The sequence below is a fragment of the Giraffa tippelskirchi genome, chromosome 2 (genome assembly GCF_054371585.1).
Source record: "Giraffa tippelskirchi isolate mGirTip1 chromosome 2, T2T-mGirTip1v1.2.pri, whole genome shotgun sequence".
Classification (NCBI taxonomy): Eukaryota; Metazoa; Chordata; class Mammalia; order Artiodactyla; family Giraffidae; genus Giraffa; species Giraffa tippelskirchi.
The window spans coordinates 102,555,844-103,421,521 of record NC_137276.1 but is presented as its reverse complement, the minus strand read 5'-3'; the positions used below and the strand labels follow the sequence as shown (position 1 = coordinate 103,421,521).

At 40.6% G+C, this 865,678-nt stretch overlaps 2 protein-coding genes, 4 long non-coding RNA genes and 3 pseudogenes across 11 annotated transcripts; 3 read left to right on the top strand and 6 right to left on the bottom strand.

The window, feature by feature from the left end:
* Window positions 1–88,823: 88,823 nt before the first annotated feature.
* On the bottom strand, window positions 88,824–141,301 carry MRPL3 (mitochondrial ribosomal protein L3). The gene is made up of 10 exons (XM_081569848.1): window positions 141,081–141,301; window positions 139,884–140,068; window positions 138,760–138,851; window positions 136,765–136,863; window positions 121,795–121,894; window positions 119,856–119,916; window positions 105,401–105,509; window positions 103,305–103,382; window positions 101,021–101,098; window positions 88,824–89,264 (listed from the first exon to the last, which is right to left on the bottom strand). Exons 1-10 carry the CDS (start codon window positions 141,170–141,172, stop codon window positions 89,112–89,114), a joined length of 1,047 nt encoding a protein of 348 aa, XP_081425974.1. The 5' UTR covers window positions 141,173–141,301; the 3' UTR covers window positions 88,824–89,111.
* LOC145538207 (uncharacterized) lies at window positions 93,085–98,789 on the bottom strand. Its single transcript, XR_014076726.1, has 2 exons — window positions 96,340–98,789; window positions 93,085–93,191 (listed from the first exon to the last, which is right to left on the bottom strand). It is a non-coding gene; the product is annotated as an uncharacterized LOC145538207 (long non-coding RNA).
* Window positions 111,834–114,303, top strand: LOC145538206 (ATP synthase peripheral stalk subunit d, mitochondrial pseudogene; annotated as a pseudogene). The gene has a single exon (XR_014076725.1). The product of XR_014076725.1 is annotated as an ATP synthase peripheral stalk subunit d, mitochondrial pseudogene (transcript).
* Window positions 141,302–167,279: 25,978 nt separating the features above from the next.
* Window positions 167,280–802,576, bottom strand: CPNE4 (copine 4). Of its 5 annotated transcripts, none has more exons than XM_081569846.1 (16): window positions 802,490–802,576; window positions 645,875–646,055; window positions 380,054–380,233; window positions 335,145–335,216; window positions 332,412–332,486; window positions 311,561–311,644; window positions 308,571–308,660; window positions 221,011–221,109; window positions 209,187–209,273; window positions 205,009–205,068; window positions 194,520–194,653; window positions 187,613–187,667; window positions 184,579–184,630; window positions 181,765–181,898; window positions 172,407–172,643; window positions 167,280–167,887 (listed from the first exon to the last, which is right to left on the bottom strand). In XM_081569846.1, exons 2-16 carry the CDS (start codon window positions 646,052–646,054, stop codon window positions 167,753–167,755), a joined length of 1,674 nt encoding a protein of 557 aa, XP_081425972.1. In that variant the 5' UTR covers window position 646,055; window positions 802,490–802,576; the 3' UTR covers window positions 167,280–167,752. The 5 variants fall into 5 exon arrangements, with proteins under 5 accessions (XP_081425972.1, XP_081425968.1, XP_081425969.1 ...); XM_081569842.1 differs by lacking the exon at window positions 802,490–802,576 and adding an exon at window positions 799,652–800,088; XM_081569843.1 differs by lacking the exon at window positions 802,490–802,576 and adding an exon at window positions 795,680–795,774.
* Window positions 394,119–394,598, top strand: LOC145538201 (large ribosomal subunit protein uL23 pseudogene; annotated as a pseudogene).
* On the bottom strand, window positions 461,188–585,917 carry LOC145538202 (uncharacterized). Its single transcript, XR_014076722.1, has 4 exons — window positions 585,772–585,917; window positions 585,165–585,255; window positions 465,803–466,120; window positions 461,188–463,903 (listed from the first exon to the last, which is right to left on the bottom strand). It is a non-coding gene; the product is annotated as an uncharacterized LOC145538202 (long non-coding RNA).
* Window positions 609,091–614,138, bottom strand: LOC145538198 (activity-dependent neuroprotector homeobox protein-like; annotated as a pseudogene).
* LOC145538203 (uncharacterized) lies at window positions 657,645–664,562 on the top strand. The gene is made up of 3 exons (XR_014076723.1): window positions 657,645–657,814; window positions 657,989–658,028; window positions 661,241–664,562. It is a non-coding gene; the product is annotated as an uncharacterized LOC145538203 (long non-coding RNA).
* LOC145538204 (uncharacterized) lies at window positions 662,270–679,143 on the bottom strand. The gene is made up of 2 exons (XR_014076724.1): window positions 677,303–679,143; window positions 662,270–662,307 (listed from the first exon to the last, which is right to left on the bottom strand). It is a non-coding gene; the product is annotated as an uncharacterized LOC145538204 (long non-coding RNA).
* Window positions 802,577–865,678: the final 63,102 nt, after the last annotated feature.

The window sequence follows — 865,678 nt, the reverse complement described above, 5'->3', positions numbered from 1 at the left end:
TTTTAGCTTTCTAAAGTTATAATTGGTTGTGCTTTTACATCCTATATCAATATCCCCTTTGGTTTCCTTTTTATAATTTTGGTTTCTTTTTTTACCTAAAGAACATTCCCCAAGTTGCATAAGATTCAGATCCCAAGAGGCCTGGTCCTGCCTTGTGTTGCTGTCTGGACACTATTGCTATTTTAGTGGTGGAAGCCAGGCAGGACCTGTCACCACCTCATACCCCCTGAAGCCCCCAATCCCAGGATGGTGGAGCCCAAAGGGAAGGCCAGGGTTTAATTACATAAGGAATAAGCTGTCATCCATTTGACCTTTTTAAGCTTCTAGAGCTAGTTCAAATTATTCCCTTTTTATGCAATAGATGACAAGTAATCTAAATTTTCCATCCTGGGACTTAGGAGTGATGAAGAGAAGAAGGGATGGAGAGGGTCACTGAAGCTCTGTGAGCAGGAAGCGGCTGAAAATAGTGCTCACTGAGCTCCAAGTGTTTCCCTGGTGTCACTGTTCTTGGTGGTAATCAGTTCAGTTCAGCTCAGTTCGGTCGCTCAGTCGTGTCCGACTCTTTGCGACCCCGTGGACTTCAGCACACCAGGCTTCCCCATCCCTCACCAACTCCTGGAGCTTACTCAAACTCATGTCCATTGAGTCAATGATGCCATCCAACCACCTCATCCTCTGTCGTCCCCTTCTCCCACCTTCGATCTTTCCCAGCATCAGGGTCTTTTCCAAGGAGTCATTTCTTTGCATCAGGTGGCCAAAGTATTGGAGCTTCAGCTTCAGCATCAGTCCTTCCAATGAATATTCAGGACTGACTTCCTTTAGGATGGACTGGTTGGATCTCCTTGCAGTCCACGGGACTCTCAAGAGTCTTCTCCAACACCACAGTTCAAAAGCATCAACTCTTCGGCACTCAGCTTTCTTTATAGTCCAACTCTCACATCCAAACATGACTACTGGAAGAACCATAGCTTTGACTAGATGGACCTTTGTTGGCAACTATGGTGGTCATGTGGAGGCTTTAATGGCTCTAGGCCAGTCAATCCCCTGTGGCAATGACACTCCATCCCCAAAGGGTAGTTCCATTTGCTACAGTCATGTAACAAATCATCCTCAAATGCAGTAGCTTAGAGGAACAGCAGTTGCTTTGTCTTTCATGGCTGGAGTCAATTCCAGTCTGAATATGAGCAGCTGGGGGCCAGCCAGGCCTCTCTCCCCCCACATAGTCTTAGGCTCTTTTATGGCAACTGTCTTGGGCTCCTCTGTGGTCACCTCAGGGTGGTCGGATTGCTTACCTGGCCATCAGGGCTCTAGCAAGCCAAATGGAAGTCACTTAGCCTTGTCTGAATTAGCCTCAAAAGTCAACTTCATTTCTGCCATGTTCTACTTGTCACAAACAAGACAAAACTCACATATATTTGAGTTGTGGGGAGACTGACTCCATCTCTGGATAAGAGAGTGATCAATCTCTAGAAGATCATGTGGGGCAGATAGTGTTGCAGCCATCTTTGGTGTCTAGAAGTGTTGATTATAAAAAGAGGATATTGGGTGTGAGAACTCTCCTTGTAGGCCTACCCAGCTCAGCAGGCAGCTCCAGGAACTCTTCAGAGGGATCCAGGTGTGAATTTGACAGGATTGAAATCAGAGTTCTTGATCCCAGAACTCTGGGAATTCTGACACCAACTGCTGTGGTGCCAGTTCTGAAGCTCATTTTTCTCCCTCTTGGGTGGGCATGATAGGAATGAGGCTGCCAGGAAAAGCCAGTCACAGCTTAGACCAGGGGACCCCAACCCCCAGGCCATGGACCACAATACCCTTTTGTGGCCTGTTAGGAGCTGGACTGCACAGCAGGAAGTGAGCGGGGGGTCAGCGAGTTAAGATTCATCTGTTTTTACAGTCCCTCCTCACCATTCTCCCATCACCCCCAGATGTGATGGTCTAGTTGCTGGAAAATAAGCTCATGACTCCCCGATTCTGCATTATGGTTGAGTTGTATTAATATGTTTATTTCATTATTATAATATTAGAAATAAAGTACACAATAAATGTAATGCTCTTGAATCATCCTAAAACTATCTCCTCACCCTCACCCCTGACCGTGGAAAAATTGTCTTCCATGAAACCAGTCCCTGGTGCCAAAAGATTGGGGGCCACTGGCTTTGACATCTCCAGAGAGGCACACAGGGTGGCACCATGTCAAAAGGCTGAGGAGACAAGTTCAGTTCCTGGACTGTTCCCTGGTGAGTTTTGCAGCAGTGATTGTCTGTAGAGGACAGAAGTCTGACTTACCCTTGCTTCCATTATTCTAAGACTTACATTAAACTCTCTGAAGTCAGGATGGGTCTCACAACTGATGTCAGGCAGTGGCCTTGATGTGGTTGTCACCTGCTACATGTGGCCTGAAAAGTTGTGGGATAAATGTCAGCAGCCTGGGAGGAAATCCCAGAGACTCAGGTGGAGAACTCTTCAGAAACATTGCTCTCGAAGCACAGAGATTGATGTTTTGTAGAAAAACATGAACACCCATGACCTCAAGATGAAAAATTATTCAAAAGAGTTGGACACTCTGCAGAAGTTTTAGGAATATTTAAATCACTTTGTGTGTGTGTGTTAGTCGCTCAGTCGTGTCCAATTCTTTGTGACCCCATGGAGTGTAGCCCACCAGGATCTGTTGGAATTCTCCAGGCAAGACTACTGGAATGGGTTGCCATTCCCTTCTCCAGGAGGCTTCCTGACCCAGGGATTGAACCCGGGTCTCCTGCATTGCCGGGAGATTTTTTACTGCCTGAACTACCAGGGAAGCCTCATAAAACCATATCTTAGTTCTTAATCTATGTGATACAGTTTAACAAAGTCAGCTTAGATGGCTGCTGGGAGTATCCTAGCAACTTATTACCATGGCAATATCACACTTGCTAGTCTTCAAATATAGGTACTCTCCGAGATGAGCTAACCTAGTATTTACACTGAGGTTTGGAACTCAAGACCAGCCTTACTGATTGTTATGTGATAAGGTTTTAGTGGTCCCTAGGGATATGCCTCAGAGTCTCTTCCCCCCGTCAACTGATATGAAGAGCTTTATGCTCTTCAAAAGGCATAGAATTTTTTTTTTTAAAAACAGTGTCCAGTATCAGAACAAACATCTTTGTATACTGGCTGCATGGAACTTTTAAAGATAGCACTGGTGAGTTGAGAGGTCATATTGCTTCAGTTTCATGATGTTATTTTCAGGGAATTAAACTCACAAATCATTGTTTCAGGTCTGCAGTATGACAGCTGGTGGCAATTTTTCAGACTGCAGGATAGGTCTCTAAGTGCATTCATTATAGATAATTGTAATTACACTAAGATCTAAGTTATTTATAGAAAGTATTACTTCCATACATTTTAACAGATAAAGGAAGCTGAATGATGGATTTTTAGGTATGATTTGATATGGCTGAAAACCTCCTAGCTCAGCTTGTGGTCTACCGTCTTATCCTTTCCAGCTAGAATACTCTGGGCTTTGTAAGAACAGACCTTTAAAATTTACTAGAATTATCCACATGTTCCTGCCTTCATATTTATTTTCATTCATATCTGGGCACCTGAGTGATTCTGACTGAGTTTCTTATGAGAAAAAGCAAACCTGCTTCATAGCTTTAATTCAGGGAGATTGTAATCAAATGCTGCTTACTAATCATGTGAAACCAAACAAGATGGACAGGTAGAAAAGGGCAGGTAAATCTGCTGCTAAACTTCATCCAAACTTCATCCAACAGCAAAGATGAGAAGCCTTTTGAGGCTGGCCCACAGAGGCTGTGGATACCTCCTGAGTTTCTGCTGACCCACTCATTGGCTAATGGATGTTAAGGTACTTTGCCTTAACATTGCCTCATTGATGCTGAACCAACCAAGCAGTTTCCAGATCTAATTCAGGTTTTGCGTGACTTTCTGAGCTTTTACTAATCAGAGGCAGTCAGAATGTGCAGTGCTCACTTACAAACAAGCTGCAAAATTAGGGTACATAGTCTACTTCAGATGTGAAGAAAAATCGTTTGGCATAAGTAAAATTGCCTACCTTGATTATGCACTCCACTTGGAGGAATTTGGGGCTGAGATGAAATGCAGGAAGTCAAATATAGTTTTGGAAATGCATATACATTTTCATCTGCTGATGGGCATATATTATTTATGAAGTTTGGGGTCATAACACAAGCTCCAATTTAAACCATATTAGCTCATATATCTGGAAATCTGAGAAGTATATAGATTTCAGGAATAGTTGATCCAAAGTCTCAGTGACTTAGTTTTATTCCCTTTCTCTCTCTACACTGTACTACTCTAGTGAGGGCTGCATCTCAAGGTTGGTTCCCCTTATTTGTATCCAAAGCAAGAGTTCTTAGCCTTGCCATGATTGATCAGCCCTGCCCAACCCCTGTGTTCAAAGGATTAAAAAGGTAACAGGCAGGAAAGCCAGGGGTCTCCAAAAGGAGGAAATAGGCTGCAAGTGTCAGACATTTTTTCTCTCTCCCTTAAGCGGCAGGAGGAAACAAACTACAAGTGTCAGATTTTTTTTCCCTTCTCCGTACAGAATTAAAAGGAGGTTTCTCTATGGAAATGTTTTTCTTGAGCCATGTTAATGAAACTATGTATTTGCTTTGGAATTTGCCTTTCTTCAAAATGGTTCCACTTAAGACTAACATTTTTTCTTTTCTCAAACCTTGGGCTGATAATAGCTCAACAAACCAGCACTCATATCGATTGTTTTATGGCTGGGGGATGACACACCTCATGCCATCCTGTCTCAAAAATGCATATTGTGGGAGAGGGGCCTGGTGAAACTCCATCAGCCTTGAGGTGTCTCTCTTATCTGATTAATAACTTTCTAACAGAGATAAAACAACTTGCTAAACCTAGCATGGGGGCACTCTCTGTCCCCCTTCTGATGTCTATGTCAGAAGCTTTCTCTGTCCCTTTTTATACTTTAATAAAACTCTGTTCTAGGAAAGCTCTTGAGTATCAAGCCTATCCCCCCATCCCGAAGCTAAATCTTCTTCAGATCAAGAATCCGACACTGTTCACCGTAAGCTATCAGGATAACCATGAACTTTGGCCTGGGAGGCCTCAGTGACTGTGCCCAGGTGAATAGGCTTAAGTGAGGGTCAGTTCTATTCACATCTCTTGACTGCTATTCAATGAGGGAGGAAAGAAAATCACAAATGTCCAAACAACCAGCAATGCTACTATGGGAGACAGAACATTATCCCTGAATAAGTATATAATTATTTCTGTCAAAGTGGAAAGGGATTACAAAGGAAACTTGTATTGTTCTGCCTAATTTCAAACAATTCCTTGTAATTGAAGAATTTATGTAAAACCATTGGCTGTCTGGCAGCTTTCCAAATTCTGTCCCATATTCAATTAGAGACTGGAGTCAGAAATGGATTTTGTAGCTTATTTACTATGAAAACTAGAGGCTGCAGCTAATCTTGTGTCCTAGCTTTCCTTGTTTAGAATGCTTGAGTGGAAAGAGTGAAATGACCTGTCCTTCGTCTGGAATAAGCATTCTGCTCTAAGTCAGAGCAGAATAGTCAAGCCTCAGTGGCAACATCTCAAATGGCCAATTAAAAAAAATTACTCATGAATTAGGCTGTTCTCCAAAGTGTGTCTCGAAACATTTATTTTCTTAAGTGACTATAAAATCAGTAATGTGGTTAGGGCTCAAATTAATGAGCTGGCATAGCCTTCTGAGTTTATTTCACAGGCTCTACTTGGCCAGAACATTTTGCACTGATTCTCACCATCCTTAATTCCAATATGTTGCAATGAACAAAGCACCACCCTCCTTCCTCTGGAAATACAGAATTAAAAGTCACCCTCGAATCTCTGGAGATGGTGTGAGTGTGTACGTGTGTGTGTGTGTATGTGTACCCAATATGTTCACTTATGAACAGGGAATTGTGTCTACTATGTACAAGCACTTAATTGAAATCATTTTACTTCTTCTGCAGAGTTGCTGTATTAAATATGAATTCCATTTCAAAGGCAAGGAAACAGCTCAGTATTGGACCCACTGAGCTCTACTGTCTCAATCTTTCTCTAGGACTTGAATTAAGTTACAGATTTTTTATTTTCTTTTTAGCTTTGCCACCTTCCCTGCCCTGTCAAACTCTGTATTCATTGACTAGATACTGACTGAGCACTTCCCTTAAGCCAGACGCTATTTCAGGACACATAACAGTGAACACTGCAGACAGAAGTCCTCCCTATAGGAGCTTGCATTTTATCAAAAATAAGCTCAATTGTCTGGGTCCTGCTCTCCCAGATTTTCACTCTAAAAATCCTTTTTCCTTTCAATAAGGAATTCAATAAACTCAGGGCCTCTTTCCCAAAAGCCACTTGCCCTGAAATATGATCAGCATTTCAGATTCATAAGGGCAGTGGGAATTTGTTTAGTCTTCTGATCCAGGTTACTCAGCTGCCCCATTGTTTTGGCTTCAGAGGAGACATTGGCCCTGAATTGGCTGCTTGCCCAGTGGCACATGGGTATAGGGGCACTGGAGGGACTGGTGCTTCAAGAGATGGGTGTTTGGACTTAATGTCGTGGGTCCAGTTTCCAGGGGAGCAGGTCCTGAGCCAGAGATTTTCAGGTAAGAAGTTGGTTGAGATGGGTTTACAGGCACAAACTGGTCAGAGGGAAATGTTGGACTGCTATGCACCTACTTGACTTCGAACTGGCAACCTCATTTTGGTGATACCAGAGACATTTATTTGACTGACTTCTATTTGTGTAGTTCCTTTTTCTCTTAAGGACTATGATATTATTTTGCTTAATTGTAGTTAACATTTCGGAGAAGGCAATGGCACCCCACTCCAGTACTCTTGTCTGGAAAACCCCATGGACGGAGGAGCCTGGTGGGCTACAGTCCATGGGGTCGCTAAGAGTCGGACACGACTGAGCGACTTCACTTTCACTTTTCCCTTTCATGCACTGGAGAAGGCAATGGCAACCCACTCCAGTGTTCTTGCCTGGAGAATCCCAGGACGGCGGAGCCTGGTGGGCTGCCGTCTATGGGGTCGCACAGAGTCGGACACGACTGAAGCAACTTAGCAGCAGCAGCAGCAGTTAACATTTGGACCTCAAGTTATGCAGATGATCTCCTTTACTCCTCTAAACCACCCAATGAGATAGATGTCACCATCCCCATTTAACAGAGGAAGAGACTGAGGCACAGAGATGTTTTGGAACATCCACATGGTTACACTACAGGGTGGCAGAACTGATATCTGAACCCAAGTCCACCTAACACTGGGTCCCAAGCTCTTACCATGGAGCTACCCTGCCTCTCCCCCTTTCTCCAGGTTGGCCTGAGTCGCCTCCAAGTTTATTGTTTATTTATTTTGGCTATGCTATGTCTTCACTGCAGCACACAGGCTTCTCTAGTTGTGGCGCTTGGGCTTAGTTGCCACGCAACATGTGGGATCTTAGTTCCCTGACCAGTGATTGAACCTGTGTTCCATATATTGGAAGGTAGATTCTTAACCACTCAACTACCAGGGAAGTCCCTCCTCTAAGTTTAGTAGTTAAGATATACTCTTGGACTGTCTATGACCTGCTGATTTATTTATCGAATTATTCAATAAGCACATGATATTCTGGACAATGTTCAGGGCACCAGAGCTATGACATATAAGACAGATCTTTAGAATACCTCACAGGATGGTGAGGGGCTTCAGAGAGGTAAAAAGGCTCTTAGAAGATGGAGTATAGGTGCTGAGCTGTGGGAAGTTCTGTGTACAACATGGTACATAGGAGGGGAGCCTCACAGTCACGGGGGTAAGGAGATGCTGGGTAGGAGTACATAGGAGGCACATAGGATGGAACGTCTGGGCAGGAGCTTAAAGCAGGTATCAGGTAAATATGTGTGCGTGTGCAGGACTGGGTGCAAGCAGGATGTTCCAAGAAGCAGAGTATTGCACGTGATTGGAGTGGAGCTAGGAATTGGGAGAAATTGAGGATATTTGGGGCCCCATGAGAAGTTGGACATGGTAAGAGTTGCATTGAGATCAGCAGGGCCAGATCAGGAAAGCCTTCCAAATCCCATTATAGACTGGGTTTTGCCAAGAGAGAACTGGGAAACCACTGCAGGGTGTTAAATAGGGTGATGCTATCCAATTTGCTTTTTGTTTTGTCAATATGTTTTTATTTCCTTTTCTTTTTAACAGTTTTATTGTGATACAATTGACACATAACAAACTATAGATATTTAAGTATCCATTTGGGTGAGTTTCTACATACATATATTCTGCTGAAACCATAAACACCATCAGGAGAGGGAACATATCCATCACCCCAAGCATTTTCTCCTACACCTTTTTAAATGCTCTGTCCCTTTTTAAATGCTTCTAGTCCCAAACAACTGCTGATCTGCATTCTGTCAGTGGAGATTAGTTTTTATTTTCTAGAGCTTTACATAAATAGAATCAAAATGTATATGACTATATTCCAAAGAGTACACTTTTTTTTTTTAGCAAGATCGTGGAGACTGCCAAATCAAGAATGGAAGAGAAGAAAAGAGGCTTTTGCCAGTGAATTATTAGCTAAAGTAATGCCTTCAGAAAGGGCCTCTTTGTGAAATCGCTCTGTTCATTGCATCACAAAGTGTCAGAACTAAAGGCAAGGTAAGATTAGTGATGTCTAATCTTACCGCCTGTCCCATCCCCTCTTAGGTCCTTGTCTGTAAGCTGTCTATCATGTGAGTGCACATGCGCGCGCGCACACACACACACACATATACAGGATTTTATTGGCTTGTGCCATTGGGAAGTTCATCAGTGGTTGGCTTTAGCTGTTGATGCTCAGACGACCTGATTAGGACTTGGTTTTTCCTGATCACTTAGCTCACTTCTCCACCTCCCACATCCACCGTTTCTGTTGCTGTTGTTGTGAGAACATTTATGATCTCATAACAACTTTCAAGTACACAACCCAGTGTTGTTAACTATAGTCATCAGACGATACACTAGCTCCTTGGACCTTTTTCTTCTTGTAACTGGAAGTTTGTCCCTTTGGCCAACACTCTCACCTCTTTCCCAACCTCCAGCCCTGCAGAGAGTATTTATCGTGCTTATTTAAGTTTTGCCTCATGAGTTCCAATCAACGTCTGTTGTTCCCTTTGTCATCTTTAGATGCATGGTTATTTTGCCCAGGGAATTCATGTTACTGTTTTAAGCTACTCTATTTAGTTTTGAAGAAGAGTCAGATTTCTCCAGGGGAGTGTAATGACAGAGGAAGGGATGAGCCCTCTGGCAGACTGCTCTGGACCCCACAGAACTCTGTAAACTATGACTTTGGTGCCACACTGCAGGTACTTCCTGTGATCAGGGGTCTCCTAGGCTAGAATCCCTCATCCTGGGAAGCTTGAAGGGGGAGAGGTGAGTGAGTGAATGCTAAATATTAGCTATCAGTCCTGTTTTTTATCAGCCCCTCACCCCAGCAGGGCTTCTGTGGTACTTTCATATTCCCTGACAACACTGGCTACCTGCGCTGATGCTGCAGGTTTCTGTAGCCAAAGGCCACTCTGATCCACTCAAGGTCAGGCCGTGGAGAAGGAAGAGAATTGAGCCTTTCCTCTACCCTTGCCATCCATCTGCTCTGCCATCCCGCTGTCTCCCTGCAACACGCCTGCCTTCTCCCCAGGGGCATCTCATATTTTGGAGGTGTTTTTAATAGTTTTTTCAGATCCACGATTGCATCTGCTTCTACGGCTTTTCTAGGGTACATCTGGGTGGTCAGTACACTCCTTTGACAGAAATAGGCAAAGGCCTGGACATACATCTCATTTCACAGAGCAGTCGATCTGCCTCTGAGCACCCCCTCTCTCAGAAGGAGTGAGGGGGAGAGCAGGCCAGGAAACAGGGCCAAGGACCAGTACTTTTTAAGGCAGAAGAAAAATATTAAATTTTAACCCTTTATTTTCTCCTCAAATTAAACCCAAGGGAAATCTTCTTTTAGGTAATGACTCAGACACTCTGAAAAAGGATTAATAATAGCTCTTGGTGATTCATATGAATATTTTACTCTGAAGTTGCTTGTATTTGAGAAATGTTTGGTGTGAAACTTTTGCTCCCAGGAAGTAGAGGTGAAGGTCTAAGTACTCACTGCTTTGTGAAGTGGTTATAATAATAGCAATTAATAATTGTATTTCTCCATGCTCTGCCAAAGCATTTAGGCATTGCAGAAGCACTTATAATAAAGCAATAAATAGATAAGTAGCTAAAAACTTTAATTAAACTGCCTAAAATAAAGTACTATTTCATTCCCTTTTTTTACCCCCAGAGTCTACAAACTTTAAAAAATAGTGTTTTTTGCTTCAGTAGATAACAAAGATTATCATTTGCAAAAGTACAAAATAAAACTCTGAGATTCTAAAATGCGTTTGATAACAATGCTTCAATTTGAGGCAAAACATTTTCCTAATGATAGAATCAAGAGGGTTTTCAGTCCGACAGCTTTAGGCCTCCCCTGCCACCAGTTGGCTGGGTGACCCAGTGCAAGTCACTTACCTCTGAGCCTCAGTTTCCTCATGTTAAATGAGGTAACTGGAATAAATCTCTTAGACTCTTTACTGCTTTAGAATTTGTTAGCATCTATAAATGCACTGGTGTCCCTACCCTCAGTTCAGCTCAGCTGCTCAGTCGTGTCCGACTCTTTGCGACCCCAGGGACTGCAGCATGCCAGGCCTCCCTGTCCATCACCAATTCCCGGAGTTTACTAAAACTCATGTCCATCGAGTCAGTGATGCCATCCAACCATCTCATCCTCTGTCATCACCTTCTCCTCCTGCCCCCAATCCTTCCCAGCATCAGGATCTTTTCCAATGAGTCAGTTCTTTGCATCAGGTAGTCAAAGTATTAGAGTTTCAGCTTTAGCATCAGTCCTTCCAATGAATATTCAGGACTGATTTCCTTTAAGATGGACTGGTTTGATCTCCTTGCAGTCCAAGGGATGCTCAAGAGTCTTCTCCAACACCACAGTTCAAAAGCATCAATTCTTTGGTGCTCAGCTTTCTTTATAGTCCAACTCTCACGTCCATATATGACTACCCTACCCTGAGTACAGTCAACTATTTATATAAATTGCCCACATGTTTTCTCTAACATTTTGTTATAAAAAGTTTCAAACATAAATAAAGCTTTAAAGAATTGTACAGAAGGTAGCCAAATACCCACTATCTAGATTTTACTACTAAGATTTTCCTTTACTTGTTCTATTACATTTGTAGTCATCTATCCTTCCCTTTATCCAACTATCATTTCATCATATTTTGTGACATAATTAGAAGTAATGTGCAGATGCCAGCATACTCTACCCTAAATGGTTCAGAACACATAGTAGTAGTAGGTAGAGGTTCAATATTCCTTTTTTTTTTTAAGTGAAGTTTATGTACTGTGAAATGTGTCACTTTTTTTTAACTCTTTAAAAAAAAAAAACTGAAGTAAACTTACAATGTTGTGTTGGTTTCAGGTACACCATTTAAGAGTGCTGTCTCTATTCAACCCAGGCCTTTGGGGCTGCTGAAGTTAAACCTGGGAGATGGTGAAGGACAGGGAGGCCTTGTGTGCTGCAGTCCATGGAGTTGCAAAGAGTTGGACATGACTGAGTGAATGGACAACATTTGGGGGCTGGTCTTCCCACTGCAGAACCCCTGAGCTGGGGAGAGCTCAGAACTCTCCTTCCTGTGGAATAACATACACACTATATTTATTCTCGTTTGTGGATCCCACACCTGGGTGTACAGGACGTGACGGTATCTTGAGTGTATCCCTCCTCCCTATCTTGTTGTGGTTCCTTCCTTGTGTTTTACTATAGAAAATCTTCTCTGGTAAGTCTGATCTTTTTCACTGATGTCCTGTAGATAATTGTGATTTTGGTGTACTCATGAGAGGAGGTAAGCTCAGTTCTTTCTACTACGCCAACTTGGCTGATCCCTCCTGAATTGTGTTTTGAATAATTTGTGAGCTGGCTGAGAATCCATTCTGGTTCCCAGAGTTGAGGTTAGAGGTTGCTCTGGGCTGCCTCATTTCTCCCTTCTCTTTGGGTCAGAGAAGTAGTAGAAACTGGTGGCATGTCTATTCCCAGGGACTGGGACCTGTTCCCTCAACTCGCACATGAAGGTCCCACAGCCCTTTCATCTTCAAATTTCCTTCAGGGCCTGGATAGGTGTCTGGAACCATGGTGAAGGAAAGGGTCAGGTAGCATGTTAACCTGCAGTCCCCCATTCACACGTGACAGTGAGGGCTTCTAAGGCGCTGCCGATGCCTGTGGCAACAAGACCCTGACTGAGGAGTGGAGGGAGGGAGAAACAGTGTTTGCACCTAATGAACGGTAGGTGATGTGGTGCTGTTCCCTGGAAGGAAGTAATCTCGAACATTTCCAGCTGGATGGTAACTCCTCTTGGAGAAGGGAAGGAAGGAAGACAGGAAGTGGGCTTCACTGGGGAAGGGGTAGCGTGCCCTCCAGAGCTCTACTCCATCAAGAAGCCTCAGACACCTGCTGCTGCCGTGAGGGGAGCCCGCTCTGTCTCCCAGCTTCGATGTGCCACAGCCCCATCCAGGAGGAGATGGAAATGCCTACAAAGTAGGTTTTATCACCCCCATTTTAGAAGTGAAGTGGCAGAGACAATAATGGTGAAGAGACTGGCACAACTTTCACTGTTGTGAAAAGTAGGAGAGCTAAGGCTCCAGTCAGGTTTCATGCCCCATCTCCAGGGCTCTCATATCTGTAATTCAGCTTGGTGGCTTGGAAAGCTCTTCCACTTTAGTATTTGTAGGGCCTCGGACAAGGCACTTGAGATTATAGTACAGATGATGTGGAAGGGTCTACCACAGTGCTAGCAATAACAGGAGCTCAGTAAATGTGCTAGATGTGGTGGGTGGGAGCGGGGGAGGTTAAAACAAGAATAACACTGGGTCTTGGCCCTGAAGAAGTTTATAGTTATCAGCAGTTAGGTTCATGACCTGATTTTGAAGAATGACTTACTATGACGCTATTTCACTTTGGGAAAGTTGCTTATTCTCTCTGTGCCTTGGTTTCCTCATCTGTAAACTGGGCATAATTGTAGTGTCTTCTTCCATAGGTTATTGTGGAGATTAAATGAATGAATGCATGTTTGTTCTGCTTTGGTCAGTGCCTGATACACAGAAGGTTTGTGATACAGGGTAGTTGTCAGTACTATTATATACATATGTAAAAATTTAAACAAAAGAATTAGGTAACAAGTCAACAAAAACAATAGAAGGAATGGCACAAGAGAAAAACGGGAACTTTTCAAGTATGTTCTATGGAGAGAATTTGCTACTAAGTTTGGAAACATCTGCAGGTGCAATTCATGACCAGATGGCAAATGATCTTGTTCTTAGTTGATCACAAAGCAGAGTCCAGAGGATGATGCCAGATCTTTCTTTAAAAAGAACAAAATAAAAAAAAAAAACCAACCAAACAAAATGCGCCATTGTTCTTAGTTCATTCTGAGCATCTTCTGCAAGGTCAAGTCATCTGAACTTCCATGGATCATCTGGAGAAAGTCTTTGGTATAGAGAGCATTGTATTCTTTTATGGTTCATACTATAACAAATTAGTGTAAAGTTAGTGACTTTAAGCAACACAAATTTACCATCTTATAGTTCCAGAGATCAGAAGTCTAAAATCAAGGCTGCTTTCCTTCTGGAGGCTTAAAGGAGACCCTGTTTTTTTTTGCACATACCAGCTTCTACGGACTGCCTCCATTCTTTGACTCACAGTCCCTCCTTTCATCTTCAAAGACAGCACTTCCCTCCTCTCTGTCCTCCCTCCTGCCTTTTATAAAGATTCTGATGATTATACTGGCCCACCAGGATAATCCAGGATAATCTTCCCATCTCAAGGTCCTTAAATTGATCATACCTACCTTATTTTATATATATATATAAGGTAACATATTCACCAAGTTCTGGTGAATCCCCAGGCTCTGGGAATTAACATGGGACATCTTTCGAAGGCCATTCTTCAGGCCTATATACAAGTGTCTCTAAGCCAAACACATCTTTCTCTTGCTAACATGGGTGACCTTGCTTAGAATAACCAGCAGGATCTATTATGTAAATTCTTCAACCCACCATGTGTAAAGAGAGGAAAAAATGCCAATGGTAAAGGGGACGTAAGAATCTTGTCCTAGTACTTACCAATATAAAACTTGCTCTGTGAATTCTGGTGAGAGCAGTAAGTAAGGGCAGTCTTTTTATTGGGAGCAAAATTTTTTAAATATCTTGAGAAAAGAGCCAGTCCAATGAAATTTTTATTTACCTGTCAAAGATCATGAACTTCTTACTGCCAAATTCAGACTAAAATTGAAGAAAGTGGAGAAAACCACTAGATCATTCAGGTATGACCTAAATCAAATCCCTTATGACTGACTATACAGTGGAAGTGAGAAATAGATTTAAAGGACTATATCTGATAGACAGAATACCTGATGAACTATGGATGGAGGTTCATGACATTGTACAGGAGACAGGAATCAAGACCATTCCCAAGAAAAAGAAATTCAAAAAAGCAAAATGGCTGTCTGAGGAGGCCTTACAAATAGCTGTGAAAAGACAGGAAGCGAAAAGCAAAGGAGAAAAGGGAAGATATACCCATTTGAATGCAGAGTTCCAAAGAATAGCGAGGAGAGATAACAAAGCCTTCCTCAATGATCAATGCAAAGAAATAGAGGAAAACAACAGAATGGGAAAGACTAGAGATCTCTTCAAGAAAATTAGAGATACCAACGGAATATTTCATGCAAAGATGGGCTCAATAAAGGACAGAAATGGTATGGACCTAACAGAAGCAGAAGATATTAAGAACAGGTGGCAAGAATACACAGAAGAACTGTACAAAAAAGATCTTCACGACCCAGATAATCATGATGATGTGATCACTCACCTAGAGCCAGACATCCTGGAATGTGAAGTCAAGTGGGCCTGAGAAAGCATCACTATGAACAAAGCTAGTGGAGGTGATGGAATTACAGTTGAGCTATTTCAAATCCTGAAAGATGATGCTGTGAAAGTGCTGCACTCAATTTGCCAGCAAATATGGAAAACTCAGCAGTGGCCACAGGACTGGAAAAGGTCAGTTTTCATTGCAATCCCAAAGAAAGGCAATGCCAAAGAATGCTTGAACTACCACACAATTGCACTCATCTCACACTCTAGTAAAGTAATGCTCAAAATTCTCCAAGCCAGGCTTCAGCAATACGTGAACCGTGAACTTCCAGATGTTCAAGCTGGTTTCAGAAAAGGCAGAGGAACCAGACATCAAATTTCCAACATCCTCTGGATCATCGAAAAAGCAAGAGAGTTCCAGAAAAACATCTATTTCTGCTTTATTGACTATGCCAAAGCCTTTGACTATGTGGATCACAATAAACTGTGGAAAATTCTTAAAGAGATGGGACTACCAGACCATCTGACCTGCCTCTTGAGAAACCTGTATGCAGGTCAGGAAGCAACAGTTAGAACTTGACATGGAACAACAGACTGGTTCCAAATAGGAAAAGGAGTACATCAAGGCTGTTTATTGTCACTCTGCTTATTTAACTTCTATGCAGGGTACATCATGAGAAACGCTGGGCTGGAAGAAGCACAAACTGGAATCAAGATTGCCAGGGGAAATATCAATAACCTCAGATATGCAATGGCACCCCACTCCAGTACTCTTGCCTGGAAAATCCCATGGACGGAGGAGCCTGGTAGGCTACAGTCCATGGGGTCGCTAAGAGTTGGACACGACTGAGTGACTTCACTTTCACTTTTCACTTTCATGCATTGGAGAAGGAAATGGCAACCCACTCCAGTATTCTTGCCTGGAGAATCCCAGGGACGGCGGAGCCTGGTGGGCTGCCGTCTATGGGGTCGCACAGAGTCAGACACGACTGAAGCGACTTAGCAGCAGCAGCAGATATGCAGATGACACCACCCTTATGGCAGAAAGCGAAGAAGAACTAAAGAGCCTCTTGATGAAAGTGAAGGAGGAGAGTGAAAAAGTTGGCTTAAAGCTCAACATTCAGAAAACAAAGATTACAGCATTTGGTCCCATCACTTCATGGGAAACAGATGGGGAAACAGTGGAAACAGTGTCAGACGTTATTTTTTTGGGCTCAAAAATCACTGCAGGTGGTGATTGCAGCCATGAAATTAAAGGACGCTTACTCCTTGGAAGGAAAGTTATGACCAACCTAGATAGCATATTTAAAAGCAGAGACATTGCTTTGCCAACAAAGTTCCATCTAGTCAAGGCTATGGTTTTTCCAGTAGTCATGTATGGATGTGAGAGTTGGACTGTGAAGAAAGCTGAGCACTGAAGAATTGATGCTTTTGAACTGTGGTGTTGGAGAAGACTCTTGAGAGTCCCTTGGACTGCAAGAAGATCCAACCAGTCCATCCTAAAGGAGATCAGTCCTGAATATTCATTGAAAGGACTGATGTTGAAGCTGAAACTCCAATACTTTGGCCACCTCATGCGAAGAGTTGACTCAGTGGAAAAGACCTTGATGCTGGGAAGAATTGGGGGCAGTATGAGAAGGGGATGACAGAGGATGAGATGGCTGGATAGCATCACCGACTCGATGGACATGGGTTTGGGTAGACTCTGGGAGTTGGTAATGGACAGGGTGGCCTGGCGTGCTGCGATTCATGGGGTCGCAGAGTCAGACACACCTGAGCGACTGACCTGAACTAACTGAACTGACTGTTGGGGGCGGAGGAGGATGGTCAGCCTTTGGACAGGAACTGTTCCCCCCCGCCCCACATTGCCAGCATCAAATAAAGCAAACTTTCCTTTCCACCAACATTGCTCTTTCAGGGCTCTTTAACAGTGAGCAGGTGGACCCTACTTTTGGTTACAAAGGAAAGCAATGGCCTCTGACAACTTAGGTTGGTATCAGAATAGCAGTGAGGGATCAGTTCCTGGGCTTGACACCTGGTCCTCCAGACATCTCAACATTTTTGCAAGCCAACAAGTATCCAATTAGTACATCCTTTAGCCAGAGTCTCCTACCACTTGCAACTAAATCCTTGGTAATACTGATATGAAGAACTGACTCATTGGAAAAGACCCTGATACTGGGAAAGATTGAAGACAGGAGGAGAAGGGGATGACAGAGGATGAGATGGTTGGATGGCATCACTGACTTGATGCAAATGAGTTTGAACAAGCTCTGGGAGTTGGTGATGGACAGGAAGCCTGGCGTGCTGTAGTCCATGGGGTCACAAAGAGTTGGACACGACTGAGCGACTGAACTGAACTGAATACTTACATTTGCAAATACTTAACAAACATTATGTACTAAGAGTTGGTCTTAAGACCTCCTCACATACAGACTCCCTTCATCCTCACAGTAATCCCATGAGGTAGGTACTATGATTTTGCCCCTTTTACTGGTGAGGAGACTGAGGCATAGTAGAGAAAGTAATTTTAGGCTAAGTCATTTTCCCCAAATGATAAGCAATGAAGTCGCAAGGCTAGAATTTGAACCAGGCTGTGTGGATCTAAATCTGAACTCTTAATCACCACACATACTGCTTCTCTACAGGTTTTTAGTTTTATTTATTTATTTATTTTATTGATTACATAATAGTTTCATCATAGAACCATTCAAACACTATAGAAGAGTAGAAAAAAGAAAATAGGACTTCCCTGGTTGTCCAATGGTTAAGAATCTGCCTGCCAATTTAGGGGACACAGATTTGATCTCTTGTCTAGGAAGATTCTGCATGATATGGGGCAATGAACCTAAATGCCACAACTACTGAAGCCCTTGTGCCCCAGAGCCCGTGTTCCACAAGAGAAGCCACCACAATGAGAATCCTCCACACTGCAACTATTGAAAGCCCTCATACAGTGACAAAGACCCAGCACAACTGAAAATAACTAAGTTTCTTAAAAAAGCAACTGTACTGTTGATGGTAAACCATTGTCTATATGTATTAGCTTCTTACATTTAATTAAAATTAAATAAATTAAAGATTTGGTTTCTTGGTCACACTTACCACATTTCACAGGCTCAGTAGCCACGTGCATCTCCTGGCTACTGGTTTGGATGACAAAGCACAGATAGAAAATGTTTTCATCATCACAGAAAGTTCTGATTGGTAACCCTGAGTAACTTGGCCTTTTTTTCACAGTTCTCTGGGACAGTGAGCAAATACATGTAATTTTATATAAAAGGAATGTTTTACATGCTGTTTTTGTTATTCTCTTGTCTATGGCTCATTTTTTCAGCTTTGACCTCTCCCCTCTCTCACTGGGATAAACCAGGTATGTAGGAGCCTTTCTGGGCCTTCCCCTGTGCTCTTACCCTCATGGGAAGTTTCATATCACGTGTAGAAAGGTTTGTGGTTGGTAAACACTTGCTTTTTTATGTTAATAAAACATTGTGGAAATAGTTCTGAGTCAGCCAATCCAGACCTAACCTATTCATGTCCGTGGCCTTGTGGAATTTCACTGTTCAAATATAGGACAATATTTTGAGGTGCCTTCAGCCTCTTTCCCAGGGTAGGATGATTGGATTGAAAAGCATTTTTATGTTTAATTTTCATAGATATTACCAGATTCCAGCCCAAAGGTGAGACTGACCCCCATTTTCTCCAGCAATGAGTGAGTATATTCTGCCTTCCCCCACTGTCCCCAGACTCTCCACATTCTGGCCCAGCATTAGGTGCTATTAATAGCTTATGGTGAACAATGTCAGATTCATGATCTCTGAAGAAGATTTAGCTTCAGGACCAGGGGCCATGCCTGATCACTCAAGAGCTTTTGTGTAGCAGAATTTTATTAAAGTATAAAAAGGGACAGAGAAAGCTTCTGACATAGACACTGTTTTATGTCTGTTAGAAAGCTATTAATCAGATAAGAGAGACACCTCAAGGCTGACGGAGTTTCACCAGGCCCCTCTCCCACAATATGCATTTTTGAGATAGGATGGCACAAGGTGTTTCATCCTCCAGCCATAAAACAATTGATATGAATACTGGTTTGTTGAGTTATTATTAACCCAAGGTTTGATAAAAGAAAAAAAGTTAGTCTTAGGTGGAACCATTCTGAGGAAAGGCAAATTCCAAAGCAAATACATAATTTCATTAACATAGCTTAAGAAAAACATTTCCATAGAGAAACCTCCTTTTAATTTTGTATGGAGAAGGAAAAAAAATCTGACACTTGTAGTTTGTTTCCTCCTGTCACTTAAGGGAGAGAGAAAAAATGTCTGACACTTGCAGCCTATTTCTTCCTTTTGGAGACCCCTGGCCTTCCTTCCTGTTACCCTTTCACTATCACCCCTCTGGATTTTTTTCAGAATTATGATTAAAAGTGGTGTCTCTCAACAGTGGCAAACTGACTCCTGTGAGAGTAGTTGCCAAGGTACAAGCAATGAAAGATTGAAAACAAGGTCAGTTTGCTTTTAGCAATCACCACATGTAGGCCATTATAACAATGTTAGTGCTAATGTACTCCTCTCTCAAAAATCTTTTGTTGCTGTTGGCGGGAACATAAACTGGTGCAGCCACTATGCAAAACAGTGTGGAGGTTCCTCAAAAAAGTAAAAGTAGAGTTGCAATACGCTCCAGCAATCCCACTCCTGGGGATATATCCAGAAAAAATTATAATTCAAAAAGATAAACGTACCCCTTTGTTCATGGCAGCACTATTCATAATAACCAAGATATGGAAACAACCTAAGTGTCCATGGACAGATGAATGGATGAAGAAGATGTGGTACTGGGGCTTTCTTGGTGGTCCAGTGACTGAGAATCTGCCTTCCAATGCAGGGGACCCGGGTTCCATTCCTGGTCAGGTAACTAAGAGCCCACATGCCACAGGGCAACTAAGCCCATGTGACAAAACTACTGAGCCCACATGCTCTACAGCCTGTGTGCCACAACTGAAGAAAACCACGCACTGCAACAAAGACCCAGCACAGCCAAACAAAAAAAGATGTGGTACATACATACAATAGAATACTACTCAGCCATAAAAAAGATGGAAATAATGCCATTTACAGCAAGATGAATGGACCTAGAGATGATCATGCTAAGTGAAGTAAGTCAGAAAGAGGAGGACAAACACCATATGATATTACTTATTTGTGAAATGTAAAATATGACACAAATGAACTTATGTACAAAACAGAAACAGACTCTCAGACATAGAGAACAGACTGTGGTTGTCAAGGGGGAGTTGGTTAGGGAAATGAGGGATTGGGAGTTTGGGATTAGCAGATCCAAACTATTATATATAGAATGAATAAACAACTGAGTTCTACTGTATGGCACAGGGAACTATATTCAATATCCTGTGATAAATCATAATGGAAAAGAAAATGAAAGAATTTATATGTGTAACTGAACCACTTTGCTGTATAGTGGAAATTAACACAGCATTGTAAATCAACACTTCAATAATATAAATGTCAAAAATCTTTTGTTGGCCTACATTCTAAACTAATGCTGTGGGTACTGTTGAGTTTTAATAATATATGCAAACATCACATCCCAGCTACACAACTGGCCTCAAATGCACATGAATTCAGCCACACACATTTGTTTCAAAAATGAATTATGATGGTTCTCAATAATCTTAGTGCAATTCAGGTATGGCTTGTGCCTTCAGCCCCTGTGGTACCACACATTGAAGAGTTCAGTTCAGTTCAGTTGCTCAGTTGTGTCCAACTCTTTGTGACCCCATGAACTGCAGCATGCCAGGCCTCTCTGTCCATCACCAACTCCCAGAATTTACCCAAACTCATGTCCATTGAGTCAGTGATGCCATTCAACCATCTCATCCTCTGTCGTCCCCTTCTCCTCCCACTTTCAATCTTTCCCAGCATCAGGGTCTTTTACAATGAGTCAGTTCTTCACATCAGGTGGCCAAAGTATTGGAGTCCCAGCTTCAGCATTAGTCCCTTCAATGAATATTCAGGACTGATTTCCTTTAGGATGGACTGGTTGGATCTCCTTGCAGTCCAAGAGACTCTCAAGAGTCTTCTCCAACACCACAGTTCAAAAGTATCAATTCTTCAGTGCTCAGCTTTCTTTATAGTCCAACTCTCACATCCATACAAGACTACTGGAAAAACCATAGCTTTGACTAGATGGACCTTTGTTGGCAAAGTAATATGTCTGCTTTTTAATACACTGTCTAGGTTGGTCATAGCTTTTCTTCCAAGGAGCAAGTGTCTTTTAATTTCATGGCTGCAATCACCATCTGCAGTGATTTTGGAGCCCCCCAAAATAAAGTCATCCATTGTTTCCACTGTTTCCCCATCTATTTGCTATGAAGTGATGGCATGGGATGCCATGATCTTTGTTTTCTGGATGTTGATTTTTTAAGCCAACTTTTTCACTCTCCTCTTTCACTTTCATCAAGAGGCTCTTAATTCCTCTTCGCTTTCTGCCATAAGGGTGGTGTCATCTGCATATCTGAGGTTATTCATATTTCTCCCAGCAATCTTGATTCTAGCTTGTGCTTCATCCAGCCTGACATTTCACATGATGTGCAGGGTGACAATATATAGCCTTGACATACTCCTTTCCCGATTTGGAACAAGTGTGTTGTTCCATGTCCACTTCTAACTGTTGCTTCTTGACCTGCATGCAGATTTCTCAGGAGGCAGGTAAGGTGGTCTGGTATTCCCATTTCTTTAAGAATTTTCCACAGTTTGTTGTGATCCACACAGTCAGAGGCTTTGGTGTAGTCAATAAAGCAGAAGTAGATCTTTTTCTGGAACTCTCTTGCTTTTTCAATGATTCAACGGAAGTTGAAGAGTACACAACAATTTTTTCAAATAGAATGAGGCTTGAATCACATATTCTGAAGCACCAAGCTTTAACATTGTTCTTCAAGGGTCAGGCCACAGAAACTGTGCAGAAGGCTAGGAACAATGCAACAACAATTCAAGTAAGGAAATAGACAATCCATGGAAAATAGAGTCAAATTTTGAAGAAGAATGTCAGGAAACACGATGAAAGTGCTGGTCTTCTGTTGCCAAAAGAAATCAGGAGGACGGTTTTTGAACACCTGGATCATATTCACCAGCAAAAAGACACTCATTCTAAAGAAATGGATCATATAATGTTAGTGTTCGCTCTTTAATCATTTTCTCTAAATTCAGTATAAGAGAAAAATCTGTAATAGAAACGTGGGCTTCCCAGGTGGTGCTCGCGGTAAAGAACATGCCTGACAATGCAGGAGACCTAAGAGATGCAGTTTCTATCCTGGAGTCGGGAAGATCCCTTGGAGGAGGGCATGGCAACTCACTCCAATATTCTTATCTGGGAAATCTGACGGACAGAGGAGCCTGGCTGGCTACAGTCCATGGGGCCGCAAAGAGTTGGACCCGACTGAAGCGATTTAGCACACATGCACACACACAATAGAAACTTATTGATAGCTTATGGTGAACAGTGTTGGGTTCATGATCTTCAAAGGAGAGAATTTTGCTTTGGGACCAAAGACACAGCTTCAGGCACTCAGAGCTTTGTGAGGCAGAAGTTTTATTACAGTGAAAAGGGGATGGAAAAAGCTTCTGACACAGACATCAGAAGGGGGCAGAGAGTGTCCCCCTCACGAGTTTGGGTGGGGCTTTATATACTTTTCCAATTGTGTGAGAGTCGATCAGTCACATAGGATTCTTTGCGATCCCATGATCTATACAGTCCATGGAATTAATTCTCCAGGCCAGAACACTGGAGTAGATAGCTGTTCTCTTCTCCAGGGGATCTTCCCAACCCAAGGATTGAACTCAGGTCTCCCACATTGCAGGCAGATTCTTTACCAACTCAGCTGCCAAGGAAGTCCACTTTTTCAATTGGCTACAAACAATAGATCAAATGAATATCTCAAGTTTGTAAAGGTCTTACCAGACCCACTCCCAGAACATACATCTTAAGATAACAGGATTAGTCAGAAGGTTTTTGTTAAGAAGGAGAAACATATCCTTGAGCAAGATACACTGTTGTAAAATTATTAGTACAGAGCTTAAGGAAAAACATACTCTTGAGCAAGATGTGTTGTTTTGTTGTGTTATCACTGGCTCCAGGCTTAAAGAAAGTTAGTCTTAGGCAAAATAGATTGTTGCCATAACTCAGAGCTTAAGAAAAAAGTCTTGGGTGATTAAGATGAAGGAATGTAGAAAAAAAATGTTTCTCCCTTCTTCCTCTGCAAGGGCTCTGGTCTTCTTAGCAGTCTACCTAAGAATAAGCTCTCTCACTTATGATGAATCTTCTGGTGAAACTGTTTCAAGGGAAATGTTTCAGCTACAGAGACGTATGAAAACCACTGAGAACAATCCTGAAGAAACAAAGATGTGGAGAATGCCGCAGTTTCTGAAATTCATTGTAAATTGAGGTTTTTTATGAATCAGTGAAATTTATCTTTAAGACTTTTCGTAATGATTTAAATAACTTACTTCAGGTGAAAGAAAACTTTTAGAATTAAAATTAATAAACCTGGGATTTCCCTGGCTGCTACTTCTAAGTCACTTCAGTCGTGTCCGACTCTGTGCGACCTCACAGACGGCAGCCCACCAGGCTCTGCTGTCCCTAGGATTCTCCAGGCAAGAATACTGGAGTGGGTTGCCATTTCCTTCTCCAGTGCATGAAAGGGAAAAGTGAAAGTGAAGTCGCTCAGTCGTGTCTGACTCCTAGCGACCCCATGGACTGTAGCCTACCAGGCTCCTCTGTCCATGGGATTTTCCAGGCAAGAGTACTGGAGTGGGGTGCCATTGCCTTCTCCGATTTCCCTGGCAGTCCAGTGGTTAAGACTTCACCTTCTAGTGAAGTAAGTGTGGGCTTGAGCCTTGGTCAGGCGCTAAGACCCCACATGTGTAGGAGCCAAAATACCAAAACATAAATAAACCAGAGCAATGTTGTAACAAATTCAATAAAGGCTTTGGTAACAAAGGTTCACATCAAAAAATCTTTTAAAAAATTAATAAAAATTGTCTTCTGTGAACTGTAAGTGAAGAGATTGGTAGACAAATCTGGATATTCTGTTTAACATGAAGATGCATATTTTGACCAACTCATTGACATTTTCAAAAGTTAAGGTTTAAGCACAAGAACTGTAACGTTATTCCATCATTGAGATGGAGTAGGTAATTTTTTCTTTTTCAAAAATTGCACCAATATATTTTAAAATATTATCTTTTATCTTTTGTAATATAATCCTTCTTTAGTTTAAAATTTATTTACTGACATAATTATGCACATGCAATTCAATAACAGAAACATTTACTATTTAGAATAGAAACATTCTGCATTTGTCTTCTGATCATTATCATCATCAATTTCATTTCATAGTTATCACTGAAAATCCTTTTGCTATAGAGAGGAGGTAGGATGTTACAAAATGAATCAAAAGATAGAAAATATTTTCAAACAGCTGGAATTGGCTTGAGTTATATCCTGATACACGAGCTTTATAATTGTTCCTTGAAGGCTGGTGCACAGAAAACATGCATCCAGTGGGCACTTGTTGGTGGGATTAGTGCTAGGGTGACCACAGATGCCAAGCAGGAGAGGCGCAGCCATCAAAGTATCCATAACTGATTGAATGACCCATTTTCAGCTTTGCTGCACCACCTCAAGTCCTTGGATCCACGTGGCTTATCTTTGAAATAAACCCCTTTGACATGCATTTCCTCGACTGCAGTTAAATTGAGCAGTTTTTCATGTTTATTGGACATCTAACAACCTTCTGTAAATTCCTCATCCTTATCCTCCCTGGGATGGTGATGTGCAAGCTGTTTGGGTCAGGGACCCCTTTGAGAATATGATGAAGCTTTTGCATCCTTTTCTGAGAAAAATACACACACATTAACTTGTTCAGACCTTCACATTCAACTTCAGGGGGCTCAGAAACCTCCTCTTCCTCATCTTACAGATATAGAAACTCAGGCTCAAGATCTCAGACTAATTGGGAGCAAATTCCATGCCCTGGGAGGCTTGGTTTTCTCCTCTGCAGAATGGGAAAACTCTTACTTACCCTAATAGGACTAATGTTAAGAATGGATTAATGTCTAAACATACTAGTCTAGAAATTTCAAGATTACTGCAAGGGTTGACCTCATTTTTTTCTTTTCTTCTCCCGCACCCACTGCCTTAGAGGTTTTTTGTTTGTTTGTTTATTATGAATTAGTCCCAATGTTTAAAAATGAGTGTTCTCACATTTAAAAATAAATCCATCTTAGAAAACTGTAGGCTCTAGCAGTACTGTCATGTGTGAGGGAGGGGCTGGGCTGGAGAAGCAGCATGCCCTTGTTAACAAAGCAGTAGCACAGGTTGCAGTTTATCCTCTGCAAGAGGAGTGGCATCACTCATTCACTTTTCCTGCCAGGCCGGGTGGTCCCTTGCACTGGGAACTCTTGCCCTGGGCATGTTCCCCTCAGCATACCTTTGGTCAGGTTTCAGTCAAATTAGTCACACAAAGGTGATAAGGCTTGATACAAATTGAGGTGATGCTATCTTTCTCTGGGAAATTTGCATTCTAATGGGATTTAGCAGAAGGACTGTCCTAATCCTATCACTCCTTGGCCATGAAAAATCCCAGTAATGATGTGAGGACTTTTTTGCACTCTTGGCCAGGAACTAAAACCCTTTCAGTTTCTTCCTCTCCATCACCATTTTCTGAGATGCTGAAAGCTGGATCAAGAGTTCCGTTTTGGAGAAACAAATTGGAGTTGAAGGGCTTCCCTCATAGCTCAGTCAGTAAAGAACCTGCCTGCAATGCAGGAGACCCGGTTTCTATTTCTGGGTCAGGAAGATCCCCTGGAGAAGGAAATGGCAAACCACTCCAGTATTCTTGCCTGGAGAATCCCACGGACAGGGAGCCTGGTGGGCTATAGTACATGGGGTCGCAAGAGTTGGACACGACTTAGCAACTAAAGAGAGAGAGAGAGAGAGAGAGAGAGAGAGATTGGAGTTGAAGGTGTAAATTTGAGAGTCACTAGCTAGTAGATGGGGCTTAAAATTGAAACAGGAGGGAAGGGAGCAGGACACAACCTTTACAAAAAAATGACATAGCCCAAAGACATGACATAAACTGATTAGAACTCAACATTCAAAAAATGAAGATCATGGCATCTGATCCCATCACTTCAAGGCAAATAGATGGGGAAACAATGGAAACAATGACAGACTTTATTTTCTTGGGCTCCCAAATCACTGTGTATGATGACTGCAGCCATGAAATTAAAAGATGCTTGCTCCTTGGAAGAAAAGATACGGCAAACCTAGACAGTGTATTAAAAAGCAGAGACATTACTTTGCCAACAAAGGTCCGTCTTGTCAAGGCTATGGTTTTTCTAGTAGTCATGCATGGATGTGAGTTGGACCATAAAGAAGGTGGAGCATCAAAGAATTGATAGTTTTGAACTGTGGTGTTGGAGAAGACTCTTGAGAGTTCCTGAAGATTAAACCAGTCAATCCTAAAGGAAACCAGTCCTGAATATTCATTGGAGGGACTGATGCTGAAGCTGAAGTTTCAACACTTTGGCCACCTGATGTAAAGAGCCAGCTCATCGGAAAAGACCTTGATGCTGGGAAAGATTGAAGGCAGGAGGAGAAGGGGACAACAGAGGATGAGATGGTTGGATGGCATCACCAACTCAATGGACATGAGTCTGAACAAGTTCTGGGAGATGCTGAAGGACAGGGATGCCTGGCGTGCTGCAGTCTATGGGGTTGCAAAGAGTCGGACATGACTGAGTGACTGAAGAACAAATGGGTTCAAGATGGCAAAAGATTTGACTTCCCATAGACCTTGAGCTTCATCATATGCTCATTGTAATACACTGTTGCTATTGTTCAGTTGCTCAGTTGTGTCCAACTCTACACGACCTATAACCCACCAGGCTCCTCTCCCCATGGAATTGTCTTGGCAAGAATACTGGAGTGGGCTACCATCTCCTCCTTCAGGGGATCTTCGTGACCCAGGGATCAAACCTGCGTCTCTGTGTCTCCTTCAGTGGCAGGCAGATTCTTTACCACTGAGGCACCTGGGAAGCTCTAGTTCTGTAAAACAACCTCTGTAACTTCTCTGAATGTCCCTGTTGTCTTCACAAACTCCTGCCCTTCTCTTTTCCTTTTGGAGCACATTTGAGTCATTACTGAAATTGGTTTTTGTTTTTGTTGTTCAGTTGCTAAATTTTGTCTGACTTTTTACAACCCCACAAACGGCAGCACTCCAGGCTTCCCTATCCTTCACTATCTCCTGGAGTTCACCCAAGTTCATGTCCACTGAGTCAGTGATGCCATACAACCATCTCATCCTCTGTTGTCCCCTTCTCCTCTTGCCCTCAGTCTTTCCCAGTATCAGAATCTTTTCCAATGAGTTGTCTCTTTCCATCAGGTGGCCAAATTATTGGAGCTTCAGCATCAGTCCTTCCAATGAATATTCAATGATTTTCTTTAGGATTGACTGGTTTGATCTCCTTGCAGTCCAAGGGATTCTCAAGAGTTTTCTCCAGCACCATGGTTTGCAGGCATCAGTTCTTCAGGACTTAGACTTCTTTATTGTCCAGCTCTCAGATCTGTACATGATTACTGGAAAAACCATAGCTTTGACTATGTGAACTTTTTGTCAAAGTGATGTCTCTGCTTTTTAATATACTGCCTAGGTTTGTCATAGCTTTTCTTCCAAGGAGCAAGCGTCTTTTAATTTTGTGGCTGCAGTCACCATACACAGTGATTTTGGTGCCCAAGAAATAAAGTCTGTCACTGTTTCCATGCTTTCCCCATCTATTTGCCATGAAGTAATGGAACCGGATTCCATAATCTTTGTTTTTTGAATGTTGAGTTTTAAGCCAGCTTTTTCACTCTCCTCTTTCACCCTCATCAAGAGGTTCTTCAGCTCCTCTTCACTTTAAGTCATTAGAGTGGTATCATCTGCATATCTGAGAATGTTGATATTTCTCCTGGCAATCTTGATTCCAGCTTGTGATTGGTGCATCTCCCAAACTGCAATTAAGACCCCTAAAGAAAAAACAAAATAAAACAAACTCTTGTTTGCAACCTTCTGTGGGTTGTTTGGTTGACAAGGACTAACATAGTACCTGGTCCATAGTTCAGCTCTTGGTAAACATTGGCTGTGTTATTAATACAGGTGAGAATACTAGTTCAGAGAAATCAGTAGCTTGTTCTAAATCATTCAGTGAATAAAAGGGAAATTGTCAACACAGAGGATGAGCTTATCCTTTCTCATAGTAGCCCTATCTCTCTGGATCCCAGCTTACTGTCCATAGCTCAGTTTGTCTGGGCACTGTGATTCCAGGACCTGTCCCCAAGTCCTTGTCAACAGCAGCTTAATGGTGAGCTCCCAGTCTGTGCTGTGATGCTGGATGAAAGAGCTCTAGTCCTCATATCTAGTTGCAAGAATGCACTTGTAGCTGCTAATTTTCATACCAAAAAGTGAGCCAGGATTGGGAAGCAGTTCTCCAGTTCTCATAGGTGCTACTTTGGATTGTGGCCCACAGGCTACCCTTGAAGTCACCCAACACTGAGGGACCAGAATGAAACCTGCATTCATCCAGGAGATGGGTGACCCAAATTCCATTACCTTCAGTAGGTTTGTGTGTTTGTGATCTGGTCCCTTTTCCCATCTGTAGAACAGTTGTATTCACACTGAAAAGATATTTGGTCTTTTAGGAATGAAGGGATTTTAAGAACAATCTACACAAAAGCTTTGTGGAAAAGCAAGAATGTAGATGATTGTGGGTGGAATCATTGTTGAGGACTTTCCGATGCAAATACTAAAATTTAGAAGCCTAAAATTGGGATGATCTGTTTCAACCTAAAGCTGAGCTGGGATGTATTCCTGGGCATTTTAGAGGATGTGATGGTTTCAATCATTCTGTAAAGACTAGGCACACTTCTGGTGGGGCTGAAGACCCATGTCCTACTATTTCTAGAGCAGTGGTTCTCGAAGTACAGTCTTTGGACCAGCAGTATCAATATCATCTGGAAACTTCCTGTGATGTAAATTTACCCCAGAACTATTGAATCAGCAACTCTGGAGTTCAGACTCAGCAATCTGTGTTTTAATAAAACTTCTAGGTGATTTTGACGCAGCTCAAGTTTGAGAACTATTGTTCTTGAGTATCACTGCAAATCTGAAGAAGCCTCTAAGAACACTAGAACCCAGGGAGGTAAGAAGCATGCTTGAAAGGGGGTCAGAGGCAGAGGAAAACGGTGAAGGATGAGAAGCTTGGTGTGTAAATCTGTAAGCAGATAGGATAGGGGATCCAGAGGAAGGAGAACCAGGCATTACTTTCTTGATGTAACAGAAGCCATTTTGGTATCCAAGCCATTTTAGGATCTAAGCCTGACTTCAATGCTTGCCCCTGAACAGATTTCAGTAATTAGTAATCTTAAGGGAACAAAAGAACAAAGACTGTTATCAGGCAAGAGGAGTAACAATAGCAAAGAAAATAAATTAGGTGTAAAGTTTCCCAGTTCTGTTTCAAAGATAAAAATTTGTCTAAGCTTAACCACCCAGATCAACTGGACCTAAGGGATGATAATGTTGACCTTTCCTGACCCTCCTGACTGTAATCAATTATCACTTAGACTCTGTTGACCTTTGCCCCAATTCTGTGCTGATTCTCTTCTGCCCAAGCCTCTTCATGAATATGCAAATACCTTTAGTTTAAAACTTGCCCAAGTTTGTGTTTAGGGTGACACTACTTTGGGAAAGATTTTAGGTGATCTCTTTACTTGCTACAAGTAATAAATCCTTCTTTCTTCTGCTCTTTGGCTTGGCTGTGTCTTTTGGCTCAACACTCGCCAAGAGGTGAATTCAGTTTGGGGGTAATAAATCCACAGATTACAGCACTTCTCCAAGTATAACCCCCCAACTGAACTGGGAGTTAGCCTCTTCCAAACACAAGTCCATGTGCCTAATGCTCAGTGGGGCCAAACAAACCAAAACATCAGAGGTTTGAACAGAACAAGGTTTATTGCAGGGCCACACAAGGATGTGTAGCTCACATCCCCCAAAACCCCAAACTCCCTGAAGGGTTTCAGCAAAGCCTTTTCAGGGCTGAGTGAGAGAGGGGGGGTTTTAGGGTATGTGATCAGCTCCTGCATGATTCTTTGATTGGTTGAGTTTGAGATAACAGAGCAGTTAACATTATCAATCCATAGGTGCCAGTAGGTCTGGGGGCTCCATTAATATTTATTTTTATTTATTTTATTTATTTGGCTGTACTAGGTCTTAGTTGTGACATGTGGGATCTTTTAGTTGCAGCATGTGGAATCTGGTTCTCTGACCAGGGATCAAAGCCAGATCCCCTGCATTGGAAGCACAGAGTCTTGGCCCCTGGACCATCAGGGAAGTCCCCACTGAATTTTTCTTTTTGTTAGGGGAAGCATATTGACTGAAGCCTCCCACCCTGAACAGGTATCATAGTAATCATTTGTGTGAGTTATTTTATGGCAAGAGGTCCTGGTAAGGAACATGGAAATAATAAGCTACCACCAATCAGAAGAGTTTGGGAACGGTCAACAAGAGATGCCATGTGCCCTTCCACCTCCCAGAATCCCTCTCATTGACATCGATCTTGGCTGAGCAATGTGTGCACCACCAGGAAGGACCTTGAGTCATAAAGATTGGCCAAAGACAACTCAGAAACTGATCCCATCAGCATAAAACCCAAGACTGCAAGCCACGAGGCAGAGCAGCTCTCCTAGGTTCCCTTAACTTACTGCTTTCTGCCCAGAAGCCACTTCCCAAGAAAGGGGTACTTTGTCAGCATGTATGTCTCCTTGGACAATTCATTTCTGAGTGTTAGCTAAGAGCCTACTCTTGGGCCCAGGAAGGAGATCCCCCTTCCTGCAACACTTTTGGTGGTGATTTTTAGGATCTGAAAAACTCAGGATATATGCATGAGATACTGTTATCTGGGTACTTTGGAAAAGAGCTATGGCACAGGATGTGGCAAAGGGGTCTGTTCAGGGAAGGCCCTGAAGGGTCCTGCTTGGTTACAAGCCTTGTTCCACCTGTACTGGAGACAATTGTAGTTAAATTTTATCACCACCTGAAATTTCTTGTGACTCAATGTGTTCCCAAAGCCACGTTTGATCTGGTCCTCTTCCATCCCAGAGATCAACAGTGATCTGTTTGTGATTGGTTTTCAAGTATCTCCTGCAGAGAGATGTGAGCCTCCCCACTTTCTTTCCTCATTTACATGCAGAGTATCTTTTAATGAAGATGATTCAGGTTTCCAGCATTAGGCCTCCTCCCTCCCCTCCCCTCTGCTTCCCCACACTGTAACCTGCAATGCTAAATAACACCCAAAGGGAGCACATTAAATGCACACAGAAGTAATGACATGAAGGCAAGCAGGAGTCCCAACCAATCTCATTTTGCTTATAATTGACACATTATACAATCTTAATAATGATAATAAAAAAACCCCTGCAGATATCCTCCTTTATCGCCAAACACTGATGAGTCCAGACTCCTGAGACCCTTCAATATATTCCAAAGCCATATCACCTAAATCTAGGACTGCAATAGAACTCAATAGTGCTAGAATATAATCAGAAAAAATTTTGGCTTCTGAAAGAGCAATGTTAAGAGAGAGGAGCCTGTCTTAATCTGTAGGAAATACATTGAATCACTTGGCTCAGAATTTCTGCAGGATTGCAGCCTGGGCTTTTGGTGCCCTAAAGGCTGCTTACTGGAAAGGCTTGTGACTTTGCCTGAGCATTTCTGGAGGAGGGAGCCATATGCAGAGCGGCTGCAAGTGTCAGGAGACAATGTCCACAGAAGCAACACTCAACCAGTAACAGAAGGGGAATCAGCAGATAAATACCCACCATGTCCTCACCTCTTGGATGGGGCAGCTCTGAAGGCAGTCTTCTTCTATTCCTCAGGACATCCAGTAGAAGTGATCTCCAGTTGTTATGGAATGTGGTCCCACAGATTCTCTTGCTCCTTGCTCTTTACAAAATCAATACTCACAGATGATGGTAGAGAAGAAAGTTACCTTGAATCAGAAACCTGGCTGTCTGGGGAGATGGTGGACACAGGGTTCCCCAAAACCATCTCTGAAGATTTTGCTCAGCCATGAAAACTTCTAAAGGGAAACTAGGAAGTAATCTCAGTTACTCATTGAGATGGAGGGGGCGACATTGCCATTCCCCACTGTGTGCAGGCTTGTTGACTTCTCCTGATCTTTCTTTAGATGTTATTTCACTCAGTTTCTTTGTGAGAATACTGACAGGGAAGCTGAGGAAGAGATCTAGTCATCTGTTAATTCCTTATTCTTTCTACTTTTTTTGATTTACAGAAAGAGCCAATAAGTTAGGCAAAGTATTGTGTGATCAAAATATTTGAAAAGTATGCTAGAGCCAGAGATGAGTAGAGCTTGGGGATGTCTGATTTAAGATTAGTGAAGAGAAAAGGGGCCTCCTTCAGAGAACTCTTTCCTACAGTTTTTTTTCTGCCAAAAGTTGCTTACAAATCTCCACTTCTCAGAACATCATTTTGTTTCTATGGGATAATGGGTGGAAGTCTGTTTTCTGTAACTTCATGCTGACACAGATTGCCATATTCTTAGACTGGGAAAATGTCAGCGTGAAAGTGAAAGCCAATTCTTTGCGACCCCATGGGCTGTACAGTCCATGAAATTCTCCAGGCAAGAATACTGGAGTGGGTAGCCTTTCCCTTCTTCAGGGGATCTTCCCAATCCAGGGATCGAACACAGGTCTCCCACATTGTGGGCGATTCTTTACCAGCTGAGCCACCAGTGAAGCTCAAGAATACTGGAGTGTGTAGTCTATCCCTTCTCCAGTGGATCTTCCTAACCCAGGAATCAAACCAGGGTTTCCTGCACTGCAGCTGGATTCTTGACCAGCTGAGCTACCATCTGCAGCATCTCTTTGCTGACAGTTGCCCACTTACATATACAGGCAGAAGAGGCTACATTATTTTGGTGCCCAGGAAGATATAGATTATTCTGAGTAACAGTGTTAACCCCACTCTTGTAAGGCTAGTTCTTGGAATTGTACTAGCTGTGGATTCTGTACTTCTCAAGATGGAACAGCTTAAGTCATAGCTACAGTCTGGTCATCATGCAGTTAGCTTTTCCCCTATGGTCGCAGTTACAGTATCTGCAAGACAACACAGAAATATTCATTAGGCCCGAGTCTGTGACTCTATCGTCCTAATTATTAGCTGGTTGAACCTGCTCTTTTGTGACTTAAAGAGGCATGGGAGACTTCAGCTTTTCTATAAACATGGAGAGGCCTTCGTACTTTGGGGCATGGGGTGTGGGGTTCTGTTTGGATCCACAGTTATTACCATGGGAACTGGCTTCATCACATACCCTCTGTCACACTGCTCTCTTACTGCTTTGCTGGAGTTTTCTCAGATCATTTTTCTCAAACTACTGATCCCTGAATCCCTGTCTTGGGCTCTACTCCTGGGGAAAGCCAAATGAGAAATACTTTAGGTGGGATACCCAATAAGGGAAAGGTACAACAGCTTTTACTCTTAACAGCAGAAAGTAAGCCATTACATTCAGGTAAAAGATATTAACGAGTTTAATCATCCATTTGTTATCAAACATTAATTAGGTACCTACTGTCTACCTGAAGTCAAGGATAGATCTAGAGAGGTTGGGGCATGATTGTAAGAGGCCTGGGATACCAACCTAATGCATTTGAACCTTCTTGCATCAAGAGGAGACAACTATTGAAGAGTTTTAAACATGGGGGTCATATAGCCTGAGCTGGACAATGGAAAGCTTAATCTGGCTCCATGGTGTGGACTGGAGTTTAAGACTGGGCAAAGGAGACATGTTAAAAAACTGCTGGAATGTTTTTAGTGCATGTGTGATGCAGAAACCTGGCCTCTGTGCAACCAGCACCAAGTTGAATCTCAAAGACACAGTTTTGGATGACATAGAAACGAATAGTTTTATTGCTTTGCCAGGCAAAGGGGGCTGCAGCAGGCTAATGCTCTCAAAACTGTGTGTCCCAACCAGGGGTGGAATAACTGGATTGTGAGGAGTCTTGTAGTCAAGAGGCAGAGGTGCTGATATGGATCAGGGTGCACACAAGGGCCTTCACTCCTTCAATCTAGAGATCATCTGGCATTAGGTGGTCTTGTGAGGGGTTCAATGGTTCTCAAGGTTATTGAATGGTGACCTTGTCTCTGGAATAAAGAATATTTCGCCAAGTAGTTAGCATCTTCCATTTTGGTGGGGGTTTTAGTTCTGCTCAAAGATATTGTTATGTATACCCTTTGAGGAGGAACCAGGACCCTGCCCCAAGGTCGCACTATTTTTAAACTTTTCTTACTATTCCTCCTTTACTTCTGCATCTGCTCTCTTCCCTGTTTGAAACTCAGGGAAGGTCAAGGAGGCTGAATGAAACCTATTTCCTACAAACAAGAAACAGGGGACACAGAAAGGATTTGTATCCAGGAGAACCACAGGATCCTGCTTCATTTCAACATGAGCTACTATGCTCATTTTAATTGTTTAAAAAGCTCTATTCTCTCTGCCTATGATTGTGAGTAGATGTGTTTATATGAAAATTAAATCATAAGTCATATTTTGAGTAGAGAGAATAGAGCTTCCATGTAGAGCTGTGCAGCAGCCCCCAGAACCTGCACGTGTAGGATCTTACATGTCTTTGCTACTCACACAGACCAAGGAAGGAACAAGAACTCCAGCAAGTTTTGGGGCTTGTCCCACATGCTGAATATGCCTCCAGGTGGCAGCTTAAATAGCAGTGAGCAGGGAGTGTTGAAAGGAGAGACTTGGGAACTGGTCATTTGAAGAGACAGGCCAAAGATCCTCAGCATTTTCCAGCAATTTCACAACCTCTACTGAAGGAAGTCAGTGTATATTTACAACCTGGTCTGTGCTCAGGAAAAAGAAGCGAGTAATACACCATCAAAGGAATTGTGGTTTGAATTCTCTCTGGATATACATTTATTTCTTTTATCTGGGATGCATCTGTACACACCTTGCTATGAAACAGCATAATTAACCACTGGGTTTCAGAGAGAGGTGATCATTTGCAGCTTATTCTCAGCTCATTTTCAGCCCAAATTTTAGCTTGAAAATGCTTTTTCTTCTCCCTTTGGCAGCAGCTCTTGGAAGTGGATTTTGCTGGAAGCTTTCTATTTTCATCACTCTGATTGCTTTATTTATGTTGCAAATCATTGATTTGGTGTTTGAGAAATTGCCATGTTTGGGGCAGCAAAGCTTTTAGTTAATGGATTGATGAGTTTTACATTTGTTTATAAACTTTTTTTTAAAATATAGGCTCATAAAGTTCCACTCATCATGCCTTACATTTAGGATAGTAATAAACAGTAACCTCTTGCCGTTTACTTCAACTCTTGGTATCGGAACTGTATAACTCAGGTGGGACTTGAACCTAGCCAAAGCCCAGCTTGAAACCTGAACTCATGCTCTTTTAATTTGAATCACTTGCCTGGTGTCTGGATTTACTGAGGCTCAGGTGCTTTGTGAAAAGAAATAGAGGAAAACAATAGAATAGGAAAGACTAGAGATCTCTTCAAAAAAATTAGAGATACCAAGGGAACATTTCATGCAAAAATAGGCTTAATAAAGGACAAAAATGGTATGGACCTAACAGAAGCAGAAGATATTAAGAACAGGTGGCAAGAATACACAGAAGAACTAAACAAAAAAGATCTTCACAACCCAGATAATCACGGTGGTGTGATCACTCACCTAGAGCCAGACATCCTGGAATGCAAAGTCAAGTGGGCCTTAGAAAGCGTCACTATGAACAAAGCTAGTGGAGGTGATGGAATTCCAGTTGAGCTATTTCAAATCCTAAAAGATGATGCTGTGAAAGTGCTGCACTCAATATGTCAGCAAATTTGGAAAACTCAGCAGTGCCCACAGGACTGGAAAAGGTCAGTTTTCATTGCAGTCCTAAAGAAAGGCAATGCCAAAGAATGCTCAAACTGCTGCACAATTGCACTCATCTCACATGCTAGCAAAGTAAGGCTCAAAGTTCTCCAAGTCAGGCTTAAACAATATATGAACTGTGAACTTCCAGATGTTCAAGCTGGTTTTAGAAAAGGCAGAGGAACCAGACATCAAATTGCCAACATCTGCTGGATGATCCAGCAAGAGAATTCCAGAAATACATCTATTTCTGCTTTATTGACTATGCCAAAGCCTTTGACTGTGTGGATCACAGCAAACTGTGGAAACTTCTTCAAGAGATGGGAATACCAGACCACCTGAGCTGCCTCTTGAGAAATCTGTATGCAGGTCAGGAAGAAACAGTTAGAACTGGACATGGAACAACGGACTGGTTCCAAATAGGAAAAGCAGTAGGTCAAGGCTGTATTTTGTCACCCTGATTATTTAACTTATATGCATAGTACATCATGAGAAATGCTGGGCTGGACGAAGCACAAGCTAGAATCAAGATTTCTGGGAGAAATATCGATAACCTCAGATATGCAGATGACACCACCCTTTATGGCAGAAAGTGAAGAACTAAAGAGCCTCTTGATGAAAGTGAAAGAGGAGAGTGAAAAAGTTGGCTTAAAGCTCAACATTCAGAAAACAAAGATCATGGCATCTGGTCCCATCACTTCATGGCAAATAGATGGGGATACAGTGGAAACAGTGGCAGACTTTATTTTTTGGACTCCAAAAATCACTGCAGATGGTGACTGCAGCCATGAAATTAAAAGAGGCTTACTTCTTGGAAGAAAATTATGACCAACCTAGACAGTATATTAAAAAGCAGAGACATTACTTTGCCAACAAAAGTCCGTCTAGTCAAGGCTATGGTTTTTCCAGTAGTCATGTATGGATGTGAGAGCTTTACCATAAAGAAAGCTGAGCGCCAAAGAATTGATGGTTTTGAACTGTGGTGTTGGAGAAGACTCTTGAGAGTCCCTTGGACTGCAAGGAGATCCAACCAGTCCATCCTAAAGGAAATCAGTCCTGAATGTTCATTGGAAGGACTGATGCTGAAGCTGAAAATCCACCTGATGGGAAGGGCTGACTCATTTGCAAAGACCCTGATGCTGGGAAAGATTGAAGGTGGGAGGAGAAGGTGATGACAGAGGATGAGATTGTTGGATGGCATCACCGACTCAATGGCCGTGGGTTTGAGTAAATTCTGGGAGTTGGTGATGGACAGGTATGACTGGCATGCTGCAGCCCATGGGGTCACAAAGAGTAGGACAAAACTGAGTGACTGAACCGAACTGAACTGAGGTACTTTCTCTTCGCAGAAAGAATTCAGTGAGAGATAAAGTGTCAGGTAAAAAGTCGATTTATGCTTCCCTCCTAGCTCAGTTGGTAAAGAATCTGCTTGCAATGTAGGAGACCCAGGTTTGATTTCTGGATTTGAAAGATCCCCCGGAAAAGGAAGTGGCAACGCACTCCAGTATGCTTGCCTGGAGAATCCCATGGACAGAGGAGCCTGGTAGGCTACAGTCCATGTGGTTGCAAGAGTTGGACATGTCTTAGTGACTAAAGAGAGAGACACTTCACAGACAGATTGTAATCGTACTTAATGGCTTGCCTGGAAGACCCTGCCCCTCTGCTTGACTGTAAACTAAAGTGCTTTTAATTTGTCCCTGCCCACCTGTGAATAGAAGAAATTAGCACACTCCTTTGGAGAAGGAAATGGCGTTCCACTCCGGTATTCTTGCCTGGAGAATCCCATGGACAGAGGAGCCTGGCAGGCTACAGTCCATGGGGTCGCAAAGAGTTGGACACGACTGAGTGACTAAGCACACACACCAAACACACCCCTTCCAAAGGCTTGCCATTCCCTTGCAGATGTTTTGCAAGACTGAAGACCCTTTCACTTTACTTCCCCACTGCTTCTCCCTCTCTATTCTGCCTTTTGACTTTAGTTCCTCATTGCTTCTTTATGATCTATAAAAGAACTTGGCATCCAGACCTGAATAAGATGGTTATTTTGAGGTGCTAGCCTGCCATCTTCTCGGTCACCTGACTTTCTGAATAAAGGCACTTCCTTTGCCTCAACACACCATCTCTGGGATTCATTGGTCTGTCATGCAGCAAGCAGAGTGAGCTTGGACTCAGTAAAAAGTGGGATGAGATGGTTGGATGCCATCACTGACTCAATGGACATGAGTTGGAGCAAACTCTGAGAGATGGTGAAGGACAGGAAAACCTGGCATGCTGTAGTCCATGGGGTTCCAAAGAGTGAGACATGACTGAGCGACTGAACAACAACAACAACAAAAAATGGGAGGATTATTTCAATAATTTCGGGGTGGAGATTTCCAGGAATTCGGTAATCACCCATTTCTGACCTTTGTGCTTGACCTCAGAACTGTCATGGCATCTGATGGCGTGTCACTTAGTTTGCTGATGTGTTATGATGAGCGTATATTGAGGTTCAAGGTCTAGTGGAAATTGACTTTGTCTGTCTTGGACCCATTTGTTTCTAATTAGTCTATGTGTGTCCTTGAGGTTTGTCATTCTTTTAAAGTTTGTGCCCTGCCCTCTTCCCTCCTGTTTTAAACTGAAGACCAGACTTATCAAATCTTCTCTCATGAACATCTTGGTACCTGTCTTCACAACCAGGTTGGATAAATCAGTCTTCTCCCTCAACCAAACTCTGAGTACCTTGTTCCCCAATATCTGATCTTGTTGAATGGGATGGAATAAAGTAACCATGGAAATTCTATTCTGGTTTGTCTGTGCCTTGACTTGATTATGTGAAATGAAATATTTCCTGCCATATCAGTGGGCAAGAAATGTCACAGTCATCAGTGATTTATGGCCTCCAAATGTGAAAGAGGGCTCCCAAAAGGGAACACAATACTTGTGATCCAGCAGCTGCTGCTGAAGAAGGAATTCCTGGGGCCTGGACTCCATCTTAGGCCTGTTGGTGCTGATTATGCTCGGCCGCCTCTCTAATGGACTCTGAACTCCGTGCCTAGTGCCTGTGAAAACGACAATAGAAGGATAAGACCCCCTCCGGACAGGGGAACCTTGAAGATCGGATCCAGGTTACTCTTCGCCTAAGAGAAAACATACACTAATCACCCCTATCTCTGGACAGGCCGTAAATTTTTCTGTACCTATCGGAGTGTAACCTCGGGCTTATTGATTATTGGCCAATTGTTTAACTGTTTGAATACATAACACCTAAATGATGAGATTATTGTGACTGTATTTACCCTTCCTTTGTTTATGTAAGTCTCAAGGAATTTGGGGTGGTGAGTTCGGACACGTACACATGGGGTATAAAAGATTTTCACAAATGCTGGTCGGGGGCCTTGGCTAAGAGGAGACTCTGCCTTGGGCCCGCCGGTGTAATAAACTGCCCTCCATTACCTACATTGTCCTTCTGAGTGAGTTTGTTTCCCAAAACGCGTGGCTATAACACTGCCACTCCCACGGTGATTGCTGAGGAGCACAGGGGGATGCAAGAAGCAGCCATCTGCCACAGCTGCCACCCCTTACAGTAAACAATGACTTTTTAGTTGCTCAGTCATGTCCCACTCTTTGCAACTCCACGGACTTTAGTAAGCCAGGCTCCTATGTCCATGGAATTCTCCAGGCAAGAATAGCCATTCCTTTCTCCAGGGGATCTTCCCAACCCAGGGATGAAACCCAGATCTCCTGCATTGCAGGGAGGTTCTTTATCATCTGAGCGACCAGGGAAGCCCATAAACAATCAAGAAACAGGATTTGGCCCCAGATTACTGAGATGCATATGAAAGGAATGAATTTAGTAAGCCCAGAGGCTTGCATCTTCCCATACATCTTTGTCATTCAATGACTCAGTCTTGCCCTACTATTTGTGATCCCATGGACTGTAGCAAGCCAGGCTTCCTTGTTCTTCACCATCTCCCAGAGCTTGCTTAAACTTATGTCTATTGAGTCAGTGATGCCATCCAACCCTCTTGTCCTGTCGTCCCCTTCTCCTCCTGCCTTCAATCTTTCCCAGCATCAATGAGTTTTCTAATGAGTCAGCTCTTTGCATCAGGTGGCCAAAGTCTCGGAGCTTCCACTTCAGCATTAGTCCTTCCGATGAATATTCAGGATTGATTTCTTTTATGATTGACTGGTTTGATCTCCTTGCAGTTCAAGGGACTCTCTAGAGTCTTCTCCAACACCACAGTTCAAAAGCATCGGCGCTCAGCTTTCTTTATGGTGAAGCTCTCACATCCATACATGACTACTGGAAAAACCATAGCCTTGACCTTTGTTGGCAAAGTAATGTCTCTGCTTTTTAATATGCTATCTAGGTTGGTCATAACTTATCTATTTTATCCTGTCTTTTGGAATTCAGGGAAGGTCAAGCAGGCTGAATGAACCAGGGTCTTTCCCAATGAGTTGACTGTTCACATCAGGTGACTAAAGTATTGGAGTTTCAGCATCAGTCCTTACAATGAATATTCAGGGTTGAAACCTAGGACCCTGTGCACACCCTAACTTGTCAGCAACCCCGCCCTTTTGCAACTGTAGAAGAAAGAATAGAGGACTATTCCTGCCTTGATTCTTATCACATACTCATGCCTAACTGTATAACCTTCCCCTACTCACCGGGGATGGAGGGGCACAGTTCTCAAGGTGCTAGCCTACTGTGTTCCCCCTTTGCCTGGCAAAGTAATAAAAACAGTCTTTCTTTCTCCTCCAGAGCTCTGTCTTGATATTTCTGTTTGTCACTGATGCACAGAGAGCCAAGATTTTGGCAGTGGAACTGGGTAAACAGAAAGGATTTGTACCAGAGAGGGCCCCACGGGGTCCTGGTTGGTTTTAACTCCCATGGGTGAAGAATTTGGGACCAAATTGGCTGAATGGTTTAGTGCGGTATTTCTTATGAGGTCAAAATCAGTTGTTAACCAAAGTCTTGACTGGGGCAGCATTTTTAAGGTGTATTACTCATATAGCTGGCAAGGACATGCTGGCTCTTGAGGCCACAGAAGTTGCGGGGCGGGTGGGGGCGGATGTTGGTGGTGGTGAAAGTGCATGTGAAAATTGCTCAGTCGTGTCTGACTCTTTGTGACTCCACTGACTATTCAGTCCATGGAATTCTCCAGGCCAGAATACTGGAGTGGGTAGCCTTTTCCTTCTCCAGGGGATCTTCCCAACCCAGGGATCAAACCCAGGTCTCCCACATTGCAGGAAGATTCTTTACCAGCTATCAGGGAAGCCCATTGGTGGTGGTGTCAACTTAAAAAAAACGCACAATATGAGAGTTGTGAGTTAGGTTTTATTTGGGGCGAAATGAGGACTGTAGCCTAGGAGATAGCACCTAACATAGCTCTGAGAAATTTAACAAGAGGGAAAGGGGCAGGGCACAACTTTTGAAAGAATGACAAAGCCGAAGGAGACAACATAAACTGATTAGAATCAAATGGAACCAAGATGGCAGACAAGACTAGACCTTGATCCTCAATCAGCAAGTGAAATGACACACCCAGAGGTGCCATGACAGTTCCAAGGCACCATCAAAAGACCAAGGAGTGGGCAGTGGCCCAAATTCTGGAACTCTCCACCCCTTCTCCAAAATAGTTGGCATAATCCTCCCACTCACCAGCATATGAAATTACCCAGCCTATAAAAACTAACCACGCCACATTTCGCGTCTGCACTCACCCTCTGCAATGGGCCACAGTCTGTGGAGTGTGCTTCTCTCTGAATCTAAATAAATCCACTTCTTACCTATCACTTTGTCTCTCACTGAGTTCTTTCTGTGATGAGACAGCAAGAACTTGAGCTTCCTTAGATCCTGAAACCAGGTACCATGGATTTTGGCTGAGTTTGAGACCCAGCCACGTGGGTTTGAGTCCCAAGCAGGGTTTCAGCTGGGTTTGAGTTCCAGCCACAAGGGTTCAAGTCCCAAACAGGGTTTTGGCTGGGTCAGAGTCCCAGACATGTGGGTTCAAGTCTCAAGCAGGGTTTTGGCTGGGTTTGAGTACCAGCACATGGGTTCAATTCCCAATCTGTGGTAAACGGTTTCAAAATTGTACCAAAATGGTAGAGAGGGAAGGTCAATAGATGTGATTGTGGTGAAGGGGAAGTTCTTGTGATCAAGCACTTATCTAACAAAAGTAAGTAAATGAAAGTTGCTCAGTCATGTCTGACTCTTTGCAACCCCATGGTTATAGAGTCCATGGAATTCTCCAGGCCAGAATACTGGAGTGGGTAGCCTTTCCCTTCTCCAGGGGATCTTCCTAACCCGGGGATCGAACTCAGGTGTCCTGCATTGCAGGTGGATTCTTTACCAGCTGAGCCACATAAGGAGCTGATGTACCCAAAAAGAGATTTAGTGCTCTCCTAGATATGAGGAGATACAAGGCCTGGACTCATATAATCAGTTCCTGAAAATATCTAACTATCTAAGACTTTTCTGTTAGGGGAAACACACTGACTGAAATCACTACCCTGGCCAGGCACCATAGTAACTATTTGCATGAGTTTTGGATGCATATGAGTTACTAGGATGACAGGAGGTCTTAGTAAGGAATAAGGAACTAATAAGCTACCACTAATCGGAAGAGTTTGGAAAAAGTCAAAGAGAGACACCATGTGTATGACTACCTTCCAGAATCCTTTTTGATGGCATCCATCTAGGCTGAGAAATACATGCACCACAAGAAAGGACTCTGAGTCAGAATAATTGGCCAAAGACAACCTGGAAACTAATCCCATCACCATAAAACCCAAGACTGCAAGTCACTTGGCAGAGCAGTCCTCCTAGGTTCCCTTACCCTACTGCTCTCTGCCTGGGTGCCCTTTCCAATAAAATCTCTTGCTTTGTCAGCTCATGTGTCTCCTCAGACAATTCATTTCTGAGTGTTAGACAAGAGTCCACTCTTGGGCCCTGGAAGGGGTCCCCTTCCCTGCAACATTTCCACCAGTTTTCCTGGAGCACAAAGTGCTTCATTCTTGTTCTCCACCATGAACTCCCTTCAGGGTGTGTTGTAGGTCAACAGTTGCAGCAGCACAAGATTCGGTCTCTGCAGAGGCAGATGGCAAATGCCCTTGGCAAGTGCCAGTTTGCAGTTGACAGGGGGGTAGAGTAGGGAGAGGGCTCAGCTTTTCTTCACAAGAGCTTCTCCACAGGGCTGGTTGAGTGTTTTCACAGTGCAGCATCTCTCTTCCCCCAAGACAGGTTTCTGCCCTTTAAGCTGCAGTAGAATTTTTCTTCCATCCTTCCTCCATATATATGGGTCTTTGTGCCCTGGAGGCAGTAAGATCTGCTGCCCCTCAACCAGGGGATCGAAGGTTTTTGTTTTGTAGGAAACTCTGGTTCAAGGAAGAGACTGGAGCCTTTTGCCTGCTCCCATTCCCAGTTATGGTAAGACAATGAGACCAGCTCAGTGAGACCAGAGGTTTGCACCCCATTTCATTCTCTCTTGATTTCCCTCCAGAAGGTCAAGAGACTGGGAGCAGAGATGGTCTCTGCTCTAGGCTTTGTACATCATCCTGAGCAAACCCTTTGTCGTTTTCAGCTTTTGTCTCTGGGAAAATCAAGGGCCACAGGTTGGGGGTGGGAGTGAGACATGAAGGGGACAGGGCACAACCTCTAAAAGAATAACATAGCCCAAGGACAGGACATGAACTCAATTCAGTTTAGTCACTCAGTCATGTCCAACTCTATGAGACCCCATGGACTGCAGCATGCCAGGCTTCCCTGTCCATCACCAACTCCCGGAGCTTACTCAAACTCATGTCCATTGAGTTGGCGGTGCCATCCAACCTTGCTATCCTCTGTCCTCCCCTTCTCCCATCTTCAATCTTTCCCAGCATCAGGGTCTTTTCCAGTGAGTCAGTTCTTCTCATCAAGTGGCCAAAGTATTGGAGTTTCAGCTTCAACATCAGTCCTTCCAATGCATTTTCAGGACTAATTTCCCCTAGGATTGACTAGTTAAATCTCCTCGCAATCCAAGGAACTCTCAAGAGTCTTCTCCAACACTACAGTTCAAAAGCATCCATTCTGCGACGCTCGGCTTTCTTTATAGTCCAACTCTCACATCCATACATGATTACTGAAAAAAACAATAGATTTGACTAGATGGACCTTTGTTGGCAAAGTAATGTCTCTGCTTTTTAATATGCTGTCTAGATTGGTCATAACTTTCCTTCCAAGGAGTAAGCGTCTTTTAATTTCATGGCTGCAGTCACCATCTGCAGTGATTTTGGGGCCCCCAAAATAAAGTCTCTCACTGTTTCCATTGTTTCCCCATTTATTTGCCTTGAAGTGATGGGACCAGATGCCATGATCTTCCTTTCTTGAATGTTGAGTTTTAAGCCAGCTTTTTCACTCTCCTCTTTCACTTTCATCAAGAAGCTCTTTAGTTCTTCTTCACTTTCTGCCATACGGGTGGTGTCATCTGTATATCTGGGGTTATTGATATTTCTCCTGGCTATCTTGATTCCAGCTTGTGTTTCATCCAGCCTGGCATTTCACATGATGTCCTCTGCATATAAGTTAAATAAGCAGGGTGACAAAACACAGCCTTGACATACTCCTTTCCTGATTTGGAACTAGTCTGTTGTTCCATGTCCAGTTCTAACTGTTGTTTCTTGACTTGCATACAGATTTTTCAGGAGGCAGGACAGGTGGTCTGTTATTCCCATTTCTTTAAGAATTTTCCACAGTTGATTGTGATCCACACAGTCAAAGACTTTGGTGTAGTCAATAAAGCAGAAATATATGTTTTTCTGAAACTCTCTTGCTTTTCCAATGATCCAACAGATGTTGGTAATTTGATGTCTGGTTCCTCTGCCTTTTCTAAATGCAGCTTGAATATCTGGAAGTTCACGGTTTACATACTGTTGAAGCCTGGCTTGGAGAATTTTGAGCATTACTTTGCTAGCGTGTGAGATGAATGCAGTTGTGCAGTAGTTTGAGCATTCTATGGCATTGCCTTTCTTTGGGATTGGAATGAAAACTGACCTTTTCCAGTCCTGTGGGCACTGCTGAGTTTTCCAAATTTGCTGGCATATTGAGTGCAGCACTTTAACAGCATCATCTTTTAGGACTTGGAATTCCATCACCTCCACTAAATTTGTGGATGTTAAGCTCCACTAGCATGTCGTGATGCTTCCTAAAGCCCACTTGACTTTGCATTCCAGGATGTCTGGGTCTAGGTGAGTGATCACATCATTGTGGTTATCTGAGTCGTGAAGATCTTTTTTGTATAGTTTTTCTGTGTATTCTTGCCACCTCTTCTTAATATCTTCTGCTTCTGTTAGGTCCATACACTTTTTGTCTTTCATTGTGCCCATCTTTGCATGAAATGTTCCCTTGGTAGCTCTAATTTTCTTGAAGAGATCTCTAGTCTTTCCCATTCTATTATTTTCCTCTATTTCTTTGCATTGATCACTGAGGAAGGCTTTCTTATCTCTCCTTGCTATTCTTTGGAACTCTGCATTCAAATGGGTACATCTTTCCTTTTCTTCTTTGCCTTTAGCTTCTCTTCTTTTCTCAGCTATTTGTAAGGCCTCCTGAGACAACCATTTTTGCCTTTTTGCATTTCTTTTTCTTGGGGATGGTCTTGATCACTGCCTCTTGTACAATGGCATGAAACTCCATACATAGTTCATCAGGCACTCTGTCTATCAGATCTAATCCCTTGAATCTATTTCTCACTTCCATGGTATATTCATAAAAGATTTTATTTAGGTCATACCTGAATGCTCTGGTGGCTTTGCCTACTTTCTTCAATTTAAGTCTGAATTTGGCAATAAGGGGTTTATGACCTGAGCCACAGTTAGCTCTCAGTCTTGTTTTTGCTGACTGTATAGAGCTTCTCCATCTTTGGCTGCAAAGAATATAATCAATCTGATTTTGGTATTTACCATCTGGTGGTGTCCATGTGTAGAGTCTTCTCTTGTGTTGTTGGAAGAGGGTTTAAACCTCTGGTTGAAGAGGGACATAAACTGATTATAATCAAGTAAGTCTAAGAGGGTGGATGAGTCAACTTCCCCTTGACCCTGAGCCTCAGCACATACTTGTTGTAACACATCAGTACTGTAAATGACACTCCTATAGATGCCATGACTATAAAGGTAGAACTGTGGGTGGTGGCCCAATTCCTGGAAATCCCCACCCACTCCTCACAATAGCTGGAATAACCCTCCCACTCTTTAATCTATAAATTACCCACCCCTATAAAAACTGACAACCCCATACCTTAGTGCCTCTTACCTCCTAAGATGGCCCACACTTTATGAAGTGTGTATCTCCCTGAATAAATCTTTCACTTTACTATGGCTCACTCTTGAATTCTTTCCTGCAAAAAGCCAAAAACCTACACTTGGTGGCCTGTCCCAGGGACTTGGATGCATTTTCTTCCCTGCAACAAGAGAATGGGCTTCTTGATCCCATCCCACACACACCTGTTTTGTTAGGAAACTGTTTTGTTAGTAAGGCCCATAGCCTGTACTTAAAACTCAACATTCAGAAACTAAGATCATGGCATCCAGTCCCATTACTTCATGGCAAATAGATGGTAAAAAAAATGGAAACAGTGACAGATTTTATTGTCTTGGGCTCCAAAATCTCTGCAGGTGGTGACTGCAGCCATGAAATTAAAAGATGCTTACTCCTTGGAAGAAAAGCTATGACAAACCTAGACAGTGTATTAACAAGCAGAGATATTACTTTACCAACAAAGATCCGTCTAGCCAAAGCTATGGTTTTTCCATTAGTCATATAGGCATGTGAGACTTGGACCATAAAGAAGGCTGAGGGCCAAAGCATAGATGCTTTTGAATTGTGGTGTTAGAGAAGACTCTTGAGAGTCCCTTGGACTGTAAGGAGATCAAACCAGTCAATAAAAGAAATCAATTCTGAATATTCATTGGGAGGACTAATGCTGAATTGGAAGCTCCAAGACTTTGGCCACCTGATGAGAAGAGCCGACTCATTAGAAAAGCCCTTGATGGTGGGAAAGATTGAAGGCAGGAGGAGAAGGGAACGACAGGATGAGATGGTTGGATGGCATCACCGACTCAATGGACGTGAGTTTGAGCAAACTCTGGGAAATAGTGAAGGACAGGGAAGCCTGGCATGCTGCAGTCCATGGGGTTGTAAAGAATCGGACATGACTGAGCGACTTAACAACAGCCTGTGCGTGATTCATGGTGTATGCTTGCAAATACGGACTTTCCTTCATGTCACATGATGACCCTCTATTGCCTTTTCAAATTGACTTCAGGGAAAGAGTAAGTGGTGGGGAGGACTTTGGGTTTTCCAGAGAAAATATAAACTGCTATCTGTTGAGCACCAGCTCTGCTCCAGGCGTTTCATGTTCAAAATCTATCCTTAGAGCCCCACTGTGAGCACAGGATTGACTGGGAGGGAAACTTCTATTCTTCCTTTCTAGATCATTTGGCTGGTCTAACAATTAAATTGACATAAGACAGACTGAGAGAGGGGGAAAAGAAATTTAATTTCCTATGTGTAGGAGTCCCGTAAAAATATGAGGCTCAAAGAAGTGACCAAAGCAGGAGGCTTTTGTACATTTTAGACAAAGAAATAATATATTTGTGAAGAATTGACAAGACAAGGGGTTTGGGCTTGGGGTAGTGAACTGGTGAAGAAGTGACAGGTTTGTTCATACAGACTACTGGGCCCTATATTCCCGACTTATGGTGATAAGGGTGCCTCTGCCTTTCCAGCACTGGAAGGGTTCACTGCACGTGGAAGATTCACCTCCTGCTTTCAGAAGATTCAGAGTGTCTTTTACTGGCTTCCTCTCAAATATCTTTAATTCAGAATTATCAATATACCCAAATGGCATGTTTTAAGGTGTGGTTTGAACTCCCACAACTACTGGGGTTGCTGCTTTCACAATGCCTCCCATCTCACAGGTGCTGGGCCAGGTGTGCATCCTAGGCTATCTAGTCTTCCTGCTCCAGGCTGCTGCCTTCTACCCTGCGAAGGCAGCATCCGGGTGGGATCAGCTTTGTGTGTGCTGTGGAAGTGGAATGGGCCTTGTCACAGCTGCTTTTCCTTCCTGCCTCTCCGTGTCACTGCATGTGTTGGGGGAGGAGGCAGGTGGAACAGGAGTGTCTGGTTTGATGAGGGGGGTGGCCAGGAGAGGGTCAGGTCTCTGTCCCCTTACCCGCCTGCTTTCTGCCGCACAGAAGAACTTAGCAGGTTCTCTTCTGGGTGGTGTTTGAGGGCTTCCCACAGGGCCTTTGAGGGAAGTGGTCTGGCAGGTGGATAGCTGGTAAGTCCCTGTGTATTTCTCCCTCCAGGTGGCTCCTCTGCAGAGGTGTTCATTGGCAGGCAAGGCGTAGTCTTATTATTGGCAGGAGCATTTATTTTTACTGTGGCTGGAGAAGAGAAAACGTTAGGTTCTGGCAGGGCCCACTCATAGGTATGATTCCCTCCAGCCCTCAGCAGCCTTCTCTCTGCAGTTTAGCCCACGGGGAGGGGAAGACAGGGTCAACTCCAGTCCCAGAGAATCCTCCTTGCCCCTACACACATGCACACACACAACACACACACAACACATGCACACACAGACACACACATGTATATACACACATGCACCCTCTCTCTCAGGTAACTTGGGATGGAGCACCATTTCTCTTTCCAATTAGGATTCTTGAAGGGACCTGTTCAGAGGACATCTAGGCTCTGCCATTGCAGAAGCAGCAGTCTCTGAGCTGGAGGCACCCAGCCAGTTTCCAAGCAGTCTGACCTAGTACCACCTGGATGTGTCAAGTCCAAAATCTTGGCCTCCTTAGTATCTGGGGGAGATTCTTAAAGGCACGTGTTTCTCCTACTTATAACTTACTCTGATTTCCTGTTTTTGCTCATTTCTGGATCCCATTCTGTCTCTTGTGGCCATTTCCTACTTTTGGATATGCTCAACCCCCCAAACACCAGCCCCCACCTCCTTTCCCTGCTGCCTCCCAGACCATCCACACTACCATGAAGTCTCTGCCACCAACAATTTGCAGATCACTGTGGGGCTGGGTGCCTGGGTCAGATCAGCAGGTCAGTAAACACCAGATACCTGGAAACCCTGTTCTTAGAAGTCCCCCAGCACAGCGGCTGCCTGCGCTTTGCCCCTCACTATCCCTTCTGGCTCCCACTGTCCTGTCCAGTTTGACCTGCACTCTGTTCGTCCTCCCCCTTCTCTGTATTTCCAGCCCCTTCACTCCCTCCCTCTGGGGTACCCAGAGGAGCTTCACTTGAGAGCAGTTGCACTCTTCAGTCGTGCCCTAGTTTGATTCAGGGCATGTGTTGAGGATTATCTTTTCCAAGCCAAAATCAATACATATAATAGTAGAAGCAGATACTGATCTGTATCTTCATCCTCCCTGAGGCTTTCCCTGCCTAATATTAAACTGGCGATCATCATTTCAGTCCCTGCTACTTTGTGAAGAGTTTGATATGGGGACAGAGCCAGGGGCATGGGGGCTGTGCAGCAAAGTGGTCAGCCTCTGAGGCTTGTCCAGGACAGGCACACGCTGAGCTTCTTGCTCTTCACACAGAACACTTTGCTTCTGACACTTCTGGTCCCCAAGTGTCTGGGCATTTTTCCTTCACCATTTTTCCTTCACCAAGTAATTCTTTGCAACTGGCTGAGTGTTCCACAATTCAGTTCAAGTCTGACACTAACTGGAGTTAGCACAGACCCTGCAAGTTAGGGGCTAAGTTACACATGACTGTCCCCTGAATGTTAGATGCCAGTCACAAGCAGTAGGTCCCCAGGTGACACACAACTTCTGTCCAACTTGCTTACAAATTGGATGTTTGCACAGTCCCTTCCCTGGGTTCCATCATTTGCTAAAACAGCTCACAGAACCAATTAAGCACCCAAACCTAAGTTTGTCTTGTCAATTCCTTTCAAATTTACTGTTTCTTTGTCTAAGAAGTATAAAAGCTGTCTGCTTTGGCCACTTTGTAGGTACCATTTCTATGAGACCTCCGTGCTCACCATTTAAACTCTTTCTTTTCCTCCTGTTAATCTGTCCTGTATTAATTTCATTATTAGTCCAGCTGTAAGAACCCATGAGAGGTAGGGGGGAAAGTTCTTCCTCCCTGACAGGTGTGCAAATAGCCCAGTACCTGGATATGTTTGCTAACCCAGAAGCTCCCCATACGTACTAATGAGATTTTTATGAAACCTCATCACATAGTACTCTTGCCTGGAAAATCCCATGGACGGAGGAGCCTGGTAGGCTGCAGTCCATGGGGTCACGAAGAGTCGGACACGACTGAGCCACTTCACTTTCACTTTTCACTTTCATGCATTGGAGAAGGGCCTGGAGAATCCCAGGGATGGAGGAGCCTAGTGGGCTGCCGTCTATGGGGTCGCACAGAGTCAGACAAGACTGAAGCGACTTAGCAGCAGCCGCAGCAGCAGCATCACATAGTAAAGTAACGCTCAAAACTCTCCAAGCCAGACTTCAATAATACGTGAACCATGAACTTCCAGATGTTCAAGCTGGTTTTAGAAAAGTCAGAGGAACCAGACATCAAATTGCCAACATCTGCTGGATCATAGGAAAAGCAAGGGAGTTCCAGAAAAACATCTATTTCTGCTTTATTGACTATGCCAAAGCCTTTGACTGTGTGGATCACAACAAACTGTGGAAAATTCTTAAAGAGATGGGAATACCAAACCACCTGATCTGCCTCTTGAGAAATCTGTATGCAGGTCAGGAAGCAACAGTTAGAACTGGACATGCAACAATAGACTTGTTCCAAATAGGAAAAGGAGTATGTCAAGGCTGTATTTTGTCACCCTGCTTATTTAACTTATATGCAGAGTACATCATGAGAAATGCTGGGCTGGAAGAAGCACAAGCTGGAATCAAGATTTCTAGGAGAAATATCGATAACCTCAGATATGCAGATGACACCACCCTTATGGCAGAAAGCGAAGAGGAACTAGAGCCTCTTGATGAAAGTGAAAGAGGAGAGTGAAAAAGTTGGCTTAAAGCTCAACATTCAGAAAACTAAGATCATGGCATCTGGCCCCATCACTTCATGGCAAATAGATGGGGAAACAGTGGCTGACTTTATTTTTTAGGCTCCAAAATCACTGCAGATGATGACTGAAGCCATGAAATTAAGACACTTGCTCCTTGGAAGAAAAAATTATGACCAATTTAGACAGCATATTAAAAAGCAAAGACATTACTTTGCCAACAAAGGTCCATCTAGTCAAGGCTATGGTTTTTCCAGTAGTCATGTATGGATGTGAGAGTTGGACTATAAACAAAGCTGAGCGCTGAAGAATTGATGGTTTTGAACTGTGGTGTTGAAGAAGACTCCTGAGAGCCCCTTGGACTGCAAGGAGATCCAACCAGTCCATCCTAAAGGAAATCAGTCCTGAATATTCATTGGAAGGACTGATGTTGAAGCTGAAACTCTAATCCTTTGGCCACCTGATGCGAAGAGCTGACTCATTTGAAAAACCATGATGCTGGGAAAGATTGAAGGTGGGAGGAGAAGGGCATGACAGAGGATGAGATGGTTGGATGGCATCACCGACTCAATGGACATGAGTTTGCGTAAGCTCCGGGAGTTGGTGATGGACAGGTATGCCTGGCGTGCTGCAGTCCGTGGGGTTGCAAAGAGTCGGACACGACTGAGCAACTGAACTGAACTGAACTGAACATAGCCATGCTCCATTAGGAACTCTGATTCCAGCTCCTCTCCCTTCTGTGGAAAATCAGGAGAGGGACTAAAAGTTCCAAGCTTCTAATCATGACTTGGTCTTTCCTATGATCAGCCCTCATCCAAGAGCCCACACAGAGTTGCCTTATTTAAACAAAAGATGTTCTTACCTCCCAGGAAATTCCAGGGGATTTAAAACTCAGTATCAGGAACAAGGGTCAAAAAGACTAAATATTAGAACTAAAGATTCTCCCAGCCACCCTATCTACAAAGATTTTAGGAACTCTGTGTTAGAATCTTGAAGCAGAGACCAATACATGTATTTCTTACTATTTCACACTCTGGACACAGAGAGACCCAGATTTGAATCTTGGCTTCATGACTTATGGGCTTTGTGACCTCGGGCAAGTTACTCAGTCTCTCTGAACCTCAAGTTCTGCATCTGTAAAATGGAGATATTAATGGTAACCACCTTGTAAGTTTCCCAGGAAGATTAAATGGGAAAATACACATAAATCTTAGTGTTTGTTGTTTCATGTGCCCTCGTTAAGGAGCTCTTTTATGTGAATCACTGTGTGAAGTTGAATTGACAGGAGGCTTTTGCCAAAGGAAAAGTTATAATAATGTTATTAGCCTACGCCCTTCCTTTTGCCAGGCCCTCCACATGCATTTGCTTAGTTAATCCACACAATAACTGTATAAAAACCACAAAATGCAAGTGGTGTGTTGCAGGGCCATGCAAGGAGAAGGTAGCTCATGCCCCCCAAACCCAGAACTCCCTGTAGGGTTTCAACAAAGTATTTCTTAAGGCAAAGAAAGGGAGGGACCTGATTAGTTGTTACTAACTTCTTGGTGTTGGAATCCTTTGTTCTTATACCAGGTAGGTCAAGTCATGATGTTCCTATAAACCCCCAATGAATGTTATTCTTTTTTCTGCAACTTTTACTTCTGACTCTTAAAGGTCAGAGCCCTGAGAATAGGCTTTCTTCTATATTTCAGGCTATAGACAACATTCTTCTACAAAAGGTGCAGAGCAGTGTGACTAAGCACAGGCAACACAGCATAAAGTTTAAAGTAATAGGAATGCATCTAAATCTCACTCCTGGGCATATACTCAAACAAAACCATAACTCAAAAGATACATGCATCCTTATGTTCATAGCAGCACAATTTACAATAGCCAAGACCTGGAAACAAGCTAAATGTCCATCAACAGATGAATGGATAAAGAAGATGTGAGATTATATATATATAATGGAATACTATGCAGCCATAAAAAGAATGAAATAATGCCATTTGTAGCAACATGGATGGACCTAGAGATTATCCTGCTAAGTGAAGTAAGTCAGAAAGACAAAGGCAAATATCATAATATCGTTTATTTGTGGAACATAACAGAATCACAAATGTCCACTGATTTGTGGATGCCAAGGGGGAGGGATGGGAGGGGGAAGGATTAGGAGTTCAGGGTTAGCAGATGCAAACCAATGTTTCTGATCCAACCAATGTTACCCCAGGATGGAGGTCAGTACTAAGGGAGGTGTGTCAGTTAGGACCTGTATTGGCTAAGTATCAGAGATCACTCTAACCTCACAAGACAAATGAGGGACTGGATTTTTCTCTCACATGAAGGATACCTGGCCATCACTATCTCTATAGCACACTTCATGATGTGACCAGGGAAACTTTCCTCTTTGTTTTTTACTGCCTTGTCCCCATTCTCAAAGTGCCTTCAATTCTCAGACAGTTGCTGAAGCTCCAGTCATTATATCCACATTCAGAGAGAAAGTAAAGGAAGCAAGGAGAGGTAAAAAATTCACCCCCTGATAGAGGTGACTTTGAAGGGCTATCTTAAAAGCATCACTAGCATGTTTGTCAAAAAAAAGTAAACATAGAATTGCCAAATGATCAAGTAATTCCACTTCTAGGTATAGACCCAGAATACTGGAAAGAGAGATCTGAGCACATATTTGTACACTAATATTCATATAGAATTATTCACAATAACTAAAAGGTAGAAACAACCCAAATATATATCGATAGATAAATCAATGAAAAAAAGTGGTATATACACATGCTATGTGTAACCCTCCTTCATGGATCTCAGCTTTGTCAAGGAGAAGGGGCTTGTGTAACTCAATGAAGCTGTGCAGCGTCACTTAAGACGGACGGGTCATAGTGAAGAGTTCTGACAAATCTTGGTCCCTTGGAAATGGAAATGGCAACCCCCTCCAGTATTCTTGTTGCAAGAACTCCATGAACAGTATGAAAAGGCAAAAAAACATGACACCAGAAGATGAGCACCCCCAGCTTTGCAGGCAAGATGGAGAAGCTTTATACCATCAACAAAAATAAGACCTGGAGTTGACTGTGGCTCAGATCATGAGCTCCTTATTACAAAATTGGAGCTTAAATTGAAGAAAGTAGGGAAAACCACTAGGCCATTCAGGTATGACCTAAATCAAATCCCTTATGATGTTACAGTGGAGGTGATGAATAGATTCAAGGGATTAGATCTGGTAGACAGAGTGCCTAAGAACTATGGACAGAAGTTTGTAACATGGTACAAGAGGCAATGACCAAAACCATCACAAAGAAAAGAAGGCAAAGTGGTTGTCTGAGAAAACTTTACAAATAACTGAGGAAAGGAGAGAAGTGAAAGGCAAGGGAGAAAGGGAAAGATATATTCAACCAAATGCAGATCTCCAGAGAACAGCAAGGAGAGATAAGCAAGTGTTTTCAGGTGAACAATGCAAAGAAATAGAGGAAAACAACAGAATGGGAAAGACTAGTGATCTCTTCAAGAAAATTGGAGATATCAAGGTAATATTTCATGCAAGGATGGGCATGATAAAAGACAGAAATAGTAAGGACCTAACAGAAGCAGAAGAGATTAAGAAGAGGTGATAAGAATACACAGAAGAACTATACGAGAAAGATATTAATGACCCAGATAATCATGATGGTGTGGTCACTGACCTAGAGCCAGTCATGCTGGAGTGTGAAGTCAAGTGGACCTTAGGAAGAATTACAATGAACAAAGCTAGTGGAGGTGATGGAATTCCAGCTGAACTATTTCAAATCTTAAAAGATGATGCTGTGAAAGTGCTGCACACAATATGTCAGCAAATTTGGAAAACTCAGCAGTGATCACAGGACTGGGAAATGTCAGTTTTCATTTCAATCCCAAAGAGAAGCAATGACAACAAAAGTTCCAACTATGACACAATTGTGTTCATTTCATATGCTAAAAATGTTTTGCTCAGAATCCTTCAAGCTAGGCCTCAGCAGTATGTGAACTGAGAAGTTCCAAATGTACAAGCTGGATTTTGAAGAGGCAGAGAAACCAGAGGTCAAAGGCCAACATTCGTTGGATCATAGAGAAAGCAAGGGAATTCCAGAAAAACATCTACTTCTGCTTCATTGACTACACTGAAGCCTTTGACTGTGTGGATCACAAAAAAACTGTGGAAAATTCTTAAAGAGATGGAGATACCAGATCACCTTACCTGCCTCCTGAGAAACCTGTATGCAATACAAGAAGCGACAGTTAGAACTGGACATGAAACAACAGACTGGTTCAAAATCGGAAAGGGAGTACATCAAGTCTGTATATTGCCACCTTCTTTATTGAACATATTCAGAGTACATCTTATCACTTTATGGCAAATAGATGGGTAAACAATGGGAACAGTGACAGACTTTATTTTTGGGGGGCTCCAAAATCACTGCAGATTGTGACCGCAGCCATGAAATTAAAAGATGCTTGCTCCTTGGAAGAAAAGCTATGACAAACCTAGACAGCATATTAAAAAGCAGAGACATTACTTTACTGACAAAGTTCCATCTAGTCAAAACTATGGTTTTCCAGCAGTCATGTATAGATGTGAGAGTTGGACCATAAAGAAAGCTGAGTGCCAAAGAATTGATGCTTTTGAACTGTGGTGTTGGAGAAGACTCTTGAGAGTCCCTTGGACTGCAAGGAGATCAAACCAATCAATCTGAAAGGAAATCAGTCCTGAATATTCATTGGAAGGACTGATGTTGAAGCTGAAGCTCTGATACTTTGGCCACCTGATGTGAAAAACTGAGAAATTGGAAAAGACCCTGATGCTGGGAAAGATTGAAGGCAGGAGGAGAAGGGCATGACAGAGGATGAGATGGTTGGATGACATCACCAACTCGATGGACATAAGTATGAGCAAGCTCTGGGAGTTGGTGATGGACAGGGAAGACTGGCATGCTGCAGTCCATGAGGCTGCAAAGAGTTGGACACGACTGAGCGACTGAACTGAACTGAGAGTACATCATGTGAAATGCTTGGCTGGATGAACAAGCTGGATTCAAGATTGCCAGGAGAAATATCAACAACCTCAGATATGCAGATGATACCACCCTAATGGCAGAAAGTGAAGAGGAACTAAAGAGTCTCTTGATGAAGGTGAAAGAGGAGAGTTACAAAGCTGGCTTAAAATTCAATGTTCAAGAAACTAAGATCATGGCATTCAGTCCCATCATTTCATGGCAAATAGGAGGGGAAAACGTGGAAACAGTAACAGACTTTATTTTCTTGGGCTCCACAATCATTGCTGCCATGAAATTAAAAGATGCTTGCTCTTTGCAAGGAAAGCTGTTGCAAACCTAGACAGCATATTCAAAAGCAGAGACGTCACTTTGCCAAAAAAGATCTGTATAGTCAAAGCTATGGTTTTTCCAGTGGTCATGTATGTATGTGAGAGTTGGACTGAAGAAAGCTGAGCACCGAAGAATTGATGCTTTTAAACTGTGGTGTTGGAAAAGACTCTTGAGAGTCCCTTGGACTGCAAGGAGATCCAACCAGTTCATCCTAAAGGAGATCAGTCCTGGGTGTTCATTGGAAGGACTGATGTTGAAGCTGAAACTCCAATACTTTGGCCACCTCATGCGAAGAGTTGACTCATTGGAAAAGACCCTAATGCTGGGAAGGATTGGGGGCAGGAGGAGAAGGGGACGACAGAGGATGAGATGGTTGGATGGCATCACCGACTCGATGGACATGGGTTTGGGTAAACTCCAGGAGTTGGTGATGGACAGGGTGGCCTGGCGTGCTGCGATTCATGGGGTCACAAAGAGTCGGACACGACTGAGTGACTGAACTGAACTGAACTGATGGTTTTTCCAGTTGTCATGTACGGATGTGAGAGCTGGACCGTAAAGAAGGCTGAGCCCATAGAATTGATGCTTTTGAACTGTGGTGCTGGAGAAGACTTGAGAGTCCTTTGGATTGCAAGGAGATCAAACCAGTCAATGCTAAGGGAAATCAACCCTGAATATTCATTGGAAGGACTGATGCTGAAGCTGATTTTGAGAGCAATCTCACTGGAAAGACCACGATGCTGAGAAAGATTGAAGGCAGGAGGAGAAGGGAGAATGAGGATGGCATCACCAACTCAATGGACATGGGTTTGAGCAAACTTCGGGAGATGGTGAAGGATAGGGAAGTCTGGTGTGCTATAGTCATGAGGTCTCAAAGTGTCAGATATGACTTAGAGACTGAACAACAACATTGCATATAGTTCCCTGTATGTACAACTTTCCTGGTGGCTCAGATGGTAAAGAGTCCGTCTGCAATGCAGGAGACCTGAGTTTGATCCCTGGGTCAGGAAGATTCCCTGGAGAAGGAAATGGCAATCCACTCTAGTATTCTTGCCTGGGAAATCCCATGGACAAAGGAGCTACAGCCCATGGGGTCACAGAGTCTGACATGATTGAGTGACTAACACATTCATTCACATGTACAACAGGACCTTGCTGTTTATCCATCCCATATATAGTAGTTTGCATCTGCTACCTCCAAACTTTCAAGGTTTCCAGCCCCCACCCTGGTCCATTTTCCCTGTGACTCCATTTCATAAAGAAATTCATTTGTGTCATATTTTAGATTCTATATATGAGTGATATCATATGGTAATTTGTCTTTGTCTGACCTACTTCACTTAGTATGATAATCCCTAGGTCCATCCATGCTGCTGCAAATAGCATTATTTCATTTTTTATGGCTGAATAATACTCCATTGTATATACGTACCACATCTTCTTTGTCCATTCATCTGTCAATGGACATTTAGGCAGTTTCTGTGTCCTGGCTACTGTAAATAGTGCAGTTATGAACATAGGGGTACATGTATCTTTCCAAATTAGAATTTTCGCCAGATATATGCCCAGGAGTGGGACTGCAGGATCATATCTTTATTTTTAGTTTTTTTTTTTTTTTTTTTAAGGAAAGCATTTTTAAAAAGGTGGCTAATTGAATCTTGTTATTCGTGGTCATGATGGTCTATAAAGCTGCCATGGACACTGGATTCATGAACCTGGAACTACCCTCCACCCCGCACCCACCACTGGTGGAAATACAGGATTAGAGTTCTGGTCTTCTTGTCATAGTGTATTTGTCAACCAATTGATACATACTTTGTTTACTCTGTGTTTCTGTTTAAAGACACCTTTTAATATATTTGGTTGATTCATAAGGGTTGAACTCATGCCCAACAGCACTAGAACTTACGCTGAAATGAAGCTCACCTAACACATGCATTTTCTCTGTAAGCTTCATTACAGCCTTCTGCATTTGGGATCCTAGACAGCACTTTAGCACTAGGCTCAGAAAATAGCAAAATCACCAACACACAGTGCAAAAATGTACAAATATAGCACTAAATATAACTCAAAAAGACTCTTGTTTACAGGAGGAACTGAAGCAAAGAGGTAGTGTCACTGTGTGACCTCAGCTGGGAACGTGTGGCAGAGTCTCAAGGTTTTCACTCCTTCCTGTGTGTCTGTAAATGACCGTAGGGCCATGAGTGTTGATTATCAGGTTACAGAGGAAGTTTGGCATGTAGGCGAATTTACAAATCCATGAACAATGAGAATCAACTGTATAAAGTCAGTGTTCTCACTTTTGCCACTTGGATTTAACATCACTAATGAACACCATTTATCCAAATTGAGCTTAATTTTGCTTTGGTAGTCTATACCAACTTTCAACCCCTTCTCCTTGTCCCTTCTCCCTACAATGTCTGTGACTGGACTGCAGGTGAGTGTTGTAAAAGATGATGTGGGCTACAAGGAACATAAAAACAGGGAGAGGAGACAGGTAACTGTCTCAGAATGGGTGGTCAGGTGCAAGCTCTCAGAATTTGAGACTCTAGTCCTCTCTAATTTTAGTTTTCTAAAATCAAAGAACAATGCTGTGGAAGAGGGAAATACTCTGAAATTCCATCAGTGGATAGGTGCATTAGAGAGATGGGTGTGTGATTTTTTCCCCCTTCTAGTCCCTATTTTACAAATTTTCTGTAAGATGCTTATATATTTTAATTTTGAAAAGTAACTATTAAGAGAAAGAAGCATCAGTTTAAGAGATTCCAGATTCCTTTTGGGCACAGTATAGCTCACAGTCCCCCAAAGGGATTATTTTTTGCTGTTCACACTAGCCTGAGAAGGGGTAGGTCTGAAAAGCTAGAGACATTTTTATTCATTGAAAGTTTTTGGTTCCCCAGCTCCTGCTGGACGACACTGAGTTTAGGTGAACTAAGGAAAGGAAGCAGTTTTCTGCAAACAGTTTTAGCCTCTGGTGCTTCCAGCCCCTTTTAAACCAACAGCCCTCATTAGCATCAGCTTATCCTGTGCCTTCCTCTCCTGCCATGGAGTTCTTCATTTTCCAAACTGAACACTGGGAATTTGCACAGGCCATAACATTTCAAGAAAGGCCACCTCCATGAAGGCATTCCCTTAAACTTTTTCTATTCCAAAAATGTTTTTTTTTCCCCCCCAAAGAAGCTGATTTGTAGCTGAGGGTTCTGGTTCATCTGAAGTAACGGACTTTCTGCCTCTTGTTGGGTAGAAACCTTCACTGCCTAGGGACAGGTCAAGAACAGAAACAAACACTTCAGCTGGAATCCCTTTGCTGCTCTGCACACATTTCTTTGTGTTTTTGTGTCTGATGCTCATTCTCTGCTCCAGGCAGGCTGCTTCTCAGCTTGCTGACAGAGTTGGGGCTGCCTCTAGAGGAAGCCACAGCTGAGGCAGGAGATGGGGAGGTGGGACCTCCCTGTACTGGTTTCCTAGGGTGACTGTGACAAACTGTCACAATCTCAGTGGCTCAGAGAGAAATTATATTCTCTCCAGTTTAAGGGGCAGAGGTTTACAGTAAGGTGTCAGCCTGTTGGGCTTCCTCTGGGGTCTCCAGGTGTGAATCCATTCCTGCCTCTTCCAACCTCTGGGGGCTGTGGGTTCCTTGTTGTGTGGCTGCTCTCCTGAAACCCCTCCCTCCATCCTCACTCTGCTTCTTTTCTGCCTGTCTTCTCTCTGCCTCCTTCCTGGGAGGATACATGTGATTGCATTTAGGGTTCACTCCCATTATCCAGAACAATCTCCCCATCTCGAAATCCTGAACTTCATCACTTCTCAAAGTTCTGCTTTGCCAGATAAGGTAACTTTCACAGCTTTCAGGGATTAGAACAGGATATCTTTGGGAGCCCGTTTTCAGTCTACCACACTCTGTAAGAAAGAACGCCTGCCTACTGCCATATGTGGGCATTGCCACTAGATGCTCTGAGACTGTGGCTTGAGCAGAAATGTTTTTTTTTAATTAACACTGGGGTGTGTTTGGCAAAGAGGCAGGTGACTGGGGAGTTTGAAAGGAGAAGCCTCTAGAGTGGCCCAAATTAAGAGAAGAGATATTCTAAGTCCCAGGTGAGCTGGGAGTAGAGGATGGCACATGGGATGAGGCAGAGGGCCTGTGGACTGAGGGGGGCGATTCCAGGCTGGCTAGTGCTATGGGGGTAGCAACAATAGTGGGCTCTCCAGAGACCAGGTGCTATGAGACTCTACCCCTGTGAACAACGACACTATGCTTTTTCTTATTTTTAATTAAATGAACTTCTTTCTAAAATATAAAGGGCTTATGTAAAAGGGCTTATGAATGGGATGGTTAGGATTTTGGAGGATGAGGGGTAAAAGATCATACTTCCAAAAGGAATTTTTTTGTTTCTAAGAAAGTGTCACTTTCTTCCACTGGAAGCCAGTGTTTCCGAAGATGACCCCTCACTCCTTATCCCCTTTCCTCCCTGTATCCTCCCCTGGAAACTTTCTCTTCTATCTCAAACCCCTCTTCCCTTCCCTCGAAGTTGAACAACACAAATCACTCTGGGGAAATCGCCTGCCTGGTATGTCTCACAGCCTGAAGGCACGTGGGAGTGTCAGCAGTCATCCTGCCAGTGAGCCTAAGGTGAGGCAACTCAACTGATGCTGTGAGCTTCTCCAGTCTCCCAGTGGCAGAGGCCAGGCCTGGGGAAGGTGAAAAACCTGGCTTGCATCTGTAAGATCCATGCATCTGAGGTCAGGCCAGAAGAATGGGAAATGGTGGTCCGAGAAGAGGATATATGGAATCAGATATTAGGCGATCCATTCCACAATTAGATCCTGAGTGGCTGGGAGATCTATGTGCTAGGAGAATTCTGTGATTGTATACCCAAGTAATCTCACCTAGAGGTGGGGAGGAAAAGACCAAGGCTAATGCTTGGAAAACCAGGATAGGGAACATAGGTCACTTTATGATTTGCACGATGATCACAATTTGTGTTCAGACATGATCGTAGGGTGGTCTTGTTTTTGTCTCTATCCATCACCATCACAGAATGGCCTCGTCTGATGTTGATGGTCTGTGTAAGTATTAAGCTCTACCAGAGGACCACAGCCCAGCAGCGAGCACCAAGCCAGCTCCCAGATGTCAAAGACAACTTTTCTCTTTTTCACCTTACACAACTGACCAGGCATGAAGGGCAAGAAAACCCCATCTTTCATTAAATTGGCTCTGTTGGTGCAACATCCAGGAGAAACAAAAAAGGCAGGGTTATCAAATTCCCCATCTCCCAGGAGCAGACATACAATGCTTTTTGAAGACTAATTAAAATTTCATGTCAAAATCATTTAAATGCAAGAGCACTAAACATAGTTGAATTTCAGTTAGGTACAGTCTAGAGACACATAGCCCAGGGTCTGACCTACTTTAAAAGTGTGATAATCTTTGAGGGGATTCTTTCATGGATGCTAAATAATTTACATTGAAATTCCATTACATTTGCTGTGATGTTTTAAAAATGACAACAGTTTCTATTTTCATGACCTTGAATATATTGTGTTTTCTTTCCCCCATGATATAGTTGTCTTAGTGAAAAAAAAAAGGAAGTCTCTGGAATAAATAAATGCTTCCCAAATTCATACTATTCAGGAGAAAATCAAATAATAAAATATTGATGCTACAAGGAAGCTACCAAGGCCTGATCATCACAAGGGTGCAAGCTAGAGGGGAAGATCAGTGGCTGACCCTGAGTCAGGCAGATGACAAGACCTTGCTCCTCAGTCCTGAGAAAGTCAGCTCGGGGGTGGGGTGGGGCAGAAATATCCTCTATCTGGTTTCCTGCTGGATTCCCCAGAGCCAAGCATGATGTTGATGAGTCATAGGTGCTCAATAAGTAAACAAAGATACTTATTTGAATAAATAGAGACACAAAACACATTTCTGGAAAGTCAGTGCTTTGGAGGTGCTTGGTTCAGTTGTTCAGTCATGTCTGACCTTTTGCGACCCCATGGACTGCAGCACGCCACGCCTCTCTGTCCATCACCAACTTCTGAAGCTTACTCAAACTCATGTCCATTGAGTCAGTGATGCCATCCAACCATCTCATCCTCTATTGTCCTCTTTCCTCCCACCTTCAATCTTTCCCAGAATCAGGGTCTTTTGAAATGAGTCAGTTCTTCGCATCAGGTGGCCAAAGTATTGGAGTTTCAGCTTCAACATCAGTCCTTTCAATGAATATTCAGGACTGATTTCCTTTAGGATGGACTGGTTGGATCTCCTTGCTGTCCAAGGGACTCTCAAGAGTCTTCCCCAACACCAGAGTTCGAAAGCATCAATTTTTCTGTGCTCAGCTTTCTTTATAGTCCAACTCTCACATCCACAGATGACTACTGGAAAAACCATAGATTTGACTAGATGGACCTTTGTTGGCAAAGTAATGTCTCTGCTTTTTAATAAGCTATCTAGGTTGGTCATAGCTTTTCTTCCAAGGAGCAAGCCTCTTTTAATTTCATGGCATCTACAGTGATTTTGGAGCCCAAAAAATTACTGTCACTGATTTCACTGTTTCCCCATCTATTTGCCATGAAGTGGTGGAACTCTGGGAGTTGGTGATGGACAGGGAGGCCTGGCGTGCTGAGATTCATGGAGTCGCAAAGAGTCAAACACGGCTGAGTGATTGAACTGGACTGAACTCATGGGACCAGATGCCATGATCTTAGTTTTCTGAATGTTGTTTTTTAAGCCAACTTTTTCACTCTTCTCTTTCACTTTCATCAAGAGGCTCTTTAGTTCCTCTTCACTTTCTGCCTTAAGGGTGATGTCATCTGCATATCAGAGGTTATTGATATTTCTCCAGGCAAACTTGATTCCAGCTTGTGCTTCATCCAGTCCAGCATTTCTCATGATGTACTCTGTATATAAGTTAAATAAGCAGGGTGACAAAAACACAGCCTTGACCTAATCCTTTTCCTATTTGGAACCAGTCTGTTGTTCTATGTCCAGTTCTAACTATTACATCTAGACCTGCAATCAGATTTCTCAGGAGGCAGGTAAGGTGGTCTGGTATTCCCATCTCTTTTATAATTTTCCACAGTTTGTTGTGATCCAGACAGTCAAAGGCTTTGGCATAGTCAATAAAGCAGAAGCAGATGTTTTTCTGGAACTCTCTTGCTTTTTCGATGATCCAATGGATGTTGGCAATTTGATGTCTGGTTCCTTTACCTTTTCTAAATCCAGCTTGAACATCTGGAAGTCCACCGTTCACATACTATTGAAGCCTGGCTTGGAGAATTTTGAGCATTACTTTGCTAGCATGTGAGATGAGTGCAACTGTGCAGTAGTTTGAGCATTCTTTGGCATTGCCTTTCTTTGGGATTGCAATGAAAACTGACCTTTTCCAGTCCTGTGGCCACTGCTGAGTTTTCCAAATTTACTGGCATATTGAGTACAGCACTTTAACAGCATCACATTTTAGGATTTGAAATAGCTCAGCTGGAATTCCATCACCTCCTCTAGCCTTGTTTGTATTGATGCTTCCTAAGGCCTGCTTGACTTTGCATTCCAGGATGTCTGGCTCTAGGTGAGTGATCACACCATTGTGATTATCTGGGTCATGAAGATCTTTTTTCTATAGTTCTTCTGTGTATTCTTGCAACCTGTTCTTAATATCTTCTGCTTCTGTTAGGTCTATACAGGTTTTGTCATTTATTGTGCCCATCTTTGAATGAAATGTTCCCTTGGTATCTCTAATTTTCTCGAAGAGATCTCTAGTCTTTCCCATTCTGTTGTTTTCCTTTATTTCTTTGCACTGATCACTGAAGAAGGCTTTCTAATCTCTCCGTGCTATTCTTTGGAACCTTGCATTCAAACGGGTATATCTTTTTCTTTCTCCTTTGCCTTTTGCTTCTCTTCTTTTCATAGCTGTTTGTAAGGCCTCCTCAGACAACCATTTTGCCTTTATACATTTCTTTTTCTTGGGGATGGTCTTGATAACTGCCTCCTGTACAATGTCATGAACCTCTGTCCATAGTTCTTCAGGCACTCTGTCTATCAGATCTAATCCCTTGAATCTATTTCTCACTTCCACTGTATAATCATAAGGGATTTGATTTAGGTCATACCTGAATGGTCTAGTGGTTTTCCCTACTTTCTTCAATTTAAGTCTGAATTTGGCAGCAAGGGGTTCATGATCTGAGCCACAGTCAGCTCCCAGTCTTGTTTTTGCTGACTGTATAGAGTTTCTCCATCTTTGGCTGCAAAGAATATAATCAATGTGATTTGGGTATTGACCGTCTGGTGATGTCCATGTGTAGAGTCTTCTCTTGTGTTGTTGGAAGAGGGTGTTTGCTATGACCAGAGCATTAACTTGGCAAAACTCTATTAGCCTTTGCCCTGCTTCATTGTGTACTCCAAGGCCAAATTTGCCCATTGGAGGTGTAGGGGACATCAGGTTCTGTTATTCAAAATATGATGTGTGGACCAGCAGCATCAGTTTCACCTGGGATTGTGTTAGAAATGCAGAATCTCAGGCTCCATCCACCCTGACCCACTGAATCAGAATCTACATTTTAACAAGATCCCGAGGCAACTGACAGACATGTTGAAGTTTGAGATGTACTGCCCTAGAAATCACCTGCCTGAGTTTCTCAACTTTGGCTAGCTGGTTGTCACTGGGGGAAGTTTTTAATACATAAGGATATTTGGGTCCCATCTCCAGAGAATCTGATGTGCAGTCAGGGTTGAAGATCACTGATGGTAGCCTGGTATCGGGTGTGACCAAAAGTCAGTTACTTAGCTTTTCTGGGCCTCAATTTTCTTATCTGCTTTTCTACTCAATGCCCTCTGGCCAAACACCATTAGGAATACACTGACTGAACAAAGTAGATTTAATGACCTGTGACAATGGAGGAAATAGCCTCTGCAAGGAGCTTCAAGGCTTTTCAGAAAGAGGGGTCAGGAGGCGGCTGTTGCAGGACTTAAACTTATGTTAGGTGATTTGACAGTTGAGTCACACAGTCATGTCTGACTCTTTGTGACCTCATGGACTGTAGCATGCCAGGCTTCCCTGCCCATCACCAACTCCCAGAGCTTGCTCAAACTCATATCCATCAAGTTGGTGATGCCATTCAATCAACTCATCCTGTCGTCCCCTTCTCCTCCTGCTTTTAATCTTTCCCAGCATCAGGGTCTTTCCCAATGAGTCAGCTCTTCGCATCAGGTGGCCAAAGGATTGGAGTTTCAACTTCAACATCAGTCCTTCCAGTGAATATTCAGGGTTGATTTCCTTTAGGATCGACTGGTTTGATCTCCTTGCAGTCCAAGGGACTCAAGAGTGTTCTCCAACATCACAGTTCAAAAACATCAATTCTTTGGCCCTCAGCTTTCTTTATGGTCCAACTCTCACACTCATGCATGACTACTGGAAAAACCATAGCTTTGACTAGACAGACCTTTGTCAGTAAAGTAATGTCTCTACTTTTTAATATGGTGTCAAGGTTGGTCATAGCTTCTCTTCCAAGGAATAAGCATCTATTAATTTCATGGCTGCACAGTCACCATCTGCAGTGATTTTGGAGCCCAAGAAAATAAAATCTGTCACTGTTTCCATTGTTTCCCCATCTATTTGCCATGAAGTGATGGGACCAGATGCCATGATCTTCATTTTCTGAATGTTGAGTCTTAAGCCAGCTTTTTCACTCTTCTCTTTCACTTTCATCAAGAGGCTCTAGTTCTTCTTCGCTTTCTGCCATAAGGGTGGTGTCATCAGCATATCTGAGGTTATTGGTATTTCTCTTGGCAATTTTGATTCCAACTTGTGCTTCATCCAGTCCGGCATTTCATATAATGTATTCTGCATATAAATTAAATAAGCAGGGTGACAATACACAGCCTTGGCGTACTCCTTTCCCGATTTGCATTCAGTCCGCTGTTCCATGTCCGGTTCTAAGTGTTGCTTCTTGGACTGCATACAGATTTCTCAGGAGGCAGGTCAGGTGGTCTGGTATGGTCATCTTTTTCAGAATTTTCCACAGTTTGTTGTGATCCAGACAGTCAAAAGCTTTAGTGTAGTCAATGAAGCAGATATTTTTCTGGAATTCTCTTACATTTTATGATCCAATGGGTGCCAGAAATTTGATGTCTGGTTCCTCTGCCTTCTCTAAACCCAGCTTGAACATCTGGAAGTCCACAGTTCACATACTGTTGAAGCCTGGCTTGGAGAATTTTGAGCATTACTTTGCTAGCATGTGAGATGAGTGCAATTGTGCAGTTTGAGCATTCCTTGGCATTGCCTTTTTTGGGATTGCAATGAAAACTGACCTTTTCCAATCCTGTGGCCACTGCTGAGTTTTCCAAATTTGCTGGCATATTAAGTGCAGCACTTTAACAGCATCATCATTTAGGATTTGAAATAGCTCAGCTGGAATTCCACCACCTCCTCTAGCGTTGTTAGTAGTGCTACTTCCTAAGGCCCACTTGACTTCGCACTCTAGGATATGTGGCTCTAGGTGAGTGATCACACCATTGTGGTTTTCTGGGTCATGAAGATCTTTTTCGTATAGTTCTTCTGTGTATTCTTGCAAGCTGTTCTTAATAACTTCTGCTTCTGTTAGGTCCATACAGTTTCTGTCATTTATTGTGCCCATCTTTGCATGAAATGTTCCCTTGGTATCTCTAATTTTCTTGAAGAGATCTCTAGTTTTTCCCATTCTGTTGTTTTCCTCTATTTGTTTTCATTGATCACTTAGGAAGGCTTTCTTATCTCTCCTTGGTATTCTTTGGAAATCTGCATTCAAATGGATATCTTTCCTTTTCTTCTTTGCCTTTCTCTTCTCTTCTTTTCTCAGCTAATTGTAAGTTCTCCTCAGACAACCATGTTGCCATTTTGCATTTCTTTTTCTTGGAGATGGTTTTGATCACCACCTCCTGTACAGTTTAACAAACCTCTGTAGTTCTTCAGGCACTCTGTCTATTAGATCTAATCCCTTGAATCTATTTGTCACTTCCACTGTATAATCATAGGTGATTTGGGAGAGAGCTTAAAGGTTTCCCAGTTGTAAAGAATACACCTGTGAATGCAACAGATGCAAGAGACTCAGGTTGGATTCTTGAGTCGGGAAGATCCCCTGGAGAAGAGAATGGCTGCCCACTCCAGGATTCTTGCCTGAAGAATTCCATGGACAGAGGATCCTGGTGGGCTATAGTCCACGTAGTCACAAAGAGTGGTACATGATTTAGCAGCTAAACAGCAGCAGCAGCATAGGGGGAAAGAATCTAGAAAAGAATATACATATACATAAACACATACAATAGATATGTATAATTGTATCATTTGCTGTACACCTGAAACTGACATTGTAAATCAACCATACTAAAATTAAAAAAAAAAAATAAGGCCCAATGTACCAATTACCCCAGTAATGTTCTCTCTTGAACCCTTTCCACCTCTTCCCCTCCGTATACAGGATCTAGTTTAGGATCAGGTGTTACATTTGGTTGTCACGTCTTTAATCTCTTTTACCCTGGTATCTATACACAGTCTTTTTTTTTTTTTTTTTTAATGTACTTGACATTTTTTGAAAGCTTTCAGTCCCTTTTTCCTTTCGGGGGAACTGCCTGACATTCCTAAATGATTAAATTCAAATTATACATTCCAGCTGGGATATGGCAGAAGTGACATTTTGTCTCAATGTATTATATCTGGTTTCACAATATTCATTTGGCCCTCAGTGGTGCTATTAATTTTGATCACCTGGTAATTATTGTATAGTTAGCATTTTCCCCTTTTAACTAATAAGCAACCCATGGGGGGACACTTTGTTTTTCTCAATAAAATGTAAAAGAAAAAAACAAAACAAAGTTGGATATACAGTGGGACCTTGTTGTTTATCCATTCTAAACATAACAGTTTGCATCTGTTAACTCCTAATTCCCAATTCATCTCCCCACCACCCTAACAACCACAAGTCTGTACTGTATGTCTGTGAGTCTGTTTTTGTTTTGAAGATAAGTTCACCTGTGTGAAATTTTAGATTCCACAAATAAGTGATATCCTATGGTATTTGTCTTCCTCTGTTTGAGTTGAAAAGCTAAAGTCGCTCAATCGTGTCCGACTCTTTGTGACCCCACTGACTGTACATACAATCCATGGAATTCTCCAGGCCAGAATACTGGAGTGGGTAGTCTTTCCCTTCTCCAGGGGATCTTCTCAACCCAGGGATTGAACCCAGGTCTCCCACATTGCATGCAGATTCTTTACTAGCTGAGCCACAAGGGAAGCCCAAGAATACTGGAGGGGGTAGCCTATCCCTTCTTCAGCGGATCTTTCCGACCCAGGAATTGAACCGAGATCTCCTACATTGCAGGCAGATTCTTTACCAACTGAGCTATCAGGGAAGCTTATTTCACTTAATATGACAATCTCCAGGCCCATCCATGTTGTTGCCTGGGGGACCAGTTACTCTTGTCTTCAATAGAGGAGATTTTGAGCATGTGTAACTTGGTACAGTCTTCCTGAGGGGCAATTTGATATTCCACATCTTTGATTCAGTCATTTCCCTTTTAGTAATTTACTTAAGAACAATTAATGATGTCCACAAAAGTTTAGCTAAAAGGATGCCCATCATAGGCCTGTTTCCAACTGAAAAAACAAAAGCCCTCAAACTTTAAGACACTGAAAGGTGAATTATCTACTGATAAAATACTATGAAACAGCATTCACAGTATAATCTTATATATTACACACATAGGCACAGAAGTTCTAGAAGATGTTAACAGTCTTAGTAACGCTACAAGGTGGGATCATGAAGTGTTTTTTCTCTTTTTTAAAAAATTTTTGTAGTAAAATATTTTATACTATAGTCTATTTTTAAGTTTTAAATATAGTTACTCCTTTCCTTTTGTGTCCTCTTACGTGGTCAAACAGGAGATGGCAAGAGTGAACATCAACATCTTAGGAATCAGTGAACTAAAATGGATGGGAATGGGTGAATTTAATTCAGATGACCATTATATCTACTACTGTGGGCAAGAATCCCTTGAAGAAATGGAGTAGCCCTCATAGTCAACAAAAGAGTCCAAAATGCAGTAGTTGGATGCAACCTCAAAAATGACAGAATGATTTCGGTTTCTTTCCAAGGCAAATCATTCAATATCACAGTAATCCAAGTTTATGCCCCAACGACTGATGCTGAAAAAACTGAAGTTGACTGGATCTATGAAGACCAACAACACCTTCTAGAACTAACACCAAAAAAAAGATGTTCTTTTCATCATAGTGGATTGGAATGCAAAAGTACAAAGTCAAGAGATAACAGGCAAGTTTGGCCTTGGAGTACAAAATGAAGCGGGGCAAAGTCTAATATAGAGTTTTGTCAAATGAACACGCTGGTCATAACAAACATCCTTTTCCAACAACCCAAGAGATGACTCTACACATGGACATCACAAGATGGTCAATACCAAAATCAGATTGATTATGTTCTTTGCATCCAAAGGTGGAGAAGCTCTATATTGTCTCTATATGATCAGTTTGAAACTGATCATGAGCACTTTGTTGCAAAATTCAGGCTTAAATTGAAGACAGTAGGGAAAACCACTAGGCTTTTCACTTATGACTAAATCAAATCCCTTATGATTATACAGTGGAGGTGATGAATAGATTCAAGGTATTGGATTTGGTAGACAGAGTGCCTGAAAAACTATGAACAGAGGTTCATAACATTGTACATGAATCAGCGACCAAAATCATCTCAAGGAAAAATAATTGCAAAATGGGAAAGTGATTGTCTGAGGAGTCTTTCCAAATAGCTGAGGAAAGAAGAGAAGCAAAAGGCAAGGGAGAAAAGGAAACATATATCTATCTGAATGCAGAGTTCCAGAGAATAGCAAGGAGAGATAAGCAAATCTTCTTAAGTGAACAATGCAAGGAAATAGAGGAAAACAACAGAATGGGAAAGACTAGTGGTCTCTTCAAGAAAATTGGAGATATCAAGGGAGTATTTCATGCAAGGATGGGCACAATAAAGGACAGAAATGGTAAGGATTTAACAGAAGCATAAGAGATTAAGAAGAGGTGGCAAGAATACACAGAAGAACTATATAAAAAGATCTTCATGACCCAGATAACCACAATGGTGTGATCACTCACCTAGAGCCAGACATCCTGGAATGTGAAGTCAAATGGACCTTAGTAAGCATTACTGTGAACAAAGCTAATGGAGGCAATAGAATCCTAGCTGAGCTATTTAAAATTCTAAAAGGTGATGCTGTTAAAGTGCTGCACTCAATATGTCAGCAAATTTGGAAAACTCAACGGTGGCCACAGGACTGGAAAAGGCTAATTTTCACTCCAATCCCAAAGAAGGGCAATGTCAATGAATGTTCCAACTACTGTACAATTGTGTTCTTTTCACATGCTAGCAAGGTTATGTTCAGAATCCTTCAAGCTAGGCTTCAGTAGTATGTGAACCAAGAACTTCTTATGTACAAGCTGGATTTAGAAAAGGCAGAGGAACCAGAGATCAAATTGCCAACATTCTTTGGATCATAGAGAAAGCAAGGGAATTCCAGCAAAACATCTACTTCTGCTTCATGGACTATCTAAACACTTTGACTGTGTGGATCTCAACAAACTGTGGAAAATTTTTTCTTAAAGAGATGGAAATACCAGATCACCTTACCCACCTCCTAAGAAACCTATATGCAGATCAAGAAGCAACAGTTGGAACTGGACATGGAACAATTGACTGGTTCAAAGTTGGGAAAGGAGTATGACAAGACTGGTTAATTTCACTTCTACACAGAGTACATCATGTGAAGTCCTGAGCTGAATGAATCACAAGCTGGAATCAAGATTGCCAGGAAAAATATCAATAACCTCAGATAAGTAGATGATACCACTCTAATGGCAGAAAGTGAAGAGGAACTAAAGAGCCTCTTGATGAAGATGAAAGAGGAAAGTGAAAAAGCTCGCTGAAAACTCAAAATTAAAAAAAAAAACAAACACACTAAGATTATGGCATCCAGTCCCATTACTTCATGGCAAATAGAAGGAGAAAAAGTGGATTTTATTTTCTTGGGCCCCCAAATCACTGTGTACTGTGACTACAACCATGAAATTAAAAGACACTTGTTCTTTGGAAGGAAAGCTATGACAGACCTAGGCAATGTATTAAAAAAGCAGCAGCATTACTTTGCTGACAAAGGTCTATATAGTCAAAGCTATGGTTTTTCCAGTAGTCATGTATGGATGTGAGAGTTGGACCATAAAGAAGGCTGAGCACTGAAAAATTGATGCTTTTGAATTGTGGTGCTGGAGGAGACTCTTGAGAGTCCCTTGGATTGTAAGGAGATCCAATCAATCAATCTTAGAGGAAATCATCCTTAAATATTCATTGGAAGAACTGATGTTGAAACTAAAGTGCCAATACTTTGGCCACCCAAAGGGAATTGCCGACTCATTAGAAAATATCCTGATGCTGGGAAAAATTGAGGGCAAGAGGAGAAGGAAACAACAGAAGATGCGATGGTTGGATGACATCACTGACTCAAAGGACATGAGTTTGAGCCAACTCCTGGAGATAGTTAAGGACAGGGAAGCCTGACATGCTGCAGTCCATGAGGTCACAAAGAGTCAGATGGGACCGAGCGACTGAATAACAACAACAAAATCCAACTGGATGATTGACCTGCATTGATTTTTTCCTAATTTTTATTTATTTAATCAGTGGGTTCTCTGAACTTCTCTATAATTTCAATGAGAATAAGAAATACCCATATCTCAAGGTAGAATCAACACACCAAGAGCTTAGGAGGTAACAAAGAAGAACCACTCCCCTCACCACTGTCAGACAAATACTTATACACAGACACAAGCAAATAAGAAATGATGGAGCTTCCCTGGTGGTCCAGTGGTTAAGAGTCTGCCTGCCAATGCAGAGGACATAGATTCTATCATTGTTCTGGGAGGATCCCATATGCTGAGGGGCAACTGAGCCCATGCACCACAACTACTGAAATCCACACTCTCTAGAACCTGTGCTCTGCAATGAGAGAAGCCACCACAACGAGAAATCCTCGTACCCCAACTAGAGAGTAACTGCCATTCGCTGCAACTAGGGAAAGCCCGCTTGCAACAATGAAGCCTCAGGGCAGCCATAAATAAAGTATTTTGTAAAAAAGGAAATGGTGGGGGGACTTCCCTGGTGGCCCAGTGGTTAACAATAAACCTTCAATATAAGGGACATGGGCTGCATTCTTTGTTGGGGAACTATGATCCCACATGTCTCAGGACAACTAAGCATGAGCACTGCAACTAAGATCTGAAGCAGTCAAAAATAAAGAAAGGAATGTTAAAAAAAAAAATGGTAGGATCCATGCCTGGTAGCGTCAAGGTCCTTTTAGGACACTTTTCTGACCGACAGTGAAATAGAAGGGTCACTAGATGATTCCTCAAATTTGGCCTGATTGTTGACCTTCTGTGCCTCATACTTAGGTCAACCTAACTTATTTCATAAATAGGGTTGACTAATCCATACATTCTTCATAGGCCAACCAGCCATGAAGAGGCACAGAGGCCAAGAGCACCTACCTATCCTGTCCAGTGTCCTACCCACCTCATTAGATGGACAGAAAATTGGGACAACACCCTTAAAAAGCTGCAAGTGTTCTCTATTCAATGACATTTTGAATCAGTGCTCATTTTTAAAGAACTTGGTTCAGCAGTTTTAGCTGGTATGACCACTGGTATTCTGGAACTTCAGGGTTTCATAAAGTTTTACTACCTGAAGCTATTTTGCAGGTCTAGTCAATATCTGTTAGTCAGGCTTAAGACCTTTGCTCAGGTGAAAACAGTAATTTTGGAGTTGATCAAGAGGGTACTGTAACTATTTTGACTTGTGACATGGAGTGTTAGTTACATCACCAAGTATTCACCACCATCTGCATCTGACCCCTCAGATGTATATTCAGGCCTCTCGCTCTTTGAAGATGGGAAGTTCAGGTAGCCCTGCCATGAAAGCTCCGTTGTAAATATGAGTGGTGTCAACCAGAGCTCCAGTCTAGCAGTAGGTGATCCCAAACCCAAGGCCTTCTTACATTCACTCCCACACAGTTCTCATTAGGCCTGGCTCTTGCGAACCAGTCTTCTTTCCACTCTCTTCCCATCTCAAGTGATGGGAGAAGAGGTGAGAAGTGGCGAATTTAAGAGACATGACACCCACCTTTTCTTCTGCAGACTTGGGAGAAACTGCCTTCCAGAAAAGTTGTCTAAACTATGTCAACAGGTGTGGCCAGGGGAAAGGTACTCCCTCTCTCCACAGCTGAAGAGAAAGCTTTTCCACCAGAATGATTACAAAGCTGGGGCCCTGCCCAGAATGTAGGGCCAGGAGTCCCCAGGGCAGTGGCCTTCAGCTCTCAGCCCAGCTTGACCATTCACTGGATGTTTGATTTGGAGATGGCACATAGTCTCTGAGTCACAAATCCTCATCTATAAGTAGAGATGGTAACAACGGACTTGCAGGGTGGTTGAGGCTTAAATGAGAGACTGTGTGAAAAACATCTGACATTGGTGAGTTCAGTAACTGCCATGCAGTTATTACCTTCGAGTCCTGAGGGAGAGAAGCCCTGAGGAGGCCTGCGAGAGGGACTCAGTGATCAGTCAGTCAGCTTCCTCCCCACCCAAAACCTTCCACTTTCACATCTATTCCAATTTGCATCCAAAGAAACTAAGTTCATAAAGTTCTCTCTGTTTCCATTTTTCCTCTCAGTAGTTTTTCCTAAACCTCTGATACTTGCTGCAAGTGCAGGACAAGTGAAACAAATACAATTGCAAATATTACAAAAACAGTGACAAAACTTTGAAAACTTCAGATGAGCTAAAATTGAGCTTGTTTCACTTATGACCTTACCATGGAGATACTGAAGCAACATATTTCTCAGGAAACTTAGAGCAATTTTTAATACATGTTTGCATATGAGGCTAAGCCACAGCTCATAATACAGGAAACCAAATGTGTCAGTCTTTTAGGGAGATCTCCTGACTAAAAGAGTCAGGAGTCAACAGATAATCCTGACTCCTAGGTTGTCACAGGAAAGTCAGGGGCCTGATTCTGGACAAGGTCTGCCACCACTTCTTTGCTGAGACCCTGACCTTGTCCCAGGCCCATCATTCCTCAGTGATCAAACAGGCTGATTACATCTTATTATTTATGTATTTTTTGGCTGCAAGGCATGTGAGAGCTTAGTTCCCTGACCAGTGACTGACCCCTTGTCTCCTGCAGAGGAAGCACAGAATCTTAACGACTGGACCCCTGGGGAAGTCCCAGACTGACTACATCTAACATGTGTATAGTTTTAAGCGTTTTCCTAGGGGGCACTCTCACAGGACGTAAAAACACTTTATAATATAAAGTAGTACTGTGTACATATACACGTTACTATTACTACATTTATTTATCAAAAACTATTTATTTGGCTGCACTGGGTCTTCTTTGTGGCACACTGGATCTTTAGTTGCAGTATGTGGGCTCTAATTCTCTGACCAGGGATCAAACCCAGTTCCCCTGCATTGGGAGAATGGAATCTTAGCCACTGGACTACCAGGAAAGTCCCTATTGTTACATTTTAATTAAATTTTCTCCAATGTGACTTGCTCTAGGGAGGTTCCTCAATAACTGGCCGAGGTGTCCTACATGACTTGCCTGTCTGTGCATCGTGCTAGGGATTCTGAATCTACACTGTGCATTGTATTACCCGAGACTTAAGAAACACTGGCATCTGGCGACCAGCCCCAGAGATTCTGAGGACACTGGGCTAGGGTTTTAGAAGCTCCCTGTGTGGTTCTAAGGTGCAGCCAACATTGACAAGTACTGTGTCAGGTGAAGGTAAAACTTGCCTTTGTAAACCATAGTGAGCGTTTCTTGTGTTTGACATAGTTTGGATGAGCCTTATCATAAAAATACATCTTCATGGCTCCTGGGGACCAGATCCTTGAACCTCTCTTTTTATGAGAAATGGCATTTAAAAACTATGTATCTATTTATTTGACTGCATAGGGTTTCATTGCATCACGCAGTGTCTCTAGTTGTGGCACAGGGGCTTAGCTGCCCCATAACATGTAGGATCTTAGTTCCCCGATCAGGGATCAAACCTGTGTCCTTGGCATTGGAAGGTGGATTTGTAACCACTGAATGACCAGGGAAGTCCTAGGAAGTGGCATTTAACAAAGAACTTTGGTTCATTAAATCACAATATTATTCCCATGATAAGGGCATCCTCATGGTTACTGACTAGAGAAAAGGAACCATGTACACAGGGAGGAGATGCTGCTTGTTCTAATTTTACAGGTAGACAGTCTACAGTTTTTAGAGAATAGATCTTTTCCTTATTTACTTCCTTTTCATCAGTTCTTTGTCCTTTGCCTACTTCCTCTGCTTTGACTCATGTTTTCCTAAATATCCACGTCCTCTGTGCATACTATAACTCAGTTCTCTTCCTTCAGTTCAGTTCAGTTTAGTTCAGTCACTCAGTCGTGTCCCACTCTTTGTGACCCCATGAACCGCAGCACACCGGGCCTTCCTGTCCATTACCAACTCCCTGAGTCCACCCAAACCCATGTCCATCGAGTCGATGATGCCATCCAGCCATCTCATCCTCTGTCGTCCCCTTCTCCTCCTGCCCTCAAAGACCCCTCAGCATCAGGGTCTTTTCCAGTGAGTCAGGTCTTCACATCAGGTGGCCAAAGTATTGGAGTTTCACCTTCAACATCAGTCCTTCCAATGAACACCCAGGACTGATCTCCTTTAGGATGGACTGGTTGGATCTCCTTGCTGTCCAAGGGACTCTCAAGAGTCTTCTCCAACAGCACAGTTCAAAAGCATCAATTCTTTGGCACTCAGCTTTCTTTATAGTCCAACTCTCACATCCATACATGACCACTGGAACAACCATAGCCTTGACTAAACAGACCTTTGTTGTCAAAGTAATGTCTCTGCTTTTTAATATGCTATCTAGGTTGGTCATAATTTTCCTTCCAAGGAGTAAGTCTCTTTTAATTTCGTGGCTGCAGTGATTTTGGACCCCATAAAAATAAAGTCAGCCACTGTTTCCCCATCTATCTGCCATGAGATGATGGGACAGGATGCCATGATCTTAGTTTTCTGAATGTTGAGCTTTAAGCCAACTTTTTCACTCTCCTCTTTCACTTTCATCAAGAGGCTCTTTAGTTCTTCTTCACTTTCTGCCATAAGGGTGGTGTCATCTGCATATCTGAGGTTATTGATATTTCTCCCAGCAATCTTGATTCCAGCTTGTGCTTCCTCCAGCCCAGTGTTTCTCATGATGTACTCTGCATATAAGTTAAATAAGCAGGGTGACAATATACAGCCTTGACATACTCCTTTTCCTATTTGGAACCAGTCTGTTGTTCCATGTCCAGTTCTAACTGTTGCTTCCTGACCTGCATACAGGTTTCTCAAGAGGCAGGTCAGGTGGTCTGGTATTCCCATCTCTTTCAGGATTTTCCACCAGTTTATTGTGATCCACACAGTCAAAGGCTTTGGCACAGTCAATAAAGCAGAAATAGATGTTTTTTCTGGAACTCTCTTGCTTTTTCGATGATCCATCGGATGTTGGCAATTTGATCTCTTCCTTAAGATGACATTTTAGCATCAGGCTGGCGGTTATTGGCAGCTGATAAAACTCTCTGTTGGAGGAGGGGAGGGGTCCCCTCCTTACAATTCCCAGTACTCCTTAATGAGGTAAAACATCACGTTCAATGTTTTTGCTGTGAACAGATAAAAATGCACAGTCAACCAACAGTTCTGATGCCATCTTTGCTTCATCATCTCAACACACAATTTTAGATAAGGACATTTATGTTGGATACCCAATAAAGTCATTTATTATTATTCATTCTGATGAGTGGATTAATACAGTCATCCATGCATTTTTGTCAGGACTTTTGTGATGCAGTGTTTAGTTCCTTCTCAAATAAAGCAAACTCAATGCAGTGGCAGAACTTGATGGACATCTTATCCTTTTTCTTTAAAAATAACAACAAACTTTCTAAATGTCTTGACACATACTTGATGTTCATAAAAAATCTGTTTTAGGAGAAGCAAGATCACAACTGTCACTTTCACTCTTTCTGTCAAATGTCAAGAAAGAACAATTAGGCGACTCCCGAGCCAGGCAAATGGAATTAAAGCCATTTATTTACTTTTATGGTGTTATGAGTTGCATTCATTGACAGTAATTTGGTTCATCTAACTTGAGCAGGCTACCTCATTAATCTAAAAAGAATGAAAAACCATGCATGACAGGAACTGCTGTAAGTTCTTTGAAAGCAAAATTTAAAAGCAGAAAAGCAAATGATGGGGTGGAGGCTGGCAATCATGCACAACTAGGACTTTGGCTGTCTTCCAAAAGGGATGATGACACTTCTGTTGGGTCCTCTCACTTCAGAGGAGTCTGGGCAGTTGCTAGAGGGAGGATGTGTACAGTGGCTGTCTTGTACCACATGCTTTGAGGGATCATTGTTTTGAGGGACTAGTTCCCATTAGTCCTCAGGAGTTATGATTGGAAACTGGCAGATGTGGCTCTATAGCAGATATAGCAGTAGCACTGGAAGCTGAAGGGGAAAGGTCTCACATTACAGAGGAGTCAACTTAATAGAAAATATCTGAAGGTAGGGGAAACTTCTTTCATCATTAGTCAAGAAACTCTTCTGTGAAGAACTAGTTCCTGTGCAGAAGACAGGTAGCCACCAAGTGACATGTGATTACAAAGCTCCCAACTAAAGATGTCTGCCTAAGGGGGCTTCAAAACACAAGACCTACTTCTATCTGACTGTGTTTACCTGCTTTAGGGACAGCACTTCAGCAACACCAGTATCAGTAATGTTCCCCACCTCATCACAAAAGTGCTTCATTATGAAATAAATTATAGAAACCAGATCACCACAAGCCCATTCTCCTGCCATACTTCCTGCAAGAGTGTGAGAAGGGGACTTCCAAAGTAGTGACTTTCAGCCAAAACTCACACTTATGGGCATTTAAAAATTTTTTTTATTGAAATATAGCTGATTTACAATGTTCTGTTAATTTCTTCAGTACAGAAACATAATTCAGGTATATATACTCTTATCCAGTATGGTTTATCACAGGATATTGTTCCTTGTGCTATATAGGACCTTGTTGTCTATGCATTCTATATACAGTAGTTTGCATCTGCTAATCCCAAACTCCCAATCCATCCCTCCCCCACCTCTCCTCCCCCTTGGCAAGCACAAGTCTGTTTTCTATGTCTCTTCCTGTTTTGTAAATAAGTTTGCGTCATATTTTAGATTTCACACATAAGTGATATTGTATGGTATTTGTCTTTCTCTTTCTGACTTATTTTGCTTAGTATTATAATCTCTAGCTGTATCCAGTTCAGTTCAGTCACTCAGTCGTGTCCGACTCTTTGCAACCTCATGGACTGCAGCATGCCAGGCTACCCTGTCGTTCACTATCTCTCAGAGCTTGCTCAAACTCATGTCCATCGAGTTGGTATGCCATCCAACCAGCTCACCCTCTGTCATCCCCTTCTCGTCCCACTTTCAATCTTTCCCAGCATCAGAGTCTTTTCCATTGAGTCAGTTCTTCGAATCAGGTGGGGAGCTTAAGTTTCAGCATCAGTCCTTTCAATTATATTCAGGATCGATTCCCTTTAGGATTGACTGGTTTGATCTCCTTGCAGTTCAGGGGACTCAAGGAGAGTCTTCTCCAACACCACAGTTCAAAGGCATTAGTTCTTCGGTGCTCAGCTTTCTTTATGGTCTAACTCTCACATCCATACACGACTACTGGAAAAACCATAGCTTTTACTAGACAGACCTTTGTTGGTAAAGCAATGTCTCTGCTTTTTAATATGCTATCTAGGTTTGTCATAGCTTTTCTTCCAAGGAAGGAGGGTCTTTAAGTTTCATGGCTGCAGTTGTATCCATGTTGCTGCAAATGGCATTATTTCATTCTTTTTTTATGGCTGAATAGTATTCTCTCTCTCTCTCTCTCTCTCCCTCTCTCTCTGTGTGAGTGTGTTTGTGTGTGTATCTTCTTTATCCATTCCTCTGTCAATGGAAATTTAGGTTTTCTTATCTTGGCTATTGTGAATAATGCTAAAGCAGGTATGTTTTGACCAACTGGCCTTCCTGAGCCTTTCAGAATTTATAGAAGGTCCAGTATTTACCTACTTCATAACTAATAGCTAGTACCAACTAAGGAAGAAATGTCTAATCTGAAAGAAGTTTGGTTACAGAAAGTTCCCTCATTTCAAGACAAAACCTAAAACACTAGATCAAGTTAAAGCCCACTTGAACTCCGTGTCTTCCCACCTAGCCAGCAGCCAACACAGCTCAGGAGTTGGCCACTGTTACTACATGGGCTCCTAACAGAAAGGCAAGTGAGTGGCCTGCGTCCAGACCATGCACTGCTTATCTATCGCAGGCAAAGGTCTGTTTTCCTCAAGTTGAATGCTGGATGAAAAAGCTGGAGCTGGAAATTGCGACCCAAGCTTCTTAGCAGATTACATGTGTTTTGCTTAGTGTCTGTTGCACCAGGCAGACTTGGGCTTTTGTATCCCATAAGGGTAGAGAAGGCATCCTCCTCTACCACCTGGCTCAGTAGAACTCATGTCACTTCTAGGCAACTGAAATATTCTGCAGGAATGGAGCCCGATCTTCTTCAAAAATAGGTACCTGTACAAGGTGCTGGTGGTGGGGAGTGGGGTGGATTCTCTGCTCCCTGTTTGGCTATAAGTGGCAGGGCTCACATTTGTGATCCTAAGAGGTAATCAGAAAATTTCTCCTTCAAACTCAAATGCAAACACACAGTCCATCTGCAGTTGTAGTGGGGAAGAACCTTTGTATCTGACTATGAGTTAATCACCAAAGGCATGTTGCCCATAAGTTTATATTTTACATAACAGCCCATCTTTGGGAACCCTGTCTCCCAGGAAATGAGCATTAAGGTAAAATACCTTTGTTTGTAGTACACTTTTGGAGGGAGGAAAGAGTTATTAGACTTCTACTTGATTTTTAACTGGTTCATTTGCTTCTTTGAATGCTAGTATTTGTATGTGCCATATGTGTTTTGTTTGTCTTGAATTTCTGTCTTAAAAAAGAAGAATATTTCAACTATTCCTTAGAGAAAGTCCTCTCAGGTGGATTTTGGATAAGTGATCTTAATGTCTGATTACATAAACTAACCCATGAGTGAGAAGATGATTTTTATTGTAAAAATATGTGGCCAGAGCACCTGTTAGGATCTCCATAAAGGGTTAGGTAGGGTTATCTTGGAATCTTGTGTACCATGCTCTGCTAACCTTGCTATGTTCATTACATCATTTATGATCTCCAATGTCATTGTATATGTAAAACCCCAAGACCAAACTTGAGGGTTGTCTGTCCTCTGGGTTCTGTTTCATTTTGTTTGCTAATTTACAGCTGAATCAATTTTGTGACGTTTAAAAGTTTTAATGATGTCAAATGGAAGAAAGAAACAGAAGATTCCACTTTGTTCCTATAATCACCAAAAGGCTCAACCCAGAATCAGTCCTGTTGGTGGAGGGCAAGGCAAAAAGGCATCCTGTTAAAGGTTAGAGGTGATCAATAGATATTTATGGTTTTATGGTGGCTATTCTGTGAAGAAGTAGGTAAGAATGATGATCATATCCTGGGCCATAAATCTAGCCTAAGTAAATTTTAAAAAACTGAAATCATTTCAAGCATCTTTTCTGATCACAATGCAGTAAGATTAGATGTCAACTACAGGAAAAAAAAAAAACTATTAAAAACACAAACATATGGAGACTGAACAACATGCTTCTGAATAATCAACAGATCATGGAAGAAATCAAAAGGAAATGGAAATATGCATAGAAACAAATGAAAATGGGAACACAACAATCTGAAACCTATGGAATTCAGTAAAAGCAATACTGAGAGCAATACAAAGTTCATAGCAATAGAAGCCTACCTCAAGAAACAAGAGAAACATCAAATAAACAACCTAACTTTACACCTAATGCAATTAGAAAAAGAAGAAAAGAAAAAAACCCCAAAGTTAGTTCTACTAGAATGAAATCATAAAGATGAGAGTAGAAATAAATGAAAAGAAACAAAAGAGACGATAGTAAAAAGCAACAAAACTAAAAGCTGGTTCTTTGAGAAGATAAATAAAATAGACAAATCATTAGCCAGACTCATCAAAAAAAAGCAGGGTGGGGGGGAAGAATCAAATCAATAAAATTAGAAATGAAAATGGAGAAATCACAACAGACAACACAGAAATACAGAAGATCATAAAAGACCACTATGAGCAATTATATGCTAAAAAAGTGGACAATTTGGAAGAAATAGACAAAGTTCACTTCCAGAACTGAACCAGGAAAAGTAGAAAATCTTAACAGACTCAACTCAAGGATGGAAATCGAAACTGAATGAAAAATCTTCCAACAAACAAAAGCCCAGGACTAGATGGCTTCACAGGGGAATTCTACCAAAAATTTAGATAAGAGCTAACACATATCCTACCCAAACTATTCCAGGAAATTGCAGAGGAAGGTAAACTCCCAAACTCATTCTATGAGGCCACCATCACCCTGATACCAAAGCCAGACAAAGATGCCACAAAAAAAGAAAACTACAGGCCAATATCACTGATGAACATACATGCAAAAATCCTCAACAAAATTCTAGCAAACAGAATCCAACAACACATTAAAAAGATCATACATACATCATGACCAAGTGGGCTTTATTCCAGGGATGCAAGGATTCTTCAATATTCACATTCAATCAATGTGATACACCATATTAACAAATTGAAAGATAAAACCCATATGATTGATTATTTCAATAGATGCAGAGAAAGCCTTTGACAAAATTCAACACTGATTTATGATAAAAACTCTCCAGAAAGCAGGCAAAGAAGGAACATACCACAACATAATAGAAGCCATATAAGGCAAACCCACAGCAAACATTATCCTCAATAGTGAAAAATTGAAAGCATTTCCTCTAAAATCAGGAATAAGACAAGGGTGCCCACTCTCACCATACTATCCAACATAGTTTTGGCAGTTCTAGCCACAGCAATCAGAGAAGAGAAAGAAATAAAAGGAATCCAGATTGGAAAAGAAGTAAAACTCTCACTGTTTGCAGATGACCTGATCCTCTACATAGAAAACCCTAAAGACACCACCAGAAAATTACTAGAGCTAATCAATGAATATAGTAAAGTTGCAGGGTATAAAATTAATACACAGAAACCTCTTGCATTTTATACACTAACAATGAAAAAACAGAAATTAAGGAAACAATGCCATTCACCATTGCAATGAAAAGAATAAAATACTTAAGAATAAATTTACCTAAAGAAATGAAAAGACCTACATGTAGAAAACTATAAAACACTGATGAAAGAAATCAAAGATGACACAAATAGATGGAGAAATATACCATGTTTGTGGATTGGAAGAATCAATATAGTGAAAATGAGTTTACTATTCAAAGCAATCTATAGAGTCAATGCAATCTCTACCAAGCTACCAATGGCATTTTTCACAGAACTTGAACAAATAATTTCACAATTTGTATGGAAACACAAAAAACTTTCAATAGCAAAATCAACCTTGAGAAAGAAGAATGGAACTGGAGGAATTAACCTTCCTGACTTCAGACTATACCACAAAGCTAGTCATCAAGATGGTACGGTATAGGCACAAAAAAAGAAATATAGATCAATGGAACAACATAGAAAGCCCAGAGATAAATCCATGCACCTACGGATGCCTTATCTTTGACAAAGGAGGCAAAAATATACAATGGAGAAAAGGCAATCTCTTTAACAAGTGGTGCTGGGAAAACTGGTCAACCACCTGTAAAACAATGAAACTAGAACACTTTCTAACATCACACACAAAAATAAACTCAAAATGGGTTAAAGATCTACATGTAAGACCAGAAACTATAAAACTCTTAGAGGAAAACATAGGCAGAAAACTCTCTGACATATATCACAGCAAGATCCTCTATGACCCACTTTCCAGAGTAATGGAAATAAAAACAAAAATTAACAAGTGGGACCTAATTAAATTTTTTTGCACAACAAAGTTAACTGTAAGCAAGGTGAAAGGCAGCCTTCAGAATGGGAGAAAATAATAGCAAATGAAACAACTGACAAAGGACTAATCTCCAAAATATACAAACAGCTCATAATACCAGAAAAATAAACTACTCAATCAAAAAGTGGGCCAAAATACTAAACAGACATTTCTCCAAAGAGATATACAGATGGCTAACAAACACACGAGAAGATGCTCAACATCACTCATTATCAGAGAAATACAAATCAAAACCACAATGAGGTACCATCTCATGCCCGTCAGAATGGCTGCCATCAAAAAGTCAACAAACAATAAATGCTGGAGAGGGTATGGAGAAAAGGAATCCCTCTTACACTGTTGGTGGGAATGAAAACTAGTACAGACACTATGGAGAAGAGTGTGGAGATTCCTTGAAAAACTGGAAATAGAACTGCCATAAGACCCAGCAATTCCACTGCTGGGCATACACACCAAGGAAACCAGAATTGAAAGAGACACATGTACCTCAATGTTCATTGCAGCACTGTTTACAATAGCTAGGACATGGAAGCAACCTAGATGCCCATTGGCACATGAATGGATAAGGAAGTAGTGGTACATATACACAATGGAATATTACTCAGCTATAAAAAAGAACATATTTGGGTCAGTTCTAATGAGGGGGATGAAACTGGAGCCTATTATACAGAGTGAAGTAAATCAAAAACAGAAACACCAATACTGTATATTAACACATATATATGGAATTTAGAAAGATGGTGATGATCCTGTATGCGAGACAGCAAAAGACACAGATGTAAAGAACAGACTTTTGGACTCTGTGGAAGACGAGGGTGGGATGATTTGAGAATAGCATTGAGACATGTATATTACCGTATATAAAACAGATGACCAGTGCAAACTGTTGCATGAATAGGGCACTCAAAGCTGGTGCTCAGGGACAACCCAGAGGAATGGGGTGGGGAGGGAGGGGGGCTGAGGAATGGGGGGACACATGTACACCCATGGCTGATTCATGTTGATGAATGGCAAAAAACATCACAATATTGTAAAGCAATTAGCCTCCAATTAAAATAAACAAACAAAAAAACTAAGATCATAGCATCTGTTCCCATCACTTCCTGGCAAATAGAAGGGAAAAAGTGGAAGTAGTGATAGATTTTACTTTTTTGGGCTCCAAGATCACTGCAGATGTTGATTGCAGCCATGATATTCAGACACTTATTCCTTGGAAGGATTGCTATAGAAACCTAGATTAAATATTAAAAAGCAGAGACATCACTTTGCTGACAAAGTTCTGTATAGTCAATGCTATGGTTTTCCATAGCATGTACAGATGTGAGAATTGGTCAATAAAGAAGGCTGAGTGCTGAAGAATTGATGCTTTCAAATTGTGGTGCTGGAGAAAACTCTTGAGAGTTCCTTGGACTGCAAGGAGATCTAACCAGTCAATCCTAAAGGATATCAATGCTGAATATTCATTGGAAGGACTGTTGCTATAGGTGAAGTTCCAAAACTTTGGCCACCTGATGTGAAGAGCTAACTCATTAGAAAAGACCTTGATGCTGTGAAAGATTAAGGGCAGGAGAAGATGGGGGCGACAGAGGATAAGATGTTTAGATAGCATCACTGACTCAATGGATATGAATTTGAGCAGACTCTGGGAGATAGTGGAGGACAGATGAATCTGGCATGCTGCAGTCCATGGGGTTGCAAAGAGTCAGACATGACTTAGCGACTGAACAATGATAACAACAAGGCTTGCTCTGGATCAGTTGCTCTCAGAAACAGGATTAAATTAAGTCCCTTTGAAATACTGTATGGTTGGTTTTTCTAGGTGTCTACCTGGATGGGACAAATCTATAAATGCTCTGAAAGACCTAGAAGTTGACAATTATATTAAAACTTTGCACATTATACTAACATTCCTCATGAATTTGCCTCCAAAGGTTTGCCTACACAACTGAAGTAAATGGTAATTTCATTATGGCTGGAGAGGACTCAACGTATTTGTTTTTATAGCATAGGCATTTAGTATATATGTATTGAGAACTGGAACCCAAGTACATCCCTATGCCCAACCCTATATTCAATTACAAATTAGAAACAAAGAGCTAAGAGTTTCCATCAGGTCTAAATAGCTGTAGATAATAAAGGAAAGACGATTTTCCTACTAAAGATTCTAAAGAATATTCATTGCCTCTGTTCAGCAGGAAGTAGCCATAACTGGCTTTGTCCCTTTTCTCATGGGAATGGACACTGACTGTAGGGAATTTTAATGGGTAAGAAACTTGGTATTCTGTTACAAGTTAATCACCAAAGGGATGCTGCCTATAAAGTTAAATTATACAGAATGGCCCATCTCTGGGAACCCTGCCTCGCAGGTAATGAGCATTAAGCTAAAATACCTGTTTAGCTCAGAGGAAACACTCTAACCAGGCCCACCTGTGAATGACTGCAGAAGGAAGAAATTAAAACATCCTCTCATGAGTCTGACCAGAAACAGGGGGTGTTTGACTTTACCCCCTCCCCTTTTAGTATAAAACAAACTTGAATTCTAATTCAGGCAACATTGGTTTTTTGGGACATGAGCCCACCATCTTCTTGGTCTGCTGGCTTTCCTTGTCCCCAACAACTCATCTTCTGATTTTCTGGCCTGTTGTGGGGTGAGCAGTACAAGGTTAGACTGAGTAACACAGACTCTGGTGAAAGATGATGATGGGTCTGGGGCAGGTTCTCTGGTGTAGAGGACTTCCTGCCTTCTTCAAAAGGCCACATATCCTGCCCTTCTTCTGTCATCTGGCCACTTTCAGATGATATGATTTGTTTCCTGCACTGTGTAAAGCATCCTTCCTGAGTAATGATTTCCCCCATCAATGGCTTCTGGGAAATTAAAGTTTTTCATTCAGAAGAGGTTGGGGACTCCTGATACAAACCTCAGCAAATACCTTATTCAGAAACAAGATTTTATGTTCTCCAGCAATAACTGTTCATCTGCCTTGTAGGTTAACAACTACTTCCCATCATTTCATCAGCAACCTTGACACATCTTTAAGTTTACTAAAATCTTTTGGTCAAATGCAGGAGTGAACTGATGTACACAATATTCTGAATTTCAAAATTAAATAGGTATAAATAATCCCTAAACAAACAATGGGGCAAACCTAATGAATGGGTACTATTTTAAGTTTTGGTTATTCTTGAATTTATGCATTCATTACAATCTTACAATCAGTTTGAACAGTTCTATGGTAAGTCATATTGAGATTTTAAAAATAGGATTAGGCTAAATTCTTTACAATATTACACCTTCCCATTCATAACTTAAATAATAGAGAGGACCATCATGGTTTTTTTTCATGTTCTTCAATTACATTTTTAGTTCTCCAGTAAGACCTTAGAATATGTTAGGCTTCTTTCCTCAGTAACTTTTAAAAAAATTGCTGCTGTGGATGGTATTCACTTCCATACCACAGAATTTCCTAATATTGCTATTACATGTTTGTATAAAGTGTGTTAGTCACTCAGTCATGTCTGACTCTTTGCGACCCATGGACTGTAGTAGCCCACTAGGCTCCTCTGTCCATGTTTGTATATTGATGCTGTATTTATTCACCAGAACTGTCTTCATTGGTTCTGATGGCTTATCAGTTGACTGTCTTAAATCTTCTAGGTAGATCATATTTCTTACAAATGAGATTTATGCTCATTTCCCTGTATCTGTATCACTACTCTTTTCTTGTTTTACTGCATTGGCTAAGATCTCCAAAACCACTGTTGTCTACAAGTAGTAAAGGATAGCTTTATTTGATCTCTGACAAGAATGTGTCTAATATTTTACCCTTGAATATGTTTATTTTTAACAAGTTCAGAAATTTCTAGTTTGATAAATTATTTTTAATAAAAAATAATGTGCTAAACAAGATTTACCACAGTTTAAAATGACTCCTCTTGCTGCTACTGCTAAGTCGCTTCAGTTGTGTCCGACTCTGCGTGACCCCATAGACGGCAGCCCAACAGGCTCCCCCGTCCCTGGGATTCTCCAGGCAAGAACACTGGAGTGGGTTGCCATTTCCTTCTCCAATGCATGAAAGTGAAAAGTGAAAGTGAAGTCGCTCAGTCGTCTCCGACTCCTAGCGACCCCATGGACTGCAGCCTACCAGGCTCCTCCATCCATGGGATTTTCCAGGCAAGAGTACTGGAGTGGGGTGCCATTGTGACTCCTCTTGAGGAGCTCATAATTAAAGAGAAACATGAAACAAATCAATGTTATTTGTTTTACTTTGCTATCTAGGAAGCTCAGAGCCAAACCAAATATAACACCTCTGCTCAACTCAGACCACAGCCTGCTCAACTGTATTATATTTGCACCGTTCCTTCTCAACCTTCCACCTATACTAATTTATATCATCCTACATGTTTTCCCCTTACTTTACTATTTTAACGTGTGGATCTGTCAACTACCTCAAATCTTTAATAAAAAGAGATGAAGTATAAATGAAAACTTTAAGAGAGATGTGGCTTCAGCTGGATTTAAAATTAAGAATGAGAAATGCAATGTGGGCCCGAAAATACTGGTAGGTCTTTGTGTGATTTCCTGATAACTAATGAATTTGTTATTAAAAGGTGTAATACTGTGGTTAGTAAGTCTCTTGGGTGGCTATGTGAATCAAGTCTTAGAAGACATCTGAAGTTTAAAAAGTTAAAATTCTGTGTATCCTCAGGAATCTAGTCCAGAGGAAATCCAGTAGTTAAGGCCTGTTTATACTTACATTGGCCTAGAGCATGGCTCAGAGGTAAATCTGCTTGCCAGTGCAGGAGATGCAAGAGACTCGGGTTTGATCTCTGGGTTGGGACTATCCCCTGGAACAGGAAATGGTAACCCATTCCAGCATCCTTGCCTAGAAAATTCCATAGACAGAGGAGCCTGGCAGGCTACAGTCCATGAAGTTGCAAAGAGTCGGACATGACTGAACTGAACATGAGCATGATACTAACATTGTTGGGCTTAATTATCTGTCACAAGTAGCCATTAGTAAATATTTTCATTTCATACAATGAAGAGAAACCCAGGAGCTATTAGCATTTTGAGTAATAGGTGGTTAATAAGTTTGTTGAATGCACACCCAGGTTGTTTCAAATTCCTTTTGGAAGGCATCAAGGAAAAAGTGATTACAAGACTTCCCTGGTGATCTAGTGCAGGGCTTTAACCACTGTATGCTGTGAGACAGAGCCAAAAAAAAAAGAGTTATAGTTGAGTGATCAAGCTAAAAAATACCTATACCTCCCAACACAAGTGTAATATATAAGACCCATAATTTGTGATTTTATTATGTGTCAAGCCTTTAACTATGACATAAACATTTCTATAATTTAGATAAAGATCTGAATTCCTCTGTTTTTGAGGCTCAAGAAATGGTTTTCTTTTTTCTTTATTCTAGGTAAGTTATCTAGTCTCCATATGACTTGACACCATTCCACAACCACCCTTTCACACAGACAGACATATCTTTAGTAGAAGTTAAATTTATAAACATTTAGGGTAATTTGAGAAATACACAGTTTAAAAGATAACCAGTGTGGTATGTTTTAACTAAGAAAAAAACCCCCATAATTCCTGGTTATATTACTGTTCTGGCTCATCAGAATTCACAGCATATATGGGGTTCTCTCATGTCCAATGAGGTCAAGCAAACGTAATAGAAGGTGCTCCAGGCTGACACACTTCTTCATCATACAAATCTTCTGGTAGCTCCTTTTCTTCCTCATCAGGGAAATATGTTGGAAATGGTAGATTTTTACAGAAATCCTTATGTGCAGGCAGTATAGAATCTTTGATCTGGGGGTTGGGGGAAGCAAAGATTTTATTAATAAGTTATTTAAAGATGATCTGGTTTACTTATTCATAATCCTAGAATATCTGTTCTCCCATTTTGTTTATTTTTTCTTTGTTTTTAGTTTCTATATTTTCTAATGTGAATAATATAGCTGTTATACACTGAGTTCTTCTTACTTTATATATATGTATATATGTATTTATTCCAATAAACTTAAATAATCCAATGACAGAAACATAGATTTCCTCAAGTTAATCAACTACCTTGTGAGAATCCCATGGATAGAGGAGCCTGGTGGGCTACAGTTCATAGGATTGCAGAGTCAGACACAACTGAAGTGACTGAGCACAAACGCACACAAGTGCTATTAGAACCATCTTATGGAAAAAAAAAACCGAACTGAACCAACTTTTTTGCCAACCCAATGTTATTATTATTCTATATTCTACCACAGAATTTTTTGAGCTCAGATTAAAGAAAATAAAATTTATTTAGTACTTTTGTTAGTCTTAATTCTAACAAATAACCCCAAATTCTAACACATAACCCCAAATAACAAGTTTTATTAAGGAAATTAGCATATATTTAACAAATAGTGTTCTCTCTGAGTAGCTAAGGATACAGTAGTATTTAACAAAAAACAATAAACCCAGAGTCTCTAAATTAGCTCTATTAACTAATCTTTATATTCTAAAAATATTCTAACTACATTTGTGAATTCATAAACTGAGGAATAGCATAGATATTGATATGATCTAAAATGTTGTTATATTTTTGGAAAATATTACTGGATTCTTTAAAGCTTCTGACTCATTCCACAACCTCCATTCAGAGATTAAAAAAAAAAATTACATGTTAATTATACACACAGATTAAAATAAGACATTTTGGCAATAAGAAATGAATAATGTGGTTGACGTTAGTACACAGCTGCTAGGAATAGCAAAGTACAGAAAAACATCTCTAGTCATTTCTCTCATTAAAACTGATAGAAATTATCAGTCAGTTGCCCAAAAGGAAACACTTGTTTTAATTTTTCTTTCCAATTCACTAATCCTGGGTTCAATTTTAACTTGGAAAAAAAAAAGCTATTCTTACCAATTGAACTGTCTCAGAATTTATAAAAGAAAACCCAAGCAAATACACAATAAATTGAACAACAAAACTTTCTGTGGTAATTTACTGCAAGATATTGAGTATACTTCCCTTTGCCATATAGTAGGTCCTTGTTGGTTATCTATTTTGATATTTAGTAGTCTGCATCTGCTAATTCTAAACTACTAATTTATCCCTCTCCTACTCTTTTCCTCTTTGGTAACTACAAGTTTGTGTTCTATGTTTGTGAGTCTATTTCTGTTTTTGTAAATCAAGTTCATTTATATAATTTTTTTTAGATGCCACATATAAGTGACATATGATATTTCTCTTTGTTTGACTCAGTATAGTAATCTCTAGGTTCATCCATGTTGCTGCAAATGGCATTTTCTTTTTTTATAGCTGAGTAATATTCCACTGTGGGCTTCCCAGGTGGTGCAGTGGTAAAGAATCCTCCTGTCAATGCAGGAGACACAGACTCGATCTCAGGATTGGGAAGATCTCCTAGAGTAGGAAATGGCAACCCACTCCAGTATTCTTGCCTGGAAAATTCCAAGGACAGAGGAGCATGGTGGGTTATAGTTCATGGGGTTGCAAAGAGTTGGACATGACTGAGTAACTGAGCACATGCGTGCGCGCGCGCACACACACACACACACACACACAACTTTCCACTGTATAAATGTACCATGGATTCTTTATATCTCTTTTGATATACATTTAGGTTGTTTGTATGTCTTGGATACTGTAAATAGGGTTGTGATGAATAATGGCAAGCATGTACCTCTTTGAATTATCATTTTCTCTGGTTATACATCCAGGAGTCAGACTGCTGGGCTATATGGCAACTCAGATTTTTAGTTTAAGGGATTTCCATACTGTTTCCTATAGTAGCTGCACCAATTTACATTCCCACCAACAGTGTAGGAGGGTTCCCTTATCTCCATACCAACTCCAACATTTATTACTGACATTTTAACGATGGTCATTCTGACTGGTATGAGGTGACTTCCTCACTGTAGTTTTGATTTGCATTTCCCTACTAATTAGCGAGGTTGAGCATTTTTTTTTTTTCCATATGCCTTTTAGCTATCTGTATGTCTTCTTTGGAGAAATGCCTACTTAGATCTTTTGCCTGTTATTTGATTGGGCTGTTTGTTTTTTTTGAAGTTGAGCTGTATGAGCTGTTTATACATTTTGGAAATTACTCTCTGTTGGTAGCATCATTTGCAAATATTTTCTCCCATTCTCCAGGTTGTTTTTTCACTTTGTTTATGGTTTCCTTTGTTGTGAAAAGCTTTTAAGTTTCATTAGGTTCCATTTGTTTATTTTTGTATTTCCATTACTCTATGAGATGGATCAAAAAAGATATTGCTGTGATTTATGTCAAAGTGTTCTGCTTGTTTTCCTCTAGAAGTTTATGACATCCCATATTATTTTTAGATCTTTAATCCAATTCATTTCTGTAAATGGTGTTAGAGAATGTTCTAATCTTGTACATGCAGTTGTCCAGTTTTACCAGCACTACTTATTGAAAAGACTATCTTTCTCCATTGTATATTATTGCCTCTTTTATGTAGGTTAGCTGACCATAGGTGTGTGGCTTTATTTTGGGGCTTCCTATTCTATTCTGTTGATCTGTATGTCTGTCTTTGTGCCAGTACCAAACTGTTTGGATTACTGTAACTTTGTAGTATAAAGTCAGGGAACCTGATTCCTTCAGCTCTGTACTTCTTTCTCAAGATTGAATTTGCCTATCCTGGATTTTGTGTTTCCATACAAAATTTAAAATTTCTTTTCTAGTTCTGTGAAAAATGTCATTGTAAATTTCATAGGGAATACACTGAGTCTATAGATTGCCTTGGATAGTATGATCATTTTAATAGTGTTGATACCTCCAATCCAAGAACACAGTATATCTTTTCATCTGTTTGTGTATTCTTCAATTTTCTTCATCAGCACCTCAGTTTTCTGAGTATAGGTATTTTGCCTCCTTAAGTAGGTTTGTTCCTAAGTATTTTATTCTTTTTGATGTGATGGTAAATGGGATTATTTCCATAATTTTATCATCTGATTTTTGTTGTTAGTGTAAAGAAGTACAACAGATTTCTGTATATTAATTTTGTATCCTGCAATTTTACTAAATTCACTGATGAGATCTAGTAGTTTTCTGATAGCATCTTCAGGACTTTCTATGTACAGTCTCATTTCATCTGCAAACAGTGACAATTTTATTACTTCTTTTGCAATCTGGATTCTTTTTTTCTGACTGCTATGGCCAGAAGTTCCAAAACTACATTGAATAGAAATGGCAAGAGTGGGTACTTGTCTTCTGCCTGATGTTAGAGGAGATGCTTTCAGCTTTTTGCTGTTGATTATGATGCTAGCTGTGGGTTTGTCATATATGGCCTTTATTATGTTGAGGCAGGTTCCATTAATAGCTGCTTTCTGGAGAGTTTTTACCATAAATGGATATTGAATTTTATCAAAAGCTTTTTCTGAATATATTGAGATGACCATATTGTTTTTTTTTTCTTCAACTTGTTAATGTGCTGTATGATACTAATTGATTTGCAGATACTGAAAAATCATTACATTCTTGGGATAAATCCCACTTGATTATGGTGTATGAGCCTTTTAATGTATTTTTTGGATTCGGTTGGCTAATTTTTTTAAATTTTATTGGGGAGTTTTGTATCTTTGATCATCAGTGATATTGGCCTGTAATTTTCTTTTTTTGTAATTATCTTTGATTTTGGTATCAGGGTGATGGTGCATGTGTGCTAAGTTGCTTCACTCGTGTCTGACTCTGTGTGACCCTATGGACTTGTAGCCTGCCATGCTCCTCTGTCTATGGAATTCTCCAGTCAAGAATACTGGAGTGGGTTGCCACGCCCTTCTCCAGGGGATCTTCCCAACCCAGGGACTGAACCTGCATCTGATGTCTCCTGCACTGGCAGGTTGGTTCTTTACTGCCAGCACCACCTGGGAAGCCCAGGGTGATGGTAGCTTCATAGAATGAGTTCAGAAATGCTCCTTCCTCTGTAATTTTCTGAAACTCCTTCAGAAGGATAGGTGTTAACTCTTCTTTAAATGTTTGATAGAATTTTTCTGTGAAGTTATCTGGTTCTGGGCTTTTGTCTGTTCAGTTTTAAAATTACTGCTTCAATTTCAATACTGGTAATTGGTCTGTTCATATTTTCTGTTTCTTCCTTGCTTAGTCTTGGGAGACTGCACTTTCTTAAGAATTTGTCCATTTCTTCCAGGTTCTCCATTTTATGGCTATATACTTGCTTGTGGTGGTGGTGGTGGTTTAGTCGCTAAGTCGTGTCTGACTCCTGCGACCCCATGGACGCACAGCAGGCTCCTTGTCCATGGGATTCTCCAGGCCAGAATATTTGAGTGGGTTGCCATTTCCTTCTGTAATACTTGCTTGTAGCAGCCTCTTATGATCTTTTGTATTTCTGTGGTATAGGCTTTAACTTCTGCTTTTTCATTTCTGATTTGGGTCCTCTCCTTTTTTTTTTTTTCCATAATGAATCTAGCTATAAGTTTATCAATTTTGTTTATCTTTTTAAAGAATCAGTTTTTAGTTTCATTGATCTTTTCTACTATTTTTTTGTTTTTAGTGTCTATTTCATTTATTTCTGCTCTGATGTTCATGAGTTCTTACCTTCTACTAACTTTGGATTTCAATTGTTTTTCTTTCTCTAGTTGCTTTAGGTGTAAGGCTATGATGATATTTTTCTTACTTCCTAAGGCAAGTTTGTACTGCTATAGACTTCCTTCTTTTGTTCAACAGGTTTTCAATCATCATGATTTCATTTTCATTTTTCTCTAGGTATTTTTTTATTTCTTCAGTGATCCATTGGTTGTTTAGTAGCATATTGTTTAGCTTTCACGTGTTTTTGTTATGTTTTTCTTGTGGTTGTTTTCTTTTTCATTGTCTGCACCAAACAGCTTGTGGGATATTAGTTCCATGGCCAAGGAATGAATCCACATCCTCATCCTCAGCAGAGAAAGTGCTGAGTCCTAACCACTGGATCACTAGGGAATTCCCTGGTTGCTTTCTAATCTCATAGCATTGTGAGCAGAAAAGATGCTTGATGCAATTTCAGTTTTCTTAAATTTACCAAGGCTTGCTTTGTGACCCAACACATGACCAAACCTGAAGAATGTTACATGTGCCCTTGAAACGTATATTTCCATCTGGTCTAATGTGTTATTTAAGGCCTGTGTTTCCTTAGTGATTTTTCTGTCTGGATGATCTGTCCATTGATGTAAGTGGGGCATTAAAGTTCCCCAATAGTATTACTGTCAATTTCCACTTTTATGTCTATTAATATCTGTCTTACTTGTTGCAGTGCTCCTATGTTGGGTGTGTATATACTCATGACTGTTACATCTTCCTTGCTTGATCATTATGTAATGTTCTTCTTTGTCTCTTTCAACATTTCTTTATTTTTAAAAGTGGTCTGATGTGAATATTGCTACTCCAGCTTTAATTTCCATTTGCATGGAATGTCTTTTTCAATCCGAAGGCAATGGCAGCCCACTCCAGTACTCTTGCCTGGAAAGTCCCATGGATGGAGGAGCCCAGTAGCCTGCAGTCTATGGGGTTGCTAAGAGTTGGACATGACTGAGCGACTTCACTTTCACTTTTCACTTTCATGCATTGGAGAAGGAAATGGCAACCCACTCCAGTGTTCTTGCCTGGAGAATCCCAGGGACTGGGGAGCCTGGTGGGCTGCCGTCTCTGGGGTCGCACAGAGTCGGGCACGACTGAAGCGACTTAGCAGCAGCATCTTTCAGTTTATATGTCTCTAGAACTGAAGTGGGTCTCCTCTAGACAACACATATACAGGTCTAGTTTCTGTATCCATTTAGCCAGTCTGTGCCTTCTGATTGGAGCAGTTAATCAATCCCCTTCAGTTCAGTTCAGTCACTCAGTTGTGTCCGACTCTTTGCAACGCCATGGACTGCAGCACACCAGGCATCCCTGTCCATTACCAACTCCTGGAGCTTGCTCAAACTCATGTCCATTGAGCCGGTGATGTCATCCAACCATCTTGTCCTCTGTTATCCCCTTCTCCTCCCGCCTTCAATCTGTCCCAGCATCAGGGTCTCTTTGCATCAGGTAGCCAAAGTATTGGAGTTTCAGCTTCAGCATCAGTCCTTCCAATGAATATTGAGGACTGATCTCCTTTAGGATGGACTGGTTGTATCTCCTTGCAGTCTAAGGGACTCTCAAGGGTCTTCTCCAACACCACAGTTCAAAAGCATCAATTCTTCGGCACTCAGCTTTCTTTATGGTCCAACTCCCACATCCATACATGACTACTGGAAAAACCATAGCTTTGACTACAGAGACCTTTATTGGCAAAGTAATGTCTCTGCTTTTTAATATGCTGTCTAGGTTGGTCATAGTTTTTCTTCCAAGGAGCAAGCATCTTTTAATTTCACAGCTGCAGTCACCATATGCAGTGACTTTGGAGCCCCCCCAAATAAAGTCTGTCACTATTTCCCTTGGTTCCCCATCTATTTGCCATGAAGTGATGGGACCAGATGCCATATCTTAGTTTTCCAAATGTTGAGTTTTAAGCCAACTTTTTTACTCTCCTCTTTCACTTTCATCAAGAGGCTCTTTATTTATTCTTCACTTTCTGCTCTAAGTGTGGTGTCATCTGCATATCTGAGGTTATTGATATTTCTCCCAGCAATCCTGATTCCAGCTTGTGCTTCATCCAGTCCAGCATTTCTCATGATGTACTCTTGCATTTAAGGTAATTATCAATATATGTTCTTACTGTCATTTTGTTAACTGTTGTGGACTTCTGTAGGTCTTCCCCCACCCCTTTCTTTTGTTCTCTGATCTTGTGATTTGATGATTACCTTTAGTGTTACGTTTAGGTTCCTTTTTCTTTTGTGTATGTGTTAGTCACTTAGTCCTGTCCAACTCTTTTGCAACTCCATGGACTGTACCCTGCCGGGCTCCTCTGCCCATGGAATTGTCCAGGCAAGAATACTGGAGTGGGTTGCCATTTCCTCCTCCAGGGGATTTTCCTGACCCAGGGATTAAACCCAGGTCTCCTGCACTGCAGGCAGATTCTTACCATCTGAGCTATGGGGAAGTCCTATAGCTCAGATGTTAAAGCTATTTGTGTGTATATATATTATATATTTTTGGTTTGTGATTGCCATGAAGTTTTGGTACATCAGCTATATACATATGATTAAGTTGCTGATTTTGTAATTTCAACTGCATTTTAAATACCCCACATTAGTACTCTTCTCCTCTCATGATTACTGTTTTTTGATATCATATTTTACATCTAATTGTTTTATGTATCCCTTAACTGTGTATTGTGGATACAGATGATTTTACTACTTTTGTCTTTTAACCTCCCTACTAGTTTGCGTGGATGATTTCTTACCTTTATTGTATGTCTGAGTTTATCAGTGAGCTTTTCCATTTCATAATTTTCTTGTTTCTAGCTGCGGCCTTTTCTTTTCCGCTTAGAGAACTTCCTTTAGGATTTGCCATAAAGCTGCTTTGGTGATACTGAAATCTTTATCTTTTGCTTGTCGGTAAAGCTTCTGAGTTCTCCATCAAATCTGAATGAGAGTCTTGCTGGGTATTCTTGGTTGTAGATTTTTTCATCACTTTAAATATATCATGCCATTCTTTTCTGGCCTGCAGAATTTCTGTTCAAAAATCAGCAGACAGTCTTATGGGAGTTCCCTTGTATGTGATAGTTTTCCCCTTGTAGCTGTTAATGTTTTCTCTATCTTTAATTATTGTCAATTTGATTCTTATATGTCCTGGTGTGTCCCTCTTTGGGTTAACCCTATATGAGACTTTCTTCATTTCCTGGACTTGGGTGATTGTTTCCTTTCCCAGGTTATGGAAATTTTCAACTATTATCTCTTCAAATATTTTCTCATGCCCTTTTTCTCTTCTATGATCCCTATAATAAGAATGTTAGTGTGCCTGATGTTGGCCCAAAGGTCTCTTCAACTGTCCTCATTATTCATCTCTGTTTGCTTGTTTTCTATTTTCTGACTCTGTTAAAAACTTCTAACTTCTTGCTCTGCGTATCCATTCTTTTTCTAAGTTCTTGGACCATCTTTTAATCATTACTTTGAACTCCTTGAATACAATGCCTAAACTTCACTTCACTTAGTTTTTCTTCAGGGGTTTTTATCTTGTTCCTCCATCTGAAACATACTCCTCTATTGCCTCATTTTGTCTAAATTTCTGCTTGTATTTTTATGTGTGTGGTAGGTTAGTTAAGTTTCTCAGTCTTGAAGAAGTGGCCCTCTGTATGGGATGTCCTGTGTATCCTAGCAGTACACTCCTAGCTCATCATCAAAGGCTGAGGGACCAGCTGGTACCATAAGACTCAGTTCCATAGGCTATGTGATTTAGTTTTCTTGTTTCTGGTATCTGTCCCCTGCTGGATGGGGCTGCTCTATAAGCTTGTGCAGGCTTCTTGGAGGGAGAGGGGTTGGTGACTGCTCACTGATGGGTAGAGCTGGTTCTTGGCCCTCTGGTGGGTAGGCCTGTGTCAAGAGGTGTGTCCAAAGGTGGCTATGGGCTCAGGAGTCTTTAGGCAGCCTGTCTGTTGATGGATGCTGCTGTCTTTGCCCACTTGGTTGCTTGGCCTCCAGGTGTCCTAGCATAGGAGTCTACAGGCTGTTGGGTGGGGCCAGGTCTTTGTACTAACGACCCAAGCAAGACATCAGCCTCCAGCGAGAGTTCATGATGAATACTCCCTAATATATTTGCCACTGGTTTTTACATCCCAAGGTTGAACCACAGCTGCCTGACAACTTCCAGGAAATCCTGCAAGACCACCAGGTAGGTCTGACCCAGGCTCCTATGAAATCACCGCTTTTGCCATGGTTCCAGATGCACATGAGATTTTGCATGTTCCCTTTAAGAGTAAGGTCTCTGCTTCCCCCAGTCCTATGGAGCTCCTGCTATCAAGCTCTGCTGGCCTTCAAAGTCAAATGTTCTGGGAGCTCCTCTTTCTGATGTCAGGCCTCCCCAGGCCTGACATTAGGTTCAGTACTCACTCCAGTGGGAGAACTTCTGTGATATACCCATTCTCCAGTTTGTGGGTAGCCAGGTGGTAAAGGATTTGACTATATCACAAGTGCACTCTCTACCATCTCATTGTGGTTTCTTGTTTATATCATTGGATGTAGAGTATCTTTTTTGGGAGGTTCCAGTCTTTTTTTTAAAACTGATGGTTGGTCAGCAGTTACTTGTGATTTTGGTATGCACATAAAGAGATGAACTAAAGGTCCCTCTACTCCACTATCTTTTGCCAAAGTTGCTGGTACATGTTTTTGTGTACTGAATCTTATCACTAGCTTTATTATTTCCCTGCCTTCAGGACTCTCTCTTTCATTCTTTAATATTTATGTATATTGGCAAACCAGTTCAAATTCTTTTTAGGAAAGCTAGAGGCAGAACACACACACGAAACAGGCAAAACTGAAAGTAAACTCATATTATAAATCAGGATATAGGGACAAGCACACATGCATAGTAAGTACATTATGTTGTTAAAAACAGTTCTTTAGGCTCTCTTAAGACACTTAGTGAATTCCAACAACAAAAAGCTCACATTAATTAAACAGGATTGGAGAAGGAAATGGCAACCCACTCCAGTGTTCTTGCCTGGAGAATCCCAGGGACGGGGGAGCCTGGTGGGCTGCCGTCTATGGGGTCACACAGAGTCGGACACGACTGAAGCGATTTAGCAGCAGCAGCAGCAGCATTATCCCTAAGATATTTACTAACTTTAGAATGAAAAAAAAAGTTATTGGCAGCCTAGTACTCTGTATTCTGATGGAGCCAAAAGCTCCCGTGGAATGAGTGGATTAATGAGGCTGCCTGTCCATCAAGAAGAGCCTCGACCCCCAAGGACAAGGGGCTTATTCACCTGCTATGGAATCATTGGGAAGAATGGACAAAGTAGGGTGAATATTTTCAGAAGATTTACCAAACTTTTGACATTTAAAGCACAAGCCTACAAAACACTCCCCTAAACCCACATTTTAATATTTGGGATGGACATTTAAGGTTGTAAAAGACAGTTAAAGGATACTATATTTCAAAGACTTTTTTCAAGATAAGTTCTTTTATCAAAATCTGTTTGTTGGAAATATATCACTAGTGTCTTAACACTTCAAAGTGGCCAGACATTTCTCTGATGGTACAGTTTCTCAAAATGTATTTGGATTCCTCTTTTGGAATTGCCTTCAGTGTACTTTCTGAACATCTTCAGTGATAGCAAGCCACCAGTCATTAAGTGGATTGAGTTTTTGGAGGCAATCTTTGATCATTTTTCTTTTTTCTCTTTTATGGGGTTGTGATATTTAAAATGGTGTAACAAAATCTGGAGATAGAAATGCATTGAATTCTAAGGCCAAAATGTTAGGAGAAGCACAATGACAATCTGCTGGCTTCCAGTACCAGTACAACTTGAGTGACCTGGAGCTTGGAAACACCTAAACCTAAAAACCTGAAAATGAAAAAAAAAAAAAACCCACCCAAATCTTGCAATAATTTATCAAATGCATTTTCTTCCTTAAAAAAATGAGAATTCAATCAAAGAAGTGAAGAGTTCCAGAAAAGTGAAAGTGTTAGCCACTTAGTTGTGCCCAACTCTTTGTGACCTTATGGACTGCAGCCTGCCAGGCTCCTCCATCCATGGGATTCTCTAGGCAAGAATACTGGAGTGGGTTGCCATGCCCTCCTCCAGGGATCTTTCCAACCTAGGGATTGAACCCAGGGCGCCTGCATTGCAGATGGATTCTTTACCATCTGAGCCACCAGGGAAGCCAGAAAGTGAATTTTAATTACTGTAAGACTGAAACAAATTTGGTACCTTATGCTAGTAATGCAACCTAGTTGATCTGACTGGAAAAATCTAGGATTTAAGTTTCAGCCTATTTTGTTGTTCTTTAGAATGAAGAGCCTATTTCTGGGAACTGCTGATACACTTCTACCACAAGTTGACTTTTCAGAATGGACGATTCAAAATTCAAAGTGATCTCTCATTTTGTATTATGTTGACTTAAATCCCAGGTTGAATATTTGTTTTTTTTGATGGAAAAAAATGTCTCTAAGAGCTTAAGAACTTTTTTCAAGTCTATCTTGTACGACATGTTTTCTTCTCTTCATGTTTGAACACAAAAATGCATTTTCAAGGAAGACAGAGCAATGCTAAGTAATAATAATAAATCTCTCAAAATGTCCACTTCAAACCACCTTTCTTGCTGACTCTCATTTAACTTTCACCTCACATAATTCCAGTTCCCATGTCAAAGTACTCTTAAAAAATGAAAAAGTTTTTGGAAGGACATAGATATATTGGTATTTTTTATAAGTAGTTTTGCTAATCTTTTTGTATTTCTAAAGAGCCTCTTACTAGACCTACCCTTTGTGTGGGTTTATGGTTTTAGAGACATAACCTATAGGTTATTTTATGCAATTTTCTCACTCAGGTGCTACTATATAAGTAGAAAAATTAGCAAAGAATACGTGGGGAAACAGCCACTTATTTTCAAGTCACATACAGGTGAGAAGAGAACTTATGGCACACACCCACATCTCTGAATAAGAGAAAATAAAGACAGTTATACATACCTTTACTAAGCAATTTTTGTGTCCAGGTACAGAACCATTGACATAGATTATATTGTGCTTTGTGTTTATTCGCCACACCTAAAGTAGAAATAAAATAAAATTTTAAGAGTTGAAAGTATGAGAATATACTTAAATTAATACAAACAAAAGCTGAGGCTATAAGTAGCCTGGAGTCATAATCATGTTAGCAACTCAAAATATTGAATGAGAATAAAAATTTCAAATTCTATGGATGACTTGTGTTGTAACACCACAACACATGTCTCATATAAGTGGTAGAAAACTCTCATTTTAAGTATAAATGTGACTGAACAATCAAGACTACTAGGATATCTCAGTATTCTGCTGGCACCATTAAGAGTAACAAGTGGAAATTCAAGTTTATTTTTAGTTAATATGAGCTTGCTGCACTAGAAACTGGGAAGCCATCATCTCTCTGGGTCTAAGTTTTTAAAAAAGTGTGCTGAGCAGATGGCCTTCAACAGATCTTTACATGGGGAAAACATTTACACAAGTGAGAAGAGTTAAGAAATAGTACTGAGAAAAGGTTTGACAGAAAATCCAGTTTGACCCACACCTCATGGGTAAATGTTAAATGCTAGGGAAACCGAAATCTCTCCTGTCACACCTATGCATACATGAAAAGAAAATACACACAGTAGATACAAATAGATGTCTGTGTAAAGAGGACAGTGAAAAAGTTGACTTAAAACTCAACAATCAGAAAACGAAGATCATGGCATCCGGTCCCATCACTTCATGGCAAATAAATGGGGAAACAATGGAAATAGTGAGAGAGTATTTTTTTGGGCTCCAAAATCACTGCAGATGCTGACTGCAGCCATGAAATTAAAAGATGCTTGCTCCTTGGAAGAAAAGCTATGACCAACCTAGACAACATATTAAAAAGCAGAGACATTATTTTGCTGACAAAGGTCCATCTAGTCAAAGCTACGGTTTTTCCAGTAGTCATGTATGGATGTGAGAGCTGGACTATAAAGAAAGCTGAGTGCCGAAGAATTGATGCTTTTGAACTGTGGTTTTGGAGAAGACTCTTGAGAGTCCCTTGGACTGCAAGGAGATCAAACCAGTCAATCTTACAGGAAATCAGTCCTGAATATTCATTGGAAGGATTGATGCTGAAGCTGAAACTCCAATATTTTGGCCACCTGATGTGAAGAACTGACTCATTGGAAAAGACCCTGATGCTGAGGAAGATTGAAGGTGGGAAGAGAAAGGGGCGACAGAGGATGAGATGGTTGGATGGCATCACCAATTCGACAGACATAAGTTTGAGTAAGCTCTGGGAGTTGGTGGTGGACAGGGAAGACTGGCATGCTGCAGTCTATGGGGTCACAAAGAGTTAGACACAACTGAGCGACTGAACTGAACTGGCACATATAGAAGTAATAGAAGAGGAAAACTAATCTTAGATTTAATTATATAAAATTTAAAAAACTTCTGCTGGTTAAAATTTATAAATAACATGTATCTAGAATAAGAAGGAAAGAATGTGCACCAAAATGTTACCAATTATTATCTTCGGAGGTGGTTCTTTTGAATGGCTTATTTTCTTCTTTGTACTTTCTATGTGTTTCATACATATATACAGATTAGTTGTTTTCATAAAAATATAACTATATGGTACCTATTATCTACAACTCATTTTCACTTAGATATTACATATCCTCAAGTTCAAAGAGTGAATTTAACTCTCCCCTTTTAAATATATAATTATTTTACAACAATGGATGTATAGCACAATGCTTTTTTAGTACTTTATTTTCCTATTTTGATTGTCTCTATTTTGTTTCCCTCTCTTCTTTTCCTCACCCACATCCACCCACACATTTGACATTTAATCAAAAATAATCTGGTTTATAACCATCTACTCTGTGTTTACATGGCGTGGCAACATATATGTAGGGAGCTTATGCTTATTATAAGAGTATTACACATAATGTTCTGAATATTTATTTTTTCATATAACACCTTGTGGAAATCTTCCAGGTCAAATAATAGATAATTAACTTTTTCTTTTTAATGAGTGCATTTTCCATGGCTTGGATGTTAAATGAATATATATGAAAGCAACTCCAACACAGGCACACACACGCACACACACACACATACATACATACACACACACACACACACACCCCTCATGTAGCCCCACCCCTCAATAATTGTAAAACCATACATGGACACATGTTAAATACATATACTGTTGCATTTGCATTTAGGCATTAATTTATTCCTAAAAAGACTCGCTCCAGAAACTTACTTTTAGTCCAAATGCTGTTCTATCCACATTCCCCAACTGTCCAGGCATTTTAGTTCCAGGCCAGACTCTGGCAACATCCTAAAGAGAACTCAAATTAGCATTTTTCAAGTAGTGCCTCTCAATTTCAAACAGTACCAATCAAACCAAAATGCAAATAAGAAATAAGTCATAAAAATATTCCATGCCCTCCCTCCATTTTGCTAGGCCCCAGTAAAAAACTAAACATGGATTTAGTTACATTTACCCCTAGCAAATTCCCTTTCTAAATAGATTAGAACAATAAAAACACAGACTGAGAACATCTTTAGGAGAAATCTTCAGTAACAAGAGAGAGCACCAAACGAGGTGTCAAGAAGGACATACAAACACATCTCACTATCATTCAAAGAAAAAATGTGGACTGCCTGGCCTGTTTTCACGAATCTTCTATAATAATTAACTTGAATTCCATCCATCCACTGCAGCTGGAATGGTCCTGCTCTCCCACTCTTTCTTTTGATGTTACTATCTTTCTGCAGAGTGACTCCAACAGTGAGAAACTTGGCTCTCATTATCAATATATTCATTCATCTGGTCAATCCTACAGTTCACAGAAAATTATCTCAGAATGGCTAATTAACACTACTTCAAAAAACATAATTAGAACTCTATACTTGCACACAGAACATTTTAAATTTAGATTCTGGGTATACAGCCAACAACTGTGTTCACACTTGAGTTAGTCCACTCCAGTCCTCCACTTTAGTGAGGGTCTGTTACTCATCTGAAATAGGTTCATTTTCTAATTATATTCCATTATGGATCCCTCCACCCCTGTTTTATTTTACTTTGAATATGTAAAACATTAACATGGTTCCAAAGTAAAAAGTGTAATAAAAAAGTATATCTTAAGTGCCACTCCTGGTACTCTTGAGCTCTTCAACGCTATTCCAACTCATCCTTAGTAGGCAATCAATCTCATTAGTTTCTGGTTTATCTTTTTCATCCCTCTTTTTGCAAAAATAAGCAGGTAACGTGCATTTGTTATATCCCGGAGATCATGCCACTGTTTCATAACGACCTTGCCGTTTGTTTTTCAGCTGCACAGTATTCCACTATACCTGGGAGTTCGGATGAATGAACTATGATACACCATAGTTCATTCATCCGAACTCCCAGGTATGGACATTTATGCTTATAAATTACAAATAACATTAAAATGACTAATTTTGTACAAATGCATCTTTATATTTTTGGAAGAATATCTTTAGGGTAAATTCTGAGAAGTAGGATTGCTGTGTCAAAAGCAAATACACGGGTAGTTTTGTTAGGTATCACCACATTTCCCCCCATAAAGAATACACTCTTTTATATTTCCATCAGCGATGGATGAGAGAACATACTTGCCAAGAGAGCAGAAAAAATTAAACAGCTTGACAGCACAATCTGCTAGGTGAGAAATTAACTCAAGAGTGGTTTTAGACTGTATCTCTATAAGAAGTAGAATATTATATATACTATTATAAGAAGTAGAATACATTATCAAGCTTTAGAATTGATCTTGCATCCTCTGATGCTCCAAAGAGTAACACTCCCCCAGGTTCTTCAGGCTATACCTTTGGGAGAGGTATTCACTAGGGCTGAATTAGTAGTAGAAAACTCCTTCTTTCCTTCCTATGCCCCTATTGTCTACTTCTCATTTCTTTCTCTACTACTTTCCCCTTTATCATTATATTGTCCTTGACAACTTTTACCAATGGTCTCTTTTAAGGCAGAAACAATTCTGTTAAGGAACCAGTGAGGCCAGATGGAAGGGCACTATGACCCTTGATCACTTTAGCGGACTTCCGAGTATAGCATGAGAGGCAGAGATGGGAAAGAAAGTAGGCAGATAGTACTGAGAACACTGGCTGTAAGTACATAGGATATAACCAGATAATTAAAGTCTGGCTCTGCAGAGTAAAAAAGGCCAGAACCCATAGAAGTGTGACTTTTACTAGGACCCACCTGAAATGAGATTCAAATTATGTGACTTGATCCCAAAGACAGACCAAAGCACCATATGCACAAAAGCTGAATCTTCACCACTAAAAAGAGGATCACTAAGTTATACTTACACCAGTTGAAATAGCTCCAGGCCTCCTGTGGGTTTTTGTTTGACCATGAGTAGCCGGCTGGCCTTTAAATCCCCATCTTTTCATGACACCTTGAAAACCTTTACCGATACTGAGCAAAATAAATAGGTTACAATTTACATAATGAACAGAGGTAAAATATCCCCAACTGCACACTTTGATAGTATTTTAGAATTTCAGCAAAGTTCCTTATCTAAATAACTAGAAAAGGCCATATAAGCAAAACTGCAAAGGAACATGCCTTTATCTTTCTCCTGACTGCACCACTTCCTGAAGTCATTCTATAGAAAGATCGTAAGACAACAGCAAGTTAAGCAGGAGTTCTATCATCCTAATCCTATGTAACAACACAGTAAAAGTGGGACATCTTAGAAGTTCAAGATACTTGCAAGAGATGCAGCAGGCAACCATTAAGATCCCCACCTCCTATAAAGCAACTGTACTCCAATAGAAATTAAAAAAGCAAAACAAACAAAAAAGTCCCCAGCCTCCCAGTATGCATGCCCCTGTATGATCAATCACCTCCCCTTGAGTCTGTGTAGACCAGTAACTCACCTCTAAGCAATAAACTATGGCAGAAGTGATAAACATCACCTCTGACTCTACATTACAAAGAGACTGGCTTCACATCTGTGCTCTTGGCTCTGAAAGAAGCCAGGTGCCATAATATAAGCTATCCTATTGAGAGTCATGCACCAAAGACCTCTCTAGCCAACAACTGTGGGCCTGATGCTCACCAGTGGCCACATTAATGAGCTTGTAGGCAATTCTCCTCAAGTTGAACTTGGAGATGACTGCAGTCTTGAGTGATGCATCAGCTGCAGCTTTGTGAGAGGCCCTGAGCCAGAGGGACCCAGCTAAGCTGTACTGGGAGTCATGATCACAGAAACTGTGAGGTAATAAATGCTTATTGTTTCACGCTATTGTGTTTTAAAACTCTAGGCAGGAATATAAAATAGAACATGAAATAAAATATTAATAATGCCCTAAATGCTCAGCAAGATGAGAAACTGGATCTTGGTTTCAAGGTCTGAATCAGAAGCCAATGGAGAAATAAAATCAGACACTAACAATTTCTTAAAAGTCTAATACTTCAATTTTTAAACAAAACCATTCTATTTTCAAATTCTGCTAACTAGAGAAACATTATGCAATGTAGACAGAAACAATACTAAAGTTCAAACAGTATTAAAGTTTGTCTCTGATTGTCAAATATATCAGGACGAATGATACAAAGAAATGCCTATAATGAATTGTAAGACTCTATCAAGCATATTTTATAGACCCTTAAGATAAAAACAATTTCTCTACCTTTCATTAGATATTAATAATATATCAACATTTTTTAATGTTATGTTCCCTTAATTTAACAAAGCTATCACTAAATAAATAATCATCAGAGAGTAATGGTTTGAAGCAAAATAGCCTACCTGACTAAGATGACTTGTTTTAGACAAATCAAGATGATATCAACATAAAAACAATACCAATACGTATAGGATATAACAGCTGAATATTATCAAATCACAGGTCAAAGCTATTTGTATATGAATAATTTAAATGTAGCTTTTAATCAACTAACTAACATTAATCAACTAACACATCACTTATGGTATACATTGACCAGCATACCTTGTTTTATTGTGCTCCAAAGATATTGTGGATTTTACAATTTGAAAGGTTTGTGGCAACCTTGTGTGATCAGATGACAGTTTCTTTTTAAGCCATGAAGTATTTTTAAATTAAGGTACATACGTTGTTTTTTTTAGACATAATGCTATTGCACACTTAACAGACTATAATACAGTGTAAACATAACTTCTACATACACTAGGAAAAGAAAAAATTTGTTTGACTTGCTTTACCATAGTGATCTGGAACTGAACTGGAATATATCAAAGGTGTGCCTGTATATAAGTCTTTTTGGTCTCAAGAATTCAAAATAATGCTTATCCTTGATCAAAGAGGTAAAGTAGAAATTTAATAAATTTCAATATTCACTGAAACGTCACCATAAACTTTGCAAGATTAACATCTAGGAAGTAAATAATAAAATATTTTAGTGCAGTTTTGTTTCAGAAACTTAACACTGAATTTTAGAATGTATTTGAAAAATAAATGCTTTGCAATTTAAAAATAGAAAGTATCTAAAAAATCATTTGAACTTATACTACTGTTCAGCAAATAATGCTTTAAAGAAAAAAAGCAAAGGGAGTGGCAATGCCAAATCTAAAGTGAGCATGGTTTCAAAATACCAAAAGTGGTCATTCTTGGCAGAAAGTTTGTTGGTACCTTCTGAGTTCTCAAACTGATTCAGCTCCTGCTTACAGAGAGAGCATGCAAGTTTGTGCACTGGTAAAAAAAACATTCTGGGTAAATTTCAGAAGATAATTTAGCTCATTTTACCAGCAGATGATTACAAAATCAAAGTGGTATCCTGAAAGTGTTAATTACTGTCAGCTAATTACAGACTGTTTTTCAATCTAGTTCTAGAACACATCATGTTGTTATACTGCGTACAATGCGAGCCTCTTCAATAACCTTTAAACAAAAGGATAAGACACACATGATGTGACAAATCACTGGCTGAATTGAGACCATAGAGAACAAAAGGCACCTGTTGCTCTGGGGTGGGGGTTGGGGGTTGTTTCTCTCAGTTGTCACCCAACTGGAGAACAAGAACAAAACAAAAGCAGAAAATGAAGGAATATACACTTAGTATACCCATGCACAGTTCCAACATAGGATTTTCACAGGTCGCCTAAAATAAAACCTTCATCTCACTAAAAGGGATACAAAATACATAATATGCTTTAATCTCACCCACCCCTTTTTTGCTGCCATTTTTAGTTAATGACAGCAGAATAAATGAAATAAAGGAAAATTCAAATCAGCTAAGAACACAATGTTAACGTCCAAATCTAGTGAAACATATATGAAAATTAGGAAAACATAAAAAGTGTACTTTATTTACAGCATTCATACTTGCTAAAACAAAATTTCAAAAAATCTCAGAGATACGATTTAAATTTAGACTTTATTGTCCTTGTTTCTTGGTGTTTTTCCTCACTATACTTTAAGTTCATGAAGCACAGGGATTGTCCAGCATCTAAAAGTAGCGACCTACCTTGAGAACTCAGAGTAACTCTGTTACTGGCTTTAACTGTGTTTGGAAGAAATAATTATTTCCTTGATTTGGTCCTATAGTTTCCAAATGCTGTATATAATGGGCTTTTTAATAAAAGTTTAAGAAGGCTGTATTAGGGAGGTGGGAGGGGGTTCTGGAAGGGGAAAACATGTACACCCATGGTGGATTCATGTCAATGTATGGCAAAACAAATACAATATTGTAAAGTTAAAAAATAGAAAATAAACTTAATTAATAAAAAATAAAAAGAACCTTGCAGAAGAGAATGCATAATTTAGTGTTTCTAACTGTATTCCATAAATCTCCAGAGATTACTACTATGAATTTCATTTCCCTGTCATACTCTGACAAGCACCTAAATGCCTCCTAGCAGATATAAAGATTTAATACACACCCATCAAATATTTCCCTACTTAGTGGGTAACTGCCTTTGATTGCATGGTTCTGGATACACTTGTATATGAGGATAATAAAAGGAAAATAAAAGGTCTATAGGTGAGGAGTACTCTCGAGTCCATCCATTCTGAATCCTCTAAGGAATTTTGAAGGAATTTCACCAAGTCTTGCCCCGGCCACTGAAGACCCCTGTAAATGTCTGAAGTCAGTTTCTACCCAATGCAGTGTTCTTATCTAACCTTATTCAATCAGAAATGTAAAACAGCTCCTGAAAAACACAGGTAAGTCATTGTGGAATGTTTCAGGTGCTCTGTATTGCATCACACACAAAGTAAAAGCTAGCATGGAAGATCTGTTTGGCTGTTACTCTCCAGGATGAATTTGTGACAGTGTAACCTGAACAGGAGGTATTCTGTTTCTGTCGAAAAATTATAAAGCTCCCATCAATGTCTGCGAATATTTTTATCAACAACTGACTGCTAAGTGTGCACTGCTTACAGCTTTCTGACATTAAATCTAGATCATTCAACAGTTGTTGTTTAAGTTGCTAAGTTGTGTCCAACTCTTTTGCAACCCTATGGACTATATCCTGCCAGGCTCCTCTGTCCATGGGATTCTTCAGGCAAGAATACTAGAGTGGGTTGCCATTCCTTCTCCAGGGGATCTTCCCAATACAGGGATCGAGCCTGCATCTCCTGCATTGCAGGCAGATTCTTTACCATCTGAGCCACCAGGGAAGCCCCTCACTCAGTAGGACAAAGAGCCAAATGTGTAGTGATTCTTCTGGCCCTTTTATAGAAAGGAGCATTTTCTGGCTGTCCTAATTAAACCCAGACACCAGCATTTCCTTTGTTGTCCTAAGTTCAGTCTGCTCTCCTCAAAACAGAAAACACAAATAATTCTGTAACATCACGAAAAGACAAAACAGTTTTCTGAGTATTACTTCTTCATTAATATAGAAAACAGTGAATTATGCCACTTGGGAAACTGAGGGATTACTTTTTGGAAACAGATTTATATAACTGAAAGGAACTTAGAAATATGTAGAATCTAAAAAAAAAAGAGATACAAATGAACTTATTTAAAAAACAGAAATAGACTCACAGATACAGAACACAAACTTATGGTTACCAAAGGGGAAAAGGGTAGGAGAGCGAAAAATTAGGAGCTCAGGATTAGCAGATACAAACTACTATATATACAACAGATAATCAACAAAGTCCCACCATATAGTACAGGGAACTATATTCGTATCTTGTGATAAACCATAATGAAAAAGAATATGAAAAAGGATGTATATATATATATAACTCAATCACTTTGCTGTACACCTGAAACTAACATAATATTGTCAATCAACTGTACTTTAAAAAATAACCAAATAAAAAATTTAAAAAAAACCCCAAACCCCACATTTAAAAAAAAAAGAAGAAACTTAGAAACCATTTAATCCTAAAACTTTACGTTAAAGATAATGAAGTGTATCCAGAGAAGTTACGCAACTTGCCCAAGGTTAAATCCCTGGTAAATGAAAGCATCTGGTTATGCTTTCAACCCAGGTCACACTGCCTCCTGATAAACAGAGTAAAGCAAAAATAAAGTAGCATATCAGAGAAGCATGGAGCTATTTCAAGGGCATCCTCATTACACTGTAAATTCTAGATGTGGCAGGTTTTATGTATTCTTAAAATTACCTAGAGTGCTTTGTAAGGTTACTGCTTGGCTATACAAAACAGTTTAAGAGGCAATAACTTGATGTATTAGAAAACACCACAATTGAATTCTAAATAACTTAATGTAGTTAATTCATTTTAAAAGATATTTCCTATTGAGGAAAACAGATTTTTCCTTTAAAATTTTGAAAACAAAACAAAAAATTTGAAACAAATGAAAAAACAGTAATAGTGACAGCAGCCAATACTTTCAAGCATTTACTACATCCCAGATCTTAAGCTGGAGAAGGCAATGGCACCCCACTCCAGTACTCTTGCCTGGAAAATCCCATGGACGGAGGAGCCTGGTAGGCTACAGTCCATGGGGCCGCTAAGAGTCGGACACGACTGAAGCGACTTAGCAGCAGCAGCAGCAGATCTTAAGCTAAGAGCCTATGTTCATTATTTCATTCAATCTTAACACTAGGAGGCTATGATGCAGGTCGTGTGATTAGTCTCATGTTAAAGATGAGGCTCTTGATGAAAGAGGAAAGTGAAAAAACTGGCTTAAAACTCAACATTCAAAAAACAAACATCGCGGCATCCAGTCCCATCACTTCATGGCAAACACGATGAGGAAAAAATGGAAACAGTGAGAGACTTTATTTTCTTGGGCTCCAAAATCACTGCAAATGGTGACTGCAGTTATGAAATTAAAAGACGCTTGCTGCTTGGAAGGAAAGCTATGACCAATCTAGACAGCATATGAAAACAGGAGAGCTATCACTTTGCCAATAAAGGTCCATATAGTCAAAGCTATGGTTTTTCCAGTAGTCATGTATGGATGTGCGAGTTGGACCATAAAGAAGGCTGAGCGCTGAAGAATTGATGCTTTTTAATTGTGATGCTAGAGAAGACTCTTGAGAGTCCTGTGGACAGCAAGGAGATCAAACCAGTCACTCCTAAAGGAAATCAACCCTGAATATTCATTGGAAGGACTGATGCTGAAAGTTCCAACACTTTGGCCACCTGATGTGAAGAGCTGACTCAAGAGCCGACTCTTGGAAAGGACCCTGATGCTGGGAAAGATTGAAGGCAGAAGGGGGAGACAGAGGATGAGATGGTTGGATGGCATCACTGATTCAATGGACATGAGTTTGAGCAAACTCCAGTAGACAATGAAGGACAGGGAAGCCTGGTGTGCTGCAGTCTGTGGGGTGGAAAAGAGTCGGACATAACTAAGTAACTGAACAACAACAACAAAGATGAGGTGACAGGTTAAGGAAGCTGTCTAGGTCACAGAGCTGCTGAGAAGCAGAGCCATGCTTTGACCATGCTCCCTAGACCACCTCACTCTGACTGACTGAAAACATTGTTTTTTCACAGAGACTATTTCCCTCTATAGTTTACTCATTTAGAAAATTTTTTCACTAGTATGCTTAAAATTTTACTGCTTTGAATAACTAGTAAGTAAAGTAACATTAAAATGTGCAGGGCTGGAGAACAATTGTTCCCTGAAGGCAGCATGTATCTTGTTTTCTCTTGAGCTTCTGACCATGTGGAAACTTCCTTCTCTGAACAGTATGCAGGACTGAGCACACAGCTCAAGAGTCTCTGCTTTGTTAAGAACCTACCTAGCTTTTTAATCACCTGAAGGCTCTGATGGACAATATTTCTGTACACATTTTTATGTTTTAATGAAAGAACCCAAATTAACTCTTCCTTACTCCTTTCATTTTTACTACCAGGGACAACATTATCAAAGTAAGCACCCTGTCTGTCCCTCCTGGCAGCTGCTTCTCTTTTGGGCTTCCCAGGTGGCTCAGTGGTAAAGAATCTGCCTGCCAATGCAGGAGACACAAGAGATGTGGGTTTGATTCCTGGGTTAGGAAGATCCCCTGGAGAAGGAAATGGCAACCCATTTCAGTATTCTTGCCTGGGAAATCCCATGGACAGAGGAGCCTGGTGGGCTACAGTCTACTGGGTCACAAAGAGTCGAACATGACTGAGCATACATACATACTTTTCTATTTTGAGCCAAAGGGTAATGTGAATTTAAAGGACACTGATAACTTCAAAAATAGTAAGATTATGTCAGAAATTGCTATTTAAGCAATAAGATTAGGCCTGAAAATATATGGGTTGTTTTCATTAGCCCAGACTCATAGACAGATTTTTAGATGATCTTACATATAGAAGGAAAAAAATCTTTTAAGTAAATGAACTAACTGTTTTCTGATTTCAATCTGAGATTTGAGAAATTACTTCAGGCATGCCACTGTCATGAATTCAAAGTTCAGTAAGACACCTGGCAGGAAAGTGTCCCATGCCCATCAGTATGGGCTCATCACCATCACCAGTGTATTCCAAGTTCTTTAAGAGAAACCTAACATTTTTCTCCTAAACAATGCATAATGTGTATTTACAGTTTTCTTTTTGTTTAACTTACTTTCATTCTTTCCTGAGTTTTCTCCTTTAAAAAAAAAAGAAGAAAAACTCAAAAGTTAAAATAAGTACTGCTAGAATTCAACAGAAAACAATGGACTAAACATCGTATGTTAAGGGTAGAATCAACAGTCATACTTTATCTTAGTGACTCTTTCTACATTATCTAGAGATGTTTTCTCCTCAAAATTGAGAAAGAAAGGGAAAAACATTGAACCTCCAAACCCATCATCTGTTAGAAATTACAGTGGAATATAATCGCCATTACAGAACAAGAATATAGTCTTTAAAAGGGTCCTAGTACACTAGGTAGGATCACTACCTAGTGGTAGTCGTGGTAGTGTGGGTAATGTATCATTATATATGCTACACTTTAATTAGAATAAATTACATAAAACTGATACATTGCAAAGACTGAGACTTATTGTCTATTTATAGAATAATGAAAACTGAAAAATTATTCTGATAGAATAGTTTTATATATTAGATGTTAAGGATCTTTCCCACATAATCTAAATAGAATTTGTATTCTCAGACTCTTCAGATAAAAAACTATTTCTGATTTAAAAATTCAGCACAGGTAAACACAATGTTTTTTTTTCAATGTAAGCAGATTTTCCAATGTAATCATTAAAAAAGGAACATTTTAAAAATGCAAGGAAGCCTGCTATGGGCCCCGGGTCAGTAAAGGTCCTCAAGATGGTTGGATGGAAACTTGCTCTAAAAGCCACTGACTGGGTAGCTTTCAGGGAGATTACCTCCCGAAGGCCACTGCTAATTCCTTGAAATTCTGGAATGAGACCCTCACCTCCAGGTTGGCTAACCTGCCTGAGAAACCACCTGCCATTGACTGGGCTTACAACAATACCAATGTGGCAAAGGCTGGCTTGAAAGATGACTTTGAGAAGAAGTTAATGCCCCGAAGGTTCCTATGCCAGAGGATAAATACACTGCCTAGGTAGACACTGAAGAAAAAGAAGATGTGAAAAGTTGTGCTGAGTTTCTGTCTCTCTCAAAGACCAGAATTGAGGAATATGAGAAAGAGCTGGCGAAGATAAGAAACACAATAACACTTGATCAGATGACCACTGAGGACTTGAATGAAGTTTCCCCAGAAACCATATTAGACAAGAAAAAGTACTACTAGCCTCACAAGCCAATTGAGAATTTATAAATTTCAGTCTGGGAGAAAGCTCTGGTCTCTGAATTATAAACTCTGGACATTAAAGATAATTACATAGTGAAAAGACAATTTAAGGAAGTCTTTAAGAAGAGGCTCCTAGCCATAAAAAGGAACACATTTGAGTCAGTTCTAATGAGGCAGATGAACCTAGAGCCTATTACGCAGAATGAAGTAAGTCAGAAAGAGAAAAAGAAATATCATATATTAATGCATATATATGGAATGTAGAAAGATGGTACTGATGAACCTATTTGCAGAGCAGCAATGGAGATGCAGACATAGAGAACAGACTTGTGGACACAGTGGGGGAAGGAGAGGGTGGGACAAATGGAGAGAGTAGCATGAAAACATATACATTTATCATATGTAAAACAGAGAGCCGGTGGGAATTTGCTGTATGATGCAGGGAACTCGAGCTGGGGCTTTGTGACAACCAAAAGGGAAGGGACGTATGTATACCTATGGCTGATTCATGCTGATGTATGGAAGAAACCAATGCAATACTTCCTGTAAAGCAATTATCCTCCAATTAAAAACAAATAAATTTTTTTAAATGTAAAAAGAAAGGGGGCTATTATTGTTGGTTACTGGTCACTTAAAAGAAAATGTCTGTGGACAATTTCATTCTTCAAGTAGATAGATTCTATTAACACTATATTTTCTTAAATTAGTATTTTTTTCATTTTAAATTTTTCTTAAGTTATTTTTAATGTATATTTAATCCAGTAATTAAAACTGAAAGTATATGGTAAAAAATTTGAAATACTCAAAATATAAGCATAGACTTAACAATTAAATATAATTATCACAACATGAGAAAAATAAATTTCAATTAGAAACAAATCTCAAATCTCTAATGGAAAGGAGATGATGAAGCCAGTTACTAAGGAGACCAGTTTTCAGTTTCATGCTAACTAAAATGTGCGTAATACACAGGCTTACTTTTACTGCAATGTTATTTGAAATCAGATTGATTAGACTTGCATGCTTTAAAACAGATGTCCATATGTTATCATTTGAGTTCAGCTCAGTTCAGCTGCTCAGTCATGTCCGACCCCATGGACTGCAGCACATCAGGCTTCCCTGCCCATCCCCAATTCCTGGAGCTTGCTCAAACTCATGTCCATAGAGTCGGTGATGCCATCCAACCATCTCATCCTCTGTCATCCCCTTCTCCTGCCTTCAATCTTTCCCAGCATCAGGGTCTTTCCCAGTGGGTCAGCTCTTCACATCAGGTGGCCAAAGTATTGGCAGCATCAGTCCTTCCAATGAATATTCAGGACTGATTTCCTTTAGGACGGATTGGTTGGATCTCCTTGCAATCCAAGGGACTCTCAAGAATCTTCTCCAACACCACAGTTCAAAAGCATCAATTCTTCAGTGCTCAGCTTTCTTTATGGTCCAACTCTCACATCCATACATAACTATTGGAAAAACCAGAGCTTTGACTAGATGGACCTTTGTTGGCAAAGTAATGTTCCTGCTTTTTAATATGTTGTCTAGGTTGGTCATAACTTTCCTTCCAAGGAGCAAGCGTCTTTTAATTTCATGGCTGCAGTCACCACCTGCAGTGATTTTGGAGCCCAAGAAAATAAAGTCTGTCACTGTTTCCATTGTTTCCCTATCTAATTGCCATGGAGTGATGAGATTGGATGCCATGATCTTCATTTTTTGAATGCTGAGTTTTAAGCCAACTTTTTCACTCTCCTCTTTCACTTTCATCAAGAGACTCTTTAGTTCTTCTTTGCTTTCTGTCATAAGGGTGGTGTCATCTGCATATCTGAGGTTATCGATATTTCTCCTGGCAATCTTGATTCCAGCTTGTGCTTCATCCAGACCAGCATTTCACAAGATTTACTCTGCATATAAGTTAAATAAGCAGGGTGACGATATACAGCCTTGACGTACTCCTTTCCCAATTTGGAACCAGTCTGTTGTTCCATGTCTGGTTTGAACTGTTGCTTCTTGACCTGTATACAGATTTCTCAGGACTAATTTGAGTAGAGCTTAGAAAAGGCAGGCACTGGGACTCTGTGCTGGGTAGAGAAGCACAGGAAAAGCAAGTTCATTGATGAGCTCCTGACTGTTCTTCAGTCCAGTGGTTCTGTGTGGTCCCTGGACTAGCAGCATCCACACAACCTGGGAACTTGTTGTAAATGCAAATTCTCAGGTACTTCCCCAGATCTAATGAATCGGATGACTGGCAGGAGGTGGAAGATTGTTTAACAAGCTTTCTTGGAGATGCTGAAGCCCATTCAAGTGTGGGAAGTGAAGCACCAGGCTATGAACCCTTGTCCCTCATCTGACCTAACTATGTCAGTGCAACACTTTTTCTCCAGTGTGTACATCTATAACATCATTAATAATCAAGATGATGGAACCTAGAAGTTTAAAAATTTTAAAACAAGGGCTGCAAAAGGAGGACAAAGTAGAAAATCTCTGACTGCTACAACTTGGAGCCTATGTCCAAAAGATAATGGTTCCGTTTATAATCAACAAGGAAAAAACATTCTCACTGGCTGTGAAGGACTAAAACTCCAAGCTGGGGGAACTGTTCAAAAAGTGAGAAGCATCATGGAAAGGAGATAGAAGAATTTAAAGAGGAGAAAGAAAAGCAAGCAAATTCATGTGTGCGTGTATGTACACAGGCACACACACATATGGGGAAAGTCAATGGCAGTGACAGCTGCCACCAGGACTGTGTGTAGCTTAGATGCAAGCCTGCTCAGGAGAAATCCAAAACATCTCCAGGTGAGGAGGACAGAGTTCTGTAAATTTGAAAGCACTTACAAGCACCCATTTACATTATCTTCGTATTAACTTTGCTCAGAGAATGGTCTCTTATGTCAGGTTTTTATTTGTTAATAGTAGTAGTGTTAAGTTTCACGTATTTCCTCTTGCCTAATTCTTTGATAGGAAAAGGGATGTAGTAAAGACACTTGCGGAGAAGGCAATGGCACCCCACTCCAGTACTCTGGCCTGGAGAATCCCATGGATGGAGGAGCCTGGTAGGCTGCAGTCCATGGAGTCGCTAACAGTTGGACACGACTGAGCGACTTCACTTTCACTTTTCCCTTTCATGCACTGGAGAAGGAAACGGCAACCCACTCCAGTATTCTTGCCTGGAGAATCCCAGGGACGGTGGAGCCTGGTGGGCTGCCGTCTATGGGGTCGCACAGAGTCGGACACGACTGAAGTGACTTAGCAGCAGCAGCAGCACAAGCACCCTGAGGCCATAATAACATGCCAGCTATGAAAACTGTAGTTATCAGCAACATTTAGTGAAAGATCAGTCTGTTTCATTTTGATCTCAGGTAATACCCCCAAAAGGTACACACACTAGAGTACTGTGCGCACATTATATAGTCAAACAGAAGGTGGTACAGCACCCCACACAACAAATGTAGGTCCCCCTTCTCCACAGTTGCGTGTCAACTACTCTAAAGCCTAGGGCTAGTTCCTCTCTCTCTTCTCATCAGCTGTTTAGTCCTGAGGCTGAAATGCACATGGCTGTACACACTCTTGTCTTCTAGATATATGCTCTTAAAACACAAACCAACACACTCTCACAAGAAGCCTGAAGTTTTAAAAACAGCTTCTAAGAAGTGAAGGAATTGGGGGAGGGGAAGGAGGCTCAAGAGGGAAGTAATATATGTATAACTTTGGCTGATTTGCATTGCTGTATGGCAGAAACCAACACAACATTGTAAAGCAATTTTCCTTCAAAAATTAAAAAAAAAAAAAAGAAGTCAAAGAAACCCAACAACAGCATATGAAATAAAAGCATCTACTGAACACAGACACTAAAAAGGCTAGGCTCCAGTCCAAGCTCATCACAAACACTGCCACAAGGCATCTGCTAACAAAGGAAACTGATTTTGTGGGACTTCTTGAATATATCATTTATCCTACAAAATATGTAGTGGAAAGCACACATTATTAACTGTGTGTAAGTTCACAAATTACGGTGAAGTATTTTATTATATGTAATAATTCAGGAATTTAAAAAGTAAAACCATCTGATTCATAACACATGTCTCCCTATCTACGCAAACCAAAGCTTTATAGTTCCAATATTTTGACTTCTTCACAAGGGCAGGCAGGACAAACGTTACCATGAGACCAGTAATTTCAGAGGCCCCAGCAAGTAGGAATGAGTTCACAATAATCAGGAAGAAGGGAGAAAAAGAGGATGGTTCACAGTCTCTTTAAAGCCTTACTCTCCTTTCCAGGCCGAACCCCCTGCATTTCTAAATAGCTAATCAAAACGTAAGGTCCCTAGGACCTGTGTGCCATGGCCCATATTCAAAAGCAAGCAGTAATAATAAGGAAGCGAGGAAGTATCTGGCTGCATTTAGGAAACTGACACTAGATTTATCTGGTTTCCGTGGTTACAAGAAGCAGCTCTGGCTCAGTCACTGTGATCTAAGGTTATCCCAGAGCACCTCTAGGCTATTTTCATTTTCAAAAGGTTCTCAGTCAGAATATTTCTGGAACACAGGCTGCGTACCTTGTCAAATGACAAAAGGAAAACTGAGACACATAAAGCAGTGAAACTGTCATCAGTGTTAACAGAACAAGAAATAAGAGTGAATGAGAACTTGGGAATTCCCTGGCAGTCCAGTGGTTAGGACTAGGTGCTTTCACTACTATGGATTGGGGGTTCAATCCCTGTAGGGGAACTTAAGATCTCACAAGCCTTACAGCGTGGCCAAACAAAAGAATGGACGAGAGCTGATATCTGGAGTTAAGCTTATGGATTATAAGAGATGATACTGAAAAGGCTTGGTGACTTTATTCCATAGAGAGATAACATCAACTGATTTTTAAAAATGTTTAACTGGAGGAAAACTGCTTTACAATGTTGTGTTGGTTTCTGTCACACAATCTGAATCAGCTGAAGTATATATACACCCCCTTCCACTTGAGCCTCCCCTGCCCTTCCCATTCCACTCCTCTAGGTTGTCACAAATGATTTTTAAAAAACTACTTCTACAAGTTCGAAAGTTTCCTGGAGATTATCTAGCCAGTGCTGAACTTAAAGTGTGATTCAAAGTCAACATTTCTGTTAGAGTGACAATTAAGTGTTCATTTCTACCAAATCTGAGCTCTTCTTTACATATCACAAAATATTTTGTTCCTTCTAGTGCCAAGAGATGATGCCATGCTACTGAAGAGGCCTAAGGTGTGATTCTGTTTTCTTCTTCCAGTTTCTGAGAGGATTTTAACACAGTTCCAAAAATGCTCTACAGTACAAGATGTTTGTAATTTAACTGCTTCCTGTATCTTTTACCAACATAATATATGCAGCCTTTTGTCTTCAAATAGATGTGGGCCCAGCCCACAAGGAACTCGAGTAATGTAACCTTTCTCTTAGTTCCATCTCAAGAAGCACACATCTCAATTTAAAATGTAAACTCTTTATGCACAACTAATTCAGTGCAATTTAAAAACTGGTACCATCAGCTACATTAAAGATTAGAATTATGAATGAGAATGATGATTACTTATCTTTTACTCACTGACTTTGAAAGACTGAACCTCTTTCAGTCACTCTGCTGTTTTTTAATACACAAGGAAAACAAAAGGAAAAAACCTGTTATGTGGACCTACGTTTTGGCTGTGACATCGACATACTGTCCTGGGCGAAAGTGAGCAGCATAAAGAGGAGTGCCTTTATGAAAAGAAAACAAAAAATCAATATGAAACTTGTCAGCTCAGAAACAACTTCATTAAACAAACTAGATAGGAAGCTTTCTAGCTACCAGATTCCAAAATGTCAAGATAGTCTCTTCTGCAATTTTAATGATTAGAAACATCGACAATAAAATAATAAAATTGCTCAACAAATGCATTTTAATGGACAGTGCGGAGGCTGAAGTACGGGGCACATGGTGCTGGAGTGGTCAGCAGCCCACAGCCACTGACGTGCTTGTGCCTAGAGGCCCCCCATGACACCGGGTGAAACAGGCAACTCCTGTGACAATATTGTTCCTGCTGGTAAATACATGAGATTCTTTGTTTATTTCTTGTGAATAACAGTATATTAAGATATATTTCCCATTTCTAATAAGAAAAATAAAAATAAGAGAATGACTCAAAAAACGTAGGATATCAAGGCTTTTCTCTTTTTCCTACTGGAGGTAAGTTATCCAAATATAGGAATCAACATTAATATCACCCAGTAAGACTTCAAAAAAAAAACCTGGAACCAATGTAGTAGACAACATAATCAAAAGCTAATTTGTGTTTGTTTTAAAACAGGGAGTAAAGTGCTGCAGGGTTTCAGAGGATAGGGTCCTTTAAGCAGGCCCCAACGTGGATTTATATGGGCAGAGAAAAACCTTGAATTCAGAAAAAATAGAGAGATTGAAAATGATCAAATTTCTACAACGCTGAATCACCTGAACTGATATGTGGCCATTTTTCATCCACAAAAAAACCCAGTATCATACAGTTTGAGCTATAGCAAAAGTTAATGCAGACTTCATGTTTATACTAGTTAACTCCATTTACTTTACCTCAAAGATGAAAAATCTGCACTTAAAAAAAATACCTTCAATTCTAGCTTTTATCAAGGTTGACTCTATCACCCCAATTAACAAGGCCTACTGCAATTGTATTCTACCTCAAGAAATTCAGTTCAGGTATTAAAATATCAAATCTTAAAACATCCTTCTATAGTCCACTTCTCAAGAACTCAAGTTCAAGACATTAGGAAGCATTTCTAAATTTCAAAGACATCAAAATGCCATTAACTATGTGAACCAATATAATCATATTGCCAAATCTGACTTTTTGATATTTCATGGAGTAGGCAAAACACTTTGGAATTTTTAAGTAAGAATCTTTACATCAAGGTGCCATGGTCAGTCACTTTTCTGTTTCTGCCTATATTTTCTTATTCTATTGCTGCTGCTGCTGCTAAGTCACTTCAGTCGTGTCCGACTCTGTGCGACCCTATAGACGGCAGCCCACCAGGCTCCGCCGTCCCTGGGATTCTCCAGGCAAGAATACTGGAGTGGGTTGCCATTGCCTTCTCCAGTGCATGAAAGGGAAAAGTGAAAGTGAAGTCGCTCAGTTGTGTCTGACTCTTAGCGACCCCATGGACTGCAGCCTACCAGGCTCCTCCGTCCATGGGATTTTCCAGGCAAGAGTACTGGAGTGGGGTGCCATTGCCTTCTCCGTATTCTATTGCAGTGAGAATCTATTCCTCACTTAATAAAATACCAGCCTACAAACAGCGAACTGCACATTTTAAAAGTTCACTTACTTATTTGGAGAGGCTTTTCCAAATGTGAAACACCCTGTACATTAAAAACAAAAGCGTTCCTCCTTCTTTCATGGAAAACAAAGAGTTCTCTACAGTTCCTCCACTTAAAAAAGAAAAAGACCTGTTTGTCCCTAGTGATTAAATCAGAAACGGTTTTATATTTAAAAATAAATGTTTGGGACTTTGTATTGTGAACTCAGCTTTATTGAAACGGCTGACATTAAACAAATCACATATTTGGGTATTTTTACCTCCCTCCTCTCCCCAATTTCAGATTACCTGGCTTAATAACAGCATTATCTGATACGTTAAACATTTTAACTTTCTGCTTTGGTGGCAATCCAAGTTCTTGGTAAAATTCCAATATAGATGTAGATTTCTAGAGGAAAAGCATATAAACAACACATTAAATATGTGGAATCTAATACAAAGAAAATTTAATAAAAACGTGGAATTTAATGCATAGAAATCTAAATTAAGTTACTAACAGCCCAGAAAACAAATCAGAGTGCACTCTGCTTCCCTATTGAACAAAGGGTACCCCATTCCCCTTATTTAAGGGAGGTAAGAGTTTCATCCATCACACTCTTCCCTTCTCCTCCCTACTTTGAGCTGATAATGTTGCTTCTCACTTCACTGAAAAAATGAAACTGAGAGACCTTCCCCAGGCTTTTTTCACCAAGCTGATCAAACGGCCTGCACCAGCCTTTTACAATGTCATCCTCCCACCCTTCTCTAGGTGCCAAGAGGCACACAGGGAGCTCTCAGAGAACACCAGTGCCAGGGCCTCAGCTTGGAGCCTGTAACTTCACTGGTCCAGGGGGGCAGCTAGGCAGCAGTGTGTTTTCAGCATTCCATATATTTCTGATGTGAATCTGGGGCTGGGAACCACGATGACAGATGAACTGTCGATGCTCTCATTAAAGCCAAATCCTCCACTGTGTACTAATTCTTAAGCCCTCTCACCATCAGTGGCTTTACTCCTGAAATCGTCCCCACCACCTTCTGAATCAATAATTTCCCCCTTTCCACTGGAACTTTCCTATCAGCATATAAAGAATCACAATAACTCATATTAAAACAAAAACTTTTCTTCAGCCACAAACACTCCTCCCTTTCTCAAACCCACTTTCACAAAGGGCTCCTAGCCCCTGTGAAACGTGCTGGTTAAAATCACCAAACACACTGGTAAACGTGAGCAAAAATGGGCACAGGCAGTCACTCGCTCCTTGGAAGGCCTCCACTTGACTTCCAGCTACTACCATCTGGTTTTTGCACAAGTTAATGACCCACTTCTCCAATATCCATCCCAAATTCTACTCTGAACTACAGATTCTTCTGCCCTACTGCCAAGAAAACATTTCACTTTGATATCATAGAACAACTCAAGTTCAACACGTCTTAAACTTCAACTCAACATGCCTCCTACCCTATGAGATCTGCTCGCCTCTTCTTCTGCGTCTCAACAGCAGCTCTGTACTTCTGTTTAGACCAAAAATTCTGTGGTCACCTACAACTCCTCTCTTTTGCACATCTCATGTCCATCCAACAGCCATTCCTGTAGCCTCTATTTAAACACACAGGCCACATCAGCGACTTCTCACCCCCATCCCAGCCGGTTGTATATTGTCTGGATTATTTCAGTAGCCTCCCATTAGTTCTCCAACTTCCATAATTCTGACTGACTCCCTGGTCTATTTTCCATTCACAGGTTGGCATGATCCTTCTAAACTCAAGCTATGTCAATCTCTACAATGGTGTGCATCTTATGCAGAATCAAGTCCTAAGTCCTCACCATGGTTTACAAGGTTCTAACACCACCTACTCTCCCAACTTGCCCTGCCTCAGGGACAATGTGCTCCTTACCAGTCTAAGAACTCACTAAACAACAACCTCAGGTCCTCCACATATACTGGCCCTCTGCCTAGAAGGCCATTCTGCCAGATTTGTTTTCCCTTTTCCTTTTCCTCTTCAAAGTCTTAAACTGCCTATTCTATTTACAGCTGTGGAAAATGTCTGCCTCACTATTTTTTAAAAAAGGGCAAGAAGGAAACATTTTCTGTGCTTTTCCAGGATTTCAATCTTCTCCCTCAGTAGGTTATGGATTCTATATGAATTCTCTATGTTATGCAAATTTAACGTCTGTTCTTTTTAAGTTTGTACCACTTCTATCCACTGTAGACGGGAGATTTACTTTTTTTAAATTTGGGAGTGTGCTTCTGTTAAGGAAAATTTCAAACATGTACATGAATGCTGACATTCAGAGTCAAAAATTATCAAAATTTGGCCCATTTGTTTCTATTTTTTCTTCTGGTTTTATTGAGACATAACCGACATACCATACTGTGTAAGTTTAAGGTGTACAGAATAACGATTTGATTTACATACATGACAGAATGATTATCACAATAAGTTTAGTGAGCATCCATCATCTCATGCAGATAAAAAATTAAAGGAAAACAAATTTTTTCTTTCTGATGAAAACTCTTAGAAGATTAGCTTTCACATGTAATGCACAGTAGTGTTAATTATATTTATCATATTGCACATCTTAACCCTGGTATTTATTTACCTTATAACTGAAAGCTTGTACCTTTTGACTGACTTCATCCAATTCCGCTTCCCCCATCACCTGCCTCTGGTAACCACAAATCTGAAAACTTTTTCTATGAATTTGTTTGTTAAAGTATAATTGACCTAACACTGTTAGTTCCTGGTATAAAACAAAGTGATGCAATATTCCTATACATTACATAAGGATCACTATGATAAGCCTAGTTACCATCTGTCACTTACAAAGATATTACATAATTATTGACTGTCTTCCCCGCACTGTACATTTCATACCCATGACTCATTTATTTTGCAACTGGAAGTCTGTACCTCTTAACCTCCCTCACTTATGTCTCTCCTCACGCCTCTGCCAGATTTTGGTATGATATGCTCCCCCATTTTATTCAGGTCTCCACCCAAATATCAACCTACCTTTCCTAATTATTCTACCTAAAATAGATAGCACCATTTTCTGTCTCTTGCAATGCTCTGAGCTCACTTTATTAATCTTCAAAGCACTTCCCTCCATCTGTCATAATATATATTTTTTGAGTTGTTTATTTTCTGTACAACAGCTTCTGACTCACACCCAACTGCACCAAAATGTAAGCTTCCAGAGAGCAGACACTTTAATGGCTGTTCCATCCCCAGCTCCTGGTAGGTCCTGGTGTCTGCTCTTCCCTCCACTCTCACTGTTTTTGTGTGCTATTGTGAATATTCTTGAATAGAAGATTTTATGGACAACTTATTTCCTTAACATAATATCCTAGTACCTTTTTAAATTAACACTCTTGACATAGATTGCTATAAGACTTACCCAAAAAGTTGTACCACTTTACACTTCCTGATGTGAAGAGCCTCTTTCATGAGAATATAATCAATAGTATTTATCTTCCTGTTGTTCCCTCTCCCTCAGCTTCCCCTCTGATCCTACACAAACCAGTTGCAGGGCCCTGATGAGCCACAGTACTCTAGATATGCTTACCTGTGTCTGCCCATCCCAGTCTCTTGGTCCATAATCTCCTCCCACTATGTACCACTTTCTGTTAAATACATGCCCAGAAAAGCTTACTGAAAGTCTGTTAAATACATGTCCAGTGCCAGCTCCAGTGATAAGCCATTCTTATCTGAAGAACATATATTTCAATATGCAGCAAACTTGAGGTACTTGCTAATCTCAGTTTGAAATATGAACTGTGCCCCTTTATAACTTACTGAGTAGGCTGCCCTTAGGTGACATGAAACTGGGTGGCAAGACTGAACTTCTACATTCTAGGAATCAGCGAACTAAGATGGACTGGAATGGGTGAATTTAACTCAGATGACCATTATATCTACTACTGTGGGCAGGAATCCCTTAGAAGAAACGGAGTAGCCATCATAGTCAACAAGAATCTGAAATGCAGTACTTGGATGCAATCTCAAAAATGACAGAATGATTTCTGTTTGTTTCCAAGGCAAACCATTCAATATCACAGTAATCCAAGTCTATACCCAATCAGTAATGCTGAAGAAGCTGAAGTTGAATGGTTCTAAGAAGACCTACAAGAACTTTTAGAACTAACACCCTAAAAAGATGTCCTTTTCATTATAGGGGACTGGAATGCAGAAGTAGGAAGTCAAGAAACACCTGGAGTAACAGGCAAATTTGGCCTTGGAATACAGAATGAAGCAGGGCAAAAGCTAATAGAGTTCTGCCAAGAGAACGCACTGGTCATAGCAAACACCCTCTACCAACAAGACAAGAGAAGATGCTACACATGGACATCACCAGATGGTCAACACTGAAATTAGATTCATTATATTCTTTGCAGTCAAAGATGGAGAGGCTCTATACAGTCAGCAAAAACAAGACTGGGAGCTGACTGTGGTTCAGACCATGAACTACTTATTGCCAAATTCAGACTTAAATTGAAGAAAGTGGGGAAAACCACTAGACCATTCAGGTATGACCTAAATCAAATCCCTAATGATTATACAGTGGAAATGAGAAATATATTTAGGGGACTAGATCTGATAGACAGAGTGCCTGATGAATTATGGATGGAGGTTTGTGACACTGTACAGGAGACAGGAAGCAAGACCATCCCCAAGAAAAAGAAATGCAAAAAAGCAAAATGGCTGTCTGAGGAGGCCTTACAAATAGCTGTGAGAAGAACAGAAGTGAAAAGCAAAGGAGAAAAGGGAAGATATACCCATTTGAATGCAGAGTTCCAAAGAATAGCAAGGAGAGATAAGAAAGCCTTCTTCAGTGATCAGTGTGAAAAAATAGAGGAAACAATAGAATGGGAAAGACTAGAGATCTCTTCAAGAAAATTAGAGATACCAAGGGAACATTTCATGCAAAGATGGGCTCAATAAAGGACAGAAATGGTATGGACCTAACAGAAGCAGAAGATATTAAGAAGAGGTGGCAAGAATACACAGAGGAACCGTACAAAAAAGATCCTCATGACCCAGATAATCACGATGGGGTGATCACTCACCTAGAGCCAGACATCCTGGAATGTGAAGTCAAGTGGGCCTTAGAAAGCATCCCTATGAACAAAGCTAGTGGAGGTGATGGAATTCCAGTTGAGCTATTTCAAATCCTAAAAGATGATGCTGTTAACGTGCTGCACTCGATATGTCAGCAAATTTGGAAAACACAGTAGTGGCCACAGGACTGGAAAAAGTCAGTTTTCACTGCAATCCCAAAGAAAGGCAATGCCAAAGAATGCTCAAACTACTGCACAATTGCACTCATCTCACACGCTAGCAAAATGTTGCTCAAAATTATCCAAGCCAGGCTTCAGCAATACATGAACCGTGAACTTCCAGATGTTCAAGCTGGTTTTAGAAAAGGCAGAGGAACCAGAGATCAAATTGCCAACATCTGCTGGATCATCCAAAAAGCAAGAGAGTTCCAGAAAAACAACTATTTCTGCTTTACTGACGATGCCAAAGTATTTGACTGTATGGATCACAATCAACTGTGGAAAATCCTGAAAGAGATGGGAATACCAGACCACCTGACCTGCCTCCTGAGAAATCTGTATGCAGGTCAGGAAGCAACAGTTAGAACTGGACATGGAAAAACAGACTGGTTCCAAATAGGAAAAGGAGTACGTCAAGGCTGTGTATTGTCACTCTGCTTATTTAACTTATATGCAGAGTATATCATGAGAAACACTGGGGTGGATGAAGGACAAGCTGGAATCAAGATTGCCTGGAGAACATCAATAACCTCAGATATGCAGATGACACCACCCTTATGGCAGAAAGTGAAGAACTTAAGAGCTTCTTGATGAAAGCGAAAGAGGAGAGTGAAAAAGTTGGCTTAAAGCTCAACATTCACAAAACTAAGATCATGCCATGCGGTCCCATCACTTCATGGCAAATAGATGGGGAAACAGTGGCTGACTTTATTTTTTGGGGCTCCAAAATCACTGCAAATGGTGATTGCAGTCATGAAATTAAAAGATGCTTATTCCTTGGAAGAAAAGTTATGACCAACCTAGATAGCATATTAAAAAGCAGAGACATTACTTTGCCAACGATGGTCCATCTAGTCAAGGCTATGGTTTTTCCAGTGGTCATGTATGGATGCGAGAGTTGGACTATAAAGAAAGCTGAGCACCAAAGAATTGATGCTTTTGAACTGTGGTGTTGGAGAAGACTCTTGAGAGTCCCTTGGACTGCAAGGCGATCCACCAGTCCATCCTAAAGGAGATCAGTCCTGGGTGTTCACCCGAAGGACTGATGTTGAAGATGAAACTCCAATCCTTTGGCCACCTGATGTGAAGAGCTAACTCATTTGAACAGCCCCTGATGCTGGGAAAGATTGAGGGCAGGAGAAGGGGACGACAGAGGATGAGAAGGTTGGATGGCATCACCGACTCAATGCACATGAAAGGGAAAGTAAAAGTCGCTTAGTCATGTCTGACTCTTTGCGACCACATGGACTATACAATCCATGGAATTCTCTAAGCCAGGATACTGGAGTGGGTAGCTGTTCCCTTCTCCAGGGGATCTTCCCAACCCAGGGATCGAACCCAGGTCTCCCACATTGCAGGCCGATTCTTTACCAGCTGAGCCACAAGGGAAGCCCCAGTGGACATGAGTTTGAGTACACTCCAAGAGTTGGTGATGGACAGGGAGGCCTGGTGTGCTGCAGTCCATGGGGTTGCAAAGATTCCGACATGACTGAGCAACTGAACTGAACTGAACTGAACCCCAGGCAATGTAAAGATTCAATGTAATTTCTATCAAAATACCAATGGCTTTGTTCACAGACCCAAAACAAAAATCCTAAAATTTCTATGGAAATACAAAAGACCCTGAATAGACAAAACAATTTTTAGAAAGTACAACAAAGCTGGAGGTATCACACTCCCTGATTTTAAACTATATACAAAACTATGGTAATCAAAACAGTGTAGTACTGGCACAAAAACAGACACATAGATCAACAGAACAGGATAAAGAGCCCAGAAATAAACCCATACTTAAATGGTCAACTAATCTATGACAAAAAAGGCAAGAAAATACAAAGGGGAAATGACAGCCTCTTCAACAAATGGTGTTGGGGAAAATGGACAGCTATATGCAAAAGAATCAAACTGGATCATTTCCTCATATCATATCCAAAAATAAACTCAAAATGAATTAAAGACTTAAATGTAAGAGCTGAAACCAGAAACCTGCAGAGAAAGCATAGGTAGCATGATCTTTAACACAGATCTTAGCAAAGCTATTTTGGATTTGTCTCCTCAGGCAATGGAAACAAAAGCAAAAATAATAAATGGGTCTACATCAAACTAAAAAATTTTTGTACAGTGAAGAAAACTATTAACAAGACAAAAAGACCACCCTCTGAATGGGAGAAGATATTTGTAAAAGATAAATCTGATAAGGGGTCAACATGCAAAATATCAAATATTTTATACAACTCAACAGCAAAAGAAACCCAACAACCTGATTAACAAATTAACAGTAGACATGAATAGTCATTTTTCCAAAGACATACCGATGACCAAGAGACACATGAAAAAAATGTACACATTACTCATCAGGGAAATGCAAATAAAACTACAAGAAGATATTGTCTCCCCCTGTCAGAATGGCTAGTATCAAAGGACAAAAAATAACAAGTTCTGTAGAGGATGTGGAGAAAAGGGAACCCTCATGCACTGCTGATGGGAACATAAATTGATGCAGCTGCTATGGAAAACAACACGGAGGTTCCCCCAAAATTAAAAACAGAAATACCATATAATTCAAGTTACTCTATTTCTGAGTATTCCTCCAAAGAAAACAAAAACACTAATAGGAAAAGATATATGCACGTCTATTTTCACCACAGCATTATTACAATAGCTAAGATATCAAAGCAACCTAAGTGTCTGTCAACAGATGAATGGATAAAGAAGATGTGTATTTGTGTACACATGCACACGTGTACACACACACACACACAAACACATACAAAATGGAATATTACTCAGCCATGAAAAAAATAAAATAAAATCTTGCCATTTGCAACAACATGGATGGGTCTAGAGGATATTATGCAAAGTGAAGTAAGTCAGATGGAGAAAGACAAATACCATATGATTTCACTTATATGCAGAATGTAAAAAACAAATGAAGGTAACAAAACAGAAACAGACTCATAGATACAGAGAACAAACAGGTGGTTGCCAGATGGGAGGGGTCGGGGGGATGAATGAAATAGTGAGGGCAGTTAAGAGGTAAACTTCCAGTTACAAAATAAATGAGTCTTGAGGATGAAATGTATAGCACGAAGAACATAGTCAACAATATTGTAGTAACTATACTGATCATGGGAATCATTTTGTAATGTACAGAAATACTGAATCACTATGTTGTACATCCGTTAACTAACAGTGTTTTAGATCAATTTAACTTCAATAAAACATCTAAAAATGTGGATACTTAAAATTAATTCCCTGATGTATCAGATTCAGATTTATTAAATTTTAGAACAGAATTTCAATTTTATATTTAACCTTCACATATTCTACTTGGCAATCTAAAAAACATATTTTATTAATATCAGTTTTTAAGTATTCCAGGAGGCTTATGAGAAAAATCTTGCACTCTTTTTAGTAACACAAAATGGACAAGATACACATCTTGACTAAGTACTCTAGACTGAGACATAAGGAGGACAAAGGTAATACATACTTCTTTATTATTTTCCAATTTCACTAAAGTTGAATAACTTCTTCTTTTAAATTAAAATATCATAAAACTAATCAGGCATCTGTCCTGAGAAAAACCAAATGTTCAAGCTGAGCTGAAGTCAACAGTAGTGTTACAGAGGGTTTTTTCTAATTTCCAAATAAATGATTTCAAAAGGCAATTTAAAAGACTGACAGCGGTGTCACACTTGGATAATCCCATCTGCAAGGTTGCATTTTTTTCTCTCTCTTCAAAGTTCTCTTCAATTATCCTTCTCACAATGAAAATGCTTCTCTGCTCCAAATATGAATTGATTTAATCAACTTGTAAGGCCACTTAAACTTCCTTATTCAAAAACATTATGTACCACATCAGTTTTTATTTATAATACGGTACACAAATAGCAAAAGCCAAGTAGTCTAATTTCTTGGAGGCATAAATTCTTTACAGATTAAGAAAAATAACATTCTAGCCTTAGTATAAATAAAACTGATTCAATCAACTCATTTTAAAATGCTAAACTATTTAATATTCATAGATCTCTCTCTCTCTCTCAGACCCTCTAAAATCAATCTACTTGCAGTTTCACTGAGGGTTACAATGTGCAAATGAAAGTTTGAAGTTGTATACGTTGAATTTCAAAAATCTTTCTTTCTGAACCAAAATGTTTTACTTCTAAAGAATTCTAGAGCTTCATTTTCACATCCTATTCTGACAAAAGGTCATTCAAAGACAAACTTGTTCCTTAATATTGCAATACATGACCTCTGGACCTAGAAAATTAATATCTTGAAGAATAAATGGGCCTCTGAAGCACTTCCTATACCACAGTAGTGAATAGTTTTAAAAATTCATGTAAGTTAAGTGGTTAAAATTCACCACAGTATAAGAATCAGCATCCAAATCAGCATCCTGCTATATATTCACTGATGAGATAAAATTTAAGGTATGAAGACCAGTCTCAAGTACAAAAGTAGAAACAAAAGTACTAACATTTCTCTAATAGTTTAGTTATTAAGATTTTATCAACAAGACTGTCTTCATCATTAAGGAAAATAAATAAATTGAGCTGGCAAGTAGGAGGGGAACTTTTGTTTTTTGTTAAAAACTAAAGTATTTGAGAATCAGTGTGAAACTTCTAGAACTGGGAGGGAATTCAGAGACCATCAAGTCCAACTGCTTGTTTTGGTGGGTAAGAAAATGGATGTTCTGAAAGGTGGAGTGAAGGAGCTAATGGCAGCCACAGAAACAGAACTTAGCTCTTCTGATGTCATGCCCACTCATTTTCCACTATCTCACAGTCCTGAGGAGGTAATGTTCACAAATCTGCTATAGCAGAATGGATTACCCCAACATGACACCTGATTTACAAATATGGAGGCTATAGAGCCAGAAATTTACAAAATTGGTAATGAAATAAAGATGACAGTGCCAGTCCTAACAAAAACACAGAAATATAATCAATTAGAAAACATTGGTATCTAGCAAACTAAAGAATTGTTCATATGATTCACAGGAGGTCTGGCAAATGCTAAGTCACTTCAGTCGTGTCCGACCCTGTGCGACCCCATAGACGGCAGCCCACCAGGCTCCGCTGTCCCTGGGATTCTCCAGGCAAGCACACTGGAGTGGGTTGCCATTTCCTTCTCCAGTGCATGAAAGGGAAAAGTGAAAGTGAAGTCGCTCAGTCATGTCTGACTCTTAGTGACCCCATGGACTGTAGCCTACCAGGCTTCTCCATCCATAATATTTACACTTAAAAATTCAAACATTTGACATTTTTTTAAAAAGTTTCCAAAAATATCACATTGTACTTTTAACTACATTATCTGAACCCCATAATTATTAGTCAATAAACTGTCAAGAGTAGCAGATATTACTATGAAGTCTTAATGAAAAATAAGCTAACCATACTACTATAATATGCAAAAATAGCTAAGTCTTCTAATACTTATGACATAGGCCTATTAAACCATAGGACTTCAACCATTGCCAATTTACTGATCAGTATATCCCAAGTGGTGCTAGTGGTAAAGAATCTGCCTGCCAATGCAGGAGACATAAGAGATTCTATCCCTGGGTCCGGGAGATCCCCTGGAGGAGTCATGACAACCAGTATTCTTGCCTGAGAATCCCCATGGACAGAGGACCCTGACAGGCTATAGTCCATGGGGTCAGAAAGAGTCGAACATGACTGAAGTGACTTAGCACACATACCCAACTACCTATAGGACAGTTCCATCTGCCTTTTCTGTAAACTCTTTCCATTTCCCCCCCAAAGCAATCCGTTCCTTATCTCTGTCCCAGGTCATAGCATCAGCACTGACCTGCTGGGTCCTGTCCCACCAGCTCATCCTCACCTGGTCTTTTATAATGCTTGCCTCTCCCAAGCCCAAAGCAACTGCTTCAGGGCAAAAGACTTTTATCAACTCTCCCCGAGGGCTCACTCCTTAAATGTCCTCCCAGCATGGGGGATTTTCTAATTTAGTTAACCATGATAACAATATGACTACAGTTCAGTTCAGTCGCTCAGTCATGTCCAACTCTTTGCGACCCCATGGACTGCAGCACATCAGGCCTCCTTGTCCATCACCAACTCCCGGAGTTTACTCAAACTCATGTCCATTGAGTCGGTGATGTTATCCAACCATCTCATCCTCTATCATCCCCTTCTCCTCCCGCCTTCAATCTTTCCCAGCATCAGGGTCTTTTCAAATGAATCAGTTCTTCACATCAGGTGGCCAAAGTATTGGAGTTTCAGCTTCAACATCCTTCACCCAATATTCCTTCCAATGAATATTCAGGACTGATTTCCTCTAGGATGGACTGGTTGGATCTCCTTGCAGTCCAAGGGACTCTCAAGAGTCTTCTCCAAAACCACAGTTCAAAAGCATCAATTCTTCAGCACTCAGCTGTCTTTATAGTCCAACTCTCACATCCATACATGACTACTGGAAAAACCATAGCTTTGACTAATCTGACTACTGCCCTGGCTAAAGTAGCCAGTAGTAATAGCTCAGACAGTAAAGAATCTGCCTGCAATACAGGAAACTCAGGTTCTGTCCCTGAGTTAGGAAGATCCCCTAGAGAAAGGAATGGCAAACCATGCCAGTTTTCTTGCCTGGAGAATTACATGGATAGAGGAGCCTGGCACGCTACAGTCCATGAAGTTACCAAGAGTCAACAAGCTTGAGCAACTAACACTTTCTTTCACCTTTTGGTTAAAGAATTCAGAAAGTCTAAACTCCATCCTGACAGCCCCACCTTTCACACCTTTATCACACTCTCCCACGGGCCCCACCACACATTAAGATCCAGACACACTGCCCTTCTTTTCCCAGGCAGCAATCCTCCTCCACAGGTCTGCTTCTGTAAAGCCCACTCCCCCTGGCATACCCTTAACACCCACCCTTCTTTCTGTTCTCCTCCCTGTGAAACCTCATAAGATTTCTACAAGCACAACTGGCCAGTGTGCTTGCTGTATTTATAGTACTGTATTGAGATGGCTGATTTATTAGTCCACCTTCCCTGTATGTTTCCAAAGGGTGGGTATCAATAGACAATTAAGAAAGTAAGGCAATTAAGAAAGAGCCTGACTACCTCTTATCAGTGGGTGTCCCTGAGGAAGTTACTTATCCTTATTAGAGTCTGAAAAAGTTCATTGGTTAATAAACATAAAAGGCTTATGCCTATATACTCAGCACGTAACATGTTAACTGAAAAGTTAACTATGGGGCTTCCCTGGTGGCTCAGTGGTAAAGAATCCTCCTGCCAATGCAGGAGACAAGGGTTTGATCCCTGATCCAGGAAGATCCCACATGCCAAGCAGCAACTAAGCCCATGGGCCACAACTATTGAGCCTGCACTCCAGAGCCGGGGAGCTGCAACTACTAAAGACCGCGCGCCCCAGGGCCCATGCTCTGCAACAAGAGAAACCACTGCAGTGAGAAGCCTGCACACTACAACTAGAGAAAAGCCTGCACAGCCACGAAGACCCAGCACAGCCAGAAATAAATAAATAAAATACTTCAAAAAAGGGAAAATTAAAACTTTTAAATAAAAAGTTAACTATGACAAGGAAATAAATAAAAGGCAAATGATAAACATTTGCTTGTTTTGACAGCTGCATAGCACAGGCTATCTCATTTCCATTCAATCACTTCATAAACAATTTATAATAAAAAAATATTAATCTAGAGACAAGCAATGTTTTAGTAAACATAAAGACATTTCAGCAGCCATTAGTGAAAATCATCACCATTTCTTAAAAGGTATTCTTTGCTTTTAGTCCTCCAAAAAAACTCCAAAATACTAATTGTGCAGATGTTTTCACATTTAAACTGCAAACTCAGCCTTCTACTTGGGAATTATTGTTGTTGTTCAGTTGCTCAGTCGTGTCTGACTCTTTGTGATCCCGTGGATTGCAGCACACCAAGTTTCCCTTCCTTCACCATCTCGCAAAGGTTGCTCAAACTCACGTCCATTGAATTGGTGATGCCATCCAACCACCTTATCCTCTGTTGTCCCCTTCCCCTCCTGTCTTCAATCTTTCCCAGCATTAGAGTCTTTTCCAATGAGTCAGCTCTTTGCATCAGGTGGCCAAATACTGTTGCTTCAGCTTTAGCATCTGTCCTTCCAAGGAGTATTCAGGGTTGATTTCCCTTAAGACTGACTGGTTTGATCTCCTTGCTATCCAAGGGACTCTCAGGAGTCTTCTCCAGACCACAGTTTGGAGGGATCAATTCTTTGGTGCTCTATCTTCTTTACGGTCCAGCTCTACAACCACACATGACCACTGGAAAGACCATAGCCTTGATATACTAATCTTTGTCAGCACAGTAATGTTTCGGCTTTTCAGCACACTGCCTAGATTTGTCATAACTTTCCTGCCAAGAAACAAATGTCTTTTGATTTCATGGCTGCAGTCACCATCCACAGTGATTTTAGAGCCCAAGAGGAGGAAATCTGTCACTACTTCCACTTTTTCCCCTTCTATTTACCATGAAGTAATGGGGCTGATGCCAAGATCTTAGTGTGTTTTTTTCCTAATATTTAGTTTAAGCCGGCTCTTTCACTCTCCTCCTTTCACCCTCAAGAGGCTCTTTAGTTCCTCTTCGCTTTCTGCCATTAGAGTGGTATCATCTGCATATCTGAGGTTGTTGATGTTTCTCCTGCCTATCTTGATTCCAGCTTGTAATTCATCCAGCCTGGCATTTCTCATGGTGTGCTCAGTGTATAAGTTAAATAAACAGGGTGACAGCAGACAGCCCTGTCGTACTCCTTTCTCAATCCTGAGCCAATCCTTTCTCAATCCTGAGCCAATCAGTTGTTTCATACAGGATCCTAACTGTTGTTCCTGACTGGCATACAGGTTTCTCAGGAGACAGGTAAGATGGTCTAGTATTCCCATCTCTGTAAGAGCTTTCCACAGTTTGTTATGATCCACACAGTCAAAGGCTTTAGCGAAGTTAATGAAACAGAGTAGATGTTTTTCTGGAATTCCCTTGCTTTCTCTACGATCCAGCAAACGTTGGCAATTTGATCTCTGGTTCCCCTGCCTTTTCTAAACCCAGCCTGGACATCTGGAAGTTCTTGGTTCGCATAATGCTAAAGCCTAGCATGCAAGATTTTAAGCATGACCTTACTAGCATGGGAGATGGGTGAAATTGTCGGATGGTTAGAACATTCTTTAGTACTTTCGTATTAAAGTACTAAACATGTTTAGTACTAAACATGCTTTAGTCCCATCCCTTCTTGGGAATTGGGGTGAGGACTGACCTTTTCCAGTCCTGTGGCCACTGCTAGGTTTTCCAGATTTGCTGACATATTCAGTGCGACACTTTAATGGCATCATCCTTTAGGGTTTTGAATAGCTCTACTGGAATTCCATTGCATCCACAAGCTTTATTCACAGCAGTGCTTCCTAAGGCCCACTTGATTTCACACTCCAGAATGCCTAGCTCTGGGTAACATGAACTAGCTATTCAGTTCATTAAGAACTTTTTTGTACAGTCCTTCCATGTGTTCTTTCCATCTCTTCTTGATCTCTTCAGCATCTACTAGATCTCTACCATGTCTGTCCTTTATTGTGCCCATCTTTGGGTGAAATGTATTTCCAATTTTCCAAAAGTGATCTCTAGTCTTTCTCCTTCTGTTGTTTTCCTCTATTTTTATGCACTGTTCATTGAAGAAGGCCTTCTTGTCTCTCCTTGGCTTCTCTGTCTATGGAGTTCTCCAGGCAAGAATACTGGAGTGGGTTGCCATTCCCTTCTCCAGGGGATCTTCCCAACCCAGGGACTGAATCCAGGTCTCCTGCATTGCAGGCAGATTCTTTACTGTCTGGGCCATCAGGGAAGCCACTCTATCAGACCGTCTTCCCCCAATCCACAGTTTACCTCCAGGACAAGTTTATCACTATGGGATAGCCTCAAAACTTAACTCAGAATTTCAGAGAATTCAGATCTAAAACTAATGTAATGCAGTATTCTAGGAATGAAAATGCATCCTTACATGGAAACGTGACACAGTTTTTCCTCCTACAGTCAGGGCTGCCATTTTTCCATTATGATTTTCCTTTGGAGTATATTTTAGGACATGACAGTCTTGTACCTAAAAAACAAAAAACATACACAAAAAAACAATGTGCTGGAATATATGTTACTATTACATACCAGCCACATTGAGTCTCTAGGACAGTTAGGAATTCTCTAAAGTTTTTGATCTCATCATCCCTCTAAAACCAATCACAATCTAAAATAACCATTAACTACAGTACATAACGTGCATAAAACACAAATATACAACAAAATGGAATATTTACAATGAAAATATGCATATAACCACTACTCATATCAAAAATCCACAAACCTCTGTCTCTCTTCCCAATCCCCACCTCACACCCATCCCTCCCTGTCCTTTTTACCCCTGGAGCAGTGGTTCTCAAAGTGTGGTCCCTAGACAAGCAGCATCAGCATCACCTGGGAACTGTGTGAAAATGCAGGGTCTCAGGCCCCTGCCAGAACCTACTAAAAGAGAACCTATGTTTTCTGAGCCCCCTAGGTGATTCTAAGGTACAGAAAAGTTTGAGAAGCACTGCCCTTCAAATAAATAACCATCCCTCTTGACACTGTGGTAATCATTTAACTTTTCATTATAATTACTACCTTTGAAAGCACTGCTTAATCCTGTAGTTTAGTGCTATCTGTTGAAACTTCATGTAAGTGGAGTCAGACCACATAGACTCCTCCAGATTTTCCTGCTTTTGCTCAAGATTCTATTAGTAAGGTTCACCCACACTGTTTTTTGCAGCTCCATTCTGTGCATTTTCACTTCCACCCAGCACTTTATCATGTAAATATACCATGATTTCTTTATCCATTCTACCACGATGGAAACATGAGTTATTTCTATTTTTGGAGTATTAAGAGTAATGTTGCTGTAACTCATCTGCTTGAGTCTTCTAGTAACACTCAGGAGTGAAATTGGAAGACCACAGGTTCACCTACCTCAACTTTCCCTAATGTTAAGCTATTTCCTGAAGTAGTTGTTCCAATTTACAATCCCACCTGTCATTCCTAAAAGTTCCCAAAGTTCTGTAGAGTTCTAGAAACTACTGATAATAATTCTTGCCTTGATCATTCAGAGTCAGTAAAAACTTACTATAGGCTTGCAGGCCACCTGTGCCTGATAGTACTGGAAGCACTTCTATGTATGGGCTCTCACTTTAATCTCCACCACTTGCCTAATTGCTTGTCCAAGGCTTAACTCCAAAGATGAAGTGAGCTATTCAAAGTGATCTGGAGAATGATGGTCTCAACTTACCAGTTATTTTTATAATAATGATAAAGACAATAACAGCTAATGCTGGACATTGAACATTGTTTTAAATTTAAGTGCCTGACATTTATCATCTTGTGCAAGCCTCACAGTAACCCTCTGAGGGAGGTCATAGTGATTTCTCCTGAAGAATAAAATCCTATCTTTTACAGATGAGGCAGTGCTTCAAAGAAACACAGCTACGAAATGGCATAACCAAGATATGAGATATTCAGGTTAAAGGGCCTACATTCTTAACCATTAACCTTATTTCAGACAACAAAATGCTGCTTCTCCAGGTAAGTGTTACACTCTGAGTTAGTAAAGAGATCAAAATTACAACTTGGAGTTGAAAGAACGGCATAAATGAAAATAAGACGGGACTGAGACTTTTTTCTGACTGTGAGTTAAACTAGTAGATCTGTAAGAAGTTAGGTTACAAATTTTTTTTTTTCTAAATTTATTGCCCCAGTTATTCCAACACCAATATCAAGAAAGTCACCACTCAGGCATGAGTAAGAACATTCACTGACATCCTCAGAAGTAAACCTCTTTCACAGAATTTATGCTCCATTCTACCTCTTCTTTACATGTTTCAGAATACAAATATTGTCTATTGTGCAACAGGTTTGCATAAATGGATCTCGGTACACACAGCAGATCTGCTATTATCTTCTATTTCTTTCTCACCTGAAGTAATGTGACCACATGCTTCTTACCATCTTTGGTCCATAAAGGCATCATGCCTAGCTTCAGTGCAATAAGGCCCACTCTAGAGGAACCTGGCAATTAAAGACAAATCAGTATTCACACAGTTTTTTCAACATCTGTCAACTTGATACTACAGGATTTCCTAAATTTTGGTTTCATATAACCAGTAGGCAGATAACAAACATGTTGATATATCCATGGAGTAAAATACAACTGTTCCTTTCAGATATAAGTGCCTTCAACCATGACTGACATAGTATTACTCAATAAATCTCTGTAAAATAAAAAAAATATGAGAACCATACAAAATAAAGAAAACGGTTAAACTGATATATTCTAGTATTTAGAATAGTGGTAGTTAATAGAGGGCATGATGAATCCACCTTTATGCCTTGCTTTCCTAGTATCAATTCATATCCAACCTCATTAATCAGGAAATAGCTACTACTCAAACTCTAAGAAGTTAGCCGGAGTTACAGAGATGACATAAGTGGTTATGTGGCTAAAAAATGTTAGCATCTACCATGACACTCAGATTTGTTGTATAAATTGATGAAGTTGCTCCACTAACATGTCTAGTCATTAAACAATTTGACAGCCACAATAAACCCCAATCAAAAACAAACAAACAAACAAAAAAAAACCCCAATCAAAGACAGCATCAACAGGAAAGGTCTTATGCTTTTTGGTCTGGCCACAGATGGATCTAGCACTCTGTCTTGCACTAAGAGCTGATTCTGGGGTTAAGCTTGGCAGGCATTGAGTGCTAGAACACCTCAAATGCAAACCTCTGAGTGATACATTTTCGTTCACCACACTTTTCCAGCTTTTCTTCTCTATTTTATTTTTTATCTGAAGAAAATAAGATGATTCTCTTTTCACTTACTATGCAGTTTCTTGAGGAAGTTTTGATGATCATCAGACATTAACTACAGTAGACTAGGATGCTGGGAATTTACTTGCAAATCAAACCACAGTGAAACAGACACAGTTATGTCATGAAAAACAGAGATGACAAATTTATCCAGAAGTCACTATGACTTTAAATGTGCCAGTCAGACAGTAATCAGGCAATGAGAACACAACATACACAAAATAACCACCTGGTTCCCAAGGATGTATAGGCCACGGCTCATCTTTCAGAGGACAGAGTTTACTTGCTAATTGGGCTTTATTTTCATCAGAGACCAATTGCTTAACAAAGGAAACATTCTCTTCAGAAAGATGCTCATCCCACCAAGTACCACTCTTGCCATGGAGACTTCTAACCAAAACCCAGATTTCTGTTCTGTAAAAACAAAGTTAGAGAACAAAGCACAATTCAAAAGGTTCTCCCATTTAATGTACAGGAGGTTACATGATCTGGAGAGTATAGTCAGGGCCTTAGGAAAAGGTCTGCATCCTGTTCCAGTTTTTTCACTGACATTCCTCATGAAAAGAACGGGGCTCATATTTTAACTGTTAATAAATATCCTGGAGGAAAAGCTCCCCCCTCCTTCTCTAGGATAAACAGATTTTCAACAGGGTAGTTCTATGTAGACAAGAGAAGTCACAGGCCCATTTGAACATGTACCTTAACAGTTTACATCCAGTAGAGGTGACAGAATGTGGGCTTACTGATATTTTTCTGATAAACTCACCTCTTATCTGTAATGACATGGCCTAGGCTCAGAATGGTGAAAAAATGGAGTGTGCAAATTCTAAAAATCCATAAAAGACCTGACCTCTACTAGTTGATCACACAAGAAAGACTCTAGGGGACGGAGGTCGGGAAAGAGGTGTGTAATTCTTGAGAGGAGGGTCAGAAAAGAAGTAAAGCTTTCTGAGGTCTATCTCTCGTAAACAGGAAGATATATCCAGGCTAGAGTCTCAATTCCGCACTTACTAATTAAGTGACCTTGGGCAAATCGCTTGTCTCTAAGACTCTTTTATCTATAAAACTGAATAATGATAGGATGGAATAATGGTGGTATCTGTAAAAAGGATGATAACAGCTCTCATGAGGCTACATGAGCCAAGGCGCCTAATGTTTCTAACAGAGAATTTATTATAGAGTAAACGCTCCCTAATTGGAAGATAATATTATTGCTGTTGGTACTGCTTGCTGCCAGTCGCTGGCTCATCATCATTAAAAATAAAAAACCTACCCCTTCAACCCTTCAAAGGGCACGTCCTTTGAGCAGAGATTCTTAACTCTTCAGGCCTGGACGGGGCTCCCTCCTACCCTGGGCCGGGCCAGGCCACAGCCTGTGGCCCCGAGTGCAAGGATCACCCCTCACGCTCGTCTCCCCAGCACCCACCTGTTTCCCGAGCCCAGGGCAGTGCCCAGGCCACCCGTGCCGCGGTCCAGCACCCGGGCGCCGGCCCAAGCCAGCAGCCTCCAACTGGGCATGGTGAGGCCGGGAGAGCTCAGCCCCTTCACCCTCGGGCGCCCTGACGCACGGCTTGGCTTTCAGGGCGCCCCAGCGACCGTGTCTCAGTCCTGTGAACCGTCCGGAGCTGTGCCGCAACCTTCCGCACTGCCTTCCCGGACGAAAAAGAACTGCCGGAGCCATTTCCGGTCCGCTCTCAGAGCGCGCCGGTGCTAGGATTGGCTCCAAGAACTAAAGTTCCGCCTCTGGAATAGTCCTAACTTTGGCTCTGAATGGGGTGCGGAGGGTGGGATCTGGCTCTCCATCGGGTGGAAAAAAAACTGACGCTTGGAATTTAAACTTTAGGAGAATGAGGCAAAGTAGGGACAGGCTTCTTAAGGAAACGAAGTCACTTCTAAGTAGTGCCCGTTGTGGGGCAGCTCATTGTACTAAGCAGCTCTTGATATTCTTATATGGGGTTATGTTCAAAGCATCCCTGAAAGAAGGTCGTTACTTTTATATTGCAAATGAAGGAATACTGACAGTGCTGGTCCAAAACAGGTGGAAGAATTGGTACTGAAACAGGATTGACATGTGCTAGTAGAATATGGCCAAGCTGATGTGGTGTGACTTCCAGGGGTAGATCATAAAAGGTATTGCTAGTGAGTCTTGGGCTCTTGGATGGCTCTCTATGAGGGAAGCCAGCAGTCTTGTCCTGCAGGCACTCAAACATCCCTGTGGAGGGGCCCATGTGAAGAGGAACCATCTTTCCAACTAGGAATTAACCACTTAGGAAGGGATTCCTCTGGTTCCAGGCAACATTTACAATGACTGCAGTCATGAAAGACTGAGCCTGAACCACCCAGCCAAGAAACTCATGGGTTCCTGACCAGGAGAAACTCCTGGAGAGAGTAAATGATTACTAAATTCTTTTGCACAATCATTTATTCCTAATATACTTTAGGTACAAATAAACCCTTGTCCTGGGTTCCAGAGTCAGCCTAATCACCATGTATGATCTTGGGTATTCATTCTATTACTTTGTTTCTTCTTTATCAGATGAGTGCTTGTAGAAATTCAGAAATAAAAAGACTTAAGCTATTTCAAAACCCTCTTTTATCTGAGATATGGCTATGCTGGCTTAAAAAGTCCAGGTCATGGTCAATTCCTGATAACTACTTGGACTGTTCTGTAAAGATAAAAATTAGAAAACAAAGGATGGTCTCAAAATCTTTGTTTGCTCATGCTAACCTGGCTTTCCAGTTACTTGAGAATAGCCCTTTACTGAACAAGCATGTCTTGAGGTATGCTGTATGCAAGCAGCTGGGAATAAAGAGACTTGCCTACAACTGCCAATGGCTAGCATTTCTTGAACATATAATATCGGATGAGTATTGTGGAAGCCCTGGAAATCTCAATCAGAGACTACCAGGAGCACACTTGAATTCATAAGTTTTAGTTTCATTAGCTTCCTGCAGCAAGAGAGAGCATACACCTACAAATGAATTATAATATTTGGATTTACATTGGGTGGCATGAAGGAAACAGACTTCTTTTGAAATGGATACTATTCAGCAAAAGTTCAGCATTTGGGCATCACAGTAATTTTGTTGGAGGTAAAAAGGACAACGTGAAACTTGGGATAATGATGGTGAGGGAGCAGATCTGTTTTGAGGATAAGATGTTTTGAGGAAAGAACTGTTTTGTAACTGGAGTGTGGCCTTGGGTGTGGTCTGTTAGAAGTATGTGGTCTGTTAGAAGTATTGTGTTGACATTCCATTATAAATTAAACACTGAAGTCTGATTCCTAACAGAATTCATGTTCACTCTTTGTTGTATTTCCTCATTTGATCTTTATAATAGCCCCATATGATAATACTATAGTTATCTCCATTTTACAGTTTAGAAAATAAACACAGAAAGACTGCATGACTTAAGTTCATTTGACTAGTTAGGGCCAAGATTTAAATCTCAGCAGTGTGATCACTGAGCCTGTGCTCCCAGTCATTCTGTTTCTTTGACTCTCTAAGACAAGTATGTTATTACCCTTGCATTGGAATTCCTATATCACTGAGAGGAATATTGGTAAGTGATTATATCACACATGGCAGTCTGTGAGGCCTGAGGAGGCAGACAGTCAGTCAAACCTTTGCCTCTAGTGCCAAAACTCTCCTAGTCCATGATAACCTTGAATGAAGAAATCCTTAGCAGATACCATTGCTAAACCGAACCAAAGCAAAACATGCTCTGCCTGCTGTCACGTATTTCCTGATTGACAGCTGGGTCTGGGAAGTACTGTCTTAATTTCTTCACTACAGTGTACTGCTAATTGACAAGAACCAATCCAGTTCTTGAGGGACCTAGCCAGGGCTTCTCTAGGGCACTGATCTCCAGCTTCCCAGCATTTCTGACATTATCCTTCAGAGAGTACCATGGGCCCTGGGACCCTGATACCATTTTGCCTCTCTGGGACTTCAGTTTCTCACTGGAAAAAAGATAACCCTGTTATCTTCTTTTAGTGCTGTGTTGTTGTTGTTCAGTCGCTAAGTCATGTCTGACTCCTAGTGACCTAATGCCAGCCTCCTCTGTCCTCCACTATCTCCCAGAGTTTGCTTCAATTCATGTCTATTGAGTCGGTGATGGTATCCAACCATCTTATCCTCTGCCACCCCTTCTTCTTTTGCCTTCAATCTTTCCAAGCATCAAGGTCTTTTCCAATGAGTTGGCTCTACCATTAGGTGGCTAAAGTATTGGAGCTTCACCTTCAGCATCAGTCTTTCCAGTCAATATACAGGGTTGATTTCCTTTAAGATTGACTGATTTGATACCCTTGCATTCCAAGGGACTCTCAAGAATCTTCTCCAGCACCACAATTCAGAAGCATTAGTTCTTCAGTGCTTACTCTTCCTTATGGTCCAACTCTCACATCTGTACATGACTACTGGAAAAACCATAGATTTGACTATCCCAACCTTTGTTGGCAAAGTGATGTCTCTGCTTTTTAATATATTGTTTAGTTTTGCCAAGCTTTCTTTCTGAGGAACAAGCATCTTTTAATTTCATGGCTACAGTCACTGTCTACAGTTATTTTGGAGCCCAAGAAAAGAAAATCTGCCACTGCTTCCACTTTTTACTCTTCTATTTGCTGTGAAGTGATGGGAGCAAGTGCCATAAACTTAGTTTTTTTAATTTTGAGTTTTAAACCAGCTTTTTCACTCTCCTCTTTCACCCTCATCAAGAGGCTCTTTAGTTCCTCTTCCCTTTCTGCATTAGAGTGGGATCATCTGTGTATCTGAGGTTGCTGATGTTTCTCCTGGCAATTTTAGTTCCAGCTTGTGATTCATCCAGCCCAGCATTTCACATAGAACTGAAATAATCAGGGTGACAGTATTCAGCCTTGTCATATATCTTTCCCAATTTTGAACCAATCTGTTGTTCCACATCTGGTTCTAACCATTGTTTCTTGACCTGCATACAGTTTTCTCAGGAGACAAGTAAGGGATCTGGTTCTCTCATCTCTTTAAGAATTTTCCACACTTTGTTGTGATCCACACAGTCAAAGGCTTTAGCATAGTCAGTGAAGTAGGTGTTTTTTGAAATTCCCTTGCTTTCTCTGTGATCCAATGGATGTTGGCAATTTGACCTCTGGTTCCTCTACTGCTTCAAGAACCAGCTTATATATCTGGAAATTCTCAGTTCATGTAATGCTGAAGGCTAGCTTGAAGGATTTTGAGCATAACCTTTCTAGCATGTGAATTCAGTGCGATTGTGTGATAGTTTGAACATTCTTTGGCATTACCCTTCTTTGGAGTTGGAATGAAAACTTTTTCCAGTCCTGTGGTCACTGCTGAGTTTTCCAAATTTGCTGACATATTGCGTGCAGTACTTCCACAGCATGGTCTTTCAGAAGTTTAAATAGCTCAGCTGGAATTCTGTTACTTCCACTGGCTTTGAGTATAATAATGATTCCTAAGGTCCACTTGACTTAACACCCCAGGATGTCTGGCTCTAGGTAAATGAGCACACCATCATGGTTATCCAGATCATAAAGACTTTTTTGGTATACTTCTGTGTATTCTTACCACCTCTTCTTAATCTCTTCTTCTGGTTTAGATCTTTACCGTTTCTGTCCTTTGTCATGCCCATCTTTCCATGAAATGTTCCCTTATATCTCCAATTTTCTTGAAGAGATCTCTAGTCCTTCCCATTCTATTGTTTTCCTCTATTTCTTGGCATTGTTCATGGAAAAAGGCCTTCCTATCTCTCCTTACTATGACTCTGCATTCAGTTCAGTTATGTCTTTCCCTTTCTCAAATCATCACAAACTTTTTGGCATAGAACAATTACTATTATTTTTTGCGTGCTTTCTGTTGGTCAGGAATTCAGAAAGGACATAGTGAGGACAACTTGTTTCTGCTTCGTTGTGTTTGGGAGCTCTGCTGAGATGATGGCGGACTGGGAGTGATGTCAGCTATGGGGCTGAAGTATTTTGACGGTTTCTTCACTTCACGTCTGGTGTTTGATGCTACCTGTCTGTCAGGACCTCTACTAGGCTGTTCTCTGGAACATCTGTAAGTGGTCCTATCGTGTGGCTGCTTGGGGTTCCTCATAACATGAGGCTTGGATCCCAACAGCAAGCATCCCAAGAGAACCAGATGTAAGCTGTGTTACCTTTTTTGACCTAACCTTAGAAATCACGTCACTACTTCACTTCAGACACATATTGGCCCAGATTTGAAGACTATAGATCCATGCCTCAATGTGAGCATTGAGTCACATTGTTGAAGAGCACAAGAGATGGAAGACGTGGTTACTGCCATCTTTAGAGAGCACTGTTGCTCACAAACACTATGTGCATCCACGTGAAAGGATAGAATGGCATCTAGGCAATTGCAGGGATTGATCAATTGCTGGTCAATTGTTGATTGACCAATACCATGACAGGTGTCCTCTGTGAAAATGTTTCAGATTATGTCTGGCTACACATAATCTGGCTGGAAAGAGAATAAGATTCATTCAAGATTTTCACTTGCTTCCTAGTGCAACTTCTTGGTAAATATCTAGTGTTCCTCTATTTGGAGAGACAAACATCAGGCTTGAGGGACTATGAGCATTCAGGAAGACTTGAATATGACTCAGCATGAACAGCACATTCTGGGATGCAAGAGGAGACTGACCATCGAACAGATTGAGCTACTGACCCTTAAATGCCCACAGCCATGCTTGTGCCTCCTAGTGGCAAGGACTGTGCAGCAGAGGTGGGTCCAGGAGGAGTGACTGGCTGCAGGGGTAGGGAGGACACTGCCAAGCTGCTCAGGGGTCAGGCAGTGACAGCATTTCCTCCCTCTGTGGTATTTAGACTCCAACCAGCCTAGCAGGATTGTCATGGCAACTCGCTTGTCTGCACCGCTGAGCTGAGACAGGATTCTCTTAGTAACTGAGGAGCCCAGGAGATGATGCTTAAAATAGTCTTTTATGCCCAGGCAGAAATGCCTTTGCAGTTTTGTTAACCATGAAGCATCATGGGGCATGACTTTCACTCCCACTTTACTTCAAAATGGAACAAAATGGCTTTTTAAAGCAGGAATTTCCACTAAGAGCCAAATGCTGTCTTTTCTGCAAAACATACATCCTGCTGAAACCAATGAGCATCACACCCTAGTTTCTGAGAGGAGCTGCTGGTCACTATTATATAAATTACCTTCAAATAGGCCAGGCCATCTCTGGCTGATATCACTGGTATTCATCTCATCTCTTTTCTATTTCCTATTGCAGTCTCAGCTAGTCTCTCAGTAGGGAAAATAGTTATCTTGGCAAGAGTTTAACACTTGGGCTCTTTAGCCTGACAGTTTCTTGCATCTGATGCCCTCCTGCTCACACCACTTCTCCAATTTTTCCTCATCTCCAAGGCCTGCCTCCCCACTGAAGACTCCCTTATCATCACTAGCCCTGCCTGTTAATTCTTCTCTGTTAGCATTTTATGTATTACCTTCTTATACAATATTGTTTTCTTTTATTGTAAGTAGTGAGGAGCCTTAAGTTTACAAGCCATTGCAAACTCTTTCAAGGCAGGGTAATATACTTCCTCAGTTCTCCCAGAAAACTTACGTTTATAATAAGAGCTCCAGGGGAGTTCCCTGGCAGTTCAGTCATTAAGACTCCATACTTTCACTGCCAAAGGTGCAGGTTCCATTACTGGTTGGTGAACTAAGATCCTGAAAGCCACGTGGTACTCCACCATCCCATTAAAAAAGGAAAAAATATATATAATAAGAGCTCCAGAAACACTTGGAAATTTTAGTGGTGATGGTGGCACAACTTTGTGAATATTCTAAAAACCACTGAGCTGTACACTTTGAAAGGGAGGATTTGAGGTATGTGAGTTATGCCTCAGTAACAAATACTTGAATCTGATGTGAAAAATCAAAAGTAGTCAGAATCATCACCCCAACAGAAGTAGACACAACTCCAGAACAGTAGCTTGGGTGAAAGGGCCTGAACTTGGGTGACCAAATGACCAACAAAAGGAAAAGAGTCTGTCTTGCTCACCAACATGCTCCTTTTGTCTCCTCCACCAACATCAGGGGCAAAGGATTTGGTCTACTCATATAATACCTAGAAACAGATTTCTTTTTACAAGTGGGAAAGTCTGGGTTCAGATCCTGTGTCTGTTACTATTTCCATGCACCTGGGGGAGTCACTTAGTTTCTTTGAGTTTCCTCATCTATAAAATCAGGAAAAAAGAAAAACCCTCTCAAGGCATCAGTACAGGAGAAATGATGCATGCAAAATCCTTAACACAGTAGTTGGCATATAGTAATAACCAAAATAAAATAGTCAACTACTATTACTATTAATAATATTTACATTTACTTTCTGTTAGATACTGCAATAATAATGAAAAATCTTGGCTTATCTTTTTCAAACTTTCTCATTAATATTTTCTGCATGAACAAATTCATCTTGATGCAATCATACAAGATTCCTAACAGGTGCTAGATCTCTTTGTCCTTGATTTGCCTATAGTGTTCTTTATTGCCGTGTTTGCTGATCTCCTTCCAATACTACAGAAATACAACATATGAAAGGATAGTGTTTTCATTGTTTGAAAACATCACCATTATCATAGTCATCATCATTTTATTATCAGCAGCAGCAGCACCACCACCATCATTATCAGCCTTATCACCATCACCACCACCTTCTTTATCATCTTTATTATAATCACCACTATCTTCATCATCATCTTTATCATCATCATCATCACACTACCATCAAGGAGCCTTGGCTCCTTTTTGGACAAGGTGTAGTATGTTAAGCCTATTCCTCTCTCTTCCTTCCATTTCTTTATTTACTCTTGGAATCCACAATCTCTAGTCTGGGAGCAGTCCAGAGAATGCCAGGTGTGGGTCGGCAAACTTTGCCTCAAAGTTTCCTTCAAATGAATCCGTCATTATGGAAACAGTAATTTGTATGAGAGAACATGAGTTTTCTGGAAAACAAACCACTTATATGGTAGCAATACTAATAGTAGTAATGAAAAGGCTCATAGTATAGTGATTTTTTGAATCACTTATATAGTGTTGGGTATAATTATAAATGTTTTGCAAATATTATTTCATTTAATCCCTACAATAGTCTATGGAGAAAGTATTGTGGCTAGAGAGGTTAGATAAATTGTCCAAGATGGACAACAGGACAAACATGGACAAATGTCCACAAGAAAGCCATGTACCTAGCCCAGTCTGCTTTAAAACCAGTTGTCCTAATTCCTGTTCTATTTCACCACTTTATATGTTGCTGAGCCCTTGGGTTTGCTGTTTTAGGTGACTGAAAACAGAAGTTATGCCAGTAGAAAAGTGGGGAGGGATGATCTTTAAAGTGAAATATCAGCTAGATTGGAACTAATGTAAAATGTCATTCTGAGCAGGCAAGTTTTCTGCAAAAAGGAGTTTGGATTTGGTCACAAATAAAATAAAATATATCAGAAATTGATTCTTGGGGAAATTGACTTTGCCACCAAAACTTAGCTCTTCCTCCCATGAACAGAGGGGAGCATCCTGTCACTGGAAAGTTGGAGGTCTCAGGCAGCAGAAAGATGCCAGTCCTGATGGATGCTTTCTTGGACTTCAAAACAGAGTGGCTTTTCTTGAGAAGGAAAAAGAGGCTAGCACATGGACAAGGAGCCATTCTCCCTGAAACTTCTCCCAGTTTTCCCCCTTGAACTTCTAGCAAATTTAGAATGTCCTTCCTGCTTTCAAGGATGTGAGAAAGATTTTAATCTCTTCATCGTTTCTGAATTATCTTATTCCAAATCCTGAAATGAGAGGTGTAACAGGCCATCATATAATAAACACAAAGGGAAATAGTAAGAGGTGGTAGATATAGAATGTTAAGAAGGAACATGGTGGGCTCCTGTAGGCAGAGAACAGGAAGACTTTCCTTTTGTTCTTTCCCTGCAGTGACAACTTGCGTGATTTGATCCATTCTAGAAACAAGTTGTATCTCCTCTGTTTCTTTTCTATCTCACACAAGGAAGAGTTCCTGATGAATAGACAACATGTCTGTTTCATTCAATGAACATGGAAGGACTTCTTTTGTTTCACATCCCATCTGCTATCTGTATGCGGAATCCTGCAGGGACAGAGCCTGTTCTCCAAAGTCCTAATGCAGAAGACCTATAACAAAATATTAATAGATGAGTAATTCTTATTAATTTAGATACTTCTCATCCTTGCAAGGGTTCAGCAACCAGAAAGAAGTGAGAGGAATGGGTTCCCTTCATGGCTAGTGAGAGAAGGAATAGCCATGTAGCACCACCTCCCTCCACTGCTTCCCTGCTGTCTTTCCTTTCTGCTCAAAGCTGAATTCCATTTCTGGTTGCGAGCGATAGAAGTCCAACTTCAACTAGACTGGGTGAAAGGATAACTAAGGGCTTTGGTCGTTGAGAATGCCAAGGGCAAGTCTGGATCCAGAGCCTGGCTGAGGTAATTCCTTTTCCATTTTCACCTCTTCCTTCTGCACTGGACTCATTCCCACGAGGCAGTGAGGATGCTTCCACACCTGCAGGTTCATGTCCTTACAGAGCAGCAACATCAAGGCACAGTACCTCTCTCCTGGGAGCTCCAGCCAAAGTCCTGGGTTTGGAGTTTTTGGCCTGGCTCAGGTCACACGTTTATCCTTGAGTCAGCCACTGTGAGAAGGACCATCACATGCTATAGTTTTGCGCTTACTTGAATAAGTTTTTAGCCATCTTTTTGTCTTTCAGGCTATACATCTGGCCCATTATGCTACAAATACTTACTTAGAGACAGCTTATTAGATGCCATGCATTGAGATCAATATTTTAAAGATATTATTTCCTAGAGTCTTCACAACGACTCTAAGAGACAGTATCATTTCCGCTTTGCAGATGAGAAATCTGAGGATCAGAGAAGATAAATAAATTTATATTCTCTACAAAACATATTTGGGCATGACACCAAAACTCTTGCTCATAACCATCAGAAGTCAGCCTTCTTCAAGAGGTCGGACAAGCTTCTTAACTCCTCTCTCTAGAATGGATGCATATTCTAGAATAAATTGAGACCTGAAGGATGAAAGCTCAGCTAAATTCATTCTGATCCTGAAGTTATTAAATAAAGTGTTGGGGGTGTGTGTAATTTCCTTGGTTCTGTCTTGCCACAGCAAAAATTTGAAATGGCAGACCAGTGTTACAGCTTGGTTACAGCTCAGTTTTATTTGGCAAGCAAAGGAAAATAAATCTTCGAGGTGTGAGGGCAGGCTGACTCAAAAGAGCAGAGGGGCTCAATTTTGGTTCCTGTTTTTATATGTTTTTTCTCCTCCCCTTGAGCCTGCCCTATGTAGATTGGGCTAGCCAGGAGGGCTGTTTGTTTCACCTGAGGTTCTCACTCCAGTCCTCGGACCTTCCTTTGTTCCATTTTTGTGGGCTTCTCCTTTCTTTGTCTTTTATCCACCACCATTTTGGACTCATTTTCTCTATTCTAACTATCTAACATTGCCCCCTCAAGAAACGGGAGGCCCAATTCTTTCGAAGTAGGGGCATTGAGGTTTCTCTGGCTACTTCCTGCTAAGCTGGGATGGTGAGGGACATTTGGCCTCCCCCTCTTGCTAGTCTCAAGCCTCAGAGTCCTTATAGTGGTGTCCATCTAAGGGTGAGTGATATTTTCTGTGGTTGGATGTAGTTTCATATATCCTTGTTGAACAGCACTGCATGTTGTAGCTTGTTGACCTGGGCAGAGACAAAATGGGTTAGACGATTGATAACGTATGGAGCAATCATAAGCAGCATCAATATGGTGATAACAGGGATTAGTAGGGGCATTAGCCAACCCCAAATTTCCCCTCGCTAGAAGAAGGAGCCCCCAAAGACAGATTGAAGCCATCCTGAGAACACTCCAGCTCATTTTTTGAGATCTTGTAGGATCTGAATGCTTTACTTGAGGACTGTGAGGCTTTCTTTAACTTAGCTGGAGGTTATTTACTCAGAAACAACATGTCTCATTCGAGATGCCCAAAGTCCCTCCTTATTTAGGGGTCAGGAGATCTATCTCCTGTCTGGTTTGGAGTACAACCCTTACCAAGCTATGTTGGCTTCTTAGAGCTATTCTGAGAAATCTTATCCCCAGAAACTTAATTTTGGGGGTGTTCATTAGAATGGTGCTCATTTGTAGTCCTGAATAGGTATCTGAGATCTCCCAGGGGCTCACAGGTGTATTGAGTGTCCTCTTCTGTTTTCTCCCATGGCTTGACTCATGAGTAGTGAATCCAGGAGTCATGTCCTGGAACCTTGGCTGCTGTGGAGGTAGAAAGTATTACAGGGAAGGGGCCCTTCCATATGGGCTGGGATTGAGCCTTTGGGGACCCATCTTTCCAGACTTTAATTAGGACATGAGTCCCTGGAGCATATAGCGGTAGCTCTTTAGAATCTTTTGGGTTCTTGTTGACACCCCACAAGTGTGTATCCTGTTGGAATTGCCCAACAGCCATGGTATAAGACTGGGGGGTCTGAGCTTCTGGATCTAGGAAGAGGCCATTGACATAAACAAAAGGTCTCCCATATAGCATCTCGTAAGGACTAAAACCAACCTGTTTCTTAGGGGCAATATGGGTGCAGAGGAGAGCTATTGGTAAAGCCTCATTTCATCCCAGGGAGGTCTCCTGGGTTATCTTTGGTTTTATCTACTTTTCCTGAAGACTGAGGCCTCCTGGCACAATGGAGGTAATAAGTAATGCCCAATGCTTTAGAGACCCCTTGGGTGACCTTAGCAGTAAATGATGTCCCATTGTCACTTTGTAATGACCTAGGTAGCCCAAATCTCAGAATGAATTCATGGAGCAGTTTCTTTACCACTTCCTCAGCCTTCTCAGTCTGGGTGGGAAAGCCTTCAACCCATCCTGTGAATGTATCTATCATAACTAGTAGGTATTTATACCCTTGAGAAACTGGCATCTGGGTGAAGTCCTCTCCTGAGTAGGTCCCACACTGTTGGACATGCTGGACCAGCTGAGGTCTTTGAGCTTCTTAGGGGTTATTTAATTGGCAAGTGGGACAGAAGGATATCACTTGCCTTATATTCTTTTGGAGTCCTGTTCCTCTGAAGGTCCTTTCTAGTAATCTTTAGAGAGCCTTCTCCCCTAAATGAGTGGTGGCATGTAAAGAGTTAACCAACTTCCACTGGATGTTCCCAGGCAGAAAAAGGAGTCCCTCCTTTTGGAACCACCCCATATGATCCTCTTGAAAGCGTTCATTCTTAGCTCTAAGAGTCTCACCTTCAGTATATGAAGGAGTTTCTGGCAAATTAGTCTGTGGAACTAAGGTGGCAAACCCTATTAGGTCATTGTTCTGTACTGCTGCTTTCTTAGTGCTTGACCAGCTGCTTTGTTCCCTTGTGCCACTTCCGTGCTCCCATTTTGGTGTCCTTTACAATGGGAGACTGAAACCTCAGCAGGCAGATGGGCTGCCTCCATGAGCCTAAGGATTTGATCACCATTTTTGATTTTGGACCCTCGGGTGATCAAGTATCCTCTTTCTTTCCAAACAGCAGCATGTGCAAGTAGCATCAGAAAGGCATACTTGGAGTCAGTGTAAATGACTACTCCTTTTCCTTTTCCCAGCTCTAAAGCTTGGGTCAAGGTTATGAGCTCAGCCAATTGGGCTGAACTACCTGGTGGCAAAAGTTTAGCCTCTGTGGTCTCCAAATTGGAGACTACTGCATATCCAGCTCTTCTTTTTCCATCTAAGACAAAGCTGCTTCCATCAGTGTACCAAATTTCCTCAGAATTGGTCACTGGATCTTCTGACAGTCCTTCTTGGGGTTTTGTCCAATGGTCCAAAGTTTCTTGACAAGAGTGGAAGAGGGGAGAGCCCTCAGGGGTAGGTAGGAGGGTAGCTGGGTTAAGAACCTCACAAGGGGATATAGTCAGGCCTGGATTTTTCGTCAGCACTACTTGATATTTAGGATCCTTTGAGCAGACATCCATAAATGGCCTCTCCCATTCAAGAGTCGTTTCACTTGGTGGCTGGTAAAAATAGTTAGTTTGTCCCCAAAAGAGAGTTTTAAAGCATCTTCTATTAGGACTGCCATAGCTGCAAGACTTCAAAGGCAGGGAAAAATCCTTTCCCAATAAGGGAGTGGGACACTCAGGGACCACCAGAAACTGGTGAGAAAATATTTGTCCATCCCAGTAACAAAGTGCTCAGGTGAATCTTTTTCTAATTGTTTTTCCTGTAGCAACCAAAATGGTACAGGTTTGGGAGGAGAGGCTCTGGAGCAGGAGGTCAGAACAGAGTAGGTAGCTCCTGTGTCAAACAAGAAATTCTCAGACCTACCTGCCACATCCAGTTGCACCCTTGGCTCCAGTCCCATGATGACTATCCAGGTGGGCTGGCTGGAGTGGGCCACTTCAGTCCTGTTGAACCATCATGAGGGAAGGCTTGGCACTTGACCCTGAAGCTCTTGGGTCCTGAGGGAAGAGTGCCACACAATGTCCCAATTAATGGCATTTGTAGCAAGCCATTTTAGTAGACTTCCATGGTTTGGACACTCCTTGGCCCAATGCCCCGCTTGTCTAGATTAGGCATTTGCCTCGTGCCTTGTCCTTCAAGGAAGCCATAGGGCTTCTCTGGAGGGTGGCTAGCATCCAGGCATGCCTTGTCTCTTTCCTTTTCTCCTTTTCCTGGGCATTGGCCTCCATCTCCTATTCTGTTATAAAACGTATTGGTGGCTGTCTGGACCATATCATCTTAAGAGGCAGCAGAGTCCTGCTGCTGTAGCTGTTGTAACTTTATTCTGAAGTCTGATGTACATTGGGACAGGAATTTGTCCTTTAAAATCACCTGTCCCTCGTAAGAGTCTAAGTCCAGATTAGTAAACTTTTGGAGGGCCTCTTTTAGACTTTCCAGAAAGGCAACGGGGTTCTCATTGGACTCTTGAGTTATTGCTGAGAACACTCACAGTTCCACAACTAATAGGCTTCTTTCTATTTCCATGGGTGGACTTCCTTAGGGGTGAGTCTTTCTGAAGCTTATTCTTCCCAGTACTGTTGTAACCTGAGAGCCAGGTGTCCCCAGGTAAGGGTGCAGATCCCCAGGCACGCTGAGGTGTGACAGCCTCCTGGAGATTGAATCCCCCGGCAGGTCGAGGCATGTCGGCCTCCCAAGAATTGGGTCCCTGGATAGGTCGAGGCATGTCAACCTCCTGGGACCCCTGTACTGGTGGATCCCCAAGCAGGCTGAGGCATGACAACCTGCCGAGGACCCGCTCCTAGGCAGGTTGAAGCAGGTTGAGTTCCTGGGACCCCGGGCTGGTGAATCCCTGAGTAGGGTGAGGTGTGACAACCTTCCAGGAACCAGATCCTTAGGCAGGTTGAGGCAGATCGACCTCCTGGGACCCCAGGCTGGAGTTGGGGATCCCCAAGCTCTCCAGCGTGACTAGTGCTGAGTAGGATTAAGGCATCGTAATTTTACCTCATTGCTGGCTTGTCCACCACGGATGGGAATAGATACCATGATGTAAAGCAATGCAAGCCTGTGCCCTGAGACTGGGAATCTGGCTAAACAGCCATAAGCCTAATCTTCTTACTGCTCTGAGGGAATGTAAGTCACTGATTTCTTCCCCTAGTCCTCCATAAGAGCAGTTTAGGGTGTTTCCAATGGTAAACGTTTCATTGTCATAGACTCCCTCTAGGTAATAACAGAAGTAATGACAAAGGAGTGGGTAATCTGGTCCTGTTGGGGCATTAAGAGTATTTTAATAATAAGTGGGGTGGAGTGATGTTGCCTACAAGGGGGCAGGGTCCTAGTTGTAGGAGTTAGTAAGTGGCTTAAGGACAAATTGATAAGAAGCAACAGACCAGATATTTCATGAAAGTGGAGTGGAGATTTGATCCAAGGGTATGTTTGTGACTTTAGGAGAAGGGTGGTAAGGGTTTGGACCCAAATGGCCTGCAGGGCTAACTCCCAAGTTGGCAAACACTGTCCCCATGTTAGGTAGTTAGAATAGGAAATAGGAGTCCAAAATGGCGGTGGCTAAAAGACAAAGAAGGGAAAAGCCCGCGAAAATAGAACAAAGGAAGGTCAAAGGAAGGTCCGAGGACCTGAGTGAGGACCTCAGGTAGAACAAACAGCACTCCTGGCTAGCCCAGTTTACATAGGGAAGGCCCAAGGGGAGGAAAAAAACATATAAAAAGAGCCAAAGGGCTCTCTCTCTCTTTCTCTCTTTCTCCCGCGCACTGGTTCGCTTCTTTGGGTCGGCATGCCCTCACACCTGGAGGATGGATTCTCCTGCTATTTTCTAAATAAAATAAAGCTGTAACACGGAGCTGTAACACTGATTTGTCTAAGATCTAGAACACGGTCTGTATGAGACCTGAGAGCTATAACATGGTCTGTCCAAGACCCGAGAGCTGTGACACACCAAGGGCTTTAATGTGCGTCACTTCAAATCTTTGTTGTGATGAGACAGAACCAAGGAATATACACTCGCCTGACACCCAGAAGCCCAATTGCCCTTGAAGGGGTGCCACCAACAGATGGACTTCTAGCAGGCATTGTGTGCCTGTCATCTGCTGTAGCAGGTTCACTGAGAGATGCTGTTGTTGCACATGTTGTAGGAAACATGGAAGATGAAGGCCTGAATATCTAGAGGGATTGGATATTATACAGTATTTCCCTCCCAAGGGCCAGCTATTTCCTGGTTGTCCCTCCAAAAGATTGTAGAGGCAACACTGTGGGCCCCGATGAGGCTTAGGAAACAGGAACAAAAGGGGCAGGGCACAACTTTTGAAAGAATGAGATAGCCCAAGGGCATAACATAAACTGATTAAAATCAAATGGGTCCAAAATGACAGACAAGTCAAATTCAACCTTGCTTCTCAATCTGCAAGCCAAATGACACACCCAGAAGCACCATGATAGTTCCAAGGCACTATCAAAAGACCAAGGAGTGTGTGGTTCCCCAATTGTTGGAATGATTCTCCCACTCATTAGCATAAAATCACCCAACTCAGGAAAACTAACCACACCACATTTCATGGCCGCCATATACACCTTCTGTGATGGCATACACTCTGTGGACTGTGCTTCTCTCTGAATCCGAACAAATCTACCTCTTACCTATCACTGTGTCTCTCACTGAATTTTTTGCAATGAGACATCAAAAACCTGAACTTCATTAGGTCCTGAAACCAGGCACTGTGGGTTTAGGCCGGGCTCAATTCCCAGTTGAATAGGACTAAGTGACTAAGAATAGCAGAGTCCCTGCCACATGGGTTTGAGTTCCAATCTTAGGTAAACAATTTCAAACACAACTTTCAGAAATGGGAAGATGATGACTTGTCCAATACTTTGTAAGCAGTGGCATAGATGGAGAGAGGAGCTGAAGGACTAGAGGAAAGAGCAGTGGGAAAAACGTGTTGAGGAATCCCCTTCAAAAGCTGTTGGAAAATCTGCTTAATGCCTGGCCTGTGCCCACAATTTTCATTGGCCTGATCCTTGGCACAAAGGAGGTTAAGGACAGAAGAACCCTTACCCACTTGGGCAACAGCTACTAGATCATAGCAGATAGTGGAGCCTTCAGGACACACTGGGGAGCAGCCCCTGCCAGAGTCCTTCAATTGCACCCGTTGCTGCTCACCTGTTCACAGAGGGTTCAAGGAAACAAGAAACAAGAGATTGTAAAGGAATTAAGATTTTGTTAGCCATATGTCCTTCTAGCCATAGGAACAAGGACCTTCTACCTTAACTAGAGGTCTGAAATCTGAGACTGAGCTGCGTGAGCTCTCTGCTGAGTTTGTTTTTGCTGTCCCTGTCTCCAGCATGTTGGGCTTCTTGTCACTTCCACTGCACTGCGTTTTCTTTGTGTTCAGCTTCCACCACATCAGCTTTCACCGAGTTGAGCTTCTGCTGTGCTTGGCCTCTGCCTCATGGGGGCCAAGCTGAGGTTGTTTCAGCCAGGTGAAATCTGAGAAACGGCACCAGATATGTCGGGGGAGTGTGTAATTTTCTCGGTTCTGTCTCACCGCAGTAAAAATTTGAAACGGTGGAACAGTGTTACAGCTTTTTTACAGCTCAATTTTATTTGGCAAGCAAAAGATAATACATCCTTGAGGCATGAGGGTGGGCCAATCCAAAAGAAGAAAGGGGCTCAATTTTGACTTCTCTTTTTATATGTTTTTTTCTCCTCTCCCTGAACCTGCCCTATGTAAATTGGGCCAGCCGGGAGGGCTGTTTGTTTCACCTGAGGTTCTCACTCTGGTCCTCAGACCTTCCTTCGTTCCATTTTTTGTGTGCTTCTCCCTTCTTTGTCTTTTATCCACCGCCATGTTAGACTCCTTTTTCTTATTCTAACTACCTAACAAAAGAAACTTAAACTGAACATGATGTTAATTTTTGGACTGTGGCTATATTTGATGATATTTTTAATCACTCCCAATTCATTTGATTTGTATTCAACTCTAAATGAATTAGTGTTAGCACCCCAGTCCACCTGAGTTTGACCTTGGTGGCTTTCTGTAATGCAGGGATTGCAGTCTCAGTGGGTCCCAGCTGGTTGCCAGAGACTTACCTGTGGACTGTTAATGTATGCAGAAGGACCTCTTTAGCATTTTATGTCACTTAGAAAAATCATTCAATATGCAAGAGGGAAGAAAATATCTTTCTTTTGAAGTATGCCATGCCTTTTAATCGTCTATGAAAGAAAGTCCTTTTTTAGAAATCTCACATGGCCATCAGGATGGGGTGATAATGGGGGAAGTCCTGTTTGTTCATATTAGAGGGAACTCAGCCAACCTTCAGCTCTGCTTTCAATTTTACAAATTGAAAGCACATGAATACATGTGCATATGTGTACATAGATGTATAAAAGAAAAAGCACTCCATATACTGTAAGAAAACAATGTATGCTTGAATCTGTTTTATTTTTCTTTTAGAAATTTTTGGGCAAGACTAGAGGAATTATTCATGCCGTTTGAACTTGAAGCTGTGTTTACATTCTGGGGAAAAGTTTTTCATTCCATCAACACGACTGGAACTTTCGGACCCTTTTGTGTTCTCAGGAGTCACAGAAACAGGCAGGAATGAAATGGCAGACTGGTATTCCTTTGTGAATCCACTCTGGGCTTTTAAAATTAGAAATCACTATAAGTTTCACCAAATTGGAACCATGTTCGAAACCTCAGTGTTCTTGGGTAAACTTCAGAATTATATTGTCTGCCCTAAAGACCCCAAAAGGTCAAGGTCTCAAGCAGTTACAATCCCAATATTTATTCCTGAAGTTCTGCTTACATGTAGGGCTTCCCAGGTGGCACTAATGGTAAAGAATCTGCCTGCCAATGCAGGAGACTCAAGAAATGTGGGTTGGATCCCTGTGTTGGGAGGAGACCCAGGAGTAGGAAATGGCAACCCACTTCAGTATTCTTGCCTGGAAAATTTCAGGCACAGAAGAGACTGGCGAACTACAGTCCATGGGGCCAAAGAGAATCGGACAAGACTACGCGACTAAGCAGTAGCTTACTTGTAATTAGCAGAAGCACGTCACGATGTGAAGAAGGCTTAGATGTATTTTGACTATGAAGAAGAAAGAAGAATGGGATTGTGGGGATGAATGTGTGCTATTATTGGTAAGCGTGAAATTCTTGTAAATATTTTATGGTGTTTCTTTTTCTCCTCAGAGTTATTAAATGAATGGTATATCTTGTAATCCATGAGTTATTAGAGCAAACAGTGCATTCCCTTTTAAAATGTATCTCCATCATATTAAAAATGTTCTTTGTTCAGTTCAAACATTTAGGAAAGCTTTGCTGAGTGCTGTTGTCTCTTCTCGGCTGTATTTTGGAAAATTAAGCATGTCCATGGTGGTGATGGTGGTGGTTATTGCACCAGAATCTGATTTGTGCTTGGCAGCTGCATTTCTCAAAAGACTGTGGGGAGGTCTGTCACTGACCAGAAGGGCACCTTCTCTTACTGGTTTAGCCCTGCACACTCTGATATTGTATCTGTGCTGACATTAGGACCCGAGGGCTCTGCTGTCTGGGAGAAACTCAGGTCCTAGATGGAGAGAGTTTTGGCAGAGGTATGCCCAGATGAAAAGGGAACTGGTAGGAAGAATACTTGGCCACGACTTGGTTTGGGAGGGATTCTGAGAGGAGTTGTCACCTGAGCTGAGAACTCAAAAATAAGCAGGAGCCAACTGAGTGAAGAGAGGGTGGGGGAAGCTTCAACAAATGGAGTGTGAAGAGGTGGTTAGGTAGCAGTGGGGTGGCTGAGGTAGGTGATGAAAGTGGGCAAAGATCAGAGGGAAATGTTAGGTACATATTATGTTCAAGGTCACTTTAAAGTGAGCTTTCTTATTGTGAAGTTGGTGGGGAGCCACTGGAGGTTTTATGCAGAGTGGTGAGAGGCTTAGATTATAATCACCACTCTGGGAGGGTATGGAGGACAGATCTGAGGGAGACAATGTAAATGAGGAAAAGCAGTTAGGAGGATCTTTTATATTCTAGACAAGAGATGATGAAGACTTAAACTAAGTTGGGGCAGTGACTATGAAAAGAAGGACAAAAATGATGCTGACAATTAAAATAGCAAATGTTACAATGTGTTTTGTACTTGCCATAGGCCAGGTGTCATGCGTGTTGTGCTGTGCAACCCAGATCTCCCCTTCAGGGTTGAAGGACTTGACTCCAAACTACCCCTCATCTTGAGGCAGCTCATGTCACTGGCTGGTCTATAAGGGAGTATAAAGACCTGGCTGTCTTGCCCCAACTCAAGGTAACTTGGAAAGACTATCCCAGCTTCAAATCCACCTGTTGCAACCCAACATTTACTCTGCCCAGGATTACTTCCTTCTCTCTCTTTCCACAGGTCTTACTTCCAAGAATTTTCTCTTAAGAGCTCTTAATAACTTACCTACACAATAATCTCAGTCTTTGAGTTCACTTCTTGGGAAACATGCAATAGTTTACACACATTATCTCACACCGAACAGAAACCTGTCAAGGTAGAAATTATTCTCCCCATTCCACAGATGGGAAAGTTGAGACTCAGAGATATCAACCAACTCTCCAGTAGCATGGAACAAAGGACTGTATCTAAAGTGGGAAAGGAGTACAACAAGGCTGTATATTGTCACCCTACTATTTAACTTATATGCAGAGTACATCATGAGAAATACTGGGCTGAATGACTCACAAGCTGGAATCAAGATTGTCAGGAGAAATATCAATAACTTCAGATATGCAGATGACACCACCCTTACAGCAGAAAGGGAAGAGGAACTAAAGAGACTCTTGATGAGGGTGAAAGTGAAAGTAAAGTCACTCAGTCGTGTCCGACTCTTTGCAACCCCATAGACTGTAGCCTACCAGGCTCATCCGTCCATGGGATTTTCCAGGCAAGAGTACTGGAGTGGGTTGCCATTTCCTTCTCCAGAGGGTGAAAGAGGAGAATGAAAAAGATGGCTTAAAACTCAACATTCAGAAAACGAAGATCATGGCATCTTCAAAGGATTTATTGTAGTCAATGAGGCAGAAGTAGATGTTTTTCTGGAATTCCCTTGTTTTCTCTATGATCCAATGAACATTAACAATTGGATCTCTGATTCCTGTCCCTCTTCAACACCCAGCTTGTACATCTGGAAGTTTCCTGGTTCACATACTGCTGAAGCCTAGCTTGAAGGATTTTGAGCATAACCTTGCTAGCATGTTGTATGGTAGTTTGAACATTCTTTAGTATTATCCTTTTTTGGGACTGGGATGAAAACTGACCTTTTCCAGTCCTGTGGCCACTGCTGAGTTTTCCAAATTTTCTGGCATATTGAGTGCAGCACTTTAACAGCATGATCTTTTTGGTCTTTAAATAGCTCAGCTGGAATCCCATCATCTCCACTAGCTTTGTTCCTAGTAGTGCTTCCTAAGGCTCATTTGACATCACATTCCAGGATGTCTGGCTCTAGGTAAGTGACCATACCATTGTGGTTATCTAAGTCATTAAGACCTGTTTTATATACTACTTCTGTGTATTCTTGCCATCTCTTCTTAACCTCTTCTGCTTCTGTTAGGTCTTTACTATTTCTGTCCTTTATTGTACCCATCTTTGTATGAAAAGTAGAATTTTTCTTCAGAACTGATTTGAAGGTCTGTCTCACGCTGGGGGCAGGGAGGAGGAGGATCATGAGAATGGTTGGTCAGCCTCATGTTTCCTCTCACACGTGTCCCCACCTATCTCCTTCCAGTACTCTTTTCCTTTTAATATTTAAGAGGATCTTGATGAGAACATCCTTAAATCTTGTGTGTCTTAATGTTAAGTCATGTACGGTATGTCTAGCAGGATCCAAAGCCCTAGAATCAGCAGTTCTGGATTGAGAGCTCCTCTGGACAAACAGACCATGTATTTCCTCTGCTTCCTTTACTCCTAACTGCTCCCCTCTACATGCCCATCCCCACCCCCACACTTAGTACAGGTTGGTATTTAACAAGTGATGGAAAGCCTGAAGCAAGATGTTCAAACAGACTCAGAGGAAGCTTTCCTGGGCAGCAGTGTTGAATCAATGTATATTTTTACCATCACTCCTTGTCCTTGTCTGGATTCTCTTTCTTTTTCCTGGGAGCCTTTTTGTGTGTTCCTCTGCCTTTTCTAAAACCAGCTAGTGTGCATATGTACCACATCTTTATTCATTCCTCTAGAGAAAGCACTTCTTAAAGTGTGATTCCTGAAGGTCCCTTAGACTCTCTCAGAAAGTCTGTGAAGGGAAGATGATTTTCACAGTAACACTAAGATGGTATTTGCCTTTTTCACGTTGTTGACATTTGCACCAATAGTGCAAAAGCATCAGTGGGGAAAACCACTGGTGTCTTGGCTCATGTCAAGGTAGCATCACTTTACCAGTGGTCATTCTAGTTTCGCCACCACAACCTTGAAGAAAAGAACATGCAGTTTCACTTGAGGATGCTCTTAAGAAGCAGAAAATTTCTTAGTGTTATTAAACGGACATAAGTTTGAGCAAACTCCGAGAGATAGTGAAGGATAGGGAAGCCTGGCGTGCTGCAGTCCATGGGGTTGCAGAGTCGGACATGACTGAGCTACTGAACAAAACAAAACAAATTAAATCTTGACCCTTAAGTCCATGTCTTCTCCATATGCTGGGTGATAAAAGCACCAGAAAGCCTCCCTGCCTCGAAGAAAGGCACGTGTGCCTTTTCTCTCATGGAACATCATTTTTATTTAACAAAAGACTGATACAGAAATGAGAGTTACTCAAACATGGATATTCAGGAGATATTTTCTTGAAAATGAATGAAGTGAGCCTGCCACTTCAAGAAAAACCGACAGTATTTGTTTTCAACGACAGTATTTGAGCTTTCAAGCAAAGAATAGAATTTTAGAAAACCTGAGTCTGCCGCTGGAATTTGACTGATCCTCAATACTCAGACAGTCTGATGAGATCAACTGTGATATTACACAGCAGAAGAATGTGATTTTTTTTTTAGACTGTAAAATAAAGTGTGGAAGTATTTGCAGCATGTGAATAACAGTAGGTCATTATTTTCCAAATGACCAATGTTACAGAATCATGCATGGGGAAAGGAACCATGGAAAATGCCAGAAGTGTTTATTGATATGCTTCCATATTCCAAATTGTAACTAACCTTTAGAAACTTGTTGAGTTTTGTTGTGGTAAAAAGAAGAATTAGCATAATTATCTTAAAAATATTCCTCCCCTTACCAATTACAAAGCCACATGAGGCTAGGTTTGCTTCATTGTACTTTAGCCAAGACCTCATTTCACAACAGGTTGAATGCAGAGGCATAAGTAAGAATCCAGCGGTCTTTTGTTAAGCAAGAGACACAATGCATCTTGTCCCACTGACTGTTTTTTTGGTTTTGAAAATATAGATTTTTCTAAAAATATTTTGTGTTAATATATAATGAATTCATTATTGATATAAATGAATTAATAAATTAATTATAATTTCTGTTTCAACTTCAAATAGTGCAAATATTAATAGACATAAACCACAGAAATAAAATCGTTTTGGAGTCCTCAGAAATTTTAGAGTGGATGGTATCTACTGAGGCTTGTCGGAGGGCAGGCCACACATGGATGTAACTCAATAGTTCCAAATTTGCACTCCAGAGCCAATGTAAAACCAGAGTACTTTTCATTTGACTTTAGCCCTTTTACTATGTAAGACAATTGTTGAATTTTGAATGAGTTTTCTCTGCTTACAAACTGGCAGTTTTTAGGTGAAATATCACATTTTTCAGTTGTCTTGAAAAACCGAATGATCTGGCTTTACTGGGTCCACATCCTGCCTGGCCCTTGCAGTTGGGTGGAGTAGCCTTCCTCTGCATGCATGCCTTCCAGTGTCCCTCCATCTTTGCCACATCCCATTCTTTACATTCCTCCCTTTAAATCTGCTCCCCTTCCGTTGTCCACATGGTTTCTCAGCTCCTGGAAACATCTGTGTTTTAAATATCTCATTTTCCTGGTCTCTTCAGCAGCAAGAAGCTGGGAAGACCTGGGTGTGTCTCGAGACTCTTCCACTGCTCCCTGGGGAATGTTACATATCACAAGATGCCAAGAGCCCGTGAAAAGAAGATAAGATCACCAGATGAGACAGGGATTTTTGAAATGGAGGCAAAAGTCATATTTTAAAACTCATTTTCTCAAATATCTTAATAATCTGCTGCTGAATGTGGCAAGTGGATGGGTAAGGTGTCAGGAGAGTAGCTGAAATGGGGGTTAAAAAATGAGTTTGTGCTCAAGAGCCAGAGCGTTTGTGTTCAAATCCTGGTTATAAACCTTTTGATAGTTGTGTGACCTTGGATGAGTTATCCAAACTCAGTGTGCTTTAGTTTTAATAAATACATAAATGAAATAAATGAAAAATGAGACTCACATTATCTACCTCATTGGGTTGTTGGAAGAATTAAATGAGGTAATATGTGACAAGCACTTAGAACAGTGGCTGGCACAAAAGAGGCCTTCAATGATTGTTAGCTGTTATTTTTATTATTCTTTTGAGCTGGGCTCGAGCCTGGCTATGAAAAGGGAAGTCGGCTGCCTTAGGTTCTGCCAGAAAACCTGGACTCTGTCCTTACCACCCTATCTCCCAGATCCCAGGCATCCTGACATGAATGCAGTGGATCCCAACCAATATTTGAGAATGACATGGTGCCTCATTTTGATTGACAGGCACAGTTACTCAATTCATACCTGTTAAATCTACAGTGGATTTGGCAGAAGTACCTAAATAGACATTTCTCCAAAGAAGACATGCAGATGGCCAACAGGTACATGAAAAAACATTCAGCATCACTAATTATTAGAGAAATGCATATCAAAATTAAATGAGCTGTCACTTCAACCAGTCAGAATGGACATCAGCAAAATAATCCACAAACAGTAAGTGCTGGAGAGGGTAAGGAGAAAAGGGAGTCCTCCTGCACTGTTGGTGGGAATGTAAATTGGCGCAGCCACTATGGAGAACAGTATGGAGCTTCCTCAAAAACCTAAAAATAGAGCTACCATTTATCATTTGCATTGTGCTTAGTTGCTCAGTCATGTCTGACTCTTTGCGACCCATTGGACTGTAGCCCTTCAGGGTCCTCTGTTCATGAAATTCTCCAGGCAAGAATACTGGAGTTGTTGTCATTTCCTTCTCCAGGGGATCTTCCCGCCCCAGAGACTGAACCCGCATCTCCTGTGTCTCCTGCATTGCAGGCAGATTCTTTACCTGCTGAATATGATTCAGCAATCCAACTCATGGGCATGTATCCAGAGAAACCATAAATCAAAAAGATACTTACACCACAATTTCATTGCAGGACTATTTACAATAGCCAAGTCATGGAAACAACCTAACTGTCCATCGACAGTTGAATGGATAAAGAAGATGTGGCACATATATATGCAATGAAATATTGTCATTTGCAGCAACATGGATGAACGTAGAGATTATCATACTAAATGAAGTAAGCCAGACAAAAGAACTATCATATGATATTGCTTATATGTGGAATCTAAAAAATGATACAAATAAACTTATTTACAAGACAGAAACAGACTCACAGACATGGAAAGCAAATTTATGATTACCAAAGGAGAAAGAGAGGAATGAAGAGATAAATTAGGAGTGCGAGACTAGAACATGCACACTCCTATATAAAAAACAGATAATGAGCAAGAACCTACTCTATAGCACAGAGAAACTATACTCAATATCTTGTAATAATCTATAATGGGAAAGAATCTAAAAAGGAATATATATATATATATATATATATATATATATATAAAGCTAAATCACTTTGCTGTACACCTGAAACTAACACAATATTGCAAATGAACTATACTTCAATAAAATTTAAAAAAAATTTTAAAAAATCTATAGTGGACTTGATGTTGCTCATGAGGCATATTAATAAGTCCATTCATTTGTTCTTTCATGCATTTACCCAGTTGATTAGTATTCTATTTATTCTTTAAGCATCAATCTATTGAATGGTTTTTTATTCATTAAACATATTGCTTACTATGTTCCTGGTACATAGACATGGAAGCTCATGTCCTTGTTTTGGGTTAGAAACAAGCACCAGCTATTTCTGGTGAACAGGGTCTAAGTATTTTAATTCCTTGTCTGTTACAAAAAAAGATCTACATGTTTCTATGGGACTGTTGAAAGATTTATTCCTAACCTGAGACCAAGTAACATACATGAAATAAATCACTGTTCAGAAATGGCCTTAAAAAGACAAACAAGACTATAACTCTTAGAAAAAACTCTGTAAGTACCCAATTTATTCATAAAATAATACACTTTCAATATTTATGATTTTTTTCAGTCATATATTTACCATCATTCCCAAATATGCTTTTGGCCGACATATATTTGTAAGGTTAAGATCTATATTTATAACACTGGAAATCATAGAAGGCATTTGATTTGCACGTTAAATACTTCCCCCCTTACCAAACAACAAACAGATCTATTGTGCCTTGTCATTTACCTCCTGTATCTCTGAATAAATGTAGGCTCCACCTAGGGCATTTTATACTTGCAAAAAGCTTGCCCATTTCTCTGTAAGAAGATTATACAAGTGAAACATTCATTCTTTAGGTTCAAGAGTGGCCAGTTTATATCAAAACAAAACACCTCTACCCAAAACTCTCCCAAGCATTTGTGTTGATGATTGAATTTGCTCTCACGAGTGATAAGAAGCACAAAGAAGCCCAAGGATAAGTTTAAAGATGAGTCTGGTGGGCCACCTCTCTGAGGAGCCACACCACATGGCCATTTTCTGTGGACAAGTCTCCACTCTCATGGGTCTATTGAAGACTCTTTGAGGTCACACCTAAGGATTGACATAAACATGGGGCCTGAATTGGCATCACCTGGGATTCTGTTATAGCTGCTTGGATCTTGGGCTCACACAGACCTATTGCATTACAGTCTAAACTTTAACAAGATCCTCTGGTGAACTGCATACACAAGGAAGTCTAAGAAGTGTTGGACTGGGTGCCCCAGCCCCACTTTAAGAAGATCACCTCTAGCTGGATAAACCTCTTCTTCAGGGGAGACACCATTCCCAGCAAGGAGGAATTATTGATGACAACAGCAAAAACAGTATGGGTTTGTTTTTTTTTTAATTTTAAACATGCAAAATACAGTCCATGCATCTGCCATTTTAAAAAGTCTCTCATCCTGTAGCAGATAAAACCAAATATGTTTTGGCTATCAACATTCAAGAAATGTTTCAAAATGCTTTACAGTGTAAAGATAATAAGAAATTTAGCAAAATTTCAACAAACCTGTATAAAAAACAGATACAGATAACTTTTTATTTCAAGGCAACATGCTGTAATGTAAAGAGTAAGTTATAATTATCTGTGTTTCTTTGTAAAAAGTCTTTAACAATACAAGGGATTAACAGATCCAGGCCTCAGGGCTACACATGCAAAAAAAATTGTCAGTTAGTTAAAAATCACCAAAACGTGCTATTTTTAAATGTATATTTGTGTGTCTTTTTAAGTACAGGAGTAATAGAAGTATTAAATATTAGCAGGAATAGTATCTGAGAACTCAGTAAAAGTGTGTACAGTTCATGGAGCCAGTGTCAGGGAAGATTCATACATTTCTGATGAACATTTTGGCTTAATCCCTTTGCCATTGTAATAGTCCACGACTTGGTTTGGGACTTCAGCCAACACGCTCTTTGCCAGGGCAGCTGGAGATGCCTGCAGGGAAGAAGAAATCAGTGTGACTCTGGCACCTGGTCGAACTAATCTGACCCAAATCAGCCTAAAACACTTGAATCCTGCTCTGAACAGCAGATTTCATTCACTCATTCATTTATTCATCATTCATTCTGTACTTGTCAGCATCTACTCCAAGCAAGAGTTGTCAGATTGTTGGAAAGTGAGCCTTTAATTTCATAACTATGGTTTTTTCATGTCTCAAAATATAGAACTATTCACATCTGAGAATGGGTGAACATTGGATGGTAGGGAGAACTGCCTTGCAGTTTTGCGTTTGAATTACATTCGAATCCAGACACCTATTTATGTTCCAGGCACTCTGGGAATGTCCGTAGTGTCTGTGGTTCTTGCCATTATGGAAGTTACAGTCGTGTGAAGGGCTTCCTTGGTGGCTTAGACGTTCAAGAATCTGATAGCAATGTAGGAGATGCAGGTTTGATCCCTGGGTTCGGGAAGATCCTCTGGAGGAGGAAATAACAACCCACTCCAGTATTCTTGCTTGGAGAATTCCATGGACAGAGGAGTCTGGTAGGTTACAGTCCATGGGGTAACAAAGAGTCAGACACAACTGAGTGACTAACACACACACACACACACACACACACACACACACACACACACACACACACACACACAGTCACATGAGAGGAGCCTGGTGGGGCCAAAATGAACCCTCCCATGAGGCAGAACATGATCCATGCCACAGAGCAGCAGATCCATCACACGTGAACTTATTAGAAACTAAGATCCTTAAACCCATCCCAGAGCTAATAAATCAGAATTTGCGTTTTAACTCAATGCCTAGGTGACTCCTACGCATATTGAAATTCGAGAAGCACTGCCCTAGGGAGTCACAAACACTGTGTGACCAGAGCACAGAAAATCAAGAGAGTAAGTCATCTAAGAGGAGATCACAGCAGGTTCCAAGAAGAGATAGCGTTTAAGTTGGGTATGTTTTGAAACAAGGAGAAGGAGAGGACTGGCGTTTGATCATTCTAGGGACAGTGAGTCATCTGATGGGGCTCTGAAGGAAGTGCGTATTAGGGATGCAGGATTGGCTGTGCATTCAGCTGGAAAATGAGCTTGTGGCTGAGTGATGGAATGTCTTGAATACTGCGCTAGTTTATGTAGCCTTTCTTCTATCAGCATTATAGACTCTAAGCTTTGGGGCAGAGGAAGGTGGAGGCTGACATTCTGCATGGACTCTGGACTCATGGTGCTGGGCCTGACCTCTGACCCTGGCACTCACTATTAACTGCCCAGCCCCTGGGCAAGCAAGATTGCCTGAATCTCATTGTTAGCAATTACTGCAGAGGTTGAGAACTTGAGGCAGAGTGAAATGTTTGAGGTCCCTCAGGAAAAATCCTGAAGGAAAAAGGGCTGGCCTAAATGCCAGGTGACAAGGTTTCTAGCTCTTGCCTTCCTTGTCACTCAGCCATTCAACTTTGCTAAGCCCTGATGTTTTGAGACAGGAAGGAAAGAACTGGAATTCATTCTACCTCAAATATTCTAGGTGGCTCAAAATGCAAGAGATCTTAAAAATTTCAAAAACAGTCTGAAAATACTGCTTCTAAAGTGACTGCTCACATTTTGAAGATGTCAATATGTTGGCCATTGGCATCCATTAATACTCTTTTATTTTATAAATAGCTGCTCAGGTGTGTTAGATCATGGCCAGCTTGTACACTGGGGAAAACACAAGGGTCATTTCCTTCCTTTTCTCTCTGGTTGTTGCTCACACAAAGGTTAGAAAGATAAAGACTTGATTTCCCAGTCTTCTTGGCATGTAGGGATGCCATGTGACCCAATTTCATTATTTGAGACCCAAGTGAAGTTTCCTGGGGGTTGTTTCTTGGAAAGCTCTTCAACAGATATCATCAGTTCTACATCTCTTTTCCCTTCCTTTTTACCTTGAACTAGAATGTGATTTCTAGAGCTTTGGCAACCATTTTATCATTATGAGGGAGTAGCAAAAAGAATCTCTAAGTGGTACTGACACTATTGAATCATTGAAAAAACTAGCCAGTAGCCACTAGCCCCTAACATTTAGTTACATGAGAAAAGAAAAGTATATTTGTACTTACATAATCAATTTTGGCACTCTTTCTATTTTGCTATACTAGATATGTTTGATTATTCTTCATGTGGGGACTATTCCTCTGCATCATAGGATGCTTACAAGCCTCTCTGGCCTCCACCTACCGGATGCAAGTAGGCGTCAAAAACGTCTCTAGCCATTGCCAAATTTTTCTGGTGAGAAAAATCATCCTTGGTTAAGAACAACTCATGTGATCCACTGTGATACGGGTTTGCTGTTATTTTAAGGCAAAAACATTCCTGACCAGTGTGTCAAATAGAACTTGCTTGGGTGATAAAAGTATTCTGTATCTATGCTGTCCAATGTGGTAGTCACTAGACACATGGTGTCTCTGAGCCCCCGTGATATGGCTAGTGTGACTGAAAAACCAATTTTTTAATTTTAATGAATTTAAATTTAAATAACCACATGTGGCCCTTTGCTACTGTGTTGGATGGCACAGCTCCCAATGATTCTCCTGCTCTTTGCACATCTGTACTGGTGGTTCTGGTGAGAAAAGACTGCTTGGAGGTCCTTAGGTTGGGAAAAGGAAAAAAATATGAAAGTAGCTGGCAACAACAGTAATAACAGCTGCGTTTATTAACCACCTACATGTGTCAGGCACTAGGCTGAGCTTTATATAGGCCTTTCCTCTAATCTTCCAAAGTGTGTGTCATTTACCCCATTTTACAAATGAAAGTCTGCGACACAGAGAGGTTAAGTGCCTTGAGTCACACAGCCCACAGCCTCTGCCTGTCTGAAGGTCTGAGTTACTTTGCAGAGCAGAAAAAGAGAGGCAATTCACGGGTTCCTGGCTGTATGAAATGATATCAGCACCTCATCTTGTGCTTTATTTATGGTTTATTGAATTCAGAGTAGATTAGTTTGGATAATGAAATGGTTCTCAGAATCTAATTTGAAATTCAGGAAGATAAGGTGGGTGTTGAGCTCCTGGTGCTCTGCTCTGTGGTCCACAGGAAGCTAGGACCCTGGGGCAGAGGGACAGCCAGCATACCCCCTTCCTGGCCCCATTAGGCAGTTCCTTATTGCAGGTGTCCCTCGTCCCCTCCTGCCACCCCACCAAGGTCTGCCTTCTTCATGCCCCAACTCTGGCCACGTCTCTGAAGTTTTGTAGTGACAGGGTAGCTCTCCTCAACCACCCACAGATCACATAGGGGGACACTTGTGTTCCAACTGGGCAATTCTCCAGTAAATTCCTGGAGGAGGTTGGGCCCATGGCTCCTCATCTCACTGTGGTCACAGTGCAAGCACGCAGCAGGCAGTCCATAAGTGTATGAGGGAGAGCAGGGGCCGGAGCGAAGGCTGCAGCCCTACATGGCAATGAGGCACATGTGTGTGTGTGTGTGTGTGTGTGTGTGTGTGTGTCTGCAGTGGGTAGGGAGAGGGTGGTTTGGGGAAACTCTTGAACCCCTCATCACTCAGGCGATATTGTGGGTAGTGGTCACTCCTGTGGTACTTGTGTCAGCTGACAAGATGGGGCAAGACATTACAGTCTGGAAGAACACCCTCTAGCAACTAGCTTCATTGATGGACACAACTGTAGGGGCTTCAGCTCCAGCACACCCCGACTTGACAAAGATGCCCCTCCTTGCTGTCCTGTGCAGACATCTTAGGGGCTTGAAACCTCCCCTTGGGAAAGTTGAACATAGGCTACAGTAGCAGAGGTACCCTTCCCCAAGGCTTACTGCTCACACTTGTGGCAGCTTTCACAAGGGGCGTGGAACGAAAGAACACAGGGGACTCTATAACACAGCAGGGCTCTTCAGGGCCACCACCGACCCAGAGGGAAACTTCGTGTGAGTCAGAAAAAAAATTTCTTTTTAAACCTATTGGTCATGAACCAGTTTTGAGTCTACCTTGGCAAACTGATTCCAGCTTTTTCCCCTACTGATCACAATCAACTGTTTAATATTATCCTTTAAACTAACTTTGTCATCTTGCTGGTTCTTTCATTACTGAATTAAATAAATCTTTGATGCTGCTTATTATATATTTATAGAGGATTTAGGATTTTATCATCTTGAAAACATACTTTGCCAAGGAAAACACAGGCTTCTGCCAGGGCACATGGCTTGACAAGGAGAACTGAGGCTGCATTTCAGCTTCTCTTTACTACTTCAGCCGGTCACCCTTGAACAGGAAACAACCTGTCCAACTGTATATGCCAGCCTTGGGTACACTGAAGACCCTATATTATGTAGATGAGGCCAAGTTCAATGAAAGGTTGGCTACATAGTTAGCATGACTCCTCATCCATAACTCGATGAGTCAAGCTTTACATGTCCTAGCTGGGAGGTGGCCTGGCCCAGGCAGGTACAGCTGGCATTGCTTCCCTACCAACACTGGTGGAAAAATGGGGGGTTTCTGCTCTCCCAAGGGAAGCCCCCAAAATGTGCGTACGTGTTTGAAGTTCCTGAAGGGCACGAACTGGACGATGTCACGGAGGACAGGCTCTCCCTTGGGTGATCTCAGAATCCCATCATCACCGTCCAGCATCTGCATGTCGCTGAAGTCTGCGTTGCCTACTCCCACGATGATGACTGACATGGGGAGGTGGGAGGCATGGACGATGGCCTCCCGTGTGTCGGCCATATCTGTGATGACCCCATCAGTCAGAATCAGCAGGATGAAGTATTGCTGCCATAGGTCGAACACCAGGAGACAATGGGGACAGAGAAGTGGGGGAGACAAGGACAAAGCCAGTTACACACTCAGGTGGCTCCAGTGCACACTGACCACAGCAAAAGTGATGACTAACTTTTCCTGAATGCCTGAGTTTACAGCCCTAAACACCAAAGACTTAGGATGAATGGAAGTTAAAGGCCAGCTCAGTAATTGCAAGTAAATCCAAATAATCACCTTGCTGCTAAGTCACTTCAGTCGTGTCCGACTCTGTGTGACCCCATAGACGGTAGCCCACCAGGCTGCCCCGTCCCTGGGATTCTCCAGGCAAGAATACTGGAGTGGGTTGCCATTTCCTTCTCCAATGCATGAAAGTGAAAAGTGAAAGTGCAGTCGCTCAGTCATGTCCGACTCTTAGCGACCCCATGGACTGCAGCCTACCAGGCTCCTCCGTCCATGGGATTTTCCAGGCAAGAGTACTGGAGTGGGGTGCCATTGCCTTCTCCAAATAATCACCTTAGTGATGTTTATAAAGCACAGGGTATAGACAGAATAGTAGAGGAGTAAGGGGGCTGGTTTCAAAGCTTCGTTTTCTGAGATGGTGGGAATTTTCCCCTGAATTCTCTGGGTCTCACCCTTTTCATCTCTCAAGTGAGTGGTGGAGCTGGATCATTTATAGGGTCCACTTCAGATTGGAGATTTGCAAGTCTAAAGTGTAGCTGCCTAATTTATCCACCAGCTCCATGTGACTACTGAGGCCTTGAAATGCCGTGAAAGCAATGGAGAAACAGAATTTTAAATTTTATCTCATTCAAATAAATTTAAATTTAACTTTAAAAATAGATACCTGATTGATTTACTGGAAATCTTTTAAGTATATTTGCACAACTATAAATATATGAATCTAGGGGACATATGTGTACCTATGGCTGATTCTTGTTGATGTTTGACAGAAAACAACAAAATTCTGTAAAGCAATTATCCTTCAATTAAAAAATAAATTTAAAAATATGTGAATCTACTTTCTCAATTATCAATTTATTGAATCTGTATAAGGATCAAGTATTCTTGATGATAATTTAGCATCCAAATTGAAATGATTTAAGGATAAAATACACACTAGATTTTGAAGACTTAGTACAAAAAATAACTTAAAATACTTTATTAATAATTTTTATATGGAGTACCTCTTAAGATGATGGTTTTAGTTATGCTAGGTTAAATAAAATATGTTATTAAAATTAATTTCCCTGTTTCTGTTAGGCTTTAAAATGAGACTACTGGAGAATTTAAAATTTCTGCACACCTCCCATTGTATTTCTAGAGGACGGCACTGCACTAAAGCCCTAGGAGAGGTGACGATTGTGGGCTCTCCTTCTTTAGATCGTGTGCCCTGGACTGGTGAGTGGCCTGCAGGTGGCTGCCCTTCTCCAAGGATGGGGGTAGAAGGCTCTTACTGCTCTAAGTCATGGCTGAATAGGCTGTGGGAATTTCACCTGAGACGGAGACTGGACAGGAGGCTCCATATTCACCAACACAGGGAGGGCTAGGGAAGTGCTATGGGGTCTGAAGAGGGAAAGTTCAAGGAGGACCCCAATGTCCTTAGTTGTTAGAGGCATCAAGACAGCCTCTAGGATGAGAGGGGATTCAGGAATGAGGTTACTGAGATGCTGCTCACACCAAACTCTAAAGAACTTTTAATGTAACCTTTGCAATATGCTCATCTACAGGGAATAAATGTGGGATGGTGAAATCACTCCCAGTTGCCACATTTCAAAGGAGAAAGGCTAGATAGAAAATCACATGTTGAACACATCTGGTTTTGAGAATCACACTTAAAAGGTTGCATACAGGGCTGGCAGTGCTAAAGAGTTCCCATTTTTCTCTGTGAATATTTTTAAACAAAACAACTCAGTCAAAAATACAATTGGAGAGAAGAGAAATTCATACTATGATGAAGACAGACACGTGTCCTTAACACTTTTCATACAGTTTAATATATAGAGACAAATTCTGTTCCATGTCTGCCAATTACCCACCCCTAGTTCTACTGAACTATGCCAAAGCCTTTGACTGTGTGGATCACAATAAACTGTGGAAAATTCTGAAAGAGATGGGAATACCAGACCATCTGACCTGTCTCTTGAGAAACCTGTATGCAGGTCAGGAAGCAACAGTTAGAACTGGACATGGAACAACAGACTGGTTCCAAATAGGAAAAGGAGTACGTCAAGGCTGTATATTGTCACCCTGCTTATTTAACTTATATGCAGAGTACATCATGAGAAATGCTGGGCTGGAAGAAACACAAGCTGGAATCAAGATTGCTGGGAGAAATATCAATAACCTCAGATATGCAGATGACACCACCCTTATGGCAGAAAGTGAAGAAGAACTAAAGAGCCTCTTGATGAAGGTGAAAGAGGAGAGTGAAAAAGTTGGCTTAAAGCTCAACATTCAGAAAACTAAGATCATGGCATCTGGTCCCATCACTTCATGGCAAATAGATGGGGAAACAGTGGAAACAGTGTCAGACTTTATTTTTTGGGCTCCAAAATCACTGCTGATGGTGATTGCAGCCATGAAATTAAAAGACGCTTACTCCTTGGAAGGAAGGTTATGGCCAACCTAGATAGCATATTTAAAAGCAGAGACATTACTTTGCCAACAAAAGTCCGTCTAGTCAAGGCTATGGTTTTTCCAGTGGTCATGTATGGATGTGAGAGTTGGACGGTGAAGAAAGCTGAGCACCGAAGAATTGATGCTTTTGAACTGTGGTGTTGGAGAAGACTCTTGAGAGTCCCTTGGACTGCAAGGAGATCCAATCAATCCATCCTAAAAGAGATCAATCCTGGGTGCTCATTGGAAGGTCTGATGTTGAAGCTGAAACTCCAATACTTTGGCCACCTCATGCGAAGGGTTGACTCATTGGAAAAGACCCTAATGCTGGGTAGGATTGGGGGCGGGAGGAGAAGGGGACGACAGAGGATGAGATGGTTGGATGGCATCACCGACTCGATGAACATGGGTTTGGGTAGACTCCGGGAGTTGGTGATGGACAGAGAGGCCTGGCGTGCTGCAATTCATGGGGTCGCAAAGAGTTGGACATGACTGAGCGACTGAACTGAACTGAACTGAGTTCTACTGAGGAGAAGGCAATGGCACCCCACTCTAGTACTCTTGCCTGGAAAATCCTATGGACGGAGGAGGCTGGTAGGCTGCAGTCCATGGGGTCACGAAGAGTCAGACACGACTGAGCGACTTCACTTTCACTTTTCACTTTCATGCATTGGAGAAGGAAATGGCAACCCACTCCAGTGTTCTTGCCTGAAGAATCCCAGGGATGGCAGAGCCTGGTGGGCTGCCGTCTATGGGGTCGCAAAGAGTCAGACATGACTGAAGCGACTTAGCAGCAGCAGCAGCAGTTCTACTGAACAATTTTTAAATTCATTTGCGTTATCACTTTTCATCCATACCTATGCTTTTGGAGTCTTATACATTCACAGAGAAAGTGGCCTGGGAGTTTGGAGGAAGGTTTTAATCAGGGAAAGTGATTGAGGAGCTAGGGAGGTACAGGGAGAAGGGGCCAAAGGAGGCAACTTGGTGGCTTAGGGATGGATGAATGTGATGTAGGCCATACCAGGGCCATAAATGACTCTTTGCAGGATGCGCCTTGCAGGCTACAGGTACCAAATCTGGAAATTTCTCCTGATTCCTGAGCAGGTGGCCTTGTGAGTGAATCACACTTGTGCACCCCCACCATTCACTCCTCACCCTCCCCTAACTCCTGTCTGATCTGATCTTCATGGTTCAGGGCATGGATCTCCCCTACCTGTCCCCTACAATACCTCCAGGAGTGAACAACCTGACAATCACACCACCACATCGAGGAATTTAGAGTTGTCATTGTCTAGATCGAGCGTTGGGAAAATATTTTCTGTAAAGTGGCTATGATAAATACTTTAGGCTCTGTGGGCCATAATGGTGTCTGTGGCAATGACCTAACTCTGCCTGTTAGAATGAAAATAGCCATGGATATTACTTAATAGGAATGTGCATGGCAATAGAAATGTGCATGGCTGTGTTCCAATAAAAGTTTATTGAGGGACACAAGTTTGAATGTCATATAACTTTTGTGTGCCATGAAATATGATTCTCCTTTTGATTTTTTTCAACCATTTAAAACTGTAGAAGCCATTCTTAGCTAACTGAAAAACAGGTTGCAGAATGTTGCTGGCTTTTCATTTAGAGCAGGGATTCTTTTTTTTTTTTTCAGTGTTTTTTAATTAATTCTTTACTTCTTTCTCATTTGCCTTGATTTCTTCTTTTGAATTTCTTTTTTTTAATTGAAGGATAATTGCTTCACAGAACTTTTTTGGTTTCTGCCAAACATCAGGATGAAGCAGCCATAGGTATACATATGTAACAACCTAGAGAGGTGGGATGGTGAGGGAGGTGAGAGGGAGGTTCCAGAGGTAGAGCAGGGATTCTTCACCTGGGCTTGCAGACTGTTGAATTGAAAGAATTCAGGCCATCTGTGCAGTTGGGGTAAATTAAAGTTCTGTTTTCACTTACCTTTAACTAAAAATGTATCATTTTTCAATTCTGAGTATAATCAACAAATAAAATTGGTTTTAACTGTACTTGTGACAGTCACCAATAGAAATCACAGAATATGTTCCTGTTATAATAGAGTGTATCATTTAATATCATTCAATATTACTTGGAAATAACAGAATTATTAGACCAGCCACTAATTCTCATAATTTTAATTTATTGCTATATTTATGATGCTTCTATGTCACATTTAAAAATATTTAGTATTTAAAAATATTTAATATTTAGCTGCATTTCAACATAATTGGTTTATTTTATAATACACATTTTATTCTGTGCATTTAAAGGCCATTCTGAGGAGGGGGTCCATGGGCTTCACCAGCTGCTAATGGTGTCTATGGATCAGAAAGGGTTAAGAAGCTCTGGTCTGAAGAGACTGTCAAGATTCTAGACCTGATCCTTCCAGGTTTAATCTAGCTAAAGGTAATAGGCTGCAGACTGCTGGATCGAAACTCGGATGGAAATTTCCAATAAAGCTTGCAGTAACAGTTGCTTCCAAAGTCAGGCTAGGAAAATGCTCATGGGTGAAACATTATGGTCTGAATGTACTTGAGGTCCTGTTTAAATAAGGAGGCGACTTTTTCTTTCCAGAAGAGTTTTATAAAACTGGGGAGAAAATCCTATAGCCACAGATTTCCTGACACCACTTGCCTACAAGGTTCAAGGTTAGGACACTTAGCAATCAGTGATAACAAGGGGACCTGGACCACACTCTGTTTAAGACAACAGAAACTGTGGGGGAAAGCATCAGTGTTCCTGGCATACAGGAATGAGTTATTTGAGAAGATGTGGATTAGATTCTTCCAGTACTGTTTTCTGATCTGTTCTTTCAGAGCAGACCTACCTGACCCTGGAGCAGTAAGTGATGCCCAAAACCTCATTCTGGTTTCTATTAATCCAGAATGCACACCTATGTCAGATTCTCTTTACTTTTGTGAGTGTTGGTACCCTAGAGAGGCTGAGATAACTCAGTTCTCAAACTGGGCTCCATGGAGCCCTAGGGATGCCTTGGATCCTCTTAAGGATAAAGCAGCTAAGGAGAATAGACAAGTGTGGACTGCACCCCTTAGCCCAGATTCAGTCAGAACAGTCTGTTTTCTTAAAATCTATGTTTGGTTTCTAAGCAAGATATTATTTGAAGAATTTGAGGTTCTGGTGATTTAAAAGGGGTTAAAATAAATGAAATACTGATCCTGTCCAACCCTATCCCTAAACCTTGCATCTGTGAGGATTCAGAATTCCTCCAAGGCCTCTTGGGTTTGGTAAGATGGAGCTTCTATTGACTTTGACAAGTGTGGTCTTCAGAGTGGTGTCAGGAGCAAAGTTTGGGTGGTATGGGTAGAGGCACCAGTGGAAAGAGAGATGGAGATGGTGAGTATGGGCAGTTCTTTCAATGAATTTTGCTCAAAGAGAGTAAAATAAGGGACAGTAGCTAAAGGGTAGAGTGGTGTCAAGGGAGAGCTTTGAACTTAAGCAAGAGATATTACAACATGTTTTATTTGCTAATAGGAATGAGTCTTCAGTAGAAAGAGAAATAGATGATAAGGAGAGAAAGGGAATGCAAGTACGAGGTCAGTGTTCCTGGATAGTTGGGAGGTGTGTGCTGCAGTGCACAGAGCAGACACCACTGTAAGATGGGACTATGTCCAGCCCATCCTGACATGAGGGATGCTGAGAACACAGGCAGAGGGCGTGGGGGAAAGATGGCTCACATAAGAAGGTGAGGCAGCAGTATATCATGTTCTTTATGCAAATCCAGTGTTGTAGAACCCAGGATAAAATCATAAAGAAAATTTCAGACATCATTAATATTCTGCTAAATCTGAAAAAATTTCATAAAACCATAAAAAGGGACATAATGATGGTATTGAAAAAAGATACATAGAAAAATTATTATATTATGGTAATACATGTAACTCTAATGTAATTAGACTTCCCTGGTGGCTCAGATGGTAAAGCATCTGCCTATAATGTGGGAGACCTGGGTTCAATCCCTAGGTTGGGAAGATCTCCTGGAGAAGGAAATGGCAACCCACTCCAGTATTCTTGCCTGGAGAATCCCAGGGACAGACAGAGTCTGGCAGGCTATAGTCCATGAGGTCACAAAGAGTCAGACACAACTGAAGTGACTTAGCATGCACACCACGTATTAGGAAAAAAACCAAACTCTGGCCTTTCAGCTTTGGTTTGCATTTTTCTTAAGAAAACCACCAATAGGACCTCAAACAAATCTTCCCCATGATGTTGTGTGTTACTTTACTTGACTACTAGGTAGAAGAATAACCCATCATTTTATTTCACTTCCATCTGTAGCCTGGATACAAGCTTAGTTTTGGACAGTTTTTTTTTTTTTTCCTTCCCAGGAACTGAAGGTGAGTTGAGCATTGTGACGTAGACCGACACTCCAGAGAGTATAGAAGCTTCCCTTGTTCAATGCCTCCTGTGTTCAGGTAATGTTGAAGACATTTGAGTTGTGTCATCCCTAAACCTCATGTTAATCCAGAAGAGACAGCCATGATTATCCCCATTTTTCAGATGAGACTGAGGACTAGGGAGGGAAGGTTAAATCATTTATTCAAACTTATGCAGGTAAATTTGAATGCAGAGTTCCAAAGAATAGCAAGGAGAGATAAGAAAGCCTTTCTCAGTGATCAATGCAAAGAAATAGAGGAAAACAACAGAATGGAAAAGACTAGAGATCTCTTCAAGAAAATTAGAGCTACCAAGGGAACATTTTATGCAAAGATGGGCTCGATAAAGGATAGAAATGGTATGGACCTAACAGAAGCAGAAGATATTTAGAAGGAGGTGGCAAGAATACACAGAATAACTGTGCAAAAAAGATCTTCATGACCCAGATAATCACGATGGTGTGATCACTCATCTAGAGCCAGACATCCTGGAATGTGAAGTCAAGTGGGCCTTAGAAAGCATCCCTATGAACAAAGCTAGTGGAGGTGATGGAATTCCAGTTGAGCTATTTCAAATTCTGAAAGATGATGCTGTGAAAGTGCTGCACTCAACATACCAGCAAATTTGGAAAACTCAGCAGTGGCCACAGGACTTGAAAAGGTCAGCTTTCATTCCAATCCCAAAGAAATGCAATGCCAAAGAATACTCAAACTACTGCACAATTGCACTCATCTCACACACTAGTAAAGTAATGCTCAAAATTTTCCAAGCCAGGCTTCAGCAATACGTGAACTGTGAACTTCCAGATGTTCAAGCTGGTTTTAGAAAAGGCAGAGGAACCAGAGATCAAATTGCCAACATTGGCTGGATCATTGAAAAAGCAAGAGAGTTCCAGAAAAACATCTATTTCTGCTTTATTGACTATGCCAAAGCCTTTGACTGTGTGGATCACTATAAACTGTGGAAAATTCTTAAGGAGATGGGAATACCAGACCACCTGACCTATCTCTTGAGAAACCTGTATGCAGGTCAGGAAGCAACAGTTAGAACTGGACATGGAAAAACAGACTGGTTCCAAATAGGAAAAGGAGTACGTCAAGGCTGTATATTGTCACCCTGCTTATTTAACTTATATGCAGAGTACATCATGAGAAACGCTGGGCTGGAAGAAGCACAAGCTAGAATCAAGATTGCCAGGAGAAATATCAATAACCTCAGATATGCAGATGACACCACCCTTATGGCAGAAAGTGAAGAGGAACTAAAAAGCCTCTTGATGAAAGTGAAAGAGGAGAGTGAAAAAGTTGGCTTAAAGCTCAACGTTCAGAAACTAAGATCATGGCATCTGGTCCCATCACTTCATGGGAAATAGATGGGGAAACAGTGGAAACAGTGTCAGACACTATTTTGGGGGGCTGCAAAATCAAGGCAGATTGTGATTGCAGCCCTGAAATTAAAAGATGCTTACTCCTTGGAAGGAAAGTTATGACCAACCTAGATAGCATATTTAAAAGCAGAGACATTACTTTGCCAACAAAGGTCCGTCTAGTCAAGGCTATGGTTTTTCCAGTAGTCATGTATGGATGTGAGAGTTGGACTGTGAAGAAAGCTGAGCGCCGAAGAATTGATGCTTTTGAACTGTGGTGTTGGAGAAGACTCTTGAGAGTCCCTTGGATCACAAGAAGATATAACCAGTCCATCCTAAAGGAGATCAGTCCTGGGTGTTCATTGGAAGGACTGATGTTGAAGCTGAAACTCCAATACTTTGGTCACCTCACGCGAAGAGTTGACTCATTGGAAAAGACCATGATGCTGGGAAGGATTGGGGGCAGGAGGAGAAGGGGACGACAGAGGATGAGATGGCTGGATGGCATTACCAACTCGATGGACATGAGTTTAGGTAAACTCCGGGAGTTGGTGATGGACAGGGAGGCCTGGCATGCTGCGATTCATGGGGTCGCAAAGAGTTGGACACGACTGAGCGACTGAACTGAACTGATGCAGGTAAAAATGCAAATTTATTGTCAGAGTGGAGTGGGTGTTATGGCCAGTATCCAGGGGCGGAAAGGTATGTACCCACTAGCAGGCAGACCACCCCTCCCCTTACCGACGCCTCCTTGGTGTTGGTCTCCTCTGATGCTGACTTGGCCACCTTCTGGATGATGGGAGCGATGTTGGTGGGGCCATAGAGCTGGAGTTTTGGAAGGCAGCTCTGATAGGCTTCCACAACTCCTTGAATCCCTGAGGTAAAATCGGTAAAGATCAATAGCTAAATAGTCTTTAAAATATATTTAAATTCAAACACACACACACACACACGAAGCATTAACTTCCCTCAAAGAGTCCTTATCAACAACACATTTATGTTCTTAAGATAAAAAAGAAAACATCACATCTGGGCTGATGTTTCTGCCTCCATTTCACTAAAATCCTTCACTTTATGCATTTTAGTTATTTTTTGAAATTGGCTTGGGAAGAATTTATTAATGAATGATTGTGTTTCCTACAGAATAAAAACAAGTTTTTTTTATGAGAAAGAGAATATTCTAGACTCAGTTGAAAAAATGTCAGTTACAAACCTCTGTATTCCCCAAACTTTTCTACACTTTCAAAAATAAGGGATTCATGTTGGGGATATTTTGCAACCCTACAGCTTAAAATTCAGAGAGAAATCTTTTGGTCAGAACTCATTCTCTTAAAAGGTGAAGTCAAAAGCGATCATTTTTACAGGTGAAGAAACTGAGGCTCAGAGAGGTTTGTTGCAGACTCAGGGTTCACACCAGGTATGTCTGGCTCTAAGGGCCATGCTCGGAGCAGGCAATGGCATCCCACTCCAGTATTCTTGCCTGGAAAATCCCATGGATGGAGGAGCCCGGTAGGCTGCAGTCCATGGGGTTGCTAAGAGTCAGACATGACTGAGCGACTTCACTTTCACTTTTCACTTTCATGCATTGGAGAAGGAAATGGCAACCCACTCCTGTGTTCCTGCCTGGAGAATCCCAGGGAGAGCGGAGCCTGCTGGGCTGCCGTCTATGGGGTCGCACAGAGTTGGACACGACTGAGGTGACTTAGCAGCAAGGGCCATGCTCAAGGCTCTAACATTTCTCTAGTTTTTGCACCACCATTTTTACTCTAGTACACCCACCCCAGGCCACCTATGTGAGTAATGTGTATATACAGCTGTCTCTCCAGAGGCTGAAGTCTTTGTGGGCAGGAATTGCACCTTCCTCTCTCATAAGCTCGAGGCATGTCAGGCACATAGTAGCTGCTCCCCAAATGTGTGATGGATGAGGAAAGTGACTGTTACTGTTACCTGTTGGGGACCGTAATACAGACAAGTGACGCTCATCACCATGGGCACCCCTCACTGAAGGGGGCTTCCGTCCAAACATCCTGACAGGTGGGCTTTGTTTGTGGAGCTTCTCCAAGCCTGAGTCTTGACTGCACAATGAAGGTTCTAATCATGATCCCCCAGTGACACAGTCCCATTACCAGTGGTTTTTGTTCAAAGGGTCCTTTCCATGCCTGTTCTTGTGTTCCCCCTCCCTTCCCCTGTTTCATCTCATCCTCCTAAAGCCCTCTCTACCCTAAAACAGCACACTGATCCTGTTTCAGGCCAGAGAGACTCACAAAGTCCCTCCTGTGATTGTTTTCTGTCCATAACTTTCTAACCAGCTTTTGGGCATCTTGGATGTAGCTGTATTCTGTTTTACCTTTATACACACGCATGTAACAAAATGTGTATGAAAATGACTGTGTTCCATTCTCTTTAGTCTGCCATTCTAAAGACAGATACCAAATCAATATACGCAGCCTGGTTTTGAAGTTAAGTGATACTGAATAGAAGTTCTTTATCTTTTTTGGCCCTTGAGTTTTTGCTTAAGATAAGCAAGTTTGAATTCTCTTTCAAAGGTCCCAGGCAGATAAATTCTAAGATGTGAAACAGGTTAACATGGGATGTGCCCTTCACTCTGCTTTGATGAAAAATCAACCTTACAGTTGAAAAGCAGGGATGGTTCCAGATGAGGGAAGCCTAAATTCTAATAAATTTGGCATGAAGGATGGTGAAAGGGAATAAGGGCAGAATGGAGATCTGGTCTCAGAGGTTGTTCTGTGCAGACCTAGGGATACTGATGTCATGTTCTTGGAAAGTTAGTGCCAGATTTGTGAAAGAAACTGCAGAAAGCTTGACATCCCCCACAGGATGTGAATTAACTCTGTTTGGGGTTCCTCCTTGACAGGAAGGAGGAGAGACATGAATATTTCCACCAGCCCACTGTAAAAATGTCTTACCATTTTCATAGCAACAGATGTGCTTGGCTCTATTTATCATTTAGAAACCAGGAAAAATGATTCTAGGATACAATTGATCATCATAGTCATCATCATTACTTTGTGGAATGTGTTGGAGAATCTCTAGCTGGAAATAACAGAATAGGGATCAAAGTCTTTGCGGAGCTCTTTCTGGCACAAAACCTTTGAAACGACTCCGTTACCAATATGGTAAGATTGTCATGTGATGTCCATACTTCCCCCTCTTCTTCTTGCTACACAGGCAGTTGTGAAAAATAAATACTTGATGACAACTTGGAAAGCAGAAAGGGGGTTTCCTCATCACTGCCCATCAGGTGACCCTTCCCTCAAGATTTTTTTTTTTAGTTTTTTGTAGCTTTTCTTTTTTTTTGGCCAGAGGAATCCAGAATTGGGATTGATATTCTTGCTCTAAGCTCAAGACCTCTTCTGCATTCTGTCTTTTCCAGCTCTTATACCTCTGCTCTGTTGTTATTTGGGTCCAGGGAGCCTAATTCTCTGCTGTAGACAACCATCACTGATATATTGCATCAGGAGAGAGAAACTAAGATGGAAAAAGGGGGAAGGGAAGGGCTGTGGGACCCTGGCTTCCTTTCACATCATGATTTACCTGCACATTCCGGGTTGTCTTCATTAAAGTTGATGGCGAAGTCATGAGAGACCTGGACACCAATTAAAATTTACAAAAGGAAGACAGGAGAATGACAACATTAATCCAGTCAGGAGGCACTGGGGTTAGAGTCTGCAAACAGTCGCTCATTACATTCATTTTGTGTCAAGCAGCAGGAACCATTTTAAGCCTTTACAGAATCTCTCTGAGATGGAGGGTGGATTCTAAGCTCCCTGTGGAGTTGAGGTGACAGGGAGATTTTCTAGAATCAGATAAATGCTGGCAGGGAGGGAGAATAAGGTATATGAAAAAAAAATACAAGGAAAGATTTCAGAAAATTGTTAACTCCAAATAGCTTCAAGAGAGAAGTGGCCTGCGAACAGAGGCTAGATTTGGCTGAGTTCTATTTGGACCAAGTGATTAAAAAATGATAACTCAATAACCCAAGCTGTCTGCTCAAGATGGCTGTGGTTACAAAGGCTCCAGCTAAGCTGTTGACATTTACGACTCATTCTAACATAATATATAGAACTGCTGGGCAGGAGGATTTTCACATACATACAGGTAAAAATAGATTCCAGCTTTTGGAAAAGTAATAAAGTAACATAATTTGGAAACTTCCAACACAGATTCCTCAACCTGGTGGGACCTATGTACAATACAAGGTCAAATAATACGTGGCTTATTTTTTTCTTTCTAAAACGTGATAAAATAAGATGTGTGTCCTGGCATCTAGACATTTTTATTGGGTCACTTGGAATTTTACTGATGTTTCCATTTCAAAGGCTATTTCCCAAAGCACTGACTCTCTGGGGCCTAGAAAATAGATCATTGTGGTAAAAATCCCTTTTTTCCCAGTGGGGGTCAGAGCTGATGCTGTTGGTGCCTTACCCACATTCCCTTGCCCTTGGCTCTTCCAGGCAACTCAATCAACTGTCAGTCATCTTACCTGGTTTATTTACCTTAAGTTTTTCTTGGGCTTCCAGAGCTTGCGTGGCTTACCCAAGTGACAGGTTAAAAGTGTTGGGGAATTAATGTCCCCTGAGAGTAATGTCCCTGGAGAGTAGCTCTTCATCATGGGCTGACAGGAGGCTGTGAATCAGCATCCCAGCCCTCTAATCCCTTGGGGTCTGTGTGTACTCTGCACTGTCTCCCAGGATTTGGCTTTGGCTGTCCATGCTGCTAATGACTTGTTAGTAAACCCTATGTTGACTTCTTCACATTTTCCCTCTCTCTACTGAAGCTTTCTCCACCTCTCAAATAAACTGCTTGGATCCTAATCCTTGCTGTAAGGTCCTGGAGAGTGCAAACTAAGACAGAGGTGATTGTGACTCAGTTTCAATGCACACTGAGATTTTATCCTGAAGAAGTAAGTCATGGTAACCTTATAAATTCTCTGGGGGCACCTGAGCTGCTGAGACCATCAGGGCCTGTCTGAGGCAGAGGGGAGATGAGGCATGGAGATGAAGCAAGGAAAAGGGTGGGGGAATGGCTTTGGGGGAATAGAGTGAGGATGCATGAGGGATGCCTGGTAGGGGAGCAGGAAGAAGTTAGCTGTCAGGCAGAGTGGATCAGGAGGGGGATCAGGACTTTAGCTAACAGCTAGAAGAAGTTGCTTTAGAAGGGGGACCAGGCAGATGTCAGAGATGAGGACAGGAAGGCCTGGAGCCAGGTATGCCGCACACCTCTATCCTCAGCCCCACTGGGCCAAGGCTACCTAGGGGGATTGGGGAGTATGCTTACGCAGCTCAGGGCAGCTGGACTGGTAGATGTCCAGGTCCAATTCCAGGCTAGAGGCTTAGCAGTTCTGTGAGGAAGGTGGGCACCCACCTGCCCACATCTTGGAACTGATACCCCATCTGAAGGGGACTGCATCTCCTGAGCTCTGGGTAATTCTTTTATGTATGATCTTTTAATTTTAGTATTGCCAGGCCTTTCAGTTTTTCCAGAGAAGCCAGAAATCTGACATTTTCATGAAATTGTCTAATTCTTTAAAAAAAAAAAACAACTATGTGTCAGAATATATTTGTGGCCTGATTAACATCTATAAGTCAACAGTTGACAACACTTGATCTATATTCTTCCCCCACCATGTGCTCCATTTCCAACAAATGCTTCCAGAATTCTGTAGCATGGCCAGCAGGGAGAACAATGTGGGCAATAGGCAAACAAGAAGGAGGACAGGTCATGGAGACAGGCTACTCCATCACGGCTCACTCCAGCAGGAAAAGGAAGGTGGACTGCTTTTTTCATAAAAGATCTTCGGTCTGACTGCTGTAGGGTGGGAGCAAAAGTGGGCATCTGCCTCCTGATGTGCAGCTCAGATTAGGTCAGTAAAAGAGAAATTGATGACTGGGCAGTATTGCTTGCATTTAGCTGGGACCTCAGAGGCCTCCTAAAGAACAGATGGCCCTGCTCCTCCCCAAGATTCTTCCACTCGGGCCATCTGGTATGGGAGAGTGCCTCAGCCCCACTGCAGCACAAATCTCTCCATATTCAGTCTTTGCCTTCTTTGTGTCATGAGAAATCGGCATCAAGGTCAAATAGGATTCCAGTGTTTTTACAGTAGCGTTTCAGCTCCAAATTCTCTGAACCCAAGTAGCTCTTTCCTCAGGATTTCTCTGTATCTGCCACACAAGACTGGCATTTATGAACTTTGGATGAAGGAGTCTGTAGACCTCACTGTCATGGACTTTCACTGTCAGAATGGTCAGTAGTCTTTCTCCAGGGGAGATCTGAATAGATGGGCTCTGAGCCACTGAAGATCAACTTACAATAGTTTCTACACTCTCTGACTTGTCTATATGAAGCTAAACAATAGAAGTTTTCATTTGGAATTGACTCTGAGACAGCCCATCGAGAATCCCAGGAGAATGGGTGACATCTATACACCAGCTCGAAGAGCTAACCTCACTGGTTGTGAAGATCACTTCTGACTATGGGCCTTTACATAACTGTATTAAATGTCGAAGGTGTGAGACTCCTGTGAGGGAAATCCATGTCATCCTTTGTTTATAGTAAAACACCCACTCACCGTGTACTCTGGGGGTATCCTGGCACCGAACCCAAAGGCTGGGAACATTTTGTCACTGAAATTAAAAAAGAAGTTGCTGTATTTTTTCATCTAATGAGAAAGAAAAACATAAACCTGCATTGCCTCCCTAGAATAGGTCCCTATGCCAAATGCTAACTCATGCTTTTTGATTACCTGTGGTAACAGGGGACAGCAATGGAGTGGAAACCTGAAATAAAGAAATAATCCCCAAAGCTCATCACTTTACTGCTTTCCTATACTATAGGTGAGAAGTGAGTAGGAGAAGAATGAACATTGATTGGCACTACAGTATGCCAGATATGATGCTAGGCTATGTCTATACTTAGTTAATTTTCATACATTTGAAGGTCCACCTACTTTTTATTCCTATTTTACTGATGAATAAACTGAGTCTCAGAAAGTCTAAGAAAGTGAACTAAGGTGTTTACCAGCAAGCACTGTGTAATTCCAAAGCCTATGAATTTTCTATTATACCATCAAAACTTAATGATTATGTACAGTATTAAACGTGGTTTCCTCTTGTGCTTTCTGTAACTGGGCCCCTGATCAGATCACAAACAAGACACTTCTTAAGTGAATTTTGTGCTGTCAGGGGATTGTTGCAGTGGAGCTCAGGAATATTGCTCTTTGAAGAGGGCATGTCCTCAGGACACCTACTTTTTATTTTCTCTCCCATTAAAGACCCAATTGAGATTTGTTCTTGGAACAATTTCTCCATTTCTCAATTCTTGCAGAGTCAGTCAAGGAGAAGAGGAAATTCAGATAAGGGCTCACTGTCCCTGGAATGTCTCTGGAAGCAAAAGGGGAGCCCCAGGCTGAGAAGTCAAAGGATCAAAGCCAGAATGTCACCCATCACCATCTACTGATTTAGATAGAGGTCACTGGTAGCCAAAGAAGGCTTTGATAGAACTTCACCAAAATACATCCAATTTGACCAAATTTGGGGCAGGGGTTGGGAGATACAGGGAAATCAAAATTCTTTGAAATCAGAGGCTAAGTTTGTCAGAAAATTACTGGTTCCCCCTTTCCCTCTCTGTTATGTAGATATGGACTTTGCATACATCTAGCAGGTATTAGGGTATTAATGATGATAAACAGAAAATCATAAAAGCTTATGAAGGATTAGACACAGGTCTGAAATACTTCTGGGCCTTGGAAATATTGAAATGCTTTGTCTCAGAGATTCCTTCTTAGCTAAGATAAGGGTGAGGAATGTGAAGGAGTTTTTAGAGGTACTTTCTAGTTAAGTCTGGAAGAAAGCTGTTCTGGGTGGAGGATGGGCCCAGCTTCTTCCAACTCAGATGGCTCAGAAGTCAAAGCAGAGAAAATTAGGAAGCTCCACACCTTTTTATTTTCTTTGATGAGTTTAAGAGAGGTGAGATCTAGTATTCTATTTCTAATCAGCAAACCAGTGTTTCAGATTTTATACCTTCAAGCCACCCTTGGGGATTTGAAGTTTACTGAGCATGAGGCACTGTTACACAATTGAGTTTCAACAGCAGGAAGGTAGGGAAAATGCCTCACCTACAAGGGGAATAATTAATGAGTCATGAGGTCTCAATTCTCTGAAGTTAACCACCACAGAGACTCTAATAAGCATACTAAAGAAAAAAAAAATCAAGCCTAAGAACAATAGATTTAAGCATTCATTTTCCCTGATTAAAAATAAAACTAGACAGAGAAAGGGAAGGCAAGTTGAGCCACACAAGCAAGTGAAGGCTTGCCAGCACATCAGAAAACTTAAAATGAGACCTACCAGCACTTATAAAGGGGCCATTTAGAAACTACTGAGATGACTGGTGGAACCTCCCAACCTGGAAAATTCAAGGCAGATTGAATTTTCTGAAGGCAGTATTTCTTACTATTGGAATAAAATAGTATCAAATATGATCAAAGAGTCCAGGGTTTTCAGCGGCAATGAGGTTGCTGTCTTGAACTTAGGGAAAGATCTTGGTCAGATGATCTGCCAATGGGAGATGCATTTTTACCTTCCCAGGTAAGGAAGAGGGGGCTAAAGCAAGAGATGAATTAAAGGAGAGACTGTGCCCATAAGGAAATGGAGATGAACTCAGTAAAATTGCATTTTAGAACAGCTAGACATTAAATCAAAGCTGTTCTCTAAAGCGGTGGTCTTAAAGTTGGGGTATGTGGAGGTGCAAAGCCCTTCTATAGACATTAGAGCATGGCTTCTTTGCTTTTAAAGGAAATCAATATTCAGCTCCTTTACCTCCCCATGTATTCTTTGCTGAAATTGATCTTCTGGGAATGTCTGTGATTGAAGTACCTGCTCCTCATTTGCACCTCCCCTCTCCCAGTTACCCTCTGCTCACCCATGCAGACTCTCAGTCTCCGTGTGCACTGCTCCCCTTTGCAGAAGTTCCACAGCAGAATACAAAGGGACATTTCCTGATGAGAATGACTTGCTAGCAAACAAATCCTTTCGTGAGTCAGGTAGTTGCCAGTCTTTGCTTAAAAGAACTGTTGGAAGTGCTGATGTCAGATGGTAGACCATTAAAAATATCTTTTGATGATAGATATGTAATATTTTTATATAAAACTTGGAATTGAAAGAACTGCATAACACTGCTAGGCAAACTCTTTCCATTACCATGGACTTATAAAAATAAGCTTTCTTAGTATTTACATTGATAAAACAAAAAATTGAATTAGAATTGATGCTGGACTTTTCCATTCTGGTCAGAGGGGGCAGTTACCCACAGATAAGTAAACTAACTGGGGAAAAAACCTAATATCTGTTTCATTAAGATTTAAAAAAAAAATTTTATAGGCAATAGTCTGTTATTGAAATTTCTCAAATATTTATGATCAATTAGGCAACAATAATGATTATAATAAAGACTAAACCAGAAGATATTTTTAAATGCTTCAAATCTTTTCATTACAGTAAATTTTAGAAATTGGAAATTTAAAAATTTATATTCATATTTTAATTAAAGACATAATATAGTGATCAATTAAGGAATTTCAAAGCAAATTTTAAAGATACATTGGGATGAAATTCTATGGGAGAAGGGAATGAAAATATGAGTTCATGAAAAAGAAGAAACAGAATTTTCACCTCAAACTGATGAACTTGTTCACGCAGCTTTTAAATGGATGATGGTGGGTATCAAGTAGCGTTTAGTTCTGCTGGATGCATTCAATAGAGTTATGTAAGAGTTTTATTTTTAGATGTCCATATTTACATTACACTAGAATTTTCATTCTATGTCACTATTTAAACTCATGATGGAAAAATGTTAGATTTCAATGTAATAGGGTATGAAGGTTATATGTTTAAACATTCTTTTTAGGGGTGTGTGAGCCAAAAATTTTAAAGGTCATTGGTCTAAAATGACTTTTAGGTCTGACACTATAGTCCTTTTCCCTTTTGTGTCAGTTGATGTTTTAAAAATAAGAGTATAAGCCTCTATCACTTAATAAGCTTCTACTATTTATTAAGAATGTACAAAAGGCAGAACTTTTATATCTAAGTCTTACAACTACTCTGCAGGGGAAGTTAGCTGAATCTTTCATTTGCTGTCAAGGAAACAAGGCCCAAGGAGTTTAACCTCAGAATGTGAACCAGACTAAATCTGGGGATAGAGCCCAGGCACCAGCATGTTTTAAGGCTTCCCTAGTGGTTCCAAAGTGAAGCCAAGAGAACAATGGACTGGTGTCTGCAGAGTGAAAAAGACAGCACGGTAATGTGACTTCTGACTTCTAACCCAATCCTCTACATTCCAGCCTGTTTCAGTTCTAACTGTACCTCGCAGCACCCTACCCAGCACTCTTTGAAAGAGACACTTGTCAGAGACTCACATCTCTGCCGAGCCCTAAGAATGGATGCTACCCTGGCCTTGAGCAGCCTAAAGAGACCACGTTGTTTGTAGGAGCTGGGGGACGGCTACAACTGACTGGGAACGGATGAGCTCGTTTGTGAGGCACACACTTGGGGAGCTGGTGGAAACAGAAGGCAGGGGTCTCTCTCTCAGAACCGCTGAGAAAATGGGCTAGCAGAGGTGCCTTCCAGGCTTAGGACCTGAGCCTCCCCTCAAGGCTGCCCTGAGAACTCCGACCTTCACGCATCTCTCAAGCTGTTCAGCTTCATGGATCAGCTCGTCATGACCCGTGAGCAGTGAATGTACAAGGCAGGAAGAAAACTCTTGGCTGTCAGAGGCTGAGAGGAATTTCAAGGTTCCTGGGGATTAAAAGACTCTGCGTCGCTACAGGTGGGCAAATGGAGCCTTCTGTCAATTTTTATTCAACTGTTTCTTTTTGAGCAGCAACCCTACTGACTTTGATGCAAGAATAAATTAATTCCAAAGCCCCTACTTGCAATGTCCTGACTATCTTTCCACCCACACAGAGAAGCGAGGGAAACTTGTCAGTTTTCATGAAGTGATTAGTGTGCCGATTTCAATGCTTTCTTTACATGAAAAATAAAAATGCTCCACTGAGTTGAAGAAATCTGATTTTCTTGGCCAGTTGGGACCAACAACTTTGGTATTTTCCTTTAAAATTAAAAAAATAATAATTTATTTGAATTGGAGGATAATTACAATATTTTGATGGTTTTTGTCACATATAACATGAATCAGTTTTTTAAAAGAATCATCTGAGATGATTCTTTATGTAACCCGAAGGTATCCTCTCTTACTTTTATCTGTACTTTTGAGGAAATACAAAACTCCTCCCCGGGCTTTGTCTGGCTCATATTATGAAGGGATAATAGCTCCAAAAGATGTGTGGGTCCCTCTGACTGTCTTATCGGCATTTTGAGTTTGAGGTAATCAGGAAACAGAAATTCTGTAGCCTCTCCAATAAATCTGCTGCAGAAACACAGCAAGGGCTCTGGGTGTCGGCATCTTAATTTCTGGCCAAGCCACCAATTTGCTCTTTGGAATTCATTACTAGGCTGTCTTGTGCCTGCAGAGTCAGTCAAGGTCAACTTTACTGATTCAACTAAGTGTCTATTGTGTTGTATTAAGTGCTTTTACTTACTTTATTTTATGAGTATTTCAATATTTAAAAGTTATTAAGAATCCTGAAGAAGTTCTCACTCTTCTTCTCTTAAATGGACACATTATGATGCTAGGTAACACTGTGTGTGTTTGGGGTGGAGGGTAGAGAGAGAGAGAGAGAAAGAAAGGAGGGAATTACTGTGGTGGTTTCTTGGGGGATATTTGGAGGAGTTTCTAACAATGGAAATTGCAATCTGTCTGTTTTTTCCCTCTTGGTAAAAATCTCCATATGACTTGAGCCTTTCTAAGAATCCTTCCTGAATTGGGGCCTGAAGAAATCAGAGCTGAGATTCAAGTTGCCTTCACAGATAATATTTCAAGGTTAAGTACAAGTATCATTTCAACAAGGTAATTTAAAATGCTATCACTGCTCTCTGTTCCAAACGTGGAGGGGAAGTGTTGGCAAGGGCCTCATGTTTAGCACTATCTGATTTCACTGCATCTGTTCATTCATCCCCAACTAGCTTCATACACATCCGAGTTATTGGTGATGACCAATCCAAATCCAGAGACTTGCCGGTGGGAAGGACACTCACGCACCTTCTGGTCACTAGGTTGTGTCACTCCCTAAGTGCCTGGGTATCAGGTTTTTAATATGGTTATCACCAATTATGAGACTAGAAAGAATAGAAATCAGGCTATTTCATGAAATGTCTCTGAAAGTGGAGGACAGAGTCACTTTCTTTATTTTCCTGGTCAATTAGTTACTGCTTGGGCTTCCCTGGTGGCTTAGCTGGTAAAGAATCTGCCTGTAATGCAGGAGACCTGGGTTCAATCCCTGGGTTGGGAAGATCCCCTGGAGAAGGGAAAGGCTACCCACTCCAGTATTCTGGCCTGTAGAATTCCATGGACTGTATAGTTCATGGGGTCACAAATAGTTGGACATGACTGAGCAACTTTCACGTCACTTAGTTACTGTTTATTACTAACTAGTCTTGTTTTACAATCACACCACGCTGTTAACTGAGATTTACCCATAATATATTTACACTGGTTCTATTTCAAAGAGCCTTCTTAATCAAACATGTGAACAATTTCACCTCAATCTAGAAATACTGGAAAGGCAAAATAAATTCAGTTCAACGTAGTTTATGTAAATCACTTCTTACAAGGAATTCTCTTGGTGGGCAAGGTCAATGTCTGCCGTCAAGTAAAAATAAATATAATATCGATCTGATCTAAAAATTGTTTTCTATGCAGACATACAAACACATATAACCACTGTCGTGGGCACAAACACACCCTCTGATAAAGTTACCAGTAGCTCTTGAGGTCAGTGAAATCCCATGATTGCAAGCTTATGCTGTGGAAGGAGGTGCGTCTGGGTTTAAATTCTACAGCCCTTGGCTGTAGGTCAGGGTACACACCACTTCACCTCCCTGCAAAGTTTTCCTCTTCTGTTAAACAGAAGGGTTAGTATGAGGATCAGAGAGAATAGTGCCCAATAAACCGGTGCTTCTCAAATCTCAAATTGCACACAAATCATCTAGGAATCATGTTACAATGTAGATGCTGATTTAGATGTTCAAGTGGAGCTTGATGTTCTGCGACATTATGCTGCTAGTCAATGCACCCAACTTTGCAAGTTTCTGTATGTAGTAAGGCACATGATGAAACTTCACAAAAGAGAAAGCAAAATTTCTTTCCAGTGGTCCTGCCAGCCAAGTAAGAGAAGAAAGGATTTTTTGGTGGCTAATGTGAGCTTAGCATGAACTCAGTTCCTCTAGAGGTGAAGAGGATAACACATTTAGAGCCAGGCTTTATTTTGTCCCCTTGTGAGCCTCAGTATAACTTCATTTCCATTATTCTGCCCAGGATCAGCTAGGGGCTACAAGAACCCCCAGAGATGGGAAGTCTCATACCTGTCATAGTCTTGGCAAATCTCTCCCACTGCCACCAAGGCCTTCAGGTACTCATTGGGCTGGTAGGGGTGGATGTAGTGCAGGGAACAGCTGTTCCTGGGGTCCCCATTTGAGGCCGTGAAATCTATAGCTACCTGGAAGAGAAGATAGGAGAGTGGGTGGATTTAAAGTGCACATATGTCATTTAACCTTGACAGTGATGCAGCCTGAGGGAGGGGGAAAGTGGTATGTTACAAATCCTGCTGACAAGCAGAGTTAGAGAAGAAATTTCATTAGCTTTAAAAGCTAGTTGTTCAAATGCTGGAGAGGATGTGGCGAGAAGGGCACCCTCCTATGCTCTTGGTGGGAATGTAAATTGGTGCGGCCACTATGGAAAACAGTATGGAGGTTCTTATGGAGGTTCCTCAGAACACTAAAAGTAGAGTTAGCATATGATCTAGCAATCCCACTCCTGAGCATATATCCAGACAAAACTCTCTTTCAAAAAGATACATGCACCCTCTATGTTCATAGCAGCAGTATTCACAATAGCCAAGACAGGGAAACAACCTAAATGTCCATCCATAGATAAAAGGATAAAGAAGATGTGGTACATATATACAGTGGAATACTAATTGGCCATAAAAAGAATGAAATAATGCATTTGCAGCAATATGGATGCAACTAGAAATTACCATACTAAGCAAAAAGTAAGTCAGAAAGAGAAAGACAAATATGATATCACTTATATGTGGAATATAAAATATGACACAGATGAGCTTATGTACAAATAGAAACATACTCATAGACTTGGAGAACAGACTTGTGGTTGCCAAGGGGGAGAGGGTGTGGGGGAAGGATGGAGTGGGAGTTTGGGGTTAGCAGCTGTAAACTAAAGGAAGTCAACCCTAAATATTCACTGGAAGGACTGATGCTGAAGCTGAAGCTCCAATACTTTGGCCACCTGATATGAAGAGCCAACTCTTTGAAAAAGACACTGATGATGGTAAAGATTGAGGGCAGGAGAAGGGGGCAACAGAAGATGAGACAGTTGGATGCTATTACTGACTCAATGGACATGAGTTTGAGCAAACTCCGGGAGATAGTGAAGGACAGGGAAGCCTGGTGTGCTAGAGTCCATGCGGTCATAAAGAGTCGGACACAACTTGATGACTCAACAACAAGCTGGATAAACATTAAGGTCCTACTGTATATTGCAGATGACTGTATTCAGTATCCTATGATAAACTGTAATGGAAAATAATATTTTAAAAAAAGAATGTATATATATGTAAAACTGAATTACTTTACTATAAAAGCAGAAATTAAAACAACATTGTAAATCAACTATACTTCAATAAAAACATTAAAATAAAATAATTTTTAAAAAGAAAAAAAATTAAAGGGATAATGAGTGACTGAGGATGATTAGGGGTGACCTAAAAGGACCAGTGAAATCCAATATCTTCTGAGATAGATTTCATCCTGAAGGTGAAAGCCAAGCTGGTGAAAAAAGAAAGGAAGACAACATGAACTGTGTTGAAAAGTTAGTTGAGGGTGGGGAGTCTACATGCATTTTGCAGTCAAAAAAGCATTCTAAGTCACACCTATGAGGCACCAACTAGACAAAGGTCCAGATACATTCAGACAATCGCTGGAAAACTTCTCCAAGGAAGACACTCAAAAGGTACCCAACAGACAGGTTTCCAAGAAATCAAGCATCTCAGGCCTCCTGGATTTGCTAAGCTTCAACACACACCCACCACTCTTGACTTCTGTCCTGACAAGACACACTAAAGAGATCATAGCACCTCACAGGTGTACATAGTGTTTAAAAAGTAAAAATAGTGCTGGGAAGGCTAGAAGTAAAGCATCTTTTTCTCTCCTATTGTGGAAAGCACTTTAGAACTGTAGAAAATTCTAGAGACTGCAAGGATGTTGCAGAGATAAACTTGATTCTCAGGTAGCACTAGTGGTAAAGAACCCGCCTACCAATGCAGGAGACATAAGAGATGTGGGTTCAATCCCTGGGTCAGGAAGATCACCTGGAGAAGGAAATGGCAACTCACTCCAGTATTCTTGCCTGGAACATCCCATGGACAGGGGAGCCTGGTGGGCTATAGTCCATAGGGTCACAGAGCCAGACATGACTGAAGTGACTTAACATACACATAAACTTGATTCTGCTCTGATTTATCAGTGTCATTGCAAATATTGCAAATCACTGATGTTCCAATCTACCTGTGTTTTTTAATACTGGAGTTGTCCCATGTGTGTTGATTACCTGATTGTCAAGGGTGTCTTGTGATGACAAAAACATGCTGGTATCTTGATGTAAAACCAGAGAATGAAATCAGATAAATCAGATAATATAAAGAATAGAGGGGAAAACCTCCATAAAGAAAAATGACAACTCAAGAAATAGAATTGAACATCTAATCCTCCTAAGCATGGGCGAGATCCTCCAAGCATGTAGGCACCAAGAGGCAGCATCTGAGCCCAGGTGTATCACCTGGATGAGTCCCTGTGGTGTGGGAAGAAATGTATGTAACATCTGGATGAGCATTAAAAATTTTGGCAACAACTATATTAAATTTTGAAAAAAATCATAGGGCTGGGATTAGGGTAAGACAAGAGAGGTGACTAGGGCATAAACTCAGGAAGGCACTCATCTGATCCTACACTTGCCCAATGCGAGTGATGCCTCCTTAAATTTTGCACCCTAGGTGACTTCCTCTCTTTCTTCACTCTGGTCCCAGTGCTCTACATCTTTTCATTTCTATCAACTCTTCATCCTTAGGCTTGGAATCATTCCCTTATGCTTAACAAACTAGGGAGAGGCAGAGATGGTGGTGAGAAGAGGATTGTGATGGAATATATTAAGCATGGAATAGAAATAGGATATTTGTTGACTGATTGTGAAGTTGGATGCCAGTTAGGGAAGGGAGTGGCCAGATCTCCTTGGGGATGGAGGAGATTATGAAGTGGGGTAACTTGAAGTTCAAGGTTAGTAGGTAGTATTGAGTTGCCTGTCCCTGGTGGTGCTGTAGAGAAAAACATGCCCAGTGGAAATTGCTTTTTATTTTTCTGCAGGCCTCTGGGGTTTGCACTCTTTCTGTGGGGATGGCCCCCTTATTTATGACAACCACAGAGGCTATTCAAGCTCAGAAAATGCTGATGAAACTTTGGGGAAGCGTATTAACCTAAAAATTATCTGACGAAAAAAGGAAATAAAATAATGATCCCTATCACATGCTGCTTTCTATGGTTCCCTCTGCTCATAAAAATATTTCATCATTTGTTGTTGTTGTTCAGTCACTCAGTTGTGTCCAATTCTTTGCGACCCCATGGGCTCCAGTATGGCAGGCTTCCCTGTCCTTTACCAACTCTAGGAGCTTGCTCAAACTCATGTCCATTGAGTCAGTGATGCCATCCAACCATCTTATCCTCTGTCGTCCCCTTCTCTTCCTGCCTTCAATCTTTCCCAGGATCAGGGTCTTTTCTAATGAGTACGCGCTTCACATCAGGTGGCCAAAATATTGGAGTTTCAGCTTCAGCATCAGTCCTTCTGATGAATATTCAGGGTTGATTTCCTTTAGGATTGACTGGTTTGATCCCCTTGCAGTCCAAGGGACTCTCAAGAGTTTTCTCCAGCACCACAGTACAAAAGCATCAATCCTTCAGTGCTCAGCTTTCTTTATAGTCCAACTCTCACATCCATACATGACCACTGAAAAAACCATAGGTTTGACTAGAAGGACCTTTGTCGGCAAAGTAATGTCTCTGCTTTTTAACATGATGTCTAGGTTGGTCATAGCTTTTCTTTCAAGGAGCAAGCATCTTTTAATTTCATAGCTGTAGTCAACACCTGCAGTGATTTTGGAGCCCAAGTAAATAAAGTCTGCCGCTGTTTCCATTTTTTCCCCCATCTATTTGCCATGAAATGATGGGGCCAGATGCCATGATTTTAGTTTTCTGAATGTTGAGTTTTAAGCCAGCTTTTCCACTCTCCTCTTTCACCTTCATCAAGAGGCTCTTTAGTTCCTCTTCGCTTTCTGCCATAAGGGTGGTGTCATCTGCATATCTGAGGTTATTCATATTTCTCCTGGGAATCTTGATTCCAGCATGTGTTTCATCCAGCCCATCATTTTGCATGATGTACTTTGCATGTAAATTAAATAAGCTAGGTGACAATATACAGCCCTGATGTACTCTTTTGCCAATTTGGAACCAGTCTGTTGTTCCATGTCCAGTTCTAACAATTGCTTCTTGACCTGCATACAGGTTTCTCAGGAGGCAGGTAGGGTGGCCTGGTATTCCCATCTCCCGAAGAATTTTCCACAGTTCGTTGTGAACCACACAGTCAGGGGTTTTAGTGTAGTCAGTGAAGCAGAAGTAGATATTTTTCTGAAATTCTCTTGCTTTTTCAATGATCCAACGGATGTTGGCAATTTGATCTCTGGTTCCTCTGCCTTTTCTAAGTCCAGCTTGAACATCTGGAAGTTCTCGGTTCACGTACTCTTGAAGCCTAGCTTGGAGAATTTTGAGCATTACTTTGTTACCATGTGAGATGAGTGCAATTGTGCAATAGTTTTAACTTTCTTTGGCATTACCCTTCTTTGGGATTGGAATGAAAACTACTGTTTTCCAGTCCTGCGGCCACTGCTGAGTTTTCCAAATTTGCTGGCAGAATGAGTGCAGCACTTTCACAGCATCATCTTTTAGGATTTGAAATAGCTCAACTGGAATTCCATCACCTCCACTAGCTTTGTTTGTAGTGATGCTTCCTAAGGCCCACTTGACTTCACACTTCCTCCAAGATGTCTGGCTCTAGATGAGTGATCACACCATCCTGGTTATCTGGGTCGTTAAGATCTTTTTGTATAGCTCTCGGCTACCTTGTCTCACTTTATCATTTGAGTTGACAGTAAACAGACAGTCTCAGGTACAAGGCAGCTCAAAGATTTTTTTTTTCCTGGCAAGCGATGGTTCCTAAAATCTCCCTGATGAGGCTGGAGATAAGAATTTTGTCTTTAGGAGGTGGTCTTCTACCACGAATTCTCTGTGCTCTTTAAGTTAGCATGAGTGCAAAGAGAACAGAGAGAAAGGTTAGGTTTATTTTAAAAAGCAACAGGGAGGCTGTAAAAGATGGGACTAAGTTGAGAAATAAAAGCAAGAAAATGCCTGAAAAATGCCAGTTTGTGGAGGAGGCTCTTGATTCCTGGCCTCCTGAATGTGGCAGGCCTGCAGAGCTACTGTTTTCATCTTCTGCTATGAAGCATTTAGGAAAGCCTGTGGTTCTGGTGTGCACTCGCATCTTCCCAGTGGGCAGCCCCAGAGCAGGCCTCCTTTGTCTCCCCTTCTGCCCAGGAGGCCTTGCTGTTCATTAAGCAGAGCCATGGAGCAGTTTTGCAAAATCTTGTAAAGTATGAGAGCAAAGTGCTTACTTTCTCTATGCTGCCAAGTCCCCAGTGTGAGGAACTGCTTCCGAAAAAGGCTGGATGCTAACGATGTTATCCTTCCTTGGATATTTTTAGCTTCTTACCTGAAACGAGCCCATGCCTCAGATCCCTTCCCTTCCTCTGACAACTGGGCCATTTGAGACCCACCTGGGTGTTTTTTGGGGAAAGCTGCTGTGAACCCATCTCTGGTTAGTTGTCTGATCTCTCTGAAACCTTTGTGATATCATCTGTTATAGGGCAGCTGTTCGTTTTTCTTTTTTAAGTCTGTATACAGTTTGGGCCTATACAACGAGCCTTATAGGTGGTGATACTATTCAGTCTGGACCATTTCTTAAATAACATGTATAATTCTTGTGCTTTTCTGCTTCCTCAAAACTCCATAGCAGGAAAGAAATAGGAACCAAGACAAGATGAGAAAGAACCTGGATGTTGTCTGGTTTACTTCCTGGAATGTGCAAAACATTTTCCTCTTCAACCCAGGACTCAGTCTCATGTCTTAGAGGTCTATACAAGAGTCCATCACTATTTAGTCTGGCATTTAAAATCAGGATTTAAAACTAAACTGAGATATAGTGTGGGCATAGGATGTCCTAAGTGTATTAAGGTCAGAAAAGATGACATGAGAGGACCTTTAACAGGTGATCTTTTCTTAGGCTTGAAGGCTAATCTTCAAGCTTAGCCACATTCAGCTTGTTATATCATATTATTAAAAAATAGGTAACAAAATCAGAGATAATGAAAAGCGATACTCGCCCTTTTTAAGATTTTTTTGATGTGGGCCATTTTTAAAGTCTTTATTGAATTTGTAACAATATTGTTTCTGTTTTATGCTTTGGTTCCCTGGCCACAAGTCATGTGGCATCTAAGCTCCCTGACCAGGGATTGAACCCTCACCCCCTGCATTGGAAGGCAAAGTCCCAACAACTGGGCCACCAGGGAAGTCCCAGAAATACCACTTTTAATTTTAAAAAATTACAAATAATAAAAAGGGTTGTCTGAATATAATATGAGAAAAATGACCACTCAAGATTCTACTAGTTCAGTAAGTTATATTTTTCCTTTTTAGTTTTACATATATATTAAATACAAAATATTTTAAAAATTTATATGTAAAAAATATATACAATACATAAAGACATTTAACATAGTTGTAATTATAGGGTAGCTTTGCTTCATATTCTTTTTTTCTTCACTTAATATTATGACATTAACATATTTTCATGTGATTACAAGTATTATAATTATCACTTAAAATGGCTTTATCATAGTCCATCTAAATGAGCCACTACAATTTATATAGCCATTACCTTATTGTTAGACATTTGTGTTGCTTAAAACCTGATTCCATGAAAATCCATTTTACAATGAACATATTTTGCATCTGGAAAGGCAGTAACTTTCAAAAGAAACTTTTAATTCTTCTACCATTGTCTTTCCAGGTATCTTATGGAGTCTGCTCTCATCTATGCTGTCTATGGCTGTTGATTTTGTAGGTAAAATTCTAGTATCTGGTTTTCTTTTGGCTGCTGTGTCATGCGCCAAATGCATGGAACCCAATCTCTCTCCCTCAATCTCTGCTTAACCTCTGCCCAGCTCTTCCAAGACCACGACATGACTGTTGCTCCAGTCCTTATGACTCAAGAATTCACACGAGGAACAAAGGTTGTCCTCACGGGTGTCCTTGACAGCCTGCAATTGTGTGTGGGATGGAGTGTGTGCACTTTCCAGTGAGAGGATATAAATCTTGTATCAGATTTCAAGTGGTCCATGGGACCGAAAAAGAGGAAGAATCATTGATAGGGGCTCTTTTTAGCATCCTTTATCTCCTTCCCTCCCTGGGATCTTTTCTGCTTATTTTATTACTTAAAATTCCCCTCTTCTCATCCTCAGGTTGGCATCTACTTTCCGCCTCTTGTCTTTCCTTCACTGTCGGCTGTGTCGAAGAGTAGCTACACCCGCTGCGTTCATGTCCTCACTCTCGGTTATACCCCAACACCTGGGCCTATTGTCTCTGAAGCTGCTCTTCTGCTGAAGTTGCTCTTCTGAAGATGACTTGTGCTTACTCATCACATGGCCCAATCATTGATTTTCATTCTTCACCTTATCGTTTCTTTAGCATATGATATTATTGTCCTTGATCCTGTAAGAATTTCTCCTGATCATCTGAGTTACTGCCTCTCCTGAGACTTTTTCCTCTGGTGTAACTTCTGTTACTGTTGGCTCCTCTTTCCCCAGTTGCTGAATGCAGATTTTCTATAACATTCTGTTACGAGGCCTGCTATCTTTCTGTCTTCTTCTCTTTAGCTGTCTCCTCCTGACCTATACATGTGCAGCTTCCACCTCTCTCCTGAAACCAAGGTCCATATTTATAAATGCCATCTCACTGGGATACCTGAAAACACCCCACCACATCTGCAGGGAAGTTCATTCTGCTGTCTGGCAGCTAATCTTGATTTCCATATTTCTGTGAATGGGGCCAACATGCTTTGTCTTCAGGCACAAAACATTTGAATCATCCTAGACTCATTTCCTCTGTTCTGCCCATTTCCACACCAGGAAGCCCTCTTCTCATTTCTCATCCCTCTGCAAAGTTCCCTTCATTTTGCCAGATGGCTTCAATGAAATGATGGGGCAGATAATAAATACTTAGAGGCCAAATTAAGTAAGGCATGCTAATTGTTATTAATAGTTTGCATTACAGCTTATCATTTACATTAGCTGGCAATGCTTGAGTAATAAGAAATTATTGACTTAATTTTAAGAGGAAATGACTTAATTTTAGAGGAAAATGACAATGAGGTGGTTGTTATGCTTTCTTTAACAGAAACCTCAAAATAGAACACCTAGCACCTTCTCCTGCATCCCTGGCCTGGAGCCCTCCAGGAGGAAGGACTTTGTTTTAGGCACTGCTTATGGTCTGGCCCCTTCTGCTCGGCATTTATCTGCACCTGCTCTCCCTCTTCAGAGGTCTTGCTCCTCACTCACTGCAGACTTCCTGCAGGTCCCTCTGTGGACCCTGGAGGGCTGAGAAGTGGGGGCTGGGGAAGTGGTGATTACCACTGAGGTGGTCCCTCCAAGTTGGGGAGGGTCAGCAAAAGTGAGAAGGATGGGACATCTGGTGATCCAGTGGTTAAGTATCTGCCTGCCAATGCAGGGGACGCAGGTTTGATCCCTGCTCCAGAAAGATTCCACATGCAAATAAGTCCGTGCTCTAGAGCCTGCTAACCCCAACTACTGAAGCCACCACAATGAGAAACCCGTGCACTGTAATGAAGAGTAGCCTCCACTTGCCACAACTAGAGAAAGCCCACACGTAGCAACAAAGACCCAGTGCAGCCAAAATAAATAAAGTTAAAAAATGAAAAGTTAATTGGCAAGTAACTAGTTTTAAAAAACAGGTTTCTTGTTACTCAAGCACTTTTTAAAAAAGTGAGAAGGAGGGGAGAGCAACGCCAGAAGGATAATCTCCTTGGGTCAGGGGACCACACGACCTTCCCTCTCCTCTGTGAGCCAGGGTGTAGAGCTGGAAACTCTCTGGGCTCAAACTTCCAGTTTTCACTGGGGCTAATTCTTTGCAGCCCAACTCCAAGGGCAAAGCAAGCCCCTGAAGGTTGACTAAAGAGTTGCTCAAAAGCATGGGATCTATAGAACCTAAAACAGACCCAAATCGATAGAGCTTTCACTTGAAAATCTATGAATAGTTTCCTGAAACCAGCCCTTTGCCTAAGATCATGGGACACTGTCTCCTCTGTGACATTGCTGGCTCCTCCAACTCCAAGTGCCCAGGACAGACATGGGTTGGGGTGTTTTGCCCACAATGCACATGGTTGCTACCTTCTAAACATGCCAGTGTGTATATGGGGGTGGGGTGCTCTATGGGTGTGCCTTTAGAGAACCTTAGACTTTAAAGAAATGACCATAATCTATAATTAACTCCCATAAGTATTCAGTGGCAAATGAACAATGGCCTGAGTTTAGGCAGGACATAGGTAGACTCCTCTGAAGTTAGAGCAAAAGCCCAGCCTCTATCTAGGGAGAGGCCTTATCTCATCCCCCTGGGGAATCCCCTTCTAATCCTTTGGGTTCCACTACCTTTAGTCTCAGGAACACATTGGTCCAGTCAACTCTCTTGGGCTCAAACCATTTTCTTTGCCTTCCTCACATGATTGAGCCCTTCTAGGGAGCTAAATAGGGCTGAGTTTCACAAGTACAGTTCTGTAAGATGGGGCACAGATGCTGCACAACTTGTTTACATCCACGTGACTTTCCCACAGGTTTTAATAGATCTATTTCTTGTCATCTGGGTATTCTCTTTTTGCGGGTCATGTCTGCTGGAAACTAGGAGGATTTTGAATATGAAGCCACTAAGAGCAAATTGTTCCAGGGCAGGTAGACTTACAATCTTGGCCCACCCAGACACTTACAAAAGACCCAGCCCACTACCAAATACATTATTAGGAGTGTACAAATCCCAAGGGCTCACAGATTCCATGTAGAAGATCCTTAGTGCACTCATTAATTGTATTTCTCAACATTGACAGACTGGTTCCCCAGTCTTTTGGAATTCACTTTTTCATTGCCTGATGAATCATCTGGATGGCTTACTCTTGGCATTGACCGTTGGGCTTAACATGTAAGCTTGTGTTCTGTCCACATGAACACAACCAAGATGTCGGCCATGGTTCAGTGGGACGTTTTAGCATGGTTCACTCCTCCCCCCAACCCTTTTCACCCAGTGATGGAATCTGGCAACCCACCCACTGCCTCCTGCCTCCTGCAGTTACTGAAAGAATGGAAAGCATAATGGACTGGTTCCCCAAACCCCCTGAGGTTGAATGGCATGCATTTCCTGATTGGATGCTGAAAAAATAGTTGTGGGGAGAACAGAAGTGTGACCTCATTGTAAAGACATGTTACTGTATGATGTTTCAGCGGTGAGACCTGAGCAAAGCCAACCCAGAGTCTTAACAGACTGTGGGTCCTTGTGCCCCACACCCAGCACTGCCCCCCAACCTCACTCCCTGAGTAAGAACAAACAAACAACTCACTGTAAACTGGATTTGGCAGCCACCCATGATGTAGTCCAAGAAAGAATGCATCTTGTGGATCTGCATGGGAGGAGAGGAAGCTGTATTAGAACAGTGTGATCCGAGTACTTACACACTAGAGGCCTAAACATGGGGCTTGCTGACCTAGAGGGGAGAGCAGAGAAAGGCCTGTGGGAAAACGATGAGTCAGCTGATTATCTTTCATGAGAGGAGAGAAAGAAAACAGAGGGGCCTGTGAGGGCTGCAACCATCCATCCTCTTTCTCACTCTTCTTGGGTTTACATATGATTTTAATCAGCCTCTGCCTCTGGGGTGAGACTGGTACTGTGTTTTCATGGGTCACCACTGGTTTGAAATTCATGAAGTCTCACACTTGGCTTCAGTCTTGCTGCCCGTGTCTAAGTCCCAGTTCTGGTAATGTTCCTAACACCACAGGGAAAACGACGAGCAGCTTCAAGGTCACAATTATCCAAGAAGCTCTCCACTGTAAGCTGCCAGCTAGTGAGATTCCTCCCTTGCCATGAAGAACAAGGATTAATATTTACTGAGCGCTAACTGTATGCCAAGCTCTTAACATACATGATCTCATTTAATTCTTAGAACGAGCCTGTGAAGGTGATGTTATGATTATTATTGTGTCCATTTTATCCACGAGGAAACTGAAGCTAAGATCACCTACCTAGATGGTGGAGGGGGTACTCAAATGCATCCTTTTGACCTCTAGGTTGGAAGTCAACAGGCTTCCTGCTGCCTGCCCCACCCCTAGCTTCTGTGTTCTCACACTCTTTACTGATTTCTAGTCTTCATTTCTGCTTCATTATGATTCTGCTGCTTGAGTCTTGGTGACATTCATCTACACAGTTATTTGACAAGGATTTATTGAGCCTCCACCATGCCCTGGATGCTAAGAATACAGGGAGAAGAGAAACAGGCATGGTACCTGCAGTTATAGAGCTCACAATCTGTATCGTTTTACTGGTACAACCATCAGCTGATTTTTGACCCTCACTTCTCATATTCCATCTGAGGCTCAGGGCAGCTTCTCAAAGTCACCCAGTTGCTCAGTCGTGTCCAACGCTTTGCAACTCCATGGACTGTAGCCTACCAGGCTCCTCCATCCATGGGATTTTCTAGGCAAGAGCATTGGAGTGGGTTGCCATTTCCTTCTCCGGGGATCTTCCCGACCCAGGGATCGAACCCAGGTCTCCCACATTGCAGACAGATTCTTTACTGTCTGAGCCACCAAGAAGCTTCTCAAAGACTGATCCACAAAACTCCATGGTGGCATTTCCAGGCACCACCTCCAGGTGGCACACATCTATCGGTAGACTTGTCTCAGGGCTGATGCTTACTGGGCCCTCAGAATAGTGCCTGCTCCCGGCTTCCTTATGCGAATGCTTTGCCTGATAGTTGAGATGCTGTGTTATATTTAGTCACTCAGTCGTGTTTGACTCTTTGTGACCCCATGGACTGTAGCCCGCCAGGCTCCTCTGTCCATGGAATTCTCCAGGCAAGAATACTGGAATGGGTTGCCATGCCCTCCTCCAGGAGATCTTCCCAACCAAGGGATCAAACCCAGGTCTCCCACATTGCAGGCAGATTCTTTACTGTCTGAGCCACCATGGAAGCCCAAGAATACTGGAGTGGGTGGCCCTACTACTATACCCCTACCAATACCATGTCCTCTGAGTGCCAGACTCTTAGATCGAAACAGTTATATGCACAGTCACCTTACAGAGATGATCGGTTGAACTGACTCATCTGGATCTTATTTTCTCCTGCTTCTGTGGGCACAGGACTGTTCTGAATGCACCAGGATTTGGTCTGTATAGGTAGGTAGGTAAGATGACCAGACACAACTGCCTTTGAAAGAAGAGTTTATTATTCACAGTTCCCCAAAGGACTGAAGGCATGTCCTGCCACACAAGAGGGCCACATGAGGTAGCACTGGGTTAGTCAGGAGGCAGGAGGTGTGCAGGGAAAGCATAGGCAAAAGTCATTATGGTGGTTTTTGTGGGGAGGAATGAGTGAGGCAAGGTAAGCAGTTAAGCAGGCTTAGGACTGAATAATGAGTTGATGCTGAAGACTCTGGAAAATAGAGATGGTCTCTAATTGTCTGAAGCTGGCTCTGGGGTTATACAGGGCAGGGGGAATATTGGCTTGGTGTGTGAGAGCGCAGGAAAGGGGGTGGCTAGGGATACAGGCTCTGGATTGCTCTGTCTGCATGTCAAAGATGGGCTCATAGGCACGCTGATTGCTATCTTGAGGAATTAGCTAAACCTAAGAGGGGCAGTTCCTCCCAGTATGCAAGGCCCCAAGATATCAAAGGATCATAAAATACAGCAAACATTATCAGGACAATGATGGCCAATCATAAGCACTGTTACCGTCTAGTTCCAGTAATTAGTTCATGAGATAGGCCTGTGATCTAAGCTAGACCCATCAGTCTTTTCCCCGACTCTTCCGTTATGTGAGAATGGGCTCCTACAGCTCCTAGCAGCCAGGAATGCCAACTCTGAGTAAAGGAACCTGATATATTTAGAAAGAAACTGGATAGCATGAAAGTCTCACATCATGGAGTCAGACAGACAGAGATGGAAATCTCAGCTCTTACCATGTATGTGACAATGCGTTAATTACAATCACATTTGAAAGTAGAAATCTCAGAGCTGTGGTAAGAGTAACAGAATGTATTATAATTATTTTTACCATAGTAAGTACTCAAGCAGTGGCAAAATTATTCCAAGGATATTTTCTGCGAAGTTAGAGCCCCTCTGGAGAAATTTTAGGTGCTTTACTCGTCCCCCATGTCTTGTTTTCATGGTATCTAGTCAGCGTGGAGGAGGTGCCACATACAAAGCACTCAGTGGTAAGTGCTAGTGACTATCACTTTGTGTGATAAGCACAGAGTAGGTGCTTTAGAGAGTGTCTAAAAGTGACACTTTAGAAAGTGTCAGCAGGAAGGAAAGTGTCTTCCAGAAACAGAGGTGGCACGCAGAATATACGTAAGGAAGATAAATCTTGAAGTCTGAGTATGCCTGTGGTTACGGAAGGGGAAGAGGAGAATGAAAGTTTTAGTGAAACAGAGTTCACTGCACCCAAGAAGAGAAGAAAACACAGAATAAAAAAAGCCTGGTGCAGAGTACTTAACACTGAGCTCTCTGACAAGAAACGATTTATATTGGTGTGTATTGAACAGGAAGACTGCCAGTATTAAAACTAGTTCTTCTGGGAAGCTGTAGATGTTTCTTTGAAATGGTAATACTTTAATGTAGTTATAGAATAAAAGTACAAAAAAATAAGAGTAAAAATTTACTCTAAAACTTAATTTTAGTGTTTTCTTTTGTGACATGTGCATAAATGAAGATAAAATTTGAATTTAGAATTTAATAGAAATAATCCTGTTATTGGCAGATTATTGCTATTTTCCATAACTTTTTGTGGTATTACATTGTCTTGGTACAGTTCTTGTAATATTAACTATTCTATTTAAAATCTTTTTTATTAAAAAGTTATTGCTTATTACATGTAAATGGGGGCTTCCCTGGTAACTAAGCTGGTAAAGAATCTGCTTGCAATGCAGGAGACCCTGGTTTGATTCCTGGGTCAGGAAGATCCCCCGAAGAAGGGATAGGCTACCCACTCCAGTATTCTTGGGCTTTCCTGGTGGCTCAGCTGGTGAAGAATTCGCATGCAATGCAGGAGACCTGGGTTTGATCCCTGGGTTGGGAAGATCCCCTGAAGAAGGGAATGGCTACCCACTCCAGTATTATGGCCTGGAGAATTCCATGGACTGTATAGTCCATGGGGTCGCAAAGAGTTGGACTCGACTGAATGACCTTCACTCACTCACTCAGGTACTTTAGAAATGTTGGTTGTCCCCGTCTGGGGACCTCCCTCTGGTGCTGTCCTGGCAGAGAAGAACCTGACTTGTGGCCAGGACTCTCTTATCTTTGGGCAGGACTGTTTTTGTTGAGGTGATGGAGGCATTGGCCTACCACAACTCCAAAACCACCCAAACTTATAATGTATGTCCACTAATACCTTGACTTTCTGATTTTTTCATTTTAAAAAGATCATATCTTCTTGACACTCTCTCTTTTTGTTCATACCACCTGGGCCTTCCTCCGAGACAGCCTTAGTTTCATACTCCTAGAAGACAGGGGCTATGTTTATACCTTGCACTGATTCAAAATCACAATGCCCGAGTTCTTATAATTCTTCTTCTTGGCTTTGTACTTGGGGTTGATACACTCCCACTGCACCTGCAATAAGAAAGGTTATACTATGATTGCCAGCTCAGGAAGAAGCGGAGTCATTCATGAGGAGGCCCCTGGGCTCCTGTTGGTCATCTGCTGTAGGCGGTCCTGAGGGCTGACACCTGGTCTCTAGCTGATCCCCTTGCATCTGGAGGGGAAGGAAGGAGAAGTGGTGAGAAGAAGACTCTGACATCATCTGCCTGGTTTGAATCCCAGCTCCTCACTTTCCAGCTGTGTGTCCTTTGACAAATGACTTGATTCCCTCACGCCTTGCATATTGCCTCTGTAAAATGGAGCCCGTAATTATAGCTATCTCATAGGGTTACTGTGAGGATTGAATGAGTAACCACTGTAATACATTTAGAACAGTGCCTGACACTTACAAATGCTTGCTATGAATGGGGTCAAATCAAAAAGCAGAGAGAAGGAGAGATCTTGGGACACATAGCTGAATAACCCAAATGCTGAGTCTTAGTGTCTGGGAATTGACTTAAGAGGCAGGAAAACTGAGGAACGTTGAATACTGGTTATAGGAAGCTGATGGGGATAATGAGCTTGCTTAGCTTCGTAGAGGACTAAAATGATGGATTGGTACACGTCACAATGGTGGCACTTTCTCCAGAGAGGCTTCTGTGAGGGATACAATCAGAACTGAGGAGGCAGATGGGAGCTAATGGGTGAACAGAGCTCAACCTTTCTACACAAGACTTCGTGGGACAAAGCTAACTGCATTTTGACCACTGACAAAGTCAAACATCGAAGAGTCACCAAATTGCTCCTGCTCACTGTCCTACAGGAGTCATCCTTGGATTTTCACTCAGAAGACAAATTTTCACCCCCTGACAATTGGAAGTGTCTGAAAACAAAGACATTTCTGAGGCAGATGTTAGTGGATAGGCTGATACAGCATTGTCCGCAATGACCCATTCTTCCCAGTGCATGATGACTCTGAACTTCGTCAGGTGACTTGCTTTGACCGATGGGACATTAACAAAAGTGATATGAGCAGAGGTTTCACAAGTCCCTGTGCACTGGGGCTTGCTCTGCTCTTGCTGATTGGATGTTTTCACGTGAAATTAGCCTAGGCTGGTGTCCTAGAGGATGAAAGAGCACGTTGAGAAACATCTCAGCTACCCCAGCTGCAGAGGCACAAATGCAGGAGTGAGTCCCCTTGGCATTGTTTGGAGCAGAGAGGAGTTTCCCAGAGGAACTCAGCCCAGATTGCTGACCTCTTGTCCTGCCTATAGCTGTGGCTTCCTGAAAAATCTCCCTGCCTCACTCTCTTGTCTCTCTATAACTGATTCTCTGTACAGTAGCCAGAGTAATCTTGAAAAAAATTGATGTCATTCTCCAATCTTATCATTGTCCAGCCTAGACTCCTTCATAGCATTGCCCAATAAAACTTTCTACAATAATGAGAAGATCCCACATCTGTACCAACCAATGTGAAAGACACTAGCCACATGAGCACTTGATATGTGTGTGTGTGTGTATGTGTAAGTGAGAGACAGAGAAGAATTGAAATTTAACTGAATTTAATTTAAAACTTATTAAAACTGAAATAGGTGTATATAGGTAGTGGCTACTAAATTGGAGAGTCTTCAGTGTGCTCTCAACACATTTATAGGAAGACATAAACTCTTTTCTCCAAGCTATCAGAACCTTCTTTTCCTGGCCTCTGCCTCTGTCCTTGATCACATCTCATGCATGGCTCCTTTACCCTCTCTGCTACAGATAAACTGGTCTCTTTACAGATCCTTAAACACACCAAACTCTTTTCTGACTCAGCAATTTGCAATGTTCCCTCTACCTGAAATGCTGTTTCTTTGCTTTTTACATGGTTGACATTTCATTTTTAAGGGCGCTCATGTTACATTTCTTTTTTTTCCAGGTGATCTCTTTTACGTTACACCTTTATAACTAAAATGGCTCAGTTTTTTAATAGCATTTGTCACAATGTATAATTACAGTTTTTGTTTTGTTGTTGTTCAGTCATAAAATCATGTTTGACACTTTACAACTCCATGGACTGTAGCACACTGGGCTCCTCTGTCCTCCACTATGTCCTGGAGTTTGCATAGACTCATGTGCATTGAATTGGTGATGCTATCTAACCACCTCATCCTCTGTCACCCTTTCTCTTTTGCCTTCAATGTTTCCCAGCATCAGGGTATTTTCCAATGAATCTGCTCTTCACATCAGGTGGCCCAAATATTGGAGATTCAGCTTCAGCATCAGTCCTTCCAATGAATATTAGGACTGATTTCCTTCAGGATAGACTGGTTTGATCTCCTTGCAGAGCAAGAAACTCTCAAGGGTCTCCTCAGTACTAAAATTCCAAACTATCAATTCTTCCAGACTCAGACACTTCTTTACTGTCCAAGTCTCACATCCACACATAAAACCACTGGAAACTACTGGAAAAACCAAAGCATTACCTATATTGACCTTTGTCAGCAAAGTGATACCTCTGCCTTTTAATATGCTCTCTAGGTTTGTCACAGTGTTCCTTACAAGGAGCAAGGGTCTTTTAATTCCATGGCTACAATCACCTCCACAGTGATTTTGGAGCCCAAGGAAAGAAAATCTGTCACTGTTTCCACTCTCCCCCCTTCTATCTGCCATGAAGTGATGGGACTGCATGCCATGATATTAGTTTTTGAAATGTTGAGTTTCAAGCCAGGTTTTTCACTTTCCTCTTTCACCTTCATCAAGAGGCTCTTTAATTTCTCTTCACTTTCTGCCACTAGAATGGTATCATCTGCATACTGAGGTTGTTGATATTTCTCTCAGCAATCTTGATTATAGCTTGTGATTCATCTGGTCCAGCATTTCACATAATGTACTCTGCATATATTAATAAGTGAAAGAAGCAGGGTAACAATATACAGCCTTGAAGTACTCCATTCCCATTTTTGAACCAGTCAATTGTTCCATGTCTAGTTCAAAATGTTGCTTCTTGACCCACACACAGTTTTCTCAGGAGACAGGTAAGGTGGTCCAGTACTCCCATCTCTTTAGGAATTTACCACATTTTGTTGTGACTCACACAGTCAAAGGATTTAGCGTAGTCAAGGAAGCAGAAGTAGGTGTTTTTCCGGAACACCCTTGCCTTCCCTATGATCTAATGAATGTTCTCAATTTGATCTCTGGTACCCCTGCCTCTTGGAAACCCAAATCGTACATCTGGAAGATCTTGGTTTACATACTGCTGAAGCCTAGCTTGAAGGATTTTGAGCATAACCTTGTTAGCATGTGAAATGAATGCAACTGTGCAGTAGTTTGAGCATCCTTTGGCACTGCCCTGTGGGATTGGAATGAAAACTGGCCTTTTCAAGCCCTGTGGCCACTGCTGTGCTGTGTTGCTGTGCTTAGTCTCTGAGCTGTGTCTACTCTTTACCACCCCATGCTCAGTAGCCCACCAGGCTCCTTTGTCCACAGGGATTCTCCAGGCAAGAATACTGGAGTGGGTTGCCATGCCCTCCTCCAGGGGATCTTCCAACTCAGGGATCAAACCCAGGTCTCCTGCATTGCAGGTGGATTTTTTACCAGCTGAACCACAAGGGAAGCCTGAGAATACTGGAGTGGGTAGCCAATCCCTTCTCCAGGGGAATTTTCTGACACAGGGATCAAACTGGGGTCTCCTGCACTGCAGGCAGATTCTTTACCAGCTGAGGGCCACTGCTGAGTTTTCCAAATTTGCTGACATATTGAGTGCAGCACTTTAACAGCATCATCTTTTAGGATTTTAAATAGCTCAGATGGAATTTCATCACCTCCACTAGCTTTGTTTGTAGTAATGTCTTCTTGACTTCATACTCTAAGATGTCCAGCTCAGGACGAGGGAGCACACCATCATGGTTTTCTGGGTCATTAAGACCTTAACTGCACAGTTCTGTTTATTCTTGCCACCTCTTCTTAATCTCTCCTGTTTCTTTAAGTCCTTGCTGTTTCTGTCCTTTATTATACCCATCCCTGCATGAAAATTTCCCTTGATATCTCCAATTTTCTTAAAGAGATTTTTAGTCTTTCCTTTTCTATTGTTTCCCCCTATTTCTTTTCTTGTTCATTTAAGAAGGCCTTCTTATCTTTCATTGCTATTCTCTGCAACTCTGCATTCAGTTTGGTATATCTATCCCTCTCTTCCTTGCTTTTTGCTTTTATTCTTTCCTCAGGTATTTGTAAAGCCTCCTCAGACAACCACTTTGCCCTTGTGCATTTCTTTTTCTTGAGGATGGTTTTGGTCACTGACTCCTGTACAGTGTTACAAACTTCTGTCCATAGTTCTTCAGGCACTCTGTCTACCAGATATAATCCCTTGAATCTATTTGTCACTTAATTGTAAAATCATAAGGGATTTGATTTAGGTCATATCTGAATGGCCTAGTGGTTTTCCCTACTTTCTTCAATTTAAGCCAGAATTTTGCAATAAGCAGTTTATGATCTGAGCCACAGTTAGCTCCAAGATCTTGTTTTCACCGACTGTTTAGAGATTCTCCACTTTTGGCTGCAAAGAACTTAGTCAATCTGATTTTGATATTGACCATATGATGATGTCCATGTGTAGAGTCATCTCTAGTGTTGTTGGCAAAAGGTATATCCTATGATCAGCCTGTTCTCTTGACAAAACTCTGTTAGCCTTTGCCCTGCTTTATTTTGTACCCCAAGGCCAAACTTGCATGTTAATCTGGATATCTCTTGACTTCCTACTTTTGCATTCCAATCCCTTATGATGAAAAGGACACTTTTTTTGAGTGTTAGTTCTAGAAGGTCAGAGAAGGCAATGGCACCCTACTCCAGTACTCTTGCCTGGAAAATCCCATGGATGGAGGAGCCTGGTACGCTGCAGTCCATGGGGTCGCTAAGAGTCGGACACGACTGAGCGACCTCACTTTCACTTTTCACTTTCATGCATTGGAGAAGGAAATGGCAACCCACTCCAGTATTCTTGCCTTGAGAATCCCAGGGACAGCGGAACCTGATGGGCTGCTGTCTATGGGGTTGCACAGAGTCGGACACGACTGAAGCGACTTAGCAGCAGCAGCAGTTCTAGAAGGTATTGTAGGTCTTCATAGAACTGGTCAACTTCAGCTCGGCATCAGTTTTTGGGGTATAGATTTGGATTACTGTGATGTTGAATGGTTTGCTTGAAAACAAACTGATACCATTCTGTTGTTTTTGAGATTGCACCCAAGTACTGCATTTTAGACTCTCTTATTGGGCTTCCATGGTAGCTCAGTTGGTAAAGAATCTGCCTGCGGTGCAGGAGACTCTAATTCGATTCCTGGGTTGGGAAGATCACCTGGAGAAAGGATAGGCTACCCACTCCAGTATTCTTGGGCTTCCCTTGTGGCTCAGACAGTAAGGAATCCTCCTGCAATGCAGGAGATCTGAGTTCGATCCCTGGGTTGGGAAGATACCCTGGAGGAGGTCATGACAACCCACTCCCGTATTCTTGCCTGAAGAATCCCCATTGACAGAGAAGCCTGGCAGGCTGCAGTCCATGGGGTCATAAAAAGTCAGACATGACTGAGCAACTAAGCACACAATACATTGACTGTGAGGGCTACTCCATTTCTTCTAAAGGGTTGTTGCCCAGAGTAGGAGATATAATGGTCATGTGAATTAAACTCACCCATTCCCATCCATTTTAGTTCCTTTAGTTCTAAGATGTCAGTGTTCAATCCTGCTGTCTCCTGCTTGACCACATCCAATTCATGAACCTAACATTACAGGTGCCTATGCAGCATTATGCTTTACTGAATTGGATTTTACTTTGACCTAGTAGTGACACATCCACAATTAAGTGTTGTTTCTGCTTTGGCCCAGCCTCTTCATTCTTTCTGGAGCTATTTCTCCACTCTTCCCCACAGCATACCTACTGATCTGGGTAGGGGGGAGTACTCATCTTCAGGTGTCATATATTTTTGCCTTTTCATACTATTCATGGGTTTCTCGAGGCAAGAACATTAACGTGATGTGCCATTCCCTTCTCCAGTGAACCACACTTTGTCAGAATTCTCCACTATGACCTGTCCATCTTGGGTGGCCCTGGATGGCCTGGCTGATAGCTTCATTGAGTTACACAAGGCTGTGATCCATGTGATCATTTTGGTTAGATTTCTGTGATTTTTGTTTTCATTCCAAAGGCAGTGGTATTGCAGTTCTTGCTTATTCTGTCTGCCTTCTGATGGATGAGGATAAGAGGTAAGCTTCCTGATGGGAGAGATCGACTGTGGGGAAAACTTGGTCTTACTCTGGTAGAGGAGACAAATAGATTCAGGGATTAGATATGGGAGACAGAGTGCCTGAAGAACTATGGACAATGTTTCATAATATTGTATAGGAGGTGGTGACCAAAACCATCTCAAAGAAAAAGAAATGCCAAGAAGGCAAAAAGGTTGTCTGAGGAGGCCTTATAAATAGCTGAGAAAAGAAGAGAAACAAAAGGCAAAGGAGGAAGGGAAAGTTATACTCAACTGAATGCATAGTTCTAGAGAATAGCAAGGAGAGATTAGAAACCTTCTTAAGTGAATAATGCAAAGAAACAGAGGAAAATAATAGAATGAGAAAGACTAGCGATCTCTTCAAACAAATTGGAGATACCACGGGAACATTTCTTGCAAGGATGGGGCACATAAAGGACAGAAATGACAAGGAACTAACAGAAGCATAAGAGATTAAAAGAGGTGGCAAGAATACACAGAAGAACTATACAAAAAAAAGGTCTTAATGACCTGGATAACCACAGTGGTGTGGAAACTCACCTGGACCAGGCATCCTGGAGTGTGAAGTCAAGTAGGCTTTAGGAAGCATTACTACAAACAATGCTAGTGGAGGTGATGGAATTCCAGTTGAGTTATTTAAAATCCTAAGAATGATGCTGTTAAAGTGCTGCACTCATTATGAAAGCAAATTTAGAAAACTCAGCAATGGCCACAGGGCTGGAAAAATTCAGTTTTCATTCCAATCCTAAAGAAAGCAATGCCAAAGAATGTTCAAACTACTGTATAATTGCTCTCATCTCACATCCTCAAGGTAATGCTCAAAATCCTCCAAGCTAGGCTTCAACACTACGTGAACTGAGAACTTCCAGATATACAAGCTGGATTTAGAAAAGGCAGAGGACAGAGACCAAATTGCCAAAATCCATCGGATCACAGAAAAAGCAAGAGAATTACAGAAAAAATCTACTTCTGCTTCATTGACTAGGTAAAAGCTTTTGTATAGATCACAACAAACTGTGGGAAATTCTTCAAGAAATGGAAATACTACACCACCTTTACCTGCTTCCTGAGAAACAGGAGATCAAGAAGGTCAAGAAGTAACAGTTCAAACTGGACATGGAACAATATACTGGGGTCCAGATTTGGAAAGGAGTATGTCAAGGCTGTATATTGTCACCCTGCTTATTTCACTTATATACAGAGCACATCATGCAAAAATGCTGGGCTAGATGAAGCACAAGCTGGAATCAAGATTTCCAGGAAAAATATCAGCAACCTCAGATATGCAGATGATACCATTCTAATGGCAGAAAGCAAAGAGGAATTAAAGGGCCTCTTGATGAGGGTGAAAGAGTAGAGTGAAAAGCTGGCTTAAAACCCAACATTGAAAAGACTAATTCACGGCATCCAGTCATCACTTCATGGCTAATAGAAGGGGAAAAGTGTAGAACCATTGGAAGATTTCCTTTTCCTAGGCTCCAAAATCAGTGCATACCATGACTGCAGCCATGAAATTAAATGATGCTTGCCCCTTGGAAGAAAAGATATGACAAAACTAGTTCAGTTCAGTTCAATCGCTCAGTCATGTCCAACTCTTTGTGACCCCATGGACTGCAGCATGCTAGGCTTCCCTGTCCATCACCGACTCCTGGAGCCTACTCAAACTCATGTCTATTGAGTTGGTGATGCCATCCAACCGTCTCATCCTGTCATCCCCTTCTCCTTCCGTCTTCAATCTTTCCCAGCATCAGGGTCTTTTCCATTGAGTCAGTTCTTCACATCAGATGGCCAAAGTATTGGAGTTTCAGCTTCAGCATCAGTCCTTCCAATGAATATTCAGAACTGATTTCATTTAGGATTTCAATACTTTGGATCTCCTTGCAGTCCAAGGGACTCTCAAGAGTCTTCTCCAAGATCACAGTTCAAACCTAGACAATGTATTAAAAAAGGAGAGACATCACTTTGCCAACAAGGGTTCACATAGTCAAAGCTATGGTTTTTCCAGTAATCACGTACAGATGTGAGAGTTGGACCATAGAGAAGGAGCCGAGTGCTGAAGAATTGATGCTTTCAAATTGTGGTGTTGGAAAAGACTTCTGAGAGTCCCTTGGGCAGCAAGGAGATCAAACCAGTCAATCCTGAGGGAAATCAACCCTGAATATTCATTTGAAGGACTGATACTGAAGCTGAATCTCCAATACTTTAGCCACCTGATGCAAAGAGTCAACTCATTGGGAAACACCCTGATACTGGGAAAGATTGAGGTCAGGAGGAAAAGGGAATGACAGAAGATGAGATGGTTTGATGACATCACTGACTAAATGGACATGAGTTTGAGCAAACTCAGAAAGATAGTGAAAGACTGGGAAGCTTGGCACGCTGCAGTTTATGGGGCTGCAGAGATTTGGGCACACCTTAATGCCTGAACAAGAATATATGATCCATTTCCTCAGAGGCACTTAAAGACTCTTTCTTGTTTGTTTTAAAGCATCAGACTTCAGTATGCTTCAATTGTGATGTATGCTATAATCTTACTTTTAATATGTTCCCAGCATTCTAAAAATGTAATGTTTCCCATGTTTATTGGTTTGTTTATTTCTCTTTGGAAAGGAGAACAAGGCAAAACTTGGTAAAACTCTTTAAAACTCCAGAGGGTGATGTGTATAACTGTCATTAATTTATTAACTCAAAGGGGCCTTGTCTTGTACATTCAAAGAACAAACAACATCTCTGGATAAACTCCTAGTTATTTGGGGAGTCACTTTATTTATAGTTTACTGTTGGTTGTAATTATAGTCCTGAAACTCAGAAAGCCTGCGCACGGGTGAAGGCCTCTGTGTATCTGACAAATTTCTTTCAATGCTGGGTGTACAACAGTATATACAGTGAGTTGTGGAAGCTATGTGGAGAACTGCCCTTGACTTCTCAGGCCAAAGAGAGGTATTCAACAAATGGTCTGATTCTGATTAAGCCTCTGATCCTAAAGGATATTAATTTATGTCCATCCAGTGTGGTTATATCTTGAGTTATATCTGAAAGGAGAGACTTGAACAATGAGTTGGGGCATTTTCCCTGAGCAGTAATTCTGAGCAGATCAGGCACAGAGTCTTATCTCTTACAGAAAAGGTCTTTCTTTGCTACCACTCTTTTCTGGTCTATGGGTCTAGTGGTCCCAGAGTAAAGATAACAGGTATCTTGGTTTGAGTTCTTCCAGAAGCTAATGCTGAAGCAAAGATTTAAGTTCAAGTAGCTGAGCTATTTAAAATCCTAAAAGATGATGCTTTTAAAGTGTTGTACTTAATATGCCAGCAAATTTGGAAAAACTCAGCAGTGGCTATAGGACTGGAAAAGATCAGCTTTCATTCCAATACCAAAGAAGGGCAATGCCAAAGAATGTTCAAACTACCATAAAATTGTGCTGATTTCACATGCTAACAAAGTTATGCTCAAAATTCTTCAAGCTAGGCTTCAGCAGTATGTGCATTGATGATTTCCAGATATACGATCTGGGTTTTGAAGAAACAGAGGAACCAGAGATCAAATTGCCAACATTCATTGGATCATGGAGAAAGCAAGGGAGTTCCAGAAAAACAACTACTTCTGTTTCATTGACTGTGCTAAAGCCTTTGACTGTGTGAATCACAACAAACTATGGAAGTTCTTAAAGAGATGGGAGTACCAGACCACCTTACCTAGCTTCTGAGAAACCTGTGTGTGGTTCAAGAAGCACAGTTTGAACTGGACATGGAACAATGGACAGGTTCAAAACTGGGAAGGGAGTATGACAAGGCTCTATATTGTCACCCTGCTTATTTCACTTAGATGCAGAGCAGAGATGGTGACCGTACCCATGAAATTAAAAGACGCTTGCTCCTTGTAAGGGAAGTTATGACAAACATAGACTATGTATTAAAAAGCAGAAACATCACTTTGCCAACAAAGGTCACTATAGTCAAAACTATCATTTATCCAGTAGTCATAAAAGGATGTGAGAGCTGTACCATAAAGAAGGGGTTGAGCCCCGAAGAATAGATGCTTTTGATCTGTGGTACTAGAGAAGACTCTTGAGAGTTCCTTGCACCACAAGGAGGTCAAACCAGTCAATCCTGAAGGAAATCAACCCTGAATATTCATTGGAAAGACTGGTGCTGAAGCTGAAGCTTCAGTACTTTGGTCACCTGATATGAAGAATTGACTCACTGGAAAAGACCTTGATGCTTGGAAAGATTGAAGACAAAAGGAGAAAGTGGTGGCAGAAGATGAGATGGTTAGATAGCATCACCGACTCAATAGACATGAATTTGAGCAAACTCCAAGAGATAGTAGAAGACAGAGGAGCCTGGTGTGCTGCAGTCCATGAGGTTGCAAAGAGTCACACATAGCAACTGCACAACAACAACAAGAACAACAATTCATCTAGTAGGTAGTTCCAGGAAACAACAGTAGAAGAGTGGGGACCTGGGAGAGGGAAGCAGCCAAAAAGGCGTGTGTGATGAAGTCAGGGACTCCATTGTCAGCCAGGGCCATTCCCTGCTGGCGAGCTGTGGGTAGCTGCTCAGAGCACACCTCAGAGTTCTGCCGCCTGAAAGGCAATAGAGATAGGGTGTTATAGCCTGCTTACCACTAGTTAATTTTTGAGGGAAGCTGTCTGAAATATGTACATCTTCCCTGACACATTCAGCCTGCTGTTAGCAGGTGCAGAGCAGGATTCAGCAGCCAGAAAAAGCTCTCAACAAAGAAATTCAGGTTCTGCAGCTGAAGTTGGGCAGGTGAACCCTGAACAGGTCAGAACATGGTCAGGGTCCAGACGACAGCAACTGAATAACAGATGCATGTATATATCTATCAAAGATACACAGAGAAGGGGCAGGCTTCTGCATGATGCAATGAAATCCCTATGTGTTCCTGTGGTATGTGGTAGTGTTCAGATTTATGTCTTGGTATCAAGTGTGTAAGAATGAAATGGTGAGACTAGATGAAAATCTGGTGCCCAAAATTCAAACTTGAAGGAATCAATTTGTCCAAAGCATTAAATGTGTAATTAATGCTATCAGGTTATGGAAATGTAGAGCTGGAAAGAGTACTGCTACTAGATAATTACAATAGTACATATTTTATAAGTGCCAGACACCCTGCCAAGTGCGAATCATGAATTATCTCATTTAGTCTTCACAGGTAGGTACCATTATCACCTTAATTTTTTTTAAGTGAGAAAGTTGAGGCACAGAGAGACTAAGTCACTTGTCCAGGCCTACACAGCTAAAGAAAATTTGAATCATCCTTATTTGACTTCTCCTCTTTGCCAGTGGAGGAAGGGTATCACCCTGGGCAGGGTCCTGTCCAAAGTCACATTAATTGCTGTAGGCTGGGTTGGAACTAGAACCTGGGTTTTGGATCCCTCCATGCTGCCTCCTGGCCTCATTTAATTATACACTAATATTTCACCTCTAGCTGCTCTGGATGCTAACAGGGCATCGTGACAGGTAAGTCTTGGAGAAATACCACAGGGGGCTCACCTGTTTGCCTTCCATTGCTCCTCTCATCTCCTTGAAGGTTGAAGTGAATTCTCCAATGAAGTCATGTTTGCCATTGGAGTCCCAGTCCCATACTATGCACTGCAACAGAAAAGAAGTAATTTTCTTTTTTTTAAACTTAAGAATGTGTCCACAGCAGCTGAAGGCAATGAAAACTTTCTGGGTCAGAAGTCTAGGATTGCAGCCTGTGGGATGAGGTATGCCTTCGGTTTCCACTGGCTTTACTTAGCATTTTTGCCATGATCTCCAAGAAGCACTGTTCTGCAACAGTGACTAATAATTTGCCCATTTTTCAGATAAGGCCAGTAAGACCAAAAGGAGATAAGTAACTTGCCAAAGGTACCATGCAGTGAATGAAAAGTCTAGGATTTGAAGGTGGGTATCCTGACTCCAATTCTAATGCTTTCCCCACAGCAGAGCCTCTGTGGTTTGCAGATGGAACCAGGTGCCTGAGTTCATGCCTGTGGCTTCCACAGTGGCAGCAATAATTTGATCATATGAATCACATTTTCTTTTCCTTTTTTTTTTTCTGAAGGCAAAAGAGCGATGCTAACAAAAACGAGTAAGAGAGCCAAAAAGTGAGATCATTAATTATACCCAAGCAAAAAATGGGCGAAAAACAGAGAGGTGAGTTACATTGGTTAAAAAGCAGGCATACATCACAGTTAAGACACGACCATACAACAAGAGGGCTCCATCTAACAGTGCTAATGCTACCTTCTGGGCTCCCAAGTAACACTTTGCAGAGTAATGCAGGTTAAATCAGTAGCCACCCCTCTGCTTGGTCACATGTTCTTAGATAAAGAGGGAGTTCCCATATTTTCTAGTGTGGAGGTTGGACTAAGGTCTCAAGGACTTCAAATGTCACTTCTACATCTTAAACCAGGGATTTGCAATCAGGAACCCCAGACCTCAGATAAGATCAAGTGAGTAAATGAGACATTTACCTCAGAGGTTTTCCCTGGAATATTGGGGTACATGGGGCTTCCTGGATTTTTCTTGGAATGAAGAACCTGCTGGTCAGTCCTTCCTGGCAAACTTGGAGTGTAAATCTATTTTCTGACCCTGTGGGATACTGCCCAGACCTAAAATGAAATACTGCCCCAAACAAAACTTAATCTCCCCTTAAACCTATTCCTGGGCTTCCCTTGTGGCTCAGCTGGTAAAGAATCCACGTGCAATGCAGGAGACCTGGATTCAACCCCTGGGTTGGAAGATCTCCTGGAGAAGGGAAAGGCTACCCACTCCAGTATTCTGGCCTGGAGAATTCCATGGACTGTATAGTCCTTGAGGTCGCAAAGAGTTGGGCATGACTGAGAGATTTTCACTTTCTTTCTTTTCTTTCAAACTTATTCCTACTCATTTATTTTCTGTCACAGTGGATTTATCAACATCCATCTGGTGGGTAACATCACTCAGGAAGCACACTGTGAACAGCGCACTGTCAAACACTTGTCCACTGATCTCAGCTACTCACCACAGGGGTTTTTCTCTCTCTTTGTCAGTTCCTGCCCACTGACCCTGGCACTCACACAGTCATTACCTGGAGCAAGAAGCAAAGGAAAGCTTGTCCAGCTTGGACACAGAAAGAGAAGGAAGTGTGCTCCTGGGGCTCTTTCTTTTAGGCTCTTAACTTTGCCCAGTAGTGAACTCAGCCCTGGGATAACTGAGTCTAATGGTCAGATATCCAGTCTTCTGTCTTGGGGAGAAGCAGATAAAAATGCAAAGGGGTCAAAACCAATAAGAGAAGAGAGGAGAAAGCAGACTTTTCTACACTCCCTTGTGTCTTACTGTGTTTCTTTTTAACTCTTCCTTAGAATATAGGAAAAGCAGGAGAGTAGGATTGGCATATGTATACACTACCATGTGTAAAATACATAGCTAGTGGGAAGCTGCTGTATATATAGCACAGGGACCTCAGCTTTGTGTTCTGTGATGACCTACACGGGTGGGATAGGGAGGGCAGAGGTCCAAGAGGGTGGAGATATATGTATACTTATGGCTGATTTCATTTTGTTGTACAGCAGAAACTAACACATCATTGTAAAGCAATTACACTCCAATAAAAAAACAATATAGGCAAAGCAAGCTGCTGCTGCTGCTAAGTCTCTTCAGTCATGTCTGACTCTGTGCGACCTCATAGACGGCAGCCCACCAGGCTCTGCCGTCCCTGGGATTCTCCATGCAAGAACACTGGAGTGGGTTGCCATTTCCTTCTCCAATGCATGAAAGGGAAAAGTGAAAGTGAAGTCGCTCAGTCGTGTCCGACTCTTCACGACCCCATGGACTGCAGCCTACCAGGCTCCTCCGTCCATGGGATTTTCCAGGCAAGAGTACTGGAGAGGGTTGCAATTGCCTTCTCCGGCAAAGCAAGAGGGAATGTATATAGTACTTTGGTTTGTCACCGAATCTGAGGCAAAACTATCACTTCTTCTCTGCTCTCTCTTAGGTTTCCCATCATGCTTCCGTTAGTTACTGCCCTTCTTCCACCTGCTGCCATAACATTCAAGACGTTTGCTCTTTTCTGTGATTTGTTGGTTATTCAGAAGCGTGTTGTTTAGCCTCCATATGACCCAGCAATCTCACTGCTGGGCATATACACCGAGGAAACCAGAATTGAAAGAGACGCGTGTACCCCAATGTTCATCGCAGCACTGTTTACAATAGCCAGGACATGGAAGCAACCTAGATGTCCATCAGCAGATGAATGGATAAGGAAGCTGTGGTACATATACACAATGGAATATTACTCAGCCATTAAAAAAAATACATTTGAATCGGTTCTACTGAGATGGATGAAACTGGAGCCCATTATACAGAGTGAAGTAAGCCAGAAAGAAAAACACCAATACAGTATACTAATGCATATATATGGAATTTGAAAGATGGTAATGATAACCCTATATGCGAGACAGAATAAGAGACACAGATGCATAGAACAATTTTATGGACTCTGAGGGAGAAGGTGAGGGTGGGACGTTCTGGGAGAATAGCACTGAAACATGTATATTATCATATGTGAAACAGAACACCATTCCATGTTCGATGCATGAGACAAGGGCTCAGGGCCGGGGCAATGGGATGACCCAGAGGGATGGGATGGGGAGGGAGGTGGGTGGGGGGTCCAGGAAGGGGAACACATGTAAACCCATGGCTGATTCATGTCAATGTATGGCAAAAACTATTACAATATTGTAAAGTAATTAGCCCCCAACTAAAATAAATAAATTTATAAAAAAAATAATTAAAAAAAAAAAAAAAGACGTTTGCTCTTTTCAAGGGCAGAACTCCCCTGGGGTGGAGGATGAGTCAGGCCCAGCAGGGCTCCAGGCCCCGCCTCCTTGGGCAGACACGACTGCTTACATACGCTCTGCTTCTTCAATCAGTGTCATTTCTCATCATGGCAGTTGCAGAATTCTGTTTTGACCTTTTTCAGAAGGGATTCCCAGAGGAAGGAAGATACAGTGAGGCATAAACATAAAAACACTATTTTCCTCTCACTCCCTGCCATGAAGCTGGCTTATATGACAGCTCTGATGCAACTGACAGAGGAATGCATTTTGGTGAAGAGTAAACAGATCAACTGCTCTGCAGAAAAGTTGAGACAAGGGCAGAGTACTTGGTGTAAATCAATAAGGAAGCCTTGACAGATTGGTGAGACAGCAGCAGCTCAAAACCATCTACAAGCCAGGAGGCCTTCTTAAGGAGTTCTTAAGCTCACAGTGGAGTTTATCATCTTAAAATGTCTAAGCTTGATAGACGGTCTTATCAACGCCCTTGTTTACAGAGAAGGAAATTAATGAAAGAGAAGGGAAGTGACTCCTACAAGTTCATCCAGTACAGGATGGAGATGAAGTCCAGGCTTCCTACCTACCTAATTTCCACCCGACCACAAAACATCAAATTACAATAATTACAACACATATAGAGCTTACTATGTGCCAGAAACTGTTCTGAATATTTTACCTGGATTCATGTATTATCCAGAACAATTTATCATTATGCACATTTTACAGATGAGGAAACCAAGGCACAGATAGGTCAAGTAAGTTTTCTAAGACCACACAGCTAACCATAGGTAATCTTTGAACAAAAAGAAGTTAAATTTCAGAGTTTGCTCTAACTGATCATTTCATATGAACCCAAGCCATTTGTTTTTATGGTCTCTAATACTGTACAATAATTTTGAAATTATAATATTATTGTTATCATTTACAGATATCAGTCACAGGGGTCAATTCAGTTCAGTTCAATCACTCAGTTGTGTCTGACTCTTTGTGACCCCATCAACTGCAGCATGCCAGGCTTCCCTGTCCATCACTAACTCCCGGAGCTTGCTCAAACTCACGTGCATCAAGTTGGTGATGTCATCCAACAATCTCATCATCTTTTGTCCCTTTCTCCTCCTGCCTTCAATCTTTCCCAGCATCAGGGTCTTTTTCAAGGAGTCGGTTCTTCACATCAGTGGCAAGAGTATTGGAGTTTCAGCTTCAGCATCAGTCCTTCCAAAGAATATTCAGGACTGATTTCCTTTAGGATGGACTGGTTGGATCTCTTTGCCGTCCAAGGGACTCTCAAGAGTCTTCTCCAACACCACAGTTCAAAAGCATCATTCTTCAGTGCTCAGCTTTCTTTATAGACCAACTCTCACATCCATACATGGCGACTGGAAAAACCATAGCTTTAACTAGATGGACCTTTGTCAGCAAAGTAATGTTTCCACTTTTTAGCATGCTGACGAGGTTGGTCGTAGCTTTTCTTTCAAGGAGCAAGTGCCTTTTAATTTCATGGCTGCAGTCACCATCTGCAGTCATTTTAGAGTCTCCAAAAATAAAATCTCTCACATTTTCCATTGTTTCCCTATCTATTTGCCATGAAGTGATGGGACCAGCTGCCATGATCTTAGTGTTTTGAATGCTGAGTTCTAAGCCAGCTTCTCCACTCTTTTCTTTCACTTTCATCAAGAGGCTCTTTAGGTCCTCTTCGCTTTCTGCCATAGGGGTGGTGTCATCTGCGTGTCTGAGGTTATTGATATTTCTCCCGGCAATCTGGATTCCAGCTTGTGCTTCACCCAGTCCGGCATTTCACATGATGTACTCTGCATATAAATTAAATAAGCAGGGTGACAATATACAGCCTTGACATACTCCTTTCCCAATTTGGAACCAGTCTGTTCCATGTCTGGTTCTAACTGTTGCTTCTTGACCTGCACACAGATTTCTCGGAGGTAGGTAAGGTGGTCTGGTATTTCCATCTCTTGAAGAATTTTCCACAGTTTGTTGTGATCTACACAGTCAAAGGCTTTGGCACAACCAATAAAACAAAAGTATTTGTTTCTTGGTATCCTCTTGCTTTTTCAATGATCCAACGGATGTTGGCAATTTAACCTCTGATTCCTCTGCCTTTTCTAAATCCAGCTTGAACATCTGGAAGTTCACTGTTCACGTACTGTTGAAGACTGGCTTGGAGAATTTTGAGCATTACTTTGCTAGCCTGTGAGATAAGTGAAATTGTGCAGTAGTTTGAACATTCTTCGGCATTGCTTTTCTTTGGGATTGGAATGAAAACTGAGCTTTTCCAGTCCTGTGGCCACTGCTGAGGTTTCCAGATTTGCTGACATATTAAGTGCAGCACTTTACCAACATCATCTTCTAGGATTTGAAATAGCTCAACTGGAATTCCATCACCTCCACTAGCTTTTTTTGTAATGATACTTCCTAAGGTCCACTTGACTTTGCATTCCAGGATGTCTGGCTCTAGGTGAGTGATCACACCATCGTGGTTATCTGGGTCATGATCTTTTTTGTATAGTTCTTCTGTGTATTCTTGCCACCTCTTCTTAATATCTTCTGCTTCTGTTAGGTCCATACAATTTCTGTTCTTTATTGTGCCTATCTTTGCATGAAATATTCCCTTTGTATCTCTAATTTTCCTGAAGAGATCTCTAGTCTTTCCCGTTCTATTGTTTTCCTCTATTTCTTTGCATTGATCACTTATGAAGGCTTTTTTATCTATCCTTACTATTCTTTGGAACTCTCCATTCAGATGGGTATATCTTTCCTTTTCTCCTTTGCCTTTAGCTTCTCTTCTTTTCTCAGCTATTTATAAGGACTCTTCAGACAACCATTTTGCCTTTTTGCATTTCTTTTTCTTGGGGATGGTCTTGATTACTGTCTCCTGTACAATGTCACGAACCTCTGCCCATAGTTCTTTAGGCACTCTGTCTATCGGATATAATTCCTTGAATATATTTGTCACTTCCACTGTATAATCGTAAGGGATTTGATTTACATCATATTCTTCGATGCTTTTGAACTGTGGTGTTGGAGAAGACTCTTGAGAGTCCCTTGGACTGCAAGGAGATCCAACCAGTCCATCCTAAAGGAGATCAGTCCCAGGTGTTCAATGGAAGGACTGATGTTGAAGCTGAAACTCCAATACTTTGGCCACCTCATGCGCAGAGTTGACTCATTGGAAAAGATCCTGATGTTGGGAAGGATTGGGGGCAGGAAGAGAAGGGGACAACAGAGGATGAGATGGCTTAATGGCATCATCAACTCGATGGACATGAGTTTGGATAAACTCCAGGAGTTGGTGATGGACAGGGGGGCCTGGCGTGTTGTGATTCATGGGGTCACAAAGAGTCGGACACAACTGAGCGACTGAACTGAACTGAATGATCTAGTGGTTTTCCCTACTTTCTTCAAGTTAAGTCTGAATTTTACAATAAGGAGTTCATGATCTGAGCCACAGTCAGCTCCTGGTCTTGTTTTAGCTGAGTGTATAGAGCTTCTTCAGGTTTGGCTGCAAAGAATATAATCAAACTGATTTCAGTATTGACCATCTGGTGAGGTCCTTGTGTAGAGTCTTCTCTTGTGTTGCTGGAAGAGGGTGTTTGCTATGGCCACTGTGTTCTCTTGGCAAAACTCTGTTAGGTTTTGCCCTGCTTCATTTTTTATTTTAAGGCCAAATTTGCCTGTTACTCCAGGTATCTCTTGACTTCATACTTTTGCATTCCAGTCCTTCATTATGAAAGAGACATCTTTTGGGGATGTTAATTCTAGAAGATCTTGTAGGTCTTCATAGAACTGTCAGCATTACTGGTTGGGGCATAGACTTGGATTACTGTGATATTGAATGACTTGCCTTGGAAATGAACAGAGATCATTCTGTTCCTGTTGGGAGAGCTTCCTTTTGGGAGAGACTGACTGTAGGGGAAAGAGTCTTTTTCTGATGGGCAGGGACATGCTCAGTATATCTTTAATCCAGTTTTCTGTTGATGGGTGGGGCTGTGTTCCCTCCCTATTGTTTGACCTGAGACCAAACTGTGGTGGAAGTAATGAAGATAATGGCGACCTCCTTCAAAAGGTCCTGTGCATGCACTGCCATACTCTGCCCCGACCCTGCAGCAGACCACCACCGACCCACGCCAGAGACTCCTGGACACTCACAGGCAAGTCTGGCTCAATCTCTTGTAGGGCCACTTCTCCTTCCTCCTGGGTCCTGGTGTGCACAAAGTTTTCTTTGTGCCCTCCAAGGGTCTGTTTCCCCAGTCCTGTGTAAGTTCTCTAATCAAATCCCACTGACCTCCAAAGTCAAATTCCCTAGGGGTTCTCAATCCCTTTGCCAGGTCTCCAGGTTGGGAAATCTGTTGTGGGTCTTAGAACTTTCTTAACAGTGAGAGAATTTCTTTGGTATAATTGTTCTGCAGTTTGTGGGCCATCTGCTTGGTGGCTCTGTGGTGGAGTTAATGGCGACTTCCTCCAAGAGGGCTTATGCCACAGGGTGTGTGACCAGGTCTCCTGCACCTAGAGCCTTTGCCACTGCTTCAAGCCACTGCTGACCTGTACTTCCATAGGAGACACTCAAACACAGTTCTGGCTCAGTCTCTGTGGGGTCTCTGGGTCCTGGTGTGCACAAGGTTTTGTTTGAGCCCCCCAAGCATCTCTGGCACATATGGGGTTTGATTTTCAATGCAACTTCACCCCTCCTTCCATCTTGCTGGGTCTTCTCCTTTGCCCTTGGACATGGGGTATCTTTATTTGGTGGGATCCAACATTCTCCTGTCAATGGTTGTTCAGCAGCGAGTTTTAATTTTGGAGTTCTCACAGGAGAAGATGAGCGCATGTCCTTCTACTCCACCATCTTAGGCTCCACATTGGTCATAGGCTGCTGCCGCTAAGTCACCTCAGTCGTGTCCGACTCTGTGCGACCCCATAGATGGCAGCCCACCAGGCTCTGCCATCCCTGGGATTCTCCAGGCAAGAACACTGGAGTGGGTTGCCATTTCCTTCTCCAGATCATAGGCTAGAGAGATTAAAGACTTGACTAGACATATAGAAAGTGACAAAGATGGATTTTATTTCTTTTTCTTGTCTAATTGCTCTGACATGGGCTTTCAGCATTATGTTGAAAAGAAGCGGCAAGAGCAGGCATTCTTGTCTCATTTTTAATCTTGGAGAAAAAGCTTTAACATTTTCACAGTTGAGTAAGATATTAGCTGTGGGCTTGTTATATGCAGCCTTTATTATGTTGAAGTAATCCCTAATTTGTTGAGCATTTTTACCATGAAAAGTTGTTGACTTTTGTCAACACAGAATTGCTAAAGCAATGTTGAGAGAAAGAATGAGGCTGAAGATGTCACTTCCTGATTTCAAAATATATTACAAAGCCATAGGAATTAAAACATCATGGTACTCTCATAAAGACAGATCTGTAGGCCAATGGAACAGAATAGATAGCCCAGAAATAGCCATGCATGTATGGTCAGCTGATATTTGACAGGGTGTCATGAATACACAGTGGGGAAAATGTAGTCCCTTCAACAGGTGATTTTTTTTGAAAATTGAATATCCCCATGCCAAAAAAATGAAATTGAATCTCTACCTTACATCATACATAAAAATCAACTCAAAATGGATTGAAGGCTTAAACGTGAAACTTGAAACTGTAAGACTCCTAGAAAAAAACACAGGGGAAAATATTCTTGACGTTTGCCTTGGCAATGATTTCTTGGCTATGATATCAAAAGCACAAGCAACAAAAGCAAAAATAGGCAAGTGGGACTACATCAAACTCCTACAGGAACTATAAAAATCTTCTGCATAGCAAAGGAAACCATCAATAAAGTGAAAAGTCATCCTACAGAATGGGAGAAGATATTTCCAAACTGTATATTTAATAAGGGATTAATTTCCAAAATATATAAGGAAATCCTACAACTCATTACCAAAAAATTCCCCAATAACCTGATTTAAAAATGGTCAAAGAACTTGAACAGATGTTTCTCCAAAGAAGATATACAAATAGCCAACAGGTAGATGAAACTATGCTCATAGTCATTAACTATTAGGAAATGCAATTCAAAATGACAATGAGATACAACCTCATATCTATTAGGATGACAGTTTTTAAAAAAATGCAAAAGATAACAATTGTTGACAAATACATGGAAAAATTCAAGCCCTTGTAATGGTTGGTGGGAATATAAAACAATGCAGCATCCACGGAAAAGAGTACAGTGGTGGTTCCTTAAAAAATTAAGAATAGAACCACTATGTGATCCAACAGTCTCATTTTTGTGTATACAATCAAAGAACTGAAGTCAAGATCTCAAAGAGATACCTTCATTCCCATGCTAACTTCAGCAGCATTATTCATGATAGCTAAGATGAAAACAACCGAAGTGTATGACTAAGTAAAATGTGGCATACCTGTACAATAGAATATTATTCAGCCTTAGAGATTGACTCAAGACGGCAGAATAGAAGGATGTGCACTCATCTTCTCCTATGGATGCACCAAAATTGCAACTTTTGAACAACTATTGACAGAAGGATGCTGGAACCCACCAAAAAAGATAAAGGAGAAACTGCAGTGAGATGGTAGGAGGGGGTGCAATCATGATAAAATCAAATACCATGCATGCTGAGTAGGTGACCTACAAACTGCAGAACAATAACACCAAAAAATTCTTCCACTGTTGTGAGGGTTCTGAGCCCCACCTCAGTCTTCCCAGCCTAGAGATCTGGCAAAGGCACTAGGAACCCTGAGAGAATCTGACTTTGAAGGCCAGTGGGATTTGATTACAGACCTTTCAAAGGACCGAGGGAAACAGAGATTCCACTTTTGGGGGGCACAAACAAAATCTTGTATGCATCAGGTCCCAGGGGAAAGGAGCAGTGACCCCACAGGAGACTGAACTAGATCTATCTTCTAGTGTTGTAGAGTCTCCTGTGGAGGCATGCACCAGTAGTGACTCACTGTTGAGATGAGGGCACTGGCAGCAGCAGCTCTAGGAGGTGCCCCTTGGCATGAGCCCTCTCAGAGGTCACCATTAACCCTACCATAGAGCCTGTAGACTTCAGGGTTGGGTCACTTCAGGCAAAACAACTAACAGGGAAGGAGTACAGCCCCACCCATCAGCAGACAATCAGATTGAAGTTTTACTGAACATGGCCCTACCCACCAGAGCAAGACCCAATTTTTCCCACCACCAGCTCCTCCCATCAGGAAGCTTACACAAGGCCCTTAGCCTCATCCACCAAAGGACAGACAGAAGAAGCAAGAACTACAATTTTTCTTTTACCAGAAGGAAAACCACATCACAGAAAGTTAATCATAATGAAAAGGTAGCAGATTATGCCCCAGATGAAGGGACAAGATAAAGCATCAGAAAAACAACTAAACGAAGTGAAGAGAGGCAAACTTCCAGAAAAGAAAATCAGAATAATGATAGTGAAGATGATCCAGGATCTTGGAAAAAGAATAGAGAAGATGCAAGGAGTGTTTATCAAAGACCTAGAAGAACCAAAGAACAAACAAACAGATGAACGATACACTGGAAGGAATCAGTAGCAGAATAACTGAGGCAGAAGAATGGATTTGTGACCTGGAAGACAGAATGGTAGAAATCACTGCCACAAAACAGAATATGGAAAAAGGAGTGAAAGAAAAAAGACTGTGGACAGTCTAAGAGGTCTCTGGGACAACATTAAATACATCAATATCTGCATTATAGGGGTCCTAGGAGGAGAAGAGAGGGAGAAAAGACCTGAGAAAACATTTGAAGAGATAATAGTTGAAAACTTTCCTAACATGAGAAAGGAAATAGTCAACCAATCCCAGGAAATGCAGAGTGTCCCAGGCAGGATAAACCCAAGGAAGAATACACCAAGACACATAGTAATCAAATTGCCAAAATTAAAGACAGAGAAAAAATATTAAAAACAACAAGGGAAAAATGATAAAATAACATACAAAGGAACTCCCACAAGGTTAGCAGCTGATTTCTCGATAGAAACTCTATAAGCCAGAAGGGAATAGCATGATATACTTAAAGTGATGAAAAGGAAGAACCTACAACCAAGAATACTTGACCCAGAAAGACTCTCATTTTGATTTGACAGAGAAATCAAAGGCTTTACAGACAAACAAAAGTTAAGAGAATTTGGCACCACCAAACCAGCTTTACCTCCAATGCTAAAGGAACTTCTCTAGGAAGGAAACACAAGAGAAGGAAATGACCTACAAAAAGTAAACACCGAACAATTAAGAAAATAGTAATGGGATCATACATATTGATAATTACCTTAAATGTAAATAGATTAAATGTACCAACCAAAATACATAGACTGGCTAAGTGGATGAAAACATGTATATATATGCATTTCTGCTTATCATATGACTCTACTTAACCCCCTAAATTGTATGTAATTATTTTGTATTGTTGGAGAAGGAAATGGCAACCCATTCCAGTATCCTTGCCTGGGAAATCCCATGGACAGAATAGCCTGGCAGATAGCAGTCCAGGGAGTCACAGGAGTTGGACACGACTCAGCAACTAAATACTGCCACCATTTTATATTGTTAGGTTAATCATGCTTCCATTATGGCTTGGAATTGTAATTATCTTTTATTTTTTGTCATATTATTGATTGCAAAAACTGATAAGCATCTTTTAATATTGTGATTATGTAACTATCATCATTGGTCAACAGAAAGTAATAGACTTCTATATCAATAAAACTAGCATTTAATAGAAAAACCTGCAATCACTTTTTAAAATCCAGATGCACATTAGAATTATCTTGGAATTTTTTGAAAAATGCAAGTGCCCAAGTATTTTTTTTTTCTCCAAAGCTCCAGATGTGATTCTAATGAGCATGGTGTTTTTAAAGTGTCTTTGATATTAATTTCTAATGTTGATATTAGCTCCTCATTTATATGCTTTCTTCTCTGCAATCACCCTCTGTGTTTTTTTAGTCTTTTAAATTTATCGAGGCTTTCAATGGCTAAGTCAAAGATCTTTCTTGGTAAATGTCACATTGCACTTGAAAATATGTGGGTTATTCTCAAATATCTTATGATATTGATTTCTAACATAATTCCACAGTAATAGAACAGATTCTGTATAATTTCAATACCTTTAAACCATGAAATTTTTGCACCTTGTTTTATGTCCCTGGATGTGTCCCAGTGTCTCCTGGTTTATAGTCTATAAGAATTTGAGTAGAATTTGTATCCTGCTGTTGTGTGAAAATTGTATAAATCTTATTTTGAATTGGTTCATAGTGCTTTTCAGATCTACTATATCCTTCTACTTTTCTGTCTATTGATTCTATTAATTTTTGAGAGTTTGATATTGAAACTCCAGCTAAAAATCTTCATTTATCTACTTAAAAATAATTATATAGTGGAGCTATATGTAACTTTCTTCTGTATTTTCCAAGTCTCTTGTAAATGTATTACCACAGTTTTGTAATTTAAAAATTTTTTAAAAAGAGTATTATTCATCCTTAAAGAAGAAAATCTTGCCATTTGTAACATGGATGGATATTAACTGAAATAAATCAGTTACTGATGGACAATAGTGCCTGATTCCTCTTTTATGATGCATCTATAACAGTCAAACTCATAGAAGCAGATAATACAATACAGGCTGCTGAGGGGTGGGGGAAACTGGGTGCTGTTGTAGTGTGTACAAAGTTTTAGTCACTCAAGTTAATTAGCTCTAGAGACCTGCTGTACAACACTGTGCCTATAATATAGTGCTGCGCACTTTAATACTTGTTAAGAGTGTAGATCTCACATCACATGTTTATATCACAAGTCAAAAAGACAGAAGGAAACATTGGGACATGTAGGATCTGTCTGTTACCTTGATTCTGGTGATGGTTTTACAGGTCCAAATCCATAAAATTATATGCATTAAATATGTATAATTCTTTATATGTCAATTAAATAAAGCTGTCAAAGAATCTCAAAGTAAAGATTTTCCTCGACAATCTGGATGGGTCTGATATAATCGGTTGAAAGCCTTAAGAGGAGAATGAGGCTTCCTTGAGGGAGGAGAAATTTTGCCTTGGGATCATAACTTAACTTTAGTTTCACTGGAGGGTTCCAGTCTGACCTTCCTGAGGGGCTACTCTAGGGATTTCAGAGTTGTGCAGCTAGCCCCCCACAACAGCATAAGCCAGTTCCTTGCAATAAATCTATTAATGTCTATCTTCCACTGGTTCTGTTTCTCTGGTTAACCTGGCCTACGCACCTTCCCTCACCTTCTGCCTTGACATTCATACCTTCATGTGTGTTTTCAGTGACAATTGGTCTTCTTGCATGAATATGCCAATGTCTACTGAACCCTTAACTTTGTCCTGGGCATTGTTCAAAGCTCTGATACTTAATCTTCACAGTAATGCCTTTAGTGGGACACTATTATTGTCATCTCCACTTTACAGATAAGGAAGCTTAGACACAGAGAGAGGAATGATCTACTGTTATGGAATATTTTGGTGTTTAAACTACAACTGGCTTTGAGAGCAATGTTCTTGGGATCTGAATGTGATTCATTTCCTGGAAGGCCAGGACAAGCTAGCTACCCAAACTGTGTTTATGAAACTACATAACTGCCACTCATCACTGCGGGGTCCTTACAGTAAAATGGAATCTATTCTTCTTCCCTTGCTTTTTAAATTTTTACATATGTTTAACATTGCAACCTATCATTTGTCCAGGTGAAGCAGGGTTCACTGTTGACTTTCTCTAGGCGCCTTGGTTATACCATCCCCAAAGCTTCCAGTGCAATCTGTTTATATCTGCTTTGACGTGTCTCTGTCTACATGGTCACCACTGGTCTATATCCATGACTTGAAGGAAACTTCTGAGTACTGAGCTTTCTATCAGAGTTTAGCTCAGTTCTTGGTCACAAGCAAGAACTCAGATAAATCTGTGATGAGTTCATGAAAAAGGTCTTTCTCCTTAAGTTAAGTGAATGGCAGTTCTCAAATTGGTCCAGTTGCCACACTGCAAAGGGAAGGTATCATAATCAACTGGTTAATATTTATTAAAAGAGATGATTAAACTAGGTAATATGTTTTGGAATAGTTATTTATTTTGGCTATGCTGAGTCTTTGCTGTTATGTGGAGTGTTTCTTTAGTTGTGGTGAGTGGGGGCTACTCTCCAGTTGTGGTGGGGAGACATTGTGGTGGCTTTGGTAGTTGTGGCATGTGGGCTGTAGAGTGTGGGTTCAGTAGTTGTGGCACAGGCTTAGTTGCCCTAAAGCAAGTGAGATCTTCCCAGACCAGAGATCAAACTTGAGACCCCTGCATTGCCAGGAGGATTCTTAACCACTGGACCAGCAGGGAAGTCCTTTATTCCTTTTGCAACTTTCTGTTCCAAAGTCTAAGATAATCATATTAAAGTTATAAAATTCTTAATTATCTGATTAATGTAAGAGTACTGCCTTTATTGTTTTTTGCAAGGTATCTTTACACCCCTTGAACAATTGAAATTCAATTATTAATTTTCTCATGGTGATCCTCATGAGATGGCAGGTCCATTTTCACAGGTGATGTTGCTAAAATTCAATAAAGCAACTAAAAGTGGCTTATTCCCAAGAATTGAATTAGCCTGTGGACCTGGGTTTATTTCTCCATACCCAGAGCCCTTTTCATGACACTACATAGCTTCATAATATACTCATGCCAGGTGCCTTTTCAATGGCAGGCTTTTCTTCTTCCTTTTCCCTTTTTTTTTCTTTTAATAACCAAATAAATCATGGACATCTGACCTCTCCCAGGGAAGAATATATTTATATACATTCTTAATATTCTCTTTGATAATAAGCACTCTAAAATTGCCCAGAATAATTAATCCAGGCAGAGCGTTACTGAGCTCATTTAAAGGTAGAATTTTAAATTGAGACCATCAAAATTAAATGCTAACAGAACCAGTAATGTAGGAATCAGATGGTGTTCTCATTTTACTTAGTCCAGACCAATCTCCTAACTGCAACTTTTTGGAAATCAGTCAATGCTCTGTTATTTTAAGGAGTTTTAGGCAAATATACACAACTGTATTTCAGGATAGTATGATTAAGGATTTGGGAGAATTTCATTCATAGTTTAGTACTTGAAATGGCTTTTTTTAAAAAAAATTCAATGACAACCCTTAACACAAAATTGGTTTAATGGTTTACACAGGACTGTAAACATCTATAAAAAAGAGTATTAAATGTCTACTTGTTTATTTGGTGGTTGTGACTTGGGCACAGGCAGACCTTGGAGAGGTGTGTCCATGAGAAGAGGGTCCACACTCCTTTGATTATTTTATCATTACTTGATTGTTTTCACTCACTGCAGACTTGGCAGTAACCTCCTAACATCAACTCAGCTACTAGGATGGGAGTTAAATGTAGTTCCTCCATTTGTAATGTGAACACTCTGATTTGGATCTATGAATTTGGAAGGACAGGCTGAATAGGGAGGTGAGACAGAAATCTTCCCAGTAGAGCAGGGATGAAGCCTAACCCTGGGAGATGGGAACATGCATCTGGATGGAGGGAAGAGTCTCTCAAGTGAACATAATGTAGGGATAGCCATAGAAATGCAGGCAGGGCTGGGGCCTCAGCCACCTGCATCTCTGGGAGTCACCTTTGCTGGGCTGGTGGGCAGGACTAGTGGATGTCTGCCTGTCTGAGAGCGTGAGTATCTTCTGGGGACTCGACCTAAGGGGGAGAGAGAGCAGGACAACAAGATGGGCCCAGGAACAAAGAACTGCATTTTCAAGGAGTGGGCAAGGCTGCACAGAATCTGGTGACCATCGCTTAGAATTTTCCACAAGTTTAACCCCCATAGATTCGTGTCTGAGTTCTAGGGAGGGAGTTGCAAGTAGAAAGGTAGCCTGACAGAGCAGTTTTCACAAAATAGAAGGGTCACAGGTAGGTCAAGAGAAGAGAGGGAGTTAGATGCACTAAGAGGCCCAGATTTGAGCATGCTGAGGGCTCAGTACATCTCCATTCAGGGGATGTGCTGCAGGGCAGCCACAGCAGGGTGGTCTGGCAGCCTAGAGAGCACAGTCTGGGCCTCCACACACTCAGGCACCTAGGTACCAAGGCAGGAGCAGCAGTAGTAGAGAGAAAATATTGCTGAAATATTAGGTATCCATGGAAGATGACACTCTTTGGTCTGGGGGCTAATATTTCCCATGAGCTTCTGATACAGTGAGAGTGGGGAAGGGCCCTCAGTGGGTTTCAGGGGGGTCAGAAGCAGGAGGTGATGCACAGGAAGAGGGTGGGGGCATGGCCCAAGCCAGAGGTAGCAGAAATGACATGTGGTGAACCTGTGCAAGAACCAGGTTGAAAAATTCAAGAAATAGTTGAAGGGTGACCTTTAGAAGGAAGGGGAGGTCAGAGGTCCTGCTTTAGTTGATGGAGCAAGACAAAGAAAAATGTAGTCTCTACCACCAGTCTTTATTTTCAAATCCATACTAAATATTGGATACATCAACTTGTCTTATCTCAGGTGCAGACCCTTACATGAGTCTGTGCACAGTCATCCACCAGCTGTTTTCCCTGCCCAGCCTGCCCTCACTTGCTGACTCCTCCTCAAGAGGAAACAGAGTGTATGGGACATGCAGTCCAGTGGCAGTGGGGAGGTACACTGTCCATCCTGGGGGTACACCACCTTCCTTGTCAATGCCCTGTGTCCAGACTGATGGGGATCCCTCTAATCCTGAAACTGAGCTCAGGTACTCAGTGGGAGAAGCAACCCAAAGCACAAGTTTCCCTGCAGACTTGGGTCAGAACCATGTACCTCAATCTGTTCCTTATGTCTTGATCTTCAGGTTCCAGACTCCACTGCTGTCGACTTCATTGCTTTTTCTTCTAAATATGTTCTTGATTTATATTTTGCATTTGCCTCACTACCTTTTCACAAATGGGGCACAGCTCCCTTTTCTAAAATTACAGAGTTGTTGGTTAAAAACGTAGGTCCCTCCAAAGGAGGAAATACCTTTACCTTGGGAGGAATTTGCTAGTGGAGTCATTCAGAATTTGATTCAAATCTCTTCTCTTTCTCTGGACAACTGTGTAATCATCCCCAGCTCACGCTGTCTCCCTTCCCCTGCCATTAGTTTATTCATCTCTAAGGTAGGGATGATAACTCCTCTCCACTCACTAGGTTGTTGTGAGGACTTATTAGACATTTACATGTTATTTATTTATCACCTACCATGGACTAGTAATCACGCTGGCAATGGGGAAAAGAAATGAGGGACTTAGCTCTTGTTCTCAAGATGCTGATGGTGTTGTGCAGGAGATGGATGTGCAAATAGAGCAGAAATATAAAAACTGGAGGGTTGCACCAAGGGTTGTCTGGGAGTCTTCACTGAGGACAGTAAAGTCAGACAGCAAATCAGAAGAGTCCCCAGAGAACAGTATATGGAAGCATGACAGGTCTTGATCTCATCCACACAGAAAGACAAATAACTAAAATCAGACCTTTCCATGAGGCAGGAACAGATACAGCAGGGGAGCACCTGTCTGAAGGGACCACTGGAGGATATAGAGGTACTTTCTTCTTCCTCTTGTTCACACTCAAGCCTGCATGCAACAGTAATGTAATCTAATTGAGTCTCTCCTCTCCCCTCAAATTACATGTCCCAGCGAAAGGACAAGCCTATCAGAGCACTTCTCTGCAGGACCTTGTACTATGCTATGATGAATGACCCCAAGATGTGGGTCCTGTTGTGACCTGTGATGCTAATATCTGTGAGATATTGGGCAGGTCATTCCATCTCTCTGGGTTTCAGTGTTCATTGTCAGAATGACTATCCTGCACTGGAGGAAGAGTTATATAATTTTTATGCCTATGGTTTTAATATGTCTCAGTTCAGTTCAGTTGCTCAGTCATGTCCGACTCTTTGTGATCCCATGGACTGCAGTATGCCAGGCTTCCCTGTCCATCACTAACTCCTGGAGTTTACTCAAACTCATGTCCATGAAGCCGGTGATGCCATCCAACTATCTCATCCTCTTCTCCTCCTGCCTTCAATCTTTCCCAGCATCAGGGTCTTTTCCATTGAGTCAGTTCTTCACATCAGATGGCCAAAGTATTGGAGTTTCAGCTTCAGCATCAGTCCTTCCAATGAATATTCAGGACTGATTTCCTTTAGGATTGACTAGTTGGATCTCCTTGCAGTCCAAGAGACTCTCAAGAGTCTTCTCTAACACCACAGTTCAAAAGCATCAATTCTTCGGTGCTCAGCTTTCTATATAGTCCAACTCTCACATCCATACATGACTACTGGAAAAACCAGAGCTTTGACTAGATGGACCTTTGTTGGCAAAGTGACGTCTCTGCTTTTTAATATGCTGTCTAGGTTGGTCATAATTTTCCTTCCAAGGAGCAAGCGTCTTTTAATTTCATGGCTGCAGTCATCATCTGCAGTGATTTTGGAGCCCAAGAAAATTAAGTCTCTCACTGTTTCCATTGTTTCCCCATTTGCCATGAAGTGATAGGACCGGATGCCATGATCTTAGTTTTCTGAATGTTGAGCTTTAAGCCAACTTTTTCACTCTCCTCTTTCACTTTCATCAAGAGGCTCTAGTTCTTCTTCCCTTTCTGTCATAAGGGTGGTGTCATTTGCATATCTGAGGTTATTGATAATTCTCCCGGCAATCTTGATTCCAGCTTGTGCTCCACCCAGCCCGGCATTTTGCATGATGTACTCCCGCATATAAGTTAAATAAGCAGGGTGACAATACACAGCCTTGACGGACTCCTTTCCTGATTTGAAACCGGTCTGTTGTTCCATGTACAGTTCTAACTTGCTTCCTGAGCTGCAACAATCAAGAGTCAACTCTTTAATATGTCTAAGGAGAGCTTATTAATGTTCAGATTCCTGGGACTTACCTTCAGAGATTCTGATTCAGTTTTCTGGAGGAGGGTCCCAAGAGCCTGATTTAGAAGCAAGCAACCTGTCAGTTTGGATGTGTGTAGTCTCTGGACACATTGAAAAACACTGGACAGAAAATTCAGGAGTCCGTGGCTAGTGACAATGGTGGCAATAATTACAATTACATCCTTACAAAAGTCTCTGATGCCAGGAAGGATTTAAGTCAGGAGGATAAGAGGATGACAGAGGATAAGATGGTTGGATGGCATCACGGATTCAATGGACATGAACTTGGGCAAACTCCAGGAGATGGTGAGGGACAGGGAAGCCTGGCATGCTGCAGTCCATGGGGTCGCAAAAAGTCAGACACAACTTGATGACTGAACAACTTTCTGGCTTACACTCTGCATTCTTCAATTCAATAAGAAACCTGATCACAGATGGAAAACAATATTCAAGGGCCATTCTCATTCCTTAATGGTTATTCAATGTAGCACCACTCTAAACAGGCAGCGAAAAATCCTGAAATGTTATGCTCACAAGAGCTGGACTGAGAGATGCCCAGAAGGAAGGGTGATGCACCTGTCTTCTTTATCTTGTCAGTGTATACACCTCTTCTCTTCTGGACTGCAGCCAAGCCTGGAGACATTCCACAGTGAGGTGTGTCACCCTTGGAAGCTTTCATTGGAAATGTATGACTTTGGGAGGCTTGATTAGCTCAGATAAGCTTCAGGGGCCTCCAAATACTTGTCCAAACCATTTTAACTTCACACTTCACCAGTCTTTAGGAATACTGAAAGCCCTAGAGTTGTGTAGGTGGAGTGAAGAGGCCAGCTTTGATAGCAACTTATGTCCCAAGCTTTTGTCAGGAGCTCCAAATCCATGATTGGTTACTTTGTGTTGGCTCAACCTGTTCTATGCTTCTACCAAATTTACAGGTGTTAGATCTATCTGAGAAGCTGATATTCAATCAGAGGACTGATGAGTAGTTGAACTCAGGAAACTTCCTTGGGTGAACTGCAAATGTGAATATAATCCCTACTCAAAGCACAGATATTTGATAATACCAGACAGTCCAGTGAGCTGTTGCAGTATGATGCATACTCTTCTGAACATCTGATGAAGCACTTCTGTCCTCAAGGAATTCTGAAATTGCAAGTGTCTCTCCTTTCTCTCTTTGGTCCCTCTGCCTCTTATATCTGTATCTCCATCCTCTATGTATTTCCTGAGACCTATGTTGGATGAATTTATGTATTCTATAATAGGAGGCAGAAAAAGTGAAAAAATAGGTTTTATTTTCCTGTCTGATGGTTTCCTTTCATTCATTGTCAAAACTTTATTGACTACTTCTAATGTGTCAGGAAATGAACTAGATGTAGTCGATGGAGCAACACATGGGACAGATAGATGAGCTGATCTCTACCTATATAAAGCTCACAGTCTAGCATGGAAGGGACCATGCTAAAAATCCATCAAGAGATGTATGGATAAAAAAAAGTGTGGTACATTTTTCAATGGAATATTACTCAGCCATAAAAAAAATTGGGTCATTTGTAGTGATGCGGATGAATCTAGAGTCTGTTGTACAGAGTGAAGTAAGACAGAAAGAGAAAAATAAATATCATATATATGAAGAAAAATGGTACAGATGAATCTATTTGCAGGACACGAATAGAGACACATAAAGAGAACAGATGCATGAACACGGGGCTGGATGGAGAGGGTGGGACAAATTTAGAGATTAACATTGACATATATACACTATCATGTGTAAAATAGAGAGCTAGTGGGAAGCTGCTGTATAGGAGCTCAGCTCAGTGTTCTGTAGAGATCTAGAGGAGTGGGATGAAGGGAGTGGGAGGAAGGGTGAAGAGGGAGGGGATATATGTATACATATAGCTGATTCACTTCATTGTACAGTAGCAACCAACACTATATTGTAAAAAAAAAATTATACTCCAATTAAAAAAAATCTCAGTCCAGTGGTAAAAGGAGACATTAATCACATATAGAAAAAAATGTAAAATTAAAGTGGGTACATCACTGGGTCTCAGTAAGAGTTGGTTAGATAAATGAATGAGTAATGACACCAACATGCAATGAGATCTTTTGTTTAAGGACCTTGGAGAACTTCACAAATGCTAATTCATAATTCCCTCCAAATATTTTGGAGGGTCAGGGGGATCCAGTACAAAACCGCTTTCATTTAGAATTCAGATTAGGTACATAACCTATAGCCTCAACCTGAACTTCAGAGTTTCAAGACAGAAAAGCCATCCTAGGACTCCAGGGTCAGATATAGTATCCACAATATGTGCCATGTTAGATTCTTTAGCCCTGTTCAAAAAGCCCAAATAGTAGTTGCATGATGAGCCTTGAGTAAATGCCCTCTGTGCAATGTAGGTTTTAAGTCCTGCAGGTCAGAGGTCACAACTCCCCCATTTCCTTCTAAAGTATCCTCTATAGGTGATGCCTAATGGATACATGCTTATTGCCCTGCTAGTTTATCTGTTCTTTTTAATACAATTGGTGTTTGAGTTATTTCTAAGCACCAGGCACTCACTGGCTAAGTCCTCTAAGTATATCTCATTCAATCCTCATAACAAACCTGTTAGGCAAGAGTTGATAGCAACATTTTGAAGAAAACTGAAGTCCAGTGACATAAGGTAATTTTCCAGAGGTCACTCAGCTAGAAAGTGATAAAGTTGAGATTTGAACCTTGGTCTCTTGGGAAAGAGCCCATGCTTTTCCATATACCACACTGCATTTTTTCTCATCATTAAATGGATATTTATTATCTGTTGTGTTTCCTGTAACTTTCTGGGGACATTACAATTGAGACAGGATGCCACTTCACTATTTTTATGAAGTCTATCCACCCCAGAATTTATCAAGTCCCAGAGAATCCTATAAAATTCCTTAGCTGCAGGCAAATCTGAGATAAACTATTCTAAACAGGGGAATGACATAATCAGACTAGCAGTGCAGAGAGATTACTGTGACTGCCAAGTGGAGTAAGAATAAAAGGGGTGGGGGATAGAAGTCCAGAGATGGCCTGTAGTAAATGTATGGCATGGGAACAGAGGTATTACGGAAGTGGCAGCTATTGGTCTCAATCTCTAAGTAGAGGTTGGGGTTGAGCGAGAAGAAAAAGAAGAAACTGATACTACATGCAAGCTGCTGCTCTGAGTGATTCAATGTACCATTCACTTGGGTGCCAATCACCGGCAGGCTCAAGGGGTGGTTTAGTATTTGGCTATATCGAATGTTGACTCCCACATTCCTGACCTCTAATAAACACCATGAATCTCTGTACTCAAGACAGGTAATCATTGTTTCTTCTAGAAAAATGCCTGCTCTCTATTTCTAAATGAGCCATGCTGCTCATGGTTTATTGATTGCTCCAATTTAATGCCTGGAGGCAACCTCCTATTGGCCTCTGAGGAGGAAAAGGCACTTGAAGACCAGAAAAGAACAGATGACTCCATTCATATGGCTTAATCAGTCTGGAAACCACAAGCTGGCAGCATGGGGCTCACTGACAGCCAGGAGGGAGTCTTGGCTCAGCCAGGCAACTTCATTACTGTGTGTTTCCCACATAAGCTCATTTACTCACTTCTCTTGTTTAATTATTGCCTTTGGAACCATCACAGTGAAGTGAAAGTCATTCAATCATGTCTGACTCTTTGCAACCTCATGGACTATACAGTCCATGGGATTTTCCAGGCCAGAATACTGGAGTGGGTAGCCCTTCCCTTCTCCAGGGGATCTTCCCAGCCCAGGAATCGAACTCAGGGCTCCTATATTGCAAACGAATTCTTTACCAGCTGAGCCATGAGGGAAGACTTTGGGACCATCATAGGTGTTCAAGATTTGGAGGTTTTAAAACAGGGGACAAAATTTAGACCCTAACATCACGGAGAAGTGAGCCATTCCTAACCAATCCCAAGAAATGATTTATGGAAAACAGTTTTGTGGCTGCCACACCCAAGCCAATTCTGGGAGTTTGAATTCAACTAAAAATGGAAACAGTGGCAGATTTTATTTTTGGGGGCTCCAAAATCACTGTGGACAGTGACTGCAGTCATGAAATAAAAAGTTGCTTTCTCCTTGGAAGGAAAGTTATGACAAACATAGATAGTGTAATAAAAAAGCAGAGACATTACTTTGCCAACAAAGGTCCATATAGTCAAAGCCATGGTTTCTCCAGTAGTCACACATGGATGTGAGAATTGGACCATACAGAAGGCTGAGTGCTGAAGAATTGATGCTTTTGAACTGTGGTGCTGGAGAAGACTCTTGAGAGTCCCTTGGACTGCAAGGAGATCCAAGCAGTCAATTCTAAAGGAAATCAGTCCTGAATATTCATTGGAAGGACTGATGCTGAAGCCGAAGTTCCAATACTTTGGCCACCTGATGTGAAAAGCCAACTCATTGGAAAAGACCCTGATGCTGGGAAAGATTGAGGGTAGGAGGAGAAGGGGGCGACAAAGGATGAGATGGTTGGATGGCACCATTGACTCAGTGGACATGAGTTTAAGCAAACTTTGGGAAATGGTGAAGGACAGGGAAGACTGGTGTGCTGCAGACCAGGGGGTTGCAAAGAGTTAGACATGATTTAGCTGCTGAACAACACCAATCTATCCACAGACAGTATAAAATAGCTCAGGCATCCCAGTCAGATTCACAAATATTGCTCTGGATTCTCTTGCCTCATCACCACCACAGACTGGCCCATGCTATGTCCCTGTGTTTATAATGTTTCTTTGGCTTCTCTGAGCATCCTAAGTTATCCTTTGGGCCCCCATACATGCTCATCTCTTCAGGTTCTGGCTACACCTTGGCACACTCTCACCCAGGTCTCTTGTGGGCAGACATCACATCTGACCTTGGTCTGGCTCCTGAATCCTCATTCAGGAATTGACTTCTGACCAAAGTCTTGTATAGATTTACTCCAACACCTTTGAAACCAAGCTTAGGGAAATCCAGAACTTTTGCTTTTAGTTTCATTTAGTTCCTCGTGATGAGGTTCCTCTGTCAGTCGGCCTTTCTACATAGCATCACTTGTTCCTGGTCAATCTGTGCCTCTCTGAGCAATGCTGCCTAGTAAGTGAGTGTAAGGAGAACAGTCTGGAGTTTCAGGATGAAACAAGAAAACCAAACAATGTTACTAAGTAGTTAGCATACAATGGCTACTGGTGAAACTCTCCTGGTCAGAGAGAATCATTTTTCCTCTTCTAAGCAGTAATTATTATAGACAGACTTTTGAGTTGAACACTTTCCTGAGAGATAATAGGGCTTGGTTCTGAGTTATCCAGGAAGAAACCCTATTTTTTCATCTGGATGGAGTCAGAAACACATTTGCAAGATGGACAAGCAGAAGGCTGAGATTTTGACAGTGTTAAGCAGGGCCACTGACCTATCTTATCAAGCTTATTTCCCAAGTAATTGAACCTTTTTTTTTTTTTTCTCATTCCATTTCTATCACCAGACAAACCAATAGCTTTATTTGTCTCTGGGGAGATGACACAGAATTTCTTCACCTGGAAGTGTAAATTTGTCCATTCACTCATGGGAAAGCCCTCCTAGTAACAGGGTCATCAATAACTACTTTAATGTTAGAGAGCATTTAACACGAGGCTTCCTGTGTGCTGTTTTCTGTCTTGCATAAATCCTCTGTTCCTTATTAGCTCCTGAATGCAGGTGCGAGAGGAGCCGGCAAGCCGCTCCCTGGACTGAGAAATGCAGGCATTTCCTTCGTTAGCTTTTCCATATGGTGAAAAGTACCTATTTACGACCCTCTTCCTTTCTGATATGGAAGGTGATTATTTACAACCCTCTCTGTCTGACATGAATCCTGGCCTTATGTTTCCTTGATAATTTGTAAGATTTTTGATCCTTATCTTTGCTACCTTGTAAGACAGTATATATACCAACACTATGTCAGAGAAGGTAATGGCACCCCACTCCAGTCCTCTTGCCTGGGAAACTCCATGGACGGAGGAGCCTGGTAGGCTGCAGCCCATGAGGTCAGTCGGACACGACTGAGTGACTTCACTTTCACTTTTCACTTTCATGCACTGGAGGAGGAAATGGCAACCCACTCCAGTATTCTTGCCTGGAGAATCTCAAGGACGGAGGAGCCTGGTGGGCTGCCGTCTATGGGGTTGCACAGAGTCAGACACGACTGACGCGACTTAGAAGCAGCAGCAGCATGTTGAATAAAACACCCTTGTTCCATCAGAGCATGAGTCCCCATGTCTTTCTTCATCTCTCTCTCTCTCCTTCAGGCTAATTCTCTGGAGTGTAGGGGCCCGCTGTGCCTACTTACTTGCCTGGGCTTTCAAGACCTCTTTGAGAGGGCACCCTAAGCCTATGTAGGTGGTGCAAACTCTTTGTCTTAGAGTTATATTGGTGTTCTGCATAAACCAGAGAATATCAGCCTCTTTCCTTCTTTCTTTCTTTTACTTTCTTATCGTCGACTCCGTACTACCAGGTTCCGGTCCATTAAAGGACCCCAACACTTTAAAAACCAGGAAAAGCAGTGGAAACTAGTTAGATTTTTTTTTTCTGGCTTTCATAATAGCACATTTTCAATGGTGGTATTTGATAAATGGACCCAAGTTTCCATGTAAATTCCATTCTCCACCTCAAGGTTATTATTTTAAAGAGCAGAAATCAAAATCTATATGGTAGCAAAGCATTTTAAAATTTCATTTCATAGAGGACCTATTTTATGGGAGGTTAATATGGTATTAACGAAAAAGGGCTGAATCCTCAAATAATCTTGGGTTATCAAAGTTAAACAGTTGTCTCTGTTTTGCAGACTTTGAAATGTGAGCATGAAGCCAACCAGGCAACAAGGGCACAAAATTTAAGGAACCACTTGTTCTTAGGGCACCACAAGCACAGGGTTGTTACTTTCATAAAGCTGAGAGTGAGTTCTTCCTTAAATTTTGCATCAATACTCCTTTTGCCTTCTCTTACTCCACACCCTGCTAATTTGTATTGTGAATAACTTCCAAGATTAGGGCATATCAGCTCAGTTCAGTTCAGTCGCTCAGTCATGTCCGACTCTTTGCAACCCCATGAATTGCAGCACGCCAGGCTTCCCTGTCCAAAACCAACTCCCGGAGTTTACCCAAACCCATGTCCATCTAGTCAGTGATGCCATTCAACCATCTCATCCTCTGTCGTCCCCTTCTCCTTCTGCCCCCAATCCTTCCCAGCATTAGGGTCTTTTCCAATGAGTCAACTCTTCGCATGAGGTGGCCAAAGTATTGGAGTTTCAGCTTCAACATCAGTCCTTCCAATGAACATCCAGGACTGATCTCCTTTAGGATGGATTGATTGGATCTCCTTGCAGTCCAAGGGACTCTCAAGAGTCTTCTCCAACACCACAGTGCAAAAGCATCAATTCTGCGGCGCTCAGCTTTCTTCACTGTCCAACTCTCACATCCATACATGACCACTATTAGGGCATATACGCAGTATATAATAACACAACTTACTTGGTCAAGGAACTTGGATATGTATTTGTAGAATAGGTAGAAAAGAAGGATGTCCTTGGCAGGTGGACAGCACATTCTGCAGAAGCTGTGCTTGGGTGCAAATTCTTTCTCCTGAATCCATCTTATTTTTCTGTTTTGACAATTTTTATGGTGAGCTCACATTTTCTGTAACCTCTATGTCAGCAATGCAAAAATCCCTGCTTCCTCACAAGCAGCATTTATCAGGGTTGTTTTTTTTTTTTAATGTGTTTGTTTCTTCTTTGTTGATGGATTCATTGCCTGTATCAGTGTGAATGATGCCTTGGCAAAAATGGTAGCAGGACAGCCCATTAGACATAGGGATATAAATTATCCTTGATAGAGAAAATCCCTATTCATCAATACTGATGCTGTGTCATCAATTTAATAGCTGAATGCAAAAGACCATTAAACCTAGCTGTGTTTACCATATCATTATTTATAATAGTGCCCAAGAGTAACATGTAATTAACTCCATGACTGATTGACATAACAAATTGCATTGTGATCAACTATATTTTATAAACACTTGTTACCAGGCTGCCTGTGGAATGTGAAGGTTGACTTGTGTTATTTCAGTGCTTCCCTGTCTAGACTGTTGCTCTGGGCTGGTGTGAGGCCACCACTGATGGGAACTTTATTCTCAGATCCAGAGCCAAAGCTGGTAGTTCTACTTTGATATTCAGTATCATCTTGCCATCTAGCTTAATCTTTGGGAGGGGGCTGGTATGGAGAATTTGCCAGTTCCTCCTTATCTAGAATGCTTCCTCTTTTTAGGTCCCCACCAACTCATGACTTTTTCCTTTGCCCATGAATCTCTGCTTTTACTGTTTTCCTTTTGCCATTCACCTTTAAAGCAATCAATTTCCACTCTTCTCCAAGTTTCCCCTCACTGCAGCTATTTTGTGTTTCCCTTCACTAGAGCTATTTTTTAACTTGTCCTCCCTTTGAGCTGATCAGGAACAACTTCACCATGAGCAAGGGTAGAGGAGACTGTGTCAGAGTTTCCCTCCCATGCAGGGACTGTTTTGTAAAGTTTAGTCATCCCGCGGGGTTAGCCCTCTGCCTATGATAGTCACTTGTAACTTAGAAACTCCACATCCCGTGGGGCAAAAGAAAGGCTGAGATAGTTATTGAGAGTCATTCCAGAGAGAAAAGTGTCTGATGGAAAGATATGACTCTCCCATCAGAATGAGGTTTTTTCTGTGTGAATACTGAGGCTAATATGCAAGAATCTGACAAGGTTGCCTATAGAAACTGGACCCTGTGCTTAGGTGGAGTCTTCCCTGAAATGTGGAGGCATTATTTCAAATATCAATAATAGAAGAAGAGACAGGTCTTTACAGTGGGGAGAGAGAGGATTCTATACCTCTGTTTTGGCATTTCTTTCTTAGATCTTGACCAATACCTGGCACGGACATAGCATTCCCCTACTACTCCCTGTCCATCCTCTTATCCTCAGCCATTGCAGACATCACCAATCAATCGTTATACTTTCCTCACTCAGACTCTTCCTCAATTCAGAATCCCAGGCAGTCCTTGTCTATTGGTCATAGTTGGAATATAAGATTAAAACCTGTTTCCTATTGTCAGTTTCAAGTCTGATGAGTCAGGATGCATGTTTGTAGGGTGGTTTCTAGGAGGAAAGGAATTACCTGAATGTCATTGTCTTACCCATTGGGGCAGGGATAGAAGCCCTGAAGAGTGAGCCATATCTTGTAAACCACATCATTTTCACTTAATTGTACTCACTGGGTTTATTTTCTTTGTTCCCACCTGCCTTTTAGCAACATGTGGTTTGAGTAATTTGACTTTGTCATAGCTGGACCACATAACACCCAGAGGAGAACCGTATGGCCATGCTTGGGTCAGAGTTAGGTGGGAAGCTGGTTGCCTTGAGACTACTAACTAATAAACGCTCCTAGGAAATGTAGGTCCTATAGTTCAGCTGCTTTTTCTTGCTCTGTGATTCTTCCTCCTACTGACAACTTTAGTGATCCAGAATGTTCTATTTTATTAAAGAAAGTAGCTTTCATTTTTGCCACCTTGACAAGACTCAAAAGTCATAATGAGGCAGCAAAATATATTTCATTCACAGAAATTACCATCCCATCCATCTTCTTTCAACCTCTCATTTTCACAAAGTCATGTGTTTTCCATGACATATCTTTCCAATTTTAGGTCAGGTACCAAATCTCAAGAGCTCCCTGATGACTCAAGCCCCAACATCCAATGGATACAGTATTGATGGTCTTGATTTCCCTGGCATGAGTTTCTAAGAGAACCACAGGAAACTTGTCTTCTTCTCCTGTTCTACTAAAAAGGTTAGCTTTTAAGATGCTCTCTGGAGCTTTGATCTATGATGAGGTGAATAAATTGGCAAACGTGGACTTTTTAATATCTTATTATTCATATTCACAAACAATTACCTTGGCAAGCAAGTATGTGCTCTATAAACCTAAGTACTGATTTGACATGTGAAAGAGAATTTGTAAGCTACCTGCAGGCAGGTACTCTTGGAAAATTCAGCTTGGCATGTAATCTAGGTCAGTTAAAAGATTCGGACACACAATAACTGCCAAAAAGACCATCATTCTTCTCTGTGTCTCTCTGGTCTTATACAAATCATTCATTTGGCAGGTTCTTTGTAATTCCACTAATTAAGGGCAAACTATTGGTCTTTTTGGCCGTGAGTCAGGATTCTACAAAATTTTTCTTCACAGCCCAAACATCATTACAACCAAATGCACAGGGTGGAATTAAGATACAGATTTAAGATACATTTTAAAACTTTTAATTGGCATTTGACTTGATGACTCGCCTGGCACTTCTTGGGATTCCCCTCCCCTCTGCAGCCCAGAACTGAGAAACATGAATCCACTTTTATTCAGGTGAGTTGTCTTTGGGATTTTATTAGTTTCATACCCCAGCAAAGTGGGTAAGAGTCAATCAAAGGGCCGATGAAGAAAAGACAGAGAGATTCACTATGAAGGTATTAAGTCCATTCTGTGCACATCTCTACTATTGTTTCAGCCATTACCTCATTCATTCAACTCAACAACATCCCCTAACACATTCTCCACAGTCTGCCAAGAAACACAAAATGTACAAAATGAGTTTAAAACCGTGTCACTGCCCTCAAGGAGCTTGCTATCTAGTAGGGAAGCTAAAACCCATATTGGAAGTAGCCTAAAACCAGAGTGAAGCTGTCTGGCAATTTATTAGGAACTGTGGAGAAAGGTCTGAGTGAAAGCAACAGAAGCATGTTGTGTTGTGGATTCTCCCTGCACATGAGAACAGGGACAAAGTCTTTTCTTTGAAATGTGTGCCAGAAAAAAAAGTAAGTGTATTTAACAAATACTTGATGAAACCAACTGAGAGGAAACATGGAAGATTCTTGAAGGAGATCTTTTTTGAAGCAGAACTTGAAGGAAATATGGAGATTGGGTTAACAAAGAGGAAGGAGGAGGAAATTCTATGTAGGAAACTGAAGGAGCTTAGAAATAGTGAGGGGATAACCTGCTGGAGCAGAAGGGAAGGACAGAGAATACAGAAAGAGAAACAGCGTACATTGGTGACATTGATCTTTGGTTTGGACTTCTTCCCAAATCTGACCCCAGTCAGAAGTACTTAGAGAAACACTACATGCTCTTGTTCCTAACCACACGATGAGGATGTTGCGTTGTTCTCATATCTTTCTGGGGGTCTTCTGAAGCTCACAAAAGTCTTAGCTCAGCATTCTCAAACTTTAGTATATCCAAGAATCTTTTGGAAGGATTGTTAAAACAGATTTCTGAGTCCCATCAACAAACTTTCTGATTCAGCATATTTAGGTAAGGCATGAGGATTTGTACTTCTAACAAGTCCTCTGGTGATGCTGATCTGCTAGTTGTGGGACCACAGTTTGAAAACCACTGTTTTAGACAAGTACACAGTTATCTTTCCCTCATGTTTACACCATTTCCCAAGACATAGAATCAAATGCTATAAGATGTCTGTGCTGATCAGACCTTTTAAAAATGTTTGCTGAAGGCAGTTGTTTCAAAGTTGTTCAGATGGTATAAGATTTATGGAATAAAACTGCATTGATTTTCAATGTATAAATGGTTATAACTCGGAAGTTCCTGCTGTTAATTGGATGCTGAGAACTCAGAACAGCAAAGTTAAATAGTATTTAGGTCTCCAGGTCACCAAAAAAGCCCAGGTCACCTGAAATATAGCTAATGCACTCAGTTCTTCATAGACAACCACAAAAAATAATACCATGGCCAAACCACCAGTTAAACCAAACACAACCTTGAACATGTGTGCTTCACTGTGTCCAACAGGTTGATACTAAGAAGTTACACACCACTAAATTTTGATAAATTTATTTCAGTACATTGGGAACTTCACTAATTGAATGATCTTTAACCAAAGAATAATAGAGTAGCATGGCATAAAAATAATGAAATTGTGCATAAAGGAGTTCTTAAAATCTTTGTGCATTTTGAGTTGGATTTATACTGGAGGCTGGGCTTCGAACATCTGCTTCTTGTATATTCCTCTTCTGAGGGTTTCTGTCCACACAAGCTGCCACAATGGTAGAGCATGAGAATAGGTATTTGTGAACCCCTGTTGCTTAGGAGCTTGACCAGATGACCCAGTCACTTTTGCTGCTCTAAATTCTGAATGGTTTATTGAGTCTTGAACTATTTAGTAAGTTCTGTAAGACCTGGTGGTTTAGCAGTTCCTGAGACTGTAGCAAAACCCCTAATATCTTCTTCCTTTGATTCAGGTGAATTCTTACCTAACTTCTAACTCACTCAAACTAAAGGCCATCAAAATTCCTTTCAATAAAAGTAGCCTAACCGACATAAACTCCAATGGAAATCCTTTAGTGATAGATTTGGCACATAGTTGCAGAACTGGGATAGCATTTCTCTCTTCTCCCTGCTGATCACTGCAACTGATGGATGAGGACATTAAAATCCTCAGAGCTTTGAATTCATCAGAACCGAAGGCACATCAAAATGCAAGGAATTAAGGCACAGACAGTACATAAAAGAGAAAGGAAGAATGGGAGTCAGGAGATCAGCCCTCAACACAAAAGAAGGTACAAAGCGTTGATGAGTTGCATCTAGAAATAATTAGCTCTGCCAGCCTCTGTGAGGCTTTGGCCAATTGGTCTAGGCCCACTAGGGATAATGAGGGTTAGGACTGCTGCCAGCAAGCTCAGCTATAACATGAGCCAGAGGACAGTGTGTTCCAGATACTCACTCTACACTCATGTAATGTAGATTTATAGGGTCTGTGCACTGTTTTGAGGAGTTCTGGTATTCTTAGATTCATTGAATGGGAACTTACTCACCATGCCTGTTTCAAGTGTCACCAGAATTTTAGTAATTCAATAGTAATTTGGGGATCATTGCATTAGGCTCTCTAATTTTAAGGATAAGAAAACTGAGGGCAAACATCACTAAATTTATTCATGATAGTATTGTTTTAAAGTCTTGTTCTACTTATTCTTAGCTCAGAGGAAGTAAAAACTTCATCTTAACAATCTATTCAGTCACTTAATTTGCGGGGCCATTTATAATATCTCCTCACACTCACTCTTCCACACCTGCAGCTACACTTATAAGTTTTTAAACAGCTGTCACATATCTTATCTCATTTGCTCCTTTCAACCACCCTTTGAGATGGGCAGAGGTATCATTTCCATTTTACAGTTGAAGAGGATAAAGCTGAGAAAGGCTAGGCCACTTTTCGGAAACCCAGATTTTCTGATGTGTAGTCCAGATGCATTTCCAACAGAGAACTTATTTGAAAACAATTTGTAAACTAAAATTTGAAATAGAAATGCTAGTATTTATTATAACCCTCATCTTAAGCCCCATGTCATATTCTCTGGACTACTGCAAAGGTCCATCCTTAAAGACAGTGTCTTCTTTGTATCTTCAGTTCTCTGCACACTTTGCAATTACAGGAATTTCCTACAAATTAACTCAGAGTCTCCACTGGATTATAAATAGGATATTGGAATGCTGGTGACTTGAAAAATTTCTCCCAAAACCATTCTGAGCCTTGGCTAAATCACTGTGACCATTTTCTTCAGAGGCTTCTTTTTGACACCAGCATTAACCTACCACCACCAAAACCATTTGTTTATTCATTCATTCATCATTTTGTAGGCAACTACTATGTGCCAGACACTGTGTTAAATGCTGAAGATACAAAGATGACAAGGCAGAATACCTCTTTGACAGAATTGACTCAAACCCAAGTCTAAACCCAAGGCTGGTGCTATCTGTCTATAATGCCTGATATGCCCCTAGTGGAGACAGAGGATGGTTACTTTGATGCCCAACAACCCACATGCCCAAAATGGACTCTGCAAAAATTCTGGTCTTATGTCTTGGGCCCAACAGGCTTACAACTTTCCAGTAATCCTCAAATGGGTTTCCCAGTTTTTGCATCCGCTGGATAAAATCTGAATGAATCAGACAAAAAGGGACATACAAATTTTCCTCCACAATTACAGTTTCAGCCTTGGGAATAGCTAACTACACTTTTTCCTTTATTTTTCTTCTCTCATGATCTGAATATCCCAGTTCTCATCCTCTCCTCAACTGAAGTGAGATCACATAAATATTATGAACTAAAATCTTTCTGGGTCTTCCCAGGTGGCTCAGTGGTAAAGAATCTGCCTGCAGTGCAGGAGCTGTGGGTTTGATCCCTAGGTCAAGAAGATACCCTGGAGAAGAAAATGGCAACCCACTCCAGTATTCTTGCCTGGGAAATCTCATGGGCAGAGGAGACTTTCAGACTACAGTCCATGGGGCTGCAAAGAGTCAGACATGACTTAGTGACAAAAAAAAACAGAAAAATCTTTCTATTAATGAGTACATGTGTTCAAGCAGAAATGATGGTCATTTGCAGAGTTACATAGTCACCCTCATACCCCAAGTATCTTAGAGAGTCTTCAGTTACATACAGAAACCAACCTGTCTAGCCACATCCCCATGGGGTATGGTCATGTTTCTTCCTTTCTTGTTCAGCCTCCTCTTTAGTCACTTTGGGTTGCCTTGTGACTACAGCTGTCATTGACATCCAGAATGATGCCTCCATGAAGGAAAAGTGAAAGTGTTAGTCATTCAGTCGTGTCTGACTCTTTGCGACCCCATGGACTGTAGACCACCAGGTTCCTCTTCCATGGAATTCTCCAGGCAAGAATACTGGAGTGGATTGCTATGCCCTTCTCCAGAGGGTCTTCCTGGCCCAGAGACTGAACCTGGGTCTCCCGCACTGCAGGCAGATTCTTTACCATCTAAGCCACCAGGGAAATGCCCATCAAGGAAAGTGGCCCTCAAAGTTCTCTAAGCTCCAAGACATGGGAGGGAAGCACCTAGAGGGATGGATTTTGAATAAGTAAAGAGGAACCCCTGCTTGCACCTTGCACTTATGAGCCCCAAATTTGTGCTTCTTACACACAGAAGCTCATAAAGATGCTCATGAAACAGTGTCTTTAGCTTCCAGTCTCCCCCTGTGCAAACAGGGCTCCAGCTCAGTTCAAGAAGCCAGGCCAGGGTAATGGTGTCTCATCTCCCTATCATGTACCAACTCTTTCCTGCCTGGACTCTGACTGATACACTAAGTATTAAGTTTTCTCTTTCCTGTACCCTATAAGAAAGAAAGAAAAGAAAGTGAAGTCGCTCAGTTGTGTCTGACCCTTTGTGACCCCATGGACTGTAGCCTACCAGGCTCCTCAGTCCGTGGAATTCTCCAGGCAAGAGTACTGGAGTGGGCTTCCATTTCCTTCTCCAGGGGATCTTCCTGACCCAGGGATTGAACCTGCGTCTCCTGCATTGCAGGCAGACACTTTACCATCTGAGCCACCAGGGAAGCCCTGTGCCCTATAAGGATTATATAGACATACCCTCTCTCCAATTTCTCTCTTCTTTTATTCAAACAGAAGTTAACAGTGCATTTAACACCTCCCTTCTTTAAAATAACTAGGTGGTCACAAAACCATCACTTTTAGAAACAAATTCTATGGACAAATATGGTCTTCCCTTGCTCCTCTCTCTTTCTCTCTTTCTCACACACACACACACACACATCCCATGACTTATTTATTTTAGAACTGGAAATTCACACTTCTGGATTCTCTTCATCCATTTTGCTTACCTCCAATCCCACCGCTGGCAAACACCAATTTGTTCTCTGTATCTTTAAGCTTTTTTGTGTGTGTTTTTGTCTTGTTTCTATGTTCCACATATAAGTGAGATCATATGGTATTTTCTTTCTCTGTCCAACTTATTTTATTTAGCATAATGCTGAGAGAGTTAACTTAGGCAGGTTGATAGGGAGTCCCAGGTCCCTTTAAGGAGGAGGTGAACATTCTTTCTTTTTCACATTCTGTTTTTTTTTAAATAAATTTATGTATTTTAGTTGGGGGCTAATTACTTTACAGTATTGTAGTGGTTTTTGCCATACATTGACATGAATCAGCCATTCTTTTGCCTTAGTCACATAGGCCTTGTAAGCAATATCTCTTGCTCAAGGACATGTTTTTTTTTAAGCTCAAGATGTGTGTTATGGGAAAAGACATTTGATGAAACTTTCACAATTTTGAGATATTTTTTAAATCTATTCTCAGCAGCCAGTTGAAAAGCATATAATGTTCTGCTTAAACTAGTGAGGTGGGTACTCTTTCTACCCTCTTCTAATGTCTATGTCAGAAATTTTTTCTATCACTTTCACTTTAATAAAATCTACACAAAGCTCTGAGTGACTGATTGTGTCTTTGGCCCCAGAGTGAAATTTTCTCCTTCGGAGACCACAAATCTGGCACCATTCACCAAACACTGTATCACTATCAATGCCCTCAAGGTCCATCCATGCTGTCACAAATGACAAGATTTCTTTCTTTATTATGGCTGAATAGTATTCCACGTGTATCTATCTCACATCTTCTTTATCCATTCATCCACCAGTGGACATGTAGGTTTTTTTCCATAGCTTGGCTATTGTAAATGATGCTTCAGTGAAGATGGGGGTGCATTCATGTTTTTGAAGTAATGTTTTCATTTTCTTTGGATATGTACCCATAAGTGGGATTGCTAGATCATATGGTAGTTCTTTTCTCAATTTTTTGAGGAACTTCCAGACTGTTTTCCATAATGGCCACACCAATTTACATTCCCACCAAAGGTGCACAAGCATTCCCTTTTCTCTGCATCCTCAACAAGATTTGTTATTTCTTGTCTTTTTGATAATAGCCATTCTAACAGGTGTGAAGTGACATCTCATCATTGTTTTGATTTCCATTTCCTTGATGATTAGTAATGCTGAACATCTTTTAATGTGCCTATTGGCCATATGTGTGTCTTTGGAAAAATGTCTGTTCAGATTCTCTGACCATTTAAAAATGAGATTGTTTGATTTTTTGATATTGAGTTGTGTAAGTTCTTTATACATTTCAGATATTAACCCCTGCTCAGGTATATGATTTGCAAATATTTTCTCTTACTTAATAGGTTGCTTTTTATTTTGTTGATGATTTCCTTTGCTGTGTGCCTTTTCTCTTTCAATATCCATTAAGCTTCCATTATCTATCAGAAATTATATTACTATGTTTCATTTGTTCTTAGTTATTACTGGTTGAAAGAAGCATCATTGTTTTTGGTTTCAATATGAAACTAAAAAACATCCATGATATTTTTTAATAGTAAATTATTTCTGCATGTTGGAACTCAAGGGCCACTCTCTGAGGGTAAGAGCAGATGAATAAAAAAAATAAGCCCACCATGCAGGAAGGGATGGCAGGAAAATTTACATATGTCAATACTGGCACTGGTTAAATGGAGGAAAAGAAAAATTCCCTCTGAGAATTTGAGCCAAACTTGGTATTTACTCAGGGCCATGATCTGAAATTGTACCACCAGAGTAGTGCAAAAAAGCCTCAAGCAACGAATTTAATTTAAAAGACTCTCAAGTTCATCATTCCTCCAGTGTGTGGAAGAAACAAATGTAAACACTACTTAGAAGAATTCAACTTGACTTGTGTTGCCCGATATGGTGGCCACTAGCCCCATGTGGCTATTTAAATTCAAAACAATGAAAATTAAACAAAATTAAAAATTCATTTATTCAATTGCACCAGCTACATTTCAAGTGTTCAAAAGCCATGAGTGACTAATGGTGTCCATATTAGATAGAACAGACCAGCAGCATTTGAATAATTCCGACATAGAAAGTGTTCTTTTGGACAGGACAGATCAACAGTAAAAAGCCATTGATTGTATGACATAGTCTGATTTCTGAGACAGAATTTGAAAAAAGTGTGCTCCTTGAGACTCAGTGGAATACAGTAGATACAGAAGTAGAGAGATAATTGAGAGCTTTGCTTTGAGGAATTGGCAGATATGAGAATCGGGTTGTCTGAGAATCACTTGGAACTGAGTCCGGGTATCTAGAACTGCCAAGTCATGGATAATTATTCTTCAGTTTTCTGAGTTTCTAGAGCAGTCGGGAGCTACTTGAGCTGAGAGCTATTGTTTGTGTTGGGCTGGGAGTTAGCACAAAGTCTCATTACTTGGATGACCTTCCAGGGACCTTAGCTCTGTGAAAATTAGAATTGAATACAAAATGACATCTTTTTGGATAGTTTTTTCCACAATATAGCTACCTTTGACCTCTTGAAATTCAATTCATTTTTGTAAAGTTATTATGCAGTCATTATAGTGATGTAATTATTTTCTGAGTCCCAAGAGAAAAAAATATCAGTGGGAGTTTCTAAAGTAAAAGGTTTTAAAGAGTGAATATCCACCTCTCTATATTTTCCCCAATCTCCATCCTTTGACATCTCTCTGAGGGTTTTTTATTTTGACTGTGAGTTTGAAATATAAGAGTTTTATGTGAGGAAAATGTGTGAAGCTATAAGTAGACTTAGAAAATGGGGTTACTGTTTCAGGCTTGCACAGTCCCAAAACCTGAGACTTCATACATAATGCAATTTAACAAGAGAATGCTTAAATTCATGAGAAATTACTTTGTGATTCGCTGTATTTTCAAATTGTTACCTGGTTCTCTCAGTACACTTTATCACCTTATACAGAAAACCTCAAGTTATTAACACATTTCTTTTTCTTTGATTCATGATAGATGAGTGAAATATAGTTCCTATCATAAAGTGTGTTTCAATGCAAGAACTGCCTCTTATAATACTATAGTGTGTGATAAAACACTGAAGCAGTGGGTTTGTATGTGAGTGTAGGGGTGCAGGAAGATAGAAGTTGGAAATGATGCAAAAATTGTGGAAGAAGATCTTACATTTCTTGAGTACCTACCTGGTGCCAGTTCTGAGCTGGTGCTTTACATACCTTATTTACATTATCTCATGCAACTCTGTGATATAGGTAATTATCCTCATCTTATGAGTGAGGAAACTAAAACTTAGAGAGGCTAAGTAGGTTGCCCAAGGTCACTCAATGAACTTTTGCTAACACCACTCTGGTAAAACTACTCTTGTCAACGTGGGGGTCTTTTCAATGATGCTATGATGAAAAATTCAATGGCTGATTTTCAATCCTCATCTTTCTTGACCTATCATAAGCATTTGACATAGCTGATCACTTTCTACTCTGTAATAGACTTTCTAGATGTGGTTTCTAGTGTATGGATATAAACCCTCCCATTCCTTTGACTGCTTCTCATCTTCTTGAATGCCTAGGAAGGAGTGCCTCAGAGCTGAGTCTCTAAGTAGCTCCTCTTCTCCAGCTATGCTCATGTTCTCATTTCCCGGGGTCGTGTTTTATCAACCTTGGGAGTATTGACATCTGGGCCAGATAATTCCTTTTTTAAAAAATTAATAACTCAATTTTATTTGTTTTTTAAAATCAAAAAACTATTTTAATTGAAAGATAATTGCTTTATAATATTGTATTAGTTTCTGCCATGCATCAACATGAATCAGCCATAGGTATACATATGTCTCCTCCCTCTTGAACCTCCCTCACACCCGGTCCCACTCCTCTAGGTTGTCACAGAGCAACAGTTTGAGCTCCATAAATCATACAGTAAATTCCCACTGTCTATTTTACATATGATAACGTATATGTTTCCATGCTACTTTCTCCATTTGTCCCATCCTCTCATTCCCCACTCTGTGTCCAGAGTCTGTTCTCTGTGTCTGCACCTACATTGCTGCCCGGCAAATAGATTCATCAGTACCATCTTTCTAGACTTCATATACATGCATTAATATACAATATTTGTTTTTCTCTTTCCAACTTACTTCACTTTGTATGATAGGCTCTAGGTTCATCTACCTCATTAGAACTGACTCAAATGCATTCCTTTTTATAGCTGAGTAATCCTATGGACAGAGGAGCCTAGCGGGCTACAGTCCATGGGGTCACAAACAGTTGGACACGACTGAAGCGATTGAGCATGAGCATGAATATTTCATTGTGTATATGTACCACAACTTCTTTATCCATTCATCTGTCAAGGGACATCTAGGTTGTTTCCATGTCCTAGCTATTGTAAATAATGCTGCAATGAACATTGGGGTACATGTGTCTTTTTCAATTCTGGTTTCCTGAGGGTATATGACCAGTAGTAGTATTTCTGGGTCATATGGTAGTTTTGGTCCTAGTTTTTTTTTTAAGGAATCTCCATACTTTTCTCCATATTGGCTGTATCAATTTACATTCCCACCAACAGTGCAAGAGGGTTGCTTTTTCTACACACCTTCTCCAGCATTTGTTACTTGTAGACTTTTTGGTGATCACCATTCTGACTGGTGTGAGATGGTATCTACTTGTAGTTTTGACTTCTCTAATAATAAGCAATGTTGAGCATATTTTCATGTTTATTAGCCATATGTATGTCTTTTTTGAAGAAATGTCTATTTAGGTCTTCTGGGCCAGATAATTCCTTGTTAAGATGGGACAATCCAGTGCTTTTACAGGATGCTTAGCAGCATGCATGCTTGCAAGCTAAGTCGCTTCAGTTGCATCCAACTTTTTGAGACCCTATGGACTGTAGCCTGCCAGGCTCCTCTGTTCATGGGATTCTTCAGGCAAGAATTCTGGAGTGTGTTGCCATGCCCTCCTCCAGGGGATCTGCCTGACCCAAGGATCGAACCTGCATCTCTATGATTTCTGCATTGGCAAGTGGATTCTTTACCACTAGCCCCGTTTGGGAAGCCCTGTTTAGCAGCATCCCATCCCTTGTAGTGGAATCATTACATTTCAGTAGCAACCATCTCAGTCACTCCCAGTTGAAAACCATTGTCCTAGGTATTCTCAGCTAATTTTACAGCTTTAAAAACCACCAGCAAGTGCAAAATACCCAAGTTTATATTCCAAGTTTGTGTCTTCAGTTCAGACCTCTCCTCTGCCTCCTCGATCTCTCCATCTGGGTGTGTAATATAAATTCTCCATGAGCCTTTGACCCTAAATCTGTTCCACCTATGGTCCAACCCATTTCAGTTGCTCAGGCAAGAATTCTCTCTCCCACATTCAGTCCTTTAGGAAATTCTGCTTGATTTTACTTTGAAACTACATCCATAGTCCAACTGCATTTCATAACTTCCACTACTCACTTCCTGGTCCAAGCCACCATTTTAAAATCATAATAGCCTCCTAACTTGTCTCCTTCCTTCCATGCTTGCCCCTTTCTAATTCTATCACTTCCCCACAATCATTCCCACTCTACCATGGGAATACCTTCCACATTGAGGAATCATACCCTTCTCAAGTGCATATGAAATATTTACGAAAATTGACCTCTGGCTCAAAAAGTCAAAGAATCAGTATAAGAAAGATTTTGTTCTGTCTTATTACTTATCTGTATTATACTTATGTCTTTTTGTGTGGCTTTAAAATATTTACTTTTGTTTTTTGCTTTTTTTAAACTTTTTCATTATATATATATATATATTTTATTGAAGTATAGTTGACTTAATGTTTCAGGTACACATTCAGTTATACATATACACATACATTATTTTTCAGATTATTTTCCATTATAGGTTATTATAAGATATCATCTATAGTTCCCTGTGTTATACAGTAAATCTTTTTTGCTTGTTGTATATCTATTTTTTAAGTTAAAAATCTACATTCAATTCATACTAAGTCAAACAAGTGGAGTCAAAATGTCAGAAATTGTTTAGTTAGGCAAAAATTCAGAAGTTTTCTAAGATAAGTCTCACACACACACACACACACACACACACAAGCTTTTCTACTATGCTTGATAAAAGTTTGAGAAAGAACATCAAAAAGTAATAAGAAGAGATGGAGAAATTGGAAAACATAAACTAAATGAAATGAAAGCAATGAATATGTAATAGAAGAAGTGAAACAAACTAGATAAAAGTAAAAGATAATCATATAATCCAGCTGTTTTTAAATATGACTGCTCATTAGAAACATATCTGGAGCTTTGGAGGAAAAAAACAATATCTGGGCATTTGTATTTTTAAAAAAATTCCAAGATACTTCTGATATGTACCTGGATTTTAAAAAGTGATTACAGGTTTTTCTATTAAATGGTAGTTTTGGTGACATAGGATTTTATTATTTTTCTGTTGACCAATCATGATACAATGGTATTAAGTGAGTAATAGTTATATAATCACAACAGTAAAAGATGTTTATCAGTTTTCACAATCAATAGCCAGACAAAAAATAAAATATAATTACAGTCGCAAGCCATAATGGGAACATGATTAATCTAACAATAGAAAATAATTACATACAGCTTGGGGGGGGGGTGTCAAGCAGAGTGATGAGGTAAGTGGAAGTGTATACATGCACATGTTTTCATCTACCTAGCCAGTCTATGTCTTTTGGTTGGTGCATTTAATCCATTTACATTTAAGGTAATTATCAATATGTATGATCCTATTCCCATTTTCTTAATTGTTTGGGGTTTATTTTCTGTAGGGCTTTTCCTTCTTTTGTGTTTCCTGCCTAGAGAAATTCCTTTAGCATTTGTTGTAAGGCTGGTTTGGTGGTGCTGAATTCTCTTAACTTTTGCTTGTCTGGAAAGCTTTTGATCTCTCCATCAGATATGAAGGAGAGTCTTACTGGGTATAATATTCTTGGTTGTAGGTTCTTGCCTTTCATCACTTTAAACGTATCATGCCATTCCTTTCTGGTTGTAGAGTTTCTGTTGAGAAATTAGCTGATAGCCTGATAGGAGTTCCCTTGTATGTTATTTGTCATTTTCTTCTTGTTGCTTTTAATATTTCATCTCTGTCTTTAATTTTTGTCAGTTTGCTTACGATGTGTCTTGGTGTGTTCCTCCTTGGGTTTATCCTGCCTGAGACTCTCTGTGCTTCCCAGGCTTATTTGACTATTTCCTTTCCCATACTCAGGAAGTTTTCAGCTACTATGTCTTCAAATATTTTCTCAGATCCTTTCTCTCTTCCTTCTCTTTCCGGGACTCCTATAACATGAATGTTGTTGTGTTTCATGTTGTCCCAGAGGTCTCTTAGGTTGCCTGCATGTCTTTTCATTCTTTTTTCTATTTTCTGTTCTGTGGCAGTGATTTCCACTATTCTGTTTTCCACGTCATTCATCCATTCTTCTGCCTCAGTTATTCTGCTATTGATTTCTTCTAGTATATTATTCATCTGTGTTTGTTCTCTACCTCTTGTCAGCCTTTAGGAAATATTTATTGCATCTTCTCTATTGTTTTCCTGAGATCCAAAATCATCTTCACTATCATTATTCTCAATTTTTTTCTGAAAGGTTGCCTAGCTCCACTTCATTTAGTTGTTTCTCTGGGGGGATTTTAAAGAAAAAGGAAAAGCCACAGCAAGATGGTAGGAGGGGCACAATCATGATGAAGTCAAATCCCATACCCGCTGGGTGGGTGACCCACAAACTGCAGAACAATAATACTAAAAAAGTTCTCCCACTTTTGTAAAGGGGAGAAATGGTCCCTTCATCTGGGATATAACGTTCTGCTTTTTCATCCTGATTAATGTTCTGTAATGTGGCTTTGTTCTAGCTGTGGGATTGTGGTTCTTCCTGCTTCTTCTGTCTGACTTCTGATGGAGGAGGCTAAGAAGCTTGTGTAAGCTTCTTGATGGGATGGACTGGCAGTGGGAAAAAACTGGGTCTTGCTCTTGTGGGCAAGGTCTTAGTCAGTGAAGTTTTAATTCAATTATCTGTTGATGGGTGGAGTTGTGCTTCCTCTCTGTTAGTTGTTTGGCCTGAGGTGACCCAGCCCTGGGATCTACAGGCTCTATGACAGGGTTAATGGTGACCTCCAAAAGGGGTTATGCCAAGTGAGACCTTCCAGAACTGCTGCTGCCAGTGCCCCCATCCCTGTGGTGAGACCCAGCTGACCCACACCTCCACAGGAGACCCTCCAACACTAGCAGATAGTTTTGGGTTAGTTTCCTGTGTACTCACTGCTCCTTCCCTCTGGGTCTTGTCAAGATTTTGTTTGTGCCCTCCAAGGCTGGAGTCTTTGTTTCCCCTGGTCCTATAATCAAATCCTGCTGGTCTTCAAGGTCAGATACCCCGTACTGGCATTCCCAGTCCCTTTGTCAAATCCACAGGCTGGGAAGCCTGACATGAAGTTCAGAACCTTTACAACAGTGGGAGAATTTTTTAGTATTATTGCTCTGCAGTTTGTGGATCACCCACCCTGTGGGTATGGAATTTGATTTTATCATGATTGTGCCACTCCTACCATCTTGCTATGGCTTCTTTATTTTCCTTGAATGTAGGGTAAATTTTTCTGGTGGGTTACAGCATTCTCCTATTGACAGCTGTTCAACAGCTAACTGCAACTTTGGTGCTCTCACAGGAGGAGATCAGCGCACATCTTTCTACATTGCCATCTGAACCAGAAGCCTCTGCCTGATACTTATGCCTTACTTATTACTACTACCCCATGAACCACAGCATGCCAGGCCTCCCTGTCCATCACCAACTCCCAGAGTCCACCCAAACCCATGTCCATTGAGTCAGTGATGCCATCCAACCATCTCATGCTCTGTTGTACCCTTCTTCTCCTGCCCTCAATCTTTCCCAGCATCAGGGTCTTTTGCAATGAGTCAGCTCTTCGTATGAGGTGGCTAAAGTATTGGGGTTTCAATTTCAACATCGGTCCTTCCGATGAACACGCAGGACTGATCTCCTTTAGGATGGACTGGTTGGATCTCCGTGCAGTCCAAGGGACTCTCAAGAGTCTTCTCCAACACCACATTTCAAAAGCAGATTTTACAGTGGAAGCGAGAAATAGATTTAAGAGACTAGATCTGATAGACAGAGTGCCTGATGAACTATGGATGGAGGTTCATGACATTGTACAAGAGACAGGGATCAAGATCATCCCCAAGAAAAAGAAATGCAAAAAAGCAAAATGGCTGTCTGAGGAGGCCTTACAAATAGCTGTGAAAAGAAGAGAAGTGAAAAGCAAAGGAGAAAAGGATAGATATACCAATTTGAATGCAGAGTTTCAAAGAATAGCAAGAAGAGATAATAAAGCCTTCCTCAGTGATCAATGCAAAGAAATAGAGGAAAACAATAGAATGGAAAAGACTAGAGATCTCCTCAGGAAAATTAGAAATACCAAGGGAACATTTTATGCAAAGATGGGTACAATAAAGGATGGAAATGGTATGGATCTAACAGAAGCAGAAGATATTAAGAAGAGGTGGCAAGAATACACAGAAGAACTGTACAAAAAAGATCTTCACAACACAGATAATCATGATGGTGTGATCACTCACCTAGAGCCAGACATCCTGGGATGTGGCGTCAAGTGGGTCTTAGGAGGCATCGCTACGAACAAAGCTAGTGGACGTGATGGAATTCCAGTTGAGCTATTTCAGCTCCTAAAAGATGATGCTGTGAAAGTGCTGTACTCATTATGCCAGCAAATTTGGAAAACTCAGCAGTGGCCACAGGACTGGAAAAGGTCAGTTTTCATTGCAATCCCAAAGAAAGGCAATGCCAAAGAATGCTCAAACTACTGCACAATTGCACTTATCCCACACGCTAGTAAAGTAATGCTCAAAATTCTCAAAGCCAGGCTTCAGCAGTACATGACTCAAGAACTTCCATATGTTCAAGCTGGATTTAGAAAAGGCAGAGGAACAAGAGATCAAATTGTCAACATCTGTTGGATCATTGAAAAAGCAACAGAGTTCCAGAACAACATCTATTTCTGCTTTTTTGACTATGCCAAAGCCTTTGACTGTGTATATCACAATAAACTGTGGAAAATTCTTCAAGAGATGGGAATACCAGACCACCTGACCTGCCTCTTGAGAAATCTGTATGCAGGTCAGGAAGCAACAGTTAGAACTGGACATGGAACAACAGACTGGTTCCAAATAGGAAAAGGAGTATATCAAGGCTGTATATTGTCACCCTGCTTATTTAACTTATATGCAGAGTACATCATGAGAAACATTGGGCTGGGTGAAGCACAAGCTGGAATCAAGATTGCTGGAAGAAATATCAATAACCTCAGATATGCAGATGACACCACCCTTAGGGCAGAAAGTGAATAAGAACTAAAGAGCCTCTTGATGAAAGTGAAAGAGGAGAGTGAAAAAGTTGGCTTAAAGCTCAACATTCAGAAAGCTAAGATCATGGCATCTGGTCCCATCACCTCATGGCAAATAGATGGGGAAATAGTAGAAACAGTGGCTGACTTTATTTTTTTTTTGCTCCAAAATCACTGCAGATGGTGACTGCAGCCATGAAATTAAAAGATGCTTACTCCTTGGACGGAAAGTCATGATCAACCCAGACAGCATATTAAAAAGCAGATACATTACTTTGCCAACAAAGGTCTGTCTCGTCAAGGCTATGGTTTTTCCAGTAGTCATGTATGGATGTGAGAGTTGGACTATAAAGGAAGCTGAGAACCGAAGAAGATGCTTTTGAACTGTGGTGTTGGAGAAGACTCTTGGGAGTCCCTTGGACTGCAAAGAGACACAACCAGCCCATCCTAAAGGAGATCAATCCTGAGTGTTCTTTGGAAGGATTGATGTTGATGCTGAAACTCCAATACTTTGGCCACCTGATGCGAAGAGCTGGCTCACTTGAAAAGACTCTGATGCTGGGAAAGACTGAAGGCAGGAGAAGAAGGGGACGAAAGAGGATGAGATGGTTGGATGGCATCATCGACTCAATGGACATGAGTTTGGATAAACTCCGGGAGTTGGTGATGGACAGGGAGGCCTGGCGTGCTGTGGTCCTTGGGGTTGAAAAGTGTCAGACATGACTGAGCAACTGAACTGACTGACTGATCCACCCACTGTCCATCTGTAGTGTTCAAATTAACACTACATATACCTTGAGATGAGATGCGGCCTTCACCACTAAGAGCTGGAGTTATCTACACAGATGCCTTCTTGGTTATCAGTTACAGATAGTATCACCACATCTTTCAGGTTTAGTCATATTTTTTCTTGGAAATTCTGACACTGTGGCAGTGGTTTGTACCTCAGAGAACATATTTACATTTGATTTCATTTGGCCCCTGGCCAATAAAACATCTTAATGAATGATCTATCATAACATATAATAAAGGTAATACAGCCTATGCTTCCTGAGCACTTATTATATGCTGCGTGAGTTGTCTGCATTTCTTCCTTTAATCTGACATCTCTATAAAGCAGGTACTACTTTATGGCAATGATGAAAGTTGAGAGAAGTATCTTGCCTGGTTATAAATTAAATAAGTCCAAAGTTCAAGTATAGAGTTTGGATAAAGTGAGCTATGAGCTGGGTTTTCATTATTTGAAGTCTCAGCATTTGAATCTTTGTGGCATCTGTCTGACTGTCCTGGCTGCTAATAAAGCATTTCTAAAATAGGTCCCATAGAGCAATCCAAGTGCTTCCAGACTTTCTCATTTACTGAAAAAAATGGGATGGGGGGCAGACATTATCATCTTTCTTTTGTAGATGATGCAATTTAAGTACAAGAAGGTATTAATACAAAGTCAGTAAGGAGAGTTTCAGAATTGTGAGTGGAAATCAGACCTTGACCTTGGAGAGGACTCAGGAAGCTGCCCATAAAAGACCTCTTTTCAACAGCTGCAGAATATCCAATTTCTAATATAGGAAATTACTGTGCACAGAAAGAAGTCAAAATTTTACTCTTTGTGACTGACTAAGAACACAAACTCTACTTCAAAAGGGTGACAAACTACATACAAATAGAAGGAAAATAAAAACCTTTTGGTGCATATCAGGCTAAAATGCTGAAGAGTTCTGGTTACATTTCTCTTAAAACATACAGTGCCCCAAGAATTAAGAGTTACGCCAAAGTATTTTCCCTCCATCCACAGCAATATATTTCGTATTATAAAATGGAATGAAATTATCTAAATGTTTTAGATAAGTGTATTGAGAACTTTCATTGAAATCACCTATTCTGTGAAACAAGGAAAATTCCTCTCCTACTTATTATGACAGCAGAAGAGTTTACAAGTTAGAATTCTGTCCTCAGGAAATCTCCTCAAAAAAACCTCTCCCAGGTCTCCAAAGGTTCAACAATTGCCACAGGCTAAATTCAGAGAGTGAGTCCTGCTGAGGACACCTACAGTGTGTCCAGTATTAGAAACCCATCTCAAATCTGGGGTACTAGCATTATTTGGTATTTTCAGCAGTTTGGAGCAGTAGTAAATAGACAAGTTGAAGAAGAGAAATGAGATACATCAGGATGAGGAAAAGGGCCGAGCAGCCAGTGGGCTCTGTTACTGCTAGGTAACATATTTGCTACCTTGGAAATCATTGATGATATAGAACTTTAGTCCACAGATGACACCATCCTGTCATCTGAACCACTAGCCCCCAGTCTTTGGGAGCAGAGCATCAAGGAAAAGATGGGGAAAGAAAGCCTTTCCACTCTGCCCCCAGAAGTTTTTAAAACTGCTGTGCAGATCCAGAGGAAACTCTGAAGGCTAAAATAGCTCTCACCCACTTGTCAAGATACTGCTTTGGCCAGAAAGAAAATTCTGCCTTGCACACGACAACTGGAGTAAGGATGGAGCCTCAGAATGCTGGTAAGCAAGCAGCAAACTAGAGTTTCTTGATTCTCATTTCTTAAACCATTCCCTTTGGATCACATTAGATATCCTCAAACCTGGTGATGCTGTGAGAAACCCCATCAAATCGACTGTCAGGGGACACTGCAGAGGCTGACTGTGTTGATTCCTATAGAGAGGACCAGGTTATCAGGAGGGCCCTGAGCCCCAAGAATCATGCACCTGCTGGTAGAGAAGAGAGGTGGGGAAGGGATACAGATGATGGAAGGGAGATAAGACTGGTTAGCAGCCCCACACTTTTCCTTCCCCCTGTCATCTCCAATCCTGCCATACCCTTTCTTTTCCCTGTCACATTTAATGGTCCAGGGAACAGACTTTTGAATCTAACAAGAGGGTTTCATAGAAAGACTGATATGAAGATCCTGGAGGGGGATGGGTTTGCAGTACAAAAGCATAGCATTTGGAATCAGGCTGTGGGTATGAATCTTGGCCCTGACCTTACTAGCTACTTGATCTTGAGGCTCTGAGTAAAATGCTAATAAGAATACCTACCCTGTAGGGCTGATGAGGGGAATTAATAAGATTACTCAAGCAAGAAATCAGAGAGGAATACTAATCCCCCTTTCCTTTCTCTTCTTCCCCATGTGATATCAAGGCCCTCATAGTTTACTGTAAAACGTACTATCTAGTCTCCAAAAGACTACTTTGCTCTCTTACACTCAACATCACTGCACTGCAGGACGTCTATCTCTTGCCTGGACCACAGAAACACAATTGCTTTTTTTCTTGTTCAAGTTCAGGGAGTCAGATTAACTATCAGAAATGCAATAGTTTCCATGTCTCATAGCCCAGGATGGGTGTCCTATAGATTTTTCTTTCCTGGTATTTCTGTACTTTAAAGATATATCTGTCTGGTTATACACTGAGATTAAGTTTTCTCATCACACTTTGAATTCCCTTATGGTGGAGACATTGAACTCTGTACCTCCAGAAACTGGCATGGTGCTTCACAGAGAGTAGGTCTTTTTTTTTTTTTGATTTGCAATTTTGTGTTAGTTTCAGGTTTACAGCAAAGTGACTTGTGTGTGTATGTGGGTGTGTGTATTAGTTGTTCAGTCCTGTCCAACTCTTTGTGACCTCATGGACTGTAGCCTACTAGGCTCCTCTGTCCATGTGATTCTCCAGGCAGGAATACTGGAGTGGGTAAGGAAATGGCAACCCATGAGCTGAACCCATGTCTCTTGCATCTTCTGCACTGCAGGCCAATTCTTTATAGCTGAGCCACCAGGGAAGCTCTATATATACATATATATGTATGTGTGTGTGTGTGTGTGTGTGTATATATATATATATATATATATACCTTTTCAGATTATTTTCCCTTATAGGTTGTTACAAAATATTGAGTATATTTCCTTATGCTATACAGGTGCTGGCTGGTTATCTATTTTATATATAGTAGTGTGTTTATGTTATGCCAAACTCCTAATTTATCCCTGCACCCCCCATTTCCCCTTTGATAACCTTAAGTTTCTTTTCTATGTCTGTGGGTCTATTTCTGTTTTGTATATAAGTTCATTTGTATTATTTTTTTTAGATTCTACTTATAAGTAATATCTGCCTTTCTCTATCTGATTTACTTCACTTATTATGATAATCTCTAGGTCTATCCATGTTGCTGCAAATGGTATTAGTTCATTCTTTCTTATGAGTATATGAGTAATATTCCACTGTGTGTGTATATATATGTATATATCAAATCTTCTTTATAGGTCTTGAATGGAGACATGTATAATTAAATAAATGATCACATATTTAAGGTATTAAGAAGCTGGCACTTAAAGCTATTCAGCAAATGATTATCACTTTCAAGGACTAAATGGTTTGAATATTTAAAATTGAGACGGTTCTGAAAATTCTGGTTTTGCTCCTTTTTTCAAACTAATTTATTTATTTATTTGTTTATTTTTGGCAACTCTGGATCTTTGCAATTATGCAGGCATTTCTCTAGTTGCAGCGAGCAGGGGCTACTCTCTACTGCAGTGCCTGGGCTTCTCATTGTGGTGCCTTCTCTTGTTGCAGAGCATGGGCTCTAGTAGTTTCTAGTAGTGCAGGCTTCAGTAGTTTCCGCATGTGGGCTCATTCAGTAGTTGCAGCTCCCAGGCTTCAGAGCACAGGCTCAATAGTTGTGGTACATGGGCCTAGTTGTTCCATGGCATATGGGATCTTCCTGGACCAGGGATCAAATATGTACTTCCTGCATTGGCAGGCAGATTCTTTGACACTGAGCCACCAGGGAAGCCCTGGTTTTGCTCCTTGATGACATTTTTTTTTTTTTGATGTGAATTGTTAAGACTGTCTAGGGGATCCAAGATTTGCTGAATGAATAAATGAATGAATGAATCCCCTGGAATAAGGGAAAGGACTATTGTCTCCATTTGACTGAGGAAGAGAGTAAGTCTTAGCTTAGATAAGTTGCTGCTAAGCTTTGGGATATGCCCAAGGAGGTCCATCACCTGGAAGTAGGTGGCAGGGCCCAAACTAAGTGCTGGTAGTTTGCCTGCCACTATGTTCTTCCTCACCAGAACACAATGTAACCAGCTGGGCAAGTGTGGAAACGAAGAATTTTCCTCAGTTCATTTCAGTTGCTCAGTCATGTCTGACTCTTTGCAACCCCATGGACTGCAGCGTGCCAGGCTTCCCTGTCCATCACCAACTCCCAGAACTTGCTCCAACTCATGTCCATTGAGTCAGTGATGCCATCCAACCATATCATTCTCTGTCATCCCTTTCTCCTCCTGCCTTCAATCTTTCCCAGCATCAGGGTCTTTTCCAAGGAGTCAGTTCTTCACAACAGGTGGCCAAAGTATTGGAGTTTCAGCTTCAGCATCAGTCTTTCAAAAGAATATTCAGGACTGATTTCCTTTAGGGTGGACTGGTTGGATCTCCTTGCAGTCCAAGGGACTCTCAAGAGTCTTCTCCAACACCACAGTTCAAGAGTATCAATTCTTTGGTGCTCAGCGTTCTTCGCAGTCCAACTCTCACATCCATACATGACTACTGAAAAAATTGTAGCTTTGACTAGATGGGCCTTTGTTGGCAAAGTAATGTCTCTGCTTTTTAATATGCTGTCGAGGTTGGTTATAGCTTTTCTTTCAAGAAGCAAGTGTCTTTTAAAGTCATGGCTGTAGTCATCATCTGCAGTGATTTTGGAGCCCAAGAAAGTAAAGTCTGTCACTGTTTTCATTGTTTCCCCATCTAGTTGCCATGAAGGGATGGGACAGGATGCCATGATCTTTGTTTTTTGAATGTTGAGTTTTAAGCCAGCTTTAAGATGGAATACCAGACTACCTTACTTGTCTCCTGAGAAATCTGTATGCAGGTCAAGAAGCAAGAGTTTGAACTAGACATGGAACAATAGACTGCTTCCAAATTGGGAAAGCACTGCCGTATGACCCAGCAATCCCACTGCTGGGCATACACACCAAGGAAACCAGAATTGAAAGAGACACGTGTACCCCAATGTTCATCGCAGCACTGTTTACAATAGCCAGGGCATGGAAGCAACCTAGATGTCCATCTGCAGATGAATGGATAAGAAAGCTGTGGTACATGTACACAATGGAATATTACTCAGCCATTAAAAAGAATGTATTTGAATCAGTTCTAATGAGGTGGATGGAAGTGGAGCCTATTATACAGAGTGAAGTAAGTCAGAAAGAAAAACACCAAAACAGTATACTTACTAATGCATATATATGGAGTTTAGAAAGATGGTAACGATGACCCTATATGCAAGACAGCAAAAGAGACACAGATGTAAAGAACAGACTATTGGACTCTGTGGGAGAAGGTGAGGGTGGGATGATTTGAGAGAATAGCATTGAAACATGTATATTATCATATGTGCAATAGATCACCAGTCCAGGTTTGACTAGCACACCCTGCATGAGACAGGGTGCTCAGGGCTGGTGCACTGGGATGACCCTGGAGGATGGGATGGGGAGGAAGGTGGGAGGGGGGTTCAGGATGGGGAACACATGTACACCCATGGCTGATTCATGTCAGTGTATGGCAAAAACCACTATAATATTGTAAAGTAATTAGCCTCCAATTAAAATAAATAAATAAATTAAAAAAAAAACAAATTGGGAAAGGAGTACGTCAAGGCTGTATATTGTCACCCTACTTATTTAACTTATATACAGAGTACATCATGCGAAATGCTGGGCTGGATGAAGCACAAGCTGGAATCAAGATTGCTGGGAGAAATATCAATAATCTTAAATATGCAGATGGCACTACCCTTATGGCAAAAAGTGAAGAGGACCTAAACAGCCTCTTGATGAAAGTGAAAGAATTTTCCTACTTTGCTCTATTTTCTTGGTGTTGATTAGCGATGGATTTGCAAGGTTTAGAACATGGAAATGCAGGAACAGCAGCTTTTAGTATAGCTGTTGACAGGTGAAAAGCTGGTTTGCAGTAAGCAGCAGTTTTGGGCACACTGTTCTACTTCATCAGCACATCACAATAGAATGAAAGGGAGGTCATATCAAATTGCTTCCAAGAGCTCCAAGCTCCACTGATACTCAATCATTCAACTGTTTGAACTCCCCACCTCAATATATTTTTTGGCCCTGACAGATGGCTCTCACTACTACATAGAGAACCCACTGCTGCAAGTTAAGAGTTTTGGACATACAATGCATCAATGCTACAATAAATGTATACAGGACAGTGTGAATAACATGAATGGAAATCCAGTAGAAAGGCTAGTGAAAGGCTGACTTCCTTCCTATAATAGGAAGCACCATCAGGAGAGGGGAGTATCAGGGCATCTACTTCTGCTCCCTCCCTGCCATGCTGAGGTTGTGTTCTTTTGTTGCTACAGCTCCTGGGTGTGGGGAAAGGAGATGGGTTCTACAGCTTTACTCTCTCGTAACATAATCCCCTGCCCTTGTTCATTTAGACCTGGGATGGTAAAACCTTCCTGCTATTGTTATTCCTGGACACTTAACCATCTCTCATTTTACATCTGTAGAGTAGTGCTTCACTAAATACCCTGTCAGCATCCTGAAAGGCACAGAGGAGAAAATAATTTTCAGCTCTCTCCTTAAGAGAACAAGATGTTAGCTTTGCCCTAGAAAATTGTGGAAAGAAAACACACTGCCAGAGACTTAGTATTAAAAGATGTTTGTGAGACTCACAGACTTAGAGAATGAACTTATGGTTGCCAGGGAGAAGGACAGGTGGAAAGGATAGCTGGGAGTGTGGGATCAACACATACACACTGCTATATTTAAAATGGATAACCAACAAGGACCTACTGTATAGCACAGAGAACTCTGCTCAGTGTAATGTGGCAGCCTGGATGGGATAAGAGTTTGGGAGAGAATGGATACATGTATATGTACAGCTGAGTTACTTTGTTGTTCACCTGAAACTCACATTGTTAATCAGCTATACTGCAATATAAAAGAGAAACTTTAAAAGTGAAAAAAAAAAAAAGATGTTGTGGACTAGATCCCTTAAGCGAAAAGCATTTTGTTGTTATTCTCTTAGCCAAATTGTGGGCAAGAATCGGGCAGTCTGATACGTGTAAATTTTCATATTTAGAGTAGTTGCACATAATCAGCATTTCACGAGTAGACAAAGCCATGGGAAATAAGTTTACCATTGTTGTCCTCTGTAATGTCATCTGGATGCAGCAGAAGGGAAGAGAGTTAACTGGTTTTATTCTCAGCTCCAAGCTGAGGGTCAAGACCCTTGACTTTCATTTCTGACTGTGGAGCCTGGGGAAGATTGCTTAATCCTACTGATCTCAGATTTATCACTCCCAAATAGGTACAAAAATACTAACTCCATACGGTAGGGAGGATTAAATGACATCGTACAGCTAAAGTGCTGAGCAGAATGCCTAGTGCTTGGTGCTCAAATTTTTTACTAGAAAATAAATTCTACAAAAACAAGGGGGTACAGAGACCACCCTCTGGTGTATTCATTTTATGTCACTGTGTAACAAATTACTACAACACAGTGACTTAGAACACACGCTTGCTATCGCACAATATCCGTGGATCAGGAGTCCAGACACATCTTAGCTGCATCCTTGCTCAGGCTCTCACAGGCTGAGGTCTAGGTGTGGGCTGGGCTGCATTATCATCTGGATGCTTGACTAGGGAGAATTTGTGGCTGTAGAATTCATAGCAGTTTGTTTCTTGAAAGCCAGAAACAGAGATATGGGGTGTCTGCTACTTGAAGTCTCTGATTTCAGGGAAGGCACAGGCCCTCTTTTAAAGGGCTTATAATTAGATCAAGTTCACCAGGATAGCCTCCCTTCTGAGCAATTAATGTCAACTGATTAGGGATCTTAATGACATTTTCACCTTTGCCATATAATGTAACACAACCACAAGAATAATGTCCCACCACCTTTGATATATTTACTGGCTAAAAGATCACAGGTCCTTCCCACACTCGAGGCGAGGGAAATACACAAAGATATGGATACTGTAGGGTGGCAATCACCATATCCTGGTTGTGCACAACTGGAGTCAATGGGGAAAATATTAGCACTTGCATTTGAATTCATTTTTATCATAGCCATGAAAATTCTACCATTGTATACAATTTAAAGTACACATACTGTATTAGTATAAGAGTAAAGGTGTATAATTAATAAAATATGTATATATTAAAAGTGCTTTTATTGATAGAAATGCATCATAAAAAATTATAAATGATTTCAAGCAACAGATCTTTTCCCTACTTTCTCTTCTCACTTTTGCTAATCATCTGTGATATCCTATGCAAATTACTTAATCTATGACTCATCTTATTCATGTGCAGAAATAGGAATAATAATTCCGGCCCTGTCTACCTCCCTGATGAGGTCCTGAAGAGAAAATGTTGGGAAACATTTGGAAATATACACAATACATACAAAGTAGGCAGAAAAACAGAAAACCTAAAAGTAGGTTATCATCTCTGATTTTACACTAAGAAAAGCAAGAAAGAACTGTTCAAGGTGCTTCTGCTTTCTGCCTATATTTGATTTCTCCAACATATATACAGGGTACCCCCCAGGAGACTGAAAATATTTTAGGGCTCTCTGGGATTTTACAATAAGCTTACAAAATCCCTTTAGGTTCCTGTTTCCTGGCTGTTCACTGCAAGGGCACTTCACCTGAAATGTGATGGGTAATATTAAGTTGCAGGAAAGTCTTTGGCATTTCTCCTCTCCCCTCGTCCTTCAAACATTGACAATGATGTGTAAATAAATCTCCTATTTTGTTTTTTCTCCTTCCTTGAAGACAGCAGTTGAACCCGTTCTTCCATTTCTCCCAGGCATCAGAATCAGTTCAGTTCATTTCAGTTCAGTTGCTCAGTAGTGTCCGACTCTTGGCGACCCCATGGACTGCAGCATGCCAGGCTTCTTTGTCCATCACCAACTCCCGGAGCTTACTCAAACTCATGTCCATTGAGTCGGTGATGCCATCCAACCATGTCATCCTCTATTGTCCCCTTCTCTTCCTGCCTTCAATCTTCAGAATAGGAAATATAAAAGAAGGACCTCTGGAAACCTTCAGGAAGTATCAGATAGACTTTGGAATCAACCAGATCTGGGCTCAGGTTTTAAGAGATCTGTGAATTTTGAGGGGCTTGTTCAACTCTCTGAGCTTTAGCTTTCCTCTTTGTTAGCCTTGAAATTTTGTTGTGTTGATTAGAGGGAGTGGAAAATGGGAAGTACCTGGCATGGTTCCTGGCATACAGTTGGCACACAATAGTGGCTTAATGCTCTTTTCGCTTCTGTAAGTCCAGGTTCAAGTCATGATTTGGCTTCTAATGAGGCAAACTGAAACTCCAATACTTTGGCCACCTTATGCAAAGAGTTGACTCATTGGAAAGACCCTGATTCTGGGAAGGATTGGGGACAGGAGGAGAAGGGGATGACAGAGGATGAGATGGCTCGATGGCATCACCGACTCGATGGACATGAGTTTGGGTAAACTCCAGGAGCTGGTGATGGACAGGGAGGCCTGGTGTGCTGCGATTCATGGGATCGTAAAGAGTCAGACACGACTGAGCAACTGAACTGAAGTAGACAATGGAATTTAAGAGAAGATAAGCTACACTGATTTATAGTCTATTTCCTAATTTTGTATAAGGTATGCAAAATTATACAAAGGTAACATATGAATACAAAAATAAATTTTGTATACAAAAATCAGGCATGTTTGCCTATCACCAGGAAAACCCTCAGGGACTTTTAAAAATAACTACTTCAAATTTTGCTTTTGTAATAGGAAGTAAAAAGGACTAAGCAAATAGACAGTGTTGGCATGCATACTAAAAATTGTGTGTGTATTTTAAATTGGTCTTTTCTTTTTCCTTGTTGCAATTCTTAAGGTAGAATATTTTTTTAATTCTTAAAAATTGCTTTATTATTCAGTCACTGAGTAATATGGACTGTTAACATCATTTTGGTGTGTTTCCTTCTAATCATATGCACATGTGTATTTCACACATACACACACACACACACACACCCCATCTATTCATTGACAACTCATATTCACCCAGCTTTCTCTTCTGAGAGTCAAACTCACCTAGATATCTTCCAGGTCCAAGTGTCTTGGTTTGCCTAAGACCAGGGATGGAACCAGACAGGGATGATGAGACTTGGTACCAGATTGGCTGTTTGATGGCGAAACAGGAAGAAGAAGGCTTCAAGCATCAGTTTCTAACTCTTGGCTTAGTCACATGGATGGTAAATGGTACCAGTGCATAGAAACTCCAATGCCTCCCATTGCCCTCAGGATAACAATACAAAAGTAGTTTCCTGGGATGCAGGACTTTCTGTGCTAAAACTGAGACAACCTTGGGCCAACTGCCACTGGATGACCCATACATACCTCAAACTTATCAGGTACAAAACAGAACTCATCATTCCCACCTCAAAACTCCTGCTCCTTTGATGGTCAGATCTCAAGGAATGATACCATTTTCCATCCATTTGACCATGCCAGGAGTTAGGGACTGATGCTTGAGGCCTTCTTATTCCTATCTCTCCATCCAACAGCCAGTCTGGTACCAAGTCTCATCGTCCCTCTCTGGTAAGTAACTCTTACCTCGATGACTGCTGTGACTTCCAAACAGATATTCTGCTTCAAGCCTTCCTCCTTCAATCCAAATTCCACAAATAGGTAGAGTAGTGATCCCAAGAATTCAAATATGATCATGCTACTCTCCTGCACAGACACTCCAGTGCCTCTCAGTGCTCTCAAGATAAAAATCCAAATTCCTTAACATGACCCATAGGGTTCTGTTTACCCACCTCTAATCCTCCCCTGGGTCCTCTTCCTCAACACATTAAAATATTGCAGCATTGGGACTATTAATAATGAGCTTCTGTGCTTTTTTATATATCTTCAAGGTCCTGACTTAGATGCTCACTCTCACAGGAAGCCTGCTTTGAAGCCTGTAAATATTTTATGCTCTTTATAATAAATTTAAGTTACATGGCGGCAGAAGTTTGAAGACTAGTTGACTAAAAAAGACTTACAGCTTTTGCACAACAAAGGAAACTATAAGCAAGGTGAAAAGACAGCCTTCAGAATGGGAGAAAATAATAGCAAACGAAGCAACAGACAAACAATTAATCTCAAAAATATACAAGCAACTTCTGCAGCTGAATTCCAGAAAAATAAACGACCCAATCAAAAAATGGGCCAAAGAACTAAACAGACATTTGTCCAAAGAAGACATACAGATGGCTAACAAACACATGAAAAGATGCTCAACATCACTCATTATTAGAGAAATGCAAATCAAAACCACAATGAGGTATCATTTCACACCAGTCAGAATGGCTGCTATCCAAAAGTCTACAAGCAATAAATGCTGGAGAGGGTGTGGAGAAAAGGGAACCCTCTTACACTGTTGGTGGGAATGCAAACTAGTACAGCCACTATGGAGAACAGTGTGGAGATTCCTTAAAAAACTGGGAATAGAACTGCCATATGACCCAGCAATCCCACTGCTGGGCATATACACCGAGGAAACCAGAATTGAATGCGAGACAGAATAAGAGCACAGATGCATAGAACAATTTTATGGACTCTGAGGGAGAAGGTGAGGGTGGGACGTTCTGGGAGAATAGCATTGAAACATGTATATTATCGTATGTGAAACAGAACACCATTCCATGTTCAATGCATGAGACAAGGGCTCAGGGCCGGGGCAATGGGATGACCCAGAGGGATGGGATGGGGAGGGAGGTGGGTGGGGGGTCCAGGAAGGGGAACACATGTAAACCCATGGCTGATTCATGTCAATGTATGGCAAAAACTATTACAATATTGTAAAGTAATTAGCCCCCAACTAAAATAAATAAATTTATTAAAAAAAAACAAGAAAAAAAAAAAAAGAAAGAGACGCATGCAACCCAATGTTCATCGCAGCACTGTTTACAATAGCCAGGACATGGAAGCAACCTAGATGTCCATCAGCAGATGAATGGATAAGGAAGCTGTGGTACATATACACAATGGAATATTACTCAGCCATTAAAAAAAATACATTTGAATCGGTTCTACTGAGATGGATGAAACTGGAGCCCATTATACAGAGTGAAGTAAGCCAGAAAGAAAAACAACAATACAGTATACTAATGCATATATATGGAATTTGAAAGATGGTAATGATAACCCTATATGCGAGACAGAATAAGAGACACAGATGCATAGAACAATTTTATGGACTCTGAGGGAGAAGGTGAGGGTGGGACGTTCTGGGAGAATAGCATTGAAACATGTATATTATCATATGTGAAACAGAACACCATTCCATGTTCGATGCATGAGACAAGGGCTCAGGGCCGGGGCAATGGGAAGACCCAGAAGGATGGGATGGGGAGGGAGGTGGGTGGGGGGTCCAGGAAGGGGAACACATGTAAACCCATGGCTGATTCATGTCAATGTATGGCAAAAACTATTACAATATTGTAAAGTAATTAGCCCCCAACTAAAATAAATAAATTTATAAAAAAAAAAAAAGACTTAAAAAACTTCCTGGGAGATCTTGTATCAGACTGTTCTCTCCTCACTACCTTTAAGAAATAACCGAGGGTGGCTGAAGATGGCGGAGGAATAGGACGGGGAGACCACTCTCTCCTCCACAAATTTATCGAAAGAACATCTGAACGCTGAGCAAACTTCACAAAACTACTTCTGAAGGCTGGCAGAGGACGTCAGGCTTACACAAAGACAGCGCATTATCTTCAAAAGAGGTAGGAGAAATTATAAAAGATAAAAAGAGAGACAAAAGAGTTAGGGACGGAGACTCGTCCCGGGGAGGGAGTCATAAAAGAGGAGAAATTTCCAAGCACCAGGAAACCCTCTCACCGGCGGGTGTGGGGGAAGAATTCTTATCTCGGAGGGCAACGTAACTGGGAGGAAAAAATAAATAAAACCCACAGATTATGTGCCTAAAGCAACTCCCAGCAAAGAACCCCAGAGGCTCGCACCATCCGCCACCAGCAAGTGGGGGCTGAACGGAGAGGAGCGGGCGGCACTGCCTAGGGTAAGGACCGGGCCCGAGTGCCCTGAGGACAATCTGAGGGAGCTAACGTGAGATAGTAACCTAAACTGTGGGACAGCCAGAGAGAGAGAACTATCCCGCGAAAAGCCCAACTCTAAGGCACTGCCGGCCCGCTCACAGAACAAAGGACTGAGCGATACCAGAGGAGAGCTAGCCAGCTGCGGACCGCCCCATCCCCGCGCCGGACACAGCGGGCAGGTGGGGCCACCCAGAGCTGGGAAGGGGCAAACTCGGCTCCAGAGAGGGCACCCCCTACCAAACTGCAAACAGGCTCCCAGTTTCTAAGCAAAGACTGCCTGAGATCCCGGAGGGTCGACAGCCGCCGGGAGGGCCGCAGCCAGAGACCAGCTCCCCAGAACCGACACAAAGCACACCGGAGCCGGGCGCGCCCGTAAACCGAGGAGGGGACCAGGGAGGTGATAAGCCGCACCGCCCCAACAGGGGAGAGCGCGCTCGCCAAACTCCTGGACGCCTGAGCAGCTCAGACCGGGAACGGCACAAGCCGAGGGCGAAACCGAGTCTGCACCTTTGTGGAGTAACCGGGAGCCTGAACCTGAGCGGCTTAGACCTGGGAAGTGCACGCATCTCAGGGCCCACTCCCCGGCCCACTCCCCTGATGAGTAACCTGAAGCCTGAGCAGGGTAGACGGGGAAAGCACACACGCTGTGAGCGGGGGCGAACCCAGTGCGGCCGAGACACTGCGAGCTCACCACACACACGCCAGGTTTGCAGTGTTCCTTCCTCCCCACAGCACGATTGAACAAGCGAACCTAAAGAGACCACCTCCACCCCTTTGTTGCAGGGCGGAAATTAGATACTTAAGAGACCTCCAAACAGAAGCCAAATAAACAGAGGGAAGCGCTTTGGAAGTGACAGGCCAACAGATTAAAATCCCTGTAGTTAATACCGACTGCATTGAAAAGGACCTATAGATGTTGAAAAGTATAAGCAGGAACAAGGATCTATCTGAAACTGAGCAGACCCCACACTGCTCACAACAGCTCCAGAGAAAGTCTGGGATATATATTTTTTTACTATTATTATTTTTTTTTAATTAAAAAAAATTTTTTTCTCTTCTTTCCTTTTTCTTCAAGTCCTCTATTACACCTTTAAATTTCATTTTCATAACCCACTATCAACTTGCAAAAAAAAAACAAACCCTATTTTTGAAGCAAACTGCATACATATATCTTATACCTTTTGTGTTTTCTTTTTTTGCTGTTTTTTTCCTGTTTTACTTTTTTTACTGTTTATTTTTTTTACTGTTCTACTGTTTTACTTTTTTTTCTTTTTACACTGTTTTCTTTTTTTTTTCCTTATTTCTTTTATATTGTAAGTTTTACAAGAGTCTAACCTCTACTGTAGATTTTTAATCTTTGTTTTACATATTTGATATCAATTTTGTACATTTAGGAACCCAATCTTTAGGACCCATTGTTACTCAGGAGTGTGATCACTGGCCTGATTACTCTCTCCCCCTATTGATGCTCTTTCTTCTCCCCCAGGGAACCTCTATCTCCCACCCTCCTCCTTCTCTTCTCAACCCAATTCTGTGAATCTCTGAGGGTGTTCTGGGTACCGGAGAACACTTCAGGAACAGGATACTGCCCAGATCTCTCTCTCCCCTCTTGATTCCTCCCTTTCTGCTCATGCTCACCTCTATTACCTTCCTCCCCCCTCTCTATGTATCTCTGTGAACCACTCTGAGGGTTCCAAACTGTGGAAAGCACAGAGGGAAGTGCTTACTGGCTAGATTGCTCTCTCCACATTTGAATTCCCCTCTTCCCCTCCTGGTCACCTCAACCCCCCCCCCACCTCATCTCTCCATGTAACTCAGTGAACCTTTCTGGGTATCCCTCACTGTGGAGAATCTTTTCACCATTTACCTAAAAGTTTTATTATTGATGCTGTATGGAAGGAGAAGTCTTGAGGCTACTGCAAGAATAAGACTGAAAGCCAGGGGAAACATTAATTAATAAGGGACCATCCAATAGCCTCCACATATACACTGAAACCAAGCTCCACCCAAGAGCCAATAAGTTCCAGAGCAAGACATACCATGCAAATTCTCCAGCAATGCAGGAACATAGCCCTGAGCATCAATGTACAGGCTGCCCAGAGGCACACCAAATCCATAGACATCTCAAAAATTAATACTGGTCACTCCACTGCACTCTAGAGAGCAGAAATCCAGCTCCACCCACCAGAACACCGACACAAGCTCCCCCAACCAGGAAGCCTTGACAAGCCACCTGTCCAACCCCAACCACAGTGAGGAACCTCCACAATAAAGAGGAACTTCATACTACCAGAATACAGAAGGGCCACGCCTAACACAGCAATCTAAACAAGATGAAAAGGCAGAGAAATACTCAGCAAGTAAAGGAAAATGAGAAATGCCCACAAAACCAAACAAAAGAGGAGGAGATAGGGAACCTATCTGAAAAAGAATTTAGAATAATGATAATAAAAATGATCCAAAATCTTGAAAGCAAAATGTAGTTACAGATAAATAGCCTGGAGACAAGGATTGAGAAGATGCAAGAAATGTTTATCAAGGACTTAGAAGAAATAAAAAGGAGTCAATATAGAATGAATAATGAAATAAAGGAGATAAAAGACACTCTGGAGGGAACCAACAGTAGAATAAGGCAGAAGATAGGATAAGTGAGGTAGAAGATAGAATGATGGAAATAAACGAAGCAGAGAGGAAAAAAGAAAAAAGAATCAAAAGAAATGAGGAAAACCTCCGGGACCTCTGGGACAATATGAAACGCCCCAACATTCGAATCATAGGAGTCCCAGAAGAAGAAGATAAAAGGAAAGGCCATGAAAAAATACTCGAGGAGATAATAGTTGAAAATTTCCCTAAAATGAGGAAAGAAATAGTCACAGAAGTCCAAGAAACCCAGAGAGTTCCAAACAGGATAAACCCAAGGCAAAACACCCCAAGACACATATTAATCAAATTAACAAAGATCAAACACAAAGAACAAATATTAAAAGCAGCAAGGGAAAAACAACAAATAACACACAAGGGGATCCCCATAAGGATAACAGCTGATCTTTCAATAGAAACCCTTCAGGCTAGAAGGGAATGGCAGGACATACTTAAAGTAATAAAGGAGAATAATCTACAACCCAGATTACTGTACCCAGCAAGGATCTCATTCAGATATGAAGGAGAATTCAAAAGCTTTACAGACAAGCAAGAGCTGAGGGAATTCAGCACCACCAAACTAGCTCTCCAACAAATGCTAAAGGATCTTCTCTAAACAGGAAACACAGAAAGGATGTTTCAACACGAACTCAAAACAACAAAGTAAATGGCAACGGGATCATACTTATCAATAATTACCTTAAATGTAAATGGGTTGAATGCCCCAACCAAAAGACAAAGGCTTGCTGAGTGGATACAAAAACAAGACCCCTATATATGCTGTCTACAAGAGACCCACCTCAAAACTAGGGACACACACAGGCTGAAAGTGAAGGGATGGAAAAACATATTTCATGCAAACGGAGACCAAAAGAAGCAGGAGTTGCAATACTCATTTCAGATAAAATAGACTTTAAAATAAAGGATGTGAAAAGGGACAAAGAAGGACACTACATAAAGATCAAAGGATCAATCCAAGAAGAAGACGTAACAATCATAAATATATATGCACCCAACATAGGAGCACCACAATATATAAGGCAAATACTAACAAGTATGAAAGGGGAAATTAACAATAACACAATAATAGTGGGAGACTTTAATACTCCACTCACGCATATGGATAGATCAACTAAACAGAAAATTAACAAGGAAACACAAACTTTAAAGGATACAATAGACAAATTAGATTTAATTGATATTTACAGGACTTTCCACCCCAAAACAATCAATTTTACCTTTTTCTCAAGTGCACATGGAACTTTCTCCAGGATAGATCACATCCTGGGCCATAAATCTAGCCTTGGTAAATTCAAAAAAATTGAAATCATCCCAGCCATCTTCTCTGACCACAATGCAGTAAGATTAGACCTCAATTACAGGAAAAAAACTATTAAAAATTCCAACATATGGAGGCTAAACAACACGCTTCTGAATAACCAACAAATCACAGAAGAAATAAAAAAAGAAATCAAATTATGCATAGAAACGAATGAAAATGAAAACACAACAACCCAAAACCTATGGGACACTGTAAAAGCAATACTAAGGGGAAGGTTCATAGCAATACAGGCGTACCTCAAGAAACAAGAAAAAAATCAAATAAATCAACTAACTCTACACCTAAAGCAACTAGAGAAGGAAGAAATGAAGAACCCCAGGGTCAGTAGAAGGAAAGAAATCTTAAAAATTAGGGCAGAAATAAATGCAAAAGAAACAAAAGAGACCATAGCAAAAATCAACAAAACTAAAAGCTGGTTTTTCGAGAAGATAAACAAAATTGACAAGCCATTAGCCAGACTCATCAAGAAACAAAGGGAGAAGAATCACATCAACAAAATTAGAAATGAAAATGGAGAGATCACAACAGGCTCCACAGAAATACAAAGGATCATAAGAGACTACTACCAACAGCTATATGCCAATAAAATGGACAACTTGGAAGAAATGGACAAATTCTTAGAAAAGTATAACTTTCCAAAACTGAACCAGGAAGAAATAGAAGATCTTAACAGACCCATCACAAGCACGGAAATCGAAACTGTAATCAGAAATCTTCCAGCAAACAAAAGCCCAGGACCAGACGGCTTCACAGCGGAATTCTACCAAAAATTTAGAGAAGAGCTAACACCTATCCTACTCAAACTCTTCCAGAAAATTGCAGAAGATGGTAAACTTCCAAACTCATTCTATGAGGCCACCATCACCCTAATTCCAAAACCAGACAAAGATGTCACAAAAAAGGAAAACTACAGGCCAATATCACTGATGAACATAGATGCAAAAATCCTTAATAAAATTCTAGCAAACAGAATCCAACATCATATTAAAAAGATCATACATCATGACCAAGTGGGCTTTATCCCAGGAATGCAAGGTTTTTTTAACATCCGCAAATCAATCAATGTAATACACCACATTAACAAATTGAAAGAAAAAAACCATATGGTTATCTCAATAGATGCAGAAAAAGCCTTTGACAAAATTCAGCATCCATTTATGATTAAAACCCTCCAGAAAGCAGGAATAGAAGGAACATATCTCAACATAATAAAAGCTATATATGACAAACCCACAGCAAATATTATCCTCAATGGTGAAAAATTGAAAGCATTTCCCCTAAAGTCAGGAACAAGGCAAGGATGCCCACTTTCACCACTACTATTCAACATAGTTTTGGAAGTTTTGGCCACAGCAATCAGAGCTGAAAAAGAAATAAAAGGAATACAGATAGGAAAAGAAGAAGTAAAACTCTCACTGTTTGCAGATGACATGATCCTCTACATAGAAAACCCTAAAGACTCTACTAGAAAATTACTAAAGTTAATCAATGAATATAGTAAAGTTGCAGGATATAAAATTAACACACAGAAATCCCTTGCATTCCTATACTCCAATAATGAGAAAACAGAAAGAGAAATTAAGGAAACAATACCATTCACCATTGCAACAAAAAGAATAAAATACTTAGGAATATACCTACCTAAAGAAACAAAAGACTTATATATAGAAAACTATAAAACACTGATGAAAGAAATCAAAGAGGACACAAACAGATGGAGAAATATACCGTGTTCATGGATTGGAAGAATTAATATAGTGAAAATGAGTATACTACCCAAAGCAATCTATAGATTCAATGCAATCCCTATCAAGCTACCAATGGTATTTTTCACAGAACTAGAACAAATCATCTCACAATTTGTATGGAAATATAAGAAACCTAGAATAGCCAAAGCAATCTTGAGGAAGAATGGAACTGGAGGAATCAACCTGCCTGACTTCAGGCTCTACTACAAAGCCACAGTCATCAAGACAGTATGGTACTGGCACAAAGATAGAAACATAGATCAATGGAACAAAATAGAAAGCCCAGAGATAAACCCACGCACATATGGACACCTTATCTTCGACAAAGGAGGCAAGAATATACAATGGAGAAAAGACAATCTCTTTAACAAGTGGTGCTGGGAAAACTGGTCAACCACTTGTAAAAGAATGAAACTAGAACACTTCTTAACACCATACACAAAAATAAACTCAAAATGGATTAAAGATCTAAACGTAAGACCAGAAACTATAAAACTCCTAGAGGAAAACATAGGCAAAACACTCTCCGACATAAATCACAGTAGGATCCTCCATGACCCACCTCCCAGAATATTGGAAATAAAAGCAAAAATAAACAAATGGGACCTAATTAAAATGAAAAGCTTTTGCACAACAAAGGAAACTATAAGCAAGGTGAAAAGACAGCCTTCAGAATGGGAGAAAATAATAGCAAATGAAGCAACAGACAAACAATTAATCTCAAAAATATACAAGCAACTTCTGCAGCTGAATTCCAGAAAAATAAACGACCCGATCAAAAAATGGGCCAAAGAACTAAACAGACATTTGTCCAAAGAAGACATACAGATGGCTAACAAACACATGAAAAGATGCTCAACATCACTCATTATTAGAGAAATGCAAATCAAAACCACAATGAGGTATCATTTCACACCAGTCAGAATGGCTGCTATCCAAAAGTCTACAAGCAATAAATGCTGGAGAGGGTGTGGAGAAAAGGGAACCCTCTTACACTGTTGGTGGGAATGCAAACTAGTACAGCCACTATGGAGAACAGTGTGGAGATTCCTTAAAAAACTGGGAATAGAACTGCCATATGACCCAGCAATCCCACTGCTGGGCATATACACCGAGGAAACCAGAATTGAAAGAGACACGTGTACCCCAATGTTCATCGCAGCACTGTTTACAATAGCCAGGACATGGAAGCAACCTAGATGTCCATCAGCAGATGAATGGATAAGGAAGCTGTGGTACATATACACAATGGAATATTACTCAGCCATTAAAAAAAATACATTTGAATCGGTTCTACTAAGATGGATGAAACTGGAGCCCATTATACAGAGTGAAGTAAGCCAGAAAAAAAAACACCAATACAGTATACTAATGCATATATATGGAATTTGAAAGATGTTAACGATAACCCTATATGCGAGACAGAATAAGAGACACAGATGCATAGAACAATTTTATGGACTCTGAGGGAGAAGGTGAGAGTGGGACGTTCTGGGAGAATAGCATTGAAACATGTATATTATCATATGTGAAACAGAACACCATTCCATGTTCGATGCATGAGACAAGGGCTCAGGGCCGGGGCAATGGGATGACCCAGAAGGATGGGATGGGGAGGTAGGTGGGTGGGGGGTCCAGGAAGGGGAACACATGTAAACCCATGGCTGATTCATGTCAATGTATGGCAAAAACTATTACAATATTGTAAAGTAGTTAGCCCCCAACTAAAATACATAAATTTATAAAAAAAATAAATAAATAAAAAGCAAAAAAAAAAAAAAAGAAATAACCAACCAGGGACTCTGGTTAAAGCAGTGGTCCTCCACCTTGGGTGGACATTAGAATCATTTCGGCAGCTTTTCAAAATTTCTGATGCCTTGGGCTCACACCCAGAAATTACTTAATTAGTCTGAAGTGGGATCAATACTTTTTAAAGGTCCCCAGGTGATTTCAGTATGCATCCATAAAAAAAGAATGAAATAATGCCATTTGCAGCAACATGGATGAAACTAGAGATTATCATACTAAGTGAAGTAAGTCAGAAAGAGAAAGACAAATACTACATGAACTTTTCTACTAAACAGAAACAGACTCAGAGACACAGAGAATAAACTTAGTTTGTGGTTGCCAAGGGGGAGGGGACTAGTGGAGGGATGGATTGTGAGTTTGGGATTAGTAGATGCAAATTGTTATATGTAGAATGGATAAACAGCAAGGTCCTACTGATAGCACAGAGAACTATATTCGATATCCTGTGATAAACCATAATGGTAAAGAATATGAAAAAGAGTATATGTATATGTGTAAGTGAATCACTTTGCTCTACAGCAGAAATTAACACAACATTGTAAATCAGCTTTACTTTAAATAAATTTAAAAAATACTTGTATCGATGACTAGCCATGAAAGAGTCTTTGAGTATTATGAGGAACTAGAGTGAATGAATGAATAAGCTAGTTTTGGCAAGAAGGGAACAATGGATGCAGATATTGAGAAATTTTAAGGTGGAGATGGATGAATTGAAGGAAACATTGTTGAGGTTGTCTCTGGACTGCTGCTTCAATGTCAGTGATTCTCTGAATGTGAGCTCTGGACCAGCAGCATCACCATCCCATGGTAAATGTGAGAAATGCAAATTCTCTGGCTCTATCCTGGATGGACTGAGTCAGAAACTCTGGGGTTAGAACCCAGATATGTGTGTTTTTACAAGCCCTCCAGGAGATTCTGCTGCATGCCCAAGTCTTACAACACTGTTCTAGATCATATCAGTTCAGTTCAGTCGCTCAGTTGTGTCTGACTCTTTGCCACCCCATGGACTGCAGATCATATGTTGACCTGTAGAAAGGTCTGTTGCGGTTTGGCCTCCAAGAATTGGTTTCATTATAGGGAGCAGCAGGGGTTAGTGAATTGTAAGAGAGCGTATGAAGAGGACCAGCTGGTCTGCAGGGGAGATGAGCCGGAGGTAATGCTTCCTGACAAGTCTATTTAGCGATTTTACTCCTTCGTGGGATAGCTGTCATGGCATATTTTAAATGACAGTGCAACCAGGCATGCTGGGTGGTCAACAGCAATAAAATTTGGATAGATGTTTAATTGCCAAGGGAAATAAAAGTAAAAAAAAGAAAATTAAATTATAGAAAAAGTTCTGAGGATCAGAATATAGAAGATGGCTCTTTCTTTTCTCACCTGCTCTGGGGCTTAATTGAATCCTGCTTGTTTCATTCACCTTACCTCTGTCTCCTGACTTTTCCATTGAAAATTTTACAGCTTACAGATTAACTAGAATTGTTCATTCCCAGCCCTAGATTTGGCCCTTGCTATTTGAGAGATTGTCTGAGACTTGGCGTTTGGAAAATTCACAAGGCTACTTTCCGTCTCTTTCTTTTCTGAGAGGAATTTTGGCCCCACTGGCCTTCAAGAGGTATGCTGTGAGAGCCAGCTGAGGCCGTTTCTCCTCTTTGTGGCTTTCATTCTAGCTCTTCATCCTGAAGGAGTGTCTTTTCCTGTTGGTTTCTCCCTCATCCAGAGTGCCTTCTTCCTTTCTTTCTTTCTTGCAATCCTACATGCCTGGTAGAAGGAAAGATGTGCTTAAATTTAAGGGAGAAACTATCAGGAGAGGGACATGATGGTAAATGGGCTGTAGTGGGGTGTTCTCCAAGACACTGACAATGAGGAGGGAATATCTCTGTAATGCATTTAGACTTGGCTTACATAAAAGGAAGTGTTCCAGGGCCACTGGGATGGGATGGCAATAAGAAGTTAATAGTGACTTCACTTTCACTTTCATGCATTGGAGAAGGAAATGGCAACCCACTCCAGTGTTCTTGCCTGGAGAATCCAAGGGATGCGGAGCCTGATGGGCTGCCATCTATGGGGTCGCACAGAGTCGGACACAACTGAAGCAACTTAGCAGCAGCAGCAGTGTCAATATATGTGAGGGTAAGAATAAGTAAGTGGATGAGAGGAATGTTTTTCTTGGAACCCTTAAAAGAGTAGATCAAAGAGCAGAAACTTTCAGAATGCTTCCAAAAGATCTTGCTAGTGTATCTGTGGGTATGCATATACACCACCTATCCATGCATTAATTCATGTATGTCTGCATCCATCCATTAGGCAAATATTTATCAAGCATCAACTATAATGCCCAGCACTGTTTTAGGAGCTAAGAATATAAAGGCAAATTATATAGGCCAATTCCTTTCTCTTGGACTTTGGTACATGCATTTCAGGATAGGAGACAGATAACAAACATGTAAACAAGTAAATACGAGGATGACAGATGATGATAAGTGCCATCAGACAGATTAATAGGGTGGTGAGAGAGACAGTACTTGAACAAATGTATGCATGAACCCCTCAGACATTTCTGAGTGGCTGGGATTTTAGCTGACATCTGAAAGTTAAGAATGTTACAGCCATTCAGAGATGGAGAGGGAGCGAAGGAGGACAGACAGAAATTTCAAGCATATATCAAGTACACCCATGGTGGATTCATGTCAAAGTATGGCAAAACAAATACAATATTGTAAAGTTAAAAAATAGATAAATAAGCTAATTAAAAAAATTTTCCAGAAATGTGAACTAGGGGGCCAATGAATTTTTTAAAAATTATCCATAACCTGGAAACACATCAAGAGTGACACTATAAGTCCTTTCAAAAGTATACTGAAGTTTTGTTTAACAGGCCCAAGGATGATTGATTTTCCTACAAGAATGTACCATTGCAAGATTTTGCTATTTATTACTTATTAATCGAGAGCTCAGACTCTGCAAAGTTATATATGTTAAACTTACATATGATGCAGTGATTTCTATATAATAGCAAAGATAATCTTGAAATTTATGATTTGTTGCTGTGAGGAACACTGACCAATTTTGTGTTTAGAAATCTTAGTCTAGTCATGTTTAAATAAAAAGACTGTGTAAACACTACTCCTCTTAGAAAATAATGTATCATCATATTGGTTTCCTCAATAATGAATGAGTTGATTAAAATTTCTGATATGTGATCACTGATAGTCAAATGAGGCAAGCTTTTAACTTTTGGAAAATTATATTTTGATAAGACTCTCCATAGCTCAGCCCAGGGCTCTGGGCCAGATATCAGCCTTAATGAGTATGTGTAGCCCTGAAATTATCTGCATTTTAAAAGGCAAATATTGTATTACTCAGACTCTCCAAGGGGGTTTTTGTGTCCACTGCTAACCACAGTAGTATCTCTCAAGACTCCTCATATGCTCTGGCCTTGATTTTTCAAGCAATGTTCTGATGGCTAACTCTGCTTCTTAAAAGTTTAAATGTCAGGAAATGAGCACCTTGTGTGGAGCATGGAGATTATAGTTTTGTTAAATTATTAAACTTTTTATAAATTCATATATTGGTCTCCTGATGTATGCATCTAATTCTAACAGGGGTCACTTCTTCCAGGACCCATCAAGTCTGAGTGGCTGTCTAATAAAAGAAGCTAGAGACAGACCACAGCAAGTGGACAGGGGCCCAGCTGGAGCTGTTTAGCTGAGCGGCCACTCTAGGCAACATGAAAAGCATCTCACTTGTTTCTAACTTGTTGGGTAGAGGTGGGGTGATGATCATTCTATCTTTATTTTCCTCATTGGGATGGACACCTGCAACCTCTCTCATGAGTTTAAGGTCACAGGAAGGAAGGAACTCATATGCTCCCAGGGGACAAATACTTTATTTCTTATGATGTCAGTCAGTCTGCTCTCCCCTGACAATTGTTTCATGTACTCCCCACAGACAAAATCTTAGCCTTCTCTAACCCTTTTTTAGAAGCCTGAGCACCTTATAGCAGCTGGGATTTCATGAGCACAGTGGTCATGAAGAGATGTTGACACCTCCTCCAGCTCCTGAGAAGGAAGGCCTGTGGGCCCTCAGCACCTGTAAAAAGGTCATTTCTCTTGGCCTCAAAAACTCTCTATAAAAGTTATCCTTTCTCATAAAAGAGAGCTCTGTTAATGTTTTATTTGAAATTCTATTGAAAAGACTTTTCACAAGAAATGCCCAGGATGGCTGCAGATTGCAATACTTATTTATTTAAACCTACATTCCTCTTTAATGTTTAAAATGTTGGAGAGTAGCTGAATGCCCTACAGAAACAGACTCAATATAGCGGCCTCTTGGGATGTCAACCCAGTTTATGAAAACTGAGATCTTGAGGCAACTTAACTTTTTCAGCTTCAACGCTAACAAAGTGGTACAATGAGCAATGAACAGTGACCTAAAAAACAAACACACAAGCAAACAAGAGCAACCAGCATAAGGGAAATGCCCATGTCGCCTGCACGCAGCATCATTCATCAGAGCAGGGAGCCCCGCTGGGTTGAATTGTGCCTGGAGGCTGTACAGAGCATCCTCATACTTAGCACATTCCTTCCTTGCCTTCATTCAGCAACTTGGTTCAGCTGCCTAGTTCTCCCTAAGCATCTTCCCAGGAGTTAGTTAGCTATCTTAATTTTCAGTCAAGATGCAGGAACAGATGGGTTAAATAATGTGAAGAAATTGCTTCTCATCAGAGCAATAAATTACAATTTATTGAAATAGATGTTCTCTCTAGTGGGAAATGTCCACCTTGGATGACAAGAAGGCTCCCTCTTTACTTTATGTGAGAGATCTCACCAGGGCACTGATTAGTGTTTATTTGGTTTTCTTAGTTCAGAACTTCAAACTATTTTCCAAAGGTAATTTCCTCAAAAATCTTTTTTGAGTTAATTGGAGCATAACCATGGACAAGTATCCCCACAAAATAGTTGGGCTAGATTGTGCCAACTCTTCTACACTTTTCACTCATAATGTTGCAAGGAAGGACCTCCCCTACACACCACAAGGGTTTCTGAGAAGGAAAGGGAGGAGTCTGGGGGTCTGAGAAGTTGCCACACCCTCATTCCAGGTTACTGTGCTAGCAAGAGCCATCCTAGGTGCAGTTTTCCAGGTGTGGGCAGCACTCAAACACTCTAGTACGGTAATGCCAAGCAGGTGTTTCACAAGCAGCAAGTTCAAAGTCACATCAGCAGGAAGAAGATTCTTTTTTTTTTTTTTTAAAGAAGATTCTTTTTTTTGCACACAATTTTTTTTTCCATTGTAGAAAAAGCTAAATAACAGAAAATCTACTTTTAACCATTTTAAGTGCACAGCTCTGTGGCATTAGGTACATTCACATTGCTGTGTACCCAGCACCACCATCCATCTCCAGACTTTTTCATCTTCCCCACTGAAAATGTATACCCATTAAGTATTAAGCACTAAGTTGCAAGGTTCCTTTTTTATGGAAGACCAGATGGTATAGCTTCCTAGGGGAGAAACACAGCACTTTGACAAGGTGTTCTCTCTTCTTAGATATTGAGGAAATCAGACTTGATTCCCCATGATGAAAAAATTATCTTTGTATTGAAGTAGCTACTTGTGACCTGATTTTCAGGACACCCATTCCTCTCCATTTGGAATCATTGAAGATTGGGCAGAGAATGTCTCCCATGAACAGTGAGCCCTCGACACATGAAGAGGGGGAAATTTTCTTCTGGAATGGTGTTTTTTGGAGAAGAAGGAATGGGTTCCCAGGATGGGATGAGTGGATATAGGAAGGCTTCTTGAAGAGAAACAGAGTAGAGGGTGGGAGAGGATTGCTATGGCCACATATGGGCAGTGGATACTTTCTTGATCATCACAGATGCAGAATATTCCATCACAGAGAGTTTTATTGAACAGTCAGACAAACATGATTCTGGTTATGTCTCTTGCAAGTTCTGTGAATTGAGTCAAATGATTTCCCTTTTCCAAGCCTCAGTTTTCTCATCTGCAAAACGGGGATATTAAGAGTGTCACCCTGTGGAAAAGCCAGCTCACTAGCCATCAAAAAAACACACAAAATCCAACTAGACCACATTTCTCAGCCTCTACTGCAGTTCAGTGTGGCCATTTGACTAAGCTCTAGTCATTGAGAAGGAAATGGCAACCCACTCCAGTACTCTTGCCTGGAGAATTCCATGGATGGAGGAGCCTGGTGGGCTACAGTCCATGGGGTTGCAAAGAGTCAGACACAGCTGAGCGACTTCACTTTCACTTTCAGTCATTGGAATATAGGCAACAACGCCAAGTGCTGTTTTCACCTAAAACTTCTAGAGAGTGCACTCTCCCCATTGTTTACCTTTCTTCCTGTCAATGCAGGTAACAGTGAGGCCCTAGAGTATGGAGGAGCCACAAGATAGAAGCAACTTGGGTTCTGAATCACTGCACGGAGGAGAGGCAGACACTGATTAGAAAGTTTTAGTTCTAATTGTTATGTGAGCAAGACATAAGCTTATATTGCATGGAGGCTGTTTGTTACTGCAGCATTATTTAACCTAAGATAATTATAGGGTTAAATGAGATAATTTAAGCAGTGTCCAACATAGCACTTGGGAGCTGGTGGGTGAATGCTCAGTGAATGTTAACTGTCCTTTAACAGTGAAGAACCAGAATGATACAGCATGTGAGACCTGGTTTTAAACTAAGGTTGTACTTAGTTTGCTAAGTAATCTTAAGCAATTTCCTCAAACAGAGTTTTTAATTATTGATCTGTAAAAAGGGAAATAATATTAATGAAAAGGAAAAATATTGTTAAAATTAAGAGAATATATAGTTTTTCTCTCATTCAGAAACCTCTATTCCTGCATGATTGAACATTCTTTAAGCTAGCTGTTGCTTTTTCTTGCTGCAGTACTGTATTGATTACAGATCTCAGTCGGGGCAGCCTGCTGGGCTCGGGTGCCATTTACTTAAAGTAGCATTGAGAATTCTTGAGCCAGGGCTGATCCAATACAGAGACACCTTGGTGAGTCTGCAGTCCTCTGGTAATTGCAGGGCATCTAGGTTGAGCAGGCTATTGACAGGCATAAAACCAGCAGCCCTAGAGTCCATAGGCCATCAAGAAAGCACTTACATTTTAACAGATATCGAGAAAGCTTCACAGGACCCTGAGCCACCCCCCAATTTTTCCCTTTCCATTATAAGGTAGGCAGAGAAGGAACTGAACTTGTTTCCCAAATGCCTGGGAATGTCAGGTTCTTTACTAGAGGGGTTTGCAGCAACACTGAACATAGTGATGAACCTCTCAATTCCAACTTGCTCTGTTTTTTACAAAGAATCAGGAAATGCTGGTGTAAGCCATGGGTTTTCTAATGATTAAAGCCTCTTCTACGAGTTTGGGGCAACTGTGGGGCTGAAATGAGGCCACTACCAAGGATTGACATCCTGGGGTTGGAGAAGGGGTGGGTTTCTTCCTTTCCAAACAGTAAGAACTGGGTTGTTGTTTTTTTTTTTCCGGAGAGACATTTCTTTATTATTATTATTTTTTACTGAAGTTTTTGTTCAGTCACTATGTCATGTCTGATTCTTTTTTTTTTTAATAAATTTATTTATTTTAGTTGGAGGCTAATTACTTTACAATATTGTAGTAGTTTTTGCCATACATTGACATGAATCAGCCATGGGTTTACATGGGGTTTGTTAAGGATGAAAAAAATATGGCAACTAAATCCAAAGGTTCAGCAACACTTAGGGTCCAGGAGTAAGGAGTCATGTGGGGGTTGGGAATAAAGGGGGAATGTTCTGGGCAAACTCCAGGAGCATACTCCAGGAGTCCAATCCATTGAGCAGTTGTGTGACAGTATGGATCAGAGAGTCCAAAGCAAAGACATGGATTTTATGGAGAAGATGGCCTAGTCACACATGAGAAGAGAGGACAGGAACAGCTGGATAGAAGCCAAGGACAAATGCTAGGATTGCCTACAGAGGAGGAGCAAATGTTAGCTTTGCAGTGAGGTGGCAGGAAAAACACAGAGCTACCTAAGAGAAGTGCCAGGAAGCCAGCTAGGTTTGGAGATGCAGTAATAAGACAGTGCTTATCCATGTATGCTTGGCAAATGGCCTGGACCAGCACTACTTTGGAAAACCTTTACACTGAAACTTCTGGGATCACTGGGATTCTGATTCCACAGAGCACTTTGCTGACTGACAAGGAATCCGACTTTGAGGTGTTAGGAGGGAGCTTGTGAACATGCTGTTTTAAATCACCCAGGCATGGCTGCAGAAGAGGGAGGGCATGAAGAAAGAGCAAGATGAGCACTGGGTGAAGATGCCATTGTATGCTTGTTTTAGATGTGTGTACTGGCCTCCTCTCAACTCTCATGGTTTCCTGAGATTCTCACCTCTGCTTTGACTTTGGGGACCTGCTTCTCTTTCTTTTCTGCTACTTATTTCTCCTGCTTCTGTCTTGCTTGTGCCCACCCCACCATGACCTAAGTTAATAACCTGGGCCTCTGCTGAATAAAGCTGGGCAACAAGTTTATACAGAAACAACTGGTCCTCATCATCCTAGACTCCTCTTCAAGGCAACTAGCTTCTATCAATTATCCTCAGAGATGCCTGATAAACTCTCTAGGGGAAAATCTACAAGTTACCTGTACAGTTTGAGCACCAGAGAACAGGACAGGAAATGGCCTCAGGGTGCTTACATGGTATTTGGGTTGTTCTGCATGGTCTTTCCCCCAGTGTTAGGCACAATTAGGGTATTGATAATACTTGCTGGTGGTCCCCTTTCCCTCTCTTCCTCTTTAAGATTCTCTTCTGGAAGAATCTATTCTAAATACCAGCAGTACCGCCTAACAAATATATACTAGGTATTAATAATGTGTTGATAAAATCAAAGGAAATGATTCATATCATATTTCACAGGATCAAAGAGACACATATTTATTTTCTTAACAACCACAAATTGGTAGGAAAGCACTGTGTTATAGCTTCACTGAGAGTGTTTTTTCTCCCTTTCGTGGTATAGTGAATAGTTGATAGCTTCTGAGACTTTATGATATATGTTACATAGAGACAAGCCTTTCTATTAAATATTTGAATGATGATAAACATTTTGGTTGGGTGAGAATAATGGGACCTGGATATAATGTTATTACAAAATAAGGATGACCTATTTTTATAAGAAATAGAACAAAATAGAGGAATTCAACAAAAAGCATGAAATTTGGCATTTAAATGCATGGGGTTTTGAGCCTCAGTTTTTTCATCTGTAAAATGAACACAATGGAATCTACTTCACAGTTTGGTTAGAAGTAAATGAAGTTGTGATTTTGGTTTTTCCAGTAGTCATGTATGGATGTGAGAGTTGGACTATAAAGAAAGCTGAGCACCGAAGAATTGATGCTTTTGTACTGTGGTGTTGGAGAAGACTCTTGAGAGTCCCTTGGACTGCAAGGGGGTCCAACCAGTCCATCCTAGAGGAAATCAGTCCTGAATATTCATTGGAAGGACTGATGTTGAAGCTGAAACTCCAATACTTCGGCCACCTGATGCGAAGAACTGACTCATTTGAAAAGACCCTGATGCTGGGAAAGATTGAAGGCAGGAAGAGAAGGGGATGACAGAGGATGAGATGGTTGGATGGCATCACCAACTCGATGGACATGAATTTGAGTAACCTCTGGGAGTTGGTGATGGACAGGGAGGCCTGGCATGTTACAGTCCATGTGGTCGCAAAAAGTTGGACATGACTGAGTGACTGAACTGAACAGAACTAATATGCCGTAGAAATCATGGATAATTTCATTCAGTTTCTAATGTTAAATATATTTCACTGAATATCTAATATAAAATATGAATTTCATTAAATAATATCAATTATTAAACATATTTCATTAAATAGGTAGTTTGAGATATTAAATACATCAATTCAGTTTTAGGGCTTCACTCCAGGCTTCCCTGTCCATCACTGACTCCCAGACCTTGCTCAAACTCATGTCCATCAAGTTGGTGAGCCCATCCAACAATCTCATCCTCTGTTGTCCCTTTCTTCTCCTGCTTTCGATCTTTCCCAGCATCAGGGTGTTTTCCAAGCAGTCAGTTCTTTGTATCAGGGGGCCAAAGTATTGGAGCTTCAGCTTCAGCATCAGTCTTTCCAGTGAATTATCAGGACTGATTTCTTTTAGAATGGACTGGTTGGATCTCCTTGCTGTCCAAGGGACTCTCAAGAGTCTTTTCCAACACCACAGTTCAAAAGCATCAATTCTTTGGTGCTCAGCTTTCTTTGTGGTCCAACTCTCACATCTATACATGACTACTAGAATATTTTGTTAAACAGATAATATTAAGTGTAATCCTAAATCTACTCAGGAAGTGGTGCCAAGTATTTTACTTACTTCAGAAGACATTTTAGCTGGTTGCAGCATTGTCTCTTGAGTTACCAAGAAAGAATCCTTTATGAATCCTACTACAGATGTTTAAGGCTCAGTAGACATGGTTGAGAAAATTCTAAGTCTCTGACACCTTCACAATTACTTTAGAAAATTAACCTCTCAGAATTAATAGGGAAACACCAGAGGCTTTTCCACTATAGTGATGGATAAGGCTAATGAGGATGCCCTCCATTCTCTACTACTATTTAACACTGTGTTGGGAGCACTGGTCCACACAAATAAAGAAGTAAGGAGAATCACTAGGTAAGTAAGTAGGGGCAAAACTATCACTATTTCCAGATGAAATATATTTTTAAAACTCCAGAAAATTACTATAAACAACAATAAAACAGTAAAATAGTAATTTGAGAAAATAATTCAATAGCTTTTATGTTTACTAACAATAGTCTGAAGGAATAATGGGAGAGAAAGAAAGACACACACAAACAAACTAGACATAAACTTAAATATTCTAAACGTCTAAGAGGAACACTAAGTGCTCTTGCAAACACAAAAGGAGACTTGAATGAACTGGAAGAAAAGTCATGTTCTGGGCTGGGAACACAGCATTAGAAGAGATTTCCTTTGCAATTTCAATAAAAATATTATCAGTTTTTGCCTTCTGGTACTAGTTGCTTATATCAGCAAATTTGGAAAATCCAGCAGTGCCCACAGGACTGGAAAAGGTCTACCCTCATTCCAATTCTCAAGAAGGGCAATACTGTACTAAAGAATGTTCAAACCACTGGATGATTGCACTCATCTCCCATGCTAGTGAGCTTATGCTCAATATCCTGCAGGCTAGGCTTCAGCATTACATGAACCAAAACTTCCAGATGTCCAAGATGGGTTTCAAAAAGACAGAGGAACCAGAGATCACATTGCCAACATTTGCTGGATCATAGAGAAAGCAAGGGAAATCCAGAAAAACATCTACCTTTCTTTCATTGCCTATGCTAAAAAGTTTGACTGTGTGGATAATAACAGACTGTGGAAAACTCTTAAAGAGATGGGAATACCAGACCATCTTACCTGTCTCCTGAGAAACCTGTATGCAGGTCAAGAAGCAACTGTTAGAACCCTGTATGGAACAACTGACTGGTTCAGGATTGAGAAAGGAGTATGACAAAGCTGCTTATTGTCACCATGTTTATTTAACTTATACACAGAGCACATGGTGAGAAATGCTGGGCTGGATGAGTTATAAGCTGGAATCAACATTGCCAGGAGAAATATCAACAACCTCAGTGATATGCAGATGATACCACTCTAATGACAGAAAGTGAAGAAGAACTAAAGAACTTCTTGATGAGGGTAAAGGAGAACAGTGAAAAAGCCGGCTTAAAATTAAATATTAAAAAAATAAGATCATGGCATCTGGTCCCATCACTTCATGGCAAATAGAAGGGGAAAGGTGGAAGCGGTGACAGATTTCTTCTTCTCGGGCTCTAAAATCACTGTGGATGGTGACTGCAGTTATTAAATTAAGATACGGTTGCTTCTTGGTAGGAATACTATGCAAAGTTAGACAGTGTGTCACTTTTCTGAAAAAGGTTCATATAGCTAAGGCTATGATCTTTCCAGTAGTCATGTATGCATGTGAGACCTGGACCACAAAGAAGGCAGAGCACCAAAAAATTGATGCTTTCTAACTGTGGTGCTGGATAAGACTCTTGAGAGTCCATTGGACAGCAAGAAGATCAAACCAGTCAACCTTAAAGGAAATCAACACTGAATACTCATTGAAAGGACTGATGCTGAAGCTGAAGCTCCAATACTTTAGCCACCTGATGTGAAGAGCTGACTCACTGGAAAAGACCCTGTTGCTGGGAAAAATTGAGGGCAGAAGGAGAAGAGGGTGACAGTGGATGAGATGGTTGGATGGCATCACCAATTCAATGGGACGTGAACTTGGGCAAACTCTGGGAGATGGTGAGGGACAGAGAGGCCTGGCATGCTGCAGTCACTGGGGTCATGAAGATTCAGACATGAATAGGTGACTGAAAAACTAGTTGCTTACACATGCAATTAAAGAACTGCCTGGAAAGAGTAACAAGAGAATATTCAAGAAAATCCTCAAAAGACAAAGAATACAGAAGTGAGAAAAGCTGGTTATATCAGGTGTTAAAATGTGCTACACAACAATTACTTATAAGGGAAGAGAGTAAAAACTAGAAGAAACAGAATAGAAGCTAAGATTTTCTGAATATATTTTGTTTTGTAGTTTTGACTTTAGAATCATGTAAGCATTTTATATTATTATAAAACTAATTTTGTTGAAAATTAAATTGTAAAAGCTGAAAGCAAAATGAAACAAAGGAACCCAACAGTTCCATGGGTTAGAGCTTCAATCATGAAGAGGAATTATCTCTAGACTTTAAAGTATGATTGAGCATCCATAAGGAGATACATATCTTACAGAAAAAAATTCAAACTCTTGAACTTAAAAAATTGATACCAGAAAGCAAGGAAACTATTTTTTTAAATATATTTAATTGGAGGATAATCGCTTACAATGTTGTGTTGGTTTCTGTCATACATCAACATGAATCAGCCATATGTATACATATGTCCCTCCCTCTTGAATCTCCCTCCCACCCCCAACCCCATCCAAACTACTAAGCTTATGTCAAAAGAACTCAAGAGACAATTTGAAGGGGTTTAAACTGATGAAACATGGAAGGATACAAGATTTCAAAGGGATAATATTAACTGAAATAGTTTGAAACACTAGAATACATTAAAAAATCATGACTTCTTGATAATATGAGGGATCCCATTAGTCACCAATGAAGGATGCTAGAGTAGAAACGTGTTATTCTGAAAATTGTTTTTTAAAAAGAAAGAATAAAGCACTTTCCTGTCTTTCTTATACAAATCACACCTCAGGGAACCAAATAGGTGTTGAACTGTTAACCAAACAGTTTTTCTGTAAAGAACTCTAAATAATAAAGAAGGAATAACAGAATTAGAAAACTGCCATTTTGGAAATTCTAATGAAATAATCTATCTAGGCAATATGCCTCAGTGACTGTTAAAATAATAAAAGAGTACCATCCCTTGTAAAACATTCTTGCTATAAAACAACCCCTGAATCTGATCAAACCCAGCTAGCTATTTACAGGGTACACAGAGAAAAAAAACAGGCTGGTTTCTTCAGTAAGTAAGCTGCAAGGATAAAATAGAGGGATAGAGAGTGAAAGAGACTGGAGACATTTCAGTCAAATGCAATGCTTGGACCTTGTTCAGATTTCAATTAAAAAAAAAAAAACCTCCACAAAACCCAACTTCAGCATTCTTGCCTTGAGAACCCCATGGACAGTATGAAGAGGCAAAAATATATGACACAGTAAGATGAGCCCCTCAGGTTGGTAGGTGTCCACTATGCTACTGGGGAAGAGCAGAAAAATAACTCCAGAAAGAATGAAGAAGCTGAGCCAAAGCGGAAACGATACTCAGTTGAGGATGTGTCTAGTGGTGAAAGTAAATTCCGAAACTGTAAAGAACAATATTGCATAGGAACCTAGAATGTTAGGTCCATGAATCGAGGTAAATTGAACTTGGTCAAACAGGAGATGACAAGAGTGAACATCAACATTTTAGGAATCAGTGAATTAAAATGGACAGGAATGGGTGAATTTAATTCAGATGACCATAATGTCTACTACTGTGGGTAAGAATCCTTTGGAAGAAATGGAGTAACCCTCATAGTCAACAAAAGAGTCCAAAATGCAATAATTTGGTGCAATCTCAAAAGCAACAGAATGATCTTGGTTTATTTCCAAGCAAAACATTTGACATCACAGTAATCCAAGTCTATGCCCCAACCACGAGTGCCAAAGAAGCTGAAGCTGAATGGTTCTATGATGACCTGAAAGACTTTCTAGAACTAACACCAATAGAAGATGTCCTTTTCATCATTGGGGACTGGATTGTAAAAGTAGGAAGTCAAGAAACACCTGGAGTAATGGGCAAGTTTGGCCTTGGAGTACAAAATGAAGCAGGTCAAAGACTAACAGAGTTTTGCATTGGTCATAGCAAAGACCCTCTTCCAACAACACAAGAGACAACTCTACACAGGGACATCACTAGATGATTAATACCAAAATCATGTTGATTACATTCTTTGCAGCTGAAGATGGAGAAGCTCTATAGAGTCTGCAAAGACAAGACCTGGTGTTGACTATGGCTCAGATCATGAGCTCCTTAGACATAACTCGAAGAAAGTAGGGAACACCACTAAGCCATTCTGGTGTGACCTAAGCCAAATGCCTTATGATTATACAGTAAAAGTGACAAATAGATTCAAGGGATTAAATCTGATAGATAGAGTGCCTGAAGAACTATAGACAGAGGTTTGTACAGGAGGCAGTGACCAAAACCATCCCCAAGAAAAAGAAATGCAAAAAGGCAAAATGGTTGTCTGAGGAGGTCTTACAAATAGCTGAGAAAAGAAGAGAAGTGAAAGGCAAAGGAAAAAAGGAAAGATATACCCAACTGAATGCAGAGTTCCAGAGAATGGCAAGGAGAGATAGGAAGGCCTTCTTAAGTGAACAATGCAAAGAAATAGAGAAAACAATAGGATGGGAAAGACTACAGATCTCTTCAAGAAAGTTGGAGATACCAACGGAACATTTCATGCAAAGTTGGGCACAATAAAGGACAGAAATGCTAAGGACCTAACAGAAGCAGAAGAGATTAAGAAAAGGTGGCAAGAATACACAGACGGACTGTATAAGAAAGGTCTTAATGACCCAGATAACCATGATGGTTTGGCCACTCACCTAGAGCCAGACATCCTGTAGTGTGAAGTCAAGTGGCCTTAGGAAGCACTACTATGAACAAAGCTAGTGGAGGTGATGGAATCCCAACTGAGCTATTTCAAATACCAAAAAATGATGCTGTTAAAGTGTTTCACCCAATGGAAAACTCAGCAGTGGCCATAGGACTAGTAAAGGTCAGTTTTCATTCCAGTCCCAAAGGGCAATGCCAAAGGATGTTCAAACTACTGCACAATTGCACTCATTTCACATGCTAGCAAGGTAATGCTCAAAATCCTTCAAGCTAGGCTTCAACAGTACATGAACTGAGAACTTCCAGTTGTACAAGCTGGATTTAGAAAAGGCAGAGGAACCAGAGATCAAATTGCCAACATTTGTTCAATCATACATAAAGGAAGAGAACTCCAGAAAAAGTGTACTTCTGCTTCGTTGACTATGCTAATGTCTTTGATTATGTGGATTACAACAAACTGGAAAATTCTTAAAGAGATGGGAATGCCTGACCACCTTACCTGTCTCCTGAGAAACCCCTATGCAGGACAAGAAGTAACAGTTAGAATTGGACATGGAACAACAGACTGGTTCCAAATCGGGAAAGGAGTACGTCAAGGCTGTATATTGTCACCCTGCTTATTTAACTTCTATGTAGAGTACATCATGTGAAATGCTGGGCTGAATGAGTCACAAGCTGGAATCAACATTGCCAGGAGAAATATCAATAACCTCAGATACACAGATGAGACAACCCTTATGAGAGAAAGCGAGGAGGAAATAAAGAGCCTCTTGATGAAAGTGAAAGAGGAGAGTGAAAAAAAGTGTCTTAAAACTCAATCAGAAAACTAAGATCATGGTATCCAGCCCCATCACTTCATGGCAAATAGAGAAACAATGGAAACAGTGACAGACTTTATTATCTTGGGCTCCAAAATCACTGCAGATGGTGACTGCAGCCATGAAATTAAAGATATTTGCACCTTGGGAGAAAAGCTATGACAAACATCCACAGCATATTAAAAAGCAGAGACATTACTTTGCTGCCAAAGTTCTGTATAGTCAGAGTTATGGCTTTTCCAGCAGTCATGTATGGATGTGAGAGTTAGCCCATAAAGAAGGCTGAGTACCAAAGAATTGATGCCTTTAAACTGTGGTGCTGGGGAAGTCTCTTGAGAGTCCCTTGGACTGCAAGGAGATCAAACCAGCCAATCCTAAAGGAAATCAACACTGAATATTCATTGGAAAGATTGATGCTGAAGCTCCAATACTTTGGCCACCTGATGTGAAGAGCCAACTCATTGGAAAGACCCTGATGCTGGGAAAGATTGAGGGTGAGAGGAATATAGTTGAGTAACAATGTTGTACTAGTTTCAGGTGGACAGCAAAGGGACTTAGCTAGAAGTATACATGTATCCAATCTCTCTCAAACTTCCCTCCTATCCAGCCTGCCACATAACATTGATCAGAATTCCTTGTGCTATACAGTAGGTCATTATTGGTTATCCATTTTAAATATAATAATGTGTACATATCCATGTACATTTCCATTCCAAACTCCCTAACTATCTCTACCCACTATTCTTTCTACCTGGCAACCATAAATTCATTCTCTAAGTCTATGCGTCTTTCTGTTTTGTAAATAAGTTCATTTGTATCATTTCTTTTTAGATTCTGAATAAAAGAGGTGTCATACAATATTTCTCCTTCTCTGTCTCACTTACTTCACTCAGCACGATAATCTCCAGGCATTTCTATGTTGCTACAAATGGCATTATTTCATGTTTTTTAGGTTGAGCAGTATTCGATTGTATATATGTACCACATCTTTTTTATCCATTCCTCTGTTGATGAATATTAAGTTTGCATCCATGTCTTGGCTATTGTAAACTGATAACTCACTACTTTTATGGATGTTTAAAATTTTTCATAAATAATAAATAAATAAAAACATCAATTTCTGAAAAATACTTATTTGCTTAAAAAATTTTTTTTCCCACAAAGGAGGAATAGGAAAAAAAAAACAAAAGAAAACCCTGGTTTTACTTCAACTTGGTGTTACTGTGACCCTGAATAAATGGGAGCTAAAGATATCAATTCTCATTTGGGACCAAGATCTCATTGTTAGAATTTTGCTAAGACTGAGAATATAAATGGACAGAGGGCTTAAAACTTTTTAAATTTAAAAGTTCACTTTCTATTTTTTTTTTTTTTTTTTTTGGTCGCAAGGAGGTTCTGCCTTCCAATATGGCATATGGTGCCATTTTTTATTAGGGAAAGCTAAAGGGGAATAACACTATGAGAATTTCTCAGTGGTATTTGTGACAAAATAATGAATACAAATAAAGAACAATATAGGAAGTCTCTCCTGCCTCTCAAAAAAGCTGCTGGTGAGTGATGATATTGGGTTTGTCACCTAGGGAGCTCAGCACACCTGGGTATCCCCTCTCGCCTAGTGAGGTGCTGTCAACCTTTTAGCACCTCCCTGTTCTCCATCCATTCCTTCTAGAAACAGCTACTGTGTGTACCCTGTGCCAAGCACTGGGCTGGATGCATGGATACGCACAGAAAGAAACATGGTTCTCACCCTGCAGGAGCAAACCAGGAGGAACGAGTCACCTGCTCAGAAAACAGAGATGGAAACAGAAATGTTCTAAACAAGTGGAGAGGTGTCTCCCTGAGGTGAGTGCAGAGAACTGGAGGGCACCCACAGAAGCTAAAGACATCAGGGAAGGTTTCTGGAAGTGGAGGGATATTGAAGAGACCTGAAGGAAAGTAGAAGATGATGATAATCCAAGAAAAGTAGAAGAATGAGGAAAGCATCCCAGGCACAGAGAGGCATGTGCCAAGTCCTGAAGGCTTGGGGAGGGCAGGGTGGGCATGAATGCTGGGCAGAGAAAAGATTGTGGAGGGGAGACTGGATGGTGGAGAGTGGTGAGTTGAGGAAGGGCTATAACGAAGGAGCAAATGTCTGTACCAGGGTTCTCGGTGTGGTCTGGGACCAGCAACATTAGCATCACCCAGGAAGTTGTAGAATGCAAATTCTCAGGCTCAATCCAGACATGCTTCATCAGAAACCCTGTGGGTAATGCCCAATAATGTGTTTTAACCAGCTTTCTAGGTGATTCTCTAAATGATTTTACCCTCTACGGGACATTTAGTAATGTCTGAATACACTTTGGGCTGTATGACTGATGGGGGTAAAATGCTACTACTAGTGTTTAGTAGCCTGGGATGCTGCTAAAGGTCTTACAATGCACAGGACAACCCCACCCCCGCCCCACCCCCTGCCAAAAAAATCCAAATGTCAATGGTGCAGCTGTTGAGAAATCCTGATCCTCCCTTTCTCTGTCTGTGTCTTCCTTCCTTCTTCTCTTTCTCTTATTCCCACTTGTCCTCTACAGACAGACAGCGAGCACTCAAAAAACCACAAAATGCTCCTTTTCTGCATTTTTGTTATTTACTCAGTTACAGATAACCATCTCCTTTTATTGAATTAGCAGTTCCCCATGACTAAGTTGACCTGTGGTTAATATAGGCATTATCTTATTTTTGCCCCCAAAGGATCCATTTCTCTTCCTGGGAGTGGGGTGGGGTGACTTAGAGTATAGGTGACAGTCCCCACCTCAGACCTGAAGCTGTAGGTCTTGGTCACTCTGCACATGAGCTTATATCCAAGGCCCAAACCACAAGGAGTCTTGATTTTGGGATGAAAGACAGTTGCAGTGAAAGTGGAAACTTCCACAAGAGATATCAGGGATAACTCTGAACTCTTCCTCCAGACCACAGAAGTAAGCATGTCCACGTATAGTACAAAGTTCAAACAGAATGCTTTTTAAGCAAAGATGTAAAGTCACATGAAGAGTCTGGAAGTAACCAAAAGATAGGATTCTGATCTGAAGGATAACATTGACAAATCCAGTAATTATATCCACTAGAAGAAGGTTTACAGGGCAAAAAGAGTAAGGAAAGTGAGTGTAAAGTTACAAATATAGGCATTGGCAGTGCCCATCCAAGATTTTCCAGGGGAGCTGGTGCCCCCAGTATGAATGTTTAGTCTGCCTATTATTCCACCACGGTGGTAGGTGTCCCAGGCTTTTAAAGTTTAAAGTCACTAACCATTTCCATTATCCAGCTTCCTTGGCTCTGTTTTCAGGCTCTCACACAACCCACTAATAACCGTCTTCCCCATAGTTAATTAACCCACATGGAGAAAATGACCTGGTAAAGCTGATACGAATGTTGAGTCTGCTTGAGGGCCAAGTTTTTCACTAAACATGAACCAACTGGTCTTTTGGTTTATAGCTCTGGCCTCTATTGAATCTACTTAGTCATCCTGATTGATAGAATAACCTCTGGGACACTGACAACATGGAGCTTCTGGACTTCCAAGATAGAGTGAGAGCCAGACCAAGGACCATAAGGAATGCCTCTGGGCATCTGCTTCTGGCACTTGGCCTACTGTCCTCTTTGGTCATCCTGATTGTCATAATGCAACTTTTCTTCCAACTTCTACATTCCCACGATACTCAAAAAACATGTGTGATAGATTGAAAAAAGTGGCCACCATACTCTGCAGCTCCTTCCACCAAGAAGTGGAGTCCATGTCCTATTTCCTCATCCCTGAATCTGAGATGGCCATGTGAGTGGCCAGTAGAACACAGAGGAAGTGACCTCATGTGAGTCTGAGACTGGGCCTCAAGACATGTGCATCTTCTGTCCTGGATCCTTTGGACCCTAGAGTTGTTGAGTGTATCAGTCCAAGCTGACCTGCTAAATGATGAGAAACGAATGTCCCCACCATTCCATTCCAGAGGATAGCCAGACAAACCCCAGGAAGCGAGGCATTCTGCTTGGCACAGCTGACTGCATATACATAAGGAAGTCCACCCAAGACCAAGAGAAGACCCTCTTGTGGCATGGTGTGTGTGTGTGGTCAGTCATGTCCAACTCTTTGTGATCCCATAGACTCTAGCCCACCAGACTCCTCTGTCCATGGGATTTTCTAAGCAAGAGATATTGGAGTGGGTCACCATTGCCTTTCTCCAGAAGAGCTTCTTAGATAAACTCAGCTTGCCAATGCACAGAATCATAAACCAAATAAATGGCTATAGTTTTTAATATTAAATATTGGAGTAGTATTTTATGCAGCAGTAGATAACTGACAACAGTATTTGTGTTTATTAAAACTCCTAATTAGTCCTTGAACTTACTACCACATTTCTCTCTGAGAAGCCATGGGATTTGCCTCTGAACCTAACACAACTGAGATTTATCTCTTATTATCTCAGGAGCCGCAAAAGCCCTAGCAGAAGGAAACCGCTTGTTTTTTTCATCAAGATGCTAAGAGATCTAGGTAAAAGCTACAGAAAATTTTGAGTTTGCCAACATTCACTTGAGGAGAAACAGGAGGATTAAACACGTAAAATTGCATTTCTTAGACACAGATTTCTGACCTTCAGCCGGCGGTCGGGATCTCCACTGCATAGAGAGTTTACAGATACTTTGAATGATTTCCAGGCTGGGCTTAAGTTATTCATCACAACCTGAGGAAAAAAGAAAGGAGTGGTGGGTGGGAGAGCAAATGCTTGACATTTTCACTTTCAACATAAAAACTACTCGAGAAGCACTGAAAGCTTGAGAAGCTTATGAAACAGACAATTGTCTGCAACAGGTGCCTTAATGAAAACTTGAAGTAGTAAACCTTTGAAAGGTGCTCACTAAGTGAACATTACGGGCAGAACTCCTGTTATTACTAGCCTGGCTGTTGTTTTATGAATAATAACAATAATATTGTGCAGTATGTGGGTGTTGGAGATGACCCCTTCTATATCAAGAGAGGGTAGGATTAAGGAGATGTGCTGCCTGTCTCTGATAAAGGATCCCCCATTCTGTAGGTCAGTGCTATGACATAAATTCCCTTCTACTGAGGTCAGCATACATAAAGCCTATAGGTGGGAAATTCCATTGCTGAAGTTGAGTGGTCTTTGGTGACCTGTGACCTTGGTTAGATCAGATTGCAAGTCAGAAGAAAAATCCTAGGAGTATGCTTGGAAGGCATGAAGGCAGATCTTCAGAATTTCAGGATCACAAACTAAGACTATAATGGAGTGTAATCCTTTTAAAGGCAGTTTACTAATCATGAACTTGGTTAAATCCTGCCTGAGGGTCCATTTGAGTCAAGTCTTATTCTGTCATCAAATGATTAAAATAATTCAATTTGGTTTAGAATGTGTGAGTATTTGCTCTGTATCTAGGATTGTACTGTATGCTCTGGGGCAGGTCCCAAAATGTGATTCTTGGATCTGCAGGAACTTGTTAAATACAAATTCCTAGATTCCAACCAGATATACCAGAAACTCCCTAGGTGGGTCCTTAGGTGATCCTGATGCATGATATTTGAGAATCACTGTTCCAGGGGACATACAAATGAAGTTAAATGGAATTCTGTCATATTGATTTCTCTTCATAAGAAGTCTTTAGTTGGCATAAATTTTAGTATTGTAAAAAAAATTAATTCTGTATTCAACATAATCATTTTATAAGTGATTCCCTCTTCTTCTGAATTCCTTAATATAATGAAGAATTACTGAGTATACTGTAGGCTCATTATTAAATTTCCTGTAGTGCATTAAAGAGTAGAAAAATAATGTTCCTGTGTGACTTTGCTTTTTGTTCTCATTCCTTGAATAATCAAAGTGATAGTGAGAAGAAAAGTTAGATAAAATTATTTTGGTTAAATCTCTCACCTTTATAGAAATATTAAGAGTGAAGGTGTTTCATTGCAACAGTTATGTAAAACTCAATAGCAAATCAAAATTTCAACTAGAAATTTCCTCTGAAATTAAAATCTGTATGTGTGTGTGCACACCTGTGCTTACCCAGAGAGAATAGTATTGCCTGGTTATTTTGTATCTATTGAGTAAGAAAGAGGAAAAAAAGCAATGTTATGTTGATTGATTCATTGGAAAACTTTACAATCACATTTCTTGTGAGACTCCAGGAGCCCCTCACAATGGGGTATGGGGAAGTGTTAGGGACTCTGGGAACAGGGGGATTTACCAGCGTTAAAACTGAGAGGAGGGACGCCGTCAGGAGATAAGAAGTCTAATATGATGCCACCCCTCTTCCTTCTCCCTGTACATTCAAGTCCCCATGCACAGGCTGGGCAAAGACATGAATGGGTACCACTTCTGATTCTCTCCAACATTTAGTTACTTCTTCTGAAAGAACTTTGTTCCATCAAAGGAATCTTTATGTGGGGAAAAAGTTCTAAATGGTGGTGGTAACGAGGTGTCACTCAGGGTAACCATCCAAGTTGCATTTGAAACTATTCCCTAGGGAATAGTTTGTGACTGTCCAAAGAGTCACATTGTACTATTACAGAGAGTGGACATACTATCTGTATTCAACTCCATTCATGTATTCATTCTTTTACTAAATGCTAACCATGTACCAAATGACATTCACAGACTAGCCTGTCCAAGACTATTCAGTTTTTGCTTACCTTAAATATGACACGAAATGTTTCCCTAATGCTACTTGCAACTCTGCCACTTCAGGGAAAAGGAACTGGATTTCCAGTGTGAGGTGTGGGAACACAGCACCCTACTATAATTCTGTAGCAGACATGACAGTTCCTTCTTCCTTTACCCTACACTGCAAGCACAACAGTTCTCTCACCTCCAAGCCATTCCTCCTTATCAATGCACTTCTCACCCCAACAAGTCTCTCTCTTGAACTAACTTATACATAAAATAAAATACAAAGCGGAGTCTAGGGTTGGTTGGTAAGTGGGTTTGTGGTCGCGGGCGGTGGTGGGTGGGATACCGAAGGATGAGGTTCACAGACATGTGGAGAGAAGGTGGGAGTATGAGAGGGAGATGCAGCCAGATCAAGTGCCTGCTGATACACGGCAGCTGTTCATATGCAGACCTGACATCAGTACTGTGTGTGGACTTCCCTGGGGAGGCTGATTGGCTTCTCAAATTACAGCAAAGCTCAGGGTCAAACACACACAATTCAAACCTTAGCTCTACCTCTTGCTCACTATGAGAACTGGAAGGTGAATTAACCTCCTCAAAGTTCAGCTTCTTCATCTGTAATATGGGGTAATATTAACCATGTCAAGGCATAGTTGTGAGAAGTAAATAAAATGATATATGTAAAATCACTCAATAGATTGCTTGGCACCAAGTTACACTCATTAAATGTTAGCTAGGATTCATATTTTTATTATTAATAAGTTTCTGGCTTTCTGTATTAAAGGTCAATAGTGGAGAATATGGGTGAGAAAGGGTCTCCTCTTATAACACCCACATTCAGAATAAAGAGAGGACTGGGAAGACCCCAGATCTTGGCGGAGAGCTACAGACATTAAGAAAAGTAAGGTCAGTGTATCATCTTAAGGAAACGAGATGGCAAAACTGAAGATGGCACTGCTCACCTCAGTTCGGTGCACAAGCTGCTGAGTTGCATCATCATTCATTCGAAAAATTTCCAGAAATGGGTCAGATTTACTGAAGAAATCCTAAAATAGATAAGCAAAAATGAGTTTTGTTTCCCTCCCCCTCCCCCTTGCACAAAAACATTTGATACAGCCTGGGATAAAATACCCCTGAATTTGACACTTCCTTGCTTTAGCCTTCATCACCTTTGGCTAGAAGAAGCTGTATCTGAACCCCTAAGTTCTTTGAGAAGAAAGCATTTGGTTGATTGAAGTCCCAAGCAGTCTTTAAAGATCAGTTCAAATGCCAGTTCTCTAAGAAGCAGTGTATCTGCTGTCTTAAACAGGTTCATCCTAGTTATTGTAAAGCCTGTGTCTGATGTGTGAAATGGAATATCTCCTGCCATATCAGTAAACAAGGATGTCACAGTCATCAGCTATTCTGAGCCTCCAAATTTAATTTCTGGGCCCATAGGGCACCCAGGAAGAGCAATGCCTCCTATCTGGCAGTCATTAAGTTGCTGCCACAAGCTTCCCCCACTCCCTAAGGTGAATGAGGAACTAAGGATGTGAAAAATCAAGTTGTGGGATGCTGGCCCCAATAGCTGAGATGCATATTAAAGGAATGATTTCAGTAAGTCCAGACTCTTGCATCTTCCTATACATAGACAAGCACTAAATTCCTTAACTCAAAATATCTAAAGAAATATTTCCTTAATAAATTATAAGGAAATAACTTTCCTGAATTAACAATAATCTTTTCTTGTTCAGACTACCTGCCCCTTGTTGCAAACTTCTTTATAACCTGACTCCTCATCCCGCCTGCCTCTTTGAAACAGATGGAGAGACCCTCCGTCTCTCAGGGTCATGTGAGATGCTGTCTCTCAGGCTTGAACTACTAAAAATTCCCACAAAATAAAACACAACTCTCAACTTTTAGGTTTTGACTATTTTTTAAGTTGACAGTGACTACAGACACTGTGAGTCTGTTATTATCTGTTTCTCTGTTCTGCCCCTTGCTATGCTTGTTAATTTTTATTAAATACTAGACAGTTCAGTTCAGCCACTCAGTTGTGTCTGACTCTTTGTGATCCCGTGGACTGCAGCACACCAGGCTTCCCTTTCCATTGCCAACTCCCAGAGATTACTCAAACTCATGTCCATTGAGTCGGTGATGCCACCCAACCATCTCATCCTCTGTTGTCCCCTTCTCCTCCTGCCTTCAATCTTTCCCAGCATCAGGGTCTTTTCCAAGGAGTCAGTTCTTCGCATCAGGTGGCCAAAGGATTGGAGATTCAGTTTCAAGATAAGTCCTCCCAATGAATATTCAGGGCTGAGTTCCTTTAGGATGGGCTGGTTGGATCTCCTTGCAGTCCAAGGGACTCTCAAGAGTCTTCTCCAAGACCACAGTTCAAAAGCATCCATTCTTTGGTGCTCAACTTTCTTTATAGTCCAACTCTCACACCCATACATGACTACCCTATCCTTCCCCACAATGTGTCCACAAGTCTGTTCTCTATGTGTTTCTATTCCTTCCCTGCAAATAGGTTCATCTCTACCAATTTTCTAGATTTCATGTATATGTGTTAGTTGTTTTTCTATTTTTTAAAAAAACATGATATTTGTTTTTCTCTTTCTGACGTACTTCACTCTGTATAACAGGCTCTAGGCCATAATATCTTGGCTCTACAGTTCTTGGTACAGTTTTTCTCTAAGTTGCTATTTGCTAATTAGTGAATGCCCTGAGAGAGTAAGTCACTCTAATGATTGGGCTGACTCCCTCCTCTGAAGCCTCTACAAATAACCCAAGCTGTCCCTGTAACCCTGAGTTCCAGTTTTGCTTCCCCAATCCCATGAGACTATCAAAACCATCGCTCAGTTTCTTTATTTCTTAGTAGCTGTTTTCTGCTAGGCTTCCCAAGTCCCCATCCCTAGGTTTTATGAATCAGCCTTATGGAATTGTCTTGAGTGGAAAATCTGCATAGACTATCTGAATCATCTCAATGGATTTCTCTTCTTCCCAGCTTCACTTCTAAGTCTTTACTGCCTTTAAAGACTCCCAAAGATGCTCAGGGCTGGGGCAATGGGATGACCCAGAGGGATGGGATGGGGAGGGAGGTGGGAGGGGGATTCAGGATGGGGAACACATGTAAACCCATGGCTGATTCATGTCAATGTATGGCAAAAACTACTACAATATTGTAAAGTAATTAGCCCCCAACTAAAATAAATAAATTTATTAAAAAAAAAAAATAAAGACTCCCAAAGAGACGTCCCTTGTATCTTGTTCAGTGTTTACAGTTGTTTTCAGTGGCAGATGCTAAGTTGCTTCAGTCGTGTCCGACTCTGCGCGACCCCATAGACGGCAGCCCACCAGGCTCCCCCGTCCCTGGGATTCTCCAGGCAAGAATACTGGAGTGGGTTGCCATTTCCTTTTCCAATGCATGAAAGTGAAAAGTAAAAGTGAAGTTGCTCAGTCGTGTCTGACTCCTAGCGACCCCATGGACTGCAGCCTACCAGGCTCCTCCGTCCATGAAATTCTCCAGGCAAGAGTACTGGAGTGGGTTGCCATTGTCTTCTCTTCAGTGGCAGAATAACGTAAAACAAACAAGAACTTTAATACTGGAAGCAGCATATCTTTCTTTTATGTTTGCTTTTTACCCTAATAGATTATTAACTCTTCAGAGAGGAGGAATTATGTCTTATTTTCCTTTATATTTCTACATTTTCCTTAGCATCTTCTATAGCACCTAGTTTTTAGTGGCACACGTATATATTGGATATATGAATGAATACCTAGGTGAATGAATGAATGACATGAACACTGTGTATATAACAGGAGGTTATCTGAGAAGCAGCTTAGTCATCACACTCTTACTATGTATTCCACCAGGTTATTACCTGCCCCAGAAATCCAGGTGGCAGCAAAGTAGAATAAAGCCTACAGCCATCTTAGTCTTTAAGTCAACAAAATACTCTCAGGGAATATACTGATCTTGGAAACTTGTGCTTGATATTAAGGTACAAGGAAGGATAAAAACTTTTCTCAGCCCTCCAAAGTGCTATCTAGTTTGGTGCTAAGTATACACGTAAACATAACCAAGGGTTAACTACGAATGAATGAATGAACAACAGAGAAGAGGGAAAGTCGACGGATTTTGACTGTAAAATATGGTTTTGAGAAAAGGAAAACAAAGGATGTCACAGTCATCAGCAATTGCAGCCACCAGGGATGGTGAGCTGGTGAACCCTGAGGGAACTCAGGAAGGTAAGAATACTTGCCATCTAGTAGCCATCAGACTGCAGCCACTCTCTACAGTGAACCCTGAGGAAACTCAGGATGAGAAAACACAGGATACTGGTCAGATAGATGAGGTGCATATCAAAGAAATGATTTCAGTGAGCCCAGATTCCTACATCTTCCCATACATAGAAAAGGGTTTAGTTTCTTAACTTGGGGTATCTGGTTTTCTTTAATTAACAATAATCTTTTGATGTTAAGACTACCTAGCTTTTGTGGCAAAACTTCTATATACCTGGCTCCTCTCCTCGCCTCCTCCTTCTCTCAAGGTCACTCGAGATACTGTCTCCAAGGCTTGAAGTCCTAAAAATGTCCACCAAATAAAACATAACTCTCAACTTTTAGGTTATGAATATTAAGTCCACAGTTGTGAGGAGGATGTTTCTAGGGAGGGAATAGACTGACTGAAGGTGTAAAAGAGAAAAGACACACCAAGTAGCTGAATTACGCTGCAGTCTAAGGTTCTGCGGGAGAAGAGTTGGAGGCAATACTGGTGGAGCAGCTCCATGAAGTGGAGGACCTTACAGGTGTATCCCAAGTGTTCGCATTCACCTGAGAGGCAGTGGTGAGCCACTGGAGGATTTTGAGCAGGAAAATAATGTGATTGGCTCCATAGAGAAAACTTTGTACGGTACTTTAGAAAGAGGAGGGAGGTGGGGATATCTGCTTTCCCTTTGGCTGTCCTCCCCACCCAACTGGGACCAAAAGCACAGAGTCTGGAAAGTACCCATCCTCTATATTTTTGAAGGTGTCTGATTGACACTTGCGTTCATCAGTAAGTCTGCCCTGCAAACCATGTCTCTCCACAGAAACAGCTCCTGCCTCCTCCCAGACACACTGCTATCGATGGCTACCTCTTTGTGTAGCTGAGCAGGATCCTATGGGGCCTTTCTGAGACAAAGCCTTTCACCACATCCTCTGCTTTAGCTCCTCTCTGAAATACCCAGATAGATGCACATGCCTTGAGTTGTTCCACAGATGTGAAAACCTCCCACCCAACAGAAGATGTGAACTAAATATTGACCTTCAGCACATAGCACCCAGGCCTCTTGGAACCCAAGGATTGATCATGTTAACGCCTGTGATACTTTCCTGTTATCTCACCACCATCAGTCAATCAGAGAATTGTGCATGAGCTGATCACATACCCTGGGACCCTCTTCCTTCACCTGGCATTTTAAAAATGCTGTGTTGAGGAAATTCCCTGGTAGCGCAGTGTGTGCAGTGGTTAGGGCTCTGTGCTTTCACTGTCAATTGTACGGGTTAAATTCCTGGTCAGGGGACTAAGAATCTACAATCTAAGCAGTGTGGCACACACACGAAAAAAAAAGACAAAAAAAGTTTTGTCAAACTTTAGAGCATAAGCCACCCATCTCTCCTTGTTTGGTCCTGAAAGAAATCTTTCTCTGCTTCAAACTCCGATGTTTCTGTTTGTTTGGCCTCACTGTGTGGGGACACACAAACACGTATCTGCTCAAGACATTCACCCCTCAAGTCTATTTGTGTCTCATCCCTTATGTTAAAGAACTGGAGCCCCCTCCCCACTTCCTAGTGTGGACACACTAGCATGCTCTGCATGCCCTTGGGGCCCTCCTCCAGGGGGGATAGACTCTTGGCCCCTAATACACTGGAGGAACTCTATCAGTTATTTTTCTTTTTCCTTTTATTGATCATTTTAAATTTTTTGCTATCATTATTTTAAAAAATAGAAAATAGGGTTATCTATTTTCTATTTTTTAAAATAATGATATCAAAAAATTTAAAATATGCGAGACAGAATAAGAGACACAGATGCATGGAACAATTTTATGGACTCTGAGGGAGAAGGTGAGGGTGGGACGTTCTGGGAGAATAGCACTGAAACATGTATATTATCATATGTGAAACAGAACACCATTCCATGTTCGATGCATGAGACAAGGGCTCAGGGCCGGGGCAATGGGATGACCCAGAGGGATGGGATGGGGAGGGAGGTGGGTGGGGGGTCCAGGAAGGGGAACACATGTAAACCCATGGCTGATTCATGTCAATGTATGGCAAAAACTATTACAATATTGTAAAGTAATTAGCCCCCAACTAAAATAAATAAATTTATAAAATTAAAAAAGAAAATATATAAAAAAATAGAAATATGAAAAAAAAGAAGAAAAAAAAAGGTCCATAATCTCACCCATAATACCACAACTATAACATTTTGATAATTTTTTCCAGAATCTAGATATAATTTTCTTTTTTTCTTATAAAAAATACTTGTAATTGTACTCTATATATACTTTAGTATCTTATTTTTCCTAATGGAGGTATATTGTAATTTTTTTAACTTCATTTCACATTCTTTTAAGATACTATTTAGGATTGGCATGGAATTGTCAGGAGGAGGTACTATAAATCAAGAAAAGAAAGATCAGACCCAATCTTCACCTTCAAGCAACTAAAAATCTAATATGTAGTGCACTGGGTTTCAAATCCTGATTCCACCATATACAATAGGGATGACCTGGGACAGGATATTTAATTTTTCCACATCTCAGTTTTCTTATCCATTAATTGGAAAGGGTATCAGCCTTTCCGTGTAGCAATGCAGAAGGATTAGAGGAAGTGATGCACATAAAGTTTTGAGTCTAGTGCCTGGTACATGATCAGCACTCATAAAGCATTACTGCTGTTTATTATTACCAATAAAAGAGAGAATACATGAGGATACTTAGAAAAGCACTATACAAATATCAGGGATAATTACTATTAAGAATTTAGCAGTACTTCCATCTGATTTCTGGACATAAAACTACTCATAAGCAGCTCAAAAGCATCTCAAATGTACACTCAGAGATTCATAGTTAAAAACAACAAATCTGCATCTAATTGTATAGTTACTTGACCACAATCTGGAATTTTCAGCTTTCTTTGCTTTGACCATCAGTATTAAGAAGGCCTTTAGGACAGTTCAGTACAATGAAAATTAATGAGAGAGGCATTTTACTAAAGTTTTGCTATAGTGAAATGTTTAATAACTTGGAGGCTATATGCCCTTGCTCTTTTAGTCCAATATGAAGGAAATTTAGTTAAGGGAGATGTCAGTTGAGGTTTGAAAGAGAAAAGGAAGCAATGCACACCCATGACAGTGATCATGAAAATAGAATATTGGAACTGGAAAAGACTGAATGATTTGGGGTCATATTCAGACACTGTGACTTCTTCACCTTGTGACTTTGGGAAAATTGTTTGGCCTCACCGTGCTTCATCTGTAGACTGGAAATAATAAGATCCATTGTTAAGAATATGGTTATGTTTTGGGAGTAATGCAGAGTGACACCTGACACCTGGTACATTGTAGATGATCATGAATGATAATTTATATCACTAATGTAGGGTGTATTAGTGTTCAGGCAGGCATACTTGAACATAGTAAAATCACAGCACAGCCTGACAGAGTTACCATTGCTATAGAACAGGGGTCGGCAAACTATGGCATATGGTCCAAATTCAGCCCACTGCTTGTTTTGTAAATAAAGTTTTATTGGAACATTGTCATGCTCATTCACTTAAGTGCTGTCATGACTGAGCAACTAAGCACAGCACAGCACATGGCTGTTTTCATGCTGCAAAAGCAAAGACTCGTTGTTGGGACAGAGACCATACAATCTGCAAAGTCTAAACTATTCACCATCTGGTCCTTTATAGGAAAAGTTTGCCAACCTCTACTTTAGAGACATTTAGCTGCTTATATAGCACCCCATCAAACTAGCTTCACAGCAACATTAAAAAATACAGCATATAATGATCATGATTACAGATGTTAAGTACACCAGTGCAAGAATCAGTTCTATCATACCAACAAGAATACTTTCTCAGGAAAGAGAGGAGAAAGAACACTTTGTCAGCTTGAATGTTCCAAAGTAATTCAATTCATATCTTTACTTGTTAGATTAATCACCAACTAGCTGCTAAGAGTCGGACACGACTGAGCGACTTCACTTTCACTTTTCACTTTCCTGGACATTGGAGAAAGAAATGGCAACCCACTCCAGTGTTCTTGCCTGGAGAATCCCAGGGACGGAGGAGCATGGTGGGCTGCCATCTATGGAGTCGCATAGAGTCGGACACGACTGAAGCGACTTAGCAGTAGCAGCAGCAGCTGCTAATGTAATGAGGAGTTTTAGGAGTTAAAAAGTCCATCCCTCCACTAAGCGAATTACATTAACATTACACTAAAACCGTTATTTCCTGCAAACCTCACCTATTTTATGTGTGAATCTCATGAAGCCTACTGGATTTCTGTCTTGAGTAGATAGCTGCTCGTCTGGACAGCCTTGGAAAGGACTTATCAGGCACCTGGTGAGGGATCTCTGGCAGACAGCCTGCGGGGAGGAGCCCCAGGGGTGACCAGGTACTGGGTAGCCGGGAGTGAGGGAAGGTCCAGGCCAGAGGACCAGAGACAGAGGGGCTGATGGGGGAGGGGGAGCAGTTGGGGCTCGGGGAACATTTGGGTGCCAGGAGCTGCTTAGGTGCCTTTGGGTGCCTGGAGCAGTGTGCCTGCTTGGCTGGGAGAGGGAGGGCCGCGCTTCTCTTTCACTCCCACATAGGACAGAGGCGCTGCTGGGGGAGGGGAAACAGTTTGGTTGCAGGAGCCATTGGGCATACTGGGAGCCGTTTGTGAGTCCTTGGGTGCCAGGAGCAGCATGCCTGCTCAGCCGGTAGTGGGAGGGATCCTCAAGGGTTGGAGGAAGCCCGTGGGGTTTCCCTTTCACTCCAACTGAAGGAGTGCAGGGCTGCTGGGGGAGAAGAGGTTTGGGCGCCAAGCTGGGAATGGTTTGGGTGCCTTTGGGCGTCCAGAGCAGCGTGCCTGCTCTACTGGGAGAGGGAGAGACCCCTGAAAGGGCTGGAGGATCCAGTGGGGTACCCGTTGCACTTGGCCCCAGGGTGTCTTCTGGGGCCAGGGGTAGGGGTATCTGCCTTCTGGGGGCTCCTCTGCCCTCCGTGGCCCTCTCTAGTCTCTCACTGAGCCATCTTCCCTTTGTTCTCTGGGACGCCCTGCTCTTGAGGGATTCCCCACCCCTACTCCTTACCCCCAACACCCGTGGGTCATCTGCACCTGAGAAGTGGGGAGGCTCCTGTGGGGTTCCAGAAATAGGGAACTGCCTGGCGGTCCCCTGCCCAAGGGCCCTGGGAAGCTTCCTAAGGCCCCCAGGCTGACCTCTCTTTGCCCTTTGGGACCACTTCTGCCCTCCAGGGCCCAGGTCACCTTCCAAGGACTTCTCCAGGTCTCCCTCTGCTCTCCACCTTCCAGTTTCCTCCCTCCAGTTCCCCTCTACCCTTCAAGGCCCTCCCCCACCTCTCAGGCACCCCTCCCTCCAGGCTGAGCCCTCAGCCATACAGGACACCCCCTGCCTCCACCCTCCAGAGTCCGTCTCTGTTCTCCATGTTCTTCCTCCCTCCAGGGTTCCTGTCCTCTGTGGGTCCCTCACCCCTCCAAGGGCCCTGACTGCTCTCTGAACCTGGCCCACCACCATCTGGGACCCCCTTAAACACTCTGGTTCCCTCCTCCTTCTGGAGGGGCACCCCCTCCATCCGCTAGGGCCCGCTTACCTTTGGCCTCCCCTCTGCTTTCCAGGCTGAGCCCTCTGCCCTCTGAGGATCCATCTCCACCCTCTGGGGCCCCCTCTGTCCTTCAGGGCCACCATCAAGGGCACACACTGCCCACATAGGGCCTGCAGGTGCTGGAGGGAGGGAAGACAGAGTAGGGCGAGCAGGGAAGGGGTCCCTTCAGGTGTGGAAGAAAGGGGAATCCATCTGGTGTTCTGTCACCCACTCAGCCCCGGGAGCCTCCTGGGACCTGGACCTTATCTTCTACACCCCAAAGCCAAAGGCACTGCAGAGGCCACCTTGGTTGCGTGGAGCCTGGGTCCCCCTCCACCCCCATTCAGGGCCTTTTCTGGAGGCTTGGGTCCTGAGTCAGGACCTCACCCTCATGTGACTCCCACCTCCACCTAAAAACTGCCACCCCTTAAGCCATTCCCCACCTAACCCCTGCCCTTTACAGCCAAGGTTTGTTCTGCCTTTTGGTTTTTATTATTACTTTTACTATTTACCAGTGGAGTTTGGTTTTACTCTCCAGTAATTGTTTCATACATATACTTATTTTTTTCTACTATTTCTGTTAGCTTTCTAAACTTAGTTTAGTACTTTTTAGTCTTTGTTATTATTCTTCCCCCTCTTATTTATATATATATTTCCCCTTTTTTCCTTCTCTCTCTTTACTATTGGAGTACATATTTCCCCTTCAGCAGTTGTTATTTTTTGTTATTGTTCTGCCTTTTCCCCCCTTTTTTATTTTTTTCTCCACACCTCATGGCTTGTGGGATCCCAGTTCATTGGCCAGAGATCAGGCTTGAACCCCTGAGGTGGGAGCATTGAGTCTGAACTGCTGAAACAATAGAGGATGTCAGGTCCCAGAAAATATTAATCAGAGTGAGTGATCCCCGAGGTCCACATCTCAACACCAAGACCCAGATCTAACCAACTGCTTGCAAACTTCACTGCTGGAAACCTCAGGTCAAATAACTAGTGAGACAGAACACAGTTCCACTCATCAAAAAGGAAAATGAAAGGACAAAAATATATGTTACAGATGAAGGAGTAAGGGAAAAAACTACAAGACCAAATAAATGAAGAGGAAATAGGCAACCTATCTGAAAAAGAATTTAGAGTAATGATAGTAAAGAATTCTCAAAATATTGAAAATAGAATGGAGAAAATGCAAGCGACATTTAAAACGTTTAACAAAGACCTAGAAGACATAAAGAATAAACAGTGATGAAGAACACAATCACTGAAATTAGAAATGCTCTATTGATAGCAGAATAACTGAGGAAGAAAGGATAAGTGAGCTGGAAGATAGAATGATAGAAATAGCTGCCAAGGAACAGGGTAAAGAAAAAAGAATGAAAAGAATTGAGGACAGTCTTAGAGACCTCTGGGACAATATTAAATGTACCAACATTCAAATTATAAGGGTCCCAGAAGAGAAAAAGAAAGGGTATGAGAAAATATTTGAGGAGATTATAGTTGAAAACTTCCTTAACATGGAAAAGGAAATAGCCACCCAGGTCCAGGAAGCCCAGAGAGTCCCATAAAGGATAAACCCAAAGAGAAGTACACCAAGACAATACTAATAAAACTAATAAAAATTAAACATAAGAAGCTACAAGTGAAAAGCAAAAAATAACATAAAGGAATCCTTGTAAGGCTAATAGTGAATTTTTTAACAGAAAATCTGCAGGCCAGAAATGAGTGGCAGGATATATTTAAAGTGAAAGACAAAAACCTACAACCAAGATTACTCTAAACAGCAAGAATTTAATTCAGATTAGATGGTGAAATCAAAAGCTTTACCAACAAACAAAAGCTAAGAGAATTCAGCATCACCAAACCAGATTTACAACAAACGTTAAAGGAACATCTCTAGCAGGAAACACAAGAGAAGAAAAAAACAAACCCTAAATGATTGAGAAAATGACAATAGGAACACACATGTCAATAACTACTTTAATGTAAATGGATTATATGCCCCAACCAAAAGGCACAGACTAGCTGAATGGATACAGAAGCAAAGTCTGTGTTTATGCTGCCTACAAGAGATCCACTTCAGGCCTAAGGACACATACAGACTGAAAGTCAGGGAATGAAAAACATATTCCATGCAAATTGGAATCAGAAGAAAGCAGGAGTAGCAATTCTCATATCAGACTAAATTGATATTTTAAAAAACTGTTACAAGACATGAGGAAAGGCATATATAATGATCAAGGGATCAATCCAAAAGAAGATGTAACAATCATAAATTATGCACCCAACATAGGAGCAACTTAATACATAAGGCAAATGCTAACAACCATAAAAGAGGAAATCAATGATAACATAATTATAGTGAGGGACTTTAACACCCCACTTACACTAATGGACAGATCATCTGTACAGAAAATTAATAAGGCAACACAAGCATTAAATCACACATTAGACCAGGTGGACTTAACTGATATCTTCAGGACATTCCACCCCAAAGCAACAGAATAAACATTTTTCTCAAGTGCACATGGAACACTCCAGGATGCACTGCATCTTGGGTCACAAATCAAGCTTCAGTAAATTTAAGAAAATTGAAATTGTATCAAGCACCTTATCTGACCACAATGATTTGAGACTAGATATCAACTACAGGAAAAAAAAAAAACCTGTAAAAAACAAAAACACATGGAGGCTAAACAACATGCTTCTGAATAACCAATAGATCACTGAAGAGACCAAAAATGAAATTTAAAAAAATACCTAGAAATAAATGACAATGAAAATACAACCACACAAAACCTTATGGGACGCAGCAAAAGCAGTTCTAACAGGGAAGTTTATAGTAATACAAGCCTACCTCAAGAAACAAGAGAGACAAAAAACAAACACCTAGAAAAGAAGAACTAGAAAAGAAGAACAGAAAACTCCAAAGAAAGGAAACAAATTGTAAAGTTCAGAGCAGAAATAAATGAAAATGAAATGAAAGAGACAATAGCAAAGATGATTAAAACTAAAAGCTGGTTCTTCAAGAAGATAAACAAAATTGACAAACCACTAGCCAGATTCATCAAGAAAAAAAGGGAGGAGACTCAAATCAATAAAATTGGAAACAAAAAAAGACAATGCAGAAATACAAAGGATCATAAGAGACTACTATCAACAACTATATGCCAATAAAATGGACAACCTGGAAGAAATGGATAAGTTCTTAGAAAAGTACAACCTTCCAAAACTGAACCAGGAAGAAATAGAAAACATGAACAAATTATAAGCACTGAAATTGAAACTGTAATAAAAACTCTTTTAATAAACGAAAGTCAAGGGCCAGATGGCCTCATAGGCAAAGTATACCAAAAATTTAGAGAAGAGCTAACACATATCCTTCTCAAACTCTTCCAGAAAATCGCAGAAGGAAAACTCGCAAACTCATTCTACAAGGCCAATATCACCATGATACTAAAACCAGACAAGTATGTCACAAGTGTGTGTGTGTGTGTGTGTATGTGTGTGTGTGTGTATATATATATATATATGTATATATATATATATATGTATATATATATATATATATGTATATATATATATATGCCAAAATCACTGATGAACATAGATGCAAAAATCCTAAACAAAATTCTAGCAAACAGAATCCAACAATGTATTAAAAGGATTGTACACCATGGTTAAGTGGGATTTACCCAGAGATCCAAGAATTCTTCAATATACATAAATCAGTGTGATATATCAACAAACTGAAAGATAAAAGTCATATGATCATCTCAATACATACAGAGAAAGATTTTGATAAAATACAATGCCTATGTATGATAAAAGCGCTCCAGAAAGTGGGCATAGAAGGAACCTACCTTAACATAATCAAGGCCATATACAACAAGCCCAGAGCAAACACTATTCTCAATAATGAAAACTGAGAGCATTTCCTCTAAGATCAGAAATAAGAAAAGGGTGCCCACTCTCACCACTATCATTCAACATAGTTTTGGAAGTCCTAGCCACAGAAATCAGAGAAGAAATAAAAGGAATCAGAATTGGAAAAGAAGAAGTAAAACACACACAGTTTGCTGATGACATGATTCCCTACATAGAAAACCCTAAAGGTTTCACCAGAAAATTATTCGAGTTAATCAATGAATATAGTCAAGTTTCAGGATATAAAATTAATACACAGAAATCCCTTGCATTCCTTTACATTAACAATGAAAATTCATAAATACACGTTAAGGAAACATTATCATTGACCATTGCAACAAAGAGAATAAAATACTTAGGAATAAACCCACCTAAAGAGAAAAAAGCCCTGTATGCAGAAAACTAAAAGACACTGATAAAAGAAATCAGAGATGATACAAACAGATGGAGAGATATACCATATTCTTGGACTGGAAGAATTAATACTGTGATAATGACTATACTACCCAAAGCAGATTCAATGCAATCACTATCAAACTACCAGTGATATTTTTTTTTACAGAACTAGAACAAAAATTTTCACAATTTGCATGGAAACACAAAAGACCCCAAATAGCCAAAGCAATCTTGAGAAAGAAGAATACAACTGGAGGACTCAACCTTCCTGACTTCAGACTATGTTACAGTCATCAAGACGGTATGATACTGGCACAGAAACAGAAATATAGATCAATGGAATAAAATGGAAAGCTCAAAGATAAACCCACACACCTATGGGCAGCTTATCTTTGACAAAGGAGGCAAGAATATACAATGGAGAAAAGACAGCCTCTTCAATAAGTGGTTCTGGGAAAACTGGACAGCTACATGCAAAAGAATGAAACTAGAACACTTCCTAACACCCTATACAAAATAAACTCAAAATAGGTTAAAGACTTAAATTTAAATGTAAGGCCAGAAACGTAAAGCTCTTAGTGTAAAACGTAGGCAGTACACTCTTCAACATACATCAATCACAGCAATGACCCACCTCACTGGGTCATTGTAATGGAAATAAAAACAAAAATAAACAAATGGGACCTAATTAAACTTCAAAGCTCTTGCACAATGAAGGCAACTATAAGCAAGGTGAAAAGACAACCCTCAGAATGGGAGAAAATAATTGCAAGTGAAACAACTGACAAATGATTAATCTCCAGAATATACAAGCAGATCATGCAGCTGAATACCAGAAAAACAAACAACCCAATCAAAAAAAAAAAAAATAGGTGGAAAATCTAAACAGACATTTCACTAAAGAAGAGATACAGATGGCCAACAAACACATGAAAAGATGCTCTTCATCACTCATTATTAGAGAAATGCAAATCAAAACAACAATGAAGTATCACCTCACACCTGTCAAAATGGCCATTATTAAAAAATCTACAAAGAATAAATGCTGGAGAGGGTGTGGAGAAAAGGGAATCCTCTTGCACTGTTGGTGAGAATGTAAAATGATACAGCCACTTTGGAGAACAGTATGGCGATTCCTTAAAAAAATAGGAATAGAATTACCATATGACCCAAAAATCCCGCTACTGTTCATATGCCCTGCTAAGTCGCTTCAGTCGTGTCCGACTCTGTGTGACCCCCATAGACGGCAGCCCACCAGGCTCCTCCGTCCCTGGGATTCTCCAGGCAAGAACACTGGAGTGGGTTGCCATTTCCTTCTCTTCCTGAGGAAACCATAATTGAAAAAGACACATGTACTCCAATGTTCACTGCAGTACTATTTACAATAGATAGGACATGGAAGCAAGTAGATATCCATCAACAGATAAATGGATAAAGAAATTGTGGTACATATATACAATGGACTATTTCTCAGCCATAACAAGAAAAGCATTTGATTTGGTTCTAATAAGGTGGATAAACCTAGAGCCTATTATACAGAGTGAAGTAAGTCAGAAAGAGAAAGAGAAATATTGTATATTAACGCACATATAGCTACACTCCATGGGGTTGCAAAGAGTTGGACACGACTAAGCACACACACACACATAGAATCTAGAAAGATGCTACTGATGAAACTATTTGCAGGGCAAAAATAGAGACACACACATAGAGAACAGATACATGGACATGGAGAGTAGGATTAATTGAGAGAGTAGCGTTGAAACATATACATTACCATGTGTAAAATTAGATAGCCAGTGGAAATTTGTTGTATGACCCACGGAGCTCAAATCTGGTGCTCTGTGACAACCTAGTGGGATGGGATGGGGTGGGAGGTGGAAGGGAGGTTCAGGAAGGAGGGGACATGTGTGTACCTATGGCTGATGCATGTTGATGTATGGAAGAAACCAATACAATATTGTAAAGCAATTACAAGCTCTGAAAAAATGAATTATTCTCATCTGCAATTTAAAAAAAAAACCAACTACTTCTTTCAAAGAAAAGATACATTTACCTGTCTTCATGGTTTGCAAAAGAAATATACTCCACAACAGCAGTTCTCAAACTTTTTGGTCTTAGGACCATTTTATACACTTAAATTATTGAGGACACGAAGGAGCTTTTGTTTATGTGGATTATATCTAATAATACTTTACCATATTATAAGCTAAAGCTGAGAAATTTTAAAAACATTCATTTGTTATATCATTTTTAAAATAATAAAGATAAACCCATTATATCATAATAAAAATGCATTTTAATGGAATATAATTATATTTTCCAAATGTATAAAATTGTCAGAAGAATGTCACTATGTTACATCTTCGTAGATCAATTTAATGACTGGATCAATAGAAGGCAGTGGGATTCTCATACCTGCTGCTGCATTCAATCTCTTGTGATATTGGGCATCAAGTAGTTTCTGGAAAATCACTGTACACATGTGACAGAATGAGAATGAAGATAGAAAATAATGTCCTAGCATTGCTATGAAAATGGTTTTGACCTCATACATTCTTCTGAAACGGTCTTGGGACCTGGGACCACACCTTGAGGACTGCTGCCTAATAGCATACATACTCTCATCTTCCTCTTGCCTAGATCCCCTCTTCCCTGAAATACATGGGAATATAACCAAGTTCTCCACAGCCCAAGACCAATCTAACCTGTGTTCATTAAGTCTCTGCCCCCCAAAAAGATTTAGATTGTAGTTGGGCAAATTGATTGGGTTCCTCTTTGTCTATGATTGTGAGTGTGGGTGTGAGTGTCTGTGGCCTTGGGTAAGTCATTTCACATCCTTAAACTCTGACATTTTCATATGTAAAAGAAGGCTATTTGTATTAGGCCAGAGTTTTCTACCAGAGGTATGTGGATAACTGGAGAATTACTTCAAGGAGACTGGGGGCCCAGCTGTCCATAACTATTCTGAATTGGATATAGCACATTCATACTGAAATTTTTTCAAATGTAGATCAAAATTAGTTGCTCTCATGATACTAATTAGCAAAATGTTTTAAATTAAGAGATCTGTTTACCTCAGTGGTTGGATGGCATCACCGACTCGATGAACATGGGTTTGGGTAGACTCCGGGAGTTGGTGATGGACAGAGAGGCCTGGCGTGCTGCAATTCATGGGGTCGCAGAGAGTCGGACACGACTGAGCGACTGAACTGAACTGAACTTACCTCAGTGGCATTTAATCATGGTCTGTTTTCTCAATTAATAGATATAAGTTTAACTGTTAACATGCAGGGAGCAACAACCTCATTTGGTGCTAAGGCTAGAAGGAGGTCTTCCTTGAGAACCTCTGGGAACTATTTTACTAGCTGTGACATGAAATAATTGTCCTCTCTTATTCTGATTCTGTCACAAAAATACTGTGGCAGGTTGCATTTTCCACCACAATGTCCACATGCTTTTTTATGTATTATGATTTTGCCACTCTCCTACCAAGACAAGGAGTCATTTTCCTCTCCTCAACTCTGGGCAGCCTTATGACTCACTTGTAACCAACAGCAGCAGCAGAAGTGATAATGCATGACTTTCAAGGCTAGGTCAGAAAAGGCCACACACATGGCAATGTTTTTATGTCAGTGCTACTTTGTCAATTCGTCCTACCATCTCCATTCCCTGCTGTGTACAGCAGAAACTACCACAACATTGTAAAGCAATTATCCTCCAATTAAAAAATTTAAAAAAAGGAAGACCACACAGCTTTCAGTGGCTTCTCTTGGAATGATATCTCAAGCTAGCCACCATATAGAAAATGTGATAAACCTAAGACCACCATGAAGGTACTCTGACTGACCGACCTGGTGAAGCCCAGCCTTCCAGCAATCCTATGTGCCAAGCATGTGAGTGAAAGCTCTTCCACCAGCTGAGTATAACTGACTGACCTCTTTTTAATTTTATTAGTTATTTATTTTTGACTGTGCTAGGTCTTCGTTGCTGGGCACATGCTTTCTCTAGTTGCAGCGAGCAGGAGTTACTCTCTAGTTGTGGTGGGCAGACTTCTCATGGCAGTAGCTTATCATGTTGTGGAGCATGGGCTCTAGGGCGCATGGGTTTCAGTAGTTGTGGTTCACAGGCTCTAGAGTGCAGGCTCCGTAATTGTGGTGCATGGGCTTAGTTGCCCCACAGAATGTGGAATCTTCTTAGACCAGGGATTGAACCCACATCCCCTGTGTTGGCAGGTGAATTCCTAACCACTGGACCACAAGGAAAGTCCCTAGCTGACTGACTCCTGTCAATGTTATAAGGAACAGAAGAATTGCCCAGTTGAACCCTGCCTGAATTTCTGACCCTCAAAATGATAACACATAAAAAAGTAGTTGTTAATTTAAGTCACCAGGTTTTGAGGTAGTTTGTGATGCAGTAATAAATAACCAGGCAGCAGTGTCTTGGTGCAGGTCATTAGGCCTTGCTGAGCCACTGTTTCCTAAAGAGGTTGTGTGAGCGGATCTTCATGGTATCGTCTTTCTCCTCATCTCTACAATCTCTTTCTATCTGAGACCATTCATCTCCTAGTCCACAGTGGAGCAACGGCTTCTGCTTTGTTATGAACAGGGCCCACTCCTCTCTGGGTGACTGAGTCTGGGAAAGATCCCACCTCATTAAAGAGGACCTGCTGTCTGTGGCTCCAGGGGACTGAGGTCTCAGTAATGAGCAATCTACACAGTTCAGGGAGGGCACAGCCATCGAGAACCATGGTAGGTGTGGATGGGGATCTTTCAGTTCTGTGAGCAAGTGCTCATTTGCATGAAGGGAAACTGCTTATATACCTTAGAGCTGATGGACCCACTGACAAACCCCCACATCCCCTTGCTCTGTAACATAAATCAGTTGGAGTGCGTGACTAAATGGGAAGAAGTCATGAGAAGCCATGAAGTGAGTAGTTTAAAACTGCTACACACTGACCCAATGGCTTATAGTGTCCCCAGGTAAGATATGACAAAGGAGTCTGGTGAATTATTCTGAAACTTGAAGATGATAGAAAGAGCCTGATAATCACAGGAAGTGAGTGATAAGATCTTACACTCCATTGACACCATTGCACACTATAGTTCCCAGTACCTCGTTCAGCTAATGTCAAAAGGTGACAGTTTGTGAAAGTGTCACACAATCCACTCAAGATAACAAAAAAATCCAACTATGATTTCTTCTTAAGAACAAAGTCTTCCCTACTATTCCAAGGCAGAATGGATTACCCTTTTCAGGACACTCTGATTATGTATCATCCTCTTATAGCTTTAGTATCATTATGTCATTTGTTGTTTAAATTGATGTGTCATTTGGATGGTGAATTACAGGTTTTGGATATAAGAATGATTCCAAGGATGCCCATTTCCCACCAACAGATGCATGACAAGCACACGACAAAGGTTTGGTAAATGAATGATGAAGGAGTAAATAAATGAACAGATAGGAGAGTGAATTAATGAACACATAATCAGGCTGAGTACTCTTTGTGTGTGAAAATGAACTATGCCAGGATATGAGCTACTGCTTAATACTATGGGGAGCTGTGAAAAAAACTTTTCCTTTTTCTGTCTAATGCCTACAAGCAATTGTTTGAAAAAGTAGTGCCACATCCCCAAATCGCCTCTTTAGTTGTATGCTAGGAAAATGGATTCCTCTGTGAATACACTGGTGGATATGATGTTATGGTTGGAGAGGAAACATTTTTTTAAAGGAGTGGAGTCTCTAGGATTTTTCTGTATATACAAGACTAACATGGCCTGTGACTGCATGGAAGTTGCGGGATATAACTGAAAGAGTACAGATGGAAGTCAGGCTGACCTGGGACTGAGTCCTCAGAGTTACCACCAACTAGCAGAGTTACCAACTAGCAGGGTGTTCTTTGGCACGTGCTTTGCAGATCTCCCACTCAGGAAATGTAACTGAGTGCTTTTGTACTCTGAAATCCAGTCCTGCCCTCATTCCGAGGCCAGGCTGCACGTGCGCTGCTCCTAGCCATTGCTGCGTGTGTAAGAGCTATAAGGCACTCATGGGAGACACACAGGACTCCTTTCTGGCTTGGTAGAACCTTCCTTAGACTATGTGGTGTTGCAGAAACTGAAACCTCTTTCCCTCTCTTTTTTTACTTATATTCAGACTTGCACTGTGGTCTGTCAGCTCTCCTGATTTCCTTCTTGTGTTCCCTACACAGGCATTTCTCCTAATAAAACCCTTCTTGCATCATTAACTCTCTCTTGGTGTCTGTTTATTGGATTATTTGGACTAACACATGGAGTGACTTTAGACAATTACTTTATCTTTGAATCTGTTACTTCACCTGTAAAAGAGTTAATAATACCTGTTACATGGGTGCTATAAGAATGATTAACTGTGATCATGCTTGAAAGGCTCTTAACTCCATGTCTGCAAATATGACGCTTAAAAAATGCAACTTTTCTTCCCTTTCCCATCTTCTTTTTTCCTTTGAGGTGGATGAAACTGGAGCCTATTATACAGAGTGAAGTAAGTCAGAAAGAAAAAACACCAATACTGTATGCTGCTGCTGCTAAGTCGCTTCAGACGTGTCCGACTCTGTGCGACCCCATAGACGGCAGCCCACCAGGCTCCGCCGTCCCTGCGATTCTCCAGGCAAGAATACTGGAGTGGGTTGCCATTTCCTTCTCCAGTGCATTAAAGGGAAAAGTGAAAGTGAAGTCGCTCAGTCGTGTCCGACTCTTGGCGACCCCATGGACTGTAGCCTACCAGGCTCCTCCATCCCTGGGATTTTCCAGGCAAGAGTACTGGAGTGGGATGCCATTGCCAATACAGTAATACTAACACACATATACGGTATTTAGTCAATCGGTAAAGATAACCCTGTATGCGAGACATCAAAAGAGAGACAGATAAATAGAACAGTATTATGGACTCTATGGGAGAGGGCGAGGGCGGGATGATATGGGAGAATGGCATGGAAGCATGTAAATTATCATATGTGAAACGAATCGCCAGTCCAGGTTCAATGCATGATACAGGGTGCTTGGGGCTGGTGCACCGGGATGACCCGGAGGAATGGGATGGGGAGGGAGGTGCAAGGGGGGTTCTGGAAGGGGAAAACATGTACACCCATGATGGATTCAGGTCAATGTATGGCAAAACAAATAAAAAGTAAATAAATAAATAAATAAATAATAAAATAAAACTTCATCTGAACACCGAGGTAATTGGAGGGAGATAAGAAAGTGAACATATCGTACATGTAATACATATGTATATATTTTATGCACATAAAATATGAACCAGGGTTTAAAAAAAAAAGTTCCTAGCAATGGGTTTAAATCACATTCACCTATGCCATGTGACCTGTAGCATTTGGGAACAAATGAAATCTTAGTGTAATAAAATTGTCTTAATTATAAATTAAATTAATTATAATTATTAATTATAAATTTAATTATAAAATTGTTTTAATTATAGTCCTTCCTTCTTCTCATTAACTGCTTCTCTATGGGGGGAAGTCTTACTCTCCATCCTCTCTGAAATCGTTGATCTGTTTAATGATGTGAGTTGAAAGGGAAAAAATAGCTGTGAGGGGAAATCTTATTAAGCTTTGTGTGCTAGCTTTATTACTTTCTTCAACGAGGCTGATGCCAAACACTTTACCTTGTCATCCAGTTTCCGTGCACTGAAGGCAAGTTCAACATAGTCATCATTACCAGATAATTCCTCAGCAATCACCTAAAGGAAAAAAGCATTCATCAGGTGCAGTGGCAGTTGGACCACTCAACCCCGGAATTCATGAACAATTTAGCTCGTGTTTGATCCAAAAATCAACAAAGACTGACACCTGGCATGGAGTTTCCCACAATCCAGTGAATGTGGCACATCATCTCCAGGTGTACCAGAGAACCCCCTAGAATAGACCACAGATGATAAGTAGACCTCACTGGTGCTGAGCATGAGAACATGAAATATGGGGTGTAAGCTGGAGGAAGAAGTTTTAGAGGAGCAATTAGGAAGAGCTTCTCCTTCAAAGGCCACACAGCACTGAACAGCACATCCATAAATAATTATGTATATTTTCTTCCTTGGGAAGTGACCAAAAAATGAGGAGCAGGCAGCAATATTTCTCCACTGTTTTCAACCAGATGCACAAAGGATTGTGAAATAAACTGGTCTGTATGGCCCTTCCAGACCAAAGGTTATAAGGTCATCAAAGAAAGTTCTAATTGCAATGCTTCAAAAAAGACTGTCCCTGGGCTTTTTGAGATGGAGAGAGAAAGAGGAGGGGGGAGAGGGAAGAAAGAGAACAAGGATCTAAACCCTTAACTCCAAAGAACAGAGAGTTCTTAACAACAACTTTGTCATAAGTGAAGAGATACTAGTATCTAAAAGCCTGTTCCATAAAAAAAATCACTTCCTAATACTGAACAATGACTCTTAAACCCTTGAAGCAGAAATTGATGGGAAAAGGAGAAAAACAATGACAACAACAAAATATGGGACCAGGGTAGTTGCATATAGGTTAAACTACTTCTAAGTCATGTTAAGACTTCGCTATGCATTCAGAGGCCATAATGCTTCTGACCTTGTGGACACCCTCATCAAAGTTATTATGTGAAGATATTGAGTTTTAATTCAATTTTATCTCCATTCTATCTGAGCTCAACTTTTTCATTGTGAATTGCATTCATCTGTTCTGAGTACACATTGGTAGCCTCTGGAAATTTTAATTTTATTCATAAAATTAAAGCTAAAAGAGCTATCTAAAGAGGGAAGGATCCCTCAAAGGTGTAAGCACCTGAGGAGTAGAGAACATGGGCCCAGACAAAACTCAAGTCATTTTTGAGTTTTTGCTGTATAACTCAAGAATGACTTGATAAACCAGGAATCACCATATTTAGGTTGTTCATTAGATTCTCTTTTGTCCTTTAATGCCTCTTACACTCCTCTTGAGCTATGGTCTTCAACTATCCTGTGTTACAGACACCTTTGTAAAGATGATGAAAGCTATGACTTTCATCTGCAAAGCCTAGAAAAATTTGCACATATTTTCAAGTGTTTTCCAGAAGCTATGGAAGTTGTTCTGACCCAAGGATCCAAGGTCAAGAGGAGTTTTTAAATATCTAAAATTAGAAAGGAGATTGAGTTTTTATGGGCTGTGTAGAGAAAGGAAATTTCCAATACTTCTTAGAGAAAACGTGAGAAAATGAGCTTTTGTTTTCCTGGGAAGGAACCGTGGCAGATCTCGTAACTGGGTTCACCATCCCAAGTGTTTTCTAGGACTGTGGGCTTTGGGTGTGAGCTTTTTAGAGCACTAGTGGCATTGTCAAAGACCATTTGAGCCATTTGTTCATGATTGAAAATGGTAGTCAACAAACAGATCTGATACAACTTCATCATTTAAAATATCCAAACCAACAAACTCAGCTAAGTTCTTGTGAGAACAGTCCTAACTTTCACCAGTAGAAATGAAATATTTTAAAATTCTTCATTAAAAAATGACTTAATTTTTTTTAATGAATCAGTCACTTTTGAGTTAAAAAGGAATGTTCAAAGAACTTAGGTTTTCCTCCTAAGGCAATTTGCCTTGCAAGCGACTCAAATTCTTCCGGCACTTTTTAAACCTATTATTATTTTTTGCCCATACAACTAAATGGTTAGACTAGTTTATCTTTCTCAAGGACTTCGATACAAGATGCCAAAGTTTAAATCCTGGAGTTCTTCTTGAACATTGCTTGTTTTATTTAGAAATACTTCCAGTTTTGCCCAAGAGAACTTTCTGTAATGACAGAAATGCTCTGTAATCTGTGCTGTCCAGTATATGGATCTACTGAGCACTTGATATGTGGCTAGCATAAGGAATGACTATTTGCTTTTATTTAATTTTAAATAATTTTAAGTTGAAAAATCACATGGCTACCAAATAGAAAGGCACAGCTCCAAAGTATCATATTAAAAAGAAGAGTTAAATGCTGGGCTCTCTGATCCTTAGGCAACAGACCAAACCTTGGACTAAATGCTATTAGATGTTTTTTCTCAAGAAACTGAGAAGCTGGGATAGGTAGCTTTGATAATTTGAAAATGCCAGACAATTCCATATTCTTACTATAATCAATAACTCCTTTCTTTGTTCCCTGCTAAAACCTATATTTAATTACAGAAGTGCTAGTTGAAGTGAATGGCCTCACTTTCAAATCCTTTTTCCTACAATGAAAAGGTCAAAATTGTATTATTAGGAAGGAGAAAGATTGAAAAAACAAGAGGTGACTGATATAGCTGAGCAGTTATGGGATCAACCCCTAATATCCAGAGGGTCAGCTTCCCATGAGGCTGGGTTGGACCAGCAGGCTCCATCTGGGCACCTGAGCAGGTGGCTGCTGAGGGAGGGCTCACCGTGATGGAAGATTTCCCTGCCGTGTTCCCATGCTTCAACAAGGATTTGGACAGCTTTCTCTGGGAAACAATCTGTACGAAGGAAACACAAGGTGGAGATACTAGTCATATACTTGCAGGTATGCACTTCAGTATTTTTCTTACAGAATTCTACATTTACAGTTCTCCTTTAAATTATGACATCAATGTCCACTTATTTTCCAAGGTTCTTCCACAAACCTCTGCTAAATACAGGTCATTCTTTCCTTTCCTCTTACAGTCTCAGCTGTGTGAGTGAGTGAAGGATTACAGATAATTTAGTCACTTAGGAGGTGGCTTAATCATTGCTGAGAAATTTATATTAAAATTAGACAAAACACGTTGGGTATGTAAATTAAGATAAAGGAGATGAAGTTTCAGAATGATCTCAAATTAGCACTAAAACTCTGTGCAGAGTGGGGGATGGGGTGAAGGGAGGAAAGAAACTCAAGGTCTAAATATATACCTCCTGTATCTATAACCTCCAGAGTTCTGTTTTTAATATATTCATTAGGAAGCTATAAAGTAAGTCATCAGGAGACTGATGTTCAGACAAGCCAAAAGGAGTAGTTGGGGTCCTCTCCACAATTCTGTGTCAACTAAAATCATCAGTTCCCTGGCAGTTATTTTCATTAGAACCCACCCCATCCCCCTCTTGTTTTCTTTTCTGGAAGGGAAAGATGGCAAGGCACTGAGGCCCAGATGTACCCGATGATTCCTAAAGCAAACAAGGCTTAAAAGACTTGAGCGAAAGCCATGCTCTCAGGAGGGAGAACAAAGTCCCCAGTTGCTGGTGGTGCTTTCTATCTGCAATGGCCCCAGTGATCCTTGCTTCCTGCTGTTCTTGCCTTTGTGTAATTCCCTCTCCTGAGTGTTGGGTGGATCCAGTAATTTGCTTCTAATGAACAGAATACCACAAAAGTGAAGGGATATCACTTCGAAGATTAGGTTCTGAAATCACCGTGACTTCTTTCTTCCTCACCGTCTCTCTTTCTCTGTCTTAGAGTCTTTGCTCTGGGGAATGAAGGCTGCTAGGTTGTGAACAGCCCTGTAAGAGCAGCCCACATGACCAGGAATTGATGTCCCCACTCAATAGCCAGTGAGAACCAGAAGCTGATCTGCAGCCACATAAGTAAGCACAGAGTAGGCCCTCCCCACAGGTGAGCTTTGAGATAACTGTACCTTGACAATAGCCTGTGAGAGACACTGGTCCAGAGGACCATTGCTGCAACTCCTGACACACAAAAACTGTGAGATAATAAATGTTTGTTTTTAAGCTTTCAAGTTTTGGGGTAATCTTTGATGTAGGAATCGGTAAAAGTACACATAAGATAGAGAAGAAGATCACTGTGAAAAGTGGGGGCATAACCTTAGTCTCTGAAACCCTTATTTTGTCTGTATGTTAGAGCAATATCAGGAGTGTGCTAATATCCAATGCAAAAAAGTTCAGAGAACTTCCCTAGGCCAAGCAGATTGAAATATACTAATGTTATCCTAATGTTAGGAAGGAGTGTTTCTGTAAAAAATCACCAGTGATGATGATGATGATGATATCAAGGAAAACAATGGGAGCTCCCGTGTAAGAACACAGATTATGTGGCAGATGCCTTATTCGTTCCAAAAATAATAATTTAGCCCATATTGTATGACAAACTTGGTGCTAGGCCCTAAGAATAGAGTGGTAAGCAAAGTCAGATACAATCTCTGACCTCATGGAGCTTACGTTTTTAGTAGAGGAGATAGCAATAAACCAGGGCTTCCCAGGTGGCACTAGTGGTAAGTAACCTGCCAATGCAGAAGGCGTAAGAGATGAGGGTTTGATCCCTGGGTTGGGAAGATCCCCTGAAAGAGGAAACAGCAACCCTCTCTAGTATTCTTGCCTAGAGAATCCCATGGACAGAGGAACCTGGCGGACTACTGTCCATGGGGTCACAAAGAGTCGGACATGATTGAAGCAACTTAGCACAAGTAACACAACAAATGTTCAAACAAATATAACTTGTCACAAAGGAGAGATGTACTGGCCATAGTGGGGATGATGAGTGGGGTAACTGAGGGTGAACCATTTATAAATCTCTGGCAACAGGCCAGGTGAGAGGTAACAGTTACTGTGGAGATGGAGAGAAAAGACTGGATTTACGAGATAAATGTTAAATAGTCAAAATTTGGAAATGGATTGAATATGGAGAGAGTGGGAGGCATCCTAAAGGCATCATTGAATCAGACAGAAATGCCCTTCATTGAGCTGAGTCAACAAAGAGGATATTAAATTGGAAGGCAAAGAACAAAGTTTGAAGCAGAAAACACACTGGAGTAGGTTGATGAAGAGAAAAAGAGGAAGGAAATGGATAAGAAGATAATTCTTCCAATAAATTTCACTATAAAGTGGGGAAGAGAGAATAGACCCTGAGAGGAAGGAGAAATTCAGTAAGGTTTTTGTCTTAGTGGTCACTTTGTTGCTAACTTTACAGCCCTACAAATTTGGTATTATTAGTTTCTTTTGATAGAGGAGCAAAGTTGGAGACAGAGAGTTTAAGTAACTCTCCTAAGGTTATAGAGATAAGAGGGAATGTAGCTGGGATTTGAACCTGGGTCTGACTCTAGAAACTGATCTCCAGTTACATTATGACTGGTAAGGAAACTCCTAAAAGAGATTTAGAAAGTGTCCACAGTGGGGTTTGTACAACATGTGTTTGCTTTTAAGCCCTAGATCTCATGTTAGTGCTTAAGTCTCAATGTGTAAGCATGGAGAAGATGGTAAAGAAATAACTAAGTTAAACCTTAAGAATGAAGTAATCTAAAGACACTGGCTTTGGTTAAGCTCACTGTGGCATAATGACTAAGAACATAGGTCTTCCATTGTAAATATGTAACATATTTTCCTTATCCACTCATCTGTTGATGGATATGTGTGTGTGTGTGTGTGTGTGTGTGTGTGTGTGTGTATTACATATATATTTAATATATATAAAGGAATATTATTCAGCCATAAAAAGGAATGAAATTGGGTCATTTGTAGTGATATAGATGGACCTAGAATCTGTCATATGGAGTGAAGTAAGTCAGAAAGAGAAAAAACAAATATTAACACATATATATAGAACCTAGAAAAATGATTCAGATGAAACTATTTGCAGCTTAGGAGTAGAGACACAGATGTAGAGAATGGACATGTGGACACAAGGTGGGAAGGAGAGATTGGGATGAACTGAGAGACTAGCACTGACATATATACACTATCGTGTGCAAAATAGATAGCTAGTGGGAAGCTGCTATATAATACAGAGAGCTCAGCTTGGTGTTTTGTGATGACCAAGAGGGGTGGGATGTGGGGATAGGATGGGAGGGAGGCTCAAGAAGGAGGGGATGTATGTGTACATATAGCCTATTCACTTCGTTATAAAGCACAAAATAATACAACATTGTAAAACAATTATATTCCAATAAAAGAACATATGTTTTTTTTTTTTTTTTTTTTTTACGTATAGCTAGCAATAAAATGACATGAAAAATTCAGATGATAAAGGAATTGGCTTTCCTTCCCATAGTCAATTTTGAACCCAAACTCCTCACCTTTCCCACCCTATCATTAAGAATGTTTCAGTGTTTTTAGTCTTATTGGCAAAATCATTATCCCCCTTACCCCATTCCCAGATTATCACTTGTTATAGAAAAGCTACCATTTCCTAGAATAATGTATACATTATTGTTTTAACTTGAGATAAACCAAAGCACAGAATACAAAGTGTAAAAGGACATTAGGAACACTTTCTTTCTAGGGGTTTTTAAGTAGCGGGGGAGAGGGGAAGACACATGAATAGATGACAAAACAAGAGTCATTGATAAGAAGTAGCCAGATCAATATCTGTCTAAAGAAAGGCAATATTATGCCCCGTTCCCAAATAAATCTGGTCTCAGGAATACTTTGGTCAGGACTTCCCTGTCGTCCAGTGGTTAAAAATCCACCTTGCAAAGCAGGGGATGCAGGTTCAATTCCTGGTTGGGGAACTAAGATCTCACATATCATGGAGCAACTAAGTTCAGATGCTGCAACTACTAAGCCCGTGCACTCTAGAGTCCATGGACCACAACTAGAGAATCTGTGTGCCCCAATGAAAGAACCCGCTTGAAGCAACAAAGAACCCATGTGATGCAACTAAGATCTGACATGATAAAATAAATTTCAAAAAATACTTTGGTCCAGTGTCATTGTGTTCCATCGCAATTGTTACCCATTCCAATAGCTCCAAATGACCTCAACAATCCTCTCAGCACAGAGATGATCCATGCATTGGGTTACCAGGTGTTGGTAGATTGCCTTTACAGATTGTTTCTTCCAAGATCCACAATCTCTTTCTTCAAGGAAGACCAATTATGGTCTCACGTCTCTCTTCTCACTCTTACTTAGCCAATAAGTCAGTTCAGTCACTCAGTTGTGTCCGACTGTTTGTGAACGCATGGACTGCAGTACGCCAGGCTTCCCTGTCCATCACCAACTCCCACAGTTTACTCAAAAACATGTACATCAAGTCGGTGATGCCATCCAACCATCTTATTCTCTGTCATCCCCTTCTCCTTCCGCCTTCAATCTTTCCCAGCATCAGGGTCAGTTCCAATGAGTCACTTCTTCACATCAGGTGGACAAAGTATTGGAGTTTCACCTTCAACATCAGTCCTTCCAACGAATATTGAGGGCTGATTTCCTTTACGATTGATTCGTTGGATTTGTTTGCAGAAGACTCTCAAGAGTCTTCTCCAACACCACAGTTCAAAAACATCAGTTCTTCGGCGCTCAGCTTTCTTCACCATCCAACTCTCACATCCATACATGACTACTGGAAAAACCATAGCCTGGACTAGACGGACCTTTGTTGGCAAAGTAATGTCTCTGTTTTTTAGTATGTTGTCTAGGTTGGTCATAGCTGGTCTTTGAAGGAGCAAGCTTCTTTTAATTTCATGGCTGCAGTCACCATCTGCAGTGATTTTGGAGCCCAAGAAAATAAAGTCTGTCACTGTTTCCATTGTTTCCCCATCTATTTGCCATGAAGTGATGGGACTGGATGCCATGATCTTAGTTTCCTGAATGCTGAGCCTTAAGTCAACATTTTCATTCTCCTCTTTCACTTTCATCAAGAGGCTCTTTAGTTCTTCTTCACTTTCTGCCATAAGGGTGGTGTCATCTGCATATCTGAGGTTATTGATATTTCTCCCAGCAATCTTGATTCCAGCTTGTGTTTCATCCAGCCCAGCATTTCCCATGATGTACTCTACATATAGATTAAATAAGCAGGGTGACATTATACAGCCTTGACGTACTCCTTTCTCTATTTGGAACCAGACTGTTGTTCCATGTCCAGTTCTAACTGTTGCTTCCTGACCTGGATACAGATTTCTCAGGAGGCAGGTCAGGTAGTCTGGTATTCCCATTTCTTGGAGAATTTTACACAGTTTGTTGTGATCCACACAGTCAAAAGCTTTGGCGTATTTAATAAAGCAGAAGTAGATGTTTTTCTCGAACTCTCTCGCTTTTTCGATGATCCAACAGATGTTGGCAATTTGATCTCTGGCTCCTCAACCTTTTCTAAATCTAGCTTGAACATTTGAAAGTTCACAGTTCACGTACTGTTGAAGCCTGGCTTGGAGAATTTTGAGCATTACTTTTCTAGGCTTGAGATAAGTGCAATTGTGCGGTAGCTTCAACATTCTTTGGCATTGCCTTTCTTTGGGATTGGAATGAAAACTGAGCTTTTCCAGTCCTGTGGCTACTGCTGAGTTTTCCAAACTTGCTGGCTTATTCAGTGCAGAACTTTACAGCATCATCTTTCAGGATTTGAAATAGCTCAACTGGAATTCCATCACCTCCACTAATTTCATTCATAGTGATGCTTCCTAAGGTCCACTTGACTTTGCATTCCAGGATGTCTGGCTCTAGGTGAGTGATCACACCATTGTGGTTATCTGGGTCATGAAGATCTTTTTTGTATAGTTATTCTGTGCATTCTTGCCACCTCTTCTTAATATCTTCTGCTTCTGTTAGGTCCATACCATTTCTGTCCTTTATTGAGCCCATCTTTGCATGAAATACTCCCTTGGTGTCTCTAATTTTCTTGAAGAGATCTCTAGTCTTTCCCACTCTATTATTTCCCTTATTTCTTTGCATCGATCACTGAGGAAGGCTTTCTTATCTCTCCTTGCTATTCTTTGGAACTCTGCATTCAAATGGGTATATCTTTCCTTTTCTTCTTTGCTTTTCACTTCCCTTCTTTTCACAGCTATTTTTAAGGCCTCTTCAGACAGCCATTTTGCTTTTATTGCATTTCTTTTTCTTGGGGATGGTCTTGATCACTGTTTCCTGTACAATGTCACGAACCTCCCTCCGTAGTTCATCAGGCACTCTGTCTATCAGATCTAGTCCCTTAAATCTATTTTTCACTTTCATTGTATAATCATAAGGGATTTGATTTATGTCATACATGAAAAGTCTAATGGTTTTCCCTACTTCCTTCAATTTAAGTGTGAATTTTGCAATAAGGAGTGCATGATGTGAGCCACAGTCAGCTCTCAGTCTTGTTTTTGCTGACTGTATAGAGCTTCTCCAAATTTGGCTGCAAGGAATAAAATCAGTCTGATTTCGGTGTTGACCATCTGGTGATGTCCATGTGTAGAGTCTTCTCTTGTGTTGTTGGAAGAGGGTGTTTGCTATGACCAGTGTGTTCTCTTGGCGGAACTCTATTAGCCGTTGCCCTCCTTCACTTTGTACTCCAAGGCCAAATTTGCCTTTTACTCCAGGTATCTCTTGACTTCCTACTTTTTCATTCCAGTCCCCTATAACGAAATGTACATCTTTTTTTTTGGTGTTACTTCTAGAAGGTCTTGTAGGTCTTCATCGAATCATTCAACTTCAGCGTCTTCAGCATTACTGGTTGGGGAACAGACTTGGATTATTGCGCTATTGAATTATTTGCCTTGGAAATGAACAGAGATCATTCTGTTGTATTTGAGATTGCATCCAAGTACTGCATTTTGGACTCTTTCATTGACTCTGACTATAAAGGCTACTCCATTTCTTCGAAGTGATTCTTGCCCATAGTAGTAGATGTAATGGTCATCTGAGTTTAACTCGCCAATTCCAGTCCATTTAGTTCACTGATTCCTAAAATGTCGATGTTTACCCTTGCCATCTCCTGTTTGACCACTTCCAATTTGCCTTGATTCATGGACCTAACAATCCAGGTTCCTATGGGTATTGCTCTTTACAGCATCAGACTTTACTTCCATTACCAGTGACATTCACAACTGGGTGTTGTTTTTGTTTTGGCTCTGTCTCTTCATTCTTTCTGAAGTTATTTCTCCACTGATCTTCCATAGCATAGGGAACCTACTGACCTGGGGAGTTCACCTTTCAGCATCCTAACTTTTACCTTTTCATGCTGTTCATGGGGTTCTCAAGGCAAGAATACTGACGTGGTTTGCCATTCCCTTCTCAAGTGGACCACGTTTTGTCAAAACTTTCCATCATGACCCGTCCATTTTGGATGGCCCTATACAGCATGGCTCATACTTTCATTGAGTTAGACAAGCCTGTGGTCCATGTGATCAGTTTGGTTAGTTTTCTGTGATTGTGGTTTTCATTCTGTCTGCTCTCTGATGTATAAGAATAAGAGGCTTATGGAAGCTTCCTGATGGGACAGACTGACTGTGGGGGAAACTGGGTCTTGTTCTGATAGGTGGGGCCATGCTCAGTAAATCTTTAATCCAATTTTCTGTTGATGGGCTGTGTTCCCTCTCTGTTGTTTGACCTGAGGCCAAACTATGGTGGAGGTACCTCCTTCAAAAGGTCCCATGCCTGCACTGCCGAACTCAGCGCCCCTGACCCTGCAGCTGGACACCGCCGACCCATGCCTCTGCCGGAAATTCCTGGACACTCACGGGCAAGTCTGGGTCTGTCTTTTGTGGGGTCACTGTTGCTTTCTCCTGCGCCCTGAATCACACAAGGTTCTGTTTGTGCCCTTTAAGCGTCTGTTTCCTCAGTCTTGTGTAAGTTCTGCGGCTCAATGGTGGGATTATTGGCGACCTTCTCCAAGAGAGCTTATGCCATACCCAGGTCTGCTGCACCCAGAGCTCCTCCCCCTACAGCAGGCCACTGCTGACCCGTACCTTCGCAGGAGACACTAAAACACAGTTCTGGCTCAGTCTCTGTGGGGCCTCTGGTTCCTGGTGCACACAAGGTTAGTTTGAGCCCTCTGAGCATCTCTGGTGGGTAAGGGGTTTGATTCTAAATACGATTTCGCCCTTCCTACCATCATGCTGGGGCTTCTTCTTTGCCCTTGGACATGGGGTATCTTTTTTTTGGTGGGATCCAACATTCTCCAGTAGATGGTTGTTCAGCAGCAAGTTGTAGTTTTGGAGTTCTTGCAGGAGAAAAAGAAGAACTTATTTAGAAATGCTAACATTTCCATTGGTAGGGCCTGAAAAGAATGCTACTGTGTACCACCTCTTGTCTTTTATGAATGCTAGGAAGACAAGCAATATTCCAGAAAATATTCCTTCTTAAGAAGTGGGCCTTTGAGTACATAAGTGGCTAATCAAGCAGGTATTCAAACAAACTTATTTTTCAGTTCCAGGCCTCCATCTTAGCTCCAAAAAATGAGTAACAATTAAAGTCTCAAATCTCTCATTGTAATAATGATTGACAATGAGTTCCCACTGGCATTGCCATTTTTAGGCATTTGGGCAAGAACAGTAGGATACCCAGCTGGAGAAGTGATCTTTGAAGAAAAGCCTATTCGTGCCAATCCCCATCTCATGCAGGCTTGTTGCAACTGAAGCAACTGCATCAGACTCAAGAAAAACCTTTGGTCTTGTCAGAGGATGAGGGGGTTTGAATGACAAGGACTCACCCTCGTACCAGCTGACACTGATGCCAATAAATAGGCAGTATTTAGCACTGGTCTGAAGGGGATGCACTTGTCAGAAGTCCTCTCATTTGATTCTTCTCACCCTAGAGTGGCTCGCAGCTGCAATCCTGAGAAAGGTGAAGTATAGGGGGAGCAAACACTCTTATTAGCAAAGTCAGATCAGAGGGACGTTACCACCGTTAATTCTCTGATCTGCATTCACTCATGAATCTATGGAGGAAATGCTTCTCTCCTTCTGAAGGGAACAGTATTCTAACAGCAGGTATCCTCATCTTTTAGGAAAGTCCACTGTTTCACTTAGATAAATGGAAAAAGAATCCAGGTGAATAAAAAACATTTTGGTCAATATTTCAACGTGTATATTCGTTGGATTTGCATACAAAGGCTTTCAAAGCAGTCATTTTGGGGACTAGACAGTTGTTTTTCATGAGCTCCTTTTACTGAAAATATCTCCAGATCATTTCTGGAAATTTCTTTAGGAATTTATTGCAAAACAAACATTTATTGAACATCTTTTCTGTGCTAGGTGCTGTTCTGAGACAACAGTGGTGGACAGATGAGAACATATTTACAATACAGGACAATCACACCTCTGTTAGCCAGAACTGAGAACGCCCAAAGCATATGTTGGCTTCCCCAGTGGCCTTACTACTCCCAGGTAATAAAGAATCTTCCTGCCAATGCTGGATACATGGGTTCAATCCCTGGATCAGGAAGATCCCCCGGAGAAGGAAATGGCAACCCACTCTAGTATTCTGAACTGGAAAATCCCATGGACAGAGGAGCCTGGCAGGTTACAGTCCATGGGGTTGCAAAAGAATCAGACACAACTTAGTGGCTAAACAATAACAACAGCAAAGCATGTGTCAGAGAACATGTAGATAAGTCTGGAAATCATAGGATTAGAAAAAAGCTTGACACCTTAACTGCAGGACATCAGCAGAGCTCTAGTTTTGAATCACCCTGAGTACAGCCATGGTAGGAGTATTCTTTATACTTTTTTGGCCCCAGAACCTTTTGTCAAGGAGCATCCCTGGTGCTCCGTAAAGTAGCAGTTACAACTCCCATCACTACAGCGTATAACCAAGCATTCCTGATGGCTCCTATAGCAACAGAAGGGGACAGGCCCAGGTCCCCTCAGGCTGGGCCCCTGCAGGGCTGGCTGGGCTCCCAACAACTGACATTGGCATCTCTTTGCCCGCAGCTTCCTCTGGAGTCTCTGTCCACTGTCCACCAGCTCAGAAAGCTGCAAGTGGAAAGGATTAACACCCTTGGGAGCAGACAGAAATGCCCCAGCTCCTTTCGCCCAGGTATGGGGGTAACTCTGTGGTGTTTGCTTTGCACAGAAGCTGAGTTTCCCCAGTGGATGGAGCTCCAGTTACTCCCAGTGGTGATTCCTTAGACGTCACAGCCTTTGCTTTATTGACTCCGCCTCCTTTCCTGCCACTTCTCCACTCCCTTTTTAGTGTTTCTTTTACTTTCCAAATAATCTTTTTTCAATGCCTGTCTGCTTCTGGGAGACACTATTGACATTCTACTCTGTGTCAGATAATGTGTTGTGTGTTTCACATAAATGATCTCATTTACTGTCATTTAATGAGCAAAACATTAAATCCACCTGCAATGCAGGAAACCCCAGTTCGATTCCTGGGTTGGGAAGATCCCCTGGAGAAGGACATGGCAACCCACTCTGGTCTTCTTGCCTGGAGAATCCCCATGGACAAAGGAGCCTGGAAGGTTACAGTCTATGGAGTTGCAAAGAGTTGGACATGACTGAGCAACTCAGCACAACGAGCAAAACTTGCTCTTGCCCAGAGAAACAGGTATGAGAGAAGCCAAGACTTTGAGAAATTAGGGCATTTATCTAAGTTCACAGAGCATTATGGACTGAATCACTTCCCCCAATTCAAATCTTAAAGCCTTGACCCACAATGTATTTGGAGACAGGGCCTATAATGGAGATAACTGAGGTTAAATGAGGTCATAAGTTTGGGGCCCTAATCCGATAGGACTAGTGTCCTTATAAAAGAGAAAGATATATTAGAAGTCTCTCTTTCTCTGTCTCTCTCTGTGTATATGCACAGAGGAAAAGGTTTATGGGGAGACCATGAGAAGGCAGGAGAGGCCTCACCACAAATTAACCCTGCTGTCACCTTAATCTTTGAATTCCAGCCTCCAGAAATATGATAAATAAATTGCAGTTGTTGAAGTCACTAGTGTGTGATATTTTGTTATGGCAGTTCTAACAGACTAATACACAAAGCTTATAAGATTTGAGGCCAAGATTTACTCCTTCACTGAGTATCCTATTTATTGAGTATCTATCATGTGCTGGATATTGAGAATAACATGATGGCACAAGGCAGGCATACAATGCCCTCTAGAGATAGCAACACAAAACACGTGTCAAATTCCAACTCTGCAAGGAGAAGCAATGCCGTGCCATGAGAGGAGGCTCACCTGATCCAGAAGGTTGGGTGAGGCACTTCTGAAGAAACTTCTCCTGACCTGAAGGCTCATGGATGAAAACTGAGGAGTCAAAGAGGAGAGGGAATGGTAGCTACCAGGGCCATGTATGAGTATGAGGAGCAGGGTGAATATATGAGGCAGAAAAGACTTTTCCTTTATTTCTACAGACCAGGTTCCTGGCAGTGTTGTCCTCTGACTGACACTAGGTACTTTAGCAATGTTGGCTGGGGTAGGTTAAAAATGAACCCCTAGAGATATCAATGGGCTTCCCAAGTGGCTCAGAGGTAAAGAATCTGCCTGCCAATGCAGGAGATGTGGATTCGATCCCTGGGTCTGGAATATCTTCTGGAAGAGGAAATGGCAACCTACTCTAGTATTCTTGCCTGGAAAATCCCATGGACAGAGGAGCCTGGTGTGCTACAGTCCAGGGTGTCATAAAGAGTCAGACACGACTGAGCACAAAGATATCCATACCCTAAATCACTGAAACCTGTGTGGATTACCTTATATGGCAAAAAAGTCATTATAGATGTAATTAAGTTAAGGATCTTAAAATGTGGAGATAATCCTGGATTATCTGGGTGGACTTTAAATGTAATCTAAGGAATCAGAAGGAGATATGATAACATACACTTAGAAAGAACGGAAATATGAAGACAGAGCAGAGAAATATTTGAAGATGATGAACGAGGCAAGGAATGGATTCTCCCCTAAAGCCTTCAGAAGGAGCATGGCCCTGCTCACACCCTGATTTCGGACTTATTCTTCCAGAATTGTGAGAGAATAAATTTGTTGTTTCAAGCCACCAAGCTTGTGATCATTTGTAACAGTTAACATAGGGAACTAATACTGACCTACCCAATGACCAGGTTCAAAGTCCCAGGAAAAGATGTGATAATGGCTTTGATGATGACTGATTTTAGGGAAATCCCTACCTTCTCATTTCCCTCTGAAGACTGCTGGGCAATATCACTTCACCTGGTAGACATCAGACTTGCTAAGATAAATACACCCGAAGACCCTGGCCTTGACACTCTCCCTCCCTTTTCTGGTCACCTGGCTTCCACCACTGATCCAGAGGAACCACAATTCTATCGGAGCACAGAATAATGCCTGAGAAGCTTGGCATCTTGTATGCACTACCAGTAAAGGAAACTTAACCTTGTTTTTTGTTTTTTTTCTTTTTTTAATTGATTTATTTATGTTAGTTGGAGGCTAATTACTTTACAATATTGTAGTGGTTTTTGCCATAGCATTGTTTTAAAGATCATTTTAAAATAGCCTTTAAAGAGCTATGCTTTTTCTTATGCTGTTCTCTCTCCCCTCAGTTGGCAAATTTTATTCATTTTTATGATCTTCATTAGGACCTTGGAGTGGTTGCTGTGGTAGGAGGGATGTGGAGTCACCCCGTGGGAGAGAGAATTATTTCTTCTCCCCTCACTTGTGTCCTCCCCTCCTCATCCTAGATGGGTACTATCCAGCTGCAGCAACACAGCCTGCATGGCTAGAAAGGCAGACTCTCAGGGCCCACTGCAGACCTGCTGAGCCAGAATCTGCATTTTGATGAGGTCCCCAGGTGACCTGCCTGTACATTAAAAGTGATAAGCACTGAGCTAGAAGTGAGAATTACATGTCGACATTTCATGTCGAATTTCAGTACAGTATGATCAGATTTAAAGGATTTTTAGAAAAGGGTTTTAAAATGAATCCATTCTGCTGATTTAGACTTTGATCAAAAGTAAAGTTGTAGCAGCTTAGAAGCTTTCTCAGATATTCAGGAGAGAGAATGGCAACACATGTGTGTATGCACGTTTTACATAAACTCAGTCTGGTCCCCAGCTCCCCAGTGGAGACCCACTGAAGGACCAGCCCAGCAAGAATGATTTCAAGTGACAGGCGTGATGGGTAATCTGCTCGTTTGGGCTTCCTGTCTCCGGCTTTCTATTAAGCAGTGTTCTAATTACTTCCAGTGTAATTACAGGCTTTTACCCTTTCTCTGACTTCATTAGTAAGGGATGGAGAGATGTTCAGAGAAGGATTTAAGGACTGCCTGTATATTCTGCACCTTTGCCTCCTCATCACCAATGACCTGGCCCAGAGGCCATCTCCCCACCCCGAGCTGAGGGATACCACATGGCGATCAGGAGAAAGAGGGAGAGCTGCATCTCCAAGGAGCAGCTGCCCAGGGGAGGGCCCTGTGTCAGGTCAAGGACACAAGGCAGCTTTTCAACCATCCTCGCCTTTGGCAGGGGGTGACTCATTGTCAGTGAGGCTGGCAACTAGGTACTAGTAGTCTACAGGAAGAGGAGGATGGGAGAAATCCCTGGACTACTTTTAAATGAAGGATGCATTTCCAACTTTCAGGTTATTGGACCAAGTATTTTTATTACCGGTTAACAAGTGAAGAGACCAGAAGCTCAGAGATAATTAAGTCACACAACTGTCAAAGAGTAACAATACTACTACAGGAAGAGCACTTACTTTAAGTGTGCCAGCCACTGCTCTGAAGTGACTTAAGTGTACTGATTAATTTAATTCTCGTAACAGCCCTATAAAGTAAGTATTATGCCCATTTGCAGATAAGAAAATGAAGTATAAAGAGTGTATTGGTTTGCTAGGGCTGCTATAACAAATTATCACAAATTGACATAAAAAAACAGAACCATCTTCTCTCATGGTTTCAAGGGCAGAGTTTGAAATCAAGGTGTCTGTGGGGGCCATGCTCCCTCCAGGGGCTCTGAAGGCGATTTCTATATCTTGTCTCTGTTCCAGACTCCGGTGCCTGCCGCTGTCCCCTGGCCTGTGGCTGCATCACTCCACCTCCTTCTTGTGACCCTCTCCTGTCTGCGTTCCTCCTCTGTGGTTCCTTTGTATGGACACCTGTCATTGGACTTTTCCCATGTGGATAACCCAGGATGACCTCTGCATCTTGCTAACCCTTACTTAACTAGATCTGCAGAAACTCTTTGTCCAAATAAGGTCACATTCACAGACTGCGGGGTTGAGGATGCAGTCATATTTTGGGGGTGGCCACCATTCAGTCCACTATAGAGAGGCTAGGTGACTTGCCCAAGGTTCCACAGCCAGGAAGTAGAGGAGCTGAGATTTGAATCTTGTCAGTCTAGCCAGAGTCCATCCCTTCTCTGCTGCCTCCTATAAATGACAGAGGCTGGACTTGATCCTGCACTAAATCCTGCCGGATGTATGCAGTAATTCATACTCACTCCTCACCCTGGAGAAGCTAACCTCAGAGGGGTATTCCCTCTCCCTCAGACCACTGCAGAAGCCACTTAACTTGTGCCCTAGCTTCATGTTTCACTCTTGCTATATAATGTTGAGTAAGAAACATGGAGGGACCTAGAGATTGTCTTACTAAGTGAAGTCAGATAGAGAAAGACAAATTATATATGATGCCACTTATATGTGGAATCTAAAAAATGATACAAATAAACTTATTTATAAAACAGGAACAGACTTACAGACATAAAAACAAACTTATGGTTACCAAAGAGGAAAGGGGAGAGGGACAAATTAGGAGTTTGAGATTAACATATACACACTGCTGCTGCTGCTGCTGCTAAGTCGCTTCAGTCGTGTCCGACTCTGTGCGACCCCATAGACGGCAGCCCACCAGGCTCCGCCATCCCTGGGATTCTCCAGGCTAGAATACGGGAGTGGGTTGCCATTTCCTTCTCCAGTGCATGAAAGGGAAAAGTGAAAGTGAAGTCGCTCAGTCGTGTCCGACTCTTAGCGACCCCATGGACTGTAGCCTACCAGGCTCCTCTGTCCATGGGATTTTCCAGGCAAGAGTACTGGAGTGGGGTGCCATTGCCTTCTCCGATATACACACTACTACATATAAAATAGATAACCAACAAGGTCCTATTGGATAGCACAGGGAACTATATTCAATATCTTATAATAATCTATAAGGAAAAAAAATCTGAAAAAAGGATATATAATGAATCACTTTGCTGTACACTTGAAGTTAACACAATATTCTAAATCAACTATATTTCAATTAAAAATGAAGATAAATTAAGTTTTGAAAGAATCACACATGAGGCTCCAAATGCTGAGGCTGGTATAGGACAAGTAGGGTAACCTCTTCAAGCCTCAGTTTCCTCTTCTGTGAAATGGTGATAATACTATCCACTCTAGTGGTTTATTATCATGTGCATAATGAGTACCAATAAAATTCCAGTATCAGGTACATGGAGATGCTTAGGAAATGCTCCTTCCTCTTCTTTTCTCTCCCATCTAATCAATTCCCACAAAGAGATGACTATAGTCATTGACTGGCTTGGACTGGGGTCCTGGAAATAGATTGGAAAAAGAGGTAGAGAGTAAAGATACTTAAGACACTGAGTTGATCTCAGTGTGGATAACAATGGGCATTGGGAAAGCGTAATGGGTGGGCTGTGGGGCAGAGGGAGTGAGTGGCACTCCATCTGTTCCAGGCATGGCCCCAGATCAAAGATTCCTGCTTGCCTGTGGCTTGATTGGTGAACCTGGGACACGGAGAGTTAAACTTCCCATCCTTATGGGCCCATGAGGGTCCTTAACTTATTCATTATTAATGCTCCAAGCCCTCCAGGGTCTCTTCTATAATCAAAACTAATGCAACAAAAGGTCAGAACCAGATGCAGAATAAGATGGATGATGCAGGCTTTACAGAGCTTGCTTCCTGGTCATCCTCTAAATCGCATGTTGAAAGCCTGGTGGGTGTCACCCACAGGCAAAGGCACAGAAGTGCCCAGGAGCTGCAGTGGAGACATCATCTGGGTGTCAGGAGGCCTGGGTTTAACTTCGCCCACTTGAAAATGGCTTGTATTTAAGCAAGTCACTTCAAGGTTCAAGTGTTTAGCAGAAAAGGTGGAAATAATGGCGCTTTTCCCTCAGGGGTTCTGTTAGAATGAAATGAGATGGTTGGTTGGCACAGTTTTCAGCCTAGGGCAGAATGTATGGGTGGTCACTTTGCTCTCTGCCTGGACTGCCTTCCTACAATTCTCTGTATGGATTATGCCCATACTTTATTCTGGTCTCAGCTCAGAAAGGGCCTCCCAGAACCCTTATTTAAATTAGCACCCATCCCTTCCCATCACTCTATTCCTTACCCTGTCAAGACTTTTTCCTTCATAGAACTATCACTGTTATTATTTTATGTAGGAACAGGTAAACTCGATGATAACAGGGCTTTTCCCCTTTTATTCACAGCTGATGCTCCAGGGTCTAGAGGAGTGTCTGGCATATAGTAAGGGCTCAATAAATGAATGAATACATACATATCTATTTGAATGAGTGAATAAATATATATTAGCTTTTTATTATTATTGTTTGCATTGAATGTGTTATTCACTGAATGGATGAATAAACGAATTTTTATCTGATTGTTATCCATATCTGGTGCATGAACAAAAGGTCTGTGCCCAGGGAAGGGTGAGGCCTGAATACTGTAAGTTGCTCAGATTCTGTGGTCCAGGAGTATTGAAGATAAACACTCACAGATGGATGTCATAGGTTTTCCTGAGCTGGGAAAAAGATACAGAAGTCAATTTATCAACATATGGAAAGGGTCGCTTTCTTCCTGACCTCACTGAGCAGTTACTGCAGTTTACATTTAGGGAGAATTATTCTCCAATTTTTTCAGTCTGCAAAGGGTGTAGAAACTGAATGCAATGGGGATGGGAATGTGGTATACTGCGAAGGCAAGTACCAATATCAGGTTTACCTGGGTTTGAATTTTAGTTCCACAACTTGCTGTTAACATGAGTGCAGATAAATTAGTTGAGCTCTCAGAGCCCAGTTCTTGATTTATCAGGTAACATAGCACCTGAGATATACGAGGCCCTCAGATATCAGTCACTCTCCTCCCTCAACTGAGCACTTAAGAGAAAGTCAGTGGTGGGGACATCTGGAGAGGGATATGGATATTTTTCTTATTAGGTATACAAAACAGAAGTCCAGAAGTAGTGAAGTTTAGGGATAAGAGAGGAAGAGCTTAGGGCTCTGACTCTGAATCCAGATGCCTGTTATTACATCTTGACTCTGACTCAGGAGGTGTGGATCTTGGTCTGGTGATGATGATGATGAACTGTGATGATGGTGTTGACAGCACCAAGCTCATGAATGCCTGGTATATGATCAGTTCAGTTCAGTTCAGTCACTCAGTCGTGTCTGACTCTTTGCGACCCCATGAATCGCAGCACGCCAGGCCTCCCTGTCCATCACCAATTCCCGGAGTTTACACAAACCCATGTCCATCGAGTTAGTGATGCCATCAAACCATCTCATCCTCTGTCGTCCCCTTCTCCTCCTACCCCCAATCCTTCCCAGCATTAGGGTCTTTTCCAATGAGTCAACTCTTCCTATGAGGTGGCCAAAGTATTGAAGTTTCAGCTTCAAAATCAGTCCTTCCAATGAACACCCAGGACTGATCTCCTTTAGGATGGACTGTTTGCATCTCCTTGCAGTCCAAGGGACTCTCAAGAGTCTTCTCCAACACCACAGTTCAAAAGCATCAATTCTTTGGTTCATATGATCAGCACTTGATAAATGTCAGCTATGAAAATGATTTATTATCACGAAGGGACTGTAAAATATATTGTCCTAATTTGGACACTTGAAAATGAAAGAGAACAGTATTAATTAAGTGACAATAGGTGTGAGCCAAGATGGCCTAGGGCAAATGGAGTCTAGATTACCATATCCTTATGAGGATACCTTACAGTAAGGATGAATTCCCCTCCTTGGAAGTACTTAAGCTGAAGCCAGGAGCATGAGGGCTGACACCTGCATAGTGCTGGCTGAACCCAGCTGGCTTTTGGTCTTCTTCCCCATGTCAAGCTTTTCCGATTCCACTGGAACTATGTCTGCAAGTTCACCGTGGTATTAGTTTTCCTGGTTCAAGTCTCATTGTGGGGAGAGAGGTCTGAATGATTTCCATTCATTTGTTGCTGAAAACTGGCTTGGGAGTATGTGATGTCCTCAGTCTCCTGGTGGGCAGATGCCAGGAAAGAGTGGGTGAGCACTATAATCAGCTCACTTGAAGCCTCCCTGACCTGCTCAGGAGGACAGAAGAATCCCAAGGGCTCACATTCCATCCAAAACAAAGCTAATGAATTCATACTTGGCCTCATTTTGTCCTTGAATCTGAACCCAAGACTCTTGGGAATGATTTTGTAACCCAAGCAGTTATTGTTTTTCCTCCCTTTAAACTTTATTAGTTTAATTCAAAATAAAATATTCTCTTTTACAAATTAGGCTTGAACTGGAGATTCTGGAGTTTGGGGGAATGTCGGAACCTCTTTGTGATTCTAATGAAGCTTGTTTAACTTGTTCATTATTAGTGCTCCAAGTCCTCTTGGGTCTCTTCTGTAATCAAAAGCAGTACTGTGAAAGATCAGAATCAGATTACCCAAGGAAAACCTCCTCCCTGTGTGCAGTGGCATGGGAATCAAGGCTTTACCTGCAGCACTTGCAAAATTCTTTCTCAAAAACCTAACAAAAAGGACAGCCTCATCATCAAAAGTACACAAATAATAAATGCTGAAGTGGGTGTGCAGAAAAAGGAACCCTCATACACTGTTGGTGGGGATGTATTTTGGTGCAGCCACTATGGAGAACAGTATGCTGCTGCTGCTAAGTCGCTTCAGTCGTGTCCGACTGTGCGACCCCATAGACGGAGTGGGGTGCCATTGCCTTCTCCTGGAGGACAGTATAGAGGTTCCTTAAAAAACTAAAAATAGAGTAACCATACATTCCTGCAATCACACTCTTGGGTGTATATCTGGACAAAACTCTAATTTGAAAAGATTCGTGAATCCCAATGTTCAATCACAGAAAACTAACCAATCTAATCACATGGACCACAGCCTTGTCTAACTCAATGAAACTATGAGCCATGATGTATAGGGCCACCAAAGATGGACCAAGGGTCATGGTGGAGAGTTCTGACAAAATGTGGTCCACTGGACAAGGGAATGGCAAACCACTTCAGTATTCTTGCCTTGAGAACCCCATGAACAGCATGAAAAGGCAAAAAGTTAGGACACTGAAAGATGAACTCCCCAGGTTGGGAGGTGCCCAATATGCTACTGGAGATCAGCGGAGAAATAACTCCAGAAAGAATGAAGAGGCAGAGCAAAAGCAAAAACAACACCCAATTGTAGATATGACTGGTGATGGAAGCAAGGACTGATGCTGTAAAGAGCAATATTGCATAGGAACCTAGAATGTTAGGTCCAGGAATCAAGGCACATTGGAAGTGGTCAAATAGGAGATGGTAAGAGTGAACGTTGACATTTTAGGAATCAGCGAACTAAAATTGACTGGAATGGGTGAATTTAACTCATATGACCATTATATCTACTACTGTGGGCAAGAATCCCTTAGAAGAAATGGAGTTGCTCTCATAGTCAACAAAAGAGTCAGAAATGCAGTACTTGGATACAATCTCAAAAACGACAGAATGATCTCTGTTCATTTCCGAGGCAAACCATTCAATATCACAGTAATCCACGTCTATGCCCTGACCAGTAATGCTGAAGAAGCTGAAGTTGAACTGTTCTATGAAGACCTACAAGACCTTCTAGAACTAACACCCAAAAAAGATGTCCTTTTCATTAGAGGGGACTGGAATGCAAAAGTAGGAAGTCAAGAGATACCTGGAATAACAGGCAAATTTGTCCTTGGAATACAGAATGAAGCAGGGCAAAAGCTAACAGAGTTTTGCCAAGAGAACGCAATGGTCATAGCAAACACCCTCTTCCAACAACACAAAAGAAGACTCTACACATGGACATCACCAGGTGGTCAACACTGAAATCAGATTGATTATATTCTTTGCAGCCAAAGTTGGAGAAGCTCTATACAGTCAGAAAAAACAATACTAGGAGCTGACCGTGGCTCAGATCATGAACTCCCTACTGCCAAACTCAGACTTAAATTGAAGAAAGTAGGGAAAAACACTAGACCATTCATATATGACCTAAATAAAATCCCTTACGATTATACAGTGGAAGTGAGAAATAAATTTAATGGGCTAGATCTGATACACAGAGTGCCTGATGAACTATGGAGGGAGGTTCATGACATTGTACAGGAGACAGTGATCAAGACCATCCCCAAGAAAAAGAAATGCAATAAAAGCAAAATGTCTGTCTGAGGAGGCCTTAAAAATAACTGTGAAAAGAAGGGAAGTGAAAAGCGAAGAAGAAAAGGAAAGATATACCTATTTGAATGCAGAGTTCCAAAGAACAGCAAGGAGAGACAAGAAAGCCTTCCTCAGGGATCAGTGCAAAGAAATAGAGGAAAACAATAGAATGGGAAAGACTAGAGATCTCTTCAAGAAAATTAGAGACACCAAGGGAACATTTCATGCAAAGTTGGGCTCAATAAAGGACAGAAATGGTATGGACCTAACAGAAGCAGAAGATATTAAGGAATGGTGGCAAGAATACACAGAAGAACAGTACAAAAATGTATCTTCATGACTCAGATAATCATGATGGTGTGATCACTCACCTAGAGCCAGACATCGTGGAATGTGATGTCAAGTGGGCCTTGGGAAGCATCACTATGAACAAAGTTAGTGGAGGTGATGGAATTCCAGTTGAGCTATTTCAAATTCTAAAAGATGATGCTGTGAAAGTGCTGCACTCACTATGCCAGCAAATTTGGAAAGCTCAGCAGTGGCCACAGGACTGGAAAGTTTTCATTCCAATGTCAAAGAAAGGCAATGCCAAAGAATGTTCAAACTACCACACAATTGCACTCATCTCACATGCTAGTAAAGTAATTCTCAAAATTCTCCAAGCTAGGCTTCATCAATATGTGAACTGTGAACTTCCAGATATTCAAGCTGGTTTTAGAAAAGGCAGAGGAACTAGAGATCAAATTGCCAACATCCTCTGGATCATCGAAAAAGGAAGAGAGTTCCAGAAAAACATCTATTTCTGCTTTATTGACTATGCCAAAGCCTTTGACTGTGTGGATCACATCAAACTCTGGAAAATTCTTAAAGAGATGGGAATACCAGACCACCTGACCTGCCTCTTGAGAAATCTGTATGCATGTCAGGAAGCAACTGTTAGAGCTGGACATGCAACAACAGACTGGTTCCAAATAGGGAAAGGAGTACGTCAATGCTTTATATTTTCATCCTGCTTATTTAACTTATATGCAGAGTACATCATGAGAAATGCTGGGCTGGATCAAGCACAAGCTGGAATCAAGATTGCTGGGAGAAATATCAATAACCTCAGATGTGCAGATGACACCACCTTTATGGGAGAAAGTGAAGAAGAACTAAAGAGCTTCTTGATGAAAGTGAAAGAGGAAAGTGAAAAAGTTGGCTTAAAGCTCAACATTCAGAAAACTAAGATCATGGCAACTGGTTCCATCACTTCATGGCAAATAGTTAGGGAAACAGTGGCAGACTTTATTTTGGGGGGCTCCAAAATCACTGCAGATGGTGACTGCAGCCATGAAATTAAAAGATGCTTACTCCTTGGTGTTGTGGTCCTTTAATGGACCAGAACTTGGGGGTACAGAGTCGACCGATAAGAAAAGAAGGAAGAAAAGAGTCTGATATTCCCTGGTTTACACAGTATGCGAATATAACTCTAGGACAAAGAGTTAGCACCATCTACGTAGGCTCAGGGCGCCCTCTCGAAGAGGTCTTGAAAGCCTGGGCAAATAAGTAGACACGATGGACACCTGTGCTCCGTGGAAACAGCCTGAAACGGAGAGAGTGAGAGAGGGAGAGAGCGAGAGAGCAAGAGAGAGAGAGAAAATGAGGAAAGACATGGTGACCAGTGCTCTGGTGGAACAAAGGCATTTATTCAACATATTGTGGGCATATATATACTCTCTTACCAGATAGCCTTTTTTAGCAGAGATAGGGATCACAAGTCTAACAAGTCATCTAGAAAGCTGGATGCTAGAATCATTCTCAATAGAGGGGGTTGTAAAAGTTACTTTACATATCAGTAAGGAGGAGACTTGTAAATGGCTGCTGTTCACCATATGGAATTTCCATATGAATGAGATACATGAATTTCTATTATCCCCGAAAGCTGGCTTGCCAGCTCTCTGGCACCTGTATTCAGGTGCTGTTAAGGAACATAGAATTTATGCAAGACTGAAAACAGCACACAGGAAGCCTCCTGTTAAATGTATCCTGACACTTGGAAGGATAAGTTATGACCTACCTAGACAGCATATTAAAAAGCAGAGATTACTTCACCAACAAAGTTCCGTCTAGTCAAGGCTATGGTTTTTCCAGTAGTCATGTATGGATGTGAGAGTTGGAGTATAAAGTAAGTTGAACGCCAAAGAATTGATGCTTTTGAACTGTGTTCTTGGAGCAGACTCTTGAGAGTCCCTTGGACTGCAAGGAGATCTAACCAGTCCATCCTAAAGGAAATCAGTCCTGAATATTCATTGGAAGGACTGATGTTGAAGCTGAAACTCCAATACTTTGGCTACCTGATGTGAAGAGCTGACTCATTTGAAAAGACCCTGATGCTGGGAAACATTGAAGGTGGGTGGAGAAGGGAATGACAGAGGGTGAGATGATTGGATTGCATCACCGACCCAATGGACATGAATTTGAGTAAACTCCAGGAGTTAGTGATGGACAGGGAGGCCTGGTGTGCTGCAGTCCATGGAGTCTCAAAGAATGGGACACGACTGAGCAACTGAACTGAACTGAATGTTCACACCAAGCACTGTTTACAATATCTAAGACATGGAAGCAACCTAAATGTCCATCAGCAGAGGAATGGATAAAGAAGATGTGGTATATATATATATCTCATACAAATGGAACATGGATGGACTGAGAGATTACCATACTTAGTAAAGTAAGCCAGAAAGAGAAAGACAAACACCATATTATATCACTTACATGTAGAATCAAAAGAAAATGATACAAGTAAACTTCTTTACAAAACAGAAACAGACTCACAGACTTTGAAAACAAATTTATGGTAGGGGAAATAAATTAGGAGGGTGAGATTAACATATATATACTACTATATATAAAATAGGGTTTCCTTGGTGGCTTGGTAGTAAAGAATTCCCCTCCAATGCAGGAGATGAAGGTTTGATCTGTGGGTTGGGAAGATCCCCTGGAATCCCTCAGAGAAGGAAATGGTAACCCACTCTAGTATTCTTGCCTGCGAAACCCTATGGACAGAAGAGCCTGGCAAGCTACAGCCTGTGTGTTGCAAGAGTTCGACATGACTTAGCAACCAAACAACAACATATACAAAATAGATAACCAAAAAGGATTTACAAATAGCATGGGGAACTATACTTGATATTTTGTAATAACTTATAAGGGAAAAGAATCTGAAAAAGAATATCTATCTATCTATCTATATCTATCTATCTATCTCTCTATCTATCTATCTATATACCTAAAGTTAACATTGTAAACCAACCATACTTCAACCAAAATATACATAAACATAAAGCACAGGCTCAGCAGACACTTCACTCAAAAGTATTTCTGATCAATTCCCCAAATTAAGCATCTTTACACATTTTAAATTCTTTAAAAGTTTGAAATTTACACAATACTAGGTGTCATATTTTTTCTGTGTGAATATGAATTCTTCCAAGGCATCATGCAGGCCTGGCTTTTTAAAAAATTACTATGTTTTTACTAATATTCATTGTGATTTTTTCCTGATTATAGAGGTGATACATATTCTTTTTAGAAAATATAAAAAAATATGGAGGTGACAGTAAAAATCACTCATAACCCTACACTCCACATCTTCATTCTTGTCATTTAAAAATGACAAGTCCTAGTCCTTTGGCCTATGAAGAAATTAGGACTTTAAGAGCTGGTAACATCCCCCATACACGCATTTGAGAGAGAAGACCAAGAAGAGTTAGTCTTCTGATGGCTACATTTGATGTTCAGAGGAGTTTATGGTAACTGCTAACTAAATTTCATAAGCAGCCAAACTTTAAAAAAATGCAGTAATCTTCTCAAGTTTTAAAATAATGTCAATAAAACACAAATATATTTCAAAAAATTATTTTTGCTAAATAAAAATATTTGGTAGAGAATTAATTTGGGAGCTACTATATTATCTGGTGGATTGACTTTCTGGCTATTTGACTTCAGCAAATTGGCCATTTGGCATATTGAGGATTTGGTTCATAGTATTATAGTGTCTCATGCTTCAGAGCTGAGACAAGTCTAGGACACTTTTGTTTAAGGTGCTCAGAAAGCTGATAATTGAGAAGGTGCAACCAGACAATGCTGAGAATATAGGCCAGAACCACATAGTGAAGAGAGCCTGTGTGAATATTGAAAAGATGGGGTCAGGATGGGTTTTTACAGTCAGTAGTTCTGTGTTGGGTGGAAGAGTGGAACGAAGGCTAGCTGGCAATAAGCAGAAGTGGTAGGTCTGGTCCCTGTAGCTGCCTTCAAACCCAGCTGGTACTTGTGGCTCCCCGTATGGGTAAACAGGCCCAGGGCACCCTGACCAGGTAGGCTGAAGGTTGAGTGCCTGCACCGGCCTATTTTAATGTGTTGAGACCAGGTCAAACACCTAGAGCTGCTTTTCAGCAGTAATATGTCAGTTCTTTCAATTCTCACTCAGTTTCAGGTCACTTGCCCTCCTCTCTTGTACTTTTATGGAGATAGGAGAGGTACCATATTCCTGTGAATGTATGTGGGAGAGGGCTTGAATATACAGACTCATTTTAATTGTCACTAAATATATCTTTTGAAAGCTATCTTTGAAATTAAGTAGATAGGAGGAGCTGTTTTCCTGGGGGGCACCCAGGCGGGAGAGACAATCTGTGGCTGAATGACGTCTGTGATTGGCAGGGTCAATCCTGGATGAGAAGAGAAGCAGTGGGGTGGGGAGTTGAGGGAAGGTGAGCAAAGAGCACTCTGCAAGGGGATGAGGATGCAGGGAGGGATGCTTTACTTTCAGAAACAAGGGGAAGGTAAGAGATGAGTGAGAATCATTGACTAGTAGAACTGGAAGGAACTTGGAGATTAATCAATACAAAAACTTCCCTCTACAGATAAGGTCTAGTTAAAGCTATGGCTTTTCCAGTAGTCATGTATGGATGTGAGAGTTGGACCATAAAGAACACTGACCACTGAGAAACTGATGCTTTGAAACTGTGGTGCTGGAGAAGACTCTTGAAAGTCCCCTGGACAGTAAAGAGATCAAACCAGTGAATCCTAAAGGAAATCAGTCCTGAATATTCAATGGAAAGACTGATGCTAAAGCTGAAACTCCAATATTTTGGCTACCTAATGGGAAGAACTGACTCCTTGGAATTGACCCTGATGCTGGGAAAGACTGAAGGCAGGAAGAGAATGGAATGACAGAGAATGAGATGGTTGGATGGCATTGTCAGTTCAATGGATATGAGCTTGAGCAAACTCTGGGAGATAGTGAAGTTCAGGGAAGCCTGGCATGCTGCAGTCCATAGGATGGCAAAGAGTTGGACATGACTGAGCCGCTGAACAACAACAGCAGATGAGGTCACTACATCACCAAGACCCCACAGGGGCTTGGTGGCAGATCCAGGCCTGGGCTTATGATGCCAGTCTAGGAGACCATAGAGGAGATTTAAAGGTACAAAAGGAGACTCTAGAGGAAGCAGAGGGTTTCCCTAGTAGCCAAATGTAAGAACACTACTTGCTGGACAAAGATAGCAAAGAAAAAGGCAAGAATTAGTTTTCTTCTTCTTGGAGAGCTGAGGTGTGCTCACTCACAATTGCCCTATGTGAAGACCACAGTCAGCATGGAAGCAGCACTGCTTCCCAGGATTTCTCAGCTGGTCCGTGGAAGCCAAGATAGTGACATTTATTGATGACATCATCACTCATGTGGCTTCTGATTGCAGTAATCCTGCAAAATTAGAGAAAGCTTTCCATGTGAGCAGCAGAAGGAAAATGAGTTACCTACCTTAAAGTGTAAATTTGACTTCCCTGGGCCATCAGTTTTATGTAGAGGATACTGCATGTTATGCAGCAAAAAATTAACCTTGGGAATCTCACTTTGGACTTTACATCAAGTTTGCATAGCACCCTCTGCACCATCAGATCTCCACAGTACCCACTGATTGAGCCCATCCCAGCCTGAAACCAAATGCATGTAGATCATCGACAGCTTCTGGCCTGCAATCCTTTCAGGAGTCACTGTGGCTTATCTAATCCTAACATTCACTTGTGTCAGGAGATGAACTGATAGTCTAGATAACAGGCCCATTCAACTACATTGAGTGGTTAGGAGAAACAAACTTTGGAAATCAAGATCCTCACTGAGAATATAAACCCAAAGCCAAATGCATGCTTCTTTGGGTGACTGTACACTTTATGAAGTAATTTTTTTCCTGCTCTCTAGATGTTTTCATCATTCTCCTTAATTTCTCTAGATAATTGCCCCCAAACATTACTTCTTTTGTTATTAAAAGGTGGACTATCCAAGAATAGCATTCCTTCAAGTTAGCATTCCCCTCCCAAGACTCTGGGGGCAGTGATTCTAAAAGTGTGACCAGCAGCATCTCTGTCATCTGGGAACTCAGAAATGCAAATCACTTGTGTTCTCACTAAAGCTTCTGAGTCAGAAACTCTGCGAGTGGGTCACATACTCCATGTTTTCATAAGCCTCCAGGTGACTCTGGTAAGTTCAACTTTGAGAACCCCTGCTCTGTGGGAAGATGGCACATGATTCTTCTCTCATGAATAAGAGTCACAGTCCCCAGAGAGTCTCAGACTCCTTTGAGGGGTTAAATATTTCTTGCTCATTTATGATGACAGGAAGTTCTTGGTGTTAACATATATTCACTGACATTTAGAGGAGAAATACACAAAAGAACAGTCACAAGACAATGAGGAGAGGACTCCACACAGTGTAACTGTCCTCCTAGCTGTGGAGGAGAGAAAATGCCTGCAAAAAAAGCGATGATGAAATTCAGGGCAAGTACTGAACTTGGATAATGGGCTTATACAACATTGTTGAGGGTGAAAAGACCAGGGAGGACCACCTCTGGGTGCTGAATTTGTAAGGTTATTATTTTGTGAGGTTAACACACTATTTAAGAAGTCAGTCAGTTCAGTCATGTCCGACTCTTTGCAACCCCCTGGACTGCAGCACACCAGGCTTCCCTGTACATCACCAAACTCCTGGAGCTTGCTCAAACTCATGTCCATTGAGTCGGTGATGCCATCCAACCATCTCATTCTCTGTCATCCCTTTCTCTTCCTGCCTTCAATCTTTCCCAGCATCAGGGTGTTTCCCAAGAAGTCAGTTCTTCACATCAGGTGGCCAAAGTATTGGAGTTTCAGTATCAGTCCTTATAATGAATATTCAGGACTGATTTCCTTTAGGATTGACTGGTTGGATCTGCTTGCAGTCCAAGGGACTCACAAGAGTCTTCTCCAAGACCACAGTTCAAAAGCATCAATTCTTCGGTGCTTTATAGTCCACTCTCACATCCATAAATGACTACTAGAAAAACCATAGCTTTGACTAGATGGACCTATGTCAGCAAAGTAATGTCTCTGCTTTTTAATATGCTGTCTAGGTTTGCCATAGCTTTTCTTCCAAGGAGCAAGTGTCTTTTAATTTCATGGGTGCAGCCATCATCTGCAGTGATTTTGGAGCCCAAGAAAATAAAGTTTGTCACTGTTTCCATTGTTCCCCATCTATTTGCCATAATAAAGTCTGTCACTATTTCCATTCTTCTCCAACTATTTGCCATGAAGTGATGGGACCAGATGCCACGATCCTAGTTTTCTGAATGTTGAGTTTTAAGCCAGCTTTTTCACTCTCTTCTCTCACTTTCATCAAGAGGCTATTCAGTTCCTCTTTACTTTCTGTCATAAGGGTGGTGTCATCTGCATATTTGAGGTTATTGATATTTCTCTCAGCAATCTTGATTCCAGCTTGTGCTTCAACTGTTAAAGCGCTACACTGAATATGTCAGCAAATTTGGAAAACTCAGCAGTGGCCACAGGACTGGAAAAGGTCAGTTTTCATTCCAATCCCAAAGAAAGGCAATGCCAAAGAATGTTCAAACTACCACACAATTGCACTCATCTCACATGCTAAGAAAGTAATGCTCAAAATTCTCCAAGCCAGGCCTCAACAGTATGTGACTCGAGAACTTCCAGATGTTCATGCTGGATTTAGAAAAGGCAGAGGAACCAGAGATCAAATTGCCAACATCCGTTGGATCATCAAAAAAGCAAGAGAGTTCCAGAAAAACATCTACTTCTGCTTTATTGACTATGCCAAAGCCTTTGACTCTGTGGATCACATCAAACTGTGGAAAATTCTTCAAGAGATGGGAATACCAGACCACCTTACCTGCCTCCTGAGAAATCTGGATGCAGGTCAAGAAGCAACTGATAGAACTGGATATGGAATGACGGACTAGTTCCGTATTGGGAAAGGAGCACGTCAAGGCTATATACTGTCACCCTGCTTATTTAACTTACATGCAGAGTACACTATGCAAAATTTAAGAAGTCATGTTATATTTAAAGTGAATTCAGTGTGCAAATCTTGAGGAGAGATAAACAAAGCTATTTTTCACCCCAAGAGGATTCCTATATTGCCTCTATCAATTTTGTACAAGACAAACAAACTTAAAAAAAAAAACCCAGCAAGGTAAACTCCAATATGGATTTGCATTAATAGCCACTACATCATAATTTGTAGTAGTTAGTGATAAGCTATTAGGGTAAATGGAAAAGATCCTGAGGGCCTTAGGAGCTCACCGAGATCTGTATTCAGATTCCAGCTAGACCCCTCAGCACCTACATGACTTTGAAAAACCTACCAAGCTTTACTGTATCAGTTTCCTCAAACGGAATTAGAGATAGTGGTAGTGTCTACCTTGCAGGGATGCTGTGCTGATCAATGAGTTGAAGTCTAGTGAGTACCCAGGCCAGTGGCTGGTAAATAAAAATGCTTCCCAGGTGGCGCTTGTGGTAAATAACCTACCCGCCAATGCAGGAAGCATAAGAGACGCCTGCTCGATCCCTGGGTCCTGGGTCAGGAAGGTCAGGAATACCTGACCACTGGAAAAGAATATATAGACTGATGCAAAAAGTCGGTAGGATAAAGGAAGGAAGGGAAAAAAGAAGAGGAGGGCGAGCAGGACAGGACCTCCACCTGAGGCGGGCGTGGGGTGGGGGAATTGAAGTAGGATCAGTCCCCATATCAGGGCAATTGTTTGGGACAGAGGAGAAGCATTTGAGTCTGTTGGAGAGTGAAGCAGCTGATCTATGACAGTTTGAATGGAATGAGAATCACACAGACAATCCTTGCCATAGCCCTACATACCCTGGACAGGGACACAAGTCCCTTAAAAAGTGCAGTTCCTGGGACCTGGAGTGTAGGGATTGAAGAGCAATACCAGGGCAAGGTCTGCTGTTGACTGCCAGGAGATGGCATGAGGGTATGTGAGGGAGGAGCCTGTGGTGGAAAATGCTGTGGAGGAAAATCAGGCAGCCATGGAGGCAAAGTGATACTACTGAGTCATGTGCAGGGGGTGGAGCCATCACTGTAGCCACACCAGCACTGGCAGCTGAACAATAAAGAAGACCCCACAGAGTGTGGTCCTTTAAGTGCCTAACTCGTGGAGCAATGGTGGAGGACCACAGGAGACCTGGGTTCAATCCCTGGGTTGGGAAGATCCCCTGGAGAAGGGAATGGCTACCCACTCCAGTATTCTTGCCTGAAGAATGGCATGGACAGAGCAGCCTGACGGGCTACAGTCCTTGGGGTTGCAAATGTTGGACACAACTTAGCGACTAAACTACCACCAGTCAGGTGGCCATTTAAGTCCTGAAGCGCCATGCAGTAGAGAAGGACCCCAGTCAGGGCAGCCATTTAAATGCTTGATGTGCCAAACAACAGAGAAGGACCAGCCAAAGAGGCTCTTTGATTGCCAGCTACCAGAGGCTAGAAAAAGATTCTATAAGGCCATAGTTCCTATGGCCGAGGCAGTCAGTGTCTCTGGACACTTGGCACCACCAGGGTCCCCATGAACCAAGCAGCTGTGCCACCTCCACACTCAATCCTCACTAGGGCAGAGCTGTCAGAGGCCAGAAAAAAACCCTAATAGCACCATATCTTCTGTGATACTAGAGGCCCTCACCCCTGTGTACCAGGCATTGCCAGGGTCCCTGTGATCCAAGCAATCACATCACCTTCACACTGGATGCCCACTGGGACAGAGCTGCCAGAGACTAGAAAAAAACATAAGAGCACCATATTTTCTGTTGTCCTAGCTGCCAGCTGCCCGCAAACCTAGTGCTGTCAGGGTCCCTGTGATCCAAGCATCTGTGCCACTTCCACATCTGGTCCTCACTGGGGCAGGCCCAAGTCTTCCAGGGCAACCTCAGGAGCAAATCCCCGTGGATGACTCATATACAAAGGTAGAGATAAAAACACAATTGAAACCCAGGGGCAGTGTGGCTAACGAAGAGGACCCAAAACCTTCCCACCAGCTATATAAGCTGCAGATTAAATCCACATGATCAACTAGGCAGAGTGTCTATGGAATATGTAAAAGGACAATGAGAGGTTGCACAAAAGAAAACTCACTAGCTCTGGCAGCTGTGGACACTGGAAGCAAGAACATACAGAAATAAGACCAGATTAGAGTTTGAGCTGCCCCCACAGCAGGTCTGAGACCAGTACAGTATTGGATGGCATTCTAGGGAGGAGAGGTAGAATATGACTCACAGCAAGGGAAAGGACTCTGACAGCTGCGATCCAAGAAAAACATTTTATTATTATTCTTATGTTTTGACTTGTTCTGTAGTTGCTTCTGGATTTTTTTCTTTCTTTTTTTCCCCCTCTGTTGCTGTAGTTGTTGATTTTATTAGTACTATTAAATCTATTTAAGCTTTTGAGAAATTTTTTAAATTACACTTTTTATTTACTTTATTTGCTTCTGCCTCTACATTGGCTTTTTGTGGTTCTGTGGGGTTTTCTTCTTTAAAAAATTTTTTTTTAATTTTATTATTTTTTATACTTATTCTTTTATTTGTTTTTCTTATCGTTCTTTACTGCTGCAGTTATTCTTTAATATATGTAAACCTTTTTTTTAATCTACCTCTATTTAATCTTGATTTTCTATTCTTTATTTTCTTCCTTTTTCTCACCATGTTTGTTAGTTTGTTTTGTTTTTGCTGCTTTATCCTCCAGTTGGTACCTTGCTTTGGTTTTGCTTTCCTGTATGTTTTAGTTAGTTTTGTTTTTAACTGGTTGATATCATTTTTAGTTTCCTTTGCTTGCTGGGTCAATCTCTTATACTTTCTTCTTTTGGGCTGTTTTGGTTTTGTTTATGTGTGTATATGTGTGCATGTGTATATTCCATTATTTTTGTTATTATTTGCTTGATTTTGTATTTACCATTTGTATAGGGTTCATTTTTTGTTTCTTGTTTTGTTTTTTTTTTGTTTTTCTGTGTGTGTGTTTTTTTTTTTTAATAAATTTATTTATTTTAGTTGGGGGCTAATTACTTTACAATATTGTAATAGTTTTTGCCATACATTGACATGAATCAGCCATGGGTTTACATGTGTTCCCCTTCCTGGACCCCCCACCCACTTCCCTCCCCATCCCATCCCTCTGGGTCATCCCATTGCCCCGGCCCTGAGCCCTTGTCTCATGCATCGAACATGGAATGGTGTTCTGTTTCACATATGATAATATACATGTTTCAATGCTATTCTCCCAGAACGTCCCACCCTCACCTTCTCCCTCAGAGTCCATAAAATTGTTCTATGCATCTGTGTCTCTTATTCTGTCTCGCATATAGGGTTATCGTTACCATCTTTCAAATGCCATATATATGCATTAGTATACTGTATTGTTGTTTTTCTTTCTGGCTTACTTCACTCTGTATAATGGGCTCCAGTTTCATCCATCTCAGTAGAACCGATTCAAATGTATTTTTTTTAATGGCTGAGTAATATTCCATTGTGTATATGTACCACAGCTTCCTTATCCATTCGTCTGCTGATGGACATCTAGGTTGCTTCCATGTCCTGGCTATTGTAAACAGTGCTGCGATGAACACTGGGGTACACGCGTCTCTTTCAATTCTGGTTTCCTCGGTATATATGCCCAGCAGGGGGATTGCTGGGTCATATGGCAGTTCTATTCCCAGTTTTTTAAGGAATCTCCACACTGTTCTCCATATTGGCTGTACTAGTTTGCATTCCCTCTGTGTGTGTTTAACAAATCACTTGTGGAATCTCAGTTCCCCAGTCAGAGATTAGGCCCTGAGCCTTTGGAGTCGTGGTTCTGATGCAAAATCCTAGGCTGACAGAGAACTTCTAAACACAGGGAGTTTTAATAAGAGAGAACTTCCCAAAAGGCCTCCACCTGTATGCAAGACTGGGACCACCCAACTGCCCAATGCAGGATGCCTCACCTAAACAACAAACAAGAAAAAAACACAAACCAATCATCAGCAGGCAGGGTTACCACCTCACACAGCCCTGCTCATCAGAGGGGGAGAAAATACCCACCACCTCCTCCCACCAGAACGCAAGCACAAGTCACACCCAACACACAGCCTACACAAACCATTGAGCCAGACTTACCCACCGAGAGAGCAGAAACAAAAAGAAAGAAGGAATTCGACCTTGAAAGCTGGAAAAAGGAGACCTCAAACACAATAAGATAAAAAAAGGAAACAAAAGGAAGATAAATATTGCGCAAATGAAGGGACAAGCTAGAAACACACAAGACCAAATAAACAAAGAGGAAATAGGCAAACTACCTGAAAAAGAACTCAGAATAATGATAGTGAAGATGATCCAAAAACCTTAAAAATAGAATGGAGAAAATGGAAGAATCAATTAACACATTTAACAAGGACTCAGAAGAAATAAAGTATAAACAGAGACGAACAACACAATTACTGAAATTAAAAATACTCTAGAAGGAATCAACAGCAGAATATATGAGGCAGAAGAATCCATAAGTGGGCTAGAAGACAGAATGGTGGAAATAACTGCTGAAGAGCAGAATAAAGGAAAAGAATGAAAAGAACTGAGTATAGCCTCAGAGACCTCTAAGGCAATATTAAATGCACCAACATTCAAATTACATGGGTCCCAGGAGAAGAGAAAAAGAAAGGGTCTGAGAAAATTTTTGAAGAGAGTATACTTGAAAATTTTCCCAACATGGGAAAGGAAACATTTAATCAAGTCCAAGAAGTGCAGAGAGTCCCACACAGGACAAATCCAAGTAGAAACATGCCAAGATACATACTAATCAAACTAATAAAGATTAAACACAAAGAAAGAATATAAAAAGCAGTAAGGGAAAAGCAACAAGTAACATACAAAAGAAACCCCATATGATTAACAGAGGATCTCATAGCAGAAACTCTGCAAGCCAAAAGGGAATAACAAGATATACTTAAAGTACTGAAAGGGAAAAATCTACAACCAAGATTACTCTACCCAGCAAGGATCTCATTCAAAATTGATGGAGAAATCAAAAACTTTATAGGCAAGCAAAAGCGAATTTAGTACCACCAAACCGCTTTACAACAGATGTTAAAGAGACTTATATGGACAGGAAACACAAGAGAAGGGAAATATCTGCAAAAACAAACCCTAAACAACTAAGAAAATGGCAATAGGAATATAAATAGCAATAATTACTTTAAATGTAAATGGTTTAAATGCTCCAGCCAAAAGACACAGACTGCGTGAATGGACACAAAAATAAGACCCATATATATGCTATCTATAAGAGACCCACTTCAGACCTAGAGACACATACAGACTGAAAGTGAGAGGATGGAAGAAGACATTTCATGCAAATGGAAATCAAAAGAAAGTCAGAGTAACCATCCTCATATCAGACAAAATAGACCTTAAAATAAAGACTATTACAAGAGATAAGGAAGGACACTACATAATGATCAAGGGATCAATCCAAGAGGAAGACATAACAGTTGTAATTACCTATGCACCCAACATAGGAGCACCTCAATGCATAAGATAAACACTAATAGACATAAAAAGAGAAATTGACAGTAACACAATAATGGTAGTGGACTTTAACATCCCACTTACACCAATGGACAAATCACCAAAACAGAAAATTAATAAGGAAAAACTAGTCTTAAATGACACATTAGATCAAAAGGATCTAATTGATATCTTTAGGACATTCCATCCAAATGCAGAAGAACATGCTTTCTCCTCAAGTGCACATGGAACATTCTCCAAGATAGACCATATCACAAATTAAACCTCAGTAAATCTAAGAAAATCAAAATCATATGAAGCATCTTTTCTGACCACAATTCTATGACACTAGATATAAATTACAGGGCAAAAAAAAACTGTAAGAAACAGAAACACACGGAGATTAAACAATATATTTCTAAATAACAAACAGGTTACTAAAGAAGTCAAAAGGGAAATAAAAAAATTCCTAGCAACAGATGAGAATAAAAACATGACAACTCAAAATCTATGGGATGTAGCAAAAGCAGTTCTAAGAGGGAAATTTATAGCGATACAACCCTACTGCAAGAAACAAGAAAAACATCAAACATACAAACTAACTTTACACCTAAAACAAGTGGAAGAAGAAGAACAAGAACCCCTAAAGTTAGTAAAAGAAAAAAAATCATAAAGATCAGAGCAGAAATAAATGAAAAAGAAATGAAGAAAACAACAGTAAAGATTAATAAAACTAAAAGCTGGTTCTTTGAGAAGATAAAAAAAATTGATAAACCATTAGCCAGACTCATCAAGAAAAAAGGGAGAAGAATCAAATCAACAAAATTATAAACAAAAAGGGGGAGGTTACAACAGACAATGCAGAAATACAAAGGATCATAGAGACTATTACAAACAACTACATGCCGATAAAATGGACAACCTGGAAGAAATAGATAGATTCTTAGAAAAGTTCAAGCTTCCAAGACTGACCCAGGAAGAAAGAGAAGTTACGAACAAGCCAACTACAAGCACTGAAATTGAAACTGTGATTAAAAAAAAAAATCCCAATAAACAAAAGCCCAGGGCCAGATGGCTTCAAAGGTGAATTCTGCCATACATTTAGAGAAAAGCTGATTTCTATTCTTCTAAAACTCTTGCAAAAAATTTTAGCGGAAGAAACACTTCTAAACTCATTCCGTGAGGCCACCATCACCCTGATACCAAAACCAGAGAGAGACAACACACAAAAAAGAAAATTACAGGCCAATATCACTGATGAATATAGATGCAAAAATCCTCAACAAAATTCTAGCAAACAGAATTCAACAACTTCAATATACACAAATCAATCAATATGATACAGCATATTAATGAGTTGGAAGATAAAAACCAGATGATCATTTCAATAGATGCAGAAAAAGCATTTGACAAAATTCAGTACGCATTTATGATAAAAACTCTTTAAAAAATGGGCATAGCAGGAACCTATCTTAACTAATACAGGGCATATATGATAAAATCACATCAAACATTATTCTCAATGTTGAAAAACTTAAGGCATTCCTTGTAACATCAGGAACAAGAAAAGTGCGTCCACTCTCACCACTATTACTCAACATAGTTTTGGAAGTCCTAGCCACTGTAATTAGAGAAGAAAAAGAAATAAAAGAAAATCAGATTAGAAACAAAGAAGTAAAACTCTCACTGTTTGCAGATACATGATAATATACATAGAAAATCCTAAAGATAGTATCAGAAAATTACTAGAGCTAATCAGTAAATTCAGGACAGTTGAGGGTACAAAATCAATACACCGAAATCACTTGCATTCCTATGCACTAACAATGAAAAATCAGAAAGAGAAACTAAGGAATCAATCCCATTTACCATTGCAGCAAAAATAATAAAATACCTAGGAATAAACCTACCTAAGGAGACAAAAGAGCTATATACAGAAAATCATAAAACATTGATGAAAAAAATTGAAGACAATATAACCAAATGGAGAGATATTCCATTCCTGGGTTGGAAGAATCAATGCTGTGAAAGTGACTATACTACCTAATGCAATCTACAGATTGAGTGTGATCCCTATCAAATTACCAATGGCATTTTCTACAGAACTAGAGCAAAAAATCTCACATTTCATAAGGAAGCATATAAGACCCCAAAGAGCCAAAGCAATCTTGAGAAAGAAGAATGGAGCTGGAGGAATCAACCTTCCTGACTTCAGACTACACTACAAATATACAGTCATCAAAACAGTAAGTTAATGGCACAAAAACAGAAACATAGACCAGTGGAATAAGATAGAAAGCCCAGAGATAAACCCACACACCTATGGGTACCTTAATTTTGACAAAGGAGGCAAGAATATACAGTGGGGCAAAGATATCTAGTCTCCTGAATAAGTGCTGCTGGGAAAACCGGAAAGCTACATGTAAAAGGATGAAATTAGAACACTTCCCAACACTATATACAAAGATAAACTCAAAATGGATTAAAGCCCTAAATGTAAGACCAGAAACTATAAAACTAGGAAAACATTGTTAGTGCATAGGAATGCAAGTGATTTCTGTGTAGGAAAACATAGGCAGAACACTCTATGACATAAATCACAGCAAGACCCTCTATGAACCACCTCCTAGAGCAAAGGAAATAAAAACAAAAATAAACAAATGGGACCTAATTAAACTTAAAAGTTTTTGCACAGCAAAGGAAACTATTAATAAGGTAAAAAGACACCCCTTAGAATGTGAGAAAATGATAGCAAATGAAAGAACTGACAAAGAATTAATTTCCAAAATATTCAAGCAGCTCATACAACTCAATACCAGAGAAACAAACAATCAAAAAGCAGGCAAAAGACCTAAGCAGACATTTCTCCAAGGAAGACATACAGATGGCTAACCAACACATGAAAAGATGCTTAACTTTGCTCATTATTAGAGAAAGGCAAATCAAAACTACACTGAGATATCACCTCACACCAGTTAGAATGGCCATCATCAAAAGTCTACAAACATTAAATGCTGGAGAGGGTGTGGAGAAAAGGGAACCCTCTTCTACTGTTGGTGGGAATGTAAACTGATACAGCCACTATGAAAGACAGATGGACATTCCTTAAAAAAATTAGGAATAAAACCAGCATATGACCCAGTAATCTCACTACTAGACTTATACCCTTAGGAAACCAAAATTATAAAAAGCACATGTACCCCAATGTTCATTGCAGCACAATTTATAATGGTAGAACATGGAGGCAACCTACATGTCCTTCAGCAGATGAATGGATAAAGAAGCTGTGGTATATATATAATACACACACACACACACACACACACATATGTATGTATATATATATATATATACATATAAAACGGAATATTTCTCAGCCATAAAATGGAACACATTTGAATCAGTTCTAATGAGGTGGATGAACCTAGAGCCTCTTATACAGACTGAAGTAAGTCAGAAAGAAAAAACAAATATTGTATGTTAACGTGTATGTATGAAATCTAGAAAGATGGTATTAATGAACCTATTTGTATGGCAGAAATGGAGGCACAGACAATGAGAACAGACATATGGACAAAGGTTGGGAGGGAAGGAAAGAGTGGGTGGGATAATGGCGTGAGTAACATGGAAACATATACATTACCATATGTAAACTAGATAGCCAATGGGAATTTGCTGTATGACTCAGGGAATTCAAACTGGGGCTCTGTAACAACCTAGAGGGGTGGGATGGGGAGTTAAGTGGAAGGGAGGTTCAGAAGGAGGGAACATAGGTACACATATGGCTGGTTCATCTTGATGTTTGGCAGAAACTAACACAATGTTGAAAGCAATTATCTTTCAATTGAGAATAAATTAATTATGTAAAATAATAAAGAAATAAAGTTAAATAAAAAAGGTTGGCTTGCTGTTCAAGATGGTGAGGGGTTGAGTTTCTCCCTAGCATGCCCTCTGATGGGTACAGCAGGAGCAGGGTTTAGTTTCTGATCTTCTTTCAGCCAACAGCAACCCAAGGATGGTCTCCACACTGACACAGAAGGCATACACAGCTTTCTGAGCACCCTGCATCTATGATTCGCCCTCTTCATCCATCTGCTGAGAACACACAGTTCTGCCTTGAGTGCTTTTAGAGGACATGAACCTTCATCTGGCACCACCGCTCAGTGCTAAGTCACTTGCGCTGCTGGTACCCAATGTTATGGCCAATGCCAGTTCTAACATGCTGAGGGCTGCTATTTTCCCTCCCCAAATACCATGATTCTGCTGATTCACATGGCAAAATGGAAATGTGACAAATTCAGACAGAGTAGGTACTTGAGAGGCTCTGAATGTGTGACTTTCTGGATGGGTTTTGGGAAGTCATTTTATCTATTGTCTTGGGCTTCAGTTGTGGAAGATAGGATCAGGAACATATGTTCCAAATTATTTCAGAGAAACCATTTTTTTACTAAAAGTAGCCTCATAAGAGTAAATATTACACACAATGAATCTTTAACTACATAAATTATGCAACAAACTTAAAGCAAAATTATAAGTTCAGTTTTACTAATTGCCCAGGACATGGGTTCTATCATGTTTTCACTTTTTTTTTCCTTCCACATTTACTCCTGAAACAATGTTGGTCCTTAAAAGTGTCCATAGTGGTATCTCCTTAATAACAGGTTTCAGACCTTGAATGCCAGGGATGCTGCTTAGCACCTTATATGTATTTTTTCACTTGATCCTCACACTATTTCTTGAGGTCAGAACTATTATAATCTCCACTGTGCAAATGAAGAGACTGAGGTTTAAATGGCTGCAGGAGTTTGCCTCTGGACATACAACTGAGCATGGCTGAGCTGGGATCCACTCAACTCCGTGGTGCAGCATCATGAAACAGTGCCTTGGGCCCCCACCACACTGTTCCTACCATTCCCTTTTCCACCATTCCCTGCCCAACTAAGCAGTGCAAGGAAAAGGAATCTTCTCTCACTGTTGAAGTTACAAAGAAGGAAAATGTTGATTTGTTTTTCTTTTTTGCTTGATCACATTAGAGAGAAGAACAATTTGAAAAAAGCAAGAAAATTCCCATTCTCATCAAAGGGTAACAAACTGTCAAACTGTGAAGAGTAAAGGAGGTCTGCCTACCCTTCGCAGAGGTCTCATGACAAATGCATTTGTCTGTTGTGTTACTCTATACATGGTGCTGGTTTAGTCGCTAAGTCGTGTCTGACTCTTGTGACCCCATGGACTGTAGCCTTCCAGGCTCCTCTGTCCATGGGATTCTCCAGGAAAGAATACTGGATTGGGTTGCCATTTCTTTCTGCAGGGGATCTTCCTGACCCAGGAATCTAACCCAGGTCTCCCGCATTGCAGGCAAATTCTTTACTTACTGAGCTATGAAGGAAGCCCCCTTTATGTAGGGTGGCAATATCAAATCTTGTTTTAATCACATTCTATTTTACTTATCCCATTCTAAATAACCATGCAAAGAACTCTACATGTAGGAAAAGATTTTGATTTTCTGCTACCAACTACCATCTGTAGGGAGTCAGCTCCTAAATCTGTGTCATCATCAGATCCATGTGGTAAAACCACCAAGTGGCAACCTCCTCTGGACTTTTCACAGACATCCTGAGCTTAAGGTGTTGGCACCACATTCTACTCCCCATCTCATTCCTCAATCTGATTCCCCTCAATGATAGCAAGTCGCTCCTCCAGTAATCTTTGTCAGATGCCAGAAGACCCTGCATCCCTCACTCAGGTTCGAAAATTTGTTGGTTGTGCTCTCAGACACATTCCCCTCTGCATCTCCTCTTCTCAATTTTCATCGCCACTTTCCTCCCCAACTCTTCTTTATTGTTTTAACAGCCTCCTAACTTGTTTCTCTTCCTCCACATCAGTCCTCTCCCATCCACCATTTATAGGAATGCCAAAGTGATCTTTCCAGTACACACATTCAGTCCTAGCCCTTCCCTTGTTAAAGCCCCTCAGGGCCTTTTTTGCATCCAGTCCAAGCTCTCCAAACTTTAATGAAAGGCTCATAAAGGCATGTGGTCAGCTCAGCTCACTCTTTCCTGTCTGGCCTCCTTTATCCCTTTCCCAACTCACTTGCCCATCCCACCAAGCTGAGTCACTCAGAGTTCTCTGACATTCTCATGCTGCTGGGCATTGGTGTGTACCAGTCATTTTGCCCAGAGACACCTTATTTCTTTTCTCTGCTGGTGAATCCCTACTCACTCTTTGAGACTCAGGTCCAGAGTGAGACAATTTTCTTATGAGACCTCTTCGATTGCCTTTAGGCAGAGGTAAGTCTTTCTCTCGGAGCCCTTGAAACACAACTCATCATATAGTACTTAGTAATATGCATTTTGATGATTTCTTTACTAGTCTATATCTCCTAACTAATTATAAGCTCTTCTGGAGCAGGGCCCCTGTCTTTTTCATCTTTGTGCCTGTGGCACCTAGTACAGTATTTTTTATGCCTGGGGTCCTTCCTAAATATTTGCTGAAAAAAAAGAATACATAAAAGAATTAAATTTATCATGTCAAAGTATAAGTTCATACTGATCTGAAATTTTCAAAATTAACTGATCAATAAATTTGACTTGAGCACATGATATATAAAGCAAGATGTTGCTTTAGATCCAAAGAAGTGCCGAATGTGGCCTGTGGCCTCCAGCTTTAAAAACTTGTAATCTGGGGACGGACCAGGTAACTATAACAATAAGTGCTAATTAAGAGAGAAATTATTTTAATGAACTGATAAAAAGGAACTTCTCAGTGCAATGTAGAATGATTTACATGAATGAAATAAAGTTGGGTTATAGGAGTTTGGAGCTTAAAGAGATCACTATGGTCTGGGAAAGGGGTTCTGTGGAATATAATTCAATATGCTAGACACTTTGCAAGCGGCAAAATGAATTAGCCTATAGTGGTTCAAACAGCAAAGAGAAGATAATGGTTGAAATTTTGAGGACAGGCTGGCTTCAGACAAGACTATCTAGGGTGCAAACAACACCACTCAGTTTCTCTCTTTTTCTCCAATAGCACCCAGGTTTTTCTCTTGCAGGGTCCATTTCCACGTCACAACCCTACCTTTTCTTTCCTATAAGGCTCCAGCCAATATATATTTACATCTTATTATGCCTGATGAGTTACATCGCTTCCCTGAATCAATCACTGTTGCCACAAAATTGAGACATTCTGATTGATTTAAGTCAGTGGCATCCCAAAGTGTGGGTCAGGTCAATAGCACCAATCACATGGCTGATATTATGAGAGGGTGGTTGTTTAAAAATATACAGGATACCCAGTCAGGCCAGCAAATCACCGGGGAGGGGGAGGAGTGCAGTAGTATGGCTCAGGAAGCATGGCTGACTTGCTGCTCGTGTCTTTTTTTCCTCCTAAGCCACAATGTCAAAAAAATTTCTCACAAAATGCAGCCTCCTTGCATTATCCTTTCCTAAATCATGGCAGAAGAAAGAGCTCTAAATTAAAGATCAAGAGCTCTTGACTTCTGGTCTTGGCTCTGTCAAGGCACGGGATCTTTCTGATTCTCAGTTTTCTCAACACAGATGAAAACTAGCATATATAAGATGGATAAAGAAAAAGGTCCTACTGTATATCACAGGGAACTATATTCAACATCTTATGATAAACCATAATGGAAAAGAATATGAAAAAGAATGTATATACATGTACAACTGAGTCACTTTGCTGTACAGCAGAAATTAACACAACATTGTAACTCAACTATACTTCAAAAAAAATAAATTTTTAAAAAGCCAAGAGAAATGATCAGTTTGAAAGCCCTTTCAAAAGCATCAAAGTATACTTAGGAAGGACTATTGGTAATTCACCTTAAGTGCTCAGGTCTACATTATTTCTCATCTTGACAGATTAAGAAGGTTACGTGAATGAACACCTCAGTTTCTCTGCTCCTCCCACTCTAGGCCATCTGGCCATTTCTCCATACCAACCCTGGTGCTTTTCACTTGAGTAATGGGAAAACTCACCCCAAAGGGCTTTGACAGCAGCACACCTTATTCCCTCCTGAGGAGGAATCCACAAGAAGGTGCATTCTGGGGATATTCTCCATCATATATTATATAATGATCATTGTATATCTCTCTCATGACTTTTGGAAAGAGTCAGAGCATGTAGTTCTTAATAGGTACCGTGCACTATAAGTAGGCAATGAATGAATGAATGAATAGTGGATTTGAGGCGAAATTCTGTAATGTATAAATAAACTTAAGTAAACTTAAATAAATAATAAATAAACTTAAAAGGTGATTAAAATGGCATTTTTCAGATATAAAGGAATCATTTTAAGATTCTCACTTAGCAATGAGCATCCCGCCTATGCATAAAAGTTATATGCTGTCCCAAGAAGTAAATGTAGATCCGCTAAGTCATGTGAATAAAAAATCTTGTTTATCCAAAGTTTTCACAATTTTGTCTGTGTGAATGATCCTCAAAATTACCTCTTTTGTAAGGCTTATCTTCCTATGTCCAACCAGTCCTTGACCCTCTACCTCATACCAGGCAGTGTGCCAGGGGCCAGTGACATTATCTTTGCCTTCAAACAGCTCACAACTAGTTGGGGATAAAGATGTAAAACAAATAATTACACAAATAAATCACAGCCATTCTTAGGGAGAAGCACAGAAGAGGAAGCGAACATTGAAAGGATGGTATCAAGCAGACAAGAGCTCAGAGAAGGCTTCCAGAAAGAAGTGACATTTCCACTGAAATTGGGAAGGGAGCATGAATGTGAGCAGGGAAAGGAAGCACATTCTGAGCAGATGGGAACACTGCATACAGTCTCTGGATTCAGGAAGTAGTTTGGCATATGCTGCAGAGTATCTTCATTTGGATTTCCCAAAAAACTGACTCTGAGACTGAAAGTCAAAGGAGGCGAAGGAAGTACCACAGTGGAGTAGAGAAGTGAGGCAGGAAGAAGAGTGCAGCTTTATAGTCCAACTCTCACATCCATACATGACTACTGGAAAAACCACAGCTTGGACTAGATGGACCTTTGTTGGCAAAGTAATGTCTCTGCTTTTTAATATGCTATCTAGGGTGGTCATAACTTTTCTTCCAAGGAGCAAGTGTCTTTTAATTTCATGGCTGCAGTCACCATCTGCAGTGATATTGGAGCCCCCCCAAATAAAGCCTGTCACTGTTTCCATTGTTTCCCTATCTATTTGCCATGAAGTGATGGGACTGGATGCCATGATCTTAGTTTTCTGAATGTTGAGTTTTAAGCCAACTTAAACTCTTTCTTACTAATCCCTAAACAAGATCCTTACCTCTACATGGGATTAATGCAGGTTTTGTGAGGCTTGAGACTTATATAATTTGGAATCTTTCTTTGTGGAAAAGTACAACACTACAAATAAAAACGTGATACAGAACTTTGGAAAGGTCCACATAAGTGAAGGTCTCTGAATTTTAAGCTGCACTAGTTTCCCAGTAAATCAGCCTCTGACCTTGATTAAGGGTGGCTGGTCCTCTCACCCCTTAGCTCTGCATGGTTGCTCTGACCTCTATGCCTTGTTTACATTGTCTTTTTACCTGCAGACATCCCTCCTCCTTCTTCAACCCCTGGACCATATTTTTTCAAAGTTTGGTTCCACAATGCCTTCTGTCATTCTCCCCAGCAGAAAGCTCTCCCTTCCCTGCAGGCCCACAGCCATACGTAGAGCCCAGGATGAGTTGTCTCACGAGAGCTTAGAGAACATCGGGAGTGGCTGTGTTTGAGGGCACACACCGAGCCTTCCCCAATTAGTCTTGAGCACAGCGGACTATTTCCGCTTAGACCCCACCTCAGCACTTATTCAAGTTCTGGGTACAGCAGGAAGGAAGGGAAAAAGGAAAGGTGTTACAAAGGCAAGAGCATGGGGTTTGGAGTAAGGCCCATTTGGGTGTAACTCTGCCCTTGTTAGTGTGGGGTCTCTGGCAAGCTGATTACTTCTGAGCCTTAGTTTCTCTCTGACAAATGAATGTTTATTTCCCAACATTGTTGTGAGGATTAAGTAAAGCATTTATTCATTCACCATGTATCTATTTAGCCCTCTCTTGGGCTGTTTTTGGCCCCAGAGGCTTGGGATATCTGTGACTGAGTGATTCTCCCTGTGTAATGGTTCCCATAGTTGAGTTGGGAGATGGAAGATTATGATATATCAGGATAAGGCAATAGCAGACACACAACTGGAGCAGAGCAGGTGCTCCATAAATAGTTGTTAAATAAATGATTGACAGAATGAAGGAATTCAGAAACAAAAATTGTTAACTTTGCAAAATAAGTAACACCTGACATATCTGCACCGTCATCCACATGAAAGTGTAACACTGAATATAATGGACATGGCAGTGCATGTCACACAACACTACATGTTAAAGGAAATAAAATCAACAGGAGAAAGAAAGCAAGGACTGAATGAGGGGAGAGGGGAAAAAAGGAGGGAGAAAGGCCCTCAGAAGGCTAAAGGGGAGGGAGGGCGTCACGGACCCACCTGGCCAAGCGTGCACTCCATGCCGCCCAGAAAGTCAGCCTCCTTTAGCCCATTGTGGGTGCTGCTGATGTCATGGACCTCAAACCGCAGGCGCTGCACCTCCTCGAAGTAAAAGTCCACTGTGAACAGTTTTGAATAGACTGGGTTGATGCAGGTGCGAATCACCTCTGTTCTGTCAACCTGCAGGACAGAGGAAGAGAAAACCCAACAGGGATCAGGGCCTTGTATCGTTATCCTTGAGGAAGCTTCATTTTATGGTGCTCTGTCTCCTTCCAAACTGTCAGTGCCCTCTATCAAGTCACCAGGGCAAGCAGTCTGGACATCTTCAAGGGTATACCTTCTGAGAATGAGCCATGGTTCAAGGAGGAAAATCACAGAATAATCTGAGCTTTATGTCTAAGGGTTTAAGAGCACCTTGTATTGTTAAGCAATAGGGAAAGAAGATGGATTGATTATTAGGGGCCACCTGGAGCCTCAGGAAAATGTCTGAGGGCATGTTTTAGCTCAGAAGGAAAAAATCTGCACTCAATTCCTGAGGTCTGAGGGGCACAGTTGGGCAAATGACCTTGTAGATGTCCCTTTTAGCCAACCCTATTGTAGTGTGAGTGTCATATCAATCCCTGTGATCTCAAGCGTGTATCTTATTGGGTTTACACATGTTGACTCAGTAGTTTCAGTCCCTCTGTGTCAGTCTCCTCATCAACCAATGAGGGCTAGAGGATTAGGGCAGTGGTCCCCATTCTGTCACCAGGGACTGGTTTCTTGGAAGACAATTTTTCCACAGACCAGGGTAAGGGGGAAGGTTTGGGGATGATTCAAATACATTACATTTATTGTACATTCTAGTTCTATTATTAGATTGTGATACATAATGAAATAAACATACAGCTCACTACAATGCAGAATCAGTGGGAGCCCTGAGCTTCTTTTCCTGCAACTAGACAGTCTCATCTAGGGGGATGTGAGCAATGGAGAGTGGCGGTAAATATAGATGAAGCTTTGCTCACTTGCCTGCCGTTCACCTCCTGCTGTGTGGCCCAGTTCTTTACATGCCATAGACTGGCACCAGTTCATGGCCTGGGGATTGGGAACCTCTATTTTAGAGGTTGAAAAACCCCTAGTCTCTAATGTTCCAGGAGTGAAGATTTCCCCAGCCTTCTGAGATAATAACTCTCATTTCTCCCTCACTCTCTGCCCCACTCTGTGCCCTTGGATACTGGCTGGTCTCTATGGATTCCTGGGCTCCCTGGACCTCTGGGTGTCAGAGAGGGGAGGGAGCCTGAGGAGGGACTTGGCAGGAGATCAGAAGGACATGGGCAGTGTCTCTGCACCTCTCCACACAGTCTGCTAGCAACTCCGTTCCACAGAGGGAGCTGCTACCAGGATCTGGTGACACGGACCTGACCTTCAGACCAAGGGATGGTGATGACTTTCTGCAGCTGCCACAGCGTCCTTGGTTGACTCCCTTACCCCAACCCATGCAAAGAGCTTCTGTGTGAAGAGTTCAGCCTTTTGAGGGAAACTCTGGGAATGCCAATAGGGTACTCTGCTCTCTGCTAGTACCTCAACCACTAAAGTTTATCTCTTCCACATCTATCCCAGACCAGAATACCCAACACCACTTATATTCTCTGAAGCCTTAGAGGACCAACTTACAGATACTACCCAAGATCCTACGGTAGTTCTCAACTGGAGATATCCATCACTCACATTTTATAGGTCAATTGGAGCTTACATGTACTCTCAGATTTCAAACAGAAACATCATTTTGTGAATGAAAAATATTGCAGGCCATACCAGCAAAGGATGTTGCAGCCACCAAGCCATCACAATACAGTCACCCTGATGGTGACCCCTGAGGGAACTCAGGATGGAGAAAAATGGGCTGCCAGCTGCCAAGTCTTCAGCCACTGCAGCAGCCCCATGGGGTACCCTGAGGGGACTCAGGATGGAGAGAAGCAGGATTCTGGCCCCAGGTAGCAGAAGTGCATATCAAAGGAGTGATTTCAGTGAGCCCTGACTGTTGCATCTTCCCATACATAGGAAATGCTAAATTTCATTACCTTGAGATAGCTGGTTTTCTTTAATTAATAGTTATCTTTTGATGTTCCCACTACCTGGTCTTTGTTGCAAAAACTCCTGTATATACTGGCTCCTCACCTTGCTTCTTGGGAGCAGTCTCTCAGAGTTATTTGAGATGCTGTCTGTTAGGCTTGAAGTGCTCAGAATGTCCTCTGAATAAAACATAATTCTAAACTTTTATGTTGTGAAACTTTTTTCAGTCAACAGTTTATTGGATTCCTCGCAAGAGTCATTCATTAGCACCAACTGTGAAAAACACCTCCCCACTTTCATTACAGTACAAGGAGAGTTTCTCAATAAAATGAGGGAAGCCATTTTTGACTATATCATGCAGGTACATCTTATCCAGCAAAGAAAAAATCCTGATACACTCTTGATCTCCGTGTTTGATCCCTGGCCCCATCTCTTCCTATGCAGGACCCTGTGTGAGAGAGGGCTACACTGTAAGGAGTACTTTTTGCTATTTCTGGTGGGATGGATGATCCTGGTTGTGAGAAGAAGGAGAATATGGTTCTTTTATGTCCTGCTGCAAGAGACAGAAAACCAAACCTCAATCCACTGCTGATTAGGATTTGACAACAAGCTATTGTTCAGACTAATAGCTATTTGACTCTTTCCATGAAGAGTCAAGCTATTTGAGCTTAATTTATATTCTTTAAAATGTTCATTCTGGGAGGCAGGATTGTATATGTTATTGACTGATTATGTGAATTCAAGGTTTATTATATTGGTATACTTTTTTTGTTTGTTATTAAGAAATTATGCTTTTGAATAATAGTAAAATTCTGAAAGAGATGGGAATACCAGACCATCTGACCTGCCTCTTGAGAAACCTGTATGCAGGTCAGGAAGCAACAATTAGAACTGGACATGGAACAACAGACTGGTTCCAAATAGGAAAAGGAGTACGTCAAGGCTGTATATTGTCACCCTGCTTATTTAATTTACATGCAGAGTACATCATGAGAAACACTGGGCTGGAGAAATCACAAGCTGGAATCAAGATTGCCGGGAGAAATATCAATAACCTCAGATATGCAGATGACATCACCCTTATGGCAGAAAGTGAAGAAGAACTAAAGAGTCTCTTGATGAAAGTCAGGAGAGTGAAAAAGTTGGCTTAAAGCTCAACATTCGGAAAAGTAAGATCATGGCATCTGGTCCCATCACTTCATGGCAGACATATGGGGAAACTGTGGCTGACTTTATTTTGGGAGGCTCCGAAATCACTGCAGATGGTGACTGAAGCCATGAAATTAAAAGACGCTTACTCCTTGGAAGGAAAGTTATGACCAACCTAGACAGCATATTAAAAAGCAGAGACATTACTTTGCCAACAAAGGTCCATCTCGTCAAGGCTATGGTTTTTCCAGTAGTCATGTATGGATGTGAGAGTTGGACTATAAAAAAAGCTGAGTGCCGAAGAATTGATGCTTTTCAACTGTGGTGTTGAAGAAGACTATTGAGAGTCCCTTAGACTGCAAGGAGATCCAACCAGTCCATCCTAAAGGAGATTGGTCCTGGGTGTTCCTTGGAAGGACTGATGTTGAAGCTGAAACTCCAATACTTTGGCCACCTCATGCGAAGAGCTGACTCATTGGAAAAGACCCTGATGCTGGGAAAGATTGAGGGCAGGAGCAGAAGGGGACGACAGAGGATGAGATGGCTGGATGGCATCATAGACTCAATGGACATGGGTTTGGGTGGACTCCAGGAGTTGGTGATGGACAGGGAGGCCTGGTGTGTTGCGGTTCATGGGGTTGCAAAGAGTCAGACGTGACTGAGTGACTGAACTGAACTGAACTGAAAAATCAGAGGCCTATAAGTTCACAGTGACCTGGAGGTGTTTCATTCATTCCACTTAAAAGTAGTTTTCAGCCTCTCCTTTGGGGTCAGTCTGCTCTTGTGCCTTGAGGGTGTACTATCTTTTGTTTTTCCTAATAAAACTGAGCTGTAATACGGTCTGCCATTTCAAATCTTTGCTATGGCGAGACAGAATCAAGAAAATTACACACTCCTCCAACATATATGGTGCCATTTCTCAGATTTAACCTGGCTGAAACAACCTTGGCTCAGAGCCTGTGAAGCAGAGGCCAAGCACAGCAGAAGCCCAACTTGGTGAAAGCTCATGCAATGGAAGCTGAACCGAAGAAAACCCAGCACAGTGGAAGTAACAAGAAGCCTGGCAGACTGGAAATTGGGACAGCAAAAACAAACTGGGCAGAAAGCTCACACGGCTCAGTCTCAGATCCCAGAAGACCTCCAGTTAAGAAACCTTGGACCACTGGAGAAAACCCCGAGAAGGACTGTCAGAAGATCCTCTGACCAATCCTGAGGAAATCTGGTACACTGATGGAAGCAGCTTTGTCTTAGATGGGAAAAGAAGAGCTGGATATGCAGTAGTCTCGAATTTTGAGACCATAGAGGCTAAACCTTTGCCACCAGGTACTTCAGCCCAATTGGCTGAGCTCATAGCCCTGACTCGAGCTTTAGAGCTGGGAAAAAGAAAAAGAGTAGCCATTTACACTGACTCCAAGTATGCCTTTCTGGTGCTACATGCACATGCTGTTATTTGGAAAGAAAGAGGCCACTTGAACCCCAAGGGTCCCCAATCAAATATGGTGATCAAATTCTTGGACTCTTGGAGGCAGTCCATCTGCCCTGAGGTTTCAGTCTCCCTGTAAAGGACACCACAACAGGAGCACAGAAGTGGCACAAGTGAACCAAGCAGCTGATCAGGCACCTAAGGGAGTAGCAGTACAGAACAATGACCTAACAGGGGTTGCCACCTTCGTTCCACAGACTAATTTTGCCAGAAATTCCTTCATATACTGAAGGTGATACTCTTAAAGCTAAGAGTGAGGGCTTTCAAGTAGATCATATGGGGTGGATCCAAAAGGAGGGACTCCTTTTTCTGCGTGGGAACCTCTAGTGGAAGCTGGTTAACTCCTTACATGCCACTACTCATTTAGGGGAGAAGGCCCTCCAAAGATTACTAGAAAGGTCCTTTAGAGGAACAGGCCTACAAATGACTATAAGGCAAGTGGTCTCCTCTTGTCCCACTTGCCAATTAAACAACCCCCAAGGAGCTTGAAGACCCCAGCTGGTCCAGTCTGTCCAATGGCACAGGAACTACCCAGGAGAGGACTGGCAGATGGACTTCACCCATATGTCAGTTTCTCAAGGGTATAAATACCTACTAGTTATGACAGGATGGATTGAAGGCTTTCCCACCCAGACTGAGAAGGCTGAGGAGGTGGTTAAAAAAAAAAAAAAAAAAACTGTTCCATGAAATTATTCTGAGATTTGGTCTGCACATGTCATTACAAAGTGACAGTAGGACATCATTTACTTTTAAGGTCACCCAAGGGGTCTCTAAAGCATTGGGCATTACTTACTACCTCCATTGTGCCAGGAGGCCTCAGTCTTTAGGAAAAGTAGAAAGAGGCAACCAATTCTTAAAATCAGTGATTAAAAAAGATAACCTAGGAGACCTCCCTGGGATGTAAGGAAGCTTTACCAATAGCTCTCCTCTGCACCCATATTGTCCCTAAGGAACAGGTTGGTCTTAGTCCTTATGAGATGGTATATGGGGGTCCTTTTGTTTATGTCAATGACCTCTTCCTAGAACCAGAGGCTCAGACCCTCCAGTCTTATACTATGGACATTGGGAAACTCCAAGATATACGCTTGTGGGGTGTCAACCAGGACCTAAAAGATTCTAAAGAGCTACCACTATATGCTCCAGGGACTCAAGTCCTAATTAAAGTCTGGAAAGATGGGTCCCCAAAGGCTCAAATCCAGCCCACATGGAAGGGCCCCTACCTGTAATACTTTCTACCCCCACAGCAGTCAAGGTACCAGGACACAACTCCTGGATTCACTACTCATGAGTCAGGCCATGGAAGAAGACAAAAAAGGACACTCAATACACCTGTGAGCCCCTGGGGGATCTCAGATACCTATTCAGGACTACAAATGAGCACCATTCTAATGAAAACTCCCGAAATTAAGTTTATGGAGATAAGATCTCTCAGAATAGCTCTAAAGAGACAACACAGCTTGGCAGGGGTGGTACTCCAAAATAGACAGGAGATAGATCGCTTGATCCCTGAAAACGGAGGGGCTTGAACCACGTTGAATGAGACGTGTTGTTTCTGGGTAAATACTTCCAGCTAAGTTGAAGAAAGTCTCACAGACCTCAAGAAAAACATTCAGATCCTACAGGATCTCAAAGAATGAGCTGGAGAGTTTTCGGGGTGGCTACCACCTCTCTTTGGGGGACCTTTCTCCTGGCAAAGGGGAATTTGGAGTTGGCTAATGCCCCTACTAATCCCTGTTATCACCATATTGATGCTGCTTATGATTGCTCCATGTATTATCAATTGTCTAACCCATTTTGTCTCTGCCCAGGTCAACAAGCTACAATATGCAGTGCCAGTTCAACAAGGATATATAAAACTACACCTGACCACAGAAAATATCACTCATCCTTTTTTTTTTCATTTTTTTTTTCCACTCACCCTTAAATGGACATCACTATAAGGACTCTGAGGCTTGAGACTAGCAAGAGGAGGAGGCCCAATGCCCCTCACTGTCCCAGCTCAGCAGGAAGTAGCCAGAGAGACTGCCATGCCCCATTACCAAAGAATTGGGCCTCCCATCTCTTGAGGAAGGAAAGTTAGGTAGTTAGAATAGGGAAAAGGAGTCCAAAATGGCAGTAGCTAAGAGACAAAGAAAGGAAAAAGTCCGCGAAAGTGGAAAAAAAGGAAACTTTTGTTGGGAGTGAGTACTTCAGGTGAAACAAATACTCCCCCTTCTTGGCTAGCCCAATTTGCATACAGCAGGCTCAGGGGGGAGGAGACAAATGTATAAAAGGAGGAAGCTTAGAAGGATTGAGGCCTCTCATTTGGGGTCAGCCTGCCCTCGCTCCTTGAGGGTGTACTATCCTTTGGTTTTCCTAATAAAACTGAGCTGTAACCGGAAAAAAAAAAAAAAGTAGTTTTCCCTTAATTTGCCAACAGAACAGAAGTACTATTTCTATTGCCCTACCTTTGGGGGAAAAAAAAAATCAGAGATTATCTGGCAACCTGGGGCTGGATTTGTACATGAAAACCAATTGGGGGCTGCCCCATTCAGATGGGCATTCTTTCTCCATTTTCCAAGCTCTTAATCTTCAATGAATTCTCCCATCTGATTCCTAGAGGCACTGTTGCAACATTCGGTCAAAATTCCTAGAACCATGAGCCATATGATAAGAGACTTAACTGCATTCATGTAGTGCCTTTTGATAGAGGGTTTTGAAGCAACAATCCCCAAGAAGTAACTTATAGGTGGATTCTCGAGATACAGAAAAGATTCTTTTCTTGTGGCTGAAGAAATAGAGTCCTGGACAGGTTTAGATGATAAGAGATAGGAGATGGAAACTCAGGTCTTTATTTCTCTGCTTTAACCACCCCTAAGGGCACAAATTACTGATGCGCATCAGCCCTGCTGGCTTTCTTCTCACTTCTTGATTTTCAAATGCTGATCCCACATAAACATCATGCCACACCTCAGATGGACCATCCAAGGCAATACTGAATGACTTCATTTTGTGAGGGAAAGGACTGATTTGGAAAGAAGTTAAGTAACACACACTTGCATTACCAAGATAGATAATTACAAGGATAATCTCAGGACCAGTGAGACTCCTGAGTATGGATGCTCAGGACTAGAAGGAGCATGGTGATAGGGAAACGTTTGTAACACTTGCTGATGCTTCAAAACATTCGGCATTCCTAGTCATTATGGGAGTTACATTATCTTTTCTGGAGACTGAAGTCAGGTTTACCTTGAGCAACAGAGCCTAGGATGGCTGTTGTTTCTCACTGAGAGGCCTCAAGGTCAAGGCAGCTGTTTCCAAAGGACCACCCATTGCCTGGTACTGCCAGTTGCATCAGAATCACTGGGGCTGGTTTCCTTACACTCGATTCATGATCCCTACACTTGGGGTTCTGATTCAATAAGAGTAGAGGATCCTAGAAATGTGTATTTTAAAGGTGTCCTAGGCAATCTGAATGTGCGAATATCAGAGTAAAAGAATTCAAGAGATGGAAGGTCTAGCTCTTGCTCTTATGTGGGGTTTTGTTTGTTGTTTTTTGGGCAAGGGTTTAAAATTTTCACTTTCTTTCTGTTACCGAGTCTGCAAAACTGTCAACACTTCTCTCTGCTTCTCCCCTCTGCAGTTGTAATGACTGATATCCTAGTGTTGCTTATGGTTTGCAGAACATATTCACACCCATTTTTGTTTGATTCTTAGAACAATCGCATGCTGTAGATTTATATTATTTTATATAAGAGTAAAATCAAGGTCAGACATCAGGACAAAGTACTGGATGACAGAATGGGTAATGAGCTCAGGCCTTTTGACCTCAAAGTCCGGACTATTTTCTTAATTCATCTTTATTCATAAGCATCCCTAGAAGGAAAGAAAAAATGTAGCTGTGTTACGATATCATGATGATAGAATCAATCACTGAATATTGCTTTTGATGAGAGATACTCTTTTAAAGACTTTCATCTAAAACATTTTTCAGTATGCCAGTAAAATTTATGATAGTTAATGCTTATGGAAGGCCTGGTGTGTCACAGGCACTCACTTTTTAAAAATGCATTATTGAGGCATAATTTACATAAAATAAACCACATCTATTTAAAGTACGCAATTCAGTAAGGTTTGATATGTGAAACCATCCCCACAAGAAAGTGAAGGCACCCATGACCCCCTACAGTGTCTTCATTTCCCCTTAAAACCTTCCTCTCACCCCTCCCTGCCTTTGTTCCCAAGCAACTACCAATCTGTTCTCTGTTACCATAATCAGTTTGTATTCTCTATAATGGTATATAAATTAATTGCACACTGTGTAGTCTTTTTGTCTTTATTCTCTCATTCAGTGTAATTATTTTGAAATTTATTCATTGTGCATCAGTGGTTCATCTTTTTTATTTCTGAGTAATATTTCATTGATGAACTGTTTCCAGTTTGGCTGTTACACATAAAACTGCCATGAATATTCATGTACAAACATTTGTATGAACTTTATATTTCTTCTCTCTAGGAGTGAAATAGGTATATGTTAAACTCCTAAAATTCTAACTGGTGTGTAGTGGTATCACACTGTGGTTTTAACTTGTGTTTTCCTAATAACTCATGAGGGCTTTAATAGAGCATCTTTTCAAGTGCTTATTTGCCATCTGTCTCTTTTGGTGAAGTATATGTTCAAATCTTCTGACTCTCTTTTCATCCTTATGGCAACATTGTGATGTAGGTACTATTATTATCCCCTTTCCTAAGAGGTAGAGAGACCTCCATACCTTTCCCAATTTCATACAGCTTGTGAGAGGCAGGATTTTTCATCTTCATGCTAAATAGTCATGAAGCTTTTTAACCTAAATCCTCTGTATAAAATAAACAACAGACATGGATATGGAACTAATGGGGAAAGTAAGTGAATGAGGCTGCAGTTGTATCTTTAGTTTGTCCGCTGGACATATTGGAGATACAATGGGGACCCCACACACTGCCCAGGGATTTGTGTATGGGACAAGCTCAGTCTGTCATCAAAAATAATTCAACACAGATAATGGCCATCTGCTCCCTGAGGCCCCCAAGGGCTGGGACTGACAGAGGCAAAGGAGGTGAGGGGACTGAGAGGTAAAGCACTAAACAATGTGAAGCTATTAATGGGGAAAAACTAAAGCCAGGAGCCAAAACTGATGTCTCACTGAACAGTCGAAGGTTTCCTAGAGAAGTACAAGTCTTTATCCCAAGGATAGCAGGGCTGGAGAAGAGTGATATCATGCACCAGAGAGAGACATAACCTAACCCTTAGGGCAGGCTTATAATTAGATATTATTTAAAACTTATATTCCTTAATATTTCCTCAATATTTATTTAGTGAGTGAGGAGAAACTAACTTTCTCTGAAAAAAGAAAGGATAATGTTAGGATCAAAAATAAAGGATTGATTACAGAGAATTTTTCAAACCATGGAACTTCCAAAGGGACATATTAAACCACATAGAATTTAGATATTAAGATAAGTCACTGAGTCACAGGAATTAGCACTACTCAGCTTCAGATGCTTTCAAGTGCTGGCTGTGGGGTTGGTGGGCTTGCCCTACAGCTGAAAGAAATAAGTCACTGGTCTTGAAAATCACTCAACAGGGGGAGATAGGTTGTTGGTGGTGAGATACGGCTTTTATTTTCATTGTAGTGGGTTTTCTACTTGAACAGGACTAACACTCTTTAACATTTTGCTGGTTATGTAAGAAGTCATATGTGGGAACCTGAGTTTCCTGACACCATTTTCGTGCTATGTCTTTGTGCTTGCATCATTCTGGTGGTGTGCCACATGGATGATTCCTGCTCACTAGGAATGAAAATATGCCTGAGTATTTGTCAACATTCGCTTCTCCTTCACTTATAATATCCTGGGCTAAAGCTGACCTTGCACCTGGACATATGTGGTCCTCAGTGGGGGCAATACTCACTTTCCTAGGGAGCACGTGGAAATGCATAGAGGTGTCTGGGGTCATCACATCACTGGTGTGACATCACTGGATGCTACAATGTGGAGGTTAGTTCTAGTCAACAGAGAACTAAACACTCTCCAAAGCTAGTGGTGTCTTCTATTTGTCCAACCCATTTTCAACCCCAACTAAACAAATAAAGAAATTTATCCAAGGGTCTTTGGGCCTCAGCACCATGCATATGAGTGGACTTACTAGCCAAGAGAGGAATAAAGATGGGTATCCTTCAGAAAGAAACTTCAGAAGACAACTGTATTTGAAGCAATCATAAAAGTATTGTTATGGAAATAACATGCTTCACAAAAGTCACCTCCTTAGGAATTTTGACCCTGCCTACTAAATTATTTTAATTCCACCTGGAAATGAACAGCAGCTTGGGTGGTGACCAATGGTGATGGTAACTTTTCTGCACAGGCAAAGGAAGGGGTGAGAGGAAAAAGTGATGTACATTTATTGTTCACCTTCTTACCTTTCTGTAGAAGGTACTTTACCAGTTATTTTCAATCCTTATCTTCCTTAACTTTTAAAAAACCTTTTCTTTCACAATGTAATATATTTAAAATTTGGATGCATGTTATAATTGATGATATGCCATTGTTTAATTGAAAGCATTTTCTTGTTAACTAGTGATACATAAAATAGTGCTTCATTTCACCAAAAACTTTATATTTTTATTTTTTATTTATACATATTTATTATTTTTATTAACTATATATGTATTATATATATTATTAATATAATATATATTATATATTAATATATATGAAGTGAAGTGAAAATTGATCAGTCGTGTCTGACTCTTTGTGCCCCCATGGACTATATATGGAATTCTCCAGGCCAGAACACTGGAATGGATAGCCTTTCCCTTCTCCAGGGGATCTTCCCAACCCAGGGATCGAACCCAAATCTCCTGCATTGCAGGCAGATTCTTTACCAGCTGAGCCACAAAGGAAGCCCAAGAATACTGGAGTGGGTAGCCTATCCCTTCTCCAGCAGATCTTCCCAACCCAGGAATCGAACAGGGGTCTAAATAAATAAATATAATATTAAAAATAAACAATAAATATATAATTATTATAATATTATTATTATTTATTATTTAATCAATAAGTCTATTAAAGACATTATCCTTATTTTGCAGGTGACAAAATAAAACTGAATCAGAAAAGCAGTGGTAAAGAGAAGGATCAAACACAGTCTGTCCAATTAAAAACATATATGCTTTTTCTACTTTTTTATTATGGGTTGAATTATGTCCCTCAAAGTTCATATGTTGAGTACATCAGAATGTGATCTTATTTGAAGATACAGTTGTTACTGAAGTTAGAAGTTAGGATGAAGTCATACTAGAATAGGGAGGAGCCCTGATCTTATATGACTGGTGTCCTATAAATAGGGATATTCAGATACAGATATGAATACAAGGAGATGCCATTTGGACGTGAAGGAAGAGATTGGCGTTACACTTACAACCCATGAAACAGCAATGATGGCCAGCAAACCACTGGAAGCCAGAAGAGACATGTAGAACAGATTCTCCCTAATGCCCTCAGAAGGATCAAAACTTGGTTATACCTTGATCTTGGACTCCTAGCCTCCAGAACTGTGAGACAACAAGTTTCTATCTTTTAAGCCACCCAGTCTATGGTAGTTTCTTACAGCAGTCATATTAAAATAGACATCATTCTACCTATATCAAGAAATGTAAATTGATACAACAACTGTGGAGAACAGTATGGAGAACCTTTAAAAAGTTAACATAGAACAACCATATGATCCAGAAAACCATAATTCAAAAGGATACTTGTATTCTAATGTTCACTGCAGTACCATTTACAATAGCCATTTACAATAGAAGGGCATGGTAACCCACTCCAGTATTCTTGCCTGGAGAATCCCATGGACAGAGGAGCCTGGTGGGCTACAGTCCATGGGGTCGCAAAGAGTCAGACATGACTGAAGGGACTTAGCATGCACACACTCACAGGGCATGTATATTTACAATATTCTAATACCAGAATACGGCTGTGCATCTCTTGCCTTGAGAACCCCACGAACAGTATGAAAAGGCAAAAAGATAATGACACCAGAAGATGTCATATTGTAATGCCCCCTAGGTCAGTAGGTATCCAGTATGCTACTGGGAAGAGGGGAGAGAGAGCTCCAGAAAGAATGAAGAGGCTAGACCAAAGCAGAAACAATGCTCAGTGGTAGATATGTCTGGTGGTGAAAGTATAATCTGATGTTATAAAGAATAATACTGCATAGGTACCTTGAATGCTTGGTCCATGAATCAAGGTAAATTGGATGTGATCAGGAGGAGATGGTAAGACTGAACATCAACATCTTAGGAATCAATGAACTAAAATGGATGGGAATGGTGAGTTTAACTCACATGATCATTATATCTAATACTGTGGGCAAAAAGCCCTAGAAGAAATGAAGCAGCCTTCATAGTCAATAAGAAAGTTTACAATGCAGTACTTGGGTGCAGTCTCAAAAATGACAGTGATCTCAGTTCATTTCCAAGGCAAACCATTCAACATCACATAATCCAAGTCTATGTCCCAACCATTAATGCCAAAGAAGCTGAGGTTGAATGGTTCTATGAAGACCTACAAGATCTTCTAGAATAACACCAAAAAAAAGATGTTTTTCATCATAGAGGATTGGAATGCAAAAGTAGGAAGTCAATAGATACCTAGAGTAACAGGCAGGTATGGCTTTGGAGTACAAAATAAAGCAGGGCAAAGGCTAACAGAGGTTTGTCAAGAGAAGGCACTGGTCATAGCAAACACCCTCTTCCATGTGATGTCTACACATGGACATCACCAGATGGTCAATACTGAAATCAGATTGATTATATTCTTTGCAGGCAAAGATGGAGAAGCTCTACAGAGTTAGCAAAAATAAGACCTGGAATAGCTGTGGCTCAGATCATGAGTTCCTTATTGCAAAATCCAGGATTAAATTGAAGAAAGTAGGGAAAATCACTAGGCCATTCAGGTATGACTTAAATCAAATCCCTCATGATTATGCAGTGGAGGTGAGGAATAGATTCAAGGGATTAGATTTGGTAGATAGAGTCACTAAAGAACTACAGATGGAATATTGTACAGGAGGTGGGGACCAAAACTAACCCAAAGAAAAAGAAATGCAAGAAGGGAAAGTATCTTAGGAGGCCTTATAAATAGATGAGAAAAGGAAAGAAGTGAAAGGCACAGGAGAAAAGGGACGATATACCCATCTGAATGCAGAGTTCCAAAGAAGCATGAGATAATAAAGCCTTCTTAGGTGAACAATGCAAAGAAATAGAGGAAAACAATAGAGTGGTAAAGACTAGAGATCTCTCCAAGGGAATTGAAGATACCACGGGAACATTTCATGCAAGAATGAGCATGATACTTTTCATGAAGATGGCGCTGAAGGCGAAGAAGGAAGCCCCTGCCCCTCCTAAAGCTGAAGCCAAAGCAAAAGCTTTGAAGGCCAAGAAAGCAGTGTTGAAAGGTGTCCACAGCCACAAGAAAAAGAAGATCCGGACGTCACCTACCTTCCGGCGGCCCAAAGCACTGCGGTTCAGGAGGCAGCCCAAATATCCTTGGAAGAGCACCCCTAGGAGAAACAAACTTGACCACTATGCCATCATCAAATTCTGCCTCACCACCGAGTCAGCCATGAAGAAAATAGTAGAAGACAACAACACACTGGTATTCATTGTGGACGTCAAGGCCAACAAGCACCAAATTAAACTGTCTGTGAAGAAGCTCTACGACATTGATGTGCCTAAGGTCAATATTCTGATCAGGCCTGATGGAGAGAAGAAGGCATGTGTTCGACTGGCTCCTGACTATGATGCTTTGGATGTTGCCAACAAAATTGGGATCATCTAAACTGAGTCCTGCTGGCTAATTCCAAATATAAAAGTTTTCACTATGAAAAAAAAAAAAAGAATGAGCATGATAAAGAACAGAAATGGCAAGGATCTAACAGAAACAGAAGATATTATGAAGAGGTGGCAAGAATACACAGAAAAACTGTACAAAAAAGATCTTAATGACCCAGATAACCATGATAGTGTGGTCACTCACCTAGAGCCAGATATCCTGGAGTGTGAAGTGATGTAGGCTTCAGGAAGCATTACTGTGAACAAAGCTAGTGGAAGTGATGAAATTCCATCTGAGCTATTTAAAATCCTAAAAGATGATACTATTAAAGTGTTGCACTCAATATGCCAGCGAATTTGGAAAACTTGGCAGTGGCCACAGGACTGGAAAAGTCAGGTTTCATTTCAATCCCAAAGAAGGGAAATGTCAAAGAATGTTCAAACTACCATAAAATTGTGCTCATTTCACATGCTAGCAAAGTAATGCTAAAAAAAAATACTTCAAGCTAGATTTCACCAGTATGTGAAACGAGAAATTCCAGATTACAAGCTGGATTTAGAAAAGGCCTACGAACCAGAGATCAAATTGTCAATATCCTTTGGATCATAGAGAAAGTATGGGAATTCCAGAAATATATCTACTTCTGCCTCACTGACTATGCTAAAGCCTTTAACTGTGTGGATCACAACCAACTGTGGAAAATTCTTAAAGAGATGGGAATCGCACACTACCTTACCTGTCTTCTGAGAAACCTGCATGCAGGTCAAGAAGTAACAACTAGAACTGGACATGGAACAATGGGTTGGTTCAAAATTGGGAAAGGAGTACTTCAAGTCTGTATATTGTCACCGAGCTTATTATTTAACTTATATGCAGAGTACATTGTGTGAAGGCCAAGCTGGATGAATCACAAGCTGGAATCAAGATTGCCAGGAGAAATATCAACAACCTCAGATATGCAGATGATGTCACTAACGGAAGAAAGCTAACAGGAACTAAAGAGCCTTTTGATGATGGTGAAAGAGGAGAGTGAAAAAATTGGCTTAAAATTCAACATTCAAAAAATGAAAATTATGGCAACTGGACCCATCACTTCATCACAAATAGAAGGAGAAAAAGTGGGAACAGTGGCAGACTTTATTGTCTTGGGCTCCACACTCACTGTAGATGGTGACTGTAGCCATGAAATTAAAAGACGCTTGCTCCTTGGAAGGAGAGCAATGACAAATCTAGAAAGCATATTAAAAAAGCAGTGACATCACTTGGCTGAAAAAGTTCTTTATAGTCAAAGCTATGGTTTTTCCAGTAATCATGAACAGATATGAGAGCTGGATGATAAAGAAGCTGAATGCCAAAGAATTGATGCTTTTGAGCTGTGGTGTTGGAGAAGACTCTTGTGAGTCCCTTGGACAGTAAGGAGATCAAACCAGTCAACCCTAAAGGAAATCAACCCTGAATTATCATTATAAGGACTGATGCTGAAGCTGAGCACCAATACTTTGGCCACCTGATGTGAAGAGCCAACTCACTGGAAAAGATCCTGGTGCTAGGAAATACTGAGGGCAAGAAAAGAAGGGGATGACAGAGGATAAGATGCTTGGATGGCATTAATGACTCAATGTACTTGAGTTAGCAAAAACTACAGGAGATAGTGAAGAACAGAAAAGCCTGGCATGGTGCAGTCCCTAGGGTCACAAAGAGTTGGACACAACTTAGGGACTGAACAACATCAAGAGAGTGGAAACAATCTTAATGTCCAATAAAAGATGGATGGATAAAGAAGATGTGGTACATATATACAGGCTTCCAAGATGGTGCTAATGGGAAAGAACCCACCTGCCAAAGCAGGAGATATAAGAGATGTGGGTTCAGTCCCTGGGTTGGGAAGATTCCCCAGAGGAGAGCATGGCAACCCACTCCAGTATTGTTGCCTGGAGATTCCCATAGATAGAGAAGCCTCACCAGCCACTGTCCACAGGGTCACAGAGTCAGACACGATTGAAGCGACTTAGCATGCGTGTATGCGGTACATATATACAATGGAATATTAGTCACTAAAAGGAATGCCATTGAATCATTTGGAGTGATGTGAAAGAACATAGAGTCTGTTGTACAGACTGAAGTAAGTCAGAAAGAGAAAAACAAACATATATCAACACATATATGGACTCTCTATAACTGGTATAGATAAACCTATTTGCAGAGCAGGAATAGAGATACAGACATAGAGAACTGACTTGTAGACATGGGAGGGGGGAAAGCAGGTGGGACAGTTGGGAGTGTAGCACTGACATATATACACTACCATGTGTAAAACAGATAGTGGGAAGCTGCTGTACAGCACAAGGAGCTCAGCTCGGTGCTCTGTGGTGACCTAGATGGGGGATGGGGGTGAGGTGGGAGGGAGGCTCAAGAGGAAGGGGATATCTGTATACACATAACTGATTCACAATGCTACACAGTTGAAACTAACACAACATTGTAAAGCAATTATAGTCCAATTAAAAAAAGATTCAGCTCTGAAAAGGCATTACTCACCCACCCCACAGAAAGATCTTCAAATGTCCTAGATTAAATTGAATGAATTTAATCTAGAATTACAGAAGTCAATCCATTGCCAACCCCCACCTCATCCCACCCCCAACACATACATATCACTTATCTTTCTGCTCTGCACTTCATCTTCCTCTCAAGGAACAGAGTCACTTGTGTGAACTGGGTTCTTTTTATGCAGCCCGTGGGATTAGCCTGCTAGAGGACCTAGTGTGAGGCAATCCTTTAACCACTAGTCTCAGCTGGGTTTGTACTGCTCAGAGTAAACAGCAGAGTCACATCGCCTCATTGAAGAGTGTAGCTCAGAAATGAATGAAATGAGCAGCACTTAAAGGCACCTTCAGAGAGGTCTCAAGGGCCACAGGCAGGGTTTCTGGGTCTTCCTCTTCTTTTGCTGGCCTCCTTAGCCCCTATTGGTAGGGGTCTCAAGTATACATCTCTGCATCCTCCTCAGGTGTTCCTCTCCCCAATATGAGTGCCCAGTGTGTGTGGCTTAGTTCCCATGGTCAAAAATTCCTATTTGAAACATAAGCCCCAGTGTGATGTTATTAGGAAATGGGGCTTTGTGGAGGTAATTAAGTCATGAGGGTGGAATGCTCACAGATGAGATTAGTGCACTTAAAAAAAGAGCCCCCAAAGAGCTCCCTTGCCCCTTCTGCAACATAAAGACATGGCAAGAAGACACTTCAGTGCTTAGTGACCAGGAAACAGGCTCTCACCAGACACCAAATCTGCTGACCCCTTGATTTGGACTTCCAGCCTCCAGAACTGTAAGAAATAAATTTCTTTTGCTTACAAATTGTCCAGTCTATGGTATTTTGTTATAGCAGCCCTAATAGACCAAGACACAGGTGATCTTTAAACTTTTTATGTAATTTAAATATATATAATTTAGAAATCTTAACCAATGCACAGTTAAGTTTGAGAACTAGTAATATTATATTACCAGGTGCTATGGCTCAGCTCCAAGATCATGGTGACCAGAAGGTATCACGTGATCTACTCTGAGCACCCCCACCTCCTGGTCATATTGTGTGTTGGCACATTTCTGCTTTCTTGGGAGCTGCTATCTTGACTGCTGCATTGTGCTACAGGATATGAAGACTGAAGGAAATAACTGTGAGCTGATTTAGTTGAAGGTTTATCCATCTGAGCACTCCACTAACTGGAACACTCTCAATTCGTGAGATGAGTTAGTGAATGTGGTGATTAGCCTCCTTTGCATCCACAGATTTTCTGCTCTACTCTGTGCCCCCAGGAGATTGGCTGCATGAATTGCTTTGTTAGGATTTCTTTGCCAGCTTGCCTCCTTCAGCCAATGGGAGGCAACAGTAGGAGATGAGAAAGGAGGAGGAAAGAGAGGTCAGTATGTTTTTCTTGTCCCTCTCCCTGCCCCACACTGCAACTGTACAGTGACTATGTCTTCCCATCCCATAGTCCTCTGCTAGTAGCCTGCCTGCAAGGTTCTAGCCCTCACTGGGTTCTAGTAACACTGCCATCTCCACCTGCCCATCAAGCCTAGTGGTGCCTTCCCTGTATTGCTACTCCCAGAGCATCTCAGCATCCCTTGCTGACCCCTTTAACTCTGCACACACATTCAAAATCCCTATGTGTGACATTAACATGTCTTCTGGAAGCGCCTTAAGAATCCCAAGGGCAGGCAAAATTGTGTCCAGTCTGGTGGCTCACGATGAATGCATTATATGCTCTTTTAAGAGTCTGAAAACTGGTGATCAATATATGATTCATGTGGTAACTTCCTCTTAGCCTCAACGTCTATTCCTCAACTGGGTTCTGTAATAGATCACAAGGAACATTGCTGAATATTTAATATGCCACAGGCATTTTTCAACCAATTCACAAGTATTATCGCATTAGTTCTCCCAATAACCATATAGTACCACTATCACTATTTTACACGTAAGAAGACATAGGGTCAAGGGGTTAACCTGCCACAGTCACTCAGGTGTAAGTGATCGAGCCATGTGGACTTTCTTTAAAAGCTCTTCCCTGGAACATGACCATCTTTCCTGAAGAGGACACATCTCTTCAGGTACCTTCTGAACATAATGGTTTCAAGCAGAGTCCTTCCTAATACTCAAGACTCTAAATGTTCTTTGAAAGGAAAACAATCTCTACTGTCTTAAGCTGGGTGACAGACCCAGAAAAGATTTCTCAGTGTGACTGTGGGGTGTCCAGCATGCCTCTCCCTGTCTTCAAACCTTCTCTTCCCCCTCCTTTATATTTTGCTCTTTCACTTAACTCATTTCCCTTGGGGATGGCTCAGGAGAAATCTGGATGCTTTAAGTGGATAGGACTTAAGAAGAGTCAATAACATAAATGATGTTTTCAATCCTAAACTAACTGCCTTCTATCGGACTTCACCTATAAGCTGGCACATGAATATCAAACTATCAGAAACTCCCTTACAAAACTCATATCTGTCTTCTAAAGGGAGTTAGACCCTGCTGAGACAGGAATGGGAAGGGGCTGGATTGCAGGTCACTTTGAGTTGCAGCTCCTGTCAGATCCTCCTCATAAGGGAGTTTGAAGGTTAAGCCAACAAAAGTGGAAAGAAATTTGCACTTCACTCAGATGCTGGTTATTAACAGAATGGTCCCATCATCTCATCTCTCTATCACAATTCTAGAGACCTCGGGAAAGGTCATCTAAGACTGGAGAGCATTAGCTTTTTTATTGACTGACGTGAAATAGTGAAAAGAAACTCATCTGCAGGATGCTGCATATGCGTGCCAAGTCCCACATGTGCACCAACCAGCCGACTATGCAGGTGGGCTCTAGAGGCTGCCTCCCTGTCCTTACAACAGGTGCCCACATGCAGGAATGAAGCAGTGGGGGTGGTCCCATGGCTTGGGGTCAACCTTCCAGGTTCCAGTTCCTCCTCCCCTGACTCCTTTAGAATAATCAACATCCATTCTGCTTATAAGTCAACTCGTAACTGCCCAGATTGTGAAATGATCCAAATGGACTTTCTCTGAATGCCATTGACGAGAGGGGAGCAGATCATCCTATGCCTGAGGCTCTCCCCCAACAGTGCTTCCCCATTCACTGGGGGCACTCACCTCTCCTTGGCTTTTCTCAGAAAGTAGATATTGTTGATAGTGATAATCTCAGATCTTAGCATTCATCCAGTCAGAGAATGGCAGCAGCTAATGAGAGATAGGTGACTCAGACAGTAAAGCGTCTGCCTACAACGCGGGAGACCCAGGTTCGATCCCTGGGTCAGGAAGATACTCTGGAGAAGGAAATGGCAACCTACTACAGTACTCTTGCCTGGAAAATCCTGGAAATCTTGCCTGGAAAATTGTCAGAGGAGCATGGTAGGCTACAGTCCATGGGGTCGCAAAGAGTTGGTCACAACTGAGCGACTTCACGTTCACTTTCCATCCTTCTTCTCGGTTCTGAGTGGTTGGTGGGAATAGTGTACTGGAAAAGTGCCCGAGGCCATCTCTGTGTTTACAAAGAAGATGGTTGCTTAGCAATGTCTGCCCTAGGTGTGGGAGGGGCAGGATGGCTCAGGTGTCAAATGTGTGTCATTCTTCTACGCTGGTGATTCAACTTGTAACAGAGGAAACTGAGGCGCACAGATATTAAAACAACATTCTCAAACTCCTGAAGCTATAGACTGATAGTAGGCATGTGGATAAACTAGGTTCTCTGCCTGCTGGTTCAGCACTTGGTTTCCCCACACCAAACTGCTTATTCCACAACTGCCTACACAGCTACACAGATGCTTATGGGACCCAGGGCCCAGCATTTCAACTTCAAAGTTCAAAACAAACATCCACATATTCAACCTTTTTTTTGTGTGGTGTTGGTTAATGAGGGTTAATCCCACAATATCTGAAACAACATTCTAAAAGCCAGGTTCCCTAAAGGGGACAACACTATGGAACCAGGCCATGCCATGGAATGCGATCTTAGGAAATGAGCTAAATCACTCCAGATGCCTCTCAACCCAAGCATCATTCAGAGGTGACCATGCAGCCAGATAGATCAGGATGCTTGGTTAACAGAGAAGTGCACAGTCAGGCATCCTGCCTACCCCAAATGGGATGATCAGTACTTTATTATTATTTTTTAACTTATTTTTTTACTGCACTGCACAGCATCAGTTCAGTTCAGTTCACTGCACAGCATCAGTTCAGTTGAGTTGCTCATTGTGTCTGACTCTTTGCAACTCCATGGACTGCAGCATGTCAGGCTACCCTACAATCAACAACTCTCGAAGCTTGCTCAAACTCATGTACATTGAGTTGGTGATGCCATCCAACCATCTCCTCTTCTTTTATCCTCTTCTCCTCCTGCCTTCAGTCTTTCCCAGCATCAGGGTCTTATCCAAAGAGTCAGTTCATTGCATCAGTTAGCCTAAGTATTGTAGTTTCAGCTTCAGGATCAGTCCTTCCAATGAATATTCAGGACTGATTTCCTTTAGGATTGACTGGTTTGATTTCCTTGCAGTCCAATGGACTCTCAAGAGTCTCCTCCAAAATCACAGTTGAAAAGCATCAATAAATACTTTGGCACTCAGCTTTCTTTATAGTACAAGAAATGGACATCCATTCATGACTACTGGAAAAAACATAGCTTTAACTAGATGGACCTCTGTTAGCAAAGTAATGTCTCTGTTTTTTAATATGCTGTCTAGGTTGGTCATAGCTTTTCTTCCAAGGAGCAAGCGTCTTTTAATTCCATGGCTGCAATCACCATCTGCAGTGATTTTTGAGCATAAGAAAATAAAGTCTGTCACTGTTTCCCCATCTATTTGCCATGAAATGATGGGACTGTATGTCATGATCTTTGTTTGTTTAATGTTGAGTTTTAAATCAGGTTTTTCACTATCCTCTTTCACTTTCATCAAAAGGCTCTTTAGTTCTTCGCTTTTTGCCATAAGGGTGGTGTCATCGCATATCTGAGGTTATTGATATTTCTCCCAGCAATTTTGACTTCAGCCTGTTCTTCGTCCAGCCCAGAATTTCACATGATATAATCTGCATATAAGATAAATAAGCAGGGTGACAATATACAGCCTTGACGTACTCCTTTCCCTATTTGGAACTACTCTGCTGTTCCGTGTCCAGTTCTAACTGTTGCTTCTTGACCTGCATACATATTTCTCAGGAGGCAGGTAAGGTGGTCAGGTATTCCCATCTCTTGACAAATTTTCCACAGTTTGCTGTGATCCACACAGTCAAAGGCATTGGCATATCAATAAAGCAGAAGTATGTGTTTTTCTGGAACTCTCTTGCCTTTTTGATGATCCAGTGGATGTTGACAATTTGATGTCTGGTTCCTCTGCTTTTTCTAAATCCAGATGGGACATCTGGAAGTTCATAGTTCATGTACTGTTGAAGCCCGACTTGGAGAATTTTGAGCATTACTTTGCTGCTAGCATGTGAGATGAGTGCAATCGTGCAGTAGTTTGAACATTCTTTGACATGGACTTTCTTTGGGATTAGAATGAAAATGGATCTTTTCCAGTTCTGTGGCCACTGCTGAGTTTTCCAAATTTGCTGGCATATTGAAGGCAGCACTCTCACAGCATTGTCTTTTAAGATTTGAAATAGCTCAACTGGAATTCCATCACCTCCACTAGCTTTGCTCATAGAGATGTTTCCTAAGGCCCACTTGACTTCACATTCCAGGATGTCTGGCTCTAGGTGAGTAAGCACACCATCGTGATTATCTGGGTCATTAAGATATTTTTTGTATAGTTCTTCTGTGTATTCTTGCCACCTCTTCTTAATATCTTCTGCTTCTGTTAGGTTCACACTGTTTCTGTCCTTTATTGTGCCCATTTTGCATGAAATGTTCCCGTGATATCTCTAATTTTCTTGAAGAGATCTCTAGTCTTTCCCATTTAGCTTCTCTTCTTTTCTCATCTATTCGTAAGGCCTCCTCAGTCAACCATTTTGCCTGTTTGCATTTCTTTTTCTTGGCGATGATCTTGATCATTGCCTCCTGTACAATGTCACAAACCTCTGTCTATAGTTTTTCAGGCACTGTGTCGATCAGATCTAATTCCTTGAATCTGTTTGTCACTTTCACTGTATAATCGTAAGGAATTTGACTTAGGTCCTAACTGAATGGTTTCGTGGTTTTCCCTACTTTCTTCAATCTAAGTCTGAATTTTGCAATAAGGAGTTCATGATCTGAGCCACAGTCATCTCCCGGTCTTGTTTTTCCTGACTGTATCTTTGGCTGCAAAGAATATAATCAATCTGATTTCTGTATTGACCATCTAGTGATGTCCATGTGTAGAGTCTTCTCTTGTGTTGTTGGAAGAGGGTGTTTGCTATGACCAGTGTGTTCTCTTGGCAAAACTTGTTAGCCTTTGTCTTACTTCATTTTGTACTCTTAGGCCAAATTTTCCTGTTACTCCAGGTATCTCTTGACTTCCTACATTTGCACTCCAATCCCCTATAATGAAAATGACATCTTTTTTTGTTGTTGTTAGTTATAGAATGTCTTGTAGGTCTTCATAGAACCATTCAACTTCAGCTTCTTCAGCATTACTGGTTGGGGCATAGATTTGGATTACTGTGATACTGAATGGTTTGCCTTGGAAACGAACAGAGATCATTCTGTCATTTTTGAGATTGCACCCAAGTACTGCATTTTGGACTCTTGCTGACTAGGAGGGCTGTTCCATTTCTTCAAAGGGATTCTTGCCCACAGTAGTAGATATCATGGTCTTCTGAATTAAATTCACTGATTCCAGTCCATTTTACTTCACTGATTCCTAATATGTTCATATCCACTCTTGCCATCTCCTGTTTGACTACTTTCAATTTACCTTGATTAATGGACCTACAAGACCTTGTAAAACTAACACCCAAAAAAGATGTCCTTTTCATTATAGGGGACTGGAATGCAAAAGTAGGAAGTCAAGAAACACCTGGCATAACAGGCAAGTTTGGCCTTGGAATACAGAATGAAGCAGGGCAAAGGCTAATAGAGTTTTGCCACGAGAACGCACTGGTAATAGCAAACACCCTATTCCAACAACACAAGAGAAGACTCTACACGTGGGCATCACCAGATGGTCAACACCGAAATCAGATTGATTATATTCTTTGCAGCCAAAGATGGAGAAGGTCTATACAGTCAGCAAAAACAAGACTGGGAGCAGACTGCGGCTCGGATCATGAACTGCTTATTGCCAAATTCAGACTTAAATTGAAGAAAGAAGGGAAAACCACTAGACCATTCAGGTATGACCTAGATCAAATCCCCTTTGAGTATACAGTGGAAGTGACAAATAGATTTAAGGGACTAGACCTGATAGACAGAGTGCCTGATGAACTATGGACAGAGGTTCGTGACATTGTACAGGAGACAGGGATCAAGAAAATCCCCATGGAAAAGAAATGCAAAAAAGCAAAATGGCTGTCTGAGGAGGCCTTACAGATAGCTGGGAAGAGAAGAGAAGCGAAAAGCAAAGGAGAAAAGGAAAGATATTCCCATCTGAAAGCAGAGTTCCAAAAAATACCAAGGAGAGATAAGAAAGCCTTCCTCAGTGATCAGTGCAAAGAAATAGAGGAAAACAACAAAATGGGAAAGACTAGAGATCTCTTCAAGAAAATTAGAGATACCAAAGGAATATTTCATGCAAAGATAGGCTCGATAAAGGACAGAAATGGTATGGACCTAACAGAAGCAGAAGATATTAAGAAGAGGTGGCAAGAATACACAGAAGAACTGTACAAAAAAGATCTTCACGACCCAGATAATCACGATGGTGTGATCACTCACCTAGAGCCAGATATCCTGGAATGTGAAGTCAAGTGGGCCTTAGAAAGCATCACTACGAACAAAGCTAGTGGAGGTGATGGAATTCCAGTTGAGCTATTTCAAATCCTGAAAGATGATGCTGTGAAAGTGCTGCACTCAATATGCCAGCAAATTTTGAAAACTCAGCAGTGGCCACAAGACTGGAAGAGGTCAGTCTTCGTTCTAATCCCAAAGAAAGGCAATGCCACAGAATGCTCAAACTACCGCACAATTGCACTCATCTCACACGCTAGTAAAGTAATGCTCAAAATTCTCCAAGCCAGCTTCAGCAAAACGTGAACCGTGAACTTCCAGATGTTCAAGCTGGATTTAGAAAAGGCAGAGGAACCAGAGATCAAATTGCCAATATCCGCTGGATCATCGAAAAAGGAAGAGAGTTCCAGAAAAACATCTATTTCTGCTTTATTGACTATGCCAAAGCCTTTGACTGTGTGGATCACAATAAACTGTGGAAAATTCTGAAAGAGATGGGAATACCAGACCATCTGACCTGTCTCTTGAGAAACCTGTATGCAGGTCAGGAAGCAACAGTTAGAACTGGACATGGAACAACAGACTGGTTCCAAATAGGAAAAGGAGTACGTCAAGGCCGTATATTGTCACCCTGCTTATTTCACTTATATGCAGAGTACATCATGAGAAACGCTGGGCTGGAAGAAACACAAGCTGGAATCAAGATTGCCGGGAGAAATATCAATAACCTCAGATATGCAGATGACACCACCCTTATGGCAGAGAGTGAAGAAGAACTAAAGAGCCTCTTGATGAAGGTGAAAGAGGAGAGTGAAAAAGTTGGCTTAAAGCTCAACGTTCAGAAAACTAAGATCATGGCATCTGGTCCTATAAATTCATGGGAAATAGATCGGGAAACAGTGGAAATAATGTCAGACTTTATTTTTGGGGGCTCCAAAATCACTGCTGATGGTGATTGCAGCCATGAAATTAAAAGACGCTTACTCCTTGGAAGGAAGGTTATGGCCAACCTAGATAGCATATTTAAAAGCAGAGACATTACTTTGCCAACAAAAGTCCATCTAGTCAAGGCTATGGTTTTTCCAGTGGTCATGTATGGATGTGAGAGTTGGACGGTGAAGAAAGCTGAGCGCTGAAGAATTGATGCTTTTGAACTATGGTGTTGGAGAAGACTCTTGAGAGTCCCTTGTACTGCAAGGAGATCCAATCAATGCATCCTAAAAGAGATCAATCCTGGTTGTTCATTGGAAGGTCTGACGTGGAAGCTGAAACTCCAATACTTTGGCCACCTCATGCGAAGAGTTGACTCATTGGAAAAGACCCTAATGCTGGGTAGGATTGGGGGCGGAAGGAGAAGGGGACGACAGAGGATGAGATGGTTGGATGGCATAACCAACTCGATGGACTTGAGTTTGGGTGGACTCCGGGAGTTGGTGATGGACAGAGAGGCCTGGCGTGCCGCAATTCATGGGGTCGCAGAGAGTCGGACACGACTGAGCGACTGAACTGAACTGAATGGACCTGACATTCCAGGTTCCTATGCCATATTGTTTTTTTACAGCGTTGGACTTTACTTCCATCCCCAGTCACATCCACAACTTGGTGTTGTTTTCCCTTTGGCTCTATCTCTTCATTCCTTCTGGTGTTATTTCTCTACTCTTCTCCCATAGCATATCGCGCACCTACCAACCTGGGGAGTTCATCTTTCAGTGTCATATCTTTCTGCCTTTTCATACTGTTCTTGGGGTTCTCCATGCAAGCATACTGAAGTGGTTTGCCATTTCCTTCTCCAGTGGACCACATTTTGTCAGAACTCTCCACCATGACCCGTTTGTCATGTGTGGCCCTACACGGTATGGTTTATAGTTTCATGAGTTAGGGAAGGCTGTGGTCCATGTGATCAGTTTGATTAGTTTTCTGTGATTGTAGTTTTCATTCTGTCTTCCCTCTGAGGTATAAGGATAATAGCATCCTATCCCTGCACAGCATATGAATCTTAATTCCCCAACCAGGGAAACAACCCATGCCCCCTCAGTGGAAGCACAGAGTCTTAACCACTAGATAACTAGGGAAGTCCCTAATCAGGGCTTTACAGCAGTATCCACACAGAAGCATGCTATACAACATTGAGTTCAACAAGCAGCTCCTAGACATAAGGCATCTGCAGTCAAAAGAATTTTGGAAGTCTTGTCCACTGTTTTAGTTGCTCAGTCATGTCTGTCTCTTTGTGACTGCCTGGACTGTAGTCCACCAGACTCCTCTGCCCATGGAATTCTCCGGGCAAGAATACTGGTGGCTCAGATGGTAAAGAATCTGCCTGCAATGCAGGAGACATACGTTCAATCCCTGCATTAGGAAGATTCCCTGGAGAAGGGAATGGCAACCTACTCCAGTATTCCTGCCTGAAGAATTCCATGGACAGAGGATCCTGTCAATCTACAGTCCACGCGGTCACAAAGAGTAGGACATGACTGAGCGACTAACACTTTCACTTTTCACTTCACTGTCCACTGTACCCTTTTCTTAGAAAGTTGTCATGCATAGTGTAGTATTTTACAGGCTCCTGAGGGATTCTGCAACAATTAATGTGTTAACTTATCTAAAAATTTCCAAGTGTACTTAACCCTCCTTTCCCCTTCTCCCAAAATACATATATTAATATCCAGCAAAACACACTTGAAGGAGTTGGCACTAAAGTGTTAAGAAAATAGATACCTTTTACTTTCTCTAAGGGCAAAGAAGTTACAACACAAGTAGGATGTGTTGACTTACATGCTCCACACAGGCACAGTGCCAAAAACACAAACTGTTTGCTCAGTATTTATTAAATTAATGATACATAATAAACCACTGAGTGTGTTCAATGTTTTGCAGTTTCTGTGGTCCTTACTTCTCATCTTGCCTGATGTTTCTCTTGATCAGCTTCTCTCTCCGAGCTCCTCTTTAAAGTGCTGAGCTTCTATCTGAAGCCAAACCCAAGTTACCATAAGTTGTTATCATCATGAAACTCTAGCTCAGAAACTAGAAGACAGTGGGAGAGCTGAGTTTCTTCTCAGCCTAGGGTGGATCCTGACACGTGTCACAGCCCACTGCCTTCTCACCACACTCAGTTCAGATCAAACAGCTTTTTTTAGCCACAGGCCACACCTGGTGACAAGTCTGGGGGATGTCCGTCAGTCTAGCCATTCACCCGGGTTCTCCTTCCACTGAGACTCAGCAACCAGCCCCCCTTCTTTTTGTCCCATTTCCACATATTTCACTTTTCATTTTACCAGTCCCTGAAAGACTTCTTTTAGAATCCAAGAAATTGGATTCATTATATTATGGGAAAGCTGAAGCTCCAACACTTTGGCCACCTCATTGGAAAAGACGCTGATGCTGGGAAAGATTGAAGGCAAAAGGAGAAGGGAGTGGCAGAGGATGAGATTGTTAGATAGCATCACCAACTCAATGGACATGAATTTGAGCAAACTCTGAGACATAGTGGAGGACAGAGGAGACTGGTGTGCTGCAGTCCATGGGAACACAAAGAGTCAGACACAACTTAGTGACTGAATATATTTACTGTATTAGTTAATTTAAAAGTTGAAGCTGCCTACACAGGGCTGAGAGAGAACATGGTGGGACGGACACCCAGAGCATAGGAGGCACATTCTCCTTGTCAAGTCCTGGTTGTCTGTTCTGAGTCTACCCTGCGATAAGCTGAATTCCGGAATGATCAAGGCTATTGTGGATGATGACTGCTCTGGCATCACCCCAGAAGATTCAAGCTGCTCCACATACCACAAAGCTCTCTAATTTTTCCCCCATTCCTATTAATTTCTTTGTAAACAACAGAGAGAGCTTCTGATAAATGAAAATGGATGGTAATCCTAAAATTAATCTCAATGGATTTTTCAATTTACCACCAACCACTTGGGCAGACTGATTCTTTTTTTTTTTTAATAATGATATTTTTCAATGAGGACCCTTTTAAAATATTATTTATTTGTTTATTTTTGGGTATGCTGGGTCTTTGCTGCTGCACAGGCTTTTCTCTAGTTGTGGTGAGTGAGGACTACTCTTTGTTACAGCACTCAGGCTTCTCACTGTGGTGGCTTCTCTTGTGGCAGAGCATGGGCTCTAGGGCATGTGGGGTTTAGTAGTTGCAGTGCATGGGCTCAATAATTGTGGTTCCCAGGCTCTAGAGAATAGGCTCAACAGTTGAGGCACACAGGCTTAGTTGCTCATGTGGGATCTTCCTGGACCAGGGATTGAACCCACGTTTCTTGCATTGGCAGGCAGATTCTTTACCACAGAGACACCAGGGAAGCCCCCAGACTGATTCTTTATGATCACTTTATGACCACAGTTATTCTAAGACTGTCACAAGATAACATTAGAAGAGGTAAAAATAATCAATCTCTTTCTTTTTAGCTTTCACATTCTCAAACATCTACTTCCTCTAACTTTAAATAAACACACACACACACACACACACACATATACAACATACAAGGCTTCTTTACAAAGCACAAGTCTCTTTTATAGGCATCTCCTAGAGATGCTGTGACACCTCTCTTATTTGTCATTAATTCTGTTGACACTGAAAAGCTTACATTGCTGGGTCCTTCACTAGGTACAAGCACTTTCAGGAGTGGAGCCACACTCTCATCACCATCAGCATCATTCAAATGATCAGTGACGAATATTTATTGCATGCCTACATTTTATAAGCATGGGGTTAGATACTCTTATGTTTACAGCTGGCCCTTGAACAATATGGGTTTGAACTGCATGGATCCACTTATATGTGGATTTTTTTTTCAATAAATACATTGGAAAATATTTTGAAGATCTGTGACAATTTGAAAAACTCACATACCGCACGATCTAGAAATATTGGCAAAAATAAGGAAAAGTTAGATATGTCATTAATGCATAAAATATATGTAGATACTAGTCTATTTCATCATTTACCACCATAAAACATATACAAATCTAGTCTAAAAAGTTAAAATTTATCAAAACTTACATACACAAACACTTACAGACAATCATGGTGCCATTCTCAGTTGAGAGAAATGTAAACAAATGTAAAGATGCAGTATTCAATCATATCTGCAGAAAGTGAACTGTAGTACATACTGTGCTACTGTAATAATTTGTAGTCATCTGTTGCTATTGTGATGAGCTCAAGTGTTTTCGAGCATCTGCTTAAGATGCCATGTTATGCTAGTCATCCCCATGTGAACAGTTTGCCTCTAGTAAATTGCACATGGCAGTAGAAAGTGATCCCTTGCAGTTGTTATTTTTCATCATGTTTATTAGTTCAATGCCATGAACCTTAGCACCTATGGGACCCACACAAAGTGCCACTGGTGATGCTGGCAATGCTCCCAAAATAGCAGAGAAAATCATGGCATTACAAGGAAAAGATCAGTTGCTTGATATGTACCCTAGATTGAGGCCTGCAACTGTGATTACCACCTCTCAAGATGAATGAATCCAGTGTAAAGTACAAGTTGCTCAGTTGTGTCCGACTCTTTGCAATCCCATGGATAAGTCCATGGAATTCTTCAGGCCAGAATACTGGAATGGGTAGCTGTTTCCTTCTCCAGGGGATCTTCCCAACCCAGGGATCGAACCCAGGTCTCCCACATTACAGGCGGATTCTTTACCAGCTGAGCCACAAGGGAAGCCCAAATTCAGTGTAAGGACCATTGTAAAAATAGGGAAGGAAATTTGTGAAGTGATCGCTTCTGCTACACCAGCAGCTGTGAAAATCTTGCACTTTTTGTGAAACAGCATTTAGTTTTTTGACAAAAGGCAGCATTCATGTGGGTGCATATATAGGGAATCTGGAAAAACAGTACTGATGAACCTATTTGCAGGGCAGGAATAGAGACGCAGATGTAGAGAATGGACTTGTGGACACGGAGGGGGAAGGAGAGAGTGGGTTGAACTGGGAGAGTAGCATTGACATATATACACTACCATGTATAAAATAGATAGCTAGTGGGAAGCTACTGTTTAGCACAGGGAGCTCAGCTCAGTGCTCTGTGATGATCTAGATGCATGGGATGGGGGAGGTGGGAGGGAGGTCCAAAAGGGAGGGATGTACGTATACATGTAGCTTATTAACTTCATTGTACAGCAGACGTTAACACAGCATTGTAAAGCAACTGTTCTCCAATCAAAATATAACAATAAAAGAGAAGCCACTGTAATGAGAAGGCTGCACATCACAACTAGAGAGTAGCCTCCATGTGCCACAGAGAAAGCCCATGTGCAGCAATGAAGACCCAGCACAGCCAAAAATAAATAAGTAAACAGGTAAACATTTAAAAAAGAAAGGTACACCTAAGACTGTAATATGATTTGAGAAAAACAAAATCGATATATGACAACTTAAAATAAATGGAAGATGAATTTAAAACAGGAGAATTTAATGCCAGCAAAGGACGGACTGATAATTTTAGAAAGAGGCTTGGTTTTAAAAATGTCAACATAACAGGAGAAGCAAATTCTGCCAACCAAGAGACCGAAGATAAGTGTCCAGTCACCATTAAGAAAATCACTGAGGGACTTCCCTGATGGTCCAGTGATTAAGAATCCACCTGCTGGGAAGATTTCACATGTCGTGGGATAACAAAGTCCCTGTACCACAACTACTGAGCCCATGCTCTAAAGGAGGTGGTGATCAAAACCATCCCCAAGAAAGTGAAATGCAAGAAAGGAAAAATGATTGTCTGAGGAGGCCTTACAAATAGCTAAGAAGAAGAGAAGCAAAAGGCAAAGAAGAAAAGGAAAAATATCTGAATGCAGAGTTCCAAAGAATAGCAAGGAGATATAAGAAAGCCTTCCATCCCAGGAATGCAAGGTTTTTTTAACATCCGCAAATCAATCAATGTAATACACCACATTAACAAATTGAAAGAAAAAAACCATATGGTTATCTCAATAGATGCAGAAAAAGCCTTTGACAAAATTCAGCATCCATTTATGATTAAAACCCTCCAGAAAGCAGGAATAGAAGGAACATATCTCAACATAATAAAAGCTATATATGACAAACCCACAGCAAACATTATCCTCAATGGTGAAAAATTGAAAGCATTTCCCCTAAAGTCAGGAACAAGGCAAGGATGCCCACTTTCACCACTACTATTCAACATAGTTTTGGAAGTTTTGGCCACAGCAATCAGAGCTGAAAAAGAAATAAAAGGAATACAGATAGGAAAAGAAGAAGTAAAACTCTCACTGTTTGCAGACGACATGATCCTCTACATAGAAAACCCTAAAGACTCTACTAGAAAATTACTAGAGTTGATCAATGAATATAGTAAAGTTGCAGGATATAAAATTAACACACAGAAATCCCTTGCATTCCTATACTCCAATATTGAGAAAACAGAAAGAGAAATTAAGGAAACAATACCATTCACCATTGCATCAAAAAGAATAAAATACTTAGGAATATATCTACCTAAAGAAACAAAAGACTTATATATAGAAAACTATAAAACACTGATGAAAGAAATCAAAGAGGACACAAACAGATGGAGAAATATACCGTGTTCATGGATTGGAAGAATTAATATAGTGAAAATGAGTATACTACCCAAAGCAATCTATAGATTCAATGCAATCCCTATCAAGCTACCAATGGTATTTTTCACAGAACTAGAACAAATCATCTCACAATTTGTATGGAAATATAAGAAACCTCGAATAGCCAAAGCAATCTTGAGGAAGAATGGAACTGGAGGAATCAACCTGCCTGACTTCAGGCTCTACTACAAAGCCACAGTCATCAAGACAGTATGGTACTGGCACAAAGATAGAAATATAGATCAATGGAACAAAATAGAAAGCCCAGAGATAAACCCACGCACCTATGGACACCTTATCTTCGACAAAGGAGGCAAGAATATTCAATGGAGAAAAGACAATCTCTTTAACAAGTGGTGCTGGGAAAACTGGTCAACCACTTGTAAAAGAATGAAACTAGAACATTTCCTAACACCGTACACAAAAATAAACTCAAAATGGATTAAAGATCTAAATGTAAGACCAGAAACAATAAAACTCCTAGAGGAAAACATAGGCAAAACACTCTCCGACATAAATCACAGCAGGATCCTCCATGACCCACCTCCTAGAATATTGGAAATAAAAGCAAAAATAAACAAATGGGACCTAATTAAAATTAAAAGCTTTTGCACAACAAAGGAAACTATAAACAAGGTGAAAAGACAGCCTTCAGAATGGGAGAAAATAATAGCAAATGAAGCAACAGACAAACAATTAATATCAAAAATATACAAGCAACTTCTGCAGCTGAATTCCAGAAAAATAAACGACCCAATCAAAAAATGGGCCAAAGAACTAAACAGACATTTCTCCAAAGAAGACATACAGATGGCTAACAAACACATGAAAAGATGCTCAACATCACTCATTATTAGAGAAATGCAAATCAAAACCACAATGAGGTATCATTTCACACCAGTCAGAATGGCTGCTATCCAGAAGTCTACAAGCAATAAATGCTGGAGAGGGTGTGGAGAAAAGGGAACCCTCTTACACTGTTGGTGGGAATGCAAACTAGTACAGCCACTATGGAGAACAGTGTGGAGATTCCTTAAAAAACTGGGAATAGAACTGCCATATGACCCAGCAATCCCCCTGCTGGGCATATACACCGAGGAAACCAGAATTGAAAGAGACGCGTGTACCCCAATGTTCATCGCAGCACTGTTTACAATAGCCAGGACATGGAAGCAACCTAGATGTCCATCAGCAGACGAATGGATAAGGAAGCTGTGGTACATATACACAATGGAATATTACTCAGCCATTAAAAAAAATACATTTGAATCGGTTCTACTGAGATGGATGAAACTGGAGCCCATTATACAGAGTGAAGTAAGCCAGAAAGAAAAACAACAATACAGTATACTAATGCATATATATGGAATTTGAAAGATGGTAACGATAACCCTATATGCGAGACAGAATAAGAGACACAGATGCATGGAACAATTTTATGGACTCTGAGGGAGAAGGTGAGGGTGGGACGTTCTGGGAGAATAGCATTGAAACATGTATATTATCATATGTGAAACAGAACACCATTCCATGTTCGATGCATGAGACAAGGGCTCAGGGCCGGGGCAATGGGATGATCCAGAAGGATGGGATGGGGAGGGAGGTGGATGGGGGGTCCAGGAGGGGGAACACATGTAAACCCATGGCTGATTCATGTCAATGTATGGCAAAAACTATTGCAATGTTGTGAAGTGATTGGCCCCCAACTAAAATAAATAAATTTATAAAAAAAGGAAAAAAAAAAAATTCCTAGCAATGCACAATAGTTCCAGTTTCTCTCCATATGCTCCAAACTTGTTGTTATCTGTCTTTTTAATATTCATCCTAGTGGGTGTGAAATGGTATTTCACTGCGGTTTTGATTTCCATTTCTCCGGTGGTTTCTGATTTGAGCATCTTTTTATGTGCTTATTGTAAATTTGTATTTTCATTGAAGAAATGTCAGGTATTTTGCGCCTTTTTAATTTTTTTTGTCTTTGTATTATTAATCTGTAAGAGTTCTTTATATATTCTAGATACAAGTCCTTTACAGATATATGATTTGTAATTTTATTTTCCCATTTTGTGCAGTGTCTTTTTACTTACATGATGATGTCCTTTGAAGCACATTACAAAAAATTTTTTTTGATTGATAAATTCAATTTATTTTAGCTATTATTGCATGTGCCTTTGTTGTCATATCAAAGAGGTCACTGCTTAATCTAAGATTACAAATCTTTGTGCCTCTGTTTTCTTTGAAGATTATTATACTTTGAGTCCTTATATTTAGGTCATTGTTCCATTTTGAGTTAATTTTTGTATATGGTGTGAGGTAAGGGTCTAACTTTCTCATGTGGATATCCAACTGTTCCAAGACCATTTATTAAAAAGACTATTTTTTCCCCTACCTATTGAATTGTCTTGGCATCTCTGTTGAAAATTAATTGAAAGATGAAAGCATAAAAAAGTAAAAGCCATAATAAATAGACACTGGATATCAGATATCATAAAAATTACAAATGGATTAAACTTGATTGTTAAGACAGAAATAACCATATGTGTCAAAAAGGTCCAATTTGGTAGACTACAAAGAAACTCACCTAAAGCATAATGTAGAAATTTTGAAATAAAGAGCTAACATATTCTGAACAATACTAATCAAAGAGAAAAATCTATAATGTCTGTATTACTTTCATACAAAATAGATATTAAGGAGAAATGCAATTGTTAAAGATAAAGTCATTTTTTATTATAAATAAGGCCAGGGCTAGATGAAAATCTTGTTTGAAATATGAAAATATGACTATGTGTAGGTCTGTGATAGTGTGTATGACAAATATAAGTAGTGTGTGTGTATATATAAGTATATATGTGTTAAATTAGAAAGAGAAATTTATAAATTTGAGATCATATTGGGAGATTTAAATAACTTTTTCTGAAGTTTAAAAATCAAACTAATAAATAGCAATGCCATGAATAAAAAAAAAAAAAAAAAAAAAAAGAAAGCCTTCCTCGGTGATCAATGCAAAGAAATAGAGGAAAACAATAGAATTGGAAAAACTAGAGATCTCTCCAAGAAAATTAGAGATACCAAGAGAACATTTCATGCAAAATGGGCACAATAAAGGACAGAAATGGTATGAACCTAACAGAAGCAGAAGATATTAGGAAGAGGTGGCAAGAGTACACAGAAGAACTATACAAAAAGGATCTTAATGACCCAGATAATCACGATGGTGTGATCATTCACGTAGTCAGACATCCTGGAGTGTGAAGTCAAGAGGGCCTTAGGAAGCATCTGTACGAGAAAAGCTAGTGGAGGTGATGGAATTCCTGATGAGCTATTTCAAATCCTAAAAGATGATGCTGTGAGAGTGCTGCCTTCAATATGCCAGCCAATTTGGAAAACTCAGCAGTGGCCACAGGACTGGAAAGATCAGTTTTCATTCCAATTCCAAAGAAAGTCCATGCCAAAGAATGTTCAAACTACTGCACGATTGCACTCATCTCACATGCTCAAAATTCTCCAAGCTATGTTTCAACAGCATGTGAACTGAGAACTTCTAGATGTTCAATCTGGATTTAGAAAAGGCAGAGGAACCAGAGATCAAATTGCCAATATCCGTTGGATATTCAAAAAGGCAAGAGAGTTCCAGGAAAACATCTACTTCTGCTTCACTGACTACGATAAAGCCTTTGACTGTGTGGATCACAACAAACTGTGGAAAATTTTTCAAGAGATAGGAATACCTGACCACCTTACCTGCCTCCTGAGAAATCTGTATGCAGGTCAAAAAGCAATAGATAGAAACTAGAAAAGGAGTTCATCAAGGCTGTATATTGTCACCTTGCTTATTTAATTTATATACAGCATACATCATGTGAAATGCCAGCCTGGATAAAGCACAAGCTGGAATCAGTGTTGCCAGGAGAAATATCAATGACCCGAAACATGCAGAGGATACCACCCTTATGGCAGAAAGTGAAGAGGAACTAAAAAGCCTCTTGATGAAAGAGAAAGAGGAGAGTGAAAAAGTTGACTTAAAACTCAACTTTCAAAAAACAAAGATCACGGCATCTGGTCCCATCACTTCATGGCAAATAGATGGGGAACAATGGAAACAGTGACAGACTTTACTCTTGGGCTCCAAAATCACTGCAGATGGTGACTGCAGCCATTGAATTAAAAGACGCTTACTCCTTGGAAGAAAAGTTATGACCAACCTAGACAGCATATTAAAAAGCAGAGACATTACTTTGCCAACAAAGGTTCATCTAGTCCAAGCTATGGATTTCCCAGTAGTCATGTATGGATGTGAGAGTTGGACTATAAAGAAAGCTGAGCACCAAAGAATTGATGATTTTGAACTGTGGTGTTGGAAAAGACCCTCGGGAGTCCCTTGGAGTGCAAGGAGATCCAACCAGTCCATCCTAAATGAAATCAGTCCTGAGTATTCATTGGAAGGACTCATGCTGAGGCTGAAACTCCAATACTTTGGCCACCTGATGCGAAGAACTGACTCCTTGGGAAAGACCCTGATGCTGGGAAAGACTGAAGGCAGGAGGAGAAGAGGATGTTAGAGGATGAGATGGTTGGATGGCATCACCAACTCAATGGACATGAGTCTGAGCAAGCTCCGGGAGTTGGTGATGGACAGGGAAGCCTGGCATGTTGCAGTCCAAGGGGTCACAATGAGTTGGATATGACTGAGTGACTGAACTGAACTGAAAAAACTCAGAAACTATGATGTATTTCTATATGATATGTAATATACATATAAACTATGATGTATAAGTTTACACTCAGTGTAGCTGCCTCCTGTCTGCACTTCCACTGCTTCCACATCTGCCACCCAAGCAAGACAGCAAGACCAATGCCTTCTCCTCCCACTCAGCTCACTCAGTGTGCAGACATGAGATAAAGATGACCCACTTTTACAAAATGAATAGTAAATAATTATCATGTCATACAGTTGATAAACTTACCTGCTGGGAGTACGTATGTGTTTTGGTGTGAACTCTAGTAACTGTACAGCAAGAATGGTGTAGACATTTTTGTATTATCATCATCACCATCTCCCAAGTGTTCATCATGTAGAACACTGTGTGTAAGATTTGTATTGAAGTGGATAACCTATCATTACTCACTAGGTGAGTAGTATGGAATATAAAGTTAATAATGTGCTAGGTTTTTTTTTTTTTAACTGTTTTATAACTTTGCTTTCAAAGAATTATGTTACTGTACAGTATGTTCTTTCTCTCTCTCATAGTTGGAGAAACTGCATATCAGCCTATTATCATAGGTAGTAAGTTTTTTTTAAATGCACTAATATGTTTCCAATACTATATTATGAATGTGATTGTAATACTGTATGCCACAAACATTTTATAACAATTCATTCTTAGGTGATGATGAAGAAATATTTCTACTGCTTCTCCATTATCAATGAATGACTCGTTATACCTGTATCTAAATATAAATTTCTTTTTCATGTCATCTTTTCATTTTTGATGCCTAGTGGTAGTAATACATATAACAGCTACAGTCTTTTATATTGTGTAAGACAATATTGATATAGGTACTAACAGAGGATTCATTTTGCAAACAGATGATGTAGTTTACAGCTTAATATAGTACTGTAAATGTATTTTCTCTTCTTTATAATTTTTTAACATTTTCTCTAGCTTACTTTATTATAACAATATAGTAGATAATACATATAACATACAAAATATGTGTTAATTGACTGTTTATGTTATTGGTAAGGCTTCCAGTCAACAGTAGTTCAGTTTTAGTCAAAAGTTATGTGTTAATTTTTAGCTGCATGAGGGGGTTGGCACCCAAAGCCCCAAGTTGTTCAAGAGTCAAGTGTATACAGAAGCAGCAAATCAACAATAGCTGGAGTGCTTGACTGTTCTTCATGGGCTCTGTGCTAAGTTCCTAATGTTCATTCTTTCTTTAAAGCTAGACAACAATCTTCTATGTTGGCCTTCACTCAACAGGTAAGAAAACCTAATAAAATTAGATAGCCAGTGGAAATTTGTTGTATTATGTAGGGAGCTCAAATCTGGTATTTTGTGACAGCTTGTAGGGGTAAGATAGGGTGGGAGGGAGGTTCAAGAAGGAGGAAACCATAGCCATATACCTATGTCTGATTCATGGTGATATATGGCAGAAACCAACACAATATTGCAAAGCAATTATCCTCCAACTAAAAATAAATAAATTTAAATTTTAAAAGAATATATTGCCTTCTTGGAGGAACACCAGTGATTTCAGTGCCTAACTTTGGTTCCCTGGAGGACTGCTTTTTCCTTCTATTAGCAACCCAAAGCTTCTTTTCTTGATTTACTTATTTGTAACACTTTTGATTAGCACTTCATATTCATTTCTATGTATCCTCGCATTCACTCGATGAAGATGTTTTTGGCTGCATTGAGCATGCGGGATCTTAGCTCCCACACCAGGGTCCAAACCCATGCCCCCTGCAATGGAAGCACAACTCGATGAAGATTTAATGAGTGTATGTGGCCTTTCCAGCACTCAGCTAGACCTTAGGGATTCAGCATTAAACTATATACCATACCTCTCAAAGTCAAGACTTCAATTTATAATACAGGTGTCCTACTCCATGTCCCATCTGTTCTGTGGGAAGGAAGCTTTATGTAGCAGCGGCTATTGGCAACACACTGGGGTTCCCTACAGTGGACGTTTTCCTGCCCCAGCTCAGAGAAAGAAAATACAAGTGTCCTTTGTCAGTTCCACAAGCTCACTACACACAGTTTATTTGATCTGGCAGTTATTCAGGGAGCTTGGCTGAGTGTTTTTTGTATTTGTACAGCAAGTCATCAGGCTTTTAGGAATTAACAGGCCAAGGACAAAGCAAAGAAAATCTTGGCTCCATAAAGACAGGAACTTTACTTACAATCAGAAAAACCCGAAGGAGGTTTTTCAGTTTTTTTTTCATGCCACCTTAGCAGAAATGGAGGCTTCCCTGGTGGCTCAGATGGTAAAGTGTCTGCCTGCAGTGTGGGAAACCTGGGTTTGATCTCTGGGTTGGGAAGATCCTCTGGAGAAGGAAATGGCAAACCACTCCAGTACTCTTGCCTGGAAAATCCCATAGATGGAGGAGGCTGGTAGGCTACAATCCATGGGGTCGCAGAGTCGGACATGACTGAGCAAATTCACTTTCACTTATTTCACAGAAATAAGGAAGAGATTAAACAACAGATGTGAGTGTAGGGGAGGAACAGATTAATTCTTAAGTTTTCTTCCAGCTCTGCATTTATAATCTTATTCCTAAATCCAAATATGGACTTTTTAAAAACTGGCTTTGATATTAAGAGAATGGATAGTTTTAATTACCTCAAGGATAATTCAGTGTTATGGATTCTCCCTGATTTTGCTTGCTCCAACATAAGACCTATTTTTCGTGGTCCAGCAAATATGCACAAACATAAATGAAACAGAATGTGTGTATTAATCATGACATCTTTTTTCTACATTTTTATGCTTTGACATCTTGGTCCTCGCTGACCCTGGAGGGACTGTCCTTGTCAAGACTGGCCAATTCTGAGAGAGTAAGAGACCTGGACGGCACACTTTCACATGCAAACCAACCAACCCAGAGCCTCCTCCCACCCCCATCACCTCCTTATCCAGTTTTTCACTCTCCACCATGATTCCCCTGCCATGATCACTCCAGAATCAAGATTCAGACAACTAGGAACAGCCCCTATTGGCTGGCACTCACTGACATTTTTCATAACTGCCAATCCTAAACCTGCTTACCCCTCTTTGTCCATTCTTTCTTATGAAAACCACAATAAAGGCTCCTCCTGCCTCTGTTTGCCTTGCTCCCTCTGCCTTCTGACTGAACCCAGTGACTTTCCATGTGCCCCGTGCACCATGCCGTGTCTCCTGTTTCTAGGGAAATGTGAGTACAGACTTCCTCCTTTATAAAAATAATTTTGTGCCTTCATGTTTTACTATGCATGCTTGAAATAATTCCTTAAAGTACCCTTCAGGTACCCTTAAAAACAATGTAGCTATAGGAAGGTAGACAGCATGATAAAGAAAGAACAACATATAGTAAAGTTGCAGGATATAAAATTAACACACAGAAATCCCTTGCATTCCTATACACTAACAATGAGAAAACAGAAGGAGAAATTAAGGAACAATTCCATTCACCATCGCAACAAAAAGAATAAAATACTTAGGAATATATCTACCTAAAGAAACAAGAGACCTATATATAGAAAACTATAAAACACTGGTGAAAGAAATCAAAGAGGACACAAATAGATGGAGAAATATACCGTGTGCATGGATCAGAAGAATCAATATAGTGAAAATGATTATGCTACCCAAAGCAATCTATAGATTCAATGCAATCCCTATCAAGCTACCAACAGTATTCTTCAGAGAACTAGAACAAATAATTTCACAATTTGTATGGAAATACAAAAAACTCGAATAGCCAAAGCAATCTTGAGAAAGAAGAATGGAGCTGGAGGAATCAACCTGCCTGACTTCAGGCTATACTACAAAGCCACAGTCATCAAGACAGTATGGTACTGGCACAAGGACAGAAATATAGATCAATTCAACAAAATAGAAAGTCCAGAGATAAATCCATGCACCTATGGACACCTTATCTTTGACAAAGGAGGCAAGAATATACAATGGAGAAAAGACAATCTCTTTATCAAGTGGTGCTGGGAAAACTGGTCAACCACTTGTAAAAGAATGAAACTAGAACACTTCCTAACACCATACACAAAAATAAACTCAAAATGGATTAAAGATCTAAACATAAGACCAGAAACTATAAAACTCCTAGAAGAAAACATAGGCAAAACACTCTCCGATATAAATCACAGCAGGATCCTCTATGACCCACCTCCCAGAATATTGGAAATAAAAGCAAAAGTAAACAAATAGGACCTAATTAAACTTAAAAGCTTTTGCACAACAAAGGAAACTATAAGCAAGGTGAAAAGACAGCCTTCAGAATGGGAGAAAATAATAGCAAATGAAACAATGGACAAACAATTAATCTCAAAAATACACAAGCCACTCCTGCAGCTGAATTTCAGAAAAATACGACCCAATCAAAAAGTGGGCCAAAGAACTAAACAGACACTTCTCCAAAGAAGACATACAGATGGCTAACAAACACAAGAAAAGATGCTCAACATCACTCATTATTAGAGAAATGCAAATCAAAACCACAATGAGGTACGATTTCACGCCCGTCAGAATGGCTGCTATCCAAAAGACTACAAGCAAGAAATGCTGGAGAGGGTGTGGAGAAAAGGAAACCATCTTACACTGTTGGTGGGAATGCAAACCAGTACAGCCACTATGGAAAACAGTGTGGAGATTCCTCAAAAAACTGGAAATAGAACTGCCATATGATCCAGCAATCCCACTGCTGGGCATACACACTGAGGAAACCAGAATCGAAAGAGACACGTGTACCCCAATGTTCATCGCAGCACTGTTTATAATAGCCAGGACATGGAAGCAGCCTAGATGCCCATCAGCAGATGAATGGATAAAGAAGCTGTGGTACATATACACAATGGAATATTATTTAGCCATTAAAAAGAATACATTCGAATCAGTTCTAATGAGGTGGATGAAACTGGAGTCTATTATATAGAGTGAAGTAAGCCAGAAAGAAAAGCACCAATACAGTACACTAACACATATATATGGTATTTAGTTAATCGGTAAAGATAACCCTGTATGCGAGACATCAAAAGAGACACAGATAAATGGAACAGTATTATGGACTCTATGGGAGAGGGCGAAGGCAGGATGATATGGGAGAATGGCACTGAAGCATATAAATTATCATATGTGAAACGAATTGCCAGTCCAGGTTCGATGCATGATATAGGGCACTCCGGGTTGGTGTACCGGAATGACCCAGAGGGATAAGATGCAGAGGGAGGTGGGAGGGGGGTTCTGGAAGGGGAAGACATGTACATTCATAGTGGATTCATGTCAATGTATGGCAAAACAAATACAATATTGTAAAGTTAAAAAATAGATAAATAAACTAATTTTTTTAAAAAGCATAAAAATAATAATAAAAAAAGAAATTTAGAGATTGCATCGTGGATTTAAGTAGCTTTTCTGTGGCTTCTAAAGTCAGCAAAGGAAACAAGGTGACATTTATTAAGCACCTACTGCATGTTACTGTACTTACATTATATTACATAGGTCTCAGAACATGATAGCATTGCAAGGTAGAGACGATAAATATTAGGGAAAGTGACACCTGAAGAAGTTAAGTAACTTGCCTTTGGTGGTGTCACCCTTAGTTCCTGGCCATGATGAGTCCAGGTTTTAATTATTTATTTTTATCATATTGCAGTTACCTTTTTCTAAACCAAATATGAATGTCACAGCAGCCTGCCTTGATTTTTTTCAAGGTCACAAACTCAGAATGGGAAAGGATTCTGTTCATCTACTACAAGTAGAGTCAGTTGGATTCTTGAGATAACAGCATAAACTAGACTTGGCGAATGGAAAGCATGTTTATAACCAAGTGGTATGGGTACAGGATGAGACACAAAAGGTATGGAACTCAGTCTGTCCCCTGTGGCTTGAGATGGAGCTGGCCCATGGCTACTGAACCAAGTGTTTCCTGGCCCTGGTCTCAGGCAGGAAACCCCTCATCTATTCATAGCTAAATGCCTTAGCCCAGCCCTACAAGAGGGCATGATCCAATACTTAATTCTTCAGTTGCTCTTATTTCCCTCTACACAGGTCCCTGGGTCAGCTAATCTAACCTCACGGTTTTAAATAAAAATGATAAACTGATGATTTCCATCCCTACTGATATCTCAAAGCTAGATGTCCTTCTTCTCTGAAGCTCAGATGTTGAAACGTGAATCCCAGCCCATCCTGGTACAACGGCACAGAGGTTCTGCCCAAGTGGGGAGGAGCCTTAAGGAAGAGAGCTCTGCCGGAGAGAGCTGATTTAACTTGCAACAAAGCCTGGAAAAGTTCTGTTTAAATGCCTTGATGTTAAAAATCATGGAGATCTTGGTGGAGAGCAATTAAGAAAGGGTTAGTAATCATGATATAGTAGCAACAGGCTACCTGGCAGAATAGCAAGAAATTTAACACTGAGAACCATGGAAAAGGACAGACAAGAAAAACCCTTCTGGGGGTCAGGAAGGCTGTGGACATTCATTAGGCTGCACCTACTCAGAAACATTCAGAGCAGAAAATGAAACAGACTCAAAAGCATGTTCCTAGTCACACTTGATTCATCAGCAAACACAGGGGCCTTATGAGCTCAAGGGGATTAAGAACAAATTCAGACCAAACCTAGATGAATATTAAGCTATGCTGACCCAGGGATGATTTCGAGGAAGCCAGGCTTTCAAAATAAAATCACATCTACCCCTAATGGTCTGAGAAACTGGGCATACTCAAGGATGAGCCCTCTCAGGACACACTGGAGATATGGCCTCAGAGCTACTGCCTTGTGGTTGAAAAGGAGGCAAAACTGAAACTTCCTGAACTCTATTGGCAGTCTCCAAGCCCCTGCCCTGCTTAATGTTTTGCAGGCATTTCAAACTTTGCATTTCTAAACAGAGTTCCTGATAACCACTCCTGATTTTTCTAAGAAAAATAAGAAAACAATTTTATCAAATTGATGAAGGGAAATGAGTAGCAACTTTATCATATGAGTAAAAACAAAGAAAACAAACAAGAAGAAATAAAAATGTAAAATAATAAATCAAGATAAAAGAAACAAAACAAGGCATAATAATCAATGAATAAATGTAAATAGATTTATTTCTCTCATTAAAATACAAAGACCATATTACTGCTTAAAAAGAAAACAGTTTGAATGCAGTTTACAAGAAACACAAAGAAAATAATAAAGATTAAACATAAAGAAGGAATTCAGTAAAATAAAAACCTAAAGAAAGCAGGATTTCTGGTACTGATAGCAAATAAGATGGACAGAGTAAACAGGTGCTGTGTAATTATGTTGGACAATTTGTGAAAAAGATATGTGCTATAAACCTTAATGCACACATACATAAAGATCACCTATATATTAAAACAAAACCTATGCAAGAGAATGCTGCAAAAATGCAATTACTGTTCGATACGTCAATACACATGTCTCAGAAAGAGCTGATTTATTAGATAATAAATAAAGCCATAGAGGTATTTGTTATATATACAAAAAATAATTGTGTATATATATATATATATATACATACACACACACACATACACACATACACACATGTATGCATGTATATTTGTGAATATATACACATGCATACACATACAGACATACATGTTCTTATATATATACATGCCTTATACTCATTGAATAGAAGGTTATTTTTCTTTATGTCTATGGAACATTTATGCAAATTGGCCTTATAATTAACCACCAACTGAAACTTAGTAAGAAGAAATGGTACATTTATACAATGGAACATTACTCAGCCATAAAAATGAACAAAATTGGATCATTTGCAAAACCACAGTGAGGTACCATCTCACACCAGTCAGAATGGCTGCCATCAAAGTCTACAAACAATAAATGCTGGAGAGGATGTGGAGAAAAGGGAAACCTACTACACTGTTGGTGGGAATGCAAACTATGTACAGCTGCTATGGAGAACAGGTGTGGCGATTCCTTAAAAACCTTGAAAAAGAACTGCCATATGACCCAGCAATCACACTGTTGGGCATACACACTGAGGAAACCAGAATTGAAAGAGACACATGTACCCCAATGTTCATTGCAGCACTGTTCACAATAGCTAGGACATGGAAGCAACCTAGATGTCCATTTGCAGACAAATGGATAAGGAAGTTGTGGTACATATACACAATGGAATATTACTCAGCCATTAAAAAGAATACATTTGAGTCAGTTCTAATGAGATGGATGAAACTGGAGCCTATTAAACAGAGTGAAGTAAACCAGAAAGAAAAACACCAATACAGTATACTAACGCATAAATATGGAATTTAGAAAGACAGTAACAATGATTCTATATGCAAGTCAGCAAATGAGATACAGATGTAAAGAACAGACTTTTGGACTATGTAGAAGGAGAGAGTGGGACAATATGAGAGAATAGCATTGAAACATGTATATTACCATATGTAAAATAGATCAGCAGTGCAAATTCAATGCATGAAGCAGGGCACCCAGAGTTGCTACATTGGGACAACGTAGAGGGATGGGGTGTGGAGGGAGGTGGGAGGGGGTCTCAGGATGGTGGGACATATGTACACCTGTGGCTGATTCATGTTGATACATGGCAAAGACCACCACAATATTGTAAAGTAGTTAGCCTCCAATTAAAATAAATAAATAAGTTTTAAAAACTGCGTCATTGGTAGAGACATGGATAAACCTAGAGACTCTCATACAGAGTGAAGTCAGAAAGATAAAAACAAATTAATTAATATTAACACATATATGTGGAATACAGAAAAATGATATAGATGATCTTATTTGCAAAGCAGAAATAGAGACTCAGATGTAGAGAACAAGTGTATGGACACCAAGGTGGGAAGGGGAGGTGGAATGGATTGGAAAATTGGGATTGACATATACACTATTGATACTAAGTATGAAACAGTTAATAAGAACCTACTGTATAGCTCAGGGACCCTATTTAGTGCTCTGCGGTGACTTAGACGGGAAGGAAATAAAAAAAGAGGGGATATATGTATACATATAGCTGATCCACTTTGTTCTACAACAGAAACTAACACAATATTATAAGCAAATATACTCCAATAAAAATTAATTCAGAAAATGTAAAGATTCTATAGACACATTCTCTGAGCCAAATCCAACAAAAATAAAAGTAAAGAACTAAAATGTGACCAAAAATCTTATTTACTTTGAAAGGTAAAGACAAAATTTATAGACATGTTTATATTAAGAGGAAATAAATAGAAATTTCAGACATTCTAGAAAGCAACTAAATGAATAATCAAAACTTGTGGGACTCTGAAAATTTTACTCTGGAAAAAATTTAGCCTTAAATGCCTTTACCACTAAAGAAGAAAGAATAAAAAAAGTTTTAGAAACTTGGTACTACTCATCTTAAGAAACTAGAAGAATAAAATAAATCAGAAGAAACTAGGAGAAGGAATTAATGAAAATGGGAGCTTATGTCAACAAAATAGAAAATAAGGCAATACAAATATTAGAAAGGATAAACAAATTTGGGAGACAGCTCTTTGGAAAACAATGTAAAGTAAAACAGACCAACACCTAGCAGTCTAATTATAGATAAAAGAGAAAGAACAATCACAGACACAAAAGGATTAAAAGAATATTAAAAAGACTAAAATAATATTTAATATTAAATATTTCCAAGAGGAAATTATTTTGTAGTAAAATAAAAATTACTCAAGCTTATATAAGAAGAAATGGATAACATGAATAGACTAGCAAATGTAGACAAGCTTGTGAAGGTGATTAGAGATCTAACATTGAAGAGGGCACTGGGACCATATGGGACCACAGCTGAGATTGAGCTAAACTTTATAGAATAATTATAATGTTACTTTAATTTTTCCAGGCTATAGAGAAAACTAGACAGCTCCCCAATTAATTTTATGGAACAAGCACAAATTTCATACTAAAATCTGATAAGGAATAGTAGAAAAACAGAAAAGTATATGCTAACCTCATTTGGAATATTGTGAAAATTATAAATTAAATATTGGCAAAAGAATCCAGCGTGTACACAAAAATACATTATGACTACATAGTTTATTCTTGTGATACAAATGAAGCATTAGGAAACTTATTAATGTAATTAATCATATCAATACATTATATGGAGGGAACCATGTGATCAGATCTATACAAGCTGAAAACAACACTACCAAGTGAAAGAGGAATGACTGAAAACTACTTTAAAAGGCAGAAACGAATCAAATCTAAATAGAATAAATAAAAATAAAAGCCATTTAACAACATCTATTTTTAAAAAATTAATGTGAATATGCCCGTCAGCACAGCAATTCTACACCTGAGAATGTAACCCTTAGAAATAAAACCACTGAGTATGTGAGAAAATACAAACAATATTGTGGACTGTAGAGCTGTTTTGGGGCTGGATAAACTGGAAACATGGTGAATGCTCATTAACAAGAGCATGGCTGGGTACACTGTCATCCACACCATGGGATATCATGCAGCCATTTGAAAAAATAAATCAACATATCAACCAACTTGGTACTTTCTATTTAAAAATGCAAGACACAAGAAACAATGTATATGTAAATGCACATAATATAAAACTTACTTTGTTAATAATTTTCAGGTGTATAATTTAGGAATATTAAGTACAGTCACATTGTTGGGCAACCATCACCCATTCAACTCTATAACTCTTCTGATCTTGTGACATTGAAATTCTTTGCCCATTAAACAATAATCTACAAGGTATTTTCTCACATATTATTTTATATTCCAGGCTCTTCTCTATAGCCTTGGAAGTCTGAGGGAAGGTATTATTTTTTCCCTTGGACTTTTTGTTGTGTATTGGAGTGTAGCTGATTGACACTGTTGTGATGGTTTTGGGTGGGCATTGAGGGGACTCAATCATGCATATACATGTATACATTCTCCCCCAAGAATATTAAAAAAAACAAACAGAAATGAATATATATATATATCTCCCTCATGTAAATCAATGATTAGTATCCATATCAGTGTGTTTATCAACAGTGTTTAAGATTACTTGAACAAAGAGAAAAATCTAAAAGCTTATAATCTAAGTTGTTTATATTAGAGTAAGAATACACATTGAAAGATTGAAGATGATGTTGAAATCAAGCAAAAAAAAAGTACAAGAAAAAGAGAGATTGTTCTTACAAGTTAAAGATAGGCTCTCACTTGTATATTTACATAAAACTATATATACATTTGTGTGTATAAGTATCCTGTAATTTTTAAAGTTTAAAAATTTTGAAAATACCCAAATTACCCATAAAATATAGACATAACCTTTCAGTATATCCAAAACAATTAACTTTTCTGCCCTTTTTGGAACAGTCTCTGATTCTTTGTGTGAGGTAAGTTGAATTAGTTGATTTACATTTGTGGACCATGCTGTATTAAAAATATGTAACTGTGAAAAAAAAATATGTAACTTTGAACACAGGAATAGCTTTTAGCAGCAAGGGAGGGTACAGTAGTCCCCTCTTATGTGTGGCTTTGCTTTCTACAGTTTCAGTTACCTACTATCAACTGTGGTCCAAAAATATTAAATGGAAAATTCCAGAAATAAAAAATTAATCAGTTTTAATTTGCTTTATGTGGTTCTGAGCAGAGTGATGAAATGTCATGCCATACTGTTCTGTCCCACCTGGGATCCCCAACAATTGACATCAACTACTCCTGACATCCAACCATTAACTCACAGCTCCATAAAACAGGGTTACCCAAGCAGGTGATACTCCTTGTGACACACTGGCAGAATTTCAGTAGCAGCCTAAAGCTATTTCATAATGCCTATGTCATTCACCTTACTTCAGCTCATGAAGTAGGCATTTTATCATCTCACATCATCACAAGAGGAAGGGTGAGTACCATACAATAAGGTATTTTGAGAAAGAGACCACATGCATATAACTGATTACAGTATTATAACTTCTATTTTATTATCAGTCACTGCTGTTACTCTTTCAAATCTCTATGAATCTCTTATTTATAAAATAAACTTTACCATAGTATGCATGCTTCCTGATGGCTCAGATGATAAAGCGTCTGCCTGCAATGTGGGAGACCTGTATTTGATCCCTGGGCCGGGAAGATCCCCTGGAGAAGGAAACGGCAATCCACTCCAGTACTCTCGCCTGGAAAATTCCATGGACAGAGAAGACTGGTGGGCTACAGTCCATGGGGTTGGAAAGAGTTGGACACAACTGAGTGACTTCACTTCACTTTAGATATGTATGCACAGGAAAAAACATAGTATATATTGGGTTCAGTACTATCTGTGGTTTCAGACTTCCCTTTTAGCTCAGTAAGTCAAGAATCTGCCTGCAATGCAGGAGACCTAGGTTCAATTTCTGGGTCGGGAAGATCCTCTGTAGAAGGAAATGGCAACTGACTCCAGTATTCTTGCCTGGAGAATCCCATGGACAGAGGAGTCTGGAGGGCTACAGTCCATGGGGTCACAAGAGTCGGACATGACTTAGTAACTAAACCACCACCTGAGGGTCTTAGAAAATATGACCCATAGATAAGAGGGGGATACGGTAGTTGAATTTATATAAGTAAGGCGCTCCTGCGATGTGAATCTATGTGTTCTGGCTCTAAACTGAGTACATCATGGCACCAAGGGTATTACAGTGAGCTCATAGCAACATATATTTTCAAGAGAAGTACAGGGATATTTGAACCAGAGATCAAATTGCCAACATCCGCTGGATAATCGAAAAACCAAGAGAGTTCCAGAAAAACATCTATTTCTGCTTTATTAACTATGCCAAAGCCTTTGACTGTGTGGATCACAATAAACTGTGGAAAATTCTGAAATAGATGGGAATACCGGACCACCTGACCTGCCTCTTGAAAAACCCGTATGCAGGTCAGGAAGCAATAATTAGAACTGGACATGGAACAACAGACTAGTTCTAAACAGGAAAAGGAGTACCTCAAGGCTGCATATTGTCACCCTGCTTATTTAACTTATATGCAGAGTACATCATGAGAAACACTGGGCTGGAGAAGCACAAGCTGGAATCAAGATTGCCGGGAGAAATATCGATAACCTCAGATATGCAGATGACACCACCCTTATGGCAGAAAGTGAAGAAGAACTAAAGAGCCTCTTGATGAAAGTGAAAGAGGAGAGTGAAAAAGTTGGCTTAAAGCTCAACATTCAGAAAACTAGGATCATGGCATCTGGTCCCATCACTTCATGGCAAATAGATGGGGAAACAGTGGAAACAGTGGCTGACTTTATTTTTGGGGTGATTGCAGATGGTGATTGCAGCCATGAAATTAAAAGACACTTACTCCTTGGAAGGAAAGTTATAACCAACATAGATAGCATATTAAAAAGCAGAGACATTACTTTGTCAGCAAAGGTCCATCTAGTCAAGGCTATGGTTTTTCCAGTAGTCATGTATGGATGTGAGAGTTGGACTATAAAGAAAGCTGAGTGCCGAAGAATTGATGCTTTTCAACTGTGGTGTTGAAGAAGACTCTTGAGAGTCCATTGGACTGAAAGGAGATTCAACCAGTCCATCCTAAAGTAGATCATTCCTGGGTGTTCATTGGAGGGTCTGATATTGAAGCTGAAACTCCAATACTTTGGCCACCTGATGCGAAGAGCTGAGTCATTGGAAAAGACCCTGATGCTGGGAAAGATTGAGGGCAGGAGGAGAAGGGGATGACAGGGGATGAGATGGTTGGATGGCATCACCAACTCAATGGACATGAGTTTGGGTGGGCTCCAGGAGCTGGTGTTGGACAGGGAGGCCTGGCGTGCTGCGGTTCATGGGGTTGCAAAGAGCCAGACACAACTGAGCGACTGAACTGAACTGAACTGAACAGGGATATTTGATATCTGATGGATATCTTGCAAACTTTAAGTAGTTTACATTTTCAACATTAGATCACTTTATTACATTTCTTTCAAAGTCATGATATCATTGTGAAACTAGGTGTTTTGGCAGTTGCCAAAATGTAAAACGAAATAAGAGTGGTGTGGTCTGATAGCACTTCAAGGTCTGAAAATTTGTGCCCAAAAGTCACATACATTCTGCTATCAAGTAACTATGATTACTAAAGAATACAGTTTTGAATATTTTTTCTTTCAATTTATGTGTATTACTTTTTCAAATGCTTTGTTTAGTTGTTTGGACCTAATTACTTAATAGATGGAACTGGTATTTCTTTCAGCCTAGATACATTGTAAGAAAATTTTTTTCAGTCACTAAATCGTTTTGGACTCTTTGCAACCTGTAGACTGTAGACTGCTAGGCTCCTCTGTCCATGGGATTTCCCAGGCAAGAATACTGGAGTGGGTTGCCATTTCCCTCTCCAGGGCATCTTCCCAACCCAGTGATGGAACCCGTGTCTCCTGCACTGGCAGGTGGATTCTTTACCACTGAACCACCAGAGAAGCTCGTAAGAAAATTACTGAGCCACTAAAAAGGCTGTGAGAGCATCCTCTGTTACAAGATGATAGAGATGAAGCTAAGCGACTCAAACCTCCACAAGGAAGGAGACAAAGGGTTGAAACTCTATGAAAATCATTAATGGGCCTGGGATGGATGACCACCACTAAAATATAATAAAGTCTTTCCTCTATAAACCTGATAAAAGAATTTTTTTAACGCTAAATGTGCTGCCACTGACTTCACGCATATTAACCCCAAGAAGTTAATTGCTATTCCATTTACTGTCTCCATTACATACTGCAGGGAGAAAAGAATACAAAACAATTACAAATTGATTACTGTTACATTGGGTTTTCAGGCACCATAAATCTGAGCACTGCCTTGCTAGGAGACACAGTAAGTTTGACAAGTTTTTCAATATTCAGAAACCAGGTGTCAGATCTCTTCAGAGTTTGCACATTCTAGTGTTTGATTACTTCCTCTGTGTGTCTTGTAATGGGATTTGTTAAATATAAAGGCTGCATGTCCACATTATTATATCATTATTAAATAAATCATATTAGGATCATCTGTCCCCTAACATTAGGCACTCTTATCCTGGAGACTGTCAGGGTTGCTAGTATCGTGAAACATTTTCTGAGAGATTCTGCAAACCAATTTCCAAAAGAAAAACCAATTTCTAAAAGCCCTGGCAAGGCCCAAAGAAGTCTTGACAGTGTGCTTCCATAAATTCTCAATTTCACCCTGAAAGAAGGTGAGTAAACTCATCTAAGTCCTCCTGATCCAATAATCATCCTACCACCAAGAACAAGTGTGTGCCAAGGGTCATGCTAGGGTTTTATGGGTGGCCATAAAGAGACAGTGGGTAAAAAATGCCAAGAAGCTTTGGTGTCCAAAACACTTTGATATCTCTTTGGCCAAATACAAGAAGCGCTGATACATATTGGTAATTAGACCCACAAATACTCATTAGTGCTAAAGTAAAATGATCTCATAAAATTAATAGCTGTATATTTACCCTGCTCAGTACTCCTTTGTAAGATGCTGACAAAAACTAGGTTTTTCTCAAGGGTATTTATTCTTAGCTCAAGTTTCAATTTTCACCTCATAAATTCTAAGAGTTCTGCATCCACTGGACCCACACAGGAGCCCACTAGGTTCTGGCACTATCTCTATCCAGGGCCAAACTTGAAGTATCATTAGAGGGCAGAGCTTATGCTACTGTGCTACTACCCTCTTATCCCAAAATGCCTTCTCCTAGAAAGTTAAATTCCATTATCATCCATCCATGATGTCCTTGGGATGAAAAGAATGAGCAGAGGGTGGCAGCTGGTAGCTCACCTTTGACCAAGAGATGGCAGGAGAGAGTATCTCATGGAGAAGGCAGATCCTTTTGGGGTCCCTTTTGGGACTGGGCCATTAGTTACAGTTTTGGGGGATTCAGCAACTCAATAGCAAAGACTTGAGTTGAAGGCCTAGAGTTGAGGGCTGAAAAGTGTCTAACTCAAAGTGAAAACGAAGCAGGTTAGGACACCAGTGGGATTTTAGTCAGATAATAAGGACAGCAGAAAGTGGACGGAGTCAAGCAAGAAGAAAAGAACAAGTCAGGAAACAGAGCCAGTGTAAGTCATTGGGCAACAAGGAACAGCTCAAATCAGCACCATCCCTCCTATAAACGGGAATAAATCTATAAGACATATTTCTAGTTGTTCTAAAGACTGCATTCTAATATAGATTAGGTGCTGTGGCTTGCAGATAGTTGTCAATATTATGGCTTTGTCAAGTGTCCATTTTATAGGAATGACCTTAAGCAGCTTTGCCACTTCTGAAATAGTACATCCTCCATTATAAAGAAAATGCCTTGGTCACTATGATACCCAAGAATGAAATAACTGACAATGAAGCGCATATATGTTATAACTGCAGGATTTTTTTCTCACTTAAGGGAGGAAATTATCAGCCTGGAATTTTTTCTGACCTTCTTGTGTGTTTATAGAACTTAATCCTCTTAGCATCCCTGTAAAGTGGGCATCCTCCCTACTATTGTACAAATGAGAGAAAAGAGGCTCTGGGAGGGTTTATAACTGGCTCGAGGATGCCTACCTGTTAAATTGCAGATTTTAATCTGACCCTTTTCTTAAACTTAATTGTTAAAAAAAAAAAAAGCCCACAAAAAAGGCAAAAAAAAAAAAAATCCCAAAAAAACCTGTTGTCTGTTTCTTTTCACTAATCAAACCCAGGTTTCCATGTGACATGTTTCTAAGTTTCACTTTGAAAGTGAAAGTGAAAGTCGCTTGGTTGTGTCTGACTCTTTGGGACCCCATGAACTGTAGCCTACCAGATTCATCTGTCCATGGACTTCTCCAGGCCAGAATATTGGAGTGGGTAGCCTATCCCTTCTGCAGGGGATCTTCCCAACCCAGGAATCGAACCCAGTTCTCCTGCATTGCAGGTGAATTTTTTGCCATCTGAGCCACCAGGGAAGCCCAAGAATACTGGAGTGGGTAGCCTATCCCTTCTCCAGGGGATTTTCCCAACCCAGGGATCAAACCCAGGTCTCCTGCATTGCAGGCGGATTCTTTGCCAACTGAGACTTGTGTGGATCACAACAAACTGTGGAAAATTCTTCAAGGGATGGGAACACCAGACTATCTTACCTGCCTCTTGAGAAATCTGTATGCAGGTCAAGATGCAACAGTTAGAACTGGACATGAAACAACAGACTGGTTCCAAATCGGGAACTTTTCTCCATTTCTATCCCCTGAAACACTGTGTCACCCTCGAGGTACAGGGTACATGCCTATTTGTATATTTCATGGGATGGGATAAATCCTTTTGCTCTTGAGGATTATTTGCTAAGCAAAGCTTTGGAAGGTCACATATATATTCCCAAGGTCAAGATCAGGGTCAGGGTCCCGTCCATTCTCATGTTTTCGGGTGGTGACCTGGCCAACAGAACAACAAATCATATGGGATTATGAACTTGGTTCAGGCAAGAGAAGGAGATTCAGGCGATGATTTCATTTTCTTGGCAGTTAGTCCAAGAAGATATATGCCTTCCATGGGAAGATATATGCCTTTCTTGTTGAGTAGGTGCCCAAATAAGCCCATTTTGGGATAGAATCTGGAACTTCAGGGCCAGAATGAGGATAAAATTGTTTAGCCTGAGACTTGGGGTAGCATTTGTTTTTTTTTCCTCCAAAGAGGGAGAAGCCAGTAAGGGAGAAGGAGACAGGGAAAAGAGAGTAGAGCAGAAAAAATGAGGAAAGGGCTCTTTGATTATGAAGTAATTCCACATCATTTCCCAGCCTCATTCCTAATCAGATTACCAAAGAAAGTCACAAAACACTTGATAAAAAGGAATACTAAATCACAAAAAGCCTGGGCACATTGTCTGGAGTGACAGATTGGTACTACAGGAGAAAATTGGTGGTCATGGAGGCAGAGTTCACAAGGAAGTAAGCTTCTGAGAACATTATCCACTGGTGGGGGACACGGTGTGGCTCCCAGAGCCATGAAAAGCTTGGGCCAAGTTCACCCAGATTCTCACAGAAGCCTACAGCTGCACTGGTAGCTTTACAGTTCTGTATTCTTGATTTCTCATTCTATTTGCCTCTCTGAGGACACTGGGACTCTCACCACCACCCCACAATGAAATCTTGAGTGAACTTTGGTCAACTGTCTGAAGAAGAAGCAAAAACTGATGTAGAAATGGAAGTAGGTAGGATTATGGACATTTCTCAAAAACAAACAAACAAAAAATAGACCTACCAAACCATGATTCTCCAGCAGAGAGGAGATGAAACTCTGCATTAGCACTGCCTTAAGGCTCACATGAACAAATTAGTAGGCTTTTTTCTGAGAGGAAATAAATGATTGAAATACTATTTATAGTCATTCAATTAGGGAGCAAATGATAGCACTCAAATGAGGTTTCCCTCCTCAGTGAAATACATACAGTGACTCATCCTCATGTCCATTTTATGAAGGATCTTTCTAGCAACTTTGTTGTTCACTTCAAAAGGAACCCTCTTTTAAAAATAAGTCACTCCTATCCCTTTCATTAAATCCTTGCTCTACTTTTGTTGTTGTTGTTCAGTCACTCAGTCGTGTCCAACTCTTTGTGACTTCATGGACTGCAGTATGCTAGTCTTCCCTGTCCTTCACTATCTCCCGGAGTTTGCTCAAACTCATGTCCATTGAATTAGTGATGCTATCCAACCTTCTCATCCTCTGTTGCCTCCTTCTCCACCTGCCCTCAGTCTTTCCCAACCTCAGGATCTTTTCCAGTGAGTCAGCTCTTTACATTAGGTGGCCAAAGTATTGAAGCTTCAGCTTCAGCATCAGTCCTCCAATGAAAATTCAGGGTTGATTTCCTTTAGGATTGACTGATTTGATCTCCTTGCAGTCCAAGGGACTCTCAAGAGTCTTCTCCAACACCACAATTAGAAAGCATCAATTCTTTGGCACTCAGCCCTCTTTATGGTCCAACTCTCACATCCATACATGACTATTGGAAAAACCATAACTTTGACTATACGTAACTTCATAGGCAAAGTGATGCCTCTCCTTTTTTTTACGCAGTCTACATTTGTCATAGCTTTTCTTACAAGGAGCAAGTGTCTTTTAATTTCATGATTCACCCCAGGTTTATTCTCCTCCCTCCTCCAAACTCATCCTTCCCTTCTTCCTTCCTTCCTCCTTTTCTTTTCCTCCCTTCCTTCCTTTCTATAACTATTTATAGAGTTCTTACTATGTGTCACACACTATACTAGTTGATGAAGATTACAACAGTGAACACAATAGAAAAAAATCCCTGGACACATGGAATATATAAACAAGTGGGGGTTACGGACAACAAATTAAACATGTAAGATATAAAATATATGAAATGATTGTCGTTATAGAGAAAAATACAGAAAGAATAGGTGATTAAATGCATTAGGGGGATTGCCGTTTTAAGTAAGATAGACTGAGAAGGCCTTACTGAAGTAAGTAGTAGGTTACATAGGGCAGAATTCTTTGCTGTTCCTCTTATTAAAAGCAGGGTGCTATTGACAACCTTCTTCTAGAATCTGGGCTGTTCAGGTCAGGTCAGGTCAGTTGCTCAGTCATGTCTGACTCTTTGCGACCCCATGAATCACAGCACGCCAGGCCTCCCTGTTCATCACCAGCTCTCGGAGTCTACCCAAACTCATGCCCATCGAGTCGGTGATGCCATCCAGCCATCTTATCCTCTGTCCCCTTCTTCTCCTGCCCCAAATCCTTCCCAGCATCAGGGTCTTTTCCAATGAGTCAGCTCTTCGCATCAAGTGGCCAAAGTATTGGAGTTTCAGCTTCAACATCAGTCCTTCCAATGAACACCCAGGACTGATCTCCTTTAGGATGGACTAGTTGGATCTCCTTGCAGTCCAAGGGACTTTCAAGGGCTGTTCAATGTCTATGTAATTTGTCTATGTAATTGTTACCAAATGTAACAGTATTTGGTAGAAGTTATGCTGTGCCTAGTTACTAGAGCAGCTTCAAGATGACCGGCAGCCTCCACTTTGGTCTCGTTTTTCTCTGAGCTGCTATGCAAGAAATTTTACTACTTTAGGGGTGCCGTGCTAAAAGGAAGCCCAGGCTCTGCACAGCAGGAACTGTGAAGGGAGAGAGACAGCCATCCCCAAGCTGTTCCTATCTTCATCTATACAAGTCATCCCAGCTGAGGCCCCAGAATTTGGGGTTCAGAAACAAATTTCCTCTGTTCTGCCTTATTTTCTGTAGAATCAATCATTTGTAACAGAAATTACTCATTGTTATTTAAACCACTAATTTTGGGGGCTCTTTCCTACATAGTGATTGATACCCAGAAGAAAGGTAACTTTGGGGTAATGACATGAACAGGATTAGGGAGCAAGTTCTTTTAGAAAGAGCATTCTAGGCAGAGGGAACAGACTTTCAGAGGCCCTGAGTAGACCTGGAGGGCTCAAGGAATGATGAGGCCACTGTGGCTGCAGTAGACTGAATGAAGCGGAGAGCAAAAGTGCATCAAGTTAGAGATGTGTGACTCTGCAGGCCAGTCACTGTAAACACTTTTTAAAATAAAGTCAATACATTTTTAAGTCTTTATTGAATTTTATTACAACATTTGTTCTGTATTATGTTCTGTTTTTTTGACCACGGGGCATGTGGGATCTTAGCTCTCTGACCAGGGAGCAAACACACCCCCCCCCGCATTGGAAGGACTAAGTATTTTTGTTTGTTTTTGTTTTCTCTTTGATATTTTTCTTTATTCAATTTATTTTTAACCAATATTTAACATTGTAGATGAAAGAGAATATCATAAGAGGACCTGTAAGTTTAGTTCAACATTCAAAATCCTTAATGGTAACTGTATGTATGTATGGGTGTGTGCTCAGTCTCAGTCATGTCCAACTCTTTGTGACCCCATGGACTCTGTCCATGGGATTTTCCTGGCAAGAATACTGGAGTGGATTGCCATTTACTTCTCCACTGTAAGCACTTTGACTCAATGAGATGTGCAAGGCCATCAGAGGGTTGGAATGGGGGGAAAATATATGGAAGCTTCCATAAGTATTACGGAAAAACCCAAATGAACTTTTTGGCCAATCCAATATATAATGTATAATATGTCATATTTTATTGTTCCTAGGTGGCTCAGTGGTAAAGAACCTGCCTGCAAATGCAGGACATACAAGTTTGATCCCTGGGTCAGGAAGATCCCCTGGAGAGGGAAATGGCAACTTGCTCTACTATTCTTGCCTGGAAAATTCCATGGACAGAGAAGCCTGGCAGGCTATAGTCCATGCGGTTACAAAAAACTGGACACGACTGAGCACACATGAAATATGTTATATATGTATGCTTAACTATTATTCCTTAATGGTCTGTAAGCCAAAAGTGGTTATATGCTATTGAGCAAAACCATCTTAGACACGGCCCTCATTAACTTAAAAAACTCAGCAGTCAGATGACAGAGCCAGGTGTGATCAGGGCTGCATGTCTCCACCAAAGGCTGTGTCTTTCATCACTGCAGAATGTCTGCTCACATCAGAGACTGATAAGCTTCTCTACCACATTTCCTCAACTAAGGTTCAGTATCTTACAATCTTTTGCTTAGGACAAACAAGGAATGACTTGCCTTTTAAACTGAAGTTGAGAATTAATATAGAGTAATATTAAAATATAGGAAAAAACAGAAACCAGAGGAGAAACTATCAGCTAGAGTTCAAGTTTTGGCCACTGTGTGAGGATTATTGTTAAAGCACTGCTATAACAGCTTAGGCTTCCCTGGTAGCGCAGATGGTAAAGCATCTGCCTGCAATATGGGAGACCTGGGTTCGATCCCTGGGCTGGGAAGCCCCTCTGGAGAAGGAAATGGCAACCCACTCTAGTACTCTTGCATGGAAAATCCCATGGATGGAGTAGCCTGGTCGGCTACAGTCCATGGGGTCGCAAAGAGTCGGACACGACTGAGCGACTTCACTTTCCTATAACAGCTTAAGTTTAAGATTTGTGTTGGTGGGACTAAGTGCCAATTCTACCTCAAAATCTCTGTGTGAGCTTCAGAAAGTTGCTTAGCCACTCTGGGTCTCTCATATCTCACCAGTACAGTGAAGAGTATTTTCCAAATGTGCTTTATGGAACATTAACTGAAAATATATTATTTTTAAAAAATTATGCCTGTTTGTGGGGTGTGTGTGTGTGTGTGTGTGTGTGTGTGTGTGAAGGGGGGAAGGTATGCCAAGACAGCTGGAAAATTCTGAATATTATGTTCCCTTCTTAAAGATACACAATGCTAACCTGCAAATTGAATACCCTGATAAGTTCTGCAATATACCTGGGGACCAACTACAATGAACTAAAACACCTGTGGCCTTTATGGACCTGGATGATGCATTTCACATCTGCCAGGCCAGGATATGTTCCTACCTTATTTCACTGCTGTGGTCTCAGGTGAAGTCATTTGCCACGTATTAGCATGTGTAGTCTGTAATAGATGTTCAACGTGTATCAGTGAGAGTCTTGTCTCATTTTTTCTGAACTTAGTCAAAACACACAACTTTCTAGACCTTTGTTTCTTGAATAACAGAGTGAGTCATACATGCTCTGAATACTGTAAATGACAGGCACTCATAAGCAGTCACTATCTGCATGGTTTGGGGGAAGAAATGTGTCAGGGATGGAGATTATTCAGTCACCTCATACGGCCCAAGAACTTCAACCTCCTCTTCAAACTTCTTTCCAGAGCAGCTTAAGAAAGGCAATATGGGAACTTCCCTGGTGGTCCAGTAGTTGAGAATCTGCCTTCCAATGCAGGGATCATGGGTTTGATCCCTGGTCAAGGAACTAAGATCCCACATGCCACAGGCAACTAAGCCTGCACAATGCAACAAAGACAGCACAGACAAAAAAAGACAGTGTGATGACATGCATATTCTAGTTTTTTTCTCATGGATTAACAAGTTAATAATCAGGCATGTGACCCAAAGGGGATAACCAGAAATGAAGACAGCTGATTTCCAAACAATAGTAAAGAACTAGATAACCACTCCTTGTAATACAAAGATATGATAAACACAGTTTAATTCCTTTTGGTGGGAAAACTCAGGTAATCACATAAAAAAAAAATCAACTGTTTCCCCCTTACTTTAGGTATACATTATTTTTTTTCCTCGACCAAGTTACAGTGGGCAAAAAGCTCATGATCTTTTCAATATTACAAATAAACTTGTACATGTCAAGGCAGGAAAAAAGTCACACACAGAGAAGTGACTAGAGAATTCCCACTGAAATTCTGATGGTGAAGGAGATAAGGCAAGAAAGAATGTATATATCACAAAATGTTTTTGTTTTTTTTTCAGAAAATAAAACTACCTTTTCAACCCAGGACATGACCATCTAGAATCTTCTTCAAATTCAACAATGTATATTCCCCAAAGAAATTCTGTTGTACATGTGTACTTAATTATGATAAAGAAGCTGGTGTTTGATTCTCTTTGCAATTCGTTTTTCCTCTTTAATCTGGACAAGTAATAAGGATTCATGAAAAATGTGATTTACCAACTGACTTAATACCTGAGATAACACGAACCACATCTGCCACGTCAAGCAGGCTTTGTCAGATGAGGCTGGTCTGAAGCCCACTCTCTGAAATCCCCATTGTGATGAGCCTGCCCAGCCTACTGCTCTCTGTGGGCATATGGAGCTGTAATAAATTACACTGTTATTCCTTCAAGTCTTCCACTTGCTTCTGGAGTTATCTGCTTGTAATTTAGTTCAAGTTAATGATAACACTAACTGCAATATTACCAGTTATTATTTCTCACTTTAAAAGGTGCCTAAAAGGTGAATGTTCCCTGCTTTAGGTAGAGTCTAGGTCAGCTAATGAGGGGATCGTGATGGGCAGAACAGAGAGGCCACAGGAAATTGTACTCCTGACTCTCGAGTCAGCTCATGTTTACCTTCCAGACTTTGCCTTTCTCAGGTAGGCGAAGAATAAAAAGGACACTTGTTGCTAACATCAGGGTAGAAATTGCACTCTCCTATATATACTACTCATATAGGAGAGAAATATCAACAACCTCAGATATGCAGATGATACCACTTTAATGGCAGAAAGTGAAGAGGAACTAAAGAGCCTCTTGAAGATGAAAGAGGAGCGTGAAGAATCTGGCTTAAAACTCAGCATTCAAAAAACGAAGATCATGGCATCTGGTCCCATCACTTCATGGCAAATAGATGGGGAAAAAATGGAAACAGTGACAGATTTTATTTTCTTGGACTCTAAAATCGATGCAGACAGTAACTGCAGCCATGAAATTAAAAGACGCTTGTTCCTTGGATGGAAAGCTACGACCAACCTAGAAAACATATTAAAAAGCAAGTCCATACAAAGGTCCATATAGTCAAAGCTATGGTTTTTCCAGTAGTCAGGTACAGATGTGAGAGTTGGACCATAAAGAAGGCTGAGCACGGAAGAATTGATGCTTTCAAACTGTGGTGCTGGAGAAGACTCTTGGAGTCCCTTGGACTTCAAGGAGATCAAACCAGTCAATACTAAAGGAAACCAACTCTGAATATTTATTAGAAGGACTGATGCTGAAGCTGAAGCTCCAATTCTTTGGCCACCTGATGTGAAGAGCCGATTCTTAGGAAAAGACCTTGATGCTGAGAAAGATTGATGGCAAGAGGAGAAAGGGGTGACAGAAGATGAGATGGTTGAATAGCATCACTGACTCAGTGGACATGAGTTTGAGAAAACTTAGGGAGATACTGAAGGACAGGGAGGCCTGGCATGCTGCAATTCATGGGATCACAAAGAGTCAGACATGACCTAGCGACTGAACAATAACAATACTATTTATGAGATATACTTTTTGAAGGAAAGTTAGCAATATGGAATAAAAGCCTTAAATAGGCATGTATTCTTTGACCAAGCAATTTAATATTCAGGAATTTATCTTAAGAAATATTCATTATAGCATTTTCTGTATCACAAGAAAAAAGGAAACAGCTGAAATATCTAATAATATAGTTTGGTGAATTATTTATTGCATACCCAATGTTGTTTCCAGAAAACAAGCACATAGTGTGTCAGACTGAGTATTCCATGTTTTAATTTATTTAATTTCCAAAACAACCCTATGAAGCAGTACTATCATGATCCCTATTTCACAAGTGAGTAAACTGAGTCACAAGGATGTAAATAACCTAGTCATGGTTACACAGCTTCAAATGGCTAATCTGGCACTTGAATCCAGCAGTTGGGCACTACCTTCTACTACTAATATCCCCAAAAGATGTCCTTTTCATCATAGGGAATTGGAATGAAAAGTAGGAAGTCAAAAGATACCTGGAGCAACAGGCAAATTTGGCCTTGGAGTACAAAATGCAGTAGGACAAACCTAACAGAGTTTTGCCAAGAGAACGCACTGGTCATAGCAAACAGCTGGTTCCAACAACACAAGAGAAGACTCTACACAAGGACATCACCAGATGGTCAATACCAATTTCAGATTGACTGTATTCTTTGCAGCCAAAGATGGAGAAGCTCTAGCAAGAACAAGACTGGGAGCTGACTATGGTTCAGTTCATGAACTCTTTATTGCAAAATTCAGATTTAAATTGAAGAAAGTATGGAAAACAACTAGACCATTCTGGTATGACCTAAATCAAATGCCTGAAAATTATACAGTGGAAGTGACAAATAGATTCAAGGGATGATATTTGATAGAGTGCCTGAAGAACTATGGACAGAGTTTTGTGACATTGTACAGGAGGCAATGACCAAGACCATCCCCAAGAAAAAGAAATACAAAAAGGCAAAATGGTTGTCTGCAGAGGCCTTACACATAGCTGAGAAAAGAAGAGAAGCAAAAGATAAAGGAGGAAAGGAAAAATATACTCATTTGAATGCACAGTTCCAAAGAGTAACAAGGAGAGATAAGAAAGCCTTGCCCAGGGAAGGGGAACACATGTAAACCCATGGCTGATTCATGTCAATGTATGGCAAAAACTATTACAATATTGTAAAGTAATTAGCCCCCAACTAAAATAAATAAATTTATAAAAAAAAAAAAAAAAAAAAGAAAAAAAAAGAAAGCCTTGCTCAGAGATCAATGCAAAGAAATAGAGGAAAACAATAGAATTGGAAAGACTAGAGATCTCTTCAAGAAAATTAGAGATACCAAGGGAATATTTCATGCAAAGATGGGCACAATAAAGAACAGAAATGGTATGGACCTAACAGAAGCAGAAAATATTAAGAAGAGGTGGAAAAAATACACAGAACTATACAAAAAAGATCTTTATGTCCCAGAAAAACACGATGGTGTGATCACTCACCTAGAGCCAGACATCCTGGAATGAGAACTCAAGTGGGCCTTAGGAAGCATCACTACAAACAAAGCTAGTGGAGGTGATAGAATTCCAGTTGAACTATTTAAAATCCTAAAAGATGATGCTGTGAAAGTGCTGCCCTCATTATGCCAGCAAATTTGGAAAACTCAGCAGTGGCCACAGGACTGGAAAAGACCAGTTTTCATTCCAATTCCAAAAAAAGGCACTGCCAAACAATGTTCAAACTACCACACAATTGCACTCATCTCACATGCTAGCAAAGGAATGCTCAAAATTCTCCAAGCCAGGCTTCAACAGTATGTGAACCATGAACTCCCAGATGTTCAAGCTGGATTTAGAAAATGCAGAGGAATCAGAGATCAAATTGCCAACATCTGTTGGAACATCGAAAAAGCAAGAGAGTTCAAGTAAAACAGCTACTTCTGCTTTATTGACTATGCCAAAGCCTTTGACTGTGTGGATCACAACAAACTGGAAAATTCTTCAAGAGATAAGAATACCAGACCATCTTCCCTGCTTCATGAGAAATCTGTATTCAGGTCAAGAAGCAACAGTTAGAACTGGACCTGGAACAATGGACTGGTTCCAATTTGGGAAAGGAGTATATTGTCACCCTGCCTATTTAACTTTTATGCAGAGTACATCATGCGAAATGGCAGACTGGATGAAGCACAAGCTGGAATCAAGATGCCGGGAGAAGAATCAATAACTTCAGATATGCAGATGACACCATCCTTATGGCAGAAAGTGAAGCAGAACTAAAGAGCCTTTTGATGAAAGAGGAGAGTGAAAAAGCTAGCTTAAAACTCAACATTCAAAAAACTAAGATTATGGGATCCAGTTCCATCATTTCATGGCAAATAGATGGGGAAACAATGGAAACAGTGAGAGACTTTATTTTTGGGGACTCCAAAATGACTGCAGATGATGACTGCAGCCATGAAGTTAAAAGACTACTTGGAAAGAATTTCCATGAAATTAAAAGGCTCCTTGGAAGAAAAGCTAAGACCAACCTAGACAGCATATTAAAAAGCAGAGACATTACTTTACCGATAAAGGCCTGTCTAGTCAAAGCTATGGTTTTTCCAGTAGTCATGTATGGATGTGAGAGTTGGACTATAAAGAAAGCTGAGTGCCAAAGAATTGATGCTTTTGAACTGTGGTGTTGGAGAAGGCTCTTGAGAGTCTCTTGGACTGCAAGGAGATCAAACCAGTCCATCCTAAAGGAGATCAATCCTGGGTGTTCATTGGAGGATTTGATGTTGAAGCTGAAACTCCAATACTTTGGCCACCTGATGCGAAGAACTGACTCCTTGGAAAAGACTCTGATGTTAGGAAAGATTGAAGGCAGGAGGAGAAGGGGGCGACAGAGGATGAGATGGTTGGATGGCATCACTGACTGATGGACATGAATTTGAGCAAGCTCTGGGAGTTGGTGTTGGACAAGGAAGCCTGGTGTGCTGCAGTCCATGGGGCCACAAAGAGTCAGAAACGACCGAGCGCCTGAAATGAACTGGGCACTATGGTCTGTATTCTTAATCATCAGTTACACTGCCTCACAACAGGGAGATAATGTTCCATTGGTAGTGTTGGTGTTAGGGTGATATGCCATTTCATGAAAAAGTGTTAGAATATGGAGGTTAGTAAAAAAAAAAAAAAAGAAAAACAGGTTATAAAATAGGTTGAACAGTGTGACCCTGTTTTCACAGAAAAAAAGAAGAGAGTATTTGTAGAAAGAAATAAACCTAAAGATCTTTTATAACCAACTCTATTGACAGTGGTTTCTTTGGGGCAGCATGTTTAGATGCTTCGGAGTTTTTTTTTTTTTTTTTTGCTTCTCTCTTAGTTCTAATCATTGTTACAAAGACCATGTGTTTAAATGTTAAGCACTGTATCACATATGATAATATACATGTTTCAATGCTATTCTCCCAGAACGTCCCACCCTCACCTTCTCCCTCAGAGTCCATAAGACTGTTCTATGCATCTGTGTCTCTTATTCTGTCTCGCATATAGGGTTATCGTTACCATCTTTCAAATTCCATATATATGCATTAGTATACTGTATTGGTGCTTTTCTTTCTGGCTTACTTCACTCTGTATAATGGGCTCCAGTTTCATCCATCTCAATAGAACCGATTCAAATGTATTTTTTTAATGGCTGAGTAATAGTCCATTGTGTATATGTACCACAGCTTCCTTATCCATTCATCTGCTGATGGACATCTGATTCACGTCAATGTATGGCAAAAACTACTACAGTATTGTAAAGTAATTAGCCCCCAACTAAAATAAATAAATTTATTTAAAAAAAAAAAGAATGTAGGAAAACAAACAAAAAAATGTTAAGCACTGTAGAAGTCAAACACATTGAAATTTAAGTACAAGAAATAATAGTATAATTATAGTATATATGTTTTGAATCATAAAACCTAATGTCAACCATATTTTGGTGAAAACAATTCAATCATGCACTGCTGCTCACAGTATAAATTGTTACAAACCTCTACAGAAAGTAAGCTGGCAATGAAAATCATTCATGAAAATGTTCATTTCCTGTTAAACCTGTGGTCTCACTTGTGGAAATTATCTTATGATCACAATTCAAAAGAAGAAAACTGCTTTATGCACATAGTAAGAAATACAAAACTGAAATATTTAATTTGTGTGTCTGCTAGGAGAAACCTGAGAGGCTGGCAGGCTACTAGGTCCCCTCTTCGCACAGCTTTCCAATGGGTGTATGAGGGAAGACACTGACCAGACATATTGAAGGGAACTGCGTGGTTGACTAAAACCTCCTGTCAAAGTCCTGGTGTCCTGAAGGCCAGGAAACCCACTCGGAAAAAGCACAGACTAGACTTAACTCCAGGAATGCCAGTGGGTTGTGGGAGAGATGGCCTTCAGAGATCCTATGATCAGGCCTCTACCAGCCCATTGGGATCACAGAGCGCAGATGAAGAAAGGGCCTCTTCCTCCTGAGAACTAAAATATCACTTTTATCTCTCTGATAAACAATACTGGGAGCAAATGTATTTCCTTTTTCTGTGCTAAACACAGTACTGGGAACTCACACATGCAACTTGCTTAATTGCTCTGCGAAGCGCTTGCATTGAGAAGATGACAACATGAACCATAGGAGAGCTTATTGATGAAGATTAGTGGCTGGATGCAGATCACGAGTGGTTTTAGGTGATCCCTGACCGTGCCCACAAACCAAAAGCCCATAAAGTCTCCCCGACACTGAGTAGTTCCTTGCCTCATAAGACCTACCTTGAATCATGAAGCCCAGACCCTGAAGCCTTTGAATATCCTCTCATTTCCCTGTGAAACTCCTGAGACTGTCTAGGTGGTCTTGTCCTTCACTGCAGCATATTTAACAAATTCTGCTTTCCTGACCAGCAGGATTTCAGGATCTTTTGCATACTCCTCTCAGGTCAAGGAACAGGAGGAGAAACTGGAAGTGAGAGGAATGGGTGAGGTGGTGGCAGTGATGTTGCTGAGCTGGAAGAAAACTCTAGAGCCCTGAGAAGGGTGAGCCTTCCTTTTTCTGGAAGGCAGGAAAAGAAGAAGACCTGTGAGAAAAAGCATCAAAAAGCCTGAGAATGGAGACACTGAATCAACTCACAGAGTGCTGGTACCAGATGGTGCAAGGAAGACAGAAGAGAACAAGCAGATCTGGCAGCAGCAGCTTCAGGGCAGCCAAGGACAGTGTGAACCCTTGTGTGAGCCTGTGATGGGGTAGGGGAGGGAGCTGGCAGGCTTGGGCTTCAGAGAGTCTGTTTGTTGGGGACAAGAGTCAGACTCTCAGGAATCCTTTTGACTTCACTATGAATTAGGAGGGTGACCTCTGGCTTCAGACTGCCTGCCACTCACTAGTTGTGTAATGCTGAGTAAGCTGCTTGGCTGTTATCCAAATGGTTCTAAAAGTCTCAGTCTTCTCATCTGTAAAGTAAATTTACAAATAATTCCTAATTTGACATAGGATATTATAAGGTGGATAAATAAGTTAGCTGACATAGTATCTTGTTTGGTAAGCACTCAGGAAAAGTTAGTGTTTACTTATTACTACTAAATTATCATTATCCCCTTAGCAGAATTATTCCAGATGTAGAATAAGAAAAAAATTGGGATGCTTAGTCAATCATTATGGTATTACATATAATAGGGACAGTTTTAGAAATGAGTAGTGGAGTGCTAGTAAATGGGTCATGTCTGCCAACTTTCATGGTGTAGAAGTTCCTATCATGGCCAATTCAAAGCCACCAATCTGAAGTCTCTGAAGCCAGGGCAGAGATGAGATATAAATGATGGACCCTGTGAGCTGGCACAAGCACTGCTCACCACTGTGGGGAGGCTTAAATATCTGTGGAAGAAGAACAGTCCCTTGATAACATACGTTATGGAAATTAGAATTATAAAGACTAGATATAGCCCTACAAAATTCTTATCATAATAAAAAGTCTAGATTCAAAACCATATCTGTAATTAAATGGTAACCCACAGGATTCCTTGATTCTTATTGATTTATTTTTGGCTGCCCTGGGTCTTTGTTGTTCAGGCAGGTTTTCTCTAGCTGTGGTGAGCAGGGGCTACTATCTTGTTGCGGTCCACAGGCTCTAGAGCACATGAACTTCAGTAGTTGTGACGCACGGGCTTAGTTGCCCTGTGGCATGTGGGATCCTAGTTCCCAGAAGAGGGATCAAACCCCTGTCCCCTGCATTGACAGGTAGATTCTTAACTGTTGGGCCACCAGGGAAGTCCCTTCCTTGATTCTAAGATGCACGGTTTTCAGAGTTTTGCTGATTTTCTATGGTCACTGTGCATCTTACAATCTCCACTTAATGTTGTTCCATGTATTTGCTGTTTTTCTGAAAAGCAGTTATTTCATCACTGGTGTCCCACATAAGTTATGCTTCTCTAGAATCAACAGTAAAGGGTAGATAAATTGATGCCAACATTGGGATGGGGACAGGAAAAGAGTAAAGGGAACACCATTTGATTTGTTGTTGAAGTAATCTCATAAGGGAATTCTTCCATTCATTTGGATGCCTGTTCATGTTGTACAAACAATAAATCAATGAAACTTTAAAATAGAGTATGAACCTGGACATAAAAGCATGTGTGCAAGAAAAGTCTATCTTCCCTCCCACCTTCCTTCCTTCTTTCCTTCCTTCGTCTTTGGTCTATAACTTTATCTAAGACATCTGATTATGGGGTAATAGAAGCACAAAGTGTGGAAAGTGTTAAATGTGTGCATGTGTGTGTGGTATGCATGTGTATTGTATTCAGATATTTAGTAAACACACACACACACAAAACCTACAACACTTCTCAGCATAGTTTAACCTCTATCCCAAAGTGAGAAACCCACTACTGGGCATAGATCTGGAGAAAAACATGAAGGATATACACACCCCAGTGTTGACTGCAGTACTGTTTACAATAGCCAAGACATAGAATCAACCTAAATGTCCATCAACAGAGGAATGGATAAAGAATTTGTGGTACATATATACAATAGAATATTACTCAGCCATTAAGAATAATGAAATAATGACATTTGAAGCAACACGGATGGACCTAGAGAGGTTCATATTGAGTGAAGTAAGTAAATCAGAAAAGGAGAAATATTGTACGACATCCCTTATACATGGGACCTAAAAAGAAATGATACAAATGAACTTACTTAGAAAACAGAAAGAGACTCAGAAACTTAGAAAATGTACGGTTGCTAGGAGGAAGGGATAGTTAAGGACTTTGAGAAGGTCATGTACGCACTGCTGAACTTAAAATGGATAGCCAACAAGGACCTATTGTATAGCACATGAAACTCTGCTCAATATTATGTGCCAGCCTGGATAGGAGGAGGGGTTGGGAGAAAATGGATACATGTATATACATGGCTGAGTTCCTCCACTGTTCACCTGAGACCACCACAACATTGTTAATCGGCTATAACCCAATACAAAATAAAAAGTTTAAAGTTTGGAAAAAAAGAAAAAAAAAAAAAAACAAAGTGATAAACCACACTGAGACATATATTTAGAGCTGGCCCTTAAAAGAAAGTTGAAGAAAACCAGTTCAGATTGTTAAAAAAAAAAAATCAGGACTCAATAATGAAGGGCTGGACCCATTGGAATCTAGTGAGTGGATTTTTTTTTTTTTTTTAAACAAAGAGCCCAGTTGGCTCCCTTCAGCTTGGCTGGGGCACTGATGGGGACTGGGGGTAGCCATGACCCCTTTCTCCTTTAGGCAAGGAAAGAATGCTGTTCATACTTTGTCAGACTTGAGAGGGGAAAAAAAAATCACAGTTATAATTTTCCCTCTGCCACCTCAGTGAGTATTTCTTCAAAACAAGAGCTTCAGATCCAATCTGCCTACCAAGGAGTGAACTTTTTAGAAGCATTTTTTTTCAATTCCCCAAATCTCCTCCCGCAAACACCCACATTCAGATTTCACAGGTATTAAGAGAAATATGTTTTGAGTGCTTGTATCCAGAAAGTCAAAAACCGAGCCTATACCCTTATCAAACTCAACCCGCACCCTATTATTTTATTTGGAAACCAGTTTGTGGACTTTTGGGGTGTTAGGCTTTTCTGTTATTTTGCTTTATTTGTCCTCGCAGGTCTGGTTAAGGAGAAGACAGGGAAAAAAAGGCCATTCACTTTAGCTATCGGCCAGGATATCTGGAATTCCAAAGCTTGGTGGAAGAGGAGGCTACAACTTGTGATTTTTATCAAGCTGAAGCCAGTTTGCATGTATTGGAAGTTTCTGTGTTTCTGCAGAAAACCACAGGTTGGTCTTGAGGATGTTTCTACTCACTTATTCTATTAGAACCCAGGGCTTTCCTGGTGACTCAGTGATAAAGAATTCACTTGGCAATACAGGAGACACAGGAGATGAGGGTTCAATCCCTGGGTTAGGAAGATCTCCTGGAGATGGAAATTGCAACCCACTCCAGTATTTTTGCCTGGAAAATTCCATGGAAAGAGAAGCCTGTCAGGCTATAGTCTATGGGATCACATAAGAGTTGGACTTGATTTAGCAACTAAACAACAACAATAACAAGTTCTAGAACCCGATTCTGTCTTCCAGTGGCTTGTGCAGTCACTAACGATGCTCAGTAAGAGAGATTCCATCAGAACCCAGGAGTTTCAATTCCTAGTTTTGCAAGGAAAGGTGGAAATGAAGACAGACAACTAGGAAGGCTAAACTGGGTTCAGGAGAGACTTGAAAAAATCCTACCATAAATGTAATATCCTGAGCCTAGAATGAGTCCATCCATCGGGATAGAAATTGAATCAGAAATTCTCCTTTGTGTAAATGCCCTTCATGGTGATCTATTCTTTCCTCTCAGTGCTGTAGTGGTATCAAATAGAATCTCTCAATTTTGAGAAATTGCAGCACTTTTAGGACCTTGAACTGGCTGAGATTTAGCTAACGCTATCTGCAAAACCCACTTTAATCAGAGGGAAGTCTGCTGAACAACTTCATCTTAAGTAGGTTGGGGAATAGCTCCCACTGATCAGCTGTTGAAAGGCCTGGGACAAACAGAATTGCCTCTGCTGTTGAAGACGATTTTGCCTTGTTTTCTATCATCCATGAATTTAATGCCACACTTCCTTGCAGTACAACCAGACTGGACATGAATACTGGATGAATCTCCTGGAAAGAAACTCAAGCCCCAAAACTAGACCAGCCAGAAAGAAAGGCTACTCATACCCCACTCAAAGTAATTTGGTTATTCAGGGAAAATTATAGTTTTTTATAACTTGACTATGCTACAAAAAGACATTCCAAATATTTCTTAGCCCTGAGGACTGCCAGGGCAAATAGTTATTATATTTAGGTATATGCTGGTGTTAAGTATGTGGATTTCCATCAACGATCTACAAAGCTTGACCGCACCCAACCAGTGTTCACCCATTGGCGCTGGTAAAGATTTCCATGTTCTGTTGCTCATGGAGTTTTCCAGTGCTGTGCTGTGCTTAGTCTCTCAGTAGTGTCCACCTCTTTGCGACCCCATGGACTGCAGCCTGCCAGGCTCCTCTGTCCATAGGATTTTTCAGGCAAGAATACTGGAGTGGGTTGCCATGCCCTCCTCCAGGGGATCTTCCCAACCTAGGGATTGAACCCAGGTCTCCCGCATTGCAGACGGATTCTTTAACATCTGAGCCACCAAAAAAGTCCAGTGCTAATGGAATCCATAGAGTTAGATGAGATGATGTTGGCTCAGTGACCCTCTTCTGGAATTAGTATCATCATGCAAGCTTAGGGACAGGTTTTGAGTACTCTAAAATCAAGGTACGACACAGTGAAAATAGAGAAACACAACTGGTGGGGGTATCTCTCAGGGTTATGGGAAGATGTAAAGAAAACTTAAGTGCCAGGTTCCCTTTTACTTCTTCTATTCTTAAAAAACGGCAGCACATTTTTAAGTCTTTATTTAATTTATTACAATGTTGCTTCTGTTTTATGTTTTGGATTTTTGGCCCCAAAGCATATGGATTGGGTCTTAGCTCTCCAACAAGGGATTTAACCCACACCCCCTGCATTGGAAGGAAAAGTCTTAACTATTGGACCACCAAGGAAGTCCCATAGGACTTGGCCGTCTGTAAATGAGGATGCACACTTGTGTGAAGAATATGTAAATATTAAATCTAACATTTACTTTTGTAGATGATATAGCTGACAGTAGTTGATTGGTCTGTGCTGAAAAAGAAACATTCAAGCTTTTCCTTATGATAAATTAGTAAGAAGTTGAGATGTGAATTATGTCCAGAAAGGAATGGTAACCTGAGATTCCCGAAGCCACAGTGGCGATGACTCCTGTTTGGGGAGTCAACAAGACTGTTTAAGAAGCTTCTTTCTTCCTTCGTATCTGCTCTCTTCCTCCTGCTGGTCCTTTCTGAATGACCAATTTGGCTGGTCCTAGAATTTAGGGGGCCATCCCTTGGCCACTACTGATGGGAGGGAGTTCTCTCCTATCTCTAGTAACTGGACTATGAATAATGATTTCTGTGCCTTATCTTTTAAACAGACATCTGTAAAAGTCAAATAATTAAAACTGCATTATGACATGAACATTGTTTATTTTCATACTGCTCATGGGGTTTTCAAGGCAGGAATACTGAAGTGGTTTGCCATTCCCTTCTCCAGTGGACCATGTGTTGTGGGTTGCAAAGAGTCAGACACAACTGAGTGACTGAACGGAACTAACCGATTGTTTATTTCCCCTTACCTATATATATTTTTTGCCAAATAGGGCCAAAGATAATCTTTGGTTCATTCTCTGAGCTAAATTACTCTTGGTCTGGGCCCCAAAACACTCAATCAGTTCATGATGCATTTACTCCAACAACAAAGCATGAATCTTGAACTTTTGAATGATTTCAAGATACTCCATTTCTAAATGTATATGAGGTTTTTTTTGTTGCTGTTTGTTTATTTTCATAGCACAAAATGTGTTCTGAGCACTGACCCAGCTATCATGTGGATTCACAAGAAGTTGTTTGGCTTTAGGTTTGTGTTAGTGTGTTACACATGTGAAGGAACTTTAAATGGAACTTCTCCTATTACCCTGGAATTACCTCCAGCTAAGAACACAAACATCAGGTACTTCATATTTTAAAGAGTGGGATAAATTGGGAGCCAAACACCTCTCTGAGATGACCAAATCCATAACCATCAGTGTCTTCAATTTAAGCTTATGATTGGAAAAGAAGGGAGGTAGGGCCAAGTGGCTGATGGCCAGTGTGATGACTGCTGTCTCTTCCCTCAAGGGAGGTAAAGTTTCACTCTGCAAAGTTAGGGGAGCAGAGTTCCTCCAGGAGAACTCTCCTTAGAAACTGAGAGGGCTAGCAGGACGGGGATCCTTGGTTGGCCACCTGCTTATGCAGTGGTTTGCTAATATTTTCTTGGCACCAATCTGAGCAGTGAAAGGAGAGTTGGCAAGTTGGCTAATGAATCTACCATTTGGTGTGACAAAGATGGGTGTTATTTCTGCTGGTCAAATGATATCCAGGAAGGCAGGCATCATTGAACTGTCTTGCATGCATCCTACTATTGAGGGTCAACTGAGGCTCCAGGAGTTCCAGGAAATCATGGGATAATCCTCTAAAGGCAAGAGTGAAGAAGGCTGGAGGCCTCTGCCCAGTGCTGTGACCACCTGCTGGCATTTAATCCTAGAGCAATTTATAAAGCTGATATCCTGAGATTTCTGCCACCCTGGAACCAGTTTAGCTGTGTCCCTGCCACCAAAAGTTCTTATCTTGGAAAACCTCACTGACTTACTTATCTGAGTTATAGGTCATGAATGGATCCCAAATCTAAATTGCTGAAGCCTTCCTACCCACCACAAGACATTTACTAGACTTGTCTGGCTGCAAATATGGAGAGATCACATGTTTTTTCATAAACTGGATGTTTCATTTTATTGGCCAAATCAGAACACATGAAAATCTACTTATGAAAGTAATGACTAGCTCCCACACCTATGGTCAATTACTCCTCAACAAAAGAAGGAAGAATATAAAATGAGGAAAAGACAATCTCTTCAGCAAGTGCTACTGGGAAAGTTGGACACCTGCATGTAAATCAATGAAGTTAGATTACACCCTCACACCATACACAGAAATAAAGTCAAAGTGTCTTAAAGACTTAAACACAAGACATAACACTTAAAACTTTTAGAAGAGAGTACAGGCAAAATATTCTCTGACATAACTCATACCAATGTTTTCTTAGGTCATCTACTGAGGCAATAGAAATAAAACCAAAAATAAACAAATGAGACATAATCAAGCTTAAAAGATTTTGCACAGTGAAGGAAACAAAAAAAAGAATCTATAGAATGGGAGAAGATACTTGCAAATCTCCAAAATATACAAACAGTTCATACAACTCAACAACAACAAAAAATAAACAACCCAATTGAAAGAGCAGCAGAATACCTTAACAGACATTTCTCCAAAGAAAACATACAGATGGCCACTACATGAAAAGATGCTCAACATTACTAATTATTCAGTTCAGTTCAGTTCAGTCATGTCCAACTCTTTGCTACTCCATGAACCGCAGCAGCCAGGCCTTCCTGTCCATCACCAACGCCCGGAGTTTACCCAAACTCATGTCCACTGAGTCGGTGATGCCATCCAACCATCTCATCCTCTGTCGTCCAATTCTCCCCCTGCCTTCAATCATTCCCAGCATCAGGGTCTTTTCAAATGAGTCAGCTCTTTGCATCAGGTGGCCAAAGTATTGGAGTTTCAGCTTCAACATCAGTCCTTCGAGTGAACACCCAGGACTGATCTCTTTTATGATGGACTGGTTGGATCTCCTTGCAGTCCAAGGGACTCTCAAGAGTCTTCTCCAACACCACAGTTCAAAAGCATCAATTCTAAAGCACTCAGCTTTCTTTATAGTCCAACTCTCACATCGATACATGACTATTGGAAAAACCATAGCCTTGATTAGACAGATCTTTGTTGACAAAGTAATGTCTCCGCTTTTTAATATATTCTCTAGGTTGGTCATAGCTTTCCTTCCAAGGAGTAGGCGTCTTTTAATTTCATGGCTGCAATCACGATCAGCAGTGATTTTGGAGCCCAACCCAAATAAAGTCAGCCATTGTTTCCCCATCTATTTTCCATGAAGTGATGGGACTGGATGCCATGATCTTAGTTTTCTGCATGTTGAGCTTTAAGCCAACATTTTCACTCACCTCTTTCACGTTCATTAAGAGGCTCTTTAGTTCTTTTTCACTTTCTGCCATAAGGGTGGTGTCATCTGCATATCTGAAGTTATTGATATTTCTCCCGGCAATCTCGATTCCAGCTTGTGTTTCTTCCAGCCCAGTGTTTCTCATGATGTACTTACTCTGCATATAAGTTAAACAAGCAGGGTGACAATATACAGCCTTGACATACTCCTTTTCCTATTTGGAACCAGTTTGTTCTTCCATGTCCAGTTCTAACTGTTGCTTCCTGACCTGCATACAGGTTTCTCAAGAGGCAGGTCAGGTGGTCTGGTATTCTCATCTCCTCAAGAATTTTCCACAGTTTATTGTGATCCACACAGTCAATGACTTTGACATAGTCAATAAAACAGAAATAGATGTTTTTCTGAAGCTCTCTTGCTTTTTCGAGCATCCAGCAGATGTTGGCAATTTGATCTCTGGTTCCTCTGCCTTTTCAAAAACCAGCTTGAACATCTGGGATTTCATGGTTCACGTATTGCTGAAGCCTGGCTTGGAGAATTTTGAGCATTACTTTACTAGTATGTGAGATGAGTGCAATTGTGTCAAGTTTGAACATTCTTTGGCATTGCCTTTCTTTGGGATTGGAATGAAAACTGACCTTTTCCAGTTCTGTGGCTACTGCTGAGTTTTCCAAACTTGCTGGCATACTGAGTGTAGTACTTTCATAGCATCATCTTTTAGGATTTGAAGTAGCTCAACTGGAATTCCATCACCTCCACTAGCTTTGTTCATAGTGATGCTTCCTAAGGCCCACTTGACTTCACATTCCAGGATGCCTGGCTCTAGGTGAGTGATCACACCGTGGTGATTATCTGGGTCGTGAAGATCTTTTTTGTACAGTTCTTCTGTGTATTCTTGCCATCTCTTCTTAATATCTTCTGCTTCTGTTAGGTCCATACCATTTCTGTCCTTTATTGAGCCCATCTTTGCATGAAATATTCCCTTGGTATTTCTAATTTTCTTGAAGAGATATCTAGTCTTTCCCATTCTATTGTTCTCCTCTATTTCTTTGCAGTGATCACTGAGGAAGGCTTTCTTACCTCTCCTTGCTATTCTTTGGAACTCTGCATTCAACTGGCTATATTTTTCCTTTTCTCCTTTGCTTTTCACTTCTCTTGTTTTCATAGCTATTTGTAAGGCCTCCTCAGACAGACATTTTGCTTTTTTGCATTTCTTTTTCTTGGGGATGGTCTTGATCCCTGTCTCCTGTACAATGTCACAAACCTCTGTCTATAGTTCTTCAGGCACTCTGTCTATCAGATCTAGTCCCTTAAATCTATTTATCACTTCCACTGTATAGTCATAAGGGATTTGATTTAGGTCATACCTGAATGGTCTAGTGGTTTTCCCCACTTTCTTCAATTTCAGTCTGAATTTGGGAATAAGGAGTTCATGATGTGAGCCACAGTCAGCTCCCAGTCTTGTTTTTGCTGACTGTATAGAGCTTCTCCAAAATCACTGCTGATGGTGATTGCAGCCATGAAATTAAAAGACGCTTACTCCTTGGAAGGAAGGTTATGATCAATCTAGATAGCATATTTAAAAGCAGAGACATTACTTTGCCAACAAAGGTCCGTCTAGTCAAGTCTATGGTTTTTCCAGTGGTCATGTATGGATGTGAGAGTTGGACAGTGAAGAAAGCTGAGTGCCAAGGAATTGATGCTTTTGAACTGTGGTGTTGGAGAAGACTCTTGAGAGTCCCTTGGACTGCAAGGAGATCCAACCAGTCCATCCTAAAGGAGATCAGTCCTGGGTGTTCACTCGAAGGACTGATGTTGAAGCTGAAACTCCAATACTTTGGCCACCTCATGCGAAGAGTTGACTCATTGGAAAAGACCCTAATGCTTGGAAGGATTGTGGGCAGGAGGAGAAAGGGACGACAGAGGATGAGATGGTTGGATGGTATCACTGACTCGATGGACATGGGTTTGGGTAAACTCCAGGAGTTGGTGATGGACAGGGAAGCCTGGCGTCCTGCGATTCATGGGGTCGCCAAGAGTCGGACATGACTGAGCGACTGAACTAAACTGAACTGATAGAGCTTCTCCATCTTTGGCTGCAGAGATAAATGCAAATCAAAACTACAGTGAGGTACCACCTCATATTGGTGAGAATGGCCATCATTAAAAAGTCTACAAAAATAATAATAAAAAGTCTACAAATAGAAATGCTGGAGAGGGTGTGGAGAAAAGGGAACCCTCCTACACTGTTGGTGGGAATGTAAATTGATGCATACACTATGGAAAACATGGAGATTCCTTAGAAAAACAAAAATTGTATTACCATACGATCCAGTAATCCCACTCTCAGGCATATATCCAGGCATAGGTGTACTTTAAAAAGATACATGCACCCCTAAGTTCATGGCAGCATTGTTCAAAATAGCCATAATGTGGAAAAAACCATCAGCAGATGAGTGGATAAAGAAGATGCGGTAGATATACACAATGGAATACTACTTGGTCATAAGGAAGAATTAAATACTGTCATTTGTAGCAACATGAATGCAACTAGAGATTATCATACTAAGTAAGTCAGAAAGAGACAAACATATGATATTACTCTCATGTAGAAGCTAAAATGTGGCACAAATGGATCTATCTACAAAACAAAAAGATTCATTGACATAGAAAACAGAGTTGTGGTCCCCAAGGGGGAGTGGTGGAGGAAGAGTGATGGACTGGGAGTTTGGAGTTGGTAGATTAAAACTGTTATATACAGGCTGGATAAATAACAAGGTCCTAATGTATAGCTCAGGGAACTAAACACAATATCCTGTGATAAACCATATGAAAAAGAATATATATATGTGTGTGTGTGTGTGTGAGACTGAGTTTCTTTGCTGTGCAGTAGAGATTGGCACAACACTGTAAATCTACTATACTCAATAAAAAGGTGAAAGTAATGGCTAAATGTAATGTCTGATAACCATTATGCTCTTCATCTTGATTGTAATTCCTTATTTCTATATGTCTGTTTGTTAAAGTTTTGCCCCTACTGAGTTGTAAGCCCCATGAAAATGAGAAGCACTTCTAATCCTTTAATGCTGTTGCCCTCAGTGTCTATGGCAAAATATGCCACACAATAGATGTTTAATAAATACTTTTTGAAGAAACAATAAATAAACTTTATAATACCTCAAACAGACATATCCTAGCTATAAGGCATTTATTTATTTATACCAGACATAAAGAAATTGGGTCTGGAATACATATTGAATTTTCAAAATCCCCATTCTGAAGAAGTCAATACTATCTGAAAATGCTTCCATGTGCTCCTGACTCCTTCTCAGATGCCTGAGGCACAGTTTGGGGTTAGCATCAGGTTTGATTTTTTTTTCCAACACACACATTTTCAGATACAATCAATCCTGCCTTTGAGTCTACATGTAGTTCAACTAGTTTTAAGGGTGTTACGGTCCTTTCGTTAACAATCACTAGCATCCCTCACAATCAGTAAGCAAATGACCAAAAAACAGAAGAGAGAGGCCACAGGAATCTCCTGAAAGGAATCTCCACATGGTGTCCCAGGAATTGACCATGTTTATTGTCCCAAAGCAGGCTCCTCATTCTACCACAGGAGTTGGGCCACAAGGGGCGGCAACATCACAGGTTTGGTGGAACCATCTTCACTGAGACAGAGAGGAGGGAACTGATAGAGCAAACAAAGCTAAGTGGCCTGTACCTACATCACACTAAGAACAGTGCCCAGTGTACAGCAGGTGGACAACAAAGGTATGTTACATGAAGAAACAGATGTGATACATGTTAATATAAGTGCTCATTGGCATTTGCAAGGAACTACAGAGTGAGACCTCAAGAGCTTTGCCACCCTTCCACTCCTAGGAATATATCTGGACAAAACTCTAATTAGAAAATATACATGCACCCCTATGTTCATAGCAGCACTGGGTGCAAGAGCCAAGACGTGTAAACAACCTAAGTATCCACTGAGAGATGAATGGATAAAGAAGATGTGGTACATATATACAATGGACCATCACTCAGCCATAAAAGAGAATGAGATAATGCAGCAATATGGATCAACTAGAGATGGTCACACTAAGTAAGTCAGGAAGAGAAACACAAATGTCAAATTATATCACTTATATGTAGAATCTAAAATATGACACAAAAGAACTTATTTACAAAACAGAAACAGATTCACAGACCTAGAGAATAAATTTATGATTATCAAAGGGGATAGGGGAGGAGAAATAAATTAGGAGTTTGGGATTAGCAGATACGAATTATTATATCCAGAATGGTTAAATGACAAATCCTATCGTATAGTGCAGGAAATTATATTCAGTATAGCTTCCTGCACTATATAATAATCTATAATGGAAACAATAGGTTACTGTAATAATTTATAATGTAAAAGAATCTAAAAACTGTATATATTGTATGACTTCCCAGGTGGCACTGGTGGTAAAGAACTTGCCTGCCAATGCAGGAGACATAAGGGATGTGTGTTCAATCCCTGGGTCAGAAAGATCCCTGGAGGAGGGCATGGCAACCCACTCCAGTATTCTTGCCTGGAGAATACCATGGACAGAGGAGCCTGGGAGGCTACAGTCCATAGGGTTGCAAAGAGTCAGACACAACTGAAGTGACTTAGCACACACATATATAACTGAATCACTTTGCTGTACAGCAGAAACTGTACACAATGCTGTAACACAACATTGTACGCCAACTATACTTCAATTAAAACAAAATCTCTTTAAAAAAGAGTCTTACTGCCAAAGTATGGTTATGGAAGCTCTGTTGAGAGTTTCCACGCGGGCGCGTGAGCTATGAGGCAGCATCACCATGTTAGACATGTGCAAGGGAATTCCCTCACAGCATCAGAATCACTACATGCATCTCCTCCCCTAACAGACTTATCAGACTGCCACAGGCACAAGGAGTCATAATTTTTCCCTTGAAACTTAAATTATTAATGTGAAGCCCCTGGTCTTTCTACTAAGATTTGTGAAACACAGATCACTTTGTAACATCCTGTCAACAGAAAGGAATGGCAGAAGTGGAGAGGGATGCTGAGCCACCCTAGACCTTACTACATGTGAGTCAATGTCAGCACAGTCCTTCCATTCTGTTCCTGTTGGAATTTTGCTCTTTTTGAGAACATGTAATTTGTAGGCTCATCGTGAATGTGTTTGGGGGCACCCGTGAGCTTCGTCCACTGAAGGCTGGCTACCCCTTGCCTATGCTGCCTTATCTACCACTAACAGACCCACAGGGGAGATGGGCCCTTATCCTGAGCTGGAGCATGACTGGTCAAAACTCAAAATGGTAATCTCATTCTCTTTGATCAGTGATTCATCTAGAGGTGAGCCTCTATCTAGTCCAGCCAAAAATATAGCAGGAACATCTGTTGAAGGCCTCTGCTACGTGTTTTCTACTCTTAAAAAAAGGAAAGAGGCAGAGCTATGTCCTGTGGACATAGCAGAGTGAAGGCATAATGTCTGAGCTATGGCCATCAACTTACAGTCCTGCAGAAACAGCCTGAATGTGAAGCCAACATGTTCTGGATGGAGGAGAATATAGGAGGAAAGATCCTGGATTTGTAGGACATTAATTATTAGTAATAGTTAATAAATAACTAAGTATTCTTCTACTTGTAATCAAGAGCATTCTAGATGGAAGAGTGACAGAAATGAGATTTTTAAACACAGGCCTGAGTACAAAGCTCAAACCTTGTGCCTCAGAGGTGCTGGCAAGAACGAGGGAGGAGCTACACTGGAGAGACCTCCTCCACTGCCCCCTCCTCCACTTCACTGTTTAACATGTAGAAGTTGAGAGTTAGATACTGTTCTTAAAAAGTTTTTCCTGATTAAAAATAATGGAAAACCATTTCACCACTCTATGCAGCCTCTTTGAAGACAGATTTTTTTTTTTCTTCAAGCTAATTCTAAACAGATGGTTTTCTTCTGCTTAAGAAGACTACGCTTAAAATCATGGTCTAAATTTTGCTTCAGTGATTTTTGCTGATAAGGTATGGAGCAGAAAGGAAGGAAAGATGAAATCCAAAGGCAATTCAGAAATCATTCCTTAACTGAATTGGTCTAACGTCTTCTTTCTTATCTAGATCTCTCTTCCTCTGTGCTATTAAATAGCTAAAATCACTGTTTTCTGTTCTAACCACCCTCTTCTTTTCCCTTGTACTTTTCACCGGTTAGGGAAGGTACTGATGAGGAGTGAAATGATCACAGGTCCTGTAGAAAAGAGAGTTCATGAGGCAGTAACATCTGACTGTACTGTGGAAACAACCAGAGCATAAGTTCTTTAAAATCTTTGATTCCTCCTGAGACAGATTTTGGTGACTATTTTCTTTTGTTCCAGAAGATTAACCAACTTTGGGGGTGTGGAATTTTGGTTCATACACACTATATGTCTAAAGGACACTAGAGAAAGAGACACGTTGGGGGGAGGGGCAGAGTGACGCAATATTCCAATAACCTCTCCGCTCAGTTTAAATGCCATTTTCGAGGGACTTCCCTGATGGTCCAGTGGTTAAGAATCTGACTGCCAATGCATGGGTTCAATCCCTGGTCTGGAAAGATTCCACATACTGTGGAGCAACTTAGCCCGTGCTCCACAACAAGAAAGAAGCCAGTACACTGCAACTAGAGAAAGCCCACACACAGCAACAAAGACTCAGCACAGTCAAAAATAAATAAAGGAAGAAATTTAAAAGTACTCTTAAAGATGCCATTGGAGCCTTCCCACTTCTTTTGGAGGCTGGAACCTGAATCGTCCAGGTTTTCAAGTGAGAGATGGACATGATGTCTGAAAGCCCTGATTCTTCAGATTTTGTTTTCTCTGGACGAGGGTTCCTGATGGGAACTTGCACACAGTCAGAGAGCAAATTGGGGGAAAAAAATTGAAAAATGTTCCAGCTGGAAAACAAGGAGATTTCAGGGCTCTCCTTTTTCTTCTTTATTTACCTCAATCCAAAATCTCAGACTTGAGAATTAAAAGGTGAGGGGAACAGCTCAGATATCATGGCTTCACTGTGCTTGGGAGAATGTCAGAATATGCAGATAAGAGAGGCCTTTGTGGGCCACCATGAAAGTAAGTGCAAAATCAATGCACCAGCCCAGACAGGCTGGCCTGCCCTCCCTCAGCCTCTATGCACAATGTGATCCAGGAGAAGGTAAATGTGTGTGCATGCTGAGTTGCTCAGTTGTGTTTCAGTCTGATTCTTTATGACCCCATGGACTGTAGCCTGCCAGGCTCCTCTGTCCATGGGATTATGCTGGCAAGAATACTGGAATGGGTTGTCATTTTCTATGCCAGGGCATGTTTCTGACCCAGGGATCGAACCCACATCTCCTATAGCTCCTGCAGGAGAAGAGGCAAGCAGATTCTTTGCCACTGCAACGCTTGGGAAGCCCAGGTAAGTCCAAACCCAACTTCTCACTAGCTTTCCAATAAGCTTCCCAAACCAACCAAGCATCTTAGATGATCAGGTGCCGGCCTCTTCATGTATTTGTCATGGGCCTGATATCAATGTAGGTAATTCCAATCTTCTCCAATAAAACTGTTTCCCTTCTCATAAGTCAGGAAGCCAAGGTTCAGAAATTTTGACATTTTTTGAGTTTCGCTTATAGCAAGTGAGAGGCCAGGATTCCAACTAGGGGACTCTTTTCACTGACTCAGGACATTTCAAAGCCCTAGTCAGAGGATTCCAGAAATTGAAGCCTGAACAGGAGAGGGAGGAGGCTGATAGCATCATGGCTGGACATTTTTCACCTCAGCACCCTGCTGCCGCCCACCAGGGATGAGGAGAGAGTGTAATGATAGGAACTTTATTTCAGACAAACCCATTCCAGTCAGCTTCAAATTGAGGCACTGAAGCCAAGCGAGAGAGATAACCCCAGAGATAAAGGAAATGCCAATTTAGGGAAAGCGCTGGACAAAAGCACTCAGACAGGAAGCAATCAGTATCTTTAAAAGTCAACCCAGTTTACACAAAACACTGAGGACAAGGCCACCTTGCTTAACACACTGCTTTATCCCATCTTGCTGGACAATGGTCTTTTATTCATCAGGAGTTGACAGGTGATTAAGGACCTATCTTTAGGGAGAAAGCAACTCCCTTCCTCATCCTCTACCTGGTACACACAGATTTAGGGAGAACTGTTAAACATTAAGAAGTACATTGAAGCAAGTGTACAGATTGAATTAAAGAGTGACAGGGTAATTCATCAAGTTTTATATCAGTTACAGATACACCTGTCCCCTGGTACACAGGAAGGCTGGTCAGAGGCTGCTGAGTTTTCACACTTTCCAGCTGGAGAGGCCATACTCCTCCATCCTCAGAGAACAGCCATTGGACCACACCTCACCTGCAGACTTGCCTGGTCCAAGATCTAAAATACACACATTAATCTTCCCCAAAGAGGGGCTCTTCTTACAGTAAATATATATCTTTCATGTGGAAGTGCTTCTTTTTTTCCCCTGGGAGGTTGTGTGGTGAGGTGCCATTATTAGAGTAAGCCATGTTAATCTTTCCCTTGTAAGATAAGAACTTGAACCCGACCTCTCCCAGCACTCACAAAGCAGGAGGAGCGTTCAACATACTCTGCTCTCAGGTACTTCTGAAAAGGTAGAAATGAAGACAGAAAATAATATAAGGTGTGCTCACCTTTGAGTTTTTAAGTAACAGTTTGGACCAGAGATGACAGCATTTCCAGATTTTTTTTAGCTTCAAGAGCCCAGAAATTTCAAATAACAAAAGCAAACCTTATTATAAATAATTGGGAGAAACAACTGGAGAGCAGGAAGACCTCCCCAGAGGGTAGATGAGGGCTGTTTCACTGGAGTATGGATCACACCGGAGACCCAGGTTGAGAGGGACCCAGGAGAAAACTCCTGGCTCACTGCTCATCAGAAGGCACAGAGGCTGTCCTCCCTGGGTAGGGTGTCTTATTGATAGCAGCCACCGGGACTCGGTGTGTACCCCAGGACTTCATGCAATCTCAGGCAGTCCCACCCTTTATGGGCAGCACTTATACACATTCCAGGGGAACCTTAAAAACCCCCTTCCCCAAGATCAAGGGTGGTGGTTTGGCACATGGAAAGGAGCTAGGGTGTGGAATGGAAAGCGTTTGACACCTATCCCTGGGCAAAGTTGAAGGAAACATGCAGAGACCTTCTCCTGAGCAGGTCTGGAGGCAAAACACACCCCTTCATTGAGGCTGCTACTTAGTGATGATATGTTAGGGGAGGTTCATAGCTGTCTTCAGGAAAGGGCTTCATACTGGTTCTGTAAGACTCTGGCCCAACTGTCAAATCCAGTTCTCCCAGCAGGACTGGCTTTTGCTCTCAGGTGACTGCATTCCTCATGCAAAGGGTCCTGCCTTGTCCTCTAGATTAGAGTGTGGCTGACCTCAAGCATCAAGGCTTATCCCTGGGGGCCAAAGACAGATCTCACAAGGATCCCTCTACTCCTACATTCTTCCTTTAGGGATGATGCACTGTCTTGGTGCCAGCTGCTTGACCGATGTACTTCCTGAACACCCACTGCCCCCACTCTCCATCAGGCACTCCTTCCAGAAGTGCATGTCTAGTTCAGATCTGGTGAGATGCAGCCTGTTCTGTACAGAGTATGGGTTTGGAGTAAGGCTCAAGTCCTGTCATTTACAAATGATGTGACATTGGGCAAGTCATATAACCTTCCTGAAACTCAGTTTCCTTTCCTGAAAAGTGGGGATTATAATTACTGCCACACAGAAAGTACATGTAAAGTGCAGTTTGCATGCAGAATAGAGAATACAGAATAGAGGATGGCAGATCCTCAATAAATGGCAGATATATCTGATCCTTCCACAGTTGGCCTCCCTGTTCAAATTCCAAGGGTGATTGATCAGAAAGAGCACCCATGACACAGCATGCTGAGAAAACCCCCAGCATCACCAGACACTGTGGAGAGCAAGTACAGATGCTCTCCCACACCCATCTTATCTCCCCTCTTTGGAGCTGGGGAGGTTGGGCTGGAGGGCTTATTGAGCTAGAGGGTAATACAAAATCCAAGGAGGAATACCCAGGAGCAAATGAGAAAAGATACACCTGCCATCAGGTCCTGGAGGGGGCATGTGAACCTGGACTGATGTCAAACAGATGAATGGAGGTTGGGAGGCTGCAAAAGAACAGGCCATGATCTTGGCTGTGGTGAGAACCAGTTTGCTCAGGGACCCCCTGACAATTGCATGAGTGAAACCGACTCAATATTTCTCTGAAGTAGAGGACAGGAGGAGACAAAATTCCCTCTGAATAAATATGTCCCTGACATTGGTAACATGAGGTGAAGATAAAATGAAATTTGGTCTAACTTTGACTCCACTTTTACCAAGAAGTCAAGAAAAATTCCTAAGAAAGCAGCAAAGATAAGGAATATTTCACTGAGTTCTTATGCCAGTTGCCTGAATAAGGCTGGAGGCAGACAATTTTCATAAACAAATATGCTAAAAGGGCAGAAAACTTTTTGGAAGTCTGACCTGCTTTTCATAAAGATGCCTGCCTTTCAGTCATGTCTGACTCTTTGCGACCCTATGGCCTGTAGCCTGCCAGGCTCCTCTGTCCATGGGATTCTCCAGGCAAAAATACTGGAGTGGGTTGCCATGCCTTCCTCCAGTGGATCTTCCTGACCCAAGGATCAAACCTGCATCTCTTGGGACTCTTGCTTTGAGGCGGATTCTTTACTGCTGAGCCACCATGGAAGCCCCCTCCATAAGGATGAAGACATCATCAAACTGGACCCCATCTTGTGTTTATCCAAGTTAAATCTTCAAGCTGTATCCTAGTCTTTTGAATATCTAAGATGAAGAAAGCAACGCACAATAAATATGCAGAGGCCATTCAGAATCTTGATCGCACAGCAGAGTACAGGTTCCTTCTAAATAAGAGACTGAAAAATTAAATTTAAAATGTACGTAGCTAAGATATGCAGAGGAGTGCGAAGTCAATTGAAGTCAAAGAAAAACACTCCCTGAAGTGAGGATATGTAAGTGGAAATTCTTGCATGTTCTGTTCTACTATTTTCCCACTGGGTCAGGCCTGGCTCAGAAATCAACATTCTAGGTCTAAACGCCAAGTGAAACTGTTATTAAATGTACCATCTTAAAAAAAAAAAAAAAGTCTGGGCTTCCTGCTTAAGCTGGAGACATGATTAAAATTTTAGCCCTTTCAAATACTAACAAGCTGTTCTCTTGGGTAAATGGTTTCATCTCTTTAGTCTCATTCTCTCATCACACAGAAGGATCTCACCATGCATGCCAGAACCCTGATACCAGAGTTTCTTGAGGTAGAGATACATTTTTTGAATCTTTACCTCCAAGTGCCTGCCACTGATTCTGGCACATAGAGGGTTCAGTAGTTACTGTCTGTTAAAATGACTGAGTAGATAAGGATAAGAGCTAAATAATATGGAAATACTTTGAAATGGTTAAATGACTTAAAAATACAGTATTTCTGCCATTCTTCATTTCTCCCTTGCAATAATCATATCTCTCCTGAATATTCATTATGCTCTTAAGCATCTTCAAAATTAAAAGCAGATGAGTACAGCAAACCAAGGAGATCAAACTTAGTAGTATCAATTTGGTCAACTTTGAAGATAACAGTTTCTAAAATTCATAATAAAACAGAATATCTTAGTGAAAAGAGACCTCCAACACAAAAGATTTTCATACACTATTACTGTCTCATCTCTTTTCAAACAGATTTAATGGTCCCTAACATGTCTTGTTATAGGCCTCAGTAGTATGTGAACCAAGAACTTCCAGATATACAAGCTCGATTTAGAAAAGACAGAGGAACCAGAGATCAACAATATCCTTTGGATCATAGAAAAACCAAGGGAATTCCAGAAAAACATCTACTTCTGCTTCATTAACTATGCTAATACCTTTGACTGTATGGATCACAATAAACTGGAAAACTCTTAAAGAGATGGGAATACCAGACCATCTTACGTGTCTCCTGAGAAACTTGTATATGGGTCAAGAAGCAACAGTTAGAACCAGACATGGAACAACAGACTGGTTCAAAATTAGGAAAGGAATATGACAAGGCTGTACGTTGTCATCCTGCTTATTTCACTTATGTACAGAGGACATCATACTAAATACCTGGCTGGATGAAGCACAGACTGAAATCAACACTGCCAGGAGAAACATCAACACTCTCAGATATGCATATGGTACCACCCTACTGGCAGAAAGTGAAGAGGAACTAAAGAGACTCTTGAGGAGGGTAAAAGAGGAGAGTGGAAAAGCTGACTTAAAACTCAACATTCAAAAACTAAGATCAAGACATCTGGTCCCATAACTTCATGGCAAATAGAACGGGACAAAAATGGAAGCAGTGACAGATTTTATTTTCTTGGGTTCCAAAATCACTGGGGATGGTGACTGCAGCTAGGAAATTAAAAGGCACTTGCTCTTTGGAAGAAAAGCTATGACAAACCTAGACAGCATATTAAAAAACAGAGACATTACTTTGCCAAATATATAGTCAAAGCTATGGTTTTTCCAGTAGTCAGGTACAGATATGAGAGTTGGACTATAAAGAAGGTTGACTGCCAAAGAATTAATGTTTTCTAATTGTGATGCTGGAGAGGGCTGTTGAGACTCCCTTGGACAGCAAAGAGATCAAATCACTCAATCCTAAAGGAATTCAACCCTGAATATTCATTGGAAGGACTGATGCTAAAGCTCCAATACTTTGGCCAACTGATGCAAAAAGCAGACTCATTGGAATAGACCCTGATGCTGAGAAAGATTCAAGGCAAAAGGAGACATGAACAATAGAGGATGAGATGGTTGGATAGCATCACCAACTCAATGAATATGAATCTAAGCAAACTCCAGAAGGTAGTGAATGACAGGGGATCCTGGCATATTGCGATCCATGGTGTGGCAAAGTCAGATGTGACTTAGCAACTGAACAACAATAACGACAAACATGTCATATCTTATAAATAACTTATAACTATATTGAAGCTATTAATAATTTAATCTATACCCTCCCAATATTTGATGCCCTTTGAACATATCTAAGTAAATTCAGTTTGGTTTATCTCATTTAAGTACAATATACACATACATGCACACACATAGTTCACTTGTTCCAGTTATTTGGAAAAGATTAATTTTATTCCAAAAAGGCCATACAGAGTTTTTGAAATCAGGCAACTAGATTTAAAATATTTTTAAAAAGAATGTGATATATTGTTAAAGAGCTGGCAGCTGGGGGCTGGGATCAGAGATTCTAGGTCCCTTTGGTAGGGAATAATGAGTGAAAATGCAGATCTCTAAGTATTTCATGCATTCCTGACAATTTCTCTAGAAAGAAAGAGCAAAGGATCTGGACTTTATCTGAAGCCATGGGAGCCCATCTGGAGGCAGCCTGGATGTGTGGTGAGTTATCACTCCCCTGAGTGACCTTAACCAGCTTCCCACACTTTGGAGGGACAGTTCTGAGATGCATGCTACACAATTCCTCAGAAAGTCTTTAGTATAAGAAGGCCCCAGCTGCCCATTCTAGAAGAGCCTTTGCTGTCTTTTGCTCTTCCCTGTCTCCTCCAAATTCCTTCATGCCTGCTTCTTGGCATCTCCTCCCAAATAAAGATGTGGTACATATATACAATGAAATGTTAGTCAGTCATAAAAAAGAAGGAACCTGGGCCATTTGTAGAGAGGTGGATGACCCTAGACTCTGTCATACAGAGTGAAATAAGTCAGAAAGAGAAAAGCAAATATTGCATATATGTGAAACCTAGAAAAATGGTACTGATGAACCTATTTGCAAGGAAGGAAGAGAGCTGCATATGTAGAGAAGACTTGTGGACACAGTGGAGGAAGGAGAGGGTGGGACAAATTGAGAGAGCAGCAATGACATATATATACTATGATGTGTAAAATAGATGGCTGATGGGAAGCTGCCATATAGCACAGGGAGCTCATTGATGACCTAGAGTGGTGGGACTGGAGTGGCATGGGAGGAAGGGGATACATGTACATATATAGCTGTATGTTTACATGTATGTATGTATGTATACATATAGCTGATTCACTTTGTGGTACAGCAGAAACTAATACACCATTGTAAAGCAATTATACTACATTTTTTAAAAAAAATTAAAAATTAAATAAATGAAAAAAAACCAACTATATTCAAATCTCAGGGTCCTGTGCCACCTCTTACAATATGCACGACTTTGTCAGGAGACAGGATTACCACCTCACTCAGCCTTGCCCATCAGAGAAAAAACAAACAAAAACTCAGCACAAACCTCACTCTATAAGAAGCTTACACAAACCACTGGACCAAACTTAGAGGGCAGAAACCAAAAGGAAGAAAGAATTCAATCTTGAAGCCTGGGAAAAGGAAACCTCAAACACAATAAGTCAAAAAAAATTAATGAAAAGGCAGAGAAATACTGTGCAAATGAAGAGACAAACTAGAAACACAGAATTCCAAATAAATGAAGAGGAAATAGGCAAACTACCTGAAAAATAATTCAGAATAATGATAGTAAAGATGATCAAAAACCTTGAAAGCAAAATGGAGAAAATGTAAGAATCAATTAACAAAGACCAAGAAGAATTAAAGAATAAACATGAAGAGACAAACAACACAATTACTGAAATGAAAAATACTCTAGAAGGAATCAATAGCAGAATATCTGAAGCAGAAGAATGAATTGGTGAGCTAGAAGATAGAATGGTGGAAATAACTCCTAAAGAGCAGAATAAAGTAAAAAGAATGAAAAGAACTGAGGATAGTCTCAGAGATCTCTGGGACAATATCAAACACACCAACATTCAAATTATAGGGGTCTCAGAAGAAGAAGAGAAAAAGAAAGGGTATGAGAAAATTTTTGAAAAGATTATAGTCGAAAATTTCCCCAACATGGAAAAGGAAACAATCAATCAAGGCCAAGAAGCACAGAGTCCCGTACAGGATAAACCCAAGGAGAAACACGCCAAGACACTAATCAAACTAACAAAGACTAAACACAAAGAAAGAATATTAAAAGCAGCAAAGGAGAAGCAACAAGTAACATACAAGGGAAACCCACTATGCTTAACAGCTGATCTTTCGGCAGAAACTCTGCAGGCCAGAAGGGAATGGCAGGATATATTTAAAGTACTGAAAGGGAAAAATCTACAACCAAGATTACTCTACCTGGCAAGGATCTCATTCAAAATTGATAGAGAAATAAAAACCTTTTTAGACAAGCGAAAGTTAAGAGAATTCAGTACCACCAAACCAGCTTCACAATAAATGTTAAACGGACTTATATAGTCAAGAAATACAAGAGAAGGAAAAAGAACTACAAAATCAACCCCAAACCATTAAGAAAATGGTAGTAGGAACATATATATCAATAATTACTTTAAATGTAAATGGATTAAATGCTCCAACCAGAAGACACAGACTGGTTGGATGGATACAAAAACAAGACCCATATTTATGCTGTCTACAAGAAACCCACTTCAGACCTCAAGACACATATAGACTGAAAGTGAGAGGATGGAAAAATATATTCCATGCAAATGGGAAGCAAAAGAAAGCTGGAGTAGCAATTCTCATATCAGACCAAATAGACCCTAAAATGAGGAAGATTACAAGAGATAAGGCAGGACATTCCATAATGATCAAGGATCAATCCAAGAGGAAGACATAACATTTGTAAATATCTATGCACCCAACATAGAAGCACTTCAATACATAAGACAAACTCTAACAGACATAAAAGGAGAAATGGACAATAACACAATAATAATAGGAGACTTTAACACCCCACTCATACCAATGGATAGATCATCAAAACAGAAAGTTAATAATGATACACAAGTCTTAAATGATACATTAGATTCGAGATGGATCTCCTTGATATCTTCAGGACATTCCACCCAAATGCAGAAGAATATACCTTTTTTCTCAAGTGCACATTCTCCAGGAAAGACCACATTTGGGGTCACAAATCAAACCTCAGTAAATTTCTGAAAATTGAAATCATATCAAGCATCTTCTCCAACCACAACACTATGAGACTAGATATCAATTAAAAGAAAAAAACCATAAGAAACACAAACACATGGAGATTAAACAACATGTTTCTAAATAACCAACAGGTTACTGAAGAAATAAAAAACGAAATAAAAAAATTTCTAGAAATAAATGACAATGAAAACACGACAGCTCAAAATCTATGGGATGCAGCAAGAGCAGTTTTAAGAGGGAGGTTTATAGCAGTACAATCCTACCTCAAGAAACAAGAAAAACATTGAATAGACAGCCTAACTTTACACCTAAAATAACTGGAAAAAGAAGAACAAAAAAACCCCAAAATTAGTAGAAGGAAAGAAATCATAAAGATCCAAGCAGAAATAAATGAAAAAGAAATGAAAGAAACAATAGCAAAGATTAATAAAACTAAAAGCCAGTTCTTTGGGAAGATAAACAAAACTGACAAAACTTTAGACAGACTCATCAAGAAAAAAAGAGAGAAGAATCAAATCACCAAAATTAGAAATGAAAAAGGAGAGGTTTCAAGAGACAATGCAGAAATACGAACAATTATGTAACTATTATCAACAACTATACGGCAATAAAATGGATAACCTGGAAGAAATGGGCAGATTCTTAGAAAAGTTCAATCTTCCAAGCCTGAACCAGGAAGAAATAGAAATTATGAGCAACCCAATTACAAGCACTGAACTTAAAGATATGATAAAAATTTTCCCAAAAAACAAAAGCCCAGGTCCAGATGGCTTCACAGAATTCTATCAAACATTTAGACAAGAGCTAATATCTATCCTTCTAAAACTCTTTCAAAAAATTGCAGAGAAAGGAACACTTCCAAACTCATTCTACGAGACCACCATCACCCTGATACCAAAACCAGACAAAGACAACACAAAAAGAGAAAACTACAGGCCAATATCACTGATGAACATAGATGCAAAAATCCTCAACAAAATTTTACCAACCAGAATTCAGCAACACACCAAAAAGCTCATACACCATGATCAAGCTGGGTTTATTCCAGGAATGCAAGGATTCTTCAATATACTCAAATCAATCAATGTGCTACACCATATTAACAAATTGAAAGATAAAAACCATATGATCATCTCAATAGATGCAGAAAAAAGCCTTGGCAAACTTCAGCATCCATTTATAATTAAAACTCTTCAAAAAATGGGCATAGAAGGAAACTATCTCAACATATTAAAGGTGATATATGATAAGCCAACAGCAAACATTATTCACAATGTTGAGTAACTGAAAGCATTCCCCCTAAGATCAGGAAAAAGACAAGGGTGTCCACTTTCACCACGATTATATAACATAGCTTTGGAAGGCCTAGTTAGAACAATCAGAGAATAAAAGGAAATAAAAGGAATCCAGATAAGAAAAGAATAAGTAAAGCTCTCATTGTTTGCAGATGACATGATACTGTACATAGAGAACCCTAAAGATAGCATTAGAGAAAGAAATTCCCATCTGAATGCAGAGTTCCAAAGAATAGCAAGGAGAGATAAGAAAGCATTCCACAGCGATCAATGCAAAGAAATAGAGGAAAACAATAGAATGGGAAAGACTAGAGATCTCTTCAAGAAAATTAGAGATACCAAGGGAACACTTCAGGCAAAGATGGGCTCAATAAAGGACAGAAATGGTATGGACCTAACAGAAGCAGACGATATTAAGAAGAGATGGCAAGAATACACAGAAGAACTGTACAAAAAAGATCTTCATGACCCAGATAATCACCACGGTGTGATCACTCACCTAGAGCCAGACATCCTGCAATGTGAAGTCAAGTGGGCCTTAGAAAGCATCACTATGAACAAAGCTAGTGGAGGTGATGGAATTCCAGTTGAGCTATTTCAAATCCTGAAAGATGATGCTGTGAAAGTGCTGCACTCAATATGCCAGCAAATCTGGAAAACTCAGCAGTGGCCACAGGACTGGAAAAGGTCAGTTATCATTCCAATCCCAAAGAAAGGCAATGTCAAAGAATTCTCGAACTACCACACAATTGCACTCATCTCACACGCTAGGAAAGCAATGCTCAAAATTCTCCAAGCCAGGCTTCAGCAATACATGAACCATGAACTTCCAGATGTTCAAGCTGGTTTTAGAAAAGGTAGAGGAACCAGAGATCAAATTGCCAACATCCGCTGGATCATCGAAAAAGCAAGAGAGTTCCAGAAAAACATCTATTTCTGCTTTATTGATTATGCCAAAGCCTTTGACTGTGTGGATCACAATAAACTGTGGAAAATTCTGAAAGAGATGGGAATACCAGGCCATCTGACCTGTCTCTTGAGAAACCTGTATGCAGGTCAAGAAGCAACAGTTAGAATTGGACATGGAACAACAGACTGGTTCCAAATAGGAAAAGGAGTACATCAAGGCTGTATATTGTCACCTTGCTTATTTAACTTATATGCAGAGTACATCATGAGAAACGATGGGCTGGAAGAAGCACAAGCTGGAATCAAGATTGCCGGGAGAAATATCAATAACCTCAGATATGCAGATGACACCACCCTTATGGCAGAAAGAAAAGAAGAACTAAAGATCCTCTTGATGAAAGTGAAAGAGGAGAGTCAAAAAGTTGGCTTAAAGCTCAACATTCAGAAAAGTAAGATCATGGCATCCAGTCCCATCACTTCATGGGAAATAGATGGGGAAACAGTGGAAACAGTGTCAGACTTTATTTTGGGGGGCTCCAAAATCACTGCAGATGGTGATTGCAGCCATGAAATTAAAAGACGCTTACTCCTTGGAAGGAAAGTTATGACCAACCTACAAAGCATATTGAAAAGCAGAGACATTACTTTGCCAACAAAGGTCCATCTAGTCAAGGCTATGGTTTTTCCAGTAGTCATGTATGGATGTGAGAGTTAGACGGTGAAGAAAGCTGAGTGCCTAAGAACTGATGTTTTTGAACTGTGGTGTTGGAGAAGACTCTTGAGAGTCCCTTGGACTGCAAGAAGATCTAACCAGTCCATCCTAAAGATCAGTTCTGGGTTCATTGGAAGGACTGATGTTGAAGCTGAAACTCCAATACTTTGGCCACCTCATGCGAAGAGTTAACTCATTGGAAAAGACCCTAATGCTGGCAAGGATTGGGGGCAGGAGGACAATGGGATGACAAAGGATGAGATGGCTGGATGGCATCACCGACTCGATGGACATGGGTTTGGGTAGACTCTGGGAGTTGGTGATGGACAGGGAGGCCTGGCGTGCTGTCATTCATGGGGTCGCAAAGAGTCGGACACAACTGAGCGACTGAACTGAATCAGTTAATTTAGCAAAGTTACAAAATCAATACACAGAAATCACTTGCATTTCTATATACTAACAGTGAAAAATCAGAAAGAGAAATTAAGGAATCAATCCCATTCACCATTGCAACGAAAAGAATAAAATATCTAGGAATAAACAGAGTGTACACAGAAAATTATAAGACACTAATGAAAGAAATCAAAGATGACATAAACAGATGGAGAGATATTCCATGTTCCTGGGTAGGAAGATTATATATTGTGAAAATAACTATACTGCCAAATGCAATGTACAGATTCAATGCTATCCCTATCAAATTACCAATGGCATTTTTCGCAGAACTAGAACAAAAAATTTCACAGTTCATATGGAAACACAAAAGACCCCAAATAGCCAAAGCAGCCTTGATAAAGAAGAATGGAGATGGAGGAATCAACCTTCCTGACTTCAGATTATACTACAAAGCTATAGTCATCAAGACAGTATGGTACTGGCACAAAAGCAGAAATATAGACCAATGGAACAAGATAGAAAGCCCAGAAATAAACCTATGCACCTATGGGTACCTTATTTTTGACAAAGGAGGCAAGAATATACAAAGGGACAAAGACAACCTCTTCAATAAATGGTTCTGGGAAAATTGGACAGCTACATGTAAAAGAATGAAATTAGAACACTTCCTAATACCATACACAAAGATGAATGAAACTCAAACAGGGGCTCTGTATCAACCTAGAGGGGTGGGATGGGGAGGGAAATGGGAGGGAGGTTAAAAAGGGAGGGGATATATGTATACCTATGGCTGATACATGTTGAGTTTTGACAGAAAACAACAAAATTCTGTAATTATCCTTCAATAGAAAAATAAATTTAAAAAAAAAGTGCCTATTTCAGTGCCTGTACATGGCATACTCTGTAAATGTTACTGCTATCACACAGTGCCCATTTAGAAATCATATTTGTATTGTGTAGGGAAAGTGAATATCCTCCCTGTGAATATGAGTCAATGAGGCTATGCTTCTTTCATCAGATCCTAAAAAGTTAGCACTAGCACATGTTTCTGACTGCCAGGTATTTCCTTGTACACCTTCTGTGAACACATCAGTTATTACCAGCTTGACCTTCTGCTTCTCTTTTGTATCTTCACACATTTTAAGTTCATAGTACTTGCTAATTGATGCTGATGCACTCATTTCCTGGCACATTGAAGTCATTTGTAAGGTTTCCCCTTGATCTCCAGAATTAAGTTTCTATGGGTACCTTGGAAGGCTTGATTAGCCCCCTTTGGTCCAGGGCGATGCTCAGGGGAAGGAGGGAGAATCTCTAGTTAGGGAGTCCAGAAGAAGATGTTGAGGTTGGTTTATCAAGGATTAACTCCTGTGAGAGGAAGGGGTAAAAAGGAAGATTTGGCAGAGGAAGAAGATGAATGTCAACGCAGGGATGACAAAGTCTTGGCCAATTTGTGGGGAGCCCTGGAGCAAATACTGCCTGTCAGGATCACCCTACATTAAGTCCACACAGCTTGGTGTTTACAACCGGCCTCACCAAGGCACCAGATGCTTTGGAAAGGGCATGTTCTTGGGTTGAGCGTTCTTCTGCACCCAGGCAACCCTGAAGGCTATGACAGTTTAAGGATCTCTGATGACTGTCCCTCCCCACTGTTGAGTATCAGGCTTCCTTGAAGGAGATCCGGGTGGTGAATCTCTACAACTTCTACATGGATGTTGAAACTAGACCTGAGATTTCATCAATATTCTAAAGAAAACCTTGAGGCCTTGACCAAAATGATCACTCTTCTTCTTCCTTCTGCCTTGTGCGGGAGTTAATTCAATAGCTTGACCCTCCCCATGGTGTTACACATTCCTAGAGGGCAGAAGCTAGGGATTATGCAACTGAAGCTACCACAACACATAGGATCCCCCCTTTATATAATGAGGAGGATGCGGATGTTGTCAAGTACAAAACTACGGGAGAATTCTACTAAGGGCCATGGGAAAAAGGATTGCTCAGTAGATCATTATTGATATTGTTGTTGTTCAGCCACCCAGTCATGTCCAACTCTGCAATCCCATGGACTGCAGCACACCAGGCCTCCCTGTCCCTCACCATTTCCCGGAGTTTGCCCAAGTTCATGTTCATTGCATCAGTGATGCCATCCAGCCATCTCATCCTCTGATGCCCTCTTCTCCTTCTGCCCTCAATTTTTCCCAGCATCAGGGACTTTTCCAATGAGTCATCTATGTGCATCAAATGACCAAAATACTGGAGCTTCAGCTTCAGCATCAGTCCTTCCATGAATATTCAGGGTTGATATCCCTTAAGATTGACTGGTTTGATCTCCTTGCTGTCCAAGGGACTCTCAGGAGTCTTTTCCAGCACCACAGTTTAAAGGCATCAATTCTTTGGCATTCTGCCTTCTTTAAAGTCCAGCTCCCACAACCGTATGTGACAACTGGGAAGACTGTAGCCTTGACTACATGGATATTTGTCAGCAAATAATTATTGAACAATTGTTTAATTGTGAAAGAGAAAAGATTAATTGGCACTTATATCATATCATGTACCAAAATGAACAGCAAATGTATCAACGTAGTAACTATAAAAATAAATCCTAAAAGATAATCCTGTGAAAGTGCTGTACTCGATATGTGAGCAAATCTGGAAAATTTAGCAGTGGCCACAGGACTGCAAAAGGTCAGTTTTCACTCCAGTGTCAAAGAAAGGAATGCCAAAGAAACGTTCAAACTACCACACAATTGTACTCATCTCACACACTAGCAAAGGAATGCTCAAAATTCTCGACGCCAGTCTTCAACAGTACATGAACCATGAAATTCCAGATGTTCAAATTGGATTTAGCAAAGGCAGAGGAACCAAAGATCAAACTGCCAACATCCATTAGATCATCAAAAAAGCAAGAGAGTTCCAGAAAAACATCTACTACTGCTTTATTGACTATGCCAAAGCCTTTGTGTGGATCACAACAAACTGGAAAATTCTTCAAGAGATGGGAATAAATCTTCATGCAGGTCAAGAAGCAGCAGTTAGAACTGGACATGGAACAACAGACTCGTCCCAAATAGTAAAAGGACGGTGTCAAGGCCGTATATTGTCATCCTGCTTATTTGACTTATATGCAGAGTACATTATGCAAAACGCTGAGCTGGATGAAGCACAAGCTGGAATCAAGGTTGCCAGGAGAAATTTCAATCACCTCAGATACGCAGATTACACTACCCTTATGGTAGAAAGTGAAGAAGGACTAAAGAGCCTCTTGGTGAAAGTGAAAGAGGAGAGTGAAAAAGTTGGCTTAAAATTCAACATTTAGAAAGCTAAGATCATGGCATCTGGTCCCATCACTTAATGACAAATAGATGGGGAAACAATGGAAACAGTAAGAGACTTTATTTTGGGGGGTTCCAAAATCACTACAGATGGTGACTGCAGCCATGAAATTAAAAGACAGTTACTCCTTGGAAAGGAAGTTATGGCCAACCTAGATGGCATATTAAAAAATAGAGACATTGCTGCTGCTGCTAAGTCGCTTCAGTCGTGCCTGACTCTGTGCGATCCCATAGACGGCAGCCCACCAGGCTCCCCCGTCCCTAGGATTCTCCAGGCAAGAACACTGGAGTGGGTTGCCATTGCCTTCTCCAATGCATGAAAGTGAAAAGTGAAAGTGAAGTTGCTCAGTCTTGTCTGACTCTTCACGACCCCATGGACTGCAGCCTACCAGGCTCCTCCGTCCATGGGATTTTCCAGGCAAGAGTACTGGAGTGGGTTGCCATTGCCTTCTCCTATAGAGACATTACTTTGTTAACAAAAGTCCGTCTAGTCAAGGCTATGGTTTTTCCAGTAGTCATGTGTGGATGTGAGAGTTGGACTATAAAGAAAGCTGAGCGCCGCAGAATTGATGCTTTTGAACTGTGGTGTTGGAGAAGACTCTTGAGAGTCCCTTGGACTGCAAGGAGATCCAACTAGTCCATTCTAAAGGAGATCAGTCCTGGGTGTTCATTGGAAGGACTGATGTTGAAGCTGAAACTCCAATACTTTGGCCACCTTATGCGAAGAGCTGACTCATTGGAATGGACCCTGATGCTGGGAAAGATTGAGGGCAGGAGAAGGGGACGACAGAGGATGAGATGGTTGGATAGCATCACCGACTCAATGGAAATGAGTTTGAGCATGACATGGACTCATGGACATGAGTTTTAATATGCTGTTTGGTCATGGACAGGGAAGCCTGGCGTGCTGCAGTCCATGGGGTCTCAAAGAGTTGGACATGACTGAGCGACTGAAATGAATGGGTAAAAACTGAAACCATAGTGTAAGAAAACAAATATTTATGAAAAGTCACCATATGACCCAGCAATACCACATCTAGGAATATACTCTGAGGAAACCAAAACTGAAAAAAACACATATTCCCCATTGTTTACTGCAGCACTATTTACAATAGCTAGGACGTGAAAGCAACCTAGCTGTCCATTGACAGATGAATGTATACAGAAACTGTGGTACATATATATAATGGAATATTACTCCAGCTATATAAAAAGGAACACTTTTGAGTCATTTCTAATGAGCTGAATAAACCTAGAGCCTATTATACAGAGTGAAGTAAGTAAGAAAGAGGAAAACAAATACCATATATTAACACATATATATGGGATCTAGAAAGATGCTGCTGATGAAATTATTTGCATGTCAGCAATGGAGACACAGACACAGACAGCAGACTTAAGGAAAAGCGTTGGGGAGAGGAAGGAGAGGGTGAGATGAATGGAGAGAGTATCATAGAAGCATATACACTAACATATGTAAAACAGATAGCCAACGGAGATTTTCTGTATGACCCAGAGAACTCAAACTGGGGCTTTGTAACAACCTAATGGGGTGGGAAAGGGTGGGAGGTGGGAGGAAGGTTAAAGAGAGGGGGGACATATGTACACCTATGGCTAATTCATGTTGATGTGTGACAGAAATCAAACCAATATTGTAACACAATCATCAATCAATTAAAAAAAATAAATATAATTATAAAAAAGAAAGCAGGTACATATGATTTTGATATTTTCATATTTTAGAAGCAAAGAAAGAAATCACAAAGCAAATTCAGAGTTTGCCTTTATAATTTTTAAACTTCCATATACAAAAAAAAGCCCAGTCCAGGTTCGATGCGTGTGACAAGTGCTCAGGGCTGGTGCAATGGGATGACCCAGAGGGATGGGATGGGGAGGGAGGTGGGAGGGAGGGTTCAGGATGGGGTACACATGTAAACTCATGGCTGATTCATGTCAATGTATGGCAAAAACCACTACAATATTGCAAAGTAATTAGCCTTCAACTAAAATAAATTAATTAATTAAAAATTTTTAAATAAAATAAATAAATAAAAGAAAAAAATTTAAAGCAAATAATTTGGAAAATATTTGTAACAGATAAAGTCTTCTTTTTAATAAGAGTTCAGAAAAGGTCATTAGGATAATAAAAATATACTAATGGAAAAAAAATGATATGAAAGTACTTTTCCAAAAAGAATAACTACAATGACCAAGAAATATACAGAAAACATCTAGCCACTTTATAATAATCAAATGGTTGCAATTTTAAAACTGAAAAAAAAGTTTTTTAATCTATCCAACTACAAATTTTGAAAAGATAATACTGTAGACAAAGATTGGGGAGATGAGATTTACATATAGATTGGGAGGAAAAATAAATTTATACCACCTTTGTTAAGGATATTTTCTGTGTGCATAAGAAGTCTGTGATCTAACTATGCTAACTTTAAATTTTTCTGTAAAATTATCTGAGATGTAAACACTGATAAACATCCACCAATAGAGGAATTAGGATTAAATAATGATTTATCCACTTACTGTGAAGCTATTAAAAAGCACCTAATTGAGGAATATTTAATGAAATTAGAAAGTGCTTAGGTTATAATGTTAAGTTGAAAAAAGTCGCAGACAACATTGTAAGTCTAAATTCACTTATAAATATATTTATTTACATACATACATATACATACTAGATACATAGAAGTTAGTAGTGATTATGTCAGGAGGGTGGAATGGTAATGATGGCTTTCCGTATTCATTTCTTTCTCTGTTTTCAAAACTTTTACACTTTGTGCATTTCAGATAACTCGACACACACACACACACACACACACACACTTTTAAACAGGAAACTAATAACAGAGGAAGTTAAGTCTGCTCCTGCTCTTTCACCAGCCACCCATCTTCAGCTACTCATTCTAGATTCTTGAAGAAATGACACCTTCACCTTCTCGGCATCTTTAGTCAAAACACTTGAGATGACCGTCCAGAGCTGAGAGTGTGCAGATTTCTGTGGAGTGTAACAGACACCAGCTTTGGAGTTGCACAAGTTGGAATGTGAATCTCAGGACAGGCAATTACAAGCTGTGTCTCTTGGGCAACTCCCTTACATGTATTCTATGAGACTGCCCTTCTTTGCAAAGCAAGGTTACATGGTTATAAATATCTACCCAATATTAATGTGACAAGAACAGGATGGGAATAACTGTTCAACTGGTTCAAAGCACAAACTCAGGAGTCAGGCTGCCTCAGTTCAAATCCCAGCTCGGTTACTTGCTAACTGTGGGACCAGGCCAAATTATTTAACCTTTATGAGATGTGGTGGCTGCCTATTTAATGGGAGATAATAAGAGTGTCCACTTTACAGGGTTTTAGGAGAAGCATATGGGTTAAAAAACACTTAGATCCATCCTGGCACATGGCGCACACTAAGGCCAGGCTTTCCACAATAATTCATTGAGGCATTGGGTTTAAAACACGATTAAAGAGATGCAATTCAGTTAATCTGGAATCTGAATATCTACTATGTGCCAAGTCCTTCCAAGGAATCTACGATAGCAGAATATATAACCTCTGCTTTTAGGAAAGTCATGATTTTGATAAGGAGGCATGTATAGAAAAAAAAAAAAAGTTCCCGAATAGAATAAAGTAAATCAGTTTGGAGTCTGTACAGGGCACTCTAGGAGCACAAAAAGGGGCTTTTCATCTGTCTAGTCTAGGAGTTCAGAGAAGGAAGTGATACTGATTATGATGCACACAGTAGGTATCTCACCCACATCCATCTCTTCCTCTACTCCACTCTGCTAATCATCTCTCCTTGTCAATCCTATGAGGAGACTAGGTAATAGAAACAAGAGAGGGAATGAGGAACAGACATGCTTGCTTTTCTTCCAGTTCATTTTCCCATGCCAACTGTAGGTAACTGATAGTTCACTACAAATCTGCACTCATTTTTGACATGCATTTGCCATTTCCAGGCTCTTTCTCCTGCTCTTGCCAGATATGGGAGTTCTGTACTTCCCCTCTGTGGGTTGGGTTGACCTTTAGTGAAAGGCTATGCTAACCCTTCTGCTCACAAAGCAGTAAATACCCATGTCTTGCTGTCACAGAGTTTTAGGAACACAGGACATCTGAAAATTAACTAAGCCGCTTAGTCAATATCCAACATCCCCACGGGTATTTCTTTGTTCTTCAGGCCAAACAGGACCCGTCTGGATACTCCCTACCCCAACACAGCTGATTTTGTTTTCCAGTCACTCCATGCCTTCCTCTAATTGGCACCTCTCTTAGGAGTCTAATTTAGAAGTTCAAATCTCTCCAGTTCAGGTCAAGAATGGGCCACGCCTGGGGAGAGCTCTTTGGAAAGGCCAGCTGCTCCCTCTGGCTAGAAATCCTGTCCTTCTTCTCTCCACCGTTCTGATTCCTTATGTCTGCTGAATCTCAACTGTGGCATCACCCCTTCTGAAACCATTCTCTGACTCTGCTTCCTGGCTCAGTTATGTACTATCAGCAACAGCACCAACCCCACCAGTAACATTTAGAATAATTCTCTTTCCCACTTTAAACCTTGAATTTTTGTAAGTGTGGTTATTATAACTTTTACCTATAATCCAGTGCCAGCATGGTGGTGACATGGCATATAACAGGTGTCCAATCAGTATTAGATGAGTGAATGAAATAAATGAGTGAATGAAAAAGTGAACTTTTCATACAAGTCAGGTATACAACTTAATGTAAGATAATAGAGCAAATCGTGGGCAGAAATACATCCTTACAGACTCCTGCTAGGACTCTCCAGGGCTTCACAGAGGGCCACCTTAGTCATGTAAAGCTGAACATATAGCTCATTACCCTCAATAAAAGGCCTTCAAACTCTCTCTTGTTTTATATTTTACCCCATAAGGAATACATTATTGTTACAGGGTTTTTTTAATGCAGAAAAATAAAACGAAGAGCCCAGCCACTGATAACACTTTTAAAATGAAATTCTTTCCAAGACCTGAATGTTATTAGGAGGTATCTCACATGGGACTTAAATTGCAGTACAGAGCAAACAAAATTCTCAGTGAGACTTATACAGAAACTAAGTAACAATTTCTCACATGCTGAATTCTTGCTCAAAAAAACACCAATAAAATACAACTCACTGATGGTATAGATTTGAGGTGCTAAATATTTTTTAAAATACATGTTTTCATAGTGGTGATAGACACACAACAGTGTGAATGTACTTAATATCACAGAATTGTGCATTTGAAGATAGTTAAAATGGTAAACTGTATGTTATGTATATTGTCTGTCTGTCTATATCCCCCCAGTGATCACTTTGAAATTATCCTGAACTAAGACTGCAACACCAAGGCTCAGTGACCCAAGAGTGGCCATTTAGAATGAGGATTTGTAGGGAGAAAGGGGTAGTTAGGGAGTATAGAATGGACATGTACACACTGCTATATTTAAAATGGATAACCAACAAGGACATACTGTGCAGCACAGAGAACTCTGCTCAATGTCATGTGGCAGCCTGGATGGGAGGGGAGTTGGGGGAGAATAGATACATGTATATGTATGGCTAAGTCCCTTTGCTGTCTAACTGAAATTACCACAGTGTTGTTAACTGGCTATACACCAATAAAATAAAAACTTAAAAAAATCTGAATGAAGATTTGTGTCCTTGGTATCAGAGGAATCTAAACAGCCTGTATGAAGATCTAACACATGCTCTGAGAGTCATCATCTACCTTTGTGCTTAGATTCCCCCCTTAAAAGAAGTTTGAAAAGCCGTGAATCCATTAAAACACTTCTAAGCTGGCACTTGAAATATTTCATCACCAGCTTTCATAACATATAGTACTCAGAGTATTTTGATACACTGCCGTCTTAAAACTGCCTGAACTCTCAAGAGTAGAAATTTGATGCCATGGTGACTTAATGTGACTATCTATTGAAAAATACATGGACAAGTTCTTCATTAACAAATTTTACAAAGTTCCTTGGGTCCCTTCAAATTGATTTTCCATTTTATTATTCTTATAGAATTTTATCTCATGAAATATAATTTTATGTGTTAAATTGTTTTATTCATTGGTCTCTAATAACTTTTTGTGGCAAAAATATGTCTATAAATGTAAACATTTTAAAAAAGGTTTGTGTAACCCTAACTGTTAAAAGATTTTAATTTGGATTGAGTTATCATTACAATTATGAGTATCAGTTCAGTCACTCATGTCCGAATCTTTGCAACCCCAGGGACTGCAGCACGTCAGGTTTCCTTGTCCATCACCAACTCCCAAAGCTTGCTCAAACTTATGTTCATCAAGTCGGTGATGCCATCCAACCATCTCATCCTCTGTTGTCCCCTTCTCCTCCTGCCTTCAAACTTTCCCAGCATCAGGGTCTTTTCAAATGAGTCAGCTCTTCGCATCAGGTAGCCAAAGTATTGGAGTTTAAGCTTCAGCATCAGTCCTTCCAGTGAATATTCAGGGTTGATTTCCTTTAGGATTGACTGATTTGATTGACTGCAAGGAGTTGCAGTCCAAGGGACTCTCAAGGGTCTTCTCCAACACCACAGTTCAAAAGCATCAATTCTTTGGCGCTCAACTTTCTTTCTAGTCCAACTCTCACATCCATATGACTACTGGAAAAACCATAGCTTTAACTAGATAGATCTTTGTTGACAAAGTAGTGTCTCTGCTTTTTAATATGCTGTCTAGGTTGGTCATAGCTATCCTCCAAGGAGGAAGAGTCTTTTAATTTCATGGCTGCAGTCACCATCTGTAGTGATTTTGGAACCTCCCAAAATAAAGTTTCTCACTGTTTCCATTGTTTCCTCATCTATTTGTCATGAAATGATGGGACCAGATGTCATGACCATAGTTTTCTGAATGTTGAGTTTAAGCCAACTTTTTCACTCTCCTCTTTCACTTTCATCAAGAGGCTCCTTAGTTTTTCTTCGCTTTCTGCCATAAGGGTAGTGTAATCTGCATATCTGAGGTTATTAATATTTCTCCCAGCAATCTTGATTCCAGTTTGTGCTTCATCCAGTCCAGAAATTCGCATGATGCATTAGGCATCTAAATTAAATAAGCAGGGTGACGATATACAGCCCTGATGCACTCCTTTCGATAATTGGAATGACTCTGTTGTTCCATGTCCAGTTCTAACTGTTGCCTCTTGACCTGCATACAGGCTCCTCAAGAGGCAGGTAAGGTGGCCTGGTGTTCCCACCTCTTGAAGAATTTCCCACAGTTTGTTGTGATCCACACAGTCAAAGGCTTTGGCATAGTCAACAAAGCAGCAGTAGATGTTTATTGGAACTCTCTTGCTTTTTTGATGATCCAACAGATGTTGGCAGCTTGATCTCTTGTTCCTCTGCCTTTGCTAAATCCCGTTTGAACATCTGGAAGTTCAGGGTTCACGTACTGTTGAAGCCTGGCTTGGAGAACTTTCAGCATTACTTTGCTAGTGCATGAGATGAGTGCAATTGTGTGGTAGTTTGAACATTATTTAGCATTACTTTTGTTTGGGATTAGGATGAAAACTGACCTTTTCCTGTCAGGCCACTGCTGAGTTTTCCAAATTTGTTGGCATAATGAGTACAGCACTTTCACAGCATCATCTTTTAGGATTTGAAATAGCTCAACTGGAATTCCATCACCTCCACTAGCTTTGTTCATAGTGATACTTCCTAAGATCCACTTTACTTTGCATTCCAGGATGATTGGCTCTAGGTGAGTGATCACATCATTGTGGTTATCTGGGTCATGAAGATCTTTTTTGTACAGTTCTTCTGTGTATTCTTGCCACCTCTTCTTAATATTTTCTGCTTCTGTTACGTCCATACCATTTCTGTCCTTTATTGTGTCCATCTTTGCATGAAATGTTCCCTTGGTATCTCTAATTTTCTTGAGAAGTCGTCTAGTCTTTCCCATTTTATTGTTTTCCTCTATTTCTTTGCAGTGATCACTGAGGAAGGCTTTCTTATAACTCCTTGCTATTCTTTGGAACTTTGCATTCAAATGAGTATATCCTTCCTTTTCTCCTTTGCCTTTAGCTTCTCTTCTTTCTCAGCTATTTGTAAGGCTTCCTGAGACAACCATTTTGCCTTTTTCCATTTCTTTTTCTTGATCATTGCCTCCTGTACAATGTCACGAACTTCTGTTCATAGTTATTCAGGCACTCTGTCTATCAGATCTAATCCTTTGAATCTACTTGTCACTTCATCTGTATAATTAGGTGATTTGATTTAGGTCACAACTGAATGGTCTAGTGGCTTTCCATACTTACTTCAATTTAAGTATGAATTTTGCAAAAAGGTGTTCATGATATGAGCCACAGTCAACTCGCAATATTGATTTTACTGACTGTATAGAGCTTCTCCATCTTTGACTGCAAAGAATATAATCAACATGATTTTGGTCAAAGATGGGCTCAATAAAGGACAGAAATGGTATGGGAATAACAGAAGCAAAAGATATTAAAAAGAGGTGGCAAGAGTACACAGAAGAACTGTACAAAAAAATATCTTCACGACCCAGATAATCAGGATGGTGTGACCACTGACCTAGAGCCAGACATCCTGGAATGTGAAGTCAAGTGGGCCTTAGGAAGCATCACTATGAACAAAGCTAGTGGAGGTGATGGAATTCCAGTTGAACTATTTCAAATCCTAAAAGATGATGCTGTGAAAGTGCTGCACTCATTATGCCAGCAAATTTGGAAAACTCAGAAGTGGCCACAGGACTGGAAAAGTTCAGTTTTCATTCCAATCCCAAAGAAATGCAATGCCAAAGAATTCTCGAACTACCGCACAATTGCACTCATCTCACACGCTAGGAAAGTAATGCTTAAAATTCTCCAAGCCAGGCTTCAGCAATATGTGAACTGTGAACTTCCAGATGTTCAAGTTGGATTTAGAAAAGGCAGAGGAACCAGAGATTGAATTGCTACATCTGCTGGATCATCGAAAAAGCAAGAGAGTTCCAAAAAAAATCTATTTCTGCTTTATTGACTATTCCAAATCCTTTGACTGTGTGGATCACAATAAACTGTGGAAAATTCTGAAAGAGATGGGAATACCAGACCACCTGACCTGCCTCTTGAGGAGTTTGTATGCAAGTCAAGAGGTAACAGTTAGAACTGGACCTGGAACAAAAGACTGCTTCTAAATAGGAAAAGGAGTACGTCAAGGCTGTATATTGTCACCCTGCTCATTTAACTTATATGCAGAGTACATCATGAGAAATGCTGGGCTGGAAGAAGCACAAGCTGGAATCAAGATTGCCAGGAGAAATAGCAACAATCTCAGATATGCAGATGATACCATTCTAATGGCAGAAAGTAAAGAAGAACCAAAGAGCATCTTATTGATGGTCAAAGTGGAGAGTGAAAAAGCTGGCTTAAAACTCAACATTCAAAAAAGGAAGATCATGGCATCTGGTCCTATCACTTCATGGCAGAGAAATGGGGAAAATGTGAGAACAGTGTCAGATTTTATTTCCTTGGGCTCCAAAATCAATGTGGATGGTGACTGTAGCGATGATCTTAAAAGACATTTGCTCCTTGGAAGAACAGCTATGACAAATCTAGACAGCATATTAAAAAGCAGAGACATCACCTCGCCAACAAAGGCCCAGGTAGTCAAAGGTATGATTTTTCCAGTAGTCATGTATGGATTTTGAGATTTGGACTATAAAGAAAGCTAAGCACTGAAGAATTGATGATTTCAAATTGTGGTGTTAAAGAAGACTCTTGAGAGTTATCAAACCAGTCAATCCTAAAGGAAATCAGCCCTGGATATTCATTGGAAGGGCTGATGCTGAAGCTGAAGCTCCAATACTCTGGTCCCCTGATGCAAAGAGCTAATTACTGGAAAAGACTCTGATGGTGGGAAAGATTGAGGGGAAGAGGAGAAGGTTTCAACAGAGGATGAGATGGTTGGATGGCTTCACTGACTCAATGGAAGTGATTCTGAGCAAACTCCAGGATACAGTGACGGACAGGGAAGCTTGGCATGCCGAAGTTCATGGTATCACAAAGAATCAGCTACGACTTAGCGAGTGAACAACAACTGGAACTGAAAGACTATTTTTTGTAAATAAACAGATGTGAATGAGTTTTGTAATAGAAGTGCCATTTAATTTTTGTATGCCTTTTAAGTTGTATCTCAAAATCACAAAGTGATTTATCATCAAAATTATTTTTAATGATCTAGCAGCTGACACGTCAATTAGTCCACCTTCAACTTTGTAAAATCAAAGAATTGGAAAACCTGACTTGCAGAAAGATTTGTCAGGACTGTCCTCCATTTTCTCAGTATCTACCATAAAATTCAAATAGCCCCTTGTTTAGCATTTAGGAAGCTTTGTAAACCACTGGGCAATGCACCATTAGACAGAGTCCAGGAGAAAGTTTCTTTATTTGATAAGGTAGGAGAATGGAGAATTGCTACACAGTTCAATTCTTAGGAAGCAGTACAGATGGAACTGGAAGATCTGTAATTACTCCCTTGTACTCTTTGGAAAATCTTCATGTTTCCTTAAAGCATGTGCCTCTAGGGTCTGAAGAATATTGCTCTAAGTCAACTAATCAACAGACCATACAAGATTGTGAAAGGCGGAAAAGTATTGATGTGGTTGTGGAATGGAGAAATTCACTGTGTGTGGGAAGGTACCACCCCACCCACAGCCAGTGGGTGCTCTGGAGCCATGCTAGAGGCAGGTTTCACCTCTCCAGGGCTGTCTGCCATCACCAAGCCATGGTTCCTCAGTGATTTCAGTTGTTTTCTTTAAGGAAAGGACTTATTTTTACCACTAGGTGAACCACTTCACTAGTATTAAGGTTGTCTGAAGACACTGTTAAGATACTGGACTATAATCACAAAACTGGCAGTTGAAGCAGAATTAAAGGGAACTAGAAGCTGAAAGTACCCCCTCACTTGGCAGGAGAACCAGCCTGGGGTGAGGGGCAGAAAAGGAACAGGACACAATGATTCATCTTCAGAGAACTGTCTCTGGAATCAAGGCTGTTGTCACTGAAAAGCTTATTCCTGCCCCCACCCTCATGTCATCTCACACCTACTTCCATTTCTTTCTATAGAGAAAAACTGACCAACACTGGGCTTATTTAAAATACAATAAACTCTTTAGTTTCATCTTCCACTTGAGATTCTTTTATATCTTCAAGAAATATTTTAATACCAATACAAGAATGCTCTGCACAGATCCATTATTCCCAATTTTAATTCACACAAAAAGCACCCAGTTGCCTTAGATCCCCTAAACATTACCACACCCCCACACTCTCCACATTTGAATGCAAGGAAATCTCAACCTATAGCTTGATATACCATACAAACTCACAATTTTCTATGCATAGCCTGTATCTCCCCCCTAAATTCCTATTGTGAATCAACATGTGGTCTCAACATAACACTCCAGGATGGAAGTTTTTATTCCACTCATCCTCCAAAAGATGTGCTTCTCCTCAGGGTATCCTATTTCTGTAAATGGCACCATAATGCATTGAATTCCTAAAAAATCTGTTGGTCATTCATCTTTTCCATACTCCCAAATCCAATCCATCAGCACATAAATAACTTATAAAATGTGTAGGACAAACCTCCATGCTTCCTCTCTCCATTCAACTCTCCCTCCAATAGACCAAGTTTCCACAGATATTGGCAATGGACTTCTAAGAGTTTCTCTCATTCTTGTCCCTTTTAATTAATTCTCTACACAGGAGCAAGAATGACATTTTGAACATGGAAATCATATCATGTCACCTCCCTGCTTAAAGTCCTTTGTGGTTTTTCAAATTGTTCCTCAAATAAAATCCAAACTTTTAGAAGAACCTATAAGGCTCCTCACCAGTGATTTTTCACCTGTGATTTTAATCACCTGGAGACATAAAATAACCACAAGAGCAGGAACAGCCACAACAATGAAAACAAGAATCAAACAACAATGCCCCATTCTAGAATAACTGAATGGGAATCAGTGCAGGTAGAGTGCCTACATTTTTGATACACAGTGATTGATAACAACCACTGTCCAACATGATAAGACTTCTGTCACCTGCTCTGAGCATTTCTTCCATCACGGTCTCTCTCAGTCACTAAAATCCAAGCATACTGATTCAAATCTCTTTTTGAATGCACCAAATGTGTGCTTGCCCCAGGATCTTTGCACTAGCTGTTTCCTCTCTCTGGAATGCTTTATTCCCAGATTTTCATATTGGCTGGTTCCAGGTCACCATTCAGTTCTCTGCTCAAATATCACTTCTTCAAAGAAGAGAGTCACAGCGAACTGTGAAACAGAATTGTAAACCTCCATGTCTGGGTACATGAGATCAAAGTCCTCTATCAGGATTTACCAGTGTGCATGTCCCAGTGACTGCCATATCATGTGTCCTGTTTCTATGAGCTCATTGCCATGGGCTGCCCTCCTGTTTCCTTGCCTATGGTTCACAGACTTCCTGAGATGCCATCAGGATTATCACTAGGAAGCTACTTTTTCAGAGATGCAGTTGACTGGGGTGTAAAGCTCTCAGGAGTAGAATGAGCTTCAACTTAGATGCTCAAGCACAATTTGGCTATAAAGGATCTACCTGTCATACACCAGTTTCAGTATCTTAAAAGGACTTACACTGATTAAGATCATGACATCTTTCAAAGAAATCATATAGATGTTCTTCCTGACAGAATCATGAAAACCTCAGAGGAAGCCTGGTACCAAATTTTCTGCATCCAGATATGTACTGTCCAAGGTTACTTGAATCAAAGCCATTTTGTGAGACAATTTCTGCCACATTTAGGATGAAGTCAGGTGTCCCAATCCTGACTATTCAGACACATTCATCTATTCTGGACCTGCTTCCTCAGGTCAAGAACATGAACTACCCCATAGCTTTCTGCTGAAAGACATGTTTCCCAAGCTTCGTCCCTGAAGTCTTTGGAGAAAGGCTGGAAAACAACTATTCTTTAAGTCAGTTCATTGCCACACATCCATCTGCCCCTTCCTCTCCTGCTCCCCACCTTTATCCCCAGACCCTCCATCAGTACATGGATTTAACCTCATCTGCTGCTCTCTAGGGAGAATGCATTCAACCACAAGTTTCCCAAGGTGCTTCTGTTTCTGGCACAAAAAGCTGAAAATGTCAAATGAACAGAAACCTTCCACTCAAAGAACATCAGTGCCATTGCAGTTCACAGAGGCAGACAACAGGAGTCTTCCTCTTCAAGCCACTGCTTTGTTGTAAGAATAATACACATATATTCTTTTCCTCTAATGATGTTGGGCAAGTTTAACTTTCTTTGCAAAAGTAACAGCTCTGTGTGTCCAACCAGAATACTGATCTTTCTTTGGAGAGGGGTCTGAATGGTTTCTATAAACTCCAGATGGCGCTGGTCAGTTCCAGCCTCTGACAGGTGTTTACTTAGGTTTCATTCACTCCAGACTGTATGATTACACTCTGCAGGTCACAGTGGCTCTGGTTTTATTAAGCTACAGAAATCTGAATTCTGGATTGAAATGCTGGCCACATCAAAAGCATCTTCTTGTCATTCTCATTTGTCAAGGACAGTTGTGCTGAAAGTAGGATACTTCAGACCCCTCATCATTTGCAATGACCTGCTTTCTTGGATTTAGTATTTCCAAAGTAAGTATCCCCAAACTAGCAAAGGGAGGGATCTGAGGAGGGTAATACAGGACACATTCAACTCACTGTGTATCTGCCCATGATATCTCAAGCATGAATGAACCATGATGTGGCTAACATCATGCCAGTGGCTAATCAAGACTGGTTGGTTTATCCTATCACAGGGATTCCTCCCAAAGTGTAGGAAAGGTTAGATTTCACTACAAACTTTCCAAATGAACACACTAGAGGGGTCCAACTATCAGGACATCTATTATATGTTTTTGTTTTATTCTGTAGAAAACAGGAACATGGAAACAAAGGGGCTCTATTACATACCTTATAACACTTTAGAGTCTATAGATAGTGGGGTGAGTATTTTACTTATATTAGGAGTGGAAGTATTTGTGTTAGTGATGTTCTGAGATAGACTAACTGCCCTGTTCAGACACAGCACATCAATGCTTCTTACAAACAAAACTTCCTGAATGAGTCATGTCAAGTAGCAAAACATCCCACTGAGTGGACATGAGAACTCTGATGCTCTGCCATTGAACCAATGATAAAATTATGAGAAGAGTGCTCCTCAAAGCCTCAGTCACAGGCTTCTGCCAACTAAGATTAGTCTATTGACATGTACAATAATCACTGAATCACCATCAAGGACCGACACTGTACCATGACTTGTGCAAGACAATAGGAATATAAACAGGGCACGGCTTCCACCCTCAGGAATACCACAATATAAGAGAGACACATAAACAGATACTAATAAATATAATAAACAGATACAGATTAAATAATCTAAGTGTGATGTTTAAAGTGGCTTCCTTGGTGGCTCAGTTATAAACAATCTGTCTGCCAGTGCAGGAGACATAAGAGATGCAGGTTCTATTCCTGGATCAGTAGGATCCCCTGGAGTAGGAAATGGCAAACCACTCTAGTAACTTGCCTGGAAAATTCCATGGACAGAGCAGCCTAGAAGACTAGAGTTCCTAGGGTCACAAAGAACAAGACAATGACTGAGCATGCACCCAGCACAGTGCCTTTTTAAATGTCCTAATTCAGCTGTAAAAATTATTTGATCAGGCTGAGAAAGAGACTAAGAGGTAACTGCTTTCTTTCTTCCAAACACATACCTTGCTGTTGTTCAGCCACTCAGTCATGTCTGACTCTTTGCGACCCCATGAACTACACCACGCCAGACATCCCTATCCTTCACCATCTCCCAAAGTTTGCTCAAACTCATGTCCATTGTGTCAGAGATGTCATCCTGTTATCCTCTTCTCTTCCTGCCTTCAATCTTTCCCAGTATCATGGACTGTTCTACTGAGTCGACTCTGCATCAGGTCACCAAAATATTGGAGCTGCAGCTTCAGCATCAGTCCTCCTAATGAATTTTCAGGACTGCATTCCTTTTGGATTGACTGGTTTGATCTCCTTGCAGTCCAAGGGACTCTCAAGAGTCTTCTCCAACACCGCAGTTCAAAAGCATCAATTCTTTGGCATTCAGCCTTCTTTATGGTCCAACTCTCACATCCATGCATGACTACTGGAAAAATCATAGCTTTGATATATGGACCTTTGTCAGCAAACTGATGTCTCTGCTTTTTAATATGCTGTCGAGTTTAGTCATAGCTTTTCTTGCAAGGAGCAAGTGCCTTTTAACTTCATAGCTGCAGTCACCATCTGCAGTGATTTTGGAGCCCAAGAAACTAGACTCTGTCACTGTTTCCATTGTTTCCTCCATCTATTTCCCATGAAGTGATGGGACCAGATGTCATGATCTTAGCTTTGTGAATGTTGAGTTTTAAGCCAACTTTTTCACTCTCCTCTTTCACTTTCATCAAGAGGCTCTTTAGTTCCTCTTTGCTTTCTGTTATAAGGGTTGTGTCATCTGCATATCTGAGGTTATTGATATTTATCCCGGCAATCTTGATTCCAGTTTGTGCTTCATCCAGCACAGTATTCCGCATGATGTACTCTGCATATAAGTTAAATAAGCATGGTGACAATATATAGCCTTGATGTACTCCTTTCCCGATTTGGAACCAGTCTGTTGTTTCATGTCCAGTTCTAACTGTTGCTTCTTGACCTGCATACAGATTTCTCAAGAGGCAGGTAAGATAGTCTGGTATTCCCGTCTCTTGAAGAATTTCCCACAGTTTGTTGTGATCCACACAGTCTCAGTTGGTAAAGAATCCGCCGGCAATGCAGGAGACCCCAGTTTGATTCCTGGGTCGGGAAGATCCGCTGGAGAAGAGATAAGCTACCGGCCCCAGTATTCTTGGGCTTCTCTTGTGGCTCAGCTGGTAAACTATCTGCCAGCAGTGTGGGAGACCTGGGTTCGATCCCTGGGTTGGGAAGATCCCCTGGAGAAGGGAAAGGCTACCCACTCCAGTATTCTGGCGAGGAAAATTTCATGGACTATACAGTCCATGGGGTCACAAAGAATCAGACATGACTGAGCAACTTTCACTACCACTACTACACAGTCAAAGGCTTTAGAGTAGTCAGTGAGGCAGAAGTAGATGTTTTTCTGGAACTTTCTTGCTTTTTTCCATGATCCAACAGATGTTTACAATTTGATCTCTGGATCCTCTGCCTTTTCTAAATCTAGTTTGAACATCTGGAAGTTCTCATACTGTTGAAGCCTGGCTTGCAGATTTTTGAGCATTACTTTGCTACCATGTGAAATTAGTGCAGTTGTGCAGTGGTTTGAACATTTTTTGGCATTGCCCTTCTCTGGGATTGGAAAAGGCTTCCCATGTAGTTCAGTTGGCAAAGAATCTGCCTGCAATGCTGGAGACCTGGGTTCAATTCCTGGGGTGGGAAGGTCCCCTGGAGAAGGAAATGACAACCCACTCCAGTATTTTTCCCTGGAGACTCCCATGGACAACCCACTCCAGTATTCTTGCTTGGAGACTCCCATGGATAGAGGAGACTGGCAGGCTACCCTCCATAGGATCGCAAGAGTTGGGCATGGATTGGAATGAAAACTGACTTTTGCTAGTCCTGTGGCCACTGCTGAGTTATCCATATTTGCTGGAATATTGAGTGCAGCACTTTCACAGGATCATCTTTTAGGATTTGAAATAGATCAGTTGGAATTCCATCCCCTCCACTAGCTTTGTTCATAGTGATGCTTCCTGAGGCCCACTTGATTTCGGACTTGAGGATGTCTGGCTCTAGGTGAGTGATCACACCATTGGGGTTATCTGGGTCATGAAGATCTTTTTTGCATAGTTCTTCGGTGTATTCTTGCCACACCTCTTCTTAATATCTTCTGTCCTTTATTGTGCCCTTATTTGCATGAAATATTCCCTTTGTATCTCTAATTTTTTTGAAGAGATCTCTAGTCTTCCTCATTTTATTGTTTTCCTCTATTTCTTTCCATTGTTCACTTCAGTTCAGTTCAGTTCAGTTGATCAGTCGTGTCCAACTCTTTGCGACCCCGTGAACCGCAGCACGCCAGGCCTCCCTGTCCATCACCAACTCTCTGAGTTCACCCAAACCCATGTCCATTGAGTCAGTGATGCCATCCAACCATCTCATCCTCTGTTGTCCCCTTCTCCTCCTGCTCTCAATCTTTCCCAGCTCACGGTCTTTTCAAATGAGTCAGCTCTTTGCATCAAGTAGCCAAAGTATTGGAGTTTCAGCTTCAAAATCAGTCCTTCCAATGAACACCCAGTACTGATGTCCTTTAGGATGGACTGGCTGGATCTCCTAGCAGTCCAAGGGACTCTCAAGAGTCTTCTCCAACACTATAGTTCAAAAGCATCAATTCTTCAGCGATTGTTCACTTAGGAAGGCTTTCTTATCCCTCCTTGCTATTCTTTGGAACTCTGCATTCAGATGGTTATATCTTTCCTTTTATCCTTTGCCTTTAGCTTCTCTTCTTTTCTCAGCTATTTGTAAGGCTTTCTGAGACAACCATTTTGCCTTTTTGCATTTCTTTTTCTTGGGGATGGTTTTGACCACCACCTCTTGTACAATGTCATGAACCTCTATTCATAGTTCTTCAGGCAATCTGTTTATCATATCTAATCCCTTGAATCTATTTGTCATTTCTACTGTATAATCATAAGGGATTTGATTTAGGTCATACCTTAATGGCTTGGGCTTTCCTGGTGGCTCAAATGGAAAGAATCTGACTGCTATGCAGGATACCCAGGTTCAATCCCTGGGTCAGGAAGATCCCCTGGAGAAGGGAAAGGCAACCTACTCCAGTATTCTTGCCTGGAGAATTCCATGAACAGAGTAGCCTGGCGGTCTACAGTTCATGGGGTCCCAAAGAGTTGGACACAACTGGGTAACTAACTTTCTTTCTTTAATGGCCTAGTGGTTCTCCCTACTTTCTTCAATTGAAGTGAATATTGCATAGGAACTTGGATGTTAGGATCATGAATCAAGGTAAATTAGAAGTGGTCAAACAGGAGATGACAAGAGTGAACATCGACATTCTAGGAATCAGTGAACTAAGATGGACTGGAATGGCTGAATTTAACTCAGATGACCATCATATCTACTACTGTGGGCGAGAATCCCTTAGAAGAAATGGAGTAGCCATCATAGTAAACAAAAAAGTCTGAAATGCAGTACTTGGGTGCAATCTCAAAAATGACAGAATGATCTCTGTTTGTTTCCAAGGCAAACCATTCAATATCACAGTAATCCAAGTCTATACCCCAACCAGTAATGCTGAAGAAGAAGTTGAACAGGTCTATGAAGACCTACAAGACCTTCCAGAACTAACACCAAAAAAGTTTATCCTTTTTATCAGTGGGGACTGGCCTGCAATAGCAGGAACTCAAGAGATACTTCTACTAACAGGCAAGTTTGACCTAGGAGTACAAAATGAAGCAGTTCAAAGGCTAACAGAGTTTTGCCAAGAGAATGCACTGGTCATAGCAAACACCCTCTTCCAACAACAGAAGAGGAGACTCTACACATGGACATCACCAGATGGTCAATACTGAAGTCATGTTGATTATATTCTTTGCAGCCAAAAATGGAGAAGCTCTATACAGTCAGTAAAAACAATATCGGGAGCTGACTGTGGCTCAGATCATGAACTCCTTATTGCAAAATTCAGACTTAAACACATACTGAGTTGAAAGAAAATTGGAAGGTTGAAAAATTTCTTCCTCAGACTCCCAATCATCTCAGAAAACTCTCACCTCTCACTCAGCTCAAGGACCATCTCTTCTAGGAGGGATCTCCTACCACTCTTCATAGATGAGGTTAGATGATGCTACTACATGTGATTTTTTACATCACTCTATGTATGGACAGAAGCTACAGTCTGCGGGGTCACAGAATCAGATGTGACTGAACAACTAACACTTTCACTTACATTAACACTTACACTAACACTTCATATGCATTTCTTTAACATCGTTGTTGTTGCTTAGTCACTAAGTCATGTCTGACCCTTTTGCAATCTCATGGACTGTAGCCTGCCAGGCCACTCTGTCCATGGGATTTCCAGACATGAATACTGGAGTGGGTTGCCATTTCCTTCTCCCATGGATCTTACTAATACAGACATAGAACCCACATTTCCTGCATTGGAAGGTGGATTCTTGACCACTGAGCCACCAGGGAAGCCACTTTAAACATCACAATTAAGACTATTTAATCTGTATCTGTTTAAAATATTTACTAACTATCTGTTTATGTGTCTCTCTTATATAGTGGTATTTCTGCTTATCTTCCTATTATCTTGCATAAGCCATGGTACAAAATAGGTCCTTGGTGGTGATTCAATGAATTATTGTGTACATGTCCATAGACCGATCTTAGTTGGCAGAAGCCTGTGACTGAAGCTTTTGAGGAGCGCTCTTCTCATAATTATATTATTGGTTCAGTGGCAGAGCATCTAAATTCTCATGTCCACTCAGTGGGCAGTTTTGCTCAACTGGTACACTTCGGGCAAGCCTTGGCATGACTCATTCAGGGAATTTTGTTGTAAGAGGCATTGATGTGTTGTGTCTGAACACTGCAGTCTGTCTATCTCAGAACACTGCTGACACAAATACTGTCATTCTTAATGTAAGTAAAGTACTTAACCCACTTTCTATAGCTACTGACTACAAAGTATTGACAAGGTGGTAGAAAACTGGCAATGTTTTGTTAATATGGCATTAATACTACTAACATCATAGCTTGAATTTCACACACACAAAATAATTGCTTGGATGTTTTTATTTCTTCTACTTTTAAATCTAAAAACCTAGAAGAAAATAAGATAAAATTGTGCAAGATTTAATTCCATTCCACTTTGGAATTTAAATTGAACTTGTTATGCCCCACAGTCAATTAAAGGCAGTTTTCTCTAAACTCTTCTGACATTTCCAAAGAGCTTAAGATGTATTTGCTCACTTTGTGGGGTTTTGAAAACTGGCTCTGAAAGAAAAAAAAATGTTATGATCACTACTGTGGATACATTTTTAACTTTTAGAGTTATCTCATGAGAGACTAGGAATAATTGATTTAGAAAAGACACAGACAGCTGGGCCAGGACTTGCTCCTGTGGTAAAAATAAACTTATTAAAGGTTAAACTCTATGCAGTGTCTTTAAGACCAATGCTGAAGTGGAGCTACAATACTGAATGGGGCCATCATCATAATCTTATCCAAGGTGCTGAACTGAGCTCAGAATTCTCCCATGAGAGCCTTCAGGGGTATATTCAGTCCTATCTCGCCGAGTTCTTACTACAAGCAAGAATGAGTGACAGAATTGTTACATAATGATGAAAAGAGATCATTATTTTCTACCTGCTCTTGGGTTTTGTTTCATTTTTTTTTCTTTTCTAATATTTTGCTGTTACTCCTCAGTCTCCAAATTGAGTTATGAGAAGAACTGGAATAATATTCTTCCATGATCTCTTCTCTTTCTCCCATCTTTTGGCTCCCATAAATGATGCTCCAGCATTGACACGAGTCAAATATAATCACCATTTTCGGTGGTAGCTTAGATCCCCTCCCCCTAGTATGACCACTGGTGAAACATAGCTGGAATGATAATTCAGTGGCCTGCAGGTCATCCTAGCATTAGTGAAGTAATGGCCAGTGCCAGCAGCTAGAGTTACTGCCTTCTCTCTATTGTTGTAGAAAAAATGTAAAGTTTAGGACTGGAGTGGGCTTCGGTATCCAAGAGCCCTAGACATCAGGTCTTAGGCTTCAAATGGACTATTCATTGTATATGTGTGTATTTCATATGTCTCCTTCCAGAAGCATTCCCTAACCTCTGCAGGAGTTTGTGCTCCCTCTGTAACCATAAAGAGTGTTTTAGCAGCTCTCATAACACCTAATAATATAGCTCTGCTTACAGGTCTCTATCACTATCACATGATTAGATGCTTGAAGACAGGGTCCATTTATCTTAAGGATCTATATCTTCTACCGACCTATATCAACTACTGAGCATACAGTAGCTGTTCTATGGCAGATAAGTGGTGGAATGGCTTTGGGGTTGTAGCCTCACAATAAAATGACAGAAGAAATAGTTTTTCACAAATCCTGATAGTTTTGTCACATTCAATCAATCCATTACTGGCATAAAAGGAAACAATATTTAGGATTTTGATCCTAAATGTACCAATATTTTAATTTTGTGGACACTTAAACTGTCAGGGTTAGAATGGAGCCAAGACATTACTTGTGTTAATATTTGATGGGTAATAAAAGGAGGGCCTCCTTCAATTCTGCTGCAGTCCTTCCACCATGTGCTTCTCACTAGTGCTGCCCAAGAGTGGCATGGGAAGGTCTGGGTGAAGACAACACAGAAAAGAAATACTGGGGTCACAACTGGGGAGGCTTTGAATGTTAGCTTAAGTGTGCAGCCTTAATTTCAGGATAAAGTTCTGAACAAATGAGAGATATTATTGGATGAATGCTTGGGATAAGTGACAGAATTGATATATATATTGTGGAACTACCTCTGGCAGTAACAGGAGAAGGCTGAAAACAAAGGTGAACATGCCTAACTGGCAGCCACTCCATCTTTTATGAGAGAAGTGAAGAAGCCTCCATGAGAGTGTGAGATTGACAGCTACTATAGGAGTGAACTCACCATATCACCCAAGAAAGAAATCATCTAGAATGACTTCCAAGGGGTTCATTCAAAATGCCAGCAGGGGCTTATATATCAAGTGGAATCTGTATCCAGACCTTGCAGCACAGTCATGGGTATGTATTTCCTCAGTGGCACCTGTAGGCAGCCTCTGTCATTTGTCCTGGGGACTGGGAGGAGTGACCTGCTTCTATCAGCAATGCCCACCGCAGGCCAATCAGTCATTATGCAGGTGGTGCCTGGAATTTTCTAAAAAGCTCAGTCAGCTTTTCTGACTGAAATGCGGTCAGGTTTATTTTTGTACTTTACTGTATTTTACAATAACTTTCTGTCCAATCACTCCAAACCATTTAGATCACTGTAGAAGAGATAAATATATACAATACAGGCAAAAAAGTTGCCTTGTGTCTTTAGTTCAGTTCAGCTCAGTCGCTCAGTCATGTCCGACTCTTTGCGACCCCATGAATCGCAGCACGCCAGGCCTCTCTGTCCATCACCAACTCCCAGAGTTTACCCAAACCCATGTCCATCGAGTCGGTGATGCCATCCAACCATCTCATCCTCTGTCATCCCCTTCTTCTCCCGCCCCCAATCCTTCCCAGCATTAGGGTCTTTTCCAATGAGTCAACTCTTCGCATGAGGTGGCCAAAGTATTGGAGTTTCAGCTTCAACATCAGTCCTTCCAATGAGCAACCAGGACTGATCTGCTTTAGGATGGACTGGTTGGATCTTCTTGCAGTCCAAGGGACTCTCAAGAGTCTTCTCCAACACCACAGTTCAAAAGCATCAATTCTTTGGCATTCAGCTTTCTTCACCATCCAATTCTCACATCCATACATGACCACTGGAGAAACCATAGCCTTGACTAGATGGACCTTTGTTGGAAAAGTAATGTCTCTGCTTTTCAATATGCTATCTAGGTTGGTCATAAACTTCCTTCCAAGGAGTAAACATCTTTTAATTTCATGGCTGCAATCACCATCTGCAGTGATTTTGGAGCCCCCCAAAATAGTCTGACACTGTTTCCACTGTTTCTCCATCTACTTCCCATGAAGTGATGGGACCAGATGCCATGATCTTAAGTTTTCTGAACGTTGAGCTTTAAGCCAACTTTTTCACTCTCCTCTTTCACTTTCATCAAGAGGCTCTTTAGTTCTTCTTCACTTTCTGCCATAAGGGTGGTGTCATCTTTACACAAGCATTAAAGAAAACCTGGAATCCAATCCAGATGTTCCATTGGCTCAGCTCTCTGCCAGAGTTTTGTGTCAACAGAGGAGAAACCAGGGGGACTCTGGGCCATGATGTCTTACCAAACACAGGACTCGACACTGGCTCACTCTTCAAATAGAACGCATCACTGTTCAAAAAGTTCTGGGATATAAAATGTAGTGTACTTCATGAGTGTTTTCTCAGGCTTGGGAGGGCTAATAGGTACTTAGTAAGTGCTCAGTGTCAGGACCTAGTCTGGGTACACTGACTAGTGACCCTGAGCTCATGCCATGCTAGGAGTCAAAAGAAACTAGGCCAGAAGCCAACAGGACTAGAGAGAAAGTGAGAGAATCTCATTGCTAGAAGCCCCAGAGGAGATGGCAAGAGTCAGATGGGCAGTCAAGACAGAATATTCAGCTTTATAGACACTGAAAAAGACGCTGCTTTGCTCCTGATGATTTGCAGACAGTAGGTTATAATAACACAGAGCCACAGCAAAATAGGTCAGCACCTACAGTGAAAACCATCCCTGAATGAATACTTCAAGTCTTGGCATCCTGGCCTTAGTCTGAAAACTTTGATGAACACAGGACTGGAATTAGAAGTTTCTAAGCTTGACTTCAAACATTTTCTACCTTATAATTTCAAATTGGTTTCCAGAGGAGTAGTGAAAGGTAAAATTAAAACTACTTTGAAATCAGACAAATGTGAATTCAATGTGGCTCTACTATTAGCTTGCCTTGGATGGCCTTGGAATTGGATGGCCTTGGAATTGGACAAGTTGCATAATCTCCTGGAGGTTTGGATACGCGCATTACTTCACCCACATCTTGGTTGTCATGAAGATGATGATGATGCAGCACCATGCTTAGCACAGTGCCTGGCATGTGACGGGTGAAAGGAAACCTGAAGTTTCTGCCCATTCTTTGTCTACTCAGTTCAGTTAGGTTTGGTCACTCAGTTGTGTCCGACTCTTTGTGACTCCATGAACCGCAGCATGCCAGGCCTCCCTGTCCATCACCAACTCCCGGAGTTTGCCCAAACCTATGTCCATTGAGTCGGTGATACCACCCAACAATCTCATCCTCTGTCGTCACCTTCTTCTCCTGCCCTCAACCTTTCCCAGCATCAGGGTCTTTTCCAATGAGTCAGCTCTTTGCATCAGGTGGTCAAAGTATTGGAGTTTCAGCTTCAACATCAGTCCTTCCAAAGAACACCCAGGACTGATCTCCTTTAGGATGGACTGGTTGGATCTCCTTGCAGTCCAAGGGACTCTCAAGAGTCTTCTCCAACACCACAGTTCAAAAGTATCAATTCTTTGGTGCTCAGCTTTCTTCACCGTCTAACTCTCACATCCATACGTGACCAATGTAAAAAACATAGCCTTGACTAGACGGACCTTTGTTGGCAAAGTAATGTCTCTGCTTTTTAATATGCTGTCTAGGTTGGTCATAGCTTTCCATCCAAGAAGTAAGCGTCTTTTAATTTCATGGCTGCAATCAACATCTGCAGTGATTTTGGAGCCCAGAAAAATTAAGTCTGACACTGTTTCCCCATCTATTTGCCATGAAGTGATGGGACTGGATGCCATGATCTTAGTTTTCTGAATGTTGAGCTTTAAGCCAACTTTTTCACTCTCATCTTTCACTTTCAAGAGGCTCTTTAGTTCTTTACTTTCTGCCATAAGGGTGGTGTCATCTGCATATCTGAGGTTATTGATATTTTTCCCAGCAATCTTGATTCCACCTGGTGTTTCATCCAGCCAGCATTTCTCATGATGTACTCTGCATATAAGTTAAATAAGCAGGGTGACAATATACAGCCTTGACATACTCCTTTTCCTATTTGGAACCAGTCTGTTGTTCCATGTCCAGTTCTAACTGTTGCTTCCTGACCTGTATACAGGTTTCTCAAGAGGCAGGTCAGGTGGTCTGGTATTCCCATCTCTTTCAGGATTTTCCACAGTTTATTGTGATCCACACAGTCAAAGGCTTTGGCATAGTCAATAAAGCAGAAATAGGTGTATTTCTGGAACTCTCTTGCTTTTTCAATGATCCAGCGGATGTTGGCAATTTGATCTCTGGTTCCTCTGCCTTTTCTAAAACCAGCTTGAACATCTGGAAGTTCACGGTTCACGTATTGCCGAAGCCTGGCTTGGAGAATTTTGAGCATTACTTTACTAGCATGTGAGATGAGTGCAATTGTGCGGTAGTTTGAGCATTCTTTGGGATTGCCTTTCTTTGGGATTGCAGTGAAAACTGACCTTTTCTAGTCGTGTGGCCACTGCTGAGTTTTCCAAATTTGCTGGCATAGTGAGTGCAGCACTTTCACAGCATCATCTTTTAGGAGTTGAAATAGCTCAACTGGAATTCCATCACCTCCACTAGCTTTGTTCGTAGGGATGCTTCCTAAGGCCCACTTGACTTCACATTCCAGGATGTCTGGCTCTAGGTGAGTGATCACACCATCGTGATTATCTGGGTTGTGGAGATCTTTTTCGTACAGTTCTTCTGTGTATTCTTGCCACCTCTTCTTAATATCTGCTGCTTCTGTTAGGCCTCTACCATTTCTGTCCTTTATTGAGCCCATCTTTGCATAAAATATTCCCTTGGTATCTCTAATTTTCTTGAAGAGATCTCTAGTCTTTCCCATTCTATTGTTTTCCTCTATTTCTTTGCACTGATCACTGAGGAAGGCTTTCTTATCTCTCCTTGCTATTCTTTGGAACTCTGCATTCAAATGGGAATATCGTTCCTTTTCTCCTTTGCTTTTCACAGCTATTTGTAAGGCCTCCTCAGACAGCCATTTAGCTCTTTTGCATTTCTTTTTCTTGGGGATGGTCTTGATTCTTGTCTCCTGTACAATGTCATGAGTCTCTGTCCATAGTTCATCAGGCGCTCTGTCTACCAGATCTACTCCCTTAAATCTATTTCTCACTTCCACTGTATAGCCATAAGGGATTTGATTCAGGTCATACCTGAATGGTCTAGTGGTTTTTTCTACTTTCTTCAATTTCAGTCTGAATCTGGGAATAAGGATTTCATGATCTGAGCCACAGTCCGCTCCCAGTCTTGTTTTTGCCAACTATATAGAGCTTCTCCTGCTTTCGCTGAAAAGAATATAGTCAGTCTGATTTCAGTATTGACCATCTGATGATGTCCATGTGTAGAGTCTTCTCTTCTGTTGTTGGAAGAGGGTGTTTGCTATCACCAGTGCATTCTCTTGGCAGAACTCTATTAGCCTTTGCCCTGCTTCATTCTGTACTCCAAGGCCAAATTTGTCTTTTACTCCAGGTGTTTGACTTCCTACTTTTGCATTTCAGTACCCTACAATGAAAAGGACATCTTTTGGGGGTGTTAGTTCTAGAAGGTCTTGTAGGTCTTCATAGAACTGTTCAAGTTCAGCTTCTTCAGTGTTACTGGTCGGGGCATAGACTTGGATTACCGTGATATTGAATGGTTTGCCTTGGGAACGAACAGAGATCATTCTGTCGTTTTTGAGATTGCATCCAAGTACTGCATTTCAGACTCTTTTGTTGACTACGATGGCTACTCCATTTCTTCTAAGGGATTCCTGCCCATAGTAGTAGATATAATGGTCATCTGAGTTAAATTCACCCATTCCAGTCCATCTTAGTTCGCTGATTCCTAGAATGTCTATGTTCACTCTTGTCATCTCCTGTTTGACCACTTCCAATTTGCCTTGATTCATAGACCTAACATTCCAGGTTCCTATGCAATATTGCTCTTTATAGCACTGAACCTTGCTTATATCACCAGTCACATCCAAAACTGGGTGTTGTTTTTGTTTTGGCTCCATCCTTTCATTCTTTCTGGAGTTATTTCTCCACTGATCTCCAGTAGCATATTGGGCACCTACCAACCTGGGGAGTTCATCTTTCAGTGTCCTACCTTTTTGCCTTTTCATACTGTTCATGGGGTTCTCAAGGCAAGAATACTGAAGTGGTTTGCCATTCCCTTCTCGTGGACCACATTTTGTCAGACCTCTCCACCATGACCTCTCCGTCTTGGGTGGTCCCACATGGCATGGCTTAGTTTCATTGAGTTAGACAAGGATGTGGTCCATGTAATCAGATTGGCTAGTTGTCTGTGATTTTGGTTTCAGTCTGTCTGCCCTCTGATGCCCTCTCTCAGTGCCTACCATCTTACTTGGTTTTCTCCTACCTTGGATGTGGGGTGTCTCTAATGGCTCCACTCAGCTCTATGTAAATTTAGTCCCCCTTCCCCCCCAAAAAAGCAAAAGTATTGAGGAGGCTTTGCTGATAATTGCTTCTATAGAGTTTTTTAATGATAGAAAAACTGAGTATGTGATTTTTTTCTGTTCCTTAAAGGAAATATTTGGATAAGAACACTTTGAAGATATAGACATCTGGTAATCTTCCAAATAAAGAATTTAAAATGTGAGGAAAGAGATTTTAAAAATATTTTTAGGCACCTACTCTGTGCCAGGCACTGTTCTAGGCACTAGAGATATAAAGATGAATGATTCTCAGATCTCCTGACACTTATACACAAGTTGGGGAGAACATAACTCTGCTCAGAAATGTTTATTGCAACATTATTTATAATAGTAAGAAACTAGATACAATATAAATACTTAACAACAGGGAAATGGCTAAGTAAATTATGTACTTCTAATTGCTGGAGCATTATGTAGTGATCAAATGATGGTTGTGAAAAGAATGGACAAGTATAAATAAGAACCATCTTCTTACTGAATAAGAAATTCAGGTTCTTATTAAGGTTTGACTCCATCCCTGGAGCATCTGTAAGATAGGCTTCTTCTTCTTTTTTTTTTTTTTTCCCGTTTCTCACCACATTTATAAAAGAAAAATATTAGAAACAAACTGGAATGGCTCAACTAATTCACATGATGGAATATTATACAGCCATTAACCTTGGTGGCTAAGAGTTTGTGTTTTTTTTTTTAATTAGTTTATTTATCTATTTTTTAACTTTACAATATTGTATTGGTTTTGCATGGATCGGAAGAATCAATATAGTGAAAATGAGTATACTACCCAAAGCAATCTATAGATTCAGTGCAATCCCTATTAAGCTACCAAAGATATTCTTCAGAGAACTAGAACAAATAATTTCACAATTTGTATGGAAATACAAAAAACCTCGAATAGCGAAAGCAATCTTGAGAAAGATAAACGGAACTGGAGGAATCAACCTGACTGACTTCAAGCTCTACTACAAAGCCACAGTCATCAAGACAGTATGGTACTGGCACAAGGATAGAAATATAGATCAATGGAACAAAATAGAAAGCCCAGAGATAAATCCACGCACCTATGGACACCTTATCTTCGACAAAGGAGGCAAGAATATACAATGGAGAAAAGATAGACTTCTTGACACAACACACTTCAGTTCTTTTTCCTCACCTTGTTTTTTCTTTTGTAGTACCTTGAGTCAACCTCTGTCTTTTTGTATCTCTCTGTTTCTGTTTCTCTGTCTCTGTCTCTGTCTCTCTCATGCACACACCCATGCATGCGTATGCATGCTCAGTCACTTCAGTCATGTCTGATTCTTTGCGACCCCATGAACTGTAGTCCACCAGGCTCTTCTATCTATGGAATTCTCCAGGCAAGAATACTAGAGTGGGTTGCCATGCTCTCCTTCAGGGGATCTTGGAGCCATAGAAATTGAAGGGATTGAAGCCACATCTTGACTCAGAGATTGAAGCCACATCTCTTGTGTCTTCTGCATTGGCAGGTGAGTTCTTTACTATGAGCACCACCTGGGAAGCCCCTCACACACACACACACACACACACACACTATTATTAATTAATCTATCCCAACAGAGTTGAAGAGGAAATTTACTCTGAGCACTGACAGTTTGAGATTCTCTGATTCAACCATCAGGTAGAAGTTCTGAGAGTTGTTACTATTTCTGCCTTCCCTACCCATTCACATTTTATCGTCAACAGTATTTACACCTCTGTGGAACCCAGTTGCTGGCCCTGAGAACAATCCACATGATTTAGCCAAATGCAGTTGGGGAAATGTTAATGTCAAGGAGTGGGCAAGTATTACCAAAACACAAATTGTAAATATCTACTGAAAATGTGATTTGAAAATGTCTTTCAAACTGGGAGGTATATCTCTCCTGAGTATGACCACAGCCTTAAGAATCAATGGTCAGCACCTGGCTCTTTTTAATTCTTAGACTGCCCTCTTTAGCCTTATCCATAGAACTAGCACAAAGGTTTGTACTACTGGTCAATCAAGGCCAGGACTAAGTGACTGCAAAATGAGTATATATATATTACCATTCCCCATGTCCCACATCTTTACAATGTGACTTTTCAACTCATCTCAACAACATGTACAGTGTATTTTCCCACCTTCTGCTTCTGGGCTAGCCTTGTGACTTGCTTTAGCCAGTGGGATGTGGCAGAAGTATTGTTGACAATTCTAAGCCTAGCTATAAGACATTTGCAGGCTTCTGCTGTTCCTCTTGGAGCTAAACTACTGCCATGTGACTGATCCCATGCTATACTGCAGAAAAGTAAGGGAACATGTGGCCCAATCACTCCCATTATCTTTTCCATTAGCCAAGCCTTACTGTGGTGTAAGACATACAGATGAGAAAGTTCATCTGAGACCAGAATGCTCAGCTAAGCACAGCACATACTGCTGCCCACATACTGAGTTAAATAAATGGTGGTTGTTTTAAGCCATTATATTTTGGATGGTTTATTACTTAAGGGAAACAGAAGCAAACTAGATTCCAAAATGGGGCACTTCCCAGATTCATGTACCATGAGTCCAGCCAGAATTCTAGTTTCCCATTTGTGAGTTTTCTTTCCTCATTCCTCATTCTCAATCCATAAATGAATTACACAGGAAAACCTAGAGAGCTGCATTGTCTTATTTGCCTTGTGCCTTGGGGAGATACATTATTCTGGATACCTGACCTAAAGAATAATTTTACAGAGATGTATATGACAGGGAGCACCCATGCTTTACAAGTATTTATGGCAAGATAAATAGGTGAACAGAAGAAGATTAGCATCTAGAGCTACAGTGAAACCACAAGCAGGTGACTCCACCAACTTTGACACCTTTAGTTCAGGGTGTTTTTGTCCCTGGGCCAATGTGCTGTTCTAGTTTCTTTTAACTGTCTGAAAAAAAAAAGCCCTAAATGTAATAGTATAGGGAAAAAAATCATCATTTATTACTATTCTCTCTTATAGTTCTGGGCTCAACTATATGATTCTTAACTAGGATCTCTCATGAAGCTGCAGCCCAATTATGAGTGACAATGAAGTCACCTTGAACATTCTTCACTCACCTGGCTGGTGGTTCATGCCAGCTGGGCAGTCTACAAGTGGTCTCTTTACATGGTTTGGGGTTCTTCACAGCAGGGTGACTGGGCACCAAGAATAAGTGTTCTGAGAGACAGCTAGGCAGAAGTTGCAACTCATTTAATGCCTCAGGAATCACAGCGTATCACTTCTACTGTGAAATTGACATTATGATCTGTTGAACGGTACTCAGTCAAAAAGGTATGCCTAGGTGCAAGAAAAAGGGACATAGATTCTACCTCTAGTACTCATGGATCTGGAAAGGTCACATTCAAAGAAAAACATGTAGGGTGGGAGATGTTATTACAGCCTTCAATGGAAAATAAAACTTTCCAGATGTGAAGATAAATAATAGGAAATCAGGAAATTTCTCAGTCAATTTTCCTTGCCCCAAGCCAGACATTTTATTAACAGGCAGTCAGAATTCTACTAATGATTTAGACATTAAATACTGTATGGCCATATTCAGCCAGGTCTTGATTAGAACTTGAAACTTGCCTGATCTGAATCTGCCTAAAAGCATCTTTTAAGTTAATGGTAACCTTTCTGTTGCCTGGATACCATCTTTCCACACACATCTAAATGATATTTAATTTAAAAATATGAACTTTGCTGTAAAGTATTAACTTCAGAACACAGTAATTTTACTGTTGTCAGCCTCTCCCTGGATTAAAAAAAAAAAAAAGCCAAACCACAACCAACTTGGTCAACTAAATTAAATCCCAGGTGCAGGGAAAAGGTTCAACAACAACATCAAAAGACTCTTGACACTTTATGAAGCCACAAACTACAGCAAAGTTATTGTTGCATTTCCTTGCTTTGATTTGTCATAGATGGTCTATTCCAGTTCCCCTGCCTCTGAAGGATGTGGTGGGGGTAAGGGTGAGTGAATTACTTGTAAGTCTTCGTGGATGTGTTTTCAAAAACCTAACATCTATCCAGGGGAATGGATGAGGAAGGAGTAAGTTTGTAGTTTTCACAAAAATTCTTAAATAATTCAGGAGGTGAAAGGGTTCTGCTTACAACCAGAGATTTCCCAAGGCTAGGAGGAAAAGAGAAAAGAAAAAAGGCATGCATAACAGGAGAGCAAGGGGACATGCATTCCTGGCAAGGCCATGAAAATTCAGAGAGATGTGGGAGAGCTTAGAGATCAGTAACTGGTGATCTAAGCTACCAGTGATTTAAGGTGCTAGAGAGAAGGGGTCACACAAATCCATGAGGAGCAATGGTTATGGTTGGTATAGGTAGGGGGAGGTGCCATTTTGAACAAAAGTACACTTGCCCCAACCAGACATGGAAACCTCATACAGTCACAAGACCTCAGGACCATGTAGCAAAGGACATCTCAGGGACCTTTCTGGGTCACATGGTCCATGTTTCTTGCCCAACTTTGGCACCATATAGATGGAATAAGATGGGTTCAGGGAGCCATAGGAAAAAACAAATGCTGAAGCTTCCTATTAGCTTAGTGAGACTACAATCGTAAATATTAAATTGTATTACAGAAAATGAAGCAAGTTATATTTCTCACTCACCAGTTTGTAGACTAAACTTCATAAGCATTGCATTGTTATCTGAGAAATAAATATTTTTGTAGTTACTATTTTCTTAATTTCAAGAAAATTAATTTTGCATTAGTGGACAGAAAATTAGAGAAGGGGGAAATATCTTTCATCCCAGTTTAGTAGAAAGAATACCTGGAGACAGGTAGCTTTGGGTCCAAATCCTGATGATACTACTGACTGGGTGTGTATTATGAGCATTTCATTTATCCTCAATTTTGTCATCCATGATATGAAACAAAGCATACTTCCGTACAGGACTCTTGAACAGTTTAATTATGACCAATGTGCAAAGGTTGCTATGAAGTAGCATCCTTATAACTCCAGATGTGTTAGTCTTCATCTCCTATCTATGCATATTATAGGCATTCATGAAAGACTGGACAATTTGAATATAATTAAGTTGAAGGCTAACAAAGGTCCATATAGTCAAAGCTATGGTTTTTCCAGTAGTCATGTACAGATGTGAGAGTTGGATTATAAACAGGGTTGGGACCAAAGAATTTATGCTTTTGAATTGTGGTGTTAGAGAAGACTCTTGAGAGTCCTTTGGACAGCAAGGAGATCAAACCAATCAATCCTAAAGGAAATCAACCTTGAATATTCATTGAAATGACTGATGCTGAAGCTGAAGCTCCAATACTTTGGCTACCTGGTGCAAAGAGCTAACTCATTGGAAAAGACCCTGATGCTGGGAAAGATTGAGGGCAAGAGGAGAAGGGGGCGACAGAGGATAAAATTGTTGGATGGTGTCACCAACTCAATGGAAGAGTTTAAGCAAACTCAAGAGATAGTGAAAGACAGGGAAGCCTGGTGTGCTGCAGTCCATGGGGTCCCAAGGAGCTGGAAGTGGCTTAGCAACTGAACAACAACAACAACTTGAAGGAAAAATCATGGGAAAAAATTCCATTCTTATTTACTGACGTATCATAAAATGTGATGCAATTAGAAATCACTTTCATTGTCTGCTCTAGTCTGTTCACCACTTCCTTCAGATAGGTGGCTAAAAAAGTTGGAAAATAATTCTGTGATAGTCAATATCCAAGATAGTTTCCAGCGATTCCCATTTCCTCTGTAGCTCCCTCCCACACTGTATGGGGCCAGCCTGCACAGTCAGTTGGAGAAGGCAATGGCAACTCACTCCAGTACTTTAGCCTGGAAAATCCCATGGACAGAGGAGCCTGGTAGGCTGCAGTCCATGGGGTCGCTAAGACTGAGCGACTTCCCTTTCACTTTTACTTTCATGCATTGGGGAAGGAAATGGCAACCCACTCCAGTGTTCTTGCCTGGAGAATCCCAGGGACGGCGGAGCCTGGTGGGCTGCCGTCTATAGGGTCGCACAGAGTCGGACACAGCTGAAGCGACTTAGCAGCAGCAGCAGCAGCACAGTCAATAGAGGTGTGGCTTCTGAGGCCAGGTCAGAGTTCACCTTGCTCCCTGTTGAGTCATTTGCTCTAGGGGAAATAACCTAATAAACATGAGGGCAATCAGATATTCCTATGGGAAGGTCCTTGTGGTGAGAAACTGAGGCCTTCTGCCTACAGCCAGCACTGACTCACCATCCACATAAATGGACCATCTTAGAGCAATTGCTTCAAACCTGCCCAAGCTTCCAGAATATGCAGCCATGGCCATTATCTGACTATAATCTCATGAGAGACCTTGAGCCAGAACCAACCAGCAACACTGCTCTCAGTTTCCTGACCTACAGAAACAGTAAGAGACCAAAAACCCTTATTGTTTATGCCATTAAGTTTTGGGATAAGCTGCTAAAATAAAGTTCCATGAAAGCATTTGTCTACTTCACAGTCTGTATTTTATTTTTCTCAGTCAGTTCTCTTTAGCCATAACACTTCCTGTTAGAACTTAAGTTGTACTCATGTATCAAGGTCCAGGGGTACATTGGTTAATTTGATTATTAAGCTTAGAAATACAAGTTCAAGATTGTTTTCACTTTTGTTTTTTAATAGGCTTGTATAATTCCAGAATTAGAAAAGACCTTCAAGTTATGTGGTACAATTATCTGTCTGTTCAATTCAGGAATTCATGAGGACATCCAGTTTCTTAATGAATATCTGAATAGTGGATTTATGAGGAACTCCCCCTCCTTTCCTCAGCATTATTAAAAATTATCTGATATGTCTCTAAGCAGTTATTTCAACTATTCATCATTCAACATCACTTAAAAAGTCTGGGTTTTAAAAAAATATTTTTTAAAAAGTATCAGATTACATATATAATTTCATACCTTTTAAAAAATATTTGGCCACTACCTACAGACCCACCCTATTGTATCTGTTTGCATATTATTTCATAATATGGACACAAAATAGAATACCTTCTCCTATTGATAGGTATTTTCTTCCCCAATTATTCCCTAAAATAATATGGCAGTGAATGTCCTTGTGATAATCTCTTTGTGAACAAGTTCATGTATCTCTCTAGAGAAGATAAATAAATTCCTGGGTCACAGGGAATGCATTTTTTAAGGTATATAATTTTAGTCTTGATTAATTATTTTCTAAAGTGGGTGTAGTAATTAGTATCTTAATCTGCAAAATATGAGATAAAACTTGTTTCCCCACATTTTCATATATATACATATACATACACATATAAAACCAATATGTTAAAACTTATGATGAATTTCAAGAGCAAAAGAAATATTAGAAAATGTCCAAACATATCCTCCATGAAATCAAGAAAATTTCCTGTCTTTAATTTTATATATATATAAATTATTATATATTATAAATTAATATATATTATAAATTATATATTATAAATTGTTATATATATTACATATAAATTTTATATATATAAATTAGAACTGTTCCTGGTACTTAATAGAAGACATTTTATCAGGATTAGTTGATGAGTGATTGAATAAATGAACCAACCATAACAAGAAAATGGAAAAAGTTTATCTTTCTCAAACCTTTTTGAAATGAGGATTTCTGCCTACAGTGTTGATAGCTGGAAAGAGCATTGCTTCTATTCTAGCAATCAGAAAAAGCCAAATAATCTAAATATTCACAACTTTTCTTAAACCAAACTAAGGTCACAGGGTACAAACCAGCCTGAAGTCTAAAGGAAAATGTCTGCAAGGGGAGATGGAGCACAGAACATGAGAGGAAAACAAGGCCAACATAAGTGTAGATAAGAAGAATTCAGTTAGTATGGTTTGAGTGTAAAAACAGAACAAAAACAGAATCAAGAAGCCAGATATAAACTGATGTATATATGGTCAAGTGGTTTACAAAAAAGGAGCCAAGAACCTACAATAAATAAAGGGCTGACTTTCTAGAAAATTTTATTTTACCCTTTTATTTTACCCTCGCTGGCTTCCCTGGTGGCTCAGATGGTAAATAATCTGCCTGCAATGCAGGAGACCTAGGTTCAATCCCTGCATCTGGAAGATCCCCTGGAGAAGGGAATGGCAACCCACTCCAGTATTCTTGCCTGGAGAATCCATGGGTGGGCTATAGTACATGGGGTCACAAAGAGTCAGACATGACTGAGCAACTAACACAATTTCTAGAAAATGGTTTTGGAAAATTTGGCAGCCAAATGCAAGAGAATGTAATTAGACTACTATATTATATAAATACATAAAATTAACTTAGAATGAATTAAAGACTTGAATGTAAGACCTGAAACCATAAAATTCTTAGAAGAAAACAAGTGATAAGCTCCTTGACACCAGTCTTGGCAATAATTTTTTGGATCTAACTCCAAAAGCAAAGGCAATAAAAGCAAAAATGAACAAATGGGACTAAACCAAACTAAAAAGCTCTGAACAGCTAAGGAAATCATCAACCAAATGAAAAGGCAACCTACAACATGGAAGAAAATATTTTCAAATCATATACCTGAAAAGGGCCAATATCAAAAATATACAAAGAACCCATACAATGAGTAGCAAAAAACCAAAGAAGCCAGTTAAAAATTGGGAGACTTTTTTATTCTTTTTTTTCCCCTCTCTTTTCTCTCTTCTTTTCTCTTTGTAACTGTCTGAGTTTCTTTGGGTGTTTCTGTCTGTTGAGTGTTGCTTTCACCATTTTCTTGTGGTTTTGTCTTCTGTGCTGTGTGGCTTGTGGAGCCTTGGTGTTACAGTAAGGAGTTGGGCCTAAACCTCAGAAGTGGGAGGTCCAGGTCTAGAACTTTGGACTACTAGAGAACTCCCAGTGCCATGGAACATTAAGAGAGCTCTCCCTAAGGCCTCAACACTAAGACCAGGGCCCCACCCAAAGACCAGTAAGCTCCAGTGCCAAATGCCTTACACCAACCTTCAGCAAAATAGGAACATAAACTGCACAACAGCAGACAGGCTGCCCAAAGCCATACCAAACCCATAGACACCCCAAAACACACACTAATGAACACGGCACTGCCCTTCAGAGAGACAAAATCCAGCTCCATCCACTAGAACACAGGCACAAGTATCTCCAACCAGGAAACCATCAAAAGGCACTGGTCCAACCCCAACCATGGGGGAAAGACTCCACAAATAAGAACACATATCAGCAATTACCTTAAATATAAATGGATTAAATGCTTCAACCAAAAGACACAGACTGACTGAACAGATACAAAAACAAGATGCATATATATTCTGTCTACAAGATGCCCACTTCAGACCTACGGACACACACAGGCTGAAAGTGAGGTACTGGAAAAAGATACTCTATGAAAATGGAAATCAAAAGAAAGCAGGAGAGGCAATATTCATATCAGACAAAATAGACTTTAAAATAATGACTGTTAGACAAAAAAGACACTACATAATGATCAATGGATCAGTCCAAAAAGAAGACATAACAATGATAAATACATATGTACCCAAATATAGGAGCACCTCTATACATAAGGCAAATGCTAACAACTATTAAAGGGCAAATTGACAGTAACACAATAATAATTTGGGACTTTAACAATCCACTCACACCAATGGACAGGTCATCCAAACAGAAAATTAATAAGGAAACACAAGCTTTACACTATACATTAGACCATTGGACTTAATTGATATCTACAGGGCATTTCATCCAAAAACAGTAGATTTCACTTTTTTTCTCAAGTGCACATGGAATATTCTCCAAAATAGATCAAATCTTTGGTCACAAATCAAGCCTTGGTAAATTTTTAAAAGTTGAAATCATTTCAAACATATTTTCTGACCACAACACTAGAAGATTAGATATCAGCTACAGGGAAAAAATGGTGAAAAACACAAACACATGGAAGCTAAGCACTATGCTTCTGAGTACTCAAGAAGTCATTGAAGAATTCAAAGAGAGAATAAAAAAACACCTAGAAACACATGATGATGAAAACACAACTCAAAACCGATGCAGTAAAAGCAGTGCTAAGAGAGAAGTTTATAGCAATACAAGCCTACCTCAAGAAACAAGAGAGACAACAAATAAACAACCTAACCTTACACCTAAAGCAAATAGAAAAAGAAAAAAAAAAAAACCCAAAGTTAGTACAAGGAAAGAACTTATAAAGGTCAGGTCAAAAATAAATGAAAAAGAACTGAAGGAGACAATAGCAAAGATCAATACAACTAAAATATGGTTCTCTAAGAAGATAAACAAAACTGACAACCCATTAGCCAGACTCATCAAAGCAAAAAAAGGAGAAGACTCAATCAATAAAATTAGAAATAAAAAAGGAGAAGTTAGAAGAGACAACACAGAAATATAAGAGCCATAAAAGACTACTATGAGCAACTACATACCAATAAAATGGACAACCTGGAAGAAATGCGCAAATTCTTAAAAAGAATAACCTTCCAAGACTGAATGAGGAAGAAATAGAAAATATGAACAGACCAATAAAAAGCAAAGAAATCAAAACTCTAATCAAAATCTTCCAAAAAACAAAGTGCAAGGCTAGATGGCTTCACAGATAAATTCTACCAAAAGTTTAGAGAAGAGCTAACACCTATCAAACTCTTCCAGAAAATTGCAGAGGAAGGAAAACTCCCAAACTCATTCTACAAGCCACCAGCATCCTGATACCAAAACTAGACAAAGATACGACAAAAAAAAAAAGAAAAGAAAGAAAGAAAATTACAGGCCAACATCACTGCAGAACATAGATGCAAAAATCTTCAACAAAATTCTAGCAAAGAGAAGCCAATAACCCATTAAAAGGGTCATACATCATGATCAAGTGGGCTTTATCCCAGGGATGCAAGAATTCCTCAATATATACAAATCAATCAACTTGATATTAAGAAAGTGAAAGATAAAAACCATATGATCATCTCAATAGATGCATAGAAAACTTTTGACAAAATTCAACACCCATTTATGATTAAAACTCTCCAGAAAGTAGGCATAGAATGAACATACCTCAACATAATAAAGGCCATATATGAAAAACCCACAGAAAACATTATTATCAATGGTGAAAAAAAAGCATTTCCTCTATGATCAGGAACAAGACTAAGGTGCTCACTCTTGCCGCTATTACTCAGTATAGTTTTGGATGTCCTAGCCACAGTAATCAGAGAAGAAAAATAAACAAAAGGAATCCAGATTGGAAAAGAAAGAAGTAAAACTCTGTTTGCAGATGACATGCTACTATACATAAAAAACCCTAAAGAAAATCAGAAAATTACTAGAGCTAATCAGTGAATACAGTAAAGTTGCAGGATATAAAATTAATACACAGAAATCTCCTGTACTCCTATACATTAGTAATGAAAAATCAGAAAGAGAAGTTAAGGAAACAATTCCATTCACCATTGAAACAAAAAGAATAAAATACCCAGAAATAAAACTACCTAAAGAGACACAAAATCTGTATGCAGAAAACTGTAAGACATTGATGAAAGAAATCAAAGAAGACACAAACATAAGGAGAGATAAACCATGTTCTTGGAAGAATTAATAGTGTGAAAATGACTATATTAATAAAAGATTTAATGCAATCCCTATCAAACTATTAATACCAATGGTATTTTTCACAGAACTAGAACAAAAATTTCACAATTTGTATGGAAACATAAAAGACCCTGAATAGCCAAAGAAATCATGATAAAGGAAAACAGAGCTGAAGTAATCAGACTTCTTGACTTCAGACTATACTACAAAGTTACTGTCATGAAGATAGTATGGTACTAACACAAAAACAGAAATATAAACTAATGGAACAAGAGAGAAAGTCTAGAGATAATCCCATACACATATGAGCATCTTATCTTTGATGAAGAAGGAAAAGAACATTCAATGGAGAAAAGACAGCCTCTTTAGTAAGTGCCAGGCTGGATGAAGCACAAGCTGGAATCAAGATTGCTGGAAGAAATATCAATAACCTTACAATATTGTATATGTTTTGCCATACATTGACATATTGTAAAGTTAAAAAAAATTAAGTATATAATTCATTAGTGAAAAAAAAAAAGAAATATCAATAACCTCAGATATATAGATGACACCACCCTTATGGAAGAAAGTGAAGAAGGGCTAATGAGCCTCTTGATGAAAGTAAAGGGGGGAGTGAAAAAGTTGGCTTAAAACTCAACATTAAGAAAACTAAGATCATGGTATCCGGTCCCATCACTTCAGGGCAAATAGATGTGGAAACAGTGGCTGACTTTATTTTTTCGGGCTCCAAAATCACTGTAGATGGTGATTGCAGCCATGGAATTAAAAGACGCTTACTCCTTGGAAGGAAAGTTATGACCAACCTAGACAGCATATTAAAAAGCAGAGACATTCCTTTGTCAACAAAAGTCCATCTAGTCAAGGCTATGGTTTTTCCAGTAGTCATGTATGGATGTGAGAGTTGGACTATAAAGAAAGCTGAGTGCCAAAGAATTGAAGCTTTTGAACTGTGGTGTTGGAGAAGACTCTTGAGAGTCCCTTGGACTGCAAGGAGACCCAACCAGTCCATCCTAAAGGAGATCAGTCCTGAGTGTTCATTGAAAGGACTGATGTTGCCACCTGATGTGAAGAGCTGACTCATTTGAAAAGACCCTGATGCTGGGAAAGATTGAAGGTGGGAGGAGAAGGAGACGACAGAGGATAAGATGGTTGGATGGCATCGCCGACTCAATGGACATGAGTTTGGGTAAACTCCGGGAGTTGGTGATGGACTGGGAGGCCTGGCCTGCTGCAGTCCATGGGGTTGCAAAGAGTTGGACACGACTGAGCAACTGAACTGAACTGAGGCCCAGAAAGGGGAAAATTCTAGGCCAAGATCACTCATTAAATCCAAGGTAGAGCCAGCGTTCCAATGCATATTCATTGGAAGGACTGATGCTGAAGCTCCAATACTTTGGCCACCTGATGTGAAGAGCCAACTCATTGTAAAAGACCCTAATGCTGGGAAAGACTGAAGGCAGAAGGAGAAGGGGCGACAGAGGATTGATGGTTGGATGGTGTCATTGACTCAGTGGACATGAGTTTGAGCAAACTCCAGGAGATAGTGAAGGACAGGGAAGCCTGGCATGCTGCAGTCCTGGGGTCACAGAGTCAGACATAACTGAGCAAACGAACAACAACAAAGGGCCAGCCTGGAACTGAGTTTCCTGACTCCTAGCCAAAGCCTTTGCCAGCAGCCACCAGCCCAGAGACATGGCCTCCAAGGGAAAAGGGCTCTCTCCCCCTCAGAACTGCCTCCTCAAAGCACTCACACCTTGGTAGGCTTGTCAAGTCAAATCCAACTGCAGAGACAGCTGGGGAAGAGAAGGACGCAGCCTCCCTCTGAGCAAAGAATACAACCACCAAGCCTGCAGTTTGCACTGGAGAGGTTCAGCTTGCTTCCTGGACATTTCTGAAATGACTTGCCTTTCTCCTCATTTATTTTAAGCCCTAGGCACTTTTCATACCATGATTTAATCTTTAACAGCCTGGAAAAATACAAATCAATTAAAGCTGAAAAAAAAAAAAAAGAAAACTAAAATCATGGCATCTGGTCCCATCACTTCACGGCAAATAGATGGGGAAATAGTGGAAACAGTGACAAACTTTATTTTTGGGGCTCCAAAATCACTGCAGATGGTGACTGAAGCCATGAAGTTAAAAGACACTTGCTCCTTGGAAGAAAAGTTATGACTAATCTAGACAGCATATTAAAAAGCAGAGACATTACTTTTCCAACAAAAGTCCATCTAGTCAAAGCTATGGTTTTTCCAGTAGTCATGTATGGATGTGCGAGTTGGACGGTGAAGAAAGCTGAGTGCTGAAGTATTGATACTTTTGAACTGTGGTGTTGGAGCAGACTCTTGAGAGTCCCTTGGACAGCAAGGAGATCCAACCAGTCCATCTTAAAGGAAATTAGTCCTAAATATTCATTGGAAGGACTCATGCTGAGGCTGAAACTCCAATACTTTGGCCACCTGATATGAAGAACTGACTCACTTGAAAAGACCCTGATGCTGGGAAAGATTGAAGGTGGTAGGAGAAGGGGATGACAGAGGATGAGATGGTTGGATGGCATCATCGACTCAGTGGACAAGAGTTTGAGTAAACTCTGGGAGTTGGTGAAGGACAGGGAGGCTTGGCATGCTATAGTCCATGGGGTCTCAAAGAGTCAGACATGACTGAGTGACTGAACTGAATTGAACTAAGTTCAAATAGATTAAAAGACAAACAGTGCTTCCTCAGTCATTGAATATCTTTGGTTTATTTAAATAAGCAGATTACATCCCTTCATGGGGATACATGAGGGAAAAAGTTGAAAATGAGTCAAAGGAAGAGAAAAATAAGGGGAAGGAGGAAAAGAAAGAAGTATAAGAGACATAAAAGCATAAAGATGTTGATCTTGGAAATAATCTAAATATGACAGGTTGGAACTGGGGCCTGGAGAGAGAACTGATGGGAAGACAGTTAGGTCACCAGCTTCATATTCAGGAGGACAGCTGTCTGGTACCAACTGGAGTTTCTGCTGTGCATTCAAAGCTCTCTCATGAGATTCTACCCCTTCGTGGTTCTCTTCTGTCTCAACCTTGTCTCTAATTCTTTCTCTGAGAATGTTATTCAAATTAACCTTTATATAAAAGTTCTTAATTTGCTAAGTGTCCCAGAGGAAGGGCATCATGTAGACTTTCTCAAATTAACAGTTAGTATAGTAAACCAAAAGGAACATGGTCCCAAATGAAGAGGACATCAATACTGCCAAAAAATTGATGTCATGTTAAGCACCATGTTAGGAGTTTAGCTATTAAATGCATCACCTCATTTAACCCCCTCATCTTTATGTGGTAGTTTATAACTATCCTGATCAGGAAACTGAATCTTGCCAAAGGTCACATGGTTAACAGTCAGCAAAGGGAGAAACATGGCTTTTCAGAAAAGCAGAAGGATCCTGTTTGATATTCCAGTATAAGAGAGTGAACTGTCCATGTGCAAGGGCATAGAAATCAATAGTCCTTGCTAGAAATCCCAGTATGCCCCCTTCCTGAGTGTCTTTGGGTATAAAGAATAAATTAGGCAATTTTATTCTTGTACCCTAACTGATGCTCAAATCATTGAGGACTATAATTAGAATTCAGTGTTTGTACTTCCCAAGAGGAAATAGTCAGTCTGAAAGGGAATCAGTCCTGAATATTCATTGGAAGGACTGATGCTAAAGCTGAAGCTCCAATACTTTGGCCAGCTGATGCGAAGAGCTGACTCATTAGAAAACACCCTGATGCTGGGAAAGATTGAAGGCAGGAGGAGAAGGGGATGACAGAGGATGAGATGTCTGGATAGCATCACCAACTCAATGGACATGAGTTTGAGCAAGCTTCAGGAGTTGGTGATGGACAAGGAAGCCTGGCATGCTGCAGTCCATGGGGTTTTGAAGAGTTGGACATGACTGAGAGACTGAACTGAATTGAAGAGGAAATAAAGAAGATGGAAATTAAGTTGGCCAAATTGGGAGGGAAAAGCCCACAAAGTCTGAACCACAATTCTATTAAAAAATCAATAAAGTTAGGGACAGAAAGATGAAAGTAAACACATGTATTTAGCACAGTCTGATGGAAAGCAAGTTGAAGGTCAAGTCAAGGTAGCAATCAGGGTTTAGGGACAAAAACAAAGATATTGGAGGCTGCTATTTGATCAGTTAGCCCAAAACCCACTTCACTCTTACTCAAATAAAACTGAAAGAATCTGAGTTTCTCTGAGTTCTGCCTTAGGTCAACAGCCTTGGCAATAAATATTGAACTCACCTGGAAATGTTAGGTACTTGGGAGTGTGCTCAACCCTTGGTTTGTTTCATTCCACAAATGTACACTGAGCACTAACTGTATCCCAATCACTGTTGATAGCACTAGTGGCCTACAGGACAGGAAGATGCAGCTCAGAAGCTAGAGGCCAAGAAAGCAGACTGGTAGACTAAACATTTCAAGATCTACAGAATAGATCGTGCTTCAGAATAGGTACAGTCCTGTTGGGGGAGTCAAGAACACTGGACCCCTTCACAAACGGAGCAATTTGAGTTGGATCTCAAAATATACATAGGAACTCGTCAGAGAAAAACAAAGAAAAAATAAACATCTTACTCAGTAAGACAATATCTGGGAATATACGCCAAGAAAACAAATTTTAAATAAATGTATGAAGATATTGCAGCTTCCCTGGTGGCTCAGATGGTAAAGAATCCACCTGCAATGCAGGAGACCTGGGTTCGATCCCTGGGTTGAGAAGACTTCCTGGGGAAGGGAATGGTTACCCACCCTAGTATTCTTGCCTGGAGAATCCCAATGGACAGAGGAACCTGGAGGGCTACAGTCCACGGGTTCACAAACAGCCAAACACAACTAAGTAACTAAGCACAGCACATGAAGATACTGAAAGCAGATTTACTCTGAAATTCAAACATGGAAACAATCAACATGTTCAACCATTAAAGAATAGTTTCACATTATTTAACCCAATGGGATTTCAATCTAACAGTAGTTATTCCAGTGAAAATGGGAGAAAATCTGTGAAGACTATGTAGAAACAGATAAAAGAATTAATAAAATGACAGGTAAAATACAAACTAACAAATATTCCACGTGTAACATAAATTCAAGCATGTAAAATGTTTCTGTGCTGACAATGATGAAAAAGAAAACTGAAATGAGAATAATTATTGTAACAGCACAGCAGATGCAATGAGAATATTAAAAATCCATTCATATTAATTTATACACATGTGTGCATAATATAGGCATGTATGGATACACACAAGTATGTACAGATTTAAATTTTGGTGAACCAAAGTGATAGCAAATTAATCGGAATCCTTTAAAAGTGGTTTAGTCGGTTACCTGAAATATTCCATTTAATCTAAATCTGAAAGAAACACATTAACCTATTTTTTTTTTCCAGGGAAACAAGAAGTTCACTGTTTCCATTCTTAAATCAAGAAGTTCCATTCTTAAACAGAAATATCAAACAGCAGTCAACTGAAGTGGGAGTGATTCCCATGCTATAAAGCTGCAGGTTTTGGGAAGAAAAGTTCCAAAAAACTTACTTATTCCTGCTGCTGTCACAGTATCTGGATCTGAGATGTGATGTGCTTAATTACACCCAAGATGGCTTTGCAATAAGATATGGGGGATACCTAAGTTTTTTGTATCTTGAGTCTTTGGCAAGATGTTCCAGTTGTGTCATCTCTTCAGACCTGATTTCTCTATGACTGATAAATGGCAAGGGTCTAAGTGAAGGCTTCAACTAGATATTAACTGCATCCAATAGAGATTTGCTATATCCACAAATAAAACTTCACTGTAACAGGTTGCTGGGCATGACACGGACCTCTATATATATGAAGCATGCCAGGGCATCTATTAGAGTTGTATCAGTCAGCAGAGGTTAGGTTATTCTACAGTGACAAACAGCCCTCCCACCTCAGAGGCTTAAAACAATAAAAGTATATCTTTGTTCTTGTTGCATGGATAGCATAGCTTTGCAGGGTGGGGTTGAGTGTCTCAACTCACTTCAGTAACCCAAGGAATCAGGCTATCAAAGCAGCCACTATCTTCTTTATTAAAGCGTTGTTCTTTATTAAAATATTTACAATGTTGTATTAATTTCTGCTTTACAGCAAAATTATTCATTTATACACATAAATATATTCTCTTTCATATCCTTTACCATCATGGTTTATCACAGGTTATCAAATACACTTCTCTGTGCTATACAGTAGGACCTTGTTATCCATTCTATATGCAACGGTTTGCATTGAGCAATTACTCTCTTGAACATTGTCAGACACTTTTCCTAAGAGAAGACAGTACTCAAGGGTCTCGCTGGTCTGGAAGTGTTTCATTACTCATAATTCAGGTCCCAAAATTGGTCACAAGTTTCTACCAATGACAAGGGCCCAGGAAGTGAAATCCTACTGCATGTCCAGAAGGCAAAGAAGTGGATAAATATTGCTTATGACTGCCATAAAAATCTTCCTTTCTCCACTGTTTACTATTACTATTATTTTTTAGAGAAGGATTTATCACTTGCAGCAAGTAAGGAGAACACTTGCTTCCCCAAAGCAGTGTTTCCACTGTTTGTTTTTAACCGAGTCAGGATTCACTGAGATGTGCTTCAAACACCATCTCTGAGAGACAGTCTGCAGGGTCACAGGGCAGCAACAATCAGGAGGAAGTCCTAAAAAGTGCAAAACAATTTTAAGAGACTGGTGAGACTGGTGGATAAAGGAAGATTAGAAGAATTAAATATGTATAGTTTGGCTGAGCCTACTCAGTGGGGAGCAACAGTGGGTGGTGGAGGTGGACGGGTAGCAATCTAAAAATATCCACCAGATGTAAAGGACCAGAGGGAGAATTATTGAGCATGAAAATTAGAAAGTATCACTAAGCATTCTAGAGAGATATGTAAGGAAATAGGCTCTGGGATCATGAAATTGGACAATGCTAATGATATAAGTAAAGTGAAAGAGACAGAAGCACTTTGAATACTTTTTCCTTGAGAAGACAGGAAAAAAAAATCCAGTGGATAAGAACTGAAGAGGGTTGGAGCCATTCAGGATGAAAATGGAGGGCCCCAAATTCATGTAAGAAGTTCCTGACTGCTAGTCAGATTTCAACTTGAGGGGGTGGGAAGGAAGTTTATACCATCCTCTTGATAACACTTCTGAGAGTTTAGAGCAACTGAGGCTTTTTAAAAAAACTTATACAGAGATTTATTAAAATTAATTTTTTTTCTTTTAAAAAAATCAATTAATTTATTCTAATTGAAGGATAATTACTTTACAATATTGCGGTGGTTTTTGCCATACATCCACTGCTCGGCATACACACTGAGGAAGTCAGAATTGAAAGAGACACATGTACCCCAATGTTCACTGCAGCACTGTTTACAATAGCTAGTGCATGGAAGCAACTTAGTTGTCCATCGACAGATGAATGGATAAGATTGACTTTTAATGAGATTAAGGGTAAGTGATTACACTACATTATGGGTTCCCCAGATTCTGATCACTTACTTACTCTTTATTATTACCTGTATAGCTCTTAACTGTTTTGCAAAGTGCTATTATAGCTATTATTTATTTAGATCTTCATAACAACACTGCACATTAAGATACTGTTACTTCAATTTTGGTGCACTTTATAAAGAACCCTCCCTCTACTCCACTATGGGAAGATTCCAGAACCTGCCTGTATACCAGAGGTCCCAGGTGGTGCTAGTGGTAAAGAACCTGCCTGTCAATGCAAGAGACATAAGAGACACAGGTCCAATCCCTGGGTTGGGAAGATCCCCTGGAGGAGGGCATGGCAACCCACTCCGGTATTCTTGCCTAGAGAATCCCCATGGACAGAGGAGCCTGGTGGGCTATAGTCCATGGAGTCACAAAGAGTCTAACACGACTGAGCGACTAACACTGACTGACTGATAAAAATACTTCTGTAAGCATTTTAATTCTTTTTCAAGTCTAGAACAAAAGGTTTTAATATGTCCAGGACTAATATCAACACTCAGGTACTGACAGTTTTTTTCAAACCTTCCGTGCTATCATGGCAGCTGTTTCAGAGATGGTAGAATTTAGACTTATATCTTTCTTTTACTTCCTTGCATCCTCACATCAAAGATTTGTCTGACTCATTTTGAAAAGCTGAAAACTGAAATTGGGCTGAGGAGGGGGCGTGGTCATCTTTAGATACCTGAGTATGTACATCTGGGGAGTTTGCTAGCTGTTCTCCTGTTGGTTGTTTCCTGTATTAAAACAAGAAAAGTTCAATCATTTACCTTTTCCTGGCTTGTTTTTCAACCAAGAAAGATAAGAGGTTTTGTTTGTTTCTGTTTTTGTTTATCCAAGTGAAAACTATGTTTTCAGAGTGAAGAGTTCTAATCTACACCATCTTTATAGGAATGCAACAGGGATCAATTCACTTTAGAAAATAATAAAACTAAACTGACCTGAAAATTTCTAATCTTTGGGTTTCTGAGAGTCACTCTGCAAATAAAAGAAGAGCCAGCAGGGACAGTGCAGTTCTATAAACACCAAATATTTGCTCTTATCATTCAAAGCCAGAGGGAGTGATTCACATGATATATATTTGTAGTGACTTCTTTGTCCTCACTATTTCTGAGGAGGAAACTTACCTTCCCAAACGCCAACTACTACCTCTACCCTATAATATCAGCCCACCTCACACCCAATCCATGTGCTGAAAGGAACAGTTACATCTTCTTTTTTTAAAAATCAACTTCATTGAAGTAGCTGGATGAGTTTTGACAAATGTATACACCTATGTAGCTACCACCAAAATCAAGACACAAAAGCCTGAACTTTTCTTGAGGAAAAATTATTTCTGCTGTTTCTGAGGAGTTAGATTTGCCTTCTGTGGGGGGAAAGGAATTTTCAAACCAAATCAATAACGTTGAGAGAGGGAGAGGGAGTGAGGAGTGTTTTCTACTGGAATTGCAGTTTACTGCATAGGAACAGAAGGTTATGAGCCCTATGGAAAAAAAACAACAACAACAAAAGAAGGTAACAGGATCAGGAATGGTGGAGTAGAGATGGCCTTAATTTGCAGTTTGTAATTTAAAGGAGTAAATAAGGCAAGCCTTCACTGAGAAGGTATGCCTTGAAGGAGGGGAGAGAGTTAACTCAGGCGAAAGAGTTCCAGGCAAAGGCGGCAGCTATGGCAACAATCCAGCACTGATGCTGGAATATACCTCCACAGTCAGGGAACACCAAGGAGGCCATGGCTGGAGTGTGAGAAGTGAGGAGTGAATAGGAGGATTGCAGACCAGAGAGATCACGGTGGAATCAAACCACATTGGCTGCAGATGGCCACTGGAGGAGCCTGGTTATTACTGTTCTTTTACCATGTGGTATGGCAGCGTGGTTAGGCCAGCAGGGGTCAGCAGAGTCATCAGCTAAGGGGAAGGTGGCAGGTATGTTTTGGTCCTGGTCCAAGGATGGATCAGATGTATTCCTTTCTGACCTTTGCTCCTCCATCCTGGATCAAAAGGATAGAGCAGCAAGAGATACATGCTTCAAAAGGGCAGGCCAGAAAGACAAAGAAGTTCTAGGAAAGAAGCCAGGAAGCCCAGGAGATGGGAAACTATGATGATGCCCATGGCAGACATTAAATAGAGAAGTATTTCCTTGAGCCACTGACAAAGGAAGGTGGAAAAGTTCTTTCCTAACCCTTTCAAAGAAGAAGCAATTTACCATCTCCCCTAAATGAAGTGTATACATAAAAGAAATACCACCTACCCACATCTGAAAGGTTGCCAACTCCTGTTTTGTAAGAATCCCTGGATCTTTTCAGCAAGCGGTCGCCTTCTAATCTTAAAAAACTCAGTGCTGTGTTGCACAATCTCAACCACTTGGGTCCCCCAAGCCTTTGAGTCACAATCACATTTCACGTGAACACCATGAGTTCAACTTGAAAAAAACTAGTCACCTGATGGGCCAATTGAAAGAGAAAATTTCTCAACAGCTTACTGTCAAGAAAGTGGTTTCTCTTCAGCAAAATACAGAATTGCTTTATTAGCTGAGTAGATAGAAACACCACAGAATTTATGTTCTTTCCTCCACATGTCTGGGTAATTCCCATTAGTAGCAGTAGGATTTGCAACAGTCCACACAAGGGAAAAACAGAAGCTTTACAAGGGAAGGCAACACATGGAAGAGACACCCAGTGGCATCCTCTTGGTGACAGTCTGCTTGCCTATGCCTCTGTTTCTCTATCTGGCTGGTGGGTGTGAATTTTGTGCTCTTCTGTCCAAAAGGTATAGGGTAATAAATTAAGAGTTTGTACTAATAGCTACAAATGCACTTACCTTATACTATGTGTCCAGCATCATGTACATGCTTACTACTCACAGCATGAGCCACAGACCACCAGCATCAGCATCAAATGGGAGCCAGTTAGAAATGCAGAACTTTGGACCCCAAATCTAACCAGCTGAATCAGAATCTGCAATTTAACAAGAGCTCCATCTTGCACATTAAAGTTTGAGAAGCATGGTGCTAAGTTTGCTTAAAATGTAATTTAATATTTGTAATAGCTCCAAGTGGTAGATAAAATCATTCCCATTTCATCAATTAAGGAGTTGAAATTCAGTCCTGAGCTGATTTGGCTCCAAGTCAATTAAGCCACAAAACCAGAAGTCAGACTCAGGTATATCTGATTCTAACAGATAATATACTGTCTCCAGCTCATGAAACATGTGTCCAAGAGGAGAAGGCTAGGGGATGAAATGAGAGGAAATCTTCATGCTTTCCTCACCAAGATGTTTAAAATAAAAGAAAAACACCACCATTTGCATGAATGAAAATTCACTGAGGTGTGTAAGAGAGAAGTATGATCTCAACAAAGGTCAGATCTAGTTAGGAAAACCTGTAATTAAGAAGGAAAGAAAAAAAAAAAAAGAAGGAAAGAGAAGTCTTTTTCTAGAAGAACACAAACCAAGACCCTTCCCCCATGTATCTTATAGAGTAAAAGGACACACACACACACCCCCCACACCACACTTTCTGTAAGAAAATCAAATCCTGCTCGGCATGAATACATATAATTAGATGTTCCCTGCGAGTGAGGAGTAGTGATTAATTCAGTGTTAAACATCACAATCTATTACTTGAACTCCATAGCAACTGTGGTTGCCAACAGAGAGAAAACAAAATTTCAGTGCCTATTTTTAAATGATTACGTTGACATTTTTGAAAATGTGTAGAAACTGACACTTGCTATTTTTAAGCTAAACAATAGACATTAACTCAGGGAACAAAAGAAGGATGCAAAGGAATAAAGGCAAAAGGAAAGGGAATCTCATCTGAAACAACCTAGACAGTTATGTGGACAGAATGATTCTGACCAAGTACTGAGCCCAGCTGCTCACTCCGGGAGAGAAAACTGTTTTTTCAGGCCAAGAAAAGATATATTAATAATTTCTCAAAACAGTCCTTATAACCAAACTGAACTAGATTTGGATGCCAGCTTTGTCACGTAATGTGTTTCCTGAGACAAGCTGCTGACTTCACTGAGCTTCAATTCCTTCATCTGTTACAGTGGGGAAATAAGAGATGTTTCAGAAGGTTTCTTGCAAGAATTTAGTGTAAAATGCCCAACAAAGGGTGTTGTAGATAAAGTTCCTTCTGAAGCAGGTTCTGAGTTTACCTTTCAGTAGATGTGTTAGGGAATGCCCTTGGGGCCAAAACATCTGTAGAAGGAAAGGAAAAGGAACAGAAAGGACAGAAGGAGATGCTGCAATGAGCCCCAGCAATGGACTTGGCTGACCTCATGAGAACTCCGGAGTTTACCATGGCCTGACACAGCTGTCTGGCAGTGGGCTGAAACAGCCAGATGTTTATCCCACACCCATCAGTCAGTCAATAGAGATGGGCAGCTCAGGGAAGAACATGATCTTGGGTGAGGGGGTTCTCTGCAGCCAAGTCAGTCCCTGAAGGGGCAGAGAGCATTCTCTACAGCAAGGTGACAAACCCCTTAACGGGGGATTTGGGTGCTATGTCTCTTCATCCAACATATACTCTGCAAGTCACGTTTATTTCCTTTCCTTTGCTTACACAATCCTTAAAAACTTCTTTTACAAATAGAGATTCTGGTGTCCAGAAAGATTCTATTATGATTAACATCTTATCAATTTTGGTTCTCTGTTCTTAAAAATAGCTTTTAGTACTTTGTTAGATCCTGGGCTCCGGGCCTTTGAAACCCATATTCATGTCATTTAAACTTCTCAATAACTCCACGAGATAAAGTTCGTCTCCATCTTACAGTGTAAGAAACAAGTGCAGACAGTAAGTAGAACTAGTTCTGATGAGTGGTTCAGAGTGAAAGGACATGATATTGGACAGGTTTTTAATGGTACTTCTTGCTACACCACTGATGTGCCTGTCCAACCTCAGCTCAACCCATCAACAGCTGAACAACAAAGGTTCAAGGGAATTGTGTTCTCTTTCTTCCTGTTTGTTGAGAAAGGTGACACATGTATCTTGCCAACTCACTTAACGTTTATGTCACAATGCCCCCTTTATGTTACAAAGATTACACTGTAAAGTATAATCAGCCCATGCCTCATCCCTCCACTTCCCCCAAGAACTGCAGAAGGTGATTGGATTACAGCACCACAGGTATGACCTAGATCAAATCCCTTATGAGTATACCGTGGAAGTGACAAATAGATTTAAGGGTCTAGACCTGATAGACAGAGTGCCTGATGAACTATGGACAGAGGTTCGTGACATTGTACAGGAGACAGGGATCAAGAAAATCCCCATGGAAAAGAAATGCAAAAAAGCAAAATGGCTGTCTGAGGAGGCCTTACAGATAGCTGGGAAGAGAAGAGAAGCGAAAAGCAAAGGAGAAAAGGAAAGATATTCCCATCTGAAAGCAGAGTTCCAAAAAATACCAAGGAGAGATAAGAAAGCCTTCCTCAGTGATCAGTGCAAAGAAATAGAGGAAAACAACAAAATGGGAAAGACTAGAGATCTCTTCAAGAAAATTAGAGATACCAAAGGAATATTTCATGCAAAGATAGGCTCGATAAAGGACAGAAATGGTATGGACCTAACAGAAGCAGAAGATATTAAGAAGAGGTGGCAAGAATACACAGAAGAACTGTACAAAAAAGATCTTCACGACCCAGATAATCACGATGGTGTGATCACTCACCTAGAGCCAGACATCCTGGAATGTGAAGTCAAGTGGGCCTTAGAAAGCATCACTACGAACAAAGCTAGTGGAGGTGATGGAATTCCAGTTGAGCTATTTCAAATCCTCCAAGATGATGCTCTGAAAGTGCTGCACTCTATATGCCAGCAAATTTGGAAAACTCAGCAGTGGCCACAGGACTGGAAGAGGTCAGTCTTCGTTCCAATCCCAAAGAAAGGCAATGCCAAAGAATGCTCAAACTACCGCACAATTGCACTCATCTCACATGCTAGTAAAGTAATGCTCAAAATTCTCCAAGCCAGGCTTCGGCAATACGTGAACCGTGAACTTCCAGATGTTCAAGCTGGTTTTAGAAAAGGCAGAGGAACCAGAGATCAAATTGCCAATATCCGCTGGATCATCGAAAAAGCAAGAGAGTTCCAGAAAAACATCTATTTCTGCTTTATTGACTATACCAAAGCCTTTGACTGTGTGGATCACAATAAACTGTGGACAATTCTGAAAGAGATGGGAATACCAGACCATCTGACCTGTCTCTTGAGAAACCTGTATGCAGGTCAGGAAGCAACAGTTAGAACTGGACATGGAACAACAGACTGGTTCCAAATAGGAAAAGGAGTACGTCAAGGCTGTATATTGTCACCCTGCTTATTTCACTTATATGCAGAGTACATCATGAGAAACGCTGGGCTGGAAGAAACACAAGCTGGAATCAAGATTGCCGGGAGAAATATCAATAACCTCAGATATGCGGATGACACCACCCTTATGGCAGAAAGTGAAGAAGAACTAAAGAGCCTCTTGATGAAGGTGAAAGAGGAGAGTGAAAAAGTTGGCTTAAAGCTCAATGTTCAGAAAACTAAGATCATGGCATCTTGTCCCATCACTTCATGGGAAATAGATGGGGAAACAGTGTCAGACTTTATTTTTTGGGGCTCCAAAATCACTGCTGATCGTGATTGCAGCCATGAAATTAAAAGACGCTTACTCCTTGGAAGGAAGGTTATGGCCAACCTAGATAGCATATTTAAATCAGAGACATTACTCTGCCAACAAAAGTATGTCTAGTCAAGGCTATGGTTTTCCCAGTGGTCATGTACGGATGTGAGAGTTGAACGGTGAAGAAAGCTGAGCGCCGAAGAATTGATGCTTTTGAACTGTGGTGTTGGAGAAGACTCTTGAGAGTCCCTTGGACTGCAAGGAGATCCAATCAATCCATCCTAAAAGAGATCAATCCTGGGTGTTCATTGGAAGGTCTGATGTTGAAGCTGAAACTTCAATACTTTGGGCACCTCATGCGAAGGGTTGACTCATTGGAAAAGACCCTAATGCTGGGAAGGATTGGGGGCACGAGGAGAAGGGGATGACAGAGGATGAGATGGTTGGATGGCATCACCGACTCGATGGACATGGGTTTGGGTAGACTCCGGGAGTTGGTGATGGACAGAGAGGCCTGGCGTGCTGCAATTCATGGGGTCGCAAAGAGTTGGACACGACTGAGCGACTGAACTGAACTGAGAGCCCCGTTTGACTTGAGAATTCTCCACTGATAATCCAGCATATTAATAGGTGCAGTGTAATATACTTTGAGACAAGCTTAGAACACAGGTCTAGATCAGTTATGGTTGCATGCTATAAAAACTAGCTTTGGCTAAGTTATGCAAAAGAATACTTTGGAGAATGCTAAGAGTTTAGGGAGTCAGTGGAAATGGCAGAACTATGCAGTCCCTGGGGACTGGCAACCAGGAAGCCAGCTGTCTGCTCATTGCAAGATGCCTGGACAGGTGCTATCCACGGTCGCCACAGAAGAATGACTCCCAAGTACTCCTTCCACCCTTTATGACTCACCCAAAATGGGAAGTCTGGAGAGAAATCTTCTGCTAAGCTGCCCCATAGCTATACCAGGTGAAGACAGAGAGGCCACAAGTCCTTTCGTTTCCATTGTAGGTGAGGACACATGGAATTTTTCTCCCACCAAAGCATCACAAATTTGAGATTTTACTTCACAAAAGGAAACCAGGGTATATTTGGAAAGGGGAATATGACTGGGCACTGCAATACAAATCCTCATACCTAGTGCGAGGTTGCTTACTCAGACTTATGTCCAGGAAGCAAATCAACTTTTTCTTTGTATTCTGATGCTGTCCAAATCATCTCAGGATTCTGCTTCCCAGGCCCTAGGTCTCTCCCGGGGTTCTTGTGCATTCCATTTTTATCTGATAAACTTCTCTGGAAAATAGGAAAACTGGTTAAATCAACCCTGAGTAGTTCTTCAAGGGATTGCTTATTCTCTCATTACCAAGAGAAGTGTAATGTTAAATAATATTTCCAGGAGTAAGAAGGACTTGGTAAATATTCCAATTATCTGGGGAAATTGTTATTTTATATATACTCCTGATAACTGAGGAAGAAGAAGCCATTTAATTCCCAAATTCTATAAACTCAGTGAAATTGTATTTTCAAAACAAAGTAAAAGCCAATGGAGCTGACAAACCAGCTGATTATGCAAAATAGAACTTTTTTTCAGGTTGCAAGCGAACTACTTAAAATTTTAACCTCTAGTCAGGCTACAACAAAATGTATTTGGTCACGCCTTTGTAGGAAGATGTGGAATATGGTCTTTGTCCTGAAATCCCAAAGAGGGATTTTTATATGTTAAATACACCGACTGCCCTGATACTTAGACCAGCATAGACCAGTGATTGCAATTCCAGCCTTAGCACAAATGGGTGATTTTCCAAAGGAATGAACTAACAAGGGTTAGAAAATAATTGATATATTCTTTTCTCCTTAAATATCCACCCTACTCCCAAATCCCCATGTAATTCAAGATGCACTAATTTAACATGTAGAGAGAATTTGGCTGAGTTTGTTATTCAGCCATCCAAGTTAATGTCCTTGTCTGCCTTGGGGAGTGAATTGGCTTTTTTACCTGCACAGGGAACCAAATGCCTGTCTAGACATAGTTTTATGGAGTCAGGAAGTACATTGTTCACATAAATGTACACCTATCAAGGTCATCGCCTCACTCTTGCAGCCCCAGAAAAACCCATCCACTTATGATCATTTGGGAAGTATTCCTGTTTCATATGCTTCAACTTGTTATTTGCGTCCAGTATGAGATCTCTAAAATAATGCCCTCATTTCTCAGGAAGGAGGCAGAAATAAATGGCAACTCACACATCATCTCAAGCTTTTTTTTTTTTTTTTTTTAATGCAAGAGAAGCGGGGAGAAATCTCTCATTTATTGAAAGCTTTCTATGTGCCAGGCATTGCTAGATGCCTCGTGTATCATTCTGTCCTCATCACAACCCTGTAGGATGCTGGGTTATATTCACTGAATGGACATTTGGAAATGTTAGCAACTTGCTGGAGATCCCACAATTCATAACTGGCAAGTCTGCATTTGACTGTAACAACACCACTTGTGAGCTTTCCGCTATGACACTGCCAGCAAGACATAAGTGTGATGGTGCCATAGTTCAGAAATCACCTCGTCACATCACTACAGACACCACCATGGTGAGCTGTTGGAACTGAAGTGTATCACCTGCTCTGAAGAGAGGGTCAAGACTTTCATTTTCACTGAGTGCATGACAATTAAATAACTTCCTGAAAGCAAATGATGGAGGGTGAGTGTTGAAGCACCACTGAAGTACTTTCTAATGAATGCAAAAATTACCAGAGTTGCAAAATCATGTTGCAATCACACCCTCCTTAAAGGTTAGGCATGAAGATCAAGTTACTTTCATCAGCCACACCGCATATTATGTAAAGACAAGAACATGTTGTAGGATTTAAATAAGACCGTACATCAAATCTATATTTTGTTTTCAGTCTGATCGCAAGGGTAGCAAGCCAGATATTTCTTCTCTTCAATAATTTAAATGAAAAAAAAAAAAAGAAACAGAGGCACTGTTGTGCATACTGGAACTTAGAACAACTTAGAACAACTTAGAACAACTTAGAACAATCTGTAAGATTGTTTCATGAGACTGTGAAGAACTGTTTCATGATTCTTCGGAGCCATTTTATCACCTAGCACAGAAAAGATCTATAACAAAGCCGTATTGAATGAATAAATGAATGAGAGTCTGATTCCTTATTCTCAAGACTAAGAATCTTTAATATGTTGAACTTTCAGAGAATTGAAAACACTAGTATGGAAGATAGAAAACCTGACTCCTACAGCTAATTGGTTGGGTAAGTCATTTAAATTCTCTTTAGTATTTTGCTGGAGCCTATTTACAGAGTGAAGTAAGTCAGAAAGAGAGAGACAAATGCTGCATATTAATGCATATATATGGAATTTAGAAAGACAGTACCACTGATCCTACATGCAGGGCAGCAAAGGAGACACAGATGTAAAGAACAGACTTTTGGACTCAGTGTGAGAAGGAGAGGGTGGGATGATTTGAGAGAATAGCATTGAAACATGTATATTACCATATGTAAAATAGATGACCAGTGCAAGTTCAATGCATGAAGCAGGGCACCCAAAGCCGTTGCTTTGGGACAATGCAGAGAGATAGGGTGGGGAGGGAGGTGAGAGACACATGTATACCTGTGGTCAATTCACGTTCATGTATGGCAACAACCATCACAATATTTTAACTATCCTTCAATTAAAATTAATTTTAAAAAGGTGTGGTAGATATACACAATGGAATATTACTCAGCTATTAAAATGAATGAAATAATGACATTTGTGGCAACATGGATGAACCTAGAGAATGTCATACTAGGTGAAGTAAGTCAGACAGAAAGGAAGAAATATCATATGACATCCCTTATAAGTGGAATCTAAAAAGAAACAATACAAATGAGCTTACTTACAAAACAGAAAGAGACTCATAAGAAAACAAAATTATGGTTATTGGATGGGGGGAAGGGATAGTTAGGGACTTTGAGAAGGTCATATACACAATGTTATTACTATTTTTAAATGGATAACCAAGAAGGACCTACCGTATAACACATGGAACTTTGCTCAATGTTATGTGCCAGCCTGGATGGGAAGGGGGTTTGGGGGAGAATGAATACATATATATGTATGACTGAGTCCCTTTGCTGTTTGCCTGGAATGATTACAACATTGTTAGTAGACTATACAGCAATACAAAATAAAAAGCTTAAAGTTTAAAACAAAAAAGACAGGCTCCAGCTAACAATATGACTCTGATTCTATAAATCAAAACCCAGTTATTCAGATCATACATACTCTGTTAACTTTCTGGTTATCCAATAACATAGGAATTTAACATAAATGTGGCTTAGAGAGAAATGTAGAAATAAGAGTTTAAAAAAAAAGAACTGCCTCTTAGGAGACAGTGTACTTTAAGGGTTCTCGAGTATGTTGTCAGAAGATACTGGATGATGGTGACTTTTGCAAATGTGACACAACCTAGTCTAATGTGTGATGAGACCAGTCTAATCCTTTAGTTGGGATGCTGGGGAAAAAGGCAGAACTGCTGAAGCTAATAATACCAGTCAGGGGTCTGCTCAGCTTTTTTAATGTCTCTGGGTTTCAGTTTTATCAGTATTTAAATAGGTAAGCCTGCGTAAACTTCTCCCACTGGGAAGAACAACCAGCTGTTTGAGGGAAAGCAGATTAAGCATAGGAACCTCCTCAGAAGGAGAATGTTCCCCATTTTTTTGGTGTGTCTGTTCCCTTATCCTCCTGAGTAGAACAAGAGAAGGGATAACTAGAGAATGGAGGCAACATTTCCTTGCTCTCATTTCTAGGGCACCTTGGATTTGCAGAGCAACTCTGGTAAAGGTCATGGAGAGGACAGCATATTAGGGAATAGGAAGTAAGACAGGCTGATATTCTTGAAAATTCTCCATAGCAGCACAGAATTTTCAAGTCTTGAAGGAACCATACAAGCGACCATATAACTGGACGTTTAGTCTTCTTCTCATAGAATGTGACCTGAACTTCCACCATCAATGGAATAGTTGAAGCAGGACCCTGTGAGGAACCCAGGAGTATCAGGAACCATAGGGATCTGTCCATTTTACTGCAAATGTAATTAATACTGTGAAATAGGAACAATGTGAGTGGTTCTTATAGCATATTCTTAAGAGTAATCTCCAGAAATGGCAATTAAAACTTGGCAAAACAATTTGCACTGTTTAAGGCCCAATCAACAAATAAAAACATGGTAACTTTTGTGAGTAGTCATTTCTAAGGTAGAACTTCATCCTAAGAAGAATATCAGAATGAAGAAACATACTCACTCCCAACCAGTGTCAGCTGCTTCTTGGTCATGTCTTAATGGGTCTTGAATATAATAAATTGACTGCACAAAGTTCAAGCCAAGTAAGAATATATCTGGCTTCCCAGGTGGTGCCAGTGGTAAAGAACTTGCCTGCCAATGAAGGATACGCAAGAGACACAGGTTCGATCCCTGGGTCCTGGAGATCCCCTGGAGGAGGGCATGGCAACCCACTCCAGTATTCTTGCCTGAAGAATCCCATGGACAGAGAAGCCTGGCAGGCTACAATCTATGGGGTCACAAGAGTCGGACACAACTGAAGAGACTTAGCACAGCACAAGAATACATCTACTCTGTGCAGGTTTAGACTGAAAGTGGTCATAAAATCTTTCCCCAGGCTGATGACTATGATTCAGGTCACTAGAAAGAGGCCCAACCAAGGTCCCTGGGCTTCATAAAGGCTATAACACATGATGAACTCTTGGTCATCTTACTCAATATTGCTGTCTCCAACAGCAGACTGACAGCACAGGTCATCTGTTTCTAGCATGGCGGATGATAAGCAAAGCCCAGACCCTATGTCCCAGGTCTTGGATCAGCATTGTGTGAAGGCAGAAATGGACAAAACAAAAGAGAAAGGGCCCCATAAATGCTTGTGATAAAAACGGAGAACTCTACAAAAGTTTTGGTGGAATATATGTTGGACTATTTTCACTCCTGAAGGAAAGAAAATGCCTGAATTAATATTTTATAGACATTAGGGACATCCCAAATCCCAGTACAGAGACAAGTATATAGTAAGTGTTCGATACAAATTCTGGTTGCATGAATAAATAAGTGAAATTAGTATTTCAGGAGCTGAAGCAAAATAGAGGGGAGATTATGAGCCCTGGAGTCTAGTTCTGACTTACATAAGCTAAATTTTGGGTAAATTGTTCAATTGCTATATATCTCTATCCCCCCAACCCAAATATAGGGTAAATAATGCCTATTTAACGTGATTGTGGGTGAGGATAAGGTAAAACTGCCTGTGTGTGTGTGTTTGTGTGTGTATATGTGTATGCACACACATGGGCCTACAGTAAGTAGGTAATCAAAAAGTCTGTTTAGGCTCTTCATGATCTAAAGGTATTCTAGTGTATCTGGAGATCTTTTGGGTAAGAGTAATGCAAATGGTTAAAGAATGAAAACTAAACCACCCAAGGACGGTTGGGTGGCTTGGAAAAGAAAAGGTTTAAGGTAATTTCATACCTGAGAAAGGTTTTAGCAAGAGTCACAGAAAGTCAGAGTGGACTGGAAGGAAACTTAGAGAACCCTTATTTTTCCTATTACAAAAAGGGCTTGAGGACAAAGATGTATTTGCCTAAGACAATGTGGGACTGAGCACAGTTCTTCTGACTCTGTTCTGTGACTTTTAACACTAAGCAGGCTTCCCACTGCAGGGCTTTATGAAGGCCACTCTTCATTCATTCTCTTACAACATAAAGGTCAGAACAAAAGGAAAACAGTAAAATGGACCTGGGAAGAGAAAAATAATTTTCAGGGAAGATTCCCATCCAGCTTTTGGTTCAGTATATCTTGGTTCTTCCAGCTCCCATGTGGGATGGGCTTCCTTGTACCAGGTCTCTCAGACTGAAGGAGATGAAGTAAATGAAAAATTTTAGGGTCACTTATTCTTTAAGCTAACATCCTTCCCTAAATCTCATCCTTAAATGCTGCTTTTATTCCACAGGCCATCCACTGAGGTCTTCACAGCCACTCCTACCTTGTGAATGTAAACACACAGATGTACTATACATTCTATCACAAAAACTGTCTTTTCCTTAGTTACTAAAATCCAATGAGCTTTTTGTCTCCATAGGCATCCTGAGTTTTTCTTTCTTACTGTTCTTTTTTTTTTTAATGTTTTATTTAGTAAAGTCATATATAGTTATCATAGGTTATTTTGATGATGTACTTGTTAAATCTTTACCTTTTTAATATTTTTAATTGGAGAATAATTGATTTAAAACATTGTGTTGGTTTCTGCCATACATCAACATGAATCAGTCACAGGTATACATATGCCCCCTCGCTCTTGAACCTGCCTCCCATCTCATCCCACCCTTCTTAATCTTCCCTTTTTTATGAAGATTGCTCCATGTGATTTGAAGTTACAAAATACATCATGTATCACTTTCAAAGTGGGAGAATTTGAATTATCTTGAGGAATTTTTATGGGATTAAAAAAAGATGTATCTAAAATTTTAGTGTCAAAGATACATATTTGGGAGGAAAAAGGAAAATGTCTCAGGTTGACATGTGAAAATAAATACCATAAAACCTCGTCAACCCGGTTCCCAATTGTTTCTATGTCCAACCACAGATACTGAATTACCTAAAATGTGTTCTAGGAAGAAATCAGACTTTGCATTGTGAAAACGACCTATTTATTTTAAGGTTTCTTGGCTTTGCCAGTAACAGAAACCTGCTTCACTACACACATGGCTTGAATGTGCATATACTCAAGGGTGAGGCAAGACACAGTAATCTGTGGGCTCATCACAGCAGTAGCCTCTGGCTTTATTATATTTGTAGAAAACAGCAGCAATGAACAAATAGGATACAGCTGATAGCATAGCAAAATATAAGGCATTTTATGATTTAAACAACATAGCCATAAATAAAAAAACTGCAGCATAAAGAAGAGTAAGTCAAATCCACTCGTGAATTCTCACATTTTTGCCACAATAACTGTCATGTCTTAGAGTATTAAATTTCAGTCTTTACCCTTATTTCATTATATCAAAAGGAAGAGTGTTGAGTTGGTGCTGAAGTATAGGAAAGGGACAGCTCTTCAGGTTGAATTTGTAGCAGAAACAAACAGGAAGTTAATAAGATAAAACAATAGGAATAAACATGGGGCTAATCTGGATCAGGCAAGGCACAAGCACAAACCTTGGTACCTTGTATGGTTTTCTTCAGCTGAGGCCACAAAATTCCAAGAAAGTACTTTGTGACATGCATTATGCTCTCCATTACAATAAATCAGAGACTAATGAGTTCATATTTCAATGAAGGAGAAAGAATTAGAAGCCATAGTTAAAATAGAAATTCATTAATATGGTAATGGTAATCCTGTCAGTCTAGGACAAGTAAGTATAACAATGTATTACTTGAATCCTAAATTTGCTTGATATAATCTTCTAATTGTTTCATCCTCAAATTTTATCTATCATCTCTAGTCTTTGCTTATTGAGGTATAATTCACCAGCATTAAAATGCACAGATTTCAAGAGCACAGTTCAATGACTTTTGGCAACTTTATATACTAATGCAACCAGTACCATAATCAAAATGGTACATTCCCATAACGCAAGCAAGTTCCTTCCTATACTGATTTCTACCATCCTAGCTTTTATTTGCTTATTTTTGGTTCATATATATAGAATTATACAATATGTACTCTTCTATATTTGAAAGTGTCAGTCTCTCAGTCGTGCCCAACTCTTTGTGACCCCATGGACTGTAACCCACCATGCTCCTCTATCCATAGGATTCTCCAGGCAGGAATACTGGAGTGGGTTGCCATTTCCTTCTCCAGAGGATCTTCCCGACCCAGGGCTGGAACTGGGATCTCCTACACTGGCAGGCAGATTCTTTGCCATCTGAGCCACCAGGGAAGATCTTTTACATTTGCTTTCCTTCAATTAAAAAAAATATACATGAGATTCATCCATTATTATATGCATTGCATTTTTCTTTTTATTGCTGTGTAGTGTTCCATTGTATGAATATATTACAAGTTATTTATTCATTCTCAAATTTAAGAAATTTAGACTGCCTCCAGTTTGGGCTATTATAAATAAAGCTGTATGAACATTCTTATATAAGTCTTTATATGTATATATCTTTCTTCTTAGATGAATACAAATAGGGAGATAATTGACTTCACACATTTTATTCTCAGACTCTTGTTTTGATTAATCTTTTGGTAATCTGGGTCACATATTAGGATGCTGGAAAGTTTGGTAAGCATTATGTATCTTAAAAAAATGGTGTATTTCTTGAAAACTTACATAAAATATCTTTTTTTATATATACATGGATGACACACTTTTCAAATCCATCTCCTCTCTCATCAACTATCAATGTCATTGCTTTAAAACTAGGTCTTATCATCATTCACCTGGAATACTCCACCTTGAGGTAGGGATGGTATATATCTTTTCATCATTATGATCCCAGTGCCCGGCACATGGCCAGAAGTTAGTATTTTTCAAATAAAATGTGTGCTTCTTCTGAGTCACTCAAATTTAACTTCATTGGTGCAGTTTAGTTATTCCCTCTTATCCACAAACCAGCCTCATCAGTGCAAGGTGAAAAGTTACAAGAGTGAGAAATTAACATTCATATCCTAGATGTAGCTGATGAGGTAGTAAAGACAAAAAGGATACCAAGAACATTAACCAGATGATTCTATAAAATGATACTACAACTACACTATAAAAACAATAAACCAAGGAGCAACAAGTCCAAATGGGACATCACTTGACAAGTGTTGAAGATGTTAAACTTGAATAAATCAGAAGCAACACCCCTTCACAAAAGGACACCGAGAAATTGGTTGGATTTATATGTCATCGATTGTTGAAACAACTTTATACACATCACTGTCACCAGGACTGTTCACCAGTAGAATGTGTCACTGCATTTCAGTCAAGCCACTATGTGATAGTTTTTAGGTGGAAACTGGCAAGACCCTACATGCATGCAAAAACACCTCCAAAAGTCAACACTGGAAGATTCTTGCAAGAAGTGGTGATCATCATTTAGATGTACTCAGCTCTACAGGCAAAAATCAAGTATTTTATGGGTCTCTTCTCTTAAATTCACTCTTTGGAGCTTATAAAATTTCATTACAATGTGGCTTCTCAAGGATTATATTCTCCTCTGAATTTATGCCTTTGCTACAGAGATTCTCTCCCAGATATACCATTCTGTGCTGCCCTCTTGTTGACAAGTTCTTTCACACTCTACATCCAATTCATTGAGAAATCCATTGACCTTCAGCATACATCCAGAAAATGACTAGTTTTCCACACTTCTTCCCTAGTCAAAGTCATCACAACATCTCACCTATATGACTACAATACCATTTTACCTGGGTTCCTGATTTCATTCCTGTTCTTCAACAACTCAACAGCTTATTCCCAAGCTGACAGCATGATTCTTCTAAGAGATAAGATGGATCATTGTTACTCTGTTTTCTTTTAAATTCTTCACCTCCTTTCATTCCACTTCTTTACATCTCACACTATCGTGACTCAGGCCTCCTTAATATTCCTAAAACATTCTTGGATATACTTATTCTCTACAACTGCAATGGTATTTCCTCCTCCTTACTTCTTATTTACCACCTTCAAGTCTTTGTTCAAATGTTTCCTTTTAATAAAGCCTGCTCAGACCCTCCTAATGAAATTCTAACCCCTGTTCCCTTCCCAATCCTCACACCATAGTCTTTGCCACATTTTTAGACTTACCTATTATATATGTTACCTACTGTCTCTTTTCCCTAACTATCTTCACAAAGGTGGGATCTAAAAATTCTTATATATTTTGTTCACTGATATATCCCAAGTGTATGCTTAGCATACAATATGTACTCAATAAACATTTGTTGAACAAATGAAAAATTTGCATTAGATGCTTCTGGTAATGAAGGCCTTCCTTGAGGCTGACTTCATTATGGAAAATTTAGAAAATATATTGAGAGATACTGTTAGATTTATTGTCAAAGGCCAATTTTTATATTACATGTAGAATCTCAGGTAAAAGTTATTGCACCCAGAAGTGGAGGAGGGCTTTTAAAGGAAGAAAAAAAAAATGCAATTCGTCTAGTATTATAATATTGTTAGGAACTTCTCAAAATAGAGAACAATAAGTTTTTCTTTACTCTGCAAGAAAAATGCTACCATGTTCTGGTACTGATATTTCTCATATCCAGTGGTCCATGGCACATTGGGATGAATGTGGGCCCTAGAGTAAGGGAGCATACATCATATTGTTCAAGCACTGAAATTATCCTAAGAATTTATAGCATCATATCTAAAACAAAATATGTGTTTTCCACATGTTAGTCTTTCATATACTACTCATACTTGCATTTAAATACTATTTTCCTTTAAATTGACATGTTAAAAAATTAAGTGTATTTATCCAAACAAGTGAAGCTTTACATCACTACCATAAATGGAAAATTTAAAATAATTTAAATTTTTAAATTTAAAATAAAAATTTAAATAAATATTTAAAATAAAATTTAAATAAAATAATAGACAAATAAATACAGACAAAAATAAAAGAGAAAAATAGATATATATATAATGAAAGCAAATAAACAAATTCTAGCTAGATATTTTTGTTGGCCCAATACTTTGGGTCTGAGATCTTTGCTTTCTTTATTGAAAATGGAGGACATAAAATGTTAAAAAGATATGAAAATGTACAACACCCAAACACAACTTTTTTGACAGCACCAGAAGAAAAGAAAGAGAATTTAGAAGGGCTAAATGTTTCACTATGTGATTCAGGATTACTTAATTCTGCATCCAGATTTCCCCTAAAATCATCTCTGTGTCCCTAGAACCTTAGAGTAGTTTAGTGTTGGCTTTGGAGTCCAAAACACAGATTTAAATGCCAAGTCCATCACTTACCAACTTTGAAAACTTGAGCTGGAGCCATAATCTCTCCAAGTTTCATTTTCCCTCACCTGTGAAATGGGGCCAATAGTGACTATTTTGAAGACTCATGTGACAGATAGTAGAATATGAGAAACTGCTGAGCAAGGACTCTTAAATACCGGTACTCTTCTGGTCCCACTATAGGAGCAGCCGAGCAAGACAACTCACAAACTGGAGAATAATTATACCAAAGAAGTTCTTGCACTGTGCAAAGTCAAGTGGAACTTAGGAAGCATTAGTATGAATAAAGCTAGTGGAGGTGATGGAATTCCAGCTGAGCTATTTCAAATCCTAAAAGATGATGATGCTAAAGTGCTACACTCAATATGCCAGCAAATTTGGAAGACTCAGCAGTGGTCACAGGACTGGAAAAGGCCATTGTTCATTCCAATCCTGAAGAAGCATAACACCAAAGAATGTTCAGACTATCACACAATTGCACTCATATCACATGCTAGCAAAGTATTGCTCAAAATTCTCCAAGCTAGGTTTCAACAGTACGTGAATCAAGAATTCCCAGATGTTCAAGTTGGATTTAGAAAAGGGAGAGGAACCAGAGATCAAATTGCCAACATCCATTGGATCATAGAAAAAGCAAGAAAATTACAGAAAAACATCTACTTCTGCTCTATCGACTATGCTAAAGCCTTTGACTGTGTGGATCACAACACACTGTGGAAAATTCTTCAAGAGATGGGAACACAAGACCACCTGACCTGCCTCCTGAGAAATCTGTATGCAGATCAAGAAGCAACAGTTAGAACCGGACATGGAACAATGGACTGGTTCAAAATTGAGAAAGGGGTACGTCAAGGCTGTACACTGTCACCTTGCTTATTTAACTTATATGCAGAGTACATTATGTGAAATGCTGGGCTGGATGAAGCACAGGCTTGAATTAAGATTGCCAGAAGAAATATCAATTAACCTCAGATATGCAGATGACACCACCCTTATGGCTGAAAGAGAAGAGGAACTAAAGAGCCTCTTGATGAAAGTGAAAGAGAGAGTGAAAAAGCTGGTTTAAAACTCAACATTTCAAAAATGAAGATCATGGCATCCAGTCCCATCAATTCATGGCAAATAGATGGGGAAACAATGGAAACAGTAACAGACTTTATTGTCTTAGGCTCCAAAATCACTCTGGCTGGTGACTGCAGGCGTGAAATTAAACGACGCTTGCTTCTTAAGAGGAAAATCTATCACCAACCTAGACAATATATTTAAAAGCAGAGACATTATTTTACCAACAAAGGTCCATCTAGTCAAAGCTATGATTTTTCCAGTAGTCATGTATGGATGTGAGAGTTGGACTATAAAGAAAGCTGAGCACCGAAGAATTGATGCTTTTGAACTGTAGTGTTGGAGAAGACTCTTGAGAGTCCCTTGGACAGCAAGGAGATCCATCCAGTCCATCCTAAAGGAAATCAGTCCTGAATATTCATTGGAAGGATGCATGCTGAGGCTGAAATTCCAATACTTTGGCCACCTGATGCAGAGAACTGACTCATTGGAAAAGACCCTGATGCTGGGAAAGATTGAAGGTGGGAGGAGAAGGGGACGACAGAGGATGAGATGGTTGGATGGCATCACCGACTCGATAGACATGAGTTGGAGCGAGCTCCGGGAGTTGTGATTGACAGAGAAGCCTGGTGTGCTGCAATCCATTGGGTTGCAAAGAGATGGAAACAACTGAGCAACTGAAGTGAACTGAACTGAAATGCTGGAGAGAGGGTGGAGAAAAGGGAACCTTCCTACAGTGTTGGTGGGAATGTAAATTGGTACAGCCACTATGGAGAACAGATGATTGGATGGCATCATCGACTTGATGGACATAAGTTTCAGCAAGCTCTGGGAGATGGTGAAGGACAGGGAAGCCTGGCATTCTGCAGTCCATGGGGTTGTAAAGACAGGACACTACTGACTGAATAACAAAAACTCTTCTGGTCAAAAAAGAATCTTGGAATTTAATATCGATGACTAAAACCCTGTTCAGGCCATGCTTGTGTCCTCACTGTCAAGGGCTCAAAGTTCTATTTGATGGGCTTATGTTTTATATTGTATAATTGACATTTATGTCAATATGTCATCATAGTTTGGTGGTTTGAGTGGAGTATGACAGTAAATGCTAGGTCAAGTGAGTCTGTTTGGGGAACAAAGATGATCTCTCAGCCTTTACAGTTAAAAATGTTATCTCTGCCAGAAGAGGGCTGGCTCAGAGTATCCAAGATATAAAACTTGGCTTGGCTGACTTGCTCAAGAATAATTCATTGAACTGAGGTAATTTGCAAAGGTCACCACTGACTCACCAAGAACATTCAGCATTTCCTCTTCTTTACCATACTTTTCACCATGATTCCTACCTTTACCAAGTAATATGCATCCCAGCATGAGGAAACTCACATTTTGGGTATATTTTCCCCATCTGTATAAAAGCAGGGGCAATTGAGGGCTGTGATATATCTTTAAATTCATAAAACTATTAAAATGGCCAATTAAAATTATTTGAATAACTCAAAACATTAAACTGGAAAAGCAGAAATGTCTACAAACTAAAATACAATTGTTTTACTTCTCTATGAAACAGCAATTTTAATTCCACATTTTGAAAAGATGGCAATAAATGTTCATGTTTTTCATTTCTAAAAAGGCAACAGCTAGGAGGAAAATGCAGACTACAGTGAAAGCCTGTGGTTTAAATTCTCTTTTTAGATTTTATAATAATCTTTATCTTTCTGCATTTTCTCCCTTTATTAATATCACAGGACAGCCAGATTTAATTATCTTCTTTTAAACTCCTCTTATTTCTTTGTTTGGCTCATTTACTTGTTTATCTCTTTCATGTGGACTGGTATGTGGGGAGTAGAAAAGTGAAGACAAGGAGATTCTTTCTATGTCACCTTTTATGAGAGAAGTTAGATTATATTTTATTATTTTGATTCAAAAAGAGAGTTTATTGGGCTTGAAAGTGTGGGTGGCAAAGAAATTCTTCTTTGAAGGAAAAAGGATTTATTCATTCAATAATTACATCTGTTAGTAGAGAAAAAGGATCACTAAATAAAGAAAGAGTCTGAGACAATTATTTGGAAGAAAGATCAAGTTACATCACTTCTCACAAAAGACTAAAACTAAATTTGTTGGTGATCAAGATGGAGAAGTAGCAGGACGTAAAGCTCACTTCCTCCCACAAATACATCAAAAATACATCTACACATGGAATGATTCACAAAGTATGTCTACTGAAGACTGGGAGAAGACCTCAGACTTCTGAAAGGCAAGAAAGCCTCCATGTGACTTAGTAGGAGAAAAGAAAAAGAAGAAAATAAGAAAGTAATCTGGATGGAAGCTGTGCCCCTGGGAAGGAGCTGTAAAAGAGGAAAGGTTCCCATACTCTGGGATGTCCCCTCGCCAGCACGGAGATCAGCAAGGACAGAATGGGAGCTTCAGAGCCTCAGAGGAGAATACAGCAACCGCTTTGTGGCAGCCAGAATGAAGAGAGACCTGCACAGATGGTCAGTGCCACCACCTCACACTCTCCAGCCTGAGATACACATCTGCTGTTTCAGGTGAGGGCTGGGTGCTGAAGCACAGACCTCAGAGATCAAACCTAGGGGAGAAAATTGGGGTTGGTTGCATGAAACAGCCTGAAGAAGCTGGAGTCTGGTGTGACTGCAACTGAGGGCATGTGTGGAGGAAGTCTGGACTGCCTTAGAAGCCTGGTACCATTGTTTGGGGGTGCACATGGGGAGGGCTGGGACCCACCACTGCAGCCTTTTTCCCTGTGCGTGCTGTCAGGTGGCAGGACACCACCTACACAAGTTCTAGGAGTGGTTTTGAGCTGCTGCTGCCACGTCCTGAGCTTCAGGAGTGGTCACAAGCTACTTGCTCCTTAATTGTATGCTCTGGAATGCATGTGAGCCACCACTGCTGCTGAGAACTCCAGGACCAGGCACCAACCACCACATCTGCACACTCCCTACCATGGAGATAATGACCAACACACACCAGGAACAGAGGCAACAGGTATCCATACTAAAAAAGAAAAACCTTCCACAAAAAATATTAAAACCACACGAGCTACACAGAGATATTTCACATAAACAGCCCTCCAAGAACACAGTGGATAACTGCTTCTCCTAAACTCTCAAAGTAAGGAAAAGAAAATTAAAATACAGAAGTAGAGGAACTACTCCCAGTTAAAGGACCAAGAGGGGGACTTCCCTGGTGGTCCAGTGGCTAAGACTCCACAATCCCAATGTAGGGAGCCTGAGTTTGATCCCTCATGATCCCACATGCTACAACTATGAGTCTGCATGCTGCAGCTAAAAGGTCCCTCATGCTGCAACAAAGATTGAAGATTCCTCATGCTGCAGCTAAGACCTGGTGTAACCAAATAAATAAAATTTTTTAAAAAGACCAAGAGAATTCCCCTGAAAAAACACGATGAGACAGATCTCTTGAGTCAAATGACATGGATTTCTAAAAGTAGATAATGAAAATACTGAAAGGCTATATCAACAGAACTGCAGATTACTGTAAAAAGGAATTAGAAATTATAAAGGGGAACCAGGAAAATTAGAAAACTCACTTGCTGGACTTCCCTGGTGGCTCAGACAGTAAAGCATCTGCCTACAGTGTGAGAGACCCAGGTTCAATCCCTGGGTCAGGAAGATCTCCTGGAGAAGGAAATGGCAACCCACTCTAGTATTCTTGCCTTGAAAATCCCATGGACTGAGAAGCCTGGTAGGCTACAGTCCATGGGGTTGCAAAGAGTCAGACATGACTGAGGACTTCACTTTCACTTTTCACTTGCTGAGACAAAACCTGAGCTAAAGGCAATAAATAGCACAATGAATAATGCAGAAGAATGAATAAGTGGCCTGGTAGATAGAATAATAGAAATCACCCAATCAGTACAGCAGACAGGAAGTCAAAAAAAAAAAAAAAAAAGCAATACAAGTCCTATGGGATAACATAAAGTGTGCCAATCTACGCATAATAGGGATTCCAGAAGGGGGAAAAAGAGAAAAGGTAATAGAAAATATATTTGAAGAAATTATGGCTGAAAACTTCCCAAACCTAAAGCAGGAAACAGATATCCAGGTACAGGAAGCACAGAGGGTCCCAAACAAAATAAACCCATACAGACATACACCGAGACACACTGTGATTAAAATTAGAGATAAAGAGAGGATTCTAAAGGCAACAAGAGAAAAACAAAAGAGTTAATTACAAGGGAACCCCCATAAGGCTATAAGCTGATTTCTCTAGAGAAACACTGCAGGCCAGAAGAGATCAGCAAGATATATTCAAAGTCTTGAAAGTGAAAATTTTGCAACCTTGGATACTCTAACCAGCAAGGTTATCATTTAGAACAGAAGGAGAGAGAAAGAATTTCTCAGACAAGCAAAAACTAAAAAAAAAAAAAAAAAAAAAATAGAGCAATACTAAACCTATCCTAAAGGAAATATTGAAAATTCTTCTCTAAATAGAAAAGAAGTAAGAATCTATAGGAAAGAGAAAAACCACAATTGGAAAGTATTAGGGGTTTCCTGATAACTCAGTTGGTAAAGAATCTGCCTGCAATGCAGAAGACCCCAGCTTGATACCTGAGTCAGGAAGATCCCCTGGAGAAGGGATAGTCTACCCATTCCAGTATTCTTGGACTTCCCTTGTGGCTTAGCTGGTAAAGAAGCCGCCTGCAACTCAGGAGACCTGGGTTCGATCCCTAGGTTGGGAAGATCCCCTGGAGAAGGGAAAGGCTACCCATTCCAGTATTCTTGCCTGGAGAATTCCATGGACTGTATAGTCCATGGGGTCACAAATAGTTGGACATGACTGAACAACTTTCACTTCACACAGATTAAAAAAAATATAGAATTTCTGTGAAAGAGATGTTAACCAGAATGAACAGCAAAAGAATGAACATGAAAATGTAAAAGAGGATATCAAAATTATAAAATGTAGGGGAGGAGAGTAAGAAATGTAGATTTTTTCCCCCTAGAATGTGTTTGGGCCTATATGCCTACCAGTCTAAGGCAATTTAGCTATAGGAAGGGGTTAATGTACTTGAAAAATTGAGTAACCACAAATCAGAAAACATGCAATAGATCCACAGAAGTAAAAAAGAGAGAACATAAGAATAATGTCAAAGAAAACCATCAAACCACAAAAGGGAAAAAAAAAAGACAAAGAAGAAATATAAAATCAATGGGAAAACTAGGCTCAAAATGACAATAAGTACATATCTACCAATAATTACCCTTACATGGCATGGACTAAATGCTCCAATCAAAAGACACAGAGTAGCAGACTGGATTAAAAAAAAGGCTACAATATGCTATCTATAAGAGACCCATGGTAGGGCAAAGGACACACAGACTGAAAGTGAGGGAATGGAGACATATATTTCATGCGAATGAAATGACACAAAAGTGGGGGTCACAATACACACATCAGACAAAATAGAGTTCAAAACAAAGACCATAAAGGAAGATAAAGAAGGACACTACATAATGATAAAAGGATCAACACAAGAAGAGGATATTACACTTGTCAAAATATACACACCTAATATAGGATCACTCAGATACATAAAACAAATACAAACAAAACAGATTAGTATTTGTTAGTATTTAAAGGGAGAAATCAACAAGAATACAATAATAGTAGGAGATTTTAATACCTCATTCACAGTAATGAACAAATCTTTGAGACAGAAAATCAGTAAGAAAATAGAAATCCTACATGATACAATAGAACAGTTAGACTTAATGGATATTTTCAAGACTTTACAGTAAGTCCTGTATACAAACCTTTAAGTCGAGAGCTTTCAGAGATGTGAACATGTGTTCCCATGTACAATAATGTTAGTCATGTGTCTGGTGTACCTTGTCACAGGCATGCATCCTTTACAAGCGGTTATGCTTTTGTGTACTTTATTGTACAGTATTGTATAGAGTGTAGTAGTACAGTATCTTTATTTTAAGTTCAGGATCAGTCCAGTTCAGTTGCTCAGTTGTGTCTGACTCTTCGCAACCCCATGGACCACAGCATGCTAGACCTCCCTGTCCATCACCAACTCATGGAGTTTACTCAAACTCATGTCCATTGAGTCGGTGATGCCATCCAACCATATCATCTTCTGCCAACCCCTTCTTCTCCTGCCTTCAATCTTTCCCAGCATCAGGGTCTTTCCAAATGAGTCAGTTCTTAGCATCAGGTGGACAAAGTATTGGAGTTTCAGCTTCAACACCAGCCATTCCAATGAATATTCAGGACTGATTTCCTTTAGGATGGACTGGTTGGATCTCCTTGCACTTCAAGGGACTCTCAAGAGTGTTCTCGAACACCACAGTTCAAAAGCATCAATTCTTCTGTGTTCACCTTTCTTTATAGCCCAACTCTCACATCCATACATGACTGCTGGAAAAACCATAGTCTTGACTAGACTGAACTTTGTTGACAAAGTAATGTCTCTACTTTTTAATATGCTGTCTAGATTGGTCATAACTTTCCTTCCAAGGAGTAAGTGTCTTTTAATTTCATGGCTGCAGTCACCACCTGCAGTGATTTTGGAGCCCAAAAAATCAAGTCTGCCACTCTTTCCATTGTTTCCCCATCTATTTCCCATGAAGTGATGGGACCAGATACCATAATCTTAGTTTTCTGAACGTTGAGCTTTAAGCCAACTTTTTCACTCTCCTCTTTCACTTTCATCAAGAGGCTCTTTAGTTCTTCTTCACTTTCTGCCATAAGGGTGGTGTCATCTGCATATCTGAGGTTATTGATATTTCTCCAGGCAATCTGGATTCCAGCTTATGCTTCGTCCAGCCCAGCATTTCTCATGATGTACTCTACATATAAGTTAGATAAACAGGGTGACAATATACAGCCTTGACGTACTCCTTTCCCAATTTGGAACCAGTCTGCTGTTCTATGTCCAGTTCTAACTGTTGCTTCCTGACATGCATACAGATTTCTCAAGAGGCAGGCCAGGTGGTCTGGTATTCCCATCTCTTTCAGAATTTTCCACAGTTTATTGTGATCCACATAGTCAAACACTTTGGAATAGTCAATAAAGCAGAAATAGATGTTTTTCTGGAACTCTCTTGCTTTTTGGATGATCCAGTGGACATTGGCAATTTGATCTCTGGTTCCTCTGCCTTTTCTAAAGCCAGCTTGAACATCTGGAAGTTCACGGTTCACGTATTGCTGAAGCCTGGCTTGGAGAATTTTGAGCATTACTTTACTAGTATGTGAGATGAGTGAAACTGTGAGGAAGTTTGAGCATTCTTTGGCATTGCCTTTCTTTGGGATTGGAATGAAAACTGACCTTTTCCAGTCCTGTGGCCACTAAATAACCTTAGTGCAGTTATCAATACCAGCAGTTTGACACTGGTACAACAGTATTACCTGAGTGACAAGTATAACGTGGATTTCATCAGGTTTTTTTTCATACTCTTTCCCTTTGTTATTTTTCAGTGGGGGCATATAGTTCTATTACTTTTATTACATGTGTAAATTTGTGTCACCACTGTCATAGTTACAGAGCTGTTCCATCACCTCTCACAAACATTGAGCTGTCTGTTCAAGTCAATCTTTCCCTATCATAACCCCAACGGCAATCACTAATTTATTCACCATCACTACAATCTTGTCATAGTGTATTTAATTTTATGTAAAGTGAAATCACACCTTATAGTCATTTGAGATTGGCCTTTTCCCCTCAGGATAATACTCTTGAAGCCATGCAAGTTGTTGTGTGTACCTAGAGTGTGTCCTTCTTTAGTGCTGTAGTTAGTATTCCATGGTACAAACATCCAACAGTTTGTTTATCTATTCACCTCGTCCAGGACATTTAGGTTGTTTCCAGTTTTAGGCTATGAACATTTATGTACAAGTGTTTGTATAAATATAAATCTTTGTTCTATATGGTAAACTCTCAGAAAACTACTGGGCATTTCCTAGAATGGTGGCACCATTCTACATTCTGACCAGCAACGTATGAGAGATCCAGATGCTCTGTTCTCTTGTGAACACCTACTATTTCAAGCCTTTTGTTACTTTAGCCATTCTAATAGATGTGTAGTGGTATCTCATTGTGGCTTTAATTTGCATATTCCTAAGGTCTCAGTTCAATTCAGTTCAGTCGCTCAGTCGTGTCCGACTCTTTGCGACCCCACGAACTGCAGCACACCAGGCTTCCCTGTCCATCACCAACTCCCTGAGTCCACTCAAACCCATGTCCATCGAGTCGGTGATGCCATCCAGCCATCTTATCCTCTGTCGTCCCCTTCTCCTCCTGCCCTCAATCTTTCCCAGCATTAGGGTTTTTTTTCCAATGAGTCAGCTCTTCACATCAGGTGGCCAAAGTACTGGAGTTTGAGCTTCAACATCAGTCCTTCCAATAAACACCCAGGAATGATCTCCTTTAGGATGGACTGGTTGGATCTCCTTGCAGTCCAAGGGACTCTTAAGAGTCTTCTCCAGCACCACAGTTCAAAAGCATCAGTTCTTCTGTTCTCAGCTTTCTTCACCATCCAACTCTCACATCCATACATGACCAATGGAAAAACCATAGCCTTGACTAGACGGACCTTTGTTGGCAAAGTAATGTCTCTGCTTTTTAATATGCTATCTAGGTTGGTCATAACTTTCCTTCCAAGGAGTAAGCGTCTTTTAATTTCATGGCTGCAGTTACCATCTGCAGTGATTTTGGAGCCCAGAAAAATAAAGTCAGCCACTGTTTCCACTGTTTCCCCATCTATTTGCCATGAAGTGATGGGACTGGATGCCATGATCTTAGTTTTCTGAATGTTGAGCTTTAGTCAACTTTTTCACTCTCCTCTTTCACTTTCATCCTAAGGTCTAGTGATGTTAAAATATTTTCATTTGCGTGTTTTCCATCAGCATATCTGTGGTGAAGTTTATATTCAAATATATTATCCATTTTTAAACTGGATTGCTTAATTTTTACTTTTGCATTCAGAGAATTTTTATATATTCTGGATACAAGTCCTTTGTTAGACATGTGATTTATAATTTTCTCTCCCAGTCTGTAGCATGCCTTTTCATTCTCTTAACATTGCCTTTAGCCTAGCAAGAGTGGTTTTGCTTTGTTTTGCTAAAGTCTATTTGATCAGCTCTATTATGAATTATGTTTTGGATGGTATATCTAAGTATTCTTTGCCTAACCCCTGGTCGTGAATGGAAATTTTATTTTTTCTTCTCCAAACTCCTTTTCTTTTTTTGCTTGCTTTATGGTACATACTGGAACACCCTTATGATGAATAAGACTGGTGAAAGTAGACACACTTGTCTTAGACTTATGGAGAAATATTCAGTCTGCTACACTGAATACAATGTGAGCTACTGTTGTTTTGTAGATACTTTTTATTATGTTGAAGTTTCTATTCCTACTTTGCTGGGAGGTTTTAGCATGAGTGGGTGTTAAATTTTCTCAAAAGACATTTATGCCTCAATCAATATGATCATGTGGGTTTTTTTTTTTCCTTTAGAGTTTGCATGTCAGTTTGCATTAATTCATTTTTGAGTTTTGAAACAACTTTGATCCATTTGGTCATGATGTTTTATTCCTTTACATATTTACAAATATTTGTTAAAACTTTTTGAATCTATGACCAGGAGATCTGTGGTTCAAATGCCAATTATATTTGAAAGCCTTTGCAGTGCCAATTCTGGTCCTATGTAGAGGCCAACCTAACACCTGGGTGATGTTTTATAATTCAGTTCTCAAAGTATTCACTGCGTTCATTCTTGGTCAATTTTATGCATAGGCCACTTCAGACTGAGCCTGGGACTATATACATAGATGCAAAGGATCTCTTTCTCTCGCTTGTCTTCTCAGTGATCTCCCCAGTCTCTAGTTAGGGGGAAGCAGCAAATAGACAGATGCTGCCTCTCCTGCATTTGCTTGGTGAAGGGGATAGAGCTCTACCACTGTATATGCAGCACTAATGCCAGATTATGGTAGGAGGATGGGGGTACCACTTCCTTGCTGTCATTTGTTCAGTAAAAAGGAGTGCTTTGATGGGGCTACACTCCAAGACTCTTTAAGTATAAGCAAACAAAGGGACTCTGCCCGGAGCTGCCTCTTCTGTGGTGCTAGAGGGCAAAGCGGGGTAAAAAGGATGTCTTCTAAGAGCTTCCTCCTCTCAGTCTTCTGGATGGAGGGAGCAGGCTTCTCCTGCAAATAACTGATTTTTTTACTGTGTCTCGTGGTGATTCTGAGTTCCAGGACATTCTAGCACCCAGACAAGGGTATAAATGAGAAATAAATAAATAAAGCTCAGGGAATTCACCATAAAGTCTTTCTTTTTCCTTAGTTTTCTTAATTTCACCTTTTACAATCTTCTGATAACTGCTTTCCGTGGGCCCAGGGTTTTAGTTGTAATTAACAGAGGTAGGATAAAATATATTTATTCCACCTTGACAAGATAGGGAACCTCCTATCATTTTATTTTCATTACTAGTGAGATAGACTTTGTTTTCTAAATTTGTTAATTTTTACTTCTTCTTCTTTGAATAACTTGTTCATGTCCTTTGGTCAATCTCAAATGATATTTAAATATTTTTTCTAATTATTTAATATGAATGATTTATATGTATGACTTGCTTATAATACTTTAATTTACTGTAAAATTTCTCCATCATTTTTGTCTTTTTACATGTTTTTGACATATAGTTTTGACAAACTATAGTTTTTTTCCTTATTGAAAAATTCAGGCGTAAATTGAAGAAAGTAGGGAAAACCACTAGTTCATTCAGGTATGACCTAAATAAAATGCCTTATGATTGTTTTATATGAAAGTTACAAATAGATTCAAGGAATTAGACCTGATAGACAGAGTACCTGAAGAACTATGGACAGAGGTTCCTAATATTTTACAGGAGACGGTGATCAAAACCATCTCCAAGAAAACAGAAATGCAAAAAGGCAAAATGGTTATCTGAGGAGGCCTTACAAATAGCTGAGGAAAAGAAGATAAGTGAAAGGCAAAGGAGAAAAGGAAAGACTTACCCAGTTGAATAAAGAGTTCCAAATAATATCAAGGAAAGTTAAAAAAGCCTTCTTAAGTGAACAATGCAAAGAAGTAGAGGGAAATGATAGAATGAGAAAGACTAGAGATCTCATCAAGAAAACTGAAGATACCAAGGGAACATTTCATGCAATGATCAGCACAATAAAGGATAAAAACAGCAAGGACCTAACAGAAGCAGAAGAGATTAAGAAGAGGTGGCAAGAATACACAGAGGAACTGCACAAAAAGTTCTTAATGACTTGGATAACCCTGATGGTGTGATCACTCACCTAGAGCCAGACATCCTCGAGTGTGAAGTCAACTGGGCCTTAGGAAACATTAGTATGAACAAAGCTAGTGGAGGGGATGGAATTCCAATTGAGCTATTTCAAATCCTAAAAGATAATGCTGTGAAAGTGCTGCACTCATTACTCTAGCAAATTTGGAAAACTCAGCAGTGGCCACAGGACTGGAAAAGGTCAGTTTTCATTTCAATCTCAAAGAAAGGCAATGCCAAAAAATTTTCAAACTACTGCACAACTGCACTCATCTCACATGCAGCAAAGTAATGCTCAAAATTCTCCAAGCCAAGCTTCAACAGTATGTGAACTGTGAACTTCCAGATGTTCAAGCTGGATTTAGAAAAGGCAGAGGAAACAGACAGAGATCAAACTGCCAGCATATGCTGGATCACTGAAACAGTACCTGATGTGAAGAACTAACTCCTTGGAAAAGACCTGAATGCTGGGAAAGATTAAAGGCAGGAAGAGAAGGGGATGACAGAGGATGAGATGGTTGGATGGCATGATCGACTCAATGCACATAAGCTTGAGCAAGCTTCGGGAGTTGGTGATGCACAGTGAAGCCTGGGGTGATGTCCATGGGATTGCAAAGAGTTGGACATGAGTGAGTGGCTGAACTGAATAAGTCCTTAGGAAAAAAAACATAAAGCTAGAAATTTGCATTAAAATGATATATAACATGATCACATTTAAGAATGCATTTCAACATCATACAGCAAAGTTCAACAATGCAAAACTGCAATTACTTTTGGACCAACCTTACAAAACATCCCTGTCCTGTTAAAGGAGGAGTGAGTTATGTCATCTCAGAGTTCCTGTTAGCTCTATTATTTTACAGTTTAATTATCTAGAATATGTGAGGCACTACACAAGGCAATGAGATGGTTGGATGGCATCACCAACTTGATGGACATGAGTCTGAGCAAGCTCCAGGAGTTGGTGATGGACAAGGAAGCCTGGCATGCTGCAGTCCATGCGGTCGCAGAGTTGGACGTGACTGAGCAACGGAAGTGAAATGACACAAGGCCAGGCAAGATGGAAAATGTGAACTGAACCTCAAACACATTACTATCTAGTTACAGGAAACAATCATGTACATATCTAAACCCACTGTGCATGAGGGAGCGTTTGCTGGGAGTCATGATGTTTGCAGAGGAGAAGCCACATCTCGCAGGTTGAGCAGAAACATTTTCATGAAGGATTTTGCAAAATCAACTAATGTTCTCCTCTATAATTTTCTCAATTGGCTTCCAATTTTATTCCATTAGTTTTTTGAATCATTATTAGTTTTTATTTCAATTTCCTCTGCAGTGAATCCTGTCAGAAATGTAAGAGTGACACAGAACCACAAAGATATTGGCTAAATGCCAGGCTCACTATGAAACAGTCAGCCAAAATATTTATCAACAGGATTTTAACTCTAAAGTTTGATTTAAATTTCTGCTCAGCTAAGTATGTGGTATATCTAGCTGGTAAGATTTCTAATCAAAGGACTTTCAAAGCAGCAAGACAAATATTTGTGTGAGTGCTTTGCTGCCAACCTCAGATGGCAAGGCTCTTGAACACAGACACCGATCTGAGTCCTTGGCAACCCTTCACGGATTCCATTTGGGAGTTTATTATCTGGCATTTTACATTATACCATTTTACACATGCCCAAAGTGGGGTTGTAGAACACAGATTCTGGCCTGTAAATGACCTAACCTTGGTAGGAACTGAACCTGGAGTAGTTTGTCCAGTAGTAAATTACAAACAGGCATTCACACTATGGGGTGGGGGAGACGGAGCTTGGGTGTGACCATTCATCTGAATGCGGCTACCTGATGTTTCATTACTTTGGGGGAACTTCACAAGGATTGAGGTAGCTTCCTTTCAACCTTTCTGCTGTCTCTCTCCTGCCTTGCACTCATACTCCCTTCTGAACAGAGTTCTTCCCCAACTCATCACCACCTCCAAAGGAGGAAAAATGCTGTCTTTCCAGTTCCTGAAACAACTCATCACAGTAAGCCTTGTTCAGATGCTCAGTCATGTCCAACTCTTCGCAACCCCATGGACTGCAGCACAGCAGGCTTCCCTGTCCTTCGCCATCTCCCAGAGTTTGCTCAAATTCATGTCCATTGAGTCAGTAATGCCACCCAACCATCTCATCCTCTGTCATCCCCTTCTCTTCCTGCCTTCAATCTTTCCCAGCATCAGGGTCTTTTCCAATGAGTCGGCTCTTCACATCAGGTGGCCAAAGTATTGCAGCTTCAGCTTCAGCATCAGTCCTTCCAATGAATATTCAGGATTGATTTCCTTTACGATTGACTGGTTTGATCTCCTTGGTCTCCAAGGGATTCTTAAGAGTCTTCTCCAGCACCACAGCTCAAAAGCATCAATTCTTTGGCACTTGCCCTTCTTTATGGTCCACCTCTCACATCCATATATGACTACTAGAAAAATGATAGTTGGAAAAACCACAGTAAGCCTGGAATGTCTAAAAAGGAACCATTGAGCTTCTTTAGCAACAGGGGGAATTAAATAGTGTTACACAGGGAAGTACAAGGGGAGAAGAGAGTACAGAAAATCAATTTTTGTTTCATATTCCCATTAGAAAGTGACTAGGCTTCCCAAAGGGGCACAAACTGCTCCCCCTCCTTTCACTGCAATGAGGCAAAGATTTTCCTACATGAGAAAATAACTTAAGGTATTCAGATGAGCACAGGAAGAAAGACAACAGTAATTACATCACTTAGCAGAGAAGCCACCATCACTGTGATGCAATTGGAAATGTACCACCCAGATCCTCCATGGAATGAGTTGTTGCCCCAAACTCAGTACCAGCTTCCTCAGGGATCACCTCAGCTGTGCAGCTATCAACCATGGAGTACAAGACCTCAGGATATAAACTTGAAGGTGTTCCCTGCTGCACTGTTAGGAAATAAAAACTGCCTGTGTTAGAGAAACCTAGAAGGAGACTAAGAGAGACAGAGACAGAGATATGAGTAGTAAGCAGTGGAGATAGAGAGGGTGTGGGGGGAGAACTTATATAAATAACCGTGGTGTATTTTCTCTAGCCACAAATTTGCTTTTGAAAGTTCTTCACAAGGGCTTCCTCATGACACTAACACATATTCTGGATACTCTACAAGTCACTACACTTGGAAAAGTGAAGCTACTATGAGCTATGTTTTATTGAATCTCTACTCCCAGGTTATACCTTTGTTATTTAGGAAAGTCACTTTCCTTATTAGTTCTTTCATACTACATTTCAATATTAGGTGAGATAAAAAGATGGTTTGGCGGAATAGCTAACAAAAAAACAAAGGGACTCAGTCAATGTTTTGATTTCATTTATGTATTTTTACTGGGTTTAAGACTCGCTGCCTATTTACAATAGCCAAAGCAGGGAAGCAACCTAAGCGTCCATTGATTAAGGAATGGATAAAGAAGATTTAGTTTATATATATATATATATATATATATATATATATATATATACATACATACATACATACAGTGGAATACTACTCAGCCATAAAATTAGTGAAATAATGCCATCTGCAGCAACATAGATGGACCCAGAAATTATAATACAAAGCAAAGTAAGTCAGAAAAGAAAAATAAATATCATTTGATACCACTTGTATGTGGAATTTAAAAACTGAAACAAACTTATGTACAAAACAGAAATAGACTCACAGATGTAGAAAGCAAACTTATGATTACCAAAGTGGAAAAGGAGGGAGGGATAAATTAGCAGTTTGAGATTAACAGATACACACTATTATATGTAAAATAGATAACCAACAGGAACCTCCTGTATAGCACAGGGAAATATATTCAGTATCTTGTAATTACCTATAAGGAGAAAGAATCTGAAAATGAATATATCTATCTATCTATCTATATATATATATATATGAATTCATATGAATCACTTTGCTGTATACCTAAAACTAACACAACATTGTAAATCAACTACACTTCAATAAAAAAAAATCTCAAAAAAACATTGGTTGAAAATCTTTAGTAGATTGACTTAAATACTGACTCTTCACTATATACAAATAGGCCATCATCATAACCATCAACATCATCAACTTATGTTGAATATTAATTCTATACCAGGTACCAGGTTCAACCATTCAAATATATTACCCCACTTAATTTTCACAACTCTATGATATATTAACTCCATTTGACAATGAGGAAAATAAGGTTTAAAAGGGATAATTATTTTATTTGAGGTCACATCTGAGTAGCAGACATAGCACTCAAACTCAGCATTCTCTGGCGTAAAAGATTTCGCTCTTTACCATGCAATCTGCCTTCCAAGGTTATACTGCTCATCCACTTAACTGTAGTCAAATCTTCTGAAAGCTAAAGTTAACTATAACACAATTCCACTAATCTACTTAACTCTGTCATGAGAAACATGCTGTACCTTTAAGAATCCAGGAAGACAAGAGGCTCAAAGATGGAACATAGGTCCAATGAAGTTAAAATATGTCTAAGAATATTTTTCTACTACTTTCATGTACTCCCTTTTCAATAATAGATGCTGAATAAGTATGTTGATTGAATGAATGATCAATGAAGTAATAATTAGGCATCCATAAAATTGTTGATCCATACCTTTCCTGTTCAAAGACTATGTAGATGCTGTTTGGTTTCTCCTCTGGTATTTAATGAAGCAGAAATTGGAAAATAGCTTGATTTTGATTCCCTTTAGGATATGTTTAAAATTCCTGGATGTTTATACACTTTGCATTTTTGCTTAGTGAGAAAAATTTGGTTAACTGAGTTGAAGACTTTTGTTTAAATTTTTATTTTATATTGTACTATATTTAATTTACAATGTTGTGTTAGTTTCAAGTGTACAGCAAAGTGATTCAGTTATACATATACCTTTTTTTTTCAAATTATTTTCCCATTTAGGTTACTATAGAATATTCCCTATAGGGGCTTCCCTCATGGTTCAGATGGTAAAGAATCTGCCTGCAATATGGGGGACCTGAGTTTGATGCCACTTGGAAGATGGCATGGCAACCCACTCCAGTATTCTTGCCTGGAGAATCCCCATGGACAAAGAAGCCTGGAGGGCTACACTCCATAGGGTCGCAAAGAGTTGGACACGACTGAGTGACTAAGTACAACACAGCACACAGAATATTGAGCAGAGGACTGAGTCTTCCTCCATTATTTTTATTGAAATGGGACAAAACTTTTAAATTTGCATCCTTGATTCTATTATCAGCTCTGGAAAGTTAAATGGAATTAAATCAAGCATTTGAAGTCTGATAGAACAGAGGTCAACAACACTGGGATTAGAGCCAGATTGCCTAAATTTTCACTTTCACAAGCCATACAATTTTGGACAAGGCATTTAACCTTTTTGTGCTGATTTCCTATATGTAAAATGGGGGAATAATGCACTTAATTAATGGAGTTATTATGAGTTAATACATGTACATTACTTAGAAGTGCTTGGCACTAAATATATATTTTTCAAGAACATCTAGTATAATTTCTAGGGTCCAAGAGGCATTTGTTTAGCACAGATCCTCCAGAATGAGCTGATATCTTCCATCCTTACTGACTATAGCAAGGGTCCCTAACCTTCAAGATCTAATGCCTGATGATCTGAGGTGGAGTTATGTAATAATAATCGAAATAAAGTGCACGATAAATGTAATGCATTTGAGTCATTCCAAAACTATCCCCCAACCTGGTCTTTGGTCTGTGGAAAAATTGTCTTCCTTGCAACCAGTCTTTGGTTCCAAAGAGGGTGGGGCCGCTAGAAACTACCAACTCTCTTGATGGAATAAACTAACAAAAATCTACCCCTCATGTCCAGCTACCTGGGTTCTTCTTTTGTCTTTTAGTTTCTATGTTTTGTTGTCAGAAGTCTACCTCTAAAAGTCCTCTGCCTCACCCTAAAGCTTCCCTAGTACAACCCACTTCCGTTACCTCCATTTTTTGTTGACAGGGAAAACTTGTCTCAGAATAGATGCATCAATAATAAGAGAGGTCTAAGGGCTTGGCCTTATTCAGGAGGTGGGTAAAGGTAATGAATCAGATTAGAATTTACTAGAAACACATATAGCAGATGTGGCAAGGATAGAATAAGTGGCTGTTTCCTGAGGTCACCCACACAGTAAAAGCTGTTCAGTTTTCTGCCTGGTTCAGACCCTACTAAGGAAGTAAAAAAGTATTTTCTGCTTCTTTCACAGTGAGGAATGGCTTCAGATGGCAGGCTGCCTATTGAGATTCCCAATTCAGCTCTGTGAGATTTGAAGCATGTGAAAACCCCAACAGTGATAGTCTTTCTCCATATTTGGAGGTGCTGTAGATGTTCTTCTGTGTTTTTGTGATACTGCAGCATAGAGTTACTACAAGCTAAATGTCATTTTTATTTTAGATAACTTTGTTTTTACCCTTCTTTAGCCACATGATTCTAGCCTGTGGGGTCCAGCCTTAATTCTGCACCAAATCCCCAGATTGTGACTCATTTCATTTATGTTTACATCTTCCTATTCCAGTTAGTATCCTCTGTAACAAACATCCCAAACACAGTGGTGTAGAGCAACCATTTCAACATGCTCATGGATTGTGTGAGTTCCTCACGCTATGACTGCTGGGTTTCAAGAGCAAGTATTGCCCCAAACCAGGCAGAAGCTGTATTTCCTCCCATAATCCAGCCTCAGAGGTACACAAAATTCACTACAGTCACGAGTCTACCCAGATCTCACACCTTGAAAGGAGGGATGTCAAAGTCCTATTACAGGAAGAGCATGAGGAAGGGTCCAATTTTCATAGCCATCTTTGGAAGACACAATCTGCTAAACACCCGCTTCCCTGACTCTAGCTCTCAGGCATGATGTTACGTCATTACTGGCTCTTCCACAAGTGTTTGCCTGCCATTCTTCTTGTGGACACTGGTACCCTGAACCTTCCATCTCTTCTTCCCCTCATGGCTGTGCCCTGGGTCCTGGTGCCCACCTGGACTTGGTTTTGTTCATCACCACTATTTCCACTCAGGGTCAGCTTTGTCTAATGTGAGTTTTACATATATATCCCTCGCCTCTCTGTTTCTCTTCCAACAGAGAAGCAAATTCCATTTAGTTCATTGTTAGTCATACCTAGTATTGAAAATGAAAAAGTGTTAGTCACTGAGTCATGTCCGACTCTTTGCAACCCCATGGACAGTAGCCTGCCAGGCTCCTCTGTCCCTGGAATTCTCCAGGCAAGATACTAGAGTGGGTTGCCATTCCCTTCTTCAAGGGATCTTTCCTACTCAGGGATCAAACCCAGGTCTCCCACATTGCAGGCAGCTTCTTTACCATCTGAGTCACCAGAAAAGCCCTATATCTAACATTACTAGTTCCAGGAACCAATGTTCTTAATGATTAATTTTCTCACAATCCTGAACATATAGGAATAAGTACAATTGAATGCATTGCTGACGCTGTATATTCAAAGAATAAATCTAGATATTTTCTGACTTGGGACAGAGCTGGAATAGAATCATAGATCAGTAGAGATTGAATTCAAGGCCACTTTGTGTTAAAAGGCCAGACCAATGGGATTTCACTCAAATCCCACATACCGGAGTTTGTCCAAGGGGTTGCAATGAGTGTTAGGAGCCAGCACAGAAATATAAAAATTACACATCCACTTTAGAGACCCAAATGCTTAGAACATCCACTGTTTCAAATAGTGTATCAAAAATTCAAATGGAGAAACAAGTGCTAATTGTATCAGATGGGCTACTAGATAAGTGGTAAGAGAGAAAAGGATAACCATGGATTTAAAATTTTTACTTGATTATTGAAGACTATATTTGGAAAATATAGAAAAAATAAAATCTCTTATTTGCTCACAGCTCAGAGAAAAGTATGTACCTTTGGTGAATTTTTTCCTAATAATTTTGTGTATATTATAACATATATTCTTTCATAATTTTGGCAGCTATGGGATCATATTACCCTTACATTCTTCTTTTTTAAAGTGCTATTTCATTATCTATATTATTAAATATTGCTTCAAAATTTCACTGTTAATACGTGAACACTATTGAACTATATGAAGATAATTTACATAATCACTTTCCTATTGTTGTACATATAAACTGTTTTCATATTTCCACTATTATAACAACCACTGTGAGGAGCAACCTTCTTTATACATAAGGTTCACATATTAATTAGATCCTATTTTCATCAGCAAAAATAAAAAGTTTAGAATATCTCCCCCTTGCACCCTCAAAAACACTTTTTATCATTTTTAAAACTTAAGGAATTACAATAATTGAAAAATTGTATCTTATTTTATATTCATATTTATTAATAGAATAGAATATTTTTGTGTGTTTATTAGCCATTTAAGAGTCTACTTTAGGAATTCTGCCCATAGTTTGTGCACATATATCTGTTGACATGTGATGATAATATCTGAAGCAGGGATTTATGTATAACTCAGGGCTTTTAACTGCAAGGAAAAAAGAGAGAAAGAAAGAAGAAGGAAGGAAACACAGAAAGAAAGAAGAGACAAGGTTATGTTAAAAAGATTTGAGGTAGTTCCTAGTGTCTTTGGGAAGGCTTGAAAACTAACCTTGAGGCTAAGCAGCCAGGAAATATGACTAACACTTCCCTTTTCAACTGATTATTTTCAAGAAACTACTGCCCCTATACAACAGCCACCAGAGAGAGAGAGAGAAACTCCTTGTTCTTTGTGTCTCATTTCACTAGCTTTTGAGTCAAAGTCTGGCACCAGCATGGCCAATTAACTAAACCTTAGACTCCACAGGAAGGAGGAGGCTTGCATGCACAACCCAAATTCCTGAGATGGAGATTTCCCATTACAGAAAGAGGTAGCAGGTGGGCAGCTGAAACAGAAGTGAAGCACCCATTACACTTTATAGTGGGGGGCCTCTTCTCTCTATCATTGGCCTGACCTGCAGTGTTAGGATGAAGCAGAAATCAGTGATGACCCGGGCACACCCAGGGATCACGTCTCAATGACACCTGCAAGTGAGATCTCAGATATGCCTCCTTATAGCTCATTAACTGATGAGATGCTCCTTGCGGGTAGCCTTCCCTGCCTGAATTCCCCACAGTACCTAGGATGGCACCTTTCAAAAGACTCCCAGATACAAAGACATGATGTCTTGAACACTTCCTTTAGAAAGGGCATTAACTTTCTTGGCTGTGAAGGCAGCAGGCCAGCTAAGTGAGTCAGGAGGGTGCCAAATGTGCAAGGCTGGGGGCATCCAGCGAGGCAGAAGACCCACGAGAAACCCACACACAAAAAGCTGACAGTGTGATCAATCAACCTCATGGTTATCTTGTACTTGCCTTCCCTCACAGTCACCTCTACCTCATAGAAGTCTTTCTGCTACTATGCTGATGGGTTTTCCAGGATTTAATCACCACACTCTGATATTAATTTAACTGACATTTCCTATACACCTACTATGTATATAACTACTTAAGCTACATACACCAAGGTTTTCAAAATCCAGGTTATTGCTGAACATGCTATGTTCTACACAGAATTTATGTCACTTAGATAGTCCCCTCCTGATCTACTTTCTTCCCTTCTCCACCCTGCTGTCTGCTCCAAAGGTTAACCTTGCCTTCTGGCTTCTGGTTGGTTTTGGGCAATGGGAGCACCAGCAGGAGACTGAAGGGAGAGAGGCAGGTGAAGCTGGTGTCTAGTCTTCCAGGCTCCTACCTGCACTTTCCCTGTGAGGCAACTGCCTCTGTACAGTTCTGTACCTAGTTCTAGTTAGTGCCCTCTTTAGCTGCCCCTCTAGGTCCCAGGGTGGCATTGGTGCCCCAATGCCTTGGGGTGGCACCATTCCCATCCTTGTGAACAGTCTTCAATATTACATACCATCTCTTTCCTTCCATGAATCTCAGATATGTCAACTAATAATACTAATGCTATTACACTACTCAGAGATTAAAATAATGTTTTTCATGTTAAAATCCTAATACTATGTCTGCAATTTACTTTGGAATTCATTTTAAAAAGATGGAGTGATGGATAGAAGTATGATAAAGCAAACATGGTAAAATGTTAGTGGTAGAATTTTGGTGGTGAGTGTATGGGTGCTCATTATAAAATCTTTCCAACATTCTGAATGCTTGAAGTTTCACAATACAATGTTAGTGAAATCTTATTACAACATACATGGAGAAGACTTAAGAAACTCAAAAGCAATGTGACAAGTTTGATGGAATGGACTACTGGTGAGAATTATTATTAAGTACCAAGACTGACACAAGAAAAAAAATTGAATTGTCTAATAACCATTAAAGAAATTGGAAAGTTCATGAAGTATTTCCTCCTAAAGCATTCTAGGTCATTATGGTTTTACAGGTAAATTCTATAAAGTATTCATGGACTTAGTAAATCCCATATTATCTAATCAGTGCAGTTTTTGTCTGTATCTTTCATTACTCCTTGAGGAAAGATTCCAAAAACTGGAATAACGAGTTCCAAAAGTATGAAAATGTTTGTGCATCTTGGCTCCCTTCACTAATTTATAGTGAGGGTAACTATCACTGTATTTTCATTTGCACAGCTCACCCCTATCTTTCAGCCAATCTGTTTTTATGTCCTGTATAGCCTCTGTGTTCTCAGGCAGTGTCATGTCATCCCCTCTTTTGCAAAGCAAGACATAGACATATATTTTGACATCTCTTGTGATATCAATTGCTAATCTGAGAGAAACATGGATAGTAAATAAGGGTAACTCATGAAGAATCAGAATACAGGTAGTAGTGTGACCCCATAAAACAGTGGTACAAGATTGCTTTGTAGTGCTCACTTAGTCATGTCTCACTCTTTGAGGCCCCATGGACTGTAGCCTGCCAGGTTCCTCTGTCCATGGAATTTTCCAGCAAGAATATGGGAGCAGGTTGCCATTTCCTACTCCAGGGGACCTTCCTGACCCAGAGATTGAACCCACATTTCTTACATCAGCAGGTGAGTTCTTTACCACTAGCGCCACCTGGAAAGCCCCTACTTCCTAAAATAAAGACATTATGAGAGAAACAAAAACAAAGCTATCTCTTGATTTGTCTGTTCTTTTTTAAAACTTCTGATTTTACAGCCTGAGTAAGCAGCGTTTTCAAATTATCCCAGGTCTCATCACTCTAGGGAGGCTTGATAATAACTACATACAATATATTACTCAATCACTGAATCCTTAGATATTAATTCTATGTGAGATTCTGGGGAACAGAAGTGGGACAACGGAAGGTATGTTCAGGGAATAAATGAGCCAGTGAGAGAGGAAGGAAGCTTTACAGCTCTCATGTAACAGCAGAACCTGCCAGTCCACTGTGGTCATAAAGCAGAGCAACAACAGTCCAGGAGGCATTCAGAGTTCCCAGCACTTAGAGAGAACACAACCAACCAAAGCCAATGTCAGCCAACACAAGGGTGGCTCCCTGGCTGAGGCACCCTGGCCATTTTCTAGAATGTAAATGGGAGGCCACAGTACCAGGAGCCATAACAGATGCTCGGCCACACTTCTGTCTCCAGGGAGACCTGCATGGACACTGGGTTACATGTGTCTCTTCTTCATGTATGAGGACCACTGAAAAAGGTCCAACTAGGACACAGGACTCAGACCAGGGGAGTACATGTGACAGAAAATGCTAATGCTTGTGCTAATGCCCAGAGACAAACAGTCATCATGCAACTACAAATGGAGCAAGCAAAGGGAGAGAAAATAGAAATACAGAACCTAGAAGGAGGAAGGAATAGGGAAGGCTCTTACGCTGCAAGCATACATTTGGGAGAGTATCAAATACAGACTGCGAGACATAAACATAAACTCTGGAGTTAAATCTGGGGTGGAGTCCCAATGTGGTCACTTATTGGCCGTATTACACTGGGCAAGTTACCTGTAAACCAGCCATTCTGAGCCTCTGGTTTCCCATCTGTAAACTGGAATACCACTACCTATTAATAAATCAGACTTTTCTGTACAAGTTATTTTAAATAATGTATTAAGTATCAGCACAAAAGATACTCAAGTACTTGACATCTACTGTCACTTGGATATCATTTGGGGTCTCAGTGCCCATGAAGACTGAAAGCTCCAACTTCCTATACTGTGGAACAATTAAAGATGCCCTTCGTATCTTTTTAAAAAATTCTCAGAAATGTGTACGTTTCATGAGTGTGTGTTTGTATGTGTGCTTGTGTGTCTATGTTTCAAGGAAGCTGGACAGGGAGATTTAACTCAATATGTCAGATTGCAAAAAATGTAGTTTCCTCTATCTTCTATTAATTCATCTCATCATTTTTTTTCAATTTTGAAAGAAAATATGTACATACCAATTAAAAGTCACACTCTTCACATTAAAATATTGTTTTTGTTCAGTCGCTCAGTCATCTATGACTCTTTGTGACCTTATGGACCTCAGCACGCCAGGCTTCCCTGTCCTTCACCATCTCCTGGAGCTTGCTCAAACTCATGGCCATTGAGTTGGTGATGACATCCAACCATCTTGTCCTCTGTTGTCCCCTTCTCCTGTCTTCAATTTTTCCCAGCATCAGGGCCTTTTCTAATGAATCAGCTCTTCACATCAGGTCACCAAAATAATGAGCTTCAGCATCAGTCCTTCCAGTGAATATTCAGGGCGGATTTCCTTCAGGATTAACTGGTTTGATCTCGTTGCAGTCCAAGTGTCTTCTTCCACACCATGGTTCAAAAGCATCATTTCTTCGACACTCAGCCTTCTTTATTGTCCAACTCTCCCATCATACATGACTACTGGAAAAACCATAGCTTTGACTAGATGGACCTCTGTTGGCAAAGTAATGTCTCTGCTTTTTAATATGCTGTCTAGATTTGCCATAGCTTTTCTTCCAAGGAGCAAGTATCTTTTAATTTCATGGCTGCAGTTACCATCTATGGTGATTTTGGAGCCCCAGAAGATAAAGTCTGTCTCTATTTCCTTTGTCTGCCCATCCATTTGCCATAAAGTGATGGAACTGGATGCCATGATATTTGTTTTCTGAATGTTGAGTTTTAAGCCAGCTTCTTCACTCTCCTTTTTCACCTTCATCAAGAGGCCCTTTAGTTCCTCTTTGCTTTCTGCCATAAGGGTGGTGTCATCTGCATATCTGAGTTTAATTGATATTTCTTCTGGAAATCTTGATTCCAGCTTGTGTTTCATCCAGCCTGGCATGTTGCATGATGTACTCTGCATATAAGTTAAACAAACAAGGTGACAATATACAGCCTTTATTGACTCCTTTCCCAATTTTGAATCAGCCCGTTGTTCCATGTCTGGTTCTAAGTTGTCGCTTCTTGACCTACATACAGATTTCTCAGGAGGCAAGTAAAGCGGACTGGTATTCCCATCTCTTCAAGAATTTTCCACAGTTTGTTGTGATCCACACAGTCAAAGGGCTTTAGTATAGTCAATGAAGCAGAAGTAGATGTTTTTCTGGAATGCTCTTGCTTTTTCTATGATCCAATAGATGTTGGCAATTCAATCTTTGGTTCCTCTGTCTTTTCTTAAAAGAGCTTGAACATCTGGAAGCTATTGCTTCACATACATTTGAAGCCTAGCATGGAGAATTCTGAGCACTACTTTGCTAGCATGTTAAATGAGTGCAATTGTGCAGTAGTCTGAACGGCCTTTCTTTGGGATTGGAATGAAAACTAATCTTTTACAGTCCTGTGGTCATTACTGAGTTTTCCAAATTTGCTGGCATATTGAGTACAGTATTTTAACAGCATCATCTTTTAGGATTTTAAATAGCTCAGCTGGAATTCCATCACCTCCACTAGCTTTGTTCGTAGTGATGCTTCCTAGGGCCCACTTGACTTCACACTCCAAGATATCTAGCTCTAGGTAAGTGATCACAGTATTGCAGTCATAAAGATGTTTTTTGTATAGTTCTTCTGTTTATTCTTGTCACCTCTTCTTAATATCTTCTGCTTCTGTTAGGTCCATACTGTTTCTGCCCTTTATTGTGCCCATCCTTGCATGAAATGTTTCCTTGGCATCTCTAATTTTAAAAGTATACACTAAAATAAACTTTCTAGTTATTTCAACTTCTTTGGGTAAGTACTCTGTCAATTTAAGTGTAAAATACCCATCATCAAGGGTATCCTCTTTTCTTAAAGGATCTCCCCACCACCATCACCACCACCACCCCACCTTTCTACAAGCCTATCTGGGAGTAAGGTGAAGCTCATATCTTCCTGGCAGCAGCGGAAGAGGTGTCAGGTCCTACGGTGTCCTTCCTCATGGTCCTTAATAAACTCAAGGCTGAGGACAGTTCATTTCACCAAGGATTTAGGCAGTGGCTCTTGTCCTCAGTGTAACTACAGTTCAGGGTGCCTGTGGTTGAGGCCTGGGTTCTCCTCCCAATCTCAGCAGCTCATACAGACTTAGCAAATCTTCTGAGCTCTGACCATGACTCCAATTTAATTGCCAGCTTAGCTCACCCCACTTCAAGCCCTTGGCCACAAAGTCACTTCAGCCAGAACTTGCCGGAGTGTTCTTCAGTTATATACCACATTTTTACTGAGCATAGAGGTACAGGCTGGTCCTTTCCTTTTTACCACAAGTCTTAAGAATAGTGTGGTGGATGTGAGGGAGAAATAGTGTCAAGTTTTCACTCCACATTGAACAATGCCACATCGATCCTACTGTGTTCACCATATATATCACCCTGAGGCATTGCAGCCACATCTCTTCCCAGAGTCATAAGGAGAAAGCAGATAGAAGCCCTCTCACTGTTGACTTCTTCTTCAGTCTAACTGGGATTTCTTACTTCTCAGCTCCCCTGAGTAAAGCCAATGCAGTGGAGAAACTGGATGCCTAGATTAGTGTCCACTTCTTGTCACATGGTCCCTTCTCCAAGATTATAGTCTGGATCTTCTCTACACCAGAGTTTACAATAGAATGCTATGATTACAGCCAGACAAGTCAGTCTTGATATGTAATTGGGAGCATCTATAATTTAGGAAATTCTTAGAATTGTCAAGACACCTGGAATTTGCATATTGACCATCTCTGATTGCCCTGTGGCTTTAAGAATACCAATACTCCTTGAGGCAAAGGTTTCTTTTAATTGATGTGGAGGTCACAAGCACATGCTAAAGGAGAAAAAGATTAAGTTCTAAAACATCCTCATTGTATCAACATCACCTTGGTGGTCTCTTATCCCAGACTCTCAATTCCAATAGATTCTCTCAGGTACCGAGTCACCCTGCCTTGTTGCATCTGCTGGTTCTAGTCTTTCCCACTTAGACTCAGGTGTAAAATCAAATAGTCCTGTTCTAAGGCAGTTCACCTTCAATACAAAACATCTGGGGATCTTGGTGCAATGTAGCTTATGATCCAAAAGGCAGTTTGGGTCCAAGATTCTCCATTTCTGACAGGTTCGTGGTTGTAGCCCAGGCTGGTCCCAAGACAATACTCTGTGGAAGGCTTTGGGAAATTTTGTATTTTTGTTTCACACGGATCAGTTCTGCTCTTCCAGGCTCCTATTGCCAAGTTACATTTCCACACCCACTTTTTGCCTTTCCAAACCCAATGTATTGCACAGAAAATTGAACTAGTATTTGGTACAATCCACCCTCTTTGGAAGATAGCTTCATTTTAAAAACTTCAGATATTGTTGTTTCCTTTGTATCATGTCCATTTATCTCTAGGTTATTTGTCTATTGCTAAGCAAATATTACCAGTGGCTAATCTTGTTTGTGGCTTCCACCCCATTCATGCCCCTACTATTCTTCTTTTCCTACTTCATCTCACTCCACCAGTCCCCATCCCAAAATAATCTCATTTAAGAGAGCAATACTTTTAAGCTGACTTCCTTTAAGCCTACATCATGTGGGCAAAAATGACAAACATAGAGACAGGCAAGGACTTCTTGTTGATAAAAATAAAAAAGGGAAAGGGGAAAAAATACCAAGCCAATGAAGTAGAATTTTCCAGGAGGGCTTCTAAATTTGTTCTGCTGTGAATTCAAACTGGAATACTGGGAGCTTCATATCTTAGCCACTTTATTAGGTGATTAGTAATTTAAAATGTTAAAAAAAAAACCACTGAAGAAAATTTGCATCCAACCTGTATTTGGCTCATCTAAACCCAGAAGCACTTGAGAAATATAAAATTCTTTAATCACTCCAAATTGCTCAAGTACAAACCAGGCCAAGACCGTCAATTGCTTCTAAAATAAGATACAGGTGTTCTGAAAAATCTAAGGCAGTGTGTTCATTTTAAATTACTCTTCATTCCATGTGACCACAGGGGAGGGAGAATTGAAGAAGGCATTTTCCATCACTAGTAGAATAACAGTGGTGATTCAAAAAAAAAAAAAGAAAAAACACAGATGAGATACAGCCACTTCTTTCTCTCTTAGCTGCGCAGCCAAGGCTGGAGGAGCAAATACATAGCAACAAGGGAAATCTGACTAATCTTCAAGGTAAATTGCATCACTGGTCTCAATTTTTCACTCTGCTCAAATCCATGCACTTTGCCAAATGATTTTGAAGTTCCTCCCTGTAAAGATAATGAGTATGTTTCTCCACACATTGCCTTTGGTTGTCCATGTTACTTTCTTTGGCCATAGAATGAAGCAGCAGGATCAGTATGCTAGCTCTGAGTCCAGCTTTAAGAGGCCTTGTGTGATGCATGGGCCTCTTTGGTACTTTTGCCATCACCACAATAGAACATTCCCCTTTTAGCCCTCTAGTCCCGGGAGGAGGATGAAAAATTCATGGAACAGAGCTGCTTCAACCAAAAAGAAGGTGAAGGAGCCCAGCTCAAACCATCTGGCTCTCAGTCAACCCACAGACACACCTAACTCATCTCTGTACCACTGAATTTCTGTGGTTATTTGTTCCACAGAATGATCATAGCTACAGCAGGCTCTTATAGTACTATCCAGTAGCACTGAAAGCTAGGAGTACCCTATCCTTGGTTTGGTGCTGTAAATCTGTCTTTCATTGTGAGTACAATATTCATGACCAGCATCTCCTTAATACTGAGAGTATCTTTTTGGGTTGCAACAGTCTGCACTATTGGAGAAAGCAACGGCACCCCACTCCAGTACTCTTGCCTGGAAAATCCCATGGATGGAGGAGCCTGGTGGGCTGCAGTCCATGGGGTCGCTAAGAGTTGGATTCGACTGAGCGACTTCACTTTCACTTTTCACTTTCATGCATTGGAAAAGGAAATGGCAACCCACTCCAGTGTTCTTGCCTGGAGAATCCCAGGGACAGGGAAGGCTGGTGGGCTGCCGTCTATGGGGTCGCACAGAGTTGGACACGACTGAAGCGACTTAGCAGCAGCAGCAGCAGCAGAGGTCTGCACTATTCATCACTTCCATTTTCCTAAATTTTAAAACAATTTTTAGCTTTTTGGCTAAGATTTAGAACTCCTCTCATCTGCTTAATGTTAACTATATCTTAAAATGGGGCTTGGTCTTGAAAAAAATGCTTTTTAAGAGTTCTTGGGGTAGGGTTACGACACCTCTAGAAAAAGCATACCTTCTCCCAATGGGACTGTGCCTATAGGAACTGAAGGCATCCTGATGTTTGTTCTGGAAGGATATTCATTAGATCAGAAAATAGACAATGCTGATTTGAATTCAAAATCATTAGCTGCATGGCCTCGAACAAGTTACTTAACCTCTTTTAGGCTCAATTATTTAATTGATAAAATGAGATCTCATGGGGCATTCAATGAGGTAAGAAATGTAGAATTCCCAGCCTGATACCTGACATATGCAAGTAACAGAATAAGTATTTGTTTCTTTTTTATTCTGACTCCCCTCTTATCTTATTCAAGGAGCTACTATGGCTATGTGAAAACAAACAAAAAAAACATTTTGGTATTGAACTACAATTAATAGAATCTCTGAATTTCTAATATGTGCTAAATATAATGCTTTACTGAGGATACAAGATGAGTAAGACATGATCTGCAGCTTTAGTGAACTAAAGTGTAGCAGACAACACTCTGGAGTGGGTACTATTTTATCTATCATCTCATTTAATCCCCTTAACAATCTTGTGAGATCCTATCCCCATTTTGCAGAGCAGCCTTCAAGTCACATAGTTAGGAAGCAGCAGAGCAGAGATTCAAACCTAGGTAGTCTGGATCCAGGGCCCATGCTCTTACCCCTCTGCTATGATGGTATTTATTAAAGTAAATATGCAGAAGCTCCATGACACAGAAATCCTGCTTCCTGCCGGCTCTGCTTGCTCCCATGTGCAAGACAATGTGTCTAAGAACTTGGTTCACTGCAGAACCGTTTACAATACTGATAAACTGAAACAATACCATGAGGAAGGGTAATGAAAAATGAGCATTGCAAGATGCCATTTGTGCTATGATTTCAGACTTTTTTAGGTACATGTACATATGTATGTAAATATATGAGAAAAGTTACCCCGCAGATAACCTCTTGAGAAGTGACCAGGAAACAAGGGGGTGGCTTTTAAAATTAGACTGTATTTATATATTTCTCATTCAATTAAAAATTAATATTTTTAATCCCTTCTTAACAAAAAATTCAGTGAGAAACTCCAAAGGCTGCCTGGAAGAATATTCTATGAGCTTACTTAGCATGAGCTGCATAACAGTTGGATGGAGGAAATTTATCAAGCTGAAAAAATTAGGGCCAGAAAATCATAAAACACAGATAGGACCATACATATAGATGAATGATTCATTCTATATGTATGATTCACAGATGAATCACACATATAGAAATGCTGAAAGACAATAAAGGATTAACATGGCAGTAAGTAAGGGAGTGAGTTTGCTTTAAATATCTTATAATTTTATTTGTCAAGTATACCTCAAGCTAAAAATAAGAGTTTGACTACTACCCTCATATTAAGATGGAAGAGAGGAGTAAACATCCCCTGCACTGAGAAATTTTAGTATAAGCCTTCAAACAGACAGCATGAAACAGTGAGCGTTAGAAGAGGAAGACAGAGCACTGCAGTGGAGGAGACAACAGCTCGGCCTGAGGAGACCTGGATTCTGTTTTTGGTCTTCCTGTAATTCACTGCCACATTCAGACACAGAATAATTGACACTCAAAGAAGGTCTTAGAGACCTAAGACCTTTCTCACTTCACAGATGAGGAAATGAAGACAAGGGCAGGAGGTAGATTGCTCAAATTCTCCTGGTAGCAGTTCTCCTGGAGCCCAGGCTGAGACCCCAGCAGAACCCTCCTCGATCACCATACACTCATGGCTGAGTCTTCATTCATGGATGAGAATGGAGCCACTGGGATGACTGTGCACACCACAGACAGCTACAATGTTCACATCTGTATAAGGCACTCAGACCTGTCCAAAGAGGAAGGTGCTGAGCATGAGCTTTCTTATTTCCTTCCCATTTTATTGAGATATAATTGATGTAAAGCACTGTGTAAGTGTAAGGTGTACAGTATAATGACTGGACTGACATACATCATGAAAATATGTCCACAATACATACAGTGAACATCCACATCTCACATACATAGAACATGAAAGAAATAGAAAAAAAATTTCTTCCTTGTGATGAGAACTCTTAGGACTTACTCTCATATACAATGGTATTAATGATATTTATCATGTGCTACAGTACAAGGATGTTATACATCCCAAGTTTTTTATTAAGTAAAGCCTACTTTTGAAAGAGACATGGGAGAACAAAGGCATATATATTTATTTATGAATTCATTTATTCCTAAAATACAATATTTTATATGCACTTGTTGGTCATTAAGAGTATGATACAGTAATGGAAACTTTCACAGATTAGAAATAAATTCCCTTCTCAAGACTTATATCTAATAGGAGAGTATGATGATTTGTGCTACCAGCAATATTAGCAAAATATAAGCAATATATAAAATCCAGCAATATACAAGAAGGGTAACAGATCATGTCGGATTCATGATCACATTAACACTTGAAAATGAATCATTATAATTCACCACATTAACAGAACAAAAGAGAAAAAACATCATAACAAGAAATGCAGAAAATGTACTTGAAAATTCAAAAGTCTATTGATATTAAAACTGCTCAGGAAACTGGAAATAGATGGGACTTTCCTGAGTGTGATAAAGGGCATCTATGAAAAACCTAGAGCTAACATATTTAATGTTGAATTACCAGCCATTTTTACCCAAGATTAGGAAAAAAGTAGAGATTTCCACTTTCCTTACATGTATTCAAAAGTGTACTAGAAGTTCTACACAGTTCTAGACAAAAAGAAAAAAGATTAAAAGGAGAATGATCATTACTTTAGACAATATTATTGTGTACTCAGAAATTCCTATGGAATCTAAAAAATAAACTCATAAAACAAATTATGAAATTCACAGGATAAAAATTCATGTACAAAAACCAATTGTATTTTCATTTACTAATAATAAATAATTAGAAAATAATATATAATTTAAAATAGCATAAAAATACATAAAAATAAAATGAACAATACATGCACAGACCTGTGCAGTAAAAATTATTTAAAATTTCCAAGAGAAAGTTCTAAAAAAAGTTTTTAAAGAGTGACAGCTCATGTTAAGATATACATGTTAGATGTCAATTATTCGCTGATTGATGTAAAATTCAAAGCAATCTCAACAAAATACAAGCCAAAATTTTTGAAGACATTGTTAAGCTGATCTTAAATTTTTGTGAAAATACACATGATCTAGAATAGCCAAAACAATCTTGGAAAATAAAAATGTTTGAGAACCCTCAGTATCCAAGTTCAAGACATACTACACAGATACACTAACCAAGAAAGTCTGATACTGTTGTAAGAACAGAAAAGTAATAAACAGAGCAGAGGAAAGTCTGGAAATGAACTGACACAAACACTTTCAACTGATTTTCCACAAAGGCGATTCAAAAAGTTTATTACTCTATATTTCCTAGAGTTTGCTCAAATTCATATCCATTGAGTCAGTGATGCTATCTAGTCATCTCATCCTCTAGCCTCCTTCTCCTTTTAACTTCTATCTTTCCCATCATCACGGTCCTTTCCAATGAGTTGGAATAAGACCTGAATAAGTACTGCTGAATCCTGAGCAGACTGATGATGACTAAACATTTGAGTCAAATGAAACTGAGTGAATATATATATATATATATATATATATATATATATATATATATATATATATATATATACACACACATATACATATACATATATATTCACAGCTGAATAAAAATAAATTCCACATATATGCATTAATATACTATATTGGTGCTTTCCTTTCTGACTTACTTCACTCTGTATAATAGGCTCCAGTTTCATCCACCTCATTAGAACTGACTCAAATGCATTCTTTTTTATGGCTGGGTAATATTCCATCGTGTATATATACCACGACTTTCTTATCCATTCGCCTGCCAGTGGACATCTAGGTTGCTTCCATGTCCTAGCTACTGTAAACAGTGTTGCAATGAACATTGGGGTACACGTGTTTCTTTCAATTCTGATTTCCTCAGTGTGTAAGGTTTCCTCTGGTTTCAGCAGTGGGATTGCTGGGTCATATGGGAGTTCTATTTCCAGTTTTTTAAGGAATCTCCATAGTGGAATCTCCACTGTTATCCATAGTGGCTGTATTAGTTTGCATTCCCACCAACAGTGTAAGAGGGTTCTGTTTTCTCCACACTCTCTCCAGCATTTATTGCTTGTAGACATTTTGATGGCAGCCATTCTGACTGGCTAGAGATGGTACCTCATTGTGGTTTTGACTTGCATTTCTCTGATAATGAGTGATGTTGAGCATCTTTTCATGTGTTTATTAGCCATGTGTATGTCTTCCTTGAAGAAATGTCTGTTTAGTTTTTTGGCCCATTTTTTGATTGGGTTATTTATTTTTCTGGTATTGAGCTGCATGTATATTTTGGAGATTCTTTGTCAGTTGTTTCTTTTGCTATTATTTTCTCCCATTCTGAAGCCTGCCTTTTCACTGTGCTTATAGTTTCCTTCATTGTGCAAAAACTTAAAAGTTTTTGTCTCATTTATTTTTGCTTTTATTTCCATTACTCTAGGAGGTGGGTCATAGAGGATGTTGCTGTAATTTATGTCAGAGAGTGTCCTACCTATGTTTTCCTCTAGGAGTTTTATAGTTTCTGGTCTTCATTTAGATCTTTAATCCATTTTGAGTTTATTTTTGTTAGAAAGTGTTCTAGTTTCATTCTGTTACAGGTGGTTGACCAGTTTTCCCAGCAAAACTTGTTAAAGAGATTGTTTTTTCTCCATTGTATATTTTTGCCTCCTGTGTCAAAGATAAGTTATCCATAGATGCGTGGATTTATCTCTGGCTTTCTATTTTGTTCCACTGACCTATATTTTTGTCTTTGTGCCAGTACCATACTGTCTTGATGACTAGCTTTGTAGTATAATCTGAAGTCAGGCAGGTTGATTCCTCCAGTTCCATTCTTCTTTCTCTCCATACTGCTGCTGCTGCTAAGTCGCTTCAGTCGTTTCCAACTGTGCGACCCCATAGATGGCAGCCCACCAGGCCCCAAAGTCCCTGGGATTCTCCAGGCAAAAACACTGGAGTGGGTTGCCATTTCCTTCTCCAATGCATGAAAGTGAAAAGTGAAAGTGAAGTCGCTCAGTCGTGTCCGACTCTTCGAGGCTCCATGGACTGCAGCTTACCAGGCTCCTCCGCCCATGGGATTTTCCAGGCAAGAGTACTGGAGTCGGTGCCATTGCCTTCTCCATCTCCCATACTATCTTCCACCAAGTTAAGGATTGATCTCAGTGATTCTCAACCTCTATCTGATTGGTTCTCACAACACATTAGAAACTGCTGGACAGATTAAATTTTCAAGCACCTCTATACAGTAGGCAAAAATAAGACCAAAAGCTGACTGCAGCTCAGATCATGAACTCCTTATTGCAAATGCAGACTTAAATTAAATATAGTAGAGAAAACATCTAGGTCATTCAGGTATGACCTAAATCAAATACATTATGATTATACAGTGGAAGTGACAAATAGATTCAAGGGATTAGATCTGATAGACACAGTGCCTGAAGAACTATGGATGGAGGTTCATGACATTGTACAGGAGGTAGTGGTCAAAACCATACCCAATAATGAAATACAAAAAGGCATAATGGTTGTCTGAGGAGGCCTTACAAATAGCTCAGAAAAAAAGAGAAGTGAAAGGCAAAGGACAAAAGGAAAGATATACACATCTGAATGCCGAGTTTCATAGAATAGCAAGAAGGGAAAATAAAGCCTTTTTGAGTGAACAATGTGAAGAAATAGAGGAAAATAAAAGAACAAGAATGACTAGAGATCTCATCAAGAAAATTGAAGATAACAAGGGAACATTTCATTCAAAGACAGGCACAGTAAAGGACAGAAACAGCAAGGACCTAACAGAAGCAGAATTTATTAAGAAGAAGGAAATGGCAACCCACTCCAGTATTCTTGCCTGGAGAATCCCAGGGCCGGGGGAGTCTGGTGGGCTGCCGTCTATGGGGTCGCACAGAGTCGGACATGACTGAAGCGACTTAGCAGCTTAGCAGCAACAAGAATACACAGAAAAATTATACAAAAAAGATCTTCACGACCCACAAAGTCATGATGGTGTGATCAGTCATCTAGAGCTAGACATCTTAGAGTACGAAGTCAAGTGGGCAATAGGAAGCATTAATTACTACAAAGCTAGTGAAGATGATGGAATTCCAGCTGAGCTATTTCAAATCCTAAAAGATGATGCTGTGAAAGTACTGCCCTCAATGTGCCAACAAATTTGGAAAACTCAGCAATGGCCACAGGACTGGAGAAAAAGTCAGTTCTCATTCCAATTCCAAAGATGGGCAATGCCAAAGAATGCTCATTCTACCACACAACTGCACACATTTCACATGCTCCAAAGTAATGCTCAAAATCCTTCAAGCTACCCTACAAAATAGTATGTGCATCAATAACTTCCAGAGGCACAAGTTGGATTTAGAAAAGGCTGAGGAACCAGAGATCAAACTGCCAGCGTCCACTGGATCATAGAAAAAGCAAGAAAACTCCAGAAAAAGACCTACTTCTGCTTCATTGACTACATCAAGCCTTTGAATGTGTAAATCACAACAAACTGTGGAAAATTCTTAAAGAGATGGGAATACCAGATCACCTTACCTGCCTCCTGAGAAACCATACGCAAGTCAAGAAGCAACACTTAGAACTGGACATGGAACAATGGACTGGTTCCAAATTGGGAACAGAGTACTTCAAGGCTATATATTGTTACCCTGTTTATTTAACTTATATGCAGCCTGTTGTGCTGTGCTTAGTTGCTCAGTTGTGTCCAACTCTTTGTGACCCCATCAACTGTAGCCTGCCAGGCTTCTCTGACCATGGGGATTCTCCAGACAAGAATACTGGAGTGGGTTGCCATGACCTCCTCCAGGGGATCTTCCCAACACAGGGCTTGAACCTTGGTCTCCCGCACTGCAGGCATATTCTTTACCATCTGAGCCACCAAGAATACTGGTGGCTCAAGAAGTAGCCACCAGTTTTTGGAAGCCCAAGAATACTGGAGTGGGTAGCCTATTCATCCTTCAGGGGATCTTCCTGACCCAGGAATGAAACGGGGATCTCCTGCATTGCAGGCAGATTCGTTACCAGCTGAGCTACCAGAGAAGCCCTATATGCAGAGTACATCATGCAAAATGCCAGGCTGGATGAAGCACAGGCTGGAATCAAGATTGCCGGGAGAAGTATCAATAACCTCAGATATCCAGATGACACTACCCTTATGGCGGAAAGCGAAGAAGAATAAAAAAGCCTCTTGATGAAAGTGAAAGAGGAGAGTGAAAAAGCTGGCTTAAAACAACATTCAAAAAACAAAGATCATGGCAGCTGGTCCCATCACTTCATGGCAAATAGATGGGGAAAAAATGGAAACAGTGGCTGACTTTATTTTCTTGGGCTACAAAATCACTGCAGATGGTGACTGCAGCCATGAAATTACAAGATGCTTGCTCCTTGAAAAAAAGCTATGACAAACCTAGGCAGCCTATTAATAAGCAGAGATGTTACTTGGCCGACAAAGGTTGTATAGTCAAAGCTATGGTTTTTCCGTAGTCATGTATGGACGTGAGAGTTGGACAATAAACAAAGCTGAGTGCCAAAGAATTGATGGTTTTGAAATCTTGAGGGTGTAGGAGAGGACTCTTGAGAGTCTCTTCAGCTGCAAAGAGATCAAACCAGTCAATCCTAAAGGAAATCCTAAAGGAAAGTCCTGAATATTCATTAGAAGGACTACTGCTAAAGCTGAAGCTCCAATACTTTGGCCGCCTGATGCGAAGAACTGACTCATCGGAAAAGACCCTGATGCTGGGAAAGGCTCAAGGGAGAAGGAGAAGGGTATGACAAAGGATGAGATGTTTGGATGGCATCACTAACTCAATGGACATGAGTTTTAGCAAGCTTTGGGAGATGATGAAGAACAGGGAAGCCTGGTGTGCTACAGTCCAAGGGGTCACAAAGAGCTGGACATGACTAAGTGACTGAATAACAACAACAAAGCCATATCCCAGGTATATAAAACTAGAATCTCTAAGGGTTAAACGTAAGGCATCAATATTTTTTAAAGATGATTTGAGTGTATAGCCATAATTGAGATTCAGTACTATCTGGGCAATTACAAAAAAGATACAGTGTTGTTATCCACCGAACTCTGTCCAATTCATAATACTCTCAGTGATTCTGCTGATGTCCAAACTCTTCTATTTCTCAAGAACCTTACATCAAAATGTAAAACTTGTATCCGATGGGAAAAGATGCACAGAAAAATACTGGTACTGCTAAAAGAAATAACAATGATTTTGATCCACCAGAACCTAGGGCATAAACTAAAATAGAAAACATCAATGCAAATCCATCCACAAAATGACCTAGTTATCCCATACTTTCTCACTCAGCAATTATTTCCTCATCCCTTTCCTTCATTTCAAACAAATCACCTTCTCCTGGGTTCCATCTCTCATGCGCACATAATTATATTAAACCTAAGTCATTATTTAGACAAGCTAGGGCACTTGGGCCTTTAACTGTTTGTTATCAGTCAGTCCTTTTGTGTCTATAAAGTTATGCTGGCACATCACCCAACAAAGCATGACAACAAATGCCTCAGAAGTTATTCTGAAGAGATAAAGATGGCCATAATAAAGACTCAATCCACCAGAGTTAGAGGTTTCTAAGGCTATAGCCTTACAAAATAAAAGAGTTACTAAGTTACAATGATAACATTTGGAAGCAGATAAGATATTAACTGAGGATTACTTGTTGTGCAAAACATAAAGAGACTAGGGGCTAAGATACAAAAAAGTCAAAGACAGACTCATTTAAATGACTGTTATAAACCTCTAAAAGAAATGGCAGGATCTGCAAGGTGAAACAGTTGAGACAAAGTCTGCATATCCCCCAGCAGTTCCTGATCTTGGCACGGATTATACACTAAGATAATAAAGAAATCTGAGAGTTATATTTACTTCCCTTTACTTGGGTTATGCATACATTTTTAATGAAGGATTTAATGGAAACAGTGTGGACATGTTTTAAAGTGTATAGGACTTTGAGTCAATTTGACCTCAGTGTGAATCAGAGATCTAGATTGTGGTGACTAAGTTAGTCAAGTACAAAGAGTCTTTGTTTCCTCATTTGTTAATGGAGGTTATATTGCTTATGTCACAGAAGATGCTGAAAGAATAAAATAACTTGTATCTCACCTGTGCTAAGCAATGCAAAACAACAACAAAATAAACCACAGTACTTAGCACACAAAATACTCAAAAGTGAAAGGTGAATCTGTCTTTGAATGAGTAACACCTGTTTTATGAGTATGTCTTTAATAACTGATGAAAAAGAACACTGTATGATTTCTAGTGTGCATGCTCAATCACTCAGTCATGTTCAATTCTTTGACTGTAGTCTGTCAGGCTCCTCTGTCCATAGAGTAGGTTACAATTTCCTACTACAGGGGGTCTTCCTGACCTGGGGATCGAACCTGTATCTCCTATTTCTACAGCATTGGCAGGCAGATTCTTTACCACTGAGCCACTTGGGAAGCCCCAGAGATTTCTGGACATGAGTGAAAATGTGAGTTTCAGTATATGAATCACATCTCCAGCATGCCCTGCTGCCTCTGTTATCACTGACTTTGTGAATTTCTATTTACCTGCTATCAACTCAATGACTGTCCTCCACATCAAATTCTTATATTGAAACCTAATCCCCAATATGATGGAATGCAAAAGTAGGAAGTCAAGAGATACCTGGATTAACAGGCAAATTTGGCCTTCGAGTGCAAAATGAAATAGGGCAAAGGCTAACAGAGCTTTGTCAAGAGAACACACTGGTCATACCAAATACTCTCTTCCAAAAAGACAAGAGAAGACTCTACACATGGACATCACCAGATGGTGAATACCGAAATCAGATTGATTATATTCTTTGCAGCTGAACATGGAGAAACTCTACACAGTCAGCAAAACAAGACCAGACGCTGACTGTAGCTTGGATCATGAATTCCTTATTGCCAAATTCAGACTTCACTGAAGAAAGTACAGAAAACCACTAGACTACTCAGGTATGACCTAAATCAAACCCCTTATGATTATACAGTGGAAGAGACAAATACAAGGGATTAGGTCTGATAGACAGAGTGCCTGAAGAACTATGGAAGGAGGTTTGTGACATTGTGCAGGAGGCAGGGATCAAGGCCATCCCCAAGAAAAATAAATGCAAAAAGGCAAAATGGTTGTCTGAGGAGGCCTTACAAACAGCTGAGAAAAGAAGAGAAGCTAAAGGGAAAGGAGAAAAGGAAAGATATACCCAAAGAATAGCAAGGAGAGATAAGAAAGCCTTCCTCGGTGATCACTGCAAAGAAACAGAGGAAGGCAATAGAACGGGAAATTCTAGAGATCTCTTCAAGAAAATTAGAGATATCAAGGGAACATTTCATGCAAAAATGGGCAAAATAATGGACAGAAATGGTATGAAACTAACAGAAGCAGAAGATATTAAGAAGAGGTGGCAAAAATACACAGAAGAACTATACAAAGAAGATCTTCATGGCCCAGATAACCACGATGGTGTGATCACTCACCTAGAGCCAGACATCCTGGTTTGTGAAGTCAAGTGGACCTTAGGAAGCATCATTACAAACAAAGCTAGTGGAGGTGATTGAATTCCAGTTGAACTATTTCAAATCCTAAAAGAAGATGCTGTGTAAGTGCTGCCCTCAATATGCCAGCTAATTTGGAAAACTCAGCAATGGCCACAGGACTGTAAAAGGTCAGTTTTCATTCCAATCCCAAAGAAAGGCAATGCCAAAGAATGTTCAAACTAGTACACAATTGCACTCATATCACACACTAGAAAAGTAATGCTCAAAATTCTCCAAGCTAGGCTTCAAGAGCCTATGAACCATGAAATCCCAGATGTTCAAACTGGATTTAGAAAAGGCAGAGGAACCACAGATAAAAATTTTCAACATCTGCTGGATCATCAAAAAAGCGAGAGAGTTCCAGATAAACATCTACTTCTGCTTTATTGACTACATCAAAGCCTTTGACAGTGTGGATCACAACAAACTGTGGAAAATTCTGAAAGAGAGGGGAATACCAGACCACCTTACCTACCTCTTGAGAAATTTGTACGCAGGTCAAGAAGCAACAGTTAGAACTGGATATGGAACAACAGACAGGTTCCAAACTGGGAAGGGAGTACGTCAAGGCTGTATATTGTCACCCTGCTTATTTAACTTATATGCAGAGTTCATCATGCGAAATGCTTGGCTGGATGAAGTACAAGTAGGAATCAAGATTGCTGGGAGAAATATCAACAACCTCAGATATGAAGGTGACACCACCCTTATGGCAGAAAGCGAAGAAGAATGAAAGAGCCTCCTGATGAAAGTGAAAGAGAGTGAAAAAGCTGGCTTAAAACTCAACATTCAGAAATCTAAGATCATGGTATCCAGTCCCATCACTTTATGGTAAATGAATGGGGAAACAAAAGAAATAGAGACAGACTTTATATTTTTGGGCTCCAAAATCACTGCAGATGGTGACTGCAGGCATGAAATTAAAAGACGCTTTATTCTTGGAAGAAAACCTATGACAAACCTAGACAACATAATTAAAGAAGAGATATTACTTTGCCAACAAAAGTCCATCTAGTCAAAGCTATAGTTTTCCAGTGGTCATGTATGGATGTGAGAGTTGGACGGTGAAGAAAGCTGAGAGCCAAAGAATTGATGCTTTTGAACTGTGGTGTTGGAGAAGACTCGAGAGTCCCTTGGACTGCAAGGGGATCCAATCAGTCAATCCTAAAGGAAATCAGTCCTGAATATTCATTGGAAGGACTAATACTGAAGCTGAAATTCCAATACTTTGGCCACCTGATGCGAAGAACTGACTCACTGGAAAAGACCCTGATGCTGGGAAAGATTGAAGGTCGGAGAAGAAGGGGACAACAGAGGATGATATGGTTGGATTGCATCACCATAATGGACATGAGTTTGAGGAAGTTCTGGGAGCTGGTGATGGACAGGGAAGCCTAGCGTGCTGCAGTCCATGGGGTTGCAAAGAGTCAGACATGAGTGAGTGACTGAACTGAACTGAACTGAAGAGGTGAGGCCTTTCAGAAGTGATTATGGCCTTTCAGAATTTTATGAGGGTGGAGGCTGCATCAATGGGGTTAGTGCCTTTAAGAAGGAGCCCCCAAAGAACTACCCTGTCTCTTCTGCAAAGTAGGGCCTTTAATCTTGGACTTCCTAGCCTCCAGGACTGTGAGAAACACATTTTTGTCATTTGCAAGCCACCCAGTCTATGATATTCTTTTATAGCAGCCTGAAAAGGCTCAGGTATCATTTCATATAAAAGTTTCCAGGAGTCATTGCTGAGTACAAACATAAACATATTGACATTGATATGGTCTAGATGACAGAGCAGAAAAACCGTGATCTTACCTCCTTCCACAGATACACCAAAATTATAACAATTTTCAGAGCAAATATCTATGGGAATGACCTGGAGACCAGCAGAAGATATTTTCTACAACTGAAGATATAAAGAAGGAGCCACAAGAAGATGATTAGTAGGGGTGGAGATGCAGTACAGTCAGAACTCACAATTCTGGGTGGGTGACTCACAAACAAAAGGATAATCATCGAGGTTCTTCTGAAGCAGTGAGGGGTCCAAGCCCCATATCAGGTTCTGCAAGCCAAGGGTCATTTACCAGGTATAAGAGTGCCCAGAACATTTAGCTTTAAAGGGAAGCAGGGCACCCCTATGGGTGAGCCAGAGGGCTGAAGGAAACAGCGACTCTGCTCTCCAAGGGTACATGCAAAATCTGGCATAATCCAGTCCTAGCACAAAGTCAGTAGTTGGAAAGGACCCTGAGTCAGACATATCTGCTGATCCTAGAGAGCCTCTCATAAAGGCAAAAGGCAACTGGGACTGCTCCCGGGGACACAGAGTAGCAGACATTTCAGCGAGTTCATTCTACCATGACACTATGCTGACACACATCATTTTGGAGTGCCTCCTCCCAGCCTATTAAATGCAGAGGCTTACCTGCCCACCAGTTGGCAAGCATCAGCACCAGCCCACAGGGCTGCATAGCCAGCAGTGCAGTGATACAGCCCCACTCTGTAGTGGACTGGCATCAACCTGGGACTCCAGAGACAAGCAGCCAGCCCTGCAAAGATCCAGAAATGAATGACCCAAAGCAGGCTGACAACTAACACATGAGGCAGCTCCTGGAAGCCAACCAGGCCAGATGTCAGCTCTGCTTACCAACACACACACAGTAATCAGTTATGTCACAACAGAAGGGCCTGTGCAGTGCACACAGAGGGCACTCTGAGTGCATGCAGCTCATATGATCAGAGGGGAGTGTTGCTGCGCCACAGAGGATTTCTCCTACATAAGCCCACTTCTCTGAGATTGGGAAACATAACAGACCTATTTATACATAGGGGAAAAAAAACCACAGATAAATTAGGTAAAATGAGGAGACAGAGGAATATGTTCCAAATGAGGAAACAGGCAAAACTCCAGGAGAAGAACTTAGTGAAGAGAAGATAAGCAATCTTCCCGTAAAGATTTCAAGGAAATGGTCATAGAAGTTCAATAAACTCAGGAGAAGAACTGATAAACACAGTGAGAAGTTTAAGAAAGAGTTACAAAAATGTAAAGAAGAAACAAACAGTATTGAAGAATACAATGGAAATAAAAACTACACTAGAGTGAGATATATAGAAAGAGTAGCATGCAAACTTACATTACCATATGTAAAATAGATAGCCAATGGGAATTTGCTTATGTCTCAGTAAACTCAAACAGGGACTCTGTATCAACCTAGAGAGGTGGGATGGGCAGGGAGATGGGAGGGAGGTTCAAAAAGAAGGGGACATATGTATACCTATGTCTGATTCATGTTGAGGTTTGACAGAAAACAACAAAATTCTGTAAAGGAATTATCCTTCAATTAAAAATAAATTAATTTAAAAAATTACACTAGAAGGAGTCAATACTAGGTTAGACGTTACAGGCAAATGAATAGTGAAGTGGAAGACAAAGAAGCGGAAATCATCCCAGCTGAACAGAAAAAAGAATTTTTAAAAATGAGGATAGTTTAAGAGACCTCTAGAACAATATCAAGCATATTAACATCTGCATTAGAGAGATCCAAGAGGGAGAATAAAGAAAGGCACAGATAATTTATTTAAAGAAACAATAGCTGAAAAATTCCCTAAACAGAGAAAGAAAACAGGCATCTAGGTCCAGGAATCACAGAGAGTCCCAAAGAAGATAAACCCAAAGAGGTCCACATCAAGACACATTGAAATTAAAATAGCAAATATTAGAGATATTTTAAAAGTGGCAAGAGAAAAGCAACCAGTTATATACAAGAAAACTCCCATAAAGCTATCACATGAATTTTCAGTAGAAACTTTGCAGGCCAGAAGGGCATGGCATGATATATTCAAAATAATGAAAGGAAAAGAGCCTACAACTGAGAATACTCTATCTAGCAAGGTTATTTTTCAGATTTCAAGGAGCTATCAAGAGCTTTACAGACAAGTAAAAGAAAAAGGGTTAAGCAACATTAAATAGGCTTTACAATAATTGTTAAAGGAATTTCTCTAAGCAGAAAAAGTCACAATTAGAAATGCGAAAATTATGAAAAAAAAATCTCACTGGTAAAGGCAAACAAGCATTAAAGGTGGTGGATCAATCACTTATAAAGCTAGTAGGAAGATTAAAAGATAATAGTAAAACATCTATATCCACAGTAAATAGTTAAAGGATATATAAAACAAAAAGATATATAATATGACCAAAAACATTAAATGTAGGTGAGGGGAGTAAATACATAGGGTTGTTAAAATGCATTTGAACTAAACAGACTATCAATTTAAAATAATCATGCATATATACACACAATGTTATATATAAACCTCATGGTAACTGTAACCCAAATACCCTTAATAGATACACACACAAAAAAGAGAATGAAATCCAAAGACAGCACTAAAGATAGGCAGAAAATCATGGAAAGAGAGCAAAACAAGGAGAGAGGAGGAAAAAAAGAAAGAAAACCCACAAAACAACCAGAAAACAACAAAACTGGAAATAAGTATATACTTACCATTAATTAGTTTAAAAGTAAATGCACTGAATGCTCCAATTAAAAAAGAAAAAACAGAGATTGGTGAATGGGCTAAAAAATAAAAAGACCCATATATAGGCCATCAACAACAGACCCACTTCAGATCTAGAGATATAAAGAGACTGAAAGTGAGGGAATGGAAAAAGGCATTCCATTCAAATAAAAATAAAAGAAAAACTGGGGTAACAATTCTTATATCAGACAGAAAGCTGGGGTAGCAGTACTTAGACAAAGTAGACTTTAAAAGAAAGACTAGAACAGACAAAGGACATTACATAATGAGATCAACCTAATAAGACATATAGCAATTGCAAATATAAATATGCATTCTAAATAGGATTGGGTGTATAAATATATAAAGCAAATATTAACAAGCGTAAAAAAAGAAATTGACAGTAACATAACAAAGCTAGATGACTTTAACACTCCACTTACATCAATGGACAAATATGAAGACATAAAATAAAAAAGAAAACATTGGCCATATAAGACACTTTTTTTATTAAGCACAGTTATTAAGATGTACTTAATGTTTAGAGAACATTCATCTACAAACAGCAGAATACACATTCTTTTCAAGTGCATATGGAATATTCTCTAGGATAGATCACATGTAGGACACAAAACAAGTCTCAATAAAATTAAGAAGACTGAAATCACCTCAAACATCTTTTCTGACTTCAACACTATGTTGCTGGAAGTAAACCATTAGAAAAAAAAACAGCCAAACCCACAAATACACAGAGGCTAAAAAAAAAATACTACTAAATAACCAATGATCACTGATGATATCAAAGAGCAAATCAAAAAATACTTTGAAACAAATGAAAATGGAATTATAATGATCTAAAAATCTATGGGAGGGATTGGAGGCAGGAGGACAAGGGGATGACAGAGAATGAGATGGTTGGATGGCATCACTGACTCGATGGACATGGGTTTGCATAAACTCCGGGAGTTGGTGATGGACAGGGAGGCCTGGCATGCTGCAATTCATGGGGTTGCAAAGAGTCGGACACGACTGAGCAACTGAACTGAACTGAAAAATCTATGGAGTTCGTAAAACAAGTTCTAAGAGAGAAGTTTATAGTGACACACACTTATGCCAGAAAATAGGAAAAATCTCAAACAATCTGATCTTATACCTAAAGGAACTTGGAAGAAGAAAAACAGACAAAACTCAAAGTTAGTAGAAAGTAAAATGAAAGTGAAAGTCGCCCAGTTATACCTAACTCTTTGCGATCCCATGGACTATATAGTCCATGGAATTCTCCAAGCCAGAATACTGGAGTGGGTAGCCATTCTCTTCTCTAGGGGATCTTCCCAAATCAGGGATGGAACCCAGGTCTCCCACATTGTATGAGGATTCTTTACCAGCTGAGCCACCTAAGAAATCAGTAAATATTAGAGTAGAAATAAATGAAACAGACCAAAAAAACAATAAAAAAAATCAATGAAACTAAACTTCCTTTTTGAAAATATTAAAAAAAACATTGACAAACCTTTAACCCGACTCATCAGGAAAAAGGCCTCAAATAAATAGAATCAGAAATGAAAGAGGAGTTACATCTGGCACCACAGAAACACAAAGGATCATAAAGATTGTTGTTGTTGTTGCTGTTCAGTCATCCTGTTGTGTCCGACTCTTTGCAACCCCATGGACTGCAGCACATCAGGCCTTCCTGTCCCTCACCGTTTCCCAGAGTTTGCCCAAGTTCATGTTCATTGTATCAGTGATGCCATCCAGCCATCTCATTCTCTGACACCCTCTTCTCCTTCTGCCATCAATCTTTCCCAGCATCAGGGACTTATCCAATGAATCATCTGTACACATCAGATGACCAAAATACTGGAGCTTCAGCTTTAGCATCAGTCCAACCAGTGAATATTCAGGGTTGAGCTCCCTCAAGATTGACTTATTTGAGTTCCTTGCTGTACAAGGGACTTTCAAGAGTCTTCTCCAGCACCACAGTTCAAAGACATCAATTCTTTGGCACTCTGCCTTCTTTATGGTCCAGCTCTCACATCCGTACATGACCACTAGGAACACCATAGCCTAGACTATACGGACCTCTGTCAGCAGAGTAATGTCTCTGCTTTTCAACACACTGTCTAGGTTTGCCATTGTTTTCCTGCCAAGAAACAACCGTCTTCTGATTGTAAGGCTGCAGTTACCATCTGCAGTGATTCTGGAGCCTGGAAAGAGGAAATCTGTCACTACTTCCACCTTTTCTCCATCTTGAACCAATCAGTTGTTCAATATTGGGTTCTAACTGTTGCTTCTTGACCTACATACAGGTTTCTCAGGAGACAGATAAGATGGTCTGGTATTTCCATCTCTTTAATAGCTTTCCACAGTTTGTCAAGATCCACACAAAGTCATTAGCATAATCCATGAAACAGAGAAAGATGTTTTTCTGAAATCCCTTTGCTTTCTCTATAATCCAGTGAATGCTGGCAATTTGATCTCTAATTTCTCTTCCTTTCTCAACCCAGCTCAGGCATCTGAAAGTTCTTCATGCATATAATGCTGAAGTCTATCCCACAAGATTTTAAGCATGACCTTACTAACATGGGAGATGAGTGCAACTGGCTGATTGTTAGCACATTCTTTGGTACTACCCCTCTTGGGAACTGGGATGAGGACTGAACTTTTCCAGTCCTGTGTCCACTGTAGGGTCTTCCAGATTTGCTTACATAATGAATGCAAAACCTTGATGGCATCCTCTTTTAGGGATTTGAATCGTTCTGCAGAAATTTCATCACATCCACTAGCTTTATTAACAGCAATGCTGCTTAAGGCCCACTTGACTTCATACTCTAGAATGTCTGGCTCTGGGTGACTAACCACACAATCATAGCAATCCGGTTCATTAAGATCTTTTTTTTTATACTTCTTCTGTGTATTCCTTCCATCTCTTCTTGATCTCTTCAGCATCTACTAGGTCTCTACCATTTTTATCCTATATTGTGTCCATCTTTGGGTAGAATGCTCCCTTGATGTTTCCAATTTTCCTGAAGAGATCTCTAGTCTTTCCTCTTTTATTGTTTTCTTCTATTATTAAGCACTGTTCATTGAAGATGAACAGTCTTCTTGTCTTATCCAGCTATTTTTTGGAACTCTGCATTTAATTTGATGTACTTATCCCTCTCTCCCTTGCTTTTTGCTTCTCTTCATTCTTCTGCTATTTGTAAAGCCTCGTCAGAAAAACACTTTGCCTTCCTGCTATTCTTTTCCTTTGGGATGAATTTATTCACCACCTCCTGTACAATATTACAGACCTCTGTCTATAGTTGTTCAGGCAAAAGGTTAACTAGATCTAGTCCCTTGAACCTATTCGTTATCTCTACTGTGAATTCATAAGGATTTAAGTCATACCTGGCTGGCCTATTGTTTCCCCGGTTTTCTTTACTCTATGTTTGAATTTCGCTATGATAAGCTGATGATCTAAGCCACAGTCAGCTCGAGGTCTGGTCTTGATTTTGCTGACTGTATACAGCTTCTCCATATTTGGCTACAAAGAATGTCATCAATTTGATTTTGGTATTGACCATTTGGTGATGTCCATGTATAAAGTTGTCTCTTGTGTTGTTGAAAAAGAGTATTTGCTATGACTAGTGCATTCTCTTGGCAGAATTCAGTCAACATTTGTCCTGCTTCATTTTGTTCATTTGTTAAGAGATTACTATGAACAATTATACATTGATGAAACAGATAATCAGAGAAAATGGAGAAATTCCTCAGTTCAGTTCACTTGCTCAGTTCAGTTCAGTTCAGTTAAGTCACTCAGTTGTGTCCGACTCCTTGCAACCCCATGAATCGCAGCACGCCAGGCCTCCCTGTCGATCACCAACTCCTGGAGTCTACACAAACCCAGGTCCATCGAGTCGGTGATGCCATCCAGCCATCTCATCCTCTGTTGTCCCCTTCTCCTCCTGCCCCCAATCCTTCCCAGCATTAGGGTCTTTTCCAATGAGTCAACTCTTCGCATGAGGTGGACAAACGATTGGAATTTCAGCTTCAACATCAGTCCTTCCAATGAACACCCAGGACTGATCTCCTTTAGGATGGACCAGTTGGATCTGTTTGCAGTCCAAGGGACTCTAAAGAGTCTTCTCCAACACCACAGTTCAAAAGCATCAATTCTTCGGCACTCAGCTTTCTTCACCGTCCGACTCTCATATCCATACATGACTACTGGAAAATCCATAGCCTTAACTAGACGGACCTTTGTTGGCAAAGTAATGTCTCTGCTTTTAAATATGCTATCTAGGTTGGTCATAACTTTCCTTCCAAGGAGTAAGCGTCTTTTAATTTCATAGCTGCAATCACCATCTGCAGTGATTTTGGAGCCCCCCAAAAATAAAGTCTGACACTGTTTCCACTGTTTCCCCATCTATTTGCCATGAAGTGATGGGACCAGATGCCATGATCTTAGTTTTCCGAATGTTGAGCTTTAAGCCAACTTTTTCACTCTCCTCTTTCACTTTCATCAAAAGGCTCTTTAGTTCTTCACTTTCTGTCATAAGGGTGGTGTCATCTGCATATCTGAGGTTATTGATATTTCTCCCGGAAATCTTGATTCCAGCTTGTGTTTCTTCCAGCCCAGCGTTTCTCATGATGTACTCTGCATATAAGTTAAATAAGCAGGGTGACAATATACAGACTTGACGTACTCCTTTTCCTATTTGGAACTTGTCTGTTGTTACATGTCCAGTTCTAACTGTTGCTTCCTAACCTGCATACAAGTTTCTCAAGAGGCAGGTCAGATGGTCTGGTATGCCCATCTCTTTCAGAATTTTCCACAGTTTATTGTGAGCCCCACAGTCAAAGGCTTTGGCATAGTCAATAAAGCAGAAATAGATGTATTTCTGGAACTCTCTTGCTTTTTCAATGATTCAGCAGATGTTGGCAATTTGATCTCTGGTTCCTCTGCCTTTTCTAAATCCAGCTTGAACATCTGGAAGTTCACAGTTCACGTATTGTTGAAGCCTGGGTTGGAGAATTTTGAGCATTACTTTACTAGCGTGTGAGATGAGTGCAATTGTGTGGTAGTTTGAGCATTCTTTGGCATTGCCTTTCTTTGGGATTGGAATGAAAACTGACCTTTTCCAGTCCTGTGGCCACTGCTGAGTTTTCCAGATTTACTCGCATATTGAGGGCAGCACTTTCACAGCATCATCTTTCAGGATTTGAAATAGCTCAACTGGAATTCCATCACCTCCACTAGCTTTGTTCGTAGTGATGCTTTCTAAGGCCCACTTGACTTCACATTCCAGGATGTCTGGCTCTAGGTGAGTGATCACACCATCGTGATTATCTGGGTCATGAACATCTTTTTTGTACAGTTCTTCTGTGTATTCTTGCCACCTCTTTTTAATATCTTCTGCTTCTAATAGGTCCATACCATTTCTGTCCTTTATCGAGCCCATCTTTGCATGAAATGTTTCCTTGGTATCTCTAATTTTCTTGAAGAGATCTCTAGTCTTTCCCATTCAGTTCAGTTGCTCAGTCATGTCCAACTCTTTTTGACCCCACGAACTGCAGCATGCCAGGCTTCCCTGTTGATCACCAACTTCCGAAGCTTGTCCAAATTCATGTCCATTGAGTTAACGATGCCATCCAACCATCTCATCCTCTATTTTCTCCTTCTCCTCCTGTCTTCAATCTTTCCTAGCATCAAGGTCTTTTTCAATGGTCAGTTCTTCACATCAAGTGGCCAAAGTATTGGAGCTTCAGCTTAAACATCAGTCCTTCCAATGAATATTCAGGACTGATTTCCTTTAGGATGGACTGGTTTGATCTCCTTGCAGTCTAAGGGGCTCACAAGAGTCTTCTCCAACACCACAGTTCAAAAGCATCAATTCTTCAGTGCTCAGCTTTCTTTATAGTCCAACTCTCATATACATACATGACTACTGGAAAAACCATAACTTTGACTAGACAGACCTTTGTCAGCAAAGTAATGTCTCTACTTTTCAATATGCTTTCTAGTTTTGTTTTCATAACTTTTATCCAAAGGAACAAGTGTCTTTTAACTTCATGGCTGCAGTCAACATCCACAGTGATTTTGGAGTCCAAGAAAATAACGTCTGTCACTGTTTCCATTATTTCCCCATCTATTTGCCATTAAGTGATGGGGCTGGATATCATGATCTTTGTCTTCTGAATGTTGAGTTTTAAGCCAGCTTTGTCACTTCCCTCTTTCTCCTTCATCAAGAGGCTCTTTAGTTCCTGTTCACTTTCTGCCACAAGAGTGGTGTCATCTGCATATCTGAGGTTATTGATATTTCTCTCGGCAATCTTGATTCTAGCTTGTGCTTCACCCAGCCCAGCATTTCGCATGATGTACTCTCCATATACGTTAAATAAGCAAGGTGACAATATAGAGCCTTGACATACTCCTTTCCTGATTTGGAACCAGTCTTTGACCTGCACACACGTTTCTCAGTAGGCAGGTAAGGTGGTCTGGTATTCCCATCTCTTTCAGAATTTTCGACAGTTTGTTGTGATCCACACAGTCAAAGGCTTTTGTGCAGTCAATGAAGCAGACGTATAGGTTTTTCTGGAATTCTCTTGCTTTTTCTATGATCCAAAAAATGTTGGCAATTTGATCTCTGGTTTCCCTGCCTTTTCTAAATTCAGCTTGAACATCTGGAAGTTCTTGGTTCATGTACTCTTGAAGCCTAGCTTGGAGAATTTTGAATATTTGCTAGTGTGTGAGAAGAGTGCAATTTCTAGGATAAATTCCTAGAAATATACAATATCCCAAGACTGACTCAGAAAGAAATAGAAAATATGAACAGACTGATTGCTGCTGCTGCTGCTGCTGCTGCTGCTAAGTGGCTTCAGTCGTGCCTGACTCTGTGTGACCCCATAGACGGCAGCCCACCAGGCTCCACCATCCCTGGGATTCTCCAGGCAAGAACATTGGAGTGGGTTGCCATTTCCTTCTCCAATGCATGGAAGTGAAAAGTGAAAGTGAAGCCGCTCAATCGTGTCCAACTCTTCGCGACCCCATGAACTGCAGCCTACCAGGCTCCTCCGTCCATGGGATTGTCCAGGCAAGAGTACTGGGTGGGTTGCCATTGCCTTCTCCAACAGACTGATTACCAGTATGAAACTGAGTAAGTAATTTAAGAAAAAACAACTCTACCAAACAAAATTCCAGGCCCAGAAACTTCACAGGTAAATCTTACCAAACAATTAAGCAAGAATTAACACCTGTCCTTCTCAAACTATTCCAAAAATTTTAAGAAAAAGGGTGTTTCTGAACTCATTCTATAAGACTAGCATCACCTTGATACCACAATGCCAAAGGCACCATAAGAAATGAAAATTATAGTCAATATTACTCATGACCATAGATACAAAAATCCTCAACAAATATTAGCAAACCGAATCCAACAATACATTAAAAGGATAATACACCATGATAAAGTGGGATTTATCCCAGGAATGCAAGAATGGTTCAATATTAAAAAATCAGTCAGTGTGATAGGCCACATAATAAACTGAAGAATCAAAATTATATGATCATTTCAGTGATGCAAAAAAAGCTTTTGACAAAATTCAACATCCATTTATGACAAAACCTCTTCAGAAGGTGGGTACAGAAGAAACATAACTCAACATAGTAAAGGCTATGTATGACAAACCTAGAGCCAACAACTGTGAATAGCTGAAAGCATTTCTTTTACAATCAGAAATAAGACATGGATGCTCACTCTTACCACTTTTATTTAGTATAGTATTAGAAGTCCTAACCACAGCAATCAGACAAGAAAAAAAAAGACATTCTAATTATAAAGGAAGATGCAAAACTGTTATTGTTTGCAGATGACATCCTAAAGACAATACCAAACAATTATTAGAACTAATAAATGAACTCAGTAAATTATAGAATATAAACTTAACATACAAAAATCTGTTGTGTTTCTATACACTAACAAAAAACTATCAGAAAAGAAATTTAAAAAAAAACCATTTACATTTGTATCTAAAAGAATAAAGCACTTGGGAATAAATCTAATTAAGGAGGTAAAAGTCATATCGTAACAAAATTATGAGACATTGATGAAAGCAATTGAAGATAATACAACCAAATGGAAAGACATACCATGTTCATGGATTACAAGAATTAATGTTAAAATGAGAGTATTCCCCAAGGAAATCTATGGATTCAGTGAAATCCTTATGAAATTACCAGTGGCATTTTTCACAGAAATAGAACAAATAAATCAAAATTTGTATAAAAACACAAATGACAGCAAATAGTCAAAACAAACGTAATGGAGAATAACAAAGAGGGAAGTATCATGCACCCTGATTTCAAAATATACTACAGTATCAAAATATACACAATATCAAAAAAGCTACAGTAATCAAGCCAGCTTGGTCCTAACACAAAAACAGACACATAAATCGATGGAACAAAATAGAGACAAGAAATAAACACGTTTATATGGTCAATTAATCTATGACAAGAATGCAAGAGCATACAATGTGGAAAAGTGTTGGGATATAACTCTTGAATAAACAGTGTTGGGAAAACTGGACAGCCACACACAAAAGAATCAAACTGGACTACTTTTTCATACCATATACAAAAATAAACTCCAAATATACTAAAGACTTAAATCTAAGACCTGAAACCATAAAAAAAAAAAACTAGAAGAAAACATAAGACAATATGCTCTTTGACATCAATCTTAGCAAATTTATTTTATTTTTAAAAATGATTTATTTAATTGGAGGATAATTACTTTATAATATTGTGATGGATTTTGCCTTCCATCAATATGAATCAGCCACAGCCATACAAGTGTACCTTCCCTCCTGAACTCCACTCCCCACCTCCCTCCCCACCCTATCCCTCCAGGTTGTCACAGAGCACCAGTTTTAGGCACCCTGCATCATAAATCAAACTCTCACTGGCTATCTGTTTACATATGGTAATGTATATGTTTCAATGCTATCCTCTCAAATCATCCCACCCTCTCCTTCTCTCACTGAGTCCAAAAGTCTGTTCTTTATATCTGTGTCTCCTTTGCTGCCCTACACATAGGTCATCAGTACCATCTTTTTAGAATCCATATACATGTGTTAATATACAATATCTTTCTGACTTACTTCAGTCTGTGTAATAGGCTCTAGGTTTATGTACCTCATTAGAACTGACTCAAATGCATTCCTTTTTATAGGTGGATAATATCCATTGCATATATGAACCACAACTTCCTTATTCATTCATCTGCCAGTGGACATCTAGGTTGCTTCCATGTCACAGCTATTGCATCTATCGCAAATTTATTTTGGATATTTCCTTGGGCAGAAGAAACAAAAGCAAAAACAAACTTGTAGTACTACACCAAACTTGAAAGCTTTTGCACAGCAAAGGAAACTTTCAACAAAATGAAAAGGCAGCCTATTGAATGAGAGAAGATATTTGTAAATTACATTTGACAAGGGGTTACTAGACAAAATATACAAAGAACTCATACAAATCAATATAAAAAACCAATTACAACATAGAGAGAGAATCTGAATAGACAGTTTTTCAAAGAAGACATACAGATGGGTAACAGACACATGAAAAGATGCTTAAAATCACTAATCATCAGGGAAATGCAAATCAAAGGCACAGTGAGACATTACCTCAGACCTGTCAGAATGTCTATTGTCAAAAACACACCAAATAACAAGTGCTGATGAAAACGTAGAGAAAAGATAACTCTCATGCACTACTGTTGGAAATGCAAATTGGTGTAGCTACTATGGAAAATAGTATGAAGGTTCTAGCCAAAATTAAAGATAGAATTACTATAGGATCCAGAAATTCTACTTCTAGGTATTTTTCCAAACTAAACAAAAACACTAATTTGGAAAGATTTATGTACCCTTACATTCTTTGCAGCATTATTCACAGTAGTTGAGATATGGAAATACCTAATTATCAAGAGATTAATGGATACATAATATTATGTGTGTGTGTGTGTGTATAGTTGTTGTTTAGTCACTGTCATGTCTTTTTTGCGATCCTATGGACTGTAGCCTGCCAGATTCCTCTGTCCATGGGATTTCCCAGGCAAGAATACTGGAGTGGGTTGCCATTACTTCTCCAGGGGATCTTCCTTCCCCAAGGATTGAACCTACATCTACTGCATTGGCAGGTGGATTTTTTTTTTCCCACGGAGCCACCAGAGGAGCCCATATATATATATATGTTCTGTTATAAATACATATAAAAATATATGTTTATGTTATAAATATATATATGCTTCCGAGATGCACTAGTGGTAAAGAACCTGCTTACCAATGAAGGAGACGTTGGTACCTAGGTTGGGAAGATTCCCAGCAGTAGATTCACTACAGTATTCTCGCCTGGAGAATCCCATGGACAGAGGATCCTGGCAGGCTCCAGTCCATAGGGTCACAAAGAGTCCGACACAACTGAAGCAACTTAGCACGCATGCAAGCACCTGTGTCTCTGTGTGTATAAAACAGAACTTTATTCAACCATAAAATAGTGAAACCTTGCCATTTGTGACAACATAGATGAACTTCAAGGTATTACGCTAAGAGAAATAAGTCAGAGCAAGACAAATGTCATATGATATCACTTATTAATAAATGTGATCTCTAAAAAGCAAAAGAAATGAACAAACATAACAAAACATAAACACTCATAAGAAGATACAAAGGAAAACTGGTGGTTACCAGAGGCAAGGTGGGGAGGGGTATATGTATAAAAAGGTAAGGGAGATTAAGAAGTACAAAATTCCAGTTATACAATGAGTAATTCTTGAGGATGTAATGTATGGCAGAGAAAACACAGTCTATAATAGTGCAATAATTTTGTATGCTGATGGACGACAACTAGACTAATCACAGTGATCACTTTATACATTTATTTCTACTTAAGTCTTTCTGAAACCGGACATATATTTCCATATCTGCAGAAAACATTTCATTTGGAGTCAGATAATAACTGCAAAACATCACTTACTGGAAAGATTCTAAAAGGTTTCACTCAATTTCATTTGATTCAAATGTTTAGTCATCATCACTCTGCTCAGGATTCAGCATTACTTATTCAGGTCTTATTCCAACTCATTGGAAAAGATTCTGATGATGGGAAAGATTGAAGGGAAAAGGAGAAGGGGGCTAAAGGATGAGATGATTAGATAGCACCACTGACTCAATGGACACAAATTCGAGCAAACTCTAGGAAATATTAAAGGACAGAAGAGCCTGTCGTGCTGTAGTCCATGGGGTACAAAGAGTCAGACATGACTAAGGACTGAAAAACAATGGCACAATGACGTTTCCCTGGGTCTCTGTCCTTTACCATTTTTTTCTTCTATTCTACAACTTCTTTCTGAAAAACATCACTCAAATATAGGCCTTCAAATAACACAAATACTTCAGTGCATTAGAAACCTACATTTGCTGTCCAGGGATGGTTTTGTGTGCTAGAAATCTATTTCAAGTTGTTTTTCTAGATATCTTCAAGACCTCAAATCTCTTTTAATCCCTCTTTTGGCTTTTGAGACTACAGATGACACCACCCTTATGGCAGAAAGTGAAGAAGAACTAAAGAGCCTCTTGATGAAAGTGAAAGAGGAGAGTGAAAAAGTTGGCTTAAAGCTCAACGTTCAGATAACTAAGATCATGGCACCTGGTCCCATCACTTCATGGGAAATAGATGGGGAAACAGTGGAAACAGTGTCAGACTTTATTTTGGGGGGCTCCAAAATCACTGCTGATGGTGATTGCAGCCGTGAAATTAAAAGACGCTTACTCCTTGGAAGGAAGGTTATGGCCAACCTAGATGGCATATTTAAAAGCAGAGACATTACTTTGCCAACAAAAGTACGTCTAGTCAAGGCTATGGTTTTTCCAGTGGTCACGTATGGATGTGAGAGTTGGACGGTGAAGAAAGCTGAGCGCCGCAGAATTGATGCTTTTGAACTGTGGTGTTGGAGAAGACTCTTGAGAGTCCTTTGGACTGCAAGGAGATCCAATCAATCCATCCTAAAGGAGATCAATCCTGGGTGTTCACTGGAAGGACTGATGTTGAAGCTGAAATTCCAATACTTTGGCCACCTCATGTGAAGAGTTGACTCATTGGAAAAGATCCCAATGCTGGGTAGTATTGGGGGCAGGAGGAGAAGGGGACGACAGAGGATGAGATGGTTGGATGGCATCGCTGACTCGGTGGACATGGGTTTGGGTAGACTCCGGGAGTTGGTGATGGACAGAGAGGCCTGGCGTGCTGCAATTCATGGGGTCACAAAGAGTCGGACATGACTGAGCGACTGAACTGAACTGAACTAACCGCATCTCATTAGCCAAAATTCTCAGTCATTTTTGACTTTCTTACTATCTACATCAATATAGATTACAAGCCCTCTTGATTCCTCTACTCAAATTTCCGAAATCCATCACATCCTCTCTGTACTTACAGTCCTTGTCTTAGTTTAGACTCCCATCATCTATTGCCTGGATAAGCTAACAAAGAGCACTTGCTGGTTTGCCTACTCCTGATACTTCCTATTTAATCTACCTTTCACATGACCAATAGTTGGCCTTTCATCAGTCCTCAAACTATCATAAAACCTTGACTCTTACAAATACCAATGAATTCTCAAAGACTTATATAATGTCTTCCACTATCAGGATTCAAATCACCTGTCTCCCCACCTGCCAGAAAATCATTTGTCTTTTTTAGTCATGCCAAGCCCTTTTAAGCCATGTGTATTTTAATGGATACTCTTCCCTTTTTGATGCCCTTTACCTCCTACTTTATATGGTAAAACTTCCACATCCTTCAAGGTCCCCTCAAAGTGTGTGAATGGCTGGAGCTATGGAGAAAGACTGGCCAGAGAGGCCTTCTGATCACCACCTACAAGAGGCTCAGAAAAAAAAAAGACTCTGATAGGGCCATAACTCCTGCAGCTGAGGCAGTCCATGTCTCTGCACACTTGGCACCATCAGGGTGCCCACAAGCCGAGCAGCTGTGCCACCTTCATGCTCAACTCTCACTGGGGCAGAGCTGCCACAGACAAAAAAATTCTTGCGTCTATGTGTGCAGGGTCACTTCGGTCATGTCGGGACTCTTTGTGACCCTGTAGACTCTGGCCTGCCAGGCTTCTCTGTCAGGGATGGGGTTCTCCAGGCAAGAATACTTGAGTGTAGTGGCCAATATTGGCTGCCATACCCTTCTAGAGCACTATATTTCCTGCTGTCTTAGCCACAAACTCTGCTGAGTAACTGGTGCTGCCAGAACCCCTGAAACCCAAGAAAATGCACCACCTCCACACCTGGCCCTCACAGGGGCAGACTCAAGTCCTCCAGGGCAGCCTCAGGAGCAATCCCCAGTGGACGACCCACCTGCAGAGGTGGAAATAAAATGACAATTGAAATCCAGGGGCAGTGTGGCTAAGGAAGAAGACCAAAAATCCTCCCACCAGATGTACAAGCTGCAGACTAAACCCACACAATAAACTAGACAGACTTTGTGTCTATGGAATATATAAAGGGACATTGAGAGCTCCCACAAAAGAAAACGCACTAGTTCTGATAGCTGTGGATGTTGGAGGCAAGAACTTACAGGAGTAGAAATAGATTAGAGTCTGAGTTGCCCCCACAGCAGGTCCAGAGACCAGTGCAGTGTTGGAAGGCACCCTAGAGGGTGAGATGGACTCTGACTCCCAGCGAGGGTAAGGACTCTGACAGCAGTGACTCAAGAGAAACATTTATTATTCTTATGTTTTGACTTGTTCTGTAGACTCTTTTGGATTTTTTAACTTCTTTTCTTTTTTTCCCCCCTCTGTTGTAGTTGTTGATTTTTTTGGCACTATGAAATCTAATTAAGCTTTTCTTTTTTTCTCAGTCACATTTCTTATTGCTGTTGTAAATTCCCACTTCTACGTTGGGCTTTTGCAGTTCTGTGGAGTTTTCCTTTTTTAAATTTAAATTTTTAATATTTTAAACCTATTATTATTTTTTCTACATTTATTCTTTGTTTGCTTTTCCTACTGTTCTTTTCCCCTTGCAGTTAATCTTTAATATATATAAATTTTCTTTATCTACCTCTATTTAACTTTGCATATCTATTCTTTCTTTCTTTCTTTACTTTCTCTGCTTTCCTCTCAACATATTTGTTAGTTTATTTTCAGTGCTTTAATCCCCAATTGCCACGTTGCTTTAGTTTTGTTTCCTAGTTTGTGCTTTAGTTAGTTTTGTTCTGATAGATATATTTTTTGGTTTCCTTTGTTCACCGGGTCAATCTATAGTACTTTATTTTTGTTGGACTGTTTTGATTTTGCTTATGGGTGTATATTTATATGTATATATTCAGTCACACTTTTTATTGTTCTTATAAGCTTCTGCCTCTACATTGGGATTTTGCAGTTCTGTGGAGTTTTCCTTTTAATAAAACTAAAAGCTAAAAGCTTTTAATAAAAATAAAACTAAAACCTGGTTCTTTGAGAAGATAAACAAATTTGACAAACCTCTAGCGAGACTCATCAAGAAAAAAGAAGAATCAAATCAACAAAATTAGAAATGAAAAATGAGAGGTTACAAGAGACAATGAAGAAATACAAAGGATTGTAAGAGACTATTATGAACAACTATATGGCAATAAAATGGATGACCTGGAAGAAATGGACAGATTCTTAGAAAAGTTCAATTTTCCAAGACTGAACCTGGAAGAAATAGAAATTATGAACAACACAATTACAAGTACTGAAATTGAAGCTGTGATCAAAAGTCTCCCAAAAAGAAAAGTCCAGGACCAGATGGCTTCACAGGAGAATTCTATCAAATATTTAGACAACAGCTAATGCCTACCTCCAAATACTCTTTCAAAACATTTCAGAGGGAGGAACACTTCCAAACTCATTCTACGAGGCCACCATCACCTTGATACCAAAACCAGAGAAAGACAACACAAAAAGAGAAAACTACAGGCCAATATCACTGATGAACATAGATGCAAAAATCCTCAACAAAATTTTACCAACCAGAATTCAGCAACACAGCAAAAAGCTCATACACCATGATCAAGTTGGGTTTATTCCAGGAATGCAAGGATTCTTCAATATATGCAAATCAATCAATGTGCTACACCATATTAACATATTGAAAGATAAAATCCATATGATCCTCTCAATAGATGCAGAAAAAGCTTTTGAAAAAATTCAGCACCTATTTATGATGAAAGCTCGTCAAAAAATGAGCATACAAGAAACCGACCTCAACATAGTAAAGGCCATATACAATAAGATTACAGCAAACATTATTCTCAATGGTGAAAAAATGAAAGCCTTCCCCCTAAGATCAGGAATAAGACAAGGGTGTCCACTTTCACCACTATTATTCAACAAAGTTTTGGAAGTCCTAGCTACAGTAATCAGAGAATAAAAAGAAATAAAAGGAATCTAGATCAGAACAGAAGAAGTAAAGCTCTCACTGTTTGCAAATGACATGATACTGTACATAGGAAACCCTGAAGATAGTAGCAGAAAATTACTAGAGCTAATTAGTGAATTTAGCAAAGTTTCAGGATACAAAATCAATACACAGAAATCACTTGCATTTCTATATATTAACAATGAAAAATCAGAATGAGAAATTAAGGAATCAATTCCATCACCATTCAAAAAAAAAAAGAATTAAATATCTAGGAATAAAGGAGACAAATGTCTCCTTTGTTTTGTCTCCTTACCTAAGGAGACAAAAGAAATGTACACAGAAAATTATGACACTACTGAAAGAAATCAAAGAAATTAATCAAATCACTAATCAAAGAAATCAAATCACTAATCAAAGAAATCAAAAAAATTAAATATCTAGGAATAAAGGAGACAAATGTCTCCTTTATTTTGTCTCCTTATCTAAGGAGACAAAAGAAGTGTACACAGAAAATTATGACACTAATGAAAGAAATCAAAGACAACATAAACAGATGGAGAGATATTCCATGTTCCTGGGTAGGAAGAATCAATATTGTAAAAATGACTATACTACCAAATGCAATCTACAGATTCAATGCAATCCCTATCAAATTACCAATGGCATTTTTCACAGAACTAGAACAAAAATTTTCACAATTTATATGGAAACACAAAAGACCCTGAATAGCCAAAGCAGTCTTGAGAAAGAAGAATGGAGCTGGAGGTATCAACCTTCCTGACTTCAGATTATACTACAAAGCTACAGTCATGAAGATAGTATGGTGCTGGCACAAAAACAGAAATATAGATCAATGGAACAAGATAGAAAGCCCAGAAATAAACCTATGCACCTATGGGTACCTTATTTTTGACAAAGTAGGCAAGAATATACAATGAGGCAAAGATAGCTTCTTCAATAAATGGTGCTGGGAAAACTGGACAGCTACATTAAAAGAATGAAATTAGAACACTTCCTAACACCATATACAAAGATAAACTCAAAATGGATTAAAGACCTAAATGTAAGACCCGAAACTATAAAACTTTTAGAGGAAAACATAGGCAGAACACTCGATGAGATAAATCAAAGCAAGACCCTGTATGACCCACCTCCTAGATTAATGGAAATAAAAACAAAAGTAAACAAGTGCGACTTGATTAAACTTAAACGCTTTTGCACAGCAAAGGAAACTACAAGCAAGGTGAAAAGACAAACCCCAGAAAGGGAGAAAATAATAGCAAATGAAACAATGGACAAAGGATTAATTTCCAAAATATACAAGCCGCTCATGCAACTCAATACCAGAAAAACAAACAACCCAATCAAAAAGTGAGAAAAAGACTAAAAAGACATTTCTTCAAAGAAGACATACAGATGACTAACACACATATGAAAAGATGCTCAACATCCCTCATTATTAGAGAAATGCAAATCAAAACTACAGTGAGATATCATCCCACACTGGTCAGAGTGGCCATCATCAAAAAGTCTACAAACAATAAATGCTGGATAGGGTGTGGAGAAAAGGGAACACTCTTGCATTGTTGGTGGAAATGTAAATTGATACAGCTAGTATGGCAGACTGGATGGAGATTCCTTAAAAAACTAGGAATAAAACCACCATATAACCCAGCAATCCCACTTCTAGGCATATACCGTGAGGAAGCCAAAATTGAAAAAGACACATGTATCCCATTGTTCATTGCAGCACTATTTACAATAGCTAGAACATGGAAGCAACCTAGATGCCCACTGACAGATGAATGGATAAAGAAGCTGTGGTACATATACACAATGGAATATTACTCAATCATAAAAAGGAATAAATTTGAGTCAGTCCTAGATTCCACATATATGCTTTAGAATATTATATTTTTCTTTCTTTTTCTGACTTACTTCACTCTGTATAATAGGTTCAGGAAAAGAAAGAAAAATATAATATTCTAAAGCATATATATGGAATCTAGGAAAATGATACTGAAGAATTTATTCACAGGGCAGCATTGTAGAAACAGACATAGAGAATAGACTTATGAACATGGGGAGAGGGGAGGAGAGGGTGAAATGTATGGAAAGAGTAACATGGAAACTTACATTACCATATGCAAAATAGATAGCCAACGGGAATTTGCTGTATGGCTCAGGAAACTCAAACAGGGGCTCTGTATCAACCTAGAGGGGTGGGATGTGGAGGGAGATGTGAGGAAGGCTCAAAAGGGAGGAGATATATGTATACTTATGCCTGGTTCATGTTGTGTTTTGACAGAAAACAACAAAATTCTGTAAAGCAATTATCCTTCAATAAAAATATTAATTAATTTAAAAAATCTACGTTCAAAGGAGAAACAAGTGACATATAATAAGATTGGATAACGTGGAGACAGGGTAGATGCATAAGGTAATTGTTGTTTTGTAAAGTGACCATTTCCCACTTAGCAAAACAAAATTATATGAATTAATTAAGCTTGCCAAAGGAGATTAGGGGACGTGTGGCACCCAGCTCCTGACACAGCAGAAAACAAATTTCTGGGATAAAGAATCAAAGTCATCTTCAATGAGAGAGAGCAAAGAAAAGAATACAAAGAAAAGGGCAAAATGAGAATAAGATACCACTAAACATTAAAACAAAACAGCAAGCATAAAACATGAAGCACAGATACCTCAGCACCTAGTTAGCAGCATTCAGAAATTTAGGTGAGAATTGAGAGAGGCAGCTGGTGCTACTGGGAGAGAGGGAAGAGTCTTCATACAAGAAGCTAAAAGTCACACTCTGAGATAGAAATAGGTTTTCCTGATGCTAGGAAAGAGATGGAAAAAAGGGCTGTGACACTCAGGAAGAACTGACAGCCCCACTGTACTTGGGGAATGGCTGCTGGTGGAGTGGGTAAGAAAAGCTGTAAGGACAAAAATCACTGGGAGCTGATAAATTGAGAATCCTTGAATTCAGAATGTGGAAACCAAAGGACAAGCAAAACATCAAACAAATTTCAAGAAGCTAAAAAGAATGGACCCCCACAGTGTAGTCATGCGGGGCCAAAATCAACTCTGCCACTAAGAAACAAAAGGACGGATAGGCAATGTTAAGTGAGCCACTCTGAATTTTCACTCCAGTCCCAAGGAAAGCCTGCAGCTGAGGTGGCCTGAAGATGTCCCCTTAGCCAGTCTCAGAAAATTCTAGCAACTTCCCTTGACAGTTTAATCAACCTTCATTTTACAACTGATTGTCATTTTGGGAAGGTAGGGGTGTACATTGGATAAGATATTTAATATTCTTCAAGAGATCTTGAATTTTAATTCTGGCTCTACCACTAATTAGCTCTGTAACCTTGGAAAAATAACATCCCGTCTCTGGACTTCATTTCTTCATTTGTAAAATGAAAGTGATACACCATCCATATTAAAAAGCAGAGACATTACTTTGTCAACAAAGGTCCGTCTAGTCAAGGCTATGGTGTTTCCAGTAGTCATGTATGGATGTGAGAGTTGGACTATAAAGAAAGCTGAGCGCCGAAGAATTGATGCTTTTGAACTGTGGTGTTGGAGAAGACTCTTTAGAGTCCCTTGGACTGCAAGGAGATCCAACCAGTCCATCCTAAAAGAAATCAGTCTTGGGTGTTCATCGGAAGGACTCATGTTGAAGCTGAAACTCCAATATTTTGGCCACCTGATGCAAAGAGCTGACTCATTTGAAAAGACCCTGATGTTGGGAAAGATTGAAGGCAGGAGGAGAATGGGATGACAGAGGATGAGATGGTTAGATGGCATCACCAACTTAATGGACATGAGTTTGGGTAAACTTCGGGAGTTGGTGATGGACAGGGAGGCCTTGCGTGCTGCGGTTCATGGGATCACAAAGAGTTGGACACGACTGAGCGACTGAACTGAATGCTTCAAAAACAAATCTCAACAATCACTCTTCAGAATCAAATTTTATCTAGCAATTGTCCTTTTAAGAAGGCAATTCTTTTAACTTCTATTTAGTTTTCTGAATTCCCACCCATGAGAATAGTGCTACTAGTATCTTAAAAACCAAATCTGTCAAGGATACAGGATTTAAGTTTATGAAATGCATTTGTATCACTTAATCTCTACAATATTAAGGTGAGGAGTGGTGGAAAAGGCTTTTGATTGTCCCCCTATATCCACTGTTTTTGTCTTCAGAGGAATCAGCTCCTGGTTTTTGTTGTAACCTATGACCACACCTAAAATAATGAATGCCTTTCCCAACCTCCTCACACAGCTAGGTGTGATACTTCTCTAACTTCTGGCAGAAGCAATGTTATAATTTCTAGAAAACATCCTTTAAAATAGGTGGCCATGCATTTCTTTCCCCCATCTCCTTCCTTTTGGCTGAGATGCAGACCAGTTGGTAGAAGTCAAGCAACATCTTGGACCGAAGTAGAAACTCCAGGTAGAATATGGCAAAGCAAAAGGATAAAAGCAAAAGGATAAAATGCCTTGATTCCAAATGACCCCATGAATTTGCTTTAGCAGACTCTGGATAATATGTGAGCAAAATAAACTTGTGTTTTGTATAAATAACTAATACTTTTATTTCCCTTGCAACCCAAATAATTCCTAACTGATACAAATATAGGAATTAACAGCTTTATTTTACAAATTTAATAAGTGGCTGAAAGTTTCAAGAGAGCTAATATATGAATACAGGACAATTTTTTTTTAAGCACAATACAGCAATTTATTTAGATGCTTAAAATGAATACAAAGGGAAATGAAGATCACAAAATTGTACATACTACAACAGTGTGTCATATATTAGATGGTATAAATGAATACACCAGGGTGGTGTTTAACAAAAGATAAAACTAAATATCCAAAAAGTGGCACTCATTGGTCTGCTGCTCAACACAACACATTTCCACACAGATCTAAAAGGTGTCAAAATTAGTAGCTGCAAAGTCAATACTTTCATGTGACATTTAGCTTAAAAGATTTCAGAACACATCTGAAATACGAGTTTTTGTTTTTGTCAGCTGTAATGTCAAGGGTATTCAAAACAAGAAAAATTCTATAATACAAGAGACTCCAGATATATGTCTTATTTGGCTGGTCTCTGTCACGAGATTGTACAAGGTTATGTGCAAAAACTAAGTCTGTCCCTAAGTCCACATTAGCGTAGTTTCAGGCTTATGCTACGTCAACCAGATACAACACTTATTACACAGCAAGGGCAACACTAAAAAAAGAAATGAATCTATGATGGATATACCATAACAATATCATAAGCATCACTTGAATAGGTCTAAAATACTGTACAAATATACATTTCAATTATTCAGAATGAATACATGAAAAAAACTGATTTCCCCAAAGTCTACTGTACACATTGGACTGGTAGCTTGTGTGTTAGCCCTACACTACCATTTTAATCTGGAGAACGTTTCTCAAGGACACTCAACCAGACATTGTTTTACAGAGGGAAACAAATGTGGAGAAGGCAGATAAAACAAACCTATGCTTTTTCTCATGTGCATTCATGAGCCACCAGCTTACTGGTTTTTCACATTTAGTTACTGTGTCCGTCACAGAACGTTCTAAAGCAAGATCAACCAATCATGTGTCACAGACTTAGAAATAACTACTGGGATTGGAGTGGCCATGTGTCCCCACAGCCTGATGACCCAGCACTCAAAAGGCAGTACCAGTTAGAAGATAGCTTTGAAGTCATAACTGAAAGGTGAACAGAGTTCCAGGCTGCAGAGTTTGTCACCAATGCCAGAGAACCTGGCCCTTAAGCCTGTTGGCTGCTCAGTTTAACTCCTGTCAAGCTGCCATGCATCAGCTCAGCTATTCCATCAGTCATGTTGTCAAACTGCTCCCCATCTTCACTGTCAATTGTGCTATTCTGCCACTCAATCTGTGGGGTGGATAAGCGCTCATCATTTTCAGTTGCATTCTTCCACTGTGACTGGTCCTTGGACCAAAACCCTTCAACTTTTCCACAGGAACTATTCTTCCATTTCAGCTGCTCTCTGTTACCCTGTGTGGTAGCCTTTTTTTTTTTTTTGGCAGCTGGCTCTTTGCGTCTTCACTTTGGGAAGACTCATTGGACCAGGTTCCTGTTTTCATCTCACATGTGTTGTCTTCAAAGTCTGACACTTGTTGGGAACCAGGGCCACTCTCAGATGGAGAAGCACCACCTTTCCACTCAACAACATCATATTGGCCAACCTCACTATCAGAGGAATCATGCATTAGTTTGGTTGGTTCCTCAGTAAAATGAATAGTTTCATATTTTGAACCATCCTCCTCCTTTTGGTCTAGCTTCTCAGATCCTAAAGCATCTTCAGAAATTACCTTCAGTACGTGTCCATCTGGGTTATCATTAGGGATTTTAGACTCAACTTTAAAAACAGGGTTAACGTGTTCATGGATTGGAAGAATTAATATAGTGAAAATGAGTATTCTACCCAAAGCAATCTACAGATTCAATGCAATCCCTATCAAGCTACCAATGGTATTTTTCACAGAACTAGAACAAATCATCTCACAATTTGTATGGAAATATAAGAAACCTCGAATAGCCAAAGCAATCTTGAGGAAGAAGAATGGAACTGGAGGAATCAACCTGCCTGACTTCAGGCTCTACTACAAAGCCACGGTCATCAAGACAGTATGGTACTGGCACAAAGATAGAAACATAGATCAATGGAACAAAATAGAAAGCCCAGAGATAAACCCACGCACATATGGACACCTTATCTTCGACAAAGGAGGCAAGAATATACAATGGAGAAAAGACAATCTCTTTAACAAGTGGTGCTGGGAAAACTGGTCAACCACTTGTAAAAGAATGAAACTAGAACACTTCCTAACACCGTACACAAAAATAAACTCAAAATGGATTAAAGATCTAAACGTAAGACCAGAAACAATAAAACTCCTAGAGGAAAACATAGGCAAAACACTCTCCGACATAAATCACAGCAGGATCCTCCATGACCCACCTCCCAGAATATTGGAAATAAAAGCAAAAATAAACAAATGGGACCTAATTAAAATTAAAAGCTTTTGCACAACAAAGGAAACTATAAACAAGGTGAAAAGACAGCCTTCAGAATGGGAGAAAATAATAGCAAATGAAGCAACAGACAAACAATTAATCTCAAAAATATACAAGCAACTTCTGCAGCTGAATTCCCGAAAAATAAATGACCCAATCAAAAAATGGGCCAAAGAACTAAACAGACATTTCTCCAAAGAAGACATACAGATGGCTAACAAACACATGAAAAGATGCTCAACATCACTCATTATTAGAGAAATGCAAATCAAAACCACAATGAGGTATCATTTCACACCAGTCAGAATGGCTGCTATCCAAAAGTCTACAAGCAATAAATGCTGGAGAGGGTGTGGAGAAAAGGGAACCCTCTTACACTGTTGGTGGGAATGCAAACTAGTACAGCCACTATGGAGAAGAGTGTGGAAATTCCTTAAAAAACTGGGAATAGAACTGCCATATGACCCAGCAATCCCACTGCTGGGCATATACACCGAGGAAACCAGAATTGAAAGAGACGCGTGTACCCCAATGTTCATCGCAGCACTGTTTACAATAGCCAGGACATGGAAGCAACCTAGATGTCCATCAGCAGATGAATGGATAAGGAAGCTGTGGTACATATACACAATGGAATATTACTCAGCCATTAAAAAAAATACATTTGAACCGGTTCTACTGAGATGGATGAAACTGGAGCCCATTATACAGAGTGAAGTAAGCCAGAAAGAAAAACAACAATACAGTATACTAATGCATATATATGGAATCTGAAAGATGGTAACGATAACCCTATATGCGAGACAGAATAAGAGACACAGATGCATGGAACAATTTTATGGACTCTGAGGGAGAAGGTGAGGGTGGGACGTTCTGGGAGAATGGCATTGAGACATGTGTATTGTCATATGTGAAACAGAGCACCATTCCATGTTCGATGCATGTGACAAGGGCTCAGGGCCGGGGCAATGGGATGATCCAGAAGGATGAGAGGGGGAGGGAGGTGGGTGGGGGGTTCGGGAAGGGGAACACATGTAAACCCATGGCTGATTCTTGTCAATGTATGGCAAAAACTATTACAATATTGTAAGTAATTAGCCCCCAACTAAAATAAATAAATTTATTAAAAAAAAAAAAAAAAAAAAAAACAGGGTTAAAAGGACAATCACTTCCATTGGGTTCTTCTTCCAAATTTTCAAAACTGTCTGAGGAACTGTCATCTTTCTTCCCAAGATTGAGTTTTTGTTCTGCTGTTTTACTAGCATTGACTCTGGGATCCTTCTCATCATGATTTTCAAATAGCCACTCAGCATCAAAATCCATCTCATGCTTAACTTTTTTTTTTAATTCTTTCATGTTGAAGCCCAGTAACACACCAGGTTTGTACTTTTCACAGTCTCAGACACACTTCTTCATCTTGTTACTAAAATGGAAAGCAATGTCACTCTTCCACAACCATAAGCTGGCCGCCAGCTTCTCAATTTCTCTCCTGGTGGGATAGGGTTGTTTGTTGAAATATCTTGTTAGGAAGCTTTTCCTGGCTTCACAGGAATCATCTTCATGACCCTTAGGGTCTAAAGCTAAAACAACAGGCTCCTCAGGCTCTCTTTAAAGAAGCCGGGTGAACCACTATCTTCATCTAACTTTCACTTTTTCACCAAAGAAAATTCCATTTGCTCATGAGTGTGCATCACAGGTGTCAAGCCTGATGACTGGTTAAGCATTTGTCTTGTCTTAGCCGTTCTGGGTCTTTCCAACACCCCTGCAGTGAACCAGATGCAGAGTGACAGTCAAGGCGTCATGTTGCTGGTATACATACCAAGGCAGTGGATGTAGTTGTAGGTGAGCTTTTTCTCCACTGGATAAACCGTCTGAATAACTTGATGCCTCTCTCATAAGTGATGTGGAAGTACATCAGATATGGGTCCTTTTAGGATTGAAAAGCAAAGAGGGCCAAGGGTTTTCCCAACATGTTTTTTATAGGGCACTGCAGCTTGAGGTGAACAGAGATATCTGTCTTTTCCTGCACTTTTGGCTGTGGCTTTGGAGGGAGGGGTGGGTTATTTGGGGCATGGTAAGCAACAGACTCAGCAGGAGCATCCCTCAGGTTATACGTGGTTACAAGGAGATAGATGTTAGTATGACTACCCTGCTGCAATGCCAAATCAAAACTCAGACTAGAATCTGTTCTAGGTCCCATCTCTTCATCAACGTGAACCATCCACGTGTGTGCCACCACCTTTTCCACATCATTGAAGGTTGACCAGCAATATGGACATGACAGACCATTAATTAACATATGGTTGAACAGAGTGTCTGTGGGCAAATAGTGATCACAGTAGAGGCATTTGCTAGTGAAATTGTGTATTTTCATAATGTAGTTGGCTACTGCTGGGACTTTCTCAGCTTTATGTTCTTTTTAGAAGTGCACGCTATATACATTGTCAAGAAAAAGCTCATTACAGATTGTACATATTTTCCACTTCTGAGTTGAGGAAGTATTGGGTGGTGGAGGGCCAGTGGCAGCTGCAGTCAGCTTGGAGCTGGACTGACCTAATACTCTGAATGCCTGTGACTGGGAGAGGAAAGGAGACTTTAACTGGCCTGAAGAGGGAGATAGGGCATTTGGAAACTCCCGTGAGTATATTGCTGGTGTCTGGGTCCTCTGCTCTGACCCAAGACAGTAAGATCTTTAATTTCCACTTGGAAGTAACTGCTTCATAGACTGAGACTATTGAGGGATGGAAACAGGTGCCTTGCCACCTAGCCCCAGTCTCATTGACTGACCAACACATAGCCCTGGCCTACAGATTTGACTCCATATTTGTTCTGCTGCAGGTGAACATTGGACATCATGTTGACACCTGTTGAATTTAAGTTAGGCTCTGGTATTGAGTCAATTCACCACCTGCTGTGATGGCAAAGACCTGACTTTTCCAGAAGTGAGGGAACCAATTCTTGATTGGAGTCCCATGCCCTTTTCTCTTGAGGTTTGGGAGCAATTAGCATCAAGGGATTGGATTTGGGAGCCACCACACTTGTGTGACCAACAATGGCAGTGATCTGATAGCCTGTGTGTTCATGGTCTTCAACGACATGTTGAACCAAAGCTCCGTAGGACTTTGACATAAAAAGGCATCACTTGTAGTGAATACTACTTTCTGCTCTAGCATTTGCGTCTAAAGGAACTGCACCACTGAATGATTTTTCTCCTGCCCTTGCTATGTAAAGTGCTACCACCTGCTGAAAATGTTCCCTGTAAGTGTGCTTCCTAACTATTTCTTAAAGAGGATCTTGGTACAGCTTGTTATACATTGACAACCTGCTTAGGTTTAAGGCCATCACTTTTGCTTTTTTCTTTGAATGTGCTGAGGCTAACCTGGTGCGCTGACATTTGGAGCATCGAATATTTGAATGTGTCTTTTTGTCTGCATTGAACGTACAGTAGGGGCAATTAAGGAGAATTCTATTTTCAAAGTCTTCATTATGGACATTCCAGAAATGACTTTTGTAGGCAGAGAAAAACTTTAAAGAAAATGGGCAAGTGCTGCAGAAAAAGGTTTTGTCCAAAAGTCCTGGTTTTTTGTAAGCAAAGGCCCACAACCTTACATCAACCCATGTAGTGTTTTTAAAATAAAAGTCTTTAGGTTCAAATTGTTTAAACTCTTCTATGTGTTCTTCACAGTATTCCATCCCAATGTCACTACGTATTTTTTTTTCACAGTTTTCTGGGCATTTCTTAAACTGCCATGATTGTTGACAGCAAGTTGGAACATAGTTTCAGTGTGAACTGACAACGTGGTCCAAAGACCAAGACAGGAATGGAGTCCAGAGCCTCAAAATGGTAGTACAGGGTATAACCACTAGGCTTCCTATCAGTTCAGTTCAGTTCAATAGCTCAGTCATGTCCAGCTCTTTGTGACCCCATGGACTACAGCACACCAGGCTTCCCTGTCTATCACCAACTCCTGGAGTTTCCTCAAACTCATGTCCATTGAGTTGGTGATGTCATCTTCTGTCGTCCCCTTCTCCTCTCACATTCAATCTTTCCCAGCATCAGGGTCTTTTCAAATGAGTCAGCTCTTCCCATCAAATGGCCAAAGTATTGCAGTTTCAGTTTCAACATCAGTCCTTCTGATGAACGTTCAGGACTAATTTCCTTTAGGATAGACTGGTTGGATCTCCGTGCAGTCCAAGGGACTCTCAAGGGTCTTCTTCAACACCACAGTTCAAAAGCATCAATTCTTCAGTGCTAAGCTTTCTTTATAGTCCAACTCTCATATACATACATGACTACTGGAAAAACCATAGCCTTGACTATGGATGGAGGTTCGTGACATTGTACAGGAGATAGGAATCAAGACCATCCCCAAGAAAAAGAAATGCAAAAAAGCAAAATGGCTGTCTGTGGAAGGCTTACAAATAGCTGTGAAAAGAAGAGAAGTGAAAAGCAAAGGAGAAAAAGAAAGATATACCTATTTGAAGGCAGAGTTCCAAAGAATAGCAAGGAGAGATAAGAAGGCCTTCTTCAGCGATCAATGCAAAGAAATAGAGGAAAACAATAGAATGGGAAAGACTAGAGATCTCTTCAAGAAAATCAGAGATACCAAGGGAACATTTCATGCAAAGATGGGCTTGATAAAGGACAGAAATTGTAGGAACCTAACAGAAGAAGAAGATTTTCAGAAGACATGGCAAGAATAAACAGAAGAACTGTACAAAAAAGATCTTCATGACCCAGATAACCATGATGGTGTGATCACTCACCTAGAGCCAGACATCTTGGAATGTGAAGTCAAGTGGGCCTTAGGAAGCATCACTACGAACAAAGCTAGTGGAGGTGATGGAATTCCAGTTGAGCTATTTCAAATCTTGAAAAAAGATGCTGTAAAAGTGCTGCACTCAATATGCCAGTGAATCTGGAAAACTCAGCAGTGGCCACAGGACTGGAAAAGATCAGTTTTCATTCCAATCCCAAAGAAAGGCAATGCCAAAGAATGCTCGAACTACCGCACAATTGCACTCATTTCACACGCTAGTAAAGTAATGCTTAAAATTCTCCAAGCCAGGCTTCAGCAATATGTGAACCGTGAATTCCAGTTGTTCAAGCTGGTTTTAGAAAAGGCAGAGGAACCAGAGATCAAATTGCCAACATCTGCTGAATCATTGAAAAAGCAAGAGAGTTCCAGAAATACATCTATTTCTGCTTTATTGACTATGCCAAAGCCTTTGACTGTGGGGCTCACAATAAACTGTGGAAAATTCTGAAAGAGATGGGCATACCAGACCACCTTACTTGCCTCTTGAGAAACCTGTATGCAGGTCAGGAAGCAACAGTTAGAACTGGACATGGAACAACAGACAGGTTCCAAATAGGAAAAGCAGTATGTCAAGGCTGTATATTGTCACCCTGCTTATTTCACTTATATGCAGAGTACACCATGAGAAACGCTGGGCTGGAGGAAGCACAAGCTGGAATCAAGATTACTGGGAGAAATATCAATAACCTCAGATATGCAGATGACACCACCCTTATGGCAGAAAGTGAAGAAGAACTAAAGAGCCTCTTGATGAAAGTGAAAGAGGAGAGTGAAAAAGTTGGCTTAAAGCTCAACATTCAGAAAACTAAGATCATGGCATCTGGTCCCATCACTTCATGGCAAATAGATGGGGAAACAGTGGAAACTGTGGCTGACTTTATTTTTCTGGGCTCCAAAATCACTGCAGATGGTGATTGCAGCCATGAAATTAAAAGACATTCCTTGGAAGGAAAGTTATGACCAACCTAGATAGCATTTTTTTTTTTAATAAATTTATTTATTTTAGTTGGGGGCTAATTACTTTACAATATTGTAATAGTTTTTGCCATACATTGACATGAATCAGCCATGGGTTTACATGTGTTACCCTTCCTGGACCCCCCACCCACCTCCCTCCCCATCCCATCCCTCTGGGTCATCCCATTGCCCCGGCCCTGAGCCCTTGTCTCATGCATCGAACATGGAATGGTGTTCTGTTTCACATACGATAATATACATGTTTCAATGCTATTCTCCCAGAACGTCCCACCCTCACCTTCTCCCTCAGAGTCCATAAAATAGATAGCATATTAAAAAGCAGAGACATTACTTGCCAACAAAGGTTCGTCTAGTCAAGGCTAATGGTTTTTCCAGTGGTCATGTATGAATGTGAGAGCTGGACTATAAAGAAAGCTTAGTGCAGAAGAATTGATGCTTTTGAACTGTGGTGTTGGAGAAGACTCTTGAGAGTCCCTTGGGCTGCAAGGAGATCCAACCAGTCCATCCTAAAGGAGATCAGTCCTGTTCATTGGAAGGACTGATGTTGAAGCTGAAACTCCAATACTTTGGCCACCTGATGCGAAGAGCTGACTCATTTGAAAAGACCCTGATGCTGGAAATGATTGAAGGCAGGAGGAGAAGGGGACAACAGAGGATTAGAAAGCTGGATGGCATCACCGACTGGATGGACATGGGTTGGGTGGACTCCGGGAGTTGGTGATGGACAGGGAGACCTGGCGTGCTGCGGTTCATGGGGTCGCAAAGAGTAGGACACCACTGAGCGACTGAACGGAACTGAACTGACTAGACAGACCTTTGTTGTCAAAGCAATGTCTCTGCTTTTTACTATGCTGTCTAGGTTGGTCATAACTTTTGTTCCAAGGAGTAAGCATCTTTTAATTTCATGGCTGCAGTCACCATCTGCAGTGATTTTGGAGCCACCAGAAATAAAGTCTCTCACTATTTCCACTGTTTCTCCATCTATTTGCCATGAAGTGATGGGACTGGATGCCATGATATTTGTTTTCTGAATTTTGAGCTTTAAGCCAAGTTTTTCACTCTCCTCTTTCACTTTCATCAATAGGCTCTTTAGTTCTTCTTCACTTTCTGCCATAAGGGTGGTGCCATCTGCATGTCTGAGGTTATTGATATTTCTCCTGGCAATCTTGATTCCAGCTTGTGTTTCATCCAGCCCAGGGTTTTTCATGATGTACTCTACATATAAGTTAAATATAAGTCAACCTATAGACCACCTATCAGTTCATTACAAAAAGTACAACCTTGTGCATCATGGTGCAAAAGCTGGTGTCTAGGTTTCACATTGTGCGTCTCACAGCTTGACTAGGCTTTGAGAAGCACGCGGGGTCAAGGTGCTCTGGGGCCCAGAGGCAGCTGCAGGAGTGGCGGGCGGATGGCAGTGGCATGGCGCTGGTGACAGTGGAGGCACGACCAGGGCATCTTTGCGCTCTAGCTTGGCAGCCTCACCGGGATCCGGCTTGTGCCACGCACGCGAGGTGGCAGCAGTGGCGCCAGAAGATCCCTCCAGTCCCTGTGCTAGTGGAGGCAGCAGCATGGTAGATAGGTGCAGACAAAAGAGAGGAGGAGGGAGGAGATGGAGGTTGTGGGAGAGGTGGCTTCATTGGTGCAGGCAGGAGGGCGGTGGTGGCTGCCGCCGTGCTCCTCTTGCTCCTCAGCCAAGGGGACCTAGAGAGGGAGCTGTGTCTGAGGAGAGGCCAAAATCCCCCTTAGCTCTGTCTGCTGGAGGGGGAGGGGCAAAAGATGGCAGCGGCCGGAGGTGGCGGTACACGGGGTTTCAGTTCATGGATCCCGTGGCGGCAGAGTGGATACCTGACCGGTGGAGGCCGTGGTGGTGGCAGCAGCAACAGAAGGCGCGGGGTCGGGGTCTGACCCCTTGTCTCCCCTGGGCAGGCAATACTAGCACCTCAGAGGACTCCCAGACCTGCCCTAGCCAAAATGGTGGCCGACAAAGCGAATACATGAAAATTTCGATACCTAAGCCCAGTGAACTTCTTACTTCTCTCTAAATATATACAAGCAACCATTAGTAGATTTAAGCTGAAATATACTCTTTAAATGGATGGCATCACCGACTCAATGGACATGAATTTGAGTAAACTCCGGGAGTTGGTGATGGACAGGGAGGCCTGGCGTGCTGCAGTTCATGGGGTCGCAGAGAGTCGGACACGACTGAGCGACTGAACTGAACTGAACTGGTACTCTTTAAAATGGAATTCATCATAGACCAGAACAGCTCAGAAGCAGCTCATGTTGCCCTGGACATGTAAAACACTCCCGTGAACAGTTAATGGGGACAATCACCTCTCTAAAATTGAGGGGACGTTGGATTCCATCTCTATGAAGGACTCTTATCCTTCTCAAACCATCTAAGTAAGGAATAGAAAACATCCTTACTATCCTTTAATAATTAGTTCCGGAATGGATCATATTATGTCTATTTTTTTTTGTTTTTTAGGTAAAATGCCAATGTTCCTCATAGTAATCATATTTTTCTCTAAGAAGTAAGTAGATTGCACCTCAGATGCCAAGAGCAGCTGGAGCAGCTTATTCACAAATAACAGCAGAGATGCCAAAGCCCACAGGGAGCTGAGCTTTTCAACTTACGGAAAACTTGTAAGCTATGTATCCTCTACTGCTGCATATTTTACAGTAATGGAATATTTTTAGACAAAAGCATGAATAAAAGACATTGCTGGGTTTCTTTGTACAAGACATTGTATATATTTTATTATGGTTTTTTCTATAGCACAATTCTAACTATATAGATGGTGCGGTTCTATGTTGGAAGAAGGAAAGGGGAGAGAATGTTATTCCAAGACCCCCTAAAAAGGTCTTGATTTTATTAATCATTCCTATATACTTGTATTCATATTTATCAGGAGCGTGCAATATGCCAGGCACTCTGTATTATATTGATAATATGATACTAAAAGATACATGTGGATGTTTGTCTTGTGGAGTATGCAGTTTGAAGGTGAATATAATTAATAGGCAAGCAACAAAATGTGGCATTTCCTGTAATATGAAAAGTATAAGAAAGTATATATAGGAGTCCCTGATTTGGCAAAGAAGGAAGGAAAACTGAAATTTGGTGGGAGGGTGTTGGGGAAAGTTTCTCAAGGAAGTGACAGTTAAGCTAAAATCTACCCACGATGAGTAGGAGATGACCTGGATGATGAGAAGGTTGTCCTCAGAGAATAAACTGCATGGGTGACTGTTTAGGAGCATCTCAATGGGATCAGGACGAGATCCTATTTGGCTGCTTTACCCAAAATGGGCAAAATAACACTTTTTACTAGGAATTGCAAAATTCAGACTTAAATTGAAGAATATAGAGAAAACCACTAGGCCATCCAGGTATGACCTAAATCAAATCCCATATGGTTATACAGTGGAAGTGAAAAATCAGTTCAGTTCAGTCGCTCAGTTCCGTTCAGTTGCTCAGTTGTGTCCGACTCTTTGTGACCCCGTGGACCGCAGCATGCCAGGCCTCCCTGTCCATCACCAACTCCCGGAGTTTACCCAAACTCATGTCCATCGAGTTGGTGATGCCATCCAACCATCTCATCCTCTGTGGTCCCCTTCTCCTCCTGCCCTCAATCTTTTCCAGCATCAGGGTCTTTTCAAATGAGTCAGCTCTTCACATTAGATGGCCAAAGTTTTGGACTTTTAGTTTCAACATCAGTCCTTCTAGTGAACACTCAGGACTGATCTCCTTTAGGATGAACTGGTTGGATCTCCTTGCAGTCCAAGGAACTCTCAAGACCTAGATCAAATCCCATATGATTATGCAGTGGAAGTGACAAATAGATTCAAGGAATTAGATCTGATAGAGTGCCTGAAGAACTATAGATGGAAGTTCCTAACATTGTACAGGAGGCAGGGATCAAGACCATCCCAAAGAAAAAGAAATGAAAAAGGCAAAATGGTTGTCTGAGGAGACCTTACAAATAGATGAGAAAAGAGAGGCAAAAGGCAAAGGAGAAAAGGAAAGATATACCCGTCTGAATGCAGAGTTCCAAAAAATAGCAAGGAGAGATAAGAAAGTCTTTTTGACTGAACAATGCAAAGAAATAGAGGAAAACAGTAGAATGAGAATGACTACAGATCTCTTCAAGAAAATTACAGATACCAAGAGAGCATTTCATGCAAAGATAGGCACAGTAAAGGACAGAAACTGTATGGACCTAACAGAAGCAGAAGATATTACAAAGGTGGCAAGAACACACAGAAGAACTACACAAAAAAGATCTTAATGACCCAGATAACCATGAAGGTGTCATCACTCACCTAGAGCCAGACATCCTGGAATGTGAAGTCAAGTGGGCCTTAGGAAGCATCACTACGAACAAAGCTAGTGGAGGTGATGGAATTCCAGCTGAGGTATTTCAAATCCTAAAAGATGATGCTGTGAAAGTGCTGCACTCAATATGCCAGCAAATTTGGAAAACTCAGCAGTGGCCACAGGACTGGAAAATGTCAGTTTTCATTTCAGTCCCAAAGAAGGGCAATGCCAAAGAATGTTCAAATTGCTGTGCAGTTGCACTCATTTCACATGCTAGCAGGGTGATGCTCAGAGTCCTTCAGGCTGGGCTTCAGCAATATGTAAACTGAAAACTTCCAGATATACAAGCTGGATTTAGAAAGGGCAGAGGAATCAGAGATCAAATTGCCAACCTCCATTGCATTATAGAAAAAGCTGGAGAATTCCAGAAAAACATCTACTTCTGCTTCATTGACTATACTAAAGCTTCTGATTGTGTGAATCACAACAAAATGTGGAAATTTCTTAGAGAAAGGGAATACCAGACCATCTTACCTGCCTCCTGTGAAGCCTGTGCAGGTCAGGAAGAAGCAGTTGGAGCCAGACATGGAACAATTGACTGGTTCAGAATTGGGAGCGGCATGTGTGAGGGCTGTGTATTGTCACCCTGCTTATTTGACTTATATGCAGAATACATCACGTGAAATGCCAGGCTGGATGACTCACAAGCTGAAATCAAGATTGCCAGGAGAAATATCAATAACCTCGGATGTGCAGATGACACCACCCTTATGGGAGAAAGCGAAGAGGAAATGGTCTCTTGATGAGGGTGAAGGAGCTGGCTTAAAACTCAACATCTAAAACTCTGAGATCACAGCTTCAGGCCCCATCACTTCATGGAAAATAGATGAGAAAACAGTGAAAACATTAACAGATTTTTTATTTTCTTGGGCTCCAAAATCACTGCAGATGGTGACTGCAACCATGAAATTAAAAGATGCTTACCGCTTAGAAGGAAAGTTGCGACCAACCTAGATAGCATATTAAAAAGCAAAGACATTACTTTGTCAACAAAGGTCTGTCTAGTCAAGGCCACAGTTTTTCCAGTGGTCATGTATGGATGTGAGAATTGGACTATAAAGAAAGCTCAGCATCGAAAAATTGATGCTTTTGAACTGTGGTGTTGGAGAAGACTCTTGAGAGTCCCTTGGACTGCAAGGTGATCCAACCAGTCCATCCTAGGGGAGATCAGTCCTGGGTGTTCATTGGAAGGACTGATGTTGAAGCTGAAACTCCAATACTTTGGCCACCTGATGCGAAGAGCTGACTCATTTGAAAAGACCCTGATGCTGGGAAAAATTGAGGGCAGGAGGAGAAGGGGACGGCAGAGGGTGAGATGGCTGGATGGCATCATTGAGTCGATGGACATGGGTTTGGGTGGACTCTGGGAGTTGGTGATGGACAAGGAGACCTGGCGTGCTGCGGTTCATGAGGTCGCAAAGAGTCAGACACGACTGAGCGACTGAACTGAACTGAACTGTCCCACCTCAGGTAAATAAAATATTTTAGAAAGCCCCAGAGGAAATGATGCTGGGATAAATTATTTTAAGGAATTAGAATAAGAGAAGGAACAATCAGAGTTTCTATTTTCTTACTCCCTTAGATGAAAGAGGGAAATAGTTTTCTGTAAAAGAAAGCTCTCTGGTGTAGTGGTCACACTTCTTCTATGGAAGCAGAACATTTTACTAAGATCCTCAGCTCACCACCATAATTTCTACCAGCTTTCTCTGTACAAAGATTTCTCTGTGGAGCTGTCATAATATTTTTCTTTCCACTGAGAATACCAGAGCACTTTTTCTTCCCAATTTCTTCTTGTGTTGTATAATGTGACAGGTTATTAAATCAATTTCTCTCCCTCTCTTTAAATAAAGCACAGCATCAAGTACAGTGATCTTTCAGAATTAGAGATGAAAACCTAGAGATATTTGGATTCAGTCTCCAGTCCTAACATGCACACAAAACCCACATCTCTCTCGTTCAAGCTCTCAGTCTCGCAAACCACACTATATGGTAATAAAAAGTAGTAACAATTAGTTATGTTTAATTGTATTAGTGTTTTATTATATTAGGCATAGCATATTATTTTAATAGTTAATATAATGATACTTTCAGAAGGAGAAGGGCAGAAGTGTGAGTAGAATCCCTTATGTGAGCTCAAGTCATGCCAAATCAAAGAAAACCTCCCTCTGTGACTGGGGCAGGAGAGGGCAACAGAGGTCTGGGGAGCCTATATATTAAATGTTAAATATTTAAAACATTTTTTAAGCAAAGAATTGCCTCCTTTGCATTTCAGAGTTTGCTGTAAGGAACATATGGATATGATCATTCTAGATAGGGAATTGGATAATTTTAAAGGCTTAATATGTGTCTATATCCTTTGATCCAGCAATTCCCCTAAGAAAACAATCTAAGTATTAACAGATTTTGTTTATAATGACACTGATGGCTGTCAGTTAAGTGCTAGATACTGCTATGTATTCAGTCCCCCAAACAACCTGACAATGTAGGTACTTTCATCGTCTCCACTATCAGTTCAGTTCAGTCACTCAGTCGTGTCCAGCTCTTTGTGACCCCATGGACTGCAGCACGCCAGGCTTCCCTGTCCATCACCAACTCCTGGAGCTTGCTCAAACTCATGTCTATTGAGTTGGTGATGCCATCCAACCATCTCATCCTCTGTCGTCCCCTTCTCCTCTGCCTTCAATATTTCCCAGCATCAGGGTCTCCACTATATAGGTAAGAAAATGGATCTAACTGACTTGGGTAAGGGCTTCCCTGGTGGCTCAGAGGGTAAAGAAACTGCATGCAATGCCAGAGACCTGGGTTCAATCCCTGGGTCAGAAAGATCCCTGGGTAAGATCTTACAGTAGATAAATAACAGAGCTGGGATTCAAATGTAGATGTTCCTGACTCACACTGTAAATACACCACCCTGCCTCTCACTACTAGAAACATGTTCATCATAGGATTATAATCATACTCCCCCTCCCCCCCAGTATTGTCATCAGTGACCTAGGTGCTTAGGCCTTTGGAATCGTGCTTGATTCCTCCCTTCTTCTCACACTCTACATCCAATCCATCAGCAAACTGTATATTCTGTTTTTTAAATAGATATCATTTCTAACCACTTCTCATATCCACAGTTACCAAACTATAATCTATCTCCCTTAGACAAATGTATTCTCTGTACATTGGCACAACAAACAGTGTTATCTCTTAAAATCCCAATCACTTCCCTGCCCAAGTTTGGCCTTGGAGTACAAAATGAAGCAGGACAAAGGCTGACACAGTTCTGCCCAGAGAACACACTGGTCATAGCAAACACCCTCTTCCAACAACACAAGAGATGACTCTACACAGGGACATCACCAGATGGTGAATACTAAAATCAGATTAATTATATTATTTGCAGTCAAAGATGGAGAAGCTCTATACAGTCAGTAAAAAACAAGCCTGGGATCTGACTGTGGCTCAGATCATGAACTCCTTATTGCAAAATTCAGAACTTAAATTGAAGAAAGTAGGGAAAACTACTAGACCATTCAGGTAGGACCTAAATCAAATCTCTTATGATTATACAGTAGAAGTGACAAATAGATTCAAGGGATTAGATCTGATAGACAGAGTGTCTGAAGAACTATGGACAGAGGATAGTGACATTGAACATGAGTAGGTGATCAAAGCCATTCCCAAGAAAAAGAAATGCCAAAGGCAAAATGGTTGTGTGAGGAGGCCTTACAAATAGCTAAGAAAAGAAGAGAAGTGAAAGGCAAAGTAGGAAAAGGATATATCCATCTGAATGTAGGGTTAAAAAGAATAGCAAGGAGAGATAAGAAAGTCTTCCTAAGTGATCAATGAAAAGTAATAGAAGAAAACAATAGAATGGGAAAGACCTAGAGATCTCTTCACGAATATTAGAGACACCAAGGGAACATTTCATGCAAAGATGGGCACGATAAAGGACAGAAATGGTATGGACCTAACAGAAGCAGAAGGTATTAAGAAGAGGTGGCAAGAATATACAGAAGAACTATATGTAAAAGACCTTAATGACCTGGATAACCATGATGGTGTGATCACTCCCCTAGAGCCATTCTTGAATGTAAAGTCAAGTAAGCCTAAGAAAGCATCACTGCAAACAAAGCTAGTGGATGTGATGAAATTCCAGCTGATCTATTTCAAATCCTAAAAGATGATGCTGTGAAAGTGCTGCACTCAAATGCCAGCAAATCTGTAAAACCTAGCAGTGGCCATAGGACTGGAAAAGGTCAATTTTCACTCCAATCCCAAAGAAAGGCAATGGCAAATGGCAATGTTCAAAGTACTGCACAATGGCACTCATCTCACATGCTAGCAAAGTAATGCTCAAAATTCTCCAATCTAGGTTTCAACAGTATGTGAACCAAGAACTTCCAGATGTTCAAGTTGAATTTAGAAAAGGCAAAAGAACCAGAGATCAAACTACCAAACATCCTTGGAGCATAGAAAAAGCAAGCGAGTTCCAGAAAAACATCTACTTCTGCTTCATTGACTATGCCAAAGCCTTTTACTGTGTGGACCACAACACACTGTGGAAAATTCAAAAAGAAATGGGAATACGAAACCACCTTACCTGTCTCCTGGGGAATCTGTATGCAGGTCAAGAAGCAACAGTTAGAACCGGACATGGAACAATGGACTGGTTCCAAGTTGGGAAAAAGAGTATGACAAGGCTGCATATGGTCATCCTGCTTATTTAACTTATATCCAGATTATATCACGGAAAATGCCGGGCTGGATGAAGCACAAGCTGGAATCAAGACAGCTGGAAGAAATATCAATAACCTCAAATATGAAGATGACACCACCCTTATGGCAGAAAGCAAAGGGGTACTAAAGAGTCTCTTGATGAAAGAGAAAGAGGAAAGTGAAAAAGCTGGCTTAAAACTCAACATTCTAAAAACAAAGATCATGGCATCCAGTTCCATCACTTCATGGCAAATAGATGGGGAAACAATGGAAACAGTGACAGACTTTATTTTCTTGGGCTCCAAAATCATTGTGGATGGTGACTGCAGCCATGAAATTTAAAAGACATTTGCTCCTTGCAACAAAAGCTATGACAAACCTAGACAGCATCTTAAAGAGCAGACACATTACTTTGCTGACAAAGGTCCATCTAGTCAAAGCGATGGTTTTTCCAGTAGTCATGTATGGATGTGAGATTTGCACCATAAAGAAAGCTGAGCGCTGAAGAATTGATGTTTTTGAACTGTGGTGTTGAAGAAGACTCTTGAGTGTCCCTTGGACAGAAAAGAGATCAAGCCAGTCACTCCTAAAGGTTATTAGTCCTGAATACTCATTGGAAGGATTGATGCTTAAGCTGAAGCTCCAATACTTTGACCACCTGATGCACAGAACCAACTCACTGGAAAAGCCCCTGATGCTGGGAAAGTTTGCAGGCAGGAGGAGAAGGGGACAACAGAGGATGAGATGGTTGGATGGCATCACCAACTCAATGGACATGAGTTTGAGCAAGCTCCAGGAGTTGGTGATGAACAGGGAAGCCTGGCATACTGCGGTCCATGGGGTTGCGAAAAGTCAGAGATGACTGATCGACTGAACTGAACTGAACTCCCTGCCCCAAGCCTTCCATGCCCTCCACGTTGGAGTAAAACTCAGGAACCCCCAGGATCCCTACTGTGGCATATAAGTCTCTATAGGACCTAGCCCCTCACTGCCTCCCTACAACATTCCTCTCACCCTTGCCTTCCAACCCCAATGTTCTCTATCCATCCCACCTCCCTGCTATTCCTTAGAAAGTCTAGCAAACCTGTGTCACTGTATCATGGCCTCTGCTCATTCTTCTGTTAGAATATTCTTTATCCATGCACATTTTAATAGTCAGAGAAGTCTTCCCTAACCATAATTTTTAAACTGATGCTCTCAGCATTCTTCATCCTCTTCCTTGCTTTGTTTTTCTTCCCAGTACTGCCACTACCTGACAACAGGTTATACATTCATTGTTTACTTTCTGTTCTCTTCACTTGCACAAAAGGCTGGGGCTGTGTGTTATTCCCTGCTGTTCTTCCAGCCCATGGATGGCACAGTGCCTGGCACATAGTAGGAATTCAATAAATGTTTGCTAAATGAATAAAAAATGAACCACTTATATGTGTACCATGGTAGGTGAATCATGGCTGACCCATGGGATAAACTGTTCTCTTGCCAGTAAATCAATGTGGAAAGTATTTACTGCGATTGGAAAATGTAGTTGAGCAAATTTCAAGGCAGCAGGCAGGGAGTGGGCAAGAAAACAATGAAGTAGCAAGTAGATGTAGAGAGTTGTGTTTGGGCTCAAGTGGCTCCCACAGCCATGGGTGTACTGGCTTCTCAGAAACGGCCAGGATTTGAATGATGAATACCAGTGGGAGAGGATTTATTATGCAACTAAAGGATCCCACACTTTGAGTCAGAAGATTTTGGAGAGCAGCTACCATATATATAGACTATATGATCTTGAAAATTTTATCATGGGATCTCTGAATCTCAGGTTCTCATCTGTAAATTGGTTGTAAAAATAACAGTACTGACTTTCACAGATTGATATGGGGAATCTATGAAAAAATTGTGGAAGTGCTATGCCTTTGTTTCTTCTTCTTTATATTTAGTATGGTAATATTTATGCATTATTCTTTTTTTTACAGTTTATTTTCACAGTATTCTGCTAGTTTCTGCTGTACAGCCATATGTTTACACATATCCCCTCCTTTCTGGGATTCCCACCTATCTAGGTCACCATACAGGATATAGTAGAGCTCCCTGTGGTATACAATTAGGGTTAGAGTTAGGTAACAACAGTTGTTAGGGATAGGTAACAACAGTTACCTATCCCATGCATAGCAATGTATACATGTCAATCCAAATCTCCCAATTCATCCCACACTTTTTCCTCCTTTGGTGACCATGTTTGTTCTCTATGTCAGCATCTCTATTTCTTATACTTTATTCTTAAAACTGGTGTCAAGAACCAGAAGAGGGACTTCAGCCTTCATTGTCCATGGTTTAACTGGATAGCAAACATGCAACACTTTACTTATCGCTCTGAGATCACCATACATAGAAGGCCACATGCAGATGCTCCAGTTGGAAGTCCTAGACTGATATGAGAGTGAAGGGCCTTCAGATGATTTGAAACCTAGCCTCAAGTCCTGCCCTCCTCTCTAGTTTACCCAGCTAAGGCCTTGGACCCTTGGGATCAGAGATAAGACAGCACCACTGGGCCCTGTCTGAAGTCACAGAATCCATCAGATTAAAAAAATCGTAGTTTCAAGCTGTTAAATTTTCGAGTGATTGTTATACAACAGAAGTAATTGGAACAAACTGGAAAAGGAAAGCCTCAAGAGAGGTAGACTTTTATTGGTTCTCCTACCACAAACCCCAATTCCTCAGAAGTTGCTCTGAAAAGGCTAGAATTCAAAAAGTGTTTAAAAGGTACCAAATTTTCTTGCTTCCAGCCTAAATGTCCATTGACAAATGAATGGGTAAAGAAGATATGGTATGTGTATACAATGGAATATGACATTATAGAATATTACAATATAGAATATTAGGTATGGTGTATTAGGGGGACACATGCACACCCACAGCTGATTCATGTCGATGTATGACAAAAACCACCACAATATTGTAAAATAATTAGTCTCCAATTAAAATAAATACATTTTAAAAAGAAGATATGGTATATGTGTGTGTGTGTGTGTGTGTGTGTGTGTAATAGAATATTACTCAGCCATAAAAAATGATGCCATTTTCAGCAACATGTATGGATACAGAGATTATCATACTAAGTAAGTCAGATAAAGACAGATATCATATGATTTCATTTATACTTGGAATCTAGAAAAAAAATGATACAAATGAACTTTGTATAAAACAGAAACAGACTCATGACTTAGAGAATGAACTTATAGTTGCCAGGTGGAAGGATGGGGGGAAGGAAGTTTGGGATCGACATATACATTGCTGTATTTAAAATGGATAACAAAACATAAATAAATAAATAAAATGGATAACCAACAAGGACCTTCTGTATAGCACAGGGAACTCTGCAGCCTGGATGGGAGGGGACTTTGAGGGCGAACAGATACATGTATATGTATGGAAGTGTTAGTGGCTCAGTTGTGTCTGACTCTTTGTGACCCCATGGACCACAGACCACCAGGCTCCTCTGTCCATGGAATTCTCCAGGCAAGAATACCAGAATGGGTTGCCATTTCCTTCTCCAGGGGATCTTCCTAACCTAGGGATTGAACCCAGGCCTCCTGCATTGTAGGCAGATTCTTCACAATCTGAGCCACCAAGGAAGCTTGAGTCCCTTTGTTGTCCACCTGAAACCACCACAACATTGTTAATCAGTTATACAGGGCAGCAAAAGAGACACAGACATGAAGAACAGATTTTGAACTCAGTGGGAGAACAGACTTTGGACTCCCACCCATCAGGGTGGTATGATTTGAGAGAATAGCATTGAAACATATACATTACCATATGTAAAACAGATAACAAGGGCAAGTTTGATGCATGAAGCAGAGAACCCAAAGCCAGTGCACTGTGACAACCTAGAGGGATAGGGTGGGGAGGGAGGTGGAAGCAGGGTTCAGGATGGAGGGGACACATGTATACCTATGGCTGATTCATACTAATGTATGGCAAAACCCATCACAATATTGTAAAGTAATTATCCTCTAAATTTAAATACATAAATAAATTTCTAAAAATAGTTTAAAAAAATTCTTATTTACATACACAGTTCTCAAACTGTAATCTTTTAATAAGAACTAGTCTTCACACTCAGGAAGAAACTAAGAGTGAATTCTCAAATTAGAAGAAGGTCTTGAAATATCAAATATTTGAAAACAGACTAGCCAAGACAGGCAGTTGAACATTTCTGAGCTTGAATAGAGATAAAATATTTAATTAGCCTATAAACTGACCCTGAGAACATCTGGAGCTTCCTGAAGGAAGGATTTTCTTGTCACTTCTCTTCTAAGACTGCTGAACAGTGCTAGCTGACATTGGTACAGAAGCAAAGATGGTAAGGCAAGGTTATCACAATGGCCTCTCTGATTCCCATCCACAGATTAGAGAACACAGACAAGTAAAATGAAGTTGCTTCAAGACTATTCATCTTCTTCAAGATGCAGGGAGTGCAGGGGAGGAAGAGGCTTAGATAATTCCCTACCAGGAGAGCCAAAACAGATCAATCAAAGTGGTTAGTCAGAGGCTTGGGAGAAACTTAGAGACCTGTCAAAATTTTTGATTGAAAGTTCTCTTATTTTAACACAAAGAATGGAACCAAGAACACTTGGACAAGGTAGCCAACAAAAACTTGTTGCTGACGTTAAACACATCTCATGTAGGTGCTACCTGATAACATCTTCTACATATGGAATCCTATGTAGTATACTAACCACGTTAGTTTTGCACACATTATATTCTTTAAGTGAAGTAACATTTAATGTTTATGCCTCAGGGACACTGTTAAGCATCATTTCATTCTATCCTTGCATTAACAGTAAATTCATGCAGCAGGTTTTATTGTTACCTCCATGTTGTAGATGGAGAGAACACAGGGCCAGGGAAGGTAAGGTTTCTATGTAAGTTTACATATGACCCAAATGGCCTAATTGCAGAGCCTATAGCATCAGCACTATCATTATCCTGTTAGCCAATAATTCAATCCTAATGACAACCATTTAGACAGGTGGTATGGGAGGTTCAGAAGAGTTAGGAGGCATTCCAAGGTCACTCTAGCTTCATGGGCACTGGAGATATGAAGATTTGAGTTCAAGTCCTTCCTAATACCACTTCTAACTAGTCTTGTGACCTTGGACATGTACCTTTCCTATGTGAGTGTCATTTTTTTACCTGTAAAATGGGTAATCAGTTCCTGTCTGCTAACATTGTTGTGAGAACTCTGTGAATATGCATGTAAAAATTCAGCACATGGCACACAGGAGACACCCAATGACTGGGATGCATTATTCTCAGAGACGGGCAGTGAAGGATCCTTGCAGCAGGGTCTGCAGTCAGACAGTCTGGATTCAATTTGTCACAGCTCCTCCACTTACAACTTGTGTGACCACTGAGCAAGTTGCTTAATTCTTCTGTGCCTCTCTATAAAATATCTACATTTCATAGGACAATTTGTAGGGCTGTTTTGATATTTATATAGGATGACACATGTAAAGTGCTTAAAAAGAGTTCCTTATACATCGCATGATAACTTTCAATATATTTAAGGTATCATCATCAGTAAACCACCATTACAGTTAGTAAAAAGATAAGATTGAATAAATTGCAAAGGAAAGGTAATTTTAAGATGATTATCATAGTGACTAGATAAATATTAAAATGAATACCCAGAAAAGGTGTTAAAAATATCTCCTTTGAAATGTTGCAGGTGGTTTGAGCTAGAGTCAGAGAGCTCTAAATCACAGATATCTTCTTTCCCTGCCCAGATTCACATTTTCAAACACTCAACATGGGAAATCAAGACACATTACAAAACCCACGGCAACCAATGGTGAGTTTGTATCTAGAGTGTACCTTGCCAGTTGTTTGAGCTAAGGAGGCAGTGAAACCCATATCATGGTGCTTTCCTCTTTGCAGGAACCCTGATATTATCCTTCCAGCTGATAAATCGCCTTCCGAGTCCCCGAGGGAATTAGTAGTAAAAAAAAGTTTCAATTCAAATTGGTTTTTTTCTCATTTGCAGCCTCAAATTTTCCACATTGTGTCACTCTGCTCTCAGACATCATAACATTGACAACTTGATTTCAATGATTAAAAAAACTACTTAGTCACATATTACACAATACAGTAATCTTCCCTTTCATCCAAGAAGCATCATAATTGGGAGTGAGCATCATGGCAATGCAGTCCCTGGTCACATGGATGTAACCTCCAGCGGCAGGAAGGAAATATTTTCTGCTTCTAATATTTCGTTTCCTTTCCTATTCAGTGCTCAGGGTAAGGTTTCTAATATCACCAAAATTAATTTCTTTTTTTTTAAAGAAAAGAAATTATTCTCATTTAAAGACGTGTTAAGGGGGAGGTGGAAAGCAACATCTAAGTTTTCCCAAATAGCAGTTTGATGTGAAACCACAGTGGAAACTCTGTGAACAACTGCAGGAAACTGTTGTTTCTTTATCATCCATCATGCTAGGTGTTAGCCACTCAAATGCTGAGAGTCAGCAAAGTGTAAACCGAAAATCTTTCAAGAATGGAGCTTGTTTGTGATATCCAAAGGGAATGCTTTAATTGCCTTAATTTTCATTTTTCAGCTCTTGTCTGAGTCTACAACTGAGAGGTTAGTTATGTTTCAGAGGCCCAGCCCAGCAGTTGCAGGAGTATGGTCTGAACTCAAACACCTCCACGGGGCCATTCAAGCCATCCCAGTGAGAGAAGGAGGCTTCCTCCAAGTGAGCACAAGGACACATTTGGACTCTGGGTAGGGGGCAGCTGCTCACCATCACTTCACAAGAACTAATGTTGCCAGACTTCCTGGCAACAAAAGATCTGCATTTTTATGAAAATCTCCTCATCTTTAAATTTTGTCAACTAGTACAAAACTTGTTAAACACCATGAAAGTCAAACATGTCTGGAGATTAAATAGAGGTCTTTAGCTTTAAATTCTTGACCTCTGGGAAAACAGAGAGAACATGGGTTTTAGAGTCAACCAGATTCCAGCTTTACCATTGACTAGGTTTGTAACCTGGTGATTTATTAATTCAGCCTAAGCCTCAGTTTTCTCATCTGGTTAATAAAGTCTGCATTGCAGAGCAGTTGTGAGGATTAGAAGGAAAACACGTAAAATGACGAATACATGGCTGGTATTAACAATTAGAGATGATTACTTTATTTTGTTACACCTAAATGTTCACATTGCCTGACACATTTTCATAAAATTCTAGCACTACAGAGCAATAGAAAATTGAAAATCTCCCATATAGGTGAAACTACTATCTTGGACTATCTCCTGGTTCAATACACAAAAGGATGCTGCCTCACTCTTTACCCAAGCATGAAAGAAACTTGTTCCACAAGTTCCACTCCTCCATGAGCCCTCCAGTCAAGAAAGAACCTCTGATTCAAATGTATTCTTTTTAATGGCTGAGCAACATTCCATTGTGTATATGTACCACAGCTTCCTTATCCATTCGTAAGATGATGGACATCTAGGTTGCTTCCATGTTCTGGCTATTATAAACAGTGCTGCGATGAACATTGGGGTACACATTTGAATCAGTTCTATTGAGATGGATGAAACTGGAGCCCATTATATAGAGTGAAGTAAGCCAGAAAGAAGGACACCAATACAGTATACTAATGCATATATATGGAATTTGAAAGATGGTAACGATATCCCTATATGCGAGACAGAAAAAGAGACACAGATGCACAGAACAGTCTTATGGACTCTGTGGGAGAAGGTGAGGGTGGGACGATCTGAGAGAATAGCACTGAAATATGTATATTATCATATGTGAAACAGAACGCCATTCCAGGTTCGATGCATGAGACAAGTGCTCAGGGCTGGTGCCCTGGGATGACCCATAGGGATGGGATGGGGAAGGAGGTGGGAGGGGGGTTCAGGATGGGGAATCCATGTAAATTCATGGCTGATTCATGTCAATGTATGGGAAAAAACCACTACAATACTGTAAAGTAATTAGCCCCCAACTAAAATAAATAAATTAATAAATATATATATATAAAAAAAAGAAAGAACCTCTGGAAATGGTTCACAGACTACTTATCTGGGAGTGGGCAAGCCTAACACCATGGACCCATATTTCTCCTTTGTACTGCCAGTAGTGATGCTGGGTCATGTGGCATACAGACCCCTACATTTGGGTAGGTGGGGAGGGATGAGAGAAGATGCGAAATAGTGGAGGGATAGAGGAATGATTGATTTTAGTTCTACCTCAAACAAAAGTAGCCTAGGGACCCTTGAAATAGACTATCCTCCACATATTCAAGGGAAGGAAGGAGTTTAAGTTAGGACCTTGTTTTGAGCCCCCTTTCTCAAGTTCACATGACCATCTAAGTCTCCAAGGCCCCTGTCTCTGAGATGTGCTTTGTTCTACTGGACCATGAAGTCATCAAGGACACAAACCATGTCTTTTTCATAGTACTCAGTTCATTCTAGGGTTAATTTCAATGTCTGTGCCACCTTTTTACCGGGATATTATGAGAAATAAATGAAGTAATGTAAGTAGATGGGTTTTCTGAACGTAAAGTATTATACGGATACTTTATTATTACAAACAATAGTAATCTTGCATTAACATCCACTGATAATGTATTGAATAGAACCACATTATTACCAACAATTATTACCAACAATCTACCAAAGCATGTCATTCATCATAACATAGTTTCATATGGAATTTATCCAAGGGTAATTCATCTTCAGAATTATTTAGAGCTTTCTATGAAGGAATTAAATGGAAAATGGAATTAGAGGTGATGGAACAACATCCTAGTAGTGTGGGGAATCATTCGGCTTTTTCCAATGAGGACAAGTACTATGCTATTTACAAGATCTCTGCCAACGACCAGGGTACCAGGAGTGTAGCTCTGCTTCATGGAGAACAACCAGCGCGTCCAGGGAATAGAGGATGTGCTCCTGGAAACTGAATAAAAGTCTCCAATTCACAAGGGCTCTTGCCTTTCAAATCCCTGAGAAGTGTCAATTTATTCTACTTGCATATGAAGCTTCATTTCCAGGAGTTAGTGAATATCAGCACTCACTAGAAGTCAGAGGGAAATATTTCCATCCTTCATTGGAAGATGAAATGTGTTCTAAATTATCCTCATCACACTGAATTGTACCATTTACTATCACAATTACATACCGAGAAGCAGGGGTGATTTTTAAAATGGGTATGAATTAAATTAGGGACATTAAACAACAGGTCTGAAATTCTCCACTGGGAATATATTTCCAAGCTACACGTTTTCCTTTCCTTCCTTTTTGAGAGTTACAATCATGGTCATTAAAGATTTACCAGAAGTTTTACCATCTCGTGTTTATACTCTGAGGAGAAACAAAAAGCATCCTCTCCAGTTCCTCAGCCCTCAGACATACACTCCAAACCCTGCTGGTCTGCAAAGGGCAACAATCTGTTCTACATTTCAGAATAACTGATTCCCAATATTTCAAACACACAATTTATCCTCAACTGTTTTTTGAAGTATAATTGATTTACAATATTATATTAGTTTCAGGTTTACAGCAAGGTGATTCAGTCGTTTCATAGATTATACTCTATTTAAAGTTACTACAAAATAATGGCTATAACTCCTTGTACTGTACAATATATCCTTAATGGATAAAACGATGCGGTGTATATATACACAATGAAATATTACTCCTCTCCCCCAAAATTGAAATCCTGCCATTTACATTAACATGGATGGACCTAGAGAGCATTATGCTTAGCAAAATAAGTCAGAAGAAGACAAATACTGTATGTTATCACTTACAGGTGGAATCTAAAAAATAAAACAAAGGAATGTATGAGGCAAAACAGAAACAGACTCACAGATACAGAGAATAAACTAGTGGTTACCTGCAGGGAGATGGAAGTGGGGAAGGGTAACATAGGGGAGGGGGTTTATGAGACACAAACTACTATATATTCTTACTAACTCAATACCATTAACAGAGGATAAGATGATTAAATAGCATCACTGACTCAATGGACAAAATTTGAGCAAACTCCAGAAGACAGCGGAGAACAGAGGAGTCTGGCATGCTGCAGTCCTTGGGGTCACAAAGTGTCAACACAACTTAGCAACTGAACAACAACAACAACGATTAATAACACAGAAGGTCGGATTGTAGGTCCTTTTGAGTCTGACAATCAGGCTTGCATTTTTATGATACACTTCAGAGATCAAATGTTGTCTTCCCTTGCAAACAGGCACAGCCAATTAAAACAGCAAGAGCACTCCCCCTCACCATATATGAGCAGGGTATCTGAGTTCAGTTCAGTTTAGTCACTCAGCCGTGTCCGACTCTTTGCGACCCCATGAATCGCAGCACGTCAGGCCTCCCTGTCCATCACCAACTTCCGGAGTCCACCCAAACCCATGTCCATAGAGTCGGTGATGTCATCCAGCCATCTCATCCTTTGTTGTCCCCTTCTCCTCCTGTCCCCAATCCTTCCCAGCATTAGGGTCTTTTCCAATGAGTCAACTCTTCACATGAGGTGGACAAACGACTGGAGTTTCAGCTTCAACATCAGTCCTTCCAACGAACACCCAGGACTGATATCCTTTAGGAAGGACTGATTGGATCTTCCTGCAGTCCAAGGGACTGTCAAGAGTGTTCTCCAACACCACAGCTCAAAAGCATCAATTCTTCGGTGCTCAGCTTTCTTCATTGTCCAAATCTCGCATCCATACATGACTACTGGAAACACCATAGCCTTGACTAGACGGACCTTTGTTGGCAAAGTAATGTCTCTGCTTTTAAATATGCTATCTAGGTTGGTCACAACTTTCCTTCCAAGGAGTAAGCGTCTTTTAATTTCATGGCTGCAATCACCATCTGCAGTGATTTTGGAGCCCCAAGAAATAAAGTCTGACACTGTTTCCACTGTTTCCCCATCTATTTCCCATGAAGTGATGGGAACAGATGCCATGATCTTAGTTTTCTGAAAGCTAAGCTTTAAGCCAACTTTTTCACTCTCCTCTTTCACTTTCATCAGGAGGCTCTTTAGTTCTTCTTCACTTTCTGCCATAAGGGTGGTGTCATCTGCATATCTGAGGTTATTGGTACTTCTCCTGGCAATCTTCATTCCAACTTGTGTTTCTTCCAACCCAGCGTTTCTCATGATGTACTCTGCATATAAGTTAAATAAGGAGGGTGACAATATACAGCCTTGACGTACTACTTTTCCTATTTGGAAACAGTCTGCTGTTATATGTTCAGTTCTAATTGTTGCTTCCTGACCTGCATACAGGTTTCTCAAGAAGCAGGTCAGATGGTCTGGTATGCCCATCTCTTTCAGAATTTTCCACAGTTTATTGTGATCCCCACAGTCAAAGGCTTTGGCATAGTCAATAAAGCAGAAATAGATGTTTTTCTGGAACTCTCTTGCTTTTTCAATGATCCAGCAGATGTTGGCAATTTGATCTCTGGTTCCTCTGACTTTTCTAAAACCAGCTTGAACATCTGGAAGTTCACGGTTCACGTATTGCTGAAGCTTGGCTTGGAGAATTTTGAGCATTACTTTACTAGCGTGTGAGATAAGTGCAACTGTGTGGTAGTTTGCGCATTCCTTGGCATTGCCTTTCTTTGGGATTGGAATGAAAACTGACCTTTTCCAGTCCTGTGGCCACTGCTGAGTTTTCCAGATTTGCTGGCATATTGAGTGCAGCACTTTTACAGCATCATCTTTCAGGATTTGAAATAGCTCAACTGGAATTCCATCACCTCCACTAGCTTTGTTCGTAGTGATGCTTTCTAAGGCCCACTGGACTTCACATTCCAGGATGTCTGGCTTTAGGTGAGTGATCACACCATTGTGATTATCTGGGTCGTGAAGATGTTTTTTATACAGTTTTTCTGTGTATTCTTCCCAACTCTTCTTAATATCTTCTGCTTCTGTTAGGTCCATACCATTTCTGTCCTTTATCGAGCCCATCTTTGCATGAAATGTTCCCTTGGTATCTCTAATTTTCTTGAAGAGATCTCTAGTCTTTCCCATTCTATTGCTTTTTTTCTATTTCTTTGCATTGATCGCTGAGGAAGGCTTTCTTATCTCTCCTTGCTATTCTTTGGAACTCTGCATTCAGATGAGAATATCTTTCCTTTTCTCCTTTGCTTTTCGCTTCTCTTCTCTTCCCAGCTATCTGTAAGGCCTCCTCAGACAGCCATTTTGCTTTTTTGCATTTCTTTTCCATGGGGATGATCTTGATCCCTGTCTCTTGTACAGTGTCACGAACCTCTGTCCATAGTTCATCAGGCACTCTGTCTATCAGATCTAGTCCCTTAAATCAATTTGTCACTTCCACTGTATGATATAAGGGATTTGATTAGGTCATACCCAAATAGTCTAGTGGTTTTCCCTGCTTTCTTCAATTTAAGTCTGAATTTGGCAATAAGGAGTTCATGATCTGAGCCACAGTCTGCTCCCAGTGTTGCTTTTGCCGGCTGTATAGAGCTTCTCCATCTTTGGCTGCAAAGAATATAATCAATCTGATTTCGGTGTCAACCATCTGGTGATGTCCATGTGTAGAGTCTTCTCTTGTGTTGTTGGAAGACGGTGTTTGCTATGACCAATGCGTTCTCTTGGCAAAACTCTATTAGCCTTTGCCCTGCTTCATTCTGTACTCCAAGGCCAAATTTGTCTGTTACGTCAGGTGTTTCCTGACTTCCTAGCTTTGCATTCCAATCCCCTATAATGAAAAGGACATCTTTTTTGGGTGTTAGTTTTAAAAGGTCTTGTAGGTCTTCATAGAACCGCTCAACTTCAACTTCTTCAGTGTTACTGGTCGGGGCATAGACTTGGATTACTATGATATTGAATGGTTTGCCTCGGAAACGAACAGAGATCATTCTGTCGTTTTTGAGATTGCATCCAAGTACTGCATTTCGGACTCTTTTGTTGACCATGATGGCTACTCCATTTCTTCTAAGGGATTCCTGCCCGCAGTAGTATAAATAATGGTCATCTGAGTTAAATTCACCCATTCCAGTCCACTGAGTTTGCTAATTCCTAGAATGTCGACGTTCACTCTTGCCATCTCCTGTTTGACCACTTCCAGTTTGCCTTGATTCATGGACCTAACATTCCAGGTTCCTATGCAATATTGCTCTTTACAGCATCGGACTTTGCTTCTATCACCAGTCACATCCACAGCTGGGTATTGTTTTTGCTTTGGCTCCATCCCATCATTCTTTCTGGAGTTATTTCTCCACTGATCTCCAGTAGCATATTGGGCACCTGCCGACCTGCGGAGTTCCTCTTTCAGTGTCCTATCTTTTTGCCTTTTCATACTGTTCATGGGGTTCCTAGTCAAGAATACTGAAGTGGTTTGCCATGCCCTTCTCCAGTGGACCACATTCTGTCAGACCTCTCCACCATGACCCATCTGTCTTGGGTGGCCCCACACGGCATGGCTTTGTTTCATTGAGTTAGACAAGGCTGTGGTCCATGTGATCAGATTGGCTAGTTTTCTGTGATTATAGTTTCAGTGTGTCTGCCCTCTGAGGCCCTCTTGCAACACCTACGGTCTTACTTGGGTTTCTCGCACCTTGGACGTGGGGTATCTCTTCACGGCTGCTCCAGTAAAGTGCAGCCACTGCTCCTTACCTTGGACAAGGAGTATCTCCTTACTGCCACCCCTGCTGACCTTAAATGTGGAGTAGCTCCTCTCGGCCCCCTGTGCCCGCATAGCCGCCGCTCCTTGGACATGGAGTAACTCCTCTCGGCAGCCACTCCAGATCTTGGGAGCAGGGTAGCTCCTCTCGGCCGCTGACCTCGGCCTCAGACGCAGTGTAGCTCCTCTCAGCTGCCACCCCCTGGTGTTGGCCTTGGGGTAGCTCCTCTCGGCCACACTTCGCAGCCACCACGCTTCTGTGTGGTATCTGAAGGTAGTTATAATTATTGCAGTAGTACCTGAGCTGTAAATGTGGGCATAAGAGGGCCTTTTCTGGATGGAATGCTATTACAAAAAGCACAGGCCAGCAATCACAAGTAATAACAAAGAGATGTCAATCTCTAGGTATATCTTCTCCAAAAGAATTTTAGCTGTAAAAACAACATCCTATGAATATAACATGTTAACAAACTCCCTTTCCTCATCTCTCCATATACCCTAGTTCTTTACCACCCAAGGAGACTCTGAAATCACACCAGCTACTTATTTACCCTCAAATTAATTAAACTTAAGTAATTAAACTTTTCCATTCTTCAGTTATATACGCCACCTTTCAACTTCTCAGGAGCCACCTGTGATCAGCAACTACCTACTGGCCAGTACACATGCAGAACATTCCCTTCACTGTAGGAAGTTCTAGCGGATAGTGCTTATCTCCATGGAGTCTCTTTTACAAAACTTCAAAATTCTCTGAAACAGAAGTTCACCTTGTTTTTCTCTCTCTCACCCTGACACCCTCAACAATCTCTTCATTATACAAAGAAGTTCAGCCTCCCAGGTTTTTTCTTTTTTTCTTCACTTAGTTACCAGATTCCACATAACAAAGACACCCAGGATGCGCCTACAGCCAGCATGAATTATATTCTGCAAGCCTTTCTCTGAATTTTGAAGTTCTGCACCAAGAACAGAGATGTAAATCCAGTCTTGTTCCAAGGGACAGATACAGAAGAATGTGCATCAGTTATGCCCCAGGGCAATGTCCATATTTGCCAGCTTTCACTAAACATAGAAGGTAGTAGGTGTGTGGTTTAAATAGATTGTCAGGTGCTTCTCACTTTGAGCACAGGACCACGCACTGAACTCGCACCAAAAGGCAGGTGTTAGCACTAAATAAATATGTACTACTTCATGACTGAGTGCATGATTCTCTCACTTACTGAGAATTGTCAGGTCTATGTGCTAGTCAGTTCAGTTCAGTTCAGTCGCTCAGTCGTGTCTGACTCATCGCGACTTTGTGAACTTCAGCAAGCCAGGCCTCCCTGTCCATCACCAACTCCCAGAGTCCACCCAAACCCATGCCCATTGAGTCGGTGATGCCATCCAACCATCTCATCCTCTGTCGTCCACTTCTCCTCCTGCCCTCAATCTTTCCCAGCATCATAGTCTTTTCCAATGAGTCAGCTCTTTGCATGAGGTGGCCAAAGTATTGGAGTTACAGCTTTAACATCAGTCCTTCCAATGAACTGCCAGGACTGATCTCCCTTAGCATGGACTGGTTGAATATCCTTGCAGTCCAAGGGACTCTCAAGAGTCTTCTCCAACACCACAGTTCAAAAGCATCAATTTGTCCGCACTCAGCTTTCGTTATAGTCCAACTCTCACATCCATACATGACCACTGGAAAAAACCATAGAAAAACCCAAAGAAAGGCAATGACAAAGAATGATCGAACTACCGCACAATTGCACTCATCTCACATGCTAGTAAAGTAATGCTCAAAATTCTCCAAGCCAGGCTTCAGCAATACGTGAACCATGAAATTCCAGATGTTCAAGTTGGTTTTAGAAAAGGCAGAGGAACCAGAGATCAAATTGCCAACATCTGCTGGATCATTGAAAAAGAAAGAGAGTTCTAGAAAAACATCTATTTCTGCTTTATTGACTATGCCAAAGCTTTTGACTGTGTGCATCACAATAAACTGTGGAAAATTCTGAAAGAGATGGGAATACCAGACCATCTGACCTGTCTCTTGAGAAACCTGTAGGCAGGTCAGGAAGCAACAGTTAGAACTAAACATATAACAGCAGACTGGTTCCAAATAGGAAAAGGAGTACGTCAAGGCTGTATATTGTCACCCTACTTATTTAACTTATATGCAGAGTACATCATGAGAAACGCTGGGCTGGAAGAAACACAAGCTGGCATCAAGATTGCAGGGAAAAGTATCAATAACCTCAGATATGCAGATGACACCACCCTTATGGCAGAAAGCAAAGAAGAACTGAAGAGTCTCTTGATGAAAGTAAAAGAGGAGAGTAAAAAAGTTGGCTTAAAGCTTAACATTCAGAAAACTAAGATCATGGCATCTGTTCCCAACACTTCATGGGAAATAGATGGGGAAACAGTGGAAACAGTGTCAGACTTTATTTTATTGGGCTCCAAAATCACTGCAGATGGTGATTGCAGCCATGAAATTAAAAGATGCTTACTCCTTGGAAGGAAAGTTATGACCAACCTAGATAGCATATCTAAAAGCAGAGACATTACTTTGCCAACAAAGGTCCATCTAATCAAGGCTATGGTTTTTCCAGTAGCCATGTATGGATGTGAGATTTGGATGGTGAAGAAAGCTTAGCACCGAAGAATTGATGCTTTTGAACTGTGGTGTTGGAGAAGACTCTTGAGAGTCCGTTGGACTGCAAGAAGATCCAACCAGTCCATCCTAAAGGAGAGCAGTATCGGGTGTTCATCGGAAGGACTGATGTTGAAGCTGAAACTCCAATACTTTGGCCACCTCATGCAAAGAGTTGACTCATTGGAAAAGACCCTAATGCTGGGAAGGATTGGAGGCAGGAGGAGAAGTGGACGACAGAGGATGAGATGGCTGGATGGCATCATCGACTCGATGGACATGGGTTTGTGTAGACTCCGGGAGTTGGTGATGGACAGGAAGACCTGGCGTGTTGCGATTCATGGGGTTGCAAACAGTCGGACAAGACTGAGCGACTGAACTGAACTGAACTGACTAGAGGAACCTTTGTTGACAAAGTAATGTCTCTGATTTTTAATATGCTGTCTAGGTTGGTCATAACTTTTCTTCCAAGGAGTAAGCGTCTTTTAATTTCGTGGCTGCAATCACCATCTGCAGTGATTTGGAGCCGAAAAAATAAAGTCAGCCACTGTTTCCACTGTTTCCCCAGCTATTTCCCATGAAGTGATGGGACCAGATGCCATGATCTTAGGTTTCTGAATGTTGAGCTTTAAGCCAACTTTTTCACTCTCCTCTTTCACTTTCATCAAGCGGCTCTTTAGTTCTTCTGCACCTTCTGCCATAAGGTTGGTGTCATCTGCATATCTGAGGTTATTGATATTTCTCCCAGCTAGTCAGTTACCTCGGTATTTTCAAATGTGTTCCAGACTCTTTCTGCAACCTTGGCAACAGGCTTCCACCAGGGGTTGGTCACTGGAAGACACAGATGGGAGATCTGGGATGCCACTCCTTCCTCATATCCTTTTCTGGCAATGTTTCCAGCATGACCTGCATCTCCCCTACCTTTATGGCTCCCATTAGATAGGCCTTCCTTCCACAAATCCAGCCTCTGCTGGGTGATCCAGCTGGTACTAACATCTGTCCTTCTATCCCAGTGGTATGTCAGTAAATGCTCAACAACTAGTTCTCATGATGGGAAGTAAAGTTCTGATTTGAAATATTTGCCAGTATCTATGGTATAAATACTTACACCAGGCTTGCAAAATTCCTGAAGATTTAACAACTGACTCACAAGCCTCTATGAGCTAGCTTCAGCATATCACTGCTCTACCCTAAATCAACCAGCACCTCCCTATTGTCAATCTCTGGGTTTTCACACAGTGCCTACTTAGTTTCTCAACATTTCCAATGTTTTTGTTATTAGTTATTTGTGTTAAATCTTTTCTATTATTTACTTGGTGTGTGCTCTGTTTTCCCAACTATACCCTAAATGTACCCTCTTAAGACTAAAATTTATTAAAGAAGTGCTTCTCAAAAGTTCCAAAATATAACTCAGTCATGTCACTAAGCATGCTGGAAGTTCAGCTGACACTACTGTTAAAAAGTAAGAATTTAGAGATGAAGGAAGCAGTGAATTAGTTTACTGTGGCACAAGTTTCTGATTTCACTGTGCACTGGTAAGAAAATGTTTGCAAGTTGGTAGCTGTGTGCAAACACACTTCAAGTAACTATGTAGAAGAATGCTTTGGAAAAGCAATTTGGCAAATGCATCAAAAGCCCCCAAAATGTCCTATCCTGTTCCACTAGTTCCACTTTGACAGAATCTCTCATACGAAGTAATACAAAAGGAAGGGGAAAGTCTTATGCTCAAAGATGGATACTGCAGCATTATTTAAAATAGGGTAATTTTGAAAACAACTAAAAAGTGAAAAAAATAGGAAAATGATTAAATAAATCTACTTGGTGGCATATAATGCAGGCTTAAAAATTAAAATTATGAATATTATAGCAATATGGAAAAAACATATTCTGCTAGGTAATCAAATCACAAAAGAAAATTTTATGTGCATCATAAATGTCATATAAGAATATGAATGCTAGAAGGAAAACACTGAAAAGAAATATATACAAATAAACAAATGATGTAAAGGGAGTCTTAGGAGATGAAGTCTTTTCCTCTAATTTTCCACGAGTCTCTTTTTATTAATGTAGGTATTCCACTTAGTTTTGTTAGACAAAAAATAAAAGACAGGGAAGTCCACCAACAAAGTCAGGGAGAATATTTAGAAGAGGAAAAAGAGACATTACACATTAAGATTCCTGTAAATGCTATTTTATATTTACAATATAAGCCCTGAATAAGATGGAGGTTAAAGGAAGATCCCCAATTTGCCATCTGTCATTGATTTCCTCATGTGTTGTTGCCTTCTCACCTGCATTTCATCTGCTCACCAACTTCTATCAAACTATCCTTTCAGATAAGTACCTTTTATCACATATGTACAAGTAAGTAAACATACTACCTATGAGATCTTCTGAACCTTTTTCTTACTGTGGCGTGAAGACTTTGGCCCCGAGAGGAGCACCTGTCAGCTCCATGCAAACAGATAGAAAGAGGACTGAAGTCTGTCCTCAGGGATCCAAGCAAGGTATTTGTATACACTTGTTCTACTCAGCATGGATCCAAAACCCTCACCCAAATTCTACTGGGCATCTCGTTCCCTTAGAGACTATAATAATTGCTTCTGCAGCTGCACCCGCTATTCCTCCCTATCCCACATTTCACCTGAGACCAGATCTTTTTAAAATATTGCTAACAGTAGCCATGTATGGAAGTGAGAGTTAGACCATAAAGAAAGCTGAGCACCGAAGAATTGATGCTTTTGAACTGTGGTGTTGGAGAAGACTCTTGAGAGTCCCTTGGACTGCAAGGAGATCCAACCAGTCCATCTTAAAGGAGAATCAGTCCTAAATATTTATTACAAGGACTGATCCTGAAGCTGGAGCTCCAATACTTTGGCCACCTGATGGGAAGAGCTGACTCATTTGAAAAGACCCTGATGCTGGGAAAGATTGAAGGCAGGAGGAGAAGGGGATGACAGAGGATGAGATGGTTGTATGGCATCACCAACTCAACAGACATGAATTTGAGCAAGCTCTGGGAGTTGGTGATGAACAGGGAAGCCTGGCGTGCTGCAGTCCATGCGGTCACAGAGTTGGACATGACTGAGCGACTAAACTGAACTGAACTTAGACCAGGTACCTAGAACAAAGAAAACAATAACAAATCCCCCCAAACTGAAAAATCAGTCCTTCTCCAACTTGTTTCCATTTTAAATAAACAAACAAAACCCAACTGCAGAATTCGACATGCTGTATTGCCACACAAAATACCAAAGGCCACACCAATGGGCACTATAAGTATAAAACAGCAATTAAGAGCTCAGGCCCTGGAGCTTGACTGGAAAATATTAGCTATTCCACTTATAAACTGGATGAACCTGGGAAAATCCTTGATCTTTCTGTTTCCTCATAGGATTATTGTACAGATGAAATTAGTTGTTTTACATAAAGCACTTAGAATAGTGCCTGATACTTAATAAGCACCCAATAAAGTTTAGCTAATATTAAGTTCTTACTCCCCCCAAATAAGTGTGTGATGTGGCCCCAGTAAATCAGTCCCTGCTGCCCATCCCCAGGAGATACTATATCCACAATAAGCACACAAATTAATGGTAAATGTCAAAATATCCACAGTATTAAAACATCATGATATGGAAGCAACCTAAATGTCCATTGACAGATGAATGGCTAAAGAAGATATGGTACATATACACAGTGGAACACTACTCAGCCATAAGAAGAAAGGAATATCGCCATTTGTAGCAACATGGATGGACCTAGAGATTATCACACTAAGTGAAAAATTCAGATACCAAACAACAAATATCATGATATTGCTTATATGTGGAATCTAAAAAAATTATATAAATGAATTTACTTATAGAACAGAAACAGACTCACAGGCTTAGAGAATGAATTTATGGTTAGCAGAGGGGAAAGGATGGAGGGGAGGGATAGATTGGGAGTTTGGGATTAACATATACACACTGCTATATATAAAACAGATAATCAACAAGGACCTACTGCATAGCACAGGGACCTCTGCTCAGTATTTTACAATAACATAAATGGGAAACTAATTTGAAAAAGAATAGATACATATATATGTATAACTGAATCACTCTGTTCTACACCTGAAACTAATGCAACATTTTTAATCAAGTATACTCTAATATAATTTTAATTCAAATATATAAATAAATTTAAAAAATCATGATATGAGCAGCAATGTGATCATATTCATTTCTAGAATTTTCTGTCTCACCGAAATAAACCACCTGAAGACAGGAAATGCCAAAACATTTTCGAATCTCTCCTCCTGCCATGCTTCTCTCCATTTCACTGGACATGCCTACCTCGAACCATTGCCCGTGGGACTGCATCTTGAGGATGACACAGGGGTCTGGTTTGGAAAGGGCATCTCTGTCGGAAATGCCTTTGCATGCCACACGTAGCTCAACTTTCGTCAGGCAGGGGCTGTTAAAGATTCCCAGTGTATTGGCAGCTGACTCATAAATGTTGCTCATCTTCTTCATTCTGTTTTAGGCAAGAAAAAGAGGAAAAAATACATGCTAATCACTACAGTATTTGTCAAAGGAGAAAGTCTCTCAATCACCCTTCAGGAAAATGTTAAACACATACTTTTGAGTACTGAATATATTACTTATCTAGCAGGGCCAGAGTTCCAGTGAAACAAACAAACAAAACCAAAGAAATAGGTGCTAATGCACTTGGCTAAGAACACTATTTTCTTATATGATTTGCATACATTTGCATAGTAAAACTTTTACTAATGAATTAGTGCAGCAGACTGCAAACCTTAATCAGCTCTCTAATAAAAGCATGGCTTGTGTGAAATTTTACCTAGTTGTTAGTTCATCAATTTAACCACATTCCAAGATGTTAAGATTTCCCCCAAATCCAGCTTCTGTGTGATGGCACAGAGAAGGACAATTTTCCCTTCTCCAAACTCTGGCCCCCTTTCCGAAGATGTTTTCAGCAAACCAAATCCAAGAGAGACTCAGCATCTGATCTCCTGACTACAACACATAAGTACATTTTCATAAGCCCATTTCCCTTCCTTGTTCCTGCTGCCATGTCAGAAATGCAACTGTGACCATTTAGGGAGAGTATAAAGCCTAACCCATGGAAACAGCTGCCACAATTAATAACTGCAGTCCCCCTTCCTGTCTTCATATGGTCACCTTTCATTGACACTTTGCATGACCACAGCTCAGGATTACAGGGAACTCTGAGCCCAACAATAGTCTCCTCTTCTGAGAAGGGCTGGGCCTGTACAGACGTTGACAGATCCTTTCCAGGGTGAAATCAATATCCTTCCCATGAAATTCTGCTTCCCTGTAGATTCCTTATGAGAAACAACACTGGAGTCCCACAGCAGAATTTCTTCATATATAAATGAGAATAATTCTTCCCTCTTCCTTCCCTTTCTCCACAAATATTCAGTGAGTCCCCTTGGTATCTGGAACCACAGTAGGCTTGAGTATACTGTAACCTCTTACACATACGTGTACCCACACACCTGCACACACACACACACACACACACACACACACACACACACACACACACACACACACACACACACACACACACACCAGCTGGTCTCTCCCAACTTAGCAGCTAGCTCCATACCAAAGCCAATTTTTCCAATGTGACAATGCCTCTCCTTCATAGCAGATATCACCGGAATTTTCTCTCCAAATCCTGCATCACAAGGCTCTCTACTCTCCCTCCCTTGTACATTCCAAGTCTCTGTGCTGCACTGTGCTTAGTTGCTCAGTTGTGTCCAACTCCTTGTGACTCCACAAACTGTACCCACCAGGCTCCTCTGCCCATGGGGATTCTCCAAGTAAGAATACTGGAGTGGATAGCCATGCCCTCCTCCAGGGGATCTTTCCAATCCAAGCATCAAACCCAGGTCTCCTCCATTGCAGGCAGAGTCTTTACCATCTAAGCCACCAAGGAAGCCCAAGAATGCTGGAGTAGGTAGACTATCCCTTCTCCAGGGGATGTTCCTGACCCAGGAATCAAACTGGGATCTCCTGCATTGTAGGCAGATTCTTTACCAGCTGAGCTACCAGGGAAGCCCTCCAAGTCTCTAGTCCCCTGTTTTATTTAATTATTGTGAACATATGATTTTTCCCATATATGCTGAAGGGAAGTTTAACTGAATCCCAAAAAGTTATGTCCTAGAACAGAAATGGGCAAACTATGGCCTGTGTGCCCAATCTGTCTTGACACCTGCTTTGATACATAAAGTTTTGTTGGAACACAGGCCTCATCATGCATTTACATAGTGTATGTGGATACCTTAATAGATGGCAGCTCAGAGTACTTTCAACAGAGGCTGCATGGCCTGCAAAGCCTGAAATACCTACTCTCTGACCCTCCCAACTGGAAATGTTTCCCAATCTCTGCTCTAAAATATCAGGTAAGGGGAGTTTGCAGTTGGGAAGAGTTGGGATTCTGTTTCAATATGTGCTATGGGATTAGTTTGAGGGTAAGAGTTGCTCTATCCTCCATCATACTGAAAATTAATAGGGAATTTGGGGCATTTGTTTTTTATATATGAGGAAATCCAAGCTCAGAGGGGACTGGGTACCTTGACTGTATCACACAGTTATTCTAACAGCAGAGCTAAGACTGGAATGCCAGTTTTCTATCTCTTAACCCACACTATTATTTATCATATGTAAAATGGTTGACTGGAGAATTGTGTGAATCTACCAAGCAATAGTGAATACGACAATATCCTTGACTTATTTCAACTTCCATACAGAATCATTCTATATTTAAATAAATTTTATTCATTTATAGAAAATGCACAAATCATAAATGCACAGCTTAGTAAATGATGGTTCCTCTATGTTAACAGACTGTGAGCAGACTAATTATTAGAGCAACATAGAAGGCAGAGCATATATGAACTTTGATTTATAAAAAGGCACACAGAGGAAAAATGGACAAGTATGAGGATGGCTTTATATCAGACAGTATTGGAAAAAAAATTTTAACTATGAACTTTTTGATAAGAACAGCTTATCCTTCATGAATTCTGCTTTCCCAAAGCATTAACTGGCTCCTTGTATCCACACTGCTCTTCTGAATTCTGAGTGGCCTCTTCTATCTCTGGGAGGCATTGCTACCTAAGGGCCCTATCCTTACAGACTCATAGCCATGTCCATCCCCTCCATCCCTCCCCCTGCTTTTTCTTCAACACTAATTTTTTTAGAGCTGTTTTAGGTTCATAGCAAAATTGAGAGGAAGGTTCAGGGATATCCCATATGCCACCTTTTCATCTCCATTATGTTGGTGTTGGTGATGGACAGGGAAGCCTGACATGCTGCAGTCCCTGGAGTCACAAAGAGTTGGACACAACTGAGCGAATGAACTGAACTGATGTTTGTCACAATCAGTGAACCTCCACTGACACATCATAGTCACCCAAAGTCCACAGTTCACATCAGGGTTAATTCTTGGGGTTGCACGTTCCATGAGTTTGGACAAATGTATAATAATGTGAACACCCATTATAGTACCATACCGAGCAGTTTCACCACCCTAACAATCCTCCGTGCTCTACTTATTCATACCTCCTAACTCCTGGCAACCACTGATTCTTTTTACTGTCTCCACAGATTTGCCTTTTCCAGAATGTCACAAAGATGGGAATCTTTTCAGTCTGGCTTCTTTCATCCAGGACTCCTCTCTATATAAAACAAGTGTGGTTATAGAATGGGACACCTATTCTAAGGCTATGTCTTAATTGTGGGATGTGATGGAAAAAAGATTGTCAAGAAGACACATAGTTCCTTCAGGATCAAATCCTGGCTCCTTCATCCACTACGTAAACTTGAACAGGATTCTTAACCTCTCTTGTAGTGATACCTACCTTGAAGCTGATATGAAGGGCAGATGAAATAATACATGTAAAGTGATTAGCACGATACCAAGTATACATTGAAAGTGAAAGTCGCTCAGTTGTGTCCAGCTCTTTGCGACCCCATGGAGTGTAGTCCATGGAATTCTTTAGGCCAGAATACTGGAGTGGGTAGCCTTTCCCTTCTCCAGGGGATCTTCCCAACCTCATGGGTCAAACCAAGGTCTCCTGCATTGCAGACAGATTATTTGCCAGCTGAGCCACAAGGGAAGTCCAAGAATACTGGAGTGAATAGCCTATCCCTTCTCCAGCAGATCGTCCCAACCCAGGAATTAAACAGGGGTCTCCTGCATCACAGGCAGATTCTTTACCAACTGAGCTATCAGGGAAGCCCAAGTATACAGTAGGTGCTCCAAAAGTGGAGCTATTATTATTGTAATTTGACTGCCCTCAAGATTAAATCACTCATTCTCCCACTGCCAACTGGAACTCTCTCAGATTTTCTGCTATTACTCTAGGCTCAAGCTTCTACTTGACCCCTTAAATTCATTCTGTCTTTTCAGCCCACAGTCTGGGCATAACACTTTCCACCTAAGAGCCAGAGCTACCTCTCAAATCAGTGGTTTGTCTGAGGATTCATATACATTGATTAGCTGATAACTCTCACACGTTTTGAAGGCAGATATAAAACATGTGACAATCTGATCACATAGGCCAAAAGCTGTCTAAAATAATTTAAAACTATTAGGAAAGCTTCTTTTATGCCATAATCATGAATGACATCCTAAGCTGTAAGTGTATGTAGTATTCTGAGCTATTAGTTGGTAGTAAATTTAAATTGTTGATAAATGAATAAAAAAATGAACAGGAGGCACATGTTTAGAGACTTTCTTTTAACCAATTGGGTATATGATCCAAAAACTTTTTAATGAATCATTCTTTTAGGCAATGGCAAAGATTTGGAGGATTTAGAGCTTGGAAAATAGACAATGAAATAATCATTCAAGAAAAATCAATCTAGTGCCAATACAATGGTTGAACTAGAGGAGAAAAGAAAACTTATGACTGTGTAAGGCTGTATAAGGTCATTATTTATTACTCCTTTTCTCATTGATTTCCCCCTTCTTCTTTTGTTCAGGGACCTAAGAGATTGATCTCCACTGAATAACAGACCACTGATGGCTAGCTTCCTGTTGCTATGGTCTGAATGTGCCCCGCCCCCAAATTCCAAGGTTGAAATCCTAATCCCTGAAGGTGGTGAGATTAGAAGGTGGAGCCTCAAGAGGGTGGAACCCTCATGAATGACATTAGTGCTCTTATAAAAGAGACCCACAGAACTCCCCAGGCCCTTCTGCCATGTGCAAACACAGTGGGAAGAGAGCCCTCATCCAACCATGATGGCACTCTGATCATGGGATGTCTAGCCACCAGAAATGTGAGCCAAACCCCGACATGACCCAGTCTTGTAGGGTAACTCCATTTCCAAGGCTCTCACAATGCTTTGGGAATACAGGTTCTTTCTTTGGCTCCTTCAGGCTTACAGTTATGCTAGAGTTGGTGAACCATAACCCCTCAGGTTTGGTCCCAATCACCCATGAGCTGAGAGCAATTGGTCAAGTCTCCAGAAAAAGGGCAGCTGTGAGCCATTAGCAGCAAACACTCACATCTATTGGGCACTGGAGGATAGATGCACTACCTTGATAAAGGGAAACTGGGCAGAGCATCAGCAGGGTCTATTTTACCACAGTGGTTAGTCTCCTTTTGGAGAAGGAAATGGCAACCCACTCCAGTATTCTTGCCTGGAGAATCCCAGGGACAGAGGACCCTGGTAGGCTGCTGTCTGTGGGGTTGCTCAGTCGGACACAACTGATGCAACTTAGCAGCAGCAGCAGTAGTCTACTTTAGGTCAGGGACTACTTTTTATACTTTATTATATCCCTAATAGTGTTCACCTTGATAATATTTACACACTGATGATGAAACCACTATAGACCCTCACTTTCGGGGCATGGGATATAGGACATACCCATGTACAAGTGAAAGCCATACCTAGATGGAGATATTGGAGATCATGAGTTCCTCTGGCTGCCCAGAGGTAGCAGGAGTCCTGACCTTGACTTTGGAGGTGGTATACAGGCCAGTGAAGTCAGACTGTTGGCCTTGGCCCAGCTGAAGCTTATGGTTGAAAGGTGATCACAAAATACGGCTCTGTCAACCAATGATCAGCTACCTCCAGCCCCAGATAAGTGAAGTAAACAAGTAATTTCACACTCTGTTAGAGGACAGGATTAATATGGCCAGATTATCAATACATTTTCCATGGCCTATGTAAATCCATTTGTTGCCTTCCTTACAATACTCTGGTTTTACAGAGACTAATGTCTGCTGAGAATTATTTTGATGAAAGCTGACTTTTGGCTAATTTTAGAAGCAAATTATAGTTGTCCTTTCAATTGGAAAACATAAGTTATTAAAAAAAAAAAAACAAAACCTCTTCAGCATATATACACTCTTTTAATAGGACAAACTGATCCTGAAACTTAATTAGTTTCTGAATGAGCTGCAAACAGCACCAAGACAATAGAGAGCCCAAGAGAGAAGAGAATCAGCTTCAGTTCACAGGGGAACCAGTTGAGCAGAGCTTGTCTTAGAGCTGTGTTAAGATTAAGTGCATAATCTCTGTTCTGCTTACACTGGCATTATCTAGCCTTTTTAAATGTTGCAGCAGAATGCTACTATGCTGGATGTCTCTATCACACAACCTTGCATCTCAGTGCAAGAAATATGATGGGGAATCTACTATGTGCCTGTTGCTGCAGTGGATCCAGAGGCCCCAAGCATCATTCACTCAGCTGAGGAGAAAGCAGGTATTATTCCCTCGATTTGTGAATTTATTTCCTATTCAACCTATTTGTAGATTAAAAGTAACTCTACCCATAGGCAGCAAGTGTGATGATGGATACTGAGATAGCCCATCCCCTACATATTCATATGCTGGAGCCTCTTCTCAGGCTATGCATGATCATGGGTCACTTGGAAAGCTTGTTAAGACATAGTTCCTGCTTCAAGAGTCTGGAGTGGGGGGCCTGAGACTGTTCCCAGATGTCACTGACCCCGCTGCCTATGGACCACACTTGAGTGGCAAGATTGCTGAGTACAAACCAACCATTTATAAAACAAGGCAAACTGCCATTGAGGTTGTTCATCTGAAGACCAGACACTTATGTATGAGATGCCAATAGTCCCAACCTTTTTGGTACAGGGGACTGGTTTCATGAAAGACAATTTTTCCATGGACCTGGTGGAGATGGTTTCAGGATAATTCAAGTACGGTAGAATTTATGTTCCTATGGGAATCTAATGGCACCACTGATCCGACAGGAGGCAGAACTCAGGCAGTAATGTGAGTGATGGGGAGCAGCTGTAAATACAGATGAAGCTTCACTCTCTGAAGTGCTACTAACCTCTTGCTACATGGCCTGATTCCTAACAGACCACAGACCATTACTGGGTACTGGTCCATGGCCAGGGAATTGGGTAACTCTGATATAGAGGACGAGAGTATGGATCCAGAATCAGAATATTTGATGCTAACCCAAGTTCTGCTACTCCCTGTGTATGACTTTGGCCAAGTTAATTAACTCCTCTGTACGTCAGTTTTAACATCTGTGGAATGAAAATAATGATAGCTCCTGCCTTGTAGAGCTGTCCTAAATTAAATGAATTAATCCTCATACTGTCTTCAGAACCGGACATAGAACAACAGACTGGTTCCAAATTGGGAAAGCAGTATGTCAAGGCTTCATACTGTCACACTGCTTATTTAACTTATATGCAGAGTACATCATGTGAAATGCTGGGCTGGATGCAGCACAAGTTGGAATCAAGATTACCAAGAGAAATATCAATAACCTCAAATATGCAGATGACACCACCTTTACAGCAGAAAGTGAAGAGGAACTAAGGAGCCTTTTGATGAAAGTGAAAGAGGAGAGTGAAAAAGCTGGCTTAAAACTCAACATTCAAAAAAGTAAGATCATGGCATCTGGTCCCATCACTTCATGGCAAATAGATGGGGAATCAGTGGAAACAGCGACAGACTTTATTTTCTTGGGCTCCAAAATCACTGCAGATGGTAATTGCAGTCATGAAATTAAAAGACACTTGCTCCTTGGAAGAAAAGCTATGATGAACCTAGACAGCATATTAAAAAGAAGAGACATCATTTGACCAACAAAGGTCCATGTGTCAAAGCTGTGATTTTTTCAGTAGTCATGTATGAATGTGAGAGTTGGACCACAAAGAAGGCTGTGTTTCCAAGAATTGATGCTTTTGAACTGTGGTGTTGGAGAAGATTCCTGAGAGTCCCTTGGATGGCAAGGAGATCAAACCAGTCAATCATAAAGGAAATAAATCCTGAATATTAATTGGAGGGACTGAGGCTGAGGCTGAGGCTCTAATAGTTTGGCCACCTGATGTGAACAGCTACTCACTGGAAAAGATCCTGATCCTGGGTAAGACTGGAGGCAGGAAGAGGAAAGGATGACAGAGGATGAGATGGTTAGATGGCATCACCAACTCAATGGACATGAGTTTGAGCAAGCTCCAGGAGATGGTGAAGGACAGGGAAGCCTGGTGTGCTGCAATCCATAGGGTTGCAAAGAGTTGGACAGGACTGAGTGACTGAACAACAACTACTACATTGTTGATGGGAACATAAATTGGTGTAGCCACTATGCAGAACAGTATGAAGGTTCTCCATAAAACTAAAAATAGATCTGCCATATGATCCAGCAATCCCACTCCTGGCATGTTTCTGGACAAAACAATAATTCAAAAAATACATACATCCTTATGTTCATAGCAGCACCATTAACAATAGCCAAGATGTGGAAACCCAGCAGCAGACGAATGGATGAAGAAGATGTGACACACACACACAAAATAACGGAATACTACTCAACCATAAAAAGGAATGAATAAATGCCATTTTCAGCAACATGGATGGACCTAGAGATGATCATACTAAATTAAGTCAGACAAAGAAAAATACTACATGTATCAATTGTATGTGAACTCTAAAATATGACACAAATTAACTTACTTGCAAAACAGAAACAGACTCAGAGATTGAGAACAGACTTGTAGTTACCAAGGGGGCACTGGGGGAGGGACGGATTGAGAGTTTGGGATTAGCAGATGCAAAGTATTACATATAGAATGGATGAACAAGGTTCTACCGCATAGCACAAGGAACTCTAGTCAATATTCTGTGATAAACCATAATGGAAAAAATATGAAAAAGAATGTATATATGTATAACTGAATCACTCTACTATATAGTAGAAATTAAGATAACATTATAAATCAACTATATTTCAATTTAAAAAAAAATTTTTAAAGAAGACTCTCAATAAAAGTGGCAACTGGAGAATTACACTGCACAACACTTCCTCAAACGTTCCTGACTTGTCTGGTTTTCCTAAGTGTCACACTGCTATGCTCCTCCCTCTTTCTGGCTATCCTCTCAGCTTCCAGGACCATTCTCTCTCAGTCCTCAAAACTTTTAGATTCCTTATTATTTTTCCTTCATAGAGAGCTCTTTACTTTACAAATTAATCTGCCCTCTAGGTTCCTTTCCTCTCACAACTTTAATCATGCTCAGGCCCCCTTGGCTCCTGCTTTCACTGCATAAACACTGAATTTTCCCACGAGAGCTGAAAAGAGAGAAAAGCTGGGAACATTTATACTTTTTGTTTTCATGAAGCCTATAATGTTCTATAAATCTCTTTTTAAAATAGCTTGTTTTCCTAACCACTAATACTAACAACACTAATAACAAACTGCGCAGTGTTTCACAAAGTTCTTGAGAAAATCTCTTGAGATAAGTATTGTCAATCTCACTTTGTAGATGTAAAAATAAGGCTCATGGTGGTGAAGTCACAGCTGCTAAGTGACAGAGTTAGGAGTTAAGCCTGGGTGTAATGGACTCCACAATCTGTATTTCTGATCATTTCTTATAAAATGATTTATAGTCTTAATTAGCTTAACAATCATTTTCCTTCTAGATTATGCAAAGGCAAACTTCAAACTTGGTCCAATTTTAATAAATCTCTAAAGTGTACTGTGTACATTAATGACCTTTTGCTCCAGCAACCTTGAAAAATTCACTTTTCTTTTCTCCCCTTATTCTCAAGGCAGCCCAAGTCATTTTGGAACTCTTTAACAGTAGCCTTATCAAGAGGTTGAGGGTCTGGGAACTCAGTAACCTCATGATTTAATTGATGGGTTACAGATGGTGGGGCTACAACATCAGCAAACCTGGAAATAAAACCACACGAACCTCAAAAGGCCATGATGCTAACGAATAAGATTCAAAATTGACAACATGTGGATTTGAATGTTTTTCTTGAAATATACTATGCCAAATCACACAAGTGCAGTAAGTTATTATTTCAGAAATTTCCTGACTTTCTAATTTGAGACAACCAAGAAACCAAAAGAAAAAAATCCAGCAGAGATCCTATTTCCTGAAAAAGAGCTTTGTTGGTTAAATATACATGAGGAATCAGATATATCAATGTTCTAGGAACTTCCGGGCTCACAGTTGTGTCTCTGACAATGAGTCATACAGATGAGATTTTTCTAGAAAGCAATTATGTCCATTGCATCACATTCATATTAATTTTATAGCACTCAAATGTCACCTAGTTTTAGGAGAACTGGATAGACAAATTTAATTGGATGATTATAAAGGCTGACAGAAAGTTTTAAAAGGGACACATGAACAAAATGTTAAAGGAAATTGTATGAATAGCTGTCTCTTCCCTTCGACAGCCCTTCCTTTTCCTACCACACCAAAGGCAACTATAACTCCTGAATAAAAGAGAAAAAGCAAACTTAGATGATGTTTTTTTATTTTGGTACTGAAATAATTTCCTCCTGTTTCTCAGGCAACTAAATTTAGCCAATAGAAAAATCAAATCCCAGTCTTCTTTTGTTCAGTTATTTTCCTTTTTAATATTATCACAGGGTGGATTCTTCTACTAATGTCATGTTAACAGGAAGCTGGAGGCTCACATAATGGATTGTGTGTTTCTAGTCTCATATATGTGGCTAAATTTAAAAGCAAAAAGGAGCAACATTATTTTTTATGTTCACCAAGAGAAACTATAGACAGTATAAGAAGCCATAAGCAAATTTCCTTGAAAAAGCATCATAATAGATCTACTGATGGTTCTTGTTCTACTCCTACACCTCATTTAAGACTTGCTTCTAATGGCTGAGTAATATTCCATTGTGTATATGTACCACAGCTTCCTTATCCATTCGTCTGCTGATGGACATCTAGGTTGCTTCCATGTCCTGGCTATTGTAAACAGTGCTGCGATGAACATTGGGGTACACGTGTCTCTTTCAATTCTGGGACGTTCTGGGAGAGTAGCATTGAAACATATATATTATCATATGTGAAACAGAACACCATTCCATGTTCGATGCATGAGACAAATGCTCAGGGCCGGGGCAATGGGATGACCCAGAGGGATGGGATGGGGAGGGAGGTGGGTGGGGGGTCCAGGAAGGGGAACACATGTAAACCCATGGCTGATTCATGTCAATGTATGGCAAAAACTATTACAATATTGTAAAGTAATTAGCCCCCAACTAAAATAAATAAATTTATTAAAAAAAAAAAAAAAGACTTGCTTCTGCTTTGAATGACATCCTAGCATTAACAGGCTTTTGCTTAGTTAGCACAGGGCAGTATCATGTGTTTTGGGAGAGAAGAAGGGGGTTAGTAGATTACAAAGTATAAAAAGAACTACCTCGTAGGGTATAAAACACAACCTCTAGTTCTGCACTGCCCCATAGAAATATGTGATGATGGATAATTTCTTTATCTACACTCTCCAATACAGCAGCCATGAGTACTTGAACTGGGGTTAGTGCAACTGAGGAAATGAATATTTAATTTTATTTCATTTTAAAATTAAATAGCTACCTGTGACTGGTGGCTACCATAACTGACATGTCCTTGACATACTGTATTAAACTACTGTTCATACTTTTCTTTTTTTCCCTTTGTTTCTACTGAAGACTAAACCTGAATGCTGCTGCTCAAAAGAACCTTCCAACATGAATGTGATGTCAAGGACCTCACCTCAAAGGAAGTCATGGAAACAGGATTCTTTTATAAAGAAACTTACTTCCCACTCTTTAGTGGAGACTGGACACAGAGGTACTATAAGGACTTGACGGGTCCCGGTTTGGTCCCTAAGTTTTACCTCATTTTCCAGGGCCAGTTTATCAGTGGTGAATGCTTATAGTACTGCACAGACTGCAGGAGAAAGAGTGTGGTTAATTAACAATGGGTGCCATCCACACAGTTTGGGTATGTAGTAGCTTATGGAAGATACTGGAGTGTGATTCTCCTTAGAACTTCTTTTTTAAACTTTTTATATTATATTGGAGTTGATGAACAATGTTGTGTTACTTTCAAGTATACAGCAAAGTGATTCACTTATACATGTGTCTTTTTTTTTTTTTTAATTCTTTTCCCATTTAGGTTGTTTCAGAATACTGAGCAGAGTTACCTGTGCTATACAGTAGGTCCTTGTTGGTTACCCATTTTAAACACAGAAGTGTGTACCTGTTGATCCCAAACTCCCTAGTTATCCCTTTCTCCCAACCTTCCCCTGTTAACCACAAGTTCATTCTCTAAGTCTGTGAGTCTGTTTCTGTTTTGTAATAAGTTCATTTGTTTCATTTTTTTTAAGATTCCATTTAAAAGGGATATCATATGATATTTCTCTTTCTGTCTGACTTACTTTATTCAGTATGACAATCTCCAGGTCCATCTGTATTTCTGTAAATGGCATTATTTAATTCTTTTTAATGGCTGAGTAATATTCCACATATTTATGTATCACATCTTCTTTACCCATTCTTCTGTTGATAGACATTTAGGTTGCTTCCATGCCCTGGCTATTGTAAATAGTTCTGCTATGAACATAGGGGCACATGTATCCTTTTGGACAATGTTTTTCTCCAGGTATACGCTCAGGAGTGGGATTTCAGGATCATATGGATTAGTTTCCAAAATTTATAAACAGCACACATGGCTTAATATCATCAAAGCAAAAAACCCAATAAAAAAATGAACGGAAGACCTAAATAGACATTTCTCCAAAGAAGACATACATGTAGTCAAGAGACATATGAAAAGATGCTCAACATAACTAGTTATTGGAGAAATGCAAATCAAAACTACAATGAGGTATCACCTAACATTGATCAGAATGGCCATCATCAAAAAATCCACAAACAATAAATGCTGGAGAGGGTGTGGAGAGAAGGGAATCCTCCTATACTGTTGGTAGGAATGTAAACTGATGCAGCCACTATGAAAAATACTATGGAGTTTCCTTAAGAAATTAGAATTTTTTTTTTAATGTGGCATTACCTTTATGCTTGATGTGTAATGATGTTTCTATAGAAAGTTTCAAAATGGCAAAACATAAGCTTATGGCCTTGCTAGAGTAGCAATGGATACAAACAAATGAGAGATGAGAACTGAGGTAGAAGTACTATGTAATGTGGGTGTGATTTGGGAGTGGAGAGAGGACTGCTGGAAAAGCAAGGTGTTTTGGAGGATAGCATCATTATTTGTCTCAGATATCTGTTGTTAAGTACAAATCATGATGCTTCGAAAGCCAATAGCAGATATGGAAGGTATGGTATCTGCATGTCAGTACTCACATGTGGACACATGCACACATTCATTCTCTCCCTCTCTCTCCCACTGAATTTCCAGAGTACAAAGTGGGGCTGTTTTTGTGTAACAATGTGAAAAATTTACATTTAGTGGAGGAGTCTGAAAAGGAAAAATACAGTTTTCTCATGAGCACTGAGAAACTTCAGGCATCTGCTGGCAGCAGGAAGAGATACTGACTGAATAGATCAAGTTTAAGCACCTGGACAAGGCATGTGCAAGACGTGATTAGATGACAAAGAAACCGGACAGATGCCATGCGTGTCCAGGCTGGAAGTTCTGCAGACTTCCATCCTCACTGACATTAAGGAGAATTATGAACACAGGAAAACCTACAGGTTCCAGTGTAGGCAGAGACACAGCATAGAAACAAACAAATGCCCCAAGGACGACCATAATAGTACCAATGAAACCAACCACAACTGTTCTTGGATATTTGTGTTACCAGCACTGTTCTCAATGCTGCCAGTTACACTAGCACATTCAATCATTTCAATAGTTATGAAGGGTAACTCCGTATTATTTAAGTTCTACAGATGAGAAAACTGAGATTCAGAAAATCTAAGTAAATTCCTAGATCACAGGATTCAATCAAATTCTTTTAACTCGAAAGTTACAGGATTCAGCAAATAATGTTATTTGGCCGCCCCTGTAAACCTTAACATCCCAGTTCAGTTTCTATTTCTATATGAGTCCCTTAAGGCTGACAGTCCCAGAGAATTATATCTCATTCATTCATCCATAAAATATTTATTTAACATTTCAAATATGTGCTGGGAAACATGCTGGGTACTGGCAGATACAAAGGGGAAAGGACAGGGTCACTAATCCAAGGAACTTGCAGGCAAATGGGAAATATCAGATAAGTATTTTTTTTAATTTTATTGCAGTATAGTTGATTTACAATGTTATTTGGTTTTTGCTTTACAGCAAAGTGAATCAGTTTTACATATACATATATCCATTCTTTTTTAGATTATTTTCTCATATATGTTATTACAGAGTATTGAGCAGAGTCCCCCGTGCTATACAGTAGGTCCTTATTAGTTATCTAGTTTATATACAGTAGTATGTATATGTTAATACCAAACTCCCAATTTATCCCTTCCCCCTGTTCCCTCTTGGTAACCATAATTTCTTGTCTAAATTTGTGACTCTATTTCTATTTTGTAAATAAGTTCATTCTAAAAATTTTCTAGATTTCACATATGAGCGATATCATATCTTTCTCTTGAGAGTCCCTTGTACTGCAAGGAGATTCAACCAGTCCATCCTAAAGGAAATCAGTCCTGAATATTCATTGAAAGGACTGATGTTGAAGCTGAAACTCCAATACTTTGGCCACCTGATGCGAAGAGCTGACTCATTTGAAAAGACCCTGATGCTGGGAAAGATTGAAGGCAAGAGGAGAAGGGGACGACAGAGGATGAGATGGTTGGATGGCATCATCAACTCAATGGGCATGAGTTTGAGTAAACTCCAGGAGTTGGTGATGGACAGGGAGGCCTGGCGTGCTGCAGTCCATAGGGTCGCAAAGAGTCAGACAAGACTGAGCGACTGAACTGAACTGACTTATTTAACTCCATATAACAATCTCTAGGTGTATCCATGTTGCTGCAAAATGGCAATATTTTATTTTTATGGCTGAGTAATATTCCATTATAGATATATACTACATCAAGTTTACCCATTCCTCTGTCATGGACATGTAGACTGACTCCATGTCCTGGCTACTGCAAACAGTGCTGCCATGAACATTAGGGTGCATATATCTTTTCAAATTAAAGATTTCTATGGATATATGCCCAGAAATGAGACTGCTAGATCATATGGTAGCTCTACTTTTAGTTTTTTATGGAACCTCCACACTCTTTTCCACAGTGCTTATACCAAGTTACATTCCCATTAGCACTGTAGGAGGGTTCCTTTTTCTCCATCCCTCTCCAGCATTTACTGGTCTGTAGATTTTTTGATGATGGCCATTCTGATTGGTGTTAATGTGATTTACCTCACTGTAGTTTTGATTTGCATTTCTATTCTTTGCAGCCAAAGATGGAGAAGCTCTATACAGTCAGCAAAAACAACACTGGGAGTGGACTGTGGCTCAGATCGTGAACTCCTTATTGCCAAATTCAGACTTAAATTGAAGAAAGTAGGGAAAACCACTAGACCGTTCAGGTATGACCTAAATGAAATCCCTTATGATTATACAGTGGAAGTGACAAACAGATTTAAGGGACTAGATCTGACAGACAGAGTGCCTGATGAACTATGGACAGAGGTTGATGACATTGTACAGGAGAGAGAGAGATCAAGACCATCCCCATGGAAAAGAAATGCAAAAAAGCAAAATGGCTATCTGAGGAGGCCTTACAAATAGCTGTGAAAAGAAGAGAAGCGAAAAGCAAAGGAGAAAAGGAAAGGTATTGCCATCTGAATTCAGAGTTGCAAAGAATAGCAAGGAGAGATAAGAAAGCCTTCCTCAGCGGTCAGTGCAATGAAATAGAGGAAAACAACAGAATGGGAAACTCAAGAGATCACTTCAAGAAAATTAGAGATACCAAGGGAACATTTCATGCAAAGATGGGCTCGATAAAGGACAGAAATGGTATGGACCTAACAGAAGCAGAAGATATGTAGAAGAGATGGCAAGAATACACAGAAGAACTGTACAAAAAAGATCTTCACGACCGAGATAATCATGATGGTGTGATCACTCACCTAGAGCCAGACATCCTGGAATGTGAAGTCAAGTGGGCCTTAGCAAGCATCACTACCAACAAAGCTAGTGGAGGTGATGGAATTCCAGTTGAGCTATTTCAAATCCTGAAAGATAATGCTGTGAAAGTGCTGCACTCGATATGCCAGCAAATCTGGAAAACTCAGCAGTGGTCACAGGACTGGAAAAGGTCAGTTTTCATTCCAATCCCAAAGAAAGGCAATGACAAAGAATGCTTGAACTACTGCACAATTGCACTTATTCCACACGCTAGTAAAGTAATGCTCAAAATTCTCCAAGCCAAGCTTCAGCAATACGTGAACCGTGAACTTCCAGATGTTCAAGCTGGTTTTAGAAAAGGCAGAGGAACCAGAGATCAAATTGCCAACATCCTCTGGATCATCGAAAAAGCAAGAGAGTTCCAGAAAAACACCGATTTCTGCTTTATTGACTATGCCAAAGGCTTTGACTGTGGGGTCACAATAAACTGTGGAAAATTCTGAAAGAGATGGGAATACCAGACCATCTGACCTGTCTCTTGAGAAACCTGTATGCAGGTCAAGAAGCAACAGTTAGAACTGGACATGGAACAGCAGACTGGTTCCAAATAGGAAAAGGAGTATGCCAAGGCTGTATATTGTCACCCTGCTTATTTAACTTATATGCAGAGTACATCATGAGAAACGGGCTGGAAGAAGCACAAGCTGGAATCAAGATTGCCGGGAGAAATATCAATAACCTCAGATATGCAGATGACACCACCCTTATGGCAGAAAGCAAAGAACTAAAGAGCCTCTTGATGAAAGTAAAAGAGAAGAGTGAAAAAGTTGGCGTAAAACTCAACATTCAGAAAACTAAGATCATGGCATCTGGGCCCATCACTTCATGGGAAATAGATGGGGAAACAGTGGAAACAGTGTCAGACTTTATTTTTGGGGGCTCCAAAATCACTGCAGATGGTGATTGCAGCCATGAAATTAAAAGACGCTTACTCCTTGGAAGGAAAGTTATGACCAACCTAGAGAGCATATTTAAAAGCAGAGACATTACTTTGCCAACAAAGGTCCATCTAGTCAAGGCTATGGTTTTTCCAGTGGTCATGTATGGATGTGAGAGTTGGATGGTGAAGAAAGCTGAGCACTGAAGAATTGATGCTTTTAAACTGTGGTGTTGGAGAAGACTTGAGAGTCCCTTGGACTGCGAGAAGATCCAACCAGTCCATCCTAGGGGAGATCAGTCCTGGGTGTTCATTGGAAAGACTGATGTTGAAGCTGAAACTCCAATACTTTGGCCACCTCATGCAGAGAGTTGACTCATTGGAAAAGACCCTAACGCTGTGAAGGATTGGGGGCAGGAGGAGAAGGAGATGACAGAGGATGAGATGGCTGGATGGCATCACTGACTCGATGGACATGGGTTTGTGTAGACTCTGGGAGATGGTGATCGACAGGGAGGCCTGGCATGGTGCGATTCATGGGGTCGCAAAGAGTCAGATACGACTGAGTGACTGAACTGAACTGAACTGAATAATTAGTAAGATTTGCATTTCTCTAATAATGAGTTAAGTACCAGGGCTTCTCTGTTAGCTCAGGTAATAAAGAATCTGCCTGCAATGCAGGAAACCCCAGTTCAATTCCTGGGTCAGGAAGATCCCCTGAAGCAGGGAAAGGCTACCCACTCCAGTATTCTTGGGCTTCCCTCATGGCTCACCTGGTAAAGACTCTGCTTGCAATGCGGGAGACCTGGGCTCAATCCCTGGGTTGGGAAGATGCCCTGGAGAAGGGAATGGCTGCCCATTCCAGTATTCTGGCCTGGATAATTCCATGGTCATTCCATGACCATGTATAGTTCATGGGGTCACAAAGAGCCAGACACGACTGAACAACTTTCAAAAAATAATTAGTAAACCTGAGCATTTTTTCGTTTACTTTTTGGTCATCTCTATGTCTTCTTTGAGAAATGCCTATTTAGATCCCTATCCACCCATTTTTCAATTGAGTTGATTTTTCGATATTGAGCTATTAAAGAGGCTATCTTTTCTCCATTTATAATCTTGCCTCCTTTGTCAAAGACAAAGTGCCCATTTGTTTTTTCTGTCACTTATTTGTGTCCAAGTACTTGCGACCACTTGGACTGCAGCATGCCAGGCCTTGTTCCCTCTCACCATCAACCAGAGTTCACCAAGTTCATGTCCACTGAATCAGTGATGCCATGGTACATTGAGCACTAATTTTGTAACAGTTGATGGGGAAAACTACAAGTGGCCATCCACTTCTTAAAGTGTCCATAGATGCGTGGTTTTATCTCTGGGTTTGCTATCTTGTTCCACTGATCTATATTTTTGTTTTTGTGCCAGTACCATATTGTCTTTTTTTTTTTTTTTTATAAATTTATTTATTTTACTTGGGGGCTAATTACTTTACAATATTGTAATAGTTTTTGCCATACATTGACAAGAATCAGCCATGGGTTTACATGTGTTCCCCTTCCCGAACCCCCCACCCACCTCCCTCCCCCTCCCATCCCTCTGGATCATCCCACTGCCCCGGCCCCGAGCCCTTGTCACATGCATCGAACATGGAATGGTGCTCTGTTTCACATATGACAATACACATGTCTCAATGCCATTCTCCCAGAACGACCCACCCTCACCTTCTCCCTCAGAGTCCATAAAATTGTTCCATGCATCTGTGTCTCTCATTCTGTCCCGCATATAGGGTTATCGTTACCATCTTTCAGATTCCATATATATGCATTAGTATACTGTATTGTTGTTTTTCTTTCTGGCTTACTTCACTCTGTATAATGGGCTCCAGTTTCATCCATCTCAGTAGAACCGGTTCAAATGTATTTTTTTTAATGGCTGAGTAATATTCCATTGTGTATATGTACCACAGCTTCCTTATCCATTCATCTGCTGATGGACATCTAGGTTGCTTCCATGTCCTGGCTATTGTAAACAGTGCTGCGATGAACATTGGGGTACACGCGTCTCTTTCAATTCTGGTTTCCTCGGTGTATATGCCCAGCAGTGGGATTGCTGGGTCATATGGCAGTTCTATTCCCAGTTTTTTAAGGAATCTCCACACTGTTCTCCATAGTGGCTGTACTAGTTTGCATTCCCACCAACAGTGTAAGAGGGTTCCCTTTTCTCCACACCCTCTCCAGCATTTATTGCTTGTAGACTTTTGGATAGCAGCCATTCTGACTGGTGTGAAATGATACCTCATTGTGGTTTTGATTTGCATTTCTCTAATAATGAGTGATGTTGAGCATCTTTTCATGTGTTTGTTAGCCATCTGTATGTCTTCTTTGGAGAAATGTCTGTTTAGTTCTTTGGCCCATTTTTTGATTGGGTCATTTATTTTTCGGGAATTCAGCTGCAGAAGTTGCTTGTATATTTTTGAGATTAATTGTTTGTCTGTTGCTTCATTTGCTATTATTTTCTCCCATTCTGAAGGCTGTCTTTTCACCTTGTTTATAGTTTCCTTTGTTGTGCAAAAGCTTTTAATTTTAATTAGGTCCCATTTGTTTATTTTTGCTTTTATTTCCAATATTCTGGGAGGTGGGTCATGGAGGATCCTGCTGTGATTTATGTCGGAGAGTGTTTTGCCTATGTTTTCCTCTAGGAGTTTTATTGTTTCTGGTCTTACGTTTAGATCTTTAATCCATTTTGAGTTTATTTTTGTGTACGGTGTTAGGAAGTGTTCTAGTTTCATTCTTTTACAAGTGGTTGACCAGTTTTCCCAGCACCACTTGTTAAAGAGGTTGTCTTTTCTCCATTGTATATTCTTGCCTCCTTTGTCGAAGATAAGGTGTCCATATGTGCGTGGGTTTATCTCTGGGCTTTCTATTTTGTTCCATTGATCTATATTTCTATCTTTGTGCCAGTACCATACTGTCTTGATGACTGTGGCTTTGTAGTAGAGTCTGAAGTCAGGCAGGTTGATTCCTCCAGTTCCATTCTTCTTCCTCAAGATTGCTTTGGCTATTCGAGGTTTCTTATATTTCCATACAAATTGTGAGATGATTTGTTCTAGTTCTGTGAAAAATACCATTGGTAGCTTGATAGGGATTGCATTGAATCTGTAGATTGCTTTGGGTAGAATACTCATTTTCACTATATTAATTCTTCCAATCCATGAACACGGTATATTTCTCCATCTGTTTGTGTCCTCTTTGATTTCTTTCATCAGTGTTTTATAGTTTTCTATATATAAGTCTTTTGTTTCTTTAGGTAGATATATTCCTAAGTATTTTATTCTTTTTGATGCAATGGTGAATGGTATTGTTTCCTTAATTTCTCTTTCTGTTTTCTCATTATTGGAGTATAGGAATGCAAGGGATTTCTGTGTGTTAATTTTATATCCTGCAACTTTACTATATTCATTGATCAACTCTAGTAATTTTCTAGTAGAGTCTTTAGGGTTTTCTATGTAGAGGATCATGTCATCTGCAAACAGTGAGAGTTTTACTTCTTCTTTTCCTATCTGTATTCCTTTTATTTCTTTTTCAGCTCTGATTGCTGTGGCCAAAACTTCCAAAACTATGTTGAATAGTAGTGGTGAAAGTGGGCATCCTTGCCTTGTTCCTGACTTTAGGGGAAATGCTTTCAATTTTTCACCATTGAGGATAATGTTTGCTGTGGGTTTGTCATATATAGCTTTTATTATGTTGAGATATGTTCCTTCTATTCCTGCTTTCTGGAGGGTTTTAATCATAAATGGATGCTGAATTTTGTCAAAGGCTTTTTCTGCATCTATTGAGATAACCATATGGTTTTTTTCTTTCAATTTGTTAATGTGGTGTATTACATTGATTGATTTGCGGATGTTAAAAAAACCTTGCATTCCTGGGATAAAGCCCACTTGGTCATGATGTATGATCTTTTTAATATGATGTTGGATTCTGTTTGCTAGAATTTTATTAAGGATTTTTGCATCTATGTTCATCAGTGATATTGGCCTGTAGTTTTCCTTTTTTGTGACATCTTTGTCTAGTTTTGGAATTAGGGTGATGGTGGCCTCATAGAATGAGTTTGGAAGTTTACCATCTTCTGCAATTTTCTGGAAGAGTTTGAGCAGGATAGGTGTTAGCTCTTCTCTAAATTTTTGGTAGAATTCCGCTGTGAAGCCGTCTGGTCCTGGGCTTTTGTTTGCTGGAAGATTTCTGATTACACTTTCGATTTCCGTGCTTGTGATGGGTCTGTTAAGATCTTCTATTTCTTCCTGGTTCAGTTTTGGAAAGTTATACTTTTCTAAGAATTTGTCCATTTCTTCCAAGTTGTCCATTTTATTGGCATATAGCTGTTGGTAGTAGTCTCTTATGATCCTTTGTATTTCTGTGGAATCTGTTGTGATCTCTCCATTTTCATTTCTAATTTTGTTGATCTGATTCTTCTCCCTTTGTTTCTTGATGAGTCTGGCTAATGGCTTATCAATTTTGTTTATCTTCTCGAAAAACCAGCTTTTAGTTTTGTTGATTTTTGCTATGGTCTCTTTTGTTTCTTTTGCATTTATTTCTGCCCTAATTTTTAAGATTTCTTTCCTTCTACTGACCCTGGGGTTTTTCATTTCTTCCTTCTCTAGTTGCTTTAGGTGTAGAGTTAGTTGATTTATTTGATTTTTTTCTTGTTTCTTGAGGTACGCCTGTATTGCTATGAACCTTCCCCTTAGTATTGCTTTTACAGTGTCCCATAGGTTTTGGGTTGTTGTGTTTTCATTTTCATTCGTTTCTATGCATAATTTTATTTCTTTTTTTATTTCTTCTGTGATTTGTTGGTTATTCAGAAGCGTGTTGTTTAGCCTCCATATGTTGGAACTTTTAATAGTTTTTTTCCTGTAATTGAGGTCTAATCTTACTGCATTGTGGTCAGAGAAGATGGCTGGGATGATTTCAATTTTTTTGAATTTACCAAGGCTAGATTTATGGCCCAGGATGTGATCTATCCTGGAGAAAGTTCCATGTGCACTTGAGAAAAAGGTAAAATTGATTGTTTTGGGGTGGAAACTCCTGTAAATATCAATTAAATCTAATTTGTCTATTGTATCATTTAAAGTTTGTGTTTCCTTGTTAATTTTCTGTTTAGTTGATCTATCCATATGCATGAGTGGAGTATTAAAGTCTCCCACTATTATTGTGTTATTGTTAATTTCCCCTTTCATACTTGTTAGTATTTGCCTTATATATTGTGGTGCTCCTATGTTGGGTGCATATATATTTATGATTGTTACGTCTTCTTCTTGAATTGATCCTTTGATCTTTATGTAGTGTCCTTCTTTGTCCCTTTTCACATCCTTTATTTTAAAGTCTATTTTATCTGAAATGAGTATTGCGACTCCTGCTTTCTTTTGGTCTCCGTTTGCATGGAATATGTTTTTCCATCCTTTCACTTTCAGCCTGTGTGTGTCCCTAGTTTTGAGGTGGGTCTCTTGTAGACAGCATATATAGGGGTCTTGTTTTTGTATCCATTCAGCAAGCCTTTGTCTTTTGGTTGGGGCATTCAACCCATTTACATTTAAGGTAATTATTGATAAGTATGATCCCGTTGCCATTTACTTTGTTGTTTTGAGTTCGTGCTGAAACATCCTTTCTGTGTTTCCTGTTTAGAGAAGATCCTTTAGCATTTGCTGGAGAGCTGGTTTGGTGGTGCTGAATTCCCTCAGCTCTTGCTTGTCTGTAAAGCTTTTGAATTCTCCTTCATATCTGAATGAGATCCTTGCTGGGTACAGTAATCTGGGTTGTAGATTATTCTCTTTCATTACTTTAAGTATGTCCTGCCATTCCCTTCTAGCCTGAAGGGTTTCTATTGAAAGATCAGCTGTTATCCTTATGGGGATCCCCTTGTGTGTTATTTGTTGTTTTTCCCTTGCTGCTTTTAATATTTGTTCTTTGTGTTTGATCTTTGTTAATTTGATTAATATGTGTCTTGGGGTGTTTCGCCTTGGGTTTATCCTGTTTGGAACTCTCTGGGTTTCTTGGACTTCTGTGACTATTTCTTTCCTCAATTTAGGGAAATTCTCAACTATTATCTCCTCGAGTATTTTTTCATGGCCTTTCCTTTTATCTTCTTCTTCTGGGACTCCTATGATTCGAATGTTGGGGCGTTTCATATTGTCCCAGAGGTCCCTGAGGTTTTCCTCATTTCTTTTGATTCTTTTTTCTTTTTTCCTCTCTGCTTCGTTTATTTCCATCATTCTATCTTCTACCTCACTTATCCTATCTTCTGCCTCCGTTATTCTACTGTTGGTTCCCTCCAGAGTGTCTTTTATCTCCTTTATTTCATTATTCATTCTATATTGATTCCTTTTTATTTCTTCTAAGTCCTTGATAAACATTTCTTGCATCTTCTCAATCTTTGTCTCCAGGCTATTTATCTGTAACTCCATTTTGCTTTCAAGATTTTGGATCATTTTTATTATCCTTATTCTAAATTCTTTTTCGGATAGATTCCCTATCTCCTCCTCTTTTGTTTGGCTTTGTGGGCATTTCTCATTTTCCTTTACTTGCTGAGTATTTCTCTGCCTTTTCATCTTGTTTAGATTGCTGTGTTAGGCGTGGCCCTTCTGTATTCTGGTAGTATGAAGTTCCTCTTTGTTGTGGAGGTTCCTCACTGCGGTTGGGGTTGGACAGGTGGCTTGTCAAGGTTTCCTGGTTGGGGGAGCTTGTGTCGGTGTTCTGGTGGGTGGAGCCGGATTTCTGCTCTCTTGAGTGTAATGGAGTGACCAGTATTAATTTTTGAGATGTCTATGGATTTGGTGTGCCTCTGGGCAGCCTGTATATTGATGCTCAGGTCTATGTTCCTGCGTTGCTGGAGAATTTGCGTGGTATGTCTTGCTCTGGAACTTATTATCTCTTGGGTGGAGCTTGGTTTCAGTGAATTTATGGAGGCTATTGGATGGTCTCTTATTAATTAATGTTTCCCCTGGCTTTCAGTCTTATTCTTGCAGTAGCCTCAAGACTTCTCCTTCCATACAGCCTCAATAATAAAACTTTTAGGTTAATGGTGAAAAGATTCTCCACAGTGAGGGATACCCAGAAAGGTTCACTGAGTTACATGGAGAGATGAGGTGGGGGGGGTGGGTTGTAGTGACCAGGAGGGGAAGAGGGGAATTCAAATGTGGAGAGAGCAATCTAGCCAGTAAGCACTTCCCTCTGTGCTTTCCACAGTTTGGAACCCTCAGAGTGATTCACAGAGATACATAGAGAGGGGGGAGGAAGGTAACAGAGGTGAGCATGAGTAGAAAGGGAGGAATTAAGAGGGGAGAGAGAGATCTGGGCAGTATCCTGTTCCTGAAGTGTTCTCCGGTACCCAGAACACCCTCAGAGATTCACAGAATTGGGTTGAGAAGAGAAGGAGGAGGGTGGGAGATAGAGGTTCCCTGGGGGAGAAGAAAGAGCATCAAAAGGGGGAGAGAGTGATCAGGCCAGTGATCACACTCCTGAGTAAAAATGGGTCCTAAAGATTGGGTTCTTAAATGTACAAAGTTGATATCAAATATGTAGAACACAGATTAAAAATCTAGAGTAGAGGTTAGACTCTTATAAAACTTACAATCTAAAAAAAAAAAAAAAAGAAAAAAGGGAACAGTGTAAAAAGAAAAAAAAACAGTAAAACAGTAAAAAAAGAAACAGTAAAAAAATGTAGAACAGGAAAAAAACATTAAAAAAAAAAAACACAAAAGGTATAAGATATATGTATGTAGTTTGCTTCAAAAATAGGGTTTTTTTTTTTTTTTTGCAAGTTAATAGTGGGTTATGAAAATGAAAGTTAAAGGTGTAATAGAGGACTTGAAGAAAAAGGAAAGAAGAGAAAAAAAAATTTTTTTAATTAAAAAAAAAATTAAAAAAAATTAAAAAAAATAATAATAGTAAAAAATATATATATCCCGGACTTTCTCTGGAGCTGTTGTGAGCAGTGTGGGATCTGCTCAGTTTTAGATAGATCCTTATTCCTGCTTATACTTTTCAAGATCTGTAGGTCCTTTTTAATGCAGTCGGTATTAGCTACAGGGATCTTAATCTGTTGGCCTGTCCCTTCCAAAGCACTTCCCTCTGTTTATTTGGCTTCTGTTTGGAGATCTCTTCAGTATCTAATTTCCGCCCTGCAACAAAGCGGTGGAGGTGATCTCTTTAGGTTCGCTTGTTCAATCGTGCTGTGGGGAGGAAGGAACACTGCAATTCTGGCGTGTGTGTGGTAAGCTCGCAGTGTCTCGGCCGCACTGGGTTCGCCCCCGCTCACGGCGTGTGTGCTTTCCCCGTCTACCCTGCTCAGGCTTCAGGTTACTCGGCCGGGGAGCGGGCCCTGAGCTGCGTGCACTTCCCAGGACTAAGCCGCTCAGGTTCAGGCTCCCGGTTACTCCACAAAGGCGCAGACTCGATTTTGCCCGCGGCTTGTGCCGTTCCCGGACGGAGCTGCCCAGGCGGCCAGGAGTTTGGCGAGGGCGCTGTCCCCTGTTGGGGCGGTGCGGCTTATCACCTCCCTGGTCCCCGCCTCGGTTTACGGGCGCGCCCGGCTCCGGTGTGCTTTGTGTCGGTTCTGGGGAGCTGGTCTCTGGCTGCGACCCTCCCGGCTGCTGTCGACCCTCCGGGATCTCAGGCAGTCTTTGCTTAAAAAACTGGGAGCCTGTTTGCAGTTTGGTAGGGGGTGCCCTCTCTGGAGCCGAGTTTGCCCCTTTCCGGCTCTGGCGGGCCCCGCCTGCCCGCTGTGTCCGGCGGGGGATGGCGCGGTCCGCAGCCGGCTAGCTCTCCTCTGGTATCGCTCAGTCCTTTGTTCTGTGAGCGGGCCGGCAGTGCCTTAGATTTGGGCTTTTCGCGGGATAGTTCTCTCTCTCGCTGTCCCACAGTTTAGGTTACTATCTCACGTTAGCTCCCTCAGATTGCCCTCGGGGCACTCGGGCCCGGTCCTTACCCTAGGCAATGCCGCCCGCTCCTCTCCGTTCAGCCCCCACTTGCTGGTGGCGGATGATGCGAGCGTCTGGGGTTCTTTGCTGGGAGTTGCTTTAGGCACGTAATCTGTCGATTTTATTTATTTTTTCCTCCCAGTTACGTTGCCCTCCGAGATAAAAAATCCTCCCCCACACCCGCCGGTGAGAGGGTTTCCTGGTGCTTGGAAATTCCTCCTCTTTTACGACTCCCTCCCCGGGACGGGTCTCCGTCCCTAACTCTTTTGTCTCTCTTTTTATCTTTTATAATTTCTCCTACCTCTTTTGAAGATAATGCGCAGTTTTTGTGAAAGCCTGACGTCCTCAGCCAGCCTTCAGAAGTAGTTTTGTGAAGTTTGGTCAGCGTTCAGATGTTCTTTCGATAAATTTGTGGAGGAGAGAGTGGTCTCCCCGTCCTATTCCTCCGCCATCTTCTGCTCTCCCCCCATATTGTCTTGATTATCGTAGCTTTGTAGTGTAGTCTAGTTTCAGCAAGCCTGACTCCTCCAGCTCTATTTTTCTTTCTCAAAATTGTTTTGGCTATTTAGGTTCTTTTGTATTTCTATACAAATTGTAGAATTTTTTGTTCTAATTCTGTGAAAAATACTATTGGTAATTTTATAGAAATTGCATTGACTCTGTAGATTGCTTTGGGTAATATAGTCATTTTTACAATATTGGGTCTTCCAATCCAAGAACATAGTATGTCTCTCCATCTGTTTATGTCATCTTTGATTTCTTTCATCAGTATTGTACAGTTTTCCGAGTAGAGCTCTCTTATCTCTTTAGGTAGGTTTATTTCTAAGTATTTTATTCTTTTTGATGTGATGGTAAACAAGATTGTTTCTTGAATTTCTCTTTCTGATCACTCATTAGAATGTAAGATATTTTTTGTGTAACAATTTTGGCATGCTGCAGTCAATGGGGTCACAAAGAGTCAGATATGACTGAGTAACTGAACTGAACTGAACATTACCAAGTTCACTGATGAGCTCTAGTAGCTTCCTGGTGGCATCTTTAGGATTTCTATGTACAGTATAATGTCATCTGGAAACAGTGACAGTTTTCTTCTTTTCCAATTTGGATTCCTTTTCTTTTTCTTTTGTAATTGCCATGGCTAGGACTTCCAAAACTATGTTACGTAAAGGTGGTGAGAGTGGTCATGTCTTGATCCTGACCTCAAAGGGAAAGCTTTCCATTTTTCACTACTGAGAATAATGTTTAGTGCAGGTTTGTCATCTATGGCCTTTATTATGTTGAGATATGTTCTCTCTAGGCCCACTTTCTGGAAAGTCTTTTTTTTTCATAAATGTGTGCTGAATTTTGTCAAAACCTTTTTCTGCATCTATTGATATGATACTATGGTTTTTAGTCTTCATTTGTTAATGTAGTGTATCCTAGTGATTGATTTATGTATACTGAAGAATCCTTGCATCCCTGGGATAAATTCCACTTGATCATGGTGTGCATGCATGCATGCTTAGTCACTCAGTCGTGTCTGACTCTTTGCAACTTTATGGACTGTAGCCCACCAGGCTCCTCTGTCTATGGGATTCTCCAGGCAAGAATACTGGAGTGGGTTGCCATGCCCTCCTCCAGAGGGTTGTCCTCCCCAGGGATGGAACCCACATCTCTTACATTTCCTGCATTAGCAGGTCGTTTTTTTTTTTTTTTTTCCCACCAGTAGCACTACCTGGGAAGCCCCTGATCATGGTGTATAATCTTTTTAATGTGTTGTCAAATTGGTTTGCTAGAATCTTGAGGATTCTTACTTCTATGGTCATTAAGATATTGTACTTTAATTTTCTTTTTTTGTGATATCTGTGTCTGGCTTTGGTATCAGGGTGATAGTGGCCTCATAGAATGAGCTTGGGAGAGCTCCTCCTTCTGCAACTTTTTGGAAGACTTTGAGAAGGATAGGTGTTAGCTCTTTTCTACATGTTTGACAGAATTCACCTGTGAAGTCCTCTGATCCTGGACTTCTTTTACTAGAAGATTTTTTTTAAATCAGTTTCAATTTCATTACTTGGGATTGGTCTGTTCATGCTTCTTAACTTTCCCTAATTCAGTCTTGGAAAGCTGTACTTTTCTAATTTGTCCATTTCTTCTAGGTTGCCCATTTTATTGACATACAGTTGCTTGTAGTAGTCTCTTATGATTCTTTGTATTTCTGCAGTGCCAGTAGTAACTTCTTTTTTATTTCTAATTTTGATTGACTCCTCTCCCTTTTTTCTTGATGAATCTCACTAAAGGCTTGGCAATTTTGTTTATCTTTTCAAAAAACCAGCTTTTAGTTTCATTGGTCTTAGCTCTTGTTTTCTACATCTCCATCTCATTTATTTCTGCTCTGATCTTTATTACTTCTTTCCTTCTACTAATTTTGGGTTTTGTTTGTTCTTTCTCTAGTTGCTTTAGATGTAAGGGTAGGTTGTTTATTTGATATTTTTCTTGCTTCCTGAGGTAAGACTGTACTGCTATAAACTTTCTTCTTAGAACTGCTTTCTTTGAATCTCATAAGTTTTGGATCATTGTGCCTTTGTTTTCACTGTCACTAGGTATGTTTTTATTTCTTCTTTGGCTTCTTCAGTAATCCATTTGCTGTTTAGTAGCATATTGTTTAGCCTCCACGTGTTTGTGTTTGTTTATAGCTTTTTTTTCCTTTGTAGCTGATTTCTAATCTAATGCTTATAGTTGATTTCTAATCTAATCTTGTAGTTGATTTCTAATCTAATGCTATTTCTAATAGTATTGTGGTGCTGGATATGATTGATATGATGCTTGATATGATATCCATTTTCTTAAGTTTACTGAGGGTTGCTTAGTGGCCCAGAATGTGGTCAATTCTGGAGAATGTTCCATGTGCACTTGAGAAGAATGTTCATCCTGCAGCTTTTGAATGGTATGCTCCATAAATACCAATTAATTCTGTCTGGTCTAATGTGTCATTTAAGGCCTGTCTATCCTTATTTTCTGCCTGAATGCTATCTCCACTGATGAAAATAGTGTTAAAAGTATGTTTTACTATTGATTTCTTCTTTTATGACTGTTAGTATTTGCCTTATATGTTAAAGTGCTCCTATGCTGAGTGTGTATATACTTGTTATTGTTGTTCAATAACTAAGTTGTGTCCAGCTCTTTGCAACCCCATGGACTATAGTATGCCAGGCTTCCCTGTCCTTCACTGTTTCCTGGAGTCTGCTCAAACTCATGTTCATCGAGTCAGTGATGCAATCCAGCCACCTCATCCTCTGTCACCCCCTTCTCCTCCTGCCTTCAATCTTTCCCAGCATCAGAGTCTTTTCCACTGAGTTGGCTCTTCATCAGGTGGCCAAAGTATTGGAGCTTCAAAATATCGCAAGTATTGGAGGATATATATTTACAATTGTTATATCTTCTTGGATTGATCCCTTGATCATTATGCAGTGTTCTTCTTTATCTCCTACAACAGTCTATTCTAAAGTCTGTTTTGTCTGATATGAGTATTGCTACTCCAGCTTCTTTTTGATTCCTATTTGCATGGAATAACTTTTTCCATCCTCTCACGTTCAGTCTATATGTATCCCTAGATCTATATGTATACCTAGATCTGAAATGTATCTCCTGTAGACAGCATATATGTTGGTCTTGTATTTGTATCTATTCAGCCAGTCTGTGTCCTTTAGTTGCAGCATTTAATCTGTTTACATTTAAAGTAATTATCAATCATATGTGCTCAGTCACACACACAAACACACACACACTCACACACAATATTAAAGTTAATCATCAATTGACATGAAAAGACAATGTTACACTTAACATGCTCAACCCCTAGTAGGGGTTGAGCACATGCCCTTCTGTATGTAATAATCTGTTCTCCAAGCTCTCCTTCACTCTTGATTACATGAGAGACTATAAGTGTTCCCCATCACAAAGCCAACCCCTCATATGTTTAGCATGTTGCAGACATTCAAGAAATATTTGTTGAATGGGTGAATAAATAACAAAAGGGATCCAAAAGGTGGTTCTGAGTTACACAACCAGGACTAGTTCCAGCCAAACTCAAGTTGGGAAAGTTTTTCTGGCAACCTCTCACCAACTGTTAATAGTCCTCCTTCCTTCCCTTTCTGCATAACAGCAACAATAATTATGATGGCTAACATAGCATGACCTCTTAGTGTGGGCCAGGAATTGTGCTAAGCCCTTAATTTCTTTGACTCTCATAGCAAACCTGGGAGGTATATAGTAGTAACAGCAGCAGCAGTAGCAGTAGGAGTACTAGTAGTGGCAGTACTAGTAGCGGCAGTTGAAGTAATAGTAGTAGTGATATCAGAATCTGCTATCAGAGCTTGAGCTTAGCCACTGCTTTCCTTCCACGGTCCTTCCACCCACTGTATATCACCTCTATCTTTCCATTCCATCCATTTTCTCCCTATGGCTACAGAGGCTGAGACAGAGATGGCACTTATATAGGCTCCATGGTTTCTTGGTAGCCCCTAACCATAACCCTGGACCTAATTCAAAGGATAAACAACTAAAGAAAGGATGCATCCCTTCAGGAAGTGTGCCAACCTCTCTTGCTCTTGGGATCTCTTTCATGGCGATGCCCTCTAGCCTACTGACTCATTCATGATAATCTGCCTGCCTTGAACTCCACTTCTGCTGGAAACTAAGTAGGAAATCAGAGTGACTTTCATGATGAGGTGAAAGGATTAAACTCTAAGCCAGGAAGATGAATGGCCAGAGACCTATACTGACATCATTCAGGGCCAGCAAAAAAAGAACCTCTAAGGGAGGTGGAGATTCCACTTTGTTCCACATCTGTTTTCTAGTCCTACTATGTCTTCCCGCCCACTCCATCAGGTGTGCCCTTACCACCCAGCCCCCCTCACCATCCCATACACCTTCACAGACCCACTATCCACACAGAGCTGTTCTGCATATTCTCCCCCTGCTTATCAAAGTCAACCCTTTCTGCATTCCATTCTCTCCACCTAGGTATCTTGTTGGAAAGCACACCAAGAAATTAGCCATTCTGTCACAAGTGTGTGCTCTCTGCCCTGAAAGGGCTTTTTAAATCTTTAACTGAAAACTTCTAGATGCAAACCTTAGTGCTGTGGAGTGGATCTGCATTAACAGCAATGGCTGCCTGACAAGATGCTGGGAGCAGGGGAGCCTTTCCACAGGAAGGACTATTGCAATGTGTCTTATTAAGAAATCACTTGAGAACCATATACGACATGCACATAGACAGCAGGTCTGTTTGGCTACAAGTGCTACTGTAAATGAGCTGTGAAGATTTGCAAGTAAGCAACTAACATGTACCACCCTCGAGGTCCTTGCCAGAGACTCCACTTAACAGACAGTCACGTGAAAGTACTGGCTCTTTTCAATAGGTATTACCAAGAAATATAAATAAGGTAGAAATTGCTAGGCAGTCAGTGTAGGACTCTGAGATCTCGGTCTTTTTTTCAATAAACATCTCACTCCATTAACCTAAAGCCATACCCTTTCTTCCAGTTTCCTGACTTTCAGAGGAATGCTTCTTTGGCCTTAGATCATAAAATAACCAGATCCAGGACAGAGCAACCATTAACTCCTGGTCCTCTTATTAAATGAAAAACAACAGGCAGACCATCAACTTTTGGCCGATATCTGGTCCTTTGTGAAATGGCCAAGGGTCATAAGATAGGGTCATGGAATGGTGACTCAATGTTTGAGGAGACTTAGTTTCTAAGTCTCCCCAGTTTCTGGGGGTCAAAAAAGCCATAAAGATGTCAAGTTAAGCACTGTAAACTCATTGGTTAGAAATGACATATGTTAAGGATAAGCATCAGCCAGAATATACAGATCCATACGAGTAAGGATATAAACTGCTGTTAAGTCCCGCCTTTTCAGGGCAGTTCACCCCCTCTCAGTGTCTACACCACAAAGAGAGCTGAGCACTGAAGAATTGATGCTTTTGAACTGTGGGGTTGGAGAAGACTCTTGAGAGTCCCTTGGACTGCAAGATCAAACCAGTCAATCCTAAAGGAAATCCTAAAACTTTGTGCTTTTCTTTAGAATAAATTCTGCCTCCTTGCTACTGTGAGTGTTTGCATGTTCATGAAGTTCACTCTTCAGCTCCATGAACAAGAATTCAGTTCCTGTTTCATCTATGGTAAGGACATTAACTTTCTAGTGAGATGGACTTCATCTTGATATCTAGCTTGTATTAGTTAGGGTCCTTACAAGGAAAAAAATGGCACACTCAAATCAGGGTAAGTGTGATACAGGGAAAATTCAAGGGATAATACAATAAACAGACAACAGGAGGAGCTAGAATGCAGGGAAAGAGAATTATATAGGAAAAATTCAATAACCTCAGATATGCAGATGACACCACCCTTACGCAGAAAGCAAGGGGAACTAAAGAGCCTCTTGATGAAAATGAAAGAGAAGAGTGAAAAAGTAGGCTTAAAACTCAACATTCAAAAAATGAAGATCATGGCATCCAATCCTATCACTCTTGGTAAATAGATGGGGAAATAATGGAAACAGTGACAGACTTTATTTTCCTGGACTCCAAAATCACTGTGGATGGTGACTGCAGCCATGAAATTAAAATATGCTTGCTCTTTGGAAGAAAAGCTATGACAAACCAAGACAGCATATTAAAAAGCAGAGACATTACTTTGCTGACAAAGGGCCAAATAGTCAAAGTTATGATTTTTTCCAGTAGTCATGTATGGATGTGAGAGTTGCACCACAAAGAGAGCTGAGCACTGAAGAATTGATGCTTTTGAACTGTGGGGTTGGAGAAGACTCTTGAGAGTCCCTTGGACTGCAAGATCAAACCAGTCAATCCTAAAGGAAATCAATCCTGAATACTCATTGGAAGGACTGATGCTAAAGCTGAAGCTCCAATACTTCGGCCACCTGATGTGAAGAACTGCCTCATTAGAAAAGACCCTGATGCTGGGAATGATTGAGGGTAAGAGGAGAAGGGACAACAGAGGATAAGATGGTTGGATGGCATCACCGACTTGATGGACATGAGTTTGAGCAAACTCCAGGTGTTGGTGATGGACAGCAAAGCCGGGCGTGCTGCAGTCCATAGGGTTGCAAGAGTCAGACACGACCAAGTGACTGAACTGACTGAGCTTCACACCGCTGGGTTTATAGGATCTGCCACACTACTTTGGCCTAATGACTTGTGAGGTCCCCTTCAACACTGAGAGGTGCAGAACTCGAGCCTTTCCCTCTAATCACAAATATGTTTAAGTTCCCATACCCATTTCATCCCCATCTTTATTCTGCTCTACTTTTTTACAACTCAAAAAAAAAAATTCCAAAGAAAGCTGATCTAAAGCTGGCATGCACGTGAAACGAACGATGTGGACAAAGGAGTCTCATAACCATGTGACCTTGGTGAAATCACTTTACTTCTCTGGCCTTCAAATGACTGATTCAGATTGTTATAAATAACACAGCATTGTAAACCAATTATCCTCTAATTTTAAAAAATGCCTGTCCAAAAAAAAGAATCTACTGTATGACACGGGGATGCTACTCAATACTCTGTAATGACATATTGGAATAGAATCTAAAAGTGAGTGGATTTATATATATGTTTGTGTTTATGTACGACTGACTCACTTTGATGTACAGCAGAAATTAACATAACACTTGTAAATCAACTATACTCCAATAACATTAATTTCAAAAAGAAACATGCCATTTGATGTACATTATGGGAAAGGAGTTTAGAGATACAAGGAGCATGGAGGAGATGCAATATTAGCTTAATGATGAAGAAAAACCTCAATAAGAAAACGTAAACAAGCTATTTTGGCATTATTGAGGGCCCAGTTGAGGGGTGGTGGTCATGGATTTCCAAATCACCACCTTTTCCCAATGTGTGGTATTCTCAAGAGAACCTGACCTAGCTCTTGGGTGTGGGCACATAAGTGGTTTAGCTGAGATGAGATCAAGCAGCCATAAAGATAGAGAGAAGGTCAAAGAACGTGAGAGTATTTGCAAAAGAGACATTAAAATGAAGGCCAGGTGGCAGGGAACAAGACGGTGGAAAAGTAGGTGAACGTGGAGTACATCTCTCTCCACGGATACATCAGGACTACACCCTCAAACACAGAAATGCATGTAGAACACCAGCTGAGAGTGGACAGGAGTGTCTGACCAGCAGAAAAGAATATATAGAACCAGGAAAAACTCAGTAGGATGAAGGAACTAGGGAGAAAAACGGAGGGTTGGTAGTACTGGACCTGCCCTCGTGGGTGGGGGAACTGAAGCAAGGGTCCAAGCCCCACATCAGGGCAACCGTCTTGAGCCAGAGGAGAAACATTTAAGGCTGAGAGTGAAACAGCTGATCTGTGGCAGCCTAAATGAAATGAGAATCAGATAGTCCTTGCCACAGCCATACGTACCCCAGACAGGGACACACGTCCCCTAGAAGGAGCAGAAGCTGGGAGCTGGAGTTTAAGGAATTGTGGAGCTATCCCAGGGTGAGACTGCTGTTGACTGCAGAGACATGGATCGAGGGGATGTGAAGGAGGAGATGGTGGTGGGAAATGCCTGTACAGGAAATCCAGGCAGCCACAGAAGCAAGGCGATACTGCTGAGTCACGCATAGTGGGTGGAGCCATCACCATGGCCTCTCTCCCCACATGCCAGGATCTGCAGCTGAATAATAGAGAGGCTGGTTCATCAAATGCCTGATGCACTGAACTACAGAGTAGGGTCCCATCCAGGGTGCTCCTTTAAGTGACTGATGCACTGAACTACAGAGTAGGACCCCACCCAAGGTGCCCCTTTAAGTGCTTGACGCGCCGAACAGCAGAGAAGGAACCCAGGCAAGGGAGCCCTCTAAGTCCCTGAATAGGTGGAGCTATGGAGAAAGACTGACCAAAGAGGCCTTCTGATTGCCAGCTACCAGAGACTTGAAAAAACACTCTGGTAGGCCCATAACTCGTGCAGCTGAGGCAGTCAGTGTCCCTGCACACTTGGCACAGCCAGGGTCCCCATGACCCAAGCAGCTGTGCCACCTTCACACTCAACCCTCACTGGGGCAGAGCTGCAATAGGCAAAAACTCTCGCATCTGTGCACATGGGATTGCTTCGGTCGTGTCCAACTCTTTGTGAACCTGAGGACTGTGGCCTGCCAGGCTTCTCTGTCAGTGGGGTCCGCCAGGCAAGAATACTGGAGTGTATTGGCCAATACTGGTTGCCATACCCTTCTAGAGCACTATATTTCCTGCTGCCCTAGCCACCAATTCCCCTGAATATCTGCTGCCAGAAACCCTGTGACCCAAGCAGCTGCACCACCTCCACACCTGGCCCTCATGGGGCAAACCCAAGCCCTCCAGGGCAGTCTCAGGAGCAAATCCTAGTGGACAACCAACATGCAGAGGTGGAAATAAAACCAAAATTGAAACCCAGGGGCAATGTGGCTAAGGAAGAAGACCCAAATTCTTCCCACCAGCTGTGCAATCTGCAGATTAAATCCACACAATCAACTAGGCAGACTCTGTGGCTATGGAATATATAACAGGACATTGTGAGCTCCCACAAAAGAAAACACACTAGTTCTGATAGCTGTGGACACTGGAGGCAAGAATACACAGGAGTAGGACCAGATTAAAATCTGAGCTGCACCCCCACAGCAGGTACAGAGACCAGCACAGATTTGGAGGGTATCCTAGGGAGGTGAGGTGACTGTGACTCCCAGCAAAGGAAAGGACCCTGACAGCAATGACTCAAGAAAAATATTTAGTATTATTATGTTTTGGTTGTTATGTAGTATGTTTTGGATTTTTTTCTTTTCTTTTCCTTTTTGTTTCCCCCTCTGTCATAGTTGTTGATCTTGTTGATACTATGAAATCTAGGGTTAGTTCTCTGGTAGTCTAGATTTTGTTCTTAACTGGTAGATATCATTTTTGGTTTCCTTTGTTCACCAGGTCAATCTATTGTACTTTATTTGTGTTGGGCTCTTTTGATTTTGCTTACGGGTGTATATATATATGTGTGTGTGTGTGTGTGTGTGTATGTGTGTGTGTATTCTATTCTTTTAATTATTATTTGCCTGATTTTGTAACTGGCATTTGTCTGGGGTTCACCTTTGGTTTCTCATTGTTGTGTATTAGTTTAATCGCACTTAATGTCATAACAAACCACTTGTGGAATATTCGTTCCTGACCAGAGATCAGCTCTGAGCCGTTGGAGCTGGAGCACTGACTCCAAGAATCTAGACTACCAGAGAACTAACCTTAGGGAGTATCAAATAGTGAGAACTCCCACAAAGGAAACCACTGGAATACAAGACCAGGCATCACCCAACCACCAGTAGAACCCTGAGAAGGATACCTCATCCAAACAATAAACAAAATAAAAATACAAACCAAATCATCAGCAGACAGGATTATCACCTCACTCAGCCTTGTCCATCAGAGGGGAAAAAAAACTCAGCACAAATCTCACCCTATAGGAAGCTTACACAAATCACTGGACCAACCTTAGGAGGGCAGAAACTAAAAGGAAGAAATAATTAAACCTTGAAGCCTGGGAAAAGAAGACCTCAAACACAATAAGTTTAAAAAAAGAAACTAATGAAATGACAGAGAAATAATGCACAAAAGAAGAAACAAACTAGAAACACAGAAGTCCAAATAAATGAAGAGTAAAAAGGCAAACTACCTGAAAAAGAATTCAGAATAATGATAGTTAAGATGATCAAAAACCTTGAAAAGAGAATAGAGAAAATGCAAGAATCAATTAACAAATACCTACAAGAATTAAAGAAGAAACATACAGAGACAAACAACACAATTGTTGAAATGAAAAATACACTAGAAGGAATCTATAGCAGAATATCTGAAGCAGAAGAACCGATCAGTGAGCTGGGAGATAAAATAGTGGAAATAACTCCTGAAGAGCAGAATAAAGTGAAAAGAATGAAAAGAACTGAGGACAGTTTCAGAGACATCTGGGACAATATGAAATGCACCAACACTCGATCTATACAGTCCCAGAAGTAGAAGAGAAAAAGAAAGGGTATGAGAAACTTTTTAAAAGATTATATAGTTGAAAATTTCCCCAGCATGGAAAAGGAAATAGTCAATCAAGTCCAACAGGTGCAAAGAGTTCCACACATGATAAACCCAAGGAGAAACACTCCAAGACACATAATAATCAAACTAACAAAGACTAAAGACAAAGAAAGAATATTAAAAGCAGCAAGGGAGAAGAAATAAGTAACATATAAGGGAAACCAAATATGCTTAACAGCTGATCTTTCAGGAGAAACTCTGCAGGCCAGAAGGGAATGGCAGGATATACTTAAAGTACTGAAAGGGAAAAACCTGCAGCCAAGATTACTCTACCTGGCAAGGATCTCATTCAAAATTGATGGAGAAATAAAAAGTTTTTCAGACAAGCAGAAGTTAAGAGAATTCAGTACCACCAAACTAGATTTACAACAAATGTTAAAGGAACTTATATAGTCAGGAAATATAAGAGAAGAAAAAACTACTAAATCAAACCCCAAACAATTAAGAAAATGGCAATAGGAACATACATATCAATAATTACTTTAAATGTAAATGGATTAAATGCTCCAACCAAAAGACATAGACTGGCTGAATGGATAAAATGACCCATATATATGCTATCTACAAGAAACACAGTTCAGACCTAAAGACACATATAGACTGAAAGTGAAAGGATGGAAAAATATATTCTGTGCAAATGGAAAGCAAAAGAAAGCTGAAGTAGCAATCCTCATGTCAGACAAAACAGACCTTAAAATAAAGAAGATTACAAGAGATAAGGAAGGACACAACATAATGATCAAGGGATCAGTTCAAGAGGAAGATCTAACAATTGTAAATATCTATGCACCCAACACAGGAGCACCTCAGTACATAAGACAAACACTAACAGACATAAAAGGAGGAATTGACAGTAACACAATAATAGTAGGAGATTTTAATACCCCACACACACCAATGGACAGATCATCAAAACAGAAAATCAATAAGGAAACACAAGTCTTAAATGACACATTAGATGAGACATATCTCCTTGATATCTTCAGGACATTCCATCCAAATAGAGAAGAATACACCTTCTTCTCAAGTTCACATGGAACATTCTACAGGATAGACCACATTTTGAGTCACAAATCAAACCTCAGTAAATTTAAGAAAATTGAAATCGTATCAAGTATCTTTTCTGACCACAAAGTTATGACACTAGATATCAATTACAAGGGGAAAAAAAAACCTGTAAAAAATGCAAACACATGAAGATCAAGCAATATGTTTCTATATAATGAACAGGTTACTAAAGAAATCAAAAGTGAATGTGAAAGTTGCTCAGTCACGTCTGACTCTTTGCGACTCCATAGAATATAGTTCATAGAATTTATCAGGCCAGAATACAGGAGTGGGTAGCCTTTTTCTTCTCCAGGGTATCCTTCCAATCCAGGGATCAAACCCAGATCTCCTGCATTGCAGATGAGCCTTTACCAGTTGAGCCACAAGGGAATACCAAAGAAAGAAATTAAAAGGGAAATAAAACAACTCCTAGAAACAAATGACAATGAAAACACGACAACTCAAAACCTATGGGATGCAGCAAAAGCAGTTCTAAGAGGGAATTTTATAGCAATACAATCTTACCTCAAGAAACAAGGCAGACATTGAATAGACAACCTAAGTTTATACCTAAAACAACTGGAAAAAGAAAAACAAACAAACAAAAAAAAAGCCAAAATTAGCAGAAGGAAAGAAATCATAAATTTCAGAGCAGAAATAAATGAAAAAGAAATGAAAGAAACAACAGTAAAAATTAATAAAACTAAAAGCTGGTTCATTGAGAAAATAAACAAAATTGACAAACATTTAGCTAGTCTCATCAAGAAAAAAATAGAGAAGAATCAAATCAATAAAATTAGAAACGAGAAAGGAGAGTTACAACAGATAGTGCAGAAATACAAAGGATTATAAGAGACTATTATGAACAATTATATAGCAATAAACTGGATAACCTGGAAGAAATAGACAGATTTTAGAAAGGATCAATCTCCAAGACTCAACCAGGAAGAAATATAAATTATAAATAACCCAGTTACAAGCACTGATTGAAGCTGTGATCAAAGGTCTCCCAAAAAACAAAAGTCCAGGACCAGATGGCTTCACAGAAGAATTCTATCAAACATTTAGACAAGAGCTAATGCCTATTCTTCTAAAACTCTTTCAAAAAATTGCAGAGGAAGGAACACTTCCAAACTCATTCTACAAGGCCACCATCACCCTGATACCAAAACCAGACAAAAACAACACACAAAAAAGAAAACTACAGGCCAATATCACTGATGAATATAGATGCAAATATCCTCAACAGAATTTTACCAAACAGAATTCAATGATACATTAAAAAGCTCATACATTATGATCAAGTTGGGTTTATTGCACGGATTCTAGGATTCTTCAATATACACAAATGAAACAATGTGATATAACATACTAACAAATTGAAGGATAAAAACCATATGATAATATCAATAGATGCAGAAAAAGCCTTGGAAGAAATTCAGCACCCATTTATGACGAAAACTCTTCAAAAAATGGGCAGAGAAGGAACTTACCTCAACATAGTAAAGGTCATATATGTTAAGCCCACAGCAAACATTACTCTCAATGGTGAAAACCTGAAAGCATTGCCACTAATATCAAGAACAAGTCAAGGGTGTCCACTTTCACCACTATTATTTAACATAGTTTTGGAAGTCCTACCTACAGCAATCAGAGAATAAAAAGAAATAAAAGGAATCCAGATCAGAAAAGAAGAAGTAAAGCTCTCACTGTTTGCAGATAACAAGATATTGTACATAGAAAACCGTAAAGATACTATCAGAAAATTACCACAGCTAATCAGTGAATTTAGCAAAGTTGCAGGATACAAAATCAATACAGAAAAATCATTTGCAGTTGTATATACTAACAATGGAAAATCAGAAAGAGAAATTGAGGAATCAACCCCATTCACCACCGCAACAAAAAGAATTAAGTATCTAGGAATAAACTTATCTAAGGAGACAAAAGAACTGTACACAGAAAATTATGACACTAATGAAAGAAATCAAAGATGACATAAACAGATGGAGAGATATTTCATACACCTGGGTAGGAAGAATCAATATTGTGAAAATGACTATACTACTAAATGTAATCTACAGATTCAATGTGATCCCTATCAAATTAACAATGATATTTTTCAGACTAGAACAAAAAATTTCATAATTCATATGGAAATGCAAAAGACCCCGAATAGCCAAAGCAGTCTTGAGAAAGACAAATGGAGCTGGAGGAATCAACCTTCCTGACTTCAGATTACACTACAAAGCTACATTCATGAAGACAGTATGGTACTGGCCAAAAACAGAAATATAGATCAATAGAACAAGATAGAAAGCCCAGAAATAAACTCATGCACCTATGAATACCTTGTTTTTGACAAAGGAGGCAAGAATAAACAATGGGGAAAAGATGGCCTCTTCAACAAATGGTGCTGGGAAAAAATGGACAGCTACATTAAAAGAATGAAATTAGAACACTTCCTAACACCATACACAAAGATAAACTGAAAATGGATTCAAGACCTAAATGTAAGGCCAGAAACTATAAATTTCTTAGAGGAAAATATAGGCAGAATACTTGATGACATAAATTTATGCAAGATCCTGTATGATCCACCTCCTAAAGTAATGGAAATAAAAACAAAAGTAAACAAGTGGTACTTGATTAAACCTAATAGCTTTTGCACAGCAAAGGAAACTACAAGCATGGTGAAAAGACAGTCCTCAGAATGGGAGAAAATAATAGCAAGTGAAACAACAGACAAAGGATTAACTTCCAAAATATATAAGCAGCCATATAACTCAATACGAGAAAAACAATCAACCCAATCAAAAAGTGAGGAAAATACATAAACAGACATTTCTCCAAAGTAGACATACAGAAGGCTAACAAACACATGAAAACATGCTCAACATTACTCATTAGTACAGAAATGCAAATCAAAACTACAATGAGATATCACCTCACACCAGTCAGAATGGCCATCACCAAAAAGTTTACAAACAATTAATGCTGGAGAGGGTGTGAAGAAAAGGGAATGCTGCTGTGCTGTTGGTGGGAATGTCAATTGATACAGCCACTATAGAAGATGGTATAGATTCCTTAAACAACTAGGAATAAAACCACCATATGACCCAGCAATCCCACTCCTAGGCATATACCCTGAGGAAACCAAAATGGAAAAAGACACATGTATCTGATTGTTCATTGCAGCACTATTTACAACAGCTAAACCATGGAAGCAACCTAGATATCCATCGACAGATGAATGGATAAAGAAACTGTGGTACATATACACAATGGAATATTACTCAGTCATAAAAATGAACGCATTTGAGTCAGTTCTAGTGAGTTGGACGAACCTAGAGCCTACTATACAGAGTGAAGTAAGTCAGAAAGAGAAAGATAAATATTGTATATTAACGCATATATATGGAATCTAGAAAAATGATACTGAAGAATTTATTTGTAGGGTAGCAATGGAGAAATAGACATAGAGAATAGACTTATGGACATGGGGAGAGGGGAGGTGACAGTGAAATGTATAGAGAGAGTAACACAGAAACTTACATTACCAGATGTAAAATAGATAGCCGATGGGAATTTGCTGTATGTCTGAGAAACTCACACAGGGGCTCTGTATCTACCTAGAGGGGTGGGATGGGGAAGGAGATGGGAGGGAGGTTCAAAAGGGAGGGGCTATATGTATACCTATGGCTGAATCATGTTGAAGTTTGGTAGAAAATAGCAAAATTCTGTAAAGCAATTATCCTTCAATTAAAAAATAAATTAAATATATATATATACATATATAAAAATAAATTCAAAACATGAAGGCCAATAAAATATGATCTGGATAGGATGGAAATAAAACAGGAAGAAGTCAAGAGAGAAATTGGAAATACCAATAGACTGGACATCTTGATGTGGTCACAAAATCACTGTGGAGAGATAATTGAACAAATAAGCTGGACAGTGGGTTGAATGAATTAGCAATGCTGGAGGTGGGGCACTTTGAATTAATCACCAAAGTCAACAACATAAATGACAGATGAGATCAACAAAGTCGAAGAGAACAAAGATTCACTGGAGATAGAAAAAAATAAAATAAGAAAATGAGAGGTCTGAGCCCTTTGGGGGATGTTCAAGCAGATGTCAATTTTCAAGGATGATAGCTGAAAGCAAGGAACTGAGGAAGATTGAGTAAAGCCTTCCGTAATAGAAAAGGTGTAGTAAGGAGGCAGGACGTGACAGCATGGCTTTGATAAATAGACTCTTCTTGAGAAGGACACAGAAAAAGTGCTGTCTTAGGGATTCAAACATATATTAACCTAGGCAAAGTAGAGGATGGAAATTTTCCATTGTAAGTATAAAAGTTATAGAAGCTCATTATATGGAGAATTCTAAGAAACACCAACTAGAAGCAGGTTTTGGAGAGGAGGGGTAGTGTTTAGGGCACTACTGAAAGAAGTACGCACTACAGAAAGAAGTATGTAAAGAAGACGCATGGATTAGTGGAGGGGTATAAATTTCCTTTTAAACATTAGAGGCAGGGAAAGCCAATGTAAATTCCATGATTAGGGGCCTCCTACTGCGTTTTATGTTTGTTTTTGGCAGAAATATTATTTAGGATTTTAAGTATGATAATGGCTATGTAAGTCTATGTTACTGTTTTCCTCATGAAAATCATAAAAAAGTAACAAAGAGAATAAAAATAAAATCTTCAAACTCTATTTTTTTGTGAGAAAAGAGACAGATTTAATCCACAGAGACTCAAAACACATTAAAGCATCTGAGAAGAAGCCTTCTAGGGCGTGAAAAGTGAATAAACAGATGAGGGAACTCAGCATTGAAGGGATAAGCAACAATTCACTTAAAGGTGAAGGCTTCACCTGAAGAGAGCAAGGTATGCCTTGGTTCTGCAATAATCAGTGTAGGTTGGGTGAGCAGGGCTAAAGCAGAAGACCTGTTCTACTAAGCCTCGTTCAGACAAGATAAGAGGGGATTACATAAGAAACACTAGAATGGGTAGGTGTAGCAGCAGAAAAGGAGAGAATCTTTGGACTGGGATGCTTTTAAGTTTACCCTGGACCCATACGACTTCAAACAGAAACCTCGTACATATAACTAGCTCAGAAAAATCCAACTTGCTTACTTAAGAGTAATAAAAGGTTAATTGTGCCAAAGCAATCTTGAGACAAACAGACAAAAGCTAGTGGTATCATGCTCCCTGACTTCAGATTATACTACAAACCTACAATAATCAAAACAACATGGCACTGGCAAAAAGGCAGATACATAGATCAATGGAACAGAAGAGAGAGCCAAGAAATAAATCCGCACACTTATAGTCAATTAGTATATGACAAAGCAGGCAAGAATATCAGTTCAGTTCAGTTGCTCAGTCATGTCCGACTCTCTGCGACCCCATGAATTGCAGCACGCCAGGCCTCTCTGTCCATCACCAACTCCCGGAGTCTACCCAAACCCATGTATATCGAGTCGCTGATGCCATCCAACCATCTCATCCTCTGTCGTCCCCTTCTCCTCCCGCCCACAATCCTACCCAGCATTAGGGTCTTTTCCAATGGGTCAACCCTTCGCATGAGGTGGCCAAAGTATTGGAGTTTCAGCTTCAACATCAGACCTTCCAGTGAACACCCAGGAATGATCTCTTTTAGGATGGATTGATTGGATCTCCTTGCAGTCCAAGGGACTCTCAAGAGTCTTCTCCAACACCGCAGTTCAAAAGCATCAATTCTTCGGCGCTCAGCTTTCTTCACCATCCAACTCTCACATCCATACATCACCACTGGAAAAACCATAGCCTTGACTAGACGGACTTTTGTTGGCAAAGTAATGTCTCTGCTTTTAAACATGCTATCTAGGTTGGCCATAACCTTCCTTCCAAGGAGTAAGCGTCTTTTAATTTCATGGCTGCAGTCACCATCAGCAGTGATTCTGGAGCCCAAAAAAATAAAGTCTGACACTGTTTCCACTGTTTCCCCATCTATTTCCCATAAGTGATAGGAACAGATGCCATGATCTTAGTTTTCTGAATGTTGAGCTTTAAGCCAACTTTTTCACTCTCCTCTTTCACCTTCATCAAGAGGCTCTTTAGTTCTTCTTCACTTTCTGCCATAAGGGTGGTGTCATCCGCATATCTGAGATTATTGATATTTCTCCCTGTATTCTTGATTCCAGCTTGTGTTTCTTCCAGCCCAGCGTTTCTCATGATGTACCCTGCATATAAGTTAAATAAACAGGGTGACAATATACGGCCTTGACGTACTCCTTTTCCTATTTGGAACAGTCCGTTCTTCCATGTCCAGTTCTAACTGTTGCTTCCTGACCTGCATACAGGTTTCTCAAGAGACAGGTCAGATGGTCTGGTATTCCCATCTCTTTCAGAATTTTCCACAGTTTATTGTGATCCACACAGTCAAAGGCTTTGGCATAGTCAATAAAGCAGAAATAGGTGTTTTTCTGGAACTCTCTTGCTTTTTCGATGATCCAGCGGATATTGGCAATTTGATCTCTGGTTCCTCTGCCTTTTCTAAAACCAGCTTGAACATCTGGAATTTCATGGTTCACGTATTGCTGAAGCTTGGCTTGGAGAATTTTGAGCATTACTTTACTAGCATGTGAGATGAGTGCAATTGTGCGGTAGTTTGAGCATTCTTTGGCATTGCCTTTCTTTGGGATTGGAACGAAAACTGACCTTTTCCAGTCTTGTGGCCACTGCTGAGTTTTCCAAATTTGCTGGTATATTGAATGCAGCACTTTTACAGCATCATCTTTCAGGATTTGAAATAGCTCAACTGGAATTCCATCACCTCCACTAGCTTTGTTCGTAGTGATGCTTTCTAAGGCCCACTTGACTTCACATTCCAGGATGTCTGGCTCTAGGTGAGTGATCACACCATCGTGATTATCTGGGTCGTGAAGATCTTTTTTGTACAGTTCTTCTGTGTATTCTTGCCACTCTTCTTAATATCTTCTGCTTCTGTTAGGTCCATACCATTTCTGTCCTTTATCGAGCCTATCTTGGCATGAAATATTCCTTTGGTATCTCTAATTTTCTTGAAGAGATCTCTAGTCTTTCCCAATTTGTTGTTTTCCTCTATTTCTTTGCACTGATCGCTGAGGAAGGCTTTCTTATCTCTCCTTGCTATTCTTTGGAACTCTGCATTCAGATGGGAATATCTTTTCTTTTCTCCTTTGCTTTTCGCTTCTCTTCTCTTCCCAGCTATCTGTGAGGCCTCCACAGACAGCCATTTTTCTTTTTTGCATTTCTTTTCCATGGGGATTTTCTTGATCCCTGTCTCCTGCACAATGTCATGAACCTCTGTCCATAGTTCATCAGGCACTTTGTCTATCAGGTCTAGTCCCTTAAATCTATTTGTCACTTCCACTGTATACTCATAAGGGATTTGATCTAGGTCATACCTGAATGGACTAGTGGTTTCCCCTACTTTCTTCAATTTAAGTCTGAATTTGGCAATAAGCAGTTCATGATCTGAGCCACAGCCTGGTCCCATTCTTGTTTTTGCTGACTGTATAGAGCTTCTCCATCTTTGGCTGCAAAGAATATAATCAATCTGATTTCGGTGTTGACCATCTGGTGATGTCCACGTGTAGAGTCTTGTCTTGTGTTGTTGGAATAGGGTGTTTGCTATTACCAGTGCGTTCTCGTGGCAAAACTCTATTAGCCTTTGCCCTGCTTCATTCTGTACTCCAAGGCCAAACTTGCCTGTTACGCCAGGTGTTTCTTGACTTCCTACTTTTGCATTCCAGTCCCCTATAATGAAAAGGACATCTTGTTGGGGTGTTAGTTCTAGAAGGTCTTGTAGGTCTTCATAGAACCATTCAACTTCAGCTTCTTCGGCGTTACTGGTCGGGGCATAGACTTGGATTACCGTGATATTGAATGGTTTGCCTTGGAAACAAACAGAGATCATTCTATCGTTTTTGAGATTGCATCCAAGTACTGCATTTCGGACTCTTTTGTTGACCATGATGGCTACTCCATTTCTTCTAAGGGATTCTTGCCCACAGTAGTAGATATAATGGTCATCTGAGTTAAATTCACCCATTCCAGTCCATCTTAGTTTGTTGATTCCTAGAATGTCGATGTTCACTCTTGCCATCTCCTGTTTGGCCACTTCCAATTTGCCTTGATTCATGGACCTAACATTCCAGGTTCCTATGCAATATTGCTCTTTACAGCATCGGACTTTGCGTCTATCACCAGTCACATCCACAGCTGGGTATCGTTTTTGCTTTGGCTCCATCCCATCATTCTTTCTGGATGAGAATATACAATTCTTTTTGGCAAGAATATACAAATGACAAAAAGACTTGACAGTGGTGCTGGGAAAACTGGACAGCTACATGTGAAAAAAAATGAAAGTATAACAGTTCCTCACACCATATACAAAAATAAAATCAAAATGGATTTAAGATGTAATGTAAAACTAGAAGCCATAAAATTCCTAGAAGAGAACATAGGCAGAACACATTTGACAAAAATCATAACTATATTTTTTGATCTGAAACAAAAGCAAAAATAAACAAATGGGACCAAGTTAAACTTAAAATCTTTTTTGTAGCAAAGAAAATCATAAAGAAAACAAAAGACAACCTACAGAATGGGAAAAAATATTTGCAAATATGATTGACAAGGGGTTAATATTCAAAATATATAAATAGCTCACATAATTCAATATGAAAAAAGCAAACAAACCAATTTTAAAAATGAACATAAGACCTACATAGATATTTTCCAAAAAGATATACAGATAGCCAATAGGCATATGAAAAAATTACTTAACAACATCAATTATCAGAGGAAAAAAAACTACAATGATGTATCACCCCACACCAGTAAGAATGGCCATCATCAAAAAGTCTACTAACAATAAATGCTGGAAAGGATGTGAAGAAAAGGAAACCCTCCCACACTGTTGGTGGAAATGTAAATGTAAATTGGTGCAGCCACTACGGAGAACAGTACGGAGGGTCCTCAAAAAAATTAAAAATAGAACTACTATTGCTGTTGTTTTGTTTAATCACTAAGTCATGTCCAACTCTTTTGTGATCCCATGTACTGTAGCCCACCAGTCTCCTCTGTCCTTAGAGGATTTCCTAGGGAAGAAAATTGGAGGGGGTTGCCATTTCCTTCTTCAGGGATCTTCCCAACCTAAGGATCAAATCTACATCTCCTCATTGACAGGCCAATTCTTTACCACTGCTGCTGCTGCTGCTGCTAAGTTGCTTCAGTCGTGTCCGACTCTGTGCGACCCCATAGACGGCAGCCCACCAGGCTCCCCCGTCCCTGGGATTCTCCAGGCAAGAACACTGGAGTGGGTTGCCATTTCCTTCTCCAATGCATGAAAGTGAAAAGTGAAAGTGAAGTTGCTCAGTCGTGTCCGACTCTTAGCGACCCCATGGACTTCAGCCTACCAGGCTCCTCTGTCCATGGAATTTCCCAGGCAAGAGTACTGGAGTGGGCTGCCATTGCCTTCTCCGCTTTACCACTGAGCCACGAGGGAAGTTCACAGAACTACTATATCATAGAATAATTTCACTCTAGGTATATATCTAAAGAAAATGCAAATACAAATTCAGAAAACTATATGCATTGCAATGTTCATGGACACCTTATTTACAATGCCAACAAAGTGAAGCAACTTGTATCCCATCAACAGACAAATGGATAAAGATTGCATAAATGTACAATGGAATATTACTTAGTCATAAAAAGAATGAAATTTTGTCATTTGCAACAACATGGATTAACCTAGAGAACTTAATGAAATGAGTCACATATAAAAAGACAAATACTGTATGTTATCACTTATAGGTGGAATCTAAAAATTAAAACAAAAGAATGTATATAGCAAAACAGAAACAGATTCCACAGATATAGAGAATAAACTAGGAGTTACCAGTGGGAAAAAGTAAGGGGGGAGAGGGAAGATCGGGTGGAGGATTAAGAGACATAAACTACTATGTATAAAGTAAATAAGCAATGAGAATATATTGTAAGCTTAGGGAAATGTCATTATCTTGCAATAACTTTAAATAGAGTATAATCTATAAAAATACTGAATCACTATGTCGTATATCTGAAACTAAGAAAACATTGTAAATCAACTATACTTCAATGGTTTGAAAGTGAATTGGCACAGACATGATGCAAAGAAAATGTGGAAAAGGGGAGAAAAAACTTACTAAGACAAAAAATAGACATCAGAAAGTGTCATAGGCACATCATAACTGTTATTAAAATATTTTACAACAAATCATAATAAGTTTAATAAAATAATCTTAGAAAAAAATGGGAAAATATGGGAAAAAAACAAGAAAAAATGAACTGGCAGAACCTAGGAAATAAACGGAGGAAAAAATAATCACAGATGTAAAGATGCAATTTGAAAGAACATGAGAAAAGCAAACATCACAGTTAGCACAGTAATGGAACAGACACCAGAAATTTAAAAGAAAAAAACAAGAATCAAAGAAGAAAAAAGCCACAAAAATGAATTAGGGATTAGACAGAAAATAAAAATTATGTGAAAAGCAAAAAACAGCCAACTTGTGAATATTCAGAGTTCCCCATTTATAAAACTCGATGAAAACTAAACAAAGACACAGGAAAACTAACTTAAATATGATTAAGGAAACTTACCTGAAATAAAATGTTTCAATATATTTATCAAAAGTATTAGGAAATTTATACAAAAATAGACAATAAATAGACATATTTTTGGTGGGGGCTCTATTTGTGGGTGGTGACTGCAGCCATGGGATTAAAAGACACTTGCTCCTTGGAAGAAAAGCTGTGACAAACTTAGACAGCATATTAAAAAGTGGAGACCTTACTTTGCCTACAAAAATCCATATAGTCAAAGCCATGACAAAATTTCATTATTTTTATGGTTGAGTAATATTCTACTGTATATTAATGCAATCTTTATCCATTTGTCTATTAATAGTCATAGACAATAAAAAAGGCTGAGAGCCAAAGAATTGATGCCTTCAAACTGTGGTGCTGGAGAAGACTCTTGAGAGTCTCTTGGACATCAAGGAGATCAAACAAGTCAATCCTAAAGGAAATCAACCTTGAATATTCCTGGAAGGACTGATGCTGAAGCTGAAGCTCCAGTGCTTTGGCCACCTGATATGAAGAGCCAACTCACTGGAAAAGACCTTGATGCTGGGAAAGATTGAAGACAGGAGCAGGAGGGGACAATAGAGGATGAGATGATTGGATGTCCACTGACTCAATGGACATGACTTTGAGTAAGCTCTGGGAGATGGTGAAGGACAGGGAAGCCTGGCGTGCTGCAGTTCATGGGGTTGCAAAGAGTCAGACATGACTGAGTGACTGAACAACAACAACAAAGACATATCCCAGTGAAGTTATCACACTTTAAGTAACTATTTGGACAACTATGTAAAACCATGGAGGATAAATCAGACTGGCATTAGATTTCTCTACAGAGAAATTCTACACTGAACACAACGTAGTAGCACTTACAAGGTTTTGAAAGAATGAAATGATAAGCCAAGGATTTCAAATATAGCCAAACTATACGTTAGGTATAAAGGTCATTGACTAGCATTTTGCAACTTATAGGTATGTTGTACTTCTGAGATTTTCTTGAGGAAATACTAGAAGACAAACCAATTACAAAATGACTGAGGAAATTATGGCAAAGGAACAGTGCATTGAAAGTATTTAACTCTCCAACTAAGACAAAAACAAATGTGAGAATTAAGATGCCAAAACAAAATGTATCTATCAACATCTTGATCACATAAATTAGGTGAATAACAGAAATATGAGGGAGCAAAGAGGAAAGAAATTGGGAGATGAAGAAAATGTGGTATCTAGGACTATCCTGGTGGTCCAGTGGTTAAGAACTCACCAGGGGACAGAGGTTTGATCCTTAGTCTGGGAAGATTCCACATGCTGTGGCACAACAGAGCCTACGTGCTGCAAGTAGAGAGAAGCCCCCACCCCCAACCACAACTAGAGAAAGCCTGCAAGCCGCAATGAAGGCCCAGACCTAGTTCAGTCAAAATTAAATAAGTAAGTAAAAGTTAGCTTTTTTTAAAAAAAAAAAAGTGTTCTCTGCTCTATCGAGCATCTGACAGAAAAAAACATGCCACATATCATTTAAAACTGATATATCAATTAAGAAAAGTAAAGGCATATTTAATAATACAAAGTTAATAAGAAGATAAAACTACTCATTAAAATAAAGTGATAGAAAAGCCGGAAAGAAAGGAAAGAGTCAGTATATTTACTGGTCACTATTAATTGCTTCTGGTGATGGAAATGAAGGACTGACCAAGATGATGATCTAGGAGGCTCCTGACTTAGCCTCCTCCTACAGATGCACTAAATATACAGCTATACATGGATCACTTCCCTCTGAGGAAAATCCAAAAAGAAGGTGAGTGACTTCTGTGCATCAGGCAACTGAGAAAATGCCCACACTGAAATGCGTAGGAAAGACTGAAACACGTTCTCACCATGATCTCTACCCTAAGCACAATACCATACAGTTGAGAAGGAAGCTGACAGCTTCTCCATGAGAAGCAAAGGGACTGGGCCACACATGGAGTGTACCAACTTTTAAAGCTGTCACCTGAGGGATAGACAACAAAATCACCCATCTCTGACAGCAAGTGAGGTTTGAATTTCAAAGTCCCACAGGACTGTAGCAAACAAAGAACACAAGCACTCCTTTTGGACATCCCCTCCAGGTTCAGTGCACACAGAACAAACAAAAATGCCCATCTCCCAGTTTTTTTCTTGAAAGAGATTTGATTACAATACTCTCCTAGTTGCTGTCTGAAGGTTCAGCTTCTAATCAGCCTGAATTTTAGGGCTGACTTGGATTCTCCTGGGAGCCTGAAAGGACAACTTCTCCACCTAGTTTCAACAGCAAAACCAAGGGTCCAAGGAGATTGTCCATAACTTTGAAGCTGCCAAACAAGACATGGACCCTCAAATCATCTGGTTCTGATAGCCAGTGAGCTCAGCCTTCATGAGCCCCATAGAAACATAATAAACAAAGGGAAAAAAAAACCATCCAGTTTTCAAACAGCTGCATAAGCACTTCCTGAAGCTACCCTCGACAGATTTACTGCAGAGGGAGAAGGCAAAAATACCCGTCTCCCAATCTATCCATGGATTGTATTTACTGCATGCTTTCCCAACTGCTGCCAGAGGCTCTGGCTTCTAATCAGCCTGAATGTGGGAAGAGACTGGGATCCTCCCATGAACCTGAAACAGCTCATCGGCACATCCCCCACTATCTCTCCTGGTCCACTGCAACTCAGATCAAGTTTTGAGCTTCTCCCTGGAAGGAGCCTGTCCATACCTAGCACCCCAAATGTTACGGCTGTCTCTGAGGGACTGGATCACAAACTACCCAGCTCTGGGAGCTACAGGCCTCAGGATTCATGAATCACCCACCATATAAAACAAAGAATCATATGATCATCTCACATTTGATGAAATCTGACATCTTTTTATAAAAAATCCTCAACAATATAAACAGAAGAAACATACCTCAACATAATAAAGGCCACATATAAGAAGCCCACAGCTATCACCATATACAACAATGAAAAGCTGGAAGCTTTTCCTCTAAGACAAAGATGTCCATTCTCAGAACTTCTATTCCATGTGTAATAGAATTCCTAGCCAGCACAATTAGTCCATAAAAACAAATGAAGGGTATCTAAGCAAGAAAGGAACAGAAAAACTCTCTTTAAAGATGACATAGGATGCTTGGCTCTTTTCTGTGATATGCCAATGGAAAGGAAGACATGAGGAAATAAAGTAAAAGTAGTATTGCACACCCAGAGCTGGCAGATGTGTCTCCACAGACAGCTTTACAGAAAGTTCATGTAGATCCCAGTTCCAGGTACTGGGATAAAAATCTCAGATAACTATATGATTAAATAGGACATGCGTAGGATATGAAGTCAAGCTGGGTTTTAATCTTGCATCTGCTACTCACTAGCTTTGCAACCTTTAGGAAGGTCGTTTTTCTTTCAGCCACAGTTTGCTCACATGTATGATGCGAAAAGGAAGAATTGTCAATCACTTATATTCACTCCAAATACCTCACCAGTACTTTTACTTATCTAATTTTGTCTTCACATAAACCTGTGATGGAGATGACATGAACTCCATTTTGCAAATATGGTTCAGAGAGATTATGAGACTTGCCCAGTATCATGCTATTGGTGGTGGTGGATGTGTTGTACTCAGATCTTTCAAGAAAACCTGCTACAAGAAGGCTGGTTGGTGGACATTCTCCATGTGCCTTATACTCAAATCTTCAGCAGCATTCATCCCTGAGACCACTCCCTCCCAGGGCTGCTCCTGGCCAACGAAAGGGAATAATTCTGGTACAAGAGAAGGGCCATTCCATCCTGAGAAGAACTCCTCTGATGGGAAATCTACTCTGCAGATCTTATTGCCTAGATGAGCATTTCCCAGGGCTGCAGTGAAGTCTGAGGCTTTTCCTCCTCAAGCCTCCTTCCTTCTGGTTCCCCTTTCACAGGTATCAGACTTTTATTACACTCTGAAAGTCTTTTCCACCAAATCTGTTTTCTTCCTCCTTTATTCTTTGTAGTTATTTCCCACAAATAAATCTCTCCAATGTCTAATTCCATCTTGGCAACTTCTTATTGGAGGATCAAAACTGACACACATATAGCGAATATAACCCACAGAGTCAGATCCTAGGAGAATTAAATGAGAACAGGAATGAGAGAAGGAGATAATGTTGTGAAAGATCCCAGGACACTGATGGCACGAGGCCAAAAGTTCACAACCTTTGATATACATCTGAACCACTAGTGCTATGTTTACAAAACAGACAGAATTAATACCCATCTCAAACCTACTGGAATCTCTGAGATTGGTCATGACCTAAAAAAGTAATTTATTGGGGTAAAAATCACAGTCAATGAAATCAACCAACTTAAAGAGAATAATTCAGTGTCATTTAGTATCTTCAAAGTTTTCTTGAAATTATCTTCTCTATCTAGTTCCAAGACATTTCCATCACTTTCAAAACCTCTTATTCATTAAACGGTTTCTCCCTACTCCCAACTTTCCCCAGCCCCTGGCAACCACCAATCTGTAATCTCTCTATATGAAATTCTCAATTCTAAATATTTCATATTAATGGAATCATACAATATTTGTCACTTTGTGTCTGGCTTCTTGTACTTAGCTTGAGGTTTTGGAGGTTCATCTGTTTTGCAACATATATCAGTACCTAATCCCTTTTTTATGACTAAATAATATTTCATTGTATGAATATGCCATAATTTGGTATGAAATCATATCTGAACCCTCAATTCTATTCCACTGGCCCATAAGTTTATCTTTGTGCCAGTACCACACTTTTAACTATTGAAGCTTTGTAGTAAATTTTGAAATCAAGAAGCTGTTCATCTTTTTCAAGATTTTTTTGGGCTATTTGAGGGATATTACAATTCCAAATGAATTTGAAGATTAGCTTTTACATTTCTGCCAAAAATGAAATCTTGATAGGGGATTACACTGAATCTATAGATTACTGTGGATCGTACTGATATCTGAATAAGTCTTCTAATCCATAAACATAGATGTCTTTCCATTTATATAAGTTTTCTTTAATTTCTTTCAGTGATGTTTTATACCACACAGGTCTTTAGCATCTTTGGCTAAGTTCATTCCTGGGTATTTTATTCTTTTCGGGGATATTAAATGAAATTGATTCCTTAATTTCCTTTTCAGATTGTTCACTGCTGGAGTTTAAAAACACAACTGGTTTTTGTGTGTTGATCTTGTATGCTGCAACTTTGCTAAATTTGTTTATTAGCTCTAACAGTTTTTTTGTAGATTCTTTGAGATATATAGGATCATGTCATATGTAAATTGAGGTAATTTTACTTTTTCCATTTCAATTTCATTGCCTTTTATTTTCCTAAAAAATTTCTCTGGCTACAACTTCTAGTACAATGTTGGATATCAGTGGTAAAAGTGGGCATCCTTGTCTGTTCCCCACCTTAAGGGGAAAACTTTCAGTCTCTCACCGTTGAGCATGATGTTAGCTGTGGGTTTTTTATAAATGCCTTTTATCATGTTGAGAAGGTCATATTTTTTATAGAGTATTGAAAATAATCAATGTAGGAACTCTAAGTATTTATTAAATTGAAAACAAGAAGTGATTTTTCGCTATATGCTGATATGCTTTGGCATGGCAATGCTGAGTATAAAATGCCAATGGAGGAAAAAGCAAACAAAAATACATAGACAGTTCTGAACACCCTGATATGCTTCTAGGAACCAGCACCATTATGTGAAGGAAACAGCAGGTTTTGGTGTTAGACCAACTAGGTTGGAATATCCAGCTCTGCTATGATTCGAGTTGTGTCACATTGAGAAATTTGTATAATCTCTTTGAAACTATTTCCTTTTCTGTAGAAATAATATCAGCCTTGCAGGGTTTTGTTATGATTACATGTGTAGGACTGCACTCTATACTCTGTACTTAGAACATACTTGCAGCTGAACAAACACTAGTTCCCTTGGCTAAGCCCACCCCTACCATCTGCAGGGGTCATGGCAAAAGGAGAAAAAGAGGCTGTTAATAAACATATGATTGTTTAAAAATTACAAATCAAGGTAAATATTGTATTCCCTTCCCCCTCTCAGTTTCTTCATTAATTCAATTAAAAAACATTTATTGAGTGTTAATTCATGTCAGGCCCAATGCTTCACTTACATTAAAATGTCAGTCAAGGAACTCCAGAATGGAGGAAAGTCAGGAAAACCTACAACATTTCTTCCAACTGAAATAACAAAACATGCAAAAAATATGCAAAGTTCCTAGAGCACTGAAATGTGGATGTATTGGACATTAACCAAAATCATACTTAAAGGTGAAATATCAGAGACATTCATTATGTAAACAGTTATTCATCCCCTATTATTTGCTAGATTCTGAGCCAGGAGTAAAAAATGTGCTGTTACTAATCATTATTTAATAAATTCTGGAAGTTCTACCTTATGAAATAAGAGAATATCAAATATTAATTATTTTACATCTTTGCAGAGAGGCATTCCTTGGCCACTTTATTTAAAATTTCAAAGCAGGACTTAAAATTTTCTTCTACTTAATTTTCCTCCACAGCATGCACTACCTTTTAACATATTATATACTTTACATAGTTATTTTGTTTATTGTATGTCTCTCTACCAAAATGCTAGCACCATGAGAGTGTTTCATTGCAAGGATATACCATAATGCATTCATCCATTCTCTGCATGAAAGACATCCGCGTCATATCTACATTTTCACCATTATAAATAATGAACATTCTTTATGTCCTTTTATTCACATATGAGAGGTTCTCTGTGATTTATAGTTGATTCTTGTTATTTGCAGTAGTTGTGTTTTATAAAGTACTGCAAACACTGAATTAGCAGATATTGCACTTACTGCTCCTAGAGGAAATACAGGGTTAGATCCCTGCAAACCTCTGGTCACAATATTTTTGTCAACCAGTTCTTGTTTTATGTGTATTTCTGTTTCAGGACACCTTATATACGTGCTATTGATTCACTAACGTTGAACTCACAGTCAAAAGCACTGTGACTCATGGCTAAACAAAGTATATTTAACACAAGCAGCCTTCCTGAATTTAGGAACACGAGACAGCACTTCAGCATATATTTGGGGAGCATTTTAAAAATGAAATAACCAACAAAATCCACAAAATGCAAAAAAAAACAAAAAAGGCACTAAAATGACCATGACTGGAAGGACACGCATTTGCAAACAAAACAAGAAGGCTGTGGACTTCAAAAATATTCACAACCTAAAGTTATGTTTTAACTCACAACGTGAGTCATGTTTTACTCAGTGGAGACTTTTAGGACTTCAAGCCCAGGAGACAGCAACTCAAGTGACCCTGAGAGAACTGCTGGGAGGAGGCAAGGAGAAGGAGCCAGGTTTAACAGAAGTTTTACAACAAAGGGCAGGTAGTCTGAACATCAAAACATTATTGTTAATTAAAGAAAATCTGATATCTCAAGTTAAGGAATTTAATGCTTTTCTCTGTATGGAAAGATTCAAGGGTCTGGGCTCACTGAAATCATTCCTTTGATATGTACCTCAGCTAACTGGGGCAATTATCCCGTGTTTTCACAGCATCCTGAGTTCCCTCAGGGCTCACCAGCTCACTATCCAAAGTAGCTGTAATTGCTGATGACTATGACATCCATTGTTTACTGATATAGCAGGAAATATTCCATTTCTCAAGGCAAAGTGTCACCTTGTTTGGCCTCAGCTGGGACCGTGCACGTGAAGGGATGCAAACTTCTGCCGCTATTCATCTACAAGTGACTGTGAGAGCATTGTGGGCACTGATTTGAGGATTACAAATACATTTTAGCAAGTGGGCAAATTTGCAAATCTGGCTAGATATTAACCTATAGCCATCTTCCAAATTTATTAGGTGTTGGCACATTGTTGCTCAAAACGGTTGTACCTTTTTCACTTCCATCATAAGTTTCACCCCATCTAATGTCCCCACATCATTTCCAACCCTTAGTAGTGTTACTGTTTTTAACTTCTGTCAGTCCAGGGCACATAAAATGGCAATGTGTGGTTGGTTGCTTAAAGATGGATTTATCAGATTACTAATAAGATTGAGAACCCCTTTATAAGTTTTGTCCTTTATTAATTGCCCAGAAGCTCATTTTCCATTTTCCTATTATTTGCTGATTGGTTTGTTTTGGTTATCTTTGGATATGTAACTCAACATACAAATTTTAGAACAAGTTTGCCCACTTAAAAAAAAAATTCTGTTGGAAAATTTATTAGAATTGCATTGATTTTATAGGTCAGTTTGAGGAGAAATAACATTGTTAAAAGATCTATTACTATCTTCTTTTATGTATTTCAGAGATGTTTTGTGATTTTTCTCTGGAAAAATATTATACATTTGGGAATTAAATTTATTTCTAGTCACTGTATAGTTTTTGTTATAATTTATATATCCCCATAACATTTTCTAATTGATTACTATTGCTATAGGGCTCATTACTGAAAATTTTCCCAGGCTTACTGAGATATAATTGACATAAACATTGCATTCATTTAAAGCATATAACACATTGATTTCATATACATATATATTGCCAAATGATCATGTCAATAAGTTTAGTTAATATTCATCACCTCACATAGTTATATATTTTTCTTGTGATGAGAACTTTTAAGATCTGCTCTCTTAGCAGCTTAGCACCCGATTCTGACCCCCCACCTCTGATAATGACCAGTATGCTCTCTGTTTCTAGGAGTTTGTTTTTTTTAATGTTTCACATATAACTGAGATTAACTTAGGTTTACAGTATTTGTCTTTATTTGTTCACTTGGCATAATGAATTCAAGGTACACCTATATTATTATTATTATTATTTTTTATTATGGACTCTATGGGAGAGGGCAAGAGTGGGATGATATGGGAGAATGGCACTGAAGCATGTAAATTATCATATGTGAAACGAATCGCCAGTCCAGGTTCGATGAATGATACAGGGTGCTCGGGGCTGGTGCACCGGGATGACCCGGAGGGATGGGATGGGGAAGGAGGTGGGAGGGGGGTTCTGGAAGGCGAACACATGTACACCCATGCTGGATTCATGTCAATGTATGGCAAAACAAATACAATATTATAAAGTTAAAAAATAGGTAAATAAACTAAAATAAACATCTATATTATTTTATATGGCAGCATTTCCTTCTTTTTTATGGCGGAATAACAGTCTATTATTTATATATACATATATATGTGTGTATATATATGTATGTGTGTGTGTGTGTGTGTGTGTGTATACTGTTGCTGTTGTTCAATCAATTAGTCGTGTCCGACTCTTTGTGACTCCATGGGCTGTCCATGGAATTCTTCAGGCCAGAATACTGGAGTGGGTAGCCTTTTCCTTCTCCAAGCTATCTTCCCAACCCAGGGATCGAACCCAGGTCTCTCGCATTGCACGTGGTTTCGTTACCAGTGAGCCACAAGGGAAGCCCAAAAATACTGGAGTGGGTAGCCTATCCCTTCTCCAGAAGATCTTCCCAACCCAGGAATTGAACCAGGATCTCCTGCCTTGCAGGTGGATTCTTTACTACCTGAGCTATCAGGAAGTCCGTGTGTGTGTGTGTGTGTGTGTGTGTAGTTGTTATTGTTCAGTCAGTAAGTCGTGTCTGACTCTTTGCGACCCCATGGACTGCAACATGCTAGGCTTCCCAGTCCTTCACTGTCTCTGGGAATTTGCTCAAATTCACGTCCATTGAGTCCGTGATGCCATCTAACCATCTCATCCTCTGGCCACCCCCTTCCACTCCTGCCCTCAGTCTTTTCCAAAGTCAGCTCTTTGTATCAGGTGGCTAAAGTATTGGAGCTCCAGCATCAGTCTTTCCAATGAATATTCAGGGTTGATTTTCTTTAGGATTGACTGGTTTGATCTCCTTGCTGTTCAAGGGACTCTCAAGAATCTTCTCCAGCACCACAATTCGAAAACATCAGTTCTTTGGCACTCAGTCTTCTTCATGGTCTAACTCTCACATCCATACATGACTACTGGAAAAACCATAGTTTTGACTATCTAAACTTTTGTTGGCAAAGTGATGTCTCTGCTTTTTAATACACTATCTAGGTTTGTCATTGCTTTTTTCCCAAGGAACCAGTGTTTTAATTTCATGACTGTGGTCACCATCTGCAGAGATTTTGGAACCTAAGACAATAAAATCTGTCACTGTTTCCCCTTCTATTTGCTATGCAGTAATGGGATCGAATGCCATGATTTTAGTTTTTGAACATTGTTTTAAGCCAGCTTTTTCACTCTCATCTTCTACCTTCATTAAAAACCTCTTTATTTCCACTTTGCTTTCTGCCATTAGTGTTATCATCTGCATATGTGAGGTTGTTGATACTTCTCCCAGCAATCTTGATTCCAACTTGTGAGTTATCCAGCCTGGCATTTCGCCTGATGTACTCTGCATAGAAATTAAATAAGGAGGGTGACAATATATAGCCTTGTGACAATATACTCCTTTCCCAATTTTGAACCAGTCCATTGTTTTATGTCTGGTTCTAACTGTTGCTTCTTGACCTGCATACAGGTTTCTTAGGAGGCAGGTAAAGTGGTCTGGTATTCCCACCTCTTAAAGAATTTTCTACAGTTTGTTGTGATCCACACAGTCAAAGACTTCAGCATAGTCAATGAAGCAGAAATATAAGTTTATTTGGAATTTCTTTGCTTTTTCTATGATCTAATGGATGTCATCAATTACATTTTCTTTATCCATTCCTCTGCTGATGGACACAGACCACGGTGTATTTCCATGTCTTGGTTACTGTAAATAATTATACAATGAACATGAGGGTAGCATAAATATCTCAAGACAGTATTTTTGTTTTCTTTGGATATGTAATGTACCCAGAATTGGAATTGCTGGACTCTTCTGGACTCTAAAGTCACTGTGGATGGTGACTGTAGCCATGAAATTAAAATAGACAACATATTAAAAAGCAGAGACATTACTTTGCTGACAAAGGTCCATATAGTCAAAGCTATGGTTTTTCTAGTATCATGTACCAATGTGAGAGCTAGACAACTGAAAATGCTGAGTGCCAAAGAATTGATGCCTTCAAACTGTGTTGCTGGAGAATATTCTTGAAAGTCCCTTGGACTGCAAAGAGATCAAACCAGTAAATCATAAAGGAAATCAACCCTGAATATTCATTGGAAGGACTGATGCTGAAGCTGAAGCTCTAATACTTTGGCCACCAGATGTGAACAGCCAACTCATTGGAAAAGACCCTGATGCTGGGAAAGGTTGAAGGCAGGAGGAGAAGTGGGGGACAGAGGATGGGATAGTTGGATGGCATCACCGACCCAATGGACATGAGTTTGAGCAAGCTCCAGTAGATGGCAAAGGACAGGAAATCCTGTTGTGCTTCAGTCCATGGGGTCGCAAAGAGACAGGGCTGAGTGACTGGACAACAACAACAAATGGTAGCTATAACTGTAATTTATTGAGGAACGTTCACACTGGTTTTCATAATGACTGCACTAATTTACATTCTCATGCTACTAAAGTTTTTGTTAATGTTTTATCCGGAACCACTGAGCTCTATTATTTTTGATTATTGTTTGCAGATTCTATTGGTACTTTTCCCACATAGATGGGGCAGAAAGTGCTAATTATGGTCCCAGCACCCATTCACCATATTTTCACTTTGTAAAAGGCTTTCTTCCCAATACATACACATGTTTTAGCTAAGTACATGGCCAACAGCTAAACATAACATATTTTAGGCTCTCTTATAATCATGTGATTAAGTTATGGGTTTTCTGTTTTTATATTTAAAAATATTTATTTATTTGGCTGTGCTGGGTCTTAGTTGCAGTATGCAAGATATCTAGCTGTGGCATACAAACTCTTAGTTACATGTGGGATCTATTTCCCTGATCAGGAATCAAACCCAGGCCCCCTGAATTGGGAGGGTAGAGTCTTAGCCACTGGACCACCAGGGAAGCCCTCTGTTTTTGTTTTTCTTCAGTTTTTTAAGTGGTAAGGCTAGAAAGGGAAAGGGAAAGTTGCTCAGTGGTGTTCGACTCTGCAACCGCATGGACTATACAGTCCACAGAATTCTCCAGGACAGCATACTGGAGTGGGTAGCCTTTCGCTTCTCCAGGGGATCTTCCCAACCCAGGGATTGAATCCAGGTCTCCCGCATTGCAGGCAGATTCTTTATCAGCTGAGCCACAAGGGTAAGGCTAGAATCTTCAGTTAAAGATGGAATAGTAGCAGAAAAGTGGGCATCTTTGTCTTACATCTGACTTAATGGAACTATCTCTAAGCTTTTAACACCTGAAATTTACAAGGGCTTTTGGATAGATATATTGACCATGTTGATGATGAAATTTTCCTTTGGTTTTACTTATTTTTATCATAAGTGTTATATCACATCCAGTGTTTCAAGTTGCACTGCATCTAAAGTTTTGTGTATCACCTGATTTTCTCAGCTGCCTCCTTCTTTGCTCTCTTTGTTGGTCCTCCAACCAGCTGAATCTGCCCTCTGCTTCTAGACTTGGATAAAATATTACACAATGGGGCTTATTTAGTTGTCACCATCTTGCCAGGTATAAAAAAGCATCAGGTCTCTGTGGAATAGACCATGACTAATGGGAAACAAAGTCAAGAGGAAGTCAGGCAGATAAATTTACCCTCCCTTTGCTCCTCTATGGATCTGCTCGGTGGGGACACTTCCTCCTTGCAAACCTTTTGTGTAAATTCCCATAAGCTGAAGTCACAAGCCTGAATGTCTGTAATCTATTTGGAAGTTGTGGCTAATATGGCAACAGTACAACTACTCTACAACTTTCCTTGCCAGACATGACCTATTTTCTCATTCTCCCTGCTGAGATCTGTACCCCTCAAAGTGTCAATTTTGTAATCTGCACCCCAGGCTCTGCTTTCTAGCAGATTCAGCCTAGGGTACTCAGACTAAAACCTAGCACATCTACTAAGAGTGGTAACATTTTTCTCTTTTAATCTCTGACATTGATATGCTGATATATACTGATACAAAGACTGATGTCAACCAATCCTTCATCCTCAGGATAAATTCTTCTTGGACATGATATATTTTACAAATACTGGATTTCATGCACTAGTATTTCATTTAGGAATTATTCATTTATGATCCTAAGTGAGATTAGTCTATAGTAGCCTTTTCTTTAAATTCTGAGTATTGGTTGTGGTATCAAGATAATATAGCTAAAAAGCCTATAATTTTCTTTCTTTTTGTGTTCTCTAAAATATGTATAAGATAGGGACTACCAGTTGATGTTTGATGAAACTTGTGTTCAAATTTTAGTGGCCTGATGTAGTTCTTATTCTTGAGAGGTATAGAATTGATGGAGGCACATTTTTAACTACAAAGACTATTTCTTTAATGGATACTGGGTCACTGTGGTTTTCTATGTCACCTTCAGTCAATAAAATCTTAAGTATTAAAATAGCTTGCATAAAAAATGTAGTTTGAAATCTATGGAACAGCGCAGCACATTCATGCCCTGTGATCCAGTAAAATTCCACTTTAGTTTACTGACTGAAATTATCAAAAAGATACACAAAATTTATACATAGGGATGGAAGTTCAATACAGTACTTATTATAACGCCAATAATTTTGGAAACAATATAAATATTAAACATTGAGATTGTTTTCAGCAAAATATCATATCCACTCAATTAAATACCATACAGCCAACAAAAGCTATATTCTTGAAGAATATTTAGAGAATGTGAGAGAATATTATGGGTTGAAAGGTGAGAAAAAATTATATATTCTATTACTTTTGTTTGCAAATAAGAGAGAGGGAGGGAGGAGGGAAGGGGAGAGACAGAAAGAGAAAGGGAGAGAGAGACAGAGGGAAAGGAAAAGAGGAGAGAATAAAAGACTCATAGTAGTACATATCCCAAAGTTTTAACCTTGCTATATTTTTCATTAAATTTTTACATATGTATTTTATCATGAACATGAATGATACTTCTGCCATCAGAAAGAAAACCTGTTATAACAGATTTTAAAAAGTCATTTTTGCTTTTTAAAGCCATACTGATCCAGGATGGGGTGTTAGCTCCTCCTGCAGAAAGGCATTCTCTACTAATTCAATGCTATGTCCTACTTACTGAGTAGGGATATAAAATAACCCAACACTGCAACTTGAGGAGAAACTGCTGACACCTAAAACTGGTATCAGAACACATCCCCACTAGAACTTTAGGCCTGTCAGAACACATCTAGGGCAACTTCTAAACTGAAACAAAGCAAATCTTACTGAAGGAGAATGTTGTCCCCATATCTGACAGCCTGATCCTAGGGCAGATATAATAGCTTCCTGAATTGAATCATGGGGATTTTGAAAAAAAAAAAAAGTCACCAAAATGGTCACTAGCAAGTCCTGCCTTTTGTTCAGCACCAGGTATACAAGAAGGAGACTTATAGTAAAATAAGATAAGTGGAGCATGTACAGAGCCTTTGGTTACCAGCATTATTATCAAACTACTGAATAGGAAATAATTTGACCTGAGGTGTGTACAGATGTAATAGAAAAGGCACGCATTTATATATATATTTTTTAATTCTAATTCAAGCCTTTCATTGAGGAAACCAAAACCCACAATGGGAAAATAATCCACCCTAGGTAGGAAGGCTCTTTCTCACCTCATGCCTTCCAATTCCCTCACTTAGTTATTCACTCAACAGATACGTGTTAGTGTCCTGCTAATAGTGAGAGGCATTGCAGAGGATCAAAGATTTGTTGCACACCACATCTATCTTCCAGGAGCTTATTCTAGAAGAAAAGTTCTGAAGTCAAATGATTCTACTGCATCTTCTGTGTCAGAAGGTAGCAGAAAACAGTTGGAGATAAAGTTGAGATTGGGAGTTTTATGCTACCCATGTGGTTGCAGAAGCTTCTCAACATTGTACTTTGGATCGGAAGTGAGTCAGGGGAAGTAGTTGTTAAGAAGGGGAGAAAGAACACCTTGGAGTCTGACAGAAAACAACATGGGTGCTTTAAGCAAATCATAGGACTTCAAGAATAGAAAATGTGATATCTCAGAGCATGAGAAAGACTTGCAGAGTTCTGGCAGAGAAATTCAGTAAGAGTGGTAACAATATAAAACTTCACATATCTCAGGCACTCTGTGAACCATTTGGAATGCTTTATTTCATCTCATTCTTACTGTAACTCTCTGAAGCAGGTCTAGATGAGCAATGAGTATTTCAGAGACCAAGTGATGTTCCACTGTGCTTTCCCTTAATTAGTAATGGAGTCTGTATTTAAATCCAGATAGACTGACTCAAGAAATCCTTTCTTTGTACATTTTTGTTTCCAGTGTCAAACTGGCTGCATGGTCATCACACAGTGTCACACTAGAAATGCAAATTTCCAGGTCCTGTCCCTAATAAGCTGATTAAGAAACTGAGCCTAAGATCCAGGACACTACTTTTAGCAAGCCCTTCAGGGTTCTGACACACATGATGCCTGAGAACCACTGCTCTATCCCAGACTCTGAAGTCAGTTATCTGGAATGAAATTCTAGCTCTCCTATGTGCCAGCTGTGTGAACTTTGACAATCTATGTACCTTCCTAAGTTTCAATTCTTCTGTATTAAAAAATGGAGTTAATAATAAGTAACCCTATATTCCCCAATCCTAGTGGGTTTTATAATGAATATAATGAGATAAATGCAAGAATCTAGAGCAGTGAAGGCTCCATAAATGATATCTGGATGTAAACTGGCCATAGGCTGTGAATCAAGTAACAATTCTCTGACCAAAATGAACAAGTTAGCAAAAAAAAAAGGTTGGAGGGATTGGGATTAACATGTGCAGAGATCCATAGGAGCCAGTCATCCCTGAGCACCAAATATCAAAAACATCAAACAGTAGAGAAATGAGTGTAATATTTCAATATCTAGGCAGCAGGGGACAAGAAGGGTAAGAGAGAAAAGGCAAGCTGCTTCTAATCAAGACCCATAAAAGAGAAAAATCACAAACTCAAACACTGCCCTTTCAGAACAGACGACCAATCACCAAGGCACAGCCACCAGCTTCCTAAACATTGCTAACTACAAACTGGCACTTCTCATCTCCCTCTACAAGGAATACCTCATGAGCTGCTGCAGGCTGTGCTGAGGCACTCTGCGCTCTGGGAATACTGGCAGAACAGGCCTTCAGACAATTCTTTCATCTTCTTATATCTAGAAAAGCACTAAAATCATTAACAGAGACATCTGCTCCTTGCTACTAGCAGCAAGTCTTTGCCAAAATGTGTGACTACACATATCCTGCCTCACTAAAATCCTATATAACACTGACCTTCCTCTCTATCTCTTTGGAGCAGTTTATCAGTTTATCAGAACTATCTGAAATGCTGTCTTCCAGGCTGTATATCATTTGGCCTCAGATAAAACCTAACTCAAACTCTCACATTGTGCCTTTTTTTTTTTTTTTCCAGTTGACAACATTCTCATTAGAGGACCATTATGAAAGGGGGAAGCTTCCCTGATGGCTCAGCGGTAAAGAATCAGCCTCCAATGCAGGAGACACAAGAGACACAAGTTTGATCCCTGGGTCGGAAAAATCCCCTGGAGTATGAAATGGCAACCCACTTCAGCATTCTTGTCTGAAAAATTCCATAGACAGAGAAGCCTGGCAGGCTACTGTCCATGGGACCATAAGGGAGAAAGTGAAATTCCCAATTAAAAAGTCTCTCCTCCACTCAGTCTAACTTGCCTGTGTAACTGCCTGTAACACCGAAGCATGATGGCACCTCTGAAAAACAATGGAAGGTATAAAGAATGTTTTCCACTCTCAGATGCAATCAAGGCAAAATCCTTTTGCTCTCCTTTACCACCCCTTCCTGCCCATTCTCATATAAAGCCACCTGAATTAAATGTCATACAGTGCCCTGAATTACAATGACAGGGAGCTATGGATATTAATGTCTAAAAGAACTATCTTTGACTGACTAAACCCTTATTTTAAGAAATACATCTTCTGAATACCAAAACTCATAACAAATCAAGAAATATGTCATACTATGTGGTGCTTCTAAAGAGTCAGGTCATTTAAATGACTCAGCCTTGAAAAGAAAAGAATTGTGAGTCTGGCAATATACTGTGTGAGGGAAGAGAGAGAGCAAGCCCTGTTGTTGGAGGAAACACTGACTGAAACTGCCCGCTGTGGGCAGGCAAGACAGTAGCCACTTGTATGAGTTATCTTACAACAGGAGGCCCTGGTAAGGAGCTTGGAATTGTAAAGCTACCACCAACTGGAAGAATTTGGGAAAGGTCAAAAGGAGAGAGGAGATGCCAGTCCATATGTCCTACCAACCTCCCAGAATCGTCCTCCCTGGAGTTCATCTTGGTGCAGCCATGTGCACCACCAGGAAGGACCCTGAGTCAGAATGATTGGGCAGAGACAACCCAGAAACTAACCCCATCACCATAAAACCCAAGACTGCAAGCCACGTGGCAGAAGAGTTCTGGGTTCCCTTACCCTGCTGCTCTCTGCCAGGGCACCCTTCCCAATAAAGTCTTTTGCTTTGTTAGCACAAGTGTCTCCTCAGACAATTCATTTCTAACTGTGAGACAAAAGCCCACTCACAGGCCCTAGAAGGGGTCCCCCTTCCTGCAACAAATGGTGACTCTGGCAGGACCTCTCTTTCGCCACAACTAACATCCTGACCACTCTTGGGGACCAGCTGACCCACCAATGGACCAGACCTAGCAGTCACAACTGAAACCTTTTGTCCCTGGTCTCCTCCTGATGCAGAGTACCCTGATGGGGTTAGAAATAAGAGGCTTTATTGACCTCTTCCCCTCTTCCTCTTCCTTTCCTCTTTTCAACCTCTCCTATCCTACCCTTTATTCTCTCTCCAGGTCCTGGATTCAAGAGTCCAACTGAAGGGCTTCAGCCTGATCTGAGGGTTAGGGCCTGATCACCCTCAGTGGGAAGAGAACTCAAATTCTGGTCTGGTCTTGTATCTGGTTTCTGAGGGCTTCTCTGGTGGCTCAGTGGTAAAGTATGGACCTGCCAATGCAGGAGACATAGTTTCATTCAGTCCCCAAGTCGGGAAGATCCCGTGGAGAAGGAAATGGCAACCCACTTCAGTATTCCTGCCTGGGAAATCCCATGGACAGAGAAGCTTAGCTGGCTACAGTCCGTTGGCTTGCAAAAGAGTCAGACATGACTTAACGACTAAACAACAATCTAGTTTCTGGTAGGGCCAAGTTCCCATCCTCCTTGGAAGCCCAAGGAAAAGTCCTATAATGCCTGGGCATCTGCAGGTGGCAGGAGACAGTCATAAGGCCACTTTTGTCCCCTCCCTTTCCCTTCTTTCAATCTGGCCTCCATTCCTCCATATGAAATCTTTGAAGATTCAAGATATCTCCATTTCTTCTTTGTCAGTACTTGGCTATGTTTCTGTATGAGATTTTTTTTTTTTTTTTTTGAGAGAGACTGCAAACTTGTACTGAAGGGAATGTCCGATTAGGACAGCCATGTCTGTGTGTTTTACACTTTGGGTTCTGTGTGGTGACTTGTGATGGTCATTCTGCACTGTGAAATGGGAAATTCTGATTCTGTTCCACTGTGGAGACTTCTTGAACAAATTCTTTGTGACTGGGAAGATTCTAGGTATGACTCCATGTCTAAGAAAGAGATAGTATTTTATTATGACAGTGCGTAGCCATCATATTCTTTAGACTCTGGAAAAAACTGGTGTAGGAAAAAGTCTTGAAAATTCCAAAACTGTTTCTTTTTGTATATATAGTACAAAAAAGTTCTTCATGACCCAGACAATTATGATGGTGTGATCACTCATCTACAGCCAGACATCCTGGAATGTGAAGTCAAGTGGGCCTTAGGAGGCATCACTATGAACAAAGCTAGTGGAGGTGATGGAATTCCAGTTGAGCCATTTCAAATCCTGAAAGATGATGCTGTGAAAGTGCTACACTCAATATGCCAGCAAATCTGGAAAACTCAGCAGTGGCCACAGGACTGGAAAAGGTCAGTTTTCATTCCAATCCCTAAGAAAGGCAATGCCAAAGAATGCTCAAACTACCGCACAATTGCACTCATCTCACACACTAGTAAAGTAATGCTCAAAATTCTCCAAGCCAGGCTTCAGCAATATGTGAACCGTGAACTTTCAGATGTTCAAGCTGGTTTTAGAAAAGGCAGAGGAACCAGAGATCAAATTGCCAACATCCGATGGATCATTAAAAAAGCAAGAGAGTACCAGCAAAACATCTATTTCTGCTTTATTGACTATGCCAAAGCCTTTGACTCTGTGGGTCACAATAAACTGTGGAAAATCCTGAAAGAGATGGGAATACTAGACCACCTCACTTGCCTCTTGAGAAACCTATATGCAGGTCAGGAAGCAACAGTTAGAACTGGACATGGAACAACAGACTGGTTCTAAATAGGAAAAGGAGTACATCAAAGCTGTATACTGTCACTCTGCTTATTTAACTTATATGCAGAGTACATCATGAGAAACGCTGGGCTGGGAGAAGCACAAGCTGGAATCAAGATTGCCGGAGGAAATATCAATAACCTCAGATATGCAGATGACACCACCCTTATGGCAGAAAGTGAAGAGAAACTAAAGAGCCTCTTGATGAAAGTGAAAAAGGAGAGTGAAAAAGTTGGCTTAAAGCTCAACATTCAGAAAACTAAGATCATGGCATCCGGTCCCATCACTTCATGGCAGATAGATGGGGAAACAGTGGAAACAGTGGCTGACTTTATTTTTCTGGGCTCCCAAATCACTGCAGATGGTGATTGCAGCCATGAAATTAAAAGACCCTTACTCCTTGGAAGGAAAGTTATGACCAACCTAGATAGCATATTAAAAAGCAGAGACATTACTTTGCCAACAAAGGTCTATCTAGTCAAGGCTATGGTTTTTCCAGTGGTCATGTATGGATGTAAGAGTTGGAGTATAAAGAAAGCTGAGCGCCGAAGAGCTGATGGTTTTGAACTGTGGTGTTGGAGAAGACTCTTGAGAGTCCCTTGGACTGCAAGGAGATCCAATCAATCCATCCTAAAGGAGATCAATCCTGGGTGTTCATTGGAAGGACTGGTGTTGAAGCTGAAACTCCAATACTTTGGCCACCTGATGTGAAGAGTTGACTCATTGGAAAAGACCCTGATTCTGGGAAAGATTGAGGGCAGGAGGAGAAGGGGATGACAGAGGATGAGATGGCTGGATGGCATCATCGACTCAATGGACATGGGTTTGGGTGGACTCAGGGAGTTAGTGATGGACAGGGAGGCCTGGCGTGCTGCGGCTCAGGGGTCGCAAAGAGTAGGACACGACTGAGCAACTGAACTGAACTGAACTGAACTGAACTGTACCTTTGAGATACAAATGTCTTACCTGGCCGCCTCTGGAACCCTTATCTCTGCCATTTTTTTAAAATGCAAATTTCGCAAAAAGGGGTAAAGTATTAGAACTTGACTTGTTAAAGAGTAGTAGAAATCCTAAGTGTCTTTTCTGTAAATATTAGTAAAAAAGCCATCTAGCCATCTAGACAAACGACCTAGATTTGTTCCATCTGCCAGAAGGCCAATGTGAATCCAAACCATTGTAGCTGATGTATTTTATGTTGTTGTACCTGACTCAGGGCTGAAATTTTGAAATGAGGACTATGAGGTCTCTCTATGTGTGTGTATGTATGTATCTCTGTATGTCGTAGATGTATGGTATGCCCAAAAATACAACCAAATTAGGCTCTACTTAACTGGCTTAAAACAAATAAAGTACTTGTATAATCGGAAATATAAAACTGGCCAGAATAAATTTCAAGTTAATGAGATCTAGGAAATACTCAACAGAAGTTAAAGGTATCAATTACTAAACAGAGAAACCAAAAGTAGTTGGGATTATTAGTGAATATGATCGGTACCACCTGAGAAGTTCTCTATTTTACAAAAGGCTTTTAGAAATTATCATTGGCTTTTATGTTTACCAATCTACAGAGCACTAATGTAAAAGTTCATAATTGCTTACTTCTTAATTTTCACAAGAAATTAAGTTTTTAAGAGCTCAGGAGTCTAACTTAAATATGTAATTAAAGCTACTAGAAATAATAAAGGAAATATTTCAGTATACAGTAGGAAAGTAGGATGTGTGTTTTAAATAAAAAAAGGTACGATGAATGGAATTGTACTTAATTAAGAGAAAGGAAAGTAAGCAACTAGTTTTTTTCTAGATGGAGAAGAGAATGGGGGACAGACTAATATGGATACAGAAAGTGATAGAATGTTTGTGGATGATCAGTGCTGGCCACGTTTAGATTGAAGTTACCTGAGTAAATAAATTATAAAAGTAAGCTGGTGACAGCTTTACAACCAATTCTGAAGGAACTTGTCTAGGCAGGAAACACAAGAGAAGGAAAAGATTTACAAAAATTAAACTCAAAACAAATAAGAAAACGGTAATAGGATCACACATATTGACAATTACCTTAAATGGAAATGGATTAAATGCACCAAGCATGGCATAGATTGGCTTAGTAGATGAAAATATGTGCATATGTGCACTTCCACTTACCATATCACTCTGCTTGACACCCCCGCAAATTGTATGTAATTATTTTATACTGTTAGGTTAATCATGTTTCCATTATGGCTTGCAATTATAATTATCTTTTACTTTTTGTCTAGCTATTGATTGTGAAAACTGATAAACATCTTTTACTATTGTAATTATGTAACTATTATTTGTTTTACTATCACTGTATCATGATTGGGCAATAGAAAATAATAAAATTCTATACAGTTTTAAGAATTGAGGATTCTAAAACTACCACTTAATAGAAAAATCTGTAATTGCTTTTTAAAATCCAGATGCATATTACAATTATCTTGGAATTTTTTGAAAAGTACAAAAGCCCAAAAATTGTTTTTTTCTCCAAAGCTCCATACGTGATTCTAATGAGCAGTCATGTTTAAAAATAACTGGACTATATGATGATCTTTTATCTAGTTTGTTTCATGTTTTCTACTTCATATTTAGTGCTCCCATTTCATTTAGTTTATGTTTCCCAATTTCTCTGTCTCTTTCTGTTGTTCTTTCTCAGTTCAGCAGTTGCTCAGTCATGTCCAACTCTGTGACCCCATGGACTACAGCACACCAGGCTTCCCTGTATATCACCAACTCCCAGAGCTTGCTCAAACTCATGCCCATAGTTTTGAGAGAATGAAGCCATCCCACCATCTCATTCTCTGTTATCTCCTTCTCCTCCTGCCTGCTATCTTTCCCAGCATCAGGGTCTTTTCCAATGAGTCAGTTCTTCACATCAAGTAGCCAAAATATTGGAGCTTCAGCTTCAATTCAGTCCTTCCAATGAATATTCAATTCAGGACTGATTTCCTTTAGGATTGACTGGTTTGATCTCCCTGCAGTCCAAGGGACTCTCAAGAGTCTTCCCAAGTCTTTATCAAATGCAGTAGAAAAACTTTTGATACATATATATGTGTGTGTATATGTATACATATATATAGTATGTAATACATATGCTTTAGAAAACTTACAAAATTTTGCTTAGCGAAAGAATTTATAACATTTTGGTTCCACCTGTTTGACAAAGTATAAATAGAATGCTAGACTTTTAATTTACATTCACTCAAAACTTTGATATAGTTCCATTTATTCTGGCATCTAGTATTATTGCTAAAAGTCTAGAAAGCTTATTATTTTAGTGATTTTTTTTCAAAAAATTGAATGAGGCTTGAAACGTCTAATCCAATTCTGAGACTATAAAGAAATAATATGTTGTAAAAACAAAAAACTGGAAATTAACATGTAATACAGTACTATTAAGTACAGATTTTATTCAAATTTCACAAAATTTTGTTAGTGTCCATTATTTGTTTCCATACCTTATTTAAGATTTCACCATTGTATTTGTTTGCATTGAGCAGCTTCAGCAGCATGCAACAAATTCTGATAAATACTTTTTTCATTTTTATTCCATTACAAATATTTTCTAATTTTCCTTGTTATGACTTCTTAGATACATTCATCATTTAAAAGTGGACACTTAATATCCAAATACAAGGTATTTTTAAAGTACCTTTGATACTAATTTCTCATTTAGATGCTTTCTTCTTTGCAATCACCCTCTGTGTTTCTTCAGTCTTAATTTTATTGAGGCTTTCAATGGCTAAGTAAAACATCTCTCTTGGTAAATGTCATATTGCACTTAAAAATATGTGGGTTATTTTCAAATATCTTTTGATATTGATTTCTAATACACAATTCTACAGTGATAAGAGAACAAATTCTGAATGATTTCAATACCTTTAAACCATGAAATTTTTGCACCATGTTTTATGTCCCTGGGAACTTGAACAGAATTTGAAACCTGTGGTTGTGTGAAAATTGCATTAAATCTTAATTATGTTGAACTGATTCATACTGCTTTTCAGGTCTACTATATTCTTCTACTTTTCTATTCATTCTATTAATTTTTGAGAGTTGGATATTGAAAGTCTAACTAGAAATCTTAATTTATTTACTTAAAAATAATTGTAATATATAGTGGAACTACATGCAACTCTTTTCCAAGTCTTCTGTATTTTCCAAGTCTTCTGTAAATGTATTATTATACTTTCATAATTTAAAATAATCTTTAAATATTAATGTAAAAATTATTTTTTCTGGAAAAAAAAAAGCAAGCTGGTACAAAACCTGAATGTGGCCTTTCTCTGTGTTAAAAGAACAAGTTTTCTTAAAATGTTAAACTGCCTTTGACAACAGATTTTAAGCTTCTTGACTTTTTAACTGATCTGTTCTATATTTGCCTTTGAAATCTTTTATTGTCACTTTGGCTAAGTGAATAACTATTGTCTCAAAGTGACCTATGATTCTATCTGACTAAGAGTTCTAAATCCTTTTGATATTTTTTGACAAAAAAATTTCCTACATCAAATTCTAATGAAATCCTTTTGACCTTTAGCTAACTTCAAAGGGCCCCTAAAACATCCCGAAGAGAGATATTAAACTAATTAGGTTCATTAGGTATGTTAAATTATATGGGAAATATTGTCAAATGAGTAATAAATCTTAAGTTATACTGTATGATAAATGTTACTAATATAGGTATTCTAGAAATTATATGGCGTTCCTAAAAATCTCATATGTCCTGGCAAAATGTTATCAGTCATAATTCTATTTTTTATCTGAAAGTTGTATGTCATAGCAGTAACCAAGTTACTTTGTCAACTGCATTGTAATCAGATTTAAATGTGTACTCTTAAGTGTTTTGCATTATAGACAGTTATGGTTTCACTCTGATGTCTCTGCAAAAATGCATACTCTTCAAGAAGATTTATAGAAAGGTTATTGTTGTTTTTCAGTTGCCCAGTCATGTCTGACTCTTTGAGACCACATGGACTGCAGCACACCAGACCTTCCTGTCCCTCACTATCTCCCAGCTTTTGCACAAGTTCATGTTCACTGCATTGGTGATACTCTCCAGCCATCTCATTCTCTGACACCCTCTTCTCCTTCTGCCATCAATCTTTCCCAGCATCAGTGACTTTTCCAATGAGTCATCTGTGCGCATCAGATGACCAAAATACTGGAGCTTCAGCTTCAGCATCAATCCATCCAGTGAATATTCAGGGTTGATTTCCCTTAAGATTGACTGGTTTGAGCTCCTTGCTGCCCAAGGGACTTTCAGGAGTCTTCTCCAGCACCACAGTCCAAAGGCATCAATTCTTTTGTGCTCTGCCTTCTTTATGGTCCAGCTCTCACATGCGTGACCAATGGAAGACCATAGCCTTGACGATATGGACCTGTGTCAGCAGAGTAATGTCTCTGCTTTCCAACACACCATCTAGGTTTGTCATCACTTTCCTGTCAAGAAGCAAACATCTTTTAATTTCATGGCTGCAGTCACCATCCACAGTGATTTTGGAGCCCAAAAAGAGGAAATCCCTCACTACTTCTACCTTTTTTCCTTCTATTTGCCATGCAGTAATGGGGCCAGATGCCATGATCTTAGTTTTTTTAATATTTAGTCTTAACTTGGCTCTTTCACTCTCCTTCTTCACCCTCATTCAAGAGGCTCTTTGGTTCCTCTTTGCTTTCTGCCATCAGAATGGTATCATCCGAATATCTGAGGTTGTTGATGTTTCTCCCAACTATCTTGATTCCATCTTGTAACTCATCTAGCCAGGCATTTCTCATGATGTGCTCAGCCTATAGGTTAAACAAACAAGATGAGAGCAGAAAGCCCAGTCATACTCCTTTCTCGATCTTGAAACAATCAGTTGTTCCATACAGGGTTCTAACTGTTGCTTCTTGACCTGCATACAGATTTCTCAGGAGACAGGTAAGATGGTCTGGTATTCCCATCTCTGTAAGAGCTTTCCACAGTTTTTCATGATCCACACAGTCAAAGGCTTTAGTGTAGTCAATGAAACAGAGATAGACGTTTTTCTGAAATTCCCTTGACTATTGCATCAATACGAAATTCTGACTTTCAGACCATAACGCTGAACTGGATAAGAAATTAATGAATCTTATGGAAAAACTTGATGGTTTCATAAAAAGTTGACTAAAGTATTAGTTACGGAGTGAACTAGTGAATATGTTTATAATTTTTATGAGTTTTACCTACTCTTGGGTGGCAGATCGGCCCAAGGGCAGCCAGCAACAGCAGTGAGGCCAGGGCCCATACAGTCCTGGGTGTCTTCCAACCCCGTCTCCATCCTTTCCCCCATCCCCATCCCACTGACTCCAGCAGGGGCTTTGCCCTGGCCCCTGGGCAGCATGTTGACTGACACCCAGTGGTCAGTGAAGGTTTACACAGTCAATGAGGACCAGCAGTGAGACAACCAGGGTGCCAGGCATGTCATCCAGCTACATGGAGCAGCTGAAGGACATGTATCTGCTAGTCAGGGCCTGGCAAAACGTGGTCCACTCTAGAAGGAAATGTAAACCACATCAATATTCTTGCCTTGAGAACCCCACGAATACAATGAAAAGGCAAAAGGATATGACACCAGAAGATGAGCCCCCCAGGTCAGTAGGTGTCCAAAATGGTACTGGGGAAGAGCAAAGAAACAGCTCCACTAAGAATGAAGAGGCTGGGATAAAGCAGAAACATCACTCAGTTGTGAATGTGTCTGGAGGTGAAAAAAGTCCAATATTGTAAAGAACAATTTTGTATGGGAACATGGAATGTTAGATGCATGAATCAACGTGAACTGAATTGGACGTGGTCAAGCAGGAGACGGCAAGACTAAACATCGACATTTTAGGAATCAGTGAGCTAAAATGGATGGAAATGGGCAAATTTAATTCAGATAAGCATTATATCTATTACTGCAGGCAAGAATCCTCTAAAAGAAATGCAGTAGCCCTCATAGTTAACAAAAGACTCCAAAATGCAGTACTTGGATGAGATCTCAAAAATGACAGGATGATCTCAGTTCATTTCCAAGGCAAACCATTCAATATCACACTTACCCAAGTCTATACTCCAATCACTAATGCCAAGGAAGCCGACATTGAACCTATGAAGACCTATAAGACCTTCTAGAACTAACAACAAAAAAAGATGTTCTTTTCATAATAGGGGATTGGAAGGAAAAAGTAGGAAGTCAAGAGATACCTGGAGGAACAGGCAAGTTTGGCCTAGGAGTACAAAATAGGCAGGGAAATGGTTAACAGAGTTTTACCAAGAGAATGTGCTCGTCATAGCAAACACCCTCTTCCAACAACACAAGAGAAGACTCTACACAGAGAAATCACCAGGAAGTCAATATCAAAATCAGATTCATTATATTCTTTGCAGCTGAAGATGGATAGGCTCTATACAGTCAGCAAAAACAAGACCAGGAGCTGACTGTGGCTCAGATGATGAGCATCTTATTGCAAAATTCAAGCTTAAATTAAGAAAGTAGGTAAAACCACTAAGCCATTCAGATATGACCAAAATCAAATCCTTTATGATTATACAGTAGAGGTGACAAATAGATTCAAGGGATTAGATCTGGTAGACAGAGTACATGAAGAACTAGGACAGAGGCTCATAACATAGTATAGGAGGTAGTGAGCAAAGCCATCCCCAAGAAAAGGAAATCCAAGAAGGCAAAGTAATCGCCTGAGAAGGCCTTACAAATAGCTGAGAATAGAAGAGAAGCAAAGGCAAAGGAGAAAGGGAAAGATATATCCAACTCAATGCAGAGTCCCAGAGAATAGCAAGGAGAGATAAGAAAGCCTTCTTAAGTGAATAATGTAAAGAAACAGGAAAACAATTGAATGGAAAGACTAGAGATCTCTTCCAGAAAGTTAGAGATATAAAGGGAACATTTCATGCAAAGTTGGGCACAATAAAGGACAGAAATAAAGGCAAGGGCAAGAATACAGAGAAGAACTGTACAAAAAATGTCTTAATGACCCAGATAACCACGATGGTTTGGGCACTCAGCTAGAGCCAGACATCCTGTAATGTAAAGTCAAGTGGGCCTTAGGAAGCATTACTACAAAGCTGACAGAGGTGATGGAATTCCAGCATAGCTAGCTCAAATCCTAAAAGATGATGCTGTTAAAGTGCTGCACTCAACACACCGGCCAATCTGATAAACTGTGGCAGTGGCCACAGGACTGGAAAATGTCAGTTTTCACTCCAATCTCAAAGACAATGCCAAAGAATGTTCAAATTACCATACAATGCACTCATTTCATCTGCTAGCAAGTTTATGCTCAAAATCCTTCAACGTATACTTCAACAGTACATGAACCAAGAACTTCCAGATGTACAAGCTGGATTTTGAAAAGGCACACAAACCAAAGATCAAATTGTCAACATACAACTGGAACACAGAAAAAGCTAGGGAATTCATGAAAAACATCTACCTCTGCTCATTGACCACTCTAAAGTCTTTTACTGTGTAGACCACAACAACCTGTAGAAAGGTCTTAAAGAGATGGGAATACCAGACAACCTTACCTGTCTCCTGAGAAACTTGTATGCAAATCAAGAAGCAACAGCTAGATCTGGACATGGAATAATGGACTGGTTCAAAATTGGGAAAAGAGTATGTCAAGGCTGTATACTGTCACCCTGCTTATTTAACTTCTATACTGAGCATATCATGTGAAATGCCAGGCTGGATGTCTCACAAGCTAGAATCAAGATTGCTGGGAGAAATATCAACCTGTGATATGCAGATGATATCACTGTAATGACAGAAAACAAAGAGGAACTAAAAATCTTCTTGATGAAAGTGAAAGAGGAAAGCGAAAAAGCTGGCTTAAAACTCAACATTCAAAAACCAAAGATCATGGCATCCAGTCCCATAACTTTATGGCAAATAGATGGGGAAACAATGGAAACAGTGACAGACTTTATTTTCTTGGGCTCCAAAATCACTCTGGATGGTGACTGCAGCCATGAAATTAAAATATGCTTGCTCCTTGTAAGACAAACTGTGACAAATCTAGACAGCATATTAAAAACTAGAGACATCATTTGGCCAACAAAGGTCCATGTGTCAAGCTATAGTTTTTCCAGTAGTCATGGATGGATGTGAGAGTTCAACCATAAAGAAGGCTGAGTGCTGAAGAACTGATGCTTTTGAACTGTGCTCTGGAAAAGACTTCTGAGATTCCCTTGGACAGTGAGATCAAGCCAGTCAACCCTAAAGGAAATCAACCCTAAATATTCATTGGAAGGACTGATGCTGCAGCTGCAAGACTTTGGCCACCTGATGTGAAGAGCCTAATCACTGAAAAAGACCCTGATACTGGGAAAGATTGAGGGCAAGAGGAGAAGGGGATGACAGAATGAAATGGTTGGATGGCATCACTGACTTAATGGACATGGGTCTGAGCAAACTCCAGGAGACAGTGAAGGACAGGGAAGCCTGCCATGCTTCAGTGTATGTGGTCGCAAAATGTCGGACACAACTTAGCAAGTGAAAAACAGCAATCTGTTTTTCAAATATAACTAAAATAACTCCTCTCAAACTCATTATTACTTATAGCAATTTGGTAAATTATACCTTTGTAAGCAGAGTTGAAACAGTTCTGTTTTCTCTTTACCTAATCCTTCCTAAATTCTTAGGTTTCTAGCAACTAATGTAAGTCAGCAATGCTACCTCCTAACAGGCACAGCAAGCCGAGGGTATTCTGTAGACCTCAAAAAGGGAGGACTTTACCAGGGCTTCTCTGGTAGCTCAGACGGTAGAGCAACTGCCTATGATGTGGGAGACCCAGGCTCAATCCCTCGGTCAGGAAGATCGTCTGGAGAAGGAAATGGCAACCCACTCCAGTATTCTTGCCTGGAAAATCCCACGGACTGAGGATCCTAGTAGCCTACAGTCCATGGGGTCGCAAAGAGTCGGACACGACTGAGCAACTTCACTTTACCTAAATCTGTGACAAGCCCTTGGTGAGGCTTTCTTGGCCCAGGCAGGCCTTTTATCAATTAACCAAAATTAATTTGTGGGAAAAATAATCTTGATTTGACTATATTTGATAAAAATGAGAGCACTTTTAGAGAGAAAGAGATGTTTCAATGGACACCAAAATGTAATTCTGTTTACTGAGGTCTGTATTCACTAAGACTCACTTTTCAGATAGTTCTTTGCTGTCATGTTACATTGTTGTAACGTTTAATTGGGACTATAAAGAAAGCTGAGCGCGGAAGAATTGATACTTTTGAACTGTGGTGTTGGAGAAGACTGTTGAGAGTCCCTTGGACTGTAAGGAGATCCAACAAGTCCATCCTAAAGGAAATCAATCCTGAATATTCATTGGAAGGACTGATGTTGAAGCTGAAATACTTTGGCCACCTGATGAGAAGAACTGATTCAGTGGAAAAGACCCTGATGCTGAGAAAGATTGAGGAGAGGAGAAGGGGACGAGAGAGGATGAGATGGTTAGATGGCATCACCGACTCAATGGACATGAGTCTGAGTAAACTCCAGGAGTTGGTGATGGGCAGGGAGGCCTGGCATGCTGCAGTCCACGGGGTCGCAAAGAGTCAGACACGACTGAGTGACTGAACTGAACTGAAGGTTTAATTGAATTATTAAAAGGACACTTTAAGTTTGTTTCTGAAGTTTAACTCAGTAAGCTATCTTTGGATGAAGATCAGATGCTCCATGATCTACAACCAGGAGGTTAACACCAGACTATGGTTATTTAAATTTGAAGGCTGCCATATGTTGGAGCCAATTAAACCATACTAGGGATAACCAGCCTAGTAACACTAGGAAATTGCAGTGGGAAATTTTTGGACAATGTAAATATATAATTTTCCTTAAACACAGCATTGATAGAGAGCAGAGAAAGTCAGATGATCTAGGATATACTGGGCTGCACCTAATGGAAGTTCTTAAATTCTTACTTATGACCTTACAAATACTGCTAGCTATATTATTTTTTATTTTACCTATTCTACAAAATTATTTCTTCCATTACCAATGTGAGCCTCTGATAAAATGATTATATATAGCTTCATATGAGATCAATGGTTGTATAACTCTAAATATGGGAAGAGGCACAAGAGGGAATATTTTCCTGGACCATAAGAGACTAGTAAAACAGGTGGTCCAGAGTCTTTTGGCACTGATAATAAGGCCTAGTCCAATAATAGCACATTGGGTGGCCTATCAGTGAAACATTTGCCGTACCTAGGAATAAGCATTCTGAGCACCATGGGACAAAATGGTGATGAAATACCACCCATAGTTTCATGGTCGAGTATATAACCCTGAAGGGGCCCTGCCAACTGAAAATTGGTACCTGCCATCTGCCTCTGCAGGAACTAAGTCAATGGCCACTGTAGCCACTGAACTTCAATACCCTGTGAGGGAGTTTAGGGTGGAGATCAGGAATGAGATACTCTGTGCTCTGAGAAAACCTTGCAGAATAAGGCTTTAAAATAGTTATCTTCCAAAGATTTTATGAGCCCAAATTCTTGTATCTTCTCATATCTATCTCCAGGAAGAGAGTGTCAGAACTGAATTGAATTATCAGACACCAGCAGTATATCCTTGCTGGTATCAGGAAGGACCCTGCCAAACACACACACACACACATACACACACACACGGGAACCGGATCCAGGAACACCATTTACTCCAAGTCATTCAAGTCCCTGCCACTGTTCTCACAATGCATTGTAGTTAGTTGTTCCCTTCTGTTTCATCCATTAGACTAAGGGCCTCTCAAGATCATAATTTTCCCTTTAATTTCTATTTCCTAAGTGCCCACTCAACAAGTGCTTGGTGCTTAGTGGATGCGCAGTCAAAGGTAGATGATGAAATATCTTCTTCCCACAGAATTTGTTACATGTTTCAGCAACTACCCTAACAGCAACTACTCTGACAGTTAAAATCAATACATTGCTTTATTCTCCATTCAGTCATTGATCTTCTCTCAGTTCCATGGGGTCCAATTCTCACGTATGAACATGAACAACAACAACAAAAATTTGCTAAGAAGCCCCAGAGAAAATACAGACCATACTTTTGAGTGACAGCCATATAAGGATGAGCATATATTAGAACTACATCTAAATAGTCCTTCCTTCTCTTCCCATTCATTCACTTTGCTGTACACCCAAAACATTGTAAATCAACTGTACAGTTGATTTAAAGTATATATATATATTTATATATATATATATTATATATATATATATATTTATATATATATTTATATATATATTTTTTTTATTGAGCACCTGATATGGGGAAAGTACAGCTCTAGGAACTTAAAAATGTATCAGTTCAGTCACTCAGTCATCTCTGACTCTTTGCGACCCCATGGACTGCAGCACGCCAGGCCTCCCTGTCCATCACCAACTCCCAGAGTTTACTCAAACTTATGTCCATTGAGTCAGTGATTCCATCCAACCATCTCATCCTCTATCATCCCCTTCTCCTCCCTCCTTCAATCTTTCCCAGCATCAGGGTCTTTTCAAATGAGCTCTTTGCATCAGGTGGCCAAAGTATTGGAGTTTTAGCTTCCACATCAATCCTTCCAATGAATAACTGACTAAATCATGGAGTCTTGAGCAAATGGATGAGCTTCTAGAGGAAGATGCATTTGTGGAGACCTAGAAACTGTGAAAAATGTTCAAGTATGCAAATTTACTTTTATAGGATTTATAGGAGAGAGAATAGCTTTCAGGACATTAAAAAAATTAAGAACCACTGTTCTAAAATCTGCTTGGCACAATATATATTTATATCTGAGCAAGTTCCATGCATATTGTATATAAAAGGAATCATTATTCTTTTAAAGTATGTCTCCTTTTACTAGAGTATAATAAACTCTACAAGGATACTGTGTTCTGATTTCTTTCTTTTGCCCACAGACCAAGAACAGTGCCATGAACACAGCGAGGCCTCTGTAACTTACCAAGCATCTCAATGTATCTCACAGCATAGGTCAAAGGAGAAGCAAAGTGCCTTATTAAGATGAAAGTTGCTGCAAAATACAAATAGTTATCAAATTCTCCTCACTTCCTTTTGTCTGTTCTTGTTCCTCAGTAATATGAATATGCTTGGTTAACTATCATGTCAAAAAGTGTCTGCCCTTTGGAATCTGATCCAAGGACCTCGGTCTCAGGCCCTCCTTATAAGTATCAGCTGTAACTATGGACAGCTTGCTTCACTCTATAGGCCTGTTTTCTACCTATAAAATGGAGTTTTGTTAGAATTCAGTGATACATGCCTGGTAGAGTGCCTGTCCCATAATACACAATTGTTGTCATAACCAGTGGTCCTCAACAAGGGTTACCCATTATACTTTCTCCAAGGAGAGCTCCCTGCCCTTTTTAAGCTGGGTGGCACCAGTGGTAAAGAACCCTCCTGCCAATGAAAGAGATACAAGAGATGTGGGTTAGATCCCTGGGTCAAGAAGATCCCCTAGAAATGGCAACCCACTCCAGTATTCTTGCCTGGAGAATCCTGTGAACAACAGGAGCCTGGCAGGCTACAGTCTATAGGGTCACAAAGAGTCAGACATGACTAAAGTGACTTAGCATGCACTGGGATTTTATGGCAGCCCCATAACTTTCTTTGGCTAGTGAAGTGTGAATGGAAGGTCTCTCTTTTAGTCCAAATTAAGCTTAAAGAACCATATGTGAGCTGCCATTTCCCTTTCCTGAAGTTTAGGACACGGTGGAAGCATAAACTGTGTGAAGTCCAGTTATTTTGTGTCTCTGAGTAACTTCAATAAATGGAGACACCCCCACACACCAACCTGAGTTGGACCTATGGAAGAGTAGGAGAAAAGCTTTACCTGTATAAAGTCACTGAGATCTGGAGTTTGCTACAGTGGCATAGTCCAGTATATTCTGACCAGTACTTTGTTTACTAATATTCATTCCTTTTCTGATTAGGTCTTATTACCTGCCACTTCCTTGCTGCATTTCTCCTTAGAAATTGGTGCAATCACTCTGATACGAGTAAAAGATTTGTTTGTATTTCTATGAAACATCTGGGCAAGGAGCATATATTATAGCTTCTTAGACTTTTATTTAAAAACAATTTGAGATGATACAGATGATCACTTTTCTCCACGTTTCACCTTCCCCAGGCTGCACTGTCCCTAGGCTGCTCCATCCCCAGGCATCTTTCACCAAGCTGCACTGTCCCCTGGGTTCCAAGGTGGCTCAGCTGGTAAAGAATCTGCCTGCAATGTGGGAGATCTGGGTTTGATCCCTGGGCTGGAGAAGGGAACGGCTATGCACTCTGGTATTCTGGCCTGGAGAATTCTATGGACTGATAGTCCATGGAGTTGCAAAGAGTCAGACACAATTGAGCACTGTCCCCAGGCTGCACAGGTTAACTGGCGGTGCTGCTCTTTACTGATTTCTCCATTCCCCAAATTCAAAATTCATCTAGAATCAACAGTTTCACATTAGACTCAATTATCTGCCTAGATTGCTTAGAACAGAATTGCAAAGTTAAAGTGGTATGTGTTAGTATCTCTGTGTATAGGGGTTGGTGGAGGGTCATTTCCAGCCTCTGTTAACAGTGTGGACATAAATGGTAAGGGCATTTCCTAAATATCTATTCCTGCTTAATAAGTTGCCTCAAAACTTAGTGTATTAAAACAACAACCATTTCATTGTATACCACTGGTTCTGTGAGTGGGAAATTTGGGAAGGGCTCTGCTTAATGGCATAGATGAGGCCATCTACCGGTGCTTATCTGGTGAAGGGGCTGGTCTAGCGAGTCCAAGGTGCCTTCCCTTACATGTCTGGAAATGTAGTAGGGATGGCTGAAAGACAAGGATTCATCTGATTATGTTAAATCCAGGACCTAGTCCAACATGGTCATCTCAGGGAACTGGATTTCTTAGAGTGTTCCAAGGTAGTATCTGCAAAGCTTCTTAGGATCTAGCTTTAAAAGTCCCAGAACTTCACTTCTGCTGAGATTTACTGGTGAAAAAAAGGCTGTATCTAGTTGATATGAAGGGGAATTAAATTCTGCAACTCAGTGCCAGGGCAAACAAAGTATCTGTAATTATACGTATTATACCATGAAAGAGCACTCTCTTGACTGCTTCTCTGATTCCCTAAGATATCATTAGATTCAAAAACCCCCAGTAATAACATTAAGCTTTAATGAGCAAATAGCAATTCCCTATGAGTTTAAATGCTTTCCTTTTGGCCCCAGAGGGTCATCTGGATTCATTTACAAAAGCCCTACTATGCTAGAGTTGTGCTTGCCCCCGCAGGTCCATCTACATGTTTTACCTGCAGAGTGTAGAAGCAAATATTCCCAATGGACTCATCCCAGCTCTGCCATTATGAGATCACAGTTCCTAAGAAACCATTGCACAATGAGTTTTACTCTTAATCTTTCCCTGAACTCAGCTTTCTCACATACTGTAAAAAAAAGGGGGGGGGGGGTGGGATTAGAAAGTAACAAAGGCCCATAACTCAACTTCAGTTTGGTCCCATCTTCTCCCCCTCACATGTACAAACACTCCCTAACTCATCTCCTGGCTCAAAAACTCCAACTGGTTGTAGTAGCAGAGTGTGACTGAGTACAGAATCTCAGTGCATCCAGTGGCTTGGAGAAAAAGCATTTCTATAACTGATTAGTGAAATGATGACTACTTCAAAACTTTAAAAGCTACAAAAACCTGAGTTTAAGAAAAGGAAGAAAGGCTAGAGGTTCTCAGATGTGTTCAAGAAGATTTTCAGGTTATCTCAAAGAATTCCTGAGATTTCAAGGTTCTACTCAGACTCCACTCTAGGAATTTTATTGGCTTTCTTCTTCTCCCTGAGTTCATCAAAGTGTAGGATGGAGGAAAAAAGTCAAGTCTTCCCAATAAAAATTAAATATGATAATAATAACAGAAATATGATGGCGATGGTGATATCCAACATTTACGTAGCCTGTAGTATGGATCAGACAAAATTCTAAGTGCTTTCTGTATATCAATTAATTTTTCTTCAATACAACCCCAAATGGTAGAGACTATTATCATTACCAATAGCAGGTAAGAAAGCTGAGGACCCAAAAGTTTAAATAATTTTCTCAAGGTCTCCCAGCCAGTGAGCAGTAGAGCTGGGATTCAAACCCAGGTAAATGGACATGAGTCAGTGCTTCCACATCTTCCCACATGGGAATCTTGTTCAGAGAAACTCAGAAGGAAGGTTTTGAATAGTTATCATCACCATGGAGGACTGAGTGTGACTGTGTATCTCTAAGGTCAATTTAATCTGCAGATCTATTTAACAATTACCTGGGAAAAGCAGACATGTCTCAAGCACTTATCTTGTCAAAAGAAACTGGCTCACACAGCATACCATTGATTTATTTTTTTTAACCCTAAGAATTCAGCACAGATTAGCAAGATGCCAGGCCACAAATATGCATTCTCTGGGCTCTGTATTTACCCTGCCTATTCAAAATATATTATCCTAAACTACAGGCCCAGATCAGTTGCTTCAAATTACCATGGCAACCAGTGGCAGTGGAGATGCCCCCATGTAAACAAATAAAAGAAGGGCTGTCATTAAAATACTGCTTGTGATAGAAAGTGGGTATTTGGAGATAATTTGTCCTGTGGGAGATTTTTCACTTCAGGAAGACAAACATCCTTGCTTTTGTCAGAACTTTCTGTTCTCAAATCTTATTAATACAGTTTTTTTTGGGTTTTTTTTCCTGCATGGAAGAGGGTTGAGTGAATCCTTATCTTCTTCTTCCCTTCACAGCCATACACTGTAAAATCAATGTGCGTGCATATACAGGCCGTCTGCATATGCCCCGTTTATACACACATATACACAATACTTTGGCCACCTGATGCAAAGAGCTGACTCATTTGAAAAGACCCTGATGCTGGGAAAGATTAAGGGCAGGAGAAGAAGGGGACAGCAGAGGATGAGATGGTTGGATGGCATCACCGACTCAATGGACATGGGTTTGGGTGGACTCCGGGAGTTGGTGATGGACAGGGAGGCCTGGCATGCTGCGGTTCATGGGGTCGCAAAGAGTTGGACACGACTGAGTGACTGAACTGAACTGATACATATACGTACATGTCATGCATATACATATAGCAAATGCATGTGTGTATATAACATGCACATTCAAATGATGATGGATATTTCCTGACTTCCCATCTTCCTTTCACCACAGTACTCTCAGCTCATGATTCTGAAAGATGCTGTCCACCTGGAGGCTGAGTTCAGCTGAGAAAGGATACCAAGCAGCATCTTCCCTTTTCTGATCTCCATGAGAGAATGGCCCACGCAGATGTGATCTGGTTCATTAAGGTCACCACTGCTTCTTCCCCTCCCCCATACTATATCAATAGGGCCAGGCCTGGCTGCCCACTATTCCCCCATCACCTAAGCATCTTCAAATGGGATGCAGAGAGAAAGACAGAACCATCATTTTTCCCCCAAAGGTATTTTTTAAGATTATATAGAGAGATATGGTGCAGGAGCGACAGCTGCGTGACGGCAGAGAGGCTATGCCATGTCCAAGTTCAGGGGCAGCAACCAAGAGGAGCTACCCCACGCCCAAGGAGCAGCCAGGAGGAGCTACCCCATGCCCAAGCTCAGGGGCAGTGGCCAAGAGGAACCACCCCATGTCCAAGGTCACGGGTGGCGGCAGAGAGAAGCTACTCCACATCCAAGGTAAGGAGCAGCAGCTGCGCTTTGCTGGAGAAGCTGTGAAGACATACACCATGTACAAGGTAAAAGTAACCCAAGTAAAATGGTAGGCACTGAGAGAGGGCATCAGAGGGCAGACAGACTGAAACCACAATCACAGACAACTAGCCAATCTTATCACACAAACTACAGCTTGTCTAACTCAATGAAACTAAGCCATGCCGTGTGGGGCCACCCAAGACGGACGGAGCATGGTGGGGAGGTCTGACAGAATGTGGTCCCCTGGAGAAGGGCATGGCAAACCACTTTAGCATTCTCCTTGAGAACCCCATGAACAGTATGAAAAGGCAAAAAGATGGGACGCTGAAAGATGAACTCCCCAGATTCGTTGGTGCCCAATTTGCTACTGGAGATCAGTGGAGAAATAACTCCAGAAAGAATGAAGAGACAGAGCCAAAGCAAAAACAACACCCAGTTGTGGATGGGACTGGTGATAGAAGCAAGGTCTGATGCTGTAAAGAGCAATATTGCATAAGAACCTGGATTGTTAGGTCCATGAATCAAGGCAAATTGGAAGTGGTCAAACAGGAGATGGCAAGAGTGAACGTCGACATTCTATCAATCAGTGAACGCAGTGGACTGGAATGGGTGAATTTAACTCAGATGACCATTATATCTACTACTGTGGGGAGGAATCCCTTAGAAGAAATGGAGAAGCCATAATAGTCAACAAAAGAGTCTGAAAGGCAGTACTTGGATGCAATCTCAGAAACGACAGAATGATCTCTGTTTGTTTCCAAGGCAAACCATTCAATATCACAGTAATCCAAGTGTATGCCCCGATCAGTAACACTGAAGAAGCTGAAGTTGAACAGTTCTATGAAGACCTACAAGACCTTTTAGAACTAACACCCAAAAACGATGTCCTTTTCATTACAGGGGACTGGAATGCAAAAGTAGGAAGTCAAGAAATATCTGGAGTAACAGGCAAATTTGGCCTTGGAGTACAGAATGAAGCAGGGCAAAGGCTAATAGAGTTTTGCCAAGAGAATGCACTGGTCATAGCAAACACCCACGTCCAACAACACAAGAGAAGACTCTACACATGGACATCACCAGATGGTCAACACCGAAGTCAGACTGATTATATTCTTTGCAGCCAAAGATGAAGAAGCGCTATACAGTCAGCAAAAACAAGATAGGGAGCTGACTGTGGCTCAGATCATAAACTCCTTATTTCCAAATTCAGACTTAAATGGAAGAAAGTGGGGAGAACCACTAGACCATTCAGGTATGACCTAAATCAAATCTTTTATGATTATACAGTGGAAGTGATGAATAGATTTAAGGGACTAGATCTGATAGAGTGCCTGATGAACTATGGAAGGAGGTTTGTGACATTGTACAGGAGACAGGGATCAAGACCATCACCAAGAAACAGAAATGCAAAAAAGCAAAATGGCTGTCTGAGGAGGCCTTACAAATAGCTGGGAAAAGAAGAGAAGTGAAAAGCAAAGGAGAAAAGGAAAGATATACCCATTTGAATGCAGAGTTCCAAAGAATAGCAAGGAGAGATACGAAAGCTTTCCTCAGTGATCAATGCAAAGAAATAGAGGAAAACAATAAAAAAGGAAAGACTAGAGATGTCTTCAAGAAAACTAGAGATACCAAGGGAACATTTCATGCAAAGATTGGCTCATTAAAGGACAAAAATGGTATGGACCTAACAGAAGCAGAAGATATTAAGAAGAAGTGGCAAGAATACACGGAAGAACTATACAAAAAAGATCTTCGTGACTCAGATAATCACGGTGGTATGATCACTCACCTAGAGCCAGATATCCCAGAATGTGAAGTCAAGTGGGACTTAGGAAGTATCACTACAAACAAAGCTAGTGGAGAGGATGGAATTCCAGTTGAGCTATTTCAAATCCTGAAAGATGATGCTGTGAAAGTGCTGCACTCAATATGTCAGCAAATTTGGAAAACTCAGCAGTGGCCACAGGACTAAAAAAGGTCAGTTTTCATTTCAATCCCTAAGAAAGGCAATGCCAAAGAATGCTCAAACTACTGCACAATTGCACTCATCTCACACGCTAGTAAAGTAAATTCTCCAAGCCAGGCTTCAGCAATACATGAACCATGAAATTCCAGATGTTCAAGATGGTTTTAGAAAAGGCAAAGGAACCAGAGATCAAATTGCCATCATTCGCTGGATCATAGAAAAAACAAGATAGTTCCAGAAAAACATCTATTTCTCCTTTATTGACTATGCCAAAGCCTTTGACTGTGTGGATCACCACAAACTAATGAAAATTCTGAAAGAGATGGGAATACCAGACCACCTGACCTGCCTCTTGAGAAACCTGTATACAGGTCAGGAAGCAACAGTTAGAACTGGACAAGGAACAACAGACTACTTCCAAATAGGAAAAGGAGTACATCAAGGCTATATATTGTCACCCTGCTTATTTAACTTATATTCAGAGTGCATTATGTGGAATGCTTGGCTGGATGAAGCACAAGCTGGAATCCAGATTGCTGTGAGAAATATCAATAACCTCAGATATGCAGATGACACCACCCTAATGGCAGAAAGTAAAGAACTAAAGAACCTCTTGATGAAAGTGAAAGGGGAGAGTGATAAAGTTGGCTTAAAGCTCAACATTCAGAAAACTAAGATCATGGCATCTGATCCCATCACTTCATGGCAAATAGATGGGGAAACAGTGGAAACAGTGAGAGAATTTATTTTGGGGTGCTCCAAAATCACTGCAGATGGTGACTCCAGCCATGAAATTAAAAGAGGCTTTCTCCTTGGAAGGAAAGTTATGACCAGTCTAGATAGCATATTAAAAAGCAGAGACATTACTTTGTCAACAAAGGTTCGTCTAATCAAGGCTGTGGTTTTTCCAGTGGTCAAGTACGGATGTGAGATTTGGACTATAAAGAAAGCCAAGCACAGAAGAATTGATGCTTTTGAACTGTGGTGTTGGAGAAGACTCTTGAGAGTCCCTTGGACTGCAAGGAGTTCCAACCAGTCCATCCTTAAGGAAATCAGTTCTGGGTTTTCATTGGAAGGACTGATGTTGAAGCTGAAACGTCAATATTTTGGCTACCTAATGCAGAGAGTTGACTCATTTGAAAAGACCCTGATATTGGGAAAGATTGAAGGCAAGAGGTGAAGGGGACAACAGAGGATAAGATGGTTAGATGGCCTCACCGACTCAGTGGACATGAGTTTGGGTAAACTCCAGGAGTTGGTGACGGACAGGGAGGCCTGGTGTGCCACAGTTCATGGGGTTGCAAAGAGTCGGACACGACTGAGCGACTGAACTGAACTGATAGAGATACATATTTTATTGGAACATAGCTGCTTTACAAGGCTGTATTCATTTATGCTGTACAATGAAGTAAATTAGCTATATGTATACACATATCCCCTCCCTCTCGGACCTCCCTCCCACCCTGCTCTCCATCCTATCGTTCTAGATCATCACAGAGCACCAAGTTGAGCTCCCTGTGCTTTATAGCGGGTTTCCATTAGCAATCTGTTTTACACACGGTAGTGTATATGTTAATCTTAATCTTCCAATTTGTCTCACTCTCTCCTTCCCCTCCCCTTTCCCAAAGTTATACCACTTTTTTTTTAGCAAGGATTTTGAAATTATTATTATTAAACTGAGATGGGGGCCTTAATAAAGTTGGCAAAACTCTCTCTTGCAAGACAAAACTGTGTCAAATTTTAACTATGTTCTAGAAGTTGAGTGGAATGGTGTTTAAATATCCCTTCAATGGGTCAAAAGAACCCAGTCAAGGTCACAAGGAGAAATAATAAACAACAGGAGAGTCAGCAAACAAGAAATAGACAAACATGGAGTTTTCCATGGGTAGTAGAAAAAGCCCTGAGTGGAGAACAGGGAGGCTCTGCCCCTCACTGGATAAGTGACTTTGGCACAAGAATGACCCTGCCTGGATGTCCAGTTCCTCCGCCCAGAGAATGAGGGCTTGGGCTCCACTACCCCATTGTCTCTCCCATGGCCAAGAGCCCAGTCTTTTGAACTACCACAAGCATGCCTGCCATTGGCTCCAACCTCTTCAGCCCATTCGTTTCATATCCAGGGGCATCTACTCATGCTACTTCTGCAGGACTGAACATCTTCACTCTAGAAACAACACCCTGACATCTACATCTATGGAGGGAAAGGCAAGAAAACCTGAAGAATGAGATGCCTCTGTACCTGCTACCATCCTAGGATATTTTGTAAAGTGAAGAAATTAGGGTGGTGCAGAACTGCATTCTTAATGCTTCTGTTTTGAGTATACAAACGGTTATACCATATTTGCATATGAAGACACTTATGCGTAGCATGCACAGAATTTTATTTGACAAGTATAAACAAGGTATGAGGAGTACAAATAAGGGCAATCACTACAGCATGACTTTAACAGTCAAAATGAATGAATGAATGAAATAACTGAAATGTCCACTGATAAAGAATAGCCAAAATAGATTATAACTTATCCATACTATGCAGTTGTGATGAAAGATAAAGTAGACTTATGGATGTTGATATAGAAAGACCTCTAAAATATATAGTTGAGTTTAAAAAAAAACAAAACTTAGGCTGTCACTCTTAATCTTTTTAAAAAAGGGAATGCTCTCTCTTCCTTTCATTCTCTCCTATCCCCTTTGCCATGTAACATTCAATCCTTGGAGTATTTCTAGGATCACAAGTAATCCTAACCTTGGGGGGGAGGGGAGCTCTTTAAAGTTCAAAATATGTAGTAAAGTCTTGCAATTCCAAAGTCTTCTACCTAAGTATTTACCCAGTGACAATCTGTTCAGTAACTGAAAGCCAATATCTTGCATGCATATACAACTTAATTCATGAAGTGATGGATATGTTGAAAGCAAAGAAGCTTCTGTCCAAATCCAACATGATCATTCCTGGGATTTGAGAACAAGGAAGAATAAAGTTACATAAGCATTTGTCCTTGATTTTTCTCCTTTATGTCTGAGAAGCCAAGGAAATATTCTAGGATGTCAGACAAACTGATATCAATACTGTCTTCCAGGAGGAAACTGAACAAAGCCATTGCAGTCACACTTTCCACTGAAGCCAAGAGACTCATAGAATCCTTAGAACCAGTGGATTTACATTAGTGTGTCTTCCTGTGTCTGGAGAGTCACCACTGTGTCTTCAGGCACAAATCACTGAATTTGGAAAATCACTGACTTGGGGGAAGATAAAACCAATGAGGTAGTTAAAGTGCTACAAAATAACTGCCTCATCTTTCTCTCCTATAAGAAGGCCTTATTTATTGAAATCAGCATATCTATCACTTCAACAGAAGCATCTGGGGTCAGGAGTCTGAGTTGGACAGAAATGCACGGCTAAGGGGTTTATTTTTTTTAATACTATGACTATGGTTTACTTTTCCAATTAAAAAATGGTTCATATAAAAACAAGCAAACAATAAAAACCCAACACTGACAACAAAAACTTTCACAGAGTTTACCTCAGTTATTTTTTCTTTAAGAGATCAGCCTATTTGTGGCAGTTGCAGCCTGAGACACTGAAAAAGTTTTTTGGTTCTTTTTTGGCTTTGGTTTTATTTATTTGAGAGTGAAGGAGGAGGGCACAAAAAGAAATAAGAAATCTGTCCCCCTAACTAGTCTCCTGAAATGATTGTCAGAATTTTATCTAGCATTCCAGGCTGTACAATATCTAAAAGGAAGAGTAAATAAGGGAAGCTCAGGAGGGAAAACTGCATAAATGATCAAGGAAATTATTTCCAAGTTGGCATCAAAGGAAATGACCTGGTTGTGTAATGGCTGGTGAAGGATTCGGCAACTGGCTTCTAAATACCTGAAAGGAATAAACATCCAATACTGAAAAATTAATAGGTAATAAAGAAAAAAACACTATCATTTCTGATCAAGTTATTTTAGGTGAAACTTATTTTGTTCTTTTCCTCAACAGTCTTTGTAAAGATGAAAATCAAATATGAACTAATTCTATCTAGCATTCAAGGATGCTGGACTTGAAGCAAAGGAACCACAGTGAGAGAGGAATATAGAGACCACCCACAGTCTCCTGTTACTTACAAGAGCATGATGGCAGCAGACACTGGAATATAACCACCACTCTCCGCAAAACTGCAGTTCAACTGTTTAATAAGTTGCTAAGTTCCAGAAAGGAATCTTCACCACGTGGACTGATGATTAATTCAAGCAAGATACCATTTTATTGTGACAGTAATAACAAGATAGAGTAATAATTAGCCACCAGGACACCTTCTCCTTTCAGGGCTGTGGAAAGTAGCATAAGAATAGAAGCTCACACCTCAGTGAGGACCAGTGATTAAGGTGACATCCTGTGCTGAATATCCAGTCAATCCATATTTGACAATAAATCACCCAAGGAGGAAAATACTTCCTCACTGATCCACCACACAGAAACCACTGCAATGCTAGTTAGCTTCAGTTCAGTCGCTCAGTCATGTCCGACTCTTTGCGACCCCATGAACCACAGCACGCCAGGCCTCTCTGTCCATCACCAACTCCTGGAGTCCATCCAAACCCATGTCCATCGAGTCGATGATGCCATCCAGCCATCTCATATTTAGCTTCAGGCATCTCCTGTAAACAGGTCTTTAAAATGTCCATTGTTTGACCACCGAAAGCTCTAAAAATTTCTAACTATATATCCCTAAGATTCATTTACCAGTGGAATCTATGAGGTAAATTCTCTTATCACTAAGACTTATCTGTTCAGATCTCTTAACAGATTAGTCATTTTAAACAACTAGAAAGTCTTACATAAATAATATGACTTAATAAAAACACTCCAAAAATTTGATGCATTAGGAAGGGTACCCAAAGCCAGAGACTGATGTGGGAGTGGGGTTCAGGATGGAGGGGACACATGTATACACCTATGGCTGGTTTATGTGGATGTATGGCAAAACCCATCATAATATTGTAATTTTCATCCAATCAAAATAAATTAATTAATTAAAAAAACACTCACAAAGATACAAATGAAGTGTCATAGAGATAAGTTAGTGAACATAGCAGAATTCAAAAGGGTCCAACCAGAAAAGGGAACTTCCTACACTGTTGGTGGAAATGTAAATTGGTGCAGCCGCTGGAAAACAGTATGGAGGTTCCTTAAAAAACTAAAAATTAGAGTTGCCATGTGATCCAACAATCATGCTTCTGGGCATAGAACTGGAGAAAACTTGAATTTGCAAAGATACATGCACTCCAAGGTATACACCCAATAGTGTAGCAGCACTATATGGACGCAATCTAAATGTCCATCAACAGATGAATGGATGAAGAAGATATACATATGTACAATGGAACACAGAGTGCATGCTCTGTTGTGATTGACTCTTTACGACCCCAGGGACTGTAGCCTGCCAAGCTCCTCTGTCAATGGAATTTTCCAGGCAAGAATACTAGACTGTGTTGCCATTTCCTTTTCCAGAGGATCTTCCCAGCCCAGGGAACGAATCCATGTCTCCTCCATCTCTTGCACTGGCAGGCAGATTCTTTACCACTGAGCCACCTAGGAAGCCCACAATGGAATATCACTCAGCCATAAAAAAAAGAATGAAATAATGCCATTTGCAGCCACATGGATGGACCCAAAGATTATCATACTAAGTGAAGTCAGGGAAAGACAAATGCATTATAACTGGAATCTTACGATTCCAGTTACAAATGGACTTACAAATGATACAAATGGACTTATTTACAAACCAGAAATGGATTGAAACATATAGAAAATAAATTTAAAATTACCAAAGAGGGAAGCAGAGAAAGGGATAAATGAGGAGTTGGGGATTAGCAAATATAAGCTACTATGTATAAAACAGATAAACAACAGGGTCCTACTATATAGCAAAGGGAACTATATTTAATATCATATAATAACTTATAATGGAAAAGAATCTAAAAAAGAACATATATATATATATATGTTTGTATATATATATATATATCTCCAAGTCACTTTGCTATACACCAGACACTAATACAACATCATAAATCAACTATACTTCAATTTTTAAAATTACTGAAAAAGTCAAAAGAGTCCAATCAATTTGCAGTTATTCGGTATACAATTTCTATATACTGGATGCAATATGCAGGTCCTTCCACTCACAAAATTGAAGTGTTAGATTTAGAAAGTGAGGTCACATAAAAGGAATAATCAGTTTATCAAATATAATTATGAAATACTGAATTATTATAAACAATGTTGTTTTATCCCCTTTGCTATGATTAGAGTTTATGGTTAAAGGAAAATCATAACTTCCACTTTATTTGTATACTTCATTGTTAGGATCATTGGTGGCCTATTATTAGTATTTGCTCATAAGAGCTGTTCTTTTGCTCAAGTATAAAAAATTCTATTGATAGAAAAAAGACCCATATTTATTTTAATTTATATGTGCAATATTCAACAAACTTCTAATTGGCTCATAATAAAGCTGTTATACCTGTACTATATAAGAAACTATTTAGAAATATTCTGCACATATTATCTTTATGGATACTCTGAAATGTATGCTTATGCTGAAGTTACAGATAACTCTGATTTGAACAAGTAAAACCATCTTTTAGAAGGATGATATAATTATTTCCCATGATCTTTAATTTGTGTCATCATTTTTTCTTTCTAAAGCACCTCACTAATTTTTTTTTAATTGAAACTAAAAATATTGTAACCACATTAATACTGAATAATAGCTTTGGTAAGCATTAGACTTTCCAATTAAAAACTACTAACTTATAAATATCTAAATTTTCAAGTACTTAAGTTTAGGGACTTGAGAATCAACTCTAGTTAATTCTAGCTTACTCTATATTTGTCTATATTTATTTTTTAAAAAATAAAGTGTTTTTTTTCTAATAGTAGGTCCATCATTAAAATGTATATAGCTTTTCACTGCAATTTAAAACATAGAATCTGATGAGATTAATTTACATTTACATCATATTGAGATTGTTTAATTGCTAGAATGCCACATTGCATCTTTAAAGTAAATACATAATATTAGTTTCTTGCTCCCACATGTAGCTGCAGGAAAAACTTATGTTGGCCAACCTAATTTATAGAAAAGGACCTTTTTAAAGTTCAAAATATGAAGTAAAGTCTTGCAATTCCAAAGTTTTCCATCTAAATATTTTGTTGTTCAGTTGCTCAGCCATGTCTGACTCTTTGTGACCCCATGGACTACAGCATGCCAGGCTTCCCTGTCCTTCACTATCTCCCAGAGTTTGCTCAAACTCATGTCCACTGAGTTGATTATGTCATCCAACCATCTCATCCTCTTTCACTCCCTTCTCCTCTGCCTTCAATCTTTCCCAGCATCAGGGTTATTTCCAATGAGGCAACTCTTTGCATCAAGTGGCAAAAGTCTTGGAGATTCAATTTCAGCATCAGTTCTTCCGGTGAATATTTAGGGTTGATTTCCTTTAGGATTGACTGGTTTGATCCCCTTGCAGTCCAAGGGATTCTCAAGATTCTTCTCCAGCACCACAGTTTGAAAGCATCAGTTCTTTGGCACTCAGCCTTCTTTATGGTCCAACTCTCACATCTATACATGACAACTGGAAAAACCATACCTTTGACTATTTGGACCTTTGTTGGCAAAGTGATGTCTCTGCTTTTTAATACATTGTCTAGATTTGTAATTTCTAGACATTTTATGTAAGGGTTGTGCTTAGTAACTCAGTCATGTCTGACTCTTTGCAACCCTGTGGACTATAGCCCACCAGGCTCCTCTGTCCATGGGGTTTTCCAGGCAAGAATACTGAAGTGGCTTGCCATTTCCTTCTCCAGGGGATCTTCCTGACCCAGGGATCAAACCAGCATCTCTTGTGTCTCCTGCATTGCAGGCAGATTCTTTACTCACTGAGCCATTAGGGAAGCTTTAAGATTTGTCATAGCTTTTCTTCCAAGGAGCATGCGTTTTTTAATTTCACGGCTGCAGTCAACATGCGCAGCAACTTTGGAGCCCAAGAAAATAAAGTCTGTCACTGTTTTCATTGCTTCCCCATCTATATGCCATGAAGTGATGGGACCAGATGCCATGATCTTTATTTTCTGCATGTTGAGTTTTAAGCCAGTTTTTTCACTATCCTCTTTTACCTTCATCAAGAGGCTCTTAAGTTCTTCTTCGCTTTCTGCCATTAAAGTGGTATCATCTGCATACTTGAGGTTACTGATATTTCTCCCTGCAATTTTTATTGCAGCTTGAACTTCATCCAGCCTGACATGTCACATGAGGTACTCTACATAGAAGTTAAATAAATAGGGTGACAATATATAGCCTTGACGTACTCCTTTCCCAATCTGGAACCAGTCAGTTGTTCCAAGTCCAGTTCTACCTGTTGCTTCTTGATCTGCATACAGGTTTCTCAGGAGACAGGTAAGGTGGTCTGGTATTCCCAACTCTTTAAGAATTTTCCACAGTTTGTTGTGATCCACACAGTCAAAGGTTTTAGTACAGTCAATGAAACAGAAATATATGTTTTTCTGGAATTCCCTTGCTTTTTCTATGATCCAGCTGCTGCTGCTGCTGCTGCTGCTAAGTTGCTTCAGTCGTGTCCGACTCTGTGCGACCCCATAGACGGCAGCCCACCAGGCTCCGCCATCCCTGGGATTCTCCAGGCAAGAATACTAGAGTGGGTTGCCATTTCCTTCTCCAGTGCATGAACAGGAAAAGTGAAAGTGAAGTCGCTCAGTCATGTTTGACTCTTAGCGACCCCATAGACTACAGCCTACCAGGCTCCTCCGTCCATGGGATTTTCCAGGCAAGAATACTGGAGTGGGGTGCCATTGCCTTCTCCGTATGATCCAGCAGATGTTGGCAATTTGATCTCTGGTTCCTCTACTGTTTCAAAATCCAGCTTGCAAATCTGGAGGAAGTTCTCAGTTCACATACTATTGAAGCCTAGCTTGAAGGATTTTGAGCATAATCTTGCTAGCATGTGAAATTAGTGCAATTATGTGATAGTTTGAACATTCTTTGGCCCTGTCCTTCTTTGGAATTGGAATGAAAACTGACCTTTTCCAGTCCTATGGCCACTGCTGAGTTTTCCAAATTTGCCAGCATATTGAGTACAGCACTTTAACAGCATCATCTTTTAGGATTTGAAATACCTCAGCTGGAATTCCTTCATCTCCACTAGCTTTGTTCATAGTAATGCTTCCTAAGCTCCACCTGACTTCACACTCCAGGATGTCTGGCTATAGGTGAGGGATCACACCATCACGGTTATCTGAGTCATTAAGAACTTTTTTGTACAGTTCTATACATTCTTACCATGTTTTCTTAATATCTTCTGCTTCTTTTAGGTTAATATTGTTTCTATCCTTTATTGTGCCCATCCTTGCATGAAATTTTCCGTTGGTACTTTTGTATCTCTAAGTTTCTTGAAGAGATCTCTAGTCTTTCCCATTCTAGTGTCTCCTGCATTAGTTGGCATATTCTTTACCACTGAGCAACCTGGGAACCCTCTAAATATTTACACAGTGACAACCGGTTCAGTAACTGAAGACCTTGTATGCATACAGAACTTAATTCATAAAATGATGGACATGTTGAGGGCAAAGAAGCTTCTGTCCAAGTCCAACATGATCATTCCTGGGATTTGAAAACAAGGAAGAATAAAGTTATGTAAGTATTTGTCCTTCTTCTCCTTCATGTCCAAGGAGCCAAGGAAATATTCCAGGATGTCAGACTGATATCAACACTGTTTTCTAGGAGAAACTAAAGAAAGTTGTTGCAGCCACACTCTCTACTGAAGCCAAGAGACTCACAGAATCCTTGGAACCAACAGATTTACATCAGTGTGTCTTAGGGTCTCCCAAGAGTCACCACGTCTTTAGGCTACAAATTACTGCAATGCTAAGGATACAGGAAAATAACAAGGTAACTCCCAAGTCCTACAGGGAATTCAAGAATCCTGCCAAAAGCAACCAGAAGCACCTTGCTCTGATGACTGATGGAGACTTGGCTCCTCCAATATAGACCACAGTATATGAGACAACCCTTTTTTAAAGCACTATCCTTGTTCTTCTAACCACAAAGAATTAACTTGGCAGGTAAATTCTTCCCCTTCAGCAGAGTTTCATGGAAATTTTGCTCCTTTTAAGGACTACAAAAATAGTAAGTGACTGAGTCAAGATTCCACAAAAGCCTCCTAATTCCTCATCCTGTGGTATTACAATGGAGCCACACTGCCTCTAGACAAATCTATGTTTCAGTATATTATAGCTGAATAGCTACTGTTTCCTATCACTACAGTAAGAAAAGTAAAACTGTACAAGGGTTTTCTGAATGTGTGAGTGTATGTGTGAATGTGATTTTAATTCAATACCAGCAGTAATGTTTGTGCACACAAAATGAAATTAAGCCATAAGACTATTTGTGAATAACAGAGCTAGAACAAACCTTAGGAGATGAACTAATGTTCCTTCGGCTATACTATCCTGCCTTTCTCAGAGTAATGGATCAGAAAAACAAACTTATGGTATGGGAAACTTTCCCATACACAGCTATTACTATTGGTTGATGGATTAATACCACAGCTTCCTCTACCTTCTAATGGGACAAACCTGAGTTCTGTCTTCTATATCAGGGGTTCCCAACCTCCAGAATCTAATGCCTAATGATCTGAAGTGGAGCTGATATAATGTAATAGAGATAAAGTACAGAATAAATGTAATGTGCTTGAATAATCCTGAAACCATCTCCCCTACTTTAGTCCATGGAAAAACTGTCTTCCACAAAACAGATCTCTGGTGACAAAAAGGTTGAGGACCACTGTTTTACTTTGTTTCTCAGAGTTTCCCAGTAGGATTAAGTTCCAATTGCTAACAGTGTAAAATGGGTTGACAATGGCACCCTTTATTGGTTTCCAGCTCTTGTTTGTCTTGCTTTCCCACCCTTTACCCACCTGTATTTCCTGAGATCACATCTCAAACTACTTCCACCCAAATCCTGGTCTTGGGGTCTATTCCTTGGGACCCAACCTAAGACAATGAATAAAGTTTGACTATGTGTCAGGTTTGCAGCCTAGTGCCTTGCCTATTTTACCTTAATTAATCTTTGTAACAATTCCACAGTGGATTTTTACATTCATTTTACAGATGAGGAATGAGAAACTTGGAGATGTTATAACAGGCCCACCATCGTCCAGTTAGGAGTGCATGAGTCACAATTAATACACAAATCTATATGACTTAAAAGTCTTGTTTTTAAACACTAAGAACCATAAATCTTTTATCAGTGTTGACCAACAGATATACTTACAGAATGTCTGCAACATATCCTGAATCACTTTGTAATCAGTGGTATCCAATGATCAGTAGAAATCAGACAAGTGAAATGCTGAACAACTCCAAGAGAATACTAGATGCAATGAAAAATCTTATGTGAGTTACAGTAATGAATGTTCTCACTGACTTCTGCTTCATTATTCACATACGGATGGCCTAAATAAGGATAGACAGTGTGACCCTGGAAGCATACATCTAGGGATTTCCAACTAAGCTGGATGGAAGAAACATGATAATCATGCCCATCTTCTTATACTCCCAAAGCAGTGGATGCACTGCCAATATTTCTGAAACATACAATTAAATGCCAAGTGGTAAGTTAGGGGTTGGCAGAAGTGAAAGAATGAGTGGACATTGGGAACCACTTGAAAAGTATTTTGCCTATATTAAGGGAATATGTGATGCAAACCAACTCTCCAAGAAGAGACAGGGGAAGAAACAAAACCTGAATGGTCATGTTTGCCTATTTCTGTGGTGTAAATAAACTCCCACCATGGCCAATTTTGAGCTGCCAACATGTGGTCCTTTAATGCATACTTGGAAAGAGAAGCACAAAGTCTGCCTTCACAAGCCTGTATGAGCCAGCTCTGGCACACCACTGCTCCCATGGAGTGATGAAAAGGCTTAAGTGTATCTTCTCTAGGTTCTAGGGAAGATGGGAGATGAGGAAAGCAGCAAACTGAGAAAGCTGACAAAATCTGCTCTAGGTGATATCTGTTTCATTCAGAGATGTAACGACTGTTCTTTTCCAGCATGGACTGGAGAGGCAAGGAGCACTGGCTGACATAGGACACACAGAGCAGTGTTCAATTTTGCTGCAAATTAGAATCCCTTCAGGATTAAAAACAACAAAAAAATTGCTGCCTAGGGCTCACCCAAGGCCAATTAAATCAGCATCAGTGAAGGCAGTACCTGTGCACCAATTGACATCAATATGCCACCAGGGGTAAGAACTAAAGCTCTCTAGAAATACTTCTCAAACTTGAATGTGAATGCAACTCACCTAGGTTTTTTGTGAAAATGCAGATTCTGAAAATGTTAAGTAAAAAAGTGCACCCTGTAAATTCAAGAACATGAAAAGCTAATAAGCTAATTAATAAAGACAGAGGTAAGACTAGCGGTTACTTCTGAGAGAGTACTGACTGAAAATAAGTGTTAGGGAAATTAAATAGAAGTAACCTTGTTCAAGCTTCAGAGACAAAAGAGCAGAGCAGCCCTCTGACCTTGTTTCTGACCTACCTGGACAGTGCCCTGACTACTGCTGTGGGTGTCAGCCACACTTGCAGTGCGAGTCAGCAGAAAAACACAATAGAGAGATACAGAGTGGATCTTGGAATTTGTTAAGCCCCTGGAGAGGGCCTGGCCAACCAAGCCCTGCGCTTAACAACATTCCAGGTTTTACATAACAAAACAAACAACATTACATGAAACCAGAACTGCAATTTGCTCACAGATTGATATCAGTTTGCATCCTGGGATTATAAATTCAGTTCAGTTCAGTCTCTCAGTCATGTCCAACTCTTTGCAACCCCCTGGACTATAGCACGCCAGGCCTCCCTGTCCATCAAAAACTCCCAGACTTTACTCAAACTCATGTCCATTGAGGTGGTGATACCATCCAACCATCTCATCCTCTGTCGTCCCCTTCTCCTCTAGTCTTCAATCTTTCCCAGCATCAGGGTCTTTTCAAACGAGCTCTTTGCATCAGGTGGCCAAAGTATTGGAGTTTCAGCTTCAACATCAGTCCTTCCAATGAACACCCAGGACTGATGTCCTTTAGGATGGACTGGTTGGATCTCCTTGCAGTCCAGGGACTCTCAAGAGTCTTCTCCAACACCACAGTTCAAAAGCATCAATTCTTCAGTGCTCAGCTTTCTTTATAGTCCAATTCTCACATCCATATATGACTACTGGAAAAACCATAGCCTTGACTAGACAGATCTTCGATGGCAAAGTAATGTCTCTGCTTTTTAATATGCTGTCTAGGTTGGTCATAACTTTTCTTCCAAAGAGTCTTTTTATTTCATGGCTGGAGTCACCATCTGCAGTGATTTTGGAGCCCAAGAAAATAAAGTCTCTCACTGTTTTCACTGTTTCCCCATCTATTTGCGATGAAGTGATGGAACTGGATGCCATGATCTTAGTTTCCTGAATGTTGAGCTTTAAGCCAACTTCTTCACTCTCCTCTTTCACTTTCATCAAGAGGCTCTTTAGTTCTTCTTCACTTTCTGCCATAAGGGTGGTGTCACCTACATATCTGAGGTTATTGAAATTTCTCCCAGCAATCTTGATTCCAGCTTGTGCTTCATCCAGCCCAGCGTTTCTCATGATGTACTCTGCATAGAAGTTAAATAAACAAGGTGACAATATACGGCCTTGATGTACTCCTTTTCCTATTTGGAACCAGTCTGCCATTCCACGTCCAGTTCTAACTGTTGCTTCCTGACCTGCATACAGATTTCTCAGGAGGCAGGTCAGGTGGTCTGGTATTCCCATCTCTTTCAGAATTTTCCACAGTTTATTGTGATCCACACAGTCAAAGGCTTTGGCATAGTCAATAAAGCAGAAAGAGATGTTTTTCTGGAACTCTCTTGCTTTTTCGAGCATCCAGCAAATGTTGGCAATTTGATCTCTGGTCCCTCTGCCGTTTCTAAAACCAGCTTGAACATCTGGAAGTTCAAAGTTCATGTATTATTGAAGCCTGGCTTGGAGAATTTTGAGCATTACTTTGCTAGCATGTGAGATGAGTGCAATTGTGCAGTAGTTTGAACATTCTTTGGCATTGCCTTTCTTAGGGATTGGAATGAAAACTGACCTTTTCCAGTCCTGTGGCCACTGCTGAGTTTTCCAAATTTGCTGGCATTTGAGTGCAGCACCTTCATAGCATCATCTTTTAGGACTTGAAATAGCTCAACTGGAATTCCATCAACTCCACTAGCTTTGTTTGTAGTGATACTTCCTAAGGCCCACTTGACTTCACATTCCAGGATGTCTGGCTCTAGATGAGTGATCACACCATCATGATTATCTGGGTCATGAAGATCTTTTTTGTACAGTTCTTCCATGTATTCTTGCCACCTCCTCTTAATATCTTCTGCTTCTGTTAGGTCCATACCATTTCTGTCCTTTATTGAGCCCATCTTTTGGATTATAAGTTGAACCCCAAATTGCAATCTTTGAAGTCTCACCCACAGAGCAGAGATGCCACATGGGACCCTTTCCCAGTTGGGACTCGACTCCAGATGTGCTGTGACACGGGACTTCCTTTGGCTGATTAAGGTCGGATGTTGGTCAAAATCCAATTTGGTGATGTATCTTCTGCTCTATTTCTCTTTTCTTTTAATGTTAGTATATTGAAAGTAAGCTAGATAATATTCTAATAAATACTGGTATTATTTATTTGTATACAACAAATGGTTTATTTTGTTAACAAATACTTTGAGCCTGAGATGAAAGTGAAAGCTTTTGGCAAAACAACAGGAAGAAAGAAATTCTCTTGGTTGCTGGGAATGTTCTACCTCTGATTTGAGAACTGGTAACACAGGTAACACACTAAGTCATGCACTGAAGTTTAGTACAATTTACATACTTTACTGTATATATGCTACACTTCAACAACTAAACAGTGGGTCTAGGTGCAAAATCAGAACCTGCTTTAGTAAGGCTGGGTGAGTCTAGAAAGTCTGGATCTAATAAGCTCCCAAGCAATGCTGATGCTGCTTGTCTGAGCCTTAAGGCCCTCAGCTAGAGTCACTGTGACTTAAAGTAAATGTGCTACAAATGCTTACCCAGTGCCCATGTGTGCCAGGTGCAGGGCTGGGCCCAGGTGGTATGAACAACAGGCCCTGGACATGTCTCCAGCATATACTATCCTTGAAGAAGTCACAGTCCGACACCTTTCATACAAGAAATTCACTCACTGAAGGAAGTCAGACAGAAAAGGAGAAATATCACACGACATCCCTTATGTGAGTAATCTAAAAAGACATAATGCAAATGAACTTATTTACAAAACAGAAACAGAAACAGACACACAGACTTAAGAGAACAAATGTATGTTGCTGGGGAAAAGGATGGGGGGAAGTGATAGGGAGTTTGGGATTGACATGTACACACTGCTATATTTTAAATGGGTAACAAACAAGGTCCTACTATATAGCCAGGGAACTTTGTTCACTGTTATGTGGCAGCCTGGATGGGGAGGAGAGTTTGGGGGAGAATGGATACATGTATATGTATGTATGGCTGAGTCCCTTTGTTGTCCACCTGAAACTATCGCAACATTATTAATCAGCTATACTCCATTATAAAATAAAAAGTTAAAAAAAAAAAAACCTCATTAACTGAAAAAAAAAAAAAAATCTCAGTGAGTGTCTGCCATTTGCTATGAGCAGGTGCCTGTTTCCCCATTTCCAGAAAATGCTCATCCTAAATATTCACTCATCCAAACTGGCAGAAGTGCTATAAGACCAGTGTAAGACTGAGTTGCAGAAATAAGTCCAGCGTGGCTGGAAAAGTCAGGAGTGATGGTCAGCAGTTAAGCAATGGGTTCACTGATACAAGCAGTGGCCAGAACTTGAGAGCCACAGTAAGGAGTCTAGTCTTTACCTGAGGAGCAATGGGAAGCCTTTGAAAGGTTTTAAGCTGAGGGATGGCATAATCAGATTTGCATTTTTAAAAAGATCACTCTAACTCCAGTGTGGAGAACCCTTAGAGGGGTGCAGGAGAGAAGTCTAATCTAGTAGACCAGAGGAGAGGTGACTTTACCTTGGACAAGGGTGACAGCTGTAGAGATAGAGATGGTTTAAGGATACTCACTAGGAACACGAGCAGGTCTTCATGAAAGACTGACTATGAGGCTGTCAAAGATGAGGCTGAGTCTTTTCATTTGCACAACTCTAATAAAACTGGGGGTGTCATTTGCAAAGGTGGAGAACACTATGCTTATTATTTCCATATTTTTAAGGCTTTCCAGGGTACTCCCAATTTCATACAAATTTATTATTTTCCAGTAAACATAGTTTATCAATATAAGACTTCTAGAAATAAATCCACAAAATTAAAAAACAGCTTGACAACAATGGCATCTCTTTTCCAACGGTCAGCACAGCTCTTTCCCTATGTAAGTATAGCTCTTTCCACATAACCATGGATCACTGTAATGCCAAGTCCACTTACACTTCACTGTGAATATAAAGTCCCCAGAACTCAAAAACTGGATCCAAATAATCCTTCTCTTTGTGCATCCCTTCCTTCTTCCTTTTAGCTCTCATAAATCAATAATTGACTACTGTATATGAAGACACATATTTAGGAAATTGCTCATAATTGTGTGCTCTTCTGACTTGCCATGTGCTGAATTTACTTCCCAGAGTAATGTATTTTTTCACATGTAAAACTGTGCAGTTTTTTCTCCAGCTTCATTAAGGTATACTTGACAAATAAAAGCTGTACATTTTTAAAGTACATAGCATGCATTTTTAATGTACATTCAGAGCCCACTTCCTGGATGACAGCAGGTACCTTGCAAAGATGATGATGAACATGACCTCTAGGAGACAAGCCACAGTCCTGGGTTCATTATAGTGCATCCACTTTTGGTGGCTATTGAGATCAGATGCAACATAAAAATACAGGAGTTTAAAGCTGCCTGGGGTCTCTAAAGGGGAGTCAAGTGCTGCTGCTGCTGCTGCTAAGTCGCTTCAGTCGTGTCCGACTCTGTGCGACCCCACAGACAGCAGCCCACCAGGCTCCACCGTCCCTGGGATCCTCCAGGCAAGAACTTTGGAGTGGGTTGCCATTTCCTTCTCCAGTGCATGAAAGGGAAAAGTGAAAGTGAAGTTGCTCAGTCGTGTCCAACTCTTAGTGACCCCATGGACTATAGCCTATCAGGCTCCTCCATCCATGGGATTTTCCAGGCAAGAGTACTGGAGTGGGGTGCCATTGCCTTCTCCGGGGGAGTCAAGTAAATGCCTCTAAAAGCACACAGGCTTGTTTCAGGCACAAAATGCTCCTTTGGAACATAAATGCTGAATTTCCATCAACTATTTTGGGTGTATCACAAGAGGCTTTGGCTAAAAAAACACATATTTTTTTAAAACTACATTTCACCAGTGATTCTTAGGCACACTCATGTTTTAGAATCATTAATTTCTAGCAGATGTTCTCAACCCTACATGTACATCTGAATCACACAGAGCTATAAAAATACCTATGCCAATTAGACCAGTGGTTTTCAACCATGGCTGTACTTCAGCATCACCTTGAGGGTTTTCATCAGAATCTCTGGAGTGAGACCCAGGAATCCATGGATTTTAAAGTTCCCCAGGTGGATCCAGACTGCAGTGAAGACTGAGAACTACTGTTCCATATATTCTGGTTTAATTCACTTGGAGAGAGTCTCAGGCATTAATAACTTCTGTTGGCAATAGTTTTGTTACATACATACATCAATGTATGTACTCCAGATAATGTGTACCCCAGGTACTTTTTTAAATAAAATACACTTGTTTTAAGAATACTTCTTGAGCACCAACAATGGCCAACACCCAGTGCAAATTTGGGGACACATAAACCAAGAGTCCTATCCTCATGGAAATGTAATTTGCCAGGAGACAGACATGGTAAGAAGAAAAGATAACCCAAACAGAATGAAATTAGTGCTACAAAGAGAGAGAAGGAATTTTGGTGAAAGGGAGAGGAATTATACATTTTCTCTTACTGGGGAAACAGGAAAGATATAATAAAGACAATGAAATCTGAGCGGTGGCTGAGAAATAAAATTTCAACAGGCAGAGAAAGCCTGTCCAGACTAAGACAATACGATGTCAAAAGCACTGAGAAGCAAAACTGCAATTAGATTTTGGGAAATAGGTAGCAGTCTGTTGTGAAATTTTGTTGCCCTGCAGTAGGTAGGATCTGACTAAGTAAGGAAGGTGCAAAATCCTGGGCAAGGCAGGCTGACATGTGATGCATGGGGCTGTAGGAAGACACTGAATGTTCTGGAGTACAAGGGCTGTTGGATAAAGGGAACAACACAAACATTGGATTCTTGAGAATTTTTAGTCAAAGTCAGAGTCAAAGTCTCTCCAGTTGAACTGTGATGCTCATGGTCTCAATAACAACTTCACATACCAAAGATCCTATACTTTGGCCATCTGATGCGAAGAACCGACTCATTGGAAAAATTCCTGATGCTGGGAAAGATTGAGGGCAAGAGGAGAAGGGGTGACAGATGATGAGATGGTTGGATGGCATCACTGACTCATGACTCAATGGACAGGAGTTTGAGTAAACTCAGTGAGACAGTAAAGAACAGGGAAGCCTGGCGAGCTGCAGTTCATGGGGTCATGAAGAGTCAGACATGACTTAGCAACTGAACAACAATACCAAAGATTTAAAATTGCACATCTTCATTTATCATTTTCTGCTTATCATACAAGCCTCTAGAAACTTACATGACTATATCTCCAAGAGGGAAAAAAAATAATTTAATTTCAGGTTTCTTAAAGAAAAGAGAGAGTCGATAGGTTTTATTTTGTAAAAAGGAGAATTTCAGTATCTAAATTGTGTTTGTTCATACCATAAAAAGGTTCTTTTTTCCCCAAACACTTCTTGGTTTGAGGGCTGAGGTGAGTTTAGGGTTTTACCCAATTTTGCAGCAACTAAGTCCAAATGGCCATTATTGAATAGAGAGAGAATAAATGTTATACTGTTCATGGGGTTCTCAAGGAAAGAATACTGATGCAGTTTGACATTCCCTTCTCCAGGGGACCACGTTTTATCAGAACTCTCTAGCAAGACCCACCTGTCACAGGTGGACCTACATGGCATGCCTCATAGTTTCACTGAGTTAGACAAGGCTGTGGTCCATGTGATCAGTTTAATTAGTTTTCTGTGACTGTGGTTTTCATTCTGTCAGCCCTCTGACAATAAGGATAAGAAGCTGATGGAAGCTTCCTGATAGGAGAGACTGGGGTGGGGGAAACTGGGTCTTGTTCTGATGGGCGGGGCCATGCTCAGTAAATCTTTAATCCAATTTTCTGTTGATGGGCGGGGCTGTGTCCCCTCCCTGTTGTTTGACGTGAGACCAAATTATGGTGGAACTGATGAAGATAATGGCGACTTCCTTCAAAAGGTCCCATGCACGCACTGCCGCACTTAGTGCCCCCAACCCTGCAGCAGGCCACCGCCGACCCACCGCCGGAGACTCCTGGACACTCACAGGCAAGTCTGAGACAGTCTCTTCTGGGGTCACTGCTCCTTTCTCCTAGGTCCTGGTGCACACAATATTTTACATGTGCCCTCCAAGAGTCTGTTTCCCCAGTCCTGTGTAAGCTCTGTAATCAAATCCCACTGGCCTCCAAAGTCAAATTCCCTGGGGGGTTCTCAGTCCCTTTGCCAGATCCCCAGGTTGGGAAGTCTGTTGTGGGTCCTCGAACTTTCAGTGTGAAAATTTATTCGGTATAATTGTTCTGCAGTTTGTGGGTTGTCTGCTCAGCGGCTCTACGGTGGAGTTAATGGCGACCTCCTCAAAGAGGGCTTATGCCACATGCTGTGTGACCCAGGTCTGCTGCACCCAGAGTCCCTGCCCCTGCGGCGGGCCACTGGTGATCTGTACCTTCACAGGAGACACTCAAACACTCAAAGGCAGGTCAGGCTCAGTCTCTGTGTGGTCTCTGGGTCCTGGTGCACACAAGGTTTTGTTTGAGCCCTCTGAGCATCTCTGATGGGTATGGGGTTTGATTCTAAATGTGATTTTGCTCCTCCTACAATCTTTCTGGGGCTTCTCCTTTGCCTTTGGATGTGGGGTATCTTTTTTTGTTGGATCCAACATTCTCCTGTGGATGGCTGTATAGCAGCGAGTTGTAATTTTGAGGTTCTCACAGGAGATGATGAGCCCATGTCCTTCTACTCCACCATCTTGCATCACCAACTCCATGGACATGAGTTTGAGCAAGCTCTGGGAGTTGGTGATGGACAGGGAAGCCTGGTGTGCTGCAGTCCATGGGACTGCAAAGAGTCTGACATGACTGAGTAACTGAACTGACTGAAATGTTATAAATGTGGAATAAATGTTGTCTTAAGTTCTTTTTCCCTTTAAAATCCTCCAACAAATACAATAACAATTGTAGGAAGCTTTCCAAGGACATATTTAATGAAAAATGTAACAGAAATGTTACTTGACTTTACAACATGATGCCAGTACAAAGTTATAATATGAAAAAAAGTTGACCTTATTTTCTTTGATCTCTTATAATAAATATCTGATTTGGAAATTTATAGCTCAAAAATAGACTCAAAAAATCACTAGTGCCCCTTTTGCTCCCAGTATAATTTATTTGTCCAGGATATTCATTGATAAAGATATTAACAGAAAAGGAGTACAGAGAGGCTGAAAAGCTGATGAAGGGTAAAACATAGGGCAGGGCTGGAAGAAGTTCCTAGAGATGGCTCTGCAGAGCTATAAGGGACTGCAGAGCTGTGATTTAGGAGGTGGTGGGTCCACACAAAACTGTCTGCTCTCTTCTACCTCACTGATGTGAAGGAATCAAAGATGATTTTCCAGTTCTGAAGTGAGTACATATTTGCTGTCTCCTTTGCTATAGAAGCTAAGTAGACTGACACATGCTACCTGGGTTCATGTCCTTTTTAAAAGTAGAGCACAAGAAACTTGTGATTTTTATTTCACATTCAGCAACCTTTTGAGAAGGTAAAAAACAATCAGAAGAAGTGCTGTTAGTTAGAGCTATTCAAGTGTGGATTGCCTTGGCAGAAGACACCCCTCTTTTGTCGCAGGAATGGTGAGAGACAGCACAGCTCAGAGACTGTGAGCCAGAGGTCCAGCCATCACTAGCACGACTTTGTCTGTGAAGTGAGGGTGTCTGAGCAAACACTGACATCTCAAGTATAGCAGAAGCAAAAATAAAACTCGGGAAGAGGATGAGCCCTAGAAGGTTTCTAACCCACAGAGAACAGTCTCTTTTTGCAGTAACTGAAAAAAATCACCTAAAGATATGTTAATAGGCAACAACCCTCAATTTAAGATACCACTCTTAGATCTGCTTTCAGTTCAGTTAAGTCGCTCCGTCGTGTCCGACTCTTTGCAACCCCATGGACTGCAGTGCGCCAGGCTTCCCTGTCCATCACCAACTCCCGGAGCTTACTCAAATTCATGTCCATTGAGTCAGTGATGCCATCCAACCATCTCATCCTCTGTCGTCCCCTTCTCCTCTACTTTAATTATTGCTTAAAATAAAAATAATAGATCTGCTTTAATTATTGCTTAAAATAATATCCCTAGCTTTAAAAGAACCAGTAAGACACTCCTATTCAACATCATATTAGCGACCTTTGCTCGTGCAAAAATGCCAGAAATGAGAAATAACAAGGCATACAGATTGCACGCTATGTGCTAAGTACTAAGTTGCTTCAGCAAGAAAGAAATAATGTTGTCTCTGTCCTTGGACAAAATGACTATCTATGTAAGAAATCCCAAAAGTCTACAAAAAAACTATTAGTACTAACAGTGAGCTTATTAGCAAATTGCGGATACAAAGACAACATATAAGAAACAACAGCATGTCCATATAATAGCCATGAAATGAAAAAGTAACATTTTTTAAAAAGTACTATTAACAGTGGCACCAAAAACATGCAATTTAAATCTAGTTGAATTTTAAATTTAGATAAAGATCTAAATCTAGCAAGAGTCTCCCCAGATTATATGCTGAATAGCACAAAATATTAACAAAAAAAATCAAAGAAGACCTAAATAAATGGAAATATATCAGAAGACTTAATATTGTTGTACACACTCAATTCATAGCTCAGTTGGTAAAGAATCTTCCCGCACTGCAGGAGACCCGGTTTCTATTCCTGGGTCGGGAAGATCCCCTGGAGAAGGAAATGGACACCCACTCCAGTATTCTTGCTTGCAGAATGCCACAGACAGAGCCTGGTGGGCTACAGTCCATGGGTTGCAAGAGTCGGACACGACTGAGGGACTAAAGAGAGAGAGACACTCAATTCAACACCCAACAAAGTATCAGGAAGGTGAGTTTTGTGGTTATGTATTATAAAAAATAAACTTACCTAAGAAAAAGTAAAGATAATTGTGAGCTGCAATTGTAATGGAATCACAGTTTGAAATGCCAGCTCCTTGTTCTCAAAGTGTGGTTCAGGACCAGCAGCAGTGGCACCGTCTAGTAGCCCTGCCCAACCAGAACGTGCATTGTTAACAAGATGCCCTGGCAGTCCAATCCATGTACACACTAAAGTTTAAGAAGCACTGTGTTCGTGACTTTCACCTTCAGCCCTTCCACAAACAAATTACCCTCATCCAAAGTCTTTCCCCTTATTTAGCAGCAAAGTGTATATAAAAGAAACAAATTATTTCAAAGATGTGTCTGTTTCTTTGGGAAAGCCCTGTGCACTGGGCCCTAAAGCCATCTCTAAGGTCTGAATAAACTAAAGGAAGCAATTAGCTTGATTAACACCTACTCCTCCAAAAGACCTAAACTTTGAAAGAGTAGCATATGAGCAAGGGGAGATAAACAAGAGAAAACAAGTTTTTCTATAACGAAACTCATTTGTAGAGAAAAGCAGCTAATCAGTGTTCAAAGAGAAGAAGGAATTTAACAAAAGCACATGCTGCCAAGTGATTTTTTTTAATAAAAATATAAGTCTACTGCCCTCCTTACTGTTCAGCTTTTAAGATGCCACTCTTCCTTCCCTCCTACCCGCTGAGTAATTTCCTCTAAGGCAGTTTTTATTTTATCTGTTCTCAAAGCAGAATTCACACACACACACACACACACACACACACACACTGTTCTTTTGAGAGTTCCAACACGTGGCTATTTCCTGGGTTGAACCAGGTCTGAGATATTTCTGTAAAATTACCAATATTTTCTTTAGGGTTGTATGTGTATTTCACTTCTTAACCCAGTACCTAGGCCTTTTCTCTTCATGGGTCTCTGAATGATACCTCCCCCTTCAAGGTTCTGCAGAGCCCCTGGCCTCCCATAAAAGGCTCTGTAGACTTCATCCAGGTTGAAAATGCTTGTTGACTTTCCTTCAGAAAGTGTCTTTACAAAGCCTGGCATAATGGATCCTGATGCCTGCGCTTTTCTGACAACATCAGCAAGATGTCTCGGGGTAAGAGAAGACACCATAAAATGAGACCATTCTGGAAGGGACACAGGCAGGCTCTGGAAAGCTGAAGAAGAACTTACACCGTGAGGGGAACCAGTGAGAACCATTCAGCCTGGCAACCGCCAGCCTCCTTTGTGGACCCATTCCTGAGACATCCCTGAGCTTTCTGAGCACTATTAAATAGTCCCATAAGCCTTCATCTCCACAATGTCTCTAAGAGAATCTCAATTCTCCACTTCACCAAACAGAGCATTGCTAATGAATGAACTGTTGCTGAGGTACATTTAATACGAAAGAACTCAAATCTGTGATATTTGATAATGTAAATGAAATATTATAGAGAAACATTCTACGAATCACTGGTAAGTAAACTCTATCACTTTCACATGTGTTACAGTTGGGACTCCAGGGCTCATGCTGCTGAATGTGGGAGGAATATTGTTCCCATCGAACATCTGACATTCATGAGCATGCTCCATTTTTTTTATTATGCTGTTGACCAAATCAAACCTCAGCTTTCTCTCACTCGGGAAGTAATTGGCTGTGACTCACCATTTGCACAGGACACCACAAAATGCCTTCTGTGTTTTGAAGGAATTAAGTGCCTGATTTAATCCACGTGTCTTCCTTTGGAGTTTTAATTATTCATTTCTCCATGAGAGCAAAAGGTTGGATGCTTTGGGTTATTTATAGCTTAGGGACTGTGGAAGAACACAGAGAGTAGGAGGAGAGAGAAGAGAACCAGAGGAGAAATTCCATTAAAAATAAAATGAACTCAGGCTGGAAGGCAGGAGGACTTGAAATGAGAAAGTCAACAAGTAGGAGGGAAAGGAATCAGCGCACCTGGCAAAGGCAGAAGGAGATGAGCTAGAAGGAGAAGCCCAATGACATCAGTGTAAAATGGGGAGGGTAATAAGGCGAGGAGGGGAGTAAGCCCCAAGACAGCAAGTACACAAGCAAACCTCATATGGTCAGGGAGAGTGTTTACGCCCCTTGCACTTCAATCATTACCTCTCAGCTCAGCTTGCACCTGTCTGCAGAGCCCAGGCATGAACTGATCAGATCTGTCAGGTGGGTTATGTATGAGAGCAGGCCTCATCAGTTGATACTGACGGTGGCATCCCCAACCTCCTGGGAGTGCAATGTCACAGCCATACAAGGCACAATCTGGTTTCTGAGTTAGGAGGTGGGATAATGAAGCAATGGCCACACCTCTTTGAAAAGTGTTTCTGTCCAGAAATGGAACAGCCTGAATTTCAGGAAACCTGAAGGGTTTGCACTAGCATTCTTGAAATTGGAGAATTTCAAGAAATTCTAAATGTGCAAAACACCTGCCTCAAGAAGGATGGAGACCTACATGTTGGTGATGAGAATGGGTAATACCAAAAACTCTTACACATAAATAATAATACAGGGAGAGGGGGGCACATCGGTGTAGACGCTGGCATTATGGGCAGAAATGCTTTCAACTCAGTATGGTTAAGGGTCCCTCCCTCCACCTCCAATGGGTTCAATGAAACCCATTTTCACATCAAAGTGTCTGGATTCTAGCATGCTTTCCAACTTTATAATTTGCCTACCTGAAAAAATATTTCCCAATATATTAAAAGTCTGTTTTAAACCATCAGTGGAAAGGGCAGGTCACTCAGAAATAAAAGTTTCAGACATTTCCAACAGCTGCTGTTAGACTAAAGACTGAAACAAACTTTACAGATCAGACTCTGCCCAAATCGTTCCCCTCGCCCACTCTATACCCAGTGAACAGACCAGTCTTCACAGCTGAATATGCTTAAGGCTATAAGTAGCAGCAGGCAGGGGACTCCTGAGAAACAGTCCTCGTGAGAATGCAGCATCTCACTTTCATTTAGTTTTCCTCTATTTGGAAGCAATGTGACCTTGATCAAGTTCTTAAAATTCTCTGTCTTATTTTTCTATTATATGAATAAAAATGAAAGATCTGGCCTAGAAGAGAAAATGTGCATATTTTATAGATAAAAATAACTGAAGCTTCAAAGACCCATATCCAGGATTAGTGGAACTAAATCTTTGATTTTAAGCACAGAGCCAGAGCTTTTTTTTTTAATTGACAGACAGCAACTATCCGTCAATTAAAAAAAAAAAGCAGAGACATTACTTTGCCAACAAAGATCCATCTTGTCAAAGCTATGGTTTTTCCAGTAGTCATATAAGGATGTGAGAGTTGGACTATAAAGAAAGCTGAGCACCGAAGAATTGATGCTTTTAAACTGTGGTGTTGGAGAAGACTCTTGAGAATCCCTTGGACTGCAAGGAGATCCAACCAGTCAATCCTAAAGGAGATCAGTCCTGAATATTCATTGGAAGGACTGATGCTGAAGCTGAAGCTCCAATACTTTGGCCACCTGATGTGAAGAACTGATACATTAGAAAAAACCCTGATACTGGGAAAGATTGAAGGCAGGAGGAGAAGGGGACGACAGAGAATGAGATGGATGGCAACACCAACTCAATGGACATGAGTTTGAGCAAGCTCCAGGAGTTGGTGATGGACAGGGAAGCCTGGCGTGCTACAGTCCATGGGGTTGCAAAGAGTCGGACGTGACTGAGCTGAACTGATAATTGCTGTACCATACTAGCTAGATCTTCTGTTATTACATGCAATATGCAAAACATTTCTCAGGTAGGGAAATTCACCTTAGGTTGGAATGTCCAGTACGGTCACAGATATGGTCATAGATTAATGACAATAAAATGATGAGATTTGATAGGAACTTGACTGCTAAGCCAAGATGTTAACATACATGATCTTGCAAGCAACAAAGAAAGGCAGAGGTTTCTGAGGAAGAGAATGACAATGAAAATGTTTCATGAAAAGTGATCCGAATTCCTAGAGTAAGTGATATAAGTGACATAAGCAGGAACATAAAGACAACATTGATTTTGGAAATGACATTGTGAGTATGACTTGATGCCTTCTGAATCTGAAAAAATGAGTAAGTCCTGCAGAGAGAGACTTCTTTTAGGAAATTTGAGATTTTGAAAGCAGAGGAAAAGGTCATGCCTAGAAATATCAAGTTAGTAATCATATGATTATATGCTATTATTGAAACTGAGATAACAGTTAGACTTTTATTTAAGAAAGAAATATATCAAAGGATGTGAAATAGATCACAGAAGTAAAGGACTTCCTCTCCTCAACTAAATTGGAAGGATGATTAGACTGAAGACCAGATCCATGTTCTTATCCTGACTTGTACACTCATTCCTTATGAAACCTTGGTTAACTTATCTGATATTTTTAGTTTCCCAGTCTCTGTAAAGTAGTAGTAGAACCAGATAATACAGATGAGCCATTTCAGTCTGGAATTCTCAAATAATTCTATTTTCAAGAACTGTCTTCAGTGATACTAGGAAGAAATTTCCCAGGAAGGAATGGTAAGGCTTGCCAGAAAATGCAATCAAAAGACTTTTTCTGTAGTGACAGTATCAGTAGGAGTGCCCACTAGTCTTCCAAGTTCTGACTCAATAAAACAGTTAACATTTCTATATCATGTAGTCTCAAGCCAGTAATCATCTCTTCTCAGAGAGTTCAACATCAGATATAAAAAAACAGATTTTCCATAGATGTTATTTCCACCACACTCTAGATTTTAGAGTTGCAGAAGACAAGTCTGATGCTAGTCTGAGCTTATCAGTCATTTCTTGATGTTTGGAAGCTTTTGATAGTTACATCCATATTTTTTAAATCTAGATGTATATCTTTATAATTAATCCTGTCCAGAACTCAGTGAGGACCTTCAGTGTATAGACTCAAGTTTTCCTTCAAAGTAAGGAATTTTTTTTCACCATTTAAAAAAAAATAACTGTCTCTCTACCACTTGTTCTTTTGCAGACCTTCTGAAATGCCTAGTGAGGATCTCAGACTGTCCCCTGGGTCTTTTGGCATACCTCCTTACTTTCATATTTGTATCTAAGACTAAGGGTCTCTACTTTGAAATATTTTTTCTCATTCACCTTCCAAGCCACTTTTTTTTAATAGCAATTATTCTTTCAGTTGAACTATTGCATTTTTAATTTAAAAATAATTTTTACATCCCAATAACTTTACCTGGTAAGAAAATTTTCCTAAATATTCTTACAAGTCTCATTGTCATTGGTCAGCTTGTATTTCCAGTGGTTCAATTTCATTAGGCAACATTTGTTGCCCTCCTCCCTCCAACTGCACTACTGTTTCCTCTGACTAATCATGACTTAGAATCTTCCCACACCTCTCCCACCTTCCAGCAATCAAGTAAGTGTTACCCTAGATAGTAGGAAACTTGCAGCAGTCGCTGGGGGCTGGTGAAGCACTGGTCAGCAACCCTCCATTTTCTATTCCTTCTTCCTGAGGAAGCCTCCGCATCCAGACCACCTGAGCTACAAGAGTTGGTTGTCTCCTAGACTTGAGGATTTGAGGATTTCATCCCATCTAATTAACTCCCAGGCAGCTACTCAGGGTCCAGGAAGATCCATCAGGCCCACCATCAAAGACTATACTTGGACTCCCTCCTTATGGAGGTCCTTTCATCTTTCCTATGCCCATTTCTAACCACTCTTTGCCCCTGGCCTCTCAGTCTCTGTATTTCCCAGAACCTATTTTCTTGGGCTCCAAAATCACTGCAGACAGTGACTGCAGTCATGAATTAAGACTCTTGCTTCTTTTTAGGAAAGCTATGACAAACCTAGACAGCATATTATGAAGCAGACACATCACTTTGCTGACAAAGGTCTGGATAGTCAAAGTCAGAGTTTTCCCAGTAGTCATCTATAGATGTGAGAGTTGGGCCATAAAGAAGGCTGAGTGGCAAAGAATTGATGCTTCTGAATTGTGATGCTGGAGAAGACTATCAAACCAGTCAATCATAAGGAAATCAACCCTGAATACTCATTGGAGGGACAGATGCTGAAACTGAAGCTCCAATATTTTGGCCATCTGATGTGAAAAGCAGACTCACTGGAAAAGACTCTGATGCTGGGAAGATTGAAGGCAAAAGGAGAAAGGGATGGCAGAAGATGAGATGATTAGATGGCATCACCAACTCAATGGACATGAATCTGAGCAAACTCCAGGACATGGTGGAGGATAGAGGAGCCTGGTGTGCTACAGTCCATAGGGTTGCAAAGAGTCAGACATGACTTAGCAACTCAGTTCAGTTCAGTTCAGTCGCTCAGTCGTGTCCGACTCTTTGCGACCCCATGAACCGTAGCACGCAAGGCTTCCCTGTCCATCACCAACTCCCGGAGCCCACCCAAACCCATGTCCATTGAGTCGATGATGCCATCCAACCATCTCATCCTCTGTCGTCCCCTTCTCCTCCTGCCCTCAATCTTTCCCAGCATCAGGTTCTTTTCAAATGAGTCAGCTCTTCACATCAGGTGGCCAAAGTATTGGAGTTTCAGCTTCAAGACTTAGCAACTAAACAACAACATCTGGCCCAAAGGTAATAAAGTCCTAAGCTTGCTCCCTTATCCAGAAATCCCAGGAAAAGTGGACTCAATAATACTTCCAGTGTCAATTCCATCTGCTACTTAGCCCATGAGAAGCGGATAATTTGGAATGAAGAGGGACTGACATGAAGGATACACCTTCAAGCTGCATCTTCCCAGAATCCCTTACCACAAACTGTCCCCTGAACTCAAACATTATTCAAGTACGGCTAAAAAGATCAAAGTCCAAGGTTCTAAAGGATATAATGTAGGATGGTTATTCCTATTACAGAAAAACTCTGCTTTGCAAAATGTTACATTAAGAGTAGCTGGCACCTCCTTAGAATTACCATAGCCTGATATTTAAAAAACAAACAAACAAACAAACAAACAAAAAGAAACCTTGTGAGTGCCTGGCTCTTTCATGGTTATGCGTAGTGCAGAAAGAAGCCCACATAAGATTCCCCTCATTCCTAATCAAGCTGCCCTAGATTGTCTTGATGCTATCATTTTCCTTTCCCTCAAATGGAGGAATTTAACAGATATGGTTTGGTTCAACTTGGACACTAAGCAAGGCCTTAATATCTGGATCCAGTTCTTCCTGAGAGAGGGGTAAATAGTGAAAGACACAGTGGAAGGTGGTTGCTTGAGTCTGATCTCCACATAAGCAGATTCTTTGCTGGGCACTGTGGTAGGGCCAGGAATAAGGGGGTAGCACTGTTCTGGGAGCTATTCACAACTTCAACCATAACTTCTTCCTTGACTTTTTTCATACCTCTGCCTATAAAAATGCTCAGGACACATGCTCAACAGTGGCCAAGGTAGAAGGAAGCTGATACTGGGAAGATTTTCCTCCAGTGTCCCCACTGGTTTTCCACTTCTTTGGTGGAGTATTGGAAGATACAAGGACTCTTTCTCAATTCACAGGATGGGCATGTCCAGCTCTTTGCTCCCAGATAGTACAAGCTCAGCCGAACTGAAAAAGGAAGAACCTTGAGGTAGATGTCACCAGGAAGTCTTTCTTTCTTGTCCCTCTCCACCACCCCAGGACTCTACCAGCATAAAATGCTGACTTTTCCTTCCCTCGAACTTCAAAGATCTCCTATTGCTATGGCTGTGGGCATCCTGGGTGACAATGCCTGAGCAAGACAAGAAACCCAAGTCCAGTTGCCAACCCCACCGTTTGCACTAACTGCCCTATAGGCACATAAATCCTCCCTTCCTCCTTCACCCCTACTCCCTGAATCAGGGTAACTATTAGTAACTAAATTTGGAGAAACATATTTTAGCACCATTAAAAGCCAGGTTAATGAGCCAATATGTTAAAGGCAGCTTATAAATGTTTTTTCCACTTTGCCACCAGCAACATCCCGCCGGATATCAAGGCAGATGACAGATACCTCGCATCTCCAGCTGTGACATATTTTCACCAAGGTTTTGAACATGTTTAAGGAATTGAGTTAACTCCCTTCATATTACAAGGCATGAAAGAAGATATTTTTCCAGAGTGGCATTTTAGGGGTTTATGATCTACCAAGGAATAGACTACCCTCAAATAGATGGGGTACACTTGCTACATGCTGGGTACTGAGGATTAAACAATAAATAAGGTGGACGGGGTCTAGCAACTCAGAATTGTGTATTCATCCCTGTATTCACTTCTTCATGAAATGTTTATTGAGTGCCTACTACAGCTTCCTAGGTGGTGCAGTGGTAAAGAATATACCTGCAAATGTAGGAGATGCAAGAGATGGGGTTTCAATCCCTGGGTGGGGAAGATCCCCTGGAGAAGGAAATGGCAACCCACTCCAGTATTCTGGCCTGGAGAATTCCATGGACAGAGGAACCTGGGGGGTACATGGTTTCATGGGGTCCCTGGGGTTACAAAGTCCATGGGGTCACAAAGTCCATGGGGTCACAAAGAGTCAGACACAACTGAGTGACTGAAGAACAATGTAAGCTAGGGAAAGGGCCCGTCAGCTTTACTTTTCTCATTCTATACCCTAAAGTGCTCAACGACAGTTTAGGCTTTAATGGTTTTAGATTATTCTGTGGTCAAACTGGCATAGTACGTAGTGTGTGCATGCTCAGTCGTGCTGCTTGCGACCCAGTGGACTGCAGCACTACAGGCTCCTCTATCCTCCACCATCTCCAACGGAGTTTGCTCAGATTCACGTCCATTGATTTGGTGATGCTATCTAACCATCCCATCTTTAACATCTCATACCTTACATTAGGGTAAAACAAAATTATCAGAGGATGAGAAATGCTATGCAGATAATTATAAAAGCATCATGTGCTAAAGAGAGACTAGATGATTATTTTAGAATGTCAGTCAGGGAAGCCTATGATCTAAGTGATACAACAGAGGCAGTTACATGAAAATAAGGAGCAAAAGTATTTCATACACAGAACAGCATCCCAAACACAGGAAAGAGTGAATGCCCAAGGTGTAAGGTAGGGAAAAGCTTGGTATGTCTAAGGACAAACAAGGAAGAGTGTGCTCTGTGACCCAGAAATCTCATCTGAGGTGTTTGAAACAGAAGGTGTAGAAGATAGCTTTGCACACAAACATACATGGATAGCACCCAAATAGGTCACAACATCCGGCAGCTAGGGCAAGACAAAGTATGGAACTCAGCAGTGAAAAGGAATGAGCTTGTAAGAACATGGATAAATCTTAGGAACACTATGTTTAGTGAGCAAGCCTCATGCAACAAGATAGTACATGATGAATTTCCATTTATATGATCAACTCCATTTCAATATATGCTGAGTAATTAGGCAGAAATGTACTGATGTCATCAGTTTACTTCCTCACCGCCTCCCCTCTATTCCCCCTAGCTGCTTGTGGGATCTTAGTTTCCTGAGCCCTCAGCAGTGAAACCATGTGTTCTAACAACTGGACCACCAGGGAATTTCCTATCAATATTTTATTTATTTATTTACTCATTTTTTGTGTTGGTTTCTACTGTACACAATGTGAATCAGTCATAATTATATATATATATGTCCCTTCCTTCCTGAACCTCCCTCCCTTCTCCCAATCCCATCCCTCCAGGTCATCACAGAATGCCAGGCTGGGCTCCCTGTGTATTTCTTTTTTTTTTTTTTTTAAGTGACACAGCAGTTTATTTATGATAGGCTTCTTTTCCGTGCATAGGAACATTTGCTATTAGAATGTTCCCTAAAGACTCCCTGTGTTTTATAGCAACTTCCCACTAACTATCTATTTTACACATGATATAAACTAAAATTTTTAACAGTAGAATCTAACTGGTGGGTACTTAGGTATTTACTGTAAAATTCTTTCAACTTTTCTGATATTTAAAATATTTTTACAATAAAAGCTTGGGAAAGACAAGAAGATGGCCAGTGCAGCTAGAGTACCCTAATGTGATTGGAGACAAGTATTGATCAAATCATTCACACAAGCAAACGTTTCACCAATGTGATTTTTGGTTGAATGATACTTCTTTCCCTTCATTCAACTGGTGTCATGGTTTCTAGTTAGTAAACAGTAAATTCTGTAGTCACACATCATTTCCTCAATGCAGACTGATACAGCAACAATATTCAGTGAATACTCACTACACCTCAGGGACTATGCTGAAGGATAGAGGGCAGAAGTATGAGCTATTTATTCCCCACAAGAAACCTGTAGATATGGTTGACACAACTGGACCAACTCGTATGAAATAATCAGAGAACAAGTTAGGGAAGACAAAAAGATAATGTTATCATAAAAAATGGGATTTAGGGACTTCCCTGGTGGTCCAGTGGTTAAGACTTTGCTTTACAGTGTGGGTGTGGGTTTGACCCCTAGTCAGGGAACTAAGATCACACATGCCTTGTGGACAAAAAAAAAAAAAAAGAACCAAAACATAAAATAGAAATAATATTGTAACAAATTCAACAGAGACTTTTAAAATGATCCACATCAAAAAAAGCAAAAAGTCTTTAGAAACTTTTTTTTTAAAATAAAAATGGGATTTAAAGAAAGCAGCTGGCAAGAGGAGGGCATCTGAGTGGACCCAGAAAGAAAGATGATAAAATTGCGTTCAGCTGTAGAGCACAGATAATCAGGGGAAAGAAGGCAGTCACAATGTGATGTTTATTAAGTAGCCACTGTGCTTGAAGCATAGTGTGCATGCTGTGCTAAGCTGCTTCAATTGTGTCTGACTCTTTGCAACCCCATGGACTACAGCCCACCAGGCTTCTCTGTCTATGGGAATTCTCCAGGCAAGAATACTGGAGTGGGTGCCATGCCCTCCTCCAGGGAATCTTCCAAATCCAGGTATCAAACATGCGTATCTTGTGTCTCCCGCATTGGCAGGCAAGTTCTTTACCGCTAGTGCCACCTGTAAAGTCCAAGGCATTGGATCCCTGGGTCCACTGGGTCGCAAAGAGTCAGACACAACTGAATCAACTTAGCACGCACACTACCCATACTTACTTTATCCTCAAGTGCTACAAGTAAAACAGGATGGTTTGGAGAGAGGGAGTGACAGTCAGTAAATAAGACAAATAAATAAAATGCCCAGTTTAATAGTAGTGATAAGACCTAAGAGAAAGAATTAACAGAGAAAGAGGATGTGAATTATTGGGCAGGTGATATTTTAGATAAGGCAAACTCATTGAGAAGGGAATTCTTTCTTTAATACTTAATTTATTTATTTGTCTTCTTCAGGTCTTAGTTACAGCATGCAGAATCTTTTGCTTTGATGCTTGGGCTTCTCTCTAGTTGCGGCTCGTGGGTTCAGTAGTTATGGCACATGGGCTTAGTTGCCACATGGCATATGGGATCCTAATTCCCCAACCAGGGATTGAACACACATCTCCTGCAATGAAAGGGAGATTCTTAACAACTGGACTATCAAGGAAGTCTGAGAAGGGAATTCTTGAGTAAAAACATAAAAGAGTTAGCTGATGATTAGAGTTTGAGGAGAAAGAACATTCTAGGCAGACAGAACAAAGACATTATAATCTCACTTAATCCCAGTCATAAACTCTATGAGCTATAGTCTATAATAATCCACATTTGACAGGTGAGAAAACTAAAGCCCAGAAATGTTAAGATACACTCAATCCACTCAAAACAAGCCCTCAGTAGAATTAGCTGTGGCCATGTATCATGCTCTAATGTACAACCAAAGTCTCTCTTCTTTGCTTTGTAGATGCAAGTGTTCCATGGAGAAAAAAGTCTAAGGTTCCAAATATTATAACCTGATCAAGAAAGCAAAGCAAAGTCAATGAAATTCTGATACTGAATGATTTATTTTGCTGGCTTGAGAGCAAGACAGTTAACTAAGTCAACCAAAACATTACTCAACTTGAATAGATGAAGATGTTGATTAGTCTTGATTCACAAGAACCAGAATAAGACACTTTCATGAAGGGCAAAGAGGGGAATCTTATCAAAGTATGGTGAGTAGATACTGTCAGCAATATGGTTGTTTTAATCAACAGACCACAGACAACAAATATGACGAAATCAGAAACTCCAAGCCCGCTGGCCTAGACCGTAGGAAATACCTGGTGCCCTGTAGTTCTCAGCATTTAGAAAAAATTTCATCCATGCTTTGAATATGGATACAAAGCAACAATTCTGAAAAACGTGGATGCAAAGTAACAATTCCAAAAATACTTTATGCCTGGATAAAGTAGATAGAAGACAGGCTCAACCCTTCTTCCTTCTGTGCACTCCACAAATGAGGAGGATATCCAGAGACGTGGGGGCTACATCAAGGTTAAAACCCACATCCTTGGGTCACATCACTGAGTCCCCCAAGTCACGGAGGTTATTTAACTCTTGCCCAGTGCAAGAAATCACTGGATGTTAACTATGGTGACCCATGTGCAACTGAGTTCCTTTTTCTAAATTCCCTAACTCAGCTGCTGCTGAATAGAATGTTTTCCCATGTGTGATTCTTTCCAAACATTTTTATTTTTCTTAACCAGGTTATGTTGTTCCCAGCAAGTCTTGAGCTCCTTTCTGAAGGGATGAGATCACTGCAGACACAACTGATACTAGCTAATAAAACCCATTAGGCTGCCAATCTCATCATCAGTTCTGGCGCCCATACCCCATGGCAACAGCCTCCAGAGCTACTTGCTTGACTTCCTTTATCTGCCCCATTTGTCATCTCACCAGTATACCATGGCATTCAGAACAGAGTCTGAGATGCCCAAAAACCAACTGCAGTAGAGATGGGGGGATATTAAATTAAACCTATGCCTCATCAGAAAGCCTCAGAGGGAGCCAGAAAGAAAAGGTGAGTGACAGGGACCAAAGTTCTCATTAATGTGTAGCCAACTTGTCACTTTCATGGGAGTCTTGTAAGGAGCTGAACTCTGATTTAAGCAGGAAGATAAGGCATGACATTCCAGAGACACTGCTTCAATTTTTCTTGTCATATTTAACTCAAATGCCTACATCTTTTTTATTCTTTTTATTTTTTGCCCAGGTAGATCACATCAAAAAGTGTACACAGAATATTATAAGAAAATTTTTATTAGGCACCAGTTTGCACAAGTATTGGCCCTTGCTCTCCAGAAGCTTACAACTTAGGGAGTTAGGGTTGCAGCATTTAGATGAGGTGATGTGGTCCTCCTCTTGCAGAAAATGAGACCACAGTGCCCATCTAGGCACTTCCATTTCCAACTAAACAAATAACCAAAAAGAAACTCAATCATGAACCAATCCCTTTAAGATCTATTTTTATATCATAGTGTACTGGTCACTCAGTCATGTCTGACTCTTTGCGACCCCAAGGACTGTATCCCACCAGATTCCTTTGTCCATGGGATTTCCTGGGCAACAATACCGGAGTGAGTTGCCATTCCCTATCAAAGGCTACATTAAAACAATCACCCTTTGCAATAGATAAAAATTTATTTATGTAAGTGCTTATTTATGTGATTTATTTATCTGACTGCATTGGATCTTAGTTGTGGCATGCAGGGTCTTTGCTGTGTAACACAGGCTCCCTGTGTAACATGGGCATGCAGGCTTAGCTGCTCTGTGGCATATGGGATCTTATTTCCCTGATCAGGGATCAAACCCAAGTGCCCTGCATTTCAAAGCAGATTCTTAACTACTGGACCACCAGGAAAGTCTAGATAAAATTCAAACAGAAAAATGTATCAAGAAGCCAAGTTTTGCCAGTATCCTAATAGGCTGATGGCCCCAGTGAAGACAACTCAAAAGAGAGGTCCTGCAACTTGCAGTCTCAATATCACCTGAAAACCTGCTGCAATGCAGACTCTCAGGCCCCACTTCAGGCCTACTGAGACAGAATCTGCATTTTTTCAAGATCCCCATGTGGGGATCTGTCTACACTTTGGGGCTCAAGAGCCTTGAGTTCCATGAGTGAGCTGTTAGGCTTTGAATGGAACTCATTACTGCCTGCACACCCAGCTTGGTCAGCCCAATGCTGGCAGCTGTACACACACTACACCGTAAGTCCACACAGCCACACAGGTCATGCAGATGACAACACAGGTGCTGCTTGAGGGACTCCATGCAGTTAAGGTGATAAGTAAGGGAAGATGGAGGAGAGGAGGCATCTGTCACAGAGAACAACTTCTCAGGCTCTCTGTGATGACTCTGAACTGTCAGTCTGATCAGCCTCTTCAGAAAGCCCTCATCAATCCGCTGATCCCAGCAAGCACCTTGTGTCAGTCATTTGTTCCCAGGAAGCAAGCGTGTGGAGGCCATATTCCCTTCCATTCACAAGTCAGACAGCAAGGATTAGGATGACCTTGACAGCCATGGGCTGCCTTTCTCTCCTTCTTTCAAGGGAAGCCATCCTCACTTTCTGCTCCCAGGTGACAGGCCTGCTGCTCACCCTCAGTGCTCTGTACCAGGGTGACAAGTCAGTAGGAATCAGGCCCTAGCAGATGCATTATCCTGACCTTGTATGAACCATTCTAATGCCATCTTTTTAGCATGTTTCCCAATAGGCAAGTGATTAAACTAAAATTCAGCTAGTGTCCCCCTTCTCCATCCAAATTCACTAGAATCTGGGAAAGTACAGTTACTTGAATAAACATACCCATATAGGTCCTAATTGAAAAGACAAGGCTGCTGACACCTAGGAGCCATAGCAGGTGAGATCCTGAAAGTCGCCGGCACCAGCATGTTAATTGCAAGATGACATTCATCAGAAGATACCAGTAACTATCCAGGAAGAAGAGAAGAGGAGAGTGATGTGGGGACTGGCTGACCCTAATTAAACTGGATTTCATGATGAAAATGATATTCCCTTCATCTCTGAACAGCATCTCTCTCCTTTCCTGTTCTCAACACTGCCTCCAACTTCTAAATGACTTGAAAAAGGAAACAAGGAATAATCTATGATAAGCAACCATTGAAATCTGTTCTGTGAGACAGAATAACAAGAAATACATAATCATTCTATATGTATATATACATACAAAATGCATTTTTTCTGATTATAACATATCTGAACAAAAATTATGTTAATTTTTAAAAAGATATTTTGGTATAAAGTTTTTTTTTAATTCTAAAAAGACTGGAAAAGATAATAAAAATTATCATTAGGCTCAGATACTATAGCTGTCAATATTTTGATGTACTGATTTACAATATGGATGTGTGTGTGTGTGTGCGTAGAAGAGAGTGACACAGACAACAATTATCAGAGACAGAGAAATTTGGAATCATAATATATATAGTTTTATATTTTGTTAGGTTCACTTAGCATTATTTTGTGAAGGATTTTAACAATCTGTTGGAAAATATTTTTACACTGATGTTTAAAAAAGTTGAGAACTCCTGTTAAGGCATCACTTGAGATATTATCAAGAAAATAGAACAATTTCCTGAGCTAAAACATTTCTGACAGTTTAGAAGAAGTATCCTATCCTTTAAAAAAAATTGCAGTTACTGGTATAGCCAACATACAAAAACTTAAAATAGCCAGAGTTAGACATGAGTCACTGTGGTTAAACATATGGAATTGAAATTAGTATCATTTGCCAAATGGAACTGCAAATCCATGAAAGTATTTCTAAGAGATATCATAGTATTATAACTGCTACCTTTAACTTTTTCTATAGTCAGCAGAGGGAATAAAACAAAGGATCAGTACCAGTGGACTAGAGTCTTCAAGATCAATTACATCTAATTTTCCTCTTCTGTGCAGAGGGCAGAATTCCTCCTCTCTACTTTATTTGCTGTCTAGGGGCATACAACTAATTTCAGCTTGATAGGAGGTGACCAGTATGATATATTTCTCTTCAATGACCAGGGCAGGACAGTTCCAGCACCCAGCTGTTCCACTGGGGTGACTATGAAAGGGCTTTTTGTGGAAATGCAGAGCCAAAGGTCAAGGCACATCTTACACCACTGATGATGGGGGACAGGGGCCCTAGAAAGCTGCTCCAAGATACCAGTCCACTGTGGTTATTTGTCAAGTTAGCACCATCTGTATTATCCTAATATAGTCACACATACACAAAAAAAGAATATTCCATTCCTGTCATACATTCATATGAGCTGTAAGCCACTATGCTTCAGAGAAGGAAGGAAAGTACAAACAGTACCTGAGTACAAAGACAGAGCACTTCTAACACCTGTACCTATCTAGGGAATCATTTGCTCAGCTCCATCACTTGTCAAATACAGAAAAACAGTGCCTTCCTCACCAGAAAAAGACAACACCTAGCACAGCGTCTAACATAGCAATTACTCATTAAATACCCATTATTGTTGTTTTTATTTACCTAGAGTAGATATTAGTTAAAACAGAAATGCTCCTCCTTCTATTTAAGAAAACTCCCTCCCTGACTGTAAAAATAAACACTACTACAGAAAGGGCATGAGCAGTCCAGAGACGAAAAGCTTGAACACACACCCTGGGCCCTGGAACTTCTGAGGACCTCAGTTTCATCAACAGTAACATTGAGGCAATAATATCTCACTGTCAGGACCCTTGGAAGAAATTAAGGAAATCCAGTGCACAACTCAGAATATAATTCTCTTCCTCACCCCTCCCCTTCTTTCTCTAAGATAACCAGACAAAAGAGGTAAAGCCTGTCTACAACTGTAAGTAGATTATCTCTAAGAATCCTATAGGTCCTGGAATTCCAAGAGAAGAACAGTATAAGAAGCAGGATGTTTCCAAAGCAGGCAGACTACATTCTCCTTCAAAAGCCATGCAACTTCTAACCCTCCATTTCCTGAAATTTTAAAATTGTATTCACTGTTATCTACAATTCTACTTAACCTGCCATAAAGTTTTCTTTCACCTAAGAACTATAGTTCTCTAGATTAAATGGATATATTATGAATCGGATGAGAAATAAACTGCCTCTTAAGAGCAACTAGCAATCAGGTACAGTCAGTCGACCCCCTACTCCTGCCAATTTCCAGGATCACACAGGAGCATGAAGTGCTGAGACTTCAGGGGGCAGTGTGGGGAAGATCCTGTTAGCTCACAGTCCTGACAGGACACCAACATGGCAGTGCATTATCCAGCTTATTGCTGACTCAGGAAGGGAGAGGGGCTAAACTTATTTATAAAAGAAACAGCACATCTGAGCTGGATGTCATCTCCTGGCCAAGAGGCTAAGTGTCCACTACAATAACAGTGGACATGATAATACTTATCTGGTCCAGGGCTGTCATCTTTTTTTTATTATTAATTTTGTTAATAATCCATATGGTGTACTTACCACCTCTACTAGATGGGTTTTTCTGGGGTCTGGGATCCATGCTTCCCTTAAGGAGAGAAGGATGGAGTGCTTAGAGTGTGATGTGATCATGGTGGAGAAAACAGGGTAAGGGTCTCACTAAGCTTGTGACCTGAAGCCTGAAACCTGGAAAAGCAATCATTTCAGTGTCTCTACTTCTCCTTTTGACCTCAGAAACCCAAGCATGTTGTTCTAAAAGACAAGACCCAAACAATTAAGTTTCCTTTTAAACTACTCTTTTCTCCTATTCTCCAAGCAGGAACTCTGGAGTTAAAAGGGTCTGATTCCAATTGTGGGTCCCCTCTTCCACTGACTTCCTTTGTGAACCTGGGCAGGTAACAACCTCACTAAGTCCCCAAGTCTATGCCTGCAAAATGGAGCAAACACCACTTAAACGGCGAGTGTTAGGAAGATTGAATGAGATCACATGTGAAATTCTTGGCACATGAGCACAGAGGCTGAACACCATCATCACAGTTTGAATGGCCTATAGTGGAGTGCAATACGAAACCTACACAACTGTACATGGCGGACTTCCCCTTCATTCAACAATTCATCCATTCAAACATTCGCATACTATGTTTCAGGAACTATGCTCTCAACTTCCCTTAATTAGCTTTAATGAATTATTCATCCATAAATTTATTCTAAATCAATTCTTAGATTTCCATGACACCTGTCTTGGTTTTGCATTTTCTGTCTCAGTCACTTGTTCATGTGTCAGTTACCCAACAAACCCACCACGTTGCCATATTTCAGTGTTTCTTTTCATCACTACATGTTTCTCCCCTAAGCACCCAACACAGAACAGGACACGAAGTCTGTTCACAGTGGTTATCTCTGCCATGGGATGGCACATCTTTCCCAGAGGCTTCACTGGAGCAGACTCAGCACATAAACCATCAGCAAGAGGGGCTTTGTCTGTTTTAATTGCTGGATACCCAGCCTTTGGGTCTATGTCTGGCACACAGTACATGTTTCATAAAGGTTCACAGTAATGAACACAAAACAGGAGACTTTGGAGGTGTTAAGTGATAATAATTCAAGTTCCTGAAAGATCATGTTATTATTATTGAATGAGAGAGTATTTTGAAATTGAATATATTCACATCCAGTCCCAAGAGTGAAATGAAGGAAGTACGAGATACAGTAACCCAATTATTGAAGAGTAATCTAAAAAACTCAGTTCTAACTTAGACTTGGTACCTTTTCCCTAACAATTCACAACAGGATATTGTGATAGAAACAACAACATCATTTATTGAGTATCTTCTATGCTTTGTTAACTTCAAACACATTATCGGTAACCTTCACAATAGTGCCATGGATGTCAGTACAATTATTCATATTTTAAGGATAAGGAAACAGGCTCAGAGATCATAAGTAACTCATCCATGAGTATATAAAGCAACTGACTTGATCTGGAATGTGAAACAGGCTCATCTGGCTTTAAGCCCCTCATCCTTCACATGCAGACAAGCACATGTGTACACATGGGCATAAAGGTTCAGGCACGTGTACACCCTACACCTACAGCCAGGGTTCAGGACATGTATATAATCCCTGTGGACTAAACTTTCAAAGATTTTTCCTGATAATTCTATTTAGCTCCAAAAATTTATGTTCTGAAAAAAAAAAAAAAAAAGACTATTTTAAAACTCATTGTCAGATCCCATGATGACATCCCCCAGGAAGCATGTTGATGAAAATTCACAGGCATCACTTTCTGGCACATTAACCCCCTGACCTTGCTAACCTTTTACAGCTGAGACTATTAAACTGGGCAGCTGAGCAGCTCAGACACCCTGCTCTGAGACCAATACCCCAGGCTGTTTATCGGCCTAGAAGTCTCCAAGTGACACCCCACCCTCAGAAGGCTGTGTGGGCAGAGGGCAGTGGGTCCCTACTGGTGTGCCCTGACCCCTCACTTAACAGACGCCTGCCTGGAGTCAAGGTGAGGGCTGGCACTGAGCCACTAGGCTGCTCTGCTCTAGGCCTTTCTCTGTGGCAGATGTCAAGGGCTGCAGGGAGTTTAATTAAAGGAGCAAAATGCAATGGCTTCAAGGCCTGCAAAGCCTTGGCCTGTGTGGAATCAAGATCTCCGAGGAACCCCAACCCAGCTGCTCCTGGAGAGAGGGGAGTCCCTTCCAAAAGCTTCCAGAGCTCACACAGCCTGCTTGCTTTCCTCCATGCATGTTAGATGCCCAGCATGGTTTTCAGAGGCTGAATTGATGCCATATGTTCATACCACTGAAGCGTTTTACTGCCAGAGCAGAGGCACTTAGCACAAGGAAGAACACACTGTTTTCATAGCTCGTTGTCTCTTAATATTTCCCTCAGGAGGCTCCAGGCTCAAAGAGAGAGTGTCTGGACAAGATGCCACCAAAGTAAAGTGTTCCCAGTGACACAGTTCAGGATGTCAGCCAAGTAGGAAGAAGGGCTCAAGCCCTGAAGAGCAGAATTTTGGTGTAAAAGGGGAAAGAAAGGTAGACAATAAAAGAATTACATATGAGAGACTTCTTTATTTACAAATTAACATGTCAGTGATTCTCACTGGAGCAAGATCAATTTTGTCTCCCAGGGAATATTTAACAAAGTCTGGAGACACTCTGGGTTGTCACAAGTGGGTGGAGATGAGGGTGCTACTGGCATCTAGTGGGTAGAGAGTAGGGATGCTGTTAAACTTCCTACAATGCACAGGAAAGTCCCCCCACCCAAGGAATTCTCTGCCCCAATGTCAGTAGTGCTGTTAAGGAACCCTGAGTTCTGTTAACTCTGCACAGGTAAGAAAGCTCCCCCTGCTCCTGCAATATCATTGCACTAGCAATTCCATTAGCCACATTCAAGCCAATGTGGACAGGTATCGGTGCATAGCCTTTAAAAACAATATCATCCAAGTGGAAGGTCTGGGTTAGAATTTCAGCTGCAGAGCTTTCTAGCTCTTCAGCTTTGGGAAGATGATCTAACTCCAGTGAGCCATGGTTGTCTCTTCTGCCAAATGTAGAGAGAACTGGCCACAGCTAACCATGTGAGGTTTAAATTACATGAGATAATAGGAAATCATTTAGCATCAGGTCCACACCCATCATTATCAACACCCAACAAAGTAGGGACAACACAGAAGAAAACAAAGTTTTTAAGAAAAATACACCAAGCACTTTAGTAACCTAAGGGAACTGGAGTGTGGGTTTGACAAGGTCTCAAGGAAGCTCAGAGATGCCTCTTCCCTACAGTGTCTGTGGCCTCAGTGAGCCTCACCTCTGTGTATTCACACCCACAGGGTGCCTTGTTCTCCTCTCTATGACTGTCCCTTTGCTCAGCCCAGATATCTGGTCACTCTTGTGTCCAGATCTCTGTCAGACTCCAACCATGGTCTGGTCAGGCAGAGAAGACACTTGACACATGTTGCTGCTCTCCCTGCACATGGAGCCAGAGGGGCTCCAGCTTTTCTCCTGCTCTGATGTTGAGATCAGTCCAGGCTTAGCCACATCTGCCTCTGGTCTGACACTCAAAGCCAGTATTTGCCTTGGCACTGTCACATCCAGTCTCCAGGGCAACTCAAGAGCCTTTCTCTTCTCAAGCCCTTGGATTTCCTGGCACAGCTTTCCCTGCTGGTTTCAAAGGCACTCCAGGCAGGGACGTACCACAGAGAATGAAGGGAACTTCACCAGCCATACAGACTCCTCAAAAGGACTACAAATCAAAGAGCTAAGAGATGCCTTAGAAGCCATCTAGCTCAGTTTCCCCAAGCAGGCAACACCGAAGCTCAGAGAGGGAAAGGAACAGGACCCAGGACTGCTGCCAGTCCACAGCATGCCTTGTGTAAGTTGGAAATGGTGCCCATCTGGATGGAGGCAGTCCTGGTACAGTGAACAGCCAGCAGGCAGCAGAGATCTCAAGCCAGCAGACAGTCCTGTGAAGAAGCTCTGGGAAGGGGTTGTCACAGAGCTGAGATCAGACTGACAAGCTCTTAGCAGAGATGGAGGCAGTAACATATGGAAAATGAGTGGCTCCTAAGCCACCGCTCTCCTTGCAAAGCAAGATCCGTGGGTCAACAAGACTGGGTTTCATACTCTTTCTTCTTTGTGGCCCTTTCAATGACAGAAATGGGAAAGGCAGACACTTGGAGTTGTGTGGTTTCCTCGGGGATACTTCACACGGGACTTTCAAAGGAGTGAGGGGACTCTGGTAGCTGGAAATACAAGAATCTCATTACCCAGTTCTGAGTCAACACAGAAATGTAAGGTCAAATCTCAAAGGGCAGTTTTGTTTGGAGACTGTAACCAGCCATCACAACAGAGCTGTAGGGAGACAGGGAATCATGTCACAGATTCAACACATTTCCCTTCACTGGAAGATTTCATGTGACTCCTGTGATGAGAAAAACATACGATCAGGGACAACTTCCAGTGGAATTTGATAAGTTGTTACACACCACAGCAGAAGCCTGTACCCAAACAGTTCAGCTTCCACTTCATCTCCTTGATTCTACAGGCAACTTTCTTACTCTCATCTTATACTTTCTTGTCCTGAACTTCCCTAAAGTTGAGCAGTTGTGATCTCTGCCTCCCCATGTGGCCTTGGGAGGACTCCCCCTTTCTGTACATCTAATCTTTAGGTCGAGGATCAGCAGGCTGGACAGGACCTTTTCTAGGTTTTGTGGACCATATGGCCTCTCACAAGTACTACTTAACTCTGCATTTGTAGCACAAAAGCAGTCATAGGCAATATGTCAATTCATGGCTATGGCTGCGTCTCAATAAAGCTTTATTTATAAAGACTGGTGGCAGACTAGATTGGGCTCCTTGGTTAGTTTGCTGACCTCCGCTTGAGGAGTGCTGGGCATAAAGTGGGCAGAACCTGAGCCCCAGTTCACTGACAGGAGCCGTGAAAGCCACCAAGAGTTGATGCTACCAGCCAAACTGAAGTTAGTATCCAAAATAGCAATGGTGTGAAATCCTTCCTTGAAAAGACTGACATCACACAATAAGAGGAGGGACTTACTAGAGCATGGAGGCTTCATTCTAAGATGCATCTTCTAGGCATTATGAGATTGATAAATTCATACAAGATTCCACAAAACAGACTGGCCTTCCCTCTGCATTTTCCCAGGATACCAAAGGGGCACAATCAAAAAGATGGCCTTGAAAACAGTAGCATATTTAATGTGTATTCTATTTCTTTGGCCAGTTACACATAGTTATTCCTATGTAACCAAGTACTTTTTTTTTTTTTTCCCTAAAGAGTGAATGAAATCCTGTCTGGATTTCTCAGAAGCCTAAGATCTGGAAAAAGTAACATGACTAGAAGGCTTAGCTCTTTTTGGAAAATAAGGACCCTCTGCTGCATCCATGCTAGATGGCACAGGCAAGGCCAGCAATCTGTCCTCAGACATAAAGGTGATCCTTCGCTAGACACACAAGATCATAAGAGCATCTTCCAACACATCAACATTTGAATTTTAGAGGTCTCAGAAGAAGAAAAGGAGAAAGGGTCTGAGAAAATATATGAAGAGATTATAATCGAAAACTTCCCAACCACGGGAAAGGAACCTGTCACCCAAGTCACGGAATCGCAGGCAGGATAGACGCAAGGAGGAACACACCACGACACACAGTAATCAGACCAACAAAAATTAAATACAAAGAAAAACTATTAAAAACAACAAGGGAAAAGCAACAAATAATATACAAGGGAAACCCCATAAGATTATCTGCTGATTTTTCAGCAGAAACTATAGGTCAGAAGGGAGTGCCAAGATATATTTAAAGTGATGAAAGGGAAAAACCTATAACCAAGATCACTGTACCCAGCAAGGCTCTCATTCAAATTGGACAGAGAAATCAAAAGCTTTACAGACAAGTGAAAACTAAGAGAATTCAGCACCACTAGACCAGCTTTACAAGACCAACTTCCTTCTTCATGACTGAAAAATGTTCAGTTTCCCAGATTACAGCATAATACATCCAGGGCAGGGATGATATTTATACCCTTTCCCAGCATCCACACAGGTTAGAGTAATAATCATCACTAACATCTGAGGAGCCGCTATTCCACATCAGGCACTATCAAAGTGCTTTTCCCTTCTCATTTAAGAACCTCACAACCCATGCCTTGGGACTTATTATCATTATTATTCCAGGGCTTCCCTGGTGACTCAGTGGTAAAGAATCTGCCTGCTGATGCAGGAGACCCAGGTTCGATCCCTGGGTCGGGAAGATCTCCTGGCGTAGGAAATGGCAACCCGTTCCAGTATTCTTGCCTGGCGAATCCCATAGGGTCGCAAAAAGTCAGATACAACTGAGTGACTAAGCACTCACACATCATTATTATTCCATATTCACAGATAATGGAACTGAGACCCAAAGAAATTGCATAACTTGCCCCAAATCATGCGCTACTAAGTGTGAAGTCCAGATATGGACCCAGGTATTCCAGCTCCAGAGCTCTTCTGCTCTATTTACATCATAGCTTTCTAACAATGCAACAACACAGGTGATCAGCACATGTTTGGGGTAGATGACAGTAGTGACTCAGAGAGATGGAGAGCAAAGGAAGAGCTCTGGATTGAAGCTAAACCAAACTGTGCATGACTGCCATGAGCTCACTCTGCACACTCTCCTGGGTGGGGAACCCAGGACTATCTTGAGGGCTCTGCACCCAAACTCAGCTCTAAGAGGGTGGCTGCTACTGGAGGAGCTGAAAGAAGGCCTGTAGGCAGCTCATAAAGAAGACCTTCTTCAACCACCTCCCGGGCCCTGGATATGTGCCTACAGCTGGGAACAGCACTCTCTCTGACCCTCCAAGAGCCTTCCCTAAGGCAACAGAGTAGAGAAAATGGCCAGGGCAGTCCCTGCCTCCTCTCCATACCTCCCCAAGATCCTAGGGGAGTACAGGGGCCAGGCATTTCTCAGAGACTGGGGTGAGAACGACAGGCAGCTGAGAAGGAGAGGTGGGAGGAGGCACCATCAAACTGGGCTGCAAATGATAGCTTTGTTCATTAGACATTTGGTTTTTCCTTCCTCAACACCGAAATAATTTTGATTTTTCTTTCCTTTTTCTTTCTTTTTTCCTTAAAATATTTTTGATTCAGAAACTATTTTAATCTCTTCTTTTGTCTAACACTGGCTTCGGGAGCAGGAAATGTAGTCTAATTACAGTTTTGACTGCATCCCATGGTATATGAGAAGACTGCACTTCTAGTATCTTTTAATATATTGTGTACTTGGCTGTTTTCACAAAAACAGTTATTTAATAGTTTTCAAGCAACTGAATAGCTTTTGATTAGCTTAGCTCTACACATCCAAAGTCATTATATGGTGTTATGAGAATGTCATGGGCAATAAGTCTGATTGCTTTTTTTAACTGATAATATGTTTCAAACAGACCCTAAATATCCTAGCAAAAGATCTCTGTATTCTTGAGAAATATTTATCCTCCAATTTAAAATTTTTTTCTGAAACATTTTGTTAAATCACTCCTAATTAAATGTGGCACAAAGCTGTTTTCCTTTATTCTGCTGAAAACTATTTATCATTGCTTTCTTTGTCCTATATATTTTGATAATAGGCTGCACAGATTCTGTACATGTAGTTATTTCTAAGAGTCAGAGAACCTGTACTCAGATCCTGGTTTGTCTTTAAATCTGTTGCATCACATTGGCAGAAATCACATTTCTGGACCTAGGTTTTCCTTTTTGCATAACATGGGGAGCTGAATTAAAACTTTCAAAATTGTCCTCTGACAATAGCACTTTAGGACAGCTTTCAGTTAGGCTTACATTTACCACCAGGGTCATCATCCCCCTTCCCTTCTGCTCCAAAGTAACCTTTTAAACCAAATTATGAAAGAAGAGAAGATCAACTAGATCCTGAGAATCACCACACTCTTGTTGAAAGGAAAAAGAATTCTTTCCTCACACACACACGCACACAACACCTGACATATATGACGCCTGAATGTGAACTTTTCAATAATCAAATGTAATGGACCAATGAGAAAATTTCAATTCTGGACAACTAGCAAGTTTTCGGTAAAGGAATTATTTCTTTTACTTAGGGCAAATATCAAAAGTGCACAAGCCTAGGAGGACCCAGCAACCCTGTATCTCCCTACCAATGTTGCCAAAGAGGCTAAGCCTTGGAAAGGATCCAATGGAACAATCAAAGAGAAATTCGAGACTCAGAGGGAATAAACTTAGAATCTTCAACTTCCACAGCCCAGGTGTCACCACAGTATATTAGTCAGATTTGACTCAAGCCACTGCCAGGAAAGACCCAGACACCAGGCTAGGTACAAAGCTCATCAGACATCTTAAAAATCAACTATTTCTTCAAGGACTCAAGATGCTGGAACAAAATAATATGGGTTGACTTCAGCTTATAATACATATCTACTATGAAAACTTACAAGACCAATGGCTAAATGTACATAAAATGTGCAAGAAAAAATGGGAGTGTTTCCTGGATTGGACTCAATCGCACTGGACAAGTCACATAAAGAATGCCAATCCAAAGCCTTGACTTCAGGTGCTCTGAGACCTCCAGCATGTTAAATCATGAGTTCTAATAGCAGTGCTCTGGTTCCCAAGAGCTGATAAAAAAATTACTGTTGGAATTTCAACAATAAGCTGGGAAAGACGGTTCAATGCCCTCTCTTCAGTTTAAATATCCCCTCCAAGTAGCTCCTTACATGTAGCAGAAAGTGACCAGTCTGCTTATCAGGGCAGGGGCTGAGACATACCAGGTGCTTCCCCTGAGCCCATCAACAGCTGAACTTAAAATGTGGGAAAAGATACAAAACTGGAGACAAGATAGCCATGACCAGGAGAGAAAGAGAGGTTCCCTGGACTGGAACTTTCCCTTGGAAAATGTAGGAGACCAAAGAAAAAGACCAACACCACTAACATTTTACCCACGTCATTCCCCTTTCCTGGACTGAAATTCTCTTTCTTTTCCAAATATGAAAACCCTATTTGGAACCCCAGTTTACACTCCTCCTCTCTAAAACTTTCCCAAACCCACCTATTCCACAAAAACTGCTCAATTCTCCTAACTCAAATGTCTCGTTTCATTCATCTAACAATAATGCTCATTCTGTCTTCTGGCATGTCACCTTCTTGTTTCAAGACATCATGTCATTATTCCACTATTATTTAGCTTTTCACATACTTGTACCTCGATTCCTAAATTTGATTTTAATCTTCCTTCCTGAAAGTGAAGTCCATACTCATTTTAGCTTTTTTTCTCTAAAGGCAGCTGTTCAATATATTGATGAAGGAAGGAGCAGGGGAAGGCAACACAGTACAAAAATGCTCCCTGGTAGGAAGAGCTGGACCTAGAAAGGGCACCAAAATTCCACTCCAGCTGAGAACCAACAGCACCAGGCAGATGCCTGAACACATTTTTTGAAAGGAGGGACGGAAAGGAAGAAAAGACTGAAAGAAAGAGCATTGGGAAGAAAGTGAGGAGAGGAAAGAAAAATAGAGAAAGAAGAAGGAGAAAGAGAGGGAAGGAGGAGAGAAGAATGAAAACAAGGCAGGAAAGAAAGATGGACAGAACGATAGAGGAAGGAGCAGGAGGAAGGAAGAGGGAGTGTGAAAAAGGCGAAGAGAAAGGGATGGAAGACACATCTTACCCTTGAGCTTCCAGGTCCTCCATGTTCATTCTTCTTCCCTCCCTATTTCCAAAATATCTCTTGGGACTTTACAAGGCACCCAGCACCTAGTTCCAGGCTGCCTGACACACCTGCATAAAGATGTGTGGGAACCACTTCCAAGGCCAATTTGCTTCACTGGTAAGCAACCACTGTTTCCTGTGAGCACAACACCCCTGGTCTAGGGAAGCAGGTCCCAGAAATGCTGCGTCTCATGACCCAGGGCTCGGAGCTCTGGAGGACATCTGGGCAAAAGCCTGGGCACTGTTGGCCCTCTACCAGGAATGCGGCAGGAGGCCTTCTCCTCTTATTTGTGGCAAGGCATCACATGACGCATTCAACTTACTAGCTTCCTGGGCAGCCCATCAGGGAATCAGGGCTCCTGGACTTCACAGAGTGGGGGCAGGGAGTGCCCCTGAGGACAATGACTGGCACGCAACCATGCCTCCCTCACTGCCAACCCCCAAGGCACTGCCCTCGCCCCTCCTGCACCTGCTTCCTCCAAGCATCCCCAGGAGCTGAGGAGCCAGATGCTCAATGCAGACTGTGCCCCAGACAACACAATGCACAGCTATTTATGGTAATAAAATGTCCCCAGTTCCACTGCTCCCTTTTCCTCTAAAAGAAACGCTACCATGTCACAAGTTTAATGTAGGTATTTTTTCAGAGAAATTTGCCATGAAGAACACATCCACTGAAGAAACAATGAAGGGGTTCTTGATGGGAAAAGAAAAAGATCTCAGCCTCAGGGAGGTCTGTAAGCTCCTGAAACTGGATGCTGACTTCTGTGTACAAGTAAGTGAGTTCAGTTTTTAGGTGAGAGCATCTATAGCTTTCAGTAGATTCTCGAAGGGAACTGTGACCCAAACAAGAGAAAAACTACTGACATACACAAGGAGCTTATCAGTGAAGGGGAAAGGGTTTGGTTATTTGCCAAAAACAATAGAATTTCATGGAGATGCATTTCCTAGAACTAACCAATTTTGCTAAGATGACAATTGAATTTAATCCTAGTTTTTTAAGGAGTCTCCATATTGTCTTCTATAGTGGCTAAAGACATACTGATGGCTAATAAACACATGAAAAGATGTTCAACCTCACTCATTATTAGAGAAATGCAAGACAACTGAATTCTAAAATAAGGGCTTTCTTCCCCTTCCATACCTCACTCAGAGGCAGTGGTCTTTGGGCCTGCTTGTCTGTCCCCATGAGGCCTGCAGCAGATCTGCTGAGGATGGCAAGGGAAGGCCATCGAAATGTGTGCATGTGCTTCATTAAGCGCAGGATTACTGGTTCATCACTGCTTTGGATGAAATTCCAAATGAGCAAACTTTGAAAATACTTTGCCTTCTGTCCATCCAATTGCACTCTCCAGAAATAAAAAGTGGCGGTTACAGTTTTAACATACCACATCCTTGTCTTGAAACTTAAAATACACTAGAAGAATAACCATGGAGCTATGTGAAATAGTTAAGTAAGGTCTAACACAGCACTGCTGGGGTATGAAGAAGAATCAGGGCAATGTACTTGAGCAAGCACTGAAACACAAAATAATAGGAAAATCTGCTGTATCATTTTATTTTTAAAAAGCCGTTAGCAGACACTATAGCTATTAATCACTCCCCACATATGACATGGCTGTCACCTTTATGAATCATGTTTTTATCTTGAAAAGATTGTCCTTTATTACCTTTCCTTTTGCACATTCCTTAGGAGTTGTAAAATAAGAAAATAGGAGAAGCTCTGAGATTCTGAGTGCCAGGATCAACATTTAAAAATAAAGCGAGTAAGAAAGTGTGTTACAGTTTTAAATTATGTACAATTTTGTGAAGCTGAGTATTAGCACCTCCATTTCCAAGCTTTAGAAAGCATGCCATCTCTTCTACTGTAGGACTTTGCCTCAACTGCACATGAAATGTTCTAAGCCCTAAGTATTAAGTAGCAGAAATACTCAGATAGCTGTTATTTCAGATGAAGGACTTAAATAACTGATTCAAAGTAATGGGCATGGTATTGCATCAGTATATAATACAATATATCTGAAAAACAAATTTGATAAGTAAAGGTAAATAAACATTCACTGGAAACATGAAAAGTTTGTGATTAGATACTTACTCTTAAAAACAGAACAACAGAAGCAACCAATATAAAACTAATGACCCCAGAGAATGTGCTTTAATTTTCTCACTTGACCTAATCATGCAATTTCCTGAACTGCAACTTTAGCCACACTTCAGCAGATCAATCTTTCTACCTCCAGTCCTAATATGAAAAAATTTTCAGAAGTTCTAAGAACTATGAGTTCTCAGAAATTAAAAATCTAGAATGAACAAATTCTGCTCCTCCAGCAGGACTAGGCAGTCTGTCACTGCAACATGCCTCCTAGCCTTGGAGCTTAAAGGTATGAGAGTCAGAACACAGCACAAACTGTATAGTGCTCCATGCTGGTCCTGTCCTTTCTACCCTTCTCTTCCCAAAGGGTCCTACATATGGAAGCCAAGAGCAAGTGAGCAGGCCTCTCCTTCCTCAGCCCAGGGCTGCTCACATCCTGCTTGACCTTAGCCTTCAGACCTGCCACAGTGAGTTAAGTGTGGGATGGGAGGAGGCAGGGCCATTCAGCTGAACCCCAGTGCTCTGAGGCCTGCAATTCCTGAAAGGAAAACCCAGGTGCAGCCTGGATGCAGATGCAAAGGCTGAGGCTCTGCTTACATATCAGCAGAGGCAGCCTGTCACCCTCCCAAATGAATGAATGAATAAATGATGACCCCACAGTCAACTCTGTGGAGCTAAGCAGATGGAAACTCTGGCTATCTCCTCGGGAAAGGGGACCTTCAGAACTCCAGGTCCTAAAGGAGGGAACAGCATAAGCTTTGAATCAGTAGTCTGCTGCCAAATCACACCATGGAGCGTGAGCCTTCCTCCCCCACAGCACAGCTCATGTTTCTCCCTGAGTGGAAGACTAATGCCATCACCTCTCCTTCCCTCCATCCCCCACCAAATCATTCATCCACCACTCATCACCCTTTGGACTGTGATTTGGGACATCTGGCACGTACAAGGTCACACCACGAGCTGCAGAACACAAACAATGTTCCACAAAGCAACTCGAAACAGCCATTAAGCATAATTTGGATGCTCTCAAGTCTTAACCCTCCTTGTTTCTCTCCATATAAGACACTTGATACACAGTAGCAGCAGATGGTCATGCTTTCTGACATTGCCTAATAACTCTGGCTCATGCTGAATGAACATGACTGATGAGGACTCAGGAGGCTGTAGCTGCCACTTTGAAGACTAGGGTGAAAAGCATAAACGTTCACCTCCTCTAATATTTTAAGTTTCCACCTAAGTAACCACATTGCATGCTATGTGCTCAGTCGCTTCAGTAGTGTCTGACTCTTTACAACCCTATGGACTGTAGCCCACCAGGGCTCCTCTGTCCATGGTATTCTCCCAACAAGAATACTGGAGTGGGGTGCCATTTCCTACTCCAGGGGATCTTCTTGACCCAGGGAACAAACCAAAGTCTCTTAAGTCTCCTGCATTGATAGGCAGGTTTTTTACCACTAGTGTCACCTAGGAAACCCAAGTAACCACACTGTATCTCCCTAAATGAATGCTGTGTATTCTCCCCAACTTAGGGAAGACAATGTTCCCATGATGTCAGGTGGATTTCCCTTATTCCATCCCCATAGATAACAACTCCATCCCTTCCTGCAAGTGTTCGCTGGGCAGAAACTGAGGCTGACTGTTGGCAAGGCAGACTCACAACAGACATGGAGGGTCAGTGAGCAGGTCTGGTTTTCCCTGGGCCCCATCCCTGGACAGAGAGGGCTGGTGATGAGCAGAGGCCCAGCTACCTTTCATGGTTGTGCCTGCTTTATTTTCATCTTTTTATTTTTTGGCCATATGGCTTGCAGGATCTTAGTTCCCCAACCAGGGATTAAACCCGTGCCCTTGCTGGTCCTAATCATTGGACAGACAGGCAAAGGCAATTCCTTGTGCTTGCTTTAGAAAATAGGGGTTCTAGAAAATAGACCTAACAATCTGCAAAACCAACAAGGTTCATCACTGAGAGCTGCTCACATGAGCCCATGGACTCAGAATTCTGGGCAAGAAGCTCACGATCTACAAACAGCAAAAGAAACTTGGCTAAAAGGATTCCCAGGAGATGGCCCCTCAGGGGATGTAACATAGTCTCCCGTCTGATGTGACGGTGAAAAGGAGATTCAACTTGCCTCATGCCTTAGATCTTCTATAATTGCCTCTTTCCAGAAAAATATTTCCTCTAAAATGTTAGAGTCACCAGGCAAAACATGCCCTCTGCAGAAACGCCATGTGAAGGCTCCATGTGACCTCAGGTTGACCAACAGAGATGCTTGGTGTCAAAATTCAGCCTTTAAGGAAGACGACGAATGATCATTCAGCACCATCCATTTTTTTTCATTTACTCTGATTTATCTGTGGAACGTTCATGTGTGACACAAAATACCTGGATAAACATTTTAAAAGTTTCCCCATGAACCAGTGATCCATATGTTTGGTGTCAAGAAGACCACACAGTCAGATGACTAGAGGTTTCTCCTTCCTGCTTCTCATCCTAGGGTCTGCTACATTTAAATAACTGCACAAATCTTGTTGCAGAAGCCCCCCCTCCCCTGCCGCCAGTTCACTGGATCCTATAAAAATAAAAGGAGATCTAATCTCATTGATCATCCACCAAGAATTGCACTGAGTTATGGCAGCTCTGATTTGGTGATTTTACTCAGTAAAATTTAACAAAGCCATAAAACATTCAGAGTCAGGCAGAGCATTTGTATCTGAACAACCACAGACCATTACACACAGAGGGTAAGTATCTACTAGGCCATCTCATGCTCATTAGACAATGACTACAAATAATGGGAAAGGCAGTATTTTAGTCATTAAAGCACAATTAATCATGATTCAGCTGCCAACATTACATACAAACTGCCAGACTTGAGTCCAGTCCTCCATCTATTTCTCTCACTGTAAGGAGACAGCAAGAGTGATCCCCCAGTGCTTCTCTGACCACGGCATTAGCCCCAGGGAACACTGAAGGCAATGCGTGTCAGCAACTTTCATGAACTATAACTTTTTAAATACCACTGGCTGGGATAGGGACCCTTCAGTGAACAATAAAGCCAACACATCTTGTTTTGTTCTGCAATTAATCATTTAACTGTTGCTTTTCCTTATCATAAACACACATATATTTATTTAATTTAATATTTATTTATTTGGCTGTGCCAAGTCTTAGTTTTGGCACTCAAAATCCTTACTTGGGGGCATGTGAGACCTAGTTCCCTGACTAGGGGTAGAACCTCGACCTCCTGCATTGGGAATGCAGAGTCTTAGCCCCTAGAGCACCAGGGAAGTCCCACAAACACACATTTGCGATTCCAAAGTAGGTCAGCCCTGTCTTTAGGAAGCCATCAGCACTAGAAGTAAAGACTGAGTCCCTTGTGCTTTAAAAAATTAGTTTAGGAGAAGTTTCTTATCTTTGATGGCTCATAGAAGTCATTAAAACAAGTCAGGGTTTAGAGCATAAGAAAATGGTACTATTTGCAGCCTGGTTTAGTGTAGCAGTGCTCAAAGTATGAACCACATTGTTTTATATTCTAATACTGTAAATGTTGATAGATTTAACCTAAATAAGCAAAAAAAATCTTTGAGGTCTTTAATAATTTATGAGAGTGTAAAGGTGACCTGAGACCAAAAATCTAAGAACCTCTGCTTTACTGGAGAGATTGTACATTTTTGAGTAAAGTGTTTTTTGTCTCCTTTGTTTCCCACTCGCTGTGTAACCTTAGCCCAGTTACTTAACTCTCTGATCTTCCATTTTCTATGGATCAGACTAATCACCCTCATAATTATTCTGCTCAAGCACGTTTCCCTGATTATGTCTGTGGTGTTGATTCCATATCCCCAGCACCTAGCACTTCACATGGCATGATACATGACAGGGTCTCAATAAATAATCATGAATTGATTGGTGGGGCAGTTGTGAGGCTTAAATAGGATAATATGTGTAAAGTGCTGCTGAGGTTCCTGGAATATGGCAAATGTCACAGGTGCTCAGTAAATGTCAGATCCCTTTCCTCATCATCAATGCTATTCTCAGTCATACCCCACAGGAGAGAAAATGCACAGATTATCCAAATAAAGTGAATATCTAAGGCACTGGTTCTCAAAGTGTGGTTCCCAAACCAGCAGCCTCAGCATCACCTAGGATACTGTCAGAGATACAAATTATTTGACTCTAACACTCTACCCACCAAATCAGAAACTCTGATGGTGAGGCCCATAGATCTGTGTTGTAACAAAAGTCCTGCAGGAGATTTCTTGATTTCTTCTCCCGTGTGAGAACCATGGCTTTACAATATGAATGGGGTCTCCCTAAAAAAAAGAATATCTTGTGCTAGTAGAATTGTGGATTTGACAGTACAGTGCACCCAATATGCCATCTGTTGCTGGCTGCCCAGAATCTCTTGGGCGAAGATAGGAGATATATCCCTGGAGAAGAAAATGGCAACCCATTCCAGTATTCTTGCCTGGAAAATCCCATGGACAGATGAGCCAGGCGGGCTACAGTCCATGGGGTCATAAAGAATCAGACATGACTGAACATGCACACACACACACACAGGAGATATATAAATATAATAAATGTCTGATGTGAAGTCTCGTAGGGCAGAGTGATTCATTGTGTATTCTGGCTGTGTATCTGGAAGCCAGTGCTAAACATACTTTGCATTTGAAGTAAATCTGGAATCAGCAGGAGGTTTTACCTTGGAGAAACTCTAGCATAGTTCTTGAGTCATCTCTGTGGCTAGGCATAAAACTTGTGTGCGGAAACAGAAGTGAGGGGGAATGGAAGGATGCTGAATGATTGTGTTAGCAGCTGTGAGAGCACACATTTTTTTGCTAGTTTTTACTCTACCGTCACACACTTCTTCTAGTTTTCACAACTCCCTTGCAACACAGCAAACCACTGCCTTTAAGGTAACTGCTCCTAAACACTAACGTTTAAGGGATGCCATCAGCCAACAACAGTGACAACCTGAGGAATTTCCATGAGCCCACAATATGATCAGATCTTGGGATGCACACATCTTCCAAGGCTCACAGCAACCCCAGGGCACAGGGTCTCACATTATTCTAATTTTACATCTGCAGAAATTGAGCTTCAAGAGATTAAGCAGAGCTGGAATTCAAACTCAGGAACACTAATGATTCTACCTACCCACACAGAACACAATATAATAGAGCACACTTTAGGTGAGGGCTATGATTCGAAGTCAAAATGATTTTTGAAAAAACTCCCATAAATTGTTCACCAAGTACAATACATGACATGATAACATCATACAGTAATATATCTGTACAACGTCACAAATTATAATATATAATAGAAAGCAAACAATCAAAATGCAATATGAGTATTTTTAACAAGTAATCAAGGGTGTGGAGCTTATTTTGAGGAAATTAAATGTACACTGCAGTCACTAACAAACCTGACTCAGATGCAGGATGTAAGATAAGGAAACAGGCACACACAGAAGGAGCACCCTATGTACCAGAAGGTTCTAAGCACTCTGGCCACAGTAAGCAGTACACAATACAGCCACTACCTGGCAAAGCCCATGGCACCCTGCGGTGGCAGGCACACTCGTGTACACCAGTGTCACACAACTGGGGCTAGAGAGCGACCATTCAGGAGGATGTGAAAAAGGAGGATTTGAGCCTTCTTGAGAGACTCAGACACAGAAGGATAGATGAGATACAAAGACCATATGAAAGATGGATTTTAGAAAAACACCCTAGTTGAACCCTCCTACACTGTTGGTGGAAATGTAAATTGGTGCAGCCACTATGGAGAGCAATACAGAGCTTCCTTAAAAAACTAAAATAGAGCTTCCATATGATCCAGCAGTTCCACTCCTGGGTATACATCTGGCAAAAAAAACATAATTTGAAAAAATACATGCACCCCAATGTTTACTGCAGCACTGTTTACAATAGCCAGGATGCAGAAGTAACCTAAATGTCCAACAACAGATGAACTGATAAAGAAGATGAGGTACATACATACACAATGAAATATTACTCAGCCATAAAAAAGATTGAAATAATACCATTTGCAGCAACATCGATGGATCTGGAGATTATCACACCAAGTGAAATAAGTCAGACAAAGAAAGGCAAATATTATATGATGTCACTTACATGTGGAATCTAAAATATGATACAAACGAACTTATCTATCAAATAGAAATCTATCAAATAGAAACAGACTCACAGACATATAGAACAGACTTGTGGCTGTCAAGGGAGAGGAGTCAGGGAGATGGATTGGGGGTTTGGGATTAGCAGAGGCAAACTATTATAAAGAATGGATAAAAAAACAAGGCCCTACTGTATAGCACAGGGAACTATAGTCAATATCCTATGAGAATGGAGATGAAAAAAAAAAGAAAAACAATTCTCTGGTCTTGAAAATGGGATGGGGGCACCCTAGGTTTGAGTCCTCTTGCTCCCATTTCCAGTGCTTTGGCATTAGTCTAATTATTTATAAAATGGAACTAATCTCTAACCCACAGAATATGTATTTGTAGTGATTTCAGGTATTTATATTTCTATAGTGGAGTAATCTTTTCTGCAAATGTGTATTACCTGAAAGAAATTAAAAACTCCTTTTTAAAAAGCATTATATCCCCCTTTAATCTTCTCTGGGAAGAACAGAGCAGGAATGGAAGACTGAGGAAGACCAACACTAAGTCCAAGTCCTTTGCTGCCTTACGCAGTTTTATCCTCATTTTTACAACCGAGGAAATAAAACTTGAGAGATTTAGTAAACTTCCCCAAACCAAAGAGCTGTTGAGTGGCAGAACCAGAATCTGAACCAAGTCTGTTTACCTTCTAAGCCTAAGCCCTTATCTTAAAATAACTCAATAAATATTTATCTTTATCAAATATACTGCAGCCTAGTGATCCAGAATAAGAGTGAGAGAAAAAGAAATAGCATTATTAATGCAGTTGATCAAACTTTCTGGAGCATCAGCCAGATGCCTGGCCCTGTTTGGGGTTCACCAGGGAACAAGACAGGAGTTCTGCCTCCTGGGAAGCACACAGTCAGGAAGAGAAACGGGTGCAGGTTGAGTAATGAATTTCATCTTGCTGGGCTTCTGTTTCCTCATCGGGAAAATGGGAAGAGGTGTTCCTAATTTTGTGAGATTATTCAGCCCTCACATTCTCTGATTCCATAAGAAGTGTTCGTTTTCCTGTCTCTTTAAAAGTCAGTCAGGCTATGAAATGTGATGAATGTTGTTAGCTGCTCCCCAAATCAACTGTTTCCACCCTTTTTCTCTGATCAGGCCTTTCTGCCAACATAATTCACAATCAATCAAGTCACAGAACCTACAGGGCATCCAGCAGAAGAATGACAACCCCGGTTTTTCTGGAGTGCTGCTATCTACCTGGCCAAGTAAACTTAACTCACCTGGCCCACGTGGCCATCCCCGGTTTCATATCAACACCATCTCAGACTTCCCTGGTGGTTCAATAGTTAAGAATGCACCTGCCAATGCACTGGATTCGATTCCACCTATGTGCCACAACTACTGAGCCTGCAGTCTATACAGCCCGAGACCTGCAACTACTGAAGCCTGCGCACCTAAAGCCAGTGCTCCACAACAAGAGGAGCCACCACAGGAGACGACTGCACACCCCAACTAGAGAGTGGCCCTCACTTGTCACAACTAGAGAAAGCCCTCGTGCAGCAACAGAAGGCCAAGCACAGCCAAAAATAAATAAAATAAAATTTAAATTTAAAAAACCCCACCACCTCAGGCACAAACCTTGTTTTCCCATTTTGTCTTTAAGTTACTCACTGAAATAACTGCACAAATATAACAAAGACATAAAATCAGCCATCCTCTGTCCCCAGTGCCTACTAATAAACAGTTTTCTGTCACTTTAATGATGAAGTATTTCTTTCAACCATTCTGCTGCCCTCATTATTCTTCATTTTTGTTATTTGTATTGATCACATCTGTAATACTTTAAAAACAGAACCCTGATTTAGGCTGTTCCAGACTCAACCTTTAGAAGTAAGGATTTTGCTGTTATATTTCTGTTTCCTTTAAAAATCATTTTCCGGCTTAAATGAAATTAAGTCAATTATATAGGCATTTATTTTAATGATGTTGATGAAAACAACACATAGAGGGCAGTAGTACAAGTTGGTTGGACTTAAGAACCTCTGTTGGCACAGTTAAATAGATATATAAACCAAAGCACATGCTGAAAGAGATTTCATCCCTCTTTCCCTCCCTCAGAACTACCCTCTATACACCAGGTTCCTTAAAATGCAGGGAGATGAAAAAACATGAGTGTAAAGAACTTGAGAGACCATTTCCCATGGCCTCTGAAACAAAGCAAATGACTCAGTCTCTCTCAACCCACATGGTCTGTTCATCTCTCTCTCATAATCACCATCTGCCCCTCAAGCCCCAACTCCAAACCAGGGGAACTCCATATTGACTGATTCCAGTACCTAACTCAGCCCACAGCACAGAGGCTGTGTTCAGCGACTGTTCAACAGATGGATAGGTGAGACCCTTCTGCTGAAGGGATGGGTATGGGGACAGAAGGAAAAGGCTCAGATGGAAAGGGAAGAAGGAAGTTTAGGGAGAACTCTCAAGAGAAAGGTCACAGGGATGAGCATAGCCTGCCCACTAAAAGACCACTTCTACACACTCCACATTCACCACCACAAGCTTCATTTTCCAGAGGCCAACATCCACGCAGGCCTGCAGCTTGCAAACCTGCAAGCCCGAGATTCGAGTCAGGCATTTCTGGGTCTGGAGTCCTGCCTCCAGGGAAACAAAGGGCTGTGAGACTGTAGACAGCATGTCAGGTATCCAGACACTAGGACCGGACCAGGCTGGAGCGCCCCATCCGATAATGAAGGCAGATCTCCTCTGTGAAGCAAAGCGGTTTGGGCCAGAGAGTCAGAGGTGCCCAGTAACCAACCCCTCCTCTCTGGGCACCTCCTTGGGGTTCTGTCACCCCCATCTCCAACCCCACCTCTCAGCCAGGAGGTCGGCCTGGGAGCCGCAGGAGGGCTCCGCTGGTGCTCCGGCGCCCTCTAGCGGCGGTCCGCTCTAACGCCATCTCTCAGCCGTTCCTCCTTCCTTCCCCTCCAGTTCTGGGGGATGCACTCGCCTTGGGCACTTGCCAGCCTGATTTTGTTCCTCTTCTCCAAGTGCGATAAAGTGCCCTGCAGAGGTTAGCATCTCTTGAAGAACGAAGTTCTTTTAGTCAATACATCTTAAACCTGAGTCGGTTGCTTCTAGAATTAACCTTAAGCACTACATTTTTCTCCTGATGTTTGAAGCAGCAGCTCTAGTTTTCCAAGTCAGAAGAAAGTCATCAATATGATGTTCTGAGCCAGAGACGGAAAAGCAACATCTTAGAAAGTTTGTTCTTTTTGAATGGATCTTTCATTCAAGACAGAATAAAGGATTCCCCTGTGGATTTTCTTAAACTGGATACACATAAAATCTCTATTTACTCTATTGACTCAATTGTGACATTTAAAATAGAAAGTTAGGACTGAGCATGAGCAATTCTTCACAAAACATGCACATTAACAGGGAAGGCTGCAGACAATGACTTTGTACAAATTGAATCACATCCCTTGGGTAAATATTGCACTGGCTCCAAGAGAGAGCAAAATATTAAGACTCAAGACAGCCAGTGAAGGTAGGAGAGCCCCTCCCCCACATCATCCCCGACTTAGACTTGGTCAAGATCATCAGTACCCATGGCCACCACCACAGTAATTATCTCCAGGGAATGTGAGTCTCTTCTCAGAATCAAGAGACTTGCTTAGTAATCAAGAGGGCTGCTTAGTGAGTTCCCTGATCTTGAGCATGTCATCTCTCTGAGGCTCAGTTCCCACATCTGTCAAATTAAACAGCTGGAGTCAATAGATGATCCCCAAGCTCTCTTCTGGTTCTGACAGTCAAAGATTCAAAGTGATAAAATTGTTGTTCACAGTTCCGAGATAAGCCCACCACAGCCCAGCTTAGAGTCCCCACCCACCCACCCATAGGAGGGCACCAAAATCACAGGATAAGGATAAACCTTCCCAAATAAGTCATCTTTGTCACCTTTCACTCCTCAAGACTTGCCTTCAGGCCTTCTATGTTTACTCAGTTAAAAAGCTTGTGGTTCTCAGGATGCTTTCCCAGGGCTAGAACACCAAAGAAAAGACTTCCCAACATTTGCTAACTTAGGGAAAACATATACTATATGTCATATATATTTAGTAGTTCGTAGCAGAAAGCTCCCACATAAATGTGATTTCTAGTACAGAAAAGACTAAAAGTATATGTAGGCATTACTATGTTTTTACTCTGCAGTCACAAGTTTTAGCAGATTGGTTGAATTTAATGCTAATTGAGGTTCTACTATATATTGTCTATTTCAAATAACACAGAAAATATAACATTTTGTCTGACCCATTGATTGGGCTTGATTTTGGACTTACCAACCTCCACAAGAACTTCTCACTCAAAGAAAGGATATGTTACTCCAGCCCACTTAATTTTGATAACATGCTTCCCTCGAAAGAAAGACCATTCTAGAATTTTTAGAACATGCTAAAAAGAATTAAAGTTCTATAATCTGTCTTTACTGTTTACATTCAATCAGAAGAAAGGCAAAGTTAAAGGCAATTCTATTATCATATGCTAGCAGGTCAGTTTTAATGCACTATAGGATGGTCTTGAACCATGTGACATTTTATTTTAAGTGCATTGAAACTTTTCTGTCTTGATATTTTGTGACTCCAATATACTGGCTACTGTTGCCAAGGAAATATGACTTTGGGTTACTCCAGGGATCCAAAGAGGCTTTTGTTTTTTGTTATTGTTGTTTTTTTATTAAATATTAACATGACAAAAATGGAAAAAGTATAGAGAATAAATTCAGCCCCTTTCCTTTTCAAAATGCATGAAATACAGATCCTCTGGTCACATCTCTGATTTAAAAATACAAAGATTTGTGAAGTGACTTTCCAAACTGGTTTAGAGACTTTCTCTCAACCAGTGGGGCTGGTACCACCAGAGTTCTCTCATTTTTTTTGGTCTGGATTGAGGCCCCTGTGAATGTATGGGACACTGATTATACACAATATTAACTACTAACCACCAATGTGTTTTCCTCCAAATGGGAAAATCCTTTCTTTATGTGAATAAAGGTGGTTAAAGGTCCAGCGTATTGTATTTCAGAAAACTTGCAAAGAGAAGACAGAGAAATGCATGGTGCAAACTCTATAAATACCTTCAGCTGAGTTTCAAAAGATTCCAATATAGATGAGAATAAAGATTTCACCACTGACCCATTTTTTCCCCCTCTGTGAGTCCTTCTAGCTAGCAGAATCTAAAGGTTTTCAGTCATGATAGTGGACTCAATCACTGGATAATGAGAAGGATACAGCCTCTATTTCCTGGAATACTACATAAAACTACTCTGGAAACAGGTAAAAATTTTGCTTCCCACTAACTAAAGTACTATATTTTAAAATCAGATGCCCACATGCAGATCAAGAAACCTGTCGAACAAGGCATTTTTTAATCAAAACCTCCAGAAGCAGGGTCTCCTAAAGACAAACCAAGGATTCAAGCAAAATGCCATGCTACTACCAGAGACTTGAAGATAAACAGGAAGTCTGTAACAACCTAGAGGGGTGGGATGGGGAGAGAGATGGGAGGGAGGTTCAAGCGAGTGGGGACATATGGCTGATTCATGTTGACGTTTGGCAGAAACCAACAAAATTCTGTAAAGTAATTATCCTTCAATTTAAAAATAAATAAATAAATAAAAAGAAACACACAAATCTCAGAGCAACTATTTTTAAAGAGATATTCAGAAATTGTAGGAAACTGCTTGTCTTATGCTGGGAAGCTCACTGCTCCCAATAAATTATGCCAGGATGAGCACTCACAGGAATAGTATAGGTTTGACATCCGTGAACCTTTTCACAGGGCAACACATTAGCAGACCTTTGGTTCTATTATAGGAAAACTTCTGATTGATGGTTTCCCTGGTGGCTTGGTAGTAAAGAAGCCACCTACCAATGCAGGTGACTTAAGGGACGAGGGTTCGATCCCTGGGTTGGGAAGATCCCCTGAAGAAGGAAATGGTGACCCACTCCAGTATTCTTGCCTGGGAAATCCCATGGACAGAGGAGCTTGGTAGGCTAAGTCCATGGGGTTGCAAAAGAGTCAGACACAACTTAGTGACTAAACAACTTCTCACTGAACCATGCAAACCAGCCCAGGATTCAACAGCCACTGCCACTATGGAGGGATACTTCTTTTTATGTAATGCTTAGGGTAAATCACCTAGTTTTGATGTGGTTTGAGTCTGGTCCTATGAAACCCTCAGAAGTCCCCTCCAGAGACAAATGAGGAGATTCTGGCCGTTATTAATATGCACGATGAACACAGGTGTCCTGGCTGTACTTGCCAAACCTATTTTTATCCACCTCCCTACATGTAGGTACCTTACATCTGCTCTGAACTCAGACCTATCTATTAGAGTGACTCTGTCAGTCTTTCTTTAAAAATGGACTGATAATAGAATGAATTTAACCTAGAAGCAGCAGTTTAGTAAGGGAAATAAAAACATCAGAAGTTATCTAATCACAACCACAGCCATCCAGAACTCTGTCTTATCTGCTGGGTAATAAAAACGGAACCTTCCTAAGCTTGAAGAACATCAAATGAAGTAGGTAAATTTGTTTGCCTCTAGCTTTTGAGGGGATCATTATGAAGCTTAATCAGTCAGTTCAGTCGCTCAGTCGTGTCCGACTCTTCGCAACCCCAAGGACTTCAGAACGCCAGGCTTCCCTGTCCATCACCAACTCCCGGAGCCTACGCAAACTCATGTCCATTGAGTCGGTGATGCCATGCAACCATCTCATCCTCTGTCGTCCCCTTCTCCTCCTGCCTTTAATCTTTCCCAGCATCAGGGTCTTTTCAACCAGTGTACATGAACTACAAAACATTGGCATGGATTTGAAACACCCGTGTTCTAGGAAAGTTTTTTTTTTTTTTTTTTTCAGAGGTGGGGGTCAGGGGAGTGGGAGAGTGCAGGGGGAAGGTTGTTTTAACATAAAGCAAAAAAGTAAAACACAAAACCGGTCCTTGAGAACAGAGATTGTTAAGAGGGCAGTAGAGAGAAGGAATGGGGAGAAAAGCACATCTCCTCTGAAGTGAAGGTAGCTGTTCCAAAAGAATAGGGTTTAGTATCAGTTTCAGGAGAACATTTTAAAATACCCTGGACAGCTCAAAACTCCTGGTTAGGAAACCAAAAACCAAGTGAGCCACAGCAATGCTTTAAAAATCCTGGCAAAGCAGCAAGAGGATGAGGAGCTGGTTTTGCATAGTTTTGAATACAGGAGGAAAGAAGCAGAAGCATCAGCTCCAAAAGGCACTAAAATCCTCTGGCATCAATGGGTCAGTTGCAGGGGGCAGTGGGTGGAGGGTGTTTCTCTCTTAAAGTCTCCCAGGACACTCATCCCTCCCTACACCACCGCACTACCATTCACCCTTCCTCCCTTCACCTCTGATACCCCGGGGACAGCACTTTTTAAGCTCGAGCCCCTAGGGGCCATCTCTGCAGCCTGGATTCTTCCTGGAGCCTGGCAAGTTCGGAGGCTGGAAGTCAGGCTTCCAAGGCCGCTGGAGGCGCGGTGGGACCTGGAGGAAGAGTGGGGGGACTGAAACCTTTAAAGCCCACCCTCGTCCTTCAAGGCGAGGGGGGAACGGATCTTCCTAATAGCACTTTTCAGAGGTCAGCCTCCTCCCCAAACGACGGTGATCAATACACACTTGACCCCGCAGGTACCAACTCCTAACTGTCCCCTTCAATTTCACCCTAAGGGTCCTTGGGCTTCTGTGACAGCTTTGGTCCCGACCTCTTTAGTGGGCTGCGGCCAGCGCTTCAGAGGTCCCTCAGTCCCAACCCCGTTCCTTCCCCGTGGTACTTTAATGGGGGAAGGAGTGCAGAAGGACGTGGCTGAATCAAGAAACCTGAGAACCAGAGAGCCCGAAACACAATTAAGTATCATCGCACCCTATCGTAAGGGGGGTAGGGACGAGGAGGGGAGGTCAGGAGGCTGAGAGTCCGAGTCTCACCGCGGCGCCCCAGCCCCGGGACCCCGCACAACCCCCAACCCCATCCTCGTCGCTTTCCCGCCGTCAGGAGGATAGATTCCGCGCCTCCAGGTCCCGATTCCCTCCGGACAGGCAGATCCACCCCCTCCCCAACCACCACCAGCCGAGCCTGCCGGGCGGGGGAGAGGGGAGAGGGGAGGGACCGAAGTTCCCCTGGACCAAGACGCTGCGCGCAGCTCTTCCTCGACAGCAGCGCCGGCTCGGAGCGAACCCCCGCACCTCAAAAGTTGGTCTCCGGCCGCAGCCCGGTACGCGGTGCAGGGTCCCGACCAACTTACCTGGCGCGGGCCCCGAAGGCAGACTGGGCTTCGGCGGGCGACCCGAACGCCGCTGCGGTGCGGCCGGGGGCGGGGACGCGGTCGGGCTCGGGGGTCGTGCCGCCCTCCCCTCGGGCTCTTAGGCAGCTCAGCAGCCGCGGAACGGAGAGGCGCCGAGCTGGGAGTTCGGGCTGCGCGGGGACCCGGGCTCCATGCCGGGGGCGGGGGCGGAGCCGCTCGGCCCCCGGTCACTCCGGGAGAGAGGTGGGGGCGCTGGAGAGGGGGGCGGAGCGGGAGGGAGGCAGCAGGGCGCGACCCAGCGGCGGGGAACTACGGCTCGGCGGAGAGCTTCCACCTTCTGACGAAACCCGCGCGCCCCACCGCCCGCGCGCTGCCGGCTCTGAGGCCTGGGAGCGAGCGCCCCCTGGGGGCCTCGGAGGAGGGCGCGGCCGGGAGCCGAGGGCGCTGCCCCGCCCTCCGGGAGCGGATCCTGAACAGCTGTTGAGTCGTGGATAGCGGCCACGCCGGTGACAGCTGCAGCCCTAGCTCCCCGCCAGGCCCAGTCGCTCACCCCGGAATCCTAGAGTCAAGTCACCCAAGGGATCTCCTCTTCATTTCAGAGGAAATCGGAAATATCTGGAAAGAGGTGGCTGTGATGCTACTCTTTGCACACATTCCTGGAAACTTCTTGGATGGATGCTCAACTGCCACCAAAAGAGGTGACGAGATCGCTCATCTCTGAATCCTCTGTGTCTACAAGAGTGCCTGGCATATGGTAGGAGCCTGGTAGTTGTTTTTTAGTAAATAAATGCATGAATAAATGAATGGACATTGAGGCTCTTTTTCATCTCATAATATCTTCCAGAATACATCCACTTTACAAAGAATATAAAATAAAGAAATGCTTGGGGAATACCACTGCTTAAAAATAAGTATAAACATGCCGTCTTATGTTAAGAGGTTAACCATGACCACATGTTATGAAGCACTTTAGAAAGAAAGTGTGACTTTTCTGCTCCAAACTTAGGTCGAATTCAGGCAAGTGAGTGCTTCAGGTGTATACTGTGCACTTATCTTGATTGTTTCCACAATAGTAGATAAACTAGACAATTACATTCTTTCAGCATAGAGGGTATTGTCAGAACCACACATTGGACTTCAGAATCCATAAGGTTCAGAAAAATCTGTCTCTGTCTGACACTGGGATGACATGGAGGATACTAAACACAGTGTGAACAGGGAGACAGGGACATAGCCAGGTCTTCCTCCCCATCTTCTTAAGGCACGTCTAACAAGACCTCTCTTCATTTAAAGAGGTTATCAGCCAAGGACTTTTACCAACCACAGTGTTCTAAATTTCAAAGGCCAGAAAAGAAGTAATTGGATGAGGAACAGGTACTTCATTCATGGTTCTGTAGAGCCAATTAGGAAGATATTTGAGAAGCAGAGGAAGAGACTTCAGAAGGAAAAATAGACTAATATTTCTCTTCTCCCAGGTTACCTCTCAAGTATGCCATTTTGAAGGTCTTGAGACCTTCAGCCACAAAATATTGACCCTAGAAAGAAACTTAGGGAGCTTGTCTGTATGGTAAGTGCCTTTGATTCACTTTGATTGGAGAAACTTGGGTCAGGTGGCTAAGCACAAGTCAATCATTGTGACCTCACAGGATTCCCTTGATGCTACAGGCCTTCTACAGAGCTAGGGAGCATTCATTGTGCTCTGCTGCACTTCTGGAGCCGAAGTGGAGCTCCGCCTGATCCACAGCAACTGAGCGTGAGACACAGGATGGTCCCCCAGAGGAAATTCATTGTCATACTACAAGAAAATGAGGGGTAGATGCTGTGCAGGCAAAGTCAGCATATGTTTACTGAATATGTAAATACTAAGTAAGAAAATATTCCTTTCCAGTTTAATAAAGAAGTAGCCTTGGAGATAAAGTTGAGCTGGATTGAATTTGCAAAAATGAGGGAAAGAAAAAGGAAAGTGATTATGTATTTCCTTGCATGTTGATTGTGTCCTCTGAAATCTAAGTCCCATGAAGGCAGGTGATAGTCTGTTTTGTTGTCTTGTGATCGCAACCCTGATGCCATTGCAATGTCTGTCACTTAGCAGATAGTCAATAAACATTTGTGAAATTTACAAAAATGCCTTAGAGTTTATTGAGCACAAGCATCTTATCTTATGGGAAAAGGAATTAAGGTGAGAGAAAAAGCATTAAGGTATGTTGATCATGTACTATTTCCAGGCAATCTGTAAGCTACTCTATTGACCACCACCAATTGCCCGCATAGATTTTATTATCTTTACAAAAAGCCCAGGGTTTGGGTGGTTAGAATGCACAGACCAGAGAACATAGTATTGATGGAAGCAAGCTCTGAAAGCACAACTAAAAATGACATACCCAGGGACCACAGGGCAAATTATAGACAGAACCACAGGGAGAGTCCAGTATAGCCATTGTTAGTCCCTGTGCTAAAGGCACAAACACACAAACTGAACACAGTGCCACTACTTGTGACAAATATGGTTTCCTCTGCCAGCAGGCTTCAGCTCTCTAATTAGAAACAGTTGCCTGCAAACCAGTGTGCAGAACACACATGCAACTCTATGCCAGAAATTTGGATTTTTTTCCTCAAGGAAAAAAATTACACTGAAGGTAAATTCAAAGAGGCTCTCTGCCAGGCACAGAAAGCAAAATTCTCTCCCACCTCACCCATGGAACTAACAATCCAGCCCATCTCTACAAATGAAGATCTATAACCAGCTCATGAACTCAGGTCGCAGTCACTACAAGTTGCTCATTCGCTGGAGTCCCTTCAACAACTGTTACATCAAAACCCCCGATCTGTATCAGTCACCTCCTTCCAACTCTTCTCTTCGTGGATTCTGAGCTGCTGGGCTCTACAGATATAGTTAAAATGATCTAAAGAAATCCACAGGGTCACGGTACCACTGGCATTCCCAAGCCACAAAAGGAGCCTCCAGTTCTGTGCAGATCCTCTCACCGGGTCTCTGTGTGATAACATAAGGGGAGGCATTTGCTTACTGTCTTATGCCAATATGAGAGGAACCCCTCCAATCAGTGTGACAAGTGCAATACTGGAATGAAGCCAGGAAATGAAAAGGGAAAAAATGTGGATTCTTACCAATGCAATTGATCCCATTTTTTAAGGGTGACAGATGATGAAGAGGAAAAACAGGCAGAGAATCAGTGCCCTGTATTGAAAACCTTGGATTCTTCCCTGAATGAGTCAGGGTGAGCATTTTGTTTTGAAATTGAATTCCTATTTTCTTTCTTTCTTTTTTTCTTTCTTTCTTTTTTATCTTTTCTTTTTTACATCCTCAACCAGTCAAAGAGACTTCTATAAATAATAAGACTTATTTTTGAGACTTTGGATCAAAAAAGAATCTTGCATTCCTCCCCCCCAAGGGTTATTTATATATATAAAATGTGTTCTTTTTTCTATTTATGTGATTTTGAGAATTGACTGATATGTCTTCCTGCGGTGTTTCTATATATGCCTGAAATGGGTTGTGTTACTGGAAAGCAGAGAGGAATGCTCTGAGAAAGTGCTTCTAAGATGCTAAGAGTCGATAGAGACTGATACGCACGTTCCAAGCTTATGTCAACATGATATCTTCTACTATCTGTCATTCTTGCATGTGAAGACCTCAGGCACCGGTCCACCAGTCACAATCTCCCAGTCATGAAGGGGTGCCCTATTCTTTTCTCTACCAATAGGTGGCATCAGAATCCCTTTAGCTCTTCATTGCTTTTTAAAAATCACTGGCAGAGAGCATTTTCTTTCTGAGATTTTATATTTTACCATGGGTAATGGATATGGGTTTGGGTGGACTCCGGGAGTTGGTGATGGACAGGGAGGCCTGGCATGCTGCATTTCATGGGGTCACAAAGAGCCGGACACGACTGAGTGACTGAACTGAACTGATGCTTTAAAAACACTAAATTATCTTTCTATTGTTTCAGAGCAGATTATCCCATTTGTCTCTTTTTTAAAATTTATTTTATTGAAGTTTAGTTGATTTACAGTGTTGTGTTAGTTTCTACTGTACAGCAAAGTGATTCATCTATATTTTTTTCATATACTTTTTCATTATGGTTTATCATAGGATATTGACTACAGTTTCCTGTGTGCTATAGTAGGACCTTGTTATTTATCCATCCTATATATAAAATAGTTTGAGTTTGCATTTAATTAGGCCTCTTGGTCAGCTCTCAGTTTCCTCGTTTTAAAAGGAAGATATTTGAATTGATCTTCAGTTCTGGGATTCTGCTTTTCAGCAACATCATGTCTGCGCTGCTACACCACTCTGGAGTGGTAAATACATGAAGACTCCATTCCTTTGGGTTTAAGGAGTGTCAGTATGCAACTATCACTATGTTGCAGAGACAGCTACTTGCCTAGAATGTAATGGGAAAACCGGTGAAATACAGTCTAGGTTTTACCTAATAGTAATGCACCAGTGCTGATTTCTTAGTTATGACAAATGTCCTATGGTAATATACATGATCTGTTAGCACTAGGGGAAAATGAGTGATAACTGTATGGAAATTCTCTGTACTGTTCTTTATAACTTTTCCATAAATCTAAAATTATCCCCAATTAAAAGTCTACTTTTAAAAAACACACAACTTTTCCACTTGTCTCCTTAAGATAAAGTTAGACTAGTTGAAGTTAAACCTTTGCAAAATTTTCATGCTCTGGATAAATTTTGTGAAATTGATGGTTATTTAACTTAAGGCATCATTTTTGCCTACTTTGTCAGCAAAAACCTTACTTTATCTGCTTGGCATCTTCAAGTCAAATGCCTCCTTGGCAAATTCCACAGGAAGACATTTCCCAGTTTTCTCCACAGAACTCAGAGAGAATATTGATGAGAATGGCCAAAAAATTAGGAACCAGCCCAACTTTATAGCCTGGTTGGTTCGCATAGGGCAAAAGAATTGAAAAAAAGTGACTAGAAAAAAAAAAATGCCTGGGAAACAAGGACAGAAAGTCAGAGGATGTCATTTGTACATAGTCATTTTTCTGATTGCAACTCTGCTTTCTGCATTTTCCCAGCAGCACTGCCTTTAAAGTGAATCACTGGTGATCAAAGGCAGACCAAAATAACACATTGTTCCTCCAGAGAAGAGAAGGTGAAATCCTATCATTCTGAGGGTGTTCTTGGAGGAAAAGGAAAGATGAGCCAGAGAAAGACCACACTGCCTCTTTCTTCTAAAAGTGAGGCCTATAATTTGCTCTTTTGAAAATCTTTTTTAAAAACACTTGCCTATTGGGAGAGGCATAAGTAATGCTGAGGCCTATATTAAAAAGTTTATCTGTTTTGTTTATATCACCTCCTCTGGCAGCAGCATGCAGCAGGGTGATCTCCCTTGTGTCTGATCTTGCTGTTGGTATTTATGGGAAGAGAGACATTAGCAGGTCCTGAGCGTCTGAAAACCAGGCACTGTACTAGGCCTCTTTAGGTGTGTTCTCATTGATTTTTCCCTACAGTGCAGGGTAACAGAGAGGGAGATTCCAAAAAATGATCACTGTTCTTCTCTTTCATATATATGCAAATAAATATGTGGATATATATGGTTGTATCCCTTGCCAGGTGGCTTTAAAACTCCTCCAATCAGGTAAGGGGGTTTAAATGTCTTAAATCTAAGCTGACCTTGTGTTCAAGAGAAAGCTGCAGAAGTTTGGTGCCAGCTCTGAGCCTAGACTTCTAAAGGGACTGGCATATTTCCACTTAGTCACCAGGAAAAATCCAGTCCATCCTGTTGGAGGATGATTAACAGATGAGTGGAGATGAGCTACTGCAGTTGAAGCCCAGACATGTGAGACGACCTGGGCAAGATGAGCAAACTAGCTCTCAGACAGTCCTTGATTGGCCATAGACACGTGAATCAGCCATGCCATAAACAACTGAGCCTGCGCAAAAGATTGAGCTGATAAATGCTTCATATTTTAAGCCACTGAGTTTTGAAAGTGGTTCATTATATATCAAAAGTACAAGAAGATAGTCAAATTTCTTTTTAAGTTAAAAGAAAACTGAGGCATAGAAAGATTAAATAAGGTCTCCAAGGCCACACAGCTAATAAGTGGGGAAAGTCAGGAGTCAACCCAAGGACTAAATAAATCCAAGTGAACCCCTGCCCATAGAATGAAAACAAGAATAAAAACCAACACAACCAAGTGTCACAGTTACTTGAATGTGATAAAATTAGTTCTTTCCCTAGCTTTCTCCCATTAGTGAACAGCATGGGTTCATGTATGTACCTTTGTAAAGAATGATGTATTCAATGGAGAGAAGGATGAGAGACAGCTATTTTTTAACTTCAGTAACATAGCCTGAAACAAATGCATTAACCTTGGTGCAAAAATGTAATCACCTCACAATGAGAAATGATTTGCTTTTGACAAACTGGCTTGTTTCTCCCTTAAAAGCAAAGCCAATAACCACTCAGCACTCCTTTTCTCTCTCCCTATGGGGCTCTGCTATTCATCCCTCCTTTGTGCCTTGTCTCTTTCCAAATCTTTTCTCCTTTTGTCTCCTGTGCATGTCCTTTAACTTTATCTGTCTGTCACAACATAAATAAAAGTAGTTTAATCAGCCCCATAATAGCCCCATAATGCCTAATTGCCCCATCCCCCTAACTCCTATAGGCCAAGAGTGTACTCTGAGAATCGTGGAGCATAACCTGGGAAGCATTCTTCAGGAACCAGATTCTGGGTCAGAGAAGTTTCCTCCAAGCCCTGGCCCCAAGACTCCACGTTTACCCCTGCCTATGGCCCCACCCATTCCTCAGACTTGGGGCGGCCTAGGAAGTTGCCCCTGACAGGCAATGATAAGAAATATCCCCTGATGAAGCAGTGTGGGTTCTACTCTAATATCCTCAGCCCTGGAAGTTTGAATAAACTTGGATAAACCTGGGGAAGTATTGTGACTCTTGCACGAATCTGGACCTCCTGTGGCAGGCCAACCTTGACAAGTTCAACACAAAAGTAAGAACCTTTGACGTTTCTGCGGACCTCAAAGAGAGCCTGGAGCATAAGCTCATTGGGTCCACCGCCAAGCGGCTCACCAGACTACTTACTGCTGCAGGCCTACGTGCCCAAGGTGCAACTGCCCTACGTGGTGTTGCAGGACCAGGGTCCCCGCAAGACTGAGATTGAGAGGAGAAAGCAGCTATACCTGAGCCAGATATCAAGCAGCTGCTGGTCAGTGACAAAATTTGATAACTTCATTGTCCGGCCTTGATTTTGTCATTCCTCTAGTTCATTTACTTCTTTCTTTGGCTCTGCAAGACAATGAATTAGATCATAACATTCCTCTGTTTAAAATCTTTCAGCCCTTTTCTATTGCTCTCAGGAGAGTCTGAACTCCTTAACACGGCAAAGTATTTCCTACATGACCCAGTTTTTCCTACTTTTCTGACTTGTCTCATACTATGACCTCATCCAGCTCCTGACATACACACTTCAGCTAGATTGGATTTATTTCAGGTCCTTTAGCTCCTATTTCTGAGCCTTCCCTCTTCCTATATGCTATTGTCTCAAGTGGGAATTCCTTTGAAGTATGTGAGCACACATACACACATAGACACACACACACATTTTTTTTTAAGTCTTAGGAGAAATTTCCCTTCTGCTGAGAATCTTGCCCTGAATGTCTTAAACAAGATAACACAGTCTCATTATGTTCCCACAAGTAGCCTGTATTACCCTATGATAGCATTTGCCACTCAGTACTGTATTTGCTGGTTTAACTACTCATATTCCTTAACATACTGTCTGTTTTATTTGCCATTGTATACCTAAGGCTGTCACAGAGTTTTGCATATACTAGACCCTCAGTAAATATTCATTGAATATATGAATTATGCGTCATTATTCTTCCTTATGTATGATTTAGCTTCAAAAGAGTTTTCATGGTTTTTAAGACTCAATATACAAAAAGCAAACTTGGAATATTTTTTGGCAATAAGTAATAGAAAAAGGAACACAAGCTAGCATAAAAAGCCAGGAATTGATTGGTTCATGTATTTGGAAAACAGAATAGGCAGGATAACAATCAGATGATTTTCAGCCAGAAACTCTGGCTGTCTTACTGCTCTGACAGAAAGTGAAGTGAAAGTGAAAGTCATTCAGTCATATCAGACCCTTTGTAACCCCATGGACTACACAGTCCATGGAATTCTCCAGGCTAGAATACTGGAGTGGGTAGCCATTCCCTTCTCCAGGGAATCTTCCCAACCCAGAGATCAAACCAAGGTCTCTCGCATTGCAGACAGATTCTTTACCAGCTGAGCCGCAAGGGAAGCCCAAGAATACTGGAGTGGGTGGCCATTCCCTTCTCCAGGGGATCTTCCCAACCTAGGAACTGAACCAGGGTCTCCGGAATTGCAGGCAGATTCTTTACCAACCAAGCTGTCATGTAAGTGCTCAGGTTACACATTCACAGATTCAGAGGATGTAAGGAATCACTTTTGTCCAGAAACCCCAAGCAAATTTTCAAGGTCTATTCTGATTGGATCACTTAGGCCATATAACCATCAAAGGGTCAATGCTGGGAGCAGGATAATGTGAAATGCTGATGGCTTAAGCTTCTCACTCCAAAAATAAGTGGGTTGTGTGGGGAAGTAGTGGCCAACATTGAGAAAAGAGTTCATGTGCTCACAGACATAGAGAACAGACTTGTGGTTACCAAGGGCAGGGGGTGGTTACAACAATGGATAGATGGATTGAGAATTTGGGATTTGCAGATGCACATTATTATATAGAGAATGGATAAGCAGCAAGGTCCTACTTTAGAGCACAGGGAATTATATTCAATATCCTGTGATAAACCATAATAGAAAAGAATATGAAAAAGAGTGTATATACATGTACGAAAGAATGTATATACAATGTGCAAAAAAGATCTTCATGACCCAGATAATCACAATGGCATGATCACTAACCCAGAGCCAGATATCCTGGAATGTGAATTCAATTGGGACTTAGGAAGCATCACTACAAACAAAGCTAGTTGAGGTGATGGAATTCCAGTTGAGCTATTTCAAATCCTGAAAGATGACGCTGTGAAAGTGCTGCACTGACTATGCAAGAAAATTTGGAAAACTCAGCAGTGGCCACAGGACTGGAAAAGGTCATTTTTCATTCCAATCCCAAAGAAAGGCAATGCCAAAGAATGCTCAAACTACTGCACAATTGCACTCATCTCACACGCTAGTAAAGTAATACTCAAAATTCTCCAAGCCAGGCTTCAGCAATACATGAACCATGAACTTCCAGATGTTCAAGCTGGTTTTAGAAAAGGCAGAGGAACCAGAGATCAAATTGCCAACATCCGATGGATCACTGAAAAAGCAAGAGAGTTCCAGAAAAACATCTATTTCTGCTTTATTGACTATGCCAAATCCTTTGACTGTGTGGATCACAATAAACTGTGGAAAGTTCTAAAAGAGATGGGAATACCAGACCACCTGACCTGCCTCTTGAGAAATCTGTATGCAGATCAGGAAGCAACAGTTAAAACTAGACATGAAACAACAGACTGGTTCCAAATAGGAAAAGGAGTACGTCAAGGCTGTATATCGTCACCCTGGTTATTTAACTTCTGTGCAGAGTACATCATGAGAAATGCTGGGCTGGAAAAAGCCCAAGCTGAAATCAAGATTGCCGGGAGAAATATCAATAACCTCAGATATGCAGATGACACCACCCTTATGGCACAAAGTGAAGAAGAACCAAAGAGCCTCTTGATGAAAGTGAAAGAGGAGAGTGAAAAAGTTGGCTTAAAGCTCAACATTCAGAAAACTAAGATCATGGCATTTGGTCCCATCACTTCATGGCAGATAGATGGGGAAACAGTGGAAACAGTAGCTGACTTTATTTTGGGGGGCTCCAAAATCACTGCAGATGGTGATTGCAGCCGTGAAATGAAAAGACGCTTACTCCTTGGAAGGAAAGTTATGACCAACCTAGACAGCATATTAAAAAGCAGAGACATCACTTTGTCAACAAAGGTCCATCTAGTCAAGGCTATGGTTTTCCAGTAGTCATGTATGGATATGAGAGATGGACTATAAAGAAGTCTGAGTGCTGAAGAATTGATGCTTTTGAACTGTGGTGTTGGAGAAGACTCTTGAGAGTCCCTTGGACAGCAAGGAGATCCAACCAGTCCATCCTAAGGAAGATCAGTCCTGGGTGTTCATTGGAAGGACTGATGTTGAAGCTGAAACTCCAATACTTTGGCCACCTGATGTAAAGAACTGACTCATTTGAAAAGACCCTGATGCTGGGAAAGATTGAAGGCTGGAGGAGAAGGGGTCGACAGAGGATGAGATGGTTGGATGGCATCACCGACTCAATGGACATGAGTTTGGGTAAACTCTGGGAGTTGGTGATGGACAGGGAGGCCTGGCGTGCTGTGATTCATGGGGTCGCAAAGAGTCGGACACGACTGAGCGACTGAACTGAACTGAACTGAACATATACAACTGAATAATTTTCTATATAGCAGAAATAAAACCACATTGTAAATCAATTGTACTTCAGTAAAATATATTTGAAAAAGAAAATCTTTCCTCATAACAAGTTTAAAAAAAAAAGAAAGAATCATGTGTACCAGCTATAACTAACAATGACTCTGCATTTGTCACCACATCGTTTTCCATGACTGAATTCATGATGATTCACAGGATATGCGTTCTATGCATGATCTGCTCTCAATATGTCTCACATTATACAAATTCTGGTGAGCTCCATCGCAACATCATTCTGTGATGAAACGGTGCTCAAAGTAGGGCTCCTTTATCATGATTGGCAGAAACTCTACAGCCTCTTGATGAGTAATCACTCAAAGTTAACATTTTAAATGCAGAGGCTTCATCAACTATTTCTAAAAATCATTTCTTCAAATATGCTCCACCAGCTCCAGCTGCTGGTTGTTCCTGGCTTTGGGAATGACTTCTCTCTTTTGGGTCTTATTTTTCATTTTTGTATTATTTTTTAATTAATTAATTTTTTAATTCAAAGATAATTGCTTAACAGAATTTTGCTATTTTTTGTCAAACATCAACAATAATCATCCATAGGTACACCCATGTCCCCTCCCAAATCTCCCTCCTATGCCTCCCCATCCCACACTTCTAGGTTGTTACAGAGTCCCTGTTTGAGTTCCCTGAGGCATACAGCAAATTCCCATTGGCTATCTAGTTTACATATGGTATTGTAAGTTTCCATGTTACTCTTTCCATACATCTCACCCTCTTCCTCCTGCCCTCCCAACCATGTCCATAAATCTGTTCTCTATGTCTGTTTCTCCATTGCTACCCTGCAAATAAATTCATCAGTACCATCTTTCTAGATTCCGTATATATGCATCAGTGTATGATATTTATCTTTCTCCTCTGACTTACTTCACTCTGTATTGGAGTAGGAATGGCAACCCACTACAGTAGGCTTGCCTGGGAAATCCCATGGACAGAGGAGCCTGGCGGACTACAGTCCAAGAGGTCACAAGAGTCAGACATGACTTAGCAACTAAACAACAACATGAAAACCCTAGAGTTCCCAAATAAACTTTTATATTCAGCATCTGCCTAGACTTACTTACCATACTTGATTGCCTTATGACCATCAGAATTCTTTCATGCCCACCTGTCTTTAGTTTGCTTCCTGATGTTTGTGGCTTGCTTCAGCAATTACCAACTTACTGTGACATTAGAACATTATTTAAGTGGGTTAATTCTATTTTGTTAAAATTTAATGGGGGTTAATACATTACTGGACTTCCCTGGTGGATCAGCTGGTAAAGAATCCGCCTGCAATGCAGGAGAACTGGGTTTGATCCCTGGGTTGGGAAGATCCCCTAGAGAAGGGAAAGGCTAGCCACTCCAATATTCTGGCCTGGAGAATTCCATGGACTCTATAGTCAACGGAGTTGCAAAGAGTCGGATACAACTGAGTGACTTCACTCACTCTATAACAGGCTCTTTTTTCTTCCACCTCATTAGAACTGACTCAAATGTGTTCTTTTTATGGCAGAATAATATTCCATTGTACATATGTACCACAGCTTCTTTATCCATTCATCTGTCAATGGACATCTAGGTTGCTTCCATGTCCTATCTATTGTAAATAGTGCTGCAATGAACATTGGGGTACATGTGTCTTTTTCAATTTTGGTTTCCTAAGTGCATATGCCTAGGAGTGGGTTTGCTGAGTCACATGGTGGTTTTATTCCTAGCTTTTTAAGGAAACTCCATACCATCTTCCATAGTGGCTGTATTAATTTACATTACATACACCAGTAATGCAAGAGAGTTCCCTTTTCTCCATACCCTCTCCAGCATTTATTGCTTGTAGACTTTTTGATAGTGGCCATTCTGACTGGTGTGAGGTGATATCTCATTGTAGTTTTGATTTGCATTTATCTAATAATTAGTGATGTTGAGCATCTTTTCATATATTTGTTAGCCATCTGTATGTCTTCTTTGGACAAATGTCTGTTTAGGTCTTTTTCCCACATATTGATTGGGTTGTTTGTTTTTCTAGTATTGAGTTGTATGGTTGCTTGTATATTTTGGAAATTAATCCTTTGTCAGTTGTTTCCTTTGCTATTATTTTCTCCCATTCTGAGGGTTGTCTTTTCACCTTGTTTGTAGTTTTCTTTGCTGTGCAAAAGCTTTTAAGTTTAATTAGGTCCTACTTGTTTATTTTTGTTTTTATTTCCATTACTCTAGGAGGTGGATCATAGAAGATCTTGCTTTGATTTATGTCATCGAGTGTTCTGCCTGTGTTTTCCTCTAAGAATTTTATAGTTTCTGGTCTTACATCTAGGTCTCTAATCCATTTCGAGTTTATCTTTGTGTATGTCATTAGGAAGTGTTCCAATTTCATTCTTTTACACATAGCTGTTCAGTTTACCCAGCACCACTGATTGAAGAGGCTATCTTTGCCCAATTGTATATTCTTGCTCCCTTTGTCAAAAATAAGGTACCCATAGGTGTGTGGGTTTATCTCTGGGCTCTCTATCCTATTCCATTGGTCTATATTTCTGTTTTTGTCTCAGTACCATACTGTCTTGATGATGATAGCTTTGTAGCATAGTCTGAAGTCAGGAAGGTTGATTCCTCCAGTTCCACTCTTCTTTCTCAAGACTGCTTTGGCTATTCAGGGTCTTTTGTGTTTCCATATGAACTGTGAAATTTTTTGTTCTAGTTCTATGAAAAATGTTATTTTGACACCATTGGTAATTTGATAAGGATCACATTGAATCTGGGGGCTTCCATGATAGCTCAGCTGGTAAAGAATCTGCCTGCAATGGAGGATAACCTGATTTGATTCCTGGATTGGAAGATCTGCTGGAGAAGGGATAGGCTACCCACTCCAGTATTCTTGGGCTTCCCTTGTGGCTCAGCTGATAAAGAATCTGCCTGCAATGCAAGAGACTGGGTCAATCCCTGGGTTGGGAAGATCCCCTGGAGAAGGAAATGGCTACCCACTCCAGTATTCTTGCCTAAAGAATTCCATAGTCCATGGGGTCACAAAGAGTTGGACATGACTGAGTGACTTCTACTTGCATTGAATCTGTAGATTGCATTTGGTAGTACAGTCATTTTCACAATATTGATTCTTCCTACCAGGAACATGGAATATCTCTCCATCTGTTTATGTCATCTTTGATTTCTTTCTTCAGTGTCTTATAATTTTCTATATACAGTTTTTTTGGTCTCATATTCCTAGATGTATTATTCTTTTTGTTGCAATGGTGAATGGGATTGATTCCTTAATTGCTCTTTCTGATTTTTCATTGTTAGTATACTTTAGGAATGTAAGTGTTTTCTGTGTATTGACCTTGTACCTTGCAACATTGCTAAATTCACTGATTAGCTCTAGTAATTTTCTGATAGTTTCTTTTGGGTTTTCTATGTATAGTATCATGTCATCTACAAATAGTGAGAGTTTTACTTCTTCTTTTCTGATCTGGATTCCTCTTCTTTCTTTTTCTTCTCTAATTGTGATAGCTAAGACTTCCAAAACTACATTGAATAATAGTGGTGAGAGAAGGCACACTTTTATTGTTCCTGATCTTAGAGGGAATGCTTTCAGTTTTTCACCACTTAGAATAAGGTTTGCTGTGGGCTTATCATAAATTGTTTTTATTACGTTGAGGTAGGTTCCTTCTATGCCCATTCTTTTTGAAGTGTTTTTATCATAAATGGATGCTGCATTTTGTCAAAGGCTTTTTCTGCATCTATGGAAATGATCATATGGTTTTTACCTTTAAATTTGTTAATATGGTGTATCATATTGACAGATTTGTGTATACTGAAGAAGCCTGGCATCTTTGAAATAAACTCGACTTGATCGTGGTGTATAAACTTTTTAATGTGTTGTTGAATTCTGATTGCTAGAATTTTGTTGAGGATTTTTGCTTCTATGTTCACCAGTGATATTGGCCTGTAATTTTCCTTCTTTGTGCTGTCTTTGCCTGACTTTGGTATCAGGGTGATTGTGGCCTTGTAGAATGAGTTTGGAAATGTTCCTTCCTCTACTATTTTTTTTGGAAGAGTTTCAGAAAAGTAGGCATTAGCTCTTCTCTAAATGTTTGATAGAATTCCGCTGTGAAGCTGTCTTGGCCCTGGCCTGGACTTTTGCTTTTGGAGAGATTTTTTTAAATCACAGTTTCAATTTCAGTGTTTGTAATTGGCTTGTTCATGACTTCTATTTCTTCCTGGTTCAGTCTTGTGAGGTTGAACTTTTCTAAGAATCTGTCCATTTCCTCTAGGTTGTCCATTTAATTGGCATATAATTGGTCATAATATTCTCTTATGATCCTTTGTATTCCTGTGCTGTCTGTTGTAACCTCTCCTTATTCATTTCTAATTTTGATTTTATCCCCCCCCCCTTTTTTTGTTGAGTCTGGTTAGTGGTTTGTCAATTTTGTTTGTCTTCTCAAAGAACCAGCTTTTAGTTTTGTTAATCTTTCTATTTTTTCCTTCTTTTCTTTTTCATTTATTTCTGCTCTGGTCTTTATGATTTTTTTCCTTCTGCTGATTTTGGGTTGTTTTGTTGTTGCTGCTGTTCTTCTTCTTCTTCTTTCTCCAGCTTGCTTTGAATGTAGATATAGGTTGTCAGTTGATGCTTTTCTTGCTTCTTGAGGTAGGATTATATTGCTATAAACTTCCCTCCTAGAACTACTTTTGCTGAATCTCATAGGTTTGGGGTCATCTTGTTTTTGTTGTCATTTGTTTCCAGGAATCTTTTGATTTCCCTTCTTAATTCTTCAGTAACTTCTTCGTTATTTAGTAATGTTTTGTTTAATCTTCATGTGTTTGTGTTTTTTTGCATTTTTTCCCTGTAGTTGATATCTAGTCTCATAGTGCTGTGGTCAGACAAGATACTTGATATGGTTTCAGTTTTCTTAAATTTACTGAAGCTTGATTTGTGACCCAAGATGTGGTCTATCCTGGAGAATGTTCCATGTGCACTTGAGAAGAAAGTGTATTCTTCTGCAAAGTTCTCAATATATCAATTAAGTCCATTGGTCCAATGTTTCATTTAAGGTTTGTGTTTCCTTATTGATTTTCTGTTTTGATGATCTGCCCGTTGGTGTAAGTGGAGTGTTAAAGTCCTCTACTATTATTGTGTTACTGTTGATTTCTCCCCTTAACACTGTTAGTGTTTGCCTTATGTATTGAGGTCCTCCTATGTTGGGTGCATAAATATTTACAATTGTTATATCTTCTTTTTTGATTGATCCCTTGATCTTTATGTAGTGTCCTTCTTTGTCTTTTATAATATTCTTTATTTTAAAGTCTATTTTGTCTGAAATAAGGATTGCCACTCCAGCTTTCTTTTGGTTTCCATTCGCATGGAATATCTTTTTTCATCCTTTTACTTTTAGTCTGTATGTGTCTCTAGGTCTGAAGTGGGTCTCTTGTAGGCAGCATATATATAGATTTTGTTTTTATATCCATCAGTCTGTATCTTTTGGTTTGTGCATTTAATCTGTTTACATTTAAAGTAATTATTGATACATATGTTCCTATTGGCATTTTCTTAATTCTTTTGGGTTTGTTTTGTAGGTCTTTCCTTTCTCTTGTGTTTGCTGTAAGGCTGGTTCCGTGGTGCTAAATTCTCTTAACTTTTGCTTGTCTGTGAAACTTTTGATTTCTCCAACAATTTTGAATGAGATCTTTGCTGGGTAAAGTAATCTTGGCTTTAGATTTTTTTCTTTTGTACTTTAAACATATCCTGCCATTCCCTTCTGTCCTGCAGAGTTCTGGTCTGCAGTGTTTCTGCTGAAAGATCTGTTGTTAATCTTATGGGTTTTCCCTTAAATGTAATTTGTTGCCTTTCCTTTGCTTCTTGTAAAATTATTTCTTTGTATTTAATCTCTGTCAGCTTGATTACCACGTGTCTCGATGTGTTTCTCCTTCGGTTTATCATGTAAGGGACTCTCAGTGCTTCTTGGACCTGACTGACTATTTCCTTTCCCATGTTGGGGAAATTTTCAACTATTATTTCTTCAAAAATTTTCTCAGTGCCTTTCTTTTTTTCTTCTTTTTCTGGGACCACTATAACTTGAATCTTCATGCATTTAATATTGTCCAGATTGACCCAAAGGTCTCTGAGGCTATCCTCAATTCTTGTCATTCTTTTTCCCTTATTCTGCTCTTCAGCACTTATTTCCACCATTCTCTCTTCCAGCTTATTTATCCATTCTTCTGCCTCAGTTATTTCTGCTATTGGTTCCTTCTCAGTTTAGTTCAGTTCACTCAATCAGTAGTGTCCAACTCTTTGCAACCCCATGGGCTGCAGCACGTGAGGCTCCCCTGTCCATCACCAACTCCCGGAATTCACTCAAACTCATGTCCATTGAGTGGGTGATGCCATCCAGCTATCTCATCCTCTGTCGTCCCCTTCTCCTCCTGCTTTCAATCTTTCCCAGTATCAGGGTCTTTTCAAATGAGTCAGTTCTTCGCATCAGGTGGCCAAAGTATTGGAGCTTCAGCTTCAGTATCAATACTTCCAGTGAATATTCAGGACTGATCCTTTAGGATGGAATGGTTGGATCTCTTTGCAGTCCAAGGGACTCTCAAGAGTCTTCTCCAACACCACAGTTCGAAAGCATCAATTCTTTGGTGCTCAGATTTCTTTATTGTCCAACTCTCACATCCACACATGACCACTGGAAAAACCATAGCCTTGACTAGATGGACCTTTGTTGGCAAAGAAATGTCTCTACTTTTTATATGCTGTCTAAGTTGGTCATAACTTTTCTTCCAAGGAGCAAGTGTCTTTTTAAATTTCATGGCTGCAGTCACCATCTGCAGTGATTTTGGAGCCCCCAAAAATAAAGTCAGCCACTGTTTCCACTGTTTCCCCATCTAATTGCCATGAAGTGATGGGATCGGATGCCATGATCTTAGTTTTCTGAATGTTGAGTTTTAAGCCAACTTTTTCACTCTCCTCTTTCACTTTCATCAAGAGGCTCTTTAGTTCTTCACTTTCTGCCATAAAGGTGGTGTCATCTGCATATCTGAGGTTATTGATATTTTCCCCAGCAGTCTTGATTCCAGCTTAGGCTTCATCCAGTCCAGCGTTTCTCATGATGTACTCTGCACAGAAGTTAAATAACCGGGGTGACAATATACAGCCTTGATGTACTCCTTTCCCTATTTGGAAACAGTTTGTTGTTCCATGTCCACGTCTAACTGTTGCTTGTTGACTTGCATACAGATTTCTCAAGAGGCACGTCAGGTGGTCTGGTATTCCCATCTCTTTCAGAATTTTCCACAGTTTGTTGTGGTCCACACAGTCAAAGGCTTTGGTATAGTCAATAAGGTAGAAGTAGATGTTTTTCTGGAACTCTCTTGCTTTTTCAATGATCCAACAGATGTTGACAATTTGATCTCTGGTTCCTCTGCCTTTTCTAAAACCAGTTTGAACATCTGGAAATTCATGGTTCACGTACTGTTGAAGCCTGACTTGGTTCCTTCTAGAGTATTTTTAATTTCAGCAATTGTGTTTTTCATCTCTGTTTGCTTATTCTTTATTTCTTCTATGTCCTTGGTGATTATAATAACTGTGTTAATCTTTTCTTGCATCTTCTCCATTCTATTTTGAAGTCTTCAGAGCAGCTTTACTATCATTATTCTGAATTCAATTTCAGGTAGATTGCTTATTTCCACTTCGTTTATTTGGTCTTGTGAGTTTCTCGTTTGTTCTTGCATTTGTGCTGTATTTCTTTGTCTTTTCATTTTCTTTTCTCTAACTTGTTCCACTTGAGGTCTCCTTTTCCCAAACTTTAGGGTTGTATTCCTTCCTACTTTTGGTTTTTTCCCTGGAGGGAAACGTTGGTTGAGTGGTTTGTATTGATTTCTTGTTAGGGGTGACTTGTGCCTGTGTTCTAGTGGGAGGAGATCAAGCAGATCAAGCAGGTAGTTGCAGAAATAATGGGACATATACACACACGTCCACACATACAGTTATAACCAAAGTATTCTAAAGAAAATAGTAGAGGAGATTGACTTAGTGAACAAGGGAAACCAAAAATGATATTGACCAATTAAAAGCAGAGCCAACTAACACTCAATCTGGAAATCTGAGCCTGAACATATTGCCAAACTGGGAATCTAGCAAAGAGAGCACAACAAGATAACTTACATGGTGAAAAAAGAAAGAGTGAAGGAAAAAAGAGGAGAATGGAGAGAAAAGAGAAAAGGAAGGGGTGGAAGAGGGGAAAAAAAGAGAGAAAAAGAAAAATAGAAAAGCAAAGATAGACATGTGTGAAAGAAATTTTTGTATATTCAGGAATAGCCATAGCCGGTAAAGAAGTATAAGAAAGGCAGTCAAATGTATCAAAAACAAAATCAGAAACACCACACAAAATAAGGGTGGCATGAAAAAAAAATCTTGAAAAGAATTTTTTTAACAAGAAAAGCAAAGAGGAAAACTCGACAGCACTGCAAAAGGCTAAAGTGAATGTAGAAATATGTAAGGGAAATAAACTGTGATTTATAAGAAAAAAATTCTAGAGGTCATATTTCTTTTTGGTTGTGGAGTCTGCCCTTGTGTATGGGGTTGGATTAGTGTCCTGTAATGTTTTCCTTGTTGGGGAAGTTTGTGCCTGTATGTTGATGGAGCTGGATCTCATCTCTCTGAAGGGCAGTGTAGTGTCTGGTAGTAGGTTTGGGGCTGTCTATGGGTTCAGTATGTCTCTGGGGAGTCCTTCTGGCTTTGGCACTGTTAGACACATCTGTTTCTGCAGCCTCATCAAAGTGGCCCTCTCAGCATAACTTCACTGCTGCCAGCCCCCTACTGTCCCTGGAATCTTTGCTGGTGCTTCTGTTCCCTGGTCCTGCCCTGCACTGCAAGCCAAAGCTTGCTAGGCAGAGGCTGGTGTGGCAGCTCCCTAGCCCTGCCCTCTGTATTGTGGAGACTTGTGTGGACTTCCCTCAGGCCCCTGACCTCACCCACTATATTGCAGGACTTGTGTGCACTTGTTTCAGCTCACTGGGCCCATCTTCTATGTCACGGGGCTTGTGTGCACTTGTCTCTGCTCCCCAGGCCTGCCTTCTATGTCTTGGATCTTGAGTGTTCTTCTTCAGGCTACCTGGGCCTGCCCTCTGCTCCTCGAGGGTCATGTGCACTTGAGAGGTTTGTATACCACGCCTCTCTTGCCCCCCCTCCTCCCCAGGCCCGACCTCTGCATGGGGCTTCTGTGGTCTTCTCTTGGTTCCCTGAGCCTGTTGTCTGGTCAGAGGCACAGTCCGTGAGTTGTTCATGGGCTGAGAAGTGCAATTTTCTCTCTTTTCTGCCCTCTAAGTCCCTGCTTTGCCCAGCCTTCTGAGATTCCACAGCTCCCCTTTGAGACCCCCTGTAAGGGCTTCCCAGTGCACCAGAACTCTTCCTGCTTTATGACTCCCTGCCTCCCTCAGGGCACAAGCTTCCATCCAGAAGTTCTCCCTCTTTTCCCTTTTTATGTCTCCGTCCTCTCTCCTACCTCATTCCAGGGAGCTTAGCCTGTGCCCCTGGAGACCTGGGGTCTTCTGCTGTCTCCTAAAGGTTTTTCTGTACTATTTATTCTGTATCTTGATGAATTTTTGATGTATTTGTGGGGAGGCTGGTGATCTCCCCATCTTACTCCTCCACCATCTTCTTCTGCCGCCTCATTTCTGTACTATTCTTAGAGGAAGTCTCTGTATTTCACTTTATCTGCAACAGTGGAAAAGGATTTGCCATTCTGCTTTTTGGGGACAAAAAGAGTAGCTTTCAGATGAGGCCCAAACTAAAACCAAGTCCCTGCCTCAAGTAGAAACATCATTCTTTCTATAGTGAAACAAAACATCCTTTCTGGATTTAACATGTCAGAAATTTTTACTGTTCAGCTCCTTCCTGCCAATATTAAGTTCTACAATGAAAATTAGCACAAGTAAGATAAAGAAAGGAGCTTCTCAGGTGGCTCGGTGGTAAAAAATCCACCTGTCAATGCAGGAGACACAGGAGATGTAGGTTCGATTCCCAGGTCAGGAAGATCCCCTGGAGGAGGAAATGGCAATCCACTCCAGTATTCTTGCCTGGACCATCCCATGGACAGAGGAGCCTGGCTACAGTCCATAGAATCACAAGGAGTTGGACATGACTGAGCAACTAGCACACACGCAGGATAAACAAAGATGTTAGTCAGGTCATTTAATAGTGTAATTCAGGCCATCAGATTTGTAGAAAGTGATTCAACACCTCAAAATATCTCTGCTTTTTATAGTCTTCAAAATAAACTTTATTTTGCAAATATTTTTCCATCTATCAAAAATGAGAACAAGGATGGTACAAACACTATGTTTTCACAGCCTCTTGTTAAAGCTGCCACAAGAACATGGCGATTTATTCATGATTCATTTCTTCTTGAATTCAGGGAATAGAGAAGCACAGAATCAAAGGCAAGTGTTTATTATCATTCATTCATTTAGTATTGCTGAGCACTTTCTATATGCCAGGTCCTTTTCCTGTCACTGGAGAAATGGGGAAAATAAAACAGACTTGTTCAGAGTGATGGTCATGGTCAGATTGAGCTAATAAAGCATGGTGAGATTATGATAGAGAATCTTCAGGGCTACAAGGAAACATGAGGGTTAGGAGGAATTAATATGATCTAAAGACACAGAGATGGAAAGATTTCCTTAAGAGATAAGATTGAGACTTAGACTTGAAGGGTTAGCACAAGTTGGTCAGGAAAATGGTAGTGAAGGAGGAGGAAAAGGCAGAGAAATGGTTGTATCTGCAGATAAAAGTGGCGGGGGAGAGAGGTGGAAGAAAGAGGTATGTTGGCAAGTTAAGGGAGGGGTTGCAGATTGGAAAAAGAGATGGCAAAGTGTTAAATGAGAATCAAGAGGGGGAAGGGGCAGATAATGGAAGATCTTACAAGGCCATTCAAGAACAGACTTTAAGGAATCATGGAAAAATTTTAAAGGGGGACTAGCATGATTCTCTGCCATTAGGAAGCTTCCATAAGCCTCTTGTCCTTTTCCATCAGAGGGCAGACAGAATGAAAAACAGAATCACAGAAAACTAACCAATCTAATCACATGGACAATAGCCTTGTTTAACTCAATGAAACAATGAGCCATCGTGTGTTAGGGCCACCCAAGATGGATGGGTCATGATGGAGAGCTCTGACAAAACATGGTCCACTGGAGAAGGGAATGGCAAACCACTACAACATTCTTGCCTTGAGAACCCCATGAACAGTATTAAAAGGTAAAATGATAAGACATTGAAAGATGAACTCCCCAGGTGGCTAGGTGCCCAATATGCTACTGGAGATCAGTGGAGAAACAACTCCAGAAAGAATGAAGAGATGGACCAACGCAAAAACAACACCCAGTTGTGGATGTGCCTGGTGATGGAAGTAAACTTCAATGCTATAAGAGCAATATTGCATAGGAACCTGGAATGTTAGGTCCGTGAATCAAGGAAAATTGGAAGTGGTTAAACAGAAGATGGCAAAAGTGAACATTGGCATTTTAGGAATCAGCGAACTAAAATGCACTGGAATGGGTGAATTTAACTCAGATGACCATCATATCTACTACTGTGGGCAAGAATCCCTGAGAAGAAATGGACTAGCCATCATAGTCAACAAAAGAGTCCAAAATGCAGTACTTGGATGCAATCTCAAAAATGACAGAATGATCTCTGTTCATTTCCAATGCAAACCATTCAATAATACAGTAATCCAAGTTTATGCCCCAACCAATAATGCTGAAGAAGTGGAATTTGAATAGTTCTATGAAGGGCTACTAGAGAAGGAAATGACAACCCACTCCAGTGTTCTTGCCTGGAGAATCCCAGGGACGGCGGAACCTGGTGGGCTGCCGTCTATGGGGTCACACAGAGTCGGACACGACTGAAGCGACTTGGCAGCAGCATGAAGGGATACAAGACCTTTTAGAACTAACACTCCAAAAAGATGTCCTTTTTATTATAGGGGACTGGAATGCAAAAATAGGAAGTCAAGAAACACCTGGAGTAACAGACAAATTTGGCCTTGGAGTACAGAATGAAGCAGAGCAAAGGCTAAGAGTTTTGACAACAGGATTCACTGATCATAGCAAAAACTCTCTTCCAACAACACAAGAAAAGACTCTACACAATGACATCACCAGATGGTCAATACTGAAATCAGACTGATTATATTTTTTGCAGCCAAAGATGGAGAAGCTCTATACAGTCGGCAAAAGCAAGACCGGGAACTGACGGTGGCTCAGATCATGAATTCCTTATTGCCAAACTTAGACTTAAATTGAAGAAAGCAGGGAAAACTACTAGACCATTCAGGTATGACCTAAATCAAATCCCTTATGACTATAGAGTGGAAGTGACAAATATATTCAAGGGATTAGATCTGATAGACAGAGTGCCTGAAGAACTATGGATGGAGGTTCATGACATTGTACAGGAAGCAGTGATCAAGACCATCCCCAAGAAAAAGAAATGCAAAAAGGCAAAATGGTTTTCTGAGGAGGCCTTACAAACAATTCTTAAAAGAAGAGAAGTGAAAGGCAAAAGAGGAAAGAAAAGATACATCCATCTGAATTCAGAGTTCCAAAGATTAGCAAGAAGAGATAAGAAAGCCTTCCTCAGTGATCAATGCAAAGAAATAGAGGAAAATAAAAGAATGGGAAAGACTAGAGATCTCTTCAAGAAAATTAGAGAAACCAAGGAAACATTTCATGCAAAGATGGGCTAGATAAAGGACAGAAATGGTATCGACTTGACAGAGCAGAAGATATTAAGAAGAGGTGGCAAGAATATACAGAAGAACTATACAAAAAAGATCTTCATGACCTAGATAATCACGATGGTGATCTAGATAATCACTCGTCTAGAGCCAGACATCCTGGAATGCAAAGTCAAGTGGGCCATAGGAAGCATCACTACATACAAAGTTAGTGGAGGTGATGGAATTCCAGTTGAGCTATTTCAAAACCTAAAAGATGATGCTGTGAAAGTGCTGCACTCAGTATGCCAGCAAATTTGGAAAACTCAGCAGTGGCCACAGGATTATAAAAGGTCAATTTTCATTCCAATCCCAAAGAAAGGCAATGCCAAAGAATGCTCAAACTACTGCACTATTGCACTCATCTCACATGCTAGCAAAGTAATGCTCACATTCTCTAACCAGGCTTCAACAGTACGTGAACCGTGAACTTCCAGATGTTCAAGCTGGATTTAGAAAAGACAGAGGAACCAGAGATCAAATTGCCAACATCTTCTGGATCATCAAAAAAGCAAGAGAGTTCCAGAAAAACATCTAATTCTGCCTTGTTGACTATGCCAAACCTTTGACTGTGTAGATCACAACAAACTGTGGAAAATTCTTAAAGAGATGGGAATACCAGACCACCTGACCTGCCTCTTGAGAAACCTGTATGCAGGTGAGGAAGCAACAGAACTGGACATGGAACAACAGACTGGTTCCAAATAGGGAAAAGATTACGTCAAGATTGTATACTGCCACCCTGCTTATTTAACTTATATGCAGAGTACATCATGAGAAATGCTGGGCTGGATGAAGCACCAGCTGGAATCAAGATTGCCGGGAGAAATATCAATAACCTCAGATATGCAGATGACACCACCCTTATGGCAGAAAGTGAAGAAGAACTAAAGAGCCTCTTGAAAGTGAAAGAGGAGAGTGAAAAAGTTGGCTTAAAGCTCAACATTAAGAAAACTAAGATCATGGCATCTGATGCCATCACTTTATGGCAAATAGATGAGGAAACGGTGGAAACAGTGAGAGACTATTTTTGGGGGCTCCAAAATCACTGCAGATGGTGACTGCCACCATGAAATTTAAAAAGACGCTTGCTCCTTGGAAGAAAAGCTATGACCAACCTAGACAGTTTATTAAAAAGCAGAGATATTACTTTGCCAACAAAGGTCCATCTCATCAAAGCTATGGTTTTTCCAGTAGTCATGTATGGATGTGAGAGTTGGACTATAAAGAAAGCTGAGCACCGAAGAATTGATGCTTTTGAACCGTGGTGTTGGAGAACACTCCTGAGAATCCCTTGGGCAGCAAGGAGATCTACCCAGTCCATCCTAAAGGAAATCAGTCCTGGGTGTTCATTGGAAGGACTGATGCTGAAGCTGAAGCTCCAATACTTTGGCCAACTGGTGCAAAGAACTGACTCATTTGAAAAGACCCTGATGCTGGGAAAGACTGAAGGCGGGAGGAGAAAGAGACAACAGAAAATGAGATGGTTGGATGGCATCACTGGCTCAATGGATGTGATTTCGAGTGAACTCCGGGAATTGGTGATAGACAGGGAAACCTGGCGTGCTGTAGTCCATGGGGCAACGATTCGGACATGACTGAGTGACCTAACTGAACTGAGTATGATTTAATTTCTATGTTATAAAGCTCCTTCTACCAAGTGGTCGGAGAACTGATTGAAGGTCAAGAGACTCCTTACTTAAGATGGCAGCAATGATCTGGGGAAAAGATGATGTTGGTGAGAGGGAAGATGGGAAGGCTGAGTAATTAATTCTAGAGATATTCATAAGACAAAAACTGGCTTGGGGCCATTTAATGTGGATCCACAATACCTCTGCCCACATCTGAGATTACTTGCAGACAGTTCATACACACAGAGCTCTCTGCATTTGTATCTAGGGGTATTCTGTCTACTGGCTGTAAATCAGTGCTTCACGAGTGACCCTCTACCAAAGAGGAGTGGGAGTTTGTAGATAAACACCCTAGTCTTTGTGTGAGATGACACTTGGCATCTTTTCCATAGTCTTTTAGGGTCCCTCATTGAAACAGAGCCCCAGTGAGCCACATTGGTGACGCCTTCATAAATGTATCTTCATCAGCTTGCTGATCTTCTAAGTCACTGCATTATCCCCTCACTTCTGCTTCCTGGGGTCACCTCACAAATAAATCATTTGTGCCAAAATCCTTGTCTCAGGGTTAGCTTTTGGGGAAACTTAAATTAAGCATTACATTGTCATCAAATTTATTAACTGAAAGAGACTTTTTAAAAGCTCATATACACTCCTTTGTCTCTTTCAAATCATTATTGTCACTCAAGAGAGGCAAATGGCCAGATCCCACTCAGGACCACTCCTCTGGAGGGCAGATGACTAGAATATTAGATTCTAATCAAGTCATGTTCCTCCCTTCCTTGCCAGGGCCTCTATCTTCACCAGTGACTGGGGGCAAACAGAGGAAATTATGCCCACCGCAAATCATCTAGAAATTAAACAGCTGTGCTATATTAATGTGTTAATCTTTGCTGGGAGAACAAGTAGTTTAGTATATAATTACTTTTTATACCTTTTTGGACTTTACACAAATTGAATTTTAAAGGAAAACATATCCACTATCTAGGGATAGGTCAAAAAGCAAAATACTTCCCCACCTGCCCACGACTTGATTTCACCTCATACTCTTTATGTTAGATGAGATAATACAAGGCAAGAAAAGCATCGGTGACACATAAGATGTGTGTTAGGATACTAGTCATCCTTCCTCATTTCCTTACAGCTGTGTCTGCAGATCAGAAAGGATAGAGGAGGGCATTGGCAGGGGAGGGGGAAAAGGAACCACATTTCCCAGCAACAGAGTCATATCAGATGTAGACCCAGTTAGTCTACATAACAAGGGACATTATTCCCATTCACAGGTGAAGAATCTGAAGTTATGGTAGTTAAATGTCACATAAGTGTGTATGATAAAGCTTGGACTTAACTTAGGCCTGTTTGGCTTCAAAGTTCATATTTCTTCACTATACTATTTGATTTCAAGCCATTTTTACTGTTTCATGTGAATATTCCCCAAAGGCAGAGAAAGCTTTTCCTGGTGGAGCTTTCAGTAAGAGCATTGCCTAGCATCTGGACAATGTCACATAGGACTATTTCAAGGACACTAGTGTTAACCACCCACCTCAATGTTCTCCAACCTCAAACTTATACAACATATTAATAAACAATCACTGTGGCTCTAATCAGCCAGTTCAGGGCACCTCTAAGTTTAATAAAGTACCTAATAATGTAATATATATTAATATAAAATAAATTTAAATTTAAAAAGGTCTTCTTGAGATTTGGATCTTTCTTCACAGTTTTGAGCAGAGAAGGGACTCTTCATCCAGGCCCCTCAGAGCCCCCTCTGTGTACCCTAGGAGCACACTTTTTGTCTTGTTCTGCTGTCTCTGTTATTGTTGGAAATGGTTCTAATCATTGTCATTTTTCTTCTTCTAACTGTGGGAAAGAAAAAGCTATTGAGAAAAGAAGGTGAGTGGGGATGGAGATATTACAATCACTCTGATTAAGTAAGGTCAACACTGACCTGGAGAAAAGACCAAAGAAAGATGCCATCCTTGTCCTCTCTCACTTGCATGTGAATAGAAACCAGCCAACCAAGTGCAATGAGGCTTGATACAGGACAATTACAAAGCTTTGGAACGAAGAGAAGTCTCAGATCCTCTGAAAGTTGTCCATGACCCAATCTTCTCTCTCCACGATCCTGCCCACTGCTCCAGGCTATTTTTGAAAATGGGGAGAATTCACAAGCTGCTACACTTCAAAGTAGGTCAGAAGAGTAAGACAAACAAGTCACAAATAGAGCAAAAGGGTCAAGGAGAATATGTCCACATTGTTAGAACCAATAGAAACTCTAGGGTTGTCCACATCAGGCACTGAAGATGAAAAGAAACAATGTGGCCTTAAGAGAAGGCACAGCAGGAGTGAGAGTGATTGGGGCAAGGAGGGGAGAGAAAGGACAGAATATGCCAAAACTCTTCCTAAAGCTAATGTGGAAGAAATTATCTGGCAATGTTTCATGCTATAATTTTTCTATGGGCTTCTGTGGAAAATGAAATCTATAAAATAAGACCACCAAAGATAATAAAACAAAAGGATGAGATGAAAATTGAGATTGTAAAGACAGGGAAAAAAGGCAAGGACCAAAACAACCCCTTATGGAACAAGGAATATAATAGACACAGCTAAAAACATTTACAAACATGTAAGGAAGAAATCGGGAGAAGGCAATGGCACCCCACTCCAGTACTCTTGCCTGGAAAATCCCATGGACAGAGGAGCCTGGTAGGCTACAGTCCATGGGGTCGCGAAGAGTCGGACACGACTGAGCGACTTAGCAGCAGCAGCAGCAGCAAGGAAAAAATCACAAGGAATGCAGAGAGGGGGAAAAAAACCCAAAACTCCAAACGTAAAAAAAAACAAAACCCAAGAACATAAATCAATAAGAAAAAAAGGTAATAAATGCAGAAAACAGAAAGGGGGGGGAACCAATTGCCCCCCAAAGGGCATATTATTGTTCCATAAATAGAAAATTCAAATAAATGGGACAAAAATGCATTTAAAAGTTATTGAAGAGATTTTCTTTGAAATTAGGGAAATAATGCACAGATTGAAAGGACATAAAATGTTCCACGACTTGATTTCACCTCATACTCTTTATGTTAGATGAGATAATACAAGTTAAGAAAAGCATCGGTGACACATAAGATGCATGTTAGGATACTAGTCATCCTTCCTCATTTCCTTACGGCTGTGTCTGCAGATCAGAAAGGATAGAGAAGGGCATTGGTGGGGGAGGGGGGAAAGGAACCACATTTCCCAGCATCAGAGTCGTATCAGATGTAGACCCAGTTAGTCTACAAGTCCTGGAAAAATTAATGATTGTGAGAGAATTAATGAAATCATCATTAAGTTATTGGACTCTAAAGCTAAAAGAAAATTCTTTAGGTATTTGGTAGACAAAAAAAAGCAAGTCACTAGGAGAAAGAATAGAGTATGGCATCAGAATCTCCACAGCAAAATTTAATGACAGAAGCCAATTATTAATGGCTACAAATTTCTGAGTTCAAGAAATTTTGACCTGACTATCTTGCAAAATCAAGATGTCTTTCAAATATAGAAGAAACAAAAAATTGCTTTCACCACAAAGGAGTTAAGGGATTATAAGGCCTGAGAAACCTTGAGGAAAAAAAACCCACAGATGGTTAAATCAAACCAACAGAGAGTTAAATTGAAATACAAAATACAAAAATATACACCCCGAAGTAAAAGGGACTAATTTCTTTCCATAAATTAGGATTAAACAATTATGGGAATTGTTCAAAATAGAAGTGAATGTTATAGATCTTGACAATTTAAACACAACGTATAGCTAAAGGAAATTAGGACATAAGGGAAAGGAAAATAGGGCAAAATGTAAATACGCATGTTTTTCATTTTTCATAATAGAGTAGTAATCAGCATTGTGCAAACATGGAACACAGTTAAAAACCATGAAGGACTTGTATCTGTCAACATTTCTACCAACTATTTTCTTATTAGTAGAACAATGGGCCTCAAATCTTGTGTGTGTGTTTAGTCACTCAGTTGTATCTGACTCTTTGCAATCCCATGGATTGTAACCCACCAGGTTCCTTGGCCCATGGAAATTTCCAGGCAAGAACACTAGAGTGATTGCCATTTCCTACTCCAGGGGATCTTCCCAACCCAGGGATCCAACCCATGTCTCTTGCATCGCCTACACTGGCAGGCAGATTCTTTACCACTGCACCACCTGGGAAGCCCAGGTCTGAAATCTTACTATGCACAAAGTTATCTGGAGGATTTGTTACAATACAGTTTTCTGGGCCCACACGAAAATTTTCTGCTTCAGCAGGTTTGAGTTGATGCCTAAGAACCTACATTTCTAGCAAGTTCTCAGGAATCGTTGATGCTGCTGGTCCAGAGACCACTGTCTTAGTAGGAGCCTTTAGGAACTAGATTCTCTTGGGAAATCATTATTTTAGTTTACATTTAAGGGAATTTTATAATTTTATGTAAAATGACATATATATAGTATGATCTCTTAATGTAATCATCATTTCCATCTAAACCACCCTTTTTTCTTTCTATAGAGAGAGAAAGAGGGGAGAGGAGAGAGAGAGATGTTTTAGAATAATGTTCACTTGATGTTGATGATAGTTACTTGTACTTTTTTATATTCTTTTAATTTCTTATGTTGAATCTATGAAACATTTTTACAAAATAGTGAGGTCATTAACAACAATAAACTTCAAGTTTAGAAACACAATTTATTTGATTTAGAACTCCATTTCTTAGAGGAACCCCAAGAAATGTGTTTTGAAGGTCATGATGGTCTCCAATGACATCAGCCATATGAGGTCAGCAATTCAGTTCAAACAACCCTCATTTCTACTAACAACTTTGAATGGAGTTTTCACCCATGGATATATCTGTATCCTTGCAGAGAAACAGCATTTTCAACTCTGCTACCTTTTGTTGCAAATCTTATAAGTTTGCTGTCTCCTGCATGGAATCATGTCTTTCTAGTGACTTCAGAACTGGTTCTCCCAATTTCTTAGGGGTTTTGTTGAACAAACTCATATTAAGACTTTTCATAACCTTTGAGATTTTACAACCTACCATCTCATCCTGATCCAATGTCACAAAAGACACTTCATTGTTTTTCTCACTCCTTGTTGTGAGATCCCAAATTCCCCCTGACCTACTTTAATTCCCACTCTCTAGGTATGTTTTGCAAATGCCTAACATAATGTTGGGTACATTTAGCTGTTAAATAAAGAAAATCCTTCTCCAACTTGGCTGATGAGTACATTTTTATGCATGATTCCAGAGTTGAAAATGAGAAAGAAGCAAAAATATGGTATTTCCAATTCAGTTCAGTTCAGTCGCTCAGTCATATCCGACTCTGAGACCCCATGAACTTCAGCACGTCAAGCTTCCCTGTCCATCACCAACTCCCGGAGCTTGCTCAAACTCTGTGAGCTGCCAAATTATATCTCAACTTCAGAATAACTTCCCATCAGTGAAGGAAACACAGATGATAAAACCACCACTGAAGTGAGAGTAAAGCAAAGCACCCAGTGCAGTGTGTCCAGCCTCACCCGTTGACACTTCCTCCTATTCTTGTTTGATTGAGGAAGTTTCACCATGACTTTTTCTAATTGATCTGTTTTTCTAACACCTGGGTCAAGTTCTGGTCTGCTACCCTCGGACAAATTACAAATGGAAGCCTGGGTAAATGCAGCCTGTAATCCCCAACTCTCTTCTTTAAAATCTCGAGAATGTCACCATTTCATAGCTTTTCCCTTCTAAGTTCATCTTCTATCAAGTCTGCCAACCTTGATGAATCAAAGGTTGTATAGTATTTCTATATGTTATACCCAGATGTTCCCAGTCAAAGCATCAAGGTACATACTGGGTTTGGAATGTAAGACCTGGATCCCAGTATACTTTTCCATCTCTAACTAGTTGTATAACCTTAGGTATATAGGTACAGCCTGGTTATATCCTGAGCTGAACACTAGGCTTTCTGTCTTATATCTAGGTTGGCAAGGCATCATCCAAACGGGTAAACACTAACAGCAATGCTCAATGGCCATCCAAATGAGCATCTGATGAGTCATCTAAAATGTAGGCAGCTCAGGAGCTCCAAATGCATAAGATGGAAAGCCAAAGAAAGTTCTAAAGGATGTTAGCTTACCTAAGTAATGACATGGAGGGGGAGAAGCAAGAAGGAGACTTCACTCTCAGGCTGACTCCATATAGCTCAGGGTTATTCTTGGGAGTGTCAACAATCACATCCTAGGAAAGCAAAAGCAAAGAGCTGTTGCATGGATGATAACGTGAACACTCAGAGGAAGATGAGCAAAACTCACAGGACCCTAAGATAAAAACACAGTGTTATGAGTGCAAATACAGTTGAATTCTCAAATGTTAAGGACAGAAGAGATGTAAAAACTGCATCCATGTTGTCCAACTCTGCATTTTATAGATCAAAAAGCAAAATCTACATTTGAAGTGGTTTTCACTACTCAATTTAAGTCTGAATTTGGCATCAAGAAGTTCATGATCTGAGCCACAGTCCGCTCCCGGTCTTGTTTTTGCCGACTGTATAGAGCTTCTCCATCTTTGGCTGCAAAGAATATAATCAGTCTGATTTTGATGTTGGCCATCTGGTGATGTCCATGTGTAGAGTCTTCTCTTGTGTTGTTGAAAGAGGGTGTTTACTATGACCAGTGTGTCCTCTTGGCAGAATTCCATTAGCCTTTGCCCTGCTTCATTCTGTACTCCAAGGCCAAATTTGCCTGTTACTCCAGGTGTTTCTTGACTTCCTATTTTTGCATTCCAGTACCCTGTAATGAAAAGGACATCTTTTTTGGGTGTTAGTTCTAAAAGGTCTTGTAGGTCTCTCATAGAACCATTCAACTTCAGCTTCTTCAATGTTACTGGTCGAGACATAGACTTGGATTATCGTGATATTGAATGATTTGCCTTGGAAACAAACAGAGATCATTCTGTCGTTTTTGAGATTGCATCCAAGTACCGCATTTCAGATTCTTTTGTTGACTATGAAGGCAACTCCATTTCTTCTAAGGGATTCTTGCCCACAGTAGTATATATAATGGTCATCTGAGTTAAATTCACCTATTCCAGTTCATTTCAGTTCACTGATTCCTTAAATGTCAATGTTCACTCTTGCCATCTCCTGTTTGACCACTTCCAATTTTCCTTGATTCATGGACCTAACATTCTAAGTTCCTATGCAATATTGCCCTTAACAGCATCGGATCTTGCTTCTATCACCAGTCACATCCACAACTGGGTGTTATTTTTGCTTTGGCTCTGTCTCTTCATTCTTTCTGAAGTTATTTCTCCACTGATCTCCAGTAGCATATTGGGCACCTAGACACCTGGCGAGTTCATCTTTCAATGTCCTATCTTTTTGCCTTTTCATACTGCTCATGGGATTCTCAAGGCAAGAATACTGAAGTGGTTTACCATTCCCATCTCCAGTGGACCACATTTTGTCAGAACTCCCCACCATAACCAGTCCATCTTGGGTGGCTCAGTTTCACTGAGTTAGACAAGGCTGTTGTCCCTGTGATTAGATTGGTTAGTTTTCTGTGATTGTGGTTTCAGTCTGTCTACCCTCTGATGCCCTCTCTCAGAGTGTACCATCTTACTGGGGTTTCTATTACGTTGGGTAAATTCAGACTTAAATTGAAGAAGGTATGGAAAACCACTAGACCATTCAGTATGACCTAAATCAAATCCCTTACAATTATACAGTGGAAGTGAGAAATAGATTTAAGGGACTAGATCTGATAAACAGAGTGCCTGATGAACTATGGATGGAGGTTTGTGACGTTGTACAGGAGACGTGGCTCAAGACCATCCCAAAGAAAAAGAAATGCAAAAAAGCAAAATGGCTGTCTGAGGAGGGCTTACAAATAGCTGTGAAAAGAACAGAAGTGAAAAGCAAAGGAGAAAAGGAAACATTCCCACTTGAATGCAGAGTTCCAAAGAATAGCAAGGAGAAATAAGAAAGCCTTCCTCAGTGACCAGTGCAAAGAAATAGAGAAAAACAATAGAACGGGAAAGAATAGAGATCTCTTCAAGAAAATTAGAGATACCAAGGGAACATTTCATGCAAAGATGGACTCGATAAAGGACAGAAATGGTATGAACCTAACAAAAGCAGAAGATATTAAGAAGAGGTGGCAAGAATACACAGAAAACTGTACAAAAAAGATCTTCATGACCCAGATAATCACGATGGTGTGATCACTCACTTAGAGCCAGACATCCTGGAATGTGAAGTCAAGTGAGCCTTAGGAATCATCACTACGAATAAAGCTAGTGGAGGTGATGGAATTCCAGTTGAGCTATTTCAAATCCTCAAAGGTGATGCTGTGAAAGTGCTGCACTCAGTATGCCAGCAAATTTGGAAAACTCAGCAGTGGCCACAGGACTGGAAAAGATCAATTTTCATTCCAATCCCAAAGAACGGCAATGCCAGAGAATGCTCAAACTACCGCACAATTGCACTCATCTCACATGCTAGTAAAGTAATGCTCAAAATTCTCCAAGCCAGGCTTCAGCAATACGTGAACCGTGAACTTCCAGATGTTCAAGCTGGTTTTAGAAAAGGCAGAGGAACCAGGCATCAAATTGTCAACATCTTCTGGATCATTGAAAAAGCAAGAGAATTCCAGAAAAACATCTATTTCTGCTTTATTGACTATGCCAAAGCCTTTGACTGTGTGGATCACAATAATCTATAGAAAATTCTTAAAGAGATGGAAATACCAGACCACTTGACCTGCCTCTTGAAACACCTGTATGCACGTCAGGAAGCAACAGTTAGAACTGGACGTGGAACAACAGACTGGTTCCAAATAGGAAAAGGATTACGTCAAGGCTGTATATTGTCACCCTGCTTATTTCACTTATATGCAAAGTACATCATGAGAAATGCTGGGCTGGATGAAGCACCAGCTGGAATCAAGATTGCTGGGAGAAATATCAATAACCTCAGATATGAAGATGACACCACCCTTATGACATAAAGTGAAGAACTAAAGAGCCTCTTGATGAATGTGAAAGAGGATAGTGAAAAAGTTGGCTTAAAGCTCAACATTCAGAAAACTAAGATCATGGCATCTGATCCCATCACTCATGGCAAATAGATAGGGAAACAGTGGAAACAGTGTCAGACTTTATTTTCTTGGGCTCCAAAATCACTGCAGATGGTGACTGCAGCCATGAAATTAAAAGACACTTACTCCTTGGAAGGAAATTTATGACTAACCTAGACAAATTAAAGAAAAAAAGAGAGATATTTAAAGAGACATATTAAGAGACATTTAAGAGACATTGAAAAGCAGAGACATTATTTTGTCAATAAAGGTCTGTCTAGTCAAGGCTATGGTTTTTTCAGTAGTCATGTATGGTTGTGAGAGTTGGACTATAAAGAAAGCTGAGCACCAAAGAATTGATGCTTTTGAACTGTGGTGTTGAAGAAGACTCTTGAGAGTCCCTTGGACTGCAAGGAGATCCAACCAGTCCATCCTAAGGGAGATCAGTCCTGAGTGTTCATTGGAAGGACTGATGTTGAATCTGAAACTCCACTGCTTTCGCCACCTGATGCAAAGAATTGACTCCTTGGAAAAGACCCTGATGCTGGGAAAGATTGAGGGCAGAAGGAGAAGTGGATGACAGAGGATGAGATGGTTGGATGTCATCACTGACTCAGTGGACCTAAGTTTGGGTAAACTCTAGTAGTTGGTGATGGTCAGGGAGGCCTGGCATGCTGCAGTCCATGGAGTCACAAAGAGTTGGACACAACTGAGCAACTGAAGTGAACTGAACTGAACATTTGAAGTGACCTACCCAATAAAGACTGTGTTGCCAAGAGAAGTTGGGGGCATGGCAAGTTGGGATGGAATGGCAAGTTGGGGTTAGTAAATGTAAGCTATTATATACAGAATGGACAAAAAACAAGGTCCTACTGTATAACACAAGAAACTATATTCAATATCCTATGGTAAACCATAACGGGACAAAATGTAATAAATGTATATTTATATATAACTGAATCACTTTGTTGTACAGCAGAAACTAACACAGCATTGTCAATCAACTATACTTCAATAAAATACATTTTAAAAAATAAATAAATGGCTTGTCCAGAGTCTTACACTTAGTTCGAAGTAGAGTTGGAACTGCACTTCCCTGGTAGCTCAGATGGTAAAGAATCTGCCCGTAATGCAGGAGACTTCATTTCAATTCCTGGATGGGAAGATCCCCTGGAGAGGGCATGGCAACCCACTCCAGTATTCTTGCCTGGAGAATCCCCATGGACAGAAGAGCCTGGCAGGCTACAGTCTGTGGAGTCACAAAGAGTCAGACATGACTGAGCGACTAAGCACACACACAGATTTGGAACCATCAACAAATAAAACTAACATTTTTATTGAGTGCCTGGTCTGTGCCAGACCACTCATCTCTGATCCCCACAAGGCATCTCATCTTAACTGAGAATCTGAAGCTCAGTGAAATTAATTTGCTCACAGAGCCAATAGTTAGATATTTCAGTGTTGGTCTGGCTTCCCCCAAATATCTGCATTTATTTTGCTCCCTTTTGCTGTTTTTATGTATCTCCCAAGGTTAGAAGATGAAAAAGTTCATAGGGCCCCAAAGTGTCCAAATGAGGATTTGAACCACAGCCAGCACTTTTCCAGAGTCTGAATTTACTTGTGCATGCACGCTCAGTAGCTCTTTATTTATCCTACCCTCAGTCACACTTTGGGCTTCCCTAGTGGCTCAGATGGTAAAGAATCCACTTGCAACGCGGGAGACCTGGGTTCGATTTCTGGGTTGGGACGATCCCCTGAAGGAGGGCATGGCAACCTACTCCAGTATTCTTGCTTGGAGAATCCCCATGGACAGAGGAGCCTGGCAGGCTACGGTCCATGTGGCCACAAAGAGTCAGATGTGACTGAGCAACTAAGTGCACAGTCACACTTTATCCTCTAGAACATGTGTGTCATAAAACCAGGTAAAAATTTTTTCAGCATTTTACACAATAACAGTAGTCAAGACCCAGCTTCATCTGACCCAAATTCCTATCAAAGGACAGGAAGACATAACTTCTGATGAGCAAATATTCCTCCACTGGCATACTACAATTACATGTTGCTATGAAAATGATATTTCATTAGATCTTTTCTTTTGTGTACATATGGAACTTTGATTAACTAAAATAATAGAAACACTCCACCATTTGCGTAATGCCACTAGTGCACATAAGTTTTCTCAAGGCAATGGGAAAATAGCTCTTAGAAGCAGCAATGAAGAAGAAATATTGACAACCTAATATATTCCTACTGCTTTGAGTTATGAGAGTAAATTAAGGGTTCTCAATTTGATGGACACCAGTGAATCAGCAAACGTAGGGCTGACGGCACTCTGAGCACTGGAGGAGGGGGCAGAAGAATTACAGACAGGGACTGTGTACTCCTAAAGACAAGCACCTGGGAGGGGAGACAGGACCACAGTCAATTACAGAGCAAAGCAAGACTAGTGGGTGAAAAAACAGTGTGGTACAATGTGGAGAAAGTTAGGTAGGCTTCTAAGCTGAATATTCATTCATTCTTTCTTTCATCAGACACTTTGAGTTCATTGCTGTGAGCTGGGGAAAGTCATGGGGAAAAGACAATCAAAACCAAAAATTCTTAAAGCTGTCTCATTAGAAGTCATGTTAAAGTGATTGGAAATGGAGGGGATGTATATACACATACACATATTATATGTTAGATGCTGGTGAATGACATGCAAGGGAGGTGGAGGGGAAGGAGTTGGAGACTAAACAGAGTGTCAGAGATGGTGCTATTTGAACAAGGACCTGAAGTTTGTATGCAATCCAGGCATATCATAGTTTAGGGGTAGAAAATTCACAACAGATTTATAAAATGTGTTTGAAGGCCCTGAGGCACAGATGTTTAAGAAACAGCCAGGAGAGCATCTTACTGAGATGGAGCAGGAAGAGCTATGAGAGACAAGAAGGGAACTAGTCCCAGTGCCATTCAAAAGAACTTTCTGTGATGATAAAAGTGTTCCATGCCTGGGCTGTCCAATATAGCCATAAGCCATGTGTGGCTGCTGAGCACTTGAAATGGGGCTAGTGTGACTAAAAAACTCAATTATTAATTTTATTTAATTTTCATATGTTTAAAGAACTTCATGGGGCCACCATATTGGGCAGTGAAGATGAACCCTTATTAAGATTTTGGTTCTTACTCTGAATCAAAGGGGAATAAACGGATCAAAGCATATGAGTGTCTTGGGTTAAATGATCACTGTAGATAATACAGTGACAACAGATGCAGGCTCAACAGTAGGCTTGGAGAAAGCGAGAAAGCTGACTTAATCTAGGTGAGAAGTGACAGTGGATTCTGCATGAAACTTCAGATAGGGGCTGCTGCATCGGGGGTGTGAAGATGATGAGAAGTGGTCAAATTCTAGATATAAAATTTGAAAGTGGAGTCTATAGGATTTGCTGCTGGGTTGGCTATGGAATGTTATGAATGCCTCATAGGTGGTCAGAGGGTTTACAGGAAAAGATTCTGAGCACTGCTGGCCAGGAAGTCTCATTTCTCCTGTCCTTGGCAGCCAGGAAAATTCTAAGTTCATTGGAGATTATGCATGTGTCTCAATATCATCTGAGATTAAGTGAGATCACATATGTGAAGTGTGTAGCATGAGGTTCAGCACATAGTAAGTCCTAGTACATTCATTTTCTTCTTCAAGAAGCCAGCCCACAGACCCTTCTGACAACAAGCACGCCATTGACTAGGAGGGGTCAGCACTTTTCCTGTAAAGAGCCAGCTACATAGTAAATATTTTAGGCTTTGCAGGCCATACAGTCTTCGTCATGACTACTCAACACTGTTGTAGCGAAAGAAGCTAGAGACGCAAAACATAAATACATAGGCATTGCAAAGTTCCAATAAAACTTTATTTATAAAACCAGATGGCTGGTTGTTTTTGGTCTATGGGTCATAGTTTGCTAACCCTTGGATTAAAAGAAATATTAATTTACCCTACAGAGTCACTTCAAGGAGATATGTAGGGTGATCCATATGTCTTGTTTATTAGTAGCAGTCTCAATAAATGTGCTTAGTCAGTCATGTCTGACTCTTTGCGACCCCCATGGACTGTAGCCTGGCAGGCACCTCTGTCCATGGGGATTCTCCAGGCAAGAATACTGGAGTAGGTTGCCATGTCCTCTTTCAGGGGATCTTCCCAACCCAGGGATTGAACACAGGGATTGCAGGCGGATTCTTTACCATCTGAGCCACCCAGAAGAAACCCAAATATCCTCTGTCCCAGAAAATAGTTAATACTAACCATTTCACTATCAAGAGTGTACCAGTTTGACAGATTCACAGACATAGAGAACAGACTTGTGGTTGCCAAGGGGCAAGGGTGTGGGGAAGGGATGGAGTGGGAGTTTGGGATTAGTAGATACAAACTATTATGTATAGGATGGATAAACAGCAAGGTCCTACTGTATGGCACAAGGAACTATATGCAATATCTGTGATAAATGATAGAAAAGAATTTTTTTAATTGTTTTTAAAATGTACCCATTTGAACAATAAACCATGTGGTTGTTGGTATACAGTTTATTGTCCTATACAGACAGAAGTTGGATAGTGTGAGAATTCCAGCATTCCTTTGGTAGTAATATATTTTGTCTTAATTTATGAAACAAAGCAAAGTTGTGTTTTTTTTTTTTTTTTTTTATAAATTTATTTATTTTAGTTGGGGGCCAATCACTTCACAACATTGCAATAGTTTTTGCCATACATTGACATGAATCAGCCATGGGTTTACATGTGTTCCCCTTCCTGGACCCCCCACCCACCTCCCTCCCCATCCCATCCTTCTGGATCATCCCATTGCCCCAGCCCTGAGCCCTTGTCTCATGCATCGAACATGGAATGGTGTTCTGTTTCACATATGATAATATACATGTTTCAATGCTATTCTCCCAGAATGTCCCACCCTCACCTTCTCCCTCAGAGTCCATAAAATTGTTCCATGCATCTGTGTCTCTTATTCTGTCTCGCATATAGGGTTATCGTTACCATCTTTCAAATTCCATATATATGCATTAGTGTACTGTATTGTTGTTTTTCTTTCTGGCTTACTTCACTCTGTATAATGGGCTCCAGTTTCATCCATCTCAGTAGAACCGATTCAAATGTATTTTTTTTAATGGCTGAGTAATATTCCATTGTGTATATGTACCACAGCTTCCTTATCCATTCGTCTGCTGATGGACATCTAGGTTGCTTCCATGTCCTGGCTATTGTAAACAATGCTGCGATGAACATTGGGGTACACGTGTCTCTTTCAATTCTGGTTTCCTCAGTGTATATGCCCAGCAGTGGGATTGCTGGGTCATATGGCAGTTCTATTCCCAGTTTTTTAAGGAATCTCCACACTGTTCTCCATAGTGGCTGTACTAGTTTGCATTCCCACCTACAGTGTAAGAGGGTTCCCTTTTCTCCACACCCTCTCCAGCATTTATTGCTTGTAGACTTTTGGATAGCAGCCATTCTGACTGGTGCGAAATGATACCTCATTGTGGTTTTGATTTGCATTTCTCTAATAATGAGTGATGTTGAGCATCTTTTCATGTGTTTGTTAGCCATCTGTATGTCTTCTTTGGAGAAATGTCTGTTTAGTTCTTTGGCCCATTTTTTGATTGGGTCGTTTATTTTTCTGGAATTCAGCTGCAGAAGTTGCTTGTATATTTTTGATATTAATTGTTTGTCTGTTGCTTCATTTGCTATTATTTTCTCCCATTCTGAAGGCTGTCTTTTCACCTTGTTTATAGTTTCCTTTGTTGTGCAAAAGCTTTTAATTTTAATTAGGTCCCATTTGTTTATTTTTGCTTTTATTTCCAATATTCTAGGAGGTGGGTCATGGAGGATCCTGCTGTGATTTATGTCGGAGAGTGTTTTGCCTATGTTTTCCTCTAGGAGTTTTATTGTTTCTGGTCTTACATTTAGATCTTTAATCCATTTTGAGTTTATTTTTGTGTACGGTGTTAGGAAATGTTCTAGTTTCATTCTTTTACAAGTGGTTGACCAGTTTTCCCAGCACCACTTGTTAAAGAGATTGTCTTTTCTCCATTGAATATTCTTGCCTCCTTTGTCGAAGATAAGGTGTCCATAGGTGCGTGGGTTTATCTCTGGGCTTTCTATTTTGTTCCATTGATCTATATTTCTATCTTTGTGCCAGTACCATACTGTCTTGATGACTGTGGCTTTGTAGTAGAGCCTGAAGTCAGGCAGGTTGATTCCTCCAGTTCCATTCTTCTTCCTCAAGATTGCTTTGGCTATTCGAGGTTTCTTATATTTCCATACAAATTGTGAGATGATTTGTTCTAGTTCTGTGAAAAATACCATTGGTAGCTTGATAGGGATTGCATTGAATCTATAGATTGCTTTGGGTCTTCCAGCAAACAAAAGCCCAGGACCAGACGGCTTCACAGCGGAATTCTACCAAAAATTTAGAGAAGAGCTAACACCTATCCTACTCAAACTCTTCCAGAAAATTGCAGAAGATGGTAAACTTCCAAACTCATTCTATGAGGCCACCATCACCCTAATTCCAAAACCAGACAAAGAAGTCACAAAAAAGGAAAACTACAGGCCAATATCACTGATGAACATAGATGCAAAAATCCTTAATAAAATTCTAGCAAACAGAATCCAACATCATATTAAAAAGATCATACATCATGACCAAGTGGGCTTTATCCCAGGAATGCAAGGTTTTTTTAACATCCGCAAATCAATCAATGTAATACACCACATTAACAAATTGAAAGAAAAAAACCATATGGTTATCTCAATAGATGCAGAAAAAGCCTTTGACAAAATTCAGCATCCATTTATGATTAAAACCCTCCAGAAAGCAGGAATAGAAGGAACATATCTCAACATAATAAAAGCTATATATGACAAACCCACAGCAAACATTATCCTCAATGGTGAAAAATTGAAAGCATTTCCCCTAAAGTCAGGAACAAGGCAAGGATGCCCACTTTCACCACTACTATTCAACATAGTTTTGGAAGTTTTGGCCACAGCAATCAGAGCTGAAAAAGAAATAAAAGGAATACAGATAGGAAAAGAAGAAGTAAAACTCGCACTGTTTGCAGACGACATGATTCTCTATGTAGAAAACCCTAAAGACTCTACTAGAAAATTACTAGAGTTGATCAATGAATATAGTAAAGTTGCAGGATATAAAATTAACACACAGAAATCCCTTGCATTCCTATACTCCAATAATGAGAAAACAGAAAGAGAAATTAAGGAAACAATACCATTCACCATTGCATCAAAAAGAATAAAATACTTAGGAATATATCTACCTAAAGAAACAAAAGACTTATATATAGAAAACTATAAAACACTGATGAAAGAAATCAAAGAGGACACAAACAGATGGAGAAATATACCGTGTTCATGGATTGGAAGAATTAATATAGTGAAAATGAGTATACTACCCAAAGCAAAGTTTTATTGAGTACCTATTCTGTTCAATACTATTAAAAAGGACCTAGAGGAGGACCACATAATACCACATGGCATATACTTTCCACTCTTTCATATCTACAGCAGGCACCACTAATGGCTTGTGGCCATCCAGTCCTGAGTTAGCTTGAATAAAGCCCTATCATCTTTACAACACACTGCTCAGGGCTGTTACTACCAATCATACCAAAATGTAATCTTGTTATCCTAGCCTTAGAGTGCAAGTATGGCCACTTTCCATTTAGATTTGTACTCCAGCTGGTATGGTCAAGTTGCAATATATGAAATTCTAAAGTCTGAATATGATAGGCCATGCAAACCATAGATATGATGAGTTCTTATTGAAAACTTTCATTTTCCAAGTCTCCTATGAAATAATTGCTTTATTTTCCTTAAGAAAAGCACAAGAACTTGCCAGGAGGATACTTTGTATAGTATTTCATGGTCTCTTTTTTTTAGAAGTTGAGGAAATTGAAGCATGTCACCTCAGAGAGGACAAAATGATTATTGAGTTTAAAAGTTTGGCACATCAATAAGAATATTCTGAAGGTACATTGCACAAAGAACCATTGTACTAAGAATTACAAAAAGACGCAAAAGAAGTAAAATAAAAAAGTGATGACAATGAGATCACGCCTTTTACCTTCGAGGCTCTGGGGCCCACCAGCTAACAGATACACATCTTCTCGGCTGGTGTTAACTCTCCACACCCACCTAGGCCAGGTACACAAAAGGTACCTGTCTACACAGTAGCACCACCTACCAAGGAAGCTACAGCACAGTTGCAGGATAAAACAGCACAATCTTAACTGATTATCATAATCTAATTGAAGCATAATCTAATTAATCCTCTTTTATAAAAGGATCTTAAGTTTGTCTACAAAATGAGTTTACCTCTGATCTGACCTATTTGTGTCTGTCAGCTAGATTACCTCCAATATGCCAGTGTGGAATAGTTTACTGTCAAGAACCAGAGTCACACAATAAGGCTTTCAGGCTCTGTTTTTAGCCTTCTGGTTTATACAAAATAGCTCTGTCTAGTACAAATGATGTCTATAAAAGGTATCAGCATTTGTTAATTGCCTTACCTAAGGATTTCCCCACCACCACTACATACACACAAATCAGCTGCCTCTGGGGGACCTGTATCTTCAGGCTTTCAGGGACTCATTTGTCCTTTAATTTTCCAACAGAAACTAAAGTGTTTCTCCTACTTTCTTTAGAAAACCCAACACTTACACTATTCCCTTCTCACTGCCCCTACCCCTGCGATATTTCTGAGGATTCACAAAGGGTTTAATCTGTCCTTTGGTCATCTTATCCTACAGCCAGTGTCCTGCTTCTGCATTCCTCTTCCTGCAACTGCTCTGTCTTCTTGTACATCAGCAAAATCATGCATTTTGCTCCAAAATACATCCTTCCCTTGCTCTGCTAACTGTGTTTCTTCCTTTAGGCGTCCTGCCAACTTAGGGACCGCTGGCTGCCTGAACCCTCATTTGGCTATCTCCCCTCTCCTGTCTGGACAATTCCATGGACAGAGGAGCCTGGGATCGCTCATGGGATAGTTCATGGGATCGCAAGGAGTCAGATACAACTGAGCATGCACACATACACACACCTCTCCTAGTTTCCTTGCAACTTTACATACCTTTTCCCTTCCTGGGTGGCCCTAAGAAATCCAAAATTTCCCACTCCAGATTTATTAGGTTTATTGTGCAGAGCAATCCTGCTATCCACCCATCTTACTGCCTCTCCCTTAAGTTGATGTCCTGTGATGAAGAGCCTTCAGATTCCACCTACAAAGAAACAATCAAGATTGATTCTTAATTCTCCATCTTAATTCTCCACCTTTTTTGATGTAAAATAAAACTCTCCCCAGCCTGAAAAGCTGGTTACTTTCATTTTTCTGCTGTTTAAAATGGTAATTTTTCTTTTTGTTTCCTAATTAGTATGACGTTTTCCATTCTCTGCACACTAAGGTTTAGGGAAGAATTTTTTTATTCTGTTGTCCAATGGACCAGTTCTATACATATCTAAAAATAACTGCATGTTTCTGATGCCACCATTTCTAGGTAGGAATCTTTTACCTTTCTTGATCAGTGTTATTATGTATTCTATTCTCTTGAAATTAGAAAAAAAAATGAGTCCCAATAATATCAGTATCAAAAGAGAGCATAGCTTCTGAGGAATTGGCATCCAGAAGTTATACTTTGGAATCAGGTGCCATCACTAGATTGCTGAAGGTGTGTTGAGGGTGGTGGATTTGACTTTGCATTATAATCTGAAGCTAGAACCAGAAAATGATAAAATTAAAGTGTTTCTTCCTTTGTAAAATGGAGGATTTCCAGACCCTGTCATCTCACCCTCACAATACGAGCCCAGGAAAACACAAAAAGCCTGGCATAGAATTTTCTGAAGCATTTCATTGTCTACTCTTTGGGAACGGTAGAAGTGTCTTGTCTTCTCAACAATTCAAATTGCAATAAGCCAAACAATGAAGGTATGCAGGATAAACAGAACAGAGACAAGGCTCTAGCTGACTTGAAATTTTTCTGTAGTGTCAGGTCACTGGGAATAGATACAATATTTTGAGGACTTCCTGACTCAAACAGGATTACTGACTTATGGAGATGGCGCCAAGGAACAATTAAAGATTGGGTTGATTGGGGACTCAAGGACTGTCTTTTCTTCCCTTATCAGAAGGATAATACATTTTGCTAGCCTGTATCCACCTACTACTTGCCAAGCTCAGTAGTGTTTTATTTGTAAAATAAATATACATCATTTATCCTTTACAATGGACCCATATGATAGGTCCTCTTAGGTTCTTTTTTATCTCCATTAGCTTGAAAACAATTGGACAAATAACCAAATGAGTTTGAAATAATCTGAATCTAAAGAGTTGTTATGGGTGGAAGGAGTTTTCCTGGAGAGACCCAACAAGGAGGCCTGAAGAAGGAAGAGGGCCTGGAAAAGAACCAACATTTTGCGAGTATCTACTCCAAAATTGGCAACAGTTTTGTGATTTTATCAATATTATTATCCACATTTTACAAATAAAGAAACTGCCTGCGGGGAGCATAGCCATCTTGCCCATAGCCTTAGAACAAATTAGTAGGATTTGAATTCACATTTGTTTAGTTCCATTGAACCAAATATCTAGGAATAGCATTGAAGGGAAACCACAATTCAACAGCTAGTTTTTCTAAGTCCTATTTTCGACAAAGAATGAAGATTTGCCCAATGAAAAGTGAAAGAATTATATAGCTACTCTGAGATGCACAAGTCTGGTTTGAATCACAAAGATCTAGGATAATGAAAAATATCCTGGACATGACTTTGTACTCATGAGTAACCTGATTCCAATGTCCTCTATCCCTAGAGGACATGCCAAGCCTGTCCTGCTCTCTGGCTTCATCCCAGAAGCTCCCTGGAGCTCCTTACTCTCTTCCAGACCATCCCCATGGGATAACAGCAGGAGGCCCCAGAGATGGGGATGGAGGTAAGGAATAAATCCCCGGAAAATCTATGCCAGGATGAAAATCGAGCTTTGCAATCTGAGTTATAACCCTGGTTTCTGATCCCAAGGTGGCCCCTTCTGTGGGAGTGTCCTGTTTCTCCCCCACTTCGGACCTCACAGTCATGGTGGATTACCAATCCGACATGGAGGCACCACCTTAAAACGAACGAATGCTGCTTTCCAGCTGGCATTATAAACAGCTGTGGGAGAAACAGTCTGATTTTATTTTCATTACATAACTTGAAGAAATGGTAGCTCTGAATTTTTTTAGGGGAGAGGGGAGGCATTTTCTAGGTGGCACTAGTGGTAAAAAACCCACCTGCCAATGTAGGAGACTTAAGAGATGTAGTTCCATCCATGGGTTGGGAAAATGCCCTAGAGGAGGGCATGGCAACCCTTTCCAGTATTCTTGCCTGAGAATTCTCCTGGACAGAGGAGCCTGGCAGGCTATGGTCCATTGGGTTGCAAGGAATCAGACATGACTGTGCAACTTAGTACACACGCATGAGATTTGAGGGTAAGGGTGTGTATGTGTGTGTGTGCGCCTGTGTGAGCATGTGCATGTACACACTCAGTCATCTATGTGTACTTTGGTCCACTGAATTTCTTCCTTCTTTTGAACAGATCTCAGGATTCATTTAGCAGATGGTCTGCCAAGCACCTGATAGAGCCTACTATACTCCCATGTTAAATGTTTATGGAACTTCTGATCAGGGTGGGAGCAGGGGTGATAAAGATAATTTAAAAAGCCCCAGAAACAATCAAGACCTTTTTTTTTTAAATGCCAAATCAGGACATTTCTTTGTAGCACATTGTAGTCTACAAAATGCTTTCACATTCACCATCACATTTGACCTTCCCAACCATCCATCAATGTACATGTTTATTTCAATTTTATACATAAGGCAAGTGTGACTCAGAGAGGAAAAAGGATGGGTCCAAGGCCACACAGTGACTAAATGGAAGAGAGATTCTCTTCACTTCACAACCTGGTGGCTCAAAGTTTCCTGTCCTTCTATCCTTTTACTATCTCACAACACTACCTAGCTCCTCCCTCCAAGAGGCACAAGAAGAATGATGAAAAGGACACAGAATCATCCCAGATAGGACTCCAAAGCTTTAAAAATACACACTTTAAAAAATTAGAATCAGATGTTGTTCTTCCCATGTAGCAACATCTTTCCCCTCTCAAACTGACTTTTAAATACGAAGGACACCTCTAATAGAACAACTCCATAGGGGCAGAACAGTACAAAAGAACAGTTCATTTGTCAAAGATTTTAGGAAGGCCATCTCTCACAATCAGGGTACAGCAGGAAGTTAACTATTTGTCTGTGAGAAGCTTTAAAGTAATTCTTTACCAATACGTGAAACTTTATTCTGATGCTTGCATGTGAGCTGTGAAGATTAGGAAACAGTGTGAATGTGGAGAGTGTATTATTCAGTCTATAACTGTCTCTGTGTGAACTTCAGCTGTATAGTTTTCAACCCATGTAATGAAAGTTGGGGGAGACAGGAACCTCTGAGTTCCTGTGACCACTGAGTGGCCACTCCAAAAAGAGAATGAAGAATCTACACAAGGGTCACATATTCCAGCCATCCCCAACGTTTTTGGCATTAGGGACTGGTTTCATGGAAGACAATTTTTCCATGGGCCAGGGATGGGGGATGGTTTCAAGATGATTCAAGCACATTACGTTTATTGTGCACTTTATTTCTATTATAATTACATTGTGAGAGATAATGAAATAAGTATACAATTCACCATAACACAGAATAAGTGGGAGCCGTGAGCTCGTTTTCCTGCAATTAGACGTTCCCATCTGAGGGTGACGGGAGACAGTGACATCCAAAGCACGTTGCTTAGGTCTAGTCTACTCTGTAATGTAGAAGCGAGGCAGCTGCGACGGGTCCGCGCAGAAGCGAGGCGGCTGCGATGGGTCTACGCAGAAGCGAGGTGGCTGCGACGGGTCCGCGCAGAAGCATGGCCGAGAGGAGCTAGGCCGGGCCGGGGGTCGGGGGCGGAGCTAGGCTGGGCTGGGGGCCGGGGGCGGCGGCTGAGAGGAGCTAGGCCGGGCCCGGGACTGGGGGCTGGGGGGTGGCAGCCGAGAGGGGCTAGGCCGGGCCTGGGGCAGGGGGCGGCGGCTGAGAGGGGCTAGGCCAGGCCTGGGGCAGGGGGCGGCGGCTGAGAGGAGCTAGGCCAGGCCAGGGGCCGGGGGCTGGGGGTGGCAGCCGAGAGGGGCTAGGCCAGGCCGGGGCCAGGGGCGGCGGCCAAGAGGAGCTAGGCCGGACGGGGGGCCGGGGGCGGCGGCGAGAGGAGCTAGGCCCAGCTGGGGGCTGGGGGCGGTGGCTGAGAGGAGCTAGGCTGGGCCAGGGGCGTCAGCGAGAGGAGTTACCCCAGGCCCAAGGAGCAGCGGCTGCATGGGCACAGGAGGGCCGAGAGGAGTTACTCCACATTCAAGGTCAGGAGGGGCCGTCGTGAGAAGATACCCCTTGTCCAAGGTAAGGAGCAACAGCTGCACTTTGCTGGAGCAGCTGAGAAGAAATACCCCACGTCCAGGGTAAGAGAAACCCAAATAAGACGGTAGGTGTTGCGAGAGGGCATCAGAGGGCAGACACACTGAAACTAAAATTACAGAAAACTATCCAGTCTGATCACACGGACCACAGCCTTGTCTATCTCAATGAAACTAAGACATGCCGTGTGGGGCCACCCAAGACAGATGGGTCATGGTGGAGAGGTCTGACAGAATGTGGTCCACTGGAGAAGGGCATGGCAAGCCACTTCATTATTCTTGCCTTGAGAACCCCATGAACAGTATGAAAAGGCAAAAAGATAGGACACTGAAAGAGGAACTCCCCAGGTCAGTAAGTGCCAAAATGCTACTGGAGATCAGTGGAGAAATAACTCCAGAAAAAATGATGGGATGGAGCCAAAGCAAAAACGATACCCAGCTGTGGATGTGACTGGTGATAGAAGCAACGTCCGATGCTGTAAAGAGCAATGTTGCATAGGAACCTGGAATGTTAGGTCCATGAATCAAGGCAAACTGGAAGTGGTCAAACAGGAGATGGCAAGAGTGAACGTCGACATTCCAGGAATCAGCAAACTAAGATGGACTGGAATGGGTGAATTTAACTCAGATGACCATTATATCTACTACTGTGGGTGAGAATCCCTTAGAAGAAATGGAGAAGAAGAAATTCTCATCATGGTCAACAAAAGAGTCCGAAATGCAGTACTTGGATGCAATCTCAAAAACGATAGAATGATCTCTGTTGGTTTCCAAGGCAAACCATTCAATATCACAGTAATCCAAGTCTATTCCCCAACTGGTAACGCCAAAGAAGCTGAAGTTGAACGGTTCTTTGAAGACCTACAAGACCTTCTAGAACTAACACCCCAAAAAGATATCCTTTTCATTATAGGGGACTGGAATGCAAAAGGAGGAAGTCAGGAAACACCTGGCATAACAGGCAAATTTGGCCTTGGAGTACAGAATGAAGCAGGGCAAAGGCTAATAGAGCTTTGCCAAGAGAACACACTGGTAATAGAAAACACCCTATTCCAACAACACAAGAGAAGACTCTACACGTGGACATCACCAGGTGGTCAACACCGAAATCAGATTGATTATATTCTTTGCAGCCAAAGATGGAGAAGCTCTATACAGTCAGCAAAAACAAGACTGGGAGCAGACTGTGGCTCAGATCATGAACTGCTTATTGCCAAAATCAGACTTGAATCGAAGAAAGTAGGGAAAACCAGTAGTCCATTCAGGTATGACCTAGATCAAATCCCTTATGAGTATACAGTAGAAGTGACAAATAGATTTAAGGGACTAGATCTGATACACAGAGTGCCTGATGAACTATGGACAGAGGTTCGTGACAGTGTACAGGAGACAGGGATCAAGACCATTTCCATGCAAAAGAAATGCAAAAAAGCAAAATGGCTGTCTGAGGAGGCCTTACAGATAGCTGGGAAGAGAAGAGAAGCGAAAAGCAAAGAAGAAAGGGAAAGATATTCCCATCTGAATGCAGAGTTCCAAAGAAGAGCAAGGAGAGATAAGAAAGCCTTCCTCAGCGATCAATGCAAAGAAATAGAGGAAAACAACAGAATGGGAAAGACTAGAGATCTCTTCAAGAAAATTAAAGATACTAATGGAACATTTCATGCAAAGATAGGCTCGATAAAGGACAGAAAAGGTATGGACCTAACAGAAACAGAAGATATTAAGAAAAGGTGGCAAGAATACACAGAAGGAAGGGAAGGGAAGTCGCTCAGTCGTGTCCGACTCTTTGCGACCCCGTGGACTGTAGCCTACCAGGCTCCTCTGTCCATGGGATTCTCCAGGCAAGAATACTGGAGTGGTTTGCCATTTCCTTCTCCAGGGGATCTTTCCGACCCAGGGATCGAACCCAGGTCTCCCGCATTGGAGGCAGACGCTTTAACCTCTGAGCCACCAGGGAAGTCCAAAAATACACAGAAGATCTGTACAAAAAAAGATCTTCACGACCCAGATAATGACGACGGTGTGATCACTCACTTAGAGCCAGACATCCTGGAATGTGAAGTCAAGTAGGCCTTAGAAAGCATCACTACGAACAAAGCTAGTGGAGATGATGGAATTCCAGTTGAGCTATTTCAAATCCTGAAAGATGATGCTGTGAAAGTGCTGTACTCAATATGCCAGCAAATTTGGAAAACTCAGCAGTGGCCACAGGACTGGAAAAGGTCAGTTTTCATTCCAGTCCCAAAGAAAGGCAATGCCAAAGAATGCTCAAACTACCGCACAATTGCACTCATCTCACATGCTAGTAAAGTGTTACTCAAAATTCTCCAAGCCAGGCTTCAGCAATACATGAACCGTGAACTTCCAGATGTTCAAGCTGGTTTTAGAAAAGGCAGAGGAACCAGACATCAAATTGCCAACATCCGCTGGATCATTGAAAAAGCAAGAGAGTTCCAGAAAAACATCTATTTCTGCTTTATTGATTATGCCAAAGCCTTTGACTGTGTGGATCACAATAAACTGTGGAAAATTCTGAAAGAGATGAAAATACCAGACCATATGACCTGTCTTTCAGAAACCTGTGTGCAGGTCAGGAAGCAACAGTTAGAACTGGACATGGAACAACAGACTAGTTCCAAATAGGAAAAGGAGTACGTCAAGGCTGTATATTGTCACCCTGCTTATTTAACTTATATGCAGAGTACATCATGAGAAATGCTGAGCTGGAAGAAGCACAAGCTGGAATCAAGATTGCTGGGAGAAAGATCAATAACCTCAGATATGCAGATGACACCACCCTTATGGCAGAAAGTGAAGAAGAACTAAAGAGCCTCTTGATGAAAGTGAAGGAGGAGAGTCAAAAAGTTGGCTTAAAGCTCAACGTTCAGAAAACTAAGATCATGACATCTAGTCCCGTCACTTCATGGGAAATAGATGGGGAAACAGTGGAAACAGTGTCAGACTTTATTTTTGGGGGGCTCCAAAATCACTTCTGATGGTGATTGCAGCCATGAAATTAAAAGACGCTTACTCCTTGGAAGGAAGGTTATGGCCAACCTAGATAGCATATTTAAAAGCAGAGACATTACTTCGTCAACAAAAGTCCATCTAGTCAAGGCTATGGTTTTTCCAGTAGTCATGTATGGATGTGAGAGTTGGACGGTGAAGAAAGCTGAGCGCCGAAGAATTGATGCTTTTGAACTGTGGTGTTGGAGAAGACTCTTGAGAGTCCCTTGGACTGCAAGGAGATCCAATCAATCCATCCTAAAAGAGATCAATCCTGGGTGTTCATTAGAAGGACTGATGTTGAAGCTGAAACTCCAATACTTTGGCCACCTCATGAGAAGATTTGACTCATTGGAAAAGACCCTAATGCTGGGTAGGATTGGGGGCAGGAGGAGAAGGAGACGACAGAAGATGAGATGGTTGGATGGCATCACTGACTCGATGGACATGGGTATGGGTAAACTCCAGGAGTTGGTGATGGACAGGGAGGCCTGGCGTGCTGCAATTCATGGGGTCGCAGAGTCGGAGACGACTGAGCCACTGAACTGAACTGAACTCTGTAATCTCATTTTTCTTGTCACTGCAGAAAACCCTGCTTCACAAAGATAGGATGTTGGAAGCGGAAGCAGACTTTTCAGTGCATTTGTGGCAATCTCAGGATGTTCTGCCTTGACTTTAATCCAGAATTTAGGGAGAATGAAGTTGTCTCAAACATAAATTTATGGCCACTGTCATTTGCAATTTTAGGCAGTAGGTGGCTCTAGTGGTAAAGAACCTGCTTGTCATTGCAAGGAGAAGTGGGTTGGGAAGGTCCCCTGGAGGAGAGCATGGCAACCCACTCAGTATGCTTGCCTGGAGAATCTCATGGACAAAGGAACCTTGCAGGCTACAGTTCATAGTGTCTCAAAGAGTTGGACAAACTGAAGTGACACAGCACACAGCACAGTGCAAGTAATGAGGAGAAGCTGTAGATACAGATGAAGCTTCTCTCACTTGTCCATTGCTCAGTCTCTGCTGTGTAGCTTGGTTCCTAACAGGCCTACGATGGTTATGGCCTGGGGATTGGGGACCCCTGGCATATTTAATAGACACGGATGGAGATTCCAAGATGATTGATTAGATAACATCTCAAGTCTCTCTCAAGACAGCTGCAGGACTCTACTAATCTCAGTGCTAATGAGGCCCAATGAGTGCCAAGTAGCTTCAGCCATGTCCAACTCTTTGTGACACTATGGACTGTAGCCTGTGAGATTCCTCTGTCCATGGGATTCTCCAGGCAAGAATACTAGAGTGGGTTGTCATGGGAGGACTGCCATGTCCTCCTCCAGAGGATCTTCCCAACCCAGGGATGGAACTGTGTCTCTTATGTCTCCTGTATTGGTAGGCAGGTTCTATAACACTAGCACCACCTGGGAAGCTGAGGCTCAATGAAGAAATACTAAACAGAGGCACATCAGGACCTGATGAATATGGTTCTGGGAGGGGGATGTCAGGGAGGAGGCAAAGGTAGAGAAAGACTGAGGGAAAAAGGAATCGATATAATCAAATTTCATTCCAATCCCAAAGAAAGTCAATGCCAAAGAATGCTCAAACTACCGCACAGTTGCACTCATCTCACACACTAGCAAAGTAATGCTCAAAATTCTCCAAGTAAGGCTTCAACAGTACATGAACCATGAACTTCCAGATGTTCAAGCTGAATTTAGAAAAGGCAGAGGAATCAGAGATCAAATTGCCAATATCCGTTGTATCATTGAAAAAGCAAAAGAGTTCCAGAAAAACATCTATTTCTGCTTTATTGACTATGCCAAAGCCTTTGACTGTGTGGATCACAATAAACTGTGGAAAATTCTGAAAGAGATGGGAATACCAGACCACCTGACCTGCCTCTTGAGAAATCTGTATGCGGGTCAGGAAGCAACAGTTGGAACTGGACATGGAACAACAGACTGGTTCCAAATAGGAAAAGGAGTAGGTCAAGGTTGTCTATTGTCACCCTGCTTATTTAACTTATATACAGAGTACATCATGAGAAATGCTGGGCTGGATAAAGCACAAGCTGGAGTGAAGATTGCCAGGAGAAATATCAATAACCTCAGATATGCAGATGACACCACCCTTATGGTAGAAAGTGAAGAAGAACTAAAGAACTTCTTCATGAAAGTGAAAGAGGAGAGTGAAAAAGTTGGCTTAAAACTCAACATTTCGAAAACTAAGATGATGGCATCCGGTCCCATCACTTCATGGCAAATAGATGGGGAAACAATGGAAACAGTGAGAGGTTTTATTTTCTTGGGCTCCAAAATCACTGCAGATGGTGATTGCAGCCATGAAATAAAAAGACGCTTGCTCCTTAGAAGAAAAGCTATGACCAACCTAGACAGCTTATTAAAAAGCAGAGACATTATTTTACCAACAAAGGTCCATCTCGTCAAAGCTATGGTTTTTCCATTAGTCATGTATGGATGTGAGAGTTGGACTATAAAAAAGCTGAGCATTGAAGAATTGATGCTTTTGATCTGTGGTATTGAAGAAGACTCCTGAGAGTCCCTCAGACAGCAAGGAGATCCATCCAATCCATCCTAAGGGAAATCAGTCCTGAATATTCTTTGGAAGGACTGATATTGAAGCTGAAACTCCAATACTTTGGCCACCTCATGCGAAGAACTGACCCATTTGAAAAGATCCTGATAGTGGGAAAGATTGAAGGCAGGAGAAGGGGATGATAGAGGATGAGATGGTTGGATGGCATCACTGACTAAGTGGACATGAGTTTGAGTAAGCTCTGGGAGTTGGTGATGGACAGGGAAGCCTGGCATGCTGCAGTCCATGGGGTCACAAAGGGTCAGACACAACTGAGCAACTGAACTGAGCTGACTGAACGGACGACAAAACCGATCAATATTGATTTTGTTCAACGCAAAATTTGCTACTGGGTCACTGAGTCAAGAACAAGCTACATCTATCTTTGTTGCTGTTGTTCAGTTGCTCAACATATCTGAATCTTTGCGACGCTGTGGACTGCAGCATGCCAGGCTTTCCTGTCCTTCACCATCTCCCAGAGATTGCTGAGACTCATGTCCATTGAGTTGGTGATGCCATCCAACCATCTCATCCTCTGTCATCCCCTTTTCCTCCTGCCTTCAATTTGTCCCAGCATCAGGGTCTTTTCCAGTGAATCTTCTGTTCGTATTAGGTGGCCAAAATTTTGGAGCTTTAGCTTCATCATCATTCCTCCCAATGAATATTCAGGGTTTATTTCCTTTAGGATTGATTGGGAAAGAGTCAATCCCCAAATGATTGACTCCTTGCCAATCCATGGGATTCTCAAGAGTCTTCTCCAATACCATAGTTCAAAAACATCAATTCTTCCATGCTCAGCCTTCTTTATGGTCCAAATCTCATATCCATACTTGACTACTGGAAAAAATCATAGCTTTGACTATATGGAGTTTTGTTGGCAAGGTAATATCTTGCTTTTTAATATACTGTCTAGGATGGTCATAGCTTTTCTTCCAAAGAGCAAGCATCTTTTAATTTCATGGCTGCAGTCACCATCTGTGGTGATCTTGGAGCCCAAAAAAGTAAAGTCTCTCACTGTTTCCATTGTTTCCACATCTATTTGCCATGAAGTGATGGGACTGGATGCCATGATCTTTGTTTTTTGATTGTTTAGTTTTAAGCCAGCTTTGTCCCTCTCCTTTTTCACTTTTGTCAAGAGATTCTTTAGGTCCTCTTTGCTTTCTGCCATAAGGGCGGTATCATCTGCATATCTGAGGTTATTTATATTTCTCCCAGAGATCTTGATTCCAGCTTGTGCTTCATCCAACCCGGCATTTCACATGATGTATTTTGCATATAAGTTAAATAAGCAGGGTGACAATGTGCAGCCTTGACATACTCCTTTCCCAATTTGGAACCAGTCCGTTGTCCCATGTCTGGTTCTAACTGTTCCTTCTTGACCTGCCTACAGGTTTCTTGGGAGGCAGGTAAGGTGTTCCAGTATTCCCATTTCTTTAAGAATTTTCCACAGTTTGTTGTGATCCACACAGTCAAAGGCTTTAGCATAGTCAATGAAGCTGAGACAGATGTTTTTCTGAAATTCGCTTGCTTTTTTCAATGATCCAACAGATGATGGCAACTTATCTCTTGTCCCTCTGCCTTTTCTAAATGCAGCTTATACATCTGGAATTTCTCCGTTCATGTACTGATGAAGTGTATCTTGGAGAATTTTGAGCATTACCTTGATGAAAACTGACCTGTTCTATCCCTCTGGCCGCCACTGCTGAGTTTTCCAAATTTGCTGTCATGTTGAGTGCAGCACTTTCAAAGCATCATCTTTTACAGTTTGAAATAGCTCAACTGGAATTCCACCCCCTCCTCTAGCTTTGTTCATAATGATGCTTCCTAAGGCCCTCTTGATTTTGCACTCCACAATATCTGGCTCTAGGTGAGCGATAAAACCATCATGATTAGATGGATCATTAAGATCTTTTTTGTGTAGTTCTTCTGTGTATTCTTGCCACCTCTTCTTAATATCTTCTGCTTCTATTAGGTCCATACTGTTTCTGTCCTTTATTGTGCCCACCTTTGCATGAAATGTTCCCTTGGTATTCTAATTTTCTTGAAGAGATCTCTAGTCTCTTCCATTCTATTGTGTTCTGTTTCTTTGCATTGTTCACTTAGGAAGACTTTCTTTTCTCTCCTTTCTATTCTTTGGAACTTTCCATTTGGTTGGGTTTATCTTTTCTTTTCTCCTTTGCCTTTCACTTCTCTTCATTTCTCAGCTATTTGTAAGCCCTGTTCAGACAACCATTTTGTCTTTTTAAATTTCTTTATCTGAGGGATTGTTTTGATCACTGCCTCATGTACAATGTTAGGAACCTCCATCCATAGTTCTTCAGGGACTCTATCAGATCTAATCCCTTTAATCTATTTGTCACTTCCACTGTATAATTGCATGTGTTTTGATTTAGGTCATACCTGAATGGCATATCTTAGTGCTCATGAAAACAAACACTCTGAAGAGAATAACAGGTAATTCCTGTTACAGGGCTTCAGCTCATTTTTAAGGAAGGTATTTGAGATTACATGAAAGTCAGATTGTCAAAACATACCAACATATAACTGAAATCTTACCCAGTTGTCAAACTTTTCTAATAATTTCAAAGATATAGGTAACTACAAGACTCAGACAAAGCAAAGAGAGGCCTGGGGACTTCAGACACTGACTTCCCATCCATCTCACTTTAAGCCTAGACTGAACTATCAGTCTCTGAAAAATGTGCACAACTCATATCACTTATACAGAGCAGTGAAGAACTCAGCTTACCTCCCATTTCCTAAGGATCTGTGACCTATTAATCCCTAGATACAGGTTTAGAATATGATTCTATATCTTTTCCTAAGATTTAGATTTGGGATAAAATCCTTGAAACCCTCCAAAAGCATCCTGTAGACAAGGACTGAACATATTTTCTAGGACATCTGTCATTAGCTTCTTTACTAGGAAATTTGACTGTATCTCTTGCTTGCTTTCTTTTCCAGGAGTATCACCTCCAATAAAAAGAGAGTGGATAGAAGGCCTCCTGCTGTCTCTTCGCTTCCTGGCACAGGACTGTGTGTGAGGTGGCCCTGTGTGGTCTCACAGGCTGACCTTAGCTCTGCTGACTTGGGACCTGAGAGCACTGCCTACTTATCTCCAGGTTCTGACCAGGGTTAAAGTGGGAGGTGGAAAGTCAACTTGTAGGACAGATGACTCATTATTTTATTTTCTCTTTTCACTTAGTAACCATCATTTTTTATGTAGCACTTTTCACTATGCAGAGCATTTCTACCTGCATTATTCCAACTGAAATGCAAAACAATCCTAGAAGACAGCAAAGAAGAGAAAGGTTTATAACTGAGGAAACTGAGGGTCAGTTTCAGGTAAAAAGTGATGATTTAAGGTCTATTTGACCCCCAAGTTCATGCTCTATCCCCTGCATGACACTGCAGGTACTTTGAAGCATAGACAGATGATTTGACCAAGGTGAAGAGAAAAATAACAGTATCTATGTTCCTCTTAAATTCAGAGCATTTCCCCCAAATTCTGCTTGCACAAAATTTTTCTAACTTTGCACAGTCATGCCAAGGGCTAAGCGTCCTATGATGGAGGACTGCTTTGGCCCCATGAATCACTTTTTAAAGAACACTTGAGTGGGAGAAGATGGATGTGCTATCCCTGCAGCCCTCATCTACCTTCTGACAAGTGTGACATTGGTGAGGTGTATTTGATGTACTTTCTTCTCAGTCCTCTCTTTTTTCCTCTTCAACAGGGTGCTGATGATTGACTTCTAGCAGATAAAACAGAAAAGGGAAGATAAGAGGGATGGATGTAAAACTGTCTTCATAATCCATCTATACATTCAAAAGAGAAGATATTATGCTGAGGCCAAACAGGGACATTTAGCATGAAATGCATTATCCATGCCATCTTCCTAGTCTAAAGTCAAGCCTGCTTGGCTTTTAATCCCAGCACAATTACTTCATCCTGGCAACAGGGTCCCCAGAGCCATCCATTGCCAGCCTGTACTAGGACCAAGTCAAATCCAGGCCGGCATATTATCATAAGTTCTTGCCCAACGCCACCATCCAGCTTTGCACCTGGGTTGTGAAGCAGTTCTGTACTTAACCTTGAAGTCTTCTTTTCTAAATAAGTTGACAATCTTATGCGACAGTCTGGTTACTTGACCTTCTGCCTAGGATCCCAATCTTTGCAGGTCCTTCAGCCATGTTACTCTCCCAAGAAGATAGGAACTAGGGTTTAGTCCTATATTCATAATGTCTGGACACATACAATATTCTGAAAGCCTTACTGGAAATGCTGACCACGTTGGCTGGATCACAACAGCCATCTACTTTCACACTGTGTTGCACCCATCACTCAGGATGTTCCCATTATTTCCTGTTGAAACCCACTTTGTGTACCACTAATTACCATATTATTTAGGTACTATTTTATACACATAGGCTACATTTTTTTCTGGCTTCCACAATTAACTCTGTCCCCTAAACTGCCAGCTGATCCGAGTAAGCAGATAATCCTAGCTCTGGTCTCATCCCAGTCAACTTTTCCTCACTGTTCTAAGAAAAAGCAAACATGCAAACAAGCAAGACACCACATCCCTAGCTGTATAAAAATATCCCACACAGAGAAAATCCTTTACTGTTAGGGAACTGTTTGCCAATCTTCAGGGAGCTGAGAAACCCCACTTTATTTGTTTGGTTTTATTATACTTTCTTTTCTTCCTAAGAAGGTTTTTTTAAGTTAATTTTTGAGCTAAATATATTAAATTACTTTTGGGAAAAAAAGGTTTTGTGGCAATCATGGTGAAAATGAAAATATCTGGAGGTATTACAAAACCAAAGTAGGACTGTGGTCTTGAAGTAAAATTTTAAGGCAAGATCCAAATGCTAAGGTCTTAATAACCTTTCCTTTCCCAGGTCCCAATCAGCAGCTTCAAATTATATCATACTCCAAGAACATTCTGACTTCTTTATCAGCCAGAATGAGAGGAGAGAAATCATCATATCACTGAGACAAGTGTTCTGAGTGGGGAGAGGTGAAGAGGAACAGGAATCATTTACAACATTTCTTGGCAGCAAGATGAAGGCACATCACAGAACATAAAAAGTTATGATGACATTGTGGATACCTGCTCAATCGCTTCATCTTTCCCAGGGAAAGAGTCAGAAAAGGGTAATAAACCTTCAAATGCACCAAGTAACTCTTTTTAGCCTCCAACCAATAATTCAACAACTAATTCAATCATGGAAGAATTGTTTAAATGATACACAATATTGGAGACAGTGTGGTTTTTCAATCACCTTTATACTTTGCTGTTGGGATGCATATGGGGAGTTTTGGTCTGAAAAAACTTACTTTTTGTAGTATGCCTCAAAAACATTAAAAGTTAAAATTCCTAAACTCAGTACTTCTAAGAATCTACCTAAAAAAGTAGTTAGAGATGCAGGCAAAGAACATTCATAAAAGCACCATTTATGATTTAAAAAATCGGTAATATTGTTAAATAAATTAAGATGCATTCAAATAATGAAATGTAGTAGCCATTAAAATTATGTGTGTATGTGTGTGTTAGTTGCTTGATTGTGTCTGGCTGTAGCCAGCCGGGCTCCTCTGCCATGAAATTCTCCAGGCAAGAATACTGGAGTGGGTTGCCATTTCCTTCTCTAGGGGATCTTCCTGGAGACCCTTCAATGCAGGGATTGAACCCAGGTCTCCTGCATTGCAGGCACATTCTTTACCATCTCAGCTACACAGTGGCAGCCTTTATAGAGAATGGTATGGAGGTCCCTTAAAAAACTAAAAATAGAATTATCATATGGTCCTGTAAACCAATTCCTGGTTATAAATCTGGAGAAAACCATAATTTGAAAAGACATGTGCATACCAGTGTTATAGCAGAACTGTTTAATAGCCAAGACATGAAAGCAACCTAAGTGCCCATTGACAGAGGAATGGATAAAGATGTGGTACATATATACAATGGACTATTACTCAGACACAAAAAGAATGAAATAATGCCATTTGCAGCAACATGAATGGACCTAGAAATGATCATATCAAGTGAAGTAAGTCAAACAGAGAAAGATCAATACCATATGATATCACTTACATGTAGGATCTAAAATAGGACACAGGACTTCCCTGGTGGGCCAGTGATGAAGAATCTGCCTGCCAGTGCAGGGAACATAGGTGAGATCCTTGGTCTGAGAGGATTCCACATGCCATAGGGAAACTAAAGCCCAGGGGCTACAACTACTGAGCCTGGCATGCTGTAACTACTGAAGCCAGTGTGCCATAGAGCCTGTGCTCTGCAAGGAGAGAAGCCTGTGCACCACAGTTGGACAGTAGCTTCTGCTCACCGCAACTAGAGAGACTCCTTGCACAGCCATGAAAACCTTTAGCCAAAATAAAGTGGAGCCAAAAATAAAATAAATAATTTAAAAAAAACAAAATGTATAAGACAGAAATTCACATAAGTAAAAGAAAACAGACAAAAGAATAAAATAGGACACAAATCAACCCACCTACAAAACAGAAACAGACTTGTGGTTTCTAAAGGGAAGGGTCCTGGGGAGGGATGGATTGAGAATCTGAGATTAGCAGATACAAACTATTATATAGAGAATGGATAAACAATGAGGTCCTACTTTACAGGACAGGGAACTATACTCAATATCAATAAACCATAATGAAAAATAATAGGAAAAAGAATGTATATATAAATATATATAGCTGAATCAATTTGCTGTAGAGTAGAAGTTAACACAATGTTGTAAATCAACAATAAGTGTGTGCTCAGTTGCTCAGTCATGTTGGACTCTGCAGTCCCATGACTGTAGCCTGTCAGGTTCCTCTGTCCATGGAATTTTCTACACAAGAATACTGGCGGAGGTTGCCATATCCTACTCTAGGGTTCTTCCAAGTCCAGGGATTGAACCCACTTTGCTTGTGTCTCCGCATTAACAGACAAATTCTTTAACACCTGGGAAGCCCCAGGTGGCACAAGTGGTAAAGAATCTGCCTAGCAATGCAATACTTCAATGAAATAAATTTTAAAAATATATATCCTAAAAATATGAATGAAAATATTAATGAAGTGGGAAAGTTTTCAAAACATAATGCTAATGGGAAACACTTGATACAAATAGCATATATCTTGTAATCTTATTTGTACACAAAATTGTGTCAGAAGGTTAAGGTCATAAAAAATATAAAAGTCTTCTCTAGAATTTTGTGCATTTTCTATATGCAGAGAATGGCTCACTCACTGACTAAGCCCAGATTTGAATCCCTATTCTAACTGTCCCATTCAAGCAAGGTACTCCTTCCACACAGACTGTATAGCAAAGCCCTTTTGCTTCCTTCACTAGAGCTCAGATTGCACCATGAAGCTGGCTGTTGGGAAAAGAGAGCAAACATAATAGTCCTGGTAAATTCTTAGTCACAGCACAGTTTGAAAATGGAGCCCTCCTGTTCACACCTTGGTCTAACACATGGCCAAGATTACAATGTTTATTTTTGGAAATCCAGTAGTTGAAGCATTGCATGGAAGCAGAAAAGATGTGTTGTTAGACTGGGTTCCAGGTACATGGCAGATACTTAATAAATGTGTGATGAACAAGAGAATGAATAGCCAAAAGAAGCCATCAATCAGCTTGTCAACAACGCTGGATTCTTGTCATACACTTGAGTTATTCAGGGCACCAGGATAAACCTCTAACCTGCCAGATTTCTCTCTTTAACAGATTTAACAGATTTCTGTTAAAGTCTCCAGTGACAGATAAAAATTCACTAGCTATTCACCTCAAGTTTCTGATTTCATTTCAATTCTGTTCTCTGCCTTCCATCCCAGCCCTTTCAGGCATGGACTCACATGTGGGCTACTCTACTGGGTTACTAAATCCCATCAGTGCAGATGTTGAAAAATTTACTTCGTGAGAATGCCTGCATGCCCCTCTTCATCTTACAAGGGACTATGGATGGTACAACTTCTAGTCAGGGTACTTTAGCCAGTATGATGAACAATAGGTATATTACAATAAATTCTGAATGGGAAAGGCTATTGAGGTTTAAACACTAGATAACCCTGCTACAGAGCCTTAGATATGAGAATCGGACCATAAAGAAGGCTGAGCACCTAAAAATTGATGTTTTCAATGTGGTGCTGGAAAAGACTCTTGAGAGTCCCTTGGACAGCAAGGAGATCAAACCTGTCAATCCTAAAGGAAATCAACCCTGAATATTCATTGAAAAGACTGATGCTGAAGCTCCAATACTTTGGCCACCTGATGTGAAGGGCCAACTCATTGGAAAAGACCCTGATGCTGGGAAAGATTGAGGTCAAGTGGAGAAGAGGGTGACAGAGGATGAGATGGTTGGATGGCATCACTGACTCAATAGACATGAGTTTGAGCAAACTCTGGGAGATAGTAAAGGACGGGGGAGTCTGCCATGCTGCAGTTCATGGAGTCCCAGAGTCGGACACAACTTAGCAACTGAACAACACAACAGAACTGTAGATCTGAAGACCCGAAGTGAGGACAAGTTCATGGTTGGAGATGAACTGGGAAATCAGAGGATGAGTATCAGAGGCTAGAGAAAACCAGGAACAATCAAATGGTCGGGAGCGGAGGTGAGAATAAGCTCCAGGTGGTGGCTTCAAGCACACACAGTTATTTTATTTGGCTTTTTTAAGTATTTGGGAAAACTGGCCTGGTAGAAAGGGCAAGAGGTAGAGAAGACCATACACAATATGAGAAGAGGAGTTGATCAGGTCCTAATAACTCCCTACTGTGGTGCTGGATACAGTGTGTAGCTGCATGAGATTAAGAACCCCATTCAAAAAGAAAAACCCATTCATTCGTTCATTCTCATTGGTCAGGGAAAGCTTGAAGTTAGGAGCCAGCTGTGAAGAAGTGAGAAAATATGCAGAGAGAAACCCTGAGGAAAGACCCAAGTATATCTCTGTGGCCATGATAGCTACCTTTGTCTGTTGTGCACACTGCCTTGCTCACAAGCAACACTCAGGAGAGGCTTACTGGGGATTGTGTATGTGTTTATGATATTACATTGTTAACTAGGATCTCAGAGAACAGCCCAAATTATTTTATCTTTGACTACATACAGGAGGTTCAGGATTAGGTGAGGATACATTTGACTTGGAACTGCAGGATTTGACAGCATCTTGGCAGCCATGTAGACTGGGTACCTGTCCTCCAGTTCTTGAGCTGTGTTCTTCCTCTCCTTCTTTCTCCACCTCTCTCCCTTCTCTTCTCTCTCTCTTTCTTCCCCCCTCATTTTCTCTCCTTCTCTCCTGTTCTCTCTCTCTGTTTCCTGATTTCCAAGAAACAGGACCTGATGGTTCCAGTTCATCTTTGAAGTCAAGGCCATATTATATACAGGTCCCTGGCAAGCCTATGGTTCAACTGAAAAAGGAGCAAACTAATATTCACTTTTTATGACTATTGTAAGGATTTAAACAAGGTGAAAATGAGTAAATGTACCTAGCATATATGATGGGCATATAGACATTAACGAAGATGCTTTATATTCTCTTTTCCTCTCTCTATAGTCACCCAAATTAAATCTTAAAACTTTAACTTTCCTTCAGAACATAATTCCTAGTCCCTGGTTACTAAGAGATGTTTTTAATTCCCTGGCTCTCCCACACCACTTCTTAAAATTGCCCATCTAAAAGCCCATGACACCTCCTTCCCCATTCTCATAGCTGTTCAAAATATCTGTTCCTTTTACTGATGAGGAAATTTAGGCATAGAGAGTTTAGATGAATGTTCCCATGCAGTAAATGGCAGAACTGGGATCCAATAAAGCCAAGATCTTTGTTATTTTAATTGTACCATGAAAAATTGCCTCAAACTGTGGTGAAATGCTAATATTAGAGAAAGAGAACATTCCTCTATCCTGGCACAGAAAAGTCAAACCAAAATAATCAGAATCCCTTGTTAGTAGATGTTTATCTAAACTTTGTATCCAGGGATAGCTTCTGACAGGAAGGCTGCAGATCTAGGGGCAGCCTCCATGAGAAGGTTGTTGTCTTAAGCACACAAGGAAAAACACAAAACCACAGGTGTGATATCAGAATCTGGTCCAAACTGAGGGTGTGGCTTGTTGAATCATACCTAGTTCAGCTTGTGGAATTCCTAAGCTTGTAAAGCATTACTTTTCTCAGGCAGAGTAGTTTAGAGAAGGGATGAAATAACTTGTAAGAAATGGATTTAACTTAACAAGGTTCAAATGTACTATTTTACTTATTATGAAGGCATATAAAAAAACTTTACAGAACACCCAAATTAATCACTGCCTCACAATTGTTCTACCAAATAAATATAGACAAATATTGATTCAGCTTCTTTCTTTCCTTTTTTATCTTAATATATATTTTATTGAAGTATAGTTGACTTACAGTGTTTCAGGTACACAGCAGAGTGATTCAGCTATACATATACACATAGATTGCTTTTGAGATTATTTTCCATTATAGGTCATTACAAGATATTGACTATAGTTTCCTGTGCTATACAGTAAACCTTTGTGGCTTGTTGCATATCTACTTTTTTTAATTAGAAATCTAGCCTTCTATTTATATTAAGTCAAGCAAGAGGAATCAAAATGTCATAATTTTTTTAGTTTGGCAAAAATTCATACTTTCTATAATATGTATATGTTATACATGCTATATACATATGCATACAAAAACTTTTCTACTACACTTGATAAAGGCTTGAGAAAAACAGCAAAAAAAAAAGAGAGATAGAGAAATTGGAAAACATAAACTAAATGAAACAGAAGCACTGAATGTGAAATAGAAAAAGTGAAACAAACTAGATAAAAGATCGTCATATAGTCCAGCTGTTTTTAAACATGGCTGTTCATTAGAAACATATCTGAAGCTTTGGAGAAAAAGATCAATACCTGGGCATTTGTATTTTTCAAAAAACTCCAAGATGATTCTGATATGCATCTGGATTTTAAAAAGTGATTATAGGTTTTTCTATGAAGTAGTGGTTTGGTGATATAGAATTCTATTATCTTTCTGTTGACCAATCATGATACAATGGTATTAAGTGAGTAATAGTTACATAATCACAATAGTAAAAGATGTTTATCAGTTTTCACAATCAATAACCGGACAAAAAAGAAAAGATAATTACTATTGCAAACCATAATGGAAATATGATTAACCTAACAATATAAAATAATTACATACAATTGGGGGGGTCAAGCAGAGTGATGTGATAAGTGGAAATGCATACATGCACATGTTTTAATCTGCCCAGTCAGTCTATGTCTTTTGGTTGGTGCATTTTATCCATTTACATTTAAGGTAATTATAGATTTGTATGATCCTATTACCAAATTCTTAATTATTTGGGGTTTATTTTCTGTAAGTCTTTTCCTTCTCTTGTGTTTCCTGCCTAGAGAAGTTCCTTTAGCATTTGTTGTAAAGCTGGTTTGGTGGTGCTGAATTCTCTTAACTTTTGCATGTTTGGAAAGCTTTTGATTTCTCAATCAAATCCGAAGGAGAGACTTACTGGGTAGATTATTCTTGGCTGTAGGTTCTTCCCTTTCATCACTTTAAAATATGGTGCCATTCCCTTCTGGCTTGTAGAGTTTCTGTTGAGAAATCAGCTGATAGCCTGATTGGAGTTCTCTTGTATGTTATTTGTCATTTTCCCCTTGTTGCTTTTAATACTTCATCTCTGTCTTTAATTTTTGTCACTTTGATTGCTATGTGTCTCAGTGTGTTCCTCCTTGGGTTTATCCTGCCTGGGACTCTCTGTGCTTCCTGGGCTTGGTTGAATATCTCCTTTCCCATGTTAGGGAAGTTTTCAGCTATCATCTCTTCAAATACTTTCTCAGGAACTTTCTCTTTCTTCTCCTTCTGGGACCCCTATAATGCGAATGTTTGTTTTAATGTTGTCCCAGAGGTCTCTTAGGTTGTCTTCATTTCTTTTATTCTTTTTTCTATATTCTGTTCTGTGGCAGTGATTTTCACCATTCTGTCCTCCAGGTCATTTATTCATTCTTCTGCCTCAATTATTCTGCTATTGATTCCTTCTAGTGTTTTATTCACCTCTATTTGTTTGTTCTTTAGTTCTTCTAGGTCTTTGGTAAACATTTTTTTGCATCTTCTCAATCTTTGCCTCTATTCTTTCCCCAAGATTCTGGATCATCTTCACTATCATTGTTTTTAATTCTTTTTCTGGAAGGTTGAGGTTTTATCTTGTCTCTTCATTTGGGACATAACTTTCTGCTTTTTCATCCTGATTAACTTTCTGTAATGCGATTTTTGTTATAGTTGTGAGATTGTGGTTCTTCTTGCTTCTTCTATCTGCCCTCTGATGGAGGAAGCTAAAAGGCTTGTGTAAGCTTCCTGATGGGAGGGACTAGCATGGGAAAAGCTGTGTCTTATCCTGGTGGGCAGAGCCTTGCTCAGTAAAGCTTTAATCCAATTATCTGGATTATAATGGTGGGTGGGGTTGCACTCCCTCCCTGTTAGTTGTTTGGCCTGGGGCAACTCAGCCCTGGGGTCTCTGGACTCTATGGTAGGATTTATAGTGAATTCCAAGAGCACTTATGCCAAGGAGGACTTTCTAGGAGTGCTGCTACCAGTGCCCACATCAGTATGGTAAGCCCCTGCCAACCCATGCCTCCACTGGAGACCCCCTCCCATCACTAGCAGGTAGTTTTGGTTCAGTCTCCTGTGGGGTCACTGCTCCTTTCCTCTGGCTCTTGGTGCATGCAGCGTTTTGTTTGTGCTCTCCAAGACTGGAGTCTCTATTTTCCCCAGTCCTGTGGAAATCCTATAATCAAATCCCACTGGCCTTCAAGGTCAGATTCCCTGGGGATTCCCAGTCTCTTTTTCAGATCCCCAGGCTGGGAAGCCTGACATGGGGTTCAGAACCTTCACTA

Excerpts from the sequence above, each read along its gene's own strand:
- MRPL3 (XM_081569848.1), bottom strand. The coding sequence starts at position 141,172 with ATGCCCAGTTGGAGGCTGCTGGCTTGGGCCGGCGCCCGGGTGCTGGAC. Across the intron at positions 119,917-121,794 it reads TAATGCTGTTATTAAGCCAG|GCACTCCTCTTTATGCTGCT; the intron begins GTAATCTGAAAT and ends CTTTTCATAAAG. Across the intron at positions 101,099-103,304 it reads GAACAGCATTTGGACTAAAA|GTGTGGCGAATAAACACAAA; the intron begins GTAAGTTTCTGG and ends TTTCTACTTTAG.
- CPNE4 (XM_081569841.1), bottom strand. Across the intron at positions 308,661-311,560 it reads AGCTTGTGCACCGAACTGAG|GTTGTGATGAATAACTTAAG; the intron begins GTGAGCAGTGCC and ends TTTTTTCCTCAG. Across the intron at positions 194,654-205,008 it reads GCTGCCAAATCCAGTTTACA|GTAGCTATAGATTTCACGGC; the intron begins GTGAGTTGTTTG and ends CTTCTCTTCCAG.